The sequence below is a fragment of the Aspergillus steynii genome, assembly GCF_002849105.1.
Source record: "Aspergillus steynii IBT 23096 chromosome Unknown P170scaffold_5, whole genome shotgun sequence".
NCBI classification, from domain to species: domain Eukaryota; kingdom Fungi; phylum Ascomycota; class Eurotiomycetes; order Eurotiales; family Aspergillaceae; genus Aspergillus; species Aspergillus steynii.
In genome coordinates, this window is record NW_020194402.1 from 92132 (window position 1) to 1144406 (window position 1052275).

Consider the following 1052275-nt stretch of genomic DNA (forward strand, 5'->3'; position numbering starts at 1 on the left):
GAAAAGGTTGGTGGCTCCCTGCATTAGGTTCTTGACAAACTAGCATGTCATTTGCTCAACCAGGTATGAGCCGACCCGATGTGCCATGGCTCAATCCGGTTTACTTCATGAGGACACACAGCTATGACACACTGTCAGTTCTGAAACCTTATGGTGGCTTCTCGTAAGGTGGTCTTTTCTATCTAACATCTTTCTACGCTAGAAGCCTTGAAACCTCTTCAAACCATCGCACACACTCAACGACTGAATTCTCCTCCGGTCCTTCAAAGCTCGCTTATATCCATTCCCTCTTTCCGTGCCAAAATGCATTTGCGAAACATCGTGGTCGTGACAGCATTCCTGCTTACGAGTGGTTTGGCAATGCCCACCAGCGCCACTGCAGGGGTGTGCCAAGCGAACACGCCAAACCGTGTCTTCCCTGTGGTGCAGATGGAATGGTAGACTAACGCCGGTTTACACATTTGCTGTGCAGAGCAGCGCAGCCATTGGTAGCACTGTGGCGGAGCCTAAGAAGCAGAACAAGCAGAACAAGCACCCCAAAACCGATCAGGCTTACCGGGGAGGACGTTGAAGCCAACCGCGCTTACCGAGGGAATGTTGGTGCGCTCAAGCACGATGACTAAATGGTCAGTCAAGACTATAGTGTAGGATGGCTGCCATTTCACACAAATAAGACGTGAAGAGAAATTTTGAGGGCAGGTATGGAGGCAAACTATGGTCGTGTGGACGAAGGAAATTATATGTACCTGAACAGAAGTGCGCCGTGGAATGTAGCGGTTTCTCCAGCAAGAAGACACACTCCGTCTCCTTTGATCCAAAACAGGCCTGTGCTGTAGAGTCATCCTAGCCTTTTCTGGCGTTCGTTATCGGTATTCAGCCACTGTATCGTGCGAAGAAGCATCGTAGAAACATCGCATGTGCATAAAGAGTTGGGCTGCATAACCTTACGTAAGCAATGGCATAAATCCGGGTAAGCTGCCGTATTCGGCAATGCGCAAACAATGCAAATCCACTCCGGTCGACCTTCCTTCTCTTCCTTCTTCCTGCTTCCTCATTTTCTCCGTTCGCGACGTTTCTCAGGATCTACAAGCTATGCCAGGGCTACCATACATCTGGTCAGGCTCGGTACATCCCATCGTACACACTGCCTACCTATCGTCCAAGGAAGAAGGAAAACGCGGAAATGACGCGAGGAGCTGATAACAACGCGTCCGATCCATTACTCTGGAAGGCAGAGAATACCCCCATCTCCTTGACATCTTGCACGATTTCAAACTCATCGCAGCAATTCCGACTTTCGTGATTCCGGCTGAGCCGATCGCCGAAGTCTGAGAGTTCTCGGTGGTGTAATCTCGACCATTCCGCATTTCGTGATGAATAAAATAAACCAATGACCAAGCTCGGTGGTGACAGGCCATCCCAGGACTCCTTCGATTCGTTGTCTGTGGTACGGACTATGTGCACCACTCTGGAAGATGCCTCAAGTCGACGCTCAGCTCGATCGCTAGATGAAAGTCGTCTATGTCATACCATGCACTACCCACCATGAACCTCTTGCCAGGGTCCTTTCACCCGACATTTTGCAAGTTGCCCTCATGCCACTGACTACCTTCCTGATTGGGGTCGTGCACGCCGAGATGCTGGTCATATCAACACAAGCACATTTAGGCAGAAGACCAATTGCTTTGCCCAGAGGACTTGCCCTGGGGACTTGTGGAAACACCCGTCCGAAGCCCTCAGACATCACAACGAACAGGTTTACCTGCGGCCCAAGCGCTTGCTTTGCTAGTCTCACGTTGCTCGTCGATCCCTATACTCGGACAGACGGTCCCCAAACGAACCCCTCTTCTGAACTGCCGTGTTTCCTTTCCGTTTACAAGCTGTGTCGTTGAGATTTGTCAATATGTCTAGCCGGAAAGCCCGAGGTGGGTCTGGCGTGGGGAGGCATGACCTGTGTCCCCGGTCAAACTTCCGGATCTTTGACCGACAAGCATTGCTTGTCATATTGATTTCAAATCGTGACTCAGGGAGGCTTTTGGCCAAGCCCATGGCATGTACGCAACTCTCACCTGCTCTACATGAGGAATGCTATTCGATCGGTAATGCGACGACTAGCCCGGCGTGAATTATTCCGCAGATGGGGGCAATCTTCCCAGGGCTAACGCGGCCATGGCGATGCTGATCGGATGATGCTTTGCCGAGTTCTCCTCCTTCCCCAGACTTCAGCGTGTGGGGTTTGGCGGAGAGTCGCCCGTCAAAATGCGGGGAGCAGACCGGAATGTGGAGATTCCTCATGCACCTCTGCTTCTCCATGTTCGACATGCAGTATCCTCCCTCACAACTCCAGATGACAACGTCGTCATCTGAGTTTGCTATGCCGATGTTCTGCCGGTGTGATGCAACCCTGGACTCGTGATGTAGTGGGACAACAGCATCATTCAGCCCGCCAACTACCACCCGCCGGTGAATACATAAATAGCCGGCAAATTCCAGAGACTGAGAGTCCGTGGTGCACAGTCTTTACGAAAAATGCGCGGTATACTTGTCAGTCTTATTGGGGTGGCATCTCTCTCCCAGGCTGCCCCAGCGCAGTCGAATATTACCAGTGACACATATTTCTATGGCCACTCTCCGCCCGTTTACCCCTCCCGTATGTCCCCCTAATGCCATTTTTCTCTTTTCGTGGACTGACATCTCTAGCCGAGGGTACCGGTACTGGCGCGTGGGCTGCGGCCTACGAGAAGGCCAAAAAGCTTGTCGCGCAGCTCACTGCCGAGGAGAAGGTCAACTTGACGGCTGGAGTCAGCCCAACCAGTGGCTGTTCCGGTACCATTGCGCCTATTCCTCGCTTGAACTTTCCCGGTCTTTGCGTCTCCGATGCGGGAAATGGCCTAGTATGTGATGAAACATGCCAATCCCCATGTCTGTCCTCGGATCAACTAACGCCTAGTCCATAGCGAGGCACGGACTATGTAAACGCCTGGTCTAGCGGGATACACGACGGTGCAAGGTTGGCCTCCATCAACTAAGAATCCGCATTTTGCATCAGACACTTATTTCGGCCAGCTGGAACAAAGCCCTGTCTCGTCAGAGAGGCGCTCATATGGGTAGCGAGTTTCACAAAAAGGGGGTCCATCTTCTCCTCGGCCCTGTGGTTGGTCCCATTGGCAGAGTTGTTGAAGGCGGCCGGAATTGGGAAGGATACTCCACAGATCCCTACCTCAGTGGCGCCTTGGTCTACGAGACCGTCCGTGGAATTCAGTCGGCTGGTGTTGCTGCTTCTACAAAGGTAAGCAGGCTCATTGTAATGAGGAGTCTTGAGTCTTGAATGCTAATTCGCATAGCACTATATTCTCAACGAGCAAGAGACGTATCGCAACCCGCAGAAACTCAATGGTCGCAACGTCGCTGCTCTTTCGTCGAACGTTGATGACAAAACGATGCATGAGCTTTACTTATGGCCGTTCGCAGATGCCGTGCGAGCAGGCACAGCCTCGATCATGTGCTCGTACCAACGTATCAACAACTCGTACGGATGCCAGAACAGCAAAGCTCTTAATGGGCTTCTAAAGACAGAGCTTGGATTTCAAGGTCAGCATTCTGCACTCAGGATCGAGCCCTTTGGCTGACAAGTGCCAGGATATGTTATCACCGACTGGGGTGCCCAGCATGCTGGAATTGCTGCCGCCAATGCTGGGTTGGACATGGTCATGCCGACAACGCAGCTCTGGGGATCAAACCTGACCAAAGCAATCGCCAATGGAACCATGGAGGCGGCTCGTCTGGATGATATGGCGACTCGGTGAGCAGGCCATCCTATTTTGTGGATGAAGCTATCTCGCTAACTGAGATAGAATAATTGCGACATGGTACCATCTGAATCAGGATACCAATTTTCCAGGCTCGGGTGTTGGGATGCCCAAGGACCTCAATACGCCTCACCAGGCGGTCATCGGAAAGACAGCAGACTCCAAAGAAACGCTCCTCCAGACTGCAATTGAGGGTCATGTATTGGTCAAGAATACTAACCACGCTCTGCCACTCAAGTCCCCCAAGTTGATCTCAGTATTTGGCTACGATGCTAAAGCACCCCACAAGCTAAGCATGAGCTTTCAGTTCATGAGCGTCAGTCCCGCAATCCAGGAGAACCACACGTTGTACGTTGGTGGCGGGTCAGGGGCCAACGCACCGGCCTACATCAGCGCGCCCCTGGACGCTCTTCAACAGCAGGCGTACCAAGACGGCACATCACTCCTATGGGATGTAACCTCCCAGGATCCCGACGTTAACCCGACTACGGAGGCCTGCCTGGTCTTCATCAACAGCTACGCGACCGAGGGCCAGGACCGCCCCGGCTTAGTCCACGAGGGAAGCGATAAGCTGGTGACAAACGTTGCCAGCAAGTGTAACAACACCGTCGTTATCATCCACAACGCCGGGATCCGCTTAGTGAACGCGTGGGTTGATCATCCGAATGTCACTGCGGTGCTCTTCGCGCATTTGCCCGGCCAGGATTCTGGACGGTCTGTCGTGAGTCTTCTCTACGGCCAAGCCAACCCGTCTGGTAAATTGCCCTATACCGTCGCAAAGAAGGCTGCGGATTACGGCAAGCTGCTCCATCCAGCCCAGGCAAACGAACCGTACGGGCTCTTCCCGCAGGATGATTTCGCGGAAGGAGTATACATCGACTACCGCGCATTCGATCGCCAGGGGATTGATCCGCAGTTTGAGTTTGGGTTTGGGCTGTCGTACACCACCTATGACTACTCGTCATTGAGCATCGACACGATCAGCAGCAATCCAGGCCCCTTTCCCCCGGCAGCCGCCATCCAGGAAGGTGGAAACCCCCATCTCTGGGACGAGCTGGTGAAAATATCTGCGGAAGTGAAGAACACTGGCAAGGTAGACGGTGACGAGGTGGCCCAGCTGTACGTAGGCATCCCAGATGGCCCTGTTCGCCAGTTGCGAGGGTTCGAAAAAGTGCATGTCTCGGCCGGTTCTACAGCAAAAGTCGAGTTCTCGTTGACTCGACGCGATCTCAGCACTTGGGATGTGCAGGCCCAGCAGTGGCGGTTGCAGACCGGCACATACCATGTGTTCGTTGGCCGGTCCAGTCGGGATCTCCCCCTTCAGGGGCAGTTTGCTATTTAGGTCACAACTAGAGGTGGATTTACACGCACTGGATCGGTCTTTTTTGGTCTTAACCTAAATGTCAACTTATTTGTGGTCGTCGTACGCTGGGCGCCCTGTAGCCTATCGCCTCCATCTGCACTTTCTTGTTGCATTTCCAATCAAGCGGGGTATAGCAGGGATCCCTGGTCTCTCTAGCTCCTTGCAGTACTTCTCAGACGTTGTCCACCAATACCGGTGGCAGTTGGTTGAGGGGTTGTTCTTGACCTGCATCTCTAGTGGCGTCACTGCCGAGTCACCGTCGAGAGGGGACGGTCGTCACCACCGCGTACAAGAAGCCAATCTGTTGCCCTCCCTCTCGTCTCCACCACAGCTGCTCATCATGCCACTCTCCGCCATGAAAACCGATCTTCGTGACTTTGCCGATCGACAAGGCTCGAGCGGCCCCAACGCCGACAATCTCGAGCTTGATGCCTTGATCGTCGGGGCTGGGTTCAGTGGCATCTACTTCCTACACGAGCTTCGCAAGCTCGGTCTCAAGGCGGTCATCTTCGAAGCTGGCCATGATATCGGCGGCACGTGGCGCTGGAATTGCTATCCTGGTGCGAGAGTCGACTCCGAAGTCCCTGAATACCAGTTCTCGATCCCCGAAACCTGGGAAAACTGGACTTGGTCCACGAACTATCCGGCGTACGATGAGATCCGCGCGTACTTTGACCATGTCGAGCGTGTCCTGGATATCAAACGGGATTGTTCCTTCGGCACCTTCGTCAATGGTGCTAATTTCGACACGTCCTCAGGGCGATGGCATATCACCACAACCGATGGCCGACAGGCCTCGGCAAAATACTTGATTGTGGGCACTGGCTTCGCGGCCAAGCGGCATATCCCAGACTGGCCGGGAATCGAATCATTCCGAGGCGTGATACATCATTCTGCCTTCTGGCCTGAAGAGGGCGTCGACCTGACGGGCAAGCGCGTTGGCGTGATAGGTACCGGCGCATCCGGTGTCCAGCTAACGCAGGCTCTTGGTCCCGTTGCTGGCTCGCTCAAGGTCTTTCAGCGAACGCCGAACTTGGCTGTTCCCATGCGGCTGCGGGAGTTGACTGTTAAGGAGCAGGAGCAGCTGAAGCCCATCTATCCGGAGTTGTTCTCGCTCCGCGAAAAGGCCTTCGGAGGGTTTTTCTACACATTCAGTGAACGAGGTACTTTTGAAGACAATGAAGAAGAGCGCGAAGCCTTCCTCGAACGGCTCTGGCAACCCGGTGGCTTCCGGCTGTGGGTGGCCAACTACAAGGATAGCCTGCATGATGCAAAGGCCAATCGCGTGGTCTACGATTTCTGGGCTCGTCGAGTACGCCCACGCATTGAAGACCCCATTACTCGAGATCTTCTCGCTCCCCTCGAGCCTCCCCATCCTTGGGGTGTGAAGCGACCAAGCATGGAAGTTGATTACTTTGAGCAGTTCAATCGGCCGACGGTCGAGCTGGTCGACATCCGAAACAATGCCATCGATCGCATCACCGAGACCGGGCTTCAACTGGCCGACGGCACCCACTATGAGCTGGATGCAATTTGCATCGCCACCGGGTTCGACGTATCCACCGGCGCTCTTGTGAACATGGGTCTCCGCAGCATCGAGGGCACAGAACTTAAAGACGAATGGGCCACGTCAGTCCACACATACCTTGGGCTGGCGATCAGTGGGTATCCAAACCTCTTTACGACGTACGGACCCCATGCCCCGACAGCTCTCAGCAACGGACCGACGTGCATCGAGGTGCAGGGTCGGTGGGTCGTCGACGCAATTAAGCAGATGGAGCGTCAGGGCATCAAATCGGTCAACGCAACTAGAGCTGCTGCGCATGCGTGGAAGCATCGCATTGACGAGTTGTCCAATGCGACGCTTTTTCCAACGACAAAGTCAACGTATATGGGTGGAACGCTCCCCGGCAAGCCCTTTGAGCAGCTGAACTGGACCGCTGGGGTTCCAGCTTATCATGCAGAGATCCGTGCTGTTCTACCGTCCTTTAAAGGGTTTAATGTGGAAATGGAGTGAGTGTTTCCCGGCCATATCATGACGGCATCGAACAGCAATTTTGATCGTTCAAATCCCAAATGCAGTTCTCATTCCGATTCATCTCCCGTTCTTGCACGATTTTAGTATATCGGTCGTATTGCATGCAAACAATTAGGAAAATGGCTTGTTTTGAAGTCAGCCTACTTGACAAATCGCTTCATGATAGTTTTCTCGAGCCCCGCAATTCGCATCTGCCTTCACCATCTGCGTAAAAAGCCCATTTCTTGCCATTAACGTCGCTGGAGGTCCGAATTCTACTACTTCTCCATTATCCAACACTAGCACCTTATCGAAATCAGCTATCGTTTGGATGCGATGCGCGATCACCAACAACGTAGTTCCTTGGCAATTTGCACGAATAGATTGCTGGATAAGCTCATCCGTATCTCTGTCCACGGCCGAGGTCGCTTCATCGAGAATCATGACTGCTGGTTTCGCCAGCATAGCTCGAGCTAGACACAATAGCTGGCGTTGACCGTGGGAGCAGTTACTCCCTTCTGTAGATATTGGAGCATCCAGTGCATTCGTAGAGGGCACACCGGCTAGCTTAGTCCAGTGGACCTGCTCTAGAGCATGAGACAATATGCCATCCGCATACTCTCCGAATGGATCAAGATTTGATCGCACAGTGCCAGAAAGCAATACTGGACTTTGGGGAATAATTGCCAGGTGGCGTCGCAAATGCCCCAGGGCAATGGTCGATATATCTATACCGTCTATACATATTGCTCCTCTAGGCACTTCTAGGAAACGGAATAGCGCTAGAGCCAGTGAGGACTTTCCTGCTCCTGTTCGGCCGACGATTCCTATACGCTCACCGGGTAGGGCTTCAAAAGTCACATTGCGAAGCACAGCTGGAGAATCAGCAGCATATGCAACTTTGAGATCGCTGACAGCAAGACGGCCCCCGGCGGGCCACGCCGAACTTGGGATATGACCACTCCCATCTTCTGTGGGGAGGTCTGAATACTCCAATATGCGATCCACGCCGTTCATATCCATCTCAAGGGTAGCATATGCGCGACTGAGTGATACTAGTGCAAAACACAGATGATTGGTAAACACGAGGGCAAACCCAGCCATTGAACCGGTCACGTCCTCTCGCCAGATAACTGCCAATGCGGTCACGAGAGAGAACAAAGCACCCAAGGCATTGATCCGAAAGGTAAACCATTGATTGAATAGAGCCAGGTGCCACACGGCCTGGGCGTGCCTTTCCACCTTTTCCTGCATTTGCGTCACGTAATGTTGAGTACGTTGAAAGGCTCGGATTGTCACGATCCCTTCCATGGAGGAGCTGAAATGTTCGTAAATCGGACTTCTGGCAACACATTCCAGGCGCTTGACTTCCCTGGCTGCCGCAAGGTATCTTCCAGTATACCAAAAAGCCCCATAGAGCAGCAATGCGCCGAAAAGCAACAATATGGGCTGGACTATAACCGCACCCATAATCACACCGATACAGTCCATCCCCGAACTCAGCAGAGTGGTCAGGTCAAGCCCCAATCGAGAATCCAGGATGTAAAAGTCTGCCGTGAATCTGTTCAAAATACGCCCTACGGGGACTGTGTCAAGCCATTGCATTCGAGTCCGGAGGACAACATGTAAGAGTCGGCGGAACAGGTGAGACGATGCCTGGAGCGATATAGTCATGGCAATGTATGACCGAAGTGCTCCGACCAGACAAACAATCACTGCAAGGCCAAGATAGATTCGAAAATAGTACCATGTTTCAACATAACTTGCCGCGGACTCGCTGCCCGCAGTCCAGATATTCATCCACCAATACTAATCCACTGTCAGCTATCCGTCATGCACAAATGAGAAATTCTGACTCGCGTGACATACCTGAGCAAGAATCAATATATTGTACGCCACATAACAACCTGCCAGGATGGACCAGCGGGGCCAATCGCCGCTGTATTCGATGTAGCGACGGAAAAGCAACCACTGAGTCGCGCCCTGTCCCCGATTCTCTTCCTGAACAAATTTCTTCTCAGTCCCCGGCATGATGAGGTTTTCAGCTTCCCCATTAGTAACATTTCCGACAGTTGACGGCTGATGCTTATTCGTTCTCAAAGGTACCAGATCACCGCTTGAGTGCAAGTCCTGAATTTCCCCAGCATACTTCACCTTCCCATGTTCCAGCTGCACCACATAATCCGTCTTTCCAAAAGAAAGATCGACATGATGTGTAACCAGAACCCTGGTTCTACCTTCTGCCAACTCCCCGGTCAGGGCGTGTTCAAATACATGCTTTGCCGTGTGCACATCCACAGCGCTGAAAATGTCATCCAGAATAAGGATTCCAGCTCTGGAATACAACGCCCGTGCCAAACTGACTCGCGCTTTTTGCCCTCCGCTGAGATTAACGCCACTGGGGCCAATATCGGTGAGGTCATGATCTATGAACTCGTTCAGGTCGTGGGTCAATGCGCACGCATTCACTACTTTTTGATACCTTTGGACATCAAGAGGCAAACCAAATAGAATGTTTGCACGTACCGTTCCGGCCTCAATCCAAGGGACTTGAGCAACGTACGCCATCATGCTGTCGACGATCCAACATGGCTCGGAAGGGAAGGCAGTATATATCTTGTTGGACAAGGCCGGCTTCGGTCGTTTGACAGCTCCAGTACCAATCTTGCACTCACCGAGCAGAGCCGCCAGCAACAGGCTTTTCCCAACACCGGTTGGACCACATATCAAGCTCAGCATCTGATGCGGAAACCTCAGATCAACTTGGTTCAATACTCCAACCTGGTTTGAGGAGTCGTCGGAACCATAACTCAGACTTTCGGCACATATTCCAATACAATCATTATGCGACACATGCCGAACTGTCTCAGGGGCCTCCAAGAATCCATCCACTCGTTTCATGCTCACGCACGCAGCTACAATTCCGGAAAGCAGTTCCGGGATAATACCAATAGTGAATTGGAGATATCCAAGTATGGAAAATGCAGGAAATGCCACAGATGGCGTCAGGCGACCATATAATCTGCCATACATCCCCAAAGAAGCCGCCGAGACTAGCACTGGGCCCAGGAGGTGCAGTGTCAAGCTCAAAACCTGCCAATGGAAGACAAACCTCTGCGCTCGCAGCTCATTATCGCGCAGTCTATTGACTTTTTCTTCCCATTTGCTCTCGATGGCAGAAAATTTGATATAACGGATACCATGAAGTGCCTCGGTCACCGTGCTCATCTTGGTGTCCCGACAGCTCATCAAACTGTGCTCCGCCGTCGATATCCTTTTGAGGCATGCCGAGTGAAGTGGTGAAATTAACACTAGGCACATAAGGCCTACCGATAGGCTTTGCCATCCTAACAGTTGGCTCAGTAACATGCAAGCGACGATGACTTTGAGGGGTTGCAGCATGCAGCTGTACAGGAACCCGGCCATTGTTGCTATTCGAGCGGCATCAATAGCCGCTAGATTTATGACATTATGAGCCTTGGTAGAGCCCCTCTTATTCTCATCCCCGTTGGGAGACGTGAGTCTAGTAGCTTTGTCGAAAAGTGCGGTAGATAATTGTTGCCTCATGGGAATAGATATTCGGGATTCAGCAATCCACAACAGCCAGTTTTCGAGCCACGATGACAGTCCAATACCAAGTCCAAGTACCGCCGCCCATTTGACAAGTAGAAAAGCGTTAGTCTGTCTCTCGGTGGGTGATTCAAGCAATAATAACATCTGCCCTAGTGCCACATGCGGTGCGAACGCCAGCGATGCTAGCGGTATTGACAGAGCAACTTGCCAAATGAAGTGCCTTCGGTACAAAAGCGGCAGGATCTGCCACAATGTTAGATTTGATGGCTTCATCTGTCCTTTCGCCAGATCAAAGGCGGCTTGGAGTGTGCTCGCTCTAACTCTATCATTTAGTTCGGGAAGCCGTTCAAGCCCAATGGCTAAATCATTGCCGACTCTTCTTAAAATGGGACTCGCCCAGCTAAACGAAAGATGTTCGAGAATGGACGAGGAACTTTCGCCGTCGACCGTCTTGCCTTCACGGAAGGCTTGATGACGGCGTGGGATAGAAAAGCTAATCAGTATTGCCATGAAACCCAAGGCAACATTAGAATAGAGCAGAATAAATAGTTCATTGGCCGGTGCCCTTGGACCCGGCATTGTACAGAGCTCAACCGTTGTAAGAAGAATTGTGACAGTGCAGCCAATGTCTCCTTTTAAGCTCAGCACGTACCGTGCGGTATCCATCCGCTCCGTGGCTATTGCGATGTATTGAAGCAACATGAACACCTTCATGAAATGGTCAGCCTCTAGCTCCACCAAAACCTTTGGTGCGTACTCACCCATACTAGGCATTGCACCCAGGGTTCGGTTGCGAGCTGCCTACTCTGACGGTTCACGGCACGGACAAAAGCAACGGCACAGCCGCCAGTAACCACAGCTACCAGGATCCATGGTCGCATCTGCCTTCTCGTTGCTCCGCCTGCATGCCAGGACGTCTTTTCGTCTCCCTCGCCATGTCTACCATCGCACCCACGGGCCGAGTATCCGTTGTTGCGAGTGAACAGGCAGAGGACAGTCTGCTTTATGACCGGCAAGCATAGTTGGATCACCAATGCCAGACCGATGAAGTGGAGAATCGCGCAACGCGTTTCAACACTGGGCATTGTGTGTGGTGAGTGACGCATTGCAGACTCAATCAAGGGGGAGGAAAGGTAAACAAGAAGGCTGGGAGGCTGGCATTCCCTGGTCACGAGACAAGGGGTCCTCCCTCCAGTACATCCTCAATTTGCTTGATCGGCTCTGATTTGTCGTTGCAGTTCCGTGCGGCACATCGTCCAAACTGCTTGCTACTATTTGTGTTCGTCATGCCCTCGACAGTGACTTGCGTGCGGTCAGACTGAGTGATATTGGTCTTGGCATTCTCTGCACCGCCTCGTGGACGTTATCCCAGCAAGGCTGCATGCAGGATGACAGACCAGCACCCAAAAACTCGAAGGATGGGTTACGAGCAGCCTTGACGACGACCGTAAGGCCATATCGAATGAATGAAAAATGAATGAAAAGGCACGCATGTTGGGATAGGGGGTATAAAGCTGGACAGGAAACCTGAAAGAGGTGATTGAGTTTGATTGGTTTGATGTCATCTCGGGTCATAAAAGGCTCATTTATAATGAAGCCCGATTCCTAAAAATGGGTGGCCTTCTTGTATATATTCATGGGTGGAAACGAAAACGAGAGACTAGTCTCGGCGTCTCCGCACTTGCGCCCCTTAACTTGGGTGATTGGGGCCCAAGGTTAGCAGAGCTGCAATCTACCTCGTCCATTATCATTCAAGACTAGTATTGGAGAGTGTATAGGCAAGCAACCAGGGCTGATAATCCATCAGAATCCGGTTGAATTTGTCTTCCCTCCGTCCGGCGGTGTGCAGGTCATGTGATTGATTCTGGGCATTCCCGCTCACGTGCTGTTTGTCCTTGCTCTGATGCCTGAGGCGTCTACGGACAGACTGACTCAGCCGCCCCGATGATCAGATTAGATATCACCCGATCTGATAATCGTCGGATGATTCCTCCTCCTTCCGCTCTCCCGCTTTCTCTCATCGCGACAAACCGCGCAGGTAATCCGATCCCGGGGCCAACTTGGATATATGAACCCTACGGACGGATTGTCTCTCTGCAATTTACCTTTTTCTACTTCCCATCCGGCCTACTAGATTGATTTCGAAGTCCTGCTCGACCCTCGCCGGATCCGCCGATTCTCCCGTGATGCCCCGCTGAAGTACTGCCTTCCCTGCGCTCGCTCCCTGACCCATATTCCTGGTGGTCATACATCGCAGCAATGCGTGGACTATGCTGGCTGTTGCTGGTGTCCAATATCTACCTTGGTGCTTCCAGCATCATTCCGTCTGACGAACGCTGTGTCACCGCCATTTATACCGCATATGGATATATCAACTTTGCTGGAAGCCCGTCTGTTGGGTTCTGGGATACACGCTGCCTGAACCCCCTGAAAGTCACGTCAATCTATGCTTCATCACAAGTGCACTGCTCCCCGTCAGAGCAGGCCGCTGGCCTTTCCCAGCTAGCTACGCTATGTCGCGAGGTTGCCGGTTTAGATTTGATTCCTCGCGACCAACTCGCCGCCAACCTGACTGAAACTGCTATCCAACGAATGCAAGTAGTGGGTTATGGGGAAATACCTAGAAACCTACCCCTTGACGCTCCCGTTGTACTCTCTACGTCACATTATGATCGAACTTTTCGAACAATTGTGTGTTTTTACCTCCCCTCGTCTATTTTCGATTGGCTAATCGCCGTAACCGGCAGGATGCTTGGCAATTCGAAATGTGGTCACACTTTGCGTACGGGTAAGTCGGCACTTCACCTCAGCCCTGACGCTCAATGAAGAGAATCTGACAAAAGAAAATAGTTTCGCTGGGTACGGTTTCTGGGCCGCAGTCCTGGCAGTCGGAACTCTACATCGTTTCATCCAGCAATTCCTTCTGTCCCGACGCGCTTCCATGGGTCGTCAACAACATCCCTTGGTCCGTACCTTCGGCAGCCCGTTTCGAAGAATGTACAGTTGGATTCATACCCATCTTGTCGTTGCTAGCCCTCTGCCATCCCATGGTCGACACATTCTTTGGTGGACGTTTCCTACGCGCGTCGAAGCCGTAGTCACCTTTACTTTCTGGGTAATTAGTATTGTTCTATGTATGGTGGGCTACCGGACCTTTTCAGGCAACATCTAGTCAGTACCTCTCGGTTGACTTTCGCTTACCTTTCTAATATCATCCAGTTGGCCAGATATTTCTGCCCAGCTCTTGCGCTATGCGGCGGATCGCACGGGTATTCTCTCGTTTGCAAATCTTCCGTTACTCTGGCTGTTTGCCGGTCGCAACAATATATTTCTCTGGGCCACCGGTTGGAGCTTCGCGACATTCAATATATTTCATCGTCACGTAGCTTGGATAGCCACCATCCAGGCCCTGATTCACACCATATTATATTTGATCCTGTTCATTCAAAGTATGTCTATTTTCCGATTTGGTTTTACTTTCCCTTCTCCTCACACTGATCTTTCTTGTAGATGGAAACGCCTGGAAGAAACTTCAAAAGCCATATTTATTCTGGGGTACCGTGGTGAGTATTTCTTTGAATCCACATTGGCTATTCGTCTCTAAGTAACTCGGAATGTTTGTAGGCAATGGTGGCCATGGCGCTCGTTCTCCCTTCGGCTGTGGATTGGTTTCGGCGTCGAAGTTACGAGACGTTCCTCCTGCTTCATATTGCTTTCTCGGTGGCAACTGTCATCGGTTGTTTTTAGTACGCCACCCCGTTCTATCTTTTTGACGTCTGCTAACTATCTCATCAGCCATACGACTATTTTCGAGGGCCATGAATATTGGCTCTATCTTTGGCCCGTCATTGGGGTCTGGGCCTTTGATCGATTCCTACGATTAGTTCGCCTTATATACTGCAATTTTTATGTTCGAGTCTATGCTGGGAGAGAGCTTCAGTATAGCCGCAGCCTGGCAACCTACGACGAAGCTTCCGACGTGATTCGGTTGGAGGTGATGCCTGGGTCCACGATCCTCCACCCAACCGCTGGGCAGTATTACTATCTATACCAACCTTTTCGGCTAACTGGGTGGGAAAGTCATCCATTTACCCTCGGTACTTGGTCGTTTGAAACGGGTTCTCGCACATCATCCGTTCCATCGGATGCTGCGAAACGCGATCAGACAGTAGACGTCTCTCAGATTCCTCTACTGGCCGATTCTTCTGGCTCTGAATCCCAATCTTTAGATGAATCCTCACAAGAAAGCAATCAGCTAAAACTGATCTTCTGGATTCGGCCTTTTGACGGTTGGACACGTTCTCTTCGCCACCAATGCAAAGCCTGCCCGGATCGAGGCCTAGATACAACTATTCTCTTGGAGGGCCCCTACGGTGAAGAGTTTCCGCTGTGGAATTACGAGTCCATTCTCTTTGTTGCTGGAGGAACGGGAATTGCGGCAATAGTGCCATACATCCAGGACCACCTTGCCCGATGTGCCACCGCAGATGGTAATGCAACGCAAATCCAAGATATGCAGCTCGTTTGGACGACTCGGCAAGCGGCCTTTGTGCGACAACTTGCAACCGGTGAGTTGAATACGGCTCTCACTCGCAGTGGCTTCCATGCTTCTTTCTACGTTACCTCTCCCGGGGAAGGCCATATTGGCGTGAATTCGCACCCTTCTAGCCAAGATGATGGGCTGCTGGATAAAGACCTGGAGATTCATACCGGACGACCTGATCTTCAAAATCACATCTTAGCTCACGCGCACGAAGCGCAACTCCGGGACTGCTCAGCGCTTGTCTTAGTATGCGGGCCGCCCGCCATGGCCGACGAGGCTCGATCTGCGGTGTACAGGGCGATGCGCCAGGGCTACCGAGGTATTCGGTACGTCGAAGAATCTTTCAGTTGGTAAATAGTGGATTACGAATGGGCACGATAAACGCATTCTGGGATAGACTTTCTTTTTCGGAGCTTGGATCTTTTCATCTTTACTTTCGGTTCGCAAGAAATAGTTACTACATAGAGACATCCCAACAAACTCATCATCGCGACGAGAACAGCCGGTAGCAAGTAAGGGATCTTTCAGTAAAGTAAAATTATTTACTGTTACACAGCTTAAGGTCGACCGCACTGTCTCACGTTTATTTTTTCTGTCCTTACAGAAGGCGCTCGGGCCCAGTTCGATCCTGACGCAACGGATGTGATATATCAACCCCTTGCTACAGTAAAAACGCCACTAGTGGCTCTTTGCAGGTAGCCAAGGCGTCCCGGTGGAACTATTGAATCTGGAAATGTTTGTTACATCGCCTAAGCCTTCGTAATCTGTGGGGTAATCAAAAGCTGGAGGTATGTGGCTACCCTTATACACAATAGTAAACGCGTACTCCAGACTTAATTCTGCCAACTGACATCTCCATAACAAATGATCTCAATACACCGTAATATGCTACTAGTATGTATTTGTCCAGGCGATTCAGCTGTGTGCAAACTGGAAAGAGAGAGCAGAGGTCGCCACGGAGCTTTCCGCAGTGCTCAGAGCGCCCCTGATCGGCAACCAAGTTAGGGATAATTGCCAGAGCACTCGGAGAAATAAACCCAGTAGGCTGCAGGCGTGCCCCTGGGATCGAATTCTTGCCAGCCGCAGGCAACCGGTGCTCTTCGACTGTTCAGATCGGTTCATCGATCTCCATCTCTGCGCCACCCTGCAGCCTCCCTCTCGGCCAGTTCCTGGGCCAGCCACTCCGATACGGGGAGTAACTATGCAGGATAGCGATTACTATCAGCCGTTATGACTGCGTCAGAGAACTTTATTTCACCGATCTTGTACTCACCGACAACGATCGGCCATCTCTAGATACTAGCGTTCTTGGGTGAGGACGGTTTGACGACTAGGCAATCACATATCGTGTGTTCAGATGTTTTTACTATCTCGAGAAAAGTCATCCTGTTCGTTCGCAAAACCGGTTCCTGAATTTTATGTAGGTTGGTCCTTACGTAGCGAAAATTGGGAGGCACTGCATATTCTTCTGCAGGGGAGACGTGTATCGCCTCCCCTTCTCCTACTCGCCGCGGCCGAATAGCCTCGGGGATGCATACCACTCGATGCAAATGGTAGGCCGGGGCTGTAAGTTGGAAAACCGGATATTCCAGGCCCCAGGTAGAGCCTCCAGGGCCATTGATCCACCAGGTAAGGGATATCTGCCAGGGTCGAGCTGGAAGCATATGCCGCCTCTCAGTTGGGAAGTCTCTCCTCCAACACGCACTGGGCAGCTTTGAACGACCGGTTCACAAAGATATAAAAGCCATCCAGATTCCCGGCATCATTCTCATTCTCCATCACAACCATTCAAATCATCTTCCTCCACTGTCAATCCACTCTCAACCTTCCCAACTTCTTCAAGTTAGTCCAACCGACTCACCAAACCAACCATCACAATGAAGTTCTTCGCCGTTGCCGCCCTCTTCGCCGCCACCGCGCTGGCCCTCCCCGAGACCGGCCCCAAGGTTGGCAACTCTGCTCAGGAGCTGTACGGAAAGTGCTCCAACGGCAAGCGTTCTTGCTGTAACTCCGACCCTTCCAACGCCGAGCTGAGCTCTGAGGAGCACGAAAGCCTCCTTGGCCTGCTTGACGGCTCCATCATCCCCAACCTGAACACCGGCCACTACAGCGGCTGCAGCGATCGTAAGTCTCTTCCCAGCTAATGGAACCATCTGGATCTCGCTAATGTTGGCCCTTGTAGTTGCCAACCTCATCCCCGGTGAATGCCAGGGCAGCATTGCCTGCTGCGACAACAACAGCGTCAACAATGGTATCAACGTCGTTGTTCCCTGCGTTGGTATTCCCGTCGGCGTTTAAGCGGTAAACATGCGACGAGGGGCCGTCTGTCAATGACGAGTCTTGAATCCTAGTTCGAAGGAGGAATCGTGACGGACATTGTGGCTTGTACAGTCGTACTATCGAGCGGTCGCCGAGATGATAATTTCGGGTCGGATGAGCTTTTTGTATTGAACATGCAGGGGACGCTAGTTGCATTTGTTTTTTGTCTTTCTCTATCGCTGTTGTACTCGCATTGGTTAGCATTGTGAGTACAATCAACATCAAAAGCAATTTAGCAACATGTTATTTGGCTGGAACCTGTTTCTTTCAAACATTGTAGCAAGGGGGTTGCACGGAATCAGCAAGCAAGAGAAGTGAAGTAGAGCGCAAACGAATGCTGCCTCAGGTTCGGAACGACACCCGAGGCAGCCACCGCATGCCAAGCCCGGCCGCCTTCCGTCTTTCTCTTTCTTCCCCTTCGACTTCCTCTTTGACTTCCTCCATTCATTCATCGCTCCTTTTTCATGGACCATCCAGACTCGTCCCCCAATCCTCCCCGGGGGCAACCCCCTAAAAGGCCGACCAAACGCCGAAAAATTGCCGTCGCCTGCGATGAATGCCGGACTCGCAAGGTCCGGTGCGACGGCATCCAGCCGGGTATTCCAAGCCTCCCCGAAATCAAATCCGCTCTACTAATTCGCGCTCCGTGCTAGTCTGTGGGCCGTGCATCAAGAGGTCGGACCACGGCGTGCAATGCGTCTATACCGGAGAGCCGGAGAAGAAACGCGCCGTGCGAAAGTAAGATGTCTAATAAATCTTGTCTTCGGGTGAACCAATTGCTAATGCTATGGCAATCCAGCTATATTGCGACTCTGGAAAATCGCATCAAACATCTGGAAAGCCCGGAATCGATCCCGACGGCTACAGGACATGCTGGTGATCAGGAATCAGGCCACTCCAGGGTCCGTAATATCCTTGCCATCGTACAGTATTATCGCTGTGGCTATAAGATAATCACAGAGGTTATTGGTAGTCTGATTGACTTCACAGGATTTTGCCTCTCTCCAAAGCTCCGTGTCACCTCTATCTGCCGATCAGCAGGAGGCTAGGAGAAATCCTCCAGGCTATACTGCCGGAGAATCGTCTTTTTCTGCGGACAATCTGCCGCAGCATAATTCTGGAAGAACTTTCGCCAGGACGCAAAAGCCGGCTTTCCCTCCATCTCAGAACTCGCCAGCGCGACCACTTCGGTCGGAAGAATGCGTAGACGGCGTGAATGCAATGATGGGGGCAGTGGAAGAAGAGCAACCAACTCAAGGGTTTTTTGGCAGTTCCAGTGCCGCCAGCTTCATGCGCCAGATAAAACAGGCTGTAGACAAACGGGTGTCGTCGCCATGTCGACGAACTTCAAATTCGGTCCTGGGCGTAGCGCCATCCCCAAGTCTTGTTGCCAGAAAGAAAGCAAGACCGTCCATCGTGCCTAATTATGTTCTGCCTCCAAGAAAAACGGCTGATAGTCTGATGGAGGTCTACTGGTGCTATGTCTTCCCGCTATATCCTCTCGTCGATGGTCTTCATTTGCGAGCGGAATATGAAAGGATCTGGACGGGCGAGACGCTCGAGTCGGATGAAAATATGCTGATGTGCACGTTCAATGTTATCTTTGCTCTGGCTTCTCAGTTGGCAGATTTCATTCCCCCCGAAGAACGGGAAGCCTCGGCAGATGCCTTTTTTTCGCGGGCGAAGGACCTGTTTCAATTTAATCTTTGGAATACTGGATCTGCTGGCTTAATCCAATGTCTTCTTCTCATGGCACAATATTTACAAAGCACTGACTCCGCGCATCAATGCTGGATAGTCACTGGTTTGGCTGTTCGAAACGCGCAGAGCCTTGGTTTGCACCTTTCACAGACCGTTTCTCGCCTTCAAAATCCGCAGGAACAGCAGCTGGCGCGCAAGATCTGGCATGGCTGTGTACTTATGGATCGGTATGCCCATAAACCACGTTTCATTCCAGTCTGTCGCTGACAAGTGATAGAGTTATCTCTATGACCTTCGGTCGTCCAGCTATGATATCGAAGGCGTCAAGTACTTCAGTTCCACTACCAGACGCCATTGATGAAGAGTACATCCCAGCGGCCTCAGGTGCCCAAGCCGAACAGCCGACCGATCGTCCGTCCATCATGGCTTTCTACGCCAAATCGCTCGAGTTGTACGAGATCCTCAACGACGTTCTTTTGAGTTTATACAACAAGCCTATCTCCGATGAAAACCCCGAAGACATGTATGACTTCTATTTTGACAAAGAGATAGCCCAAGGAGAGCGGACAATCTTTGAACTAGATCGGGCCTTGACCAAATGGACCCGGACCCTCCCCCTGCATTTGCGCGACCCTTCGTCTCCTCGATCCGGCAATATTATCTTTCAACGGCAGAGTGTAGTTCTACGAGCTCGGTATGTCCTTGCTTCAATGAAGTCCAATGAAATCCCGAGAAGCTTGGTTACTAATATAGTATCAGGTTCCTACACGTCCGCATGCTCCTATTCAGGCCTATCCTTTCGAAGTACTGCACAGCACGCGATATCCCCGAAACTGATCCGCTGATATCCCTGACTGACTCCTTTCCCCATCGCGTTGCGCTTCAATGCTCTGTGATATGTGTCAAAGTAGCTCAAGAAATCATTGATTTGATCCATGATAATATTCCTGCCAATGGCAGCTCAGGTCCACTGCCAGCTTGGTGGTACAAAATTCTCTGTGAGCATTCCAGGCTGTATTCTAGTATTTCATCCAAGGCTAATGTGTTCAAGATGTATATACCGCGGCGACAGTCTTGATTGCAGGTCGTCTTTGCCCGTCTGTTTTGGAGGAGATCACTGACTCGGCTATCTCGCGGTCTTGGAACTGCGCGCTCGAGATTCTGCGGAAATATCAAAGCTACAGTACGTCTGCCAGGCGATGCGTCGCAGCCCTCGAGATTCTATATGAGAGGGTTGCATCTGAAGCACCCCCATCCTATTATCAACCACCCAACTACCAAGTATCCGGTGCGGCGTTAAACGCGACGAATGATATGTCCCTTGGAGAGGGCATGAATGCCATTCTTATTGATAGCTTTGACTTGACCGATCTTCAAGATATGTCCTGGTTGAATAGTGTGCCAAGCAGTCTCTATTGACTAAAATGGGTGCGAGGAGTGTCTTCATCATTTCTTGTTTCCGCCTATCCCCCGACTCCTTATTCATCTCGGCCAACCTCCATCAGCATTCTATCTATTGAATCGATTTATCTCTCCGTGCACTAGTGTCTAAGCTTGGTGGGTTGAACGACTCGCCACCGATTGAACCGCAACGGTTGGAACCAAAGCGCAAACTCCGATGATCGCACACATAACGCCTGCCGCACCGGCGAAATGCAGGGTTTCAAACATAGGAGGGAAATAGAATGGTCCGATCTAGCTTTGTCAGTGAACGTCTCTCGGTGGTGGAAAGGGAAAAGTCTCACAAATCCGTAAATGTGGCGGAAAAGGTTTATGCAGACTCCAACATTGGTTGACTGCTCCTTATAGCTATCGACCGCGAACGAAATGAGTATTGTCGTGATGATTTGGTTGCCAAAGCTCGCGATTGCCGCGCCAATACAGGGCGTAACATTCCAAGACGTGGCCTTGTCCAACTGAAAGCCCCAGGTCAGAAGTCCTGCGACCACGGTGCCGAATCCAATATAGGAGAGCCATAACCGATCTGCTGGACGAGTATAGCCTCGCCTTTTGCTAAGCCCTCTCAAGAACCAGTCCGAGAGGGGCCCACTCAGTTGTTCACCTAGGAGGCATCCAATGATGATGGCAATGAATTGTAGCCCTATCTGCTGAGCATCGAAGGCGAACTTTTCTCCGAATGCAATTGGCATCTCCACGATCAACGCGATGTTACCATAGCAGAATACAATGGAATGGGCAACCGCAGGGATCAGGACCGCATAATATCGGCAAAGGAAGATGGGCTCAATGAACTCGCGCATCCTGAGGGAGCGTGCATCAAGTCGTCGAGGAATGAGCTTGTTGAATACACCTTTTCTAGCCTCGTTTGTCTGCAGGGAAGCATCCTTTTGAGGCAGATACATAGTTTCTGCACCGAGGACTAGGTACGCGATGAATTGGACAAAGTTGATTATGGCGAAAATCCAAAAGATCCATTCGATACCAATGTGCTTGGCAACAAACCCCATGATGAAAGGCCCGCTAGGCGTGCCCAGCGTGATCATCACAGTCCACCATCCTAGCTTTTGTGCTCGCTTTTCTGGTTCACATAGCTCTGTGATCACGCCACTTCCGATGCCTATTGGCGGCGAGATGAGAATCGAGGTGAGAATCCTCGTCCCCATTTGAGCTCCATATGTTGTGCATCTTGCGCCTCCAATGTTGCATACCATGCTCCCCAGCACGGAAAACAGAAAGACGTGATACCGGCCATAGATCGAAGTGATGGGTTTCCAAACAAAAGGGCACAGTCCTAGAAGCAAGATCTACTGACAGTAGGTGTAAGCACAGGTTTACAAAGCGGATCAAACAACATCAGTGTGCCGAGGTCATACCTGAATAGAAGTGAGATAACTGGCTTCCGGCACAGTGACATTATATTCTTCCGCCATGGTATCATATGCCGGAATGATACCAGCAGCCATGAATGTTGCTGCCATTGAGTGGAAAGCCACCACGAGAATCTGCGCGTTCTTCTTCCATTGCGGCCAGTTGCGAGGGTTGTTTGGAGATTCACAATGCCATGACTCCTGCGGAGCAGACGAAGGTACATCCTCCAAATGAATAGACGTCTCTGAATTGGCCCCCTTCAAATTACCAGAGTCCGACGTCTCTGGCGAAATACCTGAATTTTGTTTTCCCATGTTTGAAAATGCTCGGTTGAAGCCAGAGAATTAAATGCGATAAGAAACAACCGGCAGGAGAAACAAGGCAGCGCCGCGTCGACATTTTATCTCTATCTTGCAGATATCTCCTCGGCTGTGATGACATCTCAAGCATTGGCAGTCTCATCTTCCGAAGTCAAACGTCATATCCTAATTCCGTCCTGCGGTGGGACTGGCTCCCCATGGGGGGAACGGGGCCCTGGGCAGCCCCATACCGCAACAATTGCTAGTTGCATCAAATCTTATTGGATTACACTGAAGTGATATGCACTCTTGGCACTCATATTTGAGAGGAATTGTTTCCGAAAACTCCAGATGTGCCTGTGCTGTACCCGAGGTTATATACGACGACGGCGTCTCCGGGTGGTGTTCCGAAGAGCGTCCCGAAATCCGTCGGATGCCAGTCCGGACACAAAGTTGAGCTTGACTTAAAGACGGGCTTTGTCTAGTTGCGGGTCGAACCAGCGAAGCCGATTGATTGCATCTCAATTTAAGTTCGCGTTCGCCACTGCGGTAGATAACCATGGGTCTCGTTCGGATCGGTTTGCTATCGGATGCAGTACTGTGTCGATGGCAATCTTTCGGAATATCTGGTCTATGGTATTATCTGCAGATCTGGGAAGGAACTCATCAGTTATGGGTGATTCTTTAAATCAAGAGTCCTCCACTGACTTTGGGCAACGGATGGCTCATATCATCCTGCAGACCGCAATTCCTATTCCCTTGGTGCGCCTTTGCTTCTGTCTAGTGTCCAATTCCTTTTGGAAAGAAATATGACGGTTAATTGCTCTAGCTGAGACAGTGTATAGTATCTCCGTCACCATCGTGGGCAGTGGTAAATGGTGCCAAACAAAGCCATTCATCAAGAAAGCAACTACCGACAAAGACATAAAGGCATTTAATTTAAAACAACGCCTTCTCCGCACGAACAGGCTGCATTTAATCTCCCCTCGTCGGGCGAATGCTGGCCGAATAATTCTTCCGTCCATAAAAGCCGCGAGACTGCGCTTCCCCCGCGTTTTCTCCCCAAATCCGGGGCTCCACATCCGACAGCTTCTTGGCAGGAGATTCGCGAAGAGTTCGCGGTGACCTCGTCGCTATTCCTGCTTATCTTCGAATTGCATGATCACTAGTCCTTAATGAAAGGCTTGGTCGCAATCTCGGGGTAACACCAGCCGGCACGATGGAGCCTGCGTAGCCAGAGGCCAGGAGTTATAAGGGAATTGGTCCTCCGCAAGTATGCGCCCTTCGCACACGACTGCTCGCCCGTCGCAAGAAAATTGAATTTGCGAAAGAGGCAGGACCCTTTCATTTGCCATCATGCATCTAGGGTTCTCCCTATCCGCCCTGCCCATCTGGGCAACCCTTGCCTCCGCAGCGCTCAATATCTCCGAAACTGACAGCAAAATCACTCTTGCCAACGATCATCTCACGGCGATCTTTACGAAAGCCAAAGGCCGCGTCGAAGACCTCTTCCTTGACGGCCAGGACCTCCTCGGTCCCCAGTCCGGGTCCAGCGGTGTCGGCCCCTATCTCGACTGCTACTGCACGCCGTCGGGCTTCTACACCGCTGGGTCCACCAACCCGGTGCTTGAGCTCGTCAACGGCACCGACTCCACGGGTACCAAGTACGCGGGCGTGATCCTCAACGACACGTACACGCCTACGGGCCAGCAATTCCAACAGTACTGGTTCCTTCGCGATGGCGAGACCGGCCTGCACATGTTCAGTCGACTGGCGTATTACAACGAGACGACGCCATTCCTGCGCAACCTGCAGGAGTTCCGGACGCTGCTAAGGCCGAACACTAATCTCTGGACGCATTTGACCTCGAGTGAGGTGCAGACTGCTCCGTTGCCGAGTAAGGAGGCGATTAGCAAGCAGGTCGTAGTGCAGGATGCAACCTGGAGGTTTAACAACACTCCCGATGATGAGTATTACTCTCAGTTCTCGGAGTATTTCACGAAGTATACGTTTTCAAATAGTAAGGTTTGGCCTTTCTTTCTCTGTGTTGGTACGGGCTAAAGAATTGGCGCAGAGTGGCGAGACAATGATGTCCATGGTTTATACGCTGATGGCTCAACCTCGGACGGAACGACGTATGGGGCGTGGCTTGTGATGAATACGAAGGTTAGTCGCGCCTGTCCCTTTCAGCGGTATCTACTTTACTAATGCGATATCTTAGGACACATACTACGGCGTCAGTAAGACCACTCCTGTCTTGAAACCCAGAAGCTAACTAGCACAGGGTCCGCTACACTCCGACCTTACCGTCGACGGTATCGTCTACAACTACCTCGTCTCGAACCACCACGGTGAGGGAACCCCCAATATCACGAACGGCTTCGATCGTACCTTCGGTCCGCAATACTACCTTTTCAACGGTGGAAAGGGCTCAGCCTCGATCGACGAGCTGCGATCCGAAGCCAGCGCCCTGGTAGACCCCGACTGGAATGTCGAATTCTACAACTCGATCGCCAAACATGTCATCGGCTATGTGCCCTCCAGCCACCGAGGCAGTGTCCAGGGTCGCGTCAAGCTACCTCGCGGAGCGAAGCGACCGATCGCTATCCTTACGGTCGCCGGGCAGTACTTCCAGGATAACTCGGTGGATGCATCGTCGCACCAATACTGGACGGAGATTGACCAGAACGGGCGATTCGAGATTGATCACGTCGTGGAGGGCAAATACCGACTCACCGTCTACGCCGATGGCATCTTTGGCGACTTCGTCAAGGACGGTCTAAATGTGCGGGCCGGGAAAAAGCTGAAGGTCGACGAGACATGGAAGGAAGAGTCGGCGGGCGTGGAAGTCTGGCGTCTGGGCACGCCAGACAAGTCCTCGGGAGAGTTCCTGCATGGCGTCGCGCGCGATCAATCGCGACCACTCCAACCCCCGGAGTACCTCATCTACTGGGGTGCATATGACTGGCAAGGGGACTTCCCCAGCGGAGTTAACTACACGATCGGCAGCAGCGATCCGGCCACGGATTTCAACACGGTGCATTGGTCTGTGTATGGCCCGACTCCGGACAATGCCGACGTCGAATACAACACGACCCATGACTGGACGATCAACTTTTCTTTGACCCAGAAACAGCTTCGACGACGAAAGACGGCCACGCTGACCATTCAGCTGGCCGGGGCCAAGACGGCGTCCGGGAACACCGACGAGTACAAACCGGACGAACCATACAGCAATCTGGCGCTGGAGAGCTACGTCAACCAGCAGGAGGAGCCACTCACGCTGCTGGTGGGATTCAACCAGTCCAGCAGCTGTATTGTGCGGTCGGCCGTCAGTTGCTACCAGGTGGCGTCCCGGATGGAATTCCCCACGGACTGGCTGCAGGTGGGCGACAATTCCTTGCGACTGCATCTGCCGTATAATGCCACCGACGTGGAGACGGCGATCCTGCCTGGCACGGTGTATGTGCAGTATGATGCGTTGCGACTGGAGCTGTCATAGGTGTTGGTGGCTGGACGGTGACGGACTAGAAAGGGCATAGGGCCGGTGTACTTCGTATCACCTAGATGAGATGAATGATTAGTGATCGCTGGATGACCTGATGACGTTGACGAACCGAGGTCGCTACCCCGGCGTAGTTTGAAGGAGGCTGGCTGGAGTGGTCAAGCAAAGTCCAGACAATCCGATAATCGAGAGCGATGAGATAATCTGTGGCCTGACTGCCTGGGAGCCTGCCTGCCTGGGAGCCTGTCGGCCTGGGCGCTTTCCCGAAAAGGCAACAACCTCGGCTGCCGGCAACGTCCGTAATCGCGGCGCCGTGATTGGCGGGCGCGTTCTGCAAACTCCATGGGGGAATCGCGAGGAGACGCCGGACTGCCGGAGCTTCAAAGTTCAGGCTGTGAATGGCGCAGGTATTTCCCTATTTATATCTCCCCCGCAATTCCTCCCGCTGCCGTTCCCCATGCTTTCCCACCTGCATCGCTAACCCTTCTTCATCATGGCCAAAGTGTTCTCCCGCGACGAGGTGGCCAAGCACACCTCCGATGACTCCATCTGGTGCATCATCGACCACCGCGTCTATGACTTGACCGATTTCCTCGATGCCCATCCCGGCGGCAGCGTCGTGCTGGCCCAGGTGGCCGGCCAAGACGCCACCGCTGCATTCTACAACCTCCACCGCCAGGAAGTCCTCGATAAATACCGCGACGAGCTCTGCGTGGGCACCGTCGCCGGCGAAACCCCCGAAATCACCACCCCCGAGCCCGGCAGTCTCAGCGCCGTCCCTTACGCCGAGCCCCTGTGGCTGCGTCCGCAGTTCAAGAGCCCCTACTACAAGGACAGCCATCGTCGGCTACAGCGTGCCGTGCGCGAGTTCACCGATCGCTATGTCACCCCGGAGGCGCAGGAGAAGGAGAAGGACGGCACCTACATCAGCCAGGAGTTGATTGATCGCATGGCCGAGACGAACATCCTGGCGATGCGTCTGGGTCCCGGAAAACATCTGCATGGTCGCAAGTTACTCGGAGGTGTCGTTGACGGCGAGGAGTTCGATTACCTGCATGACATGATTGTGTCGCAGGAGCTTGTACGAGCGAACGCGCGAGGTTCGTCGCCTGGTCCCCCATATCGCCCTTCAAGTCACCGCGTCGGCTAATGATTGTCTCCAGGCTTCCAGGATGGAAATATGGCCGGAATGGCCATCAGTTTGACGGCTGTGCAGCAATGGCTCCCCAATGCCCCTCTTCGCGAGAAGATCACCGCGGAAGTCCTGTCCGGCAAGAAGAAGATGTGTCTGGCTATCACCGAAGCGTTTGCAGGCAGTGACGTGGCTGGCCTTCGCACCACGGCCGAAAAGACTCCGGATGGCAAGCACTACATTGTGAACGGGACCAAGTATGCATCAATTCCTTTCCACTCCTTCGAGTTGGTCTCTGACAAATTGCAACAGGAAATGGATCACCAATGGCATGTTTGCCGACTACTTCGTCACGGGCTGTCGTACGGAGAAGGGATTCTCGGTACTCCTGATCCCGCGCGACGATAACGTGGAGACCAAGCAGATCAAGACCTCATACTCGACCACCGCAGGCACGGCGTTTGTGCAGTTTGAGAATGTCAAGGTCCCCGTGGAGAATCTGCTAGGCGAGGAGCACAAGGGCTTTATTGTCATCATGAGCAACTTTAACCACGAGCGATTCATGATGGCCAGTGGCGTTATTCGCATGTCAATGACCGCGGTTGAGGAGTGCCTGAAGTGGTGCAACCAGCGTCTGGTCTTTAACAAGAAATTGATCGAGCAGCCGGTCATGCGACAGAAGTATGGTTCTCCCCTTTAGTTTTGCAACTTCTTAAGACAAATGTTAACCATGTGGTCTCACAGGCTCGCTCGGATGATCTCTCTCTGCGAATCGAACCAGGCATGGTTGGAATCCATTGCTTTCCAGATGTGCAACATGACGTATGCCCAGCAGGCCTCGAACTTGGGCGGACCGATTGCTCTGCTCAAATCGCATGCCACTCGATCGGCGCAGGAAATCGCCGATATGGCCACCAACATCTTCGGCGGTCGTGGAATCACCCAGACTGGCATGGGTAAGGTCGTCGAGATGTTCCATCGCACTTACAAGTTCGATGCCATTTTGGGAGGAACCGAGGAAATTCTGGCCGACTTGGGCGTGCGCCAGGCAATGAAGAAATTCCCCAAGGCCATGTTGTAAAGTATTTTTGATTGGGTGTCTTTCTTGATTTCCACCCGTACAAATAGGATACCAAAGTTAGAAATCGATTCATGCTTTTTACATTCTCGCATCACACTTCATGCCCCAATCCAGGTATAGGAGCGTTTCGTCTGTGGAGAGAATACTGGCAAGTTCTGCCGAGTGTTGATTATATCTGCATTGAATCATATCAGAGGACATGGTTTAGGCTGAAGTGTCTATGTCTCTCTATTCAAGATCCCCTTCGATTTCAATCCGATTTTCCTTCTCTTGCACCTTGCTCAGGATCCATACTCGTCTCGATGCGCCGAATGACACGGGCGGGATTCCCGGCGGCGAAATGGAACGGAGGGACGCTCTAAAGTCAGAAATTAGCACAACGCCCACGTGCCTCACTTGCAGAAGGACATTTTCAACATACCCTGGTGACAACCGACCCAGCTCCGATCGTACACCCTCGGCCAATCGTCACGCCGGCGAGGATGATCACACTGCCGCCAATCCACACATCATCCCCAATGTGAATCTCCTTGCCTCCTTCCGGGCCCTCGAGGCCTTTCCGCACCGCCGGGTCCATGGGGTGCGTGGCACCGTAAAGGGAAACATTCGGCCCAAACAGCGTCCGTTCACCGATAGTGATCAGGCAAGTATCCAGGACCAGCATGTTGAAATTCAAAAAGGTGCCCTTGCCGACCTTGAAATTCAATCCATGATCTACAGAGATCGGAGGATCGACGACGGGGTCCGTCTCAGTGAAGAGCTTTTCATCTTCTTTGGGGTCGGGGTGAACTGGTGGAAGGGGGCGCGTGTCGCCGACAATGCTATCCGGGCGTCACTCGTCAATACTCAAGGCGCAGATAGCGATGCAATTGAGATACTACCGCACTTACTCTCGCCATAGCTCAGCCCTCCGGCGTCTTGACACCTGTCCTGCTTCGTTGAATTGCTTGCAGGCCTCTCTGCATCGATCGCGATTGGCTTGAAGGTCCTCATCCCAAGCCCAGTAGAGCTCGCCGTTCAGCATCTTCTGCCATTCCTTGGACGACGTCATGGTGCCTGGTCCTCGGGGGGTTGAACGGGGTAAGTTGAAATGAGCGCCATATGCGTTGGTTTTGCTCTTTATATAGGGCGCATGACGAGGCGAAGTGGGGGAGGGGAAAGGGAGGAGGACTCGAGGGCATCGAAGGACGCGATAAGGGTCCCGGCTGGCTGACCTGCCCGATTGGGAAAGCCACGCCGCCGACACTTCGTCGCGCTCCAATTTTCTTCTCTTGTCATAGCTTGAGTTCTACATTTCTACGGAGTATGATGTAGTATGATGGGTCGAGTCGGTCGCACTTTTTCACATGTTCCCATGGATTCATCGGTATACAGTCGTCGTCCTGGCATTCATTGACTAGTACACGCAACCCACATATCCATTCAACACCAGGTCAATTCGATGCTCCTAGATATGTGTCTCCAGCCAATCTCTTCACCTCACCAACCTCGAAGTCTCGATGTACCTGAATGCTACCAACAGGAAATATCAGTCGCTACCTTGAGCGGCTCGCTCGAGCTACTTCCGATCACTCCTCCTAAGAATTTCAGCCGGGTCTTATTTTCTCCTTTCGGTTGGAAATTAAGCAAGATGGAACCAAATGGTTTGTTGAATGGCAGGTTCATCCGGGTCCTAGTAGCCTATCTCGTTATGTCTTGGTTGAATTAGCCTTGACTTCGCCTGGCAGTGGATTTCGGTCGTCGTCCGCTCATAACCCCCTGCATGATCGGATACTTGCCATCTATCAACATATTGGTCTTGTTTTGGTTGCCAACGGATTTCAGTGAGGGTTTGCTTTTGCTTCCTGGGTGCAATCAATCAGGGATCACGGACATGAAGCCGTTGTAGTCGCCAGTCTACTTGCTTTGTTATATCAGATACGGAGCGTGAAACGCATGCAGCCTCAGAAAGTGCAGTCCTTGACTGGTTCAAGAAAGCTCGTCAGAAAAATACTTTCAATGGTCAAAAAGACCGACACAAAATCGGAAGGGTAAAACTGCTAGCTATTTTGTATCTGGTTCTGTCTTGACCCTGTCAGCGGGTCTCATTAGAGTCATCATTGTACATTAAATTCCTGCTTCTTCAGAAGTCATGGTTAGCAAGATTGCAGATAGAAGCTCCGCGAGCAGCGCTAAGTCCGCAGTTGATTTCGTAGCTGATAGATTGGGTATTTTGCATGGTGAGTACGCGTTCTGCTTCGACTGTTCATGACGATTCGATGCAGTACTCCATCGCCGTCGGCTTTAACCCTTGACTAGCAAGTCGACCCTCTAGGTTTTGGTTTCTCATCGTCACTCAACCAAAGCCTGTACACCAAGGGGATTCTTTGCCGGTATGTCTGTTCATTCACGAATGAAAACTTTGAGAAAACAGCGCCTTGGAGGGCATCGGGCACGTGATGTGTTTTTATACAGCCGATGAAGGCAGACAGCCCACTTCACCATGTCGGTGAAACGGCTTGTCTTTGGGCACTTTCGATTAAGGTGTCCAGGGTCTCTGGGTCACAAAAAACGTGTTTCGCATGGCACATATTTGACCATTCAACCAGCAACCTCTTGCTAAGCAGAACTGGTATATATGCTGAATAGACGATAGCTATTGGCCTCTTAGAGGAGCTGTTTTCATATGATGAGATAGTCATGTTGTCGCGCCAATTCAGGCGAATGAGTCTGTATTATATCAGCACGTCCGATCAGGGACCGCAGAACATGGTAAAAGAACTAACGAATTCCATCCAAGATATGTTTCTCTCATCATCAGGAGATTGGATCGCTCGAGCATCCCACACCTTTCTGAGCAGGTCCATTGGGACCGGGTTTCGGAACTCAGATCGCCTTTCAATTTCGTTTAGCCGACTCATCACATAATACTGTGAATGAGGCACGAGAGTATCGGCACCAGCCATGAAAAGAGGCATGATCAAAAGCTCTATGATCGAGCAATCGGCGGGAACTTTGGCTGTAGCATCCAAAATCTTTGTCACGCAATCCTGTATCTCGGGAGCGCTAGCCGGTTGATACGGATCCAGCAGTCGAAGGATCCGCAATATACATGCAAACCGAAATACTTCCGCCACCGTAGGCCAGCGGGGATCAGCAGTGGGGACCGCAAAGCTCTTTTGGTCCCAAGAATATAGTTTATGCTTTGCCAGAAGCAAAGCGATTTGGAACTCATCCCAGGTGAGCCACCCTAGCGTGTACTCCTTGGCTTTCTCAAGAACACCCCCGATAATCAGGAAGATATCCCTGGGGCATCCATTCACCAACTCGAATTTCCGGTCGCTAGCAAATGCCACCATTTCTCGAATGTCTTGAGAAAAGCATAATCGCTCGGCACCGGCAAAGGCCCGTATGATATCAAGCCTGTTAGTCGTCAGCTAATTTAACACATTCAACGGTTTTGCGCAGCAAGTACCAAGCAAGGTTCCCCAAGAAGAAAACCGCCCGTTGGCGATTTCCACTCAGCCCGTCGGCAATCAACAACCTCTTGCAGACGGACATAGCCCCTGTAATATGAATTCCGTGAGTGGACACCCCGGTTTCCGAAATCTATGAGGTGTAAGCCTTGGTGCCAGATGCCGATAGCATGTATTCCTTACATCATGAAGCAGCAGGATCTGGATTATAGCAAGCACGGCATCCTGTTCAACCTCCAACAGGGTTTCGCTTTGACTCCGCCGGATCTCCTTACTTAACGCACGGATGGCTCTTAGGCGATACTCGACGGCGGTAGTGTCATGGAGCGTGGCATTGTCAGTCAACTTCCCGAGATGCGATGCAGACAGGCCTAGCACGGCGTACAACAATCCAATTTGCTGTCGCGCCAGTGGGAGAATGTAAGATCGGTAGGGGTTATCCATGTCATCCCCAATTTCGGAGATCTGATGCGGACAAATAAAGCTGTCATCTGCGCAGCCACGTTATTCTTTCCGTTCAGCGCATTCCAGGGGAAACACGCTTGCCTACAGTGTGAGAGAAGGGTCTCGGTCTCGGCCAGACCCAGGATGCGAACAATTTCATCCGACGGATTCTCCGGACTCTCGATGGGTTTCACTAAGGTCGGACTCGCCTGCGTTAACTCCGCAGACTTGGGGGTGTCCGCCGACAGCAACTCCGTGGTTGGTGAATCCTGAGCCGGCTGGCGAGCCACTCGGCTCGAGCTTGCCCTCGCTGATCGACCTCCTACCGGAAGCTGGGCGCCTTTCCATTTCCCACGGCTGGCGATGCCACAAAATCGGAACTGTTCGGGGTATCCTCCACAGTCTAAGCCTTTAGTAATGCAGCGATTGCACGCCGGACGAGCGCGGTCGCATTTGCGACATTTTTCTCGGCAAGTCAGACATGCGGGACCTACATGGAGGGTCAGAAATTCGGCATCTCAAGCAGAAGTCATTCAAATCCAGACTGATCCATGTTACATACCCAGACGTGGCATGCTGCCGGGTGACAACGCAGGAACAACGTGGCGGAAGGTCTTCCACGAAACGAAGATTCGGCGGGCGTGTTTACCCCAACCGGTAGCCATCAGCACGGGGCAGGCTAGGCTTAATGCGGCAGGTCTGTCACGGGCAGGTCACGGGCAGGGCGACGGAGTATACCATTTTACTACCAATCTTTAGTCCTCATGATCGAATTGGGGTGCATGATTTTATTATTGGAATCAGTTTCCTGCAAAACACATAGTGCTTCCAGGACTTCACGTTCAACCCAGTTCAGCAGCAGTCTCGACTCCGTAGAAAGTGGCGCCCCATGGTGACAGTCCAGTGGAGATTCCCCGGTCACCTGCTGTCGGCGCTTCCTTTTCGGGAATGCCGACACTGACAGGAGTCCATTCATGCTTTCAGTTCTATGGAGTACAGTTACCTCCTCTCCCTTGGTCGATAGAGTTATTGGCTGTTGAATCCCAAAGACCTCGCAATCGAACGAACCACAGTACAACCATACATTTCCGTGATTTCCGGTCAATTACTCTGACCCTATGTCATGTTGACTCATCAGAAGATGCCTTCCCCCGACGAAGGGGATGCCCTCATAACTTCAACGATAACCATCTCAATCTCCCAATTATGCATGCTGTCATGAATCGTGAAACCTCAACTCCTACTTCGATCGAAAATTTATCTGGCACTATCCCAACAACCTCAGTCATTGGGATGGACTCGGAGGTCCAAGACCGCCTTGCTTCACTTGAAGCCCAGGTGATACGACTTAATGCCACCGTTGCCTGTCACGAACAACAGGTTCGAGCCGCGAGACTTGCTACCTTGAACCAATGGTGCTCCATTCTAAACAACAAAACAAGCAATTCGGGTTATACAATGCCACCACAAGACCGCGGCGATATACTCAACGATGTCGCCATTATTCGAGCCATGTCAACCTTCATGCCCGACAAGGCTTCAAGCTGGAAGAAAGTATTCGAGAAAACCTACGGTATCACTTTTGAAACCGCCAGCTCCGATGATCTACTCCTGATGGCAAGTCTTCGGGTAATCACCGTATTCAACATTGCAGCTGAGGTCCAAGTTGGTCAGAAGTGGCGGACGTCGGATAGCAGCATAGCTACGGGACGCGTGAGATCACTTTGCATGACTATCATTGACGAATGGCTGGTACACCCGGAGAGTCTGTTAGAACCTGGATCAAAGAATGAGAAGGCTTACAACGAGCTGCTGGAGCGGTATAATTTTCCTTCTAACCTCTAAACCTCCCTTTTGGATCTTTACAATCTAAGATCTTCGATTTCCTCATTTCATCAGTGGCTTTGTGATTCGATGAAATCGCCTTGCTAGAAACGATCTATCGATCAACGAATCCGTTTAAGGGTTCCATTGATTCCATGTTAGTTACACTACCATTATTGCTTTCCACTCCTTCCAATGTTACCAATTTTCTGTTTCCATTTGATCTTCCCCCACTATATACTAATCGGCAATATCCCACTGCCTGGCATCTAAGACAATGTCGTGCTCCTAATGATCCTTGCTCGACCACGGCTTCACAGCCTCCAGAAGGTCAAGATGCACTTGGGCATTGCCACTTCTCTTAAGCGCCTCGTCGAGAAAGTCTGGACCGATTCTCGCGAGGAACAAGAGGACACTGGCCCACACGAAGTCCGCATAGCCAACAATTTCCCCTTCAAAAAAGGGGCCTTTGTTCTCACTCAGCAGGGCAGTGATCTCCTGAATCACCGAGGTAGTCTCGTTCCATCCCCGTTCTCCCCCAAGCTCCTTCTCAACCCGGTCCAGTGGCATATTGAACATACGTTCACGGGTGGTATACCAGTAGTCGATGCTTGCGTCGTTGAGCAAACGCTTCGGTATTTCAGGAATGAAAACGGGACGGAGCGCGCCCATATATTGACTCCAGAGATCCTCAACCTTGAGAAGATACAGCGAGTCGAGGCGTAGTGTTGGTTGGGGATGGGCTTCTTCAAGGTAGTCCGTGATTTTCCGCGAGTCCATTAGATACTTTCCATCTGGGAGAGCGATTGTGGGGATAGTATAGGTGCCCCCAGCATCCGGGGAGACACTGCACAAGTTAGACCCCAATCCAATAAAACCTAGGATAACCTACTGGCTCTCAAGGGTCGGTTTGATATCGGGATATTCAACCTGTCGGGCCCAATCAGCGGGAGGTCCAGGTCTCATGAGACGGATGCCTTGAAGCTTACCCATTCGGTCCGATAATCAAGACCTTTGAAGTTCAGGACAAGGCGAGCTGTACCCAAGCTGATCAGATTGAAATCAACTAATGTTGCAATCCACATGGATCTGCCAACCTACTCTTCCACGGGTTTGGTGTCCAGGTAACGAGCGGGTCCTTGGATGGCAGATCAAAGAGGACGATCTGTGTGGACGCCATGGTAGAGCCTCTTAGGTATAATAGGGGTGCTTTCAGATGGTACCGAGGATTCTCGCAGGTGTCTAAATCACGGTGGACTGGGTTCTGACAAGACTATAATACCAATACTGGTAAACGAGTCGTAGGCATTTGGAGACGTTCGGAAATATATAACTGGTATAGATGGTCTCCACTGGCCCGGGACGATTAATAATGCATTTGGAGTCGACAAAGTCTCCGAGTGAAGATCTTCGGTGCTTGAAACAGCACTAGAGACGTTGCGGGTGATTTGATTATCAAGACGCTAGAATGCAGACGAGGCCATCCAAGAGCAGGACAAGATTCCTTCCTGGTGGTCCAGTCCATATAGTTACCTGTGTCCCGAACAGGAATAGTTCGAATCCTGGCCAGCGATGACTAAGCCGATAAGCGGGTCGTCGTCGCCGTCGCTGCCTGCGGGACTCCAGAGCCTCCTTCAACCACCTCGACTCCCAGCGTTGACTCTTCAACTTTCACGACTCCAAGTCCATCAAGATGGCTGCAAACGCTGACGTTCTTCGTCCCGACAACGTGCTGGCACTTGCGGGGAGCGCTCTGCGAGGAGACGGCACCACGGAGTCTGGACTGAAATCGCCTGCCGAGGCCGTTGCTCTGATCGGCCATGCCTCTATGGTCGCCGTCGGCTTCAGACTGGTGGGGCTGGGAGAAGAGCACAGAATATGTCGGTGATATCTTTCTCCCGCTCGTCGTTTGGACTTTGGCTAATCTACCTTCGTTTCAACAGCTAGCTCCTCGGACACCCCCTCTTTGCCATCGGAATGGAACGCGAACGATACGTTAGCCTTTCGATACTCTCATCCACAATCCTCGATGCAATACCTACTCAAAGTCAACCGACTTGGAAACAACGCTGTCATCCTAGCGCTGGCCCTCGGGGATGATCGAACCACGTCGTTCGATGTCGCCGCCAAAGATTTCATTTCCCCGTCCTCCCTCCCGCTCACGTCGGGCGCCGATTTCACCCCCGATCGTCTGAGCGACGTGTTCATCTCGCCCTCTCGTCTGACCGATCTGATCTCCTTGTTCAAAATCAACGTAATTCAGAAACTTGCGCCCGGAGTGTACAAGGAAGGGTACGAAGCTTCCAGCCAAGCCGCACAAGAACCGCGCGGAGAACGGCCAGCGCCGCGCAATCCCTTGGCAGATGACCCGCTGCCGCAGCCTGCTCGGCCGTATCCTTTCGATGACCCCTTAGCCGCTGCTCCGCGTCGACCGGTTCCCCCCGGTGACTTCGCTCCGCCCGGCTTCGAGGACGAGTTCGAGATCCAGCGACCTCCGCGAGGCTACCACCCCGGATTCGGCGGCAGGAATCCCTTGAGCATCGGCGATCGGGATCTATACCCTCCTGGACTCGGTCCTCACGATCCTCTGCGGGGTGGCGTTGGTCCAGGATTGGGTGGCGGAGGCGGTGGTGGGATGCATCCTACCTTTGACGATCCCCTGTTTGGCGGGGGTGGTCGAAGCGGAGGATACGATCCGCAAGCACCTCCGGGAGCACGATACGATCCGGTTGGCCCCGGAGGACCACCGTTTGGACAAGGGCGCGGGCCTTTTGGCGGACGCGGCGGCGGAGGATTTGGCGGATTTGGCGGTGACATCATTTAGGCGCGCGGTTAGGGAAATTGCGGATGGAGAAGTGGGAGGGGCAGTCTTTGCACGCCCGGAAATGATGATGTCTGTGTACGACTTATGACCCGTAAACTACGACAATAGTGATGAGAATTTACGCCCAATGAATGTACTGCAAATGAAGATGACCTCGAGTAAAGCTGAATCTGAAGGATGGCGGGGCTGCCAGGTGAAACTTGCGGGCGAATTCCTGGAGAACCGGTGTGGCTGGGCGGTGTGGCGCACGGCAGCCCAAGGCGGCCAAAGCTACTCATCCCCTTCACAACCCAACACTCGCTCTTCCCTCTCGCCTTCCCCATCGCTCTTATCCTTCCCCCCTCCCCCCCCAATCTTCTCCATCGCTTTTCTCCCAACTCCAGTCCTCGGGTTGTCGTCCCTGTGACCCGATTGTCTGGTCCCTTCTTCAATTCTGAATTTTCCACCAACCCCTCCCCCTTTCTGCGCGCGTAGGTGGTGTGTGGATCATTGTTCTCACCCCGAAAAAGATCAAAGCCCTGCCTCACGAGACCATCTCTGTCCAACTTTTACGCCTCTCCTCGGCTGCTATTTCGGCATCTCCTACTGTCCCTTGAATCATTCCCCGTGCTTGCTGCAATGGATAACAACATGGAGATCGATGCGGCGCGGTCGCCCGAACCCCACCATCTGTCGCCCACTACCGACCCGGGCTCGATACCGACACTGGACGGATGGATCGAGAACCTCATGAGCTGCAAGCAACTGGCGGAGGAAGATGTGCGAAGACTGTGTGACCGAGTGCGTGTGAACCTCCACTTATCATAGTAAATTTGAAAATCACGATGGCATATGGTTCTGACGATGGATTTTTTTGTTGGAACTGGACAGGCACGGGAAGTGTTGCAGGAAGAATCGAACGTGCAGCCCGTTGTAAGTTTTTTTTCCCTCGGTCGGGGCGTGTTGTTCCAAACGGACCCCAACCACATCGTCGAGACCGCCGCGACCGATCGAGGTGCTGACCGACCATGGTAGAAATGCCCGGTCACTGTGTGCGGTGATATACACGGTCAATTCCATGACCTGATGGAGCTTTTCCGCATCGGCGGCCCGAATCCTGACACCAACTACCTGTTCATGGGTGAGATCCCCTCGTCTCTTGTTGCTTGCGTCGGCTAGTTGGGAGATCTGCCGCTCACCGCTGCCCGGCTCCTTGTTTCCAGGTGACTACGTCGATCGGGGTTACTACTCCGTCGAGACCGTGACGCTTCTTGTCAGCCTCAAGATCCGGTACCCCCAGCGGATTACGATTCTCCGAGGAAACCACGAGTCCCGCCAGATCACGCAAGTGTACGGCTTCTACGACGAGTGCCTGCGCAAATATGGCAACGCCAACGTGTGGAAATATTTCACCGACCTTTTCGACTACCTCCCCCTCACCGCACTCATTGAGAACCAGATCTTCTGTCTTCACGGCGGTCTGAGTCCGTCGATCGACACGCTCGATAACATCCGGTCGCTGGACCGAATCCAGGAGGTCCCCCACGAGGGACCCATGTGTGACTTGTTGTGGAGTGATCCCGACGACCGATGCGGCTGGGGCATTTCCCCCCGTGGTGCTGGATACACATTCGGGCAGGATATCTCGGAGGCATTTAATCACAACAACGGCTTGACTCTGGTGGCACGAGCGCATCAACTGGTGATGGAGGGATACAATTGGTCGCAGGATCGGAACGTGGTGACTATTTTCTCCGGTATGATTCCTTTGACTGGTCGACTTGGTTTGCCGGTGCTAACCCCCTCGTCCAGCTCCGAACTACTGCTACCGGTGCGGTAACCAGGCCGCCATTATGGAAATTGATGAGCATCTGAAGTATACGTTGTATGTTTGGCCGCGGTCCTGGTGCTGGTCGCGGACGTGCCGATTGCTGACGTGTGATCTCTCTCCAGCTTACAGTTTGATCCCTGCCCGCGCGCAGGAGAACCGATGGTGTCGAGGCGCACGCCCGACTATTTCCTTTGATCCGATCGTGATAGACTATTCATTTTTCCCGCACCAATCTTTCACTCACCTCCGGCAAGATGAGGCTTCGACCCTTCGAAAGGGCACCAGGGATTTGGAACCACCCGCATACAGGCAGGCGAAGTGCCCAAATAATTGTATGTCCGTAATTCTGGCCGTGTTGATACCATCCATGAAAATAAAAAGACGTTCGCAAGATTTTTTTTTCTCCTACTGCATGTCGATCCGATTGTATCATCGGTTGAGTTGTCATGCCATCCCAGTAGTCCGACGTATGACCTCATCGATGCCCATCCCGGGGAGCTGCCCAGCCACATTGGGCCATCATGCCATCTGACTGCCCGAGGGTCTTTCGTCCGGAGATCCTGCCCGGACTGGAGTCGTAGTCTGGGGATCCCGGCTGCTGGACAGGGAGCACGCACCAACTGTTCTGTTCGGCTCTCGTTCTTCTCGGTGCATCCGGCCCCGGTGCACGTGACCTTATGAAGTACAAAGTAAACAAGTTGACATGCACTGCAGGCCATATTCTGACCAGATATTGACAATTCATCACCTACACTTTCCTGCAGATCATGGATACCATGGCAGATATCTGACACAACACAGTCGCCCACAAAGAATCCATTCAACGATACCACAACTAACGAACTAGAGCAGCAACAACAGCACCCCCTGCCAACACACCCCCAAACAAAGCATAACAAGCAAAACAAGCAAAGCAACTCCAACACTATAACACTCTAAACCGGAACCTCCAACACCCCCTCATAGTTGCACCGCTCCGTCACCCCAGGGTTCTCAGTAGGTCCACACTTCCACTTCGACCCCTCGACCTCGTCATTCAGCGCAAATCGGGCCTTGACAGGGATAGGGCCGTCAACACGCTCCAGCTCAATGCTCCACTGACTGATGTCTGCACCTCCGTCGGGAAAGCGGATGTAGTAGTTGCCGCCGATGCAGCGGGCGTTCTCGTCGGGAGATTTGCCGAAGCCCCTGCGTGTCGAAATCTCGTTAGTATCGTTGCTGTACTCGATGCCTCGAGGCTTCGAGGCTAGTATGGAAGGAATACGCACCAGATCACGTTGCAGTCAGTCGGGGTGTCGTCGGGGTAGTTGGGATCCGTCAGGACCATGTGCATGTTCGTGGTGCCGCTGGCGCGGGAGGCGTTGGCCCAGAAGTCGGTGATTTTGAGCGCGCTGGCGCGTTTGGCGGCGGTGGTTGGGGCCGCGATGGCAGAGCCGGCGGCCAGGAGGAGAGCAAGGGCGGAGAATTTCATGGTGATGGTGGTTGATGGACTTGGAGTTTGCAAGAGAAAGAAAGGGTGTGAGAATGAAGTTGGATTGTGCTTTGGGATGGAGTGGATGCGATTGCTAGATTTCTAGATGGAATAGATCAATTGACCGGCACCATCCTCATATTTATACCTTTCGAGACGTCCCTAATCCTCTCTGTGTGTCTCTGCATCTCCCTCCATGATCCATAAATAACCTCATCCCCAAAAGGATGAGACACGTTCCAGCACCAGTCCACGACAACGACAAACAACATGCCACAGCATCATCTCGCCAGCTGAACCCATCCAACGAACCACCAAAACATCCCTCGAAGACCGCTGAGTCAGAAAGGAGAGACTGACAGCTCCAAGACAGTGGAGAAACCGCCGTCGATCATGTTCCTGGAAGGGTAAATAAGCAACAGGCCGGCTCGTATCTCGTCGGCGTGCATTGGGTGGCTGACTTGGGCTATGCGCTTGGCTCAGCCCGGCTGACAGGCATGTTCATTCGGACCTGGGGAGGCCTGATGAGGGTTTGGATGTTGAGGCGGCGTGATATTGGTTGGGTTGCACAGTCTGGCCGCATGAAGCAAGGTTGGTTACACGGCGAAGATCCCCCGGTGCCAGGAGCTAAGAATAGGTAGATTTGGGTTCGCTAAGGCGTCCTGCAACCCGGCATGAGACGGTAGCTGGCCGTGGATCGGATCAAATGGGTTTAATTCAGTGATTGAGAGTCTGATGGTTCGTGAGACATGCTGCATCGTATTCTGACTTGTGGTTTTCATGTTGTGCGAGTCCAATGAGACGATTGGGACACCAATGCAAATACATGCTTAGAACAAGACATCAATTCATAATCTCCACAATCTTATATACAGTATTCTGGCTCACTGGCTTATCCAACCAAGACCTCAAATCCTCAGCCCCTTCGCCTTCCGGGCCAGAAGCTCCTCGACCTCATCCTTGTGCTTGGAGAAATTATCCACCAGGCTATCCCACATCTTCGGCTCGTGCTCATGTCGCTTGTCGCTGGTCCAGGCATAATCGGTTATGGTGAACGGGCGACTCGACTCGAACATGAAGGCGATCGAAGCCTCGGAGATGCGCGCGACCGGCGGCGGGTTCTCCGATGCAGCCTTGAATTCCTCGTAAGCGACGCCGTGGGGGACCACTTTTCTGCGTTAGCTTCTTTTGTCCTTGATTTTATACCTGGGTGGAGAGGAAACTTACTGCCGCATTCGAAGGAGATACTTCCCGGCTTGAAGGCATCCGATCGTCCGCCGTAGTCGCCGTAGATGAGACCCATCAGTTCAGAGGCTACGTTGCGGTGGTAGTAAGGAGGTCGATAGGTGTCTGATAGGATATTAGTGGTGGGACACATAAGAAATTCCTAGAAAGAAGACATACGCGATGCAACATCCCATCTGGGAGAGAAAATGAGCAGGTCCGCCAGGGGCGCCGTCAGATCCCGGGATTTGGCCGTGAGCACGCAGAAAATGGACGGGTCGATGTGGTCGACGGAGATGGAGCCGACGTTGACAAACTTGGTCAAGTCATATTTATAGGGGACCTGATCGGTCAGTTACGTGTGGGTGATGTAGAAAACCAGGACACTTACGTAGTTGCCATGCCAGGCGACGACATCAAAGGGACTGTGGTTCTGCGTGCTCTTGAAGAACTTTCCTCCCAGCTTATATAGGATCTCCCACGGCTCCTGAGCAATCTCGTATTGGGCAACGGGCGACAGGAAGTCTCGAGGATTAGCGAGCCCGTTGGCCCCGAGAGGTCCCAGTTCCGGCAGCTCGTAGTGCGTGCCCCAGACTTCGAGGATATATCCCCGCGAAGGCCCGTCCGGTAGTTCGACGCGGAAACGCAGGCCTCGCTGGATGACGACAAGCTCACCTGGCTGGACAAACAGCGGTCCGAACTCCGTCTGGATGTCTAGCGCACCTTGCTGGGGAACAATCAGGAATTCACCATCCGAATTCACGAAAGCCTTTTTGGTCATGCTGGTATTCGCAGTATACACATGAGTGGCTAAGCCCTCACGGAGAGTCGGGTCTCCGGAGCCTGCGACCGTCTTCAACCCCGAGACAAAATCCACTTCTTCCCCGCGAGGGATGTCAAAGGGATGCCAGGCCAGTTGGGTGGGTGATACATGAACTCGGGGGTTGAGCGGCAAGAAATTCGACTCGGTATCTTTGTTGTCGGGGAGATCCGTCTGAGGTATTGATTAGCTCGGATCTCTAAAATCCACGGGGTTTCTGCGTACAAATCCCTGGTGAGCCACAGCGGGGCGAGCACGATACAACCAAGCCTTTTTGTTGGCATGGCGCGGTGCTACAAAAGCCGTGGCGGTGAGTTGCTCTGCATATAGTCCGAATCGAACGTGGCGAGGGCTATTCTGGCCATGAGGAATGGTTCCCGGCACTGCCTCGGACATAAACCTGTTCAGATGGGGTCAGCTGGTGGGTTCGCTGCATACTCCGCACGGTGTAGAGCGACATACGAGTTTCCGAAGCCCGATTGATACTAGTGATCATTAGCAAGTGACCCGAGCACATCCGATGAGCAAGACCTACCTCATAGGGGTCATTTCGCCGGGTGTTAAAAGAAGGGATGGCACCATCCTTCTGGGTTTCCGCCCAGTGGAAGATTTTCTGATATTCCTGGGGGTCGGACAGGGTACTGGTAGAGGCCGCCATGTTGTATAGATCGCACTAGTCGATAGATCCCCGACAACAACGAACACAAATCAATGATGAACAGTCAGAAGTCGGTCGCACGGTCGGGGGAAAGGGCAGCCTCATATACCCCAATGGTTTGAGCCAATGTGGGGGAGCAATATCCCTTGCGTGCCTTTATAGCCGTGACATATTATTGAGACAGGGATTCGGGAGAGGCCAAGGCAACGGCGCAAACACAGTGTCAGGGCGTTAGGGAGGCTGTCGCAACGGTCTGCCATACAAATCGGCATGTCGCAGCGCCGTCGCGTTGCCGAGTCGCAGCGATCGCAAGTGGAGCCTCATGGGGTCCCCACATGAGTCAGGGCTGATTCACCGTGGGGTGGTCGGGAAGCGATGGAAGAGAATTGCCGACTGTTTGATTCTGGAGGTACCTTTGTAGATTCGAAGGGAGTCAGGAAGTAAGGAAGAAGAGAAGAGAAGTTGGGCGTCTTCGAGAACTGAGCCGAGGGGTTTGTTGTGTTTGTTTGTCCTGCCCGTGACCTCCACTAGTCACTAGCAGTTATTAGTTCCCTACGCAGTAGTTAACTAGTTCCCCATGGTAGTCACTCTAGCTTCAACCATGTCGCCCCGACGCATGGCAGCAGCCAACACCAGACTAGAACAAATCCCCTGCGGCCAGAAAGTGAGGGAGATGCAATCATCACGCGATGGAAGGCGTCCTCCGTGATCCGAGAATGATGATGCCACCCATCCTCTCGTCGGTCCTCATTTCCGTCAAAGTATATACTTCCATCCAGGATGGCTCATGGATCATGGATTATATCAATAAGAAGCTTGTCCGACTTGTCCGTTGGCCATCTCAAACTGCTTCATCGCATTGATCAAGGACAATCTGCCAATCATGGGCAAAACACCGTCCCTCCTCCACAAAATCAAATCCAACATCCCTCTCTTTAATAAATCCGACATCCTCGTCTACGAAGGCATCCCCCCCGACGTCGGCGTGCCTACTGCTGCGACGCTCGCCGAGGATGCAGTCATCAGTGCCCTAGACTGCCGTATCAACTACAACTCCGCATCCAAAGAACTCGCCCTCACAGCCTGCGAGCCAGTCCACAACCTGCACCACACCTGGATCAAGCGCGAAATCGGCCGATGCTTGCTATCTGGCTTCCTCGTCGTCAACGAATGGAACGCCATCGACTCCACAGCCAAGAAAAGTGAGAGCCACGTACCCAATCCGACAGTTACTGATCGTGCTATCTTGCCAGGTTTCAACACCTTCGTGGCCCCGTACCAGTCTTCGTGGAGACAGCCCGAATTCTACCTGAAGCCGCGGCACCGAGTCTTGCCAACTCTTGTCGTGGAGAGCGGCTGGGCGGAGTCCTACGCCAGCCTCGTTCGGGACAAGGACCTCTGGTTGATCGGTGGCTGGCCGCATGTCAACGTCGTGTTCGTCATCCAGTGGTCCAGGTCGCCGCGGAATCGCGTCCGAGGACGATTGGAAGTATACAGGAGGCAGAGCGGATTGGTGCAAGTAGAGGTACTGCCCCAGCTCTTCAACCCTCAGTCCACCAGTCACCATTATCGTAAATGCTATTCATCCAAGTGCAGAATCGTATTAATACCGTGGTAGTCGATCTTTCCCGAGCCTGGCCCGGGAGCTGTCCCGCAGATGGTTCGACTAACGAGGAACGAGCTATTCGACAATGAGCATCTTCCATACCGCGATACGCGGGAGATAGTTTTCTCGGTGGATCGGCTGCGCGAGGCTGCGAGAAACGCTTTCCAGGACTATGGATACATTCCTGCTTAGTTGGACTGCATTCGGGTGTAGAGGGAATCTCTAATTGATGACCTACAAGTAATAGCTTAAGCCTAAAAGTTTAAACCAATATCTGTGTTGGGGACAGCCAGGTCGGATCCTAATTAAGCAAACTGATCTTGCCTGCCGTCAAGGCGAATATGATGGGCATGTATACTCCCATTCCAGCCTCTTTGAGAGCCCGGACATGCTCCAACCGTCTTCGGTTCGCAACTTGCCTCTCGTCAATCTCCTTGCATTCTCCGAACGGTCCGAAAGCGAATCTACGTCCCGGCGACCACGGAGCATCCCCGTTCACGAAGCGTATCCAGCGGTTTCTCATCTCTTGACCAACATGCTCTGCAGCAGGATTAAACGAAAGGTCCACTCCGGCAAACAAGAGAAGAAGGTCGACTGCGTGATGAGAACGGCTAGATGCCTGCCACGGATTCGGCTGATCGATCACGTATTTGTAGACCTGCCTGTTAGCGGCTTGCAGCTTTTCCGACACCGTTTCCACGGGCAGAGCGTATCGGACGTCGTTGACTAGGTCTAACGCCCCTAGCTTACAGGCTGTCGGGCGATCAGCAACAACGTTGTACATTTTGCGCAGCTGCGGGCCCCATTGAGGGTCCTGCTCGAATGCAGTGGCGATGGTTGGTCCGTCGAGAGTTTCGATACCATTTCTCCAGATCACCGACTAGAAGTTATCAAACATTAGTTTGTCTTGCATACTGCTTCAAGACAGGATTCTCACCTCATATTCCGTATCTCCTATCATTATTTCCTCGACCTGCTCCGGTTTGATCTGCCAATTCTGAAGTTCAGGCTCTTCTTGGATCCACATTGTATTGACGTTGCAGTCATTCAAGGCCTGTATGATTGTCGAGACAGAGGCTTCCCTCAGCGACTTTTCGCCCAGTTCTTTTACCTTACCCTCCAAAGTCTTGATGAGCCCATCCCCCCTCTCAACCGGCAAGGGCGAGGAAAGATACAGAGATCCCGAGGCAAGGACCGCTCGTTTCACAGAAACCCCGGTAGTCAAATGCGCATGCACGTAGACAGCTCCGGCACTTTCGCCCGCCAAAGTGATATTGCTCTTGTCTTCTATCAGCATAGTTTGCATGTCTCTAGCCTGTGGTACTCACCGGATCACCTCCAAATGCCATGATATTCTTTCGCACCCAGTCGATTCCTAGTCGCTGGTCTTTGAGCGCGAGATTCTTCTCTTTGCCGTCACCGAAGCTGAAGATGTTGACTCTGTAATTGATAGAGACGAAGACAAGGGGTTTTCCTGCTTTTATGGAGTCTGCGACGATTTTGGTTGGGTCTGGCGGCGGGAACAGTCAGTTATCGTGACAGAATTGCATGAAATCACTAGTATATTATGCACCACAACGCAGTGGAAAAGACCGGATTGACTCACCACAAATTCCAGAAGCAGCAGAGCAAAACGTCACTACTTGCGAGCCACCTAGAAATCCTGTCAGGGATTTGCTATGTACACGAATTCCGGGAAGTGCGTACCGTGAATCCAGATCAAGACAGGAAGAGGGCCACTTCTCGACCCAGCAGGCGGACAAGTGATCTCCAAGTTTAAGCAATCAAACTCATCTTCTGGCTCCTTTGGGATTTCGAAGTCTTCAGGAATGCGCAGTAGATGGCGCACATCCACGTCCACTTGCGGACATCTCGGGCTATCGGGGCTGGGAATCAGCATCCTGGATAATCGAGCCATAGATGAAACAAAACTCTGTACGGAAGATCGATGAAGACTATATAAACTCACCCAAACTTCGTCGCATCGACCACTTCCCCATCAAACCCATCCACGGGAGTTGCACGCTCGAAGCGTCCCGGAATCCTCGCATACTTGATTCCTCGATACTGGTTCACAGAAACACCGTTCGATGGCTTCTCAATCCCTTTCCATGTGACACTGAGGACTGGATGATGCACTTGGGGCAATGAAGTCGTCATGGTTGCTCAAATGTTGATGGCAGGAGAGTGTGGGGGATGAGACGCGCAAGACCGAGACCGAGACCAGGACCAAGAAATACCTCGACCAGACCCATGTCGTGCCATGGCATACCTCGGGTCATTAGTATTATTTGGCGCATCGCTCTCCTCCTGACCGGCTTCTGGGCCATTCGACGATTCCCGAGAAATAAGAAGCGACGGAAGATCGTCTCGAGTGGAGGAGACGAAGAGTGGGGCGTGCGGGGGGCGTTGGTTGTCTTGGGCTTTCCTGTCGGCTGTCGTCGTCGGATGTTTCTCTTTTGCAACTATTTCCATTCGGAATGGGGATTATCTATACGATTCTATATATATTACTTGCAAATAAATACACCTAAGGTGATGGATGTGAGCCACTACCCTTCTTTCTCTTCAATTGAAACCCTCCCAGACACAATAGTGTTGGAACCGACGACACCCCCGTTAAGATGGCCATCGCCCAAGCCATCGTTCCCCAGCCGGCACTCTCACGGATGAATCCGGCAAAGAAAGGTCCAACAATTGTCCCTGCTGCAAAGGCCGAGTTCAACAGCCCGTATGAAAGCGCCATCGCGCCGCCTTTGCCGAAAATCTCCGGGGTTTCTTCCTCCTTGTCGGAAACCACGTAGGACGCCTCGACCATGACCGACGGCAGAAGAACAGCCAGACAGACCCCCGTCAAGACTAGAAGCGCACAGAGAAGCACTTTCTGGCCCATAGAGTTGTAGGTGACGAATCGCAGAAGTACCAGGATCGGAACGCTGGCGATGAGCGCCACGCCTGCCAGGTAGCGCCGGGAATTACCGTACGTGTCGATGACATACCCGACCAGGGGATCGAGGATATGAGGAACCGACAAGGGAATGAAGATCAGTCCCTGGCCGGTCTGTTCCCAGCCGAACGTCTCCTCGACGTAGAGGGGCAGGACGCTATCGAAGCAGGTTAATATGACGGAGGTAATGAAATAGGCCCATAGGGAGGCGAGCATGCGCTCGGATGCCAGTAGATGCTGTAGAGCTCCGAGGGCTCCTTTCCGAGGTCGTGTGGCTGACGACTGATCGGGAGTTGCATCGGGCTTTGGAACGGACTGGGTATTCGACGAGTGTCCAGACGATGAAGGCGGAGGAGGCTGTAACGTGTCAGGCGAATGTTGACCGTCACTCTTAACGGAATCTTGGGTCGTCTCGCTATCCTGGGATTTCTTTTTCTCTTTCTGTTTGGCGCTGTCAGGTGGGAGCCATCGTGCAGCGTGCTTCTTCTCAATCATGATCAGTCGAAACACAATATCCAGCCCGACCAGGCCAAAGGCTAACCCGAACACCGCATAGTATCCCCCGTGCTCGTAGATGACTCCTCCCAGAAGCGGGCCGCCCATGATCCCCAGGGTCATGCCCATCCCGATGTATCCCATGGCCTGACCTAGTTCATCCTTGCTGACCGTGTCAACAAGAAGAGCGCATCCCACCGTCCACACCACGGCCGCAGAGGCTCCCTGGAAAAGACGACCGGCCACCCAAAGGCCCATATGAGTACCAACGCAGAGGAGAGCAGTCGCAGCACCCAGGGCAATCAAACCGACCATAAGAGGCCACCACCGAGATTGAATCTTATCGGCGATATAGCCTGCGATCGCTATGATGGTGGTGAGTCAGGACAAGGCCACCGGGGAAGAGAAACACAACTTACGCGAGAAAGCCAGCAGCGCAGCTCCGTACAAAGCCAGCAAGATAGATGTCCATCGTTGCTCTGTGCGCTGGTTAGTAGTAGCCAAGAAACCCACGCAGTTGAGAGAACTCACCTTCACCCTGGGATAGACCGACTCGCTCGTGCAGAGCAGTCGGGGTCACCGGAACAATCTGCCAGTAATATCAGAAGGGCACTCAACATGGAGTCTGGTGGAAGAAATGAGAGCCTACCAGTCCGTAGAGCAAAATATCCTGTTACGCCGATTGTCAGCATTAAGGCACCAAGGCACTAAAGCATTAAGGCAGCGAGGCCACAAGGCATACCGTGAAAACCGCAAACACCACCACGAAGATAATAAAGGCGCTGGAGGATCTCCACTCCAGAAAGATCGGAGCCTCTGCATCCGCCGCACGACTAGGCCATAGCTTTCCGACGGCCATCGCCTTCTAGGATCGTAATGCGACCGGAGTCTGGCTCGGTGGCGTCGGCATGCGAGAACCTCCTATGGTTGCGATGAAGCCACAGGGAAACGATCTCCGCAGCTTGCAAGACCGGACTCTCTTGGTTCAGGGGTGACTTGAAATCCGAGACGCCAAGACTGAATTGAAAGGAGTTAAGATCACAGAGAAGAGGGTTCGCCAGAAAGAATCCTCGCGTTGATGTTCGGAGTCCGCGGGTCCCGCGACGGTGGAGCTGCCGAGTATTTTAAGCATATCCGGAGAAGTACGCAATATGCTTCTACGGGCTTACTCTCTACGGAAGCTGACAGGCAATATGGAGTATGCGAAAGAGACGAACTATCAGAAATATAAGCATGCATCGGGGTGTGGCGTATTGGGCTGATCAGCTTGCTCCCCCTTGCATCTTGTTCAGCAGGGGGCGAGAATGGCGCTGTCATGACGAGACTGATAGATAAGAATACCAAAGGGTCCTTAATAACAATCCAGACAATAGATTTGACCGTTCCTTGGGAATCGCCATTGGATGGTCTCCTGTGAATAGACTCCGTGAATTGCCATTCGAATGTCATTCTGCCTGCTCAACTCTGTCTTCAATAGACCGGGAATGTCTATTAGGTTTGGGTGCGATGAATGGCGACTATGAATGGTTAATCAAGCAGACAGGCAACTCGCTGGCTTTGCATAATATTAAGTCGACTCTAGATTCATTCACTATTCAAAATGCTCTCAGTATGTATTGTTAATCATGATAATCGATTGGACGTGCTCCGAGCGCCGTGTTTAATGCTGAAATGCCAATGCTGGAAAAGAGATGGGAAAACAAAAGTCTCGACAGATCAGGATTGGAAATTCATGTTGTATCCACCGGTCTTCGGGTCTTGGGTGAATTTGAAGTTATCCGTGGACAATCCAAAGGGCTTTAGAATCCCATTACCCAGCTATAGATTTGGTTAGTAGCCCGTAGCATCGCATCATGGAGAAGACGTACATCTTTCAGTTTACCCATCATATCCGCCATTTCGTTTTCCCGTGCCTTATTGATCTTCTCGGGGAGCTCTCGAAGAGCCCGCTGAGCAACGCGCTTGTCCTCTGGCGGGAGATTATCCAGACTATTGAGCAGCTTGTAGTCCTCTTCGGCCCCTTGCAGATTGCCCCATCCGCCGAGTTGGGACTTTGCCCGGGCGCGTCGCATCAGCGCCTTCGCTCGAATCCGCATGACATCTTGTTTCCTCTTGTCCAGATCTTGCAAGCGCTGCAGTTCCTTCAGCTCTTCCTCCTCGTCATCTCCCGAGATCTCCACCACCTCGTCGGTCGGCTCAGGGTCCTGCTTCTTCTTTTTCGTGTCTTCCGTCTCTTCAGAATTGGATGGCGGAACCACTTTATCCAGACATTCGATACATGCGGTCGCAGCGTCAACCGAAGACTTCCAATCCTCGAGCTTCAGATAGCATGCGGCCATGTTACTTCGGAGAACGGCCACTTCGTAGTCGAGATAGCTGGGGCAGGATGCCAATGCACGGTCGTAGCAGGAGATAGCCTGGTCATAGGACGCAGCCGCAAAGAGTTGATTTGCTTCGGTCTTGATGGAGTGGGATGCCTTCAGGAGTTCCTGTCGCAAATCGGGAGATTAGCATGGACGCAATGCGCAAACATTCCGCAGGGAGAATCTGGACTCACGGCCTCTTCCTCGGCCGGGAAGCGGGCATCATGAAAGACATCCTCCTCGCCCTCACTATCACTGCCCGCACTTCCCAGGCGCTCCTTTCCTTCGGGGGTCTGATTGCCGCTCATTGTCATCGCGATGAAGGGGGAGAGATGGAGCTGCCATGAAATCGGCGGGGAAACTCGACCGACCGCCGACCGACCAAATCAGGTAAAGATCGACTGACGGCCTGAGGACCCCTTCTCCGCCTGAGGCAGCATCCCCGCCATTTCGCATCGCTTGTCTTTTGCTTCATTCCTGCCTTCTAGACTCTAGACAGACTCTTATAGAACAATGGCTACCGCTCCCTCGGAGTAAGCTTTCCTTCCCCATTGAACCCATTCCAATCCGTCCATTGCTAACCACTTCTCACTGCAGTCTGCCCCGCGTGCGGGCCTGTCTGTTTGACATGGACGGGCTCCTGATCGACTCGGAGGACATCTACACGGCGATCACCAACCAGATCCTGCAGGAACACGGCAAGCCTTTGCTTCCCTGGTCTATCAAGGCCCAGCTTCAGGGCCGACCCCAGACCGAGGTACTGTACCACCCACCGGCCGCTCCATCGGCGTGTTTACCGCCCCCTACCGTGACACACGGAAAACCAACCCAATGGCCTAAACTCCATAGCCTTCGCCGTGCTGACTCCAATTCCCACTTCCAAGGCTAGCAAGATCTTCCACCAATGGGCCCAACTCCCTATCACGCCGGAAGAATACGCCTCTCGACAAGCCGCCCTGCAGCTGGAGAAGTTCGGAGAGTCGCAGCCTCTCCCCGGCGTGCGGATCCTGCTGGACAAGCTGCTTTCGACGCAATCGACCGACCAGCCCGTCCACATTGCGCTGGCTACCTCGTCCCACGAGCGGAACTACCGATTGAAGACCGACCACTTGCAGGAGCTGTTCGCGCGGTTCCCCGAGTCGCAGCGCGTGCTGGGTGACGACCCGCGCATTGGCAAGGGGCGGGGCAAGCCTTTACCGGATATCTATCTGCTGGCGCTGGAGACCATCAACACCAATTTGCGGCAGCGCGGGGAGACGGAGATCACGCCGGAGGAGTGTTTGGTCTTTGAGGATGCGGTGCCCGGTGTGGAGGCGGGTCGGAGAGCAGGCATGCGAGTTGTCTGGGCTCCGCACCCAGGGTTGCTGGAGGCGTACAAGGGCCGAGAGGCGGAGGTGCTGGCGGGTTTGACGGGGGAGCACAAGGAGGAGGAGAAGTCGGCGGCCGAGAAGGATGCGGACGATCTCGTTGCCAAAAAGTTGCAGTCGTCCGGCAAGCCCGGAGAACTACATGATGGATGGGGAGATCTGATTCCTACGCTGGAGAACTTCCCATATGAGAGATATGGTATTCGACCTGCCTAAGATGGAGCTACCTCGATGTTGTAAAGAAACATGAACCCGGTACTCCGCGGTATGGTCCGTCCATGTACATGATGAGAGACAAGAGGAAAGAGAAAGAGACATGATACCCATGTAGAACAAGAGACCAAATCCCACGCGAAGTCTAGGGCTTCAGCGTACAACCGTTGAACAACCGTCCGGGTGACATCATTGCAAGTTTGAGGACTATGTCAGATCGGAAGACCTCTTCGACTGTCTTCTGCAACGTTCGTGAAGAACAACATGTAGAAATAAACCCATGTTTATCTCGTAAGGCTGTTGAATCAAGCCACTGGTGTCTTCCGGTGGGGAGACTGAGGTCCTGCCTGCTGACCAGTTCGACGAGAAAGGAGACATGAGATCCCAAGATATGTAAAATCAAAATGGAAATGGAAATGAAACAAATAAAAGCAGACTGAAAGACGAAAAAGTGCAAGCCGATCCAATGACGGTCAAGTAACAAGATCAAAAAACGATATTAAAACCGGGAATAAATAAAACGAAAAAGGGAAAAGAGGAAAAAGAAACCGATAGCCGGGCCATTCCCAAGCACACCACTTAAGAAGCTCGCTGGCGCTTTTTCTTCTCCGCGGACGAAGGCTGTCCCATTTCATCGGTGATTTTGATACTGGGCCTTTTTCGACTAGCTTTTGTCGGAGTTGCCACCTGATTCTGACAAGCTGTGCCTCCAGTGACGGGGCTTGAGTTAACATGCAAATCGGTCATGGAACCAGTGGCATAATATGACGCCGGATGGCTAGACATGAAACCCTGAGCGGGCAGGGAATAGGAGGTCGGGCCGGTCATGCGATGGGAATGCACATTCGACATGTAAGCCTGCGGATAACTCTTATTGTGAGCAGCGTAGGCCACGATGGGGTCGAAGTGGTACGCAGGCTCTCTACTCACCATTTGCTGGGGGTAGTAAGACGTTGCCTGAGGGACGAGCATGGAAGCGCTACAAGGCACCGAAGCAACCAGGCTCTGGGGGCTCGCGTCAGCTTCACTTCCGGTGGGTTCAGGAGTGCTCGAGGGGGTAAAGATTCTGTCATGCTCCGCTGAACTCTTTGAGGTGTCAGAATGAGTAGGACTGACTGCGCATCTCTTGGCCTTGCTGGCGGTTGTGGTTCTGGGCGTCTTGCGGGCAACTGCTTTGCTACCAACCGTTCTGGGAGCCTTCTGAGCGACCGTCCTGCGAGCCGTTTTGGGGGTGGGGGTGGGAGTGGAAGGCTCGTTGCGTTGTCCAATACGCATAGCTTCTTTGCCGGCCGTCATGATTTGACTCTTGCGTCGATTCAGCAGCTTGTTGCTTTCAACGCGTCTCTCAGCCGCCGTGGGGTTGTCGACCAGGTTGTACACATAGAGAGGGTCAAGAATGTGCTTGCAGACGGTCTTGTGTCTATAAAAGCACTCGATAATGCGAGTCATTCGTTGAGCAAAATTGAGCGTCTCGCTCTCGGCCTTGCCTGTGGTATCATAGGCTGCCAGAAGTGGACCTCCCTTCTGACGCATGATAACAGCCTCCTAAATAGCTGTCAGCGAGCCGATCTACCTTTGTTCATCAGGGGTTTCTTACCAAAGTCTGCCAGCAACAAATTTCGATTCTCTCCTTGGAATACTTTTGGTTCCTGAACGGCTTGATCATGCCCTCATTATCGGTCGCATGTTCCAGGCTGGCCATGGCTTTGCACATCTCTTTCACGATGGCCCGTTTCTGGCCCGGAGTCTGGGGAAGAGTAAGGTCTTCGGGAAGCGGCTCAGTGGGCTGGTAAAAGGCACGGGCATGTTCATGAGACTTGAAAAGAGTGGATTTATCGAAAGGGGCGTTCTTTGCAGCCTTCATCAAATCAACCAAGTTCGGAACCAAAGAGTTGGAGTCCTCCGGTTTAATGGCTGATGAGGGTTCGGGCACATGGTTGTCGGCCGGAGTAGTGGGCTCAAGTTCAGTGTCATCGGATTCGTCGCCAACGAGGCTGCTTGGGGATATGGCGTCCATCTCAGAGACATGTTTCTCGTTGGAATGTGCCGACAATGTGGCATGCGATGGTGCAAACGGGCTGTCGTTGCTGGAAGTGTCATATCCGAAATAAGGAGAGCCTGCTCCTATTTCGATACCGGAGGGAGAGACGCTCAAGCTATTTGAATTCGGTCGTCAGCATCCACACTCAGACAAGAATTACGGCCGCCCAGAACAGAACCTACTTGGATGGGTTTGTACTAAAAGGCAAGCCATGGTTCGGGAGAAAATGCACAAAATGGTTTTGATAGTGCAAGCCTTGATCCACCGGGGTTCCATTTTCATGACCTCCATTGGAGGCCCAGTTACTGTGTAACTGATCAGCAATGTCCAAACTTCGCGTTCAACCATAGGGAAGTACTCACAGCTCGCTGTTCAACAGGAATCCGGTCTGACCAGCTTCGGCATCGGGGCTGGGAATGGTCGCTGTTTCCTGTGCAATATGCGGCAGAGTCCATCCATAGGAGTCCCAATCTTCGGATCCAGACATCTTGATCGCTCAAGGGTGAAGGTTTTGGGGAAGAAACAGGACCGAAATCAGCAGATGAAGGGAGTCAGGGAAGGAAGACAGTCCACAGTCAGAAACGAAGCACCGTGAAGCTGCTGGAGAATAAATCGGCTCAGAAACTGGATAAGAGACAAAGAGAAGAGAGGTTTGGAGACGAGCTACGGGGAAAGAAGGGGGGAGAAGGGAATTTGTAGTGCGTTGGGGGCTTGAAGGAGGGAAGGAATCAAGAATCATATTGTCCGAGAGAGCTGAATAGGCAAATTTGTGAATTGTTGGAGTCTCCATTAACAACCCCAGAATCGGGCGGAATAAGTCATTCACACCAGGGAGGGACAGCCACTGTTGAGTGAAAACGGCTGGGAAAACAGAGGGCTGGGTGTGCGCCAGCCAAAGTATACGGTTGCGCCGCAGCGTTGCGGTTTCGATTTCCTATCAAAGGACTCTTCATCAGCTGGTGCCAATAAAATCACTTGCAGCATGACGAGGGCCAGGAGGCTCTTACCTCTGCCTACTGATGCCACCCCCTTCTGCACCAATCAGGGAGCTGGTTTCAGGCTAAGGAGCTGCAAGTCAAGGAACGAACCAAATTTCCGGTAGAGATCAATGGTCCCAAAGAGAAAACAATCATATTGTTCCAATGGCTTCCCAGCCCCCTCTGGGGACAAAGAGTATTTTAGCGATGAAACTCCGAGGGCTGGGGAGGTTGTAGAAACCGTCGCAACCGAGGAAAGACCGAGAGAGCGACGGCCGGGTTGGTCTTGGGCTTGGCGAAATGAAGCCATGGACCACTAGTACGGGATGCCGATTCTTAGTGGTCCTCCTGGACGTGAGGCCAACTTTGGCACGGTGATCACCTCTAGGATCTTCCTCCCCACGCTTTTGCCTGACGCTACCCATCCAGTTCCCCCTCCAGAAATGGCATAGACCAGATCTTCAGCGTGCTATCAGTTGTGAACGGACCCCCTTCCTCTGCCACCGTATCATCGAAATGGTGTCTCTGTCCACCGGCAGTGGCAGCGATGCTACCCAAAGGATGCAGTATGGTGCTGTTGACGGAATCTGTAGACCATAAGTATGGCTCCTATTAGCTTCCAAGAATTCGACATGAGGCTTAGCTTACCATCATGAACCTTCCATTCCCACAGTGGCTTCTGCGGCCCCGCGGTGAGTGCAGAGTCCCTCCAGACTCTCATATAACCGTCTGTTCCTCCAGCCCAGATTTCATGAGATTCGCCCTGACCGGTCGGTACGATGTCGATCTTCATCCGTTGATTGGTGAGAGCCTTTCGGCCTTCAAGCCAGCCAAGGAGTTGGCCGGTGGCTCGAATGTCATATACCAGGACCCCATCGCTGTTTCGTTCTGCGATGTAAAGGTATCGACCGCAAGGACTCCAGAGCAGCTGGGTGACTCCCCGACCGCCGATGTGACGATTGGCTTCCGTTTTTGCAACGCTAAAGGTGCCGAGCGACTGGCCAGACCCATTGGAATCGTAGAGTCCAATCTGCCTTGAAAAGGTGCCAGCAGCGAGAACTCCGTCGCCAGTCGGACTGACGGCCATCGCCGAAATAATCCCTTTCATTCCGACGCCTCCACCCACTGCCTGCTTACGTTTACTGGGTATCGTTGGCATCCATGTCACTGGTCCATCTTTCCCGGGACGAGATACATCAAACAGACAAATGAGACTATCCGAGCCCGTGAGGAAATGGGTTCCACCAAGTGCAGATGGGTAGATCAAGGAATGAGGGGTTATAAAGGCCTCGGTGGTCGGGTTGACCAGAGAGTAGGTCGCCACTGAGGTTGGCACAAGAGCAGACGCCAGCCTGATCGGGTGATCTCGGACTGACGAGAGAAAGAGAGTGGTGGATGGCTCCTGAAGGGAATAGAACGGATAGATAGCAGTAGCATAGGTGGGCTCTGTCGAAGGGAGAACAGAATAAGGAGTGAGATGATGAGGTGATTGTTTCTCCTCCAGGAGATCTGGAGGTCTTGGGAGTTGGGTGTGAGCTGTAAGAAAAGCAATCATGATCCAAGCTACTCACAGTATAAACGTTCTGATGTGATGATCAGCCATGTCGGCCAAGACCGTGGTGCCGTCAGGAGGCCTGGATGGATGTGGTCAATATGTGATCTTGTGAGTGACAGGAGAAGGTATAGAAAAGTTTACACATACCATTCTATACTTTTGACGTGGTTGAAATCCGAGTATCGCTCGTTGGGCTTTCTGGGCATCTTCGACTCATCCTCATCTCGCGTTGAAGCCACGCAGATGGGGGTCAGTTTGGAAGGTTCCTCTTCCATCTTGTCTAATCGGATGACACTTCGTAAAGACCCTCTAGTCAATAAGCAGGTAGTACAGAGTATAGAGCCAAGTAGAAGATCCTTCGACTACAGTCCACCATATCTTGCTGCTTGAAGTCAACCGGATTGAGTCGTGCATACGCCAGGTTTCATCAACGACAGCAATATCCGGAACTTCATTCAATTCATACCAACGTGACTTCTGGACAACAGAGCCCTGCCCTGGATCACAGACGGACGCTGTCGATGAGGTTGACGATGACGGAGTAAATGTCGGAGCGGTCAATCTTTCCCCGACGAACGCTAGTCCGGCGCTAAGCCCGTCCGGTGCAAGTCGGCGATTCTCTTTGTTTTCTCCATCAACTCGACTTGACGGCCTGAAGACAGCTGCGGTCAGCCTTTTGGTTCCTTTACGGTAGCTTCGGCCAGTCGCCTTCGTGTGGACGGTTCATCCAATCCTTGCGACTCTCCCACTCTTCTTTGTTTCCCTCCTCGCCCCTAGATTCGAACGCCGCATTCCACCACTCACAATGTTTTCCGCAAAACCTGCCGGCGGCTTGTCCATCAACACCAATTCCGCCAATTCGCTCTTGTAAGCACATTTCTCCTTGTGTTCGATGTTTGGGAGAAGTCTGTGCATCGTCTTGCTCGACTTCGCAGTGGGTGGCTTTCTGTATGCCTTGTGCTGGTCATGACTTGCGCGAGTGCAATGCCCACAACCCCTTGCCTTTTGTATTGTGGTGTTGCTTTTTTTTAACTCACTTTTTTGGTCCTGCATTCCACATTCTTTGTTTCCGTCTGGTTGTAGTGGCACAAGACTGAGCTGACCCGTTCTTCCCGTTCATCAGTGGTGGTGCCAATAATGCCCAAACTTCCTCGTCCACAACAACGCCCGGGTCGACAACCACCTCCGGTCTCTTTGGGAATCTAGGAGGCTCAACGGCGCAATCGAAACCCGCAGGCGGTCTATTTGGGAACACTCTGGGCGGTGGAAACACGCAGCAAACGCAGTCTGGATCCAGCTTGTTCGGAGGCCTAGGCGGGCAGCAACAGCAGAACCAGCAGAACAACACGACTGGCGGGGGTCTGTTTGGAAATACGACGCCAGCTGCCTCGCAACCACAAACCAACAGTCTTTTCGGAGGCACCGCGGGTGCGAACAATACTATGCAGAACCAGACCAAACCAGCTTTCGGTCTCGGGGGCGCTTCGACCACTGGCGGTGGGCTGCTGTGAGTAACGCTATGGATTCGGAATTCTCTACATCAGCGCTTTTTACTAATATGGCCCTGGATCCAGAGGCGGTTCCACTTTGAATAACACTCAGCAGCAGCAACAGCAGCAGCAGCCCCAGAAGCCCACGCTATCGCTTTTCGGAAACCAAAACCAACCTGCGGCTCAGCAAGTGCCGCCCCCTTCGACGCTGTCAAACACCGTGGTCCCCGGAGTCATAGTGGATATCAGCAACCTTTTACCGACTACGAAATTTGAGAGCTGCACCGGCGACATCAAGGCCGAGCTGGAACGCTTCGACAATGCCGTTCTTGCGCAGATCCAGATGTGCAATGAGATTGCCAATATGATCCCCAGCATTGCGGCACAGGGCGAGACCATCCCCAACGACGTGGAGTTTGTGCAGGGAAAATTGGAGACGATGCAGCACGCTCTCGAGAACGATGCAGGCGACATCGACCAGTTGCGCGGGCTCGTGGCGCGGGATGCGGCGGAGGCCCAGGTTGCTTTCCGTGCGATTGACACGCTGAAATTACCCCTGCAGTTCCAGTCCGCCGGAGGTCCCGGCTGGTGGTCCGTTCAAGACCAGAAGATGTCCGACCGCCAGTCGCTGCGGTCCAGCCGGAAAAACACCTTGGCCCTGCCCGACGATGTCGAAGCCGATCCGTCCACGGCCACCGCTATCAACGGCGTTCCTGTCAACCTGGTGGACTACTTCTCTCAGCGATCCGACGACATGGGCGGCGTTCTTGATCAATACACCCACAACCTGAAAGACATCGAAGACCACCTTCATGGCGTGGAATCGACTCTTGAGCGACAGATCCACGAGTTCTTGACATCGCGAAGCCGGGACGGTTCCTCGGCCGGAGCGCCCAAGACGGTCCTCAGCGACTTGACGGCTGTCCTTGGCGATGTGGAAGCCGGCATTCTGGGAGTGGCCAGTCGTCTTGGCCAAGTGACCGAGCAAGCCCAAGAGGTCGTGCTGGGGCCACCCTCAGTTGATGGGAGACTCGGACTGTGAGATGGACAAAATTGCCGCATGATTTCCTAGATTTTCTGTACATTATGACTATTCTTTTCCCCCGGGTACACATGGCACCGTGGGAATGGACGGTTGATGTGATTAAGCATGATTGAGGTCCGGCGTTCTGCGTGTTTAGATTAGCCAGATTAACTTGCGATTGTCTATTTCTTCCATTTATTTCCGCCTCTGCCTATCACCGTAAGGCATAAGGTATACTTGACTTCACCACCAGTTGGAGGGCCTCTGCAGAGTCTTAGTCAGCGCCCACGCAAGAGGCTCACAATCTTGCGTGATCGCACCCAATTCTGCGGCGATCTTCCCCACAACTCCATCGTCCGTTTTCTTGGGATTCGGTTCTCGGTTTATGCCTGATTGATAATTCAGCCGATCTCTCCACCGCTATCTAGGATCTACTGCAACGCTCGAAGGCGAGGACCGGACGTCGGCATAGTAGCGTGAAACTGTCCCTTGATGACCTTCCAGTTCATACCAAGAATAACATCATGCTGCAGTGATCACAATCTCACTGGATGACATATCAGTCATCCGCGATGTCACCTAGCTTACTAGTTGGAATGAAATAATCCTGCTTGACTGCAACCTCATCCTCACCGTATCTTTCTCCGAGACCGATTGATTAAGAGCTACGCCATACGTCCACAGGAGACCGACGGTCATATCTTGTGGGCCAGGGGATCACTTGCCTGAGAAACACGCTATGATGTTTCATTTTGCTCATCATTATTGACTCATCGTTCCCCATGGGTTCTGCTCTACTCATAGTCTCATGGTGATGGCCGACCCACATCGCATTCCAACATCCAGCGAGAACATGACGTGATCGCATCCACCGCTTCGGGAAGCCCTCCACAGAAGCTTACCAACCATGGATCTCTTCCTTACGGAGTATGAGGATTCCTCATCGCGCCACATGTTCACGGCTTGGGTGATTTTTGTCATCGATGGTGCCATCGCCGTCTGCTCCGTTTCTGGGGGAGATGTGTGATTATGGCCCCGGCCTTCCGGGAACCTACGAGGCATACATATAGGAAAGGGGCTGCCCTCCAGACTTGATTCTTCAAGACCACCAGTCCATCACAAACAAACTTTCGGCAAGGAAATCAGTCGGCCGAGTTCTCAGTTCGTCTACTTGCAATTTTCAGAATGGCTCCCTCGCTGGAAGACCCTGTCTTGCGCCAATCCCTGGGCGAGCTCCCTTTGCCCAAGAAGGCCACCGTCGTTGACGGCAACAACAAATTCAATTACCAACCCGGACGAACCGTCGTTGAAAGCCATGATGACTATCCTTACGAAGACCTCAAACCCTCGTTTCCCGACATCCATTGGGATCCCATCGAAGAGACCTCATATGACGATAGGGGCCTTTATGGTGACACCAAGTTCCGCAACCTGTTGCAAGATGCAACCGATGTCTTCGACTACAATCCCAAAATCGGCACGGAAATCCATGGAGCCAACCTTGCCACTCTCACCGATGCACAAAAGGATGACTTGGCTCGTCTGGTCGCTGTTCGTGGAGTAGTAATCTTCAGGAATCAGGATGACTTTGATATTGAGGCACAAAGAGAGTTCGGCAGGTACTTTGGCAAGCTGCACAAGGTATGATATATCTTTCAAGAATTCCTCGCGGTCATTATTCTGACAACCCATAGCATGCTACAACAGCTGTTCCCAAGAAGGGCGGCCTGGAGGATGTTCATGTCGTCTATACCGGTGACAACGCCGCCGACCAACGAGCCGTGTTTTCGCCCAGCTTCCTTTGGCACTCAGATGTATGTTTCCTGTCTTGACATCCAAGGCACCTCAAACTGACTAGAAATGATAGGTAACCTATGAGGTGCAACCACCATCTTACACTCTCCTGAAACTGTTGACCGGACCCCCTCGTGGAGGTGGTGGTGACACGCTCTGGACTTCTCAGTATGCGGCGTATGACGCTCTTTCGTCGCACATGCAGACATATCTCAAAGGCCTGACGGCCCTTCACTCGGCAGACATGCAAGCATCCGACACGCGAGCTGCTGGCCGAACTGTCCGCCGGGAGCCGGTCACCACCGTACACCCTCTGATTCGAACCAACCCCGTCACCGGATGGAACAGTCTGTTCTTCAATCCCGGGTTCGTGACAAAGATCATTGGCGTTCCTAAGGTCGAGAGTGATGCCATCCTCCGATACCTCACCGAGGTGATTGCCACTACACAGGAGACCCATGCGCGTTTCCAATGGGGCAAGAATGACGTTGCGATCTGGGACAACCGGACAACGGTAAGCAATGAACTTCCAGTCTAGATTAAAGAACATGCTAGTCATACTAACAAAACCTATAGAACCACTCTGCCTCTTACGGATTCGCTCCCCACCGACGCCATGCAGTGCGAGTCGCCTGCCATGCCGAGCGCCCTGTCTTGCTCCCGACAGGAAAGTCACAGGAAGAAGAGCACATTGCTCTGTACAACCTTCCGGCTGTCAACAAAGACGGCTCACGCCAGTCCAACTATAATGACTAATTTGGGACATTCGTGCCTCCATGATATTTACACACAACGCTGGCGTTGGCGCATACCCGGGACATGACAGTCATTGCATTCAAAATTAGCAGAGCACTTTGAGATGATTTACTTAGCTTTTTATTAGCGAAATGAGATGTTTATTCGTCGTTCTTTAAACGATTCTGGAGCCCTCGCGTAGAATGGAGAGAAGCACGTGCAGCAGTTTGGCCGAACAATTCTGGCGTCGATGCACCACTTCCGCTGCCTACTACTTCTCCCCCACCTCTCTTCTTAGGACACAACCCTGTGAGAGACCGCAGAATGGGAAACTCATCCGACCCTTCTATTCTAGAATATGCCCGGTTCTACGGCATCGCAAGCGACTTCACGGCAGTCGATCCTCTCACGTACATCGACGACACTTACCAAATCCCCACGCCGGAGCTACAGCCCAGTCCCGTCACCGAGCAATTACAAAAAGCCCAGCAAACAATCACTCAAGCATTACTCAAGGAGAAGCTGGATATCAAGAAGGAAAGCGCACGCCTGCTGTCGACCGTGATCCGAGATGCAGGTGCTAAACCCGAGGACATCAATTGGGCCGATGTTTTGCCGGCATTCAGTCGAATGGAAAGATTTCAGGTGGAACCTCCCATTTTTCCTGCAGAGCATGATACAGACACTATGCTCGCTCGGAAACGTTTAAGATACGAAGATTGTGAAATCCAATTGCAACCGCTTGAGGAACCTCAGTCAGTTGCAGCACTTCCGAGCTGTTTGCCGGGCGGTATATATGAAGCCATGGACAAGATCAAGTTTGAGAAACTCAGCTGTAGCAAAGATGCCTTCAGGTTGATACAAGATGCCAAAAACTGTGCTGTAACTTCTAAAAAGGACTTGGAGAGTTTACTAATGGAAGAATTAAAGCTATGTCAGGCAAGTTTATTGACAGAGGCCCTGTGAAAAGTAATGCTAACAACTCCAATTGTGTCTACAGGACGAGCTCACCTTTCCAGAGTCACCCGCTCTTGTCCTCTCCAATGCCGACGATATGCATTTCCGAAGTTCTTCGCCGGTTGCGAGTTTACAGATGCCCCCTTATCCCATCTCGCCGCGTGTGTTCGCCGAATATAGCTCACAAACCAGCGACAAGAGCTCAGACAGCTTTGAACCAGAGGGTGAACTAAATAGGTTCTCGGGACATACCAATTCATATGGATCTAGTTCTTCTAGTAGAATCTCGGTGGCTGATAACCAGGATTCAAAGATCAACACGCAGACTACTCCTAGCATCTCTACCAATGCCGAGACTCTTCACCTTGGCATCGATGCACAGTCGTTTGCTTCAGCTAATTGTCTCTCCCGAGCAGATAGTTCTCTTCAGAAGAAGATCAGTGAATCCAGCATAGGTACCATCGTTTCCTCCGCAGATACATCCACACCCTCAGCTACAAAAGACCCATCCACGGCGGACGGAGAGGTTTCAAAAGCCGCTGAGAGTCTGTTTTCTGAACCATCCGGTGATAAAAAGATATCATCGGGGAGCGCCAATCAATTTTCTTGTCACAGAGATGAATCAAGCATCAGCCCGGACACCCTACCAACGATATCACCTCCTCGGCCAATTGGCGAGTTGCAGGGCCCAAGCCGAACCACCGAAGGACCATCTATAAACAATGCGGAACAGAATACGTTGACAGAAATGCGTCTTCAATCGAAGAATAAAAGCCCTTCGACCCTCAGAATTCTTTTTCCACATAAGAGAGAACGAAGCATAAGCCAGGATAACCTCAAGGTGAAGCATAAACAAATCCATCAAAGGAAGAAGACTAAGGGAGAAACAATTTCCGACTTGAAAGCGTCCTTACCACAACAAGTCTCTCTAGGTTCATTGTCATCATTCATGGAAATTAGAGGCCGAAACCAAAGTCGACGGACAGTTGTCGCTACAAGCCAATACTTCAGCTCCCAGCCCAGTCACAGCAAGGTTGAACAGCACGACTCTACTAGAAATGCAGAAGAGATCTCCACAGTTGTACCAGCGACGTTTCTAGAACGAGTCCCGCAATTTGAACGTAAAATCCACCAGCGATCATACCTATTCGTCTCTACTACACTTCTGAAAACACACCTCGATCTTATACAATTGATCGAAAAGATCCAAGATGTACCTACCATTGTATACAGAGACTATGAAAACACGGTCAGACAATTCCATCTCAAACACAACTCGGAAAATATACCCCATCAGCCAGAAGCAAGACACTCCCTTCCAAAAGAAGCAGATATCATAATTTCACCAACAACCGGGGTAATCTTAACAACATCCCAAGCAATCACTCAACTACACCTCCCCGGACATAGGCCCAACAACCCCAGAACAGCTGACCTCAAATGCATAAACTCGCCACTCCGCGAACGTATCTTCGTCCTTGCGCCACGCTACGAGCACCTCTACCTGCTCATCTCACACGGGACCAGCTCTAGAAAAGTGGCCCAGGGCGGCAGTGCCGGTATAACATGGACAGTGGAAAAGCGGACACTGGCCTCTTTCGCTTCGTTACTCGCCTTTTGCAATTCGATGAGTGACTGCACAACCATCGTCCCACTTTGGGTGCCCTCGGCTCCTGAGGCACTAGCAAAGTGGATTCTTTCACTACATGATAAGCATGCAATCGAGTTGCCTCAAGCAGATGTTGCAACCCCTCGACAAACCGGGTTCACGCCGGTGAATCCAAAACCACAACCCCAGCTTACCAGGGCTGAGCATGACGCCATGGAGGAGTCAAATTGGGAGCACTTCCTCAGGCGAGCCGGTTTGAATCCGTATGCTGCCCAAGCTGTGCTTGCTATTCTCAGTCACAAAACTGCGGGAATGGAGATGAACGTTGCAGACGGTGTCTCCGTTCAAGAGTACGTTAAAATCGGAGCTCTGTCCAGCTTCATTGAGATGACTGCTGTGCGTCGACGAGAGCTGTTCGAAAAATTGATGGGAGAGAAGGTGGTCGGTCGAATCAGTCGCGTGCTAGAAAAAGACTGGCAGTGTGACTGGGCGCTAAATTTCAATCATTCTGCGGAACTGTAAAGACTGATCGATAAACACATTCAATTACGTCGCTGCATTACCGATGATAAGAAACCGTCAGAGAGGAGATTATCATATCTGATTACTCATTTCATCGCGCAGCCTGCGTATGAAGACGGCGATTGCTAGGTAGAGACTTAAGATACATAAGAGAATATGCAACAAAGTAAATAGTCATTTCACGCTTTAGACGATAGATGCAAGGGGACACATTATAGCCCAAAAATACCAAGAACGGAAACATAAGTCCGTCCTCATATACCATTGGGGTTTTTATTTTCGATTATTCGGTTTTGTTGGATTTGGTTGGGCGTGGAGTTCAGGGATGACGCGCATGAAAGCTCATTCGCATGGTATAGTACAGGTCTTCGACTAGAATCGAACGATCCTAGGCTCAGAGAGGAAAAGACAAAGGCGTATGCGGCATCTAGTTCTCCTTGATCTTGGCAAGGATCCTATGGCAGATGTTAGAACACAATCACAATGCAGATCGCGAGCGACAAGGGAAAACATACTCAGAGTCACGGAAGAGGGTGTACTCGTCCTCGCCAACCTTGATGGGGCTACCACCGAACTGTTACAGAGCTCTGTTAGTCCTCATTCTTCATCCCAGCTAGGCATATTATAAACCCAGGACACGGGAAACCAGCCGACGTACCTGGGGGATCAAGACACGGTCACCGGCAGTGACACCCATGGGGAGTCTCTGGCCGTTACGGTCAAGGAGACCGGGGCCAACGGCAAGGACCTGAGCCTCGTTCTGCTCCTTGACGCTGCTCTCGGGGAGGAAGATACCCGAGGCGGTCTTGGTCTCGGGCTTGACGCGCTGAACCAGGACGCGGTCCATGAGGGGGGTGAGGTTCTTGATGTTGCGGAGGAAAGACTATGCGACAGGGGTTGGTTAGCGATGGTTATTCAAGCTTGACCCGAGCATTGAACTGAGGCAGTTGCCGAAGTAGCCGACGAGACGTCCGGTCTTTCAAGGAGCAAAAAACGAGAGAAAAATTCAAGGGGGGTGGTATAGCTGCTGGGAAGAGGTTGAAAGGCATGACATACCATTGTGACGGGTGTGTTTGACGTGAGGAACGACACAGAAGATCAAGCGGAGATGACAGAGAGGAAAGTTGGAGGTCTGGAGAGCGAAGGGAAGAAAAGGACGGGGAAGAAGAAGATCTGGACTCGTCGGCCCGCGAGAAATTTCCAGAATGCCAAGACTTGCCGACAGCTTCCACCACTGCCGAGGGTATTCTCTCGACTCTACGGCATCTTCTGCAGCCTGCGGTCGATCCAGTGTTTCTTTACAGGAGACGATTCCTCGTGGATTGTGATAGCTCGTCTCTACGGTCTGATCATGGGCAATCCTGTCTCTGGAAGCGCGGCTCACTCTGTCGCATCACCAACCATACAGCTCCTTTGCCCCGAACAGTCAAACAAAGAACACATTCAAGCCATTTCTCATAGTAAACAACAAACTCCGCAGTACATATCCGTCCTAAAATGCAATTCGGGGCATGGTCAAGATTATAGCCGTGATTGAAGAAAAAAAAAAGCACGCATCCATACTTCCTTTACCACCTCCGCCCTCGCCCTCGTCCAGCGTTGAACCCACCGCCATATCCCATCTGAGATTGTCCTCCTTGACCCCCAAAACCCGCTTGAGCTGGTTGTCCGCCGCCCGCGCCGGAAGGTCCGCTCATGAGTGCTTGGGCATTCTGCATAAAGGTCATAGGATCCATGGTGGCAGGATCCATGCCTCGGGACATCATGGTGGCTAAGACGCCTGACAACATCTCATTCGACATATCAGGCATACCCGGCATACCTGGCATCGGCGGCAGTCCACCAGCTGGACCGGGTGCAGGTCCAGGTTGCGGGCCTCCGGGCATTGGCGGCGGCACTCCACCGTTCAAGAATGCCTGCATCTCGTCCAATTGTTTCTTCTGGTCCCCAACTTCCCTCCGAAGCTCTTGCTGTTTCAAAACGTAGCTGGCCCAGGTGAATTCGTCGAATCCGTAGTTGAAGTAATCGGAGATATCCGATCCCGGACGCCTCCATGGCTTGTCATCCTCCGGGAAATCCATATCCATGTCCGTCGACAAAATAGGCTTTCCAGTAGAAGGGTGCGTCGGGTTTGCATGCACATCAATCGTGGACGCATGGACGGGGGGATATTCGGATCCCGGCTTCTGGGGAACGGCCGGCCTTGCGCTGCCTGAGACTGGGGTGGCTGATTCCACTTTGGGCGTCAGATTAGGCGTGGCAGATTTGGATCCCGGGTAGAGATCTGTGGATGGCGTTCGCTGGGACTCGGTTCGAAGCATCGTATGACGGGGGTGTGGGCTATCCAAGCGCTATGCATTAGAAGACTGTCGGCTTTCATCGTCACCAGTTCAAACTCACACTTCGGGGGCTGGGGCGTCCGGAGGAGCCTCCGTGATGATGTTGAATTCATCCTAGAATTGATCAATCAGTCTCCGCTCCAAAGACACAGGGTCTGCCAGACGTACATCATCGTCCTCCTCTACCTCAATTTCTTCGTCATCATTTGAATTTGAATGCTGGGGGGTGGCATTTGAGGACTGATTGTAGGGCGCATTTTGAGTATTGGTGACCGGGACTGCATCAGCAGGGTCATAGAAATCATCGTCTTCTTCCTCCATGGTATCGGGGTGTGCAGGTGTGCAATTGAAAGAAAGCGACAAAGGAAGGTTGTTTATCGATTCCGGCGGCGAGCGCATTGAGGCTGTTTGGCCTGTTTGCACCGGTTTGGAGCAGAAAGCCGTGACAGCGGCACCTACAAGGGCTGAGCAGCACAAAGAAATGCCTAAACTGTAAAATAAAGATCCTAGTCCCAAATAGGCCACGTTGGGTATTTTAATCCGATTTTTACGTGTTTTTTCCAGCCTTGTAGAGCGGGTGTTTTCTTCATAAGGGCGTTGGTCACGTGCATCGCCCGGACGTCAGTCGCTTTTGCCTCAGGAATGCGCTCGAGCTCCGCGACTCTTCCCTGCACGTGTCGTGGATTTCCATGAAAATGGCACCATCAGAGAACGACAGCCACAGCTCGACGCCGCGGTCCTTTACCGGCCAAACTGCCTCGGCCGAGGAGTTGCTGAAGTCGCAGACAGTTGGTCTGGTTCATCTTTCCGACTTTCGCAAACGTCGCGCAGAAGTGCTAGAGCAGAAAGAACGAGAAGCACATGATAAATCCCTGGGGAGGTTTGCATCCGGTGACTCGAGGGGCGCAACACCTTCGGCAAGCGATGCGACTGATGGGTGAGTCAAGGCGCAGGTTTCCAGTTCTTGTTGCTCGACTAACCGCATATCGCAGAAATTCGACGCCACAGAGCGAAGGCCCTCCCAAGAAGAAGAAAAAGAAGAAGCCGCTAGCGAAGAGCAAACTTTCGTTTGGAGACGACGAAGAGGAGGAGAACACTGGGAACGATTCCGCTGCCACGCCGGGCGAGTCGCGGATCGGCCGATCAGCTTCCAAGACGCCCGTTGACGATGGTTCCCTGCCGTCGTCTCGTCGGATTACGCCGAACCCCAATGCACCACCTCCGCCGAAAGCAATGACCAAGGCGACCATCAAGGCAGAGGCAGAGGCACGAGATGCTCTGCGCAAGGAATTTCTGACGATGCAGGAGGCCGTCAAGAACACCGAGATCCTGATCCCGTTTATCTTCTATGACGGAACAAACATACCAGCGGGCAGCGTCAAGGTCAAGAAGGGGGATCCTGTCTGGTTGTTCCTCGACCGATGTCGTAAGGTCGGAGCAGAGCTAGGAGTAGGAGGGAACAGCGGCGCCACCAAGGGACGCAAAGACAACCGCCGTGAATGGGCGCGAGTCAGTGTCGACGACTTGATACTAGTCAAAGGAGAAATCATTGTCCCTCATGTGAGTGCTGCAGTCTACCGGGTCTTGTAGCTGCCTGAATTCTAACCGATCGTCGTCTAGCATTACGAATTATACTATTTCATCGCCAACCGCGTGTCCAATTTCACCCGTGGCGGCGGGTTGCTATTCGATTACTCCGACAAGCCCCCTCCAGCCAGCTCTAGTGATAATCCTTTGTCGAAACCGAACGGCGAAGAACTTGAAGGGGCCGCCAAAGATCCCGCCTTGACCAAGGTAGTTGATCGGCGGTGGTATGAGCGAAACAAGCACATCTTTCCGGCCAGTCTATGGAGGGAATACGAACCCGGACCGGAATTCGAGGAAAAGATGCGTACGACAAAGCGTGACGCATCTGGGAATACCTTCTTCTTTTGATGATATTAGAATACGAAAATACAGGGCTCATGAGCTCTATGATTTGTGTATATTAATGCAACGATGAATCTGATGGTTCCCGGCAGGCCGTGGGAACCACCCCTTTTAGCTGTTTTTCTCTGTAGGCACCACCACTTCTCTCCTCCATGCGATTCTCAACCCTTCACTCCCATCAAACCCTTCTTCCATTTATCAAGTTTCCAGGCATCATTGACAGCCACCCCCCCCCCTCAGTATGGACTTCCACTTGCGCTGCAATTCCTTGAAGTGTCGTTCTCCATTGAAAGAGAGAGCGGTCGTTACTACTTGCTCGTAAGGCTGTTTCTACATTGACGCAGTCCCCAACCTCGCCGCATCCAAGTAGTACTGACTTCCCAGTCATATATTTTGTCTGAAATGTGCAGACACCCTCGGCCTTTCACATCCCACCACCAATGAACGTCATTGTCCGGCCTGCCACACCCTCCTCGTCAACCCTGACGACGCCGTCGCAACCGTCCTGAACCCCACGGAAGATTACAAAACCAGCGTGCTCAGTGGTCTCGATCCAAATACCATAATGGAATGTGCGGGGCGAGCCTTGCTTTTCTGGACATATCAGACCACGCAGGAGATGTATGTTTGATGATCCCTCACAGGACCGGGACTGGCCAAATGCTGATGGCAAGAAGCGTCTACCAGGAATTTCTCGCCAAAACGTTGACGGATAAATATGCGACGATAAACACTCACATGGACAAAGTGATTCACAATGCCAATACGGAGATCTCAAGCTTACAGACAAGACTGTCTGGTGCGTTGCCGCCTTCTTGATGATGGATCACGGATTGATTAGGAACAGACATGCAGGCCTCTCAAGAGCAACTCCAGAAGAAAAACCAGGAGCTTGTCGATTTATATCGCGATAAGTGCAAGAAGCTCACACAGATCACAAACCTCTACAACTTGTTAAAATCCCGAGCTATGAGATCACAAATGCAGACCGCTGCATCCGACACTGTCTCCTCCGCGCTCAACACCATGGGAAGATCGGGAAATAGACCTCCAGTGTCGGCACCCACTACTCTTCTAGCTGCATCTGTTCCGCTCCAGACACCCGCGTCCTTCCCCCAGAATACCTTTCCAGTCAACCAAGACGGGGTAGAGCAGATACACCGACACCAGCGCAGTGGCACTGGGAGCTCAAAGAAGGCGAGGGCCGCCGTTGCTGCAATGCCACCACCAGGAAGGCCTCTGGGGATTACAAGAAATCGTAGGTTCTTGTCGATCACTTGAGCGAGGTATTACTGATACCCAAAGCAGGGGACATGCCAAATGCCACTCCGCAGCATCGGACTCGCTTAACGGGCCCATCGCGTCCTTCAACGTCCACGTCACATTTGCAGGATAGCGTGCTGTTTGAGCGATTTCGAGCTGATCCCAATGCTAAAAAGTCACCACCAAACCAGCATGTTATACCGGACAGAGGCCGGGCACGGGGGCAATCTTTTGATCAAGCGGGACCCGCGGGGACGAGGACATTTTTTGACAGTTCAATACGGTAGTTTATGGTTGAGAACTCGTTTGAAAGGTTTAAATAACAACTGAAAAAAAAAAAAAAAAAAAAAAAAAACTTATCTGAATGCTTCGGGGTTTCTTTTTTTCTTTTCTTTTTTTTTTTTTTTTTTTTTTTTTTCGTCCTGCTACTTGAAGTGGTTCGTGCAATAGGGTGTAGTAGCATATAATATATAGAACCACCGGATTTATAGTTAATGTAGCGCAGAGTCATAAGCATTTAATTTTCCAAGCTAGAAAAGCAAAACTTTAAAAATTCCCTAGAGCATAAACAATAAAGTAGAATATTTATATGTCCGTCGCATTATTTTCTAGCTTGACAGCTCGAGAGGATGCGGCAGCCCAATGATGTCGGTCCCGTCGCGTGCTGATTATCGCGACTTCCATTCGTCCGGCAGAAATGCCGACAACAGAACTACCTACCAACATAGCATCCAACATGATTTCTTGCTTCTAGGGTGCATTAAGTGATCTACAATGGTAATTGTATTTTCGGAGATTTTATTATCAAGCCTGAGCTACTGATTGATATGAAATCCTCCGAAGATAGCAACTTATCTCGCAGCTAAAGACCTGATTGACATAACCCGACACCTCTAAACCAACTAGATATCAACCATTCAGCATAGAACCAACTTGCGATTCAATTAAGCTCCAATCGACTAAAATCCCCCGCACTCCCCTCTCCGATCGAGACGCCTCAATCTTTTCGATCGACTCTAGACCGACGGAACCCTGCAAGTCTCGACTGCAAAGGGCCGTCCCGTCCACATCCACATCCACACGCCCGAGTCTCCCGCTTCGGACGTGCGGAAGTCCAACCACCACCACCAAGGGACCGGGAAAAAAAAATAAAAAAATCCACAACCCACCTTTATCTTGATCTCGATGCTAATTTAATTTTAGATCTGATGCAGGGGAAGATTAAGAATAAAATTAGACTTAAGCTCGTAGCTCCGGTGGAACCTGGTTTAGTGGTATTTTTTCGCATGCTTATTTGGACGACTGTATTTTTGATGCTCTCCTTCTATCCAGTCACTCTGGGGGTCACCCTCTAGGAACGACCTATGTGCATTCCTTTAGTCTTACTCTTATCATTGCCATTTTTATTTTCATTCCTTGCATTGATCATAATCAATTAAAATTATTTTGACATACTCTATTTTCATATATACTGTGTTAACAACTCGATGCACCTGACTCCTGCCGTGCTCTCGAGGACCGAATGCCGGCTACTATACAGGAGAACATACACAATAACGAGCAACTACAACATACAAATTCTACTGCACTACTCAGTTCCTTCTTGTGGACGTAATCGTGTCTTGTATTAAACGACTAACTTCATAGACTCTGCTGCAACCAAGTCTAGAAACACCAACTCCAGTACAATGGATATTTCCCCTCTCCTCCGACCGGTCGACCGATCAGGGATTGTATCTTCCCAACTTCCATTTGGACTTTACCCACAAGTGAAACAAAAATAAATATATGAAAAAAGAGTAACCATATCATGCCATGCGTTCAGGAATATAACAAAAGGAGACACACGTAAGATTAAATTAGATAAAACCAGGAAAGAAAAGATTTTCTTTTTTTAAGCACCGAACTCCTTGACGTCGGTCTTCTTGCCGAGCAGAGCAAGGGGCACGATACCACTGACGTGCATCTCGGGGCCGTACACGTGCATGTTGAGACCCAGCTCCTCGCCGACGGCCTTGATGTTCTTCAGACCCTCCTGGTAGTTGGGACCGGCACGGCGGACCCAGATCTGGACCTTGTGCTCGTTCAGGACGGGGGCAACCTCACGCAGAGCGCGGATGACACCCTTGAAGGTCGAGGCGACGTTGGTGAAGTTGGCAATACCACCACCGATGAAGAGGACCTTGCCGTCGGGGTGGGTGGGGGCGCGCAGCATCAGGTCAAGGACCGTGCGGGCGTAGTTGAAGGTCTGAGTCTCGGTGGGAGCACCGGAGTACTCACCGTAGTTGGCAAGCTCGCTGACGAAACCAGCGGAGGCAATGGCATCGGCGTACACGACGGAGGCACCACCACCGGCAACCAGGGTCCAGACACGGCCGCTGGCGTTCAGGACGGTCAGCTTGAGGGAAGCACCGGTCTTGGCGTCCATGTCCGAGATGAACTTCTCCTCCTTGCTCAGCTCACGGCCGAAGGGAGCGGGGAACTCCATGGGGGGACCGGCGTCAACGTTGACCTTGTCGTCCCGGGAGGGAGCAGCCAGACCCAGGTTGGCGGGGCTGCGGGCAATAGCCCACTTGGTGCCGCACTCGAACTCAGCGGTCTGGTCCAGCTTGGCAGCCAGATCCAGGAAGTGAACCTCGGCGGAGGTGGCATCCGCGTTGGGGATGACCACCAGAGGGTTGATTTCCAGGTAGGTGAACTGGCAGTCGACGTAGACGGCATACAGGCGGGAGATGAAGTCCACGAGGACGTTGTGGACACCCTGGGGCACCTTGCTCAGCAGAGCAGCGGCGATCTCCTCGTTGGAGGGGTACTTCTTGAGGTCGACGGGGATGAGCAGCTTCTCGGCCTTAGCATCGACATCACCGACGTCGACACCACCCTCGTGGGTGAAGAGGATCCAGTCACCCTAGGGACCGTTAGCTCAGAACGATTCAAAAACTCGCGGGAAATGTAGAGATCGACTTACCTCACGCACGGAGTTGATGTTGATGTAGTACTCAGTCTCCTGAGGGTGGGGGACGAAAGGCTCGACCAGGAACTGACGCAGGACACCGGTAACGGTCTCAACCTGGACGTCCTTGGCGGCACGAGCCTCAATCCATTCTCTGGCCTCCGCCCAGGTCTTGTTCAGGGCGAGCAGACCGCTCTTGCCTCGTCGCTTGATCAATTGGTCGGGCTTAGCGACGAACTTGGAGCCGGCAGCCAGCAACCACGGGTAGGAGACCTCAGCCTGGTCGAGGACGTCCTTGACGGCGGCGTCTTCGGGGAAGTAGATGGAGGCAAGACGAGAGGGAGGGTTGTGGGTGGTCGAAGGAGGGAGGGGAGTCGGCTTGATGACGGGAGCACGAGTGAGGTGGTAGTTCAGGATGGCCTTGCCATCAGCCTCGAGGATCGACTTGGCGGACATGATGAATAGATGGAAAGAAGGATAGGATTCAAAGGAAGGAGAGAAGACGAGGAGAGGGAGGAGAACGAAGTAGGAGTGTCTAGGAGGATGGTTAGGAGAGAGTAGTGAGAAGAAAGAGTAGTATGGGAAGTCAACCCCAGATTAAGAGTATAGGACAAGAGAAATTGGAGGGGGAGGGAAGAGAAGAGGAAAACAAAAATATTTTTGTTTTATTCCCAGGCTTGGCGGTAATAAAGAACAGTCACCGAAACGAACAACTCTCTTAGTTTCAAGGGGGGGCAGAGAAAAGCACAGATAGGGGAAGAATCCGAGGAAAGAAAAAAAAAATACTGACCGAGAATTAACGGGATTGTTGATGGTAAGAATTGGAGAGAGGGGAATGGGGTCTCTTTTTTTCTTTTTCCGCTTCCCAAAATTGCTGGATACGGCAGGATGGGTGGCCAGCCCACGCCGTAAGATACGACACCGCCTGTACGGGCAACCCTTCAGGGCCGAGCTCGGGCAGGCAGCGGAGCCACTAGGCCCAGAAGGGACTGGCGCTGTTGAGATTCGGTGGGGAAAAGCGGGCCGGAGTTAAACCCAGAGTGTCAAGTTGCCTTCGTTGGGGACTGCTGGCCCGGGTATTTAGGCCTCAGTATCTGCCCTACGCTGTAGCCTCAATACTGAACCCCCTTTGATGGCGCTGTTGCGCCCTCACGGCCTGCTCCGGATGGCCCTGCGCCTTTTTGTTGGGTGCGGATTCGGTTCGGTTGACGACCCCGTCGGACGCGATGAGACAATTGTCCAGAGTTCGGCCAAAATGGTCTGATGCAGCGCCCGCCCGTGCCATGCGGTCGCCGTATACTTCCCCCCGGTGATGTCAGTCTTCAGCCTCCAACCGCCGTCAATCCACAGGCCATATGGGCAGTTCTGGGCACCGTCGCGCTTCTAGAAAAATCCCCTCGACTACCGCAACCGTGCTACGGGCTGGCCGGATCAGGCAAGAGGGTGCCTGAGGCGAGCTCGTCAGGGCCGGCGACCGCGTGATCGGGCGGGTCGAGTCGGTGAGCACCGCCTGGGAGCTGCCACCACTAGACCAACTAGCGTATCGGCCCCGTCCCTGCACCTTTGGGAAGGGATCTCCACTGCGCTGGTCCCAACCGGAACGCCTCCCTCGAGCTAGGCTCCTAGGACGAGATATTCGCCGTATTACGGAGTACGGGGTCTCCCGAGCTCATCGTCAGCCACGCCTGCAGCAGTCCAAGCATCCTTGTCCGGAACAGGAAGCAGAGTTTGTTGAGAATGGCCCGTCTGGTCCCTCCGCAGTTTAACGGAGTTATCCTTTGTGCATCCTGGCCTGGAAGGCGTAGTGACGTGACTGAGTACTGTAGGTAGTATTCTATAGACTGCCGTACTAGGAATCCTCTGTACCTATCTGTATACTGCAAACTCCGGACTCCGTTTTTGTCTCTACTTAGTACTTTCGCTGATGAACGGCTGTGAGAGCATCCCATTACCGAATTCTATGACTGTGCCTGACCACCTGCTCCGTACGGCTATTATTATCATCTCGCTAGTTTCAACTGTGTACGTTGACGCTTTGCCCCAACTAGAAGCTGACCCAGCCAACGTGTGGCTCGTTTCCACGGTACGATACCGTACAGGCGATCCCTCCGAGCATACCTGACCCCATCGAAATCCCGATATCGTTGCCCCTCCATTTGGTTCTTTTTTTTTTTTTTTTTTTTTTTTCTTTTTTCCATTTAATTTTAATGTTTTCCAAAATTACATACTCCGTACACTCGGTTTTATTTTATTTGGTTATCCCATTATTATTTTTTTTCCTGCTCTGCTCCCATCGATTCGACTTTCTCCATTTCTTTCCCATCAAATCCACTTCATCCATTATCTTCCCCCCCCTCCAATTCTGTTTTCTCCATCTCTGGGTTTATTGTCGTTTTCCTCCTTTCCTCTCCCACACTTTCCCATACATCCCCTCCCCTTCTCCCTAGGTTGCAGTCATTTGTGACTTACTGCTCAACCTATCCTCCCTCTCTTACTCTCTACCTAATAATACTTTTAATTCTTTCTTTGACGGATTTGTTTAGAAGTGCTCTGTTGACAGGTATGTGAAGCCCTTGCAACCAATTCGTCGCTGTCTGCTTTCCCAAGACTCTGCGGACCTTCCTGGCCATTGTTTGGTAAACGACAAGCTGACCGTCCTGGAATTGACAGAGTAATCAATCATCATGCCTGCTTCTGCTCCTTTGGTCAGCGCCGGCGGCTCCAACGCCAACGACAACATCACCCGCTTCGAACCCCCCAGCCGAGTGCTCTCTCCTCACAGCCACACCCTCTTCCACAACAAGACAAGATGTTTCGTCTAGTAAGTGCCCCGAGAATGCGAGGCCACGGGGACCAGGAACAGGCGTTGACCGTTGTCACAGTGGTATGCAGCCCCGTGCTGTCCAGGGTATGCTTGACTTCGACTTCATCTGCAAGCGTACCACCCCCTCCGTCGCCGGTATCATCTACACCTTCGGTGGTCAATTCGTGAGCAAGATGTATGGCAATCTCCGCATCCTCCCCGGGTGAAAATACTAACCCCGTATCTAGGTACTGGGGCACCAGCGAGACTCTCCTGCCCGTCTACCAGGATGTCTCCAAGGCCATGGCCAAGCACCCCGACGTTGACACCGTTGTCAACTTCGCCTCTTCCCGTTCCGTCTACAGCTCCACCATGGAGCTGATGCAGTGCCCCCAGATCAAGTCCATCGCTATCATTGCGGAGGGTGTCCCCGAGCGTGTATGTGATAACCAAAGCTCTCTTCCCGGGATTCCTAGCTAACAGAATGTCCAGCGTGCTCGTGAGATCTTGGTTGCCGCCAAGGAGAAGGGCATCACCATCATTGGCCCCGCCACTGTCGGTGGTATCAAGCCCGGTGCGTTCAAGATCGGTAACACCGGTGGTATGATGGACAACATTGTTGCCTCCAAGCTCTACCGCAAGGGTTCCGTTGGTTACGTCTCCAAGTCCGGTGGTATGTCCAACGAGTTGAACAACATCGTGTCCCAGAACACCGACGGTGTCTACGAGGGTGTTGCCATCGGTGGTGACCGTTACCCCGGTACCACTTTCATCGACCACCTTCTCCGTTACCAGGCCGAGCCCGAGTGCAAGATCCTGCTCTTGCTCGGTGAAGTCGGTGGTGTTGAGGAGTACCGTGTCATCGAGGCTGTCAAGAACGGCACCATCACCAAGCCCATTGTCGCCTGGGCCATCGGTACTTGCGCCAGCATGTTCAAGACCGAGGTGCAGTTCGGTCACGCCGGTGCCTCTGCCAACTCGCAGCTGGAGACCGCTGTCTACAAGAACAAGGCCATGCGCGAGGCCGGTATCCACGTTCCCGAGACCTTCGAGGACCTTCCCCAGATCCTGAAGGAGGTCTACGACGCCGAGGTCCAGAAGGGTGTCATCAAGCCCCAGCCCGAGCCCGTTGTTCCCAAGATCCCCATTGACTACTCGTGGGCCCAGGAGCTGGGTCTCGTCCGTAAGCCCGCTGCCTTCATCTCCACCATCTCCGACGACCGTGGCCAGGAGCTTCTGTACGCCGGTATGCCCATCTCCGATGTCTTCAAGGAGGACATTGGTGTTGGTGGTGTCATGTCTCTTCTGTGGTTCCGTCGCCGCCTGCCTCGCTTCGCCAGCAAGTTCCTTGAGATGGTTCTCATGCTCACTGCCGACCACGGTCCCGCCGTGTCTGGTGCCATGAACACCATCATCACCACCCGTGCCGGCAAGGACCTGATCAGTGCCCTGGTCTCAGGTCTGCTGACCATCGGTTCTCGCTTCGGTGGTGCTCTTGACGGTGCCGCCGAGGAGTTCACCAAGGCTTTCGACAAGGGTCTCAGCCCCCGTGACTTCGTCGACGGCATGCGTAAGGAGAACAAGCTGAGTACGTTGCCCATTTGAATTTCCGCATGTCTTGAATCGTTTTCTAACCTGCCTTATAGTCCCCGGTATTGGTCACCGTATCAAGTCCCGTAACAACCCCGATCTCCGTGTCGAGCTGGTCAAGGAGTACGCCAAGAAGCACTTCCCCAGCACCAAGCTGCTCGACTACGCCATTGCCGTCGAGACCGTGACCACCTCCAAGAAGGACAACCTGATCCTGAACGTTGACGGTGCCGTCGCTGTCTGCTTCGTCGACCTCATGCGCCACTGCGGTGCTTTCTCCCCCGAGGAGGTCGAGGACTACATGCGCATGGGTGTCCTGAACGGTCTCTTCGTTCTCGGCCGTAGCATGGGTCTGATTGCCCACTACCTCGACCAGAAGCGCCTGCGCACTGGTCTGTACCGCCACCCCTGGGATGACATCACCTACCTGCTCCCCGCCCTCCAGAAGGGTGGCTCGGAGGGCCGTGTCGAGGTCAACCTCTAATTATCTATACCGCATTATTAATTGTCTGATTTTCCTATGTTCCTTTTTTTCATATACGCGGTGGAAGTGGCCAGTGTGGGATGCTGGTAATTTCGTCAAAATCCGTCACGTTATCTGACGTTGGAGTTCTGATGGCTTGTGTTTTGCATTGTTTTCCTTGATCCCCTTTTCCTTTCCCAACTTACAATCTATAGTGCGCACATGTGGCATGACTAGCTGATAAGGTTGATGAATTCTACGCAACTGAGCATGGTGCTATAAGCATCTGGTTTTAGACGAATCACAATACTACGGCCTTGACCGTTCAATCCAATTGTTGAAATTCAGCTATTCTATTCAATTCAAATACACTCGTAGCTGTAGATCCGGAGTGTCCGTGTCTTGTTATTGTAGTTGGTTCTGCCGCCCTTCTGGAAGGCGACGAAGATCTGCCGGCTTCCCCACTTCGGCGAAAAGCCTGACCTTTCCCGACGTAGAAGGACCAGCTATCGATCTTCAACTGAACTGATACAACAAACTCTTTCATCTCATCTAATTTCTCCCTAACACCAACCCCCAATCGACCTACATTCAAGAAAACCAACCCAATGGTCCGCCTCAAACACCGCTACCTCCTCCTCGACATCCTATACCCCGACCCCTCGTCGTGGCCCTCCACCGCCCCTCAGCGCAAACTTGCCTCGGCGCAATCCCAGTCCCAAATCCAGATCCACGCGCCCACATCCGATGCGCTCACGCAGGGCCTCCTCGCCAAGATGGTGCGCGAGGAAGTCGCCGAGATCTTCGGCGACTGGGGGGTCGGTCGCCTGGGGAGTGGTCTGAGCGGTATGTTATGCGACTTCTCTCCTCTGCTTTTCATATCCGCCCAGAGTTAGATGTTTTTTTTCCGGACGCGTCTCACTAATGTCTTTGCTTGGTTCTATCTAGTCAAATACCTTTCTCCCGCAACATCAACAGCTATCATCCGCTGCCCGCGCGCATCCTACCGTCTCGTCTGGACCGCCCTCACGTATATGTCCCGCGTCCCGGAGTACGGGAACCCGAGTCGATCGAAAGGCGCCGGCCCGGCACTGACGAGACCGTGCGTGTTCCGTGTGATCAGAGTCTCTGGGACGATGCGCAAGGCCGAGGAGGAGGCGATTCGGCGCGCGAGAAAGGAGATCGTGCGGTTGAGAGAGGCCGAGGAGGTTGGGGTTTTGGGCGATTTGGTGGGTGGGCTTGCGGAGGGGGGTGCCGGGGTTGTTGAGGATGAAGGGGATAATGGGGAGGAGGTTGTGGATGTGGATATGGATAGTGATGATGATGATTGATTCGGTGAATCAATGGTGGTGGGTGAGGGAGGAATAGCAGTCATAAATTGGGCGAAGTTTTCTTAAGTCATTAGAGATACCCTATGATACACATGTATAGTATAGAAACGAATCGGATTCATGTCATGATTTTCGCACCACCTTCACACCACCGTCGGGGATGGGTCCTCGGGCGAAATCGTCATCATCATCGCCGAAGTCATCGTTCTGACCCGTCGCCTGGGCAGCTTGCGCAGCCTCCTCTTTGGCCTTCGCCTCGGCTTTTAGTTCGTCGAGCTCCATCTGATCATACTCGTCTTTGGCATCGATCCACCGTTCCTGGACATCACGAACATCCATCGTCCCCAGTCCTTCCCGAACCGCGACCTGCCAGACACTATCATTGGCACCCTCCGCAGGGCCAAACACATAGCCGCTGGCTCGATCGATCACATGCAGCAGGCTCATCATGCTCTTTTTATCTTCAACCGCCAGCGTCTCGAACGCAACCAGCCCGAATTCCTCCACGAGCTCAACGATGGCATTGTTAAGCGGTCCGAACTTCTCGTGTGACAGGCGGGAAGACTCGGCTTCTAGATGCGGAAGGAGGTATGAGAGGTCTTGGACTTCGGTGTAGAAATCTAGATTAAACGGGAGGGGCGAGTAGTTTGAGAGGTTGTCGATCTTGGTCAGGACGTTGAGGTGAGGGAGATCCATTTGGAGCATGGCGCGGAGAGAGAGCAGGAGGGCGGATATGAACATCGACGGGAGGGTGAGGTTGTAGGAGTCAATTAGGTGGATGACGACCAACTGGAATCATATCAGCATGGCATTCTCAGATACCAGATGGTGCAGAGTTGCAGAGAGTATACGCACTCGATATCCCAGTTTCTGTAATCTGAAGAAGATATTGCGTAACGACGAATGGTGCGTAAAGATCTCAACCTGACCCGGGCAATCAAAAAGAACATAGTCATCTATAATCGCCAATGCATCCGTCAGTATATGCAGACAGCGGTCGATGTATCGCAAAGAATGCGCCTACCTCCGAGCCCTTTCAACCCCTCCTCCAGCCAGTCGTAGTTTTCCTCCACCTCCTCCATGGCATACAGAATACCTCCGTTCGGACCCAGGTGATCTTCACTCATAACCTCCTCCAGCGTGACGAGGTCGCGGACGTCCAGCGCACACGGATACGACGTCTTATCATTTGCGGGGTCCAGATTCACAATCGAACATTTGCGGCCAATCGCCCCGAGGAACTGATGCATTCCATTGCAGTAGGTAGACTTGCCCGCACCGGGGGGTCCGATGACCAGTTGCGCAAAAGGCATGGCGAGCCACCGAGGAGGGGAGAGGCAAAAAAGATCAGATCTGATCGATGAATCAGCGGAAGTGGAGGAGATGATCTCGAGGTGCCGATAATGGCGGGGGAGAATATACAAAGGCGGCAGCAGCGGGCAGAAAACGGCTGAAAGAACCAAGCTTCGATGACGCCGGCCGATCAACGTCTCCAGACGCAGCGCGCCGTTTTGCTAGTACTTTGTCCCGAATCATGGCTTCAAGTAAGTTCCTGGATGGCCCCGAAATACTGACATACTGCTAATGCTCTCTCAGATCAATTCACTGTGGCTTCACCGCCATCCGACGCCATCTCGGCGCTGAAGTTCTCCCCCGATCCCAATTCCACGCGGTTCGTTGTATCGTCGTGGGACAAGAACGTCTACCTGTACGAGCTGCGCGATGAGAACGGAAATGTAGGAGAGGGAAAATTGCTACAAACATTCGAACACCGCGCCCCAGTGCTGGATGTGTGCTTTGGCGCAAACGAGGATGAGATCTACACGGCCGGGTTGGACTGGGACGTCAAGAAGTGAGTTCCGTTCTCCTGGAAGCCCTCCACGCCTGCGGATGCGATGCTGATGCCGTACAGAATCGACATTGGCTCCTCGACTCAGACCGTGCTGAGCAGCCACGACGCCGGCGTCCGAAGCGTTGTCTACAGCAAGGAACATAGCCTGGTGATCTCGGCGTCCTGGGACTCGACACTACATGTGCACCGCACCGACGGCACCAACACCATCCCTGCGATCATCCCCCTCCCCTCCAAGCCCTTTTCCATGTCCCTCACCGCCACGAAACTGGTCGTCGCCATGGCCTCGCGCGCGCTGAACATATACGATCTGAAAGCCCTGGCGCTGCTCACGGCGCAGGCGGAGGGGACGGTCCCGAACAAGGTCGAGGTGGAGCCGTGGCAACGGCGGGAGAGCAGTCTCAAGTTCATGACGCGCAGCGTGGCCTGCATGCCGGACGACGCGGGGTATGCGTCTTCGAGCATCGAAGGGCGAGTTGCCGTGGAGTGGTTCGATCCGTCGGCCGAGTCGCAGGCGCGGAAGTACGCGTTCAAGTGCCATCGCCAGACGGCGGACGACGTGGACGTGGTGTTCCCGGTGAACTCGCTCTCGTTCCACCCCGTTCACGGCACCTTTGCCTCGGGTGGCGGAGACGGAGTGGTTGCGCTGTGGGATGGCATTGCGAAGAGGCGAATCCGGCAGTACCAGAAGTATCCGTCGAGCGTGGCCGCGGTGGACTTCAGCAGCAACGGCAAGTATCTGGCGGTGGCCATCAGCCCCGGGTTTGAAGATGGGAAGGACGACGTGGCCGAGGGCGCGGTCGCGATCTACGTGCGGGAACTGGGAGAGACGGAGGCGAAGGGCAAGGGCGCTAAATAACTGATTGCAAGTAAGTCGCTTCGATGATGAAATTGGAGACTGCTTATGACTAGTCATGGGGTCTCGACATGAAATGGCCTCCCTGTAATCTTCCCTCTCCATCGTATCGGATCCAACCGACCATGCAAAACGAAATCTCCAAATTTATGCTAATATATCTAAATGGTATCATCTTCATATCTTTCCACCGTATATTCATCTACAGAGTCGGCCACGAAAGCTCTAGGCGGCCCTTCGGACCGACACGGAGCCGTCCGGCATACCAAAGTAGGCGGCGACGGGCTTCTGGCCTCCAATGCCTCCCTGCGCTTGGGCCTGGGGTCCCGTCAGACCGGAGAAGATACCCACGTCCAGGACGCCGGGGATCAGCTTGATGGCTTGGGAGAGGGCCTCGACCTCCCAGACTCCGTCCTTGCCGCTGCCATCCTGACCGGCGGCCACGTCCGCCTTCGTCAGCAGGGTCTTGAAGGGCGCGTCGATGATGTAGAATCCCTGGTCGGTCTTGAGAGGACCCTCAATGGGGACGTTGGGCTGGGGAGCGGAGCTCAGGCGCACGGCCGGATCGATGCTGCCGATTTCCTTGAGCGCGGTGACCACCCGATGGGCCGCATAGGGGGCCACCTCGATGGGGATGTACTTCCAGCCGGACAGGAGACGGGATTGGAGTTTGCGCGAGTCTATCACTGCGTCAGTCTTCACGCTCCCACGGCCCTCCCCACCCATTCCTACTGACCTGCGACACAAATGAACTCCTTCGCCTGGAGAGCCACGATCTTCTCCTGGAACAGACAGGCACCACCGCCCTTGATCAGGTTGAGATCGTCATCCACCTCGTCGGCACCGTCAAAGGCAACGTCGAAGACGGTTCCTTCGGGGATTGAGTCAAAGTCGATGGCCGTCAAGCCATGGGAGAGGATGAGCTGCTTGGACTGGAAGCCCGTCGGGACGTATTTTGTGTTGGAGGTGTCGATGCCGGATTCCTTGATGGCCTTGACGACGTAGACGATTGTCGAACCGCTGCCAATGCCGACGTATTTGGCATCCTTGGGGTAGTGGTTGTCGACGGCGGTCTTACCGGCCGCGCGCTTTGCGTCTTCGATGATGCTGGCCATTGTGGACGAGGACCGAGGACGGACCGTGGCGGAATGAAGCGGGGTAAGAATCGACGAGAAGGAGGGTCGAGGCAGGAGAGGACGCAGACGAGAAGAAACTGGAGCGACGCCGCGCAAGAACCGGATTCTGGGCAAGTATTAAATATCGGACACTTCGAGCGGCTGCAGATACCAGATTGAGGAGGGAACCACTTTCCCGTGTGGGGGGGGACGAAGGTTCCTCAGGCCCCTCAGGCCCCTCCATTCAGACTCACCCAGGAACTGCGCAGCGCGGGGGAACAGACGCCATCGCCGGTCGGGGCTCTCTTCTCCGCGCCGTCAATGCAATTGTTGGCCGGTCAGCGCCGGGCCGTGCCAATGAAATAATTAATTAATCCCGGGGGTTTGGGCGGGGTGACATCGACGCAGTACTTCTACAAACTGCGTAGTAAAAGTGCAGTGAAAGTGTCGTCATAGCGGCTGGGCAGCCTCAGGCCATCGGTCAGGTGACCGGCGGGCGTCTACTGGCCGCCGTCGCTCTGTCAACACTTCTACCTACTAGTTCGAGTTCGACTAGGCAATCGTCATCGGGCTGTTGATTTGTCCCTGTCAATTCCTCTCTTCTTGTGATTCTGTTATTTGTTCCCTTCGTTTCTGTCATCGCTTCCCATCCGTCCCTCACGATTACCCCTCATGACGGAGGACTTCCCCGGCGCCCTGGTCGGGCCCTCTTCGAAAGAGAGAAAATACGACCGTCAGCTGCGGCTGTGGGCGGCCAGTGGCCAGCAAGCTCTCGAGGATTCCCGCGTGCTGTTGATCAACAATGACGGGCCCTGGACCAGCCAGGACTCTGGCGTGGCGGGCGTGGCCGGGGTGGAGACCCTCAAGAACCTCGTCTTGCCGGGCATTGGAGGATTCACCATCGTCGACCCCGCCGTCGTCTCCGAGGCGGATCTGGGCGTGAATTTCTTCCTGGAGGAAGAGAGTCTGGGCAAATCCCGCGCCGAGGAGACCTGTCGCTGGCTGAAGGAGCTGAATCCGGATGTAGATGGGAGCTTCTACTCCAAGGTATCTACCGTAGACCCTTAGATTGTGTGCCACGAGTGATGTTTATTCTAATGTGAATTACTACAGCCGGTTACAGAACTTCTACCAGACCCGGGATTTCTCCCGCTGCACAAGCTGGTAGTGGTGTCGGGGCCGATCAAGGGTTCGTCGCTGGATGCGATCTGCGACGCTGCGAGGGAATACAACATCCCGGTGCTGTATCTGCGCTCCGTTGGCTTCTACTCCAGCTTCTCTGTTCAGCTTCCGGCGTTGTTCCCCATCGTAGAAACCCACCCTGACCCGGAGACGACGCAGGATCTTCGTCTTCTCACTCCCTGGCCCGAGTTGTCCGCCGCTGCTGAGCGGATCGGTAAACTCGATAGCATGGACGACCATCAGCATGGTCATGTGCCGTACTTGCTGTTGCTTCTGCATCACCTGGAGCAATGGAAGCAAACGCACGACGGCAAGGTTCCTTCCAATTATAAGGAAAAGACCGAATTTAGGGAGCTGGTGCGGTCGAGCGCACGAACCAAAAACCCGGAAGGCGGCGAGGAAAACTACGACGAAGCGGTTGCGGCGGTGCTGAAGGCATTGAACCCCTTCAGCCTGCGGAGCTCAATCCGTGAGATCTTCGAGGCGGAGGAGTGCAGGAACCTGAAGCCAGAGTCTACGGATTTCTGGATCATCGCGGCCGCTGTCAGGGAATTCTACGAGAAGCATAAAGTGCTCCCTCTTCCGGGGTCGCTGCCGGATATGAAAGCTCAGTCGGCCGATTACGTCTCCTTGCAGAACATCTACAAGGCCAAAGCGAAGAAGGACGTGGAAGAGGTCACGAACATCGTTCGCAAGCTGGAATCTCAACTGGAGGGATGTCGCTTCCTGGAAGTTCAACCAAAGGAGATTGAGGTGTTCTGCAAGAACGCCGCCCACATCAAAGTCATCAACGGCCGTGCCATCCCGCGCGTGGACGGCGATGCACACACTCTCAAAACCATTCGTAACAACTTGAGCAACGAGGAGTCTCTGATCCCGATCTATATCGCGTTCCAGGCCCTGGATGGAGTCGTGACCGAGGTCCAAGAAAAGAATACCGCAGGGTCCCTGGAGGACGAGACGACGTGGAATGGCCAAATCACCCGCATCGTCAATGCGCTGAACCGCGATGACCCCTCGGCCGTGGATGAGGACGCCTACCAGCGGATCCTGGATGCCGTGCAAGAGCTACGACGCACCGAAGGCGGCGAACTACACAACATTTCCGCCTTGACGGGTGGCCTCGTCGCCCAGGAGGTCTTGAAGGTGCTCACCCGGCAGTATGTACCCTTGGATAATACTAGCATTTTTGACGGGACGCGCAGCCGCAGTGAGATGTATAGGCTGTGATGCATAGTTGGCTGGAGAGGTTGGTGAGAATTGGCTGGCAATATTGGAGCCTTTGCCAGGTCCGTAACGAGAATACCTTCGATGAAATGAATTGACGAATTTGAGCATTCTGGCTGGGTCTCAGGAGTAGAATGCGTAGAACATATTCATCTTCATGAGCAGCGGAGTAGAAGAACCACATGCAATGCTGGCAGCCTGAATGCCTGAAACGGGACCTCGGCTCAGGTTTAGTTCGCGACAACAACAACCGAAGACCTCTCCGCTGCAACCCAGGTGGTACAGAGGCAAACCGAGCAGAAAGGAGAGCGACGGGACCCTGCATCGATAGGGCCAGCAGACGGTGGGGACGCAGCGTGAAATGGAAGCGACGTGGAAGACAAGAAGAAGCCCGAGGCACGTGCGCCGCCAAGGTTTAGTGCGTCCGCCGGCGGATGACAAGTTGGTCCATTGCATTGCTCTCCGTTGCATTCATTCCTTTCTGCTCCACTCCACCTGGGGGTTGTGATGCCCCATCTGTTCATCTGCACTCTCTTGCTATTCCATGTGATAGTGCCCTCCTGAGATCTGCTCCTCGATCCCCCTTTCCCGTCCCTCTGGCCTCCGAAGCGGATGATCCGCTTATCACCGCGAATCCCTCGGAGGGATAGAGATTCGGAAATATCCCACCATGTCGGCCCTGCAAGGCCCTGAAAGCGTCCTTAATACTCCGGCTGCCACCGCATCGGCCGCACAATCACTCACCAACGCAACCGCCATCACCAACGCAACCGCCATCACCACCTCCATCCTCTCCTCTCCGCGCGACCTCCTCGCCCTCCCCTTCCGTGGCCTCTATCAGGCAGAACATTTCGCATTCTCCACATTGCCGAGACGACTTGGGCGGCTGGTAGGATTACAGGAGATGGCTACGCTGTTTGGGGGAGGTAGTGCAGGCGCAGGACCGGCCGGTGATGTGGCAGTTGCGACCACTCAGGCGGCGGCGAACGCTGCTCGAGAAGGAGTGGCGGAGGCGGTTGGCCAGGCTGACACGGGTCACCATCTGACGGACATACTGCAAGCGTTGATCAAATTCAGCGGCTTCTTTTCATACCTCACGAGTCGGTGGTCGTTGGCCTGCTTCACGGTGGTAAGGCTTCCCCACCGGAGAACGTTCATGCCGGGTGAATGATTCTGACCTGTCCAAGGCCCTTATTCTAAACAGGATCACCATATATGCATCCACCAGACGACCTCTCCACCTTGATTGGACCCGACGACTGGCCTTGAGAATTATTCCCATCCTCCTCTTTCTGACGCAGGTTCGTTCCCTACTCCGTGCTATTCGGTGCCAGACATCCCCAGACTACTCGCTCCTTCGCTACGGCTCGCCCGGGAAACGTCTGCTGTTTGACTATGGGGGAGGTGGGGGCCTACTGCATTCCCTGGGTTCTACCCTTCTGCCATGGGAGACGGATGAACAATCATGCAGTGCGGTGCGCATGAGTCGCCCCACGAGCGCGTCGGACTTCTCGCGTGGGTCGTTTGGCCTTCTGTGGCCGGTCTTTTTGCGCCTCTGTGTGAATCATTTCGTGGAGACGCTGTCATGCGCGCTACAAGGAAGGGCTGTCGTGACCGAAGCCGGGATGTCTATCTTTGAACATTCGCTCGCGTTTGCCGAGGCAGAGTCGACAATTACCCAATCCCTCGGCTTGGGACTATTCGGTCTACCCAAAAGTGCAAAGGACGATTCTAGTGACGGGAGCCAGAGTGGCGCTCAGATATTGAGCAGGGCGCAAGTCTTGGAGCGTATGAACATCACGCCAGAATTGCTTCTCATCGCCCTGATCTCGTGCTGCAACAGCCTTACATCGAACCTTTTGGATGTCTTCGGCAAGCAGAGCCGTTATCGTTTCGTGAATACCGCCTTCTGGGGTCTTTGCTTCATGTCCACAATGGCGTGGGGCCTATTCAATAGCTTGACGGTGGGAAGCGACAGCATGGTGCTGAAGTTCCCTACCGTATGTATCGTGGGCTTCATACCGCATTTAGCCATCTTCCTGGGTATCATCGTATGCGGAATCATCTACTCCCTCGCACTCACTATTACTGCGTTCTCGCTTCCTGTTGAGGATCCTTCGCAATCGTCACTTCGACAACGGTTTGCCGTGGCGCATGAGAACATGCAGGGAGCCTCACAAATCCAAAATCTTCGTTTCAATCGACATGAAGACTTTTACACAGCCCTGCTTCGAACCGGATATACTGCTTTGACCGCTGCCAGCGAGGCCGTCTTCCTGAACGAAGGTCAGGGCGTGGTTGCTCGAAACATGACGTGGTTGGAAGAGGACCGCCTAGCCGAGATAGAGTCCTCGCGACAAAGACACCGGTCCCGCCATGGCTGGAATGCTAGTGCTCAAGGTGGGCCATTTGAAGGTGCTGATGCCATGAATTTTGATTTGCCCCAGGCACCGCCCGAGTGGGAGAGTGGTTATGGTCGGGAGAAGAAAATCGAGAAACCAAAGAACGGCTCTCGATCAGTGCGCTCACAAACCGATGCAGGAGGCGTTGGTGCCTTCCGAGGAGCAATCCGATGTTACCATGGATTTTCATTCTTCAGAGGAATCTTTTATCTCCTTTTGCGGTGGCTGGCTCGTGGCCTAGACAAGCTGCTGAGTAAACTCGGCATCACTGCACGCCCACAGTGGCTCGGGAAGATGATCGGGCCTCGCAGAAAGGGGGCGCAAGAGATAAGGAACGGTGATAAAGTTGAATCGTTGGACTTCTGGATCCTAACGGATGAGGGCGAACTGGAGTTACCGGGCAACCACGAATTCGATGTCGAGCGAGAGATGCGCAAGCGCGAACGCTCAAATATGATGGATTGGAGACCGGCAGATGAAGGGCGACTTGATGAGAAACTCTACAGCTGGTGGAAAGCTGGGGGCTCGTGGGGAAACCAGGATCACAGTGCGGACTACATTCCTTCTGTCGAGGACGTAGACGACACGACCAGCGTCGTCTCGATGTCCACAACTACCGATTCCGAATGGGAGGACGAATCCGATGGCCGCCGCACACCTACGCTGGCTGAACCTTTCCCACCCGGATTTTCTCGAGAAAGCACACCGGCTCAAGAATCGCTGATGGATGTCAGCTCTTTTGCGCGCCTTCTCGACCCGCGGGACCAGGAAAGCAGGCAAGAAGCACGCATCCTAGCCGCCCATCTCTCTGCCGGACAAGAAGGTCGGGTTCTGACTCGCCGTCGGTTCCAAGAGCAGGTGGAGCGTGAACGAGCCCAGATCCTCGTGTCCTCCAGGTTGTCTCAATTAGACAGGCCGTCGAGCAACGAGAAGCGACGGCCCTCGCCGGAAGAAGAGAGTGAAATCCTGGAGAAACTCATCCTCTCGCGTCGTTCCCAAGCAGCGCCCGTTGACGGGCAAACCTGGGAATCCGGAGCCTCCGGGCTTGGACCCAGCGGGCCGCCTTGCGTAGTGTGCCGGATGAACTCGCGGTCCATTATAACCTGGCCGTGCCGATGTCTCTGCGTGTGTGAGGACTGTCGAGTGAATCTGGCGATGAACAACTACGGAAGCTGCGTGACTTGCCGGCAGGAAGTCGGAGGATTTGTACGGCTATGGGTGCCATAGACATAAACTTGTGGGCTTTTCTTCTTCATATGTGTTATTTCTTTGTTGATTCCGGATGTCTGCGATTATCACATACTTTTTATTTTTGCTTTGGCGTTGGCATCATGAACATCATGCATCTGGCATTGCCCTGTACTTGGGATAGTCACTCCACTTTCGATAGCGATATTACTCTAGCATAATTCCCATTTATTCTCCCGTGGTTGTATCCAACATTCACCAGTATCCAGTATCATCTTCCTTTCGACGGGGGACCATTCCCAACATTCGTACCCGTAAAAAAGCCTAGGCGACGACCTCTCACACCCTGAAGTCCAGAAACCGTTTCGAGAGCTGAAAGTTGTTTGTTGATCACATATCTGGACCAATCGCAATCTACAAGGTTCTACAAAAGCACCAAGATAGTAAAAGAAACCAAGGGAGAAAACGGCCCATCAACAAGTATTCTGATATAGCAAGCGACCTGGCATCGATTATTGAGAGACGTAGAAAAGAAACAAGAATCAAGACACCCGAAACGCTCAACCAAGCTCACAACAAGCCTATGAGATCGGATGGGCCTGCTCTCCATTCCTTCCATCATGTGGTGCCCGGTCACTCTAGGTAGGGTAGGAGACACCATCTGGGCAAGGGACAGAGGAGACAAGCATGGCGAAGAAGAAGAGGATCATAGATCATAGATGGTGGAGTAGAAATAGGAACAGGTATATGCAACGAGTCTCAGTACAGAAAGACTGCGCATGAGTATTCGGAGGCAAGAAAAGAATAAAGAAAAAAACCAAAAAGGCTGTATATGGCACATACAGCCTGAACGCAATCTGAACAAGGATCGTCCATACATATCATAGCAACATCCGAGTCAATCTGCCCTAAAGTCGCGTAGGGTATGCAGAGGGAAAAATCCCGCTCTAGAACAGACATACGGCGGCGGCAGCGGCGACAGCCACGCCGACCATGTTATCCCTGTTTTGGGACGCCGCACCGGTGGCGAGAAGCGTGGAGGTAGTGGCTGACGGCGCGTGAGAGGTGGGCGAGCCTGCCCCCGACGATGCGCGGCTGGAGGAACCCCAGCCCGGCGAGGAGGAGCCAGGACGAGACGACGAGCCGGCATGGCCTGACGAAGACACAGTAGGAAGGGTCATGACTCCCGAGGTGGTCTGGGCCGAACCGGAGGTCGGAGCAGCAGTGGCTGTAGCAGTAGCAGATCCCGATCCAGCTCCTCCAGCTGGCGGCACGGAGATGGGGTGACCGGCCTTAGCACACTGTTCGACGACAACGCTGGAGACAGCTATTTGGGAGCATGATGGGTCAGCGAAGGAAAGACCGGTGACACGGGAGATGAGAGAAGATGGATCACTCACTCGCCTGCTCGGGCCCGGTGCAAGCCTTCTGCACGCAGGGCGTGACCGTCTGGACAAGACCGGGCTTTTGGCAGTGACAGGCAAAGTCAGTCAACTGACTGCATCCATCCTTGGTGAGGGCGTCGACGAGACATTGCACCTATCGAGCGGTCAGTGTGGGCCGGTCATCGAGAGACTCGTGGGTCAGGGCGAGGGCCAATTCACCGAGCATTGGGGGATGTTGTCGAACTGCGCACTGGCGATGCCAGCAGTCAACAGGGCAAGAAAGACGGCAGAGAACTTCATTTTGGCAGTCCAGAAGCGATGCAGCAACTGTGAGGAATCCTCGAGACTAGAATACACGCTTGGGGATGGTCAGAAACGAATGTCTTGTTTGGAAGGAGGATCGGCCAGTACGTAACGAGTGGAAGTTGGTGGGCGAGAGGACATTCCCCAGCGAGAGGGCGAGGGGAAATAAGAGGGGCTTTTATATCCTCTCCATCTGGGGATCGTGTGGGAGTCGCATTCTGTGGATCTTGCGTCACATGCGCCTGGTTTGGGGGGAAGCTTGACGTCTAACTGACAGCTTTGTGCGCTCATCGCCAGAGCTAGTCGCTGAGCATGGCCCGAACACTGCCAATCAGGCGCCCGCATACGTACCATGTAACCTTGACAGTGAAGCATAACTGACTAGGTTAAAACCATCCCCGCCATTGAGATCGAGGGAGTTCCGTCCTGACGTGGTACACGTGTAGCCACAACGCGTACTCCCCTCTCGCAGACCGTAAACAAAGAACCCTCGCAGAGCCAGTCCGGTGAGGACGGTGACACCACACCGGTGGCAGCAAGAATAGCCACCATACGGATGATATCTGCGTGGAGATGTCGCATCGCCCGGCGGAACATTTGCTGCCGTGTAAGGAGGCAAGCGAGGCGATAGGAGCCCGCCCATGTGATGACGGGAGGCATGGCTAATAGGGGTCCATATCGCTGCTGCCTGCACGTAAGACCCAGACGAGAAGTCAGAACCTTGTCCTCTGACTGGATGCGGTTCTGCTGTGCGGCTGTCGGTCTGTGGATGGGAATGCTCCCTGAGCCCGTTGCCAAGCAGGCCAGACATGGTTGGACAGGCGGTGCGTGTCATCCAAGTGACATTGAGCAATGAAGTTTGCCGGAAATAGCTTCGGTTTCTTAGACCTGGAGCTTTTCCAGGGCTAAATTAGGAAACACTCAACCGGGTTGACCAGCCGTTGTACTCCCTGGGTTAGACAGTTCATCTAAAACGTGCGACCACAGGTAGACAATTGCAACCGTCACATGGCTGGAGCTGACGCATGCATGGACGAAGGAGGGAGAGGGCCATTTTCTTTGTTTCCTTTCAGCCGGGTTTGATCCTTGAGACTATCGCTCAAGAGCACCAAGTGAGACAGCAACGAATCCCCCGTCGTTGATAGAGTAAGCCTGAACAAAATCAAAAATATCACATTCAAAGGGTATGTACAAGTTTCCAACGCCCTGCTGAAGTAAAGATATAAACGCCGTTGCCCTCCGTCGGTGTTCGTATTCGAGGTTAAGTCATGGTATACAATGTAGCCGATGGTCCTCAGGACATGAGTTCATCGACATAGGCTCGTTGCTTTGTCTCGTCCTTTTGCTTCAGCAGCACGGCCAGGACCTCGATGGGCGGGTCCAGGCCCAGCATGTTCGCACGTCTCCAACGCTTTAGTCGAGCAATTCCAATGCAGGGCTAGTTCGATGGTTAGACAAGCACTCGTCAGGAAAACTGAAAGGAGCTGAAACAAGGGCAAAGACTGAACGTACCCCAAACTGACTGGAGAGATCAAAGTGTCGTAGAATCTTCTCGTGCAACGAGAGCTCTCCTTGATGCACTGGGACGAGAGTTAGCCGCGACAGCCCGGATGGCCTCAGGTCACTTGCAACCCACCTCGAGGGGCCTTTCTCTTGGCTTCTTCCTGCTTCCAATACCGTTGTAGTTCCCTTTCGGTGATCTTCAGCGCCTTCTCGTCTTCCTCGGTCAACGGTTGTTGGATTTCCGTTTGCGCCTGGTCCTTCACGGCGATCTCCGCCACATGGGGTTCGGACGGGGTAACGGGGGATTTCTCGGGTTCCGATACCACCTCATCGGAAGGCTTCCCCGGGAGGATCGTGAGAGCATCGAGATCCTTTGATTTCTGCGAGGGGGTGGTGGCCGAGGGTTTTGTGACCCTGGACTGGGAGCCAAAGGATAGCGTGGACTGGCCGGAGCGTTGAGCAGCGGTATTGCCACCGCGACGACGAGCAGGAGGCATCTTTACGAGTGTAGTCAAACTAGCGATCTTTCGAGATCTGAGCGATGGAGTAGAGATCGATTTGCGCACGAATAAAGGGAGGTTGTGCTGGAGAGCCAGAAAGATGGTGCAGGCCAAGCGGTGGTTGTGGGGAATGACGATGTCATCGCTGGTTGCGCCGGCAACGGAAGTCTACTTCTCTCCAACAGATATACTCCGTATACTTACGGAGTAGATGGGCCATTGTTCATAAATCCTAGTAACAGTACGCAAATCCTGGGATTAGATTCATCCCTCAAATCATGATATGGCCCAAGAGCTGCTTGATGACATCGATTCACCCTCCCCGCTCAGGTCAATAAAGCCTTCATACAACTCTTTGATCGTGCCATAGCTGTCCGACCAGCATTTCTTGATGATATCCCCATAGAGTAGGCCGCTTGTTGGAGGGAGATCATCTGGCTGCGGCCAGCGATCATCTTCAAAATAGTCACAGTAGAAGACCTGCTAGGCTGCCACAGAGTAGATGATACATCCAAGGCCGAGTATGTCGACTCGTGACAAAGGATCTTCCCTGCAGACGTCTTCCATATCAGCATCCAACGCCCACATCGCACTATTGGCAAAGTCCACGGCCTTCAGACTGCCATTATCGACCAGGATATTGTTGGGTTTCACATCCTGGTGGAGGACTTTTCGAGAATAGATATACCTGAATGTCTCCAGGAGCGATGGAATCCACATGGCGCGGATTGTTTCCGATGGCTTGTCATGACTTTGAATGTAATGTTCAAGATCGCCTTCCTTTGCATATGCCAGTCTGATCGCACCGATTGCTTCATCATGGACCCCCAAGTATGGAACAACCCCTTGGTGATTTCCCAGTCGCTCGTAGATCAGTGCCTCGTTCATGATCATGTCGCGGAACATCAGGTTGTATGGATCATTGTCAGGAATGACCTGTGGATGTTTGACAACAGTATCTTCATCGACTTTGCAGATGGTTTCGGAGAACCCAAACGCTATACAATTCGGCGGGTATTTCACGTGCACAATCGTCTCATCAGACTGCTCGATGGCATTCTATCCAATCGAATTAGTAGGAGGTAGTTATAGCGTCGCTATTTCACTGACATGCTGGACGTGTGGAGTTGGTGGTCCTGCAGATTCGACGTCCTTGTCGAGGGCTGTCTCGCCGAGCTGGAATTGAAAGAGATGGACTCCCCCCACGAGATTGGCGAAGAACGACCAGAGCGATGGCCAGACCTGCCAGCGAAATGGAATTGTCAAAAGCCGCATAATCATCTCAAGTGGTCACATTCTCCTCAGGAGTAGAGGACATTGACAGAAGTTGGGGGTGGCGGTAATTCAAGATCTTGAACCAGCCTTAGACATCTACTAGTCTGACTTCTTTCATTGATTAGAAGGCATTTTCCAAGCGCCCGCCAACTGTTACCCCGGGAAAAAGAGTACTTGTTTTCATCAAGATGTACTATTCATTCGAGGACACAATCGCTCAATTCTTTGCTAACTGTACCGTGACGAGGGAGCACTGCGACCGAAAAGCAGCGGAGTATACTGGGGAAGCTGTCCAGCCAGTCCGCATCCAAGGGGCATTCAGTTACACCGTCGCAGCGGGCAACATCCTGGTGCAATTCCGTGTCTCTGGATCCCCGTTGGACATCAAGACTCTAGCTCTGGCGAGACAAATCTATGGCAGGATTGTGCCCGCCTGTGTCGAGCGAGGGATTCTTGGGCCTCCCCCTTCTCTCCATGTGTATGTGATGGACCATGTCCCCGGGATCACCTACATCGAAGCGCCTTTGACGACACTCCGTTGCGCTTCATGGCAGGAACAGGCAGTCTCGGATCTGGCAAGGTACTTTCAGTATCGGTATGATGGGGACTGCAACTGATCTTTGTAGGTTTTTTGCCAGCTCGTGGGTGAACCGACTCCGGCAGCCTCGTCGCTCCTCGCACTCCTTGCTTGATCTTCAAGACAGACTCGCCGTCTTGTTACGAGGGCTTCCTTCACGCTTCACCAACGCCATCACCCAGATCCTTGAGGACCTCCCCATGATCTTCCTTCCTACATACCCGCTGGTTCTGAGTCACGCTGACCTATGTGAGATGAACATCATCGTCAACCCCGAAGCTGGTGGGATCAACGGGATTATTGACTGGGCCGATGCAAAAGTGCTACCATTTGGGATGTCCCTGTGGGGGCTTCGCAACATGCTGGGGATTATGGATTCGAAGGGATGGCATTATCATGAAAATGCCCCCAGACTCGAGGGATTGTTCTGGGAAACATTCTACCAGTCCGTGGGAATGGTTTTTGGTGACGGCAAACGGGCTATTCAAGTTGCTGAACGGGCTGGATTGCTTCTGAGGTATGGCTTTACTTGGGAGGATGGTGTGGTCGAGAGGCCAGTGAGTGAACAAGATTCTTCGATGAGATATTTGGACGCATTTCTACCTGGCCTGGAGATTTAAGGATGGGGCGACGATGGTGGCGATGAGGGTTATGTTCAATAGGACTTCTCTTATACCTTCTTTATTCTTTTCTTTTTTCTCTTTTAAATGCAAATCATTACAATCCAGGAATCCTTTACTCTATCCATGATCTGGGGGAATAAACTTTTATCTCAGGAAGATTTGCGACGCTGAACTACGGAGGACGCTGCGTAGAGGTGGAATATTCTCCTACTCCACCCCCAGTTTCTCCCCAGTTTCTCCCTCACTGCAACAGCCCAGGCACAGCTGCAGTCTGCATCGGCCAGTCTGCAGCTCCCGAGGGACTTACATATGTATATGTAGGGGATGGACCGTCAAGGCCTAGACGGTCGTTATCCCGCCCTTCGAACTATCCCCGCGCATCGTTCGTGATTCCCAACGGATGCATTGGCGACAATTCCCGGACCGGTCCATTGGATATGGAGCATACTGCAGTGGATGTCGATCGATCGGAATGGTCCCTCTGGTTCATGGGATCGCAATGTCGAGGGAGATACCGAGCTCCTTCGGTCTCAGTCCTCCATGTGGAGCGGGGAGGAATTGGTTTCAGTGACGGATTGTTCGCGAAGGAGTGTGTCGAATGGAGATGGACGGAGGCAATAGATCGAAAGGACTTGAAGAGAGTCGATGAATGACGGGGAGATGGCGAGGTGATTACCGCAGAGAGTAATGTGTCAATAAAGGACGGACGGGACGGGAATCGCGTGCTTTCCAGGGATCGGGAGAGTCGAGACGAGGCTGGGTCTTCGTACTGGAAACTCCGTCGTAATACTAACCAACTAACCAACTAAACTAGTTAACTAATAAGAATAAGCAGTAGCCGCCCTCACCTTCGACCTCCCCCCACATCGGCGGCAACAAACACCTTCCTCTGCGACTCTCTCGCCCGCCCCCTTGCTCTGCTCTGCTTCTGCTCGCCATCGCCAGCTCCTCCAATTCCCCACTCCCTCTCCTTCACCACTTCCACGACCCTTCTCCTTGTCCGACTCCTAAGGAGTTCGCCGGCCGCTTACCGCACCTGCGCAAGGCTCTCGGCGCAGCGCGATCAAGCGGCAATCGCTCTGCTCTCCATGAACCGTCCAAGACGATCCGGCTCGTCGACTGTGCTTCCTGCCCGGACATCCCCCGGAGTGCCTCGCTGTGAACGACCGCCGGCCCATGGTGGTGCGGGTGCTGCGCTCTCAGCATGGCCGCCTTCGTGCGAGTGTCGGGGCCGCCGAATGGCCATTTTCTGATCGGCTACCCCGGGATATCTGCAACGATGGTGAGTCGAATCGGGTTCTCTTTGCGTTGTTGCATGCGCTCTGCTGGCGCCCCCTACTGACCCGCCCTCCAGCCTCGTATTGAAGGGAAAGTCGAGATTCGCCCCAGCGTAGGCGTCACCGCCCCTGTCCATGTGTCGCTGATCACGGTCTCCCTCCACCGTCGCGAGACGATACACCCTTCGGCGGACTCGATGACGAAGAAGCGTCTGGCACCTCCTCGGAAAGAGATCACGGATACGGTGGGCAAGGAAATGCTGCTGTTTCGCTGCCCCGCAGGTCGAGAATTCGAGGAGGTCATCTCAATGGATCTGCCGTTTGTCCTGTTCATTCCGTTCGGGCGAGGAGGGCCGGACGCTTCGCGGCGAGTCCCTCCGGCGAGCGTGCAATTGCCCAGTCGCACGGCCGAGACCTACTACGAGATCGTGGTGATGGTGCAGCAGGGGCATTCGGAGCAGAGGAAGTACTCGTTCCCCGTGCCCATCACGCGATATGACACGCTGTCCACGTTCGGCATGTACAACCGCCCGGAGTCGTGCGAAAAAGTGAGCGACCACCTGGTGACGCTAGGGATATCGCTGCCGCGATGGTCCTACGGCCCTCTAGACCCGGTGAGCGTCTACGTGAAACTGTCCCCCAACCAGGACTGGATCAGCAAGGCGCGCAGGGTCACCATCAACAAGATCACCATCGCAATCGACGAGGAGATCATCTACAACCACGAAGGCGACGAACCGCAACGGAAAGTCAAAACATTAACCAAAAGAACCGAGGCCATCGGAGTGAAGCTGCCGCCGTCGGGTTTCTTAACAAATCTGGGCCTGGTGTTTCCGGCAAAGGACATGCGAGATGCGGAGGGAATCCTGCCCCGAGGGAAATCAGCCTTTCCCACCTATGCGGTCAGCGGGTTTACGACCACGGCGAGTCTCTACAAAATCGAATACTATCTAATAGTAAAGGTTGGTTCTCCCCTACCCCTCTCAGACGCCGCCAAAGTGTCTGCCTCTGGAATGGCCCCAGGACTGATACGTCTTAGGCCCACCTCGGGTCCGCACGAGACATTATCATTCGCCATCCGATTGTCGTATGCCCCCTGGACCACGCCGGGTGCAAGGAGGAAATGGAGGCCATCGAGCAAGCGGCTCGAGAGGCCGTCCATGTGAACCCCGATAACCCCATGTTGCCTCTGCCCTCGATCGTACGCCCTACCGATCATAACGCCCTGCGGCACCTGGGAGTGGCCATTGTCGGCAAACAAAAGAAGCCACTGATCGACTGAGCAATCTTCCCAGTTCCGCTCGAATGTTCGGACACCCTTATTCTACCCTACAGATTCTGTGCGAGCTTGCCTTGCGACATCTGACATACGCATTCTATATATGGTCCATCTCTGAAGGTGACGGGAGACGACCCAAGCAGCGAGCATCACGTCCCGATTCCACTCTGCTATCAAACATAGCACAATCATGTCTTTACGAATGCATGGGCCCCGGAGTTCCGCTGTTTTCTCTTTGAATTGATGCATGGTGTTCCTGATAGCCACTGTTTTGTATTTCTTGTTTATGTCTATTGAGCTGGTCCGGGAAAATAGGAGGTGTTGGGGTTGGCTTTGCTTAGCGGCAAGGAGTATTTATTTGGCCCCAGGCCACTCGATCCAGTCCTGCGTGCTTCTCCAGCGGCGTATTCTCAGGTTCAACGTGTAAGGTTGGCAGCCCAGATCTTGAAACCAGCCCCCAACACATTCCGCGGCGACTCAGACCCTCGGACCCGGCCAGAAACGAAGGGAAGGTGCCACAGCATACGCAAAGCAGCCGAGTCTTCAATACTCCCCTCGCGAGGGGAAACAGCGGATCGCTCTCCGTTGAGTGGTGGGCGTTGCGTGCGATGTCCGTCTCCCTTGCCCGGGACACACCAGCCAGCATTCAAGTGATTCCCGGCAGTGTGGAGGAAGGTGTCATTGGGGTCCTGATGGGGACCATTCTCCTGCTTTCATGCAGATGCCGTGTTTCCAATTTCCAGGAAGCCCATGGCCAAACTCAGCGTATCGGCATCCAAGGCCTGGGGCTTGTGGTCCTGATCACGGTCGATCCTTCGGAGGCAATCTTTGAGGATCTCAAGGACGGTCTGGTACTGCCGAGAAGAAGCACCGAATGTGTTTAGGGCGTTGTTGAGATTCACCGAGATCTGAAGATGCAGGAATATTGTTTAGTGAGGGGTCGCCGATGGACTGGAGATGAAGCTTTGTGTAACGTACCTGCGAGAGAATCTCGTTGTAGTTGGGCATATTGCCCGTGGAATCAGACATAGCGAAATGAAAATAATTCCAGCTGCCCTGGTCTACCTGTCTGTTAGTGTTGAGCCTGACGAAAGGAGATGAAGAGAAGAAGAGGGAGTGACAGGGAGTGACGTGGGGACCGTCGATCTGATAAGCTCCGACCGCCGAGATTTTTGTCGCGATCCAGAAGTTCCACCTTTTGGTCTCTCCCTCTACCTCTTTCGCTCCCTCCACTCATTCTGCAATTCTTCCAAAATCTCCAAATTTGGGGACCCTTTCACCATGGCCGACATGGACGAGGCTGCCGTTCACCTCCCCTCCAATGACTCCGCGCCACACTTCGAGACCGACCTGTCGGACGAGACGCAGGACTTCCGCATGTTGAACAACATCTCATTGTTAGTCCCCTCTACAATCCTGTGCTCGAGTCCACCACTAGCCGGTTCCACCCGTTGACATCAATGCAGTCTCACAGGCTCGTCCCATGCCACACTGCCCAAGCGCGGTGAGAAGGACTTCGAACCGAATCCCACCCTCCTCCAAGCCGATGTGCTCGCCGCGTCGCGCGAGGCGATGCACAATGCCCTTGCGCATCCCCGGTTCCATAATTCCAAGAACAGAGTCGTGGGATACTATGCGCCCGACGGACCGACGCCACCTCCCTCCGCATCCACTCCCCAATCGGTAGAAACAACATCAGAGAATGCACCCGAGCCCAGTGTGTCGCAGGACGACGCGGAGACCCAAACCCAACTGAAGAACGCCGCAGACACGGGGTTGGGGAATATTTTCGCCGACTCGTGTGTCTGCATCCCGAATCCCAAGGGCAACATGTTCAAAGCAACAGGCCGCGCAGATCGGTGGAACCGCGTGTGGCTGCTGCCGGAGGAGGCACTGTATCTTCTGGAACGAGGCAGCTTGGACATCCGGTGGCCCTCCGCGTCGACCGGATGTGACGAGGGAGGTGATACGGAGGAGACGACGATCCCAATGAGCTTGCAGGCGGCGTATGCATGCTTCGTTGGAAGCGGGGGGCTGACCGTCGAGCGCTTCTCCGTCTACACAGGGCTGAAACGCCTGGGTTATTCCGTCTTTCGCGCGCCCGGATGGTACGATGATGCGGACGAGCCGGCTCCCGCAGAATCGCCCCGGCAGGGTCCTGGACTCGCTGGCATCTATGGGCGGTTCTTGGATTGGTTCCATAAATCCAGCACTACAGCCCTTGGGCCGGTGGCTGGTTTGGGAATCCACCGTAGCTACAGTGAGTTGCCTGTGTCGATGCTCGTGCAGGCCTCAAGGTCGTGGTGCTAACCTCTCACAGATGACATCTATCGCAAGCTCGCCATTGTCCCATGGTATGACCCCACCGCTCCCAAGACCGACCTGCCACGCACAGAGGCGCCATTCCGCGTCGTGTTCCACATCTACAAGCCATCCACGACGTTCCGCAAGACCGCCCCTCCTCCGCCGGACTTCCGCATCGCCGTTGTCGACGCTCGGACGCAGACGACCATGCCCACCATGGCCCAGCTGGGTAGTCTACTCGACAACTCCCCGCTGGACCCGCCCCAAGGCGAGAAGATGAGTCGGGCGCTCTACATGCGTCTACGACAGGGATACCGCAGCGTCATTCTGGCCGTGGTGGACCAGGGCGTGGTCAGCTATCTGCGGATTGCCGACGCGGCCTTTGGAAAGGAGAAGCTGTATGCATTCGAGGCTCCGAAAGGGAACAAAAAGGGCGGCTTTTCACGGCCCAATCCGAAAGGACGATGAACGAGCTCGACACGTTGCAACCGTTTCGACAACACTCCATCAGACTTCTACAGCAGTAGAAGCAAGATGAAGGGACGCTGAAGCATGTCTCTCCTATTTTTGTGAACAGACTGTGAACACTATGAACAGACCCTGCAATCCATGGAACAATGGATGAAGGGGTCTAAAGGGAGATATGTACTGATCTGCCATCATCTTTAGAACGTCCGTCCATGAAGAAAGGTCGGAAGTTAGATGCCAGATGGCTAAGCTTGTGCTTGGTAGTCACGGCTCGAGTGCTCGCTCGCTAGTAGCCAGCACGCAATACACCTGAACTCCGATGTACAGGATAGAGGACTTCGAGAGATGAAACCGAGAAATCAACGCCATCTGTAGTTCTAAGCGCTATACAGATCTAAGACAACCATCCCTTTTCGTAACCCAAACCATAACATATCGTTTTCAGTAAAATCATATCCCGTAAACATCAGGAAATCGAATCGAGTCCTGCAAATCTTCACTCAAAAGCCATCAGCACAACGCACGCCAAGTATCTCCAAGAGAGGGAATGAAAAACTCACATCTACACCCACATCACGTATCCAGATAATCCGCCGCCATCAACAACTCCAGACACAGCTCCGGTGGAATATCCATATCCGGCACATTGCCCTGGTTCTTGTTCTTCTCGTTGTAGCAGAAATACTCGCAGACTTTCTCCAGCACAATACCGCTGATGTTCTCGAGGGTGCAACGACCCGTCAAGGCTTCGGAGAATTTACCTACACGTGGCAAAAACAGTCAGCACCCAGAATCCATCTAGCTCAAAACGTAAAACCAAGCAAGAGGAAAGAAAGAAGCGGAATCCATCGATCACAGAGCGAGAAAGCGTAGACAGAACGGGTGTGGGTGTACTGACTCGACGGCTCTAACATGCGACGTATCGTCCCCGAAATGCAGGCCGTGCTTCTGGGAATCACAAACTCAAAGCCATCGCCTGACACGAGCGTCACGAACTCGAACTGAGGGGAGGAGGAGGAAGCCATTGTGGCGGAGGAGCGTGTTGGAAGACAAAGAGCGGCGGAGGCGTCGAGACTCGTCGAGACTCGCGGGTGGTCCGTGCTCAAGCTGGACGGATTCCGTTCGTTCGTTCTTCAGCCTTCATTGGTTCCAACTTCATATATTTCCTGCAATTGAGATAACATCCCGGAATAATTCATTCAGGTGTTATATTATCTACAGTATCCATTTGGTGATATTTTGCTAGTAATACTCCTACTACTATGGACGCACACCCATCTACACCCCTACCCTGACCTCATCCAAGCACCAACCAAATAGTTCCTACATCCAAACTACATACATCGACGAAATGAATCCCCTGCTCCCTCTCCGAGCGTGTCGCACAAAAGCACCGCTCCTTCTAGCCCCTAAACCACTCCCCCTTTCTATTCGAACCATCTCATCAACCCCCATCAAAGACAACTACCCCATCACCAAAACCCCCGGCACCCAACTCTCCGGCCGAACGTGCCTGATCACCGGCGGGTCCTCAGGAATCGGCTACGCCATCGCCGAGCGGTTCCTGCACGAAGGCGCCGAAAAGGTCATCGTCGTGGGACGGTCATTTGAACGCCTTGCGCATGCCGCGACACGTCTGCAGAGAGCGACGGCGGCGGACGAGAGCGTGACTCTTCCGGACGGGGAGGTCGCTGCTCGCGCTCTAGAGGAGAAGGATGGTCTGCGGAGCCCGGACGATCAAAACCAGGACCAGGCCATCGACCGACCCCCGGGATCGCTGGTCCCGGCGTCCGAGCGCATCAGTCTCCTAGTCGGCGATGTATCGGAGGCGAGCGAGTGGAATCGCGAATTAGAGAAGGCGATGGTATGCCCTCTATCCTACCTTGACGCTACCCTACCCTTCCCTGCCCTGCTGGGTATACCCCTTCGTAGAGAACGGACAACGCTAACCAACGCATAGCAAAACGTAGACATCCTGGTCAACGCAGCGGGGATCTCCCTCTCCAACATCCTCGCGAAGCAGGAACCAGCGGATATCTCACGCACGCTGCGCACGAACCTCGAAGGCGCGATGCTAACGTCGCGAGCGCTACTCCGCGCCTCGATCCGCAGCAGACTCAGGAACCGGGGTCAAGAGCGGGCGGGCGGCCCAGTCTCGAAATGCATTATCAACATCTCGTCGTTGCTGGCGGTTAAGGGCGGGACGGGGGCGGTGCCGTACGCGGCATCCAAGGCGGGATTGCTGGGGTTGACGAGGTCGTTGAGCGTGGAGGCTGCGAGCTCGTTGAGGGATGTGGTAGTGCGGTCGAATGCTATCGTGCCGGGGTATATCGAGACGCCGATGATTGCGGGTATGTTTGTTTCTTTCCCTTTCTCCTTCGTGACCGTGATGTGTAGGATGGATGAGCTGACGTTTTGTAGACTTTAGTGCGGGTGAGACTGGCCGGTTGAAAGAAACTATTCCGTTGCGGAGGTTTGGCAAGCCTGAAGAGATAGCAGATGCAGCGGTGTTTCTGGCGCGCAACGAGTATGCCAACAATTGCGTGCTGAATCTAGATGGAGGGTTGAGCGCTGTGTAATATGATGATGGTGGGTTGCATAATATCAAATCAGATAGCAAATTCTATTCTGAGCAGACTTCGTGTTCATGATGTATGTTACAAGAAAGATAGAACAATAATAATAGAAAAAGAAGAGCGAGAGAATAACCCAACGCGACCGACCGACCAACCCCAGACCTTGCACCGAAGATCCCTTTAAGATTGAGAGAGTTTGTAAGACAACACCTCCCATTTATTCCAAATACTCCTCTAGATCTGTCTCATGTGGCATCATTCAGTCGTCGATTAGAATGGCTCCTCCGTTCTGCGCCTCGTCTAGAACAATTGGATGCGCCCCGTCACCGTTGCTGTCGCCCTCGACGACAGAAACACTGGCAACGCGTTTGACGCGGTCACCCTCGCCGTTACTGAGACCTGCTGTTTCGGCATCACGTTTGCGGCCGGCGGGAGCGTGCCCGTTCATGTATTCATCAGGAGCAGGGGCGGGCTTCTTCGGTTGACGCGGGATCTCCGGGACTTTGTCGAGGGAGACGGCCTTCTGCTCATCTGGTGTTTCGGATCTAAGGGGTGGTTAGCAAGTGTCAATGTGAACCAGAGCGAGAGTTAACTCACTTCTCCGTAGCGGCAATGAGTTCCAGATTCACGCGAGGTTCCGTGTCCTCTTCGTCAACCACCGTGATGAAAGTGTCGTCTTTGATTCCTAGATCGGACAGTTTCTTGGGAAGATTGTCTTCGAGGTCTAGATCGTACAAGATCCCCTGCTCGGTGCTGATCGAAACCTCCTCGCCATAGCCCAGTTGTGATTGGAGAATGTCTTCTACGAGATTGCCAATCGTGGCGCGTTCGGGATCAAATTTTAGTCGGCCATGGGCAACGGAGCACACTGGACAGTTGGGATTCGGCGGTTTCAAGGAGTCAGAGTTGATCGCTCGGGCGCCCGAACGTTCGAGGAAGATCTAGTCGGAGAACCGTTAGAATCGCTTGAATAATTGGAGGGCACAACGTACCATCTTCGCATGTTCGTAGTCATTATTCAAGACCTTCATAGCCTGGAGGACACAAAGACCGGCGGTCATCGCGTTTGTGGTAGCTATCGCTGGGATGATGTTTCCGGCCATTTCTACAAAAGTCAGTACGAGTGAAGGATTAGGTGCATTGGTGAACGTACGCTTCGTATCGAATTTCGATTTCGGGTCAATTCCAAATATCGTGGCGCGCAGGTTGGCACTGGCGGTAACGAAATCGAGGGTGTCGACGTCGTCCTTGTCAAAAACGAGAATGGGCTTGGTGTCGCCCTGCGATGACTCTTGGAGCTCTTTTAGACGTTTACTCAATCGATCCAGACTGTGACAGGGTCAGAAAAAACCCAACCATCAAATCCAAGGGAAGGCATCGCGAACCTGTCTTTGAAAACGACACAATCCTCCGCCAAGGACCATACTTTCTGATCCTCATTGGATACGCTGGGATGAACATCGGCGGACTCGGTCTGCACCTTCTCGAATTCTAGCGGCGTGGGAGGCTCGCGGGATTTCCACATGTCCTCCATCCCACGTAGCCGGTCTATGTCTTCATTGAAGACCTTCCCAAACACCCGCTGGGCAAATTCCGAGGATCCCATGGATTCGCGGATTTCTTTGAGAGCCTGAGCTTCTTTCCGGAGGTTCGCGATTTCTTCCGCTAAATTGGATCTGTTAGCCTCGCTCGAGTGGAATTAGCGAGACCATAGCCTACCATTGTCGCTATCTTCCGTGTTATCGAGCTCCGGTGTTTCGTCTTCACTGATCCCAAAAAGTTCACTGCAGCCGATGCCGGTTAGTTGGATGCGTTGGACATGCATGGATGGTACGGGTAGGCTCACGGAAAGAGGTAACTTTTAGCCCAGACAATACAATGAATGGGTTGGCTCGGGGTGCTGCGGATAGTGCAAACGGGGAACGACTTGGGTACCTCTTTGGAGTTGCAATCGTAGCATTCAGTCACCCCCTGTCAGACCGTCAGCAAATACCACCCCGACCGAAGGAATCCACCGTTCGCGACCAGTCGACCCTACCTTCTTGATCACTTGCACCTGTCCGTTGAATCCCGTCGTCCCACTCTCGACCAACGGCACGTCCGCAGCCAGGCACATTCGGTTGACGTGACGGCGGGCATCGAGGTTGTCCAACGCATTGAATACAATGTTAAACTTGCCAAACCAGTCCACGCCGAATTCGGTGTCCTTGATGTTCGCATGGTAGGCCTCCAGCTTCGCTTTCGGGTTGAACTTGTGTGCCACTTCCTTCGCAACCTATATCGGGACCGGTCTTGTCAGAGAAATCCATCGCAGGGAGAAGCAAATATGCAGGTTCGAGATCGGGGAATCCGGAGTTGATACGAGGTTGTCGTGTCGGGCGAACGGTCGGGAGGCTACGTACCAATGCCTTGGACTTCTTGATGTGCTCGAAGCGAAAGAGAAACTGACGGTTCAGGTTGCTCAGATCTATCGTATCTAGGTCGATAATGTGAATTTCGCCGAAGCCCGAGAGGAGGAGGTTTTTCAGCAGTTCGCATCCGATGCCACCGGCGCCGACCAGAAGCACTCGCGACTAGAGGATTAGCGAGAGATAGTTAGCGAATGCCGCAGATGCAGGAGGGAGGAGCCGGACGGAGTGTGTCTTACCTCTCTGATGCGGCGAGACAAGGTCCCGAGGGAGCGCTGCGAATAAGTGTCCCGCGCCATCGTTGCGCGACAGTCGACAGAGAATGAAAGGAGATATTACGGACGAGCGAGAGGAGTGAAAGGCATCGCCAGGTGAGACCGGCAGCGCGTGGAGCAGGGATTGAGGATGGAGAAAGGAGCGCAGGAGAGTGGGGAGGAGTGAATTGCCGGCAAGGCTTGACTTGCGCTGCTCCAGAAGAAGTGAAGGTCCGCCGGAAGTGAAAGCAATGACGACAGCCACGGGGGCCGCATCCAGACGGCGCTTCCTCCGTCCAAATCGCCCTCTGGGCTCAATTGTGCTCTACGGCGCCTGGCTCCCGCCCCAGACCTTTGTTCCCGCTCGGTTCTTTCTCTGCTCCCGAGCTCCAACGGGAGGCAATCGCATTTCCTTCTTGTTGCCGTTTCCCCGGGGCTTGTTCACAGCCGTCCTACGCAGCTGGTCAACTACGGCCGATCCGTGGAGGATACACCCCCGACCTGCCATCTCCATCCCCTCTCGTTCCTGCGCACGTCTGGACTGGACAGATCAGATCTCCCATTCGGCCTGACCCAACGGGACCAGGAACAGCGCTGCATCTCCCCGACACTCGCTGAAGCCCTGCAGGTCACGGGATCGGGCTGAGGTCAGCCCGTGTTTGCTTGTTTGCCCTGTTTGCTGGTTTGCCCTGTTTGCTGGTTTGCCCTGTTTGCTGCGTTTGCACCAATTGAACGGTGGCCTGTTCTTTCAGGCTGCTAATCCGGATGCCTAGATACCTTGCTGCCTGGGTGCCTGGTGTCCGGCAGTTTCTGCTGACTTTCTCCGAGGAAAGAGACTAACAGCAGGCTAACTACGAAGTAACTTTCCAGCATTTCTTCAAGAAGTGGATTTGCCCATTGCCCACCGTGCGGAACGTTCTAGAAGACTGGGATAGGAAGGTCGGAGTTGTCCGCTCATTCAGTCTCATCCGTGACTCCGAACGGGGCAGAGCGACCCGTAAACGAAGGCGAAACCATTAAAGTAAATATTACTCTACAAACGTCAAGATCATTGGATGATTGTGTCGGACTAGCGGTGCTTATTCTGTGGTTGGACCCTGTCCTGACATAAGCACCGTTTTTTTTTTTTTTTTTTTTTTTTTTAACCAGATGACTAAGGAGATAAAGAAATCCATTATCGATAACATTTTGGTCCCTCAATTGTTGCTCCTCGGCTTCTTCCTCCTTTTTTTTTCTCTTGCTTATACGAGTACAACATTCCCCCGGGGCAGTCTTTCCTTTTGGGCTCCGACAGCAGAGACCCTTTTAGGTCGCGAATTACCCACTGATCCGTCATAATAGGTTGGTGGGTGAAATTGGACGATCGTTTGTTCTTTGGGTCAACGACAAACCGTTCCTCTCTGGTGCCTGACGTGGAGAACTCCATGCGCTAAATCAACCATCCATTTTTCTGCTCGCTCCTTTTTTTAGCCTGGCATTCCTCCACTGGTTTTCAACATTTCTCCAAGCTGAGAGCCCGTCATTCAGCTCGCTCTGCCGTTTATTCGTGCTCGTTCCTGGACTTGCCGATATCAATCCCGCCGTCAGCATGTCCGACGATGAGGCCGACCCCGAGTTGCTCGCTCTCCTTCGGAAATCCCTAGGTTTGGGTGGGGGGCCGGCGAACCCTCAGGCCGCGGAGACTAAGGTTCTAGAGAATGCGCAGTATGTCTTCGACAATGCCATCGACGTTGCCTTGACCCCCGCCAGCGTCAAAGCCGCCGCCGAAACCATCTGGCGCCAGATGCAGAAGAAAGGCTACTCCACGCAAACATGGTCGCAACATGAATTGCACCCAAAGACCAAGGACGAGGCCACCGTCGATTTCGTCTTCACCATGGACCTACTCAATTTCAGTTTCTGGTCCGAGCTGCCGGATGAGAAACGCTTTGCCATCGAGTATCGCGGACGGAAGTGGACTGGCTACTGGAGTTTAGTCGCCGCATTGCAAAGGGCCTTGGATGAAGGTAGGTTGCTCAAACTCTATGCTGTCTTCAATTCGAAACCTCGCAATACTAAGACTCGCAGAGATCCCAATTACCACTCCCGAATTCTGGGCCAACGAGGATGAATGCACCGAGTCGTTGCTGAGGCACGTCTTCCGATCTGCAACTGACGAGGAAATTCCCTTGCTCAAAGAGCGACTTGAATGTCTGCAAGAGGCAGGCCGTGTCCTTTGTAAGGTACGTTTGGACTCCTCATGCCGTCGATTCCCATGGATTGCAACCCTGACCATTTCTAGGACTTTGATGGAAGCTTCTTGAACTGTATCTATAGTTCTAGCCGTTCGGCCGCTGCTCTCGTGAATCTTCTGGCCGAGAACTTCCCCTGCTTCCGTGACGAGACCAGCTTCCAGGGACGACGGGTGCGTCTGTACAAGCGGGCCCAGATTCTCATCGCCGACTTGTGGGCTTGCTTCAATGGCGAGGGCTTCGGTGAATTCCACGACATCGACAAAATCACCATGTTCGCAGGTATGTTACTTCAAGCATCAACAATTTATAACATGCCATTGACGAATCCTAGACTACCGAATCCCTCAAATGCTGCACCAGCTTGGCTGCCTCAGATACTCACCTCCTCTCGAGAGCCATATCCGCAACCAGAAGGTCATCCCCAGCGGCTCGACGTGGGAGGTGGAATTGCGCGCAACGAGTATCTGGTGTGTCGAGCTGATCCGGCGCGAGATTGAACTACGACATCCCGAGGCCAAGACGTTACTGGTCCCAGCCCCGGTTGACGACGCCACGTCAGACGGCCCTTCTCAGCATTTACAGGCCCCTGCCACGCAAGACGAACAAGAGAAATGCAGCACTCAAAAGCGTCGCAACAAGAGCGTGCACGAGACCAAGGGCCCGGGTCTCAACGCAATCCTCATAGACTTCTTCCTTTACGACACGATGAAAGAGCTGGAAAGCGACGGACAGGAGTCGATTCCCCATCATCGAACCCGGAGTATCTGGTACTAGACCTAGACTTTTGTTCATCCCTTTCTCCCTGGTTGCTCTTATACCCTTGCTGCTTCTTATTTATGGATATGTGGATAAATGTTTTGTGTCTTATTGCATTGGGGGTTCTTATAGACAGTGATACCAATTTTTGCTTCTGCGCGCTGGTAGCAGCGACGAACTTCTTGGATATGAAGGTCTCGGTCTAGATCGAGCTGTTTTCGCTTTTGTCTATCTCTGGCAGCTAGACTCTACAACATACTAGAATAACATGATTAGATTTGGAATCTTCAAAATTTTGACATTCTAAGGGTATCACAATTTGCGTCTCAAGAGACATGTTCTCTCAGTCAACCGGTATTCGGCCATGTCTTGAAGTCAGCCTCAGGCAACAGGCGGAGCAGTTCTCTCCATCTGCTCGATCCTCGCCATCAAATCCGCCTTCCACTCCACAAAATCCTCCCTCCGGTCATCACTCAAATAATCCACTCGATCCTGCATCATAGTCCCCAAACCAGGCAGCAACCCACCTCTCTCAGTAGCCTTCGAAAAGATCGACGCCCGACCCTTCCCCATCATCTTGGGCCGTTTCCCATCCCTCAACCCCCCATCGTCCTCATCCGCGCCAACATCCGAAAGATACGCCTCATCCCCATCCAGCTCGCCAGCCTGCGGGATGTTCTCGAACCACTCCTTCCCATTCGCCCAGCTCTGCTCCATGATCAGCGCAATCCACTGATCCACGTCGTCGCGATGCCTCCTCTCCGTCGTGGGAAGCCCAAGACTCGTGAGCGCTGTCTGCCGCATCTCCGAGAACGTCTTCTTGTCCATTTTGCGCGCCTCTTCGCCGGAGGGGACCTCGGTCGACGAAGGGCTGGGTGTTCGTCGTCGCGCAAGGACCAGGAAGTAAACGGCCACGATCAACGCATCGACGAGCTCCTTGAAGTCTTCGTCTTTCTCGCGGTCCTTGGCGAGCATCACGGGCTCCACGAACTCCAGCATGTCTTCGTCTAGCTCGTCGGATTCGCCCTCGTTGGCGGAGACCTTGGACACGAAGTACAGAACGGACGAGACTCCTGCGAACACGTGCGGCGGGAGTGTTCGTGAGATAGGAGGCCGGGACCAGGTGCTTGTTCGCGGCGCAGGCGTGGAAAGAGTCTTGCAGACGGTTCGGATGGAATTCATCACCCAGGCAGGCGCATCGGGGACGATCGAGGCGCCGGAGATGCCATTGGAGCGGAAGTTGGCGAATGAGCGGGGTGTTCGCGAGGCGGATGGGCTCTCGGGGCGAGTCGTTGACTTTTTCAAGGGGGTTGACTTGCTGGGGGTGTTTTGGAGACCGCGCGGCGTGGCGATTGTGGCTTTGGATGGTGTCCGGGTCGGTCTGGATTCTTTTGTCGGCGTCGACGGGGTAGAGCCTGTTCGCGAGGGGGTTCCAGGGGCTGAGTCGCTTGCTGAACGCTTTGTTCCTGCGGTGCTTGAGGTTAAGGAGCGATCGAGGTAGGAGTAGAGCTTTTTATAGGCGCGTGGTGGGCATGGCGGGCGGCCGAGTAAGGGAGGGAGTTTGAGGGCTCTGGTTAGCCTATAAATTGGACAGAAGATGATTAGTATGTCAATTCAATAGAGCAAGCCGAACGATTATCGTTCGGTGGGAACTGTACCGTTTACACGCAATCTCCGCGCAAGCATAGGGTCGTGCGATTTCTTCCTCGGGCTTCAGACTAGCAGACAAGCTTCGCGACTGCGCAACAAGAGACAGAGCCAAGCTGAGCAGCTCTTGGGGAATGTCATTTGCATGGGTGGGCACCAGCGTGCCCAGGGCCTGCTCGACAGGTCTGTTATTCATGCTGGACTGTCGGACGTGGTTTACTGACGAATGGTTGGTGGTGGATGAAGCTGTCCTGCTCGTTGCTATATCGACGCCTGTCATGTGACCGGCGGATTTGCTTCCGCGACGTCAGCGTTGAAGCTTCGTCTTTTCATCCTTCTCCCATTTCACGTCTTGGTCTCGAGTACTGTCATCGCAATCCATCATGTCTGTCACTGTGAGTGTTTTATCTTCCATCTTACTGGTTTCACCCCACGGGTACGAAATCCTTGCTAATCATCCCCGCAACGTCTAGCTTCACACCACGCACGGCGACGTGAAAGTCGAGCTTTTCTGCGAGGCAGTGCCCAAGACGACAGAGGTACGTGACTATATCTATTCGATGCCTGCCCTCGATGGCACCTCATTCGCTTTACGCACACCATTTCAGAACGCGAACGCAACATAACACTAACATCCCACCCCGCAGAACTTCATCGCCCTCTGCGCCTGCGGCGCATACAACGACACACCATTCCACCGCCTCATGCCCGGCTTCATGATCCAAGGTGGCGACATCTCCCTGGGGCCCGCAGGATCCGACACCTCCAGCGCCACCAAATCGATGCTTCCGTTCGACGACATCCCGAAAGGCGGCACCTCAATCAACCACCCCGGCGCACTGAACCAAGAAATCCACCTCCCCGCTCTACGACACAACACGCGCGGGATCCTGTCCATGGCGTCGCGACCCGTCAAGGACCGAACGGCGCCCGGATCGCAGGGCGCAACAGGCGCAACCATCAACGGGAGTCAGTTCTTCATCACGTTTGCGGGCGCGCCGCATCTGGACGGGGCGAGCACGGTGTTTGGGAAGGTGCTGAATCTGACGGCGCAGGATGAGGGTGGGGATGTGCTGTCGAGGCTGGAGAAGGCGAACGTGAAGGTTGATAAGAAGGGGAGGGTGGTGCAGCCGAAGGACGGCGAGACGGAGTACGAGTCGTTGAGGATTAATCGGGTGACGATCCATGCGAACCCTTTCGCGAAGTGAACCCGGGGTTGAGGTTAACGCCGATATGTCCATCGAGGAATGTTGCTATGGGATGATGAGGGTCGCCTTGGGAACGGTCCCTGGTGGAAAAGACTCTTGAGCGGCACGGACAGACGACATCACCGCTACCACGCCCGGTGTTTTGGTTTTGGGTGACGATGCCATTCGCGTGATGCGTACAGACCCTGTGAGTGTCGTCGACAGCCGTGTCTGCCTCACTGAGGTCGCGGCATCCAAGCATCCTTCGGCCGTCACCAAAGGCCACCATCTAAGAATGGCTTCCTGTCATTTCTCCGAGGGTTACTAGGATTTGGAAAGCAACCGTAATTGATTTACGGCTTGCAATCAGACTGATCTTGGTCGAATTGCCTTCCAAACTATCTAATGACATTTCCTTACGAACTATAGAATTTATACTTCCTGGGAATCTCAGTAGAAACGTAAAGTATTTCATAGATCATTTCATGGTATATTAACGATTACTTGGGCTTTTCAGGGCTTGATGGAAAATCTAGACATTATGAAAACGGACCTTCTTAGTTTTGGAAAACAGAGTATCTTGGTGTCGAAACAATGCCATTTATTCTAATATCATGCCACTGCAAGAACATCATAAAAATCAATTCACTTCTCGAACTTTTTCCAACCGTCCCATAGCAAAGAAAACCTGAAATGCAAGACAGTAAAGACAGTCACCCCAGCCACACCATGTAAAACACACCACATCTGCATCGGATATCTATAGGCATAAAACAACTCAAACGCATTTGGCAGATAGATCCACCATGTATGCACAGGACGTTACAGTATGAACAAATAAGAAGAGAGAATAATCATGCACATCATAAAAAGAAAGATAGAACCTCGGGGTATATCTCGATCACGACTTCTGCTCGGCGGCAGGCTCGTCCTTCTTCTCGGCGTCCTCCTCGTAGCCCTCGACCTTCATGTCCTTAAGACCCAGGTCCTCCTCCTCTTCGTCCGTTCGGGTGTATTCCTCGATCGTGATCTTGGGGTCCACGGCGGGGGCGCACAGGTCCTGGACGTAGCTGTTGGCCATGGGGTCCTCCATGGTCATGACGAACTTCAGGTCGCCCTTGATGGCAGCGTCCAGGCGGTTGAAGAAGCGCTCCCACTTCTCCTTGTCGGAAACGGCCATGCTGTCACCGCCGGTGCCGGCAGTGTCGTCGACGTCGAAGATCTGGCCGCGCAGCTGGTCGCGGATCTCGGTAAGCAGACCCTCGACGGTGGTGAAGCGACCACCCAGAGTACCGGGCTGGACGGAAACCTCCAGCTCGTCACTGTGGAGGGCGCAGGTGTCGGACTTGAGGATATCACGCGAAAGATCCACCTCGTCCTCGACCTTGAGAGTGATGCGCTTGCCCTTCTCGGGAACCTCACCACCGGTCTTGACCTCGCTGGTGCGGTATCCGCAGTGGTCGCAGACAGTACCCCAGATGAAGACCTCCTTGAAGTAGGGGATGTTGATCTTCTTCATGTTGACGAAGCAATCCTTGTTGCAGCCGGGACATTCGGCAGGCAGGCTGTACACTTGGCCATCGACGATCTCGGACTCGTCAACGTCGGCGCTCTCCAGGGTCTGACCCTCGCTCTTCACGGCGTTGGGGTCACCCGCGATTCCAAGCTCCTCGTTTTGCTCGTGGGTACGGGGGTAGTTGCGGCGACGGTACCGGTTTCCATCGTTGGTCGAGGGCGCGATCCACGAGTTGCCGGTAGGGTCGTCCAGGGAAACGGTGAAGGGGTATCCCTCTCTGTCGAGGATCTTCTGGAGCTTGTCGATGATGGGCTGCAGAGCGTCGTGGAGTTCGGGGGCCTGCGCCTTTCGCAGGGGCTGCTCGCTGGAGAGAGACTCGTGAATGCGCTGAATGACACCCTCAACCGTCGTCATCTGACTCTCGCCCTTGGGCATTTCGATACCCAACGACTCGACCTTGAAGATGGAGACATCGCTTCGGATAACCTGGCGCTGAAGATCTCCCTCGTTCTCGACGTCCAGAGTGTACTTGGATCCCTGCTCTTGAATCTGACCGGCGGACTTGACCGAGTTGTCCTTGAAGTGACAGTGCTCGCACTCAAAGGACTCGAGGATGATATCGCGGAAGAAGGGCACGCGGAGGAGTAAAAGTCTGGTAATTCCCTGCTCGGCGTGTCAACTTGCTTTTTCCTTTTCCTTTTTCTTGTTTTAAACTGTCCGATCAACAGGTACCAAGTACTTACATTGTCATGACAGTTCATGCACATACTCTCCACCTGCATCACACCGGTGTCATCATTCCTCTCCACCAGATCACCGGGCTTCTGGAACTGCGACTCGACGTTCGCTTCTGTCGACATTGTCAGAGCGTGTGGGGGGAAATGCTCAAATAAAAGGTGTAAAAAGCGTCGCGAATAACGAAAAGGTAGATAGAAAAAATTTCGCGGCTAGAATGAGACTGCGAGTGTTTAAAGAAGGACGCGACAGGTTGACAATAAGAGGGAAAAAAAATTATGGCCAGCGATCGCCGGAACGTTCCTTTCCCTTCCACTATCGCCGCGGCGGGGCAATTTTTTTGGAGGGGCACCGGCCACATTAGTCAGCCCTCCGTGGGATGACGCCAAGGCACAACTATGCAGTATGAAGATGAATTTGAAGAACATGGAATTGCAAGATGAAAATGAAGGATTGGCATTGGTAAAGGTATACCCGGACAGTCTGGTTTCAAATGACTGCTCAGTATGTTTGTGGCTATAAGAATATCAGGAGAACTATCCCGGAAAAAACGAATGCAAATGGAATTTGAATTGAGATATCAGGTATGCCAGAGCAAGGACAAAATAAAAATAAAAAAAATACGATATGCGTCGCCCAATATAACAAACAAGTTGCAAGTATCCGATGAAAGACGCTGCTAAATCGTTGGACTTCTCCTTCAGAGTAGTTAGCTATGTCAATTTATGAACGGAATCGGGAGCACTTATAAGGAAAAAAAAAGAGGCCGTTTCCTCCGAAAAGGAAACGGCAGTTGATGAGTCGGAACCAACTCCAGCAAGCGTCCGGCTTTGATTACTCAGAGCTCACAACGACCACCCCCCTGAAGCCGCCCGTCCCTGGAAACCAAACGCAATCACTTGATGATCGGACTGATGTATACTCTCTTCGTGATCGATTCAACCTGTCCGTGAATGCATGCAAGTATTCAAATCCTGCTCCCAAATGAATAACAACAAGGCAGCAGAAAAGCATTACCGACAATCCTAGGATGTAATCACTCTAATGAGGATCCTGCAAAGCTCACTGCTGCCCATGCTGCCAGACACCGGTTGTATCAGGGGCACGCTTATCACCAAAAGGACAAATATCAAATTTCACACGGAGAGGAGAGCAACTGGTGGCAGTCGAATCGTAACAGCGCTGGGTTCCGAGAGATCCATGGGGGCCAAGGAGAGTAAATCGTCGCAGAGCACGGAGAACCCGAAGTTGAACGACTAGGATGGAGATAACGACCCAACAACACCAGCATCAGCAACCAGTCTCACGTTCTTTTGCACGGGTAAGAACAGAATTTCATCGTCTCAAAGCAGGTTCAGTCGGATGCCTTTGACGAAAAATCTCCATCTCCTAACTCTTTGTCAACACGCCGTCCGATTCGTCAAGACAGCGTTCACAGTCGCAAGGCCCGGGTCCCTTGTGTGTAGTACAGTACCCCTCGGGACAGGATTTTGTTTCCTCTCCGCACCAGGAGGCTTTGGAGGGCATCAACGAAGCGGACAAAAAACATCCATAAAAACCGCTTCCTTCTCCAGAGGAGGGGCGACAATATGCCGCCTTGGTCGGCGCCCATCGATCTATTTGCAATCTACATTGCAAAGAGATGGTTGACACGGTCGATCAGGACCTCCGATTGGAGCGCAAAGCAGTGGCTGGTGCCGCGATTGCGGGATCTCTAGCCTCCGAAAGGAACGAATGAGCTGAAGATCGGAAGTTGGAGAATAGGTACGAGTTGCCCAGGAAACTCGAGGTTGGAAACATGTACGGAATGGTAGACGCCTGGTGGATGGGAAATGGGTGACATCAGTCCCAAGAGGTAACAATTGCGCATTCATTATTGATCGATGCCCGGAAGGTGACAACAAGCCGGAGGATTTTGGCGATATTGCATAGGCAGCAATCATTGGCCAAAGACCATTCCGCACAACAGTTCAATGAATCTCGCTACCACCCTAATTCTCGAGAACGCCTGGACATTGTCAAGAGTTTAGGGTGATACCGGCGAGTGGATCCATTTCGCATGCTGACTTCATGGTCGCGTGTAGGCATACGTCCGAAGACGATATTGTTGTCTTCGGATCGATCAAATTGTAATGCGCAATTTATCGTACCAGAAACCGTGCCCCCGTTGGGATTCCCAGTGTCACCGGCGCAGCAGAGTATCCCAAAGACACCATCGGGTGCCCGACATGTTTCACCTACTGTCGCTTCCAATGCTCCAGGTATTCAGGCATAGAGAATCCATCCGTTGTGATCAAGTGTAGCGTCCAGCATAGGTAACCGACGCGTGTCCCTATTTCAGGAGCTTCAAACGCATGGAAAACCGTCTTTTGGCTTTTCTGGACAACGGAAAACCTTTGATCTCCTCGAGTTGATTCGACCGTCCGGTAGTTCCACCACCTTGAACCGCGAAACTTTTGCCAAAATGGCACTTGACCGACTGGGTTACATTAGGGTTAGACTCCTAGCTTTCACCACACCTTTTAAATGCTGGATTTCTATGATGACATGCGCCATCACAAAAGTCCTAGCCTTATAAAAGGGACATTAAATGCAAATGAAGAAAGTTAGGAAGCTAGATGAGGGTAGCCTGTACAAATGGTGCCTTGGTAGGCAAAGGGGCCAGGCCTAGCGACAATGAAAGCCATGGAGACGACGCGCCGACGGGTTTTCGAAGAGATCGAGGCCAATGAAAACTTTGAGATATCAAGGATCGAGATGACTGAAAGTTCAAAACAAGAAGGAAACTGACAGGCCCCGTAAAAAAGCCGGTTGAGAGCGACTTGGTTTGCTGATGCTGTGGTGAGAAGAGGAAGAAGAAGGGGAGACATTTCGACCGGAGCCGGTGCCCCGACGCGACACGTGAGCACGTGACCGACCCGACATGGCTGGGGCACTAATCCCGATTGGGCGACAGATCTATCGGCATTCTCCATTCCTGAGGCTGCATTTACCACAGACCAAAGAAGAAGAAGAAAAAGTGATTGCTCCCACTACTTGCAAAAGCCGCTCTCGATCGATCTCACAAATTTCAGCTAGTCTAAACTTCAAAGGTCACGCGTGCTACACATCCCCAGCAACATCATTTTGACATGCATACATTTGCCAACTCTTGTCCAACAACCCATCTTGTTCAAATCAGTGCACGAGGTATTTTATACTTTTTAGAAAAAAATGGCATATACAGGCGGGTATCATAATGTAACTCTTTCAACGACAGTAAGATTTCGGTATCTCAGCAAGCCATGGTCAAGATGTCCAGAATGGCGTTGGCCAAGCGTTGAGCCCTGCTGCTCCCTCAATTGTGAGTAAATCTGGATCAACCAAGTCCATTTCATTGTCCGACCTGCCCAGAAACTCTTGCATAGTAGGTTCCAAGAATGCCATCTCCGTGGTAAACCCAGCAAAATTAGCGGCAGCAGGTTCCATAACGTGCGCGCCGTTGGTTGGGATTATGGGGCTATAGAGAGCTTGTCCTGGCATCTGAGTTTGGTTATCGTGATCGACATTAGCACTCTTATCTGTTGGTAGAACTTGTTTGACACGTCTGAGATTCTCATAGAACTCGGCGGCTGCAAGGTTTCCATGATCACTCATTCTGTGGAGGATTTCGATAGCTGTGTCAAGAGACTCGATATCGGCAGGATTTCCGATGGATGGCAGTAGACTCGATATTACCAGCACAATGACAGCAGAGAAAAGATATTGAGCATAGAAATATCCATACATTGGCAGTGATCCATTGACCCATTCGTCGATGACTAGTGCATGCGAATGCCTTGCAGCATGAATACAAGCTTCACTCAGAGTGCCAACCGGCTGTGGAAGGTCTTCTTGGCTTTCGCGCTGGCCGCGTCGTTGGAAGAGAACATGAAGAATGATTGGACGTGTTGCCAAAATCACACACTGGATCCTGATTAATAAACACCAAATCATTTTGGAATGGAGCCATTGACTAACTTGGTTGAACTGAAGATGAAGAGAGGCAATGTGCTTAGGTGGAGATTCTTCCGGCCTCAATCGGATGTGGGCTGGAAGCGATTGCAGCCATTCCTGTAATGCAAGCAAGAGCTGCTGTTCCCTTTGAAGGAACGATTCTTGGTGGTGCTTGCGGCTATATATCTTGTCTATTATTTGCCCGGTTATGCGGGCCAGGCGAATGCTAGAAACTAGATAAGCCGTGTCTGAGAACTGCTCTCCCGCCACAGGAGATTCAACATCTGCAGGCATATCAACGTATATATCCTCGTCCCGGATTTGGAGAGGGAATCCGATTTTAGATGTATACATGCGGTCAAAAATGTAGATACCCCACCAAAGCCGTGCGCGATGCTCACGCTCGACGGGGTCGGTACATTGGCGAGCAGGGATATTGTGGTTCAAGCCCAAGATAAGACCGAGACGCATTGCACTTCCAACGAGCATATATCCTGAATGACGTCTATTCAGAAAGTATGAAAATAATGACTAGTCGATGGTTAGCGCGACAGGACCATCCTGCGGGTCAACATAGAATCATACCAGCAGCAGCAGACTTTCAACATGAATCATTCCCGGCCTTTCCGGCATTATTGGTATGAGGTTCATGGCGCGTACATAGTATCTCGTGCCTGGTACTCGACCTCCAGACGATGAGACAGTACGAGCAGAGTAGACCTCCCCTAGGGCAAAGAGAGCAAAGAATTTGCAGGTCAAGGCCGGGTCATCCCGCAATGACGGAGTGCGATAAATACTTTCTAGCTGCTCCAGGGTAGACTTCCTCAGGAATAAATGGTAGACACGGCTGAGTTGATTGAATACAATGCGAACCAATAGACGGGCCTGGGCGAGTCCCGGCCAATGCGTTTCGGCTTCGACTAGCAACGACTCGGGGGTATACTGGGTCCGAGCAACGTGCGACGTAGTTGGATCATCGGTTATAAATTGCCGCAGCCTTGTTGCAAAGGCCGTGCAGGCAGCCTCTCCCATGTAGATCGGAGGGGCGGATGGATCATACGGATAGAACCATGCGCGCTCGCCTATAAGTGGATTTTGCACTGCAGGATACGGGTCCTGCGGCGCAAGTGTATCTGATAGATGAGCGGGCGATGACTGGGGAGTATGAGAAGAGCGTAGTTGCTCCTTCAATTGATTATTCTCAGAGAGAATCTGGTCCAGATAGCTGGATGGTTGTAAGCACTCCCTACTCATACAGGATGCGTGGCTCAAGACTATTACCTCTCGTTGACTTTCAACTTGCGGTCGCGCAGAGTGTATTGGCACTCGTCATCACAGCCGGCCTGACGACATCTAGCACAAGGCTGTTCTCCAGAGCATTTGACCTTGTGGGTGTGGCAGCGATGGCAGCTTGAAGGAGGTTAGTAGATCATTGAGTGGGGAGGCAATATCATGACGTACGCGACGGGCTTCTTCCTCTGACGCTTGGCCTGGTGCTTGAGGACAGGCATAGATAAGGGATTCAATGCAGATTCTTCTTGGACAGGTCAGGTGCTAGTGCCTAATCAGTGGATTAGACGGAAAGGGGATGTCTGAAGCAGCCGGCGCGACTGCATTTGACCGAGAGGCAGGAGAACCGACGGGTGGCGGATGATTCATCGTTCGGGAAGATGAACTCTTGCCGATTCGTACTTCCGCTTGTAGAAGAGGCCTTCTGAATATGAACGGAAAGGGTGAATATGGAAGAAAACAATAGCAAGTTTTCTAATTTTGAGTAATTAATGAAAAATTACGTATACTACTTTTTGAACAAGAAAAGTACGGGGAGATTGCAGCACCTTAAAGTCCATATACCCGGAGACCGACGCAGCTCGGCAAATGGACCGAATGCCGAAGTAAATCTTCTTTCGTAGAAACCACCGATTGCGCCTTTTTTTTTTTCTTTTTTCTTTTTTTTTCTTTTTTCTTTTTTTTACTTTCAACTTTAAATTCAAAGCAAGGATGTACCTTGAAAGGCTAACAGATATTATAGCTCACCATCCCTTCGAAAGCACTTGTTATGAAAAACCATGGCATTTCAACGACCACCTTCCAGGGTTCAAATCTGCCTAGCATCCAACCAACAACACTATGGCATTGGAGATACGATTCAAGGCGAGGTGCTTCTGACACCCCAAAAGCGGCTCTTACCCGAACAATTAAGTATATCATTTGAAGGTAGTCTAGCTTCCTTTTTGTAGTTCTCCAGACTACTAATACTTTCTTAGGCAAAACAGAGGTAGAAATCGACAGAAATGGAAACAACATTCCACTACCACCATCCATTGCCTCAAGCACATTTCTTCACATGAAACAGCCTACTGGAACTCATTCATCTGGCATATCAAAGGCTTTGGAAGCCGAAACGCAGTACCGAATACCGTTCGAGTTCGTGGTTCCTGCCGAGCTGCCGCATCATATTTGTCACCACCACCGGCACCATGAGCAGGTTTACTGGGAACACACCCAGCTTCCGCCTAGTATTGGTACTGCCGTTGATTTTGGCAGAGGCGAAATCGCAATGCGCGATGACATGGCCCCTGCGATCTTGTTCATCACTTACGGAATACGCGTTAGAATCTATTCCGACAAGACCCAACAAAATGGAGGTCCAGCAGCAATTGGAGAGTGGACGTACCCAGTACATATCAGACCGCAGCGGAAAGAGAATCCACCAGTCTGGGTTCCTGACGGCAGCAAATTCTACTGCATGCGCCAGGACAGACAGATTACCAAGGGTATTCGTCGACGCCCAGTAGGATTGTTGTCTGCATGGGCCGAACAACCATCAGCTATACAAGCTCAAATATCTCCAAACAGCTCAATTAAAATACACTTACAGTATACAGCCACTAGACAAGACCCGTTACCGGAAATATCTGGTCTGGATCTCAGACTTAAGGCTGTCACGACATATGGAGCGGAAATTTGGTCAGACTTTCCCGACTTGACGGATCCATCATTGTGGATCTCAAGCCAGGACTACTATGCAGATACAGTGCCTCTCCATAGCTCTTCTGATCATCAGTTGATATGGCAAAAGTCATCTGTTTGCGAGGATCCTATCTACCCCGCCAATATCAGCGTCGATTTGACACATACAACAGCTCTGGAGTTACCAATAACACTTCCAGGGCATCTGAATCTTCCGCCAAGTTTCCACTCATGTCTTGTCTCTCGGGTGTATTCTTTAAAGCCGTCATTACATGTTCGCATTGCGGGACAGTGGACGAACACGAAGATTTCACTCACCGTTCCAATTCAAATATGTTAACTCAAGGAGTGGAGTCAGTAATTGATTTACTGTTTTGTATAATAGAACGCGAGATCTTTTAAAGGAAATTTCAAAACATTGAAATCAGAACCCTTTTCGGTGACTCTAGAAGTGGTACTGGCATCTAGTATAAGTGGTGCCCGGGAAATATATTTCCATTCGTAAGCTGAGGAGTAGAAGCTCATGAAGCAACTGGAGAGCCAGAACACTAGTTTCGTAGCGTATAATGTTAATGGAATAGTGAATAAGAATCAGTCTTTTACCCCATCAACTAATATCTAGAGGAATGGAATGCATGTCTGGGTGTCCGGGCTATGACGTACTGACTATATAGATGGTGTTAATGCCTGAGGCATAAAACACATACCAAGAAGGGTTAGTGCAATGAAGATGTCACGTGAAGACAGGCCGCATCGCTTTGTAATTCGATTCAATCGCCCTGATCCACTCCATCCAGAGCTGTTCAGGCAAGACCTGCAGGCCCATGATGAAGATTTTCAACCCGAAGTAAACGACCCACCGGAAAGAAGATGGGTGATCTTCAGGCGGCGCGCGATGCGTTCAACACGGCGGATGAGTTTTTGACTCCCGTACTTGACCGAGGTATGCAAATCTCAATTATGACTCGTACAGTTCAGTGCTGACTCGATCCAAGAGGAACTCCAAAAGTCTCAAGGAGGCTCTCTTTTGGACATTCTTGCCCAGAGTATTCCTGACACTCCCTTGGATGATGCCGCCAGGCGATCCGTTGTCATCACTAGGGCGTTGGATATACTTGCCCGCATCCACAGCGCCTTTGTCTCGCCTGTAAATGATGCTGAGGAGCCCCGCCTGAGCGCGGAGGATGCTGCCCTGGAAGACGCAAAGCGGCGCCGGTGGACTCATGCCCTTCTGGACTTGGTTGCGATCGAAGGCGTTAACCCTTCGCTTTCATCCGGGGTGGGCATCCCTTTGCAGCAGCGAATGATCTCTATTCTGCCCGCCGGAGTCATTGCGCAAGATCAAAAACTCGCAAAGAGTCTGCCTGAAAATGAGCAACTTTTAGATCGCATAATGTCGACCGTTTCCGAGATTGTGCTTGATGTACGGCCTAGCATACAACCGTTGATCCGTGGTCGAATCTTAAGCGACATCATCAGCGGAGTCGCAGAATTAGCTTTCAATTCGAAATACCTGCAAAATGATAAGAAAGAATGGTATCGGGAAGCCTTTACGAATATCATTAAAGAGTAGGTTTCAATTAGCCGATTGATGGGATCCTGTACTAAGTAGCCACAGTACCCCGAGCTCTGTCCTGCTACCGACGCTGTCGAATTTTCTGCAAGCCAGCCCAGCCCCATGGTTTAAAGCCACTATATCCACCCAGCTATCCCGAGTGCCTTTGCGTGAAAATGGGCTGGTTCAAACAGTCTTCTTCCTGGCGTCGCAATTCAGTCCCTCTCTAGGGCAGGGTTCCCAGCCCGAGGCCTCTACTGGTCCCCATTTCACCGTACAAGCTATCATGCAGACTTCTCGCCTGTTGTCTTCGGTGCCGCAAGGAATGGACCCAGTCGAGTATTTCTCTACCATTGCTCCACAGCTATTATCTCTGATCGACGGAGATGACCCGGACTTGAGGAAAACTGCCGCCTATACTGTCGGCACCGGAATCCTAGGAAAGCGCGCATTTGGAGCTCCCGGAACGATCGGTCATTCGATATTCTTGGAACCCATATTCAAGACACTCACGGCAAGGCTAGAAAACTCCTCAAAATCTTGGATGAGACAACCGAACGACGGCGATGAAGTACTACCACAACATGTTCTGGTCAACGAATCTTTGTTGCGCCGGGCAGTCGATAGGCTAGGAAGTCTTGTCCTTCAGCCTCCGAACCCAGCGCTTGTCAAGAGAGTTGTGTATCCAATTCTGGTGCCCCTCTGGGGTCTAGCTTGTTTTGCCTTGGAACAACAACATACAATACTTCATGAGAAGATTATGATGGTTCTGCGAACGTATTTTGGCATTTCGGTAGGATTCCAGCCACTTAAGAAGCTGGTAGACTATATGCTATGGGACGGGGACTCCTCATGGACTTACACCATTCAGCCAAAACATGGGTTGTCACTGACGATTCGCAAAAATGAAAACCCAGGCCAATTGAATGTTGTACACCTAATGGATACTCTGCAGTCTCGCACGAAGCTCTTTGTGAGCCTACTAGGAGCGGACCCTAGTAGCGAAGAACGCACTGGCGATGTTTTCCTATACGTGAGCGAAAGGTGGCTTGTGAAGCCTTCTGCTAGAGAATTCCCGGATGAGCTGCAACTTCCCCAAGCTAATGATGGTTCCACCGACACCATGCGGAAGATAGTCAGCGCGAAACTTGCAGAAGCGCTGCTAGAAAACTTCAAAGACGTTCTATCTCGTCGTCCTCTGAGGGTTCTTGAACTCGTCAAGCAGATCATCGACGGGGAACTCAACAGCGATGATATTGCTAAGAAGAAAGCTAAGGCGCAATCTTCCGCCAAAGTGTCTCTTTCTTCATTGGCCAACATTGTTGATACAGATGACACCGGACGAGAAGATGCCGCAACCGAGGCAGACTCAACCGAATCATTACCGGCTGTATTCACTCTGCTATCTACTGTCCTCGCCTCACCTGAATTCTCCGCATCGCAAGAGAATATACCAGTCCTGGAAGCCATCAAAGGAAGCCTCGATGAGCTAATTACCTACCTCCCACAGTCACTCGCAAAACAAGGAACAACCGCCTCTATGCTGTTAGAAATCCAAATCGCATCACCTGCAGAAGGCGGGCGCGAGAAGTCGTCATCCGAGATCTCCGATTTTGATACCCATCGCCGAGCCTTAACGAATCTCAACTCCGATCTTCCCCCAGTCCAGGCTGAAGGGTTCTCCCTTCTGTCTGACCTGATCAAAAAAGCATCGCCCGTTCTTGATATCCAATCCACCCTCACCCTCCTCCTGTCTATCATCACAGACCCATCCGAAACCGCCTCCAAAGACGAATTCATTTACCTCAACGCCATCAAGCTCGTCGGTACTCTCGCATCGCGACACCCCCGAACCGTCGTCAAAACGCTCGTTGAGCGGTACGCCGACAGAAGTGAGGCCGCTACTCTCGACCAAAGATTGAAAATTGGCGAATCCCTCATGCGCACCGTCCAAGACCTCGGCGAAGCCCTAACCGGAGAAACCGCAAAGGCTCTCGGCGACGGCATGATCGCCGTCGCCGGAAGACGAGCCCACAAGCCAGAGGCACAGAAGTCACGCAAACAACAACTCGAGAAAGAAAGACGGGAGAGGGAGCGCGAGGAGCGCAAAAACAGAGACCCACCCATGGCGGAAGGCTGGAAATCCTCCATCTCGTCCCTCACGCCCAAAGAACAAGAGCAAGCCAAGGCCGCACTGGACGACGTCGATTCCGACTCCGAGTCCCCCGAACAAGCCACCCACTCTGCAAACATCATCTCCGCCTGGGCCGCGGGGGCGTCGTCGGACGAAGAGCCAGACGACCTGCGCGTTCGAGCCTCCGCGCTCTCCGTCCTCGCCACAGCGGTGCAAACCAACGTCGTCGGTCTCGGTCCCTCCGTCGTCGCGTCAGCCGTTGACCTCGCCCTCTCGACCATGACCTTAGAACCGGACCCTGAGTCTGCGATTCTCCGACGCGCCAGCGCCATCCTCCTCCTAGATATTCTCAAGGCCATGGAAGCGTCTCGCGAGCGGGGCGGCAAAAACGCCATCGACTTCGGCTTCTCGCTGTCTGACGACGGGGCAGGGAATTCCTGGACCGCCTCTGCGAACACGCGGGGACCGTCGACAGTTGGGAATATCCCGCATATGGTACGCAGTTTGGCGTTTGTCGAAAGCCGCGAGACGGATACGATTGTGCGAGGGCATGTTCGCGTGTTGCTTGAGAGTTTGGAGGCTTGGTTGGAGAAGGCGTTGATGTGGGGGATTGGGGCGCATGAGGGTGATGGTGCAGCTGAGCCGAGACTCGGATTGGGTGATCGTATAGCTGGTCTCCAGGTTGATCCGTTGGCAGGGCGAAGCGGTGGTCGTCCGAAGATCGAAGAGATTGAATAAGAATAGGTGTGTGTTGATGGTCGGCGACATGACTTGTTTATGTCGACGTGACTGCCATCCTCTTCAACCCTAGGCTACTTCGAATGACTGAATCTACAGAAGTTTATGTCAATTACACGAGATAGACATCAATGATGAAATGTATTCCAGCCCCCAGGCACTTGTACTTTTATTAAAACATGATCGGAGATCGAGGCGAGAAATGCGAAAAATGCGAGTCCACGAAACAGATGGGATATCCCGCCGACCGGGTGCTCATAAAGATCAAATCCATCTCAATCGTAAATGCAAGCTGGCAATTCGCTTGTTTCTGTTCGAACGAATGCTTACTTTCATTGCACCCATTCTCCCATCGCGCCCGCAGAACCCGTAGCGTAGAAAAACAAAACAAAAGGAGACAAGGTGGCGTGAATCATTAGGCTTATTCTGATGTCTGGATTGAGACATCGTAAAAGGCATTAGTAGCGACCGCCACGTCCTCCGCGACCTCGTCCACCTCGACCACGTCCATGCCCGAAACCGCCGCCGCGACGAGGAAAACGTCCTCTGGGCTCAGAGGGACGGGGCGCAGCCATACGTGCCTGGCGCTCCTCGTCGCTCATGTGGAATTTGTTCTCAATGCCAATAAGCTCGCAGAATTGAGAAGTTTGCGGATTGGTGTATTCGAGCGGCATCTGCTCGGTGGTGATAGGAATGCTAGGGTCATAGACAGGTGCAGTAGGCTCGAAGTTCTCCGGGATCGTCATCTTGCCTGGCTTCACGACATGCTCCTCAATCCATTTTTCAGCCTCTATGATTTGTGATTTGTAAAAAGCGTCCCCCTTGTCTGATGGGATCTTGACTTGGGGGTCTCCCAGAATAAGATGGTCGTCAAACACACGAGTGATGGCAAGCCACTCCTTGTCATACTGCAGGCGATAAGGACGCTCACACTGGGCCCCCTCAAGATCCGAAATTGTTTGGAATTCCACTAGTTGGAGGAAATCTCGCTGTGGAACACACTTGTCCAGTGCGAGGAAGTGAGTGGTTTTATTGGAGATGGCATCCGGAAGAGGGTCATTGACCTGGGCGGGTTGGGGTTCGGGTTGAGGACGGGCAAAACTGGCGGGCAATTGGCTGCGTAATTCCTGAGAAACGTCGGTATCGTTCGCCTGAGGGGCTTGAGATTGGCTGGAGGAAACCTTCTTATCGAGCTGATCAGCGGCATCCACCTTGGATGGTTTCGGTGCGGCTTCGGTTTCGACCCTGGCACCGGCATTGCTGGGAGTTTCCTTCTCGGAATCACTGTCCAGGTCCAGATCGATCTCATCGGCATTTTTCACTGATTCATGTTCAACCTTCTGCTTCTTACTTCCAGGAATCCTCGTGTTGCCATTTTGTTCAATACTAGCCAGGGTTCTGCCGGTTCCGTTCTCGTCAACATTGATTTTGCGCCAGGTCAAGTTGTGTTCCACGTCGGGCGAAGGAAGTCCTTGACTATGATCTTGCCCCTGTAAGTAACGAACATTTTCAGCGGCTTCGCTTTTAGCAGCAACGGTGTGAAAATCATTCCATGCCGAGATCCGAGTCTGCTCATCCCCAGCGTGGTCTTGAGTGCCGGCCGCTTCCTGTGGCCCTGTAGGCTCTGCAGCTTCTTCAGGCACGACGATAGGCTCTGGCTGTGGCTTGGAGGGAGTCTCTTCCACCGATGCTTCCTGGTTTTGTTCGGTGGATGGTTCGGCAGGAACATTTCCTATGTCCTGCTGTGCTCGGCGCGAGCGAGGATCCACCCCCTCGTCGAACGTCAAAAGGGAGGACATCGAGCCATCCAGTCCAAACGGATACGAAACAGTTGGAGCCTGCAGGCTAGTCTGCAGGGGACTATTTGCCTGCCGTTTGACGGGATTTCCGGGAATCACGTAGTCCCCATGCTGGACGGACGCAACAAACCGCACATGCAGATGGGCAGAAAACCAATACGCCGGACGCAAGCGGTCAAGGACGTATTTGGCCGCCTGGTTTCCTAGTTTTCCTTCCAGAGAGTCTTGACGGAATCCTTTCTTGGTCCTGAACAATGTTTCGTAATCGCCGGAAAGCTCAATTTGCTTCGGCCAGTCGTGCGAGAGACCCAGATCAACCTGAGTACGGATTTGGAGCAGCTTGCGAACGTCAAGTTCCCTGACATGATAAATGCTCTGGATGTCGTCGCGATTGTAGGGAAGTCTCTCAAAATGAGGTTTTCTGTAGTCATATCCCTTCCAAATCCCGGACATACCAGAGATACGAAGAGGGCCACAACGGATGACATTTGCCGCACCCATGTAGTAGATGTTCGGTGCAACCCAGCCGCCATAATGCAGCTCGAACAGATGGTTACCAGCCTCATGGTTGCCACCAATAAAGATAGTTAGGTAGGGCGCAGTGCGTTTCCCGCTGTAGTACTCGTGAAAATCACCCAGTTCTTTGTACTTCTGCGGGACCGACATGCAAGCCATATCATTTGAATTGCGAACTGCCTAGCCGGAGGTTAGAGCACGGACAATGAATGCAGCAGGGTTGCACAACGTACCTGGAAGTCTCCTCCAATGACAAGCAAGTCTACGCCGTCCCAGCCTTTCAGCTCAGCAGACTTTTCAACCGATGCGTAAATGTCATGAAGACAGCCATGGCCCTATCGCGTTTGTTATATTAGCAACACAGCATGACAAGAGAACCAGTCGAGTTATTTCAGAGGCAGAAAAGAGATGGAAGAGTCTTACGCAGCCTTCGAGAGCCACCCGAATGGATGCGGAATTCGAGGTCGGCGCCGCCATTTTGGGGGGTAAGGATGCTCGATGGTGTCTTCGACTGTGGAGAATGCGACCAGTAAACAGCTATTTTAAGCTTGGCCGTTAAGAAACCGGGGTTTTAAGACGTGCTGTGATCAAGTCAAGATCATGAAATAATACAGGGAAGAAAGAAAGCAGCAGAAAGAATGAAGGATTGATGAAAGAAAGAAGAAAAAAGGAAATGAATGAAAATCGAGGGAGATGGGAGGAAGAAAGAGGAAGTTGGTGAATGCAAAGCGGGAAGAGGAAGAAAGGAAGAGGAAGAAGAACGGCGTCGGCGGGCTGTTGGAGCTGCCCCGTCCAATCATCTCCCGCCCGCCGCAAGATCTATAGGAACCATCCCCTTCCACCCCCGTTGCATATTGAAGATTCCACGCCATTGTCCATTCCCCCATTGCCACCATGCCTTTCAGTGACCATAATCCTCGATTGAATTTCCTCAAGGAGTCTGCTAGCACCTTGAGCACGATCAGCCCTTCTACGGCGGCTCATCTGATGATGGTCCATAATCACATTTTTCGGGATGAATGCAAGCCATTGAACCAGCGCCAACAGGAGACTTCTTGTGGTGCCTGTGGGAGCATCAGGACTCCCGAAACCACGAAAACTACTCGTATCCAAAAGAAGAAGAGCCTGAAACGAGCCTCTGCAGCGAAAGGAATTGATGCTCATGGAGCCACGGTCTACAAATGTCTTCGGTGCCATCGACGCACAGTCAAACCCTCTCGAATGGAGGCGACGCGACCTCCTGTCCCCTCTCGGGTGAATGCTGCAACCAAATCTAGCCTAGATTCCCCACAGGCTGCGTCTACAGGGGATTCCTCTTCGAAGCAGGTCACCGAGGCTGCAGAAGTCGCCCAGCCCGGTAAGGCGGCAGACAATGCCAGCAGTAAGAAGAGGGCCAAAGCCCGAAAGCAGGGAGGATTGCAAGCTCTGTTGGCCTCTAAGCAAAAGTCCCAGGCCAGTTCATCGTCATTGGATCTTTTTGATTTCCTGCAGCAGTGAATCGACCGATCTCCTTTCCCTCTCCATTCTCTGGGCCTTCCTTTCACTTTGATTTTTCCGCCAAGACCGATGCCTCGGGGATATTTCGGCCCGAGTCCGATTGGGACTAGCGCGGGGAAGCTCTCCGTCAGTCGAAGCTCCATTGAAGTCACTCTCCTCCGTCCCATCGACTCCGGAACTCTCATACTTCTGCTCCATCTGCTCCACCACCACTCCCTGCGACGCAATGTCGTCTTTCTCTCAAGATGACGAGCACGACCCCCAGGCGGACGAGCTCCGCGAAACCGCCCTCGTCACGCTCGAAGCCTTGATCAGCTCGTGCAGCCAACAAATGCAGCCTTACCTGTCCAACACCGTGAAGTCCGCCCTCAGGTTCCTCAAGTACGACCCCAATGTTGCCGACTTCGAAGAAGACGAGGAGATGGGTGGCACTCAGGATGATGATTCGGAGGGCGATGGCACCGAGGAGCCCGATCTGGATGATGATGAGTTCGAGGACTTTGAGGAGGAGGGAGGATATAGTGATGTGGACGACATGAGCTGGAAGGTCCGACGATGCGCCGCTAAGCTGCTTTACTCCCTCATCTCGACATACGGACGGGGCCGGACCTCCAACAATTCTTCCTTGTACCAGCAGATCGCGCCCGCTCTCATTTCCCGGTTCAGCAAGGAGAGAGAAGAGAGCGTGAAGCTGGAGGTGGTTTCGACAATGACGGCTCTGGTTCGCAAGACTGGCGATGGTGGGATGATCATCACTTCGAGTGGCTTCCTGGAGTCCGTTGGCGGATCGAAAAACTCGAGGAAGAGAAGACGGCAGGACAGTGATGCCAACATGATCGACTTTGAGCCAAGTATCGGCACCTCGTCCGCCGTGGGCACCCCCGTTGCTGCTCCTTCGTCTCCCGAATCCGGTCCCCAGGCCGACTTGGCCCGTTCCGTGCCCATCATCGTACAGAGCATCGTCAAGATGTGGAAGCAGGCGTCTGTTCCTCTGAAGCAAGCTATCATCATCCTTCTGAAGAGCCTGGCTCTCGTTCGGTACGGAGGACTGGCAGACCACCTTCAACAGATTGAAGACCCGATCGCGGATGTTTTGAAATCGGCGTCCCTATCGGGTGGTTCGTCTGCCCCGGCGGGAGCGGCCGTCAGCGCGGGAACCCTCCAGGTCGAGACGCTGAGTCTTATCTCTGCCATTGCCGAAACGCACACCTCGGATGCTCTTCTCCCCTTCCTGATTGCCCTCACTCCAGGCGTCATCGGGTCCGTCAAAGATAGAAACTATAAGGTCAGCAGTGAGGCTCTCGGAGCTGTTGAACAGATTGTGAAGGCTCTTACCCCGCCCCGCGTGTCAACAACTTCCCAGGATCTGCAGTCCCAGCTGGAGAAGCTATATGATGTGGTCCACGATCGCATTGCCGATACGAGCGCCGATCTGGAGGTTCGGCAGCGAGCTATTCACGTCTTTGGTGTGCTTATAGCACGAACCTCTGGCGACAACGGGTCATCTTTCCTTTCTCTGGATCGCCGTTCGAAGGGTCTCCTTGTCCTTGTTGATCGCCTGAGAAATGAAACCACCCGACTGTCTGCGGTTCGTGCCGTGGACGATATCGCTGTCCTGTGCAGTCGGGAGGCAGACGTTCCCTCTTCATGGGTTAGCGAAGTCACTGCGGAACTCGCTGCTCAGCTGCGCAAGTCTGATCGCGTGCTCCGAGGTGCCAGTTTGGAGGCTCTGCGCAGCCTGGCTATGAACCCTATGACTCGGGCCCATTACGATGACAAGACCATGAAGGTCTTGGAAGACTCGCTGCTGCCTCTGATTACTGCCGAGGATTTCCATTTCCTTGCGCCCGCTCTCATCATCCTGGCAAAGCTTGTGCCTGGAAATGCGCAGCTTCTCGTCAACGAGGGGCTGGTTTCTGCTTTGTGCTCGATTGTTGTCTCGTCGTTAGTCGGCACCGTCCTGAAGGCACTGTTGCTGCTCGTTAAAGTTATCGGAGAGGAAGAGGCTGGGGCCGATCTGATGAGAAGATTGTTGCGTGACGTTGGCATCACCGGCGATACTTCCGTCGTCGGCAGGGCAATCGGCACCCTTGTTGTCCATGGCGGACCGAAGTTGGGCGTCAAGATGGAAGATTTCTTGAAGGAGCTTCAGACTGCACAGGACGCGCAACGTAAATGCCTCGCCCTCGCCATTCTAGGAGAGATCGGTCTTCGGATGGGGTCCAAGTGCTCTTTAACTCCCGACCTGTTTATTGACCATTTCAACTCCAAGTCGGACAAGGTCCGGTTGGCCTCGGCCGCGTCTCTTGGAAATGCTGCTGCCGGTAACGTGAAGGCCTACCTGCCTACGATCTTGAACGGCCTGGACAAGTCAAACCCTCAAAGCTACCTGCTCCTTCATTCGGTCAAGGAATTGCTTCAGCACCCCGAAATCGTCCGCCCTGACGTGGCCCCTTCGGCCCTCAAGCTCTGGCAGGCCCTCCTCCTTGTCTCAGAAGAGGAGGACAACCGTGCTGTCGGTGCGGAATGCGTTGGTCGCCTGGCGTTGATCGACCCCGTTGCCTATATTCCTCATTTCCAGGTAAGTTGCATCGCCTCACCCTGGCTGTGTCCACTCGCTAAACTGTCATTTTCCGACGCAGGAATACTTGTCCAGTTCAGATGCCGGGGTTCGCGGTGTCGTCATATCTGCGTTCCGCTATACCCTATCCGACTCGAGAGATCATTACAACGATGTGCTACGACCGCTAATTGTTCCCTTGTTGGTCAACATGCTCAGCGATCGTGACCTCGGAAATCACCGTCTTGCTCTGACAACATTGAACTCGGCTCTTCACAACAAGATGGACATCATCCTCCCTCATCTCAACGAGCTACTCCCGGCAGTCTTTGGCGACACGCAGATCAAACCCGAACTCATCCGTGAAGTCCAGATGGGTCCATTCAAGCACAAGGTCGACGACGGTCTTGAGCTGCGCAAGGTGAGCCTATCCACCTATCCATCCATTCCCCTGCCCCAAACCCCTAAACTAACAACCAACCAGAGCGCCTACGAAACTCTTTACGCCTCCTTAGACACCGCCTTCTCCCTTACGCACGTCTCCGAGTTCTTCGACCGCATCCTCGCCGGAATCGACGACGAGCAAGACATCCGCACCATCAGCAACTTCATGACCTCCAAACTCATCACGCTGGCCCCCGAAGAAACGCAAAGGTATCTCGATGCGCTCTCAGAACGCTACAGCACCGTCCTCTCCTTCAAACCAAAAGACAACGCCGTGAAGCAGGAGCTCGAAAAGGCGCAGGAAGCATCCAACGGCGTTCTCAAGATCACCCGTGAACTGAGCAAGGCCTTCCCGAACGCCGAGGCTTCCGCCGATCATCACAAATGGAAGGCGTACATGGAATGGACCCGGAAGTCGTTTGCTTCTCAGTTGAAGAGCTTGGATACGGACTTTTGAGGAAAAATGGCGAAAGGACCAAATAGATGGAATGGTTGCATGAAGGGGTGGGAATTAACCCGACAATGACTAGTTTACGATAGCGATAGCGAAGACGAATGGAGATGATTTTATGTCTTTTAATCACTGTCACTGCTATGCAGTGGATCTATAATGTTGAAGGGATTTCGTCTTTTCTACGTCCATATGCAGCGTTTCAAAGTAGAACAGAAACAAAACAAAGTCGATTTTTGCAGCAAAAAAGGTATACCGAAAAGAACAGAAAAACAAGTCGCTCATGTGTAATCCAAATGTGGCCTCGCTCAACGTGCCATGAATGCCCAGAAAAGAAAAACGCCCGGGTATGCATCCAATCAATCAATCAATCAAACCATCACAACATGAAATAACCAACGCCTGCATTTTAATCCACACATGTCAGATGAGGACAACATGTACTGCCCCTTAGCAACGCCTGTGCAAACCGCCAAATTTCATCCTTGAATCCATAATAGGTATCGCCACCCAACCATCTGAAATCAACCCACATCTAGAAAGAAAAAACGCACTTCTATGCAGTGATCGCCTTCTTTTTCAACACGCCCAGTTTCTCCAGTTTAGTCCAGGCAACATCCATGTCGGACCCTTCTTCCAGAGCTGGGCGCAGTTCCAAGCCGTCCAGGAGCTTGACAGAGCCTCCTGTTCCCACAAAGAGCATAAGCTCGAAAACCCTTCGGCGAAGTCGAGTCGGTTCATCCAGATGGGCTAGGTATTTCTGATCCGCTTGGAAATCGGCTAGTGGAAGGGTATATGGATCATCTATTTCGATGTCTTTCTCCGGGACATCGTCGTCGTCTTCGCCGATGGCTGAATGAATCATCTCTCCGTGGCGCCCAAAATCGGCCAGCACGGATGGGAGATCTAAGCCGACATTGTCCGACTGGGCGACGTGAGTTTCGGTCGCTCTCAATTTTCTCGGGCTTTCCGGTCTTCCATTTCCTCTGACAGGGTGGGGATAAAAGCGGAGGGTCAAGGGATTTCCTCTGATATCCAACTTCTGAAGAGTTGAAACCTTTCTCTTGTTGGTTCTGCCGACCCGGCTCAGGACCTGGCAGAGTCTTCTCAGCCTCGTCAGGCAATTGCCAGCAAGCGTTAAGCGAGAAAGACAGTTGACACCAACCAACTCATTGATGCTTGACAAGGAGTTGAAGTTGAGGTTTAGGACCTTGACATTGGGGAAGTTCAATGCGAAATCCATGGGAAGACCCTGAATATTACAAGATGCGGCATCGAGCAATTGCAAACTCAGGAGAGGTACCGAAGGCGAAAGAGTTTGGAGAGAGAGCTTGTTTGAGGATAAGAATACTTTGCGAATATCCTTGACCAATCCCAGATCCACGTCAAAGAAGCCGGCATTTTGATCATTCGATATCATTTGCTCCCGTGCAGAGAAGACATCCAAGCTATGGCATTGGCCTAGCTCAGAAACCGTGGTAAGGAAATTTTGATCGACATAGAGAAGAGTCAAAGATGGGAAGAAGCTGGCATCCAGGGTGTGCAGCCTATTGTTCGAGAGCTTTAGTGATCGCAAGGCGAGAAGACTTTCCGATAAGTCGAGCGTGCTTAGTTGATTGCAGCTGAGATCTAGTGACGAAAGGGAGGTAAGCGTATCGATATCTCGAACTGATTCTAGCTGGTTATGAGAGAGATCCAATTCTTGTAGACGGGTTCTATTCGGAAATGGTCAGCTATTATCCGACCCAAGGGCCTTTTTCTCTTTTTTTCTTTTCTCTTTTTTTTTTCAAAAAAAAAAAAAAAAAAAAAAAAAAAAAAAAAAAAAGAGAGAGAGAGGAGACTCACAGTTCTGATCCTTCAAAATCCACCGCCGTCAAACAATTGTTTCTCAGTTTCAAACTCAAAAGTCCATTGAGCTCGAAAACGCCATTGATGTTTCGGATGTTGTTGTCATTCGCATTCAGTTCTCTGAGATGGATCAGGCTGCTAAACCCATCTAGACTCTCCAGGTCATTGCCCGAAACATTTAAATATTGGAGGTTGACCAGATGTCCCCACGCGGTCAAATTGGAGAGACAATTGTGCTGGATGTTCAATGTTCGCAACGTGGGAGGGATTCCGCTGAGTTGCCCAATCTTGTTGCTGGCCACGTCCAGATCCTCTAAACGAGGACAGAAATCAGAGAGCTTGTGAAGTGTGATCAGCCCCTTGTGGCGAAGGACCAAGCGACGAACATGCTCCCAGTAGGGTTCGAAAGGTTGGACTTCCGTGATATGTTTGACCAACTCTTCAGTCGCTAAAGCGAATGTGCCATGAACCTGGCGTAAAGATGTGGGGTTAGTGCGCTGGGCCACGTAGCTCATTTCCAGTTGCAGAGATTGGTCGATTTGATCGATGGTGAAATCGGGAAGAGGACTAAGATGGAAGCTATAGCTTGTGTCATGCTCGTTGTTCCTGAAGCGGACCATCGAGTTTTCAGCCGACTGTTTGGCTGGAGTCGATGCCGGATATCCCAAGTCCCTCCGAACTAAACTCAGGTTGTTGGCTGCTTCTTCACTCTCCTCTATGCGTGAAATGGAACGTTTGGGGAAGAGCTGGCCGGACTGATCGTGCTCTTGGTTATCTCTTGCATTCTCATTCTCGCCTCTGGTAGATTCGTGCGCAGCATCCGCAATCATCTCTCGTCGAATCTTCGTAGGACTCTCATCATCGCTGTAGGCGATCTGCGATACCAGAGGGGATGAAAAGCTAATGGTGACAACCCGTGCTTGATTGTTCCCATTATTTTGGCGCCGGGGAGGTTTGGACAACCGACCCTCATGAAGTTGAATCTCGTGCTCAACCTCGCTAGAGATTTCTCTACTCTTCGGTCGATCCGAAATCCAAGATGTGGCTCGAGTACCGGAATTTGGAACGCTAGATGTGTCCTGGGATAATTTTGACTGAATGGAGCTGACGTTGACGGATGGATCCCCCTCCTTGGACTGCGGCCGTGGCGCTGCCTTGGGGGATGCCGCTTTGGCGCTGAGTGGACTTTGGGCAGTGCTGCCTTCGAAGGCGTTAGGGGTTTTGGTCCGTTCGGGAGACAAGGAGGACTGCATCCTCATCATCTCCTGCAGCTCGTCAACGCTGAGATCAGGGATATCTTGGAATGGGTCGTCCTCGCTTTCCTCCCCCTTCGGCTTCTCGGGTGATGGCGGTGGCTTCTCCTTGACCCACAGATGCTTGTAACGGTCGTAGGTTAACCCGTTCACCTGCTCGGGGATCAAGTGAGACACCAAGTCGGAGGATAAAACCCCCTTCGCGTGAGAGCTTTGTGAGGATCCAGTGGGGACAGAACGCGCGCTGAGACTCTTGGCGGACACTTGCGTGTTGAGGGTCATCAATTCGGGGAGACTGTCGTCCTCTCCAACCGACGTCGGCTCCGAAAGTTTACGTTCGTGTTCGTGTTGGTCGGTTCCCTGGGTCGGCGGATTGCCGAGATTCTCGTCGGTGTGATCGCCGTGCTCGGGAGAGCTTGAATCTTGGCCGTCATCAAGATGCAACGACATGACTGAGGCGTTGACATCAAAGTCCAGATCATCCTTCTCTTGGAACTTTTTCAGATGGCTCAAAATCCGGGGATTCGGTTCCTGGGGTTCCCTCAGTTTTCGGATATCCACGCCTTCCCGGCTCGGAGGACGAGAGAATTCTTCCCGAGTCGATTCATCCTCGTAACTTTCATTTTCATCCTTGTCCTCGTTCTCGGACTCCTCCACACTGGACAGCCCTCCTGGCGCAGTTCTGCCCTTAGACCTGATAATGTCCATTATCTTCGTGGCCTCATTGAGAAAGTCCTGAGTTGTGATCGACCCTTTCCGAGCCTCCTCCTTGACGCCGGTCACCTTGACCACGGGGACGGCCCCATCCGCGGGAGATCCTTCTTGTTCAAAGCCATCGAGTCCACCAGGGGGTAGATCCCTGTTCGGGAAAGATCTCTTTCTTGTGGAAGATCTCTGGCTGGGGGTCGGTGTCCTCGGTCGTTGTGAGGACCGGGGCCGGAGCAAGGAGCCACTGTCCTCGTCCCTCACCCCATGTTGCATCAGGCTCCGCTGCAGGAGCGAAAGGGTATCCGTTTGCTGGTTCTGTCTATCTTCCGCCCCGAGATCGTCCTGAGTCCTCGAACTATGGGATCTCAGAAATGTCCTGCGCCTCTTGGGTGTCGGGTCCTTTGCGGGGGTATTAGGTGCCCATTCGATGCCAGATGCTTCCTCGGTGCCGTTCGAGAAAACCCGTTGCTTTTGCAGATCATCCATATCTGGGGGTGTGGTTGATCCGGTCACTGGTTTCACATTCTCAGCAGCGTTAGACATGTTGGTTCCAGAGTCGTAGCCTTGGGTCTTGCCTGAGTTGCGACGAAGATATCTCCGCCGACGGGAAGAAACGTGGGAATCGGGATCGGGGACGTCATGGTTGAGTAGTTTGGGTTCGTAAGGGCTGGTATCGGAGAAGTCAAAATTATCTAATTCGCCATCTCCAAACCGACTGACGCGAAGATTCGCCGCGTTTCGCGATCTGGGCCGCTCGCTCCTTCGAGCAGAGAGGTCGCCCAATGTGTCCGGTTTCACGTTCAAAAAGCTTCTGTTTTCTCCCTTGCGACGAGCTTCTTCGGACGGCGAAACAGGTTCGTCCTCTTCGGATAGTTCACCAAATGTTTCCTCGAACTGGCTCATGCGCCGCAGAAGCCTGTTGTTCGTAAACGTGTCATGGGTTCCAAACAGCTTCAAGGGACTCCCGGAAGACGGCATGACTTCACTCCTGTCGGTCTCGAATTGATCAAACGTAGAATGTTTCACATGGGCGGACGAGGGTCGCGGAAGAGTGGGAGGATCAGCGACGGGGTGGGTTTTCTGAAAGAAGGGCGGGGAGCTTCGGATCCTAGAATTCGGCGGGATGAATGGCGATAGGCGCTGCGAAGGAAAGGACGGCGGGGAGAATCGACGTTTGTGGAAGGAAGCGTCACTCAGGTACTGATCGCGTCCCAAATTCGCGAAGGCCCCGCGGCCTCGATAGTCTAGAGTGCCCATGGAGAGATCTTGAGGAAGGGAGTTACTGGTCACATCGAGCAGGTCATCGTCTGGGAGCGATTCCATGACATTTATCACCTTCGGGTTGAACAGTACACTATCGCTCGCCCTGGAGTCTGGACGCTCTCCCGGCGCCATCGATAGTCTCTCGAGCTTGTTGGTGACTTGCTTCAATGCGGACTTGATGACCTCCGACGTTCCGTTTCCATCGACCGTGTTGGTGCGCGAAAACGTAATCGGCGTAATTCCCTCGTTGCGAAGATCCTCCAGTCCGCTCGCCGTCCTCATCTGTGTATCATCCTGCGAGGTGTTGTTTTGGTCGACATTGAGCAGGGTCGCGCCCTTTTTAATCTCCAACGTGCCATTGCGCGACGACTGCGGGCTCCCTTGCGAGTTTGCTCTGTCGCGCGATTCCGGTCTCCTTGGTTGTGGGTTCGTTTGTTCGACAAAGGATCCATCATTGTTTGTACCATTCCCATTGTGAACGTCCGACAATGGCTGCCCTCCTTGTCGATCGTAGCTTCTCTCGGGCGGGTCGCTGAAATCCCATAGATTGTCCGGCTGCCTCATGTTCGGGATCGTCTCGTGCTCAGCCTTCTCGGTGCGCGGGGTGGGCGGCTTGAAAACACTCTCCAGTCCAATTGGCGCGAACAAGTCGCGCTGTTCGCCGGCCTGCAGGTCACCCTGGACCAATCTCCGTCGCCATTCCGGGGTGCCCTCTTTTCCTTTTCCTTTGTTTGGCCTTACTTGGACGGTGTCGTGCGGGACCGATTGACTGGACACGTTGGATACGGATCGTAGGGGCGACCTGGTATCCATGGCGGGCGGTTGTTTGGTGGCGGACTGCTGTTTCCGCCCCGAGGGCAGGCTGGGTCGCGGGCTCTTTTTCGTCTTGTCGGGGACGGGGGATCGCAACTTGGAGGGGGTTCTGGGGGTGCGGGGCGTTTTGGGGGTCGGCGGTTCTCGTTTCACGAAATGGCAAGGGCGAGAAACCTTCTTCTTGGGGTCTGTGCCGGGGGAGGGTTCGATGGAGCGACGCGCGGGGACCGGAATGCGACTAGGGGAGCTCTGTAAACTTTGAAGGCTCTGTAAGCTGGAGCGACGAGAGTGGCCGACCGATCGAGCAGCAACCGGGCTGGTGGGAGTCGCAGGCACAGGCACCCAGTCGTCTGAAAGACTGTCGAGCCATGGCGGGTTCCCCATTCTCTAAATGGGCGATGCGACTGCAGGGCTTCAGATGAACTCGGCGCGTGGTCGCGATCACAAAGCCCCCGTGCACACAAACATAGAAGGGACTAATAATAGATGTCTGCGAATCATTGAATGGATGCACCATGCAGCTGCAACGGGATGGGGCCGAAATGAGATGATGCCGAAGAAGATTGGGGGGGAGAGAGGAGGCCGAGCGGAGTATAAACGAGGAGGTTGATATTGTTATTAAAGTGGAGTGGGAAACCTGAGGCCGATCGATCCCAGTCGGGTGGTCGGGGCAACCCCGGCTGGTCTTACCCGTACGGAGTGTACTTACACTACGAGGTACCTGGTAGGTATACACGGTCCTACCCTCGACACGCTGCAGACACCGCACGATCGAAATTTCCCCTCCCTCCATGTGCAGCATGATTCGAATCACTCGCATCCTTCTGTTTCCTGACCCTCATTTCCCGTGCATCCCTGTGGTGCCTTGCAGCTGCTCCATCATCCCTTGCCCGTAATTTTACTTACCTGACCGAACGGCGGCACGTTCGATGCGTTGGCACTTCGCGACCCGACCAAGTAAGTATTGGGTACTTGTGCCGCCGGCCGTGAGTGCCGCCCGTTGCCCGTACCCGGTACTTCTCGTCTCCAACTCTCCTTGGCCCGCTGGTCTCCCTCCCATCGTGAGCTCCGAAGCGAGGGGCAGCGGGAAGCGGAGCCGACTGGTCGAGTCCTGCTGTCTGCAAGGTCGGAGGCAGCATACCTGGGAATTCCGTAGTAGTCAGTGAGACGAAGATCTATCGTCGCAACCATGGATGATCAACGTCTCTGATGGAAGCTTCTGTTCCTCCCGACGACTGATCCATGGATGGTATTTGGGTGTATCGGCATAAGCCACATAAAGCGCGATGAATAATTATGAGCGTAATGAACATAGTTAGTGAACTCAGTCTGACATAAGCCACGGGTTGCCGGGCCATCGCGGGGAGACGCGTTAAGTGGTTTTTCTCTCGTGACTTGGACGCTGGATAGGTCACGATGGATCGCTCCAGCTTCTCGTCTCCGCCATGACTTCCATCCCGATCCTGCGTCCATCCCGAAGGCTATGAAGTCGCCGTTCCCACGTGCTCCCGGTTCTTTAGTGGCTCGAATGCAGCTGCTGTCATCTCGCTGCTGCGCTGCAATCCGTCCTATCCGCTAAATCCAATCCCACCGGTCGTTCCCATTCCAGATGCCACCTCGTCGGTCCGCCTCCCCGCTCTCCTTGGAAACATGCTCCCCCCCGTCCACCGACCTCGACAGTGATGGAATCATCGGTTCCGACGACGAGTTGGACAGCGAGGCCCGTGCGGTCCAACGCCGCAGGATCGAGAAGCTAGCAGGGGCCTATCTTCAGGGCAAGCCTTTATTCATCCTGTCGGCTTCTCTGCGAGGGCCTTTTGATGATCAACAATGGAATAACCCGTGGAGGAAAAATCGGAGGCGAAGCGGGCATGCGGAGACTGAAAACCGGAGAACTCGCAAGGGGGGCGACAGCCCTGTGGTCCAGGAAACAAATCCTCGGAAACGGCGACAACCCACCGAATCTCAGCAAATTCGCCAATCTCAAGCGTCTAACGCACCATCAGAATCTAGTGTCTCCCTCTTCAGAAGCAAGAAGACCGTGCCCGAGGAGCACGGCACTTCGTCACGCCCCAGGCCCGAAAAGCACCAGCGTGATAAACCATCGGCTTCACCGGCCTCTGTCCCGAATGCGAAGCCAAAGACGATCGAATCAAAACTGCCATCCAACCATTCAACTCCAGTCCGAGGAACCGATAAAAGTTGGTTGAAGAAGGACCGGGATCGCCTGATTAAGTTTCATAATTTCGACCCACCTACATCCCCTACATCAAAGATCTCATCTCGTCATCCCGGATCCAAGAGGCGTGCAGTTGAAATCGCCTCCTCTGCAAGCCACCTCAAATCCCCGACACCTAATCAGGACCATGGATCGCCCACGGCGGCGCCTAGTCATGTGCCCCGTTCGGCAGACCATTCCACCTTGACCAACAAATCTGCACCGTCCAACACCAACAAGGATGCTTCTCAACGTGATAGGCCTACTGGTTCTTCTCGGCTTGCAGAGCCAGAAATGTCATTCAGTGTCCTTTCCTCATCATCCCATCTACCACAATTTGAGTATCGTCGAAGGAAACGTCGATCCGCGACTCCTAAGAAGCATGATAACATTAAAATTGCCGCGAGCATTGAGAATCGAGAACATGCAGATACCCCTGCTGTTACTGAAACAGCTGCGGCCTCACACCAGCCCGTTCAGATACCACAAGAGGAATCATTGACACACTCCAGCATGCAGAACCAAACTGAGCAGGAGAGGGTTCTGCAGGAGTCTAACGCGCTGACTATCAGTTCCAACACCTTCGACAACGTGCCTATATCGCGATCAGATAAGGCACCATCGATCAGCAATCCATCCAAAGATATAAGCGCAAAGCTGCCCTCCGCCCAAATTATCCAACAAAACCCAGCCGTATCAGGTTACATGACGTCGTTACATTCCACAGCCATCCCGAAAAGCGGCGCAGAGGATGACGAAGACACTGTTCCTGATCACCAGTTCTCGACACAGGCTGCACTCCTCCATGCACAGCGATCCTTCCAAAATGACCTCGAAAGTCAGCATCACGATGCAGAGACGCCGGGTAAAAAGCGACGAGCTGCGGAACTTTCTGGGTCCGAGTCGCCACATTCGAATAATATCACGCCTTTTTACCGACTCAGCACCCCCGATTACTTTACAGAGGGGTCTCGCCAACCGCGGACAAATGATAGGGCCCGCGCACCCATGATGAGTACACAGGGCATGATCGATGCCGTGACGCCTTTTACCTTCAGCACCGAAAAGAAGGAGAATCATAGGCGAATCTTGACGCCCGCGAGTGCACCAGGGAGCAAGAATCAGAACCCCCGCAGTAGTGTTGGCCATACGTCCCCTGCGTCGCCCCGACACAATGAATTCCTTTTCGACTCACGCATCGAGAAAGTCCCGAACTCCGTCCAAAGTCATCGTGTCGGGACGCAACACAGTGCTTTACCCATGACCTTGACAGGCACGACTCCCCCTACGGCTCAGGAGGATGCGCAAGATTTCAATCTTAGTCAAGCCATCGCCGAAGCAGGGAGTTGGCTGCAGCAAAGCTTTGAGATTAATAAAGAAATCAGTCAGTGTCGTACTGGTAGGCCTGGACCATCGCCATCTAGTGATCGACAGACAACCGGCCTAGATGTTGGTGCGATCAGCTAGCGATTGGTTTATTTATATCTGGTAACCAACATTGGTTGTGCTTGGAGAACCCTGTTTTGGGGAGGAACTATCAGGTCATGGAGAAGCTGGTCTTCCGATCGGACAGTTTTATTTCGGGGTATTCCCTTTCTTATGATTCGTATTATTATTCTCGATTGGTCGTTCTCTTGGGATCTATGGATACTCGGCGATATTTTTTGGCATCACAGCGGGAGAATTGCACTTCTGTTGACTGGAATTGCTGTAATTAGAAGCGATATATTCATTGTGCATATACCCAATATAGACTAGTTTTTGACGACCTTTTACGGGTATTAGCTGGCGTTAAAAACATGGTTTATTGTTCAATAACCACTTTGCAGTAGACAGTGCAAGGCTCTTGGCGAATGACGTTGGCCGCATTGACTGGACTAGCGGCGGAGCTCCGCAATACAGCTGGACCTTTGGAGACCGCAACTACCGTCGGTCTCCATTCCCCCATCTTGCTGTGATCGGTCCATGGCGTGGGCCACGACCAAATGGCTCTGACATCAGTATGGATTGATTGCATCCTCTCTAGCGCACTCCTTGCTGACCTATCTCGTTGCAGTGGAAAGCATTCAACTTCTTCGACGTCTCTCCCGTCAAGCTGTCAGAGGAGAGTTCGTCGGTGTTCAACGTACGCCCACCCCACCTCCATATCATTGATCTGTAATACTGATCTGTGCCATTTTGCTACGATAGTCTGATATCTCATCCATATGTACCGGCTCCGCGAACCTCTTCCTCGGATCCGCTGACGGCCACGTCCACATCGTCTCGTCGGGCTTCAAAGTCATCCGATCGTTCAAGGCATCCGACGCCGGTTCCATCACGCATATCAAGCAGATCGAGGGATCTTCCCTTCTGGTTACTATCTCGGAGGACCTTCTGAATGAGCCGATTCTGAAGGTTTGGGCTCTCGATACATCGGAGAAGAAGACAGGGGCACCCCGATGCTTGTCTACAACCTCCATCCAGAATGCAAGGAGACTTTTCCCCGTATGTTTGACCCTCTGAGAAAACGTGGGAATTTGCTCTAAGATGATGTTCTGAATAGATATCGGCATTCACGGCCCTTAGCGACCTTTCCCAGGTCGCAGTCGGATTCGCCAATGGTTCCGTCGCGATTATTCGCGGCGACCTGATCCACGATCGCGGCGCGCGGCAACGTATCGTTTTCGAGTCGGAAGAGCCGGTGACTGGTCTGGAGGCTCAGAACGGGCAAATAGCAACGCTCTATATCTCTACGACAAGTCGGATATTAGCCTTGATCATCGCTGGCAGAGGACAAGGCCAGCCGGCGCGCGTTCTAGAGGATACGGGTTGTGCTCTTGGATGTGTGTCCTTGGACAAGGAGTCGGGTTACGTGCTTGTTGCGAGAGAAGATGCAATATACAATTATGGGCCGCACGGACGTGGCCCAAGCTATGCATTTGAAAGCTTCAAAAGCTCGATAAATATCTTCAAGGACTACCTTGCCTTGGTTTGCCCTCCCAAAGTTGGCGCTCCAAATTCCGGCTCGCTGCGAAACTTCGGGGTGAATCAATCGGATGATATTTTCTCGACTACCACGTTCACGCTGCTGGATACTGACCTTAAATTCATTGCTCATTCGGAGTCTCTTGTCTCTTCTGTGAAACAGGTTTTCATTGAATGGGGAGATTTATTCCTCCTTACCACGGACGGAAAGGTATGCTGGTCACCTCCGGTGGCCTTATCTGCTACTAACGCTGTTTAGGTCTTTCGTTACAGAGAAAAGAGCCTTCAGCAAAAGCTTGAAATCCTCTACCAGCGCAATCTTTACATTTTGGCGATCAACTTGGCCCAGAAGACAGGTGTCGACACTCTCCAGCAGAACACCATTTACCGCAAATATGGTGACTTTCTCTACCAGAGGGGTGACTACGATACAGCAATGCAGCAATATCTTAGGGCCATTGATAATACAGAGCCATCACAAGTGATCCGAAAGGTACGGAGTAATCACAAAGTAGCTACGGCATTTGCTAACTTTGAGCCAAGTACCTGGACACTCAACGCATCCACAATTTGATTGAATATCTTGAGGAGTTACACGACCATGATCGAGCTACCGTCGACCACACAACCCTGCTCTTGAATTGCTATGCAAAGCTAAAAGATACCAGCAAATTGGACGCCTTTATCAAAGCTCCGGGTGAGCTCAAGTTTGACCTGGAAACCGCCATCGCGATGTGTCGTCAAGGTGGCTATTACGAACAAGCTGCTTACCTGGCCACCAAATATGGCGAAAACGAAATGGTCGTTGATATTCTGGTTGAGGACTCTAAAAAGTACGCGGAGGCAGTGGAGTACATCTGGCGACTTGATCCTGAACTGGTACGTCGGTCGATTAGATGCTTACGAGATCTTATTGCTGACACATTGAAGGCATATCCCTACCTCATGAAGTATGCGCGCGTCTTACTTTCAAACTGTCCGCAGAGAACAACAGACCTTTTTATCGAGTACTATAAGGGGCAGTTCAAACCAAGAACAGAGGTCGAACCTCCAGCCGAGCCGCAGGCACAGTCAGGTAGTACCCTACAGAACCTAGCGGCCTTTCTGCCTCTCTCCCTTATGAGCACCAGTGGCACACGAGCAGACGCGGTCGAAACTGCACTGACAGCCCCAGACGAGACAGCCGAGCATGTTCCTGAGTATCAAGTTCCTAAGCCTCGGACAGCGTTCTCTGCTTTTGTGGGACACCCCCAGGAGTTTATCGCGTTCCTAGAAGCGCTTATCAACCAGGATAATGTGAAGCAGGACGATAAAGTTGATCTATACACGACGCTCTTTGAGATGTATCTGGATACTGCCAATCGGAAGAAGGGTGCCGGGGAGAAAGAAGAGTGGGAAACCAAGGCCAAGCAGTTAATCGAGGGCAAGGATGTAAGCATAGGCAGTCTTCTCCTCTCTTTGCGCTTGCTAACAGCTTTTAGATCCCCATTTCCACCTCCAATGTTCTATTGTTATCAGAGCTCTCCGGCTTCCGAGAAGGGTCAACCTTAGTACGGGAACAAGAAGGTCTTCGCTCAGATATATTTCGGTCATTTACTTCCGCCAAAGACACACGTGGTGCCATTAAGGCTTTGAAGAAGTACGGGCCGGAGGAGCCGCAGCTATATGTGGACGCCCTTACGTACTTCTCGTCGAGCCCCAAAATCCTCGAAGAGGCTGGGGATGAGCTGGATGTTGTGCTCAAGAGAATTGACGATGATGGGCTAATGTCCCCCCTCCAAGTAATCCAAACCCTCAGCAACAATGCAGTTGTGACAATGGGCCGGGTCAAGAAGTACTTGAGTGACAACATCGAGCGCGAACGCAAAGACATATCAAGCGTACGTCCTCGCACCTCTCTTTTCGTACTCACGACTAACATGTGTCCAGAATCGCCGCCTCATCTCCAGTTACAGCACAGAAACCGAGAACAAACGGAATGAACTCGAGCAATTGGGCAGCAAGCCCGTTGTCTTCCAGGCTCGTCGGTGCATGTCCTGTGGCGGATCCCTCGATCTTCCGACGATTCACTTCCTCTGCAAACATTCCTTCCACCAACGCTGTCTGAACAAGGTGGACGATGAGGCGGAGTGTCCAACCTGTGCGCCACAGAACTCGACCATTAAGGCCATTCGAAAACGCCAGGTGGAATCGGCCGACCAGCATGATCTGTTCAAGGGGGAGCTTCAAAGGTCGAAGGACCGATTCGGGGTTGTCAGCGAATTCTTCGGAAGAGGTGTGATGCGACCGCAGAGCACGATGGAATGATTGATGCTATGTATCCACTACCATAATACTTGATTGTCTATAGAATCTTTGAGCAATGCATGCATATTTTATAGTCCCTCGCTCTGCCAAGCCAAGATCGGCATATCTTATCATCACGTGCCCGCGCGTCATGAGGGCCCACGCGTGCCGAAATGGAGATGAGCAAATCTCCAGACTCCTGCGTTCCCCGCGATCAATACTCACAATTGCATCCTCTCAATGTCATTCGACCGTGTAATCCAAGACTCCGATGATGAGGATGACCCTTTGTTGGAGGATCGCCCGCCTCGCGCCCATCCTCCGCCCGTCATCCACGAAAGCGACAACCGCGCCAGCTACAGGGACACATCGAACGACCCGCTGAACGACGACAGCAGTCGCCAGCTCACAGTCAATTTCGATCAGTTCCTAGGCTCTCAAGATGGCGGACAAGCGGGTCCAACGTCTTCGCAACAGCGGCGGGAAGAACGATGGATCCCAGGCAATGCGGGGGGTGGATCAATTGGTGAGATACTCCAACTCCCATATCGATTAACGTTACACATGGGATTCGCAACTGATATTGATTCCATTGAATAGGGACCATGATGAATGAAATCGGACTTGCGCAGCAGCGATTATTCGATGACGAGGATGCTCAGCACGGAGCGGCGCGATTAAGCCTACCAGAGGGATATGGCTCGAACGAATTCGACACTACGAATGAATACGACGATGGATATATTGCGCCTCAGCAACCTGAGATCCACATTCAATCGAACACACCATCAGGCTCATACGTCTCTCTCCCACCCCCATATGGACCGCACCACGACTACACGGACACATATCACCAGCCCGCGCCAGCCCCAATAAACCATAGCATTGGTTTCCCAAGTTACGAGCACACCCAATCCGCAACATCCTACAACCTCTTCGAATCATCCCTCCGACCATCGGAAAGCACATACTCCGAAAACAACACGACTTTGAAATCCCACCAAACCATACCCACAGAGGCCATACAGAGAAGCCCTCGACGGTGGAATTCCACAGAAGGCACAATATCTTCGCCGCACGACACCGAACCAAACTCGTCCATTCTCGCCGCTAAGTCAAGCAGATCTAAAAGTGATATCAATTCTCCCTCAAACAAAGCACCCCAGCCTCCGACAAGTGTAGACGAGCTTTCCCTCCCAGTTGACACCGAGGCTCCTGCGACGGGGAAAAAGCGAGGCCGACCGAAGAAGCAAAGCCTACCGGACGTCGACGGGGATGACGAGCCTGCCCAATTGACTGAACACCAGGCCGTCGAACAACCGCCCGTGCCTGAGAAGCGCAAGCCAGGTCGACCGCCGAAGAGCGCAAAGAACCTCGAAGCAAACGGCAGTACTGCAAACGCTGGGAATCGACCAGACGATATACCCTCTCTAGCAGAAGAGCCAAAGACGAATGAAGCCCCGGACCAAGTAGCCGACACATTCCAGTTCCAAGCCCTTCACCCCAACGACGTCGAACCCAAGCCCGCAGAACCCCCAAAGACCAAGAAAGCCAGCAAAGAACCCCCCAAGAAGAAGCTCAAACGCGGCAAAACTACGTCCGTCACACTCCAGAAAACGTACGAATCTGACGTCGAAGACGATGTGATCTGGGTTGAATCACGGCCGTCGAATACAGACGCCGACGCCAACCCGGCGCCGTTCTCAATCAATATCGAAACACCCGCCGAAAGCAACCAACCCGCCACAAACCCCGACCAAGCCCCAGCCCCAGCTCCAGATACAACTACAACTCCGGCTACGACAGATCCAGCGCCTAAGAAACGAGGCCGCAAGAGAAAGAAGACCTCCGAACAAGCACCGGCCGCAGAACCTACCGAACAATCCCAAACCACCACCTCCATCAACCCAAATACCCTTGATACCCATACCCACGCCCAACCCGAAGACCACCACACATCTGAACCAGCTGAACCTCAACCCAACCCACCTCTCGACCACGAACCTGAAAACCAACAGCCACCCCCAGATCCAAAGCCGCCAATGACACCTCAAAAACCCGACCCCAAAACACCCAACAATGCCTCCACATCCAGCAATACCGACAAAGTCCAATCAAAAGGACCAGACAAGCACAGTCCCATCTCGTCGACCAGCAAGGTGCCGTATCGGGTGGGACTGAGTCGGAGGGCGAGGATCGCGCCGTTGTTGAAGATTGTGAAGCGGTGATATGATGGTAATAAAGATACCCGTGCTGTTTTGTTTTTATTTGCTCTAAGGGAGGGGGATATTCATTCTTTCTATCTGTTTCTATAACTATGGCTACTGACCTGGCATGGATTAGTTTTATTGTTCGTTCTGTGGGTGTGCTCTCCAGCTATTATCGGATTGAATTGATGCCTATTACATCCTGTATATTTATCACAATGTCGTGCAACATAGCGACGAAGGCAATGGAAATGCGAAATGATAATATGATACACTTAACAATCGAAATATCTTTCGTTCTTCTCTTACAGGTCTACCATGGTCGATCAGATACAGCCCCAAACGATGGTATTATCTTTGCGATAGGGAATTGAGCCCCTATCCCAGTCTAAGGGAATAGTTAATAAGTGATAGAATGTGCACCCCCCCAATCAACACCACGAGTATACAAAACAAACACTGAACAAACAAATATACAGCTGATGGCCATTTGGACAATCCCTACCAGCGGTAGAGAATACAGTAAGGGATGATAGTATGGCAAAGGGCATGAAACAAGCATTCATATCAACAACGCAAGTGCTCCTGACAACAGAATCAGCCCTACTCCATAAGGGTCCTTTCGAGGCCATGACGAAGCCTCTGATTTCAAAGCAGATTTTCCCATGTCAGAAAGTACATGATGACCGTGTGTTCGAGAATCGGATCCAGGCACAGACCCAGAAACGCCATTGCACTTGCCAGAATCAGGCTGGCAGCCCTCTCCGCAATGCGAGGTATAATTGCCGCAGCGGTTGGTCTTGCTGCAGCAAGGGCCAAAGGTGGACCCGGTGCAGGTGATGCCGTTGCCACACACGCCGTCCTGCGATACGATCTTTCCCTCTGTGACTTCGGAGGACATTCGCAGGAGCAGATTGTTGTCGAAGTTGTCGTCAGTGCGATACCAAAAATCTGCAGGGTCACCGAGGCACTCGCCAACGGTCACTGGACGATACCCGTTTGACCGAAGCTTCTTGATCATGTGCTCCGTGAGGTTGTGTACGGTCTGTTCATGGACATCATGAGCGATAACGAGCCACGACGTGTCCGATGGTTTTCCTCGGTCGAGGTTCTTGTCGAAGATATCCTTCGACCGCTGAATCATAGCCGGGTTATCGTAGCGATAGTCTTCCGTATCGATATCATACAGGACGACATGATACCCCAACGAGCCCATGTCTTTCAGACAGCCAGACTCGGGGGTACAGCTTGAATATGGAGGACGCATGTAAGTGGGAAAACCACCCAGGATGTTGCGTAGAGCAACTTCATTCCACAGCAACTGAACACGACGTTGATCTTTGGAGATCTTGCTAAGATCCTGATGAGACCAAGTGTGGCTGGCAATCTGGTGTCCCTTCAAACGCATGCGCTGGATCATTTCCACCCATGGCTTTCCTGGCGCATCGATCTCCCCTTTGCCGTTGTTGTTGCCGGTGATAAAGAAAGTTGCCTTCGCGTCGTACTTGTCAAGCAGATCCAGAAGATCGTTGGTGTATGGGCCCGGACCGTCGTCATAGGTCAACGCAACAGTTCCCGGGACAGAGCAAGAACGAACAGCGTGCGGACCATACGCCACATGGCCAAGCTGGTGTCGAGGAACGGCATCTGTTGGGGCTCCCCCGGGGCTCTGATGAGCATCACAATGACCGTAATCGATCTGACAGTCGGGGGAGCGGCAATGGTTCTGCGTGTTACCACAGTAGCCTGCTGATGTTTAGTTCCAAGCAGACAATACTGACGAACAGAAGGGCAATAACATACCGGCGGTTGAGCAGCAGTGGCCAGTAGGGCACTTGCCGAAGTTTGGGCCACATCGACCTTCGGCTGCTCGATTCACCAGTCTCGGAAGAATGCCGCCAACATCATATTCGTGTTGACCGAGTACATAGGAGATAGGGTTATCGGCTGGCGAGGGGAGAATATTACGTGCAGTGGCCAGCGCCGCCAGGATGGGACTGAATACGATCAGAGCGGAACGCATAGACATTGTAAAGACTGCCGCTTTGATAAGAGGAATGATAAGATGCAAGGTAAAACGGGGTTGTATATGAACAGGGGCTCGAGCAAGGGTGGACAGGAGAAGTAAAAGAATGAAGATTGATTTTGCAAGAAAGAGTTAGGCAGGATAGGAGTTGTAATGTTATGGGCATGGGTTATTTAGCTTCTCTAGGGAAGGCGCAATCCCAGCCAGAGGAAGCCAGTGAGCAACTGCTGAGCAACCCGGCGAGGAAAGTGAACAGTATTGGCAGGAGCGTGGAATGATTGCAATTAAGCATGAAATTTGTGAATGAGTTTCGTCTAATTTAGGAAGAAGTCCGTGAGATAGCATATTTAGATTGATCCTGAAACCGTGCTGATGCTGAAGACTTTCTCCTCTCCCATGCGCGAGAGTTTACGAACAAGGCGTCGGTGACCTGAGCAAGCCGTCTTGCCCGAGCATTTATAATAGACAGCTGCAGCAATGATTCCAGACTCAGAGCTTGATTAAGCCCGAACCAACATGCCGAGCAGGCAATAAGTTCGCAATATGAGGTTGGGAACTCTTTGAAATCGGTACGGTTGGGGTATTCGAACGAATCCATTTCATTATTTTCGTAAATCATGCGGTCAACCATAGGGATTTTGAGGGCCATAATCTATTCAAGTCCTTGGATTTATGAGCGTCACGGTGAGGCGTCCCGCGACAATGCTTACCATCTGGACACATCCATGATTTAAGCCACCGAATGCACGGGATGAGCGTTGAGAGAGGGAATCGGCTACTGTTTCAGCCAAACATTAACCACATGAGCATCATTTGGGTCAAATAAACAGCCTTACCTGGTCCAATTCATCCTCTCCAACGGCAGAGAAGACATACGGAGCCAACGTCGGGAGGTGGGGACCGAATTTCACCGGCGCGGTCCTTGCGATGCTTCCAACCGTCGCAATCAAGTGACGACGGTGAACGATGCTCAGTTGCGGGGCATTGAAGCGCGTTACCAACTCGTTCACAAAAGCGCCAACCTGGCTGTCGGAGAAATGCAAGACGAGGGCGGAAATGGCTGCCAGCGCCCTTTTCGTGACCACGGTGCCGGCCGTGTCGTTATCAATAATGGTCATCACTGACTTTTGGAGCGCCGTCAACTCGGCTTCCTTCAGGAGCGGCCCGAAACAGGTGACTACCTGAATGAGCACATCGATCGCATCACTGCTGAATCCCTTGGACGGATCCTTCTCCAGCATGCCCTTGACAACCGATCCTCGGCGGCTTGTGCGAGACTGCGTCGGGCCAACCAAACGAGGAATGAGAACCTTCGAGACAGCGGTGTACGCCATGGAGGCTTCTGCACTGGGCAACTGGTTGGACTGAGGGCGGGGAAGGGCCGTGACGATGGTTCTCAATGCGGTATTAGGGACAGAGGTATCAATGGTTTGGGAGGCAGTCAAGTTGGACAGTTTCTCCAGGATCGAGGAGAGACTCTCGGCAGGTAACCGAACGACGAGCGGACCGAGACTAGAAGAACAAATGTTAGCTTTCAGCTGCATTTCATAGTAACGGGCGCATAACAGACCATTTCAGCGCCTGGTTCTGGACGTCACCGTGTTGGTCATCCAAAGCTTTCAGGAGGCCGTCGGCAAGGCGTGTGGATGAGGACTGGTCGTGCACGAGATATGAGGAGCTGGGGCTATTGAGGACTCCTAGCAGGTCATTCAGGGACATGTATCGCATATCCGGATCGGGATCATCCAGCTTGGAGAGCTGGCTATTGAGCGTCTGCTGGACTGCTTGTCGGTCCGCCATGGCTGTAAAGACCCCGCAGGCAGAGACGGAGGATCTGAGGAGGGGAAAGGACAGGAGTCGGTTGACGTGTTACTGTTAAGCCGTTTTAGAAGATCGGGCGACTGGGTATAAGTTGCTCCAGAAAGGCGGCAGAGATCTGAGTCGAGGATGAGATGAAGATGAGATGGAGATGAAGTCCGTCTTGCTCTTCCGTCAAACGGGACCGGGTGCCTGAGGCCCACGTCACGCGGGGGAGCTCCTTCGGGAAGCAGAGCGACCTCTTGCGCAGATCCAATCAACCATCAATTCGCGATTGGGGAAATCATTTCTCCTCAGCATCATTGGAAATCCTTAATATAGTACAAGTGGGCTGGTACCGCTTCAATGGCATCGTCCGAGGGTCTTGGTGAGTATTAATGATGTAGAATTCTGCTCTCCCGTGTTATTGGTGGTAGTATATATCCGAGGCTGTCTTTCAACTGCGGAATATTGATCGGAAAAATAGTTTCTATAGCGTCTCAATAGCCAGGGTCGGATACAAAACCGACCAAAAAGAATAAACCCCTGCTATGAAGACTGAATTTTGTTTCTAGCTCCTAGATTGTATATGCGCGGACATAGATCACGCCACTTTCCTCCATCCAGTGGGGTCGACTGTGATGGTAGAATAGCTAGAACCCATAGTGTATGGGATCAGCCTCGCATTGAACGTCAAAAATTGAAACACTGGGAGAACTTAGAAGAAGCAGCTGTGTTGTAAAAAGCCCACTGTTGTCATGTCACATGCTCTGGCTGTGGTCAAGTTATGGTTGCCCGAAGGCTTATCCTGCTTCATCATCAATTCAAGCAGTCTACACCTCTGAAGTTCCAACATGACATGCCAAGAATACCAGGTACTATACAAGTCCTACTTCGCTTCAACTTCACGTGCTATATTATCTCTGGGAATTCAACATGATTGTCACCGATAGGGAAATCTTCAACCCTCTGTCCCAGATCTGCCCTCGAAAGACGAAGTCGTCAAACTGTGCCGTCAGAATGGGTTGGAGTATAATCGCCTCACCTACACTACTGCGAATGGAAAGACCTTCTTCATCAAGTATAACAATGCCAAAATGGCCGAAGCCCATGCTCACCTGTTCTTTTACTCTCGCATAAACGAAAATTCCCAGTCGACCATCCGCATCCCGGAACGCTACCATGCCTGGCAGCCAGATGGGAGCTCAAGCGTGTACCATGTGATGGAGTACATCGACATCCATCACTTTGCGTTCGACGAAGAGCGGGCGAAGGCGCTGATCGAGCTAATCGCCGTGAAGCCGCCACCGGGGGTTTTTGGAAGCTTCGGGCCACCGGGCGGATATATCAGACACATGTTTTTTCAAGACCGGCAGGCAGCGAAGATATATTCTTCGGTGCAGGAGCTGCAGGATTCAATTAATCAGGTAGGTTTGCCCCATTCAGCGGTGGAGTGCACATCGCCTATCGAAAGATGGATGCTCATCGCTAACTACAACCCCATAGTTTCTTCAAACCGTCTACTCCGGGACTGGTCAGGATCCTGGTGCGGTTGGTTTCAGCGATGAGCCACTATTATGCTACTACGGCGGTACTTCCAGCGAGCTTTGCTAGCTGGCCTTTGGATACGAAGTATAAGCACCCTCTACCCATTCCCATTCGAGCTTATCGGGTTAACCAGATAACTGCCGGGTAAGCGAGTACATCTGCTTCCTATGGAAGGTATCTACTGACACCGCTTTGTCTACAGTGAGATATAAGTTGGAAGAGTGGCTTAGGATGACATCTAACGACACCTAGGATATTAGTCAGATTTAGCTCTTCCTAAGGATTGGCTTTAGTGTAGCATCATAGCCACATCTACATGTTTCAATGTTATAGACGTGAGCAGTGCCAAGCAAGGAAACGCTAAACCGCAATGCGAACCAGGAAGCACAGGGATTACATCACACTGACCACGCCGGCAACGGCCGCTCCGAGCGACGTGCAGGCCAAGAGATGCGACATCCATGTTCCCCCAGCCTCCCTCCTCCCTCTCCGTCTCCCTTAATTCGACTCATCTTCTGCATTCCCCCTCCCGACAGCTCTGCGTCGCATTTCTGTTTCCCGAGAAAATTGACCTCAATTCCTCCCTAGAACGGTAGACCCTCATCAAGATGCTCTTCGCACGTGCCAATCTCCTGCGCGCCTCCATGCGAGCTGCCAGCTCCACAGCCCGTCGACCGGCGCAGCAGCTCGCTCGCCGAACCTACGCATCGGGCCACTCGCACGAGACGAAGAAGTCGAGCGACCTGCCATGGTATGTTCATCTGTTCAATCCCACACTCATCCATTTCCCAATTCCCACCTAGGGGTGGTTCATCCTGCTCTACTCCCAATGGTCTCGGTCTCAATTGAACCCGTTCCCGCCATGTCCTAGCAACGACCAACTAACCCTTCTCAATTGTCCCTTAGGCTCCTCGGATCCGTAGGCCTCGGCGGTCCCGCAGCCGTCTACTTGTGGCAACAACGACCGCAGAAGAAATCGCACGACCACCATGGCGATGAACATCACAGCGCGTCCGATGCCGAAAAGAAGGAGGCCGAGGCGCCCGCCGAAGAAGCGGAACCTCAACCCGACCGGGACGCCGAACAGAAGACCGAACAGCAGCCTGAGCAGCAGCCCGAGCAGAAGAGCGAGGGGGGATCCGGCGCCGAGGAGCCGAAGGGAGAGCCGCCTTCGAATGTGGACCAGGTAAGACGCCCGAATCGGGTTGCATTGGATGGTAAGGTAGCTGATGTCTTGATAGCCCGATAGCCGAAAGGAGCCTGGGGACTCGGCCAGCACGTCGGCGAAGCAGGAAGGTGTTTCCAACAGCACCACTGACAACCCTTTCGTGAATGAGCCGGGGAAGAGCGTCAAGGGCGAGGGTGAGACGGAGACGGCCAAGGTCAAGGGCACCGTTGCTGCTGAACGGCCTCAGGCTTAGGCTGTAGTCGTGGGAATTTCGCGTGGTCTAGTACAGTGAGCTTTCAAGATCTTGACATGTAATATAAACGTTAATCGGTTGAATTGAGCTTGTCAAGGATGATGTGGTTGGAGTAAACGAGAGACCGTCGGACTGACACTATATCATCATAAGCATCGAGAGATTCCAACCTACTGACCAAGAAGCGAAGTTAAATGTGAAACGCCAACGTCAGTCGGCGCAAATCTATTATTATGATTATAGTTAAGAATGGCGCACATCCCCATGCTCCCTCCGAACTCGGATAACAACAAAGACAAAAAAGCGCTCATTCATGGAATCATCACTATATCCACTCAGCTGCATCATGCAGAACACCAGACGACCGAATATATAAGAGACAAAGATTGTGCAACGAAGTGAAGGTCATACACCATGAGCACTGGGAGCAACTGCTCTGGCGCAGTTGCTTTTCCACAAAAAAGAGAACAAAAAGTCGTTCAAAATTTACCACAATCGGGAACTTTTGATGAACAAGTCTGCTTGGGCCATGAGACATGGAAAAAAAGAAAAGATAGAAGAAGTCAGCCCGAAGACGGCAAATTCTCCTTAGGAGTCCTTCTTGACGGGCTCGCCGTTGACCAGAACTTGCGGGGCCGGAGGGTTGCGGGCAGTGACCTTGGGAACGTCGGCACCGGTGGTGACGGCGGCGGCCTCCTGCTCCTGAGCCTCTTCTTCCTCCTCGTCCTCGTCATCGCTGCGCTCGTCCTTGGTGATGCTGTTGAAGATGTAGTTCTTCAAAATGCGGAGGATCAAGAACAGCCAGAAGAGGTTGACCGCCTGCAGACTGGCGAGCAGGGCAAAGGTGATGTATTGACTGATCCAGCACTTGTACTGCTGCGTTTCCCAGTTCAGCTCGAAAGGTCCCACGGTTCGGAATTCGGTCAAGACGGCCCAGAGAATCTTCAGGTTCAGGTAGTGTCGGAGATAGATCCACATCACCACGAAGAGCCCAAAGTAGGGGACTGTGATGAAGTGATCGAGGTAGTTGAGAGTTTTAGAGGTCTGGAGCGAATTAGTTTGGTGCAGACCCGGTGCCAGAAATTATGCTATTGCTTACCGCGAGGAAGAAGTCAGAGACATCGTGGGTGATGTAAACGGCAATTCCCATGTAGGTGAAGTGGAAACGGTAGCTCAGAGCGATCAGAGCCAAAGTGATGATGTGGTGACCGACAAGCTCCATGTAGTCCTTCCGGGGTTTTTCCAACTGCAGCAGAAGCACAATCGCCTGCTGAGCCCAGTAGCTAGCCTGGAGCAGGTAGTACGACTTGAACAGCGCCGTGTGCTCGCGATGCGGGAACCCTTCGAACATGGCGGTAGTGTTGAAGTACCAGATGTTGGACTTGCTCATCACGTACAGACCGAAGGGACCGAAGATGCTGAAGTACATGGCCGTGTACACTTGTTCCATGAATCGCGCGGTCTTGCCTTTGCTGCGGATGCCGCAGTAAATCGCCATAGGCCGGATCACGCGCTGCATGATGAATTCCCGAGTAAAAGACAAGACAATCATGTAGAAGGAGACGAATGCAATGTCCTTGGGGCCTTTCCCGTACATAACCGGGCCATCGGGGGTCGTCGGAGCTTGGGGATAGGACAGGAAGATCGCGCTATGCATCGGGTTGGACGGGGTCGGGTTGACGGCGTACGCGGCAAGAAGGACAATGAGCATCAGGAGAGGGAGAAGCCATGTGTGTTTCAAGCAGGTATCTTTGAAGCGACGGAGAGAGGATCTCTTGCGCCGTTTCGATTGCGATTTGACGGGCTTTTCGGTACGAGACTGGAGAGCCTGACGGGGTGAGCGGGGGTTGGATCGCATGGAATTATTGCCCTGGAAATCGATGCTCGCGTACCTGATCCCACTTCGGGGCTTCAGTCTCGATCGGACTGACTTCGTTCATGGTAGCAATGGCCGGGGCACTGGTGTCTCCGCGGATGTCCGCACCCAGGTTGCTCGACTTTCTCCGGACTCGAGCCATGACGGACGGAGGAGCGGAGATGGGTGTATTCGGTGATTCTAATTACTTGCGAGAGGCACGTCGCCTTTCCTTCTCTCTGTCCGTCCCAGATCGTGGAGGCCGACCGCTATGACCTGTGCAAATGGAATCGTGGCCGCTAATTCTTCCGAACGGCGGCGCAGCCCAAAAAAGGGGTGACGGGAAATAAATACGAGAAAGGAGGGGACAGGGTCGAAGAATAAAAATAAATACAAGTTAATTACAACAAGAGAAGAAGAAGAGAAGAGCTTCGACCCTAGGGAGTGTGCAGAAGTGTGGCAAAGGCAAGGGGGAAGGAAGAGGAAGAAGAGAAGTGACGGTCGACGGAGGTTGAATCGATGGGATCCATTTGATGTCAGGGGCTTTTTTTTTTTTTTTTTTCCTTTTCTTCTTTTCCCCTTCCCAATAATTTTCTCTGGTCGCGACTCCGCCATCAAACCGCCAACTGCCACTCATCGTCCCTGATCGGCTTCTCCTTGGCCCACTCCTGCTTCCGGCGTGAATGTTCATTATTATTCCTCCATCGCCGCCAAGATGCTCACGAGACACGAGATGAGGCCGTTTCAATCAGCGCCTTTTGATATGCCTTCCATTGGCTGCGCTTACGGCGAATAATCTCCCACGGTCGAACTAATCAACTAGTTACCCTCTAGCTCAACCATAAAAATGCCAATCCTCTTTTAAACTGCTTTGAGGCCCGATTTTGTTGCCATCTGTCTTCACTATCTCGCCCGGAATCGGTAGTTCGTTCGTACTGGGATGCCTGGATTGGTTACGAATACGATCCACATTGAGCTCTACGGATCAATGGGCAATCTCCCTGACTGAACTGGCGAATATACTAAACCCTGACCTAGATTGGGCTCGGATCTCGATATCTGTTGATATCCCTTGCTTCGTGTTTCATGTCACCGACGAGCAATAAGACTCAAAATTGGGCATTGTATCTGAAAGCCGGACTGTCGCATCTGGTTTCAAAATCCCAGTTGTGTTAGAATGGCTGAACAATAATGACATTGTTCAGATACAAAGTCATCGACTTCAAGGTCATTTTTCTCATGTTCAGGGGAACAATGGGACTAATATGGTTCTTTGTAGTCCACTATCCATGTCGATATTTGCCCTATGCGTTAGACACCCTCACTGGTCTTTCATAGAGACTGGTCGATTCCCCAGACTATCTAGGATAGTCGCTTCTGACTTCTCGGGGACAAATACTAGAATAGACAAGTATTGATCTATAAAAAAACATATGCACATTATCTATACATCCAAAACCACGCGACACGGTTTTTAAACAGCGTCTACCCATTCACATATACACATAAACCATTCTAGCCAACCTCTACTCCCCAAACCCCCAAAACCAATCACCCAATTCTCTTCTTCATAAGCGCCATCACCAACAACGCCGTAAATCCATCCTCATTCGTAACCGGATACCTCGGCTCCTCCTTGAACATCTCATACCCTCTCTTCTCATACCAAGTATGAGCACTAAAGTCCGGAGCCGGCAGCCCAAACTTCGCCCACAGCCCCCTCCACTCGGGCCCCTCATCATAAACATACTTCTTCGTCAACGTACTCAGCGCCAGGAACTGACAATTCGGACTCCCATACGGTTCCGTGCGCGCCACGTCCTCCAGCTTCTCCATGACCGCATGCCCAAGCCCCAGCTTGCGGTGCTCCGGGAGGATGAAGAAATTCTGAATCGCGAGGGTCGATTTATCCTCCGCGACGATCTCCGGGCTATGCGGTGGGTCCGTGTAGGAGTCTAGCGAGATGTGGCCTACGCGGAGGGTTGATTCAGCGGGCTCAGACTCTGCGTTTGGCGTTTCGGCACTCGAGGCGCCAGGATTGGTGATGGTGATCCAAAACAGGGACTTCAGTTTCTGCTCTTGCTTCTCGCGGTAGAACGCGAGGGTCTCGTCGGAGAAGGCCCAGCCGCAGATTGTGCGCTGGCGCTGGAACTCGCTGTATTCCTTGGGGTCGGCGAGGTTGACCGGGACGAAGGTGAAAGACGGGGCGGATTTGGAGATCATTGTGAATTAAGGATGGGAGGATTGGAGGAGAGGGTTGAGACGTAGAAAATGAGAAATAAGAAATAGAAAAGTAGAGTTGTAGCATGTGGAAACCTAGCGGTTCATATACTTTTCCAACAATCGATCCATCTGAGCCACTACACCGCAACGGGAGTCCAAATCTAGCGCTTATGTTTAGTGTAGGAACGAGACTTGGAGAGCCTCCAGGCAAAGAAAATGATATGTTCGGTCGGATATGCTAACCCCTTCGGACATGCAAACCTGGGACTCCGCGCTCCGAAATCGAATGTTATCTGAGCTCACATTGAAAATAGCTCGATCCCGCCTAAAGATCTCTAAGCATTAACTCTCAATTAAAAACTTTTATATACTTCATGTCTCATAAGTCCTCCACGTAACCTAATCACGCCACTCTAGATCTAAAATTTCGTCTTTAGCCCCCAACCACCCGCAACACCCCTCGCCACCACGAAGGCAATGAACGACGCCATGTAAAGGGCTCCCGCGAAGATGATCAAGCCCCAATACTCGCCTCCATTGCGTTCTTGAATGGCACCCGCGATCGGAATTCCCGTCAGTGTCGCAAAACTCACCAACGTGAAGGTGGTCCCGTTTCGCTTGCCATAGTCCTCCGTCCGACAGACCTGGGAGATGCACACGGGCGTCAAGCTGATCGCCGCGCCGCTCCAGAAGCCGAACAGGACAGAGTACGCGATGATAGCGGCGTGGTTCTGCCCGGCTTTATACCACAGCACCAACGTCAAGACGCCGCAAATGACCGTGGTCATGGCCATGACGTTGAACCGACCCAATCGGTCGGCGAGAAGGCCTGGGAATGCACGGCCGGGGATAGCGCCGACGTTCAGGAAGATAGATAGCTTGTAGGCTAGGGACTCGCCGAGTCCGGCGTAGAGGCCGTACGACGCGATGTAGGTGTATGGAATGAAGACGGCGAATTCGACCAGCCAGACAGCCACAGTGGTGAGGGCGTAGTTCGGTTCCCGGAGAGCCTTGATGTCGATGGCCATGCCGGCGGCATGGTTAGGTGGGAGGCGCGTTCTCATGAGCAGACAGGCCATGGCGCATAGGAAGAAGCTGATGATGCCGATGATGCGCAGGGCCCAGGGAAAGCCTAGCGTGGGACCGACGTAGAGGATGATGATAGGGAAGATGACGCCGCCGAGACCCCCAGCGGTGCAGGCGATGCCGGTGGCATAGGCACGGCGCACGTTGAACCAGTGACCCACGACAGCGATGGCGGGGGTGAAAAGACAGCACGATGAAAGACCACCGAGGACGCTGAACGAGAGGAAAATTTGGTAATATTCTGCGAAGGTTAGCCGGGGAACCATTGGTTCTCGAATGGGTCTTACCTGTGCTGGCACTGAAGAAGAAAATGGCCAGGACTAAACCAATCGACCCCGGTGCGATCACCGGAAGCAATCCTCGACTGTCAAAAATAGGACCTGCCATGTTGCGATATGAGCCGAGTTCGATTAAACAATGGGAGTTACTACTTACCAACCTGGGCACTTCCAAAATTGAGGAAGAAACTAAAAGCGCCAAAGATCCAACCGATGCTGGAATCCGAGTAGCCGGCCAACTGATGCGTCGAAGTCCAAGCATGCAATGCGCCAATGGTATTCAGCATGCCCATTGCCGGCACCATGGCGCACCAGGAGCCCAGCACGACCAGCCATGCGCGCGTTCCTCCCTCGGGATACTTTCCATGGGGATCTGCCAGCTCGGTTGCTTCCGAGATCGGTCGGTGGAGGGCCGATGGAGTTTTCTCCGTGATGACCTCGCCTGGCATTTCGTGCCGTGCATCCTGTTGCTGGGACACGTTGAGCTCGAGATCCGCCATGGAGGACTGTATCGCTGGGGTGGTCGAAGTCGGAAAACGGAGTAGAAAAGTTGGAGAATGACTCCGACGGGGAAGAAATATTGAGAAGTGGGGACGAGTCACCCGCAAAAAAAAAAAAAAAAAAAAAGAGGACTAACAACTCAACTCCGCATGCCAGCACTACTCTCAATTGGGAGATGGTTTGGACTCGGATTCAGACATCCGAGAGATCGACCGAGGAACTTATCACGATTCGAGATTGTCCTGATAGATTTTGATAGGGCTATCTCTCCCCTTGTCTCGTTATCTCCCCCGCGCTTTTTGATCCACCCGTTTTGCGAATGCCACTGATAACTCTTCTCTCTTCCCCACAGATGCCATTTTATGTGCTGGAAAATTGTGCTAGTTATAATAATTTTAGCGACCAAGGATCTAGCATAAGTGAAGAAAAGAACCCCGGATTTAGCTACTGGTCGTTTCTTGGTTGCTCACAGTGCGGGGCTCATAAAATTCATGACCAAGGACTTTGCATATTTTGACCACCCAGCTACATAAACTGGTTCTGGAGATCCTTCAAATAGTACTCTATCGGTTCATGGTGATAGCGAACTGCATAGCTCAACGCAGTTCGCTTGTAGGGATCCAAACGCCACGGGTCTGCTCCATGCTCGACCAAAAATCTCACGGACGCTAGTGAGCCAGCCCGTGCAGCATACTGAACAGGCGTACAGAGTCCAAACCTAAAATCCATTGTATATTCCAGATAGCCTTCATCAAGAAGTCGATTGACACTATCCATGACCCGCCGACTTTTGCTGAGCAGGTATTTCGGGATCTCGAGCCCGTTTGCATCGAGTCGCATCGAAGCGTAGTGCAGTAACTGGCCATGTTCAGTCGATCCTCCGTACTGGAAAAAAAGCTCAATAATCTCGAATGGGGCCTTGAAGATAGCGTAGGATAAAGGTGTGGCATCCCGTAGCTGGCAACGTTTATTAGGGTCAGCGCCGTGTTTCAAGAACCATGTCGCAAGATCTGGGTCATCGAAGGTATAGCTATTGTTAGAATATGTGAGGTGATAATCATGAAAGGAGATGGATACGAGTTACATAAGCGCCGATGGCACTTTGCTATCAAGAATGGATTCTGCGTTGATATCCCAGCCATGATCAAGGAATACTTGAAGGCCGTCGTACTGTTTCTCTCGGGTTGTTTTGGCAAACAATTCGAAGTTCATGGGCGCTCCCTTGTCCAACAGTTGTGCAACAAAGGCGGCATTGCCCTCCTCTATCGCCGTAAACACTTGGGTTGGGAGGTCTTCCATGGCTGAGGGAGTAGGAGCAGGAAGAGGAAGAAGTGGGCAATTATTTGCGAGTGTTTAATCTCCCCAGGTCACCTGTCATGTGATTCCAGCCTATTGGAAGCTCCAGATTTAGGCACTAAGCACCTAGTTCTCAGCCTTGGACATCAAACTGGCTATCTATGCTTTACCTCTAAAAGAAAGAATTCATGAATAAAAAGATAGGGTATTGGCACCCAGCCTACTTACATCTTGCATGGAATCGAACCATTTAGCTCTCTTATTCCACAGTGTTTCACTGCAACTTCCACTCATTTTGAGCCACTGGGTGCTTGCGAGGCACCCAGGCACCGATGGCAGTTTACCAGGGCCAGTCATGTGGCTTTTCTTCAGTCCCCCCCCCTCCCCCTCTGACTCTTACTTCTCTCTCTCCTCAACTGATTGATCACTCTGCTATCCCTCTTTCATCCACTGATGATCTCTCATCGCGTCTACCTCTCACATTCAGTTCATCGTCCTGAATATTTCCAATTGTCTTTTGAAGCCCGATTACACTATTCATATCTTATCAAGCTCTCTGTTTCTTGATCCCAATACACTCACTCACCTCTCAGTTTCTCACACTGCTTCCTCAACCCTCACTGTTTGTCTTGTTTACTATTTTCTCATTTACAGAACCAGAACTCCCACCCTGCATTCACTCTACTGATATACCCATATTACCTGAGAAATGGCAAAGAAAAAACCTTCATTCTACTGCTGTATCTGTGGCGGCCCTTTCACCCCTTGGGGGCTTCGAAAGATAAGCACCGTTGCACCGAGTGAGAAAGAAAACGATGCTCTCCTCTTTAAAGACTGGTGTGACTGCGGAGCCGACAATTATCATGGCGGTGCTCATAACACGTCGTGTGCTGTCTTCAAAGGTTATGACGGGTCTTTACTTTCCCGGATGAGTGCCGTAGTAAGCTCTCCCAGCCTCAACATGACCTGTAAAGTCTAACCCAGCTTAGTGGCTCGTCAACGCGCGCATGATTTGCGCTAGAGCTGGTTCCGAAGGGCTATGTCTTTGCAATGATGACCCCTCCCTCTGTTTCATCACCGATGTGGTAAGTTCCCATGAATTCCTTTTTCGTTGGAAGGCCATTTAGAGTAAGCATTTACTAAGGAAGCACAGGGTATATTTTCCCCTGAAGGAGGCTTCGACTGCGGTGGGCTCGTTGGCACGCTATGGCCCATGCAAGATGGCTTCATCACGCATGAGTTATGTTGGGATATGCTTGAGCTTGTTCATAGGAGCAAGTTCCCAAGTAGGGGGAATATTAATCTACCAGAACTCTGGATCTCATTGCGCATCCGAATGCCGCCGTCTGGAGGGGTTGCCGTCAACTGGGGTGATCATTGCTCTTACGGTGGCGCGGGTCAATTCCACCAGGCTGACTGGGAACCCCGGCCAGGATATGAAGTATGTGCATATCGTTGATGTTCTAGCGACTTGCTGCTGACATTTTCCAAGTGGCTGGTAGCGTGCCCGGATGAAAGCGTGGATTTTGCGAAAATCATCGATGCCTCTGTTGCAGACCCTTCGGCTCGGATCTCACGCCAGAGTACATTGTCACGAGAATACCGCGACCCATTCTTCCACCTGCCCGCTGAAATAATTCATAAAATTCTTGCTACTATCCCCTACAAGTCCATGGTCAGCCTCATGCTTGTAAGCTACTCAGTTCGAGAGGCGGGCGGCTCCATATGGAGAACTCGATTGGCCACAGACATTCCATGGCATCAAGGAACTCAGCTTTTTCAAAGTCTTGCAGAACGCAAATCATTCATCAAATACGGGACTCTCTTGAAATTACTAGAGAAAGTCTCTTCTGATTCTGGCAATATCGACGGCGTGGAATCAGATCAACAGTGGTTAGGGCTGAGAAATCGTCGGCGGATTTGGGCCTGCTGTGAACGAATTGTGGAAGATATCGAAACACGGTTCGCTGCTGCTCGGAATGCACGTGGCTTTGTGTCTGAAGGAGTGGAAGCACTATCGACCTTTCGAATCGCCACGGTCATTGAACCCAAGGAAAACGAAGAAAGATGTGGCGCTGATGTATACTTCGTTCCAACCCTAACTAACACGCCTAGCCTGCAAGCGATCACAGTCTATTTCCTGCCGGAAGGGTCAGTTGTTGGGATCGAGTTTTCTCTTCAAGGTGAAGAGTTCGGTCGAATTCTCGGGCATCGAAGCACATTCTTCCAGAGCGTTGCGGTTCCTTCAAGCCTTGTGATCAATGGATTCCTTCTGTCACTTGGGCCAGAACTTCCAGTCATCCGAGATCGCCCAATACGAGGGCTTGGGGTTCTGACAGAAGATAGTCTGTTGCAATCTCGGTTAAGATTTGGAAAGTGGACGGGAAGTGATGTAGTCCAAGTTTTTCGTCCCTGGTGTCCACTACTGAATACGGAGTTCATAAATCAACAAGTAGTTGGAATAACGGGCCAATGGAATGTGGGTTTATATTCGACGATGCTGGCATCGGCCCAAGCTAACGAGATACAGGTCGAAAAGATATTCACATTTGGAATTATAGTGGCTGTCCAGAAGTTACGAGAAAAAGACCCTTACAGATTAGATATCTACAGCCGATGGGTGAATGATTGGCCGCCCACACATAGTCTTCCACCAAGGCACGGAACTGATATCCGTTACGAGTCACCTTACATCGAACCCGCGATCCATCAGATTCAGAATATGTATATCGACCTCGTCCATGGCGATTTAGTTTCGGTGAACGGCTATTATCCTCATGGCAACCAAAATCCACTGGGCGGCCTGAAATTCAACTTCTTCGACGGAAGCAGTAAGCTTGTTGGTCGTGCCGAGAATGATCCTAGTATGCAAGCTGAAGTCAAGGTGACTCTGGATCCTGAAAAGGAAGAAAGGATCACTGGGTGGGTAGGATATTACGGACGTGCTGCTGATGGTAGTCCTCGCAATGTGTACGCTTTGAAAGTGAGCTGGCTTGTTTGACTTTACCGTGCCAAATACCAACTGACATTTTTTCACAGCTCACAACCAACCTAGGCAGACATCTTGCTCTGGGAAACGAGGATGCGGTTGACATTTGGTACTCTTATGGGTTGGAGGTAAATGATACTAACCGGTTGTTCGGTTTTCAAATCGGTGATTCGCCTCCCTGGATTGAGAGTTTCAGCGCTGTTTTCGGCCCCAAAGATAAGTCCCCAGAAGAGCTTTAAATAGTTGCCAGGTGCACACATGGTCCTATTTGCACATTGTCAGATGTACGTACATGTTTTCCGGTGTTTAATGTGTTTCGACGGGCTGTTTAGGAGGTATTCCCCTTTCTAATAATTGAATGTCACGGCCTAATGTCTTTTCACTTCCCTTGACTTCCTACATCCTCGTTTGGAAGTAATCCCCCTTGATTCAAAGTTACAGACATTAGCGAGTTAAGATTTCAAGTCATATGGCAATGCATCCATGATGAGAACAAGGATACAGTCTTCAAAACAACATTGTATACTGCAGAAGCCATAATGTAGGAACCAGAGTCGGAACCGGATAGAAAAATGCGTAGATACCCTTTCTCTCCCTAAAGACTTCTGTAGGTCCTCATATTGACCTTGGTCTACCGGACTAATCGTGACTATAATCTTTCCTTTCAACCTTACTGTCGTCATATCTCCCATGCTTTATCACATGCTATATCTATCACGAAGAGAACCCCTCGGGAGGAACCTGCTTTCGTACGTATCTCAGGGTCTACGAAGAGGCGCAGCTGAGGGGGGGGAAAAGACCAGGGGACCGGGAGAAAGATAGAGAGAACTGTGATTTAAAGTATCGAATCAGGGCTACAAGATTGCGTCAGAATGGAGATATTCTCATATTATAGGAGCTTTTTGTTCCAACGCATTATAGTCACTACCTATCACCGAATACCAATATCAATCACCCCGAAGTCGTCATCTCATCCGACATCGTCTCGTAATAAAATTATTTCACACATGTTATCAAGTATATAAATAAGAAGAGTTTCCAACCCACCCAGTATATGTACTGTACTGTATATCCAAAACCAACGCAACGCAACCCACAACCGAACTTCATTCTTCATGTCTTCTCATGAATCAATCATGCCTTCTCAGCAGTCTCGGCATGCACGGCCACACTGCCGACGCGCTTCTCATCATCACCGACCTGCTCGATGACGGCACCACGCGAGAACTCGTTCTTGGTCTTCCAGGCCGGCTTACCGATGAAGGGAATACCGGTGGGGTCGGTGAAGATGGCCTCGACGTCTTCGAGGGTCTTACCGGAGGTTTCGGGGAACATGAAGAAGACGTGCAGGAACATGGCGGTACAGAAGACACCGAAGAGGATGTAGACCTTCCACTGGATGTTGACGAAGGCGGGGGGCACGAAGTAGCTGAGCGCGAAGTTGAAGGCCCAGTTGGAGGAAGTACAGAGCGAGTTGGCCTTGCCACGAACACGCAAGGGGAACAACTCGGGGGGATACGCCCACGAGGCGGGACCCCAGGAGATGGCGTAGCTGGCCACAAACAGGTAGGTGGAGGCGATAACGGCCTTGCTGGGGGCGCCACGGATGATCCACGACTGAGCTTCGATGCCGTCGAGACCGCCTGGGGGAGCGGCGTGACCGTAAGAGGCCATGAGGCCGGCGTTGACGTACATCCAGATCATCATGAAGATAGCGCCGACCATGAAGGTGTTACGGCGACCCCAACGGTCACCCCAGATGAGGGCGGGAACGGTCATCACGACGTTGATGACGTACTGAATGCTGGAGGAAACGAGCAGGTTGTTGCCCTCCAGACCAGCCATAGCGAATACGTAGGTGATATAGTACATCATAACGTTCATGCCGGTCATCTGGGACCAGATTTGAGTGAAGATACCGACGTGCGTGCGGTTGATCATGGAGGGCTTGAGCAGTTCCAGGTAGCTGACGTCAGCGTTATGGCGCTCAAACTCGCACATGCTCTTGATCTCCTCGTATTCAAGCTGCACGAACGAGGCGTTGGGGTCACCGTTGCCGTGGACCAGGGCCAGGACGGCGTGGCACTCCTCCCAGCGGTCCTTACGGGCCAACCAACGAGGCGACTCAGGTAGCACTGTCATGCCCAGAAAGAGAAGCATGGCAGGAATCATTTGAAGGCCCCAGGGGATTCGGAAGGAGGCGGTGCCATTAATAAAGCTGCATCCGTACGAGATACTGCACCCAGATGTTAGAAAAGCTAAAAACATTTCTCTTGATGGGGTTGCTTACTAAAACATAATCATGATACCCCACGTAATCGCCCATCTGGCCGGCAATGGTTAGTAATTGAGGAATTGTGGTGTGGTTTGTTGATCGGTGGAGCTGGACGAGAGGGGTGAAAAGGCGAACTCACTGTTGCATACCAACCAAACGACCACGCTTGGTAGGAGGAGCCTAAAGAGAAAGGAGTTAGTAACCGATTGATTGCAAGTATTGGGTGATAAGTGGGCTGTAAGGTTCAAGAACCCTGATGCTTCATTGGCGGATGCGGAATGCTCGACAAGAACGACATCAGGGCAGAGGAGATCAGGACAAAGCAGTGGATTCTTACCAGTTCAGTAATGTAGACAGGGACCTGAGCCGAGCAGATACCGACGGAGAAACCGTTGATAATACGACCGACAATCAACATGGGGATGTTTTGGGCGGCGCAAACCAGGATAGAACCAATGCACCTATGTGTGGGTTAGATCAGAAAAAGAGAGTGTCAATAGTAAGAAAGCCTACCAAATAACCGCACCGACCATGATAGCTTGCTTTCGACCAAACATATCGGAGACGAAACCCGAGACCAGAGCACCCAACCAGGAACCAGCAGCCATGGAGGCGGTGATACCACCCTGCACGTCTGCACTGGGACCCTTGCATTTCATGTCGCCATTATCATCATATTCAATTGGTCCTTGGTGGAAGTAACAGAGATAGGGTTTGGTGCTGATGATGGCGGACATCGACGAGATATCGAAACCGAACAGGCCACCACCGATGACGGCGATGGCCGCAATAGCGTACAGATTACCAATAATCATGGTGAAAGGGGGATGCCGACTCCACTCTCAGCTGCAAAGTAGAGGAGGCTTTCCTGGGGAGTGGACAACAAACCAGGGGGACGGGGAAGCACGAGGGGAGGAAAGAGATTTTAAAGCATTTGGACAATGCGGCCCGGTGTTAATATACCCGAAAGACGGGGGCAAATTTCTTTTCCTTAGTACGCAGTACGGAGTACGTCGAGACTAGAACGACGGGGTACGGAGTCATAGGTCCTAGGTACATTTTCGCGCGATGACTTGATCCGGAGCATGATGGGGGGAGAAAAAGCCAAACGGACGCTGCTACGGCGTGTACCAAACCGAATCACAACGGAAATTGGGAATGGGGCCCCATGGCAGACGAGATTAGTTTCACCAGGTAGATTTGGCTGGAGCGCATATGGTTAGACGGTCAGGAGTAGGGTCCAATCATTGCATGCTAACACTGCGAGGACGATCCACTCATGCAGACATTGGCAACATGCCATGAGAGATTTTTTTTCTCTTTCTTTACTTTTTTTTTCCGTCCTAGAGTTTTCCCGGCTAACCGAATCAGAATCAGCCCAGGAGTGGGCTATGGGGAAACTCGCGGGGGAGAAACAACACATGGTTTGGAAAGCACAAGACCTTGGAAATTCCGATTGACCGGTGGATCAGACCAGAGGGGTCTGTCGATGCATGAGCAAGCGCACTCGTCCAGAGAGCCAGAAAGAGATTGGAAACGGGACCGGAATGACAGGGTGATACCCCATCCCGGGACGGCCGAATGCGACGCTCGAGCGCCGTGGCCATTTCGAGGAGGATAGCCGGGACAAGAAACAGGCGCGAGTCGGGCTGACGGGTCATTCGCAGAGCCAGAACGGGACCGTGGAGGGATCCGGGGAAACCAGAGCATGCGGGCGAGACTAGTGCCGACTGGACGGAGACTTGTCCAGGAGCGTTCCCAGGCCGAACCAAGACGGATCGGCAGAGCTGGATTCCTTTCGCGGCGGTGGCGTAGGGAGCCGACGATGCGGCAATTCCAGCGATGGCATCACAGGTTGGCTTTCCACCGATGATTCGATCAGGCCGGTCATGCAGTAACTTTGGGAATTGATAGGCTGCTTAGATGGTCGCACTATGGTTCCTGGTCAGCAATCTGTCTGCACCGTGATAGGATTGGAAGGGGAGCAATGTGGGGAGACGAGAAAGTCCTGGAGACCCCGACCAATTCCCCAGAACGAACAGAGTTGCATTCGGGAGCGAAACGGACGACTGGAGAGAGAGAGGGAAATGCCCGGCTTGGGCCCGTGACTTCCCCTTTCGGCGCTGCCCTCGGAAGCGCCAAGAGCGGCCTAGCGCCGGCGCCATCTCGCCGCTCATTGGCCAATCGGCCGACGGGTCCCTCGGTCCAGGTCCCGTGCCCACGGGGATTTCCCGCCAATCAGCGCCGAGATCAACAACCCCAAAGCCTGCGAGGGATCCGTGAGATCCTGCAGACTGGCTTGGAAGCGACCTCCCAAGACGCCTTAATCCGGCACTCGGTGAACCTCCATAGGCGAGAGAATCCTTCGAGACTCAATGAATCGTTTCCCCGGAGTGCTCGCGCATCTTCACCCTCGGATCACTCGAAATTGCTCGATTCATATATTGCGGGGCAAACGCTGCCTAACGACTCCGTTCTCCGCGTGCTAGCAAACACTACGGAGTCATAATAATAAATACATGACCAATGGCCCCGGGTAGCCTGCCTGAACCGTCAGCCCGAGCTAAAAATCCAGCTAAAATCCAGCGCCTCTGTCGGGCTCCAATTAACCGAATAGCCTTCAACGCCTTTGCCAAGCACTCCGAATCTTCCTTCCTGTCCTTCTTGTGGTCAGCCACAAGGCTTAAGACTCCGTGCGACGGCTTCTCATTCCTCATTGCGCTCTGGTCGCCGAGCTTGACTCTGCTGGGCCATCTCGCCTAGGTCTTGTCCTGCGTCATCAACGTTCATCCGTGCAGTCTCGGGACAGGGTTCCCTCACGGCGGTCAAAACTTGCCGCCAATTTGCCGGGGTAAAGGGGGAAATGGCTTGACTCCGGTTTTCGCCCGCATGGCCCCCCGAAGTCCATCCCGGTGGAGTCCCCGAGTGACTCGTGAGATCTTAGGGCCGGAAATATATGCAACAAACTAATGGAAGGACGAAAGAGACTGGTCAAACAAATGAAACACAGACCCCGAAAGAAAACAAGCTGGACTTCGGCACACGTGGACAAGATCCTTTACAGCTCCGGACAAATGGTGCCACTCCGATCACACGCACCGAAGAGTTTTTATGACACCGTTGAACGGTCCAAAAATAGCAGGAAATTATGGGAAATGCCAGTCATCATTATCATTAGTGTATGTTGCCTATGTCAAAATCGTATGCTGATGCGGTGCAACGGGATAAACCCGATCATTATGTGCTGGTATCAAGGATTTCAAGTGGGGATGAAAACGAAGGAACGAAAGAGGGGGAAAAAAAAAAAGGAAAGAGATGGACGCCACCGACAGAGGCCAAGGCCACTGGTGCAGGGTTTTCGCTTTTCACACGAGCTGCCACTCCGCAATGTAAGCCCATGACATGCCTACTCGGCCAACCTGTCGCCGATATTCCTCCGCAGTTACCCCCCGGGCGTCCTTCTGGTCACCGAATGAAGTGAGCACGGCAATTTGCAGCTTTTGTCCCGGCGCTCCCAAGACTCTGGCGTCCGGGACGTCCACAAACCAAAAGTCCCCGCCCCCGTTCGGTCCGGAGCCCCGGGCATGAGTAAAAGGCAGCCTGTCGTCCTTCCGACCGTCCACGCCGTGCACCATCAGTAGGAAAAGCCCAGGCTTGGCCCGGCTGTGGTTTGCCAGTGTCCAGTGCTCACAAATGAGCCCGAACTGGAAGCGCATCGGCCCAGACTGATGAACCGAGATTTCCTTGGCATCCGGTCGGAACGAGCGCTCCCCAATGCTGTGCTTCTTTGCGTCCGTGAATATCGTCGGCTGCTCGGCGCCAAGCGGCGAGTTTGGGTTGCCCACGAGGTACTCTTCCCAGCTGATCTCGGGTCGCCCGTCGTCCCGGTAGAATCGGGCTCGATCCGAAGGGTAATGGCGAAGCCCAAACTCGTCGTTGGAATCGGTGAACATGGCCGCATTGAATTGCTTCTTATACGGCTTCCCGGCGCCTTGCACCACCCCGGCACCCCAGCAGGCGTCGAGAAGTTTCCATTGTCCATTGTCGATTCTCACCGCGTTCCAAGCGTGGCTCGCTTTGAACGGCGGTAAGCTAGAGCCCGGTGCCGGGGCATTGTAGCCGAAACCTTTGCCATGACCGGAAATTTTGACCGCTTCCATCCCAGCATGGGCTGCGAGTGCCGCGAATAAACCGGCATAGCCTTCACACACTGCCAGTCCGGTGGCCAGCGTCGAGCCGGGAGTCGATGGTTTTACGCAATTATTAAAGAAGGAGTGCACATCGTACTCTATATTATGGTGGAACCAGGTGAAAAGTGCTCGGGCTTTGTCGGTATGGGACGGGAAGGGGGCCGTTAGCTCTCTTGCCAGCCAGGCCATATCGTGGGTGGGAAGAGATTGGCGCGGGTATTGAGCCGCGTGCGCGTCCGGGCCCGAGAAATCGCGGCATTTCAGACAGGTCACACTGGGTGTCGCAGCCGGCGAGCCATTGCTTTGCATACGAGGTTTCGTCGCCATGATTTTGGACAGGTCGGGGCGAGACGCCAAGGGGACGGGTGGTGGCACTCCATTCGAGGCAGGTTCTTCGGCCGGCTCACTTGATCGTTCGGGAACCTCTGGAATTCTAGTGATCCCTCCCAGTCCAGAATTCTGAAGCTTGCCCAGAACACCATTTGAACTTGGAGGTCTGGCGACAGGTGGCGGGGCGCTGTCTGATGCTTCCGAGTTTTTGTTTATCCCCCCAAGCCCAGACTGCTGGATCTTCTCGAGCACATTGTTTGAGGGTGGCGGCGGCGGAAGCTTCCTGGGCGGTGGTCTGACGGCGGGTTCTGCATTTACACCAGGCGATTTGTCCCTGGTACCCCGAGAGGGTAATGGTGGCGGCGGCTGGCTCACGAATGAGCCACCATCAGTCGAGGTGCTATTCGTCGATTCCCGGCGACTAGGCAGGGACGGTCGAGATTGCGAGCGACTTCTGCTGGAGTTCGCGGTCGACGGCCGCGATCGTGATGTCTGCTCCTGTCTCTTGGGAGGCAGCGGAGGGAGTTCCGCTTCACCCCACGCGGGCGCTCGTACCCCCCGAACAGAGCTAGAGTCAATGGAGGTCGCCGATGTTCCCGTAGTCCTCCCCGCGCTTGTAGACGTCGAACGAGAGGCATCCGAAGCCACCGATTCTAACGAGACCTTCCGGGAGATCTCTGAGGGTCTGCGCGGCGGTAGTGCCGGAGCCGATTGCGTGGAGCTCTTTCGAGTGGGCAAGGGTGGGGGCACCTTTGGCTTCCGGCCGTTCGGAGGCACTGCAGGCGGGGGTCGTAGAGCCGGTTTCTGTTGAACCTCTTCGTAGGGGGGTGGGGGGACGTTGGACGGAGGATTATTGATCGTTTGATTCCGCGAAGGGGCTGGACGCGATGGCAGGGGAGTTGGTTGCGAACCCAGGAACGGCGGGGCTGCGCTCTCGGAACCGTGTCCAGTCTGGGCCTGTTTCAGGGCGGCGATGCGTTGCTGGATAGACATCACTTGAGGCTCCGGTTCTTCGTTCATTTTCTTCGAGTTGACTCAGGCAATCTATTTAAGATTCGAGAAGTGTCCAATCGGCGGGAAAGGGGACTTTGAGCAGCCAAACGGGGCGTCAAATTGGATGAAGCTGACTTGAGATGGACGGATCGGGGCAGCTTGGCAACGCCGCATTTAGCTGATCTGAAGGGAGAGTTCGACGGAAGATGCCAGGGTAAAGAATGTGAAGGAAAGACCAAGTTGGAGGGAGCGATTTGGGTTAAAAGGGGATGGATGCACGTTGGAGAAGGGAGAAAGAGGGGAGACGCAGGAAAGGCTTTGGAGCCTCGCAGGGCTGACTTCTGCCTCAGGTCCACAATACATGGGGTCTGGAACGTATGTACTGTCAGGGAATGACAGGTTATTCTCGGTATTAGTACGCTTCTTTTGCGGAGATAATCCAGGTATTGGTGGTATCAGTACGTACAGTACAGAGATAGTACATGGTTTCTCCTTTGTTTCAGAATGTTCCACTGAGAACCAAGCCGATCATGTGAGGTCATAGGGGTTTGCATGAGTTTGCAGTTGCATAAATTATTTGACGGGAAGACAATCATCTCCTAGTCTGTCTCTTTCCTACGGTATCTAAGTGACATATCCTTGATATACCCTTGAAGGTCATCCGTTGACATTCCAATGCAGCGTGTCATGAGGGAATAAATATACATCGTCCGGGAAACCTTGTCAGAACTCTATTCTCTACACTCTATTTGTCTTTTTCCATATTAAGACAAACCTGTCCTTCATCTTCGCAAGACTCCCTGCAGATATCAGGAGGTTTCGTTCCCAGCGCCAATTCCCAGCTGGTAACCCAGATGCTGCTGCACTTGCAATATGGCAGCTCTCGCATTGCTTCATCACACAATCCTTGCCAACAATGCTAGAACAGAACCAATTCATCTTCCACCAGAACCTCTAGTTGGCTTATTCGGCTCCATCGTTGTGATTAATTCTAGTTCTTGAGACTTTAATTGCAACATGGCGGACTACCATATGCACCGCATTGCTGACTGCAAAAATGGGGTTAAGGTCGTCGCCGCGGACACAAGCTTGCTAGACGACTAGACTACCAAATTCGTCGGGATAAATAGCTATGATGAAGACAGGTCCACTCAATCCCACCACTCAGACTTGTTTCGAGAAAAGTGGGTCATCATCGCCGTGTGTGAGTGACCTAGCAAGTACAGAGAGCACACCTGGTGAATGGCAGTCAGCGTCTCCGCAACTCACTCTCGCCTGGAAAAACAACTTGAGAAATCACTGCTGGCATATCAGGGTTTAACTCAACGGAAGAATTGACTTGATAGGCTTCTGAGTGCCCGCACTTCTGCAAAGAAAGACTTGAAACCACAGGACACGCCAGGTGGAATAAGACTTCCCGGTCATGTCCGGCGGGCCAGAACGTTGGAAGCATGCAAGCACGCCCGGCAGATATTCGGCTCCTGATAGGCCTCTTAACACCGAGTCCCGCATTATAACGAAGGACTGCAACTGAAGAATTGGAAATGCTCTGATGGTCTTTAGATCCGCGTATCGCCGAGGACGCTAGTCTCATCCGGGCTATTGGCGACGAGGTCCACAACTTTACTCCGAGACCCAGAGCTGCTGCTGATCTTATCTTTTCGGTCTCAGAAAGCATTCGTGTAGACTGATATTCCCTTTAGTGAGCTTCCATATGTGTGCGGCGAGATGGGTGTGAACGAGACAGGCCTCGATCGCCTCAATGGCCTCGCCTCCAAGTATGGTCCACTAGAAATTGGGAATATGCGGAAGTCTTGCCAGGTCGTGTTGAAAAGTCCCAGGGAATCTTGATCATCATTGAGCATAAATCAGACATCGATTTCAATTGAACGCGTGGATAGGGAGGCGTATACTATGGAGTCCCACAGCCTTAGTCCTTTGGCTCGGAGGTAAGATCCAAGGCAACCTTCTAATTCCTCCGATGTATGAAGAAATTGATGCGTCATGCGATGTTGATCAATTATGCTGAGGCCGTGCTAGTTTCGATACTGAGTCCGAAGAAAGTAATTCAGACCGATGTCAGTTCAATTCTCCGGATATTTATACCCCATGGCAATCGTTCATTTAAAGAAAATAAGCCTGCGTGACAATCTTTTCAATTCCCCAACTTAGCCAATATGAAGATACCAGCGTTCTTGAAATTTAGTCTTCTGACTTTAGGAATTCTGACTTCCCAGTCGTCGGCTGTCCTCTACAACACCCCCGTCGACACCGAGTATGGGAAAGTCCAGGGGTGCAAGTATTTCAACAGCTCGACATCCCAGAAATACTTTAATCTCCCGGACAGTCACATCGCTGCCTTCCTCGGAATTCCATATGCTGCAGATACGGCCTACCAGAATCGCTGGAAACCTGCCCAACGCCGTCAGCCTTGGAACAGCACCCTAAAGGCTCATGAATTTGGACCTTCTTGTCCTACATCTCACCAAGCCATCACATACAACATCAGCGAGGACTGTTTGCGCGTGAATGTTTGGACTCCCGCAAATTCCAGCGCAGACGGCCTACCAGTGCTGGTATGGAGCTACGGCAGCGGCGAGACAAGCACAGAGCCTCGTTACGATGGTGGTGGGCTGGCGACAAAGGACGTGGTCGTGGTGACTTACAACTACCGAGATGCCGCGTTTGGCTTCCTGGCCCATCCTTCTCTAAATGAGGAGTCAGGTTACAACTCCTCCGGCAACTATGGTATTATGGACTTCTTCACTGTCCTTCAATGGGTTCAAAACAACATCGTCAACTTTGGCGGTGACCCGGAAAAGGTGACAATAGCGGGTCAATCATTTGGGTCTGCGCAGGTTTATCACGCCGTCAATAGCCCTTTGGCAAAAGGTCTCTTCCGAGGCATGATTGCTGAGAGCGGCATCCGCCACCCATATGACCCTCTTCTGGCCGGATTGGCAGACTCGTATCAAAAAATGGAAAAGGCTGTCGAGAATGGTATCAACTACACGACCTTCCACAACGTAAGCACTATCGCGGAGCTTCGCACCCTGAGCATGGAACAGCTCCTCATCGGCAGCGATGATCGCCAGGCAATCGACAACCTGACAGCTTTGTGGGCGATGAACCCACCACTTTTCAAAACCACAATGGACGGCTACGTTGTGCCGAAGAAATACATCGATTCTCTCCGCGATGGGCCTGCGAACGACGTCCCCATGATCGCCGGCAATAATAAGGATGAGAGTGGTGCATCCACATCAACGAACTACACGGTCAAAGAATATCTGGAGTACAACGGTCAGTGGTATGGAAATCTCACCAGCAGGTTTCTCGAATTGTACCCTGCGCGGAATGACAGCGAGGCCGACCGATCTTGGAACGCCGCTTCACGCGACCTCTCCCTCGTGTCGTCGTACCAATTTGCGAATGGCTGGGTCGAGTCGGCGAAGAGCCCGTTCTATACCTACTACTGGGACCATGCTCCTCCCGGACAGAGCCAGGGAGCATTCCACATGGCCGAGATCACCTACGCCTTGAAGAACCTCTACAAGACTAATCTTCCGTGGACCGACTACGACTTTTACCTCGCGGATGTGATATCTTCATACTGGGCCAACTTCGTCAAAACAGGAGACCCTAACTCCGGAGGGTCGTATGGGAACGGAAGTTTGACCCGGTGGGCGCCTAACAAGTCCGAGAAGCCAACTGTAATGCATCTTGGAGATGGATTTGGTGAGATTCCAATTGCCACTCGGGAGCGAAGAGAGCTGCTTTCTGTCTTTCTGAAGAGACACGAGCCTTACTAGGAGCATTCCGCGCAATCGACGGGCTACCTACAACTTTTCGGATAGTCTGGCGCAGCTTTATAGCCTTCTTTCCCTCCTTTCTGCCTTCAATCGGAACAAGTGCATTCACTCCTTCTGACAGTGTACATCGTCACTCATTAATTCACCTTCCTGTGTTAGCTAGTGGCTATGATAACTGAGTTCACATTCACCCAAAGCTTTTGCTGGGTATATCTTCGTAATGTTTCCCATCTCTCAAGGTTTCATCCATCTGCGTTTCTCTTCTGTCATAGACTCGGAGTTAACAGCCTGGTTACCTATACAAACTGGAAACCTTCCAGCGCCATGTCGCAGGATCCAAGAAAAGCTTTAGTTCGAATGGCATAGCTATGATTCATGCTACTAGCGACAGTATTATACAAGGTCCTAGAAACTCTCCTCCAGGTTAGCTGTCGACAGAATGGGCAGCTTTCTGCCTTACAGCTATACAAAAACCCATTACCGGCATAGCGGCCACCGTATAGGCACGCTGAAAGGTATGAATGTTCCCACTACTACCACTACAACAAAAACACAGAAAAAGCTCGTCTACAATCTCATTTCAGGAGATAGGAACAAGGGTGATTAGGGGTAAGTCATCTTCATTCTTGTCATGTGCTTTTTATAGTACTAATATGTAATGCTTCAGTGTCATGAAAGAGACATTCGGTGCATTCTAACCGAATGAAATAGAGTAGACTGCGAAGTCATCTATATGCTCCTATTCTGTATGAGCAAAGACACTGGCGCGACGACTGCGCTTCTAGTTCTGGGAAATGCTTTTTATCCTCTGGGATATTAGAGTGAAATTATGTGGAAAGCCCAATCCAGATTCAGTCAATAAAAACCCATATTCGGCAAGAACGATATGCCTCGTACGAAGAATTTCCTCATGGAAAAATGATACTCGCCGAACTCGAGGAGAAACTTTACAAACGGCCTTAAGGATCAATGTTCTTTGGGTGACCAAGACTTCGTTTTTCAGATGCTGTGGACCTTTAACCACGCTTTGGCCAAACTATACGTTTCCAACTACCTTCGAGAACTTCAGGTATCTTGAACGACCTTCGGTTGCGCAATCTTTGAGTGTAACAACCCCGAATCAGCACATGAAAAAGGAGTTATGCAAGTGGAAACACAAATTTTCTACGAAATAACTCAGTTTCCTTCCATGATTGACCCTGTAAACCAGGCCCTAGAACACGATTCTCTCGGCATCCCCAAATATCCCACTATCAACCAAGCCGATAAGCCTACTTAATCGCAAATTCATTCGCCCTTCCAGTATCTAGAAATGAGCATATATGATTTCATACCGGTATGAAGCGCTCTTTGGCAGTATTAGAGGCACCGAGAAGCTTAAAGATTTGATATCAAGGATATCAACTGCCCAACGCCTCGATGGACGAGGGAATTGGCTTCAAGGCTATGCTTAAAAAACGTTGTGCTCGTTGTGATGGCAAGACATTCTCGACGATTTAGCAAAGGATATGCAGGCAAGACTCAAAAATGCCCATTCCAACAAGATAGAGCAGCGTCCAACAACCCACAAAGGATCATGGCTATTAGTCCTTCATTCGCATGTCACCTACAAAGGGCACACCTCAAGCATCTGAAAGACTTCTCTAACATCCTGCCTCGAAAGCCTAGAGCAGACATAACCTGCGATCCGAACAGGGACTAATGATAAATCACGTTCTGGTGGCTGAAGCCGAGCCAGTCATACGATGATGCTTATGAGCATTAACATCTCCTCGGACATTTCGAACGACTTCCATCATCATGGACAGCCCATGGGCCTTTTTAACGCTCATAAAGAACAGCAAATCATACCTGGTGCATTAGTCAGTCCGAGAATCAGGCCGAATTTATTTGAGAAGCCTTGAGAACGAAAAACGAGATGACTAGTCGCAGTGCTTTATTGGTGAAAGTCTTCCAGTCTATCGCATCCTACGGATATACCGAATCCTCAACCTTCTTCTCGACATAGCCGGTGCTGTGGAAAATGAATTGAGCACCCGGACAGGGAGAAGCTTTTAGCACACAACAACAGCACTTTCCGGGTTGGCTATAGGAGCAAGATTGTTTTCATTGACAAAGATCCCACATTCGTCCGATAGTACACACCCCATAATCATGACCTAGCAGAGCCACGAAGATACAATCTGCCAGCCTTGAAGGCTTGTTATCACAGTCGACTACTCATAGTCCAGGAGGGGCTTGAGATTTACATTATTATAGCCACATACGACGATACCTACACAGAGTATCTCAAAGGACAGAAAGTCCCATCTTCATATTTTATGACCATGCAAGAATATGGTCCGTTTAATACGATAATTGGCAACAACATGGGATATTCTGCAGAGTTCGCTAAAGGAATCTCCCTTGCAAAAAAAACTGACCCAATCCCATAAGAACCTATTCTGACGTCCGAGTTACCTTCAAAATCTGCTTAATATAGACTCAGTGCGACTAGCAATCACACGAAAGTGATATCCCACATGCAACAAGATCATTGTATCATTAATTTCCATCATTTTCAGACCCGTATCTGACATTGCGATAAGTGCGATGGAACCTGAAAGCTAGGCAGCAACCGATACATACTATCACATAGACCGGAGTCTGAGGCAGGAGATAGCCACTAGATCAATTTATTCACATTCATTAAAGGAGTCTTATTTAAGATCTGACTGATTACGCTTCTGACAACTAACATGGTTTGGAAGATTATCGAAGGCAGTTAGCTCGACTATTAAGTACGCTATCACAAAAGCATCCAATCCGAGCTTAAATCATAACTTCGTTACAAAATAATGTCAGATCACTAAATACAAAGGTATGATAAAAGGGGATTTAGAGTGTAGCAAAACACCCTGCCAAATTTAATCGAGATGACGAGTTGAACACATAAGAACGAACTATATTAAGCTCTGTATGCTCGCATGTGGGCACTTGAAACCGTTCAGCTCGGGCTGCCAACAGACGGTCGAGTACCTCCATAGACACGGCCAAGAGCGATAGGAGGAGGCAGAGAATTGTTGACAGATAGCATCAAATAACATGTTGTTCCAGACAGTCCTTTCTCTGGGATGATGCCATCGAAGCTATTTGCACGACCCCCATAGCTAAAATAACTTTTCGGAGCTTGACCGCGAGAGTCGATATCTCGACGCTGGCACCCCGCTCTCTGCATTATTTATTATCGCTTGATTTCATCGGTCGGTTGTTTCGTTTACTTGAGTGCTCCGTATTTGACCCTCAACGCGAAACCCTCATAGTCTGTCCGTTCACTCTTCCATCCAGAAGCAATATCAAACTGCAATATCAGTATGCCTTCTCATCATCATATGACTCAGTCCGACGCTTCCAGGATCCAGTCCTCCCAGGTACTTAGATCCTCCAACTCCTCAATCCCTGATACTCTCCCGACTGACTGACTGTTATATAGGCCAAAGGCGGCGGAGACATGTCATCTGGGGGCTTCGCTGCTCGAGCGCAGTCAGCTGGCGATCGAGCAGCCACCTCCACCTCTCAGTATTCATCCCAGGGATCTGCGTCCCAAACTTCAAGCTATAATCCTTCCTCGGCCGGTAGATGGACCTCAGGCTCTGGTTCTACCGGCCAGGCCAGCCGATGAGTGTGGATCACATGTCATTTCGTATGAAAAGTTTCAGGATGGATTTGTTTTGTTCTTGATGGTAACTATCTGGTCGTGTATTTCAAATTGGACGTCTGTGTAGTAGTTAGTTAGTGTGTGTGTGTGTGTGTGTGTGTGTGATCAGTGGTGTGATGCCTTGATACTGTACTTTTGCTCTGACTGGCAGCAAGGGTGTTGAAAATTGGATTTCTCATCAGAATAGCATTCAGTGGACATCCTTCCTTCTTCATTTACTAGGCCATTGTGCATAATATCTAAACGTGCAGTAAAAACAGAATTGCTTCACGAATTTCTATCATTATTCTTATCCAATGGTCAATTTGAACGGCCCCTGTTGATCTCAATCCAGCCGATGATCAACACTCCTGCATTCTATATCCACGCACATTAGCCATCTCAAGGCCCAGCCTGAGTAATTACATGCTCTCGCTCCGCCTGTTCCACAATCTTCGCCAGCGCGTCCGCAACGCCATACGAAAACGCGTATCCACCTCCACCAAACCCGTAGGCGGACAAGATAAGGCGATCACCAATCTGTTCCGAGTCCAGTCGGAAGCCCCCCTCCCTGGACGGGCGAATTCCTATGATATAGCTGAGGTCATTCTCGTCGGGGGTCTCGGGGACGATGTCGGGAGCTAGGCGATGGGCGCGGGCGATCTCGTCTCGGGCGATGTCCATGTCTACTTCAGGAGAACTGTAACTGATTAGCGTCGGGATGCGTGTTTTTGTTTGATCATGAACTTACACGGTGCCCCGTTGCTTGCTGCCACCAAGCACAACTCCCTTTGACAAAGGTCGGGGAATGACGTAGGTATACTCTTTGCCGTTTCGGAAGTACATCTTTTGGCAGGTCTCCGTCCGATAGAACACGTTTTGACCACGCTCAGGAAAACACTTATCGTCTTGAACATCGGTGAGAGACTTGCTACCCAGCCCGCTGGCATTGATGAAGATGCTTGATTCGGGAAACATGGTGTACAGCTCCTGCAGCGACTCGACTCTTTTCCGAATAAAGTGACCACCCAGCGACGTGATCTTCTTACCCAGAAAAGGCATATGGCGTGTCGGGTCAGTAACGAGAGAGTCATAGGCCCATCCGCAGCTGAAGTTCGAAGGGTATTCATCGCGTTTCAAGTCACGGAACTAGTGTCAAGATCAGTACTCCACCGTTGCTTATCAGATGGTTAATTTGCCACCCTACCTTGGACACAACGGTTTTTCCCCACAGGGAGGAATTCTCAGAAGGCGGTTGTTCGAGGTACTCGCGAGAGTCAACGATGCAGATACCCGAGTCCGGCTCTTCTTGAGCCATCATGAGCAGGTGGCGATGGGTGACGGCTTGGAAGTACTGATATTCGGGACTGATGCCGCCAGCGGCATGCCATGCTGCTCCGGCCCAAGCCGACGCATAAAAGATGTTCTCATCTCCAGGAAGATACTCGGCCACCAGGATAACACGGAATCCATTGAGAAGTAACTGTCGAGCTGTGGCACATCCGATGATACCGGCACCCAAGATGATGATCGGGCGTTGTGCAAAGGGTAGGAGGTCGCCTCCCATGGTGGCCTCAGGTGTCCGCTTTCCGTATGCGCGAATTCCGGTTGAAGGGAGTGATCCTCACGTTGACAGAAGGTGGGTACCAACGCTCATTTAAAGGGATGGAAAACAAAAAAGTTTGAGCATCGGAGGGGGAAACACAGGGGGGAAATCCGGCAATCCGACGGCAGACTTTGAGGACCGGAAGTCAAGTATAGACGCAAAGGCCATTGCTTCAGCTTTCGGGCGAGTAAGAAACTGCCTAATCGGCACTTATGCATGCCAGACACCGCCGTTCACCAAGCCCACACGGCCGATAATTCGTCGCAATAGTCGAACCAAGGATGGAGATCGCCCGTCGCCCTTCTACGGATGGTTTGTGGGTGCCAATCAATCAATATTGGGAGTCGGGTAGAAGCGCCCAGATCCGACGGTCGGCTCGACCCGCTTTGGTGCAACTTCCACACAACTCGCGCACCGAAAAAATGAAGGGATCCTCCTATGACGAGACGAGGAAGGTGCATCCAGCTGTTGGACAGACCGCCACGAACTGGCTGGCATCATCCCATAGGCTCGGGGAGGAGATGTGATGGCGTGACGGAATTTGGCGGGAGACTCCGACCGCGGGCATGATTCGGAATCGATTCTTTGCCTAGCCTGTCTATCTGCAAGGCGGGGTTCTCAGAGTAGCCGAAAATTGTCGCAAAGATATAGTGGCTGTGGATGATGCTCTCATTGTGATTAGTCCGTGGTGTCATGAGATAATGCGTCCACCTTTTGGACGGTGTCCATGGATGCGATTTCCCGAGAGGGTAGGAAGATAAAAGGGTCGGTGGTGGAGAATAAGTGGAATTCCATGATTTCTATCTCCATAATCCCAACGTGGTAGCAGTCCTTACTTTGCAGTGTCGTGGATAGTTTCCTGCCCTACTGTTATCTATCAACGCTTGATCCTCATGCTAGTTATTTAGTTCGTCCACTAGACAACTAGAAGACAAGAAATATGGAAGAAAAGTAAGAAAATTCCGTACCGCACGCCGATTTCGGAACTGCGTAAACCACAACATCAGTCGCGCTTTTATTAATTTCGATCATGATAAAACTTCACTGGTTTCACTGGAATGGAAATGTAGCGCAAGGGATACCATCGAATGTCTGTGCTTCAGTCGCACAACCCCTTTGCCGAATCGCGCCTGGCGACGTCAGAGGCCGGGGCCATCCGTCGACCAGACATCGCAACCGCGTTCATAGAAAGCCACGGCTTTTCCTCTTTCCCTTTTCATGACTCAGTGCCGATCTGAACGGTCAATTCGGGCGGGGAATCCGAGGAGAAAGACCAAGTCCCGATGGTCACTGGCATTTGAGAGTATTTATACTCGAGGCGAACTGCACATCGAGTAATAGCACTCCGAGACAACCGGAGCTTGCTAATCGGTATTGTCTGTCTCACGCAGTATATTCCGTCCTCCAATCCATCACCGACGTATCCAAGTGGGTCGAATTGAAGCTATCGAAAAGACTGAGCAATATAAACTTGGGTCCTAGGGTCCATGGTCGCTACTAAAATATCACTAAGACTAGAGGATTTTAGTTCGCTACAAGACGCTGACATGGAACACCACACCTTTCCTCCGCTTCGCTTGCAAGTCATGTCCAATCTTGGACCGCACAACGAGAGATTTCGACGGCGATCGACTGCGAGCGTGGGTTCCATCCGCTTGGCATGTCGGCAACAGGACACACCGCATGAAGCCATTGCATACGGATACGAAGTGATTATCCGTCCGGGTCCACGCTGACTTGCTGACCGACATGATGATTATTAGGATTGGTTTCAGCCCGTCGGGCCTAAGAGAGCAAGTGGAGAGGGAATGAGTTCCGTAGGATTCTCGAATTCCAGAAAGCAGCAAGTGGCAGCGGATGCAGCCGACAGATCGCGTGACTCGGCGTCACGGGGCAGCGCGCTAAGCCCATTCGGGCAGCTCCACAGGCAGCCGAAAGACTCCGTCGCCTTCAGAATCCGCCGATTTCTCCCAGATTCAGGTTCATGCTAATCCCGATCCTGAGACCCTGCCCCTGCGTATGCAATGCACCATGGCTGGGAAGGCCCCGGAGGATGAAAAGTCGCTGCGGGACGAATCAATTCAGGTGGGTGTGCCCCATTTTTCTTTGCTTTTCCGGCCTGGCAACTGCAACCTTACCCATCCCATCCCTGGCTCCTTTTCCCATTTGGTGATCATTGGGCTTGGTCCCCTTCATCTGTGCCTTGACCCCTTGGCCGATGGGATCTGCTGGCCCTACTGGCCCTCCACATGTCTTCCACGTGGTGGGTGGCTCGCTCCCACCGGCCATTCCCACTTGGAAGCCTGTGGTCATGGAATCGAATCCAACTGCCATCATGCAAAGATCGTCCGTGGTGCCCAGACATTATTCTAACGTTCGACCGATTTCCATTAGGTCCCGCAGCTAGACCCCCAGAATGAACATGACTTTACTGTCCTGAGTGACCGTGATGCGGCCAAGATCCTGCCCTACGAAGCCGATGATTCTCCGTTCCCGGAAGTGCGGGCTGCTGTGCGGCCCAAGGATGATATAAACCTGCCAGTTAATACCGTTCGCATGTGGGTGATCGGGATATTGTTTACTATAGTATGTTTCCATGGGTAGCACGGGGAAGACCCCTACGTAATACGAAAAGAAGCATGGGTCGGGCTGACTCCGCTCTAGGTTGGGAGTGGCCTGAACCAATTTTTTAGTTTGCGACAGCCCAGTGTCACGATCAGTGCATTGGTGGCACAGCTGGCAGCCTATCCCATCGGGTGTGCCTGGGCGCGATGGATCCCATTGGGCCGGTTCAACCCGGATCGCCATTTCAACATCAAGGAGCATGCGCTGATTACAATCATGGCCAACGTTGCATTTGGGTCGGCTGCAGCCACCCAGGTCATCGAGGCGATGGTCAAGTTCTACGGCATGCCCTCGAAGGGTGGATTCGAGATCCTCTTTACCATCACGACGCAGATGTTCGGGTTTGGCTTGGCCGGCATGGCGTCGCGCTGGCTCGTGGGGCCTGCGACGATGATCTGGCCCCAGGTGCTCTCTAATGCTGCGCTACTGTCGACCTTGCATTCCCGGAGAAATACCTTGGCGGATGGTTGGATCATCACGCGCCTGCGTTTCTTCCTGCTGGTTTTCATTGGTGGAGCGGTCTGGTACTTTCTTCCAGGCTATCTCTTCACCGCACTCAGCACCTTTACCTTCGTTTGCTGGATTGCGCCACACAATGTGGTTCTCAACCAGCTCTTCGGCCAGCGGTCGGGACTGGGCATGTCGGTTTTGACTTTTGACTGGGCGCAGGTCGTCTTTGCCAATCAAAGCCCGCTGCTCGTTCCCTTCTGGGCCGGGTGTAATGTGATGGGGTCCTTTGCCTTGTTTTTCTGGCTTCTCTGCCCTCTCTTGTACTACACTAACACATGGTACTCCGCCTATCTTCCTCTGCTTGGCCCTAATACATTTGACAATCGGGGTCGGCCCTACATGGTTGAGCGGGTGATGAACCCGGACGGTTCGGTGAATCAAGAGGCGTACCACAATTACTCGCCCATGTTTCTTCCGGCGGGTTATGCCGTGACATATGGCGTGGCATTTGCCAACTTGACCGGGATCTTCGTCCACGTTGCACTGTACCACGGGAAGGACCTGTGGGAGCAATGGAAGGGGCGCAACCAAAAAGACGTGCATTCCCGTCTGATGGAATCGTATGCCGATGTGCCATGGTGGTGGTTCGGGGCCGTGACGATCGTGATGTTCGTGCTGAGTATTGTCACGAACGAGGTGTGGCACACAGATCTTCCGGCGTGGGCAGTGCTGCTGGCTTATCTGCTCCCGGCTGTGTACATTATCCCGATTGGGATCATCAAGGCCGTGACCAACATCTCGAGTAACCAGCTCAACTTGATTACTGAGTTTATCGGGGGATATGCATTTCTTGGGCGACCCGTTGCCAACATGGCTTTCAAGTTTTACGGGTATGTGGCAGTGTCACAGGGTCTCGAGTAAGTCTCCAAGGCAAGGAACAAGGGCATTTAGAAGCTGACTGGTCAGGTTTGTGGCCGATATGAAACTGGCACACTACCTTCACATTGCTCCTCGGACGCTCTTCATGGCGCAAGGACTGGCTACGCTGGTCGGAGCCATCGTGCAGTGCGGCGTGACGGTATTTATGATAACGCGCTTTGAAGGGATCTGTAAACCGGATTCCCCGGGAGGGTTTAGCTGCCCACATGGGCATGTGACATATTCGTCTTCCCTGATTTGGGGTGGGTCTTTTTTTTTTTTTTTTTTTTTTTTTTTGAGTCGGGAATAGTTCGGTATTGACTAGTGCAGGTGCTCTCGGCCCCGGACGGAACTTTTCCTCGGGCCAAATCTACGGCAACCTCCTCTGGTTCTTCCTGGTGGGCCCCGTGGTTGTTATCATCACGTACCTTCTCGGCCGACGGTGGAAGCAAGTCAACTACATCTCGTGGCCGGTGGCATTCGGCGCCATGAGCCAGGTCCCACCGGCGACGGGGATCAGCTTCTCGTCGTGGTGGATTGTAAATATCATTTTCAACGGGCTGATCAAGCGGCGCAAGCCGGCTTGGTGGGCGAAATACAGTGAGTCTTCTTCATCCAGTCTAGAATATCCGCTAACTATTATAGACTACGTCCTCTCGGCCGCATTAGACTCGGGTGTCGCCGTGGCCACGGTGATCATCTTCTTCTGCATCATGCTCCCTGCGGGCATTCTGCACTGGTGGGGAAACGACGTGCATCACCGCACAGCCGATGATATGGGAACGCCGTGGAAGAAGCTGCCGGAGTCGGGGTACTTTGGACCGGCGATGGGCACATGGCGATGACAGTAGACGCATGCGTATATACGTCGCATAGACTTTGGCATATATCAGATACTAATATACACGCATTCTATCCATTTTAACCATGAGCTATCCCTTCACTCTCCTCCCCTTAACCCAAACCCCCGTAATATTGCGATCATCCCCCGTCATGACGAACTTCTCAAACACCTCCCGAATCTCATCTCCATCCACATCGGCCATGACCCCTTCGACAGCCCAATCCACCAAACACGCATCCAACTCCTTCCCGACCTCAAAGTTCCCAACCTTCGCTTCCAACCCAGCCACCCTGGCCCCTCCCAACGTCGCCATAAAAAACCCCTCCTCCGTACTCAACGCCCCCTTCACCCCTCCACTCTGACTCTTCGCCGCCACACTCACCAAATACGCCTGCCTCATCACCTCCAACATACTGGATGTAAACCCACCGCCACAATCCGTGCCCAATCCCACCTTAACCCCCCGATCCAAATACTCCCTCACCGGCGCGACCATAAACTCATCCATACACGTATTCGACACGGGACAATGCGCAACCCCACACCCCAACGCCCTCAGCCTCTCCACCTCCCCCTCTTTCAGATAGATCGCATGAGCCAGAATACTCCGCTCCCCGAGCAGCCCAAACCCGTCATACAGCTCCGTCTCGGTCCTCGCGCCGGGGAACAACTCACTCGTGAACTGCACCTCGGCCTTCGACTCGTTGAAATGCGTCTGCACCGGCAAGTCCGGATACTTCGCACTCAATTCCCCAAGTCTTGCCAGAAGCTCATCGGTACATGAGATCGCGAACCGAGGCGTCAGCACCGGCTTGATCAGCTCATACCCCGGATCCAGGGCCTTCAGACCCGCGATAAACTCCTCCGTGGAGCGGATACTCTCCTCCACGGAGTCCTCGACGTACCAGTCCGGCGCGTGACGATCCATGTTACATTTCCCGACGAGGGCGCGCTGACCGAGTTGCTGGCATGTTTGCGCCAGGACCAGAGACGCAGGGGTATGCAGCGAGGCGTAGTAGCATGCTGTTGTGATACCTTGTCTTAACCCGCCTTTCACGCACGAGGTATAGAGTTTGCGAGCGTGAGCTAGGTCCTGGGCTTTCGATTCGTTCGCGAACGTGAGCGTCTCGAGCCAGGTGAGGAGGGGCAGGCCGCGGCCGAGACCGCGCTGGGACCATTGCGGGGCGTGGGTGTGGGTGTCGATGAAGCCGGGGATGAGGAATTGGGAGGGCGAGAGGGTGAGGGTTGGGCAGGTTGACGGGGTGAGGGAGTGCCTGGAGAGGAGGGAGGGGATTTCGGAGGACGAGGTGGAGGGGTGGATGGAGAGGATGGAGCCGGAGGGGGAGATGATGAGGAGGGTGGAGGGGAGGATTTCCAGGGTGGTGGGGGAGAGGGAGTGGATGAGGGTGCCGTGGATGGAGTGGGACATTTTGTTTTGAGGGTGGAAAATGGGTGAGAGAAGAGAGAGAAAGAGAAAGAGAGGGGATGAGGGGAAAGAAAAGATGAGTGGGGAACTGTCAGGCGATAAGATACGGTGGGTTCTCTAGTGCGTAAAGTTACACAGTTGCTCTAGATAGTCTCATGCATATATTTATGTACACAATCAAAGGGTATAGAATGTCGCCATCTCCTCTTGGAACCAGTCGTATGAATACAGCAGTTGTTGCGCCAGGTGAGGATCCATCACCGGGATATTGCCCGGGTCGTTGACCAGCAGCACGTCGTCCAGCACCGGCGCCAGAGGCACGGGCGGTGCCACCAGGACATGAGGTTGCTGCGACACAGGCGGCGGCGGCGGCGGTTGCGGGGGGTTCTGCTGGCCCAGTTGCTCCTGTTGATATGCCAGATGACTGAAGATCATCGTGCTCTGCTGTCGGAACGTCTCTGCCAGCCGCTCCACGCCCGGCCGTCGCTTGCCGAACTCCTCCAACAGCACCACCACCGCCTGGATGGCGCGGCGCATGGTCTGGTCGTCAGGATGCCACGCGGGTGCGCGGCCGTCGCGGACCGCAAGAAAATCATGGTTGAGACACCACAGGATCGTGATCCCCGCGTAGTAGGTCTGACTCAGGGTCAACCAGATCCACTTCAACTTGCCCACCGAGTAGCTGTCCCAGTAGGATCGAATGACCTGGATGCTGGCATTGCCGCAGCTCACGATGCTGGCCGCGTCGGGGGTGGGGTTCCGCGGGCTGGGTCGGTACATGAGTAAGAGGGTGGTGGCATATAGGTAGTCGTAGTAGCTGGTAGAATACAGAAGCGCTGGAGGGTACACCGGCGCATTGCGGCGCCAGTCATCCAGCTCTTGGCGAAAATGGCTAAGCGTCACGATCACTTCGTTCGTCGGTGGAGGCGGTTGATTATTGTATACTGTCCACGTTAGTGCGTTGATCACAGAACACAAGCAGATAGTCTTACGGTAACGGTAGATGCGCGAGAAAATGCGACGCAAGCGGACGACCTGCACCGGGATGGTCATCACGCTCGTCCCCGGCGCTTCCGTCCAGTCGTCGTTGAACTCCCGCGGGAGACTCACGCTGATGTCCTCGTCCACGATGCCCAGTGGCCGGCACAGCGTGCTGGCAATCAACCGATCCAAGTTGTACAGACTCCAGAACGCCCGTTTGGTCATCTCCTCCTCGATCACGCTCGCTGCTGGCCGAGCCTTGTGCAGACCGAGACTGGTGGCCAGACGCAAGGCAGTGCCCAGCACATGCCACACGCTGGGGCCGGTGGTCGCGAAGAGGGTGTACAGCGCCATGCTGAGCAGCGCTTTCACCGCGGCCAGGTCCTCATTCTGCAGAGCCAGCGGCAGTGTCTCCTGACTCACGCGGTAGAACTCCATGGCTTGCGTGCCGTCGGACGACCCGATCAACAGGGCGATGGCGATGGTGATGTGATAGGTGTAGTGGAACTCCGGCGTCGGGGCCTCCCCCGTATAGATGCGACGCAGATGCGGGAAGAAGTCGGAGCGGTGCAGGAACGGATACTGGTATCCCATACTGTCGAAGTAGCGCGAGGCCACCTGTTCGGCTTCTTCCAGCGAGGCGAGTCGGAGGACGCGCGGGGCGGAGGTGGTCGACGACGTGATGGGCGGGCGCGCCACGGACGGTCGGCGATGCTCGAGATGGTCACGAAAGATCTCGCCGACGTTGGGCAGCTCGGTGCCGACCCCCGACGTGCTGGCCGGGCTGTTCGAGGCGGGCGTTCCGGCCAGCGGGCGCATCGAGTTGCTGCGGCTCATCAGCATGCGTGGCATCTGGTACCACCAGTCCGGGTCCCCCTCGCCGTCCAGGGGACTCCCCGTGGGCCGATCGGCCACGGGGATGCCGGTCTTCTTGCGCACGACCTCCTCCAGCCATCGCACGCGGTTTTGTAGGTTCTCGAGTTGATCTCGCGGGACGGAGGCGCTGGCGACCTGGGGCCCCGGGGGCGGGATGGTACATCGGACGCCGGCACGCGTGCAGGCGGAACAATTGGGATAGCGGAAGTCACATTTCTTCTTGCGCTTGCGGCAGAAATCGCATGCGGTGGAGACGCGTTTGCTGCGATGCGACGGGGAGGAGACGTGGGAGGCGAGGTGAGGTGGCGGGGGGAGGGAGTTGAGCAGGGGCGAGGGGGCGGACGAGGTATGTGGCGCAAGGGAGGAGTCGAGACGGAACTTGCCCAGCTGATGGCGAAATTCGGGATCCCTGTTGGTCATGGTGTCCACCCAAGAGCGAGGCAGCAGATGCAGACGAAGTTAACAGGCCAAGGATTCAGGCGGCTCGAACCGCAAGCCATTCCGAGTGGAGTTGGGTCCGGAAGGGATTGATTGATCGATTCGGGGGACCGCTATCAATTGACCGATCGACCGCGCGGTCATCAGATCACGAGTGGAGCGAGACCAGCAAGAGGCCTGAGATAGGAGGCTTGGCTGATGACTCGCGTGGTTCCGACGATGAATTCCGTTTTGCATTTTGGCGATGAGTTTCGGATGTTGGAGTTGGGCACGTGGGATCTTGGCATTTAGCCGATCTCAGTTATACGCCAGAATGTTGAATAAATAGGAAATAATATGAATAGATAATAATTATATACTAATTGAATCTGTAGAATAAAATAATAACGAATTAACAATCCTAGGCGGTATCCATAGATTGTGGGTGGCACACCTGCTTGTCTCACCTGGCAGCCACACATTCTACTGGCGAGAATACTGTATGTCGAAAGGCCATGGAATGGAAATAATTGAAATAATATAAACTCGTATCATAGACTAGGCCAACTTAAAGGGGAAGTTATTCTTAGGGGAGAATTGGTATCGTAGTATTCGTACTTTTTTTTTGCAGTTACTATACTAGTATATGTTGTATCCCTAAGTAGCGGAAGGACATATAAGTCCCCGGTAGTCCAGGTCAATGGAATGAGAAGCTGATAGAAATAGATAAAATCACACTTCAATTGTCATTCAGGAGCACAAAACAAAAAGAAAACAAAAAAATAACAGAGAAGTGTGAAAGCATTGCATTGCGACTTGCTTCTGCTTCACAAAACATGTCTTCCATATTGATGATGGGCAAAAGAAAATACATATAGAACTCTATAGTTTAAAATAGTAGCAATGGATTAAATAAAAATATTATTCCGCTATTCCAACAAGACCCTCCCCAAAAGTAGAGTCAATACACAGCTATATTCATTAATGGTGAATAACCTGCCTGGTGATCCAGGCATCCTCGCAGTAGAAAGTACTCCGTACAATGTGCCCATTCCATGTATAGTTAATGATTAAGAGAAACATTTCCCAGCTACCAATCCTGACCAGCTACCAAGAATATCTGAATTTGAACATGAAGCCACACACGAATCCCCACAAAGGCAAACCCCTTCAGGACTTGCCGTCTCAGTGTCCCACGCATTGGCAACCCACACCAATTGTCATCGTGCCCGTCTGCAATATTTTCTTATCAGATGGAAGCTTCCGCATAATAACAGAGTGCAAGGGGAGGCTCCAGACGTATCCTGGTGCATAAATACAGCCAATCAATTCACCTCATGTCATCTCCCCTCCCCTCCCATCCACTCCACCTTTGTCCAACCACCCCACTGCCATCTCTACATCAGTCTTCATCATGGATAGTCCACTAACCCAGCAGCTTCTTTTGATTCTGCACCATGTGCCTTTCGCTGAAACCTTTGTCGCAATAACCATTGCAGTCCTTTCATCCTGGCTCTTTTCGAAAGTGTCCGACCCTACATCGACTTTGCCTTTCATCAACAACAGGAAATGGTACGAGTTTGGCTACTTCCAGGCAAAGAATCGATTCTTGGCCGATGGAAAAAATCTAATCAAAAGTGGATTCGAGAAGGTATGAGCTTTGCACTTCCATCGCAGCCACACAACACAGATCTAATCATCAACCACAATGCAGGGCGACGTGTTTCGAATGGTGATGGACAATGGAGTCATAATGGTTCTGCACCCGAAATACGCCAATGAGATCCGTAACATCGAGGGATTGAGCTTCAGCGAGTCTTTGGCAGAAGACTTCCATGCGCAAGTCCCGGGCTTCGATCCTTTCACCTCGGAGAAGTTGATCCTCGATGTCATCCGGAACAAACTGACAAAGAAGCTGGGTAAGAAGCCTCGCATCATGAAAGTACCTGCGGGGTTGTAACTAATCCACTTACAGAACATACCGTCAAGCCTCTCTCCAAGGAGACAGAAGTAGCGCTCATGGGCTGGTCGGTTTCTGCCCACGGTGAGCCACCCTCATATCTTCCTGAAGAGCCCAACTAACGAATTCAGAGTGGTACTCAATTCCTCTCAGAACGAACATCCTCAAGCTTGTTGCACGTCTGACGTCCAAGACCCTCCTGGGCAATGAGATCGGTCGCAATCCCGACTGGCAGAATATCATGGTCAACTACACCGTCGATGCCTTCATAGCCGCTTACATCCTACGTCTATTTCCCAAGTTCCTGCGCCCCCTCGCATCGCGGTTCATTCCCCACTGCCGAAAGCTTCGCAAGGAGATTAGTGAGGCGCGCCGGATTATCAATCCCGTTCTGAAAGATCGACAAGCGCTGGAAGAGCGTGCGGGTGCCCAGAACGGTGCTTACGAGGACGGATTTGACTGGTTGAAGCAGTGTGCAGGCGAGCGTAATTATGACCCGGTCATCGCGCAGCTCTCACTCACCGTTGTGGCGATTCATACGACGTCGGACATGTTGACGCAGGTTCTCTTTGATATAGCCCAGAGGCCGGAGCTGATCAAGCACATGCGCAAGGAAATCATCCGCGTTTTCTACGGGGACAAGGCAGGACTGACCCGGGGAAACCTGCAAAGATTGACCCTGATGGACAGCGTGATGAAGGAGAGTCAGCGAATGAAGCCGATAAATATTGGTATGGTTCCACCCCCCGCTATCTTCCATTCCACCCGCAACCATGCACTGACAAACCTAGTCTCCATGCGTCGCCGAGCAAACTACGACATCCGTCTCTCAGACGGCACCCTAATCCCCAAAGGCACCATGCTCTGCGTCTCGGACCACTGGATGTGGGACCGCGCGATCTACCGCAACCCAGAGGAATTCGACCCCTACCGGTTCTGCAAGACAGACAGCTTCGCCTACGACTTCTCGTCGAAGTTCGTCTCGCCGTCTCCCGAGCATCTCGGCTTCGGACTGGGTCGCCACGCCTGTCCGGGCCGGTTCTTCGCTGCCACCGAGGTCAAGATCATACTGTGCCATATCCTCCTGAAGTTTGATATCGAGTTGCCGGCGAGGGTCAAGCCGCAGGTCATGAAGGTTGGTGCGTCGTTGAGTGCGGATTTGGACGCTAAGGTCATGTTGAAGAAGCGGTGGGAGGAGATCGGGTTGTTCTAGGGAGAGGTCTTCTCGTGTCGGCGGTTCTAGTCATGGCTTCATTTATTTGCGTTTTTGTTTTCTTTTACTTTTGTCTTTTCCGATATGAAGACTAAATTGTCCCATAGATCTCATCCGTGTGGAAGGCGATGGGTGTATCTAAATTGTGATTTGTTTGATCTCAACTCAGAAAACTAGTTCAGTCTAGTACTATTCAGTTTATTAAAAATGTAACATGTAGACTAGAAGAAATATTACGGGAAAGTATGAGAAGATAATTGCATTAGAAGTATATAAAACAGCGAAGACCTGAAACTCCGATGAAGGCCAACGCCGGTGTGAATTATTTACAAACAAGACATTCTTGATGGACGCCGTACACCAAAGATTAGGGTGATTGTGAAAAAAAAAAAAAAATGCTCGCTGATGCCGTTGAATGCAGAGAAATGAAGTCATGGATTGACCATCGTGGGTTGATTAGTAGTTAGGGAGACGTACCATATGAAATATGAACTGAGCATCGGCGGAAACCATATGGAGTGACAACATGTTGAGAATGACACCTCTCCCGTGGTGAAGTTCCTGCAGAGTGAATGAGCCATCCAAGACCAAATGTTGAATGTTAGTGTACCTGTTGCTCTGGACCGATGAGGAGATGTTCGGTCGCTCCCGGTGCCGCCGAGAACCCTGATTGAGCCAAGCATGGAGGGCTGATCATTTTTGACCGAGAAACTCCGATATCCAACAGCAGGCCGGGTATGTGATGCTGGATCGCAGAGTTGATCTAGGTTGCACACATCGACAATGGGGTGAGATATCATGGTGCGTTAACTCAGGCCCAGACATCACCCACAGCTCCCACGGATGCGTTGTAAGACGGGAGCACCAACGAGTCACGCTCGGCGACAATATCCACAGGAGCTCTCAAAGAGAAAGTAGCAGTATTGCTAACCGCGAGACGGAAATGGATCGTGTACATCCGAGACATCAAGCACGAGTGAAAAGTGATGATGAAATTCTCCGGGGGCAGCCACAGAGGGACCAGTAGCGTCGCAGTGTAGCAGCCCGTGTTGTCCTGGGACCATTGCGGTGTTGGGATATTGAGTGTGAATGACGGGAAGACTGTGTCTTCGAAGTTCAACGGTCGTCCGAGAAGATCTTTCTTCTTTGTTGGAATATCATCGTGGAAGGTAGTGGTGAACAGGGTTGTGCCTGTCATTTGCCCTCGCAAGGACTTGAGGTTCGGAAGAGTGACATTGCTACTGTCTGTAGGTGTGTACCGCAGGAATAACCGAATAGCCCGACTGACGGTGCCATAGGGGTCTCGCAGCGGGAGCAAAAAAGCCTTAGGCTGCTCGAGTGTCACGGCTAGCATGCCTTGAGGGCTTTTCGAGCGACCCTCATTAACAGGCTTCTCTTGTTGGAGACAGAACTCGTCGCCGAATTTGTCCAGGTTCAGGGGAGGCTGCTCTTCGAGTGCCGGTTTGACTCGCACCTTGAATTTCCGAACGAAGATGGTCTCTTGCTTGTCGCAAACCAAACTCATCCGGTTGATCCTGATCTGGACGGAGTAGATGATTTTGCATGCTATCGGGGCGAAATCGTTCTTCAATTTGCCGCCCAGGCCGGAAACGGTGGCATCACCAAAACTCGGGGGAAGTTGTAGATGGGCTGCTTTGACCAGCTGACTGGTGGCACTGTGTTGACACGAGGACGGCGGAAGATAATCAGAGACGTCGAAGCAAAAGGAAAAGCCGACTTTTTGACCCTTTTTGAGGACCCGTGGGTCTGGAAGGGCAGAATCAAGCACTTTGTGGGTAATATTTTGGAATTGATGACAAGCTTTAGTGGGGTGGGCATAGCGCACGTGTGTGCTTTGGTCCCCTGTGCGATTCTTCAGTTGAAAGCGAGAAATAGCAATACATAAAGATGAGATAAATTGAGAGATGCATGTATTCGAGGGATGTATCTATGAAATTGGATAGACTAACCTATGAAGGAGATTTGAATGTCATCGAAACGAATATCGCTCTGCGGGACGAGAGAGATCACCCCTTCTAGCTTGTCGCCCGTGGTGAATGAGGGCACATAAGATAAATTCAGCCTATTGCGATTCCATAACTGGATGGATGCCGAAATGGCATGGCCGAGATCTATGGTTTTGTCCATTGCTGGATGGATTCGTGGTTGAGGATGGCGGAATCCCCAACTGATAAGCGACGGGAGGATTGGATATAAAAAGAAAGCGAAAAAAAGAATCACGTCAGTCACATGATCGCCCCACTTGGCAGATCGCGTCGAAGGGCGCGTTGTGACTCACAAGACTCTCGATTCTTGGAAAATACGAGATCAACAGGACAAACCAGAGACAATTGCCGCCCGTCCGACGTCTCGACAGGCGCCAAGCAACTGTCAAGGCTGCAGAATGTAGCCAAGACCAGGGCCCACTTTGATGCCTGCACGGATTTATAATACGCCCACTCACGAAGTATACGACGGTGAGTGTCGATTCTTCAGACTCGGAAGGGAGATCGTGATGTTTTAGGTACAGGTTTGGGCCCGTCGAGAAATTTCAACTCCATGTATTGCGTGAATTGCTCAGTGGAGCCAGCTGCCAACATCATGACGATCGGGATATGTCTTATCCCCAAGACATGGTCATCAATGGTCAACCACCAATGACTTAGCAGCCAATGGCTAAGCAAACTACCCATGAGCATGTAGTGTGCTCCGACAAAGAGTTTCGAAGTGTGTTTCACAAAGATCTTCATTCCAGGGATGCCTTGGCATTCCTGAACGCCATACTGGAAAGGCCCTTGGCTGGAAGAAAACAGACATTGCCATCGTGTCCTACGGAAAAGACATTAACAAGACCCAGGAAAACTTCTTTGACGAGATGCTCGTGAATTATATCCCCCCACGACTAGTGCTAAGCCGTTGTTTAAGCCAAACTCAGGGTCTGCCATAACGGAGTTTCGACATTATCTCCGTCTGATGACGGACCCACCGCATAGCGAACTTTTGGCGACAAAGCAGAACAGTGGAGATTGGCCATTGCTATAGGTCAAGATGCAATAAGGTTAAATCCAGTCAGCAGCCGGAGCGTCGTTTCCGGACAACGGTAAATACGGCTTACAGGTGCAATTGTCTGGATAGAGGCCTCAAAGCTCCAACATTCAGTCACCCCCAACACTCTTCAGAATGAAGGTCTTGATATTTGGAGGTAATGGCAGAATTGCCCGTGCAGTGACCCGTTTGATGCTGGCGCGAGGGTGGGATGTAACAAGTGTCATTCGGAATGCCAAACAGAAGCCGGGCATTCTTCAACTCGGAACCGGGCATGCTGGACAGGTGGATGTGGTCCAGTGTGACCTGAGCGATCTCAAATCATCGAAGGATGCAGCGAAGGTCCTCGAGAACGTCAGACCAACCTGTGTTGCTTTTGCCGCTGGTATGGAAATTCAGACCAGGCGAAAGACTTGAACGAGCTAATAGATTTCTGCAGGCTCATTCTCGTTGCCTTACGAGATTGATCGCGACGCTGCCCAAATGATCATCAAGGCATCGACGGACGCTGAATACGTGCGTAAATTCCTGATTATTTCTTTCCCAGCGTCCCGCAGACATCCAGCGCCTTGGTGGGACAGACAAGATGTTCGGCACTATGTCTCCGAGCGGACATCCTATCCTGATATAGGGGATTCGAAATTGCAAGCCGATGAGTATCTTGTTGCTATGGCGAAAGCACGAAATGATCGCAGCGCGTCCACCTTTCAGGCAATCAGTTTACGGCCTAGTTGGTTGCTGACCTCTCCTGCCACTGGGAAGGTTCATCTAGGAAAGACACGATCTCTGGGCCAAGTGACAATTGGCGATGTGGCCGCTGTGGCCGTCAGCCTGCTTGCTCGGGATGATACATCGGGGTGGTTTGATCTTCTGCAGGGAATGGATGAAGTGGATGAAGCTATTGACAGGGTTGTTCGGGAAGGTATTGACTGTATTGAGGGCGAGGACTTGGAAGCCATCTACAAGGTTGCGGGGTAGTTTGATCTATTCATTAGTATGCGTTTGAAATTGTTATATGCATTCTGTATCAAGTCCAAGTATTATGCTCCCAGTAGTAGAGCCACATGTATAACCGAAGCTTTACCAGCCACTCCTGTGACTGACAGGGCCTGAGGAAGATTCCTAATTCCTTCAAGATCATCGTAACTCCGGACAGCAACGGAGATACCGGAGCAGAGGCCGTCAGCGATGCAGCAGAAAGTGTGGGTCTCCGGAAAGATACAGGGAAAAGAGGCATTCGACTGGTTGCTTCGTACTCTCGACCCACATCGCCCTTTGACGTCAACGGCGGGGAGATTTGGCAGGCGGCACTGAGAAAGGGATCGATGCCGATGCGCAGTGCTATAAATATGAGGTCTGCACCTAATTACAGAGAAGCAACAATTGAAGATTTCAACTGTCCTCACCACATCCACAATGGTTAACACGCTTCCCTTCCGCGACATTCAAGTCGCCTCGCCCGGCTTCGGTGCCATGGGCCTGAGCTTCGGTCTTGGCACCAATTTGAGCCTGGAGGAGGCCGAGCCGGTGCTGTTGAAGGCTATTGAGCTGGGATGTACGTTCTGGGATACTGCAGTATGCTTGATTCTTTGCCTCTCTTCTCTTAGCTGTTGGGAAGCTAACAGTTCGAAGGTTGTCTACCAAGCCGGTGTGAACGAGAAGCTCCTCGGAGACTTCATCCGGAAGCATAACGTTCGCGACAAAGTTTTCAGTATGCCCAGAATTACTTCTATCTGAAGGAAGGCTGCTAACTTATGCAGTTGCTTCCAAGTGTGGCTTCGACGTCTTCGGAGAAGGTGGCGTCACCAACTCCGCCTCGCATATCAAGGAGTACATCGAAGGCACAATTGAGCGATTGGGCTTCACTCCGGACTTGTACTACCTACACCGCATTGATCCTAGTATGTGCTTTTCCTACATGATGAAGAAATCATACTAATGATGCAGACACCCCTCTTGAGGAGTCCATCCCAGCCTTAGATGAAATCCGCAAGGCCGGAAAGACCAAATACATCGGACTTTCTGAGTGTTCGGCTGCCACTCTGCGGAAGGCCAATTCTAGTAAGTCACTTGGCTCTATTTCAGAACAATCGTACTGACGATATTAAGTTGCCCCGATCGACGCCGTCCAAGCCGAGTACTCCGCCTTCGAGACACTGCACGAGACAGACGGCCTGATCGATACAGCCAAGGAGCTGGGCATTGCCTATGTTGCCTACAGCCCTCTCGGTCACGGCTGGCTGGTCGATGACTTTCAGTATAAATCCCCCGAGGACTTTGCGCCCGACGATTTCCGACGAAAGAGTGAGTCCTGACGCCCAGCACACAGACAATTGATACTAATGGTATTGAACAGTTCCCAAATTCCAAGGCGAGAACTTCTACAAGAACCGCGCCATTGTGGACGAGATCAAGAAGCTCGCAGTCCGCAAGGGTTGCTCGATCACGCAGATCGCACTGGCCTGGGTGGCCGCGCAAGGCATGATTGCCATCCCGGGAACTACCAAGGCTGCTCGACTAGAGCAGAACTGGGCGTCGAGGAATGTGGAGTTTACTGAGGAAGAGAAGAAGGAAATGCGGAGGATCATCGACGCCGCCAAGCCGCAGGGGAACCGATATGCTCCTGCTCAGCAGGCGATGGTGGGGCATTAAGGCTGCTTTCGTCAGTGCATAGATTAGCGAGGGCTAAAGGATAGCATTATCCAGAATAAGAATGGAAGAATACTCCCTTCGTCCGTTGCTAGTTAGCGAGTTCTTATAGTAGTCTCCGTATCTTGGTTTTCAACCTGTTCAATGGAATAGCGAAACGATATGAAAACCAGGTATTATAAAAAAAACAGACTAATACGGACGACAAAAAGTCATCCTCAGCAGTATGACATCTAGATCACATCAGTCGCCGAGACTATCGCTACGGGTGCAACGGAAGATGTCATGGAGTTAGGGCAACGGCCCGCAGCCGTCCGCATCCGTCGTCCCCAACACCGGCTCATCCTATCACGATCCATGCTCCACCAAGACATTGCGGTTTTAATTTCCATGACATTTCGTTCTTGACAATGTAGTAGCCGCACTCAGCCAGGAAGTGTCGTTGACGTAAACATTGAGTTTCGGTAGACGGGTATAACCATCATCGCATATAGATGTAGAATACTAAAGAGCTGCTTGTCACCCAGGGCGTAGATTCCGAAGTCCACCTGCCAACCCAGTTAGATTTTGTGCTCCTTCCCTGCAGGGAGGAACCGGTCAAAATGATCTTAGGGCGCTATTTCACGGCCGTCATCAACTTCTTTGGCTTCCCGCCGTCCCTCGCACCTCAGCAAGAGGTTTTGAATCATGATGCCCCAATGGTCCACAAGCCGGCTGAGCCACTATCTTTCATTCCGCCTGGTGCTGCTGAGTCTGAGACTGGCATAATTAAATGCGAATATCCTGATATGATGAAAGACTACGACATTGCCGACAAGTCAGGAGAATGGTTGATAAGTAAAAATCCAACCAAGAACCCAGACTTTAACATATATACCAACTACGAAACGATGTGGCCTAAGGGAACCGTGCGGAAGGTGAGACTTTATTTCTTGGAGCCTTGGTATAAGAGTAACACGAAGCAGTACACTGTCACTATTGAGGAGAAAGCGATGACTCTCGATGGCGTGAATTTCCCTCACGCAAAGGTTATCAACGGCAGTTGGCCCGGCCCATGGATTCGTGAGTCCTAGGATATATCAGAGGGAATTAGAAGAGTGAATTGGGCTAACTTAATGAATTTCCAGAGGCATGCTGGGGTGATGAAGTCCGTCAGTATTTACCCCCTTCCCCCTCGACCTTGGCTAACGGAAGAGCATAGACGTCACGGTGAAAAACAAGTTGAAGTACAACGGCACTGCAATTCATATGCATGGAATTCGCATGCTGGACAGTAACCTCAACGATGGCGTTCCTGGCGTGACTCAATGTCCCATTGCTCCAGGCCAAGAATTCACATATAACTTTACCGCGACTCAATATGGAACCACCTGGTACCATAGTCATTATAGCCTGCAGTACACGGATGGCGTGCTCGGACCGCTGACTATTCATGGCCCTACTTCTGCTGATTACGACAGCCCGATTGATCCTATCATACTAGGAGACCACAACCATCGCAGTGCATTCCAGGACTATTATCAGGAGCAGTTTGGAGGTCCTCCCAAGATGACCAGTATCTTGATCAACGGCAAGGGTGCGTGTCCTTACAAGACGCAGCTAGTAGACTACGGACTGACAGGTCGCAGGTAGCTACGCTGGGTCCTACCCGGACAGGCGATATACTAAACATGTAAAGCCAGTAGGTGACAATCCGACCGCGTGTCAGAAGGGAAGAAACGTCTGATCATATATACAGGGGCAACGGAGGCTATTGCGATTAATCAATACGTCAACGGACTCGACCTATATCTTCAGCGTCGATGAGCACGAGCTCGAGGTGATTGGCGTCGATTTAGTGCCGATCAACCCGTACACCACGAAGAACATCACCATCGGCAATGGTAAGCATCCATCACTCAACTGCAATGAACATCTTCAGCTCACCATCCCAGGGCAACGCTACCACGCTATCTTGAAAACGAAAACCGCCACCCAGGTGTCGAAAAGGGACTCTTATTGGATTCGAGTTCAGCCCGCTGTGAATTGCCATAATTTCGAAACCTTTCCGGACACGAGGCAGGGGATTCTGTGGTATGGAGACCAGGAGAAGCCCCCTATCCCCACTACAAAGGCGTTTAAGTACAACGCAACTTGTCGGGACGAAACAGGCTGGTCACCGGTTGTGCCCTGGTTTGTCCCAGAGCTCCCAGAAGAACAAAGGAAACAACTGCGCATTGCCAACGCCTCCGTCCGACTCGACAAATGGAACCTTCCAATGGAGCATGGGAATGAGACCCCGGAGTTGGTAAACAACTGGAACATGATAGAGGACCCTGTTTGGGTGAACTACACACGACCGACAGTCAATTATAGCAATGGGCCTTTTGGTAAAAACGCCGTTGTATATAATGTCAACGCAAGCACCGGATGGCTAGGGTGGAACTACATGGTCATCGTTGGCGGCAACCAGGAGAATCCGGAGCCCTGGAAGGGAGGCAGATTGATTCCTGCAGCGCACCCCGTAAGTCCTCACTCTCTCCATTTTACCGACAGAACACTGACTAGCCCCAGATTCACCTCCATGGCCACGACTTTGCGCTTCTCCAGCAATCCGAACACCCGTTTCGCAAGTCATCTTTAAAACTGAACTATTACAACCCACCTCGCCGAGATGTTGTGCTGCTTCCGAAGAACGGGTTCATTGTGATTGCCTTCAAGACCGATAACCCGGGCCCCTGGGTACTGCACTGCCATATCGCCTGGCACGCATCGGCCGGGTTAGCCTTCCAGGCCTTGGAAGAGGTCGATAAATTCCAGGACCGAATCAAACACGGAACCCCCCAGTGGCAGAAGACTCAGTTGCATAAGACCTGCAAGGACTGGAACACTTGGCACAGTGACAAGAAGAACCACTATTACCCCGATGGACGGTTCCAAGACGATTCTGGAATTTGATCAGAAGTTTATCTGGTGCCATTCCTTCTGTGGACAGTTCAATCGCACATGGACATTCGTCGAACATATAAGGTCTCAACTCGATCCATATCAATTCGGTCTTTAAGATATCGTCAGGATATATCTACGCTCACTAACCATTTCAACCGCCACAGGCTGGCTATCCAGCGTCTAATATCTATAAATTCAAGGAGAAACTGTCATAGGGTCTACCTGTTTCAATCTTTTGAGCCTCGTTATATAATTAATCTATAGCCTCACATTCATTAATATACTCTCGTTTAAACCAAATTACACATCATAACCCTAAGCCTCCACTGGAGGCTGTTTAGCCATGGCCCACTCCCCAGCCTGCTCCTCTTGATCATGCTTCGACGCATTCTGCGTCTTCATTCCGGCAGCGACATACGCAATCGCAGCGATCAGCTCAGGCAAGAATCCCAGCACAACACGAATCGCCAGCGATCCCGTCGTCGGATTCAAATCCGCGCGTTGCGTACACATCGCAACCAGACTGTAAAACACACGCACCCCAATAAAAGTCAAGGAAAAGCACACGGTCGAAAGCAACTACCATATCATATTAGCACCCTCTGACCCACACCATAGAATTAAATAAGAGGAACTCACCACCGTCCCCTCCTTAACAACAGGCGTCGTCCTGCGCGCCCCCATAAACGACATCGCCGTCCACCCGACGAGGAAAACCCACGCGATGGCCAAAATGGCCATTCCCGCCTTGACCTGTCGCTCTGCCTTCTCGACGTTCTCGTGACGCTGGAGCTTTGCTGACGCAATGGCTGTGAGAACCACGCCGGCCGCGACGAGCATGTGGAAGAAGAAATCGAAGACGCCTTCGAGTCGGCGGTTGAGGGATTTGAGGCGGTAGGTTTTACTGTATTATATCGTAGGTTAGCGCTGCCGTCTTTTTCCTCTTTTGTTAGGAGGTTAGAGATAGGCGTGGAACGTACGCCTCTCTAAGAATGCCGCACGAAGCGAACAACAGCGGCGACAGACCAACGCCGGAAATAATGCTCGCTGCGGAAGAGGAACTCCCGACCGCCAGACCGCTGCCGATGATGCGGATGGTGCAGAAGATGGCGAGGAAGAGCCATCCGAGCAGACCTTGACGACCGTGCTTGACGAGGATGTAGACGGTGGGGATGAGGAGGACGATGTAGATTGCCAAAGTGGCAGCGGAGAGACCGTCGGCCATATTAACGGTATGAGATATAGGAGAGGTGTTTAAGAGAGATGAGATGATGGGGAGAGAATGTTTATTCCACTCAAACAGGCGGCATCTATCTCGTTTAAATAACCTTCTTTCAATCCTTCTTTTCACCCTCACATCAAACTCTTCGTGAACGAAACTGCATTGCCCCCAACTCCTCCGTACAGCCCACTCGCCGAATTGCACTCCTGTTCGGGAATAGAGGCAGACGATCGTCGCCGCTAGTGAGCTTCTTTCGCCAAGTCATTCGACAGACGGGCATGCTGGCTCCACTGGCTTAATACTGAACCGGACCCGCAGGGCTGTGGTGTTCCGGGATCAGCATCATGGCTCTGGCATTGTTTTCTAGACTGGAGATTCGACATGCCAAGTCTGCCTGATATGCGAGATTATCGAGGGATTTCGCAGGAGGCTGAATAGCGGCCGGTCCACAGGGCTAACTGCTAAGCCTGCGCCCTCCTGCAGGCGGTGCTTGAACTGCGATCTGCTCCTGATGCATATGGAGAAAGTGACGCGTGGAGAACGCAGAATCGTTTCGGCCCCCAAATCCATGCCAGCCTTCCCTCGGTCTATGTACTCCGTACCTACGAAATCAACAATCAAACAGACCACGGCTTGTTCCGTGGGGTCCAGACACACAATTTCCCTCAATCCACGCTATCCCTCGGCAGCAAAATCACAGGCTTCCCCCCTTTCAAATCAATATGGACATCACACGGCGGACTCTGAATCATAACCTCAAACATCCGATCCTGCGCCTTCATCAACAAACCCAACGTCCTCGGCTCCACACACCCATTCTTCAACCCCCCCAGATTCTGCATCCACTCCATCCACCGGTCCAGCTCGTGCCCTGTCCACTTCTTCTCAGGGTACCTGGACCCGGGCTCGGCGCCGAAATGCTCAGGATATCGGACTTGAATGTCAACCTTCGTCAGGAGCCGGTCCGCCGCGTAGATGAACCACATACAGGCGGCGCGGACGGCGGCGGACTTGACCAGCTCGCGGAGCGGCCGTCTGCTGTTCTCCAGCGCTTCCACCATGACCCAGATCGCGCGCAGGGATCGATCCGTCCGGTGGACTTGTAAAGGGTCATGGAATGGCTCGCGCAGCTCAGACGCTTGGGTGAGTTGCGCGACGAAGGCGTTCAGATTCACCCAGCGGTCTTGCTCCTTGGGGTCCATGTCTGGGTCCGTGACGTCTGGATAGAAATTAGCCACATGTAGACCAGAATAGCCCCACTCATAGCCTCTCAACCTGACCTGCAAGCCGAAACCGAAAGAAAAAGAACATACCATGCCAACTCCCGCCTCTCATATCCCAAGCCTCCAGCTCACTCCACCCGAGGCCAGGTAAATCTGTGAAAAATGCACTGCCCTGGAACTCTAACACCTTTCCCGTATCGGGATGCAAGACAGTTCTTTTCTCCAACTCATGCACGAACTGCACGAGTTTATCATGCTTGGACGGGTCCAGAACTTGGACCAGCTCTGTCAGCGCGAGGAAGAGGTTCGCGTCGACGCAGCCGACGCCGTGCTCGAGGCGCGGCGCGTGGATTGCCATCGCCATGTGGCATTGGTCGATGAGTTGGTTGACGTAGCCGGCGACGCGGGCTTCGGGGTAGTGGACGAGGGTGTGTAGGATTTTGTATTCCTCGGAGGATTCGATGGGGTCCATTTTGTTTGGGTTGGTTTATTTGGTGGGAGGTTGGGGAAGTTGGTTTAAGGATTTGTGGTCTGATTAGATGATGTTGTAGTTAATAGAGCCAGAAACTAAGGCCGCTCGCAGTTATATCTCCGAACGGTGAACGTCAGATGTCGGACGCATTGATGTCTATTCGAAGTCCTGACTCAAAGCTGAGGCGCAGTGGCTCTATGGTCGATAGTGGTTAATGCTATCCGAGACTAGAATCCCAAGCGTGTAGACTGGCGTAGTCAAATCTTCAGTCCGTTCCTGGCGAGGCTGAGTTGAAGTGGTTTGGCGGTGGAAGCCCAATTCGGGCCCGCCCGTAGGGGTTCACTCGAGCCTGATTAGGCATCAATGCAACAAGCATTGAAGGTTATTTTGTCAACCAAGGGAAGCCCTAATGCGTAGAATACTCTACAGCTATGATCCCGCACCGGAGCGATTCTTAAGGCCTGGTTATATATACAATAGGCTGAGAATAGAAGTGGCCAATGGATATCACCCCCAGCCATATTCTAGATCAGCGTCTCAAGCCATCCTAAGGGTGGCCACTACCTGGTGTGAGATTGTGAGTGACCCGCCTCAACTGTCTAGCCGCATACTCCCCGAAAACACTTTTATGCGACAAGGAATCAAACATGTGAATACACGCGGTAACATCTGCCATGTGATCATGTCCCGGTTCACAGTGGCAACGAGCCCCGTGCACGGCCAAAATATTGCCCGCGGAGTATAGCGGTAAGAAGGTCGACCTGGCAGTGGTAAGAGAGGACGCACCGACAGTGATGGACGTGGGAAGTACGTACCATGTAGCAACCAACTGACCTGTGTTGGCCATGGTCATGCACACCTTGGTTATATTATGAGCTGAATTGACGCACCGTCGGAATGACATTTCTTTGGCTCTCGGGGAAGGAGACTGTCGAATGAGTGTGCGGTTGATGAGGACGCGGTAGTAGAGCAGTATCAGCAACAGATTCTGCCGCTGGGTGCAGGCAGAGGATTCTGCTGCGTCGGACGGATCCGTGGCCAGGTACGCATCGTCCAGGCCCACGGTTCCGATCCAGGGACTGAGCTCCTGGATGAGATTGACGAGTTTCTCGTCAGCCATGACCACGGCGTTCTCGACAGTTGCCCAGTCCAGCGAGGCGCAGACGGTTGTTTGAAATTGATACAGCAGCAGAGCTATCTTGCACATCATAGCTTGATAATTGCCTGAATCCCAATCGGACTCTGCGACGGAACGAGAGCCGACTGAAGGCATTTCAACGACAAAATCGCCGTCACTGATGCACGGTTGGCCCAACGGAAGGTTGAGCCAATCCAGGATGACGAGAGACCACCAAAGAGACCGCTGGGATTTGAGATCAGGAAGAACTCCGGTGAAATGCGTGTAGTCGTTATTGATGCCCAGACTCTCGCCGATGCGGACTGCGCATCCCAGGAGGTTGTAGTAAAGATTTAAATCACCAAAATTGGAAAATACGGCCCCAAGAATGGAAATGGTCTGGATGTTCCGAACATCTAACAGACGGAGAAAGTCCGCTCGATGGAGGAAATATAGAGCAGAGTCATACCAGTTTTCGCGGAATAGAGCAGTCCTATCTATCACGAACAGGATCAGAGGTCTGCGTCACAAGCGGCGAAGGCTCACGAACCTTTGGGAATACCGGCTTCGCGGAGGGATATCTCATCTGAATATGTGATCCCGATCTATCAAGAGGTCATCAACACAGGATCTCGCGCAGCACCGGGTCGGGAATCGCGAACAGTCAGATAGCTGAAATAGAGAGCCAACCAAGACGCATCCGAGGCAGGTGGGGATTCTCGGTCTATTTGATTCGGTTTCAAATGAAGTTGCTGGTGCTCGAGTGTGGCCGGAGAGACGGCCGAGTGAAGCCACGCCCACTCTGCTGCGCGCGCAAACAGAACACGACAGCAATCGTCTGATGGGTAGATGGCCTGCAAGGCGCTGGAAATGCCAGCAGGCCGGTAATGGGTCCGGAGACAAAAGTAGAGCTCTTGCTCTTGCTGGTCCATCAACGCCAACGCGGAGATGGGACGGGCAGTCCTTTTTACTGGTCCCTGCAATGCAAGCGATCGGAGACGGCCATTCTCTTCGAGCAATTCCGAGTAGCTGGGCTGCGTGGCTGGTGTCTGGTCGGCACTTGGTTGACCATCAGCGGGCAAACACTGACACAGGCAGTTGCTGCAGTCTATTCGAAGCCAACGTACGTCACTACTTGCCCCTTCACCTCCACGGTTTCAACGAAACACTCATTGGCCTGTCCTCGAGATCGACAGGCCTGGCAAGGGATTAGTTTGTCGCATTTGGTCTTGCGCCGGAAACAGAAGAAACAGCTCTTCGGCGCTCGTTGTGTTTTGCGGATACTCTCGGGATGCGTCGCCATGACCGTGGATATGCAGGTATGATTGGGGATCGACCAAGTGGCTCTCCCAAGACGGATTTCCTCGGATTCATGGTTATCCCGGGGTCGCCCGAGTCTCGGGCGAGATTGCTGGAAGTGGATCTTGGTTCATGTGGGTCATTCGAGCAATTCTGGGATTGTAACTTGTTGATCAGCTCGTCCGAATCTCGACCGACATCGCGCGTAGTCTGCACATGTACTGTACATACATCCAAGCAAGTTTGGTGGCGTCCCATTGGAAAATATGGCAGATCACCACTTACTTAAAGCGCATTTTCGAAGCCTCACTCTGGGATATGTCACGCGCTGGCTGTTCTTCTCATGCCGATGGATCTGCTTCGTGATAGCTCGTTGGGACAACTGGTCCGATTCGTTACCGGTAAGCAATGCCTGTTGTATCCCGAGGAGCGAGCGAGCTTCACGTATCCTGAGGAGATTGCGCTATCCAGAAGGCTGGGACCGGGCTTGGAGGTCAGCCAGGCCCAAAGTACCCTGCAGGCTCGCCAGGGTGATGAAGAAACAGGCCTGGCACATGGAAAGGACATTATGTTGGTGGGATGGTACGACGAGATGGATGCCGAGAATCCTCAGAATTGGAGTACATGGAAAAGGTCCGTCGTCACGGCCGTGCTGTGGCTGTATACATTCACCGTGTACTGCGCATCTGCCATCTACACCCCCAGCGTCGACGGCGTGATGGCGGAGTATGCAGTTGATCACACCCTCTCGACTCTGGGCCTCTCGCTTTACGTGCTTGGCTACGGCATTGGGCCTCTCATCTTCTCGCCGATATCTGAGATTCCTCGCGTCGGCAGAAACGCTCCTTACATGATAACTTTGTTTCTTTACGTGTTGATGGCCGTCCCGACGGTTCTGACGCGCCATTTCGCCGGCTTCCTGGTGCTGCGGTTTCTCACGGGCTTCCTGGGTTCCCCGTGCCTTGCGACGGGTGGTGCGACCCTCCAGGATATGTATTCGCCGTTAAAACTGCCCTACGGCTACACGGCCTGGGTAGGGGCTACTTTCTGCGCACCAGCACTCGGTCCTGTCATTTCCGGGTTCGCGGTGGCTGCCAGCGGGGATTGGCGGTTGTCCTTGTGGGAGATCCTATGGATGGCTGTCTTGACCTTCGTGGTCATGTTTGTCGCCTTCCCCGAGACATCTGCCCCCAGGATTCTGCTCGGTCGAGCCCAGCGCATCCGCAAGCGGCTACACGACCAGCGATATATCGCCCAGTCCGAAATCGACGAGGCCAATCTGGCGCCCCGACATGTTCTCATCAACGCTTTGATACGCCCTCTCCAGATTACCGTCATGGATCCGGCGGTGTTTTTCACCAACCTCTATAGTTCCTACAGCTACGGTGTATACTACAGCTTCTTCGAGGCGTTCCCGCTTGTCTATACGGATATGTATGGATTCAATCTCGGCTTGACGGGCACTGCTTTCTTGTCAATCGTCGTCGCGTGCCTAGTCGGTACGTTGGTTTATTTGACCTACGTTTACTGGTACCTGGTGAGTCCGTATTTCGTGTCATTTCATTCCAGGCTCCATTCCCATTGACCCATACAGCTACTGACGCCGTATCAAGGAGCCTAAAATCATAGAGCACGGACCCGGCGCTCAGGAGCAGCGTCTCGTCCCGGCAATATTCGCTTCATTCCTGCAACCAATCGGGCTATTCTTGTTCGCCTGGTCCAGTCGGCAGAGCATTCACTGGATCGTGTCGATGGTCGGCGTTGCACTGTTCAGCACCGGGGGATTCGTCCTCTTTCAAGGCAAGTGGGATGGGCTGGCGAACTACGTCCTCGGCTTTCTAACACTCGGCAGGAATCTTCATGTATCTTCCGTTGTCGTACCCTCGTTATGCCGCAAGCCTGTTCGCTGCGAATGACTTCTTCCGATCGGCCTGGGCGGCCGGGGCCGTGCTCTATGCGCGTCCACTCTTCGACCGCCTGGGAATTGCTGGAGGCGTATCGCTCTTAGGCGGTCTATCTTGTGGAGGGGTGCTTGGAGTATCGGCCCTGTACATGTATGGAGCCGGGTTGAGGTCGAGGTCTAAGTTTGCCGAGACTTAAGGTTATCTTTCTGCTTAGTGAGAGAGACATGGGAAACATGCGACAGATTATGATCGTCCTGGCGCCCTCGGTGCCCATGTTAGTGTCGATGTATTCAGTAGGTTTCGGGCTTGGGCGGCACGGCATTTTCACAATGAGCTATTGGCTTAGATTCAGTCAATTGCTTCAAAACTCTGGCACGGGCTTTATCAGTAGAAATTCCGTCATTGAAATATTGTTCAGCATTTGACATCGCGACCACTGCGCCATCAATGGAAGAGTAGCAATTAGTACCTTGATACTATACTACTATTGAGGCTTAAAGGTGCAGCGAGTTTCCAACGATGGGAATATTGGAAGGCGAGTATGCCATATGCTAGAAAAGGATATCCTTGTTAGACGAAATCTTCTGGATTCTACTATCACGCAACGTTCCATAAATCCTTGATTCGGACGACAGTCAAGTGATAGCAGAGACGAGAACCACCGAGACAGACCCGCCAGCAGACGTCTAGAAGATCGCCGGAATATCCTCGTTCAGATACCAAGACCCGGTCGAGTCTCGGCCGAGCTCAAGCCAACAATCCACCGTGCTGGAGGTACCTGCTGGTCCATTTGAAAGACGTCATTGGGATGGGAAGTGGATCCTCGTAACCGATTGCGTAGAGATTTGTGGTTTCCACGTGGAGGGAACCAATTCAACGGTCCATGACGCAAGTCGGGACTAAAAAGCAATATTTAGCAGCGATTCTGCCCGTGCTGGAAGAAACAATCAAGCTCCTTGAATCTCTCTTTCTCAAACCCTTCAATCCCATTTCACTCCCCTCTCCCGCCATGTCCGCGCCGGAATCCACCACGACGACGAATCGACGATCGAAGATTAAACTCGCCGCGGCCCAGATCGCGCCGTGCTTTCTCAAAAAGACAGAGTCTACGAAACGTGTCTGCCAATGGATCCGGGAGGCAGGGAAACAGGAAGCCGGCGTGGTGGGCTTTCCCGAGACGATCATCCCCGGCTACCCTGCGTGGCTGGGTCATGTACCGCTGGACGATGCGCGCACGATGCAGAACTACCAGAGGCTCTTCCACAACTCCATTGCCATACCCGGGCCGGAGACCGAGCTGATCGGCGAGGCCTGTCGGGACGCGGCCGTGTACGCCGTTGTTGGGTGCAGCGAAAAGCGGGACAACACGACCGGGACTCTCTGGAACACGCAGATGATATTCGGGCCCAACGGCGACCTCCTCCTCAAGCACCAGAAGTACGTTCCGACCGTCTTCGAGAAGCTGGTCCACGCGCCCGGAACGACGGGGGCGCATGCGTCCGTTCAGACCGACTTCGGCGTCCTATCCACCCTGATATGCGGGGAGAACTCGAACCCGCTTGCCGCGTATAACCTGGCTTGCGAGAGTGCGACGGTCCATGTGGCATCCTGGCCGCCTTACTATCCGGGCCCCTGGTCTCTGGATCACTGCAGCCGCGTCTCAAGTCAGGGTTTGGCTTACACTCTCAAGGCGTTTGTCATCAACGCGTGCGCAGCGATCCAAGATGACTTCGTCGAGGTCTGCGTCTGTAAGCCGGGCGATCAACGACAGCTGGACCGCGAGAGAAGCGTTGGGAAATCTTCCATCGTCAATCCCATGGGGGAAGTGGTAGCGGAGCTCACGGAGGGAGGTAAAGGATTACCTTTCGCCGAGGCGGACCTGGAAGAGACCACTGTCGCCAAATTCACCCACGACTATGGCGGGCATTATAATCGTCCTGAGCTGTTCACTCACTTACTGTCTGCGTAGGGTACTTTCCTGCGGGTACAGGTATGGTGCCGAAACCATCCTTCTAATGGTAGGCGACAGTAACCAGATATTCGTGGTCGGTGGTAGTGTCAGCTGCACGTTCGCATTACCGCTTCACACGACTGATGCTGGAAGTGGGATTTCTCGGCATGACTAGTTGCTGCCTTAAAATCACCGCTGTTCATGCTCCTTGTATGTAGCCTTGTCTCTACAGGATGCTCTTCATTTCTATTCTTGTTGCCCGTGGGCTAGACTGCAAAGCTTTGTCAGAATTGACAAGTGGGCCTTTCCTCCAGCTTCAGGTACAAATTGAACAGAGTCCCCTTCTTGTGATATCTATCTCTACCCATTCAGACTTTATCAACTTATTCAAAAGCGGCATATTTATGAGGGAAGGACCAGGAAAGCAGATAGATATCACCAAAGTATACCAGCTAAGAACGAATGAGCCCCATATTCAGCATAATACGGTCGAAGGATCTGCACAAGGTAGTCAAACCAATCATTTTGCCACTGCCAAATATAGAGCGCTTTTATGAATTCCCAGTATTCCGGATACCAGCCACTAAACTCCCAGTCCACAATCCCGCTGACAACTCCATCCTTGACCATGGTATTGGGGTGGTGGAGATCTCCGTGGGTGAACACGATCTGGTGGGTGTTTTGGGACAGCATCCCAGACAAGAAAGTCTTGACGTGACTTCTCGGTACCTTTGATTGATAGGCCGCGATGAGTGTGTTATTGACGGCTTCTTCGGAGTCAAACGGTCCTGAACAATACATTAGCGTTAGTGTATATATCGGTATAGTACTGCTAACCTTTGTTGTGATAAGCCTCCAAGATCGGATCAGTAACAGGGCCGGAATCAGCCGAGCCTATGTAGTTACCACTGGGGATACTGCGAAGTTCCCGAATATATCCCTTGAGCTGGTTGGTGACGTGAAATTTGGTCTCCTCATCATAGGTCTCCCATGCCTTATCGAGACTCTGACCCTCCACATAGCTCATGAACATGTAAGTATCAAAGAGGCTACCATAGTCTAGAACATCTCGGTCGATCGGGCCGTACGTATAATAAGCAAAGACATTTGGCACCGGGAGGGTTTCTGTGTTTTGCTTCACAAACATCATGTTTTTGGCCTCGGCCAATGTGACGTGGGATCCAAACTTGACCACCATTTCAGGCGATATTCTTGCTATCCTCACGCCGCCCCAGTGAAAGATAGTGTTGTCGTTTGTGACCATTTCATTGACACTGTCTGGGCTGGGAACGGTGAAATCCGGGGCTGAGAACATGATGTTCATTCGTGGTCCGCCATCCAGAATCTGAGCATCATTTTCTTTTGCCGGGTTTGACATGTTTACGAAAAAAGTCACAAAGCAAGAGGACGTGGGGAGGAGGCATCCAGAAAAGGGACAGCCGCGATTTGAGGGGTGGAGGGAGAATCAAAGCGCATACGGCGGCGGAAGAAGAGAGCGCATGTTATTCGGCGGAGAATTGAAATTGAGGGGAGATGAAAAGAACAGCGGGGGACGGCCGACCATGCCCGGTATGGTTTTACTAGTGGCCTCCCTTGTTGCGGTAGCCCATGGGAAGGAGTTTAAAACCCCTGTCTCTAATTCCATAGGTAGTCTAAGACTTTTATACTATGTTTCTGGACCTAGGCCCTTATAGTCTTTGAAGGAATAGTTACAAAATTAGCAGTTAGTAAGTATATAACCCAAAAGACACACCTGAAGACGACTTAGCAAGAAATAGGATGGCTTCTAAGAGAATAGCCATACTACATTTGTATTCTGAATCTATTCATTTGTCCACAGATAATTCAATCGACTTTAAATCTTTTGTCTTGGGTGTAACTCGCTCTATCATAAACCAGCCAACCGATGCGTGCCATAACGGCGAACCACAACATTTATGAGCCCGGTGTCGCGACCGTGTCACAGATTGTGCTTTTGGACGCGCTAACGAGTCGCGGGTCAATCTTTATGTGTCCGAGTCCAGTTTATCTGCTATTCCGGAAAGGGCCATATCCGTCTTGCTTCTTCCGGCGATTCTTTACCCTCCATCCGCGCAATATACATCGATAACAGCTCCTTATTCTGACTTTGCTTTTCAGCAAAATCCAGCTGCGGCGCCACCCACCCTTCTGCATCGGTATCTAGAGATTCCTGAGCGAGCTGCTAAACTTTATTCTATTCTTAATATTTAGCAAATTGCTGTTAATATGCGCCGATTTCCTCCTGGCTAAAGAAATAAGGGCAATGCCCAAAAATGCCCAGACTCGACCAGTTCTGGAAAATTTCAATCAAACACTCTCGCAGTGAAACGACTCCAACATCGGATGTTTCTCCAGTGCGAATGAAGAGTTCTCGAAAGACACACGGCACATTCATGGTGTTGTGGGCTTAAGGGTTCTCTAAAATGGTTGAGACTTCATATGCTTTTGCCATTTTAACTTACGTCCAGTCTTATAGAGCAGCAATCTTATCTTCTTCGTCTAAAGAGTCAAAGTCGTCAGAGAGTACAGGCTAGATAAGGCCTCTAGTATACTCCCGAGGAGATTGCAGAAACACTGGCCACCGGGCTTAAAAGAATAACAGAAGCACAGACAGAGACTGTATGTCAATTAATGCTGTAATCCGGGAGTTGTTATCGGGTGCTACAAAAATGTTTCCCATATAGAGGTCAGTGTGCCAGAGTGTAGGCCGGGCGAGTTAGGTTAGTCCTGGCTGCGAGTCTAACATCCCTATTAGGCTAATTATAATTTCCAGAAGATATGTTTGCTCCTAGGGGCTTCCTTGATAACCATTAACTGGTTATTTGTAGACTACGATGCAATCCGAGAGAGCTCTCGTTTAGCAATTAATATCCCGAGATCTGATAGGCTGTCCCCTGCATAATCGTTAATTTGAACACGAGAAAAACATCAAAAGCTTACAAGGCCTATTTTTAATCGCCTCATTCTTAATAGATAAATAAGCAGCCGCATCAATGTCAAAGGAGCGGTCAGGTAAAGGGCTAATACAGAAGGCGTACTGCTTGTCCAAGTTATCTCCAAGATCGTGGTGTTTAAAACGGTCTGCACCTGCACGTAAATACAGACCACCATACACAGGAAACGAAATAGCTGACAGTTAAGCTTTGATCTGTGTCAAGTCCTTAATAAGCTCCAGTTTCTCGATTTCTGCCATCTTGCCCCATTGTTTAAATAGCGGAACCCCAGTCGCCTTTTCCATAACAATATACTCTGCTCCAACGGTATTTGAATCGTGGGGAGACCAAAAAAAGACATAAGGAATAGAGATTCTCGAGTACTTCCTGACTGATACAGGCCCATGAGCGCTTTGATAATCTATGGACAGGATAGGATATATGTACTGTATTCCAAAGTCCCTACTTCGGAGGCGGTCATGAGGAAGGCCGGGCCAGTAATGCGACAGGGAACTTTCGCGATTAATTCACTCCCGTCCTCCTTTTTTATTAGAAGGGCCTTGCTGAACCCTCCTTCGAGCTTCTTAATGGTTATAATTTGAGATATACTCCTACCAGCTGCAGCGGCTATATCACAGAGGGCGTCCAGGTTAAATTAGCGGTAGCACCGGGCTAACTAACGGTCCTCATCGACGAGAAAGCGGCCATTGGTATATGTAAAAAGCTCATCGCGAGTGATGGATTTGCCTGCTTATTTACCTTAGTGATACCCTCCCTGCGCAGCGTTCGTCACCCCCTGATCTCGGCAAAGGATTGACATCTGCGCGACTTGCTGGCTGCGCCGCAGGTTCCTCAAGTTCCTCATGAAGGGCAACATGGCTCATGTTGGAGGTACGACATCAGAGACGCACCAATGCTTTGAATTCAGCGAGCGGGCCACAAGCCAGTGGGACTAACTGTAACAGGAACAGGTGCAAGTAAACTAAGACCAGGCGGGATTGTCATCGAATCCATGCCACAGACCATGTCTAGTCTGTACAGATGCGCTGACCGCTTGTCGGGGCCCGCGGGCGGTGACGATCGGCGCGGACCGAATTGGCCCCGGCTTGGCATGTGCCGGACTCTACAACCGACTTCTGCCACGACCCTACAGATATGGACACGTCAATTAGCCAGTAATACTGGCTCGTAGCGGAATCTGGAGAGCGGTAGATGCAAATCCATAAATCCATTCCGGCGAAGATACTCTGACATGCACCGTATGGTGCATGTCAGAGTTCTGTCCTCCCGGGCCAGTTGGGTCCCTTCCCGTGTGGTGGAGAGGGATACGTGGCAATACGGCGGTTTACCGGGTCTCAGGATGGACCGCCCGGGCACGTGCCAGCTCCGTCCACAAACATCCGAAGGTCTCTCCTCCCCTTCGCCTGCTTTCTGTCCTTTCCACTCGTCCTGACAACGAAAAGACCCTCGACGACTCGACGAGGATCAATTGACCATGAGTGCGAAGGCTAAAGATGTCGAGCTCTCGGGCGACATCGACTTCATCCAGACCCCTGCTGCGAAACCCTCGGAATTTGCTACCGGCGAGGACTGCGGAATTCCCACGACCAATGTCAGTTTTTCCGTGCCATTGGCCTCTAATTTTCCTAGCGACAGCCTTGCTAAACCTCCCCAAGTCTGCAGCCATTAACAACCCCCCATTGGCCGCCGATGGTCCCGGAAACGAAAGCTTCTCAAACCTTCTGTTAGGTGTTGCGATCACCGGTGTCCCGGCCGTGCTCACCTTCCTGGTGGGTGGCGGTTTCAAAACCTTCATCTTCTTTGCCCTCCTCTCCGTTCTCCCCGTCCTGGTCGTGTTCTGGACCTGGGCTTCCAGCTGCAGCCCCCGTACCAACGAGAAAGTCAAACTGCCGGGCCGCCCCATTGAGCACTATGTGACCTTCAAGCGCGACGAGGACCGTGCCAAGTGGCACGGAAAGAACAAGATCCCCATGCAGACCTTCTCGGAGATGTACCTGGACGGCTTGGTGGACTTCAACGGTGACATCCTCGATGTGCTCGAGTACCGTCACGACTGGGCCAGCTTCGCCTTCACCTGGGACCTGTTCAAGTTCATCGTCGGTACCTTCTTCGTCGACGTGCTCTTCCACACCAAGGCCCAAGACGAGGAGCAGATCCGTCCTAACTACGACAGCGGCAACGACCACTACGCTTGGTTCCTCGGCCCTCGCATGATCTACACCTCGGGCATCATCTCGGACACGGAGCAGGAGGAGACCCTGGAGGAAATGCAGGATAACAAGATGGCTGTCGTCTGCGAGAAGATCGGTCTCAAGGACGGCGAGACGATGCTGGATATCGGCTGTGGCTGGGGCACCCTGGCCAAGTTCGCCAGTCTGAACTATGGCGCCAAGGTGACCGGAGTGACCATCGCGGAGAACCAGACCGCCTGGGGCAACGACGCTCTGAAGCAGGCTGGCATCCCTGAGCAGCAGAGCCGGATCATGTGCATGGACTACCGCGACATTGTCCGCACCAAGTATGACAAGATCACGCAGCTGGAAATGGGTGAGCACGTCGGTATCCGCAAGCTCACCGGGTTCTTCCGCCAGTGCTATGACATGCTCAATGACGACGGTGCCATGTACGTTCAGCTCTCGGGTCTGCGTCAGGCGTGGCAGTACGAGGATTTCATCTGGGGTCTGTACCTGAACAAGTACATCTTCCGTGGTGCGGACGCGTCGACTCCTCTGTGGTATTACATCAAGTGCTTGGAACAGGCCGGTTTTGAGGTCAAGGGGTGAGTCTGACTCCTCAAACGGTTTGAATCAATACTGATTACAATAGAATTGACACCGTTGGTGTTCACTACTCCGGAACCCTCTGGAGATGGTACCGCAACTGGGTTGGAAACGTCGAAGCCATCAAGGCCAAGTATGGACCTAGATGGTACAGAGTAAGTTCATGCCTTCTGTCAAATAAAATACCGAAACTAACCTCCGTAGATCTGGGAACTCTTCCTCGCCTGGTCCGTCATCGCCTCTCGCCAGGGCTCTGCCACCTGCTACCAGATGGTTGTCGTGAAGAACCTCAACTCGACCCACCGTATCAACGGCCTTGCCAGCCAGTTCGGCTTGGCCGGAGCCCTCGAGGCCAGCCGCAAGGCCGGCAAGTCTCGGCTGCCTTAGATGAGAACCCAAGCGATGCGCATGCGTCATTTACTAGGGGACGATTGGAGGTTGTTTGTACTATATAGTACTGTACATCATGTCGTTATGGCTACTTTGATGTTAAGATAGAGTTCGGAATGAATGGCACGAGTGATTACGACATCATGTCATCGCTAGAATATGATTAAGTGACAGATTCATTACCTTTGCCCATACCTGTTCAGACGGAGCCATCCCAACAAGCCCCGAATAGTTTCATTAACCAACATACGCCCATCCCGACCGGCAATCGCGCTATTCGCAGCAGATAAGGATGGTCGGTTCGTTGTGCGGTTGATCGTGTGGTCTGGGCTGGCACGTTGGTGTCGGCGCCGGTCAGATTGGATTCGATACGAACACGCGGGATTTAGGGATCCATGGATTTATACCCTCCCCTGCATACAGCTATGAGGACAGAAGTTCTCCGTGTTATCATTGTAACCATGGAAGCTGAGCTAATTACATTCAGAGTCTATATCTTGAAGGATACCTAAGGTATACACATGGTCATTGAATGAAACATGGGGAATCGAAAAAGGTTACCAGGGAGGGAGAAGGCCCTCTCGCGACCTTTACCGATGCAAAGATGCATCTGTAGGGCTTGCTGATCAGCAGTGGAATTGGTACAAAGCCGCTGTGCCTCCTTATACAAATATCCAAAATAATCCACCTGCGGGATTTGGATTCAAAAAAGTGCGTTAATCCCTTGATCCGGCAAGAGGCTTTTTCAATTTTATGAAGGGTACGCGCTTCAAGATAATTGCTTGTAGGACGTAAAAAGATATCTGTTCTATATGCCACCGCAAGACAGTACTAGATAATGTTGCGGTGCAGTCGCCGCGGTTTCCCAAACAGTCACACAACACCGACACCAATGTCTCACCTCACTTCTCTCTACCAATTCCAACCACAACAGATGAATTAGCCCTCGGCCAGTCCCGAATATGGCTTCCCAATCAGTTCTTTATTTGCTGCTTGCTCTCTTCACCTTGGTCACCACCGACGTTGCACCACTTACCGATTTTGTCGCCTACCAGGGTGGCCAGTACGGACTGAGGCCCAACCAGACCTACCACACGTCCAATGTAACCTCGCCGATCTTTCTGGTCAACACGTGGGAAAGGGATCTGGTGGATAACGCCTCGCACGTTTTCCTAGGCTACGCTCCTGATCCTGAGACCGGTGCTGTGATGATTTTCTCAGCTGACGACCTCAGCCTGGTTTGGTTTGAAGAGTTGAGCCGAGAGAAGGTCAACACCCCGAGGATTGCAAGATTTCGGGAAAATGATTACCTGCTGTATTGGATTGGGGAGCAAGTACGTGGTCACGGAGATGGAAAGTGGCTGATGCTGAACTCTTCCTACGACGTTGTCTACACCATCACAACCGGCGGGCTCGCGGTCGGTGCTGACATTCACGAATGCCGCCTCACGGACGAAGAAACGGCCTTGATAACGGCGTATAATCCCATCCCATTTGACTTGAGTGGTGTGGGTGGAACAAACAACGACACGCTCTTGGATAGTGTCTTCCAGGAAGTGGATGTCGTGACCGGTCGAGTGTTGTTTACGTGGAATGCCATCGACCACTTCAGTATTGAAGATTCATGTGCTCCTTATGAAAAAGAACCTATCGGCTGGGACTGGTGTCATATCAACAGCATCCAGAAGGTATACCCTACAGGTCAATACTCATGATGCCACTAACACAGTCCACCAGACTCACGATAGAAATTACGTGGTGTCATTCAGCGTCTGCAGTTTGATTGTGCACATCAACGGCACCGATGGCAACCCTATATGGGTTATGGGCGGCAAGAAGAACCAATTCACCGACAGTGGCACCGGCAAAGCGCCCGACTTTGCCTTCCAACACCATGCGCTTTTCCACGACATGGAATTGCAACACCTGACTATGTTTGACAACCACGTTCCAACCACATCTTATCCTTGTGTTTTGGACTGCTCTGCCGCTCGCTTCTTTACTGTCGACTACGCGACAATGTCAATATCCAGCGGTCGTCAGCTTCCGCATCCAAAGGGCCTACGGTCCAGGACAATGGGCAGTGCTGAGCTTCTTGATGGAGGAAATATGCTGGTTGGTTGGGGATTCAATGCTGCATTGACAGAACACACCACAGACGGAAGAGTCGCCTGGGACGTCCAGTTTGGTGTGTTAGGAAGCACGCTTGGGTCATACCGTGTCTATAAGATGAATTGGAAAGGATATCCGACCACGGATCCGAGCATCGTGGTGCGACGTCAGAGTGCCTCTTCGTCGGAGATTCTGTACGTGAGTTGGAACGGGGCAACGGAAGTGAGGCGCTGGATATTGGTAAGTTTCCGCACGTTGTTTCTGGAGCTGATACTGACATAGCTGATGAATGCTTTCTAGCTGGCCTGTTCTTCGGTTAATCCCCTCAACCAGGTGGCTATGGTGAACGCGGTTCCAAGAGCAGGGTTTGAAACAGCCATTCTGGTGGACTCTCCAGCGCGGTATGTTCGTGCTGTGGGATTGGATGGGCAGGGCGATGTCCTTGGAATGTCTGCTGTTTGGGATCGGGAGAGCGGAACGGTCGTGAAGATAAAAAGCCATTGGCCATTCAGAAGATTGGTGGTTAGATGAATTGGTGGACGACTGAGTTTATTGTGGAACGACTGATACTTGGTTCCTCTCAGTGGGCAGCAAGAGCAGTCACTCCGCTACCCCACAGGCACTTACGGTGGCGTACTTCAGCACGACATAGGGAAGATCAATAAGGATACGAAACGTACCAGAATCGGCCACTTATCTTAATTATTCGGTCGAGTGGTAGGTCCCAATAGATACACGTAAGAATAACGACCCACAGCTGTATTATAGTATTATTGCGTCGGAAGCATAGTTTTAAAACACGGCGGGACACGGGAGCAGCTTAGGAAACAAACAGGTATCTTATACTTTAAAATAGAAGCTGCAGGTTTAGCACAGGACTTCCCGTATATTGTTATCTAGAGGGTCTGCGACTGGACTGACTCGCATAAAAATAAGCAGTAGTAAAGATATACAGTATTGGCGGCTGCTTCCTACATAAACCGTCAAAGTTGAAATTTAATCGTAGAGTATGCACATTAATAACAAAGACAAACTTTATAATTGCTTCAGATTTACTTCAATGTCTGCACTATGAATCATCGACATGCACTTCACAGGCTCTTTCCGAAAAACTCCACGAGCTTCGGGCCCGATACCGTAAGATTATCGTAGAGCTCGAAGTGGTTCTTTCCGTCAACAATGAAGAGCTCTTTGGGCTCCCGGGCCGCAGCAACCGTGGTTTCACTGTAGTGAAGGGTCTGCGCCTCGGATCCGGCGATCATCAATAACGGGCGTGGGGAGATCAGGTGTTGGAAGTTGAACGAGTCATAGCTGATCATAAGGTCGTAGCTGGAGGGAGGGACTTTCTGGTCCGAACGGGGGTGGTTTCCGCGCTTAGACCCGTAGTATGCCGCAGCATCCTTGAAGAACGAGTCGGCATTATCGGGAATCTCCTTGATATCGGAGCTGAACATGGCAGGGGCCTCTGAATGAGGTCCGCGAGCCTCCTGCGTTCGCCATTGTCCCGCCGCTTGAAGAGCCCCGGCAATGGCCTCGGGAACCTCCTTGTTGTTCTCCTTATGGAGGCCTCCATTGCGGGTCATGCGACCAACACAAGCGGCACTGACAGTGGCCAGAGCCTTGATCCGCGAGTCAGACTGCGCGGCATAGGATGTGTAACCACCCGAGGCGCAAATTCCAAGAACACCAATGCGACTAGGGTCAACCTTGCCCTGGAGAGTGGTCAAGAAGCTGACAGCAGCCTTGTTATCTTCCACTCTCTGGTGGGGATCTTCAAGGCCACGCGGTTGACCGGTGCTTTCCCCCTGATACGCGGCATCAAACGTGAGGGCGTAGAAACCGGCTTTCGAGAGCAAACGGGCGTGGTCCGCAGAGGTCTGCTCTTTGACACCGGTCATGGGGTGACTGACCACAACTGCAGCACCTTTGCGATCGGGGGAGCCGGGCACAGGAGCATAGAGCTCGCCGCAGACCTGCAGCATGAAAGATGGGAAGGTGACTTTCGTTGGTGCAGCCATTGTAGCGGAGGACGATGATCAGCGTGAAGATGGTTGATGGAAGTAGATGGTGGAACAAAGGTGGAAGAGTAGATGATGGTCCTGGTCAAAAAGGTCTGGATGCTTTAAATTGGGTTGCTGTTCGGTGCTGCAGCATATCTCATGACGTAAGTGGGTTCCAAGGCCCGAAAGATGTCGGCCAAAAGAGTGGATTTCGGGCTGACAGTCTTGATTACGCTGCCGGACTTAACTGTGGATTAACATTAACTACGGAGTATATCGAGTATATCATGATGATTGATGACTGGTGACTAAAGTTGCCTCCCCGAAAGGCCCGAAAATCATGGGTCTTTATCGGATGGGGAAACGTATATGAACCCCGGAGCCAATTGTTGGTCAAGCGACAAAAATTAGTTTCTTCTTCAGCACCCACGCTTCTCGTTAAGTTCGCCCCTACAAAAAGAAGCATCTCAGTATGGAGTCAAAGTACGCCAAAGTTCATCAGTCGCCCAAGGGTCCCGGTGATGCCCGTCCCACCGCGCTCCAAATCGTCAAAGATGCCGGCCGGGAAGATAACATGACCGGCAAAGTTATCCTGATCACCGGCTGCTCATCCGGCCTGGGTATCGAGACCGCACGCGCACTCTTCCAGACCGGGGCGACATTATACCTCACTGCTCGCGACTTGGAGAAGGCGAAGTCCGCATTGGGTGACCTAGTGGACAGCCCACGCGTCCACCTTTTGCACCTGGACTTGAAATCCCTTGAATCAGTGCGTGCATGCGCCCAGGAATTTCTGTCCAGATCCAAAACTCTGAACATCCTGATTGCGAACGCTGGCGTGATGGCATGCCCCGAAGGCCGAACAGCGGATGGATTTGAAACCCAGTTCGGGACCAACCATCTCGCGCACTTTCTGCTGTTCTATCGCCTTAAATCCTGCCTCCTTTCTTCATCCACCCCGGCGTTCAACTCGCGCGTCATCATTGTTGCGTCTAGCGCCCACCGTGTCTCCTCCGTTCATCTCGACAACCTCAGTCTGCAAGGTGAATACGAGGCCTGGAAGTCCTACGGTCAGAGCAAAACCGCCAACATCTGGACAGCAAACGAAATTGAGAGACGATACGGTGCTCAGGGACTCCATGCGTTCAGCTTGCATCCGGGTGCCATTGCAACAGAGCTTCTTCGCCATGTATCGGACGAACAGAAAGCCGACTGGGAGAAGAATGATTTCCTGAAGAATTACTGGAAGAGCCCTGAACAAGGCGCCGCAACTAGTGTTTGGGCAGCGGTTGCAAAGGAATTGGAAGGGACGGGGGGCAAATATCTGGATGACTGTCAAATTGCACCTCCGGCCGACCCGTCGCAGCGACATGGACCGGGGTATGCAGAATGGGCATATAGTCCGGAAATGGAGGCGAGACTGTGGGCTAAAACACTTGAGCTGCTTAACGAAGCTTGAATATGCTAGGCGGAGACGATGGAAAGTATAGCAATGGGCTTTTTGTGCGGGCAATAGATGCACCGTGAATTAGACGATTTGGAGATTAGGACCGTGATGTATTCCGATATTGCCTTTATCCCCCTCGGTGTTATTTTGTACCCTCTATTTGTCGCTTATCTATACTTTATCGCATGACCATCTTTGTCGAGGACAGCAAGGAAATTCATGCTCTTGTAAATGTGGTTAGTAGGGATCATACAAGCTTGGAAGTAGCCAGGCTGCTGAAGCTGACTGGCTCAATACCAGGGGGCTACCCGCTACCACTTTGAATCACAAGGAACTCGATATGCCTTTTTTTTTCGATAAATCTACCAAGCTGCAGAGATCCATTGACAGTTGGGCGATTTTTCTAGCACTGAGAGGAAACGCTCAATTGCTGTCAATGAATACGATACCATCTGACGAGACTTGTTGACGAGACATAGGTACATGGGCCAATGAAGTCTGCTTCTACAATAACATGTTATCTACGTGACCAGATGCTCACATGCGCGATGCAAACTGTACGAAGGGGAATCTACAACCCTCGGAGGCCACAGATCCCGCTCGGAAACATATTGCCTGAGCTTCCGGAAGGCTGGTGCCCTCTCCCCATTTTTTATACTTCACTCATAGAAGGTACTTGAACAGCCAAGGACGAATCAGACGAAGATGGCCTGACTAGCGCTGTTTTATGCCTGTAAACTAAGGCTTTTTGTCTAACTTGTTAGGTAAGGCGCGGGTGCCTGTTATGTAGGTGGCCCATTTCGTTCCCCGAAAATCTTCTTCGGGGTGCCTTTATGACAGTATGTGACCAGAACATGCGACCATGCCCGGCGATTAAGTAGACTCCGTTCCGAGAAACGGACATAACAGCTTTATTCTTATAAATCAGAATTGCTGCCTTTCCAATCATGTCGGGTGCCCCACTGTAAAAAACCAGCATTGAAGGTATAAAATCACAGCACGAGATTCCCGGTTTATGCTCTGTTCTCCGATATTCGCATGCTTTTTATAACCCAAACTTGCCCTCCTCTATCCGGAACTGCCTTGCCTTGATACGCCTACCAAAAGCTAGAAGATGAAGAAAACAATTGTCGTCTTTGGAGCTACCGGAAATCAGGGTGGATCGGTAATCGACCACATCCTAAGCGATATTGATCTCTCCAGTCGATATCGTGTTCGTGCGGTGACTCGCAACCCAGATAGCCAGGCTGCCATGAATCTCAAGAACAGAAGCGTTGAAATCGCCATGGGAGACATGGATCGCCCAGACACGGTCGAACGGGTGCTGGTTGACGCCAGCATCGTCTTCATCCTAACGACCTTCCAAACCACCAAAGCCCACGAGATTGCGCAAGGCAAGTCGGTCGCCGACGCAGCTGTCGCCAACAACCTGGAATACATCATCTACAGCACTCTTCCCAGCGTGACCGATATCTCCGGCGGCAAATATCTTGCGGTCGAATACTACGATAGCAAAGCGGAGACGGAGAAATATATCCGCACCCTGCCCGTCAAGGCCGCTTTCTTTGCCCCTGGGTGCTACATGCAGAATTTTCAGAACGAAATGAAACCTCAGGCGCTGGGTGACGGGACCTACGGACTTGTGTATCCTGTCTCTCCTCAAACGCAGCTCCCTCTTATCGATATTGCGGAGTCTGGGAAATTTGTGGGGGCCATACTTGCCGATCCGGACAGGTTTCGGGGTCAGGTATTGTCGGCGTCGACGGAGGTTGTTTCATTTGAAGAGGTTGCGCAGATACTGAGTAAATCCTCGGGGAAAACAATCAGGTTTGAACAGACGACAGAGAAGTCGTTTCGGGACAGCCTACCGGCAGACCTTGCAGACACTCTTTTGGAGACTATGAAGTATTTTGAGGATTATGGGTACTATGGCCCAAACACCGAGGGAAAGGTTAAAGAAACTGCGCAGATTGCCCAAGGGGAATTGACCACATTGCAGAGATATCTAGAGAGAGAGCCCCTAGAGCTGTGAGGCATATTTGTCTAGTCTTCATATAGTCTAGTGCTACTTGATCAACAGCAAGTTATGTTATCTATGTCACTATACGTACCTGTTTTTCTACATTATCGTAAATTTCCTGTTGTAAATATTGCCGCTTTACTAAGGGCGCTCAGGGGCTTGTTTAGTAAATAATTCATATTACAGCTTACCGCTTAGTAAGTACTCAGTCAGTACTTACCCTGTGCTCACTAAGCAGTAAGCAGTAAGTTCTGCTATACTCACCCCCCATTTATTTTGCACGGGTAGTTCGACTACTATGATAGATAAACAGCCCTTAGGATTTTAAAGTTATTAAATTACCATAAATAATAATACAAGTCGAAATATAATGGACAGTATCTGAACATATATACTGACCTAAAAATAAAGTATATACTTAATATAAGTATAATAATAATCATTTTTAAAAAAGCTATAAAGGCAGGTATTCTCTTTCCTCTATAATAATTAATAATATAAAAACAAGATTCCTATATTCCCTAAATACTCTTTCCCTTTTATTATCCCTCTGATTATTTAATTTTTTATTCTCATAAAGTTCTATATTTAATTGTTTTATAACTAGCTAATAAGATAATAGGTAAAAGAACATTTTTCCGGAATAAAAATATAAAAAAAAAGCACTATAAGTAATAAATAATAAATAAATATATTACAAAGGCTCACCAAAACAAAGATTCTGTGAGAAAAAGGCATAAGCGGACAAAAGAAATAAAAAATTTATATAAGAAAAAAGTGGCAGATTATCAGGAGTAAGTTACCTATAAATAAAGTATTTTATTCTTAAGGTCTGCTAATATAATTTTACTAGATTTATAATAAAAGAAGGGTATAAGTTACCAGAATATCAGATTAAGCCTAGTTATCTAGCACTAAGCATTATTATTATCAAAGATTTTATCCGCTTGTATATCTATATTATTAAAGGCACAGGGCGGCTCAGTTAAAAAAAAACAGCTATAGTGAGGACTACCACAGCTTATACTAAGTAATTCTTTGGTGGCTTTAAAGAAGTAACTAGCAGTAAAATTATACTAAATAACTGTTTAAAGATTTATTTAGTATATAAATCCTTACTTCTTAAAGATAGTTAGCTAATCTAGTTAGAGTAGATTAAAAAAACCTTAATAAAAAAAGATAAAGTTAAAAATATTAAAAAGCAGAAGTTTAATTTTGACCAAAATAATTTTACTAATCTTATAGTATTAATATAAACTCGTGATTATTTTATTTTTATGTATAGACTTCTTAAAATATTTATTTTATTTATACTTTAGGTTTTTCTCTTTACAGGAGCAAGAATTAGCGCCTTTATCCTAGAATTAAAATATAAATACTAACAAGGATTTTAACATAAGATAAAATAATCTGACCTAAGTCCATTATTCACAGGCAGGCTCTTATTAACTAGTAATAATATATTTAGCTAATACTCTTCTGCAGTCTAAATTAGGACAAACCTTAGAAGATAGGTTAGTAAATTAATTAGTGTCAGATGGGGTAGGTGGGTCACGTGGGTTGAATAGAAATTTCAAATGGCTTGATAGAATAAAGGAAATCGATCAGTCAGATGAAGTAAACAGTTCACCTGGACCACCTAGATCTGAAATAGATAGACCAGAGGTCCTACCATTCGCTATGCATGTAGATAGGTGAAATTGATTAATGAATGAATGAATCAATAAGTAAATTAAATAGATGAAATCAACTTGTCAAATTGAAACAGTAAAATCAACTTGATAAAAAGAATAAATCAATGCAGGTTATTAACTACATATTTATAGACAATTAAATCAGGGCTAATTCAATCTGGCCCTAAGTAAACATTACAAATATAAAATCATCAGATCCTTCTAGGCCTTCAGCTGTGAGTCTTGTTATTAATCTAGGCCTTCAAGGTCAACCTCATAGATTATTATTAGATCAATATTTAATCATTTAAATGATTAAATAATCAAGATTTCATGATCAGAACAATCGAGATTTAACACATAAATCATAATAAAATCATTTAAATGATATCAGAATAACCAGGGTAGCAATATTCACTTTATGGCTTATAAAATGAATAGGCGAGATATTCTAGACCCTTTATATTAATCATCTGAACAAAGCCATTAACTGCAGTGGTTAAAACAAACTTTTAATTTCCTAAAAAGGAAATTTATCGAATTATGTTTTTTGATTTCTATAGGATTCTAGCGATCAGTAATTTCCTAATTAGGAAGGTAAGCTAGTCCAAAATAGGAAATTCTTCAGAAATTTTTCTTTTTCATTTTCCGCTCACATTAAGCTCAGTTTCACCTCACTTTTCCCATATAATTTGGTGGTAGAAGTAAGAGTTCGATAAAGTGAGAGTAAATTTATAGTGAATTTTGAATAATTTCGGTTGTGGGGCGAAATCAGGTGATTCTGATAAATCAGGTGATGTCAGGTGACCCTAATTAACACACCCCTTCAGTTTTAAATCAATAAAAGTATTAATTAAAACTGTAAATATTAAATAATCAATTATTTAATAAGATATTCAATATTAACCATATTTAGTTATTCAGTAAATTTCGCATATTCCTACTTAGTCAGGTGTTTGGTAAGGCCGTCTGCAATCATTTAATTAATAGGAACCCATTTTAATTCAATGGATTTCTTCTTGATTTCTTGCCTAAGCCAGTGATTACTAATGTCCACATATTTTAATTTAGTTTTATAAATTAAATTGGGCTTAGTAAGCAGGTCAATCGTTTGACGATTATCACAATAAATATATAATTTTTCTTCAGGGTTGAACCCTATAGCAGTAAATAAGCGTTTCCACCATAGAAAATGCTTACTAGCCGTAGTTAGGGCTAATAATTCTGCTTCAGTAGTAGATAGGGTAATTGTTTTTTGCTTTCTGGCTGACCAATTAATAGGTCCGCTAAATAAACAATATATAAAGCCTTCAGATAACTTTTTTTGCAATAAATCTGCATAAGCTACATCACTAGCCATTTTAAAAATTAGTAGTAATTTCAATTAATCTATTAAATTAAGACTATATTAAATTAAATTAAATCAGGTTCCATAAATGAATAAAATCAGGTGATTTGCTGCATTCATATAGTTCGAATAAGATTTGGCCATATGTTCTGCAAGGATTTCGCAACTTTTAGTAATATCTGGCCTAGAAATAACTGCAGGATATAAAACTGAGCCAATTTTCTTTTAATAATCCACGTGATAGGGCTTAGTAAGCGGTTGCCCTATAGATTCGCTTAAATTACCAGATAGTAGAGGCATTTTAGGTAAATTCTGATTAGCTAATTTAAAATAGTGAGTAACTTTTTCAATATAATCCGCTTAATTAAGCCAAATTATTCGATTCTGCCGGTTTTAAATGATCTTTATATTTAGGAATTAGTGAATTTCACCTAAATCCTTTAGATCATATATTGAAAATAATTGATCTTTTAATTCGTTGGTTTTCGATTGATGATTTCGATTATATAATAGAATAATATCATCCACGTAAATCATCAAAATCATATAATCATTCATAAATAGGCAGGGATCTTCAGGCACTAATTTCAGGCCTAATTTTTTCAGAGTATTCCCTATTTTTTATTGCCATAGTAATAGAGATCGGCGTAGTTTATATAAAGCTCGTTTTAGCTTAAAAACCTTATTTTGTTGACCGAATCCAGGAGGCGGTAAAACATGAATTAATTCGTCTAATTCACTGTTTAGAAATATATTTACTGTATCCTATTGAGCTGTTTTAAGGTTAAAAGCAGCAATTAGGGCTATAATAGTCTTAAATGTTCGCGTGGCTAGGGTAATGGCCCTAGAATCGAGATCATTAATTAGTTGAAGGTCTCCGCGAACGCATATTCTTGCTTTAAATTTCGATAATTAACCTTAATCAGTAAATTTGTATTTCCATACCCATTTCAATGGTAGGATCTTTTGAATTAAATTATCTGTTTTAGGAATGGCTTCTTAGGTGTTCATTTTAGTTAATTAATTATATTTAATTTTGCATGCATTTAGCCATTTATCACGAAAGGGCGAATTCATTATTTCATTCTAATTAGTTGGCTCAATAGGCAAATCATTTCAATACAATTTATTATTACTAATTTGAGCTAATGCAAAATTTCGAGGCATTTTTAAAGGTCCTGGGTCAGATGATTCTGATCTATTCCTTTTTAGGGATAGTGGTTCATAGAAATTGTCATAATCATCAAAATTGAATAGTGAATTATCAATAATGACTTCGGGTGATTAAGAATGTGGGGTAGAAGGTTAGTCTCCTAAAATCTCATCATTTTGAGCATTCGATTGAATTAAATCATTTTGATCATTTTGATCATTTAATTTAATAATTCGATTTTCATGTTCAGATTCATAGTGAATAGGATTATATTCACTAGACAGTTCTGATTCACCTTGTTCGGGTTCAGAATAAATATCATCAATAATTTCATCCTCGGTAAACCCTAATTCAGTGGTTTCAGGTAAATCAATCGAAATTAAAGAGATTAAATCATTAATTTCTTCAAGACTAAGCGGTTCGGGGTTTTCTAACCCAATTAGGTCTAGTTCGAATATTTGAACATTTTGTTCATCTTTATAGACCTTTATTTCATCGAAGATGCAATCACGTGCCGAAATAACCTTATTTTAACCAGGTATCCATATTCTCCATATATTTAGGGCAACGTACCCTATCAGGTAGCCAATCAGAGCTCTCGGTTTGAGCTTACTAAGCCTAGGGATATTTAAAATCCTTGTATAGGCTCGGCAACCATACCGTTTTAGGTTAGAGAGGTTTGGCAGTAGTATTATATATAATAAAGGCTGATCAAGATGTTTAAATAAGGTTTCATACGGGGTACTCCACTTTAGTGAATAAGTAGGGGTGCGATTCAATATATATATCGCTGCATTCAATGATTCTGGCCATAAATATAGCGGTAATCCTGAATCAATAAATAAAATTCACATTTTTTACATGATTAGAGCACCTAAACACTCTGCAAATGGGTTCTGCTCAGGTTACCCAATCAGGCTAGTACTGCAGATCACCCCTTCAGATCTCGCGTAATCATAAAAATAAGCTAGATTTCTATCTTGATCTGAATGAAATCGTTTGATAGTCACGTAATATTAATGTTTAATAAATTAAATCATTTCAATGATTAAATTACTCACGTGATCTTTCAATAAAATTGCCTTAGCCATATGGAATTTTGAATAGGGGCAATATATATAACTAATATATCGTTTTTGGTAGATTCCCTGATTCAAATAAATAAGGTCCCAATAAATAGTTTCAAATGGTTTAGTCCCTAATTAAATCAGAATTCGAGAAATTTGACATTTTAAAATTAATAATCAACAAATCGGGCAATGATCTTTAGTTTTAGTCAATTTATCATTAATTTTCACTCCATTAACTACTAAATCAAGATATTTTAGGGCTTCAGAGCTCAGATACCCTAATCTTAAATACCATAGTTCAGCTGTTCCATAGGAGATAACTGGTTCATTCGAATTTCTTGCTGAATAGGCCTCTAATTCATTCACTTCAGTATTTAATAGTGAATTCTGTAATAAATTCGGATAGTGAATATGATCATCTTCAGGAGTTAATTCAGGTAACCATTAGATATAATCATTAGTACTCCATTTGATCAAATGAATGCCTGCAATTTCGAGGACTTCACAAATCGGGCGGTAATTAGGGCTTTCTAGGCACATAGCCCTAGAATTAAGGTAAATACCCGATTACCTTGCCTTAGAGGCAGATAAAACATTAATATGAAATCGTGGAACATAGGCGCAATGACGTAATTCGAATGTTGTTTCATCTTTATAGGGGTTTGAAGGTTTTAAATTAACTGTTCCGAAACCTTCAATTAATGTCCGCGTATTCCCTATAGAGATTGATATAGGTGATTCATAATAATCACTGAATAAGGATTGATTATTACAGATATGGGTATCTGCCGCAGTATCAAATGCCTAATTAGGACTAGGGTATTTTTTAATTAGTTTTATTAAATTTAAAGCCATTGCAATTAAATCAGTTAGAAATTTATTATTTTGATTTATTACTTAATTTATTAATTTCAAGTAATTTTTTATGGCTTTAAGCGCTGTGCGAAATTTAGGGTTCCTAGAGGCTCTATTAAATCATTAAATAGCCTCAGGATCACGTGACCAATTTTCTGGTTTCTTTAATAAATCATTAATATAAAAACATTGGTCAAATTCATAGTAGCCTCCATTAGGGTCTGATTGACAGGGGCAGTTTTGTTCCTTTTTAGGAGTTCTAGGGTTAAACCTAGGGCTTAGGGTATTTTCCAAGGTATCTCCTTTAAAGGTTGCCTGAGCGATTCGGCTCGGTTAATTTAAACATTTGAATATTAGGAATATTTTCACGTGATCTCTGAATCGCTTAATTATATTAAAAAATGACAGTATTTTATTATATAATTTAATTTTATTATTCAATTTTTCGCTCTAATAATTTACAAATATTAAATAAGACCCATAAATGGCTTTAATAAAGTTATATTGAACTTGGTGTGGATCATTCACTTTACTTATTTCAAGCGATTTCGCTTCAGTATAGATGTTTTCCCATAGTGAAATATATAAATTAATTAAATATTTATTCTACAGATTTTTAAGCATATAATATTACTTAATAATATCGCGTTTTCTTGATTCATTAGTGGGAGCTAGTTTCGTTTGAAGGATCCGCAGCACGTGATATGGGGTTTCTTTGTCAGATACTAAAACCCTATTGGCTAATAATATCAAGTTCTTAATTAGAAGTAGAATTAGGGCTAAGCCCTCATCCATGTGGCGGTATTCTCGAAGCGCTAATTCATAATCACATAAAAGGTCTTGATAAAGCGCTCGATTGTTTTGGGTTAGATCAATAATTAATCTAGCATTCCCATTAAGGTCACATAGTTCCGGGTGACTAGGCCGTACAGGTTGATCAGGCATAGTTATATAACTGGGATTAATGAATTCCTAAACATGTTTGCTTTTAGCAATCGTTTTAATCATGTTAAACCAGTATATCTAGTCATGTGACTAGTTTAATTGACAATTAAACTTCATATCTATAATGATAAGCTTAAATAATCAAGATAATTTAAATTAGTATTAACCTGAGTTTTACCTTATTTTCACCTGACTTTCACCTCACTTTCCCCATATAAATTAGTGGTAGAAGTGAGAGTTCAATAAATTGAAGGTAAAGTAAAAATGAACTAGGTGGATAGGAGTCAATTAAATCAGACAGGTAAATAATTTACTGCAATAGTGAATAGACAAGTAATTAATTAATTCGCGTGTGTGTGAATTTAATTAATAAATTAATGAAATAATTCAAATTAATCAAACACTTCAGACAGGTGAAATAAAACACTTGAAGTGAGTACACGGGTTAAATAAATTAAATCAACATAAATAGTAAATAGTTCACTGCAGTAGTGAGTAATCAAATAATCAATTCACGTGTGGGTTAAATTCAATCAAACAAATAAATAATTAATTCAAGTGTAGATATAAATTTGATTAAATGTATATAAATTTAATCAAACAGGTAAATAATTAATTCACGTGTATGCATAAATAGTAGGAACAAAGGGCTAGACCGGGCTCATAACTGTCAGATGGGGTAGGTGGGTCACGTGGGTTGAATAGAAATTTCAAATAGCTTGATAGAATAAAGGAAATTGATTAGTTAGATGAAGTAAACAGTTCACCTGGACCACCTAGATCTGAAATAGATAGACTAGAGGTTCTACTATTCGCTATGCATGTAGATAGGTGAAATTGATTAATGAATGAATGAATCAATAAGTAAATTAAATAAATAAAATCAACTTATCAAATTAAAACGGTAAAATTAACTTGATGAAAAGAATGAATTAATACAGGTCATTAACTGCATATTTATAGACAATTGAATCAGGGCTAATTCAATCTGGCCCTAAGTAAATATTGTAAATATAAAATTATCAGATCCTTCTAGGCCTTCAGCTGTAAGTCTTGTCATTAATCTAGGCCTTTAAGGTCAACCTCATAGATTATTATTAGATCAATATTTAATTATTTAAATGATTAAATGATCAAGATTTCATGATCAGAACAATTGAGATTCAACATATAAATTATAATGAAATCATTTAAATGATATCAGAATGACTAGGGTAGTAATATTCACTTTATGGCTTATAAAATAAATAGGCGAGACATTCTAGACCTTTTGTATTAATTATCTGAACAAAGCCATTAACTGCAGTGGTTAAAATAAACTTTTAATTTCCTAAAAAGGAAATTTATCGAATTATGTTTTCTGACTTCCATAGGATTCTAGCGATCGGTGATTTCCTAATTAGGAAGGTATGCTAGTCCAAAATAGGAAATTCTTCAGAAATTTTTCTTTTTCATTTTCCGCTCATATTGAGCTCAGTTTTACCTCACTTTTCCCATACAATTTGGTGGTGGAAGTGAGAGTTCGATAAAGTGAGAGTAAATTCATAGTGAATTTTGAATAATTTCGGTTGTGGGGCGAAATCAGGTGATTCTGATGAATCAGGTGATGTCAGGTGACCCCAATTGACAATTAGTAATAGCTAAAAAAAAACTAAAATAAAAATTATATAATATAAATGCCTTTAAGATAAAACCATAATTTCTTTTCCTATATTATAGGCGTTATTACTGACCAATTAAGTAATTTTAGTATTAGTATCTATAATAATAGCTAACCGTAATTTATATCCGGCTTACTACTCCTTATTATTACTCTCGCGCATGGGGCTATCTCTGGTATTAATTTATTAGCTGACTTAGCTTACTTTAACCTTTATAATAGGCGCACTACTAAAATTTTGTTTAGTTAAAATCTAGATGCTTTAAATAAGCCAGTATTTTAAAATATTACTGCTAAAGATCCACAGGAGGTGGCCCTTAATAAAGAGAGATTTTATATTTTGCTTTATTTACTTCTTACTGTAGCAGATTACTCAAAGTATATTATTATTTATAATATCTGTTGAGCACTGGGCAAGAAGATTAAAGATATATTATAATTAATCTTTATTTAACTATAAATTAAGAGCTAAATATATCTTATAGCAAGATATAACTCTGTACTTATATCTTAAATATACACTTACTAGTCTAAATCTACTTACTCTAAATATTATCAGGTGTATTATTTATCTATTAACACTATCAGTAATATTTTAAATAAGAAGAAGGAGATATATCACATAAAATACTTTTAAAGTTATTAATAATTTTAGGAAGTAAGACTTCCCTGCGAGCTACTAGCAGAGATAGAAGTAACTATAATAAAAATACCCGAGATTATTAAAGCCAGAGACCGCATCGAGCAACTTCTTGATAATATAAATTATTTTAGTACCGCGGAAAAGAAATAAAAGTATAGGAAATTTTATACTTATATTTAACTCTTTAAACTATATTACTTTTAATAAGAATAAATATAAAAAAAAGACAGCGTCAAGTCCTTAATAAAAGAAAAAATAAACCAGATTAGCCCGAAGACAACACTCGCACGCGTGTATTAGCCTTTATTATACCAGAACTAAACTACTTAAAAGCAACTCTATCTATCCTCAAGTAACTTATCTTTAATGAAAGACTGCTCTTTACAGAACAACTATTAATATAATATTATTATAATTATAATATAATTTATCTCCCCGGTAAGGCGCCAACAGACAATAGAAAATATTTTATATATAATTACTAAAAGAATCTTCAGAGTCCCACACTCACGTGTAGTAATTAAAGTACTTATATTTATAACTATACTTATAAAGATATAGCCTAATATCTGTATATTAGTAAATCAGACTTATAATATTACTATAAATATATAACTTAGTGCCTGCAGGTAAAATAGCGTGATTATTATAATTACTACTTGTAATTCTGGAGTAATCTTTATTATAAAGTTATTATATATTATTATATTATTATTTGCCCTGGCTACTGCCCTTATTATATATAAAATTAAGGCTTTTTAGCTGATAAGAGATTAAAGTATTAGATATTAAACATAAATCTAAGGAAATATCTTAAATATAGGTATATTATTAAGATTAAATGGCCTATAATAGACCCTATATATAACTACTTATAGATATTTGTATTGGAGCAAGAATTCTAGTATTATTTATATAATATATATAGTCTGACTAATAGAATCTAGAAATCTAGAAAACTATTATTAAAAAAGAAAAGAGATATTAAGGCAGGAGTAGATTATATAAAGAAGAAAGCCCATGGGCTAAAACCGAAAAAGATCTAATTCTGATATTATTAACCCTATTAGCTGCCGCAGATAGGGTATTTATATAAACTACCTATACTAATCCTTATATATATTCTAACCTCAAAGCCCTTTTTTTTTATTTCTAGAGAATATACACGCCTTTTTTTTATTTCTAGCAGAAATATGGCAAGCAGCCTTATTAACAAGAATAATAATACTAACTTTTTAACTCTCTCATCTTCCTTAAGTTTACTCTGTATTATACCTAATCTTAAACTTATTAATCCCAGGATCTTAGATCTTATTTAGCCCAAAAATAATTATTTATACTTTATTAATAATATTTGCCCGGCTGTCTATACCGAGAATAAGGTTTCTTATACTAGCTCTAAAGAACTGCGTAATAACCCAGTTATTATTTAGCCTGTTTACTATACAGACTTTTATAAAGCTTTAACTAAAGTATCTTATATTACTATAGAAAATACCTCTGCGAATATTCCTGCTGTTTACCCGAGTACTTATTTAAGTGGCCCCGGCATTAGCTTAGGAGATAAACCACCTGATTACTAGGAAAATAATATTTTAGGCTTTATATTTACTAAAGTCTTTTTTCAGACTTTATTTAGTAAGGGGCCTGTAACTTAATCGAAGGCCAGAGCCATGTTAAGTAAGATTATATATAATAATCTTTATAAAAGGCTATATTAGATAATAAAGGGCTAAAGCTTAAGACAGAATTAAGCTATATTTTATTTTTCTTGTAAACAGTTTTTACAACAGATTAGGGAGGATATAGGCCAGAGCTTGCCTTAATAAATCATATAGTCACAAGCCAAGAGAAAATAATTATTTATAATTTTTTAAGGGCTCTTATCCTAATTTTATATTTATCTTATTAGAGCAAGCTATCAGACTTATATAATATATTATTTTAAGCGTATAATTATACAGTATAGCACCCTTGCGATATAAAATATAGCTTCTGCTATATAAGGTTTCGTCCTGGGTGAATTTAATGTATTTTTCCCCCTTTCTTATATACTGCCTTATATACTTAACTTTAAAATTACACCGCCAATGCTGTTAAAAATCATCCTAATATATGCCTTAAGAAGGTTAATTAATTATATAGTTATAATAACTAATTCTTTAGATAAGGAAAATTTAATTCAGTTATATCTGGGTGATTACTATTATAGTAACTAGTTAATAAATTTTCATAAGTAATCTATAGATCAAGAGAGTAATACTAAAAAAAGTCCTAGCATCATCTTTCGGTCGCTACTTCCTTTATAATATACATTTCTTGTAGTAATTAATATACACAGATATACTATCTATATACTGCCATATCAATTATAAACTATATAAGAATGGCTGAGGCGCGACACGGGGCTTTTGGTTGGGCAACAATTAAGAACCTAGTTCAGCAGGGCGAGCAAATAGACATTAGGAGAAGGTAAAAGACCCCCTCCTAGTAAAGAATTGCGGTTTGCTATTTTGCTGCCTTTTTCGGCGGCACCTGCCGCCGAAAGAGACTGCCTTTTAGTAACATCCCTCCGCCACACTCCCGCCTTCTTTAACCACGCACTAGCTCACTCACCTTTCTGCCTTAGGCTGCCATCGCGTGAGCGCTTATATCTTAGTTCCCTAAGGGCTCACTTATTACTTTACTATTATTTTTTATATTTCTATAAAGGCACTAAAAATAGTCTTCTTTACCCCGCCCGCTATACTCTGGCTAGTAGCCAGCTATTATAATTATAAATATTCTGTCCTTAACTATCTTTTATTTAATATTCTCTTTTTTTCTGATTTAACTATTATTCTAAAATTTTCTCTCTTTTTATACCTCCGTGCTATCTATTTAGTTATATATTAAAATATTCTTAAACCCTTTAATAATTCCTTTCTATAATTAGTATAATCTCCTAATTATATATTATTATCAGTAGTCTAATATTAATAACTACTAAATCACCAGCAAGTCCTCTTATACCTCTTCTATTAATACTAATAATAATAAACTATTCGAGCCTAATTCCTCTAAGACTAATCTTACCGAGCTGGAGTATTTTTTTTTAGCTAGTTAAAATATTGCTAGGAAAAAGTTAAATCTAAATATTAAAATAAAATTATTATAACTAGATATACTAAATATAAAGTGTGCCTACCAGGCCTTATATTAACTCTTAGATAATAACACAGATAAAGACCTGGCCCAGATACCGGAAGATTATAGTTAATCTAATAATATAAAAAAATTAAAACTTTAACTAAAAAAATATTAGGCTTAATAAGTAACTAGAATCTTATTAAAAGATTATAATAAAATATTATTAATTAATTAATATCCTTTATTTTAGGTTCTACTAAATTAAAACAAAAGAGCGGTCCGCTAATCTAAAATAAGAGAATATAAAGGATATACTACGTGAGATATTACTTAATAATATATATTAATTTTTTAATTAGTGTCTGAAACTAGAGTATAGTCCTAATAGTTACTATTAGAAAAGCTATATAAAGGCTAGTGTCCTAAAAGTAGATTAGAAGTACTTTCAAATTTATTATATACAGGTTACTAAATATGAGATGAGTAAAAAGATAGGTGAGGTAGTTTATATAGTTTATATTTTTTTTATCCCTCTAAGGCTTGCTCTAACAAGAATATATAGGATATAAGGCACTTGGTTAATAAGCGTGGCTTTAATAAATAACCGCGGGCAAGTGCCCCAGTGTATATTAAAGATATAGTCTTATTTAATAAGATAATTTTTTAAACCCGGGAAAAATAATTCCACCTAGGATTTTAGCAGATTATTCTGTGTTTATATAATATTATTAGGCTATTTACTGTTAATCAGAAACAGGTAATACTTTATTTTTAGTTTAAATATTTATAATTATTATTTTAGTAAGATTCGCGCGGAAGACCTCTGGTACTAATAATAAAATTTAAGCTTTAGTTTATAAAAAGTATCCTGGGCATGTCGAAGCTATAAGTACTATCCGGTGTTATATACCTATCTATTATATGGCTTGTCTGCTTTAATCAAACTAATAAATTAATTAAAAATATATTCTTATTATCTGAAATTATTTATAGTATATTACTTGTTTTTAATCTGTATGTTCTGCTTTTTAATATATTATTTTATATTTATATGTTTAAAACGCCTCACTTGACCTTAATAAAAGACCTACAGAAACTATTTATTAAGGATAGCTGACAGAAAATACTACTCCCCTTAAAAAAAAAAATAAATAATTATTATATTTTTCTAAAGATTAATATAGTCTGTGGTCAGCCCTATATTTTATAAAAGATACTTATAAATAAAAATATATTTAATATACAGCTCAGGACATCCAGTAAGATATATAACTTTTTTAATTATTTTTTTTTTATTAGTTCTGATATAGAGAAGATAATTTACTTAATAAAAGTAATAAGTAAACTATAAACCCCTAAAGTTTTCTTTTAATAGCAGATAAACTAAGTCTTTTGTTCAGGTTTTATTAGTAAAGCATAATATAATATAATTATGGCCCACGCTACTAGTAAAATATTTATTAAATATTATTATCCCTATTAATATACTAGCTTATAAGAGATTATATACAGCCTTAATCTTAATAAGAAGTTTTTAAAGGCTATAACCTGGATAAACTGTTAGATTAATTAACAGTAACTATAATACCTAAGCAATACTAACCGGGAATTAATAAAAAAAAATTTTAAATTATAATTAGTTATATACTAGCAATTTAAACTAGACTCTTAATATAGTAGCTGCTTTTATAAACCAGTATTATAAAAGATATTAAAAAACCAGAAGTATAAAGTCTATAATTTATATTAGTATTTATAAGAAAAACAGTAAAAGGAAATATAATATAATTTTAGTTAAAAATAGGCGGTAATTAATATCAAATAACAGCTGACTAGTGGAGCTATTAATAACAAGCCCGCGTATAAGGTATTATAGAAAGAGTTTATAATACTACCAGAGCAGATTTTTCTTATAGAAATCTTTTTTATTTAGCCTACTACTAATTTACTAGAGGACGAGTGAATATAATATAATAAAGCTGTTATTACTAGAATATAATATTATGGTTTTCAGAAGGGTGGGCCCCTTTGGGAACGACAGAAATACTCTGTACTGTCTGATAATAATAATATAGTTCTATTTTAAAAAATAAAGACTGATGCGTTGCCAATTATGTTGTCGGAGAAGGAATATATGTCTAGCAGGAAAGATATTTTAAATTTTTTCTAATGTTCTAAAGCATACTCTGACTATAATAGAGTGAAGAGGTATTTCAAATTATTATATTTAATAGACCGGAAATATAATCTTTGTGATCTGTCTGTCCTGCACGAGATATACTTGCAGAGGTATGCTAGGGATATCTATAGCCTTTAAATATAAATATCGGGTTTTATTTGGCTAATGCTGGAGGCCCTTGCCTATTTTATTTATATATTATATCTTTTTAAGCTTAATTAGTAGAGGTATTATTGGATTGGTTACTGTTTTATTAGAGAGTATTTTACTTATCACGATTATTTAAAGCCTTCGCAACAGAATATACTTGTTTTTTAGATATCCAGTTGTGACAATTAAATAACTTTGGCTATATTAAAAATAAATTAAGGGCAGCAGGAATTAAAACTTAATAAGGAAATATTGGATTAATTTGTGTTCTGCCAGGCGATACGTGAAGCTAATAGGATTTAAATCACTGTGGAGGAATAATTAATAGACAGAGCCCTAAGTTATTTTTAATTATTTTCTTAAGCTGTCGGGCTATTTCAGATTCTAAACTAGTGACGGTGTATATATCTGCAAACTTTATAAATTCTATTACAGGTGAAATTTAGTCTTCTGGTACTTCTATATTAAATTTAACCCGGCAAATATATATCTATTAAAAGAGGGCTTTAAGACTCTGTACTAAAATAATATCTTTAATCTCTTCTAAGTTGGCTGTTTGTCCCTGTCCCTTCTTAAATTTATATATAAATATTACTAAGAAATAATCAAAATCTTTGTAGAGAAGATGTTTTAAACTTATATATTTATTATTACTAGGATTAACTCGAATCTTGACGCAGGGACCGTGATACAGTAAAAGTATATTAAAAAATAAAACCTTTAAATATATCATTTTTAAGATTGGGATTTCGCGTATAATTTTGCAAACTCTGTCGCACTTGCTCTAGATATGTCGGTTATTAAGGTTATTATGTTAAACCTCAATAATGTGACGAACGTCAGAAAAGGCAGACTGAAGTTGTTGAGAAATGATATATGCCAAGGTTACAAAGAACACAACTATATTAGGGAATATTAAATTTATTATATGTCTCACGCCCCTTATTCCTAAAGCTAGGCGCACAGTTGTTTGTTTAAAGGAGCCACAAGGCCTCTAATGTGTAACTTGGCTATTGGCCGCGCAAACACATATTATTCAGAAATTAATATTAGTTTGGTCCTCAATATATAGATAATATGTCTTGGCTGTCTTGCAGAATAACTTATACCTATATTATCTTGTATTTTGCTTTTCGCCTATATTAAAGGAGTAGAATTCTCCTATATTCTAGTCTGTTATATTTGCTCTGAAAATCTCCTGGTAATTACTTGATAGCTAGTATAATAAAATAGTAAAAAAAATAGTTAAAAAAATATTTAATAAGAAAATAAAGCAGTGCTAATTAAATAAAGTAACCAGGTATTCCTTATCCTAAGAGGTTTCTTTAAAGATTAACTATCATAGACTATTATCTTTATAAGTTCTTCAAATATTTTGAAAATAGCATGTTCTGATCTACTTGCTAGCCTTATAAATTACTATTTATTATCCTTGTTATAGGGAAAAAGCGATTTAGTCTTCCAGCTTATTTTCTTCAGAAATACCTAAAATTCTAGCTGTTATCTTTTAGATTTTTGATAAATATTATAATATCTGATATCTATAAGGATGCCGGACATAGTATAGTATATTTTTTATATATAGGTGGCTATGAGATGGTTAACTCTTTTTTTGATGAAGGCATATCTGATATTTTTAGGGAATACAAGAAAAGTATTCTTATTTATTATATCTTATAGATATATAGCTTTTCTGGACTTAAGATTTTCGCCAAACAAAAAATGAAGTAATTAGATAAGAAGGTTTCTATCCTTAAAGTATTACAGGTAATAAAGGATATTTTTTTAAGTTTTTCTGCTAGTAAAACCTGGCTTCTAAATTATATTAAAGAGAACTTGCAATGATTACTAGAGCCTGAAGATCTAATACTTTATTTATACAAATTTTATAATATTCTCAGTCGAGACTATTAGTTTAATATTATTATAATAAAAATGATCCTTAAGATACTCTTAATTTATTTACTTTTTATATAAGATTAGAGCGGTAAGTCATCTCATTAATAAAATGATAGTATAGTACTAGAGCTGAATTGGTATTCTAATATATTATTAGATAAAAATCTGAACGGAACTGGCCCAGCTTATTCTCTTTCTGAAGGACCTGAGCTTGTTCCTGAAAAGTCTGAGTCTGTTCCCGCAGAGGCTTTCCCCGAGCCTGAGCCTGAGTTTGAAGAACCTGAGCCTGTTCCCGCAGAAACTTTCCCCGAGCCTGAGCCTGAGCTTGAAGAACCTGAGCCTGTTCCCGCAGAAACTTTCCCCGAGCCTGAGCCTGAGCTTGAAGAACCTGAGCCTATTCCTGCAGAAACTTTCCCCGAGCCTGAGCCTGAGCTTGAAGAACCTGAGCCTGTTCCCGCAGAAACTTTCCCCGAGCCTGAGCCTGAGCTTGAAGAACCTGAGCCTATTCCTGCAGAAACTTTCCCCGAGCCTGAGCCTGAGTTTAAAGAACCTGAGCCTGTTCCTGCAGAAACTTTTCCTGAGCCTGAGCCTAAGCTTAAAGAACCTGAGCCTGTTCCCGCAGAAACTTTCCCCGAGCCTGAGCCTGAGCTTGAAGAACCTGAGCTTGTTTCTGAAGAGTCTCCTGCTGAAAGAGAATTCGAGTAGTAGGTTATTCCCTATGGGCCCCCTAATACTGAAGGTTGTTCTAACGCTTTTTTATCTTCTAGTGATACTCCTAATCACGAGATACTACCTAAGGCTTCTGATTAAACACAAGCCTAGGGTCACATAGTGAGGGTTCCATGCGCAGACTTAATACTATATGAGAATTAGGAATATCTGTCCTCGAAATATAAAAAGAAAAAGGCAAAAAAGCTTGCATTAAGGGGCCTTCCCATTCTAAATGAAGGTAGTTTTATATTAATAGTTATAATTTGAAAATAACTTAGAGCGACATTAATCGAACAACTAAATATCTGACTGCGTATTCCTAGATTTATAAAATATAACCTCTATTTTATTATCAGGAATATCATCAAAAAATCTCAGATCCTTATCTAGAGTCTTATCTGGCTGATACTGCTTTAACTCTGGATAGCAACACAAGGTAAACTAATATTCTATTATAATAGATATTTAAATTCTGCTCCAGCGGTATAATTAATCTATATTAATAGCAAAGCAAGAGTCCTGTCTATATATCAGCACCCTAAAGATATAATATAATAGAGTATCCTAATTATAAGCAAGTCCGTAAATATCTAACTAAATATAGCCAGAAGCTCCACCATTGAAGCGTAGCCTGAAAATACTGTATATAATTAAATATACCCTCTCTAACCCTGCCCTTACTGTTTGAAGGACTCTCTCGAAAAAGAGAACCTTCTATATGTATGTATTTAATCTGGAATAATATAATAAGCCGACTAGGTAAAAATTACAGATATATTTTTTTATATAGTTTATTCAGTAAACTGCTATAGTAAACTAAGACCTGTTTTAAATATATAATTTAGCTTTTAGGGGTATATTCTCTTATAATAACTTAAATTAAGCTTTAGCAGCTAGTTTTTACTGCTCTAAGAACTTATCTGTATTATACAGGAACTAAATTAGTCCGGAGAATATATCTGGATATCTTAAAATCTGGTTGGGAGTTCCGATGAATTAAACCCTATTTTGTGGGAAGGTCCGGGGGGCTCCCAGACCTCTAGAGTTATCGTCTGAGCCCATAATGAAGGAAATAGTGTAAGACAGTGAATCTGGCTTTGTTATTCCATATAATATGTTTTTTTACAGCATAATAAACAATAGGATGGCTTAAGTGTTGCGGATACGGGTTTTCAGATCTAGTCTGACAGCTTGGAATACAGGAGATAGTTTAAGTGAGTTGGAATAATTTCTTGTAAGAGACCTGGGGTCCCCTTAGTCCAAGTTTACCTGCCTCATCTGGTACGGAGCCTATATAATTCCAGGCTGGGCGAATCTGCGGGCTAACATTATCCTGTAGTCGGAAGGATCGCCTTTTTGACGGGTTTCACGTCGCGCGCCCAATTGCGCCAGCGAATGCACTCGCTGTGCTCAATGAACAAACTGAACAAACACCATCCCAGGTTGAAGACACCGGCCATTCTGGAGATCAAGGTTAGAAGAATGCTGTGTATATAAATAAAGATACAAATTTTATATTTTAGTTCTGCTAAATTATAGTATCCAGCAGTATAAAAGCAGGAGGGCACAAGATAACCTAGGCCCACCCCCAAAAGCGATTGCAGCTTGTCGGGTAGCTCTGCATATATCATTTAACCCTGCTCTGGGTGGAGTAGCGTCATTTCAGACACTGGTTTTAAACCCGGTATATTCTCTAATTTAAAATCAATAGTGTTAAATATTGACTCGAGATGGCCAACAATTTTAAATCTTTACGGACCCTTTTATCGGAATAAGCTCAGACGCTCGTCAGTATTTTAAATAATAATTAACTTAATAAAGTATTCAAAAAAATAATACCTATTCAGATCTCACAGTTTTCTGCGAGTCATCCGTCTTTAAAGTACATAACTATATTATCTGTTTATAGTTAAGTTTCTTTAAAAAAGTAATAAGTGGCCAGTTCTAGATACAAAAATATAGCTTATATCAGAGATTTATCTTATAAATTACAGGAAACCAGATTAAGAGAGATTATCCTTAAAGATAACCCCCTTATTATTATAAAGATGTTTGATTACCTTTATTGTGCCACCTATAATAATTCTTATAAATAATAGTTTATTATAGAACCAGCTTAAGACGCCCCTAAGTAAAACAAACCAGCAGAGCAAAGTAAGACACTAACTATAGATTATACGGACGAAAGTAGTACGGCCATAATTACTAGCCTTACCGCCGAAAAAAGTAGGGCATATATAAATACAGTGATATACACCCTCGCTAATAAATATCAGATTAAGAGATTAATACAGTTATCTAAACAAAAATTATAATCCTATTTTAAGTTAAATTAGAGATATCTGGAATTCATTAATATAATTTAGTATATCTACAGACCAGACAGCCCTCCTCACTCGGAGCTACACAGTATTTTATTAAAATCTGCTATTTAATATTTATCCGCTCTTTAACACCAGCAGCTGTTTCATAATATATTAAGAATATTTACCACGTTTTTATACAATTTCTCGGTTTTAATAATAGAAAAAGTGCTTCAGCTAAAACAAAATCAATAATAGGCTTATTTATCCTTGTTTAAAATAATTATAAAACCTGAACAGGCATCTTGTCAGTGATATACAAACCACTTAATTAATTATATAAAAGCCGATAATTAATCTGTAATTAAATTTATATCTAAGAAAAATATAGTAAAATTATAGTTTCTACTGCAGTAACTATAAAAGGCTATTCACAAATACGACAAGCCTTCGGCAATATAACACTAACTATTATTATTAGTATACAGACTGTAAGAAAAACTTCTCATTAATCAGTAAAGCTCGATCACACCGTACAGATTATCACAGAGGCTATTAAATAGATAATTTTATACTAGGTCTCAAGGGACAATCGACAGAGTACAAACTTATCTTTTTGATCTTTAGTACAGCCAGTCTTTATATAGTCACAAATCATCTTCGCGAGCATTTGAAATTTAGCTCTACGCTAAGAGTTCACCAAGCATGTTGTATCACTTTTGGAATCCCGTGGACGCCTTTCTTGATAGTGTTGAAACATGAATATCAACAATGGAAGATAGCATACTGAAATATCAAATAGGGAGAACCTCAATAATCCCATCTCTTGTCCTGTTCGGCACATTTGTCCAGGGCAGAAAGACATATCTCTAATATAAAGTCCGGGATGATTTTAAGAAGTGTTTTATCTAATATAGGATTCTCTTTAGCCCTTAACATTCCCAGGTTATCTTTTATCATCTGGATAATAAGATTCCTAAGGCCATAATCACTATCTATTGTTGAGTTGTATATTTTAATAATAGCAGAAAAAAATAACTCTCAAGTAAGAGATTTTATAAAAGAATTTTAGAAGTATTATTTTACTTTTATCTTTAGATTATAGATTTAGAAATACTCTCCCTGGGTATATATTTGCGTATAAAAATAAGATTAGCTGATTCGTGTATTTACAGAGCTAGATTATGCCTATGATTCTGGGGATTCTTCTGGCTATAATACTAGCTGGAGTTTTACGCTTAAACCTGTTTCAATTTCATAGATATAATCACCTGTATAAAGAAATTCTAGTATTTTTCTAATAAGTATTAAGTCTTGATTATCAAGCCTTATTTCTCTATTATACTCCTATTATCTAATTAATATGTTTTGTGGCTTTGCTGAGCCTAATAACAAAGAAAAATCTTGTATATCTTGAATAGCCTCTCGCAGGCAACCTTAAAGTACTTTAACTAAGCGTAAATAATATTCTGATGAGCTGGAAAGCTTTCATGTCTATAAATAATATATAAATTACTGTACTTCAAGTTAAGATAATAACTGACCAAAGAGTTATTAGTTGGTATAAGAAACTGAAAGGCTTATCTAAGCTTCTTACCTGAAGATAAGCTCTTTTATTTTTAGGGTAACCTCATCATCTACAACTGGTTCTGTAGGCTCATCAGATGGCCAGTCAAATATTTTTGATTTCTTTTTCTTTCCTTTCATTTGGATGCGGACTGTGTTTAGGCAAGTGTGGGAATCCAAGGTCCATATTGGAAATGGACTGGTATCATATGTGCTTGTTATACGCGTTCGCCCGTGGTTGTCAGCCTTCCCCTCTTTGAAATTCATATGTTAATATAATCAACTGTAACGGGTATCTGGTCGTAGTTTTGCTTTTGTTGGAGCGGTCTGACGTGGCGCTGGACACCGCCGTAGTAGCCATTATTTGGAGGCGGTTCCAGATTTCTGCCTAAATATATCATAACTGACAATTACATACGCATTTGTAGACCAGTGAATTAAAGGTAGTTGGGATCATAGCGCTGCATTCGATTTACTATTTTACCATAAATGTGACTTCGGGAATTGGCCCAAAATTTCGTAGCAGTAGCCCGAATTGACAATATGTGGATTCGGGTTTTCCGGTCTAGTCCAATGGCTCAGGATATAGTGGAGAGTTTAGGTGGGTTGGAATATTTTTTGCAAGAGACCTGGGGGGATGCTAAGGTATTAGGAAATGCACGGACCTACGATGGGGGTGGACAATATGTCAGTTAGCCAATCTTTCCAGTCCTGCAATTCCCTCTCGCTTGGCACTACGCAGTAGATACCCCCGTGGGTAAGTATAGCGTAGGCCCTTGGTGTGGGCCCTTAACAGCGTAGGCAATTTGGGGCCCCTTACTAACAGTGAATAGGTCTGTACCACGGCCAGAAAATTTTTGAGGTGTTGTTTCTATGTCGCCTACGGGTTTCCATAACCTCAAAGCTATCAATTTCAACTGTTGGCGTAAACCCGTTTAATTCGCCCATAGAATATAGTCACATCATGTTTTCCGCCGTAACGCCTGGGTGAGGATTCTATCCGACTCGCAAGACTGTGCAACATTTGCATATATTACAATGGATTGTCTCGAAACAGATTACTTCAAGTGCAAAGGAATTCCTGATGCTAGTCATAGTAATATTTGCGTCCTCACAACAGCCGTGACCCGCCCCTTACGAGGGGAGCTGACAGATACTTGGGTACTGAAGCACGAGGAAGTTTGCTTCTTCTCCAAATTGGACAGCATGTTTTGGGTCAAAGTACAGAGGGAGCACACCAATCGACCAGCAAGTCTCGTTGAGTTGATGTCTGTGCATTCAATACCCCACAATCTTCGGCGAAGACTGTATTTGAGCCAGAAGAAAGGGCAACAGGCCCGTCTGCGGGAGCGTCATACCGCTTTGGCGCAAGGTGAACCGGTTTCTGTCCTTTCGATACGTGAGCGTTGATTGTGCATTCCTGCTTGCCTTGTTATTATTCAGTTGTTCTCATTTAACTACTGCTTTGTGGTATTACTTATCCGTTTCGTATCTTGGAGTATTCTGCTACTATTACTCGACGACTTCGCCTTTCTTCATGCACCTGTCCTTCAAATATATACTTTTAGAAGGGAGACTAGTGTTTTCTGTCTGCATGTAAATGAAGATGAAATGACGATACTGAAAAGCGTTGAAGCTTATTGACTTTCAACGTTCTGGGTTTCAAACAATTGGACCAGAGCCTTGCATTTAAAGCTGTTAATTTCGAAGGTAAGATAATCCCCGCTGTACGTTTTTCTGTAGGATAGTAATACGAGGACTGACATTAGACTACTGCTTGTTCCTTGCCATGTCGTTGATAAAACCTAGTAGGTCAAAAAAAAGGTCATGTATACAGAGATTAGAGATGCCTTGAAACGAAGGAACGGAGTGGAAGGGGTTACCAACCCCTCGGCTGCCCAACGCCGACGTTGACCCAGCCAAAAGCACAGCGAGAAATACGACACACACCCTTTGCCTCCCGCCAAGCCTCTCCCTGATTGGTTCTTGGTTGGATTCTAGGTCATGTTCTTTACTTCTCGTGTTCGGTTGTCTATGTTCGTCTCTTTGCCCCCTTGTCCTACTACGTGCTTTGCATGCTCAGCAAGGTTCATCCTCGTATATTTTGCCGTGTACCCTTTCTTGCTGTCTGCCTACTGCACTCTTCTTGTTATTCGCCTGTTATTCCGCCTTGCTTACGCACCCGTCCTTCGCGCCATTCCTCCGCTAGGCAGTAGCTACTACAACTATAAGTAGCTAGATCTCTTTCCATAGGATGATGATAATGTAGCAAGATTGTACTTCAATCCAATGTTCTCACTTATGGCGAGGGGTCAGCGTATGGAGCATTATCACTGTAATCACTATTTCGACATATTAGCGCCTCTCGCTGGTCCAACTTAGTCTTAAAATTGCGCCTCTGATGGTCACGTATAATGGATTGTATCCGTCAAGGGTGATCTCGTCAATATCCTCAATGTCGACAAGGAAACCCACTTCTCTTGTCTTGCTTGTCTCTTCTTCGCCAAGCCATTCAATATGATAAGAAACACTCCTAGAACCTGCGAGTCCCTCAATGATGATCTCCAAAGGGCCGGCAGAATATAGTTTGGACATCTCGCTGGGGCTGATATTCCCGAAGACTCCGGAACCTTGAAGTATGATTGAGTTGCTTTGAAGCCCACAGTTTGCCTGCTGCCTGCAGGGGCCCGGTGTGTCGGAAGAATCCGAGACAATACTTGATTTGTCGACTGATTCCACGACCTGACAGTCATGGTTGCTAACTTTACTCGTTCCCGAGTCAGGGGCCCGGTCCTGTTCTGGACGAAAGGATGTAGTCTCATGCGGTGTCAGTCCGACATCTTTCAAATCACTTCCTCCTAGTGATGTGATGGCTAAGAGAGTTGAATCAGATGCAGGGAGGGTGAAAAGTGTACTTTCAATAGGTTCCGGATGGAGCATTTGCCGTTTTCCAGATAGAACTGAAGTGCAAGTGTCAAGAAAGTTTTTCTGTAACGATTGGCAGAACCTTCGTTCAACTTCTTCAATCTGTGGCAAACAAGGCAACCGCCATCCGGGATAAAGTCTTCCATGAGAACGAGGAGTATTTGTTTTTCCGTACACTTTGATGAACAAGTTGCAGAGAAAGCAAGCGTCTTTGCTGGAGCATATTACTCGTGGAAGAACCAATTGCGAACGGGACTCGCAATAAGCGATAATCTGGACCTCGGCATGAATTTTCGCTTTTGTTAAGGTATTTTTTACCTGCCGGGAGAATTTGTCTTTGGCCTCCTGCTCACTCAAGCCGAGATTGCGACATATCTCTTTTAGAAGCTTTTGTTGTCTTCCTTTTGGGCTGGCCTCGGTGACTTTTTTGACCAGATCTGGGGTGTATGTGTTCGTAGATGGAATTTTAAACGCTTCTTTTGGCAGGTGGACAGGCACTGTCCGCATCTTCCGAGCTAAGGGAACCTTCTTGGCCGTACGGTACAAGAACCGAGCAGCCTCCCAGTATCTCGATGTTTTATTGACGATGTTGAGAAAGCTTTGTCTGGCGGTAGGGCTCATATAGATATTTGGTATCATGCCGATAATGGACTGAAGAAGCTTGATCTGTTTAATCCGATAAATACTCTCCACGAGTTCTAACAGTCGTTCAGTCACTTGATGTCGAAACCATGAGCCAACTTGCTTTCTCGCCTCCTTAACCCTGTCTATTAACAAATTGACGACTTCCGAAAGATTTCTATCAGCCAGTTTGCGCTGGTTGACTTGAGTTAGAGCTATAGTAAGCTCCTGAAGAGTATCCTTGAAAGACCTTTTCATTTTTTGCCGGCCGGAAGGCGCCAACCGTAATCGAGAAAGGATGCGAGGTGAACACATCGAAACTATAACATAGAAAATCCGATTTTTGATGATAATGGCATTATCTGGGCATGTTTCTATTAGTAATTAGAGAAGATAACGGTATTCTACCTACCAGTAGATACTCGTGCAAGGAGCGTGAAGACCTCATCAAAACCCTGTTGAGCACAACGTAACACATCGTCTCCATCAGAAAACTTAGTTTTGTTGATAGCAAGTATCACGTTTAGAGAGCCCTTTGCTGGATCTTCCTCAATACATACGGCGGGGATATAATCGGCATTTCCTCGAATATGAGCAAGGAAAGCGAGGGTACCCGCTACCCTGCGCTCCTGATCGAAAGAAAAGGAATATTGATCTTCTGATAAGCGGTCGAGAAAATTCGAAGACGGTGGAAGGGGAATATTGTGAAATAGCGAAGTGATAGCTATGTTCTCAGCGCATTTAATTGGAAGGCCTGGGACTAGAGACATCGATATAGGTTCTGAGTTGCTACTCTGGAAGTAGAGTTCAGTCGGATCGACTAAGTCCCATTTCCTGATGTGGGGAGAGCGGCTACCTAAAACGCCCCACCTTAGCATGGACGCACCTTGAGATATAGGATTTAGGCAAGGAAAGAAAGAATATTGCAACATTTATTCCGTTCAGGCGTTTTCCTGGCAACTTTATAGGAACGCCTTTTGAAAGACGCCTATTAGACTGCCTTGCTTTTGCAACGGTTTATGTCTAAGGAGTGGAATAGAAATCAATTAGAATGTCTATGAGTTGATTGTTAAGGCAACTTAACAGTGGCGTGGGATCACCTTTATAAAGATGGTGGAAGATCAGGAGAGTTCTTAGCAATGTAATTTAAGGAGGAGTGTCGGAACACCACCTGAATGCTTATTTAGATCCTATTTATATAATCGAGCTTCAATTCAAGTGATGTCATTTCCCGCTCGACCACAAGGGGTCTAGGGAATTCAGCCTTTCACGTGCCGCAGCCTCGTCTGGCTGTTACCGCTTCAACTCTGGGTGGCGACACAAGGCGAACCAACATTTTATTACTATAGATGTTTAAACTTTACTCTGGCGGCGCAACTAATCTGTATTAATAGTAAAGCAAAAGTCTTATCTATATATCGCGTCTTTTAAAGATATAGCATAACAGGGCACCCTAATCATAAGTAAGTCCGTACATACCTAACTGAATATGGCCAGAAACTCTACCATTGAAGCGTAGTCTAAAATGCTGTACCTGATTAAATAAGCCCCTTCTACTCTCTAATCCTACCCTTGTTGCTCGAAGGACTTTCTCAAAAAAGAGAATTTAATCTGGAGTAAATATAATAAGGCAACTGGGCAAAAATCGCGGGTATATTTTTTGATATAGTTTATTTAGTAAACTACTATAGCAAACTAAGATCTGTTTTAAGTGTACAGCTTAGTTTTTAGGGATATTTTTACTTATAATAACTTAAATTAAGCTCCTATAACTAGTCTCTATTATCCTAGAAACTTATTTATATTATATAGGAACTAAATTACTCCGGAGAGCATATCTAGAGATCTTAAAACCCAGTTGGCAGATCTAATAAATTAAACCCTATCCTGCTGAAAGGTCCAAGCCGCTCCCAGAACTATCAGTAACATTCTTGGGAGGCTAAAGGTACCGCGAACAAATATTCAGCTACCTGTGGGAGTTATCGTCTAAGCCCACCATAAAGGAGAGAGTATAAAGCGGTAAAGCTGGCTTTATACCTCTATATAATATATTTATTTACAGTACAATAAACAATAGGACAGTATAAGTGTTGTGGATACGGGTTTTCAGGTCTAGTCCGATATCTCGGGATATAGCAGAGAGTTTAGGTGGATTGGAATAATTTCTTACAGGAGACCTGGGGGATACTAAAGTATTAAAAAATGCACGGACCTACTACTAGAATAGAAAATATATTAGTTAGCTAATCTTTTTAGTCCTATAATTCCCTCCGGCTTGGCACTAGATACCCCTATATATAAGTATAGTATAGGCCTTTGGTATAGGCCCTTAATAGTGTAGGTTAAATTATCTCCAGCATGTTTATATTAGAACGTATCTGATCTGATATATATATAGCCGAGCTCTTTATTTTATTTTTTAAATTTGTAGCGCGTGTACTATTTTATATATAAGTTTAAATATATTTTAAGGATATACTAATAAGTTATGCAGAATAAATTATAAATACCTAACTTTTAAATAATCTAGAAGATAATTACACATAAAAATAATAGATTACTAGTATTAGGAAAATAAACTAATTTATTAAATTATATAATTTTCTTATTAAGAGAGCATTTCTTCTAGAGGAATATATAATCAAGCTATTTTTATAAGATACTAAAATATTTTATTAGTATAATTATTAAAAAAATATAGGCTTAAAATAGAATCCCGGAGTTTTTTAGTAAAAAGCAGACGTAATAGTTCCTACTGGTACTTACTTATAAAGAAATGGATATAAGAATAATTAATAAGATTAGCTAGATCAGAAAGGGGAAGTCTTTTAATTTAATATAAAAAGATTATAATTATAAATAAACTGTTAAATCTAAAATTTTATAGATTAATTAATTGTTTTTGTATTAATCTCTGGCTTAGTGAAAAACTAAATAAGTAGTTTTTTATGTAGGTATATTTATAGTATTAAGTAAAGATATCCGGGTTAATATATTTTAGGAGGAGATACTGTTTATCTTATATATCTAGGGGAGTGTTTAGCTCTAATATTAACAGAGTTAGAAAGCGCTCTAGAATTACTAAATAAACTTATAATTAGATATACTTCTTTCCTACTTTAATTAATAGTAGTTACGATTAGAATATTCTAGAATTAAGAAACTAAGTAAAATTCTGTTAAAGTATTTAGTTGGCTTAGGACTTACTGGAGAGAGAGGGTGTCTGCTATACTATAAGTATTTACTCTTTTTAAGGCTGCTCACACACGACATCCCGATCGCTCAAGAAAACTGGGCTAATGTTACTGTCACGTGATTTCTTGATCATACATCTGTGGCCGCGGGAGGCTAATCCAGTAATTTTATTGCCTTGTTTATTTATCGGATTATCTGACCGGATTTTGAGATACTTATATCTGTTTTCTAAAGTAATCTGGCTCCTGTGTTATCTGGGTGAGTTATTAGGATAATAGAGACTAGTTATAGGAACCTAATTTAAGTTATTATAAGCAAATACACTCCCAAAAGCTAGGTTATAAATCCTAGTTTATTATAATAGTCTACTGTTTAATAAGACTATATAAAAAAGCGTGTCTGCGATAATTGCCCAGTCGAATTATTATAACTATTAATTCTAGGATTAGATAACATTAATAATGATCATTTGAAAATGCTATAATAAACTATCTAGTGTATCTAGTTAATTAACTGATCATATCCACTGTAATTTGTTCCTTATTACTGTATCTAACTTTTGTAGAAAAACAAGATATATTTAGTTTGTAATACTACCTTCAGGGAGAAAAAAAAGGGCGAATATAAAAAGTTATTAATTGTTAAATGCTGTCAAGGATATAAGTAACCGCCTAATATTGGGTATATAATAGGGTATTATTACTTTATTTTATTATTATTATTTTGGTTTTCTCTCTGTGGAGCTAAACCTACTATGGTTAATAAACCTGCGCTCTTAAACATGTTTATAAATAATATTTAGTTTTTTTTTTATACTTTAGAAATATTTTATTATTTTTAATTAGTTCTAAATTATTTTTATTTTTTGCTTTATAGTAATATTAACCTATCTTATATTAATATATTCTGCTACTGTTGCCTGACGATATTTCCTTGGTATTATCTATATATAAATAGTAGGATTAGTTTCTTTTTTTCCTGATAGAAGCAGTAGTTTAGAAAGACCTTTTAATAGATATAATAAGTTTTGGCGGTAAGTTAACTCTATATATAACTTTTAGTAAACTTTAGCAAGGAATTATTTAATACTGGTTAAGTATTTACTTTACTGTGTTTAAGTCTAAGACCTGCGCCAGTGATCTTGGTTATTTAGCGGCTGGAGAAAAGGTAACACGGTTAGTCTGTCTAGTGTTTAATAAGGTCCTAATTTGCACGCTCTGGTTATTTTATCTAGTTTGTGTGTTTAACCTATAACCAGTTCAATAAGCTGAGGTTAGTTTGATATTTGCTGGTTAATAGGTCACCCCAACATCCCCCCCTTTTTATTACTTTGACTGACTATTATCTTAATTTTAGGTCCGATGGCTAAAGCAAGCGGTCATTTGTGCAAACAATGTCGCTCGGAAAGAATTAAATAATTACCTGGTTATAAACTCCCAACTCTTGATGTTAAATACCGATCCTTTCGCCGGAGGTTCCAAGTAGGATAGTTATACGAGATATAAAACGGGGTAGCGTATGTTTGAAGAATATCTTTACCAACCGGTGAAAGCACTAGTTGCCTGTATTTAGTTAAGCAGGAGGGCTATTAAAGGCTCATAGATGTCTAGAAAGCTTATTGCCTATTGCGAACTAACCTCAATCTGAGCGGACAAAATATAGACACTAGAGTCCGCGACAGAAGATTCCTGAAAGACATTAATTAACTGCACGGGAATACTCAGACAGAATCAGAGAGAGCCAGGGAGATTCTACAGGAAGATCTATTGCTAAGTTAGCCGCATGTGAAAAAGATTAGAGGTTTATAGCCTTTCTTAGAATTATGCAGGTAACCTGTGGTTTTCTGACACAGAAGAAACCGCTTTCTAATTAAATAGGATAAAAATATAGACCGGCGGCTGACTAACTTGGGGCTTGCTTTAGCATTTATATAGGAGCGGAAAGAATAAGAAATAAATTAATTTTTATTATTTTTTTATTTAAGGACAAGAACTTTCTTTTAGTTTGTTTTATTATTCTAGTTAAAGACAGGGACTAGCCAGGCACAAATATAGAAATAAATAGGTAATTATAAGACTCGCAATAGGCTATATAAGTAGCCTAAATCTACTTCTTGTTTTATTTAGGAATATCCTTTTTTTAAAAATCAATTACAGGAGTTATCTATAAAATTAATTATATATTAATAGAATACTACAAGATCTGCTAGTGTAAACATATAATAAAATATTAAATTATTAGTCAGAGTAAGTTGCTATCTCTAGAATCTTATACTTTTTTTTTTTTTTAAAAAATTTGCTTCCTTCTATTACTATAAGTGAATATATATCTAACTGTTAGCTTTCGCGTTAATATTTTATCTAGGATTGAAGTTTGTTTAGCAAATACAAATAAGTTAATACTAAGCCGGAAAAAGAATATATAGTTTAATTATTTTTTTAGTTCAGTCACAAAAAAGGGTAAATTAATATATACGGAAAAAAAGTATATTATTCTTCTAAGTATAATATAACATATTTATGCTATTTACTAATTTACTTATAACTAGTATAATTTTACTTAATATAATCTATCTGTGCTTCTGCCCGCAGAATACTCTAGAAGCTGTTATATATTTATATTCTGACTTAGGTCTTTTAAATATTTTATTACTTTACTAGACCTTATACTATAGAAGTAATAATTTAGGATTTGATTATTTAAAAGATTTGAGAGTTATTTACTCTTTATAATATTAGTGATATTAGCAACAAGTGCATAAATTCTGTTATTTTAAATATTTTTAATTATAATAAATATATAGGTATCTGCGTCTGGGCGAATATATTACTAATTTTTATTTTTATTTATAATATTTAACTTATAAATAGGCTCAGCAATACTCCAGTTTTTTTACTACTAATAGATAGTTTATCTCCCCAGATTTTTCCTACTATACCGCACGAAGTATATAGGTCTTATTATCTCTTATTATATACAGATAAACAAGACCCGGCTTATTTTAAGAGTCTGGCAGGCTAAAAATAAAAAAAAAAAAAAATATAAAAAAGGCTCAGGACTTAAGAATAAAAGTAAGAAAATATCCGCCTTTCTAAAGGATAAGATTATTATTATAACAGAAACTAAATTTAATAATTATATTCTTTTAGCTATAGATATTTCGGGCGCTAACTAATAAAATACTAATCTTATTTATTTTTCTATAGCTAATCCGGATAGTCTAGGATTCAAAATCACTTTTTAAATAAAGATCTTATCTTAATCTATACTTAAATAATTATCAGTAATAAATACTCTTTTTTAATAACCGGCTGTTATTTCAGTATTACTGATTATTATATCTAATAATAAATTTATTTAGATATTAGTAAACAGTAAGAGTATAAATAATCTGTTTTTAAGTAAGCCTTTAATTAGCTTTCTCTTATCCTAGCTAGATTCTGGCTATATAATAAAAATAATTATAATAGTATTAATAAACTATGTTAAGCTTAATTTTATAATAAGATTATATAATTATTAAACTATAAAATCTTTAATAATAATAGATCCTTTAAAGATCCAGTAGTACACTAAGACTATATTTAAGCTTAAGTATAATAAAACAGTCCGGATAGTAAAAAGGGATAATACTATTATTATAGGCAGGATAATATAAGCCTGATATAATAAAATAGTATACTGGGATATTATATTAAAAAAAGTAAAATTTATTAACCTATTTATATTATTAATTACTAAAGGGCCCAGTAATAGGTTTACTAGTACTAAAAAAACTGTTATTAAAAGATTTATAAAAGATATTAGATATAGTATAAGTACAGAAAACTAATAATAGTATTATAATTTATAAAAAGGTTTATTCCAGATATAGTAAAAAAATATTAACAAATTTCTTATTTATCACACGCAAAAGTTTAATAACTATTATAAGATATATCTAAAGCGATCTGCGACTTCCCTGATTAATAAAGTTGCGGAATAGGAAAAAATTTACAGATTATATATTAAGTAATTAAAGTATTTAGTTAGTTGATTTGTAAAAGGTAATATTATATATAAATTATACTTAGAATATCCGCCTATAATCAGGAGAATTAATATTCCGGGAATATTATAGAATAATACTAATAATATATAATTTTCTGTTAATAAAAAATATAGCTTTAGGCTAATAACTAAAGCTAGAATAATATTATCTAATAATTTTAAAGTTATATTTAATAGTAGATTACTCCTGGAAGATAAAAAAAATAAGTTTATTTTTATATTTTTTATATTTAGTAATAATAGATTCTTTTTTGTATATCCTCTTATTTTACTATATAAAGGCGATTTTCTAGGAGTATTTTCTAAAAGTATTTATTTTTTATAAGATTTTAAGCTATAGTAGGAGATCTGTAATCTTAATTAAAGACTCTGGCTAGATTACTTGTGGGTTACTAAAATACTAAACCAGATACGAGTTTTATAACCTAATAGCCTTATTAATATATAACTTTACTAGGAGCTGTTTAGTAAGGATATAATTAAGCTATATTAGTTGTAAAGAGTCTTAGTTAGGGCTATAAAATATATTATGTTTTTTAAAGAGATTATTTAAGTAACTTTTTATAAAAAGTAATATTTCTTATATTAGTTAGCAGAATCTATATAAGAAGGTTTTATAAAAAGGAATAAGATACTGTAGATTTATTAGTTAGTAGTATTAGCTATAGTATACTAGCCTTATACTGGTCTAAAAAGCTGGAATATAAAGGAAGATCTATAATTAATCTTAAATAATTATTTTTATTTTTTTTTTTTATATATTATACATCCTATAATAAGATTATTTAAGTCTTAAGTCTGCTTTTTCAGATCTTCCATATTTATATATATTATAATATTATAGCACGGGCTATCATTTTGGCCGACCGCTGCTGTCAGCTGATATATATCCTATTTTAGGCTCCTTGGGTAATTTGGAACTGTATAGCAGGAGAAAGCAGAAGAGGTAGAGTATTAAGGTCCACGGGTATATAGATGTTGAAGAGGATTTGGCAAACCCCTGGGCAAATACCCAAGTAGAGCTGAGCCGAGCCTGGCTAACTTCGGTGCTCAGATAACTGTCCAAGGCCATGCTATGTTCTAATAATAAATAGTTGTGCCTCGCCCGAGCAACTCTGACATTAGTATATTATAAAAACCCCTGATTATTTGAAAGTTGGCCTTTAATCCTCGACTACTTTTATGTTTTTTTTTTCTACTAGTTCTTGACCTTTCCAGACCCTAGGAAAAATATCCCGGGGTATTTAGGCAATGTTTATACTGTATAATAATACTGATCTTAATTTTATCAAGGTTAATTCTGATCTTTAGCTACTCAAAGAGCAAGGCTACAGTTTGTAATAGCTGTTATTAAGTCTATTTTTTTTATAAGCTCTAGAAGATTAAAGAGATAAAAAAAATATTATTATAAATCTATGATTTATGAATTAAGTTAGAAAGCACTCAAAAAGTTGGGCTGAGATGCTAGATACTAAATATAAATATTTTTTTTATTTTTTTATTTATTTAATCTATATATAAATTTCTGCTTCTATGGTTATCTGTGAGTTGGGTAATATTCCAGAAGTTTATTAATTTTAAAGTAGAAAAAAAAAATAATAATAGCTAATAATAGCAGATTTAAGGTCCTACTAAGGGTATTAAGCCAGGTATAGGCAGATACTTCTTACAAAACAGGTTAATACGGATACACGGAAAATTTTCGTCTCTACTATATATTAGAGAGTCTTATATAGCTTCTTATAGGATTTCTCTTACCTGAGTCTTATAAAAGCCAGAGATAACCAGGTTTAACTAAAGGGCCAAAGGAAATCCTATGGTAGAGTCTATTCGCCTATTATATAGAGTGGCGGGCAAAAGTATTAACCCATGATTATCTTAATTATGTCCTGTTAGTACTTAAGAAATACTCGGTTAACTAGGGTATTAGAGGATATATAATATATATAATATATTATTAAATTATCTAAAGAGCTAACAGCGCAAGTATCTAAATATAAATATTTTTTTGTTTATTAAATAGTTTAATATAATTTTATAGCTTATATATCTAAAAATAGTTAAAAACTCTATAAATTATAATTTATTTTATAATACTAGAGGCCTGCCTTTACATGTCCCTTATTAATGCGCCTAATATATATTAACAGGTTTTATAATTAGTAAGGGTTGAGTATCTTAAGCAGTTCTGGGATTTATAGGATTTCTGGTATTAAAACTATTTTTTATTTGTGGGATATAAATATATTTAAATTCCTGATACTATAGTATAGCAGAAGAAAATAGATCTATATTAATAATAAGGAGGTGCTTTTCTTATATCTTTTATATTTACTTTATTAAATATTATATAAATTTTTGTAGTATTAAGCAGTTCTCTGAATTAGTATAGGATAATATTTTTCTTATAGGACTTTAGTATTTGTATTACTATATAAAATTAAGCTTATACTAATAGTGACTTAAAATAAGACTAAAATCTGCTCGGGTCAGCTAATAACATGTATATTTGGCTAGAATTCTTTAGTCGGATACTAAGATAAACGTCTGCCCTATATAGCTTGTTATATTAAAAGGCCTTTTTTATTATATCTTTTATCTGTTAATTTTTTTTTTTACTATATAGACTTTTTTAAAATAAAGGTTTTTTTTCCCTTACTTCTGTTTAGGGAATTTTTTGTTTTTATTTTTTTAAATATTATAAAAAAGAAAAAGAATAAAATAATGTCTAGTTATTATATAATACAAGATAAATCTTATTGCCTTTAAGTAGAGATTAAGTAAAAGATAGATAAATTATATATACTAGAAAGAGAGGGCTTATGATTTTTAAAACCTTTTATAACTATAATACTTAATAATAAATGTCTTGTGAGTATATAATTAATATTAATAATATAAGGATATTATCTTATAAATATTATAGTACTATTAATAAATAATTATATAATAATAATTTGGCCAGATAATTTATAAAAAATTATTATCTGCTTTTATAGATTAACCCGGCTGAATAGTGTTAAAAAGCCTATTATACGCGTAAATATTTATTAACTATTATATTTTTATAAAAGGCAAGCTAACACGGGTTATAATAGAAAAAAAACAGTTAAAAAGTTTTCCTGGGGTAATAAAGTAAAAATAAAATAAAAAAAAAAAGTAAAATAGGTTTAGCCGGGGTTAAAATAATACTTCTAATAAAATTATAGTATAGATAGAAAATTTTTTATATTTAGTATTTAAATAGTTAACTCTAGTATTTAATATTATTTAGATAATATGCTCTTGACCACTGGCCTAATATAAATATTAAATCTTAAAAGAAAGTAAAATAAATATAAGGTTAAATCTCCTGACTCCCGGAGTTAAAAAGAGGCTAGCTAAAACTCCTTTATAAAAAAATAAAAATAAGAAATAAGTAATAAAGGAAATAATTAAATATAAGCTTTTATAATATATTTTTGTAAATTTATATTTATTCTGCTAATTTATAGTAGTTAATTTACTAATAATCTAAGAGAAAAAAAAGAAAATAAAAAAAAATAATAATAAGTATTTTATAATATAGGGTGGGTATTAAAGACTATTAGCCAGATATATCTTTATTCCCTACTGAAAGCCCTTTAATCATATGTATATCTGATACTCTGGCACCCCTAGCTAGCCAGTAAAAAAAATTTTTCTAACTTATTAAAAAAAAACTAGTATTAATTAATATCCGACCAACTAACTCAGGGCTGCTAAATAAGATAAATGACTTTACTTTCTTCTTTCCTGTATCTTCTCTTAAAGGATTAAAGGTACCTATAAATAAATATTATACTCCTTAGAATATGGCATTAGCTCTTATAAAATGGTTTAATATACCCTAAGAACTTGGGTCTTGCTCTAGGAAACCTAACAGGTGATCTAATAAAAATTATTATTTTAAGATTCTGGCTATTCTGGAATTTTTTTTATCCTAGGATTTTCTATCCTGGGATTCTCTCTATCCTAGGTACCTATTTTTTTGTGACTGATTGTCCCAGGGATAGTTTATTCTTAATATATATTTTCTAGGATATAGCTGATTCTAGGATTACTTATTCCTGTGATAGATATTCCTAGGATTATAGAAGAGGTTTATCCAGTTCCTATATTTAGGAGGGATTGTTGTATGGTTAGGTGCCCATAGCCGCACTAACAGGGCAGGTCGGTGTCGATTTCATTGATAAAGTAGAGGGGGAAGGTAACCGTGGCCGTGCCTGCGCATCCGCTCACGCACAACCATAAATGCTCCAAAATCATGGCCCTGCGCGTGCGTTTATATCGCATGCGTGGAATCTTCGCTCACGTATGGCCATGAATGCTCTAGAATCGTGGCCTTGCGTGTGCGAATTGCTTGCCCGGGTGTTAACATTATATGCACGGAAGCTTCGCTCATGAAGAGTCTTGATTGCTCTAAAACTGTGGCCCTGCGTGTGCGAATTGCTTGCCCGGGTGTTAATATCACATGCACGGAAGCTTCACTTATAAAGAGTCTTGATTGCTCTAAAACTGTGGTTTTATATGTGCGAACTATTTATGCGCGCGTTAATATTATATGTGTTAAAACTTCGCTCACGTACAGCTATAAATACTCTAGAATTATGGCCTTGTGTGTATAAACTGCTTGCCCGCGTGTTAATATCATATGTGCCGAAACTCCGCCTATATATGATTATAAATGCTCTAAAATCATGGCCCTGCGCGTGCGTTTATATTATATGTGTGGAAACTCCACTTATATATGGCCATGAATACTCCAGAACCGTGGTCTCGCGTGTGTAAACTGATTGTGTGTGCAAACTAGTCACTGGCGCTTTTCATGCGTGTACATCTACAGTGGTACGCTTGAGGGTACTCGGGCCTCCCTCTGTTTTCTCCCCATCGGGTTTTATTCTTGTTGTTAACCTTGCTTCCTGGCCTGGAGATAGGGTTATTTACCTGGTAAAAATAGGAATATAACTGTAGAGACTCTTTATATTAGTAAAATCTTAGTTTTGCAGATCTATTGTGCTTTTTCTTTTTAAAAAGCCCGAGTTAATTTGAATCTCGGCTGAAAATAACGGGTGATTAATATTTGTTACTAAAATTATGCTATACTGCGCTAATAAATAGCTTAAGTTATATTATAGTATAAGGATAATAAAAAATAAATTAACATATTACTATCAGATATTTGATTATGTTTACTTTATATAAGCCGAGACCCTGACAAGCTCTATTTGTATAAGATAGGAAAAATATAATGTACAGAGATTAGCTGTTAAATATTTTATAATATTTATTATATATTATTCCCCTGGGCTGCTAATAATTTTTGAACTAATAGTATTAATATAGATTAATAAATTAGTATAAAAAAAGGTATAATTAGAATATAAATGCCTAATACTTCTTATAGCTTATAGCAGTCTTATTCTGATATCCTGTATAATATAGTTTTTTAGAAAATATTTTTAGTGTAAAATTAGATATTTAAGGGGAATAAAACAATTATTTAAATACTATAACTTGTTAACTCTAGTATAGCAGCCGGTAAAAATCTTCTGATAAAATAAATAATAAGGTTTAAGTGACTGGGTTACTAGAAGCTCACGGGCAGTTTTTTTATTATAATTAGTATTTTTAAGAGTAACCTTATAGAAAAAGCTGTTAAAACAATTATAGTAATATAGGTAACCACAGTCTAGAATAAGGTTAATTATTTTATAAAAGTAAATTTTATATTTATAGTACTTTTTAAGAGAATGATCTGCATAACTTTAATAATCAGATATTAATAGATATATTTATGCCTTACTATTATTAATAGTATTATTATAGACTAAAGCATCCCCAATATTGCCAGTAGAAGAACTAAAAGATCTTATTAGATTAGATGTATAGAAGTTATCTGCTCCACTATTATTAAGAATAATAAGGTTTTCTGTAGTAGTATAAGGAAGAAGTCTGGGCTAAATATTATGTTATAATATATTAATTATATCGCCTGGGCGAGTATCACTGCTGCTTCCTAAGTTTTTTAATATATTAATGTTAATTAGATTTTCTTAAACAAGATTAATAAGAAAATATAAACTAAGATATCTTAATTTTACTAATTATATTTCTAGTAAGGGTAATACTATCTAGAAATTCTCCTGCTTGCCGCTGTCCGCTTTAGTTACTGCGAAAAGAGAGAACTGGTAAATTTAAAAAAATAGAAATAAGAAAGCCAGGCTGTACGTATAATAGCTGTACTTTAATATATAGGCGGTTATCTATGTGTGGCATGATAATAAGAGGGAAATATATAAAAAGTTATTAGCTTAAATGGTCTTTTAAAACTTAGATATCTTTATAAGTATTATATATTTAATCTTTACTAGAGCCATCCCCCTAAAATTACTTCTAAAGGCCTATTTTTATTCTCTGGCCTAAGTATCCCTATTAGATTAGAATTACTTAATATAAGAAGCTATTTTTGATAGCCACTTAACTGACTGTATATACTAACTAAGGTGTATATTATGAGGTGCTACTAGATATAAGGAGAGGGGATTATATCCTAAAAATTATAATTAGAAGCTGTATAGCAAGCCTTTGGCTGAGGGATTACTGTGTGATATCTAAATTTCTTTTAATTTATTAAGTGTTCTAAAATTATTAGGAAAATTATATTATTAATGTATGTAAGTCTCCTGAAGAGATTAAGTCTTATTTTCTTGCTATTATTATTTATGATTAATATCTAATAAGTATTTCTTGGCGCAGAAACCTGGCTCTTTTAATATTATAGTATTACGGCACGCCTTATTTTAAAAAGTAAAAAAGATATTACTTATAATATCTAAAAGCTGGGGCACATACTCTTCTGCTTACTCTTAATAAAATGATTGTTTAAAAGGATGCTAATTTAATTTAGATAGAACTTTAGGGTGCCATTAATTAAAGGTCACAAATGCCCAGTTACCATAGTAGCCTTCTCACCTAACAGGTAGATTATTATATTTAAAAAACGCGGATGTAAATTAAGTCAAATAAGGTATAGCACTAACAGTGTTATATACGGATAATAGTTGAGCTGGAAAGCAGTTTTTGCCCGGATTTTCCAGCTTTTGTGTTATAACCATATATATTTCCAGATGTTGATTTAAGGGTCTGAGGGTGCTTTAACTATTTTATCTCCTCTAAGTTAATAATAACTAAATAGCCCCCCCAGGTTATCCTACAATATATTGCGCTATTTACTATTGCTATAAATAACTTTATATAATTAGAGTATTACCAGAGCTTTATTATACTCTTTATAAAAAAACTTAGAATTCTTGTTATTAATAACATACTAAAGCCGTATTTTAAACCAGCTCAGGATTATTATCTGGGCTATTAATTTACCATGATACTAATAAATAACACGAGACTTAAAGTCCCTAAAACAGACAAAGATATGCTGTCTTTATAGGCTCTTAAGGTGGTAATAATTATTAATTTCTGCTTAAAGATGATACTTGTCAATTGGGGTCACCTGACATCACCTGATTCATCAGAATCACCTGATTTAGCCCCACAACCGAAATTTACTGCGGCTTTATTCTCACTTTATTGAACTCTCACTTCCACCACCAAATTGTATGGGAAAAGTGAGGTGAAACTGAGCTCAATGTGAGCGGAAAATGAAAAAAAGAAAAATTTCTGAAGAGTTTCCTATTTTGGACTAGCATACCTTCCTAATTAGGAAATCACCGGTTGCTAGAATCCTATGGAAGTCAGAAAACATAATTTGATGAATTTTTTATTTAGGAAATTAAAAGTTTATTTCAACTACTGCAGTCAATGGCTTTGTTCAGATGATTAATACAAAGGGTCCAGAATGTCTCGCCTATTCATTTTATAAGCCATAAAGTGAATATTGCTACCCTGGTTATTCTGATATTATTTAAATGATTTCATTATGATTTATGTGTTGAATCTCGATTGTTCTGATTATTCTGATCATGAAATCTTGATCATTTAATCATTTAAATGATTAAATATTGATCTAATAATGATCTATGAGGTTGATCTTGAAGGCCTAGATTAATAATAAGACTCACAGCTGAAGGCCTAGAAGGATCTGATGATTTCATGTTTACAATGTTTGCTTAAGGCCAGATTAAATTAGCCCTGATTCAATTGTCTATAAATATGCAGTCAATGACCTGCATTGATTCATTCTTTTCATCAAGTTGATTTACCCACTCAATTCATTCAATTGAATTTCATTCATTCATTCAATCAATTTCACCTATCTACATGCATAGCGAATGGTAGGACCTCTGGTCTATCTATTTCAGATCTAGGTGGTCCAGGTGAACTGTTTACTTCATCTGACTGATCGATTTCCCTTATTCTATCTAGCCATTTGAAATTTCTATTCAACCCACGTGACCTACCTACCCCATCTGACAATAACTAAGGGTTCTTTAGTAGTAGGTTCAGGGGTCTAGTCCGGGATACTAATTATAAATATAGTAGCTTAGATTATATAATTTTATTTTTAGATTATTATACTTTTATTAGCTAGGGCCTAAATAAATTTAAAATTTAAATTTTTTTTATAATTTACTTAAAAAATAATAATTTATATAATAATATTTATATTTTATTAAAGACGGGAGATTTCCTGGCAGAAATATTCTTAATTAGTATTAATATTTATTATAAATATATAAATCTAGTTATAATAAGTATATTATTTTTTAATATATTTAATAATATACTAGGCAAATAATTTAGGATTTTTAGAAAGAGACAGAGGCTTTAGAATTTTAAATATATTAAATAAATACTAGCTTTATAAGTAGGAGTTATATAGTATTAAGGTATAAATTAATAGATTAATAAAATTAATATAATAGGGGCAGGCAGGATAGGCAGTCTGGCTAGATTAGGCAGGCTAGATTTATAAGGTCTTTAATTATTACTATAATCAGACTATATACAGGATAATAAATAAAATATAGCTTAAGAAGCTATAATAAGATCTTTAGTATTTAGATTTTTAAGTAATCAGGGGCTTAGGGTCGGGGACAGGTTCTTCCGGCTTAGCAGTTCCATCTGGTTCTGGTGGGTTTGGCGTTGCCTTCAGGTCTGCACCGTGACAGTTAATAAACTTGAGGAGTAAGAGATTAAAGATATTTTTAACTTATTCTGGGACTATCACGGCCGTGGCTGCCCTCGCCTAATATATATTATAAAGTAGGTTAAATATATAGATTTTACTACTGAGCCTGCTAGTTATCTAGAATATATTAAATAAATTATCTAGAATTATTATTACTAGTACTCTAATAAGTCTGGCCTTTTTTAGCCTTAATAGAGCTTAGTTATAAAAAAAGGATATATTATTATAATATAAATCTAAAGATACCACTAAATCTACCAGAACTAAATAAAATTATTAAGCCAGAAAAACTTGTTTTTAATCTTAAGCCCCTAATTATTTAAAAATTTAAATATTAGAGATTTTATTATAGCTCTTTAAACTATATTTTATTTATTATCTTATATATAGTCTAACTATAGTAATAATTAAAGACCTTATGAACCTAGCCCGCCTGATCTAGCCAGACCACCTGCCCTGCCTGCCCCTGCTGTACCAACTCTACCAACCCGCCAGCCCGCGCCTTGACAGATCGCGCGGTTTTATTTTTAGATTATTATATTTTTATCAGCTAGGGCCTGGATAAATTTAAAATTTAAATTTTTTTTATAATCTACTTAAAGAATAATAATTCGTGTAGTAATATTTATATTTTATTAAAGATAGGAGATTTCCTGGCGGAAATATTTTTAGTTAATATTAATATTTATTATAAATATATAAATCTAGTTATAATAAGTATATTATTTCTTAATATATTTAATAATATATTAAATAAATAGTTTAAGATTCTTAAGGAAAAATAAAGGCTTTAAAATTTTAGGTATATTAGATAAGTACTAGCTTTATAAATAAAAGCTATATAATATTAAGGCGCGGGCTAGCAGGTTAATAAAGTTAATATAGTAAAGACAGATAGGGCAAGTAATCTAGCTAGATTAAATAAGCTAAGTTTATAAAATCTTTAATTATTATTATAATTAAATTATATATAGGATAATAAACAAGATATAGCTCAGGGAGCTATAATAAAATCTCTAGTATTCAGGTTTTTAAACAGTCAGGGGCTTAGGGTTGGGGACAGGTTCTTCCGGCTTGGCAGTTCTATCTGGTTCTGGTGGGTTTGGCGGTGCCTTCAGGTCTGCACCGTGACAATAATTATATTTCTCTTTTTTATTAAATTTAAGTATATTTTTTAATTTTATATAGTTTAGGAACTTATCTAGATTTATTTTTTTTTCTGAAATAGATATTTATTATTATAATATTATTAATATTTTTATCTTTATTTTTATAATAATTTATGCGGATAATTAGAGTATTATTATTTTTATAAAGAATTTTAAATTTTATGTTTATTTAAAGTATATTAATATTTAATATTATTTTTTATATGAATAAGTTTAATCCGGTACTATTAAATTTTCTTATATAAAGACTAATTATCAGGCCGCTGATAGCTTTATAAAACTATTATTAAAAATAGTTTTTTATTAATTTAGAGAAATAATTAGCTTTTATCAAATTATTTATTAAATTTTATATTTAAAAGTTGCTTTTTCTGTTTATTTAATTACTTTTTATATATTATTTTTTATAGTAATTATTTTATTAATTTTTATCACAAATTTTGATATTTTATTTCTTATTTTAATAATTACTCGGACTTCATTACTCTGAGTATAAGGGGTGTTAATTATACTTAGCGCTCTTCCCTTGCTTCTATTATCTAATATAGTTTAGTGCCGCCTATAGTGGCTTTTTTATAGCTAGGGATATCTTGTTCTCGCAGATAGGAATACACATACTTCATTGCTAGCACGCTCACAATCCAGAGTCTAGTTCTCGTGAAAGATCGGGTAAACATATTAAAGATTGACACGGCTCTATCAGCGGAGACAAGGCAACACAGGTTTGGATATAGTCATGGTGGTGTTTATTCAGTTGTACAGTCCAGCCTAAAGCGCTTTTCCCAACTTTATATACAAAGTAGCTGAATGCATAATGCTGCTAGATAATCCCCATCATTCACTAAAAGATCGAGTCATGGGACACAACGATGGACTTGGGTGTGCACGCCCATTAGGGGGCGTGTTAAACTATCCTTGAACTGCAGTCCACTGGACGGTTGAGCCTTTCGCAGGTAACAGGCTCAATGTGAGGCCAACTTGCTGCAGATAGCAGAGGGGATCCATCTCCTGTAATTGCATCCCCAGACTTTGTTTAAAGTCCCACGGCCTATTCATGACTCTTCGTTTGGTAATTCAATAAAGAACATAAATCTATGCACGGCCCTAAGCCTCGGGAAGTTGCTGATATGGCGAAGGCCTGTTATATCCGCCTAACTCCGCTGGTGCTATTTCCAACTTTCGGCCGACGACTTCATCGGCCGAACAGCCGGGCCTCACCACCGATACGTGAAACCGAGACTTTGTCGGGTTTCTAACAGATTTTCAAACTGCTTAATCCCTTCTCTTGCGAAAACTGTCAAAGGACTGATATCATCCACCTGATCCGAAATATTAGACTCGGGTATTGCTTGGTTTGGTACGTGCATGCAAAGAAAGAAGGCGATACACATTGAGGCTAATTACATGTAGTTACTGGCTTCTCCTCTGGAGTAGGGAAGTCCCTAGCTAGCACTATCTATGTGGCCGGCTATAGTATTGTGGCCACTACCCGCAATGTTGACACACTCTCCTATCTTCCCAATGATGTAAACGTTCTGAAACTCAGACTTGATGTTATATATAGACAGGCTATTCTGGACGCCCTCTCCGCTACCGTGGCGAAGTTTGGTCTGCTTGACGTGGTGATCAACAACACAGGATACGCCCTTATAAGAGACACCGAAGCTATATCTAAATCGGATGCTCAGGTTTAAATGGAAACTCTCCTAGTCCAAATCACCCAAGAGGCGGTTGTATTTTTAGAGAAGTGTATCGTTCAAGCTTCCTCCATTGGCGGTTACTTGACATTCCCAGGCAGCTCATTCTATCACGCTGGGTACGTCACATCCTGTCGCTTAGGTAGTGATCGCGTACTGATCTGAACATAGCAAGTTTGCGCTCGGTGGATATTTGCCCAAGAGGTGGACCCCAGCTGGGGAATCAAACTTTTGGTGGTTGCCCCGGGTGGCATCAAGACCAATTTCAGCTCAAATGTGCAGCTCAAGAACCGTCATCCTGCTTATGATACCCCAACAAGCCTGTTTAGCCGACTGATTCGGTATATAATAAGCTCGGCTATTCAGGACAGCTTTTCTCGGGCGGTTAAAAAAGGACATAAGATATAGTGACGCGCTTTCTACCCTTAGTTTCGGTAGTAATTTGTGGAGTAGTTACACGAAGTGACTTGACGTGCTGGAAAGGATCCTTATCCTTATCTCATCCCTTGCGAGCGGAATCATCAATGTTGACTATACTAATGGCTGCGAGAACCTTCGATACCAGAAATAGTACTCTGTTGCTGCCTGAGGACACCGCGGGCTGGTCTGACGTCATCCTCAGGCGCCGAGGCCCCAACACAACCCCGGATTCTCGTCAACTCCTCAACTTCCCCTCACATCCCTCCCAGATCTCGTGCAATGGCCTTTGCTCGTAGATTAGCGATCCTCCCTGGAGGTCTAGGTATGTCCCAAACAGATCTAACAGTCCAATCGCTCACAAACCATTAGGCGGCCTCGGCTCCAGCATCGGCAAGCGACTCCGCGAACAAGGAGCCCGCCTGGCCGTTCTGTACGCGCCATTCGAGGCCTCTCGGCGAGACCAGCTCCTCTCAGAAGGCTACGGCGCCACTCACAACCGCGATGAGATCCGCGCCTACGAATGCGACATCACGTCACCAGAGTCCGTGCAATCGGCCTTCACCACGCTCGAGACAGAAATGATATCGCCGTCTTCATCCTCTGTCTCCGATCGCGTCTTCCCCAGCATCCTCGTCAACACCGCTGGCTACGTCTCTCTCAGCGACATGGAACTCACCCCGCCCGACGAAACCACGAAACATCTCACCACGAACGTCCTAGGGCCTATGCTCTGCTCTCAAGCATTTGCGAAACTCTACTTTGCTGCCTCGAAAGCCGCGGAGTCCTCGACCAGCCCGCCTGCTCCTGGACGGATCGTTAACATTGCGTCCCAGGCTGCCCATGTTGCATTACATCGGCATGGCGCGTACTGTGCATCCAAGGCGGCTTTGCTTGGTCTCACGCGCAGCATGGCCTCTGAGTGGGGAGGTCGCGGGATTACGACGAATAGTGTTTCGCCGACGGTGGCGTGGACGGCGCTGGGGAAGAAGGCCTGGGGCGAGGACTCGGTTCGAGAGGCATTCTTGAAGAATATCCCGACGGGGAAGTTTGCGTTGCCGGAGGAGGTGGCGGATGCGGCGGTTTTCTTGTGCCAGGTAAGTTGTGTTTATGGTTTTAGTATGGGATGGTTTTGCTAATGTTGATAGGACTCGAGTGGGATGATTAATGGGGCTGATATTCGTGTTGATGGGGGGTATACTATTCGGTGATAGGTTTGGTTTCTATGGAAATGGATAATGAACTATTTCTTGCCGTCTTGAAAGAGCTGCTATATATGCATTTACCTCTTAGCCCAACTAGAAGACATTGCCATATCCACACATCCAACACGTGCTGTCACTCAATCATTCGGCATAAATCATAACCGTACTAGACAATCTCAGTCGTCAACTTGCCCGTATTCCGGCCGTCGAACAACCGCATCCACACCGCCGGGACGTCTTCGATTTTCGCCTGCACGACCGTCTCCGTAGCATCGTCGACCTCGATCTTCCCGTCTTTCCACGCCTGCACCAGTGCCTCCCTTGCCTCGGTAATTTTGTGGAAGTAGTCGAAGATCAGGAAGCCATGGATGCTGATGCGGTTGGATATCACCTCCTAGTCTTGTTAGCTTTAATTCAAGATCCGGAGACTGGTTATAGAAGGCGGAAGGAATACATACGTAGAAGTTCTTCAATCCCACAGGATCATCGTCTCTGTTGTAGTTCGCAATCGTGCCGCTATAACCGTCAATTTCGGCATTCAGACAGGACCAGGAAGAACATACCAAGCCGCGATGCGTCCATATCGCTTAACCCTCAAGAGCATGAGGTCCAGGATCTTCCCGCCAACATTATCTAGATCACGCATTAGCCCTTTCCACCTATAGTTCATCTGCGGCATGGTATCTAACTCACCGAAGTAAACCTCCACAAACCCGTCTGTCTCGCGGATCAGATCCTCCTCGAACGACTCCTTCCGATAATTGATACACACATCTGCGCCGAGCTTCTCGACCCAACGACATTTCTCATCGGACCCTGCAATTCCAATCACCTACCATCCCAAACCCATTAGCACATCCCATTCTAACTCATCCCACCTCCCGCCATTCACCAAAATAAAATAAGGGAAATAAAAACTCACCCTCTTACACCCAACGACCCTCTTCGCAATCTGCACCACCATACTCCCCACCGCGCCCGCCGCCCCACTAACAACCACACTATCCTCCCCCTTCACCTTCACCACCTCAAACAACCCATAATAAGCCGTAAGGCCAGGCAACCCAAACGCCCCCAGAAAATGACTATCCCTGAGCCCCGGCAGACTCTCGATCACCGCACACTCGGCGATCTCGACAACGGTGTACTCGCTCCAGCCTGTGCGCGCGAAGACCCGTTTCCCGGGGGGTAGGGCCTTTTCGTTGCCTGAGGCAATGACTTCCCCGATGCCGGTGGAGGCCATCACGGCGTTGAGCTCGATGGGGGGGACGTAGAGACGGAGAGGATCAGCGGTGGCGGAGATCCAGCCGCGCTGGGCGGGGTCGTTGGAGATGTAGATTGTTTTGATCAGGGCTTGAGATTTGGTTAGAGTGGGGAGGGGAGTGGTGGTTAGGGTGAAGGTTTGGGGTTCGTTCTTGGTGTTGGTGGTGGAGGTGTTGGGGACAATTGGGGTTGAGAGGGGTTTGTGGGTGAGGAGCCATTGTTTGGTGGACTGGGGAGACATTTTGATAGTTGGTGTTGCTGGAGTGTACAACTGATGGAGGTGTGGAGTGTAGAATCCGGGGTAGATGGCAGGTATCCATTGGGAAGAGGATGCAGCTATATAGGTGACAGATGGATGGGGCGGAACAGGCTTCCGCATCCTGTATTACGAATCGTTATTACAAATCGGAATCCAGCAGGATGCAGAACGCGTCCTATTCCGACTCGTATGATTTTATGATTGTCCCTGGTGGTTCTTGTGGCTTACTCATGTTGCCATTTCGACCTACACCCGGGATATAATGGGGGCACATCTCATCGGAAGCTCTACACACCGAGCTGTCATGTACATACTAGCACATTCAGCTACAACCAATCAAGAACCATGATATTAATCATCTCTCATGTATTTTATCACATCCCGCTATATAGACAAAACAACCATCCCCACTATCATAACACATCCAAGTGACCAGCACTAGACCTAAACCACCACCTTGTGGGTGGCAGGCTTCTCATCGTCCTCGCCGAAGATGTCCACATCCCAGCGAGGCACGTTGGCAACGTACGGGGTGTTGTAGCGACGACGGTCCTTGCCCAGCTCCGACACCTTGGCGACCTCCTCGGCAGTGAGCTCGATCTCCTTGAAGTTGTCGGCGATACGCGACGGCGTGACGGACTTGGGGATGACACTGTGGCCGCCAACCTGGGACCAGGCGAGGATGACGTGCGCGCCGCTGACGGGCTGGCCGAGACGCTTGGCCGCGGACTCGGCGACTTCCTTGATCTCGGGGCGGTTGATGAGGAGGGGGACGCCGAAGCCGTTGTTACCGAAGGCCTGGTTCGTTAGCTTTGTTTTTTGAGGGTTGGGAAGATAGGAGAGGGGATGGGCTTACAGAGTAGGCGGTGATGTGGATGCCCTTCTCCTTGCAGTACTCGATCAGGTCGTTGCTCTGGAGAACGGGGTGACGCTCGATCTGGTTGGCGGCGGGGACGACGCCGGTGGCCTGGATGAGGGCCTCGATCTGGTGGTGGTCAGTATTGGATCCAATGGGAGGGTGGCAGGCGACGTACGTGCTCCTTGCGGTGGTTGGAGACACCGACGGCGCGGGCCTTGGACTTGGGCAGCTTGGTCATGGCCTTCCAGGTGTCGACGATGGAGACGCCATCTTCGATGTCGACGTCCCCGCCCTTGACGGTGCTGTTGGCAATCAGGGGGAAGTAGTTGTCGCCGCGCTTGAAGGTGACGGGCCAGTGGACGAGGTAGAGCTACATAGGTTAGACCGAGTCTGTCAGACAGGATTGGGACGCATACGTCGAGGTAGTCCAGCTCGAGCTCGGCAAGACACTCGTCAAGAGCCTTCTCGACATCGTCGGGGTGGTGCTGGCTGTTCCACAGCTTGGAGGTCTGCAGCTGATTAGAACGAGTATTGGACTGGGCTAACGGTTGCATACGATGAAGATGTCCTCACGCTTGAGGCCGGGAACGTCCTTGTAGGCACGCTTGATACCCTCGGCGACTTCGCGCTGGTTCTGATAGCTTTGGAGGGTCAGTACGGAGTCGGGTGGCAGGCGATGTTGTGACCTACATAGTAGCCAGATCCTAGGTCTGTTAGCGGGTGTTCAAAGTCAAATTGACGTGATCGACTTACCAGATGACGGTAACCAGCCTTCAGGGCGTGGTAGACGGCCTCACCGACCTCACCGGGGGCGGACTGCCAGGTGCCGAATCCCAGGGTGCTATACGACGTTAGTCTGGCTCAATTGAAGTCCCCGGGTTACATACGGGATCTTAGCACCGGTGTTGAGAGTGAAGGTCTTGCCGAGAGACATGTTGATGGAGATGGATGGAGGATGGAAAGGGGACAGATGAAGAGCAGAGGGAGATGAGGAAAAAAGAGAAGAGGAAAAGAACCGAGCAGGAGGAAAAGAGCAGCAATAAAAATAACAGTCTGGAGTCAATTTCTCCGGCGGGGTCTAAAAGACGCAATGCAACGCGTGCCAATAGTTCCCTTCGCTCTCAGGGTGACCCCCATCTCGATGATTCTACCCCGCCAGGTACCCCTCGGTGGGGCAGTGCGTGGGATTGCCCGTTTGGAGAGCGTTCCCCGGGGGTCCAGATTCCCGATTCTCTTGACGCTTCTGTTGGGGGTGGACATTGATCTTGACAGCTGTCCACATTGACGGACCAGTTCTCCGCCATTCGACCACATCTATATTCCTATGTTGCCTTCCCTATGTCTTGCCATACTGCGTACATCTTGCAGCTGCATGCAAGGCCTCCTGTACTCGAATGGCGCACGCTGACTGGTGGAATTAGATGATGTCATGTCGGCCGACATTCCTCCGTTGGCCGTTCTGCCCCACCCCCTCTCTTACGTCAGCCGTCGACCAATCACAGCCGCGGCCCACCCATTTACCCGCACGGGTAATTTCCCAGTCGGTTTTGCTCCGACCGGCTAATTCACAATCTGGGGTTGATTCTTCGGTTCGTTTCCACGGGTGAGCTGGATGGATATCTGGGATTGATTCAGGGGATCGATCGGTTCCATGGTGGAAGGTGCACGACTCCCAGGAACGGATAAATGGCTTCGGTTTTCGAAAGATCGCCTCAAACCAAGCCTGAAACCTTGCAGGCCGACCTTTCGGGGCGCCTGCATACCCTGGCAACCATCCCGGTTCTGGCGGCCCGTGCATACCCGTCGGCGTCCTGTTTGGGAATGATCTATAATTGTCAAGGTCCTCTACATTGTGCGGGTTGACACTCAAGTTGATAGCTCAAGGGTGAATTGGATTAACACTGCCATGTGCTACATTAGAATATAGCCAGAGATTCACATACAAATACCTCACCCACTTACTCGGCCCAAATATATAGTACCACTACCCTACGAATTTTGGCTAAGAAACGACTAGAATCAGTGAATACATATCTACTACACTAGATAGGACGTCAAAAGCATAGTGCAAATAGACAACACCCTAAGGTTCAGATGCCGCGAGCTTAATCTAATTTTATACCGAGCGATGCAGCCGTCAGAAGACAGTCGCCTCATAAGGCCCCGAGCAAGGACGACTGCTGCGGTTAAACTCAGTTGAACCCCCTGCTGTGCACAACTCGGGGTATTGAATCACCGAAGTAGATAGATTTCGAGCTAGTGTTCGCAGTATCTACCCCGAGATTGAAGGATAAAGCTAGATGAACTGCCCGGGTAGTCCCGACTTTGTATGCAACCATCGTTGAGGAACGTGAAAGTTGCTTTATCGTACCCGTACTATCAAGATAAATCTGCGTATCTACAGGTCCTGGGGGTTTCTGTCATATACTATGCCAGACTCAATTAAAGCTTACTTTTGGGGCTGGTATGGTATCCTCTGGATCGACGGGCATTCATGAAGTTAAGAAAGAGCCACTGTATTCTACTGGCAATGGTTTCGCCCTTTGATAGTTAGCGATATTGAGGGACACATGATACATGGTAACTTACCTATGCCTTTAATACATTCAGTGACCTCACTCATCTGGTGAAAGTCCGACGTCCAGCATCTGGTAATGACGGGCCCAAGTGGACCAAGGCCGGCGACACTGGGGAAAATATTACGTCGATACAGGTCCTCAATCTCAAATCGATACCTGTTCCTGAGGTGTTAGGTTCTGGTATCTGCTGGGCGGGTCCTTATATCGTTATGTCATTTCTCGAAGGAATGCCACTATCACAACTCCTTGCAGATCCCTCGACAGAAGGAAGGCCAGTCTTGAACCCGCAAATAAGGGATCGGAGCTTGAAGCAGGCGTATGGCGAAATCGCCGTACTTATTCTCGAATTATCCAAGTGTGAATTTGAGGCTGTTGGTGCTCTCGAAGAAAACGAAGGACGCTTTTCTATTACTAGGCGACCCCTCACCTTCAACATGAACGAGTTGATGGCATCTGCAAATTTACCTGAAGAAGCATTTCCCTCGCACACCTTCAGGTCGGCCGCGGACTATTTTGAAGCGCTTGCTATGCAACATTTCTCTCATCCTCGGTTACAGCAACGAGATGCCGTTAGCAGCGAAGAGGACTGCCGGAAGAAATTCACCGCTCGCTGTTTATTTCTTGATATTACGAAGAGACTTTGCACCGAAAATTCTCAAGGCCCGTTTCGGTTATATTGCGACGACTTTCGTCCTTCAAACATCCTTATACACCTTGATACCGCCTCTCGTGCCTTGCGTGTCTCAGGAGCTATTGACTGGGAGTTCACATATGCTGCGCCTGCTGAGTTTACATATGTGGCTCCTTGGTGGCTCCTGTTGCAAAGCCCAGAGGACTGGGAGGGCGGTCTCAACGAGTTCCTTGCTCGTTATATGCCCAGGCTTCGGGTCTTTTTGGAAGTCTTGAGTGATCGGGAAGATAGATTGATAGAACAAGGCGTCCTCTCTGAAACGCAGCGTCTTTCCCACCGGATGGAACATTCCATGGAATCTGGGCTATTTTGGGTATGCCTAGCGGCGAGATACAGTTCCATGTTCGATGAAATCTATTGGACATTCATCAACAAGCGGTATTCTGGAGCCTTTACTTCACTGGAAGAACACATCCAGCTTTTGGACCAAGAACAGCGGCGCGAAATGGACGATCTCGTAAGGCTCAAGAACGACCATTGCAGCGAGGATAAAGACAGCTTCGACGACAATTATCCAATTGATAAGCTGCTTGAATTATGATTGTGTATTTCTGACATCAACTCATCCAATGGCTCCGCAAATACTTAATGGCATAATTTGAGATTATGAGAAATGATCAATACTTCCTCGAATAAATAGTATCAAAAACTCTGCCAAGGTTGTTGAAGCCAAAAGTCTGAATAAACACGCTAACTTCCCGCAACGCGTCAAAAAACCTCGTTCTTTCAATCACCCACCATGTCTCCAAAGAAGCCCCCAACGAAGCCATCCAGCAATAATACAAGACGCAAGTGTGAACTGAAATCAGAAGAAAGAGCCTACATACAAGAAGCCTTCAACAACGGCGCCAAAGTCGCTCAAATTGCCAAAGAGTTACAGCGACCTCTTCAAACAATCTAGACGACAATTCGAAGAGCTGATGAAAAGCAAAATTTCAAGTCACGCAGGCGATCGGGACGTCCGGAACTTTCAAGCGATCGAGATAAGCGATTGATTATACGCTTGATTAAGAAAGATCCTTCTATTACCTACGACCAGCTACGTCAAACGATTCATACCCCTCTATCCCGTCGGACAATTTCCCGGATTCTTAAAGAGTCAGGATACAGCAGATGCTACGCGCAAAAAAAACCCAAATTAACGCCTGGAGGGGCGAACGTGGAGGGACCAGGTATGTGCTGTAACATTCGTCTCGTTTGGCCAGGTCCTGACAGTGCAATCAGGCGCTAGGCTTTACAGCGGATGTAACAAAGACGATATTGATCAAGATGATAATTAAGTTCTACATCAAGCTCTGCTAAATCAAATCCTGTCTAATCCACGGCCTCTTCGAGACGCGAGATTGCACTTAATAAACTCATGCGTGTCTCGAAATCGCTCATTAAACAGTCCGCAACCTGGCTCAGAGCTTTGGCATATGAGCCATCTCCTGCTTGGGATGCGATCGCAGATAGAAGTTTTCCATAGGCCCAAACATCATTTAGCCAGCGCTGCTCAAATGGAAGATCAAAGGGAGATATCTCATTTCGGATTTCCGGTGCACACCATTCATGGGTGATCCCGCCAATGCCACTGATGTCGATCAGCACTGCATTTCCCTCGGCGTCAAGAACGACATTTTATATCCATATGTGCTTTCTTTGCCTCATGAAGGCTATTTATAGCAGTTCCGATCTGAACGGCCCACTGCTTCCAAGGATACTCAGCAAGACGGTGCTCGTTGAGCACTTGCTGCAACGACCCTCCGGCATAGGCCTCGAGTAGAATCCCAGTTATGAATAGTGGGCCATCGCTCCCCCTTGAAGTCTTGTAGGGGTTTGTAGATACTGCAACCCCCGTTGCCTGCACAATATTTGGCACACCCGTAAATTCCTTGAGGTTCTCCTGCTCCCTTCGAATGACTTCCGTGTCGCGAGGTTGGTAAAAAGGACGGTTTACGATCTTGGGAACATATCGCATCCCGTTGTTGTTTACCCAGAACACTCCATCTTTGATTTCCGTAACTCCTGTTAATTCATCGTTGTTGATTTTCTGAAAAGAGGGGAACTACTTGCACAAATGATAGACAATTCGGAGAGGATCTTCTCGCACCCTGCATCTTAAGGGTGGGCCCGTCTTTTTGGCCGATTTAGTGGTTTCATCTAATATGAACTCGACTTGTAGGTCCGTCGTTTCTGCACATTCTCCCAGTATAATCTCGGTCACGGTGTCGGCGAAGAGAGGCAGTGATTTGTAGTGAATTCGTTTAATGAAGCTTTGGAATACCTCACGTCGCTCCCGCTTTGAAGCAGGTTGCTTTTCGAGATTTCCGAGGCCAGAGATGGTACCCAGCAGAGTCACTTTTACCCACCATATGTTGTCTTCAACGTGGTAGATTAAAGTCTGCGAGCGACTATGGGGCTCCGTCTTCCCTTCTGCCAGATAGTCCTGGTTCTCGGAGTATGATTTGAGCTCGAGACGGCATGTTGGTTTACTGGAAGCAACATCTGGGCCCAACATCTTTTTCAGAATTAGATTATGGTATACAGAACACCGAGAAACTGCTTTAAAACATAAAGACAAGTGAAAGAGGTGGTTGGGGCAGGGGTACGTAGAAGTGGCTGGTCTCGGAATAATAACGACCAATCAACATGCCTAAGCCTTTTCCCTTGACTAAGTGAACGATGAAACCTTGCCTCCCGGGCATTCACGACCTTTTTATAGCGATTACAATTTCCCAATAGGTGCTTTATTGGAGAAAAACAGTGTCATGTAGACAAAAGCTGCCATTGCAAGTTTCCGGGGAACGGTCCCCCAGAGCAGTCGACATCGATCGGTTCATGGACGAGTCGGTTGCTTACGCGGATGAGCGCGTGAAAAGAGCCACGACTACGCCCGCCAGGATCGATCACACCGGTCGGCGTTTGTGGCTTGCGAAACACCTCAGATCTCAATTTCTCGACGCTGTCAGACACGATCCGGGCTCAGGATCAGATGCTCTTTCCCTCGCAAAAGAAGTTGTGGCTCGTCCAATCGGCTCCAGAGAATCCTTTCCGCGTTAAGCTCGTCATCATACCTCTCCATGGCATTTTCTAATCTGTTAAACCACTCTGGCCGATCTATCTGAGCGTAGTGTGCCTTCGTATACTCCCAATATTCTGGGTACCAGCCGCCAAATTGCCAATCAACGATCGCAGAGACCTTACCGTTATCGACCATGATATTTCGGGGGGCTATATCTGCATGGGTGAAACAGCTTTGATAATGACGAGAGTGGCATTTGGTGACTTCTGTACCGATTACTTCGCTGCAGTTCTCAATCGGAACAGCCGCTCGAATGCATGAGTGGAACGCTTCGTGACTGGTAAAAGGCCCGAAAGGATGGGATCCAACTCGGTGATCTAAGACACTGTCAAGTTCTGCCGATGCAAAAATTCCTTCTTGGGGGTGGGGGGTTTAGTTTCCGCAGCTGGCTGATGTAGTCCGAAACCTCAGTAATGATGCTTTTCTTCTGGTCCTCCGACAGGATACCGTAGTACCATGCTTCTTCGAGGTTCATCCCACGGACATATCCCATTTCAATATAGAAAATCCCATCATAGAGGTGAGAATTGAAAATTCTAGGGACAGGGACTGTTGTGTGCTCGGCGACGAATTTCAAGGCTGCTAGCTCTGATCTGGGACAAGGCCCTTTGATGAATCTGCTAGGACTGACTCGGACTCCACGTGGTCCGACAGCCGCAAAGAGCCTTTTGCCGATCCACAGGCGGAGTGGAAGCAGGCAAGATGTGGCGCGGAATTTGTGCTCCTTTGCCATGTATTCCACTGTCCGCAGGATTGAGACGTGTGTAGTTCCAGTGAAGGGGAAATAACGGATCTGTTTCGGGTTAGCGCAGTCTGCAGATCCGCGTCACGGGATTTGGTCTTTTAATTGGCCGATAAATCCCTTTTCTCCTTTCTTCTCGGGGTTCCACTGTGCTAATTGTAAAGAAGAAAAAAAGGTGCAGATGAGAACAAGAAACCATTTCGTGCCTGGTCTTTGAACAGGGCAATTTGCTCCCCTCAATTCGCATCACAGTGATAGCCGCAGCATCCAACATGTTTAGCCCACAGTTGCCCCAGGAAGTTGTCGGCCTTGTCATTGACAATGTTGACAGCGTTCCAGACCTTCTGAACTGCGCCTGTGTCAACAGCATTTGGAATTCTGAGGCCTTAAAGAAGCTGTACGAAGGCTCCATACATGACATGCGGTTCCGCACACCGGACATTGGGTCGCTTAATTGTCTCTTTGTAGCATCAAGAAAGCGCTTCTGGCGCAACATGTCCTTTGTGAAGCATCTTCTGATTTCCCCAGCGTCACACACAGTGTACTATGCTCATCTTCCAAAATCTGGTCATTTTGAAAATTGTCGGGCATTGCGTCATCCCCAAGATACCGAGAACCTCCTACAGCCACCAGGAAAGGGGCTTACCAGTTTTGCAATTCCTTTCGATATTGCACGCCCATATACGTCTGACGTTGAACACCTTTTTCTTCCCCCAACTGTGGAATTCTTGGCCATTGCTGCTGTCTTCTGTGAAGACTTTCTTCGCAATCAACATCGGGTAAGTATTATCCCCGAAGTTACCACTATCTCAAAGAAAGGCCTCTGAATACCGCAGGCGAAGCTCGGAAATCTTAAAGCCCTTACAATTTACGAACAAAATGGGGAAGATGATTCCGTCGATGCCATTTCCGAGTTTCTTGAAGCTTGTGATTTGCAGTTTTTTAATCTTGAAACAACATTCCTTGGCAGGCGTGGATTCGACATCGAGAGAATCCTGCCGTATCTTCAGCAGCAGCGGAACCTCATGGCCTTGGCACTTAACATGCCCTTTTTGGGGGGGTCTTTGATATCGGAATCATCAACTTTAACACAAGAGGGACTTAGAAACCCATGGCCTAAATTGAAGGCACTGTCCCTTGGCCAAGGGGACGAACAATCGCTGGAACTATTACCAACTTTCGAAGACCTTCAAATCCTTAGAATACATCAGCTTTCCGAAATGCTGGATATTGGCCATACTCTAGTCGAAACTATCGGGAGGTGCAAACATCTTAGGGCCCTCAATATCGGTTTCGAGGATATTGAGACACTAGCAGCTATTCCGGATATCGTTCGTGACTGCCCGCTTTTACAAGAGTTTGTCTTAATGGACTGCATCTACTCGGTGGAAGAATATCAAGCGGAAATCCTGTTTTCGCGTCTGATACATGCCCTACCGCGGGTAGAGTTTCTTCGCCTGGGCCTGAAATTCCAAATGAGCAATGAAATGCTTCAAGACTTGGCGCGTCTGTGCCCGCAACTCTCCATTCTTTGTCTGCCCAGTGTTGAGCTATCCATGGCGCTTGCCAAGATGACGGAGGTCAACCCATTTCAACAGCTAGAAAGCATGATATTATTGGGAATATTTTTCCAGAATCCATGCCGCATGATGCACTGTGACAGAATCCAGAGCATTGTAACTGAGTGGCGCAGGATATTCCCAAAGCTGAAACCAGTGATGCCATGCCATGATGATTATGAAGCTGAACCTTGGGAGGAAGTAGCTTTGATGGGAATAGATTTGAGGCGAGATGATCTTGAAGATGAGGTCCTAGTGCGGGCAGAAAAGGAGATGAAGACGTCTATCGACAAGGATTGTGTCGGTACTATCTTACGGACGAAGCTCTGGAAGGCGCTCGGATATCGAAGAGACTGGCTCACTCCCGACAATATCCAATACATATGGCAGACCAACATGGAAATCGAGATGATCGGGTGGCCCGTGGTGCCTCTGAAAGCATTCTCTGATCAAAGTCCGTTCTCTACACGCGCCAATTGATCTTGAAAACACGAGACTCCGCATATATGGTGAATTCTCGATGTATAGGGAAGTTGGAAATGCGTGGAGGCGCAAGTCAGATTTGAGGCTGTACCCTCATATAGCGCCTAACCCGGTGTCAACCGACTCCGGGCACCGTGGCCACACCCAGAAAGAAGTCTTCCAGTGATTTCATGATGCTTCACGCCTCAGCATTCCACCTGTTGTCCATTTGGCATCCCACGGGGTTCTAGGCAGAGCTTCAGACCACATTTGACGTGCTGTGTGCTCGAAAGGGGCGGCTGTAGGGATAGACTGGGCCACGGACAGACAGAGTATGGCAGGCTTAGGGGCTGCTAGCTATGGCCGAACAGCTGGCAGGGAGGGCTGTTTAATCAACAGCAATTCGCCCGTTGAGCTATTTCGACATTTGTCAGTATTTAGAGATCGATTGTATGGAAGTAGCTCTAAATTTTGCTTAATCCATATATCTTCAAAGCATGAGATTTTATTCTGCTTTCAATATTATACGACAATTTTTTCAATCAATCTAAATCGCTCCTACTGCGAGGGGCTGCCGTAGAGAATTACCACTCCCACGGTCGCACATTTTCCGACTGTATGGGATGTCCACCGCCCTCAGAGCTGTGTCTCGGCCTCGAAAAATGGACATCATCGACAAACTTTGCATAATCCCCACGCCTTCAAAATATGTTGTATCACGTAGTGAGTTAGACAGTAGGGTCTTTAGCATGTATAGAGTAGGACATAATTCCTTCAACCAATTCTGTTCGCTTTTGCAGCGCATAGACGTTCCCGACGAATCCTACCACTCTGAGGGTCGCATCTTTTCCGACTGGTCGGCAAGGTCTGGTCACGTGAATTCTATGGTTTTTTTTTCTGCCGCATTTCCACCGGCAAGCCAGGCACCAGGGCCACCACCGCCCGTCTCAGCCCTCCGCGACCAGTCCGTCAAGAGGTCGCCAACATCGCTGCGACTGGCAATCTTTGCATAATTCCTACGCCTTCAAATCATGGGTAAAAAATCTGAAATTTTCATAGTAGGATAGGCCGACTGTATACACTACACTGTAATCTTTACGATCGATTCCGATCGCTTTTACATCGCGCAGCTGCCTCGATAGTTTTTACCACTCTGAGGGTCGCATGTTCTCAGACTGGTCGGTAGGTTTGGGCCGTGGCCTCAGGCCATGGAGTTGGTCTGTGCGCTAGGCTTTGGTGACCTCAGGCAATTCCTGCGATTTACTCTATTGGCAAGCGTCGTAAGGTCTGTGATGTATGTGTTGCTCCTATATAGAGCAAATTGCTTCTATTCATTATTATCTTCACGTTACATACAGACCAGAAGAGACCATCGTGTATACTAGTAGCGCTATCAATTTATGGAAGTATATATCCATCCTCCCTCAGCCTGTGTGCCGGCATCACAAACTTTCCGGTTATATGATTGCATACTACTACTACCAGATGAAGTACCGAGTATCGGGATATTTTCAATACTATTGGAGAATTGTATTTTTTTTTTGTGTGATGGCTGATGTAATGCAACCGCGGAATGATTCCCGGACACTGATGTTCAACAAATGCTCTCAGCTATTTTCGTATCCCGGGAAATGAATCCCGGCAGCCCGAGAACCACTATAACGCTCATTTTCGGATAAAGGATAATACCATCAACACAATATTTGTTCAAAGTCATGAATTGAATGTCATAGAGTAGGTATAATACTCTGCTGCGGATGTATACATTTGAAATAGACATCAATTTTGAATTTAGATGTCTGAAAGTCGGAGATAGAGGGTCAATAACATAATTTCTTCAGGCTAGTAAATGCAAACCCAAAGAAATTCAAAGTCCCAGCCACTTAATCCTATCTTCCAAGACCCTCCTCGCAAACACCCACCCATACCCCTTGCGGGCACTCAACAGTGCCAATCCCGCCAGCAAAACACCCAACCTAACCGACCACCTTACCCTCAACCACCTACGCAGTCGATAGAGCGGCCAAGTCCAAAGCCCTCCAGTCAAGGTGAAAGCGCTCCAATCGGGAAAATAAGTTTCCATCCACAGCGACGCAGCCCTACCGGGCCAGGACGCCGCATTCCTCCCATGCTTCCCGATATACCAATTCGAGCAGTCACCCGCAAAGACTGTATCTTTCAGACGCAGCTGTATGAGATTGGTGTGCTTTTCTTCGGCCGACTGCTTCACTTCGACCATAGAAGCGCAACGGTCTAGGATCGGAGTGAAGAGCGATTTCACGGCGTATGCGACTTGAGTCTCGCACGCGAAGAGGGCGGAGTTGTTTGCTGGGAAGGTGTTGGGTCCGAAGCTATCACCGTCAGCATTTCAGCATATGGAGCTTGCAAAGGCGAAGAAGAAACAAAGAAGTGGACCTACATAATAGCCATATTCGGGAAATTGTGGACGTATGTGCCGAAGTATGCTTGGGCGCCTCGCGACTCCTCCCACTGCCTGTTCAGCGAAGCGCCACGTCGTCCCGTGATTTCCATCGGGGTTAGAAACTGCGAGACTTGGAAGCCCGTTGCAAGAATAATAATATCGGCTTCTGTAAAGATTTATGAGTACTCTTCCCTGGAAAATGCTGGCAGTGAGGAAAAGCGTACCGAATTCATCACCCGACGTCCCGATGATGCCTCGCTCAGTGAACTCCTGGATGCCCTCATTACGGAGCTCCACGTTCTTGCGATGAAGGGAGTCCAAGTAATCTGGATCGAAGATTCTTCTCTTGCAGCCTGCAGATCCAATTAGCTGATATATCATGCGAAGTGCCAAATGAGGGCCATACCGAGAGGGAAGTCCGGTACAATGAACTTCCAATATTTGCCTGGTGTTCGGGAATGGATATATTTCTTTGACTCTTCTTCCGCTTCCAAGCGTGCCTGGATGCCCTCGGGAGAGGGAAAGTATGTATCGGATTCAGCCTCTGCTTGAAGAAATATACGCAGTCGCAGCCATCGTTGCAGGAGAGGAATCCAGCGCAACGACCATTTTTCGAAGGCCGAGAACTGATGATTGGGCTGAGAAATAGTTAGTCAACGGATGTGAATTTTATCGGTACAGAAAGTGTCTATACTCGAGCATGATACCACTATGCGCTTCGTGCGTACTGTTGGACGAATCCGGCTTTCTGGGCCATCGCGGGCACAACTTGAGCGGCACTGCAGCCGTTTCCAATGACAGCCTGTTTGATTTGAATATCAACATTGAGCATAATCGCATTATGGAACTCTACCCACCACTCTCTTTCCAGTGTAATCGATCGAATGATCCCACCGCGCGGTGTGCATCATTGGACCCTGAAACCGGTGCATGCCGGGAAACTGAATATCCCGAGGGAACGAGATTGCTCCGACAGCAGAAACAAGGATCGTTGCCCGTCTAACAAATTCAAGTCCAGTTTTATTGTCCCTCAAGGCGACAGCCCATTCCTGGCATTCTTCGTCCCAGGACGCTCCTGTACATTCGACCGAAGTAATGACGTGTTTGCGGAGATCAAACCTGTCGACCGTATCCTCGATGTCTGGAATTTTGTTTAGAATGGAAAGGCTGGATAGTAGAGGGGATGTAAACGCTTACACTGTAGGATCTCCGGCTGCTCACATAGCTCTTTGGACCAGTTTGGGTTGAGATTGAAGCTAAACGAGTACAGGTGCGATGGAAGGTCACATCCACTATAGAGCTTGTTATTCCTTCGATTGTTGTTACTCCAGCAGTGAAAATAACTTACCATCCTGGATATGTGTTTGTTCTCCAAGTCCCCCCAACACCATCAAGCTTGTCGTATATCTGGCACTTCTATCAGTCTAGTGCATGAGAACAAGTAACCCAGGTAAGACACACAAGGAAGTCTTCAAACCCAAGCTCATACCGCAGCCTGTAAGCAAGAGAGATACCACCAGGGCCTGCACCGATAATGATTGCATTCGGGGAGTAAGAAGCAGCCATGCTGAAGACTGTTGTTTACCGTACTGACGCTTATGAAATGTTTGTACTTTAAGCTCAAAAGAGTAAGTAGTGTCTGAAGCCAGCAACCTGCTTTATTTAAACCGGATCATCTTAGGGGAACTTTACTTCCGCAGCAATTACTGTGGATTGAACTCCTGATTCGTGGCACTCGTATGCGTTGTTACATCATGTACTTGGCCGGGATTAATTTCATCTTTCTGCACAGCATCATCTGCGTATCATCTTCTCATTCGAAAATAAGGGACATGGGTCTTTTGCTCTAGAGAAGAACAACCATGAAAGGGTTGGGTTGTATTGAGAGGCATACTGCGGAAATGGAGTTATTGGAATGGGCTAAGAGACATCAGATGGCGGCCAATTCAAAAAAAGACATATATCTGTATCAGCGAAACATTCATGACGTTGCAGGTGATAGGGTTGACTATACTGCCTGAAAATTAGGGCTCAATACGGTGGAACTCGATTTCGTAATCACCGGGATTCATTTCCCGTCAACCTCCAATTTCTACCGCCAGATTCAAACAAAACCATTTTCCTGCAGTCATCAATTCTGGAATTCAATCTCAAAAATGCCAGCAAAATACAGGCGTCCGTCTATTCGAAAGCACGTCACAACGGCATGCATCCCATGTCGAGATGGGAAGGTCAAGGTAGGCATGGGATTCATCCCCACCCGCCAAGATCCAATAATCTCACCAATTGCAGTGCGACGGCACAACGCCAACGTGTCGAAACTGCTCGAGTAAAGGACGCCTATGTAAATACAGACAGAGCAACGACAAGCGCAAAGTGCAGGTGCGAGTAGCAGTTGGGTTGCTAGCACGGCGGGTCGACACTTTAGCCCGATATATCGAGAATTCGGGACTGCCTGTTCCGAAGATCGAGGAACATGATTACCTGGTCTTGAAGAGCATTTTTGAAGCTTTGGAGCTCACCTGTGATGACTTGGATGCTAACCCGGGGCGCGATGATGAAATCGAGATGTTGGACGATGCAGGAGGGGAGAGGGAAGTTCTTTCACTGGCTGAGAGCGGAACGACAGACGCACAGGGGACGAGTGCGGAAAGTAGTGTGAAGACGAACGCAGAATCTTCGGTCTATAAATCCAAGAGCATGTCATCCGCCATATCAGACGGCATCTTCTCGTCCGAAGATCGTAATGCAGCGTCTGACAAACACCATGCACCACGTGGGGATTTAGGCCAGAGCCCACATCCGCAAGACCAGGACAATGGCACAGATGATGAGAGCGATGATGAAGTGACTGACCAGCTCTCATGCCGTCTGGGGCGATTGCAACTGACCCACGACGGACAACTGCGCTATTTCGGCTCGACTTCGAATCTAACCTTATTAGACGCCTTGGTGGACGTAACGCCCCCAATAAGTGTGACAAAAGACGCCTCGGAGCTACTTGAGAGCGCGAGTCTTGACAGGGAGATCGATGAAATATTCGAAAAACATCTTCTCGAGCTGTTCTTTGCATGGCAAGATCCATGTCTGCATGTTGTTGATGCGGAGACCTTCTGGCGGTCCCGAGCACAGAGCAAGTACGAAGGTATAGCGACGTCATATTACTCTCGGACCTTGGTGGATGCGATGTGTGCTTTAGGTGCTGCATATGAGCCGAGGTACCATCCCGAGATAGTGACGTTTCCGCGGTCGTTGGCCGAGTTCTTCGGCGATCGTGCGAAGATTTTGTTGGAGTTGGAACTTGAGAGTCCTTCTATTGCGACTATTCAAGCACTTGTTATTCTGAGCAATCATGAAGCGCTGTGTACAAGAGACACGAGGGGCTGGCTATATAGTGGTAAGCATCTAGACGCGTCCGTGTCAGGTAGCATCATGGTGACATATGAAGGAATGGCAATGCGCCTGACTCTTGATCTGGGGTTGCACCTGGACATGACAGTTTATGTTCAGAGAGGCATAATTCCTTACTCAGATGCTGAATTGCGTCGAAAGGTCTTTTGGGGAGTTTTCTTAAACGAACAGTAAGCGATCCCAGACGACCCTCTGGTCAATGCTAAACCATTAGGTTTTGGGGGTTCTATTTAGGCCGGTCAGCCCAGGTTCGTATGGATATTGTCACTGTTCAGAGACCTCCGTCTCAAAACACCTTACCAACAATGAAATGGAGACCGTATCCCAGCGCCGCGACAATGAGTCTTTCGCCTGTTCCCGAGAACATGTTGTTCAAGGCATGGGTTTCATTGTATGAAACCATGCTTCATCTGACTGATGTGCTGTGAGTGACATCGCTTTTCCACGCTACCAAGGAGGAGGACTGACTAGTGGTGAAGATACGGCTGCATTGAAATATCCAAACATGCACTGCAGGAGCTCGCAGTTGACACCGTTGAGAAGTTAACATTGTGGAAGGCAACTCTCCCCGCGGAGCTCAGCATCGATGAACACTCTACTCAGGGGTTCAGACAGCCCTTACCACATACATTAACCCTCCAGTAAGGCTACCTTGTCGATTTGAAGTGCCTGCTAAGAAAGTCTCAGTATGCAATACCACCAATTCATGATCCAATGTCATCGCCCATATATCTCGAGACATTACATCCAGCCCCAACCACCACAAGGCCCAGGCCCCAACCATGCCCGAAGGATGTGCATCGAATCTGCCGTTTCCATCGTCAAAGTCCTCAATATTTACGAGCAGGCCTATGGGTTTCACAAGGCAAACGTACAATTTATCTCATTCATCTTCTCGGCCGCACTCATTCTGATCTTCACGACCGTCCCTACGAAATCTCGACCATGCAACCAAGAGCTTCTCGCCCATCTGAGCACATGTTTTCGTGCACTCGACGAAATGGGTAGCTGCTTTGAGAACGCCCGGAGAACGAGCACTTTCCTAGGTACATTGCAGCGACAGTGGCAGACCCGTCGGCAGCATCGGAAAAGTAAAGTCAATGGCTATGGCGCTAGTGAATCCAGGTCCATGGGCTGGCATGCAAACGGTACCCATGGACACTTTGCCTCCGATCAGAACTCTCTTGCCAATCAACATATTACACCTACCTTCGACGCGGGTGTCGATGGCCTTGGCCCCGAGAATGAATATTCCCCCATTGCCGATCCACCGTCGACAGTTGACTTTATGGATCCGGATTTGTGCAATATTCTGTTAAGTGAGGGGATACCGCGTGCTTTTATTTGACCTCCAAGATACAATACACTTAAATACGACCATGGTTGCTTAAATTTGCTTCTTCAGACGCCAACTTTGATACCCGATACTTAGTCATTCCCAAGATACGACACATAATGTCGTCGACACCAATCCACATATTGCAAACCTTGAGAAATGCACCCCATTGGGAAAAGGTCAACATGGCGGCAGAGAGTTCGGAGACCAGTACAGAGTCCTCCCGGATTATTGCTTTGTCCTGCAAACCACCACGGCAGTGATCGTTTGATAAGTTCGAAACTATGGAATCTTTCAGCACTCAGCTTAACAAAGCCTTTCACGGTCCGAGGATAAAGCGGCAATCCCCTTGTTCTTTGTCTACTCGTACCCGAAGTGGGATTCGCCGGTCGTATAGACCGTCGCTCGGCTCCTCGCGGTTGTTTCTTTGTATATTCCAGAAGAGATGGAAGTTGTCTGTATGCCTTTTTAGGATACCCCAGTCTCCAACTATAAATATCCCGAGTTACACCCTTAGAGAAGTGGTTTCCTCATCAACTAGCATTCAAGTGCTAAAGCCTCTACTATACCTCTTACACTTCGAACGCTAATGACATTACAACTCGAGAAGTTTCTCTATCTCAAAATGGAACACCGAAAGATTCCCAAGGATCCCTCAGTTGCTAGGGTTTTTACCATTGGCACGGGGCCCTCTGAGCAGTACAATGCTCTCGTTCCCAGCGATCCACTCAAGGACTGGGAGGATTGGTATCTCTGGTGCCCCCTGCCCATGGGCTCCTACTACGCCGCAGACCTTCTCAAGATGATGCTTGTGGTGATGGATACAGATTTGTGTGTCCTTGTGAACCAAAAGGTCAATAAGATGCCCCAGTACAACAGTGGCATCTATTGGATCATGGATTTGACTAAGAGGGACTGGAGGGATGGTCTCCCTGGGATCATGAACAGGGCTCGATCTGAGATCGAGGAGGTGCTGAAGAAGGAGCGGTTCCCCGCGGACGAGAAAGTTCGGATCCAGGAAGAAGTGGAGGATGGATTTCAAGACTGGATGCGTGAGAGAAGCCAAAAAGGCCTATATACTGGGCCGGGTAATTCATCTGCATCGGATTCGGAATCATCAGCTCCTCCGCTTCCTCGCCGTTCTAGTAATAGGCCTTCCAGGGCTATTCCAATCATTGATCCCCGAACCGTTCAGAAAGACAGTTCTAAGGACGGTGAAAGCAGTGAATCTGCGAAGGACTCTAAACCCGTTGCAGAGAGCAGCAAAGCGGCGTCTTCTAAAGCCGATGGTAGCAGCGCTACCAAGGGACCTGATAAGAAGACTGAAAAAGGTAGCTCTGCGAGCCAGCCGAAGGCTGCTCAGGGCGTCCCTCCACGACGTCCGTCTAAAGCTATCCCCATTGTGAATCCTGCTGATGTCCCTGACAAAGCTCCCCAAGCTTCTGTAAGTCGCACCGCCAATACCATCACTTTGCCTGCTACTGACACTAACACCAAAACTAGCCAGGCTCATACTGCTGTCACTAGCACTCCTCGCCATGCCTTGCCTCCGCGTCCCCCTCCTCCCATCCGGGATGCTTATTCGGGTAACCCTCATGGTGCGGCTCGAGTTGGCGTCGCGCCTGTGCCTCCTAACGCGGTCCATATCCCGCCTGTCACTATTACTCCACCTCCTGGCCCTGGTACTGCCAGGCGCTTTCCAATTGGTCCTCCCGCCGTCAACATGGGTCCTCAACGCGGCCTCCATCCGCCTCCTGCCCCCGGCATTCCCCCCGGTGGCTTTCCATATGGTGCTTCTTCCCCCTTCAACAGGGCTATGCCTCGAACCGCCAATCCGTACCCCAATCCTCCTATCGTTACCCCCGGCGGACCAGTCCCGACTCCTCATGGTAACTCTCACCTTCGCCAGATGAGGCCCCCTGTCCACGGCCCTCCGTACGGCCCTCAGCGCACTCCCTTTCCATGCCTTTCTCCCCGCACGCACTCCATCGCTCCTCGTGTTAATCATATGCCGCTTCGTTCTCGAGGGTACGTTCCATCTCCCCTCGGTCATGGTGCTCATCGGGTAACGACTCCCCAGGGCCGTGGGGTTGATAGGGCGATTCCCGAGGGAACTCCTACCGGTCCTCGGAGCAACATTCCTTCCCGAGCCCCAGGTACGACTGCCTCTCGCACTGAAACTCCGACTCCTCAGACGGAAGAGGGCGACAAGACTGATCCCCAGGAAACTCCAACGGGTTCTCGAGACCAGAGTCACGATAATACTCCTCCTCCTGACGCTCCGACGGGTCCTCGAAACCCTGATGCTCCGATTATTTACCCCGTGGTCCAGAATTGCGGGTGTAATACTGCGAGCTTGGGTGACTATATCGATGCTTCGCAGGCAAAGGCAGATGCTAAAAAAGCTCATAAATGTCAGAAGAAAGCCGAGAAGAAAGACGACAAGAACCCAGGAAGCTCGAAAGAAGATGAGTGATAGTGGGATGTTGAAGATACATGAAGAAATTTCCTACACTCTGTTCTAGCGAGTAGAAAGAGAATGAAAGAGATCTGGTCTATTTGGACCCTCGAAAAAATATCTCCTGTGCCTACCACACTTAGTTGAAACTGTAGAACGTAACAGAAACCGATTTGACATTCCAGATCATCTCACTATATAAGCCGACACCACCTGCACTGACTGGTATGTCAATCATGACAAGCCCAAGTAGATCAGATTATTCGAGCACTCCAACGTGGTCTCGAGCCTCCTTAAATATAAGGGCATCACTGTAATTGTCCTCGGCGTCTTCTTTGAAAAACGCAACGAGGAATTCTTACGAACGAAATTAGCCATCCATGTCCCAGATCGCCCTGGACAAGCCACCAAGGCGAGCCATTTTCAGTCGAAGGTGCTCACCGGCAAGATCGACCTTGTTGTCTCTATTTAGATCAAGGTCTTTGAACTCCTTGTGCAGATCTAAAGCCTTTAATTTCGGGTCGTCGGCCATGTTGCTTTCGACATACTCCTTGACGCTGAGGGTTGCTGTGCGGCGGATCGCTTTAGCAGACCACTAGGTTACGTATCTCGTCGGCAACTTACACTCTTTATCCTTGTTCTGTCGTTTCACCAAGGGTCTGTTCAGCCAAGGGATACGTGGTCATCACCGTAGTGCCTTTCCAGGAATGGGGCCTTACCAGACTGAAGAAATAACCCATGATGGCAATGATTATCCCACGCGAGTAAAAGACTTGCTAGATGAATTGTCAGAAGCCAAATCGCGAGGCATTTGAGGTATAATTACCTCTTGCAGCTTTTTGTCGTCACCCATTGTGGCTAGGTATTGGAGAAGTGTTATTCTTGCGTCGTGAGCTTGCTCGGCCTTGCTGCATGTAAACTTGCCATGTCGGACAGGGAGAAATCATTTATACCTCCATTCTCAGCGGGAGGGATAGCCGGATTCTCGCGTTCTGTCATCATGCATGGACGCAACCAACGAATGCATGAGGTGGCATTGGGCACAGAGTCTTCGTCAATGACACAACGAGTGCAGGAACCTTCGCCTCCCAGGCTGTATGTCACTTCACAGAGTAACCCGGCACTCTGTACCAAACAATTGGTCCCTTTGAGTGCATTCCCTTTGGCTTGGCTGCATGCGTCTAGGCGCCGCAAGCCTGAGGTTACTTCGAAAACGCCACATCAATCATGGGTCCACATACAAAGTCTATTTCCCCTCTGGTATGCTACTTGTGATGTCTGGTCTGGGATGTCCTCGCTATGTGAATAGTGCGCTGACTATTCTCAGAAGCCCCTTTGTTTGCTTCAAGCGTCCCGAAGTCTGCGACCATGTTTATGCCAGTCCCATTCTGGTACACTGACCATAACCGAGAATTTATGGCTAAGGGAATAGCATATGCGGCAACTGCGCTCTTCAATCTGGTTCTGGATGAGCTGGCGGGACATTGTACATCTTTACACTACCTACCATGTCGTTTGACATTAAATGGAGAATAGAACAAGGGCGTCTGTTGCAGTCTGCCAGTAAGCAAGCAACAACTATACTTCCATGCCCAAATAATAAAACTCCTCTTCAACCCAGAGAAACACTACAAGTACCATATCATGTTCCAGATACACCTAACACCCATCCCCAGCTCCAACCCCAGCTCCCTTCTCCTTCTCCCTCTCCTTGGCTCCCCCCTGTCTCTCCTGCATACTCCCCATCTTCTCCATCTCCTCAATATCCTGCCCAGTCAACGGAACCGTGGCAAACCGTCTCAAAGCCTCACAATTCACCTCCCTGGTCAGGACCTCTCCCCCGGCAATCGCCCGCTCCAAGTGCTCAAAGTACCGCACAAAGAACCCCGGCGAGATCGTATTCACAAACACCGCCTCCTCATCAAACGGGTTGCTGAATTTATGCGGCATGCGGATCGGAATCACCACGAAGTCGCCGGCCGAGGCGTCGATGGGTGGTTGGATGGGGGTGTGGAAGCGTAGCTTTCCCTTCTTTACTCACGGAGTCATATGTTATTATTATGTTCCAAGCGGTTAAATGGGATGAACGGAGGAACAGGGAAATACAGTAACGTAAAACCCCTCATCATGCATCTCGTGGAAATGATAGACCGGGCCTTCGGCGTGAGCCGGGATGAGGCTTTCGATTACGGAGAGGCGGTACTGCGTGTGCGTGCCATCTTCGATGATGCGGTAGAAGTCTGTAGATTTAGCTTTCTTTACCGGAATATGGGCATTGGGAGGAGAGGTTGGAGCTTACATTGTCCGAGGGGGCGCCATGGATTCTGCTTGGGTCGGTAGTGGTGGATGGTTAGGGTTCGGGCGTATTCTTGGTGGAGGGGGTCCATGTCTTGGGTAGTGCGTTCGGTGTTGGAGGTTGAGGTGTTTGTTTGGAGATGTTCTTAAGATATGGGAGCTGTAGATTCTGTCATCTGGGGACATGCGGTACTCGGGATCCGGCATGCGAGGATGGAGGACAGTGTGTTCTCTTCCGGGCTGTGCTGCGTTTCGGGAATTATCCCTAATCAATGTAGAACAGACTAATGTCAGACGAACAACCCCTTGTCAAATCCGATAGTACTCTACTGCAGTCTTAAGGGTACAAGGATGCAAAGATTATTGCTACCCTTCTACGACCGTTAGAATAACGAAATATCGCAGTTGACTACAAGTACTTGACCCAAGAGCTATACCCAACCCATATACATCAAAAAAGCCTCATAACCACCTCCTCCACCTCCTTCATTTCCCTCTCATCACCCTCATCCCCAACAACCCTCCTCACAATCCTCTCCACCTCGTCCCTTTCCACCCCATAATCCCCCAACTTCCCCTCGAGCCCCAACTCCCTCGCCAATCCCTGAATCCTCTTCCCAACTTGCACCGCATCCGCATAGTCATCCCCCGTCCTAAGCCTCCCATCCCCATCCCCAGCCTCTATCCCCGGAATCAACCTCACAATCTGCGCCGCAGCATCCCTATCCCTCGCCTTAACACACACCACCCGTCCTAGCGTCATGCACGACGTAATACCATGCGGAATACCATACGCCGAGCCCAGCACATGGCCCAGTCGATGCGAGAGACCGAGTTCTCCCCCGATATTGGAACCCTTGAATCCCGAGCTGGCGTACGCAGCGAGCATTAACCTCACCGTGAGATTGTCATCGGTTGGATGGGCCTTGGATAGGGGTAAGCAAGTGAGGAGCTCGCTGAATGCGAACAAGGCGAGGGCTTTCCAGGGTACTTCGGCTGCGAGAGGATGGTACATGCATTCGGTTGCGTGGTCGAGGGCTCGGATGCCCGTGCTTAGCCAGAGGGTTGGGGGCGTGTGGGCGGCGTAGATGGGGTCGTAGAAGATGGTGGAGATGGCGAGGTCCGGGTGGATGATTGCCTTCTTGGTGGTTACTGGGGTGGTGGGGGATTGTTCGGTGATGGTGTAGCTGCCGCCTGGAGTGCATTCTGCGCCGCTGAGGGTTGTCGGGATGGCGATGTGTGGGAGGAAGGATCTGGTGGCGGAGTGGTACTTGTAAGAGATGATTTTGGTGGCGTCGATGGCGGAGCCTCCGCCTAGAGAGAGGAGAGTGATAGGTGTTGGTGTGTGGGTGGTCGATAGGATGGTTGATAAAGCGTCTTCGATATCTGACAAGGAGACGTGTTGTTTGATGGACGAGATTGTGCCGGCGTGCTGGGCTCCCAGGATGCTTTCTAGCTGTGGGAGGAGGGGTGTTTTGCTTAGGGATGTGTTCGTGATGACGAAGACCCTGCTTGATGGCGCTAGACAAAACAGGAGGTGCCGGGCCACACAGCCACTGCCGTAGTAGATGTCTTTAGGGAGAGGGCCGGGCTGCCAGTGACCCTGGGGAATTTGGGTGTTGGCCATCCGGTTTGTGTTTGTTCGAAATAGCTGTCTTCAGCTTCCTGTCCTGCCCTTCACACTCTCGTAGTATTGTCTCGGACGCAAATATCTTATGGTTGATTTCGGGCTCCGTAGCACCGGTGTATCCCGGGCTCGGCCTCCGAGGACCGAAGTATAGACAAACGATGGATTCCGGCGCCGGCCAAAACAAGATTTCCTGTCTCACGCACTTCCAGATCATGCGTTAGTCGAATATGCCGCTGCCTGGTGCTAGCGCATCGCCGTCTGTCCGCCGGCGTTTACGCCCAGATGTCTCAAGCATGCTCGTCCAATGCAACTCCTCCGATCCGTCTAGCCCCTGTGACACCGCTAGCATTTGCGTCAACAGGTCAGGCGATGCTGCACGTGTCGGGTCCATCGGTGTTGGCGGCCCTAGGGGAGACGGGCCGAGCGGAGATGTTGACGATAACCATGTGTCCCAGGTCAGGGACGTGGAGGACGGTGCTCTTGGGGGCCACGGGGTAGTTAGATCGGTTGTGTCAGCGACTCTGGGCAGCTCGGAGTTATGAGAGGACGGGTGAAGCTCTTCCCCTAAACAATCTAGGGACGGATCCTGCGGATTCCGGATCATGTCAATCACCAGGAGCAGCTGGTCCAGGATCCAGGATACCTTGCGATGGTAATGTGTGGATGGCATCCTTGCGGTCTGTTCAGTGTAGCATGCTGACAATCGATGAAGCAGGTCAAGGTCGGATATCGGAATCGAAGACTGGGCATTGCTTTGTAAAATTCCGTCGACGAGGAGGAATATACCAGGCAGCGAAAAAGCATCAAGTGCGCTGAAAAATGAGCTAGGCGTATCTGACCCAGGGCTCCCCGTTGCACCTGGAAGCAGGGTTTGAAAGGCTTCAGCCACATCTTGTCCTTTATCTCCATGCATTATCAGCACAAGCAGACAGCTTGCTTGGGCATCTAACCGCGCCTGTGCGGTATCATGCTTCGAGGCAAGGATACGAGTGGCCAGGAACTCTAGCACGCGAACAGATTGAGAATTTACAGACGAAATGGGCGCATTAAACAATCCGGATTGACTGGCATACTGGGCCAGCCACTCCAGGGCCTTATGATCGACTGCACTTGTGTGGGCCTGAGTATATACCTCATCCTGAATCATGGCCAGGCGGACATAGTCTGTATGGGGCGAATCATCGGCAATGTTAGCCATCTGCAAGGTCAACTCATGTTCCGTACCAGGAAGCCAGGATGGAGTTCCTCGGGAAATGCACAAGCGTCTGTCTCGGATATACAACGCCTGCAGCACCCTCTTGCGCTCTTGTGTGCTCTCGTCCGTCATGACCGACGGATTATGAAGACCCATTGTCCTAGCGAGCAGACACGCATTTGCAAACATTAACTCCGCCCATCCAGGGGGATCAAACTGTTGTGCGGCCACACTCTAATTTTGTCAGTGCTGTATCCTCAAATGCGGTCAGGGCGCTTACGAGAAGGATTAGAGTCTGCACATTCACAAGCCTCAACGTCGTCAGAAGCCGTGAACTAACCAACGCAGCCCGATTAGGAAGCAGCGAGCGCGCAAAATCGCCAATCAACGCGCCGGCTTGGGTAATCTCTAGACCTAGCACGATAAGCGTGATAGTCTTGAAGCAAATAGCCCAGACGTCATCATGTTCCGCGTAAACGCGGTCCAGCTGCTCGCGAAGATGTTGTGGGTCAAATACATCCGTCTGACAGTCGACATGCTGTAAAAAGTGCTCGATAGCCGTGGCCACGTGGGCCTTTGGAAGCAGCGGGACCGTCACGTCCGCGTACGGGGGAAAGGGCTCCAGTTGGGTGGATCGGTCGCACAGCTGCTGCAGCGGACCTGACGCTACAGTATGACCAGCCCGGAGGACTCGGGTTTGAAAGTCCCGGCACAACGACGCCAGGGATGGGAGACCCCGTCGATGGACTGCGGGTCGCGGGGCGGAACTGTTCTCCGCCGCGGCGGAGCGGAATTCCGACAACTCGGCGGGATCGGCAGAGTCCGCTCGGCGATGGAGGCGGCTGAAATGCGACTCGATCGAGGTCAACCGCTGCTGGAGCAATTCGACGCTGTCACACCTGCGCGGATGAGAATATACTCCACTAGATGTAGGTCGCAGGCTCACAGTAGTTTCAGATGGTTCACTCGTTTCACGGGATTCTGATACACGCAGACGACGCCTTCTTCCCGCTCGCAGCTGCGACAATGCGGACGTTCTCGTCCACAGCGGATTTTGCGCTCACGACAGCGGGTGCACGCGAGGTCAGACATGTCGGAGTTCTACTGAGAGTTAGCAGGTCCGCGAATCCTGGGAGGGTCGCACCTGTTTGTCAGGCCCCATATTCATCGTTTGTCAGAAGGCGAAATCGCCGTGTTGTCTGTCGCAGCTAAATAATGACATTCACAGAGATGGATGAGGCAGAACTCGGGGCGTAGACTGCAAATCATCACCTCGGTAAATTCGGGAATCAGGTCACTTCTCCGCCATATGAATCTGAATGGATGTTCAGCGCAATTATCGTATACCTCATTCTCTGAACTGGCACGCCTGTGCATAGGCTGCAAATAGGCATCCATAATACCGAAGCCTTCCATATGTTGATAGGTTCCCATGGATGTTTCAGATCATACAAGTGAGATTTGTCCCACTGTGCACGGTGCTAGTCTTTCCTTGTAGCACATCAGATTCCGTATATCAAGCATGATGTGACGCTGCCGCATTATCTTCAGAATCATAGCTTGTACGACTTGAACATCATATTATTGACCTAAAGGTCATGGTGGCAAGGGTTCTTCCCAGTCTTTTCTTGTCCAAGCGGCCATACTGTTGGGTTGTAGAGGTTGTGCTTGGTTTCTGGTTCCCCGGTTGACAAGGTCACCGTTGCATCGACCATGATGAAAAACACATGCATCCTGTGTCTTCGTGTGAAGTGATATGATCAGCACATTCCTAGGGGATACAAGATCGTGCACGCCTCACTGCCATCCCCTATCGGCTATTTATGGCCACCGGAACTTTACCGGGGTGGTATGTACAACAACGTTGAGGTTCTATGATGACAGAAGCTGAATAGCCAAAATAAAATCCAATTAGGGTATTTGATTAACAGTATGCAAGTTTTCGAATCTCTGACCAGCTCACTGCATCGGGCATGGATCATCCGGATCCTCAAGTCTCGGCGGATTTACCTCGTCCTCATCCCCGTTCTCCAACGCATCCATTCGCTGCCGTATCCGCTCCATATCGGCATCCTGTCCTGGTCGCGCTCGCATCACCTCTTCGGCCATGATCCCCTCCCGGGTGTGGTTGTTATCTCTTAGCCAATTGACAAAATTTCTCATCAGATGCTGCCGCAGCGGATCATGTTCTCCATTAAGGGGATCCCGAGACCCGTTTTCTGGCTGGGACGGTAGTTCCGGGGCGGTTCCATCCATTTTGGCTTTCACGTAGTCGACGATCTGGCGGAGGAGGAGGTTTCGTATGCCGTTCTGCATTCGCCAATCACTAATTGTCAGTGGAACGGTGGGGCCGACGTAGACCTGGTTGGGATGGTCCAGGGCTAGAGGCCAGAGGTCTTCTGGATATGCAGATTGGGACGAGAGTCCGGAGAAGAGATCGCTCCAGATCAAACTGCCCAGGATTCGCATCTGACCGTGATGCCCTGGAGACTCGTCGGGACGTTCAAGGGGTTCTTTCGGATCGTAGTCGGCGTCGACGGCTAGTACAAAGCCTGTAAAGTCGCCGCGCAAAGGCAGGGCTGTTGCGACGGCGTAGTCGTCTGTTGTGTAAGACCCGAAGCTGATATCGTCCACGGCCAGGAACACGTGTCTGTTCACTTGAACCTTGTCCCCGAATTGAGAGACTGGCTGCTCCTTGAAGTGTCTTATTCGTTAGCCACCTTCCATCACCGGTGATACGGGCACTTACTTTCTCGCCGCCGCCACGTCTCCCTCTGGGATGCCTAGTTCCTTGCCGTCGAACCAATGCAGCTTCAGATATGGCTTGATGAAGCTACTCCCCGTATGGCCCCGTCCCCAATCATCCACATGGGCCTGGAACCTCTGCAGAAACCTGTCCCACTCCTCGTCCGTCTGCCCATACGTGATGCGATAGATCATAAGCCCCTGACTCTCATGCATCGGCTCCGGCTTTTTCTCGAGCTTCTGCAATGCATTTGTGATCCACGGCTCTTTCGGCATTGTGATAGCCTCGCCCCGAATCTCCCGTCTTAGCCTACTCTGACAATCGATCTGATCCAAGGCCAGCTGAACCAACGGCCCAGGCGACGCAACACGACCAGGCGCTCTAGTTCCATTCAATGCTCTCTCGTAAATGCCCTCTCGTGTCAATTGCTTCAACCGTGGCCCATACCTTTTACTGCGCTCCGCCAAGGGCCCCTGTGCCCCTATCGGCACATTCCCACTCCACCCCTTATACCCTTGCATGGGCATGAGAATCGTATAGTCAGCCACCGACGCGATCTCGTTCAACATGTGCAGCTGATCCGTGGTTTTCCACTGTATCCGATCGACGACATCCTCGTTAATCGGGCGATGTAATCGCAACGTCCGAAGCAGGGGCGCTCGCAGCGCCTCCACATGTAGAATGACCCAGCGATGCGCTCGCCCCGTCATAACCTCGTATTTGGCAGCCATGTACTCCGTCCACAGTTTCGTGAGACTGATCTTCTCTTTTCCTATCGCCTCTCGGTTCCTATTCACCAGGACGTCAGCCTCCTCCCACAAATCCCAGATGAGATTGAACGTGTCGCGCAGGTTGGCCACCACGGCCGGCTGGTTCAAGTACTCGAACACCGCCACGACAGCGGAGATATGCTGCGCCGCGACGTCAAAGTTCTCCTCACGATCTAGGCGCTTCTCGCGCCATCGCTGCTCCGACAATGGCACGATACCCTCCCAGAGCCGCGACTTCAGCGAGTTAATATTCTTGCCGACCAGGCAGAGACGGGACGAATCGCTGAAGGAGCCGATTCGCTCTGCGACGCGGCTCATGATGGATTCCGAGTTACCGACATTGTCGCTTGTCGGCGGCGGGCCATCAATGAAGGGGATATCCTCGGGGAGGAGTTTCGGTAGGGAAGTTTGTTTGCCGGTCGGGAGTGTTCCCCAGGAACAGAACTCCAGGAAATGCGCGATGGTCTGCGGTTCGAGGATTCGATCGACTGCATCGCATGAGCTGATTAGCGCTTTTCGCATCATCGGGTTCAGGCATAAGTACCAATTGCCAAATCCTGGTCTTCGATATGCGCCTTGGTCACCACGCTCCCCACCACCTCCGTCGCAGGAACCATATACGAGTACCCGATCATGATTGCGTTGCAGGATGCCAGGTTGAGAAGACCGGACGCGAGTGTGATTTAATTCTCGCGCCCTGGCTGTTTGCCTAAACTAGGCCGACAGGCACCGGATCAGCAGGGTTTGGTTGTGCCATGAACAGTCTAGAGCGAGGACTAGTTTAATGAACATGAGCTTAGGCCGGGGCCGGAATGGATGGGAACTGAGATTCCAATCGGATGAACTGGTTCCTAGCTGGTTGACTGGGCTGGACCATTTTAGCGGCAAGACTAGCGATTTCATCCATTCGCGAACCTGGGTTGAAATGGGGGCTGGATTGAATTTTTCGATAAAGAAAATTGACAGAATTGGAGGCGACATGTAGGATAGGTTCATAGTATTGAGAAAACAATCCAGCGCAGGAACGCTACTGTTGACATTTCGAGCATCTCTCATCCAAAGATAGTGCGTGAACCGGGCAATAAATGTAACTGGATCTCTAGGTCCCATTTGGCCACAATTGGATGGGTGTTGATCCACCGCGGAATGATGCCGGGAGATTGGCCTGTGAGGTTTGGAACCACCGAAAAAATCCAGTGCCCCGGCGATACGGCGATCAGGCGACCGGGTAGGGGCAGGCAACAGGGCATCAAGGCAACAGGGCACTGAGGCACCAAGGCCACAGGGCACTGAGGCACCAAGGCCACAAGGTCACCATCCTTATTCCTGCCTTGTTTTTCTGGTTTACTCCGGAGTATGTATTCCCTCTCACTATGAACCAATTTCCAGATAATTTCTCTTTCTATTCTAGATCCTTTTCTACATACACCTCCACCCCCACTACTCCATACATAACCTCATCCCTTGACATATGTCTCGACCCCACCTAAACCTCCAGTACTACTAATACAAGAAAACATCACCGCAACACCTTCCGCATAAAAACCTCCCACAACCACACCGTCCCCCCATCCTTCAAACTCTCCTCATACCTCTCCTCCTCCTTCCACCCCACATACCCTCTCTTCTCATACCACTCCTGAATACTCCCCCTGGGCATCTCCATCCCAATCCTCTCCCAAAGGCCCCTCCCCTGCAGCCCCTCCTCATACATATACCGCTTACTCAGCGCCGTCAACGCAATCACCCGACACTTCGGCTCACTCGCAGCAATTTCCTCGATCAGGTCCATTGCGCGCGAACCCAGCCTCAGAGACTGGTACTCAGGGAGGACGAAGAAGGTCTGCACGGCGAGGATTGATTTATCCTCTCGCGAGAGTTCGGGGTCTGGCGGGTCGCTGTAGGCGTCGAGGGAGATGTGCCCGGCGCGGATTATTGAGGTGGTAGGGTTTTGGTTGGGGTTGGGGGAGGGGATGGTGATCCAGAAGAAGTTCTTGAGGCCTTCAGATTGCTTGAGGGACCATTGTTCGAGGGTCGAGGGGGAGTGGTCCCAGCCGCAGAGGAGGCGTTGGCGGTGGAGTTCGTGGAATTGATCGGGGTCGGTGAGGTTGATGGGGTCGAGGCGGCATTGAGAAGCGAGAGATGGTGACGGAGAGATCATGTTGGATGGTGGGTGATCAGGCGGGTGTGCTTATGGTGTTCAAGTTTTGTTTTGATTTAATGATTCCTTCTGCTGGTAATCTGGTAATATGATGTTGCCGGTTTATCGACAGCGACGACGTCGGAATCGGGATCTATATATGTCCATTCCTTCGGAATTCTAATATGTCGTATTGCGTATAGGCGTGCGAGCCTTCCCGAAGGAAGCCTAGTGCGACAAATAACAGGGATTGTATGAGTCAACCATAGCATCGTGTCAGCAAGCAAGAATATAGGCAGATTTCAAATGTAGAATGAAAATAAGATGTTAGAGGCTCTGGCGAGTATTCGGAAATGGCAGTGGAAACACCTGCTGCAAAAAAGGCCGCTAAAATTAAAACAATATCAAATCTATCGGTGCTGTGAACAAATCCTCTAAAACAACAAGCCCTGGGCAAAGGAAAGAAATCTATCTGCAATATTATACAACAATCTCAGTTAGTACCCCTCAAAACGAACCGACTTTCGCTTCGACGATTTCAACGTCCTCGGAATCTTCGGGAGACATCCCCACAGAATCATAATCGCACCAGACAGACCCAATATGAATGGCTGAAGGAACTTGATGCCCTCAGTATCCGCAATGGCACCGACCAAGAAGGGCAACAGAGCAGAACCAAGACTGGCAAACCCCGTGGTGATTCCGACAACCGTGACATGCAAGTCTTCGGGCAATAACTTCACGCAAGCATAAACCACGGCGGGAAAGAGAGGGCCGAGGAAGAATCCCTGCATTGCCACGCTGACCGCGGCAACGTAGAAGTTCGGGACCACGTGAACGACGATAGAGAAGACCATTTGTAGGGCGATGTAGATCTTGGGTACCCGGTTAGCATGAAGGCTGTCATGCAATGACGAGGCTGCACAGGAGAAAGCAGAAGACGAAAAATGAACATACGATGATCGCGACCTTCTCGCCGATAAGAGGAGTCACGAATCCAAGCACGAGTCGTCCGACTGATAAACCCAACCAGAACCCAGTCGACGCCATGCTGCTTGCGTAGTCGGCAGCATCTCGGACTTCCTGCATGAAAGTCGTGACCCATCCTCCGAGAGCTAGTTCGATACCGACGTAGGCAAGAAAGAAAAACGAACAGAGCCAAGTAATCCTAGCATATGGGCGCTGAAACATAGCCTTTCTTGTACCACCACTGTTCTGGCTCTTTCCTGTTTGTCCGGGGGCCACATATTGGGACAGCTCGCCTCTCATATCCCAGAAAGCGGCAAGAGAGGTGATCAGCTCGACAGCCGCGAATGCACTCTAACATCACATCTAGTTAGTACCTGGGCCGAGTCCGTGAACTACTTGCAGCATACCATCACATAATAAAAGTAATACCAAGGATATCCCGAGTGTGCAACTAGCGAACCGATGATGAGAGGGCCAAATACGGCCCCTAAGCCGAAGAAGGCATGAAGGATGCCCAACACCTGGCTGGCGTTATCCAGGCTACCAGCCCAAGCATTCCAAGCAGAGTCGGAAAGGCCGTTGGCGATTCCAGCGAAAATGAAAGCCACGACAAGAGCGTGGTATGGCGGATGAAACGAGTTGATGACATAGGCGAGAATGCGACACAACGGGCAGATCAACGCCACTCCCCGGCGGCCCATTACGGTGTATATCTTGCCGTCTATCACACCTGCAATGATATACCCGCCTAGTGGCGAGAGGAAAATAAGCGAGACAACAATGTAGGACAGACCGTAGTAGCTTTGGAGCTGTAGACCGTTAGGATGGCAACTGCAGATGAAACAGCAGACCTACAGAGGGAAGCAATGGCTATGGTTTCACAATTAGCAGACGTGAATACAGATAACAGCAATATGCACTCACACCAGACGAGGAGTCATTAGCTCCCATCACAAAGAAACTCCAGAAGGTTGCGAGAGTTTTCCATATGTTCGACCGTGGCTTGTTCCAATTTTGGTGGCCTCCATTGGGATTGTGCGGCGCGACAGTCCACGTTGGGCGTGCGATAAACAGTCGAGACTGCGAGATTTCCTCGGATTCATCATCTATTGGCGGTTCGGCGACGTCAAATTTGGCTGTCATTCCAGGTTTTCTCTTTCCAACAGGTCGCGCTTCTGGATCCATGTTGTAGAAGTTCGTCAGAAGGTCCGGTATACAATCGCAAGAATAAAACCACAGTTTTCGAGCAAGGACACCAGCCTGTCAGAAGAAATGGTCACGGCATCGCGAAGATTATTTGAAGACCCCTTTGTCTCGCATCACTGGGAGGGATCCTTCCCCTGAAAATAGTGTCCCTACAATTTCGGGGCGAGGTGCTTATAGTCCCACAATGGTGCAGAAGGACAGCTCATGAGTGGACACAGCCGATGATTGTCTGATCACTGATGCCTAGAAACCCATCGGTAGGTTCTCGTCTGTAAATTTCGGCACTTGACATAGCTTAACGATGGCTATAAACATCTTGTTTTCTTTGCCAATGTTGCTTCACCGATTTTCCTGAGATTTTCCATCTTCCGTCTTGTCCTTTGCTATTAAGAGATCAAAGCACAAAAGGGCCTTCGGTTCCAGTCTCAGCCCTAGCTGTCATCTCTCGACTGCCCCGGTAGGAAAGTGGGTTGGATAGCTTGATATAAACAAGCTATTGCCCACGTCCCCAGAACCCGAGATTTTCAATGGCTGGTCATGGCAGCATGTCTCAGTTCCCCTAGTATAGTCAGTTTTAATGTGAGCCGGAGCATCCATTTATCGGTGAGAATCCAGGGAAATTTTCAAGATGTCCAGATGAAGCAGGCGAGTTGTGGATGTCCCGATTAGGAAGGTGAGATCGAATCGAGATTGCTTATGTAACTCTGCTGTCTCATTGGTGGAAATCACGAGGGTGGGTCTGCGGCGACGCTTGCCTATTTGGGCAACTCAGGCAGCACTCCATCATCGCCCATTGTCTGGAGACGAGGTGTTATCATCCTGCCTCTGTCTGAATCTCAATCTACATAACACCAGATCCTAGTACTCAGCGCAAAATGGCCATCATCGCTGTGGCAGGAGGCACAGGAAGTGTCGGCCAAGCCATCGTCGACGCCTTAACTGCAACCAAACACAGTGTGATAGTACTCACACGCACCGTAGGCACTCCACCACTAGGTACACACCAGTCCTATAGCTGTACTGATACTATACGCAGCCTCGCCCAAACACCGCAGACATCACGTACCTCGCCGTAAACTACGACGATGTCCCATCCACCTCCGCCGCGCTGGAATCCGCCAACATCGACACCGTGATCTGCGCCATCAGCATGCTATCCGAAGAATCCAGCGCAGTCCAGCACAAGCTCATCTCCGCATGCGCCAGCTCAACACCCACCCGCCGCTTCGTAGTCTCTTCCTTTGACATCTACTTCAACGAGCAGTACGTCCCCTCCCTCCTCTCCTCTCTCTCCCCAAGAACTCAAGACCCCCAACCTAACAACCAAACAGACACATATCCACCGTCCCCGCCGCAAAATGGCAGTACGACGCCCTGGACGCCCTCGCCAAAACAGACCTCGAATACACCCGGGTCGTCAACGGCTTCTTCCTCGACTACTACGGCATGCCGCACTGGAAGACGCATCTCAAGCCGTGGACGAACTCTGTCTCCGTGGCGGGCAAATGGGCCGTGATTCCGGGCGACGGGACGTCGAAGGGGAATTTCATCACGAGTCAGGATCTGGGCCGATTCGTGGCGCGGATGATGGATCTGCCGAGGTGGAATAAGCTGACGACGATTGTGGGCGAGGAACTTACGTTTTTGCAGATTGTCGAGGCAGCGGAGAGGGTTCGAGGTGAGTGCATTGGATTCTTCTTACATTGGTTGGGTTGTTGGATGTGGAGAGTGTGCTAATGGGGATAGGCGAGAAATTCCGCGTTATCTACGAGAGTATGGAGAATCTGGCGGACGGGAAGATCTCGTTCCCTGAGTTCCCGGAGGCAGACTATGGGCTGTCCACGGAGCAGTGGGAGAAGGCGCTCGCGGGGATCCATCATCTTGCGGGGATGAATGTGGCGTTGGTGCCGACGGACGATCCTTTGAATAAGCACTTTCCGGACCTGAAGTTGACGACTGTGTCGGAGGTTATTGAGTCATGGCGGGGGAAATGATTTATGCTGTCGTTCTGGATTATTGTACAGGTCTGCTTTAGAAGCTCATCTGGGATGTGATATGTCAGTTTAATGTCCTGCACGTACCAGATTCAGGTCTAGGCCCAGGTTCTCCGTAGCCTTCCCCAGCCATAGAGATCTGTACACCCCTTCCTCAACGCCACCAGCCATCTATTCACTCGATCCGATCCAAAAGCACCCCGACGCGTCCCCAGCACATCCTCCCATTGGCCCCTCGAGGGTGGATTTTCGCGATTCTTACGACGCCCAGGTCAGGGAGGGTTCTGACTGGTCCGTGGGAGATCCATTGTGAATAGCCTCCAGTCGAGTTCTAGTAAGACCAGGATCCCTAGGCTTTCTGGAGTTTCTAGAATCTTATAGTGTGTTTCCACACGTCCAGCGACGCGCTGCCATTGGTCTATTGAAAAGTGGATTGTCGCAATTCTTGATATTTTGGGTGCTAGGTATTACCTAGGTAGTCAGAAGCGGATGTAGAGTAAATGAAAAAAGAAAAGGTCTTTTATCTTTGTGTAATGTGACCTCGTACATTGCCTTAGAGGGGTATACATGTCCAATCTAAATCCCAGCAAACTCCTCTCTTCCGTAACCAAGCAAATAAATCTATCAGTTCAGTCTTGATCCAACTCTATTCCGACCCAGCCTCCTTTGCGGCCTCTTTCGCAATATCTCTAAACTCAATCAAGTAGAAGGGAAGCAGCTCCGACGGATTTCTTCCTGGCGCGAGAGCCTCACCGAAAAGCTCGCCCCTCGTCAGGCAAATAACATTATGTCGTTCGTTTGAGAGCGGTGGTGGAAACAGATTCTGGGCAGTTAGCCACCTTCAACTGCTTTCCCTGCTGCAGGGATATAGAACACATACCTCAACTTGCACCAGTGGACTGTCTGCCCTATACACCTCCATTCTGCCATTGACCCCATTGCTCTCAATGGCCCATTTGATCAAAATCACTACTCGCACGTGCCCAGCGCTTCCGTGGAACCATAGATCCACGTCCCGGTTCATCTGTTCGAAGCTCTTTTTCCAGCCTGCTTCGAAGACCACGGTGGGCATTGCTCCCTGGCGCGGGATAATTTGCAAAGCTGGCTCTTTGGCGGATTGGTTGTAAGGCGCTGCGAATCCGTCGGTCCCTGTGAAATTGTCAGTCATTGTCTAGTATCATTTCCAAGCTCTAAACAAACTGAATATGGAAAGTAAGGATGAGAAATGGAAGGAATACTCACACCGCCCAACAGACAAGTCAACATTGTTACGTTCGGCTGTCGTCCACACCCCATTGCAAATAAATCGGTCAAATTGTCGCCTGAACCACGTTTCAGTGGACGCCAGAATTGGCGTCAGCTTTCTGAGTTCGAAGCACTGCGTGTACGAGTTGTAGTGGATATGTATCTGGCTTTTGTCTACGTTTGGGTCTTCCAATAGGTCGAGGGCTAGCTGTCCTGCATATTGGTACCCATGCTCTCTGGGGATGTCTTCTAGGATGGTCGTGTCGTAGTCGATGTGGGAGGCACTCAGGGTCATTTGCTTGAGAAATCGGTAGGTAGCCTGGAAGTGCAGGGCCTGTTGTTCGTCGGAAGTACTGGGATCTGCGATCTCCTGGCTATGGTCTGGCTCGTTGACGAAGCTCTCGTTCTTGACGGACTCGGCGTAGGGGGTCGAGGGGACGGAGATGCATGAGGAGGACCGTGACTCAAGGTCAGGGAGATCGGGGTATAGCGATTGCCGGTATTCCACGGGAATGGGGTCCGCGGTGGACATCGTGCTAGGAGGTCGCGGAATCGTAAGCTCTGGATATACGAACTCGTCGTCAGGGGTGTAGAATCGTCTCTCGTCCATCGTTTCTGTTTGTTATTCAACAATATCGAATATGTTATCGTGCGTTGTGAAATGATAGATGATGGATTCTAGTTCTTCAGGGAGATCTCCAGAGGTCGTAGTCAGGAAGGAGTCATTCTGGGGTTCTCATGACCAGGAACGTGCAATAATGAGATCACAATTTGATGAATTTTCTTCACAATCCGTATGTCTGTCGTCATAGTTTAAGCTTTTTGTCGCTATTCAACCCTGGATATGGAGTTGGCCTGATCCATCAGGGGACACATCTTTGTGCCTGGGTTGAAGTTCAGGTCCTATATCCACCAGCTCATCTACCTCCCTGTGCCGTAATAATACCCTTCGCCATCTCCACCAGCGACTCCCCAACCACATCCATCTCGCCAAACAACTCAGGAATGGGCTCTCCCTCCAACGCCGTACAATACGCCGCCTTGAACCTAGAACACAATTAGCACCATCCTCAATCAGCGAGAACAGGAAAAAGGAAAAACTCACCCAACCCTCCTCGCAGCCGAAACATCCCACGCATGCGCGGCTGCAAACCACACCCCTTCGTCCTCTCCTCGTTCATCCGTCGTCAACCTCTCCCACAACGGCCGATAAGCCCTCAAATCCGGCTTCCCCACACCCCCCTCGTCACAACTCAACAACCTCCCCTCGGGAATGCCCACCTCCCCAGCATCCAAATACCCACTCACCCTAACCTTACTCCCCGCCGTGAGTCCCCAGACCGTAAACCCTGCCTCTGTAAGCAATCTGACACATTCCGCCGCGCCCTCACGCGCCGTCAGACTCTTATACGCCTGCAACACGGCATCGAGATCCTCTCGCGACGCGAACGCCTTCGGATCCCGGATCCCTGCGATGAAGAGGGTGCGGTAGAAGAGGTTCTCGAAGCAGGTGTCGAAGGGGAGGTAGGCGTTGCTGATGCTGAGGTATGCGTATTCGCGCTCGGCGACTTCGAACCATGTTGCGATCAGGTGGCTGGGGGTTATGTTTTGGGCGAGGAGTTGGGGGCCCAGGCGGTTGGTCAGGGTTGAGATGAGGGATGGGTAGGTGATTAGGGTGCCGACGACGTCGAAGACGATGTGCTTGGGCATTTTGTGTTTCCTGGTGGGTAGATCTGGTGAGATTTTGGGATTCGTTTGGATAGGTGCTTGCGATGGGGAGTAGATAGGAGTTGGTGGATGGAAGTGAGGGGGATTTATGGCTTTATCAATACTTTTGATCTACTTTATGTCATCCCTTCCCATCTCGGAATGGGGTCAAGATGCGGGGTATGTATACTCGGACTACAAACTAGTATCTGGATTGATTGATAAGCCAGCAGTAGGCAAATGTGTTTAACACGATATCATTGGAAGCTCAAAGCAGTTAAAAGTGACTCACAGGTCATATTCTAGTATGATATTCCTGCAAGGATGCAATCTAGTGCCTGGTTAGCCTAAACATATGGTATTGATTACCAACAAAGACAGACTCCTATATGATGCTACTGGAGAAACCCGGGAGATAGACAAGAGACCCTATCAACCATCGGGGAGACTATCCAATGACGTAGACCTTGGTTCTGGCAATTTGCCTAAAGCCTTAGCGCGGAGACAAACCGTGGTAGTTTCCAAGGCTTGGAGCATGAAAATGAGTCACGGACAGGAAGGACGGAACAGCGAATTGAACTTGGTTGAGAGGAATGGCTTGGCATTGACATGAGAATGACGGATTCCGGAGGCATTAGATTATCGAATTTCTTGGAAAAGAATAGTTTACCCCAGAAGATAGGACGGAGGCCGATTTATATAAGAACCTACAGATCAATCGTGGTGTAACAGTTCGACCCCATTAACTGAGTCCCAAGGATACACTCCAAAATAACTTGATTCAAGTAAATGAACATATCACATTGCTCATGACAATGTAACCTAATTTTCACAGAGGAAACAGTATTAGACAGACTTCTAGCACGCCATCATTTGAGTCTCCCGTCCACAGTAAGACACAACAGATGGGCGATCGGGCAAAGAGATTAGAAAACAGGTGGGGAATTGAACGGAAAGAATGGTAGGTGAAGATGGAAGGCGAAGGAGAAAGGTAGAAGAGAATAATAACAAGAAAAGAAAGAGGAAAAACCCTGGACGCATCCCAATGCTAAAGAAAGGAAGAAGGAAAGACAAAAAGAGAGAATGCACGGAAGCACCCCATCTGTGACCACTTTCTGCATGATTGATCACCGTCTCCAACTCGGCTCGAGGGAGAGAAGTTCGATCGATCGTCAACATGACTTCGTCCCAATGTACATAATCGTTATCCACTCCTCCGTTGTCATCGTGATTAGACATTCTTGTACAGCAGCAGCGGCTCGCCGACGTTCTCGATCTCGGGGATTGTGCACTTCAGGTCGAAGGCTTTCGCGAGGACGATTTTGAAGATCTACGCCGTCAGTATAGCCCTGTAGGCATCGGGAGGACCACCAACCTTTTGCACGTTGATCGAGTGGCTGGTACTGCTGAAGATCAAGCTAGCTTTCATGGCCCGGGCGAATCGCCTCGCCTACACCGAATTAGCACCGATCGCCACCCGGCTCGATCCACCTACCTGGATAGAGATCTCCTCTTGGTCCTCGCGCGGGAAGTTGACGAAATGATCGTACTTGGTGCCGATTAGGAACGGAATGGCCGTCTTGTTGAACCCCCGGCCCTGACGATACCACTCTTTAATCGAATTCAGCGTGCTCTTGCGGGTGAGATCGAACATGAACAGGATCGCCACGGCGTCGTTGCACACCAGCGGCAGCATGTTGACGAATTCGCGCTGACCACCAAGATCCCAGATCGAAAAGGTGATCTCCGTATTGCGGATGGAAATCGTCTTCTCCATGAAGTTGACGCCTGATCAGTCAGCACCTCTGCACAGGATAAGTCCCACGTCCGTACATACCCAGCGTTTGAATATAGTCCTCATCCCAGCTTCCCTCCACGTATTTCACCATCAAACTCGTCTTTCCGATCTGCGCATCGCCCACCATTCCGACCTTGATCACCACGCTGTTCTTCGACTGCTGCGACTGCTTCCCGCCCACCTCCTGGGTGAGCTGCGAGTTACCCGGTCGGTCATGGTTATGGGACAATCCCGAGCTGGGTCGTGACGACGACGGGGCTAGCGGCTGATGGGTCAACGTGGGCGACAGGGCCGGACGAGGCTGATCACCATCTACTGACTGCACGTCCCGAGTGGGCGAGTTGAATTCGTAGGTATGAGAGGAATAGTTGGCGCGAGAGTCGCTGCTGTAACCGTTGTTGTTATATGCCGCCGGGCTGACCATCTCGTCCGGAGCCACCAGGTCGGTGGCGTGGGTGGGCATTTCGAAGGCAGGCTGATTCTCGTGGGGCAGCTCCGTGCCCTCCGCAGGGCCGACGGGAGGAATATGCGTCGGATCCATCTTGACGGCAGTCGAATTTCGAAGAAACGTCCAAAAGGAGGGAGGGAATGAAGGTTCGATCGGGACCTAATGGAGATTGTAAACATGGTCAGCTCCCGGTGGTACGGTGGAGCGGGGGGGAGGCCGAACCAACCGAAATGCAGGATTTGGAATTCAGCGCGACGGCTCACCAGAGCTCATCAACAATTAAGGAAAGTGAAGAATGACAGGAAACTAGGGTCTTGGGTGTTAGCGTTGTCTGCAGAAAACCCGGAGGGGGGATCAAGCACAGCCGTCTAGCCGCCGAGACGGGGTTGGGGGGCAGCAGGAAGATTGTTTGTATGCACCTCAGGGAAAAAAGGATGTGACATGTGACGACAGGCGCCAAGGGAGACAAAACGGAGGGGCAGGCAAAGCCACTTCAAGGGCAGACGAGTCGAATCGAGTCCACCTCCAGCCGGTACAGACACGCAGCAGAGCGAATAAGAGGAGAATCCGGCGTAAAGATGCGACGGGAGAAGAAGGAGACAAACAGAGCAAAAGAGCCCCTTTGAGGAAGAACAGGAGACTTTCGCAGGTGCCTGAGGTCAACACAGCCACACCCCGTCGTGATTGGTGGCTGCCGATCGCCCCGACCCCCCGATAGGTTTAGCGCCGAAATGCCCCGTTCCTCGGGAAAAAATGGCAGGAAAAAAAAAAGAAAAAAGAAAAAAGGGAAAAAAAAAAAAGCGGCGGAACCCTAATCAGTTCTTTTCTTCTCTCTCGGCCTGTCTTTTCTGCCGCACGACTGGTTCGTCGACAGCCCTGGGAACTTCACTTTCTCTTCGACCACATATCTCCATCATGTCGAAACGATCGGCCGACGTCTCCGACGAGCAATCCGCCGCTCTGAAGGCTGGCGACCGCCCCGTTACTCAGGCCCCTCCCGACGAAGTGGGGGAGTTCGAGGACGAGTTTGAGGATGAATTCGAGAGCGAGGATGAGATTCTGGAGGCCGGTGTTGATGGACGCCCCGATGCTGAGCTGGAGGAGGAACAAAAGGGTAGGTCCGTTACTGGGTTGTCCCGACGGGATGCTGATGCGACCCCGTTTCAGAGGCGATGGAGGTAGACCAACAGACATTTATCCCCGGAAGAACGAAGCTGGCCCCCGGAGAGGTCCTCTCGCCCGATCCCTCGACCTACGATATGCTACACACCCTCAGCACCCCCTGGCCCTGTCTGTCGTTCGATATCGTGCGCGATTCCTTGGGCGATAACCGAAAGACGTACCCGGGTACGGTCTACGCGGTCGCCGGTACCCAGGCCGACGGCGGTCGGGCGAAGGAGAACGAACTGATGGTGCTGAAGATGAGTGGGCTGAGCAAGATGGAGAAGGAGAACGAGACGGATTCCGAGAGTGACGATGACGACGACGACGTGGGCGAGCCCATCCTCGAGTCCAAGAGTATTCCCCTCGGCTCCACGACGAACCGCATCCGGGCGCACCAGACTCCGTCCCAGTCGGGCGACTACAACAAGCCGCCGCAGACCCTCACCGCCACCATGCTGGAGAACTCGCAGGTCGTGATCCACGACGTCACCCAACATCTGGCCAGCTTCGACGTCCCTGGCACCGTGATACCCCCGTCGGCCTCCAAGCCGCTCTCGACCCTTCGCATGCACAAGTCGGAAGGTTACGCCCTGGACTGGTCTCCGCTGCAGCCTCTGGGTAAACTGTTGACGGGTGACAACGATGGATTGATCTACGCGACGACGCGCACCGAAGGAGGCGGCTGGGTGACGGATACCCGGCCATTCACCGGCCACACCTCCTCCATTGAAGAGCTGCAGTGGTCGCCCAACGAGCGGAATGTGTTCGCTTCCGCCAGCAGTGACGGCAGCGTCAAGGTTTGGGACGTGCGATCCAAGTCCCGCAAGCCCGCGGTGGACGTCCAGGTGTCCAACACCGACGTCAACGTGATGACCTGGTCGAACCAGACCTTCCATCTGCTGGCCACCGGTGCCGACGACGGACAATGGGCGGTGTGGGATCTGAGACACTGGAAGCCTTCCGCCCCGTCCACCCAGACCACGGCGTCTCCCGTGGCCGCCTTCGACTTCCACCGCGAGCCCGTCACGAGTATCGAGTGGCACCCGACGGACGACAGTGTCGTTGCCGTGGGATCCGCCGACAACACGGTCACCCTCTGGGATCTGGCTGTCGAGCTGGACGAGGAAGAGAGCCGCGAGGCTGGTATGTCGGAGGTGCCGCCGCAATTGCTGTTCGTGCACTACACCGAGTCGGTCAAGGAGGTGCACTGGCAAGCCCAGATGCCTGGTACAGTCATGGCAACGGGTGGATCTGGATTTGGGTATGTTTTTCCTTTCCCCTTTTCTTTCGAATGCGACATGCTAACGATATCTGCAGTATCTTCAAGACCATTAGCGTTTAGATTAAAAGCAACTTTTTTGAATGAACATAATGATAAGATTAAACGATCTCGATATTAGAACGAATATGCATCTAGAGTCTAAAGTTCGATGTCACTCCCTATCTAGCGAACCCCCATCAGCCGCCTTTCTCATGCAACTTGTATATTTGATTCGGTCAAGAACATCCGAGCCTCGTTCCCGGTAGTCACGTATACCCATCAGCCCCTGCTGGCCCAACAGACAGATACCGAGTGAAAAAGAAACCAAGGAAAGAAGCCAATCACTGAAAATATGTCATATTCCAGTTGATATATCAGGTTAGAAGCTTCGCCATAACACTCGGGACTTGGGTCATCCAATATTCATTACAAAAACACTGGGAAGGTAATTAAATAATTTTTTTCCGGTCTATTATTCTGAGGTCTCTTAGTCTTCTCATGTTTAATAACTAGCGGAAATCGTTGTTTACCTGGTCGTTCATTGTCTTGAACTAGAAACACTTGGGGCATACCCACGACACACTGGAGTATATATTTCGGAAATCCCGGCATAAATGAGGGCGATCTTGAAGACCGCAATTCCGATAAGATCACCCCGCATGACTTCATCGCAGAAACTGGTAACAAGCGTGGCTGAATCCCCCCGCAGCCAATTGGTTAATGAACCAGGATCTAGAGCCCTGGTGACGCCGATCTCGTCGGCAATTGACATTCAATCGCCGCCGAGATAGCCGCGGATATGCTTCCAGTGATGAATTCATGCACCAACACCAATCCAATCGCGACAAAAAAAGTACTTGATTGATCCAAACCTGCAGATCCTCCTCCTACCTGGATACACTTCATCGACATCATCCAGAAGCGTCGGCACGAGATGGCTGTAAGGGCTCAGATGCAGGCGGCCAATCACCGACGGCCAAGCGGCGCTGAGTCAGCCCCATACTGCGGGGAAGGCTCCATCTCCAATTTCCCCATACTTCCAGTCCTCTTTCTCGCGTTCTTTTCCCTTCTTCCCCTCGCCCATCCCTCCCTCCTTCTTGTATCTCATTTTTGGTATCTTTGTCCAAGTTCCTACCAATCGAACCCCTCTATACCCATGCCGTTGCGTGCCATTCATAATTCTCCCGCCGCGCAAAACGCTCTGCGTCATTTGCCTCGCAAACTGCCATGAGAATCGGACGGGGATGTGAGCGTTGTCGCCTTCGTCATATTCGTTGTACTATCCGACCCGGAGCTTCGTCATGCAATGGATGCACACGGCTAGGGAGGATCTGCCGACTTGATCCGCCCTTCCGTTTCAAGACTGTTCGTCATGTCTATCAGAAGAGCCAGGGCACTGCGTCAAGGTTCGAGCTGGACTGGGATTCGGCGCAGACATGGGTGAAGGTTCCCCAATCATGTGAGAATCCTGTCTATTCTGAGCACGACGGGCTCGCTGACGATTGCAGTAACATTCGTTCATGAATCAGCGGAAGAATCAACAGACGGAACGAGCGATGCTCCCGAATCAGTGGATGATGAGCATTCCTCTCGTGAGAATGCTCCGGAGCCTGTCACCGTATTTCCAGTACAGCCTCAGTTTCAGCCTCCACCGATGATGAGCTCACCTGGCGAAAATGGCGTCGCTGATCCTCCAGTTCCCTCCACGGCATCCTTGCCGGATGAGCATCGCGCGACAGCATCTGCCATTTCGCCCAACGGTGTCGCCAGCATGATCTCCCCGTTGCCATCAACAAGTGCATGGACTAGTGCAACATCGCCAATGAGCCCGTCCACGCCGCGGTCAACGAGTTCGGTGTCTATGAACTCCCGCGAAGCTTTTTTGCTTCGACTGTTCATACACAAGATAGCACCATGGGTATGACCCAACACCCGTGTATCGTCGCAGGCTAACCGTTGCAGGCTGATATATGCGACCTCCGATCCCATTTCACTACCGAAGTCCCGCGCCGAGCTCTTCAGTTCCCCATGGTCCTCAAAGCCGTCTTATCTCTCTCGGCGCGTCTCGATGCGATCATGAACGACGCAAGTGACTGGGAAGCATCAGAGTATCATGGTCAATGTCTCGAACTCCTGATCGATGCTCTGGCCCAGCCAGAAGAGACGTACGATGATAACCTGCTCATCACAGTGGTCATTCTCCGTATTTACGAGGAACTCGAACGAGAGAACGACGAGAATTGCCATTTCCTTGGATCCAACCGACTCCTTAACACGATGACAAAGTCCGCCTCATCCGGTGGGCTTGCCGAGGCTGTCAGTTGGCAGTTTCTGCGTCAGGCGATCTACGCGTCTATTGTTCAGTTTCAACCCATTCAACTCGACTTGGGCAATTATGAGCGCTCTGCCGTCTTTCAACGCCGGGATGATGCAGCTTACGCTAACGTGATTATTTTCCTGTGCGCGCGCATTATCCAACTCTATTCCCGCGGACCGGGAAGTCTTGTCGATGAGGGCGAGTGGCATCGCTTGTCTGAGAGCGTCGAACATTGGTACCGCACGAGGCCGATCAGCTGGCAGCCGTTGCAGTACAAGGATGCGAATACAGCAGAGAATCGGCCGTTCCCCGAGCTATGGATGATGTCACCTTCGGCAGGTTGGTAGTACCTGTCACTGGACAATAGATTCAAGCTAATGATACAGTGGTCGGGCTGCAATACTATCACACCTGTTGTATTCTCCTCGCCTCCGCAGATCGTCACTGGGGAACTGTGAGCAATTTTGGCATCGCACGGCAGCGTCGGATTGAAGAGGTTTGTCACTACACCTGTCCCTCTGTATTATTGGCTTTTACGAACTGCCCGTTTGATCTCCCATTAACATGGACCAGAGCACAATCGCATCCCACATCATTCAAGTGATAGGTCTATCCATGTCCAATGAAACAGTTGAGAATGCATACTTCATGGCTTGCCATCTACTAGTTCGATGTACGCCCTTCGTCTCCCCTTTTCTTCATTCACTCACCTGTTTAGATGGATATTGCCTTCGTAATCCTGTCGAGCAGCGGGGTTCTGTGGATTTTCTCACCCGAGCAGAGAAGGTCGTTGGGTGGCGGACGGCATGGGTCGTTCGCGACCTGGAAGAACAATGGGGCGAGCTACGAAATTTGGATACATGGGAGAATAGACGTGATTGAAGGATAGATCTTTTATGGAAGCCAGCATATATAAGATTATTTACTTGAAAACTTTGGGTCTCATATACTGTATATGTCATTAATGCATGGTCGATGAAGTCACTGAAAAATGCTGGCATTGAGCACTAAGGCAAGTTATCCTAACAAAGAGTTCCTAGGGTTGCTGACATGAAGCCAGGCAAACAGCGAATTCAATAGCCGTTTATGCGTCAAACAATGGATTCTTTCATCGGCATCGCTAACTTATTGACTACTAATAGTCCATCACACTCCATCTGCCTCTCTTTCCATTTTTCTTCCCTCCCCAAATCCTACCTCAGCGCTAATCTACCCATCCGTTGCCACCACAATCACCCTTGATATCAGTTACTCAGTGGACCATTCCATCTACAACCTAACTTCTACGCTGAAAACGAACAACATCGAAATGCCAGAGACGATGGACCACTCAAGGCTGCGAGAGTCACTTCTTACCCTTCAAAGATGCATCGAAAGTACCCGGTGGCGGTTCCCCATCCCCTATGCCGAAACCAGAGAACTCGGGCAATTCCAAATCCACATCTCGTATCTATCTCTAGACGGCGGAAATTCCCTCAAGCCCAGGTTCTTCGCACCCTTGCCCTCCGCCTGCCCACTCCTGCAAGCGCTCACCCCGGAGTTTATTGCGTGTGAATACGACACTGATTTCCCCAATCTGCCAGAGCCTATCAGGACAGAGGCTATGTGCGATCATGTCAAGGCCGCTCTGGATGCGATCATCCCGCAAGCCCTCTCACACGGCCAGTACCCATGGACAACGCTTGAGTAACTGCTTTCCTATCCCTCTTTGCCTTCTTCGTGCTAACACTGCCACAGAGCTACAGACGAGCGCTTCAGCCAACTTCCCCATCAACAGGGAAGATTCGGCCCTTACTGGATCACATACCATCAGCACTCCTCCAGACCACACATCAAATGCATCATGTCCAACAACCAACGAGTACAGAACGACCGAGTATCTTCCAACGAGGTCCTCATGGCCATCAACCTCATGCTTATGCAAATGCATGATCCACGGTTCAACAACCACATGATCGTGCCGGTAAGATCCGCCCGTTCCCACCCGCAAAAGCAGGAGCTAATCCACGTCTATCTAGGTTCTGCTCATCGTGATGGAAGACTCGCATGCGCGCGTGATTGAAGCGTACTTTGACGGAAAGACGCTCACTGTGCGCAAAACCATCGAGCAGTTGTATCGTGAAGGGAGCCCTACTTTCATCAGGACGATGGCGCGGGTCTTTCTTGCTGAGCCGCTGGGGAATACTTCTCAGGCTGCATTTGATCGGTTGAGTCCGGCTTGATCTGGGCTGGTATTTCATGCCATCTTGGGTTTATCGTGCTCTGGTTTGGCATGTCTAGATTGTATATTTCTTTTTGGGTGATTTTTCTTTTTTCTTTCTTTTTTTTGGGGGCGTTTTTTGGGCTTGAAGGGAGTATTTCTTTTGGATGTCTTTGTTCTGTTTCTTTGTCAGATCACATAACTATGTACCAATATTCAATTTCTGATCATTTCCACGCCATGAGGCAATAGCCAAACTTCTACATGCATATTACTTACATATGACCCGTAGAAAAAGAAATCAAAACCATCGGTGAGTAGTTCCTGCCTCAGGCACCACACTAAACCCAAAGCCACAGCCTTAAAAACGCCCTCCGATCAAATCGTCAGACCCTGACCTGAACCATGTCTCCGTACGCCATGATCAAACCAAGCCCAGCAAACAAACCAAGCCCAGTCCAGAAAAGTCAGTGGATTTGATTGTACGACTGGACTGCGACATTTTTCGCCCGGCATGATTATAAATAAGAATTCGAGCCCGCTCGCAAGTTGCAACGCGCCGAGGTATCTTCGTCCACTTTGCTCCATTCTAGCTAGTGGGGTCCACTCTTGTTCAGTGTTGTTTCTGCAGAGACCCACAACTAACCAACAAGGACAGAGAGAGAGATTATTATCTCCAGCCTGCGCCGCTGCTGCGATCGTATCATCACCTGTTCTTGCGCTGGTCTTGAGTTCGGTTTTATCTGCTTGACCTTTGTTTGACGGCTTTAGGGAACTTACTACGATTCAAGATGTTCACTGCTACGGGCCCCCAGGCTGTGGAGAAGATTAATATCGTGCAGGATGAGAGGGTGCAGCGTCGTGAGGCCGTTATTAATGGGAAGACTTATGGTATGATTTGATGGGTGTTGGGTTGGGTTGTGTTTGGTGGTGGTGTTAATGTTGGTTTAGGATATCTGCTGGCTGAGCCGGAGGGGGGATTTACTCGGACGGTTTTGCTGGTTTGTTCATTCTATCTCTGACGGACCCTTTGTGTCGCGTGGTCTGATGGTTTGCAGATTCACGGTTTCCCGGATCTCGCTGTTACCTGGAAGAGTGTGATTCCGCTGTTCCTAAAGTTCGGGTTCCGGGTCATTTGTCCTGATTGTGTGGGATATGGAAGGACGGTATGTTTATGCCGCTGCTGGGCATGCCATCCGTTGTCTTCCGAGCTAATTCAAATAGGACGCCCCGACCGACTCGCTTGCGCCGTACACCTACAAGTCGCAGGCGGACGACTTCGTCGAGCTGGCGAAGCAGCTCGGCAGCGAGAGCCTCGTTGTCGGTGGCCACGACTGGTGGGTCCCCTCTCCCGCTCTGCTTTCTCTCGCTGTACATGTGCAATGTTTTCCTAACGAGGTAGCACAGGGGCGCTGTGATCGCTTACCGTGTCGCTCTCTGGCACCCCATTTTCGTCACTCATCTGTTCACCTTTGCGATTCCGTACATCGCGCCGTCTCCGAAATGGATCGAGACCGAGGACATGCTGAAAATGTTCCCGTCGCTCGGCTACCAGATGCAATTTGGTAGCGAGGAGGGCATCATCGAGTCCTTTGCCAAGGATAAGGCGGGCATCCGCGCTTTCTTGAACACGTTGTACGGCGGTAAGACCGCGGACGGGAAATACGGCATCAATGTCAACAGGGGCGTGGATCTGGAGTTGGCGACCCAGTTGGAGCATACACCTTTGCTGGCTCCCGAGGAGCTGGACTATTATGTTGAGGTGTACTCTCGGAATGGGTTGCGGGGACCTTGTAAGTCTCCCTATTCCTTATGACAAGGACGAACTAATTGCAGCGACAGGCAACTACTACCGGACTCGCCGGGCGAACTTCGACGACGAGGAGTGCTTCAGAGATACTCCGGCTGCCGTGGTGCTCAAGTGTCCGACTCTCTTTGTGCGCGCGTCGGCCGATGCCGTCGTCTCCGACCAGATGGTGAGCATGATGGAGAAGACGGTGCCCAACCTGACGATGAAGGAAGTCACGGCGGGACACTGGGTCCCGTGGCAGAAGCCGGCCGAGGTGAACGAGATCTTGACCGAGTGGATGCGCCAGCAGGGATTGGTGGCTGGGGATTCGTAAGACGAGCGTCTTGGCGGCGCTATTAATGCAGGGCGACGCAAGGGTGGTTTAATAGCCCTATGCATAAATTAGCTGGTGACAGCAGATGCCTCACATGTAGACTGCAAGTTAAACTGATATTGATGCAAGACAAAAGCTTTATTGAAGCTTTGGAATTGAGCGATCTTCTGTACCATGTCATGCTACCGACGTTCGTTTGGGCCAAATTCAAATTGATATTAAATTGTTCGATCTGGTCTGAAGATATTCTGTCGAGCAAATGACTTATTGCAGTTTCTCCTTCGGCGGAACGATATTCTCGCTGACAAGATGGTCAAACACGCGGAAATATCCGTGTCCGACCGGGTACTCTTCCGTGAATCCTAAGCTGCGGATCTTATCCAGACTCAATTCGCGATTCCGCTCCAGCATGGTAAATCCAGCTCTCATGAAGATCCAGGTGGCCTCGGGGATCTCTCGTTTCCGCAGGCCATACTCCTTGCACATCTTTTCGTAGTCGTCCTGGTGGTCGTACCACCACTTGTCGGCGTCGTTCCAAGGCTTGTCACCCGGACCACCACCCTGGAGTCCGAAGAATTCACAGATCTTCGGCCACTTGACACTCCACGGGCCCGGGGTCGCCGTATCGGCGGTGTTGAAGCCTTCTCCGTGAGCCTCGTCGGGCTTTTCGATCGAGAGGTAAATTTCCGATCGAGCGATAATATCCTGAGACGAAGCTGTGTAGGTGTGTCGGAAGTTCTTTTCCGTGCCGAAGAAGGTGACGGTGGCGCCCGGGCCGTTGACATATCGGTACAGGGACAGAAAGAGGGCCATGGGTTCCACGTAAGTCATGCTCGTGGGACTAGGAACGTGTCCTAGCACGAGACTCATTAGCCGGAGGCCGACTGGGAAAACACCCGAGTTTTGTTTTCTTACTTACCAACAATCTGGTCCGGGCGGACTTCACACCATTTCCAGGTTTTGCCCTCATTGGCCTCCTTGATCAAGTCCACCTGTGCATAGTAAAAGATCTCATCACCCCACGGCGAAGGGATGCGGGGGTTATCCTCCTTCAAGGGCGGGTTGATTTCGATCTTGTCCTGGAAGCGGAAGACGGCAACGCCATAGTTCTGCAGCAGTTAGATTGGAGCCGTTGTCACCTAAACTAACAGGAAGCGTACATTGGTACCAGTCTGCAAAACGAAAAACTTCATGTTCTTGCAGAGGCGGTCCACGGCGTGAACGGCGTTATAAGTCATGGCAACGTTGATGTTGCGGATATCCATCACGTTTTCGCTGTATGCGGTGGCATTGGAGTAGGCTGAATGGTCAGTATCGCCAAATCATCCGGTTGCTTGTACTCTGTCTGCTCACCCAAATAGTAAACATGTGTGACCTCATCCAAATTCGGGACCTTCTCTTGCAGCTGCGTGAGCACGCTGTCCAGGTCTGCCTGCAGGTTGATTCCAGAGTGCAACTCCAATCGGGGGTCTTGCGGAAGGCCGCTCTCCTCGACGGTCTTTGGGCGATTCGTCAACCCGATCACGCGCGAAAATGTGGTGGGCGTGGGATATGAGAGAACATTCTTGGTTACGGCCCATCCGGAGATACCGCTGGCACCGAAGACGAGCGCGACGTTTTTCGAATCAGACATGGCGAGGGAGTGCTGTGTGGTTGAGATTGTCTGCTAATCATCCAGCAAGGGTTCAGCGAACTGTCACGCACCCTCCACAAAACGGCGGGGCCATATTTATATGCAGAGGCATGACAGATATCCACCCCTCCATGACAGCCCCTCAGTCGTACCATTGGCCAATGTTGCACTGCCGATGGAATGCGAGCGGGCAGTTTCAATTAACGTCTCGCTTGTCTGTCCACGAGCTAGACCAGACTAGCCATCCAACTGAATCATTCAAGGTCGTATCGAGTCTGCAGACAGTAAAGACGAGAGTCAGTTGTCCTGACCAGTCCGAAGCAGGCATGTCGTCCGTTTAATCCCTGTCATGGTGGAGGAATAGGAACTGATCCGACGAGCCGGGCGTCTCAGCGCCGGGGGAGCAGGACGCTAGGCACGATCTATCGGAGCCGTGGGGTCGAGCCCTCCGCTAAGTGGTAGGGATCAATTCGGCCCCCAAGGACTGTTCCACTGTGAAAGTCTAACGAGAATCCCCTCATTGACGGGCCAGGGGCGAGCTGGGTTGGTCTGGATGTGTGCCATGATGCGATTGACCAACCTGGGTTTGATGAGTTGAGGCATATTCCCCAGCAGTCGATGAGATGAAGAAGAGACAAAGAGAAGCGAAGAAGAACAAAAGAGCAAAAGAACGACGGACGAGCCCAATCGGGCTAGCGCACACCTGACTCGCCCAGCTATCCCGATGCGGTCTAGCGGAATCCGTCGCGGCGTCTTCATTTCCATGGATTTCAGGTAGATCAACCCGCCGATCGAGCACAATATCACCACTGCCGACGTTGGTCGCGATGGTTATGGACGGAGCATGCGCTGGTCAGGACTCTGCTGATCCTCGCTATCAAGGGCAAGTCTCGAGCGAGCGGGGTGGCCAAAACTAGACGGAATATGCCTGCATCGTCTCCAGCACGATCTGGCTAATTTGCTGCATCTACGCTCTTAGCCCCCAACGTGCGAGACATCATGCCATTGGCGGTAGTTTAAACCGCTTTTTGCTTCTTCGGTGCGGAGTCCACGGATCTGACTCGGCTAGATACCTTGATGGAATTCAATTCCTGGCGCACCTTGGAATCCTGCGGCTGGGCTCGACAGGGATGAGACGGCGATTCGAGCCTTCTGCAAGGTTATTTCAAATTTATCCAAGTCGTCCACCAAGCGACATAGTGCTTACTTAGGGGGGAGCCTCCCATCTTATCTGTCTTCTACTCCGTATTTTCTCTTTGTCCTCCATCGATTTTCGCCTGCCGCCACGCATGTCATCATGCATCCGCGCCTTTTGCTTTCCCGGGGAGACGACCTTCCTACCCGGAAGGCTGCCGTCTACGGCGTTGGCATTGGCTTCATGGCGTTTATTTCGATTGTGATAGCTCTGCGCTTATGGGTCCGCATCTTCATGTTGCGTGCAATGGGGACAGATGACGGTAAGACCTAGCGTGGCGAACGTGCAGCAAGTGTATCACTGCTAATTAGCCGGCAGTGTTGATGGTAGTGGGAACTGTCAGTTTTGCGTGGTTGATTGATGTATCGCTATGCTCATTCTATCCAGCTCCTCACTTTTGGGTTAACAATTACCACTATGATTGGTATGTCCGGAATTCCGTGTTTTATCCTTTTCTCGTGTTAACAGACCACAGGAACTCAATATGGCATCGGAAAACATCGTACGGTCTCCAAAACCTATATCATTCATAGCTTCTATAGCTGACAACAGATCTAGTTTCTGATATCAACCTGGAGGACTACGAGGCCTTGTTCAAGGCAAGTTGACAGTCCACCGCTGATAAACTCTTCTAACCAACAACTAGTCGGTCTGGGCCACTCGTATTCTTTACACTGTGGGCATGGGATTTGTGAAAATGTCTCTGCTTTGGTTCTTCCTCCGTCTTGACCAGCGTTGGTGGATGAGATGGTCGGTGTTTTTTGTGATGTTCATTGTGGTGGGATTATCCTTCGCAAGCTTTGTGGGGTCCATTGTCTCCTGTACTCCGCCGTCGAAGTTTTGGGATGTGACGGGTGAAAGGCCGGGGCATTGCATGTCACCCGGGCCACAGCAGGACTTTTATGAGGTCAACGGCATCTTGAACATTGTAACGGATATCCTCATCTGGCTCTTGCCCATCCCGATGCTGTGGCAGCTTCACATCACCCTGGTAGGTTCATGACCCTGGATAAGACTGCCTATCTGACACTTGTATAGCGCAAGAAAGCTGCCATTTTTGGTGTGTTTTCAATAGGTATTCTAGCTCTTTCAGGTAATGCCTCTTGTGCTTTCGACTTCCATCAACCGCTAATGATATGCAGCTGCATGTGTTCGCTACAATTTTGTGCTCGACCTGGAAGGCAATAAAGATCAATTCTATCCTCTAGCTGATTCGCTCAATTGGTGCACTATCGAGGTCTACGTCGGTATGTTCCAAGATCCGTTGTCCTGCCACAATTCTAACGAGACAGCAATTTTCTGCGGCTCGGCCCCATCCCTCTCCGTCCTGATCAAAACCTACGCACCGCGCGTCTTCGGTACCTCCAAAGCTCAAAACTACGCCAGCGGCACGCCCACTCCCGGACACAACCTCGCTAATAAACTGCCCAAAACCAGTCGACACCGACGTTTAGAAGAGACGACGGGGCTGGGTAGTCAGGATGCGATCGTGCTGAACGAGCGAGAGCCGGATGGCATCACGCTGAAGACCGATATCCACATGGAAGTTACAGATGGGAATGGCGCTTATGTCAGGGAGACGTACAGTGACTTCACACGAAGGGCGTGAAGGTCCGGGTTTTCAATTTGGACAACCCCTTGGTTTCAGTTCATACACCTTTTCGGAATACTGAAGCCTAGATACAGCGATTCGATTTGACGTCCGAATTTATTGGGGTGTCAGGGTGGACCATTATCCGACCCGTTTCCGCTCTTTATCCGCCGTCATGTTGGAGTCAGTCGACAATGTCTGGTCGCAGGATCGAGTATCAACTGGTCAACGTCACCGTCACGCTTTTCGAGCAGGGTTTGGCATCTTGCCGGCATGGCGACCAAGCTAGACACCCGCCTGATCCACAAGCAATCGATTAACGCTCTTGTCCAATGCGCCGCGACGGATGCACTTCCTTGGCTATCGGTATGGTCTCTTATCAAATGGCTAACTGTTAGCGAATCGCTCAAACAGCTACGCCACCTAAGGAAACGAGCTTGCACGTCTCATTTACTCATCTACCCTTTTAGATGATTCCTTTCAAAGGCCTTTTAGTGCATTATGGCACGATCTACTTATGTGATGACACCATAGGTCTAGACAAATTATTAAACGCATTATATATCATAGATAATCCGATTCATATCCTTATCTTGTTCAAAATATGGATATCCACTTATCCGGCCCAGACTGCAAGAGTGACGTACAGTCTGGTATTGTTTTAAGTCCTCCTTTCCCCGTAGGCGGATAATATATATCGCAATATCCACAGGGGCATCTCAATGAGCCTTACGCGATACCATTCTTACTCCACCCCATAGAGCTCCATGATCCTAGTTGCAATTAGGATTTACAGCAAAGTATTAGCAGAATATCGATGTAGGGAAACTGCACTAAAGCACTCAACATGAGGATGCACCCCGCCGGATCTGACCAACGCGATTATGTCATCAATACACAATTGATTATACCTGCCATAATGCATATAATTCTTAAGGCGAGACATGGCCTGAATAGAAGATTATCTTTCTTCGATGGCATTCACAAGTATGACAGTCAGAACCTTCTCTGAATCTCGCATCGGGTGTGCTATATATAGATAGGGTTGCAAACTTTATTCGGGACGATCTCATATTCTGGCCATCTCCTGCCGAGCCAGCATACGCACGACCTGACAGCAGACATGACCTACGGCGTAGGGCGTAAGCTGTCCAGGATCCCGATCTTAATATTATTCACGGTCATCCCTTACTCCTGCGTGGTGCGTACGAGTACCGCATGCGTCGGCAACCGACCGATGCTTCGCTGGTGACGGCTAGGCTCTTGGCTCAGCAAGTTGTGAGTGATTGCCCCTTTTCCACGACGTCCTCCATTGAATCCTCCCATTCAATAACTCCATCGGGGATGTTACCTGGCGGCGGAGGATTACGTAGTCTCGCGGACGTCGTGCCCAAGAAACGCCGCGCAGGGCAGGTTTTCCCCGTTTTAATCTTACGCATCGAGCACCTCCAGATCTTTCAAGGCCATTTATCTGCCGCTAATCCCCGAGCGGCTTAGCCCGTCGCACTAAGGGCGAGGGGGGCTGGGATTAGCGTGGGATAGCGTCCTCTCCCGGCCAATGAGGTCCTGCCCGCTAAGCCGGATTCGGGCGATCAGTGGGCGGGTGCCGCATCATGGACGAATCCAGACCAACCGCAGGGCAGCAAATCGTGCCGCCATTTGCCCCTTACGCGAGGCCATGGCGTTGTCGTGCTCCACTTTACCTCTTGGCCCGGTTTTTTTTTTTTTTTTTTGCTGTTCCCTTTTTTCCATTTCCTGCCCTCCCATTCCCAATGAGGCTGATGAATATTCCATTCTTATTATTCATTCGTGCTCTCTGGCAAAATGGCCGATAACGCGGGCTGACTTGACCTCGACTTCTCTCTCTTCCTTTCTCCTATGCATCAATTATCGGCCCTATCCTTATCATAACACCTGTCCCCTCCGCCTGTCGTTCGTCTTCTGTCGACCTCCCCCTTTTCTCCATCCCCCCTCTCTTCTCTTTCTTGCAGCTCCCACTCCCTCCACTGAGGGTCGCTTCCTGTCGTTACCATGTCGAAACGGCGGGTATTCCGTTGGCCTGCCCGCCGGACTGCTGGGCTGGGATGTGTCGCCTTGATCTTCACCTCGATTCTGTCGCTGATGATGTACACGAGCCGCTCGTTTGAGCCTTCGCCTGGTACGTCCGACTCCCACGCGATCAGGACCGACTGCTGATAGAGACTGATGAAAATTACAGACGCGGGACCCGTGTATGGCGAGGTCATGCGACAACTTTCCGAAATCACCACCAACTACAGCAATGCCACCGGCGTCGGCCTCGTTCTGGCCGCCACGCAGTCGGAGGATTTGAACTGGCTACTGAACTACTGCAGGGACTAGTATGACGCCCTGACTTCTTGATTTATTTCTTGTGTCGATAATCCTAACGTCGCACTCTAGCGGAACCACCCCCTTCGTCTACACCACCGACGCTACGCCCGAACCGCACCTCCTCGTCCCCCGAACCACGCGCGGTCGCGAAGCCGCCGCCTACCTCTCCTTCGTCGTCGACTATTACGATCATCTACCGGACTACACGATCTTCATCCACTCGAACCGCGATCAGTGGCACAATGACCTGTTCGGGCCGCGCACCAGCTCCGCCCTGCGCCATCTGCGTCTCGAGGCGGTCGACGCGCAAGGCTACGTTAACCTGCGCTGCGAGCACGATCCCGGCTGTCCGACCAACGTGCATCCGTGGAGTCCCACGCAGATCGACATCGATAAGAACGACATCCGCGCCTTCTTCCCGCAGGTCTACCAGACGCTGTTCAACGTCGGCAAGGAGAAGGTGCCCGACCACATTGGGAATGTCTGCTGCGGGCAGTTCGCCGTCAGTCGGGCGCGTATCCTGCAGCGACCGCGACATGATTACGAGCGCATGTTGAAATGGGCTTCGGATACGGAGTTGACGGATAGCTTTGGCGTTGGGTGGGTGTTTGAGAAGGTGTGGCATCTTGTTTTTGGCATGGAGGATATCTAGTACGTTTCCCACCCTTACTCCTACCCACACAATTGGTGGATACTAACTGGTGTAGCTGCCCCCGCTTCGAACAATGCCGGTGCGATACGTACGGATGGTGTGGACCGCTGGCATCGGGCGAGACACTGCAGGCAGTGCGAGTCCAGCCCGGCAAGCACAAGTCGGGACTGACGGTATAGACCATCGTCACGACTTCATAGATGGTTTTTTAATGTTTGTTGATGTATAATATCATATCATGGCAATGGGCATGGGAACGGGATGGGCATATAAAGTGGTTACGAGATAGCAACTGTTTTATCTATCTAATCGACTTGCATACGACTTGATTCATCGGGTATATAAACTGGCATGGTATCACGTCACACATAATCATCTGCAATCCCAGGCACCAAACCAGGCGTGCTTTATTCATGGTTGATCGCCTGCTGATGCGTCCCTCGCACCGGCCCTGCATCCAACTCGAACGGCGGATCCAGCTCCCTGCCCGACTGCACCGGCGCCTCGTGAACGTCGCCGCTATCCAGCATCGGCACGTCCGACTCCGACGGTCTGCGTCTCGGCATCGCCCGCAGAAACAACGACTCCGACTCGCTCGTCCCCAGCGCCGACACCGTCGAGAACCGGTTATCGCCCGCGACCAACGACGACGGCAGCGACGTCGGCCCTGACCCTGACCCTGTCCCGCTTCCTGAATTCGTCCCCGTTATCGACACAATCCCCGTCTCCTGCGGCGCCGGCGACAGCGGTTTGCGCGGTATGGCGAGCGCATTGACGGTGGTTTCGTCCGGCGAAACAGGACTCACAGACGATGATGTCGTCGTTTGTCCTTCGCCTTTTTCCTCATCGCTGATTCTCCCTCCTCCTCCTGGTCCTCCTTCTGGTCCTCCGGGTCCTTTCATCGCTGCAGCGCCTGCAGCACCTCCACCGAGCGCAGCCATGGCCTCTTTCTGCGCGACCCTCTGCCGTCGATGCCGTCGCACACAGAGCCAAATAATCAGCAGGATGATCACCACGCCAGCGATCACGCCTATTGCGATCCCGGCTTTTGCGCCGGCGCTGAGTCCGGAGGACGAGGAGTTGGACTCAGAGGAGTCGGAGTCGGAGTCGGCGTCTTCGGAGCAGTTGAAGTCGCTGTTGAAGGCGCCTTCGGATCTGAGGCTGTCGAGGCTCGAGCAGGAGAAGTTGCGGGCGGAGGAGACGATGGTCGTGGCGCCGGTGACTTCTTCGAGGTTGGAGAGGGAGAGTCTGGTGTTGTTAGTGAGTTGAGTTGACTTGCTCGTGCGATGTTATGGGTGCTGTGAAGGGAGATGGAACAGATGATACATCACATCTCAACCCAGCCTCATAAACCCCAACCCCAACCATCCCAAACCGATCAAAACAAGAGGAGAAGGGAAAAGAACTCACCCCTCAAACCCGCCCTCAATCTCAACCCCACCATTCACACTCTCCAAATCATCCAACCCGACCTCCCTCAGCTGTTTATTCCCCTTAATCTTCAACTCGCCGCCGACGGTCCCCAACTCCCCGAACTCCAAGCTCGTCAACCGCTGATTATTCTCCACCGTCAGCGGGCCCGTCACGGTCTCCAGATCCTCCGCCTTCACGGCACTCAAGTCATCCGCGTCTTTGATCGTCAGCGGGCCTTTGATTTCCTCGACGTTCGGGATCGTGATGGTGCCGCTGGCGGAGGGGGAAATGAGCAGCGTGCCGGAGATGGTGTCGCAGGAGGAGAGGCTGTCCGCGTCGGATTGTGTGGTTATTTTGATTTCACCGGTGCCTTTGAATTTCTTTTAGTTATTGAGGTGGTAGGGGGAGATTGGATGGTTAGGACTGGAGATGAACGCATGGATGGGTAAAATATGAGAGGACATACAGTTCGGACTCGGACTATCGTCTGCTCTGGCTACGCCTGGATTCAGATGCAGGGTAGCCAGAGAGAACCAGAACCAGGAGAGGGGGATCATTCGGGTGGCATTACATTCGAACTGGCAGACAGCCGATGACAGATTTAGAAGATGGACGGTGCACGGAGTACGGAGTATTCAAAGGACTGAGTTCAGCAGGCAGGACAGATTGACAGTCCGAGTTGAAATTGAAATTGAAACCGAGCCTGAAATCGAAACGCAAATCCCAGAAAAACAGCAGAAAAAACAAAACCCAGCTGAAGGGGCCCAAGCAAGCTAGATATGTGATTGCAATTCCGCCCAGCCATCCTGGGTGTCCGCTGTATTAATCCGGGTCGGAATCACCGAATCAGTCAACTCTTCTATCCTGATTAGTGTCTAACCCCGGTCACTAGGTCGGACCCTAAGTCCCTACGTCTGTGGCGGAGCAGGACATATGCATCCAGACTCGATTAGTGAGAGATCGACGGATGCATTACTGCGGTGGGCGGAGATTGGAGTCCTGGCCAAGATGAAGTCAACCAGAATGAGGGATTACATACACTTAGGGACTCAGGAGTGGGTTAGACTAGTTGGACTAAGGCAGTTGATCCACCTGGTCTGGTCATTGAATTCGACTGGATTTCCCAGAGTTATGTCAAACAAAGAAAGTACAGATGAAGTTAGGAAATCCATCTCCTCCCGCCAAGCTCGCCAAGACTCAGGATGCGGTGACATCGGAGGATGTCATCCTGACTACATTGCCTATCAAGGTACTTCTGATAAATCCACCGACTGTATCTGACGATCACCTCAGCACTCAGTCTACCATAACTCAGGCAACATTCTTCATGAATCATAATACTATCACCCAAAACCAGAACCCTTTGGCAAGGGTCTATATATAGGTCAAAGGCAACAACAAAACACCCTCCTACAGACCATCCCATTGGCCCGACAAGACGACCATCCCGTCCGGCAGTTTTAGACTCTTGGTTCGGTCAGACTTGGCCTTTAGTTGCTCTGGCCCAACCATTCCCGTAGTGAGGTGATGGGGAAAATGGGTGCCTGGAGAGCCCTGCAGGAAGGGTCTTTCAATTAACCTGCTAAGCTGTTAAGATGGAGTACTATTTATATCGAGGACCTGATCATCATCGGACCTTGTTGAATGCTGATATTATGGAATGCTATGCTCCAGTAGTGCTGGTGATGGTGACTGAAGACTTGCCGAGACCCACCGCGGGAACCAAAACCCCGCTTTATCAGGCAGAACGATTTGGATTCTCTAGAAATATTTCCGATGCAGAGAAAGACAGGTTTGGATAGGATGAGGATGAGGTCATGGGGATGCAGTCGCTGTCGTTCTGCAGCTTTTTCTTTTGCTTTTTACGCCATTTGACCCCGGCGAGAGATTAGTAATACGATGTTGTGATAGGGTAGTAGATTGGCGGATATGTTAGACAGGTGTAACGCGTGAGATTTTTGTGATTATCAGCAGTTATTGAAGTGATTTAGAGAATTTGATTGATTGTCTGGAATAATAATCATGTATAATTGAGCTGCTATATATTATTGGCTTTCAGTATCGTGGCAGCCGTGAAGCACAAACACGGAACAAAGCCCTTCTGCGTAAAGGCTGAAGAAACACTGGATTGAAAGAACCTAATTCTACATTTCCTTGGTAGTAAACCTCCGAGGAAATCAAGGTGCCTGCCGATCTCGCGAGTGGATCAGAGATATTCTTAGCATGATGGTGGAGATGAAGCTACATTCGATTGATGCCTAGAAGTGCTTGTGTTCTTCGCTGTCGGCTATTGAGGTCCACTATCTCGCTTGCTGAATTACTGTGCATCTCGCAAGAAAATGCCAATAAAGCTAAAGGGCGATTTGTGGCTGAACGTACGTTACTACATGGACATCCACAAGAAATGTAAATGGGAAAGCGATCAGGACGGGTACATTGAATGCTATATCACTCCACACACGAAACCTCCCTCAACTGCACCCACAGCGGCGTCTTCACCCAAAACCCCCAAATCCGCTGCTCATCCCACCTCTCGCATCCAACCAAGGACAGGTCAAACCCCAGCAACAACCTCACAGCCACCATGCGCATCTCCGCCCACGCTAGATTCCTCCCCAGACAGTTCCGTGGCCCGAATGAAAACGGCTGGAACGCGTCCCTGGCATCATTCTCAAACTCAGCAGGCCGATCAACTAACCATCTCTCAGGCACGAAGTCCCCAGGACGATGGAAATTCCGAGAAGCACGGTACGTCGAGAAGTGGTTTACTCCCACGGTAGTTCCGGGCGGAATGAATCGACCATTCAAAAAGACACCTGTGCTAGGCACCACACGCGGAAGGGTAATCGCGACAGGGGGGTGGATGCGAAGAACCTCAGTTAGAACGGCGTTCAAGTACGGGAGTTCATTCACAGTCGCTAAGGTAACTTTTGCATTGTGCGCAAACCTATCTCGAATCTCAGCCACCAGGACGCGATAGACCCGCGGATGAGTGCAGATGTAAAACACCAGCGCGGCCAGCGCAGTGGCAGTCGCCTCGGAACCAGCGATACTGAAAGAGAACGCATTCACGTTGATTTCCTCGCGGCTGATGCTTTTCTCCGTCTCCATGGCTGCGAGGATATAGTGCAGGAAGTCTTTGCGGTCGGTGCGGCGCTCGGTGCGTCGGGTGACGGTGTCGACTACTCGGGCGATGTTTCGGGCGCGAGCGCCGGAGACAGATGTGGGCATGAAGAGACGTCGGAGCCAGGTGAGTCTGTAGTATTTGAGCATTTGGAAAAGAATGAGTTCTTTGGATATGGAGGGGAGGGAGGACACGAATGCGTCTGGGGTCCCGGTTTCGAGGCAGGTGCAGGGCTCGCCGAAGGAGAGGTCCCGGATTACGTCGTAGGCTGGTCTTGTTAGTTTGGGATTGGGATGATGGAGGAGACGTACCGAAGTAAGTGAACCATTGGGAAAGGTTGAGAGGGCCGTCGTTTGCTCGTCTCGAGAGTTGAGTTATTAGTTGTTTGACGTATCCCTCGATGATGCCATTCTGCTCACGGAGAGCCTTCTCTGAGAACGCGTGAGAGAGAAGCCGTCTATGTCTGGTATGTGTCGCTCGATCAGCGGTCAGGATATCTGGATGGGTTAGCTGAGCTGCTATTCTGAACCAGAAGAACTCACTCGGCACACCCGTGGGGGTAAGCAGCGAGAACACCGGGTCTTTAGGCATCTCGTCGGAACGTGGACCGTAGATGGCTTTCCATGCCGTGGCGGTCGTAAAGGAGAGTTCATTCGGGGCTACTCGAACAACCTGTCCGTATTGTTCATGCAACGCAAGAAGTTTCTGGTTGAGGGTGCCGTGGAATTGATACCAGCACCAAGGAAGCCGAGTAGCTGCCCATAACCATGGACCGGGATATCCCCGGAGTGGATGAAGGTATACGTTAAAGAGCACATGGAGAAGTAGGGCACACGGCTGAACAGTTAGCTTTGCTTGATGAGGGGAAGGACACCTACTGTGGCGAGAATGACTAGAATCACTAGACTCGCTAGACCGTCCATCGTGATTTGCATAGTGAGCAAATTCTGATTCCCCTTGCCAAGTGACTGGGATATTCGTCCAGTTCGACGGGGATGTAGCGTCGATTCTCGGATTCCGAGCCCCGAACATAACCAAACACCATGCAACACGGCCAGCTCGCACACCCAGAAAAACCAGATAGTCAACAAACGTTCAAATCCAGTATCAGCATGACAGCCAATCCAGAAATTCACATTCTCATCATTGGAGCCGGAATCACCGGTCTCATCCTGGCGCAGGCACTCAAAAAAGTACGTTCTCTGACGACACGGGCAATACTAACAAGCAACAGGCCGGGATCCATTACTCTATCTTCGAGAAAGAAGTCGCCTTGAACTACCGCAGCAATGAATGGACTATGGCCATCCACTGGGCTCTCGACCGTCTGGAAGCCTTACTCCCCGAGGACCGATATCGCGCCATGACCGACGTCTCCTGCAATCCTGCGATCCCCATCGACGCGGGCGGACACTATCCCATTATTCACGGAGAGACAGGGAACCTTCTAGCCGGAGTTCCATACGAAAGAGGACTACGCGTACCCCGGAGTAGAATGCGCGCCTTATGCGCAGAGGGTATTCCAGTCGAATACGGGAAAAAGCTCGTCGACATTGCATTCGCCGAGCGAGCAGGAGTCGTGGCCCTGTTTGAAGACGGAAGCATGGTGACCGGAACGATTTTGATTGGCGCAGACGGGCCTCGTTCGACGGTAAGGGAGTTTGCAATGAAGAGCATCGAAAAGGCGGCCGTTAGTCGATTTCCGATCTTCCATACAAATATGACCGTGTCCTTTGATGCCGATAAAGCGCGGTACTTGCGGGAGCGGTTCCCTACCAGCTATCTCGCTTTGAGCGATCGATCGTTTCATGCTTTTCAGTCTAGTATGTCTCCATCACTATGCGGTTTGAAATATCTGACATGAGCAGTCTCAAGCATGCCGGACGGGCCGGATAACCCTGAATCATGGATCTTTCACCTCGCAATGGCCTGGTTCGCTGACGCAGATGAACCATCGTCCTACGCCGAAAGACTTACCATGATTCGTGAGAAAGCCGAAACGTTAGCCGAACCCGCTCGCTCCGCGTTCACCTGGATCCCAGATGACACGCGGGTCAATAAAGCGGACATTAGCTTCTGGGTCAGCCAGCCGTGGGATAATCGAGACGGAAGGATAACGCTAGTTGGGGATGCCGCACATCCAATGCCTCCTTGTGAGTTTATTATTTCAGGAACACAATTGCAGAACTGATTGGTTAGACCGCGGCCAGGGCTTGAACCACTGTATTTGTGATGTGTCGCATTTGACGGAAGGCATCAAAAACGTTGTTGATGGTAGGTTATCGCTCAAAGATGTGATCACGGCTTATGAGGCGGAAATGGTCCCTCGTGGTAGAGAGGAGGTTACTTGTTCCGTTGAGAATGGGTACATGCTACATGATTGGGAGAAGGTGCGAGAGAGTCCGGTGTTTAAGAAGGGGTTCAGGCCTATAGATGGACATGATCATGAGAGACATGAGGGGATGCAGCCGAAGGATGCGGTCGATTAGATTTAGGACATTTGGCCTTCTGCTACATATCATGAGTACAATGAAGACCGAGATAAATTATACATTTACTTCATTATTTGTGGAAATTCTTTCAAACTACAAACCTGCCATCAAACAAGCTAACTGTAGCCAAATAATAGACCCTGGAATCCACCTATGTCGACCTAGCAGTTTACGCCTACAAAGGTGGTCTCGGCCTCCGGACTCCGCAAACCCAAAGCCCATAAAGCACCTGTAAGATCATAGCACTCAGACAAACAATCGCTACTCAAACAATCGCTACTCAAACAATCGCCAAAATGTCTCGCCTCTACGCCTGGACAATCCTTGCCTACCGCAAAAAAGGCATGTCCGAAGAGGATTACCACGCGTACCTCAGCACTCACCACTCCAACGTGGTCAAAAACCACCTCATGAAATTCGGGATTGTCAGCTACACAATGGTATGCACCCTTCGCATCTCACATTCCACACTTGAATAGCATAAATATTCTGATGGCGACACGCAAGACCCACAACACATCCGAGACCAAATCGATGGCAGCCAAGCTTCTAGAAACGAGACCCGGGGGCGAGGAATTCATCGCTGATTATGACTGCGTGGTGCAGGTTATGTTTCATGACGTCCAGGATTATCTGAAGGCCAGGGATGATCCGTTCTTTCAGGAGGTGATTGTCCCTGATCATGCGCATTTTGCTGATAGCGAGAGGACGGTGTTTTTGGCTGGTTGGGTCGAGAAATTTATTGTTGATGCGGCTGTTGTGTAGTTGATTGATTAGTGCCTAGTAAAGGGGGGGGGTTTATTGCTGATAATGAATACCGGATTGATTCCTGTCTTTTGTTGTTTTCAAAGTAGAAAGGAAGATTGTCGAATGTAAAACCATTTTCGATAATTTCCCTCGGGACTATTGAAGGAGAATTCTGGATCTCCTAGTTTTTTGGTCTGAAATTTGTAAGAATTACTATGTATTAAAATAAGAATTTTTTGAGTTGAATAATCAATAAGTTGTGCTGTCTGCAAGCTCTAGTCTGTCAAGCTAACTGCTCTCTAGTCTTTCATGACCAGCACTTTGGTTGCTGACAGAGCCCTTATCTTACATGGATCACAGATTATAACAAGAAGGTAACTCCAAATACTATAACTAGGCTATGGTTAACTGCATTCATTGCTTTATAACTTTTCTCAGTGAAATAGCATCCACATAGCATTCCATTCAAAAGGCATAGTCATTGAGAATCTACAGGATCATGATTATGAAAAGGCCATGCATACATTCGGTCATCTGTATACTCACATGTTAAATAAGCCCTGTCCAACATTAAATTCCGACGTCCTAGGCTCACGGGCTCTATGTCCCGAAAGGCGGACATGGCAATATATTGCTTCTGATCGAGAAATCCCCGGACTCCGGAAGATTAGACTGCAAGGGAGAGCAGGAAAGAGCAGACAGAGCAACAGAGCAAGGCAAATCCGCCATCCCCAAACGTATCACTTACAACCCCATCCATCGACAAGGTGTATGCACCATCGAAACCTCAGGCATCAAACAAAACAAACGACGCAAACATGTCCGTCAACGTCTTCGTCTTCGGCGACCAAACGCTTCCTTTCGAGTCTTCTCTCCATGCCCTCCTCCAGGTCAAGGATAATCCCATCTTGCTCGATTTCATCGACAGACTGGGATACCATCTTCGACGCTATGTTGCCAGCCTTTCTGTCTCTCAGCAGAACTGGTTCCCGTGCTTCACCACTCTGGTGGACCTCTTTGCCCAGCATGAGAAGGCTCATGCGTGCCCGGCTTTGAAGTTCGCTTTCGTGGTTGCCACACAGATTGCGTTGTTCATCAAGTAGGCAGTTCCTTCCTCATATAACCACTGATAAATATCTGATATTGTAGGCACTTTGGTGATGGTTCTCGCCCTTATCCGACGGACAACACCTATGTTATTGGTGCTTGCACGGGGTGCTTTGCTGCCGCAGCGATCAGTACTTCGCACACTCTGACCGGGCTAGTTACCCCCGCGGTTGAGGCCGTCTTAGCTGCGCTGCGGACGGCAGTACATGCATTGATCCTGCGAGACGATCTCATCCCCGAAGATGAGCACAAGGCATGGTCAGCTGTGGTTGGAACTGATGAGTCCGTAGCCAAGGATCTGGTTGAGAAGTTCAACGCGGAAAAGGTGAGAACATCCTTTGCTAAAATGCACATACTGACAGGGTAGTCTCTTCCTCGTGTCATGCAACTGTATGTCAGCTCAATCAGCAACTGTGTCACCATAAGCGGCCCGCCCGGATTATTGCCTCAGTTTTTGTTGGCATCAGCGTTAAAGCATTCTGTGCTACAGATAGAAATGCCTTTCCATGCACCGCATTTATTTTGCGGTGATGATGCAGGGGAGCTGCACAGTCCATCCCTACAAGTAGATGCGCAGCTGCTACCAATAGTGTCGGCTGCGTCTGGAGAGGTCTTAGTCTCTCGGACCTTTGAGGAGCTCCTCTGCAGAGCAGTGAGGGAGACTCTCTCATTGCCTATCCAATGGAACCTCCTCATATCAGGTCTTTCCAGGGAGGTATCCAACCGTGGATTTACAAACTGCAACCTCTATCATTTCCAGTACCGAGGTTCCTTTCTGGCTACTGGAATTGCCCAGCAGATTCCCTCCTTGAACATCACTACAATCTCGATCTCCAAAGCTTGCCCGCCATCTCTACCCACAGCTCAACCTACAGGAAAATTTGCCCATGCAAAATTAGCTATCATAGGATATTCCGGCCGCTTCCCCGACGCCGCATCCAATGACGAATTTTGGTCTCTTCTCTTGGCAGGCCGCGATGTGCATCGGACAATTCCCGAAGATAGATTTTCCTGGGAAAAGCACTACGATGCGACAGGAAAAACCAAAAATACGAGCCGAGTCAAATATGGCTGCTTCATCAAGGAGCCTGGCGTGTTTGACGCCCGATTCTTCAACATGTCCGCTCGGGAAGCCGAGAATACAGACCCCTCCCAGCGACTAGCTATCACAACAGCCTACGAAGCGATGGAAATGGCTGGGCTGGTCACAAACACGACACCGAGCACCCAGCAGGATCGGATTGGTGTCTTCTACGGTATGACTAGTGACGACTGGAGGGAAGTAAACAGTGGTCAAAACGTGGATACCTATTTCATTCCGGGAGGGAACAGGGCTTTCGTGCCTGGGAGAATCAGGTCCGACTGTTCTCTTGCCCTTCATTGAATGACCAGTAACGATAGACTTATAGTTACTTCTTCCGATTCTGTGGACCGAGCCTCAGTATTGATACGGCTTGCTCATCCAGCTTCGCTGCCATTCAGACAGCATGTGCATATCTCTGGCGCGGGGAGTGCGATACAGCTCTTGCCGGCGGTGTTAATGTGCTAACGAACCCGGATAACTGGGCGGGTCTAGATCGAGGACATTTTCATACGGCAAAGGGTACATCCTTTCCTAACCCAACGTTGTCGCGTGTTAACGGTTCAAGGAAACTGCAACGCGTTTGACGATGGTGCAGACGGGTATTGCCGATCCGACTCTGTCGGCAGTGTTCTGCTGAAACGGCTCGATGACGCTCTCTCTGACAATGACCCAATTTTCGGGGTGATCCGAGGCACCTACACAAACCATTGCGGCCGCACGGACTCCATAACGAGGCCATTCGAAGGCGACCAAGTCGCTGTGTTCAACCGCATTCTTCGGTATACTGGCGTTAATCCGAGAGAAATTGGATACGTGGAGATGCACGGCACCGGCACCCAGGCGGGCGACGCGACTGAGATGAAGTCCGTCCTGGGTGTGTTTGCGCCGGAGAAGCCGAGAAAGAAGCGTTTGTATTTAGGTACGGCGAAAGCAAACATTGGCCACGCCGAATCTGCAAGCGGCGTGGCATCCCTGATCAAATTGTTGTTGATGTTCAAGTGCAACAAGATTCCACCGCACTGTGGCATTAAGACAAAAATCAATCACACGTACCCAACCGACTGGGATGAGAGAAATGTGCACATTCCCATGAGAGTAACGGAGTGGCAGAGAGAGAACGGGGAGAAGAGGCTCGCCTTTCTGAACAATTTTAGTGCGGCTGGGGGGAATACAGCGGTTCTGGTAGAGGATGCACCGGAAAGAAGGAGATCGGGTGATGATAAAAGGTCTCGACATCTAGTGACTGTCACAGCAAAGACAGTCAAGTCATTACAGTGGAATGTCGAGAACATGGTGCAATATTTGACTGACTATCCAAGTGTGTCACTCTCAAGCCTATCATACACTACCACTGCCAGGCGGATGCATCACAGCTATCGGTTGCTTGTATCAGGCTCTGACGTAGCCTCCGTTCGGAATCAGCTCCAGGAGGTTATTTCCAGTACGCACACAGTTCCTCTGAAGAGGCGTACTGTCATGGTATTCACTGGACAAGGCACATTGTACACCGGCATGGGGCAGCAGCTCTTCGACACAGTCCCTTCGTTCCACGATTGCCTGGTACGGTTTAACTCCATTGCTAAAAGCCAGGGCTTTGGAAGCTTCTTTCCCATAATCCAGGGAGCCTCGGAAGACCCTTCTCCAGCAACAGGTCAATTAGCTCTGGTTTGCCTCCAAATGGCCCTGTACAACTTTTGGACCTCCCTCGGAATCTCACCCATAGCCACGATTGGCCACAGTCTGGGCGAATATCCGGCGTTATACGCTGCAGGTGTACTAACTGCGGCAGATGTGATCTACCTGGTAGGGGCACGGGCAATGCTGCTCGCCGAGAAGACGATTCCAGGGACGCATGGAATGCTAGCCGTAAAGCAATCAGTCGAGGAGATACAGCCGGAACTGGATGATTGCGCAATCGCTTGCTTCAACCAACCCGGGAGCAATGTCGTCAGTGGCTCTCTGGAACAGCTCTCCGCGTTAAAGAGAAGACTGGACAACCGGCGGTTTCCTTGTACCATGGTCGACGTCCCTTTCGCCTTTCACTCTGCCCAAGTGGATCCTATCATGGAGGAGTTTGAGATAGCTGCAAGTCGAATCAAGTATCGCCCGCCACGTGTTGCGTACATTTCGCCACTACTCGCTTCAGTTGTCCCGGCAGGGGATACCAGGACTTTGAATGCCGCATACTTGACCAGGGCCTGTCGACAGCCCGTCAACTTCCAAGGTGCTATCCAAGCTGCGAGGGCAGACCTCGTCAACGAAAATACTATCTGGATAGAAGTGGGCTCGCACTCGGTCTGCTCCGGAATGATCAAGGGGATCCTAGGTCAAGATACGCTAACGGCGCCGTCACTTCGCAAAGACACGGATGCTTGGACTGTCTTGACGGGATCCCTAGAGCTCTTGTATAATAGCGGTATCGAGATCAACTGGAATGAATACCATCGACCATGGGAGCATCAACAGGAAGTCTTGAGTCTGCCGCGGTATGCGTGGGATTTGAAGAATTATTGGATTCAGTACCGCAACAACTTCTGTCTGACTAAGGGCGAGGGCCAGGTTTCTGTGGAGAAGAAAGAGCCGCTTTACTTGAGTCCGTCCGTTCAGCAGATCCTGGATGAATTCCACGGAGAGGATAGGTCTACTCTGCTGGCTGCGTCTGATATCCACGATGCCAGACTAAGGCCTATATTTACCGGCCATGTCGTTCATGGCGCAGTGCTTTGTCCTTCTGTAGGTACCTCGACCCCTGCTTAGGAGTGACTAACGGAATAGTCTCTATATGCCGATATTGCTCTCACCGTGGCGAGGCATATGGCACAGGTTGCCCAAGTAGCCGACACAGCTGGCTTCGACGTAGCAGAAATGAGGGTTCAGAATCCTCTTATTTCTCAGGATAAAGCACCTCAGCTCTACCATGTTTCTGCGAAGGCTGACTGGTCAGCTCAGGCGATATCATTTCGGTTATTCAGCGGCCCCAAAGATAAGGAAACGGAACATGCTACGTTTCGCGTCCGGATCATATATTCCCACACCTGGCTAAACGAGTGGAAGCGCAACACCTATCTAATTCAAAGCCGAATACGCGCCTTGCAAGAAAGTGCACGGTCCGGCAATGCGCACCGCCTGAAACAGAAACTCGCATACCAGGTGTTCGCGCCGACGGTTGAATACGGATCGGATTACCAAGGAATGCAGGATGTTATTTTCGACGCCGAGGATCATGAGGCTACTGTAGCAGTGTGCTTCCAAACAGGCGAGAACGGGTTCACGTTCAACCCCTGCTGGATTGATAGTCTTGGTCACATCGCCGGGTTTGTGATGAACAATGATGTTTCTCCGGGTAAAGCACAGGTGTTTATCAACCAGGGATGGGATAGAATGCGCTGTCCGGTACCACTCTCAAAAGACAAAACCTACCAGGTGTACAATAAAATGCAGGTTGAAAATGGGACAACGTATGTGGGGGATACATATATTCTAGAGGAGGGTGCTATCATTGGCATATACGAGGGTATACGGGTATGTCAGCATACTGGTCCTGGGCCTATATTTGTATTAACGTTTACAGTTCCAAGGGATTCCTCGTCGTGTTCTGGAGAGAGTCCTTTCCGGTGGCGCTGCGGAGCGTCCTTCACAGCCTCGAGCTCCGAAACACTCGCCGGTACGCGCTGCAAAACCGGACACCACAGGCCGTGTCATGAGTATCATCGCAGCAGAGGCAGGAGTCAACCCAGCCGACCTCTCTCCAACCGACGAGTTTGCAAATCACGGTATCGACTCTCTGCTATCACTGACAATATGCGGCCGAATCCTAGAGGAAGTGGGCATTGAGGTGCCATCGTCACTATTTGCAGAGTACCCAACGCCAAAGGACCTAATCGCCTACCTCGCCTTGAGCGGTTCGCCTATTGTCACCCCGTCCTCCAGTGAAAGCATGTCCGGATACTCAACTGGCATTACAGAGCCAAGCGCTGATTCTACCTCCGCCATGGAATTAATACGCTCGACCATCGCATCTGAAACAGGAGCATCAATCAGCGAAATCACTCCTACCACAGAGTTCAGTAGCCTCGGCGTGGACTCACTGCTTGCCCTTACCATCGCAAGCACGCTCGCTGAGACCCTCGAAATCGACATCTCATCCACAGCCCTAATGGACTGTCGCAATCTCTCCGAACTGAACAAACAGCTCGGCCTTAGCAAAACCCCCGACTCATCCCCGCAACCCCCAACCACTCCCTCCGCCAGCTCAGACCCCCAATCCACCTCCATCCTACTCTGGGGCAACCCCAAAACCAGCAAAAAGACCATATTCTTCTTCCCCGACGGCTCCGGCTCTGCAACATCCTACGCCCACATTCCTAAAATCCCAAACACAGCCGCCTACGCCCTCAACTGCCCCTACATGAAAACACCCCACCAAATGACGCCCAGCCTCGAATCCCTAACGGCAAAATACATCCTCGAGATCCGCCGCCGCCAACCAACAGGACCATACAATCTAGCCGGCTGGTCCGCCGGCGGGATCTGCGCCTACGAAGCAGCGCGCCAGCTACACTCCGCGGGCCAAGAAACAAGCCGCATCATTCTAATCGACGCCCCGAATCCAATCGGGCTCCAGAACCCGCCAGCCCGCATGTATGATTTCTTCGAGCAGATCGGGCTCTTTGGACGTGGCACAGCGCCGGATTGGCTGCGGCCGCATTTTGATGCGTTCATTAGGTTGCTGGATGGGTATCGGATTTCGGAACTGGGGTTTAAAGTGCAGACGTATCTTGTCTATGCGACGGACGGGGTGTGTCATGGGGATGCGCCGAAGATGGAGCTCCGAGCGGATGACCCGAGAGAGATGGTTTGGTTGATGACGGATCGGACGGACTTTAGCGGTGATGGGTGGGCGAGTCTAGTGGGACGAGAGAATTTGCATGTCACGGTGCTGGAGGGGGTGAATCATTTCTCGATGGTGGAGAGAGGAGAGCATATGAAGAGATTTGGGATGTTTTTGGAGGAAGCGATGCGTTGAGCTTCATTTGGTGTCATCTTGGATAGTTGGAATTGTTCAATCTTTTGATAAGAATGATAGCCGTACACTTGAGGCAATCTGCATATCTTCTTACTTTTCCATCTCAATCATGAATGCTAATCAGACTATTACCACCATCCCTCCATCTCAATTCACCCCATAGAGCCTAACCCAGAACCAAAGGATACCTCCTCAAAAACCCCTCCAACTCCGTAACCTCCCCCTTCGCCTCGGCCCGTCCCACTCTAACCTTCTCCTCGGTTCTCTCGCCAAAATACCCATAATCCTGAAAACACTGCATCATATCCAGCATGAACTCCCTCCTCTCCTGTGGTAGAAACCCACCCCAAACCTCCTTCCCCAGCTGCTTATACACCACCCTCTTCCCCGACACCTTACTCATAATCTCGACAATCTCGCGCATCGAATACATCCTCGTCGCCGCACAAACGACCCGATCCTCGAAACGCTCAAAATCCGAAAGAATAGCGACCACCCACTTCCCGAAGTCATCCGTCACATCGATGAGAGGGACTTTGGTCTCGGGGGCGATGAAGCACGTGAGTGCATACACCTCATCCCCTTCCGCATTCTTCTCAGCCCCTGACTCAGGAGTAGAGATGGAAGGAGCAGGAGCAGGAGCAGGGACACGTCTCGGCGCCAACGCGGCATGGAAATTCTCCATGAACGAACCCGGGCTCACGAACGCCGCTCTTATCGGCAAGCCACGAATATACATCTCGACCTCCTTCTTCGCGTCGAAGTGTCCTCCCCTCGTTAGCCGTCCGCCGGAAATCTCCCTGATACTTGGCAATGTGCTGTATATGAGGAATGGAACAGCCATGGCGACGGCGGCGTCGGCGATGGCTTTCCCGTGTGTGAGCTCATGCTCGTAGGTATGGCCGTCGTAGAGGGTGAGGATTGTGGCGAAGATGATGTCTGCGTTTTGGAAGGCGAGGCGTAGAGAGGAGGGGTCTTTGGGGGAGGCTTTGAATAGGGTGATGCCGGAGGAGATGAGGGGGGCGCATTTGGGGGCGAGGGGTCGCGTGTGAGGCCGCGGATGGAGTATTGGGTGCGTAAGGCTGGGGAGGATTGGATGGCGGAGATGATGGAGGTGGATTGGTGGGAGGTGGAGTTTGTGAGGACGAGGGTGGGCATTTTGTTCTTGTCTTGGGGGTTTGGTTTCTGTTTTGTGTTTGGGGCTGATGGATGAATGGATGGATAGTGAGATGGGGATTCGTTGGAGGCAGAAGAGAGATGAGGAAAGAGCCTGAGGTATAAAATGGCCGTCGCGGTCTGGACTCCGAATGACCAATGAAGTAAACAAGCAACCCCTGACATCACCTTCCCTTAGGACTCCCTCGGTCTCTTCTTCACCACAATATTTCTAACGAATGTGGAAGTCCATTCTCCTCAGCTTTGTCTACGAAGTCTGCACCAAGGGAAGATGTATTACGACGTACGTTCCTTTTTATTTTCCTATCTAGTAGCTATCCATACAGGCATTCCACCAGAAACAGGGGGAGTCGAACCCTCGCTCGCCGCTGGAAAAAAAAAAGAAAGAAATCGTCAGCGACAGGACTCGAACCTGTGCGGGCGAACCCAATAGATGAGATAGATGAGATCCATTCTAGTCTATCGCCTTAACCACTCGGCCACACTGACTCCAGGAAAGATGTATTCCGAGGACAGGCGTGAATATCCAAGATATTAGGGCTACAAGCATTTCGTCTCATAAATCCGGTAAGTGATATTGATATTTCCATTAGTTCATATTGGTATCATCAAATTATACACGAGATCAACCTCGCTAATATGTCCAGTCGTGTTCAGTAACAGTATCACTCGGTTGTCTCGGTTGTCGTAAGGTGCATTAGGGCAAAATCAATCATCAGAGTTGCTAGGCGAACGTAACAACCCCCTCCCCTCGAAAATCGGCTGTAAGCTCTTTAACCTCACGGGCTTCGTGAGAAAGATATCCATCCCCGATGCAATCGCATCCCGACGGACTTCCGCCTGTGCTAGGCCAGTCAAAGCGGCGATCGTCACTGGCGTCACCCGATTCAGCTGTTTTTCAAACTCCCGGATTTGTCGCGTCGATTCCAGACCGTCCATGACTGGCATCGAAATATCTATCATAATGTGAGTTGTAATTCGATAACAGGGGACAGGTGCTTACCCATCAAGATTATGCTGAACGTCTTCGGCTGCGCCTTGAAAGACTCGACTGCTTCGAGACCGTTCCGTGCGATGGAAGATTCGCAACCTAGCTTCCTCATGAATGCCTCTAAGAGCTTGACGTTGATCTCGTTGTCATCAACAATCAAAACCCTAGGGGGGCTGGTCGGGGAAGGGGTTGTTTCCGGTGATAATGACCCGGGTACTTGGGCGGAAGTGGCAGGCGAGGAATCTTGATCCGGGTCGGTCGTAGAAGCATCAGACTGATTTGACGATTCTAGCGGACTAGCATCTTTTACCCTCACACTCATTCCTTTGAGCGTGAAATCTGAATCGTGGGCTTCCTCCGGTATCGGTGGGATATGATATTTTCCATCTTGCTGGAAAGGGACGAGAAGTCTAGTCTCCGCTGTCGAGAGTCTCTGTCGACCGCGCTGACGCAGACAGCATGTTTTCAGTGTCTTGGCCAGTTTTCTCGGTCCGCAAGGCTGACTGATGAACTCGATAACTTCCAGGTCGCCTCGTGCCCTGGCCGCAGTGAACATGGCCCGTGCAGCTCCCGGCGATGGACAGATTACTACCACCGAAGAGGCAAATTTCCGAGTCGGGCCCGGGGGTATAGACCTGATTCGTTGGTCGTCCAGCTCCATGTATTCCTGCGTTGTGATATAGAAATCGCAGTGTCGAGTATTGTTTTGGAGGACATCCAATTCAACAACATTCATGTCAAACCATCCTTGACACAACTGGATTGTGGACGACCGTAGCCTTATATCCTGTTCGGACTCGCCAAATCCCAAGATCCCGATAGATGTGCCCCGTACAAGCTCTTTTGTCTCAACCACAGGGCACAGCTGATCGATACCATCCGGCTCAATCTCAAGCGACTGTGGAAGAGAAACTCGGGTGATAACCTCGGTGCCCAGTCCGTTCTGGGAATACACTTGTATATCACCACCGAGAGCAGCTACCGTTCGGTAGGTGATATTCAGGCCGAGCCCAGTTCCTGGGGTAAGCGGGTTCTCTTTTGAAAATGCACCGAAGATGTCATCTTGCAAGTATTTCTGACTGATACCAGTCCCCGTGTCTTTGACGGTTAACGTGACCTGTGACATGGCGTCGGCAGAAGAGCTTTCGGCATCAATCGGCGACGCGTCTAGTGTCACATATATCAGTCCCTCCTGGGTGAATTTCAGGGCGTTCCCAAGAATGTTCATCAGGATAAGCCGCCAGGCACCTGCCTGGGTTACGAACTTCCAATTTATGGAATGGTTGATGTCCAAGACCAACTTCACCCGACCCGATGCCTGGTTGGAAAGCGTCGGAATCACGGACAGAACCCCGCCCGGAGTAGATGGTTTACGCAGCGGCGACCGCGATCCATTCAGGAAGGCGTAACCCGCGAAGACACTCTCCACAACCTCCTCCAGCACGGCATCGAGCTGAATGCTGGGGTTCAGATTTGGCGGGCCCTCTTGGCCCTGCAAATACCTAAACTGTCCCTTGTCTGGCGGCAAGTTGAAATAGTCACCATTGGACGATGATCCCCCGAGAGGACGACCCTTGCGCATATTGTTGATGTTTGCATACTCAAGCAGGTGGTTGATGGAGTCGAACAATGTGCTGGCGCAGGACTCAATCGTGTGCACCATTCCCAATTGAAAAGCGTTCATACTTGTCTCCGCCAACAACTCCGCCGTGCCAAAAACCCCATGTAGCGGCGATCGCAGCTCATGACTGATACTCGCGAGCAAATCTGACTTCGCCCGCTCGGCGAGATCGTAGCCAAGTCGATGAACCTCTGCCATGACGCTGTGTCCAAAGGCAAAAAGAAATGTGAGTTCATCGTCACGGGTGAAAACGCGAAGGGGGGTTTTAGTCCAGACCAGACAGCCCGAGTACCATCTTCCCTTGTGCGAATCCCACAACGGGACGAATATGATGCTGCGGGACCCAGGGGCAAATTGGCGCAAAGTGTAGACGTCTTGGCGAACCATTGTCTTCCCGGTCTTTTTATATTTGCGCCCTCGCTTTCGCCGGTTATCCCCCAAGCTAGCACCAAGACTGTCGGCTTTGAAGTTTTGGAACAGTGCATCGCTCGTATCACCGGATGATAGCGTTCCATCTTCCGCGAAGTTGAATATTTTGCCTCGGGGGTATCGATGCAGTAGCCCTTTCATAAATGACTCGGAAACAGTCATTCGCTTATCGCCAACGGGCTGGTAGTTGATACTAGAGGCCGATGTGGTAGAAAATCCAAGGATATTGCAGGGATTAGATTCATCCATCAGATTAGTGGCATGCCCGTCATTTGGAGCCGAGGACCCCCCGCATATCGTCCCATTGTCGTCGCTAGTCATGGCGCTGTCTGTGTCGCTGTAGTCCGTCTCGGACTTTGCATTATTGACCAAGCCACCGTGAGAGGCGAAATTAGCGTCGAAGAAAGCAGCACCCTCCACAGCAAGAGACTCGCGCACAATATTGGCCGCGCGGGAGAAAGTCTGCCTTACTTCAATGTCGTACGTATCATGCCGCCCGGCACCGGTCGTCGCGTTCTGCTCGGGAAGCTCTTTCACCGACGACCATTTCGGCACTGACTGACTCCTCGTGGCATTCTCTGCTGTCGTCACACCGTTCGAGAGGAGCTTTCCGCAGGGCCGAATGTCCTGGTCGTCCGAAGGCCGAGGGTTCCGCGAGCGGAGCGGCAAGCGCCGTGTGAAACCTGCCTCATGCAACGCCCTCTCAGAATCAGCCAATGCTTGCTTTGCTTGCTGCCTTGCGTTGATATGTCCTTCCAAGGGTTCGCCAAGGTCGCCACTGCAGGGATGCTCGCTGCTTTCCAACCACGAACTGCGTAGGCTAGCCTTCCCTTCAAGGAAACTGCCCAGTCCGACCACCATGCGCTCGCTGCGTAGGTGTCGAGTCTTGGACCGATTTGTATCAAGATGGCTCATAACCGTGACTGACATGTCACATAAGAATTTGATCGTCCTTTTGTCCAAAGGCGGACGGGGTTTCGTGTCCATAACGGTATAGGCGCCAATCACTACCCCCTTCGGACTGACGATCGGCACGCAAGCGAGAAATCGGAGATGTGGGAAGTACTTCACATCAACCGCCTCCGAGAATCGATCGTCTTTCTGAAGGTCCGGGACGACAAAGGCCTTTTCTTCCCAGCACCGAGGAGCGCAATAAAGTTCGCACACATTCTTGCAAAAGCTGCGCTCGTAGGCGACGGTACAGCACCCCATCCATAGCTCATCATCCTCGTCAAACTCATTGTCGTCTTGCAGACTCAGTGTCCGCGATGCTTCCGCAAGGATGTGCTGGTTATGCTTTCCGAAAAGGGAAATGAACACTCGTTCGGCGTTCAAGCGCAAGGCGCCCAGCTGGGCAAAAGCCGTGAGGACGGTATCGGGGCAGGGTCGAGTAAGTTGAGGACACGGAGAATCGGCCGAAACATGCTGGCTGAGTGGCAGGCTGAGATGATACGAGGGCAGATACCTATTCCGGGCGCATGGGTTAGTATAGGATGCATGCGATTCGAGTGGCCGAAGCGCGACAGGGAAGAATAGACCCACTTGCAAAACTCCCGCTCGCGCGTGGTGCCAAAGCTAACTTGGCGCTTCGGGGACTGCAATGGCGGCGGACATGACATGGCAGCTGTGGTCGGCGAGCTGGCATGGGCTGCGAGGGATGAGTGCAGCGGTGCTGGGCAGCATCCGCGACATCTGAAGCACTGCACGTGCGTCCCGGTGGCGGCAGCTCGCACGTCCAGTTCATATTTTGATTAGGTCGGGCTTTGGTTTACCCATATCCCAAAGTCTTGACGGCAAGGATTCCGCCAATCGATTGGCTCATATCGTGTGCCGGTGGACTTTATTGGCTCCTCAGGCAATCCTCATCCGAGTCGATTATCTAATAGTCCCCACTGGAGCCAATTTCCCGGCCATCCACGAGTAGATATCGAAGCCAAGGCGTTACCGGCATCTGCTTGGCATTGATAGTCGTTGTTCGGTCCATGATAAGCAGGCATGCGGAGACTAAGCAATGATGGTTCATTGATAATGCATCGCGCGAAGCAGCTCCCATGGCGGGTGGCGAAGAGGGAACAAGAGGAGGCAAATTAATTCTCGGGGAGAAAGAGGGGCGGGCGGTGAGTCGCAGCAGAATGTGGCCCACAATTCCAGGCACCGAAGGCAAGTCTGGGCCGGTCTGGACAAGTCGGTCTTCGGTTGGTAGTGTTCTGGTGCATTTGCCTGCCGACTTGCTCACTTGATGTTTCTGATTGATATCCGATTGACCATCTATCCATGCTGATGCTTGTGTGCCATTCGAAATAACCAGATCAGGTTTCATATATAATATGGGAGTTTCGAATGGTATCCAAAATGGAACTATATATATCAAACCGCGAAAGGCTCAGCAGATGTTTGTCATTTTACACCATATCACAATTAAACCCAACTGTTCTAACTTCAAAAGTCTCCCCACAAATCCAAAACACCGATCCTACCAAGCGCACCTGGCCAAAAAACCCCCAGGCCATCTCCTCACCCCCGCCTTCCTCAGTTCGTCCAGAGACAAAATCCCTAGCCCAAACGCCGCAGGAAGGAAGTAATGCTCCGCCGGTACAGTAGTGGTATTCAGCACATCCTGCAGCGGCGGAATATACAACCACAGAACCGCCATGGCTAGCGCGAAGACAATCGCCGGAAAGAGCAGCAGGTTCTGCGTCTGTTTGTTGAACGCGGGCGGGTGCTCGAAGATGGAGAGACGGCGGGTGCGCACGGCCATGAGGTTGAACCATTGCCTTTATTCACATTAACAATTAGTTCTGGCTAGGGAGCGAAGGAAGGAAGAGGGGAAAGGGGAGGGGCTGGCTTACATCACAACCAGATTGATAAAGTATACCGAGCTGGCCTCGTTCAGATGCGCAGTATACCAATCCGGATCAATATCGACTGGGACCTCGCCGAACTTGAACCACAGCGCGGAGAACGGGATGCCGTTGCGCTGAAGGTACCAGTAGGCCATGGAAAAGGAGGTCAGTGTTTCCAGCAGCCCGAGGACGCAGTATGCGTGCAGGATCAGTTTCCAGTTGACGAGGCGGTCCTTCTTGGGCTTGCGGGGAGGACGCAGCAGGACGTCGGCTTCGGGTTTTTCGTACGCGAGGACGGTGGCGGCTGCGCAGTCGGTGAAGCAGCTATCCGGGTTAATGTTGTTTGTCAATGGGAGAGCCAAGGGGGAAAGCTTACCAGATAATGATCATCAGGAACGAAGACAACACCTGCGGCAATCCGAACACGACGCTAGTCATGACGGGCCAGAACTCCGAGAAAGAGCCAGCAGGGAGCAGGTAGATGATTGTCTTCTTGAGGTTGTCAAAGACCACCCGGCCGTATTGCACGGCCTCCACGATGGCGGAGAACGAGTCCATTAGGACCATATCAGACGCCTCGATCGCAATGTCGGAGCCGCTTCCCAATGCGATACCGATGTCGGCTGCCTTGAGAGATGGAGCATCATTGACACCGTCACCGGTCATACCGACGATTTCGTCTCTGGCGCGGAACTCACGCACGATGCGCAGTTTCTGCTCGGGGGTGGTGCGCGAAAAAACAATCTCCTTGTACTGGCAGAGTTGGTCCCATTGGTGGTCGTTGAGACTCATCAGCTCGGTGCCGGTGAGGACGATGGCTGAGGATGTGGCTAGGCCTTTCTCGGTTACATTGGAACCCGGGAACCGTTGGAGGGCTTTGTCATTGTCGACCTCTGTCGCAGTTACAATTCCGCACTGCCGCGCGATTGACAGAGCCGTCAGGCCAAAGTCGCCAGTGACCTTCACGAGTTAATTCGTATCCTAGTGAATCATCTGAGAGTGACAAACCATAAATATCCGAATACCTGCTCCCCTCAATGTCTTGACGACGTCGGGAATCTCCTCTCTGGGAGGGTCAACAATACCAAGCAGGCCGACTAGGGTCAAATCCGTGCTGGCCTGGCGAAAAGCCTCAGACTCGAAATCTCGTGAGGACGGAGAAATTCCGATCTCTGCTGCAGGGAGAACCTTCCGAGCTAATAGGATGACACGCTTGCCTTCGCTAGACCAGCGGTCTTTGAGATCTTTGACAGCAGCCAAGGTCGATTCGTCCAGGGGTTTCACGCTCCCATCCGCACTGGCAGTTTTGGTACAGCGCTCTATCAGAATATCCGGTGCGCCTTTGATGGTGAGGATCCTGCATGTGTTAGTGGCTGAATGCAAGCGGATGAAGGCCACTTACGAGTCCTCTCTCTGAAACCGCGACGTCTCATCTGGAGACAAAGCCAGCGACACTGCCCCAGGGTCGACGGCAGTGAACGTCCGTATCATGAATTTGTTCTTGCTATTGAAGGGTAACTCAAAGGTCTTTTTCCACTTCTGACGGAGCTCCTCCGTGGGGCCAAGAGTTTCCGAAAACCGCAGGACAGCTTGGTCGGTCGCATCGCCGTATACATGTCTTGCCGAGACGGGCAGATTTGCGGATGAGGCGTCAAACTCGGCCGCATTGCAGAGAGCGGCGATAGATCGGAGGTGTTGCACGCCCAGAACATCCCTGACCGTTCCCGGGTCGAAGCGATTCGTCGAGACCGCGCTGTCCGTCACGAACATTTTGTTCTAACGCGATATTAGTCCCCATCACGCATCTGAATAGAAGGCCAAATACCCTTGTCAGTGTGCCCGTCTTATCCGAACAGATGACAGAGACAGCACCGAGAGTTTCCACCGTTTTGAGCGACTTGCACAGGATCTTGTTCTTGCTCATCAGGGCTGCCGTGATTGTTAAGCTGGCTGTCAGGGCGATCGGAAGACCCTCTGGGATGAAGGCAATAGCGATGCTGACGCAGTCCACAATCAAAGTCGGCACGTTGATCCAATCGGGATGTTTGACTCTTAGCCATGTAGCCCTGCCATTGTCAGTGATAGATCAAAGAAACGGGTGGGGATAAATACCAGACGATGATCACGATAATCACCATGAACAACATAATCAGGACAATGAAGACAACGAAGCGCAGGATTTCCTTTTCCAGCGTGCTGAGACCCTTCTTTGGTTCATTTGTCAGTTTGGCAATTTTGCCGAAGACCGTTGAATCTCCTGTCGAGACGACCAGGCCGAGAATAGTTCCCGAAACGCAGTGAGTGCCTTGGAGGCCAATGCAATGCGTTTCAAGGTAGTTGTTATCCGTCGAATCGACGGTCGCGTTGATCGGAAGTGATTCACCTGACGATGTTAGCTGCCGTAAAAGCCATTGGGGAAATACCATACCAGTCAGGATGGAGCGATCCAAAGAGGCATCATTTGAGACCTCCAGAAAGCGAATATCTGCCGGAAGCTTGTTACCCGCCTTGATGTAGACGACATCACCGGGAACAATCTCCGGAGCCGGGACCATCGTCTGGGACCCATCTCTCAAGACAAGACAACTTTCGGGAAGCATGGCCGTGATCGAAGCCATCACGCGAGAGGACGACCAGTCCTGCCACGCATTGAAGGCCGCCTGGATGAAAAAGACCGCCAAAAGGACGATCGCTAGGGCTAGGTTGGCGATCGCAGGTGGGTGCCCTAACGGCTTCCACGAGACAAAGACCAAGATACATCCCGTCAGCAGGATAGCACCAAAGCCTTTGAAGAAGTACCCGAAGATCTGGGAGAACCAAGGGTGTGGGAGGTGCGACAGCGTATTCTTGCCGTGCTGGCTCAGGCGATGATCGACTTGTTCCGGAGAGAGACCTTGAGAGATGTCGACTTGCCATCGCTTCTGTAGGTCGGTCGAGGAGAGGAGGTGCCAGTCGAGGTTTGACAGGTCTATCGTGATCAGGTCTTGTCATTCAATTTATTGGGTGACGAGCTTACCATCCGCGATGATGTTTTTGGCTTCGACAGCCTCTGCGCGCTGACGTTCCTTTCCTTCATCAATCTCAAACGAGCTGTGTTCATGTCAGAGAAGAATCTAGCGTCTCTCACTATAAGCCACTCACATCGTGCGATAATGGATGGGAAGAGTGATCGACGGATCAACCGTAGCCCTCCGATTCATACTGCGAATCGAGAACTGCGAGCCCATTGAAGCAGCGGAAGACTTCCTCTTGAGATTCGCCGGCCTCGACTGGGCCTGCGCTCTGGCCGCATCAGTGGCATTCTCTTCGTCGACCGCCTGCCAACGAAGACGCGCGCGATCGGCCTTGAGATCTGTCTCCTCTATCGTATCTTCCATTGCGCAAGTGGTTCAACAGGGACAGAGCGTTTGCGCCACAGAGACAAAGAGACTGAAGGTAACAAGGAAAACGACCATCATGCCCGGGTTCGGATTCTTATAGATTTCTGCCAGCTGCGGTGATCGTGCAGCCGGGCGCATGGCGTCGCGTGGATGATAGGTGCGTGAATTATGGCAGCCACAGCTTAGAGCGGCCGTCAGCTCGCTTGCGGCTGCTCCTCGTTCAACCGTGGGTGGCCATTTGCGGCCGTAAATGCCTAACGGGAGCTGTACTCGATGCGGATAGCGGGTGTAGATGTTTTGGCTGATTATTCCCGCAGCAGAAGGAGGGAAATGGTAATTTCCTGGTCGTGGAAATGCCCGATTCAACGATAGCGGGGAAATATCCCTCATACTGGTTTTCGTTATTGCCAGGGACAATCCTGTTCACTGTTCCTTTTGCCCATACCTGACCTCCAGGGCTGCTACCAGGGACATCCAAGTCGAGATGTTTCAAGCTTCTCGGCTTCTCCAGTTGGTGGGTGTCCGTGCGTTGTAAAGTCTCTTATTGGCTGCTCCCGAGTGAAGGGCGGGGCCGAACAGCCACTTGGCCGGACGCGGTCTAGACCGTCCGAACGGGGTAGGATATAAGTTGTGGACGCTGGATATTCGTGCATGGAAGATGCAATGGAGTGATGGCTGCCTGTTCGCTTACCTACTGCAAACCACCTACATAACCTAGTAATGATCAGATTACGAGACATTATACGAACACGAGACCTAACAAGTCCCTCAAGCCTTCCTCTCCATCCCAAACCCACGCTGCGCCAGATACTCCTCCAACGCGCGATCCTCCTCCTCGAGATTCAACTCTCCGCTCTCCGGCAGAAACCAATACACGATCATCCCCAGAATAGCCACCCCGCCCGCTAGATAAAATGTCGCACTCTTGCCCGCCGCCTCCTGCAGCGGCGTGAAGCACTGCGTCCCCACCGCCGCACCTGTCCGACCGAACGCCGTGGCCACGCTGTACCCCATGCCGCGCAACGCGGTGGGGAACGACTCGGTGGAGATTAGCCCGATGGTTGCACCGGGGCCGAGGTGCCCGAAGGCCTGCAGCAGGCCGTACAACACCACGAAGGCGCCCATGTGCTGCGAGAGTTTGGGGAAGGTCCCTCCGATGATGAACCCGAGGACGACGTAGCCGGCGAAACCGACGAGGCCGGTGTTGCGCCGGCCGATGACGTTGGTGAGCCACGCGCCGACGAGGACACCGGGGACGGGCAGCGCGGCCAGAATCACCTGCCAGATGGCGGTGGTTTGGATGTTGTGGTCTTGCACGAGGGAGGAGATGATGGTGCTGGACATGATGCTGTTGGGGAAGTTGATGAAGTCGTAGAGGAAAAAGGCCAGGGAGGTGGTGAAGAGACGCCGCCAGTATCGCTTGGCGAGGAGCCAGTAGAGTCTCGGGGGTTTCTTCTGTCGCTTGAAGTTGGAATAATGGAAGAGGGTGGAGTCGGTCATGAAGAATCGCAGCACCAGGATGATGGCCGGGAGAATGGTGGCGATGGAGTAGATGGCATGGAAGGTGACCGGGAGGTTGTTGTTGCTGGCTTTCAGGCAGACGAGGTACACGATCATCTGGATTGGTGCGGCCGAGGTGGCCATCAACGTAGTGAAGGACACGAATATCGGTCCGCGGTAGCGACGTTTGAACTGGGTTGTCAGTACATGGCCTCCGACAGTCAAGGGGCTCGGCTTACATCGTCGGACTCCTCGATTCCCGCTGCGGCACTGGGAGGATATTCACCACCAACACCGAATCCACAGATTCCGCGAACCACCACGAAGTACCACAGCATGTTATATGTTGGATGCACCTGCAGTGCCAGAGCAGACATTAACGTGGCGATGGTCACTAGTCCGGAGGTGAATAATAGACCCGCACGGCGAGAGGTCATGTCGGAAATGTACCCAAGAGCCACCACACCAAGAATCGCACCGATGAGGAGGGCGTTACTGATTCGCGTCTGCATCTCGGACGGGTAACCAGACGTGCCGAGCAGCTGCTTGAAAATGACATTGGTAGGGTTCGCCAGTGAGTTCTGGAAGCCATCGCTGAAGTTGGCAATGTACTGACTGGGTTAGCGACTGGTAGAAGCAGCGGAAATGTCTTACTCACACAGCTGAGAATCGTCAGATTACTTTGCCATCGGGTCGGGCGGTAGATTCTACGGCCATGTTCGAGCTCATTGTCAACGACCACCGTGTCTTGCCCTTTGGACTCGTGGTTCAGCGGCTGCTGATGCGTGGCAGTATCCACGCCGTGATCCTGTTCCAACATTGTTCCGCTGGGGTCTTCCTGTCAAATCCAGCAGATGGATTGCTTGGCTGCCACAGTATATATACCCCTCGATGGCACCACCAGCGACAATTAGATAAAAACATTGTGCGCTTATCACTCGGATCTTGATAAGAGACCCGCTCGGGACGGGAGGGAGCTCGGGTCAAGCATTTTGCTGGTGGATCCCGGGCGTTTTTCCTCGGAGCTTAACCCGAAGTGTCATTTGCACTTTAGTCGGCATTATTGTCAATGGAAAATGTGTGGTGGGGGGGAATATTATCCGGTGTCCGAGGGGGATCGACTGATAAGAATAATAGGACTTCTCCGCGGTCCGCGGACACTTGCTGGATACAATATAGATGAGGCTTGGACAAAATAATGTGCTGACCTGAGATCGTCGGAGCATGGACCACGAGGAGATATACTTCTGACAGCGAGCACACCAAGCACCGCCAAGGACGAGGTATTCGATCCCAGCCAGCCAATGTGTGGCAGGAGAGGGCACTCCCTATAAACGCAGCGGCTATACGCTGGAAAAGCGACTAGGCCGCATTGGGCAACTTTTGCGGAGGTGCAGCAGGCGGCGTCAGGTGACCCTTAGTCAGCCACGCGTGATTGGCTGCCTGGGGCTGCATTGGCAGGCCACGTCGAATTCCCATCCTTTGGTGGCTGTGAACTCCTTCCCCTGAAAATTCATTCCCATCCTGAATGACCCGCAGCCATCATGGCCCGCTATCCCGGGCTAAGCAAAGGCTGCAAGACCTGTCGCGAGCGGAAAGTCAAGGTCGGTTCCTCCTTTGTCTCTTCCCCGGTTCTCCCCTTCGGCCTACCCACTTAAATCTGGAGATTTGTCCCGCTTATTTCAGCCTAGTGTGACGAGACATGGCCACAATGCTCCCAGTGTATACGTCGCACTCTTAAGTGCCCGGGTCCTACCCAGGGATCCATCTTCCTGGAGGCCACCAGTTCCGATAAATCGAGCAAGTATAAACGCATCGGCGAGAATGTGACCGATCAGTCGAACCCCAACTGTCCTCCCAACTCTGCCATCGTGCCGGCGAAACGTCAGCGCCAGGTGCCGCGGAAGACGCCGCCCTCATGCACGACGCCCGCCGCCCTCCAACCGAACGTCAGCCTGACCCTGCAGCTGCATATGGTCGACCGCTTTCTATCCTTCTTCGAGAAATCCGGCATGTACAAAACGCGGCGTAGCCTGTGGATTTACCTGTGTCGTGGAATGGGCGAACCCGAGGGCCGCTCTGATTGGCAATCCAGCGTCCGTGCGGTGTCCTTGGCGTTCTTTGGCACCTTCAACAAAGACAAGGCTGCCATGGTCGAGGCCCGCAAGTGGTACGGCGTGAGCATCCAGCATCAGCGACAGAAGCTGCTGCGGGCCCCCCGTCTGGCGTCCATCCAGCCCGATCGACCCGAGGAAATCACCAATTTCGTCATCCTCGCCTATGCCGAGATGATGCTGTCGACGAACCCCAATGCCTGTTACCAGCATCTTAGTGCAGCAGCAACGCTGCTGAGTAGTCTACACCCGAGGACGTACCAGAGTGGGCATCTGCGTGAGCTGTTCCAGGTGATCCAACGATTATTGGTAAGCCCGTCGTCATTCTTGGGAGAGTTTCGCCACTAACCGGTGGTGTCCAGATTACCTATAACATTGACCAATTCATGGACGGGTCTCCCGCACGCTACCCCATTCCGTCACTGCAAGTCAGCGACAAGGACACGCATGACGAGTTTGTCGATGTCCTGACCGAAATCCCCGAGCTTCTGTCCTCCCGCGTGAGTCCTTTTGAAACGGAAGATGAGGAAGAGCCCACCGATCACATTAGACGGCAACTGAGCCGACTGGCGGATACCTTGCTCTTGGAATTCCCTTCCGTTCATTTCCATTATCCCCATTACTGCCCGCCAAATGACATCCTATATGCAATTCCGCTCACCGACGATGTCACCTGTTCGGACACTTTCATGATCATGACCCTCTGGAGTCTCGCCTGTATCCTGACACTTGCTCACTCCCAAGACCCCAAGGTCCGCCTCTGTGATGGCATCCAGCACCATTGCCAAGTCATCATCGGTGCCACGACGTCGATCGTCGAGTTCCAGGATGTGTATTGTTTCGGTTCTTCGATTGCGCCGTTGAAGGCCGTGCTTTTGTATAGCTCAAACCCAAAACAGCAGGAGGAGGCGATGGCTCTGATACAGAAACTGGGAGGGGCATTCAGGTTCGATGGATTGTTGGGCGGTTCGGACTGAGGGCGGCTGTTTTGCATGTTGCTTGATGGATCATCGATGCGGGTCATCGGAATGTTCTTGCATATAGTATCGAAAAGTCCTTAGGTAGCTGGCAGTTGCTCGACGACACGTGATGCTTCTGCTAATCGCTGTTTAGAACCAGACTGCAACGCGCTCGTTTCTGTTAATATTCCTACATGCACGACAATTTGTTATTGCCTGTCGCCAAAGTTTGGATAGGCAGACTTCTGTTGACATTTGCTCGCTCCGGTTTCAAGGTCTGTGCCGTTCGAGAATTTGAGTGAGGGGTTCTGCTGCATCTCAGTAACAAGATGGTCGGTGGATATTCTTGAGGTTCGCCAAGAACTGGCACGACGGATTTCTGTGGTTCGTATCGCATACCAAGTCTAACCTCTCACAGGAACCGATAGGGCAAGCGATAGGGCTAACGGATCTCCATGCGATTTTGGCATGGTCAGGGACCAGCTGGAAGCAATCAATCAGAAATTGTTCTCCACTGCCAAATGCCCTTCCTGTTCCTTGTTTGTTGCGCAATTATGACCTCATACTCTACCCGGTGGAGCCAAGTGGGCCCCAGCATCATCGATTCCACCGGTCGATCTCAACGCGCAAAATGTCGAAAGTGAAAGTCGGCTTTATGCCTGCCACACACGCTCGCATGAATCGCTCAATTTCCGGGCCGTGACGTTGGTGCGATTTGCGGCCGAATGCCAAGCCAAATATCCTGCTGGACTGGGGTCTTCAGGGGACTGAATCTCGGCGGATTCCCTTGCTTAAATATTTTATTTCTGTCGACGGGAGCGAAGGAAACGAGCAAACTTTATCGACTTTGAGTATTCGGTCCACATTCTTCCTGCATCCCTTGCTTTTTACCAGCGATATCTTCGTTCCGATACCCATCCCACGCCATAGGATATCCAAGAGGCACCGGGCAGGCGCAATGGACGGCCCTTTGAACGGCGACGAAAAAGATACCCGCACATCCCTGAGGACAGTGACGAATTCGATAACATGGCCTTGTTACACGGTTGCACTCAGCTTCGGGGGGATTGCTGTTCTTCTCAAGCAGACACCTAACCGATTCACCGGTCTGGATGTCATCGGGATCATTGTTTTCATGATCTCGATTGTGATCTTCGTCCTCGTGTCATTAAGCATGGTGTTCGAGTCTCTCATGGCTCTTAAGACGTCGACTAAAGTGACACATCCCGCAATCTCAGCGGAGTTCTTCCGCTACAAAACGCCGCAGGAACTATTTCTCGTTCCGTCATGTCTGCTGGCGTTCGCGACCATCCTCATGAATACCACCAGCTACGCCACACCACATGTCGGTGAATGGCTCCCGATCCTCATGAACATCTTCTTCTGGATCTACACCGGCATCTCGCTGGCCATATCGATCCTGCTGGGCTGGCGTCTGCCCTCGTCCGGCACCAGCACGGACAAACACTTCTGCATCGTTCGCATCATGCCCTTCTTCCCTCCGATGCTCTCTGGCACCATGGCCGGCGTCATGGCCACCAGCCAGCCTCCATCGCGCGCAATCCCCATGCTCATCGGCGGCACCACGATGCAGGGATTCGGCTTCTTAATGTTCCTCATGGTCCTCGCACAATGCTTCCTCGAGCTGAACTCGGAAGGCCTGCCCGAGCCATACTTCCGCCCGGAAATGTTCATCACCGTCGGCCCGCCCAGCTTCACGATCATCGCTTTTATCGGTATGGCCACCGCGGCGGTGGAGAAGTTTCCGGACCATTACATCTCCGAGGCGACGTCCGTGCGCACCGCCGACGTGCTTCTCATCGTGGCTGTCTTCACGGGGATTCTGCTCTGGACGCTGGCGTTCTTCCTTTTCTGCCTGTCGATGATCAGCTTGCTGCATGCGCTGTTCAAACGATCTACTAGTTTCGGATTGTTGTGGTGGTGCATGGTGTTTCCGAATACGGGGTTCGTGTTGGCTACGGCGAAGATCTCGTCTGCGCTGAGCTCCGTGGCGATCGGGTGGGTGGCGACGGCGATGACGCTGTTGCAGGTTGCGTTGTGGTTGACGATGACGAGCCTGCAGCTGAGGGATTTCTTTAGGAAGGGGATGGAGATGCGACGGAAGATTTAGAGTGTTGGATGTGGAGTGAATACGGCGATGTATATATGACGAATCATGTTAGATTATGATCGATTCCGCAGTTAGTCTACTAGTTCTCGAGATCTTTGATGCTTGCATTGTTTATCAACGGGTCTATGTCAAACCCATACCCGACACTGGATCTGAACTTTGGACCCCAAACCCGCCGAGAAATAGGGATGGGTCGGTTAAACCCGTCTCCACGGACATGGGCGAGGCCAAGTCGGCGGCTGAATCACTGTGAGCCAAAGCACATTGCTTTACCAAGGGAAGCCCACTCTGGGCCTGTCAAAGCACCAGCAAGCGTATCCACCATCCTCAAAACCCGCTGTGATATGCCGTTGTCTGACAGTCTTAACGCAGAATGCTAATCGAAGGAGACCCGCATCACTTGCTATACCATCAGGGTTTCCCGGTCTAACGAGGCTGATGCGGGGTCCGCGAGGCTGATGGCCTGCATAAATCAAGGGGGTGGCGCCTCGGGGTAAATAGTCCATTGGTTTCCATTGCATGTTTCTCTATTCAACACCTCATATCATTTCGTTCAAGGCTGGAAGACTTGAAAAATGCGCCGTATAGCTTCAGCTCAAAGCTTACTGCAATTCCTCGCCCTGCAGTCCTCTGTCCTTGCTGTAGTCCAGGCGCGAACGTGCTATTACACCAACGGGGAGAAAACAGACTCGAGCTTTCAACCATGCTTCCCTGATCAGGAGGAAAGTGCCTGTTGCGCCATCGCGAAAAGTAACGAGGTGCCCAACGATATATGTCTCACCGGAGGCGCTTGTTATGTTCAGAGTTCATATTACAGGGGCCTTTTGAGACAGGGCGCCTGTACCGACTCGACGTGGAAAAGTGGCCTGTGTCCTAGTATGAACCGTGCAGGTTAGTATGACCTGAAGATGATGATTCGCAACGGATTTAAGCCACTCTTTACTGATGTTCAACCTCGCAAACCTTGACTTTAACGCACAGCCTCCGATGCCACACCATACATCAAACCCTGTCCGCTCCAGGGCTACGGATTCTGGTGCGCCAGTAACGGGACCGACTGCTGCCGCGATGCTGCGAGGCTAGACATGGGAGAGATGTTAAATGTGACCGTCACGCCGTTATCGGGATCGACGTCCGCCTCCCTCCCATCCGCCACCGTGTCCGATATTCCAGAATCTACAGCATCAGCGACGTGCTCTCCGGAAGCAAACCCTTCCGAGTCCAAGAAGACCACGGCGGTCGCAGCCGGGTTAGGGGCAGGACTGGGCACATGCCTGCTCATTGCATTGGGCACAATCTTCATGCAACGGCGAATTTACACGAAGAACATGCGAAACAAGGACGTGATAATCATGTCGCAGGGCTCGGCAGCTGTACAGCAGTATGAAGCTGGTCCAGTTGGTTCTGAAAGACGTAGAATGGCTTTCCCCGCGGAGTTGGGGCAGGAGCCGAGGGTCTACGAGGTCGCGGGGAATCATTAACACACGCGGAAAATGCACGGTGTGTTTTGATACTGGCGAGTGAGCAGTGACTGCGATGATATGGTGTATACATATTTTGACCACAATTTCCTTACAAGGTTGAGAGAATCCTTGTCACTTGTCACTGACAAGGGAAGCCCCAAGATATTATTACGGTGTGAAAGAAATTCCTGACGTCAAACGATGAGCGGGCCTATGGGTTTATCACGCCTACCAAGATAAATGGGAATAGGAGAATTTGCTTCCCTCAATGGACGAGCCTCTAGAAATGCTATATATGGAGTACTCGGAAAACCGCCGATGCCTTCCCCATCAGGCAATGATCTCAGGCGGAGCAACGCCGACGTCTCGCCTCATAAAAACACCACCGCATCCTCATCTCATCTCTCTCGAAATCATCCCATCCACCACTTAACCATCTCTCCAAAATGCCTTCCAACCTCCCCTTCCCCCCAGGAATCCACGTCCCCAGTCTCACCTTCTTCTCCCCCTCCCCAACTCAAACCCTCAACCTCCCCCTCCAAGAAGCCCACCTCAACTACCTCCTCTCTTCCCCCCTCCACGGCATCGTCCTCGCCGGCACCAACGGCGAAGCCGCAACCCTCACGCCCTCTGAAAAGTCCCACCTCATAAAACTCACCCGATCGATCGCACACCGCCTGAACCGCCCGAAAACCCCAATCACAGTGGGCACATTCGGCGGCAGTACCCACGCTATCATTGACGACGCAAAGAGCGCCGCAGAAGCGGGGGCTGACTATGTGCTTGTCCTCGTGCCGGGGTATTTCGCGTTCGCGATGGATGACGACGCAATCGTGCAGTTCTTCGAGGAAGTAGCGGACAACGTGCCCGTGCCGGTGGTGGTGTATAACTTCCCCGGTGTGGTGGGCGGGTTGAATGTTTCGTCGCAGATGTTGGAGCGGTTGGGTGAGCATCGCAATATCGTGGCGGTCAAGTTGACGTGTGGGAGTATTGCGTCGGTGACGAGGACGGCGGCGAGGTTTGGGTCTGCGAGGAGGTTTATTGCTTCGTCTTCTGGTGGTGGAGATGGGAAGGGGGATGAGGATGTGCCAGGGTTTGTGGCTCTCGCGGGTCAGAGTGATTGGCTTGTTCCGTGTTTGAGTGTTGGTGGAGCTGGGTGTATTACGGGACTGGCGAATTTGTTTCCGAAGGTGAGATTTACCCTTTCATCTGTTGGTTGGACCTGGGAAAGGAAGGCTGATGAAAGCAGACATGTGTCGAGATCTACAACCTGTATACATCCGGCCAGCGCGACGCAGCGGAACAGCTGCAGCAGAAACTGGCCGTCGCGGAATGGGGATTTGCGAAGGGAGGAATCAACGGGACGAAATGGGTGGTTGGGAAGTATCTGGGCTACGACGAGGAGGATTGTTGGTGTCGGAGGCCGTATCCAAAGTTTGTGGACGAGGGGAAGAGAGACTGGATTGTTCGACAGGTGCAGGGGTTGAAGGAGATCGAGGAGGGGTTGTGAGGGTTTGAATTGACGATGGGGCCCTTGGGGCCTTAGCCTTTTTTAGTAATTTTTTCTTAATCTTTCTAGGCGTTATCTTCCTCAGGGGGGTGTACTCCGACTTATGTTTATTGATGCTTTTTCTGGTCTTATAGTTTGCATAGGCTGAATTTTCCCTAAAGATTCGCCTCTCCAGCAACTTAAATTGCTTAATACTTTTACGGACCCTGTAGGTTGTCTCTTTTTCTATTTTTAAGAAGAAATTTCGAGCTTCCTGGACGGGAGCTTTAAAGAGAATGGATAGCTTTTGTTAGATCTCTAGTTTATTTTTGTTTTTAAACCTTAAAAGGGCTTCTCTGATCCTCGAGCAGGGTTGGAATCAGAAATTTCTGGGCTATTTTTGTAATATCTGGTCTTTCTGATATCGCCTAAACAGATCAGTGGTAGGTGAAATAAGACCCTAGTTTTGGGCTCGGATATCAGCGCGAGTTTTTATCTCGGGTATCTCCAGGTGTTCTCTGTTTTTTGCGGCTGCCAGATAGTAAATCAGGATTTTTAAGTGCTGAGATTCTTAGATCAGATTTTTTCTTAGGGTAAGGGAATAGTAGATCCTAAGATCTCCTGTGTTAATTTTCCCGGCTCTAAAATGGCAGGCACTCTATACTTTCTTTTGGTTCGAATCACTGATTTTTGTTACTTCTCCTTTTTCTGAATATTTGAGTTTCTGCAAGTTTTCCCACTATTTATTGGCCAGACGAGAAAGACCAGAACTGTATTGCGAGATTTCCTGGTGTTCTGTTGTGAATGCTAGTTGACTTCTTATTGGATAGAATTCCCCGCCGCGTCATTAGGCTGTCGTGAACGCATGTTGGGAAATACCACCTTGAACCAGGAATGATTGAGTCGGGGAGACAAGTTTCTTTCCTTATCCATCTTGCACGTATAAGTATTCTTTCTTTGGTCTTCATAATGCAATGTATGGTATTGCGTGGTCAACCCCACGGACCGGCTCGAGAGTACCCTCAAGTTCAACTCGAGGAGCACATTTGCAATAAGAGTGAACGCACTAGTATTTTGAAAGTCTACCTTGCAAACACAAGGGGCAGCCGGATTCCTAGATAGACTGTCGCGGAATTCTCAAAGTCAGATATCAATTCAGTACTAGAAGTACACTCTGCCTCGATGGCTTCGCGCAAGACCATATCGACCTCGTTCTTTTGTGGCACACTAACAGCTTCGTCAGCTGTCTTCCGTGTCATGTCCTTCTTTTGTAATTCTGTATCAGCGCTTTTCAGCAGCTGCGGCAAAGATAATAGATAAATTCGTCGTTTGTTGCTTGGTCAAATCGTGATTAACGGACCAGAGCTTAGGGCAGAATCTCCCAGGGAGCTCGGTGTAGAAGTAACAGCAACATTTGACAGCGGTTGCATGAAAGAGTAAAGAGTAAGTCGGTACGAACAGTTGTCTTAGACCCGATCCAGCATATTCTAAACCAATTCATGTATATAACGATGTCGTTGACGAATCCGGCTGTCCATAGGCATCGGGATAGGCAGAATTGCTTTCTCTAGCCCTGTATCTTTCTCTCGGAATTGGTGCCTGGATCCTAAGCCAGAGAGACTTTGCGTGGTAACAGGAAGGGACGCACAGCCGTATTTGACAGAACGCCCAGAAAGTCTCGAGAAACACCACAAATATCAGAGCACAGAGAGGGTCTTGCCACCCAAGGTAATAATGGAATAGTGGATCAAAGCTATCGCCTACCGATGGCTACCAAAGGCTATAGGCTCAAGATGAATATGTTTCGGATCACCGTATTCTCGATGTAGGGCAGGATCGTCTAAGGCAATGGGAACCGGCACTTCGATGGAGTATCGGAATTGAAATAGCAGCCCCAAGGCTCTGATAGATGTATGATGGCCATTTGAAGCGGGATCTGTGTAGATCCGCTGTCAGATGAATGGAAGTGCCAAGGCCTTGTCCTGTTCAGGTTGATCTAGGTTCTTCTTTGCCAGACAAGCAGGTATTGATCGAGGTTTCAGAGAGTTGGCAGTCGGAACGGAGCATATGTTGGTTTCTTGAACTTAAATGGCATTATGTCCATTCCAGCGATGCGGTGACAACGGTATCACTTTGTGGATACTGAAAATGTTTCTGGAGAACATTCGAGCCAGAAAAGCGCTGACAACCCGAGTTCTTCCGTTTAGTCTAGTAGTTTAGACTATCACCGAGAAAAGACAACACGAGAGAAGAGTTCTTCATTTCGTGGCCTATTCTGGCTCGTTAGTTACCAGTCTTATGGTCCTCGGAAAAAATAAATCAAAGAAAGCACTTACATGTTATTCCCAGATATCCTTCCGGACCCGTTGGAAGCAAAATTATCCGGGAAAACGTCTGACTGAAGAAGTACACCAAAGTCCATGTCATTTGGGTAATAGGTCTCTAGGAACTGAAGCAACCACTTTGCTACGGGAGGCTTCTAGCTTGGATATGTCGTGAACCAGGCATTTCGAGTACAAGACTGTAGCATAGTCTATTGCCCAGTTGGTGATAACCAAGCTTCCTAAACCTCTACTCAGCTTTAACGTTGTATTGGTGGTGCTATAGAAGAAAGCACTGTTGGGCTGCACATAAGCGAGAAGCAGTATGCTCAGTGCGGTATGTTGAATATTAGCATTATGAAACCACTAGTAGTCCGGGTTGTTCGCCTCAGATCCCAGCGAACGTTCGGGAGAGTGTGATCGGTTATGTAGCTGTGATGAATCACAATCAGTCGTCAATAAGAGCCGTATGTGGAATGCAACAGTTTCTGTTCGAGAGACTTGCGAGCGACTAGCACATTGTCTATCCCCCTATTCGTGGAACGATCTGTGTGCAGTTATAAGATCGCTCATCATCAAGCCAGATACTGCCTTGGATTACCGCAAGGCCACGACTCGTTTTAAGTCCTTCTTTAAGATTGATAAAATGCAGTGTGCACATGTAATACCAAATGTAACCCAGGTGTGCCGCGTTTCTGGTTGCAGCTCCACCTAGCCACCGAATGTTTCACTGCATTCGAGTGGGAGCAGATAGATATGTATCTTGCTTCGATATGGTAAGACGCTGTACCTTCTTGCAACGGTCAATTCAAAAGGGAAGGACAGGTCGAATTCATGACGTGTTATTGGATAGGATGAAGAGCTGAACATGCGTAGCCGAAGCCAAAATAGCAGACGCAATTCTGTATTGATTGTCGATCTGGGTCCGCGAGAAAAGTCTGGAGGGCTTCTTCAACAATGTCTCATCAGGTGCGTGATTCCTGTTGGCATTTTGCTTTTATGAATCATATGTAATCCTGTCCGGCTCTCATGAAATCATTGGGATGTGCTCGATTGTTTTGGCAGATGTCATGCCATGTTGATAGGGAAGCAATGTTGGAGTATTGTCATCCACATATCCGGGACTTTTCTTGCAGGGCTTAAGTTGCTACCTTTTTGAGCTTTGCAATGAGGTAGGGCCTGCGAGATGTTTGTAAGAGAACAATGCATTGGCCAGAAACTTAGCAATGACGTGCGGTATTCCCGGTCCTGTGCTCATGCTCATGTCAATGACATGGAAGATTAGGACGGGGTAGCGTTGCAAACCAAGGACTTACAGTCTTTACAGCTCTAGCAAATCAATTCATGTTGTATGGTCCTGGCTTTTTCCGGGCTCACTAAGACATATGAACCCAGCTGTGTTGCAATGGCTTTGTCAGATGAGAGCTCCGACCCCGAAGTCCTGGGTCGAAAAAAGATCGAACTGGACTTTGTTGTTGACATAAGCTTTTCAATTGGAGAGATTCTCCGACGCAAGGCCGGAGTCCAAGAGCTAGATAGATCACTTTCGTTTGTTTGTAGACCGATTAACCCGGCGGGTAGTGTGAACGAGGTCAACTGAAGAGACATTTTGTTGGACCTGAAGCCCCATAAGCTTGCTGGGATCAGGATTGGATAGAATGCTGGATGATAACTGTATGAAGGTTTCAATAGAATGAGTCAGGGGCTCTCTCCAGATGAAAGTTTAAGATATGGTCCATCGTAGATGGTAGAGATGGCAGAGGGAGAAGTTCCAGAGAGAGAGAGAGACGAAGAGAGATTGAGAGAGGAATGCCAATTAAAGTATACTGTGAATATTGGTCTACGAAGGTCATTCACTATACATCGAAATGCTGGGAAGAACATATGATAGCAGATTCACAGAATAGCAGTGAGCAGAGCATCCGAGGTGAATGACAATGGAAACACATCCAGCGATGTTATTCAAATGAAATAATGGACTAGAGCGTTAATCAGAGAGAATGAAATAAAGTATAATCCACATTTAGTTTATGTATGAAGCCCCATTTCATCCCAACGCGCAATAACCCTATCTTTAACGTTATCTGGGTATCCATGCTCAAAGTCCCCAGTCTCCCAGTCCGGCCCGTCCATGTACTCACTAGCCAGGAGAGCATTGGAGATGACCTTGCCCCCTTTCAAAGGATTCCAATTACCATGAGCCATATAGGGAATTAGAAGAAATGCCTGACAATCGTCGAAGAGATACTCATCTTTGATAGGGCAGCATCTCGTGCAGAAAGCCCACATGACGTCCTGGAAGTTGTAAACATCTATATCATCGCCCACAAGGACTACTCGATGAATCGTAAGGCCACATTTGTGATGAAATATCAACTCCCCAAAAGATTTGCAGAGCTTTGCAGCCGTCGTCTTCATTTGTCGGAGCCTGACCGTGTCGATTTGGAGAGCAACCCAAGTAACCTGAGACTCGAAGGGGGTCATTGCTTCAACAACAGGATACCCGTGATCCTGACATCGTTGGCGGATCTCAGCTGCTGCCAGTGGACCGACCATAGTTTGCTAAAAGATTGTCGTTAGCTAAAATAATGCCAAATATGGGATTTAACAAACGGTTTCATCTGTAAGTCGACCGGGACATGAAACCGGCAATATTGCATTGTCCCGAAACGTGATAGTATCTATTCTCACGCTGGGACTTTTATGTCTCTCTCCCGGGTACACATATCTGATATCATTAGAGTAGTCCGAGAAGGTTGTGCTAGGTCAGAGCTCACCCATGCATCTCTCCGAATGGCCCTTCTAATACGCAGTCCTCCGCATCAGAAGAGATAGTCCCTTCAAACACTATCTCCGAGTTTGCAGGGACCAACAGCTCATTCGTCTCGCACTTCACGACATCAATAGCATGACCAGTCATAGCTCCCACATATTCGCCCTCGCTACAACCATCTGGAAGAGGCATTCCCGCAGCCATGGTAGCTGCGGGAGGAACACCCATCGCAAGAGCCCACGGCATGTCCTTTCCCTCGGCTTTCCACTGTTGCTGGATCTGCCAGATGTGCTGGGGCTTTGCTATAAGAACACCAAGCTGATCAGGCCCGGTATTCATGCCTCGTGCTATAGACCAATTTGTCCAGGATGCATCTGGGGATCAAAAGATATGCATTCCGTACGTCTGGATGTACTTGCCGCCGTCAGACCTATGTAGCCACGGTGCAGGCAAATCGGTAAGATCAAATTCCCCCTTCCTTAGAATGTTCTCTTTGCATGGGCCCGACGAGACAATGTTAGGCGGAATCGGAGAGGAGAGCTTTGCTGAAAGCATCTTATCGATTATTTCTTTCATACCGCACGTTGGCAGTAGCCCGAGATGGCGTGCGAGACGTCCATATCGCTGAGTCGAATCAGAGCGAAGGGAGTTCGGTGCTCCGAGTATCTGAAACAGATGGCCTCTTTTACCTTTGGGGTTTTTAAAAAGAGGTGCTTTGCCGTCTGTCTCGCAAACTTTGCGGATGATCGCACCGACTTCGAGGTAGGGGTCAACTTCGGTGTCGATTTCGACTAGGTCATTGTCATTTCGCAAAGAGCCAATATAGGAACGAAAATTCATATGAGGAAGGTCGTTAACAGGTGTTTTATTGTCACCCATCGTGCAAAACAAGTAGAGCTCCGCGACAATGGTCGTGATTGGACGTTAGATTTGAAAAAACATAACAAAGTACAAGATGCTTTGGAGGAAGGCGTTACGCGACATCATGGCTTTTCTGACCACAGAAGTCATAATCCCTGACCGTGCAATTGATCTAAATGATGTAACAGGTAATCTGTACATCCACAATGCATGAACTTGAGCATCATTGAGCCAAGTATTTTTCTTGTAAACGGGATTGCAAAAACAAAAGTTCAATACGGACCCATACCTCCTTCGGCAAGGGAGGACCCACTCCGCGTCACTGCCGACAGGGCTCGGCATTTTGTTCCCGAAAAAGGTGGCTGCAGATGGCAACTATCATGAGACCTCATGCCTTACATTACATGGGATTGAATGTCTTGGATTGAAGTTTGTTTAGCGCATGGTCATGCTTCTTTTCAAAACCAGTAAGCGACTTGACCTATGCGCAGGGGATAGAACGATTGGCACCATGCGACAAAAGCCACCCAGTCATCGAGGAACATGTTTGGCATGTGCGGAAAGAGTTTACCTGCACACTACCGAATTCAGTATGCGAAGATATGATTCACAACAGAAGCGCGTTTCTTGATATAGACAACTTTGACTTTATGATGTCAAGACTGTGCCACACCTTATCAGGCAGGAGGACACTGGAGGCCACGTGCGGGGTTTGTCTTTGGAGTAAGTAGAGCGGAGCGGTGAAAAAATTGGAATTTCGGCATGTTATTTCCTCTAAGGAGTCTGCTCTAGACAGATGACATCAGTTCTAGTCGGAGATAGTGGGTATCGGGGTCTTCAGCCCTGGTGGTCTCGATCAATATGTGGCTCTTCAGCGGTAGGTAGACAGCTTTATATTGACTGATCCTCGAAGTTGAATCCGTACACAATATATGTGAGACTAAACCTTTGAATCTGACCAATATATATGATAACCACAATGTCATACGGTTGGTACTCTGTCCTTCGTTATGACAGTCCTCGTGCTAACAACCGAAAACTCAGATTGGATCATCGACGGCGGCTATCTCCCACGACCTATCCTACGAGTAGGAATACGAAAGCAACTAGCTCAACGATCTGCGGAGATAACGGCACCGTCTCGCGGGGGTGCTTATGAAAAGAAGATGAAATTCGTGGCAGATTTGCGCGAGATGCCTATAGCCATTGACACCGATGCTGCGAACTCTCAACACTACGAGGTCAGGCCTGGAGTCCTAGAGCATTATCTTGGTCCAAGGTTAAAATACTCATGCGGCTTGTATCCTGAAGCATCAACTACTTTAGCCGAGGCTGAAGAGGCCATGCTGGAATCCTATGTTGAGAAGGCGGATATTAAGGATGGGATGTCGGTTTTGGACATGGGGTAAGTTCTGATATTTTAATGAGCTCCTCAGCCATAGCATTAACTTTTTAAATTGCAGTTGTGGATGGGGAAGTGTTTCCATTTACCTAGCCCAAAAGTTCCCAACATCTATGATCACGGCTCTTTCAAATTCGAAAACACAAGCAGAGTTTATCAAGCGACAAGCTGAGGGGCTCGGACTTGAAAACATCGCCATTGTCCTTGCAAACGTGATCGATCACGAGTTTATTGCAAGTTCTTTTGATCGTATAGTGGCGATTGAAGTTAGTATACCGAGGGGTTGGATTTTGAATTTGGAAGCGACTCAGAGCTAACGATGTATAGTCCTTTGAGCACATGAAGAACTACCAGGAATTGCTAAAAAAGCTCTCAGGCGCCCTAAAGGTATCAGGGAAACTATTCGTTCAGACCTTCTCGCACAAAGACTCGCCCTATCACTTCGAACTGGACGATGGCTGGATGAGCAAGTACTTTTTTACCGGAGGAACAATGCCATCGGCAGATATGTTTTTATATTTCCAGGATGATTTGCGGGTGAAACAGCAGTGGTGGGTATCTGGCAATAATTATGCCAGGACATGCGAAGTAAGAGGCTCTGCCTGAAACTTATGTTCCCTCGCATTCCGGACCGCTTCTAACTGACTGCGACCTAGGACTGGCTGAAAAACTGGCTATGTGATGTCGACAAGCTATGGCCACATTTAATTGAGACATATGGAAAGGAAGATGCTTCAAAAATGGTATTATCGGTGGCAGGTATTTTTCATGGCCTGCGCGGAGCTTTTTGCATATGAGAACGGTGATACTTGGGGAATCAGCCATTATTTGTTCGAGAAGTAAAGCAGTGGAGGCAATTGAGGGCCATTTTTCATTTTTCAACTTTGTGTCCGAGCTCATATGAAGGAATAAAACATGATATTCATGTATTCTGGGCATAAGAAGTCATTAGTTCATCATAGCCGATTTCCCTCCATTGTTCCGAACCGAAAGAAATGTGGCAAAGGTCCACTCGACCCAGGTCAACACCAAATGCAACCCTTGAAGGCACAACCTGGGTAAAACCACCGGCCAGGTCAAGTCTGGGACCTTCCCTCTGCTGAACTCACTGTCCGCGACTTCAAAAGGGAGATTAGCACCAAGTTGTTCGACAGCAACCTTGAAGCCGCTAGTGAACGCATCTTCATGAAACCCAAACTTCGTCCAAGCCCCTGCATAGCTGATTCCACGGGTCCCTTGAATCTCAGACAGTCGGGATTGAGCTTTCATAGCACCAATAGTAAGAAGGGGATGTAGATAGGAATAAACTCCCTGGATGGTAGCTGAGTCTGGAGGATGGAGCGGATTTAAGGTAACAAGCACATCGCCATATTTGGAGGCTGGAATGCCCTGCAGAATGTTAGAGTTGTACGTAAGAGACACCTGCGTGGCGTGTCTTGTTGTTTGATAGTTCCATGACGACCATGTTTTGCGATTCCGTGGCATTAAAGCGGTGTCTGAGTGCAGGAATGCGGTGTTCCGAGAGGTCTCGAACTGCGACAAAATGTTGTATTCCTTGTCAGTACACGAAGGTGATATAATCGACAGCGCTTGGAGTGCATGGGTCGCTAGGATAACATGATCATATGTTCTTTTAACTCCATGCGCGGTGATGAGCGATACGCGACCGGACAAATCGTTGGTAAGAGATCGAATCGGGGTGCTGAGATGCACCCGGTTGGAGAGAAAATTGGCCATCATAGCTTCAATATAAGACTGTGCTCTGTATTTAAGTGTGCGCCACTCCGGGCGCTGAGAGATCGTGTCGATCAAGTGGTGGTTCCACCTAGTGTTAGCATGAGTGAAACTGGCAAGGGAAATCCATACGAGGTCATACATAAAAAGGACCAATGTGATAATTGGAAACTCCAAGGAGCATTTATGGGGACTCGTACTCCAAATAGCTGCAGTCATTGGAATGAGGTAACTCTCCCTGAAGAATGTCGAGTAGCCTTCTTCGTCTAGATACTCCCCAACACTGACCTCGTCAATGCGAGATGCGTGATCGCTCCGTAAGACGTCAAGTGCAAAAACATTGAATCTGACTATATCAAAGAGCATGCGCCACATTTGCCAGGAGAAGAGGTTGTATCTCTGCGCAAAGACGGTTTGGAGAGAATTACCGGCCCACTCAAAGAGGCCCCAGTTCCGCGACACACTGAAGGTCATTTCTGACTTCTGTGTGGGAATGTTGATCTCGTTCAGAAATGATATGAAATTTGCTATGACCCGCGTCAACAAACCACAAGAACGGATAGACAGGATCAGCAACTTACGGTAGGTAGCTGTGTTTAGCACTATAAACCCAGTATCGACGTACGTATGCTCTTTTCCTTTCTTGAATCTAACAGTGTTGGTATGTCCCCCCAGTCGACTATCGGCCTCATATAGGTCCACCTGGTGCGGTGAATGGCTTTTTAGTGCCCATAGCGCAGCCATGCCAGCCGCACCACTGCCTACAATAGCAACATTTTTGCTGGCACAAGTATTTGTTAACTCATGGTCATGATGTGTTTCACTTGCCAGCAAGTACCTTTTGCGACTTTTCATATTGGAAGTAGTTTGTGTAGCCTGGACTGGTAAACAGACACACTGTGGATATGAGGGGCGGAACTTTTATTAATATTTGCGAAAGTACTATGGCAGCGACCATTGATTCTCAGACCCGTTTGTCTATGGATTAAATATGCCCTGCAGACTGAAGTGTATCTCGACGCATGAGTTACCCCACCATTCGAAAGCGCGATACAAAGCTCTGCCCTTTTCAAAGATGACGACTGCTGGACGCCTTGCATTCATACAAGAGACATCGACAGGTACTTTATCTACTTTCGGAAAGACCTCCTAGCTTCTGAAGTTTATCATTCACCTTTGAAGCTCCAGGTGGCAAAGAATCATGGTAATCTGTAACTTGGAATGAATTTATACTCGAGGAAAGGAGAAAGCGTAATTCCTACAAATTAGACCTCGAGCATATTTAAACTATCCGGAAGGAACTAAAAAAAAAAAAAAAAGAAAAAGAAAAAGAAAAAGAAAAAACTGATTCTTTCCAAACAGGGAAGAAGAAGGTTTATCACATTATGGGGGAATGAGACATAACACGGGGTCTTCGACTGGCTGCGAGTATGACGTCCCCAAGGATACCCTCGTGAAATCCAGCTTGACAATAGCTAAAATAATACTACGGACACGGGGTGTTAGTAACGGGAGACGAAAAATTGCAAGGACAAGACTTACAATCCATATCCGCTTGAAGGCCTCCATTTCAGCGTCTGATCTTTCGCCGTGTTCACGAAGAATTGACGATTTGATTGTCTCCCAGTTGGAAACGAACTTTTCCCGCCACAGCCGAAGAGCTTTCACGTAGTTCTCCCCGATTTCATCCAGACTGTCAAGCTCCATACACTGCTCAGAGCCACGGCTCATCGAGTTGATGAGCTCTGTATTGCAAGGGAGATAACCCCCTGGGAAGATGTATTTGTCAAGGAAATTATCGAGAGACTTTGGTTGGGAATGGAGCTGGAGCTGACTTAGAACGAGTTAACTATTCAGTGTATGAGCAGCATACCTTCTCGATAAAGGTAATGGATTGTATGACAATCCGTCCCTCAATCGGATTCAGTAGGTTGTGCAAAGTGCCGAAAAATTCGTCAATGTACTCCTTCCCGACGGCTTCAATCATTTCAACAGAGATAATTCTATCAAAGCCTCTCTCTGGCTTCCTAATATTTTGGTAGTCACATAAGACATAGTCAATGTTGTCTTCGTAGGACCTTCCTTTAATCAGCTCCTCTCCAAGGATCTTCTACTCAATTGAAAGAGTCACGACTGTCACTCGACAGCCGGTCAAACGGACAGCCTCCATGGCGATGAACGCCCACCCTCCTCCGATATCCAGTACATGGTCCGTCGAACGAATATTCGCTTTGTCGATGATAGTTTGTGCTTTTCGCCTTTGGGCTGCTTCAAGCGGCTCATCCGGAGATTCCCATATGGGGCATGAGTAACACATATCCTCCGAGAGAAAAGCCTTAAATAGCGCTTTTGAGGTATCATAGTGGAAACTGGCATTTTGGAAAGCATTGGCTGTATTGTTGATCTTTCTTGTTACTTGGTTCCACAAGCGGAGTGGCAACTGGACCAAGGAATTCACAGTTGCCATCGATGTCCAATTACGGATATAAATCTAAGTATGCAATGTTAGTAGACATTTGAAACCTCAAGGGCAAGCTTACCCTGAACAGCGACACCAAGTCAGAACATTCAATTTGCTGAAGCATGTATGCTTCAGCGACTCCCTAGGTGAAAGAGCTCATTAGGAAATGTTCGTCAAATGGAATAAAAATGCGCACAATATCGAGGTTTTGACACAGCTTTAGCCAAAGAGTAGGGTCGTCATGCACAACCAACGAGGCCTTGAGCACCCCCGAGTCTGTACACTCTATATTTCCGACCTTGAGTGCTCCCGACCTTTGTTGACTACAAGCGCCTTTCAGATGAATATCAATTGCTCCATTCTGGATGTTACTCTGAAGCATCCGTAGCAAAGTATCTCTGATGTACGGAGCTGCGTAACTCCCAAGAGTATTAAAAGTTGCCTGCATGATGATAACTGTCGAAGACGAGCTGGGAAGATGAAAATAGAGATATCAACTTCTCGAGGGCGGAGATTTGGGTCGATATCTGGCAAATTTCATAAATATTGGCTCCGGCGAAATGGCGAGAGATTACGTCATTCTATGGAAAATGGCAGGTTTGGATACATGTAAATCAGCAACCGGGAAGAAACCTTAGATAGTTTTGGAAAGCCGTACCGCAGGCTTGGTGATCGAGATTTGTAAGTGATTCAATACGTTGTAACTTATGAAGCCCTCGCTGTTGTCAAGATATGGGTGTAGTTTGGTTGTTAAGGGAAAACATGCATATCCTTCTGATAATGGAAGAAGGTTAACCCTGTGTCTCCCTCAATAGGTAAGATAATATTTCTTACAGTTGTCATGCAGGCCTTTGCATTACAAAGGGCGTCGGTTCACTTTCCAAAATGCCCAGAGAAGTAAGGGGTAGCAGATCTGATGACACCGATACATGTGCAAGATGGCTATCAGAACCGAATCGTAAGCGTTTCTCGCCACTGCTACCATGTACCCACACACGTAGAGGCGAGGGATGAATGATTGTCACATTCATGGTGTGATTGGGAAACTCAGTGCTACATGGAATAATGATAAAAGCTGTCTTACGAGAAATATTACTATGGAGGGAATCCCGAATACGGATCTCGAATAACAAACTATCTTAATGCAGGATAATAAGCCTAATCTTTCAAATTATACATCACAGAATACTTGCTCATAAGTCTGTAATGCTGTTTATAGGTTCCTCAGCAGGACCGCAAAGAGTGATCCTAGCAAAAGCATGATTTCCACATCAAGTAACCGCACGCTGCCCCATGCAAAAGTCCGAGCTGCTATGATTCTGAGAATGGCTATTCCATATTTCAGTTGGAGATTCGTAGGCCAATTCAATAAAACACACTGATCAATCACGCAAATGTCGGATATAGACTGCGTTGGGATTGGGTCTGACTTTTGCGTCTTGCGCAACCAGCCCAACAGGTAAAAGAGGAATCTGCCAGAGGAACGAGACTGGAGATCTTCTGCTGATATCTGGTCTTTCATCCGACTGTATTGGATGCTTGTGGCGAGTTCAGCCATGTTTGTCACCTCGACCAAAGGATTCATGGAGAGCGACTCCAGGAATGACACATCCCCACCGGAACTGTTTAAAGCCGATAGCGTATAGAACTTTGGATCAATGACGCGAATACTGACATGCGAACACCTCTCACTGTCAACTGCTGTTGCCGGGGGATTCATCATCAGAATAGAAGGCTCAGTGGTTCCGGCTCCATGATACTGTAGGCTCAGTGGCATTGATACCTCGCTAACAACTGCGTGCAGATATTGTCGAAAGGCGGACTCGAACAGCATCTCGATCACATTGGCTTGGCGACATATTGTACCTGGAAGCGGTTTTGGTAGAGTCCAGACTGTGAGTTTCTTTAGGAAATACAACTTGGCAGCTTCGTAAAGAATGCGAGGGATGGTGAAGAAACCAATCCATCCATGAAAAAGAAGAAAGACAGTCTTTTGGATGCGGCCTCCAAGCAAAGAGACACTGATGCCATTATTTACCGATCGGATACTGGCGGTTAATTTTGCTTGTCCATCGGATGTAGTGAGACTGATCCTAGTGTTTATGCGTTGATCATAGGCGGTATCCAAAGGATCGATTGTTGTTAGCGAATATGTACCAGATCTGTCATTGAAAGGTAAAACAGGGAATTGTTTCTCCAACTTCCCGAATTCAATCGATTCTCCTTTCTTCGATGTGTTAGATGAGCGCTGGCGGCGGCATGGTTCCAAGAAGTACATATGGCGCTCATCGAATGTGTTGTTAACCTCCAAGATAGCAGCAGATAGTGTGAATTGGTCCGAATAAAGATACCAAAACGAGACTGGGTTAAACGAATAACCAAGGACTCTTGGGACTGTCAATAATATAGTATGAGGATAGACATGGGAGCCAAGGCCCTATAATAGGGACTTAGAATGATCTTGCAGGCTTTTTATAAGGAAACGCGCACCTGTTCATTCAAATACGACTCCAGCTTCCGATCCAAGGATAGATCGTGATTACGGTGTAGATAGTCAGCTGCGTTGACTCTTATCCCAGTGAGTCCTAGATTAATGACACGCCCCCGGCATGAAGGCTTGCCATTCCACCTAACTGGAATTGCTACCCAGAGATATGAGTAATCAAAGGAATGGACCGAGGGAAACAGTCTGGTATGTTTTACCCTGCATGGGTAGAATATAGGATCTGGGATAGAGTTGGTGTTCGCGACCGGGCGGCTGTCTGTTGAAGGCATTTCGACACCCATCACAGCAAAGAGAATATATAGCGCTATCCAGAGGTGTGAAATAGATAAGATGTGTCGTTTTGTATAAATTCAAGCCACGCATATAGCTAGGTGTTCTCTATGTAAATTACGCAGTTTTCCCTCGATTCAAAACACCACTACTCACCCGGAAGAAGAATTGGCCGAGGCACATACTGTGATCATAGTCGCAACATAGACTTTAAGCGCGATGCACAACTAAGTTAGAGAAGAACGTCTAAGATTGAAATTTCATGAAGCTGTGTCACTTGCTATTTTTCATGAGGTAATGTCTGAGAAGATTACTTCAGTAGTTACCCAGAAATGGCGCACCTTTCACCCATTCTTCTTCCAAGATTTCTCCCAAAACCCAGCGTGCCAGGCTCTTGCGCGAAAGGTTAAGGCCGCCCTTATGACTCGGCCCTGCATAACCAGCCCAGACGGGAAGCCCAGCCGGTCCATCAGTCAGATGAGGAATGCGAAAGATCGTCCAATCTAGGTGCGAAGCTTCCTGGGCCACCGTCTCGGCTATCCGAACCATTTCTGCGTTTCCCTGTGGAGCAAAGAGTTTAGGCATCATGCCGTAGATTGTCAACTTCCAACTTCCAACATCTTGATCTTCGACCCAGTATGACGGCGTCGACAGAGCAAGGAGTCGTGTAACCTTGTTGTTCTCCATTGCCTGGATGACCGTGGGGAATGAGTCGGCGATAGGCGTATCCATGTTCCGAGTGACAAGGGCTGACGCGGAGACGTATGCGCCAAGGAAGGAGACAACTGTGCTGACACGGTGGGCCTTCATCGCTGAATCCAATGCGGTGTAATCCGAGAGACCTCCTGTAACTACCGTCACATCTTGGTTCGATTTGACGTGCTGTGGAAGTTTGGATGGCGATCGAATGTAGAGAACCAAATGAGGTGGGTTGGGAAGTTCTAGGGCCTCCTCAATGAAGGCAATACCCGATCCACCTGCAGAGCGCCAGACTGAGTTAGTTTTTGCTGAAATACCCACTCAGTGGATCGGCAATTTTCTGGCATTCCAGAACCCCTTACCTGTTGCGCCAAGAACAAGGATACTTTGCGAGTCCATGGCATGCACGGTGGAGTAATGACAGGAGAGTAGGTTAATACTTCAGATAGACCTTCAACTGATCAACGAAACGAGTTATATACATTTATCGACGCCATGGATATATTAATAGCCGCCCTACTCCGCAACTCGCATCTCGGCCCCTCGCAACTCCGACCCGACGGGTTAATAATGGGGCTATGAGTGCTTTACGGGCTTAGTAATTGCCCTTAACCACATTCCATTAGGTTCTCAAGAGAAGCAAAAGCTGAATAATAGTGTTCCGTTGTGTAGAGTAAGCTTAATAATGGCATTGACCTGACAGGGGCCGCGCATATGCACGTTGCCTTACCTGATAAACCATGTTCCATTGAGAGAATACCAAATGGCAAACTAACTAATTAGGTGTGCTTAAGCGTCGCAATAGGAAGGAAACAGCTCCGCAATGCTAAGCAAGGAGATTCAGTGCCAGCCAATTCTCAGACTTCCAAAACCTACCTTTGAGCCTGTAGTTTGAAACTTTCAAACCACACGCCCGAGGGTCATTTTTTGCAGTATCTGGTTGTATGCTCCATGTGGACGTATCCTCATCCTGATATTATTGGCTCACGATTAAGCATCTGTACATGCAGTCATTACATTAACGCAGCATCATGACCAATAGAGGAAGGCGCACAGGATAAGGCAGTTGTTGACGAAGATCAAAATCCAAAACGAGAGTCCGTTTTTCTTTCACCTGACCATGCTATTTCCATTCTATTCTATGGATCTATACTGCGTTTCCTTGCAGCTATATTCTGCGTGGATGAGGAAAAGACTATTCTGTATGACGTAGCTACGGAACAGTGTGATCAACAAACCCATAATCATATACATTGCGTCGTGGGAGCAGCGTAACGGTCGCAAATACTCAAGATCACATCAATATTCCAGACCATCCATATACAACATGACTATGGCAAAGGCGACAGAGGCGTTATTCCCTTCCGATGATGACAGGCCTCGCAAACCAAATAAACGTCAAAATAGAACAGAAACATTGGTCCCTCGATGGCTGAAACGGATTCGATGGTTCAATTTCACTATGCTCGTTACGATCCCTCTCGCAGCATTTCTCCAAGCTCTATGGCTTCCGTTGTACGGGAATACCCTTAGATGGGCAACTTTGTACTACTTTATGACGGCAGGGTCTGTGACTGCTGGATACCATCGGTTATGGACCCATCGATCTTACGCTGCATCGAAACCACTCAAATATTTACTGGCAGCTTTTGGAGCGGGAGCCGTGCAAGGGTCTATCAAGTTCTGGGCGAGAGAGCATCGAGCTCACCATCGCTATACGGATACCGATCGCGACCCTTATAACATCAAAGAAGGCCTTCTCCATGCTCACATCTTATGGGTTCTGACTGAGCAGCCAAAGAAGAACAATAGAGTGGATATTTCGGATCTACACAGTGATGCTAGCGTTATGTACCAACACGAGTACTACTTCCCTATTGCGCTGTTTATGGGGTGGGCATTACCGGCTATAGTGGCTGGTCTTGGATGGGGCGATTGGTACGGAGGATTCATATACGCTGGTGCGACGCGAGCCATTGAAAGGAGATATATACATACTAACATCGCATGTCAGGCATTTTACGCTCGTTCTTGGTCAATCAAGCAACCTTCTGTGTGAACTCTCTGGCCCACTATATTGGCGACCAGCCATTTGATGACCATCGATCCCCTCGAGATCACCTTCTGACTGCGCTCATTACGCTTGGAGAGGGATATCATAACTTTCATCATCAATTTCCGTCGGACTATCGCAATGGGACTGACTGGCACCAAGTAGACATCACGAAGTGGATGATCAGGACATTTGAAATTCTCGGACTAGCGTCCAATCTGAAACGCTTTCGAGAATCCGAGATCGAGAAGGGTCGCATTCAACAGACTTATAAGATACTCGACAAGCGAAGCAGTAGGCTCGACTGGGGCAAGCCGCTCAACCAACTGCCAATCGTTCAGTGGAATGAGTACCAGGAGCGATGAACAACCGGGGTCAACTGTTAACTGTTATCGAGGGGGTTGTTCACGATGTTTCAAGCTTTGTTGATGATCACCCTGGCGGTGCGGTTATGATCCGTTCGGCTATAGGAAAAGACGCCACATCCTTATTCAACGGGGCGATTTATGACCACTCCAATGCCGCCCGAAACGTGCTGCTCACTCTTAGGATTGCAGTCTTACGTGGTGGTTGTGAAACTATAGAGCTGAATTGAAACTCCCATCAGGGCACGTTGGGTCAGCAAAACATAGCAACAGCAAATTATTGCCAAAGAGCCGTTGATGATCTGGAGAGATTCGCCAAACCTCTCAACGGGGAGATACTGAAACCAGAGGATATCAGTATAATTTGCGGGGGTGATGTTTAAAAACCGTAGTAGCACTTACATTGAGACTAACGACAAAGACTCCAAAAACGGCAATCCAAACACCAACATTTATATCCTCTCTCCAGTATCTGAGGACGAGACCGGTAGCTGTGAGGTTATTGGCAAGGAGCACGCAGTACTTAAAGAAGTAGTTCCAGCCAGTTGCGAATCTATAACAGTTATTGCTGTCATGCTTTGAATCCAATATTGGCATATCAAAAGACCAAATACTTACCCTAATGCAGGGTCAACAAATCTGGTAGCATATCCACTGAAGCCTTTGCTCATGGGGGCAAAGATGGCCATCTCAGCGAATGCAGTCATGATGGTATACACACACGTGCCCATGAGAAGGTATGCAATCAATATGCTAGCTGGCCCTCCTGAGGCCAAAGCCTCACCACTTCCGATTATGAGGCCTGTACCAATGGAACCTGCGATCGCGAACATATTAACATGGCGACTCTTGAACCCTCTCTTCAGTTCTTGTTGGGGCTCCTCCTCGACAGTCCCCTCTTCCAGCCCCTCCTCCTTCGTGGGCATTTGATTGTTGCCCAGCCCATTGTTAGGCGCTGTGATTTTGCCTTCTTTTGGTGGCATCGTATATCAAGAGATGTCGTTTGACGAGATGATGAAACTCGGCTTGAGGACGGGTCGTAGATTGAGCCATGAGAAGAGGAAAGCCGGCCTCAGTCTATATAACGCTCTAGAGCCGATTGGGGTTTCTACTTAGTAATGAAAATTCAACTAGATATGGGGTTATCTGGGGCGATCCGGGGTCTCCAGCTTATCTGTCGAGGTCTTAGCGTTTCGCCACGAGGGTGATGTCTGTCGGCAGGGCAATCCGTCGCGGGAAAGCAAGCCGATAAAGCTGGAGACTTGCAACTCCATCCCGGTCCGGTGTTGGTTGGGTTCCTGCTGCCAATAAACCGGAATTTATCGGCCGTATATGCCTAACTAGCCTACTAAAACTTTGTGACATTTGGAGACTAGTATCTAAGCCATCGATTTGACGTGATATTTACTCCGCGAACTTTCCTGAACTGTTTATCAACTTGAGACAAGGTAACCCCTCATGTAACCCATGGTTAGCAAATAATATTACAATATGATTTGTCAGGACTTAGACCATCGAAGAGCTGGGTTATGGTTTTTGACTCCTACCTTTTGCTGCGATGACCATGAAAGCGGTACTCGGTCAGATACAGCGGGCAAATAGTAAGCTCAGAGTAAACCTGGACCATTTCCTAATTATGAGAAATATGTGCCGAGCGAGGGGACTTTCCTGAATTAAATCGTCGACTGAAAGAGTTCTACAGAACTATTTACTGAGTGGCGTATCCTCTTGCTTTGACGGGATGTCAAGGACGAACATGGTGTATCTTGACACCTCGTTGTCATGCAAGGCAAGATTTGCTACACCATTGTCTATTTTTGTACGTATGGCTCCTTTTTAATACAATCTCACGTATGTAGGTAGCAATATGGTCGTGATCTTGAGTCCCTGCTCCCCAGAACGGACGACTGGTCGTGACATGAAGAACCTAAAAATATTGACCACGCTTTCCATGACAAAAAACCGTTATTTGAAAAAGGCTGTATTCCGTCAAATGACTCCGCTTTATTGAAGGCTCCAGTGAGTGGACTAGTATGAAGTCCAGGGCAGGAAACGTCTACGGATTTCGCGACCAAGCCTAATTCTCTCGGCACTTGCACCACCCCTCCCTTCGAGAACTGCCTTGTTTTCAGTAGCTCTTCTGGCCAAGAAGGGCAAACATTCTTTCAAATCACCATAGCTCATTGACTGTCAAGATAGACATGTTAGCTGTGACAGGACAGGATATATTACTCTGGAAAGCATGTAATCTCACCTTGATAACAAGAGGGAATTCATCTTCAGTGACTATAGATCCCGCAATCCAATTCGTGAGGTCGTCTTTCATTCCTGAGATAGTGTTAGCACAAGGTCACGGTTTTGGTCCGATACTCGAGTAGCATAACCTACCATAAAGCTGACCGAAAGCAATGCTTCCGGCAGCCTCGTTCGAAACGACGAGTTTTTCATCGTCCCTTCTACGATTTGCCAACCCGTACGTCTCTAACAGTTTGATCCCGAGATCAATGCTCTGGGAGTTGTGTGTCGCAAAAATAGCACCGATCTTCGAATGCCCGGTCCCTTGAATGTCTTTGTGCACGGTTGCAAGCGTTTTCTCAATGCCGTAGTTAAAACTGGCGTCGGTCTCTGCCTTCGTTCCCCAGACGGGCCCCGGGCCCTGGCGACCTTCTTTGGCCCACCTCTCACCCTCGGTCTTGATATATGCTCCCCTGACCTGCTTGAACAGAAGTTTGTACCCTTTCTCTTGAGCTCGGACAATCTGCTGGTCAAGGAGCTGAGGATAGCGACGAAGGTAGGCTTGAAATGAGGCGACACACGGGGCAGGTCCATCTAGGGCGTTATACTTTTGCATGAGAGCATCCGTTAAGCTGTCGATAATAGGTTGATACCAGGTTTGTTCAGCATCGATAATAACGCGCACATTCTCTTCGCGTCCGAGTTTCATAATCGTGTCGAGTATCCCATACAGATCCTGTAGCTGCTGGCGATCGGAAGACGTGACTTGCTTTCCGTTTAGTGCGGCTTCCCAATCGCCGTCGTGAGGTAGACCAGGGTAGGGCACATCTCTGTCTAGACCCCTTGCCTCCCTTGATTCAAGAATTGCATCCGAACCATGGAGCAAGGCGACAGGATGTGGCAGAAGTCCAGTCACCTTAATTCTTACCCACGAGCGGTTATCACCGCTAGTTGCGCTGGTGTCGGGGTAGAACTTTCTGCCTAGCTGTCCTTGAGCCTTAATTGACTCCAGAACATGCCCCACCTGGACGCGGATCAACTCGGGATCTTTACTTGTCCCATCCAGTTCGGCTTCGATGTTGTAACCAAGGAGAGTCCCAATATGCTCCCTACGAAGAGCTTTGATCTTGGGGATAGCATCCTCTGTGGTCTCTCCGCCAAGAAACTGATTGAAGAAGACATTCATCACGAACAAATGTGTGATGGACGAAACGATGGGGATTCTTGATAGGATGTTGTAGAGATTCTCACTCATATCAACCCATGTTGGCGAAGAGCAGAATGCAAAGGCCCTATGATTGGTTAAGCAAGCAATCTTAATAAGAGGAGTCTATCAACTTACGTCCAGCCTGTGATAAGCTTCCCGAGAGGAATCCTCGAAAGCGTTTGCACATCATGCGCATCGGCAGGCTCCTTGTCACTGCTACCGTTCACCAAGAGCAAACCAATGATGGCAGTACTTGTGCCACCAGCAAGGAATGCGACTTTCCTTTCCGTCTTTGGAAGGCTCTTCCACCTGGAAGCAGCGGTTCTCCACAGGGCTATGGCTTTTGGTGCTGACGTTGATGTTAACCGAATCGACTGCTGTCGGGCTGCCATCAGAGCGAGCCGTGATGGCAGGACGGTTCTATGTCTCATAGCCAGGGGCATTTCCAAGGTATCGGATCCAGTTTAGATGGTGGGCATGGACAACATAGGGTGCGCAGGTTAGTGCGTTCTCCCTTTTTAACTGTACACGAAGACCAGTGTCACAGATATGATTTGATTTCTGGCCAGTAGCACGATATCAGGACATGGTCAGCATTGGTCTCCAACGGCAAGGATATCCGTCGCGATGGCGAATCGTTATCACTACATGGAAATGCAATGCACTTCTTAATCCTTGGCGATGCCACCAGTGCTGTGGAGACGGGTAGCGATTCCGCCTCGGTGGATCAGCGCGGATGGCGGTGCCGTGGACAACGCAAGCAATTGAGATGAGCAACACGCGGGTATTTAACTATCATTCAAAGATGTAGACGTAGACAGAATGCTCCACTCACTTCACTCAACTATCCCAGAAGAATTACTATCCAACACCATGAAAACAGTCTGTCCCGACCGCGCGCCGCGCACCATCGGCCCCTATGTCCACGCTGTGGTCCACGGCAACCTCGTCTTTACCACGGCCTGTATTCCTCTAGACCCTGCCATGATGACGATTGTGGGAGGCGGGCCCGAAAACCAACTTCGCCGCATCTTTGATAACCTCAAAATCATCCTCGAGGAGTCTGGCACGACGCTGGATCGTATCATCAAGCAAAACGTCTATCTGACCGACTTTGAGCAATTCGAGGCTTTTAACAAGGTCTCTGCGGAGTACTTGGGGGATCATAGTCCGGCGCGGGCTACCATGAAGGTTTTGGAGCTTCCGAAGCATGCACCCATGGGGTTGGATGTCGTGGCTGCTTTGCCTGAATAGGAGTGAGGTGGATGGGTTGGTTTCTGTTCTGGCGTGCAAGTCAGGTTTTTCTGAATGACATTATTAATATATGTGTCTGTCGGCTTGATTGGATGGTTGGAAATGGGTGACCTCCTTCAGCTGTGTCCTCCATGTCGAATTCTGTCTCTTGCATGGGCTCTGTATTGAGCTGTACCCCAGGGATGTCAACACTCGATATCGGTAGCTCTCTTAGTTATTTCGAATTTATTCGACATGTTTTGCGATTCATCGGCATAGGTACCAAACCCAGAAAGATCAATGGTAGAAGAGGCGCGGCGACTCTGGACGAGAACTAAGATTTGAACAGTTTGTGTGTTTGAAAGACTGCCACACATAACAAAGTATCAATTTTCCCGTAAATTGTGATGTGTCATTCCATGAGGACAATTTGTCGGCCAATACAAGGCTTCTTAGGGTGTTGGCTCCGTGGCTAGCACAGTCTAGTGTTCCAGCTGTGAATCCGGCCAATCAGATGGAGAATGAAGCCGTCTTAAGCAACATTAATTAGCTGAATCCCAACGCGGCGAGGGTCCATTGGCTCTGTTTCCCAATTCGCTGCCGCCTTGCCCATGCCGGGCGGCCTGAGTGTTAGCGCCAGGGGCCAGAACAACGCGAAGAGAAGGGACCCGTCAAGGGTAAGCTGCACCTAATCCAGCAGATCATGCACACAAGGACAAGTAGGTGAACCGCTAAAATGGATGATGACAGAGATATCATTCTCTACTTAGGCGATCCCATCTGCTATAACACGGAGCTCTATGCCAAGCTCGAGAAAGAATTCATCATCCTCCGACCGTCCAAGAAGGAGCGAGAAAGGGATGAGTTCATAAAAGCCCTGAAGGAGAAGCGATGGTGTGAATTTAGCGCTATCCTTCGTCCTTTCTGCGATAGTGGCTGGGAGATGGGGAAGTGGAATACCGCGCTTATTCATCTGTTACCAGACCGTTGCTCGGCTTTCGCAAGTGCAGGATCAGGAAATGAAGGGATTGACTTGAAAGTCATGAAAATGCAAGGTATTCCTGCCCTCGTTGGATAGTCGGGCTCGAACATCTTACCGTCACACAGGGATTGAGTATTACAATGGAGCTGCTGCTGCAAGCGAAGCAACGGGGGATATGGTATGTCTTTGAGCTAACCCAATCATATCGGTCTAATGCGATCCATTCAGGCGATCTTTCATATCATACCCGTTTTCCGGAATATGCAGTGGTCCATTGAAGGCGCACTGTCTATTGATCCAAATCGCTGGAAGGATGCCCATCGAAACGCAGCTCGCACGGCATATAATCCCTCTGGAAAAGCTCTTGGAATCATTGGACTGGGTCAGGTCGGATCGTAGGTTTTCTTCTCTCATTCCGGTTATTTTCCTTTATAGTGATTGTCATTGCCAGCACTATTGCGCGTAAAGCATTCGGCTGTTTCGGTATGAAGATCTACTATCACGACATCAAACGCAAGCGCAAGAACGAAGAAGAAGCGCTCAAAGTCGAATTCTGTGAGAGGCTGGAGGGCATGCTTGAAATTGTCGACTGTGTCGTGGTCGCCACCCCAGTCCTCCCAACGCCGATAATCACCAAGGCAACATTATGGCGGTTCAAGAAAGGCTCCCGACTTGTGAATATCGCGCATGGATCGTCAGTAGACGAAGAGGCACTCGTGGGTGCACTAGAGACCGGTCATCTGTCAGCTGCTGGATTGGACGTTCAAGAAAAAGAGCCTTATGTTCATCCAAAGCTGGCCGTTATGCGTAATGTTACGTATGTTCCCACCCATAACCTCTCCTCACGGTCAACGGCTGCTATAAATTGTTGATAAACTTATCCAAATGCAACAGGCTGACTTCGCACACGGCGGAGGGGACAATCGATACTGAGATCGCATTTGAGACGTTGGCCATGGAAAATATTCGACAACACTTCCTCGCGCCAAGCGACTTTCAATCTCTTTGTCAAAAGTATCCAATGCGCCATTAATGCAGAATTGGAGCAAATTAGGCGTGCCCGCGGGGCAGGCTAGAAGTTCCAATAAAATTAGATTGCGACAATATATCCGTCATCACACGGCAATGCATCTGATGCAATGTTCCTTCTCCAAGGAACGATGATATCAATATGGCGAACTGTTCTTCGGTATCAACGTGTATCCTGGCAAGGATACCGGACAGGAGAACAAGAGCTTGTTCCCTATCCCCTGGCGGTGCGGCGGTTACAGCGAGACACAAGGCCCACGTCTGAAAGGCCGGGGTTAGATAGCGGCATGTCGCAATATCACTGAGAAGTTCTATCATTCTTCCCACTGTCCCATCAGCGATTGACGCGCCCGGCGGTAACTCATGAAACACCGTAGCTGTGAACAGTAAAATAGCCAAGCGACATGTCTCCTGTGCTCGAATTCTTGCGTTGCTCGAGCTGTCACATGGAAAAGACAAAAGAGTATACTGAGCAGATGTCAAGGAAAATCTGATCTGCGCAGCATGACTGTGATGTTTCTTCACGTGAAGAATTGACAAGCCTTGCAGACTAGCTTGCACATTCAAAATTGTATTCTTTACCAGTGGATCAAGCGACAATATCTCATCCAAATCACTGAATCCTCGCGGGAGACGTAGGTCTTGGAAATTGTTCAATGGTAGCTGGTCGTAGTGGGGGTTGAAATAAGGTTGTCGCGTGATGTCCAGGGAGCCGCATAGATCGGCACTGGCGAAGGTGTATTAGACTTCACGAAATTATTCATTTCGTTGATGGAAGACGCTTACCGATATATCTTACTTTTGATGAGTGGCTTGGCATCTAGACTGCTCATCCCACCGCGAAGATCAACAAGTCTTTGCAGTCCGCCCATATGCATGTTCCATTGACTGCTGGACCCAACCGTTCTCTGCACATTTGTCAGTTTTGAAGTGAGGGCATTTTCTAGTATCCTTTGTGTGCAGACCTGGATTATGGCCAATGTGGCAATGACAGCCAATATCTCGTCTGATACATGCTCGCCCCTGGACATAGACGACAATTTGTTATTCACAATATTCATCGCCTCGTTCAGGTGCCTGACAAAAGTTGGACATCCTGGTTGAAAGATGGATTCGAGTTTGAAAGCAGCAGCACATCCGATGAGGATATTGAGCAGGGCCGTATCATTAAATGCTAGTGGTAGCCAGTATTCTACCATGGGGTTGCAACCTGCTTTCTCTTCAATCGAGTACAGAGTCTTCCAAACGGTAGTGCTGTCTGCAGTCGTGCATTAGCAATATTCAAACTGCAACGTGAAGAACTATATACATACAGAAGACTAGCAGGTCATGCATGTACGGCTCAAACCGTATCGGCATGGTGTTAAACGGGTCCACGCTTCCGAGCAATAACGGTAGACTTTGGGGTGACAAGAGTCCTTCAGCTCGGGTGACGTCTTTTGTGTTCATTTTCGAGGCTTTCTCTACCTTAGTCGATCTCACTTGTATGTGATTGAACATTGCCTTTCGTCTAATCGTTCTCCGCGCCACAGCGTCAATCCGACTTGTTTGCGCACTGAGATTGATGAACTGAAATTGACCAACACCCTGGGAAGTGAGATCTCGATTATACTTTTGCTTCTGCCTGCCATTTGACTGCGTTACCCGTTTGGTTGCTGTCATACTATCAGCGCTGTCCTCGCCACAGCACGAGATACTTACATCCTGCAGGCCTCCCTCGTCTCCTTGGTCCAGGAACTTTCATGAGCCCATTGACGTAGGGGATCACGTAAGCAGCCTCATTGGATGACGATGAGACTGAGAATACTATTTCACTTGAGTGCCCACTCATGATGAAGAAAGTGTAACTTGTTAGGTTGTTGATGGGAAGATCGGGAAAAAGAGCAGAAAGAGTAATCGGTCGACAAATTAAATCAAGCAAATCGGGTTTAGCGTCGGAGGTCCGGAGACCCCCGGTGTTAAATCCGAGTCCCAGTCTAACCCTTTCTGGCTGCCAGTCAACAATTAAATCGTCCGAATCCGGTAATCGACTCTAAATTTGCTATCCACAGCTTCATTAACAAGGAATCACAGGGCAATTTGAAACCAGAAGAACTTGGACCTTTATCTTATTCCCGTGATATTTCCGCCAGTCTACACCGTCAGAGCTTCTCCACTGAACTTACGCCTGGGACCGTGACCTATATATTTTGAAGCATTCCCATTGAAAATGACTGAACAAAGAGAAAACAAGATCGCAATCGCACTACAACTCCTCAAGCCTTATTTAATTTTGATTGAACAATCATTTCCCACACCATGTCGAATTATAACTGGGACACAACGGCCGAACAAGTCGCCTCTGACTGTCGTCCTTCCATTATGAACAAAACCATCCTGATCACCGGTGTTACTCCTGGCGGACTTGGTGCCGGGTTCGCAACCATCATCGCCCCATACAATCCCTCGTTAATCATACTTGCTGCAAGAGATACGTCCAAAGCCAAAATCACAGCGCAAGAAATTGAAAACGTAGCTCGGTCCGTCGCCACTCGCATCCTGGAGCTTGATCTCAATTCGCAAACTCAGATCCGAAAAGCAGCGAAAGAAGTGCTATCGTACGACGAGCACATCGACGTCCTCGTTAACAATGCCGGTGTTATGGCTCCGCCATTCCGGCTAACCGAGGATGGCGTGGAGAGCCAGTTTGGCATTAATCATGTTGGTCATTTTTTGTTCACGAATCTTATTATGAGCAAGTTGATCGCGCCTGGGAAAGTCTCGCGCGTGGTCAATGTTTCAAGTGATGGGCACCGGATGGGACCTGTTCGTTTTGATGATTGGAACTTCGATGTAAGAAGCACTGAAAAGTCACGCGAATACTCGTGAGCTATTAACGTTGAAAACTAGGATGGAAATACATACGACCCATGGCTGGGATACGGACAGGCCAAGACGGCAAATATGCTCTTTTCACTGTCTTTGGCCCAGAAGCTCGGCACAAGGGGCCTCATATCCGTTAGCCTTCATCCTGGGGTTATAAACACGAACCTGCTGAAAGGTGACGTGGACGAATCTGTCGAGTCACTAGGTAAGTTGCTCTCGAGATCAACTTGTGAAGGTAGAGAGTTTTCTAACAGAGGCATAGTGAAATGGGACAAAGCCTTGGGAAACCGGCCGTTTTGGAGGGGCTTCAAATGGAAGACTATGTCACAGGGTGTAGCAACCCATGTCTTTGCCGCATTCCACGATGATATTTTAACTACTGGTGAGTATCTTTATGTGTTTGCTCCATTCCAAAATGCTAACAATTATTGTCCTTCCAGCACGCAATGGCGGATTCCTTTTAGATTCGACTGGCGTACCCCCGGAAGACATCCGTTGCTGGGCCAGAGATAGCATAGAGGCGGAGAGACTATGGAAACTGAGCGAGAGAATCGTGGGAGAAAGGTTTGGCTATTGACTAGGAGGGAGAGAAGCGTAAGACTTTCTCCGCCCGCAGGGAGCGATGTAATATGATCGAAGTAAAGGGGCTAATGATGTTAGTATCCTAGCCTTTGTAAATGCAGAAATTCATTTCAAACACTCTTCTGGGGCATTCGTCAATTCAGCGGCCATGACCCCGAAAGAATGATCTCATCATGGGATTCCTCTAGCATAGGAAGAAAAAAATGAAAAAAAGGGTGATGTTAGCGCTCAAATGTGGCACCTAACTATATTTTAACGGCCCTGTTACAACCTGTAGTTCGGGAATCTATTATGTTTGTTGGCGGTTAGAGATGGCAAACAAATGGAGGCTCTCGACTCCGGCCTGCCACAACCATTTAAACACGGGGCTAAGGGTTCAACCGCCAAGATACCACAGAATAAGCAGGAACATGAGCTCAGGACTGTTTGGGCGTCTGACCTGCAGACACTAAACAAGAGCGAGCATCATTGGTGCCATGTGGGGGCTTTTATGCTGAATACGAACCCCCAAGAAACGCTGGTCCCTGAAGGGCTTAGATGCCACCCGCCCAGGTGTCCAGGAGTCAATCTCATTTCCCATGCTGCTAGGACACCGCCATTCATAGCACCTAAATTTAAATCGTGGCTTTCATCGCGGGCGCCTCGAAAAAGGGGGGGACATATAAATTCCTCCCCACAACCTCCGCAGCTGGAACTCTCCACTTAGTCGTCTGAAGAAATCCCTGGACCCCCTAAAATTAACCGTTCTGATTCCAAACATGCATTTCCTCAAGCTTATTTACGCTTCCCTCTTTGCTACTCTTGCCGCATCGGCGACCATTAAGGTGGACACGCAGCCTCCTTCATTGGACAGGTGCTGGGACGCTGCGAAGAATATCGATGAACTGCTGAACCTGTACGCTCAGCACGGTGACTCCTGGATGGGGTCATCAAGGGTATGGATGTCAACAATATTTTAGCTTTTTTTAGTCTGGCTAAGGATGATACAGGATGCCATCGGTCACATTCTTCAATCTATCGCCGAAGCCGGAACAACCATCAAGCAGGACTGTGACAAGCTGCAGACAATTGGAGAGCAGTCGTCGTAGTACGTGGTCGCTTTGCTAATAATAATCAAGAAATCTCTTTGCTAACGTATTGTATAGCCAGGAGGAGGAGCAGAACGCTGGAAACCTTTTCGGGAAGTTGTAAACTGTCAAGATGGAGCGGTACACCAAGTCCCTTCGTCGGGAGCAAATGTATAAATATAAGTGTCGCTTCTATTGAATTTATTCGTTGGTTATCCTCTTGTAGTGACTGCACAACATCACCGCAACTACAGCATGTACACTTCACTCACTCCCGCGGCAGGATGGCCCACCTTGAGTGGCAGTGCATATACTTGGACAAAATGGAGCACTTGCCGCATCGGATCGCCAAGCCATGTTGGGGCACTAGCCGTTTACGGTCTTCTCCAACTGGTCTGCTTCTTTCGTCGATTCTCCAACTCCTTCTTGTTCTCCATCTTCGGATTAGAAATGCCAAAGACGATTCTGCTTGTTCTGCAATTATGTCACCAGAATTCGGTTTTTCCAGGACCCACTGTCGACAAGCTTCAGTTGTCTCTGAAGAACTTTCCAGATACTCCATCTCAGATGGCGAGATGACTGATACATCGATGATTTGGAGACGAGAGTATATCTGCACGACTTGATTCTCGAACCTGTCACTCTGCAGAATTCTATATCAGCCTTCTGTCTGTCGGAACTTGACATTTCTCATTGAGTGCCTACCGCCGGTATTCACCAGGATGACCACAAATATAATTCATCCGTTTCTTGCTGGACCGAGTATCGAACTTCCGGTCCCTCAGCCCTGTCAGAACCCGGCTAGCTCCGACGGGGAGATCATATCGCTCAATGAATCCCAACTTGCTCTCAAAAGCCACAATGAGGCAAGCCAACCTGCGCAGACTCAGCCTGCACCGGCCGAAGAGCCTCCAACCGCACACAAAAGCCAATCCAAACCACCCGAGCTGCCCACCCTCTTCGCCGAAATCATCTTCATCATCGTCTGCTCCATGGGCCAGCTGCTCTTCGCCATCCTCCTCTCCAACACCCTCGTCAACCAGGTGACTTTGGTCGAAGCACTCGGCATCAGCGGTTCCCTGTCGCCATGGCTCGTCGGCTCCTTCCTCCTCGCCAACGGCATCTCCGTCGTTATCTCAGGGTCCCTAGCTGACCTCACGAACCCTAAATGGCTAACCGTCGGGGCCTTCATCTGGCTCACCATTTGGGACTTGATCGGTGTCTTCTCCATCCAGCCCTCGCGTATGGTATTGTACTTCTTCGCCCGCGCCATGCAGGGCATCGCGGTGGGGGTTCTCGAGTCCACAGCCATGAGCATCCTCGGACGCGTGTACAAGCCGGGACAGCGCAAGAACAAAGTCTTCGCGATGATGTCCGCCATGATCCCCATGGGTTTCGGGATCGGGGCCCTCCAGGGCGGGGCCTTCAGCGCCCATCTGCACTGGGTGTTCGGGTCCACAGCTATCCTGTGCGCTATTTGCGCAGCCGCAGCGTATTGGGTCGTACCGTCCATTCCCCCATCGACTCGCGAACAAGGCAGCGACCAACTCCTCTCGATCAAGGACTTCGATTTCCTCGGCGCAGCCGTCTGCGCGTGTGGCTGCGGACTGCTCATCTTCGGCCTGACGCAAGGCGCCCCTACGAACTGGACGCCATACACCTACGCGCTAGTGATCGTGGGCGCACTCTTCTTCGTGGCATTCTACTTCGTCGAGCAATGGGTCACCCGCCCACTGATCGACAACCGGGTTTGGAGAACCCCCGGCTTCATTGGCCTCATGGTATCTTACTTCCTCGGCTACGGCGCCTTCGTCGGCGCGTGGATGTTCTACGCCGTCCGCTTCTTCCTCACCATCCAAAGCAAACCACCCATCCTGGCGGCGGTCTATCTCCTCCCCATCGCAGTCGCAGGGACTCTCGCTACGTGGGTCGTCGCGAAAACCCTCCATATCCTCCCGGGCCATTATATCCTCATCACCAGCATGATTTCGTTCACCATGGGACCCGTCTTCTTCCTCCCCCAGACGGCGAATACAACGTACTGGGCGCTTTCTTTCCCCGGGATCATTCTAGCGACCTTTGGTCCAGATATGTCGTTCGCGGCGGCATCGATCTTCATTACCTCGAATGTGCCCAGGTCGTTCCAGGGCGCGGCGGGGAGCTTGTTAATTACGATGCAGAATCTGTCGTCGGCGGTGTTCACGGCAGTAGGGGATACCATCGGGGAGAACGTTACGAAGAGTGGAGGGTATGCGTTGGATCTGGAAGCGTTGAGGGCGATCTGGTGGTTTAGTTTGGCAGCGGCGTTGTTGGGCGCGGTTATTTGTGCGGTGTTTGTACGCATTCCGAAGAGTGAGGAGAAGGAGCATGTTCAGTGATGTTGGACCCCTTGTGAGTATAGATTAAGATGGCTTTTATGGGGTAATCAAAAAAGAAATAAAATAAAGGTATGACTCTTCAGTCCAGCCGTACGACTTGCGGCTAGGAGTTGACTAAGACTGCACATGCTGCCCAACCATTATTAGAAGGCAGACATGTCTAACCATCAGCTGTAATATGAATTCCATATCTGCAATCAGAGATACACCTCTCTAGGCCCATAGCCAAAGCGACGCCGAGACTACCGGTCCGGTAAGAACCGAACCGGGATCAAGCTTATGTCCTTGCCCAGCTCTGAAACCGCTCTAGCGTCTCCCATTCCCACGACCCTCCAGCAGATTAAGCTTGAATTTCCGGTAATAGATCAAATTCTGAACAATCAACAAAATCAGTCACGATTCCCACTTAGGCATGAAATAAAACCCAACGACTTACCAGGATCGTCAGCGGCAGAACTAGCACAAGGAAGCGAATCAACCGCGCCATCCCACCCTCCCAGATCTCAGAGCTAATAGTCCCTGGCTTTGTTACCTGCTCGACTACCGCCCTGGCGTACGCAGCTGGCGGCATGCCATCCGCGTTGCCTTGGTACTTGATGTCCTCGATGGTCTTTTTGACGGGAAGATAGAGAGATGTCTCTGGTGCGTAGAATCCGTGGTGAAGAAGATTGCTTCGCACGAAGCCAGTCACGATCTCGACGACCTCGATGCCGAAGGGTCTCAGTTCCTGCATACGGTTAACACCGACCGGATGGACCCTGCGGCAGCAAATAAAGGGTGGAAGATAAACAGTGCAAGACGAGAGGAGACTTACCAACCGAAGCGTCTTAGAGTATTGACTAAGAGCAGCCTTGGAGGCGTTATAAGCCCCTTGCCAAACGACCGGCACGTCCCTTGTGACGCTCCCGATCTGCACGATGCGCCCGCGCGGCGACCGGCGGAGGAGCGGCATGAAGGTCTGACAGAGCTGCATGACAGCAAAAACGTTAACCTGGAAGAGAGTTTCGACCTCCTTGATCTCCACATCCAGCGTCGTCGAAGCATAATGGGTGCCGGCGTTATTGACGAGAAAATCCAGCCTGCCGCCCGTGCGCTTAGACACGGCCTCCTTCAGCTTGGCAATGCTCTCGGCGTCGCCATTGGGATTGCCGAGCTCGAGCGACAGGGCTTCAATGTTGCTGTATTTGCTGGTCAGGTCGTTGAGGGACTCGACGCGTCGAGCTGTGGCGAGGACAGTGATACCACGGGCGGCGAACGCGATGGCGAGCTCCTTTCCGATTCCGCTGCTGCAGCCGGTGATGAGTGCGAAGGGAATTGTTTTCGCCATGGTTTGATAGTAGCGTTTCTTCACTGGCGGGGTTTGCGGGTGGTGAGGTGGACAAGTTAAAGGTTGATAGGATGAAGGAGTCGGGTGGAGAGTTAAAATACCTCGCGCGCGGCAGACGCAGACAAAGACGTCTAGAATGGGTTTAGCTCCACTGGTTTGCGTTTGATAGCGCCTGTCAGCCTTATCACATTCCCTACGAGGGATATGAGGTTCTGAATTATCACGACTGTACTATATTTAGCGCTGCGGATCAAGGACACTGTCGTTACAAATTCTCACCCCCCTTCACTGGAACATTGGCATTTGGCATCCCCCGCATAATGTAAGGAGATCACCATTGGCTGCTGCAGGTTGCACAGAATATCGCGTAAGATTCCGCCTGATTGGTCTTGGATCTGCAGATCAGCAACCCGCTCGTGACTCTCATGAGGCTGAGGACTTGCCTGTAAGTCTGGAATTGGGTCTGGAGTACGAGCATGACAACTCCACCCAAAGCGGATCCTCGAAGCGGATCCTCCCGTCTCTACCGTCACTAGAAGCCTCCTTCATGGTGGCGCCGACATTTAAGAGCCGATAGTGCAACCGCCCGTTAGATTTGCCCCGGAGTGACAACAGATTTGCAGACAAATAAGCAGAAATACTTGTATCCATCCCTGTCCGCTATGCAGCTTCGCCCCAAATGCGGGGCTCTGGCTTTATCTGACAAACACCCATCCTGGCCCCAAATTCCGTACTGGAAACACAATCCAGCCCGAGTTGCCCACCACCTCGCTGCGTGATGCCTATGATGTTCCAAGCAGTCGGCTGTACCCCGTACTTCGCTCAATCTAGCATTCCAAAACGGCCTGGCTGGGCCTCAGCCTTGTCAGCTTTCCGCCATTACCCCTGAGAGAGCCTTGCACATTCTTTCGGTCGCTAGCAATTCTGAACATGACCGGAGCTGGCTTGTTATATATCGCCTTGACGGTCTCTTGGACTCTCTCCGGACACGACCGGCCCTCTTCGTGTCAGCAACGAAATGGCATCACTCTCACCTGAACAGCGCGAAGCCCTTCTTGAAGGGCCAGCGGGTCGTCCTCCTCCGGGCGTGATTCCCAACTTTGTTAATCCTCCCAATCTGCAGGTCGTCGGGCGGTCGATGATCGTGGTCGGCTGGAGTCTGGCGTTCATCTGTTTCGTTATTCGTATCTACACCAAGGCTTTTATTATTCGGCGCTTCAACATATCTGACTGTGAGTCTTCACGTTGACATATATCAACTAGGCCGTTAACATACTGTGCCAGACGCGATGATTCTGGCTTGGGTATATATCGTTCCTTCCTCTGTCCAATCCTATTGTCGAGCTGATACTGCATCTATAGGCCATATCCATCGCCTACTTTCCAGTAGCCTGGAAAGTCGGAGACATCGGCCCAGGTATAGACCAGTGGAACCTACGACTGAAGGACCTTATCTCCATGTTATACGTAAGGACGAAACCCATGCTAGTCTACCTCACCACTAATCCCTGCATCCATAGTGGTTCCACATCGGCCTCATCCTCTACTCCATCTGCATCTTCTTCATCAAACTCTCCATCCTGCGGCAATTCCTGGAAGTCTTCAGCCTAACGCGAGACTACTTCTTCTGGACCTGCCACTGCTTTATTTTGCTGAATTTCATCTACTACACCATCCTCACCTTCACCGTGATCTTCTCCTGTCGCCCGATCGCAAAGGCCTGGGACGTCACGATCACAGACGGCAAATGCCTCAACACGGAGTTACAGTTCGTCGTCGCAGGGATTATCAATACCTTGTCTGATCTGGTCATCCTTGTTCTTCCGCACTTGCGGATCTGGAAACTCCAAATGTCGTCACGACGGAAGAGGGCTCTTTCCATTGTATTCTTGTTTGGTATTATGTATGCCCCTACCTCCCCTCACCTTATCTACCTCCTTACCACTACTAATTCTTTGTCTTGATGCCTCCAGAGCCTGCACCGGCGCCGCCCTCAAAATCCTCTACGGCCTCCGCCTCTACAACACCACCAACAACACCGCCCACCAGCTCTTCCTCCTAGGCCTCTGCACCGTCCCCGAGATTTCAGGCGGCATAATCGCAGGCTGTCTCCCGTCTGTGCCCCGATTCTTCCAGCACATGATGCAAACGCCTCGTGTTTCAAGCTGGAAGGCCTCGTTTAGCAGGCTTACCTCGTGGTCGGCGTCGGCATCGAGGTCTCAAACTTCTTCGTCTCTGAGTCAAGGGGGAATATCGGAGAAGGAGAAGAAGAAACCGAAGCCGAAGACCTTCCTTGGTAGCGCGCATTCGCTCGATGATCAGTACCCACCGCTTATTTCGGTGATCAGTTTGCAAAGTCAAAGTAGGAGTACTGGGGATATTGAGCTAGCTCCACAAGCTAATCCCCGACCATAATCGCAACCTCGCCTTAGTCGGGGGAGCTAGTCAGTTACGATCCCGAACATAATCCACCATAAAGGGAGTGTTCTCCTATGCTTGATGAAATACGGAGCACACTTGATTTCAATGATTCAGATAACGACGATAGCGAAGCGTGAGATCCATGGAGTTTCTTCTTCTTTCCCACGGGCGCGTGGGCTTGTTCAGGCATATTTCTGTATTCTGCAACCCGCTTAATAAAAGAAATATAAATAAATGGAGAAAGGACGAAAGGAAAGAAAAAGAAAAAGGCGAGTTGCTGCCACTGCTGTTTCAAAAGATACGTAGTCTCAATAGACGCACGCACGTAACTTACGCCTACCTAATCAGCTCGCTCCAGTTCGTAATCAACCGGCGGAATGGAGTTCGAATGGGCGGCAGCGAGCACGTAAAGCTTCAAAACTGCTGAATCGGGAAGAAAACGTGATCACGACCGTAGCTTGGCAGACTCTGGACTTAAAGACTATAGATGTCTAGGATGCTAAGGGATAGACTCTAGATTCTACTATCATAGTTCATCAAGACATCGCTGGGAATGAATTTCAATAAAACATCAAAAGATTTGGCACATCGGTAGCCAGGGGTTCAGTCACGAGTTCCGATACTGGTCGATCTACCCGTGATTCAAAGCAAGATTATTTCTATGTCCAGTCACTAATTAGCCATAGTAACCGAATCTCCGGACCCATTAGCAGAAGTCTCGAGGCTTCTGTATCCCTTCAAGAAACCATTCCTTGGAAGCTCAGCAACCGTCAAGTTCACCCCAAAGCTGAGCAGACTGTCGAAGTCCAATGTATTCGACCGCCGTGGAACAAACCCATATCTCAACCCGAGCGTCAGACATCCCATCGCCCATGCTACAAACAATATCGCCGGGCATATGGCAGGCACAATTCCTGGGGTAAGCACCTTGCCGGGGCGGGAGGAAGTCAGGTCTGGATTAAGATTCGAGTACTCGAAACTGGTTACGCCGTCATACATAAACTGAAGAGCATCCATTGCGTGTGCCAACATAACCGACTGCTGTAGCTCCCGCGCCTGAAGGAACCCGCGATACAACACTGAGTTCCAATACGTCGTTCGAGTCGGCAGGCTGATGGAATCGAAGATGTTGGAATATTGCTGCAGGAGGATTTTGTTGGCAACAAACCCAAACCGTTGGACCAGGGCCTCTTGCCTACTATGGTTGAAGGAGGGATAACCAATGGTGAAGTTGTGGAAGGTGCTGGCTTTTGCATCCAAGTCTGCATAACCGAGCGCTGAGAACCGAGTACAACGCACGCCGATCGGGGCTGCGAGGGATACGGCCCTCGGTAGGACATCGGTCACATAGTCTTCGGTTTTTAATTGGCTGAACTTAGGATCGAAAAATGACGAGTTCGGTTGGAAGGTTCCGTTGGAATGACGGATGATAGGTTGGGCTGCACCCACCACTGGCTCGTTGATTGTATCGTTAAAGATAAATTCTGAAGTTTGAGCTTCATAGCCAACTAACCATCTCACTTGCCAAATCATCAATTCGAGAATATCGGTCTTGGAAATATCACGAGGATTGAAGGTGTTTGGCTCTGTCCCATCATATTCTAGCGTGTTAGACGCGTCGCTAATCCCCATCTCAAGGTAAGCAAAGAGATTTGAGCTGAGTTCTGCGTTCGAACTGCTGTTATAGGCGTATATAAGACCCCCAGCCTCGTCATTCTGGTTCGACATCCGCCTCTTATCCGTGACAATAGTAAACTGTGATACGTTATCGACCACGGAGCAGTTATATCCCACACGCAGTCCCCAGACACGACCTGCAATGGGGACCTGAGCCTGCGGTGCGACAAAGAGCTCTGGAACAGATCCATTCGCAGGGAAGCTATTCGGAAGCTCATCAAGACCGTTTACCTGATCACGCGAAAGATAATCAGGCGTGTAGAGGATCCCAATACCAGGCAGTCGATCCGACGATCCTGTTTCCCAACGACTCTTCCCCCGTTTGACAGTCTGAAGGTTCTGTCTACTGCTAAAGGTTGTCGAGTTGTAACCGATTGTCGTGGGGTGAGCAGCCGAGAAGAGGTATCCATCGGACAATTCCATGCAAAGTCCGGAAATTGGAAAAGCGATAAAGGGGAGCAAGCTGATGAGTGACAGCAGATACCACAGGCGATGAGCATGGATTGGGTGACCTCGGACTAGATCACGAAGGGATTTCAGCCAGCCATCTGGTCCACTCCAGCTATAGCCGCTATGTGTTTTGAATGTCGGCTTGTCGGGGGCCATGAAATGACCGCTTTGGATCATCGCCACTTCCACGCCAGCAAGTCCATATTTTGACCATCCAATGCCAAAAACAGATATAATGAACCAGGAGTAAAAGATCCAAAACTCCTTTATTGATCCATATGCCAAGGTCTCGGAGTTCCGGCGCAGGAATACCAGCCAGATGACGAGAAAGTAGGCTGCGACAAACGGCGGAATGAGGCAAAGGCAAAGGCTGCGCCAGTAGAATCGCCTCATTGGATTATTGTCATTGTTTTCTTGTGCCCCAAAAGATGATTCATTGAAGTAATAGGGTGACTCGTCGCGTTCCTCGTGCCCTGTCTGGTATTGCTCTGTGCGCAAGCCCGGAACAATCCCATCCCGCGGAGATGGCATTTCGGCTGTTTTCAAAGCAGGACTGGGAAATAAAGAAGTACCTCAAGCAAGCGGTTAAAGTGGCGTAGTGAATTTATAGTGTAAATCTCTCATGCAAACCAAATAATAAATAGGCATCTCTCGGGGTGAATGGCCAAATCTGCTATTGGCAGCAGACTTCAGCAGATATAAACTAAATTGCGACTCCCTACAAAGACCAAATTGACTCAATGTAACAAAGTGCACTGCCCTCGCACTAAGCTCCTAATGTCGTACTGCATATGCAGGCCATAAAGTTTGTCTTACATGAGAAATTACTTCTAGTAGCTAATATTGATAAACTGAAAAAAGCAAAGGCTTAGTTGGCGTAGCACGCATCCAGAATTTCAGAGTCCCATCCTTGCCAGTGGCTTAGAATGCCGCGCAGACTAGTAAGTGCGATACGAACTTCGGTTACATTGACTGACTGCTGATCTCTCCTTATACGGAAGACAACGTGCTAAATTAGGCTACAGAAGACTACCATTCCAGGATTACCCTTGGAGAAAGAAAGCACTTCCTGTATTCTGACCAGGAGAAGAAATTCCCAATGTAGCAAATACCGGGGATGTTATTCGAAGCTTTCAGGGCTCCCGCGTCTTTGAAATCGATGTCATGCAATTAATATTTATGGCTTGAAGCCTTCAGATAATCAAAGCTAGGTCCAAGACTTGAAAATAATACAGCCCTCCACACAGCTTACTATCGCCATTAGCTAACCTGACACTATCTAATGATACTGATGAATACAAATCACCTAGCCTTCCCGACCAAATTCACACCCGCTACATATGCGTTCGCTTGTCGAAAGCATGCCCCGCCGCCTAAATAGACCTATGGAAACTGTTTCCACTTCAACGAGACTAAAGCTAGATCAAAGCCTTGTCTGTTGGGAGCTATGAGCTATTCTATAGGCCGACAGAGTGGTCTCAGCCACCCTAATGGTTGAATCATTGATTGATATTGATTAGCGTCCGTGCGGTCGGCGATATCCTATCGCCTCACGCGCTAAGCTAAGAAAGTTTCCTATTATACATGAAGACAAGCCATTCATTTAATATCCACGCTTAACGCGTTTCCTCCCCGCACTCCAGGCAGGGTCCTAGAAAGCAATTCCTGCTGGTACTGGTGCCGGTGGGCCCTGTCGTCCGCAAGCCTACGCCCTACTTATGGCCGAGCTGCGATGTCGGTGTCGAGGCAGTAGCTCCTGAGCGGGCTAGGTGCCTGGTTGATGAAGTCCGGGGACCGTCAAAGAGGGGGGTGGTCCAGCCACCAGATCGTCGGGGCATGTGTCGGCGGGTTTTAGTGTTTGCTTTTAGCCACCCTAATGTGACTAACGACAATCACTCAAGATAATTGGTCATGTACAGGGATGTGTGTCAGCTTGTGTCACGAGTCCTTCTCCTATATTTTCTTTTGCAAGACACGTCACATGGTAATCAAATCATGTGAGGCTCTGCTGCACCAGCCTTGCCTTAAGAATAACAAGATATCATCCGCATTATCTTCTCTTCGTCGATCAACCCTATTGACCAACCAGCCATCAACGCTTGTCTATCAACTTACTAAATATGTCAAAATGCCTCTCTCAATCTACCTCCTCAGTGCTGTTAGTGGCAGAGAAGAAGGGGCACGGAAAGGTTGTTGAGAAACTACATCGAGCACAAAATGGTCGTCAAGAAACTACTCAATGAGATAGCCATTACCAGTGCAACAGGTGAATATGAACAGATATCGTGGTGGTGAGCAAATTACACTATGTTGATCCAAGAACGAAAGCCTCCTTGCGTTTTTCTTCTGTCCTGTATATCTATTTGGGGTTTCTTGTCTTTGGAAATACCCAATATACTGTCTTTTCTGCCTCTACGCTTGATCTTTGGTAGACATAATGCATATTAATCTTATATCAATCTAACCCCGCTGTCGGAACATCTGAGGCACCCCGCGACATTACTTGATGGGCTGCACTCGATTCAACGGTGGCAGATTATCCAAGCTGTGTCTGTATGAAGAGGCAAACTACGGCGGGACTGTGCTTTCCACTGTCAATGGAGGCGGTGATACATACCCGAGTGTCGGCAATCCCAGGAGCTAGAATGCTCTCCACTATGCTGCAAGTTCCTCGTTGCACTTTTTCCGTTCTTCTCTGTTCTCGCTATCGCTGGCTGTCCAAGGATGTTACTGTGCCTGGTTGATTACAAAGAGATACTGCGGAAAGTAAAATATTCTAATAAAGCTATTTCTTTATGTAAATAGACCTTTGTGCAATGCCTCTCCTTTCAACTAATTGAATTAAATTAATCCATGCAAAGATTACCGATCATACTGCATAATTCTCACACAAACAGCAAAATACTTGGCAGACTTCATGTATCCAAAGATTTGCTTACTAAGGGCGATATGGTGAATACATTTTTAAACCAAAACAGTTAATGATAAAATGATTCAATTCTCATTCTCTCGTCTCGAGAACAGTAAATAAGACATTATCTTAATACATCATAGGGTATATACAATAATAAAAACAGGTAGCCATCCAAGCACATTAAGAAACCGTTCCGGTCGGATCCGATCAGCCAGACAATTAAGAAAACCTATACATGAAGGAGCGTGTAGACCATCACTGCCAGGGCCGAAGCCCAGCAGTTACAAGCCGGGCGTGTCCCTGCCCGGCCCGGCATCAGCTCTCATCTCGCCCAACTCCACATCCGCATCCCCAGACCTGACTGTCTCGCTCGACGCGCGCCGACTCTTAATGAACTTCGGCCACGTGTTCGTCAGAACCAGATACTTGATGCTCTTCTCCGCGGCGTCAAAGACATTCCCATCGAACTCCTCCGGCACCTCGCCCCAGTACTGGACGCGGTCGCCGATGATGGAGACCGAGCACCGGAAGGCTTTCTGCGAGGACTCGGTGGCCGTCGGGGACGGCGGGGGCTCGAAGGACCCGAAGCCAGGGGGCGGGCCGAACGGCGTGGCAGGGTCGACCTTTGACGGCTCCTCGCCGTACATGATGCCTGCGGGGCGGGCGAAGATGGCGTCGAGCTGGCGCAGGTCCTGCGAGGAGATGTTGACGGGGAACTCGGCGTGGGCGACGCTGATGAATTTCGCATAGATGTGCAGGGCGCGGTTGAATCGTTCGCGGACGAGTTCACGGTCCTTATCGTGGGCCGAGGAGTCGACGGGGGAGAGGAAGTCGATGGTGGCGTTTTTGGTGGAGGCCGGGGGGGAGGGGCGCGGGAGGGAGCCTTTCCATTCGGCGACGCTGGTGAGGAAGGCGATGTTCTCGCCGGAGAAGTCGTGCAGGGCAGAGAATTGTTGCAGCGGGGCGGGGTTGCGCTGGAGGACGTACTCGAGCGCGCCCATGGTTAGGATGCTGTCGCGGTTACTGGTGGTCGTGGAGACGGAGCCGTGGGCGGACTTCCAGCCGGACATCATCGAGTCGACGACGGTGGAGATGGAGCTGATTGATTTGGCCTCGGAGCCGGAGCCTTTGGTTTTGGCTTCCCATTGGGCGATGGCGTCGAGGGTTTCTTTGCGCAGGGATTGGTGGCGCAGGACTTCCCAGCAGGGGAGGAAGACGGTGAATATTTCGATGAAGATGATAGACAGGCAGATCCTGTGGATGTTAGTGGGTTTTGCGTTGATTGCTTGCCATCTTGCTATGCTTACCATTGCGGAGGGATCCAGACCGCGTTGACCGGGGCCATGCCATCGACGTAGAGAGCGATCAGCCACATGGGCGTCGCGTGGAGACTAAACACGTTAGGCAAAATTCGATTATAGTCAGGATCGTGCTCACCTCGCCAAGCAGCATCCGATTGTCTGGACACGCCAGCCCTGAGTGTCGTGGATGTTGCGAGACTTCCACAGAATGTACGGGGCGACAATCCAAGCCCAAATGAACTGCCAAAGCACACTCGGCCACCTAAGTAAATTAGCACAGTCGCCAGATGAAACTGTCATTTCCAGATCTTACCACTCCCAGCCGCGACCCTGCTCCGTTGTCTGCTCCATCGGGGTGCCGGTAACCTCAGTGCCGGGAATGCCCCAAGAGGAATGGAATTTGCGAGAAATGAGCCACATGAGGATGAGAAGGAATATCTAAATGGTGTTAGACCAGCCCAAGAACCACTCAACGAGCCACTAACCTGCGTGAGCATCATGATACCAACAACAATCATAATCCGGATTGTATAGTCCAGACTGAAAAATTTCCCCAACAATCCTTGTTTTCCTTTCCCCTTCTCCAACTGCGGAGGAGAATCAACACTCGCGCGACTATCATGACTGGCATACTTCTTCTGAAGCTTAGCCACATGCAAGAAGCGGGTGTTCGACGCGTGAAAAAGTGCAATCCCGCAAGGAAGGTAAGTGCCCATGATCCAGAACTGGACATCCCCGGGCATCAAAGGCCCGACCATGACGCCAAACTGGACGGACGCAAAATAAAGATGCAGCAAGACGATAGCGGATAATGACAGAGCGATGCCTCGGATTCGGAGGACGGGCGAGTGGCGGTTCACAATGAGATAGGCCATCCCTAACGAGACGGCGATAGTCCAGACGCCAGCCCATACAGCCCACCAGATACTGACGGGGCTGTAAACGGCCTGGGGCTTGGAGTCGGGGGTGATGCCGAGTTCGGACCCCATGATGACCCTGCTTTTTGTGTCACCTAGCAGACAGGCGTGAAGGAAAGTGGTTTAAGTTGGAAAACTACTCAGAAAAAACGTTTCCAGGTTAACGGAGGGAAGGACGACCCCGGGCCATTTAAGAAAAGGAATACCGGCCCAAAAAAAAGGAACGAAAAAATCGAAAGAAAGACAAGTTGACAGCCAGACGGCGGCGGTTTAGGGCGACAAGCCCACTTAATACCAACGAGCGCAAAAATGCCGGGCAGGCACAGGTAGCAATTTCCCATGTAGATCTGGATGAAGGATAAACCCGCATAGTTGGTGTGTAGGCCCGTCTGAGGGTGGGTCGGCCATACCCAAGCGAGTCAAGTGGGCTGGGAATTAGAAATATCTCTCGGCAAGTAATCTCGATCATCTCAAACTATCGATTCATGATCAGGGATCGGCGGCCTGAACGTGGTAAGGTGGACCGTGCTAGCAAACCTTGGTGCTGATGCCACGGGCTGTGATCTTCGGGTCGCAGTAGGAAACATCATGCCAGGATGTGGTCCTTTTTTGGTCGCCCATTGTGAAGACAAAGAACGGATCACCAAGTGGTATGGCGACGACGCTTCCAGGGTATCGGGAACCACGCGAGCCATGGCGGGCTGAATCTTGCGTGTCCGTCTTGCCCCTGATCTGAGCTTTTGTCTTTCATCATTGCCATTTTCAGGGACACATGAGTCGCTCCCTGCTGTGTTAGCGAGGGCCGCATGTGTAATTAGGGCAATTTCCGAGAAATCTCCAGTCGCAAAATTAATCTGAATCGAAATAATCGCTCATCTCGCATGCAGGACCTAGACTCTGCCTCTGACACATGCCATCTGCCAGCTGCCATCGGCAAGACAGCTGCACGAACGATGCGACCGGGCATCGCGAGCAGGCCTAACACGTGAATCCGACCGAGGGAGTCCATCAGCCATCAGCCACCAGCGCAGCACCTGCATCAAATTCTCCGACTCCAACGTCCAAACGGCAGGGAGCGTTTCCAATCTATTTGCACACCAGCCGGGTGGTACGGTACCGGGACAGTTCAATTCTTTGTGGCCCTATGTGGCGCTATGGGTGAGATCAATGCGGATTCAGGTCCCGCCGCAGTAAGAACAATTACAACAAAGAAATGCGATGCAAGCCATGACACCCAAACCGTGCGACCGATAGCCTTGGGACTATTGGCAATGGCGGCGAGGCAGACCCAGGAAATGGGAATGGCTAGCTGGGCTCACTTCCAGCGTGCCCGCAGACGGCTTACCCACCCGGGCGATATTATCGACCCTTCGACGAGATAGGGATCGATCGTCGGATGCTAAGTGAGATGGTGCGACCGGGGTCTGGGCCAGGCCAGGCACGAGAATGGGCGCCGATGGCTTGAGAAGAAAGCCCATTCTTGAATCCCCGCAAAATCAGGGCAATTCATGCTGGAGGGGGTGAAAAACTCAAAAAGCAGTTAAATTGGCTTTGGACGGGCGCCAGAGCAATAAAGTAAAGTTAGTGGAAGACTGAAAGATGGAGCCGGATTAAGTTTATGGATGGGCCGGTGGTAGAGCTGGAGTAACTGGGGCAGGCCGGCTTGATAGAACAGCTGATATAGCGATATCGACACTCTCGCAGCACTCCGTAGACTCTCTGTCAGCCTTACGGATGAAGATGATCAAAGGAATCCAAGAAATCGATGGAATCAATGCGCTCGGTGTAAGTTGTTCGATACGGAAAAGAAGAGGAAGAAATGAACATTCCAAGTCCCCATTCTGCCACGTTCCACCGCCGGTTCTTCCATTCTTCCGTCGGAATAAATAAATCAGGCTTTCTACCAGGTCAACAGTATTTAGCATAAGAAAATATAACACCAGGAAGACTGTGCTCTATTTCTTTGGTGGTTTTTTGAATATTCAGGCTGAATAGTATACGTGGTCTGGTGGATTTAATAGATTCGGTAAATAAAATAAAAAGCTCTCACAGCCTAAAAATCTTCGTCTAATGTCATATATTTTATTTTATCGATATAACACGCTGATTGCCATACACAGTCTTCTCAGGATCCTTCACCATGACTTGTACAAGTCTGCAGACTCATAATATACAGGACATACCACTAGTGCCATTCATCGTTGCAAATAAAATGATAAAAAAACAACCAAAACCCCAAGTATCCAGTATGTGATTTTCCTGTTCGGCATCGACGATCATCCCATGAGCTCACTCACAGCTTTACTAACAGACAAAGAACCTTGAAGCGTCTGTATCATCACACAAAGGCCTTCAATCAATTGGGCAGCGTCAAAAACCAGCTGAGTAGACGGGGACAACCAATCCTCTTGTGATTGCACTTATATATTTGATCTCGGCAAGTAGCAGAACGTATAGAAGGTGACATGTATTCATCTGTTTGTTGACACGAATATCACTGTCTACCCTCCTGACTAATCAACTGCAAGCCGGGCTTCAAAGTAGCAGTTTCTCTTCAATCCTGGATGGTTTCAGCGCTTTCCACACTTAGTGACGCAGGTGTAGAGAGTGTATGCCCGGAATCATCTTTTTCTTCTAGCCAGTCACTGACGAACCAAGTCATGAGGCTATCGCAAGTCAATTCATTATTCCCCTATCGGATCTATTGTTTTAGATTAATCCTTCTTGGTTCCGTGAAATTACTAGAATTCAGTCAACTGCGGTAGTTAAGAAGGAACACAGCTTTTAGTTTAGCATTGCAACTTGAAAACCGGTGAGCTGCTATATATTTAAGGAATGTACTACTACGTCTCCTTAAATAGTCCATCGAAGAACCAGAAATCGAAAACAAAAAACGGAATCACACAAATGGATCTATAGTTCGGTTTTCAAGTACCCCAGCGCCTATATAACCATCCTCGACTTTCCCACGTTAGTTAGCCGGTGCCATTCGACTCCGCTGACGAAGCGTAGGGCCCCAATATAAAAACGCGAAAGGGATTGGCACCAGCAAAGCAGCGATGCAACCAAGTAGAGTGCCCGCCCACTGAACGCCCAAAGAATTGAATAGCTGTGTGGAAAAGAGCGGGAATGCTGCCCCAACTAGCGAGCGCATGATGGTATTGGCCGCAAAAGCGGCTGCGGCACTAAAGAACTAGGTCAGTGGTTCAGAACAAAAGGGCACGAATGCGAATCGGAAAACCAATCATGTGATGGGGTTTGTACAATTGAAGGTAGCAGTCGAGAAGATAGTTGAAGCATTGCATGAAGATCGAGATGATGCCGAAGCCGATGAAGACGCTGGCAGCCGTGGGTGCCATCCAGTGGATGGAGGAAGTATAGCCCGTCCACCCGAACCTGAATATAATTAGTATAGGAGAGAGATGAAGTCTCAAGAGGAAACATACCAAAAAAGGCCCGCGGAGAAGGCAATGCCCCCGGCGATACAGGGGGGAAGGCGCCATTCCGGAACAGGAACATAATTGTTTGCCTTCAGCTTAGCCACATAGGAGCGCTGGAGAAGCATAATGACGCCCGTGGCAATCATTTGGCCGATGATCAACCCGATAAAGGGAAGTCCGCTGTTTCCACCTTGCATTCCATGGATCTGCTGAAAGACAATGGGGTAAGCCTGTAGCAATCCGTATGCCAACCCATAGATGAAGGACATGTAAATAGTCACCAGGAAGGCCAGAGGCTCCGTGAACAGTAGGTGGAAAGGACGTGCGATTGTCTTTGTGATCAAGTCATGGATGGTAATCTCGAGTCTCTCATGAGTGGCATGGATGGCCCAGTTACCCGTCTGCCGACGCAGCAGCCTTGCTTTCTCTACCAGGACCATAGGAGCATAGCTCTCGCGGGCGAAACACACCAGCATGAGGGTATTAAAGAATCCGACGATCGCCGGGGTGTACAAGGCCCAACGCCAACCAAGATAGCTGGTCACAGTGTAGCCTCCAATGAACGGGGCAGTGTAGGGTCCAGTGAACATGGCCAATGTGTACAGAGCAATTGCTGCCCCACGGTGGGTAGCGTTAAACAGATCCGAGAGACAGGCAGGGACCAAGGTAATAGGACTGGCGGCAAATAAGCCAGCGAAGAAGCGCCCAAGCATCAATGTCTGTGTATCTTTACATGTTGCATCGGCGATCGTGAATATGCTGAATCCCAAAGTTCCAATGGTCAACGGCCATCGCCGGCCGGTTAGCTACCATGGAGAGGTGTCAGAGTGCTCAAATGAACGAATGCGCTGGAAATGAGTAATATACCTCAGATGCGGGAGCCCAAATGATAGGGCCAGCCGCGAATCCCAACACAAATAGCGAAGTGCCCAAAGATGCTACTTCATGGCCAAAATCGAACTCCTTCATGACTGACTGGGTAGTTGTCGCGAAAACAGCGCTTGTATACGAAGTTGTGAGGGCGCAGAATGTGAGTAGCGCGGTATATAGCACTCTTGACGAGAACCTTGTCAGCATGCCGAACTCTGTGGACAAAAATGGAAGGGGATCTTCAGGAAGCACCTTGCTCTCATAGCCCAATTGTGGGGGTGCATTGGGTCGTTCGAACCTTCTAACTCGACCACATATGCCACAAGGTCTGGCACGACTGGGGGCATGGGTTTTCCTGCACCCATAGTGAGAGTAAAACTCGGTTGGCCCTTATCACTGGTGTTGCACGTCATGGTAGGTGGCCCATCATTGGTAGTCCTTTCCATGATAAGGTTGACCAAAATTTTTTCAGAATCGCTTGTAACCTTCTCAATTGTTTTCCAACAACCCCAGGAAGTTCCAGAGAAAAGGCGTAAACTTAGAACGAAGCTTTATGGAATGGTGTAATCGGGAAGTCGGCACCGGAAATGAAACCGTGCTCGATTGACGCACCAATATTGAACGCATATATTACCCTTCTGTGCAACTGGTACTCAAATCGGTTGAGACGAAGGGATTCTAGAAACCGACCTACTCCTGCCGGCACTCATGAGTAACCGGGAAAATGTAGTAGACGCGTTGACCTCTTAGGCTCCGATAAACCTCACTTCATACATTGTTGATGTGAGTCGGACTCCGTGGGAAAGCCGGCCCGGCTCCACGATGACCAGGAGGTAGATTAGAAACCACACTTGACGGCACAGTTGCAGATCCCAGGTATCTTTGGCATTCTCCACGGCAGCTGGCCGCTTGATTTCGCCGGTTCGGCTCCACGCCATCGAGCGAGCTTCGGCATTTCTCGGCATGCATGTATTGGGTAGCGAGTTCAGGAGGGGCAGCTGACTACACTAACTGCTAAAAAACTAGTTCTTCTCCTCCGATCAAACATCTCCTTCTAATAATTATGGTTACGTAACTACTATACGTGGAGTGACGTGGCGCTCGATGATCTGATTCTGACGCTTGGCAGTTCGATGTCTACTCTATCGTGCTGGGCAGAAGGTTGATGACAACTACACAGGTGTAAAAAATCTTAATGTTTCCTATTGGCGGTCAAATGTGCACTTTATTCTTCTTGAATGTTATTCAGATAACATAGCAAAGAAAGCCGCCAAAATCCACCCCTATCTACGCTTCTCCAATGCCCTTTATAATCCTAGAGATTCCGGGAAGGAATGACAGGGAGTAGAAGCCAACTCGCCTCTTTTCCGACCTCCACATTGTTGATCCCGTCAAAGATCTGGGACGCGCGATCATCAGGATGCTCGTGCGAGAACCTGCCCACGCCCTGAGTATCATGACCCGCAATCTCGAGAACGAGTGACTCGTTTGGCTCCAGGAATGTGTTCGTAGGCCAGACCTCCACGTCCAGCTCGTACTTCTCGTTCTCAACCACGGGCAGGACATCGGTCAAGAAGTAATCACGATAGGGGAGGTACGGCCAATGGAAGGTGCTCTCGGTGTTGACCTTCCTGAGGGAGGCACGCAGCCATCCCTTAACCACCGGAACGGGATCGCCCATGGTGCCGGTGTAGAAGATCTCGCGGCCATGGGCATCCAGTTTGCGAATGGTGACGAACACGTCGATGTCTGAGGGAGCCGGGGCGTTGGCTTCCTTGCGCGAGGCTGAGACGGTGAGATGGGCAACAATGTGCCCGGTGATCTCCAAGGGGGTTGGGGTTTTGTATTGGAAGGTGATGGGTTCCCCGTTCATGGCATCATAACTCCGAGTCGCGGTGGTAGATGAGGGCACAGGCCACAGCGTGCTTTCCGGAGTGAGATAAAACTTCGTATACTGGGTATCAGGAATAGGCCAGTCGGCTTCAGCTCGCGATGGGAACTTCAGTTCACGCTCTGGATCGTCAACGCCACAGTCGCCCTTGCGTAAGCACAACTCCACTCGAGGTTGTTGGCCGGACTTCCACCCATCATAGTCTTCATTCTTGAGGAATGCGTCGAGGAAGGACTTCTGCAATTTGGCCGAGTGCGGATAGTAGAAGGGAAGGTCATGGCGGCCAACAATGAAACGCAGAAACTTGTAAGAAGAAGAAGCCTGCGTCCAGCCGATGACATTGCCGCGCAAATGCAAGAGGATGCCTCCCCAATTGGCTACACTCAGTAGTGGCACTTCAATGTTGGCGAGGTCAAAGGTGCGACTCTGGTAGTAATCTTCATCCATGAATCGGTGCTCAGCCGTGTCGAGTGTCTGGTTTCGCCGGTTCTTCACCAACTCTTCCTCTGTCAGATCACCCTCCAACGTGTCGTCTCCCCACTTGCGCGCCGCACGACCAGGCATACCGTACTGGTTGGGCTGTACGCCATTGTGCCACCAGAAGTCTGCAAAGTCAGGGATATTGCCTCCTGTATGGCGGGTATAGAATGAAATGGGACTCACCAATGAATCGATCGGATAGAATGCCTCCGTGGCGAACGCGATCCCGGTAATAGTCGCTCATGCCTTCCCAGGGAATGATGGCGGCAAGGCCTTTCGGTTTACGGGCAGCAACCCTCCATTGTGTTCCAGCATAATAGCTAATTCCCAGCAGTCCAACACGGCCAGATGACCATTGCTGCTCCGCACACCATTCCACCACGTCGAAGAATGCCTCGCTGGTTCCCCGAGACATCGTATCAAGCTGGCCCGGGCTCTGACCGGCACCGCGCTCGTCCGTGCGGACCACAATGTAACCTTGACGAGTCCAGAAGCCTGGGTCGGGGGTTTCCCAGGAGGAATGAGCGGACTTCATCTCCGGGTTGACTTGGTCCCAGCTTTTCTTGAAGAAGCTTTCGTAGGGCACATCCTTTCCGTCTGGTTCCGTTAGGACTCGACACAATCGAAGCAATCAGGATCGCGCACTCACAGGGACCATAGGTCACAATGACCGGATATACGTTGGAACCGTAGGGCTTGGCATCTTTAGGGAGATACACGTTGGACCTTAGAAGACCCTTCTCATAGGTCTTGAGAGGGATGTCCACATTCTTCATGAAAATGTAGGGAAACTTTTCCCGTTCCACATCAAGAAACCTATTTTCTGCCATCATGAAGGAACAGAGACGTCGATTGATCAGGTGCAGTAACAAGTACACTCAAGAGAATAGACTAGCGGTGAAAGATCCCAGTCAAACTATTTACATATAGTTGGTGGTAAACCCCTCCTCGGGCTTGGCTTTACCCTCCTTCGGCTCCCTCGGGTCTCCACCACTCACCCGACAACTACTTTTGCGGGGGTGAAACAGAGGACAAGGCTAGGCTATTGCTACATCATATTTCTCCATATCTTCAATAGTACAGAATAACATATCCGTTGAGCCGGTAAACCAAACCGTCCCCAGCAGCAGACATGGCGACATCATTGGCAACATCCACTGCCCAGAAACAAGAGCCAGAACCCAACCAAACGGCCTTCGACTTGATTGCTGATTACGACATCCACCGATCTCCTGAGGCAGACGCCAAAGATTCAGTATCCGAGCCTCGAACGTTGACAGTTGCGGGTGTACGCCGCGAGGCTCAACCGGCTGGATTTGATCCTACGTTAGCACCGCACCCTCTGGTACCGTACCTGGTTTCGAACCCCCTATGGTGGGAAACCCAACATCGTGCAGTCCCGAAATATCGTCCCGTCAATCGCTATCTGGACCGCGAACAGCGTCAACAAGGTCCATTGTTCACGGCTGTAGGGATATTCATGATCGGTGGTTGTTCACTCATCGCAGTAAGAACCATCTCTCTGCTTGTATATCCCTCGGACACTTGAACTAATATAATCCATTTGGGCAGAACTGGTCGTCAATGTGGAGAGTCACGGCAGGGAGAGTCACTGAGTATGGGATTGGGAAAGTGGGCGGTGAATGGTGATCAGGAGAATAATATTCGAACTGGTGTATGGGGGGTGGTTACATTTCTAATGCCTATTGTTTTTTCTCCATTCAACTCGGTGTCTTAAGACGAATTATACTTTGTTTTCTCTTATGGCCGCCCGTATTCCCTGACAAACCTTTTATTATGAACCAAACATTCTACCTCGCCACTGTATCTCCATATTCGCAGTATTTTCACTCTCTTATCGAGACGAGCAAGGGCCATGGACAATGGATTCCTTGTGCTTGGTGTTCTCCAATCAGTAATTTAATGTACGGAGATGATGCTCAAGTACTTGGATGAAATTACAAACGTCTCTCAACCATAAACCTTTCTTTGTGTACAATTCAATGAATACAAATTTCTCATGAGCATCTCTCAAACCCTGGCTCTGTTGCTCGAAAGTAGAGACAAGTTATATTCATACTGTCGCGACAGAAAGGTTGACATAATTCCCAACAGCCCCCTAGTCCCATGATCCCAACTGGTACTGCGTGTTACACATGTTGACCAGTTCCCAGCACTCTCCCATCATGGTATTCGGACCCTTGTCTTCCAATGCTCCCGCCGCCCCAGCCACGAACAAGGATGCCATCCAGTGGTCATCGGTGCCATGAGCTTCGCGGAAGCGCGGATGTTTCATCAATCGAGACAGCGCACGACGGACCTCAGGACCTCGATTCCGCAAGATAGCATCCTCAACCGCCTGGCGGAACTGCAATGCCCATGGCGCGGGAGCGACCGGCTGCGCAAAGTTATCACTAAACCGGAACATATGCTCCCAGTGGTTACGATAAAGATTATGCACCGACCCCCCACTACCGATGATCAACGTATCCTCGTACCGCAGTGGACGGAGGGCAGCACCCATCTTGACGTGGAAGTGTGGATCGTAGCGAGCGTTCATCGACACGAGAGTTGTTGGCAGGGGCACGCAATTGGGGAACATCCGGATGACGATTAGAAATGTATCGTGGATCCAATCGAATCGAGGCGCCGCTCGAGCGTTAAAACCCGCGGCCTGGAGCATATGCAATACGCGTTGCCCTCCATCCAAGTCCGGGGCCAGCTTATACGGTAGGTAGCGTTCATTTCGAACACCACCCATTGGGAGCTTCTTCGGGTCAGGGTTCATGCTGACCTCGACTGCGTCTCCTAGAGTTTCCCAGTGGGCACCCTGGGGAAGTGGACAGGTCAGTAGAAGTCGATAGGAGGTATGTCTGATGCAAAGAAGGGGGGTTATAACCATCATGACGACTCTCTTAATTCCTCGTCGGAGGGCTTCGTTTCCCACCTCCTCCCATATTCTCGCAGGCTCCGATTCCTCGCCCAGCATCATGGTCGAGCCATGTGCAAACAAAAACACCGGAGTTGGTTCTAGGATGCATGAGTTAGGGCTCAAGGTTCAGATAAAGAACATGCAGGCTTTGACTCTCACGGCCATACTTCCTTGGGATTCCATTGTCGTTGGATAGCCAGGGGGGGGGGGGGGGGGGGTTGTTACCGGCACAGGAAAGAAATCTTCCCCGACACAGGGCATATGATATCCAAGGGTTAGTTATCCAACAAGGCAATAGCTATGCCATCAGTTAACTGCTAAATGATCTTCACCGATTATCTGGTGGATGCCTGCGCCAAGGGGGATTGGGGGCTGCTGTGGGGTATACCTTCGTGGAGCCGAACCGATCTGGATCACAAGTCCGGGGCTGAGCAAATGTATGTATTGTACGATATGTTATACTTCCAGTGAGAACTTTCCAGTTTCATTCATCGCTTAGTCAGTTTCACCACTTCGAAAAGACAATATGTCGTTGGCAGCAGTATACGATACGGTGCGCTCCGCCTGGATTGAGGGCCGACTGGAGAACGTTCTTCAGAGGAAAAAAGAGCTCGCTGGCTTACATGCCGCATTGAGAGACCATGAATCGAGGTTAACTGCGGCCTTTGCACAAGGTTTGTATGAGCCTGTATTCGTTGGACCGCAAATTCATTTACTAAAGTTTGTGATTCGGCTGAAAAGATATTGATATTAGCGAAACTGCTGCGTCCCTGGAGATCAATGTGTGTCTGGCTGCGGTGGACAGGCTATACCATGGACTGGACTTTGCTGCTGTCCTCGCGCAGGAGAAGCTGATTCAGGTCGGCCAGCCATCTCCCATAAACCCAGTCGCACTTGGACCTGTCCTAATCCAAGCCGCATTGCCCTGCCCGCTTTCGTCCACGATCCTTCCATTAGCTGCCGCAGTCGCTGCGGGCAGCTGTTGTCTGGTCCAGCTGTGCCATGCATCGCCCACGATAAATGAAGCTCTTTCCGCCATCATTCGAACTAGTCTTGACCAAGAAGCGGTGGCTACAGTCGACGGTCTCATTTCTCCCGCAGCGTTGACCGGGATTCGCTGCGAAGCAGCGGTGCTACAAGACCCGGAAGGCATAGATCATTTTGCCAGCGCTCTGCGACAAAGCAATTCAGCTGTGCGAATCTACACCCCAGTGACTGGGCTCCCTGCGGTGTTTGTGGATCGTAGCGCCCCAGATCTGAACACGGTTGCCATCTGGTTACAACAGTCGATTCTCAAGGACCCGCGCCGGCATGTTGGACGAACACCTCGACTGTGCTTTGTCGACGAGTTCGTTCTGGAGAGACTGGTGTCTCTGTTGCAGCAGCGCTTGGGTCCAGTGGAGAATAATAATCAGCCCGTACCAGAGCCATCCGTCACCAAAGAGCTAGGTGATCTGCTGGCATCCTCTTTTCTCTCGCTGAAACAACAGGATCTATGGGCTACCGCGAATGCTCTATCGCCTCTGATCGCGCTACAACCGACCGAGTAAGCTTGACATAATCTTCTTCACACATCTAATGCCAAAGCATGATATTGACGTTCATCGCTGTTTCGTTTAGTTCAATTACACCAGAGACTATCGGCAAAGTTGCTACCAAGGTCACGAAGTCTTACTCTGGGATCCTCTTTGTTCCCGTCTCCAGCCTTGACCATGCGATCGACCTATGGAACAAAGTGTGAGTTTACCAATCCATGCTGTCTCTCCGGCCCTAGGACGCACTTGAATTAACTTCTTCCCATAGGATCGACGGCAAGTCTGCCTCGGCAACCTATGTCTTTGGCGAAGGGAAAGAGACCGCGTATCTCGCCCAGTTCCTCAATACCGAGAATTGTTTCATCAACCACATTCCACCCGAATCGTTCGGTAAGCAAATGGATAGATTCACTCACTTCCAATGAACTCTCCCAATTGACTCCTTCCCCCCTGCTAGTCATGATGGCACCCAATTCCGGACATGACACCTACGGGCTGCCATTTTCGCCCGCCGATTTCTCGCGCAACAAAGCCATCCACCAATGGTCTAACCGTGTCGGACGCTCCTCTTCCCACCGCGGTCCCGACTTGAGGGCTATTGCACAGCCTATCGGTGGTAGGCTGTCCTACTTCGAGCAGGGTCTTATTGTGGGGTTGGCTGCGACGGCCTTCGCGCTCCTTGGGAGTGGGATTGCTGCTTTCAAGGCTTGGAAATATTGGTTTTGAAGTAGACGAAAGCCTAATCCCAGTTTTTCGGGGGTGGTTTGAGAGTTCTTATACTGCTACTTTACCCCCCCCCCCCCCCCCCTCTCTCTCTCTCTTTATTGCTCGGTTTATAGATCATAGCCTCAGCTCTAGTTCTTTCTCATGGATGCATCCTCTATATTTTCCCGGAGCCCTAGGCACTTGGAGTTGTTTTGCCCAAAGACTCGGACAGCCTTGCTCAGTATACTTCTTTAAGTCCTTTAATAAGAGAAATGTGGTTCAAAAATGCTATTACTCTAGCCATTGATATTGCGGTGTGAGCTTGCTTCGATTGAGAAAGATCGCTGGGTAGTTATTGCCTGTTGGACCCTCACCTTCCGCCGTGGAGTTACCTGCAGCTGAGCCATAGCATTCCAGCAATTCAAGCAATTCATCTCCAAATTCCTGAGTAGCCACATCATTACCTGACCTTTTCAGGAAATATATGTTTTCTTTAACAGTGTCACAGGCACTGCAAACTATTAGCAATCGTCGTAGCATCTAGCTTTGTTCCAATTTGGTGGGAATCGGGAATATATAATAACCGCAGCTTGGACTACATCTTATAAAGCTAAGTAGTCAGATACAAAAAGGTCCTCCCGGTGAGCCCCACTTCATTTGAGAAATCACAGATGGGGAAGACCGAAAACGCAAAGAAACAAACAACTCAAAACGGCTCAACCAGAGGCACAACTAGATGACTGCAGTCATCTTGCCCCAGGTGAAGCGTATGCCGACCCTTATTCGGCAAGCCGAGGTGATCATTCAACAATTCAAACTCCATCATACTCATATAGTGACCGGCTACCTTGAGCACCAAGGACTCCCCCGGCTGAAAGACCATCCCCGCCGGCCAGATAGGCACGTCGAGACGACGAACCTCGTCCGCGGCAAGGACGGCTTCCTTTTTGTCGTGGCGATACTCGGGCCACGCGTTGGGATCTGCGGACGAGATCTTGGTCCCCGCATGAGTGGCTCGAAGCGCGCCTGTGGGTCCGAGATATTTGAGGAAACAACTGTTGCTGACCTCCTCGGGACTAGTCTTTGGCGGCGACAGCTGCTCTACGGAAACGTTCATGTGCTGCAGGATGACCCCCGATCGGTCCATCTTCCTGAGTTGGACGAATACGTCCAGGTCCTGCGGGAGACTGGCGGAGACGTGTAGGACTACCTTACTGTAACCGAGTAGCCAGGTGGGCTTTTGGAATTGGTAGTGGAATTGCAACTCCTCGGGGTTGTGATCGGGTTGCGTGGGGACAAAGTCGGCCGCGTAGGAGAGCGTAGACGCGGAAGACGGTGGCTGGGGAGACAGCTCGCCTCCCTCGGTCAGGTATAGCTTTTGGTATACTGTTTGAGGAACCGGGTATGCTGAAAACGGCTTGTTTTCAATTGGAGGCTGGTTTATACAACGAGACTCGGGATCAGCCGAACATCAATCAAGAATGGACCGGGGAAAAAGGGAAAAGCAATGTACCTCATTATAGGGCAGTAGGGATACCCGGACTCGGGGGGTCTTCTGCCAACCGTTTTGTAAATTCTTGGTGAAGTAGTCAAAGAATCTTCGGAGATCCTGCGTGCTCTCTTCTGAATACAAGTCGGACCACTCCTGCTTCGGATGCACCCGTAACCATTTAGTTTCGCAGCCCAACGCATTGAATCCGCCAATGGACCCACTCGTGTGAAGGGAAGTTGAGTAGCTCGCAAGCACATAGCATGGTGCCTTCACGCGGTGGAGCCGGGCTCGTTTGTCCTCCCAATAATCGTTGTACAGAGGAAACCGGTTCAGCATCTCGGTGATCGCCTCCACCTGTCCTCGACCTACCATAGACGACTCCAGGACTTTCCAGAACCTCTGATACGGGTAGGGCGTACCCCCACGGCACAGGGTATCCCGGTAGAAATCATTTGCTCCTTCCCAGGGAGCAAATGCAGCCAAACTGGGGGGCTGCTCCGCGGCAATAAACCATTGAGACATGGCAAGCCAGCTATTCCCGGCGAGGGCTACCTTTCCACTGCACCATTCCGTTTGAGCCACGTACTCAATTGCATCATAGCCATCGCGGCCATCCTGAGACCCCAGCCAGGGAATAGTGCCTTCCGAGTTCCAGCATCCGCGCAGGTCAACGTTCAGTACGGCATAATCGTGGCCCACCCAGTCGGCAGGGTCGAGTCCTTCGAACTTCTCAAACCCACTTAGCCTCTCCTCGGGTACTCCAAATCGTCCTTCGATCATATGCAATCCGTGAGGTCCTTGGATAGAAACAATATCAGCGCTGGAACCCTCGAGGGTGCAGTCTCGCTCACTCACCATTTCCGCCTTTGCCATAGGGACTCCAAATGAGGATGGCAGGGATGTTGGATTTCCCCTTGGGCCGGAAGATATCGCAATAGAGCTTGACACCATCGCGCATTGGAATGGCTACATCCTGTTCGAAGATCGTGGTGACAGGAAACGAGGCACTTTTAGCAGTCCTCTGGAATCCTTGGGGAAGCTCTGTCTTGGAAGGGCGAAAGGGAGCCGATTGGCTTGCAGCGCTATCCTCCGGCCGCATGGTCGGTGCCAGGGATACTTCAAAACCGGCAATTGAAAGAGTCATGATGGGATTGACGACTTGTAGAAAACAGATGTATAATTATGCGTTGAGTGGTGTAAGTCTTTTCGCCGAGTCCCTAGTCGACTGCCTGCCTGCTGGCCTTTATAGTATGTACTTCGCGAGTCCCCTCCTCCCCCGCTTCATTCCCCTTCCATGCTACATTTCATATGTTGAAACAACCGAGTGGGGAAAGCCAGTCAAAGCCGAACCATTGCCGAAGAGTGCAGGTAGGGAAGGCCAGGTTCACGTCAGTCCAGCATCAAGGATACTCAGACACGGGGTCAAAAGCGGAGGTGGTTTGCCCTCAGGGGGTGGGGCACGGAATTACTTCCGTACAAGACTCAAATCTAGGGTAAACGAACCGGTGGTAGCTGCGGAATGGCCTTCACAAAAATGAGGTTTGTGCAGCCGGTCGAGAGGGAGGATAGGTATATATAAGGTAGCAGTGTTATCGAGGAATCACAAAGAACAGGGGATAGCCAAGTCTAGTCTATCCACACCTTCCCTCTCCGCCTTCTTTGCAAGCTCATCGTTCTCTATTTCGCTCTCTCTCCTTTGCTCATCATGGGACTATCAGGCGATGAACCGCTTCGTCGCATTGTCACCACGCATCAGGACTCCAGATCTGCGATTCTGTTCGATAACCACCTCGAGCCAACCGAGGGCTTTGCTGCAAAGGCTGCTACTATCTGGATGACCAGGCAGTATCCAGCCGAGCTAACGAGCCTCGATGCAAGTACCGATCCCCGCAGTCGGCAGATGTACAGCAGGGGCTCTCTGATCCGCGTAGTGGACTTCCCCCCACACTCAGTCGGTCACAACCACCGCACCCAGTCTCTGGACTATGCCATCATTATGGATGGGGAGATGGAGATGCAGCTGGATGATGGATCTAGGACCAAGGTCCAGGCTGGAGACGTTGTCGTACAGCAGGCGGTCAGTCTTTCCCTTGCTTTCTGTTGAAGGGATGTTTTTAACCGGGAGTTAATAGACTATGCATCAGTGGCACAATGTCACAGATCGAGTCGCTCGTGTGATCTTCGTCCTGCTACCTTCCGAGCCGTTTGTTGTAGGCGAGGCCCTCCGCGACAAAGGCATTCCAGGGGCATTCCAGGTTCTCCACTAGTGTTTTTACGTACGAGTCAGCGATGTGCTCGGGTGAGTAGGAGCGAGGGGTTACTATTTCAAATGAGCTAAATGTGTCTGATATATCCAAATTCTTAAGTATACTATATGCGGTCGTTGTCTATTCTGTTCTTATACTCCCACCGCGGTGATTGAATTATTCATTGTTAAATGGTCAATTCAGTGATATCATATTCCTTGCAATGTCCTACACGGTTTGTGTAAAATAGGTATAAGCTGTACTTAATTACATAGAATATAGACTTCCATGTACGTCTAACTAATCTAACCACGTACTCTCAATTTGTAGTTAGAAGAAAGATCACTCCTGGTTCTCACGGATCGCCCGACACACCAAATCCCTAAACGATACAGGCAATCAATAACGAAACTTGTCAAATCCATTCGCACAAGTCGACCAATACTCACGTGTCCATGTAGGCTCGGATGCGAATAATCTGATTCTGATCATTAAACTCACACACCCAGGCATACTCGTTTGTGAAGGGCAGCCCATTCCAACACTTGGTATCCATGGCGCGCATCTCAACCACGGCCTGGTGGCCATCGCAGATGACGTTGCGGACTTGCAACTTCAACGGACTCGCCCAGGTGGAGCTGAGGCTCTTGGTTCCTTCGTGGAACTCCGCCTTGGACTTGTACCGCCCTGCGATGGGGCAAAACGTCCCTGCAGCAGGATGAGGTGGGCTCCGTGTAAGTGCTATGAAACTTCCATGGGGGTTGTTTGTGGATTATAGATGTCTACCTTTCACTTCCCAATCCACATCATCCACAACATGCTGGAAGAAGGATGGGGCGTTTCCTTCCTCGAACGAGGCGAAAATAGCGCGGACTTGCTCTGTGGTAGGCATCTCGAGTCTTCAAGTTCGGTGATAAGAGTGGATTCTTTCTCGTAATGAACAGTATGGTCAATAGTTGATTCATGAAATGGGGCTACTTTCAAAGGGCAATCATTGACTAAATTCAATATTATCAAGGGGAAGGGGAGGGATACAAAGCAAAGATAACCGGGTGGAACGACCCCGGCTCGGTGGAGACTGAGTGAGAGAGGGAAGTTCCGAGTGGGCAGCCGCCGTCAAGGGGTCTGGTATCCTCCCCTTATTTGTGTGCGGTGCGGCTGGTTCCGTTGCTGATATAATAGTCTGGTATAGACTGAGATCCTTTATTCCCGGTAGTTCGAAAAGCAAGGATTCAGTTTTCTGTCGACATGCCATTGAAAGTCATTGTCGTTGGAGCCGGCTTGGCTGGCCTTGGTGCCGCAATTGCCCTTAACCGTGCTGGTCACAATGTCCAGGTATCTTTCAATCGACCTCCAGTGGGATATAGCTTTTCGAGCAAGGCTGACCCCGTGAATACAGGTCATCGAGCAGTCCAGATTTCTGAACGAAGTGGGTGCGGCTATCCATGTAGCGCCTAACGCCACCCGCATTCTTCGGGCCTGGGGATGTGACATGGGAAGCATGCAGTCGGTTCAATGCAATGGTCTGCAGGTGTGGGACTCCCAAGGCAATCTGCGCTGGACCCCGATTGTGCGTGATAAGTTATACCAAGACTCTCTCAGCCGGTGGTCAAAGCTAATGGAATTGGTTTCTCCCACGCACAGGTGACCAAGGAGTTGCAACAGAAGCTTGATATCACGGACGATTGGGTTCTAACCCACCGTGTGGACCTGCACAATACTTTGCGCACAGCTGCTGCTCAAACTGTTGACGGTCGTGCTGTAGATATCAAGCTGGGCTCTCGTGTAGCGTCTGTGGTGAGTTGGCCTTTGTCCCTTCTTGTGACGGAATGACCCTAAGTGACATTATTAGGATGCTGAAGCCGGCGTGGTGGTTCTCGAGAATGGCACCACACTCACGGGTGATCTCATCATTGGCGCCGATGGTATTCACGTACGTCAATGTCGAAATTCCCTACTCGTGTGTATTCCGTGCTCACCATCTAACGCCTCCCGTGGCAGTCCCGGTCCGTTCGAGAGGTCATCGGCGAAGAATCTAGCAAAGAAAGCACGGGGCAGAATTGCTTCCGCTTCCTCGTTCCCGTGAGCAAGATGCAGAAGGACCCCGAGACTGCCTCCTTGCTGGGAAGGATGGGTTTAGATGGCGTGCACGCCTTTACGGCCGAGGACCGTCGTCTCGTCATCTACCCCTGCCGTCACGGAGACTTACTCAACGTTGTGGCGATTCACCCTTCCGAACCCACCGGCGCCGTCAAGGAATCATCCTGGCTCGACTCTGCAAGCCTTGATCACCTCCTCGAGGTTTACCAGTCCTTCGGGCCCGAGCTGCGTCGAATGTGCTCTATGGCAGAGGATGTTAAACTGTGGAGCCTTGCTTCCCGCAAGCCTGCTAGGACCTTCGTCAAGGGCAAATTGGCCCTCGTTGGAGATGCTGCCCACCCAACACTACCGCGTAAGACGACACTGCTCCTATTACTCTACCTCGATTGGGCTGTGGCTGATACATTCCGGATTAGACCAAGGGCAAGGAGGCGCCCAGGCGTTTGAGGACGGCGCTGCCTTGGGAGCCGTCTTCCCCGGAGAGGTTTCCCCAGAGCAGGTGGCAGACCGGTTGAACGCTTATAATACGGTTCGCTACAAGCGGGCCCTCACCGTGATGTTCATGTCCAAGACTCATGATGAACGCCGCAGCGAGATGTTGGAGGAGCTCCGGGCCTACGTGCCGGATGCAGAACTGCCCGACAGCATGTTTTCCTACACCTGGGCATCTTACCCTGCCCGCGAGGCACTGGTTCTTCTCGGGGCGGAGTGAAATCCTCTATGTATCATCTGGCCCACATGTCCGTGGGAACAAGAAAAAGTTAGCAGGGTGTTGTCCCGTGGTTGTGAGTTGCACTCGGGTGCCACACGGCTCAGTACAGTTGCCGAGTGGTACCCGAGAGACCCAATGATGGTTGGAACCAAACCAACCCACACTACGTAGAGCCAATGAATGTAAATGAAACTAGTCTCTGGAGCAGTTTCTCCGCTGATCGCCACCCCGTCTTCCTCGTTCTCGTCCATCTGTTACGTAATGGGTTCCAAACCAACTGGCCTACTGTCGTGCAGTCCCGATTCACCTCAGATTATTAGCAGCACGGCTTCCCAGACCGACCAAAGGCCGAGACAGCGAGCAACGTGAGCATGCAGGCCACAGAGCTGTATTGTGCCAGTTGCACTGCCTGGTTTCAACGACGAGAGCACTACGAGCGGCATATAAGAATCCACACCAAGGAGAAACCGTTTGTACGGATAAGAAACTCTGTTCAACACCGGCGGAAGGAATGATATGCGATAGCTGATACAGGGTACCATCCAGGCGTGCACCGAATGCGGTTATCCCTTTAGTCGCGTGTAGGCTCCCTCCATCCCTTCCACAGATGTCTCGGACGGCGGATTTGCTGACGTGGCATCTCCGCGGCTTCCCGTCGTGCGCGACTCCATCTGTAGAGATTCCCTATCGCGTCATTATAATACCGTTCATCGTCAAGGCCAAGGTGCGGAGGTCAGAGATCGAGCTGATGGCCGACGTCGAGTCGCGAAGGCCTGCAAGCCATGCAATGCCTCCAAAGTGCGGTGTGATGGGCAACAGCCCTGTCAACGATGTATCAGTCATGACACCGATTGCTACTACGAACAAACTCAGAAGCGCAGAATCGAGCCGCCAACGTCTGCTGGAAGCTCGTCCACTTTCCCGCCTGCTAAGCGTCAGTCTCGCCATACTCCTGAACCTAAGACCAATCCCAGGAGGGAAGTAGGACATCATCATGCGGCGCAAACTCCCTCCACTATTGACCATCGAAGTGTATCTGTCACCACGCCACATCTGGAAACCCCAGACCCTAGTGCAGGTCTACCAGATCTCTTGGATACTACCGCTGAAACTGCCCAGGAGTTATATGGTGAACTGCCACTGCTTTCAGAGCTGGTAGACCTGGAGGGCCTCGTGGAGCCCGACTTGGGGCCTGTCTGGTCGGACATGTTCCAACCATGTCTCCAGGAGGACCTTACGGATATGAGGCTAACGTCCTTGATCGAGACTCCCCCGACCCGGGATATGTCGTTCTCTGGGGACAACATGCGCCGACAGCCGGCGCTGCCACTGACTCCCTCCGCGGTGAGCGAGATATACGACGGTCGATGCTCTCCGAGGCCTGAACAAGAGGCGATGGGACCCCGAGCCTATCATCCAACCGTCATCAGCGTAGACGCCCAACTAAGCTTCCCAGACCTTGGGGGAGTCCGCTTCGACGATATCGACAGCGAAGACCTGGCTCACGTTGCGGAGGTCAGCCAGACTGTCCTGGACGAAGCGACGCGACTCACCCTCACTCTGCAAACCGCCCCCAGCTTTCCCCCGTTTCTAAACTGGCAGCTTCCACCCCGGCCCATACTCAACAGCTGGGTCCAGCTCTACTTCGAACACTTCCATCCCATCTTCCCCTTACTCCACAAACCCTCATTCGGCGGTCCAGCCACGCACTGGCTCCTAACCTTCGCCGTCGCCGCCATCGGCGCGCAATTCTCACGACTCCCCGAGTCGCAGACCTGTGCGCGCGCCATGCAAGAGCTCATCCGCCGATTCACCATCCATCTATGCGAGCACCACAATCGAAACGGCCGCGAGCTGTGGCTAACGCAGGTCGTCCTTCTGAACCAGATCGCCTTTCGATACTCCGGCGAACGCCGCGCCTTGGAGATCGCCGAGATCTACCAGGCTCTTCCCATCACCTTGGCTCGTCGAAAGCAGCTATGTACCACAACTATGTCGCTTCGCAAGATTTCAGAGCTGGAGTTACCACAGAACCAGCGATGGCAGATCTGGATTCTCGACGAGGAGCGCCGGAGGACCGGAATTGCTGTTTGGGTAGGCTGCTCTCCCCCTCGCTGTTTATCTGTATGCCGGTGGCTGACTATTTCTCTTCCCGGGCCCTCCGGGAGCCTTGGAAGCATGAAGCTGCTGGACTCGGCCTTTCGCACTCACTTCGATCTCACGAGACTCATGGGTGATCGCGATATGCAAAACACTCTCCCTCAGCGGGAGGAGCTCTGGGAGGCGTTGACGACCGAGGCCTGGGCGAGCCTTACACAAAATCTAGGTTGGTTTGGCTATTCTCACGAACACATTTCCCATGCATCGCTGCGTGAGCAGAGTGAAGAAAGTGAACACCTGGCTAATACACAACCCCCGGGGGCTTTAGGGACTCACCCCTCTAAAACACTGCATCAACTCGCCCGAGACGGCGACTGGATCGCCGCGTGGAACGCGACAGGGACTCTCGGAAAGCAGGCGATCCTTCAGCTCCTAATCAACAGCATTTACGACCAGGCAGGGCGCAGCCCTGATTCAGCGTCGCGAGGCGGAGCAGGAAGAGGCGAGCCCCTGGACCAAGCAACAGCGGAGCAGGGGTTGCGCACGCTTCTCACCGTCACAGAGCTACCATCGACATCACCGTCGGAGGTGAAAGCCAACACGGCGCACCGGATCGGGATCCTAGGCGGGTTAATGATGTCGCAGGCACCGGGGCGGATGCCGCTGCTGGGCACGGCGTTACGGCTGGCCTATCGGCGGTACGACGAGGCGGGACGACAGGGGCTGGCGAGGGAGTGGAGAGCCGCTCCGCGCGAGGGCCGTATGGCTGTGGTGTATGCGGCGCAGACACACTCGGCGCTGGTCATCGCCGTGGGGTCTGGGGCCGGTGCAGCGCAGCACTTCTCGTTCCCGGTGCTCCTGTTCCGCGCTACCCTGCTGCTCTGGCTGTTCTCCACACTGGCGCCTGTCCCACCACCCGAGACTGAGCCCGATTTCGCGGCCACTCCTTCGGTGGTTCTTGGCTGTGGCGGGGGAAGCGGTGGGATGTTCATGAACCAGGATCCGGCGGCGCAGGCGCGCTGGGTTGAGACGGGGTTTCCGTGTCGTCTTAAACTCGCCGGTATTGGCAACTTCATGTCGTCGACGGGCCGGGCCAGACTGTTGGAAGAGTCCTTGTCGGGGATGAGATCCCTGCGCGGCTGGGGCATTAATGCTATCTACGAACAGCTGCTGGCTGGTCTTCGGTGTCAAGAGAATTGAGGGTTGTTCCTGCAGTACATAATTAGTGTGGATGTGTGTATAATATAGTCCCGGTGGGAATTCGCTATTTCGCCTTCCACTCGTTTCGGCTCCACTTTGATCTTCCATTTTGGTCTTTTTCCCGTTGCATTAGAAAGAAATATGAAAAAAATAAAGAAAAACAAAAGAATATGAGAGAAAAATTGACTGTCTAGACAATCTGATAACGTGCAACGCCCATGTCCCTCCAATTTGCCACTCACCTGAGCGAACTCTTGTCATCCAAGACGCTCGCTCGAGTGACCGTCTTGCCACGATGTCGCATACCGACAAAAAACAGGCCCAAAGCGACGAGCCACTCCGACCAGAGGATCGGCAGCGCTCGGTAGAGATACGGGTTGCATCCGTCTGTCCAGATCTGCAGCAGAACCTCGTACAGCTCGTAGGCGGGGAAGGCGTAGCCGATGCGGTAGAAGCCGGGCGACAGCTCGAAGGGGATGATGCTGCTGGAGACGTTGAGGATGATCCAGGTCAGCACGAAGAAGGGCAGGAAACCGGCAGGGAGGAATGCGGCAACGAAGTCGATGAACAGGAAGTGCAGGTGCATGACGAGCCAGATGGCCATCCAGCTGAGGGCGAACTGTCCGCCGGTCAGGGCCCAGCTCTCGCGGAAGGCCCAGATGTAGCCGGTCATGACGAGGGCGCCGACAAAGCTGTAGACGAGGGAGAGGGCTATGCGCAGCAGGAGGTGCTGGCGGGTCGAGAGCCGGTCTCCCAGGGCGAATTGAGCGGAGAGACTGTTCAGCGCCATGATGAAGAAGAACTGCTGGATGATCGGCATCACCATGGACACGTTGTTGTAGTAGAACCGCACGCCTTGGTCCGTCGGCGCCACGTCCACCGCTGTTCCCCCGACGGGAAGCAGGAGCGTCGCTGCGATGGCTGGGTCGGTGAGGTTACTGCTGCTTGCCGCTGCGAGCAGCCCTGCCCCGTGCGTCTGGGCGTACACGGCTGCGGTAATTTGCACCAGCTCCGTCAACTGCGAGTAGACGCCCGTCGCGTAGGCCGAGTATTTGGTCCCTTTCCAGTAGTACTGCAGCGCCTGCGAGCGATCGTAGGCCTGCGCCGCCTCGGGCGACTGCACTGCCGCCGTCAGCTGCGTCGAGGCGTTGGTGCGAGCGTAGATCGCCCCCCCAGTACTTGCCCTTGCAGACGGCTTGCTCAATCTCCCGCTCCGTCGGGTACTCGCTGACAGGATGTTGCTCGAGAGTGACGACTGCCGGGCTCTGCATGGTGTTGTAGGCGGCGAGCACCGACTGGCCAATTGCCCCCTGGTCGTAGTCCACGTAGAGTACGTGCATAGCGCTGTACCGTTGCGAGTCGTGGAACGCTGTTCCGTAGATATAGCACATGTTGGCCAGGAAGAGAAGCTGCAGGGCGATAAATGCTCCAGCGATGCCGACCCAGAACCGTCCAGGGAGCATCATTTCGTATAATCTTTGGGATAATTTTAAAGGCAGAGACTGAATGTGGAGTAAGGAGTGGCAGTGACGGCAAAATCAAAATATGGCCTTTGTTCCGGAACAAAATGATGTAGAAGAGCAAGAAAAGGTAGCAAAGACTTTGAAAAGGAATGTACGCAGTAAGAACACTTCAGAGTCTCTGGAATGCCACGATATATGAGAGAAGGTATTTAACTCGTCATGATGTAAGCCTTTACCTGCGAATGAACTTTAGGATTGCACTAGTTGCATGTTGAACCATGGCAACGCCGTCCGATCCGTAAATTATCAACTGAATAAGAGCAGAAAAAGATTTACCAAGACCCATATCGGCATGTCCCACTTCGGCCCGTCTTGTTCGATCTCAATATCTGTAGCCTTGCAAAAAGACTTTCCAGAAGCCTGCGGAAAGGTCGGCAGTTGGGTGTGCGTTCCTGCACGTTGTGAAGAACCGAGATAAATCCGATATCAGCAACGCCCCATGACACTGGGGTCAACGGGGGGGTTACTCTTAAAAAACAAACCCGCACCTCAGTTTGGTGCGGTGTGGTTGCGGATTCTGCGGTCCTAAATGGCAACCCTTGTTCTCTGTTCTGCCGATTTTACTACCAGTTGCAGGGGTTGTCCGTTCCCGCGCTACAGGCCGTTAGTGAGGATTAGAGAAGATTAGGATTTGGGGTTGGTTTGATTTTGGGAGGAGATTCGGTGATTGGGAGATTGGGAGATTGGTTCTGGAGGGAGAGTGGAAATGTCTGCCTGAGGAATCGGGCACCATGGACGTCACCGGAGTAACATGTCTCCGGTACATACCTCAGGCATCAGATTTAAATACCTGAGGCAGCTACACGTGCCACGGGACGCCGCATGCGGCCCGACCGAATGACGGCATGACGCCGGTCAGCCGAGGTCCAGCGCTGCGCCATTTTGCGCGCTTCACCCCACTATGGAGGGGATATAAAGACGGGGACTGAGGGGTTGCGCTGGCTGGACTTTGCTCGAGCTGCCAAATCTCAATTCCTGACTCGCATCTTTCTTTCCTCTGCACAAATTGTGACCTCCTATCTCCAACTTTCTCTCCAGAACCATACAATACTAAAACATACTCCAACAACATGCCTCCTATCGCCCTCGAAGACCCTCCCACCACCACAACCACTGTCAACCCCAAAGACTTGCCTCCGCCCACCCACCCCGGCAAACTGCACGTCCACCGCTCCTCCAAACCCTTCGCGTCCGGCGCAACCTCCCAGACCAGCCTCCCCGCCGGGTCCGTCTTCACGCCCATCACCGGCACCACGTCCTCGCACAAGGCCTACACCTCGGTCCAGACCGGCCGCGACAGCCACATCGAGCTGAACTCCGACCTGGTCTACTGCAACCACTCGTGCGCGCCCACGCTGGACTTCGACATGCACGCCATGCAGGTACGCGTCGTGGCCGGGCGGGACCTCAAGGTCGGCGATCCGCTTACGTTCTTCTATCCGAGTAGCGAGTGGGAGATGGACCAGGCGTTTGAATGCATGTGTGGTGCGGAGTCGTGTAAGGGATTTATCAAGGGCGCAAAGGAGATGTCAAGGGACCAGCTGAAGGGGTACTGGTTGAATCCGCATATTACGGAGTTGTTGGATGAGAGAGATGCGAGGGCTGACGCGTCGGGTTCGGCGACGGCTTAGATTCATTTATTATGTTCTATGGTTTAGATGCATAGAGGGTTGCTGTTTGTGTTGGGGTGTTCTGAGCGTTTTTGTTGTTTATGTGCGTCTATGAGGTGCATGGTGTGGTGCATGATGATAGAGATAGACGATCATACAATCCTATGTGTATAGATGACAGTCATACTGTTGTACAAAAAATGTCAATGAATTAAAGAAATAGGTTTAATGGTATATCAATTACGACCAGTCCTTAATGCAAATGCATATCTAAACCCCGTCCCCGACCTTGTCCTCCGCTCGCCCGATAAATCCACCCCCACACCACACCACACCACATCCCGCATCTCCTCAATCCACCACCAACACGTCAGATACCTACACAACGCCATTCACCCAACACTGTCAATGTGACTGCAAACTCCGGCGCAGTGAGGGTTTCGAAATTACATGTCCAGGGAAGAGAGAGCCGAACCAACTCAGAACAGACAATATTAATCTTATCTCAGGTATGATCATCTACGTCTAGATTAGAGTTGAGGCTCGACACGAGGCATTCCGGCTATTTTAAATGGACACGGATAGTCCACGTGCCCACGTGGAATCCCGGACATTCCGCATTCCAGAACCCCTCCTTTATCGCGACGATCCGTGCGCCCGGAAACATGGACATGTTATCATCGGATGTATGGAAGTAGATTATGTAGATGAATGTGGAGGTGGTGGTATGATCGCTGCGACTAGTCTGGTATATATATTTTGGTGGGGATGTTGTGGGGGTAGCGCGTGCTGGACTGCTACGGGGAGGTATATATTTATCCCGATGAGGAAGGTAGATATTTAATAATGTAGTATTGCAGAAAGCTTAGGCGGAATTACGGAGATCAGCGACAACATGTATACATAACTTTTTAAATGGTTGCTGACCATCCAGGGATGATGAACATTAACATGTGTTGTCCATGCTAAATTATGTTCGATCTTGAATCATAACATTTTATCTTATAGGAGTTTATATGGTCTTAGATAGCTGTGCAAAAATATATACAGCTAACTGCTCCTCAATATTCAGATTAATCATAATCGATTTGGTCAGACTACCATTTCTTAACAGAAAAGATACAGTCCAGTTACTTATTCTAGTACGTGCTGAACCACACCAAATGACAAACTCAAGTAGAGTCGATTATCTCTATCTAATTATAACTATTTAGATCATTTAAATCGTTGTATCCTCCACATATCTGTAGCCCCTCTGCACCACCTAATGCATCGTGGCACCACAGAAACTACAATAATTATCAAATTACCATTAGGATCATAACCCTCATAACTCAAAACCGAAAGACGAGCCGCTTAGCAGCTGAACTCAACCCACCAACCCGTCTCCTCATTCTGCTCCAGGAAGACATATTCACCGTTGTAAACCAACTCCAGACGGAACTCAAGGTCCTCCTTGCAGTCGACCCCTCCGACAGGGCTGGACCGAGCACCGGGGGTATCGGGCCAGAAGGCGAAGTCCGCAGAAGTGATCTTCGTGTCGCCGTCGTAGACAGCCACCCGCGAGTTGTTGCCAGACTTGAAGTTGCGCTCCTCAGGGATGTCCCAGCCAAGCTTGCAGTCTTTGGCCGCGGAGGGGAGCTTCCAGGAGATCGTCTGCTGCCATTCGCTGGTGTTCGACTTGCTGATGTTCAGGTTGGGAGTGGAGATGGAGGCGCCGGCGGGCTTGACGAAGAGGGTTTCCATGTGAGGCTGGAAGAGCTTGGTTGTTTTGCCGGAGGAGGGACAGGACGCGGGCTCTTCGGTCTCATCGTCGGAGGAGTCGTCGTCGTTGTCATCGTCGGAGCCGCTCTTGGAGTTGTCGTCATCGGAGCTGTCGTCCTTGTTGTCGGGGCAGCCGTCCTTCAGAGCGCAGGGGTCGACGGAGCAGCAGCCGCGGAAGTTGTTGATGTGGCAGACGTAGAAGTTCGTGTTGACGTCGCACTGAGTGTCATCGCGAGCAGTCAAGGTCGATCGCTCGGTGGTGGGCAGAGCAGCGGCGAGAGGAGCACTGAGCAGGCTAGCAGCCATGCAAAGGACGGGGGCGCGGAACAACATAGTGAAGGCTGTTTGAATGCAGTGGGAAAGAAAGCAGAGTCTATTGAAGTGTATGGAAGATTGTTTGAATGGTTTGGAGTGTGGAAAGATGCTTGGAAAGTGTGCTTGTGATGCTGATGATAAAGTCAATTCTACAGCGAGGACCAGGCCATATTTATATCCATCCCAACGACGCACTCCCATCCATCTCGTCTCCATCCAAGCCATCACCAGAAAGAGGCCTAACCAAGACCCAGAATTAGGCCATGACGGCAGATGAGGCTCTGAATGCCGCGTCCGAACCACAACAAAGATGTTGGGAGCCGCCAAGATCGACTAATGCGAACCCACTTCTTTGTCCTGATCCACGCCCGCTCGCTAGAGTGCGGCTTTTGCTCACAACCGAGCATTCAAGCCAATGGGCATTTTCCAACACTGCGCCTGGATCTCGCTGGCAGCCAAGACCCCGACGGCGGAGTAGGGCTGTGCTGATCCGGTGAGCCGCCTATGGGAAGCCGCGGAGTCAGGCATACCCGGTAGGGCGGCTCCACATGGCTGCGTACGGTTAATCCTGATGCTATTATTATGACCAGCTAGCTAGCTTATCCATGTGTTCATCGCTCGTGGTACATGAGCCTGGCTGTGCTGGCTGGACGAATCGTGGTGTTTGGCTCGGGATATGGTTACATCCGTGGGTGTGCTACACGTGATGTATCTGATTTGGACGCCGTAAAAGTAAGACACGGTCGATATAGCTCACGGCTCAAAGAACGACCCCCTGTCAATAAGAGTATGAATAGCAGTCGGAGGCTATGCTATGCACGATCCCGATCGCAAGCCACGAGCATAGCTGTAGCTGTTTTTAGGCACCTCAACCATCGCGACAGTGCTGCCCTAGCAACACGGTTAGTATGATAACCTGTACGATGATTCGGAAGAGCGGTGTATAATTATGCAGTAAAACAAACAGGATACTGTTTTCGGTGGTAATCTGTTGCAATTAGCGCATCCTGTACGCGGGCTCCAGCCTCATTCTTTGCCCAAAATTAAGCGTTGTGGGTATTGTGGGGTTAGTTGATGTTGGATTTCCCGTTATACTCCGTCTTTTGGACGGACATAGTGGAGGCCACAAGGGAAGAGAACCATCATATCGATTTCCAACTGAAGTCTTTCGTATGATTGGTCACGTCGTATTTCATCCAAGCGGATTTAAGGCAGCGTATGTTCTAGAATGCTTTCCTAAAAAATATGCACCTTCCTAATTGGGTTTCCTATGATAATCCTGAGGCCTGTAGTCTTCCTTAGTACTATTCTTTAGAGTAGATAATACGATTTTAGGTTAGTAACTATGATTTATGCACACCGTTCAGTAGTTCACGCTCGCTATTTTGCTACCCCTAGTCGCTCTCGCATAACAGATTTCAAACCCATGACGTACTTGCTCTGGATGATTTCGGGCATGAATAAAACTTCTAGACGGGCCACTTTGGTGGATTCCATGACAGATGCTACTCCGGACATCCTACTCCGTACAAGCATGGAGAGTTGGGAACTATGGACGGGCTAAATCCTTTTCACAGCCTTGTCACCCTGGAGTAGCGCCAACACAATTTAAGTCTATTTTCAGCCTCCACAAAAGCCGCACTCGTTGTAACGTAGCATATAAGGTCCCGGCCCACAGGCAGTGGAAGCATTGCGCGTAGATTAATCCCTCTTTGAGGCTATTTGTAACCGAGGCCAACCGATGACTGTTTTGTTTTGTTCTAGTGGCTAGTCTTGGGCAAGCAAGTCATTGATCGGCTAAAACTGACGCATGTGAACAGAAACTGTAGGTACTATTTTTATATCGCAATGAGTTCTCCAATATGTAATGGTTCTATTGTTATTGTCTATATGGCTTGTTATTTGGTAAGATCAAAGAGCATCCTATTATTAGAGCACCGAAAAGGATCATAAAGCCAAGGAGGATTGATAGGTAATTGTGGCTTTGTTATATGGTTGGTCATTGTTTGTGTGTGGCTGGAGCTCCACACTTTGCGATGCAACGATTGATGGTGAGTTTCTATGTGTTACTTGACCATGAGCCACCGACTGTTCGCAAAAGAAAGGAAAAGCCCAAAGCCAAAGTCCGCTTGCCTACCTCAACTACAACACATTTCATTCTCACGAGTTCGAATTGTCAGCACACGACCACGCCGACGCTCCCGACGCCGCCTTACTAGACGCGATAATGCTAGTAATGGACCCGTAAGTCCCGGCAACCATTAGAAACGAGCCCAGCGCAACAACCGCAATGCTCCAGGCGGCCAGAAGCATCCATTTAGCCGTGGGCTGCTCTCGGTCCCTTTTCCAATTATCGTAGAGCCACATGCACCCCATTGGTTGAAAGGACATGAACGTTCCGAGAAGAGCACCAATCAAGGAGACAAGGTCGCCAAAAATAGGAATCCCACTGGCGATGAGATACGAGGCTATTGTGATCGCCAAGGTGCAGCTGAGCCAGGTCACCCAGTGTATGACGGAGTTGGAAGTCAGGTGCTTTGAGCCGCGCAGGATGCGGACGAAGATGTATTTGCTTGGGAACTGGGCGGGTTAGAATAGAGCGTGGAGGGGAGGGGGAGGAATTACGTGTAGAACGACAATCGTGCTGACTATCAGGCCAGGGAGGGAGATTCCGTACGAGACTTTCTTGATTAGGGCGCCGGCTGAGCCGAGGGCGGGCGATGAAACGTAGGACCCGCAGTAGTAGTAGATGACAGTCCCGGAGGCATTGTAGATTGCAGTTACGGATCCCTGGCAGATTATGAGGGCTCGTGTGTAGAGCGATGGGTCGCGCATTTCGGCGGCGATGGGAAAGAATCCTGGATCATGCATATCTTAGTATTGGAGCGTACTTGGGGCTGTGGTGGGTTACGAGATGAAGACTAACCAGGCGTGCCAGAGTAGGAATATACGAGAGATGACACGGCGGATATTGCTTGCGTGAACGATGGACTGCCGACAAGTTTATAATCCGAGACCCAGGCGCCGTTCCCCTTGGGTGCCGCTGAAGGCCTATCCTGCAGACCGACCGCGATGGTAACCATAATCACTAACACGAGGTCAGTATTAGGAATTACCCCATCAAAGTGTTACCCACCAGCAGTAAAAATACAACCCAGCCCAACCCAAGCAGTCCACTTGATCTTTCCTAGTGTACGGATGCTAGCGAGACCGAAGGAAACGATCGCAGCGACCGCAACAAAAACAGTGGTGCAGGCCCCATGGCTGGAGACAGCGTTTAGTCCGGTAGACGTGCTTAAGAGACCTGAACCAGCACAGAATATCCAGTCTGGCGTAGTGACTTGTTAGACGAAACTTCCAGAAGCCAGGCCAGGATATGAGACTCACAAATACAGACACTGACACCGAAGACCTCACGGCCTATGCGACCAAACATCAATTCGCCCGCATCATCGATGCCATAGACCTCAGGATGCTGCAGTTTAAATTGTCCAATAATATAAGTAGACCAGGTACACATGGACGCAATGACGCAGAGACACACAATACCCGGGATCAAGCCCAGGGTGTTGAAGACCTGAGGTATAGAAAGAACGCCGAGGCCAAACTGGGTCTTCATCATGAGAGCCACTGTCCCTAGCCATCCGACCTATATATACTTAGCTTGCGGGATAGGGTTAGTTGGAGGATTCTCACGTCTCTGTAGTTCGGCCCTTCCTCTGTGATCTCGCCAAATACGGCATCTTCTGCTATGGGCGGAGGGTCCATGGGTTCGGATTTTTCCGTGCTGTTTCTTACTACTTCCTCGACAATTTCCGACATGATGTGATGTTATCACAGAGAGTATATGGAGTGAAAGATATTGAACTGTTTAGGTGAGTATTGGAAAAGGAATTTGCAGAGACTGGGATTGGGACCAAGGAATTAATGCTGAATGACCTGTGGATACTCTTATAATGCGGGGGTGAGACAAACTAGCACGCTCTGACGTATCCTGGATAACATTGGAGAATTATGTTGACCAAGGGCTATCATCAGCGAGTGGTTATCATTAATGGCCCTCATTTCCATAAACCCATCGTGCCGCAGGTGAATCCCCTCCACGCTCCCGTTCCGTACATTAATTGGACAAAACGTCTGCATTTCTATAGAGCAGGGCGGAAAGTGATATTACTTTCTTCTTGGAAATGAACTTGGCAACTCCTGTTATCTTTCCTATGTCAATAAGTCTTTTCTGAGACGTAGGATACGGTGTCACTATGTTAGCTGTGGGTCGTATAAAGAATTACCCCAGATCCGCAGCCGAAGAACTCCAGATACAGACATATCAGGCAGGAGTCTCCGGTCATAAAACATAATCTTTCTTATTGGCTCGTGTCACTCCGAGGGGGTCCACAGGCCACACTACGGCCACTGCATCCGACATATGCCGGGATCTGGGTGGGATTGCTCTCCTCGAGGCACTCGTCATAGATAGGCCGACAAGGAGATATCGGAGGGCTATCTGTGGGTCTCCAATTGAGCAAATCATTTCTGATAGGCCCAGTGAACATGATAACAGATTCTTGGACGCTGGTCCTTCGACAGCCGCAGTTGAATTCTCGGAGATACCTGCCTTGGAGGTTATCATCTTAGCCTGCTCGTATCTCCCAGAACCGACCAATCAGCATCGCCTGTTGCTTCCCCGCAAACTTCGCGTTTACCCCGCTTAATCAGCCCGTGATAGGAAATCGTGACAACATCCAAAGCCTTTTTTTGCAGCTCGAATTGCCAATTCTGAAGCTCAATATCACAATTTCTTTGCAGCTGAATGTCGCCAAGAAATGCATCGGAAAGACGTTCGCTGAGAGCGAGCAAGCGTGTGACTAAAGCGTGTGTTTTCTCCTTGTACACTAAGAGCTTGGTCATTGACTGTGAATAGATGTAAGAGATGTCGCGATCAAAAGATCAGATGTACCGGTTCGCACCCATGCGACCAATGCAGTAAGCGAAGTTCAACCTGCCATTTTGAAAGCCCATCGCAGAAGGTCCTGATTACTCGACGGTAGGTCAAGTGGTCTGGGATTTTGGGCATGAATCAATAATTCTTTTGGTTCAGATATATCAATGATCTTCATGGGAGACTGGCTACCTTCCAGCATCGAGCAAATCAGGCCACATCGTCAAGGTCTACGCCTGTGTCTCTTAGCAATCAGGCTGGTGAGCGTGATGGCAGTGGGATGAATGCTGATACCAGACAGCTGGAGCCTCCTGAGCGTACGGACAGGTCACTAGCTGTATCAGCATGTGGCCTGGACGATCATGAAGCCGTTGTGAATGGTGCTCCGAACATATCGACTATAGCAGGTGGCGGGGAAACGAAAGCGCCACTCACCAACCCACTAGCTTTTCACATCACGGACTGGGTTCCAGGGCCCCGAGGAAAGCCAAGTGTGTATCTCTGATATCGTAAACTCGAAGGTTGTCTAACATTTTTCAGTCTTTATGGGCGCATCGTCTACTTGGGCCTTCGGTCGGCGAGTACTAGGAATGACGCATGAGAAACTAACAGGCTCCTCGCTGTGTCCAGACCCAACCAGTCTACTATTCGACGACGGTGTCTACGATCTCAAATGGGATGGCAACAAGGCAAACTATTCCCAAGACATATTCGATGTCTCCAAACTCCCCACAGCCGACTTTGCCAGATTCCTAATTAACACGGTCAAGTTTCATTGTGGGCAGCTTTTTTACCTCTTCGAGGAAGATCGATTTATGCAGCAGTTTGAAGCGTTCCACCAGAACCCTTCCCAGCGAGCCCGTTCCTCCCCTTTATGGTTCTGTCATTATCTCCTGATCCTTGCATTTGGGAAAAGCTTCGTCGTCCAATCGACCCGGTCGCATCGTCCGCCCGGCGCAGATCACTTCGTCCAGGCAATGCAATGCATGCCGGATTTTACATGCTTCGACGGTGATCCGATCGAGAAGACGCAAGTACTATGCTGTGCGGCACTCTATTTACAGTGTGTTCACAGTCGTGGGCCAGCCTACCGCATGGTAAATCAACCTCCGTCGACATAGTGGCTGTTACTGATGATTCTAGATCGGCACCGCTCTTCGCCTGGCTCTAGAGCATGGAATGTATACTGAAATGCACGGGATATATCTCGACCAGGTCTATGTGCAGCGATGTAGCCTCGTGTGGTGGACTGTGTACGTGCTTGAACGGCGGATGTCGTCTCTTCTGGGCGTGCCTATGGGGATTTCGGAGGAGAGCATCAGCGCGTCATTTCCTCCGATTTCTCGAAGCATCCACGGTCCGAATGTGTTGGAAATGCATGTGATGCTGTGCCAGATTCTCGCTAAAGTAGATTTAAGTAAGTGGCACCCCTCAAGATCAAACCCGTGTTGCTAATTTTGTCAGCTGTGTATGGCAGCGAAGGAAAGCTTGACAGTCGCTACCTAAGCGCCACGCAGTCTGTTCTTCGGGATATTGCAAAGGTGACGGAGCAGTTGAATGGCTCTTTTGATTTATACGTCAACGGATCCATGAGTGGCATGTCGAGGATATCGGCTCATTTGCATCTGCTTGAGCATCAGGTATAGTCCCATCTACTTATTCATCACGGGGCGCTAATCATCCGATATAGTGTATTATATTAACCACCAGACCCCTGTTATACATCTTTTTACAATCTAAACTCGGCCAATCGGACCCCGCACTAATGGGGTGGCTGCAATCCGGGACCGTGAAAGCTCTGCTTCAGATATGCGTGGAATCCGCACAACAGACTCTGAGAATTCTATCCAATCTACTAGAACAAGGATTGCTAGGTAACACCACCATCTCTGCTCCACAATCCTCAACTCTAGCACTAACCGATCTGTCTAGAAACATTCCTCCCCATCTACATGGACGCCGCTTTCACATCCACCGTCCCCCTCCTCATGGCCGCCGCCATTGACCCATCCATACTACCCGACCACAGCCCCTGGACCCACCGCGCATACGCCATCTTAGAAGACATGAGCAGCCGTGGCAACATTTCTGCTCGCTTAATTCGGTCCGAGCTCAGACAGCTAGAGGGAGAACTTGCGGAGTTATTGAGCGGACAGAACGTTAACCCTGCAACCACCTTACACACTCCCTCTTCGATATGCGGGCTTGCACAGGGAGGCGATCCCGTTGGAATGATGCCTGCGGCTCCAGTAGGTGTAGAGGCCCAGCACACGCTGGAATTAGGGCTGGCTGAGGGCTTTGGACAGCACTATGAGCTTAGTCCAGATCAGTTGATGGAGTTGGCGAATTCGTTGGATGTGGATAGTTTGACTTGGCCACTTCCGGGGATGGATGATTTGGCGGTTTAGATAGTGAATTCCTTTTTTCGAATCACAACGCACTGACAGTAAATTGTGATCATCAGCGTACTACTCCGGTGATTAATCGGCTCAATAATACTCGTCTATATAACTCGCCTAACACGATGACGCGTTTAGAATCGGTGTCCGCATCCGATCCGACCTTTTAGCGAGATAGATACGTACATAGCTGCATCGTTAGTATCCTGATATCAAGTGAAAAGAGGGGAGTCGGAGAAAAGGGCCGTAGTGCGACGATGAACATCGGGGCTTATCGTGGCTCGGCCCGGGGGTGGGGGCCAATAAACCGGTCATGGAGGGTTGCAAGGGCATACGGGAGAACGGGGCAGCAAGGAATGGGGAGTCGAGAGATCGCGGGGTTACGATTCCAGAGGCGTAGAGGACGTCTAATGGCCGAGTCATTACCAAGCGCAAGGGAGGAGGGGAAGCTGGATTTATAAAGCGGATATGGATCACTTCATAGGGACTTTCCCATCTATACCTATTTGATACCTCGCCTCTTTTCCTCCCGTTTGCAACTTTTGAAACTATCTATACTTCCCATTCCTATAACATGGGTTCCTACATAGACGACGGCCTCCTTGACGCCATCATCGTCGGCGCCGGCTTCGGCGGCTGCTACCTCCTGCGCAACCTACGCCAGCTCGGGTTCCGCGTGCAAGCCTTCGAAGAAGGCCACGGGCTCGGCGGCGTCTGGTGGCATAACCGATACCCCGGGGCGCGGGTGGACAACCGCACGCCGTTCTACGAGTTCTCGGACCCCGAGCTCTGGCGGGAGTGGGAGTGGTCTGAGCTGTATCCAGGCCAGCAGGAGATCCTGGAGTATTTCCGGTTCGTGGACCGCAAGTGGGATCTGAGTCGGGATATTGTGTTCGGGGCGAAGGTGACGGATGCGAAATGGGATGATTTGGAAAGAGTCTGAACGGTGCAGACGAATAGGGGACATGTTGTTTCCGCCAGGCATCTGCTTCTCTCGATGGGGTTTGCGGCGAAGACGTACACCCCGAGGCTGGAGGGGTTGGATACCTTCCGGGGCTTTGCGTGCCATACGGCCGAGTGGCCGAAGCAAGCCGTGGATTTGTCGGGGAAGAGGGTCGGTGTGATGGGCACTGGCGCGACAGGCGTGCAGATCATTCAAGAGCTGGGTCCGAAGGTAGACGAGCTGGTGGTGTTTCAGCGATCACCGAACTGTGCGCTGCCAATGCGCCAGAAAGTCAACAAGGTTCCTGTCGACAAGACAGAATACGGGGAGATGTTTCGAAACATGCGACTTTCACAGACGGGCAACAACTATCCACGCATCGACCGGAAGGCGATGGACGATACACACGAGCAGCGAACGGCGCTTTATGAGAAGCTCTGGGAAGAAGGAGGCTTCGCGCCGGCGCAGGGGAACTACTCTGACTTCATGACGAATCTGGACGCGAACCACGCGTTCTACGCATTCTGGCGAGACAAGGTCAGACAACGTCTCACGCAGGATGATCCGGAGTTGATCGAGAATCTGGCGCCTTGGGAGCCGCCGTATCCGTTTGGAACGAAGTGTCCGTCGCTGGAGCAGACGTTCTACGAGGTCTTCAATCAGGAGAATGTGCGTCTTGTTGCGCTGAAGAAAAATCCGATAGCGCAGATATTGCCCGACGGGATTCAGTTCCAGGATGGAAAGACCGTCGAGCTGGATGCGCTTATCCTTGCTACTGGCTTTGACGCTGTGACGGGTAGTTTCTCGCGTGTCAACATCCACGGGGTGGATGATAAGACTCTGAACGACGAATGGGCCATTCAGACACGAACATCCCTTGGAATGGCAACGTCCGGATTCCCAAACCTGTTCTATCTCTACGGTCCGCAAAGTCCGACCGCATTCGCAAACGGCCCCTTGATTTCGGAGATCCAGGCGGAGTGGATTATCACGACGATTTATTATATGCGGCAGCATGCTTATTCGCGGATCGACCCCAGGCCAGAAACGGAGGTGGAGTGGTCTAGACTCACAGATGAGGCTTGCTATCGGACACTGATGTCCCATAACAAGACTTCTTGGTATATGGGTGGAAACATTCCCGGCAAGCGACGGGAAGCCCTGAACTACATCGGAGGATTGCCTCAGTATCAAGAGTTTTTGGGTGAATGTGTGGAGAGCCGATTGTCTGGGTTTGAATTGAAGTAGTCGTTTGCGGTTTATGACTTTGTGAAGCACGAGCGCACGGAATAAATGCCAAATCCTAGAGAATCAATTCCAAATAGCCTTCCATAAGTCACAAACAAAATCCCCACCCTCGACCAGCAGATCTTGCAAATCACCGCACAAGCCTATTTGGCTGGAAACGGAGGCGACATATGCTGCAACCAATATTCTCAGAGGGTCGTTGGGCCGTGTGCGTTGATAGGAAAATCGAACCAGGGCAACTATTTCGCCCATGTTAGATTCAGACGGGGTGAGACTTCCCAGCGCAGCCCCCAGTCTAAACAGAACCAAGTGCGCAAGCGGCAGGATGCCATATGTATCAGCCAAAATGTATAGCTTCACATGGCCGAGGAAATCTGGCTTCAAACCCTGTGGGTGGCAATAGTTTCCTGTGGAAGCGAACTTTGTTGTCTGCTGTGATACGGCGTTTGAATGCAATTTTGCGTGTCGCTCCCGGAGGTCACAAAACTTTTCCTGAAGCTGCCGTGTCGAGATACTTTTTTCGTTGTGCGAGTCGTTAGGCGAGGGGAAGGACTTGTTAAACCTTGACAACATGGATGAGGGGATGGGCGGGACTTTGTGCCTCCTAGGGTAGAAAGACAAAGCAGGTTCCTGCTGCTCATTCTTGGATGCTTCTCTCGATAAGTTTGTAGCCTTGACGGGTGACTCCAGAAATCTTACCTGACACGGAAGCCATCTGACGCGTTTCAGCCTTTTCTTTCACCGAGCGCACAGGTGGCGTGTAATCGCAACTATAGGCATACTGGCACAGGCGAACAAAGGTATCCTCGTCGACCACCTGCGACCAGTCCACTTTCCGAGCTTTTGCCTCCATCATTGGGCCGTTCATGAGCCTGTCTAGCGGCGAGGACAAGCTAGCCAGGGGGCCAGAGTGCACGGTGAATTCCTTCCTCGCTTGGCCAACGACAAAGGTGAAGAGTTCCGATGAGATCGATCTGCTACATTTGGCTCTGGACTAGATTATCAGGCTTTGTTGCGGGTGACTTACTTGGCAAATTGGCTGTCCATCGCTGTATATGCGGCAAGACTAATAGCACTTTCTTAGAACTTATAGTGGAAGGGGTTGGATAGAAACTGGAGGGGATTCGCACAGGAAAAGTTCGGATATAAAATCTCATGGAACCCGTTCCCCTTGTCCATCAGAATGACGACACACTTGGGTTGCGGGGATGTTTCCCTAAGGTTATCGGTACCAATAAAATAACGATGAGCACATTCCGTTGATTTCTCTGTACAATGCATCCTGCTTTCTGAATATTGCTATCTGACAAGCATTAACGAAGGATATGTGACAGTATACTTCAGAAGCCACGGCACACCTTAGTCAAAGACTTCTTCATCTCAATCAATACGCATTCGAAATTCAATCCGCTAATTCTCTGCGACTGAATGTCTCAAATCCCTGCCTCTCAAAGAGATACATTTCTTCGGTTCCAATAATCATTAATCCCACCCTTCTCACCAAGCACCGGATCCAGATCTTCATTTCTCACACTCCAGACAGACTCATATCGCCCGACATGTGCTCCTCCTTCCGCCCATCCCCAGCTCGTCCCTCGCGGATACGCCCCCATCATCGTAAACCCCGAGACCTGCAGCTCTCCAACAAAAGTCCTCGGATCTTCCGCCTCAATCCTATGCGCCCCTCCTCCAGTCAGACACGTCGGATCCGGTATCTTCGCATTCACATCGAACGATTTGTGCGTGACCCCGGCCGGAATGACGAATAGATCGCCCGCGTTGACATCCACGTAAAGGGCGCCATTCTCCGAGCCTTTGCCATAGGTATGATTGTGCGGATTCTCGTCGAGGTCTGCCGTGCCCCAGCGAATTCTTCCCGGGCCGGATAATACCACCATCACCTCGTGGGTGGCGGGGTGGTAGTGGGATCGCTGGTAGTGTCCGTATGTGGTCACCCATTGCGCGTCCCAGCCGTTTTTCTTGAATGTATCGTAGGCGAGGGTCGCGTCTACTGTTCGGTCGTCTCGGAGAAAGCAGTTTTTGTAAAGGAGGAGGGGTTTGGGGGAGTTGGGAATTAATTTTGTTGGTTTGATGTCATACGCGATGATTTGGGAGGTCATTGTGAATTAGGCAGTTCAGTGGTGATTGAACAGGCATGTTCTATGAATTCAATTGAATCGCATTCATATTTATAGCCTGCGGGGTACCCCAGAGCTCCACCAGATAACGTGTCTTGTCATGCTAGGTCCAGCTCTTTGTGTAACTCCGAGGTATGACAATCGGAGTTCGTGGCCGTTGGTGGATCACGCATGCTTGGCTCGAAGATCGTCGGCTCGGTTCTCGCTCCCATGCAATGCAGTCCTTATTGTATTGGTTTTCCCCTAACATTTGATATGTAGACTACCTGACTCATTCGGTCTAATTCAGTCTAACACTCAGCTCCTTCCCGTCTAACCACTTCTCCAGGTTTTCCGCCGCTTCCTTGTACCAGCCATGAATCTGCTCATCCAGATACCCAGTATGCGGTGTCAATAAAACCTGAGATCTACCATCCTCTCCCCATCTTGTAGTCCTCCACGGACTATCCTTCGGCAAGGGCTCCGTCTCAAACACATCCAGCGCCACCCCGCGAATCCCACCACGATTCAGCGTCTCCAACAACGCATCCTGATCCACCAACGGCCCCCTCGACGTATTCACCAACAGCGCAGTCTTCTTCATCGCCTTCAGCTCCTCCGGCCCAACAATCCCGCGACTCCTCTCCGACAAAACACTATGCACACTCACCACATCCGCCGTCTCAAAGAACTCCCTCTTACTCCCCGCCACCTTGATACTTCCCCCCTCCAACCCCTCCTCCCTAGCCACCTCATCCGCCCTCTCCTGCGTCAAATTCGTCGACCAAGCAATAACATCCATCCCAAACGCCAACTTCGCAATCTTCACCACCCCCGTCCCCAACTTCCCCAACCCAAGCACCCCCAGCGTCTTTCCCGCCAGCGAAATCCCCAACTCATTTCCCTGCCACTCCCCGCGCTTCACCGCCGCGTCGTCGCGCGCAACACCCCTCGCCAGCGCCAGGACCAGCGCCCAGGTATGCTGCACGGTAGAGTGCACGCCAATGGGGCGCGCAAGGGTCCCCGCGACCGCGACGCCGCGGGAGGCGGCGAACTCGGCGTCGAGGGCGAGGTTGCGGGCGCCGGTCGTGAGGAGGAGCTTGAGGTTTGGGAGGCGCGAGAGCGTGGATGCTGCGAATGGGGTGCGTTCGCGCATGGTCATGATGATGTCGTAGGGCTCGAGACGTGCGATCAGTTCGTCTTGTTGTGATGGGTCGGCTGGGTTGAGCGTGTCTGGGTAGTAGGATATTGTGGTGAGGCGGGGGCGGAGGGGCTCGAAGGACGCCCGGGAGATGGATTGGTAGTCGTCGAGGATGGCGAGTTTCATTTTGGTGGATTGAGGATGCTTCGGGGTTGTTGGATATGTAATTGGTGGTCGGAATGTGAGAAAGGGGCGAGGATAAATAACGTCTTAAATGGTCGCGGGGTGAGGATATTTCCGGGGCATTATTAATATCCCGGGGATGTCGGATCTGATAAGGCTCGGGTAAATCGGTATGACATCATCAGGAGCCGTGATCTATTTTTCTGGCCATGTTATTATCATTTAGACATACCTTTCTACAGCAGTGATATGCAAAATCCTTGAATGTTATATCGAGAAAATTAAATGAGCGCAAAATCAACTGAATTGTCGCAATGAATGAATTCGTGGATTATATTCTATTTACAGCAAGGCATGACCTAATTTTGATAGCCCTCATAATCAAAATAGTAGCATGCCAGGCATTAACGTAATTCCCGGGCGAGTCGCCCACCCCTACCGAGCCGCCCACCTCTGTATTCCATATTAAGTGCTACTTTTTTATACCAAGATATCTTTACCACAAAAACTTTAAAGCAATTTATATTTAATCATAATAAATAGCTATGTTAACTATATACTGTGTAATAATTTTAAAATCTTAAAACTTTCTTTATCACTTATAATACAAGATTATTTAATCTTACAAATAATACAACTGATACTCAGTGTATTTGAGAAATCTATTTAAGCTATAAAGTTAAAAAGGGAATACAGTATTTATAGAAGCCTCTATTTTTTATATATTAAATTTTAAGTCTAATAGGGCTTTAGTGGTGTAGATATTCTAGTATAAAAAAGTAGCATTTTATATGGAATACACAGGTGGGCGGCTCGGTAGGGGTGGGCGACTCGCCCGGGAATTACGTTATCAGTTAATATTTCTACGACATTTAGGTGGAAAACTCGGATGGATTAGTGCAGGCAAGGCACTCATACAAAATATAGTATTTTTTGAGGTACTATTTTAAATACCAAAGTAGGAATCAAGCTGATCGCGAATTCTGAGTTCGATCTCGCATGTATCACTAAATTCCAGAAACCCACATAATTCTGGCCACGGAGACGGACAATCTGGTTATCTTCGTCCACATTATTACCAAGGAAGTGTAATAAAAGGTCAAGTGCGAGTTTATAGGTGCATGTTTTCGAACCAAATGCCAGGGTCAAACTGCCTAGCCAACACCCTATGTAATATGGGTCGGACACGAGGATATTCTTGACTAACATGTTTCTCATATCTCTGAAGCTTCGAAAGCCTTTGTCATGAGTCCTCGAGTCGTCCAGCAACCGTCCAACTTTCCGGTTTAGTAGTGTTTCGACCGAGACATTATGCTCCACGTAGTCACGGGGGATCTCCCACATAAACAAATGCTCATGCTTGAAGACGTTGGTATTTTCACATTGCATCTGCCGCGCAAGCCTTTGAGAATGTAAGATGCCGCTGTTGTTTCCACCACCAGGCACTCGAATAAGGACAATCCAGATTGTTCCTGGGGCTTCGCTGGAGTGGTAATGTTTTTCTAAAGCACGGCTCACGGCTTCAAGGGGACGATTTGTGACAGACACCAAGGCAGTCGGTTGTCTGTTTCCTCGTAACCGATGGTTATCGAATTCGTGGAGGAGGTCCGCCTCCGAAAGCACCGGATGGCCAACTCAGTACCGACCAGATCTCAGTTGGCCAGCACTTGTATTCGAGTAGCAGCGATAGATAATTGAGACTGCGCGTGGGGCATACCAACTCCAGGGATCAGTCAGTAAAGAATGAATATTCACTTTGTCCTTTCCAACGATTTACCGGTTACAAGGATGAGATTTCCAAACCTCAGTACATTGGCAAGGGAGAGCAGGGCTTTGTTTTTCGGTTCGAACACAAAGGTAGAGATCTTTGCATGAAATTGGTATGTCTGTCGAGCCCTTCGGTGAATTTTAATAATTCGGACGGCAGTTCTTCAAATACGAGCATGTGGAGCGGGTTCACGAGAACACCGCGCATATGCTAAGCCCCTTTGGAAGTGAATGCCGTGCATTTGCCCGTCTATGCGACTTGCATGAGAATGGCAACTGGGCGGTGCAGTACCACGGATGGATGTTTCTAAATGACCGTCAGCTTCACCAGCTTCGCAAAGTAAGCGGACGGCAAAAGAGGAACCCGCATTGGGAGTACATTCGTTGGGCTGTTGTAAAGGACTTCATCACGGAGAAGCCACCAACCAGTATGGATGTTGAAAGGCTACAGGACATTGCGTCAACTTTCAATATTCCAAAACGCGGCAATATCCTACCTCGCGATGTCAAAAGGGAGAACTATGGAGGGCAGCGAATGGTGGATTTGGGATGTACTTTGACCTACCCATTCTTTCGTCGCTATGCAAGTGAATTTGAACGCAATGGATTCTTCCAATGCTTGGAAAATCATGGGTTAACGATGTGGGACTAGGAATTAGTGACTATGTATATCCCTTTATGTGACTTTTCTGCAGCCGTTATAAAACAGCTCTCTTCATTACATTAGATCTTGTATCCATTTATGAAAGCTTTTGTATGTCACTATTTAGTTTCACTTGAAATTTTTTTAAAAAGACTAGTTGGCGCATTTATCACGTCTGGATCTAGATTTTATCTCATACTGAAGCGCTAGGCCTTGTTGCTTGGCTGGAGTTCTCAACTAACAAAATGCTGCACGTACGGTCGGCGAATACAGCCAATCTGCAAAAGAATAGACAACTCTAACGAGTTGACCTCTACCAGCGGAATATCATTCGTGCAGGGACACCGAACTATCGACAGTTAAGCGCTAAGGGTCAATTGTCTGGCTGATCGGGTCACGTTAATCTAGCCCTTCACCCCCGCTTCTCGTACAGTCGCAAGTGGACTAGTTGGTTTGGGGTTGCATATGGTTGCATACAGTTGCACACTGTATTAATAATTAGAATTATAATTATGTTTTCGAGTTGCCCTAATTTTTTCTGGTATTTAAACTGCAATCCACCCCTTACTGAAGGAATATCAGACTTACAGAGCTTACTACATATATCTAACTGTTCTTCTCTCAAATCTTTCCCCCAGGTTCCAGGCATGCCTACTCTACTCAATGTGCTCACCAGGCCTAATCCAGAGATTACAGAAATGTTGCATGACGGTGGCTCACTTACCACCCATAGGAGATATCCTATAGTCTCTGGCTTAGAGGAATGGAGCGACTTCAGCTACAACAATCTAATGACAATGTTCGGACACATATTAAACGCAGAACTTCCCAGGGATATCCCCGAGCCCCCAGAACCTCGAGGCATAAACAAAGAGGATTGGGGAGAGGGATCTGAGAAGTGGTTCTTTACGAACACACTGTTTCCGGTTGTGAATGACCGACGACTCTCGATTTTCTGCGGATATTGCGGTAGTTCGGGCTACAGAGAAACAGTTCCTGTCTCGGAAATACCGTAACCTCTGCCCGGGAGATTTCAAAGTGGCTACAAAGTGGAATCCGGAGGTAGAAGTAACAAACTTCAACCGTTACAAACAGCCTTTTCAACAGATCCAGCATTACGGCGCGCAGACTCAGGCGCGGTATGGCTTTATCATAACACCCCGAGAGGTCGTCATCTGTCACTTTCGCACGGAGAAGATAGAGACTGGCATAGGTGCCCATCGGCCCCGGAGGGAACCAACGACTCCACCCACTCGGGCTCATATGCGGAATTGGTCGGATGTAACTGACCTATCTCCTATCAGCTCGGGAGTCGATCGAATGTCCTTATCTGGTACCAGCTACAACGAGGACATGGCTGATGTCGAATTTGCGCCTCTGAAACGAATGCACATCCCATATTCAGCAAATGGGCCAGATAAACTGACGGTCAGACTCGCCCTATGGGGCATATGTATGCTCGCTGCTGCACTCGGTGTTTGCACGGATTTACAATCGCATTATGACTATGACCTGCACAGCTGCATGAGAACCCAGGGCGGGTTTCTGCACTTGTCAACTGGGGCAGTGACGCCGCAGCCGCCTGAGGGTGCCCAGTTGGTTGAGGGGCCACGACCAACGGTCATCCAGGCTCAGGATCATTCTTTTTTGGCAGACGCTGCCGCGCGAGATCAATCTGGAAGCAACTTGCTGATTACACTCAGAGATTTTACTCGTCCAGATACAAAGTAACTGTCGCGAATCGGGTTTGGAGCCGGACGAAGCAACAGTGGTATCGCCCGACGCTAGAGGCAAATGGAGAACTAACCTGGCAGGAGGTATGAGTGCAGATCATCTGGTGCTTGTTATTTCAATCTTCTCTCTCCACGTTGTTTCAAGCCTCGTTTGGCGCAAGTTGTGTATTTGTTCTTTTTCAGGGTTCACGATAGTCTAGGTGACCATGGAGACAGATATATCGTTGCGATTTTGAATTATACCAGGAAGAGCTTCAATGTTGGAAGTAAAGGATAGGATACATAACAAGGCTATGATCGACGCACTGTTAGTTTTAGTTCCTGTTCTACTGCTATCATTATTCATTCAAGTAGTAAACTAGGAAGAGAAAATTCCCGGGCGGCAAAAAGAAAAAAGAAATCGCGATGCGTCGGCCGGGAGTCGAACCCGGGTCCCTTGCTTGGAAGGCAAGGATGATAACCGTTACACTACCAACGCAGTAGTTATTACTAAGGCCTTATTTATTGGTCCTTGACCCTTCATGACAATCACTCTACAAGGTCAATAATGTGGCTTTTGCCTACAAACATACGCCTTAGGGCTTATTACATTTCAAATTAAGCATCATCACTGCTGTTATGAGCTTCTGACTAGCAAAACATCCTTGGAAATTAACAGACCAAGAAACTATACAATAGGTATATTTGTGTCTTCCGGTCTGCGATCGAAACGGGTATCCGCGGCATATGGTGATATGGCGAGCCGGAAATGACCACTAAAGAATCCAGTACTGAGGCGGCGTGACCTCTATCAAGAAATAATTTAGCTATAGAGCTTTGAGTATTTTTATTTAGAGTAATTATGGCAGCCAACATTGTTCAATATTGTCTGCTGATTGGATGCGAGGGTTGAACATCCGACGACAATATATATATCATCACGGACAAAGTCGGTTGGCTTTCGCAATTGACCTACGTAACCTCTTTCTTTGTAGGAATTCAGCGAAACTCCGGATGCCTATCGGAGCGTTCCGCTGACCTATCCCAAGATGATGTCATTCGATCATGTTTTATGGGAGGTTCCACTAGTTGATCACCGCCTTGATCAGCATAAATAGGGCCTTTCTGCGTGTATTTAGAGCTTCATCACCAACAACCTTTCATCTATCTGTTTTCTAGTCAATTGAATTGTTCTATCGTGGACCACCTCTGCCAATTTCCTACATTCTTAATGAAAGTAGTATTATTTATTATCACTACTTATGACATACCTAGGAAGATATTGAACCCTGGTTTGTTTTTTTTCCCTTTTTTTCTCGATGTTTTTTTTTTTTTTTTTTTTTTTTTGGCTTTGCTTATTTTCTTTTTTTTTTTTCTGTTTTTGTTTTGGCCATTTGGGTTTTCGTTTTTCATCACCCTGCGAAATCTGAGACCATTTCCTGTTATCTTCAAACCTCACTCACCTGTCCCATAAATGAATGCTCAGCGATGTTTCCACGTCTGATTCCTACTAAATAGGAATATACCAACGCCAACAGCTGTATCCTCAAACCCTCTCAAGCCTCAAAGCAACAGCCGCAATAACCACCGGCACAACGCTAACAAGCTCACCCAAACCCGCAAACTCAGGCGGAATTCTGGCATTCACAAACGCGCCCGCACCAAGTAGAATGGCGAAGAGGTTGTACACAAAGCTCCATCCGAAGTTAAACCAGACACGGTGGATGGACTTCCTGCTGACAGCCATGACTGTCAAGATGCCTTCGATGCTAGAACGCATCAGGACAACATCCGCGGCGGACTTGGCGACCTCGGTACCTTCGTTCATGTGGATTCCGATGGTGGCTGCCGAGAGGGCAACGGCGTCGTTGGTTCCATCGCCGCAGAAGATAACGACTGGCCGGGTGGTTTTCTGGTTACGGTTGGTGGGGGCCGAGGAGAGAAGGTCTTCGATGTATGCGCGTTTGTCAGCTGGGGTAGAGCGGGAGCGGACGTTTGTGGACGGGATTTGTAAGGCCTTGGCGATGGAGCGGACGGCACCCTCGTCGTCACCGGAGACGATGTGGACTGATATCCCGCGTTCGAGGAGGGTTGTGACGGTCGAGGTAGATTCAGGCCGGAGGGGGTCTTCGAGAGCAAAGATGGCAGCGAGGGTGTCGTTAATGGTAAAGCAGAAGGCGGTATACCCTTGTGATAGGACTGCTTGGACTCGATGATCGGACGCCAGGTCTAGCCAGTGGGAGTTCCCTGCTCGAAGGATCAGGCCAGATGATGTGCCTTCGACGCCTTTGCCCGTAAGTGCCTTCTGATCTGCTATTACGGATGAAACCACGGCCTGTTCTTTCAGGTGAGTAGCCACAGCCATGGACACGGGATGCTTGATGCCGGTCACGAGTCCGAGAAGTAAGGATCTGGCGGACGACGAATCATTGTCAGTATAGATTTCTTGGTTGATAGATAGCTTTCCCTCGGTCAATGTGCCCGTCTTGTCGAAAACGACATGTGAGGTTTTGTAGGCGACCTCAATACTGTCCGCGGACTTGAATACAACACCTCGCTCGGCAGCAACACCGCTCGCGATGACGATAACCATTGGAACTGCGAGGCCGATAGCACAAGGACAAGAGACAATGAGAACGGTAATAGCGTATGTGATGGCCTGAACCGTTGCTTCAGCGCCGGTTTGATTCCGGACCCCCACGCCAATGGCCACCCAGATGACAAAAGTGATAATTGTTAGAGTGACAACAACTGGAACAAAATAACTGGCAACACGGTCGGCGATATCTTGGATCTTCGGTTTGGAAAGCTTGGCTTCATCAACCATATCAGCGATGGTGCTCACGGTGTTATCCCCAGCAAGACGAGTTAGCCGAACGTGAAGCATCCCGGAACCATTTATAGACCCGGCAATTACCGACGAACGAACGTATTTTGGAACAGGGCTGGACTCGCCAGTGATCATGGACTCGTCAACATCCGAAGACCCAGAAATGACTGTACCGTCTGTCGGTATTCTAGCGTCAGGCGCAGCTTTGAAGATGTCTCCGTACTGTAGGAGTCTGATGTCGATAACATCCTCGGACTCGCCAACTAGTACTGCAGTAGACTCCTGTAAGGAGCGAACTGATATGGATTCAACGGCCTTCTGCCGAGCCAAGGCACCGACATACCGACCAACCATGATCAACGTTACCAGCAACGTGCTTGTTTCGAAGAATTGATCAGTTGAGAGAGGACGACCAGCAACCAAGTAACCAAAAGAGACGACGGAAAATACGTAGGCCGCACTTGTACTCAACACTATCAAGAGGTCCATCTCAACCATTCTAGAGAAGATCAAACTCTTTAAGGCCTTGGGGTAGAACGGCCCAGCGATAGCGAGCTGAACAATCGTGGCTAGACACAAAGATGCTGAGCTATACGCAACCTCCCGCTTGGGGAGCGGAGCCCAAGCCATGACAAGGACTGGAATCGTCAAGATAATAGACAGTAATGTCATCAATCCAACATGTCGGACATGCCTACTGCCGGCTTCGAGAGTTAGATCGCCACGGAGAGGGGCCAGTTCCAGGGGAAGGTCCCAACCCTTCTCGACGAGGTCTCTGGCACCGATAATCTTTGGATCAAAGGCGACACTGACAATACTTTTGTCGACTTGTCGTATTTCAGTGACACCATCGGGCCATGGGCGGTTCATGAACTCATGTGAGCCAAGAGGAGCGACTAGGTCGATGGTAGAACCTTGGGTGCTTAGTTTCTCACACTTGAACTCAGTTGTCTTTTCCAGGTGCTTCATAACCTCCGAAAGAGATCCAAGACGAAGGTCAAGGTCAAATTCAGCGCGAGCCAGGACCAAGCTTGTTTTAAGGTTCTTCACCGAGTGAACCGTACCGAGAGTTCGTTTGAGTTTTGTTTCGCATCCGGTACAGGTCATGCCAGAAATACTGAGAATGACATGTTCCTGACCCGAAAGGCCCTTTTCAGGATCAACAGGGACAGAATTGTTTTCAGTCAAGGTCTCTTTTGGCTTCTGCACTATCTCGTCAACGCAGCATGGATCCGCTGCTTTCAGGCCAGAACTTGTAGCTGTGGCGCAGCAACTGTCAGCGCTGCTACGCCGAGAAAGAATTTTCTTCTAGGAACGCGTTATTCCAATAGACGGTCGTTCTGGACGCAGACAGCAAGACTCTTTTCCAAGGGCTAACAAGGCACGACATATACAACCGAGAGCATCCAAAGTGGTTGCGTACGTTGTTCGGGTTTTGCGGGAATGGTAGCCGCATGCCTTGCCGCTCTTGCTTCCTTCGCAGAAGTCACGAGTGTTGTTGCTACAGGACCCAATGGAGTCTGTGTAGTGATATTAGCTAGTTATATTTATTTTGATTGATGAGTGCGTACCTCTGGAGCCTGGCCTTTTCAATCCAGCGTGCTTCTTTCCACCTTCACATTCACGAAGAGCGAGACGGTCGAGACAGTCGGTATTACAGCAAGGTGAATCTTTCCCTTCACAGCAAACAGGTCTTTGGAAGTCACTAGATCCCCGCGGATACAGCTCTGGAGCAGAACAACAGGCCTTCTTACAGCCAGGCTTGGTCGATTTTGAACCCGAGCAATTGTCCACAGATGATGGATCTTTCGCTGCACAGGGGCCTTCTTGTTGACCTTTGTCGGGCGATCCAGTTGAGCGATCCTTCGGTTTCTCAGCATGACTCGCTTTTGGAGGGCAGCAATCATCACCGACGGCCTTCTCCCCGATCGGGCATGATTTGGGAGTGTCTGACTCTCCGGGTCCGCCACAGCAGCCTTCGTTACAGTCTGCTTTATCTTGCTTCAGAGCACAGTCATCATTAATGATAGGAGCTTCCACTGCCCCACACTTACTGATGCTCTTTCCCCTGTTACTGTTAGGCGGGTTTCCGCAGCACCCATGCGCTGCAGTGTCAGAGGAATCACCCGTAGACGCCTCGGCACCAGAGCAATCATCTATCTTTTCTTTCTCTGAGTTCACAGAGTGATCCATCGACTGTCGAGGGCCATCACAGCAACTGTCTTGCTCCGGGTCAAGCTGGTCATCAGTGCTAGAAGATCCCACCACGACAGTCTCGGACGGAAGGACGACAGACGTGTCGGGCGGAACGGATGGCTTGCAACAGCCGGATCCGCAAGGCATTATTTGAGATTCAGTGTGGTGATAACGACGAGAATCTGTTGGGCGATGCGGTGCTCAGGATGAATACAAGACAGTTGTTTGGAGGAAGGAGAAGTTGTGGGGATGAATCTTGGCGGTCTCCGTTTTGCGGCTTAGCGCCAGAGTCACGCCCCAGATCAGGTGCTTTCCTATTGTGGTTAGGTCTAGTGAGTTGATGCCTTGTAGCCTGATTGAGTCCAGGAAGATATCTCAATACTACCTACTTACAGATAGTGATTCTGGCTCTTTCAAACCATTTGAGTATATCGACAGATATGGCTACTTGACTACACTTTGAAATGCAAATATAATTTCTTTTTCGGCTCGAACGCCTTTTTTTTCCTTTTATTTTTTTTTCCTATTTTGGGAAGCCGGTGACTGTACCTGCTCTCTCTCTTTCCGTCTATTTTTTCTATTTTCTTTCTTCTTTTATTTTCTGTTTTGAATGATTTTCTATTTTCTTATTCTCCATTTTCACAAGCTCCCCGTGGGACCCAGACTGAAGTGTCAACTTATCAAACGACTATGACAGATCTGCCTTGGAGATGAGGCTCAGAAGAAATCATTGCATCAACCACTTGGCAGCTTCAAGCATGAAGATACCAAGGACCTTGCGGCCGCGAAGCCACAACATGCAGCGACGGACGATACTGCGGCATCACCTTCGGGGCGATTGGACGAGGATGCTCACCAGGCTTCAAGGTCCCAGGACCTCTCTCTCGCCGATCAACCTCGTATAGATGCTCCAGATGCGCAATATCGCAATTGGTCTTCCAAGTGTAGTAGTCGCATTGGATCGCATGTTTGGCGCGACGAACTAGCGGAGTGTAACCCTCCTGAATCTCGGCATCAGTGGTCCAGAATCGATAGAACAGGCCCCCTGGAAAACACGAGCCATTGCCTGGCGCCGGCTGAGCCTTTCCCTGCTCTATGACATTCAAGGCCTCGTTGAGCATTTCGTGGTCGGTGGCATACTCGCCCAAGATGGGAATGTAGATGCCCCATTCGTGCCAGTTGGATGTATTGTCGGGCGTCTCGTGCATTGTGGCCGGGTTGTAGCAGATTGCTTGGTCAGGTGGGAAGAACCAGTATCTTGGTGTAAATGTGTAGGGCCCAGGTGTGGTCATTTTGAGAGTGGATTTGGTAGAGTTTGATTCGGGTTTGACGTCCGAGTTGAAGTTGGGCAAAGGGAGAACTTCAATGACATGGGAAGTTGGGAGACCGAATGGAGCTTTTAATGATGGTTAATCTGTATTTATGCTAGCTACTTGGGGAAGGTGTCTCGTTCTAAATCAGGGAAATTCCGTTCAATCGCTAGAAGATATATCATGGACAAAGGCACATACCATTTCGACAGATAGGCTGAATAGGAATATTCCATAATAAATGAGCAAACGAACGAGGTTTTTAGCAAGAGAGAAGAGGGCCTAGCACAAACAATCAGTAATATCAATAGAAAGGAGTATAGAGAAGCACCAGGCAGCATCCTACACGTGACCCATTACTAGCCCTAGATCTGATTGTTCCTAGAACTTGACCATCAAGCGGAAAGTATTTTCATTTGCTTTCACTGGCGTTTGAAGTTGGTGATATGATCTAATTATGTTTTTAGGATCATAAATATTTAGAAGAAGCTAGTATATTCCAGTTTCAGGTTTGCAATTCATAAATAAGATCATATACTCTACAAAGGTGGTATAAGTCCGTTCTCTACTCCTTTCCTATGTAAACACTCTTTTCTTGATCAACCAAGAACTGGGTAAGGTAATTCTGTCATGCAGGATGTACATGTTGCTGATCTGGTCATGGTCGACGCCCAGTCACAACTCGCCTAGAACCAATTAGCTTCTCCCATTTCTGTATGAAAACCAGAAAGAGAAAAAGAGGACTTACACAATATGATACGCATGTATACTCCGGTTCTGGATGTTCTCTCTCACTCCAACCAGAAACAGCTCCGTCTCCTCTCTCGACCACCCGAGAACCCCTACAAGCAATCCAAGGCCATAAGGTGACAATGCCCCCAAGTACTGAGCGCATTGGAATCGGCCGATTTCTTTGAGGTGAGGATCCTTAGGCCATGTGTTCATGGGGAGTTTAAACTGGTGTTCCTGCACGTCCACAAACCCGGCTTCTTCCATCCATCGCTTCAAGTTCTCCGGTGCCGATAGCGTTTGGCCAAGCTGCACACAAGCTCCCATGCATTCTCTCTCTATGACGCGAAGGCTCGAGTCATCTGGGACAGTACCGTCATCACAGGTAGCGTAAACATCAGCCTCTTTGACTTCAAAATATCCTCCTGGTTTGAGGTTACTAGTTGAGGAGGTTAGTTAGCACTTGGCCAATAGGTCAGGTGGTTGTTACTCATATGCCTGGCAGAACAGACGTGGCCAGTCGCGAAAAGCACCGTTCAAGTTCTGCATGTGAACCAGATCGAATAAATGACTGAAATTCCAGTCGAGTTCTGCGTCATCGATCTGGAAAGTGAGGTTTGTCGGAACCCTAGTTTATGTTAGGAAAATTGTCTTCGTCTGTATGAAAAGGTGGGAAATTGCGGAGATGACAGACCATGAGGGCTGATGTGCTGATATATCAGTTGCTATCATGATATCGTTAACTCTCTCCCAATCCGTCGGGTTTCACAGATGTACACATACCGGTAACCCGCGCACCTGGGAACTTCCTGCAAGAGCAATCAGTTAATGGGGACGATACTGAGGAAAGTATATCTTACAAAGCAACATCTATTGCCCAAATGCCAGATCCTGTGCCAATATCCAAGATTCGCTTTGGGTTCTCGATCGGTGAGAAGACTAGTCGCCCGTCAAACAGCAAACCATAGATATGCTGCAACAAATTGGCTCGGTCGCATTCAAGCTGGGATACCAGATTAGGAGTTGAAGATTGAGATTTGGCGAAAGAGATAAAAAGCCCACCTCGTCGTTCGGTAAGAAATATTGGTTGGATCCATATGTGGCATACCGGCGGCCGTTCTTGTACTCATATGCAAGGACCTCGGAGCTCAAAGACGCGAGAGAATCGCTATTGAAAGACTGGATTAGAGACGTCGATTGGAAAGAGGAGCATTCGTGAAAGGGTTTCGAACGTATCAGATTCCAGGCCGTCATCATTTAATGGAATGCCGGTCTCATTGGCCTTTCATAGAAGTCAGCAAACGCAAGAAGTGATCAGAGACGTAGAGGATCGGCAACTGTACATCAGCCTCGATTGCGACTGTCTGTCGATCATCGGTGGACGGCATCTTAATGGCAACGGAGCTTCGGATGTGTCGAAGAAAGAATGATGAGCGAGAGATTTGCGATCGAGCGGGGAAATGGCGGTTGATCATTCCTATCACTGCCATCCACCCCTGTTCGTGACAAGACGCTAACCTCGAACTAGACCCCCCACGGCGCAAGACCGTCGCCTATTAGCTCGCCATGAGTTCCCCTTTGAAGGCATTCATTGGATTATTCCTGGGCAATCTTGGAGTCGATGAAGATGGTGCCACACGGTTAGTTTGCGAATCCCCCGACCCCCGGAGAAACGTGTCCTTTTGCCTGAGTGAAGTGATTCACCGAGGCCGAGGAATCTTTTGCGGGTGGAATTTACACTCGTATTTGTTGCGGGTGTCACTGAACATCTGGCAAGCAAAGTAACAAATAAAGCACCAGCTATACCTACTCAGGTAATGCCAATCAAGCTGTCAATTATAAAATGAAGCTAAGCCCAGGTAGGTTTAGATTTCATATCACCTACGTGATACGAAATCTAAACCTACCTGGGATTAGCTTATTGATCCCAATTCAGATAACAACAAAACAAACTATTTATAGGGTTGTGGTAATCTTCCACAGCCTCTGTATAAGGTGGTCCCCCGATAGAGTCATGTGATGTCTATCTCCTTGGCTTTGTTCCAAGTTTCAAAAAACTGCTCATACATGGCGAGTGAGAGCGGCATGCACCCATTCTCTTAGGTGAAGCTGCTATTCATCCAATTTCGTGAAAAGTCCACCAATTTGTTCTCGCCGAGGCCCTGGTCGACTGTGTTATTTGGAACACAGGCCTATTGGAATTATTGAACCAAATTGCTTCTTGTTCTATACACTGCGAGTTTATCACGGCCCCTGTGGCGCAAGGCTTATAGGGCTCTACGCTGTTGACCGGACCGTTTCTGGATTTCAGTTAGACCTAGAATATAGGGACCTACATTTCTTTCAACCCCACTGGGAACGCAGCCCATCCAACTTTCTTCGTCCCCTATGGACATCCAGCTTCTTCCAGAAGCGGGGCTCGCCAGTCATGGTGGATTCCCAATTCCCTGTGGAACTACAGCACCCACGATTGAAAAGCTGCGCTCTCTCTGTGCCGATGGCAATCTTCAAGATTTCGAGACCGCGATGGACTCTGAAACCTTCGATATAGCGGACCTTCACGATGTGATGATGGAAGCAATTCAATTGGACCGAGTCGAATTTGTTTCCACGCTTATCTTCCATGGCTTCTTAATAAAGCCTTCCTACACTGAAAAGCCATAGTATGCAAGGCGACGGGCGTTCTGGAACGCTTTCTCGAAGCTGGATGGGATATAAACGAGCCGCTTGATGCTTTGAAGCCTCCTGTGCTTTGGTATGTCAGTTCCGTTACCCAAAAAGACATTGCAATGAAAAAAGATCTATTGTCATAGTTACGCAGTAACGGACGCCGACATGACCAGTTGGTTTCTGGAACATGGCGCGAACCCGAATGCGCAATGTGAGGTAGACTGCACCCCGTTATCCTATGCGGTTCGAAATGCACATCCGAGTGTCATCAAACTACTGCTGGATAGTGGAGGGGATGTGCAAAAAGGACAGCTTCTTCAGTATGCTGTTCTTCGCGACGGCGAGCTGGAAGAGGTCATATCGCTGCTCGTCGAACGAGGTGCCCCTTTGAACGCGACAATGTTTCAGGATGGCCCAACCTTGAGGCGATTCTTTCCTATGAGCCTGGGGACGGCGTTGCACGTAGCAACGGAGCAAGGAAAGACAAATGCGATCCGTCTTCTGATCCAACTTGGAATAGACACAGGCGTCAAGGACGCGAATGGCGATACCGCTTTAGAATGGGCGCAAAAATGGAACAAAACCGAAATGGCGCAGCTGTTGACATATTTGCAAGACTGTGCCTATATATACCCTCAAATTGAAGATAGGAATTGATTGAGACCAGTTGCAAGGAATGAAAATGCTCATGGCCTGTCTTGTTCGCTTGTTCCCCTACCGCTTTCTCGAAAACCGAAAAGAAGTGATCGCGGAGAATTTCGAAGCAGAGTATGAATAATACTTTGTTGTCAACTTGCAAGGTTCCATGTTGTTCTTTGGAGAAGGGGTGGTTTATAGTTACCTGTGATAACTGTGAAGTGAGGTAACGCAATCCTGGCCATCGAGTCATTTCTAAGGTCCCTCTAGGTTCGGGAAAGATATGTCATTGTAACTATCTAGTAACCAATTCTGATATTCGGTGACAACAGTAAGGATACAAGACTAGCAACAACGGTGCCACATGGGCCGCGATGCCACACATAAAAATAAAGAATCCAGAAACAAGTCACCATTCGAGGCTGGAATTGGCTTGGGTATTCTCACGAGTCCAATCATACACTCCTCCCCTGGCACCAAAGCTGGCCTCATCCCAAAAGACACTCGCAAGGGCTTCTTTGACTCCAACTTTCAAAATAGACTCCGATGGCTGTTTTCCGGTCCGGTCGAGGAATCGCATATATTCGTCGAGGATTAGATATGATTTCGACATGAGGCTATTCGGCTCGGGAACGAAAGACTTCTGGTGGCGATGCTTGGAGCAGAAAATTTCATATTGTTCGTCGGTAATAGTAAACTTTCGACCATCGCGCAGAGTCTGATCAGAATCATTCTCTCCCTTGACGATCAAAACCTGGAAGCACTTCCAGCGGAAAGGCCGAAGGTCGTCGATGAAATGATTCATGTTCTCTTCGAAGTTGAGCTTGCAGACGACGGTATTCAACTTGAACTTAATCCCATACTTGTTGCAAAGATCGCGGATCCCATAGAGCTTGGTGACCTGATCCCCCATTCCTCTGCCAATCTTGATATTGGTCACTTCTTTAAACGAGTCGCAGGAAACGGCGATGATATCAATATTATTTCCGTGTTTCGAGAGGAACTTTTCAGTGACTAAACTGCCGTTGGTGACGATGGAAACAGACTCAACATGCAGGACCTCTTTGCAATGATCTATCATTTTGCCGAGGAACTTCGGATGTAGAAACGGTTCGCCGCCGGCGAAGTTGATTTTCTTCATCCCGGCTGCTTTCAGCAACGAGAGGCCACGCTTGGCATTCTCCACGGACTCGATGTAAGAAGTTGAAGCAGTATGGAAACAGAAACCGCAACTCTTGTTGCACATCCTGCTGAAGTGATAATTGACAGATAGAGGGACTTTGGCCATGGGACGAAGCAGATAGAGGAGAAACATGGCGGAGCAAAACATGACCCCGAACGAGATCACAAAGACCAGGTTTCCCTCCATTGTGGACAAAGTATTTGCTGTAGACTTGCAGACTTTGTAGGACTTCTCAGAAATAAAATAACAATGAAGGGTGGGAAGATGTAGGCGGCGTGAGAATCTGTGAGTGACTGTGAAAGGGAAGGCCTTAAATATTCATCAACCATCGCAGACGTAGCGTTACGCGGAGAGCCATTGCATCGTTGCCTGGAACAATCGCATCGTTGTAGGCCGCGATGGAATGTCCCATTGTGGAAAGCAGCAACCGCTTAGTCGTTAGCTTAGATACTTCTTTTAGTGAAGCCATTCATCTCCCTGCTCTTCATCTTTCTCCCCATGACAAATCCCCTCTGATCATCTACAAGTCTCTTCACAAGACTCCCCTCAAACCTATTCAAAGTTCTATCTCAAGACCACCACCTCAACATCTGCCAGAAGGCAAACTCCTTGACATCATGGCGTATGAGACCGAAAAGCCCCTGAAGCCCAAGAACGTTTACATTGTTGGCGCCCACTGTACAGGCAAGACCACCCTGATCGATGCCCTGAAGGAGCACTTTACCCCAGCTCTCTGCACCGAGATTTTCGGCACAAAGACAATGCACCCTTACTTCCTCGACGAGGTCGTCCGATTGATCATGGAGCTCGAAAAGCGCACCGCCGACCAGGTCCGCGATCCGATCGAGGGCTTCAAGCTGCAGGCACACACCCTTGGCACCCAGTTCCAGTTCGAGACCGTGTTCAACGAGCTCTGGTTGCTTTCTGACAGATCCGGAATTGACCCTATCGTCTACGCTCACTTTTTCCTGGGAAGCGAGGCATCGGACAGACTCGTTGCTATGGAAGAATGGGACATCCTCCGCACAAAGATGAAAGACGGCCTCGTCATCCTCTGTGAACCTACCAATGCTTGCTGGCTCTCGACTGACCCCGTGAGAGTTGCCCTTCACGATCTTGAGGAATGGAGAGCTCTCGGAAACGCCTTCAAGGACTGGCTCGACGCGCAGGGTATCAGATACGTGCCCATCCCTGCCGACCTGGAGAAACTGGAATGGCGTGTGCAGTTTGTCGAGGGTCTTATCAGGTCTGGAATTTGACGACATCGTGGCAAATCATTTGATGTATTGGGGACGATAAATTGGGATGCTTGGCCAAGGCTAGCTTTTGCTTAATTCACATGGAGTTTGACTAAACAGTTCTGTTGATCGAAAGATCAGAATGGCAGATACATGATAAACCGTTCCATCGTAATCCCTCTAACTTCTACCGAACTTCTCAAAGTAAGCCGTCAGCTTCCCCATCGGCACGCCAGGACAGAAAGCCCACGCGTATCGCTGCATGAAGAAATCGATCTTCGCATCCATCTGTGCCATCCTCATGTCCCTGTAACGTTCAAGATCATGGCCATCGTAATCCACTTTACATTCCAGCTCAACCTCCCCGACGGTATGGCCGAAATCGGTGACATCCTGGACGATGGTGAATTCTTTGTTTGCGAGCCAGCGCTCCCGTAAGGTCGTAAAAGCAGCCATCTGGCTCAAGCCGAAAGTATCTCCATGGATGTTCGTGTTGTACCAAGTGAGCTGGGCCAAATAGCGAGAGATTTCAGCGCGTCCTGAGAGTTCCTCGAACTTGGAGTTGTTGAAGTCGCCACCCCTTCTGATCTTGGCTTGCCAGTGGCCATCGCGTTGCCGTACCCAGACACCTTTGGATGAGAGGAAGCTGGAATCGTCGTAGTAGATGTCATGAAAAGTTTTCTTGCCGCGGTACTCTATGCTCTGGAAGGCTGGGACTCCGTGGTAGTGGAGGAGGTTTTTGACCGCGAGGCAGCGGAACTTGCGTTCGACTTCGAGGAGCAACATCTGGGCGAGCTGGAAAGTAATTTGATATAGAGGCACGTGTGGTTTCCAATGAAATAGTTGGAGAGAGAGAACAAAGTAGAAATGGCTCGTTGATCTCAGTGTATGTTGGCAAGACTTCTGTCAGCCGCACAACATGACAAGGGGAAGGCAACGAGGCATTCACTTCACTTGCAGCTTGCCGACTTCTTCCACGTTTTCCCCAAAACAAACGCTCGTGGGCGTTTCCCTTTGTTTTCTCTTGTCTCTTGTGCATCTATACTCTGGTAAACCTCTACAGCATTCATCTATCCAATGGCTTCTGAAAGTAAGGGGTATTTCCTGCGTTCCTCAAGAAGCACAATGGAGTTCCAACATCTGTCTCGTGTCTACATCATTGGTGAGTCGAACTCCAACTCCCCACCCACCACGATACTCGACTTGCTGAATCAGAATATCTAGGAGCCCCTGGAGCAGGCAAAGGCTCTCTTTGCACCAAGCTCGCAGCCGACTACGGATTCTACCATCTTTCCATCGGCGACCTGCTGAGAAAGCAAGCTGAAGTTGGCGACCTGAGACCAGATATTATCAGAGCCATTCAGCACAGTGCTCTATTGGAGACTGAAGACCTGGTTCCAATTATCGAACATGCTATCGAAGAGCTGTCCAAGGCTGGAAAACAGCGACTGTTGATTGACGGCGTTCCCCGTTCTGTGCAGCAGATAGGGGCTATTGAGGGTGCCGTACGTTAACAGCCGCACTCTTCCTTTCCCCTGTCCTGTTTCTATTCTTTCTTGCTTTCGTCCATTGATAAAAAATTAATTGTTTCTAATCCGAAACTAGGTCGGTTCTCCGGACCTCGTTCTTTTTTTCGATTGCCCCGAAGGACTGGCCAAGCATAGATTCCTCACCAGACACCTCCCTGGCAGATCAGATGATATCGATACCTTTAATGCCAGATACACGCACTATGTGCGTCAGAATGTACAAATAGTCGCACATTACCAGGAGAAGGGTTTGCTGGTTACGGTAAGATATCCCCCGTGGCTGTTTAATGATTCAACGTGCTGACCACCTCTAGGTCGACACAAGCGGCAGTGTTAACTCTTCTTACGCCAAATTGCTGGACGCTCTGCGTTCCACCGAGAATCCAGCTCACAATGAGTTATGAGAGACGTGGCTCTGTTGTACTAGATGAAATGTATTTGTTTTGTACTTTGTCTTCGTCGGGTAACAATGTTCTGCGGATGTGCTTGATAGCCATGAAGATATGGACAAGTCCTTACTTCAAGAAAAATAAGAAAATCGGTAGTATTAAACGTATCTGGATTCATTTGATCTCCAAAATAAGCCCGTTTAATCGGGGTATCGGCCGAAACTCAAACGCGAAAAAGAAAAGAACGAGGACATGGGAAAGAACCAGGACCGCACGCTTTCACTCGAAAATAACCACCGTGGAGATTAACAAACCACATGGCCGTCTCAGTAATTATTTCCCCGGAGCAGTCTAGCTGGGCACATCGTCGCACTCAATGTCCCCAGACCATCCACCAACACACCCAGAGTCAACACCTCCATCTTCAACATCACAGTGAAGATGTCCATTGACGTTACGAATAGCGCCATCTATCCACAATCAGCGACGTTTCTCCACAAGACAATTATAAATACGACAGTCAACTTACTCAGATCAACCGACGTCAAGCTCCAGTCGCCCGAGCTGTCCTGACAGAAACAGCTCAAGGAACCCTTCCAGTCAACGTCGCAAAGTCTGCATCGGCCATAGAAGCCACCACTGTTTCCGACGTAGTTAGAAAATGCCAAGGTTGATAAGCTAGATTGGACATACTTCTTGCGAGGCACAATAGTGCCGTCGTCGATGGTAGCGTAGCAGTCGTTCAAATCGAGTGTGGTTCGTTCGTAGAACTCATCGCCGTCATCGTCCACTCCACGGCATTCAACGTCCAAAATATACTCGTTGTTAGAGAGGGGGTCTTTGCAGCTGCCCGAGTAGCCACCGTCTGCGACGACCATGGAAGACAGAGCAAGGATAGAAAAAGCGGACAAGAAGCGCATCTTGAATAGTGTTCTCAAAGAAAGAATTTAGTTGGGAGAAAGGAGTGAATGAATCTTGCTTCTGCTGGGAGTATTGAGTGGCACAGGACCGTGGGAGAAGCCTCTCTTTATACTTTTCGGCTATGATTGATCTTGGAATGATGGCTATGTCGGCCCTTCCGTGCACTTGGGCCCATTTGGACCCAGTACCCACTTGCCACGATATTTGACGGTCCAACCCGGCGGGCTGACATGGAGTCCGCGATAATTTAGACGGCTCTATCTCCACTGCAGCCCCTGTCAGCTGTGGACGGCGCAGGTAACCCAGCCTTGGAACTAATTTCGTGTTCAAGGTCGGTGGGAATGCTTGTAAATTTCATGCCAAAATTATTATTCTCATTTTTCCATGTTTAATGAATGGGAAATACTCCGACTCCCTTTCCCTCCAATATCATCATGTCAATGCATCAAAACAGGCAGCACATATCATCCGCGGAGTACCGACACATTCATTTGGACCCCAATTAGTGCAGAACCCGCTCATGGACTATTCTCGCTAAGCTCAAATTTAATCCCCATGGGATTGGCTTTCCTGCCGATCCTGCTAATTTAGCCCCCATGCTTAGCCCGCTTAGCATGCGTATCCCCCTGACTCGTTTAAGCCTCTGGCAACCATGGCCAATTACTATGGATGGCAAACTTGCACCGTTCTCGCGAAATTAATTCTAACTACTAAAGGAAAATGCTTCATTTTGCTTTTGTGATTGTGCTCGACTAAACACCTTCTCTGGGGGTCCGAAATCGAAGCTTTTTTCGCTGTCTAAAGGCTCAATAATACCGTCATTACATATTCCTGCTCATCCTGGATGTGGGCAAAGATGTTATAACATCTGAATATATCACAGAGCAATGCAAAGCAACATCATTCCAAGCATAGCGAAGAGAAATCTTGATATCCAGCACGCGTTCCAGAAACTCAAAAACCACTCAAGCCTTGTCACTTTGGGCGGTCTGCGGGTCGCTGGATAAATGTTACAGTGGGGTCCAAGACATCGTCCTGTCATTCGCTATAGTTTTTGATTGTTCCACTTTAAAATGCTTGTTACTTCGAGCCCCAATGGCCATGGCGCCGTGATGGAGTACTCTACCCCTGGTGCGTCCAGTCGGGACGGATATGCCGTGGCCGCGCTGCTCAGCCCCAAGAGTTTGGATCTTGATCATTCGTTTTCAAAAGATGCTGGTTTCATATCCCTGCCTCCGGAAATTTTGACGATGTGACATAATGTTTAATCTACTTATTCGGCGAAATTGTGCGCCATTTCAGATCATCCCGATGCCTTATATGTCATGCGGTGGGAGTGTCTCATCCTCTCGATTATCCCCTGTATTCTGGAATCAAGCCGAAATTTCTTGTGTGCTCAATGGTCATCCTGTATCTCCTCCTGGGTGGCATTCTCTTGGCTATTTCGATTCGCCCTCCTTCGGCGTCTCGAGTCAGGACTGTCATGGTCATGTGCAATCAACATCGGAAACTTTAAAGAGCACAGTATCGTTGAATAGTCGCGGGTGGGTACAAGTGTATTATGAAAGAAAGTCGATAGATTGGAGTAGCATGCCGAAAATAATTGCTTCCATGATCTTGAGTGTTCTGACTTCACCAATGTAACAACGGCTGTAGCACCTAAAACTATTAGAAAACCATCTCCCAATCGATAATCTACGCCATGAGAGGTTGCTAATCTCACAGCATTCATCTAAAAAGACCGAAGGACATTACTCAGCCTTCCAAATCCACGTATTAAACCTGTTCACCCCAGTGATGTCAATCTCAACCTCACACCTTGCTTCAATGCTCCTCCCTCAACGCCTTTTCTGCCCTCCACCTCGGACCAGATCTAACCACCCATACCACAAACGGACTAAAAACAAGCCACGCCCCAGCAATCGTAACACCCATCCACCCGACCCCAGCGACCCGATTCAACGGACCCACAAAAGCCACACCCCCGGCCCCCATCCAGCATCGCGAAAGATTCAGTGCCGCAGACGCAGTCCCCGGCTTCTCTCGATTCAAGTCCATGATCAGATTATTAAAACACGAATACGCACAAGATCCCCCAAAAGACTGAAAGAATAGAAATACCAATGGCACAGCGAGATGTGTTTGCTTCTGCAGTGTCCAAGTGTAGATTATCAATGTGATCCCGGAGAGAAGGAGAGAGGGTAGAGCGAGTTGAAGGCGAGCGAGCTCGACGGGGAAGATGCTTAGGTCTTGTTGTTTATCTTTGGATATGGGTATGCCTGCGAGATGTGCGTGGCGATGGAAGTTCCAGTCTTGGAGACGGCCGATGAGGAGCACCGAGGCCATTGTTCCGAAGCCAGTGGAAAAGTAGCAGAGGCTTGCCTGCAGAGTTGTAAGGTTGTATCTGGATTGGAGTTGGCTGGACATACTGGATAGCACCATGTAGGTGCTTGCGTAGATCGAACCGCTGTACAACAGAAGGATCGAGGTTTCTTTGTCTGTGAAGAAGAGCTTGACAGATCGGAGGGGATTGAGTTCTGATAGGTGGAACTTGCGAGAGTGGGTGTTGGGCTGAGATGGGGGTGTGTTGATATGGTTTTCATGGCGTTTTGGCCTGCTTTGGATGTAGGTGAGGAGCGACATGTTCCATCTCGGGGCGGTGATGGAACCATTTCCGACAATATTGCGACTTGTTTCAGGGAGGAAAATCAGAAGAGTAATAAACACGACTGACGTGAAGATTGTGAGGAACCAGAAAATAGATCTCCATCCGAGATACTGGCTCAAGCTACCACCAATAACCTGGAAGAAAATGTCCCAATGAGCTTTTCTCTACCAGATAACAACTGCCAAAGTCTGCTGACACTCACCGGTGCAAACGTCGGTCCAACCATCCACCCCATCTGCACATATGAGGTGTATTTCCCTCTTTCCGCCGACGTTACAATATCCGAGACCGTTGCTAATGACAGAGACATAGTTCCGCTGATCCCTGCAGCCTGAAGACAACGCATAGCCATTAACACTGCATAGTTCCCTTTGACAGCAGCTCCGATACTTCCAGCAATGTAAAGGACAAAGCATATGATGAGTGCGGGCCTGCGACCAGTTTCATCGGACAGATTCCCTGTCAATGATGGGGCAATACCTTGGACGATCTTTGGAATGAAAGCTTCAGTTTGATTTTGGTCTAACGGATAGGTTTTTGTCTCTTACCAAATACGCTGTAATTGTCAGGTTGATGTCATTTACCGAGACATCCAGGTCCTGCGCTAGCATCGTGATAACAGGGTAGTAGATGCTTGCAGTAAGAGGGGGAAGCACGGTCGTAAAGGCAGTTATAACTACAATAGTGAGCTTCTCTCGCCGTTCAAATATGGAGTATGCATGTTCTGCATTGGATGCAGATTCAATGTCTTGCTCATTCGGGATAATGGGGCCTGCTTTTTCGAGATCGGCCACATCAATTGGGGCATAATCCGAATCATGAGCAAGTTTCTGGCTCATTTTGACAAAAAATGTCCGAATATCTTATCTGTCAATCCCCAAATGCGAGGTCGCCCATATGTCGACAGAAGGCGATGCCGATAGAGCCAAGGACTAACCACCAGGCCTGAAGTAGGTTTGAGTAAGATATTTCGAAAAGCCTGGAAGCTTCGTCGTAGAGACAAATGTCACAACAGGGATAGTCTGATAAAAAGCCGATTGTAACACTATATAAACACGATTTGAATATCGGCGCGGGGACCGAGATGCCGAGATCCACACCGGTCTTCGTCCCGGTGCATGTTCACGGGCGGGTTCGCTTCACAGAAGGCAGTAAAAGGTCAATGGACATAAATCGTTAGCTCGTATGGAATGCTCGCAAGACATTGGATGGTTTTGAGAGATAATAGTCAACTTAGTATTCAGGTGTCTCCTGCAGAGCGATGGATCGTCTAGTCTGGCTGAGGTTGATTCTGATGAATGTCTCCAGTTTTACAGGACATCCCAAGCTGTTTAGTGAAATCAAAGATAGGATTCAATATATAATTCGAGATTGAAATTTATGATTTATATATATTGGACGACTACCGTGAGCTATAGTCGGCGTAACCGCAGCTGTTGGATTTGCTTGCAGTACAGAAAACCTCAGCATGCCAAGATTTGCTAACTGGACCGTCCAAAAAGCCTGCGATGGGCAATTGGTCATTCCTTCCATGGCCAAACAAAATAGTGCCTTGGTATGATTGTTTCAACCTTGCTCTTGTTCTAATAGAAAATCATACTCGTTCAAAAAGTATTGATCAAACATTCCATCGGCAGCTAAATTAAATTCTCCGGGTAGGACATCAATATTGGAAAAAGCGTCACATGGACCTACAGAGCCCGATGCTGTATGGCTTCGGATCTCATCGGAAGAAATTGGATTACGGCTGAGGACCTCTTCGATTCCTTTCGTAATGCTGACAAGCAGGTGTTGTGGATGCATCGTAGCCACCACTTCATTCAAAGTGGTAACTAAAGAGGTCATCAAGCGGCGTATTTCTTGCCTATCAAGCTGAATGGAAGCCGAGAATCGAGTCGAGACTTTCAATAAAAACACCACAGCAAATGCTATCATGATGTGAAAATATGTCGGTAGTCCATTCAGAAAAGACTGTACCTCACCATCCGAAACGACGGCACGTAGTATTGATATCGATGACAGGACGGCGGAATTAGCGATCTCATCAAATTCCAAGGCCACATCCTGGGGACGCAGCTTGTATTCATCTGACCCAGCTCCCCGGAGAGCATGGGAGCCGAGATAAAGCTTGGCAAAGTGATGTTGTATCCCGACGCCTTTACGCGGATAGTTCCCGACGTGGGCATTGGGACTAAACTTATCCATCCACTCTGCGCGCAGAGTGTCTAACGCAATGCCAAAACGACGAATATAGGGAATGTCAGCACCCGTAAGAGGACGGTCGACATCAGCTCCGAATGTGTCGTAGATGTTAGAACAGGCACTACAACGGAGGACCTGGCTGACTAGTCGCGCGTCATCCTCCGTGGCATGTTTGCATTCCAGGAAGTCTCGCGCATTCCGCACCGCTTGGCATTCGCGCGTCATTGGCGGTCTGCCATATGGAATTGAAAAGTGATGGTCACATGCGTAGACCGTATAATAGAGACGAGCCCGGAAATAATGGTCTCGATCACCTTGGATGGCTTTGGGGAAGCTTCTGTGGAGGTGCAATTCAGTGGCGATGCGTACTGCAAGCCCGGCTAGGGACCAGGATAAGTCACTGAGCCAGAGAGCACCGATGCATAGCGCTCGCACGTCATCTATAGTGCTTTTTCTGGAGGAACTCAATCCTGCACTCAGAGCGACGAACGCCTGGTACAGAGGATCGAAGTCCGGGGATGCAAGATGCAGGGCTCCAACTGTACACACGGCGGTCATGAGGAGAGGAGAGACTTTGCGCACGCTTTCCATTGTCGAGGTGCTGTGGCTTCCCAGGATACGATAGACGAAATGGTCGAGACGGCTTTGGTACCCAGTAAAGTATTTCCGGGCATTATCGATATTTATGACACCGCGGGAGATGATGTCCTCAGTGTACCTGCAATTTGTGGCGCCTGTCTGGTGAAGGTACTGCCCAGGAAGAGCACCTGGGTTGGACTCCAAATCAACGATAATTTCCCAGTGATTTTCCTGGCCAGACACGCTTGTCTCGTCGCGTTTACTGGGCTCTGGAAGACCTGTTGTCCTTGTGTCTTGATTAATTGGGTGATCTCCATGTCCCTGAGATCCAGCTTTAGCCATCGTTTCTATTGTCTCTTCCAGTTTCTGCATCTTCCGTTCCATGGTTTCCTTCCACCTAATAGAGAAGTCAATCAAGAGCCTACGCAGTCGAGCCAAAAACACTTACGACGCGTCACTTTCCAACAGCATCTGTAAACTCCGATTTACAGTGCAGGGTAATCCCTTCTTCTTGCACCTTGCACATGGAGGCTCTGAATCGTTCATATGGCATTTGATCTAGTCATGTCAGAACTCCAATCGATGAGACACGGCCCCTTTGAGCTCAACACACCTTCTGCTTCCGACAGGCTACACAGGCCGTTATTTTCCGAGTTATATCGGGCGGCTTGGGGTCACCGAAAGCCTCTCGAAGCTGGCGAATGGGTGAGGTAACCATCTCCGTGACCGGTTGCTGCCTGGGTGCCTGACGCTCGGCGTCTATATTCCTGGTGCGCGGCGCCATAGCAGTTCATCGAGTTTGGCGTTTCATTGCCCCAATCGGCTATACACTGGTTACAGGCAGCTTCTTAACAGAGCCTACAGCCTACCAGAAAGCCTGAATATCAACCTAGCTTTCCAACCAAAGTGATGCATTAGTACAGCCGGCGACTCGGCGGTCGCTCCGAAGGCGTTCTTGGTGGGGCACGTGATAGCATCGGTCGACTTATGATTGGTCAGATATGGAACAGACACACTAGGCCAATAGGGGTTAGTCAGATCCCGATGGTGATATTCCACGTGACCGCCCCAATGCCGCGTCTCCAAAAGGTCAACTCCAACTTCAACATCACTCTACTCGCAGAATGACTTGCCATCCATCTATAGATCGCTTCGTTTCATGTTCAAACCAAACTTCCACTCTCGGAGAAGTGCTTACCCGGTCCATCTACGTCAGCACCGTCATAAAGACCTCAAACAAGTAGCAACATATCTTTGATAGTGACATTTTTAGGATCCGCCCTGTTCTGGTGATAGTATTCGACCACGAGTCCATTTGAACGCGTCAGCAGCTCATCCTCGTGTCGAGTTAAACATCCCAGTCATGACAACACATGACTTCATCGGTTACACTGCATGGTATCCAACATGATTTGAGAGACCAAAATCTAGGTCAACCGATTCTGACCGAGTTCAACCATCCGCTCAAAACTAGGGTATCCTACCTCAGACCCCATGTATGCGCACAACTTACATGCGCCTTGCAATATGAGATTGTACAAGGAAAGAGAGAACCGAGCCCGAGACTGAGCATCGAAGAACGCTCTCGGTCCTGGATGACGGGATCTCATTTTGTCTGTCATGCGTTCCAGGCGTAAGTTCATCCAACAAAGCTGCCGCGTATAGCCTATTGGCTATGCTGTAGATGAAACATGATCTTCTCAACGGTTGGGACATTTTTCGCGCACAAGATGAAGAAAGAAACTGCGCATACCAACAGTTCATCCGATGCACTCGATGATTGGTAACCGAGCTATCGGATCCGTCCTGCATTTGATGACTATAGACCGGATACCGGTTGCCACCACGAGCAAGCGCAGCTCAGTTCCCCTGAATGATGCTGCCGCCCTACCCGAGAGTTCAGAGGAACCTGGCATAACGGGTAGAACGTAAAGGCCCGATGGCTGAAACAGTTCCTGCATATTTGCCACCCAAATGAAGCCCAATCAAGGAGACGACGAAGCCAACATGAGTGATCTAATCAGGAAACCTGTCTGTATAGCTGAGAGACTGCATCCCTGGAATTGCAAGTCAGGTTTCTGAGTGAGACAATATAGGCCGACTTAGTCATATCCGTATTTCAGGTGTTCAGCACACGACATTGATGCGATTCAGCTAAGGTTGAATGATCGCACAGTTCAACCTTGAGTCAGCATCAGAAATAATGAATAATATACGCTTCAATATCAATAAACCCTGCAGCATTAGCGTATCCCGCTGAATATGCAGAACTTCGCCCGCGCCAAGACGCGACTCAATATTTCCTGGCAGCTGACTGGATATCGTCGCTGTAGAGCCATCCCGGATGCCGCTAATGCATGGTGACTACGGCAGCACACGCATAAGCCTTAATCCACCACCTAATAATAATCTGCTGCTGAACCAGCCCACAGACCATCGGTTGATCCCGAGCACTGCCAAGCTAATATGACGTGCATCGTCGCCTATTCTTAGAATCCCATTTCGCTCCCGCACAGCCATGAATGAAGCAGGTTTTCGCTCAGGTCTTACTAAACGCGGGAGCTGATAATTAAAGTGACCATAGTTGGGGCAGTACATTCAGATGCGATCAGCATTTCGTCTGAACCTGCAGGAACCATGCGCCCGCTGTCTCAACATGAAACGGCTCGTTCCTGCTTCTACCACGATCAAATAAGCTGCGGGATAATGCGCCTTGTTTATTTGAATGCAAGACCAATATGTGACTCTATCGAAGATCGGAATGAGGGTTACCCTGGCTGGCGTGTGTTTGAAATTGAGCACTACTCACCATATTTTCCTCAAGCTTGATCTCATTTCGTCTATATTTTTTCGGCGCAGCACGACGCTTGGGGCCTCTCACCTCGCTACCCTGCCAATATATGCTTCTAACCTTTATGAGCCAACATTTGGATATTAATTTGTGGCTGTGAGGCAAATCAGAACTCAGCTTCGGCTGGAAACATGTTGGCAAGATGTCCTCGATATGAATTTGCCTTGCGGTAGGGGTAGCTTGCTGACTCTGATTCTTACCAATCCATTAATGCTGGGGATCTAGGATCGAAGCAAACATCATTCCCTGAACAGTGCTATCAGGAGTAGAATAAAGATAACCCGGTTTTGGTATATATATACTGCACCGACATGCCATGAAAGAATGGAAAACAACACACCCTATCGCTTCCATTGAACCACTCGGCATCAACATGTCACACCCACAATATTCTTCAACCTCCTCTCGAGGTCCTCTATCTCCTTCTCCTCTGTTCATTCCCCGCGAAACAAATGACCAAGGTCAGCGTGTTGCCAAACAACCCGAAGACAACGACCTCAGCGGGAAAACCTTGGTTAACCGAGGGTTCCATAGCAGTGCAAGCTCCGAATTCAGCTTGCACAGTCCAACAGACCCAAGCTCTGATGAACCGAGTCCTATTCTTGCCGGACTCGGAATCTACTGCAACGCTGCAAGCCCTCTCAAGGAGCGGCCGTCTGCAGCCCATCTACCCCGAGAAGTGAAGCAGACATTGGCACAGTCACCTCGCCGAGAGCATGTCTCCAAACCGCTTCATCAGCACAAAATCAAATCCCCGAGCATGGAGGAATTGAAGGATCGACCTTTACCGCCATTGCCTTTGGAAACGGGCCATGGGTACTCTAAGTCATTGGGTAATCGAGCCCTGCCGCCCCGTTCAAAAGAACACGAGTCGCCATATGGGTCTTACCAGCGACGGGCCAAACACTACGCGCTGCCTACAGAACCGCAGCAAAAGCATTTCAATGCCATTGATCGGGCCTTGGAGCGAGCTAAACAGGAGCAGAGGTGGGTCGATTTACGCCCGGTGGGTGGAAGTGAAGGGGCACTGCGGCACGGGCGAGTGAGAAAAGTGAGCCATGCGTCGAGGATACGATCTCAGATTGCCATACCGGAGAGTGTCGACGAGGATGTCGAGCTGCAGCCATTGCTGAAAGAGCAAAGCCCCGTGTTGGAAGACACCAAGGCCGAAGAGAAAAAGGTGCCTGAGACGAAGCGCACGTACGCCCCCCGCAAGCAATCCAATCTCTTGGATCGAGCTGTCCAATGGCTTCGCCCGTCATGGTCACTGGAGAGGCTGCGTTGGCCAGGCCCTCTTCCTGCTCTGAAGAAACAACCGATCTCAACCTCTGAAACCGAGAAACCGACCGTGGCTTCAAACCCAGAAGAGCAGAAATCAATCCCTCCTCCTGAAGCACCACACTCTCTCCCAGCCCAGCCTCAAACAGAGCCCACCGCACGCAAACCCCGTCTCCATCGCGACTCAGTCACCCGCATGAAACGCGTTCTCTCAGCCCTCATGGACGAGCGCATCTCGCTCTGTCTCAGCAACCAGTCAAACGCAGAAGACGAGCGAGCCCTCACCCAGCTCCTCCAACGAACCCAACAGCAACTCCTCGAAGGCCTTCGCGACATGCCCCGATACCACAGCAAAGCACCCGAATCCCCCTTCATCCAATCCACCACCGTCTCCCCCATCGCCTCCGTCCCATGCCTCCCCATCCAACCCCCTCAAAGACGCAGCACGCACGAACTAGACAGCAAGCCCCTTCCGCGCCCTCGCACCGGTGCATCCACACCCACCAACTCATCCACCTCTGCCCACGTGTCCGTCATGCTCCGCATCCTCCAAGAAGTCGACAACCTGGTGGACCTCTTCTCCCTAGCGGTCGTCAACCGCGCAGCCTACAAAGCGCTGAAATCCCACGAACTCCCGCTCATCAAATCCACCCTGTGGAAAATGTCCCCCGCCGCATGGGAACTGCGCGAACTGAGCGAAGTGCGCTGGGACAAGGCACCTTACACCGGGGGCCAATCTCTCGCTGCAACACTCTACATCCGCCACTGCACCATGGACCTGATCAATCACGCGCAGATCAAATTCCTGCTCTACGACCATGCGCGGTTCATTCTGCGGGAGGACACGCTCTCTGCGATGCGCGATGGGCGGTCCGCCCGGGCTGTGGAAATCGACGAGGCGATCTGGCGGGTGTGGACGTTCTGCCATCTTTTCGGGAACCACAAGAATAGGGAGAACGACTACATCGGACAGGTAAGATGGTTGAGAGGGGATTGCTTCGGCGATGGAGACGAGCATCGTGATCTTCCAGTGGTGTGTGCGACGACGCCGGACCCGAAGGATTTCAACACGGTGCTGTTTTCGCCGCCGAGCGGGTTTGCGGCAGGGAATCGGGGTCCGCTCTCGGAGACGCAGTTGCGTGATATGATTGAGATATGGATGGCGATGGCATCGTTATTGGATTTTCTGAGGGATGAGACGGCGCTGGCGAGACGGTTCGGGGTCTTCGAGGGACTTGAGATCCTGGAGGGTGATAGGATGTTGGAACGACGGGCTTTAAGTATGTCCCTTGGACCTTTTGCCTCCCTCGGTATGGGACTATTGAAGAGCATCACTGATTGTCTATAGGAGCATGGCTGGATTATATTCTCACGCTCGGCCCTACCGCTGTTCTCTCACTGGTTCCGTTGGGACCGCGATTGCCAAAGGAGAGCATCTTCTCTCGTGCGAACTCATATGGCTGGACAAAGTGGACGCCGCCTGTGTCGAGGACCGACGAAAATGGATTCTTCGTGGGAGTGGTGAGTGAGTTGTTGGCGGCCATGCAGACTCGGGAGAGGAGGGAGAAAGCACAGCAGTTCCGGATATGAGCTTGTATATGTAAGCTTAAAGACAGGTTGAGAAGAGAGTGGCGGAGTTGGTTCCTTATCTATTGCTATGTGTATATTATATTGTTCTATTCCTTTTCCAACAGACTGACTCTCACATGTCCAATTTGATCCGGTACCCTCCAACAACGATTCCCAATAAATACCCAGTAGGCAACGCAGATATAAACCCGAAAGCTTTATCCTTCCCACTACATCATCAGCCTTCCCTATACCCCAAACTCGAGATCCAACCACCCACCTTTCATTCCTCTAAACCCTCCCAAGAAATCAAACCCACTTCAACGGCCTCCCCAACACACTAACACCGCCCAACAGCGCCGACACACCCGTAAAAACCACCAAACAACCATACGACCCGGCATAAGCCCCTCCAACCCCCCTCCAATCGACCTTCATCAACGCCTCACTCAACGGCCCACTAAGCACATTACCCACGCCCCTCCCAGCACACAAGAACCCAAACACCAGCCCCGCGTCCGCAAACGCATTATGGCGCCTCACCGCCATCCACACAGCCGGCCAGGTAGACGTAAACGACCCGGCGAACAGCCCGTAGGCGATGCAGAACACATAAAGCGGTGGGAGGGTCATCGATACGCCCCAGAGGACGAAGACGGCGAGGGTGCTACCCACCGTTGAGATCAGGATACAGGTAGTCGCGTGATAGCGGTCGACCAGGGAGCCCATGGCCACACACCCAATGACCGTACCCACGTTGAAGAGGATGGCGGTTAGGGAGGCGTAGAGGGACGAGGCACCGAGAGTGCGCGCGTACGAGGGGAGATAGATGGTGGGGAGGAAGTAGCCCAGGGCTTCGAGGGTGTTGCCAAGTTGGTAGATGGCGAAGGAGCGTTCCTTGAGGAAGGACCAGTTTAGGGGACGCGGGCGCAGGCTGGAGGAGATGGGGATTCGGGGCTTGATGAAGTAGAGGAGGGGTGCGCCGAGGATGAAGAGCGTGAGGGCCCAGATGCGGAGGGTCGTTTGGTAGCCGTAGCTGTTGAGGAGCCATTGGAAGACGATGGGGAGGATGACGCCGGAGAGGCCGGTTCCGGCCTGGTTTCTTTTGTTAAAGCAGCATGGAAGGGGGAGGAATTTAGGGGCGTGAAGGATTGGGGCGTTGACGTACCCACATGATACCGAATGCGAGGCCCTTCCTTCGCGCGAACCACTCGTCCATGAAGATGATGGTGGGCGTGTAGGCGATGTTAGCGCCGAGGCCGTAGAAGATGCCCTGCGAGAGGATCAAGTGCGTGGTTGTCGTAGAGAACGAGCTCAATGATAGTGCTAGACACATGATCACGAAGCCGACGGGGCTGGCTAGTCGACGCAGACGGGGGTATGTGAGCAGGATGCCGAAGGTCAGCGGCTCCAGGATATAGGTGACTCCCATGGCGCAGGTGCCGATGACAGCGATATTCCCGGATCCTGCAAAGGGCGGGTGCGTGCTGTAGTAGTCTTGGAAGATACCGAAGGCGAAGCTAAATCCTGGTGCTGTTAGCGATGGCATTTCATGTCTGTTAGAAGGAGACACACCCCAGATCAACGCTTCGATGATAAAACAGGCCGCCAAGAAGAGCCAGGCGTCTTTGCCCCTGTCCATAGGAGGCAGCTGAGTGCCATGGGGGTCGATCATCGAGAGTTCCTCCATTTTGGCGATGTTGGCTATCTGATGGTGAGATAACGAAGATGAAGAAGCTATAGACGACGAGGGGTCCCGTTTTAAGTGGTCAACCCCGCTCGCCATGACTTAGTGGATTGTCTAATCCTCTAGTGCTGTTAGTGCTGTTAGTGCTGTTAGTGCCCGACTGCCCGATAGGGTTCGCGATAGGGTTGGTTTGTGATTCGCGGAGAGAGCGAGCTAATGATGTACAGTGAGGAACTAGGAGTATCGAAAAGTTAGGATATTTGGAAAGGGGTTCCTATAGGTGGACAGATGTTTAAGATTCTTAAGTCAAAATAAGCTCGTTTACTTGAAGATCCTGTCTGAGCTTGACATAATACAACGACTCGAATGGTCAACGTCTGATTCAACTAGCAGATCTTGTACCTGGCATAGCATGACAGACAAAGAGTGGTGTCCATATGACGGCAAACGCAATCTGGCCATCAAATCTCGCCATGTTTTGCGATTACAAAATCCTCCTGTACAACATCTGCAGCTCTCTCCGCAACAGCATACACGAAGAACAGAATATTCCCCTGGCACTGCAACGGAGAAACACTCGCATCCACAACTTGCAGATTCTGCGTGCCATAACCCACCAACCTCTCATTCACCAAACGCCCCTCCCCCTTACGAAGTGGCCTCATAGCGCAATCCCAACAAGATGAAAGTGCGCTCCGACAGACTGTTTCGCCATCTCGACCATCGTCCCGTGAGACGCCTTCTAGACTCGGTTGTCATTCAGATACGCACTGAGAGGCTCAACAGAAGCTACACCGAGCGAGCGAAGCAATGCGCGTGACATAACCTCGATTATACCCTCCTAGATTAAACCCCTCTCGCGGCTCATTCGTTGGAATTCCTTTGTTTACGCCCGTATTGCGACACGTCTCCGGCCACAGCTTGGACACGAAATCGTTCATCTCCAAAAGACCAGTCTGAATGGGCCCTTTGGTTCCTCGTCGAGAAGCATTGAACATATTAGCTTCAACGGGGTAGAAACTCCCCGCAGCTTCACTTGGCGTATGGACGGTTTTTTATAACTGCAGTAGTCACTCTGTACCCAATTTACCTATCCGTTTGGTAGTAAAGAACAGTAATAGGAAATAGATATAACAATACACAAAAATTAGATCAACATCTAAATCAAGCTCAACTTGACAATTATCCTATTCCAACTCCACAAAATTCCTCTCCGCAAACTCCTCAAAACTCGTCAACTTCCCCTGCACCTTCGCACTCGACTCCTCCACCAGCTCCCTCGTCCTCGGCCCAAAATACCCAACCTCCTCAAACCACTTCATCATATTCACGATCCTCCCACCCTGCTCCTCACTCATAAACCCCTTAAACACCTCCTCCGGCACCTGCACATACTTGACCTCCTTCCCGGACACTTTCGAAATAACCCCCACAATCTCCTCAAACGAATACAACCCCCCACTCGCATACATCGTCTCCCCTGCCTCCCCTCTCAACAACAAACTAGCCACAAACGTCCCAGAATCCCCCTCAATATCAATCAACGGGATCTTCGCATCCTTGTCCACGACGTTCACCATAACATAGCTCCCATCGCCCTGTCGTCTGGGCCCGAAGAACGTCGTGAAATTCTGCATGAAGCACCCCGGCGCGAAGTAGGATACCCTGATCGGCAAGGTGCGCAGATAGAGCTCCGCCTCAGCCTTGGACTCGAACGCATGGACAGCTCGGGGGGTTAGGTTCGCGGGCCACAGGGTCTGGCAGTTCACGGCGGTGGAGTAGATGATGTGATGCGCGCCGGCGGCGACGGCAGCGTCGGCGACGTTTCTTGTCTGGGCGTATTCGCGTGTCTTGATCTGGGGGTCGTAGATGGTGAGGGTGATGAGGACGACGGTGTGGGTGTTTGCGAGGGCGGACGGGAGGGTGGAGGGGTCGTCGAGGTCGGCTTCGACGATTTCGATGCCTTGGGAGGCGAGGATGAGGGCGGTTGGGGAGGAGGCGCTGCGGGTTATGGCGCGCAGGGAGAATTGTCTGGATAAGATGGAGTGGGTGTGGAGGGTGTTGACGATGGAGCGGCCTTGTTGGCCGGTGGCGCCGAAGATGGCGATTTTGGGGAGGGACATTTGGTTGGTTGGTTTGGGTTGATTTGTGTTGCAATATGATTGAAGAGAAGTCAAGAGATTGATTTAAGCTGTTTGCTTGACAATGGCACTCTGGTTGCGTTGAGGGTATTTATGTCTTGACAGTTGGGAGTATACATAACTCCGACCGGCATCCGCAGCCGGAGATAGTCCATCGCAGACCGAGTGGAACCAACAATCCTAGTGGCAACACGGAAACAATTGGTTGTACATTCTGATTGAGCTTAAATCTAGAATTCTCGGATACTTGGCGGAGTATTCTGGAGGACTGCACTTTTTGTCTGCTGTATACTGGACTGGAGATGGTCATTGCCTCAGCATGAGGGTTCTCCGAGTCACGCGCCGGGATGTCCGGTTCATCACATGTTGAATCAGGGGGTGTGATAAGATTAGATTGCATGATTCATGCGATCAGCATTGCATGTCATCTTATTTATTTTCTCTTACTTTATTTCTAATGTTATGCTCCTTTGCCAATAGCAAGTTGATCCGAGGCAGTCCAACGTCAGCGAGGTAAGAATTCGGAAACTCAGCAATCAGACCAACCAAGGAATATGCATCCCTGAGCATTCTCTATATTCCCTTGAAATCCCCTCATCAATCCCACAGACAGAACTGACTCCAATAAATCCCGAAGCGGGGTCAGGCCGCCCGCCAAGCAAGCCGGGGCCACCACGCCAATTCCTCACAAAGGGGGATCTGCCATATCGAGCCCCTCGCACAATGACTCAACCGCCACCATGCCCGGCGTCCCGACAAGTCGAGGCTGCGAGGCCTGTCGCAAGCAGAAGAAACGAGTAAGTCAGCCCTTCTTGTGGCAAATCCCGCCATGCTAAACCACCCAGTGCGACCAGGAACAGCCCGCCTGCAGTCGCTGCGCCCGGCTCGGTATCCCCTGCATCGGCGGCGGCGCCCGTCGCTTCAAGTTCACGGAAAACCGCACCCCCGATGCTTCGGCGTCGGCCCTGCAGAAGCAGCAGGGGGGTGGCGCCAGACGCCCACCCTCTGTGGCGTATGTGGCACCCGCGCGCGCCCTCTGCGGCGACGCCGCCCGCCTGCAGGCCTCGCTGATCAATATGCTCGAGGTCAAGGATGCACGGTATAATCTGGGGTATTACGGGGTGTTCTTTGCGCAGTTGCCGTGTCGCGTGGGTGTGCATCCGGCGCTGGACGCGGCCGTCGCGGCGGTCACGCATTCCGCGCCGTGTCTGTTCAAGCAGGAGAGCTCGTCGCTGGCGCTGGAGAAGTACGGGCGGGCGCTGTATATGCTGCGGTTGTCGTTGCAGGATGGGAAGGTGGACTTGGGAGTTGAGACGCTGTGTGCGATTTATCTGTTGTGGATTTCTGAGGTGCGCACCTATACACCAATGTCGACGAGACTATTGCTGATGAGAGTAGGACTGGATCACCGGCAACTCCGAAGGCCATCTCATGCACACGGCCATCATCGCGCTGATCCTCAAGAACCTCGCTCGAAAACCGGACCTCGATGACTTCCAGATCCAGCTTCTTCGCACCCTCTGCATGGCCGTGGTACTTCCCTCCTGTCCCCATCCCTACTACCATTCCCTACAGCCTCCAACTAACTAAATCAAAAACAAAAACCAGCTCGTCCACAGCGTCTTCGACCCCCGCGTCCACCTCGATCCCCACGTAATCCACCGCTTCCTAATAAACGGCCCACGCCTGCCCGCAAACCACCAACTCCTCTCTCCCTTCGAAACCCTCACCGTGCCCAACTTCGCCCGCATCCCGCGCCTCATCCACCACCCAGAATCCCACACCACGCAACTCCTCACCGTCTACTCGCACATGGCGTCCGATTTTCCCAAGTTACGCGCCATAGCCCGCTCCCCGACACTAGTGGCGCGTCCGAATGCGTCGTTAGTGGCGATCCGCGCGCAGATCAACTACCAGACGGCGTATGGGCTGTTTTTGGCGGTGATGACGATGTTGAATCGGTTGTGTTGGGTTTTGGGATCTGAGAGGGGGGTGTTAGATCGGGAGTTGGATGTGCTGGTTGAGGAGATTCAGGGGTTGGGGGAACGGGGGTTGAAGCTGAGACCGCTGGGGTCGCATTATATGCCGATGTCGTTGAGTGCGGCGTGGGCGGCGCTTACGTTTGATGAGGGGGGGAGGGAGAGGGTGGAGGAGATTGAGAGGTTGGCGGGGGAGTATTGTTCGTCGGAGAGCTTGATGGAGGCGTGGAGGGCGAGGGGGGCTCAGACGAGGAGGCAGTTTGAGCGGTTACGAGAGAAGATGGATGAGAGTGGTCAGGTGGGATTGGAGAGAGGGAGGGTTGGGGTGGTGGTGCTGGATTAGTTCTGTTTCTTTTATATACTATACTATATCCGAACATAGTCTTGCTGTTTGTATATGTACCTATTTAGTGGGCTGGTGCTTGTACATCTACAATTCATCATGTTTATACCTGTATATTTTCATTGGGGTTTGGTTCTTGCAAAGGTTTGAAATAACTTGGAAATAGACATGGCATTAAAACAGGACCAAGCTTTATATCAGTAAACTTCACACGGTCAAACCTAGATCGATGCCCTTTTATTTCGAGTATTATTACCTTCTGTTGCTTCTTTCTTCGCTGATATAGCTAGAATATGTCCGTCAAAATAACTCAATACTTATTTATCCAATCCTCCATAACAATGCACTCAGCACGCAGTGCAACAGACACATGTTCTTTTTTTTCTTTTTCTCTTTTTTTTCTTATCAAGAAGCCCTTCCGTTATCCCTTATCGTCACATATTTTCTTTTTCTTTTTATAATCTTGTGGGACTTTGATGATGGACATCATGAAATAGAATCTTATCCTAGCCATGCTTCCGATAGTATATAGCGGTTGACGATGACAACCCTACCGAGCGAAAAACGACAATCATATCACAAATCAATCTAGGATAACAATCAGCGATAAAATTATTCCTATTAAACACTAAAAACACTGCAGTGAAATCCCACAAAGAAACCCGCCCCACAGACAATCCAATTTCCAGACGCAATACCCATTCATCATACCTACAGTAGGTAGCTGCAGGTACAGCTTGACCTAGCCAAAACCATACACAACAAAACAACAAATCGATGACCATCTGTCGCCATTATCCTAGTCTCAAATATGATATCACTATCAGCTCATCTTTATTTACGGGGTACGCGTCCTCCGAATCCTAATCTAGACGAAAACAAACCTCACCCGAAGGAAGAAAAATAGATATAGCCTAGTCCGTGGCATGATCCATCCTATCCTATCCCACCCGAGCAGTTTACATACACTTATTGATAATATCTACCTATGGGGTACCTTAACTAAAGGAAGGTAGTCTAAAGGCTATCGGTAGCTCCCGAGCCATTAATATCATTCCGTGTCTTGGGCTGGGTTGGGTTGGTTATCTTATCAGAACTTAAATAACAACTTAGCAATTAGCAATAACGTCCGCACCGCCCTCTACCTGCGTATCAAGGAGGGTAGTGATCGTCGCTGTCCTGTGCGATGTTTCAGACCACGTATGTACTCCGATGTTCATGTCTGGTCTGGTCTGTGCAGTGGGCAATTCTCGGAGTATTGCGCCTTTCCGGAGATACTCTAGGCTGGCGGGTTAGTTGATTCAAGTGGCTCAAAAATGGTCGTATCTGAATTCGTTAGCTGACACAGTCCCCAACCCAACCGAGTCGGGAAAAAAAGTCAACCCCGAGAGATCGGCGACAGAAGTGAAATGCCGACACGTCCAACCATGGATCGCATCGGGTGGAATTTTCTAGCGCAAACTCACCTGTCTCTTGACACGAGCTTGCCGTTTCAGGTTAAGGTGGCCATACTAACTTGGGAGATTTTGACGATGTGGGTTCTTTCTACCGTATTTCACCCGCTAAGTTCAAGTCTGTCCTATAGACTGTACTCCAGGTCCGATAATAAATAAATGTTCGCATCAATTGATCTATACAATGTCGCTGAATCTGAAAGCTCTATCTACACGCGGAAAATCAAATCATCATGGGACGGGGAAAGTCTCAAACCACACCCGATCCCAACATATCGTAACCATTAAAAGCTCAAACACCGTGAATGCAATGCCATTATGTGGGGTTGGCGCAGGTAAAAACACCGCGGACAGTGCCAGCGTTGTAGTTGTTAATCTGGATTGAATTAGTATATGGATACTGAACGATTGAATGCAGAAAACTTACAATATCGTCAATACTGGCATAGGTACCTCCAACCAGCGTGATGAGGCCAATAGCCAGCGAGAGAAGGTTCATTAGGCCGAGAACGATGTTCTTAGGCGAAGTCCACGAACCCTCGCGGATGAGCTTGAACCACATGATCGCGGGGAAGTAGTAGGTGAAGCCAGAGACGAACAGGGACGAGCAGATGGAGAGCAGGTCGGAGAAGAAGGGGATGACTTCGGCGATGATGAAGGCGATCACGGTGATGATGGTGATGGCAATCAGCCACGTCATCCAGCCCATCTTGGTGTTAATGAATCGGATGGGCGAGTTCTCGTAGATCTTGCCGTGGATCATACGAGCGCAGACCACGGTGTTGATGGATCCGGAAATGAAAATGACGGGGAGAGCGAGGCCGAAAGCGACCTTGCTGAGGGTGTGGCCGGCGGACAGCAGAGCAGGGCTGCCGACGTCCTGGCCGACGAAGGCGTAGATGAGAGATCCGGTCAGAGTGTAGATGACGATTTCGGTGGCACCCAGGGCCCAGATGGACTTGACGTAGTCGGCAGGCGTGTGCATCTCGTCCATGAAGGAGAACTGGCAGAGCGCGAAGCTGTAGGCGAAAATGATGTTGGAGAGAGCGATGAAGGCGTCGGTGAAGGTGATACCTTCCTTGGGCCATGCGGACCAGTTCACGGCCGCCAGACCACCGGGAGCGTTCGTGCTGTCGATACCGGTGCCGATGATGGTGATGCCGATAGCGATGATGATCGAGGCAAAATCGATGTAACCCAGGACGGCCATCTCCGTGAAACTAGGCGGAACGGCAAGGAGCAGGAGAATGATGGCGGAAACGACGGCAAACACGACCGAGCAGACTCCACTCTCGGTGATGGTGGTGAACGCGATCGTACCGGTGAGGGCGTGCGAACCGGTCAGGAAGGTAAGTTCGAGACCCAGCATGATGTACACGAGGATGTAGCCAAATCGACCGAAGAGCAGGCGACCGGCGTCGGGGTAGTGGGCGATGTGAGGGAACTTCAGTTTGACCTGACCAATAACGTGACTGGTGTAGATGGCGACGAGACCGAGACCGATGGTACAGATGATACCGGCGACCATACCGAGGGTGGCGAAGGAGGATGGAATGGACAGACTACCCAGCGCAATGGCCTCCACGATGAGGACAATCGTCAGGCGTTTCCAGCCGAGACGGTTGAACTTCTGCACACCATGCTCGTAGACGTTGCGCTCCTCATCGGTCATCTTCATCTCGCCCTCAGCGACACCCTCATACTGAGGGAGGCCGGCGAACTTCTCACCCTTCTCGCTGTCCATGGGCTTGGAGTTGTAGCCGGGATACTCGGCGATGTCGTTCATTGTGAGGGGGTAGAGAGAAATATTAGGTGGGGTGGGGTTGTAGATGCAAACGGAATAGGAAGGAGGTTGGCTACTCCCGAGTCGAGTCGGTTTCCTGAGAAGGGGAGGTCGAGGAGCGCGACTGTCGACAAGCAGAGCAGTGAAGAAGAAAAGAGAACAGGTACCGGGAGACCAGACGGTTACATATAAAAATGAAAACCGGGCAGCGGAGTGGGCGGTAGAAGGCGAAGAAGGAATAAGAAGGCAGTAGCCCTAGTGTTAGCGTGCAGAGCGACTAGAGGAGTGGGCCGGCTGGGCACAAGGGGACTCGTCTATCGGTGACCGCGCGGGACAAATCAAACGATTTTTTTTGACTAATAAGATTCCGTGGCGTTATCTTGGACGACGAACCACATGGACCACTTGCAGGCCAAGCTCAACCAATTCCAGCCAATTCCAGCCAGGCACTGGTGGGCCGGCCAGATCCGAATCGGGCCTAGGGGAAAGGCTTAAACCTGCTGCACCAATCAGCGGCCGCCCATTGGTGGTACGACATTGCTCGCGCTGCGACGTGGGGCTTCTGTTGGTGTGGCAAGCTCGGATTGTCCCCGTCTTCATCTAAAAAAAAAAAAAAAAAGAAAAAGAAAAAGAGGAAAAAGAAAAAGAGGAAAAAGAAAAAGGGAAAAAAAAGAAAAGAAAGTCCCCGCAAAAATGTTGCGGGGTTAAGCGGACATTCTGAGAATTGCCACCTTTCGAGTCAGTCGGAGCCCGGCACGAGGGCGACAATCTCTGATTTTACTGCCCTTCCTTTACGTTGTGATTTGCCATTCTCAATTGAACTTGATTTAGCAAGAGGTTGTCTACTCCGGAGTACTCCGTGCTGAGTCCTCGCATGATTCAGTACGTGGTGCTGAGATGGCAGTCGATGAACTCTAGCCTGATGCTGCGGAGCGGATACGGCGGAACCAGCAGGACAGGTGAACACAACGTGCCACCTGCGCAGGGTATGGCATCCGTTGCACATGAGGTCACGATCGAACAGCCAGATTACCCTGCTGATAATGATATGCGTCCCCAATGTGTCAACCGAACGGGTAATCCCCGGGGTTATCATCTCGTGAGACTTACCCTGTTGATCGTTGATATCATGCATGGTCCTAGGTGCTCCGAAAGGAGTGCATCCTTCATAAGACGCTGCAAGTATGAAGTGATACCGATGAGGCTAGATTCCTGTGGAGAGTACTCCAACTGCCCTCCGTTCTATTCTCCAAATCGACCTTAAATTGAGTTGTACGCAGTAGCCAAATGCAAATAGAATTTGACTTCCCTTTCCTCGTTTATTTCCCCGGACCCGACCGAGTCGTTTGTGCCATCATAGTCATGTCACGATGGATGCAGCTACTCCGTAGTACTCCGTAGTACTCCGTCCGAATCCATCAGGGCGTTGCCATTACCACATGGATTCACCTTATTTAGCGGGACTCGAGATAAGGACGAAAGATTTACTAATATTGAACACAGCAGGTTGAACGGACTCACCGCTCGCATCCTTCCCTGCAGTGGCGTACCCGCCTGACGATCTTGGCATTACCTAAAAGTAAGTTCCCGCTGCAGTGATTGGTTCAAGAAGATCCACCGTTGCAGGCGGCGCAATCAAGCCCCGAGCCTAAACCGGGATCGTCCTCCGCATAGGTTGCTTGCGGTCGGTCGCCGTCCGTCTGAGACCGGAGCATTGTTCTCCTCGACCGAGCGTTTTCTCCGTGATTCCTCCGCGCATGCCTTTCTCCGGTCGGGAGGCTGCCAATTGAATTCTAGTTAAATGTCCTGGCATTCGTCTTCGGGATTGCAGCTGGGAAGTCCTGTGGCCTTAATACTACCAGTGCTACCAGGACACCAATACTACCTCACCGGTCGTCACGGAGGTCACGGAGTGTCATCGGCGACCATGGCCGACGGTCCGCCAGGAATGCACGCGGACCGTCCAAATCCGGAGAATGCAGCCCGGCAGTCTAGACTAAGTCCGAGTCCAGATCTTGTCTCGCCCAGCCATGCATCACCAACACGCCCAGAGCCAGTTGAGGCGGTTTAATTACCCGTTAGGTAATAGCCTCTCAGCCGTCATCCAGAGCTCATCCAGCACGGAAGACTTGTGAGCACGCTCTCGTCTTCGGGGAGATCCCTGCCGACCGTCCATCACCCGTCGCCCGACAGTGAGGCATTTTCGTCGTCACCGACATGTTGCGATGACTTCAACTGCGTACGAATTGCGTCGCATTTCCCTTTCTAAGCCGATCATCACAACCCTCCGATTCTGTTGGAGCACGAGTACGGGGAATTCTGGGGAAGTCCCATTTTCTCCGGAGTCTGAATGCACGAGTGGGTCTATCGTGGTCTGAGTGTGAGTTTCTATGAATAATAGGCTGCTTTAGGCCCTGGGGGTGTTGGAGATGCGACTCCGTCGTGCCGCTTCTGACGCGCGATTTGTGGAGGGACTCTGGCCTGATTGACCAGTCGTTGTTTCCTGCGAGAATGGCGATGGGTCGGTGATGCACGTTGATGTATTGAATACCCGAAAAGTTCGGTTATGGATGCAGTGATCGTGCGTTGGGTCGGACTGCATTTCAGCCTCTGTTTCATAGGGCAGGGTTCTTGCGCCGTGGTCTTTCCGAGTATAGCCGACTCGTGCCTGATTCTCGTTGTGGATCCCAACGGGCTGTTTGTTGAATCATTCGGAGTTCGTATTTGAGCTTAAACGGGAGATGACTTTCTTGGTCATCGGCTGGTCGATCGGAGTGGAATCCCTGCATTGACCTTAATGTGGTCAGATGTTGGTAAGCCCGGGTATAATTACCCGACGTCACATCCTGATGGTGTGCTCATTGCACCGATTCCTGGTGTGGTCCCTGATAATGCCGGTCACCATGCATGCGACCGAAAAGTCGTGAGGGGATGCGTCATGCCATCCTTATACAGGTTACACCACTGCACTTGTGGTAGTATTGTGCTGATTCCTTTAGTTAGACTGCTGCTATCGATCTAGACCACGCCAGTCTGTCATTCGCGCTGTACCAAGAATGGCCCATAGGTTCCTTGGTTATGGTTCGCTCACTCGAACACATGCGGCTCAATTAACCAGTAAATCACATTTTCCTCGCGTTCGAAGAATTCTTAGATGGACCATTATGTCTACCAATGCTGTAGTTCAATCATTCTATCTAAGGCTGACGTCAAGAACTAATAATTAGAATTTCTACATTTACTGTCTGCGATCGTTGTACCCAGTCATTTCTTGTAAACATCCTTCCGAAAACATGCTTCCTATGTTTGCCTAGAATTTAACTAGTGAATCTCCTACAATATTCCCCAAATACGCTCAGTAGACCGGTCCTTTCTTTCATAGTGATTTTCGGAGTGAATATATCAGTCTGGTACTTCAATTTGAACATTCATTGTCGGACATCCTGAACCGTTGGCCATTCACTATTCTAATATATATACCCGGAGCCTCCCACCACCTGGCCCAAAGCTTTCTTCCTCCTACATCTACCTTTCTTGAAGTCATCGTCATCTTTCTTCTCCTGTTTCAGATGAACCTTCAACATCCCATCGTGCATAAATCGAAGATAATTATGTTACTTCTGCATATGGCCGATACTACAGAGATTCAATCTTCCACCGTTATCCCTGAACCTAGGATTCAAAATGAGTCTCATACTATACCATCCTACCAATCCCACAAGAATCCCCCTCAAGCCTGTACATTTGTCAGACTGGCAGATCATCGCGATTTTGGCGAGGACATAAGGGGGTCAATATGGACCTACGATTTTGACGCCATGTGCCCCCAAAAAAGGAAAAAGCCAAAGCCATAACTTCAACCTTGGTAGATTATGTTCATGCTGAATCTGCTGGAATAAAAATCGAAAGGCTATTACAGTGGTGAAGGAAGAATACGAATCTGCGACTAAACGTTGTAATTGCGGGTCGGAATCAGATTCTCTAGATCTGCTGCCTACAACTACATAGGCCTGGAATTCTACGAGCTGCCGCGATCATCAGACAATCTGTTTCAAACAACAGGGTTTTGGATTCCGCCGAAAGCATTCCTGGCAGCAATTCTAAACATCCTGACACTGTCGTGGTACATAGCATCAGCTGGTGACAGTTAAGTTCTCAAGATATGGACAATCCCACCGACTAAACAACCGACGACACAATCTGCTACCCTAGGTCCTACAGACGAGCTATACCAGGGAATGGGTACTTCTCGGTAGTGTCACTGGAGAAAGTAGGAACAAGAGTGCGAGAAGTGGCAAAAAACCGGAGAATATCAGTAAGTAAAAGATACCTGTTCCACGAGCAAAGAATAATTCTGATCTTTTCTAGTGAAAGAGCCAAAATACCACTGAGCGTGTCACAAGATAAACCCAGACCATTTAACGGTTCAAAGGAGTCATAAAAATCGCAGACGTTGCTGTCGTAACTTAAGAATCATACCTACTGTCCAATGCATTTGGCAGGTCGATTGACAGTTGCGATTCGACAATCCACAAACGCAGCAGAAAGTTCCATCAGCCATTCCTCCAACAAGGAAAGAAAGATCTCGCTTCTTCTCCAAAAACGACTAAGTTACACTTTGGTTGTCAGATTTTCTTTCGGAGATGTAATTGCTCCCGGGAAGATTTCTGCTTGCTGACGGCATAAACAAAAATAAGGCACAGATCTCAGCAAAGCATTAAGAGCTCTGATTCAAACTTCCACATACTGGCGAAAGGCTCGATTGGCAGGCCGCACGTGAGAATACAGAGTGACAACGTTCATAAGCTTGGTACATGATACCTTGGTTATCCCAGTGGACGGGTCAAACTTTCTCTGGTGATATGGTGCCGAGCCTGGATCAAGCGAAGGTATGTGAAAAAAGGTATTGCAGAGATTATGTTGTAGGCATTTAACTAACAATATCTATTATAACCAGCCACAAAAGGAAGCTCGCTATTGAGATACAGCCCTTTGAGACTGACATCATGGAACAACATTTGCATCTTTCACAACGAGCAAGAAACGATCATATTTTAACCAATGGCCATTAACACTCAAAACAAAGTTCATAAAATTATATTGAAATCCATCCGATTAATCGTCAAATTGGCCATTGTATGCTCTCTGCATATTATCGAGAGAGCGGACGTCGACCGCAGCAGCCAGGTGGTTCGGACAGAGCCTTTGACGCAACAACATCGCTTCCATCAAATCATGCCCTAGAAAACAATAAATCCTTCAGTTTCGCATGTATTGTCATGACAGGAAGTTCAGAAAACCCATTACAGCCACTTTGAACGTCTCCTGCCCTCTATGCGACACGACGCGTCGCCCAACCTATCCGCAGCCGTTCGTATACTACAATGACCTGCAAAATGATCTGTGTTTCGCAGACCCCTTGTTCTTCCTAATCCATTTCAGCCCAATTCCTGGATGATAATGAACCCCGGTTGAGAGATCTGCTCTGTGCACAGAACACACACTGGCAGTTATTATCGGCAACGCCACGATCATTGCCGTTGACGACCGGCAACACATCGATCTAGACACTTCAAGGCAAGGTTGTGCTCTGGGCCATCACACATTCAGGCAGCAAGCGCCTAAAGACCGAACAACTGCTGAAAGCAAAAGCCCAGAGCGCAATTGTCCGGGCTGCAGATTGGTCACTGTGATACAGAGTTCAAAAAGACAAAAAGCCCTGTCATAGTTGTCGAGTCACATGGGTCTAGAGGGAGCGAGTGCCACGGCCAGCGACGCGGATGTCACGGATATCGACAACGCGTGGTCAGTGTACATGAGCCGCCTCCGGGAATATGCAGGTTCCACCCAGACTGGACATGAGCCATCCCTGCATACGAGCGAGGTGTCTAAAGTCGGCCTTTCAAACGAAGAGGCAATGGACTAATGGCATTTGTGGGAAGACATAACTTGCACTCGGGTGGGGAAAACAGCCCGGGGCTCTTTCAATCCTGGCCCACTTCTCACATTGAACATACTCAATCGACTGATCTCCATCATGTCCAACTTGAGCAAGTCATTTTGCGTACTGCAGGATTATCCGGATCATCACATTCAACATATCAAGCCATTGGAGTATCAGCTTACAGTTTAGATTTCGTCTTTACCGCAAACGCACCGAGGCGGTCAAAAAGGAGAATTTAAGAGACCCGTCTTACCATATATCTTCAACCTTGCGATAATATACAAGGGCATTTTATCGCATTTGGGTCTTCCATTGGGATGCCGCGAAAGAGATAGCAACGCAAAGAAACCCTACCGCACCCGAGTATATGACAGTTTACAGCGTTTCTTGAAGCATTTTATGGTATACATTGATAGTTACGGTCTGTGGACTTCGGGTCCCATCTTTGGGATGTTCTTCACTTCCGCGTTGAGTCGGGCGAGCGACAAAAGAACCCTGCAAAGTATCATTGCATTGCACCATGCCCCCTAGATGGGAAAGATCAAGCCCTGGGATAAATCGTCGCAATGGGGTTCAATATCCAAGGACAAGCATTTCGCATATTGCACTGAATTACGCCCACAGGGGTGCGCATGGAGCATTTGGCTGGTCGATCTTAAAGAAGTATGAGCGGACATGTCATGCACGAAAGAACCGGGAAGTGGTTGAGGCGCATAACCTGGGAAAGCTGATCCAGGGCGAGGGGGACTGGCGACGCATGATCGGTGAGCAAGTTTCTATAGAAGCGGAACTGAGCAACTGACGTCCTCCTAGGACAAATGGCCACGTACCTCAAGGATTTATCCTTGAGGTACGGTTTTCTCTCAACATATGAGAAAGCCGTGTTCTTTACTGGGGCCCAGGAACGTGACCAGAACATGGATGTCGACAAGTTCATGTCTGCAGGCAACGAGAAACTATGGAACATACACAGCACATTCCTATTGACAGTACCAAACTGGTGGATAGAAGCTGTGTTTCGGTTCGTCCCATAAAGGCCCCATTCACAGTCACGAAAGAAGACGAACGGCAGTGGGGGTTGGAAACAGGTGAGGCAAATCAACCGTCAGGTTAAAAACTGCGAATAAAGAATCAGGAATCAAGACCTAGGGCTCTCAAGGGGCGCCAAATGCGAAGGGTTCCGGTGCGAAGTCGAACAAACGTCGAGACAAATCGATCTTGCTCGCCGTCGCTTTGGGTCGGGCTAGCCAACGCCAATCTTGCGCTGAGTTTATGCTGGAAAGCAAACGGCCAACTCGCGAGATCGACGTTTCTTTCAGCCAAAAACAACACCAAAGATAATTTCATAAAGTCTACCCTTGGTCATGATGCTACGGGAACTATTTTGATTGGCATAAGGACAAGAAGCCCGGAATCGGCGTGAAGTTCGATGCCAGCACCGTTAGCATCGGTAATAAACAGTGGAGCCCCAGGAAACAATCAATCTGAAAGGCTTCAAGATCAAGAACCGAGCAAGCAAGCGGAGAAAAGACAGGGCATTAACTATGGATACTGCTGACGCAGCTGCGGGTCATCTCACGGGAAGGTATATCCTTAACAGTAATTTCTGACACCCTCGGACGGTTAGCTGTAGAAGGATATGTGTGTATGGAATATCAACAGTTTCATGCATTGAGACTTGTGAATCCCACTTGATTGATGTTCTGTTCTTAACTCGACTCAATTGCTGTTTCATATTGAGTTCGTTATAAGCCGGAGAGGCCTGTGGTTCACGATGATGATGGAGAACAGACGAAAGATTGTACTTCAATACTGGCAGAAAGTGAGGAAATTTGGGCCCTGAAAATTTCTGTATTACTTCACAAGCAACGAGGTGGTAGAGACATGCACATGATAGCAGAGAAGACGAACCATTCCGTCGGTTGGGACCTAGCAGATAAGGTTAAATATGTTTTAATGCTGGAGGAAAATGGATCAATTCAGAAGCTTGCCCAGGATGGGATGAATTCTGGGTTCTTTGAAGAACTTCATGAGACGGCAATGAAAATGTCATTTTGTGGACCGCTTTATCCCAGCCGAATGATTGTGTGGCGATGCTCTTAAGAATTACGCGTTCACTGTGCAAAGGAGAACACCCTCCCTAAAATTAAACACTGTATAGCACAGATCGAGATTTTAAGCGAAGAAAATACAACATCCATTGAGTTAGTATCGATTGCTAAAGTCCAAAATAGGAGATGGAGATCAACAACAACTCCGATCCGACGCGCCAAAGCCCGCGATCTCCGACCCGACTTACATAACGACCCTAAGGAAGACCCACAAAGCGACACAGAAAAGAGCAATTGAACTAAACCAAGCCTGATCTGGGGGCGGTCGATCCTTTCAGCGGCCTTCAGCCATTGGAGACAGGCACCATAGGGGCAACCCTTAATCTGTAGCAATACTTTAATCCGGCCTCCGCTGCACTGAGGAGAATCATCGCGCGTCGCAGACAACGGGCCAGACTTTAATGAATACTGTTCCAGGCAACCACGTGTTGAATTTAGAAATATGACGAAGCAGAGTCTGGCGAAATGCTTCTGTCTGCAGCGTCTTCGTCAAGTCACGGCTATGCATGGTCTTGGCGGGATGCCTAGTTTGAGGCTGTGTTGCGTTTTGGGGGAAAATATGATCTGAAACTGATAGGTACTAGGCAAGAAGGATAATTATCACTCTAACCGAATTAGATCTCGTGGACTGCTATTGGTTAGCCTTGTTCCCTCTTAGGTATTGACTAATGTCGAAGGAATGTGAGGCTCTTGGGGGCGGAAATGCCAATCCTGAATACTGCATTTCACCGCTTTTTCTTCCACAACTTGGTGATTCAGGGATAGATGCGAAGTCAACATGCCGGGTAAATGGAAACGCGCGAGTAAGCCAAAGACTAGAACGGGATGTTCTACATGCAAGTATGTTGCGCGCTGTTTGTGATAAGAGTGTCCGCTGACGAGACCAGAATCCGCCATATCAAATGCGACGAGGAGAAGCCGGAATGTGCTCAGTGCAGAAAGACCGGGCGCAAATGCGATGGATACGATAAACCACCCGCGAAGAAATCGCAGAACCAAGTTGTAGCGCGCGCAGCTCCCCAGATCGATCCGTCGGGCCATATTGTCTTGCTCCCCGGGACGCGCGAGGAGCAGAAATATGTGCATTTCTTCTGCACGCAGACCGCGCGCGCCATGTCGGGAGTGTTTCAAAGCGAGCTATGGGACCGATTACTGCCGCAAATCAGTCATTCTGTACCGCTGGTCAGACATGCTGTTGCGGCGGTCAGTGCGGCGCATGAGGAATTCCTGTGTCGCGGGCTGGTGTTGCACAGGGCGAATGAGGAATTTGCGCTGCAGCAGTATAACAAGGCGATCAAGCATCTGATCGAGTATATGTCATCGCCAGACCAGACGATAGATCTGACTCTTATCACGTGTTATTTGTTTATGTGCCTGGAGATGCTGAAAGGGGATAATTCGCAAGCATTGAATCACTTGGAGTCGGGGATGCGGATTTTACATCGTCGCGATGCTACCGGTCAATACTCGGCACTGACGAGGGATATGGACCGGGAACTGTCACATCTCAGCCTGCGACTGAACATCCAACTGTCTTTTCACAAACGATCGATGATGGTGTTCCAGCTGGACGATCCAGTACCAAAACACCACACCACGGGGGAAATTGCCTTCACGCAAATATCTGAGGCCAGACATTCGTTAGATCGCCTGATGAACATAGGATTAGTGTTCGTTCGCGAAGCATCATTCAAGAAAAGTGTGGCCGGGGGTAGAGACGGTTGCCTACCACGCCAACAGGAATTATGTCGAGAATTTGAAGCGTGGAAGAATGCTTTCGAAAGGTTCCTGGCAGCGGACCAGCAAACGATGAAGTCCACTGATTGTCGAGCGTCACTACTTCTGTGGATTCAGTGTCGAGTGTCGCAAATATGGACGGAAACATGCCTAGCAATGGACGAGATGATATACGATGATCAAATCGAAACATTCGAGGCGATTGTAAGAGATGCGGAACACCTCGTTGCAAACAACAACGACAGGGATCCTGAAGCTGGAAACCTGAATAAACGATTCACTCTTGAAGCAGGAGTCATTCCGATGTTGTACTGGAGCGCAATCAAGTGTCGTCAGCCGCTCGTCCGGCGGAGAGCATTGGACGTCATATCTCGGAGTCCGGAGCAAGAAGGCCTCTGGCGACAAAAGCGATTCCTGAAAGTGGCAGAGATGGTAATAGAGCTAGAAGAGCAAGATTTGTTGGCACTGCCGATCGAAAAAAGGGTTCCGACCGACCAGCAACGGGTGTACGAGTCGAAGGGAAAGGATGAGAAGGAGGCAAGTCCGTGTCAGATAACCGTCCTAACCAGGCCGAACGGTCAGGACAAGGAATGGCACTGTCAGACTAAGTGGGTACACTGGGAATGAAATAGAGTAGAACTTAGAGGAATACGAGGTTAATCCTGGGATATTATTGTCCATTAGTGCGGCCGCAAGGTTCACCAGATCTGGAAAACGCATGGAGTCGGAGTAGAAGCCGCCAAGAAAGGATTCGGATTCTCCCCGAAGATTCTGACAGTCAGAGTAGCGGTGGACTCGTCTTTTAGAGGATATGTCCTTCGTGGATTGATAGGGGTAATTCTGGACCGTTCCCTCATCAGTGCCGGGAGCGCAATAGCCAGGCTATGCTGCAGTTTTCGGTGATAACCGAGTCAGGCTCAGCATGTTTCAAGGACCCTTGAATAATGAGGCTTTCTATTTTGGATGGTTGATGCCTGTTCGCTTATGACGCCATCACCAACTGTTTAGGCATCCCAAATTTCCCGGCGACAAGGCTAATCGAAGGACTTGTCTGTATGGAGACAATCCTTACTACTTCAGGAATGCCGTTCGCGACGAGCCGCTCTTATTTACGGCCCGGCCAATCACAGTTCCGCTAATCAGCCCTAATTATAGAGCTTCAACGGAATTTGGGGGCCGTCAGACTTGGTGTATCAGACTTGGGCTAACCGGGCCCGACGGACATAGGACCCCGAGCTCCGTTCTCTCGTGTCTAGTGGAGCTGATCGATCAGTTTGAAAGTAAAAATCTACGAAGATGGCTGTGCGTTTGATCTATGTTCTCTCTGAATGGACCCTTCGTTCAATGGCTTCTCTGGGGTCCGGGCTAAATCCTTGGCTGAACAATCCTATAGTAAGGCAGAACCCAAAGTCGAGGTTGCAGGTCTATAAAGTGGGTGTCAGTTCCCCGGCTTCGATGGTAATCAGCACCAACAATCATCATTTACTCTTGTCCATACCTTGATATCTTAACCGCAAAAATGCCGGGAACTCCTACAACAAACACCACCCTACTCCATAATCCGGAGCTTTGTACTCTGGACACATGTCCCATGGAACTAGCAAACATCGAATATGTCCCTAACCTTGCGGGTAACATCTTCTTCGTTGCAATCTTTGGCCTGGTCCTTGCCTTCCAACTCGGCTTCGGCATCAAATACAAAACGTGGAGCTACATGATCGCCATGATCGGCGGCCTAGCACTAGAAATCATCGGCTACGTTGCTCGCATCCAGATGCATTACAACCCTTTTCCATCGGACCCTTTTCTCATGTATGTACCCTGTTTCTCTCCCCACACATTCTGCATACTAATAAAACCAGGTACCTCGTCTGCCTAACAATCGGACCTGCCTTCCTCTCCGCCGCCATCTATCTCTGTCTCTCCCGGATCGTCATCGCATACGGTGAAAAAATCCCATTCTTCCGCGCCCGCACCTACACCATCCTCTTCATCACGTGCGACATCATTGCCCTAATTCTGCAAGCCGCCGGTGGCGCCATCGCCTCCACCGCCGACGACAAAGACACCTCAGACATCGGCATCAACATCATGGTCGCCGGTGTCTCGTGGCAAGTGTTCAGTCTCTTCCTCTTTGTGGGACTGTGCACGGATTTCGCCCTCCGCACGCGCCGTGCCGCCGCCCACCAATTCAACCCGTTCTTCGAGGGCCTGCGCCAGACGAAGCCCTTCCAAGGTTTCCTGCTGAGTTTGGGAGTTGCGACTCTAACCATTATTACGCGGTCGGTGTTCCGGTGCGCGGAGCTCAGTGAGGGGTTTGATGGCAAGTTGGCCAATGATGAGATCACGTTCATGGTGCTTGAGGGGGCGATGATTGCTGCGGCGGTTATTGCGCTTACGGTCTATCACCCGGGATGGGTGTGGAAGGGACAGTGGAATGATGCGGTCTGGAGTGTGCGATCGGATAAGGGCGATAAGGGTGGGTATAAGGGGGTTGTGCTTGAGGGTAATGACGAGAGTTATCGCATCGGGTCGAATGAGAGGATGGTGAATACGGCGTATGATGGGCCGCACGCTTGATTGGGATTTAATGGGTTATGATTTGTTGAATGGTACTTTTAATTTTGGGATTATTTTTCTGCTGCTTTGGAGATACGATTAGACCACTGATTTTTATGTATTTTGTTTCTTATCCATGCAAACTTTCTTGTGTGCTTGCTTTCTCAAATGCTTTCTGGTTTTTCAATCTTCTCGTAGTCGTGAAACGGGAATTATTCTGTATCAATTTATAGATGTACCGCCCAGTATAACTTTGACGTAAAGATGATTAGTGACTTGGGTTAATTACTCTTAACGAAAACATGATTCCACGACTTCTTACGGCGAGGTTGGAGAAAACTATATTCTCAATTTATCTTTAGACAAGGCGGAAGTAAAAGGCGAATGATAGATGGTACCCTAACCTCTCACAAAGTGGCAAGATTATTATTGCATCGTGACGCTCCGAAAAAGATAAGTGTACACAGGCGGAAAAGGGGAAAAGTACGCGGAGCTTTTTTGAGTTTGGAGAAGTGGATACATGTTTGGAGAAATAGACCCACTTCTACACCTATACAGTACATACTACATGCGATGCCGTATACACGCCGACATCAAACCCGAGCGATTGAGTCAAATAGAGAAACCTTCAGAATAGCTTAACCAGAAATATGGGATTCCTGGTGAAAGCGAGACTAAAAATAAAGTTGCATTAGCGTCTCAAATAAAAGTGAAGGAAAAGTGATGATCTATCAAGCCAAAAAGAGCTCCAGACGGGGAGGGGGGAAAGAGAACGGATTACCTTTCATATGTACTGACAAAAGATTTGCGAAGCAGAATTTGATCACACTCCTCAATTGAGTGATTAACAGAGGAACCGTGTGTCTTGTTGTCTTGTATCAATGAGAAGTCTAGGTAGCGATGGCTATAAATCCCATAACACACCTTCTCTCAAGTGTCCGCAATTGTAACCTGCAGGGTAAAAGGGTCGATGACCTTGTTCAAGTCAGATTCGAACTAACAAAGGGCCGCACACCTTATTTACGTATTTTAGGCTGGACGTTCCTAGAGGGCAAGTTTTCGATCAATTTCCATGCCCGGTTGGCAGAGCTAGGCGGCGTATCTTGGAACTACCCTGCGATGCAAGCAAACATAAAAAATTACGTTGCTTCCGAGGCAATTGATATATAGCTCATGTCGCCAAACAGGGTCGTTCTGCCATAAGCCCCGATACTGGTACATGAAGGAAATTTGATTGATACAAAGATGCACTATGTTGTACAAATTCCAGGGGACTGCTCCACACGAAGATAACCCTTGCCTTCGTCGTTGCCCGTCTCGCTAAATAATAAACTCCGAGTCAAGAACAACCCTCATTCAGAAACCTTGATGCATACCTTGCCAATATGAGAACCCGATAGAACATATTCATAAGCCTTGGACGTCTCCTCAGCAGAGAAACCGAATTCCTTCTCCACCGGGAGGCGGATTCCCTTGCGAGCAACAAACCTCACGACCTCCTGCAAAAGCTGAGTAGAGCCAACAACAACACCACGGACGACGGCACCCTTAGCCAAAGCAAGGGTAGCAACGTCAGGCATCTCATTAGCCTGGGACAGGAAGCCAATAACCGACACATTACCGCCCATCTTCACGGAATTAATGCTCTCGGCGATAGTGCCGGATCCACCGTTCTCAAGAACGTAGTCAACACCCTCGCCGTTAGTCAGGCGCAGGACTTCCTTGGACCACTCGGGATTGGTCTTGTAGTTGACGGTATAATCGAAGCCAAACTTGGACTTCACAGCGTTGAGCTTCTCATCACTGGAAGAGGTGATGATGGTGGTACAGCCTGCCGCTTTGGCAAACAGAAGACCAGTAATAGACACACCACCGGTTCCTAGATCGCAGACATCATTTGTAAGCAGGGGTTTACTACCTCAGTGGAAAAGCAAAGAGGTCCTTACCGAGGGCGAGGACGATCTGGCCCGGCTTCAGGGGAGTAAGAGCATAAAGTGCGTTCCATGCGGTCACTCCAGTGCAGACCAAGGTAGACCATTCGGAAAAGCTCTGGGGAGAGTTCTCGGGCAGCTTCACAGCGGCAGCGGCAGGAATGGTAAAGTATTCACGCAGAACTCCATCCACAGGGCCACCGTGACCATTAAGCCAATCCATCTGCTGGCCGTAGAGATTGGTTGGGTCGAAAGTACTGATAACGCGGTCGCCCTTGGAGTGACTCTTCACACCTTCGCCAACGGCAACAACAACGCCAGCAGCGTCAGAGCAAGGGATAACATTGTCTTTGACAGGGAATGGGTAGGCCGAGTTAGCGACGCCAATGTCGCGATAGTTGATGGATACCGAGTGGACCTTCACCAAGACCTCATGCTTGCTAGGCACAGGAATCTCTTCTTTGAAGTCCTTCAGGTTCCGGACAGAGTTCCGCGGGCCATTGACGCGAATAACAGACTGAGACATGATGAGTTGTTTGAGATCGGAATTGAGAGTGAAGAAACAAGTTGATGAGAATGAAGTACTATCCAGAGTCTCCCTGGGATAATTGAGCCATTAAATACCCAAAGGTGAGCTCTACCAGTACCAATGTTCAGTGAGTGCAAAATCTGTATAGATCTTTCTGGTTCGAGTCATGACGTCAAGGAGGTGTGAATAATTGAGTGCAAGCACAGCGACGACAAGAACTCGGCAGTTAGTAAGAGTAAGGAACACGGTACAGTCCCCACGCCTCCACTTCTCCAAACCCTAATGTATAAACTTGCTTAGAAACCAGTAGCATGGTACTTACTTACATGATCAAGTATCTGATTCCACATTTGTTCTATCTAGGGACCGGACGAACTCGAGTCCAGTCAGCGGAGACTCTCGGAGACTTTTAGTTGGCAAGAGAATGATGTGCTGCGGCTCTCGGTCTGGAGCTGTCCATAAATATGGTCGGTCCACATCAGGATAAACAAAGCCTAGCTCAGAATATATCCACGTCTGCCGTATCAAGCAACTTTCCGACCCTTCTTGCGCAGCTTTTGTCCTTCGTCATGGGTGTATCGCAAAGTCCAATCGTCGTCATCGCTCCTGGCGCTTGGAACCGTGGGAGTGCCTATGACGACTTCGGTGACATATTGAAGAAGCGCGGAATTCGCTCGATGGCTGTGGACCATGTTTCCAACGGCGCAGAGCCCCCAAATAAGGGGTTGACAGAGGATTCGAACCGCTTCCGGGAATTGGTTTGCCACCTGGTGGACCAGGGCGAAAAGCTCGTACTGCTCGGCCATTCATATGGTGGAATGGTCATCTCTGCAGCGGCCACAGGCCTGGGCTTTCAAGAGAGACAGAAGGCCGGTAAGCCTGGAGGTGTGATTTGTCTGGTTTATGTGGCCGCATTCGTCGCCGAGCGAGGAAAGAATCTCAGAGACATGGTTGGTGGTCAATTGTGGCCGTGGATGCTAGTTGACGTATGTCGGTCTTTTACTTACATGGTTTACATATTCGCTGACCGCAAGTCGCAGGGAGACTACGTTCGTCTAGACTCTGATGTGGACCTGGTGCAGGATGTTCCTGCAGAAATCAAAGCTTCGAGAACGAAGCATATGCTTCCACATATTTGTCTCCGTTCGTTCACCGAAAGGGCTACCGAAGAGCCCTGGCATACTATACCTAGTGCCTACATTGTCTGCGACGATGATGTGGCGCTTCCACCGACGATTCAAGACTCCATGATTAAATCACTTAATCATCCGCGCGTTTTCCGCCTGAACAGCGGTCATTCCCCATTCCAAAGCATGCCGACGGAGACAGCCGATATATTGTTGGAGATTTGCAAGTCCTGATTGGAGAAAGAAGTGGAATTATATATACGAGAAATTTCTAAGACATAGAAATATCAATGCTGTCTAGCATGTATTTGTTTCCTTAAGAAGTAGCCTTCAGAAGTAGCCTTCAGAAGTAGCCTTCGGAAGCAACGAAGTCACAATTCAGCTAAACTATAGCTATATATCATTGTGTACTTATCGTAGTAGGCAGTCTGCTGCCTCTGGGATGTAATGGAAATGCGTACCTCATCCTGGCAAATGGCGGCTGCGCTCTCAGAAGACTTCACAAAAACATGTGGACATGTCGGGGAGTGTCATAAAGGGAGAAGATAGTGGGACAATAGAGGCAAGGGGTTCCCAACTGGAGCGACCGAGCAGAAGCAAGTCAACTAATGTTCAGATGTCACAAAAAGATGCAGCTACCATACTCAACTCAATAATCGCCCTTTGATAAGCTCTGCTTCTACGTCCATGACTCGATCCAAGTCGGCCATAAAGTCATCTCTCACCGGATTCCAACCCAAAAGCTTTCTAGCTCGGCGAGCCTCTCCAAGGCTAGTTGAGCTCATATTGACCTGACCACCGCCCCAAAACAGGTGCACAAGATCGTTTTGTAGCTCCACGGGCTCCCCAGAAACAAGTAGACCCTTTTGGTAACCAAGGGTTGCAATCTGTTTAATAACGTCGCCCCAAACGAACTCTCCTTTTTCTGCAAAGTAATAGCCCTCTTCGTTCCATAACCCTTCCCGTCTCTGGTCTACCGCCGCTTCGGCTAGTAGAACATACATCTCAGATATATCCTGAGTGTGGATCATATTCCATCTGTTCTGATTCCCATTTATCGTAAACGCCCGGCGAACCTGAAGCACCACGTTGAGCAGGCGGGGAATTTGGATCGATCTTGTGAATCCCGGAAATCTAGATGGACCGTATACAGTCGGTGGACACACAATAGCCGTTTGGATATTATTGTGTTTGCGAAAGCCATCCATGATTGCAAGATCAACATCTCGATGCGCCGCCCAGTTGGGGAGGACGTGATCGTACCCAGTCGGTTCTGGGTTTGAGTCGGATGGGCCTCGGGTAAGTTCTTCAACGCCTTCCATGTCATTGTAGCGACGAGGCATATATTTGCCCCAGGTGGAAGGCTGGGACTCCATCTCCCATGCGATGATCTTTGCGCCGGACGTGTGTATCACAGTGCCAACATACTCCCGCTGCGACAACCCGCGAATAATTGCTTCGGCTGCGGGAAGGTGGTCGCAATTGGCGAAGTCTACGGACGAGTTAGAACATACTAAGGTCCATTCCTCGGAGAGGTTGAGATAGGGGTTGCGTACTCAGGACCACATCTGCCTCGCGACTTTCTCTTTCCAAAACGCCTAGATCTTCAAGCGATGCATGAACGACTCGAACACCCGGAAAATGCGTGTTAATAATTTTGCATTTCTCGATGTCTCTGACAAGAACCGAAATTTCCCAGTCTGGATGCTTAGTCGTGGCGACGACCAAAAAGTCGCCTCCAATCAGGCCAGTAGCGCCAGTGCTGCGGATCTTTCAGTTGAGCCCCGTTGTGGCGGGTGGATAGACTTACACAAATATTTTAGGAGCCATGAGTAAGAGTCATAAACTCTTCGAAGGGTTGACGACCATGTCGAGTAATTCGATCTCTTTTTATTGCGGAAACGGGAATCCCCAAAATTTGGGGAAGTGGAGAGGAGAGTCCTTGTTTGGAGAAGAACTTTTGGATCCGACCATGCCGCGTGAACCAGGATCGGTTGAATCTTCACCGAAATTGTAAGAAGCGATTTCAAATCAACGTCATTCTGCAATTCCCACGTACTAGAAGGGGCTTCTTCAACCATTCAATCTAGAACATGTCTATATGCTTGTGCTGAAAGGTTGGATAACATTATATTAAACCCTGAGATTGTCCGCCATATGCTAGGTGGACGTCTAGAAAAGTACCATATTATTCGATAAGAGGCCTAAATCTTTCGATTGGTAACCAAAACTTTGGTAATTGCTCTGGCAGAATGTCCTCATCCGAATGTCACCGAAGTGGATTGCGAGAAGAACGCCACATAATGACTATAACCAGCAATTCGTCAGTGGAGATGGAGATAGCGCGTCTACTAAGACATATTGCAATACCTGTGTCACCGGACATAAATTGCCATCTCCAAAAGTTAATCTAATCTGCTGACACTTCTCCAAAATTCATTCAGGAAAGGTGCTTACGAGACTACCAGCTGCGACCAATACCCACAGAATGTCTCAAAGTCAAATGAATATTTAAGCTTTGAATTTCTCCTGAAAACATCTGGATACAACGCCAATCGTTACCTCTTGAAAATGGTGCTATCCAAGATCTTTGCTTTGGCGCTCGCCTTCGCACCCGCGCTCGCCGTGCCATCCGTACCCTCCGCAGCCGTCAACAAAACCCACACCGTGTTCCAATATCGCAATAATGGAACCTGGCTAGAGAACATCTTGGTTCGGAATAACGGAGATATTCTCACCACGCGCCTGGACGTTCCCGAACTCTGGGCTGTGGACCCTACCGGAACTCGCAATGCCTCGTTGCTCCAAACCTTCCCCAATGTTCGCAGCCTGCTAGGCATCACCGAGATCGACAGGGACATATACGCCCTTGTGGCAGGAAACTTCTCTATCCAAACACTGTCCACCCCAGGCACTTATTCCATCTGGAAGGTCGATCTCTCCACCTCAGCAAAGCCGCACACGTCCATCATCGCGCACATTCCCGAGGCCGATTTTCTCAATGGCTTGGCCAAGTTCGATAAGGACACCCTTCTCACCACCGACTCGGCCAAAGGCGTCATCTGGCGCGTGGACATCCCCAGCGGCAACTACTCCATTGCCATGTCTGACCCTGCGACCATGAAGTCTCCCCGGAACAGCCCCAAGCCGGTAGGCGTCAACGGCATCAAAGTCTTGGGAACCCACGTCTATTATTCGAGCAGCACCGGTATGCATCTTGCCCGCGTGCCCTTCACCCGACATGCCGCACCTGCCGGCCCCGTGGAGATCGTGGCAGGCGGCTTCACTCCGGATGATTTTGTTTTGGCCAGCAACGGCACGGCATACGTGACGACAAATGCAGAGAATGGGTTGCTGAAGGTAGAGCCATCCGGCAGAGTTACGCTTGTCGCGGGTAACTTGTTCACCACCGAACTGGCAGGTGCTACCTCTGTGGCGTTCAGTCGGGACCAAAAGACTCTGTATGTGGCTACTGCGGGTGGTCAGTTCCAGCCTGTCCTGGGCGATATCATTGAGCCTGCGAAGATTGTGGCAGTGTCAATTTGAGGGAATGTTTCTAGCTGGTAGAGGGGGGATTGGCCGTACAAAAATTGACAGTTTTGGAAACAGTTTGTATAGAGGGATAGTTTTGTTGAAAATAGAATTATCGATCGGTCGCAGATACAAATGCTTGCTATTGAGACTCCTTCCAACAGTATAATCAAAGAGCTCTTGATTCCTAAACTTGAGAAAAGGCCAAACCATCCTGCTCAATATCACGTGCTAAACGATGCCCTACCTAGTAGTACGACGCTTGGTGCGCAAACTGACTGGATAGAAATTAAAATAAAAATCCATTTTGAGCCCCGGAAAGGCACATAGCTAATCTATGCTACAATGAGTCACTTGATCATTGTGTTCTAGATGCATTGGCAGCTCATGAACGGCTCTCGAAATTCCCCATTCATTCAAGGGGTCAATTTTACCAAATATCATTTTTCCTGACCTCTGAAAACCCCCTTATCTCATACATGATAGACAGTAAGCAAGACGTTATATATGAAGACAAAAGAGCCCTCAACATCGATTGTGTACACATCGCCCAATCCTCAGCGAGAACGTGGTTGGTACCGGCAGTCCGATCGTCTAAATTGAAGTCGTTGCTCTCCTTGATACGCCAGGCATTTGGTCTCGGTCTATTAAAAACAGTAGTCATTATTATCTGATTCATCTTCAACGCCGGATGGGTAACGGTATCTTCAACTCACCTTGAAACTGGCGCCTCTGACCTCCACGGTTGCGAAAAACGTAGACATCCGTCAAAAAGCCGGGGACCTGCATCAGCAAATGGATGATCTCAAAGACAAGTCTTATGATAATCGCTGGGTCCCATTGTGGCGATTCGGTGGTGAATGAGGGTGAAGGACAAGCCTCGTTAAATGTGTCGGAGGAGGTAGGTGGCATGGCAATTGGACTGTTAGAAATCTTGGGGAAGAACTTCTCAGAATCTGGTCAATGAAGTAGAGAAGAAAGTTACTTCAGCTCTTGAAAGGCTTTTTCGCAAAGGCTGGAAAGGTGTGTTTTATATCTTCAAGTCACAGCTCACGCCTAGCCTATTCTGGTGCCCATGAGACTTGGGCGATCACTCGAAGAGAGAAAGAGCAAAATAAATCCGGAGAAAAAAAATCAAACAAAACAAAAAAGGGAGAAGCCATGGACGTAGAGACAGGGGAGAAGACAGAGGGAAAGAAAAAAGAAAAGAAAAAACAGAAAAACAGGAACACTCACCATGGATACATCAGAGAGAGATTCGAGGAGATTGAGGGAATCGAGGGAATCGGGGAATCGAGGAAAACACAAATGAAATTAAAATTACGAAGATGAAGAGTCAGAGGCAAGCGCAAGGCTCCAGCACCTATTCCGAACAGGTCATGAATATCATACAAATAATGTACATATGCTCATTGAGTTCCGGTATATTCTCTTTTCTTTCGTGATTTAGTGGTATCTAATTAGTATATTTCCATTTAGGACGATTGTTATTTATTGATCAAGGTACACTAGGGTCGCTCACCGTCTATCCCACCTATTTCCCTGGCCGAATGTTGTAAAAAGTAAAAAAAAGAATGTAACCGGCCGGATGATTTGCAGGACGTCTCTAGCACAGTGGATCACAAACCTTCAAGATATGTCTCCTCTGTTCATCATGATAAGGGACCAGAATCCTGTAATAATCCATAGTGGCATCTATCCTCTTAGGACGAAGGTAAAAGTCAAAAAACAGTCCTAGGCCACCACCGGCCGTTCCATACCTGTAAGTCTATAATCCTTAGTTTTCTATTTTCCCCTGTTAATGGATTTCCCCGAAGAAATGGTCTGTGTATTTTTGATTAGTCCAGGCTCTTACGCAAAATGGCTTCAGATGGAGAATATACCGGTTTCATCGCCTTGAAGGTACTTGGGGGTCAGCTAGGGTCGTAGTCAATGTAGTGCTGAAAAATAGATTTCTTCATTACGCCGGAGATTTGGATCAGCCACTTCCCTACACCGCAAATCCCACAAGGCTACGGCTGCCAGCCTATGCCTCGAGGTCAATGCCAACACGAGTCCCCGACAATCACAATTTTGCCATCCGGATGAGGGACAGTCTGGTGATAGATTGATCGAGTCATGACCTAAATCTACTATCATATCGGATTTTAGATGTTTGCCATCAAAGCGGGGAATGGGGTCCGGAACCGCAGAATCAGTGGCTTGGGGAACTACTGGCACGAAGGTATTATTGGCCATGAACGAATGTACGGAATGCGCAGGTACCTTTCGTATCGTACTTTTGGATTATACTTTTGCCGAAAGCCTTCCGAGCTATCTCGATCTTGCATGTTCGCTTTTGGGGTCTAGAATGTGTTATCGTGGTCCATTTCCTTATATTGTAGTCAAAGCACATCTAGCAGATAGTATTGAATTTGTTGACACGTACATATCGTAAATTCCTCGATGCTGGAGTAGCTGTAGTTTTGATCACGGCCAATGGATTGGTCGTCTGGTCTGTATATAAGCCATAATTACCATAATATTAGCTGAAAAGATCTTCACGGCATAACGGGCTTTGAAGGAGAACGTGGACTGAAAACTACGGGGGACTTGGCGGGATATTGGCAGGAACATGAAGGATGGAGGGAAGATGGAGGGAAGATGGAGGGAATAAGAAATTAAGCGTCACGGAACGCGTCGATCCTAAGAAAGTAATAAAAACAAGACATCAAAATGATATTCTGAATGGTAGTAATTATACCTCTCCTACTACTCTTCTTTCTATTTCTCCCTTGTCTCTCTCTTTCGCTCTTCTTGTCCTTCCAGTTTATTCACACAATAGTATTTTTGCCCCATTTATTTTACTTTCCAACATTTTGTTCGAGAAAAAAAAGCTAGTAAAATGAAAGATAGCTGGACGCCTAAATTCGACGACACGTCGCCGGGGGCGATAACTGTGTGGCTGGGCGGCATCCCTGTCAAAACAATAGGGTAGTCTATCGTATCCGGGCACGTTGCATATCAACAGACTTTTTTCCGGTGTTTTACCCCGTACTGGTCGGAGTCTTATTGCCTTCGAGTTTAATTAAGATTTCCAAATTCAGCGATGTGCTTACGATAATCCGATCCTCCTTCTAGCCAGGTACATTTACGCATGAGCCTCTCGGCCACCCATCAAGAATAAATTTACAAATGTCGCTGAGTATCCTTGATCCCTGTTTCAGGGACTGCAGAGAAGTTTCTGCGCCTACACTTTGGCTAGCATGGCTGCCTAGTTCATTGCAATTTCATTTGTTTGACTGACATGGAAGTCCGTTAATTCCAACAAATCCGAGTCTAGAACACTTTAGCGAGAAATTAAAGCCAAGAACAAAAGGAGAAAAAAAGCAAATGCTAAATAATAGGCTAGAAAGAGAGAACGGCATTGATGAGAGAAATGAAAGCAGAGAAACATAAATCAACATCAAAGAGAATGACAAACCTATCGAGAAATGCCCATTCTGAATGAATAGACCCGACTAAAGCTTTCGTGATTAGACTATTCAAGGCTGGTATATATCATCTCAACATCAACCTAGTGGGCCATTAATCTTGCAATCCATAATACGAGGTATATATTGGAGCCAAGCACATTTTTGAGTATCAATCAAAACTCTTATAAAGCCGTTTTCATTCCTCTCCCTCCCCTTTCTTTTTCCGTCTCCATCCTCTCTCTGCATCCTCTTGAATAGCCCTCGAACACACACCAACATGGGCCCTACACGTCCGGGGCGAGATGGTGGTCGGTTGGCTTGGCAAGGACGCCTACAGGCAGGAGTTGTCTTCTACGGTGTTGCTTCTGTAAACAAAGCTTCCATAGCTATGCACATCCCTATACCCCTCGGAAGGTCACTAGAGGCTGATCAAGCAGCCTTCAACTGGACGTTAATCAATACTACTACCCCTACTACTACTACTCTCGGTATCCTCTCGATGCTTGAGTCGTTTAGATAACCATCGCCCCTCTCCACCGTGCGCATCCCGAAGCGAAATGCTAAATTGAGAAGCTACACGATTATTCTTATCTACTGACCCCCTTTTGACTCTGCTTAGCATCAAGCCTTATCACTGACGACTAGTAGTCATGACCTACGCGTGAGAGCCTCGTGTGAGGAATAACAGAGAGACGATACATCGCTGTGCTAGTTAAATATGGATAAATGTTGTTGCAAAATCACAGTGTTGGTCTGACTAGAACCCTAGCTCAGAAATATGTATTCCCAACCTCCCGAACGTTTCATTACCACAGCAATGCTTGAAGAATGATGCAAAAGTCGAAGAACTAGTCCTTAGTGCTACTCACTGATTGATTAACATAGAATTCGTAAGAATAACGAAAATCTGTAAATGCTGGGGATAGGATGGGACACGTATACTTGTGAGTTGTGACCAACCCATATGGAGCATGGTATTGCTCGAGTCGGGTTTAATATCTATGTCGGTCTTTACACCGGCCACAATGTTGCTGGCGATATGATGGGCGCTCATATAGTCTTATCATCTGTCCAGTGCCGGTCGTCAAAAAACTACCCTTCACGTAGATGACGAAATTTAAGGAATAGTTGTCAGGCTTTTTCGTTTTGATAGTCTGCCACACGATAGAATTACTGGAATGTCGAGATTCCCATTTCGATGTCGCGGGTCTACTTCGCATTAATAGAAGCCTGGACACCATTCATAGTCTCCGGTTTACAAGCCAAGTGCTCAAGAGGGTGCGACAGGGTAATCTCTACTTGGAGTTTGAACAGATAAATAACCATGAAGACGGGAAGTACACAGAAAAAGTGGTACCAACACACAAATGAGTTGACGGTCATATAAAGATCTTTCAACGATGTATATAACGGGTTCCGGTCCGATCGAAAGGAGCCTCTAGAATCTTCCAGGAATTCCTATGCAAGACAATATCAGTAGCCAGTCGTTTACGGACAGAAAGGCTTGCTTTGAACGCTTCTCTCAAGATTCTCTCGGTCACGACTCGGCTGGAGCGACGAGGGCTTGGTGGAAAAGTGCTTCTAGGCGTCCTTAATAGTCACATGGTGAAATATGCAAGTTTAGCGCTCAACAATGATCGTTCCAAAGCATACGAAACCTTTGATATTCCGCATGACCTGATTTGTCTGGTTTTTGCGATCTTATGAGATTGGTATCTAATTCTGGCCAGAACAAAACGTGCCTAAGATGGCAGTAAATCATAGGGATCACGCACCGTGACTCGCAAGTAGCAGACCTGGAGAGCTGGTTTGGTTACCTTTGGCGTATTCCGTTTAATGGGAAGATCAGGATTATCCGCCCGATATCTCAGGCCGAAGCTCGCAGTAATAGAGCAGGTGACTACTCCTAGACGCCGACGATCAAAGTCTACCCACAATCCAGTCTCAACGGCGAGCACGGAGAGAGATCATGAGCGATATCTTTGATTACGATACTGAAGACCAAAACTCCGCGATCTCCAGATCCTTGGCCCGTCTTGGTCAGACCTTGCTGGATGCTCAAAATCCCACGCAGGTACACAGTTCTAATTATAAAAACCCCTCAACCACGGCGCGTAACACTCTGCACAGTTCCTTGAAGCCTGCTATTTTTATCTTGATCCCCAACGCCCTGCGAGGCTCATTCCGACCATGGCAGCCAGGTACCTTTAACAGAGCAATTAAAGTCAAGGCTCGCCCCGCCACAGTCCGACCATTGGTTCGGCGGCACGTTCCGCGGGTCCTCGGCCGTAAGACCAAGCGAGAAGGCCAGACGCCAGAGTTCACGCTAAATATGCATGTTGACTGCGGCATCGGGTCGAAGGATCCCGGCCCCGGCGCTCGCCAAGACGCTTGGGTATTTTAATTTCTGTGGCAATTAGACGGCGGTTAGTCGGCGCGGTCGATTCGTGCCGATCATTACCCGGCCTTTTCGGGCGGATTTGGTTGGTGGGAGATATATTTGAGTGACATGGGGTAGGGCTGTGGGATGGGATGCTATTTCGGTTTTATCGCAAGTTTTTGTCAAGATCTGCGAATGGAAGGTCCCACAGACTGGGCGTCAACGAAATTTGGCCGTGGAAAGAGGGAGACTGGATTTCGGAGCGGCTGCTCCTTGCATACGCGAACTAACGCTGTAGCCAAGGCCAGTCCCTGCACGTTGTAACGCCACTAGGAACGAAAGCGCCAGTCTGGTATTGCACCTGCATGGATGGCACCAAACGATATCGGCTGCGCCCGGGAAGCTGAGCGGACATAGCCTGGAGCAATGCCCCTTAAACGCCTGGCCGGATAGATATTGCACGGTTGATGTTGCACGCATGACGGGGGGGCTAGAGAGCCAATTGCGTGCCAGCCCAAAGGAATAAATAGACAAACAAGAAGTATTAAAAGATCCAAGTTGCAATCAAGTGCTAGGGCCAGTAAGCAAACCCCGCGGCCTCCAAATTACGGCGGTTCCAGGCTCTCTCCCCGCCAATGGCAACCAGGCTAGATGTCGATCCTTGTATGCTCTGTGTAGCTCTAAATGATCTGTGATTGGGGAGGGGGTGCCCTCTTTGACCCCATCAGGAGCAACATGCTCATTTGAAGCTGACGTCTTTCCACTTTTCTGCTTTGGTTTCCCCAACTTTTGTGCTCAGACATGTCACACTCCATCATGTGGAAACAACCAAAATATCGCTCTCGCAAGAGATTCCTACCCCTCGTTCTAGTCGTCATTCTTCTCTTGAACATCTATTTCCTATGGTTCAGCCCCATCGCCCACACGCCACTTCCCATCCGCCAGGGCAAACTCTGGCGAAACCTGCACGCCTTACTCGAGAAACATGCACCGCAGTGCTCGTCTCCCGACCTGCGCGGCGCCAGCGCAGGAACCCCCAGATTCGACGCAAACGACGAGTCCTCTCGACGAAACTACATTGTCAACTCCGATGACATTCAACAGCCGTTGCAGATCGCACACGACGGGTTCGTGCACGACATGCAGGAGCTAAAGTCCGACCGCGCATACAACCCGCGCACCAAAGGGATCGTCTCGGCAGCGGGAGGAACATACTTGCCCACGTTCCTGGTGACACTGCGCGTGCTGCGGCGGACAGAATCGAAATTACCCGTCGAGCTGTTCGTCAAGGATTACGCCGAGTACGAGCCGTATATCTGCGAGATCGTGCTCCCGCAACTGAACGCCAAATGCATCGTGCTGTCCGACGTCCTGTCGACTCTGGACGGGTCTCGATCCGAGTATCCGATCGAGCATTTCCAAATCAAGTCCTTCGCTATCTTGTTCTCCTCGTTTGAGAAGCTCATCTGGATGGACGCCGATATCCTCCCTCTTCACGACCCGGCCAAGCTGCTTAACTCCGAGCCCTTCTCCTCCGCCGGCCTCGTCACTTGGCCCGATTTCTGGTCCAACACCGCCTCGCCACTCTACTTCAATGTGTCTCGTCAGCCAGACCTTCCTCTTAACGCACGCCAAGCGACAGAGGCAGGAGTGTTTCTCGTTTCGAAAAAGACCCACTACATGACTCTCCTACTATCAGCTTACTACAACTACCACGGCCCTTCATACTACTACCCTCTCCTCGATCAAGGCGCCCCCGGCGAAGGCGACAAAGACACATTCATCCAAGCAGCGACCGCTCTGGGTGAGAAGTTCTACACCGTCAGCGAGCCAGTCGTGGACCTAGGGCACCCCGACCGCTGGAACCAGGGGATAATCGGCGCCGCGATGCTGCAGGCTGATCCGATGGAGGACTACGCGCTGACGCGGCGCGGGAAGTGGCGAGTCAAAGACCCAGAGGTCGCTAAAGCCGCTCGCGGCTTTTTTATCCATTCTTATAGCCCGGAGTTTAATGCTGGAGGGGACTTACTGGGAGAGAAGTCACGGAGTAAGGACGGGAATCCGACTCGGTTATGGACGGATTCTAAAGAGGCGCTGGAACGCTTCGGGTATGACGCTGAGAAGGTGGTTTGGGAGGAGGCGAAGACTGTGAGCTGTACGTTGGAACATGCGTTTGATGCGTGGAAGTCGAAGTCGGGACTTTGTGAAGGCGTTCAGAAGCACTGGGATGCCGTGTTTGAGGATGCGTCGGCAGAGCTTCCGAAGTTTACGACGGCCTGAGATATGAAATACTCGCAATTATGTTTTGTAAATAGTTGAGACAAGGCTGGTTCCTGTTTCTTTGCAAAGACGATTTATTTATGTCGGTATTTATTTTGTTCATATTTTTGTGATGCAGTATTTAAGCGCCCGCACCCATCAAACACAACTGACCTACTTTTTGAATGATGACATACTGAGGGGCATTTCTGAAATCAAACGAATGACTCTAGGTCTCTGTCAATGTCAATAGTCTTCAGATATTAGAAATACATAATTAAAACGCCAATAAATAAAAATGCCGCCAAAGATATCTAAGACATGACACATCAAACTCAAACTGCCAACAAACAAATCACCCCTGAAGCTCAGGCATATACTTCCTAGCCCCATACTCCGAGTTATCCAACTCTACCGGTGGTCCCCGAGCATTACGTGGAACAACGTAGGTCGGCGGCCCGGCCTTATTAGGATCATAATAAGGAGTCTCCATCGAAGTCAAATTAGCATCCTTTTTCGGACTCCGTCGACGGAATAGCCAGAACGCAAGAACACCAAGGATAGCAACACCGCCGACCGCAGCCCCAATACCGATACCCGCTTTCGCTCCCGTTGACAGGCCGCTTGACCCGGAGTCTCCTGTTGAAGTGACGTCTTGAGAGGGTTGAGCAGCACTGGAAGCGGAGCCCGTTGAACGCGTGGTATCGGATGAAGTCTGCTTTGGGGTGGGGGTAGGTTCGGACGAGGATTCGGTTGTGCTCGTAACGGGGACAAAGAGACTCAGGTCTGAGGCCTCGAGTTGGATAGTGATAGGCTGCGCCCACATGACGATCGGGCCTTGGACTTGCGTGCCTCTGTTGTTTTCTTTCGCTCGGGCTGAGACGATGGTCGAGCTGGATTCGTGAAGCTCGCTGGTGCAGCCGGCGTATGTGGCTGAGGGCAGGTTGCTGTAGTGCATGACGGAGGCAGTGTACGAGTAATCGCTTCGGGGATATCAGCGCCTGGCTAGACATGGGAAAGTATGGGCAGACTTACGATAAACAGCAAATAGCACTGGTAACGGGACCTTTGATTGCCACGTCTGCGGACGTGTATCCCATGGGACAATACCCAGGGCTGTATATTTGGCCAGGCGCCTTTCTGCCCTCCCCGGCGAAGCCGGACGGGAAGCACGAGCGCACGATGCTGTTGCAGTTTTGCATTATTAGTCCGCTAGGGGCGACGCTGTTGTATGAATACGGCTCGTATGTCCATGATGTAGCACAGTCTGTAGGGGGCGTGAATCGTGTTGTCATTGCCAGTGTTGAGATGGTCTGGGTGGGCGATGATTCTGTCATGGTCGCTGTTTCTGTCGAAAAAAGGGACACCGCCATCTTGAAAGACTAAGGATCTTCGCGGATCCAGGGCTCAGATGCAATGCAAAGGACGCAAGCATGAATAGGTTAGACAAGAATGCAGTCGAGATTGCAATCACAAAGAGCTTGTTTAGTGTTTATAGACGAAAGGGTGATCACATAGCGAGCGACACCGCTGTAAAGGGTGGCGGTTAATATGTATAGAGGCAGAGTTAGCCGCCAGAGGGTAGCAACAACGAGAACTCGGCTGCTCAGTCACGGTGGACTGAAAGGTCCGAGCCTTCTTTCTTGCTTATTATTAGAGGAGAAAGCCCTCGCCCCGGTTGAGTCCTCTTCCCATTGATCAGGGGTGACTTACCCGAAAGTAGCTTCTCATAGTCCGGCGCGTATCGACCAGGTACTGAGGGTTCGTCGTTTTGCCATTGGCCTGGACGAGGGAACCCGGTAGATTGGGACCAATTGCACTCGGAGGTTAATCGGGTCTGTCCTAGTATACCTGGTTAGGGGCCAGGTTTCGCCGACTGCATGTGCGAGGCTGGGCTGGACATATGAGGGGTGGCCATGGCCGCACTTCCCTTTGTCAAATTCTTTCGCCCCGACCTGCTCGCAACCAGCTCTGCAGTGACCCTTCCCAACGGTAAGACACAGCGCTTTCAATTATGCTATCAGTCATCCGGTAATCTTCAGAACCTTCCAACTGTTGGAATCTAACCAACGCCTCGGTAGTGCTTTTCTTCCTCGCGTCAGGCCGGGAATCCTGGCGTGACGCTTCACAATTAGGGCTTTCAAGTCATGCCCCAAGCATCATGTGATGGAACATAAGCATACGCAACGGCTAATGCACCGCAAGTAAATTATATCGGAAATGAGGCACAGACAGCCAAGAAATGAATTCAAATCAGTGGTTTCGGCGGATTACCTGCCATTTGGTGCTTAGTGGCGAATATCCCTGATGGCCTCCGACACTGAGCGATTTTCGGGTGAACCCCGGTACCCACTCGCAATAGCAAATTGGCCTAAGCCGGATGTTCCTGCTCCTGACTGGGTGCAGCCCGGTAGACTGTAATACTGTGGCGCCGGGGGACTCCTTTGATGTGCGTGGATTGTGCGACATTTGGAATGCGGTGTTCCCATCATTTTCATTATACATTAGGGTAGGCATGACTATGAACTGGCGAGTCAACGTGAAACCGGGAGTGCTCCTGAGGCGGAGCCTTATTTCCGGGATATTTCCCTACTTGTATTCTATTGGGCCTATTGGTATAGAATCGGCATGACCCCGGTGTTCAAATCCTGACAGGTCGAAAGCTGTGGACCAAATTCGGAGACAAACATACCATATCTGTAGTAAACGAGCCATCGGGGCCATCAGGTGCAGCTGCCGATCAATCCTCACGGCCCCCACAACTGGTGATCGTCGACGGAAATGATCCTTCTCAAACTGGGCTCATCAGTGGAGATTGATTCTGACGCTTGAACCTTGCTTTTCTCAACGAACGCCGTGCTCTATGAATGCATAAGTTCGTTTATTCCGAATACGCCCGAATCATAATCATCACTTGACTCCATATATACGCTATAAAATAATATACTATACAGAAACCCAAAAATAGAAATCTATGCCCCCAGCGGTGACGGTCGGAAATCTTCCCAGAACCTCCGTGTCTCCTCTACATAGCCTGTACTTTCTAGGGGTAACTCCCAATGCGCGCGATGCGACTCCGCGATATCCAAATACGGCCCGATCGTCGTATTCAGGTGATCGGGCGGCGTCCCTGGGAAATGCACCAGCAGATCTCCCGGGTGAATCTGGAGGTATTTCGGAGAATCCGGGTTCAGGCCCGATCCGTCCGGTTTGCCCATGTAGGCGTTGAACCACCGGAGGGGACAATACACCACAGAGCTGGAGAAGTAAGGGCTGCCATCCAACACGTTCTGCAATGCCGACTGGTCCGGCCAGTACAGGTCGACTTCGGGATGGAGTCGTGGGTAGGCGATCGCTGATGAGAGCAGCTCGACGGACCACGGATGCACCCGGATCGGAAAGACGCCGTTGTTCATTCCATTCCAGTCTTTGGTGAGGAGCATGTGGACGTCCTTGATGTGTGGTGGTGGGAGGAATATCTCTAGGGGGATGTTCGGGTTCATGAGAACTGTGTCGCCGTCCGCCCAGCTGGTTGATCTTTCGTTAATACTATGAAGGGAAGGGTAGCTGGGTACTTACAATAGCCACTGGAGACGCTTGTGCGGTGGCTTTTGGAGTTCCTCCAAAAGAGCTGACAAGAGGATGGCGTATTTATTCCACACACCATCGAGAATGGGCCTTCGCAGCACGATAAGAGGATATCCATGCCGCCGGCTGTGTTCACGATGCGTTTCAAGGCCTCGCTCATAAATTGAGTGGTTGCCGTATATCATTGAAACTTTCCCCACGACCGGCTGAGGTGGTTCAATCTCTTGTGCATGGTGGTTTGCTGTGCGGCGTTAGTCGTCACCAAGTTGAACCAACGACCGGGGTAGGTGTAGAGAAAATGACATACGGTATATAGAGAAGAGTCTAAGGAGCGAGAAAATGCCCAACAGGGCCAGAATTAGCGGCGCGGCCGCCTTTAGCCTCCTGCGGCGGTTGCGGACAGGATAACGAGCTTGCTTCATGGCGGGGGATGAACACTCGCCATCACTGGACCCAGATGGGAGCAGCTTTCCGAACGACGTAGCATCGATTTTCATACAGGGCAGATTTAAACAGAAGATAACAAGATTATGGGGAGAGCACCCTCGCTAGTTTTAAAAAATCGGGTGGTCCCTGGCCGGCCATAGCTGACATATTAGAGCCCGCGCCGATTCATACAAAGGCCTAATTGCGCCGTGGCCCAGTTTGGTCTCATCTTGGCGCATCATAGCTGATAGTCGCTAGCGTTGGGCTTGGAGGCAATAGACCATTAGCATCACCAGCCCTAGCAGGGGTCCCAGTGTCGCCCCACCGCTAGTGTATGGTAGATGTAATATTACCTGGCGACTCGATCCGAAGACTGGAGGTTTAGCCCCGTTTTTCTTTCTTTGATCAGGTCCGCAGCATGGCAAATCATAGAAACACACATGTTCCGGGGGTTGCCTGGGGTTGCTGTGTTGGGAGATTCGTTCGATTTGATGGCTGAAACGAGCGTCGATATCCCGCAGGATGCTCTATGCTGTGCTTATGAGAAATAGAAATGCGAGGTCACCGTGCCTTATCGCGCGGAGGGGCAGGGAATGCCCTCCTTCTGCCTCCTAGTCTTGGCCGGCGGCACCCCGAGGCCTCTCCGTCAAGATTCATTAACAAGAAAAGGTCCTGGGGGTTGTTGGAACCCTGTCGCTTCACGTGCCTGTATCCAGCCACTCCCAGGCCTCGATTATATTAAACTGCAGCAATTGTGCCTCCCACCCCCCTGAGTGATCAGTTGTCGGCGCTTGTTTGAGTGCAGATACACTCCCAAGGCTGCAGGTCTGCATCGCAGCGAGGCAGACAGGCATTCCCTACCCCCGACATCGTGATAAAAATAACAACCTTTTCTCCTGTTGAGGTCCCTGCACAGGGTCGCAAAATATGGCGCTTAAACACCCAACCAGCAAAATGCACGATGGTTCAGTCTCAGAAACACGCACTTAAGCCACCAATAAGCGTGGCGTGCTCAGTGGATCGAAGATAGACCCACAGTTGGGTGCAAATCCAGCATGTGGATTGGTTCGGTGAGAAATGAGAGGAGAAAAGACGACCAACCCTAGAGGCCGAATTAACACCATCCTACGCCGTCCATGTTCACGCCGACTCCACGCCCGGCGACCATCCGATCATTCCGAGAGTTCGTAGATTCAGATTTCCCCGTTAACAGAGCCGAGGGAATAACAAGACGAACACTAAGGCTGCAACGTTGAATTTCCCCTCTTCGGTTATTAATGATGACAATTAATCCGGACCCGCTGGATTTGTGGGCTGGCCCTGATGTAACAAAGACCAAAGTACCGGTAAGCTGAGACGGTGGAAATGGGTGTGATATTTGTACGGCGTCTTCGTTGACTTGTCTCTCCCTCGAGACACACGCCATCGAAATGATACTGGTGCCTGAATTGTGGGGCATCCACTTTCCTGACTGATGCCTGAGGCAGAAAGCGTCTGCGGACTCTGCGCTCCGCCGTAGACCATGTGACCCATCAAACACCATCACGTGGCTCAGGAGGTTCTTTCATCGGGATCGACAGTCTCAAAGAACGGCTGCAAACGACATGAAAGAATGATAGTGATATCACAAAGGGTACTACAAATATTCCCTCACTTTATTTGCATCTGCACTCCATGCTGATTGCTCTCTAGATGCAGCCAGCATGAAGCGCAAAGCAGAGGATGAACCGCTAGGATCGGAGACGCATCCTGCAAAACAACCTTTCCCAGAGCGGGATACCGTTCCACTTCCGCTGATTCAGGAAAACCTGTCCCTGCTAGAGCTCGAGACAAGGGGTCCGAAGATCAATCTCTTCTCGGGGCCCGAGGCAAGGTACCGCGGACAGGGGGGCCCGTGGAGCCCGACGGCAGCTAGGAATGCGACAAGGCTGGACGGGCATGTCCCCAACATTCCGATATCGATATCATCACTGTCGAGCACAAGGTCGTCTTCGCCGTCTCCGCAGAAGCAAAGAGGCTTCTTGAAACAAAATGACTCGACATATCGCACCAATACGCTGTTTCGCGCCAGCATCTTCATCGATGCGGAGATGCCGAGGCCAGTCCGAGAGCTGGTCAGTAGTGTGCTAGATGTTTCGAACTCTTCACCCATGGAGACCACGGATCTAGCATCGAAGCTTCAGCGCGAATCGATCGAGTTGGCGGCGTTGCAAGCTGGGAAAGCTGAATGGACGGAGATCTTCCATGATGTGATCAAGGACCTCAAGTCCCCGGACCTCCTGTCCGTCCGAAATAGAGGTGAACATCTCGTATGATACGCTATGCTGGCATGAGCTAATGATTTATTCTTAGATTGGCGTGGTGATGTCAAACCTGAAGTCCACCAGCCGGCCGACACAGTTCTCCCCGTGTGGGGAGAATCCGCGCCGGCTTCATCTTCGGGACAGCATTTAGGCGCGACATTCTCCTTAAGAAACTCTCGACCAGATGTTTCCGTAGGAATCGCCGATGCAGCGCTCGCATCCGTATTGCGGCCCGCCCGAGGCGACAATGCGCGATTCTTCCTAAATGACCTCCAAGACACCGAGGCCCTCATCAGCGACCCCGGTCTGGCCCGGTTGCATCTACGCTTCCCATTCTTTGTCATCGAAGCCAAATCAGGTGCCGCCGGCGGCAATCTGTACCAAGCACAGAACCAGTCGGCTGTCAGCGGAGCATCCGCGATAAACATCCTAAAAGGTGTAACCGAGCTTTACGAATTGGAGTACCCCAAGCGCCACGGTGGGAAGGAGGCGCATTCGACTGTTGACCTTCCCCTACTAGCCTTTTCCATGACTACTGAGGGCCCTGTTTGTGAGATCTGGGCCCATTTCTGGGACCCAACGAGGAAGGGATACTGCATGACTAATATGGGCATTTGGCGAACAACCAGTGAGGCTGGTGCTCGCGAGGTGGTTTCAAGAATTGCTCGTATCTTGAGATGGGGCTCTGGTGGCCTTAAACATGCCATCACCGAACGACTCGCCAATTTATACAAGATTTGGTCTTAAACACTGAGAGTTGTTATGACCGTTGAACCCATTCTTGTGGTCTAGAACAAGGGGACTTTCGATTGGCGGCATTGACACCGACCGTCCGAGGTGAAGGATGCCTCAGTCACGGATGCGAAGTTGACGCAGTCGCATCGCTTCCTTGGCTCCTAGAGGGGCCATTTGCATATCCAGTTTCTTGCGTCTCTCGGGCTGCTAGACGCGGATTTAGTCGCCCAGTCATAATGTCAACTTCGACATGCGACATGCAATAAACGGTCGTGGAATCATTATCTTCTTTCGGTTTTATATTTTTCGGCCATGGTTAGGCTCGGCTTTCTTTCTTTCTTTCTTTCTTCCTTTTTTTTGTCTCCTTGATACCCCTGTACCTTTGGGTGTGGTTTGTTTGGATTTTGCTTAAGCACTGCTATCTAGAACATTTATACCTTTGGTTATTAAGTTTATGACGATATATCTTCTTTCACATCATTCAAGGCCGGAATGGTCAACTTACCGAGCGCATTCCCATGCCTGGCAGAATATATCCAACATGATATGGAGTTGATTGAAGACGGAGGGACAGCATCATCATGGTATTTTGTCCCCCATGGTTTACTAAATACGGCAGAGAAACAAGAGATGATAGGAAGAACAGTAATCTGCTATTACCACGCAAGGGGCTTCCAACGTCGAATGATAATTTGCACCTATCGGCCGCTAGCCCGAACGCGACCTGAAAATGCTCTATCGGACGTCCTGACAAACTATATCACGTTTTCACGTTTCACTGCATGTGCTCAGCTCCATTCCTGATGAGAAACGTTTCCTACCCCCCAATCGCATGGGAGAATGCCCGACAGGTTTGATTTTGAGCCAGTCACTTTAAAATACCTGAAAGTCGACACCCCTTTCTCGACTACCCGCGCCGAGTGCCGTTCTTTCACCAGGAATAAAGCGAAGATAAGCGTTCGTTCGCCTTCCAGAAAGCGTCGCGGATTGATTTGGACCTCATGCAGGGGTGGTCGCGACTAGCTCTTTTATCGACATAAGTGGGTCGGCGATATCAGATTGTTTACTCTTATGTTGTCCCGCTATCGTCAGGGAAACTCGGCATCCCTTGCTAAGACCAGACTTGGGAGAGCAAGGCAAGCCGCTGGGCTCTAGGTCTAACGGCTTTACAACACAACTTCACCCACACATTGACAGAAACAGCTCTTTAACTTCCCCTCTCATGGGGATAGCCGAGGACTGCCTATAAAGTGGATTGGGATGCAGGAAGGGGTTCTTGCGAAAATGGAGAAAACCATACCAAGTGAGAAAGAGCAGTCTCCGGCATCAAAGACAGAATCGGAGCCGCATACCAGCTTCACCAAGTATCAGATTTATTACATCGCGTTCACGGCAGCATGGGCCGGTCTCTGTTCGCCGATCTCGAACAACATCTACTTGCCGGCTCTGAACAGTCTGGCTGAGGATCTGAACGTGTCAAGCTCGCTGATAAATCTGACCATCATGTCGTATATGGTATGCTACGTACTGCAATAGCCAGATCTACTACTGATATGATTAGATCTTCCAAGGCGTCGCGCCAATGTTCGTGGGCGACTTTGCGGATGTAGTCGGTCGTCGACCAGCCTATATATTCTGTTTCGTCCTCTACACCGCAGCCAACATCGGGCTGGCGTTGCAAAACAACTACGCAGCCCTGTTCATTCTTCGGTGCATGCAGAGCTCCGGCAGTAGCGCCACAGTCGCCCTCTCATCCGGCGTGGTCTCCGACATCGCGACGGCCGACAAGCGCGGCTCATACATCGGGTTCGTCACAGCCGGCACCGTCCTCGGACCCAGCATCGGCCCTGTCGTCGGCGGCCTCCTTTCCCAATACCTAGGCTGGCGCGCTATATTCTGGTTCCTAACCATCATGGGCGGTGTCTTCCTCGTGCAATTCCTCCTCTTCTTCCCAGAAACAAGCCGCCGCATCGTCGGGAACGGATCCCTCCCTCCCCAGAAATGGAACCTCTCAGCCATCGATTCCTTGAAAGCCCACAATTCCAAAGACCCATCACCCACCCCAGAACCGAACACAAACGCATCCTCCCGCCCGAAATTCCACAGCCCAAACCCCCTCCCCGCCCTACGCATCCTCTTCGAAAAAGACACCTCCCTGCTCCTCTTCATCAACGCGATCCTCTTTGCCGGATACTACGATCTCACCGCATCGATGCCGTACCTGCTCGCCCAAATCTACAACTACAACGACATGCAGGTCGGCCTGTGCTACATCCCCATCGGCGCGGGCTGCTTCATCGCCGCCTACCTAACAGGCTACCTCCAGGACTGGAATTTCCGACGCACCGCACACGCCCTGAACATCGAGCTCGTCGCCAACCGGCAGACCGATCTCACGACCTTCCCGATCGAACAGGCCCGCGTGCAGGTCATGGTCCCGCCGCTCGTGCTGGGCTGTCTAGCGGTGATCGGGTACGGCTGGGCCATGCACTATGAAATGCACGTGGCGGTACCACTCGTGATTCTGTTCTTCTGCGGCTTGCTGCTCAGCATCGCGTTTGATACTATTAAAACGTTGCTGGTGGATTATTATCCGGAGAAGGCGACGACGGCCACCGCGGCAAATAATCTCTGTCGGTGCTGGTTGGGGGCGGGTGCGACGGCGCTGATTGTGCCGATGATTGATGGCATGGGGAGGCAGTGGTGCTTTACATTTTTGGGGCTGGTTATGTTACTGGCGTCGGCGCCGGTGGTGGTTGTTTTGAAGTTTGGGCCGCGGTGGAGGGAGGAGAGGAGGTTGAGGGCTTTGGGTGCTGGATCTTGAGTTTGGTGTCGATGGACAGGATACTTATTATCGAGGGTGTATAAATCAGGCTGAGTAATACCGACCAATAAAGCATCCCCCGGATATCTCGTCCATCCCCTTCCCAAACCAGAAACTATCCAGAATCCCCATCGAAGCCGATGAGGTCACTCGTTTGTCCCTTGCATACGCAGATCCCATGACGTCATACATCGACTACACCTCGACAAAACCACACAACCCTGCACCACATCTACCTTCCCTCCAACCTCAATTCCCACATCCCCACCATGAAAACCAAGCCCTCAACCCCCGTAGTCCTCTACTGGCACCGCACCGACCTACGCCTGCACGACTCCCCAGCCCTCCACTCCGCCCTTCGCCTAAACCCCTCGATCTTCATCCCCATCTGGACCTGGGATCCGCACTACGTGTATCGCGCGCGCGTCGGCCCAAACCGATGGAACTTCCTCCTCCAATGCCAGAATGACCTCTCAGCATCATATACAAAGCTGAACCCGAAACAAAAGCTATGGGTTGTGCGAGAAGCGCCACACACGGTGCTCCCGAAGTTATGGAAAAGATGGGCGGTGACGCACTTGGTGTTTGAGAAGGACACGGATGCGTATGCGCGCGAACGAGACGAGACGGTTATGGAGTTGGCGAAGGAGGCAGGGGTGCAGGTTATTGTGGAGATGGGGAGGAATCTGTTCGATCCGGATGAGGTGGTGAAGAGGAATGGAGGGAAGCCGACGATGAGTATGAGTCAGATTGAGAAGGCGGTTGGGGGGATTAACTCTGGGAGACCTGGGGGTGTGGTTGAGACGCCGGAGAGGGTTCCGGATCCGTGGGATCAGGAGAGGATGGATTTGAGTGCGGTGGAGCAGGAGGGTGTTGACTCGACGGGGGATGTGAATCGGGAGTATCGGATGAAAGAGGACGCGCAGTATGTGAAGATCATGGGGCCCGGGGAGGACTTTGGCGTGCCGACGCTGGATGAGATTGGGATTGGTTCAGCGCAGGTGAGCACGCCGCATAAGGGGGGCGAGACGGAGGCGTTGAGGATCCTGGAGGGCTGTATACAGGACGAGGAGTATGTTGGGAGGTTCGAGAAGCCGAAGACATCGCCTGCGGCGTTCCAGCCGCAATCGACGACGCTGCTTTCTCCGCATCTACATTTCGGGAGTTTGTCGGTTCGCAAGTTCTGGTGGGATGTGCAGGGAGTTCTGGAGGATCGAGCCAAGCGGAAGAAGCCCAATGCGTCGATTCCCACGAATCTGCCAGGCCAGCTTCTCTTCCGGGATATGTACTTCGCTGCACAGGCTGCCATCGGGCACGCTTTCTCCAGAACGTACGGGAACAAGATCGTCAGGTTCATCGACTGGCACTTGCAATCGACAGACATCGCAACGTCGGGAAAGAAACAGCCAGGGGAGAAGACCTACACGGTGGACTCCGAGGAAGCAGAGATCTGGTTCCACCGATGGAAGGAGGGACGTACAGGCTTCCCATGGATCGACGCCTTAATGCGACAACTAAAGCAGGAGGGCTGGATCCATCATCTGGGCCGACACAGCGTTGCCTGTTTTCTCACCCGCGGAGGATGCTACGTGAGCTGGGAACGAGGAGCCGAAGTGTTCCAGGAATGGTTGATTGACCGTAAGTACCAGATGTGGTCTATGGAACGACCTATCTAATGATTCTAGACGAGGAGGCTTGCAACATCGGCAACTGGATGTGGCTTTCGTGCACAGCATTCTTCGCGCAGTTCTATCGATGTTATTCGCCCGTTGCATTCGGCAAGAAATGGGATCCGGAGGGTGAGCTGGTCCGGCATTACGTTCCTGAACTCGCCAAGTTTGACAAGAAGTATATTTATGAGCCTTGGAAGGCTCCAATCGCTGACCAGAAGAAATGGGGATGTCGGGTGACGGGCGACGGAAGTCAGTCCGAGAGTGATGGAATGAAAGCATATCCGAAGCCTATGTTCGATTTTGATGAACGAAGGCAGACTTGTCTGGATAGCATGAAGCATGCTTACGATGTGGGACTGCACGGAGATGATGCTCGTGTGAAGGATGGTTCATGGAGGGAGGACTTTGAGGGAGACGAGAATGAGCTAGGGAATGATGGTGAGGATGGCATGCAACAGGGAAGAAAAAAGAGACAGAAAAGATGAGCTACTCTCTGATAATAAGATCGAGGAAACGAGATGCTTTCCTGGATGTCTTCAAGACCAGCATGACAGATATACTTAGTAAACATTAATACATATACGATTTTACAGTAGAATACATCTCGTGATACCAAAGTTAGTAATAAAAGTAAATTGAGACAGTCATCAATCAAGTAACATAAAATTGAAATCAAGGCAACAGATCAGCGAGACTCGGAGTTGTGACCAAATCAAGACCCTGGGCCAACTCTTCTTCGTTGAACGTTCGCCCGTAAGAGGGAGAACGAACATTTTGAATTTCCGGAAAATCCTTAAGATCTTCCCAGCTACGCACCAGGGCAATGATGTTACGGTCACTATCCTCAAGGTGACCCAGCGTTAGGAATTTCAAATGCGGCATTTCCGTAGCGAGGAGATCCAATACAGGTTCCCATGATCCCCATGATGTTCCTAATGCCCATCGCCATGTTCCCACGTTGAAGAAAATACGAGAGAGCTCAAGGTGCTTTACACTCGGAATCTTCCTCAAAAGCTTCAAGAGCTCTGGTAGTTCGATTTCTTGATCGGATATTTTGAGATGTTCAAGGTCTGTGATGTTCTCCAGGCATTGCATCAGTTTGCTCAAGGTTGCGTTCGTTTGGTCAGGGTGCCATCCATAGTACAAGTTGAGCCTCAGTGTTCGGATATGTGATAGATCCTGTCGCGGTCTTAGGGCAAGCGGAATGATATATGCATCCGCCCCAGTGGTTAGACTTTTCAGGAAGTTGGTCCATCTGTATTCCAGCCGATGCGGTTCTGAATAGCTGATATGCCCCAAAAGCTTCTCCAAAGCCGTCATTGAAGCCGGGGAGCCGAAGTCCATAAACGGGGCAGACACGAGCGCCGGTAGAAGAGAGGTAGGATATGGTGAATCGATGTAGAGCTCGAAGTGATCCACAACGAGCCTCGCTTCTACCAATGCCGCCATGACAAGGTAGTAAGCACGAGCTACCTCTTCCCAGCGTCGAATAATGCCATCCTTGTAATCCCACTGGTTGCCTTTCATGACGATACCTAGGGTGCTCATCCCTCCCCAGAACGTTATCGTCCGGAGTGGCTTCAGAGCGCAGAATGCCTCGAGTACGTTGATAAAGAACTGCTTGTTAGCAGCGCGATCTTTCCCGTCATCCTGTATCAAGACCGGTTCATCAGTTGCCGACCACTCCATTGAACTCGCATCACAATCCGAGCTCTCAGTTTCGGAACCTTCCTGTAGACTAGCGGTGTCCTCCGGAACGGCGTCTTGGTCTGGCCTCGCAAGCACCCACGTTATGCTCTTCGAACTCCACCTCTTAATGGTATCCGACCGTTCTCTTGTGCTTCGCAAGTCCGGGCCCACCACGAACGTCAAGTTCTCGACCAGCTTTCCAAATTGTGAGTGAGTGGCCAACGCTTGAAACTCTTGTACGCCATGGCTTGTCAGCATTACTTTGTGATCGCGAAAGTGTCGCTCGAAATGGCGGCCGGAACATAAGTGGCTCACGGTTTTGCTAGTCAGTCTCAGTGCCTTGGTTGACTCCAAGTCCAGATGATCGAGAATCATCTCCCAAAGCTCGAGAGGAACTGATTCGCAGGACATTGTGTGTGTTTTGCAGTGTGTGGAAAACAAAGGTAATGGTGCAAGAAGACCTAGAATTGAATCTTAGGGTCCAAACAGGAGGCTAGGCGCTATTATATAGACTGAAATGCGTAGCTGGGCAGGAACAAGCCGAAAAGAGGACAGTGGAAAGGTGAAAATAAGGGTATGTGGTGGTGTTATAAAGGGAGTCTCCGGTCGACATGGCGGGTTGAATTTTCTCATTATTCATTGTGCTTTCAAGATATATCAAGCCAATGGAATTCATGGAAGGACAAATAAGGGAATATTCCAGATAAATAAGAAATGCCATACTTAGACTGATCGTATCTTGCCAGAAGAGGCCACGATCATCATCAGTCAATGACATTATTAACCCGTCTTTATCAAACTCAATCAAGACAAATGCTCATTCAAAACTCGATCCCGTACTTCTGCCAGTACCCTGAGGCCAGACAAATTGATGGGTCTGTAAAACCAGAAGATAATCTTCTTAAATCCTCCGGAAGAAATATATCTATAACAACTTTTAAACTAATCATGTCCAATTTACGCTCACAACATATAAATAGACTCCAACTGAACCAGTCAAGGCTACAAATATATCGACAAACCATCATTCTATGTACAAGCAAACCCCTAGAACTCACCCATCACCGCCATCAGCCAACCCCAACCCCAATTTAATCCCGTTCGACAACCCCAGCCGTCTCAGGGTATGCCTCGCCAGCTCTTTCTGCTCCCCACTCGCCTGCTCACACTGTGTAATACTCCAGATCGGCCACAGCAGCGCGAACTCCTGGATCGCCTTAAGACCTGTCCCCTCTTTACGCCTGCTCTGAAGACCAATATCATCTACGTCGCCTATGGCGAAGGGAATAGTATCGCAGATATCAGAGACCATGGTTGTTATAATATCGTTGGGGGATTCCAAGTTCATAGAATCTCGATCTTGGTCAAGATCAGGATAGGGGGGTGGTGGGGAGGACGAGGTATAAAACGGATCCAGCCGTTTATGAACCTCCACCAGACACCGCTGGAGGACGATTCGTGCGCCGCGATAGTAATTCCAGACCCCTGCGGCTGTTTGGTCTGGGTACATGAGCAGTGTTTTTCCACCGCCAGATTGCGATGCAATGCGTCGTGGCAGCCACTCATCCGGCATCCCCCTGTACCACTGGTTGAATTCAAGATCTAGTCGCTCGCCGGTCTCCAGTAACGAAGTCAGCGGCTCGCGAGGCAGGGAGGAGAACAGCTTCTGTGTCGCTGTGGCGCAGAATTTCCCAATCCGCGACACCCCGGCCATCATGGTATAGATTGGGTGGGGGATGGTCAAGAGGGCTAGAAGCCAGTCGAGGTCGATTTTAAGCGGATCGTTAAAGCCAAGGAATTGAATTGTCTGGTCATTAGCCCAATCTACTTATTAGACAGATACACGAGAGAGAGAGCATACCATCTGCGTAAACGCAAAATGAAACAACGACCTCGTGGCCGGGTCCTGCAATTGCTTTAATCCGCGCAGCTTCAACAAATACTGAATCCCCGTGATATGCGTACTGAGCAACCTATCCCGCTCGTTATTGATATCCTCGAAGATAATCAACATGACGATCGCGCCTAGGGTCTCGGTCTTCACAGCGTCGTCCACGCTGCCAAGCACACGATTCAGCTCCCGCAGCGCCAGGCCGTATTTCCGCCTCGCTTGGATGCCCAACGATGGCAGACGGGCTTTGTTCGCGAGAGCCGCAAACGCAGCGGCGTCCAGGGCTGCGCGGAGACACGATACGGGGGCATTTTCTCCTTCATCCTTCATGGTCTTGTTCGAGGTCAGATCCTGCTCCTGACACAGCAGATACAGCAACGGCACTGAGTCCAACGGCCCCGGACTCCCGTCCACCTCGGGTGGCATCGTATACTGCTCTCGGAAGAAACAATGGCTCTGCACCTCCCACGGCGTGTCCAGGTACCTCGGCACGGGCTTCTGCATGTCCTTCTGCATGCATCTATCCTGGACCCGGTCTAGGGGACTGCGCGGGGTCGGAGCTGCATGCGCGTCTGCGTCTGCGTCTGCGTCTGCAGGGGTCTCTGCCCCTTTCCCTGTCCCAGGTTCACTCGCCACTGCCAGACCCAAGGACTCCTTCGAACCTTTCTTCCGCCTACGCACCAAAGCCTCGACGCGGCGATTCTCGCTCCGGAAGATGATCGGGAACGAGAACCGCGTGTAGCCGGGACAGGGCTGGCCGTAGGATTGGCAGTTCAGGCAGGTGGGTTTGCGCTCGTCGCACTGGATTTGATTAGTGGATGTTGATTACTGGGGATTAGGATGGAGAGAGGTGTACTTTGATTTTGCGGCGTCGGCAGAGAGAGCAGCCGGTGCTGCGTTGGCGGCCGGAGATCATTGGGTTGATTGTTGGAGAGGAGGGTCAGTTAAGGGGCATTGTACATTGAATGGATCTTAAGACGAGGTTGCATTGATTGATGTTGTTTAGTTGTTGATTCGGCGAGACTCCGACCGGTGATGTCACAGGGGCAGCCATCTTTATTTACTTTATTTGATCCTATCCTACTTCTATTTCTATTTCTATATCTCCAATCCAAATACACATCTCCACCCTCTCCCTCTACCCAACCCCCAATAATATAATTCTATATCAAGAATTGACCCTCCCCCAAACATCCCTCCCCGCAAGCAACGTACTGACCACCATCGCCGCCCCCACCACCGCATCCCCAACCACCAGCCACCCCAGAAACACCCCGGGAATCAGCAGATCGCAGCCATCCACCACAATCCGCTTGAGCAGAGTCCTGCGCAGAGCCTGATTACTCGTCCCTGCTACCTTCCCATTCTTCTTTCCGCCTTTCTTCCCTCCTTTCCCAGGACCAGTGCTAGGCCCAGACACCGTAAACAGTAAACTCCACACCGCACCGACCAGCGACAGCGACAGCGCGTAAAACCACAGCTTGTATGCTTCTTCGAGGACAGTGACGTTCCAGGTCCATTTGGGGGGGTGGATTTTCATGGCGTGGAGCTGCGGTTATTAGCATTTCTTTGCCTTTCTTTTCTCCCTCCCCTTCCTCTCAACCGTAAAAAGAAAAAGAAAATAGAAAGCAGGGGAAAAGACATACGATAGTCAAATCCTCCAACAAAAAATACCCGCCGAGACAAGACCACCTGGCCAGTTCGATCAGCAGCGTCAAGGCGCCTTCATTCCCCCCAACTCGCCCTCCTAACAGCCCCGCCACGCGATCAAAGCAGTCGATGAAGTTGAAGAAGCGGAAGAAGCGACGGGCTAACGATCAATCAGTATAACATCCAGTCCAATCCAACACATTGGAAAAGACAAGGTAAGTAAAGAGGAGGGCATACAAAGCGCCAACTGCCCCTTCGCAAGACCCCATTGCGACGCGACGGTGCGGTCCGCCGCGACGTCGGCGACGATCTGCGCGACGGCTTGGATGAGACGGAGGGTTTTTTCGAGTCCGGCGGAGGAGCGCGTGAAATTGGCGAATTGGGTGATTTTTGAGGGGGGTTGTATTAGCGACATATTTTTTTTTTCTCTTTCTCTCTTTTCGTTTGGATATGGGTAGGGAGGTTTATTGTTGGGCTGGGAGAGCAGGAGGTGGAGGTGGAGAGAAGAGGAGAAATGGAGATCGAGATAATCTGGGGCGGTGGATGGTAATTCCTACGGTAGTTCATTAGTTCGTTAGTTCATGTCGGGGGAAGTCCGGTTATTGGTTTCCTCCGATGTCATTTTAATTTTAATTTAATTGAACTAGTGCGCTTGAGCCTCTCGCACGCAATCGCATTTAGGCATCTCGAACTACTATGTACGCATACGCATAATCCATGGATGATTACCGCCCCTTCCCCCCCGAAATATCCTGTCCCAACCGATATCCTCCCACCTTCTCCCACTCCACCTTCTGCCTCGTGATCGGCAGCTGTCGTCGCAGCCCCTTGAACGCCCCCTCCGCCATCTGCACGAACGCCCGGTTCAGCTCCTCCTGGTAGTCGCGCTCGGCGGCCGCGATGCGCGAGACGACGCTCTCGGCCGACAGCGCCGACACCGACACGTTGATCGGCTTGGTGGTGTCCAGCGCGACGTTGCCGTCCTCGTAGTAGTGCACGTCGACGTGGATGGTGCCGCTGACGGTGGTCGATTTGGCGACGGGGAGGGTGTAGATGGCGCGGAAGCGGCCGTTCCTGCGGTTGTCAGTATGTTGTTGTCATTGTAACCTTGGAGAGGGACTGGGCCGCACCAGAAGTTGTTCGGCGAGTAGCGATTCGCAACCAGCACGATCGCCACCGCGGTGTCGTTCTCGATCGGATACACGCCGTACGAGCTGCGCGGGTAGTGCTCGACAGCGTGGGCGGCCAGCGACTTGAGGAGGGATTTACTGTAGTCTGTCAGCTCTGTTCATACCTGGGGATGGGAGGTAGAAACGTACATCAGATCGGCATTCTGCGATTCCAGGACGTACGATTGCGCCGCGGACGCTTCCTGTCGTTCCTGTCAGCCTGCCCACTCCACTGCCATCCCAGCCAGCCAGCCAAGCTCAAACCCACCTGTGTAACGTGATCCACCTCAAACGACGTCGAGCTCTCGACGTCAAAGTACCGGTTTCCGTCTAGTTTATTGAACTCGCTGACAAGGACCTATGTCGGTCAGCACCCTCCACATTCATGTATTTCCAGCCAGACATAGCCCAGCGAGAGAAAACACACCTCCTGACTCGCCCCGGGCAACTTGACCGTCGCCAGCTGCTTCTCATTATATCGTTCGAAGGCGGGCGCAAGGGAGGAAATAAGCTCGTCGCCGTCGGCGGTGAGAGTCTTGACATCTATCCAGGGTCCGCGTCAGCATTAGCGTCAGCCATCAGGTCTTGTGGTGATAATAAGGGAATCGGAGGTCGATAGGGGGTGCGGGCGGGCGGGCGGCATCGGAGTGCGAACACAGCGGGGCAGACGAGGATAGGAACGGAACAGAAACAGGACAGGTGGAATCGTACCGGCAACGACGTCGGCGAGCTAGATCGCATAATCAGCAAGTCAGTGGTTTGAATCAGGTCGGGGAGATGCAGCGTACCTCGCCGGGCGGGGCACCCTCGATGAACGAGGATGCGATGTCAGCGGTGGATGCCATGGGGAATTCAGCGATGCAAGGGATGAATGTTATGGCAGAAAATGAAATAACAGAAGGGAGAACGGGCAAGAGCAAGTAGGCGAGAGGATTGGCAAGTTACAAGTTGGAGCTGTCGAGTCCCCGTCAACATCGACAGTCGGAGCTTTAGCGCCGTAAGCGCGGCACGTGCATCTGGACTAATGTAGTATTTATTACAGGCATTTAGGGGCATTACACGACCTTGATAACAATTTACCAAATAATGTTATAGAGGAAAATTATCCATTCTAGGTATTTGTTTTCAAGTAAAAAATGAGTATAGTATGGTTGCGGTTTTTGTGGTCTTAATAATGTCCTCTCTACCATTCATTTATTTATCATTTTCTAGTTTCCACTCTTACCGATAACGACCAGATCATCTTGACCATGTAGTATTCATGCCACTAAATGCTAGTATCCTACCCCATACACATCCTCCAAATAGCTCAGATGCCCCAAAACATACAACCCCCTTCTACTTCCAAATCCCGCGGCCAATCCCAGTTAACCCGTCGTCCAGCATACCATCATCCTAATCGTGTACACCCACCTACATATCCCACCGCCTTATCCGTCAAATGGCTCCAGTGACATGGATTTGGATTCGTATTGCCATTATGGCGGAGGGTTTGTCTGTAAAGCGTCTATGTAATGGCTCCAGTGTGCGAAGTAGTTATGTTATGCCTGAGAGATGTAATTGTATTTATTATATTAAGTACGGTAGTTCACTATAAATAAACAGTCCAATCAACAACGCCTGCAACCAGCCCACCCACGCTAAATATGTATTAACAATCTACCAGCACGGCGAGTCCGGCTCGCATGGCCTACTCGATACTCATGTTCATGAGTCCGTCGTTGGTCTCTGTCATCCCCTGCAATCCGACCCGCTTCAGCGTCCCCGTATGCCCCGCATGGCCCGCATGGCTGGAATTTCCGCGACTAGGAGTCTCCGGGGGACGGTCTGGGAAGAGCGCGCCGAGATTCGACTTCGGCGGCGGCCCCCAGATATTCGGTCCGGTCTCCTTCACGACCGGGGAATTGGGCATGACCGGGCTACTTTGGACGCTCATGCTGGGAGACACGGCCCGTCGTTTGAACAGATTGGCTTCAAAGTCATCCTCACGCTGCCGTTTTCGCTTGAACTCGGTGATGGTGCCGGAGTGGCCCACAAAAGGTGTCGAGGACCGTGAGCTGGGCCGCTCGCCGGGCTTCGCAAACTCGGCACCGGAGGACCGCACGGCGGTCGAGGGCGTGATGTCCATGGCCTGATCGTCTTCCGAGATGGACGTGCCCGGCCGGCGTAGCGGCGGTGGGGGTGTCCGGTATCGTTCATCGAAGGATTCCCAAAACTCTTGACCGGCCGAGTTTCGATGAGCCTCCTCACTAAAGCTGGGTTCATCCGGAGCAGAGGTCCCCAACCTGACAGTGTCTCCGCCGTGTTTGAATGGTTCGGCCGGCTGGAAAGGATTACCGGACGCAAAAGCATCCAGACCGGGCGATTTCTGGGGAATTTCGGGCTCGCTCTCGCGAACTTGTCGGATCACCTCTGACTCGCGCTTCGCCTCGCTATCGATAGGGGCGGTTTCTTCCATCAGAGCAGCTCGGATGCGAGCAAACGTCTTGGTTTTAGGCTATACAGCGTTAGTCAAGTCAATCACAATACCAACCGTAAACATACCAGTAAACTACCCCGGCGCGTCACGGCTCGTCGGATCACGCCCAGAGGCCCACCCTCCGAGCTCGGCGTACTCGGACTATGTCCCCGGGTGCGACTTTCGTCATCGCTGAGATCGGACAACCGCAGGTCACGGGTTCCCAGACTCAAACTCTCGCGGCGTGGGCCGATCCCAGCCTTCGATGCAAAGTACCCTCCGGTGTTCTGATTCTCGATGCTTTTCATGACAGGCGGCGAGTGCGGGCTAGGACTCGGCTTGGAGCTGTTCCCACTAGCACTGCTCGAACTATGTCGGCTGCGACCTTTCCTGAATCGAGCCCTCTGGAAACTCATCAAACTAGCAGCCGCCTGCGAATATCCGCCCATCCAGTCATTCCCAGGACTGGGAACGTTGCCACCCGCAAAAGGACTCGGACCTCCGGCGAACTTGTTGGCCTGCGGGGTACTGGTGATCATGAGATCATCCTTTTCCATCGACTCGTCGTCCTCCTCGCTGCTGCTGGTATCCGATTCCATCATATTCACACTCGACACCGAGCTCGAAATGGTCGTCTTATCCGCTGGTCCGGACGTCGAGAACGGCGCAGACGTCGATCCGATCGAGCCGCGGCGGGGTGGAATGTTCATCCCCCGACCGCCTATCGTTGGGGACGAGTCGGGCGAGGACTCAGCAAGCGTCGAATGGTGAAGGTTGGTGCAGGCCCTGGAGAAATCCAGACCCCTCGACCGCCGAGGGAGTACCGATCCGGGCGATCCGTAGATCTGAGACGAGTCGAGCTTCGGCGAGAGCGGCGTTCGATTCGACGACAGAGGAGAAGGAGCGGAGGGTTTCGTGTGGCTCGTCGTCGGATTCAAGGGAAGCCCCGGATACATGGATAAGCGCTGGGGCGTTTCCGGAGTCGAGGAGAGGGAGGTATCATCTTTGCTGGAGGGGCGGTTATCGTCCGAGGCGTTGGACCGCGGCGAGGAAACGGGTTTGGCGGCGTCGGACAGAGAGCGTGACTTCGGCGACGGCCGCAATGGAGGCCCGAGTGAATTGTTCTTGTCACCTGCAGTCTCTGTCTCGGCGCCAGAGTCAGTCTGCTCCTGCCGCTGCGAGAGCTGCTCACTCAGCTTGCTAGCAAAGGGCAGGGCGGGCAGGCTGTGCGACAGGGTCGAGGAGGTGGTTGAGGAGGTCATATTGATGCTAATCAGACGAGTGTTTCCTCTACACGTGTCAATCTAGACAGTCGGGCCAAATTAGAGCATAATGAAGCCTTATGCCAACGCAACGGTGGAGGCGTTATGCTGGAGGGACGCGAATGGAAGGTTATCGATGACGAGATTCAATCAACCGGTGAGATCCGGATACAAATGTATCAAAGAAGAGATGCGATGTCAAAGTGACCCAATCGTATGGACAATATAGTAAAACCGTGTCGTGTTGAACGAGCTCAGGAGGAGTACAGGCGAATAACATCGAGACGGTCGATCGGCACTGACGTCTCGCTGCTCTCGGCGAATCACGCGTTTGCCCCGCCTGTCGGGAGGACGGATCTGATTGGCTGGTCCAATCCCTCTGCTTATGTCAGGTGTTTCTGCCTCAGGCCTTTGACAAAGCACTCTAGACGTCTCTATACCTAGAATTCATGTCAATAACCATTGTGGTCGAAGCTATGATTGAATAGATTCATAGAACAAAACGCACGTATGGGGACCGATCTCGGCTACAGGCTTCCTGCCCGCGCGGAGAATGCGATTGACTGCAGCGCCCCATGCGCATACAGTCCAAGGTCACATCATGTCCAAGATCCGACGTCGAGTTCCCGTCAAAATCATGTTCCACCCTGGATTTGGGGATGAGAGCTCTATCTTAGAGCTGGGGCATGGATAGCGGAGACATCGATTCTATGGCGCGCATGACTAGTAAGGCCTGAAGCCTACCGAAACCTGCCTGGCCTTCTATCCATGACCATAGGCTCGATTGTGGGCATTCGTACTTGATTAAGCCTCGGTCTCGAGCTGGCTAGGCTAAAGCAATCCTCGTCTAAAATACGATGGAATGTTTGGAGCATGCGTACCTAAGTAGGTTATCGGTTTTTTTTGGGGGGGGATGCAGTGCTTTCCTGTCTTCACGCATGACTGGTCTAATCACAGCAGCACATCGCGATGAATGAATCGCTGCGCCTGCACAAAGCTTGAAGGCGCTATTCTTAACACATGGATCTCAATCTGCACCTTCAAGACCATCAATCAAAAGGAATACCCGTCCTTCTTGCTCCTCATTGTTATTCAGAACCCTTCCCCACAGGCCTGAATCTTCGCGATGTTCCAAGGAACTTCACGTCGTCTTTATCAGGTAATTGGAAATACCAAATTGAGTGATCTCCCTCCAGAGTGGCGAGCCCCTGTGAGTGATGTTCTTGAGAACGAGGAGAAGGCTGTGAGTGATTCATTTATGACGCTGACCTTATTCATTACTTATGATTCTGCAACAGGATCCGAGCTTCAAGAACGTCGAGATCCGGTACCGTTAGACCTTGGGTCCTATTGAATGATGCGATGTTCGACTAACTACGGATTACAGAGGATCCAAACCGCATCCCTTTCGCGATGACCCGGATGACAAGCAGGACGTGATATCTGTTCGTATCAAGGATGGCGAACTGAAAACCTTCCGGAGGCTACACATACACCAGGATGGCTCAGTCAACAGGGTTGAAGTTTAGAGGTTGCTTGGTGGAAACTAGACTTCCCAGTTCAGATCACACTGGTACATCAACAGCCGGTGTGGTCATCTTGGTTACAATGGATATTTCGGTTGATCTATTTTTGCGCTTCTAGAGTGGAAACTACTTTTCAATTTACAGCCTGAGCTATTGTTCCCAGTGTTGTTTGGCCGCCTGGCAATCAGAGTCGTTATTGTGACCATAGCCAAGGATCTTCCAATAGCTCTCTTGCTGACAGTCTTTCCTCGGGCTTCCATTCGAGCATCTTGCGCAGGAATTGGAGGAAAAATAGCCGCGATTCACGCTCCAAATTTCCTTCAAGAGTCTCCAACGACACAGGAGGGATTTCAACGGCTCCTTTCCAGTTCCCTACTTCAGTATCAGCCAAAGGCTCCTGGAAGATCATAATTCATGTATACCTTCATCATCGAAGAACTCGTTCGCATAGACACTGTCCTGCACCATATCTTTCGGGGGTGGTCCCATAATAGCAATCATTTCAGCGATATGGTGGGCATCAGAAATCCCCCTGTCCGAATCCCGCCCGTAGAACAGATGTCCTTGTTCAAAGAGATCCCATGTCTATACCAGTTGTTAGCAGAAGGAAAGATCCACTACTCATTCCAAGAGCGCATTGGCGAGGCGTAGTTGAACACATACCAGTAATCCCACATTCCAGATATCAACCTTTTCATTCCAAGCCATGCGCAATACCACCTCGGGAGCTCGGTAAATATATGGTTGGATATCCCCATAGTAAGTATTTGATCCACGGCGTGCCTGGCCAAAATCACACAGTGTAGGACGGCCATGTTGTTTAGTCTTCTTAAGGTTTCGAGAAGCGTAGATGATTCGATCATCGATTATTTTCCGCGGGCTAGGGCTAGACTTCTCCTCGTCTTCAAAATCGGCTAGGATCGAAGTGTCTTCAATCGCCATCATGATGTTTTTTTCTTGGATATCTGGGACCACTAGGTTAGAAAACTTTTCAGGAGACCGATAGTGAGAGAGCATACCCGTATGGATGATTCCAGCTTCTGTGTGCAGGTAATCAAGAGCAAGAAGGAGATGTATCAGGGTCAACTTGACTATTCTTTCGGGAAGGACTTTGGCTCTGAGCTGCGTGCGGAAGTCATAAAGACTCATACCTAAGGTGGGATGGACAAGAAATCCAAAACTACCCCCTTCAGAGGTAATCTGGAAGCTATCCAACGCTTGGCGGATAAGCTTCGCACCGGCATGATCTACCATTCCGATGGAGTTCAAGTGGTGATAGGTCTCTATCTCTCTTCGGCCCTCCGCTGAATTACGTTCAAAGACCTTGAGTGTGACGTAATCATGCTGCCTGCTAGATAGTGAGTCTTTTGGCATCACTGGCTGATTGGGAGGTAAGCTGACTGGAGGTCCCGGCCCAGCCAAACAGTTGAATATCCGCCGTAGCCCAATTTACCAATCACCTGATACCTCGATTGAAATACCTCGCCGATTGTCACGGAATAGAAGTCACTTGGGGAATACCATGACAGCGTCTCCTCCTCGAGCTTCTCGGTTGAATCGATGAGAGGATAGTTTAGGGAGAAATCGCGTACTGGTGATGCAGGGCGTTGAAACAAGGGACGCCAAGGGAGGAATCTCCTGGACAGTCGGGATGGCAGGCTGAATATTGAGGCCATGACGCGAAGCGTGGTGAGGAAGGTTGCTAAGCGACCAAGACGGGACGCCTCTTTTGCTGAGAGGTGAATGTGGATGTTGGAGCGAAGTGATGGGATCTGCTGTAGGTACCGTCACATGATCTGCCCCAAAGCCAGGGCCTGATTCTCAGCACCTTGTATTCTATTCAGAGGTAGTAAGTACTCTTAAAGTAGTATCTATGGGGAAACTGAAATGTGATACAAAGCTTTTGTTATGCGGGCCTGAGTAAAAACCAGGTTAATACTGTTTAGAAATAATGATATTTAGTTATTTTTTTGGTTTTTATCTAAAGACTAGTGAAATATAGCAAGCGCTCCTATTATATTATCTACTATTATTTTAACCACTAGTATTTTAACCAGCACCTACTTCTTTGGCTTGCATGTAAGTGAGCACAATCTGGCAATTTGCTGTGTTATTTACTAGCCCCGGGCCTATAGTTCTCCTCAGATCTAGGTAGACCTTGTAGTATTTAGCGTAGACTACACCTCATCTATGAATTCATTATTGTTCGTGAGCATGTACCCTAATACCGCCTATTCTTTATTCTAGTTTATTCGAGTGGGTTTCAGCTACCCTCTCATTAAAAGCCATTAAAACAGTTATAATCCCGGCGCGGGCTCCCGGCAGTTTAGCCTTTACTGATGTCAAAGAACAGGTGGCAAGCTGCCCAGGTATACTCAACTTTATCTGCTGTCGCAAGTCTGTCTTATACTTGTAATACCATACAATCACCTCTATCAATCTGAGTAGTGAAGTAGAATTTAGTGCCCTGTTCGAAGGCAGGCTGCATCTGGAGATTCTTGGTGCTAATTGGCGTCCGCGTTTCTGCGGAGGAAGCCTGGCAGTCAGCAAGCGAAATCACCTGCTTGGGGCATTTGAGATGATTTTGTTGGGCGAGTGGATGAGAAGCCGGTATGAGCATCTGCTCACGCGCGACTGGATTATGAAAATAATCAGCCAAAACGTCGCTCATCCTTCGAACCACAAAACACAGAAACAAGGTCTTTGTCCAGGGCAAATTGTCATTCCACGAAAAAGTCGAATGCAAGAAAAACAAATCAAGCTAATTCATATCGTCCAAATTAAGGCTTGAAGTTCAGCCAGGGGTCATTGTACAGCTCTTTAGCCGTTGCCCGATCTTTCGGCTCCCAGCGCAGCATTTTGGCCACAAATTCAAGAAAAAGTCTTTTATCAATCAATCAATCAATCAATCAATCAAAATTCTATTAACCCGATAGAGCCTATCTATTGAAGCAACAGGCTATGCGGGCGCTTCTCCGGTGAAGCAGAATTCCGCGAACCGTACGCCTTTTATATATAAATCCCTCAAGCGCAGTAGACAATTAAAAAGTAAAACAAAACACAACTAAAAAGCAGCTGCCACACGCCCGCTGCGGGCCTACCGCGCCTCCATGGCGCCTCTCGCTCCCTCTGCTTTCCCCTATCTACTTATTCCATCTCTAGGTGCGTCCCCGGGGGTGGTGCGAGACCTCCGCGCCCCCCCCCCCCTAAAGTTCCATGTAACTATTATCTTCGTCATCTAGTTCGAGACCTTTCAAAAGACTGCTGGGTTCCGGGGCCTCCTCTTCTTTCTTATCCCCGAGCTGGGCGAATCGGAATTACTGGAGGAGGCCAGTTTATTATATATATTTAGTGACGTAGCGGGTCGCCTGCGGGTGGTTTATAACTGCGTTATAGTCTTGCGTACGCCCACGCAGTCTTTTAATCGAGTTGAGGCTTCCTATAAGCTTCCTATGGTAGGTGGTGTGCAGCGGGCACTCCAGAAGGACGTGTTCAGGGGTCTGGGACCCTAGATCACACTGGCACCTATCCGAGTTAACCTGCTTGATTTTATAGAGGAAGTGCCTTAATCCGATCCTCATAATACGCATTTGCATAATAATTGACATGTGCGGCTTACTAAAGTACTCATATTATCTTAGACTCTTTTTATCAGGGGCTGGCAGTAGCCGTCTCGTGGGTTTGCCCACTTTCTGCCTCCCCCACTACTTCGCCCACTGCTCGCGGAGGCTCTACCTAACGCCCCGCTTTGCCGCAGCCACGAGATATATAATTAGTCCACGCGCTAGTACCCCCGCGGGACCCACAGAGCTTAATTTAACTGCCGTATCCTTGGCAGCGACGTCTGCCCTCTCATTCCCCTCAACCCTAATATGCGCGGGAATCCATCTTAGCTCCAAATCTGCCTCCGGGAGACCCTGGCGTAGAGCTCAAACCCTCTCATAGATAGCCCGCAGGGCGTACTACCCCGAGGGGCGGCCAGGGTTCCTCACAGCCAAGATCGCTGCCTGGCTGTCCGCGAAGATCATAATTAGAGCAGCCGTAGTGCATTTTTCTAGGGCCATCCGGGCCCCCTCTAGCTCGCCCACATACATTATAGAGTCCTGCTCGGTCCCTAGGTGCTTCTTAACAGTTCTGCCGGCCCGGATTGAGACTGCTACAGCCCCAATTTGCCCGCAGTAGCCGCTCCCGTCTGAGTATTATACCTGCCTTGCATGATTCCGGCAGACCTCCTTATGGGCCTCAATTGCCTCCTTAGCGCCCCCAATAGTATACCGGAGGGGCGCCTCCCACGGGGTAAGTACATGGGCCACTCTGTTTTCCCACTGTTGCCCCGGGTCCTTCGAGTAAAGGGGACCAGTTGTCTTCCACTTGAGCGCCTCTAAAGGGGTGTAGCCAGACAACTTAACTGCCGCCTTATCCCTCTGGTAGAGGAGTCCCTTAGGGAGGGTCCCTCTCAGCCTAATCTAAATCCTTATAGCTGTTTCTTAGATAATTTACTACATCTGGATATGCACTGGGGGGAGATAGAGCTCTACCCCCAGAGCTGTACCTGCGGTGTTTCAGAAGGCACTACTAATAAGTACTGCGGCGCGTGTCTAGATTTACTTAAATTTATTAACCAGGCGGCTTAATTCTTTTATTTTAGTCCTTCTGCTATAAGGGCTATACCACACAGTCACCCTGTAGAGCATCTGGGGGACTACTACTACTAGATATATCTGTTTTATTACTAGTAGGGAAGTCCCCCAAGTAGAGCTAGAGATGCTCCGGAGGGCAGCCAGACTCCCATTTACCTTGGCCACTGCCTTAAAGCGGTAGGTGCTAAAAAAGAAAGTCCTGTCCAGCCAGATTCCTAAATATTTTACTTGTTTGACTAGCCGGATAATATAGCTGGTTATATAATCTTTTATAGGTAACTAGTTATGGCCCAGGGGCTCTGCTTAGATCTTCTAGCTTTTTAAGTCTTTCTTTCCTATAAGGGCCATATACTCTATCAGTTCATTACACTCAGTCCCGGGGTTAGGGTTTAGGGGGTTCTGAAAATAAATAAGTTTAAATTTATCAGAGGTGAACTTCAATGAGTGGCGTCTAGACCAGACTACTACTTTATTTAAGGCCCTCTCTAGCAGGCGCTAGTTAACTGTGTAACTATATAAGATAGCCAGGGTGCACGCATTATCAATCCACCCGAACGGGACTGTTCTACTGCTGCCCCCCACGGGGGACCGTATTCTTATTACCTCGATCCCCGCCACCCGGAGTGCGTTAATTAGGGAGATATTAAAGATCAGAAAAAGAATAGGGAAGATTAGAGACCCCTGTGGGATCCTAGTTGATATAGGTAAGGGATTACTAAAATACCTGGGGAGCTAAATCCGGGTCTATTAGTTTAAAAGAAATGACTCGAGCCAGCCGGTGAAGTGACTGAGCTATATTATACACAGATTATAAAGCAGGTGAGCGTGGGAGATATTATTAAAGGCGCCTACTATATTTAAAAGTAATATACTCACCTTTAGGCGGCTCTTTTATATATTAAATATATTATCAAGTAGTAGCTGAATAAGGTGGTTAACTAAGATATCTTTTTAGCCCCCCAGATAGCCCTTCGGGAGCAGATTATATTTCTTTAAAGCATAAATAATCTATACTGTTATTACCGCCTCTAGGATCTTATCTAGGGTATTTAGGAGGGCGATAGGGCGGTATAATTTAGAGACTCGGTAGTCCCTCGGGCCCACTTTACAGAGGACGACCGTAGTTAATTGCTGAAAATACTAGAGATTATAGCCTATTTTTAGACAAGTATCAAAGATGGCTGTGAGCACCCTTAGGAAGGCAGATATCTCCGTGAGCTAGTGCCACATCTTATTAGGGATACTATCGGGCCCGGGGGCCTTATCCGGGGATATCCGGTAGATATACTTGCGGATCTTATATTACTAAAGATTAGGAAAGTCAAGCTGGGGGGGTAAAAGGATCGAATTAATATTAAAGAGATCTGCTAAAGGCGGCTGGGGGAAGAAGATCTCCTGAAAGACCTTTATTTTTTGCTTTGTAGTTTTTATAGGGCCATTTAGGGTATTTAAGATTAGTATAAGGCCTCCTTAGGCCTCCCGGTCTCTTGCCCACTTGGCCACCTACTATATATTTTAGGGGTCTGAGCTGGTGGCCTTACAGATCTAGGAGTAGTGGCCCTGTCAGAAGACCTATATTAATATTTTTTTTTTACGGTTCCTGACTTTAGTATAGTTAAACCAGGCGGTCTTTACTACGGGAGTGGTAGAGCCTTATCAGGCGAGTTTAGAGTATTCACGGCAAAATTTCCGGGTTAGTTTAACTATTTCCCGGCATTAGAAGGTGAAAAAGAGGTTTGCCTACTGGCTAGGCTTAGCCTATAAGATAGATACTGTAATTCCTTAGTAGACTATTTTAATAAAGAAGTCTGTAACGAGTTTAATCTATTACTTTATCTCTAGAATAAAATCTTTAGAGCACAGATTTAAGTCTATAAAGGCCTGTAACTTCTTAATATTATATTTTTTTTAATTACGGTATCTTTGGGCCTTGGGGGTGGCCGTGGAGATGTTAAGAAGGGTGCGTATAGGGAGGTGGTCGGAATTAGCGTGTATAGAGTTATTGACTAGGCAGGTTATTAGGCAAGTGGAAAGGCCCTGCGTGCTAAAAATAAGATTAATAGTGGTGTAACTGTTGTCCCGCTGCTATATAGTGGTCCCTGGCTTAAGCCAGGGGTCTAGGTAGCGGGCGTCAGTGAGCTAGAGAAGATAGTTTGCCCCAGGGTCCCGGGAGGCCTTCTCGCCACCCTAGGCCAGGTGGTGAAGGTTGAAGTCCCTGAGGAGGAGGAGATGGGGGTTAGTATCGGTGCCGGGGTTGGTAAGAGTGTCGGGGTTAGTAATAGTATTGAGAAGATCAAGCGTAGCGGTTCCGACCTTAGTAGGGCGATTATATATATTAAAAATACGGACTAGCCGGCCATCCGCGTTAGTAAGGGTGAGTTCTTAAATATCTTGGGAGTAGATAGTGTGTTTTCAGGTATTCGGGTTAATTTTCCGGGATATAAATATATAAACGCGGGCTTTCTGGCCCCCGAGTTCAGCTAAATTAGGGTAGAGAAGCTGGTATGTCTGCTTAACAGGATAATATATGATATTTTAATAGGAGTTCTCCCAGGGTTCTTGCACGCAGATTAGGTCAGCCTTTAGAACCTCGGGATCCCGCAGGAATTAGGCCATAACTATATTCTTTAATTAATTTATATTATATTAGAGGATCTGTAAGGATTCTATTATTTCGATAGTTAGTCCCTAGTGTGTTTCTGGGATTATAAGCGGGAGCAAGTCCTTAACAGTACTGTTTACCAGTTATCTTCCGCCGGTGCAGGGGTTATTGCCAGGGGGATCGGTTTAGGGGTCTCGGGTATAGCTATATTGCTGGTGGCCTCGGAGGTCGAACATTTGTGGTATATAAGGGATTAGCTCTGGTTGTATTTCGCAGGGGGGGTATCTCCTGTAGTAAATATTATAGACACCTATTTAGCTAATAATAGCTGCTGTCAGGCACTCTTGCGAGTTATTTTAGATAAGATAGCTAATTAAGACTGCCGCGGCTCTGTCGACCGGCCTCTCGGGGCAGGGGTCTCGGGGGCAGGGGTCTTAGGCTTCTCTAGCTCCTGTTCGGGGTTAAGAGTGCCTTGTTCGGGGTCAGGAACATCCGCGCTAGTATCTATATTACTATCCACAAGGCTGCTGATAGGCACTAGGGCCTGGGTACTCTGGCGAGGCGGTGTAGAGCCCTTTTGGAACCTCACTATAAAGTAGTCACGTGCGGCAGGTCTACTGGTAGACTGATCCCTCTGATTGCTAGATAGGGCCCTAGAGGCCCCTGTAGATTAAGAAGATACAGTACTTGATCTCCTGCTATTAGATAAGCTAGAGGTCACTATATTACTACTTGTGGTGGACTTGAAGTCCTGCAGATAGGGGGGGATTTAGTAAAAAAACTATTAATAAATTATTGTAGCCTGTACTCGCTCCGCCTCTGCTATATACCTTGGATATCTCTAGTGTTAAATAGTATGTGTGTCTCTGCAGCCCGCGTATCTGTGCCCCTGGCTATAGTTAGCCTACTCTGGGTAGCCATGGGTTTTATAATCCCCAGAGCAGAGGCTGTATGTAAGTTTATTTAAACAGATAATTCTTATATGGCTGTATTATTAGCAGTTAAAACAGCGGCAGATACGCGCAGATTAATTATATAGCACAATAGTCTAAATATTACTATCTTAAATAGTCCTCTTTTTAATTGTCTTATTAGCGTGCCGGGAGTCTGTAAATTTAATAATTAAAGCTGAATATTTCTGGTTTTTATAGCTGGAGGGATAGATAAGCCATGTAATATAGCTAATCTTCGGGCTAGGTAGCCTCTATACCTCGGTATTCTCATTAAGTAATATTATTACCACTTATTCTCTCTCCTGGGGGTCAGTAAGGTCCCCGAACGACTTAACGGGGATCTTATAGACCACGACACCCCATATAAGATGCTGCAGGGTGGCCCCCGTGGCTATAGTAGGCACCCACTGGTCATAGGTGCGAGTGATTTCGGCCTCCGCGGCAGTCCGGAGAATAAGGCTCAAGTCACCTGACCGGAGCTACCGCGCGGCTATAAACCGCGCAGACGCCAGAGTTAGGGCAAGAGCGGCCTATGTAGCTTAAATCCTTACTTTTTTAGTCTTTTTTTTGATCTCAGAGAAGTCCTAATATCTAAAAGTCTTTATTACCCCTGTGTCCCGTAGTTTAATAATTACCTCGCGGTCCCTACTGAGCTCGGACGGGATCACAGGCGCAGTGCTAGAAAAGCCGTGGGAGGAGACCGTATAAACTAGAAGAAATACTTTACAAATAATAAAGGCCCAGGTCTGGTGCTTCTGGGTCCTTATTATTAATTTAGTAATATAAGTATTCTTATAGATATTATTAAGGATCTGTTTAATCGCAGAGAGTTCCTGGTTAACCTAGCAGGCCCTTTAAATAATATCACGGGTCTGGTCAACCCAGAGATTACATGTGAGAAGTACCTGCTGTATAAACTTGACAACAGGCTTAAGAAGCGGTTTTCTGACTATTCTGTGGTGCTCTAGATAGGCGATCGCGTTGATTCTGAGGTTCAAGATGCTGTTGAAAAAATTTTCATTATATAAGTTTGCCGTGTCGGAAGACCCCAAAAGGGCCAGCCATAATACTTTTGCTCTAGCTATCTCGAAAAACCCCTCAAAAGTAGGATTAATCAATAGCGGCTGGAGTTAATAGCAAACTGGCAGATTCTGAAGCCTTTCGGCATGGTAGTGGTTGAGAAATTTCAAAAATTCGATTGGCGTTGAGATTGTTATTTTTTAAAAAAGTCTTTTATCTTCCCCATGGACAAATGGTGTAAGGTTTAAAAGATTGAATTCCTCAGACGGGATCAAACCCGGCAATTTAAACTCTCCTAAAGAAAGGCTCAGCTATCACCTAATATATAGAAGAGGCAGACATACCATGGCTGGAAAAGAGTTCGGAGCAAATGCCTTGATCCGCTCTTTCCAGTAACTGCAGTGGAGGTGGACCAAGCAGCCGTATCATTTGGGCTAGGTGTTTCCCTCGCGAATACGTGCTGCTGCCGGGGTCCAGCCCATCAAAAAGAACATGGTCTGCAAGAAGCTCCCATAACTATACCGGGGCGAGATGTCAGTGATCTGTACAAGCATCTTCCTCAGGGCCATACCATGGTGCCCAAGTTCCATATATCTGCACTATATGTCCATGTCGCCTTTAATAGGGCCTCTGGCGCGCAAAAGGGCTGAGGTTGAATATCATGGTTATGAGGCTCAGGAACGTTGCCAAAAACAGCAGCACTGAAGTCGCTGATCTGAACCAGTCCCACTCCTTTCCTCAGATGCCCGAAATCTGGACAAGACTGAAATACTGGATGGCCATCACCGTCCCAAAACGGAGCAGGATTGCTTTCTTGTTGGCGAGCATAGCTCTCAAGAACACTAGAGTCTTCGAATCCCAAGAGAAAGTTATCTGCCTTGAGATCTTCGCTATGATCAGAGAGGACGATTGAGTAGGGAATCATTGAGCAGCCTACCTGTATGTATAATCTGGCACTCAGAATGGAGAAAATCAAGACCCTGGAGCAATAGTCTCAAAAATGGCTTCAGGACGGCGGGAGGCACACCGTTGCTTCCAAGGTGTTTCCCCAGAAGCCAGAGCGGTTCCCGTAACGGTTCAAATACCAAGCATAAGTGCTCTCCCTGCGCGCCTTGGTTGCAAAAAGACTCACGCACAAGCCGAACATATGCCCGACCTTCATGATTCGACTGCAGCTGAGACATATATCGCGACATTTCTACTTCTTCACTCGCAGACCTTTGTTCTTCTTTGCCACAGTTCGTGATTTTTAAAGTCACATATCGGTTTGACTGCCACGCCCAACTTTACGGTGTTATTCAGGCAAGCATAAAGGGATGGGGGAACTGACCGACCGATGTCTTTTGCTAGCCAAACAGTAGAATTTGCTCCCCAGCCGAGCTTTGAGAGGATACGGTATCGCCTGGATATGGTCTCTCCGATATAAGCAGGATAATATTTCCTAGGATCATAATTCGGGTTTTGATTCTCTTCTCGAATGATGGATGATGACGTGGCTCGAGAAACCAACCGGCAACAAGGACTTGATAGAATAGTCCGCGCTATATTTGCAGCAGGGCGATGGTAAGCAGACATTTAGAAATTTCAATGAGAGATGCTTGTGTCTACTTAAGTTTATGTTTGACAGACCTTCCGTTTTAAAGCCGGAAGAGGTAGTCAGGTGACCGTTACTTCACCTCCTCCTTGATCATCAATTTATCACGGCTCCGGCAAGTTAAGAATGCGGCCCCCAGTCCACGGCGATTATGTCGGACCATGCTGATATTTCTCGGCACCTTGTGCGACCAATGTGAAATCGTTTCTTATCTACAAGAAGAAGCCAAAACAGCTGAACAAAGACAACAATGCTGTTAAATAACAAATATCAAAATGAACAGACACCAAGGCATCATCCCATCAAGCCAGGCTCATCGCACTACTAACCGGCGCAACATACCACTCCCAATCATTCCAATCTGACGCATCCACAGGCGACCCCTTCAGCATATCGCCATCGCGGGCCTGCCACACCTTGACAATGACGGCTCGGGTGCGGGCAATATTCGAAACGCTCGATTCTGCCATCGTCGCCAACGCACGCAGCACTAGTGGACGTCCATAGACTGCCGTATCGGTCGAACCGGACCACACCTCGTCGTGGAGCGGGTTCAGTTCCACAGCTGCCACGAAGACAGGCCAGGTCATGCTCACGAGGGATCCGGCGTCCAGGAGGTCTGAAACCAGACGCAGGATGCGGCGAACATAGCTGGCGACGAAAGGTGTGGTAGGCGACGTGCCGTACAGGGCACAGTGGAGATAGAGCACGGCAGCTAGGCGTTTGAGTTCGGCCGCAGAGCGGAGGATGGTGTCCTCCTCGTCGTCGATCTCTTGGACGAGATTCTCGAGCTTTTTGCCGAGGGAGGCTGCGCGGGATGAGAACGCCGAGCGTGCGGATTCTGAGGTAAGTTGTCGTCTGGTGCGACTAAGTTCGGTGATGGAGGATATGATAGAGACGAGCTCCGGGCTGCAGCCCATCCAGAGATCGATGGTGCGGTCGTCCTCGTGCCAGTAGTCGCTGCCGAATAGGACCTCCTCGCCGCAAGCGGTGCGCCCCATCACATCTTGGAAAGCGAAAAAGAGCTCGGCAAACCCAGACACCGGGTCTCTGGTGCTGCTGGCTGTGGAAACGGTCGTCTGCTGCTGTCTTCGCAGGCGGATCAAGTCCTTTGCACCCTTGAGGTGGATGGTCCAGCGTTGGTCGCAGTTGTCCACGATCTCGTAGAGACATAGCATCATCATGATCGCTAGGACCTCGGGATCTGCGGAGCAACTCAGTGACCCTTCAGTGGCGAGGCGATTGCTGAGACCTCTTAAAGCCTCGGATTTCATCCGGAGCCCGATGACGCTGTAGGTCGAGTCGAACCGAGACCAGTGGCATGCGCCTAAAGCCTGGATGGCTTTGAATAAGATAGGGGAGGCAGAGAGACAGAAAGGAAGGATTATGGATGCGAACGGCGACGAGAGTCTCGAGCTAGCTGTTGTTCGAGGACAAACCTGCTGGAGGTAATAGTCGAACAGATGTCCTTGACTCTGCGATAGATGAGGGAACATCGACAGTGATGCCATGGGGTCTGATAGTCCTCGCATTGCAGATGCAGAGCCCGGTAAATTGATCTCAACCGGCCAAACAGGATTTTCTCCCATTACCCCATGAGCGAAATCATACCTCTCACCCCCAAGCACAACAGCATTCAGTTCGTCACACGCCACATTGACCTGGTCAGGCTGCTCAAAAGTCGAAACCCCACTATTAACAAACCCCCACGGCTCAACCATCGGAAAAGGACACCATTCCCGATCATCATCAAACAGAGAACTGGCCTCCGACTTAGACCGCGTACCCGCGGGCTTCGATTTACTCCAAACGCCAGCCCTACCGAAGGCCAGACCACGGCTCACAAATTCCGACTCCCACTTCAACACCAACTGCGTCGAGCACGCCAGTCCCTTTTCGCGACACCGGGAACATTTCGGTTTCTGCGTATCGCAGCGGACTCGGCTCGTGCGGCATTCTTTACAACCGCTACGGCTTCGGGTCTTGACCGGACCCACGCGGTCTGCAGCCTTTTTACGCGGCATCCCATAGGTGATCTTTACATTGCAGTGGAAGAGGTAGAATTATGGTGCTAGCATCGTTGAGATGTGTAGCACTGCACTTTGAGGCCTGCCAGAAGGCGGCGCGTTGAGTGGCAAATGTGGCCAGATGATTCTTGAGGCAATGAGTTTGAGGCGCTGATCGACGAAGACCACCCGATAAGAAAGTTGATGAGGGGATATGATGAGATGAGATAAGAAATCGACTAATTTTAGCAGACACGAAAGAGATGCTTATCGACATCAAGACGAGTCAAAAACGTTGGAGTTGATAAGCCGCAAAGGCGGAGGCGGACACTCGCGTCTCCGCCAATCGGAGCCCGTCCGGCACCCCGCGGGGAAGCGGCCGCTGATTGGACAGCGTCTTGTGGCCTGAGGTATACAATCTGGCCTCAGGCCCATGTTTTCTCGCCGAAGGTCTGATTCTTTCCCAATGTCAACCAGGGCGTTCCCTTGCTGTCGACAGTCCCGCTGTTGACATTGTTCCCCCACCAGCTCAGTGACACCTGGGGGAATACTAGGGCGAAGAAGATGACAATTGCAGACACCGCCACGCCAGAGTCCAGGGCTGCCGAAAGGACATAGTTGTATTTGGCCCACCAGTTGGGTTTGCGGCCTTTGATGAGCTGCAATCATTAGCACTTCTCTGCAACTTACTCTTATCGACTTACCTTATTGAAGATGAAGCTGACCACGAAGGCAGTTGTATAGTTGATTCCAGTCTGGATGCGTCAGTCACAACACGGATGCTGCATGTGGCACTACTTACTGCCGGTGGTAGATTTCCCGTCCCAGCAAAGAAAATCGGCCAGTGGACCGCATCAAGGAAGCGATTCTTGGGAAATTTCTTTCGCAGGAAAAACGTGATGATTGGAAGCGATGCTCCGATCCAGAACATGTGCAGGAGACCGGAATATCTTTTTCCAATATTATACAGACGAGCAGGGCCAATGGCTAGACATCATCAGCCATAAGCTGTATAGATTCTTGTAAGGTCCAACTTACCTCCCCAGAAAACGGCGCTGTTGTAGTTCACTCGACCTTGAGGGCAAGTAAAGTTGTTCGATTGGTCGCTAGCGCATACGTCTTCGACGTTTCCGAGCATCCAAAGGAGAACACCATCTAGAGGTTCAATATAAACTCTCATCAAGGGACAGAGTGCAAGCATACTTTGCGTCAAGGTTCCAAGTATACAGGCAACTATTTGGGCGACAAACAATGTGCGGCGCGGGATCTTCATGTACAGTCCGAGCTAATGCACGAACAGATATCAGCAGTGAGCGTGGAAAAGGATTCGCGATTTCTTACCTTCATGTCGGCACCATAAAACATGGCTTGACTCAGCCCAGTATAGGCGTAGAACTGGCACAGTCAGCAATGGTCACTCGAGTACTGGTTTAAACATACTTTGAAAATCAAAAGCACAAGCGGTCGCCCTTTAATTAGGTATCCCGACACAATCTCTCCAAGCACGGTCAAAACATTACTGTTCAAGTTCGCAACAGCATACACAGTGCCAACAGGAATGACATAAAGAGCAGCCAACGCTAGGGTGATGAAAACGCCCCAGAAAGGGAGCTCCGTATGCCAGACATACTGCGTCAAGATCGACACAGCAACGATGATAATCTGCACAGAAGATCAGCAGAGTGTCTCGTTGTCCAGAATCCACCCATACCGTCAAAATACCATACCACCACCAAGGCACGTCGGGGTAAAGAGAAATCAACCGAGCATGAATATCCTTCTTATTCTGGCCCCTGAACGTGTTATAAATATCCTTGCTGTGATTCAAAACAACATGGGTCAACAAGCAGCTCAGCACCGCAAATCCCAAGCCATAGCTAAGCGCAAAGGTGATGGGCAGAAATATCGGGCTGTATTCACGATACTTCGCCTCGTGAATTGCACCGGTATCGTCTAAGATACGACTCGAGTCATAAATACCGCCTGTGTTGTCATAAGCGTCTGACCCCGTCAGTGGGAGATACGCTGTGAACCAGGTGTTGGTGTAGTACAGTATAGGGGCCACCACGGCATACACGCAGAACCAACCGGCAAAGACATTGGCCTGTGCCCAGAAGGGGATGACGAGGGGCGATGTGTTATATGCTATTTGGCTCCAGTCGAACGTGGTGGGAAGGTATCCGAGGCCAGTGGTCATTCCAAACAGGTTATTCAGAACTTTGTTGTCTATGGCTTGTTAGAACTGGTGCGTTGATGAAGTGGGCTCTCATACCTGGCGCTGCCCAGCAAATGAACGCAAATGTACTCAGACCAGTGAAAATATAACCTGGAAGCCAGTACCAGCAGAAGCTTCCAATGAAAATATACAAGAAGAATCGATATCGAGATACTCTCCAGCCGTCTGCAATAGGGTTCGCGCCACTATGCAGTGTTTGAAACAAGGCAGCGTTGGCCAGGGTGGACGGCCAGATCTAACAGGTGTTAGGTGACTGGCGTGCTAGAAGTATGCGTGCAACCTTACCATTTGCGGTGGCTCGATGATGTATCGATATGCCAGACCAGCAAGACCCAGACCAAACATCTGCATAGATAATGACAGAAGAATCTGATAGCCTACTGGTGTTTCCATCTTCAGATAAACCTTTTGCGCTTGGATGATGGCACTAGCCTTCGAATTGTTAGCAATACTGATTGTTAGATCAATCGTTTCAGCTGACCTACCCAAGATTGATTAAAGCTCAGGTTAGACATGATTGTAATCACAGCATGCTCCTTGACATTAAAGTGATGGTCTGGGTTGATGGAGATATTGTATCCAAAGACCCGAATCGACATGATAGGCAGTGCTTTGGCGAAGAAGCAGCCAACAGGATAACTGATAAGCTGCGCTACCAACGACGTGATAGTCACACTGGGGTACCGCATGGAAAAGAATTGGTTCACACCAGTGCCAACCTAGCTGCGTTAATCGCTAAATCAATTAATATGATTCATCTTGAAACATACCAATGTAAACACCACTCCCAAAAACCACATTCGAATGGTGTTAATGGGGAGTGTCGGATCGTCCGTATTGGGCACATTGGCACGGACTTCCAGATAAGGCGAGTTGTCTGATTCAATCGTGTATTCGACATTCTGGCTTTCTCCGATGGCTATTTCCAAGGCATCTTCCGCACTCATGGGTTTCTTGGAAGCATCATCATGTTGGAGGGAAGGGTCGCCAGGACACTCCTCCACGTCTGCATTTTGCAGCCCCTGGGAATGAAGTCGACTCATAAGTGCACTTACACAATCACCGGTTGCAATATGTAGTTGAGTGGATGATGAAAAGAACGAGAGACTGTAAAATTCAAACCACCCACGGTTACGAAGGCCCTCTGTCCGTTTTATAAAACGTACCACCGGCCATTATTACCCGAGCGGCATACCAATCCCATCTAACTGAAGAGGGGAAGATAGAGAACTTGCCTCTGACATCTCGCCTCCCCAGATAAGTGATAAACGATCAGGACAGCATGTCGATCACGGCCGATAAGACCGAGTGTGGAGAAATCCCCAGACCAGGGGAGTTGGGTAAGGTCCAAGCGACGGCTGCGGTCCGTCGCATGCACCGGTGAAATCTTGTCCGAACAAGCACGCTAGCCTCGGTTCATGAGGAGAGGCGCAGGTCTAGTACTTCTCTCACTAGACAGAGAAAGGTGAGTCACTACACTCAATCAAGAATGGCTCTTACTGGTATTAGATAGCAGGGTTAGTAGTTGAATCCAAGGTAATGCGCACCAAGATATGTTGATTTTATCACTTCGTATACTCTTGTTTTGTGAGGGCCATTGTATATTTTGTATCCTTTCGCGTCAAGACGGAGAGAGAAAGGGGTCCTAGCTGGTTAATGTCAATGAAAATAGCAAAGATTGACCGGGATCAGCTTTAAAAGTTACCCAGTTTACCGTATAAAATCAAATCAAGCAAAGCTCTGGTTAAATCAAGAAACAGAGTAAGGTCCAAGCGGCAAGCCATTGCCTTGGCATGCTAGCGAGATCTGCCCAACACAAGAAGGCTAGGCTAGGATTATCTTGTCATTTGAGTAGATGCGATTGGGGGAACAACTGATTTATCGGGCATAGTCGATATGGTAGATAGCACTAGTGCCGTGCTAAATTCGCGGGGTGTATCTCGGGTCGAGTCCGACGTCGGCGAACCATGTTGAGTAGAAACTAGAAAGCAGCACGCGACGAGGACGATAGATAGAAAACACGGGAAGGCCCAGAGCAGATGACCACGGTGGCTTGAACGATAAAGGTAGACAAGCCAGTCGGAACTGAGCAGGCTAATGACATGACAGTAGCTCAGTAGCACCTCATTCGGCCCATCGCGTGGACCTTCCCTGCTCTCCGACTGCCGATTCTTCGGTGTCATATAAGAATGTGAACCAACTGTCTCGACACGCTTTTTGCAACGATCGGGAGCATTCATCGCCACTAAATTATTGATTGTTCTTTGCGAAATTATCTCCGCGTCATTGTTCTCACTATAAGTCCATCGTCGCCACCATGGCAGTCACCAAATCATCATCGATCTTGGTCATCGGCGCAGGGACATGGGGCGCCTCGACGGCCCTCCATTTGGCTCGCAGAGGATACACCAATGTCACCGTACTTGATCCCTATCCCGTTCCATCTGCTATATCGGCCGGAAACGATGTCAACAAAATCATTTCGTCCGGACAGTACAGCAACCGGAAAGATGAGATTGAGATCAACGAGATTCTGGCCGAAAAGGCGTTTCACGGCTGGAAGAACGACCCGATCTTCAAACCTTACTATCATGACACCGGACTCTTGATGTCCGCCAGTACCCCGGCAGGATTAGACCGTCTAGGCGTACGTGTCCGGCCGGATGAAGAGCCGGACGTAGTCGAGATCTCTGAACCAGAGCAATTCCGGCAATTAGCGCCGCAAGTCCTGAAAGGCGACTTTCCGGGCTGGAAAGGGTATCATATTCGCTCTGGCGCGGGCTGGGCCCATGCACGAAACGCTCTTGTCGCAGCTGTTCGCGAGGCGCAGCGACTGGGCGTGAAGTTCGTGACCGGGTCCCCAGAGGGAAAGGTCATCACGTTGATTTTCGAGAACAACGATGTCAAGGGAGCTGTAACCGCTGATGGCAAGATCTGGCGAGCAGAGCAGACTATCCTCTGTGCGGGCGCCACCTCTGGACAGTTCTTAGACTTCAAGAAACAGCTGCGACCGACGGCGTGGACGCTTGTTCATATCCAACTGGAGCCCGAAGAACGGGCTCTCTACAAGAATATTCCGGTCATTTTCAACATTGAGAAAGGGTTTTTCTTCGAGCCCGACGAGGAGCGTGGAGAGATCAAAATATGCGATGAGCATCCCGGATACACCAATATAACTGAATTATCCGATGGTGATGTGAGGAATATTCCCTTTGAGAAAACCCAGGTACCTCTGGAATCTGAGGCACGAGTCAGAGCTCTTCTTTCAGAAACACTTCCCCAACTGGCCGACCGTCCGTTCAGTTTTGCGAGAATTTGCTGGTGTGCAGACACAGCCAACCGCGAGTTTTTAATCGACCGTCACCCTGAGCACCCATCTTTGATTCTTGGCTGTGGAGCTTCTGGACGAGGTATGCAAATCCAGACCTATTGGTTGCACATACTGACTCGACTTGTAGGTTTCAAATACCTTCCTTCTATTGGAGATATTATTGTCGACGCCTTGGAAGACAAGATCCCTGAAAAGATTCATGGTTTGATTAGGTGGAATCCTGAGCTCGCGTCAAAGCGAAACTGGAGGGACACCTTAGGGAGGTTCGGAGGACCTAACAAAGTCATGGATTTCCACGATGTCAAGGAATGGACCAATGTAAAACAAAGAGATATTTCCAAGTTGTAAATATGACAGTATATAGACACGAATAACGGGATTCAATGCGCGCAAAGCATAATGTGTCAACAGCACGAAAGACAAAGTCAAAATATATGATCGGGTATCAAAGGATGAGAAAGCAAAATAAACCAATGTATCTACCTATCTATCGCTCCCAAGGGACGCAGACTCGCCAAGTTGGTAGGTCTCCTCCGACTCCCAACGGCGTGCAAGTCCAGATCCCTGCAGCTGTTGTTCCTCATCACCTGGAAGCTTGGCAAAGCCATCTGCGAGGACAAGATCTTCTTTATCGTGAGGAATATCGCAAATCGGGGATTGCAGCTCGGGGTAATAATGACGGTATGAAAAGTAGGCAACAGAAATGCCTAGGATTGTTCCGGCAGTAACGTCGTAAACATCATGTCTGTAATCATCAAGTCGGGAAATGGCAACCATGAGTGCGCAGAGGAGAGGAGTTAGGGCTATCAGACAACGGCAAAGGTCGGTTCGTGGTCTGAAGACGTGCATCTGACCGGAGATGAAACTGCGCAACCGGTTAGAAGTAGGCAGCACTCAGATAAAAAGGCATCTTACAAGGAAAGATACCCCAGCCCAGCAAACGAAAAGCTACTGTGTCCACTTGGGAAACTCCGCCATCCCTCCTGGAGAATATGTTGATTCGGTTGTGTGCATGCTGTCCAATTGATCAGCTCGTCCGCGGGGGTCCCCTTTCTAGGGATGCAGCGCGAGATCAAGTCGGGACGAGGTCTTCCAGCGGCGTTCTTGACGATATCGGTGAGAAGCGAAGTGAGCATCACGGCGACAAAAAAGCCAAGCATGGTCACCTGGACCTTATGGCGATTCGGGCGGAACATGGAAGCCCAAAGCATGAGAATTAGGAACGGAATAAGGCCAGCATACACAATTGACCAGACTGCAGTCGTCAGTATAGACCTCCTATCACCCGGCAACAACTACTCACCCACAGAGACTCGTTCCACCACAGCAAAGGGATATTGAATGGATTTATTATCGAGCGAAAACAGCCGGTGAAATGGGGTCACAAAAAGCTGGATCTGTACATCATATGTTAGCGGCGCTACAATCTAACGGAGAAGAGAAAGACCAACAAGAACCCAACATAAGATAATGAAGGTCAGGGCAAAGTAGTCAATTGCTGGGAAATACCGCTGGTAGAAACGCGAAAAAGCGCCGGGGGCTCCGGGCTGACTGGGGCGAGGAACGGCCGACCCAGCAGCCAATCCATTGCGCGACATTTCCACTGTATGTTCAGACAGTAATAATCAAAGGAGAGATCAACTCTCCATAGGGGTGCGATGCAGGAAGAAGCGAGAGTGAGAAGGGTTGGGGCTGAGCGGAGGAGAGGATCAGCATTGAACAGTCGGCGAGAAGGGAAGAGCCGCACGAGCCACCCGCCCGAAGCTCCGCATGACGCGGACCGGCGCTTCTTTCACTTCGTTCACCTCACACCAGCCTTCCTTCGGGCCTTTCTCTTTCTCCAACACATCCCGGTCTGTTGGTCATCTGCATCCAACTCATCACGCGAACATGGCTGAGGCTGGGCAACAACGCGCTCTCACCACGGCTTTTGCCCCGCCGCCTCCTTTGTGGAAACATTTCACGCCTGACAACGTCAAGAAATTCGAGGAGATCAAGAAGGAAGCCTCGAAAGACGTTGATGGAAAGCCGAAAAAGAAGAAATGGTCGCCTACCGAATTGCGATCTCTCGATCTACCGGGAGAGCTCCATTTCCTCGCACCCCCGGAGATACCCACCACCGGTCAATACAGTGTTTTTGGAGAACTACAGAACGTGAGTGAGTCCATGGACTGTCGAGGATAGAACGGCTGCTTACAGATGGATTACAGCTCTCTACAACGCTCCCTCCTCTGAAAGACCAAGGCATTGAGCAACTCTACCCCGAACCCTCATCCGCCGACGATCGCCAGGGATCACAGCCTCGGCCGTTGAATCACGCCCACTACCTCCTCAGAATCAGCAAGTCTCTCCTCTTGAACTTCCTCGAATTTGTCGGTATCCTGTCGGTCGACCCGGAACAATTCCAGCCCAAGGTGGAAGATTTGCGCAACCTGTTCATCAATGCGCATCATCTTCTGAACTTATACCGCCCACATCAAGCCCGGGAGTCTCTGATTCTGATGATGGAGGAACAACTGAGTCGCTCAAGAGAGGAGATCCAGCAAATGGACAAGCTGAAGGCTGAGATTACGGATGCCTTGGACCAGCTGGAGAAAGAGGGTGCCAATGTTGGCGCGACCGAGGCCGCCAAGAATGATGAGAAACCCGAGCCAACCAAACAAAGCCCGGACGATTCAGCCTTGGTTTGGAAGCTTCTGGACGAACAAAATTGAGCTCAATTGAACATCACCGACCTTCTCAGCCTTCTAGCAGGCTGTTGCTTCTACACTTAGTCGAGGCTCCCTTGCACTCGATCTCCAGAAACCGACACATCGAGTCGGTATGGTCGCAGCTCGCTCACAGAGAATTCGAGCAACAAATGTCTTCGAGCTCGGTGGCCCGTTCACAACAGCTGAATGCTCGTGAGATTAAATTTACTCCGAACATTTGAGATTGCTGCGATCCGTTGCGGCAGTCCGAGCTCTCCAGCGCCCGGAACATCCTGCCTCCGCGTCACGTGCCGCACTAACGCCGGGCGCTTTAAATTCCTCCCAAATTTCTGCCGCGGAAAATTTCCTTGTTGACATCCCTTCACCTCAACGATCTCGTTGGTCTTGCAGGACTTAATGCTGTCCCAAGGTCTACATTGGTCGCTCAGGTGATTTGCCTTTCGCCATTGAATTTCATCTCACATAGACTTGGTAAGTCCGACTTTGTCGCTTTCCCATCTCTCAAATGATGATTTGCGTTTTATTCTTTGTTTCAACCCCATCTGAGAGCACACAAAAGTGCCTTTGATTAGAAATGCGCATGTTTATAGGTTCTATCTGAAATGAGAGCTTCTATGCATTTGATTTTCTGCCGTGACGATTTGTGGATTGTTGCTAACCACCTGCTGGTTTAGGTCTCAACTTTTATGCTAGCTATAATGGAAATATCAAATTTTGTCGAGCCTTTCAAATCACTCTTCTATCCCGTAATCGTAAACAGAATGAAACTCGAAGTCTAGCGTTTCAAGAAGCCAGTTCTTCACCTTGGAGACAATTCGCAAAATTCCTCGGCCTCCAATTGCACTTGCGATGTTGTCTGCTTGTGTATTCTCTTTGAAGAACTCGCATGCTCTGTTTTGCATGGATGAATGTGATCGACTTTTTTAATTAGTTCTCAAGAATGAGTATCTGCCAGGCCAGTTCGAAATCCACTTTCCAAGTGCTCCTGAGTCTTAACCACCGCTTCTCAGGCACTTGCTATAACTGTGCACATGCTTTGTTCATTTCATCTTCCCAATGATGATGATACACACTGGCCTATACTTGCATCACCTTAGCTTAAAGGCTCTCGATGTATCTCGAACACCCGCCTATCAAGAACCAGCGGACTCCTCAACACCTTATGACTTGTGGTCAGCATAATAAGGCCGCAACAGCTCGACAATATCATCGTGGCCCCAATTTCTAGCAAACCACAGAGGCGCATCATCCACATCATGTCTTTCCATGCCCTCGAAAGGATGCTGGTCGAGTAACAACTTCACCACACCAGTCTTTCCCTCCTCTGAAGCCGCAACCAACGCCCTCCAGACATGATCTTTCTTGACTTCCTCCGACTCGGCATCCCTTTCCAGGAATTGCTTCACCATCGCCTCCTTCCCATGTGATGCTGCGAGGACTAAAGGTGGCCGCTCCACGATTCCATATGAATCAGAGTACGGGTCCGCGCCTTTCTCAAGCAGCATCTCAACCAGAGCTCTGTTATCCTCACCCACAGCATACATCAATGGTGATTCCTCCTCGCCTTCGTCCGGCAAGGCGCCCTTTTCCAGGAGAAGAGAAATTAATGATTCCTGGTTGTTTTCAGCAGCATATGAGAGTGGTGTGCGTGAGTTCTCGTCCTGACAATTAGGATCTGCCCCCGCGTCTAAGAACAGAGACACCATCGGTTCGTGTCCCAGCGCAGACGCCCATAATAGAGGCGTCATCTGCTCTTCGTCTTCGAGTACTAAGTCCACCTTTTTGTCAATAAGAAGTCTGGCCACTTCGACATGTCCTCCCTCCGCAGCCCACGAGAGAGAATTTCGACCGGACTTATCCACATGGTCCAGATCAACCTCTCTCTCCAGCAGCATCTTCACGACATCCACCATCCCCCTATACGCTGCATTAGAAAGCACCGTCATCTCTTCGTTCTGCGCATTCACATCCGCGCCCTGCTCAATCAAGAACCTGGCATCATCTTCTCTGTCACTCTCAACAGCCCACGACAAGATCTCCCCACCCTGATCCCTCCTCCAATCGAAATCCGGCTTCACCGTCCTAAACACCCCCTGCAACTCCTCCATCCTCGCAGACGGCACTGGCTCCGGCTTCAAAACCAACCCATATCCAATCTCAGGCGGCGAAACCTCTTCCAACACCTCGATAACAGCCTCATGACCATTCTTAATCGCCCACAGAAACGGCGTCCGATCATACTCACAATCCTTGATCTCCGTGCTCGCCTCCCAGCTTAAACAAAGCCTCACCACACCGACATGACCATTCATCGCCGCCCACATCATCGGCGTCCGTCGACACTTATCCTCCAAATCCACCGCCGCTCCACCTTTCAATAAAACCTCAACGCTCCTTTCGTCCCCCTCCCCAGCAGCCCAAGACATCGCCGTCCTCCCGTCCGTCCAATCCTGAACGTCCAGATCAGCCCCTGCCGAGCATAACAACCCAACCGCTGCCTCTGCCCCTGACTCATCCCCTAGCCCCTCCTCCTTCACCTTTGCCTTGACAGCAAATATCAAAGCCGTCTGCCCCGCACAATCCCTCTTCTCAACACCTGCCCCAGCCTCAAGCAACAATCCACACACAGAATCATACCCCCCGCTCGCAGCCTGCATTAACGCCGTCCTCCCCGCCAAATCAACAGCATTCACGCTCGCGCCTCGATCCAGGAGAAGCTTCGCGGCGTCCTAGTGGCCGTGCCCAGCGGCCCAGGAGAGTAGAGTTCTTCCGTGTTGTAGATCGCGGGCGTCGGCGCTTTTGCCTGCGCTGAGTTCGGATTTTATGTTTGCGACGTTGCCGCTTGTTGTGGCGGTTAGGAGGGGTGAAGTGAGGGGGTAGAGGTTAACTTGGGGCATTTGGTGTTCGAGGGGGGTGTTGGAATTAGATTGGTGTTTTCTGGCTACGTGAGATTGAGAGAGAGAAAGGGTGGGTTTTTCTAGTTGAATATCTGGAATAGGGTTCCGGTGTCTGCATGCGCTATGGAAGTTTATTTGGTGCCAAGGCTTGGCTGGGGTTTATATTTGGTAATTTTGGATTGACCGAGCTTTCCTCGGGGGAAGAATTTATGGATGTGTTGGCTCCTTGCTGTAGTTACTAGTAGAACTATGTCATATAAAGGATATATACCGATCCACCCAGCTCGAGTAAATACAAAAAGCCATAAACATAGAACCCGAGACCCTTCCATAACACCCTTTATACACCGAACCCGAAGTATCTAGCCAGTAGCCAGTAACAGCACATGCCATACCACACCATATACACGGCCTGATCTAATCTATCAATCCATCTAGTATATACCGAAGTCAAATAAACAACCCAAGTCAAGAAAAGGAAAAAAGCCTAAGCAGACCGCTCATTCCACGCCTTCTCAATCGCACAATTCGCAAGTCGATAAAGCTCGATCACGAAATCAGCCACCAGCTTGACATGCACGATCTCAGTGATCGAATACGGCTGTTTCAGAATCATGCGCTCCATCATGCTCGTTGTGGTTTTGAGCAGGCCTAGATCTTTGGTTGCCTGGGGATCGGACGGGTTTTGTAGGATGTTGCAGAAGATAGCAAGCACGGCAGACATAGGGTAGAAGATTAGAGTCCTAGATAGTCAGAGTCAATTGCCTGTTCTGGGTAGTTGGAAGGAAGTGTTGGGAAGGGGATGGGAATGGGATGGGAGTTACCAGAAGATTCCGTCCACGAGGACATGCTCCGCTGCCTCGAGATATAGCAGCGTCGACCGACTCGCTTCGACGGACAATGCCAGACTAGAACTAACGCCGTCCATCATGCCGCTTTGTCGATTGCCCCAGGCTTTGCAGCGGCTGCTGGCCTGGTGGATGATGGTCATGCAGAGGTGGTAGTTGAGACGGAGCATGACGGAGTGCATGCTGACGTTTGGGTCGGGGGTCTCGTGTGAGAAAGACAGCGTGGGTCGCCACTCTTGCGGGACGGACATGCGCCAGCGTTCGAGCTCGTCGTCCAGCTCGCGGATTTCCTTGAGGAGCTCGGCGTCGGTCTTTTTGAGGGAACGGAACGAGTAGAGGGCGCTGTGGGCGCGGGATTTGATGATGCTGAGGCGGAGGTCGACGGGGAAGACTGGACTGTCGGGTATTTTCATGGAGCGATGATGGTATTCCATGCTGCTGTAGAGCCTTTCAACGTAGCCGTATGGTAGTGTGAGGTCGCAGCTCTCCTCGGTGAATATTTGCGGTTGGCCGGTCCTGAGGCAGACGTCTTTTTCGATCGTGTAGCACACCCAGAATAGATTTCGCAGTTGGTATTGTACGCGAGCTTGGTAGTCGGTCAGTTGCTCGAGGCCGGTTTGCGGGCACGGAATGGCATGAGAGCCGAGTGTGAAGATCATCCGAGCTGCCACGGCGCCGTAATAGTTAGCCGATTGCAGATTTCCGGCTACTAGCTCACAGAGTGCCTAGAATAGGTTGTTAGTTAGCATCACGTATGGATACGTAGAATATTTCAAGTCCCTCCACAAAGGACATGACGAAATATCAACTGCATGACACGGGAGCTTACAATCATAGTCATCGCCTCCAATCCCTCTCTGGAGGTCGTTTCCTGCAAGATCTGCGGTAACAGATGCTGCACCTTCATAATGTTCTCCTCTCCATCAACAGATGGTAAATCCTTGCCCGACGGATTGAAACAAGGATTCTGTATGTGGGCCGAGAAAGCAAGAAAAGCGAACACACAGGCCCGTACGCTTGCCGGTGCAAAGTGACCACTCGAGTAAGCACTCTGATACGCAGCATTAATAGTGTCGATGAACAATGTGCAGTGCAGCACCGGGAATACCCGCTGCATTAGAGACGATCGGTATGCGTCGAAACGTTCTTCGACTGTCTGGCGATCCGGCAGCTCGAAGACATTGCGGGATTGGGGGTTCGTCAGCAGCGCATTGGAGCTCAGGGCTCGCTGCTTTTCCCAGGGTGGCTTGGTGGGACTGAGCTTATCAAAGGAGATCTTTTGCCCAGTCCGCGATTCAACCCACTGTCGTCCTTCTGGAAGCAAGAACGGAATACCAGTGATAAGACTGACAACACCGAACTCTCGTCCAGCGAAATGAAGAGGTACAGAGGAGGAGACTGAGGGGTTGCCGGGGGAGGGTGTACTAGTAGACAAAGATAATGGGGAAGCGCTAGGACCAGAGCTGACTGGCGGCTCACGAGGGCCTGTTTCACGAGGGCCTATGCAAGGTTAGTTGCCTTGCATCATAGGTGATGCATTTGCCACGTACTATTTTCTCGCAAGAAGCTGTCTGTTAATAGCTTCTCTATCCTCTCGATGCGCTCCGCCAAGAGGTCCGACTTTTGCGGACTGAAAATGACAGATCAGTTTTGATAATCGGTTTGATGCGGAATCTCTCATACTTGATTGCATTACTCCTATCTTTTCGTTTTCTCCGGATGACCCGATCAAAAGTACATGGGATACTATGGTGGCTGCACCAGTTACATTGCGGGACCGCAGCATCACATTTGATCTAGTTGAGAATTAGCTGCACCGGTCGGGACCCTTTGAAGGGGCGACGATACCTTTCGCTTGTAGCATGAGTCGCAAGCTCTCGCGGTGCGCTTCTTGAACGGCGTTGCGTCATCCTCCGACCGATCGGCCGAGGTTGGAGACGGATACATGAGGAAGCTCTCTCCACTGTAGCTCAGGTAATCATGGGGTGCAAACAAGCTATAGTTAAGAGATCAAAACGTCTCGGTCGATGACAGACAGCAACTTGGGGATGATGAAGAATCGGAGGATGAATCCCGAGAGCCGAAAATGAAGGCGATCGTGGCGGTGACTAAGCGGAGATTAACGATGGGCCGCCGAAGGTTAATTTGATGACTAATTATTCACCTTTCTTTCCATAGTACGGAAAACAAGCTAAAATCGATGCCCAATTGATCCGTTTACAGGGGATGGAAAGTCCCTATGTTCATATCAAATGTCTACATAGCTAATTTACGAAATGTTTGGAAGTATACATTCCACGGGGATCCTACAACAATACACGGCACGAGGTCCAAGGTTTATAGAAGAGAGTGAAGACTTGAAGAGGAAAGAAAGGCATTCTCCTGAAATTAGAGACACGTCAAACAATATTGACCCTGTTGACCCATCTGGTAAGATTCCACAGAACGACTTGGGTGGTTGAACAAAGATTGGTAAGGATGGGCATCCTGATGCTTGGCACTGGCGGAGTTCCGCCCGGCGGAGTCAACATCGCCAACTATCTATCTAGAATACGTGGGCAGCGGTCAGCAAAATTGTTGCCTTGAAAAGCATCCTGCGGAATATAAATCTAGTCAATTCCGGACGGCGACTGTATCTCATCCTCAGCACTACCCATTCAACCTCGAACTCCTCGTACATATTCATAATGGCCATCATAACCATCGATATCATCTCCGACATTGTGTGCATGGTCTGTCTCCTACCCCTTACGCTCTCCACAGACAAGCTGACCAAATAGTGGTGCTTCATCGGCAAACGCCGCCTTGACAAAGCCATCCATCTCCACAAAAAGACCTACCCCGGCGGTAGTGCCGATAAAGTCGTGATTACCTGGCACCCATACTACCTACAACACAACCCATCGCCACACAGCGTGGAGAAGAGAGTCCTCGCGGATAAAAATCTCGCGCACATGACGCCCGAGGAGCGAACAGGGCTCATGAATCGAATGGACCAGATCGGACGCGCGGTTGGAATTCGACTCAACCATCACGGCAAGATTGGGAGCACCAGGGATGCGCATCGCTTAATTCTACTCAGTCAGATTGAGGACAAGAAGAGGGACCAGAGTCATAGTGGTGAGCTGCAAGATGCCATGGCAGAGAAGCTCTTCCAGGCGTATCATGAGCAGGCGAAGGATATCTCAGATCGGGAGGTGTTGAGAGAGATTGGTCGGGATGTGCTAGGGTTGCAGGCAGCGGAGGTGGATGCGTGGTTGAATGATGAGGATAATGGCAGGAGGGTGGACTATGAGGCACAGCGGAATCGCGAGCAGGTGAGCTCAGGAGTGCCAGTTTTTTTGATCCAGGGGAAGGAGCACCGTGTGGATGGGGCGCAGGATATCGAGGATTTCATGGAGCTCTTTGTGAAGATTAGAGAGTCGACTTAGTCCCAGTATAGATATAAGGATACCCAATTTCATCCTCCGAAAGAAAGGCCAGCGGACCAAAGTGAAATTACGCACGCGAGTAGTTCCCAGAGGCGTTCCTTACAGAAGGAAGGGCAAAGGTTAAATCCGGAAATTGCAAGTCGAGGAACATCTGTGGACAGACTTGAGGCACTAGAGGCGCGAAATAGAAATCTAGAGAGGGAGATGGAGCATTCGCGTAACGATATGGCCAAAGGCTAGATATCAAGGTCTGATCAAACTTCCTGCTGCGGATGTAAATAAGAAAAAGCCCTCCGAAGAACACCCAGCAGACTCAGGTCATCCTTGGTGGACCGTAAAGCCGTTCCATTGACGTCACTGCTATCCTTAATGTAAGAAAGCAGCAGCTTCGCATACGAGGCAGCTGTTGCTGCCGCATATTTCTGAAACCGCTTGTTCTTGTGGCTGTCCGCGTAATCGCATATGCCTCTGATGACCAGACAAGGTAGAGTGTTCACGACACCGGCGGCTTCCATCTCGAAGCAAAGAACGTCCTTCTCTGAGCTCCATTTATCACGCAATTTTGCGTCTTTCATGACGCTGTTCCCCGATGCAATGAGTCCGTAGTGTATTCGCGGGTGGTGATCTGACCGGCTTGTTCGCGAAATAACATAGGCAGCGCTGCAAGAATCACATGTGGTGTGTTCAGAATTGTGTACGTACAGGCTAAAAAATAAACGATCATTTTCTGGCCCCGGGTGTTGATACTCCTTTCGGAGTGCCGCAATATCTTCGATGTATTCCTGTAGCGGAGCCTTGGGGAGATGGGGATCGGACTTCAAATTGCTGAGTGCAGTCCTGACTAGTCGCGGAGGAGGCTGGAGAAACCCATTCTGTTCGAAGACGCCACTTTCAAGCGCCTTGCCCATGTCGTATTGGATAACACCGGGACTTATACCAATGGGCCTGCTCACCACGACGTCACCGAGACGAATATCGTTTCTGGATGACGGCACACCACCACCAATACCCACCAGCAGACAGAACTTCACCAACGGAAAGCTTCTCTTCAAATTTGATGCAACATCCGCTGCAGAGTTAGTGCCGTATTCACCATCTGGTAGACACGCAGCAACGACGTTGTGGCGTCCTATACTTCCGAGCGCGTAGTGGTTCGAATCGGCAGCAGACAGAGGAAGGTCAGGATGGGTTTGATCGAATAAAGCGCGAACAGCGAAGAGCTCCAAGGGCAGTGCGCAGACAATGCCGACAGCGTAATGTTCACTCCTGAGAGATTCCAACTTCCACTTGGTGTACGATCTGACAAGGGGTTTTGGTCGTGCAGACTCGGTTTGGACAGATGAGGTGGCAGTGGTGCCTATCGAAGAGGCCGGTGTGCTTGACAGTTTGGTGTAATCACTCTCAGACGTAACATACAGCGTGTTTCTCGTTTCAGGTCGACCGTCATAACTCGAGGAAAGGTAGTCTTCCTCATTGACCTCGATATCGTCTCTCTCGGGGTCTCCTGTATCCCTCCATCGCCACCGGAAATTTCGATTATATCCGAAGACAACCGCTCCGTTCTGAGCCAAGTCAATGGGGTCATTACCTTTCTCCTGGGTACCTGACAGTGTGACAGGCAGGATCACTTGTACCATGTCGGTATGCTCTGGGTTTGCCCCTGTGCATCCGCAGGACTCAAAAGCCATTTCCGGTTTGTGCCACACTAGGTTTTCGCTGAGCCGAATCGGATTCGTTCCCAAATCACCAGTATATTCTAGAGCCATCTGCAAATCTGGTATCCCGGTAGCCAGATAGTATTGATCCCTAGGAAGCGAGGCCCAGTAAGGACAGGAAACATTTGATGGTTCCAGCATCTCACCAAACCCACGGCCTAGAAGATTAATTGCATGTATTGACCGCGTAAAGTCAACCCATGCCTTTCCTTTTGGGGCAATGCTCGCTAGTCGGGGGCGTAGTGGATCTGATTCAGTGGCAAGGTCATGGAAATCCCAGCCTTCAAGATGCGCTCGAGGAATGGACTTGGAGATATATCCACTGCAATCTGGCCCGATAGCATGTATCTGATGATCAAAGATCTGCTCAAGAATGTTCGAAAAATGCTTGACTCGGTCTTCAAACGTAACGTGCTCATCTTCATCCTCATATATTGTCAGGGCCCGGTTAGTGCGGTCCAAAAGCACTGCAATGGCGGATTCAGGACTGCGCGTGGAATGCGCTGGCCCCTCTTTCAGGCTCTCCCATCGGAAAAGGCACTCTGAGCTAAATGGACCTGTACTATCATGCACTATGGAGGCACGCACAAGATGCAGAAGGGCGCTTCCTCCATTTATCAGCCATCCTCGTTTTGCCTCTTCGTCCCAGAGAACCACGGACTTCTGGATGATCCATTTGAGTTTCTTCACGTATCCAGCTCGAGAAACATGAAAAGGGGTGTCCTTGTACCCGACCAAGAAGGGCTCGCCGCCTGTAATCATCTGCCCGCTGGAGATAGATGCCCGGTTAAGAATACCATTTTCGCGTGGCCTGGGGAGCCGAGAGCTTGATACTTTATACTCTGCATCTCGTGTTCCTGGGAGAAAGGGTCAGTTGACGAAAGTTCTTAGTGCATAAAACATACCAGCAAGATACTTTGCATCTGAGCACCATCCAAGAATGTGACGTTCCTGTGATAACCGTCCCGCTATCAGGCCTTCCACAGGGGTGACAGTGCTATCGAGGTATGATATTCGATCACCATTTTTGTTGTGCACCAAATGCCACACAATGACCCCATTGTGTTTCTCAGTGGGAACAAGCATGGCAGAGAAGCCTTTGATGAATAGGCCTCCCAGAAATGTGTTGACGTAATTCGCTTGCACCAGACTAGCCATCATTGGAAGGGGGATCTCAAGGCCATTTGCAGCGCCGACTTCAGGTCGCCGGGGTATTGGGTAACCTTCAACCACAACGCAGTTCCGGAAGAGATCGTGCCAACAATCCCCATTGGCTTTCGGAGAAACTGCTTGTTCTTTCATTGCGAATGAAATCTCTGCACTGGCCTCTGCGGCGTATTTTCGCTTTTTGTTCTGGGATTTATCATGGATCAACTGGAAGTTTCCTACCCGAGGCTGACAGTATACAAGCTGATCGGGATTCGGCGAGGAGCGAAGAGCAGAACCAAGCCAGGAGAGCTGCTCTCCGATCTCGGCAACTGAGCAAACAGGACCCTTGACTTTGACTATAATTTTGCTCGTCATAGACGACTGAAACCAGGCAACAAGTCTTGTGCCATCTGGTAGAGTACCTGGAGTCCCAAGTAGCGGTCAGCACAATGGAATATAATCTTCAAAATTGGCCTGAGATAGCGTACATGTTTCTCTGTTCTTTGCTTCAAACTTGAGCAGGGCTTGGAGGAGTTTTAGAACCTCTCCAGCCGACGATGGCCATGTCTGATGCAGATATTGTGAGCAAGTCAATGCCTGAGCTGCTTCGCGGGAGCCTGTGAGTGTGATGGCCAATGGGAGTGCTTTGAAATGCTCTTCATTGTATTCCTGATCTTCAAGGAATGTCTTCAAGTCCCAGTTCATAGTGTATGTCATCTTATAGGGTAGAGCCGACTCTCGTCTGCTGAAGTGAGGCCGCGAAAGTAGGCTTTGCGTAATCGCGCTACCAATTTCTGTCATGACATCTGGGCTGGATGGTGCGAGAAGAGAGTGCCTTTGAAGATCACTCAGAAGCCACTCGTAAGCGGGATTTCCGATAATGCACTCGCGGTATTTTTGCAATCCGGGCATCGCAGCATTGAGAGTCTCATCGGTCTCTATCTCTGGATGCTTCGGGGATTCATCTCCACTATCGGGAAATATATTGGACTCTTCAATTGGCTCACTCCATGCTTCGTCATCATCATGCTTATTCCAGAGTTCCATTTTATCTTCTAAAGCCATATTGTCCCCCGCCCTAGACTCTGGGGCTGTGGATGAATCATCCAGTGACTCGGTCATGAACGCATCGGCAATGTCTCTTTTTTTATCTATTGTCAGCAACACCGCACAGTTGTGTTTCAAAAGGGCTAAGCCATTTACTCACTGTCTATACTTCCTAATAAACGCAGTCACGTTTCGATGGACCTGTTGGGACGACTCCGCCGACGAAAGCCTCAATGAAAATGTTTTCAGGCAATCAGGCATGGCCACTGCAACACGTCTCATACATGACGAGTCAATTCGAAAGGATGAAGTTTTTTCGAGGATCTCACGAACGAGCTCATCGATATAAACGTTTTTGCTTAAGCCCTTCACGGTGAAATTATCAGAATAAACGGTATTTAGATCCTCTATATCCGAGAATGGAGATGTTTGAGTGTTCAAAATCGAGTCTTGCTGCGTAGAAAAAACTCGATCGGACACATATCGTGACTCGGTTGTTATTGTTGCTTCAAGTTGGTGTTCTTTAGAAGATCTTTCCGTGGGCATGAATTGCTTTTGAGCTTGTGAAATGGCCGAGCTATGGTCACTTGCATCCGCAGTGATCTGATGCCGAGAATCTTCTATTTGCGGTTGATCGCCAATTCCTAGTAGGGCTTCCTTTTCGCTGCGATTGCCTGAGTTCTCATTCTGCACCAAACCAGTAACTGCGTCTAAAGCCTGTATCGTAGCTGTCTGGGAAGCGACCTGGGAATTAAAATCAGACAAGCTGTTCCAATTTTTGAGTAGATGGAAAACTGTACCTTTTCTACTCCATCAGGACAGATCATATGATATGCTTCATCGAGAAAGTCCTTGGCCGACAGGTGGCCAAAATTTATGGTGCGGCCTTGGAGCGTCACAAAAGGGTCACAACGCCCCAAAGCCTCTGTCAAAGCCTTCTCATCGACTACGACGTCTTCAGATAAGTTGATACAAGACGCTAACTCCTCCAGTGTGATATGATGGGAAGCGATGGTTGTGATTCTTAGGATAGACTTGCAGAGCTCGGAATCGTCGGATTCAATGATTTGTTCCAATATCTGCGCATAAATCGCTTCAAGGCTTTGCGCAAACCCGTCCAAAGTCTTCTCAACAAGCGGTTCTGGGACACTAGTGAGCATTTTACAAGTCATAGCTACCCAAAGGAAGGTTTTATTTGCATTTGACATCAAGTAATCCTGGACAGTATCCTTTAGTTGGGGGCTGTAGTTATTCTTTTTTGCCAAAACGTCTGTTTTCTGTTCAATGTACGAGGAGATATCAGCTGATGGAGTGTCGCTTTTCAATTCAATGGAAATTATCTTTGTCGTGTCATCGAGGTCATCCATAATGCTGAGATGGTTGCGGCTAGAGACAATCCATTTAACGTGCGGATAAGCTGATGACTTTTGGATGAGGTGAAGCAGTCGGGGCAGGTCTTTGGTGCATTCGTCAAGTGCATCAATGATCAAATAAGTGCTTCGCAGGTCCTTGAGTATATCGGTGAAAGCTCTGAGTAATGCGAACCACGCATTCTCCCTCTCAAAGGAACTGTTGCCGATATGGGTGATGAGGGAAGGATGCTTTTGAACCAGCATATATGTAAGCCCTCGCAGAACTGCCGTCGCATTATTAGCGCGAGTTTCCAACGCTTGACAGAAAAAGAACGAAATGTTGGTGTTATTCATGGTCGCCTTTAGTTCATCGATAATTCCACAGACCAGCGGTGTCTTGCCCATGCCGGGGTCTCCTCGAATCCAAAGAATATGGGCTTTTTGGCTATCTTTCCATTGCCTAACGGCCGGATCTTCAAGGAAACGGCGAGGTGAATGTTTCAAGAGATCCCCTTGAGCAGCCTGGATGTCATGTTTCTGCAATTCGGGATCGATTGCACGTAGGCTCTCCAGACACTGGCGGTCATGATCGCTCATAACATACGAAGCTCTTCGAAGATTAGTCGTGGTCAATAAATGACATGATAATTGGACCGACACACGTTGGATCTGACTCCTGCTCATTTCCCTCCCCAGAAGGGATTTGACGCTGTTTTGCTCGTCCTGCCAGTATCAGGGCTCTAACTCTTCTTCTCAAGGATTCTCTTCTCCAGAATTCGCTTTCCATGGTGTAGTCCTTTGCACAGTAGTAAATGTCGCAACTGTTTTCGTTCACAAGCGCATGTACGGAATGTGAAGGGGAGGAAACCGAACCGAAATAAATGCACCGCCCCTGGGCGGGGTGCGGCTGAACTGGGCGCTTGGAGTGCATAATCCAATCACATACAACATGCATCCTGGCGAGTCGCGGTCAGTCACTGATGCATATTCAAGTTCTGACACGCTCATCTGGTAGGAGCTCGTCGAATGTCAGAAAGCCTCGGCCGGTGTCAGACTTTGATGGGTGGATCTCTTAGTAACGACTGCTTAATTCAATAGATACCAGACCAGGTATTGTGAACTTCCCATTATGCCAAAAGGATTCGGCCCTTGTTTGTAGGAGAAATTTGTAGTTCGTATACTAGTGATCTAACTGGATCAAATGATGGGGGTATGAAAGGCGTGAATAGTATGCTTTATATTTATACTATAGCGACTATCTTCAAGAGTTGAAAGTTATAATACTGATCAAAATGCATTACCGACTCCAAACTACTTGAGCAAATCACTTCAGTTGACTATATCACAGTATAATAATCCAAGCTAGGAAGTAACAAATCCTCACTCCGGCATCAACGGCGACTTGAACGTCCTCCCGAGCGCCTCATTCAGATCCCTTGTACCCAGCGGCTTCGATGAATTCTTGGCCCTCCTACGTTTCTGCACCCCTTTCGACGGTGACTCATCCAGCACAGAATATCTCTCCATTTCACGCCTTGTGCGCAGAAGGGGCTCAGTGCCTGGAATTTGCCCCGGTGGTAAGTTTCCCGTTGGTGTGGTAACTGACTCCTCAACAATCAAGAAATCATTCTCCAGGATTGGCGGCGCACTCTTGGGGGTTTGTGCTGCTGGAAGTCTCTTCTTCGGCGTCTTGACTATTTCATCTTGGGAGGCCTGGCTCGGTTCGGTGAGAAGATCATCGACAATCATAGATATGGGCTTGCTGTAGGTCCAGAAATAAGTGGAACCAACTGTTATCAGCTCCAAGATTCTGAGGATGCTCGCCAAGAAGATTATTCGAGGTACCGGAATGAATGACGTTAGGAAAGATGTGACAGTCAGGAAAAAGATCAGATGAAAATAAATACTCGGAAAATCGGGAGGAGTCAGCATGTTGTACCGAAAATGGTCCCATGAGGTCGGTTCCGTCCAGGTTTTCCACCCCACTTGAAGGCACTTCTGACAGGTGATGGGTTCATTGTTATCTCTCGTACAGTGAATATCGAGACACTTGAAGTAATGGTCCATCCTCTGCTCGAAAGTGGCGAGTCTGGCGGTCCAAAACGGCAGAAGCTTGCCATCGCTATCATATGGCTCGCAACTCCTAAGCCACTTGGCCCAGAATTCAAGAATCTCACGGGCCTTGTTCTTGTCACCGCGGAACCATTCCCGGTGGTCCGTCTTGCATTGACACTCATGTTGGTGTCTCATGTAGTATAACTGCTCATGGGTGATCAGCTCGAGGCGTATATAACCACGGAGTGGACGTTGTGGGAACGGTTTGCTGTGCCATTCCCCTTGAAGACCGCACTTTTTGATCTGCTGCTTCTCACGTTGCTTCACCCCGCCTTTTTGTGCACTCCCGATTTTGAATGGGGAGATTGTACCACTGCTGGTGTCTTCAAGCAAGTATGCATGTCCGATATTGTGTTTTTCGGTTTTATCGAACCCTTGCTTGAGGACACTACTCATCCTCTCGATCGCGTCGTAGGTATTTTTCGGGGGCAATGGCGACTTTTTGTTTTTCTTGACCCTGGGAGTTTGGTGCGGTGTTTCTGGGTCGGCCAAAGATTGTTGAATGAAAGCCAGTTCATCGGGTTCGGCTTGAGTTGGAGTTCCGGTGAACTGTTCGGTATGGGTCTGCTGGAAATGGTCTCGTAATGGTGAATAGTGCTCATCTTGCGAGTCTTCGTCCACCGGGGTCAATTCTTGTTCTATCACGCGGCTTAATTGGCGTGCCATGTCCGACCTGGTTTCTGTTTCCTGGAAGGCAGTTCGCCTTTTTGCTTTCCTCCCCGACGGAGAAGGGCTGGTCTCGACCGTTCCAACGGTCTCAGCCCTTCTGAGGTCGATCTCTATGGGGAGAGAATGTTCGCTGGACCCATGGTCGCCGAGTTCATCATCCACAGAATCGTCATACACCGGCTCACCATGTGTCGGATCATGGGAGACTTTGTTCTGAGCCTCCGTCATCGAAGATGGGGTCTGGTGAGACTTTGGGACATCCTTTCCGAAATGTCGTTTTGGGGTGTGCTTCGCGGACCGAACTCTCCCCATCTTAGTAGTCGAACAACAAATTGCAGTAGGAAATGCAGGACAAAAAGAGACAATACAAAAAACAAAGGGAAGAAAAGAAAAATAAGAAAAGAAAAGGTATATAAACAGTTGACACACACGAAAAGAACTACTCAAATGAGAAAAAAGCCCGTTCAAACCAACAGGCCAGTCGATAGGCGAAAAACTTACTGAACGAAGAATCAACCCCCAAGAACGCCAGTCCCGACCACATATATATACCAGGTCCACCGTCTAGTACGACCCATGTCCTCCAGACTACCACCCACCTAGACCAGGGTATTATGTAGCAGCCTTCCTCGAGGCCTGTAATCTTTGCAGACCCCTGCAAAAGCGCCTGCCAGTTCAGCCGCTGCACAGCCTCGCGAAACAGACGCTGTAGAACCACGGGATAAGGAGGAATTCGTAGCGAATGATTATCCCGACCGTTAATCTGCTGAACTCGGGGCTGTATCTTTCATAGGTCGAGCTGGACTGCCCTGCGTCGAAGCCTGCAGTGGTTCCAGGAACGTTGCATCGGTCGTGGTCATAGGAGACAAGGGCGTTGTTGTGTTCAGCACACCTATCTGCATGGTGGGCGTTTATAATTGTGCAGATGTCTTCTGTTCCTCCTGCCAAGAGGAAAGGGAAGGTTCGCTAGTAAGAGGGGAAATGGGTGGCTGGCTCGGTGTAAAGTACGATGAATTGGAGAAGGGGGAGTTCTGAATTGCACCTGACACACAGTTTGTTGGATGGACATGGTTTGCAGCGCTAGTGCGGCGCGGACAATTATCTGTCACAGGCTGTGCAGTGCGAGAGGCGTTGGCGCAATAGCTGCAGTGATCAGCATATTGATGGTCAGTATCATAAGAATGATTTGTCCCTTTGAGTGGATGGTTAGAGGAGATTGCCAGGTAGTATGCAGGGAGGACAAGACCCCATGTATTGCACAGAGAAATGAGCAAATGCAAGCTGCTCACTGGGTTGCACCTCAGGCACCAGGTGTTTTGCTGCCTATCTGCGAGGCAGTATAGTGGTGAGTTAGGAGGGGAAAGTAAGCGCTATGCATGCGAGATGACTGCGGCAATCTGATTAGGGTCGGATGATTGACTGATTATATATCTTGGACAGGGGTATGTGTGCCAGTAATAATTGCTGGTATTGTAGAAGCACCGATTGCATTGAATGTTTGTAGATACGTATACATCAATATATAGAGCTAAATATTGATGGAATTTCCAGGTTAAAGCAGGGTCGAGGATGCAGAAGATAGAAGAGAAATAGAGAGGGGAGAACGGAGAGAAGAGACAAGAAATCAAAACTACTTTACTATGGACAAGGATTATAAATTAAAAGCCGGACCCTGTTTTCATACAAGAAGGTCCTATAGCTCAGTCGGTTAGAGCGTGGTGCTAATAACGCCAAGGTCGCGAGTTCGACCCTCGTTGGGACCATTTCTTTTTGTTTTTGTCCGTCACTCTAAGTCTGTCTGGACTTGTTCTTTTGTTTATTCCGCCCGTCGCATTCCACGGCTGAGCTATCCATCCCTGAAACATATTTACGGAGGTACAATACCCGCCCGACACTCTACTCCCAATACGAAGTTCAACAAAAGCATCACGAAAAGGAAGGCCTGGAAGAATGGACTCCAAACCGCAAATGGATATCAATAACGCAGCACACCCATTACACATAACCAACCTCGTCCCCATCTCCCTCCACTTCCAACTCCAACACACCCAAAGACACGACGCTATGCCATGCACGCCCGCATCACATGTATTGCCGCTCGCTAGTATACCCAGCCCAAACAAATCCCAACCAGCCGCGACGCATCCAGATCGTAACTGTGCCCATCAATCAAGGACAGGTATACCCGCCTGCTACCATCGAAACCTCATTAGCATATGTTTCACACATCCTATTACTTATCACAACCAACGAATACGAATAGGAGTAGGAATAGGAATCTCACCCTCAGCATCCCATCCCATCCCATCTACCCCAACCCATCTATCCCTCACATCACCGTACAAATACAACAATCGCACTCCTCATCACCGCAATCGCACCCGAAGCACGGCTTCTGAACGCTCTTGATCGGCTTCTTGATGGACGAGCCGGAGGCGGACGACGGGAGGGTGAAGTTGACGGGGGAGGAGAACGAGGAGGAGCCCATTTTGGATTTTAATGAATGCTTCTTTCGATGGGGATCTCGCTGGGGGATTTGGTTGGATGGTTGAGTCTTCTTCGCGGGAAAGAAAATAGATAGGTTGCTAGCGTTGCGGATGGAAAAGTAGGTAGGAGGCAGAGGTAGCCGGTCGGAAAAGGATGAGGTCACGGTTGAGTATGTATGACAGATCCAGGCGCAGGAAGAAGGAAGAGGGCGGACACGAGGGAGGAATGAATAAATACAGGAACCGTTAGGCTGATGGAAAGTGAGGCAGAAAGGTTCCGAAGAAGTCGGTCTGGGGAAGAGAAAGCGGAAAGCCAGACGACGTCAGAGGCCGCGGGTCAAGGCACTCAGGCACTAAAAATAACGGCAGGTGGAGATCTCAGCCACGGCGGTGTCGTGGCTCAACCTGCAGCGTCGGGTCCGATTTAAGGCCGTCTTGAATGATTTACAACATACGCATATCATGGATCAAATAACTGAAATCATAAATCAAATGTGCACAGTAGAAACTATGTACAACTTTTGTTCTGTTCATAAATCATCCCATACATCCCTTTTCTATCATATCGCGCACTTCGCAAGGGAGCTGGACCTTCCATGCGCGCCGGGGTATCGTCTAAGAGTTATCCGTAATTCCTTCCTGTTTTTGAAAACAATCCAATCTATCCGTGCATTATCATTTTACTTTTGTGTCGTCAAGCCATTATTTACCCGCGGGTAAGCTGCAATTTACAGCTGCTCAGCCCAGGGAGCAGCGCCGGGCTGCATCTGGTTCAGCCACTTGACGAGCTCGGTGAGCTCAGCACGGCGCTCGTCCTCAAGCTGGTCCTGATCGCCGCAGAGCACGGACTGGAAGATGGGCAGGAACTGGGGAGTAAGCTCCCGGACGGTGGGGTCCTCGGCCTTGTACAGCTGGCAGATCATGTGGTACAAGGGGTCGTTCTCCTCGTAGTCGTTCTTGAGGGGCAGGAGAGCCAGAAGAGCGGGGAGGACCTCCTTGAGAGGGATGCTCTCACGGTGACGCAAGATCATGCGGCTGATACAGCCAGTGGCATTGTCCTGGAGACGGGAGACGTTCTGGTTGAGACACGACTCAAGGCGGCTGAGGATGGTGGGGTACTCCCGCACAATCTCGGCGTCAGCGTTGGAGTGCTCGACGAGACGACCAACGGCGTAGGCAGCGTTGGACTTGGTCTGGGGATCCTCATCACCCAGGCGGTGGACCAGAAGCTTGAGGAAGCCAGGGGTGAACTGAGTCGAAGCAGCACCCATACCGTTGATGCACTCGGCGAGAACACCGACGGCGGTGGCACGCTCAAGGGACTCGGAGCTGCCAGCGTAGCGGAGGATGGTCTTCTCGAAGACCTTCCACAGCTCGGCGAAGCTCTGGCCGAGGGCGGCAGCCATGCCGGAGACAACATCGAGACCGGTGTCGACGACAACCCAGTCGAACTCGGAAGTCTCCTCACCGGCCTCGAGGGTCTCCTCCTCGGGAGCGAACTCAACCTGGCAAGGGTGCTGCTTGGTGATGATATCGGTGATCATCTGGATGACGTTGTGCAGAGTGGTCTCGTTGGCGATGAGAGAGGGGCCGCAGTAGCGGAGGTTCTCAGCCATGTTGCGGTTGATGTCGGCCACAGTAGCCCTAGGTGTTCATCTGGTTAGTAATCCGGAGGATCAAAACAATCAAAAACACGAAGGCATGAAGAATTTTCTCAGGTATAGATAGATCGTCGTTCGCATCAACCACGTTTTTTACGTGTCTGAGTGAGCTGGGTAAAACGAGTGTGTTCATCATTGGAAATGGACCCGCATTGAGGAATTTTGAGTTCTCCAAGGCTTGTCTAGCAAAATCAAACAGAAAAATATCAAATACGTACCGATCATCTTCCTCGGTCCACATCTTGACGGTGGCAGTCATGAGGATTTCACCAAACTTCTTGACCTCCTTAGCAGGCTCGACCTGGAGAGGCAGACCGGGCTGCCACTTGCCCATCTGGCCGTTCTCCTCAGCGTAGGCGTACAGCATGGCGTAGGAGCGGTGCAGAGTGCTGATGGTGCTCTTGCGCACACCCTCGTAAGGGTGCTCGGCGAGGGGCAGAACCGCCTCGACGGTCTTCTCGAAGTAGGGCAGGTAGACAGACTTGGTGTGGGTGACCAAGTCACCAATGACCTCCACGGCAATCTCCTTCTCGAGGGACAAGGGGGTCGTGGCGGTGATGTCATCCCAGGCGTCCTCATCCTCCTCGTCGACATCGACGTCCTCGATGCCGCCGTCCTCGCCGACGGGCTCGTCGTCGTCAGCACTTGCGACCTTAACCTTGCGGCCGGCGATGGTCACCTCCTGACCGACAAGGTCCTTAGCAGCCTCACCCAGGGAGACGTCAAGGTCGTCCTCATCCTGCTCAAGGCAGTCGAAGAGACCCTTGACAACACCGCTGAGGAAGGGGCCGAAGTGCTCGGCATACACCTTGGCCATAGCACCCCAGAAGATGTAGGTGCTCTCCTTCAGACGGGAGTGACCAAGGTGCAGAGCCTCTTCGGTAGCACGCATGAGAGGCTCAACGTAGGGCTGGTAGCGCTCAGGTCCAGCAGCACTGGCCATCTCGCCCATAGCGTCGGTGACGCTGGCGCGCAGGTCCAGCTCCTCCTCGCTGTCCTTAACAGTGGCGAACTCCTGCAGCAGGTGCATTGAGTCGTCAAAGAAGGGCAGGAAAGAGTCACCGGCGGAGGCGGCAACGGAGCCGAGAGCACCGGCAGCCAGACCCTTGATTCTGAAGTCGGGGTGCTGGAAGAGCTTGTGCAGGATAGGAACCAATTCACCTTGGTAGGGAGCGACATCCTTCTCATCGAGACCGTCAACGACGGAATCAATGGCGCTGATGCCGGCCTTCATGATGTCGACGGTCGGACCGTCCTCCTCACCCTTGTACTCCTGCATGGCGCTGGCCAAGTTCTTGAAGAGCAAAGGCATGAGCTTTTCGTGCTCCTGGCTCAGGTCCTCAGCGAGATCCTCGGCCAAGCGAGCCACGGCATGCAGAGATGCCTGGCGGACCTTGGGCTCGGGATCAGCGAGCAGCTGCAGAACCATGGGGAAGATCTCCCGCATCTGGGTGCTGATGAAGTCGGGAGCGCCCTCGACACACATTCCAAGGGCCATGATACCGGCCCGACGGTAGTCGGGGTCGTTGTTGTTGAAGTACTGGCCCAAGGAGTGGAGAAGGGGGACGACAACCTGGCTGGGAGGCAGACTCTGGGCGAGCATATCGAGCAGACCCAGAGCGGACCGGGCAGGGGTGATGTCATCATCACTGGCGGAAACGTCGCCCAGCTCGGTGACGATGTGCAGAGCAGTACGGGTGAGCTGCTCACCGATACGCATGCCCTGAACCTTGAGCTTGCGGTACTGCACACACTGCATCAGGAAGCTGATGGCCTGGGTACGGGTGTCCTCATCGGCCTGGGTGTTGGCAGCGATTTCGTTCATGAAGACGACCAGGTCCTTGAGGTGGACGGTCATGAGGGCGGGGTCACATCCCAGAAGGGTCTGGAAGACCTCGAAACCCTGCATGACACGGTCCTCCTGGCTCTGGTCGATAGCCTCCTTGAGCACGGCAACCATAGAAGGCAGGATCTCCTGGAAAGCCCGCACGGGGCCCATGTCCTCCTCGGAGTCAAGGTGCATGGCAAGCTTGCTCAGGGCAAGCAGGGTGTTGGTGCGGACTTCCTCGCTCTCAGCGTCGCGAATGGTCTTGCTGAACAGGTTGAACAGATCCTGGAACTTCTCCTCGAAGCCCTCTCCGAGCGTCTCGAGAATAGTGAACAGAATGTAGATGGCGACGGCACGCTCGTCCTTGTTACCGCTGTTGCCAGCCTGCACCAGGAAGTTGGGCAGGTCAGCCCACTCGCCGTCGTTCAGGTCAACGCGGGCGACGGCCGAGATGACGCGAGCGATCGAGTGGCGGACAAGGGAAGAACCCTCGCCCATGGTGGAACGAAGCAGCTGCTCACGGATCTGAGGCTTCTGGGCGGCGGGGATCGACACCCAGTGCTTGTTCACCAACGAACGACCCTCGACAGCGGCGAGCTGTCGCAGGTTGGGGTCCTCATGGCTGGTCGCGATCTGGATCAAGAAAACGAGGGATTCAGCCTTGTTGTAAAACTCGCGCTGAAGGACACCGGTGGCTTCCTTAACGTTTCCCTGGGCGGCTGAGACATTCGACGTTAGCACAAGACCCCAGCCATCATTGATAGGCAAGTGTATTCCTCACCCAGGAAACTCAGGAAACTCACGATTCAGGACGATCTGAAGCTGCGTCAAAAACTTCTGCTGATCCATGATTGCAAGAATTCTATGAATCCAATCCCCAAATGATTAAAAAGGCAGAAAGAAAATTCTGCAACGTGGGGTTGTTCCCAGGCCCTCACTGAATAAACAGAGGCTCCTGTACTCGATTGAATGAGCTGTCTGCACCAAGACAGGCAGCCCAAGGGTATCAAAAAACAAAAGAAAGAGATAAAACAGGAAAGAAAAAAGGAAGGAAGGATGAGAAGGAGAGGAAGAGGAGGAGGGGGGAGGGAGGAAGAAAAGGAAGAAGAAGTGGAGGGGGAGAGAAAAAAAAAATTTAGGGGTTTTTTTTGTCTTCGAGAATCCGCTTTTTTTTTTTTTTTTTTTTCTTCTGGAGTTAGCGCGGCAGACCATCACGTGCGGTCGCTGCCCAACCGCGACTCCGCGATTCTCTCCCTTGTATCCACAGTCAACAGTCGCGCACACTGAATAATGCACGGCGTAACGTTGCAGGTGGCATGTTAGGGCTGCTCTATGCCCTTCTGGGTACAGTATTCAATTGATCTCTCTCAATATCTTTCATCCATTCATATGATCTCGGTAAACGGTGAGATCCGAGTTGGCAGAGCTAAAGTGACTTGTACGCTGTAGTACTCCTGTATCTCGTCTAGTGGGTTTAATTGGAACTATTAATTTGACCCAAGCCCGAGAAAATCCCTCATGCCGATATAGAATTTACCGGATCTGAGGGTTTCCCTGGGAAAGAATATGATGATTTACCCGTAGAGACTAGAAGACGACGCTACTTGTCTACAAACAGAAAAGTCTGCAAAACCCAAAAGTCTACTATTGCCTGCCGTCCCTGCCGACCGTTTGACTAGTGAAGAGGTATACAAAGCAGGAGGGGCGGTAAGAAAATTCAATTTCATATTGGAAACAAATGGAAGCAACCCGCTAGATGGTTGCCATGATTACCAAACGCCGTTTCAATCCATAAACTCCGGCTCTGATTCGTGAGTCCCAAACATACTCCGTCCTGCTAGCCAAGAGGTGGGTCTGTTGGACTCTTCCGAGGATGAACGCGCAGAATAGTGTCGTTACTAGTTGATTTATCCATGAAGCGTGAAAATGACCAGAACATGTCTAGATGTAAACAAGATGGTCTCTAGTGAAGGTCCATGTCTAGTATTCCTCGGAATCATAACCGTCGTCAACCAGCAGGGAACGATAGCCCCGGGACGCAAGGTTCTCTTCCAGACCGCCATCGGATCCAGGGTCAGAATATCCTAGAGTAATCAGTATGATGCGTTATATTGTCGACAGATTGTATAAGACAAAGACTTACCCTCTCCGCCAAAGTAGCTGAGCGCTACAGGTAAAAAGATGAGCGCATGAGTCGCCGCAAACACGATGAGCGCTAGCCAGACACGGAAGTAATAGATCTCGAAGATTTTACTTCGCGTAAAAGCCAGAACGCACACACCCAAGAGCTTGGTGACGGTGATACCACTGAAGACGCTGCCACCGACATTGACCAGAGCGGTCCATGCTCGCGCATCTTTGCCCCGGAACTTGGTGGGTGCCTTCTCCAGAATGGCTTTGGAAGGGAACATGAAGGCGCGAGCAATATGTGCGCAAAATTCCACGCCGATGCCGACGCAGATGATCAAATTCACCAGGGACACGGCGTTCAACGATACGCCAGAGATAGCCATGGAACCGATGACATCCACCACTATCATCACAACAGTGGTCGTGACTACCGCTCCCGTGGCCACGGATCCCAGAACGGCAGAAGTGATGGCGAAGATAATAGCAACCGCGAACCCAAGTAGCGTTCCGGTTAGTTGCACAATAGAGACATACTGGTCGAAGAAAATGTAGGCCTTCGAATAAGGGAACACGTCGATGCCATGCTCCTTGGAAATGCCGTCTGCAATGCGACGAGCAGCTTTGTAGGAATTGATGAAATCTTCTTGGCTTCTTAGAGGGGTGTGAGAAGTTCTAAAGTGGCTCGCATTGGTCATCAACCGCTTGGAATCGACGACAAGGGCATCGCTGTAGGGCGCTTTTCCTCCCAAGGGACACGAGGCATCTGTGGGGGAGTCAAGCCATTTCTCCACATAATAGACAAACTCGGCTCCCTCAGGCATTCCGTAAAGAGAGATATTCCATGGTTGAGTTCTGTCTTCGAAACAAAGCTTGTCGCCCTCCTTGCAACAGTCCTGCTGGGGGTTGAGCCAGTAGAAAAAGTCATCAATCCAGCTGGCAGTGGACCCAGAGATATAAGAAACTTCGGGCCGCTTGGATTCTTGCTCCAAGACGAAGGGGAGGGAAAACTCCTCACAAGTGGTGAACCGCCCGCAGAGCTGTTGCTGATGGCTTCGTTCGGTCACATTCACATCGCGCGTCACAAAGTAAACTGGCGGACCGCTTCCGAAGTAGACATCAAGATCATTGAAGTATTGGATCAAATAGGAGTCGCTTGGAAGAGCGATGCGTTGATCCAACCCGAGGGCAACTTCGGGAATCAGCGCCAAGCCAGCTGTCAGGAGGCCCAAGAATACAATCACGATCAACACCTTGATCCTGCGACCGAGAATGCGCGGGGCGTAGGCTTTCCGGATAAACCTCTGCAGCATGCTCTCCCCATCTTGATCGTCGAAGAGTTGATCGTCGGCTAATCCAGAGTGGGCTTTGCGCACGGTCAGGCACGGAATACAATCTGCGCGAAGACTCTCAACCCGTCTCTGGTTCAAGGCAAGTACAGATATAAACATGGTGATTTGGAGAAGGGCATTGATGAAGACGGCCCCCGCAGCATAAACGGCGAAGTTCTTCACAGCAGGCATTCCGACGAAGGCGCCCAGCGCGAAGGCAAAGGTTTCCGTAATGGCCGAGAGGAAAATGCTAGGGCCAATCCGGCCCGCCGCTCGAGCAATTCGCTCATCGATCTCCTCGTCGGGATGGCTGATGTTGATCCGTTCAAATTCATGAACAATCAAGAAAATGTTGTCCACTCCCACAGCCAGAACAAGGAAGGGGATGACCTCCGCGATGATTAAGGTCACTTTAACCCCTGCGGCAGAGAATAGGCCGACCGAAGCAGACACGGACATCAAGACGATGAGAATCCCGACGATGCCCAAGGTGAACTTCGACTGGACCAGAGCATTGGCAGGGTGCATGAGCAGTGACTTCAAGCTCACAGTAACCGAGCCCAAGGCCAACGAGGCATATATAAACATAATGATGTAGCTGATGACGATAATCTTCGCATCGGTATTGGTCGACTTGTTGAGTTCCTGCTCAACGCTAATTTCGGTGTTGAAGGAGACGCGAAGACCACGTTCTTTGGCTTCTTCTTGCACCACATCAAAGATACGCTTGAAGCTGTCCTCCCAATCGATGGCATTAGCTTCCCCTTCGGTTCCTTGGGCATGGTTGTTAACAACCCAGGTGGTAACAATGGCCTGTGCGTCGAGCACATTTCCCGACTCTTCATAGCCACCCAGAAGCATCTCAGGCCTGAGGGGTTGGCTAAAATCCGGAAGGCAGCTCACGTCGCCCGGAGACTCCGCGCAATGTTTGAGCCGATCCTCCCAAGTGTCAGGGTCCAGATTCGATACCGATCCGCCAAAGTAGCCTGTCAAACTCTGGATCACACAGGCGTCGCCCGTCGGCTTAAAACATACATCATCTAGGATAAGCTCGCGTTCTAGCGAAATCATCCGACGAACGCGAGATTCGACATCAAACCACCAACTTAAGGTGTCATAGTTGAGAACGCGGCCATCTCCGTCCGCAGTGCTGTTCACCACGAAAGCCTGTTCGGCCCGGTAAAACGGACCGAAATTGGTATCGAAGTACTCCTTTTCCTGGTAAGCAGCTGAGCTGGGGCTGACCCAGAGTCGTACGGGGTCGGTTTCGACGGAAAATCTCAGCCAACCGACGCTCAGCAAAACAACTACCACAATGGTGGAAATAATGGTGATTGCAGGAAACCGAGCGCACGCGCCACCAATGCGATTGAACAAGATGTCCAAAGCGGTATTTACTTTGTATTCACCGTGGGGTTGTTCGAGGTAGCCTCCGGCGTGGACGATATCAGCTTCGTCTTCATCGTCGCTTGGAGTCGGATCTTGGAGGAGTCGAACCCGTTCGGGCTTGCGGTAGCGTCGCTCTCTGTACGTGAAATAGCCGGAGAGGGCGACAACAAACAACAAAAACACCGAGTAAATAAGGATGACGGAAAACGATAGACAAGGCAGAAGTCCCACATAGCAATGATCGTCGGTTTCCACCGCCGGTAATTCGGGGCAAACGGCCGGACAGTCCACGCAAGAGCAGCGGAACGCCTCATCTGCGTCATTGCACGCTTTCGGCGTGATGGGCAAGGCCTTCATACCCTGGGGATCCGAACCTGGCTCTGTCTTATAGTTTATCTGGAATGGGCTGCCCAGCAGCTTCTTGTCTCCCAGAAACTTCACAAATTGACTGTAGTTCTTCGCCCCGCCACCGATGAAATCGATCGCTTTTCCACCCGACGCGCCGTTTTTCACATTTTTGCAGCTGTCGTAGAATCCGCTTTGGTACTCTTCCGACCAGATGTTGTCCAACTCGGTCACCAGAAATTTCCCGTTTTTCTCCTCGGTCTTTGTGACGTTGACGAACAGAGACTGGTCCGGAGAGCAGGTGAATGTGCAAAAGGTGTTGAAGAAGTTCTCCTTGCATGCCGGACAGGATGCGATGATACCCTCGGCGAGTTTCAGGTTCTTAGCCAGCGCGTCGACCTAGGATTGCGATCTCGTTAGCGCATGAGCACAGCACAGGCCGGCGGGTTGATCAGGATTTTTCGCGAGCCCTCGCTGTCTGGAATACTCACTTGTTCATCTTTACAGCACACCGGCCCTTCCTCCCACTTGCTCCCGCACAAGTCTACCAGCTTCTTCCTCACCGCCGCTTCCGGCTCCTCCGCAAGTCCATTGTCGGGGCAAGGCAGCTCTCCTCCAAAGAATGACTGCTTTCCGCAATGTCCTCGAATAGCACAGCGACCCGTCTCGTGAATCTTCGTCTCGCCCTGAGCGAAGACCTGGGGGAGGAGCGAGCCGAGGCAAGCAACGACGGGGATTGAGCGGAGTCCCCGCATCGTCAAATGGGGGGTCTATAATGATGGAACCAGCAAGATGCAGCGATATCGAAGACAATCAAGATCATCCGAAGTTGAAAACCGAGTCAAGGAGGCAAAGCTGACGTCGCGAAGGCGAGAATGGGATGACGGTGGCGTCACGCAACAATGCTAGGAGCTCTCAGATAGCAGCCGAGCTTGGCAGAAGCGCGTGATATCGGAGCCGACGCCGCTCACTCGAGAAATGGAGTCAGTAAAACAAAAGATTAGGCTAAAATCAAGAAATCATGGATGGCTGAAACATCGACCCAATGTCTCGGACCATGCTCAGGAAGAAATCGATAAGGTGCTGGGAGGAGAATCAAGGAGAGAAAGGCGGAGGCGGGCAAGCAGTCATACGTAAGGAAGCGGAGAAAGCCGATCATGTTTAACTTGTTTGTTCCGCTGTGGGCGGCCTCAGGATGATCCGTCGGGCGCTAACGTCAGGCACTTGCTTGATCCCGGCTGGACGGTGGCCAACTCTGACGAACTGCGGTTGTTGATGACGCCTGGATGGGCTGGACTGCCCATGCTATTGGCTGCCCTGAAGGTGATCTGTTACAATTCCTGTGAAACCGCCGGGTTGGAGGTCTAGGTCTGGTTGGCGAAGATATATACTTCCTAGGCCGAGGCCGTATGGTCGGGACAACAAATGCTGACACGTAGAGACCCTGCGTAGGGATTCCTGGCACGGTACTCAATTTTAATAGGGAGAGATTGTCAAAGACTTTTTATTTATCACGAGGTAGCACTTTGTGCGACTATTTTTTGTTCTACATAGCTATGGGACACTGCCTAGATCCCGAACCGAGGGCCTTGGATTTATGTTGCCATCCCAGGTTGGGAAAGTGATTCATTTGATCCCTTACTGCTTCACCCTCCGATTATCATTCAATCATTTTCTTCCTAGTTGGGAGCAGTGTGTGTATCGCAAACACGCGTTGGAGCCTCAGGCTTCCAATAACAACTACTTTCCTAATATGGAAATGGGCTAACCTTATTGGGATAGGTTCTGCCATGTTGCCTTGTTGATTTCACACTTCCCGTGTCTATCCCACCACTTGACTCACCAGATAAGCAGAAAAAAACCAGGAACGTTTAACTAGTGTAAAAGTGAAAAATTCTTCAGTCAATCCATACATCCAGCGACGCAGTGGGTACGAAAAGTGCCCATCAGATTTTGGCATCGCAAATGTTCACCCGAAAGGGAATAGCGGCATCCCGAGCATCGCCAGGCTCTTCGGGCATGCCAGTCTCAGGAGGTATAAGATGTGGAAAAATCTGTCGTTGGACTTTGACGAGATGATAAATAGTCTCACTTCCTACTCAACTGCAAGCATTCAAGCTCCCAAACCTTTCAATTGAAAGCTGCACCATTGTCCACCCCAATCTCCATCATCCCGAGATCCTCTATACAGTACAATTAGGGCTATCCGAAGGATGCAACTTCCAACCAAAATGCAAGAACCCACAGACCACGTCGTCACATACCGCGGAGAAGTCGTCGAAAACAGACACCAAGTCCACGCCGCAATTACAGACGCCACCGGCAGGCTCCTCTACGCCGTCGGTGATCCCACACGCCTAACGCTGGCGCGATCAGCCGCAAAACCCGCCCAAGCGCTCGCGGTGCTCGAGACCGGCGGACTCGAGCAATGCGGCTTTAACGACGCCGATCTAGCATTGGTGTGTGCGTCACACAGCAGCGAGGACAAACACATCTCCCGGGCCCTGGCCATGCTAGCCAAGATCCCCGCTGCCGAGACGGACCTGCGATGTGGCGGCCACCCTGCGGTGTCGGAGGCGGTGAATAGGGAATGGATTAAGCGGGATTATACACCGACAGGCGTGTGTAATAACTGCTCGGGGAAGCATGCTGGGATGCTGGCTGGTGCCAAGGCCATCGGTGCTGGCTTCGAGGGGTATCATCTGCCGACTCATCCGATGCAGGTGCGGGTTAAGCGTGTGGTTCAGGAGCTGAGTGGGCTGGACGAAAACGAAGTGAAATGGAGTATTGATGGATGTAACCTCCCTGCGCCAGCGCTTCCTCTGCATAACCTGGCCAGGATCTATGCTACGATTGCGGCAGCGACGGACGCGACGTCTGTGAGAACGAAGGCTCTAGCGCAGATATTCCGGGCGATGGCGGGTCATCCAGACCTGGTCGGTGGCGAGGGGCGATTCTGCACCAAGCTCATGGAAGCATTCCAAGGTGGTCTTATTGGCAAGCTCGGTGCAGATGGTTGCTATGGAATAGGTATACAGGCTTCAGAATCAACTAGACGGCTGGGCGTGGAGGGTGCCATTGGAATCGCCGTCAAAATTGAAGACGGCAACATTGGAATCCTCTACTCAGCTGTGGTGGAAATACTTGAGCAGCTTCAAATCGGAACGGCAGACATGCGTCATGGGCTTGCATGCTTCTACAGACCCCGAGTATTGAATACTGCCGGTGTTGTTACGGGCCAGACATCGAATTTGTTCAGAATTCGCGCTGTGCGATGAAGAGGATAAGATAATCTTTCCCATTTCAGGTAATAAGGTATTGAGGAATGTGAACCCGCAAGTGATGAGGGTAGACCCAATGCTTTCGAAGATGAATCTATGGAGCTCAATATGTTGTAGTAGCAGCAGCAGCAGCAGTAGTAGATTGATTAACGTCCATCAAGAATGGGCGGAGCCAAACGACCCTTGGCCCAAGCCCTCAAGCCCTAAACCTCTTGCTCCCCCTCGAGGTATTTTGGGACTGCATGATTGTTTGGAATCTCGTCATCACTTCCAGTTGGTCGATTCTTCCGTTGTCTCTCATTTGCCCGCGATATGAAATCGTCCCGTTGTTCCTGCGCCCAATCCCGAGCGTTTCGGTAGGCTGTAGCTCCTTGTCTAAAACCATCTGCACAATCCGTCATCAAGAAACTTCTCAGGGGGGTCATGACATATTCAGGTCGACCGCCGGGAGTTTGAGGCTCGGCAATATGGTGAGCGTACAGCTTAAGGGCCCCATCCACGTAAGTAGCGGTGATGGTGGAGGCGTTGTGGTCATACACCGCTATCTGCTCCTCCTCATCTTTTCTATCCGGCTGGTAGACACGAAGGGCATTCATGGCCCTGGCTCCTAGAGCACCGTCGTAACAAGCTTGTCGACGTGCGACCAAAGCATCTCCTCCGGGACGTTTGACTTCCAGGAAAAAGTTGGCAAGAATGGGCAGATCACTTTCCTTCGACATAATGATCTGTTTGTTGAGGTCAATGCGGACCTGCTGATCGAGTTTATCAGGACGTGTGCCGGACAGGTAATCCGGGTTGGCATAGACGAGGCTGCTGTCGGTCAGCGGATCCAGGTTTGTAAACATGTATCCTGCAACGCATCTTGAATCACCCTCTATAGTGGGGATGACGGCATTTTTGACCTGGTTTTCTTTCCTTGTGCCCATGTCTGCAATCTGGAACTTGTCGAAGGCCTCGTCGGTGAAAGTATCCGCTGTAAGAGACGGTCGACGTTGAGCTAATCGGTCGGTTATAACATCTAGATTCCGTGGCGCTGCCGGCCAAGAGCCGTCCGGGCGTTGAAACTTGGGAGGGTAAACGTAATAATCAATAAGATGCTGCTCGAAATTCGCGCAGTAGGCCGTAGTGAGTCTTTTCTTTTTGGTCGGCGGAGACTTTTCCGTGCCCCTTGAGTTGGTCGACTGCATTGTTGTTGTTGGGTCCACTGAGTATACGTCGACTATGTCCGGAAAGGGATACTAGGGACCAAACTCGATTAGAGAATTCGGAAGCACTTTTCTTTTCTGGAATCAACTTACATCGCGCAGGTCAGAGTTGTCCGGACCGCCGTGTCGAGATGAGCGTTTGAGTTCTTTCAGCTGAGTTGGTGTACAGGTGTTGATAACGTCCGCTACCAGAACACAGGGTCTATGATATCCATTAGCCTATCTCGTGGAATCACTGAGTAGCGTAGAACATATCGTACCTCGGGGTCAGTTTTGGGCGAACGTTTCTGTGGTCGAATTCTTTCAACGCTCCTTTGGTCAAGAAGATCTCGGAGAGGTTGTCCCAGAAAGCTGGCCCTTGGTAGAGAAGACGTTCTCCATCGCGCTTTTTGGACGCCATATAGAGTGGCCTTTGGGTTGAAGTAGATTTTAGCAGAGCCTCCAAAGTCTAAGAAGAATGTTGTCTAGAGGCAAGCTGCAGGAGGTAGACCCTCAGCCTTTGTATCCTAGGCTGGGAATGGCCAAACAAAGCAGTCGGGAACAACGTCCGGGATAAAGAGACCCAGAAACCAATCCACAAATAACAGGATCAGGCTATACTGGAAATATGTTTGTCAAAACAGATAAAGCAGTCTTTGTAAGCCAATTCTAGAAATACGATATGTTCTGGATGATGCGGGAAGGGCAAACAGATTGGTGACTGAAGTATAATTGACCTGATGCTTTTTCTTTGTTTCTTCATTCACTCTGTTTATTTTCATTCTATCTACTTTTTACCTAAGAGCTCTCTTTTTTCCATCTAGAATAGTCCATGACGGTTCTTACTATGCCAAATAACCATTTCCATCGCTGTGGCCCAAATAAGACGCCAAAGACGCAATTCATGCACCAAATTACCCAAAGCAAACTAAATCCCAAACAACCCAGGAAGCGCTTTCATCTCTCGGGCTACTGGTGCCAAAAATACCGAACGCTTTGCACAGTTTCTTTGTTAAATGTTGCAGGAACTTTCAGAAATGCGAAAGTCGATCGTTGACCTTCTCAACCACTCACTCATTTTTGGCTAGATGAATGATTCTCATGAGAACAGAGATTGACCATAGATAGATGTTGAGCCATACCAACGTTGATTGTGTCGACTATCTGAACTAAAACCAGAAAAATATAGATCCCAGGAGAAATCTAGACCATCGATCTTTTTAATCGATGAATCGTTGAATCCCGAGCGTTGTAGGTGGCAGAGCCGGGAGTCGGGCATACCAGCAGCCGAGCCTTATGACCTTGTCAGAACGCCATCGCAGAAGATTAGACATTGTTTAACATGGCTCAGCTGGCCCTACAGGGTAGTTGCTTAGTTTATCTATCCGTCAGCCAATAGCAGCCACTGGTAATGATGTTATTCTTATTTTTAATGAACTTAAGCGCTTACTAAGCGGCTGTCAGCGCTTATTTTCCACCGGTGCCCTAACTAGCGGACACACCTTGCTTCTGATAACCAGTCAGACGAATGAGAGCCCTTTTGAAAGGCTACAAAACACAGTAAGCGGGGCAATACACCTCCAACTTCAACCAGGGAGGCTCTATTCGCGGGCGAAGTGCAAACTGGCCCCGGAGATATCGAGATCTGACCGCTAGTCTGGCACTATATAAACCCCGGCTCAATCCCCTGCATGATTCTTACTTGGACTACCCCAATACTGGAGTGCAGCTCAGCTCACCATACCCTTTCGCATTATGACTGCCTTCCGGGTCATTATCGTCGGTGGCAGCGTCGCGGGACTAACGCTGGCCAATATCCTACAGCGCTATGGCATCGATTACATCGTTCTTGAAAAATATCCCACCATTGCTCCGCAGCTAGGGGCGAGTATCGGCATCCTACCGTATGGCTGCCAAGTTCTTGATCAAATCGGTGTCCTCGACCGGGTCAGGGAGATGAGTATGTCGGTGGATAGACTACAATCGTTTGGGCCTGATGGTGAAAAAGTGGGCGGTCAGGATACATTTGGGGTGGTATTGGAGGAATTGTGAGTATCTTTGCACCTTGTGGTTCTCACTGCTTCCTGTATGATGCTAATGTGTGTCTGCTGTAGAACAGGCTATCAGTTCGAGTTTCTGGATCGGCAACAAATCATCCAGGCACTCTATGACAACCTGGAGGATAAATCCAAGGTTGTCGCGTCCCAGGAACTTTTGAAGATCGAGCACTTGCAAGATTCAGTGACGGTCACTACAAAAAACGGCCATGAATATACCGGCTCCATCTTAGTAGGAGCAGATGGCGTCCACAGTCGCACCAGAGATGAAATCTGGCGAATCGCCGAATCCGAAAACCCTACGTACGGCGCCCAATCCATGGCCAATAGTACGTATTAACCGCCCATTCTGGCGTTTCAACAACTCATACTCGTACAGAAATGACCTGCACATACCGGTGCTTGTTCGGCATTGCAGACCAACCTGAGGGCACGACCGAACACGTCGGGTACAAGAAATACGTGAGGAATCGCTCCTACATCTACCAGTCTGGACGCGGAGGAAAGTTGTACTTTTTCGCATTTTTCAAGAACCCCCAGGTCACCAAACATCAATCGATTCCGAAATATACGGCTCAGGACGAGAAAGATGCGGTTACTGAGGCCGCCAACGATGTCCTCCTGCCGGGGGTTACTTTTGCCGATGTCTATGAAAAGCGCCGCATCGCCGTCTTGACACCCTTGCAGGAATATGTGCTACAGAGGTGCTTTCACAAACGAGCGATCTTGATCGGCGATGCTTTTCACAAGGTGGGATATCTTTCGCAAAGTACCGGAAGATGCCCGAGCTCATCAGATATAGTTCAACCCTCTGACCGGCCAGGGCGGAAACTCCGCCATCGAAGACGCAGCATTACTCGCGGATCTAGTAAAGAAAATGCTAATGAAAGGCTCCAAACCGACGAATGACCAGCTTAATTCTGCATTCTCGCATTTCGAGCGAGAGCGACGGCCCAGGGCTGAGAAGCTGATGGATGGGGCTCGTTTTCTTCAGAAATTTGATGCCCTTGAGAACCCGTTCCTCGAGTTCCTGAACCTCCATGTCATGAGCAAACTTGGGGTTGATAAATTCATTACCAATTTTGTGGAAATATGCTCTCCTAGTCACGCCTTACGATATCTACCTCCGCCATCACGACGCGGTGTCGTTGCGCTGGACCAGGATGTAATCGCACGACCGAAGGATCGATCACCAACTGCAACTAAACTCTGGAGTGGATTTATGATCGCCATGGCTGCTTTGTTTGTTATTGGATATCGATGCTTCCAGCCTCTAACCACCGGGCTGGAGGTTACATCGAACCTTTCCACCCTCTCCATAACCATCACCATCAACACAATGTGGACCATAGAATCCTACCGCTCCGTAATGCTCGGAGGACCACTCTTCAGGTAAGCACTTTTCCCCCTTCCTATTCAACCCAGCCCACACTAACCCACCCAGCGCCTTGCTCTACTCCTGTATCGCCACATTCCTGGGCTGGGAACTCACCTTCCCCATCTACGCCTCTATCTTCATCTACGCCAGCCGCAACAGCTCCTTCTACTACCCCAGCCCGCGCGCAATCGACCTCCGAGTTGCAGAATACCTCCCGACAGCGCTAGCTGTGACATACTTTGCGCCAGTTATGCTTGCACTCACATCTACAGAGTCTTCGCTAGCCAGTCAACTACTTAGCGCTGCGCACATCGCTTTCCCAATGATCGTGTTCCTGGGCCAGAACGTCTCCAAGAAACCCCATCCAAGCTCGAACGTCGCGTTGTATCTTTACGGGACGCGGGATATGCCGTACTTATATTGGTGCTACGTCATGCTCACCGTACTCGCTAGTGTCGTGCGTATGGTGCTATGTCAGGGGGCGTTCCAGCAGGTTATGCAGCATGGGTTCGGCGAAGTAGTGACTTCGTTGCAGCAAGACGTGTTGGGCAGTATTTTCCTCAGTATTGGGATTGTGTTCTGGTGTATTTTCACGGTCTGGGACTTGCATAGGACGAATGTCATTAGGACGCGTCTTTCTATAGGTATCTTTGGGGTTGTGACTGGGATGGTGCTGGTTGGACCGGCTGGTGCTTTGATGGGTGTTTGGGCAAAGCGTGAATGGGCACTGCAGGATGCGCGAAGGAGAAAGTGATTTGGACGTTGAGTGGACGGTTGTAGGGGTAGTTGAGGGCGGGATCTTTGTTCCTCGGGTGGGATTTTGAGAGTAGCAAATTGTAGATAAAGTGTATATACTAGCGATAAGTTATTTCTTTCTAATTTATAGACGTCAATTAATAAGATTGTCGGTACATCTGAGCTTTGCGAACAGCACATCTCGCCAGCTTCCCAAGCTCTGCTGCAAATTGTCCCGCATTGTCTATCTTGGGCTGAGCCTGCGGGGACGCGCGTCGTCCTGAGCCCTCTTGAATGTGCGCGGCAAGTGCATCGAGAATCAAAATATCACCTTGTGTATTCGGAGAATCTGGGCTGTTTAGTATGTTGCAGAAAAGCACCACCCCTGCGGAGAGAAAGAAAAACAGAGAGAACCTATCAGAATGTGAGCACGTGGATAAGCGCCTAAGTTCGAGATAAAGTATGCAGTCCTACCAGAATCCACCCTCCAGTGAGGAAGCAGGTAATGTGTTTATCAGGCGCAGTAACTGGCGACTTGCTTCGACGGATATCAGAAGACTGGAATTCACGCCTTCCATAGTGCATCCTTGATCCTCTATCCAAGCGCGACATCCAGTGGTAGCCTGGTGGATAGTTGCAACGGAGTACAGATATTGCATGTTCAGGACTGCTGTTTGCAAGTCGGGCGAATCATGAGCTTGCTTTTGCTCAAAAGGTAAGGTTTCCCGATCGTCCTTCAGAGCTAGCACTTTCCATTCTTCAACCATAGTGTCGAGATTGCGAATAGTTCTTAACAGCTCTGCGTCCGACTTGCCACGGGCAGGGGGAGCATAGAGCTCCACGAAGATATGCGACTCGATCAAACTTAAACGAATGTCAATCAGAAATATAGGCTCACTATAGCCTGGCGAAGGGGGCAATTCTCTCTTTATCGAATCGATGTAATGTTCTGGCAGGCTAAGGTCGCAGCAGCTGTCGTTGATACATGGTGGTCGACCAGTTCGCAAACACAATTTTCTGTCAATATTATGGCAAATCCAGAAAAGGTTCCGACAGTGCCATTCATGTCTAGAAGGGGGATTATGCAGTGATCCAGGCGATATATGACCCCCTAAGCTATACACAAATCGAGACGCAGTGGATATTAGTGCGTCGACGGAGGGAAGATCACCGAACGTGGATTGTCTGTACAATATCTAGTTTCACAATGTTAGCTGATGAATATCCAATCCATGGTTGAAAGTGACTAATGTGAGATGGCTGGATAAGTAGCAAGCCAATATCGTTTGCCACTTGCGCGAAACTCGGGACGACGATCGAGGCATCAGACGATATTGGCTAAGTATCAAGCATCATCGGCCAGATACCTACACCCTGTATATGGATCGCCATGATTCTGAATAGTAAGTGTTATCACCTACCAGAAGCAACGCAGTCTGCAATCCATCTATGGTTGCCGGATGATGCACAAGGTCTGAAAGAAGCCTCTGTGCTTCAAGGGCATAGAAGTCACCGTTTTCAGCTTCCTTTGCCCCCGGAAACAAAGACGATGTATAAGCCATAAAAGCAAAAACAGACATCTTGGCACTCATAATATTCAATGGCATTGGTGAATGTGATTGGCTGTATGCCATGTATATCGTCGTCCGAAATATTTCTGCCTCTAATAACGGAAATAATTGCCTGAACATGGACGACTTGAACATTGTCAAACGATTGTCTAGCACGGCACGATCTGGCATGGTGATGGGGCTTTTGTCAACGAGGTAGTTCAAGCGAGGCATCTTGGACAGACTGCCAGGGAAGACGATATCCGTCCCTGTGCGTGCCTGCACCCACTCTCGACCACCAGGGGAGAAAAAGGGCATGCCGTTGAAGGCCCGAAGATTGCCCAGATTGAAGCCCACCAGTTGCAATGGCTCAGTTTCTAATATGATGTCAGACTGGAAGATGGGACGAAAGGTTGAAACGCTTACGTGGGATCTCATAGGATATCCCCGGGAGATGATATCCTAAATTTGCGTTTGCGATAGAACTAGTCTGCAGTCCATCTGAGTCGCTGGGATTCCAACGTCAGTGCAAGAGGTGAATAGAACGGTTCGATTCCTCTTACCGCTGCGGATCTATCTTGCTCTTCTTGCGGGATCGGTGTCTGCGATTGACCGTGCATTCCAGACCCTGGTTTCTGCACCAATCGCATTGGGGAACTGCTCTGTCACACTTGATCTACCGAGGTTCAGTGGCTCAACGAGGGATGTCTAGACCGAGATATCCGACCTACCTTTCGCTTTGCGCATCCATCGCAGGCGACTCTTGTTCGCTTCACCCCTAGTTCACTAGAGTCCTGAAGAGATATCGAAGTATTTGGTGGCATAGATAAATAATCCCCTGGGTTGCTGTTGATGCTGATGTACCTGATGATGGCAGAGTGTTTGTTGAAGTTGAGTAGCAGATCGCGGTGGAAAGGAGTCCTTGTGGTCTTGATTACATAAGCCCTGAAATGAAGATATTTTGGAAGTGCTTGAGAAGAAATTAGAAAAGTCCGATCGTATGCACGCAAATAAACAGATACTCCGTTGTACTAGTAAAGTAAACTGCGCCGTCAATACATTCCATATAAAAGCACTATCTTATAAAGTATACTTGAAAAGTGGGCTCTTCTCGCCCATATCACGAAGCTGATCCTCCGTATACTTCTCTTCGATCTCAGATTCTGTCATCTTAGCATTCGTCTGGTTCGCGTTCCAGAGACAGAACTCCAAGGTCAACGCAGCTGCAATCCCAGCAGCCGTGAACGCCAGCGAAGTACCATAGCCAGTAGGATATCGCGGTTTCTCATCAGCTTTGTAGATGTAACTCCCAATAATTCCACCAGCATTACCAACACAAATAAGATAACCAATAGCCACAGCGCGCTTGTGAGGGTTCGGAATGTTGCAAACATTCCAAGCGTTGACGCCGGGAAGGATGGGATACATTCCAAAGCAGGCGAGACAGATTCCGAAATAGCAGAGTGCAATGTTATTGTCGATGTCGGTCGCTTTGGAGAATAGTATTCCGAAGGCAACAACAAGTGCGCACTGAGGGATCAGGATAAAAGGCATTCTCCAGGAATAACGATCGGCAAATACGGAGAAGCTAAAAGCTGAGGCAGCGCCGACGGCATACGGGGGAATGGTCAGCAGCTGGGCGTTGGCTGATTCGTAGCCCATGGATTTGATGATCTCGGGCATGCTGAATTTAAGAGCGTAGTTGGGGACGGCATTAGACCAGTTGGCAAGAATGAGAAGATAGATCTTCCAGTCGGTCAGGACACTTAATAATATCCGCTTGTCGAAGCTTTCGTGATGGCCACTGTGAGTGTTGGAGGCTAGTTGGCGTACCTCAAGGTATCGGATTTCGTCGGGAGTGAGCCAGCCCGGAGAAAGGGATGGGGAGTCTAAGAGAAGTAAATAGCAGGCGACGGCCATGGAAATTGTTGCAAGACCCTCTATAATGAAAATCTAACTCGGATGTAAGTTTTTGGATCCCAAGGAAATATAGAAGCAAGACGAACCCAGCGCCAGCCCTCGTAACCTGCTGTACCATCCATCTTCGCGATGGCGAATGCCAATAGACCGGAGAAAGCACCACCAGAAGCTGCAGAGGTATAGAGAATGGCAATTCGAGTTTGTGTCTCATTTGGCAGATACCACTTCGAAATCACGAGCACGGCACCTGGTAGAAAACCAGCCCTAGGCACTGTTAGCTTGGAATATCGTGCGACCTGATGGGCTGATTACTCAAAAAGACCCAATAAAAAGCGAATAACGACTAGGCTAGCAAAGCTTTGAACGAAGCCGGTACATAGCATAATGACACCCCAACAGAAGATAAGGAACCCCAGGTATTGCGACGGTCTCTTGAGACGATTCAACAATATATTGCTCGGCACCTCTGCTCCTGTCAGCTTGTTCATAGGTTTTATACATGCCCGACTGACCAGCAAGAACATAGGGTATGAAAAATATAGACAAAGCGATATTATACTGTATATCGCTCATATTTAGACTGGGAAGAAGGCCCTCAATCTTCGCGTTGCCTGTGGAAAGTGAGAAGATGCAATGTATGACACTTGCGAGTTGGTATACCGATATTTGTCTTATCAATGTATGCCACCAAATACAAGAGAACAAACATGGGAACAAGTCTCATCTAGATACCACTCAGTGGGCCTGTTGGTAGTCAATGGAGCGAGTTCGGGATGGATACGTACGTCGACCTATACACATTCTGTTAGCAAATTCCAGACCGAACAGAATGTAGGATCATAATAACCTTCTTAATGACTTTCTTCTTCGCTTCATCCGGGAAGTTCGCTAGGAATTCGGCATCATCGGCAGAGATTCCATAGCCTGGTTGGTTCTCCAGATGCATCACCGCAGCGTCTTTGTCAGACATATTGACAGCTGTGTGAACTTGAAGATGAGAAGAAACTTCAAAGACGAGGTCATAGATAGTCTTGTAGATTCCCAGGCTCTTTGGAATTCCTTGGCAACCCCATGGGGTAGATATAGGAATTGGAAAGACGAGTGCACTAGCGATCTCTGGGGAACCCGGGACCATCCCGGACTCTTGTTGTCCGGGAATGAAAGCTGTAAACATAGACCACAACAGAATTTCACCTGGGATTATCCTTCTTTTCCGTGAAATCCGATTCCGGAATTAGTAGCTTTCGAAAAAGTGGAACACTACTTCGTAGTGCCCTATCAACTACCGAATAAGAACCGGCTTATGGAATTGTGGGGTAACATGTTGGAGAGACGGAGTTAGGATCGGGCAATGGAAAGAAAGCCTGTGCAAATGGTCAGTCTCAATCGCGGAGACGCGGCCCAGAGCTACAGTACGTACCGACGAGTCAAGAGTTTGCCAGTCGCTGAACAGAAAACTATCCAATACATTCGGCATAACCCCTTCTTGGGGCAAAGGTTCGAGGCCAGACCCGAAGATATCCGCACCATGCATAAATGGAAAGCCAAAATCCGTGTTGGTGCTGGCTTCACCACCCTGGAGGCTGCCCTGGTGTAGACTTTGCGGATTTGCCCGCGAAATCCGACACTTCTGGGCTTCAGATCTCAGCTCGTCGAGAATTACGCTGTAGCGTTGATTTTGAGATAGGCCAGTGGATGCTCGCCTGAGATGACCACGACATTTCTCTGCAAGGTCAAACATCTGATCATCAATTTCGTAGGACGACCGCGTAGTCCGTTGAATCTCCCAAACATAGACAACTGCTAGCGCACAGAAAATCACATAATGTGTCCACCAAAATGAATGAAACAGCGTAGTATCGCCCGCCATTCTGTTGACGAGTTCTAGACTAGTCTTGGTGGCAGATATGCATTGGGTAATACTTTCAGATGTTACTTCATTCATAATGAAGGGTCGATTGGCATGTATAAGGGCATGGGCATACGCAAGTTGTAGAGCAAGAGCCTGGCGCCTAAAACTGGGTATCAGTGTGGATGGTTTCACGGTACCCAGATGTGGTGGCAGACTGCCACGCCATTCATGTAATTCGTGGACCAAACGATGGGCAGCATTCAAGCGGTCTTGGTTAGACAGCTGGTTGACCGAGTATACTTCTCGTGATATCTTCCCGATTATACGTGCAATTCTACCGCTGAATTAGCAGATTGAGTCTTGGTTTCCAACGGGATATGTACTTTGCATGGAATATGAGAGCATCGATATGACAATCTGCAGGGTCGTCTGAGGCTGTAGATCCTTGCGGTGTCATATCTTCATCATTCACACTATCTGGAAAGGTCTGGTCAATGTCTTCATCCTGGTAAAGTCGAGGCCGTCCAAATACAACACTGAGATATTTGTCGATAATGTATGCAGCCCAGAATGTGCGCTTATAGCATTCTGAGTTGATATAGTTTTGCCTCCTGCTAGTGAAAGGGAAATCCCGCTTTAGATCCCGCCTTCTGTGCATACCCAAGGAGAGAGTGATATGAAATGCATTTCCGAATGTATACCAGCCCTTGTTCATGCGGCCTGTCTGAAGAAGATAAAGAACTTGGATAAGACGTGCCTGTGCCGACTCGAGACGCGGGAATCCCATTTCTCTATCAACCAACGTCATACCGGCACAGAACAGCCGATCGCTACGTTGCAAGACCAGTGACTCATCTTCCGTGGAAACTGCTTTGTTCACTTTTTCAAGGCGCAGGGTTGCAATTGCCATGATGGTAAGAAGGATAGCAGTCCTGGAATTGCCTAGCGACCGACCAAACGGCATTTTATCTCGTTGATCCTTCAGAAATATCTCCATCCATCCTTCAACCGTCTGTCGATGAAACATGCGGTAGGTTACAACACAAGTTTCGAAATAGAATTCCTGCAGCTTTCTCGCCGTCAGAGCATCTGGCATGAAATTCTCTGGCGCGTCATCATCGATGTGAAGTGGCCTATCTCCGGCCGATGTGAGGAGCTGATTTCGCTCTGCATCATTCGAGTCATGAGATGAAGAGCCATCTTTCTGCATTAACAATTTTTTCCACGCGCGGTGCAAAAAGTTCAAGCCTGAGGTAGGATCAAAATATTGACCTTCGGCCTCTTGTTCAGGCGAGGCACAAGAGTGAATATGCGACCCTGAGGCTTCACGAACGATAGGTGGTGGTGGTTGCCAGACACAAAGGGTGTTCGAATGATCCCTGTTCAAGGATTCTTCATGGCGTTGATCGGTCGTGGCTGAATAATGTCGCTGTTGCGAGACACCGAGGTCATTCGAATGATCTCTTCTCAATCCTTCCTGCCATTGCTCGGCTGTCGCTGAAGGTGGAGTCGGCGGTCGCCCTCGGCCATATTTGGCGTCATATGCGCAATTGGTCTTTCTCCTAGTGCAATTGCTGCATGGCAGCGTGCCGTCACATCGGACTTTCTTTCTCTTGCAGGTGTCGCAAGCCCGACTGATCTTCGGATCTTTCCGTCGATTCTCATCGTCCGCATCCTTGTTTGTGGCTCGAGGACGCTTTCCCGGTGCTCTAGCTGGTCTAGACGCCGGAGAAGACTCCTGTGAGATGGATTCGGAGGCCATTATTCTTTGTGCGCATTACATGCAAAGCTGGAAAGGAAGAAAGGGTCGGAGGATGGACGGAAACATCGGACTAAGGTGGATCAATCAATCGGTTTGTTTGGTGGAGAAGGAGGATTACGGGGGATGCGGAGATTACTAGAGTATCCTGACTAGTCCGCTATAGGAACGATAAGCGACCCCCTGACGGCTCCTGTCGTCCATCGATTTATTTCCCCCGAGAAATCCGGCTGCGCCGTCGGAGGATCGGCGGATCAAGCATCAGCAATGCGTTCATGTCCCGAGGAATCCGAAAGTCCGTCCTACCCTCGCCTAACCTCTATACAGGACAAGACAACTCTGTTTCTCTGATAGAGACAGATAAAAGAGACCAAATCGCGAAGATGAAAGTCCACATCACAAAAGAGCATTCTCAACAACCACTCCATCTTCACTTCAATCAAAATGGTCGGCTTTGATATGCGCGGTTTGACCCCGGCTCCGGTCACCCCCTTCACCGAGGACGGCGCGGTGGACTATGAGGCCATCCAGCGTCTTGGATCCTGGCTCGGCAGTATCGATGGCGTCAAAGGTCTCGTAGTTCTCGGTCACGCCGGCGAGGGTACCTTCCTCACTATCGATGAGCAATTGTCTGTCATCAAGGCTTTTGTCAAGTCAGTCGACAACAAGGTGCCTATTATCGCCGGCATTACCGGCGAGGGCACGGAAGTTGCAGCGCTTGAGGCCAAGCGTGCGAAAGAAGCTGGTGCATCTGCTGGCCTTCTCTATCCTTCCCACGGCTGGCTGCGGTTTGGATATCAACCCGGTGCTCCTCAAGATCGATACCGCCGTGTTTACGAAGTTTCCGGTCTGCCATTGATTCTCTTCCAATATCCCGACAACACGAAAGCCAACTACAACCTTCAGACGATGCTTGATATCGCTGCCCAGCCTGGCTGTTTCGCTATGAAGAACGGCGTGCGCAACATGCGTCGATGGGACACCGAGATCCCCGTTATTCGGGCTCAACGCCCTGATCTCCAGATCCTCAGCTGCCACGACGAATACCTCCTGCACACCGCATTCGACATCGATGGCTTCCTCGTCGGCTACGGCAACATTGCGCCCGAGCCCTTGATCGAGCTGATCAAGGCTGGCAAGGCCAAGGACTACAAAAAGGCGCGAGCTATCCACGATCAGCTCTTGCCCGTTACCAAGAGCGTTTATCATCGTGGGTCTCATATGGAAGGCACTGTGGCGCTCAAGCATGCCCTTGTTGCTCGGGGAATTCTAAACCACGCCACTGTTCGTCCGCCTCTTTTGCCCCTCGAGTCTGGAGCGGAGGAGGAAATCCATGCCGCAATCAATGCTGCATCACTCAGCAAGGTGGCTCTGTGATAAGTTCATCAGGTTCATGAATCATTTCAATTGACTGTACATAGACAAGAAATTTTTCCTTTTCATCCCAGCTGGGTGCCCGTTCAAATCTGATAGTTTCATACATCCCTATTCACGTAGATGTATGACAGTAGGCAGTGTCAGAAGTAGGCTTATTATAATTATGCTCTTCCCAGTAATCTCTCTATCACCTCAACATTTGACTTCAGATCGAAAAGATCAGGACATACTAGATAGTAAATTACGTAGCCGTACCGCTGGGGAGAAACACTGGAGGGTATTCATTATCTTCTCCCTTTTCTTCCCCTTCCTCTTCTTCTTCTCTTTCGCCTTCGTTCATTCGCTTCGTCTTCACTTTTCTTGCCCGTAGCTTCCTGATCGGACTGCTCCTCGCTATCTCTTTTGCGATTCGAAGTGCTCCTATAGACCTCCTCAATAACCCACACCTCTCCACTGCCTCCTGCTCTTTCATCCTCTGTAGACCTTACGTTAGTCCCAGAAGATCCGGCGCGTTTTCTCGGTAAGTCGGCGAACTCTTCGCGAACAGGTGGCTGACCGCGTCGTGTCACTCTACCCGGACTTTCGCTGCGGTTTTTTCTATCACCATTAACGTCTTTGGCATGGAATATAGATGCCAGAACTTTCTGCGCTGTGCCTGGTCTCTGTGGTCTCGGGGGACTTGGCCGAGAAAAGCGTTCCGGTCGGGACGCATGCTGTAGATTTTCAGGAGCGACATGGCCGATCTCAACAATTCGATCACCCAACTTTGAAAGTCTCCCGTCGTCTTCAAACTGTGGAAGGCTGGGCTCCAGGTCTCGTGGATCAGATGTCGACAGAAAAGTGACCATACGTTCGCGGGCTCGTTTCAACGCCCTGTGAACTCGAGGTGTGAACGACAACAAGATCAGAATGGAAAGAATTAGGATGGACATCGCGGTGACAATGAATAACCAGAGAGGAGCATGGCCTCCCAGAGGCCGAATATTAATGGAGAAGAAAGAACTAGCCAGGCTCAAGGGTGCGAAGACGAAGCCGAGATACGACAAACGTTGGAGATCGCGAGCCTCGGTCATGGATTTCCGTGCTTCCGACAGGGATATTTTACTGACCTGTTGCTCAATGAACGTGTCATATGCTAGTTTTAAAGACTCGAGTTGAGTGAGCATCTGCTCAAAGTCTTGGATCAATTCATCCAGACCGGACTCGTTAGCTGTGGGGTTTCTGGTTTGTTGTCTGGAGACAGCCTGATTGAGAGTCTGCAGACACCGCTGAATGTACTGAAGATGAATCGACAGTTGCCTTGCTTCTTCTCGGACGTGGTCTCGGTCCCCTGCGTCTCCGTACACAACTGAGGTGTTTGCGTACGGCTCATACAGGATATTCCATCTGCGGCGATAGAGCTCTAGTTGACAAGAAAACGAACTAGACAGGGCAGCAATGTAGTCCCAAATCAAGATGATAGGATCCTTGAGGACATCTCTTCGCTCCTCTTCGTTTTTTGACCGGAGTCTTGCCTCGAATGACTCATGAGGCGTGCCTTCATAAGCATGAACGAGCTGGTCAAGTGTTGTTGAGTAGGTATTGAAGTCAATACCAAGACAATTATCCTCGTTGACCAGCAAAAAGACTACCTCGATAGTCAGAACCTCGGTTTATTTCTTTGATGTGCCTCTGTGTGTACTCACTAGTATATTGAGGTTGCTCGTTTTTCGTCGGATTATTTTCGGCTGGTTCTGGTACATATTCGGTGAGGACTGTTGCCGTGATATAGTTTTCCTGATTCACACCGAGACTAATAGGATCAAGCCAGGCTACCTGGCTTCCAGTGGGACTTGCGTGTTGCTTTTTGCGCGAAATCATTTGATAGACCAAGTGCTCCTGCTGATCCAAGTGCTGGAGCAATATTCCTGCGTCGAGACGAATCGCTGCTGCCACACAGCCTACGACCGCAGGGTCTGGTAGGCAAGAAGTATGTCCCCATATTGGGTGACTGCCGAACACGCCCGCGGTGCGTGCCCTCGTCACAACAGGTGCACGAAGGTCAGGTTTGATTTTTCGACGCGAGATGCGAGTCTGGAACCTCCTCGAGATTTGCTTCAACCGTTTTTGTCAGTGCTGAATTTGGATATAGATATATCATAACCAACTGACACAGTATTGACCCGTAACTGCAGTTACCTACCTGCTTTCGAATTCGTTCACCAACTCCGCTAGTGCTGACCACACAAACCAATCGCACCACAGCTGAAGCTGGCCGATTCGCGAGGGCTTTCTCGATATCTTTGGTGTTACTGGCATATTCTATCACCGGTGATGTAGTTGAGTCTGAGAGAAAGTCTGCCACCATGGTACGGGTCTTTCCGGGCACAATGGGATGTATCCTTTCGGCCAGGAAATTGGGGTCTCGCCGTAGGTAATCTAGTAGCCATTGATAGCGAGGGCATTTCTGGGAACGTGACTCGATGCTGTCGAGATAGCTGCGAACGTCAACAGCATCTGACATGCTGTGTTCGTGATACGCAGTCATCTGTTCTACAGTCAATGAATGAGTCAACAAAAAAGAAAAAGTCAAAGGGTCGATAACTCTCAAAGACCAAATGGACTTTTAGGTTGCTATATAATGAGCGACACGTCGCATTATGCGAGTAAGAATGGTGGGGAGCTGGGCCAGCTAAAAAGTGGTACTAATATCTGACGCGCTTTACAACATGGTTTGCTCGCTTATAGTATACGAATTTCAAATAGCGCCATGCATTCACTCTCCACCATTGGCAGGTACTCTGTCTATTTCATAGCACTCCCACGCTGAGGCGCAGCGCTACTGCTGCATGGAACCGATCCGAACTAAATGGTAACAAGCACTACGTCTCGGTAAGTCAAAAACCGTGCTTCATCTGATAACAGAGAAATTCATTTCCCTTTCTCAATTTATAGCTCTCGAGTTTCAAAGGCAAGACCACAGAAGAGCTCTAGAATCTTATTCACACAGGCATATCCATGTCCATGTTCATTCCACCAGTCATGCTTTCATCCATGGTTTTATCCATGGCTCCAGCCTCTTGGTTATCGCGCTTCATGTTCATCGTCTCGTTCATGTTGTCCATGTGCTCCATGTTATGCATGTCGTTCATGCCATTCATATTCTTCATGTTCATGTTGTCCATTTTGTCCATGGAAGGCGCCATGTTCTCGTTCTCCATGTTAGACATAGCCATGTCCTTGTTCATCGTGGCATCGTGGCCGCGGGCCTGGAAGCATTGGTGTTGGTTAGCTCTAGGAAAACGGGTACATATTTCAGAATATGAGAAGATTCTTATTTGGTTCATAGGTGCACTTGCAGCAATGGCCACGAAAAGCGCAGAGCAAAAGGCAGAGGTCTTCATATCGAAGGGCTTTTTCGACGAAAGGAAAGCGGAAGACCGAAATTGTGCTTCTGAAGCACAGCGATGAGGCAGATCCAAAGAGATTAACCGAGTTAAGCTCGAATGTGTGAACAGAACCTGTACCCCGAGACATGGAGGTATTTATACTCACGAAATCAACAGAGATCAAGAAGGCTGGAAGGTCGATCGAGTCTACGTAACGAATACCTCATGGTGAGTGTAAGATCCCTTGATGCAAAGGTATCTGTCACCATCATGGAGGGATATCACCAATCGTGCTTGGAATGTGGACCGATGATCAGGATGATTTGTTCGACGCTGGCGGTAAAGAGACCTTTCTGTCATCTCGTTTCCGTATAAAGATCCATTAAGAAGGCTCTGATTCAAGTAAAACGTAATTTATGAGCGAGCATCTCCAGAAGGTAGCAAATTTCAAGAATCCCGGTTGGGGAAAGTAGAGGGAACGATATTGTATCTCCCAAACCCAAGCACACGGCAGATAAAGGGGGTCTCGAAGAAGCGGAATGTAATAGGATCTCTCTTTCTCTCTGCTGAGAATGGAATGTTTTGGATCTTCGTGACATTTTCGGAGTTGCTCTCATAATCCACCGATAATCTCCGAATCTCAATTAGTTCCGTAACCAATGCGACTGGTCGTACATGACGCATTTCAGATACATACCAAGCAATAGTATCTAGACAAATAGTTGCATTCCAGCTGCATCGTAGTAAGACATGGTCCGTGTTCAAATCACTAATAACAGCGTAGAGAATTGCAAAGCTAATTAAATTTGGGATGGTATGCTTGCTCACTTGCTAAAGACCCATACTGACGTATAGTACAACTTATTAGAGCAGTAAACGGCAGTTCGGTTCAATGTAGAGATACTAGAAATGCAGCCACGAATATAGACCGTGTTCGATGAAGTCATTGGTTAGGATAAAAAGATAAAGTACTATGACCAGAACACGAACTGGCTTCTCGTATAGATCAGGTCAATGCGAAGCCACGAGATGCCGGTGACTTTGCGCAAGGCTGGAGCCGTACAGCAACCCTCGTCTTCCATGGGAAATTGTACTTATGACTCTAAGAAATCAGTTTCTATGTTCCCGATTGGCATCCATCTGGTTCAAAGTAGCTGCTCATCGAGACACTATTCGAAGCTTACCTTGTTTAGGGTAAATCAAAGCCACCATTCACTACACCATTGGGTCAGGCAGCAATTTAGAAATCCCCGAGGTGATTCACTTGGATTTCAACAAAGACCGGATGATTTCCAGGGAATTTGACCTCGGAGTCGACGTGATTGGAGAGCGGACGGTGCTTTGACAGCATTAAATCCGACGCCCGCCCAAACTCCGCAATCTCACTTCCCTTTACTTTCCTACTTAACCATCTCAAGTCTCTCTCAAACCATCTCTCAAATTGATTACCATCATCTTATCCTCCTTGCCAATCTCCAGAATCCCCCACCCAAACCATTCATCATGGCGCAGCAGAAAATCTTCATCACTGGCGCCACAGGCTTCATCGGCCGCGTTGTCACCGAGTTCGCCATCCGCGATGGCTACAACGTTCGAGGTCTCTCTCGCAACGAAAAAGGCGACGCTCTGCTGACCTCTCTCGGCGCGACGCCCGTCCGCGGCGACCTGACTAGCCTGGACATGCTCTCGCAGGAAAGCGCCGCCGCCGACATCATCTTCCACCTGGCCTTCGACCACGACTTCAGCAAGCCCTACGAGCAGATCCTGGCCCTCGACACCGCAGCCGTGAACGCCCTCGCCCTGCCGCTCGCCGGCACCGACAAACCGCTCATCACGACCGGCGGCACCGCCATGGTCGCACCCGACCCCAGCGGCGGCGAAACCGACGAATCGAGCCCCCTGCCCGAGAACCCGATGATCCCGCGCCATCTGGCGGAGGCGAACGCGCTGTCCTGGGCGCAGAAGGGCGTGCGGTCCATCGCGCTCCGTCTCCCGCAGTACGTGTATGGGCGCGGCACCACGACCGGGTTCACGGCGCTGCTGATCAAATTGGCCGTGCAGTCGGGCGAGTCGGTCTATCTGGGTGATGGCGAATATTGTGCCTCGAATGTGTATGTGGACGATGCGGCACGGCTCTACTTTGCGGCGGCGGCGAAGGCAAAGGCCGGGGAGATCTTCAATGGCACGGCCAATACCGATACCACGTACAAGGCGATGGCGACTGCCATTGGCGAGGCGGCGCAGGTGCCGGTGAAGTCGATGACCGCGGAGGAGGCGGCGGGTCGTTGGGGACCGTTCTTGGCTGCGTTCTATGGGCTTGTGAATCGCGCGTCGAACAAGAAGGCGGTTGAGCAGTTGGGTTGGGAGCCGGTCGGACCGAGCCTGTTGTCGGAGATTCAATCAGGAAGTTATCTGGCTGTGGTGGAGGAGTTTAAGAAGGCTCAGGCGGCGGGAAAGCTGTGAATAAGCTGTGAATAATCCTGGGATTGTTTGTTTGGTGCTTTGGATTACTAGTCAAAGCGATTTCGATGCCTAGCAAGTTCTATTGGATGATGGAATTGTCTTAATGCATGACGTCTTCTGGTGGTGGAATAGCTTACATCCGAGAGACTTTCAATGACTACTGGCACATATCACAGGGCAGTGTAATTGGCCTATACCTCTGGACTCATCCACCCACCACCAAAGTAACCACAAAGTATACAACAGCCACCTCACCATCTACACCCAGAGCATCCTCTTGACTCTAAATAACCAATCCTTCCAACACTTCACATTATATTATAAACACAACTCGCCAAGTCCAACCCACGCCAAGCGCAAATCCTCCAGCAGAATGAGGGGAGGATTGTGGAGAACTGGAGATCGATGTGGGTCCTCTCCATATCGGAAGACGAAGTGTCGTCATCGGAAGCGACTCCTGGACCTTGTTCCGATACGCCGCAGTGCGTTTCCGGACTTGAGTGCCGTGGCCAAATAAGCTAAACGGGTGGACGGCTGGTTGCGTGGCTTATGGATTATGGCTTGGTTCGGTTTGCTGTTGGTCTTGTTTACGGTGTAGAAGTGAAGATACGAAGGAAGGGAGAGGGGTCAGGAGGATCATGGAAGGCTTGGGTAAAGTTAAACTTGCATATATAGGACTTGGTGTTTAGGTGTTGTTGGTTGTTCATGTTTCTTGTGGCTTTTGTGGAAGAGTTTATTGGGAAGATCAGCATACGTGTTGTTGGCAGGTGAGGATTTGCCTAAAATATAGATTGGCTATTTCATGCGCTCGATTCGATGCATTTAACTTGCGAGAATGGCTATTACAAAACTAGGGAGACTCTGAAATATGAACATGATATATACAGTTCTATGCTGCATTCAAATCATACCCCCTATATACAGATAATCTAAATAATCTAAATCTCAGTCTATAGAGACCCCTTGACCGGTCTATCCAACCTGTCCCTTAGATCCTTCACAGCCTCAGCGCACAGCTGATTAACATCCACATTTGCAATAATGCCGTTGCGATAATTGATAGCTTCCTCGATCTTCTTGAAATCACTTCCCACCCCCTCGGCCCGCCATTCATAGCAGTCGCCGATAAACCGGCTACTCTGGACCAGCCATTGCGTGCGTTCTCGTCGGCTGCTATCAAACGTGGCCAGCACCGCCTCGAGATCCTGCACCGAGCTCACCCGATCGTCTTCCAGCATAGCCGCCAGAACAGCCGTGTCTTCGATGCAGAAACCCGCTCCAGCACCATGGTGCGGTGACGTGGCATGCGCAGCGTCGCCGGAAATACACACCCGGCCTTTGTAGAAGGTGGAAACAGGGTTCTCGCCGAGGTCGAAGATCGCCCACTAGAACCGAATTAGATCTCCTTCCTCGCAAACAGGGTGCTTAAAACATACCACGCTGAGCTTGGGATCTGTCAACTTCAACAGATTAATCACGTTGGGCCCGTAGCCCGCGAAATCCCGCAGCACTTCTTCCCGGCTGCCGTCGCGCGTCAACCGGGGGTACTCGGCCCAGGGCTCGGGACTCGTGTGGAAGGCCACGATGTTCAGCGTCTTGCCTTGGTTGACGGGGAACGTCAACATGTGGCCGCCAGGACCCATCTGCGATATCGTTCAGCATTAACCCACACCCAGCTCGAAACCCCAGAATCACTCACATGCATGCACGCATTCGAAGCCAACTCCTCCCCAATCGCCTCGATCGCCTTATCCATCGGGACCAGCCCGCGGTAGGCATACTTATGCGTATACGACGGATTCGCCGACGGATGATCCTCACCGACGAGGATCTGCCTTACGCGCGACTTAATCCCATCACACCCAATAACCAAATCCGTCTCATCCTCAGACCCATCCGCGAACTTCATCACCAGCTTCCCATCACCCCGCTCCCCAATCTGCTCCAGCCGCTTATTAAACCGCGCAATATCCCCAGGGATCAACTTGATCAGCTCGTCGAGGAAATGCGCTCTATGGACGCCCGTCTGGCCGATGCAGTTGGAGATGGTGAACGCGATGTCCTGGCGACTGGCGTTGTGGGCGCGCAATGACTCCCCCTTGCTGTGTCCGTCGAGGTAGTCGAACCAGACCTTCTGCTTGGAGGGCCACAGATTGCGCGTGCACACTTTCTCGAACGCCGCGTGGATGCCGCCGTGGCAGACTTTCATGGCTTCGACGGCATTGGGTCCGAAGGAGACGCCGGCGCCGACTTCCCCGAACGCAGAGGCCTGCTCGTAGATCGTCACGGGAATGCCGCGATGATGTAATGTGATGGCCAGCGTGAGGCCGGCAATGCCGCCGCCGACGACGGCGACTTGGAAGGGTTTCTTGGGCGGAGACATTGATTATAACGAACGTTGTGGGTGTGGGTGAATCAAGAACAATAAGAGAAGGGAAATGTAGACATCAGTCTTGGAAATGAGCATCCTCTGATAGGGGCACCGCGGCCTTTTGAATCTCACACGGCTCGCGGCCTCTCGCTCTTCCAATCACCACCCCGAATGGGTGGCGTATACCTTCGGATCCAGGTTGGGGAGGACGGTTCCGGGGTAGAGGTCCATCGGAAGGCAAGCAGCCCCGTCTCCCCGTGGGGCATCGGGACCTGGGAGAGCGGTTTTCTTGGCCGGTCGACAAGCGAACCGATATTTTGTACGGCGAAGCGCGGATCTCTGGTGAGTAGTAGCCGTATCAAGCTTTGGGGTGTCCCGCTTCTCTCATCATCGGGTTCCGATGTTGCTTACGGAGCTGTGGTCCACGGGTGGTGTAGCTAGTTTCCGTTTTGGGGGGTTCCAGATCCGATGGAGCTATGGGGTACATACACTGGGGTTGGTTAGGGGTTAGAGCAAGCGAGTCCGAGGCAGAGAGTTGGAAGCTGTAGGCTCTAAGAACATTGACACGAGGCCCGGCTAACAGGCAGTTTCTAGCTCACAACATGCTTTCTTGCAGGTCTCTGGGATTCTCTGCTGTGCCTACACTGTGTTCTGCGGATATGCGGATCCTCGGCATCGGCAAGCTTACCCGTAAATCCATTAGACCTACGGAGTAGGTAGATAACATACCAAAATGCTATAATCTGCCACATACACACAATAAATACCTCGCTACCCCAACGCCATTCCTCAGTAAGGGCTACATACTCCCTACGCCGTACGACCTCCCTCAGCAGGCAGTTAAAAAGACTGCTGAACTGCAACTGCCGAGCAAAAAAACGTCCCGCAACGCGAGTGGGGGGAAATTCTTGCCAAAGCGGCTGATCCCATTGGGTACCGTGCGTGACCGAAAGACCCTCAGTCCACCAATCACGATGCTTTGATTCATGCAATGCGCCCGAATCGGCAAGCAACTGTGGCCGTTCCATCCGCTCGAAAGGCAGAGCAGGGCAGGGGGGAAAAAAGACGCAGATGGACGTGCATACATGCTCCTCCTCCGTAGTCCGTAAGTATCTCGACGGAGCAAGGTGGAGAGGTTCTCGACCCGCGTATTTATGCAGCTTATGACCCTGGGAATGTTGGATGCTAGTATGCGATGAATCCTTGGAGTATGCCGTAGGTACATGTCCATACGTCCCGGCTGTAAGGAGGACTAGCTGGATGTCCAGTAAACCGGATGAGGACTTCAAGTGATTCTGCGCTGATCTGGGTACTTTCTAGGCTTCAGCGTATTTCTACGAGACAGTGTGCTCTTTCTGCCAGTCTACAATCTACCTACTACGTACACGAAGGCAAACGTCCGTCTCTAATAATAACACCAAAACCTCCCATTCCCCACATGGAAGGCTGGGATGAAAAATTCAAAACCTCGAACGGCTGACTCGACACCGGAGGCGGTGGATGGCAGGCATTATTGTTCTTGCATTTTTTCTAGAACAAGCCCGTCAAAGCATTTGCATCGACTAGGGCGTATGGCCCGTTTGCGCCGCGTAACGGGCTCGTTTACAATACACACAAACAACATTGTGGCACGCCGGGCTGAGTTATATCTTTCCTAGGATTTATTTGCAACCACGCCATATCGATAGTAAGCTGACTGTTCTGTCTGTCTACACCGTCCTGGAATGGAATACGGAGGTAGCTAGCTCTAGGAGTAGGAGTGAATACGCAGTAAACTCAAGGACTAAAAGGTGAACCCCTAGGATGGAGCAGGATTCGACCGTCAAAGCGCAGTCCCCATCCCCAGCCTCTCAGGTACCGTTCGACCAACTGACTCCAAAAGACGGGAATAAACGGCAACTATCCTCGCCTGTAGACAAATTGGGCATCGACCCCTCCACTCCGTGCACTGAGGGTGTGATTCCAGCACCGCCAGGGTTGTACGTTCTTCCTGAATCCTACTACACTTCCAGGTCCAACATCCGCCGTAGGTATTGTGAAATCATTACCCCCCGAATACTCCGTTACCAGCTTCCCCTCCTTTGCAAGCAAGTTACCTACTGCGTACGGAGTAGATTTCTGATTTCCCCTCTCCCCGCTCTTCTCCTCGGCTCTTCTCCTTTTTCTCACCCTCATCCATGGACACAGCTCCCCCTTTTTTGCAGTTCTAGCCCGGCACATCGCCGTTGCCACCGTTCTAGAAACCCCCGTAAAAAAACTCTGCTCAATCTTATGCCGAGTCTCTGTCGCTTCTGGCTGGAAAAAAAATAGGCACATACATACATACAAGGGCCTTACGGGACTCCTTGTTTCGGGGGGCCCCACTCAGACGGGAATAAGGAACTGGAGTGGCGTCGAGCTAAGCGGGTTTTTTCGCCACTAACCTTAGCCTAATCGGTTCTAGGCAGGGAGTGAAAAGTCAGAAAGCAGGAGAAAAATGAAAAACGAGAGTGAAAAGAAAAAAAAAGAAAAAGAAAAAAAAAAAAGCTCGAGCTGGAGCTCAAATCCTGTTGCAGGAGCTCTCGACTTCGGAGCTGGGGAGAGCTGGTGTGGGAGGGGCCGGGCAAAAAGTGCACATGGTCAGGTGGTGGTCATGGTCTGTGTTTGTGGTGGGTAAGGTTTCACAACCAAGATTTCCTTTCCATCGAAGAAATAGAAATATCATCGATTATATCAACTTCCAGCAGTTCCGTTGTTGCTTGAGGACGGAGCTCGTTTATCGCGTGCTGTGAGGTAACCTACCGAGTAGTAAAGAGAAAAAGAAAAAGAAAAAAAAAAAAAAAAAAGGCAAAACCCTCCCCTCGAGTCCTTCCCGTCCTCGGAGTACCTGAGCTGGTTAAGAAGTTCAGTGAGGATTATTATTTGCTGCGTGCTGCAAGCTGTCGCAGACTCGCAAACCTCCCAAAGAGGGGAAGCAGTTCCACCGAGATTCCCGAAGTGCTGGTCGCCGTTACCGTCTCGTATCGTCCCGTATTTCCAGATAAGATGATTTTCTCGGTTCGTGGAATCGTGGAAATTTGCTCGTGAGCACCAGCACATGGTCATCGGGTTATTATCACCGCTAGATATCAATTAGGAAACCTTAACACTCTGCTATACCCTCCTTTTCGCGTCGAGTGCGGCCGATCGAAAGACACCAGGTGAGCAAGGGTTTATTCAAATCTGAGCCTTTTTTTTTCTTGGTTTATTACGCCGGTGAGTTGCGTACACCCCTCATTTCTTTACGGTACGGGCCTGTCCCCCCCACTCGAGAAGTGTCAGAAACCGGTACGACTCAATACCCAGTCATGCTTACTGTGTGCGGCATTCCGTGAAGACTAGAATAGTAATGCATATCAATGGACAGGTCGAGTCTTAAACTGGTCTCGAATCTTTGAATCTGAAGATTTCGGGTCGTTAATATGAATAGGACATAGGTACTGGTGAATGGAAATAGAAGTAAAACAAAAAAAATCTACTCCGTACGGGCACGCACTGTCCCACGTTTTGGGTTATCGATAGGCGCCTTTATCGGCAGAAGCGAAGGTCGCATGCTGTGCCACTAGCATCAGGAGGCATACCTTGTAGGGAGAATTCGGGCGATAACTTCAAGGGATATGCTTATTCTTACTCACAGCTGCTACGGTAGCTCTTAGGTACCATGCAGCCTGCACAGCTCCGTGAATCTGGTGGCAGAAAAAGAAACGAAAAGGAAAAGAAAAGAAAAAAAAGAAAGAAAATCGTAAGAATAAATTACCTTACCGCACATCCTTCCAGCGTCCTGCCACATTACTGGACTTGAATAGCTGCAGCTGCTTAGTTCTCTACTAGTCAGTAACCTATCTGGTAGGTTATCGGGGATTCCTTGGTTCTACCTGCGTACGGAGGTGGTATCCTTACCAGTGACACCGGTGCTATTGAGCCGACCCTCAATAATACAGCAGCTGTGCCGAGGAGCTGCCTTCTTTCAGGCCGAACAAAGACTCGATTTATCAACTGACCGGGGAGAGCTTTCTGGCTCATGAAGATCGCGGATTGTGACCTGCCGGCCTGCATGCCTCGGACCAGAAAAAAAGAACAAAAAAAGAAAAAAGGAAGGAAAGGAAAAGACAGAGAAAAAGAACAGCAAGGCCACGCGGTCGGGGTTCTCCGGAGCTGAACAGAGGCGCAGAGTGGTTTTAAGTTGTCCGAATCTCTGACTGCGTTCCATACAACTGCAGTACGACTCCATTCCCCGTGGATTTCCACCCTCCATTTCGCCCTCCACCTTTTTTCCCGCCGCTCGCCTTCCATTTTCTCCCCCTTAGTCTCCTCTTTTTTTAATTTTTTTTTCTTCTTTTCTTTTCATGTAAATCCAGAGCTCCAATCCGCGGCCTGTCATTTTCGTTTCCCACTGCACCCTAAACCCGGCTGCGTTAGCTTGGCTCACCCACCAGTACATTCAATCGCAGAGCTCCCGACCCTTTTCTCCTCCCCCTACCTCTTCTGCCCTCTGATGGACTCCGAGCTAGTTCCTCTGACTTTCTAGGTGGTTGCAGTAGTGGCAGCATTTTTTTTCTTTCTCTCTATTACTCATTCTTAAATACTATCACGGGCCTATCTACCTATCTGGACTTTTTTTTTTTTCTTTTTTGCTTTTTTTTTTTCTTACTACTCAACCTACTTCCATACCTGCTATTAACTCAATCTGATCCTCTTTCTCCTTTCTCACCCCTCTCTCCCTCTTTATCGGTGCCCCTCCATTGATTTGCTTACTATTGTGCCTTCCATTCAATCTTCTGTTGATTCCGTCCTCGGAGCATGAATCGCGAGCTCGGCCTTGGATTGTTGAATTGATCTCCGCTTCGAAGGCTGTCGTTTCGCTCCTCACGCACCGTGTCTGTGTGCTTGCTGGCTGACTTGGCCCCTCCGGATCAACCCCGCCGCCAGAACGGATTCATGCAGACCATGCCGCCCCGGGCATCTCTGACCAGCTCTTTCTCTGTCACCGACGCCAACAATGAAGTCGTCTGTCCCCTGAAGAATAACGACGGTTCCAATTGTCGGAAAAGATGTCTGGGTGTGAGTGTCATGACTCTCTTTCTCTCCTGCCTTGCCGTGGCCTCGACCACTAGGTCTCCTTCGGGCGCCCCACTTCATGCAAGGTTGGCCTCTCGTTGCAGCAGTCGGCGAAAGACCAGCAATTGCTCGAACACGAGGGGGACACCGGACCAGGAGGCCTCTTTTCTTTGCCAGTTCCATTGTTTCGATGTTCGCATCTAACAACCATGCTGCCATTCAGGAGAAGCGCTACCGCTCCATGCAGGAGCACATCCGTCGGGCCCATCCGAACCACTATATTCCGAAGCTCCCGGCTACGGAGGAGAGCTTTATCTTGATGGTCACTACCCCGCCGGACCAACGAGCTCACCTATCGCCTCCCAATTCCACGCCCTCGCGACGACGCAATGGTCTGTATTCTGATCTCCTAGTTGACTTTTTTGTTTTATTTTTTTGACCACGACTGACGGTTCACAGACGTGGCAGACAGAGACATCTATGTGGCGGACGCCAGCTGCTCCCCCGCCACCCCGCGCGGTATTGATGAAACCCACCCCGCGGCTGCTACGGCGGCCGTCGCCCTCGCCCAGCTGCACCATAACCGTTTAGCATCTGACTGGGATACAGATATGGTATGTTTGGCTACGTCGGGTACATCCAGGGTTTTACGCCTCGTTCAAAAAATATCACCAACAGAGAGGCCCGAAGGGGGAATGGGTATGGGAGCAGATAGACTAACCAGTCGCTTCAGGAGACCCATTCCGACAATGATATTGGTCGAGACCGCATGAGAACTTCAATCGAACTCCCGTCGCTCAGGGATCACCTCAAACAGGAATCCCTGCCTCCGTTCGCGTCCCCCCGCCCGAGAGAACTCCTTCCGTCGATCCTGAACCATTCCCCGCCTGGTCGCTCCTCGACACTGCCTCCTATCCAGAGAAGGGACAAATTGCCGCGTCCTCGCAAGTCGTCAATCACCGGAGCCAGGAAGCCCAAACACGAACGGAACAAGTCGAAGGAATACCCACGGCGCCCCAGCCTGGGAGATCGGAAGGCGTTATCGGCCGAGCCGCAGACCGCAGCGTGGGCTCAGGGCAAACGCTGGGAGGACCTGATCGAAGCGGCCACCTCCGCTACCGAGGCAGATGATGAACGGACTTCCGAGGTATGTCTCAAAATTTTGCAATCCATCGGGAGGATTTTGTTTCACTAACTTATGGGTTTTCAGGTTGGCCGTTCTCCTACCATTCCGCCGTTGATATCTCACATCACATCCGGTCATCTAAACTCCAAGCATCGCTCATCGTTGCCGCCGGCATTCCAAGGACTTCCACCCCCAACATCGCATCGGCCTTTCCCACCACACTCCTACGCGGCCTCTCCGTTGCACAAGTCCCTGACGCCACCGCCCTACGACACCTCGCGCAACCGCGACAGTGATCTCGAGCCCTTCCCATCCATTGAGTCATCCTTGGATTCGGCGTCAACCACGTCCGGCAGAAACTTTGGGTTTTCGGCTCATATGCCCCCCTCGGTGAATTCGGATTCCAGCCCGGTGTTGAACATGTTCCCAGCCTCGGCATCGCAACGCCAGCATCATCGCTTTTCAAACCCGACGCCGGCATCCTTCCGGAGCAAAGAAATACAGATCTACTGTGCCAGCTGCAAGCGGTCCTGGCCGCTGAACGAGTGCTTCGCTTGCACCGAGTGCATCTGCGGAGTCTGCCGCGAATGTGTGGTGACCTTCATCGGCAGCCCTCCAACGTCATTCCGAAATGTGACGTCGAGCCCGGGCAGCGCCATGTCTCACGGTCCCACGAGCTACCCCGGCCCTCGAGGATGCCCGCGATGCCGAACGGTGGGCGGCAAATGGAAATCATTCCAGCTTGATTTCAGGTGAAGTGCATCGACCCGACGAATTTCGCCCAACGAATACGGCCAATGCACCCACCAGTAGGAGCTATGACATGCGCCCTTCTGTTTTTTGTTTGGTTTTTCAGGATTTTATGTTTTTTACGGAAGTTACGATTAATGGCTTGAGGGACCACGGTTACTCAAATTATGTTTCAAATGACACGAACATCAAGGCATACGGATCTCATCAACATAGCCAATCGTGCGTGGTACACTCGCTTTGTTCACATCTTGTCCTTCAGTCTAAGCCTCGCCATGCCTGTCCATGTCAAGGGGGAGACCTAGGTACAAATATCTCTACCCAGACCACCACAACGAAATGGTTGAAAAAGCTGGACTTTTCTTGGTTGTTATTTTTGGTTGTTTTTCTTGGTCTTTCTGTGCGCATGCTGCGGTTGGTGTAATATCGCTGGGCGGTTTATATACACTGTATGGTGTGGCATCTTGGTTTTTGTCTTTATGTTTATGATTTTGATGATTGGTAGAGTTGGATCATTCTTTGTGGGTAAGCTCAATACCATTTTTAGAATATATTCTCTTTATCTGACGTTTATAATTGCGAGTGTTTGTGTTGGTTGAATGCAGCCATTGGTCTTGGGGTTGAGCATTGTGTCTGAATTGAGATATATATTTGGCTGTTATGGCTTACGGCACAACACACTCTCGCAAGAAGTTGGAACTTTCGAGTGCTTTCGACCCTAAACAACTCGAAGTGCTCAGGTTTATGTCTTCGATGAAGATTTTACAACCAAGGAATGAATATATATAGTACTGTGCTCAGCGACCTCGAAACAGTGCAACTCACTGAGACACGCAACGCTTATGTTTGAGGGATCCACACACACAGGCAAGCTTTACTGCATAAGCTCTTGAAAAAGTTTCTCCCTTGAGATTAAAGTCTGACCCTTTTTAAATCTTTACAAGACTGGGTCTCGCCCATGAAGGAGCCTCCGAGCCGTATGAAGCTACAACTACATTACAAGCACAGTACAAGCGCAGGGCAGACACACCACACCACCGTGCAAGCTGAACCCGCCCATCAACACACAAGTAGAAAAGATAATAACTCGATAATTATAGCTAATGCTGATCCTCCGCGCAGTCCCGTATGGTCCGACACTCGGTGGCACGAAACCGTGATTGACCTATTTGACACAGAGTTAGCCCATGGTCCATGTGCATGGTGGAGTAAAACTTGTCAAGATTCAAGGCATGTTCTCAGACACAATATACTGGCAAGTAGCAGACCGACCGGGAATGGAAGGTCCGAAATACCTCGTCAGGGTCGATTCAGAGGTGATGAAGAAGTAAGAAGGGTTTATCATCTTCGAACATGAAGGGGGAATGGGAGGCAAAAAGGCAAAAAAGGGAGAAAAGTCAGAACGAACCTTGTCATGGAGCTCTGCAGGTGAGCTGATCGGTTAGTTGGCGTGGTCTGATCATCATTTTGATCTGTGGCCAGGTTCTACTGGACTGGTGTCATGGCATTGCGAGTTCTTCTGCAGCATTCAAACGGTTGAACGCTGTCTGCCACTTCCAAAAGAAACCGGAAGAGTCTGGTGAGAAGCAAGATGCAAGATGGGAAGAAAAAAGAAAAACGCGAGGCGGGCACCGAAAAAAATAGCCGCCGGCCACGGGGCGACGTTCCTCCGGGGCCGAGGCAGACTCACGTGAGGATTACCGAACGCGGACTAGCGGCTCGCATGATTCGCGCAGGCCCGGCTGCAAAGCGAAGAAAAGCCTCAGGACCGGCTGATCTCTTGCCATGATCTTCTTCTGACTCCGATCGTCTTCGGTTCTCTTGTAATCTCTAATCTTGTGCCCTTTTCCCGCCCATTCTTCCCTCTCTCTTTCTCCCTCCCCCCTGGTCCCCTCCGACTCCTCCCCCCCTCCCTCTCCATTTCCCTTTCCCCACGGCCTCTGCCCTAAGTGCTAAGTCGCTTCACATCGTTGGGCGGTGTGCTTGTACTCCCATCGGGACTGCCAGCTTTCTTCGCTCTTCGACCGAGCGATTGAACTGGCGATCGCAAGAGGTGCGCCGTCTCTTTTTTCGTTGGCCCCTAAGCCCCTCCACACCTCCGTCCTCCCCTAAACCCGTTCTCAATTCCCACTATCTGCCCGGCCTCCGTGTCTTCCCTACTCCCACCCAATCTTACTCAATCAACCTCATCCTTTTTTTTCTGTTTTTTCTTTTTCTTTTCTTTTTTTCCTCCCCTCCGGCCAGCCTCCCCGACCGTCAACTTACCCTCATTGAGTCTCTAGGGCAGCCCGCGATTCAGCCCGATTCGATCCATGCTCCTGCGCCCGTGTGGTTCTGGACGATACCGACGCAGGCTCAGTCGCCCGTCCACCACGTCTTGGCCTCCGCTCCGACACTAAAAGCGGCCCTGTTGTGCCTCCACGTCAAGCGCGCTTTTCGAGTCCCGACGTTCGCCCTCATCCTGTGCTGTCGACGGTCGACAATCTTTAAATACCCTCTGTCATCGCCGTCCATCCGTTTTTATTTCGTATTATATTAATTTCCGATCTCTTTTATATACCTTTGATCTCTATCCTGTCTTCGCGTGCATTTTTTTCACCTCGTCCCGGTCGCGCCTCCTCTCCAGCCCCCCTGATCCCGACCGTTAGGAGTCCCGTCATCGGCGACTTCGTTGTACAGCGATGATGATGGCGCAGCCGTTTCCTGCCCATCAAGGCATTCCTCAGCACCATGGTCTTCCTCCGGGTCACCCGCTGGCCGCCGGTCAACACCCGAATGCCCATCCCGGGGCGGGAATGGTTCAACAAGTCCACCCTGGGGTGTCGGCGTCGGGCGGACCTCAAGTCACTCAGGGTGGACCGATGATGGGCGGAATGCCTCCTGGCGCAGGAACAACTGCCCCTGGAGGTCCCGTACAGGCCCATGCTCTTTCTCATCTGGGACCGGCTCAGGCCCATCTGTTCCAACAACCGCATTTTGCTCAGAATTGTGAGTTTCCCGATGCCGGGTCGTCTCTCCCCGCCATCCCAAAACAGCGGTCACCGTCCGCCCGTCACACCAATTAACTAACGCCTTGTGTCTGTAGTTGCGAACAACCCTCAACTTTTGCAGCAGCATCAGCATCAGCAACAACTCATTAGACAGCGAATGATGTATCAACAGCAACACCAGCAACAACAACAACAGCAGCAACAGCAACAGCAGCAGCAGCATGGCGGACTTCCGGTAACGTTACCAAATGGCACTCAGAGCATCAATCCCGCCCAACTCGCTGCCATGCAGGCCCCGGGGATGCGACCGGTGAATTTGCAGATGCAGCTGCAGCAGATGCCTCATGGGCAACCCCAGAACATTCCTCAGCAACACATATTCGCGATGCAGCAGGCGCAACAGGCCCAGCAGGCCCAGCAGCAAGCGCATCAAGCGCAGCAGGTTCAGCAGCCCAATCCAGCGGGACAGCCGGGACAGCAGACACCTCAGCAGCGGGCGTCGGCTCAACCCCAACCCGTGCACGATGCGCAAAGCGTCACCCCCCAGCCCCAACCCGGACCGCCACCTCACCAGGGCAGTAGCACACCGCAGTCCAATCCGCCACAGCCGCCGGCCTCCCAGCCGCCCCCTCAACAACCTGTCGCTCCTCAGCCTCAGCCCACCCCGAATCCGCCACCTCAGCAATTGCCGCAGGCCCAGCAACCCGGCCCACAGCCGCAGCAGCCGCAGCCCCCCCAATTGCAGCCGCAGCCGCAGCCAGGTCAACCGGGTCAGCAGGGCCAGCAGCCGGGTCAACAGCCGCAGCAGCCAATGACGGCCCAGGAGGCCCAACTCAAGGCTCAGCAGCAACAACAGCAGAACAATGCCGCCATGATGATGCAGCAGCGCATGGGAATGAAGGGCGCCACTATCTTATGTCTCAGTAACTTCGCCGAACACTTGAGTAATTTCACCGTATGTCACCGCGATAATTGGGGAGGGATGGACAGTTGGAAAGGTTGCATGCTAACTGATCGCAGAGCCGTGGCGAGGCCCTTGATTTGCCGTATTGGAATTCTTTCGTGGAACGATTTTATTCGCCCAACGGTGTCCTGCGACAAGGCGTGTACAACCCGCAGTCCGGTTCGAAGCAGTTCGAGATCGCGACGCCAGCTCTCGCGCGCTACTATTTGACGCAATTTACCAGCGGCATTCGTCATATTCAAATGGTTGTCGAAGCCGCGCGGGAGAGGGATTCGCCTAACGGTGGCCACATCGTTGAGAGCACCAAAACGTCGTTCATCTATTGGTTCGCAAATGACACTCAGGTTTGTCCACAGTTTTCCTGCAAATTGCTGCGTAGTCGATTAACCCGTTATAGCTCTTCACCAACGGGACACTAAGGGCCCACTTCGATATGAGCAACAAGATCGAAATGCTTGACATTGTGGTCATGAATCACACCGAGTATCTTCCGCGAAGTCAATTGCAGGCGTTGGGATCGCCCGACCTCAAGCAGAGCCCCAAGGTTTCCAAGAACATGGGCAAGCGTGGTCAGGCAAAGCAGCCCCCGCAACCTCAAATCCAGTTGCCCGAGTCGATGGTAACGCCGAATGGCGTTCCCACCGCTGTGATGAGCTTCCTCGAGGTACGTCTTTATCTGTCGCATGATTATTTTGTAATATGTTCTCACAATCCCAGGTGGCCGAGACGATTTCGCAAATGCAAATGCTTTTCCAGTTCTCGCAGCAAAACCCGCAACTATCTCCGCCCGATGCGCTGCGCAATCTGGTCAACACGCTGCAGATGCAGAATCCGAACCCCGGCTTCATGCCCAGCCCCATGAACCCCGCCATGCAGCAGGTGCAAAACCCGCGGGCTCCTAGCATCGGCGGGCCCAATCAGTTCGCATCGCCGGCCATGGCTCACCTGGGTCTGCCGGGCAATCAGGGATCCCCGCACCTGAGTGGCTCGGCTCAGCCCAGCCCGGCCCAAAGCCATCTGGCTGGCCCTCCCGGGATGGTGCCTCCCGGCCAGGTGCAGCCCAACGTTGCTCAGGGGAACAGCGCTAGCGCCAGCCCCAACGTCAGCAACAAACGGCGACGTGCCAGCACCGTGAAGATGGAGGACGACGGCGGAGCGGGCGATGTCAACGGAGCCCCCGGTCCCGGCCCCAAAACGGTCAAGGCCAGTCCTCGAGTTGGGGGGAAGAGACAAAAGGGGTCCAGCTAATTTGCGCACCCGTTTTTATTCTTTAATTTCTTTACCACGATGCATTGTTCTCGATTTATTTTTCAGTCTTAAGAGGCGGGGAACTGGCGTATCTTTGGAAGATCGTGCGAGGGTTTTCTTTATTCGCTTTTGATCGCTTCTCTTTCCAATTGGATCTCGTGTTCTCGATTTCACTGCGGGATTGCTGGGATTTTTCTTTCTTTTCCTTTCTTTGTTTTTGCTCGTTGCCCTAGCATTTTGTGTCCCTTTTCTTGCTGGTTCATGGTGTCCGTTGCGTTGGTTGGGTGGTACCGGCCGGATTCGACCACATGAAGCTTGAGGCCCTGTTGAACGTGGAAAAGCAAGGCTCCCGGGTGTCCTCAGGCATGGTCGATCACAGTCACACCGTCATTGTCGCGTTGCAATTGGCTTTCTTCGGAGTCCTGATCGTACGGTTTTCCCTTTACGCCCGTCGGGGGCTGATGTCTTGTTGAGTCGTTGAGCTCGATTCCCAATAGCGATACCGGTTTTTCTTTGCCGACTCTGGTGCGCTGTTTATTTTATTGATATCCATGTTCTACCATTGGCGACTGCTACGTTTTTGGCGTTGGGTTTTGTTTCTGTGGAAATATATTATTATGTTGTATGTCATGCCGAATGGGAAGATTGATAATTGAGTGGTACTATAGTAGAGTATATACTGTATAGTAGATGCCAGATAGTCTACTGGGTATGCTCTGTAGATCGTCTTATCGTGACATATCGGATCATGTCAACGTGGATCTGCCCCACGCCAATCAGAGGCCCCCGTCGGCAGTCTCCGTGGGCTCGGCGGAGAGTTTGCCGGTGCGTAGTTCCTTAGCCTTTCGGTATAAGTGTAACTGGCCCCTCATTCCCCTCCATCTTCTTCCTTCATCTACATGCACCGCACACCACATCGCGAGAAAATGGCCCACTCGCACTCCCACGACGACGGCATCAGCCACTCGCACGATGACTTCGGCGGCCACGGCCACTCGCACGAGATCCTCGACGGGCCCGGCTCGTATCTGAACCGCGAGATGCCCCTCATCGAGGGCCGCGACTGGAAGGACCGTGCCTTCACCATCGGCATTGGCGGGTGGGCATCCACCTTCCGAGCGTATGAATCGTTTACATATACTAATCAACGGCACTATATATAGTCCCGTCGGATCCGGCAAGACCGCCCTCATGCTGGCGCTGTGCCACGCCCTGCGCGAAGAGTATAACATTGCGGCCGTGACGAACGACATTTTCACCCGGTACGTCTCCCCCCCATTCTCCTTCCCTAGTACCACAACCAATGCACTAACACGAATCCCTTTCACAGCGAAGACGCCGAATTCCTGACCCGCCATAAAGCCCTCTCTCCGTCTCGGATCCGCGCCATCGAAACCGGCGGCTGCCCGCACGCCGCCGTCCGCGAAGACATCAGCGCCAACCTGCTGGCCCTGCAAACCCTGCAGAAGCAATTCTCCACGGACCTCCTCCTCATCGAGAGCGGCGGCGATAACCTCGCAGCGAACTACTCGCGCGAACTCGCCGACTTCATCATCTACGTGATCGACGTGGCGGGCGGGGACAAGGTCCCGCGCAAGGGCGGGCCCGGCATCACGGGCTCGGACCTGCTGGTCGTGAATAAGTGTGATCTGGCTCAGCTGATCGGGGCGGATTTGTCGGTGATGGAGCGCGATGCGGCGAAGATGAGGGAGGGCGGGCCGACGGTGTTCGCGGAGGTCAAGAATGGGAAGGGTATGAGGAGTATTGTGGATTTGATTATTAGTGCGTGGAAGGGGAGTGGGGCGTATGAGGAGAGTCTGGTGAGGTGGAAGAATGGGGCGGTTAGGGGGTCGGGGAGTGTTGAGGAGTAGATTTATTTTGATTTTGGGTATTGGGTAGGGGTTGGAGATGGGGATGGTTTGGTAGGGAAGGGGGTGTGAAATTGTATATACGAATATTGGAGGATTTTTTTTGAATGAATTGGTTTGCGGTCTTTACTTAAAACTGTTTGATATTAGATGCTATCGACACTACACTCTAGTAGTTGCCCACTAGGGTAACAGTTGGAAGCGATATCTAGATAGCTGAGAAGTCTACTTTATATTCATGGGACGATATCCAACAGAACCATAGATGCCGTAGCCATATATGCTTAGTTTATAGATAGCGCGGACTATAGGTTACATAGCAAAGGAAGTTAGTGCACGGCCTGTGTATGGGTTTCTAGCAACAATAGACCTGACTGCTCAGATGGCTGTGAGTAGCTGAATCTATGCTGGGAGCTTTCCTTTGATTCCTGGGGCTAGTTTAGCGTCTTTCCCAGGTCAGTCCACTCCAGACAGCCTTAGACAGGGGTCTAAGGGGGACACACCACCAGAGACGCCTTAGAATGTAACGAGCGAGGGTGTTAGGGCATTGTTTCTTCCTCATAATGCATCTCCTTCCGTAGATCTTCCACAATCCTTTGCTCCTCTTTCCCTCCCCAGGCGTACGAAAGAGCCCGTTCCTTTGCCTTGTCAGCCCACCGACTGCGGGGGATAAAGGATCTGTGTAGTCAGAAAGGGTGGTCGAGTCGATATCCAAAACCTTCTCTGGACATCTCACAATGTGCCACCCTGACCCTGCTGACTGGCAAGGTATACGTGATGGGGAAGCTGCAAAAGATCTTCCTGGCTGAGCGGTTGAGTGACATCTAAATCCAGAATGAACCATCGCTTCAGAGGCTTCAGCGAGTCGAAATCCGCCGGAATATGGATGTGGTCGTACCCCGCCGGATGAAGTGTAGGGTTGAATGCACGACTTAAGACGGTTTCGCAGAAATCCTCCCCAATTTGGACATGACGCCTCTGGGGGCAGCCGGTGATATCGGTTTCGCACGCATAGATGATTACTCTGGTGGGAGGAAGGTTCATCTTGTCTGAATGATGAGAAGGCAAGTAAGTTGCGCCCCCCTGAAACCGAGGAGATCGAGCGGTGAAGGGTCTCGGTCACGGATTAATAAGAAGGCCGATCCTGCGTCCGGAGAACCTGAGGAGATGGAATGCTGTTTGTCGGGGAACCGTGGCCCTTTGTTTCTGGGAATACTGAGTCGAATGACAAGGATCGCCATAGCGGCATCGGCCAGCGTGGACGTGGGTCCTTCCATTCTAACCGAGTGATTGACTGGGGACATTTCGAAACCACCTATTAAATGTCGCTTTAGGTACTCCTTGCGATAGTTTGCGAATTGATTTTATATCTATACAAAATCCTCAAAGACCGAATCCCGCAGCCTGAATAAAAAGCAGCACCACGATAATTACACAGCTATAGATATTCCTAGTTTAAAGAGAAGCTATAGATAAAGCGTAGTATACATACTAATGTTGCTTTCTAAAATAGCTCAAGGGCTGTAGTTGATACGTCTTCCTGATTGAAGTAAAACAAGGTCATGTTGCTAATATCAAGGGTTCTCATCCTACAAGTGTTTATTACCGAGAGAAATATTTTATTGACATGGAGTAGCTTACAGGGTGTATAAAAGAAGGTAAGGTCAATATAGGGGAGCCGGGTAATGAATTGCCTCAGTATTTAAAGGACCAGGAACTCTATAATAAGAAATAGTGCACATATGTAACACAGACTCAATCCAACCCCAAGTCTGCAGAGCTCGTCCTGTCTATAGCGATGTGATACTGTGAGGAGAGCTTGTGCCAATTGATCTATAGTAGTAATACTGAACTTCACGGGAATCTTCCCTCCGTCTCGCCAAACTTATCTCCAAAATATCTATTGGAGCGCGTTCAACCAAGGATGACGCAAGAGATCTTCCGCCGAAACCCTCTCCTCAGGATCAATCATCATCGCCGTGCGCAGGAACGATGCAAACTCCTCCCTCACCTCCGGATGGAGATTCGGCATGAACGCATTCGACGCCAGCGCCGGGCGAACCATCGGCGGCGCATCCTTGATCGTGCCATCATCATCGAACAACTCCCGCACCAGGTCCTGATTCCCTCTCTCCAGAAGTGCCCTCGGGAACGGCCCAAACAAATCCACAATCTCCCTCAGATGCTCCTTCAGCTCGTAGGGGCCGCCCCGCCCCGCCGATCCGCTGAACATGCGAACCGCGCGAAACAACTCGAGCACGACGGCGCCTAGGTTCCAGAAGTCGGTGCGTGTGTCCCACGGCGCTTCGATTAGGACTTCGGGGGATCGGAGAACAACGGGTTGGATGAGGCTGGAGAGGTGTCGGTCTGTCCAGCTGGCGACGCCCCAGTCTCCGAGCGCGATGTCGAATTCGGAGGCTTCGGTGAAGTAGTAATAGCGGAGGGGTGTGGAGGGCACGACGGTGTACTGGGTTTCTGATCGGTCTTGCTGGGGAATTGGGACTTCCTTCAGGTAGGATTCGATCCGGGAGTGGTCTTTGAATTTGACGAAGATGTTGTCGGGTTTGATATCTGGCAAGGCAGCGCTGTTAGTAGGATGTACGTGGCGGGGGCAGAAAGGGATAGGATAGGCAGGGGTTGCTTACCGGTATGGACGATATTGAGAGTGTGAGAACAGTCAAGAGCCAGCAGGAGCTGGATGGTGAAGCGGCGCATCAAGTAGTTCGGAATCTCGCATTCCGGGAACCACGCGCCGAAAGTGCGCAGCGTCTCACCCATCAGCTCGAAAACCAGGCAGACGTGCATTCCATTTGGTCCGTGGTGCTCGAAGTCATCCAGCAGCTGACAGACGTGCCTGGACCCGAGCAGAGCGCCGCCTGCGGTTCGGAAATGCGTCAAGATCTCTCGCTCAAAGAAGCGACGTTCGCTGTCGTAGCATTCGGCGCTGAGCACTTTGAGGGCTCGGAATTCATGCTCAGGGCCTGGTCTGTGGATGTGTGTTAGCTTTGGTTTGGGGGCTGGGGTTCTGGAGTATCGACTTACTGCTCGGGTTTAAGGTCTCGCACCAGCCAGACGGTCGAATAGACGCCGTATCCGATCTTGTTGAGGACTTGGTAGCGGTCGTTGAACACATCGCCGATGTACACTGGATGGAAGCCTCTTGGGGCGTACACCTGCGTGCCTTCTTCAATGTCTCTCTTCGTGTCGCTGGACATTTTGTGGGACGATTCGTGTTTTGCAAGGTATGTGGTGAAAGCGTGTGTTGAGAGTGTAGGATTTGCCTCAGCGGATATGCCATCGACCACAGCGACATGGAGGGCCTAAATACCCCATCACAGTCTTAGATCCAGGGACTGGAAGGCCCCTGATGAAGCGGGAGATTCCTCACGGCCAAAGACTCTGCCAGATGGTTTGTCTCAACCAATAGCCAATGAGATGGGAGTGAGCCCTTTGTAGTTCCCATGAAGAACGCCCACCGAACAATAAACCCGACAGACTTACGGATCTAATGTTTCTAGACAAGGAAAGCTCTTTCTATTTCCACGCTCTTTATAGCTCAGTCCTCATTTTCTCCTCTTTTTGCCTTACCGGAGATATCTGGGTACTTTGTCCACCGCAAAGATCCTCATGCCACGATGTCCAGCTTAATCCACTCGAGATGCAAATAGTCTTTTATGAGGCCAGAAAAATGACGGAGAGATCAGAACACTCATGTACAAAGTCATAAGATAAAAAATGTATATAAACCAACTCTATATACCCCATCCCTGCAGGAAGTTACGTACACCGATTCGACAAGACACCCTATCTCCCCCATTAACATTTAGCTGTACATACATGCAGACATTCGTCTCCATCATGCCTCTCACAGAACCCAAGGATATTGGCTACACGAATCCACAGAGACGAAGCCCCTCTGTGGACCGTGCAGTGACAGTATACAGTGAGAAAGACACGAGGGAAATTAACGGGGCGACGGTGAAGTGTACACCGGAACATGAGTTTGTACTCCCTTTTTCTACCCTTCTCCCCTCTAGTTAAGATATTCCTTTTTGCTAAAATTTGAACAGTGGACAGAAGACCTGGCATACCGGTGGTACCAACCCTGACTCTCCGCTGCATGTCACAGTCGTATACTTGTATAACGGATATGTTGTGACTACGAAGCATATCGATCGAGAGGGAAAGGCTGTCTAATAGCACCATTCCTTGATTGAAGACCTGAGATCTGCGACAAAGGGCAAAGCCGAGTATTTCAATGGGTACTTGGGTATACTTCGTAGCATATATACTACTGGTTGTTAGAGTTATTGGTTTGGCGTTTGTGCGGTAGACGTGTGGAAGCTGCTGATTTGGTGGTGTTGCTTTTAGATTGTCACTGCATTTGGAGTTCTGGCGTACAGGAGCAAAGTTCTGCTTCAATAAGCCAAGCGCCTGCATAGAATGCTTTTTCAATAGATATGCTTTTCGCGAATTAGAATCTTGAGTGATTATTGACTAACTCATTGAGATAGTGGTTGAACGAGAACGACAAGGCAAGCGTAAAAGTTGACAGGACTGGTAAGCCATGAAAAAGTCTGAGCGATACCCAGAAGACGTACTATGACGTTTATATGTAGCTTTGCAACGAATTGACCTTGGTGGCATAGTTGCGTAGATCTGCCTTGGCATTCCGAGTAGAATTATGTTGATCATAAGTGGATGTCTAGCTGCTTTTATATGCCTGGTTCGAAATGGACTGCTCTCCCGTCTTAGTATTAGGAGAAAAAGTATTCAAAACCTCTCTCATAACATGTGTCATGTCCACGTGTCATTTGTCACGGGGTAAGAGCTCCTCAGCTCAGAAGGGTTCGAAAAACGACAGAGGGGTTTCCACCCATCCTGGGGATGTAACTCCAGCAACCTCTCTGGCGGCACCACTTTGCGGACGTAACTGTGATGATCAAGAAAGGCTTTCCTGGCCTTTTGGCTCTTCTCCCCGTTGCAAATGCAGTCCCAAGAGGTTATTCCGAATCGCCAGACCTCCGCTGCCTGCGCGTCTGTATACTAGAGAATCCTCCACGAGGGCCTTTCGAAAACGCTGCAGATCGTGACCATCCTAGACTGATGTGATTCTTTCACATCGCGATTATAGCCTTGCTTCTGGATAAGCAGCCACCAATCCGTTGACGAAGAGATAATGTCCAAGACAGCATGAAAGGGCGGGCCAGCTTATTGATAATTTGAGCTATCACAGCAACTTGCATCAAAACTATACATAAGCTGGCCCTATTGCTCACAGAACAGGCCGGGCCCTTTCACAAGAGCTTTCAGCGCAGAGTCTTTATTCAACGCGGCAGATGTCCGAACTTCATGCGGTCAACAAAATCATAAACCTTGAATCCGAGCTGGCCCGACGCGTTCAATGCTTTTTATCAGAAAACTCCACTTTCAGCGGTGTATGCGATGTCAGCCTCTATTTTGTCGGTCTGCCCTAGTGTGGGAGGCCACTTCATCGTGCATGATTAATTGACCTGCGTTTCCAGACAGAATATTGCATACATCAGAACAGTAGCAGCAGGGACTCCCTAGTCATTCTTCCGATTTCCACTTCTCTACTGGCGGGTTCCTGTTGTGAGAGATCATCCTGTATGATTTTGAAATCAATCTTTCCTGCCAGATATGCAAGGGGCTACTCCTGCCGCCGGGAATGTGACGCCTCCAATGGAACTTGCAGATATTGAGATGGAAAGCGTAAATCTCCCCCACGCCCCCAGATGAAGATTTCCAGAGAAGTAAGTGATCACGCCGAACATAAATATGGCGTATCTTTTCTACTAGTCCGAATGCCACTTCCAATTTTCTTTTTCTCTTTTCTTTTCTTTTCTTTTTTCTTCCTCTTCCTTACGTTCTCCCCGGACGTGCTGTGGTTTATTCTGGGGCTGTTCCTCCGAACCCTAGAAAAAGTCACTACATCGTCTCCCTTCTTCAGTCTGGTTTACGGCATAGTATTCATGAGGGATTCACAATGAAGACAGATATTGCGCAGCTCGCCCAGTCGATTGCAGGCCGAATTCGGCTCGCAGGATTGCTCTTTCTCGCTATCTCTCTGGTAACTCGCCTATCATGTCTGGTATCCGCAGCGGAGACCAATTGTTGGATGTGGATGATATTCATATTTGAAGGTCTTTGGTCATGTAGGTTCTAGTCCCATTAGAGTACCCAACATCAGTGCGTTGGTCATCTAACCGATATAGACCAATCTTTCTCCATGCAGCTCCCTCGAAACCCCGGGAACACAACAAAACGACTTCATTTAACCGCGGATAGCGGGCTGCCCTCAGTGGACGTCATTCTACCGTGTTGCGGAGAGCCCCTGGATATCATTCTCGACACCATCCGCGCTGCTTGCGTCCTTGACTACCCTCAATCCGCATTTCGAGTGCTGGTCCTCGACGATGGAAATTCCACCGAGCTACAGCACGCAGTCGAGGAACTCCGCCAGACCTGGCCCAACCTGCGCTACTACAGCAGAGGAATCAAGCCCAGCCGAAAAGTCTTCGCCAAAGCTGGGAACCTGAACCACGCTATATTTAACATTCAGGGCAAGATGAAGCAGCCACCCGACTTCATTGCTGGCTTCGATGCCGATTTTCTGCCCGCGCCTAACTTCCTGCGAGCCACGCTTCCCCATATCCTGGAAGACCCAAGTGTCGGTCTAGTGGGCCCAATGCAGGACTATTACAATTTACCACGGGGTGATCCGCTCAGCCAAAGCATGGGCGTATTCAGGGAGACCATCCTCCCCGAGCTGAACGAGCAGGGTTCGAGCATCGCTTCGGGGTCGGGGTTTCTGATGCGCCGCCAGCTGGCGCTCGACGTGGGAGGGTTCCCGACGCTCAACGAAGCCGAAGATATTACGCTCTCGCTGATCCTGCCCTCCATCGGGAAGCGCGTGCTGGCCCTCGAAGAAACCCTGCAGCTCGGACAAGTGCCACCCTCGCTGGAAGGCCACATCAGACAGAGGCGACGATGGATCACCAGCATGACCCATATGATTGCCACCCCCTGGGCAGCGCACAGGGAGTCCGCTCCGTATGCCTCGAGGTCTAGTATGGTAGCGCTGGGCCTCACATATCTCCTGTCACCTGTGAACCACGTTGTGGGATGTGTTACAATCTCTCTGGCGTTGATATCGCAGCGACCGCTGGTACCGAGCGGGATGCTGAGGCTCCAACTTGCCTTGTCTTTGGCCAACTTTGCGCTCGTTTGGCTGTACGAATGGATTAAGGCGGCGGCAGTGGGGTTTCGACAGTCTGTGTTTGCTCTTCAAGCAACTGGTCTCTGGATGTGTGCTGGTACGTTTGGGCTCTGAAATGAACATTTTCCCATTTACTAACCAAGCCCTCAACAGACCGACTATACACCCTCGTTCGATTCCACTTTTTCGGATCCCAAGCCGGCAGAGCCCTAGTGACTGGCAGCGCCCAGAACAGCTGGAACGATCCCAATAAGGTCTCCACTCGAGTTGTGCAGCTGAAACGCGATCTCTGGGACGCTGGAGTTTTCTACAATGTGCTTTTCGTACTCGGAACTCTGGCCGGATTGATATACTCCATCATGGGCTCTATCGAGAGCACCTCCGGCTGGCACATCCACGCAATGACCACCTTGCTGTGTCCCCCTGTTATCCTGATGTGCTATATTTCGCTTTCCTGCCATATCATCCCGGTTCTATGCGTGATATGGCGGCCTCATTATCCTTCTCGCGAGGAGGTCATGGACACTCATCCGAGTGATGCTCGTGCTGTGTTTCCGTCCAAGAGCGTGCGAAAGTACAACGTGCGTCAAAGGATGCCACCCCTTGGATATTGTGGTCATTTGTTGCTGATTCCGGTTTATGTGACGCTCATGGCTATGTTTTGTCTTCTGTATCTTTGAGCTCTAGAAGGTTGCTTCTATGACAGGCTGAGGTCGAGAACCAAGCGCGTTGGTTGTTGGAGGGGCTAATGTACTGTTCTACTTGGTGATATGAAGAGTGAAAAGAAAAGTATGGCCTGATTCCCTGGAACAGGGGGGGTCTTGATGCTCAATGTATCATTACTATTAAAAGCATTCACCGTAATAGGTAATAGGTAAACAAGCTACTAAGCCCACATGGTCATGACAGCTTCGCAGAATAAGGAGAACCCGTAGTCCTGTGACATGATGCTCAAGAAGCTAGCTAGTTCTATATGGCATGTCTTGTCAATGTATGAGAGGTCTGGCTGCCGGTTCGTTTTCTTTGCTAATTCTATAACCAACGAAGTATAAGAAACTTCGGAAGATGGTTTAAAGGCTACGCAAGAAGCTAACTGTATAAGTATCTTAAACTGGATACATTAATTATTATGCAGATATAAAATATGAGGATAGGATTAAGGCACTTCCTCTATGCGGACCCTCTGTGTTGCTCATTCCTCCTTCTTCCATCAACAACTGCATCATCCCCATCTTCTTGATTGGCGTCTTGCCATGAGATCTGTCTGATGAGAATTCAAGAGTTGCTCTGGAAGATCCCTGGGTAAGCATGATGATACTCATCGTAAAGTGAATGACGACAGCCTCACGGCCTAAACTTCACTGCAAATTCTTTAAATTCGTGACCTTGCCTTGCCTCCAATCCGCTACCTTCTCTTCATCTCCACCATCCCATCAAAATGTCGACTCCCCCACCAGACTCACGCCTCCTCTGCCTCCCCTGAGAGCTCCGCAACATGATCTGGAAAGCCATGTTCGAGGAGCCCTTCTTCCTGCACATCGTCCCTTACGACTGGGAAAAAGCAGACCGTCTCATCACCACGCGAGCCACCGCCGGGCCACGGAGCTATCTCGAGACCACCTGCTACAGCTTTCACCAGGCGCCCGCCCACAGTGACGATCCCAGCCTCGACGCCATTGAGTCCGCACATCCCTCGCCCCATGGCGCACTGAGCTGGCTGCGTACCTGCCGACTCATCTACACCGAAGCCAAGCCGCTCCCAAAAGACAAAGACATATCCCTGCACGTGTGCGACATATTCACCTTCGTGGCCGCGGTGGACGGTCGGACGCCCTCGCTACCTCTCTCGCAGGTCCGGTCCATGAGCTTCTGCATGAAGATGGATGTGGAGTCGGATTTAAAAGACGGCTTCCTCAATGCACTCTATTCGAATCACACCGAGCGAGCGGAAAAGGATAATGAATACAACCAGCACATGGCACAATTCCACCATTGATCTAGAGACATCAGGGATGTGTTCTACGCCCAGAATCTGCCGGCCCTGCAAGCTCTCACGATCTTCGCCCACTTCGAATGTCTCCCGTTCCAAGGGAATGACCGGCTCGGAGACGGCCCCGAAGACCCAGCGCCGAGACTACGACGGGTGGACTGTCCCTGGATCATTTCCTATGTGCGTCCTTATTCGCTGTTGCAGGCGCTTACTCGTACAGTGTCGATGGGGGACGTCAAGTTGGATCTGGCTGGTGTCAGACATAATCCGTGGAATCGGTGTCCGAATGTGGGCGATCGGTGCTGGTGTCGGGGGAGGAGCATCGACGAGAGCAGTGTACCAGTGGAACAGATCAAGCTGCATCTCATGGCGGGGATATGGAAAGTGTCGATAAAGAGAGACTAAGAGTAAGCGCACACAGGGCCCTACCTCGTGACGTTCTACCATTACACCGCGGCAGGCTGAGATTACGTTGGAAGGGGATAGGAAGCCGAGGGCCATCGCGGTGATGTAAAAAATATTAAAAGCAGGATCGAAAGACTTAATGGACTGCATTCGGTTTGAAAGAAATCCCATCCCGACTACAGCGTAGGAACAAAAGAAGAACCGAAATAAGATCGTAACTCATTAAATAACTTGATCTACTCATTGATGTCTATATAACCAATCAAATGCTTTTGGGGATATCGTCCGAAAGCCATGCACTCACTAGTCACGCATGCTTCCAAGACAGTGAGAGCTCATCAAGTCATGCAGAAGATATTTTTGGTGGTATCATATCATCTCATCCCTCCTCTTTCTCCTATCATCTCCTCTTTCTATCCCTCCGCGAAACGAACCCCATCACAATGTCCCATTTTGTCCAGTCCAGATAGAATCGCCAGAAAAACAGAAAAGCAACAAACAAAGAAGGATTGACTAGTTGATGACGTCCTCCAACGCACGAGCCTTGCGAGGGAACACCCGCTTGTAGAGACTGATACCGATGGTATCCTGGGGGTTGATCTTGGCGTCGAAGGTCGCCTTGAAGTAGCCGTGGGTACCGAGACTTTCCTTGACGAAACCGCTGCGGCCGCGCTTGGTCCAGAGCTGGAGGGCCTTGAACCAGGCGATGTCCTCCGAGTTGAAGAACATGTAGCGGACAGTGACGACCTTCTTGTGGATCTTGAAGGGGTGGCCGGTGAGGATGGCGCGCTTGGCGACGACGCGGGATTGATCGGGGGCGACGACGGTGCCGGAGCCGATGAGCTCCAGACGGGTGACGTCGGGCTGGGAGTCGGAGGCGTCGAGGACCTCGGGGTCTTGCACGGTCTTGTTCTTGAAGACGAGCACCGGCACGGCACCCCAGGTGAGAGGGCCGATCCAGCTGGCGATGGCGCTGCGGCCTGGGTGCAGGTAGCGGTCGAACTTGTGCACGTTGTTCGGGGTGTTGTCGTTGGAGGAGAAGATGGGGTTCACGACCATCCGACGCGGGCCGCACTGGACGATCAGCTCTTCCTTGGCCTTCAAGGGCTCCTCGACGCTGGTGTTCAGGTTCATGTTGACGTTGACAACGGTGTGCTTGTGCTCGTGACGCAGCAGCGAGAACAGGGACAGGGGCTGGGCCTTGGAGCGGAGCGCAGCGGGGACAGCGCGCAGGTGGACATCCACGCGGGTGCCGGGGTTGACGCCGCCGACAAGGGCCTCGGCGATGGTGCGGTTCTTGGAGCCCTTGTAGTCCTGGATCTGGAGGAGACGGCGCCAGTCTTCGGGCTCGTGGGGGCGGTCTTCGGACGTCTCCCAGAGACTCGTCTTGAAGTTCTTCAATCCTCGGAAACGGGCCATTCGCTCTCTGGCCAGCACGTTGGGGTGCAGTTCGATTTCGTCGGGGAATTCGAGATCGTCGCTGGCCTCCTTCCGGCGGCTCTGTCGGTATTCTTCCAGCTGCTGTTCTTCGTCCTCCAATGGCCGGTCAACGAACATCTCGGATTGGGGATACTCGGTAGCTCCGGCTTCGGTCATGGCATCCTCCTTGTCGGGAAAAACGCCATCCTCGGGGGCACCGGCGGTGTCCATTTCCATGTTCTCATCCTCTTCGTCGTCCTCAATGTCGGATCCGGAGTAGTCGACGTCGTCCAGGTACCAGGCGGACTGGTACTCGGACGTTCCCTTCGGTAGCTTCTTCGGCTTCGCGGGGATGTGCGACTCGTCGTCCGAGAAGTAGTGGTGATCATCGAGCAGAACACCCTTGCGCTCCGTCTCGGCCATGGACATATCATCATCCTCCATTTCGATCTCCTCCGGCGCCACGACGTTCAAATCGTCCTGCTCACCCGTAGGAGTCTCCAGGACCTGTGTGGAATCGTTCTCGTCGACATTCATGGCATCGTCGCGCTTTCCGCGGCCGGTAGCCAGCGGCGCCGCGGTGATGGAGTCGATCTGGAAATCACCCCAGCCGGGCAGATGGACCAGTCGGTCCGCCTTGAGGCCCTTGCCTCGCACAACACCCGTCACCACCACATCGTCCACCGTCTCGGAGGTGGCCTCGGGCCAGGCGACATTCTCAACCAGCATCCAGCTGCGCTCGTCACGCCAGCGGATACCCTTCGGCGTCGCAGTGCACAGCGATCGGATGGCGTTGGAGCATTCCTGTCTAGAATCGACGGAGAGGACCTTATCGACGGAGGGGAAGAAGTGGTTCATGAAGGACTTCAGCGACGCGGCAACCTGGGGACGTTTCTTGGGCGGGTTGATTTGATCGAGGCCCTACAGATCAATTAGCGATAGCCCATGAGAGGGTCCCACCCAATGGCAAACCTACCTGAACCATGGAGATAACATTCGAAATACCCTGGCCTTCAATGGACCGGAGCAGCAACTCGCCCTCCTCCTCGACCTCTCTGTGCGCCGAGACCGCCAAGACCACGAAATCCGCCATGCGACACACATCCAGCGCATTCATGAGATCGTACTTCGCCGGAACATACTGCAGCGTCTGCTTGAAGCGATCAACACGGACTCGAGATGGCGCATCGGCAGAGAACTCGCTCTCGACATCCACACTCTCATTCAAAGACCGGATGATCGCCGCGACATCAATATCGACGGTGAGCGGAACGACGGCGACATGACGGGGGGCACCGTGCTGACCGGAGAAGATGCTCGTCGCCTGGGCCTTCTCCTGGTGCTTCATCTGCTGCTTCTGACGGGCCTGGTTTCTGCGATCGAGTTTCGACATGAGTTGTTGGTGAGGGGTCTTTCGCGTGCCCCGCTCGACTTTGCCTGGGGAGGTTTAGCAATGATTCGGGACGCTGAGCGCGAGAATTTAGGCGCGGGGGTATTCATCGGGCACGCACCCTTGTCCTGCTCCTTCAGGGAACTTTTGGAGGCATGGCGAGTCTTGTAGGATTTGTTGGCTTTTTTGGTGGTGGAGCGGTGGTGGTGCATTGTCTGGGTGGGCGCCATATTGGCACCGTCGGACCCTTTAAAGCGAAAGGGAAGAGAGGCCAGGGTGATTTATCTGGGATTAGAAGTGAGAATAAAATTGAGCCCAAAGGAAAATAAAATCAAAGGCCAACGTCGAGATCGTGGACAGCAACCTTGGAGGCGGAGGAAGAAAAAAAGCGCTGTGTCTTTGATTGTCCAAGCGAAAATCCATGGAAAAAGCGGCAGAAAAAAAAAAAAAAAAGGTCTTGGCACGAATTTTCTGGAGCCGAAAAACATCTCCGGATCGACTTCCTTCTGTGCCGTCGGTCAAGCTACACGGTTTTTTCTTTTCTTGTTTCTGTGTCTTGCGCATACTTTCCATTTCCTTCGATTGAATCTCTACGACCTACCTAAACCTACTCGCTCATGGCCGACAATCCCTCCAAGGCCGTCGCGCCGACCGCCCAGCGCAAAGAGAGCAAGCGACTGGCCGAAGCACGAAAGACCTACGGACGAGGCAAAGCTATCCAAACGCACAATATCAGGGACAAGAAGCTGCGCGACAAGCTTAAATCCGTCGAGGCCAAGTACAAAGCCGCCGCGCTGCGATCGAAAGATGCCGAGATCCTGCTGGAGCACGAAGCCGGGTTCCTCGAGCCCGAGGGCGAGCTGGAGCGGACGTACAAGGTGCGTCAGGACGATATCCGCGAGAGTGTGGGCATCGAGACGGCCAAGAAGGGATTCGAGTTGAAGCTGGAGGATCTGGGCCCGTACCGCGCGGATTACACGAGGAACGGTCGAGAGTTGCTGCTGGCGGGTCGCAAGGGCCATGTTGCGACGATGGACTGGCGGACCGGGAGACTGGGGTGTGAGCTGCAGCTGAACGAGACCGTTCGTGATGCTCGCTGGTTGCATAACAATCAGTATTTTGCGGTGGCGCAGAAGAAGTACCTCTACATCTATGACCACACCGGAGCGGAACTGCACTGTCTGAGCAGGCACCTGGAGCCGATTAACCTGGAATTCCTGCCGTATCACTTTCTGCTGGCGAGCACGGTAAGAAGTCCCCTCTGGGCGATGAAGTTACAACGACGGTCTAACTGATTTTGATGCAGCAAATGAGTGGTCACCTCAAGTACACCGATACCTCGACTGGCCAGATGGTCGCCGAATTGCCCACCCGCATGGGGGCTCCCACCTCTCTCGCCCAGAACCCCTGGAACGCCATCTTGCACGTCGGCCACCAGAACGGCAGCGTGACACTATGGTCTCCGAACTCGCAGACAGCACTGGTGAAGGCGCTGGTCCACCGCGGGCCGGTGCGCTCGATGGCCATCGACCGACAAGGCCGATACATGGTGTCGACGGGTCAGGATCTCAAGATGAACGTGTGGGATATTCGGATGTTCCGCGAAGTGCACTCCTACTCGTGCTACCAGCCCGGTGCATCGGTCGCCATCAGTGACCGCAACCTGACGGCTGTCGGCTGGGGCACGCAGGTCAGCGTGTGGCGCGGACTCTTCGACGCCGCGATGGCCGACCAAGGCAAGGTGCAGAGCCCGTACATGGCATGGGGTGGGGACGGCCAACGCATCGAGAACATGCGCTGGTGCCCCTACGAGGATGTGCTCGGCGTGACGCACGACAAGGGATTCGCCAGCATCCTGGTCCCCGGCGCCGGAGAACCCAACTTCGACGCGCTCGAGGCCAACCCGTACGAGAACACGCGCCAGCGCCAGGAGGCCGAAGTGCAGGGTCTGCTGCACAAGCTGCAGCCCGACATGATCTCTCTGGACCCGAACTTCGTCGGAAAACTGGACACCATCAGCGACCAGAAGAACCGCGAGGAGCGCGACCTCGACCGCCGGCCCGAGGACCCCATCGAGAAGCTCAAGAACCGCGGCCGCGGCCGCAACAGCGCCCTGCGCCGGTACCTCCGCAAGAAGGGCAAGGGCAAGGGCAACGTTATCGACGAGAAGCGCCTCAAGGCCGAGACGCTGCGCAAGGAGCATGCGGCGCGCGCGAAGAACCGGCTGCAGAACGAGCGAGAGGAGTTGGGGCCTGCGTTGGGACGGTTCGCCAAGAAGGAGATGTAGATTATCTCCTCTTGGTGTGCTGCTTTCCTTTGCTATTCGCTTTTTCGTGCGCTTCTTCGGTCTAGAAGACGATCGGAGGAGCCTTTCGATACCCGATCCTCATCATCACTCCTTTTTATGACTCAAAACACCTGCATTTACGGCGTTCGTCGGGATTTCGGACTGGGATACAGCTAAAAGTTAGATCTGAGTCAATATCATCAATTTGTACATTACTCTCTACCTGTCCTGACGTATGTAGAACATGGGGTGAAGCTGTTTGCTCACTCTCCCTGGCGCTCTTGCATGCAACATCGTAGAATATTCCTTCCTTGCCTCCTACTTACGAAGTCCACTTCATTCTCCAATATCCGCAGTGTCCCAGGCTCTTAGGAGCAGATCCTACTATTTGAGAGCTAATTTCCTACCTTTCAATGGCTACAAATAGCACAAACCTTCACCCACATTCCAAAATTCTATTAAAAAAACCACGCACAACAGAATCCAACACCATCTAACAGCTGTCCGTATGCTGCGCCCAATATGCCGCAAACACTTCCTCCAATCACCCCGGGTCAGAAATATATCTCGCACGGATTCGCAATAAAAACCAGGGAAAACGTCTGAATATTCCCCAGTGAAAACCAGTACATATGGACTAGAGGTCGAATGAACAAGGAATACAGGAGACTGGGCAAATGGGCAACCAATCTGACACTACCTAGCAGATGGCTATATAGACACAGCTCGGCGCATCTAAGACTGATGATTATGACGGCATCCAATATCATGCGCGAGCAAAAAGGCTAGATTATAGATGCTCTAGTAGCGAGATGACCCTATAGTAAGACTGCTCCATGGCTTTTGAGTTTGATCTGGCTTTAAGGAACTACGACAGACGGTGTGATTGCTTGGACGCTCTGGGGGTACTCCGATATAGAGAGTTCAAGGTTTTCTTCGCACATCACCCGGAAATATCACTCGGCGTGATCGATCGACACAAGAAGCCAATGTCTGATAGTTTGGCAAGAATGAATCCCTGCAATTTGGAAAGTCCGCCAGGCGATGACGTCACGTGACAGGGGTATTCAGCGCCTCTGAACTACACGCCTTGTGCATGACCTCGTAGTTAATTACGCTTTCGTTGAATAGACGTTGAAAGACAAGTTTATGTCGGTTGTGACTTCGTGGCTGGAAAATAGACGCGCATTCAGAATAAGCAGAGGCATTTCGAGTTCATCAATGGACACAAACGACACCAAGACACGAAAAGCGAATACCATGCAAAAAGAGAGAAACGGGAACAACGTCAATCAACAAATCTAAGAGAAATCCTCGCCTGCTTCCTCGATGCTGTTCTTGATTCGCAACAGAAGCGTAGTCTTCCACTTGTCCAGCTTGCTGAGCTGGTCGAATTGGAATAGCTTGTCGGCGAATCCTTCTTGGTCGCCGGCTTCGACGGCCTGCGCCAGGTCCAGCAGTAGCTGGTGCTCTCTCGTCGAGGCGAATGTGTTGTCGATGTCGCGGTAGTTTTCGAGGGCACGGTTCGTGGCGACAAGGTCCTGGATTTGATGGTTAGTTTGGTGCTTGATTGGAAGACATACGGGGGAGCATACATTCGAGGCCAGGTGGCAGATACCCGCCTTGAGGAAGTAGTCCTTAACGGACCATTTCATCAGGTTGTTGCTGATGGATGAGCGGCCGATGCGCTCGTAGTGCTCGATGGCCTTGTAGTAGTCGCCCTCGAGGGCGGCCAGATCAGCTGCCTTGAGGAAATGCTTGTTCGCCAGACTATGACGAGAACTATCAGCATGCGACACCGCGCTGGAGATGCCGGGTAACATACGCCTCGGCATTATCACTCTCAAACCACTCCGCCGTCTTCTCGTAGGCTTCCTGAGCCTTCTTGGTATCTCCGAGTTCCACTTCATACACCTCCGCCAGGTACTGCTGCTGTGTGGCCGCGCGCCGCAGGTTGCCCTTTAATACGTAGTGCTGGATCGCGGATGACAGCACCCGCGTGGCATCTTCGGGGTCGGACTTCCGGTATACCTTGAAGGCTTCGGTCAGCGAGTTGGCGGCGTCGTCAGGTTCGTTCAGGTTCTGGCTTTGGATGGAGGCGGCCTTTTCGAAGGCAAGGCCGGCTTCCTTGTCTAACACATAACAACAAAGGCACGAGAGAGTTAGCGACCAAGATTTCCCTCAACGAAGAGCGGAGAACAGAATGAGGGGGGCTTACTCTGCTTTTGCACCCGAAAGGCATTCGCAGCCTGGGTGTAGAGATCTGCTGCATTTTCGTACTTCTCCGCGCGGCCACCGAAAAAGCTGAATCCGCCAGATGCGCCGGCCAATGCTTTATCGGCCTAGAGAGTGTGTGATGCTCCGTTAGCGATCGTCGCTGCTTTTTATAGCGGGGCGGGGAGAATAGCATCATATCCGATTACTCACGCGCTGCAGGAGAACTCGAGGGTCTTGAGCCATGGTGGATAGACGGTGTCGACCACAGCAGGCTAGTAAGATAACGGCACTAGATGTCAACTTGGGACAAAAGGAGGACGAATGTAGACTGAAGGCGAGGAAGGAGGGATGAACAGAGAGCTGTGGAGAGAGTAGATGTCGGAGGATGGCCGCCTGTTGTCGAAGGCGGTGGGCGCCATTTTTCCATCATCGTCTTCCGCCGCGGCTTCTTGACAGCTTCTCCGGATTTGCTGTCGCTCGCTCTCGCTTTGTTGCAGCTTTCAGGTTATCTTTAACTTCAATAATTTTTGTTTCTGCTCTAATTATCTCTCCGTGCCATCCTCCGAGCCATTCGCCTGTCTACTGCCAGAATGTCATTTCTACGCACCACGCCGTCACGCCTTTCAAGACCCTTCCAGCCGCGAGTTTTGCGACACTTGAATTACGCTGGTCGATTCTACTCCTCTAAACCTGAAGAGACCGACATCAACTCGATCCTCGCGAAACCGTCCTGGTCGGTCCGCTCGCTACTCCCCGACGAAACCGCTAAACCGTCCTCCCCATCCGTCACCCCAGCGCAGCTGCGACATCTGTTGCGGCTCTCGGCCCTCCCTCAGCCAGCCAGCAAGGAAGAGGAGACCAAGATGCTGGAGACTCTCGAATCTCAAATCCACTTCGTCAAGGAGATCCAGAGCGTGGACGCGTCGGGCGTTGAACCTCTCCAGAGCATCCGAGACGAGAGCCCCGAGGCAGTCCAAGAGAACACCATTGGACTGGATCAGCTCCGAGAAGCCTTTTCCGAAGAACGAGTCGTCGGTAGAAACAAGAGAATCCAACGGATTGAGGGAGAGAGGAATGAGCGCCCGGACGGGGATGCGTGGGATGGAGATGCTCTGCGCTATGCGTCGAAAACCAAGGGCAAATTCTTCGTGGTTGAGACCGGCAATAGCAACTGAGCAATGAGTGATTGCTCTGGGGCCAGTAACACAGGAAGAGCCCCCAATTGTGATACGCAATACGAAATCAGCCTTGTGATAAAAGCACTTCCAAGACCAAAACACTTGGCAGAACCTCCTGGCTGAGTCATCGGATGATCTCATCGCCTTAAGAAGGCGACAACGTTGGTTCTTCTCCGCAAACATTCCGCAAACCCCCATTCGACTGCAACAGGCTCGAGTCGCTTTACCCCTTGACCTGCTATTGCAATTGCAATCGCTCCTTTCCTCGCCCTCATGTGGAAAAACATTAAGGATTTTAAAGATAAACATGTCAGCAAATTTGGGGGCGACTCGTCTTCGGCGTCACAAAAAAGTGACCAGGACCTGACCACGATTTTGGATCGCTCGCAACGCGCCGACCTAACCGTGCTGGTCGCTGAGATCACAGAGTCCATGCGCCAGGTCATTGAACAGAATTATCATAACCACACATCCGAGCCCGATCGGTTCCCTCCGGAGAAAGAAACGGAAGATAAGCTGCGTTCCTCGATCGATAGTCAGGAAGAAGACTCAGCTAGCGAAAACAAACCCACATTCGTGAAACTCTCCGCCAATGACCTGAGGGACGAGGCCAGTACATTGAGCAATTTCGATGATTGGAGAGAGACGGTGCTTCTCCGTATCGGTGAAGTGGTCAATCGGGAGGAGGAAGATCACGAGGGAGAAGAAAGCCCTGAACGCTCGGAAGTGCCGCCAGAATCCCAGCCGCAGCTTGACCAGGACGAGAGATCCATCCAGAAGTTACATGAGGTCTATCCTCCGGTGCAGACGCCTCTTGCACGGCTTGATAAAGCGAAGAAGCTGCTGATTCTCCATTCACTACTGCTCTTACTGCTCAGCTTAGAGCATTACAATGCTCGGTCGCGTGTCTTGATGCTATACGTCTCATCAAGCTTGAACTTGGATGTCAAGGTTCTGAACGGCGACGAGGTAACAGTCGCGCGGGGCTTGCTTGACACGGCTCTTCAACTCTCCGGCAGCGGTGATGGACAAGGTCAAAGGGAGAAGAGCGATTCCTCAAGAAAGTGGAAGGTTGGCATCGCATCCGTCACCGGGGCTGTGTTGATTGGAGTCACCGGTGGACTTGCTGCGCCTTTGGTTGCCGCAGGTCTCGGTACTGTTCTCGGAGGGCTCGGACTCGGGGCTACAGCAGCCGCGGGATACCTTGGAGCTCTTGCTGGTAGCGGTGTCATTGTCGGTGGTCTCTTCGGTGCCTATGGCGGTCGGATGACTGGACGCATGGTGGACAAGTATGCACGTGAGGTGGACGACTTTGCATTTTTACCGATTCGAGGATCGCGACACCGATCGGAAGATGAGAAAGAGGCTGCTCAAGAGGACCACCGGCTCAGAGTCACTATTGGCGTTACGGGATGGGTCACTGAAGAAGACAATTTCGTGGTTCCGTGGCGTGTCATTGGTGCCGACTCCGAAGTATTCGGCCTACGATGGGAGATGGAACCTTTGATGAACCTCGGAAATGCCATGGATCTCTTAGTCACCAGTGCTGCATATGCTGCTGGCGAACAGGTCTTGAAGAAGACCGTTTTCGCCTCCCTTCTTAGTGCTGTGGTGTTACCTCTTGGTCTGCTGAAAGTCACCAGAGTGGCCGACAACCCTTTCAGCGTTGCCAAGGCACGTTCTGACAAGGCTGGTGAAGTTCTTGCGGATGCATTGATCAGCAAAGTGCAAGGCGAACGCTCAGTCACTCTCATTGGATATTCTCTGGGCTCTCGGGTAATTTTTTCCTGCCTTCAGAGTCTAGCCAAAAGACGCGCATATGGCTTGGTGGAATCCGTCGTCCTCATGGGATCCGCCACTCCATCTGACACCGAGTATTGGCGTCGCATGCGCAGCGTTGTGAGCGGCCGCATCGTGAACGTCTACTCTGACAACGACACCGTCCTCGCGCTCCTCTACCGAACCAGCAGCTTCCAAATGGGCGTCGCAGGTCTGCAGCCTGTCCAAGGTGTCCCCGGCGTCGAAAATCTCGACGTCAGCGACATCATCAGCGGTCATCTTCGCTACCAGTTCCTGGTCGGACACATCCTGACCCGCGTCGGACTAGAGAGCATCGACAGACGCGAGGTCATACGCGAGGAAGTCGCACTGGAAGCCAAAGACCGGAAACAGGAGCAAGAGCGCATCCGGAACAAGCGTCGCGCGGGCATTGACGAAAACCCAGACGAGGACTCGGCTCGCCGGGTGTTGGAAACCGACCAAGGTGCAGAAGAGGACGCACGGCTTCAGAGACAGATCCAAGCCAGGACTAATGATCAATTGCCTCCTCGGTTGCCGCGTCGTCCTACCAACCTGGAGGAGGAGGAGCGGCCTAAGCTCCCCCTGCGTCCTAATATTCCGCGACGCCCTGTCCCGGACAGCGCGCAGGGAGGGCTCTAGATTTGTTTGTCCTGCCACGAGTGTTTCAACGTGCAACACGATTCAGGGGATGTCTGGAATGGATGGTTGTGGGATGGATAATGCATTTAGATCAATTAAACTGATTTACCCCTTTCATAATGTTCTTGTAAGTCAGCGCCTCCGTGCTAGCTATGATCATAGACAGACAGTACGGAGTACGGAGCTCCACTGTGACACTACAGCCCCTTTTCGGAAAATAAAATAGTACCAGACCCACCGAAGTAGCACAGACATCGCACAGCTAGGATATTCCCGAGGTTTAAGCGTTACTTGGCTTGCTGTTTTATCCCTTGATCCTAGCTGTCACCGTCAGGAGCTGTCAACAATGGGTTCTGCTCGAGTGTTCCATCCTTCGTTTTCACAAAAACTGTTCTTTTTATTTTTTTCTTTGTGTCCCTTCTTGTTCATATAGTGTTCTTCTGTTACCAAAGGCTTTGTGTACAGTACTCTGTTCACAGTACTAGACTCGATATATATCTTATCCACCCGTCCATACACACAGAATATATTTGAGTACAACACCTACAAAGCCATTCCCAACTCTCCAATACGAATCAAACTTTCTCCTCGCCCTCGGAACACAGTCAAACGAACTATAAAAGGGACAACGTCCACTAGCTAACTAAGTCCTGCGCGGAGAAAAACTAATATACACTATCTCGACCCGGTGGCAGCTAGTTTCCGGGCCGGGATTCCGACCCTTATGAGTGAGACAAGATCGCATTGACCACTTGAAGACACCGAATTACCAAGTACTGCGTGCGAAGTGGATAGAAAACTATCTGGTGGCTTTATAGTTAGCTCGTGTCGGAGATTTCGCAGAGCATACCGATATCTGGCGTCCGTTGGGCAGATGGGATGGAAAGCTTGACTGATGAATTTAAAAATTGATCAATTAATTAACCTAGTATACGAGTATGTGTAATTGCTAAAGTACGTTTCATCCTCTCTTTAGAAAGGAAATTCTGAAAGAAACCCTTCTGCGCAAAGGGTCAATGAGTTACGAGGGAAGTACAGATATCCTCGACCCTACAAGTATACATGCTAAGGGCGATTACTCCTATGGTCATCGTTCAAGAGCTTCGTAGAACCTTCAATATTATGGCAAGTTAAACCTCGTAAGGAGTACGTACTTCTGTAAAAAAAAGGTCCATAATCTGCACGCCAGATCATCATTATCATCGTCATGCGTTAACGCACGAGCGATCAGCGAATGAATATCACTGTCCCTATTCGTACGGGATAGTGTTAGTATTCAGTCTCCGCTCCAGCATAGATGCGATCTTCTCTATATAGTTTACACACTATACAGTCAAACCTTGATCCCATAGAATCTAGATAGTGTAAACCGCAAGCATAGATAGTAATGCCCCTCCCAACGCGGCAACCAAAGGAATAAAAACCTACAAATCCTGAAACACTCCCGTCCATGGCACCGGGACCTCACGGAATGGGTCCGGCACTGGGATAAGCAGTATTCCAACCCGCGGACTGGTTGAGTTCGGGCCGACACCAACGACACGGACATCGAGACGAGGAGATTGCAACCATTGGGTCGGAAAGTCTGGATCAAGTGCGAATGTAAGAAAGAGTTACGGCGTGGTAGGCAGGTCCTGTGGAAGAGATACTTTGGTTCCGAGGACGGACACGGGACGAAGGATAAAAGTATGCTCCGGAGTGGAAACTGGAAAGTGCTGAAGGGGTGAATTTGAAACCTGACATCGTCCATGTCCATGACGAGTTAATATCAACCCAGATTAAATTAAACGCCGGGCGATTGACGTGCAGAAAACCCGAGCCCCTTACTTCGACGTACTACTCCGTATGTAGAAGTAAAGCAACTCGAATAGGAAAAGTCCAAGGGGGCCAAATCTATATTTGACCGTCCCTCGTATAAAGTGGACGGACGGGGTTAAGTAAGTTTCACTGAACCAATGGAAAGGCGAATGCTCGACGCGAGGACTGGAGAGCGGAATTACCCCTTGAGGAAGGTCAATAGTCGCGGGCACGGGCAGGCCCAGTCCTCCCCGACGATTGGAATTGGACACGCCTTGACCCGATGCGATGGGTCTCGCCAGCAAAGGCGATTTCGGGCTCCAGTGATGCGCGCATGATTGGATGTGATTTCCTGGTGTGTCTGGACAAGCTTTGGTGGAGTGGAGCCAATGCAGATCGTTATGCCGGAACGACAATCGGATTGCGTCCGTGTGGAACTGGCTTGGTGGCCGACGGAGGGGCATTTCATTTTGTCATGTTGATTGAGTGCGATTGTACGTACTGCGTAGTGCTCCTATTTTAATTCAAGGGAAGAAAAGGGGAGAAGTCTGGTCAGTTGTATCGTATCATATTATGTGTATTAGACTAGTGTAGGTATCAGGTATCATCAGGAAGGATTTCTCATAAGGAAAAATTAAAGAGGGAAAAAGAAGGAAATGAAAAGAGTGTAGAAAGGTATAACAGAGGCAGAAGAGAAAGTAAAAAGATTGTATCGGTACCATGTCGTCCCACGTCACTCACTCACTCGTCCGCTCTCTCTCTGGTATTCCTCGGGATCCGCTGGCTCGTGCGAAATCTCAATCGTCGTCTCCTGGTACACACCTTGACCCATGTCAACTAGCTCCATGTCGCCCTTGCGGACAATGTCTTCGGTAGAATCGCCCCGGTCGTCATTTACCGTATCGTTGACGCTCTGCAGCCCACGACGCAGGCGAGACCCGACACGGAACTTTTTGTTGTCCCTTGTAGTAGTAATATGCGTTTGGTACGCGTTCGAGTTCGAGTAGGCATACATCTTGTCCGAAGTGCTGAGTTCGGTCTCGAGCAGGAGGTGACGACGGGTCAGGGTATAGACTAGTACATCGACCAAACCAGAAATAGCCATCAGAGACCCAGCAACAGCGAAGTATGCTCGGCTCTGGATGATATGCCGGGCAGTGGACATCCGACCGGCCGCCAATGGAAGCGACAGAACAAGGTACACCAAGGGATAGATAACCATGTAAATGACCACTCGATTGAGACGTTTCAGGTTTTCCTGGTGGTTTTGTCTAAGCATCGCAGCCTGTCTCATACGGCGCTGGAGGTAGAAGAATAGGATCCCGTATAGAACGATAGTTCCGAATTCGGCGAGGAAAATCCAAAGATAATGGACCCAAAGTCGCGCCGTCTCATGATCGCGACTAATCCAGCACTAGAAATCAACGCAGTTAGGATGGAGCTTTTGACAAGTTGGTTCGCATGTTTGCACTTACCCATCCAGCTTCGGAGATGACAAATGTATTGGAAGTGAACTTTCCAACAGGAATCAATCCCAGTAAGATGATGAAGGCCCAGAGTCCGACAACACAGGCCACAAAGATCCCATATGGTAGTTGGCGACCTCGCCAGACGACCGCACCAGTATGCATTGCAATTGCCATGACGAACAACCCACTCCCAGGGTCACCGACCTGAATCCACCACCCTTGAAGGACACAGGCAGCGCTTGGATAATAAACAGCCCCCTTCGAAACCCAATGAAGACATATCAAGAATGCCGTGGCTTGTTGGATATCGACCAGAAGCAGGTTGTAAATAAGCACGACGTACTGGTTCTCCGAAAGGGGTCGCTTGTAGTATTTCCGCCAGAATATGAAGCGGTAGGAAAGGAAACATAAAAGAACGAAAGTTGAAACAAAGGAGAGAGAGGCAATAACTCCCATCGAAATGAAGCCTGCCCTATCACTGCTACTCAGCGGTTCATGGGCGGAACTAGGGTCCCGAGACACCAGATGTGAAGCACGAGCATCCTCGCTGGAGAGCATGTGTAAAATTCGCGTCAGGCCGACCATTGCTCATTTCTTAATGAGTGTGAGTATATGGGAGTTTGCCGAGACTAGGGGCCAGCACTGAACAGAGAGTAACGAGGGAACACTGGAATAGTTAAAAGGTAAAGAGTCCATCGCCAAGGGTGTCAACCATAATTAAAATCTGTGTCGTCCCTGCCAAGAGCCTTGCCAGAAAGCTTTTTTTTTCATACACCCACCAGGAAAGGGAGCACATGCTGGTTGATGTATGGGGCTTTCCAAAGTTTATAGAGCGACGATCCATTTTGTGGTGGGATGCGAAGGCGACGGACTCGCACTCCGTACATAGTGCGTGGCTTGGTACGACATTCCACACGAGATCCTCGATCATTCTCCACACCAGGCCCAGGCAGGATTCGTTCCGACGCCGTGCGCCAACTAAAATGCCCACACCTCTGGTCAAGGTTCCAGCTTCGGTATACAAATGCCGATCTTCCAATGGTTTGGATCCTGGGGAGAACTCGTGCGTCACTGAATCATGAGTCCGCCACGGGCTGATTTTTCTTCCATGTACAACCAACGGCGATCTGAGAGTGGTGTTTTCTGCGCTATGATCGGACATTTTGGACATCATCGTAATCCACATATGTGGATAGTTTATAAGTGTGGGTGGGGACTTAATTGCTTTTGCAAGTCTAGGGCGTCAGAACGTAAATACTGCGGCTAGACAGTTTCGCCACTCTAATTTGGATTTCATATTAGCACACCTTAGCGCCAACAGGCGAGACTTGGTTTACCCCTAAGCCCCTGGACGAGGTGTACGTTATTCAGGCCTGGATCGACCCCCAAACACCGTTTGTTGGTCCTTCGACGATCTTACAAACCGTGATCGTTCAGTGGCCGGAGACACGGCGCGGAAATGCAGGGTGGTTGTTAAGTTGAGCTAATGGTTAGTGTCAATTAGCGCCATCGTAATGCGAGTCGAGCCCCAAGAACACCTGCAGTAGGCAGTTGTTACGTACCTGCGCCATCCATGGTACAGTCCGCCCAATGGCGAGCTCAAGCGGAGGATGGAGAAGCGGAAGGAAGAAGCAGCCGCAACACGAGGAAGAATCCATGGAATGCCGATGACTAACAGGGTTGGTCTGAGCCTCAGGCCACTGCCTCCGACGTTTGTTTACCTTTTCTGGCAACTCTCCTTTCGTAGGTGCCATCTTCTGTCTGCCATCGCCGATTTCTCGTTCTTGGCCATGACACCTAATCGCCTTTATACTTCCATCAGCCCGTACTGACAGTTTGACACTCTACGCCATCCCCTTGGCTCTGGGGCTACGGCGCAAAGCACGGGGATCATCAGGGGCACTGACCTTTGGGGAAAACTAGTTCGCTATGGGTTTAAACGAGTAATCTCAACCGTCCTATGGCGAGATACCTGTCGATGATTCATGAATATTAAGGTTGAAGCTGGTCAATAGTGCATGTACAAGCGTTCTCTAACTCCTTTCCCAATCAGGCAATCTGGATAGGCCCGACTCGCTAGTTCCACGGATCACGATGATCCCCATCTGGGCAAACCTTGATGCTCGCCAGTCGCCACTAAGGTCAAGTGCATGCCAATCAGTCGTTTGATCGGGAGCACCGACACGTCGGGTCGAATTCTCAAATTCAAGGATATCCACCAGGATCCACGGCCCCAACCCCGTCATGTCTTCCTGCTACGTACTTGACAAAAGATTGAAGCGTCTCATTGATAGAGATCTGGTCTCGATGATATGAAGAATCAGGTGTATAAGCAGCGGAACTATGATCTGCACTACATTCTCGAGTGTCTTAGACCATCGAGGTTCATCATTTGCGCAACGCCACTGCAGAAATCCCGCCAACCGTCACATGTGATCGTCCTCTCCGTCATGCATTACTACCCTGGGCCTGATCAACAACTAGATTCGGAGAATATTACAGTCACCTTTGAGAGAGTGACAAGGAGTCCTTGGTCTCCGTGCCAGATGATGTGATATGAGTCGGCTATTCACAAGGCTCGAAGACGGCTAGAAACGAGTGATAAACCGTAACCCCAAGTCTTGCACCAGGGAAGTCTACATCCCGTCGGATGTTTCGGTTAATATCGATGATGAAAGAAAGGGAGGTTACCTCAAAGGCGTGAAGGGAAAAACGCATGGCAGGCTTGAATCACTTGGAATGACAACTACAAGCCTGTTTCTCAGTCAGTCGCCACAAGTGACCAACCTCATCTCATTGATGATCCGGTTATGCTTAAATCAATCTGATGTGAATGTGTATTTCCCCGTAAGATATAGACCGCTCACTACACATGATACATTCTAGGTTTATGCCAAAATAATGAGGTTTGGGGATACGTAGTGTCTGATGGATCTATGAAAATATCTCAAGATTCAGAGCAATATCTTCTTATGGCACATATTCATTCTGTCCACTAGCAAGGACATGGAAACTCAGTATCTGTTCCATGTTTATAGAAAATAGGGTGAAGGTTTTGAAGTGTACATAGAAAGGGGGCATTGGAATTGTGAACTAAATGCTCATAACTAGTCGAGGAATTGTGTCGGGGGAAAAGAAACAACTTGCCCATGTGATTTATCCCGTTTGAACCCAATCATTATACTGTGCCCGAATGTCTTAGGTTTCATGGGCATAGATTTATCCTTGACTTATTTGGTAAGTGACTTGTTCATTCGCACAGACAAATTGTATCCTACCCCGCGCCTGACTAAAGAAAAGCCCCATTCCAAAGTCTTTGTCCCGAGATCTGAATGTGAGAAGGAATACACGGGAACATAGATACGTGGTCAACCCGGAAAACGGCCGTCGATCAGCGGATTTTGGATGAATTTCAATATGGTCCCCCACGAAGCCCAAATCACTCCCCCCATGACCCTCCTTCAACCTTTCTCGATAGATATGTGAACATCATCGAACAAGAGAAGAACTGATATGCCAATGACCGATCAATGGACTTAGTTATGACTGCGTGCAATGGCAACTATTGGAGTCGAATGAAGGCGTAGGTTGCATTGACAGTGGCTGAGGAGGCTCGAATACCGAGACATCGGGATACGCATATGGTCGGGGGGATGAAAATGGCCTCTACGAGAGAGGAAAGCTGATGAAAAAAGGCTTTTGCTGAAGAGCATCACCTACTGCTCAAGTTGAATCACTTCAATCGGCCATCTCATGGTTGGTATACCCAACTCGAATAAATAGGATCACGTTACCTGATCGTCACCTTTAGTAGGGAGAAAGGGTCTGTGAGAAATATTGTACAGTGAGCATGGCAGTCATCAAGGTATTACCCTATCCTTCTGGGATCTCTCATGTCCAGACCCCGCAGGCACAACTTAACATTGACCATGCAAAAAACCGCGGTGATAGTGGCTCAGCCAGAACTGTGTCGACCGACTCTGGGACTAGCAAAGCAGGTAGGACAAATAAAAGACGCACCAGTGTTCTAAAAGTTAGAGCTGGTAGAGAAAGATAAAACGAAATCACGAACTTGCCCTGACCACGGTTACCAGGTAAAGTGGGACTCGAAAGGCTATATGGATTGCCTTACATTTTCTCAACCCCTTGCGACAACGGCGTGGTCTCGTGATCCTATATTGTCGAGGAAGACAATGCGATCGTGAACTTACATCATGCCATAGTGCATTGGAACCAAGAATAGGATAGCGCCCAAGGATTGGCAAAGCTGCAAAGGAATTTCATGTCTCATGGATGGTAAGAAGCACCGCCCGACAGACCAGACCAAGCTGATGATATTCTAGTACCAGCGGTGAATCCCCATACTGTATAACCAAAACATAAAACCACAACCCACTGGGGTGATGCTTCCACGGTGTGCAAACATCGAGTACCAACCCTCAACCTTAGTGTATTCCTTAGAGGAAGTGCCCCAAGGTCTTAAGGTGTCAACCAGAAACCGCCGACCATTAAGCAATATAGGAAAAAAAGGCTTCCTGCCCCCCCGAAGCAATTGGCTGTTCAAACCCCTTGTCTGCAACAGTAGCCCCATGGAAGCTGATAATAACGGCATTACCGTGGATACATAGCGACTGCAATGTTGTGGTCGCTTGTGCGCCCGACGACCGCGCACTCTGCTGCCAATGCTGCCTCAGCTGTGCCCCAAAGCTTTTTCAAACGTCGTGAATTCGATGGCTGCTAGGTTCTATATCTAAATCCGCATGTTCAAGGAGATACTCGCTCAGCAGACTTTGTCGTTAAGAGGTATTTATTCGGTGCGATATCGGGAAGGACATTTATTGAGGCTCCGGATCTGAGGTGACAGGCAAAAGTTGCGGTATGGCCCTATTATTCTAAGGAGCCATAGGCGCGATTGATTCTGATGATAAATGTCTGTGATGTGCCGGCAGAATGTATTAGCAATATGATTCGACTAATGCTGGATCATGAAGAGCATAGAGATTGGGATGGAGTGAATGACAGACTGTGCAACACCAATCTCCCGACTCATAACCTCTACAGCCCCTGAAATAAGCCCCAGGAGCCGAGAAAGACCAGTTCTTCTAGACCACCGAGCCTTGACGGCATGGTCGCCTTGGGGGTGATCATGAAGGAAGCAGGAGTCAGAAATCGAATCGACCCCTCAATCGACGCTTCGTTTTAGATACTTGCTCTTGTATGCCATCTGGGTACAACTTCCAAAGAGAGATCCATTCAATACCTCAGGGAAAGTGGTTCTCATAGGCCAAAGCTATATTATGTGGGTGAGGATTTCCCAGAAAGGATTTTGGCACGGGTGAGCTACGTCGATTGAATTTGTGCGCTGTCGGATTACAATATCCAACACCGCCTTGGTTTTCCAACCTCGAATGGCACAAAGGAATGGTCTCCTTGAACTTGCTTTGGAGCTAGAAAGAACTTTTTGTCCTCGTGTGAGGTGCTTCTACAGTATCGCTACTAGATGCTAGCATGATTCAGGTACTACCACCCTAAGCCTAGCTTGTAACAGCCTTGAAATCAACAAAACAAAATCCCCAACAAAGACAAAGGTATCGATAGAAAGGGGCAAAAGGGGCATCGCTTTTCGGTAGACGGGGAATCAGGAGGACGGCAGAGAAATGCCCAGATATTGTTGACTCCTTCGGCGTCGACGTACGTTTGGCCGAATTTGAACAAATTAATATCTTGCAACGGCCAACCGGACTAGCGCACACGGTAACTTGCGGTCCCGATGCCACACGGAGTGACAGAATAGTTCCTAATGGGAATGAGAGGCTAGCGGCCACTAAGCATCCCTGGTTGAGGGACTGGTGCCATCTCTCAACCATCGGATTCGAAAATGAACCCTGAGTCAGGCAAGACAGCTTGTTCGATGGTACGCGCAGGTGAAACGCTAAACCCGGCGGCATAGCTCCATCCTGACAGCCGTCACCGTGACTATCAATCTCGATACCCAGAACGCGTCACTGCGAGACGGAGATCCCTTCCAGATGGGGCCACAGTGCAGGGACTTCATGCCTCGTGGCATTGTTTGGCTTCACTTTAGATCCGGCGGAAAATGCCCGGCCCCCGCGCTACGCCGTCCCCACCAATCACCCCATAACCCTACCCGCCAACAGCTTCAAACGGGTTATTGATAGGGCGATCAACGGGCGGGCTGGATCGCTTATAAGATGGATATCTCGTCTGTTGGTAGAGACTGTGTGCAATCAGTCTTTTATTCCTCTCTTTCGTTCTCTTCCATACATTCCTTCTGCTAATTGTCTGTTTTCTTCCACACTCTTTTTTTTTTCTCGTTTCCGTTCGCTATGCGTTCTTTCTTCTTGTCCTCTGCTCTGGCAGCTGGCCTCGCGCAGGCCTACACCGTGACAAATGTCGACATGTTCATGCTCAAGAACATTGACCCGCTGGTGGTTCCTGGCGAATACACCAGCCATATGCACAGCTTCTTCGGCTCTGATGCGATTACTGCGCATACCAACACCTCCGCCGAGCTACAGAAGGGCTGCTCTACTGCCCGGAACCCCAATGACTTCTCTGCCTACTGTAAGTTCTCTCGCTGGTCGTTCATTCCCGCCGTTACTAACCAAATGGCAACCAAAGGGGTCCCTACTCTCTACCACGTCGACGGATCGAACTACACCGCGATAAAACCGTTCCGATTCAGTGCCTACTACCAGGAGCTCGACAGCGCCGAGATCCCTATACCTCAGGACATAAAGCTCCTTGCTGGCAATGCCACCGCTACATCCCTGGAGGGTGTGCCTAGCGACGCGGGAGTCCAAGTGTTCTGCGACGGCGAGCCCTTGGAGAAGGACAAGGATGCCGTGGCTTTCCCGAGCAAGACCTGCAAGAACCACCTTCAAGTCTTATTGCTTTTCCCCGACTGCTCTTCCAACACCACGCTCGAGTACGCCTACTCGTTCAACCCAGCTTACAGGGAGAACTACGGGGACAACCGCTGCCCGATCGGGATGTATCGTATGCCCCGTCTCCGCTACTCCATCCGGTATGACCTGCGCCAGATCCTCCCTGACGGCTGGTCCGGCACTCCTCCGCTTGAATTTGCCTGCGGTTCTTCCTACTGCTTCCACGGCGACTTCATCAACGGATGGCTCCCCGAGGCGGCCGAGTACATGGCCAAGGACGCGTCCTCTAACGACCGCGACTACTTTCCCGTCTCTGGCCCCAACGGAAAGGGCGACGAGGGCTCTCTCTGCGGCGCCGGGAACGCCACGGACAGTGACCCGACCCACGGGACCAGCGATTACTGGGAGAGTGTCAAGTTGATGGGTATGAGCAAGAGATCGTCCGTTTCGACCTCCTCGATGAGAAAGCACTTGGCTCGTCGCCGCGCGCACGGTTTCTAAATCCGGTTCCTCGGCCGGTTTCCTGGATAGCTCACCGACACGGCTCTAATCCTCAGGGATGATCCGGCTACGCGGCATTCGGGTAGCCTTCTATATATGTTTCCTTTCCCTGTTGCACACAACTCCAGCTCTAGTCACTCGTTAGATCAAAACCGAACCAAAACCGCTCATTATATGTAGTCACTTCACAATAATCTTAATCATAATACAAATTAACGCCCAACACAAAACAAAACCACTGCCTTATCCAGCAAGGTCAAGCACGAAATAAAAAACAACAAAACAAAAAACCACAATCACCGTAGAACCACGCTGACGTCTCAACCGACAAACCATCCAGCCCTGAAACAAGGGGGCCAGCGGAAAGAACCCACCGTTCCCCGTCCTCAACCCTAAGCGAAGACACTAAATCCAGAAGCGGTTAAGCCCAACCCGCCAACAGGAGGGCTCTCCGAGCACTGGACAAATCGGGACACCTCACTGCCGGAACAGGCCTAGCGTTAATATAATTTAGATTAAACTATTACTTTGTAGAATCGCTGATGGTCCGGAACGGCCAACTACTCCAACGATCATCATGCGTCTGACGACGCCCGGAGCGCTCCGTTTTTGTAATGGCGTGTACCGTTGGGCTCCGGTATTGAATTGGGAGAGTTTGGACGGGTTTGTTTGGGGACTCGCGATGGAGTTACTAGGCTGAGTATTCGACAATCAACAGCCCTGACAGCTTGAGAAGGAGCAGCACCAGCATAGCGAGAGTTCCTGTATACCTGCAATTGAAGCAAACGGCAAAGATCGAATTTCATGGTCAACTACGCCTAAAGAACTGAATGGTTGAGAGCATACCAACAACACCAACAACATAGCCAAGGAATCTGCCACGAGCAACTACCTCATCATATTCCACATCCTCGTCCTCACGCTTTTTTCGCCAACGCCAACCCTCTCGAATCCCGAAATAGACACAAACCATATGAGATTTCACGAACGAGCAGGCACCAAAGTGTCGGCCACTGAAACGCTCGCCCAAAGGTTTAATGGGAAATCGACGGAACCGAGGAATTAGTGCGAAGGAAAGGAAAGGTCGAATCGGCGAAAGTCAAGCGCATGAACGGATATCCTCCCAAGGAACCCAGAGTCCTTCTTGATTGGATCGCAGAGGTAAGTTCGTATAGAAGAGCTGGGATTCTGGTTTTCGTGCCATGAATGGGTTTATTGAGCTCGAGGAGCTTGAAGAGATTGCAGGAGCTTCTCGAACTCCTGAATAGTCTCCTTCTGATCCTTAATCCCAGCGAGACTGTCGTCGAAAAGCTCATTGATTCGAGCAATATTAGCGATAGACATGGAGTCACAAAGGTGGGTGGACCGTTGCGATCGCTCAAGAAGAAGGGTGTAACGAGTCAGGAGATCGCCGAGAAAACCGGCTGAAACACTGATGATTGCAGGAACCATGAGAGGGTTGTTGATGTCGACTATTATGAATTTTCTCAGCTTCAATAATTCCACAAACGTAACGATCAATATGGCCGAGGGGTAAAGAGAAATGGCGTAAAGGGCAAAATAAAGGAGGTGGTATGTGGCCCAGGACATTGGGCGCTTTCTTGCCGAGGAGCCGCAGTATCTAGGCTTTGGTCTCTTGGGGGGATTCATCGTGAAGGACGGATAAGCAAAGTCGGCTTCGAGCTGGTAACTGACTTGATGAGAGCAGAAAGATGTCGAAGGATTAACTGGGGAAGAGAATTCCACAAGGGCCAGGACCCTGGAACCTTTTATCCTAGACCGATCAGTGGAATCATACGTCAACACTACGAGATGGGGATGTCATTCCGGAGTCCCAAGGCGCTTGTTGCTGATTGATACACGCCAGGCGGCTGATGTATTAAAAACAGGGGAAATAAAAGCTGATAAGGTTTATGAACAGTATAAAGTTATTAACTGCTGAGAAACCGCTAATTACCAGATGGATTGAAATGCCAGCTGAAGTGGGCTTGGTGGGTTTACAACACTTACATTCTCTCATATCACTATTCGCACTGTTGTTGATTGTGGATGTTCGTTTGGGGTATTTTAACTCTGCGTGACTGGGTTGACGGGTCAGGGCAAGAGGACCGGCTAACCCCAAAGCGGCTAGTTAGCCCAATCTTGGAGTATAGAAACGCCATCAACACTGCCTACACCGTCATTCGGAAAGACAAACATCCCCGTAAGAGTGGAAAGCGTCGACCCGGGATCTCTAGAGAATTGTGTCGTTCAAGCCAGCCATAAAATGAATGACTTTGATCGATGTCATTCGGACAAATCCGCGTGTAGAGGACCATCAACTTCAAAGCCTGACGAGGAGGCACAATTCGCACCTCCCACAGGACCGACGTAGCTTCCAACGGCAGCAATTAGCGAGATAATCAATTCCGCAGTGGAGTGACCAATGCCTGTCATTGTAAGCCTTCTTTGCACGGATGAGCTCAAAAAGGATGGGTAACAATAGGGGCGAGGAGAGAAAAAGAAAGAGGAAGCAGAGGGAGCGGGAAAGTGAATTAAAGGAGGGGAGGGGAGTTCATACATGGACGTTTAGGGAAGGCACGAGGCACAATGGAAAGAACGGAAAGTCATTGAACTGCTTTGGTTTCAAATATTGAATGCGAAGAAATCTCGTTCGTGTTTAAAAAAAAAGATACCCTGTGTTTGATCGGAATATCAATAGATTATCCTAGATAATAACACAGCGAGAAATGCCACGGTTCTTAGTTTGGTGCGATGTCTGGACTTCGCCATTCAAAAACCATCTCGAGAAGCCTACTCGAGTCATGGTAGTCCGGAATTTGTTTTGGTGGAAGATTGAGATATTCCGATGGAACAGTTCCTCATCTGACATTGCATTTGAGTAGTTGGCCTGAATAGAATCCTTTTCGAACCGCGCTTGGGGATCAGAAACCAATTCATCACCGGCCAACACCATGCCAGGTACATAATTAAGGTCAACACTGGGGAGATAATCAACATGACACTTCCACTGAGCGTCCTCTGGGCTCAGCCCAGGTCCTAAATCAAACCACCGAGTGAAGACAAGACAAACATCCCTCTGTCCTATGTCTCGCATCTCCAACTTCCATGAGGTGTTACATTTTTCACAGCGCCCTTGACCCCGCGATTGCCCCAAGGTCGCCGAATTGGAGCAGGACTCAATAAGAGGATTGATGATATCCCAAAAGTTCGATTTATAAGTGTCGATGTGATGGCAGACCCTCATATAATCGCCATCAGGCTTCGGGAATGCTTGTCGTACATTCTGACGTGTTACCACTGCCAATTCCTGAGTTCGTAAGCAGATGCTCGGTGGGCTGGGACATATGCGAGCGTCAACGGATGTGAGTGTTTTGAGAACGTTGTTGTCTAACTCTTCGTCGGACATTGTGCTAGAAGAGACTAGTCCCGAGTACAAGGGCGAATTTTCAAGCGCATAGACTGCGACTTCTGTGGTGAAGAGAGACTCGACTGGGATCCCAAACTGAGGCCCCGAGTAGAATCTTCGCATCGCAAGCTGAAGGTGAACGAAATACGGCTTAGACACGACATAGGAGGGATGTTGATTCAGATCCATCGGCCGTGATCGATACGCGTATCTTTTGTTCACGGATTTGAAGCACTCGGGAAGGCGGAACAAGGGATGTGGTGGCGCAATATTCCGCCAGGGATGAAGCCGCAGACAAGCAAAGCAGGGATAATATGGTGGTAGGTCGCGGGCAAGCCGAGTCAGAAAGTCGATTCGAAAATGATCATTCGGTTGAGGGGTGTGCGATGATTCGAGAATGCGTGGAATCCACGGTTCATGTTCTGGAAGGATTGCATGAAGTGGCGGTTGCATAAAGCGAGACAAGTAATATCGGCAATTGATAAATGATCTGATATCGTGAGTAATAATTCCAGCGGAAGCTCGGTCAAAGCCGTGAGTTCGCGATCGTTGGTCATTATCGCGGTGGGTGCGAAGAGATGTCAAGGGTTGAGTCAGGCCTGAGTCTTGATCTCGGTTTGTTCCTGCAGACTACGTCAATCCTACGGAATGCGACGGTCACGGGGCGGGGCGGTCCTTAGGTATGAATGGATGCCTCAGGGGTTAGTGGCCAACCTTATTGCTACCCGCCTGCCTGTCTTTTCTGCAAAACATTGTCTTGTTTCCTTTCCCACGGCAAAAATAGTGGATGGTGAATTCAAATCAACAAAAGCAAAGAACACGGAAGGAAAAAACAGATAGAGACGTTCTGTGAGAAGCTTTGACCATGGTGATATTGAATCGCTTTTGTTGTTTTAGCTGATGTGTTTGCCGCAGCCTTCGTCTGCTCGTTGGCTCTCTTAGGATCATGATAAATGCCTCTTAGATAGTGAAACCCTAACACGTGCCGTAAAATAAGGAAGTAGGCGCGCTGTTGTTGTTCTCATCAGTTTCGCCGAGCCGAGGCATGTACAACTTTGACTAAGCCAGAACAGCTAACTATTCCTTTGCCGATAAAGAAAGATATCCCATGTCATTGGGCGGAAACAAAGCTTGCGATATCCTGTTCTGGTCCCATCCTGGTTGCAAAGCATATGCGAGTGTGATTCGATATTCGCTGGTTGTGCAGAGCTAAATTCGAGCGCGCAATTAAGTCCTTTCTTTTGTCTGCGACAGTCTTGGGAGATATAGGCCCACACTCTTGGGCTATTGCAAAAATCTGCATGTTTTCATAAGGGGACAAGATCTGTTTCTCAGTTCTTGCTTCTCGCTTGATTGCCACGCTATCATCGTGGAGGCGACAGCAGCCTTCTGTCTTTCGGCAAGTATCTGCGATCTTTTTGATATCTCTGGATAAGAACGATGGATGTGGAAGAGATGCGGAGAGGATGGAGGGAAATGAAGATAGTTGGATAAGAGGCCATAAGTGAGCTTCCCTGGAATTACTGGTGTCCATGGGTATCCATTAAACCAGTGCATTGATGATGGAGTCTACTTAGGAGAACATTCTGGACAGTGATGTATTTCCTCCCAGGCAAGATCTAAGGAAGGACAAGAAGGTTCCAGATTATTAGGAGGTCAATGGCCTGGAGTTCCTCCTGCGGGGTCTGACAACTGTTCGTTTGAGTGTTCTCTTGCTAGTTATTACAAACTGGGCAGAAACCTTTCGAGTTTCAACAATAAAGTAAACCTATGTCGTAAGATTTCATGAGCTATATGGATAATCTCCTCAAGGGTTGTTTTGTAACCGACGTAGGCTTTACTCGACTATACGCAGTCTAGAGATTGTATAAAAATTAGTGTTCAGTAAGCATGAGCCAAAAAAAAAAGAACAAAAAGGCAAAGTGGAATTCATACGGAATTCGAAGATATTTTAAGCATGTTCCTGATATTACCACTAGACCAAAAACCCCAGCTGGGCAATGGGTAGTCCTTGCAATATCTTAAATGTCAACAAATATATTCGAAGATATATAGTTGAACACATAATTGGCTTGTACTAGCCTACCAGGGCGCTTCCAGATTCAACTGCAGCGGTGACACTTATTGATGAAGGTAGGAGTCTACCTTCTAGGGAAGAGAGTCTCTGACTTATTCTGGTGAGTGTGACGAATACTAAGAATATATTCTAGGAACATCTTTGTTTATATTTATTATTTGCTGACCGATTAAACCCACTGTGGGTCAGATAAGCACTAAGCTACATTGGACACGCAGACACCTGAGGCCATCACATTCCATTTCCAGGCTCCACAATGTGGGGAAAGCCGCCTTTTTGCGTTCTGGATAATGTTTTCAGCCTTCTCCAGTATAATATCCTGCCACGGACGCTCAGTGAGCAAAATGTGCACTTTGATCATGCTTGTTTCAGTGCTGCGAGACCCCCGCCATCGTGTCATCGAGGTGTTTTGAAGTCCTGGAAATCAGGCAAATGCTGGCCAGGCTGACAGAAAAAATGGAGACTAGCCGATGTACATGTCCGCGAATTGTATCTAATTTAGGAAGGATTCCTCACCAGAAATGATTGTTTTGATTGAACGAACGTGCATAAAGGATTTCATCAGACTCACCATGTTCGTTGTGCACAAGGACCAGTGAGGTGAGTGAAGTGAGTAAACAAGTGAATGGCCTTGTCTAGCGCGGCAGCCTACCTGTTCCCCCCTCGTCCCACCTGTCTTTCTCTTTTCTCCCTCCATCTCTCACTTCTCCCACTTCTCTTCTTCTACACCCTCTCACTTTCTTTCTCACCCCTTCCTCCTTACAACCCACCTCCTTCCTCCACTCTCTTTTTGTTTATCTCTGACTTTGCCATTTGCTCTCGAACTCCCCTCTCACCTCTTCTAGTCATTCGTTTATTATCCCTCACCCTGATATATCACATATCAAAATGCCCCCCCAGCACTCCCTCTTGAATCTCACCTTCAACCACGTTGCTTTTCCTCCTCAGCTTCCTGGAAAGCAGGACCCTCGTGATGAAGACGTGAATGGGGATCTGACGCGTCGCTTGCTTGATGCCGTCAAGGCTCTTAGAGAACATGGCCAGAGTGAAGCCTCGCCAACCTGGAATACCATTGAGAAGTCATTAGCTCTTTGCACTCTGGTGAACGAGAATGGTCATATCAACAAGGCGCGCCTGCTCAAAGCCTTCAAGAACATTCAACCTGATCACGCCGTCATCTTGCACATCGTCGAGCAGAATGCTGGCGTCATGATTCGGCAGTCAGAGTGAGCTTTGTACTTGCCATCTCCAACCATACAAGGCTAACATAGGAACCTTAGAAGTGACGATAAAACTGTGATTTTTGAAGCCTTCGAGACGTCCGCTATGGCCGAGCAGACCCTAGCAGCTCGCGGCGCCCTGCAGTGGGATTTCCCGGGAGTAGCAGCCTCTTTGCCTCTGGATGAGTTTCAAAACCCCAGTTTCCAGGAGAACATGGCTTCGTTCTTTGAGAAAGCAAGCCTTGAGCTGCTCGAAGAGTTTGCACCCAAGTCAAGAAAGGCTGGGGTAGATGTCACCGAGACACGAGATACCGTGGACCCTGCAATCATTACCCAGTTCTTCATGACACTCGTTGAAACGAAGGGAAGCCGTGTACAACCCAAGCTCCTTCGGAAGCGCGTCAAGGACGACGTGATCTGGGATGATTCTGAGATGCCGTGGCGCAGAAGCCCATTCTGGCTTCTCCTTCGAGTCTGCACCCAACGTCTCCTTTACCTTCGTCATGGCGCCAGCATGGGGCGTATGATGTACAAGTTTTTGATGTGCTCGGTTCTTTCAAATCTGCTGGAAGATGTGTCAGATGTACTACTTCCTGAACAGGGCAGCTTTCTCCAAGCCAAACTCTGTCGCCGTCTAGCGAAACTGGACACGGTAAAAGAGAGATCTGACCCATTACTGAAGACTCATTATGCTCAGATGTTCAAAGCACTGGGTCCCATATACCAAAGGTCCATCGATAACATGACCCAAGTGACTAAATCAAGTTGGAACGCCTTCAAGAACTCAGTTTCCCGCAAGATACCACGGCTGCCAAAACGAGCCGGCAGCGAAGACCTTCGGCTGTCGCTACCAAACAGCGGAGTTTACCTTCAGGAAATCATCAACGAGACCCAGTCCCGGAGGTCAGGACACCGTACCACTGACAGGAAAGCGCTCGATCAAACAAAAGGCACACAACAGTTCCGCGACTTAACCGCTCGTTATTCCTTGCTCGCCCAGACGGAGCTTGCGATCGAAGCAAAGAGTCGTACTACCCCGGCTTCTAAGGGCGACGCTGTGAAGCTTTGCTTGGAATACGCTAGTCAAATCGATGAGTACATGGAGATGGTCGGAGATGCATATGGATCCAACCCGGAACAGATGAGCGTATTCACTCTTACGTTGTTCGAGCTATGGGTCCACATGGACAAATGTGCGACAGTTGCCTATCCGGTTTTCAGAGAATTCCACCCAGCCTTTAACCCATGTCTGCTCGATATCCTTCTTCTTTCAAGATTCATAGACCTGGAAAGGCTTCGAAGAATCCAATCTTATCTTCACGATCGTTGTACCCATGCAACAACTGATATGACGATCTTCTCAGACCCAGCGCCGGGTTGCTTTGCGGATAGATTCTTTGAGGAAGAAAGGGGTCCTTTTCTGAAGTTGCTCGAGACGCAGATAGAAGCCGCCTCTCTAGCTTCTAGAAAGGACAAGGAGGATGAATTAGAGAAGATTAATTCTGAATTTCACGATCTGACCGAGAGAAGAGCAACAAGCATCTGCACAGAACGGCAAAATGAGGATGGGACTCACGACATCAGAGGCTGCACCTACTGCTACTATTTGCGGAGACGGAAGCGATTGAGGATCAGCATCCACGAAGATTTTCTTCCATCTGAAAGTAAGGTGGCTGAACGTAGAGCCGTTGTGTTGGAACTGGGAATGCCCAAGATCGTCGCTGCATACCGTCGCACAACGTGGGAGATTTTGAACACGCTCTGTCCTCACGGAGAACAAGCACTCAAAGAAAGTCCAGAATGCCTACTCGGGGACTATGCACAGCTCATCCCCTACAACAAGTACAATAGTGTGAAGGGACCCTCCCTCGCTTCTCATACAAAGTCTTATTTGGGGACACACTATAGCTGGAAGAGGCTGCCAGCGAGTGCCAAAATGGTACTGATGCCCATGGGACTGCAATTCTCCTACTTCGACACAAAGCGGAATATTTGGATGAGGGACCTCCCTGCCCCATTGACATTCGCCCATCACTTTTCGATTGCGTTGCCTGCCAATTTTCCTCTCACGAACCTCTTCGAATCTGGCGGATTTGCAGCAGATGGACCAGGTCCTTCTTCTTACGAGGCCATTGCAAGTATCAGCGAGTGTCCGCCTGAGCTGACGACCCATGAGTTTATTGCACACCAGAGTCTCGTGGCAGGCAGGTCTAGGCGCTGGCTAGATATCCTGGGTGAGCTGGGCTCTTCAAATGTGAACTTCAGTGTACAGACTACATGTGATCTCATGCACCGCCTCGTACTCCAGGCCGGCCCTATTTCCACAGACTACGAGGGAGTTCTGCGAGTCGTTCATGTTGTTTTTAAAGACTTGGCCTTTTGTCGGAAACTCATCGAAAAGGTTCACCAGCACATTGAAGCTATTTCAGCAAATTGGCGGGAAACAATCTACATGGAGACTATGTTGACAATTGCAATCCAACTCCATGCTCTCGGTCATCGGGAGTTGTTTCCAGATATACAGGCGCTTTTGTTACGGATCCGTCGTGTCACGCTTTCCTGGGTCTGTGTATTACGCAAGGAAACCCGAAATGCATGGCAGATAGACACCGCGGAAAGACTGGCCCGCTATTGCTTTCTGTCTGCACTTCTGTGCCGGAGGACATTCTATCCCCACGCTTACAACGGTATTCCGATGAGCGGGGAAGACTTTCGGTGTTTCGTTGAGGCTACACTTGCGATGCAAGAAAGCCTGGTAGTCGACCTCAAAAGGTTTTCAACAACCACAAAAAATCTCTTAATCCGTGACATCAAAATGGTCGCCAGGATGAAGGCCGTTCTTTTATCATCAGCCAGAATCAACCCCACAAGCCTAGGAGCTGCAATTGATGCTGCATGGCCCGAGGCAAGCAGCATTCCGCGCAATTATACGGATTGGCAAATACTCCCCGAACCTTACGAAGGCTGGGTCATGTCAACGGTGCAAGCCACCGAGAGCGTCGAGTTGCAAGAATTTCACCATCATCTTCTTGAGGGCCATTTCCTCATCAATGGACGGGCCCTTGGAAAGTTGCCACCTGACATCAGTGACTCCCAAGTTCTCAGAGACCTTTTCGGCAACCAAAGACTCTTTGCTCTTCCATCCAACATGCCTGGAATGGACTTCACGCTCGGCATAATTATCAAGAACCACCAGATCCACATTGGATATCGAAAGAATACTTTGATAGTGAGGGCGGTCTACCAGGGAGATATTCTAGAACTGGTTCCTAGGTCCGTCTTTGGCACCACTCTGACCCCAGACCTGCCAGTATCAATGACTTTAGATTGTGTCCACTGGCTCAACTTGAGACTGGGAACAATCGAGGTCAGGAGAAAACCGGCAATATGGTACCACCGGCCCGGGAATTGGAATATCGATCTCAGAACAAGGACAGCATCTCGCAGGTCCGTTTCTCTTGTTGATCCACACAGCGATATCTTTCGCCAGGTCGCTAGAGTGTTCAGCAACTTCGAGTGCCCTCCCTACCTGACAGTGTTTCAGCCGAGAAAGCAATCGCTCTCAATTGAGATAAAGCGAATGGATCTGAGTTTTCACGTCAATAACAGACAGCTTTTGCATTGCAAACAGCTACATGCTGAAATGGATCTCAACCAGGACGCTGGGACTTTGTTTGGATTGCAAAGCATGCTTGTTCTTCGAAATCCATCGCAGCGATTCATCATTACCACCATGGGTAGGATTCACTATGAGCGGCAGGGCATGCATACTCTTGTTCGCATGGAGAATGATGGAAGATATGCACGATACATAATTGAGAAAGAACTCGGACGGTTGCATTGTCCCCCAGTGCCACAGCTTCTGTGCATAAAAGCAACGCTACACGCCTTTACCTCGTGCATGGTGCCGGACCCCCTTACTAAGCGAACAGGAACCGAAGAAGCATTGCTCTGTCTTCAATCAGGATGTTTTCAACCTTGGACACCCAAGGCTGCGTCACGTGAAGTATTGGAAGATCTGTCGAATCTCACGCCACGACGGGAATTCTATCCGAAGGATAAGAGGGCGCAGCAGAAGGTTGAGTGGAATCCTCATTTGACAACGACAATTCAACACGATGCTTATGGGCCTTTGGTTGCTTCAATTCTGGGAAAGTCCGAACGGTTGTCTTTATTCGACAAACAAAACTCGACTCCACGTACGGATGAGCCATGGACATCAATCGAATTGCGTAAGCGGGCCCAGTGGCGACGCTCCATATATGAACGTCCGGATACCATATTCACACAGTCGGTCACAGCACTTGACCTTTCCTACAATTCTCGCGACGGTTGGTCGAATTCCTAGCGAAACCAGAATGTTCGCGAAATTGTGGATTTATTACTGCACCGCCCGGTGTCAATTCATACCACCCCCGATATAACAGCTGTCTTTCGGGGCCAGTTGATGATTGGCGGTTATGCAAATAGCTTCACACCGCATGTCTTACAGGAGACCCTGAACACCAATCTTGCTGTGGAATGGGGCGGCCTGGTCAACAAGTGCAAAGACTGCCATCCAGAGGATGTCTGTGATCTCATCTTTCATATAGGGGCCATAGCCTTCAGAAATAACGTCGACATGGCGATCATCCGTGTCCTTCTTGCGTTTTTCTTTGTTCAGGGTCTGAAAGAACTCCAATACCCTCAGTGCACATCCTTTGAGAAATTCGAGTTAAATGCACAGCCCACATCCCGCGTCTTACTAAGTCTCACAAGGCCATTTTGGACTCGATTCGAAGATGTATGGGAGGCAAAGAAGAATGGGAAGCATGTGGGTCGTGACAAGCGTCGCCGCGAAGCTGCCAAAGAGGATCATGAGATGAAATGTGAGATGGACCACGAAAAGCTTATTGCTTTCCTCATCCGTCAGTGGCCTTGTGATCGACCAACTTCTGCTGGATTCCAGACAGTTTACCTTGACATTGAGAAATCGATCGACGCCATTGCTCCTGAGTGGCTGCGTTTATACAACAACAGTCTGTTTGCGAAACATTTGGAAGATGTTCAAAAGGTTCTGGATCGGCATTCTGATTATCAAATGGACTTTGAGATCATCCATGACTCGCACCGCAGTGAAGTATTTGGCCCGAATTGGTATCCGTTTACCATTCCGTCTCTCGGCAAAGAGCTTCTCCAAAGACCTGGGCCCAAATCAAAATCACTGGAAGCATCAGTTGGCCGCGTCAAGGGTCTTGCTCAGGATTGGTGGGTCGCGTTTTGCAATGCAGCTGGTGTTGAAGTCGAACAGCAGGATATACCAGATACCACGGAACTCGAGAACATTGTACAAAATCTGATGCGATCCGACTGCTCCGTGAGATGCAACTACGCCCAAGATCTGCAAAAAAGCATTGCGACTCTTAAATCACCCGACCGGGCTCGAGAACAGCGAATGAGAGTGAAAAGCGATTTCAAAACAAGGATTCTCGGCCTCAAAAATGAAATCTTGTCAGCTCGCCGGATCGTCAGTCAAATACATACACGAATATCCGTTGCTCTCTCATGTGACTATCCGGGAGCTTTCTGGTTACAGAAAGCCAATCTTTGGCCTTGTCTGTCGCCGACAGCCATCCTTGAACATCTTCGGTCAACGTCTTCCTGTGAATTTGGGTCCAATATGAGACCAGTGCTGATATCGTACGGTATGGCAATCGCAAAATTACAACAGCTGCTTCGTATGCAAGAAGCATTGCAGAAGAGGGATGAAGCAAAGCTTTGGCAAGAGTATCGCAACCCCGGTCATACTAATTGGCATCCCGCTCAATACCCGGATTGGCTGTTGCTAGAGCTAGATGCAAACATTCAAATCCGTGAGGATCAGGTCACCGTGGCGCGTGAAATTGTGGCTCCAACCTCGGGTTCGAATTCTGTCTTGCAAATGAATATGGGGCAGGGCAAAACATCTGTCATCATGCCAATGGTCGCATGTCTACTTGCTGATGGTAAAAGGCTCACGAGACTAATTGTTCCGAAGTCGCTCCTGTCGCAAACTGCACAGACCCTTCAGTCTCGCCTTGGGGGGCTTGTAGGCCGAGAAGTTACCCATGTCCCCTTCTCCAGACAGACACCGACAACACCTAGTCATACACGGGAATATAGGGAGCTCCACTATCAGATGTTGCGCAAATGCGGAATCATTTTAGCTGTGCCCGAGCATATCCTATCTTTTAAGCTGAGTGGACTACAACGAGTGTCTGACATGAAGATCGACGAAGCTGCCGAGATGGTTGCGATCCAAAATTGGATGGGCAAAGCCTGCCGTGACATTTTGGATGAGTGTGATTTCACTCTGGCGGTAAAGACACAATTGATCTATCCTAGTGGCTCCCAGCTCACGGTTGATGGCCATCCAAATAGGTGGGAAGTTATTATCACGGTGCTAAGTCTCGTTTCGCAGCATCTGCCCGACCTGGCGCATGAATATCCTGACAGCATTGACATTCTGGAAAGAACAGCCACGGAGTTTCCCGTCGCCTATTTCCTGAGGAGGGATGTGGAGGACGCCCTGATGCGAAGGATAGTATATGACGTCTGTTGTTCTCGCACGTGGATACTGCCGCTGAGGAATTGCACGCTGGAAGAGCAGAACGCGATCCGAACTTTCATTTCTGAAGAAACAGTTGCCTCTGAGATTCTGGAATGCATTTCGGCGCTCTTTCCCGACTCACCTGGCGCTCGGAAGAGCCTTTACTTGCTTCGTGGGCTACTCGTGCATGGGATTCTGCTCTTGTGCTTGAAGAAAAGGTGGAATGTTCAGTATGGCCTCCATCCACGGCGTGATCCAATGGCTGTACCATTCCATGCGAAGGGAGTTCCTTCTGATCAGGCAGAATGGGGACATCCAGACGTCGCCATAATTTTCACATGTCTCTCATTCTATCATCAAGGCCTTGATGAGAAGCAGTTTCAGCAAAGTTTGCGGGCGGTTCTACGATCCGACGATCCATCTTTGGAGTATGACAGATGGACGCACGCGTCGGTCACTTTACCCGAGCAACTGAAGCACTGGAACATCATCAATCTCGATGACAGTTCCCAGCTTATGGAGATCTGGCGACATTTACGCTTCACCGTGGTTGCCATCAACCATTTTCTCAACAACTTCGTCTTTCCGATTCATGCCAAGCAATTTGCGATCAAGCTGCAGGCGTCAGGCTGGGATGTCCCATTATTTAGTAACACCAATGTCGCGTCAAAGGATAAGTGTGGCAATCGTCCAGGAATCACGACTGGTTTCAGTGGTACCAACGACAACCGCAGGCTTCTTCCACTTACTATCCAGCAGCACGATCTGCCTGGTCTTTCGCACACAAATGCCGAGGTTTTGACCTACCTTCTCCAGCCGCGCAACAGATTTTACGAAGTTGCCATCGCTCCAGATGGGAAACGACTGTCCGAGGTCGGTCTTTTGGGATATCTCAAGGGAAGAGAAATCCGGGTTCTCATCGATGCGGGTGCATACATTCTGGAGATGGGGAATCGGGCCCTAGCAAAGGCATGGCTACAGGCGGACATACAAGCGCAGGCAGCTGTTTACTTCGGTCCAGATAACAAAGCTTGGGTTGAGTTTCGCGAAGGGAATACCATTCCACTGCTCGCAACCCCTTTCGCAGACAACCTGAATGACTGTCTTGTTTACCTGGACGAGGCCCACACAAGAGGAACTGATTTAAAGCTGCCACCTTTCGCCAGAGGGGCTTTGACGCTGGGCTTGAAGCAGACAAAGGATCAAACGGTACAAGGTAGGCTTTCCGACCCAGTATATTTCCTTGAGTATTTCTGACGGACCTCTTCCAGCTGCGATGAGACTACGCCAACTTGGTACGACACAATCGATCACGTTTTTCGCTCCTCCTGAAGTGCACCGGAGTATTCTTGATGTTTGCAATAAAAGTCCGAATGACCTCATTGACTCCGCCGACGTGGTAACTTGGCTTCTGGATCAGACATGCACCACGAATGCCGAACTGCAATACCTTTACCTTGCCCAGGGCGTCGACTTCTGTCGGCGCACCGATGCCGCCGCGAACAACCCAAGCTTCCTCACATATTTCGCGGCACGACAGGAGTACTTGAAGGTGCTACGCCAACCTGAACAACAGACCCTAGAACAGCTGTACAAGCCAAGGACCAAGAAGCAGGCGGGTGACCAGGTCGGATCTGAGAAGAGAGGTCTTATACTCAGTGGCAAGGTGGCCAACTTCATCCAGGAGCTGCGAGCCAGAAAAGGCGAGTTAAAGGACATTTCGGGGCAGCTAACGAGCTCGGCGTTGGAAGAAGTCGAACAGGAGCGCGAAGTCGCCTTCGAAATCGAAGAGGAACGAGAAATCCAACGACCTCCCCGGATGACGGCACTCGAGTTCCCCGGGCTTAGCGAGTCGCTCAAGCGGTTTATTTCGACGGGGTTGATTGACGATGAAGGGTTTGCGAAGGCGTCTCGGATCTTACAGCATACGGAGTTGGGAGAAAAATATTCGATCGAAGCCTTTTCCCTTCTGCCCCGGCTGTATGTGTCTGTTGAATTCACCAGGACCATCAAGTTGAAGATGGGGAAGAGAAATGACAATTTTACGGTAGCTTCTCCTGGAATGCTCGATTATGTTATGGGAGAATTTGGGCTAACGTTTTGAAATAGCGGTCGGTGAACTGGGTTCTCTTTCACACTAAGACGCAAACGGCTGTTGTTATCATCCCAGAAGAGTCCGAAGCGCTCATCCCTATCCTACGAAGCATGGAAGCCCCTTCCGTGCACCTAATTCTGTACGCGCCGCCATACACAAAGCGCATGTTGGAATTCGATCGGCTAGATTACTACGCGATTCCAAGTCTCCCTCCCGACTGGACACCTCCCGATTGGCTTCCGCTTGAACTGGGAATCCTTGCGGGACGGCTATATTTCGATTATGCTGGTTACCAGACCCTGCTACATGCACTCTATCTGACGCCAGAAAGCCTGTCGCCCTATGACGAGTCTACATCGCAGTCGATTCAGGCGCGCACCAAACGGCATCTAAGCTTTCTGCAGGAGTGGCTGGCGCTTCGACGCCAAGGTCAAGACGTGTCGCATACTCCGATGGGGTACGTGTGTCAGGAATGGCCTCTTCGCAGCGATCATCCGTTCTTTGAGGCTAGAAGAGCGACGCAGGTCATGGCCGACGCAGGAAATCGACCACATAGTCCCACTGCCGACAGCGTGGATACCCAAGGAGACGAGTTTTATGACAGTGGTGAGGATGAACAGATTGACATGTTTGACGATGCGTATGAAGAAACGGAGGGGAGTGATACGGTTTATGAATAGGATTGTATGTAAAGTAGTTTCATATCTGTTGGCTTGCCGTTAGTTTGAAATCGATATATTTTCGATTCTACCGATTGTTTTTCCCCCTTTCCGACCGCGAACATCCCGAGTAGACATTTCTGCAGAAGATCGTCCCGTCTACCAGAGCCCATCTCGGGACTATTGACAGATAGTGGACTGACATTGAGTTCATTTGGCTCCCGTCAAGTGACAATCCCGACGAACTCCATCTGGTTAACGCTCGGTCCAGACTGCTGGATGTGGTAAAGCGGGACGAAACCAAGTGGACAAGCTCAAGTTATGGAGCCTTTTCTTAGACTAAGATTCATGCCTCGGGTTAGCCAGCGTAGGGCAGCGAACCGATCATCGGCCAAATCCCGACGTCGGTTTGTGATGTTCGTTGGGTGGGGGTCCATTTGGTGCTTTTGGTGTTGGTGCGGGACTGACGGGAGACATTAGAGGGGCCACACAACCATGAACTTTTAGTGGGAAATAGAAAGTCTATACCTACTAACTACCTAGTCGATGTCTAACGTCAACATACAAAGGGTAGAAAGGCCACTTCCATCTTATCAGATCCGAGCCGACCCAAATAAGCTTCGGGTCGGGGCCCGCGCACGGGTTTCATGGGCGCTGCAGCGTGTGTCACACAGATGAGATCGGCACGAGCGCCGGAGATGAGACGCTTTTTCACTGGCCATGACGGACCACGGCGACTGGGATGTTCGTGCTGACTGCTGCCCACTTAATTTCCCATCCTGGTCCATGGGCGGGTGGCGTGCATTCACTGCCTGTGTGTGCCGTGTCCCCCTCCTTTGATTTTTCTCTCGCTGTTGTCTTTCTTTTCTTTCTTTGTTTTATTTTCCGGTCGAGGTTGTGGCTTTATTCTTACTCACAGGACATCTATTGTTTGATTGTTTGGATTCCGAGGGTATTGTTATTGTTTTGATTTCCACAGTGTCTTCGCCCTCATGGGTGTCTCCGATTTGATCCGCGGCCGCAACAATACGCAGTTGGCCCAGAGCGTCGCCGGCTCCAAGTTCCACGGTCTCAACTACGAGGTTCGAGTCTCGTCGCCCAACAATGCCGGCAGCCAGAATAGCATGGTCACTCTGAACAGTCGCAAGGACCCGCAGACCCAGAGCCACAAAGAAGTGACCCAGGGCGCTCGTTTGGGCATACAGAAGGCCGAGGCTGCAGCGCTGGCCTGGAGCAAGAAGACGGCCTACGGGACTTATGCATTGTGAGTATGATCAATTGAATGCACTTCGCTGGGTACTGATGTGCTATTTTCATTTCTCAGGATCTGGCTCAGTTTCTTCCTCCTCGCCCTGCAATCCTCCATCAGCACCAATGTCATCCACAACGCTTACGCATCCTTCGAAGCCGCCCCCGACATCAGCACGGCCAACATCCTGGCCAGCGTGATCAGCGGCGTCATCAAACTCCCGGTGGCGCGTCTCTTGAACATCTGGGGTCGCAGCGAAGGCTTCCTCGTTTTCATCGGCGTCTACCTCCTCGGTCTGATTATTTTGGCCTCGTGCAACAACCCCAGTGCCTACGCAGCGGGCTACGTGATCTACTGGGTCGGATACGATGCGATCTTCTTGATCCTGGATGTCTTCATGGCGGATACGTCGGGTCTTCGCAACCGAGCCTTTGCATTTGGGTTCGCCAGTACCCCGTTTATTTGCACCGCCTTTACCGGCCCCATTGCGGCGCAATCGTTCATCCAAACGGCCTCTTGGCGTTGGGCGTATGGCACTTTTGCCATCGTTGCCCCGTTCGTCTTTCTTCCGTTGGCCGGGACGTTCAAGTTCTACCAGCGCAAGGCGCAGAGGATGCATATTTACAGACGGCAGCCCAGCGGTCGCACGACAATGCAGTCGATTGTTCATTACATCAAGGAATTCGACGGTACGTTTGCCCTCGCCTCCTAAAGCCACATACTAACTCAAGCCCAGTAATCGGGGCATTGCTTCTGATGGCCGCCTTCATCCTCCTCCTCCTCCCCTTCAGCCTCACCACCAACGGCAAAACCGAATACAAAAGCGCCACCTTCATCACCATGATCATCCTCGGAGTGTGTCTCTTCTTCGTCTTCGCCGCGTGGGAACGATTCTTCGCCCCCTACCACTTCATCTACTACCCGCTGCTCAAGGACCGCACCATCCTCGGCGCGTGCGCCCTCGCCGCCGTTCTCTTCTTCAGCTACTACGCCTGGGAACTCTACTTCTACAACTTCTGCATGGTCGTCTTCGACCTCAGCATCAGCATGGCCGGGTATATCGGGCAGATCTACAACGTAGGGTCGTGCTTCTGGTCTGCGGTGTTCGGCATCGTCGTCTACGTTACCAAGCAGTTTAAGTACTCGTGTTTGGGCTTCGGATTGCCGCTTATCCTGCTCGGGGCAGGACTTATGATTCATTTCCGCACGCCGGAAAGTAACGTCGGATACCTTGTCATGTGTCAGATTTTCATCGCCTTCGGGGGCGGCACGCTCGTCATCGGCCAGGACATGGCTGTCATGGCGGCTTCGGATCGCGAAGGTGTCCCCATGATGTTATCGCTGATCGGGCTGTCTTCGAGTCTGGGTGGTGCCGTTGGGTCAGCGGTCTCAGCGGCGATTTACACGAATACGTTTCCTCAGGTCTTGCACCGGGCTCTTCCGGACAGCCATAAGAAGGAGTATCTGAGTATCTACCAGGGCGGATACGTCAAGCAGTTGCAGTATCCTGTTGGCTCGGATGTACGGGATGCTATTATCACGGCGTACGCGTCCTACATGAAGTACGGATGCATTGCGGCGGTCGCGATCATGGCGCTGGGGTTCCCTGCGATTGCGGTTTGGAGGAATTATCGCGTCGATAAGGAGCAGAATAAAGGGGAGATGATGTGACGATGCAGGAATAAAAACGAGTGATACCCAACTCCGGCGTCTTGTTTGGTTATGGTATGATATGATTTACTAGAGGATGCTGGGAACATCCAGTGGCCTGGTCAGGGACTAGTTACAGATAGATAATTAATTGTCTTGCCTTCATTTCCCCTGCATGAGATTACCTGCTGGTCTAGACCGAAGAAAGTCCAGGGTCGCATTGGGAAAAGGCTCGTGCGACAGCGTCGTCTACGCTCGTGGGCCCACCATCCACCATCCACCATCCAACTCCTCCTCCCACGAACAACCACCTCTTCCGATGACGGCCTGCAAAGAACAGGCTTGAGGCTTGACTGTCCCACCAAGCTCCACCCGACCCAATCGTCAACTAATATTCACTCGTGAAAGAAATAGTCAACCTCGTGGCAGCCACGCCCGAGCCGGTTTTTGACGCGTCATAAACCAAATCTCCACCGCGGACAAGCGAGGGCGCGCTATCCAGCACTAGCGCCACAAAATGGCCTCGTAGTGCGGTGGATGCCCGATTCTCTCGGTAGGAATCGGCCGTGTGATAAGATTGATAAAACACCCGAAAAAGGTGGGGAGCGACGCCAGTCCAGTCCGAACTTGTTGATCCTATCCCCGTTGCAGGAAGCACTCAGCCTTGTGTCTTGTCCTGCACTGCTGTGTCGAGTCAGGTCGAGCCATTGATCGCGCCATCGAGAATGAGACTGTCGCATGAGCTGTGACAAACAGTTCCTTCCTCCGACCGCGATGGAGGATTCATCGCGTCCCGCGTCCGACCCGCGACATCATTTCCGGTACTCGTCCAGCTCCGGGTCGATTGATTTACCGTGGTTTCTGCACCTCGATCATGAAGATGAGGTCGTGTGTGATGTGGTCGATGGGCAGGTGGTCGTCAAATCGGGGACGTTGGCTGGGTTGGTCGAGCAATTGACGCGTCATGATCGGTTGGATGCCGCGTTCAACGAGACGTTTCTGATGACGTTTAATACGTTCACGAGTGCATCGGTGCTGTTTGAGATGCTGGTGGAGAGGTTTTTTATCAAGCCGCCGGATGAGTTGGATGAGGTGGAATTGCAGCAGTGGGTGGAGCATAAACAGCATGCTATTCGATTGAGGGTTGTTAATGTCTTGAGGAATTGGTTGGAGCGGTTTTGGATAGAGCCGGATAATGAAGATACGAGGGGTTTCCTGCGACATGCTCAGACGATCGTTAAGGACTCGCCGGAGATGATGGCCACGCCGACATCGTCTCATCTTCTCACTATCATCGACCAGCGCTTGCAAGGTCATCAAACTATGCGACGACTCATCCGTACGCCTACATCATCTGCGCCAGCTCCTGTCGTCCCTAAAAACATGAAGAAGATGAAGCTCCTCGACGTCGACCCAGTGGAGTGTGCGCGCCAACTCACAATCATCGAATCCGGCTTCCACGGCCGAATAAAGCTCTCCGAGTGTCTGAACAAGGGATGGCAGAAGCGAGGCCCCGATGACTCCGATCCCTCGACGGCCGTGAACGCCATGATTCTTCATTCTAACAAACTGGCTAACTGGGTCGCCGAAACGATCCTCAATCAAAGCAATATGAAGAAACGCGTGGCGGTGATGAAATACTTCGTGAGCGTGGCTGATGTACGGATCCCCCTTTATCCTCTCCCATCGCGACTCTATCGGTTCGTTGGCCGTGCCGGGTTATGCTAGGTCTTCATCTGACGTTATTCCAGCAATGCCGTGCCTTCAACAACTTCGCTACCTTAATGTCTATAATCTCCGGGCTGGGCTTGACCCCCGTCTACCGACTCCGCTTCACCTGGAGCCAAGTCAGCCGCCGCACACTAGCGAATCTAGACGAGCTGCGCCATCTAATGGGAAGCACACGAAACTTCGTCCAATATCGCGAGACCCTACGAAGCAGTGCCCCTCCCTGCGTTCCTTTCCTCGGTACTCCCCTCTTCTCCAACCCTATAAGCCCAATCCCTAACTAAACCCACCACAGGAATCTACCTAACAGACCTAACCTTCCTCGACGACGGCATACCCAACCACACCTCCACCGGCCAGATAAACTTCACGAAGCGCCAGAAAACAGCCGAAGTGCTTCACGACCTCCAGCAGCACCAGACCACGCCGTACCCGTTCCAGCCCGTCCCGGAGCTCCAGGACTACCTAGTCCAGGGCATCCAGGCCGCAGGCGACGTACACGACATGTACGAGCGGAGTCTGGATCTGGAGCCCAGGCAGCATGGGGAGGAGGACTTGCCTGGTGGTCAGGGAGCTGGGTATGTTGCTACCGGGAGTCATATGAGTTCGGTGGTTATTGCTAGTATGGTTTTGAAGTCGTGATGGCTTTTTCTTTGAGTGGGTTGGTTGCTTTTTGGGGGTTTATGTTGAAGGCTTTCTTTTGGGGGCTTTCTTTATGGGCACGTGTTATGCGTTATGATTGGGAGGGTGATTATTTTTACGACTGGTTTATTTCTAGCTTATTCTTACGACCAAAAGTCTTGTTCACTGTATTATATGCAGATGATACACCAATTGTTCAAGGGCTACCAGAAGGGCCCTGAACTACAAAAGCATTGAAATGAAGAAGTCACGATCGTCATTGACTGCATTGCTACTAGTCTGTGTGAGCTATTGCTCATTCTCAACAGTTCGTGACTTATACTCAACCGTCCTTTACTCCCGGACCCCGATAAGAATGGATTCAGGCATTCTACCTCTTCTCCTTCTTTACCTCCCGTGATATCTTCTGGGTTTCTAGTATACATAGTTTCTCTATCCAAGATGTAATATTTACATATGACTATGGATCCATTCATCGTCCGCCAGCTCCTTAGCCGAGCTCCGGTTCCCAGGATCCCATTGTAGCATTTTACGCATAAAGCGTAGAAAGGCGTCTCGCTCCGCTTTTCCCTCGAGAGTCGTCTCCCTTTGTTCAAGCGGGACTAAGTCCGTCAGGAAATCGGGGTTCAAGAACTGGCCATCACTCGAAAAGAACTTCCCGCTCAGCTCCCCTTGACTGGCTCGGGTAAGGAGACTAGAAGGCGGCGGTCCAAGAAGATTGATCATCTCAGCGATATGCGCTCGGCTGCGGTATCGTTGAAATTCAGGGTCGTAGCCTGTAAATAGGGACCCGCCTTCGTAGATATCCCAGATCTAGAATCCGAGGATATTAGCCATTCTCAGATCGTGACTTAGCGGTTAGGGTTAGTCTTACCATGCATCCTACATTCCATATATCAGCGCTAAACGTCCATGGAATACCCAAGATCACCTCCGGTGCTCGGTAGATCTGAGGTTGAATGAACACCGAGTGGTGCTGGGCACCGTGAACGGCGGAACCGAAATCGCACAGGATCGGGGAGCTTATTCTTTTAGGGATCTTGAGCTCTTGGGACATGTAGATTGTTCTTCCGTCCAAGTCAACCTCTTTCCTGGGAACGGGCCTTTGGAGTTCGTAGGCTTCAAAGTCAGTGAAGACGGAGTTATCGTTGATTCCGAACATGATGTTATCGGCTTTGATATCTAGGAGAATAAGCGGGAGGTTATACAGGGTGGAGGAGGTAGGATCCACAAACCAGTATGCGCAATCTGGCACTCCGTATGAAGAAAATCTAATGCTAGAAACAGGCGATGAAGAACGACTGCAATGACAGGTGAGGGGAGTCTTTCTACTGGGTTCCGGCGTAAGAAGGCTAGAACACTCTCCCATAATGGGGGATGAACAAGACACCGATGCTTGTCCTGGGGACCGTTGATGTAAAATGTATCTAATAGGGTTCTTATCACGTCGCGACCTGGATGGGCGGTTTTGGATTGCTTTATATGTTCGTATATATTAAGCTCGTTGTCCACTTGTTGGCCCATGGACGAGGTCTGGATGAAGATTTTGAGCATGACATGGTGCCGGTTACTATGGGATTATTAGATAAGTATCTCTTAGAAGCGGAGTTGTGATATTGTAAAGAAGCGTACTCTAGATCCCGTGCCAGCCATACCGTTGAGGTGAACCCAAATCCTAGCTTACCGATGACTTGATACCGCTCCTTAATGACCTCCCCAATCCGAGTTGGATAGTACTGCGAAGCGACATAATCCGGACGAAGTTCGGGTTAGCGAAAGTGAGAGGTTTCCATCTCCGCCAAAGGGGGAGAGATCGCAGAAGCGACGAGAGCATGGGCGGGAAGAAGAGGAGTGTTTATTCTATTGTAGTTGGAACATAGAGGGGAACTTGGATGTCTTCTGGGGTATCTGGAGTATAGTTGAGGGTTCTAAAGTTGTTTTGGTCGCCAAAAGGGCGCCAAGGGCGAAAGATGTGCGCAGTCAGGTGATCCCGCGGTCACGACGTATACGAACATGCTTGGCAGGACATTGTCTCTCAATCAACAGGTTCATCTAGACTTACAGATACGTCTACGGCAAAAGGTTTAACGGATAATGCTATATAGCATGCCCCCTTTCGATAGCTATGAGACAGTCATGTACAACTTGAGCCGAATCTACTTGTCGACGCCAACATTGCATAACGATACTTCCACAAACGACGAAGGACACATCAGGAAATCGTTGAGCATCATAGAGCTTCTCAACCTCGTCACTAGAGATTTCTTCATATGGGTAGGAGCCGGTCATTATAAAATAAATTAGTGACCCCAGACTGAATATATCATCACCGAATACCGGGAAAACATTCCAATCGTAATCAGGGTGTCGAAACCGTGTTGCCGGAGTAGCTGATGGATCTGAACCGCACAGGGACGCGCCGCCGATATCAGCAATCTTCACATTGAGCTGTGAGTCGAGAAGGAAATTCCTTGGTGACAGATCGCAGTGTATAACTTCAAACCTGTGAAGAACAGTTAACGCTTCAGCAGCCTGTTTACTCCATTGGAGTCGATGTTGAGGAGTTATATTCTGGTGGTTTTGTAGAATAAGCTCTTTGAGGTTCCCATTCTCTAAATGTTCGATCTCCAGACAGCATGTTTTTGGGTCCCAGTGGATTAACTTGGGTACACGTGGATGTTCCCCAATCATTGAGTAAATTTGGGCCTCGAGGCGCATGTTTCGCCGGTGATCCTCCTCTTCCACTCGACAATAGGGATTTGGAATTGGAGTCTTCATAACAGCACCAGATGGTAACTGTTCGAGGATAGCAGTTCCTCCCCAGGCCAACATTTTGGGCGTATACGGCATTTTTGCTATTAGCCCGTACAACCGAGCTGCACTGTCAGATATTTCATCGACTAGATGGAGAAAAACCGAGGAGACCGATAATAACAAGAGCTACACACCACGGTATTCGTGACTAGGGGACCGGGAGCCAGTCCATATCAACAGGACTGTATAACATACCCCTGCATGGGGGGGAGGGTTTAGGAGGACATAATGCCGAGGGTATACTGGTACTTTAAATATATAAAGAATCCATCGGAATCTACTAATCTAAAGGCTAATATGTAGTGGTCGGTGGTGGCAGGGAAGACAAAAAGAGGCAGTAAGAAGTATAGGATAGAGGAGTTAGAAAAGGGGGAGAATAAAAAAGGTTGAAAGATATTTAGGCAATGGAGGAGAGGTTACGTGATGGTATATTAGGGTACGAATCCCCCAAAGGCAAAAATAGCCGGATACAGGAACTCACAGGTCCGCTGTTTACAGAATGAATCAATATAATGCTGTATTTATCATCATCTCTAAAAATATACCTACTGTACATAAGACCGATCTAATCCTATTCAGGAAATAAGCACACAACGCAGGTCAGACTGCAAGCTTCCGCTGCGGTGAACCTCTGGGCCGAGAAGTTCCGGACAGCTACGACGCTGTCTGTGTCACATTCGGGTCGCTTCAGGAACCTCTGCTTTTGACGAGGAATTAGAGAGGCACGAAATGTGATGTCAGACGTGGAGGTGGCGAAAGTACGGACGAAGTACGGCTGGTGGACTTGTATATGCATGTCTTATGCAGGTTCTGGATTATTGATTCTAGGCTTGGCTTGGAGGTATTGTCCCCACGTCCGATGGCCAATGTACAGTACCACGTAGGATGAGGGGAAAGACAATGGGTCTGGCAGGATGGAAATGAGACACTCGGAACAGAGGGAAGGAAGCGATAAAAATAGAAGGTCTCATCCGATTGTACAGCTGTAAGCGGAGCCCAAAGTGTCTCTGATGTCGGTGTATGCAGCTATCCATACAATACTGGCCGAAATGTCCGATTGGAAAACAAGTCAAGTCGGACAGGCTAAACGGAAGAACTTGTCCCGTGGGCTCCAGTCTGGTTGACAGCTAGTCAACAGGGTTTCGTAAAGTACTATGATGTTGTTGTATTGTCTGTGATGAAAGTCTGACTTCATGATCATGCCCTAGCAATAGTTCCGAATCCTAGAGGCTTGGATGTCGATCATTACTAGGATGATCATCCTCTATCAACATCACGGTCGGTCTGAACCGGTAGGGCCATTCTCGAGTTGCCACAAGTGCTGGACAAGAGGCTGGAGGTTACACCGCCCGACGGACGACAGGTTCGATCGAAATTGACCAATATCATGATGTCCGGGCGACGGGTGGATCGGGGAACTTGGCGCATGGCTTGACCAACATGTGGTGGGCTATGAATAGACCAGGGAAGTTCGGAAGGACGCAGTAACGACGGGGGATGGAATACGAAGGAATGTCTCTCCAGGCCAGCCGCCTCAGGCCGAATGGGCAGGCCTAAGGCTGCGTGTCTCAAAGAGGACACCCCGTGACTGGCCCGGAGGCTCCCCGCAAAGGCATCTCCGCCCCGCAGCGCATCACCCGATGAGCGACCTCACGCTTGTCTCACCTCCCGTCCGACTTGCCGTGCCTGTCTGCGCTGCCATTGCCCGGGTTTCATCCTCGTGGGGTAGCCGCTGCCGATCCCGTTGCTATTCCAAGAATCTTCTGTATAGTCCTCCGCCTCTATACCGGACTATCCCGATCTGTCCCTCCTGTACCGCTCTATCTGTGGTTACAATGTGGCATGCGATTCATTACGATGAGGCTTTTTTTCCTGGCCAGCCTTTCTCCTCATCGTCACCGCTTGACTTGACTCGTGGACAATGGCTATATAAACCTCCTTGACCTCCGCCAGAATCTCTCTCATCATCCAGCTCAATCGAACAATCCATTACAAGTTTACAACATCCTCTCAGTTCCCAACCATCCAAACAAACAATCCTCCATCTCAACCTCAATCTCCATCCATCCAAACCAACCCTCCCAACCAACCTCAAAATGAAGTTCCTCACCTCCACCGTCGCCCTCATCTCCCTCTGCCTCACCCCGGCCCTGGCCGCTCCTGCTGCTGCTCCCGAGCCCGCCACTGATGCCAGCACCGCCGCTGTCTCCGTCTCTGTGTCCTACGACACCAGCTACGACAACGCCGGCGCCTCGCTGACCACCGTGTCGTGCTCCGACGGCGCCAACGGCCTCATCACCCAGGGCTACTCGACCTTCGGCTCTTTGCCCAAGTTCCCGCTCATCGGCGGCGCCCCGACCATCCCCGGCTGGAACTCGCCCAACTGCGGAAACTGCTACAGCATCCACTACAAGGCCGGCAAGGTCGACAAGACCATCTACGTCACCGCCATCGACGCCGCCCCCGGTGGCTTCAACCTCGGTCTGCGCGCCATGAACCAGTTGACCAACAACCAGGCCCAGCAGCTGGGTCGCGTCACGGCTACTTATGCCCTGGCGGATCCGTCGAAGTGTGGATTCTAAGTTAGAATCTAACTTGTCGCATTGTGATCAGTGGGGGGGATGTTTGAGATGATTGCATCTGAGACGGTGGATGTGGATGATGGTTCACGAGATATGGCTCGTTTTTGTTTCGGTTTCGCTTCATGTCTATTTTCAGCGCCATTCCTTAGATTTAATCTTTCATGAGAATAGTAATTGAGTATCATAATTACATAACAAACTCTACTTGCAAGCGGAGATGGTATCTAGTCTTTATTATACAGTCTATTTGATGCTAATGCATTCATGTAAAGGGTCCAATCAACCCACCACATCCAACATCTCAGCCACCCGACCGAACTTCGACCGGGTCTTCCCCTGGGCCTTTCCGCGATCGCGCTCCGCCGCGTCGATGCGCTGCCAGTCCTGCCACGACGTAGCCTGCAGCCCGCGCTTCTGGACCTCGGGGCGGACGCCTTCCCAGCCAAGACCGGTGCTCTGGCCCGGAGCATTCAGCAGGGACGCTTGGCTCTGGCTCGTCAGATCCGCCGCGATGGCGTCAGCGGTGCTAAACGCGTCCGTCATCGTCGTGGCAATGACCCCTGTCGGGCCGCGCTTCACCCACCCGGCGCAGTACAGGCCCGGGAGATGCGAGATGAGCGATCCGTCGGGGAGTTCTTCGTTGGTGCCGGTGTTCTTCGGGCTGGTGACTCGTCCGAATCCGTCGTTCGGAATCACGCCCCGGTTTGTGTCGAATTGGATCCCGAGATCGTCGAGCCCGGTCAACGGCAGCGATTTGTAGCCGACGCTGCGGAAAAAGGTACTCGCGAGGATGTTCACCTGCGCGCGGTTGCCGCTGGACAGGTATTTGGGGGTTACTTTCGCGCTGGGTGAGTGGGGGTCTGACGGGTCGAGTTCGTTGCGAGAGAATTTGACGTGGGACATGCGGTAGGGATAGACTGGGGACCAGTTGAGACATTCCGGGGAGAGTAGGAAGTCCAAAGACCACGACTTGCTGCTACTAGCGGGGTCATTGGCCGATCCCTTCGCAAGAAGCTGGACGAGCCGTTTCTGGGCTCGTGGGAGAGCCGCCATAACATCTTCCGGCGGGAACAGGTCCCGTGGGATCTGGTCAAAGGCGACCCCAGGGAGCTGCAGTAGTTCCCGCAGCTCTTTAATGGTGAAGGCGGCCTAGTCAATGTCAGTTGGCTATGTCTCAATGGGAAAGAATTAAGTCCGACATACCTGCAAGGGCCCTCGCCGACCGACCACTCGCACCCGGTTAATCTTGCTCTTAGAGAGCGCATCCAGCGCATAGTCCGCGATATCAGTCTTGCGTAGAGCGTCGACGTCCGAGAGCAGGATTCTCGCGACATCCAGCGCCACGTTACCCTGTCCCACAATCACGGCGTTTTCTCCGGCGGTGAGATCGGGCGCAAGGTCTCGATGCTCCGGCAGTCCGTTGTACCATCCGACAAACTCTCGAGCCGAGTAAACGTTCTTGATCGCTTTCTCTCCCGGGATCCCGAGGTCCTTGTCCTTGGGAGCTCCGTACGAGAACAGGATGGCGTCGTAGTGCGGTTTGAGGGTCTGGAGAGGAAGGTTATCGCCCAGTTCGATGTTTCCGACGAAATTGAATCGTGGCGACTCTGCGACTTCGGTGAACTTTTCTTCGCAGTTCTATAAACCAGAGAGTGTGAGTCAAAGCAGCGCAAAATGGCCAGTGAACGTCGCATACCTTGACCTCCGGATGATCCGGTGCAACTCCGTATCTCACCAGACCAAAGGGGACCGGTAGTTTCTCGTACATATCGACTACCGCATTGTCCACCTTGCCCAGGAGCCTGTATGCAGCGTAGAATCCAGCCGGCCCAGACCCCACAATGGCAACGCGAAATGGCCGATCGGTCTGCACGGCATGGCTGTTATGACGTCGCTGCCAGTTCAGCGGGAGGGTTCGACGGAACGGGCGACGGAGAGGAGCACGCAACGCCTGCACTGAGCATTTAGCACAGACATACGGCGCACGCTGGACATTCATCGTGTACACAAGAGCAATTCCGAGGATAATACGTCGGGGAAGGAATCGGAGACGGCGGGATGACGATGGCGGGTGGGCACGTGACCTTATCGGATCCGTTGCCGCGCCGACAATCGGACTGTTGACGCATGTATGGAGCCTCGTTTCTCCTCCTGCATGATTCCTCTGACATTCCCTCGTTCCATGGTTCGTGCTTCATCCACATTTTTGCCCTCCTCCCCCAGCATTCCTTTCTTAATATCGAGATTTGATCTCCCCGCTTCTGGCGTGGGGTGGATGCTTCTGCTTCGATAAGCTCAAGCTCAATTGAAGCTCATTCACCACCATCATGGGGGGATCTTCGCCTCCATTCCTTTACGGCGCGCCCTCCGCCTACAGCTTCCATGGCGCGACAGACAATCCTTTCAATCCGAAAGCTGTGACCCAGGCGAGCTGGACTCGTCCAAAGCCAAAGCCGCAGCCTACGGGGCCGTTGGTCAATTTCAACAGACATCCTGATTCGGTGCGTATGTCGGCTGCGTCGGAAATAATCTATGCTAACATTTTTTCCTCCGAAAGTATAACAATATCCCCGATGGAAAGTCTAGATGGACTCCTATGAGTCGCAAGACAAAGCCGAGAGTGATCGTTACACGGAAGGTACAACTTGGACTGCGCGTGTTGACGTTGCTTGGAGCGCTCGGGTCTCTGTTCTGCGCGATTGTCATCAAGAATGCAGCTGTCAGCGTCATATGGATCGTCCGGGTCGGGGTAAGTTTGGAAATTCTTGTGCATAAGCAATCGCTAACTCCATGAAGCCTGCCGTCGCAATCCTGCACACCCTCTACGCCATCTACCATCTATGTCACTCCGCTGTCTCCAGACCCCCCGGCTCCCAGGCGAGCTACATGGTGTTCGCCTCGACTTTGGATCTCGGACTTGTCCCGTTCTACGTTTTCACCGCATTCCTGGCGTACAAGCAATACACCGAGAATGAATACCACTGGACCACCATGCTTAGCTCGGATTTCGATGTCACGACGACAATCTCCCAAGTCACATTCATTCTCAGCGTTGTCAACGGTGGCTTCCATCTTATCTCCTTAGGTATCTCGATTTACCTAGGTGTAATCTTCCGAAAAATCACCAAGCTACCTCCGGACATGAATCCCATGGAAGACAATCTGACGGCCCGTCCGCATAAGCGCACCAAGTCCGAACTTGCTGAAAAGCATGCTAGCCAGTCTACCTTGGATTCTGCGATGTCCGAAGACCCTCTGATGGGTCCTCCCCGGAAGATGGCGTTCATGCACACGAGAGGTCAGTCGTCTGAAGGCGGTTCCAGTCGGTTCTCGGATGTCGCGGAGAAAAGGCACTCCCAGGTGTCCCAGCATTCGAATCGATTGTCGCGTATGGAATCGCCTCTCCCACCGATGCCTTTCGAACACCACGCAGATACCACGGACTATATGGCGGACCGGGGCCCGGAGCATAATCTCGAGGAATACGCACGGCCCACGTCCACGGTGCGGCATGGCACTCCGGTGCGCGAGCCCTCGCCCGCCTTTCCTAACAGATCTCAATGTGTGAGCCCTGCTTCAGACAACTGGGTCGCCTATTCGGACCGGTCTCCCTCGCCAGTCGACGTCGCTGAGAACGAGCCTCATGCCCACGCCCCTCGAGACCCATCTTCCGTTTATAGCAGAGGAACTGCCTCCGGTGGATCGAACGGCGGAGCCACGGGCTGGATAAACCCCGGCCAGCAGCATGGATGGAACGTTGGTGAGACAATCCAGGAAGACGCTCATGGCGAATACGAGTCCCTCCCTGTCCACGAATATTACGGTACCGACGACTACAACGATGACATGCGACAGCCAACCCGATTCTACGACAACGCCGAACAAGACATCGGCGACCACAACATCCAAATCTTCCAAGACCACGCCGACCACGACGACCTCTACGATGACGACCATCAAAACTCTGACCTGCGAGTCAACCCGCTCGCCCTCAATCCACCCACCCCACAGCCCATCCTCGATGAAACACCCGACCACCCGCACAATGTCTCAGCTCGCATGGCTCTCGCCGACATCCCCAATCTATCTCCTACACCCCCCGTCTCCGCTCCGGCCACCGACACCGTGAGCCCAGAGAAGAACAGCCGATTCTACGGCGAGCTCGGCGAGGACAACACCTTCGGGCTGAATATCCCCCGCAACATCAGCGGCCACAAGGAACCCCCCTCCTCCGGGGCTGGTATATGGGGCAAGAAAGCAAAGACCCCGAAGAGCACGCCTAAATCCCCAAAGGCCAACGCGTACGGCGCTCTCAAGCAGCACGACGACGAAACCGACCCTGTCACCGGTGAACCCCTTGCCGTTCCTCCTGCCACCACCGACGGCGACCGCAAAGGCCGAGTCGTCAGCAACTCGGGAGCCGATTTCGGTCGTCGCGTCGGCCAGGGTGCCTCGTTGTCCTATGGCAACTACATCGCGGGTCTAGGCGTCGGTCGAAGACGCGATGTCAGCGGAAAAGTTGCCGAGGAAGGCCGAGGCGGTGTTGCCCAGCCTACCAACAGCAACAATGAGGCTTCGCCTCGAGCTGCCGGATGGGCTCGGTTTGCAGGTCTTTGATTGACATTGGTTTTTCTTTTTTCTTGAAATGATGGAAAACTTTACGGGCCAGTTTTGAAGATTTACGATTTGATTTGATGTAATGCTCGATTGACGGATTGATTGATTGATTGGCTATGCTGGATTCATGTTACGATTGTTCTGTGGATTTATCTTTTTGCATTTTTGATTTCCTGTGATACTCCTACCCCTTTGTTGTCTATTTTCATGTTCTCTGGCATCTCATGTATGTATGTAGCTCAATGTCAACACCTCACTTCATGTAGATGGTGTCTGTATCTACTCAGGAGATTTAGCACCAATGAAGCAGCCCTTAATCCTTATGTTAGCTTCAATGACTCAGCTCGGACTTTTCTGTGAATATTGACCTTAGAAAAGCTTTAATTAAAAACTGCGGTCTCGCCAGCTAGAAAGATGTCCAATATTCATTTTACAACAGTAGACTGCTTCAATCCAAATTAGATGATTCGGTGAATTCCAAGCCTTTTGAATGACGACATTTGATTGACATCCAGAGCAAGCGGAGGTGTAGCGTAATGTACCGCCCTAATCTACCTCTACTTACTAGGAGGTTCCGAGGGGTATAGGGACGTGCAAGCTTTATAAATATAGAAGTAACTCCAGTCCTAAGACGTACGAAAATTAGCTCTCAAAGATGATAGATCCCGATATGTAGGCTATTCGTATAAACAACGTAATGTCTTTTTTCAAGGCCGGAATTAAGGTAAGGGCACTATGAAAATAATGATCCTGAAGCGCAAAACGATCAAATCCCGCGGTCAGGAATATAGTTCCATAAGAGGTCTATGTTGTTTTCGTCCGACCACACTAACTGTGGGAACTCCCGGTATCCTAGGTAGGCATACCGGAACGTTCCCGCCAAGATAAGGTTATCCGCAGTGATTTACCAGAGACCTCCTAAATTAAATAAGAACCCCTAGTAAGATTATAAAATATAAAATAAGGTTCTTTTGTGTATTTAGACCTTCCCTTTATTATTATCTTGATTATCAGAAATTAAATATTTTATTTAAAATAAATATAGTATTTTACCTTGTAATTCCTACAAGTTATAAGCCCGGAAACTTAATTAACTAAGTCTTTTACCCAGATCCCCAGAATCCTTGTTTAAGGCCCTTAGAACAAATCTTAAAGTAATTAATTATTTTTAAAATAAATAAAATACTTTAATAAAGCAGTTATAATATCTAGAAAGTATATTATACTTTAACTTATATTAGTAGAAAACTACTAAGATTAGATTAAAGGTCTTAATATAAAACTATAAATTAAAAATATATTTCGCGTGGTTAGTAATAAGTTTCCTCGCCCTAAGGCCCTAATATCAACCCTAAAAAAACTAGTATTATTTAATATAGCCCAGAAAACTTAGAATAAGCTTCTTAAATAAAAGAATAATAATATTAAAGTAATAAATATTATTTTTATCTTATTATCTAAAGCTATCTACCATAAGTTTATTTATTTTTATACTGCTATAGATCTCGTGAAGGCCCTATCCAGAAAGTATAAAGTTATATATAATATTTAATCCTTTAAAGTACTTTAATTAGCAATAATAATAACTTATCTGTAATACAAAAATATAAATAAATATATTAAGAAGTGTCAAATGGGGTCACCTGACATCATCTGATTCATCAGAATCACCTGATTTAGCCCCACAACCAAAATTATTCAAAATTCACTACAACTTTACTTTCACTTTATTGAACTCTCACTTCCACCACCAAATTGTATGGGAAAATTGAGGTGAAACTGAGCTCAATGTGAGCGGAAAATGAAAAAAAAAATTTCTGAAGAATTTCCTATTTTGGACTAGCTTACCTTCCTAATTAGGAAATCACTAGTTGCTAGAATCCTATAGAAGTCAGAAAACATAATTCAATAAATTTCCTATTTAGAAAATTAAAAGTTTATTTCAACCACTGCAGTCAGTGGCTTTGTTATAAGGTTGAATACCTTGGTGCCTTAAGGGTAAGGCAGCGTGAAAGCAATTAGCTAGGGATATCAAACATATGGTATATCTTGCTTAAGGTGTTGTCACTGGGATTCAGGGGAACCCCCACGAGAACATGGTTTCATCATGTATTTACTAGGCTATAACTAAGCACCTGTTCTGACTAAGCATCCTTAAAAAGATCTTATATAAATCTTTATAATTATCCCCCCCTCTTTAAAGGCCTTGGTCCCTAAAATACCTTATAAAATTAACTAGTTAATACTATTAAGCTTCACAAGATTACTTTTCTCGCGAAAGCTGCTATTTTATAAGATTATTATGTCGTGTGGACTCCCTTCGCAAATATAACTATTAACTAATCCTCTTTATCCCGTTAGGACCCTCTGCCTGATAATCCTTAAATATTAATACTTAGTTTACTTTTTCTTATAATCTTGTGAAAAACACTGTCTCACAAGTTATTTTTTCCTAGGTTCGCGAGTATTAACTGCCTCGCGAATCCCTAGTGCGGTATAATATAAATAATTCTCATGAAGGTATATTTTACTTAAAATACTCTATTTACAAAATCTATTACAGTCAGTTTTATAGTTCTTCGCGAATATATCTTATATATATTATAGACCTGTCTCGTGAGATTACTCCTCTGCCTAAGATACTCTATTTATAAAATCTATTATAATCAGCTTCCTAGCCTTCTCGCGAAGCTGGCCCCTTTACCACAGAGATTTAACTAGTATAATTATCCTAATTTATTCGCGAGCTCGGTATCTACCTGGGATGCCCTATTTGCGAAATCTATTATAATTAGTTTAATCTGCCCCTAGTAAATCTTGCGAAGTACTTCCGCGAAATATTTATAAAAACTTTTTACTATTAAAAAAACTCCCTTTAAAAAAAAATAGTTATAAAAAAAAAAGATTATTTTAATTTTTTTTTATAGTCTATATAGTATCAGCAGCTCGCGAACCCATTAGATCTAAGTCTATTATTATAAAATCTATCATACTTTACTATAGCTGCCTTTACTATCTAGTCTCGCGAGGCCTTTTCTAAATTAAATATTATTATATTATACCTTCCACATTTACTGCTGAACCCTTAATTCTATATTATAAAAAAATCTTTTTTATAGTTTCTCTTTTTTTTTTCTTTCTCTTTTTTAATAACCACTATTCTCAGTAAGTTAACCCTTAGGAGTTAAGTATATTTTATAAGATATAATATATAAGATTTATTTTATTTTAATTTTATCTTACTTTTTATACTACAGGAATTTATTTTCTATTTTATTTCTTATATTATAAGACTTTACTCTTATTTTACTTTTTATATTACGAGATTTTTTATTTTAGGTCAGATTACTAATTTTTAGACTTATTTATAGGCTTCCCGCGTGTAATAAATTATAATACTGTACTTGCTATTAAGGTTCCTTAAAAATATTAATATTATTATTATATTTTTTTCCCTATTTTTTAAAAAAATATTTTTCTTCTAAAAAACTCTTTTCTTACAGGTTACTACTCTCCCCCCTCTGCCTTAAAAGTAAGTCCGGGAAACCCTAATTTCCGCACTAGTATTTATAATCTTTTATAAATAGTGTATATTAGCTAGGTCAGTTTTTAGTTTAACTATATAAGTAATTTATAAGGCCCTTTTAACTATATTTCCTATATTAACTAGTCCCTCCGGCATAATAGTTTTTATCTTGTGTATATTATACTGGCTGTAAATAAATATATCTTTTATTATAATCCTCTAATAGCTATCTATTACCTGCTGTCCTGCTAGATTATTTCTAATCTAAATTAGCTAGTCTAGCTAATTAATCTAATCAGACTACCTATAATCTAATTTTCTTACTAACTTTACATAACTAGACCCGCGCCTTTTTAAGGTCTAGTTAGCAGAGAGGCTTAAGATAAAGCTCTAGTGCTATTAATAGATTATACTATATAAAATACAGCCTGTATAATTAAATTATCTATACAGGGATTATATCCCCTGTAGGTACTTATTTCTATTCTTAGTTTTTCTTCCTAATTAGGCCCGGAGAACCTAACTATCTATAAATAATAATAAATTTAGCAGCTAATACAAAAACTCCCCTTATACTAGAAAGAAGCTCTATTTACCTAGCTTATCTTATATACTTAATACCGCGAGAGCTATTTTATAACTTATACTAGGGTGTAACCCCCTATTAGATATAACTACAGATAATATACTCTCTCCTAGGATATTATATTTTAAGATCTTTATATTTCCGGCGGGATTAGGCAAAAATATAATAACTATTTATACTATAATATCACCTGCTTATTTATAAGTAGATAGATATTACTAGACAGTAGTTATTCTGCTATAATATATTATTATATTTTTAGTAGTATTCTGCTCCTTAGACACGCGAGACAGTTAAAGCCTTAATATTAATAAAATAAATCTATATTACTAAGATTTTTGCTATTTTATTTTTAGAAAAAAGTTTTTTTTATTTTTTAATATAAAAGTAGTTTTTCTCTATTTATAAACTGTTTATACAGGTCTAAATAATATAAGTTTATAATAAGTTCTTAGATTATATCCTTCTCGCGAGAATATTTCTTTTATTAAATTAAAAATTTCTTTATTTTATTCCGGGTCTTTTCTGTTTAAAGCCTTTTTATATAATACTCCTAGGGTTTTTTATCCTAGTAAACTATAAAAAATTATTTTATAGATTTTACTCTTAATATCTCCTAATACTCACATAATAAGAATATATAAAATATATTATATACTTTGACCCCTGCGGGGAGTTTTAATTAATAAACTTATTTTTTAATTTTTTTTATTATATATAGTAGTTTTATACTTAGTTAATTAAACTTTTTATTTAGCCGCAGGCTCTACTAATTTTTTAAAAATAATTAAACTAATTAATTTTTAGTAAATATCTTTGCTTGTTTCTTCCGGTTATAGTATTAGATCTGGTACTCGCGAGTATATTTTAATAATTTTTTAATTATTTTACAAATTTTCTTAATTCATAAAACTTATTTTTATACTAATTTTTTATCTCTGGACTTTCTCGCGAGTCTAGGATAATTATCCTAAGATATTCTCTAATTAATATATAAAAGGGTGATACCTGGGTCAAGCTTTATTAAATATTATTATACACGAACTCTGCGAGGGGAAGATAATTAATTTAATTATTTTAATTAAAATTAATATACGCCCGCAAGTATTACTTTAATATACTATTTAATTATTCTGTCTAGTTATTTATTTAAGGGTGATACGCGGTACTTAACTCCTGCTTAATTTACAGATAATATATAAATTTAGATTAGAAGCCTTTCGCGAATATTAACCTATAATTAGTGATTATTTTCACGGGCATACTATAAAATCTAAAAATCTCGCGAGTTAGTACTTGTGCTAATTCTTCCCTGTGAATTATCTTTTTTGCGGGAATAAAGTATGCTATTTTAATAAATTAGTCTATAATTATTAATATATAATTAAAAAAGACTTATAAACTACCTATTATAAGCAAGCTCGCGGAAAGGTCTATAATAAAATCTATTATTATTTATTTTTAGATTTTCCCGGGAACTAATAATAATTTTAATAATTTATATTATTTTTTATAAACCTTCCGGCCTCTCTAATACTTTCTATAAGTTATATAGTATTTTTTAATAAATATTATTATTTATAGCTAATAAAATCTTTATAAGACTAATTTATTAGTTTTTTGCGAGGTAAAATACCTAATAAATAAGTTATTATAAAGTTTTATTAGAATAGCTAGCTTTAACTTTAAACTATCTAAAATATAAAACTTATTTTTCTAGTATAACCAGTCTCCGCGAGACTTTTATTTTACTAGTTTACCTTTTTTTTTATCTTTATAATAAATAAACTCTTCGGGCTTTACAAGCCCTTGGTAGATCTTTTATATAAAAGTATTTACTTAAAGTAACTAGGAAATCTTTTTTAATAGTTTTTTTAAAGAATTTTTTTAATAAGATTTTTTCTTGCGAGTAACTTTTATAATTTATATTTATATTTTAGCCTGGTCAGCTATAATAATTTTTTTTATAAAAATTTTTCTTATAATTATTTATTTTATCCTTAGGCCTAAAAGATTTATAAGCTACTAGGGAGCTTCAGTATTAAGTTTTTATATATTTTTTTAATAAGCAGATTTTTTATAATCAGATTTTTATAAGAATATATTTACTGGGTTCTTTTTTTCCAGATAATATTTTAAAATAAAAAAAAAAACTTATAAGTTTTTACGCCTACTATACCTGCCTTTATAATAATTCTTTTATAGTAAAATAATATAGTATATTATAGTTTATAAAGATCTTAATAAGGTACTTTACTTTCTTCAGGTAGTATCTTTATTCCTTAAAGTTTTTTATTATCGCGAGTAATTCCTGATTATAAATCCTATAATTCTGTTTTACGGGAATTATTTTGCAAAAAAAAAAAATAATTAGTTTTTATTAACTGTTCTTACTTAACTATGAGAGGATTATATTAATTATATAAATAAATATGTTTATTTTTATTCGTGAGGGTAAATCCTTATAAAAGTAATATATATTTATTATATTTATAAAAGCTTTCTTTAGATTTCTGAAGCTTTCTCTTATATTTATAATTAAAAAATCTAGGCTAGACTTCCTTTTTTCTCTTTTTAAAAGTTTTTTAGTTATTTTAGTTAGAGCTATAACTAAACCTAAGAATTACCAGATAAACCTTTAATATTAGTTCATGAATCTAATAAACCTCTAGATATTATAAATATTTTTTAATATTAGCTAATCTATAATTATCTAGACTTGCGAAGTTTCTATTTAGATCTTATTCTAGTTAATAATAAATCCTAAAAAGTTTATTTTTATTACCGCGAACTTATATTTACTAAATTTTATATATAAGCCTGTTTTTTATAAAGTTTAGAAAACTTCATAGATCTGCTTTTTATAATCCTCTAAATCTTATAAGTAGATTATAATATTATCTAAATAAACTATTATAAAATTATTAAAATAATTTTAAAATAAATTATTAATAAACCTCTGAAATATTATAAGTATATTTATTAAATTAAATAATATTATTAAATACTTAAATAGTCTGAATTTTATTCAGAAAGCTGTTTTTTACTTATAGCCCGCAGCCATATAAATCTTATAATAAGTATTATAAAAATCAAGTTATATAAACTATAATACTCCGGCCAGTATATTAATATATTTATTAATTTTTAATAGTAGGTAAGTATTCTTCACAGATACCTTATTTATATCCTAAAAGTTTATATATACCTGTAAATCTCTATCCTTTTTTATTATAAATAACACTAGCGCCTTAATAGATAATTTTAAAGTCTGAATCTATCCCTGTTTTAAGTTTTTTTAAAAATATTTTTATAATATTTTGCTTTCCGCAAGAGATATTTTATAAATTAAACTAGTTTATAATTTAAAATCTTTTATAAAATAAATTTCTAAGTTAATATTTTTATAATACAGAGATAGGCCCTCTATAAGATCTTCTAAGAAGACTTCCGCGAAGTCCTTTAATTATTTTAAGATATTTTATCTCTCTGGTTCTGCTATATTAACCTGCTAGATATAGATTATAATTAGTTAATTAGATTTATTTTTTTTAAATTTTTTTATTTATTCTTCCGCGGATACTAAAGTAATATAAACCTAATTTTTACAGGGAAGCTCTAGATAATATTTATAAAAATAAGTAATAAGTTTTTTTTAAGCTATTTATAATATTCCTAAAATTATTTCTAATATATTAAAAAATATTATTACAAGTCCTATTTAAATCTTATAATAACTTTACGAGTCTTCTAGCTTTAAATAAAACTATATAACCCTCTATAAAAAAATTTTATAACTATCTACTCTAGCTGTCTTAAGCTAGATAAATAATTTTTCCTATTTTATCTCTTTTATAAAATTAAGAGGTACTAGATTTGCCTCTGCTCTAGTATTAATTAATATTTTTAATAAGTCCCCTTTTTCCTGCTTAAATACTATCTTACTTTATTTTATAAAACCCTAGGGTACCGGCCACCCCCACAGCTTTATTAATAGAAACTTCGCGAGAAATAATTTCTCCAGTCTTCCTCTTTTATTTATTTATAATAAGCTAATACCTCCCACTAGGAGGCTTCAGAGTTATATTAATTTTTTTAACTAATAATTAAATATCTTATAGCCCAGTTTGCTATAGTTAAAATACTTAATTTATAATAGATTATCTTATTTTTTCGCGAGATCTATCTTTTTATTAGATAATTTCCCCTGTAAGGCTTTAAACAAGTCTTTTTATATTTTATTATTCTTTATAAATCTTAAAGACCCTTATCTTAAATAATTTTAGCCTAGATTTAGGTTTTATAAGCTTAATTACTAGTTTTTCCTAGATCCCGGTTAGTGGCCTTTTATAAAGAGATATAGGTATAAGATTAGTAAGATTAACTTTTACTCTAATTTTAGGAATTTAGATTACTTATGAATTTTTTACTTAAATTTCTGGCTAAATATTTTATAAAATAAATAAAACTATAAATAATCTATTTTTTTTATTTTATCTTTAAGCTTAGATCTAGCCTTTTTTTATTTTTAAAAATAAGTATAATCACTTTTATTCTTACAGGATTTAAAATATAATATTTTAGACTAAATATCTTATCTATAATTTCCTAGATTATCTAGTTAGTTTTTTAAGAATTTATAAAAGCTTTTTTATTCTTATAAATAGTAATTATCTAAAGAATTATTTCTCTAAAGATCACTTAGTATATAATCTAAGTATATAACTGCTATCTTTATTTTATCCTTATTATTCTAATTATTTATTTCCGCGGTTGATTTTTATCTAGTAATAAATACTTAGTAGATAATATAATTACGTATTAAGTATTACTCCTTTTTACTAGAGGGCTTAATTTTTGGGCCAGAACCTTTTTTTATAATAAAAATAGCTTTTTTTAAACTTTTTATCTGAGTATATTTTTTAAAAAATAATATTAAAGCTTATTAAAGTTCCTAAAATTTCTTTAATAATATAATTTATTTACAGATAGTCTTTATATCTAGAATTAATAGTTTTTTTATTTATAAGAATTCTAGTTTATTATTAAGTAATTCTTCTTTAGTAGTCTTATAAGATTCTGCTAGTTTTAGGGTTTTCTGAGTCTGCGAAAACTTTTTTTTATGAGTTAGTTTAATAGATGATTAAATATCCTGTCCGCGAGTTCCTTTTTTTTTACTAGTTATTTTACTAACGGGCCGCCTTAATTAGGTATAAGTAATAAAGTTATAAGATTAAATACTTTAGTGCCTTAAGGATAAGGCAGCGTGAAAGTAATTAGCTAGGGATAGACTGCGGCATGGTCTTGGTCTTGGTTAGCATTTTGATAACCACCACCACAAAATTGTGGTCTTGGTTAGTGTTTTACTAACCACCACCTAACCACAAATTTTGTGGTTAACCAAAACCACTGTGTGGTTAACCAATGGTTAACCACACTAGCATAAAACATGCAGATCTTTCCTAATATAGTCTCTCTATCTCCTTTATACGTTTGATAACTAAGCCAGCATAATATATCTTTATATATTATTTTATTATTACAGTAACAATCTCTTCATTTTATCCTATTATGTTGGAAATTATTTGAAATCAGTTAGTATTAAGATATTTCGATATATTATTATCTTATAGATCTAATTAAAAACTACTTTTAGATTATGGTTATTACTGCCGGCTGGATTTAAGGATTTAGTGGTAGAAATTTTGAATATAAGAAGTGGAAATATATATTTAACTTGGATAGAAGATGATGTATCTTTTAGGTATAGAAAAAATAGATTATCTAAATCTACTAAAATCCTGATTTACTACTTTTTAGTTTTCTAGGGTTATAGAGCTTAAATTTTTATATTTTTAAAATATTTTTAATAAAAGATTACTATATAAAATATTAAAGAACTTCCTATTTTTAAAATATAGATTAGTGGTTATTCAATAGTTATTCAGAAATATCTATAGTTATCTGTGGTTACCTGTGGTTACTTGTGGTTTTCAGCGGTTATCCTATGGTTATCTGTGGTTACCCGTGGTTACCCGTGGTTATCTGTGGTTAGTTCGTGGTTAACCATGAACTAACCATAGATAACCACACCAGTAGATATTAATAGCCAATTAGAGTAGATATTTAACTCTACTGTATACTTGCTTTTGCTATATATCAAGCCCATAGTCGCGTTTATATTTATAATCTTCCTACGGAATTCTATAAATCAAGTTTTTTTCTCTGTCCTTTACAGACTATTAGTAAAGATAGTATACACTTTCTTCTTTACAGACCAACTCTCTAACACAGGGTTTTATTAATCAGATGATCTTCTCTTCTTAACATCTTATCAAACTGTAACCTCTATCTCTTTATCTGACACTTCATAACACCTATAAGTTATATTATCTTTTTCACTTCAGCATATTGGACCTTATCTTCAAAAATTCTAGATACTTTTTAATATAGACCCAGAGATCCAACAATCTCATCTTAATTTTACCAAATAGTGGCTTCAAACGGAGTTTAATGCAAAAAAGGAAATAAATACATATATACATTAGGAGAGCAAAAAGAAATCTTCTGTTTAAGATCAGTTTGAGCAGGTAGCTCATAAGTAAACAGGAGAGCCAAAGATTATATGTAAACACTGCTTTATAGTACTTACTCATCCTTATATACGAAAAAGAGGAACATCACCTATGAAGACCTATCTTAAAGGTGGCACCTGCCACACAATACTTAAACAAGGTATTAATAAACTGATAATACAATAAGTAAGTATTAATCTCTAGTTAGACCCTCTATAACTAATAAATTTCAAATTATCTAGTCATAAAGATCCCTAAGCACCTTATTCTCAGATAAAACACTTGCCTAAAATATCCTGTTTTTTATCTTTGTTGCGCGCCTTTTATTCCATATTCTTAACCGTCCTGAGTTCTAATATCTTGCAGATATCTTAGCTCTTACTTTATTAAAAATTAAATTATTATTAGTATATACTATTAGTTGACAGTTATACTCCAAGATTCGGGAAAAACAACAAAATATACTTAATAAACTACCAGAGGATGGTAAACTATCTTTATCACTTAACTATTAGACATCACCTTTTAAACAAGGATTTATAGCTATTACTGGCTACTTCCTAGACAAGGATTAAGAGTATCGCGAGGCTCTTCTAGATTTTGAGCCCCTTAAAGGCTCATATACTAGACAGAATCTAAGCTCTGTGATAATCAGGATGCTTAAGCAACATAAGATTGCTAATCAAGTTTTATTAATCACAACTGATAATACTATAAATAATAATACCATGATGGTAGGTATCCAGGATAAGCTTAGAAATCATAGGATTAATAGCGATAGGCTTAGTAGCGGTATATTCTGTATTCCTTGTCTCGCCTATATGATCTAATTAAGTCTGAATCAGCTTCTCGGAAAGATGAAGGCGGCACCATCTAATAATAAGGTAGAAGATAAGTGGGATAATAATTGTAAGCGCTTAATACAGAATCAACAGCCTAAAAAAGAGATTATCCATACTCTAAATAAGGTGAGTTCTTCTGAGCTTTACTTGACATCTAGCTAATAATCATTGATTTCTTCTCTAGATCCGCAATCTTACTGTCTTTATTAACACAAGCCTTTAGTATTATAATACATTTTTAATAACTCAGGCCCAAGAGCCTCGCCTTCTTCCTCTCTAAAATATCCGAACTTAATGGAATTCAACCTTTCTAATACTTAGGCGTGTAAAGAGACTACAGGAGAGCTTTCAGTGATACTATATAACTTATAGCTATCTCTATTTCCAGCTGGACAAGGAAAAATAGTATCAGATTAAGTATCTGCTCTATATTACTAAACTATTTTTCAGATTCACCACTACCCTCTTAAAAACCAAAGAACCTATTATTTATCTTATCTTTAGTATCTATAACAAGCTTTTTAACCATCTGGAGGACGCTGAGACATAGCTATGCCGGAAGCAGCTCTTTTAGAAGAAATTAATACTAAAAGCACTATATGCTGCAAGAGAGAAGCTAGTGGAGTACTATCAGGTAACTAATACTAAATTCTATAGAGATGTCTATGGTATTACTACTATCCTTGTATTATTAAAAAAGCTCCAATTCTTTACCTCAAAGGACTGGCAAGATAATGGCGTTAACTGGGGTGCAAGATATTGTAAATGCCTTAAGAAGGAATTTCTGCGATATAAGTAATAATATAGAGCTAAATTATCTAATACTGGCTCTGAGCAGAATTCATATAAAATAGACTATAAGCTTAAGATGATAATTAACTCACAGATCTTTCTCCAACAGCTAGGTTCTTTTAAGAAAAAGAATGATAAGTTTGCTCACTACTTAGCAAAAAATAAGATCAAGTATATTTTATATTATTATTTATTTATTAAGACTAATAAGGTTTTATAGGGCTTATATCTTAGTACCCTCGGCTATTTTGGAAAGAGCATTAACAAGAGTTCCCTATTCTAGCCCTTCTTGCCCGCGATATCCTTTTTATTCCAGCAAGTAGCGCAGGTGTTAAACATTTTTTTAACTGTGCGCGAGATATCTGTTATTATAAACAAGGCCGACTCAATATAATAATAATTAAAAAGCTGATACTTTAAATATGTACTGCGAAGTTTGAAGTTGAGCAGAAAGAGATTAATTTTACAAAGGAGCTTATACTTACAGGAGAGGCAGCTATGATTGAGCAAGAGCGGGGCTTAATAGCTCCTCTTCCAGCTTTGGATCCTATCAGTGATAATAAAAAGGAAAAGAGTAATAGTAATATTAAGAAGACAGCAAACGCAGTAGGCACTCAGAAACAACCGCGAGGAGGAAGTTCCTGCTCACAAGATTTAAAATAGACAGGACACGAGTCCCTAGAAAGCGAAGATATATAATAAGCATCTCAAATTCACAAGAAGCCTAAGATGCCAGAAGGGTTCCAGATAGGACCTTTATAGCTGTAATAGTCTTAAATTATATTTCTTGGTTAGATTTCCTCCCTTAAACACCTAGGTAGTTTCTTTATTCTATAGTTTCCGCGTTCTATGGATCCTAAAGATAATTTTGTATATAAAAATGGTCGGAACTCTCATACATAACTAAAACAACAAAATTACTAAAAAAACAGCATAAAAATCTATCTATCTAGCAAGTCACGAGGCTTGGTATGTTTATATTGTTTGCATAACCATGGTTAACCAACTAACCACAGTGGTTAGTAGATTGCTAACCAAGACCTAACCACATGGTTAGGTAGTTAGCAAAATGCCAACCAAAACCACGAATTTTGGTCTTGGTTAGTGGTTAACCATGGTCTTGGTGGTTAGTGCCGCAGTCTAGCTAGGGATATTAAATATATAGTGTATCTTGCTTAAGATATTATCGCTGGGATTTAAGAGAACCCCCGCGAGAATATAATTTCATCATATGTTCACTAGGCTATGACTAAGCACCCGTTCTGACTAAGCATCCTTGGGAGGATCCCATATGGATCCTTACATTTGTTCAGATAATTAATACAAAGGGTCCAGAATGTCTCACCTATTCATTTTATAAGCCATAAAGTAAATATTGCTACCCTGGTCATTCTGATATCATTTAAATAATTTTATTATGACTTATGTGTTGAATCTCAATTGTTCTAATTATTCTAATCATAAAATCTTGATTATTTAATCATCTAAATTAATCTAATAATAATCTATGAGGTTAATCTTGAAGGCCTAGATTAATAATATAACTCACAGGTGAAGACCTAGAAGGATCTAATAATTTCATGTTTGCAATATCTGCTTAGGGCCAGATTAAATTAACCCTGATTTAATTATCTATAAATATGTAGTCAATAACCTGTATTGATTCATTCTTTTCAATAAGTTGATTTTACCATTTCAATTTGACAAGTTGATTTTATTTATTCAATTTACTTATTGATTTATTCATTTATTAATCAATTTCACCTATCTACATGCATAGCGAATGGTAGGACCTCTGGTCTATTTATTTAAGATCTAGGTGGTCTAGGTGAACTGTTTACTTCATATAACTGATCAATTTCCTTTATTCTATCTAGCCATTTGAAATTTTTATTCAACCCACGTGATCTACCTATCCTATCTGAAAGTTATAAGCCCGCGTTAGCATTTCATCTGACAGTTATGAGCCCGGTCTAGCCCTTTGTTCCTACTATTTATATATACACGTGAATTAATCATTTACCTGTTTGATTGAATTTACATACGTTTGATCGAATTCACACCTATACCTGAATTAATCATTTGTTTGTTTGATTAAATTCAACCCACATATGAATTGATCATTTGATTACTCACTATTGCAGTGAACTATTTACTATATGTTTGATTAAATTCACACCTACACCTGAATTAATCATTTACTTGTTTGATTGAATTCAACCCACACGTGAATTAATTATTTGATTACTTACTACTGCAGTGAACTATTTACTATCTACATTAATTTAATTCATTCAACCCGTGTACTTACTTCAAGTGTTTTATTTCACCTGTCTGAAGTATTTAATTAATTTAAATTATTTTATTGATTTATTGATTGAATTCACATACACGCAAATTAATCAATTACTTGTCTATTCACTATTACAGTAAATTATTTACTTGTCTGATTTAATTGACCCTTACTTACCTAGTTTACTTTCACTTTATTGAACTTTCACTTTTACTATTGATTTATATAGTGAAAGTGAGATAAAAGTAAGGTAAAATAAAGGTCAAACAATTTGAATTATTTTATTAATTATTTAAGCTTATCATTATAGATACAAAGCTTAATTTTCAATTAAACCAGTTATATGATTAGATACACTGGTTCAACACAATCAAAACAATTACTAAAAGCAAATATGTTTAGGAATTTATTAATCCTAGTCACATGACTATGCCTGATTAACCTGTACGGCCTAGTCACCCGGAACTATGTGACCTTAATGGGAATGCTAGATTAATTATTGATCTAACCTAAAACAATCAAGCACTTTATCGAGACCTTTTACGCGATTATGAATTAGCATTTTAAGAATATCACCACATGGATGAGGGTTTAGCCCTAATTCTACTCCTGATTAAGAACTTGATATTATTAGCCAATAGGGTTTTAGTATCTGATAAAGAAACCCTATATCACATGCTGCAGATCCTTTAAACAAAACTAGCTCCCACTAATAAATCAAGAAAACACAATATTATTAAGTAATATCATATGCTTAAAAATCTGCAGAATAAATATTCAATTAATTTATATATTTTATTATGGGAAAACATCTATACCGAAGTAAAATCGCTTAAAATAAGCAAAGTGAATAATCTATACCAAGTTTAATATGACTTTATTAAAGCCATTTATGGGTCTTATTTAATATTTGCAAATTATTGGAGTAAAAAATTAAATAATAAAATTAAATCATGTGATGAAATACTATTATTTTTTGATATAACTAAGTAATTCAGAGATTATGTGAAGATGTTCCTAATATTTAAATATTTAAATTAACTGAGCTGAATCGCTCAGGCAACCTTTAAAGGAGATACCTTGGAAAATACCCCAAGCCCTAGGTTTAATCCTAGAACTCCTAAAAGGGAAAAAAACTGCCCCTGTTAATCAGACTCTAATAAAGGCCACCATGAATTTGACCAATGTTTTTATATTAATGATTTATTAAAGAAACCAGAAAATTAGTTATGTGATCCTAAGGCTATTTAATGATTTAATAGAGCCTCTAGAAACCCCAAATTTCGCGCAGCGCTTGAAGCCATAAAAAATTGATTAAAATTAATAAATTAAGCAATAAATTAAAATAATAAATTTCTAACTGATTTAATTATAATAGCTTCAAATTTAATAAGACTAATTGAAAAACACGCTAGTCCTAATTAGGCGTTTAATACTACAGCAGATACCCATATCTGTAATAATCGATTATTATTCAGTGATTATTATGAATCACCTACATCAATCTCTATAGGGAATACACAGATATTAATTAAAGGTTTTAGAACAGTTAATTTAAAACCTTCAAATCCTTATAAAGATGAAACAATATTCAAATTATATTATTATACCTATATTCCACAATTTCATATCAATATTTTATCTGCCTCTAAGGCAAGGCAATCGGGTATTTATCTTAATTCTAGGGCTATGTGCCTAAAAAGCCCTAATCACCGCCCGATTTGTGAAGTCCTCGAGATTACAGGCATTTATTTGATTAAATGGAATACTACTGATCAAATTTAATGGTCACCTAAATTAACTTCTAAAGATAATTATATTCACTGTCTGAATTCACTACTGAATATTAAAGTGAATGAATTAAAGGCCTACTCAGCAAAAAATTCGAATAAACCAGTTATCTCCCATGGAACAGCTGAACTATGGCATTCAAGATTAGAGCACCCGAGCTCTAAAGCCCTAAAACACCTTGATTTAGCAGTAAACAGAGTAAAAATTAATAATAAATTAACTAAAACTAAAGATTATTACCTGATTTATTAATTATTAATTTTAAAACATTAAATTTCTCAAATTCCGATTTAATTAGGGACTAAACTATTTAAAACCATTCATTAGAACCTTATTTATTTAAATCAGGGAATCTACCAAAAATAATATATTAGCTATATATATTGCCCCTATTCAAAATTTCATATAGCTAAGGTAATTTTATTGAAAGATTATGTGAGCAATTTAATCATTAAAATAATTTAATTTATTAAATATTAATATCACGTGACTATCAAACAATTTTATTCAGATTAAAATAAAAATCTAGCTTATTCCTATAATTACACAAGATCTGAAAGAGTAATCTGTAGTACTAGCCTGATTAAGCAACCCGAGCAGAACCCATTTGCAGAGCATTCAGGTGCTCTAATCATACAAAAAATACAAATTTTATTTATTAATTCAGGATTACCGCCATATTTATGGCCAGAATTATTAAATGCAGCAATATATATATTAAATCGCACCCCCACTTATTTACTAAAGTAGAGTACCCTGTATAAAACCTTATTTAAACATCTTGACCAGCCTCTATTATATATAATACTACTGCTAAACCTCTCTAATCTAAAACAGTATGGTTGCTGAGCCTATATAAGGATTTTAAATATCCTTAGGCTTAGTAAGCTTAAACCGAGAGCTCTGATTGGCTATCTGATAGGGTACATTGCCCTAAATATATAGAGAATATGGATACCTGATTAAAATAAGGTTATTTTAGCACATGATTGCATCTTTGATAAAACTAAGGTCTATAAAGATGAACAGAATGTTCAAACATTTGAACTAGACCTAATTGGGTTAGAAAATCCCGAACTACTCAGTCTTAAAGAAATTAATGATTTAATCTCTTTAATTTTAATTGATTTACCTGAAACCACTGAATTAGGGTTTACCGAGGATAAAATTATTGATGATATTTATTCTGAACCTGACTAAGATGAATCAGAATTGTCTAGTGAACCTATTTACTATGGATCCGAACATAAAAATCAAATTATTAAATTAAATGATCAAAATGATCTAATTCAATCAAACACTCAAAGTGATGAGATTTTAGGAGACTAACCTTCTACCCCACATTCTCAATCACCCGAAGTTATTATTAATAATTCACTATTTAATTTTAATGATTATAATGATTTTCATAAATTACTATCCCTAAAAAAGAATAGGTTAGAATCACCTGACCCAGGACCTTCAAAGATGCCTTAAAATTTTATATTAAATCATGTATTCTCTATAGCTCAAATCAGTAATAATAAATTGCATCAAAATAATTTACCTATTAAGCCAACTAATTAGAACAAAATGATAAATTCACTCTTTCGAGATAAATGGCTAAATGTATGCAAAATTAAATATAATTAATTAACAAAAATAAATACCTGGGAAGCTATTCTTAAAACGGATAACTCGATTCAAAAGATCCTACCATTGAAATAGGTATAGAAATATAAATTTACTGATTAAGGTTAATTATCAAAATTTAAAATAAGAATATATGTTTATAAAGACCTTTAACCAATCAATAATCTCGATTCTAGGGCAATTACCCTAGCCACGCAAATATTTAGGACTATAATAGCCCTAATTACTGCTTTTAACCTTGAAACAGCCTAATAGAATACAGTGAATGCATTTTTAAACAGTAAATTAGACAAATTAATTTATGTTTTACCGCCTCCCGGATTCAGTCAATAAAATAAGATTTTTAAGCTAAAATAAGCTTTATATGAACTACACTAATCTCTATTACTATAGTAACAAGAAATAGAGAATACTCTAAAAAAATTAGGCCTAAAATCAGTGCCTGAAGATCCCTGCCTATTTACAAATAATTATATAATTTTGATGATTTATGTGGACGATATTATCTTATTATATAATCAAAATCATTAATCGAAAATCAACGAATTGAAAAATTAATTATTTTCGATATATAATTTAAAGGATTTAGGTGAAATTCACTAATTCCTAAATATAAAGATTATTTGAAACCGGCAGAATTGAATAATTTGGCTTAATCAAGCGGATTATATTGAAAAAGTTGCTTACTGTTTTAAATTAGCTAATCAGAATTCACCTAAAATACCCCTACCATCTGGGAATTTAAGCAAATCTATAGGACAGCCGCTTACTAAGCCCTATCACGTGGATTATTAAAAGAAAATTGGCTTAGTTCTATACCCTGCAGTTATTTTTAGGCCAGATATTACAAAAAGTTGCGAAATCCTTGCAGAATATATGGCCAAACCTTATTCAAACTATATAAATATAGTGAATCACCTAATTTTATTTATTTATGGAACCTGATTCAATTCAATTTAATATAGTCTTAATTCAATAGATTAATTAAAATTACTACCAATTTTCAAAATGGCCAGTAATACAGCTTATACAGATTTATTACAAAAAAAGTCATCTGAAGGCTTTATATATTATTTATTTAGCAGATCTATTGATTGGTCAGCTAGAAAGCAAAAAATAATTACCCTATCTACTACCAAAGCAGAATTATTAGCCCTAACTACAGCTAGTAAGCATTTTCTATGGTGGAAACGCTTATTTACTGCTATAGGGTTTAACCCTGAAGAAAAACTATATATTTATTATAATAATCATTAAATAATTAACCTGCTTACTAAGCCCAATTCAATTTATAAAACTAAATTAAAATATGTAAACATTAGTAATCACTGGCTCAGGCAAGAAATCAAAAAGAAATCCATTAAATTAAAATGGGTCCCTACTAATCAAATAATTACAGACGGCCTTACTAAACGCCTGACTAAGCAGGAACATGCGAAATTTACTGAACAACTAAATATGGTTAATATTAAACATCTTATTAAATAATTAATTATTTAACATTTGCAGTTTTAATTAATACTTTTATTAATTTAAAACTAAAGGGGTGTGTCAAATAGGGTCACCTGACATCATCTGATTCATCAGAATCACCTGATTTAGCCCCACAACCAAAATTATTCAAAATTCACTACAACTTTACTTTCACTTTATTGAACTCTCACTTCCACCACCAAATTATATAGGAAAAGTGAGGTAAAACTGAGCTTAATGTGAGCGAAAAATGAAAAAGAAAAATTTCTGAAGAATTTCCTATTTTGGACTAGCTTACCTTCCTAATTAGAAAATCACCGGTTGCTAGAATCCTATGGAAGTCAGAAAACATAATTCGATGAATTTCCTATTTAGGAAATTAAAAGTTTATTTCAACCACTGCAGTCAGTGGCTTTGTTCAGATGATCAATACAAAGGGTCCAGAATATCTCACCTATTTATTTTATAAGCCATAAAGTAAATATTGCTACCCTGGTCATTCTGATATTATTTAAATAATTTTATTATGACTTATGTGTTGAATCTTGATTGTTCTAATTATTCTGATTATAAAATCTTGATTATTTGATTATCTAAATTAATCTAATAATAATCTATGAGATTAATCTTGAAGGCCTAGATTAATAATATAACTCACAGGTGAAGGCCTAGAAGGATCTGATAATTTCATGTTTGTAATATCTGCTTAGGGCCAGATTAAATTAACCCTGATTTAATTATCTATAAATATGTAGTCAATAACCTGTATTGATTCATTCTTTTCAATAAGTTGATTTTACCATTTCAATTTGACAAGTTGATTTTATTTATTCAATTTACTTATTGATTTATTCATTTATTAATCAATTTCACCTATCTACATGCATAGCGAATGGTAGGACCTCTGGTCTATTTATTTCAGATCTAGGTAGTCTAGGTGAACTGTTTACTTCATATGACTGATCAATTTCCTTTATTCTATCTAGCCATTTGAAATTTTTATTCAACCCACGTGATCTACCTATCCTATCTGAAAGTTATAAGCCCGCGTTAGCATTTCATCTGACAAGAAGATATCCTCAGCGCTAGATTATTTTAATAAAAGTCTAAAAAAAAAAGTTACCTTTAATAAGTTAGTTTATATTTAGTTTCTTCTCTGTAATTTAGGAGAAATATAGCAGATTTTTTTAATTTTTTATTTTAACTCGCGTTTTAATAAAAATATTATAACCTATATAAAAATGTCTTAGGTCCTAATTCAGGAAAAAATATATATAAAATTTAATTAAGAATTAGTAAATTTTATTAAGACTAAAACTAATAAAGAGCTTAGTAAAAATAAAGATAAGAACCAGAAAAATAAAAAAAGAAAGAAAAAGAATTTTAAAGATTAAAAAAATAATAATAATCCGAAATTATCCCTGGAGTATTCTTATTATAAAAAATTAGACTATAAAAAAAAGAATTATTAAAAGAAATATCCGGAGAAAGTCCTTTAATAAATAAAAGATTAATTAAAAGAGTAGAAATAGTAAAGAAAAAAAATAAAGTCTTTTAATACTTTATTTAATAATAATATTATTTATATAATCTTTAAGAAAAGTAGCCCTGGTAATTCAGAAAAGAGATAATTAAAATTAATATTAAAAAGGTCTATTATATAAGCTAAAATAACTAAATTATTAATTTAGGATTAACCTACTATTTTATTAATAATCCCAGCAACTTTATTACAGAGACCACACAGCTATTCTGCTGTAGGATTTATATAGTAATAGATTATTTAACTTATTTAATACTTACTAGAAATATTAAATTACTTCTTTAATATCTTATAAAAATCCAGAAAATAATTTTTATTAATATTCTTTATCTCCCAGAGATAAGAGTTAACCTAGTAGAAATTATTAAAATAAACTAGAAAAGTTTTAGTATTAATTTTCTCCTAAATAAAGTTATTTTTATAAAAATATTAAATAAATTAGTTATTAAATACAGAGATATTTAAAAAGATATTTATATTATAAAATTAGCTAAAAATTATAATTCAAATCAGATTTTATTTTAGCAAAACAAGATCCCTCTTATAAAAGAAATAGTTAAAATTTAGCACGCGAATTATTAATTAAAACCTTACTATATTTAAATAATAAAAAAAATATATATTAACTTCAGAACATAATACTATTAACTTACTTATTTTTTAATCAGAAATATAAAATATTTAAATAAAATAATTAACAGATTAGATATTAAAAGCCTTATTATACTAAAACATGCCTGTAAGCTCTACCAGAAGGCTTTAATAATAATAAAAAATAAATAAGAAGTAATAACCCCTGCAAAAAAGTATAGAGATTATGTCTTTATAGATTTAAGAGATAGTTATTTTAATATACTACCTGCTTATAAAAATAAAATAAAGTATTAGATCTTATTCTATAATTAGTATAGTAGATTTACTTCAGTTAGATTCTTAAAGATAAAGGATTAAGTATGTTTAGTAATTCAGGCATATACTAATTCTGAAAAAACCACAGAATACCTAATTTAACACTTTTATTCTAATAATAGCAAGGAATTTGCTAATTACAAAATATTAAAGTAAATAAAAAAATAAAAGATTAAGTAAGAATTCATCTCTGTGTATATTTATAGCCAGAATTCACCTATTAAGTATCTTTTAAAGACTATTCTTATAAAGGTCCGCGCTATTTTAATTAATAATAATTTATCCTGTTATTTATAGGCTGAAATAATAAAAATAGTTACTTTTATTTATAATATCTCGCCTGTTCATAATAAAAAATTAATTTTATATAAAATCAGAAATAATTAGAGGCCTAATATTAAAAAATTAAGAATTATTAATTATAAAATTATAATTATTATTCCCCCTAAGATCTAGTCTTATAAAAAAATAACAAAAATAAACTTTAGAATATTTAATATAAAACTTATTAGATATATATCTTTAGACAAGTAATATATTATTTAGATCCCTTTAACAAAGGAGTTAAAGCAAGTTTATAATATATAATTTAATAAAAGATCAGACCTAGACTTATACAAAATACTTAATAATAATTATAAGAATTAAAAAGTGCCTTTACTAATTAATTTATTATCTTAAAACCCCTATAAAATTAAATTAAATAATAATTTTAAAAATAAGTTTATTTAACATCTCTTTCTTAAGCTAATACTTACAGACTATATCTTTTTTTTTATCTTTAAGTTACTAGTGGTAGACTAGCTGCTAACTACCCACCTTTTTTATAATAGTATTCTCTTAACTAGTAATTATCACAGAAATTATAATAAAATAATTAAACCTTCTTTATTTAATAAAGCTGTTGCCTCTCTATATAAAAATAAATAATAAAAAACTATAAAATCAGAATTTAATAGCCTAATTAAATAAGAATTATAGAAACTTATAGATTTACCCTCTGGCTGTAAAATATTTCGCGGTTATTAGATTTATAAACTAAAATTAAATATTAATAATTAAATTTTATATTTTAAAGCTAAATAGGTTACCTAAGATTTTATATAATAATATAAAGTTAATTTTTAGGATATTTTTTTGCCTATAGCGCGCCTAGTAACTATTTAATTATTTTTTATTTTAATAATAGCTATAAACCTTAAATGCTTTTAAGGAGATATTTTACTTATATTTTTATAAAACAATTTCTTTAATAATAAGACTATTTATATAAAATAGCTAAAAGGATTTAAAAATAATTTTAGATATATTTATTAATTACTTTAACTATTCTATAGTTTAAAACAAGCCGCGCGGGTGTGGTATCTCACTTTATAATATAATTTAGCTAAAATAGGCTTTTTCCCAATCTTTATAAATAAATATCTCTTTACTAATATAAATAGGACCTTTTTAATTATTTATATTAATAATATTTTAATAGCTGGTAACTATAAAACTGTCAAAGAAATAATAGTAACTATTTAAGATATTTTTAACAGTACTTATTTTTAGGAAGCTGCCTATTATCTAAAAATAAAAATAAAAAAAATAAAAAAAATACTTAAATTAATTTAATCTATATATATATAGCGCGTTTTTGACAACTTCGACCGCGATTTAAATAAAACCTTATTTATTCTAGCCTGCAAAAATATTAAATTAATTAAATTAACTATAAAAAAACCAAATTTCAACCTTCTAAAGTAATATCAGAAGTTATTTAATTTAATTATATATATTATTTTATAGACTCACCCTAATACCTTATTTAAAACCAGATAACTTATATAATTCGCTTTAAATCCTAATAACTTATATATAAAAGATTTAATTTACCTCCTCTAATTCTTTTAATTAATAATTAATTATAGTATTGTTTTCCGCTTATAAATTAAAGATAAAGAAGCAGAAATAATAGAATAATTAAAAATAATAAAAAAATATATAAATATAGATTTCGCTAGTAATCTTAATATACAGAAATCTATTACTAGTTTTATTTTTATATTAGCTAGTAGATTTATTTCCTGGACCTTAAAGCTGCAGATTATAATAAGTTTATTTATTTATAAAACTAAATATATTATAATTAATATAGCAGACAGAGAAGTAATTTAGATTATTTAAATATTTAAATTAATTAGTTTTAATAATATAAGGCTAATAATTATTTATACTAATTTAGAACCCGCTTTAAAACTTATAAAAAATACCTAGATATATACCTAAAATAAATATATTAATATTTAAACCTACTGGATTCGCGAGATGATTTAGTATAGTAATATTAAACTTTAATACTTAATTACAGATAGAATAATCATAGATATATTAATAAAAATACTTTTATATATTAAATTTAAATAGCACGCCAAATTAATAGATATTAAATAATTATAGCTAAATAAAAATATCTAGATAAAATACTTTAGCTTTAAGATAACCGTCATTTTAAGGGGGTGTGTGGGAATTCCTGGTATTCTAAATAAATATACCGGAATATTCCCGCTAAAATAAGATTATCCGCAGTAATTTACCAGAGACCTCCTGAATTAAATAGGCCCCCTAGCAAGATCATAAGATATAAAATAGGGTTTTCTTGTATATCTAGATCTTCCCTTTATCATTATCTTAATCATCAGAAATTGAACATTTTATTCAAGACAAATACAGCGTCTTACCTCGTAATTCCTACACTAACCCTGTCGAGCATTACTTACTCGGATATTCGACTCGTCGTAATCCCTTCAGCCTACGTTCCTGCTTCTCTGTAACAATGGCAATGAACGACTGGCCCACGTGGGTGTGACAAGGCCGTATCCAAATGGAATAAGGCCTCCAACTACCGATTATCCCATCTTCGTATCTTGGTCTTGATCTGAGACATTCTTGGCTTTGAGTCGTGATCGGAGAGACATAGCGAGATAGAGCCATTAAAACAATCCGGCTTGGCTGCTCTTATTCTTTTCATTGGATGTCCGAATTCCCGCGAGAGGAATTGTTGCCTGGTCATAGGCTACGGGGAAATATATGCCTAACCTATCGTATGTAAGCATATACGAGGAAGTTTACTTTATTCCATCTGCCATGTGATTTATTGGTCTGGGTTACTGTCCGCAAGCGGTAAGTGGTGTATATGCATTGATCTAGCTCGATTTAAGCCCTTCCTCAGTCCGATCTATGCTGTTCAGTGTGCTTTGAATAAAATGGCTCTGCGTTAAATCGAGCCTTGCGCAAGAAATTAGGTATCCAGTTGAATGTATTCTCAGTCTCCATGTACTAACATATATTTATTTATTGAAACAGCTTGACATGCTGGAGTGAACCAATTACTTGGGGGCTTTTAACGGTATAGAAGGATATTGAGCCACATGCAGTATAGGTAATAGGGCAGAAAGTGTTTGGTGATATACATATGTTTTAGGAAGGTACTCAAGGCAAATGCTATAACATATGAGGGCATGAATTTTTTCTTCTCTTTCTCTTCTCGTCCAATTCCTGCGCAAAGTCGCCTAACATGCCCAAGCCAGGCAGTCATCATGACGACCCTTAGTCTGTAGCGTGTTAATTGGTAAGAGAGACTGATCTAGAAGGCAGCAAGCGTATGTGATTCTTGCCATCTATCCTCGTGTTGGAACGCCACCTGACATTAAGGACAGGATATAATTTCACCAATTAGGGCCCCAGCCGCCAACTATTATGGTTGAATCTAAGATGCCTTTCTTCGTACGCAACCTTCAGTCTGGGTCAGCTTTCGTGTCATATCGTATCCCGTATCTGAGCTTCGGTTCTCTTCGATTCTCGTGCGTCGATGATATTATAAACCCTGGCCATGTGCTCGATCCAGTTCTTGTTGCCCTGGTGACATGGGTTAACCTGGCATGGAAGTGAGCATTTTTCGTATAGCGAGAAGGAATCCCTGATGGAATCCCTTGCTTCCTTGTTCCGTGCACGATATATAGTATATAAGAACGATCGTATTCTCTCCAAGCCCTTCATCCTTTGACTGCACATCTCCCGCTTTATCTAGATTAGTAGCATTGACGTTCTTCTCTTTTCTCTTTCACACTTCTAATCCAACACCTCTTAAACTATGAAGTTCACAATCTCCCTCCTCCCCGCCCTCATCGCAACTACCAGGGCCATTTACATCACGTCACCCCCACCCCCCGATCCTGTGGATGTGTCCAAAAACTGGACTGTAACCTGGACTCATGTCGAGTATGCCGAATCAACCTTTGAACTATGAATTCAATCGAATTCCCACTAATACTCGCCATCCAGCACCGACCCTATTTCTTTCTGCCTCTACCTCACCAACTACAAAGAATACCCGCCACAGGAGTTCTTCCTCAGCTCCGCCTCCAGGGATCCGGATACCGTTGTGATCCAAGGGAGATGTTATCCGGGATTACGCGAAAGAAGGTATGCGTCGTGCAGTCTTTTTTCTCCCTTCTTGTGGCTTTTTCCTTTTTTCATTTTTCTTTCTCCCGCTTCTTACGCTAACCACTGATTTGTCTTCTTATAGTACTTATCGTGTTTGGGCCTCGAAGTGTGGCGATCCGCTTACTATCTATGCTGAGTCGAGAGATTTCCACGTGATCCAACCGGGCTGTCCGGCTTAGTACTTGGGAGGATTGCTGTGGAAAATGGGTCATTGTTCTGGAGCTCCAGGCCTTGATATTCAACTATTAAGGCCGGTTTCATATGATGTGGCTCTGTAGACCTGTGTAGGATTGGAGATGTGTGGTTTGTTAGTTTTTTGGTGCTTCAACAGCCACCTGCCTAGACTTTGTGTCATACGATATAGCTGCTTTAAGCTCGCTCGCCTCTTGGGGTATTTCGAACTACCATATATTGAGGGTTCGTAAGTGTAGACGTTGTGTCGTCGCCAGAATTGATTGAAATACTTCATGTTGGATGGTTACCATCAGCGATGCTGTCCGTTAACATGACCAATTAGAATAGCACTTTCGAATTCCGTCCGGGACGAGCCAGCCCTTCTATGCCGAGGAATCGAAATCAATGGCCACCCATCCTTCTCACCCATATCAGAGGTGGTGTGAAGGCCGTGAGTTGGCATTCGGACCGCAAATGCAGACTCAATCTCTACGGGGCAGGTTTAGGGCTGACTTTCCAAATCTGGATATGCTTACGGGGTAAGAATCTCTACCAGGTTGATAAATGAATCGATGAATCAATTTTAATAAATGTAACGTTCGAGTTGTATTATAGAGATCGTAGTATCTGCCCTGGATCTAGTCAGGTCGACAGTTTTCCCTTTCCGTTTTAGTGCTCACCCCTTGCCGCTTTTTGCTCACTGAGTAGATCGAAGAGGCGGGGCACAGCGACTTGAGTCACCTCCCACTGCTGTCCTTTGGCCATGTTCAAACGCCTTTGGCCATCGTCCTCAAAGTTCCCCCGGAGTCTCTACAGAATTTCCAGCCACCCCTGTCACGGTTTGAAATATGACGACCGAGACGAAAACCCTTGCAGGACATCCCTTCGATCGTGGACTGTTCGAGTCACTGGTCAAACGTCGCTTGTTCTTCACGGAGGCTTTTGAAATCTATCGCACGTCCGGCGCTCTTGGTGGTGATGGCAGAGGCCTATTTGACTATGGCCCTCCCGGATGTGCATTGCAGTCCAACATCGTTGATGCGTGGCGACGACACTTTGTGCTCGAGGAAAATATGCTGGAGCTTGATTGCACTATCATGACTCCGGAGGCAGTGTTCAAGACCAGTGGGCATGTGGATAAGTTTGAGGATTGGATGTGCAAGGACTCCAAGTCTGGCGACTTCCTGCGTGCTGATCATTTGATTGAGAATGTTTTGGAAGCTAGACTCAAGGGAGACAGGATTGCCAGAGGCCTAGGCATTAGCTCGGATGACAGCAGCAAACCAGTGGATGCGAAGAAACAAAAACGAAAAGTGAAAGACATCCAAGCGGTCAAACTGCCCGACCAAGAAGTCGCGGAGTACGAAGAAATACTTGCAAAGGCATGATATCTCCAACTCTTGGACCTTATGTGAACGGAGGACTAACCTGGGTTCTCTTCTGGGGTTGCAGATTGACAATTACAATGGCACAGAACTCGGTGAATTGATCTCCAGACTCGATATCCGTAACCCAGACGGCAATAACCCGGTTTCTCCACCGACCCCATTCAACCTGATGTTCAAGACCACACTGGGTCCTAGCAGCGCATCCCCGGCCTACTTGCGGCCGGAAACTGCGCAAGGACAATTCCTGAACTTCAAAAAGCTTTCGGATTACAACCAAAACTTGATGCCGTTTGCTTCCGCATCAATCGGTAAATCTTTTCGCAACGAGATCTCTCCTCGCTCCGGTCTTCTGCGCGTTAGAGAGTTTTTGATGGCGGAAATCGAACATTTCGTGGACCCCGAGGGCGGCAAAAAACACCCCAGATTTCACGAGGTTCAACATATTTCACTTTCCCTTTTGAACCGTTCCGTGCAGCTTTCTGGCAGTTCCGACCTTCAAGCTATGACAATCGGGGATGCCGTTGCCGAAGGAATCATTGACAATGAGACCCTGGGCTATTTTCTTGCCAGAATCTATCTCTTTTTACTTCGCATCGGTGTTGACAAAACGAAGCTACGATTTCGCCAGCATATGGCCAATGAGATGGCTCATTATGCCGCCGACTGTTGGGATGCCGAATTACTGACCTCTTACGGGTGGATTGAATGTGTTGGCTGCGCCGATCGCAGTGCATATGACTTGACCGTTCATTCACGAAGGACGGGCGAGCCGCTGGTTGTCAGAGAGCCACGAGCAGAGCCGCTGAGGGTAGAGGAGTGGCAGATGGATATCAACAGGGCAAAATTTGGTCCAACATTCCGCAAGGATGCGAAAGCTGTCGAAGCTGCCCTCAACTCTCTTAGTCAATCCGAACGCGAGAACCTCTCTGGCAGCTTGGATCAGCAAGGTTTCATTACACTTCAAGTTCCTGGCATGGTCGACGGCTCGGTCAAAGTGCCCCGGGACCTTATAACCCTTGAAAAGCGAACCAGGGTAGAGAATACCCGCGAATATACGCCTAATGTCATTGAACCTTCCTTTGGTATTGGGCGGATTCTCTACAGCCTGTTGGAGCATGTGTATTGGCATCGACCAGATGATGTTGCCCGGGGGGTAGGCAAATTCTCCAAGTCCCACCCCAGTACAGATCGCTATGCTAATGTACTGGTCTAGGTCTTGTCGCTGCCCCTTTCCGTCGCAGCGACCAAGCTGTTAATTGTACCTTTGTCAAACCAGCCACGTTTCATTCCAGTGATACAAACGGTTTCGCAGCGTCTTCGAGAACTCGGAATTTCTTGCCGTGTCGATAACAGCAGCGCAAGCATTGGAAAGCGATACTCTCGTAATGATGAGCTGGGTATTCCACTTGGCATTACCATCGATTTCGATACTCTGAAAGACGATACAATCACATTGCGAGAGAGAGACAGCACTAAGCAAGTCCGAGCGTCACAGTCAGATATAGTGGATGCCATTAAGAGCCTTGTGGATGGTAAGGAAAGTTGGGGCAATGTGTTCAACAGACTCCCGGAGTTTGTTGGCCAAAGTGGTGATCTGTGATATGAAATACTTACTGAGCAAGGCCCTGAGTACCCTTACTAAAGCGGCGGCACCCAGAAGAGGAAATCCTGATTTGTGCTAGATGTTCTGATACGTATAGGTACGGACATATCGGAATTTCTAGCCATAGCCACAGCTGTCTCTTTCTGTTTTAGTGCTCACCACTCACTGCTTTTTATCTAGTAAGTAGACCTGAGGATGACCTGAGCAGCCTAAAGTAATTACCAAGTATAGGATAGGCGGAAGAAAACTATATCTTGTCTCTCTCTTGCCTGTCTCTTTATTTTTAGTTTATTTTTATTTATTTGTAAGGAGCAGCCACAAAGGCTCTGTTTCGGGCACTTAATTCCCTTAGATCAAGCTACTAAGGAGCTCCATAGAAGACAGAATAAATAATAACTATCCGGCTAATCCATGAATGCATCCATGCTAGCACTAACTCATCAGATCTTAGAAAATAGGCAGGGAGCCCGAGGATGAAACCTGTCCATAACAGAATAAGATTAATAACCGCGAGTCTGACAGCACGGTAGTACACAGTAATCTAGGCTCGAGCTTGCAAGACCAGTGGCATGATATTTACTAAGCAGAAGTGCGGCCGTGGAACCCTGTTGGAAAGGGAGCATATCGAGGTAGCAGAATGGTCTCAGGGGTGAGTAGCCAAGAAGTCGCTGTTGATTAGACCTCGCCATGTTGCTATCTGGGCTACTACTACTACTACTACTATTACTACGAAATGAATCAGAACGTGTACATAAGGTGATACACGATTATGGCTAACTCTGGGTCAACAAGCAGGTACTCTCGAACAATACAAACGAGGTGATCCCTCAACGCTCACCTGCGCCAATCAATAGAGGAATGCCTAGCCCGGGTTCGCATTCAAAGATGCCACGATCATACCTTAATGAGGAAGAAATTGATAAAATAACCCGCGAATGTTATTGAAGTAGGAAGTATGTACATCAATGAAGAGCTCGAAGATGTCTCGAGTTCTGCGCGTCATCGAAAAGAGGTGTACTGACTGGACCTTTCAGTACACTGGGATACGAATTTGATCATCTTTGGGCGTTTATGAAGTTGTTTGTTAGATAGGGGTCTGATTCCTAGGGTCGAGTCTTTGAAATAAGTTGCAATCAACATTCTCTGTACGAAAACATTATATGTAAAATAAGGCCATGGTATAGGGCCGGGAATGAATGAGAGAGATAACTTCAAATATTGTATTGCACGCAACAAGAATAAAAGAACGCAAAAAGGAAAAAGACGAGAATCATCAGTCACTGACCAATCCACCGTAGTATATCTGGAGAATATGCCTTCAATCTACCCCGGTCTCTTCACCTGCAACTTCAGGAGGCGGCCAAACTTCGTCGGGCGCGTCCTTCAACGCTTCCCAATAGTTTTCGAGAACTGCATTGCACTGTTAGTCGCAGCGAGTAGAAAGAATTGAAATACCCACAATGATCCAAAAACATAGCATGAGGCGTGAAAATAAGGCGAGTCTTCCGTGCTATATAACCAACCACAGAGTTCCATATTTTGGTAGAAAATCCCGCGGCTTCCTCTGCGTTAGGTATAGGGTATTCCTCATTAGAATCCGTTTCCCATTTCTGTAAACGCCATCTTTCCTTTGCCGCAATTGCGACGCGGGAACCGACGTGGTAGTAGTCCCCTAACAGGCGGCCTCGCCAAGGAACTTTAGGAACGATGTCCCTCCCATTGACGAATCGCCATATATTCCTTCTCTCCTTGATACCCTTGACCCATTTAGCATATTCTAGACTTCCAACCCGAGGCGCTCCGAAAGTTATGAGGTCGCGAAGCGTCGAGTTTCGAATCTTCGGGATCTCTAGTAAGGATGACCACAGAACGGTTGCATACGCGCCTCCTAGAGAATGGCCCTTAAAGAAAATACATTAGCAGTCGATTCGGCATGTTGACGTAGTTTATAATGAATATTCACGTACAGTTACCCAGATCTGAACTTTCTTGCCAGGGTACTTCTTGTTCAGGCTTTGCACCAGCCTATTGAGTTGAATTGTGATCATATCTAGATCAGGTCAACACCTTATGTTTCTCAGCGGGAATGCACTTCACCATACTGAATGGAAAGCTGTGCCGTATGGCTAGCTTCTCCGTCGACAGACCAATTGGCATTGGTTTGAACAATCCATTAAGAAAGCCTGAATGCAAAGAACCTTGCAACGAAGTTTCGTTTTTCCCGGGTGTTAGAGCATACTTGAGGTTAGCTGCCCAGTCAGATTTACTACTCGTACCCTGAAAGAATAGTAAGCTCTCAGCTAAACAGGACATTATCACAAGAGAAATACCTTGAAGACGACAACAATAAAAGGATTGTCGCTGTCATTATAGAATGTACCACAGATTGGTCCGTCTGTTTCTAGTCTTTCTCCTCCAGCAATATCTGGAACCTCAATTAATATATGAGAGACTTCTCGATCTGGTGCGTACGTACTGGAAAGGAACAAATACTTGAGTCCCATCTTGTCTGCCTGTGATAGAATCAGCGATATTGTCACCACGGAATCCCGGTGTGGTGAAACTTGCCGCATGTCGTATTTTTACCAGGCCTTCATCCACGCATTCGTTTTGAATATTATTAATAGTCGACACCAGGTCCTTCGAGGCGTTTAGGGTTCCCATATTCTCGTACTCATCCACGTTATGTTTTGCCTCTTGTGACGCATTCATTTTTTCTCGTATGTCATCAATATACTCTTGGTCTCTAGAACAACACATTATCAGCATGTCTCCTGCATGTTCTAGATTTCAAGGATGATGCTAACCGCAAGTAGACACAGTCAGACATTATTGATAAGAGCTTCGAGATACACATCAAACTTTGGGCGTTAATCTGTCTTGGTGTATTGCCTAACAGAATTAGTACAAGCGCCTCATTGAGAATCTATGATTATTGACGATTTACCTTCACTAAACTGCTCACCAAGGAATTGTAGGGCGGTCTCAATAGTGCGATCATCCACCATTGCCTGAATTCGCTCCTTGATTTTTGTATCATCCAGGTTGGAACGTTTCCCAGCAATATCAACCAGGTCGGACAACATATCGTTTTCCTCCATACCGGTGATGATCGCGAGCTGCTGGACCCATGCTGCTTCAATTTTTTTCAATTCCTGGCACTGATCGGGGCTTGAGGAGGCGCAGGCACAACGATATTTCTCTAGCAGGATCGCTATCATCGCAAATTTTGCCTCCATCAGCCGGAACTATACTGATGAGAAGATCACTCTCATCAATCGGCAGAGCTTCCGGTCTCAGTGTGAAATGATAGTCCTGGGAGAGACCTTCCGGGCCGCGCGCATGTTTTAACACAAGACGCCTGGTGTTGCGGTCAAGGCCTAAGAAAGATTGATGGACGACAGACTCCAGCGCAACAACCGTGTCACCTTGGCTGTCAAGTTTATGCGCAATGAATGCAAACCGGACGTTAGTAGCACTGTCCGGACATTCCTGGATGTCCTCGTTCACGAGAGCGAATAACACATCAGGTGCGAATGTTTCCTTAGGCACTTGGACACACTTATGTGGAAGGCTGGAGACCTCAACAGAGACTTTCCGATTGTTTATATTCATCGTGTGGCTGCTGGTTAAGTTGATTGAGTCGGATAAGCTTAGCGTCACCAAGTGGCCTTCGTCTTTTTCGAACCATTGTTCCTGGAGACACACACAATTTATAGTTAGAACCGGTGGTTATCCTCATATTGGAGGGAATCATGTGTGCTGGGTCACCGTTGCAATGCATGATGCTGACATTTCCGCGCCCGAGATATGGATTGCGATTAGACACATCGGCTCCGCATGCAGTGTATTGTTCTGGATCATAGTAGTACGCTGTCTGTGACGACATGTATGAGTAGAATAGCAGTCACATTAAATCATGGACTCCGGTCGAGGCGTGTCTATATGGTTTTATTGTGTAGCAAATGATAAAGCCGATGATTCAACTATACTCCGGAGTATGCACCTCCCCACTGTGACACGTAGTTTAATGTGAAAAGCGTTACGGTTTATACGTCATCCCTATGTGTCATTGCTGGTTCCAGGGTGTCTAGCGACATGTGTTGCGAGTGGTTTAGCTGCCTCAGTGGAATGTCCCAGCATGGAAACGATGTCTGTTGATATGGTTAGACGGGATGGGTCTGGCCACCCTTCAAAATCCGGAAGACAGCTGGCAGCTATTAGTCGAAGGAGCTCACAGTGCTCGGATCCGGTGATAGTCTGGTACTAACTAGTAGGTGTTATTGCTCGATCGTTGTAGCTTCCATGATGATTCATTATCAGCGTGTTTTTGATATACTACCGGATCTACCACGGGTGACGTGCGATTCTTGGGCTGGCATTTACGTCTATCGAAGCATCTATTGTGAAAGAAGCCGATGTAGATCCTCGGTTTGACTCGCCGTGGTAACGCTTACCGTCTATGATGTCTAGCCCCATAAGCTTACCCTACTGCAACCTTTCAATCATACCTAGAAAGGGTAGATAGCCTTCCCCACTATACATGGGTAACGGTCCCTACATTCATAGAAGGAATAATTTAGTTGTGACATTAAGACTGGAAGCCGGGCGAGTCCGGATGTAACGGCTGTTCAAAACACGCGCGATCTTGCCACCGTGGATGATGTATATGTAGCCTCACAGGATGAGTTGGAATACATATAAGATAGCACGTTTCTATCCTTGCGCTGGAGAGATCACCGATATTATTACACTGAGCCTTCACTTCATTTGTGGCTGTTCAATCATATCTCATTCTCCACTCTATCACAGCTATAGTTGCCGTCTACCACAGATTGTCATTTTCTTCGTGCAGCAGGCACCGTCACAAGCCAAGGCATAAAAGCTCTCATCAAAATGGGCTTCTGGGACAGCCTCTGGGAAGGCATCAAAGACGGTGCCAAGTTCGTCTTGGATACGACGGGCGACATCGCGGAAGCCGCAGGGACCATTGCAAAGGTCGCAGGCGTTTTCTTCGTCAACGAAGACGAAATCAACGTTATTGCCCAGTCTGATCCCGTTCTTAAAGTATTTGACGACTATGAGAAAGCCACGACCGTGTTAGAGAAAAGGGCGCATTCACTTTGCATGCAGCAGCCCGACCCTCCCGGCATGGTGGCGATGCAGAACCCCGTTAGCACCGAGGGAAAGCTATCGGGGATCTGGACCAACCCGGTTGCCGTTACGGAAGCAGGCCTGAACGGGGCAAAGAATATCGATACCTACCAGGACCTTTCGAAGTTCCTCACCGTGCTTGGAGCACCTTCTGCCATCGTCACGCCTGATCTGCAGATCTGTGACACGGCGGAACTGGTTGCACAATCTCTATTTGCGAATGCACCTAACGGGGCAAACTCCGAGAAGCAAGGCAATGATGCTGATCCTGTGGAGGCAGTATCCACAGCAATCCAAGACCGCGGGGGGGACAATCTTATCAAAGCTTCTCACGTGTATTACGAAGTGCCTATGGGTGTCAGTGCACCAGAGACTGTCTGGCACGGAGGACTTCATGTCAATGTGCAACGGAGCAGATCGGACTGCGAGGCATACATTGCTAGGCGAGGGGAACCAACCTACCTGTCTGAACAGCATCGAACACCGGCCACGACCGGCGTTGTTTGGCAGGTCACCCTCAACATTGAATGGGCCGACCGAGTGGCCGCCGAAGATGGAGCTAAGAAGACCAGGGACCTTATCATAAATAGCGGGAGCGGCTACTCTATCATTGCAAATACTCCGACAGGAAAGACCCAGATCATTATACTCAAAGCCCCGGCCGGCAAAACTCCCGCTGATGCGAGAGTCTTCATGACAGACATCGTTCGAAAAGCCCTTGCTGCCGAAAAGAAAACATCTGCAGCGGCCGGACGGGAAACTGCAATGCCGCAGATTTTGGTCAAGTCAACAGTTCTTGCCTAAATGCATTATTCGAGCTACCAGGATGAGGTGGAATAATGGAAGAAATGTGGTTGTCTTGGTTGGTTGGACACCTGACATTTGTCTCTTAGTCCTATACATCAGAATCCATGATTCTATTCAAAGGAGATGCTGTGGTATCAAATAACGGTTCAGCCGAGTCTTGAGTAGAGCATATGGATAACACTGGATAGTATATTCTGACACTCATATCAAGGCAGATAACATATTTCTAGGTTAGATTGAGTAATTAACCTGCAAAGCGCTTCTAACAGGTAGACTCAATCAATCAGTACCCGCAGTTCTGTGGACTTAATAAAGGCATCGGCCTCTCTAATCTAACAAATCCCCACAGCTGGCCGTCGCTCCTCATCCAACTTTGCTATACTTTACAAACACGTCACGGCAACTCGGCACGGTATCCGCCTCTACCTGGCTACCTCTCCACCATAAGCTCAATGACGATTAGAGGTGTGAATAGGTAAAACTTCTCACCGGTCTAGGTCATGTTGGGAAATTTTGACCGGCTACTGCTTACCGGGCCTCTTGCACTTGGACTCGAAAGGAATATCGCCGGTGTACTGGCAGTAGAGCAGATGGTCGGCCGTGCATTTGCAAAGTTTAGCACCTTTGGACTCAAAATCTTTACAAACTGTTTTCGTCAAACTGTCATTTATGGGCTGCTCGTGGTTGACATCCTCGCAACGGTAGGCGTCGTCGCTACAGTTAGTGCAGACGGAGAGCGCCCCCGAGAGAAGGAATGGTAAAATCGCCAGAGCTCGCATCGTGGATATACTCAAGAGCCACGGGGGGAAGTAAGACAGAGTATTTGAGGAGTGGGGTCAAGGTGGACAGATGATCTGGACATCGATTGCGTGTCCGAGAAGCCGTGACGATATATAAGTGTGAGCGGGAGAAGCCCTTCCTCTCTCGCGAGTGGCAACACCCTCGCTCCAGGGCCATGACTTTGCAGAGGGGGCTTCTGAAGGTGACGCATGGCAATGGGCCCCAGCTCACTGGTGACGTGGACGTGTAGAAGCCAGGCTTACATAGTATATCTCTGTCCTACTCAACGTCATGTTGCCAGCCAGGCCATTAGATCCTATGGTTCTAGGGCCCAGATGTCTCCCAATTCAGAGCCTGCAGGGCTCTCTATGTTACACTGGGTACTGGGGTTCTCGGCAATAGAACAGGACAAATTCACTATGACATACTTTCTACGACTCATACACGATCTTGCTCAAATGAACTTGACCCTTACGAAGGACTCATGGGACACAACACAGGTTGATTGACGACATTGATAAAGCGGCCGGTAGAAGAAGCCATGGGCGCAGTGGCTAATCAATGAGTCTGTGCGAGACAGCAACGGGGGAGGGAAACCTGTCTGCCTCACTGGGTCTAATGGCCTCAATGTTTATACTGCTTCGATGGATATGGGTATCCGGCAGCAAGCGGTTCGGCGGCATTCACGCAGGATTTGATTCCCGCTGCATCGAAACCTTCCCACTCTTCATCCCGCGTTCTGATCCTCCTATTGACGTCGTCGTTTGTGGGACGGGTTGCCGTCATGTCGTGATGCCATGTTGCACTGTACATGGGGAGGAGGAGCCCATGTGGCATCTAAGCTCCTATGACTCTACGACTGCTGGTAACGGGCGTACGTTTTCGGCTATGGCTCAACTCGAATGAGCTGGGATGGCAGCCCTTACGCCATAGGCATGTACTTTTCTACTTAACCGCTGAGACTGACCAAGAATCATAGTCCCCGGAGTGGGTGTGGTTCATGGTTCTAACCCCGGGTCCTTCACACCTGGGTTTCCGGTCAATGATCATACCGCAACCGTTCGACTTAACCGGATTGCTAAACACCTTCAGCGTAAATATGCATCGCTGTCTCGGACCGGTGACTTCACCGGTTAATTGGCTTTCTTTCCCTGTACGGTGGAAAGGGCCTCGTGTGGGTTAAGACCCCATTAGCGGTTGCCTCGTCCAAGTCCATTCAGAGTGTTATGTTTCTGTTCTAATTGAACCCAAACGCAGCACTAGGGACTACAAGCACATGCGGTATCTCAATTCCACAAGCCTAGGCAAATGACTACGTCGAGTATAGTGAGCCATCCAACGATAAACCCAGGTACAGTTTAACTACTGTTATCTCGATCTTCTGCACACAGGTGTCCCCCTTATCGTACGTCAGTCCAGGCTCATTCGCTATCACCGAGTCTATTGTAGATCTCCTGTGGACCTGTTAACAGGCCCAGAACTGTCAGGGGGGATGTAGATGGGAGCAGACGCCTCTCGTCCCGCGACAACGCCGAGATTATTTTGAAGTTTCTGGTTACTGTTTGTCTCTTGTTGAAGTAACTGCTGGAGGACGTCGAACCACATTTTCGCATCCTTGGTCTGGAGAATTTCTGTCCTCCGAACGTGTTTGTTAGGTAGAGAAACGCTACTAGTCCATCACGGAAAAAATCACTCCTCCGTAGTTGTCGATGTTGTGAGCTCCATCGCGCCTGGTCGGCGTCCAGACGTAAGAGACCGGTTTGTTGATGGGGAGCTGGTTGTTGTTGACCCCTAGATGGTATTGTTGCGTGTCCTTCGGTGTGGTGGTGGTTAAGAAGTTTCAAAAATTCGATTCGCGTTGAGATTGTTGTTCCTGAGAAACTTTGCGTCTATGAGCTCTGCAATGTACGACGCAGTGAACGGGTTGGTTTCGAATACGCCAAATGCTCCGGCGCCTTTGGCATGAACGGATCTTGAGAGGACCAATTGCACAGTCGGTTATCTGCTTCATATAGGGCATAATCAATGATGCGTGATGGCCTTAACATACCTTTTTGGTATACGTTCGCGAGTGACATGGGAGAGAGTCGAACTTTCCTGCATCGGCACTCCCCAGGGAAGGGTCACCTGCATTCTTGGATATTAGGACCTAGGTCTCTCCTGGAAAGGATCTGCTGTGATTGTCCAACCTTCATGCCGAACATGATCGGGCCTCGCTGTAGTGTTCTGGGTTACTGTGAATTAACTAACCATTGATTTCTCAGCACGGGGAAGAGCGGATCAGGACTACCTTCGACGCGCGCATTGTTGCGGTGGGTTTGCGAAGCGTGCTCTGCTGGCATAATCAGGCAGTACAACGCGTGGCTCGTGCAATATTGGTAGCTTTGCCGAGAGAGTGCTTTTCAAGCATACCTGCTGCCAGCAATACCCTGCTTGTATAGACATGTAAGAACATTCAATGACGTGGATGAGTCCAGCACAACCAGTCAATCGTAGAAGAGTCATTCCGCAAACATGAACGACCAGGAATACAACCTTGACTCTAGGCTCGATGAAGCCCTAGCCATGTAACGCTAGGCACTCATACAGCCTGCAGCCTACACCGAACTCAGAACGCCCGTACTGTCTAAGTATAGCTGGTCCTTTTGACCACGCGGAAACATTGTTTGGCTCCGGATGGCATGCTCAAGTTTGGCCAGGCTCCATCTGTGGACGAAGTATGTTCGCATCTTGTGGTGCTCCGAGAACGTCGTCTACTAACAGATAAGTACTTCGGCTTCACCGAGATGGCACAAAAAATCTTCTAATCGATCCAAGGGCTCATATCTACCGTTGCGCACTGAACACCAACTGCAGAGACCTATCGCGTTGACGGATTACGAAGTCTTTGGCCCACCGTATGCCTCGTAGAGAGAGAGAGAGGCCTTGCAGCGGTTCTGAGACATTGCATACGGAGACAGCCTGCGGTGTGGTATTGTATGAGATAATTTCCGGCCAGTCATGGAACAACCAACGCCCGGCCACAGCATGTCAGAGCTGGTCAAGGAGAGTATCTACTGGCCCTGGTGGATCTTTCTTCCGACAGACACCAGCCACGCCTTGTCCTGGTTGACGCAAACCACGGAGGCACACCGCGATACCCTGCTAGCACACCGCCAGCCATCGGAAGTGATCTGACCTTCTTCTTGACCTGCAACTAGTGGGTTTGTAACCGTCATCGGGTGTGCAAGCGACCATTCCAGTGGGCTTGCCGGCGCAGCTGAAAACATTGCACATTCCTTTTGTGTCACATACCAGTAGAGTGGGTGGTGGACCCATTGTATTCGGCTTGTGGGTCTGGACAGTCATTGCATAGCTACCCTCGGGTTCATGATGCAGTGGCACTTGCCTGGAGGACTACGCGATCCGTGGGTTTGCATGCGTGATGCTGTTTCTGATTGAGAGTGACAGCGGTGCTCAAAGTATATGCCCCATTGCCCCAGTATATACATCTATATCCGGTCTTTGCAGGTCATGGCCTAATGGTCAGCTATGCCAACGTGATGAGTGTACTCCACAAGAACCGCCAGGCTTCCTGATGTTATTCTTCCAATGGCCAGACATACTCGTCAATCATTGACAGCATAGAGGATGTCATGGCTATGTCGAGCTACATTGGCACTACAAACCTTTCTCTGCTGCATTCGGGCATATCGCGAGCTCCGTGGAGAATGCAAAGCGTGAGGTCATCGCTTCTGCGCAGATCTGGCCAGTTCTTTGACACCTGACACGTAGAGAAAGCGTATATAAAAATGCACACTTAGTATCGCATGCAGCAGGATAGACGACACAGAAATTTCACGTGTCGAGGTGTGGGACCATCATTTCCAAGTCCTTGCAGCCGATATGAAAGTCTCTTTGCTAGGCCTAGCCTTGATTGCCTCCGAGGCTCTTGCGGAGTTTCAGATACCCCTGGAGAAGGAGATCCTTCCTGATTACCAGACCAAGAAATGCAGCTCGAGAACGCCCAAAATCATCCCTGGTGTGACCGCTGACCCAGCTAAAGTGGCCAACCGCACCTATGACTATATCATCGCAGGTGGCGGTTTGACCGGTCTCACAATCGCCAACAAGATTCTGACGAACACCAAGGCAACGGTTTTAGTCATTGAAAGTGGCTTTTACGGCTCCGAGTATGGGCCCAAGATCGACGATTTGAACACCTACGGACAGATCTTTGGCAGCAGCGTCGACCATGCGTATGAAACCAGCCCACAACATGAAGGCCGCGGCAATATCATTGGTCTGGACAAAGACGTAAAGATCGTCCGCGCAGGCAATGGGCTTGGTGGCTCCACGCTTATCAACGGCGGAACATGGACGCGCCCACAGCGGGAACAATTGGACTCCTGGAGTCAGGTATTTGGAAACCGCGACTGGACGTGGGATAGCCTGAAACCATACATGGACGGCATCGAGAAACCACGCAATCCCGCCGGGATTTGGCCTAAGGAACTATATTCCTATGATCCGAAGTGCCACAACAGCGGCACGACGGGCAATGTGGAGGTTGGCCCTCGCTATGGGGGGGAAGAGAAGCCCTGGTCCAAGCTGATCGGGGCTCTCATGAATACCGTCAGCGCGACCTATCCATGGGTGAAGAACCGAAAGGACCTCTGCTGTGGTGATCCTAGAGGCGTCTCCATGTTCCTGAATACCTTGGATGCTGGCCAGAATCGCATGGACGCTGCGAGGTCCTGGCTGGATCCAGTCCTTGCAGACCCCAACTACAGCAAACGTATTACGGTTCTGACTGGCCAACTAGTGGGTAAAGTCCACCTCAACGAAAGCGACCCGAATAACCCCTCGGAGACGCATCATGCCACGGGCGTGGAGTTCGGTGTACACCAGAAGGAGCTATGGAAGTGGGATGTCAATGCCAACAAAGAGGTCATTCTTGCGGCAGGCTCGGCCATCTCGCCCCTTATCTTGCAATGGTCTGGGATCGGCCCCGAGGAATGGTTGGCCGATGCGAATATCACGCAGAAGGTCGATCTCCCGGTGGGATATAATCTTCAGGACCAAACAACCACAACCGTGATTCACAACACGATCGAAGAAGGCAAGGGCCAAGGACAAGCGGCTTACTTTGCCACGTTCGACGAGGTGTTTGGAGCCGAAGCGCCGTTATACAAGGGACTGCTAGATGAGAGCGGTAAGCTAGAAGAGTGGGCAATGAAAACTATTGAAGGAGGAGGTTTCTTCAAAAATCAGACCGTGCTATTAAAGCAGTATGAAAACTACAGGGATTGGCTACGACACAAAAATACGTCGTATGCGGAGCTCTTCTTCGACACCGGGGAATTAATGCACTTTGACCTCTGGAATTTGATACCGTTTACCCGAGGATATGTAAAGGCCCTGGACAGAGATCCCTACCTCCGCAGCTTCGAGTACAACCCGAGGTTTTTCGAAAATGAACTGGATCTCGCCGGCCAGGCTGCCGCGACCAGGCTTGCACGACAGTTATCACAGACCCACGCCATGAAGCCTTATGCGGGCATTGAGAAAGTTCCTGGGAAACGCCTAGTGCCTGAAGGGGCCGATTTGAAGGCATGGGAAACGTACGTGATGCAAAGCTACCGTGCCAACTACCATGGCGTGGGCACCTGCTCGATGATGAGTCGGGAGCTCGGTGGTGTGGTCAATCAGCAAGCCAAGGTGTATGATGTCGGAGGCCTTCGCGTAGTTGACGGCTCGATTCCACCAACCCAGGTCTCTTCGCACGTCATGACCGTGTTCTACGCCATGGCCGCAAAGATCGCCGATGATATTACCGGAATCAACAGTAACATGCACTGACTATGGAGTCTTTTGAGACTGCTTTGAGAGAGTGGAGCCTTTGCAGTTCAGTTCGTTTGCTCTCAGTTGCTGGAGGGACCTGTGCGTTGTAGTAAAAATTGTTATTTTATCGATGATACCAGTGGGAGAGACACAGAAGAATGGAAAAGACGATGCAAATGCAGGTAGGGTGACTTTGCTATGAGACAACAACATGGAGTGCCCAACCTCCGCTATTAGGAATGTTTAGTGATAATCACATTCTAGCGTACTAACAGTTTAATAAATACTTAATAAATATTAGATAAGTCCTTGATAAGTGGTAATCTGTGATATGAATTACTTACTAAATAAGGTCCTAAGTGCCCTTACTAAAGCGGCGGCATCCAGAAGAGGAAACCCTCAGTTATGTTAGATTCCGATACATATAGGTACATATATACAAACCACAAGGCAGGAGCTAAGAAGGAACACCTTCATATTCCCACCCCTGAATAACCCTCTTACTCCGTCGTGAGTTTCGTCGATTGGTATTACATTTCACGAACAAGGTCAAGGCTGTGATGATGCAGATCACGATTCCCGCGATGGCAGCAACCAGGACGGCGCGTTTCTGCAACTGATGCGGATCCGAAGCGTACGGGCATTGGGCGTCTGGGCCGCCAGAAACCCAGCAGGATGCGATATGCCGGGAGTTAAAGTCCAGCCAGATTTCGCGCATCTGTGGATCCGCGGACGCCGGGTCCATCCCGCCTCCGGCGCTGGACCTGTCAGATGCGAAGCGGTACAGATAGGTGTTTTCGAGGGCGGTGCGCGGGACGCCCAGGGATGTGTTTTCGGGGCAGCCGTGGTCGTAGGCGTCGGGATAGCTGCTTTCAGCATCGGAAATGGTCCAGGTAAAGGGGTCGTTGTCGACTCGGCAGGCGCCGCGGCGTAGCGGCTGGTCGCAGTCGACGACACGCCAGTGCCCATTCAGCGACAGGTCCATGACGGCGCAGCGATCGCCGGACGGCTCGTTGATGTTATCGGTGACTTCAGAATCGCGTGGTTCGCCAATGGCCCAGGCCCATGCCGCAGAAAGGGTGGCATTTCGGTAGGGGTCGTAGTCGTTGTCGGCCGTCGAGTTGAGTATCGTGCTGTTTATTAACGGGGTAAGGCCGCAGGCGGTCACGTTGGTGACCATGCCGGCCAGTTCGCCCAGGAATTGGGTCCTGTTGGACCCCACGGGCATAGGAAGACTGTTGGACACGGCCCACGATGAATTCACCTCGGAGACCTTAAAGGCTTCAGTATTGTAGAAGCAGCCGGTTTCGATTTCGTCGTCCCTGATGGATAGGGGGGTCGTAGCGGTGAGGTACTCGGGAGGGAATATGATGTCATTATCGTTGGCCAAGGTATAATCTTCCATTTGGGGGTCGATTGAGCCATATTCCAGCAGAAGCCGTTCCTCCTCGGCTAGCTGGATATATTTCGTACACGGCCACCCGTCGGGGGTGCTCTGTATGCCGTCCTCATCTTCGTGTATGGTGAAGTACTCCGTGATGGGCTTATATCCGTCGTCGACCTTGTACCACGACTCATTGAGATTGCTGCGCTCATCCGCCAGCTGCGAAGGGGTGTATATATAATGATACAGGCGATCATCTATTATGTTGTCAATTCGCTCTGATATAGTCGGCAGGTCGGTTCCAGACACCTTTGCCGCGGGTCGGCTAGGAGCTTCGGCACTGGAGGCGGCATGAAGGTTGAACGAGATGAATCTGGTATACACGTTCAGTTGCGACGTCGTGGCTTTGAAGAAATCCAGGAACACATCGATCATATCCGACAGGTAGAGGTTGTCCGAGCATTGGTACGGCCCGAGCTCGTATATTCGTGAACCGGAGGAGTCAGAAATGACTGTCGCGGTCCCTTGCGCCGCGTCCACCGTGGTTGTCGATGAAGAGGTAGGAGTCGCCGTTGCGCTCGACGTCGTGGTCGATGAAAGAGTCACGACCGGCGCTTCATTCGGGATTGTGACTGGGCAGAAATTCCAGCTGCGCCCTTCGACAGACCAGTATAGATCGACAACAAACCGGCGGTACCCTAGTTCGAGCAGATTCGAGATGCATTTTCCTGCGGAATTCCGGTCGTAAACATTTTTGCCGAAGCATGCTGCGCGCAGGGACACGGCCGAGGTGGTGATGAAATTGAGGGGAATTTGACCGGCCACATCTCTCTCGCTCTGGATTTAGACCGCAGATGTCAGCGAAGGATGCATTAGGGAGGATCGACATGAATGTGACGCATCAACTCACCAGAAAGACCGCTATCCAAGTAGCGTCGACCAGAGAGGCGTCGGGGTCGTATTTCAACGACATGACGCAGCGAGCGACCAGCAACGCGAGGGCATTCCTAGGGGAAGCACAGCCCGCGACATTGACATGATCGATAGGGATGGTTGATCTGGCGCAGGTGGTGGTGGTGGAGGAGCAGAGGAAGACGAAGTGCGGAGAAGAAGGCGGTGCGACCGAGACAAACAGGATGCAAACACCATCTGGCCACTTCTTCGCTCCGCCGATCCCTTCACTTTCCACTCGCCCACTCTGTCTTTCTCCTTCTGTTCAGAATCCCACTTCCATCCTTACTGGTCACATCCCCTCGAGTCGACTCTTCTCGTTGTGGTTCTCGTCTTTCTTTGTTAAACTCTATCCATCCCAAGTCCACCGTTCCATCCCTGTTCACCATGGCGGCACCCGGCCAGCCATCTCCCCAGCAAATCGCGGCCATGCAGCAGCAGTTCGCTGCTGAGGCGGCCAAGCGAGGAATGACCCCCGAGGAATTCGCCAAACAGCAGCGCGAACAACTGAACGCCGAAGCCGCAAAGCACGGAATGACCACCGAGCAATACGTTACGCAGCTGAGAATGCGAGCTATGGCAGCACACCAGAAACAGATGGAGGCCCAACGACAAGCTCAAACTGGTTCGCCGCAGCCAGGACAGCCAGGACCGCCGGCGCAAGGCCAACCGCAACCCCAGCAGCAGCAGACCACACATCAGGTTCCCGTGAACCCGTCGAATCCCCCCGATCCCAAGGCGATTGCCGTCGCTCAGTTCCTGCGCTCCCAGAACCTGAAGACGCGGACATGCATCATGGACGGACAGAGAAAGGACATGTTCAAAGGTTTGACCCTGTTGATTCCCCCTTTATTTTCTGCCTTGTTGCTCATTCACTCCGTCTACAGTGAAACGTGCTATCCGCGCTCTCGAGTCTCCCGCCTATGCCAAAGCAGCCGCCAAAAAGAACTCCATCCTTCCCCCTGTCACGGACCGCGCTTCCGCAGAAAACGTCTTCAAGCTCCTCCCGCTATCGCTTCTCGCCCTACGCGTTACGAAAGTTGACCCCCACGCCGGTCACAACCACGGCAAGCCCAAGAACCGCGTCAAGGGACTGTGGACCGTGAAGATCGAGCAGCACCAGGAAACTGGCGACATGATGCACTACGTCTTCCTCTACGAAGGACCCCAGTGGAAGCAGAAGGCCATGGCCGCTGCCGTGGTGGCGGGAATTTTCGCCGTCGTCTTGTTCCCCCTGTGGCCGATGATGCTGAGACAGGGCGTCTGGTACCTCAGTGTCGGCATGATGGGTCTGCTGGGTCTCTTCTTCGCCATGGCTATCTTCCGTCTGATTCTGTTCTGCATCACCGTGTTTGCCGTTCCTCCCGGTCTCTGGCTGTTCCCCAACCTGTTCGAAGATGTCGGTTTCTTCGACAGTTTCAAGCCGTTGTGGGGCTGGCAAGAAGTAAGTCATCTCCAGCTCATCTGAAGTTAAGTACTAACAAATCACCAGAACAAGAAGAAGAAGTCCAAGAAATCATCCGTCAGCGCACCTCCCGCAGCTCAAGCACAGGACTCTACGGCGACTACAACCGCCACGCCTGCACCCCAAACGTCAGGGGCCGTCAAGCGCGATCTTGCACCCCGAGTCGAAGAGGCTGCTGACGAGTAATGCTGCAAAGTACGATGCAACCATATACAGAGAATTGGGACTTTGGCTGAGACCATTCTGATGGAACCATACACTGGGTGATATTCTATTTATCTTCATCATCCACGTGCGCTCTTTTCCTTTCTTCTTATTGTCTTATTCCCTTTATGTTGTCGATTCTGTTTTTCTGCGTTTCAGGGCATGTTTATTCGGGTATCATGGGTTCAAAATTCCTTGCAGTAGTATCATGAGCTCTTTGTCGCAATGAAGATTCTTTACCGGGTTAATAATTTTGAATTGGTGGTCGAGACCGTCGGATATATATTCCACTTGCCACATTCTTCAGGTGATATAAACATTACCAGACACCATCATCATGCACAGCAACCCTAAAGCAAATGCATATATGATGTCGGCCTAAATGGTAAGCCTCGGACATACTAACTGTGTGACTGGTCCATGTTGTAGAACCTAACCAGTGCACTATTCAAACATCGTCAGCCAATACTGCGCATCGTCATACCCCAACAGCCGGTTCAGAACCGCTCTTTTCTCCTCGCCATTCTCCATCTTGGCGATCTCAATCAACTCCCATTTCAACACGTTCTTGCGGTCTTCCTGCTGCTTTGCATACGCCTTCTCCGCTGCAATCTGATCCTCGCTCAGCCCAGCCATGTCACACTCGCATTCGAACTCACTTTCTTCGCTCGGGATGTCCTGCGCATCCACGAGCTGAACATCCGTGACATTTCCATTCTCGTCCCGAATGACGCGTGGCTCCGGGAACGCAATGGTCTGCGTGATGTCTGTTTCTTTGAGGGGCTACATTTTATGTGTTAGAACCCAGAGGAATCAGCAAGGGAGATGTTGATATAGAGACATACCGTGCTCTTCAACCCCGAGAACATGCGAACCTCATACTTCGCTCCGGCGAACGCAACAACCAACCCTTGATCTTCCTGCGTGATGTTAGCACAAGCCCCATCTGCAATTGTATAGTTATACAAACCTCGGTCGCCCGATGAACCTCCCAATTCTCACTATCCAATTTCTCAGACCACCCCGTCCCAAACCCTGCCTTCCCGATCCCGGTGACCGCAAGATCCAGACCAACATCAATCTCGCGACTCGACCCAGCAGTCAACTTCATCGCACACTCCGCCGTCACATACGTGACCCCCACAATCCACAGTCCCTGCGTCTTGATCTTCTCGCGATGCACAGACCCCATCAGCGTCTTCCCATTCCCCAACACCCACTCCTTCACCACCGTCGTGAACGGCCCATCAATCCTTTCCTCCACCAGCTCGCACGGCGTAATCAGCGCCGCCTGCCCGCTCGCCTCCCGCTTGTTCTTCACCTCCGCAGACGCATCGATCGGCGCCCCTGCTCCTGCCGCAGACAGGCCCCCCGTGACTCGCGCATGCTGGCTCTGCACGCTAGCCGAGTGCTTGGCTTTCCAGTCCCGGGCGCGGGGCGGCTCCGTGGCGAGGGGCGAGCGGAAGGCGCTGAAGCCGTCGCGCTGCGGACGGCCTGGTTCGAGGATGTTGGTGATTTCGATGAAGGTGCCGGTGTGGTCGAAGTAGCCGAGGGAGCCGGGACGGAGCTTTCGGAAGGGCGCTGGGTTGAAGAGGAAGCGGCCTTCGCTGTTGTTGCGCATTAGGTCTTGGTAGATTTGGTTGTTTTGGGCCATGGTGGGTGGGTTGGATGTAGGGTGGAAGCATGGGGATGTAGGTGTTGCGTTAGAAAGGCAATAGAACGAGTGAAAGGGAAAAGAAAAAGGAGGCAGGAATGAAATAAGAACTCATTTCTCCCCATATAAATCATCCTACTGCGTGCCGACTCAGTGGAGATGTTCACCACACCTGCGCCGATCGACCCGCTCTCATCTCATCTCACCTGTCTTCATCTCCATCTCATCTTCAGCTCGAAGTCAAACCCACCCCCTCCTGTTAGTGTTTCCTCATTCCGGACTCCAATGCGCAGATCAAGTATCAACCCTCAGCTTCACACCCAGTCCTGCCCTCCTGCTGCTGTTCAAGCTGCGCCATTCCCAACAGATCCACTCGATCTATCCGATGCGATGCATCTCTGCAGTCGGCACGAGGACTAGCGCGATCTGCTGCTGCCCTGTGATTAGCCACCGGCCCGATTATCAGTGGTGAACGGGGGGAGGGGTTCTTTCAGCTCGTCGGGTCTGCAGCCACTACGGTGCTGTTCTCTGGTAGCCTTCTGCGTAGGACTGGGTCGGTTCGGGTCGTGCATCACTCTGTGCGGAAGTTGGACCCAGTCTGGGTGTTAGTCTGGAAGAAAGACGAAGAGGGGAGGAGGGAAGAGACGGGGGCTCTGCCTGGTATATTTTGATTTTTGTGATGGGTGACGGGGATGGATGATTTTGATTGGAAAGTTGCGTTGGGAGTAATCCGTACGGCAGATCAGATGTGGACCTAGGATATATATCCTAAGGCACCTAAGTACCTATTCTAGTAAACATAGATGATGTAGGAAATTGGCAGAGGGGGGTGGTCCACGATAGAATAATTCAATTGACTAGAAAACAGATAGATGAAAGGTTGTTGGTGATGAAGCTCTAAATACACGCAGAAAGGCCCTATTTATGCTGATCAAGGCGGTGATCAACTCAACTAATGGAACCTCCCATAAAACATGATCGAATGACATCATCTTGGGATAGGTCAGCGGAACGCTCCGGTAGGCATCCGGAATCTCGCTGAATTCCTACAGATGAATGGAGTCAGTACTCCCAGAGATAAGTAACATAGAAGGAAGGTTTGCTTATGATTGACAGGAAGAGTGTGTATTTCCGCCTCATTCCCTATACATCTAAGAATTACCGATAATCTACCAACCTAATCACCTCAAAGACCAAAACTGAAGCTGAACGAGCAGAGGATCTATGCAATAATCTATATGCTAACCCACCAATCGCCATCCTCAGACAAGGAAACCAAAAAGCTCTTTATATATGTATGTACAAAGGTAACAGTGATCAACTATAAGACAAACAAGAACTGTATACGAGCAAGAAGTAAAGTAAAAATGGAGTCAATCGTATGAAGAAACGTGTTGACAGCGTCGAATATCCTGAATCATGCATCGCTGTAAAAGAAAAGAAACGGAAGGAAATTTTGTAGCAAAGAACAACGGTAAGTATGTGTAGTTAGGGTGCCAAATGCAAAGAAAAAAAAAACAATGAATGGTGGTATGTGAGGAAAGGAAATCGAATCTGGCATCGTAGATACGTGGTATCACGGGAGGTAGTTAAATTATTGTTCAGACAGGCGTCGACTGTCAAAGTCGACGAGAAAGAAAATTCGGCAGGCGTGGCGACGTATGAATAGTAAGTTGTCAATGCTGAAGATATACCAAAAGACAAGTATCGAAGACAACGTATGTATAGGTGAGATGTGGTACTCTATACGGTTTTATAGCCTTTTAAGCAGATTCACCAGTGAATTGAACACTTCGGCATGCAGTGCTCAGTTGACCGGCAGTCTTGATTGTCGAGATGCAGAACGTTGGCCACTCGGGGTAGTACGGCCATTGGCAGGAGGATGAGGCATCGAGCTGAGTCGGAACTTGCGGCTCGCTCGGCCGGCGGTGGCAGCACGTTGATCTGAAGTCGGCGGTTCCGGCCAGTCATGCGCAGCAGGGTCAACCGGGGATGGAATCTTTGGCAGCGGGCAGTTGGGAGGAGGCACGGAAGGTGGCCCAACGACGGTAAGCCCGGGCATACTTTTCCGTCGCGGCATCGGAGGACCGGTGGGACGGCCACCAGAGTCGGCACGGTGGAGGACAGAAGTCCGGTTGCGTTTCTGATCGCGAAGGGAAGCTGGATCAACTGCGCCTGGAGGCAAAGGCGGGAGAGGGGCGTTCATGCGCGGCTCGGCCGCTTCGTTCTTGATCGCGCTGAGAGGCCGAGAGGAGTGCGATGTCGCCGGCGGGACAGCCATATTGTTCATTGGGACCCGCGAATAGCGATGTGGCTTAGGTTCCTGGCCTCGCTGAGGATCGGCGAGAGAGTCCTCCGAGTTAGAAACGCGCAATGGCTTTCTTGGTGTAGAATGGTTGGGCGGTTGTTCATGCCCGAAATTACTCGGAGGTTTCCCTGGGGACTGAGGCGGAGAAGAAAATGTAGACATGATTTCGGCCGGGTCAACAGGCATTTCACCTCCGCGAATAGACGATGGTCCAGGCATATGACTCAGTCGGTTTGGGCCATTTTTCGCCGCGAACCGCTGGCTGAAGGATGGAACACTGAAGTTGGGAGCAGGCGGCGAGGCACTTCGCAGTAGAGGGTCCGGAGCGACAGACTGTGACCGGGGGATTTCGGGGGTCTCTGTAGCCGTCGAAGCTTGTTGGAGGTTCAGCGACTGTCTCTTCCGGGGCGTAGACATCGTCGGACTCGCAGAATTATCCAGCGCAGACAAGACAGTGGAAATGGCACTTTTCTCGTTCTTGGGAGGAGACATAGGAACACCTCCCGGAGAAACCGAGGAGTAAAAACGACCTTGCCCATTGCCACTGACACTGACGGGCGAGACCACGTCTGTGTGAGTCGTAGAAATGGACTCGGAGCGAGATTCCGGAGCAGATGGCATGACCAACGACCGGCGATTGAGCGAAACATGTGAACTCCGACGAGACTGATCAGTAACGGTTGACTCCTGTTCATCGGAAGTCGCCGACTGCTGAGGCTGCAGAAAGGTTTGCGAAAACCGGTTCGGATCCTTCCTAACTAATTGTCGGGCACTGGTTTGGGAATGGAGCTGATGCTCCATGTCATCGTCGAAGACTCGTTCGGTCACATATTTCTTACCACCGCGTGCCTCGATCTGGGCTCGAACGGCCAAAAGCCACGAGCTCAGGTCTTCGGGGGTGTGGAAGACAAGCAGAAAGCTGCGTGCTAGTCGCTTGGCGTGTGACCTATGGAATCCTAGTCGCGATAGCAAGGGTCGGTGCGTCTCTGTGTTTGTAGAAGGCTGATCCTCCGAAGACTGGGACACCTGCAAAACCCAGTGTTTCCCCGGAATGGCATCACTGGCGAAAGCCACAGATTTCGGTCCTAGTTGCAACATCTTTTCCGGTAAACGATCGTGCTTTCCGCCGTTAGGGTACTGCAGGATGTAGCCACTAGTGGTCAACACGTAAATCTTCTGCGACCACTCGGTCTTCCCAATTGTCTCCGAAAGAGAGCGTAGGTGCTTTCTCTTCTCCTTGTCTTCCTTCTTCTTGCGAACCGCAGGGTCATCCGCGCCGGCTCCCTTGTTCGTGTGCTGAGCCGCATGATCCTCGTCACGCACATTGCCAGACTTTGCGGCCGAGGTGGCATGGAAGCGAAGGATCGAGTCTATTGATAGTCCGGGGCACGGCAAAGTATCATGTTTGATGGATTGAGGGAAGGCCTGGAACAGGGGCGGCGGTTTCCATGCGCTGTCTTCCGACGGCTTTTCCTCACTCTGTCTCCCACGAGACTTGGAAGGTGTCTTGGCGCGATAAGGCTCTGTCGCCGACGAAGGCACTGCAACCGGGGTTGAGGCAGACGTCGGCGACAAGGGCGCTGCAGGCCCCGGCTCCCCTTTAGGCGCAGAGAACTGTACTTCGTCAATGCCAGACAGCTTGGCGTCGCTGGGCGCCTTGCGCGCGGTCTTGTCACGTCCGAACAGCCCGCGGAGCCCCGATTTGGACGTCTGGCGCTTCACCGGGGTCGCATGCAATGGGACCCGCTCATTATGCTCTTCATCATTCTGGTATTCCTCCGGTCGTGGCCGTTGCGTGCGAGGTGAAGTAACAAGGAGTGGTCGAGAGGTTGGGCGGCTGAAATTGGTTTGTAACGGTGCGAGCGGTTGACCCCTTCGTTCGCCGACCGATGATTGCGAGTGTTCATGATCCAATGCCATTCTCCTCACACTATTTCCAGGGCCCTTCCCTTCCGTCCTAGAGGCCACGAGACCGGGATTTTCAATAGGCTGTAAATTATAATATAAAGTCGCAGATGTTCCGGGCGAGCAACGTCACTCGTGAATGCTAATCTCGATATAGGACAACTGGGGAGCGGCCGAAACAAGAGGTGACGCGAGGTTGATGCAACCAGTGTATCATTGATTCGAGCATAGAATGGCCAGGATGTGCGATTGTCGGTGTCGGTTTTCTTGGTCCACGCAAGCGTCGAAGGGAAATCGCATGGCACTTGCAAGGTGGGCAAACAAATGCGGCGGGACCGTCGCGCATTGATTTTGAGGCGGGAGAGGCAGCAACTAATTGGTTGCGTGGTGAGAGAGGGCGAAGTCTGCAGGCGCAGCCCCAATGGAAGGGATAGGGCTGGTTCGAAGTGGAATGGTCCCGCGTGGACTGCAGCACACGGCTGAACCGACTTTTGAGGCTGAAATAAAACGGTAGGAAGGGGGGGATGAAACTTATTCAGCCCGTTGCGGTCGATCAGTTGGGGCGGCCCGGCTATTGCAGCGGAACCATCGTCATCGTCTGTAAGGAATTGAGCGTGGCAATGGGTTAGTTTGGAAAATAAAATAAAATAAAAGTACGGAGTAAGGAAGAGCGAGAGAAGTTATGGACACGAGAAGTCCAGACTCATCCCCCCTCCCATTCGAGTCACTAACCCGGCGCAATGATTTTTTCGTTTTTCCTTTGTGCTTAAATTAAAAGTGAAATTGCCCATGCACTAGTCCGTGACTAAGAAAAGCTCAATGTTAGTTAGTCGTGGTGCAATGGTGAGCAGATCTGAAACGGTTGGTCAGAAGCGAACCCCTGAGTGGAGAGAGGATAGATGAAGCAACAGGCAACGAGGAAGTTGGAAGGATGGTGTCCAGACCCGAGATCCAGACCGGCCAATTACTCGGTATGCGACGGATCTCTCCATCGGCAAGAGCATGGCAAGGCCATCGTCCACGAGAACTCGATCGTCCTCACGAGAGTCGCAGGCTGAGGGCCCCCTGAATCAGCCCCTCGAGGGGATCCACACCGGATAACGGTTTTCCGCTAAGGGGATTAGTGTGACTGTGATCAGCCAGGCGAGTCCTCCCTAGGCGGGCATAAAAATGGAGTTCTCGCAAATAGTCGGCGAACGGCGGTACACTTCTGGAGGCTGGACCGAGGGAGGTCCATCAATTGAGATCGGGAAAGGAGATCCTCCAGAACCTCGGAGGATCCAAGGATCTTATCAAAACAGACAAACACAATCACGAGGCTTTATGCACGCTTATGCACCGCTGAGCTTATGTGGTGACTAACCACCCTGCCGACACACCAGCAATGCAATTCCCAAATAGAAAACAAAATATATACATAACAACGTCCTGCATCACGAAATACTAATCCACTATATAGCGAACCTTCGAGGACTGCGCTTCCTCCGGCGTAAGATTTGCTGTTGCTGGTCCACATTTCTGGGGTTTTCCTTTCTCCACTGCGCCCATCAACTCCGCCGCCTCGTCGCAGAGTTCTGCCATGTCCACGTCCTTTCCGGTGAGACCGGGAGGATGGTGAGAAGTCCAGTGGATTTCGACGGAGCCAAGTCTCTATTTGGGGTCCATGAACATCAGCATCTTCTCTGTCGACCTGTGTGTATTGCGATACTGATTTGTATTCTACTCACCAACTTGATAGTAGGATGATGCGATTTAGACGCACTCTGCGCCGCGACTACATTGACAAAGCTCTGCTCTGGTCAGCGTCCGTCCGAGACCAGCGCATCGGAATGTAAACCCACCACGGCGCTGAAATACTTCCGGAAAAAGTACGTCTTCAGGATGCTTGCCCCGCTGTCAACCAATATCCAGTCGTTCTTGATCAGTGTTTCCAGCTTGGGGAGCAACGGCGCAGTATCGATACCGTTCGCGAACCGGGGCGCAGGAAGCTCGGGCTCGGGCTCAGAAGTCATTATCGATCTGCTTCGGGCAGCGATTCCGAAAGGCGGGGAGTTCTTGCGATGAGGGATGGGGGTGGTAGCGGCGCGAACAGCGGACGATGGGCGGAGGACTCGAGTGGAAATCGACGGCAATGGAGGGGCGATTTGGGAGTAACCGCGATTCAGCTGGTATAAATGTGAGAGCAGCGCTCGACTGGGGCGTCGGGCAGAAGCCATGATGGGTTCCATGCTGTGGGAATTGCCAGGCTGGTTGCCAGTACAGAGTGTGAACTGGCCGAAGCTCCAGTTGCTCCACAGTTGCGCGCGACAGCTCGAGGGCACGTGACTTTGCGGTGTTTAGCGGTCACGGGCATCCAATTCCAGGAGGGCTCATCTTTATCAGCTCATTCTATTTGTCGCGTCTGGTTACTACCTGTCTAGTGTATTTACTTGTCTCCGACTTATTGAATGATGGATGGTGTTTGCTACTGCACACATCACACATCACGCGCTTCGAGAATTCTTCCATGTCACGTGCATCGCGGACTTACTTTCTCGGACCATTTCAGAAGGCCGGTGATGTCGGATGGGTAAATCAAGCCAGAAATCAAAAGTTTGAAAGTATGTTTGGTTAACCTCGAATGAACACCCACGAGCTAAGCCGATGACGTTGGAGGAGTCGCCTCGGGATTGTGACGTCGTTCTCCAACGCGGTTCCCCACCGAGACCGATCCATGTTCCCCGGATTGCTTCGGACAAACACATGGAGTGATTACTTCCCCAGAGCGGTGGTCTTATACAATAAACCTGATTTAATGCATACACATGAGAAGAAAAGTACAAGTTTGACGGAACAAACCCAAAACCTAGTATACAAAGACCAAGAACAAGGGAATCTCAACCATCATGTTCCAACTGAACAACTTATACAAAATAAAGGCTCGCCTCCGTAGTCGAAAGACAGTGCTACCATTCACCCAACAGAGAGAACCTGGCCCTTCGGTAGCATCTTTCTCACCTAGGATGGCGCCTCAGGCTCAACGGGCATATCAAGGTCTTCAGGTTTACCAATTCAACAACCCTTACAGGCCTCCATAGGACAAACTATTGTTGCGCGAATTTCCCCGGGATGCGGGCCGGGATGCCGCATAGCTACCCTGACGGCTTCCGAAATTCCTGATACGCAGGTTCTGTTGCGACCTTGCGAAAGAGTTGGCTCTCGAGCCAGAGGGGATTTTCGATAGTCGGCGACCATGAGACTGGATCTCGACCCGTGCATCTGACAGCTGCTGCGCAAATGGCGATCTTTTCCGAAGGGTTGGGCCATACCAGTAGATCACGTATACGGCAATCACGAGAATGAACGATATGCAAACTAGTTATCGGATTAGTTTCATAACTCAAGGGGCACCTGGAATTAAAGCTTACAGAGAATGGTAGACGCGTATTCCAAATGACGCTCACCACCGATATCTAATGAAAGTTTAATTAGCAATCAAAGCAAACACGTCCGAAAAAAAATTCTTACTTTCGTAGAAAGGTGTGGCAGGGATCGTGAGGACACCGGCCAAGAAGTCTCGGGACCATCCGTTTCCGCCGGTGGCAGAAGCAGAATAAGGTCCGTAAGCACAGATCATGTAGTCGATGGTAGCCATGTAGATGCTATAGTTGGCAATACCGACAATCGCAGAAAATACCATGGTACCTATCCAGTGTACATGGGGCAAGCTAGTCCACGCAAAACCAATTAAGCCAATTGGCAAGCAAGGGGCTGTGTAAAGCAACCACCACAATCGAGATTCATACTGCGTATGTTCGTCGTCTGGCTTCATTCGCCGTTCCCCAATGTTCCTTCGAATGACAGGAATGAACGAAAGCCATGCGATGAAATATCCAATGAGAATTGGAATGAAGGCCAAGCCTTTGGTGACAGTGGTGAAGTTCCACTGATCATAAACTAGGCCGAACGACTGGATGAAAATGAATATCAATGCGTCACTGAATCCGCTCAGTAGGGATAGACACAGCACAATAGGTTCTGTGAGGAACATTTTGAATGGCCGAACCCAAGTGACGAGAATTTCTCTCGCCGAGAAGCGCTCACGGAAGGGAACGAGCTCGTTGGGACCGTAGACATTCGGGTCCTGTCCCGTTTCTCTCTTGCTTTTGGCGATCCGATCCATCATGATCGTCGTTCGAGTCTCGGGGACTAGAAGAAAATGGGCGACTTGTACAAACCCTCCAAAGATAAGTTGAATCCAGATGTTCCAACGCCAATTGAGGTTCGCTTCCACGAACCCACCGACGACAGGGCCTAGCGCAGAACCGCCGACGGAGGAAAAGACAACGCAAGCCACAGCATACTGCTGATCATCAGCCTCCCAAAGATCGGCAATCATACCCAAAGTGACAGAACCACCAGCCGAACTGAGACCACCAAGCGCGCGACCAACCATGATCGAAGCAAAGTTTGGCGCAAGGGCAACGGGCAGCTGGAAAACGTTGACGAGAAACAGACTGAGTTGTAGGATCGGTTTTCGGCCGAGCTCTTCACTCCAGGGCGCCCAGAGCTCGCAACCAAAGGCGTACAAGACAAGGAAGATCATAGCACCACATCGAGCCGCCTGCATGCTCACCCCAAACTCTTCAGAGATTCCAGTCGCGGCATTTGAGTACAGGCTGGTGTTGAAGTTCATCGATGTCTGGACAAGGAAGATGACGATGATAATCATCCACTTTCGCCACTCCGGGAATGCGTAGCCGAGTTGATCGTAACAATCCTCTTCTGTCAATTCGACCTTTTCCGAGACGGTATGCTCAAGCTGGTGAAGCGTGGTACCAGCTGCCGGATCATTAGCCAAGCCCAGTCGGGACTTGGGGAGCTGTGGAATGTCATTCTTTTCATGGCCGGGGGGAGCCTTCGCATCCGTATGAGTTGAAGAGGATGCTTCCGAGTCGTCTGATCTGTCCCTGTCCATGATTCTACCGGAGGAACTGGACGTTACTGACTATGGGGGTTTGTCAGTATGGACCAAGCTTTCTTGTCATTTGGGAGTTGAAGAGGAAGATAAGAAAGCAACAGCACGACCGGAGGAGAGCAGAGTCGAATGGTGAAGTCGTATCGCTGCCTGGTTTAGAAACGAGAGCACTTACCCAGGTTAGTCAACTTCCTGCACAGACAGGATGATTCTAGATCGGTATATAGAGTAGGCAGGACAGAAGGTAGAATAGAGTGGTTGACGATAGAGGCGGGAAGGGTAGGATGGGATGCGCAGAGAAACAGTTACTCAGGAAGGATAGCACGAAGAAAAGGAAAATCGGAGAATAAAGTCTGGGGAGAGTCCCAGGATTATAACCGGGAGAAAAAAGACGGGCAAAGCCATGACTGGACCGGTCCAGGCAGGCAGGAACCCCCGCCAGGGAAAGAGGATGGGCTCACGGACTGTTCGGCGATTCCGTCGCCTCCGCCGGTCACCTTCGATATGCCTGCACCTGATCGCACCAATCAGACCTTGGGTGGGGTTTAGCGTTGCATACAGCGTAATGATTCAAGAGGCTCCATTCTTGAATCAGGTTCCAAGATCAGGTCGCCTTTCCCCTCTCTCTGCCGGTGGCGCAACCCCTCTGGGAAATCTAGAGAAATCTATGTGCAGCTAATGTAGTATGGCCGAAGGGATGCAGTCGGATGGCGAATCACACCAACGACATTTAGGGGAAGGACAATTCCACTTGCCACGCCGTCAAAGTATCTTTGGGTGCAGGGTTTCATTCCCCTACATCTATCTAGCATCTAGAGCCGGTACCGTGGGATGGTTGATCTCCCGGCATCATCGCCCGGCCATCTGAGTGGCGGGAAGTGGGAAAAGTCTCCACCGTACCCCAAAGTCGATCATCTGCAAACTGCGACAGGAAGAGCTTCCATAAGATTTCGGCATCTCCACTCTGGGATGTTGGGAATCAGCCGTTCTGGGCCGAGAGCCTCGATGGAATGCCCGCTTCGGGGAGCGTGGTATGGGACGCCATCGAGGCCAGGCCCACAATTGCAGCGGGAATTGAGTTGCAGGGTAGGATTGGCCAGATTCTCGGGGAAGTAAATAAACAAGCAATAAATAATTTTAAATGTCTGGGGAAATGAAATGTGATCAAATGAGCCGATCCCGTGCGGACTGTCAATGATGTTAGGGCTAGGCAGGCTGCTGGGTTGCACGCCATGACGCAAGGGGTTGACGCGGTGGCCATGAGTTTGCCCCAGGCCATGGGAAGAGCCTAAAAGGCCGGAGGGAGGGTAAAACAAAGATGGTTTAGGTGACCATGACTACATAGTGACCGGGGTGTGGTCAGACAAAGAAGTTGAGATGTGCTTAACTTGATTCCGTGTTTTATGCTCGATTTAACACGGAGTGACGTCAAATCCTCGACCCGATCCGTTGGCAACAAAATGATCGTGGCCAGGGGGAATGTAAGATTTATTGGGGGGGAAACTCGCAACCCCGGTAATTGGATGTTTTCTAGAATCAAAGTCGACGCTTATCAAAGTTCAATTTTTGGCCTACTGCCAGTCAGAGTCAGACATGAATTCGGCGTGAATTTTGGATTTAGTTGTGCGCAAATTTAAGACAAGACATTGACCACTAACGGTGCCAAGTAGGTCTATCCCTTTTCTGTTTTTCTCTTATTTTTAGTTTGATTCTCAATGTTAGTATTCCGTGTCTCTACTGTCATTAGACCAGAAAGACAAAGAGGCCCTTCCCACAGGTCAGACTCACCTTGAAGTGGCGATCATCATGACAAGATGTTATTCAACAACAAGCCAAAAAGTGCCACTCACATCATAATGAGCCACAAATTGAACTCGCATCAATGTTGCCTCAGGAAGACCATGGGGAAAAGAAAAACTGACATTACCGGTTCCAAGTGGTCATCCAAGAATAGCCAGCACAATGAGCTAGAGCGACAAGCACCCTAAGGCGTCCCTAGACTGGTGGATTTGCGATCCATCCCAGGCTAGGCCTAGTGGTTCGTGTAGTTCGCTGAGCCTCGAGAGATCTTTGACCCCACTGGTGTCACAAGATTGAATGTATTGGAAGGTGGGATGGGTAGACCAGGATCTATTATTGCATTGACACCAGGATGGTTCAAGAATGCATCGCTTTTCTCCTCGAGAGGAAATCCCGCGGAACAGTGGACAGTCGTTGATCACGTGAGCCTTGACGTCCTCAGGCTGCAAGCAGCAACAACGCTAGCCGTTTGAGGCAACCCGACCTTAACCGCCCGCCGTCTCCAGAGTAGGGCGGGCAGAATATCTGACCGCCTGCCCAGCGGAGGGGTTCTCGTCCCAGTCAGGACTGTTTGTCTTACTTCGAGTATTCAACTCTCTCATCTCGACATTTCTCCGTTCGCAGCGGGAATTCTTAAATTAGAATCAGCATCAGCGTCCAGCCTGGTGGCCATAGCAGAGTTCATCCAATCTCACCTTTATCTAGGGATGTGTCCTGACATTAACTCACTTCCTCCCTCCCTCTCGACCTCCCCGCGTCAACCACGGAACATCCCCACTTCGTCTGACTCCCTACCTTCGCAACATTCCTGGTCGGGCATCTCCCCTGCATCAACCGCCACCATGAGCACCTCCAGCAACCACAATCATGGCAATCATCCCATCGACATCCCTCGTCGGCCATCCCGGTCGGGAATGTCGGGACCGGAACGTCGCCGATCTACCAATCTAAACCCGAACAATGGCAATGACCCGGCGGGTGATTCCATTGCTTCCTCCCTCAGCCACCATGCGCTCCGGACTTCCAGTCCCTCGAGTCTGGGCGGCAGCCCGATCATTGCCACCGGGGACCCGCATCACCAACGTGCCCCTTCGTTGGGGGAGCTGCATCAGGAACTCGAACAGGAACAAGAGGCGCAAGTGGTATGATCTCTTGAGTGCCACCGTGCCATTGCACGAGAGTCTAGATTGTTGCAGAATTGCTAATTATTTTTGTCGTTTCTTGCGCATCCTACAGAACCGACTTTTGCATATGATTCGCAGCCAGCAAACTCAGTTGCAACAACTACAGCAGCAGCAGTCGTCGCACAGCACGGCTATTGATGATTCAGCCCCTGCGCTTTCGCAACTCCCCTCTGTTCCACCGCTGCTGCCAGCCGGCGGCAGTCGACCGTCCGCGCAGATTACTTCGTCCTTGTCCAGCCGCCGACCGTCGCGACCGTCCAGCCAGGCCGCTTCGCCCAGTCTCCGCCCATTGGTCGATTCTCCCCGCGGCACGGATGGCTTCGAAGGGATCACAGGCCTAGGCGAAAGTCCGCGACGCGGAAGTAGGGATGAGGGCGCTTTCTATCATGCCGAGGCAATTATGCTCAGCAGAGAAAACCAAATTCTTCGACAGCGAATTCGCGACTTGGGTAAGTCTACACTTTCTTTTTTCTCTCTGTATCCGGACACTTGTGCTAATAAAATGATAGAACGTCAGGTTAGCGAAATGAGTTCCACCGCTGGCGGTACTCAGTCGAGCGCAGCCCCGGTCAATCAAGGGGTCGTCGATCCTCATTCTGCCGCCGACCCAGAATCTGCCGAGGATTCCACGGACAAGACTTGAGCAAATAAACACGGATGATTGGCCATGCGCGTCGTTTTCGCCAATCAACATCCTTTCCCAGCCACCGTGAACAGAACGCATTCTTAACCCAGAAACAAGCTTTTGGGCCAGTGATCTGCTGTCTCTGCCGTCCCGTTGTTGACACACAATGTGAGGGATAAGTGCATGATTATGCAGCCAGCCCGCCGCGGCCCATTTGTGGCTGCATTGTACGAGTACATGGGCCTCACATGGCGTCGATCTGGACTCGTCGACTCCTTTCATTTCCCAGCGCCGCGCATGTGATATTTGTGATTTCAATGTGGAAGGTGTTTGATTAATCCATGAATGATCATGTAGTTACTCAACATGAAATCAACCAATCAATTTATTCGAATTTACTCCTTTATTTACTAGCAGTATTGATTTATAAATGTAATCAATAGTTAGCTTTCCCTTTTTATATACACCAGCTAGGTTAATAATGGATTCTGTCAACCAGGAGATATACTAAGCATTTTGTCCTACTTCAATACAATTGTGCTTATAATTTATTAAAGCAATAATGACTCGAGACAATGCCAACAGCCATCGTCACCGGCGCCACCGGCACCCAATCACTCCCTAGCCCTAACTACCTGTACACATCTCTCCCCATCAACACAATCCCACCCAGAAGAAGACCAGGTAACCCCGCTAATCGAGAGCCTGCTGGTAGTGGGCCGCGCCGAGAGCATGCGAATTGTGGACCGATTGAAGCGCAGAGAGGTGCAGGTATCTGTGTACTTGGAGAAGTGGGTGTCCAGAGAGGATGTGAAGGAGTCATGGGAGCGCGTGGCGAAGACAGAGGGACTGCAGCAGGATGCGCTGTAGAAGGCGACGCGGTTCCTTTTTATCTTTGTCCTGGGGAGGATCTATGATATAGTGATTAGTATGAATAAGGCGAGGAGGCTTGTGTTTACTGGATCGGTGGATTTGTGGGAGCCGTTGGGGGAGAGTCTGGATGGGTTGGTGGAGGCGAGGAATTTGCCGGGGTTGAGGGCTTGACTTGGGAGTTGAATACTGATAAATCTGCTTAGTAGATGATCTTAAATGAAAGCACTATAGGTTTTAATTTCTTGTGGTCTCTTAGTTATGGACTGTATGACGATGTGTAGATCTACATATTGAACTCTTCTGGACACCCTAGCAGCCACCAAGCCCTAAGAACAGGTTAGTGATCAAAGAGATTGTATTTGACTACAAGCCACTTGGAAGTCCAGCAATAGATTCATAAGATCAGAAACCAACAGGCTGATTCTTTACCTTGTGCTCAGCTTTCCCTATCTTGTAACCGACAAAGATAGTATCGTAATTGTCCATCTCATCATCATCATCATAATCAGCATGGTCCACATCATCGTTATAACCACCACCGTTACCACCAGTAGGGCAAGTACCACAACTATCAAAAGTGTCAATGTTGTGATCAAGATCTTGTGTAACTCCTTAGACATCTTCATCATATCTTCAGACTGCTGCTCATCAACCACATCTTCATTTTTGTTTTCTTGTTCTCATCAACCGCATCTTCGCCCTTTTTGTCGTTCTCTTTGTTCTCATCAATAACTTCTTCGTCCTCTCGGTCATTCTCCTCGTTCTCATCAACAATACCTCCGTCCTTTTTGTCGCTTTCCTTCTTCTCATCAACAATGCTGTCATCATCTGCTCCCGCGCAATTCTCATGGCGTGGAGAGGAGCTCCCTGATGAAGAGCTACTATGCGTACAAACACGAATTTCACTCTCCGATTTTTGGTCAGAGCCACCTTCTCTCCTAGTCATGTGTCTGGTGAGCAAGTCCCTCAGGGAATAGTTGCGTGACCAGGGTGGGAGGAAATCAAGGGGTGTCTGCCCATCGTTAGTCTTAGCGTCGAAATTAGCCCTGTTGCGGAACAAGATGGCGACCGTTTCATTGCTTCCTGAACAGACCGCGAGGTGCAGTGCTGTCGTGCCCGAGTAATCCTGTAAATTTGGTGGTGTACCTTTCTCCAAGAGGAGATACGCCGCTTTGCTGTGGCCCTTTGAGGCCGCATAGTGCAGCGCTAGCCGACCGCTGTCGTCAACTGCAAGCATGTTGGCCCCATGTTTTAAAAGAAGGTGAACTACATGGTCATGGCCCGACTCTGCGGCTCGGTGGAGGGCTGTTCCCAGATATTGGTCGTGATGATGAATATCACTCCCATTGTCGATGAGAAATCGAACTGTGGAACTTTGCCCATTAGCAGCAGCAAAGAACAAAGCGGTTTGACCATCATCATCTGGCTGGTCTAAACTGTATCCCTCAGCTGCCAGGTGTTCAAGAATATCTATATGCCCATTTCGTGACGCCGATAGGATGAGTTGCTGCCCCTGGACCGTATAGCTGGTACTCGATTCGGTTGCCAAGGCGAAAAGGCACACGAAAATCGCTCGATGTCCCATTGATGCTGCGAGATGTACGGAACTGCGGCCTTTACGATCGAGGGTCTCAGTAATGGCTCCTTTGGATAGCAAAAGATTCACTACCGCGCTGTGCCCGTAGTATGCGGCCCGGTGCAAGGGCGTTTGTCCGAACCAGTCGACATCGTTCACGTCGGCACCAGCCTCTATTAACATCGCAACTTTTTTCACATTGCCAGTTCCTGCAGCTGCTTGAAGTGCAGTGCCATGGAAGCCACTTTGCCTTCGTACCGGCTGTTTTTCGGCTACCTGGTTGAACCTTTTCGTGAGTGTCTCCCACCATTGCAGATCCTCCGGTGAGCATTCTTTCTGCCATTTCATTTGTTCCTCTCGAGACTCCCATATGTTTGGTTGGCCACCTTGGCAGTGTATGTTAGCTCCAGCACCGATAAGCTGTTGTACGATGGTTCGCGGCCCATTGCTGCTGCTGCCTGTACTGCTGTGCCGTAATAGCCACCCACCCCGTTTACATCGGTATTATACCTGACTAGGATCTAATTTATAATAGCGCTCAAATCCATTTTCCACGGCAGTATAAAGGCCCCAGAGGTATAGCAAATAGAAGCATTTTGTGCATGTCATGATTGAGAAATGTATGTACTAGGTTGAATACAGGTTGGGGTTATTAATTAATTTGAAAACCCATACCGATGCCAGCCCGTCGGTGAACGCCACAACAGTACTTATCGAATTCATCTACACATCTCAGTCAGTGTGCAACGACGTCGTACTGTCAACCATATGTCCTGGGAACGAAGTTGCCGAATCGGCTCGAGATGAAGTAGCCGTCGCCTCCTTTCTGCACCCAGCAGTGGTATCGTGTTGCGCTAGTTCCAAGAAACCCCATGGCAATGTGCGGTTTGATGACGCAGTTCCTATACGATCGATTTATGGATTGAAAGAAATGAGTGGCTGTCCAAGCGGCTCTTGCGGACAGAGATTCCGGTTGCGATGCAATTATGAGATCACCCTCCTCGACCATCACCGTCTTTCTTTTCTTTTGTCCCCAGCCCCAAACTCCTTGTCAGATTTTAGATCTCTCCCTCGCTATCTCTTCCATTTTCGCATGGTTTTCAGCTCAACGGGGCCTTCTACCCCCGTCGCTTATCGATGGTCATAAATACCGACTGGTAAGTAGAACCGTCGTATCATTCCCTAAGACTAACAGGTACTAATATCAGAAAATCTTTGAAAGCCATGAGGCAACCGATTCTGCCTCTCGACTCCCGACAATAGAATATGAATCCATACACGGTCTTCGAACGTTCGCCGAGCAACATCAACAAAGCCTTGAGCTCGGGTACAGTAGAGCCCAATTCATCAAAGTCACACGCGTGCCTGGAGCCGTCTTCACAAGGCTTGATAAACTAAGGCTTGGGGGGCGACTGAGTTATGACTCCGCGACTCAAGAGCTCGTCATTCGCCTCATACCATCAACCGGGCACGAAAGGAGTCATGGCTTACTCATGAGACATATCGAGCGCAAGCTATCTGCACTTGGAGTTTCCGAGTACGAAATGGACCCGCTAGGAGCCAGCACAATCTGGGGCGACTTTACATGCAAACAGGCCAACTCAAGTTTACGCCCCCTACCCCAGAGATCTGACGAATCCGACGCCCCGACCCTTGTGATAGAATGTGGGACGAGTAAAAATAAGAGTGAGCTCCAAGAAGATGCTATATGGTGGCTTACAGGCATTCATCCCCCCGTAAACATCGTTATCCTCATCTTCATGGACCTGCGACCCCGGACGATCAAAATCGAGGTTTGGAAAATGCAACCGAGACCAGCCGACGAACGCAGTCCTCGCTGTCGAATTGCCCATCCTACCCACCCCGCAGCAGTATCAAAGGTGAAGCTGAGACCCCTCGACAACGAAAACACTTATCATGCTTCCCGAGACCTTCGCCTTTCTTTCAGGGATATTATGCTTCGCGACCCCCCTGTCGGGGGAAACGAGATTGTGTTTTCAACGGAGGAGCTGGAAAGATGGGCAAAGCGTATTTATGATCAGATACATCCTCGGTGGATGCCATATGGCTAGTGTAAGTGACACAACTAGTATTGGAGCTTATTGTTCAGGGCAGAGGTTGGAATTGTGCAGTCAGGGCCTGTAGGGTCGTTTTGGGAGTTGGTTAAAGATAGCCATTAGTCAACGGGGCCGACAATCGGTATATTCTGTCCCAAGCATGATGCATTGAACTACGTCTCTATTACAAGCAGAATCTTTTATGATTAGGTGTTAAATCAAATGGATAACACAAGACCACGAGAACAACCATAAAACTAGACAGTACTCCTTCCGAGATATATAATCGAGATATATATTGCACAATGGCCCCTCGATGGCACGCTAGTTCTCTAAAAGAAAGGTTATCAAAGGGAGCATATTTAACTGTACCACAGTGTCCAAAAAGGACCGTCCATTTTCGATAACTCCTATGATTACTTTCAGTGACAGGATGTTTCTCTACTCTATACCCTACATTCTATACTAGAGCACGTACGTAAGTGGGTGGGGCCAGCCGGACTAGCAGGTCTTGGCGCCGCCGCCCGCCGCTCCACCGCGAGGCCAATCCACGGCACCGAATGGATAGCTTCCTTCTACTTGACCTCCGTACAAAATCCATTCCATCCGCTCCAATCGTGGCGATATGCTAGGAGCAGGAATTGGAGATGATGATATTCTCTGATGTTTGGATTAGACGAAAAATAAAAAGATCAGAGGATAGCCACCCCTCCTACTGTGACAGCTTGATGAGCTCTGCAAGCGTTAGCCTGTGAACCATCACAACCCAGAATTGCGTGCTCCGGAGCCATCATCCCGCAAAGCTTGCTTCCTCCAGCTCTCCTATTTATTTCATCGCCATGTTGCACACCCCGGGCCAAGCTCTCCCTCCAATATTCTGTATTACCTTCCACAGGCACCGTCTGAGCTGAGCTCGTGACTTTCCACCAGCTTCACCGCTTCCAACACGCCTCCCTCACGGCTCTGTCGATCACCGCGGAAGCCCGCCCTAGATGCGTCCAAGCTCGCGACGGAGCTCCTTTCCTACGCAAATGGCCGCTTCCGCGAAATTGACCCCCGTTGGTGACACCCACCGCGTCGATGTCAAAGATTATGATTCGTATGCGTGGGTGCTGCTGGAGGATCACCCGCTTCGGTCCTACCCTACGAAGTACCCGCCGGGACTGTTTAATTTCCTCCGGAGGTGGTACGCCACGGTGAGAGGATGGTGGTCCGAGCGTGGCTTGTCGTTGGTGTGTCTATTCGTGATGTTTCTGTAAGTCCATCCTATTCTTCATGCGGTGGAATATGTCTTGTCAATGTGTCAATGAATACACCATGAAAACCTACTGACTCGGATGGATAGGATGGTCATTCAGTTTCTTGCACATCTACCATATGGAGTATCCTATCTGCTCGCAACAGACTTGAGCGACCAAGTGGGCCTCGCCCAATGGCCTGCAGAGTTCGGCGGTCGTCCGAGTGCCTGCATTTCCTATGAACCACGAGTGCACTGGGATGCCGTTGACCGCGCACTCAATGCGGGTTGCGCTGGAATCAAAGCCGATGTCTGGGTACAGGGCGATGAAGTCTTTGTGGGAGACTCTTCCTCAGTTCCCGGTCCAAACGATACGCTCGACCATGTTTATCTCGAGCCCTTGATGGCTAAGCTGGATGCTAGGAACCCTGCAGTGGTGTCCTCAGTTTCGGATAACAGCCCTAAACCCGTGGGACTGTTTGATCATGACTCAACACAGCCTTTCATGCTATTCCTGCGGCTTCAATCCCAGATGTCGACTGTATGGCCGCATCTTGTCCTGCGAATGGCCTCACTAAGCCAGAAGGGCTATCTTTCGTATACCGATGGGGTCCAGGTGATTCCCAGGCCTGTCACGATCGTGGTCACGGGATTGACCTCGTCGGAGGTCGATTTTGTGAAGGACATTGGTCATGATGGTATCAATGGAAGCATTCTCTTTGAGAAGTCACCTGATTTAGATGCGACTGGCAACAATCCCGAGAATGACAACTCCCGGGAGTCCGAGAACCCGTCAGGCAGTTTGCAGGAACCATCCTCCGGACTTCCATTCCAAATGTTCAGCGTCACGATCAATTTCCGCGACTCAATTGGTTCTCCCCGTGGAGGTCGCTTTTCAATCCAGCAGATCGAGCGGATCAAGACTCAAGTCCATAACGCACATCAGCGAGGGCTTCGCATCCGATACGAGGCGATTCCCTGCCTCCCCAGGATGCTACGTCGAATCGTCTGGCGCATTTTGGTTCACGAGGGAGCCGATTGTATCGAGGTGGATTGGACGCAATGCGAAGGGGGATGGTGGCGGTCGCTATTTACGATCGGACGCAGGGACGGGAGGAGCCATGGAAATAAATAAACCCAACCGAGCAAGCATCTATAAGAAATCATATTATTCACCCGCATTAAGGACGATAACCCGGCCATAAGTATGGACAAATGTCCGGTGTGTTTCATCGCGAGGCCTGGAACCCGCCGCCGGGCACTGATGGTTACACGCCGCCGGAAGAGGTGACACGGAATCCCAGAGAGTCGATGGAGCTCCAGAATCGGGAGGACGAAGTCAAGCATGTACGCGGCGCGCCACCTTCGCCACGACGTAAGGGTGATTCGATCGGAATGGACGAATGCGCCATGGTTGCATTGCACATAAAGCATGTTTGGCAGTAGAATTCGCAGCTTTATTGATTATTTTATTTTATTTCTTATTTTTATTTTTATTTTTTTTTTTTTTTGAATTACCTCTTGAAGTTGTTTTATTTTTTTCTTTTTTCCTTCGTTCTTTTGGAGTCTATCTCTCCTTCTTTTCTTCAAGTTGTTAATCTACTCTGTATTACTATGGGATATTCGACCAACAGGAAATAACGATCCTGCCCGAGCGGTGCGACGGTGGTACAGACGGCGGTGCCTGGCACGATCGGCAATCTGCGCTGGAAGGTGGGGATTCCGTCGGGTCGAGATCTTCATTCCAGGTTTGTTCGTGAAAGGGAAAGAAATCATGGGTCTGGATGACCACTGGCACGGGAGATTGTGTAGACTCTAAACTGTAACAAGGCCAACCGGCCGTGTACCTTAATTCAGAGGGTCAGCGGTAGTGAGGAAGGGCCAGGAAGTTAAAGAAGTTAAAGAAAGCCTGGTGCAGGACGAGTGATGACCGCATGACACGTCGCCGATGCATGCCAGCCGGGCGGCATGTCGATGGTTCTGCGCCCAACGCCAAAGGTGATATCAGGTCGAGACATGCCAATTGGTGTTCCATTGGGCATCGGCAGTCGACGGGGGCCGGTTTTCAGGGTTTCTACCGACTAGGACTTTTTCTTTGAGGCCGCAGACAAGGGGAGTGGCCCGGATCCAGGCCATCTTGCCGTGGTGGTAACCAGAGCGAACCAGGATGCATGATGAATGAATGAATGAATCCATCAAATGCCAGGGATCCACCACTTTCCCCGCTGCCCCGGCGGCCCCGTCGTCGCGAATCCAGCGAACTAGCAGCGCTGCAGTCCCCTGATTGGCCCGTCTGCTTCCGACAGACTGTCGCATGTCCCTCTCGTTTTCTCCATCGCTCACCGTTCCTCTGGCGCTTGTTTTTCTGGATTTTGCTTTTTTCTTTTCCGTTCTTTTCCCTCTGCCTTCTCTTCCTCTTTCTCTCCACATCTCTCCTCCCTGCTCTCTTGGGGATTGTCGCATCTTCATCTTCTCCAATCTCGCCCTCTTCCGCCAAAATCCGTCTCCCACTCCACATCCTGGACCGTCGCCTGGGATTCCCGTCAGTCGGAGTCGTGTTTGTCGCCGGGTGATTGTTGTCAAAACTAGCTGCTGCTGCCGCCCACTTGCGACCTGAACTTCCACCGCCATTTCGTGATATTTTTTTTTTCTCCCCCCCTCTGACGCCCGAACGAAATCGCCAGATTTTTTTATGCTCGATCCAATATTCAGCAACCGAAATCCGCCCACCCAAGATGATGATGAATTACCACAAATACCCACCTCATCCTGTGTATCATCCTCATCCCTCTCTGCTGGGCACATCGCACGACCCTCGTATTGCTCCGCCGCCGCCGCGTCCGTACGGGGCTGCTCCTCCCCCTCCGGCTCGAAGCTACCTGGATCCATACAGTCGCGGTGAAATTAAGATGCCGCGACCGTCGGCCGCTTACCACTACCCCCAGCCCTCGTCGATGCCCGCCACTTCGATGTCCTACGCCCCCCAGACCGTGTATGCGCCATTTCGACCGGAGAGCAGCGGGTATCACGTATCACAGACCGGTCGTGGTACGGCGAAGCGGCCCAGTATGGAGGCGGAAATAAAGCAGCCTAATAATCGTCAGAGCTATAACCATAGTCATAATTTTAATCCGCACAATGGCCAGGAGCGTCGTATGGTGTACCGCGAAGGTAGGACTGACTGGATTTTCTTTTCCCTGGCATCCCTGCTTTCTGTTCTCGCGCCTGTTGTCGTTTCGTCTGGACTGTCATATCCCTGCATCCGTGTGATTTACTGCCTGTTTTCTTTCCCTTGTCCTATATCCCCATCATCTTGGAGATCCTGCGGTCGATCATCGTTGTCGCGCATCGACGATAGATGAAATGAGACCCTGCGAAGGCCGGTCTCTCGGGCATTGTCTGAGCTGCCTCCATTACATCAAGGTACCCGAACTTTGTTGCCCAGGGATCGCCGGCCAATCACGGGTCTTCCGCCGGCCGCGTTTGTGGCGCCTGATCGACTTCCAGCCCAGGCGACCTCGGGAGCGCTAGGCCTGTCCTGGCCTAGCGCGCTGTCTCAGGGCGTCTTTGCCTAGACGGGCCTAGCGCCGGCCGAGCTCTTCCAGGCCCAGAGTCACGGGTTCTGCCCCGGTCAGGCGCGGACTTCTTCGCATCAGCAGTAGCATCATATCACCTTCTCCCCTTTCCTGCTTTCCTCCTCTCCCCATCCCCCTTCTGGCCCCGCCGTGGTCATTTCTGTGGTCGCCGTCTTGTCTTTTCGTCCTCTTATACATGCGACATGAACCCTCCCCAGTCGCATGACCAGGGTCGTCGGAGATCCTTGGGCAGCAGCGGCAGTCCCGTGTTTCCTGGTGAGTTGCCAGGCGTTCGTCGTCGGCTCCTGGCGCGCTTCCCAGCGTGATCCGGATGGATGGCCCACATCAACACAGCAGTCTGCCTTTTGTGCCCTACGCTGATTTCTTTTCCCCGCTACCTGGCTTTCTTTGTTCGCTGGCCGTTGAATTTTTCCGTTTTGTTTTGGTCTTCCGTCGCAATTATTTTTTCTGTTTTTCTGCCTCGCCTTCAAGAAATCCCGCTAACCTCAACGAAAATCTCTCGTGAACAGGTCCTCAAGATCAATCCTCCACACAGTCTATGGGCAATCGTCGAATGCCGCCGCCGTCGCCGCCACAACATTACCCGTCACGAGGTCAATCGGGATCTACCTCATCCCTTTCCAACCCCTTCATGTCGCGTGAGCCTCCCAGCAACCCGGGTCATCATCGTCCTGGGAGCAGCATGTCGATATCCTCCATGCTAGGCTCGGACGCTGACCGACCTGCTCGGGATGTAGGCTCATCATCGTCCATATTTTCCCGGCTTCCAGTGTCCTCCGCTCCCTTCGGAAGCGCGCCTCCGCCGTCGGCCCCCAGCGCCATGTCGCCTCCCTCTGCCCCCGCTAGACCCTCCCCATTTGAATACGCACCCTTCCGGCGGTCCCAGACTCCGGAGAAGCCTTTTTCGAAAACGCAGTCGGGGCGACCGTATCGCTCCAGCTCCGGTGGGCTGTCTCAATCCTCCGCTCCTGAACAGTCCAAGTTTGGAGGACTGTCGCGCGTACCGCCGCCCGCATCCCAATTCCCGGACAAGCCGCATTCTACGCATCCGTCCCCCCAGATATCCTCCGCCGACCCTGCCTACGGAGAGACGCGTCGGTTGAGTTTCAGCGCGCCCGCCCCTCGCCCAAATAGCCAGCCCCAGCACCTCGACCCTCCCGCTCGCCCTGCCGGCTATAGTCCCCTGGCGCGATCCAGCGCAGCGCCCGGAGAAAGCTCGTTCACCACGGCACACCAGCGGTCAAGCTCGTATGTGGGCCATGAACAACCACACGGCCGTTATGGCGGCCTGTACGGGGATCGTCATTTGGAGGAACAAGCCCATCGGGATCGCGAACGAGCCATGGCACACGAAGCCGACTCCAAAGGAGGTCCTCCTCCACCGTCGGCACGATACAACGCGCATTACGGAGAGCGGGATCCTGCAGCCACCCGTCAGCAAGGTCTGTCCGCGTGGGATCTCGGTCGGTCTCAACCCCCGTCGCCGGAAAGCAAGCGGTTTTCGGCTGCCGAAACCGGGTCTGGGTTTGGGTTTGGCGCCATCCAGAATTACACCAAGTCCTTGGGCTCTCAGATGGGAGGCCCGCGACCTCCTTTGTCGATGCAGTCTCGCCAGAGCCAGCCCACGCCGCCCCCTCATGAGCAACACCAACATCAGCAACAGCACCAGTCTCAGCAGCAGCAACAGCCATACTTGAGTAAACTTCAAACCGAACATCGCGTCTTCACGTCCGCGCCTTCGGCAGGACCGTCGTCACTGATCCACTCAGCCTCATCCGATGAGCAGCGGCGGAAAGGAAGTGACGAGTTGCTCCAGCACCGATCTCTGCTTGGAGTCGGTCTAGATGCCAAACGCGGCGGCCGCGCCTCACCCTTGCCGCAAGCTGTGCAGGGTGCTCAGGCGCAGATCCTTGGACCTGCAGGGGAGGCAGGCATCAAGAGCGAGCTCGGTCGTGTTTTCTCCGGTATTGGAAGTGGTGTTGGCGGTGTCACTGCCACTACTAGCGGCAGTGGGCCATCCATCCCGATGGCTGCCAGTCCTTTCAAGCGTGACAGTCTTACTGGGCGATCGGTCAATAGCGAGGCTCCTACGGTGGATCCTAAACTTGCTCGTCCCCCATCTGCGAACGGAAAACGGTCCAGACGGTCCAGAGATGAAGAAGGCAGGGTGGACAGCGAAGCCGGCTCGGATCTGCGAGCAGGTCCTGGACGCGGTCGACGGAGTCGCCATCTCCACCATCATCACCATCAGTATGTTTTCCTCATTTTCCTTGGTTTTCATTTAGTTCCACAGAGCTAATTACTTATCATCTAGCCACCACCACCACCGCCATAAACCCGAAGAGGAGGCTGCTGCCGCCGCTCTTGGTGGCGCACACCGTCCCTTGTCGATGAACTTCCTTCATCGCACCTCGACCCCAGGCGAGAGCATTCCTACTGCTGGTGCACCTTTGGGACACCACCACCACCATCACCATCACCACCATCATCATGCTCCCCGCCCGTCGGCTTCCGCAGCTACGGCCGCCATCACTCCGATGCGCGAACCGCGCACCACGGTCAACATCGAGCCCGTGCTGGCAAGCGTTGCACATCTCCCGCGGCATCACCTCGGGTCGACCCTGTATGCCACCCGAATCGGCACCCCTACCGACAAGGCTACTCTCGAGAGCGCCAAATTCGGATATACCACCACGCCTCTTCCCCTTCCACGCTTCGATGGCAAGGAGAACTGTACATTTACCGTGCGAGTCCCGCGCTATCGCATCGACGCCAGCCACCGCGAAGAAATCTGCGCACGTCGTGCTCTCTGGGGCACCGGCGTGTACACGGATGACTCGGACCCGGTTGCGGCTGCGATTCACTCGGGATTTTTCCGTGGCGCCTGGGGCGACGACGTGGACGAGGACATGCTCGATCTCGAAATTCGCGAAGGCTACCAGCACACGCCGAAGACGGCGCAAGATGTCGGCCTTCCGGAGGGGGATCGACCTCGCATCCCCCCTCTGCCTCCGCCCGAGAAGGACCTGCACATCACCCTGCTAGTGCTACCGCGACTGGAGCGCTACGACAGCAGCGTGCTGTTTGGCATCCGGTCTCGCACGTGGGAAGGGTCGCACGACGGCATGAGCTTCAAAGTGCTGCGGGTGGAATGGGTGGACGAAGGCGTGGGTCGCGGCGAAGAGCGGGGCGGAGCGGCTCGGCGCAAGCGACTGCGTGGTCTGATGCAGAGCGGACGCATCTGCACCGGTCCGGGGTCCATCAAGATCGAGCAACTGCGCAATGGCGAGATTCCGCGGCGCAAGTCGAAGGCCATGGAGAGTACGGAGCAGCAGCCGTCCCCGGTGCAGCCCGTGTCTTGACCATGATCTATCTGAACAGTGTATGAGGGGGTGAACGCGCGAGGACATTTGCATTGGAAGGTTTAATCTCTTTACTATTTTTTTTCTATTTCTCTAATTTCTTTTGTCGTCTTCCCTATGTCTGTCTTAATTCCTACTCTGGCATGTTTCCAGTCGAGTCTGTGTCTCGATGGATTTTTGATTTCTTACGAGCGAGGCGTGGAGCTATTCTTATGTCTATTAATTTTGCCTGCAATACCATTCCTCCAATGAATGATTAATGGTGGATTTAAGCTTCAGATGACCATGACACGACGGCAGATGACATGGACGTCCGGATCAGCGGGACGGGTGAATGGAACCATGTCATCCGTTGGGTCGGATTTAGTCCAGAACCAATAGAATATGCAGGTCAGTTCGGGGGAGCGTGAAGGATGAGCGAGAACGGCGAAAGACAAGGACAACGGTTTCGACGTAGGACGGACTGCAGGCCATCCTGGGTTGTGGTCTGTGGATGCTGTGGATGCCGCGGATGCCTGAGGTGTGGGTGCCTCATGGCTCAGGTATCCGCAGCAGCTCCCCGCATTGGGGCAAGTCAGTCGGCCGGTCCAACTTCCAGGAAATGAGAGTCTGGCACGATGGCAGTACTAGTGCTGGATTCATATTTCATGGTCTCATAAAACCACCCATAGTCCGTCTCCTTTTGATCGTCCGAGCGTAGTGGATCGAGTCGAGTGACCGCAGTGAACCGAGGCCCAAACCTGGAGAGTGCAAGAGTGTGCGGGCGTATCGGTATTACCGCCTCCGCCATGCGGGGAACCCCCCAAAATGCCGCCAACCCACGGGACGCGTGACGATACCGAACCGGCGATCGGCTGCGACGGTCGGTTTCCCTCCAGCCGAGGTTCCTCTGCTTCTCCTGCTTCTTCTTCTTTCTCCCGTCCTTCATCTGCTCGCTCCTCGCCGGCTTTTCTTCTCTCCCATTCTTAACTTTTTAACCTCAAACTCTCCTCTTCTCCTATCCATCCTCTATCCCTCCTCCTTCTTTCTTTCCCATCGTTTCCGTTATACTCGAGAGGGATGTTCACAGCTTCTGCCCGAAGCCGTCTCTCCACTCTCTCGCGGCCTCGTCTCTCCCCGACTAACTCTCTTCTCGCTAGATCTGCTGCGGTACGTTCGGAATTGAGGATCTGGATAAGTCGGGTGTCAATGCTGATGATTATTAGGCTCCAATTATGGCCCCTAGTCGCAAGGCCTCGTCGGTCCCAGAGGGTGAGTTTCACATGTCACCGCCCGCATGTACTGGCTCTAACGCCGCTTTCTGTCAGGCTACAAGGAAGACCTCTCCAAGGGCAACCTGCTTCGTTTCGAAGACTCTCTCCCCCGTCTACCAGTCCCCAGCTTGGAAGAAACCGCTCGTCGCTACTTGAAGTCCGTTCACGCCCTGGTTTCGGACGCCGAGTATGAGCGCACCAAGAAGGCCGTGGAGGCTTTCGTGAAGCCCGGTGGTGAAGGCCAGTCGCTGCAGGAACGGCTGCTGGCCCGCGCCGCCGACCCCAAGACCAAGAACTGGCTCACCGAGTGGTGGAACCACGCCGCCTACCTGGGCTACCGCGACCCCGTCATTCCTTATGTCTCCTACTTCTACTCCTACCGGGATGACCGCGCCCGGCGCAACCCGGCCAAGCGCGCCGCATCTGTCGCGACCGCCGCCCTGGAGTTCAAGCGCCAGGTGGACGACGGCTCGCTGGAGCCGGAATACATGCGCAGCCAGCCCATGGCCATGAGCTCGTACGAGTACATGTTCAACTGCTGCCGTATCCCCGCCGACGGCGCGGATTACCCTCAGAAGTACGCCGCCAAGGACAACGAGCACATCGTGGTGGTGCGCAAGAACCAGTTCTTCAAGGTGCCTCTGGTGGTGAACGGCCAGAAGCTGAACGTGTCGGAGCTGGAGAAGCAGTTCGAGCGCATCTACCAGGTCGCGCAGCCGGCTCCGGCGGTCGGCACGCTGACCGTGGCGAACCGGGACCTCTGGACCGATGCTCGGAAGAAGCTGCTGGCGGCGCACCCGGCCAACGAGCAGGCCTTGCGCGACATCGAGTCCAGCGGGTTCGTCATCTGCCTCGACGATGCCAACCCCGTCACCCTGGAGGAGCGGGCGCATCAGTACTGGCACGGCGACGGCGCCAACCGCTGGTTCGACAAGCCCCTGCAGTTCATCATCAACGACAACGGCACCGCCGGCTTCATGGGCGAGCACAGCATGATGGACGGCAGCCCCACCCACCGTCTGAACGACCACCTCAACAACCTCATTTTCAACAACCGCATCGACCTGTCCGAGCAGTCGGTTCGCTCTGACCTGCCCGACCCCCGCCCCGTCAACTTCCACCTGAACAACGAAGTGCTGGACTCCATCGACGCCGCTACCAAGGAGCACCGCCAGCAGATCTCCTCGCACGAGCTGCGCGTGCAGGCCTACCAGGGCTACGGCAAGGGTCTCATCAAGAAGTTCAAGTGCAGCCCGGACGCCTACGTGCAGATGGTCATCCAGCTGGCCTACTTCAAGATGTACGGCAAGAACCGACCCACCTACGAGTCGGCCTCGACGCGTAAGTTCCAGGAGGGCCGCACCGAGACGATCCGCACCGTGTCGGACGACAGCGTGGCCTTCTGCAAGGCCATCTCCGACCCGGCGGTGTCGCGCGAGGAAACCGTGCGTCTCTTCCGATCGGCGCTGGCCGCCCACAGCAAGTACACCGCCGAGGCCAGCGACGGCCGCGGCGTCGACCGCCACCTCTTCGGTCTGAAGAAGCTGCTTCGCGAGGGCGAGAAGCTGCCCGCCATCTACGAGGACCCGGCCTTCGCCTACAGCGCCTCCTGGTACCTGTCGACCAGCCAGCTGAGCTCGGAGTTCTTCAACGGCTACGGATGGAGCCAGGTCATTGACGACGGATTCGGAATTGCCTACATGATCAACGAGAACAGGTACTTCCCCTCTCTCCATCCCTCTGCTTCCTAGGATAATTGCTAATCAGTTATAGCCTCAACTTCAACATCGTCTGCAAGCGCATCGGCGCCGAGCGCATGAGCTACTACTTGAACGAGGCCGCCTCGGACTTGCGGGACCTGCTCATGCCCGATCTGGCTGCCCAGTCCGAGAAGGCGAAGATGTAAGAATAAGATATGTAATAGAGCAGATAATTTACTTGATAGATTGAATTTACATTTTTGGCACTTTCTTCGTTTCTGTATTTTCTTTTCTTTTCTTTTCTTTTTTTTTTTTTTTTTTTTCCCTTGCCCCCTTTTCTCCCTTTTTCTTTTTCCGGCGTGGCCATGTCTCTCTCCCATTATGAAGCTGGGACAGTGCTGTTCTGAACTAAGCAACACTGTTACTATTTTGCATCTCTCTTGGAACCACGAACACGCCAACCTGGATGCTCTCCGTGAGTTCCACTGCGAACAGCCGTTCTGAACCACTGGTCGAAGATTCTGGTACAAGGTCGCACTGAGAAAACGAGAGACATGGTCCATCTGCGGACGTACGATCACACTCTCCAGTATACGGTATCATCGGCTCACCAGGCTCGACGTTCTGGAGAGCCACATATCCGCTGACACCCGGTAGGTACTACTTGCCTGGGTATTAAGAGAGCACGATCACATCGGTAAACATTGTACATACCAGCGTGGATCCCGTGTTCGGCTGAGACCTGGCTAGTAGATGATAATAGCGATGCGATGCGAATGGTGCCGTCTGTCGACTTTTCCCATAATCATCATCATCATCATCATGCTGTCCACGGCGATCATGATGGCGCAGGGGAGGAATTGGGCCGACTCAGCGCCGCTCTGCTCATCGCCACCGACAGGCAATCTTCTACGATCGAGTCAATCAAGGCCCGACACAGGGCGAATCACAGTCAATTTAGTCCACTCTCGCGAACTACTACAGACACCCCGAAGCTGGTACGAAGAAACCAGAGCAGGAAACACAGAGAATCGAGCGTCAGCAACCGCCCGTCTCGACCCAGCACCAGCGCAGCTCGGTCAAGCTCAAGCTGACCCTCTCTCGCTTATGCCCTACGCAGCAAGCATCCCAGGCAGCGTGCCGTTATTGTTCGCAAGACTCGCGTCATTGGCCGAAATAGCATCGCCAGGAGGACAAACCCCCTCGCCAGCGTCAGTGGCACAAACATTCAGCAGGCAGCAGCCCTGCGCCAGACACTTCTGCCCGGCCGGACAGTCCGCGTTGGTCGTGCAAACAGTCGCCCCGAAACAGTCTCCGCCGACGAAGCAGAACGAGTTGCCGTCCGGGTCGAGCCCGCAGGCGCAAGTCTGCTCCTCGAAGCAGGGGACGGGGTTGTAGTTTCCGCAGCTGCCGCCAACGCAGGGCCCAGGCGTCACGGTGACGGTGGTGGTGGTCGTCGCGGTGACGGGCACCGTCGAGATCGGGCTGGGCGCGGTGGTGGTGGTGGGTGGGATGCCGAGACAGGAGCAGGCGGCGCCGTAGACGCCGGGTTGCGTGCATTGCTGGGACAGGTAGGTTGGCACGGCGCTGGGGACGACGGTCACCTGGCGGGGGGTGATTTGGGCGGCGAGCGGTTGGCCTTCGGTGGTGGTGATGGTTACGGTGACGGTTTCGACGGTGGTGGTTACGGTGCTATGGGAAGGGTTGGGGTTAGAATGTCTGTCTGGGGAGTGGAAGAGGTCTTACGTGGTGGCAGGGGTCACGGTGGCGAGCTGGAAGCTCGAACAGTCGGACAGGCGACTGCTGAGCGGAGGATCATTCCCGTTGGTGATGTGGTTCATGCATGCCCTGGTCTGGCCGACGCAGTCGGGCTGCGCACCAGTGACCAGGATGAAGAAGGCAAAACACAGCAGAATGAGAATTCGGTGCATTGTGACAAGTCAATCAGTCAGATGGAGTGTGGTTCCTCACCTGTGAAGACCGACCTGGTTCGGGCTTTTTATATCTGGATCTGCATCTCCATCCGAACGCTCTTCATGCACCTGCGAAAAGGTCTGCTCGAGCCAGATCCCAGCTGGTCCGCGGAAAAACGAGCAGGTGATGCCCGCAAAGACGAACGCTGACTCCACTCGTTTCGCTAATCCGGCTTGCCGCGTGGTTTCGAACACTGGAGCTCGGACACGAGCTGGGATATCCCAGCCATCGAGGCTTTCTTTCTGCGATAGTTTCAACTTCGGATAGCAGCTGGCCTGTCAAAAGAACGAGCAGAACGAACTCTGCTTCAGCTGCCGCACTTTTCGTGTCAAGTGCAGGAACTGAACGACTGTGTGCTGGGTCTGGAGCGACCGAATAACACGATTGATGCTATACAAATGCATTTGCTTCTCATCCTAGGCTTCCCATACATCGACCAGGCATCGACATCTGTTGATCACCAGACGTCAGCCATATCGGTCGTGCTGACTGTAGTACAAGCTGGGGAAGTGGCTGGGCAGGTATTAGATTTGTCGGGGCGCATGGCCGACGACTGGGCGGGTGTTCGTGTAGTTCATGTTTGTATAGCGCCGAGAACACAGTTCCTTGGACATAGGACCGTCGTAAACCAGTCGACCAGGATGCACTCTGCTGAAGATATCAACGCCAGGCATCACCAACCTGGACTCAATAGTTGGCAAACGCAGTTCGCAAGCGCGTGGCCACCTGACGCATCCTGGTTGCAATTGAAATGTCAACTATGCTCCCAACCCGTATCAACCATCAAGGGATTGGTTTTCTTGAACTTCTCTATCCTTGTTGCTGCCGACTATCTGTTAACGCGTTACACTGCGAACCCTTCGAGGGCGATTTCGATCCAGACGGGCGCTGCTGGATGCTGTTCATCTGCTATCCGCGGCAGAACGCCGTCATTGAACTGTTGTGTAAAGCAACCAGTAAATCCATGCTGCGTCACCATGATTGCTTTTTCCTTTTCTCATATTAAGGGGTAGAAAATGAACGAGGGAGAAAGGTGTTGCCCTGGCATGTAGAATCCTTAACACGATGCCTTGCTAGCTCTATCTCGGCAGACCTGTGCGCGGAGTACTTCACGATATCTTCACCAGCAGGGGTCAATAGAAATGAACAGGAGATAACTCGTATCCAGACTGAAAATCATGGTTCACGTTGCACGCGCGGAGAAGATCGAGCTCAAGTATGAGTTTCCACAGTTAATGTACCGAGTTCAGGCACTTTTTGGAGGAAAGGGCCACCGCCTTGAGGCTGCTTCTGGTAACAGTTCTTCGCTCAGAGTCTCCATATATATACCATACAGATGCTCGTTCATCTCTCTCGCGGATTCCCATTGCGCATTTGGAATCCAACCACTGTCATCCGTACAAAGCTGGGCCTTGACAATATCCCGCAGATACACGCTGTCCTGGTAATATTGAACCTGTTCATCGTGCCTTTTAAGATCCTCTTCTGTGAATTCGAACGGACAGCTGCCTGGAAGCCCCAGGAGCTCCCAGTCTTGGAAGATTCGCACCAGAGAGCTTCTTAGCGGAACCAGGGAACCGTTTGAGAAAAGCTGACAACAGGTAAAGGGCTCCCACAGTCGTCGATCCAGCTTCATCGCGTCGTAGACAGGCTTGTTGTATGCAAGACAGGACATCTCATAGTACTTGGATTGTGTTGCTGATGTGTGCTCCTTGTTAGCCTTTTCCTTTTGGTCGGGATCTAGCTTGTCGTAATTGTCTGGTAAAGCGGGGAGCTCGGTTCCTGGGCTGTAGCCTTTCGGTGGCCGAATGAATTCAGGAAACTGTGCGTGTATAAATAATGGAGCGGCTTGGACTGACTGCCAATCAATCACGCCTTCAATTATGGTTGGATCGTCTGAGGACACGTAAATATTCCCCAGGTGCAAGTCAGTATGCCATATGCTTGAAGCCGCCCCATCTAGAATGCGTGGATCATGCGAAAGAACAGGTAGAATTAATAGCACTTTCTGTAGAAGACCATAGTACTCATTGACAGGCTGAATCTCGCTAAAATGATTGAGATGGCTCTGCACTCCATCCCTATTATCAGCGATCAGGGCTAATTCTCGGTTTGATTTAGAGAGCGCAAAGTCCAAGATTGAAGACCCTGAGCATTGTCAGAAATCAGAAAATTAAGTGAAGCGAGCCCATGAGACTCACACGGTCCAGCATTTGATTTAGATGAAGAAGTCTTCTGCGGCACAGCTCGACTGCACGAGGGTCCGATGCAAAATAAGCCAGTAGGGTCCAAGTCTGACGGAAGAGGATAATGATTGTATTCAGATGGCAGAAAATCCCGCAGAAAAAGGCTTCCGTATGCTGGTAATTTCATCCCCTCGAGCTCCTTCTCCATCTCCACAATTCCGTCGATTACTTTATAGCGCTGCAGGGTGTTCATCGTCTCCCATCTTTCAGCAAGTGCGACTCCGCGGACTTTTTCCATGATTATATACTCCGCGCCCACTAGGTTTTCCGGATCTGAGCTCCAAACATATACTTCTGGGACCGGAATCGATATATGAGATCGCACTACAAACAATGCCATAAGTATTTTGGTAAGGCAAAGCTGGTAGAGAGCATACAGAATTTTAAAGTCGCGACTTCAGACGCCGTGGTCAGAAACAGCATTCCGGCATTGGGACAGGGGATTTTCGCGACCACTTTATTGCCATCATTCATTGTGAGGAGGAAAGCCTTGTTGAAATTTCCTTCGAACTTGGCAATGTGCACACATTTTGTTTCGGGACTAAAGAGAGAGGCTGCTTGAGAACAAAGATTGTCAATGTTAAAATTCATAAAACGCTGCTGCTGTTCATGTTTGTCGTTTATCAGCCATCGGCCAGAGGTGTATCTAAACAGGTCGTTCTAATTGAGTGTGACAAGCTCTGTAATTTATCAATTATGAAACAGGTAGAACTAAAGCCAATCCTGAGAATGGATAGACAGACCGTGATTCTTCATTATCGGCTCATTGCTATGTACTGTCGTTCGGAGGGTACGCGTTAAATTCACGAAGGAACACCGCCCACCAGTCGACCCTGCGCGGGTAGGGCGATGGAACAAACGAAAGAGCGGCGACTTCAGCATTATCTATCGAACTGGACGGTTCTCCACACACCGTTCTGCTTGTTCTGATACCACCGATGGTGGACTCACTTTGTATGGGAAGTGGAGAAAGGGAGAGAGTCGGGAACGCCCAATTATGCCGGAAGGGTCACGCTGGAGCTAACCGCATATGGAAGTCTAACTATGAGAGCCCTATAAGTCGGTAATGGCCTCGTCAATTTATTCATATTGTTGAGGGGAAATAGATGGTCAGAGTAAGATTTGATAGTTGATTTACTACTCCATTACTCTCAATGGGCATTTGTAAATCCTCCTCAGCACGTATGGAAATGTCTTATTGAAGCAAGTAAACCCTTGACCGCTCCCCATCAAACGCCCTCAAACCACTTATGTTCCAACGCCTGACGCGCCGTAATCCGTTTCCCCGGCTCAAAACGTGTCATGGCACATACAAGGTCTTTAAAATCATCATCAACACCATTCCAGAACGCGAACGGTTCCCGGGGATTCTCCTGGTTGAATCCGTCCCGAGTCACTTCAAACACGCGGACCCACGGATTATCACCAAGATGCTTCAAGAGCCCATTGAGGTCATCTTCATCTGCAAAGTATGACATCTGGCGCTCGATGACGACGGCGAGGGGATCGACACTCTCCTCCAGCTCGTCTTCTCGGACTGCGAAAAGGATGCGCTTGTCGACGGCGCAGATGCACTAGGCAGCCAGTTACTAGCTGCGTTTGAGAATTATGGGAAGTGGAACCTACAACAAGAGCAAATGAGAAAATATCGGATGGTTTGTTGACAGGCCCTCGTGCGTGGGCTTCGGGGCTCCTCCACATCCAGTTGCCGGCCTGTTTCCCGACCATGTCGCACCCTGGGGGGATGTGAGCTGCGTCTTCTAGATCTCCGAGCTGTACTTGGTCAACAGTAATCTCATAGTTGCAGGTCTGCCAGTTAACCAAAATGTTGTCGGCTTTAATATCTACGAAGAGTCAGTTATTGTCTAGTATTCCAGGAAAGGAGCAGGAAAATACCGGTGTGAACGATATCCCGAGCATGGAGCTCAGCAAGCCCAGTAAGCGCCTTCTTGAGGATTCTCTTGGTTACCGCAAGGGGCAAGTCCTTCTGGGCAAGGGTCGAGAGATGGTCGGTGAAATGTTCGAAAACAAACATCGACTTGTGAGGAATAGTGTCCACAGAAAGGCGGACGTGGTTTGCATTGCCACGTAGGCGATTATTCACTTCTTGGAGGTCTTCAAAGTTGATGGGGTGTATGTACTTTAATATGAAGCTTTGGCCGTTCGCCCTGAAAAAGAGATGAGCATGTAAACATAGGGATCATTCGGTGTCCACTCACGAGGCACGATAGACTTGACGCAGGGGAGAAGGTTCCTCCTGTAAAACCTGGTCAATGGTGTAAGTGCGACCAGAGAGACCCGTATGCTGTGAAGACAGCATAGAGCTCCTTGACACCGTGCTGGTTTTGCGATGAAGCAGAAGTTTTGCCCCTGAGATTGATGTGCGCTGAAGAGGGCTTGAATATAGTGAGCCTTTGCAAAAGTGGCCCGATAGAAGAGCCTGAGACCGCAGTGCCGACATTGAAGGCAGAATCTGTGAGGATTGCAGGAAGTTCTCCGAGCTCACTTGAATCTTTGTCAACCTTGCATTAGTCAATCTTGGCGCTTAACGACTGGGGAGCTACCAAGGGGCTCTTTGCGCAACGGCGCCATGTCATCATGCGTATCTGCCAGTCATATGGAGTGATCAAATTACACTATGTGTAAAAAGGAAAAATGGGTAGTGGACACATTAAAGTGATTCGAAATCAATCACCAGGCGCCACGGTCGCCGCCAACAGCTTCGTAGCCATACTCTCCCCAAGGGCGTAAATGGAACTGGCATTTGTGATTTCCAGCGTACTGAAATCGACTCCAATCTTCATGCGCGCCCACGCCTTAATCTCCACGGCTGACAGGGAATCCAGTCCATACGCAACCAACGCTTTGCCGGGTTCAACCTCAATCTCCAGCCGCAAGACCTTCGTGACTTGGCTCGACAGCAATTCCACCACAGGCTTGATTACGGGTGTCGGATCTGCCCCGGGCTGGGAATGCTGGATTGACATTTTCAAAGCCCGGATCGCTTGATCATCTTCGCTGGCTGCGCTTCTTCCTTCACCCTCCAGGCCTTCTCCCGCGTCTCCGCCGCCGAATAGGTACCCAAACCTCGGGTCTCCGGCGAGATCTGACGACCCTACAGTCAAGGGATAGTTAATGCCCGTAACCAGTTGCGCCACACTCCCTGCATTGATTGGATCTCCACGTTTCTGTTGCAAGATGGAGTAAGTCAGTATCTCTCGCAATGCCCGCTCGTTGATGGGCGTCCATTGCCGAGTGTCGAAGCGGGATTCTAATTCGGTCCCAACCTCGGCCATGTAGCCTACGTCTTTAATAGCGCCGAGGTCCACGGTGTTGGCGGCGAGACCTAAGCCCTGGCGATAGCTGGCGAAGGAGTCGAGGAAGGTGTTGCCGGCCGCGTAGTTGGCCTGTCCTTTGTTGCCGATTACTCCGGATACACTGGAGAGCATGGTAAAGAAATCGAGCGGCCGGGAATGGGGTGGCTGTACTTCTTGCGAGGCGCAGTGAAGGTTCCAGGTTCCGTGGAACTTGGCCGCAATCGCGTCGTGGTATTCCTTGACAGTCATGGATTCGTAGGGTTTATCCTGGTCGTGGAAGATAGAACGGGATTCTTTGTCAGTCTATTGTGCTCAATGTGAATCGGGAAAGATAAAAGCGTGATGGGACATACACGCAAAACCATGGCCCCTTGGATCAGCCCGGCAATTGGGGGTGCAGCCGACTTGAATAGCTGCCGCACAAAGTCATAATCCACCACGTCGCCTCGCGCATCCACGACCGTAGCGCCCCAGGCGGCGCAGTTGTGTACAATGCGGGCCGACGCCTCGTCGGCGAGGCCACTGCGGCTGCATACAATCATGTGCCGGGCTCCATGCCGCGCGAGATAGATGGCCAGGCTGCCACAAAGGCCTTTGAGCCCCCCGACGATGAGGTAGGACAGGTCAGGGTGTAGTTGCAGCTTCCGTAAAGCTGGTCGGATGGGCAGATGCACATCTGGTGCGTCTCCGTTGGTAATGACGACCTTGCCGATGTGCTGGCCGCGACGGATGTAAGCCAGGGCGGCAGGGACGGCGTCGAAGCCGAAGGTGGTGATGGGATGAATGGGACCAATATGGCCGTTCTCAACCAGTGTGAAGATCTCACGTAGCACTCGTGCGGACTCTTCGCTTGTTGAATGGTTCGTGTAGGACAAGTCAATGGCCCGGAAAGAGCAGTTCCGATCGAACGGCTCCATCGCCAGGGAGCTGCCCCCCACAATATCGCGCTTGCCGATCTCTACCATCGTTCCCCCGTCGGCGCAAAGTCTCCAGGATGCGTCGAGAAGCTCGCCGGTGAGAGAATTGAGGATAACATCGACGCCCCGGCTGTTGGTAGCGAGGCGAATATCTTCGGCGAAGCGGCTGTCATGCGATGAGAAAATGTGACCGTGAGGGATGTCGAATGTAGTGGACAAGAATTCGCGCTTCTCGTCTGTACCAACCGTGGCGAATATCTAGATCATTGACGGCGTCAGCCTGTAGATCGACCAGGGGGGTTGGGTTAACTGACCTCGGCCTGTCGAAACCGGGCCAGCTGAATAGCGGCGAGACCAACGCCACCGGTAGCGGAGTGAATCAGGACAGACTAGTTGGAATGGATTGTCAATGATGTTCTGTTTCGATAGGGGGAGAAAAACATACCTGGCCCTTTCGCAAGTTGGCCAGATCAACCAACCCGACGTATGCGGTCATACAGACCAGCGGGATGGTGGCGGCATCTTCAAAGCTCAACCAGTCTGGGATGCGATGCACAAGACCAACAGCTACACGCACGCGATTGGCATATGTACCTTTGGTCACGACTGCCACACGATCTCCAGCCTGGATGGGGCTCGACGAAGGGCCAACTCGACGAACCACGCCGGCACATTCGCAACCAATGGTGAATTCGTTTTCGGGCACGATGCCCATGATGGTGGCCACATCCTAACCAACGTCAGCACTGGCCGACTATTCATTGTAATGAGATCTGAAACAGGGAGACGCACCTTGAAGTTCACTCCCACAGTCTTCACCTCCACCTCAACAAGGCCGGCGTCTAGCTCGGGCTCCACCAGCTCCTCCTCGCACCAAGACAGATCAAGCGTACCGACCCGATCCCCGTGAATACGCACCTGCACGTCCGTTTCATGCAGGCCACGAATGACGGGGTCAGTCCCCTCGGTCTCGGCCCGGCGGAAGGCATTGATCTGTGCATCCGGCATTAGTCGCTGGGTGTAAAGAATGCCATCTCGCTCGGCATATTCGGTCTCGACGACCGCCTCGCCACCGTGCGTCGTCTCACGCTGCACCTGCCGCAAGACCTGCTCGATTGCCCAATCAGTCGCAGGAGACATGGAGGACTCGACATCCAACACCGTGAGCTTGGCAGTTGGGTCCTCACGCCGAGCAACTCGGAATAACCCGACGGCAAAGGCGCGATCCGGGTCAGTGACGCGGTCATGCTGCGCGCCCTTGGTTACCCAAACAAGGGGCAAACCGAAGCTCACGAGAGACTTCAATATGGTCCACTGTTCTTCGTTGAGGTAGGGGAGGAGTGGCATGGACAGTTCGTCCAGAACCATCACCACAGTCCGGGACGTCGATAGTTCGACGGGCCATAGAGCCTTGTAGCGCGAAGTGATCTTCCAGCCGGTCGCCTCCAGCGCAGCCTGACACGAAGGTGCTAGGCGAGGCGTGGTCTCGTTGAAGCTATAAAGAACCAGATGCCAGCCACGGGGACTCTGTGCCCCCGCTGTCAACCCCCGGCCCAAAAATGACAAAACGTCGCCGTCGACCGCCCAATCCACCTCGATGAGGGACTGGAAGAGTCCAGCTCCCGCCGGGCCGAGTCTACGAAGGGTCTGGTCGTTCGAGAATGGGCGCAGCTTGATCCTGGGGTCTAGAGAGATCACGGAGCTAGCTGGGGTCACCCCCGATGCTGAGCCGGCCGCCTCCGAGCTGGAGCTGCTTGAGAGAGTCGGTTTCTCAGAGGGGGAGCCATCGATACGCGGCTGCTCGGGGATGGTTGTAAAGGGGCTCCCTGTCATAGGTGGACTGCCTGCCATCAGCAGTGTGCACGCATCCTCGACCAGCAGCGGCATTAGGCTCTTCACAACCTGTTCTACCGTCTCCGTGGTGCGCGCCCCCTTTATAATAGCGAGGCCATATAGGGCATCCGTGTCCAATCCCAGACCCTCGCGGTCTAGCATGACCAAGTGAAACGAGGTCTGCCGTCGATTCTCATACTGGGTCTGCGCGGTAACCAGCGTCTTGGTATCCACGAATAGGAGATCATACCCCGTATACGCGGCGTGGGTGGCCGCGAGATCTCCGCCGGACTCGAACCAGACACTCGAAGTATCCTCTACCTCCAAATTCACCTCCAGCACTCGAAGTGTCGGGCTGCGGTGAGAGGCCAGGTTCAGGATAGTGGCAATCCTGTGTCCTGAGTGACTGAGACACCTCAACTGCTCTTGCGTCAGCAAAGAGATGTCCGGCTGCCAAACAACCTGGTGCAGGGTATGGGGACCGGGTTGTGGGCCTGCATCCAGCTTTGCGATGTGAAGGCCATGGGTGCGCATAAACAGGGCTCCGGTTTGCGGGTCATGCAGTCGAACATTCGCAAAGTAGCTTTGTAGTTGATCCCTACGGCCGCGCTCGTTGAAGACAGCTTCAGCTACGACCAATCCCTCATTCAGGGTCGCAGATATCGGGTTGATTACGACCTCGTCCAGCAGAGAGGGAACCACCATGTTACGGATCTTGCTGCGCTCGCCAGCAACCAGAGCAGGGGTAGCGCTCTGGAAGCATGCATCTAGCACCGCCGGATGAAGAGGATAATAGGACTGAGGATCCCATCGAGACGGAGGGGGGGCCAGAGACAGCCGCGCACGACTGACCCGCTGTCCACTGGTCGCCTCGACAGACTGAATGTTCTGGAATGCCGGGCCAAAGGTCATGCCGATTTCCCGCTGTGCCTTGTACCACAGTTGCGCGGAGGAGGGATGTTGCAATGGGCCAAGCTCAGCCGCATTGGCCATCTCGACCACGGGATCTTGGACGCGCACACGGCCGACGCAATGCTGCATTTGCGTACCGTCAACTTCGCTAGCAACGCAGAACTCGTGCCAGACATGGCTCCCTGGCACAGGGATCAGCGACAGGAGCACTGAAGATGGCCGGTCGGGCCGGAGGATCAGGGCGCGCTGGAATCGCACACTGCGGAACTGAAAGCCCAGCTGGCTCGGAGAGGTCACAGCCGGCTGCTGATCGGAGGCGTGCTTCTGGTACATCGCCTCGAGACCCATGGCAATGAAGCCCGCCGCTGGCATCAGAATGTCGGCTCCCATGGCGTGATCGCGCAGCCATGGCACGTCCGCCAAATCCAGACGCTTGCGCCACGAAGGAGCCTGCCAGGGGCTTCCGAGGACTTTGCTACCGATCAGGTCGTGCGTCTTGTAGGACTTGAAGCGCCAGTCGAGGCTGGAGGCGTTCTCATACCAGTATTTGATTGAGTGGTTCCAACGGTAATTGGGCAGGTCGATGACGGTACGCACCGGACTGTCCGTGTAGGCATTCACTGTGGTGAAATCAATGGGCACGCCGAAATTGAACAAGCGGCCGGCGACGTCGAAGATAGCGATTATAGGATCAGCTCCACGAGCCCACGCAGACGTGTACGTGATATCCGTAGCGCCGGGAAGTGTCTTGAGCACCTGGGAGACGGGACCCGCAAGGGCACCCGCTGGCCCAATCTCAATCAAAATGTCTGGTTTGCGGGTGTCTGATACTAGCGCTGTGAGGGCCTCGCTGAAGCGCACCGGGGAGGTCATATTTGTTTTCCAGTATAAACCATCCGCGGCGGTGGTCATCGCAGCGCCAGTGACTGAGGAGAACATGGGCACGGCTGGAGAGGCAGCTGGAGTTGCAGCAGGGTGGAACGACGGCTCTTCATCCAGCAGCTCATTGTATTTTGCTGCTATGTCTGACATCAGACCAGAATGATAGGCCAGATCAACCTGCAGAAGACGAGCGAAGTGACCGACCACTCTAATCTCGTCGGCCAAGGGTTCTAGGGCTTTCCGATGCCCAGAGATGGTGACACTCGTCGGGCTGTTAAAACAGGCAATCCATACTTCGCCGGAGTATTTGTCCAGGAAGGCCTGCACCGTGTCAGGGCCTAGCCCGACGGCCAACATTTCCGCCTCTTCCTGAGTCTCTCGATTTACAGCCGCCTTGCCTCGGTAGAAGGCGGCCTTGATGGCATCCGCACGCGACATGAGCCCGGCGACGTATGCGGCAGCGATTTCACCGGAGGAGTGACCGACGACACTAGTCGGGACAATTCCCCAGGAATCGAAGACCTCCAGCAAGGCCAGTTGCAGGGCCGTCACGATTGGCTGAGAGAAGGCCGGCTGGCGAAGGTGCTCTGCGTTGCGTGACTCTGTAAGCTCCGCCCGCAAGGACCAAGCTGGCGGATGCGATAGACTCTGCAAAACCTGGTCCAGCTCCTCCACAATAGCCAGTGCGCACGGGAAATGCTGGAGAAGAGCCGCACCCATCTCGGGCCACTGCGCCCCCTGGCCGGTGAAGACAAATGCCAATCGTGGCGCCTTGGGGGCGCGTTTGCCAATGACAAAATCAGTCGCCCGAAGCCCCGTCGTCGAGTGGGCCGTTATGTAGGCGCGGTGCCAAAAGCGCGAGCGGCGCTCCGACAGGGTATACGCGAGGTCTGGTAAGCTCACTTGAGTCCGAGGGTCCAGCAGATGGGTGCAAAGGGCATCAATACTGGCCTGTAGCGATACGGTGTCGTTGGCAGACAATACTAGGGTATACGGGCGGGCAGTGACCGAATCTTCAGCATTGATGAGATCAGCATCGAAGTCATAATCATCATTCGCGAGCCTTGAGGAGACGTGGGCAGTTGGTCCATCGTGCTTTGGGGCTTGCTCGATCACTGCATTGGAGCCACCGTACCCGAAGGAGTTGACACTGGCCCGCCGCAGGACGCCTGGCTGATCGGGCCAGGGAATAGCGGTTCGCGAGGCGCGGACTCTGTTGCGCATAAAATCGACTAATGACCGGTCAGTGACCCAGTAACAGGGTGGAGGTATTCAAGTCCTAGATGGGACCGATAGACTGACTTTTAGGGTTGGGGCTCATCAAACTCGGAGTGCCGGGAAGGAAGCCGCGTTCAATCGACAGGACAGCTTTGAGGACGCCAGAGCTGCCAGCCGCCGGCTCTGAGTGGCCCAGGTTGGCCTTGATGGATCCAAGAATGAGCGGCGTCTCGGGATCGCGAGTGGCTGCAAAGACCGAACCCACTCCGTTCACCTCTGTAGGGTCTCCCGCAGGAGTCCCGGTGCCGTGGCACTCGAGATAGGCCGTGTCGTTGAAGTTGGCGATACCCGCGCTGTCGTAGGCTTTTCGGATAGCACTTGCTTGTGCTTCGGAACTGGGACTAGCCAACCCGTTGGTTCGTCCATTACTAGGTACCAGGCAATGTGTCAGAGAATTTCAGAAGAGTTACAGACGACTATCCTAGAGAACATACCTGGTCGACGCCGTGCCCCGAACCACGGCCCGTATAGGGTCTCCATCGCGCATTGCATCCGTAAGTCGCTTGATAATGATAGCGCTAACCGCCTCCGACTTGATGTAGCCGTCGGCAGTAGCATCAAATGTGTGGCAGAGGCCGGTCGGTGAATGGGCTTGGCCCAAACTTCCCATGTCCTGGACATGCTCCGGGTTGAGATACAGATTGCTGGTGGCCACGACCGCCGTTTCGGCCTCGCCGTTGTGTAAGGCTCGCACTGCCAGGTGGAGGCCAACCATGCTGCTGGAGCAGGCAGTGTCTATTGTCACACTCGGCCCTTTTACGTTTAGGAAATAACTGAGACGATTGGCCATACTGGCCCTACCAATGCCGAGGATATGGTTGCTAGCGCGATCAAGGGGGTCTCGGTTCTGGATTTCCGCATAGTCTGCGGGGCCATGGCTCAGTGGCAGTTAATGGTAGGACTGGACCAGGAGTAGTAGTAAACAGAAGCATATAGCCAACTTACCAGTCGCGAACGAGGCCACAAAGCAAGCCACCGATGCTCCGTCGAGCCTTTCCAGCGTAAGGCCCGAATTCTCCAGCCCTTCATAAACAACCTCCATCATCTGTCTCTGATTCGGGTCCATGGACACCGCGTCTGCCCCGGAAATTTCAAAGAACGAAGCATCAAAGTCGGCCGGGTCGACGTCGCGCAGGAACATGCCCCCCGGAGGCCGCATCGTGCCTGGCTTGAGAGACCCGTCATAGTGTGTCTCGCACGTAAAGCGCGAATCCGGCACTTCTCGCGAGGCAATGTCACCTTTCTCTAGGAACTCCCAGAGCTGGTTAGTGTTGTTGATCCCGCCGGGCAATCGGCAGGCAAGACCAACAATCGCAATCGGTTCTTGAGCTTGGCGAGGTGCCATTCTCATAGCAATACCAACGGTAGTAGGTACTTCACATAGATCATTTGAGGCAACAGTCCAGAGGTTTGACCCTTTATGGCAGATGAGCTTCTTTCCATCATCTCATGCCTCGCCTCGCCTCGCCAAGGATGTCATGGATCTGCGTCTGCTACCGGCTTCGGCAGGTATGAACTATTGAAATCACTCCATACAAACCTAATTCAGTGGATTCCGCGTCATTGATTAAGAATGGTGGGTTTGAACCAAACATTTGCGCAACGTTAATCTTTGACAACGTTTCTAATCGTCAGCATCATGGTTTGGAATAGGCCTTGGTGGCGGAAAGGCGCAATCACCTGGGATGCCCTTGCCCTCTATATTCTCGAATCTTGATTCGATCTTTCTCCACGCTCACCACCTCTCTATCACCCTTAATGTCCTCAGAGAGATACCAGTCGGTCGAGTTCAAGACCATCGACGGCATCACCCTTCGAGGGTGGTGGTATACCGTACCCGGTCCGTCCCCAGCCATTGTGATGACACATGGAGTATGTCTGTATCACATATCTCTGCCATGAAGACCGAGATGATTAAGGCACAATTTCTAGTGGAATTGCGTAAAGAACATGCTCTTACCGGATGTCGCCGAGAGGTTCCAATATCTAGGATACAACGTTCTCCTCTACGATGCACGAACCGTCGGAGCCAGCGATGGTGAGCCCCGAAATCAACCCAGTCCATACCAGATGGCCGAAGATATCTCCGGTGCGTTTGCTCCCGTTATTGCTCCCTCGTCCCCGTCATCCATCTGATATTTGAGTATACAAAACCGGCTCTAGACGCTGTCAGCTATGTCTCCTCTCTGCCCTCCGTGTCCACCGACCAAATCATTCTCTGGGGCATGTCCTACGGTGCGTCCGTCAGCGCCTGCGCTGCAGCCGTAGACCGCCGCCCCAAAGCCCTCGTCATGATATGCCCGGTGTTCAGCTACGTCCGAGGCGACCGGCGCGAGCGCGCCTTTGCCCAGCTCATGCGTGACCGCAGTTCCCAGCTTCAGGGCAATCCGCCAATGTCACTGCAGCCGTTCAACGCCCGAGGCGACAATCTCATCGGAATGGCCGGCGCTGGGGGTCCGGGGGGGTTGGAGGCCGCGCAGCTCATGCAGACGGCCGAGGAGCGCGGCTATCCGGCGTTTCGAAGCCGCATCACCCTGCAGGCCTACCACAAACTAGCCTTGTTTCGGCCCAAGGAGATCATGGCTGGTATTGAGGGTGTGCCCGTGTTAATGGTGATTCCCGAATGTGATGATATTTCCAGCCCCGACGAGCAGCAGGCTGCGTTCGACCTCATAAAAGGCACGCCAAAACGGGTGTATGTGGCCGGAGGTATGGGTCATTTGTCCATTCTGACGGCCAAAGGATCAGAAGTCGTGATGCAGGTCACGCTAGACTTTGTAAAGGCAGCTCTGGAGGGGAAGATCACATAATGCTGCATTTCCGGAACCCGGATGGATCGAGTTGATAGAATACTTGAATTCACATGGTCCGTTTGTTCCCACAAAGACCAGATAACGCCTGTGGATGAATTATGCAGAAATATGATGGAGTCGATGGACTCCCTCGAGCTGTTAGATAGTTGCAAATGGCCAAGCCCTGACGAGAACTCAGCCCTTTCGGCGCATGTGGGTCACAGGATAGGCTAACCCAGATCCGGCCGACCTCATAGTATATAATCATTCTTATCTCAAAAGTCATGGTTGCTTTGAAGTGTGAGCTTTTCTATTCACCACCAGCAAATTCCATTCCATCTCCACAGCGAACAACTAACTTCTCTATTCGTTCTATCACTATTAATCAGGTATCAGCGAAGACCCCTTGCTCTACCACCAAAGCTCCTCTAACCCACCACCGCCACCCACCCCCGATCCTGGGTCCAAACATAAGAAGTTTTCTCATTTATATGTGTCCATACCACCAGCCCAACAATGAGCCCGCACACAAGAAGAAGTCCTATAATAATAGGCAATATTATCATGGTGCCCGTACCGCAGCATCTTCGTCTTGGAGTAGTCGAGGTCACTGAAGTCCCGGAGGTTACTGATGAAACAGCATTATTTTTCGGAGCTTGTCCGGCTTCAAGCTCTGCCAGGGTTATATCCATCTCCTATAGATAGCACGCTAGTGTTAGCAAGAATGCAAACTTGTCGGTTCACTTGGGGTTCTCGCGGCAGGTAGGCCGTGACGGGTTTGTCGCGCATAGTGTGAAACAACATACTGGTTCGTATGGAGGTGGAGGTGTCGAGTTCTCTGAGACAGTCATCTCGACGGCTGGCTGGGTTCAAAGCCCTGAGCGTAGATATAGCTTGGTGGTTTTGGTTTGTTTTGAAGAGCAGAGATAAAAAAGACACGATCGATAGTGCTTGCTTGAGATGGAAGGTGAAGGTTTCTTTCGAACAGGAATTTAAAAAAAAGAAAGAGAAAGTAAAATCAAAGAAAGAAAAGAAGAAAGCAAATTCTAATACTCTTACATCACAAATACATAACAATTACCTACTCAGTGAAAAGCCCTCAAATCCTCATAATGACGCTCTTCAAGAGTAGATCCAACCATCGTATAGATTAAAGGTTTCAACCAGCCATTCAACCCAGGCAACCCCGGCAACACAACTCTCCCCGCTCTTTCACTCACTGATCCCCAACATGCGCGATCAGTTGAAACACCGCGAGTATCGCCCAAATAAGCGTCCCTCCGATTAAAACAAAACCTCCGAGAAGAAGCACCAGCCCGCATGTTCCCATGACACAACCGAATACACCCAACTCCTCGTGCGCGGAAGAGCTCTGGTTGCTCTGCTGGACTGCTCCTGGAGTTGGTTCTGTTGCTTGAGGCGCAGGAGAATTGGCATTGGTTGTGCTTGTGGAATGCTGCGTTGTGGGAGCCTGGCCTGCCTCGAGGTCTGATAGGGATATGTCCCTTTCCTGTAACTATGATGGAGGCTAGGATTAGCGGGGAACCAAGCAACGGTGTATGTGTACTAGATGGCCTGTCTCTCAACATGGTGGATTCTTTTAGGTGAAAGTGAAAATAACATACGGGCTCATATAGCGGTGGACGATCTTGGCTCTTCATTTTGATGGTTGCTGATTATTTAAATCTCTTCGGGATGTAGATATGTGTTGTCCTGTTTTGAAGCGAAGAGAGAAGGAGATATGGTAGGTGAGGTTTGCTGGGGATAAGAGGTGAAGGTTACTTTCAAAGAAATAAGAAGAAGCTTTTTTTCTGGTGTTGCATCAAACGTCGTAATGCTTGTTTGTTCCGTAGAAGTCCTCATGATGATGCTATTCAAGGATTCAAGTCTCATGTGGATTATTGGTACGGGTCGACCGCCGACCCATGGCACCAGACTATAGCTTGTTTTTCAGATAAAGAGTTTTCATTTGCATCGTATCAGTATTAAATCCCTCTATATTTAAAAATGCACACAGTATGTCCAGAGACATGAAGAATGGGTAACAGACCCAATCTAGTCCCCTATCAACCAATTAACATCAAAACAGGACCATCTCTGTAAGTGAACTACCCATCTATACCAAATCTCATCAAAGCAGAAGAAAATTAAACCGACATCCGACTTTTACTCCGAATTCGAGCCCCGTAGATGTACAGCAGCACTGGAATGGGGATGAACAGGGCCGCGACGCAGCCTAGTAACGTGCAAGCCCATTCGACACCTAGGCCATCGAACTGTAGTCGCATTGTTAGTTTAAAGGGCACAGGAATGGTAATTGTACAATGGGGAATATGAGAGTACGAACCATCTGCTTCGCGAAAAGAGGAAATGCACCGCCAGCGGCTGATCGGAGGAACGTGTGCGCAGCAACGGCAGACGCGGCGCTATTTATCCATTAGATTAATCCTTAACATGGTCAAGTGAGGGAAATAAAGATGGGGGGATTTACTTGTCCTCACTGGCCTCCACCAAATAAGCCAACGAAGGAAGGAACATAGTCAACAGTCCAAACCCAGTCAATAGACCCGACAAGGTCGGAACAATCCAGTGGAAACTGGACTTATACCCCGTCCAGCCCAGCCAGAACAAACCAGCAGAAAAGGCAACTGCTCCAGGAATAGCAACAGGAAGACGCCACTCAGGCATCATGACGCCCTCGTTGCGTTCCATCTTACGCAGCACCCACGGCTGGGTAGCAGCGATAGCGACGGCCCCGAACAGCTGTCCGACAATCACTCCAATATAAGGCAGACTGCCGACGCCGAGGTTCATGCCGTGCACACCCTGGAACACCAACGGGTATGCCGTGAGGAAGAGGTAGAGCAGGCCGTAAACAAAGGCACCGAAGCCACACATGCAGAGGGTAATGGGGTCGCGGACGAGCATCTTCAGTGGTAGACTGAGGTTCTCGGTAAGGATGGTGTGGAAGTCGATGCGTCGTTCTTCCTGTTTCGAATGCAGCGACCAGTCACCTGTTTCATGGCGGAGGCGGTTAGCCTTCTGGGTGAGGATGGCGGGCTGGAAGGTCTCCTCGAGGAAGAGCAGGAGCAGAACGAGAACGAAGCCGCCCAGGATTCCGGGAATATAGGCCGTCCAACGCCAACCCATTGAGTCGTTCATGACGATGAAACCGCCAATGAACGGGGCTGCGAGGGGGCCGATGAAGACCATCAGGCAGAACATGACGATAGGAATGCCTCGCTGCTGCGGAGAGAACATGTCTGCGAATGCTGGGCCGGCGAGGGTGAGAGGTCCGGAACCGAAGAAGCCGGTGAAGAAGCGGAGAATGAAAAGGGACTGAACATCTTTCGAGACGGCAGTTGCGAACGAGAAGACCGTGAAGCCGAATATCGAGATCAATAGAGGGTAGTATCGGCCCTTGAGCTCGGAGAAAGGGCCGAAGACCAGGGGACCAAAGGCGAATCCGAACACGTAGAGAGAAATGCCCAGGGTGCAGACTTCTCTGCTAATGCCGTACACAACCATCAAAGCAGGTATAGCCGGGGAGAAGATACTACTGGCGAAAGCGACAACCATGGTACTGAGGCCCAAGATGGCGCATATGTATGCCCTAAAGTGACAGACCGTCAGCATTCCATCAACCTTCTAGCAAATGCACAAACCTTTTTTTCATGGGCCAGTTAAGAGGGTTCAATGGATCCTCAGGGCCGTCAAAGTCGACATGTGGCCTGGTCTTCATTGTCACCGCGGAGTCGGGGACGCTTGGTGCTCTTGACATGATCGATTGACTGTGAATGACGAATGAATTTGGGGTATGTCTTGTATTGGGACATGAGAATAATTTCCGAAAGTAGAAAATAAATTCCAAAAGGCAAGAGAACAAAATATAAAGAGAGCGAACACAAGTGAGACCAACACATTATCATATACCAGGAGGGAAAAGAAAATAAAAAATAAAAAAAAACAGGCCATCATATCCATTATTCACACCATCGCCCATATCCTACCCATCCCTATCCACCTGACTGCTTCCTTACCGACATCTCCACCCAATAACAAATCAACCAGATGAAACGAGGCCGAGAAAAGACCCAGCCTCGCAAACTCCTCGCCCGCCAAGAGTTGCAGGGCAGAAAACCGGACCATTATCTGTTAGCATTGGTCGAGCGGAGAGATGATTCCGCAAGAAAGGACCGCCAGAACCAAAATGTCCAGAAGAACTGGGTGGACCCCATCCATGTCGGTTTTCTCCGAAGGGTATGATATCCGCATGGCGGATGGATACATCTAGCGTCACTGCGTCAGGCTACCCAAACTAGGTGGCACAGCCTATCGGGGAGTCGGGATGCCGAGGCTCTAGCACGCTAGCGGGCTGGATGCGAACAGCAGAGCACGGCATAACGAAAAGCTGGGCTGACAGCGGATAAGAATAGTAGTTGCTGACAGCATCGGGAGCGTAATCCCAATGCAGAAAAAATCCAGCAGTGTCAAACCTTCGACACGGGGGACAACTCAGCATGTTTGGTCAGCGGCGTTCATCGTGCATTGGGGCAAAAGGAACCACATGGACTGATTTTTGATGATTTCATCGTTTCTGACGGATGACTGATATCCTGATCTGTCGGGCTTTCGGTCGAGGACGGGGCGATAGGGCTGCAGTCACGGGGCTGGCCTTACCGCATTGGGACTAGGGCTGGCCGCGAGGGCTCTGGGCGCATGTGACTGTCACATGTCAATGCCTTCACTCTTCGGGTTTTCTGCTTGGATCTTCACGCTGTAATCTTTAAATGTGGTTCAATAATCAATAATTCGATCGGAGATTTTCTTGCGACCCGTCCGACCTTGAGTCATCGGGCCGACGACGGCAACCCGATGAGCGATGCTGCACAGGGATCAAGGCATTGCATAAATCTATGCACTATAGCTACCGTCTTGCTAATGTTTAAGGAACACAGCTCCTACAGAATAAGCAGGCATCAAAGTCAATCGGTCAAATTCCATGTACTCAGTCACATGCAGTATATTTCTCTACATCTCGTGAGGGCTCATATCTACTCTGTCCACCAGGAGTATATATGCACGCAGTCATGCATAAATACCACTTTATTCAGGCGCCCGGAACCTGACCGGGCCATGGCATGCCAATGCGGGTGGTGTTATCGGGTGGCGCATCTTTAGATCCTCCTCGGATGACATATTCTAGAACTGTTTACTTGTGCAGGGACAGGGGCCGGGATGATCACGTCATCATATAAACAGTGATAACTAATCTGTAAAATGTCAAGACGGACACGGAGTGCACATCCACCGCCATCGTCTGTCCAAGACTCCAAGTTATGTAAAAATAAAAAAGAACGGTCGCCTAGAAGTCTTGATCTGGAAGAAAAGAGGCAGTGGGGCAGACAGTCCCAGGCATCAAGGCGGTCCACAATCACATGTTCAATCACATGTCGACCCGGGCAGATGCGATGCGATGGAGATGAGGAAATGAAAACAATCTATTCTTATCAGAGTGCTGGTGTTCGTACTGTGCATAAAGAGAGAGATACATTCTCGCTGTCCAATACCATATCCATAACCCGGTCATAACTTGCATCTCGCCTCAGTACTACGGGGTTTGTGCCCTCTCTCCAATACCCATCAATCCTCCCGCGATGCCTGTCATGCGGCGGTGAAGCAGATCTTCCTCGCTGGAGAGACTATCCAAACTGCCCTCTCTGCGACGAAAGTACGCCGGGCTTTCCGGGCCGTCGGACGAGTATCCGTTCACGCTGGGCATCTTCAGGGATGTCGGTGCAAATCGCCGTTTTCTGGCGAGCCCGCTGGCTCGAGGTGTGCGCCCCCTTGACACGCTTCTGGACCGGGGAACCTCGTTGTCGGAGTGGATTTCTTGGCTGACCAGCTGGACGCCACTGCTAAAGGACCGATGGATTCGTGCGTGGCCAACATGGCCGTCATCCGTATTCAGAGGCGTCATCTTGCCGATGCCCATCTCCAACGGTTTATCCTCGTCGGCCGAGGACTCGCCAGTTAGGCTTCGCTTGTGATTGCGGGTACGCTCTTTGTTGGTCGTTTCTTTTTTGGGCGTCTTATGAAGACTGGCGGTGTCGACTAAGGACTGCGGGAAGCTGGGAGATGCCTTCTTCCTCTCGGCCATCTCGAACAGATCCTGAATCCACGAAGCGCATCGATTGATGTGCTTCCAGCTCTCGGGGAAGAATCCTGCCATCTGGAGAAAGCCATGAGACACCCCTGGTAGTAAGGACACTTCAACATGGTCCTTTTCCTTGAAGCTGCGCCATGACTTCTCTAGGCCTAACTCCTGGCGCTCTCTGAATTGGTGCAACTTCGCCTGTCGTAGCCTGCCGGCAAAGATCACAGTATCGTCAACTAGGGGGTCGCGTTCCCCCGTGATGATGTATGTCTTTGGGAAGCGTGAGAGTAGTGCGTCCGGCGCAAGAACAGGCGACAGGAGAAAGTCTGTACTGAAATCAGGGCGATTGTGAGGACCGATATATAAGATAATCAAAGCTCTCATAATCTCGGGGGTCAACATGCGATCGTGGACGTATGAAATCATCGAGGAAACGGCCAACCGAGTTCGGATTTGCTTTGGCTGGTGCTCAGTCATCTCAACAGCTTGGGCTGCTATGCTATCTTGTGCAAGCTCCTCCTCGATGATCTTTGAAGCTTCTTTCACTATCCCATCCGGTTCGGCGTCAGGATCAGGTGAAGGTGTAGCTTGCAAGTCGCTGACAGAGGGACCTGGTGATGTGAACGGCGTTAATCGCTGATAGTCCATGTTCTTCCGCTGCAAGACACTCTGATTTGTCCGACGCGTGCTTTTCTCTTGGATCAAGGCCATCTGCTCTTCCGTCATCCAGCTTTCCACTTTCATGCTTAGCGTCGGATACGCCAAAACCAGCCCATCTGGGCGCGGCAGGATGTTCTCGCCCTGCCATCGTGGCGCGTTTGCACCACCAGACTGGAGAGTCACCAATGCCGTTCCTACGGCGAGGTTCGCGCCCGCACTGTCTCCGGTAAGAACAATTCGAGGTCGTGTTTGTCCGCTAAGCCCCACGCAGCGGCCGCGAGTAGAGACAATCATGTGGTAGACATCGTAACATTCGTTCAGAGCGTAAGGGTAGGGATACTCTGGCGCTTTCTTGTAGTCAAGACTGAGAATCGGCACCTTGGTCTTTCCTGCCCATGCAAGCAACCGATCCTCCGAAGACCGAGGACTCATAGCAACATACCCACCCCCGGGGATATCCAGAATAATGCACGTCTGGTCCCGGAGCGTACTCAAAGGCCCATCAAAGTAGAGCCATGCATTGGTCGGCTCTGTGTATGAAGACTGTCCCGGACGAGGGATTCGAATTGCACGGGGAGGATATCTGGTAAGTCGGGGCCGGACTATACTCGCCAGTGTCCACAGGTACGGCGTTGTGGCCTTGTTCCACGAGACTCGCAGGTGTTCTACCGTGAGGGTAGCCCGAACCCGACGGACCTTCTCATCGGCCTGTTCTGCCGCAAATAGATAATATCCCGTGAAGACTAAGGACGAGATATCACGTAGCCATTTTGGCTTAACATTCATCGCCGTCCAGAAGCCTGCATCCAGAGCCGTGGTGATCCATGTTGCCCGGAAGAAGGAACGCGAATACAGATTCGACAAAGGCTCCGGGCACTCCAAGCCAACGATCTTCGCGAAATTTCGACAAATGTAAAGCCATAGGAAAACGAAGACCGTAGTTTGCCAGACACTCAGTTTCTGGGAGAGACGAGACGAAAGCTTTCGGATAATCGGAGGACCATGCTTGTTTCCTCTATTGAATGATTTGTCAGTTACCTCGTGGAGAGCGTGGGTGGCAGGGATCATGTCGTACCGAAGGAGATAAGAAGACCAGAACAGGAAAACGGCGAAGACCTGGATCTTACGAAACTTGGTGGACGGCCGTCCCAGAACGTGGTCTACACCTTTGTCAACGTTGAATTCCGCGTTTGAGTCGTGAAACTAACCTATCATCCCGGCTAAATTATAGCTGGAGTTGTCTCGAGTGCAGGAATGAGCCCCTCAAATAACACAAAGAATGTCGCAGTTAAAAATGAGGCCCTGGAGGCGGAACCAGGTAAAAATGCACACCGGACCAGTAAGCAAAAGTCAGACCAAGCCAATTATGAAATGTCCGCCATTTGTACGAAGCCTAGACAATGCGAAGTAGGTAAGCAAGACTTTCTGGTTGCTGAAGAACGGACAACCCGGCAAGTGGTCGTCAGTCAATCAAGGAGATGGCGGATGGGTTCCAAAGAACAAAGGACAATGAATCCAGGAGAATCCCTCCAAAGCGCCATGAGGGCATCCATGGATAAGCTGGCGGACGGGAATTGCATGTGAAAGTCCCCACTGTCGGGCTGACTGGAGATATGTGGGGAAGTGGACGGGGTAAGCCAGTCATCGTGGGATCCGGGGCATCTTTGGGTTGCAAGAAGGGTAATGGACGATCGCTCGGCGGCGATGAATGCGAATGCTTAATGGTGAATGATTCATCTCGAGTCGCTCGAGTCCCTGTCACATGCTGTCCGCCCGCATCCCGTGACTGGCGTCATCTGACGTCGCAGTTCGAATTCTGCGCTTGTCGAGACCCTCTTATCTCTGTACTACAGTCCGAAAAATACAAGGAAACAATTATAATATGATTCTTTGATTCACTCCAAAAAAGGAGTCTATAATCGGCGACAATAATCCCGCCCTCGTGCCACTTGCCAGTCACAAAGCCACACTTCAAACACCATGCTCACAAAGCCGGCAATGCATATGCCACCAGAGTCACTAACCGTGGTTGCTCCCAGCGAGAACTCGCGATCCTCCTTGGGTACACGGTCGCCGATCTCGGCAAATGTGTTGACGTATACCAGTCCGCCCAAGAGTCCTTCCCAGAAGATGATTGCGAAGACAAGGTACACGCTGGGAATGATGTTGAACAAGGCGTGGAGAGACAAGATGGCCAGGTTGATGACCTGCAAGAATGAAGGGAAATACAGGTTATGGATGCGAAAGAACGGGGTAGATGACCGAGAGATAAATACTCCAACTTGATAAATCGCATTATATGCTGGGTAGAAAGCACGGAAATGGGCGAACGGAGATTCCTGGAGAGGGAACAAGAGGGTTGGAGCCACGCCTTGGTTGATCGTATACTCCGCAACGTAGACCAGCAGTAGGGGGAGCATGCTGAGTGCAACTGTCAGCTGGGATCCGGCTAAATTGGTCTCATACCACACTTACAATGGGAAAAACAGCCCCTTGGCACGCTGTAGATTCGCCTTGACACTATGCCACCCGATGCTACCACGGCCCGATGGTTTCGCTTTTTGACTGTCGTCACCGTGGAAAGACGAACTGAGTAGCGTCTCCCTTTCGTCGGAAGCAACCTCATGGTCGTCGCCCAATCCACTTCCATTTTCTACCACATCCGGGTCCTCAACTGCACGATATCCTGCCGACGTGCGCGACATGTGCATATGAGACCGTGGTAGGATAGTGAAAAAGCTCACGAGCATCACCGCCGGCAAGCACGCGGATGTCAACAGGGTAGCTTTGACACCGAGGCCGAGCGAAGTAGTTGCCAGCGCGTACGCACCAGCTCCGACCAGTCCGGCCGCCCCAGTGCCACTTCCCCAGGCGGCCAGACTGAAAGGGCCGTAGAAATGGGTGAGACCCAGGAAGCTCAGCTCTCCAGCTCCACTGGACAAGCTTGCCAGCACGATCCCCGCCAATTTGGTTCCGACTGAGCCACCGTCTGTATATTCCGGACTCAGTGCGACCAAGAGCATGCCAATCGCGGAGATGGCAACAAAGATTACGACTCGTACGGAATATGGAACGACATGGATGAAGTACGGGGCGACGAGCTTGGTTCCGAACGAGGGAATGACATCTGCGAGGAGGACGACGCCTTTGGGCACATTGGGACCGACAAGATCTAGGGCCGCCGAAAGGATGATGACGTAGAGAACATTGTTGATCAACCCTGTGTCGGAATACGTTAGTGGCCGTTCTGGGCTGTATTCTGGGCAGGCAGCTTACCGAACAGCCAGAACGCGACGCAGACTCTGGGGTCAGCGCCGCTAAATAGGGCTCCAAGTCGCTCTCGGAATCGAGCCCACGAGGAAGATGGGGATCCAGGAAGAGGTAACATAGGTGTCTCGTCTGGGTCGGGTGTTCTAGGCATCAGGACAGGTAAAGGAGAATTCTTTGGTTAGTACGCTACAAATTCAAAGAGCAAGCACCGGTGTTCATGTTATTTGTCTTAAGATAAGAATGTAAAGGTCATTGCTGCTAATGGGCCACTGTCGCTGGGGTGTTGTCGTAGTTGTCGAGGGTGCAAAGGACAGGAAAAGGGAGTTGGGGAGACTGTCGGTCTGCGCGTGACCAGCTGCCGTCAGCGGTGCCTTCATGCCTGAATTTGTTGCCTGACACTGCCGATCATTGCCTATCTTATCAATCTTTTAAGATACTCCGTCACACGATGCTATACAGGGATTGGATAACTATAAGCAATTGGCAGTTGTCATCTATCGGAACTAGATAGCAAAATAAAGCAAATGTCTTTTTATCTATCCAGGATATTTTATCTATATATCGCCTAAGCCTTGGTGACAACATCGAAGGCCTGTTCCAAGATCTTCAAGGACGTCTTAATCTGGTCCTCGGTGATGGTCAAGGGAGGGACGAATCGAAGGCAGCCATCGCCAGCGGTGATGATCAACATGCTCCGTTCCCGCGCGGCAGTGATCAGTTCGGACGCCTTGGCTGTGTAATCCGAGGAAAGTTGAACGCCGAGAATCAGACCGCGGCCGCGGATCTGAGAGATGACGCCGGGGAATTTCTTCTGGAGGGCTTCCAGACCGGACACAAGCTGGGCCGACTTCACTTCAACGGAGTTCTGCAGCTCCGACGAGCCCAGACGCTCAACGATGTGATGTGCGACACGGCACACCAGAGGGTTACCGCCGAAGGTGGTTCCGTGGTCACCGGCCTTGATATGCTCTGCCACCGTCTTTCCTGAGACGATCGTGGCGCCGATAGGAATACCGTTGCCGAGGGCCTTGGCGGAAGTCAAGATATCAGGGTGCGCAGCTTCGCCTGAGGCAGGAGCCAGAGAGGGGTGAGCATGGGCCCAGAAGGTGCCGGTACGGGACAGACCGCACTGGATCTCGTCGAAGACCAGAACTGCTCCGACCTCGTCGCAGCGCTTGCGCAGAGCCACGAGGAACTCCGGGGTGGCAACATTCACACCACCCTCACCCTGGATGGGCTCCACAATCACACCGCACGTCTTGTCGGTGATGAGGCTCTGCAGCTGTTCGACATCGTTGTAGTTTCCGTACTTGAATCCCGGCAGCATGGGGGAGAAGGGAGTCTGGTACTTGGGGTTGGGCGTGGCGGACAGAGCACCCATCGTGCGGCCGTGGAAGGAGTTGTGGAAGGAAACGACTTCGTGCTTTGCGCCCGAAGGGTCAAGGGAGCGGCCGACTTTGCGGGCGAATTTAATGGCGGCCTCGTTGGCCTCCGTGCCGGAGTTGGAGATGAACACTTGGGAGGCATCGCGCATGGCACCCGACTCGCGGGTGGTGTTGATCAGCAGTTTGCTGAGGGCGCCAGTCCAGGCGTTGTGGTACAGGTTGGAGGCATGGACGAGAGTCTCGGCCTGTCGATTGGCGTTCCATTAGCCACCAAACAATCCCTTGCATAGTTGACTTGAAGAATACACACCTGCTCGGCAATGATCTTAGAAATCTCAGGGTCACAATGACCAAGAGAGTTAACAGCAATACCTGCCGTAAGATCCAGGTATCGCCGATTCTCCATATCCCACAGATAACATCCCTGTCCCTTCACCATCATCGGGGCCGGTCGAACATAGGTCGGAACCATATACGGAGCACGGTCTTGGATGAAAGCCATCGTCGCCGAATCGGCAGCGGGGTCGGGATTGGGCAGCGACGCCTCCTTCTGTCATAAGCGTTATTATTTTAGCATACCAAAGCAGATCCGATGATAATACCTTCGCCTGGGCCTTCACATCCTGAGAAACGTTCGACGTCTGCGTGGCCGAGGCCGACGCAAATCGGCGCTGCAGCGGTGACTCAATTGAAGGAACGAGCTTCCTGGCGAGCGGCAATCGCCGCGAAGCTATGCGAACAAACGACATTCGGAGAGATTAAGATTCACTGGGTATAAATAAAACAAGTAGAAGAAAAGAGAAGGAGGAATTAACCAAATTCCAAGGGAGAAGGGGATCTAAATAAAAAGACGCGCAAGTGGAGTGACAAGGGAAAGGAAAGCCATCGGTCAAGAAAAATGCCGCGATATCGGGGACGATCGCTTATCGGAACTTTTGCCTGCAGTCATTGGATTCCGTCTCCGCCACTCCGCAATTCTCCTCTTCTCTCCCAAGAACCGTCAAACACAACCCAACTATTTCAATCAACAATCCATAATGCCATTCTCTGTCGCTTCTCGTCGGGCTCTCGCCTCCGCAAACAAAACCCTTCGCCTCTCCACGCGGACCTTCTCCAGCCAGCCCGCTCTCCGCAATTCCTCCGACGGCAAACCTCCCTTCGCATTCTCGCGCGGCCCAGCTCCCCCACGTCTTCCCAAAGAAGAGCAAGAAATCTTCGAGGAACTACAGAGAAAGTCCACCGGAGCGTTTAGCACCCCACGATCGACGCCCAAGATCAACCAATCTCCCGATTCCGAACCCGCCGCGAACGAGTCGGCCGAGATCAAGGCCACGGGCAAGGGAGAAGAGCTCCATCCCGATGTGCGATACGGCGTTCAACCTGAGTTCGAGGGCGAGAAGAATCCTCAGACGGGGGAGGTCGGTGGACCGAAGAATGAGCCCCTGCGATGGGGTGCCGAGGGAGATTGGAGCTATGGGGGACGGGTCACTGATTTCTAAATTATCGTGATCTTGACCTTGAATTCGAGTGTACCGCTATGAGTTGATGGGGTTTGCGTGAGACGACTGGGCTTGCGCCCTTGGTGTATAATCCTTGCATTGGTTGGCGTTTGTTGCTCTGCTGCGTGCTGCGGCTAGACTTGTTGCGCTGGAGGAATTCAGTCGCGCCTGCTAGGCCCTTTGGCTCTTCCCTCCGAGTCCTAACGTGTATATATGTGCCCATACATGCTATTTTCTTAATCTCTCCCCTTCTCAACCACCGCATCACACTGTCTTGGGGCAATCTATACACAGACAGTCGACATCCGATCCGATACTGGCCGAAACTCTGACTGAGGCGATTTCCTTGACGCCCAGGTCACTAGACATGATCAAAGAAGGAACAATGACATAGTCTCTTCAACTCGAACCACTCGCTGTCGATTGTCGACGCGTGGCGATCCATAGTCCTTGGTATCCACGTGGGGCGAAGGTCTTTGGTCATCAACTCTATCAGTCAGGATTGCATCAGTCATTGCTTTATATAGTGAAACATTACGCTATATACCAATGCATACCCTACTAACCATCACACCTACCTATACCCCAACTTCGCCCCTGAATAATACCACAAACCCCTACAAGAACAAAAATCAACCCAAATGTGCGCACCCCTATACATCGACCCCTCCATCCAAGTGACTCGCTCCACCGGGTCCATCCTCCCAGGCGAGACGCCCATCGAGGCAGCTGTGCGTCGCCACCGCGAGTCAAAGAGTCTCGAGGAGACCGAGTGGAAGAATTCATCCCCAAGTGACAAGCTTTTAGAGGGGTATGATTCTACTAAAGAGAATACGGTGGAAGAGGTACAGGAGAAGACACCCATGATATCCGAGTTCGAAGCTCCGACTGCGGAGACCAAGAGGCGGTTGTCGTGGGGTGATCGGTGGAGGAGTTTTAAACGTCATTATTTGCCGTGATGGTGCGGGAGGGTTTATTTGTTGTGTTTTTATGTTCATGTGTGATGGTTTTGATGAACCTACGATGGTGTGTATGGCTTCTGTTAGTTGAAGAGAGAGTTTTTGGTTGCCTACGGTAGTATATGATTTACGACTGGCATGATCTTCGGTTTTGGTGGAAATAGCAGTGTATACTTCAGAAAGCATGTTCAGTAGAATTTGTGACTGTGTTCAGATTTAAATTACCTGCAAAGACCGAAATGCCTATTTAAACACTCACTCCTGGATTCTTGCAAGAATAGCTTTCCCAGCCCGACTTTCATTGAACCGTCCCAATTCCCCACTGACCCAGGATCCGATCTTCGCCATCTCCTCCAGGTTGATGCCCGTGTGCATTCCAAGTCCATGAATCGTATGAATGAGGTCCTCTGTCGGGACATTACCCGTGGCACCCTTGGAGTACGGGCAACCGCCGAGGCCACCAACACTGCTGTCGAATATCCGGATACCGTGCTCCAAGCCCACGATGGTATTCACCAGGGCCTGCCCGTACGTATCATGAAAGTGGAGAGCCAGGTCACTGTTGGCAATGCCAGCTGCTCGGAGGGCCTGCAGGAGCCGCATTGTTCGCGGGGCCGTTCCCATGCCGGTAGTGTCAGCGACCGAGACCTCGTCCGCTCCCATTTCAAGCAGGCTCCTCGTGATTTCTGCCACCTTTATGGGGTCCACGTCGGGTCCTTCATATGGACAGCCCAGTGCTACGGAGACGTAGCCTCGAACCCGAATGTTCTTGGTTTTGGCGAGCGACACGATGGGACGAACCCGCTCCAGGGATTCCTCGATGGTGCAATTCGTATTGGCCTTGGAGAACGCTTCGGTTGCGGCCGCGAAGAGAGAGATCTCGGTGGAGGTTGTGGGTTTCCCGGACGATTCGGTAGCCTCTTCAGAAACTCCCGTAGCATCCAACACCTTGATTAGTCCCTCAAGTCCTTTGACATTCGGGACTAGATAGTTGTAGGCGATGGCATTTTGCGATTGCGGCGGCGACCGAAGAAGACGTTCACAGATCTCCGCAGTACTTGCCATCTAACAGAAGTACAGTCAATCAGAAAGATGAACACCCAACTAATGACTCAGGCAATCTGCAAAGATGCCATAACACACAAGCTAGCTCCCTTTCAAGGGGCGACGTGCTCATACCTGGGGTACCCATTTCGCAGGGACAAAAGAACCCGCCTCAATCGTTGTCACTCCCGTTTTTGCCAATTTCTCGATGAGCTTGAGCTTTGTCTCCAGCGATATGGACTTCTTCTCGTTCTGGAGACCATCTCGGGGTCCAACTTCGACAATGCGAACATGGTCCGAGGTTAACCGCGCCTCAGTCGCAAACCGCCGAGTCGCTGGAGCAGCTCGGAAGGCAGAGAATAAACCCAATCGAGGACGAAGATTCATCATTTTGAAATGAGGGAGGGATCAGACATCCACGGAAAGAAGACAAGTCAGCCCAAACACCTGCGGGGAGTTACATAACAAGGATGCAGGCCAGCGACCAGCTGGAGGATGAGGGAACATGCGATGCGGAGAAGACACCGCCCGGACTCGCCTCGGCGCCTCCCCACCTGACCCGGCTGAGTCAGCCGAACATTTTCATGAATTTCCGCGATAACGGATTGTTGCGGCATCATCCCACTTTGCGCTGACCCCACGTCAAAATGGAGGACCAGACTGCCAACAATGCGCCCAATGGCCAACTGCGCCAGCCCAAGAAGAGATTCGTTGGCAGACGAACGGCAGATGCTCAAGCCCAGAAAGACACTTCGAGTCAAAAAGATGTCGAGTCCACTAGTGTTCAAAAAGGTTGATTAACGCCGCTCAATATATCTACATTGTCCAACAGCCAATACTGATCAAAACCCAATAGCTGCACCGCGACGAACGCCCAGAACCTTGAACCAAGTCCCGCCTGAAATCCTCGAAGACCCCGAAATCCAAGCCGCCATCGAACTTCTCCCCAAGAACTACTCCTTCGAAATCCCTAAGACCATCCACCGCATCCGCTCATCAGGCGCCACGCGAGTCGCCCTCCAGTTCCCCGAAGGCCTCCTCATCTTCGCGACCACCATCTCCGACATTCTCACGCAATTCTGCCCAGGCATCGAGACCCTCATCATGGGCGACGTCACCTACGGCGCCTGCTGCATTGACGACTACACGGCGCGCGCCCTCGGCTGCGACCTCCTCGTCCACTACGCCCACAGCTGCCTGATCCCCGTCGACGTGACGAAGATCAAGACGCTGTACATCTTCGTCGACATCAGCATCGACACGGGGCACCTGATCGCGACGCTCGAGCGCAACTTCCCCCGCGGCAAGACGATCGCCACGGTCGGCACGATCCAGTTCAACGCCACGCTGCACGGCCTCAAGCCCGTCCTCGAGCGTGCCGACTTCAAAGTCGTCATCCCGCAGATCACCCCGCTCTCCAAAGGCGAAATCCTCGGCTGCACCTCCCCCCAGCTTGACGCCGCCATCGACATCCTCCTCTACCTCGGCGACGGCCGCTTCCACCTCGAATCCGCCATGATCCACAACCCCACTATCCCTGCGTACCGCTACGACCCGTACTCGCGCACCCTGTCGCGCGAAACCTACTACCACGACGAAATGCACACCCTCCGCCGCGACGCCATCGGCACCGCCAAGTCCGCGAAGAAATGGGGCCTCATCCTCGGCTCGCTCGGCCGACAGGGGAACCCGAATACCATGGCCATGATTGAGAACGAGCTGAACGCGCGGGGCATCCCCTTCGTCAACTTGCTGCTGAGCGAGATTTTCCCCGGCAAGTTGGCCTCCATGGCGGACGTCGAATGCTGGGTGCAGATCGCCTGTCCGCGACTGAGTATCGATTGGGGGTATGCGTTCCCGCGACCATTGCTGACGCCGTACGAGGCGCTGATTGCGCTGGGCGTGAAGGAGAGCTGGGAGACTTCCAATAAGGGCATCTACCCGATGGACTTCTATGCGAAGGAGGGGCTGGGGAGGACGAAACCCAGCCAGGCGATCCCGGGAACTGCATAGGCGTTTCGAGAGTCTCGGATTGGACGTGGGGAATAAAAGTTTTATGAATCAATTAGACGTATATATTTGGTTTTCTAGCGAGGGCGGCAGCTTTCCCTTTCTGTTTTTGTTCTCACCCCTTGCTGCTTTTTGCTCACTGGGTAGATGTAAATGATAACCCAGATGGTAAAAGCCCAGCAGAGTACAAATATTATTATTTTTATACTGATTAAATATTTATTAATATATATACTCATTTAAATATTGTATTTATTCTATTCTTTCCATACTTACCTTCTTAACAAGAACACTGTCACAGAACATGGTTACTAGGCACATTCAGTGTTTATCCCCTGCACTATTGGCAAAAGACTAGTATGCAAAGCTGAAGGCTTCGCACTGCGTTCGCATATATAAACCTCAGGAAGAACAGGTGTGGCAAGAAATTGGTAGAGCCAAAGCTCCATGGTACCACGGCTGGCACCGTGCCCTACCCCTTACACTATAAGCCCGTACATTTACACATACACATGATGTTAGCTTGTACCCCAGCATATCTGGAATTTGCCCAGCCCCCCTTGACTTTCTATCTTTTACCCATGTATCCCGTTCTCTGCCTTGCACCACCAGACTTCCTAGGTTGTAACTAGAGCGGCCGGCACGGTGCGTGGGTTGGGGACGCGCGGTGCTGAGGCTGCATTTGTTATGGAGTAGATAGAAAGACTTACTGGGTGCTGTTCCAAGGGTGTTAATATAGATAGAGTGTTACTTCATAACTTATAACTTGAGTGAAGAAATAAAAGATGCAGTAGTATGCTGCCAAAAATGGCGATTTAAAAAGCCCTCACCCCCTTATTCATTGCCAATCAGCTAGCTTATCTTCCTCATGATTCAACATCGCCGCCGTTCCTGGTTTGAAACGGTTCCATGGTCCTAGGGCCTCGGGTACGGGAAGATCATCATCACCCAAGCAGCCCTGTTTTTGAGAACAACAGGGGCAGAGCAGAGCAGAGCGGGACCACACGCCACGAAATGAACAAATTCCCGACTGAGTTCACATCCTCGAGGTTTTGGACGTCGCAAATTTTCCGCCAGTAGGGTATTGATCGTCGCCTCGCTCTCCGTTTAGAGTAAATCACCCCGGATTAACTACGGAGTAGGTCAGTCAGGAACGCTGTCCGGTTTTGAATTCTACTGCGCTAACACCTGCTTAGGGTAATGATTGGGTGCGTTGTGTGCTGAACTTTGGTCTTTGCGGTCATCCGAGGATGATCTGCAGTGACGGTGTTTCTCATGTGAAGTTAATTGAGTCGATGGGAAAGACATGTAACTCACGGTTCTGCTGCCGCTGTATATATACCCTGGGGTGGGCTTTTTCTTTTGTGCTTTGTGTCTATAATATAGTACCGTGCTCTTGAGCTTCGTCGTAATTTTTAATCCACGAGTTCTTTCCCGTGCACTCGAATATGTGGCGTGATTACTTGGTATTCGCACTGGCTGCGCTGCCAACAACCCTGGGCGCAAAGGAAGGACAAAGCGCCAAAGAAGCCTGCAGTCAACTGAACGACAAGCACTCTGACATCACGTACGGCAGTCTGCATCAGAAATACATCAATGCGAATACCGGTACGAGCTCCCTTCAACACTAGAGATCAGATCTCGAAGTGCCTGACTGACTGACATCCTTCGTCTTGCAGAATACTACACGTCCAGCGCATGGCTCGGACCCGCATGCGTCTTCGAACCAACGACCACCGCCCAGCTGAGCGACGCGGTGCAGATCCTGAAGAATCTCAGCACGCCGTTCGCGATTCGAGGCGGCGGACACATGCCGATTGCGGATGCCGCGAATGTCAACTCGTCTGGAGTCCTGATCTCCAGCTTCGGGTTGAATCAGCTCAAGCTGTCCGAGGACCAGTCCACGGTCAATGTGGGACCGGGTAATCGGTGGACCAACATCTATGACTATCTCGAGCCGTACGGCCTAACGGTCGTTGGGGGTCGACTGGGCCATGTCGGTGTCCCGGGGTATATTCTGGGCGGCGGAGTGTCGTTCTTCAGTAATGAGTATGGATGGGCGTCGGCGAACGTGGCTAGTTTCACGGTACGTGCAGTCCCCAACCTGTAACTGAAGCCACAGACTAATAGGAGCAGTGCGTCCTTGCCAACGGCAAAATCATCAAAGCAACCCCCGACAACGAATACTCGGACCTATTCTGGGCGCTGCGAGGCGGCTCCAGCTCATTCGCACTGGTCACCAACTTCGAGCTGAAGACGATCAAAGCCCCCGGCGTGATGATCGGACAAGCCTCCTACGGCTCCGACTCCGACGTGGCCACAAAGTTCATCGACGCGGTGCACTCGTTCACCATGTCCGCGCACAAAGACCCCAAGGCGGCCGCGATCCCCCTGGCCGAGTACATCCCGCTACTGGGCAAGCCGAGCTACAACGCGATGCTGTTCTACAACGGGAAGAACGAGACGCCTGCGGCGCTGAGCAGCTTCCTGGAGCCGAACATGAAGCCGTCGTCGAACAGCTTCAAGTACCGGTCGATGAGCAAGTGGTCGGAGGAGCTGGATCCGGCGATGGGGTTGCTGAAGGGCAATAAGCAGCGCTTCTACGTGCTGAACATCCACGCGGCGAACAAGAAGGCCATTTCCATCGTGCATGATACGTTCATGGCCGTCGCGAAGAAGAGTCTGCCCAATGGAGTGCTCGTCGCGGCGCTGGCCTTCCCCGCCGTCACGGAGAAGTATATCACCGCGTCGCGGGTGAATGGGGGCGATCCGCAAAGTCTGGATCTCGACGGGGCGCCGTATATCTGGGTCGAGGAGAGTATTACGTCGTTGGCGACGGTGAAGGATGAGGATGTGGACGCGTTCTATGGGAAGGTAAATGGGGAGATCAAGAAGAATCTGGACGCCGAGGGCATCGAGATGGCGAAGTTCATTTACTTGAATGATGCCAATCCGTCGCAGAGTATCTTCGACACGTTCCACCCGGATAATGTCCAGCGGTTGAAGAAGATTCGGGCCAAGTACGATCCTAGCAGAGTGTTCACGGATCTGATGCCGGGTGGATTCAAGGTCGAGCGGGATTAATGTGACATGTCAGACCAGGGGCTGGCTGGATTGTTACTAAATAATAGCCGTGCAGTGTTGACAAAGGTAGTGTAGATATGTACAGAGATGGTAAAGATATCAGATCAAATCTGCCAATTTATTTCTAGCCCCAATGCAAAGAATTGCGACCGAGTGGCGGACTAAAAATAGAGGCAATGCGGGACATCCACTGGCGCCCTACGAAGTGCCGACAATAGACACTCTAATCTGACGCCTCCGTTAAAACCAAAAATTAACAGAGCCAAAGAACCGATCCAATGTCCGTCTCGTGAAAATAGCCAGAATATATTATGCTAGAATACGGCAAAATATCTCTGGGCCCGTGGAATCGTTGCATGGCACATAGATAGATAGATTCGGCCAGGTGCACTAACCAATGCGACGGGCGCCAGGAATGCAAGACAGCGAGTCTCATTCTGAAGAGAAACCCAGCATTGCCCGACTTGTGATCGACGCGGCGCTGAGGAACGATGAGAAAGGAACAGAAAAACACGACCAAATGCTCCAGACGTCCCCGCCTTATAAGAAGAGAGAAGTCAAACCCACCCAAACCCCGGTCTTGACCCAAATGTACTGATTTCCGTGATAGTTGCTGCCAGCCCCGGCCGGTGCCACCAAGTCACGAATTGCCTCGGTAGCCTCGTAGCCGTTCATCGCCGCTGGAATACTGGCCTGCCGTATCCGTCGGGGATGTCGCTGCCGACGTGGATCCTGAAGCGAAAGAGACGTCAGAGAGGGGTTCCTGCATCCCATATCGAGGGGTCTTACCTGAATGGTATCCTTGGTTCTTGTGGGTCGCGTTGTTGCCAGAGCCGCTTCCATCGTAGGTAGTGGTCTCTCGCGCTTTCAGGCGCTCTTCAGCGGCCCGGATTTTGGCCTGAAGTTCTTCCAACTCCCGGTTCTGGACCAACATTTGCTGTCTCCTGGGGAGTGAATCGCGTTAGCGATCATGTCGGGGTGGTATGCGTGGATGAAGCCCGGTCGGGGGATAAAACGCGGGGAAGCCGGAGCGAGAATTACTCACTTGTGATCGAGACTTGATGAAAGGTTATCGACATCCGAATCGAGAGAAAAGGCACTGTCTAGTACCGAGGAGAAAGCCTGCGCCATGGTCCTGCCATGTCTTGGTCAACAACATCCGACGGGTTGGGGGGACGCATCACGGGAGTACGAACGACTGAGGCCGACCACTGGGTTTCCAACCTTGCTCCGCATCCGACATCTTGACGATTTCAACGCTAGTGGGAATGGATAATGCGATAAGGCTGGTAAGGGGTGACAGGGCAGAAGGGCAGAAGGATATGGAACGGGAAAAGAAGAACGGGAGAAGACGCTCTGGGGATGGAAGATAGGAGAGAAGCGCGCGCGTCAGGGACACAACGGGTGGGTATAGATAGATTTGACGAGGTGGAGCTGACGGATTGGAATGTATTCCGTGAGAGGTGCGATCAGAGGGACAAAGTGCCGACGATGAAGAGATTAGAGTATATTGATGAGGGGAAGACCAGGACCAGCTGAGAAGAGATGACGATGTATAAAGGGAAAGGCAAAGAAGAAGAAGGGGGTTTTGGGATGGATGGGAGCGATCGCAGGACTGGGAGTCGGAATGATCGAAACGCTTGTCGCACTAGTGACTTGGGTATGGGCCGCGAGGAGAGGGACCACTTTTTTAGTGGCAGCAGCGCTGGAGCTGGTCCTTTTAAGAATTACGGAGGAGGGATTCAAGCCCAGACGGGGATGACAGGGGCACGGCCGGAGGGGGCTCAGGAGGTGATGGTTGGGAATGATGCGCTGGACTAAAGATAGATGATAATAATAAGTGTAGACAAATACTGCGTAGAAGAAGATGTGAAATGTGAAGTGAGTGTAGCTCCTAAACTTCCGTGGGCGATTCAATAGTCACGCTTTTCTCCCCACCCAGTCGGCGACTCCATAACCAGTAGGAAAATCCAAATCAATCAGAAGGATCATAAACAATGTCCACCTCAGGAGTCGGATTAAATAGGATGACTAGGCGAGGATGCCAAATAGAATACTCCTAATGCAAAAACAAACAAAAAAAGAAAGGAAAAAGTCGATGACGTGCATTGCCATCGGAGTGGTCATACATTCCAGGCTAAAAGCATATTAAATGAGGGGGGCAAGACCGATGACGATGATGTTTCTGAATCGACCCTCCTATAACCTACTGCGTACGGAGGCTGAAGAAAGCCCGACCACGGAATTGGCGGGAGCGCGAGAAAAAGCGCGAGCTTGGAGCAAAGAAAGGGGCTGCCCCTGACGCTGTGGAGAAGGAGGAACCCCAGCGGTAATCTATTAATATTAATATTAATTCCATTAAAATCCCGGCCTTCATTTTACCTCGCCACTAGTTTGCCGCCGTGGAAAGGAGTTCATGCTTTGGGATAGGGATTGCCGCCAATCACAGTCGCAACAAAGCCCTCGTCCATTCGGCCAGGTACATATGCAAATGCTCTCGTGCCTTGGAATGCAAATACTTGCCTTGACACCGACCGGTGCGCATTCCTACGTTGTCGAGAAGTATGGTCATCGGTGCCTGTCTGCATTCTGACAGCAGCCTTGCCTCCCAGGCTACCACGGAGTATACCAAGTCTCCCGGGCTAATTGCCGGTAAACTGTCGCAAAATTAGGATTGGAATAATTCTAATATGCTTATTCTATGATAGGCAGTGGGCAAAAGGGGTCGCGGTGCCATCTGGCGCATTTTGTTTAATTTAATCTCCGCACACGCTACTAATATGAGCCATCATTTCAGACAGATCGACAACGTTGAAATGATGGCTGGTGGTAGCTATTTGAGGCAAAAAAAAAAAAAAAAAAAAAAAAAAAAAAAAAAAGGCAGAGAGAGGTGGGCTACGAAGGAAGAAGCTTCTTACAGGAGGTTGAATCGGAAACCGTCATCGCGCAGTGACTACTGCAAGAAGATGGTAGTTCAGATGACACCCCAACTACAAACTCATGGAGGTTTGTACGCAGCAGGGGCTTGAGGGACAACAAGCTAACGATACTTTACCCCGTAACCAGCTCGTAAGGCAATTAAATGAATGCAGTTGATTCATCGCATGGGCAATCATCATTTCATTAAATTGTAAGCGGTAGGCCATTGGACGGCCGCATAGGGCCTAGGGCCTGCAGTCAGTTTTTTAGCTCCTGAAAAATGAAACCGAGGGCTACTACGAATAGCTGTCCCATTTCCCTTCTGCTGCCGGTGCATATCATGGACAGGCGGAAATGATCCGGTCTGATCATGCACTAGAAGAAGAACTCCAATCCCAGATGTTACCAGCCCCCACTTTCTTAGATATTCTATTAAGGCATTTTTTCGTGGCTAGCATGACACCTATCACCAACACCTACGTAATGGATAACCAGGTTGAATATGTTAGCCATTCCTCGGAATTCTAACCAAGAAGATTATCCGCAAAAAAAGACCTAACTACTCTGTAAGACCATCACTCAGGTCCTCAACAGTGGCCAGAGGAGCGGTATAACATATAGAGTCAAAATGATATAGGTTGTGATCCTAGTAGACCGAGACAATATCATCTTTTGATTCCGGGGATAGACACGAATAAAGGGACATTATTGTTCCAAACTGTTGTGACCGACCGGGCTTACGCATCGCACCCTGGGTTGCCTGGGTTGAATTGAACACGGACAATTATTAATCCTTCTGCCGAAGCATCCCTTAAATGCCTCCCTTCATCAGCAATGTCTACACATACACTTTTTCTCTTATCACATCTCACCTCCACCATGACCGGCTCAACCCAAGAGATTCGCGAGCATATTATTCGCCAAATCTGAGTGATCTTTTCTAAATTTTCGCAAGATATCGGTTCAGGCACAATACGAATACTTGGTGATACTCTAAATAGTATCCTTGACCCTGAAGATTATTTAGAATTTATACGTCCATTTATTTTAGAGACTGAGAAATGCCTCCAGAATTATCACCCAGATAATAAAACTTGTTTTATTGCTGCCATAATCTACCGTGGGAACCACTCCTACTTTATAATCGACCTTAATACTGATTATAACTATGAAACTGCTCATAAATGCAACACATTAATTCCTGTTTATGTTCTTCGCCTATCAAAACGACAACCCACAATTTTCAGAAAGCGAGAACTGGATGAAACAATTGCAAAGGCTCTTCGGGACCTGCATAATTGTCATGGCCAGGACCCTCTACCTCTGTTTGACAATCATTACGAAGAGAATCGCTATTACCGCCACCCACGCAGCGTCAAACATTGAAATTGGGAGTTTTTGGTTTCGCAACTGTCAATGCAATGATATTGTATCCTTTTATTACCTGTATAGTCGGTTAACCCACTTTGTATTAAGGGAAGCTGGACCAGTTATGAGGGTTAAAGACCATGTCTTGACATGAGCATGACCCTGTTATGATGGGATATAGTGTAGCCTATGCCAACCCCTCATCAAAGCCTAGAAGCTAAATTAGGATGGGTGCTATTAACACATAGAAGGGTGCAACCATGGTCATGATCAGCGTTCTTGGTATATGGGATACGCAGACACCAACACTTCCAGCGACTCAGGGTGGTCTACAGGAAGGTTGCCCGGCAACGCCCTGTCGTCATTGTGCATGAAAGGGCGGGGCGACGAGGTACCGGTGGGACAATACGCCGTATGGTACGGTCACCCGCGCCGCCCGCCGCTGGCTCACGTGACCGGGGCTGGGCCAGTTAGAGGCACGCGGCGGCCTTAGTCAGCCGCAATTTTGCATGCCTTGGGCAGCGCAAAAGGACAGACTGTGAATATTGCCAGGTCGCGCTCATCCATCCATCCATCCACCCATCCCAGTTGCTGCTGCCTCACCATCGGCCTGCCCTCTTTCCATCCCTCCTTTTATCGGTTTCATCCGTTCCTCGGTCGCTGCCCTCTCCTAGCGTTTCCCTCGGATTTTTCTCGAATTTTTCGCTCGCCTTCCCCAGTCTTCCTCTCCAATTTTTTTTCCCTGTCGCTCTCGTGACACGGTCGCGTTCCTACTCCTGACTTTTTTTCCCTGCCTTTTTTTCCTGCGCTTATGGTCTAAGTGGTGCCACGTACTCCCCGGGACTGGCCACCGCTCGCGATCGCCCCGGTTCATCGATTGACCGACCTTGGCGGGCCGACCACTGTACCACCTATCACCGTGGCCCCCATCCCCAGACCTTCCCCCCCCAGTGGCCGAGTAACCGGGCAATGGGGGATGCCTCCTCTGTCGGCTTACACTCCTTTTGAATCCCTCCTCTTTTTCCAGTCGCTTGCCGCCCTAGACGCCCGGCCGGCCAATTTCGCTTCGATCTCCGACGGCCTCCGCAACAACCGATTCGTGCGCGAAAATGTCGCCTTCGATGCGGGCCGACTCGCCCCCGAAGCTTTGGAGGATCTGTACACGACCTTGACCCGAGATGGCATCGATGGCGTGGCGAACGTCTCGTCCAATCAGCCGAACGGACGCCATGAAGAAAGCCCGAGCGCTCACAATGCGAAGAAGCGCAAGATCTCCAGTCCCAAACCGGACGGGTTGGTGGATAAGGGAGTGATAGGCCATGCCGGTATCCTTCCCGAAATCGTCTCTCATTTATACGCGCGATATCGGGAGCTTGTCACGAAAGAGATTAAAAACGAGGAGAAGAAATACAATGAAATTCGAGATGAACTGGAGCGTCTCAAGCAAGAGCGCGAAACGGTCCCGGAGCCGATGCCGACGCCTGTCGCCGTTCCGAAACCCACGCCCGAGATTCCCGCGGCGAAGCACCATCCTGCTCCCGATCCGATGGATGTAGATACCCAGGACGAGAAATCCACTCACCAACCGCGTCCGGACGTCGCCCAGAACTCTAGTGCACCGAAGCCGAGTCCAGAGCTTAAGCAACCAACACAGGAACCCCATCGCAAGGAGGTAGAGACTCCCAAGCAGCCGACACCGATCACTCCGCGACCAGCGGCACAGCAAAAGCCGCAGAAGCAATTGCAGCCAATAATCCCGCCGCCGTCACCAGCGCCGCCAGTCAAACAGTCCCCGACGGAGCAACCTAAAAAGACACCCACGCAGCCGTCACCCTTGAAACCACATCAGCAACAACCGCCTCTTTTCCCTCAGCCTACTCCACCAAACCATTCAGCGCAAACATTCCAGGTGCAGCCACCCAATGGGCAACCCTCTCCAGCATCTCAACCGCCTATTCTGGCCCCTCGCGATATACCTACGCCCCAGGCACCGACGACCAAACCACCCCTTCCACCACAAGTTCCGTCACATTCTCCACCGGGGCCTCCTGCTGGTGCTGTGCCCACCCCTGCATCGACAGCCGTGCAGCCGCCACCTATTGCGAAGCCCCCGCTTCCGTCACCGACTCCGAAAAAGACACCACAGCCGGCCAAGGCTGCTGGAAAGGAAACCTCTTCGACTCCGGCGCCCAAGACGACCCAGCCTCCTACTTTGCAACCAACCATCCAACAATGGTCATTGAATCAACCTCCTCAAACCCCGCATCCTCCTTCGCACCAGAAAGCCGAGCTTTTGGGTCAGGCTCCTGCTGGAAAGCCCCTCCCACCCCCTTCATCGCAGCAAACGCCGAAACCTCAGCCTAAAAAGCTTTCTAACGCTACGCCATCCGCCAGCGTTCCATCGACTCCCTTGCCTGTATCTGCAGCCGTCAAACCGCCAGCACCCGGTGGTTACGGGGGCTATGAAACCCCGGTCGCAGCAGCTCATGCTCTATTGCAGTCACAGCCACGGTCATCGCTTCCTCGACTATCCATCGACACTTCAGGGTCTGTTACACCGTGGAAGAAAGCTCCTCGTCTAACCCTTCCACATTCTCCTCGATCACCGGATCGACCACGACCGGAAGATGTGAGTCCTATCAGTGAGAAAGCTCCATCTTTGATGGGCTCCCGGGAGGCCACGCCAGAAGAACCTGAGCCCCCACGGCGTAAGCGTCGTTATGAAGCAAAGGGGTCCTCTCGCGGCCGAGAACCTAGCCCACCCGCCAGTGATGCCGATAGCAAAAGCGGACCGAGAAGCAAATCCGAAAAATCATCGTTCTCCGTGAACAAGAGACGCGATCAGAGTACGGCTTCCTCAAGGAGTCGCGGACGGTCTGTGTTGTCGCGCGAGGACGAAGCGGCGGCCGATCCCCCGGGAAGAATCAAGCGCGAAATGCCCAGTACTCCGTCGGGCGTGCCGGATGTGGCTGAAGCCGAACACCGTACCTCGGGAATTCGTAAAAGCGTTGCTGCTGCTCCAGAAGAACAACGTCCGGGCAGGGGCAGACCGAAGCGGAAACGCGCCCCGAGCGAGGCGTTTGAGAGCGAGCCCCCGCAGCCGGAAATCAGCCAACTCAGTCGCATTGATCCTAATCAGTCGACGTCTTATGTTCTTTGCGCCCGCAGTTTCCCAAAGACCGGCCAAGCCATCATGAACAACGTGACGACCCACAAGCATGCGTCAGTCTTCAGCAAACCGTTGACAGAACGCGATGCCCCCGGATACCGAGATCTCATCTATCGGCCCCAAGATTTGAAAAGCATCAAGTCTTCCATCACGCAGGGTAGCAAAGCTCTGGCTGCCGCGACCGAAGCCGTCAGCACGCCCGTGGCCGATGGCGAATCCCCGATCCCCACGTCCGGCACCCCGTCGAAGAACTCCGTGCTCATGCTGCAGAAAAGCGAGGACGTCATCCCGCCCAAGGGCATCGTCAACTCCGCCCAGCTCGAGAAAGAGCTCATCCGCATGTTCTCCAACGCGACGATGTTCAACCCCATCCCGCAGCGTGGATTCGGCCCCGCGTTCCCCATGATCCCCGACGGCGAATCTCGCGAAAGCACGATCGTACCCGAACCCGACGAGGGTGGCATCATCAAAGCGACCCACGAGATGTTCGAGGATGTCGAGAAAGCTGTCACGGGTTGGCGTCAGGCTGAGCGCACTTCGGATGAGATGGCGAGTAAGAGCATCCTGTCGCTTCGACGAGGGAGCGCTAGTGATTTCAACACAGACAGTGCCGATGAAGTTAAGGGGTCGTGAGAGTTCTTTTGCAGGACAGGACTCATTTTTGACGAATCAGGATCATTGCATGTATTAATAGTATTACTTCCATGTTCCGGGAATGAATCCCTCTGGATTTTCCTGGTATGAGATATTTAATTTTCTGGGATCAAGACGCAGTCGCCAGTTAACGAGAGCAAGTAGATGTACGGTGTAGAGTTGTGAATCTTAGTGGATATTTCACGATTTCAATGGATGATGTCCCATTTTATTCCATAATGCAGTTCCATAATGCAATGCCTATATGTCACTGTCAGACTAAGAAGCCAATTCAATAGTCAAGAATCTCTTAATCTCTGCAATCGTCAGCTTCTGGTTATATATTTAGGGATTAATTATGCATTAATCTTATCTTCTCGTTCTGCTATTTTTCTATTTATTACTAAACTTTCATCATGAGTTTATTAAATCTCTCTATCAGTTGATGTTCTATTGACCTGCAAGAGCAAAGCTGTGACCCCAGTGCTTGAATGGCAGTACATATGACGATAGAATGCACATGAAGAAAAATCAAATCCAGCAGCCAAACCCCAACCTCGAACTCAATATCTACATCCGCATAAGGTAAAAGTAATACGTCCCATCATTCGGAACCATTTTGTTATCCATAGCCCCCAACACGATATCCGGCGTCACTGCTCGAAAGTAATCAATGATCGGAAACTTGTCGTAGATCATCGCCGCAGTCACGGTTCCTCTGAATTTAACCTCCCTGAGCTGCGAGAACCATCAACGTTAGTCAACTTGGCCCCAAGAAGCAGTCGCAGACGCAAACTAGAGAGCGCAAACAAAGAAACAGGAGGGAGGGTATGACAAACCCTCGCATGACCATACTCCTCCAGCCAAGTACGGTTTCCATCCTTATCATAAACCATGATGGGGTTCACGTCGTCGAGCGACTTAAAATCCTTGCCTGCCCACTTGAAATCGGCGAGCGTTTGGTGCGATGGGTGGCCGGTGTCGAAGCTGCCGCCTTTCCATTGTCCGAGCAGTGACTCGCTCGCCACAGGGCTGAGGCTGTTGTAGACAGACTCTAGAGTTGCTTCCTCGATGTGGCCCGGGATTTTCATCAGCTGCTGGGCTTGTTCCTCTGGGCTGTTTGGGGGTGGGATTTCGTGTCAGTATTGTGGATTTGCGACTGCGTGACAACCTAGTGAAACTCGTACCTGCTCATGGTGTCGGTGGAGTGCTCGGAGCGGCTTAATTCCAATCAAAAGGGGTCGTTGAAAGACAGGTTTGGCAGTGGCAGATGATCCGATGGGAATGTGAAGTAGAAAAGAAACACTCCCATATACCAGGGTCCTAACTCGCAGGCATGAAAATGTTAGTCGCCCCGCATTATACAGCCGAAGGTGGCCGAGGATACGGTAGAGTTGGAGAATGTTCCTATCAGGCTTCGGCACCCCCACATCTTGAGTCGTGATAAGGAGAACAGCCATGGCACTTGGTCTGGAGGCCCTGGTGATGGGCAATGGCTTTGAGACATTGATTGGCCGAGATTTCCAGACAATCAGGGAGATGTCTTTTTAAGTTGGCGTCTATGCTCGTGTTTCATAATTTCGGTCCATTTATGATCAGCCAAGATACTTTGTTTAATTACAACCGACTCCACGTCCAAGGCAGCTTTCCACTAGCAGGTGCATTTCTCCCTTTCCATCCTGTCAGGACCCCCAGATCTCGACTCGGATACGGATGTGCCTTGGGCCTCGCAGATTCGCCATACTTCCATGCCCACAGCCTTTCTAATTCGGGGTCAAGATTTCCCTCCACCATATCAACCACATTCTTTCGGATAGTAGGTAGAAACTTGAATGCATGACCCGAGCCAACTGTTGCAACGAACAGGTTCTTCGCCTGAGGGTAGGGGCAAATCCGGAAACTCGAATCTGGGGCAAATGCATCCCTGATTGAGAGTGTTAGTCGTGGGGATTTGAATTGAACCGGACATCTAGCACTGACCAGCAAAGTTCTGTTGATACGAAGGGTCGATGTGCTAGTTCCGGCATCATCTCACGAACAAAGGTCCTTAGCTCGCTCTCAATCTCCTTAGGACACCCATCTTCAGGGTAATTCCCCACTGAATGAAGAATGGACTGCCTTGGAAGAATACTATTCTGGTAGTTTGTAATTCCTCGGCAACTGCAGATTTCGACGAAACCATCCTCGTCTGGAGGGAAAATAATTCCTTGACAACATGGTTAGCATCAAACATTGTCACAGAAGCAGTTAACCTACCTTGCTCCATGTTATCGATTATCGGGATTCTGTATTTCTCAATCTCGTGCGGCTCAAGCTTAATCACCACAACCGCAGAGCATGCTGCTGTTACCTCCTCGCCGACGTCGACTAATGTCGCTGTGTTTGCACCGCTCGCGAGAATCACAATATTGGCTTGGTGGAACGTGCCATCCGCCGCAATAGCATCTCGACACACGCCATTCTCGCCGTAAACAAGCTTTACAATATGGCCAGCAGGTCCAGAAACAGATATTACGCCATTGGCTGTTGCTTCTTCGTTCATGCGCATTAAAGCTTTTCCAGAGGGTACCTATAACCACAAATGTAAGCTTGATATTCCAGGTATAAATCCCTCGTGACAAGTGCTAGCTCGTCAAGAAGTTACTCACCCATCCAGAAAACGGGTTATACAGATTCTTCCAGCCGGGAAAAGCCCCAGTGAGCGCCCGCCGGCCATCTCTTTCGCATTGTCTGAGGCGTCACGTAGTCCACTGCTCCTGCCAGTCCTGCTTTCTCTGCGCGTTGATAAGCGTCAGAGATAGCCTCTGTTGACATGGTATTTGCCGCCATAATCCACCCGCTCTCGTGATACATGCCGGCGAAAATAGAATTCGGGTCTTTCCATGCGGCCATCGCTTCCACGGCCAGCTTAGTGAATGCCGGATCCGCATAGTCTGTTCTCAGGACTTTGTTTAGATCTGTCGCCGCCGAGTCCTTTGATGGTGTTTCAAAGCGATTCACAACAGTCACGGATTTGTAGCCTCGCAGGGAAAGGTGATAAGCGGTGGAGAGGCCGAAGGCGCCAGCGCCAACAATGAGAATCTTTGGTTGTTGCATTGCGGAGTCTGCGTGGGATAACTTTCAAAAGATGAATCACACACTGATTGAGACCTTTAAAGGACTTGCAGTTTTCCACCGCCTGCTTCTTGTACGCTGCCAGGAATGACTGTCCACATCATATCATCGAGTGGATCGCAAAGACCCAATTTCGGGCCCATCCCGGCTGGCGGTGGTCACACTTGATGTCTTCGGTTCATAAACGCTAGCGGCCGAGGGAGTGGATGTATAAATCTCGCCACTGGGACGAGTAACATTTGCAACGAAGATTCAGGCTACGTTCGGGCCTGAGATGACTAAATCGACAGGTATGGGGCTCTCGCCTAGGTTTTGATGGTCGTGATGACTGTGATATAATCCCACCTGGACGCAGCCAGCAGGAGTCGAGTTCACGAGCATCCATGGTCTGGTCCGTCCATTATGACTGTTGGAGTCGCCACTGAGCGACGAGCAATGATTGTGTTCGGTTCCGTCAAACTGAAACAGCCGACCAGGGTGGAAATATGTCGGCTGGATAACCTCGCCGACAAAGTGGGCTTTTCCGATCCAGGACCGTTGCTGGTTGGGGAGGACGACCGTTACGAGGTGTCCCTGGACCTCGAGTTCGTGAACGAGGGAATGAACGAAGGGCGATGTGTCCGGCGACGGGGGTCCGTCGTCGTTAACAACCTATTCCCTAGTCAGACCTTGATATTCTGTGAAATGTCCAGTTGAGCATGCGATTGCGGCTTACTAGAATATGCATCTGGTGTATTGCCGAGATAGTAACATGCAAGGACCCCGTAGAGTGTTAGATCTGCTCCGCGAGGGCCTAAGAGATGTTGACAGAAAGAACAAAAAAGGAACACCAGAGAAATGAAGAGCACCTGTTGACGTAACATGCGCATTGCTTTTGACTCCCCAGTGAGGCTACTTGACTTGGTTATTTGGCCGCCAGGCGCAGGGGAGTGAAAGAGGAAGTCTTGCCGAGCGAGCACTGTGACAGCGGAATGGCTCCGAGACTCGGCTAACACTGAACAACAACCTTTCAGGGCAAGAAAGGCCAACTGGGGCCGGCCTTTATGATGAATCTCTGCCGTATCCACTTATACGCACTTAGATAACACCAGCCACATTGACGCCTGTTGTCTGTTGTCTTCCCCGCACGCAAGATAAGCCAGCGCATGCACCCAGGATTGGGGAATTCCGATCTTCCAGTGACACGACACTTACGGAACGTAGGAGTCAAACCCATCAGCACGACATGGAAGCATCCGCACAGGCTATGGAGAAAGGTCCCTTGCCGCCGAAAAGGCGGTCCAAGTCGCGGTGTAAGTTGTTCCCCTGAGGAATCTCGGTTCAAAGCTAACCGGCTAAAGCGGGTTGTCAGCGTTGCAAGCAGCGAGTATGGTCCTGCTCTCATGAGAAGCCCACCAATTGTCCCTTCTAACGAACCATAGCACATCAAATGCGATGAGCGCGTACCCTTCTGTGGTCCGTGTTTGAAAAGGGGGTTCAGCTGCCCGGGATACCGACAGCCGATGAAATGGCGTTACTTGGATGCATCTGGGCAATCCCTGCGCCGGCCTGAGGTCGAGGCAGACCGCAATCTTCTTTCAGAGGGCGATGCTGATACATTCACCCAACCTGCTACCTCGGTGGGTATTCGAAATCCGCGCGAATCAGCAGTAAATGACAACCTCACCACCTTTGGGGCCTCTGCAAATACCAGTGAACAACAAAGACACAACCGGCAGGATATCACTACGGAGTCATGGGATCGTGATCGCATGATCGGCGATGGTTGCGGCAGCTCCAGCGACCTTTTCCCCCTCAGCTTCTCCAATGATCTGGCAACAGAAAACATCTGGAACATGGGCAACGACGTCATGGATTCATTGCTAGACAACAATGAACTGAATACGGAGTTTCTGTATCCTCTGTTCAAGCCAATTAGTGACAACGATGTGGTTCTATCAACCCATTACTTTTCCAACGTTTGTCCAATCAATTCCTGCTTCGATTCACAGCTGAACCCCCTTCGCTCTGTCATGGCAGACTTGAAATCCTCCCAGCTGGTCTTCCATCTTGTCATGATGACCTCGGCCTCTCACCTCTGTCACCAGAATAACGAGATGTCTTCGGTGGCACAGCAGCACCGACGATATGCGATCTCAGTTCTGAAAGAGGAGAGAAATGTAACCGGAAAAAAGAGATTCGAAGCTGTGCTGGGCAGTGCTCTATTGGGCATGACATCTGCTTGGCAGGATTCAAGGACACTAGGGATATCACATATTCACACTGCTCGTGCGCTTCTTCAAGCGTCCATAACCGGGCCCGAGAAGTCGAGCGATTCTCTGTCCACCTCTTTCTTGGTTGGGATCATGGCTTATTGGGAAGCTATGGTGTCAATTATCATCATCCAGAGCCCGAGTTCTCTTGACTACCTGACTCCATTCTGCGAGCAAGAAAGTCATGATGTGCTCGTTTACCCGAATCCATGGACCGGGGCCTCGACTACCTTGTTCATTTATGCTGCCCAAGCTAGCACTCTTTGTCGCCAAAATCGTGTTACAAAGGTGCTGAATACCTCGATGCCCTCTGCCGAGATCTGTGAAGGTATCTTCAGTGAGCAGTTCAAGAAGGCCGCCGAGCTGGAGGCAAAGGTCTTACAATATTCTCCTCCCATGCTTGATCGCATCAGAGACCCAGACGATCGATTTACACCCGTGTCGCACTTTCAACACCTGGCACAAATATACCGATTCTCTATTCTGCTCCAATTGTATCTCACGTTTCCGGATCTTTTACGAATGTCAAGTGCAACAGTGTCAGCCTTCGATACCATCACTTCGAGTGCAAGTGGCGCGATCCAACGATCCCCTAAAGAGACTATGTTATGGCTGGCTGTCAACATCCTGAGTCTCATATCATCAGTTCCTGAATCATCTGGTATCAAATATCTCTTAACAGTGCCACTTATAATTTCGGGGAGTGCACTACAGAAGATCGAAAGCCATGAACAAGGCATTGGTATTCCCCTTGAAACAAGCACTTCCAGAATCGAGAAAGAAATTCATTCTTTGCACTGCTCGGATTTCATGATTCTTCACTGGCGGTCTGTTGTGCGTCACAAATTGAAAGTCCTACACGATTCTGTTGGCCTTGATCCAGTACGCCGAGCTTTGCAGCTCCTCGAAGCAGTTTGGCTCCGATCGGACTTATCCTTTTCAAACAGAGCGAATGATTCTGCCCTGGTATTTGTCCATTGGTTGGATGTCATGGTTGAAGAGCGACTAGAATCAATCTTTGGTTAGTCTATGAACTTAGCTGTGTATTTCTATGTTAGACATAAGATGTTTCACCTCAGTTACATTTCGAACATGGCAGAGAGCTCTTAATGGCTCTCTTTAAGCTTTCATTTATCTACCAACCTATTCCAAGCTATCGAGCCGCCACCTCCACCCGATTTCCACCTACAGGTGAGATTCTTGTGCCTTTAGCAACATAATAACTGGATTTCTGTAGAAGAACTGATTACGATGGATGAGGATATCTGACCCCAGTGTGCCCCTGAACATGGCAGTTAGAAGACTGCAGTGAGAATCTCTGTGTGTAGGTGGTGAAGCTGATTTCGATTCCAACTCTATGACGCTCCAAATTAATACAGAGTACATGATTGAGTTGTTGAGCTTGTTTTAGAGTCACATTCCCCGATAGGGCTAGTTTAGGGGGGGTTGAATGCAACTAGATGTACATGCTTAACCTAACTGGGAGAAAAAGCACGCGGAAACGCGATTGGCATCCGAGTTATTGTGGGGTCTGTGGAGCACTCACCTACCGAGGAATTTTCAGCCTGTGAGGGATTCATCCTCAGCCACCTTCAAGTGGCCTTTTCATATCCAATCGGGGTTGTTGTAGACGCTGAAGCTCCTGGGTGATTGAACTTGCACAAGTTTTCCGCCATCGGAAGCTGGCCCCGACGCCACAGGTGGAGCTGATTCCAGGCTTGATAATGATTGAGTCAAGACCTTTTTTTCAACATGGATACATGGAGATTAACAGAGCACAAATGAATATGGATACTACTGTGCGCTTTGATTTCAAAGCAGGTTTCAAATCTTCAAGTCGACCGACCAAAACATTCAAGAAGTAGAGAGGCACCAGATCTTGATCTAACTAAGCTGTGCAGTCCAGTGGAAAGTTCCCGGAAAGTCACTAAATTTAGGAGCTCTTTCTGTACCAATGACGACATGACTGGCTTGAATTCGGCAAGATGTGATTCAATATTCGCAAAAGGGGAAAAATAAAATAAAATAAAATAGGTTGCATCTGAGCCTACGCCTGTCAGGAGAATCCTGTGGGCTTGAGTTCAGCGATAACAAGTTACGATTTGGCCTAATCGTATAGTAATCATATCAATAATAATTCTTATCTATACATCCATGATAAACGGTGGATTGATTGAAAATCAATCTGATATTGTGCGGAATAAATTCCGCAAAGAACCCATTATCTGCTCCAGGTGCTTATCCTTCTCTAAGCTCTAACTCTTTTCATTCGTGGCCATTGAGCTCTGTTGACTAATACGTGATCCTTCAATGTTGGTATTATTTATAAGAGTTATTATACATGCTAGTGACTAGGTAGAGATATGTATGTACATGCACGTGCTCCTAGTCCATTCACCCCACTCAGTCGCAAAACCTTTGGCGTGGCGGCTGCAATCCAGATTTCCCTTATCCTTTTCGCATCCATGAGGGTTGAAGAGCCCCTAAAACCCGGCATATAACCGTTTTAACCCATTTTTAAAGACTCGCGTTGAGGGCACATGCACTAAGCCTGTTACAGGCATAAAGTACGAATCGCATGGAACCACAGACTGTCGCTGAGAATCACATCACGAAGGCGGAACAGAAGTTTTGTCTGAGGACCTCGGAAAGACCCAGGGTATAAAGAGTGGCGTGACACCCAGGGAGATCTTTTTCTACGGCTTTCGAGTTAAGCAAAACCCCTGCAAGTCACTCTTTGCTCTCTCACCTTTGAGTTCATCCTGAACGTACAGTTTATGAGTAATTGGTCCTCAAAATGACTACACCAAGCGCAACTCCAGGCTACATCCCAGTCTCCGAGTGGCCAAACCTTGAAGCCCTCGCAGTCGGCTACAGCGAGCACCTGATGGCCGAGTCACACAAGCTCACCGGAAAGCGCTTAGCCCTGCTCTTCACCGACGCCGATTCCGCATGCATCGTGCATCACTTCGTCGACGACAGCACTTTGGACTGGGAGGTCCAGGGGACCAACCAGACAGGCACTGCGCAGTACAAGGCATTCGAAGTGCGCCCGAACATCTTTTTCGTCGATTTTTATAAGCCAGATTATGAAGAGCAAGTCAGTCTAGTCATGAACATGCGCACCGGCCAGGCAATCGTGGCACTATCAGGCTTTCACATCAAAGAAGGACAGAAGAGAACCTGGACGCGATTCTCCAACACCTCCATTGCCGGTTTCAGCAACGTCGCACCCTTTGCACCATCGGCGGATCTCATCGGAAAACACATTCTCTACCAATACACACCCCGAGATTCCTATGAGCACATATATCTGAACCAAGGCACATTTACCTGGCATTGTCTAAGCGGGACGGAAAAGGGACTCGCAGACACTGAGCCATGCAAGATGCTGAAACTGGACGAGGAACTGTATCTTCTGTACTGGAGCGAGAAGATCATGCCGGTGGAATCGGTTGTGGTGGTGGATCTCCAGCAGATGCGCTCGACAGGTCGATTCTTCTGCTGGGACCCGAAGCCGGCAAAGTTGGTTCAGATGTCGTTTGGTTCGTACGCTACTGTTTTGGCAGAAACAAATGCTGCTGAGGCGGTTACTAGAGGGTCTCGCATTTGATGGTGCCGGATAGCATAGATGACCTTTAGTTTACTTAGAGAGCGTGTTGCACGGCTGACCGAATTGCACGGCCAGGTGGACCACTTTATACGTTGCTAAATTTTCAAAACCAGATTTCGAATCCAAGTGTACTAGCTTTGTCTTAGGCCAATGATGCGGCTTAGTGCATTGAAAGATAGCGACCCTTCATCATCTGATCAAGTCTGAATTTCGAGGGAATGGTAGAGCTCTTTAAATGATGTTCAAGCGAGTAGAGAAAGTTTCCTTCTTCAACTGATGTGTGTTTTCTGGGCGTCTGGGCGATAGATGGCTTTTTGACAGTAGGTGGTGATCTTGACGTAAGTAAGCATATGTCTAATCTTTTTAGTTTACTGTGGGCATTGAAAAGCTGCCATGGTCATCAAGACTCAAGACCTGGCATAGGCTAAACATACCTGACTTTGTCGCTGATAGAAATGTTCTGTCTAGTCAGTAGAGACCATTGGCATCAGTGATCTGACTAAAGCTGCTCATCTGAGTGTGCCAGTCATTCAACATTTCGTCCTGCCCAGCAGCAATAAAGAGCTTTCTGTTGAAGGCAATGCAGGGCGCTTGCACCCAATCAAACCGAGAGATATCTTGAAAGCATTAATTACAGCGGTTCCCAGGTTGCAAAACATGATTTTTATCTCATCTGCCTTGGACATCCAATAGAGTCACAATCTTATCAGTCAGTGTAAGTCTAATTATAAATCCTGTCTCAACAAATTTGTGACCATGTTCTCTCACAATGCCACATCCCTCCGCGCCATTTTGAATAAGCTCAAAGCACTCTATACCTAGCTTTGGATCTTCTTTTGCTACAAGCTCAGCCCTTCGATTTATTTTCAAGATCCGAGTCAAGTCATGTCACCATCTGGCAACAACACAATCACCATTTGCTAGAGACGGCTTGTCATGAGAGTGATTACTTGCCGGTATGGCTGCGTCGGTCTTGGATTAGTGGACCACGCAAATCAATCGTAGGAGTAGCCTAGATGCACGCGGATATTGCTTTGGACGCCACAATGTATAGGCGCTAGCAGAATGAACGGTAGATAAGACTTGAGTTCGTGCTTAATGCTCGAAAAAGGCTAGTGACTGCTTCCTTATCTCACTGAAGGTCGCACCGTTTATCTAAATCGCGTTAGCTACCCTATGCCGGCAAATGACCCCCGCGAGGTGGAGGTGATAAGCCGGAATATGCGGGGATAGCATGCTTTATTTGACCAAAGCAGCACTGGTCCTCAAATACGGCTCAGGTTTCGCCCAAATGTGACAAAGATGGCGCGCCATCAATCTTCACTTTTTCCAACGCTCTTTAACTCGCCGTGCTGGACTCTCTGAGGGCGAAACATCACCTTAAGCCACAATGACAGATCAGAAGAAGAATGACTTGGACAATCTGGAACGGAATAGTTCCGTCTCCGTTGGAACAGCAGCTGAGCTTCAGGTAAGTGAGTCCGCCAAGCCATGACCCAGTGAATCGGGCTGAAAATCTGACTCTTGACTACCACAATCAGAAACGGTTCTCCTCTGCCAGCATATTTGCTGTGTGCGTGACACTCATGGCGACATGGGAAGCCATGGGAGGGTCTTTTTCTGGAGGATTGGTTGCTGGCGGACTAGTGGCTCTGCTGTATGGTTATGTTCTCGCTCTGGTGGGAACAGTGGCAATGTGCCTATCTCTTGCTGAGCTTGCCTCTCTGTGAGTAACCTGGCCAAATTCTCGCCCGCAAGTATCCCAAACTCAACCTTGCAGCTGCCCGACAAGCGCTGGACAGATCCACTGGGCTGCTATACTGGCTCCTCCGCGGTACGCCGGCCTTTGCAGCTGGCTGACGGGTTGGATCACGATGCTCGGGTGGCAGGCATTTACAGCCAGCGCGGCCTTCCTCGGGGCTACAATGGTACAAGGGTGTGTAACCCTCCGATACGAGAGCTATCGCCCTGAAAGGTGGCATGGGACAATGATCTACTGGGCGATTCTGCTGCTTGCTTTCATGGTCAACACAGTTGGTATCAGATTTCTGCCGCTGATTGAGGGTGTAATCTTGATAATCCACGTCATAAGTTTCTTAGCCGTCCTTGTTGCACTGGTCATTCTTGCTCCGCACAAAAATGCCGAGTATGTTTTCACCACATTCGAGAACAATTCAGGATGGCAGAACGATGGTGTAGCGTGGCTTATCGGCCTGCTAAGTGCCGCCTACGTGCTTGTTGGATATGATGGGGCTTGTCACCTAAGTATGAATTCCGTGCTCAGTTGCCATGACCTAGAACTAACATAATTATCTGAGAAGGCGAAGAAATCCACAATGCATCCGTTACTCTCCCGCGCGTCATGATTGGAACGATCGCCCTGAACAGCATGTTAGGCCTCGGCTTTTTGTTTGCTCTCCTGTTCTGCCTCGGGGATACACAAAGTGTCCTCCACTCCACGACCGGATTTCCAATCATCCAGATCTTCTACAACACGACGGGCTCGCACGGAGCCACCGCGGCTCTTATGTCCCCCTTCATCTGTGTGGCTATTGCCTCGACATTCGGCCTGCTCGCATCTACATCAAGGACCACGTGGGCCTTTGCCAGAGACAAGGGTCTGCCATTCTCGAATTACCTTGCTTGCGTAAGTCTTTCGTTTCGTAATCGACCATGCACGGGCACAGAACTGATATTAAAACCCAGGTAAACGAGTCAACGGTTCTGCCCCTCCGCGCGATAACATCTAGCACCGCATTCATGGCGCTCCTTGGATTCATTAACATCGGCAGCACGACCGCATTCAACGCCATTGTCTCCCTCTCCGTCGTCAGCCTGTACATCTCCTATCTAACGCCCATTTTCCTACACATATTGCGCCGGATTACGGGTCCGCCCCTGCAGTATGGTCCGTTTGTGCTGGAAAAGGTTGGAGCTCTTCTGAACATACTAAGTGTGGTGTATAGCACGGTTGTTGTTATTTTCTTGTTTTTTCCTCCGTATCAACCGGTGACGGTCGAAAACATGAACTATGCTTGCGTGGTCTTTGGAGCTGTGCTTGTGTTCAGTGGAGGGCTCTGGGTCTTCAAAGGGAGAAAGGTTTATGCGAGGGGTGAGGGGACAGGGGCGTAGGATGCGCTCTCTGACATAGTTCGGCTTCCCTGGTGCTGTTGATGGGGTATGTTCACCGTCACAGCGATTTCGAGGAAATTAGCAGCAGATTCATACAGCATATATTATGGCTACCTGTCTTGGTAAACTGCGCACATCTTTCCGGGAAGACTATTTCTCTCTTGCAGGAGACGGTGAAGAAAGTTCGCTGAGCCCACCTGCTAGTAAAGGTTTCAAATTCTTTCATCAGAATTCTGCCAGTGTCCTAGACATCCACTTCTAGATCCTTGCGGCTTCATGCATGCGTCTTATCTATCGAGACACACTACCTCATATGTACACAAAAGGTTATTTACGCGTTGTCTGAACCAAGCTTTCTCTGGTGGTTAGGATTTGCAAAAGCAACATTGTATTTCGAACATAGAAGGCGAATAAGTACACATCGGCCAAAAGTAGATGGAATTGCCCGTCAAACCTGAGGTGGAAAACCATCACATCTTTTGCAGGACAGATGTTATTGATGGACTGCCAGTTCTACAATGGGACAAACTGATGAAACTTTCGGAGGCATGCAGGAGAGGCCTCACTTCTGACATGACTGAGATACCTCAAGATTTTGGTCAGGTTGCGTTTATACGCATGCATAGTAGAATGCATTCCAAGAGCTAGAATAAACCTCTTTTCTTGACATTCCAAATTCCCTGCTAGAAACAGCGACGAAATCACTGCTTTCTCCTGCAAGCCCCTGGAAACATGCCATATGCAGGAACGGATCTAACAATCGATCGTCAATGTTGGCAGCAGTCTCATCTTATCCAATAAAGTGGAAGCTCGCCACTGATATCAGATTAGTTATTTCGTCCTCATTGTCCCCGCGAGTGCGTGGCATACATCGTTAGTCGTCAGCGCATAACCAAGACCTGACAGTCTGGGAAAGAATTGTGTTCGATTTATTTCCGATGAAGATTATTTTCTCAAGACATCAGAGGAATACTTCACGCCATACTTTCAACCATTGATCCCCTGGGTCAATCGACTACGAAGGGAGGTGTTTCCGAATGGCGAGAGGTGGAAAAGGCCTAAGCCGGAGTTGTATCACTCGATAAAGAACGTTCTTCGGGGAGCCCGGAAAGACCCGAAGGTAGCGAGCGAATAGCATTTTGGCTTTTGCTTATTGATTGGAATGAAGAAAACCTGCTGGGTGGCAGGCTTCCTTAGACCTTGACCAAAGTGCCGAGTGCTAGACAACATCACCCACGACGACAGCCATTTGATTATTCAGTGCCAATCCTACTGGTCCGAACACTCCGCTGCAGAACAGTCGATCGTCCCCACGCTCGGTCAAAGCGGCGCTTGCTCGCTCCGCTCGGAGTCTCCAAAACCCGCAAAACCCGCAAAGTCCGGGGTTTTTGTATAGCTCAGACTCGGTATCGGGGCTTCAGGATACCGGGCGGCCGGGCAATACCCTGTATTGAGGCATCTTCTTAAGTCCAGGCGGTGTATGTGAAAAGTGACATCACTCGAGGTGGGTAAGTCAACCCTACCCAGCTCGACTCCCTGCAGGTTGCATGCATCCTTAGTGGGACGCGACTTTCCATTATAAAACCCCCTCTTTCTTTCGATGTCTGATGGTGAGGGGGAAAGTGAATGAATATTACATGATTGTTGTCGCTCGCTCCGTTTATTGTCTTCGAAATATTCGCAATCATGGCATTGGTTCTGGTCGGAGTCGTCGTTCTTACTATACTGCTTGTGCGTTGGCTACGGCTTTTTCAGTACCGTGGTTAATGCTAATACATCATAGAGATTCCTCTATAATGGGCTCGTAAATCCCCTGTCGCATATCCCTGGCCCACTTTTATCGCGATGGACCGCCTTGGTTATGAACTACTACTGGTTGAAGGGCAAAAAGGTGATTTACGTCGATGAACTACACAAGCAATATGGTGCGTGCTCTTAGATTATGGATGCTGTCGATGCGTCTAACGCATTTCTAGGTCCCGTGGTTCGCATTGCCCCCAACGAAGTCGATATCTGTGATATCAGCGCAGCAAGAGAAATCCACAAGACAGGCGGTCGCTTTTTGAAATCCGAATGGTACAGACTCCTCATCCCACGCGCCTTCGAGTCGGTTTTCTCAACGCCTGACCCTCACCTTCATTCCTTTCGTCGACGTCTGCTCGCCTCGCCCCTTTCGGATTCATCTTTAGCCAAATTCGAGGCTCAAGTCCGGGCATTGATCGATCTCACGATTCGGCAAATGTCTCGCGAGTTAAAAACGAAAAGCTCGGCGGATGTGTTCAAATGGTGGTTATTCATGACCACAGACATCATTGGCGAGTTGAGCTTCGGTGAATCTTTTCGCATGTTGGAGAAAGGAGAGGTGAGACCCAAGCTCCAAAGCTAGGAGTACTGCATGCCTGACGTCATTGTCTAGAAAAACCAGTATAGCCATGATCTAGAGCATCTCGGCTCATTGGCGCCTATACGGACAACCTTTCCCTTCCTCATGAAGATCGGCGCCGTTCTCCCCCTACCTATATTTCGTCAAACGGTGGAAGCAGGAAATAGACTCCAGGAGTATGCACGACAGTCCATTGAACGCCACAACTCATACCTTGCCAAGGATCCATCGACCGCCAAAACCACGCTCTTCACAAGATTGACCAAAGCAGGCGAAAAGGGCCTCTCAGAACAGGAGACCTGCAGCGAGGCGCGGGCGTATATCGTCGCCGGCAGCGATACGACCGCCGTAACACTCACCTACCTCGTTTACGCAGTGTGCAGCGACAGTCGCGTCCGAGATAAGCTCGTTTCCGAGCTAAGCAGCCTCCCGGAACCCTTCACGGACCGAGATACCCGTAACCTACCGTATCTGGACCAAGTTATCAAGGAGACACTGAGACTGTACACGGCGGTTCCGGGCGCATTACTGAGAACCGTCCCCGGGGAGGGAGCTCACCTGGCCGGATTCAGCTTCCCTGGAGGGACAACCGTGTCCACGCAAGCATACAGCATGCATCGAGACGGGAACATCTTTCCTGATCCGCTCATTTTCAAGCCGGAACGGTGGAACTCGCCTACCAAGGAGATGAACGACGCGTCGTTGCCCTTTGGGGGTGGATCTCGCAGTGAGTATCCCATCCCATCCCCCTTCCTAGTCTTGACACGAATGAAACTGAAACTGGCGATGCAGTTTGCCTTGGGATTCATCTGGCTCGGATGGAACTACGGCTTGCTACGGCTTTGTTTTTCCGTGCTTTCCCTTCGGTGAGGATGTCGCGGGGTGAAGGAATGTCTGACGATGATATGAAGATGGTGAGCTTTTTTTTGCTCTCGCCGAAGGGACATAGGTGTCTTGTCGAGGCGTGATAGGCTTTCATTTGTTGGCTTTTCTGCTCAATCGTGGTTCCAGAAGAAATAAGAAATCAATCCACATAAATTCGATAATGTATACAATTAATTACTGTTTGGGTTTGCGGTAACTAAAGGAGAGGGGAGCAAGCTTAGTGGCTGGACCCGGTGTAAATATGACATACGGTTCCAGTGAAAGATCCGAAGATTCACTCGGATTTCCTTTTCCCCACCCCTCCTCCCCAACTCCCCTCCCCATGTTCCTTCGAGACCTTAGTTAGTTCTTGCTTCCTCTCTCTCTTTCATACACCTCTCTTCCCTCCTCTCTCGCGCGCTCTGTTACTCATCCAGTATGGCGGAGAGAGATTTCTTCCCACCCAGCTTTATTGGCAGGGTCATCACTTTCACTCAACCTGACTCTCAGTGGAAGCTCACCCAGAAACTGCGCGAAAAAAATTGCCAGCTCACTCATGACGACACACTCACATGGCCAGACGCAACTGGTGAAGTATACGGAACCTTCCTCTGCACCAACTGCGAAGATGAGAGCCAGAAGGCTGTAATGCGTGTTATTATGCAGTAATTTCACATTTGAGCTTTGCTCTCTCATATGAAGCTAACTAGTGTCTGTCTAGGCTTCCATTTGCAGGCTCTGAGTTTGCAGGACCACAGGACAGAGCCCGCCAGGCCGTTTCAACTCCTCCCGAAGATGTCAAGGATATGCTCGATGCCCATATCTTACTCAACAGAAGGAACTCAAAAACTGGCCCGCGGCTCTTGAGCTTTACATATCCGACTCAACTTGATACGGACTTTGTGCCTGGGGGGTTCTTTCTTTGCCTGCTTCTTGAAAAGCTGCCGGGTCGACAATTGGGCCCATGGTTTTGGGACCTGGATCGTCCGAAGCGTGATGAAATCAGAGAATGCTTGAAACGGTCCTGGATGTTAGTACCCTACCTCTCTCGCCGTGTGGATACTTGACACCCCTGTGTTGAGAATGATACTGACTCGCTTTCAGTGAGTGTCTTAGTATCACCAGATATAACCCCACTGCAGCATTGACAAAGATGTTCTGGGACGACAGTACACATAGGCTGTATGTCTCTTTTTCAATACTCCAGTTACCCTCACCTCCCTCTTTTCGAGCTAACCGCAATAGCTCCTTTTATGACTTCTGGACTGGCGGTAAACTTAATCCTGATGAAGAAATGCCCTGGAGTGAGTACGTTTGGTTTTGTTGGGAGCTAGTGAAGAAGCCCCGTGGAAGCAGGCTCCCAAGAGACGATACTGAAGGCCATACGATTATGAAAAGCTGGGAATGGTGAGCGTGGGTGTAATTTGGGGGTCTACATTGTCAGATTGCGTGGAGCGTCCGGAATACCTGCTCATGCGCTTAGGAAATTGATGATAATCTAGATCCTTGGGTGATCTTGGTCTTTTTATTGCAAATTTACCGTGTCTTCTCCAAATACTTCAACGTAACCTATCTACTTGGTCCAGTTTCCGACGGGGGTATTGTTATTGGCCATGTAATTGGCCCCCGACGCTTCTCCGAGCAAGAACCAAAAGCCCTCTCGAAGGGTTATCTCCCCGGCATTCCCCCCAGCGGCCTGATCATTCGAGACAGGCTCGCTGTACTCCAACCCCCACTGCCCCCCGGCCTTTTCCACCTGGCGCAAAAAGACCGTGCTATCATAAGTCGATAAAAAGCCATACCGGATATGCGCGGAGCGCATATAGAGGGAAATCTGGCCTAAATCGAGGTCTGTTTAGCGTCCTAACTTCATGCGAAGCGCAGCTTTGGTTTTCCAGAACTCACCCAAGGCTCGACGCCGCTGCTTGTCTGAGTATCCAATATCCATGTTTTGGATGTGATGCGCAGCTACCCACGGCGTCTTGATTTCTCCGACGGCGCGCAGGGCCCCCTGGCTGGTCATGCAGATGGAATCAGGCACGCGCCCCAGAAGAGATCCATCTGCGCAGGCCTTATAGTCGGCGAAAGATAGATCCAGTCCGAAGGCCCCGCACGCCGCCGTGAGAGTTTGTCCAACATTCTGATTGAATCGGCCTTGAACTCCCGTCTCGTCCCCAACTGCCACGTGCTCGTGCGCGGTGTAAAACTTCATCGTCCCTTTGGGCTCGAAGCCCAGGACCGACTTGTGGCCCGCCCAGTTCGTTGCGTTGCTATACTGCCATGCATCTTCGTTGAAGTTTGCCCATGGGGCAAGATCCCCAACGAAATCGACACGATGGAAAGCGTTTGAGGTGGTATGATAAGGCCCGACTTTAAGGTCCGGGACCGCAGATTTGATGGCCTCTTTGGCAGTGATTGGCTTGGGAGGTGCCATTGTTGGAGTCGCTTTTAGACCAGCTTGATAGGTGAGTTTCGACGAGCGAGATGATGTTTGAGAAGCTTACAACTACTTTCTATCTTGATTTCTACTGCTTTGGGGGGGGGGGGGGGGGGGGGGGCTGGGGTTGGAATCACCATTGAGCTGGGCTATACCTTCTTGGGAAACCTACAACACAAACACAAGTTGTACCTAGTACCTAACCTAACACAGAACAGCAGCACAATTCGACCCCCAATTCACATCCGGCCAGCTCAGCGAACGCGAAATGTGGAATCAAACATGGAACGTCAACGTCTCCGGCACGCAAGTCCTAACCTCAAGCCTCGTCCCTCTCCTCCTGCAGAGCAGCGACCCGCGCATCCTCTTTCTGACCTCCGGCCTCTCTAGCTTAACGCGGACCAGCAACCTCGACGTCCCAGCGAACCGCAGCCCCGCGAAAGGCTGGCCCAAGACGGGGTTCAGCGCGACGGCGTACCGGAGCTCCAAGACGGGGCTGAACATGCTGGTGCGGGAGTGGCATCGCGTGCTCAAGGAGGACGGCGTGAAGGTTTGGGCGATTGCGCCGGGGTTTCTGGCCACGGGGTTGGGGGTGGGGGATCCCGAGGTGTTGAAGACGATGGGCGCGGGCGATACGCAGGTTGCGGGGCCTTTTGTGAGGAGTGTGGTGGAGGGGGAGTGGGATGGGGAGGTTGGGAGGGTTGTTTCGAGGGATGGGGTGCAGGAGTGGTGAGTGGATTGGGCTTTTTGCTTAGGGCACGGAAGGGGTTGTGTAGGGTAAGGGAGGGTACTATACAGATCAAACCATTAAGTCTATTTGAAATCTACAAACAATATAGATACGATACTCTATAATCTCCCCCTCTCCTCCACCTCCTCCACCAACCGATCATTCACCGGCGTAGGCACCCCAACCCTCCTCCCCATCCTCGACCACGACCCATTAATAAACCTCACCTCCGTCTCTCTCCCTGTCCTTAGATCCCACACCATCGAGCACGTCGTATTATACGTCTTCTGCAGAATGCCATTCACCGTGTTCTCCAACCTCTCGACGGAGAACCGGTCCTCGACGCCCGGAACACCGCGCAGTTCAGGCAGCGCAAGCACGACGCTCGAGATCTCGGTTAAGATGGCACGGCGGGTATCGGGGAGCGTGAAGAGGAAGCCGTTGGGCGCGTCGTTCAGGGCGCAGAGGGGGTTGCAGAAGGCGTTGACGGCCAGCTTTTCGAGCTGGAATTGCAGGACGGAGGTGTAGGTGTAGGAGGTAAGGTTGAGGCGGGGGGAGTGGGGGAGGGTAGTGAGGAGGAAGTTGTCTGATGTTGGCTCTGGATCTGAATCTGAGGGGGATTTCTCGTGCTCGTGCTCGCGCGGCATCTGGCCTATCGATGTCGCCGAGAACCCGGTGTGCGTGATATCGAAGGACGCATTGAGTGTGACGCCGTGGGAAATGACCCCGATGAGGTAGCGGGGACGAGTGTCTGGGTTCGTGAAGAGATGGGCATTTACTTCGTCGATCATGCCCGAGCCATTCTGAAGAAAAAGAACCGTCGAGCTGGGAGTCAGTCTGCTGGATAGAGGGCGCAGAGCCTCCACCGTCTGGGTGGCTTTGACGCAGACGATCAGGTTCTCGATGGGCTCGGTGGCGGGCTCTCTGGGGGAATCTGGCTCATCGTCCGGTGCAGTATGATACCATTGGCCGTTGTCGAGGGCCTCGAACTGATATCCTTCGGAGCTGATATGCTCGCCTTCTGAGGTCTGGACTCGCATGCGATTGCCATTGCGACGGTAGGCGTCGAGAAGGGACTTGCGATGGAGGAGGAGGGTGACGGAGGGTCCGTTGACGATCTCGGTGATGCAATGCGCAGCAAAGCAGCCGATGCTGCCGAGTCCGAGAACATGGATTCGGGGTGAAGGTTTGGGAGTCATTTTGGGGCGGACGCGAAGTACAGAGGAAAGACGGTCTAGGAGGTTTCGATAGGCGCGGAAGGATCTCATCTTGTGGATTTGATACGCCCATTTATAGTGTGTAGACTATTTATTAGTCTATATAATTTTGTTAGCATTTCTTTTCTTTTCTTCGTTATTTTTTGCTTGCCACATTCTGAGATTTCACGCCCATCGTGAGAATAGGGCGTGCATCTCCACCTCCACAAGGCGTGGGAACACGCCCTGTGGGGCGAGTGGCAGTTTTTGGTTCAGATGGAGGTTGCCGACCCGATAGACCGCAGGAAATGTAAGTTGACCCTGAGGCTCTCATTATACTGAGAATCATTGACGTACTATTTGTAATTAATGTTGATTAGAATCGCTAATGTTGTTCTCACGAACTTTCTGACCTACTATACCTGTCCCTGTGCGCCAAGTGAAACAAAACATAGCGTCCTCATGATACATTTAAACAATCAAATTATGATGGTGACGGACTGATTCCGTATATTCTATTTGTAATCACGCCCTACGCCCTGTTCAATGGAGCAGCTATCTCAAGAGATCAGTATGTATAAAAGGCCTGACGAATCCCAGAAGGAGAAACAAACCACTGACCGGGCAACTTCGTTTCTAACCTCCTCAAACTTATCATCGAGAATAAAATGTCTTCATCCACATCATCAAGCCAAGATTTCCTCCCTTCGTCAGTCACAGAGCTGCTGGCCTCCCAATCAAGATGGACCGGCCCAAGTTTCGATACCTCTCGGCTAAAAACAGAACTGACCTCGAACCCGGCACAGGTCCCAGAGCCAGATTCGCCTGAAGTGCTCGCAAGGTCCGTATGTACAGACCATATGGCAGTCGTGCGCTGGAACCAGACAGATGGCTGGGCGGACCCGGAGCTCATCCCCTACGGCGCCATCTCCATGATGCCAACCGCTAGTGTCTTTCATTACTCGACCGCTTGTTTCGAGGGCATGAAGGTTTATCGCGGACACGACGGGAACTTGCGCCTTTTCCGACCTCAGTATAACTGCGCTCGCATGCTAGCTTCGGCCCTTCGGATTGGATTGCCCGAGTTCGATCCTGCCCAGTTGCTCGATTTAATCCGGGAGCTGTGCGCAGTTGAGTGTCCGAAATGGCTGCCCAAAGATCGCGCCGGAGAGTGTCTTTACCTTCGGCCCACGCTTGTTGGGACCGACGCCAATCTTGGTTTTCAGGTGCCGCGAGAGGCAATGCTGTTTATAGTTGTTTCGTTCTGGCCGAACCCCAAACCTGCCCCCTCTCTCGGAGAGACGGGATCCGCTCCTCAAACCAAGTCCCTACGTCTGTTGTCCAGCAGGGAGGGGATGGTTCGCGCTTGGCCGGGTGGTACTGGGTCAGCGAAGATCAGCGCGAACTATGGTCCTTCTCTTCTGGCCCACGGGGAAGCCAAGAGCAAAGGCTTTGACCAGGTGCTGTGGCTGTTTGGTCCCGAGGGATACGTGACCGAAGCTGGATCTTCGAATTTATTTGTGATCTGGAGGAACTCCGAGGGAAAACTGGAGCTAGTCACCGCACCATTGACCGAGCATACGATTCTCGCTGGGGTGACAAGACAAAGCATTCTGGACCTCGCACGAGAAAGGCTGACTGGTGGTTGGTCGTATCGATGGGATGGAGAGCCACTGGATGTTGTGGAGACCAAATTCACGGTTTTTGACATTATCAAAGCTTCTGAGCAAGGACGATTGATTTCATCTTTTGTTGTTGGCACTGCATGCTTTCTTGTTCCTGTGTCTCACATCGAATTTTCAGGACGGGGTATTGATATTCCTCAGGATGCAACTGCTCATGTGTCTGCTCTGAGAAAGTGGATGACTGATATTACGACCGGTGTCGAAAACAGTAACTGGGGAGATGTTGTTCGGGAGAAGGTTGTCACTTTGTAGTGTCGATATTGCTCATGTCCACATGGGTATTTGGGTATATTATATGTATAAATAGGAGAAAGCAATTGCAGGAGAATGACAGAGGAAGTAGAGACAATTCAATTATCCTCGATACCTGGTTGCGTATCTTGTGGCTTGTTCAAATGTTGACGCCGAAAATCAGACAGCCACTCTGGATTATCAGCAACGGTTTGATTCCACGAGTCTTCCGAGTCATAAAGTACTCGCCGAGATTCTTGCTGAAACATTTCGTCGGTAGGCAATACGCCCTGTTCCATTTGATTCCGAGCAAAGCGGCTTAGATGTGACGTGAGGATCTGGGCGAAAGTACTCAGGGGCACGTCGTTTGTTTGAAGTTGCTGGAATGAGGATACTAGGGGTGTCTCATGAGCACGAGTCTCTTCTGGACGAACCTGGTCGGCGCGCGAGGAGATCTGGGCAAAATGATCCTTGACAGTTGAATTCGTCGCCGAAAACGGGACCATGGTGCGCGATTCTGCCCCAATAAGATAGGGCGGCAAATTGTTGGTAACTTTAGCAGCAACTGAGCTTGGAAAATCATGTTCACCACGCCAATCGTCCATGGTAGTTCCTTGACGGAAGTGGTTTGCCAAATGCTCAGTGCGCTCGTCCCAGCTTTCCAGTCGATGGTCACAGAAGCCGCAACGAGATGTAACCGCCGTGCTATCTATCTTCCAATCATCTATGAGTGGGATGGTGTCCAAATGATGCGTAAGCCGCAGGTGCTGGACGAGATGATCCTTTCGCCTGAAAGTCCGGGTTTTATCCAAACAAGCACGATTATTGTGTTGTTCAAGGTGAGCCTCTGCTGGGTCTAATGCATTGCAATAGGCACAATGCTGTCTTCCCGTGAGGGAAGAGACGACGCTGCCTCCGTGGGGTGTACAGACCCATGATCGGAGATTCAAGTGCAGAGACCCCTCATGTCTAACCCAGTCGTATTTAGTTTTGAACCGATCGCAGCAAAACGTACAGCAGAATAAACGATGCGTCTCACCCGTCGGTCCCTTGGTCTGATCCCGACGAGTTTTCCGAACGCGACCATGCGATTTTGAAGGACCGAGTCCATTTCGAGCACCTGCTGATGTTGCGGATCTACTCGAGGAAGCAGATTGGTTGGATGAAGCGCTGGTACCACTTATGGAACTGGCCGTAGATTTTGGCCGGCGATAATCGCGAAAGGCATCATGCTTCGGAGAATTAGCCCCACTACCAGATCTCGATCTCCCTCTACGGGAATCTTGGGTTTGCTGGCGTTTCAAGGCATTTGCTATAGCTGACATTGATGCCGGCTCATCTTCAGGCGGTGAATCCTGCCACCGTTGCATGGGATCGGGTGCGTTCATCGAGTTTGGGATGAATACGGGTGCTGCCCCAGAGCGGCAAAGCTGGTATCGACTTCTGCGCCTTGGGAGGCCTTGGTTGGCGTTGACTTGACCTCGCACATGAGAACCGTAACCTGGTACAGGGCTTCTGGCTGTAGACAACTGAGGAGATTCAGGTGTCCTTGTATCCGGCGCCAGGATATTTGAATGGGGCAGGTGACTCAACCCATGGCTAGCACCAGATCCTTGGGAAAAGTCACTAAGGTAAGACGTAGTCGGGTCTTCCAGCGATTGGTCGCCGTGTAAGTTTGTGAGGGGCAAGAATGAACTGTCAGTGACTAGGGGAGAATCATGATAGAGACTGTGAGCGTCAAATGGGACACCGGCAGAATGTGCGCCTATGTGCTCCCGAGCCATAGTCGGCTGGTCTCCAGCTGGAATTTCGCCGGCAGCCTGAGGGCCGAGCCCAGAAAGGCCTGACTGACTTTCTACTACGGAGTGTCATTCACTGTTTCATATACGCGAATCAAAAAAACCACTCACCATGAGGTAACTCATCGATAATGAATTCGTCAAAGTCGTTCCAGTGGGCATTTGACAGTGGCGGAGCATCAGTGGACCCCACACCCTGATGCTCGCCGGAGTTTTGGTCCTGGAGATCGAGTAGCCGCGGATCCATGGGGAGACAGCCGGGAACTTCGCTCGTGAGCGATGAACAGGAAGGATCTAGACTGCGGCGTGATGGATGAGGGACGCTCGATGCCTGAGGGTGCCGTGGAGGCGGTATCCGGATTTGGCTCGGCAGTATCGAAGATTATATAATAGATTCCATGGTTACTGTTGCTGATCTAGTATTGAAATAATGAGTGCCATTACTATGTAAATATTCATTCTAGATGCGAATGTAGAATCTGTCGAGATTCGCTCTCTGCTAATCATTAAGATGAGTTTGCTTTCTCGAAGGCATGGTGAATTAGGAACATTTTACATCCAAGTGTACTGCAGTACTTTTTGGACTCTCGAGCCCTAGCTATAGGATCCGTTGATACATAATTCGTATATAAAATATCTAAATTAACTAGTGCAAATTATCGCTATCACAGCTCTGGTCTCCTAACTGTAGTGAATTACAGAAAAGTCTACTGTACAAAGATCACCAGACATATAATGAAAATAACAAGAGTCTTAACTTTAGTTTCTAAACTAACAATTAGAAACGGAAATCATATACGTAAGTAGTAATCTCACGTGCAACTGTAAGCGAGATTAGAATTATTCCACATGGTCTTCCTCCTGAACCCACATACACGTTCCGCAACAAGGACATAAAGGGCCATTTGGTAGAGAGGGAGGTACCACCTGGCAATGCCGATGGTCACGTGATAATTGCACAGAAAGCCCCTGGAGGGCCAATATATTAGTCACAGTGATTAGTATGACTGCTCTTGGTGCCTGTATACTATTATTAGTGCCCTATTACTGGTGTATCGAAGACAGTAACTTCAGTGCCATTACCGACGATGTGCCCACCTCCCAGCCAACCAGGGTGTAATGATTGCCGCAAGGATGATGGCAAAGGGTGTCAAAATGTTCGCAATAGCAGACAAAACAGCAGGTTCAAGATGAGCCATAGTTGCACATAGGATCACTTCAAGTTCGAACAATGTCAGTAAATACTGATGTCGAGGACACGGACATACTTGTGCCTGATTATGTTTGAATGATCTTACAGGGTACCAGAGGTATGCTTATAGGTTGTGTGGTCAATCAAAGAGTCAGGCTTGTGAGATGGAGAAACTTGAAGACAGCCCTGCAGAAGGTGGAATTTTGAGCATATAACGTTCGTTGTGGTCAATACTACTCGACCGGGAGGGAAAAAATCCTGTATTTATATTTTCATGCTTAAGCCGCGGCAAGTCCTTGGGATTCATCCTCGTCGCAGTATCCGTTAGGGGCCTACTGCTCTGTACACCTTTGCAATCGTACACTTTTGTGTTGTGTTGCTACGGTATTAACGTATTTCTGTGCCACTGACAGCCAGTCTCATGAGGTAGGATTTTCCGCGCTAATAAGCTGCAGGGGATGAAGGAAAGCCACCGCTGGTCACGCCACTCTGTAAGGTTAGGGGCGATCGAGATCGTCTCATACTGAAATCAGGTCTGGCGGCGGCGGCCTGATCCCCGCACGGTCGATCAACGGTCAGAAGTGTAAGCTCAGAAAGGGGGGAATTGGGTACTGAGTATCTTCCGGGTCCGCCTCCAGGTAAAAGTGGCGCGCCAGCAATCAACCATACATGTATGTATGTACTTTACACTTTTGGTCGGAGGCCAAGCATCGACCTTACCCTTTTGCTTCCTTTGGCAAGAGACTTGAGTTCGCCAGTCCGGTGCTGCGCAGCCGCCCGTGACCAAAAGGTGTGCCTTACACTTTTGCTCGTTCAGTGCCATATCATGGGTCCCCGGCTGCACACCTGTTTTTCCCCCATTGGCTCTTTCCATCGACGCTGCATCGTACACTTTTGTTTGAGGCTGTACGCAGTACGTGAGAAATCCCTCCATAGACCGCACGGCCCAGTTCTTGCCCAAAATGCCCACCATATATATTCTGGCCGTTTCCTTCTAGATAGGTTGAAGCTCGTCCATGGTTCTGTCGTTGACCTGAACAATTCCAATGAGTCGGCTTACGCTGTGGGGTTCCGGTCCACTGCCCCCATTAGCTGAGCGATGGGAGACACTCAAACCTATTATCACGGACTTGTACTTGAACAAGCACCGCAAGCTCTCTGAAATAGCTACTGAGTTGAAGGAAAGATATGGATTCAACGCCAGGTATTCTCTTTCCCCCGTTCCTCGACTCTTTGATGTTCCGGTTATCTTGCGGGGGTTCTCCGCGATGGAAGATTAAAGCTAACCAATGAGTTCCTCCCGTCAGTCACGATCAATACAAACACCGAGTACATAGGTTATGGAGACTGAAGAAATCGCTTCGAAGTTCCGAGAAAGATGCAATATGCAACACGCTTCGCCGAACCGGGGGCAAAGTGACAACCGTTAAATACCAAGGGAAGAACGTGAATAAGAAGCTGCAGCGGTATGCGAAGGATTGCCTGCGTAAAAGGCTTATCCGCGCCTTGGACGGGAGCAGAGACTCCACCCTTCCGTGTGTTCGAAGGTAGCTAATGCCCCTATGCTTTTCGAAGCCTGCCTGGTAACATGAGAATGTCGAAGAGATGTATTTCGATTTTCCTGCAACACGCCTTTTATGATGATGCGAATGGCAACGCTTGAAATGGAGCTTTCGTCCACGTCCACGATGCCGTCGGTGATATCTATTCAAGGAAATGTGAAAAAGGGCTCCGCGCCGCTTACGATCACTTTGGACTCAGACCCGTCGTCCTCATTGCTCTGGAAAGATCTCAGGACCGAAAGCTCTATCGATAGATCTCGCATGCTGCTTCGTGGGAAATTTGAGGAACTAAAAAAGTCGCTTAATACCGATGAATTAAGGTCTGTTTAGACCAAATGTGAAGTGTGGCCTACTGGCTAAACTTGTGACAGGGCAATTACCACCTGGTTTCATCAATTCTGGCTCTTTTCATACAAAACAGCAAAGTATTGGGGACGTGGTCCACGGCTATGGACACCAGATCTTTTGTTGTTTGAACCTGTTCAACAACCAGAGCTCGAACTTTCACCAAAATCACTGCACACAAACATCAACGCCATGCTACCATGCGCCAATAATGTCAAAAGCACACTTGCATACGATACCACTCGAACCTTAAACAAAGGCTGCAGTTTGATAATGCACCTGGACCCGGAGAGCTTCGGGAAAATAGCTCTGGGATCATCTTCCCCAAGTCGACAAGAATCTTCAATAAAAGAACCTGTGAAAGAAGACGCAGATATTTTTCAAGAGGAGACATTGTTGCTAGACTCTATGCCTGTTTCTCAGGGACTTGATGATCTTGTGATCCAGCAAAAGGAATTTCATTCCAACTCAGACCCTCAAATTCATGCAAATCCATTGGCGGAAAGCTGGACGCCCTGGCCTGAATCATGGATAGAAGCCTCATTCAAGGATACCCTGCAGACCGCACTTGAAACCAACGGATTCAGCACAGTACCACTGCAAGAACTGCCGTTTTCTGTTCCAGAGGTCCTTGGCAGTACCGATCACTCCCTATTCGCAGACTCCTTGAGTTTTGCCATTATGGCTGGCAATGACAGACTGGTATACAATCTACTGGAATCCAGCGAAATGCAGCAAGCAGATATTTTGGGTCTCTTCCCCTTCCATCTTGCAGCGACCTACCTGGATGGCACAAAGGTGTGCTGCCAAATATTTCACACGCTCGTTTGTGTTATGGGCCCGCAGTACCTGAATCAGTTGTACGTGAACAACCTGGGCCATACAGTCCTTGATTGCCTCATGATTTCAGTACTGAAGTCCCATACGATGTCTTATCCCAGGGATGTCGACACCACGTGGGCCCAGGAAGAGTTTTTCCCCGGGGCGGAGGTGGATCTTTGTGGTCGATGGGATGCTGATAGCGAGATTGTACGAGAGCTGCTCAAGGATAAACAAGGAGGTGTGCCTTACCATTTGAAACATCACTTTTGCCATACATCAGTTCAGACGATCTGCCACTGCATTAGGGGACTGTTTGCGTTAAAATGGTCTCCTGATATCAACCACTCCAGTGGATTGTTTCTCAGACGATGTGCTGCTTGTGGGCTCAGCATGCGCATGCGGCCCTTACACACGTTGGTCCTGACGGCGGCTCTTCTTATTTTCCATGGCTGTCAAGGAGAAGACTTGTTTGGAATTGTTGCTTGCGCTCTCTGCCTGCTTTCACATGGAGCAGACCCTTGTCTGAAGTCTGCTATCTCAATTGCTGCCCTGCTTGGCCAAAGCCCGCCCACAGTTTGTAGCCATGAAGATCTTACTCCAGCTACACTGGCGCATCGACTCACGCCGGAACTTGAACGAAAATGGACCAAAGCATCAAAGGTCGGTTGGGAGATACTCTGCCTGATTCTCGAGAACAACCTGAGTGGGACTGAAGACGGCTTAAGTCAGTTGGGCCCCATGAGTCATGGATTGGGAATAGATTGTGCTACTGATGGCAGACATAAGCACCCTTTTGATATGAATCAAAATATCGCCACGCTCTGGGCAATTATTCAAGTTGAATTTCTTACCTACCGCTGTCGCCACGAGGGTGATGCTTGCCACTCAGAAGACTTTGATATGCACGCTCTTTTGAAGTCCTTAAAGGTCGGAGGAACGATTTCAAGTGGACACCTGAAGAAAAGACTACTGAAGCCTTTCTGCTGGTGTGGAAGATTCAGTCAGGATTCATGGCGAAATGAAAAAGTTGAAGATGCTCTGGCCGGCTCCGCAGGAGGGAACAAAGATGATCTGAAAGAGGTATATTACATTAGTGACGAGCTCGACTTCTACTTTGTTTAATTTTTAATACCAAACAGCGTCGCTGTATCATATGGCTCGATAAATATCAATACATATAATAGCATAGAGAACGGTAATTTTGCTCCGAGGGTCGTGTAGGTAGAAGAGTTTAATGTCGCGATAGTAGACTGAGTCCGCAAGGTCTACCACGGGAAATTGTTTCGAATAATACTTTGAGAAGTGGGATTTCTTTTGCGCCTGCTCATAGAGTCGCCAGGTAGAGAGGTGTTCTGTGAAAGCAGGACGCCGGGTCGGGTCCCGGTAATAGCGGATCAGGGCTGGATGGGTAGTAAAATAGAGGATCATGCTTCCGTGACAAAAAAGCCGCGAATAGACCAGTGATGCCGATAGATCACACAAACGACATCCACATCTAGAGTATTCTTGTCCTTCGTTCGTCTGGACATTTTGCGTTCAGCCGGAAATACGCCATGAAGAAACTATGCTCCGGTTAGCCTAATCCCCTTTAGAACAGAAGAAGCAACTGTACGCGTCGAATTTGCTTATGATTATCGCCACTAATACTGCGAGCGGTCGTCAACAAAAACTTGTAGAAAGCGTTGAGGATAAGTGGACACTTACACCTTTTGTGCAACCTTCACAGGCAAAATGCGGTATGCTGCAGCCATGTGCAAACCATATCCTGTTGAATATGGGTATAATAGCGATCGAGTCCCGTGAGATATCCAACACAGTGACAAACTTTGTATGATAGCCGGAAAACCTAGATAGGAGAAATATTCCACTATCTCGACTAAAGTTTCCCAAGAAGGGAATGAAAAGCGATCAATCGAGCACATGAAGACTGTCACCTGCGCGACTCTGTTCTAGGTAATCACTGCAGTCAGAATGTCCTACTCTGACAACGAATAATTTCATTCCGATAGCGTAATGACCAAAGGAAATTATTCTTCAATTCAAAGGTCCGTCTCTTGTGTCAGTCCGAACTATATACTAAATGTCATTTCTGTTTGGAAGTTATTCAAAACCAGCCCTGATAGCAAGAAAGAGTATTGAAGAATGGCCCACAGGTCACTAAAAATAAGTTTAAAGATAGGTTGAAGACAGTCAAGGAGCCATCCATCAATTAAGGGGGAAAATCATATAGCTTTGCAATAAATGTCCCACAGGCCTGAACTATCCAACCAGTCCAGAAACACTTCATTCAATCCCTGCCGCAGCAGTTCGTCTCCCATGAAATACCTTCGCTTTTTGTCCCAAACGAAGTTCCCCAGTGCACTCTCAAGGCTTTCCCCCAATCGGATACCCTCGGCTGAGCTCTGCATATCACTCCAGTAGACACTCCTCGGCATCCAGCATCGATCATCGTCGGCACATGACGCAAAGTGTTCAAATTCCGGCAGCGATTGGACAATCTCCCATATCCTCGGAGCGTTGTAGTACGTCGCCTTGCCGTACTTGCTCAGCAATTGTCTTTGGTATTCAACAGGAACCATCTGTCTTGAGGTCCGCTGGATATATCGGATCTGCGCCGTTATGAGCTCATCAATTCCCGCCTGGTTTAGAGACAATGTCGGGTCTGTTTCTATCTTGTTGAGAAACTGGGTAATTTCATCTCTCAACTTTCTCAAACGGTACTGGGTCCATTCTGAGTAGATACAATCCAGATCTGCATATGGCCGGATGTTGGTCATGTAGCTGGAGTCATAGCAGGCTGGCATGCTGGATCGGTACGAGGTGATGGTGGTAATGCGTTCCTTGACTCCTCGGGCTCGAGCCGCTAGGTGCTGCACCTCGCCACCTTGGAGCATCACTGCGTGGCCAATCTGCGGCCCTTCTACCTAAAGGCCTGTTAGTTTGAATATGACATCCAATAGTACTGGCCTCACTGACCTTTTGAGCCGTCCTGTCGCCTCTCTTGATATACGTTTCTCCTCCAATCATCCCTTCGGTCTCACTCAGCATCAACACACAAACATACGGATAAGAATCATAGCTTCAAGATTAGACAGGCAGAGTCAAAACAGGAGTTCGAAGACTTACTGCCATGGGATGACGGCGGCATCATCGCTCAGTGGATCATATTCTCGTTCTTCCGGACTCACGTCCACCTTCTCCACAGCTGGCTCAACCTGGAGTTTACTCGCCATTTCCGCAACGGTGTCTCCCTCGACTTGGATATTCGTATGCCCTATCTCCGCCGGCATGACCACTTCCAAAGGAACACCCGCTACTTCGGAGACGATCCTCATAGTCTCAGGATGTTCCCAAAAATCTCGAATGAATCTGGAGTGTTTCCCAGCATCGCGCAGGACTAACGTGGCTGGAAACGGGGAACTAGCACATTGATCGAGAACATCCGACCGGAACAGAGCCCTTCTGTAGGCCCTCACGCCCTCGTGTGACAGCAGCGGGAACGGTGTTGAGCCTGCAATGGAAGAGGTAGTGGGAGCTTGTTTCAAAGACAGCTCTTGCATGGTGTACTTCTTCCGTGGGGCCGAGTAATTCAGATGGACCTTCGACAAGGCTTTCAGTAGGAATCTCTATATTCTACCTCTATACACATACCGTAGGGTCAAATGCTTCATCTCCGTGAGAAAAACCGATAGAGCTCGAGATCCATTTCCTGAACAGCCGTAGGGGATTGATCCCAGTCATAACGATGGACTTCTAAAGTATTTTTATGGGTAGTTGTTTATGTTCTTCTAGACATATAAAGCACAGTCCATGCACTGTCTCAACAGTCGGGTGAACCGATTGAATAAATACCTTTATCTGGTTTGCTGCCTTTATTCCTCGGAGGATTTCTATGCCTATTTAGGTCCGTAGATACGGAGAATAGATAGAGGTGATATCCCCTTTCAGTAACCTTGTACGAGAGCTGGCATGCTTATCAAAAGCATTGCACTCGGGGCTGATTTAACTCCACAATCCCTACTGCCAACGATCTGGTTTTCAATCGCAGTGTCCCTAGGCTTCGGATGGGCCGATGCTATCGGTTCTTATCTTGGGGATTTCTTCGTTCCCCGAGAAATGGCCGCAAGCCAAGTTCTCTAAGTTAATTGAATTCCTGCAGTCACTTAAAAATCTGGCCGCAAAAAACCGCGATTTATAGGGCGCTAAATCTCCCGAAAAGTGCTTGTAACAGGTACTATAGTCTTCTGGTTAGGGCATTAGATTTTTATATAGAAATGTCTTCCAAGCTCCAAGCGCCTCACCGGGGCAACTTCGACCCGCTCTGTCTCTCTCTCTCCCTCCCTCTTTTTTTTTTTTTTTTTTTTTTTTTTTTTTTTTTTTTTTTTTTTTTTTTCTTTTTCTTTTTCTTTTTTCTTTTTTTGGTTGTTGTTGCATTGCTGAGCACCCCGAGCGGGCTGAGGGTAGGTACTCTATGTTCATATAGCTACCATTTTTGCTAATATTGTGCAGTGGGTAGTAGCTAAATTTTGCTATAAATAAACGTGCTCTACTTCCCAGTAAATAACTTGCCGAAACGAGTAAATTGTGTTATGGATTAGGCCTACCGGGGTGGAGATTGGGCTGTATTAGTGTATTGATGGGACTCCAGATAAGGAGTTTGGGAGGGAGATGGGTAATATATGAAAGGTGAGTTGGTGTGTTCTCAATGTTTGAGTGGTAGAGTTGCGCTTTTTTCTCTAGGCGAGCATTGATTTTCCATGGCTGCTCTTGAAGAATTTGTGGGAAGAGAGGATTGGCCGTGTCTTGCAAAAGTTGGGACGGGAGGATGCGCGGAGAGCGAGTGTATACCTACGCTCAGTTTGAATCATAGCTATCTCTATCAACTTCTATATCCATGAGAGGCAGTTGGCTTGACTGAATGGCGAAGGACAAACTTGGCCTAAGATACTACCGGCGTGTCTAGTTTCGATGCGGTTCATGCTGCTCAAAATCAATCTTTACCTTGAGGGTTCCCAACTCAGCTGCATTCTGAAAGCTTGCGTAAGCCCCAGTAATGTCCGAGAATGGAAAGGCTGTATTTCCAAGTTAGCGTTTCTTGGTTCCCTCATGGTAGGGTCCTCGAGCATTTCCCCCTAAGGTGAAAAACTTACAATGAGTCACTATACTATCCGGGTTTAGAAGCCCAGCTCGCGAAAGCTTCAAAAGAGTTGGGATAGAATGAGAATTGACCAGCTGGGTCTTGATGCCTAGGCTTTGTTAGTTCATACCAGTGAGATCATCTCATGCACTTACTGATATTACGATCCCACAGTTGATCCAATTGCAGATCAACTTTTCGCCCATGAACACCAACGTTGGCTATCGTGCCACCAGGGGCAACCAATTGCTGACAGAGCTCGAAGGTGCTCGGTATGCCCACAGCCTCAATCACCGAGTCGAAGCCTGAGCCTTCGGTGATCTCATTCAGTATTTTCATCAGACCAGGAGTGTCTGGATTAATGGCATGATCCACCCCGATTCTCCGGGCGTGGTCAAGCCTGGTCTCATCTTTATCGATCACCACCACCTTGGCGGGTGTATAGAGTTTAGCAGAAAGGAGCGCCGCCAGACCAACCGGCCCAGCACCCACGATCGCAACGAGATGTCCAGGCTGCACGGAGGCACTCATCGCGCCGCACTCCATCCCAGTCGGCAACGCATCCGATAGAGCAACAGCCGCAGCCGGGTTAATGTTCGCGGGAAGCTTGTACAGAGACGTTGTGGCATGCGGAACCCGCACATACTCGGCATGTGTTCCGTCTATCTTGTTTCCCAGCATCCAACCTCCGTCCATACAATGGGCGCTAAGGCCTTTGCGGCAGGACTTGCAGACCCCGCAGGCGCTGATACTTGATATCAGCACTGTATCGCCGATATGGAGCCCTGTGACTGCGGATCCTTTTCCAATGAGTGTTCCGACCCCTTCGTGGCCGATGACTCGGTTCGGCTTGACGGCGGGAACATCGCCTTTGAGGATGTGGAGGTCTGTTCCGCAGATAGTCGTGTGGCGCATCCTGACGATCGCATCGGATGCCGAGTGAAGGAGGGGAATTGGACGATCTTCGACACCGAATTTGTCCTTGCCTTTGTAGACTAGGGCTTTCATTTGGAGGGTCTAGGGATGGTCAGTGAGATAAGTGCCTTGGTACCGATCGGGCAACTTGCATCCATCTTTCGATTAATTGTTTGAACTCCCAACGCTGTTCAAATGTCTGCAAAGACAGATCCCTATGCCCAGAGAGGGGTCGCCTATTTATAGCCCGTCAGGCCATGCAGAAAGTCACATGGGTTCATCCATCCCAGCACTGCGGGGATGGCATGGCCCTTTTTTTGCGATGACATGGTATGCTACACAGAACATGTTGAGATCAAGTATGGGCTGCAGTAGCTCGGGCCAGGGTGGGTAAGAAGTGGATTAGTCTCCTTCGTGAAAATGTTGATCACTGTCTATTCCACGTCATCTCTCGCTCTTGCAACATACCCGATGCCCGAGCTCTCTGAGCTACGGAGGTCGGGCCGCTATATTTGACGGAAATCTATCTCCGTTTGGGTAGGTTGGATGTTTTCTAGAAATGGCGTCAGATTCTCGGGTGCACTTATTGTTTTTCAGCTACGAGTAGAAGGTGCGGGTACCTCTATCTTATAGGATGCGTTGTATCTCCATCCACCATCTCCAGCCTCCCCACCCCCGGATCCACTATCGTTTTTAACCGACCGTACGGAATCAATCGTTCATATCGTGGCCATTGACATCGTTTGGTTGGATTGTTTGCACGCAGGATGCCTGATAGGGAACCCATATCGGAGCGGTTCACGAGTTTCATAGCAACGCGCGGTAGACGAGTCAAGCGCGATGGGATCGGCTGATAAGGACCACCCATTGAAGAAGAGGGAGGAGCAGAGAATAGGAACTGGGAATAGGGACGGAGAACAGGGACGGCGAGCAGAGGGGAAAGAGGGGAAGCACATGATGTCAGGCGGACGGGGTCTAGACCAGCATTTCCGGTTCTCATCCCCGCCCCGATCTCTGACTTGTCCAAAGCTATAACATACTTCTCTATTCTCTTTTCTAATCTCTTCTCTCTCCTGCTCTCCCTCTTCTTCCCTCCCTCTTCCTCTTTCTCCTCATTCTCCATCGCATCCTCCCCCGATCCACCTCCCCGACGGACCTTGTCCCCGCTTCTCCACCATGGTGTTGATCGATAAACACAGTTACCTGTCCCAGGAGGAGCGTCGCTTGAAGGAAGACAAGGAACGCCATCGCTATTGGAAAAAATGGGGGCCTTACGTTGCCGAGCGACAATGGGCAACGGGTGAGTCTTCAATGCTGAGCTTCTTCCGCGCTCCGATCGACTGATGACCTCATTTCTCGTCTCCCCGCAGTCCGTGAGGATTATTCGTTAGTATTTTCTGTCCCCTCTTTTTCCCTGGCCAACTCGAGCTAATTTGACGCCTTTGCAGCGAGAATGGAGACGCTTGGAGCTGTAAGTGTGATCGTTCTCCACCATTCCAATCTAGTGCTATCTTATCTATGGCCAATTCATTCTCATATGCAATTTCTCTGATAGATTTCTCGCACGACCACGCTCGTTCACGGGCCTATCGCTGGGGCGAAGATGGCATTGCCGGCGTTTCCGATACCCATAATCTGCAGAATATAGCATTTTCGTTTTGGAACGGGAAGGAGTATGTTTTTTGAAGTCGTCATCCCGCACATCTCCCTCGACACTAGCTTATCATCCCGCCGACAGTGACTTTTTGAAGGAACGCCTGTTCGGCTTGTCGAACCCTCAAGGCAACCATGGCGAGAGTGTCAAGGAAGCACATTTCCATCTTGACAACACTCCGACGGTATATCCCTTTTCATTATCGGGATTGGCCTTTTCTGACCACTTCTCCGCCCTAGCATTCCTACATGAAATTCCTCTACAAATACCCCCAGAACAAGTTCCCTTACCAGGATCTTGTGGATGAGAATGCTCGTCGCGGAAGATTAGAGCGTGAGTATCAGATTCTCGACACCGGCGCGTTCGCCGAAGACCGCTACTGGGATATATTTATTGAAACCGCTAAGGAGGAGGATAACGAGGAGGAACTCCTGTTTCGCATCATTGCCTACAATCGAGGTCCAGACCCGGCCCATCTGCACATCATTCCGCAAGTGTGGTTCCGGAACACCTGGGCTTGGGGCTACGAGGATCAATCCCTCAAGCCGTCCATCGAGAAGGTGTCTCCACTCACGGCGAAATCAACCCATTACAAGCTAGGAGAGAGATACACGCGCTTCTCTCCTTCGCCGTCGCCTGATCCTACTCAGGATGATATCCTGCCTCGTATGCTGTTCACGGAAAATGAGACAAACAACGAGCTGCTTTGGGACACCAAGAATGATCAGCCGTACGTGAAGGATGCCTTCCATCGTCATATCGTCAACGGGGAGGATGGTGCGGTGAATCCGGCGCAGAAGGGCTCGAAGCTCGCAGCTTGGTATGCTTTTGATGAAGGCGAGGGCATCCCTCCGGGTGAATGCGCTGTTGTTCGTTTTAGATTCTCCAAAACAACTGCACCTTTCATCGATGAAGCCGTGCTGGATGATGTGATTGATCAACGCAAATCAGAGGCCGACGATTTCTACTATCATATTAGCCCCTTGCCCATGAGTGACGACCTACGGAACATTCAAAGACAGGCATTTTCGGGAATGATGTGGACGAAGCAGTTCTATCATTTCGTTTGGGACCAGTGGGCAAATGGTGATCCGGCCATGGTGCCGCCGCCGCCGGGTCGAAAGCATGTTCGCAACCAGCAGTGGAAACACTTGTATATGGATGATATCCTCTCTATGCCGGATTCATGGGAGTATCCCTTTTTCGCTGCCTGGGACACAGCGTTCCATTGCATTCCGCTGGCGATGATCGACCCGGAGTTCGCGAAGAAGCAGCTGGATCTCCTGACTCGCGAATGGTACATGCATCCTAATGGGCAGCTTGCAGCGTATGAGTGGAACTTTGGCGACGTAAATCCTCCGGTCCATGCCTGGGCCACGTTCCGAGTGTTTAAGATCGAGCGGAAAATGTACGGACGTCAGGACCTTGACTTCCTGGAGCGAGTTTTCCAAAAGCTCCTCCTGAATTTCACCTGGTGGGTCAATCGCAAGGACGGCGATGGCAAGAATGTGTTCGAGGGAGGCTTTCTTGGGCTAGATAACATCGGTCTCTTCAATCGATCCGAACCGCTGCCAACGGGTGGTGTCTTGGAACAGGCAGACAGTACTGGTTGGATGGCCTTCTACAGTCTAACCATGCTCAACATTGCCCTGGAACTTGCTAAGCATCGGAGGATTTACGAAGACAGTGAGTATCATCTACCACGGAGCTAGATTTCCAAACCTATGCTAACAGTCGAAGTCGCTTCCAAATTCTTTGAACACTTCATCCTGATCAGCGACGCTATGACGTTCAGGTCGGGAGGACAAGAGACCTCTCTATGGAACGAGGAGGACGGGTACAAAATCCCTTTATTCCAACTTATCTTCCAGTATCTAACCTTATCAGCTTCTACTACGACGCCATTTCGTACGGCGAGCCATGGACCCAGCAGCTCCCTGTGCGGTCCCTCGTCGGCCTGATCCCTTTGTATGCGGTTCTCACACTTGAACCGGAACTAATCAAGAAGTTTCCCTCGTTTAAGAGACGGTTGGATTGGTTTGTTGAGAATAGACAAGATGTGGCAGAGCGAAACATCGCCAGTATGAAGCGTCGTGGCAAGGACGAGCGACTACTGTTATCTCTGGTAAGCAGAGATCGTCTAGAGAAAATCCTCAAGAGGATGCTCGATGAGACTGAGTTCCTCTCAAAGCATGGCATTCGATCCATGTCCAAACACCATGAGAAGAACCCATACTCTATGGCTGTCAATGGCCAGGAGTTCCGTGTCAACTATGTCCCTGGCGACTCAGACAGTGCTCTCTTTGGCGGCAACAGTAACTGGCGCGGCCCCGTCTGGCTGTGCGTGAATTTCCTGCTGGTTGAGTCGCTGCTACGCTTTTACATGTTCTACGGCGACTCCTTCCAGATAGAATGTCCCACTGGTTCTGGAGATTACATGCATCTAGGGCAGGTAGCAGAGGAAATCCAGCACCGAATGCAACATCTGTTTGCTCGGAACGACGAAGGACGCCGTGCAGTCCACAACAATTCTGACCTGCTCGATTTCGACGAGAACTGGAAAGACTACATGTGGTTCCATGAGTTCTTCGACGGAGATACCGGTCGAGGTCTCGGATCCTCTCACCAATGCGGGTGGACAGGTCTCATCGCCAAAGTCATCCATGACACCGGGTAAGCTATTCCCTAGCTCCCTTGCCACCCTTGTGTCCAAGTCTAACAAGTACAGAATCAACTGCCGTCTCCCACAAACCCCTCGCTCCCCCTTTGCCGCCGCAACCCATTATTTTGACGATATCTTCACCCGGTCCGCTCGCCCCCGCGGCAGCCGACGACCCAGCGTCCGCCGCTCTTCTACCAGCCGCTCCATCGGCAACAGAAGCGACTTCGAGTCGACCTTCACGGGTGGTGAAACGCCCGCTCCCGAGAGCGCCGTCGACGAAGATGACCACGAGCACAGGGACCGCGACTTGGACCCCCATGTCTCCAGCTACGTCGAGAGCCAGTTGCAACGGATCCGTAGTCAAACGTCTATTGCCAGCTACGAGGATGAGCTTGAGACGCAGGCGGATCGCACGCCGAATGGGCACTAAGATAACATCAGTACTTGTGATGGGGACTTGGTAATTTCAGTCTATCTTCTTTTACCTTTTTTTGTATCTCCTTGTTTAGAGTTGCTCTTTTGGTACAGTCTGATTGGATGTCATGTTCTATTTTGCGTTCGAATATAGCCATGGATTGAGTTATTTGGCTTGGATTTAGCTTGTCTATACTCCTACCATACAACACATATCAGCCTTCTATCTGCACTCAAGTCGTGAAATTCAAGCATCCAAACCCGGTTGACACGAGTTAATCCTTCTCACCCGTACGAATATATGTCTATCGAATCTTCATTCCACCTCTTTAACTCCGACGAAGCATATCAACCCATCATAAAAGCTCCCTCTATGTTTAATCACTACCGTGTATGTGCCTTTTAGAAGAAGGAAAAGACGATGATTAGTATTTCCGAGCCAGAAAGGCGAATAGACCCTGTATTTACGCTGTAGATACGCAAGACAAGTTCGTGGAAATCCGAGGTCCAAGCTGCCAAGTATTTCGGCGCTTGCTACCCCTCTCGATAGCCATTCCATAATCCATGCACTAGGTACTCAAGACAATGAAAGACGTCATTCTACCCAACACAACCAGTCTGAATCAACTAAAAAGAAGAAATATGTATAAAGATATCAACTCAATTCTGTCTATTCATATCTCCAGAACACGAGTTCATGCTAAGTCAGGTACTTTCAAAGAAAAGTGTGCGGGACTGGGTAGAAGGTACGGGTTACAAGGGGGGGGTTGATGGGCGTATAAAAGGGGATCGGAAGATATTTCTAATTTACAAAGCATCGGTGAGGGCCTTGTTCAGCTTAGCGATCTTGGACGAAACGCTAAGGTCGATGGTGCGGTCACCGATCTCGACGACGAGGCCACCGACGAGGTCGGGGTTGACCTGTTGGGGTTCATGTTAGCAGGGTGGATGAGGTTATGTAGGGGGAGGGAAGGATGGGTACGCACCTTGGAGACGACCTTGAGCTTCTTGCCCTGGCTGAACTCGGACTTGGCGACGGCCTTCTCGAGACGGTTGATGGTCTTGTTGTCGAGTTCCTGGATGGATACCACGTTAGCATAATTATTCCATTCCGAAGTAATTCCAATCCGGCGGTCCCGAGTGCCACGACGCAACGTGACAACTTCTAACCCAACGGATCTCCACCACGGTAAAGAAGGCATACCTGAGCACTGGTGATGTTCAGCTCGATCTCACCACGGTGAGCACCCATCAGAGTCGCGAACTTCTCGGTGATGCCCTCCAGCAGGCCGAGACGGTTGTTCTCGGCGAGAGCCTCGAGGAAGTTCTTGACGACGTCGCCCTTGTCGCCGGAGAGCTTCTGCAGCTCCTGGACGATCTGCTGCTTGTCGCCGACGGTGAGGGTGGGCGCGGAGATGATGCCGGTCAACTTGCGGTCGGCCTTGAGGGTCTCACCGAGGGTGGTGAGGGCCTTGGCGGTCTGGTCGAGAGCGGCAGCCTTGCTCGAGGCAGTGTACTAGATTGACAGAGAAGGATATTAGCAGGAGTGGAATTGGGCATTGTGGTTTGAGGATCTGGAGTAGCTGGTATGGTGAGGCTCTGGGAAGCTGGATCCAGTTTTTTTAAGGCTTCTCGCTCCGACCCCGGGGCAACGGAGAGGGTGAAAAACACGTCCAGCTGGATCGAGGAACGACGCTTCCAGGGTGCAGGAGGAAGGAAGGCATTGAGCATACCAGAGCAGTAGCGTAGGTACCGTCGACACCGAACAGGGACACAGGAGGCTTGACCTCCTGGGCCGGGGTGGCATAGGTCCTGAGGCCGTTCAGGGCGGCAGTGCGAGGGACGGAGAACTGCTGGGTGGCACGCAGGCCGGCGCGGGCGACACGAGCGGACATCATTGTGACGAGTGAGTGGTAGGGCGAGAAGCCTCGGACGAGAAAGGAGGAGAGGAGTGGATGGATGCGAGACGGGCGAGCGTCGAGATCGGAGGGGTGCGAATGGCCGGTGGTCGAGCTGGGATGGAGTTGAGGTCGAACGTCCAACTTCTCCCGGCGCCCGGTCACGTGAGATCCCGCACACGCCGAGTTTTCGGTTATAACCGTGACCATAAGAGGACGAAGAATGTTATTATCTGGGTGTCATTTTCTTTTATTTATTAAATAGTCTACAGGTATCCTCGCGGCCTTCTCTCATCGCATGTCGCAACGCCCGCCCGCTTCCAGGCAAATCAATCTCAGTAACACGAATAACTAATGCCAACACCGCAACGCCTGCAGTTCGAATGCTTCCCGTCCGCCTTTCCCTGGCGGTGCGACCTTTAATCGCTGCGCAACATGCTCTCCACCAGATCCCCCAACGGTCCCCAGAAATCCTTTCCGCTGGCCAGCCGGTGCTCGTCGATGAATAACACGTAGTGTTTGAAACTCGTATTGAGATGGGGCTCCAGTCCCAGATGTACCACGACCGGGTAATGGTGACAGTAGATGTGTGCGTACACTCGATACAACCGCTTGAAGATCTGTCGCACGAGGCTAGTGAACGCCTTGGGAAACGGGACACCTGCATATTCGGATCAGTCGATTCGTTCCCATCGTCGGGGTCCGAGGGGGATACATACCCAGCCGGCTGGGGAACATCTGCTCGTTGTCAATATTGCCCTGGACCCAACTCATCAGGTGCTCGATGTATTCTGGAGCGGACATCTTCGTGGGCCGCTTGAAGTGCTCCGAATCCTGCCAGAGGTATTCAAATCTGAGAAACCTCGGTGTCAGTCGCCGTCTTCTGGGTTCCTCGGACAAGACACCTACTCATCGGTCGCTTTCATCTCCGGACATGACTGCGGCGAGCAGAACTCTGTAATTGACCCGTAAAGAAGGTTGATCTGGTTGTAGAAATCGACGACTATCGCATGCGAAGGTTAGCCTGGATGTACGAGGCATCAAACGGGGAAGGGCAGCCTACCATTAACCGCAAGCCACTCATTCAGATCTTCGCCTTCAGGAAGGATCACGGCCTTCCGAAGACTACCACTACCAAGCGTTGCCTCTGCAAATTGTCTCAACTGATAACTGCTGGTGCCTTTGGCCGCCGATCGCGGTTTGAAGGGGGCTCGCGTGCGCGCATTGCTGGGAGGGGTCAGTCCAAAGCTGCCTTGCTTCAGAGCGCGAACGGCCGGCGACAGATAAGAGGGGGGTTCAGAAAGAGGGACACGAGAGGTATGGATGGTATCGTAGGCAGTATCAGGGGTAAGTAACAGGGGAATTTGTGTGGACGATGGTGGGTGCGATGGCGGGGTAGATGAAGCAGAAGTGGGCACCGACATGGTAGTGATGAATGAAGCCATTCTCAACTTCTCTTTTCCTTCTCCGAGTTCCTCAACGATAAAAGACCCTGGCAAACAGCACTCAAGGGAGTCCGGCTTCCCCCTTCAATCCGTCGAATTCTCCGACTTGCCCGATTCAAAGCTTGTCGTGGGTGAATGGAAACCGTTGATAGGCGGGAGGTGGTGATAGAGAATGCGCCTACATTCCAGAGAGAACAATAGGAGGGATGAGGTCAGTTCAGGCAATTCATATCCGGGGATGGTCACGACGTGGAGGACTCACCGCAGGGATATCGCGGTCGGCTGAGAATAAGCCACTCTGACGAGGGGAGAGAAAGGTGGCGGTGGAAAACAAATCCGAGGGATCTCAGCGAGTGCACGGGCGATCTTGTGATGGGAATATTTATTTATTAATTAAACCAGAAATCGAATTAGCTCAATGGGAATAACATGGCAGGAAGAGGGATTCCGTCATCGACGGCAGGTCCCCACGATCCCACAAGCGGAACCTCCTTGACTTGTCCGGATCCATGGATGCTGCCAGCCCGTCGTCCGTTTCCACGGCGACGCATCCCCACTCGGCCTCTGCCTGCCTGCTTTTTCTCTCGATTCAAGTTGTTCACAGTCCAAAGTATACTAGAGATCCAGTAGTGTGGTGGAGAACGTCCTGTCGTCACTCTAAACCACCCAGAAGTCTACACCAATCCATCAACCAGGGCCCTCATATATCCAAACATCCAAGAGTAATAATATTGAGACATAAGAAAAAGACATGGACAACAAATCATACACATACAGCATAAAACAGCCAGTCACGCCGCTGATGCAAATCCAAAAGATTCATCTCGAGATTATATAGAGTATCCTTCGTTCTCTTCGGGCACCCTCTCGCGCACCGTCTCGCCATAGATGGTGATGGGAATCGAGATCTCAAAAGACTCGCATCCTAAGCTCTCCAACGCCGTCATGATTCGTCCGCGATCATCCTCGTGCACGGCTTCGAGGAGTCTCTCGCCTGAGGGACCCGATTCCCCGTCATTATGTACACTGGTCGTCACGAATTCAAACCGTAACTCCCAATCATAGTTGACTCCGCTGGTAAGGATCGTGGGCGTGGCAGTGATTGGGACGGCAGGACTGAAGACCACACGCGTCGAGTACAAAGTATTTTCGAAGAAAGAGGCGTGCACGCGTCGAGTAGCCCGCCGAATGCTGGCCCCCGACCGTACGGCCAACGGAGCCGCTACCCTCTCGGAAGACTCCAAAGTCGCCCGGATGGCATAGCATGGAAGTGAAGCATCCGCCAGATTCACGGTGGCCATGATGGTTTCGCCCAGTCGGTGGGCGGGACGGTTGAGGACCACGACGGCAATTCGGCGTCCATTGCGCGCAATCTCGAATCTATTCGGGCTGCGCGAGGAGCTGAATGCCTGGTTACTCCGCAAAATAGCCAAGTCGATAGCATCCTTACAAGAAATTGGCCCGGTCGATACCTCATGAATCGAACGCTTATCCGATGAATTATCAGGGGGTTGCAAGAGATTACTGCGAGCGCTTTGCTCCAGGATTTCGTCGACGTAGTTCAAAAAGTCAGGGGCTGACTTCCAAGTTGCGCCACTAATACTTTTCGGCTTTGCAACCGGCGGTGGACTATTCCCGACTTTCTGCACCCTGGCTTCGTCTCGCAGAAGCACATAAGGGCTCATTAGGTCATGGCCGAGAATTTCTCCTTGGGCTAATATACCATCACTCGGTTAGTCATGTTCGAACGGGAAAGAAGCTGAACCAAAGAGGTCTCGAATGAAGAAGCAAAGGCTTACCATTGACACCGTTGAACACTCGGAATGGAATAGTAATCCGATTGACTCGCTGAGGTTCGTTCGGCCTGCTCGGGCGCTGAGTGCCGATGACCAGGTTATATGAGATTTTGATGGCTTTGCCCTTATGGCTCGCCGGGAGACCAGGGGGCAAGGTAAAAGCGAAGGAGTAAGATTGCTCTTCCCCGGGTGCCAATCGGAGATCCACAAAAAGAAGCGATTGGGATGTTGACAATAACGGGATCGACTTCGACGAGGTAACTCCCCGCATGTCCCTGAGGCCATCAAGTTCATTGTTGGAGAGCAGTCCACTTATGGATTCTTCAATCGCGTTCCATTTGAAGGCGCCCCAAAAGCCTCCGGTCTTTCGGCCTTTGTCGCCGCTCGAACCGGGCCTGGACCTGGGAGTCCCAGTGCCTCCCTGTCCTCCAACCACACCTTTCCGCTTCACATCATCGAAGGCGGATTGCTGTACCAACGAGCCATCCACGGTGAATGACGCACTGATCTGCGCGTACCCCATAAGCAGCGTCTGGCTATTCGGCGAAAGGCCTACGGGTTCGAAGCTGGACATATGTCGCGAGTGACGAGGACCGCCCGGTCCAGGGGCAGGAAGGGAGTAATTGGTGTATTCAGACTGAAGAGTCTCCGACGAGTTATTCCCAGCAGAGTAAAACTCGCCGCTGCTCTTGTGGCTTCCGCTCAAGCTCGACGTCGACATGATCTTAGTCAATTGAGGTAACTGTCCTGGTGCGGCCAGGCTCGATGCATCCTTTCCGTTTGTTCTTGCCGTCACCGCCAGATTGGGGTTCTCATCGTTTGGAGTCACTGCGGGTGATGCGTCAGGTCGCAAGTGGTTCGCGTCAGAAGGTGGAGGGAACTTGAAGTCCATCGGCGGCAACTGAGGTCTTCGGACTGGGGTGCGCGGCGATTCGATGGGTCTTGTAGGGCTAGCCACTTCGGAGCCAGAACGACTGGTCCGGTTCAGCCGGTCAATGTCGACTCTCGGGCCATGGGAGGACGGGGTGACAGGAGACGGAAAACCACGGGAGGGAATGCGCGCGGCTAGATGATCAAAATTGTCAGACTATCATGGGTTGATCAGCCGTGAGGGCGAGTCAGGTACCTTTCTGGGGAGAATCCTCGTAGCCTTCATAGCGCCTCGGTACAACTTGTAAGCTTGCAGAGCGTCCATGGCCGCGTGTCGGCCGGGGGCGGTTGAATTGGGAGGAGGTCCTTGGGGTTTTTTCACCGCCACCTTCGCTGTCTATCGAAAGAATCGAAACGGAGCGTTTGTGTTTATGGCCGTAAGACGAGGTACTTCGGGGGGTGGAGGGGGGCGGGAAGCTGTGGGAGCCGATTAATGGGGAACTCAGCGAAGAAATGCTGCGATGATGCGGGTTTCTCGTCGGAAACGAGCGGCGGTTATTATTGAAAAAGAGGCTATGGGGAGATTTCAGCGAAAAGAAGGAATCCGAATGAGGAGTGACATTGGCAGCTCGGGACTGTTTCCTCTGGTGGGAGTGTTGCCCGCCATTCTTCGATTCGCCGGTACCATCTGCGACGTTCTTGAAGGTGATTGTACATTCCACGTCCTCTCCCGCGAATATGGTCTGGTCTTTCCATTTCACGAAGACCTGGATGTCCGATGACATGGCGATCGTCGAGCAATCACCATATGGGCGGAGAAGGGCAAGCAGGAGTCAACGACAACTTGAGGAAGAGAGGTGGGAACCAGCCGCCACCGGGGTCTGCGATCAAGCGCAGAAGGGCAAGATACAATGCGGACAAAGATACATAAGATGGAAGGCCGTCTAGGGCATTCCGTCAAACCAGGCGATCCATGGTCACGATCAGGTTGGGCAGAGTGGGCGAGGAAGGGAAGAAGGCAGAGCGGAAGAAGGAAGTCAGACGCGGCCAGTCGAGTCCCATGCGGTGATGCGCGCTTCGGCTGTGCATGACGGCCGAACTACTTACTAGTGGTGGACCTCCGACCGAACGACAGATGTATGATGTATGATGTATAGAAACAATGGACCCCAACTGAACTCAACGGCTGTCGAGATTCAATTGCTGACTCTATGGAGTATTTGTTGAGTCGGTTCCAAACTACCTGGAAATTCGGTTGAAGGCACCTCACAGGTGGCCAACCAACCAACCGAGAACCGGCAACCACACCAAGAACAACTCCAATTCTTCTGTCTGATATTATACAGGGGTAGTAATGAGAACTTATACTTATATACATGGTGACTATAAATACAATGCGACGACCTCGACTCCTTCCCTGTAGTGCATCCACTACAGGTCTGTCCTCCACGGCAGACCCTCGTCACCGGTCACCGCTGCCACTCTTATCGTACAGTATACCGACGTCGTCGTAGGGGGCGGTGCGTTTCGTTTTCGGTCGTAGTCCCAGCTGGGTCAGATGACTCCAGATCCGATCGTGTCGTTTTTCCCATCGTTGACGTCGACTCTCCAGCTCAGCCTCAGTAGCTCGCCATTTGCTCTTCAGAATCCGTCGAATGGCTTCCGGCGACACCTCGAACTGCTCTGCGAGAACGGGGGTGGTGAATTTTTCTGGGGCAATAGAATGTAGATGCCGAATCCCGTCAAGAGCATCCGGCGATAGTTTCTTGACTGGGTTCCATCCATCCTTGAATTTATCTTGCAAAGCGGATTTTTGAATTTGCCAGTGCTCCCGCTTCTTCTTCGGTTTCGGCTGTGAGTGTGTCTGGCCCACATCTGAGCGTTTCTTCGTACGAGAGGACTTTGAGGTCTTGGGGTCCACGCTGTTCGAGGACTCTGCTGTGTTGGTTTTGGGTTTCGGCTTCCGCGCCCGGTCTTGCGCTTTCTTGTTCGAATGCGATGGACGATGTTTCTCCGTAGTTGAGTTCACAATATGCTGTGAAGAGAGATCTGCTTCGACGTCGGGCGTGCGATGCCCGGAGAGCGTACTGAATTGCGTCGCATTCTGGTATCTGTGGTTGGGAAAGGCTCTGTACCGAGTCAGATAATTTCGACAGTCGCAGAGGGCATAGCGCTCGCCAGCGAGCTCGGACCGAGTAACGTTGCGAAGGATAGTTGATAGAAACATGATTCCGGCAGTCATTCAAGAAAGCAGATTTATGCTCTATGATGGGAGAATCATGATACTGGAAAGTGATGGCGCCGGAAAATCTCGACGCGGTCGCAGGCATCGCCCGATAAGGATGTATCATGTGATCTTATCGCGATATAGACCGCCTTCCTTTTTGGGTGGTCGACCATGTCAACTGTACCTGTTCGATTCGATAGTCTGTCCTTCGTATATATCGATAAACTACAGTGGTTTACCTCGGCGATGCTTGTCATTCAAGAGGCGCTAAGGCGAGCTCTGGCCTTCCGGCGGTGTCACACTGCTCGTCCTCTTTGGACCCAATCGGGTGATATATCTGAGCCCCCATCGGCGGGAAATATATCTGGCAGCTTCAATAGTCGATAGATCGGAACGTCAAGGTCTGCGATCCATCCTGCATGTCTTAGCTTCCCCTGCCCTCCGTGATCCTCCAGGGCCAGCTCCGTTGCGCACTGAATATTGAGTCGTTTGGAGAATATACTCTTCTAGAGGACTTTCGTAAGGTCAGATCCCTAAATCCTGACTCCCTCGCGCTTCCCATTCGGGCAAGATTGACGCCCCACATGACGCGGGACCACTTGGCGGCCTCAGGCGATCCACCGCCTCAACCCTTCGGCGAGTCTTCCTTCCTGCGGTCCCTGGCATGATCATCATCCTGGGATGCTGGCCAGGTATGGGATGAACTGTTCTTTTCGTGTGTCTGCCGGCTGGTCACTCCTTGCATCCTCCTATCTCTGTCTCCCTTTCTCCCGAGGTTGGATTCATTAACTCGGAACTCTGGATCAGCCAAATGATCTATCCGGCGCGGATCTACTGAGCTACTCCCTACTAAAGTAGCCTCGAGCTAAGGGGACCTAAATAGACTATTTTCTGCCCAATGTCAGATCCTTCCATCCCAGCGCCAAGGGACAAAAGATAGGTTCGTCAATCATTTTTGGGCTCTCCGCCTTCTGGAATGCCGGAGCTCATGTTGATGCCACCAGAATAGATAGACAGCTCCTAGCCCACTCGCTGCTTCATTCCCGGCTCCAACCCTCCCCCTACATTCATTCTCTCGTTTGTTTCAACCGTCGCTCCTTTATGGTTATTTTGGGCTTCCATTTTCTCTCGCTTCAGCTCCTTTCTTTGTCTGTTCATCTGCAATCTCCGACATTCTTCCCCTCCAATATCTGCCCGGCCGACCGCAAAACGCCTCTTCCGTCGAACTCGATCGATGACCTGACGTACTCCAAACCTTCTTCGCCTGCATAAAGATACGAGTCAGAAAACTTTTCGCTCCTTCGACTTCCTCGTCCGTTGGCTTTTCTTGCTGGCCGTTTGTGGGCAATGAAGTAGCTTGCTGGATTTTTGGCCAGACACGACTCCCGTTCAAACCCACCCCAACAAATGCGAATGAAGACGTTGCTTGCTATTCCAAAAGACAGTGGATGATCAAACACAGCCATTGCTAACGATGGCATACAACGCGCTGAACGTGAAGAACAAATCTGCCGGCCCCGGATCGTCCCTCCGAGTTACTCCTTCCAACTCGCCCAATCTACGCCCGCCGCCGCGCACCCCCAACAAATCTCCCTTGCACCAGGGTACTTTATCTCTCCAGACTGTAATCGGTACCACCACAACTACCCCTAATGGGTTCTCGAGCCACGATCAAAGCAGGTCATTTGCCTTCTGCGCCGGCTCCGCGGCTGTCTTGGCAGAGGTGGACGAGGAGGGAGAAGTGAATCAACGCTTTTTTAGAGCTCGACCCTCCGTACCCAGCATCAACCCGGCTACTTCATTCTACAATCAGTCAACCCCTCCCACCACTCCAGACACGCGTGCGAAGCCTCTTTCAAGCCTGAAATCTGCACCCAACGCCAATGTTCACAATGGATCTCCTTCGAGCGAATTGGCAGAAAGTACCGCTCCTCGGCCCTGGTCGTCGAGAGAAAGAGTGAAAGCGGTAACTGGTGTTTCTATAAGTCCAAATGGGAGGTTGCTTGCGGTAGGGGAAGTAAGTAGTGGTGAATCGTCCAAGATAAGACGCAATTGCTAACGTGTCTCAGACTGGATATAGCCCGAGGGTCTTGATATTCTCGACAGCAAACGATGCCCCCTCCGACGTCCCTCTCTCAATTATGAACGACCATACATTTGGGGTCCGCAGTCTTGCTTTCAGCTCCAACTCTTTGCACTTGGCGACGCTCGGGGATGCAAATGACGGTTTCCTGTTTGTATGGTCGATCAATCCGAAAAATGGCGCTGCCCAGCTTCATTCAACCAATAAATGCACCGCACATATCCGGGACATGTGTTGGATGGGCCAAACTTTGATCACGTATGTCTTGCTTCGATATTTCCATGGTGGTATTATTTGGTACTGACTCCAATTCCAGTGCCGGAGTTCGACATGTGAAAATCTGGAGACTTGCAGACGCAAGGCCCGGATCACCTTCCCCGAATGTTACTCCAAAGGCACTCGCGGGGAGAAATTGCTTACTTGGTGCTCTGGCAGAGAGCACGTTTACTAGTGTGGCAAGCGTCTCTGATACTGGTGCCGTTGTAGGCACAGACAAGGGGTCTCTGTGTTTTATAGATGACCATGCGGGCGCCCAAAAATTAACTCTTGTTCAGCATATGGGCTTCGGGATCACTTCCCTGGCAGTCGATTCGGATCGATCCTGCATCTGGATCGGTGGTCGTGATGGGCAGATACAAAGCGTTCCATTGAGCATGGTAGAGAATTCGCTTCCACCTCCATCCCCAACGCATTCAGAGTCATCTTTCCTGACAGAATGCCACCACAAGAAGCCAGCCATAAGCTGTATGGGATATCTCACGTCGCATCTGGTGACACTTGATGTTACAAGGGCAATCCATGTGTACCCTGTTGACGCGTTGAGTGATAATGATGACCTGGACCACATGGCAAACTCAATTCCCGGCTACAGGGACGCTGTAATGGGTGTCCGTTCTTTACAGTCGCCAAATCATCCGGACGTCGACTTTTTCACGTGGTCGTCCAGAGGTACTGTAGACTTTTGGGACACCCGAGGAAGGAACCAAATGACCCAAACAGTTCCATTAGAGGCTTCTGGAATTGGCGAAGAATCTTCAAATGAACTAAAAGTACTTCGCACTACAGAAAATACAGACCTCTTTGTCGCAGGGGATAAGTTTGGTGTCCTTAGGTATAAATCCGATTCCCTTACTGACATAGAATTTTGCTAATCTATGACGCTAGGACAATGGACGGAAAAACATGGAGATGCACAAACGAAGCTCGAGCGCACGGAGGAGAAATAACAGATATTGCTTTGCACCCAGCGTTTGGCTCCTGCTTAGTTGCCAGTTGCGGGCGTGATCGTATGGTTCAGCTCTTCCAAAAATCCGACGAAGACTTTCAATTGATACAAACTATGGATGACCACGTCGGGGCTGTCAACCAGCTGCTTTTCATCAATGATGGCGAACTACTCCTCTCTGGCTCTGCTGACCGCACCATCCGTGTTCGGAATCGAGTGACTCGAGAGGACAATGGTGCGACGGCTATTGCGTATCTGGTATCAAAAGTGATCACGTTGAAAGCGTCGCCGGTTTCCATGGCCTTGTCTCCTGAAGACGCGAACATTCTCGTCGTATCAACAATAGACCGCTGCGTCCAGCAGTACGACATTAGCACTGGCCGCCTCTTACACTCGTTTCGCTCTGCTGATTCCGACTCAAGTGATACAGTCATTATGGGTGCCCTAACAGTTACTGAAGAAGTTCCAGGACAAAGTCCCAAGCTCCTTGTTGGGATGTCGGGAACAGACAAATCGATCCGCCTTTATGATATAGAGCGGGGGGCACTTCTTACCGGTGAATTCGGCCATACAGAAGGTGTCAGTGACATTTGCGTGCTCGAACGGGAGTCATGTTCTCCCGACCAACCCGCCATTCGGACTATAATTAGCTCCGGCATCGATGGTATTGTTATGATATGGGACGTATCAGTGCAACCGCTTCAGAGCCAAGACCGAACTGACGAGGACGTTCCTTCAAAGGAACCATCCGTCTCCAACCCTCCTCTGCGCAAGTTATTGTCTCGGTCCGAACTTGCGGGGTTTAATCGTCCGGAAAATCTACCGGGTACTCCGACTCCAGTGCGCGAACACTCTCCGCCACTAGCTCGGAAACCGTCAAAGCTTTCGCTCGCCCCTCCATCTGGGAAACACTATCACTCATTGCCAACGACTCCGCCTTACACGTCTTCGAATCGATCTTCTACTTCGAGCCATCGGTTTGAGAAGCAACACAGATCACCTTCGCCTTCAAGTCCTAGGTCCGCGTTGGGCAGGAAGAGCAAGCATACAAATATCGCTGCTCGCCACTCTCCTCGCGAATTGCGTGCGCGTCCTAGAAGCTCCAATAGAAGCGATTTCGGAAACTTGGACACGTCCACCGATCAAGTTTGCCGTACATTGAGAGCTTATAGAAAGAAACTCAATGGATCCACTGATAGTCTTTACTCTCAAAAGGAACTGGAGCGGGAATTGAATCTCACTCTGCGAATCTTAGCCTCTCGAACGAAAGCTTGCGATAGTGCAGATGCAGAGACCGACAGCAGCGGAAAAGAAAATGAAAAGCTAGCAGTTCCGACACCCAATAGGCCAGCACGCCGCATGCCTTCAACTCCGAATTTGGGCCAACGTGAATCACAGAAGGTCCTGAGAAGTCACTCTTTTGATTCGAAAGCAGTATAATTGCCTCGTTTTCATCACACTCTACTTTTTTTTTTATTCCAATTTCGTTTGATATTATGTCATCCTGTTTTTGCAGTATACTGTCTGCCATTCTATACAGGGGAACTTCAAAGTGTCGCTTTTCCTATATGCCAGACTGGAGCCAGCGGAGATTATCTTGGTTAACTTTTAGGAGCCTATTTTTTGCATTTCCGGTGTTTGAAATCGTCTTTACATGGGCACAAAAGCGATTCTAGGAGTCTGGAGTACAACACTCGCATACGTTTTTCCTGCTCTGCATTTCTTGTACAAAAACGTCTGTGGCCGTGTTTTACCCACTTCGCCCACATCTGTTCATTATAACTTTTTAGTCTCTCTTTCTTTTGCTTTTGAATCCTGTTTCTAGAAGTTTGGTCCTTGTGGACCTCTTCACCCATATCTTCTGATTTTCGTCCAATTTTCAAATGATACCCCATTTTCTAACGGACGTCTGGAAAGATCCGTTTTGTTACAGCATGGTTCAATGCTCAGATATATTGGTTTCGTTATTTTTTCAAGTCAACCCCAACACCTGACCCATGGGACAAATTGTGAGATAAATTGATTCTTTTAAAACTGCACAGAGGTTTATCACTGGCATTCTCGAGTATAAACTCCCCTGATCAAACAACAGTACCTATCCTTCAAATCAATTTCGCAAAGTTCCGCCGTAGCAATCCCCCCAACTCACCCGCACCACCCCCATGTATCAAATCCGCCAACGCAATCGCCTTCCCAGCCCACCGCCGACACTCCTCATCTCTCGACGCGCGGTAAAACTCCACGGCCCGATTAAACGCCACAGTTGAGAGCCACTGGATCTCGTCGTTGGGATACAGACCTGCGGACGCATCAGACTCAGACTGGTGTGCTTCCTGCGCTAGGATCAAGGCCTGGTCGAGGACTGATTCGGCCAGAGGTGTGTCTTTTGCGGAGAGGGAAAGGCGGAATAGGATTCGGAGGTAGCGCGGGAGTGTGGACCGGAAGGTCTGGTTGTTTTCGGATGCGGAGGGGGAGGTGTGGAGGGTGCGGATCATTAGCTGGTGAGGTTTGTGTTAGTTTGGTGGTTTTCTGGGTCTGGGTCTTTGTCTGCGTTGATTGATTTATATATCATGTTGGATGGTATGGGATAAAAGAGCGGAGCGAAGACTGGGTATCATTGAAGCAGAAGGGGCAGACAAGTATATTCTTACCTTAACCATCCTCGCCATCTCCTTCACCGGGGCTTCGGAGCGGAGTAAGCAATCTAAGAAGATGGATGCAAGTTTACCATCTGTCACGGTGCCTGCTTTCTCGATCACACTGGCAGCGTCGTCCCATTTGTGGAGGGAGACGACGGCTTCGAAGCCCCAGGAGAGAATGGTGCGATACTTGGGGGTCCATTCCTGAATTTTTGGGCTGTGGGTATTGAGTAGGGGGTGGATATGAGTGTGGAAGTGGTTTGTTAGGTGGGTGAGTTTTTGGTGGTTTTTTTTCTGCGTTGGTTAGCTTGATTTGGCTCTCATTGGGTGTTTTGGGTAGAGTAGGTAGGAGGATGGTAATAGTTTGGAGCTGACTTTTTGAGGAGTAGTCTTTGCTTTGCGGGCCTGTGATACCGTTATGAGGGCGAGGAGGAAGTCGCAGTGGAGTATGTGTTGGTTTATACTGGGTTGAGTTTCTGGGGGTAGGGTTTGCTGATGCAGTTCGGCGAACTGGCTGAATTAGAGCTTCAAATTAACATAGAAGAGGGTGGTAAGGATTCTGGTTACCTTCACAGATATATCTAATAGCTGCAGTGCTAGCTTGGGCTGAGAGTGTTTGTGGGTTCGTAAAGCGACGTTATAACTCTTGTGAGAAAGCCATTCGAGCTGAATAGGTGAGAATTGGGCTTCGTTTTGTTTGCCTGCTTGGTTGATGGCTGGATTTGTCACTTGACGACGGTCTGTATTTGAAATTGCATGAGACACACCGGCTTCAAATATAAATGTGATCTGGAGGATCAGCTCTTCCTCATTGTTGTCACATGTCTCGATATCGATTAAGAGATGATGAAGTACGGGTATAAAGCATTTTTAGCAAGTATTCTGCCGGGGAACAGATGTACCATACTGGAAAAGATCCTTGACGTTCATTGCCTCGAAGCAAGCACCATCTGAGCTTGCGAGTATTCGCTCCAATATCTTGGCTGCTTGCAGGGCTTGTCCCATTTGCATCGCCTCGCCCATACAAGGCAAAAGATAGGCATTTGCTTGATCTGCCTGTTCACAGAGATTTTGAAGATATGCAGATGCTTTAACCAGTCAGATATGGCACATACAAGGGACAAAACACACCTTCAGAAAAATCCTTTCGTGCAAGAGCATATTTGTGCATGAGAAATAAGGCGGAGGGAGACTGCTGGCACTGTATCGGCATTTTGTGGAATAAGTCATGCCATGTGGACGAGCCCGGGTTTTCCATAGCATAGATTATCAATTTTCTATCTTATATTAGACTAGCGATTTGAATAAAAATCACGAGAACTAACCTAAGAAATTTCCCACGCGTGTCTGGAGATATTTGAAAAACCGGATGGTCAAGAACGAAGAAGCACCATTTCTGTGCAGTCGGGGCATCATCCATAGACAATTTACGATCGATATATTTCCACATAAGCTGTATCTGCCATTAATATAGAGCATACCAGGCAGGGTTAACATACAATCAGAGAAGCATGAGTCGCATTCTCACTCAAAGGCCCTTGTAGGGTTTCTATGAGCGCTGTCGATGTATCTTGGCAAATATCAAGGGCATGCTGGGCCTCGATACTCGCATCTGTCAATGTCCAAACCAGCCGAATGAAAGTGGATTCAATCAGACTTCTTTCAGCCGGAGAAACAAGTATCTCGGTAAGGAGTTGTTTCAACGCCTGCACATAACATTTCACACTGCCATGCGTCAGATTAGTGGTGAACAATGGGTATAATACTGCTTACTCCAATTCCCTCAGTTTCTGGATATAACATAGGAGGCTGTTTGCTTGATTAGAACCACTCTGTAACATAGGTTGCAGTTCAATACATGTTCAAATGCCCGTGTTTATGCTCCACTGTCTTAATGGCATATTGAACAACTAAAGTCTTCATTAATATGCTGTTGGCTCATTTTCTAGACTGTTACACTCACTCTGCAGGTATTCTTGGCCAGTCAAGGTTTCTTCAATGCCAAGAGCTTCTAATTGTAGCATTTGAACAGCAAAGGTATCGCCATATTTCTATTCAATTGAATTAGAATAGGTCGTTTAGTGACTTTTCAGATCTCACGGTTTTCAGTGATTCGAGTGCTCTATTCAAAGGCTTTTTGGATTCCATTTTGTCCAGACGAAGGCATGCACGTACTGTTCGCGTGAGCATTGTTGTTATAAGCAAACAAGTCTCTCGTAGAAACCTACCAAACGTGTGCATGACAACCAGTTTCTTTTCCTCCAAAGTTATGTCAGACTCTTGTGAGTCGTCACTCAACTGCTCATAAGCTTTCACTGCCCTTCCTAGCCATTTTACTGCTGTATGATGTCCATGGGATAAAAGTGCCAGATTGCCAACCTTGTAGCATATGTCTAGAACACATCTTTGGTTCTTGTCAATATGTGTCGCCGGTATTTTTGAGAACAAATGATCTGCAATGTCAGGTCTCCCTCGAAACCATGACTACGATTTGTTAGTCAAGCTATGGGTCCTCTGGACAGGGCTCATTGGTTTGCTAACCAGGTATACACGAAGCATGTAGTATTCCACGGTGGCGGATCGTAGCCGAGTATGCTCATGTTGGGAATTTGATTTCTCGATATCATCCAGCCTCACAGCTATGGTCTCGATTATTCTCTGGCTCAGGTCAAATTGCCTTGTTTCTAAAATGGAATTTTAGCTTAGGCAATGAGGAGGGAGGATAGAAAATACCCGCGCACGCCTTGGCCGTGTTCAAGGCTACCTCCAGGACGCGAAAGCTCCCTACTGACAGTAAGCTCTTCATAATACTCTCTTTCTAAAAGCTCAACTAACCTTGACCCTGCTTTGAAGCGACACTTCCAATCATCAAGTAGGCCAATACTTTCACTGCGCTGATTCAGCAAAGCCCACAGAGGAAAAGTCTCATTTTCCATGACTGAATACATTTGCAGACCAGTATCATGTCCCTGCTACCTTCCACATGTAGCATCTGCTGCGCACACAGGTTCCAGAGTTTGACACCTTCGTGGTCCATTTGATGACGAATTGTATGCGGGACCGCCGTCGCAGGTAAAGGTATATGGTCGATGCACTTGTCTAAAGTGCGGAGTGCATCGTCGTGGAGGGCCTCATTGAAGCCGTCACTCTCAGAAAGCCGGGTCTGTATTTCTTTTGCAAACTCTTATGATAATGCATAATGTTAGGATAAATTGGTTTGATAAACCTGGAGCTGTGAGGAACATGTGCTTTACCTATAATGGTCTCCGCACGCAAGCTGTCTGGATGTGTCATCTCCATGATGAAAAGACTGGTTTTTTGATGGCTTTTGCGTGGCTTTGGTCAATTGACATTCTCGGTGGTCTCGTTAGGGTTGACAGGAGGTCATTGGGAACGAAAGTGGGTTGGAGAACCGTCCACCTGACCAGGCTAGCCTCATCCATCCAACATCAGGTATAACCAAGTGGGAAAAAAGATTGGTGGATCAAGGGCATTGAAAAAGCGAATATTACGGTAGACATGCTCCAAAAGGTCGCGGTGATATATCAGTATACATCATTCGTCCAATAGTGTAAGTTATTTGAGAAATTTATATCCACAATTTTCAACGACAACAGTCGAGACATATGCAAGAAGCTCACGAAAACTATCTTCTAAACTCCATTTTAGAGAGATATAAGCAGTGTCCAGCAGCCTGGTGGCGCCGACAGAGCAAATTAGAAGTCCATAAGATCATTTACTCTTTCGTCGAGATGGCAAGAAGTTTCCGATAATGAGTGACGGGCTAAATTTCAATCAGCATGGCTCATTTGAGAATCACCCAATGGCTAGCAGCTTACATGTTGTGATTATCTCTTCGTATTGTGAATGAGAAGCAACAGGGAATCCCATCACCAGGAGAGTTAGAGTCGGGGTTTTTCAAAGTGCAGCTAGTGAGCATAGCTTTCTGAGTATTGTCGAACGCAATCGCTCCGAACTTTTCCCAGTAGCTGACAAGCTGATCCTCCACGATGATTTCGTGAATAGCCAGCTTGCCCTGCAGCACAAGAGCAAGTTAGTCCACCGCACTAGGAAGCAGGTTTAGAACAGGCAACTCACGTCTCTCAGGTTCTCAATTGGAACGCCGATTAATTCTGCCATTTCCTTGTTTCCTCGGAAGATTTCGCCCGTTCGTCTCCAACAGCAGGCGGGGATAGCCATACTGGCAAAGACACGATCGTATTCCATCAAACTTCGTTCAAACCACATCTCCACCAGGATCAGTTCGATATCAGTGAGACTCTGCATCCTCTCTCGAAACTTGGGCCGGAATTTGTCTAGCTGCCGGAGGATCTTCTGGCGCGAGGATTGTTGTAAGTGCTTCTCCATATACTGATTCAGCCTCGCATAGCCCTTCACGTAGTTGAATGGTCTCAGAAGACCTGCGTCGTACTTGGCTTTGAGAAGTTTGTTCATTCGCTCCTCGGGAGGGTCAGATCCGGACGGATCGGCTGCAGTCATGTAATACGTCTCCCTCGCTTTGTCGTTTCCCACCGCCGAGCTCTGACCCTGGTGGATGGGTTCTCCCTGATTTTGCTGGCTTGGAGCAATCTGGGAAGGCTGGGTCTGTTGAAGTAGTGTTGCGCTAGGGCCACCACCGAGTGTAGCCATGGAATTGATCAAAGTTGGATCCGAATAGATTCCATGTAGATCGTCGTTCTGGAACATGGCCCCATCATCCAACAGACTGTTGCTCAGGAAATCCCCAAGTAGATTGTATTCGTTTGTAACTTCGTGTGCGTTGAACATGTACGAAGGATGGAACGTGTGCATGTCTTGAAATTGGCTCTGCCCTGGAACCCAGTCATTGTACCCTAGAACTACCTCCCTATGTCAGCAAAATTGTTAGAAATCAAGTGATCACTGCGAGCTTACGCTGCTGGGAGTTTGCAAGCCCTTGTCCTGAAGAATCAGGAATGTTGCCATGCTGCACTGGGTTCACAGCCGACGAAGGTGGAATCCCGTGACTAATCTGCTGACCAGCAGCATCCTGAATATCGACGCTTCGGGGCATTGGTTGCATAACGGTCGAGAATTCATTGTTCGAAGAGCCGTCGTCGTCCGCTATCGAAGGTTCCTGGTCACTCCGGGTCCGCTTCGACTGTTCCCTCGGTTCATCATGACACAGGTGGCCGATATTGCGTTTTATACATCGGGTGCAAGGCCGCTCCTTTAATTTCCCACAGCACAACAAGTCAGCAGCTAGTCTTCTAAAAGTCGGTTTGCGATACGTTTCACACGCAAGAGCTGTAGGGGCAGGGTTTAGGAAGGTCGTACCGAGTCGCAAGTCATATGCTGTGCCACGTGAACAAGTACCATCCCGTCAGCAAATCGGTCTCCAGGAAAATTCTTCTCGCGCAAATCGATCAAGATCCAAACGGACGAGACCGCGAGAAAACGATGCGAGGAGAGGAGAGAAACAACAAAGAGGGGATCAGCTATGACGACTTACCGATCGCCGACAGTAGACGCAGGCTGCAGGCGTGGCCATTTGGTTAGCAACGTGGTCCTGACGGCTGTAATGGAGCAGATGCGAGGAGCCACTGCCATTATCCTTGTAGAAATGCATGGGCACAGCGGTTTGCTTACCGTGATTGACTTTGCGACGCTTCTTGGGACTGGAGGACGCCCCGTTCTCAGGCTTGGACGCTGGGGAGGTTTGGGAGCTCTCTCTTGCGCTGGAATCCCGCCTCATTCTTTCGCCTTCCGACATATTGAGTTTCAATTTCTCTGTCGGTTCATGGCTCGATGGTTGGTCGGGGGCCGTGGCCGTATGCGCGCTTTTCTCGGTCATCGATCGCTAAGCGCAAAGTGGTTGCGCAGAGTCCGGCTCGCTGCTGGGGCGGTAATGGACGATTGGAACACGAAAAGAACTGATCGGGTGGTCACCGGCAGACATCGACTAAGACTCAGCGAGGAATAGGAATCGGGATCATTTGTAGCAGGCATGCGCCGTTGAAGGAGCCGCGGGAAATTGAGGACAGGCGCGAATGCGATCGACTCGTCCAGGGTTCCCCGCCGAGAGCGGGACTTGAAGCCGGGCGCCATCTTTTCCCGAGCTCCTCCGCATTGGGGAAATGGCCAGCCATGTGCCACTACTTGACCTCGGGCATTTGCTCCGGTCTTTACTACAGCAGGTTCTACGATGGTTTCTAAGCCAGTCGGCGTGCATATTACACTGGTGACTATTTTTATTCCGTGATTCCACGTATTGGTCTTGCATTGTTGTACTTGTGGTGAACCTAGCACGCCATGGCCTTTCCATACACAGCCACGTTCCATTCCTTCACGCGCATGACGAACGCCTGGCCCTTGGCCTGATTCCCAAGCTGGGTTCCTGGCTCTTACTGGTCCTTCTCGAACCTAGTGACCAGCGAAAGCGTGGACTCCCGGTCTCCTGAACGCTGAACCATCGGGGTTTCTGTCTCCTACCACTCATCGCATCGATATAGAGTATGCTAGTGGTTTGCGGTCGCTTTGCAACAAGTAGTCTTCTTTACTCGTAACAGCATATCCCGTCGTATGAAGCTTGCATTCCGGGAATGCAGATATGTCCGGGCCGGATTTATTTGTTGCCTAAGGCCCAACCAGGCTCGAGTCATCTAGGATATCGGCAATGTCGGCAATGTCGTCGATTCGTCAGTGTCCTGTTGTCGTTTCCTCTCTGATTTTGATCACTCAGCCTTCTGACATAGAGGCCAAGCTCAAGGCGATTTGTGATCGTGTGATTGCATCCGCAAGGCCGTCAAGCGGAGCGATGTTATTTTGGATCGAGTTCAGGTGGCCACTCAGTTGTTTCAACAGGTCGAATGTATCAGGGTCATCCTCGAGCTGGCAAATTTATGTCAGTACCACGGAGCGCAAAGGAGAAAATCAAGCCATACCCCATCAAATGTAAGCTGAGGGTTCTTGTCGGCAGCGATTTTGAGATCGGCCTGTATCCGGTGCTCGGTACTAGGGGCCTCATTAAGTTTTCGTAGCACGGGATGCTCCTTCAGACGAGATCAGTTGCCACTCCATATCACAACAATAGAAGATCCTCACGTTTTTCAACTGTCGCTTCCTCTCCATTTCCGCTCGCTTGGCATTCTTTTCCATCTCTTGGAGCTGTTTTTTCTCCTTCGCAAGTAAAGCGTCTTCTCGGTCGGCCTCGGTTTTCAGAAGATCCGTGCTATCCTTCACCGTGGCCAGATTGGCCTCTAGGGAGGACTAGGCCAGTCAGTACAATGTCGCATAAATTCTATAAGGATATCGCACATGTTCTTTCAGGGCCGCTTCATACTCGAAAACCGAGTCCTTGGTAATTGGCGGGAATGGCATTCTAGGTAATCGCTTCGCTAGACTTCATAACAAAACTGTCAGCGGGATTCAACTATCGCAATCAATTGGCTCCAAGCAAAACTATAGGCGCCCTCAACTGGGGCGACTCACTTTTTAACCACAACATGTACGGCTGCTTGCGCTTCAATGCGCTTGCGCTCATTTTGGTGTCGCACTATGACCGGGCGCTCAAGGGCCCGGAACATATCCCTAACCTTGTCTTGAGCGGGTTCGGGAAGGGTAGACCATTTGGATTTGATGGTTTTCTCCGAGACCTGGCGAACTTGGGGCTTCAGATACGCAAATCGCTTGTTGCGCGCGCCGTCGTCGGCGCTTTGCCCATCGTTGGCACGCTTTCTTTTAGGGGGCATTGCGGATTTATCCAACACTTGCCAATGCGGGTAAGAGGGGATGTGGAATCAGAGAAAAAGGTCAAGGCAGTCGGGTTGGTGGACAGGTTCAACGAGATGGGCAGGTGTTGTACGGAGCAACAGTAGAGGCGGTCGGAATAAACAAATCAAAACGCGATGGTTGAGCTCGCAGGCCCGTCACATGCCAGCCAACCATAACGGCGCTTAACCACTTTGGGAATATGCGGGGTGTCCATCAGCAACTCGACTTGTCGGGTTCTTCTCATACTTCACAGCATCCTCGATGGCTGGCATACTACTTCCCAGGACCAGGAGTTCTACACACACAAATAGATAATATAATTCATTCAAACATAAACACATGGGACCAAACTTCATATAGGTCACTTTTATCGGAATATATTCCACGATAGGTACTTTCTATCCCGCTCATTATTTTGATTAAAGATTCCTGTTCATCAAAGTCTGAACCGGAAAGGGTATTGTGGTGCTAAAAACATATGCGAAGTAAAAATGAATGAATGGCGGAGATGGAGATGATCAGGATTCCAATCCATGTTCACCAATAGAAACGCCTGCATTCCCAAATAGGGGAATTGCATCCTGCCGAATCGCTTAATCGCTTGGACTGAAACCGACCGCGAATGAACGCAGGCCGGGCATCGTGGGAAACAGAAATATCACATCGTGGTCGCGTTAGAATACCAAGATCACCTCGGCATGACCAAGCCATTCATGGTATTCAACTCGGATAGCTGCGCCTTGAGGATTTCATTTCCCTGCAAGACCTCCTCTAACCAGTCTGCTGCCTGCGTAAGCATTGCACTTTTGCTGAACCCGCCGCCTTTCAAGCCGGGTACAAGCGAGCATAGATCGTCAAATCCTTGTCTGATGAGATTTCTGCGTTTCTGCTCCGAGAGGATATGGTTGCTCCTTTTCTGCTCTTCCGTTAGATTTTCCCGTGCAGCCTTTGCGCTTTGCGAGAGCCTTGATTTGCGAATGGTATCACTAGACATCCTCCTGGATCGGTTGTAGCTCGAGGCCCTGGATCTCCTTGACTTCGGGTTTGAACTATCGATATCAGAGTTCTCGTCGTCTTCCTCTTCCTTGACTAGTGTCCTCTGTTTCTTTTTCGGTTGCGAGGAATTGTCATCCCTGTATTCCCTTCGTAGATCGCTGGGCTGCCCAACGGCATTGGATCCCGTCCAGGAAGCCCCGTGACCACCCAACGTCCGCTCCGGGCTAGGTGCCCTGGTGTTGGCAGCACTACTCTGTCGCTCAAAGCAGTCCAGATGATCAAGAAGCTCCTTCGTTTGCTCCTCTTCATTTGGTTGATCAGGTGGTGCCACATAGCCTTGATCCATAAAGCTGATATCAGAGCCCCAATGTAGAGGCCGTACCTTCGCAATGGCCTGCTGCTCAACAGATATCGGCTCCCGCACATCAAAGAGCATCTCGGACGTGTGGAAGCCACTCGGTACGCGCGGACGCGATGGGACCGGCTTAGCGGGCATGTGGTCAGTGTGCTGTTCGGCTTTCCCGCTACTATGTGACCTGACATTACTCAAGTCCACGTCCGGGAAAGTGGGAAATGGATGGTGTCCGACTCCAGTGTTAAACTCGGTCCCATTCATGCCGTTGTGATAGAGCATGGAAGCGGCGGCAAAGATATCAGAGCTCGTCCCCATATTGTTGGGCATCACACCGAAACCTGGTTTCTCTAGACCATGTTGAGGGACCGAAGGTTGCGAGAGTGAGGTTGTGGAGCCCTCAAAGGTTGGGGGCATTTCAGTCGACCATTCGAAATTTGTCGGGCCAAAGGATTTGTTTTGATTGCCTTGGAGCCAAAATTCATTGGTGAACTGGTTGGAATTCATCGTCGTGAAAAAGCTATCTAGCATATTTGATTCCTGATCGTCCAGTAGAGCCGGTCCCGGTGGCGGCGCAGGCGCGGGTTCATAAGGAGTGTCCATGGGCGAAAGGAAAGAATCTGGGGAGAAGGGAAGACTGATTAGAGAATGGCCAAACTCTGCGTTGGAACTAGAGGCACATACAGCCGAATGGGCCCGGTTGGGGACTATTGCGCCCATTTTGGGGCTCGGATCCATTCATGTTCATGATCGCAGCAAGATAGCAAAAGAAGCGACGACGGTTTAGGATAGGCGAAAGCTTCACGAAAGTTTTGCTACTCGATCGTCGAGAGCAACACGGAGTAGGTCGACGAGGACATGCCTTTTGTTCCGGCGGAAAGGCAGGATATTTGATCCCCTGGAAAGCGGGATGCTGACAAGAGTACAACTCGAAATCGCGAAAAGCTAAACCGGGGTTGACGGCTAGGTCGTGCGTGGGGAATTAACGGTCTCTTTTTCTCTCGATATGGATTGGTTCCGGCGGAGCTGAAGGGTACAAGTGGATGCGATTTAGAAGTCAGCCAGACGTCTAGACCACAGGGTGCTGATAAACCCAGACAAAGTTCGTGCAGACGAGAGCGGAACTCCACCTCAGACTCAGAAGTAAGAAGAGAGGAAAGGTGACCGGGGGCAGGACGTCGATAGATGGAGGAGAGAGCATGGAATCCGTCGGTCCTTTCGAGTCGATCACATGCTGAAAACCTGGCGCTCAGCGGAGGTCGCGTGACGGTCACGGCAATACGAAAATTACCTCCCCACCGCCGGCGCCGCCGCTCCCTGTCTGGTAAGATCGCGTTAGGAAGGGATCGGAGGCTCTCGGCCCAATTTCCCAGTCCGATCGATGGAGGAGGACTGGATAGGGTCATGCATGACGAAATTCCTTTGGCTCGCTCCGGTCAACAACGTGTTGGACAGCCCAGAAAAGAGGGAAACTCTCTTCTTCTTCTGCGCTTGATTTCCTCTTTTTTTTCGCTGCCCCTCCTGCTCGCTCTTCAGCGTAAATTTTGAGCCCCCTTGTCTACCACCGCAATCCTGAGGTTGGTCAAGGTGGATGACCGCGAACAGTACGTCCAATTATTGCTCGAATTTCCTGGTTAATTAATTTGCCTTTTTGATGCCCCACAAGAAGGTACCTGACTGGAAGTCGCAGGGCCATTTCCACGGGCGTCATCGACAAAACCCCGAGTTTGAGACTTTGACATACGGAGGATCGTCAGCCAACTGTTTAGTTCCTACCCCTGAGCCGGGCTTCGCAAACCGCTTTCTTCGCGTCCTCTAGGGCCGAGGTCGAATTTTAGGTCGCACGGTTGTACCGGCTCCACGGCAGATCGCACGAAAGACTCCTGCTCACTCCCTTGCTGCGGTCTGCCTGGTCACTGCGCTTGGTTGCAGAGCACTTGGTTCTTGTGTGTATTGGTCTCCTGGTTCTGTAATGCAGCTGGAATTGTACGATATCGTCATATCACTGCAGCTGGGGATTTCCTAATACCTGCTCATTCATGCTGGCCATCCAGAACCTCAAACGTATGATTAAGGGCCTTACTATGGGTGGCCGTCTGTTAACCTGCGGCAATGGCTGACATTACCCTATAGGGTGTTTGTTTTTCTCTCTTGAAAATGCTTATCTAAAAGCGTGGTCATGAAGTAGGTCAGTTCAAAACAATGGACTCTGCAGGACATCCTCGCAGGCGTCAAATCGCCATCCATGCCCTAAAACCGTGAGTATCCGCCGTTCTATCTATCTTTCATTCGATCTAGAACGTCTTGCCATGTTACACTGCCAAGGCCATAATTGAAGGGAATTGGCATATCTGATTCGATGTTGTCGCAGAATTCTTCGCGCTTATGTATTGGGCCATTTATCCTCCACTGCACCCAGGATAGTTTCATGCTTACAGCGCATCTGGAAAAACGACCTGGATCATAAACAGAAATTCAAAGAGGTAGGCTTTCTCGTTGGAAACTCAATCCATCAGCTCCGTCGTCAAGACAACCCCTGTCGCAATCACCTATCAGTATTGATTAATTTGTACTGGAATGGCGCAAGAAGTGGGTATAGTCGGCTAACATACAGGTGCAGCTGTCTTCGGTATTTGGAAGCTCACTAAGGCTAGAGAGCTTCCCAACGTTCTGTGGGCTTCTTATCGGGGGCTCCACGATTTTGCCGCTGTTATGTTTTCGGATTTTGCGGCGTGTGAGCCGTAGTCTTGGCTCGCGAGCTGACATTCTCGCTTCGGCGAAATCTTTGCGGTTGGTGAGGTTCATTGCTACCCTGGTTTCTGCGTGGTTCACGTTTGGACTCCTCAACCAAAAGCCTATTAAATTACAAGGAAATCTGGAAGAGCGCCAGAACGGTGCAAGCCAGAGGAATGTTACCGGGAAAAATGACGGTAACGCCGCAGCTCTCGGTCGTCCTCAGCTTGCCGGTAGGACAATGGATCTTACTCTCTTCAGTCTTACTAGAGCGGTAGATTCCATGGCCTGTATGGCGTGGGCGCGGTGGCGTTTACGACGGAAATCCCAGGGTCACCGGACTCTTGTGGAGGTTTATGCGCCTCAATTGGCAGATGCAGGGTTGTTTGCAGCCAGCGCTGCAATCGTGATGTGGGCATGGTTTTATATGCCCGAAAGGCTACCTAGGTCTTACGGGAAATGGATTGGAGAGGCTGCAAAGGTAGATAACCGCCTAATCGAGGCCCTTCGCCGAGCCAGAAGAGGAGTCTTTGTCTATGGAAAAGACACGGGCCAAGCTCCTCTTCTCGAATCTATGTGCAAGGATTATTCCTGGCCCGTGGAATGGGGGGACCCAATGAAAACAGTTCCTATACCGTGTGAAATGGTTCATATGGGCTGTGGTCCTAGCTGTGAGAAACATGCCGCATATCGATTCGCTCGAACCTTCAAGTTTGCTTGTGCAACTTACATACCGCTCCAAATTGCTTTCCGCCTTCGGAATATTAAATCAAGGTCATCCATTTATCGAGCGATTTCCGATGCCTTGCGATCATCATCTTTTCTTGCTTCCTTTGTGAGCATCTTCTATTACTCTGTCTGCCTGGCTCGAACGCGCATTGGACCCAAAATCTTCGACAAAGAAACGGTGACGCCCTTAATGTGGGACTCTGGACTGTGTGTCGGTGCCGGATGTCTTATGTGCGGCTGGAGTATACTCGTGGAGAACGCCCGAAGACGCCAGGAAATTGCCTTGTTTGTGGCACCCAGGGCTGCAGCCACCGTGCTGCCAAGATATTACGATAAAAAGGTGAGATTGGATTCCCTCAGCACTTCATTCGCATGCAGTAATGCGCCTCCTGTCCTCTTATCCAAGTTTTCCCATTTTTGTACAACTTCTCAAATCACTCTTGGGGCTTTGATCTTTTCTAACTTTTTTCGAAATTCATTCAGTATCAATACCGAGAGCGCGCCACATTTGCTATTAGTGCCGCCATCCTTCTAACTTGCCTTCAAGAGCGACCCAGCTTGGTTCGAGGTGTCTTTGGGAAGATTGCAACAAGCGTTTTGAAATAGCGTTCTCACCAGAGTGATAAATTCATTTGTTCACTTCATTCGTGCTTATCAGCTTAAAGTCATAGAGTGTCTAATGTTGCATCTGACGAATTCTGTATTACCACATGCTTTATACTACACTTTACACTAATTATATACTTGCGCTTTGATCCAAACTCATTCCCCCTCTTATGTAACTCAGTTTTCGAAAATCTTACATTGTCAAAAGATCAAGTAGCATTCGGTTTTACTTAATTTTACCAAGTCATTTATCTCAATACCTTCAAGTTATGACTTTCTTCGTCCCTCAATCGCTACATAGTATTGCGCCAAGACCCGATCACGTGCTTGCTATGTCTTGCGCGGAACGAAGCTGGTGATCAGCCGAGTGCTCCGACTTGCGTCCGCATTCACATTAATCTATAGCCATGTTCGCCCGCCCAATTTCCTCATGGGGCCGGATTCTGTCACCGGCAACGGGCTTCAAACCGTCCGGATGTAATGCATCAAAGGGTTTGGACCTCGGAAAGAGGTACTTCAGTCGCAACCCACTCATGAGAGAAAATGCCGCCTCCACGCCCTTTAATACCCCCCAGTCACAGAAGCGAAATGCCTCTACAATGTATTATACTGCGAGTCTTATTCTGGGGACGGTTGCTCTTGCTTATGGCTCTGTCCCTCTGTACAAGATGGTGAGTGCCAATCCCCATACCATGGTCTTGTCCTTATAGCTACGAGAGCTGACAGTTGCTTCAAAGATCTGCCAACAGACTGGCTGGAACGGTCAGCCCGTCCTTACCCACCGCGGAGGAGACAACGATACCTCATCTCGTGTAAAACCCGTAACGGATTCTCGCCGTCTTCGAATCACGTTCAATGGCTCGGTTTCAGACGTTCTGCCATGGAAATTTACGCCACAGCAACGAGAAGTTCGAGTTCTCCCTGGTGAAACCGCATTGGCTTTCTATACCGCCACGAACAAGGGTCCTACGGATATCATCGGGGTTGCGACATACAGTGTCACGCCCGGACAGGTCGCTCCTTATTTCAGCAAGATCCAATGCTTCTGTTTCGAAGAGCAGAAGTTGAATGCTGGAGAATCTGTGGACATGCCGGTTTTCTTCTTCATTGATCCTGACTTCGCCAAAGATCCGGCAATGAAGGGCATCGATACCATTACGCTCTCGTATACATTCTTCAGTAAGCTGCCCAGCCAAGAGAGCGCACAGTTGGAAAAATACGCTAACAGCAAAACAGAAGCACGATACGATGATAATGGTGTCCTCAAGCCTATGCCGTCGGGCTAATCGTATAAATTTCTGGATGCACTGCATCGACCCATGTCCCAAGTACCGTACTCGGTCATTGGACATCACAACGCTCTGAAGAGTACTCGTACAAGTGATGCACCGCATGCACAATCACTTTGAGGGGAAGATCTGGCAGTTTGGAAATCATCCAGAACCAAGTCCCATTTCGCAGGGACAGTTCGACCCTAGCGAGGAAGCTTCAATCTCCTCTCCAAAAGCATAACAAAATGTACTGTACTATCTCCTATGGGGTTTAATCCTTCGAGAGATACTTGTATCATATCAATTCATAGATGTACATATTACAAAAATGGGCTAGGAATATCTTTTTCTTTACCTTTGTTCGTTTTAGCAATTTATCTTTTAACCAAAGTTGGGTGCATTGGGCGACGGTCTTTTGACAGCGCAACAGTTCTTTATCCCTTGTTTGAATAAATTGATAAAATGGCGTGTTTAGCATAGGGAATTCTCAATAATCCTCCTGTAGCAGTGTGCCCTCAATAATGGGCCGAAAACGCTTGCATTCCATCCATTTGTATGCATCAAAATGGGTTATTGTCATTGGCTCCTGCTGGTGCTTAGTCAGTATATACCGTGCACGGATCATCAATTAAGCTCGCGCGTCACGAGCCGACGCGTCTGCATTCAATCGAAGCTATCCCGAACCTCGAGGACTTTTCCAGTGGCCAGCCGAAGTGAAGCTGTTAATTAACCCACGGCAGGATTCCAAGCTACAAAAATGGCTCTTCTCGTTGACAAGTTGCGCCCGCGCTCTTTAGACGCTCTTTCATACCATCACGATCTGTCGGCACGCCTAAAGTCGCTGGTAGGTTCTACCTAATCATTCCCCGATGCGAAGCAAGATGACCGTTTCTGACAATAGCATTGGCATTAGGCTCAAAGCGGAGATTTCCCTCACCTTCTCGTTTACGGACCGTCCGGTGCGGGCAAGAAAACCCGTGTGATCGCAACGTTGAAGGAATTGTACGGCCCCGGAGTCGAAAAGATCAAGATCGACGCTCGAGTCTTCCAGACGACGAGTAACCGGAAACTGGAATTCAACATCGTCTCCTCCATCTACCACCTTGAGATCACACCGTCCGACGTTGGCAATTATGACCGCGTCGTTGTCCAAGAACTTCTGAAAGAGATCGCGCAGACCCAGCAGGTCGATCTCTCGGCGAAGCAGCGGTTCAAGGTCGTCGTGATCAACGAAGCAGATCATCTTACTCGCGATGCCCAAGCTGCGCTGAGGCGGACCATGGAGAAGTACAGTCCCAATCTGCGGTTGATTCTGCTGGCAAACAGCACCTCCAACATCATTGCTCCCATTCGCTCGCGAACCCTGCTGGTTAGGGTTGCCGCGCCAACAGAAGAGCAAATATGTTCCGTCTTGAGCAATGCCGGCAAGAAGGAAGGCTGGCCTGAGGCGACCGGGTTGAACAAGAGGATAGCGAAGGACAGCCAACGGAATCTTCGTCGGGCATTACTCATGTTCGAGGCCGTTTACGCTCAAAGGTGAGCCTGATATTGCTCCCAGAAGCGCGGAAAAGGCGCATCACTGACGTCTTCTCAAAATATAGCGAGAAAGTGACGGATAATACCCCCGTTCCCCCGCCCGACTGGGAGGCTCTTATCGCCTTGACTGCAGACGAAATTCTGGCCGAGCGGTCACCTGCTAGATTGCTGCAGGTTCGCGCGCGGTTGTATGATCTTTTGACACATTGCATACCGCCTACTACCATTATCAAGGTCTGTCCGCCTCTGACAGTCTATGGCATTGACATGTACTAATAACCTTGCAGACACTCACGTTCAACCTTATCGTGAAGGTTGACGACGCGCTGAAGCCTGACGTGATCAAGTGGTCGGCGTTTTATGAGCACAGAATCAAGCAAGGCAGCGTAAGACGATCCCCGCCATCCTGAGTGCCAGAGCTAACTCTTCCTACAGAAAGTTATCTTTCACCTTGAAGCGTTTGTTGCCAAATTTATGCGTATTTATGAAAGGTTTGTCGTCTTCTCTAGTATAGCAAAGATAGACATCTAACATCAAGATACAGTTATTTGATGGGCATGGACTTCTAATCATGGATAGATAATCGACGATTGATGAGAATTGTACAATACGAATAGTATTCTTTATCTTAAATTTTAGTTGTAGTTGTCTCACGGGCATAATGTATTTGTAGAAGACAATGCTGGCGTTATTTAAGTTCTACGGAGTTAAAGGACAAGGTCTGATTCTAAATGCATTATTTCAGATCAAGAGCAGCACTCTGATAAATTCTTAATCTGAAGAATTAACACATGGCCATCGTTTCCATTTATAGTATTGCAAGACAATGGAAGCCGGGGTCCCACCATAACTTGCTTGAGGATGAGGCAAAGATACGTCATTAGCTGTCTCCTCCGTGGAAGACTCGGTCCCCCTCCAACACAAGTTGACTACATCATTACCATCCAATATTTTCCTCGAAAAATATTTTGTTTCAGTTGCATTTCCGACGGTTTTGATCTTTTGATTCAGTCTATATTTTAAAAGAACCACACTGCCTATAATGTCCGATTCCAAGCTTGTAGATATCCAGCCTGGTGGTGAAAGCACCCAGTACGTTCTCCTTCTGTCCTCTCTAACAATGCGTATTCAAATTAACGGGTTTCCGAATGAAATAGATACGAATCTATTCGGGAGTTTACAATTCCCGCAGCGAAGCAGACCGGGCAATTGGGTGGTATGTGCTGTCGAACTCTAGGCGCAAATAGGCTTTGGGAGCTGATAGTCATAGGCAACTCTGCGCATACGAAGAGCGAAAAGCCAGGCATTCCGTACAGCCCCGATGATGCCGAGAGTATTGAAAAGAGAGCGCGGGAAGAAGATGCCGAGCAGGCAAGGAAGTTGGCACTGGGAGAAGCCACTGCTAGTTCTTCGGGATATACAGACAAAGGTACAGTCGATCATACTTTCTTTCTATTGAACTCCGTGTATGAAAACAATCGACATCTGCGAGTAAAGATACGCAAAGAGAATCCAAAGCTGAAAATATTATACACAAGACCTGAAGCCCGAGACCCGAGGTGATACCGAGGCAGCGAAGAGTAGGAGGGAGCAAGGATATGGCCCTGGTTCTGGCGTGGGGGCATAAAAGGTATATAAATGACATGATGAGAAGGAAGGGCTGCGCCCGCACTTATTGGGAGGCGGATGGGCTAGAGGAGGTCGATTTGGGGGGCGCTTCCAGGTTATCCGAACCCAAGGCTGGGCTTCTGCGTGGCCGCTTGAGACTTTCCAGAGTCACTCCGTTGCCAAGTTTCGTCACTCCAACGACAGGGGGATCTCCCTTGTGCACAAACTCCCAGAGTCCTGTAGGTAGATTGTCTAGTTAGCGCTGGCCCTTGAGGTCATTCTGTAATGGAGGTATAATGTCCTACCGGGCAACTTGTGGCCAGCCAATCGGAACGCTTCTCTCGCAATCTTCTCGTGCAGTTTACCCTTGAGCTCGAACACAATCCTGCTCACTGGAACCTTCGCCGTCCAGTAGTCGAATTTTCCCTTACCCTTACCCATACGCTGTTCATTGCCCTTGGTGTAGACACCCAGGTTGGCACTCACACGCTTGTAGAGCGTGTAGTCCATACCTCTCAAACGCCGCTTGATCGTTTCCTCTGCGATTTTGAGCGATTTGGCGGGCAATCGACGATCATGGTCCTTCATCCGCAGGCCGTAGTCGCCCCAGACGACAGTTGTACCCCGATACGATCCACCGGTTGCGACATGCGGACGACCCTTGGGCGATTTCGACTTCTCCATAAACTTCGGAGTCAGCCAGTCAAGGGCAGGCGAGGTCGTAGAGAAGCATCGTGATAGCGACTGGGCCGGAGAGGGCGTCGTTAAACCTGCAATAAATATCAGTCAGTTTCACGCCGCGGAGGACGAAAAAATCTTTTAGTTTTGTCGTGAGAGGAGACGCACACGTAGGCCGGAAGAAGGCCATCTGAGGCCCCGAGAAGAGCTTGGTCTGTGGTCTCATCGCCATGTTGGATGCTCACGGCCTTCTCGTACCGACTGAACAATGTTGGATGAAGCGGAGCGTCTCTGAGCATCGGCGTATCTGCAAGTCCGATTCCCATCCCAACACGGAAACAAGCGCTGCGCACGTGCCACCTGCTGCCTTGCTTACGTAAGCTAATTAGGTCACGTCTCCCCGTGTAGCCTGCGGGCAGGCGCGTCGTGTTTCCGGAGCTGGAGAATTATCGCGCTCGACAATTGGAGATTGCAACTGCGCATAGCTGGCGTGGAAGCTTCTACGGGCTCGCTTCAACTTGTCTTGCTGGTATTGGCATTTCGAGTCATGGTTATATCGATATAATCATCATGCCTGATATTAGGAACTTCTTTGGTGGGAAGTCCAGCCAAGGCTCCAACAGCTCTCCTGCGAAGCCTGCGAAACCGCCTGCGAAGAAAGAGGTGTGTTACTGCCCATTTCCCACCTACCTTGATGATTCCGTCATGAGCAATCAGCTTTTGTGAGCTTCTAAGCTAACATATTTCCATTAGGAACCCGCTCCGAGGAAAAGACGTAAGGCCCAATACTATACACACTTTGGATTGTCTCATTGACATCAATTTAGGCGGAAGGAAGGTTGTCGATGATAGTGAGGATGAAGACGAAGTTGTATCGAAAGCTCCAAGTCCCAAGCCCAAAACACCTAGCAAACCGTTGGTCCTCCAATCCCTTAATTACAACCGTCAATCGCGTCTAATTTCTCTCTCGACAATAGGAAACCGGAAGTCTCCCAGGGCAAACCAACGACCTCATCGGACTACTTCGCCTCAAGCAAGAAAAGAGGACGGCCCTCTAAGAATAGCTCTGCCGCACCGGCCAAAGAACCTCAACCATCCCACGATGACGGCGGCAATGACAAAGCTGAGAAGTCCCCGGTGAAGAAACAAGTGGTGGTTGAAGAGTCTCCGAAGCGAAAGCCCCGTCAATCCACAAGGAAGTCTGCGCCAATACTAGATGACGATGAGCTCGGTGGGGACGATATTCACGCAGAGGAATTCCGAAAGCCAGGGAAGGGCGATGACGACTACGTGGAGGCCGAGAACGACGACAACGACAGCGACTTTGAAGAGCTTGCTGTAAGACCAGCTCAAGCGTCTTCGAACAAGCCAGCACGTAAGAAGCGAGCCACCGTTGAGGAATCTGATGACGACGTGGTTATGGAAGACATCGCGCCGTCTACCAAAGCATCTAAATCGGCAGCTTCACGGCCTGGACGGAAACGAAAATCCGAAGTTCTGAACAAGGATGAGGACAAAGAAACACCCAGTCCTAAGAAAAAGGCAGCTGCTCCTTCCAAAACAGCATCGTCGACCCCCGCGGCCAAGAGAAAGAAGGCCTCACCCCCGAGCGACCGACCTGAGAGCAAGGAGATCCAAGATATCTTCGATAGCATCCCCCAAGTCAAGCCCCCCTCGCCTCCGCCCCAATCCGGGGAAAAGGCCAAATTCAATTTTGCCGCTCAAGCTCAACGACGGGATCCGGTGGGATCTGGGAATACAGAGATGCCCGTTGGTGCAGAAAATTGTCTTGCAGGTCTTGCTTTCGTCTTCACCGGTGTCCTCGGCAACCTTGGCCGTGATGAAGGGCAGGCACTGGTGAAAAAGTATGGTGGCAAAGTCACTGGAGCTCCTAGTTCTAAAACAAGCTATGTTGTCCTAGGAGACGACGCGGGGCCTAAGAAACTAAGCACGATCAAGCAACATAATCTAAAGACAATCAACGAAGAGGGACTATTCGAGCTCATCCGGCGGCTGCCAGCCAATGGTGGAGATGGCAAGGCAGCCGAGAAGTACGAGGCGAAGAAAAAGGTGGAGGACGAAAAAATCCGTGCCTTGGCAGCTGAGATGGAACAAGAAGAGAAGCGCAAGGCGAAGGCTGCTGCTGCTAAATCCGACACCAAGGCTGATGCTAAAGTTGACGATTTGCTGTGGACTACCAAATATGCGCCAACGTCGATGAACATGATTTGCGGCAACAAGGGCGTTGTAGAAAAACTGCAAGCCTGGCTACGGAATTGGCGAAAAAACGCCAAATCAAATTTCGCGAAACCCGGAAAGGATGGATCCGGAACTTATCGCTCTGTCATGATTCATGGACCTCCTGGAATTGGAAAGACCACTGCAGCTCATTTGGTGGCGAAGATTGAGGGTTTTGATATCGTCGAGACCAACGCCAGTGATACGAGAAGTAAGAAGCTTGTTGAGTCTGGTCTTCACGGTGTTTTGGACACAACTTCTCTGCAGGGCTATTTTTCAGGTGCTGGTCATAAAGTAGAGAGCACCAAGAAGAACATGGTGCTAATCATGGACGAGGTTGATGGAATGTCCGCTGGAGATCGTGGTGGTGTGGGAGCACTGGCCTCCATCGCTAAGAAAACCCAGATCCCCCTTATTCTCATCTGTAACGAGCGAAGACTTCCGAAAATGAAGCCCTTCGATCATGTCACGTTTGAGCTCCCTTTCCGACGCCCAACGGCCGAACAAATCAGGGCCAGACTTTCGACCATATGTTTCAGAGAGGGCCTCAGAATTCCTCCGCCTGTGCTTGACAGCCTGATTGAGGGAACGAACGCCGATATTCGGCAGGTCATCAACATGCTTTCGACCGTGAAGCTAGATCAAAAGAATCTCGACTATGAAAAGGGCCGTGAAATGTCCAAGGCTTGGGAGAAACACGTTATTCTGAAGCCCTGGGACATTGTTTCAAAGATTCTGAACGCGCAGATGTTCTCGCCCAGTTCAAAGGCTACGTTGAATGACAAGATCGAACTTTATTTCAACGACCACGAGTTTAGCTATCTCATGCTCCAAGAAAACTATCTCAGAACTAGACCTACCTTGGGTGGCGGATATCAAGGCAAAGAGCAGAAGCTGAAGATGCTCGAACTGGCAGACAATGCAGCATCAAGCATCAGTGACGGCGACCTTGTTGACAAAATGATTCATGGCTCACAACAACAATGGAGCCTGATGCCAACCCATGCCGTCTTTAGCTTTGTCCGGCCTGCAAGCTTCAGCTATGGTAACATGATGGAACGTCCTGGCTTTACTAGCTGGCTTGGTCAGAACAGCAAACAAGGTATGCTACTTATCGGGACTATTTATAACATTGATTCCCTCCGACTAATATGAATTTCTCAGGGAAACTTTCGCGATATATCAAAGAAATCCAGGGACATATGCGTCTTCGTTCGTCTGCAGACCGTGACGAAATTAGACAGCAATACCTACCTCTCATCTGGGATAAATTGGTTCGCCGTCTAATGGTTGAGGGCAAGGAGAGTGTGGACGATGTCATCGATTTTATGGACGAGTACTTCCTTACCCGCGAGGATTGGGATGCCCTTGTCGAGCTTGGGCTTGGTCCCATGGATGAGTCAAACGTCAAGTTGGAAACACAAACCAAGGCTACATTCACACGACTCTACAACCAGCGTTCGCACCCGCTTCCTTTCATCAAGGCCAGCAATGTTGTTGCTCCGAAGAAGCAGCCGAAGGAGAAGCCCGACATCGAAGATGCCATCGAAGAGTCCGATGAAGAAGAGGTGTTGGAGGATGAGACTAAAGACGATGACGAAAGCGAGGAACTCGACTTGAAAAAAGACAAGTATGTCCGGGTGCCCAAGAAAACAGCCAGCAAGGGCAAGGGGAAGAAGGCCAAGAAGGCCACCGATGACTCTATCGACGATGATGAAAAACCGAAGAAGGGCAAAGGCCGAAAACCCAAGGCCAAGGCCACCTGAAGTTGTCTTCGGGTAACCTCCGACTCATCCCGGTTGTTGGCGTTGCATTGTAATTTTCATTCATGTACTCTTAATGGCAGCGCACGATGTGATCAGAAATGATTGGTTCAAATAGGCTTTATACACTTTTTGTACTTCAATGCCCACTGAAAAATAACGTGTTCATAATCGCTGTAAATGGCTCACCACGAAGATCGAATGCTTAGCGTTGCAGTCTGGCTGAGGCTCGTGGGATTAGATTGACTTAGTCTGGAGACGATCAAGATTGTCTTGGCTGATCTGCGGAGAAATTGCAGATTGCTTTTGCTGTGGGAGCCCCAGGCCGCCACGCCTCACTACCTCCTCCCGCTTTTACGAACAAACCCCTCAGTCCGGCACCTTCTGGCACCTGGCTGCTTTCGCCCTTCTGTTCAAGTCCCCTTTCATTCTTGCTATTATCCCTTCTTCGTCAGGCTGGCCCTGTAAGGGGGATCTCGCACCTTCATTCGCCCTTGCGACTTGCCTATTGGCCCATTTACGCCGCCCCGGAGGCCATGCTCATTCGAGCGCGGACGAGACTATCTTTGCCCTCTCAGCCATAAATCGCGCGACTATCTCCCTTGACTTCTTTTCTCCGAGTCTGTGCGATACTGCGCGAGTCGCTTACAAAATGTCTTTGCTTCACAATGAAGAGTATGTTCCAAGATGCGCGCTCCGCATCACTAGCCGTCTGACTTCCCTGGGGTCTTCACATAATCGTCGGGGGCTAAATGCGTTTCAGTTTCACCATATGGCAGCTTCGCACGTCCTACCTCTCCACAATCAAAGACGGCATAGGCGATCGACTTATCAATGTGAATAACTCCGTCCTTAACACTCCCGGATTCCGCGCGGCGGGCTGGTCTTCAGCCTCTACAAACCCCAATGCTCAAAGCGCAGCCTCCCACATCAAACGAACTTACTCCCCTCCCATCCCTACTACGGCCGCGGTATCGTCGGAGTATTACAATATCGGCGCCCGACACGAGAATGATTCGCAAAGATTTGGGCTCGGCGACGGCGACGATGAGGAAGGAGGGATGGTCACGGGCAAAAGCAACGCAGGTATAACAGGGCGTCGGCATCAGGGGCGCACCGGGAAAAGGGTGCATCGAAGGGACCGTCAGCAGCAAGAGCAGCAGAAGCAGGATGTCGACGATGAGGATAGCAGCGATCTCAGTGACGAAAGTGACGACGACGGGGAGAGTGCTCAAAGGTCGGTAATTACACCACGGCTGGTTATGTGCCTTCTCTGACATCCCGCAGAGCTTCTCGTCAAATCCAGTTTCCCAAGATGCCGATCCGAACACGGGCGGGATCATCGCCAATACGTACAACCGATCGTCAAGAGGGTCCGCAAGTCATGGTTACTTCTCCATCACATCCAACGATGGGTACTCATTACCGCACCGGGTCACTAGGTACTGCGGTTTCGGTGAATGAACGGCCGCGACGAGATACGACGACAACGACCAGCAGTGATTTGTCTTCCGAGAACGAAATGGACCCGTCGTTCAAGAGACGCCAAATTCAATTTTCTGGTCAGGATCAAGTGATAGAGCCTTTGGGTAAAGGGCGAAGGCTCGCTGGCAATAGGGCCATCGAGGATCTACATGAGCAAGCGGAGGATTCAGGAGCCGAATCCGTGGGTTCTGCGTTATCTTCCGAATTCGATGCCACAGCTGGCTCCGCGTCTCTATTAGGTGGTGTTGGTATAACAGGCAGCTTGGACTCGTCATCGCCGGTTGCGTTAATGCACCGTCTACAAAATGGTGTGGGGTCACAATCAGTATCCCCTAGGAAGCCCAAGACCCCTGCGCCCGAATTGCAAGATCTGCCGCCGCCACGCCCCATCAGCACGGTACAGCCAGTGAGTTTGCTTTCTAAGGCTCTCAACGCGCGCAAACGAGCGCCAACCAACCCCGTCGAAAAGTTCGCCGTCCTGTCAGGCAAAGGTCTGACCGACGTGCTAAATATCAAGCTATATGTGCCATTTTCGGCCGAACCTGAAGATCCACTGGATCTACCGATTGCGCGGGAATCTAAACTGGCAGAGCAGCCAGCACCGGTTATAGTGGCCGAGGCTATCGGTCTTGCTCTTTGGAGATATTCGGAGGAAGGGTGCAGCCCGTCCATTGAGCGCAGCAAATTAACCGTCAATCGATGGACTCTGCGAATGGTAGAAGATGGCGAGGTGGAATACGATTTCCCCGCGCTTGGACGAATGTCTCCCATTGCCGATTTCACATCCAACAACAACCGGGCGGCGGGTGCCCGAGGTCGGTCTCGGGGGAAGCAATATGACGAGTTTGCTCTCGTGGAGGCATCTCAGGCGGAATTCGAAGAGAATGAACGCGTTTTCCCGGCCTTCAGTCAGTCCGTGCCCTCAGAAGACAATGCCGATACTATGGCTCCTGCGCCGGCTCCCGCCAGCCAGCCAATTGCTCAGAACAAAATGCCTCGTCAGAACCCGATCTTGGGGCAGCCGTTCTCCTCGGCCCTGAATGATAACACTCTTACCCCGGCTGACCGGCCCGCCGTCCCTATATCTCACGCTAGCCCTCGCATGGGGATCACCAAGAACCTGAAGATCCGCTTCATCAACCTGGAAGGCTCCGCCCAATCGACAACGATGAACATGTCTGCCGACAGTTACATTGCCGAGATCCTCGACTCCGTCTGCAAACGATGGGGGTTGGACAAGGGCAATTACCTGCTCAAAGTGATGGGCTCGAATACGATCGCGCCTTTGGACCGGACCGTGGAGGCATTGGGCAACATCACCGACCTGGACCTCGTGCGCCGACGATTCGGGCCGCAGTCTCTCACCGGATCACCGGGCAGCTCATCCCCCAACGCTCCTCTCCTGGTCGACAGCAACAATCCCGCCAGCAGTAAAGAGAGCAAGAAGAGTAAGAAGAGCGGGCAGCGCATGCTTCACCCTCTCACGCAGCAGCAGGATCTCATCGGAGGGTACTACCGGCGGTATCTGGTGTATCGCAAACAGTCCATGTCGTTTACCGCGTCGAACCAACGGATCCTGACCTTCGACAACGACTACTTGCATATCATGCCGGGGGATACGGGCAAGACGGCGTCCGACACCAAGACGCGATCGATCAGCTTCAACGACGTGGTCGGGTGCAAGGTCAGTCGACGGCATCCGAAGAATTTCCGGGTCGTCGTTCTCCGGGGCAACGATGCGAACGAGCAAAAGCGATATGATTTCGAGGCGCGCAATGCGCTCGAGGCGGTGGAGATTGTGGACGAGATTAAGAAGAACATGGCTCATTATCGCATCTGAGACATTCGCTACGGTTTGCACTATTTGCACTACGGAGTACATCGGAGTATAGCCCATGGTTTCTTGTCATTTCTTTATCTGTTGGGTGGACGTTGGTGGCAGCCGATTACAGCGGAATGGACTTCGGCTCGACGGAATTAGGTTAGAGTGTAGCCATGGCCGGAGATGGTTCCAAAGCCATGCAATGCAGGCCAGACGAGAAGCTTTTGCAGCGGAAGGAAGGCAGCAGGAGGCCCAAACTCCGAGGCGGGGACGTTCCAGCGATCCACCAGTGAGAAAGTGAGAAAGTGGCCGACCGCCGGTGATGAGGTCACCGCACATTTCCTGCTGGCGTCCTTTACGACCCATCCTGATGGCGTTGGGCCGTGGGAGTGGATGACCTCATCAGTGCCGGGGTGTCATCAGCGCGTCTCGGACAACGGCACGCATCTCATGAAGCCAAATTCAATTCCGGGATTTCCAGAGTTCGCGATAAAGCATGTCGTACATCCATCGTAGCAGAGGGTGCAGGTCGTGCATCCTCGTGCGTAGTGGCCGGAAAGTGCAGGCAAAACCCCGCTCGTCTTGGCCGGTCGACTGACCTTCATTATTATTCTGATTCTCGCTTTCTCTCGCTCTCGTCCGTCTTGGCTGCCATCTCCCCAAGTTCAAGACAGTCAATTCCTGCCGTTGGGGTGTCCTTTTTGCCCCCAGATCTCGAGTCCTGGTCGCGCGGGAGACTCGTGCCCAATTGAGCACCGACCTTTAGATTGACTTGAGTCTTGACTATTTGACCGCCCTTTAAACTCTCGTCTCCCTCGTTTCCTCCGTCTTTCGCCCTCTCACACCCACGGAGTCTCCCTTGTATCCACCCCGGAACCATTCGAGACAAGACACTCCCAAGCTTATTCCTAACCAAAAACAGAAAAAAAGAAAAAAATTAGGGGCGCTCATCCTGGTCACGGCAGCTTTCCCCTCCTTCCTTTCTGATTCTGATAGTCGAACGAGGGGGTTTGCACGCTGGAATTATTCCACGATTTTATTTTTTTTTCTTCAGTCCGGGGTTGAATTGCTTATGGTTTGCGTGTCAAATTTAAATCCGTGAACTTCTTTCAGTCTCGATGCCTAGCCTCGGAGGTCTCTTGAAAAAGAGGCGGACAAAGGATTCGCAGACCCTCAGCAAGGAGCTTGAAGCCGGTTCGTCACCCACCGCGGCCCAGACGCAGACGTCACCAATCGCTGCCGACCATCATCACCACCACCAGCCCGCCGCCACCAACAACGCCGCGGCCTCGACGACCGTCAGCTCTTCGCATTCCCATCCCTCGGCCTCGGATCACCACCATCACTCTTCAGGGTCAAATAAAGCCGCCGACGGTCATCCAGTCTCCATGCAATCCGCCGCCTCGCACGCCTCGCCCTCCACCAACCCCGCTTCCGGCCACCACCAGCCGTCGCACCAGTCCAATGCCGCGAGTATCCAGAACATAATCCATTCCTCCCAGCAAGATGCCTCGCACGCCGGCTCGGGGAGCAATGCTCACGCCCAGCAGACCGCCCGCTCGGACGCTCGCACCACCAAGGGCAAGTATTCCCTCGAGGACTTCGCCCTGCAGCGCACCCTGGGCACCGGGAGCTTCGGCCGCGTCCACCTGGTGCAATCCAAGCACAACCATCGATTCTATGCGATCAAGGTCCTGAAGAAGGCCCAGGTGGTCAAGATGAAGCAGATCGAGCACACCAATGATGAACGACGCATGCTCAACCGAGTCCGACACCCGTTCCTGGTCACGCTGTGGGGTACATGGCAGGATTCGCGGAACCTGTACATGGTGATGGATTTCGTCGAGGGAGGAGAGCTCTTCAGTCTACTCCGCAAGTCTCAGGTGAGCGGCCCTTGAGATGGCACGCGGGGAGAGAAATAGCTGACCGTCGATCGTTCTCTTGTTCTAGCGATTCCCCAACCCGGTAGCCAAGTTTTATGCGGCTGAGGTTACACTCGCCCTGGAATATTTGCACTCCCAGCAAATTATCTATCGGGATCTGAAGCCAGAAAACTTGCTGTTGGACCGGCACGGCCATTTGAAAATCACTGACTTCGGTTTCGCAAAGGAGGTTCCGGATATCACATGGACGCTCTGCGGAACGCCCGACTATCTGGCCCCAGAGGTCGTGTCCTCCAAGGGCTACAACAAATCTGTGGATTGGTGGGTTCTGCTACCGTGTCGCGAAGTCAAGACCAACTACTAACCGGGTCAAAAGGTGGTCACTCGGAATTCTGATCTTTGAGATGTTGTGTGGATTTACACCGTTCTGGGACAGCGGCTCGCCAGTCAAGATATACGAAAACATTCTCCGCGGCAGAGTAAAATATCCGCCTTATCTCCACCCGGATGCCGTCGATCTTCTTTCGCAACTTATCACGGCGGATCTCACCAAGCGTCTCGGCAACTTGCACGGTGGCTCGGAGGATGTCAAGAACCACCCGTGGTTCGCCGAAGTCACCTGGGATCGCCTTGCGAGGAAAGACATCGATGCCCCCTACGTACCTCCCATCCGGGGTGGACAGGGCGATGCTAGTCAGTACGACCGTTATCCGGAAGAGACGGAGTCGTATGGACAGGAGGGTGAAGACCTGTAAGTTTCTTTCTCTCCGACACCCCGATGGCTCTAGTAACTAACTTGGTTTCCCAGTCATGGTCATCTGTTCCCCGACTTCTAGTTGCTTATTAAATGAGTAATGATGCAATGACTATTTCGCCATAGAAATGGGCCTGCTCAGGTTGGGTGCGAAACCATCTCTCCAAAAGGTTTGCACCCATGAAATATATTACTCCGCAGCTTCTGCTGGTGGTATGAGATAGCAGCTGTGGGGTTCATCTATATTTTGTTCGTCTCTATACTTGTTTTCTTGTGATGTCGGGTTGTTTTTTCTTTCCACTGATCGCTGGCCGACTTGATTCTTTTCTATCTATGCTGGGAGAGGTCATCGGAATACTGTTTATATATGTGGCATGGTTTCTCTGCGTTTCCTCTCGCCCTGTTTTCCCTCCTTCACCCCGGGGCTCCGGTGTTTCATAAATTTCTCTGGTCATTTTTGGACATGATCGATGAAGATAGACCGCCTATCCCGTTGTCTTGCTTCCAAGTTGGTTTAGAGAGAGGGTTGAAAGCCTGTCGGTCCGGCTGTTGAGAGGCCGGCGGGCCGCATCGACGTAAATCACTTTCATTCCTCGATCCTGTGCTGTCTTTTCTAGTGATTGCAAATACTGGGGCTATGTTGGTTTTGATCTTCCTGGTTTTCTTACTCTGTTTGGACCTGTATAATGTACATATATATCTTTTTTCAGTCTGTTGCAATAAAAGTAGGCCTTGAATATACGGACGAGCTTTTGGCAGGTCATTGGCGGCGAACATAACGTCATGACAATGGATGTCTAGGCTACAAGGACCGAACACCTATTATGCTCCTCTAGTTCCTCTATGATCGAACCAATGATATACAACCAAAAAATAGTACCTGCCTGTATCATACACATGTCATCACAATGGACAACGACAACGCCGGATGAGTCGTTCGAAGGGAGGCGCGGAGGATTAAAAAAAACAGACGTCGACGAGCATTCTGCATTTTCCACACGAGGTCGCAAAGACAAGGAAAAAAGGAACCGTAATATTAGACCGGCAAATCAATCTGCATTATGACCGCAAATCTATATCATAGCATCCGCCGGAGTATGTATTCATCTTCCGCCGCCGGGGTTTACAGACTGTCGTTCGACGAGGAAGCCAGGGCGTTCATGTTGAGGACTTCTTGAGCGCCACCGGCCTTCTTGCTCTCGACGGCGATGCGGGAGACGTAGGAGCGGCTGGCGACGTTCCACATGGAGATGTACTTCTCCATGCAGTTGGAGAGGCAGGTGCCCTCGGAGGAGGACAGGGAGGAGCCGGGCCGGGGAATGCAGCTTTCGAAGCAGTGTTCGTTGACTTTCTGCGGGGGTTGTTAGCGAGGTGGGATGTGGGTGTCTGGTCAGGAGACGGATGTCGAGCATACAGCGATCAGGGTCCGGGCGTTGTTCATGGCGGCCTCCTGCTGCAGCTGCTTCATGATGAGGGTCTTGGTTTCCTGGGGGTTGGGCGACGCATTGCCGGAGCCGGAGCCGAAGAAAGACATTTTCGCGGGGGATGAGAATGGACGGGAATCGTGTCTGGACGGGTGAAACGAGGGTAATGGCGAGGAATGGGCGTGGATTCGGTCGTGGGAGTTCGTGAGCGCAGCGGCGTGAGTTCCGACAGGATCTTCGAGAAGTGTGGCTGGAGCTTGAGGCTGCGCCACGGGCGAAGTGGACACTTTGGAGTTCGGCAGTGTTTACTTTGGCACTTGGGAATAGTTCGATCTGTCCACTACCTCCTCTTCTTCCGGTAGGCTGTCCCGCCACAATCCTCCTCTTCTTTTTTTCTTCGTTCTCCGGGATCCTTCACTCCTTCATTCTTTCCGTCCTATTTCTCTTTCTTACGACCCTTTTTCTTTTTACCTTTCAATTTCCGCACAACCTTAGTGTCTATCTGAACTAGTTGATGTCCTGGTGACATTACGGTAACCGCGAGAATCCTCAACTTTTATTGCTAGCTGCAGTCGGTCTTTCAACTACCTCAGCCCTACCGAGTTCCACGATCGTTCTACCTCCCCAATTTACTCCAATCGATATCGAATCACCGGATACTTTTTCGCAATGCTTCTCCCGCGGCTTTCGACGCTGCTAGGCCTGGTCGGTCTGGCGGCTGTGCCAGCTGCCAACGCCTACGATGGCGATGACAACATCAAGAGCATTCCAGTATGTCCAGCCCGCCAGTCTCGACGGGACTTCTCGTGCTAACCGTTCGATCTCTCCAGCTCCGAACTCACAGTCTCGCTCCAGTGGGTCCCACCCCCTCCATCTGTCATGCTTGGCCCTCGGCGGCTCGACCGGGCCGACTCCCCCGTTTTGCGCAGCTCCATTGACACTGTCACAGCCATATCTGGATTCGGACTTCCAAAGCCGCTGGTTCGATTTTGGTGGTGATACTATCATCCGCGCCGACAAGTACTTGCCCCTCGTTATATCGTGGTTCAGGTGGAGCGGTGTTGGGCTAACAAACCGCTAGATATGTTCGTCTTACCGCGGACCGACCGTCGCAGCAGGGGTGGATCTTCTCGCGTGTCCCCCTCACCGCTACCAACTGGGAGGTCAGTCTACAATCAAGTCGAGACCCGTGGTTATCGGCTACGAGCATCGGTTCTAACTCGCCTGTATAGATCGAGGTCGAATTCAAGATCCACGGAAATGGCAATCTGCACGGTGATGGGTTCGCCATGTGGTTGACCAAGCAGCGCGCGACGCAGGGCCCCGTCTTCGGATCGACCGACAACTTCGAGGGTCTGGGTATCTTCTTCGACACATACAAGAACAACCGCCCCGGTACCTCGTTCCCCTACGTCATGGCCATGATGGGCGACGGCCAGACCACCTACGACCAGGCGCATGACGGCAAGGCCAACGAACTTGCCGGTTGCTCTGTAAGGACTTGGCCATTGATTACATAGGACGGCAGACACTAATGAAAATCACAGGCTCGTGGCCTCCGAGGCGCCTCCATCCCGACCAAGGCCCGTCTGACCTACTTCCAAGACAAGACGTTGACCCTGGACCTGCAGTACAAGTCGGAGGACACCTGGAACAACTGCTTCACGCTGGACGCCTCGGAATCCAACATCGCCATCCCCTCCGTCGCCTACCTCGGCTTCTCCGCCGAGACCGGCGAGCTGAGCGACAACCACGACATCGTCTCCGTCAAGTCGAACAACCTGTACGGCGTCGGCGGCGGCCGCAGCAGCTCCACCGACAGCAAGCGCGCCAGCAGCGCCAAGAACGACAGCGGTCGCGTGAAGACGCGCGCCCAGAAGAAGAAGGGCAGCTGGGGTTGGTTCCTGTTCAAGACTCTTCTCTTCTTCGCCGCCATCGGAGGTGCCTATGTCGGATATACCATCTACCGCACCAAGCAGAGATACTCGAGGTTTTAAAGGAGATGTATGTGGAGGCTCTATACAAATTGAATGAAAACGAACCAAAAACCAAAAAAAAGCGACGAGATCAACCAGCTTCGTCTATATTTGCGCTCTTTGCATAGCCATGTCATGTTTGTATCTTCGGTTTTTCTTTATTGTTGAGACGAAATAAAAGTTTCACGTGCATCGTCCTGGTTTGCTGGTAGAGTGGATTTGTAGTTGTATGGATATTTCTTTGAGCTGGCACAATCTAGAAATATATTCAAACAGATGCCCATCAGTAGGGTGACTCGAATGCACAAACAATACACGGAAAGAAGATCTGATTTAACCAATACATGGATTAATTTCCACTACAAATTGATATCTTCGAAATAAGAATTGGGACCTAATCGAGTAGCTGACTCACGACCTATAAGGAAGTGTAAAAAGGAATGAAGTCCTTGTAGTTAATTGCATAGAATTAGAAAGTGCTTTATGTAGCCAAGAGAACGTCAGTCTTACATCGAACAGGGGATGTGGTTTAGTGGTATAACGTTCGCTTAGCATGCGAAAGGTCCGGGGTTCGATTCCCCGCCTCTCCATCTACTGTTCCTTTCTTTTTGTTTTATTTGTTGCACTGCCTAATTGTTTTTTTGGTTGTCTTTCCTTTTTTACTTCTGGGAATGGTGCTTTTCCTGTAGGGTGGTTGCGTTGAGGTTATAGCAGTGGGTTAGTAACCTGGCTTCAAGATGAGATATCTATATCCTCCATACCGCACATACATAAGGCGAAAGAAACAACAGGGGTATCAATTGCTATAAAGAGAACGCTGCCAAATATAGTCCACCCACTCTCCACTATACATATATCAACTGCCATGCCAACCCAGCGGTCTATTGCTTCCCTTTCAGCTCATTCCACATCGTATCAACGATCTGGAAAACCTCCGTCACACTGCGCATCACGACCTCGTCGACGCCCAACGACCCATACCGATGCTGGATCTTATCCGGATGCCACCGAACTCGCTCCGACTTCAACGTCGCCAGTAGCTCCGACCCTGCCCCCTTCGCATCCGACGACCCCAGCGATGGCGCATGGCGCATGAACTCCTCAACCGCCTCCCGAGAGACATCCCTCCTCTTCCCCGTCTCCACCGGCCAGAAGAGAAGATTCCGCAACCGATTGCCCTCCTCCCCCCTGCCTTCCTCCCCAGCACCAGAAACAGCCTGATCAACAACCTCCCACGACCGCATATACTCCTCCCAAACCGCCTTCCAAGCCTTCACGCGCCTCCTCGCCTGCCCACGCCTCAAACTCTCCTCCACCTCCCTCTCAAACCTATCCCTCTCCCTCTCTGCCCTGGCTCCTTTCTCCTCCCTCCTCCTCTGCCTCGCCCGCTCCGCCCTCACCCGTTCCTGCTCCTCAATCATCCCCTCCCTCGTCCGCTCCCACATGCGCGTCCGCACATACGCAGCGTACTCTTCCTCATCCATCTGCTCGAGTTCACCATCGGGCCCCTTGGGGATCGACGGCACCGCGAAGTTGTGGATCGGTTGCCCGTACACTGACTCCCAGTACGCGGCGCCTTCGTCGTCGCCGAGCGCGTCGAAGAGGGATTCGCGGAAGGCGGTGTCTGCGGAGAGGCCTGGGTGGGGGGTCGTTGTTGGGTTTGAGGGGGAGGGGGGTCGGTGTTTGTGTTTGTGGCGTTTGGAGGAGCGGGAGTGTGAGTGCGAGTGTTTGTGGTCATGGGCATGGTCGCGGTGGGTTTGGGAGTGTCTATGTTTGCGATCGTGGTCGGGTCGTTCTCGGTCTCGGTCTCGGTCTCGAGGTCGGTGTCGGTGTCTGTGCTCGCGATCGCGACTGGACTTGAATCGGAACTTGCCGCTTTTTGCGGACCGGGTGTATTCGTCTGCTCGGGGCTGGGGATTGGGGGCTTCGTTCGTAGATGTAGTAATAGGTGGCGCTGGGGCCTCTGCGGGTTGAGGTTCGGTTGTGGACATGTTTGTTGGTTGGGTTGTGTGGTGCCTTGGTTTAATTTCACGGTTAAAGGCACATGATGAGGTAGAGTTGTTGAGAGTCTAGGCGATTGCGCCTAGGGAATGGGAGGGTTAGAGGGTGGAGGATGGATTGAAATTGAAATCGAGTTGAGAGAAACGCGATCATCGCTGCACTTAGTAATCAAGAATTTGTTATCTTATCTGATCTGATCGATTGATCGCTGGCTTTGGTTGTTTTGGGATGATGTCATTTTTCGTGCTTTCTCTGCGGCTTGTTTTGCTTACCCTTTATCTGGATTTTAAACGCATTGTTGATTGGCTGGAATTAAGGTGGTGGATAATTGCTGGGCTTTGATTGGACTTGGTAGTCTACTGTGGTCTATGCTTTTCGTATAGTTTCTGAATGACGGGAGGTTCTTGTTAGTCTATGATTATGCGAGGTATAGGAGCAGCATCGCTCCAGTGTCAGATTAACTCTGATTCCAAGGGGTTTATTTGCAGAGACAGAACCGGCATATACGTGACAAAAGAATTTGTTAAATCACCCATCAATTGGGAGAGCATGAACAACATAGCCTAGACGCAATGCCAGAGGGCCGAAGTTCACCCAGTGGAGTAGTGTCCAAGCCATGCCTTGGGTCATAAAACCAACAAGTCTGGAAACCCGCGCCTGACAGCGCGGGCGAGTGCTTATATAAAAACAATACATTGGCTATCCTGAGACCCCTATTAGAAGGTTATTAAAATATAAATAAAAAAAATAATAGTTATACTTTCTCTTATATCCTCAGCGTTTTCTACTTTTCTACTTACTAGTTAGCAGCATTAAGTGTCAAGGTGCAGGCTGGCGGGTTGGTAGAGTTGGTGCAGCAGGGGTGTCATGGTGTTGCCTTTGGGCGCATTCAAAAGCTAAACCACTGCACTAAACAAAAGACTAGTATATAAAGCCGAAGGCTTTACACTGCGCTTGCATATATAAACCCCAGGCAGGAAGAATAGGTACGGGAGAAACTAGTAAAAACTGGTAGAAACAAAATAAAACAGAGCTACACCACGGTACTAGGTTGTACTGTAATAGTACACCCCCCCTTTATTATATTAGTCCCTTAATATAGTAGGCGGTAAGCCAGGCAGGCGGGTAGGTATATATATTAGCCTTTATATATAGATATATATTAATTATTATAAATAAAATCCTAACTTAACCCGGGACAGATTTAAACACGTGATTATATAAATAAGTTTTATATAATATTATAATATTGCCTTTAGGCGTATTTAAAAACTAAATTATTATATTAAATAAAAGATTAGTATATAAAACTAAAGGCTTTATATTACACTCGTATATATAAACCCCAGGCAGGAAGAACAGGTACAGGAGAAACTGGTAAAAACTAGTAGAAACAGAACAGAACAGAGCTGCACCACGGTGCCAGGTTGCACCGTGACAAGGGGCAGGCAGGGCAGGCGGTCTGGCTGGATTAGGCGGGCTAGGTTCACAAGGTCTTTAATTATTACTATAGTCAGGCTATATATAAAATAATAAATAAGATATAGCTTAAAAAGTTATAATAAAATTTTTAATATTTAGACTTTTAAGTAGTTAAGGGATTAAAATTAGAAATAGGTTTTTTTAGCTTAATAGTTTTTTTTTTAATTCTAGCGGGCTTAATAATATTTTTAGATTTATATTATAATAATATATTCCCTTTTTATAACTAAATTTTATTAAAATTAAAAAGGGCTAGATTTATTAAAGTATTAGTAATAATAATTTTAAATAATTTATTTAATATGTTTTAGGTAATTAGTAAATTTAATAATAGGGTTTATATATTTAACTTATTTTATAATATATATTAAATAAGAGTAATTACAGCTATAATAATTTTGAAATAAATTAAGAATATTTTTAATCTCTTGTTCTTTAAATTTATTAATTTTAATATAAGATAAAAAAAAATTTTATTAATTAAGTAAAATATCTGAGCTAGCAGGAATAAATAAGTTTATATTAAATATAAAATAAATTTTTATATTAAATAAAAATTTTAAATAATAAATATATAAGTTAATGTCAGATGGGGTAGGTAGGTCACGTGGGTTGAATAGAAATTTCAAATGGCTAGATAGAATAAGGAAATCAATCAGTCAGATGAAGTAAACAGTTCACCTGGACCACCTAGATCTGAAATAGATAGACCAGAGGTCTTACCATTCGCTATACATGTAGATAGGTAAAATTAATTGAATGAATAAATAAAATCCAATTAAATAAATTAAATGGGTAAATTAACTTAATAAAAAGAATAAATTAATACAGGTCATTAACTGCATATTTATAAATAATTAAATTAGGGCTAATTTAATTTGGCCCTAAACAAATATTACAAATATAGAATCATCAGATCTTTTTAGGCCTTTATCTATAAATTATATTATTAACCTAGGCCTTCAAGATCAACCTCATAGATTATTATTAGATTAATATTTAATTATTAAAATAATCAAATAATCAAGATTTCATAATTAGAATAATTAAAATAATTAAAATTTAATATATAAATTATAATAAAATTATTTAAATAATATTAGAATAATTAGAGTAGCAATATTCACTTTATAGCTTATAAAATAAATAGACAAGATATTCTAGACCTTTTGTATTAATCATCTGAACAAAGCCATTAATTACAGTAGTTAAAATAAACTTTTAATTTCCTAAATAAGAAATTTATTAAATTATATTTTCTAATTTTTATAGGGTTCTAGCAACTAGTGATTTCCTAATTAGAAAAATAAACTAGTCTAAAATAAAAAATTCTTCAGAAATTTTTCTTTTTTATTTTCTGCTTATAATAAGCTCAGTTTTATCTCACTTTTCTTATATAATTTAGTGGTAGAAGTAAGAGTTCAATAAAGTGAGAGTAAAGTTATAGTAAATTTTGAATAATTTTGGTTATAGAACAAGATTAGATAATTCTAATAAATTAGATAATATTAGATAACCCTAATTAATACACCCCTTCAGTTTAAATCAATAAAGTATTAATTAAAACTATAAATATTAAATAATTAATTATTATTTAATAAAATATTAAATATTAACTATATTCAGTTATTTAATAAATTTTATATATTCCTGCTTAGTCAGGTGTTTAATAAGGCTATCTGTAATTATTTAATTAGTAGAGACCCATTTTAATTTAATAGATTTCTTCTTGATTTTTTGCCTAAGCCAGTAATTACTAATATTTATATATTTTAATTTAATTTTATAAATTAAATTAGGCTTAGTAAGCAGGTCAATTGTTTAATAATTATTATAATAAATATATAGTTTTTCTTCAGGATTAAACCCTATAGCAGTAAATAAGCATTTCTACCATAGAAAATGCTTACTAGCTGTAATTAGAACTAATAATTCTGCTTTAGTAATAGATAAAATAATTATTTTTTGCTTTCTAGCTAACCAATTAATAGATCTGCTAAATAAGTAACATATAAAACCTTTAGATGACTTTCTTTGTAATAAATCTGTATAGTATCACGGTATAACCTAGTACCGTGCAGCTGTGTTCTGTTCTATTCCTGTTTCTGTTCCTGTTCCTGTTCCTATTCCTGTCTGGGGTTTATATATGTAAGCGCAGTGTAAAGCCTTCGGCTTTACATACTAGTCTTTTGCTAGTAGTATAACAGAATAACTACTAAATATGCCCAGTGATCCTGTTCCGTGATATATAGGTTATATTACTAATTATTTTGAAAATTGGTAGTGATTTTAATTAATCTATTAAATTAAGACTATATTAAATTAAATTAAATCAGGTTTTATAAATAAATAAAATTAGGTGATTTACTATATTTATATAGTTTAAATAAGGTTTAGCTATATATTCTGTAAGGATTTCGCAACTTTTTACAATATCTGGCCTAGAAATAACTGCGGGATATAAGACTGAGCTAATTTTTTTTAATAATCTATATAATAAGGCTTAGTAAGCGGTTATCCTATAAATTCACTTAAATTACCAGATAATAAGAGTATTTTAAGTAAATTTTAATTAGCTAATTCAAAGTAGTAAGCAACTTTTTTAATATAATCCGCTTAATTAAGCTAAATTATTTAATTTTACCGGTTTTAAATAACCTTTATATTTAGGAATTAGTGAATTTTATCTAAATCCTTTAGATCATATATTAAAAATAATTGATTTTTCAATTCGTTGATTTTCGATTAATGATTTTAATTATATAATAAAATAATATTATCCACATAAATCATTAAAATTATATAATTATTTATAAATAGGCAGAGATCTTCAGGCACTAATTTTAGGCCTAATTTTTATAAAGTATTCCTTATTTTATATTATTATAATAATAGGGATCAGCATAATCTATATAAAGCTTCTTTTAGCTTAAAAACCTTATTTTGTTAAATAAATCCGGGAGGCGGTAAAACATAAATTAATTTATTTAATTTATTATTTAGAAATACATTTACTATATCCCATTAAGCTATTTTAAAGTTAAAAGTAATAATTAGGGCTATAATAGTCCTAAATATTTATATAGCTAGAGTAATGGCCCTAGAATCAAGATTATTAATTAGTTAAAGGTCTCCGCGAACATATATTCTTGCTTTAAATTTTAATAATTAATCTTAATTAATAAATTTATATTTCTATATCTATTTTAATAATAAAATCTTTTAAATTAAATTATCCATTTTAGGAATAACTTCCCAGATATTTATTTTAGTTAATTAATTATATTCAATTTTACATATATTTAGCTAATTATTATAAAAGGGCGAATTCATTATTTTATTCTAATTAATTAGCTTAATAGGCAAATCATTTTAATACAATTTATTATTACTAATTTAAGCTAATACAAAATTTTAAGATATTTTTAAAGATCCTGGGTCAGGTGATTCTAACCTATTTTTTTTTAAGGATAGTAATTTATAAAAATCATTATAATTATTAAAATTAAATAATAAATTATTAATAATAACTTCAGGTAATTAAGAATATAGAATAAGAAATTAATCTCCTAAAATCTTATTACTTTAAGTATTTAATTAAATTAAATTATTTTAATTATTTAATTTAATAATTCGATTTTTATGTTCAGATTTATAATAAATAAGATTATATTTACTAAACAGTTCTGATTTATCTTATTCAGGTTCAGAATAAATATTATTAATAATTTTATTCTTAGTAAACCCTAATTCAGTGGTTTCAGGTAAATTAATTAAAATTAAAAAAATTAAATTATTAATTTCTTCAAGACTGAGCAGTTTAGGATTTTCTAATCTAATTAGGTCTAGTTCAAATATTTAAATATTTTATTTATCTTTATAGACTTTTATTTTATTAAAAATATAATCACATACTAAAATAACCTTATTTTAACCAGATATCCATATTTTCTATATATTTAAGGTAATATATCCTATTAGGTAGCTAATCAGAGCTCTCAGTTTAAGCTTACTAAGCCTAAGGATATTCAAAATCCTTGTATAGGCTCGGCAACTATACTGTTTTAGGTTAGAGAGATTTAGTAGTAGTATTATATATAATAAAGGTTAATTAAAATGTTTGAATAAGGTTTCATGCGGGGTACTCCACTTTAGTAAATAAGTAGAGATATAATTTAATATATATATTATTATATTTAATAATTCTAGCCATAAATATGGCAATAATCCTAAATTAATAAATAAAATTTATATTTTTTATATAATTAAAGCACCTGAATATTCTGTAAATAGGTTCTGCTTAGATTATCTAATCAGGCTAGTACTGTAGATCATCCCTTCAGATCTCGCGTAATTATAAAAATAAGCTAGATTTTTATCTTAATTTAAATAAAATCATTTAATAATCACATGATATTAACATTTAATAAATTAAATTATTTTACTAATTAAATTACTCATATAATCTTTTAATAAAATTACCTTAGTCATATAGAATCTTAAATAAGAGCAATATATATAGCTAATATATTATTTTTAGTAAATTCCCTAATTCAAATAAATAAAGTCCTAATAAATAGTTTTAAATAGTTTAGTCCCTAATTAAATCAGAATTCAAGAAATTTAATATTTTAATATTAATAATCAATAAATCGGGCAATAATCTTCAGTTTTAGTTAATTTATCATTAATTTTTACTCTGTTAACTATTAAATCAAAATATTTTAGGGCTTCAGAGCTCAGATGCCCTAATCTTAAATACCATAATTCAGCTATTCTATAGAAAATAACTGGTTCATTCAAATTTCTTACTAAATAGGCCTCTAATTCATTTACTTTATGTCAGATGGGGTAGGTAGGTCATGTGGGTTAAATAGAAATTTCAAATGGCTAGATAGAATAAGGAAATCAATCAGTCAGATGAAGTAAACAGTTCACCTGGACCACCTAGATCTGAAATAAATAGACCAGAGGTCTTACCATTCGCTATACATGTAGATAGATGAAATTAATTAAATAAATAAATAAAATTTAATTAAATAAATTAAGTGGGTAAATTAACTTAATAAAAAGAATAAATTAATACAGGTTATTAACTGCATATTTATAAATAATTAAATTAGGGCTAATTTAATCTGGTTTTAAGCAAACATTGTAAATATAAAATTATCAGATCTTTTTAAGCCTTTACTTATGAGTTATATTATTAATCTAGGCCTTTAAGATTAATCTCATAGATTATTATTAGATTAATATTTAATTATTTAAATAATTAAATAATCAAGATTTTATAATTAGAATAATTAGAATAATTAAGATTCAACATATAAATCATAATAAATTTATTTAAATAATATCAGAATAATTAAGGTAGCAATATTTACTTTATAGCTTATAAAATAAATAGATAAGATATTCTGGACCCTTTATATTAATTATTTAAATAAAGCTATTAATTATAGTGGTTAAAATAAACTTTTAATTTCTTAAATAGGAAATTCATTAAATTATATTTTCTGACTTCCATAGAATTTTAGTAACCGGTGATTTTCTAATTAAGAAAGTAAGCTAGTCTAAAATAAAAAATTCTTCAAAAATTTTTCTTTTTCATTTTCCGCTTATATTAAGCTTAGTTTTACCTTACTTTTCCCATATAATTTAATAGTGGAAGTAAGAGTTTAATAAAGTAAGAGTAAAGTTATAATAAATTTTAAATAATTTCAGTTATAGGGCGAGATCAGATGATTCTGATAAATTAGGTAATATTAGATAACCCTAATTAATACACCCTTTTAGTTTAAATCAATAAAGTATTAATTAAAACTATAAATATTAAATAATCAATTATTATTTAATAAAATATTAAATATTAACTATATTTAATTATTTAGTAAATTTTGTATATTCCTGTTTAGTCAGGTATTTAGTAAGGCTGTTTATAATTATTTAATTTATAGAGATCTATTTTAATTTAATAGATTTCTTCTTAATTTCTTGCCTGAGCCAGTAATTACTAATATCTATATATTTTAATTTAATTTTATAAATTAAATTAGGCTTAGTAAGCAGGTCAATTATTTAACAATTATTATAATAAATATATAGTTTTTTTTAGGGTTGAACCCTATAGCAGTAAATAAGTGTTTTTATTATAAAAAATACTTACTAGCTGTAGTTAGGGCTAATAATTCTGCTTTAGTAATAAATAGGATAATTATTTTTTGCTTTCTAGCTAACTAATTAATAAGTCTGTTAAATAAGTAATATATAAAGTTTTTAGATAACTTTCTTTACAATAAATTTGTATAAGCTATATCGCTAGCTATTTTGAAAATTAGTAGTGATTTTAATTAATCTATTAAATTAAGACTATATTAAATTAAATTAAATCAGGTTTTATAAATAAATAAAATCAGATAATTTACTATATTTATATAGTTTAAATAATGTTTAGCCATATATTCTGCAAGGATTTCGCAACTTTTTATAATATCTGGCCTAGAAATAACTACAGGGTATAAAATTAAGCTAATTTTCTTTTAATAATCCAGGTAATAGGGCTTAGTAAGCAGTTACCCTATAAATTCGCTTAAATTACCAGATGGTAAAAGCGTTTTAAATAAATTCTGATTAGTTAATTCAAAGTAGTAAGCAACTTTTTCAATATAATCTGCTTGATTAAGCTAAATTATTCGATTTTATTAGTTTTAAATAACCTTTATATTTAGGAATTAATAGATTTCACTTAAATCCTTTAGATTATATATCAAAAATATTTAATTTTTTAATTCGTTAATTTTTAATTAATAATTTCGATTATATAGTAAAATAATATCATCCATATAAATTATTAAAATTATATAATCATTTATAAATAGGCAGGGATCTTCAGGCACTGATTTTAGGCTTAACTTTTATAGAGTATTCCCTATTTCGTGTTATTATAATAATAAGGATCAACATAGTCCATATAAAGCTTGTTTTAGCTTAAAAACCTTATTTTGTTGACCAAATCCAGGAGGTGGTAAAACATAAATTAATTTATCTAATTTACTGTTTAGAAATATATTTACTATATCTTATTAAGCTGTTTCAAGATTAAAAACAGTAATTAGGGCTATAATAGTCCTAAATATTTATATAGCTAGAGTAATGGTCCTAAAATTAAGATTATTAATTAGTTAAAGGTCTCTGTGAATATATATTCTTACTTTAAATTTTAATAATTAACCTTAATCAGTAAATTTGTATTTCTATACCCATTTTAATAGTAGGATCTTTTAAATTAAATTATCTATTTTAGGAATGGCTTCCCAGGTGTTTATTTTAGTTAATTAATTATATTCAATTTTGTATATATTTAGCTAATTATTATAAAAGGGCGAATTCATTATTTTATTCTAATTAGTTAGCTTAATAGGCAAATTATTTTAATATAATTTATTATTACTAATTTAAGCCAATATAAAATTTTAAGGTATTTTTAAAGATCTTAGGTTAGATGATTCTAACTTATTCTTTTTTAAGGATAATAGTTTATAAAAATCATTATAATTATTAAAATTAAATAATAAATTATTAATAATGACTTCAGGTAATTAAAAATATAAAATAAGAGGTTAGACTCCTAAAATCTTATTACTTTAAATATTTAATTAAATTAAATTATTTTAATTATTTAATTTAATAATTCAATTTTTATATTCAGATTCATAGTAAATAGGATTATATTCACTAAACAGTTCTAATTCACCTTATTCAGATTCAGAATAAATATTATCAATAATTTTATCCTTGGTAAACCCTAATTCAGTGGTTTCAAATAAATTAATTAAAATTAAAAAGATTAAATTATTAATTTTTTTAAGACTAAGTAGTTTAGGATTTTCTAACCTAATTAGGTCTAGTTCAAATATTTAAATATTTTATTTATCTTTATAGAACTTTATTTCATTAAAGATGTAATTATATACTAAAATAACCTTATTTTAATTAGATATCTATATTCTCTATATATTTAGAGCAACGTACCCTATCAGGTAGCCAATCAGAGCTCTTAGTTTAAGCTTATTAAGCCTAGGGATATTCAAAATCCTTATATAGGCTCAGTAATCATACTATTTTAGATTAGAGAGATTTAGCAGTAATATTATATATAATAAAGATTAATTAAGATATTTAAATAAGGTTTCATGCGGGGTACTCCACTTTAGTAAATAAGTGGGGGTACGATTTAATATATATATCACTGTATTTAATAATTCTGGCCATAAATATAGCGGTAATCCTAAATTAATAAATAAAATTCATATTTTTTACGTGATTAAAGTGTCAAGGTGCGGGCTGGCAGGTTGGTAGAGTTGGCGCAGCAGGGGCAGGTAGGGCAGGTGGTCTGGCTAGATCAGGCGGGCTAGGTTTACAAGATCTTCGATAGCTACTACAGTTAGACTATATACAGAATAATAAACAAGACATAGCTCAGGAAACTATAATAAGATCTTTAGTATTTAGGCTTTTAAGTAGTTAAAGGATCAGGATCAGAGATAGGTTCTTCCGGTTTAGCAGTTCTATCTAGTTCTAGCAGGCTTGGCGGCGCCCTCAGGTCTATACTATAATAATATACCCTTTTTTTATAACTAAGCTCTATTAAGGCTAAAAAAAGCTAAATTTATTAAAATACTAGTAATAGTAGTTCTGGATAATTTATTTAATATACTCCAGGTAACTGGCAGGCTTAATAATAAAGTCTATATATTTAATCTATTTTATAATATATATTAAATAAGGGCGGTTACAGCCGCGGCGGTCCTAAAATAAGTTAAAAATATTTTTAATCTTTTATTTCTTAAATCTATTAACCTTAATATAAAATAAAAAAGGGTTTTACTAGCCGGGTAAGGTGTTTAAGCTAGTAGGAATAAATAGGCTTATATTAAATATAAAATAAATTTTTATACTAGACAGGAGTTCCAGGCAGTAAATATATAGATTAATAATTTTTTTAATATAATATAAATCTAAAATATTTTAGTCTAGTTTTTTACTAGATTATAGGATCTTAATATATCAGATATTTAACTAAACCAGTTAGTCTTTTTTAAATAAACAGGTAGAATAGCGCCAGCGGTCTATCTATTTAGCGTAACAGGCTTAGGTAGATAATATTTTAGCTCGGATAAACTTAGTAATTACTTATATTTTTATAATAAACTATTCTGCGTCTTGTATAGCAGAGTAGTTATAAATATAATAATCTTTTATTAGGACAGGTTTAAACCTTATATATAAGTAAAAGCTATAGTTAGCGAAAAACAGGCTAGTCTTAATTAAATCAGAATATATAGTATTCAGAAAAAACTTAGCTAAAAAAAATTAGATATTTTAATTATCTTATAAATAGCTTATATAAACTTAAAAATATTACTTTAGTATAATATTTATATACTTAATCTGGCTGTCAGTCTCAGGATAATATATAATTAATAATTTACTAATAATATCTAGGTATTAAATTAGGTATTTCTAGAATTCAGTAATAAACTAGGATTTTTAGTCTAATATAATAATTTAAGGCAGGCCATACAGCTTTTACATATATTATATATATATTATGGCCATAGCGGGCGTATTCGCGGTCAAGTTATAGAAAATTAAGTATTTTATTTTAATTAAATAGTCTATAATAACTAAAATAGTATTATAACTCTGGCTCTCTAGCAGATATATAATAAAATTTATAAAGATATCTTGCCAGGCATATTTAGGTATAAATAAGGATTTTAAAATGCTTTATTTAGCCTCTCAGAATAAAATAATTTAATAATAAATATAATAGTTCTGGATTTATTAAATTATATAATAATATATATTAGACTAAAAATATTCACAGGTAAAAAATTTATATATATAATTTCTCTTAGGATATCCAGACGCGGGTTTATTATATACTAGATAAATTAGTTTAGCTCGGAACTTATTATTTTTAGAGATCTATAAGCAGTTTTTATAAAACAAAAAACTATCTTATCTTTTATAAGCAGCTAGAATAATCTTTAAATAATAGTTTTTTTTTTATAATAAGGACTTTCTAGATTTCGTGGATTAGATTATTTTTTTTATATACTTCTTATAAGTTTGTCTGGGCTTCAGGCGGTAGTTATAAATTTTATTTATTTTTAAAAATAATATTTTAATAGATTCGGGTTACAGGGGCAAATAAGGTTAAAAGTTCAGGGATTTTAGCTTAGTTAAATTTACTAATATTAAAGTTCTTATACTTTAGTACTATTTAACTTTAATATTATAAGTACTTATTTCTCTTTTTAGGAAGATCCTCTAACCTCTTAATTAAACTATCCAGCTTAGTTCTATATTTCTCAGGGCAGTAAATAATCTTAAATTTAAATTAAAATAAAAATTTAAACTAGCAGGCTTATTATTAGTTTAGGAGCTTAGTTAATATAAAATACTCTAGATTATAGTAATTAAAAATAATTTAAATCAAAAATAGGGCTCCTTTAAGCTTAGGGCGCTATTCCTTAAAATAGTAAATAATAATAAGTAATTTTTTATTATAAATCTTATAATTATACTTTATAAGTAAGTATTTCTTTAAGAAAAAAATAACAGGGCGCAAGATTTTATTATTATTATACTAAAATAAAATTTTAGTAAAAATATAATTAAAAGTATTAGTTTCCAGGATTATAGTATATATCTAGTTAAAAAACTACAGAACCGGAACATCTATAAAAACTTATTTAAAATATTTAAAGATCTTCTGACGGAATAGGATCTATTTCTAAGATATTTTTTTATAGCTTAGGTTAACAAGTAAAGCAATTAATTCTAAAAAATCTCTAATAAAATAATAGTAAAAATTACTAAATCCTAGGAAAACCTAAATATTAGTAATATAGGTTAAGATAGACTAGTTAATAACTATCTTAATTTTAAAAAAATCTATCTAGATTCCTTTATAGCTAATAATTAGGCCTAGAAACTTAGTTTTAGAAATAATAAACTTATATTTTAAAAGTTTTATAAATAGGCAGGCTCTTCGTAACTTTTACAGAATCTAGCAGATATAATAGATATACTTAGAACAGATTCAGTTATAAATTAGGATATTATCCAGATAAATAATATAAAAGATATTTAAATAATTATATAATATATTATTAATATAACACTAGAAAGTCCCAGGAGCTCTAGTTAGGCTAAATAATATTATTAGGGATTTAAACAGGCCTAGGCGGGTGTAGAATATAATTATTTATTCTTGATTTTTCTAGATATACAGGTTATTAAAAGTATTTATAATATTAATCTTTATAAAATAATATATTTTTTTTAGGTTATTCAGAGTTTTTTTTACTAGAGATAATAAATAATAATCTTTAACAGTAATCATGTTCAGGGCTTAATAATTAATATAAAAATATAAGCCTTTATTAGACTTATTAATAAACAGGACAAAGAATACTACAGAAAATAAATTTAGACAGATAAAGCCTTTTTATAGATTTTTAAAAAATTATTCTTAGAGGGCTTTCAGCTCTTCCTAAAATATATTATATAAGAGATTAAATAATAGTCTTTTACTAAGTTCTAGTATAATTATATAGTTATAATCCCTGTATAAGGGCAGCTTATCTATCTTTTTTAATAAAAATATATTTTTAAAGTCTTAGAATTTTATAAGAATATTAGGGCTCTAGTCAGGCGCCTCTTGCACCAGGGGCTTCTTAGAAGATTTTTTATAGATTATTTAATTAATTTATTCTATAATAATAATAAAGATTTTTTTTCTTTATTTTATATATACAGTACAAGCTCTTATAAATATTATACAAATATTATAGGTCTAGAAGGCCTTTAAGGCCTTTAAGTTAATTAGACAGGCTTAAGTAAAGATATTATATAAAACCCGGATTTTTTAAAGACAGAATGGGATATTATAGTACTTTTAGTAATACTAATTATTAAACTAGAGGGTATGCTTGGTAAAGTTTATTTTAGGATTATAGGTTTTAAGCTAGAAGAGTTTGATTATAATAGAGAAATATATAAGCTAAATAATTAAAAATAAAATATTTTTTTTAATATAATTATAGGTCTTTAGGGTTATACGGGCGTAGTAAGTAATAATACTAGTCTTATTTTCGCGGTTATTAAATCTTATAATTAACTTAGGCTTTTTTAGGGAGTATAGGATTAGATTTTAAGTTTTAGCCTAACTTTTGTTTATAACACGGGATATAGAACAGCCGGTATTAAATATAATATAAGTAGTAATCTTACTCTTACCAGGGTTTAGTATAATAAAAGTAATTAATAAATTAGTTTTTTAAAGTTTTTTTTTAATAAAAAGTCCCTTAGTAGCAGCTTCAGAGATTTAGTAAATATATATAAAAGGGTCTGTCTAATCATAATTTAGGCCAGGCTAACTTTTTTTAATTATTTACTTAGATCTAGGGAGTACAGGCATTCTATCTAAAAAATTATTTAAAACTAAAGAGCCTAGAACAGTAGTAATATAGATAGGTTTTATGGGATAAAACAAGACTAGAATATAAAAAGGGACTATTTTCAAAAGGGCGAACAGGACTTTAAGAGAGAAATAAGATATATAATATAATTAATTTAGTATAGGTAATTATCTAGTTCAAGATAATCTCTAATTATATATTAACTTAATCTATAACAGAAATATTTACTATAATCTTTATAAGTGTTATTCTTAGGATAGGGGGACGGGTGGTAAGTTAAGAAAAAATCTATAATATTAAAATTTAGGATAATAATAGCAGGCTAGGAGAGTTTATTAATTAGATTCTAGGGATAATAGTTTTAGGTATTTTTAATTATAATCTATAGGCAAGTACTAATTCCGGTTAAAATTAGAGCGGGCTTCCAGGGTTAGCCGCGAGAGTATTAAGTATAATAATTTTTTAATTTTTGTAAGAAAATAATAAAATTAATATAATTCTTAGCAGGCAGGTTCTAATATATTAATATAATTTTTATTTTTTGGTTAACAGCTTTTTTAAGAAGGGTAAAAAAATTATTTTTAGTTATTTCTTCCTCTATAACTAGTTATTAGAATTTAGTAAAAAAAATAAAAAACTTTTAATTCTTTTATTTTAGATTATATAGGGTATTCCGGGTATTACAGACACGGTTTAAGTTTTTATAAATATAATTAAATATTTTTAGGATTTTAGTATAGTTTTTTAGCTGATAAACTCTGTCTCTAATATACAGGAGGACTTAAATATAAAAAAGTTTTTTTAAGTAGTTAAAAATATAGGCTATACGGGCCTGAGAAATTAGGAAACAGTTATAATTTATAATTATTTTTTTCTTAATCTAGGAGGTAAAGTAGTAAAAATCTAATTTAGCATCTTTAAATTTATTAGGATCGGGTAGTTATTCAGAAAGGCAGGCGGAGGCAGAAGATCTAGGATTAATTAATATAAGTATTTTTATTAAAATAGCTAGGGGTTTTTTAGTAGCAGATTCAGGGGTCTAGTCTAGGATACTAACCACAGGCGTAATAGCCTGGATCACGTGATTTTATTTTTAAATTACTATGCTTTTGTCGGCTAGGGCTTAAATAAATTTAAAATTTAAACTTTTTTTATAATCTATTTAGAGGATAATAATTTATATAATAGTATTTATATTCTACTGGAGGCGGGAGACTTCTTAACAGAAATATTTTTAATTAGTATTAATATTTATTATAAATATATAAATCTGGTTATAATAAATATATTATTTCTTAGTATATTCAGTAATATATTAAGTAAATAATTCAGGGTTCTTAGGAAAAGATAGAGGCTTTAAAATTTCAGATATATCAGGCAAGTACCAGCTTTATAAATAGGAGCTATATAATATTAAAATATGGGCTAGCAGATTAGTAAAATTAATACAGCAGGGGCAGATAGGGCAGGCAGTCTAGCTAGATTAGGCAGGCTAGGTTTATAAGATCTTTAATAGCTACTATAGTCAAGCTATATATAAGATAATAGACAAAATATAGCTCAGAAAGCTATAATAGGATCTCTGGTGTTTAAGCTTTTAAGCAGTCAGGGGATCAGGATCGGAGACAGGTTCTTCCGGTTTGGCGGTTCTGTCTGGTTCTGGCGGGCTTGGCGGCGCCCTCAGGTCTGCACTGTGACATAAAGCACCTAAACATTTTATAAATAGATTCTACTCAGGTTACCTAATTAGGCTAGTACTGCAGATTACCTCTTCAGATCTTATATAATTATAAAAATAAGCTAAATTTCTATCTTAATCTGAATAAAATTGTTTAATAATCACATAATATTAATGTTTAATAAATTAAATTATTTCAATAATTAAATTACTTACATAATCTTTTAATAAAATTACCTTAGCTATATAAAATTTTAAATAAGGGCAGTATATATAGTTAATATATTGTTTTTGGTAAATTCCCTAATTTAAATAAATAAGGTCCTAATAAATGGTTTTAAATAGTTTAGTCCCTAATTAAATCGGAATTTAAGAAATTTAATATTTTAAAATTAATAATTAACAAATCGGGCAATAATCTTTAGTTTTAGTTAATTTATTATTAATTTTTACTCTGTTAATTACTAAATCAAGGTATTTTAAAACTTCAGAGCTCGGGTGCCCTAATCTTAAATACCATAGTTTAGCTGTTTTATATAAAATAACTAGTTTATTTGAATTTTTTATTGAATAGGCCTCTAATTTATTTATTTTAATATTTGGTAATAAATTTAAATAGTGAATATGATTATCTTCAGGAGCTAATTCAGGTGATTATTAGATATAATTATTAGTATTTTATTTAATTAAATAAATATCTGTAATTTTAAGGACTTCATAAATCAGGCAGTAATTAGGGCTTTTTAGGTATATAGCCCTAGAATTAAGGTAAATACCTGATTACCTTGCTTTTGAGGCAGATAAAACATTAATATAAAATTATAGAATATAGGTGTAATAACATAATTTGAATGTTATTTTATCTTTATAGGGGTTTAAAGGTTTTAAATTAATTATTCTGAAATCTTTAATTAATGTCTGCGTGTTCTCTATAAAGATTAATATAAATAATTTATAATAATCACTAAATAATAATTAATTATTACAGATATAGGTATCTGTAGCAGTATTAAACACTTAATTAGGACTAGTATATTTTTTAATTAGTCCTATTAAATTTGAAACTATTACAATTAAATTAATTAAAAATTTATTATTTTAATTTATTACTTAATTTATTAATTTTAAACAATTTTTTATAGCTTCAAGTGCTATGCGAAATTTAGGATTCCTAAAGACTTTATTAAATTATTAAATAGTCTTAAAATCACATAACTAATTTTTTAGTTTCTTTAATAAATCATTAATATAAAAACATTGGTCAAATTCATAATAGCCTCTATTAAGGTCTGATTAACAGGGGCAGTTTCATTCCTTTTTAGAAGTTCTAGGATTAAACCTAGGGCTTAGAGTATTTTCCAAGGTATCTCCTTTAAAGATTACCTAACTGATTCAGCTCGGTTAATTTAAATATTTAAATATTAGGAATATCTTCACATAATCTCTGAATCGCTTAATCATATCAAAAAATAACAGTATTTCATCACATAATTTAATTTTATTATTTAATTTTTTACTCTAATAATTTACAAATATTAAATAAGACCTATAAATAACTTTAATAAAGTTATATTAAACTCGGTGTAGATTATTCACTTCGCTTATTTCAAGCAATTTCGCTTCAGTATAGATGTTTTTCTATAGTAAAATATATAAATTAATTAAATATTTATTCTGCAGATTTTTAAGTATATAATATTATTTAATAATATCGCGTTTTCTTGATTCATTAGTGGGAGCTAGTTTTGTTTGAAGGATCCGCAGCACGTAATATAGGGTTTCTTTATCAGATACTAAAACCCTATTAGCTGATAATATCAAGTTCTTAATTAGAAATAAAATTAGGGCTAAGCCCTCATCTACATAATAATATTCTCGAAGTGCTAATTTATAATCATGTAAAAAGTCTTAATAAAGCGCTCGATTGTTTTAAATTAAATTAATAATTAATCTAGTATTCCCATTAAGGTCACATAGTTCCAGGTGAGTAGGCTGTACAGATTAATTAGGTATAATTATATAACTGGGATTAATAAATTCCTAAATATATTTGCTTTTAGTAATTATTTTAATTATGTTAAACTAATATATCCAGTCATGTGACTGGTTCAATTAAAAGTTAAGCTTTATATCTATATTAATAAACTTAAATAATTAATAAAGTGATTTAAATTGTTTGACCTTTGTTTTGTCTTACTTTCACCTTACTTTTACTATATAAATTAATAATAAAAGTAAAAGTTCAATAAAATAAAAATAAATTAGGTAAGTAGGAGTCAATTAAATCAGACAGGTAAGTAATTCACTATAATGGTGAATAGACAAGTAATTAATTAATTCGCGTGTGTGTAAATTTAATCAATAAATCAATAAAATAATTCAAATCAATCAAACACTTCAGACAGGTGAAATAAAACACTTAAAGTAAGTACACAGATTAAATAAATTAAATTAACATAAATAGTAAATAGTTCACTACAGTAATGAGTAATCAAATAATTAATTTATATATAAGTTAAATTTAATTAAACAAATAAATAATTAATTCAGGTGTAAGTATAAATTTAATTAAATATATAGTAAATAGTTCACTGCAATAGTGAGTAATCAAATAATTAATTCACGTGTGGGTTGAATTCAATTAAACAAATAAATAATTAATTCAGATATAGATATAAATTTAATTAAACATATATAAATTCAATCAAACAGGTAAATGATTAATTCACGTGTATGCATAAATAGTAGAAACAAAGGGCTAGACCGGGCTCATAACTGTCAGATAGGGTAGGTAGATCATATAAGTTAAATAGAAATTTCAAATAACTAGATAGAATAAGGAAATTAATCAGTCAGATAAAGTAAACAGTTTACCTAGACCACCTAGATCTGAAATAGATAGACTAGAGGTCCTACCATTCGCTATGTATATAAATAGATGAAATTAATTAAATAAATAAATGAAATTCAATTAAATAAATTAAGTAGGTAAATTAACTTAATAAAAAGAATAAATTAATACAGGTTATTAACTACATATTTATAGACAATTAAATCAGGGCTAATTTAATTTAGCCCTAAGCAAATATTATAAACATAGAATTATCAGATCCTTCTAAATCTTTATTTATAAGTTATATTATTAACCTAGGCCTTCAAGATCAATCTCATAGATTATTATTAGATTAATATTTAATCATTAAAATAATCAAATAATCGAGATTTTATAATTAGAATAATTAAAACAATTAAGATTCAACACATAAATCATAATAAAATCATTTAAATAATATCAGAATAATCAGGGTAGCAATATTTATTTTATGGTTTATAAAATAAATAGGCGAGATATTCTGGACTTTTTATATTAATCATCTGAACAAAGCCATTAATTACAGTGATTAAAATAAACTTTTAATTTCCTAAATAGGAAATTTATTAAATTATGTTTTCTAACTTCTATAGGGTTCTAGCAACCGGTGATTTCCTAATCAGGAAGGTAAGCTAGTCTAAAATAAGAAATTCTTCAGAAATTTTTCTTTTTTATTTTCCGCTTATATTAAGCTTAGTTTCACCTCACTTTTCCCATATAATTTGGTGGTGGAAGTGAGAGTTCAATAAAGTGAGAGTAAAGTCGTAGTGAATTTTGAATAATTTCGGTTGTGGGGCGAGATCAGGTGATTCTGATGAATCAGGTGATGTCAGGTGACCCCAATTGACATATAATAATAGCAAAGATTCTTCTTCCTTATCTCATGTATACAGTGTAAACTTTTATAAATATTATATAAATATCACGGGTCTGGAGGGCCTTCAGGGCCTTTAAATTAATTAAACAGGCTTAAATAGAGATATTATATAAGACCCGGATCTTTTAAAAATAAAACAGAATATTATAGTGTTTTTAGTAATACTAATTATTAAACTAGAGAGTATACTTAGTAAAATTTATTTTAGAATTATAGGTTTTAAGCTAGAAAAATCTGATTATAATAAGAAAATATATAAGCTAGGTAATCAGGAATAAGGTGTTTCTCTTAATATAATTATAGATTTTTAAGATTATACAGGTATAATAAATAATAATACTAGTTTTATTTTTATAATTATTAAATCTTATAATTAACTTAGGCTTCTTTAGGGGATATAAGATTAGATTTTAGATTTTAGCCTAACTTTTATTTATAACACAGGACATAGAGCAGCCGGTATTAAATATAATATAAATAATAATCTTATTTTTACCGGGGTTCAGTATAATAAAAATAATTAATAAATTAGTTTTTTAAAGTTTTTTTTTAATAAAAAATCCTTTAGTAATAACTTCAGAAATTTAGTAAACACGCGCAGGGGAATCTATCTGGTTATAACTTAAATTAAATTAATTTTTTTTAATTACTTACTTAGGTCTGAGGAGTACAGGTGTTCTATCTAGAAAATTATTTAAGATTAAAAAGCCTAAAGCAGCAGTAATACAGGTAGGTCTTATAAGATAAAATAAAGCTAGAATATAAAAGAAAATTATTTTTAGGAGAGTGAATAAGACTTTAAAAAAAAATAAAATATATAATATAACTAGTCTAGTATAGGCGGTTATCTGGTTCAGAGTAATCCCTAATTATATATTAATTTAATTTATAACAGAAGTATTTATTATAATCTTTATAAATATTATTTTTAAAATAGGGGAACAGGCAGTAAGTTAAAAAAAGATTTATAATATTAGGATTTAAAATAACAGTAGCGGGTTAGGAGGGTTTATTAACCGGACTTTAGAGATAATAACTTTAAATATTTTTAATTAAAATCTATAGGTAAGTACTGGTTCTAGTTGTGAGATGGGGTAGGTAGGTCACGTGGGTTGAATAGAAATTTCAAATGGCTAGATAGAATAAGGAAATCGATCAGTCAGATGAAGTAAACAGTTCACCTGGACCACCTAGATCTGAAATAGATAGACCAGAGGTCCTACTATTCGCTATGCATGTAGATAGGTGAAATTGAATGAATGAATGAATGAAATTTAATTAAATGAATTAAGTGGGTAAATCAACTTGATGAAAAGAATGAATTAATACAGGTTGTTAACTGTATATTTATAAACAATTAAATCAGGGCTAATTCAATCTGGCCCTAAGCAAATATTGCAAACATAGAATTATCAGATCCTTCTAAGCCTTTACCTGTAAGTTATATTATTAACTTAGGCCTTCAAGATCAACCTCATAGATTATTATTAGATCAATATTTAATTATTTAAATAATTAAATGATCGAGATTTTATAATTAGAATAATCAGAACAATCAAGATTTAACATATAAATTATAATAAAATCACTTAAATAATATCAGAATAATCAGGGTAGTAATATTTACTTTATAGCTTATAAAATAAATAGGCGAGATATTCTGGACCTTTTGTATTAATTATCTGAACAAAGCTATTAATTATAGTGGTTAAAATAAACTTTTAATTTCCTAAATAGGAAATTTATTAAATTATGTTTTCTAACTTCTATAGGATTCTAGTGACCGGTAATTTCCTAATTAGAAAGGTAAGCTAGTCTAAAATAGGAAATTTTTCAGAAATTTTTCTTTTTTATTTTCCGCTTATATTAAGCTTAGTTTTACCTTATTTTTCTTATATAATTTAGTGGTAGAAGTGAGAGTTTAATAAAGTAAGAGTAAAATCATAGTAAATTTTAAATAATTTCGGTTATAGGGCGAGATCAGGTGATTCTGATAAATCAGGTAATATTAGGTGACCCTAATTGACACACCCCTTTAGTTTAAATTAATAAAGTATTAATTAAAACTGCAAATGTTAAATGATTAATTATTATTTAATAAGATGTTGAATATTAACTATATTCAGTTATTCGGTAAATTTCGCATGTTCCTGCTTAATCAGGCGTTTGATAAAGCTGTCTGTAATTATTTAATTAATAAAGACCCATTTTAATTTAATAGATTTCTTCTTGATTTCTTGCCTAAGCCAGTGATTATTAATGTTTATATATTTTAATTTAATTTTATAAATTAAATTAGGCTTAGTAAGCAGGTCAATTATTTAATAATTATTATAATAAATATATAGTTTTTTTTCAGGGTTGAACCCTATAGCAGTAAATAAGTATTTCTACTATAAAAAATACTTACTAACTGTAGTTAGGGCTAATAATTCTGCTTCAGTAGTAGATAGGATAATCATTTTTTACTTTCTAGCTGACTAATCAATAGGTCCGCTAAATAAATAATATATAAAGCCTTCAGATAACTTTCTTTATAATAAATCTGTATAAGCTATATTACTAGCTATTTTAAAAATTAGTAGTGATTTTAATTAATTTATTAAATTAAGACTATATTAAATTAAATTAAATCAGGTTCTATAAATAAATAAAATTAGGTGATTTATTATATTTATATAGTTTAAATAAGGTTTAGCTATATGTTCTGCAAGGATTTTATAACTTTTTGCAATATCTAGCCTAGAAATAACTACGGGATATAGAACTGAGCTAATTTTCTTTTAATAATCTAGGTAATAGAGCTTAGTAAGCGGTTACCCTATAGATTTGCTTAAATTACTAGATAGTAGAGGTATTTTAAATAAATTCTGATTAGCTAATTTAAAGCGGTAAGCAACTTTTTTAATATAATCTGCTTGATTAAGCCAAATTATTTGATTTTGCTAGTTTTGAATAACCTTTATATTTAGGAATTAGTAAATTTCACCTAAATCCTTTAGATCATATATTAAAAATAATTGATTTTTTAATTTATTAATTTTTGATTAATAATTTTAATTATATAATAAAATAATATCATCCATATAAATCATTAAAATCATATAATTATTTATAAATAGGCAGGGATCTTTAGGCACTAATTTTAGGCCTAATTTTTATAAAATATTCTTTATTTTGTGTTACCATAGCAATAGGGATCAGTATAATCCATATAAAGCTCGTTTTAGCTTAAAAACCTTATTTCGTTAACTGAATCCAGGAGGTAGTAAAACATGAATTAATTTATCTAATTCACTGTTTAGAAATATATTTACTATATTCTATTAAGCTGTTTTAAAGTTAAAAGCAGTAATTAAGGCTATAATAGTCTTAAATGTTCGTGTGGCTAGGGTAATAGCCCTAGAATTAAGATTATTGATTAGTTGAAGGTCTCTGTGAATGTATATTTTTGTTTTAAATTTTAATAATTAACCTTAATTAGTAAATTTATATTTTTATACCTATTGTAATAATAGAATCTTTTAAATTAAATTATCTGTTTTAAGAATGGCTTCCCAGGTGTTTATTCTAGTTAATTGATCATATTTAATTTTATATATATTTAGCCAATTATTACAAAAAGGCGAATTTATTATTTTATTCTAATTAGTTAGCTTAATAGGCAAATCATTTTAATACAATTTATTATTATTAATTTAAGCTAATGCGAAATTTTAAAGCATTTTTAAAAATCCTGGGTCAGGTAATTCTGACCTATTTCTTTTTAAGGATAATAATTTATAAAAATTATTATAATTATTAAAATTAAATAATGAATTATTAATAATAACTTCAGGTGATTAAAAATATAAGATAGAAGATTAGTTTCCTAAAATCTTATCACTTTAAGTATTTAATTAAATTAAATTATTTTAATCATTTAATTCAATAATTCGATTTTCATGTTCAGATTAATAATAAATAAGATTATATTTACTAGATAGTTCTGATTCACCTTATTCAGGTTTAAAATAAATATTATTAATAATTTTATCCTCAGTAAACCCTAATTCAGTGGTTTCAGGTAAATCAATTAAAATTAAAAAGATTAAATCATTAATTTCTTCAAGACTAAGTAGTTCGGGGTTTTCTAACCTAATTAGGTCTAGTTTAAATATTTAAATATTTTATTTAGTTTTATAGTGTCAAATAGGGTCACCTGATATCATATGATTTACCAGAATCATCTGATTTACCCCTATAATCGAAATTCACTACGACTTTACTTTCACTTTATTGAACTCTCACTTTCACCACCAAATTGTATGGGAAAAGTGAGGTCAAACTGAGCTCAAAATGAGCGAAAATTAAAAAGATCAGATTTCTAAAGAATTTCTTATTTAGGAAACACCTGACTACTTCCTAATTAGGAAATACCTAAATTAGGAAACATCTAACTACTTCCTAATTAGGGAATATCTAACTATTTCCTATTTAGGAAATATCTGATCGCAAGAATCATATGATAATTAGAAAACCAGCTATTATCTATTTCCTAATTTGGAAATTAAAAGTTTATTCTTTTATGTTTGCAATGTTTGATTTATTTTAAATGTCTATAAATATGCAGTTGATCTCCTGCATATTTTCATTCTTTTTGATAAGTTGATTTTACTGTTTCAATTTCACAAGTTGATTTCATCTATTCAATTTACTTATTGATTCATTCATTCATTAATCAATTTCACCCTTTCTTATCAATTCAATTAAAGTCGAATAATCGAAACCTTTGAACTATCATTTTATAAGGTACTGCTCTAGGATCAGGTGACTACCACCTTCCTATTCGATCCTAGCCTACCTTCGACGTCTGACATATAGACCTTTATTTTATTGAAGATATAATTATATACCAAAATAATCTTATTTTAATCAGGTATCCATATTCTCCATATGTTTAGGGCAACGTATCTTATCAGGTAGCTAATCAGAGCTCTCGGTTTAAGCTTACTAACCCTAGGCATATTTAAAATCTTTGTATAAGCTTGGTAATTATACTGTTTTAGGTTAGAAAGATTTGGTAATAGTATTATATATAATAAAGGTTAATTAAGATGTTTAAATAAGGTTTCATGCGGGGTACTCCACTTTAGTAAATAAGTGGGGGTACGATTTAATATATATATTACTGTATTTAATGATTCTGGCCATAAATATAATAGTAATCCTGAATTAATAAATAAAATTTATATTTTTTATATGATTAAAGCACCTGAATATTCTGTAAATAGGTTCTGCTCGGGTTGCCTAATCAGGCTAATACTGTAGATTATTTTTTTAGATCTCGCGTAATTATAGAAATAAGCTAGATTTCTATTTTAATTTGAATGAAATTGTTTAATAATTATATAATATTAATATTTAATAAATTAAATTATTTTAATAATTAAATTGCTTATATGATCTTTTAATAAAATTACCTTAGCTATATGGAATTTTGAATAGGGGTAATATATATAGCTAATATATTGTTTTTAGTAGATTCCCTGATTTAAATAAATAAGATCCTAATAAATAGTTTCAAATACTTTGGTCCCTAATTAAATCGGAATTTGAGAAATTTAATATTTTAATATTAATAATTAATAAATTGTAAGGATCCATACGGGATCCTCCCAAGGATGCTTAGTCAGAACAGGTGCTTAGTCATAGCCTAATGAACATATAATAAAAACATGTTCTCACGGGGGTTCTCCTGAATCCCAGCAACAACATCTTAAGCAGAATATACTATATATTTAATATTTTTAGCTAATTACTTTTACGCTGCCTTATCCTTAAGGTACTAAAGTATTTAATCTTATAACTTTATTACTTATATCTAATTAAGGCAGCCCGTTAGCAAAATAACTAGTAAAAAAGAAGAAACTCACGGACAAAGTATTTAATTATTTATTAAACTAACTCGCGAAAAAAAGTTTTTATAAACTTAGGAAACTCTAAAGCTAGTAAAACCCTATAAAACTACTAAAAAAAAACTACTTAGTAGTAAACTAGAAATCTCGCGGGTAAGAGAACTGCTAACTCTAGATATAAAGGCTATTTATGAATAAATTATATTATTAAAAAAACTTTAGGAACTTTAATAAGCCTTAATATTATTTTTTAAAAAATATATTTAAGGAGAATTGCGATTTGCTGGCTCGCCGCCCGATTCGGCCGCCCCCTCCTTCGGGTCTAGCGTCCGTGCCGCCCGCGCCCGATCCGGCATCGCGCCCATCTGTATACAGTTTAGCCCGTCCGTACCGGGTTTGGCGCCCCCCGCTAGCCCCGATCAGGATCTACCATCACCCACCGCCCGTCGCGCGACGTCCGCCATCTATATAAAGCCGCGGTGCGTCGCTGCACAATCACTCTCTTCTTTCCCACGCTCTCCCCCCCTCCCCATTTCTTTGCTTCGCCAGCTCCATTCCCCGGTCGGCTGACGCGGCCCCCTGCCAGCTGAAAATTCTGCGCCCTGGGGCACAGCCTGCTTCCCCACTCGCGGAAATTAGAAGGGGACAGTCTGGTCATTCGAGTCACCTGGATCGTCCTTCGCTTCCTAGTCCTGTATGGCTGGATGCATTCTTCACACTGTACGCTGTGGACGGCCGCTGTTTCAACCGGTGTACACGTCACCTTTGGGCTGCTTGATAATTAGGCATCTGATTAGCAACCTTGGGCCATTGGCCACTCTTTGTCCGTCCCTGACTTCGGTTCGCGAATGCCACGCAGCACCCCAACACGGTCACTTTGCCAGTTCAGCCAACCCCCGATTGAGAGCCACAAGCGAATCACTCACCCGACCCGCTTTAGCTTACTAGCCAACCGCAAAAATGCCTCAAGCAGCTCTGGCCGCTGAGCTAAGGCATCTTAACCATCCACGAAATTGTTGGCTTACCTGATCAGTTTACGTGACCGGTGGACTGTAGACTACTGCCCGTATTAAGAGATTTTTCTTACCAATTTTTTTCCCGATCCTTTAATTGTCAGGTAAGGGGTTTGGAAGGCTGCAATGTTACAAAATGAAGAAAGAGGCACCACAGCCTTGTATAGTGGGTATTACGAACCCAAGGCGCCCTTCGACGAGGCGGTTCGGCTAAATTAGCCCGGAACATCCCCAAGCGATCATCTAATGCAAGCAGGGAATAGGATTAACTAGGCAGTGGTATCACAGTTCTCGGTTATACAGGGTCCGCAAGCCAATATACTATATAATTCCCAGCCAGTAATGCTCTGGCGGTGCCTAAGTATTATAAAAGCTGGCTAATCTTTTTTTAAAGTTACTTTCTGTTATAATTTACTTCTGCTCTGTCTAACTACTTTTCTGGGAAATAAAGGTGGATCTTGATTAAATTAAATTCTATTATAGCCTAAGTCGCCAGCTGCTATTATCTACCAGTACAAAAAAAATAAACCCTAGTTATGCTTTATTTTAAGCTCCCTGAAACTTCTAGGATTCTTTTCCTGCTAGATTCGGCTTTTGTCTAAAACTGTTTAAGATATCTTTAGGACAAGCACTGCCGCTGACCGGTATAACTTATAAGTAGAATATATTTGATATTGAGATTGATAATATATATAGTGCTACTTAGCCTCTAATAACGGAAGATGTCGAACCCGTAGTAACAATAATTATGCTAACTGCCCGTGATATTCTGGTAGATAGTAAAAGATCCATGTTAGCTTTCTCAGAGCCAGTGCTATTAAAAGTCTCTGCGATACTAGATTTATATCCTATAGAGGCAAACCATCTTGACTGTATTTATTCTGGTATGTGAGAAAATGGCTTACCTGGTAAGTTGGCATAATATTTGATGGAAGCTGGCTATTAATATTTTACTGTCTGACTTTACCTTTGCAGACGCGGTTCCTGATATAAAGGAAATAGAGACTTTCTGACTTTCCTGTGTGTCTTGTATGATTGTGCTAACACCTGTACCTGAATAAGCGAATAATGCTGTTAATAACTAATCTGCAGTGGGCAATTCCGAATAAGAATCAGCTAAGCGGAAATTACTTATTATAGGCCCCTGCTCCTCTGGCAGTATGTATTTTAGTAACTATAAAAAGGTTATAGAGCTTAGTCAGATATCTAATTTAGGTAAGGATCTATACCCCCGGGTAAATAATACTCCGGAGCCAGCTAGAGTTGCTGGTATTATTAAAGATAAATTAGGCCTATTTAGTTTGTCCCCTCCGCTGACCGTATATTTTATTTCTGAATGTTTTAGTGCTTGAATAATACTAAGTTCTGATAGCCTGGCGTGTTATCCATTAATAGCTGTAGTTATATTATTATTATTATAGAAGTGAGGAGCCTTCCAGATAAGTATAAGGGCTGCTGCGGTGGTGTGTAAAAAGTGATTTTGCTTAGCCCAAGATACCGACAGCTACTAAGATCGGAATATAATCTTTTATGACACAGAATAATTAGGTCAGAAAAAAAAAAAAATAAAGAATTTTAACCAGGCCTTATTCTGATCCTCTAGAATTTTTTATTTCTGTTTTATATTATTATTCCGGTGCTATCTAGGGTATCCGCGGGAGTGTTTTTCTTATGGTTGAATCTAATTTAGGTCTGAAACTAGTATATTACTTTACTTTCATACTGGACCCTAGACTGATGTTATCTTGGCCTTATACGGCGGATATTTTAGGGAAATAAAAACTATATATATTAGATAAGAATGCGCTGCTAGTGCGGCTGAAGGAAAGGGAGGTAATATTATAGTCTGAGATTATTACTTATTTCTTAGGCTGAAATATGTTATCCCTTTAAGTCTATTATTTTATTTAATTATGTTATAAGGCTAGCTCCCGGTCTGGAAAACCGAGGAGACGTGAATAAGAGAGGCTATACTGTCAGGATATTCTTGGTTCGCGCCTGTGTTAATCTTTTGCTGTATATAATATCTTCTGTAGCCATCTATTTTAATACAAGTATTAAGGGCAGCTTTGTGTACTCTGTAAACAGTAGACCTGTGAATTACTGTATGCGGCTAGTTTTACCTCTTTTAGGATAACCGCCTGATATATTATATTATTATTACCGCCCGTCTGCTCCTTTAAGTATATTAGAACTGTTTTTGCTATTTCTGGTCTTTTTTCCTCATAGTTCCTTCTTTTCTCCTATTCTGTCTTTTATATATTACACCCACGTGATCGCGACCCCTGGTCCTGTCTATATTAAAGATGCTTATGTTTTTTACTTTTATCTTTTTTTTTTTTTATCAGAAATAATGGCTGCGCCTGTTTCTTATTACTTTTATTTTTAAATTCTCCTGCCCTATTATTTTAGACTGGATCTTTAGCTAAATATTCTGCTTTTTTTCCCTCTCCTCTTTTTTTTTTGGTAAAATTAGTTATATTTTATTTATTTTATTTTACCGGTTATTACTATCAGGGCATCTGTTTATTTAAGATATTATATTATCTAACAGCCTTTCTGGTATCTATACTTTTGATTATTTATATTTAAAAGGCTGATTATTTAAACCCCCAGCAGGCCCTAATAAAGTCTGATTATATATTATATATAATACTTATCTTATCTCTCTCCCCTTTTCTGTTGGTCGCCGGCCTTATATTTTTGTTTTCGCCCCTGTTTTTCTCCTGACCACGCTGATCTCGCGGGTTATAGGCTATAATTAGACTACTTGGATCTTGGAGTGTTGCGCCGCTATTATGTTAATATATCTTTAGTTATAGGTTCTATTGCCTTTTGCTAATGTGACCCTATAATACTAAGATACTACCTTAGGGCAGCTGGCATAGGCGACTAATAGCGAAAATAATGTATTATTTTACCTGCCTCGTCTCGGGATATGAGGTACAGCCCGGCTAGATTAGTATGCTCGAATAAATTAGTCTGGACTGGAAACAGATAGTCATGAAGCTCAGGCTATTAAATATTAGTAGATTATTATTAGCCTTTATACTCTGAATGAGAGCTGAATTTAGACAAAAAAGTAAATATAATAGAGGACAGCAGATATAGTGCATGTTTTGCTTGGTAAAATTAGTCTAACTAGGAAAATAGTAAGTTCCTCTTAGACTAATTCCAAGACTATGTTAATCAGCTAGCTACAGTAGAAAATTCTTTATTACACTGATTATTCTTGCTGATAAGATAGATAATAATTATAATTATACTGTATGGTTTATGTTTACCTTCTAGCGCAATAGTTATTATAACTAAAAAAATACCTGCCTCCTCTTTCCCCCGATTTATATAAAGTCAGTATTATTTATATACTAGTATATTATGTACTAGTCTTTTAGAAGGAGTGTGTATAGTGATTTTATATATTATTTATTGTTAAAAGACATAATAATATCCCTTTTTTTTGAACTAACTTCCACGCCTGACGAATGCTGAGAAGTTAGCAATATTAATCCCTTGTTACTTAATATCTATAGGCTTTGGGCCTCTTAATATTCTCAGAAGTATTCTATGAATCCCTTATAGTATCTTAATATGTTAGGGGTAATTAGTAAAGGGAAAAAAGATCAGTCTAGATAAGGCTGGACCACATATAGACTAACTAATTACTGTAGTAAATATTATATTAGTAATAGATTTTAATCTAGTTAACTACAGTTCAAAAAGTCGGGGGACTTTATTAAATTTATACTATTATTTATGCTTATTATCAGTCAAAGGTATAATATATTAAAGCTATATCGTGTATTATCTAACAAATTTTCTGGGTTAGGGTATTATAGTCCCACAGCCCTTTCGCCGACTGCTACTTAATCTAACTAATAAAGTCCTAATATTTAGCTATATTATATCGTGTCTTGTGCCTCTTTTTATTAATTTAGTCTTTTATTTTGTTTCTGCCGGATTTTCTTGTGCTTCTGCCTTTTTTATTCTTTGTTTTAGTTATTATTAATTCCCACTTAAGAAGCTGACAGCTACCACTGGCCAAGGTTAATTAAGTGAGTTTATTAAGTAAAGATGCAGCTCGTAGATACTGGCAGTTGATAGAGATATTACGCGGTTGGTTATATATAACAGGCTAGTTAAAATTCGCAAGAAAAGGTGTTATGGTATTAAAATTATTAAGGTTATAGAGCTTAGTTATTTTAGTAGTAAGAGGCTTATTTTTCTGAGGCTATTTTATATTAAACTACCCCCTTTACTTATACTAAATAATATAGACTAAGAGAATAATTTTTATTTCGTGTGCTATATTAAAGTTGTACTTAAAGTTGTTAATATTAACTATTATAAAGGTGTGATCTCCCCTGATTTTAATAGTAAGGAAATAAATTTAATTATTTTCTTTTTAGTTTGGAAAGATTTTGTTAACAAATTTTTCTGCTAAAATATAATAATTATAAGGGTCTAGTTAATCTGTATATATTTTGATCATGAGTTGCTATGCTTTAGGCTTTTTGAATATTTTCTCGCGAATTTGGGTAATATTAGATATGGTGGCTGATTTAATAATATAGGGTAGCGGTTGACTCTAATGCAATAGATTATAAGGGATAAATACAGGATAGGTGGCAGGTTATCCTTCTTATATTTAACAAAGCAGCTGTCTAAAGGTTTGCTTAGTTTATATTCTATATTTATTTGTCCCGGATCATGTATATTATTATATAAGATTTACTTATTAGGCTCTAAAACAGCTTTATATCCCTTATTACCCCTCTGAAAGGACGACATGAAAACTTATTATAAATATTTCTTGATATAATTAAATATTATAAGCCCTATCTATTTTTTTCTTTTAATTTTAAGGTATAATAAAACTAAAACTATTGTTTTTCTAGCCACTGGTCTGCTGCCTTCGGATTAAGATGTTTATTTAACAAAATATGGGTGACTAACTTAGAGATTTAGCGAAGAGTATTCTTAGAGAGATATCTGCTATAATAGCGGATATAGATAATAATCCGGAAAGCAAAGAGAACAGGATAATATTTTCTAAAATAGATAGTGAGGTGGTATATAAAATAAGATTACTTATATATAAGGTTTCAGACTTAAGGCATAAGATAAACTTCCTGAAGGTATGTAATCTTATATAATATTAAAGGACTATATTTTACTTTGGAATTAAAATAATAGGATTATGGTGACAAAATTCCTGAAGCTAATAGTTATTTTAAAAAAAATAATTTAATATTTTATTATTCTGTCGGATAAAGTGTTCCTAAATCCTGGAGGGGAGATATATTATAGTAATTATATTATTACTAATAATGAGATTAAGGTTGACCTGGGTGTAGTTATTATATTTATTACGCTTATATAAGGGTGACTATTATATACTTAATTTTATGGTGCTATATATATGGCCAATCTTCTACATAGATAGGTTAATCACTATTGTGTACCATATCTAGATACTATGGGATTAAATTAAATAATTAACAGTTAAAGCATTAAGCCTTAGTTAAGCCTCTGGTAAAGTAAATATCTTTTAGTAGACTGGTCCTGTTAAAGAGATAATATATTCTGTATTTTTATAGGAAAAGGATATTACAGAAAAGGACCATCGTGTGTATAATTATATGGGAGATGGGATATAATATTTAAAGTCTGAGCGGATTTATTAACCTAAGAAGCAGAGAGAATAGGCCTTATTAAACTAGATATTATATTATGCTGACTAGTCGGAATTAAATTATTACTTTAGTATATGCTTACGGGAGTAATAGGCTGCTTGTCTGGTATAATATTTAGCCTGAATAATATTAGATTAAAATAGTAATACCCGGGTTGCCTGTGCTTATTAATGTTAAAGTGATGGAAGCTGTTAAAACTATATTAGTCTGGATAAGTAATACCGTATCCTGTGTTGTCTAGAGGCATTGTTTCTATCCCGAATAATATTGGATTAAAATGGTAATACCTGGGTTGCCCGTGCTTATTAATATTAAAGTAATGAAAGCTGTCAAAGCCATATTGTTCCAGATTAAACATACCCTAGGCTATGCTAGAGTCTGGGTTATGCGGGGAATATCCCCTGGAGTAAGTTGCTGCTGATAAGTTATTTTAAGGATAGGCAGTTTTTAGTAACATATTAATACCCCAGGTAATAAGTTATAGAATATCTCCTTAATAAACAGAGTCTAGAGATTAAGGCTGTTAAAACTACTCTGTTATTAGAGATAAACTATGATTCTGGGTAGTAAGCAAGATATCAGAAAGGGTATATTGGCTGGATTCGGATATAATTAATTTTTTATTATTAGATATAATACTAGCACTCAATAACAAAATAATATTTTTATATGAGCTTGCTTGTCCGTCAGGAAGTTCCTCTACTGCTAATAAGGGATTATGATTTTAGATAGCAAGTAAGGTATTAGAAAGGGTATGTTAGCTGGATTCGGATATAATTAACTTTTTATTATTAGATATAGCACTAGCACTTGATGGCGAGATAATATCTTTGTACAAGTTTGCTGTTATTGTAGATAGTTCTCGCGTAATTACCCTTTATACTTAAAATACTGGTATTAGCTTTTGCTGGCGCTATTTTAGCAGAAAGTATAATTAGTAATAGGCTTATTTAGGCAGGAAGATATACCTATTATTAAACATGTGTAAAGAGTACCGGTGCTATTTTTAGGATAGCATAATCAGTAATAGTTCCCTCTGGCAGGAAGATATATGTACCGTTAATTATATAAAGAGAGTAATTTTTTATAATAGCTTTTATTTTTATCTATATATTACTGAATAAATGGCCTACTAATATATTTATAATAATTTTATTATTAACTTCCAAAATCCCCCGGCTAATAAATATTTTAATCTTCTGGTCTTTATATTTTCTGTTATATAGTATATCCTTCAAGCTAGTGGGTATTAATCCATCGCAAAATATATAGAGGAAGGTTGGTAAGTCTTATAATTTCTCTGTAATATTAGAAAGCAAATAGAATAAAGGTCTAAAATATATATAACTCTTATAGTTGTCTTTATTTAAGTTATTAATATTAACTATATTTAAGTCCTCGATAGTAAATTAATTCTTGCTCCCAGGATACTGGCTATCCGGTTATTTTATTAGATCCTGATAAAGTCTGTTATATTTCTTACTAATATTTGCCTATAATATAATGTTTTGTGTAATTTAATCACTGCTAATATTAATAGTTAAATATATAAGCTTTAAAATTATGTTAATAATATTATCCCGGAAGTTCCTAATATTAAACCTGTCTTTTAGGTAAAAGAATAGGACTTTAAAGAATTTTAGGCATAAGTTATCCTTAGAAAGGCATAATTCAGCCTGAATAACTGTTTTATAAAGTCTGGAGATCAAGCAGTATCTGTTAAGTATAATATTTTTATTATTATTATTATTTTTATTAAAAAAGCAGTTATAGTTTTTTATTTATTAGATAATATTAGTCTGATCCTCTGCTGGAATAACAATTTTTTATAGGGAGTTTATTTAACAAAATTAGTATCTTTTATTAATTTTGTCTTTCGTATTTTTTAGTAATTTCTTCCAGAGTTTTCGGAGGTATTTTATAAATTATTTTATTTAGTAGTTATATAGTTAAGGGTATATCAATAAACCTCTTGCTGACTAACAAGTTATAAAAGGTTTTTAGCTTTAATAATAGTATTATATACCTTAGAAAATATCTCTAGTGCTATTTTAGAGTTAATAAGTCTTATTATAAAGCTCCAAGCGCAGTAAAATCTTGAAGGTATAATATATCAGTTAATATAAAATCAATATTAAAGATTAAAAGTACGAATCTTATTATACTAAGAGCGTGTATTAGTATTAAATATACGGGGTCACCTGGCGGCGCGAATTAAATTGTTTTTAAAAGATTTTGGTTATAGAACTATTAGCAGGCTATAATCCTTGTGAATTAACAGCCAGTTATTAGTCCAGACCTCAGTAATATACGAGATAATAAAAATACCACGAAGGATATGTCAGTAGCGGAATGACACTGTAGTAAGGATTAATTAAACCTAATAATATCAGAGTATAATATTAGCTTCTATACTCTCACCCGTGTCTTTAAAAAAAGGCTCTCTATCACTGAGACTTGGAACTAACCTCCTGATTAATAAATTGACCGGTGTATATTAAGTTTTTAGATATTAGAAGTATTATTATTTTGTTTTTTACTCTTATATATAATAAACTGGGTCTGATTATTTTTAAAGATAACTTTTTATATCGTATTTCGCGTTCTTAAATATAGGGAAGTAATTTTATACAAGTCTTAATTAGCAGCGAAAGTGCTAAAAAATAATTAATAGAAAAAGCCCCTATATCTCCGAAGTAATGGATCTCAGACTACTCCGAGATAAAATATAAAAATATAATACTCTATCTTGTTTCCCCCTGACAATTTTAACATAAATATATTATTAAACATATTTTACTTAACAGAGAGATTGACTAGGGATAGTTCTCTTATAAATTTAAAGGACTTGGGTATTTATAGCAGGTATACTTTCTAGATATCTAAATAATAATAGTGTTCTGTTATAGGTTAGTTATATTAACAATATAATTATTTTAAAAGTATAATCCAGGCCTAAGTCTTCTGTGGCCAGCAGGGTAGTTATAGTCTTAATAAAAACTGTTCTCCTAGTTATATATTTAAACACTGTTAAAGCCTAATATATGAAAGTCTGTATTATAACTAATTTTTGGTTGTAATAATTATCTATGTGTGTGATATTACAAGTAATAGGAGTTGATATAAATATAAAGTAACAGATGACAAACAAGAGATAAAAAGCTGGCTTTTATCTTATGTTTTAATTTTTAAAGTAAAAGACTTAATAAGACTAACTATAGCTTTCAGAGAAATATTTATATTTATTAATAATAGATTTACACTCCGGGCTATTAGCTGCTGTTTTGGTACCCTAAAATATTATATTAAATATTTAAGGGTATACTTATTTTATTGGCTAGAAATAAGTATTAGGGCCACTAGACTGAATGTGGATGATTTAGTTCGCGTGGAATAAGTCTTCTAGATTTGGATAAATATAAATACTGTCTATTAAGTATATACTAGGCTGAATATAGACAACTTGTTCCGCGTGGAATAAGTCGTCCAGATTTAAATAAATATAATTAGTCTATAATAATATATGTCGGCACTAAACTAGCTTAATAATTTATTAAAAGAAGTGATATTTTTTTTTGATTTTATCAGGTATAATTATCCCTGTCCCTATAATTATTTTTATGCTTTAATATTACAGTTAAGCCAACAAAAAAGAGCTGGTAAATATATAGTCTATCTTACAAAGTATAAAGGTTAAGTAACGTAAGTTATATTATTTTATTAATTCTTGACAGATCTAATGTTCTGCAGTATTTTATTATGCTAAAACTGATGATAAGTATCAGCTTTATGTTCTTATAACACGCCCATTTATCAGAATTGCGTGGGACCTCTATAAGAGATGGCTGTTTACTAGTGGGGAGATATACTACTCTATGATGGTGTTTAATAAATCTATGACCTGCTAAAATAATTATATAAAGAAGTTTTATAAAGATGCTTGAGTTAATTTATATAATAATGCTTATGCCAGAAGCGAGGAAGGGTAATAGGAATAAGCTGCTTTATATATGGGAAAGACTGGAAGAGTCTTATGGGAAGATGATCTAGTCCTGGTCTAACTAAAAAGGCTGAAACTAGAAAAACTGTATATTAAAGTCTGTGCCAACTATTATAACTATAGCTATAGTTTGAACATATATATAACTGTAGAGATAATTATTAATATATTTAAGTATTCAGAAAATTAAGTTAGCTTTAATTATTTATCTTGTGATTTAGCTTTTCTCTTATTAAGGGCCTTAATCTATAAAATTAATATATTCTTATGGTTCCAAGGAACTAGTGACACGGTATTATTATAGTCTTATATAGTAGAAATACAAATAGCACTAATATACCGGGCCGGCAGGTGTATATGTATAAACCTCTTTTAAAGCATATAAAACTGTTTAGAGGTAGTATAGTTCATAATCCTGTTTTAAGATAAGTCAAGTATGGTCTTTTCAAATTTCCGACCCTGATATACTAATTACTGGCTTTAAACTCCTGCTACTTAAGAGCTCTGTCTATCTGTCTAGAAACTATAAAGTGGAATTGAGATGCCTAGAAGCTAGATGAAGGCCCATACCAGCCATTTTCTGTATAAACAAACAAGCCCTTATAGATCTCCTTCCCTGTTGGATGAGACAGTCTGTTGCTACGAGAGATAGCGCAAACAGCAACCAGGACGCTTATTTATCTTCAAAAACTGCTGCCACACGGGATACTGACATTGCTTCGCCTCAAATCCACATCGAGGACGACAAATGGAGTACTATAACCCTTCCAAATCCTACATATTATCCAGTTCAACCTCCGAGAGCCAAGATACAGCACTCATCGACCTCACTACGGGAAGAGGTGTCCGCCGAACAAGAGCAGCCCTTCCGATGGTCTGATTGGTTCCTTACCCGGTAAGATTTCCATGCCACACTTCTTCCACTCCTAACATCAATCTAGAGAATGAACAACGTTCTGAACATCAAGAGGATCATATGCTTTCGAGTATTTGTGTATACACTACATGCTCTGCCTCAGTTTCAACTGTCCATATTTCCAGGAAGCTACCGTCATTAGAGTAAATAGGGTAAAAAGCGCTCCAATGTAGCATTAACTGTGCCATCGTCACGACCAGGCAATTTTTTCTGTACTGCAATCCACCCTCCTCTGTCTTTTTCGAACCATGGAGATACCCCATCCGATTGTGCACCTATAGAGAGTGAATCAGAATATGTGTCTCGGGCTAGCTTGGTAGTGGGTAAACTCTTGCCACTGGCTTTTCTTTCTCCTGGCTTCAATAGTTACGAAGTGACCAACAATAGTTACAAAGTGACCGCTAACAGTTACAAGATAATAATAATATGACAACCAATGCTTATTACAAATCGGTGTAAATTAAATCCCTGTCGGTGACCCACTTAACAAGCGCCTGCTGGTGGGCTTTGACCTGCATGGAAAGGATGCCGGTGCATTATGGAGCATGGTAACTCTTTACAAGAACATTAGTTTAGACTGTAATGAGATAATCGGTACGAAATCTGTATGATAGATAGTTAGTGTACAATAATTAAAAATGGAGACTAAGGACCACATAAAGATTTCCACGGTATGAAATCCTAGGGTTTAGGTATTAAAAGGATCTCTTCCCTGTTATATAATTAACTTCATTTGTTAATCTTGATAATTAGAAGTCTATAACTAGAATATAGAAGAGATATTAGTTATAAAAATATTAGCCTTATTTTATACTCTTACCGTAACTTGGCTCTGGCTAATCTATCTTTTTACTGTTTTTATCTAAAGTAATTCTCTCTCTTATTAATATGTTCTGTATTATAAGCCTTGTTGAATCTTGGAAAACCCTTATTTTTATTTTAGATAATATAAGACTAACAGCCCTTGAGGCGACCAAAGAAATTATTATAAAGTATAAGAATATTCTACTAATATCCTAATCAGGCCAGCTAATATAATAGTTAATAGATATTATTAAAATCGAGTAATTTATCCTATTAATATTAGCGAGTAATATTACCCGGCAGATACCACGCCCCTTTAATATAAAATAACTAGCACTAGATATTATCGAAGCTGAGAAGACTGGAATATCTATTCTTAGGGATTATAGAGGATAAAAAATAAAAAGAGGCTAGTTTTATATTTTATTTTTAGTTTAGTTCTAAAGATATCCTGAGAATATATATTTAGTGTTATATCCGGAAAAGATTAATGCCTATTATTTACTTTCAGAATACCAGAAGCTTCTTAAAATCTAGCTGGAATCTGTAAAGATAAAAATACTATAAACAAAACTTAAGCATGATTTTGATTTAAGGTAAGATGATTGGTTTAAAGTTTCTGTATAAGGATTTTGATTTTACTGCGTATGCAAGAGCGCGACTGGCATTGTTCTTGATGTAGTACATGGGAAATGATATTCTCAGAGGAAATCCAATAATTGTGGATGAGCCATCTGTACACCAAACAACAAAGAATGATTCAGGAACTGGTGCCAATTTGATTCTGCGGTATGATTCAAATCGAGTAATATCACCGAGCTTATTGAGTCCCATACCTAAAGCTTGTATTGAGAAATAGAGACAAGGCGAGGAATAGTTATAAAATCACAAGTTGGGCCTTAGGCTCTCATTCTATACTTGAAGAACCTCAGAAGGCCTAAAATCCGCACGAGCCTTCATACAGGACAGAGGAGCAACCAATTCAAAGACCCAACCGTAAAATTCAAGTTCGACACTTACTACTGACCCTCCCCCTTCGGCTGTGTATCCCAATCCTGTCCTTACTATTCGAATATCTTTATCCGTGAACCTGCGAGTTATCGTAGCCATTTTATTACCCTTACAGAGAATAAACTCTGTATGGGGAATAGAGTCTGCATAATGCACTCGGGCCTCGTAGGGGTGATAGTCATGATAAACCCTGGCGAACTACCTGCAGTTAGGATATTTGGTATTATGAAGAAAGAAGAGTGGTAAATGGGTGAATGGCACCTCGATAGGACGATGCTCGCCTGGATCTTGCTTACCCTCCAATTCAGAGAGGGACATTAAATCAGCGAATTCTGTTGAGGTGCAACGGAAAAGCTTTCCGCAGCCGTGCATTATACCAAGAGTGAACTTCCAGTACTGCTCCAGACATTGCTGTAGAACACCAGGCATGATCAAACGAAGCGTGCAGGAGACGGTTTAAATGAACGATTAATGACAGCCAAGTTTCGTCTATACTTGCTGTAATTGACAAGGCTGGTGTCTATGTAAAATGCTTCGCTTCATTTTTCTCGGTAACACTTCAAGGGCAGCTGCTGAGATGATTTATGCCGACCAGTCTTCTCTATTCTTAAGAACTAAACTTGGCCAGCACCTGAACGTAGCTATCTAGCAGCTGTACGCTAACCAGTGCTGATGATCTAAAGGAATTTGCAAAGTACCTAAGTTGAGGATAGCCAGTGACAGTGGCTGCCATCGCGCACAGATGATCAGCACTACTTGGTAATCAGGACTTCAAGCCCAAGTTAGTTCTTTCCGTAAAGGTTTCGTGTCACGTACGTGACACGAAACCTTTACGGAAAGAACTGCACTAAATGAGAGTTTATAAATGCGGGGTAGCACCCGCCAGGACATTTAAGGCCAGACATCTTTTCTTCCGAGCAGGTTATTAAATATTAACATAAAATGTCCTTGTTTCAGGAGACTTTACAAAAGATATTAAATAATCTTTTACCGTCTTTAATTATTAATAAAGTATGACTGCCCTTTCTCTATAACTTATTAACAGACATTAATTTATAAAGTTATATCCTAATTTTCCACGCCTTCTTCGCTAAAGGCATATATAATAAATTTATATAATTTAAACCTCTTATCTTCAAGTCTAAACATCCTTAACTTTCTTAATAACTAGTTATACCCTCAACCCCCAATATAGCACAGAATATTATTGAATTTACCCTTATAATTATTAGCAGCAGTCTAAATCCTTCTAGGGAGCCTTTTAAGCCTACTGCTGGTATTTAAAACTAACTGAGGTAGAAGAAATAATTAAATAATTTTTATTTATTAATACTAGAATTATTTAAAAAGCAGAAATTATAGTATATATAGTCCGGTATAAATGTTTCCAACCTGATTTAAGATATTAGGGAATTTTTAACTCAGGAACCTCGAGATATGATATTTTATAGTACTTTATAGGATAATACACACTCCTTTTAACCGCAGAATCTGATCACAGATCTAATTTATTATTTCAAAGTCTTACAGAAGTTGATTAGTAATAGTATTGTAAATAAGATTAAATATATCTACTGATAATAAATAGTATATATCTTTGGAAACCATAAACTAGAAATAATTAATAGCCTTATCCTAGTCAGTGAGCTTTCCTAAAGAGTTAGATGAAGAATAATAACTATTAATAAACTGGCAGATTTCTTGAAAGGTAGGGATAAGGTTTTAAAAGCTAATAGAAAATACCGCTATTATCTTTTATTCTTTTATAAATTCGGACCTGGTGCTGTTGTGTTACTCGGGGATACTGTAAAAGATATATAAGATATTACAGAATTCGCAGTGTGAGTAATTAACTAAGCTCTAGACTTGAAAATAGATTGTTAGATAATAATATTATTAATAATATAAATTTTATTCGGAATAATCTCCCTGACTTTATTTTATAGTATAAAAGGATAAATTTCGCAGTGGCTATCTTGATTCTCAAGGATTTATTACTATCGGGCTGGGATAGAAGATTCTATTACGAGACTAGGTTTATAAATTATTTAAAAAACTTTATTAATCTTAAAATATTTCAGGAGTCTGGTAAATTTTGGTCTGTTTTATTAGAAGAATCTAGTAGTACCTGATTTAAAAGCTTCTTTTTAGAGGCGCCTGTGAATCAAAATAATAATAATACTGATTTTAGTATTTTAGCTTCAGATATACCTGTTGCTAGAACTAAAGATATTTTATCTGCTGGTAAGGCCGGTCCCTGAGGTATTTAGTATTAAAGTATTTAATTTTTATTAATTTGCTTAGATACTCGGAACCCCTCCTGTATAGATGTGATATTAATAGATTTTTAATAATATCAGTTTTCTAACACAGATATCTGGGCTATTATTTATAATAGGCCAGTTAATGGAGCAGGTCGGTATAAAAGAAGATACTAGCCTGAAAATCTTAATATTAACATAAATACCTCCCTTGGCTTAGAAGATATACCTACTTTAATTAATCCCTGGCTGTACCCCTCCGCGGATCCAGGATTTATATAGCAGACGTCAGTATCTGCGGATGACTCTATAAATACCCCTTTTAGCTTAGGTCTCTCTTTTTTTAAGGATATATCTGCTTTAGCTAATCCCTGGCTGTACCCCTCCGCGGGTCCAGGATTAATATAACAGATATTAATATTATTAGAAAAGTCTATAAATGCCTCCCTCGGCTTAAATATCTCCTTTTTAGATAATATATTTGCTTCAGCTAATCACTGGCTTTTCTTTTATAGTGTTAATAAGAATATAACTAGCCGTATACCTGCTTTAGTTTTAAGTAGGTCCCAAAATATTAGATTAATATATATAAATACTTAAATTAGATATCCTTCAGCTATATTTGGATTAAGTATATTAAATAATCTTATATCTATAATATTTATACAATCAGCAGTAGCGCTAGAGGTTTAAGATATTCCGAACTTCATATTATATAGCAGTTTAATATTAGTTATATTAACAAAATTTATCCCTTTGTTTATTCTTGTATAACACTGATACTACTATATTCTATTAAATCTTTATATTATTTTTTGGGGGCTTTCGTACTGGAAGGCTTTGTGAGAATATAATAAAAAAAGCTAGATATAATAACCTAGTTTTTAAAGTGGAAGGGTTCTAATCCTAGAATAAGTAAAAGACTATTAAAGATTCGAGGTATGCCTTTAATTATTAACACTAGTATAATATAGGCCTCTTTTTCTAAAATCCTTGTATTTTTTATTATTTTCTAAACCTGCAGACCGAAGCCTTCTAATAAAAGAGGTATTTCTAAGATATATTTGATTAATATAGGTTTGAGGTTTTTGTTATTATTATAAATTAAAATATATTAGCCTTTTTTTTACTATTATACCCTCAGAAGAAACTTCACAAGCTTATCTATAGTAGAATTCTATATTATATATAATATAAAATAATTTTGAGGGCCGGAATAGTAAAGTAAAGCAAGATAAGATAAGGTACTAATAATATCTATAAGGAAAAAATTTAATAGTATAATTATATAGGGAGCCTGTTGCCTATGTTTACTCTCAGAAGATTAATGGGTATCTTATAGTCTAATTTAATATATTTTCTTATCTAAAGATAAAATCTGAGCTGATATTTTTAGATATAAGAAACTGTAGTATATTTGCTGTGTATGATTTATAATAAAATATTATTAGTAGGGTAAAAAGGCTTTCCGTGATGCCTAATAATTATATAATATTTCTAACAGACTATTAACGCACTTTTAAGCCTAAGGTATTATAAACTGCTAGACTATTATTTTATTGATAGTTATTTAATACAAGTCTTAGCATCTGGCAAAAGCCTAAATTTTGGTCGATATCTACCCGGGTAGCTATTAACTAAATATTTGATCCCTGGTGCTAATGTCTTTGAGATAAATACTATGTTGGAGGCCACTATATAAGCTATATAAAGTTAATTTTTACAGCCCTGCTTTGCTAAGTATGTACTTCGGTCTATATTATTTATCTTATGGTTGAGGTGTAGTTATTTGATTTTATTCCAGATTTATTCACCATGTGCTTTAAATATATTATATTGGTTTATTTACTGGTAGAGAATGAATAATGATATATGCTAGAGTTTTTCCAGTTCATAAAGTGCTTTTATCCTACGCTGTTAACGCCCTTCACCCAAAGTGAGAGCAGCCAGCAGCTAACTGAGCCTGGCGAGGCTACAGCAAATATTTATGAGCACCTGTTATTAATAATGCCACATCTTAATATTTATACGCGCGGTCTAGTCTTATATTAGCAGGTTAGGAAATTAGCTGAATTAGATAAAGCATACTTATACTTTTTATTTTTTACTGAGCTAGTTACTCACTACTTTATATAATCTAATAAAATAATCCCGGATTTACTCTTTATAAGTATAAATTTAAACAGAGATTATAATACCCTATATTAACTAGAAAAAAAAAAAAAAAAAAAAAAAAACTGCTAGTGAGTTTTCTCCTACTATTATAATAATAGCGCACATTTCTTATCAGGGGCCATATAATATAATTCCTGATTTATTATCTATAGGTATGTAATTGGATAAAGCAGGTCAGATTCTACTTTTTGTTAAACCTCTTTAACTAAAGAAAGAAACTGAAACTATTAGTAAGTGTTTTTAGTTTTCTTAAGTGCTTACTAGCATTAGAGGTATTTACTAGGGATAGAAACTAGTTGATTAAAGTTCACTATAATATTATGTGTAAATATAACTTTTACTCCTGTTTTTTTATGCTGAACTTTAAGGCAGATATATACTGTTTATTTTCTTTAATAAGAAATAGCATAATATTTGTGTTTAAGTAAAACCTTTCCTAGCTGGCAAATATAATTTGATTTATTACTATAAATAATATAACTCAGTTTATAATAACTAGTTTTTCAAATTCACATATTTAATTAAAAGAACATATTTTGTTATTAATTAATATTCTGAAACCTAATGCTGCCTAATTAAATATTTTAATAGAAGAAGGGCTTAAGTTTAGTATTAAAGAAATAACTAGGTTTTCCTTAGTTTTATCCCCAGGCTCTATATTAATGTCCCGTGAAAGAAACTTATTTTGATTTTAATTGATACTAAGCACGCGTTTAATATTAAAGTTAATAATTCTAGATAAAGGACCCCTCCAGCTTGCTTATAACTTAAGAGTTTATTACTATTTTTAATCCGCATTGGCTTTATTGAAAAGCTGTTCCCAGGAAAACTATATTATATAATCTAACCACTGCTAGAACTGTCATACAATGCCAGGTCAGATAAAATGTGGAATTTTTTTCTTTTGGCTTTTTGCTGTTTTGACATTTTTCTTTTACCTTAAGAGTATACCCTATACAAGTCAGCATCTCAGATTAGATGCACAATAATAACGCTGTACACCTAAAATCATGTCTAATATATATTCTCTATGATATTTTTTTGTTAAAACTTAACTTATTATAACCGAAAACTACAATAAATATTAGATAATCACTCTTGGCGAACCTGGAAGTTATATTTATATAAGTTTTGAGCTAAATATACTGCGCTGGTGTTAAGATATATAGTTTATAAAAATTATTTAATTTAAAGTCACTGATCGCTACCCAGGATTTAAAGAGATAAAATATTATTTTTTGCTTCTAGAGTATCTTATGAGGTAATATAGGTTATATTTTTATGTAAACTGGGCGTAAGTATATGATCTCTAAATAGTTTTCACGGCTTAACAGTATTTAGGTGGACTATGATTTAGTATTATTGGAAGATTGGCTATATTAAGGAATTGTCTACATCTAATATATCCCTTTTAGACTTGTTAGACAGACTGGTTAAGATTTAATCAGGGGTCCGTGTACTTTATTTACTGATGGGTACTCGAGGGATATATAACTAAAAAATATGGATAAGCTTTGCGAGGTAGTAGCTGGGAGAAGTTAAACTAATTAAAGTAGAACTTAACGGATAGAATAAAGCAGAATAAGTAGACTAAGATTAAAATATAAATTTTACTGCTATAAGGAATAATGTGAAAAAGAAACAAGTTCTTATTATAATAAAAGTTAAAAGTCCTAGCTCTCCTCTTCTGGGCTATTTTCTAAAGAGATAATAAAGAAAAGTCTTAGAGCTGATTAATTTCTATTATATAATAGGAACTTTATTTTGATCTTAAGTAGGCTATTTTGTATATAATTAATTATTTTTTATTTTATCCTTTTCTTTTAGGACTGGATGTAAGAGTCCTATGGAATATATAAGTTAGGGGCGGCCACCGTTACCAGGAAACCAAGCAGATTTTTTATACTTATTTATAATTGCCCTTATTTTAGACTACTTTATTATTTTATTTATTGTTTTTATGGGAGCCGTCCCGAAAAGAGTACTCTTGTATACGAGGACTATTTTAATAATATAGATGCTGATTTCTCTAGTAGAATAAACTGGCCTGTGATAATTGCTGTAATATTAAAGTGAAGTTATATTATTTTAAGTCTCTGGATTTTATCCTAGCTAATTTTTGTAGTGTTTTGGAGGTAATCCCTGTCTAAAATATATATTAAACAGAAATATATACTCGCGGAATAAAATTATTAAAGTTAGCTTTTATATTAGCTAGTATGTTTTTTACCTGAAATATCAAGCGTCGAGTCTTATAGTATATTATTTATAATAAAAATAGTATGTATACTTTCCTTATCTTTTGTAAGTTAAGTGTTGATTCTAGTCAAAATGAACAACCTAATTAATTAAATATAAGTATAACTAAAAATGCTATATGCTAGTTTATTTAGAGTCTTTTTTTTATAAACCTTAATAAACTGTAAAGTTCTGATGCTTTAGAGCTACAAAATATGATTACTAATTTATTATTTAATAAATCTTTGGGTATAACAAGTGCTGTGATTTGTATTGAAGTATATCTAACGCCTATTAATATATAATCTTTTAGATAATTTGCTCTTAAGCTAACTGAAGAGACTATCAACAAGCTTGTTGAAGTATATAACACTTATTTCAAAAGCGAGTCTGTGGTGTTGAACAGTGAATATACTGCGGCATTAATAAACCTTGTCCATCTGACCGATTATTATGCACTTGAAACTCCAGAGGAGACGTATATTCGGGAGATATCCCCCAGTGTCGAATCTGCAATGTATGAGTTGTTTTATTCATCATCGCCTTTACAGGTTGGTTGCTGTGCCTCTTTTCCCTCAGATTGTCTCTAGCAGCTCCCTGGCTGTTTAAGTTATACACATCAGTACCAGTCATGTCTTCTGGCTTTATTAGTTTGTGTTATGCTGAATTAAAAAATCACTGTATCAGGAATGACAGGTGTATGCAGTCTTGTTATGTAGAAATGTTTTCCTTTCACATTCTAAGGGATTTTATAGGCCATCAGATCATGAGTAGCACCTTCTACCTTAAAGGAACGTATTCAGCAGCTCAGAAACGGTAAATTCAGTTGGAAGTGTGTAAAGTCCAGCGAGTCCTTACACAGCGACAGCAAAGTTCACACCTAGTTTCCGACTACTAGTATGTTCCTATTGACTACCTTTTACACCGGTTACAAAATAACATTACGCGAAAGATAATATTAAATCCTAGATCTTTATTAATATAATCGTTGTAATAGGGTGATTTAGTAATGATTTTAACTGTTATTATATAAACAAACTAAAATTCCCTCTCTTAGAGTAAGAATAGTATATATATGCGGAGACAGGCCTTCCTACATATTTATATATAACTGAGATAATGTTAGAATCTGTGGTTTATTTTAAATAATGATAAGTCTAGTTATGATCTATGTTCTGTACTTTAGGTCCTTGGCAGGCTGTAGAGCCTTGGTTTTATTTTAGTTCCTATTAGGGTCAAGTATATTTAATCCTATAATAAGTTATTAAGGAAAAAAAATCTTATGTAAAAATACTCTGTTCTAACTCTTATAAAGTCCAGCAGTTTCTTGTTATTCTTAGGGATATATAACTTTTACTTAATTAGTTTATTTCTAGAATATCAGCTTTTTAGCGGGCATCCTTTTTTTTAGAAGAGGCTTTTTCCTTTATTACTATATAAAATATATTAGTTAATACAATTAAAAAATATTAGTTTATTCTTGATCTTTTAGGGTCAGCCCTGGTAGTAATTGTAAACAATGATCTAGCTAGCTCGGCTGGCGCACTATGTTGTATAAACAGTATATTACTTTAGACTATTTAAATAAACATTTTCCTGAGTCCGGACATATATGTTAATTTAGAATATTAGAAGTTTTATAACACCAAGGCAATCTAATTTTGGAATAGTTTCAACTACTACTGGCTAGTATTTAGAAAGTTTGTTCTGGATAAAATTAAAAGTATCGAATTTTTCCAGATTTTACTATAGTATTTAGAAAAATTAATAAAACATATTATATTAATATGTGACTATTTAGAGCCAGAGGGGCTAGTTGACTATAAAATAGGAGTTTTAGAGGAGATAATCATAGATGATATGTAAAAAAAGTGTGGGATTTAAGTTATTTTCCTGACTGGATATTTAGTGCTTTTTTGCTGCTTGGATGGTTTAGAATACAAGCAGGCCTTATATAATAATTTTAATATGCGGATTTCTGTATATATCCAGTAGCAGCTGTCTAATAAACAGATATAACAGGCAGTAGTGATTATAAATATTTAAATAAATAATTAGCCTAAAGTCCGATTTTATTTATAGTTTCCTAAGAATATTTTATTATAATTAGTTATTTATACATAAAAGTCCTTACTAACTAATAATTAATATAAGAATTAGAGTGTACCTAAAGTGCCTTTTCTACTTTTATTATACTAATAAATAAAGGATATTCTTCTTTTTACATTTGACATTATATTAGTTGTTAGATAATTGGGTTAACCTATTATCTCTTAAATTATATAATTACCTCGGAGTACTGTTTCTCCCCCCAGACTATTACAGAAAGTAATTAAAATAAATCTATAACTATAAGACCGGACTATTTATTCTTCCGAGTTAAATAAGCTGTGCCCCCCGGATTTTATCTAGGAAATCCTAGAGACAGGTGGGACCTTTTCTTAAATTTATTCTAATTTTTATTACTGTTTATTAAATCCTGTTTTAAATTATTTATATAGCCTGACTAGTATCTGATTATTAATTTTTAAGAGCTATAATATTATTTATTGTTTTATTAACTTACTTAATTAATCTGTAGCCAAGGTGGTCTTCTGGGCCTAGATTGCGGGACAGCGGGCTACTTATGGACTAACAGAGATAAAAAACTAAAAGAACTAAAAACTTTTGGGATTATAGGCCTCAGCCACTGCCTTATTACCTAATTAGGATCTAAATCTATGGAAATGATATGTGGCCTTTGTGTATGGAGATAACTAAAGATAATATAATTTTAAAAAAATAAGAAAAAAAAAGAGAAATAATTTTAGAAACTATTACTGTAGTAATATTATTAGTTTTACTGTTTTTACTTAGATTGTGAGTATTACTTTAGCTTTATATAAAGAAATATTATATTATTATTAGAAAGTTGCTTTTAAGCCACATAACCTACTAAAGGGTCTATAAGGACCTTAGCCCTAACTAATAATAGAAATATTAAATTTTAAGAACCCTGGGTGTTTATAAAATCCCTTAGCTTTATCTCTAGTATAGATTAGAAGACTCTAACTTACTATTTATTAATGGTATTTTTAGTATCTGCGGGCTTCTACTGGTATAGTCTTGTTCCTATAATAATCTTAAATTAGTAGTTTATTAAAAGGTTAATAAATAAGTAATAACATAAAAATAGAATATAAGCTTACTAATATAATTATATCTGTTATTTTTAGGTGTCTGAGAGTAATTAGACTCCCAAGAATAAACTTACGGGCTGCTATATTAACTGCCAGTATCCTGACTAATAGTCTAAGAGAAATCACATAATATATTAGGAATTATATTATCTACCGGGGATTTATTCTCTTCTTACATATTAATTAGAGTATGGGATAATAGAGGCTGGGTTTTTTTTTATTAGGTGGTACTTTTATTATTAATAATAATAGGGTTGAGGAAGTTTCCAGGTGCAGTATTACTTATTAATAACTTTAAGAAATATGACTTGTAATTTAGAAGATAGAATATGTTAAAAAAAAGATATAATAAGATATTATTTATAATATAACCTTACTTTTTATTATCAGGTAAAGCTTAGACTCCGAAATTGTCTAGATATAAAAAAAGAAACAGCTTAAAAGGGGAGTTGCAGTGCTATAGGCTTAGAATTATTATTATTAAAAAGAGGATAGCTGAATAGATTAGACCCCTGTAGGAGAACAGTATTAATTTAGAGTTTTATGGTTTAGACCTGTAATTTTGTCTAGTGTTACTGTTTATATACTTAATAGAGGCTGTCTGGCTGTATATATTCCTTAGCAGATCTAACTTGTTTAAATTAGGTAATATTATAGGAAAGTTGTTACTGGAGTCTACGTCAATTTAATATTACTATAATATTTAATTAAGGCCTAACCTCTCCTCTGTTTTTTATTTTTTCTAACTATTTCTTCTTTATTCTCCCCTTCTAATGTTATCCTGTTATAAATAAATTATTTACTTTTTACTGTTCTTGCCGCCAGTCCTGCTATTTTTATATTTTTATAAGACTCTCTGATCTTACTTATTAACTTCGGATTAGATATGTATTTATGACCAGGCTGTAAGGGCTCTTAATATTTACTCTTATCTTAAAAAAATTAATTATCCGTAATTTACGCGAGTTAGGGCTACTTAGTGCTATTTTAAAGCCCGGGTAGGAGGGCTACTTGATTTATTAAAGGTTTTTTTTTAATCTAGCGAATCTTGTAACACAATAACTATTATATTATAAAATCTACTCTGGGTCTTGAAGAAGGCAGTTCTTATTTATATATTTAATTTTAATATTTTTTATTTTACTTGTCTTCGTATTGCCCACGATGAAACTATTAATTAAGAATCTATTTTTTTTCGGATTATGATAGACCTCGCTAACCTGAGCGGTAGATCACAGGTGCTGATGTTGAATCTCTCTCTAGAAAGAGTTAAAGAAAGTGTATTAACCCGGACAAGCAATGACAGCCTCTGTTCATCTAGTTTAGTCTCCATGCTTCAAGCGCCTGTTACCGATGTTTCGGCAGTCTCAACGCTGAGTCTGAGACTCAACACGACCGGCATTGTTCTGTGTCCATCTAAGATGAAGTCTCTATGTCCCGCCAATCAAGAAGACTTGAATTTCCACGCTTTTGCAAAGATTTGTTAATCCAGACACCTACGTCTATACTTTTCCAGACGACAATTTGTGAATTCAGAACTCGATCGGCTGGGAAGCTTTTCTTGTTCCCTGGGAGAAGAAAGTCTTCAGACCGAGCCTTTTGACCACGCTCGCCATGGCGTAGTCCAGAGAGATTGGCGTGCCTTCAATTTGTCTCCCGACCTGTGCTTTGTCATTCAATGGCTCATTGATAGTATATAGATCAATGGTCAATGCCCCCTGACATTGAAAGACGGAAAAGACTGCTTCTTCCATCCCCTCAACCGATGGATTCTCCCACCGAAGTTAATACGCCGAGTACTCTCTCCCCGTCACTGTCCTCAATCCGCCTAACTTGCTTTACGCATACTTCCTCTCCTAGCTGTACAGAGCGTAATATACTTATGTGTCTTGAGCATGATCTCTGTGGTATTTTTAATAATCTTATTTACTAACTATTAATTTAATCAGGACACTAAAATCTGCTGGCTAAACCAAAAGATGTAGATAATAATCTGTTAGCTGAGTTTAAGAAAGTCAGGTTTGCCAAGGTTAAGATAAGTTATCTTAAATAATATGTTAATAAGATGATTGAGCGCCGCCTTAAATCATATATTACTGATGATATTGTTGATAATACTGTAAGTAAGTGTTGTGATTAGATTTTTGATGAATGTAAAATGAACAAAGCTGAATTTTGAGAATAGGTTAATAATAGTAACTCTGAGGTATGTATTACGGCTAATAAATATATAAATGAGATAAAAGAATAAGCGCAAAAGTATATATATGAAATAGAAGAACAAGTAGAACAGTATATGATTAATATCAAAGATTAAGGAATTAAGGTTGAAATGTCTGTGAAGGAAAAAGTTATAATACTTAAGTGTTAATTTAATGCTTCTGTTTAGTGCTTACTAAGCTCTAGCCATGAGCTGGGTACTAACGGCAGACATAATTTTATTTAACTACAGTAGTAGGCCTATATCTCTTAGGATTTTTGTTTTGTTGTTATGCTTTTTAATTAGTCTATTAAAAAATTCTCTGGTGTTTTTATTTTTTTTCTTTTTTTTTACCTGTCAGCAGGTTCCCTAACATAAGTTAATACTCGGTTGTTAGTTGTGGTTTCCTGATTTAGCTGCTACCGCGGGTCGCGTTAACCAGATACTAAGGAGAAGCGCATGATTTCCGGGTGAAGCCTTGTTTTCCCGCTTTAGACAGTAATTTCCTATTTAGTAATAGAAATATACTTTTTCTTTTTTAATTAATATTTTTATCTAATATTAGTTTAGTAAATTTATTTTATTTAAGCCCTCTTCTGGCTGCTTGACACTGAGGGTTAACTTAAGGAGTAAAGAGAGGATAAAGGAGTATTACTGTGTATTATTTAATAGATTAATCTGTAGTAATTTTATAATAACTTATGCTCAGCTGTCTAGTGACAGCTGAATTCTTTATATAATATATAGATTGTGTAGTAGTCTCCCGCCTACCTGTATATGGGCTGAAACAACTGTTAGAAGAAGAAACTTTGTAATTAGTTATTTATTAGTTTTAATCTATAAAATCTGACAGACCCTAGTTACTAATTTTTAATTATTAACTTTTACTCAGTGGTACTTTGTAATTTATTCGAGTAATAGTGCTAACAGGCTAGGTTATCTCTAATAATCTACGCAGTATTTGATCTTTTATTGATTAACCTCGTTAATTAGCTATGCCTTGGTTCTTTTTATACCTTATAAAATTAAAACATACGCATTAATTTTTGCCTGGAACTGTAGTTATTAAAACTATATATCAAAGAGATTTGAGCCGAATTAGAATGCTAGTTAGTAATATTTAAGTTAGTTTAATATTCCCCAGATTCTTACTGCCGATCGCGATATCTTCTAATATTAATATTAGGTTGGATAAAGATTCTACACATATTAGTATCTATATTGCTCTGTATATCGTATCTTTTTTAGTTGTTTTTTTAGCCGTGATTATATGTTTCTATACCTATTATTTTATCAGTCGAGATATTAGTATAAATGATTATAAGTTAACTTGTTTTTATTATCTGTGTTGCTTTAACCACTCGATAGACCTTTGTATCTGCTTATATGTAGGTATTAGTTTTTATATTATTTTTTTAATTATTTTCTTTTGTGCTGAGAAAATATACTAGATCTTGACTATTGTTTATTTAGTTTTGATATTTTATTGTATATTTTATCTATTATTGTTTTTATATAAAGTGCTAACTTGCCTAGCGTACTCTATAGGAATAAAATATTATATTTAGAATATGTCGGAGGTTACACTCCTAAAATCCCTACAGGTAAGTTATTTTAAAAGTGTTTAAACCTTGTACTTAGACTTCCGCACAACCCAACATAACCCGGACCCAACCCGGACCCAACCCGGGCTGGGTTGGGTTTTGGGTCGAAAACTCCGACCCAGCGTTGGGTCCGGGTTAAAGTTGGATAACCCAGCCTGGGTCCGGGGCCCCAACTTGGGTTACAAACATAACATATATACCAAGGCCCGTGACTACATAAATTATGCATTTTTCACCTGTAATATTAAGTATTTCCTTTACAACTAAATCGGGAGAAAGCAAGAACGAGAAAGACTGAAAAACTAAGATATATTAAAGAATTAAAAAGCAAAATATAATATACTTCTATCTGCGGCTGATATCTAACTAATAATACTCAAAGATATTATCATCACAGCTCTTACGCTTCCGTCCTGACACCTGTACCTAGGTATTGTTCCTAGGCAGTGGTATTTAGGCTTCACCCATCTCATATACCTCGTCTACCTTATCTAGCCCTATCTTATTATTAATTATAGTATCCTGCTCCTCAGTATTACTAATTAGATCTATTTTAATTTTATTAGAATATTTATCCTTCTCCTCCTTTACAGATTCTATTTTCTTATAAAAAAAGAACTTCTCAAAAAGCTTCGCCTCCTGCTCTTCCATATTAAATCTTGATATACAAAAAAATAATATTAACTTTTTAATCATCTGTAATTTTATTCTCCCTTAATAATAATAACAGATATCCCGAGCAGTATTAAAGAGCCGTTCAACTCCTGCGCTAGTTACAGAGAAGGAGAGTATATCCCGCGCAAGGGCAGCAATTACTAGAAAGCAAGTTTGGTACTCTCTTTAGAACGCAAGAGGCGCAATAGGAATAGTATTTATTAACTAGTTAGCATATTTTAGCAAAGACTTAGTTTAAACACACTACTATTAAGATATTGGGTCATTTCGTCAGTTGCTACATTTAACTATATCTTACTTTTATTTAGCATCTTATTAAGCTTTAAGCTTAGCCAGGCTGTTAAGTGAGACCCGTCTAAAAACTGGTTATAAGTTAAAAGCTGCTCTTAATATAAAATAAAAGCCCGTTAGAAAGACTTATAATAGGTATCACGCCATTTCTAATCCCAATCCTTTGTAAGAAAGAATTTGAACTTATTTACTAGTGCCAACATCATACTAACTGTGTAAATATACCCTTGGATATAATTAGTTTAAGAGTAATACTTATTAAGCTTTGTCCGACCAGCCTCTAGTGCATAAAGTATTTATTATTTCCACGGAGCATATTTTCGTCATAGCTGCTTTATTAACTGCTTAAAATGCTTGAAGAGTTTGTTGTAAATCTTAAACACATAATGTACTATAACATCTCGAGTCTTTAATAACTAAGTTATATAGTTAAAGAATAGCTTAGTAATACAAAAAAAATAATTAATCTGGCGCCACTCCTTTTCCTGAAGTAATATCTCTTCGCAGTCATACTCCGCACAAAACAGTATAAAGATACTGTATAGACATTTTGCCTGACAAAGTATTAGAAATATTAAATTTTATTAAGTTCTTACATCTTAGATAGGCACTAGTTTCACGCTTGATATTTAAAGATTATAAAATATCTCCCGGCGCTGAGGACTTGTATTCACATAGATTACAAGATAGCAGACCTTATTTAAGATATAAGATATCTCTTACCCTTAGTACTGCGTGTTTGCTTAAACTAGTTTTAATTATTTCTCTGTTTATTTTATTACAGCAGAATTATTTAGTAGGACTGCCTTAATACGATCAAGAAGCTGGTTAAGGCTAAGCTAAATAATATAAATAAGATATAGAATCCAGGTAATAATAATACTGTCTAATAGAGTTTATTAAAAAGAATCTACCAAGATCTTATTATTAGATATATTATCTGTTATTAATCCAAACACTCGCGATTCAAGGTTATGCTCTATAAGAGTTTGAAGAACGACGCTACTTAGGTTTATACCAGTATATATCCTGTACAGAGGCTTAAACCCAAATAATACCTCGCGGTAGACCCAATCAGCATCAATAAAATAGCCTGTGATTGCTATAAACACCTGCGAGAATAGAGACATCCAGCAATCCAGTACAATTAATATCTTTGCGCTAGCAGGTAGTGTTTAAAAGATACACTCTTGCCAGTCTTGAACAAGGCTCCTTAATTAATAATAGATTATATTAACAGAGGGGGTTATTGGCAGTAATAGGGCGCAGTAAGCCTGAGAAATAAGCCGCTAAAATATTAGATACTTAATAAAATAAAATAAAAGCTAATTAAGCGTAAGGAACTATAAAATATCTTTTTTTTAAGCTTTTTACGAGAAAGATATATTAGCAGATGATTTTCTCTAATATTAGTATATAAAATAAATTAGCAAAGTAAACATAGCTAAAAATAGGTTTTTATAAAAACACCTGCGGAAGTAAAAAAATATATACTACTCTTTAGAAATCCAGTTATCTCTATTTTCTTCCCTTACTCACTCTTCAAACACCCAGCTGTTTTAAAGTGCTTCTGCATTATTAATATACTATAATATTATATCTTACCTTTTACCTTTGGATTAACAGTATAGGGATGCTCAAGAATAGCTCCACAACATTAATATATGACCTTTGGCACACTATCTATACTATGAGCAATTTGGTAATAGTAACTCCAAATCTCTGTATATCACATTAACTCCCAGTTAATTTTACTCTTTCTCTCAAAATTAGTCTGGAGCCACCAGTCCACCCAGTTATTATACACTATTTTATTATAGAGAAGAAAGGCCTTCTTTCAGTCAGGTCCAACGCGTGTAAAGAAAGAGGGGACTGCTAGAGGAATATTCGGTCGGAGAAAGTCTTGGTCAGAGATATCGAGTATATATTAATTAATAGATAGAGTAGCTAGATAGTTTAATAATATTAGATAGCTAAGATTATCTATCTTACTATCATAAAAGGAGGATACGAAGTCAGAGTACTGATTTTGTAACATGATTAATTAGCCTGGTAGACAACTAAGAAGGTAAGAGAGAAAATAGATACCTACTAAGTAATAATTTCTAGGGATAAATCAACCTTAGAAGTAGAGAGTGAATTAAAATAAAAACAATATATCAATTTTAGAAAGGCAGTGTATAAACATAATAGGGTGTGATTAGTTTATAAGATCCACCTTTGTATAGGTCGAACCCAAAAAACCCAATAAACCCAATAATAACCCAAAAAACCCAGTAATAACCCAGTAATAACCTAAAGAACCCAAAAAAAACCTAATTCCTATCTTAACTTCCCTTTCAGGTCCCCAAAAAATTTTAACCTACCTTACTATAAGAACCTCGCAGGGGTAACTAGTTATTTTTATCTTAACTTTTATCCGGGAGGCGGCCCCCTGATAAGAATACTAAACAAAAATATATTATTTTTCTTATATCTTTATCTTTTCCCTAGCCTAGATTTCTATGATTAAATAGACTCTCTTCCTTTAAATTAAATTACCTTATAATGCTTTTCGCAAAAAATAATAAGCTTTTAAAACAATATCCTTTAGCCCAGAAGGATCTACTGAGTATTATATATAAACTTGTAGTAAATATATATTTCTATAACCACTAGCTAAAATATAGAGTTTCTATATTAAGCTCCCCTAACCTACTTAATCTTAACATTTGAATAAGTAATTAACTATAAACTTGGTCTAGCCTAAAAAGATATAAAGTTATTTTATAAATTTTCAAAAGATTCATATTACAAATATATGGTGATAGTTGGTATAACCTAGAACAGATATAAAAAACAGTATAATATTTTGATAACTAAGCAGCTTTATAACCAAAATTATATAAAGATTGGGTTAAATTAGGTCAAATTGGGTTTTATTGGGGCCCTAGTATTAGGTCCGGGTTGGGTCTGGGTTAGAGAAGTTCAACCCGGACCCAGGCTGGGTTGGGTTTTGGGTCGAGATCTTCGACCCAAGTTGGGTTATGCGGAAGTCTACTTGTACTAATTATTTTTTAAAGTTTATTACTATCTCTTAGCTTGTCTATATCCTGTTGCTAGCTATTATTAAGCTATTATTCCTCTTTTTTTATTATTATTTATTCTAGATGTATATGCCCTTAAGATGGATGATAATCTTCGGCGTCACCTTTATTTACGGGATTATAGGGATATTCTTTGCGACGATTTTTGCTTGTATGCCGAGGGCTTATCTACTGGGCTTGGACTCCAGATATTATGTGTACTTATTTGTTTTTTTATAGTCTAGCAGTGCCCTGAGCTCGGTTGCAGATATATATATTTTTATTCTTTTAATATTATGTCTCTGTTGCCTGGACTATATCTTTGTTTGACAGAAACTTAAAGCTATGGCTATATTTAGTATTAGTATATTGTAAGTATAGCCCTGCACATATTAAGTTTACTCTTATATAAGATAGTGCCTGTATTTCAGGATTTATTCGGCTTGCTAAAACTTCTATATTCTATATAGGTTATAATGTAATATGGGACCTGTCTAAAATCTTAATTTTTGTGTATATCTCTTTTTATTTAATACTGGCCGCTCTGAAACTTACATGCTTATAGTATAATTAAAGTAAATATTAGTATATTCTGCATGTGTTTATTACTAGTTCCTGCTTAGATTAAAGATAATAGTCTAAAGAAAATTATATTATTTATTAACTGCTGTTGCGGTCGGCAAAGCTATTAGAAATAAAAGATAATAGATAACAGAGTAAATATTGATTACGAATAATATTAGCGCTTGTTTTTCTTTGCTTATAAATGTTAATTAGTAAAAGCTGTCTTAATAGTTTATATATTTAATCTTTAATAATATATTAATATCTATACTCTTGTAGAATGTGAAATATTTATATTAATACTTAGTAGTAAGCTTTTGGTACTCCTCCATACTATATATAATTAGTAGTGATAGGTGAAATAGTGGACTATTCTTAAAATCCTCTGTTATAAATATAATAGTTTAGAGGGCAGGCAATATTAATAGAACTGGTGAAAAAGATTAATTTTGATCTTAATCTTCTTTTTCTATATTTTTGATAAGGAGAGCCTTGATATGATTAAGTAAAGTCCTGTATAATATACCTGATTCCTCTAGGTGCCTGTAATCGCTTGTTATATCGTTATTGAGCTATAAAAGTAGAAAAAGGTCTCGGGAATTCTTGGTTGTTAAATAGATATATAGTATTTGAGTGTATGCGCTCGTGACATATCCACAGGGCGATAGGAGGAGGATAATATTTAATAGGAGAACTATATTCTATAATTCTTGAGGTAAAGATTATCTCTAAAGCTATATTAAATGAACCAAGCGGACGCAATTGTTAGTTTATTATATTTATTGTTGCTTAACTCTTTAAAAAAAGATGCTACTTTAATGGCTCGGGTTTCGGGCTATATATATTTCTAGATTATTAAGTATATTTCTATTAGAAGGGTGATAAGTAAAGGACTCTAACTTATTAAAGATATTTTAATAGCATGTTTCTATATTTATATGGTCTCTACCTTATTCTCTCGCCCTAACAGGTTGCTATTTTTCCTTGGGTGCTTCTATAGTACGATGCCGTGGTTAACTATGATATATTTAGTTAATTATAGATGGTTCAATGGTCTTAAGAGGATTAAATTATTAAATAGTGTTATTCTGACTGCGGAGATAAAAGTCTTATTAGATTATATTAGGGAGATCTCCTAGATTTTAATATTTACAGAACATGGCTTAGCTTGCCCTGTTAAGCCTTAAGTTATATAAGTAGAATAAATGTTTTATCCACGCATGCTTGAGTATTTGCATTATAACCCTGTTGCCTAAATTACCAAGAGATAGACTAGTTATATTTTTTTTTTATAAGAGTTAAGGAGGCCAGGTACTACAGCTTAGACCTTGGTATAAAACTGCTAAAAACTGTTTTAGTAGTTCTAAACCTTGAGCCCTGAGAACTGCCAAGAGATTTTCCAGGTATAAACAATTATAAATAATTTTAATAAGAAAAGTATTTGCTTATAAATCCTTAATTATATAGATTATACCTCTTGGCAGGTCTTTTAACAGTTCTCTTAGCAGTTCGCGGTTCTAGACCTAGGAACCGGAATCGGACCATGCCGAGGTCTACTACAGCTAGTATATCTAGGAGTGGTCTTTGTCCGAACAGTCTAGAATTTGTACTGTTTTGATAAAATAAAAAAACTATTATTTAAATATACCTAAATTAGTTTTAAATGTGTGTACAAGACTAAAGTATGGCAGTTTAGAGGGCTTGGCAGGGATAACTAAGTTCTGAATTTATGTGATCTTTACGGATTTGATTAAAGGTCTTGATTTTTTTCTAGCTATATAATATAGCTTATATTTATATAATCCCTAGAGCTTTAAAATGATAATCAATCAGCTTAACAGGAAGAAGTAATTAATTATGTTATATTAACTAAAATAACCACTAATTCAGAGCTTTAGATATTCTGGATTATTCAGCCATCGCCTCTGAAGATCATATTTCAACTAAAATAGTGGGAGGTAATAAAATATTAATGTGCGAAGGCTTGGCAAGTAGAATAACTAAAGATCCGGATAGGATTGGATTACTAAAATAATTAAATAAAGTAATTATTTTAGTTATATTAAACAAATAAATTGAAGGCTTGTCCTTTTTTAACTATATAATAAAGAAACCAATATTTATGTAATCTCAGGGGCTTCAGGATTGCCATAAAACGAGCTGAATTACATGATTTTATATTATACAATTTATATTAATCAGTTATATGATCAGTCTGGTCAAGTAAGGTGATGATCTTTTGCTTAGTTAACTCTGTATTTTAATATAAAATTGTAGTCTATTAGTAACTAAAAAGAACCAGGAAAGCAAAACCTAATAATAAGAATTCTCTTTATATAATCAGAGAAAAGAATTTTAGGTTAAGCTAAAGCTATAAAAATATTTCGGAGGGTCCTGGATGCTAAAAACTGTGTTATTAGTTAAGAGTTTTATAGGCGAGTATCTTTCTGGTGTTATTAAGGGGGTTAATAGATAAATATTCTACTAGAACTGAATTCTAATATGTGCGATAACAGGCACAAAGGATCAGATAATATTGTAATATAGTTTTTTTATTTTTCTCGCAGGAGAAAAAAAAAATGAGTAAAAATAGCTTCTTAGATTATAAAGCGCTTTTCCTGAAGGCAGCAGAGGAAAAAAAACAGGTAAATATAGAAAAAAAACAAGCAGAAAAAAAAAAAGACAGGTAGAGAAAAAAAAAAAAAAAATAAAAAAAAAAAAGAGGCAAGAGAGGGAGTATAACTAACTAACTACTTTTGAAGAGTTTATTTAATATTATTATAATCTTCTTTGGCGGCTGCTACAAGTTAAAGCTCCTTCTTGTTTAATAATAGGTAAGATCCCTCCTCTTACCGGAAAATACTATCTTATATAGTTTTGTCTATGGATAGATTGTGCTGCTATACAGCGAGAAATTTACACGTCAGTTTACTATTACCTACAGCCTACTGAAGATGCCCCATAGCTATTTATACTTTTAGTTAAACTAGAGAGCCTTAGTTAATATTTTATACTTTGTCTGATTAGTAATAAACAAAATCTCAAAAGTTATGAGCAATTTACTGTTAAAGATCATGTGTGTGATATAATTTTGGTATTATATAAGATACCTGCTGCTCGTGAAGAATTTGGGCTTGGTGATAGTATATAGTTTAATAATCATACTAATTTGCTAGAGGTTGAATAATCTGGATCGGACACCCTACTATCTAGGTCTAATTAATTCTGTATCTACTGAGTTGACAGTCAATCAAAAGTCTTACTAATTATTATTAAATATAAACCCCCTTATAAACTATTAGTGCAGACTATACAGGAAGGATTCTGACTGATAGAATTTTGGCAGGAAATTATTAAACCAGATATTATACTAAAAGATAGGCCTGAAAAACAAAAATATAATACTATATGTCTAGCTAGGTCCGTGGCTGTTTAATAATTCTATAGGATAATATAATATAGAGTCGGGTGCTCTTTTATCACGAACAGCCTTCTAGATGTGTAATTATAGGTGCCTTTTGACGATCTAACTACTTTATATTATGATATAGATAGGCCTGATATTGATGTTCGGGGGCCGCGGACTAGAGTTAAGAGGGCTTTATATTCTTATTTAATAAGCTTTTGTATCCCTTTTTGTGATCAGGCCTGGCAGAATACCGCCGAAAAGAAACTACCGAAATAATATATAAGTTTTAATAGCGAGCGTTCTTAGATCCTAGCGGCTAAATTATTACTGATTATAAATATGGATTATACTAGCTTAGAATATATTAGTCCTAAGTAATCTATCTCTAAATATATATTTTTATTATTTTTTGCGGGGTCTCCTGCCACTAAAGATTGTTAAGTATTTACACAGGCGGCCTTTAGTTATGTGTTTTTATCTAACTAGTATCTCTAAAAGGATTTATCAGATTCTGAGGTAGATCCTGCTGTATCTGCTGGACAGAAGTATAGGTTTAGCTAAATTATATTATTCTCTTTAATTTAACAGTTTGTAACTCAAATAGATTCTTGAGGGAATTAGAGTAGATAATCTTGTCTATATTTTATTTAATATTATATATAAAAATACTTTCTAGGGCTATAGTAGGGCGGCCTGCTTGATCCTGACTGTTTAAACATAGAGCTGTATATATTTGGCAGAAGAAATAATAACTACCACCTAATTAACGCAGAAGTCTTAGCGGAAAAGCTTAAGGTGTAGTTTAATTGGGATCTAGATTATAATTGTACTCTAATAGGGCCTTATAGGTCTTATAATATACTATATAAGATTATATGTGCCACATATAGGTATACTATTGTTAGTAAAGGGACGATGTTATAACTTTAGAATAAGATATTATATAAAGCGGATATTTATTATATCCTTTAGCGAGTCTAAAGATTGGCTGTTCTGGTCTTTCTTGGAGCTATTAATCTGGTCCAGATCTACTTTCTTCACAGTGTGGGAGAAATCTGTTATATACTTCTTATGGGCTGGGGGGGTGAGGGCGTGGGCCATATAAATCTTGATAAGACTATTTAGTATGTGATTTTTTGGTTAATTAAAGAGATTTGCTTTTTAGGTATCCTTTACTAGGATCTCTGACCGGAAAATCTCTTATGGAATGCTGAACTCAAACGGGTCTTAATTATTAATTTTTATTAATATATATTAGATTATCAGCCAAAGTATAAGCGGCCAGACTCTCTTAAATGACACTATGGACTTAAAAAATGTAAATCTAAAAGATTATATATGGTTTAAGTAAAAGCCACTGGAGATCGGGCTATAGCTATTTTATTTGTTGCTACTAATTATGTATAGTGCTAAGAAGTACTAGAAGCTTCCTGCTGAGTATTAATAAATATTTTATATTCTGTAAGAGTATAGATATTAATACAGGGTGTATGTGTGTGTATTTATACGCTGACCTCTCGCCATAGGCGATATGCAGGATATTACTATTTAGTTATCTCTCTAAATACATCTGTTTATTGTAAATTATTTCTTTCCTAATAAACTTGGATTATCCAGAACCAAAAAAAAATCTATAGAGTAAGTATAAGCTCTTAATAATACTGGTATTGGTCTAAACGGAACTATATCTGATATAGTTATTTAATTTATAATAAGCACTTAATTTCCTATTAAGTAAAAACTGAGTAAATATATTGGATTGTGGCTAAAGTTTTATTTTTATAGAGATCTTAGTTTCCTGGTCCTTAATATTCTTTATGCACTGTTGTACTTGTTCTTGTATTTGGTCTTTATACCCTTGCAAGTGTTATTTTATTTCTTTAATATATTTATTAGCTGTGATACGTACCTTAATATTACTATTGTTGACTTGTTTCTGAAATTCAGCTTTTTTCTGAGTATATATGTTGTAAATCTTATCGCGATATTCTGTTATAACATAGTTAATATACTGTGCGAGCCGGCGCTTAATTATTTTATTAATATATTATTCGAGCTAATACTTAATTATTATGTTAGTCTTAGGAGAGCTAGTTATAGGCTTGAGTTTATAGGCTAGATAGTGGTTTATGTTTTTTGGTATAGTAAGTAGATATTTGCGGCCGGATTAAATTAATAGTCTGCGGATTAAGTTATCAGAAATACTACAGAATTTATGTTTAAGGTGCGCGAGTTTCTAATACTCTGTTTGGCTGGGGAAGGAAGTATGCTAAAAGTGAGTCGGGCGGATTAAGGACGGTGATTAGGAAAGGGCGCGAGTGCTTGGTGTGTTAACTTTAATTAAAGAGCCTATTAGTTAAGGGAATAAAAAATATAGTATTTTTTGTTTTTCACAGTTGGGTGATATTAACTGTGGGTCTAAATATTATTATTAAACTATTATATAATATATTATAAAAAAATAAGAAGATACTTCTGCGGTATTTTCCTATTACTTGTTTATAATATATAAGAGTATCCATTTGCTCGGACGCGGACTCAGGGTAATATAGGGATGGATCAGGTGACATAGTAAAGATATGCTAATCTGTCTCCTATATATTATAGCGAGCAGTATTAAAAAGTACTACTTGAAGACTTTCTTTCTGTAGGGCATAGGAAAGATTTTTTAGCTTATTAAGTTAGTTATTCTTAAATTATCATTTAGAGAAGTGTAGACGGAGAAATTTAGATTAACAGATTTTAATAAATAAATAAAACTTTAAATCTCCTAATATGGCGGGTATTAGAGAGTCTATCCCAGATAGACTTAAAATAATACTAACCATAGCAAGTGTAAGACTTAGTGTTAACACAGCCGAAACATTTATAACAGGCGCTAGGTGTGAGGAAAGTAGACAAGATAAACAAAGGGAGTTATTACTTTTCTAAGCTAAAACATATTTTTCAATTTATTCTAGAGGGATTATTAAACTCACCTGAAATCTGCTGCTCGAGTTAGTAAGATTTATTATAATTAATAGTAAAATAGATACTTGGTTAGTAGTTTAACTATGCATGCTAATTTAGTTATGTAAAATATAAAGGCAAATAACACAGAAAACATTGTGGTGGGGTGTATAAGCAAGGACCTTTAAAACCTATAATTAGTTTTGCGAAGTAGTGCTTATTCTGTTATTACAGGATTTACTGTATTAAAATAAAAACCCTTGAAGAATCACATAGCCCTCCCACCCGGGCTTTAAGTAATATTAAACAGCCCTAACTCCTATATAATATAAATAAATAAGAAAAATAGAAGAATAAGGTATAAACTCCTGAGCCTGGTTATAAATACATATTTAATCTGAGCTCTATAAGAGAAAGCAGAGAGTCCTATATAAACACAGGAATAGCAGGACTGGTTTCAAGGGCGATAAAGAGTAAATACAGAGATGCGGTCTAGTTATAAGTATATGCCTAATCTAAGCTCCATAAGAGAGCAGAGAGTCTTATATAAATATAAGAATAGCAGGACTGGCTTCGAGAGCAGCAAGAAGATAATATATGGGATAGAGATAATAGACAGAGAAAAGAAAGAAGAGGATAAGGACAAGACAGAAAAAAACAGAAAGACGCGGGCGGAAAGACGCGTCCCGTGACTATAGCCTTGGGCGTATTACTTACTATATCCATAATACAATTATACAAGTAAACAAGTCTTTTAGAATACCTATACTAATTACCCTGTTTTCAGCTAGACTGGCTAATACTTGAGTGGTTACTAGTTAATAAAACTCCTTACTAATCATCAATATTCAGAGAAGGTAATTGGTAGATAGGACCAAATCTCTGTTAGGGGGTTGATACCCATTTGCGGATCTGACTAAACTCTAGTATAAGAGATTTGGCAGTGCTAGAATTCGAGCTTTCCTTCTAAACTCTAAAATTGACTTGTTCAAAATTAATGATTATTACTTACTGTTTGCTCCTGCCAGGCTAGTCTACTAATATAAATTTGGCTAAATTCTGATCATCATATTTAATGCTATAAAGTATTAAGGTTTCCATAGCATCCAGAAGGCTATTATATAGCTCGTTCTCGTTTATATGAGATTTGCTGTGTGCGATGTCCTACAGATCTTGTCCAGTAACGGCTGAAAGGACAAGTGCTGGGGATCCATCATATACCGCCTCACCATAGAAATAAGGGGTAATAACACCCTGAATTGGCCTTAGAAGCTCGTAGGCTTTCTTTTCTGTGGCGTATTCTGATTCCCAATCCGGTTTCGGTCTTTTGAGAATAACAGCTTCGGGTAGAAACCATTCTGGCCAGCGTGCTTTGATCCAGGGGCAAAGAAAGCCGATAGTATATTGCATAAGAGTCAAGAAGAAGGGCTGGATAAGCTCCAAGTGACACACATTCGGCTTCCGTGCATCTATCCATGTGGCACTTTTCGCAAAAACGAGGCGACTTCCTAGACGGAAGCTCTGCGCAAGTCAGTAACAATCTTACTAACCGTCGCTTAACTATTAGCGAACTTACTAAAGGCAGCTGGCTATTGGTTTTGAAGCCCATGGTTTGAGCAGGAAGTTTTCAAGGGTTAAAGCAGAGCGGGTAAGAAGACGGATAATGGAAATACCGAAGAGGAGATAGTAGGAAAGAAGATAGATGGTCACAAGGAATGTAACAGAAAAAATAAGATGGTGTCATGTGATATACCAAAAAGATGTACAATTTAGAAATATAACCGAAATTTGTCTACCCGCTATGCAGCCAAGACAGAACTCTTAGTTACATCGGCCAGCCTGCTGTAAGCCACTGATCAGGATTAGCAAAGACAGAATCCTGTGTCACTTCCTGCGACTGTTCTGTCTCTAGACGCCCATACCCAGCGACCGTGTCTCCTATTTCGCTGATCCATAACAAATTCCCGTTCCCAACCATGTGGATTTCTCAGGCTATAATTACCAGGTGCGTACTCCTATATAGGCCTTCCTGACCAGCCCTCGTACTCTCGGAGTACATTGTTAATCTTAAAATATTTAGCTGTCCTTTCTCCTTGATTCCCCGGGAAGACAGTTGCTGATAATCGTATCCAGCCTCTCCAAGCCAGTCGATATAACGCGTATTGGACCGTAGATTAACCAGGTACTGCTGTTTGTAACAAAGGTATAATACAATAATCAATGGCACATTCAAAGCTCAGAATCTCATTCTTGTCTTGAGCTTTGAAATGCACGATAAGAAGATTAACCCCATCAAAAACAAACACTTGTGGGCAGTTGTAGTGATAAGCATACCTCAGTTCAGAGTTAGTAGGCTTCTGAATTTGTGAGAAAGGGCTAAATATAATTTTTTTTACATATCCTCTCATCTCCCGATGGAGATGTTTTGTTCCAGAGTCTAAACGTTGGTGCTTGTCCTATTGAAGTCGATCGATTACACCAGGTTTTTTGAACTCTCCTACCATAGTAGCCCTTTCGTATAATGGGTTCTCTCCTGGCCATGTTAATTGGTAGTCGACAGTCACAGTTAAGTCGGTTACTCCTGTCGGGCCTGTTTTCGATCTCGGCAACAGGAAAGGCTGTTCAGAAAATGCCAGGCGGAATGGAAGCTCGATCTGTTGGTAGAAAATTCTTTCTACGTCACCCTCACTAGTGATTACCTCTGAACGAGGGATGTTAAGGGGATGTACCAAGATCTGACTGCCAATATCATTAACAGACGAGTGGTGTCGCTGAACAAGGTCAAAACGGGGTCCGAGGAAATTGTCTATAGATTCAATAGTCGGCGGGCAGTGGTTCACTCTTTCCAGATCGAAAACGGCTAGAGCGTCAGCCTATACTTTGCGTGATGTCTGCTGCCTCTCATTGTTTTCTGATCGGAAGAAATAAGCGGTGGAGAAAGAATGAAGAAGATTCCAAACAGTAGAAGTCATTTTGTAGAAGTAAGATAAAATAGATAGAAGTCTGACAAAGCCAGCGTATGATATGAGATCAAGTATAAAATTGTATTTAAATAAGAATCTATAAATTATAAGCTCTTTATATATATACTCTATCCCTTTCGATGTTTAAGAGTAGTATCTCGGTTAGTATTATCCTGCTATATACTACATAAGCAATACTACTCACTGTGCTACTGTATACCAATCGACTTCTCTTGTATCTTATAATACTGTATACCTCTCTTTAAGTATATTGATAGTATTTGTCATTAATTCTCATATATATTACACAAGTATTAACATGATATAATCTTCTAATTTATCTTATTTTCTCTTTATGATAATCTTGAAGCTATGAGTTTACTATATTCACATGATAATATCAGAATATCAAGGCGGTGCTTTAATCTATTTACAGACGACCCTGTATGTATGCAGTAGGATAATGTGCAGACGGATAAAGTATATACATAGTCAAAGTCTAGACTAAACCTTTGTTTCCTGTACCCTGCTGTGGGCCACAGGTCCGACTAATGGCTGACTCGCTGCCTGTAAGCATTCATGGTCAGGCTGTAATCATTGCTGGTCGTCTCTGTGAGACCATGAGGACTCGCTGCCTATAAGCATGAACAGTCAGTAATGACTTTACAATTCTTAACGGATCTTTCTATAAAATAAATTTCTTTAATTGTAGTTTAAGGGCAGAGAAAACAGGGAAAATATAAGACTGATACAAATCTAGTAAAAGGCTTAAGTATTAAACCGCGGATACATCAAGTAGTCCTTGCCGGATGGAGTTACCTAATGTAATTCCGGAGTAGGTATCCGTACCTATCCTTCCTATCACAAGTACCTAGAAGTTAACTACTGGTTGTTAGCCTTTGTAAGCAGCAGAGCGGAAGAATAAAGATCGGGTAACGGAAGAGGACAACGGCTGCTTCTAATATTTCTGATTACTCAATGTCGTGATCTCTGGCCATTATACAGTACAGCTTGACGGACATCGCAATACTTTATATCTGCTCTTATATCGCTTGAGGGCCAAAGTCCTAAAACGAATTCTACACTTATCCCCAGTGGAGGATTAATTTGCTTTATTATATTTTACCTCGATTACTAGAGGACCTCGTACATTGGAATTTGTAAGATGTTCACACTTTTATTCAGAAGTTAAAGCAGACATATTTACCTTTATCAGAAGACTCTAGTAATACACGTTGCTGTTCGGCCTTTCTTCCAGACATGAGCGCAGACATTTGGTTCAGAGGCTGGAAGTCGAAAGATGGCCAGAAGCTAGCTGATATACAAATTATGCGGCTTATTACTCTCACGAATCAATGGCAACACAATGAAACAACTGATATGTTGAGCGTTTGGGCCTCAGACCCTTCTACTGAGTTCTGGGGGTTTCAACCTTCCCACTCTGAGAGCGCCTGGGTACGAGAATGTTTACAGGTCAAATTACCAGCGTTGGGATACTATAAGATGACTGAGGACTATAAGAGGATTTCTGCACGCCGTCGAGTCCTCCTGATCATTCTCTATGATATCATCGAAAGAGAAATATTGCGACTGCAAGCATGTTTCTCTGCCCAGCCTAACAAGTTTCTTACTACAGCGATCAGAAATATTTTGGAACAGGCCTATCCCGGATATAACAACAAGCTGTTATATGATCAATGCATCAGATGTCATCGCTATGGACAGAAGTATTCACTACTGGCCAGGAAGGAATTAGTATTAGTACCTCTTCAAGGTGCTACGTCTTAGTCAGTCTTCATTCTTACAAGTTGTATTATGAGCTAACTTCTTCAAGTTTTGAGAGACCCATGATAGGGAATATTGAGATGGAGGCTCTTGTTGCATTTTCTAAAGCAACTTACGACAAAAGCTATCAAGAGCAACTGCAGAAGACATTTGAATGTATCCTGAATACATGTCCTTTGGAACAAAAGAGCACATATGATATCTGGCTTCCTTCGATTTCGACGCGAAAACGTTATCGGAACAAGGCCAAAAGAATCCAGGATACACTGAATCCTGCATCGACCCAAACAACCCGTGTTCAAAACAAGGTTCTGGGGATTGATTTCGAGTCCCGACCTAGCTCTATACCGCCGCGAACAATTTCTAAACCCCAGATCGCTGATAAAATACGGACACAAAAGGGCTCTGAAAAGATGCTTGGTTCGCCATTCAATGCGCGAGATACGGCCGATGTACAGTCAAGAGAGATCCGACATCTCGTTGGTTATTTTGAACCTTGCTTTAACCCGTCTCTCTCCTTGGAAAATCTTCCTGATATGCCCCAGACTGTTGACCAACTTTGCTGGTCAAACACGGATTCGTGTTTCAACCCCTCAGCCTCCATTGAGAGCCTGCCAGTGACTCTTGAGCAGTGTGGTATGCGTGATGTGCAACTGGAGGAACGTCAATGCTTCAATAGCTTTAATCCGTCAGGCTATTTGGAGAAATTACCTCAGATACCTCATGACTCCAATACTTTCAAGAACACGGAACCAGCAGTTAATTATCCTTGTTCAGGCTTGCCTGTCTCTGTGGAAAACCCGCCAGGAATTTTTCAGCAGAATATGCGACCGGATGACCCCTCAGTCAATTACTTCAATCCGTCTAGCTATTTAGAAATCCTGCCTCAGATACCTGAAAACCCCAATGTTGTTGACAGCACTATGAACCCTTGTGCCTTCTCAGAAAGCCTTCCGGTGATATCTCAGAAGTCTATTCCAAGACTGTTAAGCATGGATCCTTCCAAACCTCACCATGATGCAGCCTATCAACAACCTAACACTGTCTTTGACTGCGCGATGACCGGCATAAACTTTTTCCCGCTTCATCAATACTCTGCGCCCGAAAATTGACTACAGATTTAAGAAATACACTGGCGTAAAGGTGGTATCTTCAATCATGCAGTCAATTTATTTTAGTGGTTTTCCCACAAAAAGGCAGATCAGGCCCGCTGATAGATGCACAGTCCCTTCATGGTATAAATAGGAACCAGGGCGTAGGTTCTTGTATGGCGTAAATATCGTGTTACAGCTGTCTTCGTTTTTGGTAGGGATGGAAATTATTGGGTCCCCCTGAAAAGTTTCAAGGGGTATAATACACTAAAGTTCGAAAACGGCGCCCAGGTGTTTTCCTCTTTTCCCCTTTCTTTGCCGTGTGCCAAGGATGCACTAGTCCTGGTAAGGAAAGGCGCATAATAAAAGTCATTACCCGTTGAATGATGCATACGGTACCAGACCGTATGAAAACGATCCAGTGTATCATTTTATTACGTCATCCCCAGTGGCTGTGGCGTTCTGGTGGATGACTATCCGCCACCGATTGAAGTGGCTAGAAACTTCTAGACCATGGAAATCAATATAAGGCTCATCTATCCCAGGCTTTCGTTCTAAGTAGAGAATTGAAAATATGAGAAGACAAGATTGTGTAATTAAAGACAAACTCAACCGGAAGATACACGAAATCCAATAATCAGAACGCGACTGTTCCCATACCCAAGAACCAGTGTATCATGTTTAATATTATGACAACTAGGTCCACGAAAATCAGGAGGCAGCCATAGTACCTTTTTATTTCCTAAATACACCCAGGAACTCTCAACCGATATCTGAGAGCCTTGTTTGTGCTCTATATGGGTATTACCTGACCGCACGGACTGAACCGAGATAGAATAGCCCTCGAGGCTTCGCAGCTCTACACCGGTCTGGGCATCCTAGAGCTTGATAGTGCTATTATAGGACCCGGATATAATTTTCTGGCTGTCCGGTGAGAAGGCCACTGAGTTAACTGCATCAGAATGGCCCTCAAGATTTCGCAGCTCTATACCGGTCTGGGCATCCCAGAGCTTGATAGTGCTATTATTAGACCTGGACACGATTCTCTGGCCGTCTGGTGAGAAGGGCCGGAAGAAGAACTCCAACCAACGTGTTAGACTAGATGATACCACGATCGTGGTTTCTGTGAATGATCGTAAACATCGCGACCTCACTAAATAATTTGAATATACTGATGTCGATTGGACCGCTATAGAGAAGCAACTTCTGTTGTGAAGGACGCTTTTCCATGCGGGGAAGGAGTTAAGACTTTCTATAACTATTAACTACTTAGAAAACAGCAACCCATCTCCTTCTTGAACAGATAAAAGAGGGCCAACATTGATAACGGCAAGAATACTAGAGGAACAGGAAGCCTAAATAAAAGCGGAACACTCTTTTGGGTAACCTGCTGCCTGGCGGGACGTATATAAAGTAATACGTTGCCCTGGTCGACCGTGCCACTATAATAGCCAGTTCTGCTGGTTAGATCTGGTATGGAAAAAGCATTATAAACTCTTGTTATATTATCTGAGAAGTCTTGTTCAGCACATGGAGGACGGAAATGTCCTAGAAACCCATGATGATATTCTATATGAGGTTCGGGAAAGGTTGTATGCAGAGGACGAAAAGTAGTGTGAAAAGGGGCAGAAATCAATTAACCCAGCGAATGGATTAATCCCTCCTATTAACATTTATCTCCTGCCGGCATAATCATCTTAGGTATTAATAATTCTAACAGGTAATATTGATGGTCATATGTTGAGGTCCAATCAGGCTGAGAAAATCAACATCCCCGGACTTTTTAAAGTAGTAGTGGACAACTACACTGACTAGCAGCTAACCCGAGTGGACACTGAACTTTTTAAAGATAATATTAAAAAGGCGCGTGATATTATATTGGAAAATTGCCTCGACCTTTTACAGGTTTATTACGAGGTTAAGCCCGAGTTTTATGTTGAACGGGGTGTGAAGATAGGAGTTGCCCGCAGGTTTGTGCATGATATCAGTCTGTGGGTGAAGACTTATACACATAAGGATAGCAACAACAGCGTTAATTAATCTATAGCGGGAGAGATATATATATATAATGTTATTGGTTCTGTGATACACCTTCTGTTGAAACCTTTTTCCCCCTCGTAGTAACAAGCTTATTTCTAGACCCTGGCGCCAAGGCGCTAATAAGCAACAGGTTTATATTTTTAGATCCTTATGATGTCACGAAAGGCACGCCCTTATTTTTGTTCTGGTATTATTTTATACTGTATCTGAGACACTGTAATCGACATATAATGGCAGACAGAACTTAATAGAAGGTTCTTACTGCCAGGCGGTAAAAGTTCTAGCCAGGCAAGCTAGTAAGAGTAGAAGCTTGCTTAGTCTCCTGTATTCCTCTCCTGTATCTTGTAGTTAGGGCTGCAGGAGGAATAGAGATTGCTAGTCAAGGTTTAACAGCTTAGGCTTATTAATATTATATTATTACTTATTCCTTAAACCCCGCTCTGCTTATCATTATACACAACCTCGTGTTATTAACCTATCCTGGGCATCAGGCGGGTGTGGGCTAACACCTTGCGGCATTATAGGTCTATTAGATCTATTCCTTCTCTAAAGTATAACAGATGGCCTCTTTAACTTTAATAATAGAAACTGTTAATCCTATGTAATTGAGCCACGGGACAAAGACTCGTAGAATACTCTACCAACACCGGGAAACTTCGGTCGGACCCCTGGTACAGTGTGTTTGATAAGCCCTACTCTTACTCCAGACCTTACTTCCTGCCAAATATAATCTGATAACCTTAGGTTTCTTCCGTTTGATAAGTAGAAGAGAAAGAGGGATAATAACTATAATAAGCCAGGAGAGCAAGACCTGCTTCACTATATAATTGGCTGGAAATTAAAGATCAACCGGACAACCGAAGCCAAGGAGACTAAACAGGACTTGGTTGTAGCTCTGAGTGAATATTAAGAGAAGTACCTGAAATAAAAGATTAACAGGTTGATACACACTAAGAAATATAACCGGCGAGTCCGGTTCGAAGACTCGGAGATTATAGTATTAATAAACCACTATAATAAGGGCCCCCTTAAAAAGCACTCTGATGACACTAACTTGAATATTAATTAGAGACTAGTAAAGATAAAGCTTTGTAAGTAAAGTAATCTGGTCTGCCAGGGCAGGACACCTCAGATTACCATTACTGTTAAATATATAAAAGACAATGACGCGGCTAAAACATACAATAAATAAGGCTCTTCAACTACCAAAAGGATGCTTACTAAACAAGATACAGTTATTAGTGCTGAAGAAGAGTTAAATCAGCCCTTATCCTAAAAATATATGTATAAACTTATGTGATGTTCTGTAACTTCATATAATAACTTTAATAAATAATACTAGCAGGACCCGAAGGGTCGAAAACATTACAGACTACGAAAACCCCACCTTATAAAACTTATCTCTTATACAGATATAAGGGGGACACTCGTCAGTTATAACGATGTCCCAGAAAGTATTCGATAAGCTCTTTATATGGCGGCTTAGTAGAAACTTGAGCGAAGCTTGAATAAAATAAATAATCAGCTTGCTTTAGAGACTCCATATCTAATTAATATTAATCTCTTGGCTCCCTCCGGTATGTGTAAGCCTGCTATGCCTCTGTCACCCCCGAAACCTGCAACCTTAAATAAGAGAGTCAAGATTTCTGGGCCTCGAGATAATACTGTCAGGGCATACTGTGGATGGCACGAACTGTAAGTAACTAATGAGAAGCGGAAGGCCGACTGGTGTAAGGTATGTGAGATAACTCTATCTAATAGCCTTGACCTCAACTTAATAGAAGAAGATTAAGAGCATGCGTAGTTCCTGATTAAACAGGATATAACAAAAGGGACTGCCCGGCAATTTATCCGCGACATTCATGAATAGCTTAAATATATAAAAAAGCTCTTACTAGAGCAATATAGTCAAGATCCCTCTAATTCGGATAACTGAATATTCTTTTATTACTAAGCAGGATTATTTCTGTCTTACCTAATGAATAATAAGTATTTAGGGCTGCATTATTACTATGCTGGCCGTACAACATAATCTAATTTTTATTTGGCTTATTACATTATTTTTGTTTAATACTCACATTTTACAAAGTTATCTCCACGTTTATAATTTGGCCCGTCAGCGATATACTTTAAATAAAAATCTACTTTTATTTAACCATGAACCTCCTTATATTAGAATATTGTTAATCTGACACACTGTTGACTAGCCTAATAATAAGTCTTGTGGTTTTATATTATCAGCCAATAGATTTTATGCAAGTCAGGCATAAAGTACTAAGAGTAAATAATGCAATGTACTAGTCCGACCTGTAAGTTTATCATGCGGATAGAAAGTGCAGCTATGGACAGGATACAGTAAGTATAGAAATTAGTCCGGTAGGTCCTCTAAAAATCCTCTCTATACTATGATGCTGGCTCCATCAAAGCGGTATCACGTAATACTACCGGCTGTGCTTTAAAAAAGATACAAGATAAATAGTAGTCTGCAGAGTTAGCCATTTATGATGTTTGAGCGCTCGAACCTATTAAGATAAAACAGGGTCATGTAAAGTATCTCTAGCGAGCAACAGTATTATAAGCTTACTTAACTTTTTATTCTTAAAAGCTAGATTGCCAAATCAGCCCTTTTATTTAAGTCAAAAAGAACCACCTCCAAGATATTATAATACCCTAGTTCTTCTGAAAGCAGTGGCTAAAAATATACGACAGATATGCCAATACATACAGAGAGCCCTTGCAGGTTAGGTTTACATGATTATTATTCTTTGACTCTTTCCCAGCGCCACTCCCACAGACTAATCCCTATTAGGGTTGGTCTGGTATTGCAAGTAATTTACAGACAGTATGTGGCCGCCTCCTGTATCGTAAGTACACCAACCACTTGTCAGTATTCGCTGCGATTATGGACTGCCGTCAGATAATAAAAGCTCCGGCCCATATATCAAGCTAGATTTATTCTCTATGGATCTAGGAACAGGGCAAGCCGTAGAAATTCCATAAAAGACGTGCATAAACTATAAAAAGGATGTATATTATAATTCTCTGATATGGCTTCAGTATGGACTACCTTTGGCACACTGTAACATTGCCCATGGCTAGGCGACTGATAGTTAGAGTGCTCAGCCTTACTTACATATATCACTGTAATCCCTCCTTTTAGGCTCATGAACATCACTTTGCATCTTTCTCCTATAATCACCACTCTTCTATATTTTAATTTGCTAATCCCAGCATATCTAGAGCTGGAAGGCGTGATATAGCTTTTTGCTCCCTGTTTCTTTTTAGTTAACAATATCTTCCTTGACGCAAAATGACTACATAATCGCGTGGATATACGCCTTGCTGCTGGAGCTTGCGGCCGCTTGTGTTATACTGAATAAAACCTATAATTCACTGCCTAAAACCTCCTCTGATCCGAATGTCTACGAGCTTGGTAAACTGAACGGCCATTATATTGTTATTGCCTGCCTACCGGCTGGTGTTTATAGAATAGTCTCTGCTGTATCTGTGGTATCTTATATATATATCACCTTTCCTCGGCTTCAATATGCGCTAATAGTGGGAATTGGAGGCGGAGTTCTAAATACAGATAATAATATTTAACTAGGCGATATAGTAATTAGCAAACTAATTAGAATATATAGTGGGGTGGTCTAATATGATTATGGCAAGGCAGTCCAGGGCGGGATATTTAAGCCAACTGGGACCTTGAATAAACCCCTACCGATGCTCCTAATACACATAAGTCAACTAGAAGCAAAAGAAATAACTGATGGCAGAGATACAGTATCGAAAATCATGTAGGATATTCTAGAATAAAATCCCTATATAAGTAACAGGTTTTGGCCTCCAGAGCAGCAAATAGATCTTCTTTTTTACTCTGATTATTACTATGCCAATAAGAAAGAGAACTGCGAAAAGTATAATAAAAAAAAATTAGTTCAGCGCTAATTCTGTGGTGTTAGGGCACTATATATTTATTATAGATTGATTATATCCGGAGATCAGGTAATAAAGGACTCAGAAACACGAGACTGTCTCACCTAATAGTATAGGATACTTTATTTTAAGATAGAGGCTACAGGCCTTATAGACAAGCTTCTAACCCTGGTAATCTAAAAGATATACAACTACTGCAACTCTTATAAGCAGAAAGAGTAGCAGGGGTATGCAGCATTAACAGCCGCTGCCTTTGCTAAATCATTAATATTAATTATACCTATGTATTATACAGAGGCCGGCTTGCCAAACCAGAAAATATGGCACTGGATGGTTCTATTCGCAAGAAATTCAAAATTTATTAGCCGCCAGCATGAAGTCTCAGAGCTAAAAAAGATGATAATAACACAAGATATATATTTACAGATTATAATCACTGGATTAGAAAGAGTTGGGAAGATATAAGTCGCTCTAAAGATAGTATACTATATATAATATCATAATAAGGAGTACTCTATTTTCTGGGTCCTATATACCAGTCATACGATAATTAAGCAGGCATTTCTTAATATTATACAGACCCTCGGGATTCCAGATATAAAACTTAGTAAGGCTAAAAAACACATTAAAACATATCTCAGCTCCGAGTGTGCAGGCAGATAGCTTCTGATTTTTGATAATATAGATAATACAGAGATATAATTAATAGGTGATAAAGCAGGTCTAGCCCTTGAGGAGTTTCTCCCTAGAAATATATAAGGCCGTATTTTATTCACTTTATGTAATCTAGAACTTGCAGTAGATCTGACTTTCTTAACTATTATTACTATTCCTGATATTAATAAAAAAACTGCGCTAGGAATCTTACAGATATTATTAGTACAGAAGAAACTATTTAATAATTATTTAAAAATAATTAGTCTACTTAAACAACTGGCATATCTTCTTTTAGCAATTATGCAGGCATCAGTATATATTAATAAAAAGTAGCTTAGTCTGTTTATATACTCAAAACTATTAAAGGAGACAGAACAAGATGTAATTGAGCTCTTTAATAAAGACTTTTGGGATCTAAGGTGTTATAAAGAAATTTAGAATCCGGTTATAACCACTTAGTTAATATTATTTAATTAAATTCAGTAACAAAATGAATTGGCAGCAAATTATCTATCTTTTATGGCCTGTATTAATCTACAGAAGATTCCCCAGTCTTTCTTATTATAAGCTGCCAAAAAGTCAATACTAGATGCTCTAGGACTGTTAAATGTATATTTATTTATCAGCATTTATAATATGGACATAAGCATACACAGACTCGTGCATATTATAATGCGAAATTAGCTGAGAAAAAATGGGCTGCTTAGTTATTGGGTTCACAGGGTGGCGGATTGAATGGAAATAGTTTTTCCTGATAATAACTATACTAATCAAGTATTATGGCGAGACTATCTTCCTTATGCCCTGACTGTTGTTCATAAGAATAAGTTTAAAGTGTTTTAAATAAATTATACTAGTTTGACTGGCAGGATTGCAAATTATCTTACTAGTGATGGATAATTTAAAGAGGCGGAGGTACTCTACGCTTAGCTAATATAGATAAAACAGAAGAAAAATGGCGCCAGGCATCCTTTTACCCTGACCAGCATGGCAAACCTAGCTTTAACCTACCAGAATCAAGGACAATGGAATAAAGCAGAGCAGCTGGAGGTGCAGGTTATAAAGATATCTAAGACAGTGCTGGGTGCTAAACATCCCTCCACCCTGACTAGTATGGCGAACCTATCTTTAATCTTTTAGAATCAGGGATAATGAAATAAAACAGAGCAGCTGTTTATGCAGGTTATAAAAATAAGGAAAACAGTATTAGATACTGAGCATCCTGACACCCTGACTAGCATGGCAAACCTAGCTTTAACCTATTAGAATCAGGAACAATGGAATAAAGCAGAGCAGCTAGAGGTACAGGTTATAAAGACATCTAAGACAGTGTTAGATACTGAACATCCTGATACCCTGACTAGTATGGCGAATCTAGCTTTAACTTACCAGAATCAGAGATGATGGAATAAAGCAGAGCAGCTAGAGGTGCAGGTTATAGAGATATCCAAGACAGTGCTAGGTGCTGAACATCCCTCTACCCTAATTAGTATGGCGAACCTAGTTTTAACCTACCGGAATCAAGGACGATGGAATGAAGTAGAGCAGCTGGAGATACAGGTTATGGAGATATCTAAGATAGTGCTAGGTGCTGAATATCCCTCTACCCTGACCAGCATAACGAATCTATCTTTAATCTTTTGGAATCAGGGATAATGGAATAAAGCAGAGCAGCTGTTTATGTAGATTATAGAAACAAGGAAGACAGTGCTGGGTGCTGAGCATCCTAATATCTTGACTAGCATGGTGAACCTAGCTTTAACCTACCGGAATCAGGGATGATGGAATAAAGCAGAGCAGCTAAAGATACAGGTTATAGAAATATCTAAGCTAGTGCTAGATGCTGAATATCCCTTTACCCTAATCAGCATGGCGAACCTAGCTTTAATCTTTTGGAATCAGGGATGATGGAATAAAGCAGAGCAGCTGTTTATACAGGTTATAGAGATATCTAAGATAGTGCTAGGTGCTGAACATTCTGATACCCTGACCAGCATGGCGAACCTAGCTTTAATCTACCGGAATTAGGGACGATGGAATAAAGTAGAGCAGCTAGAGGTGCAGGTTATGGAGATATCCAAGACAGTGCTAGGTGCTGAATATTCTGACACCCTGACTAGCATGGCGAACCTAGCTTTAACCTACCGGAATTAGGGATGATGGAATAAAGCAGAGCAGCTAGAGGTATAGGTTATGGAGACATCCAAGACAGTGCTGGGTGCTGAATATCCTTTTATTCTGACTAGTATGGCGAACCTAGCTTTAACCTTTTAGAATCAGGGATGATAGAATAAAGCAGAGCAGCTGTTTATACAGGTTATAGAGATAAGGAAGACAGTGCTGGGTGCTGAGTATCCTGATACCCTGGCCAGTATAGTGAACCTAGCTTTAACCTACCAGAATCAGGAACAATGGAATAAAGTAGAGCAGCTGTTTATGCAGGTTATAAAAACATCTAAAATAGTACTAGGTGCTGAATATCCTGATACCCTAACTAGTATAGCAAACCTAGCTTTAACCTTTTAGAATCAGGGATGATAGAATAAAACAGAGCAGCTGTTTATACAGGTCATGGAGACATCCAAAACAGTGCTAGGTGCTAAGCATCCTGACACCCTGACTAGTATAGCAAACCTGGCCTGTATTTAGAAATATCAGGGCAAGTACCAGGCTTTATTAATACTAATAGAGAAATATTTTAAATTATATACCAAAATATTAGGGCCTGATTATCTAAAGACCAAATCCTGCTCTGACACTCTCTTAAATTAAAAAGATGAGCATAATTTATCCCAAAGCCAACAGCTACATTCAGAAACTACTTAAATTAGATACTTGCTATATTCACAGAGAGTATTACTGGGCCTTTATACTTCAGTTATAATAGCCTAGTAATACTCGCTTAGGGGTTTACCTATTAGAAACTACCTTCTTATTATGGCTCCCAGAACACCCTCACCCTCTATAGACAGCCAGGACTTGCACACAGTGGATTAAAGAGGATATATTGCTGGTCGGACTATTATTCCGGGCCGCCCAGTGTATGATCATGGGCTAGATTCACATACATTATCCGTATCTATTCTAACTGATCCTCAACTGATAAAATCAGCTATAATACTGAGATTGGTTCTGTGGCCGCGGAACTGACTAAGCAATTACTTCACCATCTTGCTCAACCAATTGATCAATCGATCAATATTGATCGTACGATTATAGAGCTTGAATCGTATGATCAAGCCCCTAGAATTGCATCTTTGAAGCCCCTGAAATTGCATAAATATGGCTTCTTTTTGCAGTAGATTAGAATGAATCAAGACCTTCAATCATTTCATATGATCATATAAGCTCGGCGTATTAATCAGCTCTTTGCCAAGACTATTTCTGCCACAGGTTTGTGGTAAATATGCACGTGACAACATGTTACTAGATTTACATATTTACCATACCATACATGCCTTACAGAGTCTTCGGTATTCTTATGTTCTATACAGCACTTGTGATTACCACAGATACGGACTAACACTAATATGTATTAGGTTACGGGAGTGGCGCTGAGAAAGAGTTAAAGAGTTGTAACTTTTTAAAACTTAACCAACAAGGCGCTGTAATGATTACTTATATTAGATGTAATAATATTATCAGCAGTAAGCGAGTTGATATCTGCCGCAATAAAATTTATAATCCTGGTGACAGAGTAAACTCTAATATTATATAGTGATATAATATTTGCGCTCCTTGCAATCTACTTATTCCAGAGTCTTAATAAGGCGCCGGTTCATAACTCCTAGCTAAGAGCTGATAATGATATAGATTAAAATAATATTACAGAAGTAACGACGGCTCTCAAGGATTGCTATACAGTAGTAACCCGGAGGTATAATCTGTAATAAAAGATGGCACGCTGTTTATTCTGTTGTTATTGTGAATACAGGCGATATTATTGTTTACTTTGTTCTGTGTAGGAGGATTTGCCGGATAAGCCTGCACTTTTTAGCTCAGCCGCACGATAATAACAGATAGATTGTTTTACTCTGGTAATAGGCTATCTCTGGATTATATAAGGTATTTATAATATTAAAGATAAGGAATACGCGCGTCTGCCATCTCTGCTTTGCTAGTAATTGTATTCTAGGCTCACGGCTATACAGGCACTATATTAAATTACTATTTTTTAGAACCTTATAGGCTGCTGGTAATATCTCCTCTAAAGCTAACCATAACCTGCCCTAACATTAGTTCTTGTTTAAGATAATAACAAGGACTTATAAAGGTTTATCTTCCACTGTTTAGGCGTCTGCATTTATTAGGTCAGCTTTATAAAATAATACACTTAGAAACTCACTTCTCTCTCACAGTATAAAGCTGTCTAGTATCACTTATATATTACTTTAAACCTATAAAAGTTTGCGCCAGCAGGTGCCTGTTTTATGACTGGTAAATAAATGCCCCTTGGACGGTAAGGGAGGTCCGGAATAGAGTTACTTATATTCCGATCCCTTGGATAACATATTGATGAAATAACTAATAATCATATAATAAAACATATTAGGATAAATATAAATCCGCCCCAAAGAAAAACTTATACTAGCTAGAAACTAAATAACTCTAGTTATATAATAAGGCCTTCCTTCTATTTATTCCTTGAACTCTTCAATCATTACACCGGAGTGTTGGAAGTGGGCTTCGGCGCTGGCTTTCTTTGCGCTAACAGCATCCACGCATGCCTGCAAGAAATTATTAAAGCCCTAGTCAGGCTCGGCTTCGTACCATTTCCAGTTGCGCTTGATGTAGCCCTTTAGTTCCGAGAAGAATTCTTTAATAGGGTTCAGGTCAGATGAATATAGTGGCAGGTATAATAATTTTACTCCAGCTTTAGAACACATTTCCTTCATCCTATCGGAATAGTAGAAAGATATATTATCTATAACCAGGACTGACTTTGGTTCGGGCTATCTCCCACAGTGTTATAGAAGCTGCTTGATAAAATCCTTAAAAACAACAGTATCTGTCAAGCCTGCAAAAACACGAGAGAGGATTATGCCGTCTTGGGCATAGACGGGTAATATTTAGTAGTGTTAGCCTTGATGAAACTTTGCTACTTAAATAGGTCTCACTCCTAGAGGAGACCAACCAGTCCTCCTAAACCCTATCCGTTTATCACATCCAGACTCATCAACAAAGACTAGTTAATATGATTGGTATTCAGATATACTCAAGTTCAAAACCGGCGCCCTGGTCGTTTATTCTTTTTCCTTTCTTTGCTATGTGCCAAGGGCGCGCTAGTCCTGGTAAGGAAAGGCTCATATTAACAGTCACTACTTGTTGAATGGTACATACGGTACCGCACCGTATAGAAACGATCGAGTGTGTTAACTAAGTTAGTTATTAACTAACTAACTAACTAGTTAACGTATTTCCCGGGCAAGCAGCGCACCCGACCGAGCGACGCAGCTGGTATTCCATATAAAATGGCACTTTTTGACCCTTGAAGATCTTCACACATAAAGCTCTAAATAAGCTGATATCTTATATATAGATTCTTATTCTATATATAAGTATCACGTAGGATTTTTAAAAAGATTTATTTAGCCAATCGCTCAAATACATAAAATACTGTCGTAATTCTGGTGTTTTTTGAAAGATTGATATTGTAGATTAAATAGTTGAAGACACATTTTGAAAGTTTATATATATATAATAGAAATTATAACTATTCTTTTACTCTGCATAGTATATTGCTATCATGCTCTATTGTGGAGATCTCTAGGGGTCAAACAGTGCCATTTAATATGGGATACAGAGGTGCGTCGCTCGGTCGGGTGCGCCGCTCGCCCGGGAAATACGTTAATCCTTGCACAGTGCATTACGTCATCTCCAGTGGTTGTGGCGTTCTAGTGGATGGTTATCCGCCACCAATTGAAGTGGCTAGAATCTTCTAGACTTGTGTAAATCAAAATATAAGGCTTAGCGATTCCAGGCCCTCTTTTTACATAGAGATTAGAAATATAAGGAGATTGGATTGTGTTATTAAAAACAGATTCAATCGGAAGGTGCACGAAATCTAATAATAAGAATATGACCGGTCGGATACCCAAGGGCAAGTATATTATGTTTGGTAGTATGATATCTATGTCCACGAAATTCAGGAGGAAGCTATATTATGTTTTTACCTCTCTAATAGACCCAGGAGTTCTCAACTGATATCTGGGAGCCTTGGTTGTGCTCTATATGGGTATCACCTGAGGCCACTGAATCAACCCAATGAGAATGGCCCTCGAGGGTTCGCAGCTCCGCCCCGGTCTGGGCATCCCAGAGCTTGATGGTGTTATCGACCGATCCGGACATGATCCTCCGGCCGTCCGGTGAGAAGGCCACGGCCGGAGGAAAGGGCACTGACCAAACTGAGCCAGAATGGCCCTCGAGGGTTCGCAGCTCCGCACCGGTCTGGGCATCCCAGAGCTTAATGGTGTTATTGCCTGATCCGGACATGATCCTCTAGCTGTCTGGTGAGAAGGCCACTGACTAAACCAAGCCAGAATGGCCCTTAAGGATTCGCAGCTTTGTACTGGTCTGGGCATCCTAGAGTTTGATAGTATAATTACCAGATTCTGATATAATCCTCTGGCCGTCCGGTGAGAAGGCCACTAAGTTAACCTAATTAGAATGGCCCTCTAGGGTTTGCAGCTCCGCGCCGGTCTGGGCATCCCAGAGTTTGATAGTTTTATTATCAGATCCTGATATAATCCTCTGGCTGTCTGGTGAGAAGGCCACTGAGTTAACCTAATTAGAATGGCCCTTGAGAGTTTATAGCTCCGCACTCTATGATTTTTATACTTGCGGTAGGGCAGGAATCTAATTAGATTGTTGGTTGTTAAAAATCCTTTTAATAATATTGTTTGTAGGAGAGAACGCGAGTCCAGAGTAATATACTTGAAGTGGGGTATTATTAATTATTTGGATGTGTTTTAGGATAAATCGGTTGGTGTCTTGTAGGAAGCCTGCTAGTTCTGTACTTATAGTGTCCTGAAAGGACATTAGAAGATACTGGGTGATTGTTTAGATAGCAACTTACTTTTAACTCTTGTAGTCCATTTATTATGCTAATAATCTCAGAGGCAAGTCCCATTAAGCTAATTGCTTCTAGCCAATGGAGGAAATGCACCTTTAGGAAAGAGAATATGTCATTTTCCTATTCCTGTATCCTGATGTACTTCTAGTGATACATCCAGTAGCGGCAGGAATATTGTAGAGCTTGCGGAATATGCTGATTAATGACTTGACTCGCAATGTCTTCCCGCCGGATCCCATAGCTGGATAGAGCGCACATGTTATGTTTAAGTCCATACCTCATGACCCTTAGGCAATGTGAGAGTGTTTTCCCGTGGGTCACTTTCTTATTCACTTGGAAGCCTTCTGCGGTGTTAATAAGAAATTCTCGGAATAATAAATGCAAAATGCGGACCGGTTCACCAGGATTAGTCAGGATACTAAGAACTAAGTAAAACGCGCCTAGATAGGCTATAATTGTTCTTTCCTGTATACTAATAAGCCTAAAAAGGCCAGTCACTGATAGTAGATTAGCAAGAAGAATAAGAATGCTAATTATAGCATGGAATTCTTTCTGAGACACTGATGAGTTTTTGAGGCAGTACTTAAGAATTAGACAATATATTCCCTCTATCTGGGATGAGGATGTTAAGTGAGGGTTTTGAAGAATTATGTTAAGCTGGTCTTCCGGGATTTAATAATCTTCCTTAATGAATCAGCAAACTGTGGCTGTGAAAATAAACAGAGGGATAGCTATTTTAACTAATATCTCTGTTCTTTTATAGCCAGGCTAATTTTCAGAGACTTTCCCCTTTTTCTTTATTTGAGTAAATTGATGCTGTAAAAAAACACAGATATTATATTTAATATTAGGTATGTTTTACAGAACAATATTCTGATGATCCCGGCTTTATTTGAAACTATCGCGGATTACAAGTTTAGGCCGGCTTGTTAGAAATATCTAAAAATAAAAGGTTTTGAATTTCTGCAGCTACGGCAAGAGTTTAAATAAAATTTTAATATTATTATTTTTATATTTGTCTAATGCGTCTATTATAACCACGGAAGTAGTCTTATACTGCTCTCTCTTGCTGAGTGGTTAAAGAAGGAGCTTATTAAATTACTAATTAAGAACTTTTGTTAATAAATCTGTATTATTCTGAATTATCCCTAATATACCAGAGGCCAAATACAGGTGACTAGCTATTAATTGCCTGGTTATTATCAAGATAAACCTTCTTATGTTACCACGGTCTGTTTTGCTTTTCTTGAAGAAAAAACTGGCTTTTAGTAATCTTTTATTTTAAAGTAACTCTGCGACTGTCTAGGAGATGGTAGACTTGCTAGTACCTGTTATATTATTTAATTAAAATATGTATTTGTCGGAGGTTTCGGCCCAGCCTATAATCTGGTAAAGAAGATTATATCTGGTGCCTGGTAGGTATTTCTCTTTATGTTAATTTTTATATAAATTATATAGTGCTCCTTCTACGATAGATAGACTAAACCTCTTGATAAGAGTTTATAGATATTCTGATATTTTTTTATTAATACTAGCTAGCCGAGACTCTGCCTTTTCCCTATTTTATATAATAGTATTTAAAGAGTTAAAACAGATCCACTGGCATAGCTTCTGCTATTCTTCCTTAATAAATAATTAAAGTTCGGAAAGGCGTTAATCAGTTATTAGTATAATACTAATTAATACTTTTTTTCTGATGCTAGCTTATTAGATAGCTAAAATCTCTGTAGTATATCAAAGAATGGCCATATAAACCTTAATTATTACACGGCCTATCTTAATCTTTTTCCTGGAGCTATTGCGGTAAAACCTCTGCTTAATATAGGTGTATTAAGTAATAATATTTATAAGGTATTCTAATAAATTAAATAAGGTATCTTGTAAGTTAACTCGATTTCGCGCCATTTATAATTAAGAATGTTAGTCTCCTCCTGCTCTGGATTGATAGTAATATGGCTTATTATTAATCTAAGGGAAACGACTGCCCACGCACTTGCTGTATAATAGATGGGATTAAAGGCTACCACGGTAGTAATAATATTTTTAAATAATAATATAGTATTAAGTATTTTCTGTGATACTTTTTAAATATTTATAATTTCTCCTGTTGACTAATAGATTTTGATACCTTCTTACTGGTATTCCTTATACTATTTTTTAATTATTTAAATAATTTTATTAATGATATATCCGGCCTAGGAGAAACTTTTTTCTTTTTCTGATTTAATACTGGCTTGTACTGTAGACAGAATAACTTGCTTCTTAGGATTTAGTTTATTATAGGCAGATTTCTATAGATCTTCGGGCAGGGAAGTGTCCCGAGTGTTAACTGTATTAGGCGGTGTGATTATAGTGACTGGGACTAATACGGGGACTATAGACTGGTTAGGTTAACTTTTAACATAATATAGCTTAGACTTGTTGTGGTGGGAAATACTGAGATTTTTTAACTACTGTTTTATTATAAGTAAATCTAAATAATTATAATATTCGCTAAAACTTTTATAGAGAATAATCTGGGAAGAATAAATAAGGCGAGGTAGACTTTTTACAAGAATACCTTGCTCTGATATGTTGGCGCGGCTAAAAGGGTAGTATCTTATTATTAACTAATAATAAGTTGTTATATTATTATGATTAGTTTCCTTCCTCCTATTAAACTTATGTTTTATTTGAGCTATAGAAAATCTGGGTTAGTTAGCGCCAGCGAAATATTAATTAGTTAACTTCCTTTATGCTCAGATTGAACCTTGGGATTAATATAGGACGGGCTGGGAGATCTATATAGTTTTTACTTCCGGGCACGTTTGTTATATAAAGTTTCTATTTGTAACTATGCTTCTTAGCCTGTTTATCCCGGTTAGATCTGGCTGTAATTATTAGCAGATATTATATACCGGCCAGAGGTTGTAAGTTGTACTGGACTTGATATGGAAAAATAATAGTCTGTTGTGCAGGTTATGTTATAAAGGCAGGGTATTTTATATTAGACCTGGTTAATAACTCTTAGCTACTGTATTACCTCCTTTGTGAGAAAGCTAGCAGCTTATTTGCGGTAAGGGCTAGATCAAAATAATGCTTGTGGCTCTATTGATTTTTTTTATTGGTTTATTAGGGATCTTCCCTGTGCTGTATAATTCACTTATTGAAGTTAATGTTATATAATGTTTTCTAGGCTCCTCGGCGGTGTCTACTGTATTAAAGAGATGCTATATAGTCTTTTTAATAATGACTATACTATGTAGCTTAAATCGTGGCAACAAACTCCGTTATATGCCCCTACCCCTGGGAACTTCGGCTTTAATACGCTATCCTTTTGTAACCCCTCCCTTGGGCGTATATTATAGGACCCTTCTACTTTATTATCTGAATTTTTATATAGGCAAGTCAGCCTCTCTTATAATGCTAACTGGGATGATAAGAGTATATTATATATTATTAAATAGAAAGTAACCATAAATAACCGGGTTGTGTTAAAAGATATTAAACAAGATCTGGAACTAAAGCCATATTTTTATTAGTAAGTAATTACTGAAAAGGCTAAGAAGATTATAGGCCGGAAGAAGAACTTTAACTAATATATTAGACTAGATAATACTATGATTATGGTTTCTATGAATGATTGTAAATATTATGACCTTACTAAATAATTTGAATATACTGATATTAATTGGACTGTTATAGAGAAGTAACTTCTATTATAGAGGATGTTTTTTTATGCGGGGAAGGAGTTAAGATTTTCTATAATTATTAATTATTTAGAGGACAGTAATCTATCTTCTTCTTAAACAGATAAAAGAGGGCTAATATTAATAATAGTGAGAATACTAAGAGAATAGGAAGTCTAAATAAAAATAGAACATTCTTCTGGGCAACCTGCTGCTTGGCAGAACATATATAAAGTGATGTGTTGCCCTGGTTAACCGTGCTACTATAATGGCTAGTTCTGCTGGTTAGATCTGGCAGGGAAAAAGCATTATAAACTCCTGTTATACTATCTAAGAAGTCTTGTTCAGCATATGGAGGATAGAAATGTCCTAGAGACCTATAATGATGTTTTATATGAGGTTTGGGAAAGGTTATATGTAAAGGATAAAAAATAGTATGAAAAGGGGTAGAAATTAATTAATCTAGTAAATAGATTAATTTCTTCTATTAATATTTATTTCCTGCTAGCACAGTCACCTTAGTTATTAATAATTCTAACAGGCGATATTAATACTTATATATTAAGGTCTGATTAGGTTAAGAAGATTGACATCCTTAGACTTTTTAAAGTAGCACTGGATAACTATACTAACTAGCAGCTAACCCGGGTGGATATTAAATTTTTTAAAGATAATATTAAAAAGGCCTATAATATTATATTAGAAAATTGCCTTAACCTTTCACAAGTTTATTATAAGATTAAGCCTGAGTTTTATATTAAACAGGATATGAAAATAGGAGTTGCCCGTAGGTTTGTGTGTAATATTAGTTTATAGGTAAAGGCTTGTATATATAAAGATAATGATGATAGTGTTTATTAATATAGAACAGGAGAGATATATAATTAACTCTATTGGTTCTGTGATATCTTATATATCCCTAATGGGTCTTAAACTTAAATAAGACTTAAAGGAAGCAAGCAAGTTTGATTATTGTCTAGTTGACCGCTTTAATCTAAGGGAAGGATAGGCCTGTAATTATTATTTAGATTATATGTAAAGATCTTTTTCAAGCTGTAAATAGATAATATATTGACTAAAATATACACAAAATGTGCAATAGCCTACAATATAATGTTGCTATTAATTAATCTTTAATTGCTAGGCCTGTATTACGGAAATATTTTTTAGCACTCTTCTTCTTTGTGCCTATAATATCTATATACTACTCAAGAAAAAATTAAACCCCTGATTGGGACTGTCTTTATAGGTTTGCTAATTCTATTAAATAAACAACTTGAGCTCTGTAAAGAATTTTTTAATTAGATTTAAATCAGGCAAGTATAGTAGCAGATATATAAGAAGAACCCCTTTCTATGAGTATATTTGTTTAATCCTCTCCGAATAATAAAATAAGATGTTATCTATTACTAGAATAGATTTAGGCTTAGGATATCTTTTATAATAATGGAGGAGCTTTTTAATAAAGTCCTTGAAGCAAGATGCGTCAGTTAAACCTTAAAATATATAAGAAAAAATGATACTATTATAAGTATAGGCTGGAAGGATATAATATCGTTGGCCTTAATAGAACTTTGTAATATATATAAATATAATACCTAGCAGAGACTAACCGGTCCTTTTAGTTCTTATTTATTTATTATATCTTGATTTATTAATAAAAACAAATTATCTAGACTAGAAATCTAAGATAAAGTTAGTATATTTATCTCGCAAGTTAGTATTTTACTTAATAGCCTTTTACTTGGCTTTCTTTTTTAACCAGCCCTTATCTAAGAGCGCACGTCTAATACTGGATTTTAATACTTTTTTTTAAAATATATTATATACAAAAATTATTATCTCATCTAAGTATAAATAAGGCTTTTTAAGTAAATAATCACAAAGACTTTTAATTATGACCAGGGTAAGGCTCTGTGGCTGTCTACCTTAATTTAAGGGGGCTTTTATCGTACTAAACATGTGTTTATTAGAATATAGTTTTCTAATAATATATTTATAGCAGTCAGCTGCTTTAGCTATTTAGACAGCTGTAAGTTCTTTGCTTGTTATTATATTATTAATAAGCTGCAGAGTGGGCGCGGCTTAATTAGGTGCTATCTTATTGTTCGCGATATAAGATGTATGATCGATGGTTGAAGTGGGAAGGAATGTTAAGGTGGGGGCTACCGTAGTACCGATGTGGCTGATGATATAATCACGTGGAGTTCTGTGACAGTATGCATTGATACAATACATGGCCTGTGTTCTGATACTGGCCAAATAAGGACTAGCGCCATCTTGGCAAAGGATTTGGAAAACAATTAATGAATACAAAACCCGGGCGCCGGTAGTGAACTCCAGTGTATACTCTGGGCCGGTCTCGTTCTCTATAGTAATGGCTTTGACGATCTTCCATGCGGCATACCCTAGGTGCTGCGAGAGCTGTTAGCTAGCCCTTTTCTTAAGCGATTCCTACTTACATCCAACTTCAGAGATTTTAGAAGTGGCGCAACAGCTGTGTCAAGGATTTGGTTTAAATACTGCACATTATCGTTCTCTATTTTCTTTACAACCGCTTGCTTTATTGCCTCTTGGAGCGACTCGAGTGATTTCTGGCTTTCGGGGTCAATATCCATCATTTGTACTATTGACAGAGCCATCTGTTATAAGAAATAAGACGGTCTATTAGACCATTAGATATTATCTGTTTGTTCTAACACCGGACAAGTCAGACATACTATTTGCACACTTCGAGCAATAAAGAGGGGTAATCGACTGACCTACTCCAAGCGTGCCACGTGTTCATCCGTGTCAGCAGGGCGATTAGTCATCTGCCGTGCCACCAGCTCCCTACCCCCCCCACACACACACACACACACCAACTTCTTGCATTGCGGGCATTTCATGTTTCTACCTCCGTGATAGCCATCATACCCTTTTTAGGCTAATCGATCGTCTCTTTTTTGTCTTAATTATTATGAAGACCATACGTTTTGTCCTAGGTCCCTTTAAGGAGATATCCAATGAAATAAAAAAAAGCTTTTTCGATCCTCCCCCTGTGATAAGAATTCTACTGTAGTGGGATCGCATCCCGGACGATGGCGTGCGACGATTAGAGATCCTAGGACGAATGGTCTACGCGAGTAGAGCCTACGAATGTAAGTCATCAAATGAAACACTAAAACTCGTACAGTATTGGAAAGTAGAACAGAGGGTAAAAATACATGCAGCCATACTTTTTTGTCCGTCCACGTCCGCACATCCTTTTCATCCTTGAATTCCTCGTCCGTAAAGTTTCGATCCTTCTCTTTTGCGTTTCACAATACCAGTGATTCTCAAAACCGAAGATGCAACCGATTCAAGGTGTAAGTATTGGATGAATCACCCCCAAAAGCGCAAGACCCGTTCTCTATCAGCGGCGAATTGGTCGTAGGGGTTCTGCTGTGGTTTGGATGCCATTGAAGGCCACGCTGGGCCTAGGAAAATCTTCCAGGTCGATCAAAGGGGCGATGAGCTGAAAACAGACGACTCGTTTTTGATGCGCGAGGGTTGAGAGCTAAACTTCATCACCATCGATACTGATTGCTGTCTCGGCAGATGAACCTGTTTGTTCGGAAAGTTCGGAGGGGAAACGATCTTTGATATTTCCTTTTCCTTGTTGAGCTCTCCATTGCTTGGTGGCTCCGTCGAATAGTTTGATGACTGCTGGGCCGGGGTTAGGTGATGGGGAATCAGCGGCTGAGAAAAGGTCGATTGGTGTTCAAGGGTTATTATTTATAATAGTTTCTTCGTCTAATTAATAGATGCTTTCAGGGAACCCAGGACCTTTAGGGTTATTAAAAAGCTCGGGGAAATTAGAGATGTTAGATATACCGGACTGGTCAGGGAGTTCAAAGTCTTTAATATCTTTAATATCTTGAGAAAAATCAAGTATCTTAGATATATTAAGTATTACTTCATCTTTAATATTTTTAGGGAAATCAGGTAACTTAGGGGCTTGAGAGATTTCTGAGTAACTAGCAAGTTCAGGCACATCAGGCATATTAGGCGTGTTGAGTATTTTTTTATCTGCAGTGTTGGTCGCTGTAAGCAGGGGTTAGTTTATTAAGTAATATCTATCTTCTATGTCTCTGTAGAATTCTTCCTAAGTTCCTTTTCTCTTTATCTACCACGACTAAAACATGCCCTGACTAATGTTTTTATAATGTTTATAGGGGACCTTAATTTTTAAAAGAAACCTTTTTATTATTAAGCCTGTTTTATGGTCTAAACATCCCGGTCTGTTTTTTAAAATTTGATGTAGGGCCGGGCTAGTTCTCTGGAAAGATAACATATTCTTAAACTGTAATAACTCCTTAATTTCAGGGCTTTCGCGGGTAAGCTTCAATAAAGTACTTGCTTTAAACGAGCAAACGATTGCTGACTTGGGGATACTACCCTATATAAGATATTCCGCGGCCCTGTTATAGAATTTGAACTTGAGTTTCAATGTCTTTACCAAAGTATAAGCAGAGTATATCGGTGTATTCAGCTTCTTTTGGTTAATAATTGAGACGATAGCGTCTTCTTTATTTTGTAAGGCCTGATGTATTGGCGCTAATATTATTCTAGATGTTAAGATGAACAGGGAAAGGTTCTTTGAGATTCTGATATGGTTTTCCATAAATCTATAAAATTCCCCTTGTGGGAGTTTATAAGGATAAAGATACTTAGTGCCTTCGGCAAAGAGTCTAGCCTGATAAAACTTTCTTGAATTAATCCCTTAGAAGTCAATATTTAACCACTAATATAATAGAGATAGTAGTTTATCTAAGATTTATTAATCTAGATGCATATTCCTTTTTTAGAAGTAGAATAAATATATTTTTTCGCCTGCTGTAATAAGTACAGAAGCTTAGGTTTTGTGGTTTTTATTAGTTTTATTAGTTTTGTCTGTTAGATAGATCTCAGGGGTATGTGCTGGCTGCTGGTCAGGTTAAACTTGAGGTTCTCTTGCAGCTTTAGCTTTAGCTTCAGGCTAAATTGTGTGCTATTTCCGTGTTATTATTTGTCTTAAATAGGTTATTTTAATTGACTTACTACAGTATACTTAAGTCTCTGTTTGGGTAGTTAAGTTTAGTAATTTATGGTATTAATGTTATCCTTATCTTTCTTAATAAGGTGGATGTTTAAACGCTAAGCAATCTATTTGATTTTTTTAATAATAGGATACCAAGGCTTATTACTATCTTTTATAAAAGGTGATAAGTAAACAGTTTTTTACAGATAGTCTCTAAAGTGTTTTATAGTAACTTACTGGGTGTGAAATATTTCCCACGGAATATTAGTTTTATAGCTACTCTGTCTTATTTTGGCTTCAAAGAAAATATTAAATATTTTTGTGAAGGTATAGTTATTTTTCTGGAAAAGTTTAACCATGCAGTAAAGGAACAGATACTGCTAGCTAGTCTAGTAATTTTATGGTCTGACGAGGTCTATAGTTAAAATAAGATTAAAAATCAATATAAAGGGATTATGATTTGTAAATAAAGGAAATAAGGATTTTGATAAAGATTTTTAAACAAGGTTAAAAAGAATGAGCAGTGTAAGGTAAGGTGAGAAGCTGAGATTGACCGGGATGAAGAGAAAGGATTCAAGTCTACTTACATCATGCGAGGTATTGATTGAGCGACAGCAAATCTAGTCGAGGTCAGAGGTCAAGAGTGAAATAACTCGGAGAAGTGGGATTGTAGTTGTGTCTGGTGAAGTAAAAATATAGAATTAAAACCCTCGGGATTATCAGGTGTTACAACAACCATCAGCTGATATATGTAAGAGCCTTAGCGGTTAATCTCCGCCGTTATTATAAGAAGAGGTCGAACTCGAGATCTAAGTCAGTGAAATAAATAAATCCCTCCATATTTTTAATCTTGAAGCTGCTACTCTGTCTAAAGCCCAGGGGTAACTTGTGTATATTAGGCTGATAGTTACTTTAACAGATGACAGAGAGAAGCTCTAGTAAACCTTTATTTTTTAGGTTAAGAGAACTAAACTTCCTCTGATGGCCTAAGGCTTCCTTAAGCTTCTCTAATAAGTGGAAAAGCAAGATTAAAAAAGAAAATAAAATTTCTTGGTTTATTAAAGATGTAAATATGTTTTCGATTAAGGTAAGACTAAATTAAGTGGGCGTTTAACAGGGATATTATAAAATTGTAACCTGCAAAAATAAAAAAAAAAAAGAAATAAGAAGATAATAATAAAAAAAGATGAACTTATTAAGATGTGAGTGGTCAGAAAGGTTAGCGACTAGTTCTGCGTTCAAGCAAATAATAACTGGATGCCCGCATGATGCGCTCGCTCGGAAGTGACAGTGAGAGATAAGAGGGGAGGGGTGAGAGGTAAAAGGTGAGGTGAAAGGTGAGATGAGAGGTGAGAGGTGAGAGGTAAAAGGTGAGAGGAGAGGTGAGATGAGAGGTGAGGTGAGAGGTGAGGTGAGATGAAAGGTGAGGTGAGAGGTGAGAGGTAAGATGAGACTGAGGAGTCCACATCTCCGAAATCAATGGTATCACTGTGATCATCTCTGACTAATGAAGAGAAAAATGGCTGAATACTGGGTAGCCGGTAGAGGCAGTCACCGGGAAGTGGGTCTGCCGAGTCTCCTGAATGCGTATGTCTTCCAACCTGCTATTGGGTAAGATGTAGGACAGTAAGAAGCTGATGAGATTAAAGTGGATAATTAAGATATTGCAGAAGGAGTTAATAAAAAAGAAAGAAAGAATAATAGAGGAGAAGATTATAGGGGTAATCCTGGCCCTGCAAAGGCTTTATTACCACTGCTTGGGAGACAAGCAGTGTCTTTAAGCACCCGGGTCTCTAAATTAGTAGTAATAAATTTACTATCTTTGTCCCTGTCTGTTTCCAAGACTTTTTACGCTTGCTTGTAGATATTATAATTAATTTTCCAGCTTCTGCTCGGATGGTTAGTGTAAGGCTATATAAAATCTTATCTCTAGTTTTTACCGTTTTCAAAATATTTTTGTGGGTTATTTTCTCTAGACCTGCTACTTTGACTATTTTAATTATTAAGTCTAAAGTCGGTTGGGTCAGTTAAATTTCAGGGAATAATAGTAGGGGTAATATTAGGGCTCCTTTTTATGCGGGCCTTAACTGTTCTTTTATGATGTCGTGTAAGGCCTATATTAAGGTTATGCTAGCGGCCCTCTGGGATTCCATCTGAGCTAGTAAGGTTATTTTTAATGTGAGGTTAGATAATCCTTGAATAAAGGTGTTCACTAATAAGATAGTCTAAATTATATTGACAGGCAGAGTGTGCTACACATCTAAGGCTTAATCTATATATTCTTAAATGGTTTTATTGTCCTGATGCAGGGTTGTAAGGCGCTAAACTATGCTTTTTATTAAGTCCTCTGGCAGGAGAGGGGTATCAAGCCTGTAGGTGTTCTACTAGGGTCGTGGTATAAATCGGAGTGCTCTATCTTTAAGGCCTATAAGTATAGCTGTTTACTTTATTTTATTGTGTTGTGCATCTGTTAAGTCAGTTTTGAAATCTCAAGGCAGGATATACTATTTAAGGTATAAGTTAAGATTCTCGCCCTGGGACCCAGAAAAGATTAAATTATAGTTAAAAAATATTTTTCTGATTGTCTAGGAGGAAAAAAATTAGTTGATAATAAAGGTTATAAGAGTATAGATATAAGGATGATGATAATAAGGTAGTTAAAAAGAATAATGTTAAGGGAATGATCACACTGTCGAGTATGCGTGAAGTTGTTTGGATATTAATCTAACAGAGATTCAGGCCCCAAAATGCAAGCTATTAAGCTGAGTCAGATGAATAAGTAGAATTATTAAAGCTATTAATAATGATAAAAAAAATATAAAGAGATAGCCTGAAGGTAATAATAGAACTTCTTATTAATTAGTATCTTCTATCTTATCATCTGAATGTTGATACTGATTACTGTCTCGGCATATGAGCCTCTTGGTTCAGAAAGTTCAGAGGGGAAACGATCACCTGGGTAACGGAGAATCAGCCGCTGAAAAAAGATTTGTCACTGTTTCTTCGTCCTATTGATGGAAGCTTTCAGGGCTTAGAGAAATTAGAGATGTCAGATCAAGGAGTTTAGGGTCTTTAATATATTTAGAAAATCTAATCTTCATAACTAGAAGAATCAGGCAACTCGGGGGCTCGGGAGATTTATGAGCGACTAGCAAGCTCAGATATCAGTATTAAGTATTTCTTTATCTGCAGTATTGATCGTTGAGTAATATTTATCTTTTATACCCATGTGGAAGTCTTCCTAAGCTCCTCTTCTCTTCACACCACGAATAAAACATGCCCTGGCTAATATTCTTGCCATATTTATAGGAGATCTTAATTTTCAAAAGAATTAAACCTGTCTTATGGTCTAAACCTCCCGGTCCGTTTCCTAAAATTTAATGCAGGGCCAGGCCAGTCTTTTAAAAGATTAATATAGGAGTTCTTTTAGCAAAAAGCCCAGTTTCTTAAATTAACCCCTTGTGAGTTAATATTATGGCAGTTTATCTATAAAGATTTATAGGTTTAAGTGTATATTCTCCTTTTAAAAATAAAAGATAAAAAGTTTTGCACCTGCTATAATAAGTATAGGGGTTTAGGCTTCGTAGGTTTCGTAGATTTTGTTTATCTGGTAAATCTCAGGGGTAGATGCTGGTTGCTGTCAGGTCTCGCTGTGTGCTGTTTCCGGGTTAAAGTCCAAATAATAGGCTATTTTAAATTGATGTACTGCTGCAGCAATATCTCTATTAATTCCCGAATGTTTGGGTGGAAATTTAGGTGTTGAGCAATCTGTTTAATTCTCCTGATAACAGGATATTAAGGCCCTCTATCTTTTACCCCACAGGTAGTCTTTAAAGTGTTTTATGGTAATCCACTGGGTGTAAAGTGTTTCTCACGGAATATTAGTTGTATAGCCGCTCTCTCTTATTTCAGTGTTAAAGGAGTTATTAAATATCTTTATAAATATATGGTTATCTTTCTGGAAGAATTTAACCATACAGCAAAGGAATAGGTGCTACTAGGTAGTCTAGTAGTTTTATGGTCTGTTCCAGGTAACATCCGGGATAAGGTCTATGGTTAAAGAATCTTATCATGCTGTATGTTTTCGCACCTGTTATATAAAGAATAAATAATTATCTCTGTTTTAGTTAGGATATTTAGATTAATTCCAGGTAAATCTTTATCTCTGTAAAAACATATGTTTTCACACCTGCTATAAGATATCTAAAGTTAATTTATTATTGATTAGGTTTCTTATAGTTATATAATAATACTCGAAGGCTGCTTAAGAGCGTTAGTTGGGTATAATAGCAGATATGCTGCCTAAAGAAAAGTATAAAGATATATGCCTTTGTACCTGCTTCATGGTATTTAAGACTATTCTGCAAGGTATATTAGCAGATGCTTTTATTTAACTGGAATTAAGTTACTGGCTTATAGAGTTTGAATTTGTAAGATATGGAGATTTTAGAAAAATATTTTAATATATAATTAAGACCGGATATATATTTTTGTATCTACTATATAGAGTTTAAGAGTGTCTGTAAGGGTATAGTTGAATTCTCCCACATGGGGGCTTCCTTTTGTTCCGGTCGATAAGGAAATAAAGTATTGAAACGCCTGTTTTTCAGCCGGGAGTAACACACCCCCTCAGGGGGCAGACGACTAGAAACCCCGGGATACGGCGATCGAGTAACAGAACGATCGAACAGACGATCGAGTAACACAATGATCGAACCGTCGATCAACCAACGGGGAATATCGAACAAACGATCGTGTAACTGAATGATTGAACCCCGAATGATGTATTAAACACTTTCCACAGCTTCATCTGGGCCATATAAATAAATGGTAAAGGATGCTTTACGGGCAATGGGACCACAAATTGAGTAACAGAACGAACAAACCACTAATGGTGGATTAAGCACTTTTGCTCCTGTGTTATTAATATAATAATATGTTAAAATACTCGAAGTTACTGTCTTCGAGTAGTGGAAGCAGGAATCGAGTAATAAAATGATTGAAACAGGTTGTTTAGTGAAAATACCTTGTTAAAAAGGGGAATCCCGGGTTTTATGTTAATAATCAAACAGGTAATCGAATAATAAAGTGATTTCCAAATAAAAGCTTGTTGGAACGAGCCACAGCGCACCTGGGGCTATCAAGGAACGGACAATCGAATTAAGACGCTGAGAAAAGGCCTCATCAAAAGGCCATAATCGAACAGGCAATCGAGTAACTGAACGAATGAACGAGACACTGAGAAAATGCCTCGTCAAAAGGCAAATCGAACAGGCAATCAAGTAACTGAACGATCAAGCCAAAGGTAAAGAAACGGGGCAACATGCCAAAGGCAGGACAGAATAATCCAGGTCGATTTGATCCCGGGACCATGGAGTGTCCATTCTTTATTGAACCAGTCCTCGTCTAGGACCACCACAGGCGTCAAAACGACTAAAGAAGGCAACGTAAAGAAGACGTCCACGTAAAGGAAACCACAGCGTCAAAAAACGGAGTAAAAACGCCGGGAAAAGCGGAAAACAATCACCAAAAGACGCAAAATAAGATAATGTCTTTATACAGGGGGAGAGCCACATATAATATATATAGCCAAATAGGCCCACGCCCCTAGAGGGGTTTTGGTCAGGTTATATATAATTAAATAGGCTAATAAGGTAGTAGTTAAGGTAATATAGGAGAAAGAAATAAAGCGAAATAATAAAAATAATAAAGGAGGGGTTGAATTTAAGCAATTTTAAACATTTTTCGCAGTAAATAGAATAATACAAAGATAGGAGAAGAATAATATAGTTATTTATTATTTTTGCCATAAAGATTAGAAGATTTTGATGAAAATTTATTAATTTTATTAATAATATAGCATTTATAGCAAAAAATGCTATACTTGGTATTATAGGCGAAGAAGAGATTAAAATATCTTAAATTTTATAGGATCAAAAGGTTTAGTAAGGCCATCTGCAGGATTCTTAGTTATATTGACCCTGGAGAATATTATAGCCTTCTTATTATAAAGATCTTTTATAAAAAAGTATTAATTATTAAGTTATTTTATAATAATAATATAACCGGACTTTTAGATAATTATTATAGTATTATCAGAATCTATTAAAATAAAAATTAGTACCAAAATATTATCTGAACCCTCTGAATCTTTCTATATTAATAAAGTAATAGCTAATTTCTTAATCTATAAAGCCTCCTTTACTATACAGTCAAAAGTAATTAATTTGGCGATTATAGAAGACGGAGCTATAATAGTCTGTTTTTTCGTAGCCTATAAAACCGGGGATCCTATATAAAAAATAACATATCCCTCAGAGGATTTGCTATTATTATAATCCTAATATACTACATCCATATAGATTTTTAGACTAACAGTGTGGTCAAGGCCCAAGGCAAGATTGTAGCAATTCCTGTTGATGTATCTATATATAGATTTATATGCCTTATAGTCAATCGTGGATGGCTTTGCTGCCTTCTGTTAAAAACATATCAAGTAATAGGTGATATTAGGCCGTGCTCTTGTTAACAGCCAGTTTAATGACCCTGTTTTCGAGAGATAGTTGTTGCCAGAGAGACATCGGGATAGGATTCCCACTGCATGCAGTCATATTTGCTTGATTAAGAATTGTGTTAACGAATGAGTTCTGTGAGATAGTAATAGTGCCTTTCTTTTTATCACGATTGATAGAGCTTCCGAGAAACCTAATAGGTTTATCTATATGCTTATATTTAAAGGAGATAGGAAAATTGTTATAAAATATATTAATTCCAGAAGTTTTCTTTATAGTAATAATAAAATCATTAATATAAGAGATAATAATCTCAATGTTACTATCTCTGACCTGTATATAGAGACAGGGGTCCTTAGTTAGGGAGACAAAGCCCATGGACTTTAACTTCTGATCAATTATTTTGTTCCACAGATGGCCCGCTTGATGTAGGCTATATATTGTTTTATATAAATAACAGAACTTCTTGCCTTTAAGCTTAAATTTTACTAGTTAAATTATATAAATATTCTCCCGGTCCATTTCAGAATAGAGAAATATAGTGATAATATTAAATTACTCTTATTTAAGATTATAAATTAGAATAGCTGTTAGAGTTATTTTCACAGCTACATTAAAGACCACTAGTGTATATGTAGAGTTAAAGTTAACACCGGAGTGTTATGTATTCTTATAAGTAATCTATTGGGCCTTGAAGCGGAGAATTATGCTATTCTTATCCTTTTTGATATTAAAAACCTATTTTCTAAAGAGGATCTTAGAGCCCTTTGTGTCTGCTTTGGCAACAAATTCAAATGTGCCATTATTACACAACTCGTCATACTCAGCCCAAATTGTCGATAGCGTGGCTTGACACGTGGAGGAGTATCTGCGTCGTAGAGGTTCTAGGATGACGTAGAGGCAATCGATAAGGTAGAGGCGATTGGCAAAGATCGTGTCGAGCGAGGCCGAGGTGAATCAATATCGTCAACAGAGGGTTCGGCCGGAGAAACGCCAAGCTCCAGGGGTGCTGAAAGCTTCGATGTGTCCTTCAAATGACTTGATTGTACGACAGTAGGTGGACCATCAGGAGCCTCGACGAACGATCCAATTGGACGAGGTGTAGTAGGATCGACAGGCTCCGGACGTTCAACCGGTTCGGCAGGTAGCTCAATCGGTTCGTCTTGGCGAGGTTGTTCAAAGTAGGAGTTGTTGACTTCTTCAAACGGTCTATCGAGGTCGACCGATTGCCCTGACGATCGACTGCTGGCAAGCGAAGATGATCGGGATCGAATGAGGTCGAGCGGGATCTCTGGCTCAGGACGCGTCAACGGGTTTAGATTGCGCCAATTTATGAAATTGCCGTCGTCATTCAAATAGACTGATGCTTTGATAAAGTCTTTAACAGCTCGGCGAACGCTTGGCTTGTAGATGAGCCAGTCAGGCGGAAATGGCTCTCGTCTCGCTGAAGGTGGCCGAGGGAGCGTCGATGAGATGAATAACGTCAAGGCAGGAACGAGGTGTCAAGGCAGCGAGGCGTTGAGTTGGTAAGCGATCGGGATGAGAAACCCACAATGTCCGACGAATATAGGCGTCAAGATGAAGATATAAGGTCGTCTACTAGTCAAAGAGACGATCCTGGCGATCTTGACGACGATAGGAGACGTCGGTTGGTGGAGTTGTCGATGGAAGTGGGACAGCGATACGGACAAGGACCCGGAATCGGTATGCCACGGAGGATTGGATAGCCCAAATCGCTCAAAACAACGCTTGAAAATGATGAAAAAGAAATGACAAACACCTCAAGCGGTGTATAGACGACTAGGTTTCCCTAGAATCGAAGGACATGCCACTAAAATGGTGCACTCGTCAAGATGAATGATGATCAATATGATGTAGTTGAATTGGTTGACCGTCGATAGGGCTAACATGAAGACCAACTGGTGCAATCGTCATGAAGATCATTGATTCGTTATGGAGATGGTAAGATTGTTGAAGAGGAAGGAAATCGCTAAGTCCCACCGCTGGTAAAGCGGGAGACTAGGGGCTACCATACATGCCATGACCGTCGATACGGCTACCATAGAGACCAACTCCGCAGAACACCATGGCGCCGGAGCGCTGCAACACAAAATTTGCATCTAAGATATTAGATTAGTATCATCTGTGTCTTTCTTTCTCAATAAGCTGGATAGTAATGTCAGATTCTCCTGATATAGTAATGCAGCTCTAAATTTAGAGAAAAAAAAGGATTGCAGTCGCGAGATCCTCCATAGGAGCAGGCACGGGGTATGATTTCCCACCTACCTTACAGCAGGTGGGAAAACATGCGATGCACCTACTGGGAATCGAACCCAATTACCCGCGAATGATAACCGAATGTATTACCACCCGACCATCGCTACATTCTTACGAGCCAAGACATAAAAGTTGGCTTGAATACTTAGTAATTAGGTCAGAATAAAAAATGTCTGAGAGGCGAACGTGCTGCAAAATGTGAGTACCTGACTCGTCTATATCATGTATCTATACACATGCATCTATAATTTACTCTAACACCAAACTTCTGATTTATTGACAGCTGAGACTGCTCGGAATGTGACGACCAAATCTAATCTCCTGCTCATGATTGGTCATTATCTCTGTGAGCAATGATAGCTTATGAAGTGTGTGTAATTACTAATTCCTATCTACCAGGATGAGATCTCTGGCTATGTAGAGACCACTGTGGGTGGCGCTAGGCTACATGTGGCAGTATAAGCGAGGGAGAGCGCTGAGTACGATCAACAATCTCAAGAATCTGCCGCTCCTTATGAACCAGTGGAACTCCTACAATTACAAGGAGCCAAATCGACAACAGATTTATTATAAGCTCATTAAATTCTTAGCGTGCATACTCAGCAGAAGATAACTCATCAAATCCCTGACTCTGGAGTTTGATTATGTCTCAGGTACATCCGGTTTGTTCAAGTAAAACAGAAATGGTGGTATAATGGGTTTTAAGCGGTTATGCCATTGCTCTGAATAACGCATGTCTTCGCACCTGCTGCTGTATAGGAAGGTTGATTAGTTAGTGTGATTGTTGAACTGGGTTTGAGTAATTAGCTTACTGAGATATTGGAAGACTGCTCGAGGTCGTTGGTTCGGCATGATGGGGTGCCTGGGAAAAGGCTTATTGCCGCATGTCTTCGCACCTGCTGTCGGGGGTCGTTGGTGGGCCACAAATCCTCAACTCAAGAGTTTGAACATGTCTCAGGTACATCCGGTTTGTTCAGGTAAAACAGAAATAGGCCATAACGGCCTACTCGGAGATAATGCGCATGTCTCCCCACCTGCTGCTTGAGGGCATTGGTTTGCCAGGTGGGCTGCTGACGCATGTTTTCGTACCTGCTGCCCGAGGTCGTTGTTGGGCCATAACGGGCTGCTCGGAGATATTGCGCATGTTTTCCTACTTGCTGCTTGAGGGCGTTGGTTTGGTAGGTAGGCTGCTTGACGAAAGAAGTTAGCAGATAGTCTTATTTAATTGGAATTTGAACTTACTGATTTTGAATCTTTAAAAGCTGCAACTGCCTCTGCAAGTGGTGGGGTTTCTAAAAGAAGGCTTTGATGTGCGGTTAAGACCGTTAGGTCTTCTTGATTGACGCATGTCTTCGTCCCTGATGTATGGTGTGAATAATTTCGTTTCTTCTATTTCTGTACAGGGTGTGTGTGTGTGTGTGTGTGTGTATTCATACTCTGACCCCTCGCCTTCGGCGATATGCAGGGTACCACTATCTCTATTCTCTATATATATCTATTTACCGTGGGCTATTACTTTCCTGACGAACTTAGTGTCTTGTCAAAGCCTGTGTTAGCCAGTGCCTGGGGTTCTGTTCTGCCGCCCTCGTGGCGCGCAACTTTAAAATCTCTGCGACACCTCTGCAAAGTCTAGTACCGCCCCTAGGATACTAGTATTCTGCGCGGCATCTTCTAACTTACCTTCCTTACCTTGGCCTGTTCCTCCCAACATTAGTAATATATTGCTAAAAGCCGCCCTAATCTTCCTCCGCATTTCCTGGCGGGGTTGTCATAGGTTTGGGCAGTTAATTAATATATGGGTTATAGTTTTCTTGGCACCACATTCGCATTTATTTTCTTTATAGTGACCCCGTAATTTGCGGTATAATACAAGCCATAAGTGGCCTATTCAGAGTTATATTAAAAGATAGGCACAGTTCCTTAGCAGTGAGCCGTATAGTCTTCAAGCATAGATCAAAGATAATACCTGGTCAATCTGGCAAAAATATCTGCCTTTCTTTAAGGTCGCCCATTCTTGTTCCCATTACTTTTTAATCTTCTGTCAAATGAAGCTTCTCTCTCAGGAAAGGAAATATTAAAAGAGATACTTTTTTTTATCACTAATTATTCCTTTCGCCAGATAATCTGCCGTATTATTTTCTGGTTTATTATAATATCCCAGAACCCACTGGAGGCGGATAAGGATGCCGCGTGCCTAAATCTCACTTACCGCTTGGAGAATAGCCTAAATTATTTGCTGTCCTAATTAATTTCGCGTGTTTAAAATTACCTGGAGTACTGACATACTATTACTTAAGATTATTACTAGTTTCCCGGGACCCGCGGTTGCTAGGCTTTGCTGAGCTATCTGATAGACCAAGCTAATAGTATAATATATTACTATGAGCTCTGCGGCATATACTGACCAGTATTCTATCAAGCCGATGCTCACTTGTCATGGTACTATAATAATCTGGTTTTGTTCTAGGGTAACCGCTGCTGCTCCTAGATGGTTGCCTTGTCCCGATACATCTGAGAAAATAAAGATATTATTTAACATTCGTTGAGTTATAATATTATCTTTGGTCTTTTCCCGGTCAGGTTCAATCATGATTTTAGTAAATGGTTCCTTCTGCTACGGTAATAGCAGTTTTAGATTAATTATTTCCAGTGTCTATAGCTGACTAAGATCTATTGTCCGTATTATTTCTGCTAGGGGGAACTATTAGCCAGATCTAATATATGTGCTCTGTTCCCTCGCTCGTCTTATTATATCATGGACAGGGTGGTCTTCCGGGAGAGTGCTAAGGCAGGCCGCTGTTATTTGTGCTTATTACTTAAGTCGCAGGTAGGTTAGTAATGTGTGGGATTTAACTTCAAGGGCTACTGTGGATACTATTCTAAAGGCTAAGAGGATCTAAACAAAAGCTATTCTTTGCATGGTCTTTAATAATTTTAAGTAAGTTTTATTGCGCAGAGGATCGTGCCAGACCGTTAATGCATAGTCCATAGTTGGCATCACATATATTTAGTAGAGTTGGCACATCTGCTCCGGCCGAAGCTGCCTGAGCCTGCTTAGAGCTATATTTAATTTAATTGCTTGTTTAACTGCTTTTTGCACATGTTTTTTCTATTATATCTCTTTATTAAAGATCACCCCAAGAAGCTTAATAATATCAGCTGGTTTGATAGTCTGGCTATTTATAATAATCTGCCCCTTTCTGTGGGCCGTTTTCCGCCAGGTAAGATATATTAACTTAGTCTTTTTAGCGGCAAAAGATATACCCGTTTACCATGCCCAAATTTTAATTCAGGGAATATCTTCTTCCTAGATCTTCTTAATATTCTTCTCTGCTGTTCAGCTGGTTCGCCAGCAGAAATAATTGTTAATAAAGGCTGATGCGCCGCTGTTACTATTAACCGGTTAATCTACCAGGTCAGAGTTATAGAAACCAAACAGAATTAGTAAGAGTAATAATCCTTATGCTAGGCCAGTATACTCCAGAGGTAAGTTTTCTGTTTTAAAGTTATTAAATATGATATTAGCTTATTAGTCTTACATAAAGCTGCGGATTTACTGCCGGGCCTTTAATAGAATACCTTTGGCTCGCAGTCGGGCGTTAAGGCTGATTTAGTGGACCCCGTTAAATACACCTTTTAAATCAAACATGATTAGTGTTACTACCCTAGATCATACCCAGGCTCGGTCTATTGCGTTAGCAAGTACCAGCAGGGCTTGCTCAGTATTTTACCCCGGTCTGCCTCTAAATTATATGTCCGGAAGCAGCTTGAATTTCTCCGCCTAGTAGGATAGTCTTCGGGCTATAACAGCCTCTAGTAACTTCCCCAGCGTGTTTAATAAAAATATCGGTTGATATGCTCCTAGTATTAAATAGTCTGGTTTTCCCGGCTTCTGTAATACTATAATCCGCGCCTACTTCTATTGTCCGGGGTAGTAATCTAGGTCCACTGACTTAGTAAAAATAGTAATAATTATTTCTTTCAGGAATATCTACAGGTATTTCTATACGAGCGTGGGGATTCCATCTCTGCCGGGGGCCGTAATTCCCTTAGTAACTCAGAAAAATTGGTAAATCTCTTATTTAGTAATTGGCTCCTATAATAGTTCTTCTGTAGGATTAATCTCTGCTTCTACTTCGGATTCTGCTATCTTCAGAAAAAAAGTATTAAAGAATACCTCTACCTTTCTTTAGTTGTCGGCTACCTCCTCCGTGCCTACTTTAATTACTAGTATGCTTGTATAAGTGTCTCGGGGCTATATATAGATGACTGTTTTCTATAAATGGCCTTCTCCTACTTTGTCGAGAAACTCTCTCTAGTAACTTATTTTTGCTTTTTTAATTACCCTTATCTATTCTCGCCTTTTCTCGCATATTTCTACAAATATTATCTTGGTGGTCGGGTGGTTGGGCCCTAGGGTAATATAACCATCTTGCTACCTCCGGCAAGCTTAATTAACTTCTACCTGTTAAGTCTTGAGATTAGCGGTAAACCAGCACTTTAAATACGGGCACGGGGCCTGTACCGGCATATATTAGTTTAATACAGTTATTATGGTTTAGATCAGGTGCTTGACTGTTTAGTCTAGGTTTTGCTTGGTTTAAATCCTTAGATATAGATTAATTAATTTTCTTATTATTTGGCCAACTCGGGCCTAGTCTGCTTATTTATAAGCCCTTCTCAGTTTAGGTTTCCTAGCCTGCTCCGGTTAGAGACTCTATTCTAAGTACATGCCCCGGTGATCTGACCTATAGTAGTTATAATAAAGTTAGCATTTAATCAGCTATATCATATTATTAGTAAGTGTGAGGTCAAGTACTGATATCATCCCAGGCTTGTTCAGAGACCAAAATATCATCTCACCTAAAGCCAGGCACTATTGTAGCTCATGATTTTAAAAGAAATTAATTAGTTTATCTGCATATTTTATAAAGCAGTGGTACACCACGCGGTGGCTCCATGCCGGGTGGTGGTAGTTAAAATCCCCTGCTAAAACAAATTTTATCATACAACTGCCTAGTTCTTGTTCCTGGATAATTTACTAAATTTCTTCTAGGATTTCGTGGGCACTGCTTGCTTTAAACACCTCATGCAACATGATTAGCTGGATATATATTAAGAATACTAGGTATTAGATTTCTGGAGTCCAGATCTTGATAGCTACCATATCTGGGTGGCTATACTGGATTTAGCAGTGTAATACTGTAGAGATTCTTCAGTTAATATAGAGGAGGCTGCGAAATTAAGATGTTTCAGGGTATATAGGTCGGTAGAGTCGCCATACACTATAGTTCATATGGGTATGGTATACTATCTTTAGTGGCTCCTGAATCAGAAGCAGGTCTAGGTTCTGGCTTTAGTAATTATTAATAAGGGCTTCTATCCCTGCCCTGGATTTCATGATGTTTAACTGTAAGATACAAAGGTTTGCTATTATTAGGATAGACTAGGGTTAGAAAGTCCCTGGCATGCCCAGTTGCCTGTCAGGTGTTTTTTATTGCAGTCTAAGCATCTCAGCCTTATTCCTGGAAAGTAGTAATACTGGTCATATTAACCTGCGCAGAATCTGTATTTCACCTGTTCTTTACACAACCAGGTTAGGTAGCCAAATTGCTGGCAGCGGCGGCACCTCTTCTTTTCTACCCGGTAAGATTCTATACTCCTAATGAACCTCGGTCCTATTAATAATCTGTTATTAATAATCCATTCCGCTGCCTCTGGTAAGTCTAGCCAGAGTCCTATTAAGGCAGATTTACCCAGAGGCATATCTCTCTTCTTTAACCATGCGATATCCTCAACCTGATATTTCTTGTTATAAAGATTATTCTCGGCCATAATCTTTTTTATCCCTTATTTTTTGTTTTCTTCTAGTTCAAAGTCCTCCGTCGGGACTCGGTAGACCACAATCCTAAACCGGGGTTTTACTACTTTAGTATTATTTCCCAGTTCCTCCAGCTACTCGGTGCTGTTCCGGGCTGTTTCTGCAGACTGGGTGTCCCGGAATCAGATAATATAGCCTGTTTTAGTGGTACTAATACCTGCTACCTACATTTTTTTAGTGATCTCTGTATTCAGAAAGGCAGTTCTAATATAGGTATTTACTACTTTAGTGGGCAGGGCTCTCAAGAATTGATTATTATCTACATCTTGGTCTAGGGTTGGTGCAATGCTAATTCAGACATAGTTGGGCTTCTTTCTGGCACGTGGAACAGTCTTCGCAGGGTCTGGCAAAGGATTGCCAGCGGCCACATCCGCCCAGGATCTGTTCCCGGGGGTGTTTAGCAGTTGTGTCTCTAGTTTGGCCCGTAGGGCTTGAATCTTTTCACGCAGTTTTTTATTATGAGTTCGCAGGAGCTGCTGCTCGGCTTTTAGCTCTCAGACCTCTGCCCTCACTGTCTTAATTATTTCAGTCTGGTGCTTGAGCGCCTCACTGAAGCTGTTAAAATACTGTTGGATATCTTAGTTTATCACCCGCCTGTGATTTTCTCCGCCGGTCACAAATTCAAGGTTCACAATCGGCTCATTTTTATCTGCGTCGAGGCCTCGCCTGCGGCGTTTTCTTGTTGTTGGGATCCTTAGGCGAAAGTCATAGTCACTGAAAATTGTTGATGTTTCTTGTGTGTTTGTGGGAAGGGGTTCGGTAACCCCTTCGGGCGGGATCGCTATCGGGCCGAGATTAGTTCCCGCTCGGCACACAATGGACAGCCACAACGCCTCAATTACTCGCGATGGTTTGATATCAACTTTCCAGGTCCTTTTCGTCTTGTTCCGCCGCCGACTATCGCCTCCTTACTGTTACAGGGTTTCCGGAAACTGGTGTCCATTAGGTACAGGGTTTCCCTTTCTGTACAGGGTTTCCGGAAACTGGTGTCACCACCTACACTCTTCCATTGTCTCAGCAACCCTGCCATGAAACTGTACTAAACTACTTTTGGTTTTCGGATAGGAACATCTTTACTCCGTGCGTGTATGATAAATTACCTTACCATGTGACAACAAGATCCTTGTCCTTTAGCCGCGCCAGCTTATTATAGGGCAGGGTTACTTTTTTCCATCCAAAGGAGATTAGTTAGTAGCTGGCAATTACTAACAGTTAATGATAACCCTGTATTATCAATCTTACCCTGTTCCTCTTAAGATTCCTCTGAAATCTAACACCTTTCTTAGTCTATCTGCTTAAAGACTGTCATAAATCAGAATTCTTATATTATTATAAGCCAATAATAAGATATATTATCTCCTTAGTATAAGCATGACCGAATCCCCATGAACTTTAACTCATGGCGACTATATTATCGGCTAGATATATGTTTTACTAGACACTGAGCTAGCAGCTACTATATCTATATTAGATAAAAAATATCCTATTCTCCCAGCAGTTAATCTATAATATGATTTTAATATATATGCTCTTAGTCGAATTAGTAATTATAATATAGTACTTGCTTGTTTACTAGCGGAAATAACAGGCAGTGTTTCTGCTGCTATTATTATTAAAGATATGATCTGTAGCTTCCCTGCTGTTAGATTTGGGCTGATAGTGGGCATTGGTAGTGGGGTATTATATTATAGTGCACGGGAAAATAATAACTCTGCGAGAATCGAAGATAAGAGTTATAAAGATAATAAAGATTCCGAGGAATCTGAAGATAACTCAGAAGATATATAAGATATATGACTTAGTAATATAGTAATAAGCATTTACTTAAAGTCTTCTGATACTGTTATATAATATAATTTTAGGAAGTTATTACAGGAAAAAAAATTCATCTATACTAGTGGTAGACTAAACAAACTATTAAATATTATTTTAGATGCTATTGCTTATCTTAAAACACAATATTAGCTAAAAAGATATAAAATCTCTGAGATATTCTCAGAAATAATTTTAAGATATCTAGCACTAGCAACAAAGTTCTAATATCCAGGATCTAAGAAAGATTATCTTTTTAAGTCTACTATTATTTATAAAGAGGGGAAGAAATTATGTCAAGCTTATCGTGGACTCTTAGACTAGAATCTTATAAAAAAGAAAGACTGTCCTAACAGCTTACCTTAGTTATATTATAGGATTATTAGCTTAGCAGATCAAGTAATAAAAGATATTATCTTAAGAGATAAGTAGGCACAGGAGGAAAAAATCATCTATTTTAAAATAGAAGCTGCTGGTCAGTAATATACTCTGCCTGTATATAAGAAAACTCGATATTTTACTTTTTATCAGAACTTATAGACTTATTTCCCTGCCTTGTTATTTGAGGTATCTGTGATTATACTAATTTATACAAGAACAAGGTCTGGCAACTGTATGCTGTAGTGGTGGTAGTAGTATATATAAAAGAACTTCTTCAGCTTATTTTAGGACAGGAAGTTATGAATATAGATCTAATTAAAAAGAGTATATAATCTTTAGCTGTGTAATATATTTTATTTTCATATTTTTAATAGCATGTTTGTTAACCACTTTTTAAGTTAAGAAATCTATAAGAGAAATACATAATATTATTAAAGATATAAGTACTGTAGTCAAGATTTTTAGTATTAATAGTAAGCACAAACAAGTCTTTAATAAACTGCTATATATAAAAGGATCAAATTTTAATGTATTTAAGAATGAGCATGATTTAATATGCTATCTAAAAACAAGGATTAGCCTGCTTTATCAGATCCTGGAGTGGGTAAATAGTCCAGGCCAAGATTATATATTTTAGTTAAATAGGATGGCAGGTACTGGAAAGTTAATAATTTCCTGAACATTAGCTTACTGCTTTAAGAAGAAGAATAAACTAGGTGCCAGCTTCTTTTTTAAACATAGAGAGGGTAAATGTGGTACTACTAAAAGATTTTTTATTATAATCTGTGTATAGCTTCTGCTTTAAGTTCCTGTATTGATTCACGATGTAGAAAGGGTAATTAAGGAAGACCCATATATATCAGGGAAATTAATAAAAGATTAATTTACTAAATTACTCCTTGGGCTACTTTTTAATCTAAATAAGAATAACCTTATAGTTATCGTGATTGTTATTAACATATTAGATAAATATAACGATAAAGATAATATATAAATTCTATTCCAGCTTTTACCGCAGGTGCAGAAATACAAATCTAGATATATCTAAATATTTCTGATAAGCCGGCCTGAACTGTTAATTTGTCCTATCTTTAAAAAAAGTTATAATTATTAATATTTAATTCTCCACGAGCTTTCTAATATAGTAATTGAGAAGGATATATAATTTTTCCTTAAAAACAAGCTTTTAATAATTAAAAAAAGCCGAAAGATTTCAGGTAAATAACTAGGAGATAATATTCTTAATACTTTAGTGAGAAGGGCGGTTCTGTTATTCATTTCCGCAGCCACTGTTTGCTGTTTTATTGGTAATCTAAGATAGCTTTTTAAAAAATATTTTCTAATTATTCTTAAAGACCTAGCAGCATCTTTAGGCTTTTAATTAGATAGAATATATTTACCTGTTTTAAATCAACTTCTTGTAGGTGTAAATCACACAGAGATTAAGCAGCTAAAACAAGAATTCCAGGATATAATTAGAATTATTATCCTTCTTACTACTCCACTTTCTGGTTAAAGTCTTATAAAACTAATTAACTTACTAGTAGATAATATTTATAATTACCTAGATAGATTTCACTCAGTTCTTAATATATCAGAAGATATTAATTTGTTAATCTGTATTTTTTATTTATTATTCCGAGACTATCTCTTGACCACAGAGAGCCCCTTTTATATAAATAAGTCAGGAATATATCACAAGATTATTCTTTGTTGTTTTTATATCATGAAAAAAGGCCTTAAACAGAATACATATGCTTTACCAAGTTACGGGACACAAAGAGATAATATAAATAAGTATATTTTTAGCTAGCATCTCTTGGTAGATCTGTAATACTCTTGTTAATATTAGGTATATTATTTTTAGTAAACCAGATGTTATATCTCTGAGTTTCTAATTCTTCTCTTTTTAAAAATCTATTTTCTCTATTGGTTAGAGGTACTGGCTTTAATTAGAAGTATATTAGAGGTAGTAGGAATAATAGATATGCTAAAAATAAGTTTATAAGTAAGTCTATGATTCTATAGTTAAGCAGTGGCTGATATATATTATAGAAGAGTATAAATACTAAACTTTTAGATTTTCTGTATAATATATAAAGGTTTACTCTTTAATATACTTATATAGCTGGTATTACTCCACTCTAACTCTATAATTCCGGGCTCGTGTTTACACTTGTATAAAGTATTATTAAAAAGACTTTTCTTAGTAAAATATTAAAATAGATATAAATACTCTTAGTAATCAAAGATTTATGGAGCCTAAGCCTACAGATGCTCGAGGGCTATTCAGATTATAATAATTTAGTGGCTTTCTCTCTTAATAGGCTTACCCTAGTGTTGGGCTCAAGAAATAAAACTATCAAGCTTTAGGATATAGTCACCGGTATATAGCGGCAGACGCTCGAGAGTTATTTAGATTTAGTCAGATTAGTGGCCTTCTCTCCTGATAGGCTTACCCTGGCATCAGGCTTGAATAATAAGATTATTAAGCTTTAGGATACAGCTACTGGTATATAGTGGCAGATGCTTGAGAGTTATTCAGATTATGTTAATTTAGTAGCCTTCTTTCCTGATAGGCTTACTCTAGTATCAGACTTAAGAGATAAGACTATTAAGCTCTGGGATACAGCCACTAGTATATAGTAACAGACGCTTAAGGGCTATTCAGATTATATTAAATCAGTAGTATTTTCTCCTAATAGGCTTACTCTAGTATCAAGCTCGTGCAGTATCAAGCTCTGGGATACAGCCACCGGCATGCAGCGGCAGACACTTGAGGGCTATTCAGGTTATATTAATTCAGTGGCGTTCTCTCTTAATGGGCTCACCCTGGCGTCGAGCTTGTGCAGTATCAAGCTCTGGGATACAGCCACCGGCATGCAGCGGCAGACACTCAAGGGTTATTTAGGTTATATTAATTCAGTAGCCTTCTCTCCTAATAGGCTTATCCTGGCGTCAGGCTCAAGAGATAAGATTATTAAACTCTGGGATACAGTTACCGGCATATAGCAGCAGACGCTTGAGGGTTATTCAGATTATATTAATTGAATAGTCTTCTCTTCTAATAGGCTCAGCCTGGTATCAGGCTCGGATGATAAGACTATCAAACTCTGGGATATAGCCACTAGCATGCAGCGGCAGATATTTAAGGGTTATTTAGATTTATTTTCTTTAATTCTGAATAACTCTGATCCTAATTTCCAAATATCTTTACTAGATACCTAGATTATATTAGCAGATCAAAATATACTCTGGCTGCCTGCTGATTATCACTTATTTTTATGTTATACTGTTAAAGACACCATACTTGCCCTGGGGTATCCTAGTGGTCGAGTTTCTATTATAGGATTCTATATATATTAGATTAATATTCTTTGTATTCCACTCAAGTCTCTTACTTTCTAATCTCTTTGTAAATAGAGGACCTAGGATAACTGAGGCTTATAAATCATTTTTTAAAATAAATAAGAAACTCTGCAGTAGTCTCTAGATAGTTCTGTAAATATAGCCAGTGTGATATTCTAACAGAAATAATGTTCTAACAGAGACCCTGATAGAGATCTAACAGGGGTATTTACTTTATTTATAGTGTTTAGTTTGTTTGTCCCACACAGTGGATTTGTTTATTATTTTATATAGAGGGTTATTATTTCTCTTCCTTTTTTAACCTAGTGTTTTATAACTAGCCTATAATAAAGATTAATTTCTTTATTTCTGAGATTGTCACAGCCAGCTTGCTACTTATTTTAAATCCAGAAATTTCCATGCCAAGGGATAAGCGCGTGGATTACCTGGTATGTTATTATAGTAATATAACTAGTATTTACAATACATTGTCTGGCACAGGAAAATAATTATTCCCTTCTAGTCCGAAATTAGTGTAGCTTATTTTCACTCCAGGGTTACTAAAACAATCAAAGAGTATAAGTAGTGACACCAGTATCCGGAATCACTGTATCTCTATGTAGAGCCTCGATTCAAAGTAGGGAGACGCAGGGTAGCTGGGTCGCAGTAATATCCGTCTCTTACTCAGCGGACTCACACCTGGAGTAATAGACGGACATTACCCCGCAATCATCAAATGTCAGTACTGACAACCTCGAACTCCCCTCCTGGCAACCTATCTAGAAAGATGAAGCTCTGGATATGTCGAATAGGATGCAGGGTCTTTCTAGTAGATGAACGAGACGTATGCCGATGACCTTAGTGGTATTCAACTAGGTGGTGTCTATATCTAGGCCCCTAACCCCCCGGAAGTTATTCCAGGTAGGGACGGTCACCTGACCGGATCAACTATTTCTCCGGCCAGGCAGCCACCCCCCCTTCAGTACCCAACGGGGCAAGGCGTTAGTAGGGATGCCTAACGTGGTGGCCCGCAGGAAGTTACCCCGCAATGAGACATAAAAGGGGACCGAAACCTGATGACCTTAGATTTCTTTAATTCTAGAATTGTGGTGTGAATCCTAGTTGGGGCGGATTCAAGTTGAAACTGAAAGGTGGGAGCTGCAGGTGACTGGGAGATGTTGCACGTGGTTAAGCTACGTGCAACAAAGAAGAGGGTAAGCAAGGCTAATATGTAATTCAAGCAAGTATGTCTGTCCCCTTTAGTTGACAATATCAGGTGAACAAGGAGAGTCAGGTGAAGCTCGATATGGAGGATCAGGATAAGGCGCAGAACGGCAAGGGGATTGTTCCGGCGAAGCCTGATGGGGAGGGTCAGGATAGGGTGCAGAACGATGAGGAGCCAGTTCTAATGGAGATTGATGAGGGTCAGGATGGGGCGCAGAACGGTGAGGGGACTGTTCCGACGCCTGGTGGGGAGGGTCAGGATAGGGTGCAGAACGATGAGGAGCCAGTTCCAATGGAAATTGATGAGGTTCAGGATGGGGCGCAGAATGGCGGGGGGACTGTTCTGATGCCTGGTGGGGAGGGTCAGGATAGGGTGCAGAACGGCGAGGAGCCAGTTCCAATAGAGATTGATGAGGGTCAGGATGGGGCGCAGAACGGCGAGGGGACCGTTCCGACGCCTGGTGGGGAGGGTCAGGATAGGGTGCAGAACGGCGAGGAGCCAGTTCCAATGGAAATTGATGAGGGTCAGGATGGGGCGCAGAACGGCGAGGGGACCGTTCCGACGCCTGGTGGGGAGGGTCAGGATAGGGTGCAGAACGGCGAGGAGCCAGTTCCAATGGAAATTGATGAGGGTCAGGATGGGGCGCAGAACGGCGAGGGGACCGTTCCGACGCCTGGTGGGGAGGGTCAGGATAGGGTGCAGAACGGCGACGGACAGGAGAATATCGATAATAGCCCTCGAGACTTGCTAATTAATAATAGAGTTCCAACTTCTATTCAGATCAACATTGTCTACCATGGTGGCCAGGAAAGGGTTTTCGGTTTTGGCGGCTGAGATCGAGATGGGAGAAAGTATGGCGTGGTTTGGGGACAATAGGTTGAATCGAAGAGAAATTACCGCGAACTCCCAGTTTTCAAATGGTTTTATCTATTTAGGGTTATATCATACCAGATGATCACTCACAAAAATGGGATTATTGTGAGTCTGCGTTATCAGACAGCAGGAATCGTATATATCATAACTTGTCAAGATATCGTAGTCCGCTATAGGGATGCCATGATGAGCGTTTAACTTATACGTCGTTAGTCTATGCCCATTTTTGAAGACAAATGTGAGTACTGACTGACTACCAGAAGATGGTCACTGGGTGGTGTAAAGCCAACTCTACTAATTACTACTCTTTCCTTAGATCTGGGTGGAGTGCTAAGAAAGGAAGATATACTCTATTAATTTTCGCTTCTTGACGCCCAAACAAGGAGACCAGCAATACAAAACATGGAAGGAACGACGGAGTACAGGTGCATTTAAGATCCAATTACATTTTGTATCTGGTATCTTTCAATAGCCCTAGATATGCTGTGGCTCTCTGTAGGACGTAGCTCTGTAGGACGTAGCTGCGTGATGCAAGTTGTTGACAGGTTGTCAGTCTGGGACTCCTTGTGCGTGCATTGGAATTCCAGTCTAGAAGATTCTATTTCCCTAGAATCAAGTGACATCATGTTTCATTGAATGAGTCATTATTGTAATTCATGTCTCATACATACGATAATTTTCAATGAAACTTGACTAGCCCCTTACGGGATAATTAGGGCTCGGGGCTAGGGTTTGAAAATAGTCCAGCCAAGTGCAAAAAACTGAAGGACAATTCGAACTCTACTGTAACCATGCATCCGCAAAGATATTCAATATTTCTTTTTTTATACAGCAGGTCGAAGGCATGCGGCATAATCTATAACTTCCAAGTCGATTTACTTTTTTGCGCTGTACACTGTATTAATTTCTGCCTTCTTTTACCGCTGGTGGTCTACATAGCATAGTTACTCTGTGTCATAATGTAATTGACAGAAAAATAACAGAAAAATAAAGGACACGACTCTTTTAGGACCTTTACCTTTAATCCATGCTGGGAATAATAATAGACAGATATTTAATATACCACTAGTTGCCTCAAGCATACTTTATATATGTTAATATTATATATATAGTATGAAAAGCGGGGACATATGTAAGCATAATTATTTGAGACAGATTCTATATAATATTAGTATCTGTGAAAAGTATTATAGTCTTCCCTAGTTATACAAACCCTAAGATACATGCACTGTTTAATATTAGTTATATCCCTAGTCTCATGGGGGGGGGGGGGGGGGGAGCTTACAAAATTCCAAGACTAAATATTACTATAGCTTTAAGTCTCTGATATAGCAGGACATTTAAGTACCAAAGACAGGGTAAAGGCAGGACTAGAGTATAGATATCTGCGGCCGAGCTTATAGCTGTAATAGCCTATAGAAGAATAGTTGTATTTATATAATGACTGGAAGCATGTGTTAAAAGAATTCTAAATATACATAATAGAATAGTAGTGATAAGCAGTCCTATAGCTATATAACCTGTGAAAATAATACTAAAGATAATTATAAATCTTGATGGAATATAAAGCAAGAAGTAATTATAGTAAAAAAACAGAACAGAAAGCTTGACCATAATTATAAGTATAATATAAAAAAGTTAGAAAATATTTATTAGCTATAGAAGATTGTAATTTAGTATTGCCGAGCTATATTATCTATATAAATCTTATTTTTAAAAAGAATTATATTTCTGCTTCTGCTAGTTTCTGAATATAATATTTTATTCCTAAAATATATGCTAGATAAATCAGCAAGTTATATTATTATTAAAGTATCCAATTGTATGTATCTCTAATTACTAATACTAAATATATAATTATCAAAGCCTGCCGGAGGTTTGTCAGCCTTATAAACATTATTAAGGGTCTAATATAATACATATATATAAATACAGAAGTCTGGTCAAGGAGTTAGATTATTATATAAGTTAAGGAGAGAGGCTATATAATTATCTATGCTAAAAAGAGCTCAAGTAATAATACAGCATGTATATAAACGGATAATCAAGCAAAGAAAAACGAAAACAAGGCATATAATATAGATCAAAATTGTCTTGTCAGTATAAGGGATCATTTTCAGGAATCAATAGAGATTCCTAACATTAGGAGAGCTCATGATAATAGATATAATATTCTTATCGATCTTACTAGAGATACTATATCAAGCCCATCCTATAACTAATATCAGACCTATTTAAAGACCTTATTACCAACTATATAAGCCTCTTGAACAGGCTCTTATTAGCTAAGTAGAGATGGATATCTACTTTTATAGAGTGAGGAGTTATGTCTTTCCTGACTGCTACATCTAAATAAAGAACTTGAAAGGGGGAAGCAGCTATAGATACTTAAATCTGAGAAATAATACCCTGAGTAAATATTTATCAGATTTTATTAATTTTAAATATTTTTATAACTAGAATCTGGGTATTTAATATGGTTCTGGGACTTTTATAAAGCGCATGGACTACCAAAAGAAGCCATAAGCTGTATTAAAAATAATTAGCTTTTATAGACAGGTATTATAGTAGGAGAACCCATAGTTGAAATTAAACTTTCTATTCTAGATTAGTCACCGCTAGTCTCCCAAAAGACCCCACTGCCCAGCCCTTTGGAGTAAATATAGTCTGCTTTTAATTTAATGATGTTTGGGGTATTATAACTTATTATTATATACTGAGAAGGATTATAGCTCTAGCTTACTCCTAATTTTAGATCTTCTTTAATCTTAGCCCCATCCAAAGATAGATCCTTATAATTATAGATATTATATTTATAATGACCGGCAGGAATAAAAGAAAAGCAAGTATCTGGCCTGTTAGTCCCAGTAAACGCGCGTCCGTAAAGTAGTATTCCTAAAATAATCTTATAAGCTGGAATTCCAGCCTCCAGATAGGCAGACACTGCTTTATTTATATTAAAAAAAGTGCTATAGGGCTGATCAGATAACAGATACAGGCTTATAGTATAGCCAGAGAATTAATCCTATAATCTAGTATAATTATAACCCATCAAGTTCTAATAATTAATATATTGATCTATTGCAGTCAGATAAAAGATAAAGTACTTAAATAATCCAGCTAGAGAGATAACTATCAAAAAATAAAGACTATTATTGTTATTCTGGCTTTTAATCTCCTAGATTTAATATTAAGTTTTATTTATATATCACACAGGTTCAGATACTTACAGATCGGACCTTATAAAGAAGAGATATCATATTCCGCGCTTAAATATTATTAGTGGGATACTGTATGCTGTCAGCTAGGAACAGCTAAAAAAAAAAGAAAAATAAAATATTTATCTTCTAGTTAATATTAAGACTATCAAAACCAAGATTTTATATTAACCCTACAACAGACTTTATAAATCTTTTCTGTCCAGCAGGAAAACTAACAAGGCCTTTAAAGTTACTAGAGTATATTTATCTACTAATTAATAAAAGAACTTTTAAGTTCTGATTGCTTTTCTTAAACTTATAAATTTAGTTGATACATCTGTATGCTCTTATAGTAGAATTCAGTTTATTCTAAGAGTCTTCCCTAAAATGCTTTTAAAGATCGGACTATTTATTTATAAAGAAGATCTTTTTATTAGGGCGTATATTAGCAAAAGCATAGAAAATATGCGTCAGATTATTAATAGAGATATCCTGGGATATATAATAATAGTTATAAATCGCCTGTTCTTGTTAATTACTACTAGTTTATATAAATAGGGAAAGAAGACATATACCTAGTTAGTAAAGTAGGCAGCAGAGATAAACCTGATATTTTTATTAAATAATAAAAAACTAGTAGTAGCGTGGGTTAAGCTGAGTATACTAAATAATAATAGTATCTGTATTATAGATCATAAATATTAGGAGATAGACTGAAAACAAGATATAGATATATAAAGCTATGTATAAAAAGTTATGTATATATATATATAAATATAAGAGCTCAGATCTATAAGACACTTTACTTCTATTTAATGTGAGCACCTTGACCACTTATTTTAGAGCTTTTTAATCTTATGCTAGGTATAAGTATTTAAGAATAGATTCTTTTATATCTGATACTGCCCTAAGAAACCTCATCAAAATAGCTACTAAGAAATAAAGTATCTGCTACCAATAATTAAATACTACTAAATCTAAATACCAGCAGCGCAGTTAACAGAAAAATCACTTATTCCGAAGGACTTTTAAGTACTCTATAGAATATAATGCAGATATATCTTTAGTTATTACCCTCAGGCATAATAGACAGATATTCTTTTTTAACTTGAATAGCTTATGGTCTCCTTTATATAAGCAGCTGGTATGTTATTTTGCGGGAGTTAAAAAATAATATACTAATAAAGTTACAGGCTTAATACTTTCTTAAGCCAAAGGAGATTATTTTTAATAAAATAACTAAATAATATGCATGATAAGGCTCCTATATATAAGGAACCTTTATTACTATTATAGCCAAAAGTTATATAACTAGATAGCATTACCTCAGATATATCTAAGTCTATTAACAGAAAAGTGCATATATTTATTCTTTCTTAATATCTCTGTTAAAGGCCTTTTCAAGCCTAAAAAATAGTTAGTTATTATAAATTAGAAACAGTATACTAGCTATCAGCATAAAGAAACCGGTTACAGAAGTAGTTACTATTGTAGTTATAAACCACAGCCCAGCTTATACTATATATATATTAATAAATATATTAAGAAATCCCATAACTAAATTAATCAGTACCGGTCTAGTAATATTAGTATGCCTCTTATAAAATAAATAAGTTATTTATAAAAAGAGTTTCCGAGCGAGCCATATGTAGTTTTCCCTTCTTTTATAATATAGCCAGCTTATATTATAAAGGCCTATAGCATAATATACAGCCGCAACTACTAAAAACAAGATATTCTATATAATATAAAATATTGACTTTTTAATATTACTTTTGGCTGCACTAGACTTGAACAATTCAGATACTCAGAGAGAGGCGAATATACCAGAAAATACAAGATATCCTGCTAAAAAAATCCAAATAAATAAAGTAGCTAGAATATTATCTAATAGTAGAATCTTTTCTATATTAAGAAACATTTTAACATAAAGATTAGGTGTAATAGATTAGGATTTATTATAGACGGACCTCTTCCAGCTTGTAAGAACAGCTAAAAAAAGCATCTTTATTATTTTATACTTTTCCGGTCGCCACATCTTATCGGATTAATAGATAATATAGATTCTAATAAGAACTAATCTTAGGGTCTATTATAATATATACCTTTTATGCTCAGAGCTAAAATTAATAATAAAAATAGTTTAATTATAGGTTAAGCTCTACTTAGTTTATCTAATAATTACTTATAAGATTTAAGATCTTATTAAAAAGAAAGCAGCAGGCGCCTCTGCTCTCTTTTATATAATCAAATATTAAACTTATATTTTATATTAAGCTTAGCATCACAGTAGTGGTTTTTACTGAATTAAGTTAGTTTAGTATATATAAAAAAGATAGAAGTTAACTTACTTCTAGTCCTAAGAAAAATATATATTTATAAAAAGATTCTTAGTATCGGATAATAATACTGTAAGTAAGAAATAACTGCAGCCACTGACTCCCATCCCGCCTATAATCTAATTATAATCTTTAGGACACGCAGGCTGTCCTTCTAGTATTGATTTAAAAATATAGCAGTATAATATAAGAGTAAACATAACATTACAGTTATTTTAAGTAGCTACTATAAATATTAATTTAATATCTTTTCCCTCCTTTGACTGGCTTGACTCCTCATAATAAAAATTAAAATATATATTAGAGTTTTCTTTTATTAACCAGCTTATAGTAATAGCCTCGGCAAAATTATAAGCCTTATCTACCGCAGAGCCAGTATCTTTAACCTTAAATATTAAGCTCCATAGTTTAGTATTTGGTGAAGAAAGCACTTTTATAGCACAGAAAATACTTGTAAGAGATATTATTTCCGGAACTAGTTTATTAGAAACTTTAGTTAAGCATGTTAGCTCTGATACTATAGAGACAGCTGAGGTTTTTAAGAAAATTAAGGGATTTAAAGACTTAATAGCAGAAGGAATAAATAAATAAATATTAGATATAATTAGCGGTATTACTGTAGAAATAGCGCTTATTTATTATCTGCCTAAAGAGTATGCCAGATATATAAATTAATTTTAAGTGAATATCTTAATATCATATTAGCTTTTTCCACAGCTACAGAAAGAATATACTCTAGTTAGGAGGATACCAGGGCCGGTAGTAGTAATTCTACCAGGTATAAAAAATTAACAGTATACCGCATATATAGAGATCTGAACTTATAACATGATATAACAGCCTTAGGTCTTGGAGATACTAGGCGGTAAAACTGTATTTAGAATATTATATCCTATTTTAGTGTCCGCAGCCTAAGCAGTTAGTACCGCTGCTAGGATAATATAAAAGAAATGGCAAATCATAAAGTTTATAGTTATTTAAATATTAGAATAAAAATAGTAATCCATCTAGCTAAAATATAAGAATTTATATTTATATTACTTTAAATATTAGCAGGAGAAAGCTTTCTATTCTAAAATTTATTTTTTATACTTAATATTTAAGCCGATTTCCTAAAGTTCTAATCTTTACTTATCTATAACATAGCAGTCTTTATATATATCCTAATATCTATTCTTGTAATAATAATCTCGGCCTCTAATATACTAGGTAGTATTTCTATAATTAATAATTTAAAAAATAACCTGTATATCTAGTCTATTTAAAAAAGTAATAGACTACTCCATATTATCAGCCCAAAATCAGTGTATTGCCAAACTTTATAGTTACTAATTATTAATAACACTAGTATCTCTATCAAGATTACTACTAAGAATAATAAATAGAATATCTTTTAGTTTAAATATAGTGTCTTCAAGTCTATACTTTACTAGGACTTATCATATATTAATATCAGAAATAACTTTAAAATTATTTGTCGTGGCTTTTCTGCTATACCAGATAATAAGAATTATATAACTGTTATATACAAGCCTGGAGATAAAAGCTGTCCTAATATCTATCTAAAGCCTAATAACAACTATATAATCTGCGGCTGTCCTGTGAAAACTAGTATACTGTTAAAGATTAGTTTATAAAAGATCTGCTATTAATATACAGGGAAAGGGCGGAATATATATATTATTAAAACAAAAAGGATTTAAGATCAGATTATTATATAATAGGTTGACAGGGCTCCTTGAGCAGATTTATATTAAAGGATAATAATAAATTATTTTATATAATAGATTTATTACTTACCTCCTCTAAAGGATAATAATCTACAGGGGCTCTTATATAAAATAAAATACTTAATAGATTTCTATTAACATCCATTAGAATATTAGGCCTTAATTCCCTCTAAATTCATCTAAGAATTATCTTCTTAGGGATTGACATGTCTCTGTATACTGTTAGGTTAAATCAATAACACCAAAGAGGAGGGCCGGTAACAGAGCGAGGAATAAGGCAAAAAATATTAGAATTTTTATTACTAATAATATTTATAAAGGTGTCCCAGTAAACACCTTTATTATATATATCCAGATAATATTAAATCTCTGCCCAGCTGGGGGCCGGCTTCCCAGCAGGGGTTAAACTGATAATCTTTTTTTTTAAGTTACTTAAGTTCTTTTTAAGCTAGTATAACTTCCACTAGGCCAGTTTTAATCTAATTATAAAGATATTATCTTTTTTAGAAAAGGCCTGTAGTGCTCAAAAAGTACTATATCTGGTCTTTTTATAAGTATTAGGATACTGGGATTATAATTATAATTTACAGAGAGCAGCCTTAACTATTATAAAAATATCTACTAAACTGATACTAATTACCAGATGGAATAATTTAGTAGCTCACTAAAGTCTAATATTTTTATATTTGTATTTATAGGACTGGGACTAGGCCAGCTTAAAAACAAACTTCTAGAGCTTATTACCACACTTATTTTTTATATTTATTTTTAAGTAATACTTAACAAGTATCTACTGCTTATTACCTAGTAGCTAAGGCTGCCAGGTTAAATTAAAGATTTACTCGGTGGTTTAAACAGCTTTATAATCTGAGAGCATTTCTTAGGCAAGATTTAACTAATACTATGGTAGTACCAGGCGGGATAAGTTTTTTTACTTAGCTCGGAGGCAGATAATCCAGATAAGCTAATTTAAATCCGGGGCTAATATAATAATATATTTTTTATTATATTACTAGGATAAAACCAGATTCTGTTACTGCCGGAGTATTTTAATAATAAAGTTATTAATTATATAGTAAGTACTATACTAGTTACAGTCCTAAATCAGGTTCACCAATCTATCACTTATATAGCATCTGTAGTAGATAATCTTACCAGTCGAGAGTTAAATTTTAACTAGTAACCAGTATTTAGCTTCTCTAATCAAAATCAGGGGTCAGCAGCGGTAGATATGAGTTAAAGTATCTAGCTTATATACTTTGCCTACCCACACTCCAAGTATCTCACGTGAATAAACAAGCTTTTGTGAGAAATAATTAATTATCTACTCACTTATAACTCTACCGGGGTATATAAGATCCTCTAGTATTACTCGGAGATACTGGCCGCTAAAGATCCCCTATGTATATTAAAAATGATCTGTGGGCGGAATCTAATCCAACAAAATATTATCGCCACGTATAAGGGCTAATCCAGTGTTCTGCACTGCCTGGGTGAATAAACACAGATCCACTTGGCTGGTGATATATAAATTCCCGTCTGAGAGTTCCGAAGTAAGGTCTAACTGTTGACTATGTGTTTCTGGTATTACTTGTGCCGCTAGCAACCTGGCTGATAAAACAGCTAGGGAAGGGACCGGAGAGAGAGCTAGTAAATACAAAGCTTTAGCTATTAATTATTAAAAATCAAGATCTATACTATTAGCTGGATTAGTACTAAATTATATATAATTATCTAGAGGACTAGTATCCAGCAGTTCTAATTTTATATCCCAGAGTGTATTCTGGTCAGTGAACCAGTTATTACTAGAGCTAATTTAAAGAAAGACCGGGATATTAAGGCTTGCTGCTGTAGATAACTAGATAATAAAAAGTAAGTTTTTAACTAGCTAGGTTAGGCCAAGTACGCTTCTAATATCTACTAGACTAAAGATATAGTCCATATCCACTATAGAAATATCAGGATAAGAAGGAGTATACAGGATTAAAAATATATAATTACTTAAGTTAGGTGTGTTAGCTTTTAAAGTATTAAAGTCTATTTCCGATATAAAAAAATTAACCCCCCTAGTATATTCAGTGTTAAAGGCCTGTCTATTATTATAATTACTACTAGTCTGACTAGTAGTATCTAACATACTTGATCCTTCGCTATTATTAGAAGACGCTGCTGGGGGGCTTTCCTTAATTATCCGAGTTATATTAACCAGAGAAAGTGGCTATTTACTTGTGTAATTAGGCTATAGCCTTCTTAAAATATTATAGAAAAATTTGGATGTGATAGTAGACTGTGTGTGTTCCGTATTAGATGTCCCTATTGCTGACTATATCACCTGAATAAGCTTGACCTAAATAAATTATTAGCACAGGAGCGGCCGGCCGCAGATATATATATATTAGAATAATAAATACTTGAGCCCTGCTCTTATTATTCATTAATGGCTGAGCTTCTTCTACTGCATGGTATAATACTATCTATTGTGATAGTTAATAATGGTTAGCAGTATATTATAAAGGTTTTAATAAACAAACCATCTTTTTATTTATTCTCTGTTAGACTTCAGAATTATCTATATTATCGGATTTAGTGCCAGAGAGGAGAGCAAAAGATTAAAGAAATTCTTTATTATAATTATAATCTCTGTAAGTAATATAAAATTACTATATAGATTAGGTGAATAAAGAAGCTTTATTTTTTAGTTTTTAAAACTTCTGAGCCTGGTCCTCTATTATATCTTGTTTTACTGGCGCAGAAAAGATAGGTTAAAACAGCTATTTTTAAGCCTTAAATAGTAGTTTAACCCTGGGCGAGATTAAAATCCTGTAAAGTAAAAATTATATATATTATCCTGTTGGGTCGGCAATTTCCACCTAATAATATTAAGAAAACAACTAACCCGATGGACAGAATCTTGTATTATAAGATAATACAGCCCTTCCCGGACCCGCTTGATTATAGCTCTTACTAATAAATATGCAGATTACTAAGTTATTAGTCTATAGGCTGATAGCAGACCCCTGTTTACAAATCATATGCCTTACTGAGTAACTCAGCTTATACCGCGCAAAGTCTTAGAGCCTTTAATACCATATTAAGATATTTTAAAACTAGCTTGTAAATATATAAAAAGAAAATGCTAAACTTTACCAAAAGTTTACTTTAGAATATTATTAGTATACTGCGGCTATTAGGGAGTTTTTATAGCTCCGGGAGCAGTTCTAGTGACTCTATATAATATTATTAGCTAATAGGGGGGAATCAGAAAATATTATTCCTTTTTTTCTTTATTTAGAGGCTAGGAAAATGGCTCTCTAGTAAGAGAAGCTCGAACTAAGCTAAAAAATATCTACTTTAAGATTAACCTGTCAGAAGATTAAGGAAAAGCACCTGCGCAAATAACAAACCTTTAAATCTGGCTATTACAGTCAGTAACAAGGATACTATATACTAATTAGCTTCCGCCCGGATATAAACAAAGGTTAACAGTAACTTATTCCGTGCTATAGTAGAGGATCTATATTATATATTTTCTTTTTTATTTCTTTTTTTCTACTCTTATAAAAAGAAAAAAAAAAGAAAAACAGGTTTACGTGCTTAAATACTACCTGTCTTACTGCTAATCTGCTGCCATTCTACTACTGTTAAGCCATTTATTAAGTAATTAACAGCAGGAGCAGTAAGATAAATATATATTTTTTAGCTACTTAGTCTAATATAGACTAGCCTTGTATATAATCTATAATAGATATATACTATATCTAAATTTTTATTCTGATTAACTAATATTAAATAAACTAAACCCTCTTCTTATAGCGGCGGTGTGGCCGTATCACTGCTACACTTTTATATTTAACATATAAATTATATAACTTATACTCTGACTGTGGTAGTAAATTTTACAGGCTAATAGTAGTGTGGCCAACCGCGTCTAGCCCCTACTGATCCAGAAACTAATATAAGATAAATAAAAAGCCGCCTAGTCTTTGTATATAAATGCAGGTAAGCTATAAAGATAGTATAATTAGGCTGTTTAACTCCCTAATAATAAATCAAATAGGTATGCAGTATCTTATATAATGTTGGTATATAGCTTCCTTATAGGGTGATATACTTAGGTGATCCCTATCTAATATATATATTAAGGCCTCTGGATGAAGTCCTTAGAGAGCTTAAACTATTATCTTCCCAGGGATACAATATTATATAATACTATTATAGTAGTAATACCTGTCTTCCCAGCTAGATCCTATAGATAATTTTAAGAACAAGCTAGCAAGCAAAAGTAATATTAAGACTGGTAATATCTTTACTCTAGCTATTTTATTAACAAGCATAATTATTTATTATATCTTCTCTATTATATTTAATAAGGGTTTTTTATCAGGAAACTCCATATTTAACTGATAGTAGTTCTGTTTTAATCTTTTATTAATTTATCTGATTAGTTCCTGCCAGGCTTGCTTGAAATCTATGGATATTATAAATAAATTATATAGGCGAAAAATAAACCTACTCGTCCGGTATTAGCGGCGATCACGACGGTATAAGATAATAGGGGTATGACTAAGAGCAGCTGATCCTGTTCTAAGGGATATTAGCGCCCCAGGCTCGGACCTGGAGGGCCATATAAACTAGATCTTAGATTAATAAATTAGTGCTAGATTGTTATATTTAAGACTATTATTTTTGTAATTACTAACGCCCGTGATCTTAACTAATAGGAAGAAACTATTATCTATTAGCTGGCCCCTATAGTAAGACAGGATTCTTAAAACTAATATTAGGGCTGCTATAGTTGCACGGGCATTATAATTAAATTAAAGATATATAGTTTATAGTTAACAGTCTTAAAGTATACTATTACCATACTTTAGGCTTCTTACCCTTATTAACAGCCTTATAAATATAATAATACATTTTTTCTATTAAACTAGTAATCTAAGATATATAATATTTTAATAGCATATCTTTATTATTAGTAGCGCCTGTAGCCTGTTGGTAATTTATTAATAGTACTAAATACTCAGTTATTACAGTAACAGTGACCTTTTTTCCTGAAATAGACTAGATACTAAATATATCCTAACTAGGATTAAATTATTGCTGGAGCAGCTTATCCCATATATTTATACTATATTAGCTGTTAGTCTACTAACAGTGTACAGCCCGAACAGTCTTTACTTAAATAGACTGTGGAGCCGGATTCTGGCAAAGGAACTATTTTATTAAGTTATACAGTGTGTGAATATACTCTCGGATAATCTATTATTAATAAAAGAGCTTTAATACAGTAAAGCCTCCTGTAAATAGTTAGTTATATTAACCAGAAATATAATATAAAAAAGTATATACCGGAGCTAGTACTAAAAGTAATATTAAATAGGTCTTGTACTGGGTACTCCTTTCTAAGTTGATATTATATATAGTTAAAAAATTAGAGTAGGATAAATCCCCGAACACCCCTATTATCTACTATAATAGCGCGCATATATGTAGTTAGAGGCAGGACCTGGATTAGGTTATTACAGTGACTTTTACAAAGTATATACTGTCTAACCAGGTACTTGTATTCTGTATTTTTAAGTAACTGGCTATAGGCAGTAGCGTATAAATTATAATATGTATGGCCGTAGACAAGAGTATACTACAGCGGTATTATTAGATACACAAGGCATGTGTGATTAATATATATATTCCTAAGGAGGTCTCTCTATTAAACAAGTATTAATATATAAACACGGTATAATAGCCCTTGCCTAAATATAATTCGGCTATATAGTTTCGCAAGATAATATTTAATTAATTAATAGTCTATTAATAGCTTGCCTAATATAACCAGTGAGTCCTGATATAAAGTATAATATAATGAGTTAAATACTGTAACAGGGCTAAAACCTAGAGTTTAGTTAATCAGTGTTACTAGGTTATTATAAAGTTACCCACTATACTCCCCTGATGCATATATATTGACTAAAAGTATAGATATAATAAATTCCGCGCGAGTATCTTATAAATATGATTTTATTAGCTTTAGAAAGTTCTTTATATGGGCAGCATAGATATATCCCGGGTAAGTACCACAGGCGCTTCGGATAAATTTAAACGGCTTTATTATTATCTGACAGATATAAAGAAGGGCTCAGTAAAAATAATATTTAAGATAATATGTTAAGAAGAGATACCTGTCTTTTTTATAGTGCTGACGGCTTAGATCAAGGGTTATTAATATCTTATTTTTAAAAAAATAATACTAGGTTATACCGGATAGTTCGCCCTAGGATAAGAAAAGTAAACTAGGCGCCCTAAAAATATTTAATATCTTAGTATTTTGCTTGAGAAAAGAGTAAAAATTATGTTTATCTAAAAGGTCCTGTGTAGTACTTATACTACTTTCTGAAATAATAATTAATTATGGACGGTAGTCTAAATTAGATACTTCACGGCCTAGTATTACCTATATTATAAGCACCGTGCGGATAACATCTAGGCCGCTAAAATTATCTATAAAGATATATATAATATTAATAAACAAAAATAGGAGACAAGCAAGTATAATATCTAAAAGATGATGGTTATTATATACTATATAGTGAATAAGTATTTCCTCTTAGCTATTAATACCTGACTTTGTGTCTAGATAAGTGAAATGTAGGTTACAGCTGGTAAAAAGGATTAAATACTTCTTGTATAATGTCTGGTTGTTTATCTGTAAATATAAATAAGGAGTTCCATAGGGAATCGGGTTTGCTAGGAAAATATAATATATAATAATATTCTTGCGCTGTTGGCCCAGAAAGAGAGTAAGCCTAGGAAGCTATATCTTAGGTAAAATTAGTTGTTCTCTAAAATAGCTCAGACATCTTCTATAATAAATAAAAGTATCTACTGAGTTACTGACTGGCCTCAGCTAATTAATCTCCTATATAATAGTCTCTTCAATTAATATTAAAAATAGGTTAGTATCTGGGAGGATGATTTACTTTTATAATATAATATAAACAGTGGTATGATACTATTCCGGTTCTTTTGTAGGTTTTTAGCACCTGGTCTCTTATATTAGGCTATATAGTAGCAAAATTATATTTTATGTATATATAGTCAAAGGTAATAAAATTTTAGCAGCTAGATATATATTACTAGTCCTGTCTAAACTAAACACTGTTGTGTATCTAGAGCCTCCACGGCCTGATTAAGGAGCAGTTTCATCTTATTATACAGTATACTTTTTATCTCGTAGGTTCTCTCTGTATAGTTCAGGCGTTTTTTAATCATATTATAGTCCCTTTTTATTTCAGACAACTTCCTCTTAAGTAAGTTTAGAACTGTAGTAATCTATTTAATCTTATGGCTAATAGCGATAGTTAGTTATTTAATAAAGGCGGAAATCTGATTAATGGCCTGTATTATCTAATAAGATTTATTCTTGTATACTGTGTTGTTGAGTAGTTTGTGTATATAATTATAGAGATCGCAAATATATTGCTGTCTGGCTTCAGTATAACCTATATACTATTAATAAAGTAGCGACTTATGCCAGAGGAGTCATATAATATATCTGTGTAATTATTAGTATCTATAATAATTAGTTATATTATATAATTATATTTTTTTGAAAGCAGACTGATAAATTTATGTGTAGTGGTTTACAGCCTAAAAATATACAGCTAGAGTGGCTCTAATTTATACCTGTATGTTACTTTTAAAGTCGCTAATTATATAAAGGTAGTATATATCTTATTATGCCTTATATAAAGGCTTATACTTCCCCAGAAATTCAAAAATTATTCCTGTATATTTTTTAATTTATATCTTTATCCTAACTGTAATATAAGAAGATATATATAGTCTGACAGAGTCTACGGAATACAGTGCCTCTATATATAATAAGGTTAATAATAAAGCCTCGCCTGATCACCCTAGCACGCCTAGTTTATTTAAATACTATCTAATACTAAAAGGCGGACGCAGCTCAGCTGTTAAGGTGTTACCTTTAAATATCTGGCACCTAAAAAAGAAGTATCTTACTAAAGCTAAAAAATATAAGAAGATAGTATCTAAGGCTTTATTCCTCCGGGCTAAAAATCTGTAGCTCTGTTAAATTTAAAAATCTGCTATTAACTTTTATAAAGGGACTGTTGATCTGATAGCAGAAGATCTCGCCTAAGGTATAAAATAAATTTATATTACCCTAACTCAGTTTTATATTATCTTTAAGATTATTAAACAAGCTTTTTGCCTTCTTAAGAAATATAAGATAGCTAATATTAAAGCTATTTTGCAAGAACTTACAATTATATTTGAGATATACTATAAAGGTCTAGATAAGATTTACCAGGGGGCACTTAATCTAGAAAATGGTTAAATATTATTTTTTAACCGGGTATTCTACTTGAACTAGAGCTACAAGAAGTTCTTTAGGATCAGCTATAACAAGGATCTATTTTATGATTGTTAGCTCATAGATTATCTAGTATATATCTATATTTCATATAAACAGTCTTATTATAAGCCAGCCCTAAATACAGTACTATACCTGCTCAGGGCCATAACAGTTTTATAAAAATTCATACTAGTATCTATTAGTCAGTCAATTAGGGATTAGCTGATAACAACTCTATATCTATAGTAGTGTTAAGGCCGATTGTTCTCCCTTTAGACCTTATAAAAACTTAACCAGGGCAGGTGTGTGGGATATATCTAACTTAAAAAATTACCTTATAATCAGGGCTAAGGAGTAAAGGTTATTGTAGTATTCTTACTGGCCACAGAGAAGACTATTTCCTATATTTACTATAATATATGTAAGAATTATTATAAATAAATATATTTCTTTTATTTACTAAGCTTTACTGTTCCGTGTAAATTGAAGCAAATATTTTTAACTTGAATCTCTCTATAAGAGATCCCTAGTATGTTATAAATATACTTTAGGGCTGATAGAATACTATAGTATACCGCAGCTGTTTCAGCCATATCCCAGTATAGATAAAAACTTAGAATATCTTTCAGTGATACCACAGTGGTTTCGTATATAATTATAATATATACATCCTTAATGTAGAGGCGATATAAGTTCACCATATTTCAGTAAATAACTGGCCTAAAATTAATATACATATAATCTTATAGTTTAATCTAACAAATAAATACTATAGTATAGGGGTAGACCTTCAGAAACATTAAATAATAACCTAGACCTAAAATCACTTTATACTAGTAGTACTTCCAGGGATCAACCCCGGCCTACTTAAAGATGATATCCTCTAACTTAGTAGTACTTGAAGGGTTAATCGGTGCTAGCTTTATAATTTTATTTGAAAAACTTCAGATATCTCGAATTCTGCCTTTATTTATTACTGCTATTATGAGCTAGATCCCGGATAATAGACTAATATGAGATTGTCTACTCTCTGGGATATATATACATATAATATAAATAAGTTTATACAGATGATTTTCTGGCAGACAGCTTTAGATTAGAGCTAAAAAATACACATAGGGTATACCCTATAAGTATGCCCCGTGGGTATACCCCGTGGATATACCCACGGGTACGTAAGTAGGCAGCAAGGAGTTCCGTTATATAATATTACAGAGGAGCTAGTATTACTCTAGATTAAGGAGTTAATAGTAAGGCGGATATTATAACCTGTCCGGGTCAGAAAAAGGATATCCTGATCTGCCTAACTAGGTTTCGGGAAAGTACTCTATAAGGGATACAGCTTATTATAAGTAAAAAAAAAAGTTGGTGTAAGTAAAAAATCTCTTTTTTTAAAACTCCTCCTAAGTTAACAGACAAGCCCGTGACTATCACAGAACGGTATTTATATAATATTATAGTTACTTAAAAGTATTACTGAATCTTAGCACTCAACTATGCTATTTACTAAATTTTTATTATTATACTAGAAATAAATATATCTGATTTTTCAGACTAGGATGTCCTGCATATTAAGGGTAATATATTTATAAGTTATACATGTGTTTTTTTTGATCACCTAGATTTTTCTACTTTAAGTAGTCGCATCTTTGATAAAAGAAATATAACATGTCTTATTAATATCTATAACAATGCCGGTTATAAATAATTAGAGCTTATACACTGGATACCTACTTTAATTTCTATTAGCGAATTAGAACAGATTCTCTAAAATAATAACTTTTTTTATTTATCTCTAACTCTGAATAATCTTCTGCTTATCTAACTACTAAATAATACATTTCTACACGCCCTGTCCGGAAGACATCACTATAAGACTGCTAAGAAGTTTTTTACTAGCCTACAAGACTGCTGGTGGATAGTCACACTTTTAAATAAAGATAATAATAGGGCCTTTATTTAAATAATTAATAATACTTACTTATATAAATAATAGTCCCGCCGGCTTTCCTTACCGTGTTAGCCGAAAAGTTTAATAATACAATGCTATACCTGGATAATAAATTATATAGTAAAATTCGGATATATTATCTTATATATTAATAGGCATAATCTGCTAAATAAAAGAGTTAAATTATTTTTAGCTCTAAAAGGCGGGACTATAATTACCTGCACGAAAACTAAGTATATAAGCCTTTTTATAATATTCTAAATATACTACTTTAGTTTCCGGCTATTATTATTTTATTTTATCTCGGAAATATTTAATGATTTTTCAGAATAAAGTATGGCGAGGAACTAGCTACATATATAAAGTATATTTTTAGCGCGTGGACTAGAATCATATGCGGAATACCAGGATATCTGCTAGATATTATCTTAATAACTTATCTTCAAGATCGCTGTCTAAGATAGTCTTTTACTAATAAAAGCTATATTAATACCCTCTTTGCGAGCAGAAGACTATTTGCTGATGTGTAAGATCCTATATATTATGCTTTACTAAAAGAACAGTTATTCATATTTAATAGTATTATTCTATCTATTACCACATTCTTAAAGAATACTAAGTACTTAGAGCCGGCAGCTATATTACTTAGAGCTTTTCTTTCCCACAAGTTCACAGGAATATTATGCTAGCAGATAATATATTATTTTAGCCTTAATATAATATCAGGTGAAGGATTCTGGCTAGAATACCAGCAAATTTAGCTTATAGCCCTCCATATATTCCCTTTTATAACAATATTTAAACCCCTACAGAACAAAAGAAGTTATAAAGCACACTTTAATAATAATTATTAGGGCCTTTTAGCACATTCTATACTAAACTATAACTTTGATTCTCCTAAAATTTAGTAGATTATCAGCTATTATCCTACTTTAGATATGCTACCTGAACTTCTTATGGACCCGAAACTATCTATTAATATAAGTCAGAGATAGAAATTAAGGCAATAATATAGCATATTAATAAAAAGTATGTTTAATAGTATCAGCCTTTATCTATGCTTGGAAAACATACAGCATACTTTATTACCGGAGCCAGGAGCAGTAGCTATTAGTATATTTACTATTATATATAAAATATTTATGTCTTTCTTTAATAAAAATAGGGAGATTTTTACTAGTACTTACAATAAAGTATCCCTGACAGAGTAAAATTACGAGCCTGAACTAACAGAGTTCTCTGCTATAAATATAATAATAAATAAGCCAGAAAACTAAGAAGGTATATTATTATAAGATAATTAACAGCCAGAGCAGTATCCTGTAGCATAAAATAAGTATATAAATTTATTATAAAGGGTCTTAGTTAACGAAAATACAGAACCCCGAATAAGTAAGTGAAATAGACTGCCTGCTTTATTTTTACTATTACTTAATCCATCTGACGGCCAACCACAACCCTCAGGAGAAATAATACTATTTTTAGTTCTAGATATAGAAAATATATTTAATATATAATTAATATGGGTTGTACCTGAGTATAATATAGCGAATGTCTAGATTTTATAAATAGTAATATTATTTCCTGTTATAGCTAATTCTGAAGCTGTAATTCCAGATTTAAATACTTTTAATATTTATATTTAGGAGAATGCAGTAACCAGAGAAAAGGTAGAAATATATCCTAGTAAAATAGAAGATTATTTTAAAATCTTAGGCGCTAAGTACGGCATTTATATTTATAATAAGGCAGTCCTATATTATTTTAATAAAGCGTCACTTTCTCTATTAGAAAATTTTATTTTTAGAAAGGAAAGATAGTGGTTTGTATGTTATGATAACCAGAGGCTTGTTATAATAAATTAGGAAAAAGTATAATCCTTTATATAAATAATAACCTTTATATTATGTGGCAATAAGCCAAGTAGTTTCTATAATACGGGAAAAAACATACAAGGACTGGGTAAGCTATAATTATGTTCTGGCCTATAATATAGTCTATGATATGTCTTATGCACTGGCTTACGCTTAGGTGGCCTATGCTGTAATTTATAATGATAAGCCTGAGCCATAGCCTAGTTCTTGTTGGCCTACGCCCATGGGGCCTGGGCCATAGTCCACTTCTTGGGCCTACGCCCATGGGGCCTGGGCCATAGTCCAGTTCTCGTTGGCCTACGCCCATGGGGCCTGGGCCATAGTCCTGTTCTCGCCGGCCTACGCCTATGGGGCCTGGGCCATAGTCCAGTTCTTGTTGGCCTACACCCATAGGGCCTGGGCTATAGTCTACTTCTTGGGCCTATGCCCATGGGGCCTGAGCTATAGTCCAGTTCTTGTTAGCCTACGCCTATGGGACCTGGGCCATAGTCCTGTTCTTGTTGGCCTACGCCCATAGGGCCTGGGCCATAGTCCTGTTCTCGCCGGCCTACGCCCATGGGGCCTGGGCCATGGCCCTGTTCTCGTTGGTCTATGTCTATGGGGCCTGAGCCATAGTCCAGTTCTTGGGCCTACGCCCATAGGGCTTATGCTATAATTGATTATTATAAACCTATGTCTATGAATAGCGCATGTTTAAAATATGCTATTTTAAAATATATCTAGTATATTATATACAGGAACTCCAGGACTATTAATAAAATTATATAGGCTTTTCCTGATCATATAGGGGAAAAGTGTTCTCTGCGTAAAGTTAGTTTTTAGTATATTGCTATATGGATGTGACTGATTATTTGCCTTGGCGAAGGCAGCTAGCTTTTTAAGGAACTGCTATTATAGGTAATAATATATTTATTCTTGTATTAGATTATCAGATATATCTTATACTATTTGGCTAAAGATTATATAATAAACTTGTTGGCGGCCTTTAACAGGCGTACTTTCCTTTCTTTAAACAAGGTCTTAGGTTTATGAGGTATACACTATGACAGAGTATAAACCTTATATAATTATAATTTAGAATATTGAGAAGGCAGCTATTTAGTTTTATAATTCTTATATATTAGTATTTCTCCCTCTGGGCCTTGAATAACCAAGTAGACCTTGTAGTAAAAGAGTTTGCTAATCTTATTGCTTTACCTAATAAGCTAAGCAGATGCTTTTTTAAACTATGATTTTTTGTTCTTTTGGTACTGTTTTTCCTGTAAAATATTATTTATTTTTATTTAGTCAGAAAATGGGAGAAAAGATCTGATTAATAGTATCCTATCTATCTTATATATATCTCTCTTTTAAGCGCCTGTGTATATTAAGCAAAAATGGATCTTCTTATTATTTATTTAATCTGCCTAAGTGGTTTAATAGGCCTGTTTTTCCTCCAGGCATGCCTGGGTTTTATCTGTCTATAGTTCCCTCCTTGGTTCTTGGCTGTAGTCCTATATTAATAGTCTTTATTATCGCTCTCTTAGGGGCTTTTACAGTGTTAAAGCTATAATAAGTTAATATTACAGCTAATATATTGGCCAGGCACTATATTATATAATATAATTAGTGTAAAAAGGTTAGTTAAGGCTAGTACACGGGCAGTATCTCTGGCTGTATTTAACTTTATTATCCTTCTTACGGGCTTAAGGCTGTACCTGGTCGCTGATATTTTAGGGCTTAATTTAAATATATTTATTTTTATATATTGCACGGCTGGCTGGATGGCTATATTACAGATATTAGTTTATATAATAATAGCTAATTAAACTATTGATATACATTAATTGATTTTAGGACATCGCGAAGGGATTATGGCAAGACAGCCTTTATTTAATATATATAGTATATTAATTATTACAGGGTGCTTTATTTATTACTATTTTTATTTTAGCCTCTGTGAAGCCTGTTCAGCGATATATATATAAAATATTTGCTATATTATATTATAATCTTAGTATCTGCTATCTTGTATTTTCCTGGATTTATATCCTTTATATAAAAGCTGATTTATCGCCTTGGCCGCCTAACTTTAGTATTAGCTATTTAGAAGCTGTTAGTCTATTATTTCTTTTTATTACTCTTATCCAGTTCGGAAGAGTAGTATATTATAACTTTTGATTTAGTGAGCTCTTATTAATTACTAGGGTATATTAATATTACTAGAGTAATGATAGCAGCAGAGAAGTACCACACTTATTTAAGCTATATATATAGTTACTATATAGATAGGATATTCATGCTGGTCAGATAATATATATATATTTATAAACTATAAAGCTTGGGTTTTTTATACAAGCCCACCTATTCTCTATTACCTGGTGGGATAGTCCAGGGCTCGCATGCCGTGCTTATAAACCCCTAGATGACAAAATATTAAAGGACCTGGGGAGTCTAAGGTAGAATATAAAGCTTAAATCTACTAAAAAAGATCAGAATAGGTCTTCTATTATCTAGTTAATTATATAGCCGCAATAGGGACTTATGAGAGACCTCGCTGCCTATGCTTCTTATACTAACTTAAGAGTGATTATTAATAGGCCTTATAGTGTTAATTTAAGTTTAGAATGCTTCGGCTATATTATAATATTTATATAAGGAATTGGTATTGCTGCATAAATACTGTATATTAAGAAGGCTTTTTATGGCTCTCTTGCAGGGAGACTTCCTATATATTAGATTTTACTAATCTGGGAGGCGTAAAAAGATATATTTCACTAGATATTGTAGAGCATAACATACTGACTTCTTCCTAGAAGATCTTCTTATTATATAAGAATGGATGACCTACCTCTTAAAGAAGGACCATGATAATTATAATAGAATATTAGTAAGAAATTATATATTACTATATATAACTGTTTCTGATATATGCTTAGATGCTAGATATTCAATTATATATTATTAATTAAGTCAGAAGCCTATATTATAGCTGACAAGTAAGAAGGTTTTCTAGCATTATTAATATAATATCTGTGCTCAGAGAAGAATTTAAATCACGCTATAGTAAAATATTAATAATAGGTAAGTATTTATCCTAATTAAACTCTTCTTATTAATATTTTTAGTTTCTGCTGGTTATTAATTTATTCTTTTTTTAAAAAAATATTTATTAGAGCAGACCAAGCAGAGTGACTTGGAGAAGGAAGTTAAATTATTATATCTGGACTTTTAGCTATATAAAATGCTAAGCTGGACCCAGCAGATAATAATAGGAGTATAAAAGAATAGTTAAAGCGGATTGTGCGCAGTTATTTCCGGGTGTAGTATATAAATATATTATTTTCCTAAATTTTAGTAAGCCAAAAGAGATTGAAGTTAAATATTATTTCTTATTTAATACCTGTTATATTACTATAAGATTACCATAATTTATATGGCTGGACTTGTTAATGTCTGATTTTGAGAGTAAAGGTTTAACCTGGTTTTTTATAATAATAGCAAAACTACTATTCTATCTATATTATATAGAGTAGTATTAACAAGCCGGTAGCCTTATAGTTAAGCTTTTTAAAGCATAACACGAGCCTACAGATATAGAGGAGGCAGATATAATTTATTATAAATTCTTTGTAATTAATGAAGAAATATATTAGTATAATACTAAGTACAGCGTGAATACTAAGATAGGAATTATTGATCTTGATATATTCCTATATATATAGAAGATAGGGGCCTCAGAGGCCCATTTAGAGTATTTCTGCTGATTTTATTATTATCCTGTGGACTGGGCCTACCTACTACCTAGGTCTGGTGCCAAGTATTATCTATACAGGCCCGGTTACTGGACAAACTATGACTGGGAAATACTAGAGCTGCTTTTATAATGTGTGTGGAAGCTGTGGATAGCAAAGTTATCAGATAGTATTATTAAGGAAGTCAAATTTGTCTTAGTGAAGTTTAAATTAGATTTTAACTGATATGTAAATTAACTATATAAAATATATGAGTACTCTTCCCCTTAGATGAATATTGGATTTCTTGAGGCAGATTATTTATTTAGTATGTACTAGGAGCTAGCAATATATCTGCATGATAAAAATATTGGGGTTTATGTAGAATACCGTGAAAAGCTTTAGATAGAGTATGTGTTGAATGGGTACCCTGGGAGCTAGGTACCTGGTTAGTTTGAGAAGGAGAAGAAATAGACAGACTATATGTTTTATCTGGTTTCTATTGAAAATAGCAATAAGCAGATTAGTTATTACTTGAAACATAGTATTCTACTTAACTGATTAAACTAACAGAGTTCACAGGGATAGTCCATCAGTTAGTTACCTTAATTTGATTATGGAAAATAATATTCAAACAAGTTAAGCTAGCAATTAAATTGACTAAATAATATTAAATTATAAAGCCCTCTGCCTTGGTCGATTCTTATAATATATGAAATCTTAAGATTATATTTTTGGTATGTATTTACTCTAAAAAAAGTAGTATGTATTATATAAATACAGACACTGCCATTAATAAAAATCACATTACTTAGACTATAATCTAAAGTCATACTGTGAAGAACATATATATATAATATTATTTTTTAATCATGGATAATAGTAATCAGTATAAAATACAGTATCCCGCCCTTCTAATCCTTTATGAAAAGGAAGGAAGTTCTAAGGCTGGGAAGGCCCGCAGTACTCCAGTTTATAATACCAGTTAAGCCTTAAATATCTGGAATCCTTTTGTGGATCAGTACTTGCATATCTCTCTTACGAGAACAGACCAGGACTCGGATACTGTTATAGGTTCTAGAATAGGGGGAAACCCCCCTTTTATTCCGGAAATAATATATTTATTAGATCTATTGAGCGCTGGGCCTGGATAAGGCTTAAATAATATTTATATATTAGATAAAGAAAGCGGAAACTCAGATTCAGCTACTACCGAAAAGCCCGTGAAGTTGATTACTCTAGAAATACAGAAGCAAGTAGTTAATGAAATATTTGGGGGGGAGTAAACTAATTATAAGTGTATTTTAGATGTTTGTAAAACAGCTAGTAAAAAAGAAATAAAATATGCCTTTTTTAAGAAAATCATGCTAGTCCATCCTAACCACTATCAGGAAAATAAAGAGTCTAAGAATAAGGCTAAAATAGTATTTGAGTATAAAGAGCAAATCTCTTAACTATAAGCTAATAGTATTACTAATAGAGCTTTTAGGGGTATAAATAGTATATTATTAGCTTGTTAAAAATCTATTAGTATTTGATAATCTGCAAGCTGGTATAAGCTTTAATATGGAAGCATTTGATTTGTCGGATGATGAGGACGACCAGACTAAAAATAATAAACATGAAGGAGGGTTTAATAATCTGCTAATTAGCTTGAATAAAGAGTTAAAAAGAGAATTAATTCTTAAGCTTATATTGCGCCAAATTAACCAGTTAGAGAAAAAGAAAGTGCCATAGACCGCGCCAGCTAAGGTTTTATAAGTTTATGAGAAAGTAGCTTCTGATATCTAATAAATTCTGTTAGATCCTAATCACAAAGGAGCTTTTGATAAGGTAAATATTATATGCGGAATAGTTAAACAAGGATTAACACAGGAAGTCTTCGATCTTAATGTTAGGCTAATTAGCGTGCTAGCTAAGAAGAGAACTTAATTATATAAATTATTATATTAAGATCCAGAAGACATGTTATAGATAACCTTTTACATATTTGTATTTCTAATATTTGAATATAAAAAATTATATAATAACTGGCCCCAGAGCTAGTATCTGGATAAACCCTCTAAAACAGTCTTTATAATCTTTAATATATTAGCTAATCCTTATATAAAGATCCTGAAAAAAGATCCTGAAAACATAGATATAGTAATAAAAATTAATTACCTGAATTCTCAGGCTAGTGTGTATTATACTAATAATAGTATAATAGATCTATAGAGCCTAGACAGTCTTATTCTATATTATTATGAATTAGTTGCTGCCCGGCCTAGTAATATAAGCTTTGACTAGTGCTATAGATTGCTAGAAAAATATATTATGGAAAAGAATTACCCGCGCTCCTGGGCAATAAGGCATCTGGAATTAGGAGAAGGTATTAGCTTAATAAAGCCAGATAATAATTATAGGGCTATAAGATTAAGTGATAGTGTAAAATAGCTAGACTGAAGCGGTTAAGCCTTAAGGTTAAATAAAAATATAAGGTTAGTATATAATAACTAAACTTTGAAATCTAGTGGAAGTTTAAGTAGCCCAGCTCTTCTAAATATCTCTAGCTCTGTCTTAACTATAAGGGATGGGGAGATTATATATAGCTATAGAATATAGGTGATAAGTGTAAAGCACGGTTAACTAGTATATCTTTTTATAGTTCTGCCGGATAAAGGGGTTCTTATTAGTAAACTATGATCCAGTAGTATAATAAGTAAAAATTTAAGGGAGAGATACTTGGCCTCTAATATAATTAATAAGGTTAGAAAGATTACTAAGGAAGATAAAAGATACTAGCAGAAATTAGAAACTATTTTTATTTATATCTCGGAAAACTAAAAATAAAGGGCCCCTGAGATCTGGATTATGCTATTAATAGTAGACTGCTCAGAAACAGGAGAATTATAGAATATTAAGAGGCCCCTAATTACATAATCTAAATATTAGAAGTTCCGAAGCCGTACTGATATAGATTATAATATTATTTAGTTTTTTAAATAGAATAGAAGAATCTTGCCTAAAAAACTAGTAGTCTGGTTATTTCTAAGATATAAAAGTAAAGTAAATAGGCCTAATCTCATGGTGTCTGTATTAAATAATAGTAAGGGAAAGGGTCCTGAAGAAAAAGCTGTCTAATATAATATTTTAGCTGCTATTAAGAGAGCCAATCAGAACACCTTTATAAGTGATATAATAAGAATATTAAAGGCACAACAACAGTAAATAAATAATTTAATTATTTTGATACAGACAAAGCTTAATATAAGTAACTGATTAATTTAGTTATCTAAATAGTTAAGGGTGGCTAGTCTAGAGAATACACTCTGGTTTTCTCTAATTATAAATAATAATTCTTGTATACAGTAAATTTAGTATTATAGTATAATATATATTGTAAAGCCTGCGCTTAATATAAGGGCTAATTCGGATAATAAAGATAATTTTATATGGATTATCTAACTATTCAGCCGGGTTACAGTGACATAGCTACTTGGAGAGATAAGAAGAATAGCTTTATACAGCTAAATACCTTTTAGTAATAATATATTTATCCGAATCATGTAATACTGCGTGTAGAGACTAGTAAATAATAGCTTTAGTGCCTGGTATTTAGATGTATCTCTAATATATAAAGGTACGTTAATCACCTACTAGAAGTTCCTAAACAAGATACCACAGATAATCTTTTTAAAATAGCAGATACTTCTAGCGTCAGCTACAGCCCTAACTAACTTTAAATATATCACAGATATAAACATTAAAGGGCTATATATTATATGATCCAGCTATATAAAGCCTATATAGCAGAACCTGTAAAAATTAATAAAGCAGAGGAAGCAGTGGCTTAGTTATAATATATTAACACTTAGATTCAAGAAATGAATTATAAGCTTGAGCTGCCAAATATTCTAGGGACTGTTGATTATAAAATATTCCTATATAACTGGGATATGAAGCAAGACCAAGCTTTATTAAAAGGCGGATTTAAAGATTTCTGCACTAGAAAATAATATATAAAAAGGTAGAGTAATACCCCCCTAACATATGACTATAGATACTTTTCAGAGCCAGAGGAGTCTAATAATAATAGTTAGGAGATTCTGGTCCCTTAGCTTTGTTTTATCTGGGTGATATAAAAGAGACAGGACAGACTAGGTGCTTAGAAAGAATTTCTTGATAATCTTAAAAATATATTTTTTAGATATTTAGGAGGCCCTGGCAAAGACCTGTCTGTTAGTTAAAATAACATATTAACTATTCTGATCTTTTTATATGAGATAAGCAGATTGTTTAATTTATTATATAATAATAAAGATGTTTTGTAAACTACGGAATATGATTATAAGAAAGAAAGAGAAATACTTTGGCGCATATACGAATTATAAGGATTTTTATATAATTAGATCCCTGAATGTGCTATAATTAAAAAAGACTTATATAAAGATATTAATTAATAGATCCCAAAAAATGGCTTCTCTATATTTTATTAATATTATGTCTATATATTCTGATAAAGATTTGCTTGCATAAAATATTAGACTACCTGCTTAATATAAACAGGCGATCTGCCGGTAATTCAGATCTTCTTCAGAGATAGATGAATTTAAGGCTATTAAGTAACCTGAGGGGGTGAGAGGCGATTTAAATGATATAAGAAATAATGAAATAGCGGTCAGGCAGCAGACTACTATATATACAAATACTCCTTAAAAATCAGATTAGCATAGTTCCCTGCTATATTTACCCGTGCTGCCTATCTAAAACCTTAAAGAATCTATCACCCGATTATTTAGCTGCCACAGATTAAGTTATTACCTATCTTTATGCAAATTGATCGCCCTAATAGAAAGAGTTCTTTATAAGCTATATAATAGTCTAATTAAATAGAAACTAGGAAAGTAATATACAGTGATTATTTTTATTACTAAGGCTGAATTCCTTGCTCTCTCTGAGGTAGCTAAGGCTATATATTAATAAAGGAGCCATGGGATTTAATCCCGGACACGAAGTCAATATCTATTATAATAATTAATAGACTGTTTAATTAGTCAATGCTGAGGATGTTGAGCAGAGATCTAAGCTATATTATATTAATATATACTAATTATAGATCTGTCAGGAAATACAGAGAGAAGATCTCCGCGTAAAATAGATCCCTACTAACCGGATAATCACTAATAGTTTTATTAAGGCTCTCCTTAGTTAGAAATACTACAAGTTTCTCAGGATGTTGAATCTTATTAATATTAAACATCTCATCCTTGCTTAAGAAGGCAATTAGACCTCACTTGTTGATAAAGGGGTGTATTACAGTTCAGGTGGTGGAGCGATTAACTAATTAATTATTACCTTACTTATTTAAATATCCGAAATCACGTAATTCACCATATTATAAAATAAAGTCATAAATTAACGATCTTTTTATTAATTTAACCCCTGAGAAAGCGTTATAAATAGCTGGGAAATACTATAATTAAAATATAGATTAAGTAATATTATCATCTAGATAGTACTTAAAATTATTAAAGGCCTTAGTGGCTTAATTTTTGATAGGCCTCAGTAGCCAGTTTTAATGGCTCTATGCCTTGCAACCTGATAAATAGCCGCAGTTATCTTGATTAAACAGCCCCGGTGCTCCTAAAGGCCTTACTCGCTTAATTTAGTTAAAATTAATTAATCTTTCTTATAAGTTTTATCTTAGAATACCTAATATTTCTATAATTCTTGCTTATATTATCTAATTTAGGCTAGCTCTGTATACAGCCTGAACTATATATATGCAGTTACCTATCAAAAGAAGTTATATACTTTAAGCTGATCCTGATTACCTTTATTGATTTTATTTAGCCTCAGAGCACTACTTGATCTGAAGACCTAGGTATTATTTACTGTCATCCATGTTTAATTACTATACTAAATAGAGCACCGTAGACCCTGCAATATCACTGTTTATATATATTAGAAAGAAATTTAAAGTAACTATAAGATTAGTTAATTATCTATTAGCAGTTTAATCAGACTTGACTTACTATCTCCGAATAGTAGCTTTAATCCTGAGGTTTCGTGGTATACACTTCCTAGTTAGAGTTTATAGCTTTATATCTGAGCTAGGCTGGGTTCCTGATTAAACGTCTTGCTCTCTGGAGGGCTATAAGGGATATCTAGTATAGTATCACCAGAAATAATACTTGGCTCTCGGATAAAAAAGGAAAATTAAAATCTAAGTTTATTTTCTTAATAGTTATTAACAGGAATCTGGTTCTAAATATTTTTAAAATTATAATCTAAGGTCTGGCTCTCTGGAGGGTTGTAAAGAGTATTATTAGAGATAATATTTTATTCTCGGAGTAAAGGCAAATAAAACTTGAGTTTATTATTATAATTAAAGGTCTGGCTCTCTGGGGGGCTGTAAGAAATATCCCGGATAAAAGATAATAATTAAAGTTTAAGTTCTTTATTTTCATTAAGGGTCTGGCTCTCTGGAGGGCTGTAGGGAGTATCTCGGATTAAAAGAAGAAACTAAAATTTAAATCTATTTCCTTAATAATTAACAGAAATAAGGTCCTGGATGCTTCCCGTAGGGAGATAAGCTATTTTTGATTAATTAATAAACTGTGGAATCGGCTATAATAAACAAAATAAAAGTAATTATTTAAAAGCTGCCAGAATAGCAGTATTTATTACCTTACTTCTCAGTTTTCTGGATATTTGATAGAGTAACTATAACTATTAGAAAAAGTATTTATAGACTATATCTTCGTAAATCATGATGCCTAGTTTTTGTTATACTGTACCAAGTATGTGGAACATAAAACCAAGATTACCACTTATCTACGGCTTACTGTAATAATTTCTTAGCTATAATGTTAAGTTAGCCCTTAATTTTGAACTTCAAGGTTATGGTTATTAACCGAAAAGTTGGTAGTCATGGTAAGATTGACAATGGCAGGGGATGGAAGTAGTATCATGATACTAACTGGTATAGCAGATGACCCGGCCGACACTAGATATAATAAGCCTAACAAAATAACTAATGAAACAGACTTTATGTGTAAAATATGTTATAACAAAAGTGTTGAGCTAGTCCTGAGATACAGCTATATCTTCTGTTATTCTTGTATTAACAAATTTTATTATAATTCTATCTTTGATCGCGCAAACAAGATTGCTATAGTTGCCTGAGAGCGGCTGGTAAGTTAGTACTGGGCCTTATGCTGTCTAGGTTGTAGAATAGATATAATAGGGGTTTATACTGAAATCTCGGATTTCTACTTTCCCTTTTATTATCCAGATGGTATATATAAGCAATGTTTTATTAAAGGTTTTTATATATAAGGGATTTAATTAAAGCTCCTATAGTTTATTAACCATGGCTTTAAATATCAGCCCTAAAAGCTTGTATGTTACTTAAGTTTATTATTCTGATGTCTCTTATATTGCGACTTTATTCTTTGTGACTGGCGTAAGGTTATTATAGATCCCTGGTTTATATTTAACTTCACAGTTAATCGGCAGGATAGTAAGTTGTATTAATAATAAAGACGCAAAAACTTTGTAAAGAGATAATATACTTGGCTTTCTAAGAGCCAAGCCCGCGCATAGATATTTAAAAGCTCGCTACTAGGCCCGGTGGGAGTGAATCCGTAAAGCTCGACCACGGGAATATTAAGCGGATGATCTTTGGCTTGGATAAAAAGACCTGATATAGTATCTTTGGTTATCTTTAACTTAGATATTTGGCACTGGTGAATTATAGTATTAGATATGCTCTCTAATATAGGTGCTAGAGCTGGATAACTTTTTATAATGCCTGGTATAAGTTTAAAAAGCTTTTTTAATAGTATCTTTATTCTGAATTTTGTGAAGTAGTATTGCTGGCCTTTCTTGAATTAATTACTCAAGATTGTGAAGGCCTAGGAAATAGGAAAGGTAGCCTATAAGGTACTTAGTAATTATCTTATATATGAGTGATATTCAGGATTCACCATTTTTCTCCACTATGTTTAGAGATTTGCTTTAATATTTTGATATACTTATATTGGATTTCAGGCTTTTATATTGTGGCCGCAAGATATAACAGCTTCCATAATCAGTTCTAAATGGACTATAATAATGCAAGCCTCTAGACCTGAAGCAACAGAGCATGTGTAAAACATAATAGTGGATCTATTAGCCCCCCGCCCTGTGCTACTTTTTATCTTTCTGATCCGCTCAGTCACAGGCAATAGTCAACTTTTAGACAAGCTGCCTGCTTGAAGATACTCCCATATTTAAAAATAGATATGACTGATACCAAGTATGGTTACTTACTATCTTTTAGTAGTCTCTTTATAGGCCGCGTGGCTACTTACTATCTGTTTTAAACTTATTTTATAACTAAATCCATATTATTATAAACGCAGTACAAGTTTAGACCCTACTCTTATAATATAAATTATAATCTAGCTTTCCAGCTGTCCTTTATTATTAGGTATGAGACAAGTGGATTTTAATTTATACAGAATTAAAACTATGAAAACTAGAAAGACCAAACTAACAAGTATATAAAGGAGAATCAGAATAAAATATCTCTGAAATATCAGATATAATTTTAGGGAAAGCCTCCGCAGAAACCTTACTTTCAGGAGTTTTAAATAAATAATACTTTATTAAAAAAATATATCTTTCTAATGTGGCAGCCAATTCCCTATATAAGGCTTTTTGTTTACTTTTGTAATAAATAGTTCTATGTGATATTTCTAGCTTTTGAATTGTGACCTTAGAAAGCTTAATATTATATTGCTTAAAATATTATATAAAACTTGGTTCTATAGTTATTATAATCAGGATCGGTCTGGATGGATTTATGCTTGTAATCCTACCGGACCGCATCTGTAAACAATATTTATCTAATCTTACATATATATAGCAAGGCTTTATATCCGAGCACTATAAAATATAAGGAATAATATTATTTAGGAGCATAAATAATCTTACTTTTATATGGTTTTTGTGGCAATAATCACAGGCCCTAGAGACTCGAGCTATTGTCTGATATACTGAAAAATATTTTAAGATACAGAAATCTAAGGATATCCTACCTTTTAAATAGATGATATACTCAGTAGAGTAGTCTATTATGAGCTGAAATACCTGATACAGACTTCTCTTTATATCATTTCAGTGTACAATAAGATTATTAGTCCTCGTATTTACACAGATCGGAGTCGTATATACCACTGGATACATAGATATTATTGACATATAAGATGCTGCAAGGGCTACCCAGTACCCAGCTAGGCTTTTTAGTCTAGTTAGTAGTATCTGATATCCTCACATATATTTCTATCAAGATATTTATCTTACTATCTACTTTAATAAGTAAGAGCTGTTAGATATTCTTAGTTACCTTATAAACTTATAGAGATAAAAAGCAAGAAGCTAGCAAAATCGGCTTATATTTCCTGCTGTTTATTCCAATATTCTAACAGTCATTCTCCATTATCCGACCTCCTAACTATATCTTGCAAGACTATATATTTCTGAAAGCTGACATGTTTCCAGCAGTCCACAGTCTCCTCGATAGTAATAGTCAGAATGAATTGGTCTTCGATCTCCTTTGAGATACATGCATGAGGCTATATTATTATTAACATATATGATGATAATAAGGAAGAGACCTGACCGCAATTTTATCTAATTCATTAACTGTTGTTATTCTCGGATAGGCCAAGTATGAGTCTGACCTAATATTTGACTCTCGGGGTTTTGTGTACTTAGTCAAATATAAAATCAAGGCTTTGAAACGTTTCATAATAAGAGATAAAGACTGTTCATAAGATAGAACTTTACCGCATACTTATAAAGATGTAATCCTAAACACTTAGGAGTCGTATATAGAAGATTAATGCCAAAATAATAAAAGGATCTTATGTATAAAAGATTATTATCCTATTTAGGTAAGGCGTTACTGAGCCCAATAATCTCGGGGTGTATTCGTCACTGGCTTAAACTGTCACACTCATGTCCTACCAGCACCTAAAACAAGGTGTAACCAGGATGTGGCCCGTATATCCCCGCAGTTTGTCCAGAACCAATACCAGCGTTTTACAATATGGATGACCGGATCCCCGCATTATAGACTATTATCCTGTATAAGCGATAAGGGATGCCTAGGTAACATTACTTAGGATCTGGATTTTCCATGTTTAAGTCCTGTTTAGGTAAAGTGTTGACATGTGAGATGCAGCTTAGGGGATAAATCTTATAGCTGAAAATTTCCCAAAGCTCAGAAGCCTTATGAGATGTATTCCACCGATCGTACTTTTATCAAGGAGGACACAAGGAAGGCCTGAGTTTTTCGATGAGGCGTATCGGCATAGCGCGTCCCAATTTACTCTATTGATACAGGCGTCTCTTTGCTGTTTGTAGGAAGGATGGTGGTGATAGAAATCCTCGTCTTTCCAGTGAAGAGTAGACATGGCTTCTGTACTTGATAAACAATGTTAGACTGGTAGACCAAAAATGTCATATACAGGTAGAAAAAAGGCTTGTTACTAAAGGTTCTAGTAAGCGGTAGAATCAGTGACTGTGGACTTGTATCGGAGCTAGAACACTAAATAAATGATAAAAACAGTTTATTGAAGGCGAACTTCGGTTGCTTATAGGGCAATAACAATAATAATCCGCACTTCGTATAAGGGGAGTCGTCACCTTCGTACGGAGTAGGAAAAACTAATTTTCCGCCTCAGACTCCTAGGGAGACACCCTATCATAGGGTTGGCTGCAGTTACCAAATATGCAGTTCGTACCCGCGCCATCTATGTCCTGTTTCCTGCAAACCCCTCGGAAATCCCGTCTCAGTCGATGACAAGGTGGTCAACTCGAACACAATAGGTGTGGTTCGGGACTAAGCAGCCTCCCCCAGTACCATACTACCTTAGAGGTAGGGGAAAAAAGGTTGTATCCTAAGGACGTCCATAGGATCAGGCGGGACAAATGGAAGCATACCCATGTCATAAATGGATGCGCCCCAAGTGCGAACCTGCCGGGAATCAAAACCGGGTGAATACGGTGATTTGGGAACATATTACGGTAGATGCGATCGGTTAATCGACCGGGTCCGCTAGATAATTTAATATAGGATTTTCAGTTACACTCGGATTCGAAACTTCATTCACCCCCACGAAAACGAAGCTTCTTCCCAAACCCTAATGCCAAGGGGCTAAAATAAATTATGACATCATGGGGTGTAATTTATACAGTATCTGTCTTGTAACATAATATTACATTATGTGAAAATTGGTACAACTAATACACATGGTGGAATCTGATGGAAGGTTCTATCTCTCAGTCGGTGCATAAGCTAGAAACCAGTGGAAATATCTCAGGCGTTCTAAATAGTAAAGAGAAGGGTATGAATTCTTCTAATTTCCCAGGCCCTCTTTTTGAAAAGAGATTTGAATATATAGGAGAATTTGAAAGTATATCTTTATTATGCAGCAGTTAACGAGACTCTGAGATAAAAGAGATTCTACCAGAGGGATGGACAAGGGCAATAATGCCTGCTTTGAACGCCAGGCCGCTTGGACGATAGTTAGGGGGAAGCCATAATCTGCTTTTTCCTTTACAAAAGATCCACTGCTTTTCGAGTAAAGACAATGCATCAATATTAGTCCCGATCCAAACCCAATCAGAATGACCCTCGAGGGTCTGGCGCAGCTCGCCTGTACGGGGATCCCAGAGCTTGACGGTGTTATCACCAAAGCCAGATGCTAGCAGTTGACTGTCCGGTGAGAAGGCTACTGACAGAACCGGACTGGAATGACCCTCGAGGGTCTGTAAATTCGCAGTCCACATTTCCTCAACTCTGGGCAGTTGACACCATCTTGATAATTCACTTTTAAATATGCTCCTAATGACTGATTTCTCCGGAGTAAATATTAATCCTGCTGAGTAAAGCTGAAGGGGTGCAATATCAGCAATATGCCGATTTTAAAGAATAAACCGCCAAGCATCATATAGAAAACCCGATATTATAGGAGTTTCATCAGCCTATATTTATTAGTATTCAATAGTGCACTAAAATTGCCCCTATGTACCTGTATAGATGACCGCAGTCTCTGGATCATCTCAACAAGTTCAGATATGATGCCCAAAAGGCTTATCACTTCAACCCAATAAAGAAAGTGTGACTGGAGGAATAAAAGAGCTTGAACTAGCTTATTAGCTGGACTATGACTCTGTAGCAGGTGATACATCCAATACTAACACGCATAACGTAATTCTGGCGGCAGGGAATATCTCAGAGTCTGTTTATCTATATCATTCCGCTGTACTGTATCATGTTTTAGATTGCAGATATTCCTCCGTAGTCCATAGAGATTATCCTGCATGAGCTTAAGGTATTGTACAGTCAGTTTAGCATGCACCGCTCTCTTGTTAACCTAGAATAGCTTTCCTTCCTGTTTTTTATCAAGAAGAAAATCCCGAAATGAAAGATGTAAGATTCGGACTAGATACTCTGCCCTGGCAGGAACATCAAGGACAGAGTAGAACAGTTTGAATTGTATCTGGATCTGATCTGTGTCCAGCTGTAACAGCTTAGCAAGAGAATATACCGATAAAGGAGTAGCAAGGAGAATAAGGATGCCAATTGTATTCTTAAATCCCTGTACTAACTGTTAAGATTCCTTTTTATCCTTATTTGTAAGAAGTCGATCTAATATAGGCATATAGGTATCCTCCATTTTTGTCACATATCTGGTTTTGTCACTCATAATAACTCTGAGGCGCTCGGTAGCACTCCAGCAGTCATCACTAATAAATCGAAAAAGCGTAGTGGCGGAAATAAATAATAGGATAGCTCTCTTGACAAGTGTATTTATTGTTTTGTCCCCTGGCCAGTCTTCCGGAAGGTCGCGCTCTTACTATAACTGTCGGAATTTCTCCTTAAAGTATAATCTGATATCGCGTTTTATCACAGGATTCGGAATCTTATGAAGTATCAGATATTGATAATCACCTTTGATACCTTGGAACCCTAGCCTGATGGGTAGATCGGGCCTGCTTGTGAGCAGGAATCGGAGATGTACTGAGCGGGACTCCTGGACACGTGGTAGAAGTCAAATAATCTCTCAGATATCACCATCTTGGTTGTATTCATCCAGTGTATCAATCACAACTAGTATAATTGAATTTGCGTCTGGGTTAACAGCAATAAGTGGCTGCAGTATGAGCTTCTCAAATTATTCTCTAAGCACTCTTCCCGAAATATAGGGATCATCCTTAATTGACTTTTGGATGCCGGGCACAAGTTAAGGTACAGTGCCTCCTAATTGTCTTGTAAGTGTTGAAAAAAGTAATTTAGCATTTCCTCGGTCCTGTTTGCCCCTTTTAAAAAAAAAGCTAGCCCTGAGGAGACTCTGCCCCTTCAGGCGGCTTACAACAGTACGGGTAATAGTTGACTTTCCTGTTCCGGCCATGCCATTTAACCAGAATATACATTTTCCATCAGGAGCCTCGATCCAGCGGTAAATCTCGCGAAGTAGCTTTACTCGAGTTCCTGGGAGGCATTCGGTATGTTGATTTTCATAGTCATTAAACACTGCGCCTTTTGCGATGTGTAACCGGCCGAGGTCTATCTTTTGATCAAGACAATTGGTAGATTGCCTTGATTTTAAGTCAGTTCCTTCATATTTTGAAGCATCAATTATATACTTACTGTAGGTCCACGGCCAACGACAACGCGAATAAGGTCTTATATCTCTTGATTTCAGAAATAACCTTGACCACCTCCTCATTTTTTATTGGCCATTTTAATACTCGAAGTCCCCACTTCCTTATTGGGGTCTGTGTTGCTTCTGGGTCGATTTTATCCCTTAATCTCGTGAGGGTTGAAGAGCATTTAGTGACATTATTGATTAAATTTTGGGAAGCACCGGGCTTCCTAGGGTTTTGGTTATGAAGAAGCTTCTCAAGGGGTTTAAGTATCTGGGAGAGGGCATCGATCTCCTCTTGTAGATAGAGAATATCTTGCCTTGCCTCTTTAACTTTGCTAATATAACTTCCGCATATCTTAGTAATAGCCCTAGTGATTTGGATGATTGCAATGATACTTGCTGCACTAGAGAGCGGTTCTATATTAAACTGCTTGGGGCAGCTTTTCTCATCAATAGTAAGGCCTGCTATCCTGTAATGTTCTCGGGAAGTTGCTGAAGAGAAGGTTGGTCACAGGTAAGATAACAGAGGTAAGGGGTAGGCGCTAAGAGCGAGGCTGAAGACAAGATAAGCTTCTTTGTTATTGGTGCACAGAACGTAGGCCACGCGTGTGCGAGATTAACCCATTCATTATTGTGCAGTAAGTAACAGCACAGCAGTCGCAGTGGCTTGTCTATCACACATGTCCCGAGACATTTACTCTTGATAGTCAGCATTATAGTTCCAAGTGGATTGATTATACACAAGCCCACGCTGTCAGGCTAACGATATGCCATGATGTGGAGCGAGGTTCTTGACTGATGACCGACAGCGGCAACAAGGAGTGGGGGAATCAAGGAGAGAGTGTAATTATGGTACAATACAGAACAGTAAAATTGTGAGCAGTTTTGGTTTGGGTCCGTTCCGCATCAGTTTCTAAAAATATCTAGATTACAGTCTGTCCCAATATGGTCTAGCTAGGTGGATTCCCCTCTTAGCGTTAGGGGTTGGGAATGAACTTCGTTTTCGCAGGGGTGAATGAGGTTTCGAATCTCAGTGTAACCAATATTAATATGTACAGTACCTAACCTAGAGTCAAGATTATAGGGCGACTGGGCAATTGTCGCAGACACGCTTTTCTATAGTCTTATTGAACAGTAGACCATCCTGGCAAACTAGGATTTGCTTTGAACATGCAACTTAGCTTTTGGGAGTGCGTTTTTCCTCTCAAATTGAGTTCCTGCGGCTAGCCTCCACCACCCTAAGAACTCAAACGGCTTCTGCGCCAGAGACTATTAGTTAGTTAGCCTTCGCTATTAAGGGCTTACCTAACTTACCCCCGTGGGTATAGTTACCCAGTGGGTATACCCACGGGGGTAAGTGCCAAGCCGGAGGGAATTGCCCCCATCGTAGGTCCGTGCATTTCCTAATACCTTAGCATCCCCCAGGTCTCTTGCAAGAAATTATTCCAACTCACCTTAACTCTCCACTATATCCGTCATCGGACTAGACCAGAAAGCCCGAATCCACAACACTTATGCCGTCCTATCGTTCATTGTACTGTACTGTAAATGAATACTTCACCGCCTTATACTCTCTCCTTTATTATGGGTTTAGACGATAACTCCCACAGATAGCAGAATGTTTGTTCGCTGTACATATATCTCCCAAGAATGTTACAGTACTGATGGTTCTGGGAGCGGGTCAGACCTTCCAGCAGGATAGGGTTCAATTTATTGGATCCCCCGACCGGATTTTGAGATCTCTAGATATGTTCTTCAGAGTAATTTGGTTCTTGCGTAATACGGCTAAGTTATCAGGAGGATAGAGACTAGCCGTGGGAGCGAAAACACCCCCAAGAGCTGAGCTGTACACTGGAGTTCACTACCGGCGCCCGGGTCTTATATTCATTAATTGTTTTCCAATTCCTTCGCCATGATGGCACTAGTCCTTATTTGGCTAGTCTCAAAACATAGGCCATGTATTATATCAATGTATACCGTTATATAACTCCATGTGATTATATCATCAGCCACATTGGTACTGCGGTATCTTATAGCCCCTACCTTAACATTCCTTCCTACTTCAACCGTCGATCATATGTTTTATATTGTGTATAATAGGATAGCATCTAATTTAGCCGCGCCTACTCTGCAGCTTATTGATGATATAATAATAAGTAAAGAATTTATAGCTGTCTAAATAGCTGAAGCGGCTGACTACTATAAATATATATTATTAGAAGACTATGTTCTAATAAACGCATGTTTGGTATGATAAAAGCCCCCTTAAATTAAGATAGACGGCCGCGGAGTCTCATCCCGGTTATAATTAAAAGTTTTTATGATTATTTACTTGAAAAGCCTTATTTATACTTGGATAAAATAGTGGTTTTTGTATATAATATATTTTAAAAAGAAGTATCAAAATCCAGCATTAGACATGCGCTCTTAGATAAAGGCTGGTCAAAGAAGAAAGCCAAGTAAAAGGCTATTAAGTAAAATACTAACTTATAAGACAAGTATACTAATTTTATCTTAGATTTCTAGTCTAGCTAATTTGTTTTTGTTAATAAATCAGGATATAATAGGTAAATAAGAACTAGAAGGACTGGTTAGTTTCTGTTAGGTATTGTGCTTATATATATTACAAAGTTTTATTAAGGCCAGCGCTATTATATTTTTCTAGCCTATACTTATAATAATATTGTTTTTTTTGTATATTTTAAGGTTCAACTGACGCATCTTGCTTTGAGGACTTTATTAAGGAACTCCTTTATTATTATGGAAGATATTCTAAGCCTAAATCTGTTCTGGTAATAGATAATATTTTATTTTATTATTCAGAGAGGATTAAAGAAATATGTTTTTAAAGAGGGGTTATATTAGTATATTTACTATCCTACTTGCCTGATTTGAATCTTATTAAAGAATTCTTTGCGGAATTAAAGTCGTTTATTTAATAGAATTAGTAATCTTATAAAAACAACCCTAATTAAGGGTTTGGTTTTTTTCTTAAGTGGTGTGTAGATGTTGTAGGCGCAAGGAAGGAGAGTACTAAAGGATATTTCCGTAATATAGGCTTAGTGATTAAAGGATAGTTGATAGTAATATTATGTTGTGGGCTGTTGCACATTTTGGCATGTTTTAGTTAATATATTATCTGTTTAGAGCTTGAAGAGGATCTTTGAATATAGTTAAAATAATAATTATATATTTATTATTTCCTTGGATTAAAGTAGTTAAGTAGATAATAATCAAATATGCTTGCTTTTTTTAAAGAATTTTTATGTCTTGTTTAAGTTTAAGACCTATCAGGGATATATAAGATAACACAGAACTATTAAAGCTAAATATATATCTCTCCTGTTCTATATTAATAAATATTATCGTCACTATCTTTATGTGTACAAGTCTTTACCTATAGACTAATATCACGCACAAACCTGCGGGCAACTCTTATCTTCACACCCTGTTCAACATAAAACTCGGGCTTAACCTCGCAATAAACCTATGAAAGGTCGAGATAATTTTCTAATATAATATCTCGGGCCTTTTTAATATTATTTTTAAAAAGTTTAGTATTTACCCGGGTTAGCTGCTAGTTAGTGTAGTTATCTACTGCTATTTTAAAAAGTCCGGAGATATTAATTTTTTCAGCCTAATCAGACCCTGACATATGACTATCAATATTGCCTGTTAGAATTATTAATACTTGGGGTAACTATACCGGAAGGAAATAAATATTAATAGAAGGGACTAATCTATTTACTAGGCTAATTAGTTTCTGTCTTTTTTTACACTGTTTTTTATCCTTTATATATAATCTTTCCCGAACCTTATATAGAATATTATTATAGGTCTCTAGAATATTTCTGTCCTTCACATGCTAAACAAGACTTCTCAGGTGGTATAATAAGAGTTTATAATGCTTTTTCCCTGCCGGATCTAACTAGTAGAACTAGTTATTATAGTAGTACGGTCAACCAGAGTAATATATTATCTTATATATATCCTCCTAGGCAGCAGGTTGCCCAGAAGAGTATTCTGTTTTTATTTAAGTTTTTTATTTTTTTAGTATTCTTGCTATTATTAATATTAGCCCTCTTTTATTTATTTAAGAAGGAGATGGGTTGCTGTCCTCTAAGTAGTTAATAATTATAGAAAGCCTTAACTTTTTCCCTGCATAGAAAAATGGCCTTTATAACAGAAATTATTTCTTTATAGTGGTCTAATTAACATCAATATATTTAAATTGTTTAGTGAGATCGTGATATTTACAATCATTCACAGAAACCATAATTATAGTATTATTTAATCTCACACATTAGTTGGAGTTCTTCTTCCGGCCTATAATTTTTTTGGCCTTTTTGGTAATTGCTTGCCAGTAAAACCGTGGTTTTAGCTTTAAATCTTGTTTAATGTCTTTTAACACAACCTGATTATTTATAGTTATTTTTTATTTAATAATATATAATATACTCTTATTATCCCAGTCAGCATTATAAAAAAGGCTGACTTGCTTACGTAGAAGTTTAAGTAATAAAATAAAAGATTCCTGAGATATACACGCAGGGGAGGGATTACAAAAGGCTGGCATTTCAAAGCCGAAGTTCCCAGGGGTAGGGGCATATAACAGAATTTGTTGCCATAATTCGAGCTGCGTAGTGTAGTTATTAAGAGGGCTGCATGCCCTCTCTTCGATACAGTAGATGCCGCCGAGGAGCCTAGAAAATATTATATGGTATTAGCTTCAATAAGTAAATTATGTAGCACGGGGAAGATCCTTAATAAGCTAATAAGAATAATCAGTAGAGCTATAGGTATTGTTTTAATCTAGCCCTTGCTGTAAATAAGTTGCTAGTTTTCTCGCGAAGGAGATAATATAATAGCTTAGAGTTACTGACTAGATCTGATATAAGGTATCCTGCTTTGTAACGTGACCTATATAACGGGCTGTTATTTTTCTATATTAAGTCTAGTATAACTGGTAACCTCTGGCCAGTATGTAATGTCCGCTGGTAATTATAGTTAGATTTAACCGGGATAAAGAGGCTAAGGGGTATAGTTGTAATACAAACTCTACATAAAAAATGTGCCCCTGGCAGTAAAGACTATGTGGATCTCTGGCCTGTCCTATATTCATCCCACGGTTCAATCTGCGCGTGAAGGAAGTTAGTAAGTTAGTGTCTGGTTAGCACTGACTAACCAAGATTTTCTATAGCTCGAACAGAACGTAAGCTTGATAGGAGGGGGAAGCTGATTATGATAATATAGTAGCTTATTATTAGTTAATAATAAGACTCTACCCTTTTAGCCGCACTAATACATCAAGATAAGATACTCTTATAAAAAATCTACTTTACCTTATTTATTCTCCCCAGGTCATTCTCTATAAAGTTTTAGCATATATTATAATTATTTAGATTTGCTTATAATAAAACAGTGGTTAAAAAATCTTAGTATTTCCTACTATAATAAGTCCGAGCTATATTATATTAGGAGTTAACCCAACCAGTCTGTGGTTCCCGTATTAGTCCTAATCACCGCAGCCATACCGCCTGATACAGTTAACACTCGGGATACTTCCCTGCCCGAAGACCTATAAAAATCTGCCTATAATAAGCTAAATCCCGAGAAGTAAGTTATTCTATCTATAGTATAAGCTAATACTAATTCAGAAAAGAAGGAAAGTTTCTTTTAGACTAGGTATATTATTAATAAGATTATCTAAATAACTAAGAAGTAATATAAGGAATACTAGAAAAAAAATATTAAAATCTGTTAGTTAACAGGAGAAAACATAGATCTTTGAAGGCTGTCACAGAAAATACTTAATACTATATTATTATTCAAAGATATTATTACTGCCGTGGTAGCCTTTAATCCTATCTATTATATAGCAAGTACATGGGCAGTTGTTTCCCTTGGATTGACAGTGAGCCATGTTACTATTATTCTATAGCGGGAGACTGATATTCTTAATTATAGATGGCGCAAAATCGACTTGACTTACGGGATGCCTTATTTAAATTGTCAGAATACCTTGCAGACATTATTACTTAATATACTTATATTAAATAAAAGTTTTACTGTAATAGCTCCAAGAAAAATATTAAGATAGACCGTGCGATAATCAGGATTTATATTACTATTCTTTGATATATAGCAGAGCTATTAGCTACCCAGTAACCCAGTATCAGAAAAAGAATATTAATTTATGTCACACTGATAACCGATTAACAGCTTACTAAACTTCAGTTATTTATTAAGGAAGAATAGCAGAAACTATATTAGTGTATTTATTTTAATACCTTAGATACCTTTTTACAAAATAAGAAAGAAGCAGAGTCCCGGCTAGCTAGAATTAATAAGGAGATATTAGAGCATCTGCAAGCTCTTATTAAAAGATTTAGTTTATCTATCGCGCAAGGGGCATTATACGACTCATATGAGAATCAGTATAGAGAGAAGTACCTACCAGGAACCAGACGTGATCTCCTTTGCCAGATTATAGACTAGGCCAAAACATCCGATAAACCTATATTTTAGTTAAATAGTATAGCAGGAACTGGCAAGTCTACTATCTCCCGGATAATCACAGAGTTACTTAGAGAAAAGGGACTACTAGGAGGTAGTTTCTTTTTTAAAAGAGGCGAGGCGGACCGTGGTAATGCGAGAAGATTTATTTTGATAATTATAAAGTAACTAATAGTTAGTTACCCGTATTTGACTCCTGGCGTGTTAGGAGTAATTCGGAAGGATATAGATTTATCTACTAGAGCTCTCGACCAGTAATTTGAGAAGCTTCTTATTTAATTATTAAGTAAGAGAGAGCAGTATAAAACTACTTCTGTGATTATAATAGATGTATTAGATGAGTGCGATAATAATGATATTAAAGTCTTACTTAGACTTTTACCACGGCTACAGGGATCTAAGTCTATTTGCCTGCGGATATTCCTGATAAGCCGGCCTAAGCTTTTAATACATGATAGCTTTAAATAAAATCGCGATCATTAAGGTATTGTTTTGCAAGAAGTACCTAGTATTAAAGATAATATCCGTGTTTTTTTATAGTATTGATTTTCTCTCTTAAAGGAAAAGGGGAAAGTCCCTGAGAATTGGCCTGGATATGAGAGGACAGAGAAATTAGTTAAAATAGCTGTTCCTCTGTTTATTTTTATAGCTACAATTTACTGTTTTGTCGAAGAGAAGTATAAAATGCCAGAAGAACAGTTTGTGATTATCCTTAAAAACCAGGATACGACGGCATCGTCCGGAATGGGAAGGATATACCGGCTAATATTAAAAGACTTTGTTGAGAGCTGTTCAGACCTCAAGAAAGACTTTTATAAGATAATAAGTGTTATTATTTTTTTTGCTGACTTATTGTCTGTAAAAGATCTTCCAGAGTTTATTAGTATAGAAAAAAAAATGATTATGGTTTAACTGGATATGTTTTACTTAGTCCTTAGTATTCCCATAGATTCTGCTAAACTAGTCCGTATCTTGCATCTATTGTTCCGAGAATTCCTTATTTATACAGAAGATGAAGACTTGCGTGTTAATGAGAAAAACACTCACGGAAACCTTCTGGGACAATATCTGCGCGTCATAAAAGATTCCTCATCGGGGCTAACATACAATATCTGTCAATTATCAAGTTATGGGATACAGCGGGAAGAAATTAACAGTCATACGATGTCTCAGCACATTTCCCAAAGCCTGCGCTACTCCTGCTGCTATTGGGTGTATTATTTCAGAAATAGCAAATCCGATATGTCTGAAATAAAGGTATTCTTGTTTCTGAAAGAGCATTTCCTCCATTGGTTAGAGGCAATAAGCTTAATGGGACTCGCCACTAAGACTGTTAGTACAATAAATACACTACAGTCAGAGTTAAGAGTAAGTCAATATTTAAACTATTACTAAATAGCCACTAATATTCTTCCAGGAGAATAGAAGAACAGAATTAAGAGGCTTCCTATGGGATGCTAACTAATTTCTTTTAAAATATATTTAAATGATGAATAATACCCTATTCCAAATCTATTATACTGGACTCGCGTTTTCTTTTACAGATAGTATTATTAGAAAGGTCTTCAATAACAAACAACCTAATTAGATACCTGTTTTGCTGAAAGTTCAGAAGTTATAGAGCGCAGAGCTGTAGACCTTTGAGGGCTATTTTAATTGGGTTTTATTTATAGCCTTTTTATTAGATGGCCAGAGGATCGTGTCAGGGTCTGATGATAAGATTATTAAGGTCTGGGATGCCCAGAGCGGCGCGGAGCTGCGCATCCTTAAGGGCTATTCTGATTCAGTTAGGTCCGTGGCTTTCTTATCAGACGGCTAGAGGATTATGTCAGGGTCTGATAATAAAACTATTAAGATCTGGGATGCCTAGAGCGGCGCGGAGCTGCACACCCTTGAGGGCCATTCCCATTGGGTTAGTTCCGTGGCCTTCTTATTAGACAGCCAGAAGATCATGTCAGGGTCTCGTGATAAGACTATCAAGGTCTGGGATGCCCAGAGCGGCGCGGAGCTGCGCATCCTTGAGGGCCATTCCTATTAGGTTTTATCCGTGGCCTTCTCATCGGACGGCCAGAGGATTGTGTCAGGGTCTGATGATAAGACCATCAAGGTCTGGGATACCCAGAGCGGCGCGGAGCTGCGCACCTTTGAGGGCCATTCTGATTCGGTTAGGTCCGTGGCGTCAGGTAATGCCCATGTAGAGCACGAACAACGCTCTCAGATATCGGTTCAGAACTATTGGGTGTATTTTAGCGGTGAAAGAGTAATATGGCTTCCTTTTGAACTTCGTGGACCTTATTGCTATGATATTAAACATAATATATTAGCCCTTGGGTATAGGTCCGGTCTTGTTCTTATTATTAGATTTTGTCCATCTTCCGATTGAATCTGTTTACAATCTGTCAAATAATCTTTCTTTTATATTTCTAATCTCTATTCAAAGGAGGGACTGGGATAACTGAGCCTTTTATATTGATTTTCATATTTCTTGAAGTTTCGCCCCCTTCGATTTGATGGCGGATAGCCGATCACAGCCACTGTTATAACATAATACG

At 47.1% G+C, this 1052275-nt stretch overlaps 363 protein-coding genes and 4 non-coding genes across 367 annotated transcripts; 174 read left to right on the top strand and 193 right to left on the bottom strand.

Moving 5' to 3' along the window:
* Positions 1-2529: 2529 nt before the first annotated feature.
* P170DRAFT_510317 (beta-glucosidase) lies at positions 2530-5162 on the top strand (the record flags this gene model as incomplete). Its single annotated transcript, XM_024854769.1, has 7 exons — positions 2530-2650; positions 2701-2894; positions 2958-3010; positions 3067-3289; positions 3345-3591; positions 3640-3802; positions 3855-5162. 7 exons carry the CDS (start codon positions 2530-2532, stop codon positions 5149-5151), a joined length of 2298 nt encoding a protein of 765 aa, XP_024702788.1. The 3' UTR covers positions 5152-5162.
* Positions 5163-5512: 350 nt separating this feature from the next.
* P170DRAFT_385179 (flavin-containing monooxygenase) lies at positions 5513-7623 on the top strand (the record flags this gene model as incomplete). The annotated part of the gene is made up of 2 exons (XM_024845711.1): positions 5513-7185; positions 7255-7623. The coding sequence occupies 2 exons, from the start codon at positions 5513-5515 to the stop codon at positions 7292-7294; spliced, it is 1713 nt and encodes a 570-aa protein (XP_024702789.1). The 3' UTR covers positions 7295-7623.
* Positions 7346-11983, bottom strand: P170DRAFT_510319 (P-loop containing nucleoside triphosphate hydrolase protein; the record flags this gene model as incomplete). The annotated part of the gene is made up of 4 exons (XM_024854770.1): positions 11524-11983; positions 11415-11470; positions 9059-11078; positions 7346-8998 (listed from the first exon to the last, which is right to left on the bottom strand). The coding sequence occupies exons 1-4, from the start codon at positions 11866-11868 to the stop codon at positions 7346-7348; spliced, it is 4074 nt and encodes a 1357-aa protein (XP_024702790.1). The 5' UTR covers positions 11869-11983.
* An 802-nt stretch (positions 11984-12785) lies between these two features.
* On the top strand, positions 12786-15796 carry P170DRAFT_409563 (ferric reductase family protein). The gene is made up of 7 exons (XM_024846790.1): positions 12786-13453; positions 13510-13550; positions 13613-13933; positions 13982-14211; positions 14273-14325; positions 14387-14508; positions 14558-15796. The coding sequence occupies exons 1-7, from the start codon at positions 13022-13024 to the stop codon at positions 15657-15659; spliced, it is 2301 nt and encodes a 766-aa protein (XP_024702791.1). The 5' UTR covers positions 12786-13021; the 3' UTR covers positions 15660-15796.
* A 904-nt stretch (positions 15797-16700) lies between these two features.
* P170DRAFT_437332 (uncharacterized protein) lies at positions 16701-17909 on the top strand. The gene has a single exon (XM_024849344.1). The coding sequence runs from the start codon at positions 17183-17185 to the stop codon at positions 17447-17449; it is 267 nt and encodes an 88-aa protein (XP_024702792.1). The 5' UTR covers positions 16701-17182; the 3' UTR covers positions 17450-17909.
* A 164-nt stretch (positions 17910-18073) lies between these two features.
* On the top strand, positions 18074-21112 carry P170DRAFT_409564 (transcription factor domain-containing protein). The gene is made up of 7 exons (XM_024846791.1): positions 18074-18221; positions 18278-18362; positions 18424-18526; positions 18615-19552; positions 19603-20019; positions 20085-20323; positions 20377-21112. The coding sequence occupies exons 1-7, from the start codon at positions 18089-18091 to the stop codon at positions 20742-20744; spliced, it is 2283 nt and encodes a 760-aa protein (XP_024702793.1). The 5' UTR covers positions 18074-18088; the 3' UTR covers positions 20745-21112.
* Positions 20683-22468, bottom strand: P170DRAFT_456363 (MFS general substrate transporter; the record flags this gene model as incomplete). The annotated part of the gene is made up of 3 exons (XM_024851613.1): positions 20683-21020; positions 21071-22090; positions 22160-22468. 3 exons carry the CDS (start codon positions 22466-22468, stop codon positions 20874-20876), a joined length of 1476 nt encoding a protein of 491 aa, XP_024702794.1. The 3' UTR covers positions 20683-20873.
* A 1341-nt stretch (positions 22469-23809) lies between these two features.
* On the top strand, positions 23810-26079 carry rglB (polysaccharide lyase family 4 protein; the record flags this gene model as incomplete). The annotated part of the gene is made up of 4 exons (XM_024846792.1): positions 23810-24473; positions 24528-24619; positions 24675-24689; positions 24738-26079. The coding sequence occupies 4 exons, from the start codon at positions 23810-23812 to the stop codon at positions 25953-25955; spliced, it is 1989 nt and encodes a 662-aa protein (XP_024702795.1). The 3' UTR covers positions 25956-26079.
* A 297-nt stretch (positions 26080-26376) lies between these two features.
* On the top strand, positions 26377-28245 carry P170DRAFT_409574 (acyl-CoA dehydrogenase family protein). Its single transcript, XM_024846793.1, has 4 exons — positions 26377-27058; positions 27122-27347; positions 27403-27771; positions 27835-28245. The coding sequence occupies exons 1-4, from the start codon at positions 26452-26454 to the stop codon at positions 28169-28171; spliced, it is 1539 nt and encodes a 512-aa protein (XP_024702796.1). The 5' UTR covers positions 26377-26451; the 3' UTR covers positions 28172-28245.
* Positions 28246-30421: 2176 nt separating this feature from the next.
* P170DRAFT_193531 (uncharacterized protein) lies at positions 30422-32676 on the bottom strand. The gene is made up of 5 exons (XM_024842717.1): positions 32633-32676; positions 32177-32560; positions 31810-32117; positions 31626-31759; positions 30422-31573 (listed from the first exon to the last, which is right to left on the bottom strand). Exons 1-5 carry the CDS (start codon positions 32643-32645, stop codon positions 30904-30906), a joined length of 1509 nt encoding a protein of 502 aa, XP_024702797.1. The 5' UTR covers positions 32646-32676; the 3' UTR covers positions 30422-30903.
* A 399-nt stretch (positions 32677-33075) lies between these two features.
* Positions 33076-34096, top strand: P170DRAFT_437334 (uncharacterized protein). Its single transcript, XM_024849345.1, has one exon. The coding sequence runs from the start codon at positions 33277-33279 to the stop codon at positions 33913-33915; it is 639 nt and encodes a 212-aa protein (XP_024702798.1). The 5' UTR covers positions 33076-33276; the 3' UTR covers positions 33916-34096.
* A 22-nt stretch (positions 34097-34118) lies between these two features.
* On the bottom strand, positions 34119-35074 carry P170DRAFT_409582 (glutathione S-transferase family protein; the record flags this gene model as incomplete). Its single annotated transcript, XM_024846794.1, has 4 exons — positions 34119-34741; positions 34787-34824; positions 34884-34930; positions 34996-35074. 4 exons carry the CDS (start codon positions 35072-35074, stop codon positions 34183-34185), a joined length of 723 nt encoding a protein of 240 aa, XP_024702799.1. The 3' UTR covers positions 34119-34182.
* Positions 35075-35536: 462 nt separating this feature from the next.
* Positions 35537-36863, top strand: P170DRAFT_437335 (proteasome inhibitor PI31 family protein). Its single transcript, XM_024849346.1, has 2 exons — positions 35537-35774; positions 35838-36863. The coding sequence occupies exons 1-2, from the start codon at positions 35588-35590 to the stop codon at positions 36716-36718; spliced, it is 1068 nt and encodes a 355-aa protein (XP_024702800.1). The 5' UTR covers positions 35537-35587; the 3' UTR covers positions 36719-36863.
* Positions 36864-37024: 161 nt separating this feature from the next.
* P170DRAFT_437337 (serine/threonine-protein phosphatase) lies at positions 37025-38919 on the top strand. Its single transcript, XM_024849347.1, has 6 exons — positions 37025-37498; positions 37589-37630; positions 37733-37838; positions 37921-38454; positions 38510-38582; positions 38651-38919. Exons 1-6 carry the CDS (start codon positions 37337-37339, stop codon positions 38721-38723), a joined length of 990 nt encoding a protein of 329 aa, XP_024702801.1. The 5' UTR covers positions 37025-37336; the 3' UTR covers positions 38724-38919.
* A 436-nt stretch (positions 38920-39355) lies between these two features.
* P170DRAFT_193637 (uncharacterized protein) lies at positions 39356-40453 on the bottom strand. Its single transcript, XM_024842718.1, has 2 exons — positions 39797-40453; positions 39356-39716 (listed from the first exon to the last, which is right to left on the bottom strand). The coding sequence occupies exons 1-2, from the start codon at positions 39997-39999 to the stop codon at positions 39464-39466; spliced, it is 456 nt and encodes a 151-aa protein (XP_024702802.1). The 5' UTR covers positions 40000-40453; the 3' UTR covers positions 39356-39463.
* A 454-nt stretch (positions 40454-40907) lies between these two features.
* P170DRAFT_360752 (putative homogentisate 1,2-dioxygenase) lies at positions 40908-42701 on the bottom strand (the record flags this gene model as incomplete). The annotated part of the gene is made up of 7 exons (XM_024844433.1): positions 40908-41167; positions 41227-41349; positions 41404-41566; positions 41615-42217; positions 42269-42443; positions 42506-42528; positions 42579-42701. The coding sequence occupies 7 exons, from the start codon at positions 42699-42701 to the stop codon at positions 40908-40910; spliced, it is 1470 nt and encodes a 489-aa protein (XP_024702803.1).
* A 603-nt stretch (positions 42702-43304) lies between these two features.
* P170DRAFT_465170 (uncharacterized protein) lies at positions 43305-44561 on the top strand. Its single transcript, XM_024852302.1, has 2 exons — positions 43305-44226; positions 44320-44561. The coding sequence occupies exons 1-2, from the start codon at positions 43585-43587 to the stop codon at positions 44497-44499; spliced, it is 822 nt and encodes a 273-aa protein (XP_024702804.1). The 5' UTR covers positions 43305-43584; the 3' UTR covers positions 44500-44561.
* A 44-nt stretch (positions 44562-44605) lies between these two features.
* P170DRAFT_385219 (carboxylesterase) lies at positions 44606-46626 on the bottom strand (the record flags this gene model as incomplete). The annotated part of the gene is made up of 6 exons (XM_024845712.1): positions 46277-46626; positions 46015-46184; positions 45914-45961; positions 45636-45817; positions 45245-45586; positions 44606-45187 (listed from the first exon to the last, which is right to left on the bottom strand). Exons 1-6 carry the CDS (start codon positions 46465-46467, stop codon positions 44609-44611), a joined length of 1512 nt encoding a protein of 503 aa, XP_024702805.1. The 5' UTR covers positions 46468-46626.
* A 149-nt stretch (positions 46627-46775) lies between these two features.
* On the bottom strand, positions 46776-48777 carry P170DRAFT_437341 (MFS transporter). The gene is made up of 5 exons (XM_024849348.1): positions 48492-48777; positions 48399-48419; positions 48281-48338; positions 48169-48228; positions 46776-48114 (listed from the first exon to the last, which is right to left on the bottom strand). Exons 1-5 carry the CDS (start codon positions 48606-48608, stop codon positions 46838-46840), a joined length of 1533 nt encoding a protein of 510 aa, XP_024702806.1. The 5' UTR covers positions 48609-48777; the 3' UTR covers positions 46776-46837.
* Positions 48778-49035: 258 nt separating this feature from the next.
* On the bottom strand, positions 49036-50430 carry P170DRAFT_409602 (uncharacterized protein). Its single transcript, XM_024846795.1, has 3 exons — positions 50307-50430; positions 49618-50238; positions 49036-49567 (listed from the first exon to the last, which is right to left on the bottom strand). The coding sequence occupies exons 1-3, from the start codon at positions 50424-50426 to the stop codon at positions 49466-49468; spliced, it is 843 nt and encodes a 280-aa protein (XP_024702807.1). The 5' UTR covers positions 50427-50430; the 3' UTR covers positions 49036-49465.
* Positions 50431-50576: 146 nt separating this feature from the next.
* On the top strand, positions 50577-51897 carry P170DRAFT_456375 (haloacid dehalogenase superfamily protein). Its single transcript, XM_024851614.1, has 3 exons — positions 50577-50645; positions 50710-50869; positions 50997-51897. The coding sequence occupies exons 1-3, from the start codon at positions 50626-50628 to the stop codon at positions 51693-51695; spliced, it is 879 nt and encodes a 292-aa protein (XP_024702808.1). The 5' UTR covers positions 50577-50625; the 3' UTR covers positions 51696-51897.
* A 275-nt stretch (positions 51898-52172) lies between these two features.
* Positions 52173-53390, bottom strand: P170DRAFT_193730 (uncharacterized protein). The gene has a single exon (XM_024842719.1). The coding sequence runs from the start codon at positions 53223-53225 to the stop codon at positions 52272-52274; it is 954 nt and encodes a 317-aa protein (XP_024702809.1). The 5' UTR covers positions 53226-53390; the 3' UTR covers positions 52173-52271.
* Positions 53391-55127: 1737 nt separating this feature from the next.
* Positions 55128-56540, bottom strand: P170DRAFT_476195 (uncharacterized protein; the record flags this gene model as incomplete). The annotated part of the gene is made up of 4 exons (XM_024853326.1): positions 55128-55297; positions 55359-56227; positions 56282-56344; positions 56413-56540. 4 exons carry the CDS (start codon positions 56538-56540, stop codon positions 55128-55130), a joined length of 1230 nt encoding a protein of 409 aa, XP_024702810.1.
* Positions 56541-56914: 374 nt separating this feature from the next.
* Positions 56915-58972, top strand: P170DRAFT_385235 (nucleoporin FG repeat-containing protein). The gene is made up of 3 exons (XM_024845713.1): positions 56915-57132; positions 57389-57772; positions 57840-58972. Exons 1-3 carry the CDS (start codon positions 57071-57073, stop codon positions 58795-58797), a joined length of 1404 nt encoding a protein of 467 aa, XP_024702811.1. The 5' UTR covers positions 56915-57070; the 3' UTR covers positions 58798-58972.
* Positions 58973-59964: 992 nt separating this feature from the next.
* On the top strand, positions 59965-61329 carry P170DRAFT_426761 (TauD/TfdA dioxygenase family protein; the record flags this gene model as incomplete). Its single annotated transcript, XM_024847733.1, has 4 exons — positions 59965-60420; positions 60474-60593; positions 60647-61087; positions 61150-61329. 4 exons carry the CDS (start codon positions 59965-59967, stop codon positions 61327-61329), a joined length of 1197 nt encoding a protein of 398 aa, XP_024702812.1.
* Positions 61330-61632: 303 nt separating this feature from the next.
* P170DRAFT_510344 (uncharacterized protein) lies at positions 61633-64396 on the top strand (the record flags this gene model as incomplete). The annotated part of the gene is made up of 3 exons (XM_024854771.1): positions 61633-62190; positions 62309-62810; positions 63645-64396. 3 exons carry the CDS (start codon positions 61633-61635, stop codon positions 64394-64396), a joined length of 1812 nt encoding a protein of 603 aa, XP_024702813.1.
* A 114-nt stretch (positions 64397-64510) lies between these two features.
* On the bottom strand, positions 64511-65520 carry P170DRAFT_437347 (GroES family chaperonin). The gene is made up of 4 exons (XM_024849349.1): positions 65453-65520; positions 65055-65279; positions 64912-64970; positions 64511-64851 (listed from the first exon to the last, which is right to left on the bottom strand). The coding sequence occupies exons 1-4, from the start codon at positions 65453-65455 to the stop codon at positions 64824-64826; spliced, it is 315 nt and encodes a 104-aa protein (XP_024702814.1). The 5' UTR covers positions 65456-65520; the 3' UTR covers positions 64511-64823.
* A 145-nt stretch (positions 65521-65665) lies between these two features.
* Positions 65666-67101, bottom strand: fip1 (cleavage polyadenylation factor subunit FIP1). The gene is made up of 3 exons (XM_024846796.1): positions 66904-67101; positions 66797-66849; positions 65666-66736 (listed from the first exon to the last, which is right to left on the bottom strand). Exons 1-3 carry the CDS (start codon positions 67054-67056, stop codon positions 65965-65967), a joined length of 978 nt encoding a protein of 325 aa, XP_024702815.1. The 5' UTR covers positions 67057-67101; the 3' UTR covers positions 65666-65964.
* Positions 67102-67404: 303 nt separating this feature from the next.
* On the top strand, positions 67405-68768 carry P170DRAFT_465178 (FAM50/XAP5 family protein). The gene is made up of 3 exons (XM_024852303.1): positions 67405-67672; positions 67728-68295; positions 68356-68768. Exons 1-3 carry the CDS (start codon positions 67425-67427, stop codon positions 68668-68670), a joined length of 1131 nt encoding a protein of 376 aa, XP_024702816.1. The 5' UTR covers positions 67405-67424; the 3' UTR covers positions 68671-68768.
* A 137-nt stretch (positions 68769-68905) lies between these two features.
* P170DRAFT_447473 (uncharacterized protein) lies at positions 68906-70214 on the top strand (the record flags this gene model as incomplete). Its single annotated transcript, XM_024850878.1, has 5 exons — positions 68906-68982; positions 69049-69285; positions 69342-69463; positions 69512-69922; positions 69973-70214. 5 exons carry the CDS (start codon positions 68906-68908, stop codon positions 70212-70214), a joined length of 1089 nt encoding a protein of 362 aa, XP_024702817.1.
* Positions 70215-71821: 1607 nt separating this feature from the next.
* Positions 71822-73336, bottom strand: aclA (putative ATP citrate lyase subunit (Acl); the record flags this gene model as incomplete). The annotated part of the gene is made up of 2 exons (XM_024847734.1): positions 71822-72835; positions 72896-73336. The coding sequence occupies 2 exons, from the start codon at positions 73334-73336 to the stop codon at positions 71822-71824; spliced, it is 1455 nt and encodes a 484-aa protein (XP_024702818.1).
* A 1772-nt stretch (positions 73337-75108) lies between these two features.
* P170DRAFT_437353 (putative ATP citrate lyase, subunit 1) lies at positions 75109-78070 on the top strand. The gene is made up of 6 exons (XM_024849350.1): positions 75109-75440; positions 75551-75701; positions 75763-75879; positions 75932-76121; positions 76176-77271; positions 77330-78070. Exons 2-6 carry the CDS (start codon positions 75565-75567, stop codon positions 77755-77757), a joined length of 1968 nt encoding a protein of 655 aa, XP_024702819.1. The 5' UTR covers positions 75109-75440; positions 75551-75564; the 3' UTR covers positions 77758-78070.
* Positions 78071-78344: 274 nt separating this feature from the next.
* P170DRAFT_385256 (Rpp14/Pop5 family protein) lies at positions 78345-79076 on the top strand (the record flags this gene model as incomplete). Its single annotated transcript, XM_024845714.1, has 2 exons — positions 78345-78582; positions 78685-79076. The coding sequence occupies 2 exons, from the start codon at positions 78345-78347 to the stop codon at positions 79065-79067; spliced, it is 621 nt and encodes a 206-aa protein (XP_024702820.1). The 3' UTR covers positions 79068-79076.
* A 40-nt stretch (positions 79077-79116) lies between these two features.
* P170DRAFT_409636 (GTPase GPN2) lies at positions 79117-80430 on the bottom strand. Its single transcript, XM_024846797.1, has 3 exons — positions 80092-80430; positions 79923-80023; positions 79117-79856 (listed from the first exon to the last, which is right to left on the bottom strand). The coding sequence occupies exons 1-3, from the start codon at positions 80378-80380 to the stop codon at positions 79191-79193; spliced, it is 1056 nt and encodes a 351-aa protein (XP_024702821.1). The 5' UTR covers positions 80381-80430; the 3' UTR covers positions 79117-79190.
* Positions 80431-80565: 135 nt separating this feature from the next.
* Positions 80566-81936, top strand: P170DRAFT_385264 (WD40 repeat domain-containing protein). The gene is made up of 3 exons (XM_024845715.1): positions 80566-80611; positions 80664-80919; positions 80980-81936. The coding sequence occupies exons 1-3, from the start codon at positions 80602-80604 to the stop codon at positions 81776-81778; spliced, it is 1065 nt and encodes a 354-aa protein (XP_024702822.1). The 5' UTR covers positions 80566-80601; the 3' UTR covers positions 81779-81936.
* Positions 81777-83276, bottom strand: P170DRAFT_510353 (ribose-5-phosphate isomerase RKI1). The gene is made up of 3 exons (XM_024854772.1): positions 83141-83276; positions 82512-83016; positions 81777-82455 (listed from the first exon to the last, which is right to left on the bottom strand). Exons 2-3 carry the CDS (start codon positions 82888-82890, stop codon positions 82001-82003), a joined length of 834 nt encoding a protein of 277 aa, XP_024702823.1. The 5' UTR covers positions 82891-83016; positions 83141-83276; the 3' UTR covers positions 81777-82000.
* A 143-nt stretch (positions 83277-83419) lies between these two features.
* On the top strand, positions 83420-85415 carry P170DRAFT_510354 (NEDD8-activating enzyme E1 regulatory subunit). Its single transcript, XM_024854773.1, has 2 exons — positions 83420-83937; positions 84004-85415. Exons 1-2 carry the CDS (start codon positions 83563-83565, stop codon positions 85300-85302), a joined length of 1674 nt encoding a protein of 557 aa, XP_024702824.1. The 5' UTR covers positions 83420-83562; the 3' UTR covers positions 85303-85415.
* A 346-nt stretch (positions 85416-85761) lies between these two features.
* P170DRAFT_385271 (putative ubiquitin-protein ligase (Asi3)) lies at positions 85762-89128 on the top strand. Its single transcript, XM_024845716.1, has 2 exons — positions 85762-86428; positions 86487-89128. The coding sequence occupies exons 1-2, from the start codon at positions 85970-85972 to the stop codon at positions 88926-88928; spliced, it is 2901 nt and encodes a 966-aa protein (XP_024702825.1). The 5' UTR covers positions 85762-85969; the 3' UTR covers positions 88929-89128.
* Positions 89129-89836: 708 nt separating this feature from the next.
* Positions 89837-90574, bottom strand: P170DRAFT_360908 (CFEM domain-containing protein; the record flags this gene model as incomplete). The annotated part of the gene is made up of 3 exons (XM_024844441.1): positions 89837-90216; positions 90290-90428; positions 90494-90574. The coding sequence occupies 3 exons, from the start codon at positions 90572-90574 to the stop codon at positions 89837-89839; spliced, it is 600 nt and encodes a 199-aa protein (XP_024702826.1).
* A 196-nt stretch (positions 90575-90770) lies between these two features.
* On the bottom strand, positions 90771-91641 carry P170DRAFT_193966 (uncharacterized protein). Its single transcript, XM_024842720.1, has one exon. The coding sequence runs from the start codon at positions 91410-91412 to the stop codon at positions 90909-90911; it is 504 nt and encodes a 167-aa protein (XP_024702827.1). The 5' UTR covers positions 91413-91641; the 3' UTR covers positions 90771-90908.
* P170DRAFT_456387 (putative DNA polymerase delta subunit 4) lies at positions 91575-92671 on the bottom strand. The gene is made up of 3 exons (XM_024851615.1): positions 92214-92671; positions 92090-92157; positions 91575-92015 (listed from the first exon to the last, which is right to left on the bottom strand). The coding sequence occupies exons 1-3, from the start codon at positions 92575-92577 to the stop codon at positions 91872-91874; spliced, it is 576 nt and encodes a 191-aa protein (XP_024702828.1). The 5' UTR covers positions 92578-92671; the 3' UTR covers positions 91575-91871.
* Positions 92672-92832: 161 nt separating this feature from the next.
* P170DRAFT_496245 (uncharacterized protein) lies at positions 92833-93866 on the bottom strand. Its single transcript, XM_024854095.1, has 3 exons — positions 93691-93866; positions 93090-93639; positions 92833-93035 (listed from the first exon to the last, which is right to left on the bottom strand). Exons 1-3 carry the CDS (start codon positions 93859-93861, stop codon positions 92857-92859), a joined length of 900 nt encoding a protein of 299 aa, XP_024702829.1. The 5' UTR covers positions 93862-93866; the 3' UTR covers positions 92833-92856.
* Positions 93867-94340: 474 nt separating this feature from the next.
* P170DRAFT_447484 (uncharacterized protein) lies at positions 94341-95052 on the top strand (the record flags this gene model as incomplete). Its single annotated transcript, XM_024850879.1, has 2 exons — positions 94341-94435; positions 94560-95052. 2 exons carry the CDS (start codon positions 94341-94343, stop codon positions 95050-95052), a joined length of 588 nt encoding a protein of 195 aa, XP_024702830.1.
* A 1207-nt stretch (positions 95053-96259) lies between these two features.
* On the top strand, positions 96260-97614 carry P170DRAFT_447485 (arrestin C-terminal domain-containing protein; the record flags this gene model as incomplete). Its single annotated transcript, XM_024850880.1, has 3 exons — positions 96260-96337; positions 96410-97294; positions 97372-97614. The coding sequence occupies 3 exons, from the start codon at positions 96260-96262 to the stop codon at positions 97612-97614; spliced, it is 1206 nt and encodes a 401-aa protein (XP_024702831.1).
* Positions 97615-98324: 710 nt separating this feature from the next.
* P170DRAFT_476215 (uncharacterized protein) lies at positions 98325-98640 on the bottom strand (the record flags this gene model as incomplete). The annotated part of the gene is made up of 2 exons (XM_024853327.1): positions 98325-98519; positions 98590-98640. The coding sequence occupies 2 exons, from the start codon at positions 98638-98640 to the stop codon at positions 98325-98327; spliced, it is 246 nt and encodes an 81-aa protein (XP_024702832.1).
* A 171-nt stretch (positions 98641-98811) lies between these two features.
* P170DRAFT_437366 (tRNA-splicing endonuclease subunit SEN54 family protein) lies at positions 98812-100796 on the top strand. The gene is made up of 3 exons (XM_024849351.1): positions 98812-99008; positions 99078-99871; positions 99932-100796. Exons 1-3 carry the CDS (start codon positions 98893-98895, stop codon positions 100381-100383), a joined length of 1362 nt encoding a protein of 453 aa, XP_024702833.1. The 5' UTR covers positions 98812-98892; the 3' UTR covers positions 100384-100796.
* P170DRAFT_193990 (elongin C) lies at positions 100637-101418 on the bottom strand. Its single transcript, XM_024842721.1, has 3 exons — positions 101282-101418; positions 100944-101144; positions 100637-100877 (listed from the first exon to the last, which is right to left on the bottom strand). Exons 1-2 carry the CDS (start codon positions 101406-101408, stop codon positions 100957-100959), a joined length of 315 nt encoding a protein of 104 aa, XP_024702834.1. The 5' UTR covers positions 101409-101418; the 3' UTR covers positions 100637-100877; positions 100944-100956.
* Positions 101419-101549: 131 nt separating this feature from the next.
* P170DRAFT_194111 (SDR family NAD(P)-dependent oxidoreductase) lies at positions 101550-103098 on the top strand. Its single transcript, XM_024842722.1, has 3 exons — positions 101550-102247; positions 102344-102734; positions 102805-103098. Exons 1-3 carry the CDS (start codon positions 101735-101737, stop codon positions 102960-102962), a joined length of 1062 nt encoding a protein of 353 aa, XP_024702835.1. The 5' UTR covers positions 101550-101734; the 3' UTR covers positions 102963-103098.
* On the bottom strand, positions 103004-105880 carry P170DRAFT_437369 (E1 ubiquitin-activating protein ubaB). Its single transcript, XM_024849352.1, has 10 exons — positions 105607-105880; positions 105362-105532; positions 104998-105234; positions 104806-104930; positions 104679-104743; positions 104345-104624; positions 104113-104288; positions 103952-104064; positions 103557-103900; positions 103004-103504 (listed from the first exon to the last, which is right to left on the bottom strand). Exons 1-10 carry the CDS (start codon positions 105664-105666, stop codon positions 103219-103221), a joined length of 1857 nt encoding a protein of 618 aa, XP_024702836.1. The 5' UTR covers positions 105667-105880; the 3' UTR covers positions 103004-103218.
* A 971-nt stretch (positions 105881-106851) lies between these two features.
* On the top strand, positions 106852-108859 carry P170DRAFT_385290 (queuosine 5'-phosphate N-glycosylase/hydrolase). Its single transcript, XM_024845717.1, has 4 exons — positions 106852-107627; positions 107689-107843; positions 107903-108134; positions 108187-108859. Exons 1-4 carry the CDS (start codon positions 107210-107212, stop codon positions 108627-108629), a joined length of 1248 nt encoding a protein of 415 aa, XP_024702837.1. The 5' UTR covers positions 106852-107209; the 3' UTR covers positions 108630-108859.
* Positions 108860-108924: 65 nt separating this feature from the next.
* P170DRAFT_510365 (uncharacterized protein) lies at positions 108925-110473 on the bottom strand. The gene is made up of 2 exons (XM_024854774.1): positions 110270-110473; positions 108925-110190 (listed from the first exon to the last, which is right to left on the bottom strand). Exons 1-2 carry the CDS (start codon positions 110452-110454, stop codon positions 108993-108995), a joined length of 1383 nt encoding a protein of 460 aa, XP_024702838.1. The 5' UTR covers positions 110455-110473; the 3' UTR covers positions 108925-108992.
* A 127-nt stretch (positions 110474-110600) lies between these two features.
* Positions 110601-111869, top strand: cyp5 (putative peptidyl-prolyl cis-trans isomerase). Its single transcript, XM_024851616.1, has 3 exons — positions 110601-110653; positions 110732-110797; positions 110906-111869. Exons 1-3 carry the CDS (start codon positions 110642-110644, stop codon positions 111464-111466), a joined length of 639 nt encoding a protein of 212 aa, XP_024702839.1. The 5' UTR covers positions 110601-110641; the 3' UTR covers positions 111467-111869.
* Positions 111870-112161: 292 nt separating this feature from the next.
* On the bottom strand, positions 112162-113843 carry zpr1 (zinc finger-containing protein ZPR1). The gene is made up of 2 exons (XM_024845718.1): positions 113705-113843; positions 112162-113624 (listed from the first exon to the last, which is right to left on the bottom strand). The coding sequence occupies exons 1-2, from the start codon at positions 113819-113821 to the stop codon at positions 112347-112349; spliced, it is 1395 nt and encodes a 464-aa protein (XP_024702840.1). The 5' UTR covers positions 113822-113843; the 3' UTR covers positions 112162-112346.
* A 3032-nt stretch (positions 113844-116875) lies between these two features.
* Positions 116876-119249, bottom strand: P170DRAFT_409678 (Zn(II)2Cys6 transcription factor). Its single transcript, XM_024846798.1, has 5 exons — positions 119133-119249; positions 118953-119081; positions 118257-118896; positions 117696-118202; positions 116876-117641 (listed from the first exon to the last, which is right to left on the bottom strand). Exons 1-5 carry the CDS (start codon positions 119180-119182, stop codon positions 116985-116987), a joined length of 1983 nt encoding a protein of 660 aa, XP_024702841.1. The 5' UTR covers positions 119183-119249; the 3' UTR covers positions 116876-116984.
* A 491-nt stretch (positions 119250-119740) lies between these two features.
* On the top strand, positions 119741-120984 carry P170DRAFT_426785 (uncharacterized protein; the record flags this gene model as incomplete). Its single annotated transcript, XM_024847735.1, has 3 exons — positions 119741-119873; positions 119939-120465; positions 120553-120984. The coding sequence occupies 3 exons, from the start codon at positions 119741-119743 to the stop codon at positions 120982-120984; spliced, it is 1092 nt and encodes a 363-aa protein (XP_024702842.1).
* A 465-nt stretch (positions 120985-121449) lies between these two features.
* P170DRAFT_385305 (RTP1/Tango6 family protein) lies at positions 121450-125156 on the top strand. Its single transcript, XM_024845719.1, has 3 exons — positions 121450-121587; positions 121640-122213; positions 122263-125156. Exons 1-3 carry the CDS (start codon positions 121515-121517, stop codon positions 125069-125071), a joined length of 3456 nt encoding a protein of 1151 aa, XP_024702843.1. The 5' UTR covers positions 121450-121514; the 3' UTR covers positions 125072-125156.
* Positions 125157-125222: 66 nt separating this feature from the next.
* On the bottom strand, positions 125223-128076 carry P170DRAFT_409685 (RNA lariat debranching enzyme). Its single transcript, XM_024846799.1, has 3 exons — positions 127810-128076; positions 127620-127721; positions 125223-127566 (listed from the first exon to the last, which is right to left on the bottom strand). The coding sequence occupies exons 1-3, from the start codon at positions 127861-127863 to the stop codon at positions 125530-125532; spliced, it is 2193 nt and encodes a 730-aa protein (XP_024702844.1). The 5' UTR covers positions 127864-128076; the 3' UTR covers positions 125223-125529.
* A 204-nt stretch (positions 128077-128280) lies between these two features.
* On the top strand, positions 128281-128883 carry P170DRAFT_359399 (ribonuclease P Rpr2/Rpp21/SNM1 subunit; the record flags this gene model as incomplete). The annotated part of the gene is made up of 1 exon (XM_024844353.1): positions 128281-128883. One exon carries the CDS (start codon positions 128281-128283, stop codon positions 128881-128883), a length of 603 nt encoding a protein of 200 aa, XP_024702845.1.
* Positions 128731-132503, top strand: P170DRAFT_409690 (TIP120 domain-containing protein). Its single transcript, XM_024846800.1, has 3 exons — positions 128731-131464; positions 131526-131864; positions 131928-132503. Exons 1-3 carry the CDS (start codon positions 129110-129112, stop codon positions 132342-132344), a joined length of 3111 nt encoding a protein of 1036 aa, XP_024702846.1. The 5' UTR covers positions 128731-129109; the 3' UTR covers positions 132345-132503.
* Positions 132504-132581: 78 nt separating this feature from the next.
* Positions 132582-138449, bottom strand: P170DRAFT_385316 (uncharacterized protein). The gene is made up of 2 exons (XM_024845720.1): positions 134184-138449; positions 132582-134053 (listed from the first exon to the last, which is right to left on the bottom strand). Exons 1-2 carry the CDS (start codon positions 138221-138223, stop codon positions 132895-132897), a joined length of 5199 nt encoding a protein of 1732 aa, XP_024702847.1. The 5' UTR covers positions 138224-138449; the 3' UTR covers positions 132582-132894.
* A 1177-nt stretch (positions 138450-139626) lies between these two features.
* On the top strand, positions 139627-142199 carry P170DRAFT_409696 (uncharacterized protein). Its single transcript, XM_024846801.1, has one exon. The coding sequence runs from the start codon at positions 139833-139835 to the stop codon at positions 141906-141908; it is 2076 nt and encodes a 691-aa protein (XP_024702848.1). The 5' UTR covers positions 139627-139832; the 3' UTR covers positions 141909-142199.
* Positions 142200-142354: 155 nt separating this feature from the next.
* P170DRAFT_385321 (tethering complex subunit PEP5) lies at positions 142355-145778 on the top strand. The gene is made up of 9 exons (XM_024845721.1): positions 142355-142441; positions 142498-142566; positions 142632-142928; positions 142987-143619; positions 143668-143901; positions 143952-144287; positions 144339-144839; positions 144890-145288; positions 145338-145778. The coding sequence occupies exons 1-9, from the start codon at positions 142427-142429 to the stop codon at positions 145713-145715; spliced, it is 2862 nt and encodes a 953-aa protein (XP_024702849.1). The 5' UTR covers positions 142355-142426; the 3' UTR covers positions 145716-145778.
* Positions 145779-145903: 125 nt separating this feature from the next.
* Positions 145904-148157, top strand: P170DRAFT_510376 (uncharacterized protein). Its single transcript, XM_024854775.1, has 2 exons — positions 145904-146220; positions 146295-148157. Exons 1-2 carry the CDS (start codon positions 145935-145937, stop codon positions 147920-147922), a joined length of 1914 nt encoding a protein of 637 aa, XP_024702850.1. The 5' UTR covers positions 145904-145934; the 3' UTR covers positions 147923-148157.
* Positions 148158-148330: 173 nt separating this feature from the next.
* P170DRAFT_385326 (chitin deacetylase CDA6) lies at positions 148331-150241 on the bottom strand. The gene is made up of 3 exons (XM_024845722.1): positions 150153-150241; positions 149705-150001; positions 148331-149647 (listed from the first exon to the last, which is right to left on the bottom strand). Exons 1-3 carry the CDS (start codon positions 150217-150219, stop codon positions 148464-148466), a joined length of 1548 nt encoding a protein of 515 aa, XP_024702851.1. The 5' UTR covers positions 150220-150241; the 3' UTR covers positions 148331-148463.
* Positions 150235-151885, bottom strand: P170DRAFT_409705 (uncharacterized protein). The gene is made up of 3 exons (XM_024846802.1): positions 151498-151885; positions 150764-151439; positions 150235-150705 (listed from the first exon to the last, which is right to left on the bottom strand). The coding sequence occupies exons 1-3, from the start codon at positions 151725-151727 to the stop codon at positions 150703-150705; spliced, it is 909 nt and encodes a 302-aa protein (XP_024702852.1). The 5' UTR covers positions 151728-151885; the 3' UTR covers positions 150235-150702.
* Positions 151886-152520: 635 nt separating this feature from the next.
* P170DRAFT_409706 (uncharacterized protein) lies at positions 152521-153338 on the top strand (the record flags this gene model as incomplete). Its single annotated transcript, XM_024846803.1, has 2 exons — positions 152521-153151; positions 153231-153338. Exons 1-2 carry the CDS (start codon positions 152822-152824, stop codon positions 153336-153338), a joined length of 438 nt encoding a protein of 145 aa, XP_024702853.1. The 5' UTR covers positions 152521-152821.
* A 506-nt stretch (positions 153339-153844) lies between these two features.
* P170DRAFT_510380 (uncharacterized protein) lies at positions 153845-154761 on the top strand. Its single transcript, XM_024854776.1, has 3 exons — positions 153845-154023; positions 154179-154458; positions 154514-154761. Exons 1-3 carry the CDS (start codon positions 153881-153883, stop codon positions 154691-154693), a joined length of 603 nt encoding a protein of 200 aa, XP_024702854.1. The 5' UTR covers positions 153845-153880; the 3' UTR covers positions 154694-154761.
* Positions 154762-154811: 50 nt separating this feature from the next.
* Positions 154812-157048, bottom strand: P170DRAFT_437385 (TLC domain-containing protein). The gene is made up of 3 exons (XM_024849353.1): positions 156586-157048; positions 155793-156521; positions 154812-155737 (listed from the first exon to the last, which is right to left on the bottom strand). The coding sequence occupies exons 1-3, from the start codon at positions 156709-156711 to the stop codon at positions 155282-155284; spliced, it is 1311 nt and encodes a 436-aa protein (XP_024702855.1). The 5' UTR covers positions 156712-157048; the 3' UTR covers positions 154812-155281.
* Positions 157049-157972: 924 nt separating this feature from the next.
* On the bottom strand, positions 157973-159062 carry P170DRAFT_437386 (uncharacterized protein). Its single transcript, XM_024849354.1, has one exon. The coding sequence runs from the start codon at positions 158769-158771 to the stop codon at positions 158100-158102; it is 672 nt and encodes a 223-aa protein (XP_024702856.1). The 5' UTR covers positions 158772-159062; the 3' UTR covers positions 157973-158099.
* Positions 159063-159190: 128 nt separating this feature from the next.
* On the bottom strand, positions 159191-160584 carry P170DRAFT_359779 (putative oxalate/formate antiporter; the record flags this gene model as incomplete). Its single annotated transcript, XM_024844377.1, has 3 exons — positions 159191-160098; positions 160145-160237; positions 160293-160584. 3 exons carry the CDS (start codon positions 160582-160584, stop codon positions 159191-159193), a joined length of 1293 nt encoding a protein of 430 aa, XP_024702857.1.
* Positions 160585-161151: 567 nt separating this feature from the next.
* Positions 161152-161917, bottom strand: P170DRAFT_385341 (ankyrin repeat domain-containing protein). Its single transcript, XM_024845723.1, has 2 exons — positions 161721-161917; positions 161152-161666 (listed from the first exon to the last, which is right to left on the bottom strand). The coding sequence occupies exons 1-2, from the start codon at positions 161846-161848 to the stop codon at positions 161162-161164; spliced, it is 633 nt and encodes a 210-aa protein (XP_024702858.1). The 5' UTR covers positions 161849-161917; the 3' UTR covers positions 161152-161161.
* Positions 161918-162370: 453 nt separating this feature from the next.
* P170DRAFT_510385 (uncharacterized protein) lies at positions 162371-165242 on the top strand. The gene is made up of 6 exons (XM_024854777.1): positions 162371-162872; positions 162922-163017; positions 163086-163373; positions 163425-164411; positions 164463-164915; positions 164972-165242. The coding sequence occupies exons 1-6, from the start codon at positions 162642-162644 to the stop codon at positions 165158-165160; spliced, it is 2244 nt and encodes a 747-aa protein (XP_024702859.1). The 5' UTR covers positions 162371-162641; the 3' UTR covers positions 165161-165242.
* An 813-nt stretch (positions 165243-166055) lies between these two features.
* On the bottom strand, positions 166056-168011 carry P170DRAFT_476243 (sugar porter family MFS transporter; the record flags this gene model as incomplete). The annotated part of the gene is made up of 5 exons (XM_024853328.1): positions 166056-167157; positions 167212-167247; positions 167336-167376; positions 167534-167657; positions 167710-168011. 5 exons carry the CDS (start codon positions 168009-168011, stop codon positions 166056-166058), a joined length of 1605 nt encoding a protein of 534 aa, XP_024702860.1.
* Positions 168012-170133: 2122 nt separating this feature from the next.
* Positions 170134-173213, bottom strand: P170DRAFT_194326 (uncharacterized protein). The gene is made up of 2 exons (XM_024842723.1): positions 173176-173213; positions 170134-173077 (listed from the first exon to the last, which is right to left on the bottom strand). Exon 2 carries the CDS (start codon positions 172734-172736, stop codon positions 170562-170564), a length of 2175 nt encoding a protein of 724 aa, XP_024702861.1. The 5' UTR covers positions 172737-173077; positions 173176-173213; the 3' UTR covers positions 170134-170561.
* Positions 173214-174886: 1673 nt separating this feature from the next.
* On the top strand, positions 174887-176687 carry P170DRAFT_409725 (carboxylesterase/lipase family protein; the record flags this gene model as incomplete). Its single annotated transcript, XM_024846804.1, has 1 exon — positions 174887-176687. One exon carries the CDS (start codon positions 174887-174889, stop codon positions 176519-176521), a length of 1635 nt encoding a protein of 544 aa, XP_024702862.1. The 3' UTR covers positions 176522-176687.
* A 3128-nt stretch (positions 176688-179815) lies between these two features.
* Positions 179816-180306, top strand: P170DRAFT_437393 (uncharacterized protein). The gene is made up of 2 exons (XM_024849355.1): positions 179816-179931; positions 179994-180306. The coding sequence occupies exons 1-2, from the start codon at positions 179875-179877 to the stop codon at positions 180180-180182; spliced, it is 246 nt and encodes an 81-aa protein (XP_024702863.1). The 5' UTR covers positions 179816-179874; the 3' UTR covers positions 180183-180306.
* A 293-nt stretch (positions 180307-180599) lies between these two features.
* Positions 180600-181764, bottom strand: P170DRAFT_359985 (FAD-dependent oxidoreductase; the record flags this gene model as incomplete). The annotated part of the gene is made up of 3 exons (XM_024844389.1): positions 180600-180897; positions 180949-181346; positions 181405-181764. The coding sequence occupies 3 exons, from the start codon at positions 181762-181764 to the stop codon at positions 180600-180602; spliced, it is 1056 nt and encodes a 351-aa protein (XP_024702864.1).
* A 1917-nt stretch (positions 181765-183681) lies between these two features.
* Positions 183682-186685, top strand: optF (small oligopeptide transporter, OPT family). Its single transcript, XM_024842724.1, has 6 exons — positions 183682-183888; positions 184198-184389; positions 184468-185795; positions 185845-186059; positions 186127-186396; positions 186442-186685. Exons 1-6 carry the CDS (start codon positions 183823-183825, stop codon positions 186639-186641), a joined length of 2271 nt encoding a protein of 756 aa, XP_024702865.1. The 5' UTR covers positions 183682-183822; the 3' UTR covers positions 186642-186685.
* P170DRAFT_456412 (guanine deaminase) lies at positions 186656-190556 on the bottom strand. The gene is made up of 3 exons (XM_024851617.1): positions 189059-190556; positions 188296-189010; positions 186656-188154 (listed from the first exon to the last, which is right to left on the bottom strand). The coding sequence occupies exons 1-3, from the start codon at positions 190341-190343 to the stop codon at positions 186729-186731; spliced, it is 3426 nt and encodes a 1141-aa protein (XP_024702866.1). The 5' UTR covers positions 190344-190556; the 3' UTR covers positions 186656-186728.
* A 1198-nt stretch (positions 190557-191754) lies between these two features.
* Positions 191755-193513, top strand: P170DRAFT_447510 (cytochrome P450; the record flags this gene model as incomplete). Its single annotated transcript, XM_024850881.1, has 4 exons — positions 191755-191991; positions 192055-192259; positions 192432-193031; positions 193092-193513. The coding sequence occupies 4 exons, from the start codon at positions 191755-191757 to the stop codon at positions 193511-193513; spliced, it is 1464 nt and encodes a 487-aa protein (XP_024702867.1).
* A 382-nt stretch (positions 193514-193895) lies between these two features.
* Positions 193896-195661, bottom strand: P170DRAFT_465218 (uncharacterized protein; the record flags this gene model as incomplete). Its single annotated transcript, XM_024852304.1, has 2 exons — positions 193896-195376; positions 195484-195661. The coding sequence occupies 2 exons, from the start codon at positions 195659-195661 to the stop codon at positions 194325-194327; spliced, it is 1230 nt and encodes a 409-aa protein (XP_024702868.1). The 3' UTR covers positions 193896-194324.
* A 1032-nt stretch (positions 195662-196693) lies between these two features.
* Positions 196694-197536, top strand: P170DRAFT_476253 (NAD(P)-binding protein; the record flags this gene model as incomplete). The annotated part of the gene is made up of 2 exons (XM_024853329.1): positions 196694-196943; positions 196998-197536. 2 exons carry the CDS (start codon positions 196694-196696, stop codon positions 197534-197536), a joined length of 789 nt encoding a protein of 262 aa, XP_024702869.1.
* A 438-nt stretch (positions 197537-197974) lies between these two features.
* On the top strand, positions 197975-199239 carry P170DRAFT_409748 (Aldo/keto reductase; the record flags this gene model as incomplete). Its single annotated transcript, XM_024846805.1, has 6 exons — positions 197975-198133; positions 198191-198269; positions 198319-198459; positions 198506-198619; positions 198668-198862; positions 198915-199239. The coding sequence occupies 6 exons, from the start codon at positions 197975-197977 to the stop codon at positions 199208-199210; spliced, it is 984 nt and encodes a 327-aa protein (XP_024702870.1). The 3' UTR covers positions 199211-199239.
* Positions 199240-199809: 570 nt separating this feature from the next.
* Positions 199810-202144, top strand: P170DRAFT_476255 (uncharacterized protein; the record flags this gene model as incomplete). Its single annotated transcript, XM_024853330.1, has 8 exons — positions 199810-200124; positions 200173-200269; positions 200335-200358; positions 200409-200783; positions 200836-200888; positions 200946-201090; positions 201142-201710; positions 201761-202144. 8 exons carry the CDS (start codon positions 199810-199812, stop codon positions 202142-202144), a joined length of 1962 nt encoding a protein of 653 aa, XP_024702871.1.
* Positions 202145-202450: 306 nt separating this feature from the next.
* P170DRAFT_426812 (uncharacterized protein) lies at positions 202451-203360 on the bottom strand (the record flags this gene model as incomplete). The annotated part of the gene is made up of 3 exons (XM_024847736.1): positions 202451-202714; positions 202775-203039; positions 203116-203360. 3 exons carry the CDS (start codon positions 203358-203360, stop codon positions 202451-202453), a joined length of 774 nt encoding a protein of 257 aa, XP_024702872.1.
* Positions 203361-203918: 558 nt separating this feature from the next.
* Positions 203919-205052, bottom strand: P170DRAFT_409749 (DUF3632 domain-containing protein; the record flags this gene model as incomplete). Its single annotated transcript, XM_024846806.1, has 2 exons — positions 203919-204576; positions 204671-205052. 2 exons carry the CDS (start codon positions 205050-205052, stop codon positions 204023-204025), a joined length of 936 nt encoding a protein of 311 aa, XP_024702873.1. The 3' UTR covers positions 203919-204022.
* A 547-nt stretch (positions 205053-205599) lies between these two features.
* P170DRAFT_476258 (Zn(II)2Cys6 transcription factor) lies at positions 205600-207472 on the bottom strand (the record flags this gene model as incomplete). Its single annotated transcript, XM_024853331.1, has 5 exons — positions 205600-205813; positions 205868-206666; positions 206720-206774; positions 206832-207228; positions 207297-207472. 5 exons carry the CDS (start codon positions 207470-207472, stop codon positions 205600-205602), a joined length of 1641 nt encoding a protein of 546 aa, XP_024702874.1.
* A 263-nt stretch (positions 207473-207735) lies between these two features.
* Positions 207736-209664, top strand: P170DRAFT_465222 (MFS transporter). Its single transcript, XM_024852305.1, has 3 exons — positions 207736-209005; positions 209082-209268; positions 209321-209664. The coding sequence occupies exons 1-3, from the start codon at positions 207812-207814 to the stop codon at positions 209566-209568; spliced, it is 1629 nt and encodes a 542-aa protein (XP_024702875.1). The 5' UTR covers positions 207736-207811; the 3' UTR covers positions 209569-209664.
* A 674-nt stretch (positions 209665-210338) lies between these two features.
* P170DRAFT_437403 (nitrilase/cyanide hydratase and apolipo protein N-acyltransferase) lies at positions 210339-211665 on the top strand. The gene has a single exon (XM_024849356.1). It carries the CDS (start codon positions 210382-210384, stop codon positions 211339-211341), a length of 960 nt encoding a protein of 319 aa, XP_024702876.1. The 5' UTR covers positions 210339-210381; the 3' UTR covers positions 211342-211665.
* Positions 211666-211758: 93 nt separating this feature from the next.
* On the bottom strand, positions 211759-212701 carry P170DRAFT_409757 (kinase-like protein; the record flags this gene model as incomplete). The annotated part of the gene is made up of 2 exons (XM_024846807.1): positions 211759-212111; positions 212161-212701. The coding sequence occupies 2 exons, from the start codon at positions 212699-212701 to the stop codon at positions 211759-211761; spliced, it is 894 nt and encodes a 297-aa protein (XP_024702877.1).
* Positions 212702-213355: 654 nt separating this feature from the next.
* On the bottom strand, positions 213356-213739 carry P170DRAFT_447520 (uncharacterized protein; the record flags this gene model as incomplete). The annotated part of the gene is made up of 2 exons (XM_024850882.1): positions 213356-213504; positions 213628-213739. 2 exons carry the CDS (start codon positions 213737-213739, stop codon positions 213356-213358), a joined length of 261 nt encoding a protein of 86 aa, XP_024702878.1.
* A 1971-nt stretch (positions 213740-215710) lies between these two features.
* Positions 215711-217646, top strand: P170DRAFT_385383 (S-adenosyl-L-methionine-dependent methyltransferase). The gene is made up of 4 exons (XM_024845725.1): positions 215711-215889; positions 215954-217077; positions 217125-217233; positions 217283-217646. Exons 1-4 carry the CDS (start codon positions 215773-215775, stop codon positions 217463-217465), a joined length of 1533 nt encoding a protein of 510 aa, XP_024702879.1. The 5' UTR covers positions 215711-215772; the 3' UTR covers positions 217466-217646.
* Positions 217647-218430: 784 nt separating this feature from the next.
* P170DRAFT_409761 (uncharacterized protein) lies at positions 218431-220179 on the top strand (the record flags this gene model as incomplete). The annotated part of the gene is made up of 3 exons (XM_024846808.1): positions 218431-219156; positions 219206-219820; positions 219881-220179. The coding sequence occupies 3 exons, from the start codon at positions 218431-218433 to the stop codon at positions 220109-220111; spliced, it is 1572 nt and encodes a 523-aa protein (XP_024702880.1). The 3' UTR covers positions 220112-220179.
* Positions 220180-220614: 435 nt separating this feature from the next.
* On the bottom strand, positions 220615-221722 carry P170DRAFT_437405 (alpha/beta hydrolase). The gene has a single exon (XM_024849357.1). It carries the CDS (start codon positions 221596-221598, stop codon positions 220672-220674), a length of 927 nt encoding a protein of 308 aa, XP_024702881.1. The 5' UTR covers positions 221599-221722; the 3' UTR covers positions 220615-220671.
* A 284-nt stretch (positions 221723-222006) lies between these two features.
* Positions 222007-223246, top strand: P170DRAFT_437406 (dehydrogenase with different specificitie). The gene has a single exon (XM_024849358.1). The coding sequence runs from the start codon at positions 222053-222055 to the stop codon at positions 223037-223039; it is 987 nt and encodes a 328-aa protein (XP_024702882.1). The 5' UTR covers positions 222007-222052; the 3' UTR covers positions 223040-223246.
* Positions 223247-224141: 895 nt separating this feature from the next.
* On the top strand, positions 224142-225908 carry P170DRAFT_465228 (NmrA/HSCARG family protein; the record flags this gene model as incomplete). The annotated part of the gene is made up of 8 exons (XM_024852306.1): positions 224142-225055; positions 225108-225156; positions 225234-225244; positions 225286-225291; positions 225510-225513; positions 225750-225770; positions 225832-225841; positions 225901-225908. 8 exons carry the CDS (start codon positions 224142-224144, stop codon positions 225906-225908), a joined length of 1023 nt encoding a protein of 340 aa, XP_024702883.1.
* A 15666-nt stretch (positions 225909-241574) lies between these two features.
* On the top strand, positions 241575-242561 carry P170DRAFT_426823 (uncharacterized protein; the record flags this gene model as incomplete). Its single annotated transcript, XM_024847737.1, has 4 exons — positions 241575-241579; positions 241838-241839; positions 241909-242455; positions 242519-242561. The coding sequence occupies 4 exons, from the start codon at positions 241575-241577 to the stop codon at positions 242559-242561; spliced, it is 597 nt and encodes a 198-aa protein (XP_024702884.1).
* Positions 242562-245575: 3014 nt separating this feature from the next.
* Positions 245576-245806, bottom strand: P170DRAFT_360772 (uncharacterized protein; the record flags this gene model as incomplete). The annotated part of the gene is made up of 1 exon (XM_024844434.1): positions 245576-245806. A coding segment is annotated over one exon (231 nt), but the record flags the coding sequence as incomplete, so codon positions are not given.
* Positions 245807-248468: 2662 nt separating this feature from the next.
* P170DRAFT_409773 (nucleic acid/nucleotide deaminase domain-containing protein) lies at positions 248469-250647 on the bottom strand (the record flags this gene model as incomplete). The annotated part of the gene is made up of 3 exons (XM_024846809.1): positions 248469-248961; positions 249049-250239; positions 250290-250647. 3 exons carry the CDS (start codon positions 250645-250647, stop codon positions 248687-248689), a joined length of 1824 nt encoding a protein of 607 aa, XP_024702886.1. The 3' UTR covers positions 248469-248686.
* Positions 250648-269029: 18382 nt separating this feature from the next.
* On the top strand, positions 269030-269704 carry P170DRAFT_194898 (uncharacterized protein). Its single transcript, XM_024842728.1, has 3 exons — positions 269030-269276; positions 269329-269559; positions 269617-269704. Exons 1-2 carry the CDS (start codon positions 269155-269157, stop codon positions 269492-269494), a joined length of 288 nt encoding a protein of 95 aa, XP_024702887.1. The 5' UTR covers positions 269030-269154; the 3' UTR covers positions 269495-269559; positions 269617-269704.
* P170DRAFT_194832 (putative short-chain dehydrogenase/reductase) lies at positions 269590-270964 on the top strand. Its single transcript, XM_024842727.1, has 3 exons — positions 269590-269899; positions 269947-270671; positions 270723-270964. Exons 1-3 carry the CDS (start codon positions 269857-269859, stop codon positions 270783-270785), a joined length of 831 nt encoding a protein of 276 aa, XP_024702888.1. The 5' UTR covers positions 269590-269856; the 3' UTR covers positions 270786-270964.
* Positions 270808-272337, bottom strand: P170DRAFT_409780 (MDR family NADP-dependent oxidoreductase). Its single transcript, XM_024846810.1, has 5 exons — positions 271702-272337; positions 271473-271611; positions 271343-271412; positions 271238-271295; positions 270808-271173 (listed from the first exon to the last, which is right to left on the bottom strand). The coding sequence occupies exons 1-5, from the start codon at positions 272281-272283 to the stop codon at positions 270946-270948; spliced, it is 1077 nt and encodes a 358-aa protein (XP_024702889.1). The 5' UTR covers positions 272284-272337; the 3' UTR covers positions 270808-270945.
* A 296-nt stretch (positions 272338-272633) lies between these two features.
* Positions 272634-274206, bottom strand: akr1 (putative aldehyde reductase (AKR1)). Its single transcript, XM_024849359.1, has 8 exons — positions 274048-274206; positions 273914-274001; positions 273851-273864; positions 273717-273801; positions 273577-273669; positions 273336-273530; positions 273158-273286; positions 272634-273099 (listed from the first exon to the last, which is right to left on the bottom strand). Exons 1-8 carry the CDS (start codon positions 274092-274094, stop codon positions 272746-272748), a joined length of 1005 nt encoding a protein of 334 aa, XP_024702890.1. The 5' UTR covers positions 274095-274206; the 3' UTR covers positions 272634-272745.
* P170DRAFT_194920 (uncharacterized protein) lies at positions 274045-274500 on the top strand. Its single transcript, XM_024842729.1, has one exon. It carries the CDS (start codon positions 274109-274111, stop codon positions 274421-274423), a length of 315 nt encoding a protein of 104 aa, XP_024702891.1. The 5' UTR covers positions 274045-274108; the 3' UTR covers positions 274424-274500.
* A 960-nt stretch (positions 274501-275460) lies between these two features.
* Positions 275461-277097, top strand: P170DRAFT_496393 (uncharacterized protein; the record flags this gene model as incomplete). The annotated part of the gene is made up of 3 exons (XM_024854096.1): positions 275461-275487; positions 275874-276887; positions 277071-277097. The coding sequence occupies 3 exons, from the start codon at positions 275461-275463 to the stop codon at positions 277095-277097; spliced, it is 1068 nt and encodes a 355-aa protein (XP_024702892.1).
* A 647-nt stretch (positions 277098-277744) lies between these two features.
* Positions 277745-278930, bottom strand: P170DRAFT_447531 (uncharacterized protein; the record flags this gene model as incomplete). Its single annotated transcript, XM_024850883.1, has 3 exons — positions 277745-278029; positions 278112-278477; positions 278523-278930. The coding sequence occupies 3 exons, from the start codon at positions 278928-278930 to the stop codon at positions 277745-277747; spliced, it is 1059 nt and encodes a 352-aa protein (XP_024702893.1).
* A 447-nt stretch (positions 278931-279377) lies between these two features.
* P170DRAFT_456429 (aminoglycoside phosphotransferase family protein) lies at positions 279378-280227 on the bottom strand (the record flags this gene model as incomplete). The annotated part of the gene is made up of 2 exons (XM_024851618.1): positions 279378-279850; positions 279942-280227. The coding sequence occupies 2 exons, from the start codon at positions 280225-280227 to the stop codon at positions 279378-279380; spliced, it is 759 nt and encodes a 252-aa protein (XP_024702894.1).
* A 179-nt stretch (positions 280228-280406) lies between these two features.
* Positions 280407-282698, top strand: P170DRAFT_510410 (uncharacterized protein). Its single transcript, XM_024854778.1, has 2 exons — positions 280407-281015; positions 281073-282698. Exons 1-2 carry the CDS (start codon positions 280509-280511, stop codon positions 282273-282275), a joined length of 1710 nt encoding a protein of 569 aa, XP_024702895.1. The 5' UTR covers positions 280407-280508; the 3' UTR covers positions 282276-282698.
* Positions 282699-284124: 1426 nt separating this feature from the next.
* On the bottom strand, positions 284125-286245 carry P170DRAFT_476276 (flavin-containing monooxygenase; the record flags this gene model as incomplete). The annotated part of the gene is made up of 9 exons (XM_024853332.1): positions 284125-284608; positions 284677-284845; positions 284904-285032; positions 285086-285317; positions 285416-285481; positions 285537-285820; positions 285877-285971; positions 286028-286086; positions 286141-286245. The coding sequence occupies 9 exons, from the start codon at positions 286243-286245 to the stop codon at positions 284125-284127; spliced, it is 1623 nt and encodes a 540-aa protein (XP_024702896.1).
* A 590-nt stretch (positions 286246-286835) lies between these two features.
* P170DRAFT_447535 (Zn(II)2Cys6 transcription factor) lies at positions 286836-289438 on the top strand (the record flags this gene model as incomplete). The annotated part of the gene is made up of 6 exons (XM_024850884.1): positions 286836-286916; positions 286972-288076; positions 288128-288260; positions 288305-288514; positions 288570-288731; positions 288778-289438. The coding sequence occupies 6 exons, from the start codon at positions 286836-286838 to the stop codon at positions 289436-289438; spliced, it is 2352 nt and encodes a 783-aa protein (XP_024702897.1).
* A 613-nt stretch (positions 289439-290051) lies between these two features.
* On the top strand, positions 290052-291902 carry P170DRAFT_510411 (uncharacterized protein; the record flags this gene model as incomplete). Its single annotated transcript, XM_024854779.1, has 2 exons — positions 290052-290870; positions 290934-291902. The coding sequence occupies 2 exons, from the start codon at positions 290052-290054 to the stop codon at positions 291900-291902; spliced, it is 1788 nt and encodes a 595-aa protein (XP_024702898.1).
* A 241-nt stretch (positions 291903-292143) lies between these two features.
* Positions 292144-292737, bottom strand: P170DRAFT_476279 (uncharacterized protein; the record flags this gene model as incomplete). Its single annotated transcript, XM_024853333.1, has 5 exons — positions 292144-292241; positions 292293-292451; positions 292509-292524; positions 292604-292660; positions 292711-292737. 5 exons carry the CDS (start codon positions 292735-292737, stop codon positions 292144-292146), a joined length of 357 nt encoding a protein of 118 aa, XP_024702899.1.
* A 725-nt stretch (positions 292738-293462) lies between these two features.
* On the bottom strand, positions 293463-294271 carry P170DRAFT_447536 (cupin domain-containing protein; the record flags this gene model as incomplete). Its single annotated transcript, XM_024850885.1, has 4 exons — positions 293463-293512; positions 293624-293915; positions 293991-294124; positions 294184-294271. The coding sequence occupies 4 exons, from the start codon at positions 294269-294271 to the stop codon at positions 293463-293465; spliced, it is 564 nt and encodes a 187-aa protein (XP_024702900.1).
* A 359-nt stretch (positions 294272-294630) lies between these two features.
* P170DRAFT_409788 (iron-containing alcohol dehydrogenase) lies at positions 294631-295806 on the bottom strand (the record flags this gene model as incomplete). The annotated part of the gene is made up of 1 exon (XM_024846811.1): positions 294631-295806. The coding sequence occupies one exon, from the start codon at positions 295804-295806 to the stop codon at positions 294631-294633; it is 1176 nt and encodes a 391-aa protein (XP_024702901.1).
* A 220-nt stretch (positions 295807-296026) lies between these two features.
* Positions 296027-298096, bottom strand: P170DRAFT_361597 (uncharacterized protein; the record flags this gene model as incomplete). The annotated part of the gene is made up of 3 exons (XM_024844477.1): positions 296027-297238; positions 297285-297903; positions 297951-298096. The coding sequence occupies 3 exons, from the start codon at positions 298094-298096 to the stop codon at positions 296027-296029; spliced, it is 1977 nt and encodes a 658-aa protein (XP_024702902.1).
* Positions 298097-298963: 867 nt separating this feature from the next.
* Positions 298964-301042, bottom strand: P170DRAFT_359206 (uncharacterized protein; the record flags this gene model as incomplete). The annotated part of the gene is made up of 2 exons (XM_024844341.1): positions 298964-299708; positions 299754-301042. The coding sequence occupies 2 exons, from the start codon at positions 301040-301042 to the stop codon at positions 298964-298966; spliced, it is 2034 nt and encodes a 677-aa protein (XP_024702903.1).
* Positions 301043-301862: 820 nt separating this feature from the next.
* P170DRAFT_437414 (uncharacterized protein) lies at positions 301863-302805 on the bottom strand. Its single transcript, XM_024849360.1, has one exon. It carries the CDS (start codon positions 302679-302681, stop codon positions 302040-302042), a length of 642 nt encoding a protein of 213 aa, XP_024702904.1. The 5' UTR covers positions 302682-302805; the 3' UTR covers positions 301863-302039.
* Positions 302806-303019: 214 nt separating this feature from the next.
* P170DRAFT_456436 (MFS transporter) lies at positions 303020-305619 on the bottom strand (the record flags this gene model as incomplete). Its single annotated transcript, XM_024851619.1, has 5 exons — positions 303020-303535; positions 303618-303980; positions 304037-304438; positions 304554-304651; positions 305565-305619. 5 exons carry the CDS (start codon positions 305617-305619, stop codon positions 303158-303160), a joined length of 1296 nt encoding a protein of 431 aa, XP_024702905.1. The 3' UTR covers positions 303020-303157.
* A 43-nt stretch (positions 305620-305662) lies between these two features.
* On the top strand, positions 305663-306910 carry P170DRAFT_385422 (NAD(P)-binding protein). The gene is made up of 4 exons (XM_024845726.1): positions 305663-305812; positions 305872-306098; positions 306167-306513; positions 306582-306910. The coding sequence occupies exons 1-4, from the start codon at positions 305711-305713 to the stop codon at positions 306827-306829; spliced, it is 924 nt and encodes a 307-aa protein (XP_024702906.1). The 5' UTR covers positions 305663-305710; the 3' UTR covers positions 306830-306910.
* An 814-nt stretch (positions 306911-307724) lies between these two features.
* P170DRAFT_323011 (uncharacterized protein) lies at positions 307725-308285 on the bottom strand (the record flags this gene model as incomplete). Its single annotated transcript, XM_024843327.1, has 2 exons — positions 307725-307978; positions 308072-308285. Coding segments are annotated over 2 exons (468 nt in total), but the record flags the coding sequence as incomplete, so codon positions are not given.
* A 577-nt stretch (positions 308286-308862) lies between these two features.
* P170DRAFT_385426 (HAD-like protein) lies at positions 308863-309883 on the bottom strand. Its single transcript, XM_024845727.1, has 2 exons — positions 309180-309883; positions 308863-309121 (listed from the first exon to the last, which is right to left on the bottom strand). Exons 1-2 carry the CDS (start codon positions 309782-309784, stop codon positions 308992-308994), a joined length of 735 nt encoding a protein of 244 aa, XP_024702908.1. The 5' UTR covers positions 309785-309883; the 3' UTR covers positions 308863-308991.
* A 662-nt stretch (positions 309884-310545) lies between these two features.
* P170DRAFT_437417 (Spg1/Tem1 GTP-binding protein) lies at positions 310546-312337 on the bottom strand. Its single transcript, XM_024849361.1, has 5 exons — positions 312250-312337; positions 311619-312186; positions 311277-311569; positions 311157-311231; positions 310546-311111 (listed from the first exon to the last, which is right to left on the bottom strand). Exons 2-5 carry the CDS (start codon positions 312118-312120, stop codon positions 311013-311015), a joined length of 969 nt encoding a protein of 322 aa, XP_024702909.1. The 5' UTR covers positions 312121-312186; positions 312250-312337; the 3' UTR covers positions 310546-311012.
* A 500-nt stretch (positions 312338-312837) lies between these two features.
* P170DRAFT_465243 (ribosome biosynthesis protein RRB1) lies at positions 312838-314591 on the top strand. The gene is made up of 3 exons (XM_024852307.1): positions 312838-313141; positions 313195-314452; positions 314509-314591. The coding sequence occupies exons 1-3, from the start codon at positions 312943-312945 to the stop codon at positions 314531-314533; spliced, it is 1482 nt and encodes a 493-aa protein (XP_024702910.1). The 5' UTR covers positions 312838-312942; the 3' UTR covers positions 314534-314591.
* A 953-nt stretch (positions 314592-315544) lies between these two features.
* Positions 315545-317651, top strand: P170DRAFT_456441 (uncharacterized protein; the record flags this gene model as incomplete). Its single annotated transcript, XM_024851620.1, has 6 exons — positions 315545-315911; positions 315961-316370; positions 316415-317108; positions 317156-317265; positions 317343-317442; positions 317488-317651. Exons 1-6 carry the CDS (start codon positions 315680-315682, stop codon positions 317649-317651), a joined length of 1710 nt encoding a protein of 569 aa, XP_024702911.1. The 5' UTR covers positions 315545-315679.
* A 427-nt stretch (positions 317652-318078) lies between these two features.
* Positions 318079-318991, top strand: P170DRAFT_476292 (uncharacterized protein; the record flags this gene model as incomplete). The annotated part of the gene is made up of 3 exons (XM_024853334.1): positions 318079-318455; positions 318507-318732; positions 318788-318991. 3 exons carry the CDS (start codon positions 318079-318081, stop codon positions 318989-318991), a joined length of 807 nt encoding a protein of 268 aa, XP_024702912.1.
* A 386-nt stretch (positions 318992-319377) lies between these two features.
* On the top strand, positions 319378-321252 carry P170DRAFT_409814 (alpha/beta fold hydrolase). The gene is made up of 7 exons (XM_024846812.1): positions 319378-319533; positions 319628-319860; positions 319921-319970; positions 320028-320135; positions 320194-320306; positions 320377-320762; positions 320812-321252. The coding sequence occupies exons 2-7, from the start codon at positions 319761-319763 to the stop codon at positions 321090-321092; spliced, it is 1038 nt and encodes a 345-aa protein (XP_024702913.1). The 5' UTR covers positions 319378-319533; positions 319628-319760; the 3' UTR covers positions 321093-321252.
* A 65-nt stretch (positions 321253-321317) lies between these two features.
* Positions 321318-322989, bottom strand: P170DRAFT_385441 (SDR family oxidoreductase). The gene is made up of 4 exons (XM_024845728.1): positions 322446-322989; positions 322253-322392; positions 322012-322201; positions 321318-321946 (listed from the first exon to the last, which is right to left on the bottom strand). Exons 1-4 carry the CDS (start codon positions 322723-322725, stop codon positions 321357-321359), a joined length of 1200 nt encoding a protein of 399 aa, XP_024702914.1. The 5' UTR covers positions 322726-322989; the 3' UTR covers positions 321318-321356.
* An 872-nt stretch (positions 322990-323861) lies between these two features.
* On the top strand, positions 323862-325983 carry P170DRAFT_409820 (uncharacterized protein). Its single transcript, XM_024846813.1, has 9 exons — positions 323862-324182; positions 324239-324258; positions 324308-324344; positions 324396-324422; positions 324479-324519; positions 324567-324915; positions 324969-325013; positions 325063-325167; positions 325213-325983. The coding sequence occupies exons 1-9, from the start codon at positions 324023-324025 to the stop codon at positions 325527-325529; spliced, it is 1101 nt and encodes a 366-aa protein (XP_024702915.1). The 5' UTR covers positions 323862-324022; the 3' UTR covers positions 325530-325983.
* Positions 325984-327508: 1525 nt separating this feature from the next.
* P170DRAFT_437421 (DUF3431 domain-containing protein) lies at positions 327509-328840 on the top strand. Its single transcript, XM_024849362.1, has 4 exons — positions 327509-327669; positions 327730-327871; positions 327933-328514; positions 328571-328840. Exons 1-4 carry the CDS (start codon positions 327543-327545, stop codon positions 328692-328694), a joined length of 975 nt encoding a protein of 324 aa, XP_024702916.1. The 5' UTR covers positions 327509-327542; the 3' UTR covers positions 328695-328840.
* Positions 328841-328922: 82 nt separating this feature from the next.
* Positions 328923-330485, bottom strand: P170DRAFT_447551 (putative GPI-anchored cell wall protein Pst1; the record flags this gene model as incomplete). The annotated part of the gene is made up of 3 exons (XM_024850886.1): positions 328923-329763; positions 329926-330298; positions 330395-330485. 3 exons carry the CDS (start codon positions 330483-330485, stop codon positions 328923-328925), a joined length of 1305 nt encoding a protein of 434 aa, XP_024702917.1.
* Positions 330486-332376: 1891 nt separating this feature from the next.
* Positions 332377-334611, bottom strand: P170DRAFT_456446 (cytochrome P450; the record flags this gene model as incomplete). The annotated part of the gene is made up of 4 exons (XM_024851621.1): positions 332377-333320; positions 333364-333549; positions 333595-333901; positions 334537-334611. 4 exons carry the CDS (start codon positions 334609-334611, stop codon positions 332377-332379), a joined length of 1512 nt encoding a protein of 503 aa, XP_024702918.1.
* A 1229-nt stretch (positions 334612-335840) lies between these two features.
* tpcK (decarboxylase tpcK) lies at positions 335841-336309 on the top strand (the record flags this gene model as incomplete). Its single annotated transcript, XM_024844380.1, has 2 exons — positions 335841-335984; positions 336052-336309. 2 exons carry the CDS (start codon positions 335841-335843, stop codon positions 336307-336309), a joined length of 402 nt encoding a protein of 133 aa, XP_024702919.1.
* Positions 336310-337109: 800 nt separating this feature from the next.
* Positions 337110-343591, top strand: P170DRAFT_496458 (type I polyketide synthase; the record flags this gene model as incomplete). Its single annotated transcript, XM_024854097.1, has 7 exons — positions 337110-337390; positions 337441-337761; positions 337807-338754; positions 338808-339001; positions 339048-341215; positions 341258-342004; positions 342054-343591. 7 exons carry the CDS (start codon positions 337110-337112, stop codon positions 343506-343508), a joined length of 6114 nt encoding a protein of 2037 aa, XP_024702920.1. The 3' UTR covers positions 343509-343591.
* Positions 343592-343674: 83 nt separating this feature from the next.
* P170DRAFT_456447 (hscarg dehydrogenase) lies at positions 343675-345137 on the bottom strand (the record flags this gene model as incomplete). The annotated part of the gene is made up of 2 exons (XM_024851622.1): positions 343675-344590; positions 345097-345137. 2 exons carry the CDS (start codon positions 345135-345137, stop codon positions 343675-343677), a joined length of 957 nt encoding a protein of 318 aa, XP_024702921.1.
* On the bottom strand, positions 345076-345173 carry P170DRAFT_t136. Its single transcript has one exon. It is a non-coding gene; the product is annotated as a tRNA-Ser (tRNA).
* A 76-nt stretch (positions 345174-345249) lies between these two features.
* On the bottom strand, positions 345250-349429 carry P170DRAFT_385449 (uncharacterized protein). The gene is made up of 3 exons (XM_024845729.1): positions 349268-349429; positions 345688-349190; positions 345250-345640 (listed from the first exon to the last, which is right to left on the bottom strand). The coding sequence occupies exons 1-3, from the start codon at positions 349342-349344 to the stop codon at positions 345393-345395; spliced, it is 3828 nt and encodes a 1275-aa protein (XP_024702922.1). The 5' UTR covers positions 349345-349429; the 3' UTR covers positions 345250-345392.
* A 745-nt stretch (positions 349430-350174) lies between these two features.
* P170DRAFT_409830 (cation-translocating P-type ATPase) lies at positions 350175-353945 on the bottom strand (the record flags this gene model as incomplete). The annotated part of the gene is made up of 10 exons (XM_024846814.1): positions 350175-350499; positions 350575-350892; positions 350945-351528; positions 351577-351925; positions 351971-352344; positions 352394-352634; positions 352681-352951; positions 352997-353536; positions 353585-353658; positions 353710-353945. 10 exons carry the CDS (start codon positions 353943-353945, stop codon positions 350199-350201), a joined length of 3288 nt encoding a protein of 1095 aa, XP_024702923.1. The 3' UTR covers positions 350175-350198.
* A 671-nt stretch (positions 353946-354616) lies between these two features.
* P170DRAFT_385457 (MFS general substrate transporter) lies at positions 354617-356662 on the bottom strand. Its single transcript, XM_024845730.1, has 3 exons — positions 356107-356662; positions 355688-356059; positions 354617-355640 (listed from the first exon to the last, which is right to left on the bottom strand). The coding sequence occupies exons 1-3, from the start codon at positions 356266-356268 to the stop codon at positions 354717-354719; spliced, it is 1458 nt and encodes a 485-aa protein (XP_024702924.1). The 5' UTR covers positions 356269-356662; the 3' UTR covers positions 354617-354716.
* A 171-nt stretch (positions 356663-356833) lies between these two features.
* On the top strand, positions 356834-358625 carry P170DRAFT_195237 (Zn(II)2Cys6 transcription factor domain-containing protein). The gene is made up of 3 exons (XM_024842730.1): positions 356834-357052; positions 357140-357871; positions 357925-358625. Exons 1-3 carry the CDS (start codon positions 356993-356995, stop codon positions 358537-358539), a joined length of 1407 nt encoding a protein of 468 aa, XP_024702925.1. The 5' UTR covers positions 356834-356992; the 3' UTR covers positions 358540-358625.
* Positions 358626-359479: 854 nt separating this feature from the next.
* Positions 359480-360652, top strand: P170DRAFT_426859 (tellurite-resistance/dicarboxylate transporter family protein; the record flags this gene model as incomplete). Its single annotated transcript, XM_024847738.1, has 1 exon — positions 359480-360652. One exon carries the CDS (start codon positions 359480-359482, stop codon positions 360650-360652), a length of 1173 nt encoding a protein of 390 aa, XP_024702926.1.
* Positions 360653-361227: 575 nt separating this feature from the next.
* On the top strand, positions 361228-362133 carry P170DRAFT_496483 (uncharacterized protein; the record flags this gene model as incomplete). The annotated part of the gene is made up of 2 exons (XM_024854098.1): positions 361228-361543; positions 361634-362133. The coding sequence occupies 2 exons, from the start codon at positions 361228-361230 to the stop codon at positions 362131-362133; spliced, it is 816 nt and encodes a 271-aa protein (XP_024702927.1).
* Positions 362134-362538: 405 nt separating this feature from the next.
* Positions 362539-363726, top strand: P170DRAFT_409841 (dihydrodipicolinate synthase family protein). The gene is made up of 2 exons (XM_024846815.1): positions 362539-363305; positions 363365-363726. Exons 1-2 carry the CDS (start codon positions 362562-362564, stop codon positions 363623-363625), a joined length of 1005 nt encoding a protein of 334 aa, XP_024702928.1. The 5' UTR covers positions 362539-362561; the 3' UTR covers positions 363626-363726.
* Positions 363727-367953: 4227 nt separating this feature from the next.
* On the bottom strand, positions 367954-369577 carry P170DRAFT_447560 (UbiD family decarboxylase; the record flags this gene model as incomplete). The annotated part of the gene is made up of 4 exons (XM_024850887.1): positions 367954-368487; positions 368539-368653; positions 368703-369072; positions 369277-369577. The coding sequence occupies 4 exons, from the start codon at positions 369575-369577 to the stop codon at positions 367954-367956; spliced, it is 1320 nt and encodes a 439-aa protein (XP_024702929.1).
* A 961-nt stretch (positions 369578-370538) lies between these two features.
* On the top strand, positions 370539-371804 carry P170DRAFT_496485 (SAM-dependent methyltransferase; the record flags this gene model as incomplete). Its single annotated transcript, XM_024854099.1, has 6 exons — positions 370539-370548; positions 370604-370964; positions 371023-371227; positions 371289-371549; positions 371618-371644; positions 371691-371804. 6 exons carry the CDS (start codon positions 370539-370541, stop codon positions 371802-371804), a joined length of 978 nt encoding a protein of 325 aa, XP_024702930.1.
* A 105-nt stretch (positions 371805-371909) lies between these two features.
* On the bottom strand, positions 371910-373550 carry P170DRAFT_476312 (NAD(P)/FAD-dependent oxidoreductase; the record flags this gene model as incomplete). The annotated part of the gene is made up of 4 exons (XM_024853335.1): positions 371910-372786; positions 372838-373222; positions 373277-373476; positions 373534-373550. 4 exons carry the CDS (start codon positions 373548-373550, stop codon positions 371910-371912), a joined length of 1479 nt encoding a protein of 492 aa, XP_024702931.1.
* Positions 373551-374073: 523 nt separating this feature from the next.
* P170DRAFT_476313 (S-adenosyl-L-methionine-dependent methyltransferase) lies at positions 374074-375604 on the bottom strand (the record flags this gene model as incomplete). Its single annotated transcript, XM_024853336.1, has 6 exons — positions 374074-374181; positions 374238-374519; positions 374569-374805; positions 374857-375186; positions 375236-375298; positions 375353-375604. 6 exons carry the CDS (start codon positions 375602-375604, stop codon positions 374074-374076), a joined length of 1272 nt encoding a protein of 423 aa, XP_024702932.1.
* A 2574-nt stretch (positions 375605-378178) lies between these two features.
* P170DRAFT_437429 (NAD(P)-dependent oxidoreductase) lies at positions 378179-379087 on the bottom strand. The gene is made up of 2 exons (XM_024849363.1): positions 378994-379087; positions 378179-378909 (listed from the first exon to the last, which is right to left on the bottom strand). Exons 1-2 carry the CDS (start codon positions 379028-379030, stop codon positions 378248-378250), a joined length of 699 nt encoding a protein of 232 aa, XP_024702933.1. The 5' UTR covers positions 379031-379087; the 3' UTR covers positions 378179-378247.
* Positions 379088-379958: 871 nt separating this feature from the next.
* P170DRAFT_447564 (acyl-CoA desaturase) lies at positions 379959-381279 on the top strand (the record flags this gene model as incomplete). The annotated part of the gene is made up of 3 exons (XM_024850888.1): positions 379959-380592; positions 380646-381019; positions 381082-381279. 3 exons carry the CDS (start codon positions 379959-379961, stop codon positions 381277-381279), a joined length of 1206 nt encoding a protein of 401 aa, XP_024702934.1.
* A 169-nt stretch (positions 381280-381448) lies between these two features.
* On the bottom strand, positions 381449-381936 carry P170DRAFT_313421 (uncharacterized protein; the record flags this gene model as incomplete). The annotated part of the gene is made up of 2 exons (XM_024843264.1): positions 381449-381602; positions 381668-381936. Coding segments are annotated over 2 exons (423 nt in total), but the record flags the coding sequence as incomplete, so codon positions are not given.
* A 1141-nt stretch (positions 381937-383077) lies between these two features.
* Positions 383078-384883, bottom strand: P170DRAFT_360625 (FAD-linked oxidoreductase; the record flags this gene model as incomplete). Its single annotated transcript, XM_024844424.1, has 4 exons — positions 383078-383236; positions 383304-383377; positions 383420-384576; positions 384627-384883. The coding sequence occupies 4 exons, from the start codon at positions 384881-384883 to the stop codon at positions 383078-383080; spliced, it is 1647 nt and encodes a 548-aa protein (XP_024702936.1).
* A 235-nt stretch (positions 384884-385118) lies between these two features.
* P170DRAFT_456452 (Endoribonuclease L-PSP) lies at positions 385119-386041 on the top strand (the record flags this gene model as incomplete). Its single annotated transcript, XM_024851623.1, has 2 exons — positions 385119-385128; positions 385375-386041. 2 exons carry the CDS (start codon positions 385119-385121, stop codon positions 385743-385745), a joined length of 381 nt encoding a protein of 126 aa, XP_024702937.1. The 3' UTR covers positions 385746-386041.
* A 419-nt stretch (positions 386042-386460) lies between these two features.
* Positions 386461-387739, top strand: P170DRAFT_476318 (D-mandelate dehydrogenase-like dehydrogenase; the record flags this gene model as incomplete). Its single annotated transcript, XM_024853337.1, has 5 exons — positions 386461-386779; positions 386832-386884; positions 386935-387101; positions 387158-387523; positions 387601-387739. The coding sequence occupies 5 exons, from the start codon at positions 386461-386463 to the stop codon at positions 387737-387739; spliced, it is 1044 nt and encodes a 347-aa protein (XP_024702938.1).
* P170DRAFT_496504 (uncharacterized protein) lies at positions 387668-389581 on the bottom strand. Its single transcript, XM_024854100.1, has 5 exons — positions 389437-389581; positions 389049-389390; positions 388701-388993; positions 388522-388643; positions 387668-388462 (listed from the first exon to the last, which is right to left on the bottom strand). The coding sequence occupies exons 1-5, from the start codon at positions 389564-389566 to the stop codon at positions 387757-387759; spliced, it is 1593 nt and encodes a 530-aa protein (XP_024702939.1). The 5' UTR covers positions 389567-389581; the 3' UTR covers positions 387668-387756.
* A 452-nt stretch (positions 389582-390033) lies between these two features.
* Positions 390034-391177, top strand: P170DRAFT_426873 (short-chain dehydrogenase; the record flags this gene model as incomplete). The annotated part of the gene is made up of 4 exons (XM_024847739.1): positions 390034-390567; positions 390625-390805; positions 390863-390982; positions 391041-391177. The coding sequence occupies 4 exons, from the start codon at positions 390034-390036 to the stop codon at positions 391175-391177; spliced, it is 972 nt and encodes a 323-aa protein (XP_024702940.1).
* A 651-nt stretch (positions 391178-391828) lies between these two features.
* P170DRAFT_437431 (uncharacterized protein) lies at positions 391829-392623 on the top strand. Its single transcript, XM_024849364.1, has 3 exons — positions 391829-392117; positions 392172-392269; positions 392328-392623. Exons 1-3 carry the CDS (start codon positions 391941-391943, stop codon positions 392371-392373), a joined length of 321 nt encoding a protein of 106 aa, XP_024702941.1. The 5' UTR covers positions 391829-391940; the 3' UTR covers positions 392374-392623.
* A 332-nt stretch (positions 392624-392955) lies between these two features.
* Positions 392956-394627, top strand: P170DRAFT_510439 (MFS general substrate transporter; the record flags this gene model as incomplete). The annotated part of the gene is made up of 1 exon (XM_024854780.1): positions 392956-394627. The coding sequence occupies exon 1, from the start codon at positions 392972-392974 to the stop codon at positions 394625-394627; it is 1656 nt and encodes a 551-aa protein (XP_024702942.1). The 5' UTR covers positions 392956-392971.
* Positions 394628-394642: 15 nt separating this feature from the next.
* Positions 394643-396021, bottom strand: P170DRAFT_409859 (SDR family oxidoreductase). Its single transcript, XM_024846816.1, has 3 exons — positions 395442-396021; positions 395064-395354; positions 394643-394999 (listed from the first exon to the last, which is right to left on the bottom strand). Exons 1-3 carry the CDS (start codon positions 395952-395954, stop codon positions 394934-394936), a joined length of 870 nt encoding a protein of 289 aa, XP_024702943.1. The 5' UTR covers positions 395955-396021; the 3' UTR covers positions 394643-394933.
* A 1789-nt stretch (positions 396022-397810) lies between these two features.
* P170DRAFT_447573 (uncharacterized protein) lies at positions 397811-400895 on the bottom strand (the record flags this gene model as incomplete). Its single annotated transcript, XM_024850889.1, has 2 exons — positions 397811-397957; positions 399156-400895. The coding sequence occupies 2 exons, from the start codon at positions 400893-400895 to the stop codon at positions 397811-397813; spliced, it is 1887 nt and encodes a 628-aa protein (XP_024702944.1).
* A 2620-nt stretch (positions 400896-403515) lies between these two features.
* P170DRAFT_409866 (uncharacterized protein) lies at positions 403516-406122 on the bottom strand. The gene is made up of 5 exons (XM_024846817.1): positions 405203-406122; positions 405031-405155; positions 404854-404979; positions 404724-404807; positions 403516-404670 (listed from the first exon to the last, which is right to left on the bottom strand). Exons 1-5 carry the CDS (start codon positions 405704-405706, stop codon positions 403698-403700), a joined length of 1812 nt encoding a protein of 603 aa, XP_024702945.1. The 5' UTR covers positions 405707-406122; the 3' UTR covers positions 403516-403697.
* Positions 406123-408605: 2483 nt separating this feature from the next.
* Positions 408606-410309, bottom strand: P170DRAFT_447575 (MFS transporter; the record flags this gene model as incomplete). The annotated part of the gene is made up of 5 exons (XM_024850890.1): positions 408606-408819; positions 408899-409030; positions 409081-409880; positions 409942-410128; positions 410197-410309. The coding sequence occupies 5 exons, from the start codon at positions 410307-410309 to the stop codon at positions 408606-408608; spliced, it is 1446 nt and encodes a 481-aa protein (XP_024702946.1).
* Positions 410310-411259: 950 nt separating this feature from the next.
* Positions 411260-413145, bottom strand: P170DRAFT_447576 (alpha/beta-hydrolase; the record flags this gene model as incomplete). The annotated part of the gene is made up of 3 exons (XM_024850891.1): positions 411260-412440; positions 412499-412912; positions 412965-413145. The coding sequence occupies 3 exons, from the start codon at positions 413143-413145 to the stop codon at positions 411260-411262; spliced, it is 1776 nt and encodes a 591-aa protein (XP_024702947.1).
* A 302-nt stretch (positions 413146-413447) lies between these two features.
* Positions 413448-413965, top strand: P170DRAFT_447577 (uncharacterized protein; the record flags this gene model as incomplete). The annotated part of the gene is made up of 2 exons (XM_024850892.1): positions 413448-413822; positions 413888-413965. 2 exons carry the CDS (start codon positions 413448-413450, stop codon positions 413963-413965), a joined length of 453 nt encoding a protein of 150 aa, XP_024702948.1.
* A 469-nt stretch (positions 413966-414434) lies between these two features.
* P170DRAFT_447578 (DODA-type extradiol aromatic ring-opening family dioxygenase) lies at positions 414435-415430 on the bottom strand (the record flags this gene model as incomplete). Its single annotated transcript, XM_024850893.1, has 3 exons — positions 414435-415145; positions 415215-415345; positions 415415-415430. The coding sequence occupies 3 exons, from the start codon at positions 415428-415430 to the stop codon at positions 414435-414437; spliced, it is 858 nt and encodes a 285-aa protein (XP_024702949.1).
* A 343-nt stretch (positions 415431-415773) lies between these two features.
* P170DRAFT_426884 (uncharacterized protein) lies at positions 415774-417508 on the top strand (the record flags this gene model as incomplete). The annotated part of the gene is made up of 5 exons (XM_024847740.1): positions 415774-415921; positions 415989-416793; positions 416868-416984; positions 417051-417172; positions 417240-417508. The coding sequence occupies 5 exons, from the start codon at positions 415774-415776 to the stop codon at positions 417506-417508; spliced, it is 1461 nt and encodes a 486-aa protein (XP_024702950.1).
* A 685-nt stretch (positions 417509-418193) lies between these two features.
* On the bottom strand, positions 418194-420123 carry P170DRAFT_359752 (CocE/NonD family hydrolase; the record flags this gene model as incomplete). Its single annotated transcript, XM_024844374.1, has 3 exons — positions 418194-418922; positions 419001-419776; positions 419835-420123. The coding sequence occupies 3 exons, from the start codon at positions 420121-420123 to the stop codon at positions 418194-418196; spliced, it is 1794 nt and encodes a 597-aa protein (XP_024702951.1).
* A 561-nt stretch (positions 420124-420684) lies between these two features.
* On the top strand, positions 420685-421246 carry P170DRAFT_360870 (cupin domain-containing protein; the record flags this gene model as incomplete). Its single annotated transcript, XM_024844440.1, has 2 exons — positions 420685-421056; positions 421112-421246. 2 exons carry the CDS (start codon positions 420685-420687, stop codon positions 421244-421246), a joined length of 507 nt encoding a protein of 168 aa, XP_024702952.1.
* A 321-nt stretch (positions 421247-421567) lies between these two features.
* P170DRAFT_476334 (nuclear transport factor 2 family protein) lies at positions 421568-422117 on the bottom strand (the record flags this gene model as incomplete). The annotated part of the gene is made up of 3 exons (XM_024853338.1): positions 421568-421607; positions 421675-421933; positions 422012-422117. The coding sequence occupies 3 exons, from the start codon at positions 422115-422117 to the stop codon at positions 421568-421570; spliced, it is 405 nt and encodes a 134-aa protein (XP_024702953.1).
* Positions 422118-422473: 356 nt separating this feature from the next.
* P170DRAFT_360530 (putative salicylate hydroxylase) lies at positions 422474-424037 on the top strand (the record flags this gene model as incomplete). The annotated part of the gene is made up of 6 exons (XM_024844418.1): positions 422474-422560; positions 422625-422795; positions 422870-423022; positions 423078-423158; positions 423227-423677; positions 423742-424037. 6 exons carry the CDS (start codon positions 422474-422476, stop codon positions 424035-424037), a joined length of 1239 nt encoding a protein of 412 aa, XP_024702954.1.
* Positions 424038-424408: 371 nt separating this feature from the next.
* On the top strand, positions 424409-427337 carry P170DRAFT_361458 (uncharacterized protein; the record flags this gene model as incomplete). The annotated part of the gene is made up of 5 exons (XM_024844468.1): positions 424409-424510; positions 424584-424618; positions 424715-426131; positions 426222-426363; positions 426466-427337. The coding sequence occupies 5 exons, from the start codon at positions 424409-424411 to the stop codon at positions 427335-427337; spliced, it is 2568 nt and encodes an 855-aa protein (XP_024702955.1).
* Positions 427338-427575: 238 nt separating this feature from the next.
* Positions 427576-428803, bottom strand: P170DRAFT_465267 (SNG1 family protein; the record flags this gene model as incomplete). Its single annotated transcript, XM_024852308.1, has 2 exons — positions 427576-428472; positions 428531-428803. The coding sequence occupies 2 exons, from the start codon at positions 428801-428803 to the stop codon at positions 427576-427578; spliced, it is 1170 nt and encodes a 389-aa protein (XP_024702956.1).
* Positions 428804-429749: 946 nt separating this feature from the next.
* P170DRAFT_437437 (uncharacterized protein) lies at positions 429750-430687 on the top strand. The gene has a single exon (XM_024849365.1). It carries the CDS (start codon positions 429931-429933, stop codon positions 430489-430491), a length of 561 nt encoding a protein of 186 aa, XP_024702957.1. The 5' UTR covers positions 429750-429930; the 3' UTR covers positions 430492-430687.
* A 972-nt stretch (positions 430688-431659) lies between these two features.
* On the bottom strand, positions 431660-432810 carry P170DRAFT_437438 (uncharacterized protein). Its single transcript, XM_024849366.1, has one exon. It carries the CDS (start codon positions 432565-432567, stop codon positions 431827-431829), a length of 741 nt encoding a protein of 246 aa, XP_024702958.1. The 5' UTR covers positions 432568-432810; the 3' UTR covers positions 431660-431826.
* Positions 432811-434709: 1899 nt separating this feature from the next.
* On the bottom strand, positions 434710-436371 carry P170DRAFT_476340 (uncharacterized protein; the record flags this gene model as incomplete). The annotated part of the gene is made up of 6 exons (XM_024853339.1): positions 434710-435129; positions 435175-435407; positions 435476-435637; positions 435686-435877; positions 435937-436198; positions 436246-436371. The coding sequence occupies 6 exons, from the start codon at positions 436369-436371 to the stop codon at positions 434710-434712; spliced, it is 1395 nt and encodes a 464-aa protein (XP_024702959.1).
* A 988-nt stretch (positions 436372-437359) lies between these two features.
* On the top strand, positions 437360-439896 carry P170DRAFT_409875 (fungal specific transcription factor domain-containing protein; the record flags this gene model as incomplete). Its single annotated transcript, XM_024846818.1, has 8 exons — positions 437360-437421; positions 437648-437835; positions 437893-437979; positions 438029-438585; positions 438632-438905; positions 438953-439128; positions 439179-439362; positions 439421-439896. The coding sequence occupies 8 exons, from the start codon at positions 437360-437362 to the stop codon at positions 439894-439896; spliced, it is 2004 nt and encodes a 667-aa protein (XP_024702960.1).
* A 565-nt stretch (positions 439897-440461) lies between these two features.
* Positions 440462-442078, top strand: P170DRAFT_476342 (flavin-containing monooxygenase; the record flags this gene model as incomplete). Its single annotated transcript, XM_024853340.1, has 2 exons — positions 440462-440791; positions 440840-442078. 2 exons carry the CDS (start codon positions 440462-440464, stop codon positions 442076-442078), a joined length of 1569 nt encoding a protein of 522 aa, XP_024702961.1.
* A 63-nt stretch (positions 442079-442141) lies between these two features.
* P170DRAFT_476343 (uncharacterized protein) lies at positions 442142-443125 on the bottom strand (the record flags this gene model as incomplete). Its single annotated transcript, XM_024853341.1, has 3 exons — positions 442142-442728; positions 442778-443052; positions 443106-443125. 3 exons carry the CDS (start codon positions 443123-443125, stop codon positions 442142-442144), a joined length of 882 nt encoding a protein of 293 aa, XP_024702962.1.
* A 401-nt stretch (positions 443126-443526) lies between these two features.
* On the bottom strand, positions 443527-444198 carry P170DRAFT_409879 (cupin domain-containing protein; the record flags this gene model as incomplete). The annotated part of the gene is made up of 1 exon (XM_024846819.1): positions 443527-444198. The coding sequence occupies one exon, from the start codon at positions 444196-444198 to the stop codon at positions 443527-443529; it is 672 nt and encodes a 223-aa protein (XP_024702963.1).
* Positions 444199-444295: 97 nt separating this feature from the next.
* Positions 444296-445572, bottom strand: P170DRAFT_437439 (D-2-hydroxyacid dehydrogenase family protein; the record flags this gene model as incomplete). The annotated part of the gene is made up of 1 exon (XM_024849367.1): positions 444296-445572. A coding segment is annotated over exon 1 (1021 nt), but the record flags the coding sequence as incomplete, so codon positions are not given.
* Positions 445573-446830: 1258 nt separating this feature from the next.
* Positions 446831-447938, top strand: P170DRAFT_447593 (uncharacterized protein; the record flags this gene model as incomplete). Its single annotated transcript, XM_024850894.1, has 3 exons — positions 446831-446931; positions 447246-447399; positions 447447-447938. The coding sequence occupies 3 exons, from the start codon at positions 446831-446833 to the stop codon at positions 447936-447938; spliced, it is 747 nt and encodes a 248-aa protein (XP_024702965.1).
* A 638-nt stretch (positions 447939-448576) lies between these two features.
* Positions 448577-449660, top strand: P170DRAFT_447594 (uncharacterized protein; the record flags this gene model as incomplete). Its single annotated transcript, XM_024850895.1, has 2 exons — positions 448577-448858; positions 448923-449660. The coding sequence occupies 2 exons, from the start codon at positions 448577-448579 to the stop codon at positions 449658-449660; spliced, it is 1020 nt and encodes a 339-aa protein (XP_024702966.1).
* Positions 449661-450068: 408 nt separating this feature from the next.
* Positions 450069-450140, bottom strand: P170DRAFT_t135. The gene has a single exon. It is a non-coding gene; the product is annotated as a tRNA-Gly (tRNA).
* A 1047-nt stretch (positions 450141-451187) lies between these two features.
* Positions 451188-454814, bottom strand: P170DRAFT_456466 (cation-transporting P-type ATPase PCA1; the record flags this gene model as incomplete). The annotated part of the gene is made up of 5 exons (XM_024851624.1): positions 451188-453756; positions 453805-453991; positions 454043-454282; positions 454382-454576; positions 454691-454814. 5 exons carry the CDS (start codon positions 454812-454814, stop codon positions 451188-451190), a joined length of 3315 nt encoding a protein of 1104 aa, XP_024702967.1.
* A 605-nt stretch (positions 454815-455419) lies between these two features.
* P170DRAFT_426901 (uncharacterized protein) lies at positions 455420-455959 on the bottom strand (the record flags this gene model as incomplete). The annotated part of the gene is made up of 1 exon (XM_024847741.1): positions 455420-455959. The coding sequence occupies one exon, from the start codon at positions 455957-455959 to the stop codon at positions 455420-455422; it is 540 nt and encodes a 179-aa protein (XP_024702968.1).
* A 514-nt stretch (positions 455960-456473) lies between these two features.
* On the bottom strand, positions 456474-458142 carry P170DRAFT_385507 (class I SAM-dependent methyltransferase). The gene is made up of 9 exons (XM_024845731.1): positions 458050-458142; positions 457939-457988; positions 457769-457874; positions 457567-457709; positions 457490-457515; positions 457401-457431; positions 457197-457334; positions 456726-457145; positions 456474-456663 (listed from the first exon to the last, which is right to left on the bottom strand). The coding sequence occupies exons 1-9, from the start codon at positions 458092-458094 to the stop codon at positions 456636-456638; spliced, it is 987 nt and encodes a 328-aa protein (XP_024702969.1). The 5' UTR covers positions 458095-458142; the 3' UTR covers positions 456474-456635.
* A 582-nt stretch (positions 458143-458724) lies between these two features.
* On the top strand, positions 458725-460231 carry P170DRAFT_456468 (ankyrin repeat domain-containing protein). The gene is made up of 3 exons (XM_024851625.1): positions 458725-459369; positions 459520-459995; positions 460039-460231. The coding sequence occupies exons 1-3, from the start codon at positions 459095-459097 to the stop codon at positions 460152-460154; spliced, it is 867 nt and encodes a 288-aa protein (XP_024702970.1). The 5' UTR covers positions 458725-459094; the 3' UTR covers positions 460155-460231.
* Positions 460232-460421: 190 nt separating this feature from the next.
* On the bottom strand, positions 460422-461300 carry P170DRAFT_447598 (radical SAM enzyme; the record flags this gene model as incomplete). The annotated part of the gene is made up of 1 exon (XM_024850896.1): positions 460422-461300. One exon carries the CDS (start codon positions 461298-461300, stop codon positions 460422-460424), a length of 879 nt encoding a protein of 292 aa, XP_024702971.1.
* A 512-nt stretch (positions 461301-461812) lies between these two features.
* On the top strand, positions 461813-462454 carry P170DRAFT_476353 (ATP/GTP-binding protein; the record flags this gene model as incomplete). Its single annotated transcript, XM_024853342.1, has 1 exon — positions 461813-462454. One exon carries the CDS (start codon positions 461813-461815, stop codon positions 462452-462454), a length of 642 nt encoding a protein of 213 aa, XP_024702972.1.
* A 159-nt stretch (positions 462455-462613) lies between these two features.
* P170DRAFT_447599 (thiamine-triphosphatase) lies at positions 462614-463219 on the bottom strand (the record flags this gene model as incomplete). Its single annotated transcript, XM_024850897.1, has 1 exon — positions 462614-463219. The coding sequence occupies one exon, from the start codon at positions 463217-463219 to the stop codon at positions 462614-462616; it is 606 nt and encodes a 201-aa protein (XP_024702973.1).
* Positions 463220-463558: 339 nt separating this feature from the next.
* Positions 463559-464366, top strand: P170DRAFT_476355 (P-loop containing nucleoside triphosphate hydrolase protein; the record flags this gene model as incomplete). The annotated part of the gene is made up of 4 exons (XM_024853343.1): positions 463559-463595; positions 463658-463938; positions 464039-464224; positions 464277-464366. The coding sequence occupies 4 exons, from the start codon at positions 463559-463561 to the stop codon at positions 464364-464366; spliced, it is 594 nt and encodes a 197-aa protein (XP_024702974.1).
* A 326-nt stretch (positions 464367-464692) lies between these two features.
* Positions 464693-465326, bottom strand: P170DRAFT_510453 (Cyanovirin-N). Its single transcript, XM_024854781.1, has 3 exons — positions 465045-465326; positions 464881-464990; positions 464693-464821 (listed from the first exon to the last, which is right to left on the bottom strand). Exons 1-3 carry the CDS (start codon positions 465269-465271, stop codon positions 464703-464705), a joined length of 456 nt encoding a protein of 151 aa, XP_024702975.1. The 5' UTR covers positions 465272-465326; the 3' UTR covers positions 464693-464702.
* A 1770-nt stretch (positions 465327-467096) lies between these two features.
* Positions 467097-468779, bottom strand: P170DRAFT_426907 (MFS general substrate transporter; the record flags this gene model as incomplete). Its single annotated transcript, XM_024847742.1, has 3 exons — positions 467097-468074; positions 468143-468430; positions 468489-468779. The coding sequence occupies 3 exons, from the start codon at positions 468777-468779 to the stop codon at positions 467097-467099; spliced, it is 1557 nt and encodes a 518-aa protein (XP_024702976.1).
* Positions 468780-469506: 727 nt separating this feature from the next.
* P170DRAFT_409889 (uncharacterized protein) lies at positions 469507-471610 on the bottom strand (the record flags this gene model as incomplete). The annotated part of the gene is made up of 3 exons (XM_024846820.1): positions 471335-471610; positions 471170-471279; positions 469507-471118 (listed from the first exon to the last, which is right to left on the bottom strand). Exons 1-3 carry the CDS (start codon positions 471503-471505, stop codon positions 469507-469509), a joined length of 1893 nt encoding a protein of 630 aa, XP_024702977.1. The 5' UTR covers positions 471506-471610.
* A 3617-nt stretch (positions 471611-475227) lies between these two features.
* P170DRAFT_456471 (uncharacterized protein) lies at positions 475228-476497 on the top strand. The gene is made up of 2 exons (XM_024851626.1): positions 475228-476130; positions 476199-476497. Exons 1-2 carry the CDS (start codon positions 475386-475388, stop codon positions 476438-476440), a joined length of 987 nt encoding a protein of 328 aa, XP_024702978.1. The 5' UTR covers positions 475228-475385; the 3' UTR covers positions 476441-476497.
* A 231-nt stretch (positions 476498-476728) lies between these two features.
* On the bottom strand, positions 476729-478061 carry P170DRAFT_360744 (putative MFS monocarboxylate transporter; the record flags this gene model as incomplete). Its single annotated transcript, XM_024844432.1, has 3 exons — positions 476729-477514; positions 477588-477946; positions 477995-478061. 3 exons carry the CDS (start codon positions 478059-478061, stop codon positions 476729-476731), a joined length of 1212 nt encoding a protein of 403 aa, XP_024702979.1.
* Positions 478062-479293: 1232 nt separating this feature from the next.
* Positions 479294-480489, bottom strand: P170DRAFT_465281 (HSCARG dehydrogenase; the record flags this gene model as incomplete). Its single annotated transcript, XM_024852309.1, has 1 exon — positions 479294-480489. The coding sequence occupies exon 1, from the start codon at positions 480227-480229 to the stop codon at positions 479294-479296; it is 936 nt and encodes a 311-aa protein (XP_024702980.1). The 5' UTR covers positions 480230-480489.
* A 271-nt stretch (positions 480490-480760) lies between these two features.
* P170DRAFT_465282 (Zn(II)2Cys6 transcription factor domain-containing protein) lies at positions 480761-482569 on the top strand (the record flags this gene model as incomplete). The annotated part of the gene is made up of 4 exons (XM_024852310.1): positions 480761-481044; positions 481093-481596; positions 481646-481780; positions 481856-482569. The coding sequence occupies exons 1-4, from the start codon at positions 480988-480990 to the stop codon at positions 482567-482569; spliced, it is 1410 nt and encodes a 469-aa protein (XP_024702981.1). The 5' UTR covers positions 480761-480987.
* Positions 482570-484169: 1600 nt separating this feature from the next.
* P170DRAFT_409903 (putative amino acid transporter) lies at positions 484170-486018 on the bottom strand. The gene is made up of 2 exons (XM_024846821.1): positions 484451-486018; positions 484170-484399 (listed from the first exon to the last, which is right to left on the bottom strand). The coding sequence occupies exons 1-2, from the start codon at positions 485807-485809 to the stop codon at positions 484340-484342; spliced, it is 1419 nt and encodes a 472-aa protein (XP_024702982.1). The 5' UTR covers positions 485810-486018; the 3' UTR covers positions 484170-484339.
* Positions 486019-487550: 1532 nt separating this feature from the next.
* Positions 487551-488036, top strand: P170DRAFT_195628 (uncharacterized protein). Its single transcript, XM_024842731.1, has one exon. It carries the CDS (start codon positions 487608-487610, stop codon positions 487875-487877), a length of 270 nt encoding a protein of 89 aa, XP_024702983.1. The 5' UTR covers positions 487551-487607; the 3' UTR covers positions 487878-488036.
* A 1314-nt stretch (positions 488037-489350) lies between these two features.
* On the top strand, positions 489351-490787 carry P170DRAFT_465284 (uncharacterized protein; the record flags this gene model as incomplete). Its single annotated transcript, XM_024852311.1, has 6 exons — positions 489351-489552; positions 489815-489929; positions 490028-490121; positions 490309-490451; positions 490642-490695; positions 490764-490787. The coding sequence occupies exons 1-6, from the start codon at positions 489491-489493 to the stop codon at positions 490785-490787; spliced, it is 492 nt and encodes a 163-aa protein (XP_024702984.1). The 5' UTR covers positions 489351-489490.
* Positions 490788-492270: 1483 nt separating this feature from the next.
* On the top strand, positions 492271-492784 carry P170DRAFT_426915 (uncharacterized protein; the record flags this gene model as incomplete). Its single annotated transcript, XM_024847743.1, has 2 exons — positions 492271-492514; positions 492564-492784. 2 exons carry the CDS (start codon positions 492271-492273, stop codon positions 492782-492784), a joined length of 465 nt encoding a protein of 154 aa, XP_024702985.1.
* Positions 492785-492833: 49 nt separating this feature from the next.
* Positions 492834-493193, bottom strand: P170DRAFT_195644 (uncharacterized protein). The gene has a single exon (XM_024842732.1). It carries the CDS (start codon positions 493095-493097, stop codon positions 492882-492884), a length of 216 nt encoding a protein of 71 aa, XP_024702986.1. The 5' UTR covers positions 493098-493193; the 3' UTR covers positions 492834-492881.
* Positions 493194-494639: 1446 nt separating this feature from the next.
* Positions 494640-496225, top strand: P170DRAFT_456475 (Zn(II)2Cys6 transcription factor domain-containing protein; the record flags this gene model as incomplete). The annotated part of the gene is made up of 2 exons (XM_024851627.1): positions 494640-494701; positions 494749-496225. The coding sequence occupies 2 exons, from the start codon at positions 494640-494642 to the stop codon at positions 496223-496225; spliced, it is 1539 nt and encodes a 512-aa protein (XP_024702987.1).
* Positions 496226-497074: 849 nt separating this feature from the next.
* Positions 497075-498266, top strand: P170DRAFT_409908 (RTA1 domain-containing protein). Its single transcript, XM_024846822.1, has 2 exons — positions 497075-497410; positions 497461-498266. Exons 1-2 carry the CDS (start codon positions 497118-497120, stop codon positions 498176-498178), a joined length of 1011 nt encoding a protein of 336 aa, XP_024702988.1. The 5' UTR covers positions 497075-497117; the 3' UTR covers positions 498179-498266.
* Positions 498267-499509: 1243 nt separating this feature from the next.
* Positions 499510-500614, bottom strand: P170DRAFT_476367 (zinc-dependent alcohol dehydrogenase family protein; the record flags this gene model as incomplete). Its single annotated transcript, XM_024853344.1, has 2 exons — positions 499510-500036; positions 500104-500614. 2 exons carry the CDS (start codon positions 500612-500614, stop codon positions 499510-499512), a joined length of 1038 nt encoding a protein of 345 aa, XP_024702989.1.
* Positions 500615-501186: 572 nt separating this feature from the next.
* P170DRAFT_360161 (alpha/beta hydrolase) lies at positions 501187-501978 on the top strand (the record flags this gene model as incomplete). Its single annotated transcript, XM_024844401.1, has 2 exons — positions 501187-501597; positions 501652-501978. 2 exons carry the CDS (start codon positions 501187-501189, stop codon positions 501976-501978), a joined length of 738 nt encoding a protein of 245 aa, XP_024702990.1.
* A 410-nt stretch (positions 501979-502388) lies between these two features.
* On the bottom strand, positions 502389-503574 carry P170DRAFT_510464 (putative nucleoside-diphosphate-sugar epimerase; the record flags this gene model as incomplete). The annotated part of the gene is made up of 3 exons (XM_024854782.1): positions 502389-503236; positions 503301-503506; positions 503555-503574. 3 exons carry the CDS (start codon positions 503572-503574, stop codon positions 502389-502391), a joined length of 1074 nt encoding a protein of 357 aa, XP_024702991.1.
* A 741-nt stretch (positions 503575-504315) lies between these two features.
* Positions 504316-505320, top strand: P170DRAFT_510465 (uncharacterized protein; the record flags this gene model as incomplete). The annotated part of the gene is made up of 1 exon (XM_024854783.1): positions 504316-505320. The coding sequence occupies one exon, from the start codon at positions 504316-504318 to the stop codon at positions 505288-505290; it is 975 nt and encodes a 324-aa protein (XP_024702992.1). The 3' UTR covers positions 505291-505320.
* Positions 505321-511694: 6374 nt separating this feature from the next.
* Positions 511695-513521, top strand: P170DRAFT_437450 (alpha-mannosyltransferase). The gene has a single exon (XM_024849368.1). It carries the CDS (start codon positions 511912-511914, stop codon positions 513388-513390), a length of 1479 nt encoding a protein of 492 aa, XP_024702993.1. The 5' UTR covers positions 511695-511911; the 3' UTR covers positions 513391-513521.
* A 203-nt stretch (positions 513522-513724) lies between these two features.
* P170DRAFT_426923 (uncharacterized protein) lies at positions 513725-514742 on the bottom strand (the record flags this gene model as incomplete). The annotated part of the gene is made up of 2 exons (XM_024847744.1): positions 513725-514352; positions 514405-514742. 2 exons carry the CDS (start codon positions 514740-514742, stop codon positions 513725-513727), a joined length of 966 nt encoding a protein of 321 aa, XP_024702994.1.
* Positions 514743-516206: 1464 nt separating this feature from the next.
* On the bottom strand, positions 516207-517421 carry P170DRAFT_437452 (uncharacterized protein). The gene is made up of 3 exons (XM_024849369.1): positions 517265-517421; positions 516949-517198; positions 516207-516897 (listed from the first exon to the last, which is right to left on the bottom strand). The coding sequence occupies exons 1-3, from the start codon at positions 517377-517379 to the stop codon at positions 516342-516344; spliced, it is 921 nt and encodes a 306-aa protein (XP_024702995.1). The 5' UTR covers positions 517380-517421; the 3' UTR covers positions 516207-516341.
* A 1665-nt stretch (positions 517422-519086) lies between these two features.
* P170DRAFT_360518 (uncharacterized protein) lies at positions 519087-520433 on the top strand (the record flags this gene model as incomplete). Its single annotated transcript, XM_024844416.1, has 2 exons — positions 519087-519681; positions 519736-520433. 2 exons carry the CDS (start codon positions 519087-519089, stop codon positions 520431-520433), a joined length of 1293 nt encoding a protein of 430 aa, XP_024702996.1.
* A 1248-nt stretch (positions 520434-521681) lies between these two features.
* On the top strand, positions 521682-523260 carry P170DRAFT_456483 (MFS transporter; the record flags this gene model as incomplete). Its single annotated transcript, XM_024851628.1, has 3 exons — positions 521682-521724; positions 521758-521936; positions 521983-523260. The coding sequence occupies 3 exons, from the start codon at positions 521682-521684 to the stop codon at positions 523243-523245; spliced, it is 1485 nt and encodes a 494-aa protein (XP_024702997.1). The 3' UTR covers positions 523246-523260.
* A 254-nt stretch (positions 523261-523514) lies between these two features.
* On the top strand, positions 523515-525528 carry P170DRAFT_456485 (deoxyribodipyrimidine photo-lyase; the record flags this gene model as incomplete). Its single annotated transcript, XM_024851629.1, has 3 exons — positions 523515-524883; positions 524931-525356; positions 525512-525528. The coding sequence occupies 3 exons, from the start codon at positions 523515-523517 to the stop codon at positions 525526-525528; spliced, it is 1812 nt and encodes a 603-aa protein (XP_024702998.1).
* A 62-nt stretch (positions 525529-525590) lies between these two features.
* P170DRAFT_426928 (uncharacterized protein) lies at positions 525591-527018 on the bottom strand (the record flags this gene model as incomplete). The annotated part of the gene is made up of 1 exon (XM_024847745.1): positions 525591-527018. The coding sequence occupies one exon, from the start codon at positions 527016-527018 to the stop codon at positions 525591-525593; it is 1428 nt and encodes a 475-aa protein (XP_024702999.1).
* Positions 527019-527661: 643 nt separating this feature from the next.
* Positions 527662-529414, bottom strand: P170DRAFT_456487 (Zn(II)2Cys6 transcription factor domain-containing protein; the record flags this gene model as incomplete). The annotated part of the gene is made up of 3 exons (XM_024851630.1): positions 527662-528414; positions 528469-529299; positions 529355-529414. 3 exons carry the CDS (start codon positions 529412-529414, stop codon positions 527662-527664), a joined length of 1644 nt encoding a protein of 547 aa, XP_024703000.1.
* Positions 529415-529658: 244 nt separating this feature from the next.
* Positions 529659-530729, bottom strand: P170DRAFT_409935 (PEX11 domain protein). Its single transcript, XM_024846823.1, has 3 exons — positions 530386-530729; positions 530145-530308; positions 529659-530047 (listed from the first exon to the last, which is right to left on the bottom strand). Exons 1-3 carry the CDS (start codon positions 530561-530563, stop codon positions 529667-529669), a joined length of 723 nt encoding a protein of 240 aa, XP_024703001.1. The 5' UTR covers positions 530564-530729; the 3' UTR covers positions 529659-529666.
* A 75-nt stretch (positions 530730-530804) lies between these two features.
* On the bottom strand, positions 530805-532229 carry P170DRAFT_437456 (F-actin-capping protein subunit alpha). Its single transcript, XM_024849370.1, has 7 exons — positions 532106-532229; positions 532029-532047; positions 531745-531860; positions 531586-531675; positions 531468-531520; positions 531279-531416; positions 530805-531222 (listed from the first exon to the last, which is right to left on the bottom strand). Exons 1-7 carry the CDS (start codon positions 532160-532162, stop codon positions 530874-530876), a joined length of 822 nt encoding a protein of 273 aa, XP_024703002.1. The 5' UTR covers positions 532163-532229; the 3' UTR covers positions 530805-530873.
* A 634-nt stretch (positions 532230-532863) lies between these two features.
* Positions 532864-535315, bottom strand: P170DRAFT_456490 (uncharacterized protein). The gene is made up of 2 exons (XM_024851631.1): positions 533862-535315; positions 532864-533814 (listed from the first exon to the last, which is right to left on the bottom strand). Exons 1-2 carry the CDS (start codon positions 535035-535037, stop codon positions 533008-533010), a joined length of 1983 nt encoding a protein of 660 aa, XP_024703003.1. The 5' UTR covers positions 535038-535315; the 3' UTR covers positions 532864-533007.
* An 848-nt stretch (positions 535316-536163) lies between these two features.
* On the top strand, positions 536164-536566 carry P170DRAFT_476382 (uncharacterized protein; the record flags this gene model as incomplete). Its single annotated transcript, XM_024853345.1, has 3 exons — positions 536164-536280; positions 536336-536364; positions 536425-536566. The coding sequence occupies 3 exons, from the start codon at positions 536164-536166 to the stop codon at positions 536564-536566; spliced, it is 288 nt and encodes a 95-aa protein (XP_024703004.1).
* A 190-nt stretch (positions 536567-536756) lies between these two features.
* On the bottom strand, positions 536757-538239 carry P170DRAFT_359974 (kinase-like protein; the record flags this gene model as incomplete). The annotated part of the gene is made up of 5 exons (XM_024844387.1): positions 536757-536938; positions 536986-537148; positions 537227-537528; positions 537583-537911; positions 537965-538239. 5 exons carry the CDS (start codon positions 538237-538239, stop codon positions 536757-536759), a joined length of 1251 nt encoding a protein of 416 aa, XP_024703005.1.
* Positions 538240-545048: 6809 nt separating this feature from the next.
* On the bottom strand, positions 545049-545237 carry P170DRAFT_360829 (uncharacterized protein; the record flags this gene model as incomplete). Its single annotated transcript, XM_024844437.1, has 1 exon — positions 545049-545237. A coding segment is annotated over one exon (189 nt), but the record flags the coding sequence as incomplete, so codon positions are not given.
* Positions 545238-546096: 859 nt separating this feature from the next.
* P170DRAFT_360525 (kinase domain protein) lies at positions 546097-547353 on the bottom strand (the record flags this gene model as incomplete). The annotated part of the gene is made up of 4 exons (XM_024844417.1): positions 546097-546294; positions 546350-546663; positions 546716-547049; positions 547105-547353. The coding sequence occupies 4 exons, from the start codon at positions 547351-547353 to the stop codon at positions 546097-546099; spliced, it is 1095 nt and encodes a 364-aa protein (XP_024703007.1).
* A 150-nt stretch (positions 547354-547503) lies between these two features.
* P170DRAFT_437460 (Zn(II)2Cys6 transcription factor) lies at positions 547504-549776 on the bottom strand. Its single transcript, XM_024849371.1, has one exon. It carries the CDS (start codon positions 549394-549396, stop codon positions 547675-547677), a length of 1722 nt encoding a protein of 573 aa, XP_024703008.1. The 5' UTR covers positions 549397-549776; the 3' UTR covers positions 547504-547674.
* On the bottom strand, positions 549600-552657 carry optE (small oligopeptide transporter, OPT family; the record flags this gene model as incomplete). The annotated part of the gene is made up of 12 exons (XM_024854101.1): positions 549600-550037; positions 550083-550133; positions 550181-550365; positions 550417-550533; positions 550582-550663; positions 550720-550773; positions 550819-551040; positions 551090-551604; positions 551651-551849; positions 551900-552046; positions 552100-552333; positions 552385-552657. The coding sequence occupies 12 exons, from the start codon at positions 552655-552657 to the stop codon at positions 549804-549806; spliced, it is 2313 nt and encodes a 770-aa protein (XP_024703009.1). The 3' UTR covers positions 549600-549803.
* A 1015-nt stretch (positions 552658-553672) lies between these two features.
* Positions 553673-555360, top strand: P170DRAFT_195890 (NAD(P)/FAD-dependent oxidoreductase). The gene has a single exon (XM_024842733.1). It carries the CDS (start codon positions 553932-553934, stop codon positions 555291-555293), a length of 1362 nt encoding a protein of 453 aa, XP_024703010.1. The 5' UTR covers positions 553673-553931; the 3' UTR covers positions 555294-555360.
* P170DRAFT_510478 (phosphatase PAP2 family protein) lies at positions 555230-556629 on the bottom strand. Its single transcript, XM_024854784.1, has 4 exons — positions 556397-556629; positions 556249-556342; positions 555861-556200; positions 555230-555810 (listed from the first exon to the last, which is right to left on the bottom strand). The coding sequence occupies exons 1-4, from the start codon at positions 556541-556543 to the stop codon at positions 555429-555431; spliced, it is 963 nt and encodes a 320-aa protein (XP_024703011.1). The 5' UTR covers positions 556544-556629; the 3' UTR covers positions 555230-555428.
* A 206-nt stretch (positions 556630-556835) lies between these two features.
* med7 (mediator complex subunit MED7) lies at positions 556836-557659 on the top strand (the record flags this gene model as incomplete). Its single annotated transcript, XM_024844447.1, has 2 exons — positions 556836-557099; positions 557156-557659. 2 exons carry the CDS (start codon positions 556836-556838, stop codon positions 557657-557659), a joined length of 768 nt encoding a protein of 255 aa, XP_024703012.1.
* Positions 557660-559383: 1724 nt separating this feature from the next.
* Positions 559384-559602, bottom strand: P170DRAFT_359719 (ankyrin repeat domain-containing protein; the record flags this gene model as incomplete). Its single annotated transcript, XM_024844371.1, has 1 exon — positions 559384-559602. A coding segment is annotated over one exon (219 nt), but the record flags the coding sequence as incomplete, so codon positions are not given.
* A 1212-nt stretch (positions 559603-560814) lies between these two features.
* P170DRAFT_465302 (putative C6 transcription factor) lies at positions 560815-563443 on the bottom strand. The gene is made up of 6 exons (XM_024852312.1): positions 563250-563443; positions 563085-563197; positions 562952-563031; positions 562231-562901; positions 561378-562126; positions 560815-561296 (listed from the first exon to the last, which is right to left on the bottom strand). The coding sequence occupies exons 1-6, from the start codon at positions 563346-563348 to the stop codon at positions 561041-561043; spliced, it is 1968 nt and encodes a 655-aa protein (XP_024703014.1). The 5' UTR covers positions 563349-563443; the 3' UTR covers positions 560815-561040.
* A 645-nt stretch (positions 563444-564088) lies between these two features.
* Positions 564089-564832, top strand: P170DRAFT_409963 (DsbA family oxidoreductase; the record flags this gene model as incomplete). Its single annotated transcript, XM_024846824.1, has 2 exons — positions 564089-564133; positions 564182-564832. The coding sequence occupies 2 exons, from the start codon at positions 564089-564091 to the stop codon at positions 564830-564832; spliced, it is 696 nt and encodes a 231-aa protein (XP_024703015.1).
* Positions 564833-564945: 113 nt separating this feature from the next.
* P170DRAFT_385589 (Pfs domain protein) lies at positions 564946-569151 on the bottom strand. The gene is made up of 4 exons (XM_024845732.1): positions 568904-569151; positions 568185-568837; positions 567453-568118; positions 564946-567404 (listed from the first exon to the last, which is right to left on the bottom strand). The coding sequence occupies exons 1-4, from the start codon at positions 569023-569025 to the stop codon at positions 565087-565089; spliced, it is 3759 nt and encodes a 1252-aa protein (XP_024703016.1). The 5' UTR covers positions 569026-569151; the 3' UTR covers positions 564946-565086.
* Positions 569152-569760: 609 nt separating this feature from the next.
* On the bottom strand, positions 569761-570925 carry P170DRAFT_385593 (uncharacterized protein; the record flags this gene model as incomplete). The annotated part of the gene is made up of 2 exons (XM_024845733.1): positions 570758-570925; positions 569761-570705 (listed from the first exon to the last, which is right to left on the bottom strand). Coding segments are annotated over exons 1-2 (1068 nt in total), but the record flags the coding sequence as incomplete, so codon positions are not given.
* Positions 570926-571475: 550 nt separating this feature from the next.
* P170DRAFT_426941 (uncharacterized protein) lies at positions 571476-573191 on the bottom strand (the record flags this gene model as incomplete). The annotated part of the gene is made up of 1 exon (XM_024847746.1): positions 571476-573191. The coding sequence occupies one exon, from the start codon at positions 573189-573191 to the stop codon at positions 571476-571478; it is 1716 nt and encodes a 571-aa protein (XP_024703018.1).
* Positions 573192-574568: 1377 nt separating this feature from the next.
* Positions 574569-574642, top strand: P170DRAFT_t120. The gene has a single exon. It is a non-coding gene; the product is annotated as a tRNA-Ile (tRNA).
* Positions 574643-575025: 383 nt separating this feature from the next.
* On the bottom strand, positions 575026-575493 carry P170DRAFT_196040 (uncharacterized protein). Its single transcript, XM_024842735.1, has 2 exons — positions 575127-575493; positions 575026-575068 (listed from the first exon to the last, which is right to left on the bottom strand). Exon 1 carries the CDS (start codon positions 575365-575367, stop codon positions 575209-575211), a length of 159 nt encoding a protein of 52 aa, XP_024703019.1. The 5' UTR covers positions 575368-575493; the 3' UTR covers positions 575026-575068; positions 575127-575208.
* Positions 575494-575840: 347 nt separating this feature from the next.
* On the bottom strand, positions 575841-579703 carry P170DRAFT_385594 (putative importin beta-4 subunit; the record flags this gene model as incomplete). Its single annotated transcript, XM_024845734.1, has 3 exons — positions 575841-577009; positions 577245-579573; positions 579658-579703. 3 exons carry the CDS (start codon positions 579701-579703, stop codon positions 576094-576096), a joined length of 3291 nt encoding a protein of 1096 aa, XP_024703020.1. The 3' UTR covers positions 575841-576093.
* Positions 579704-580488: 785 nt separating this feature from the next.
* Positions 580489-585159, bottom strand: ncr1 (sphingolipid transporter NCR1). The gene is made up of 3 exons (XM_024845735.1): positions 584538-585159; positions 580998-584445; positions 580489-580938 (listed from the first exon to the last, which is right to left on the bottom strand). The coding sequence occupies exons 1-3, from the start codon at positions 584799-584801 to the stop codon at positions 580835-580837; spliced, it is 3816 nt and encodes a 1271-aa protein (XP_024703021.1). The 5' UTR covers positions 584802-585159; the 3' UTR covers positions 580489-580834.
* Positions 585160-586277: 1118 nt separating this feature from the next.
* Positions 586278-587324, top strand: P170DRAFT_447634 (asparaginase; the record flags this gene model as incomplete). Its single annotated transcript, XM_024850898.1, has 1 exon — positions 586278-587324. One exon carries the CDS (start codon positions 586278-586280, stop codon positions 587322-587324), a length of 1047 nt encoding a protein of 348 aa, XP_024703022.1.
* A 287-nt stretch (positions 587325-587611) lies between these two features.
* P170DRAFT_317102 (uncharacterized protein) lies at positions 587612-588899 on the bottom strand (the record flags this gene model as incomplete). The annotated part of the gene is made up of 3 exons (XM_024843290.1): positions 587612-588565; positions 588626-588734; positions 588769-588899. Coding segments are annotated over 3 exons (1194 nt in total), but the record flags the coding sequence as incomplete, so codon positions are not given.
* A 1367-nt stretch (positions 588900-590266) lies between these two features.
* Positions 590267-591964, top strand: P170DRAFT_359473 (FAD-dependent oxidoreductase; the record flags this gene model as incomplete). The annotated part of the gene is made up of 4 exons (XM_024844358.1): positions 590267-590559; positions 590626-590897; positions 590948-591318; positions 591371-591964. The coding sequence occupies 4 exons, from the start codon at positions 590267-590269 to the stop codon at positions 591962-591964; spliced, it is 1530 nt and encodes a 509-aa protein (XP_024703024.1).
* An 875-nt stretch (positions 591965-592839) lies between these two features.
* On the bottom strand, positions 592840-594849 carry P170DRAFT_409980 (fungal specific transcription factor domain-containing protein; the record flags this gene model as incomplete). The annotated part of the gene is made up of 5 exons (XM_024846825.1): positions 594795-594849; positions 594658-594740; positions 594103-594608; positions 593156-593877; positions 592840-593095 (listed from the first exon to the last, which is right to left on the bottom strand). The coding sequence occupies exons 3-5, from the start codon at positions 594547-594549 to the stop codon at positions 592840-592842; spliced, it is 1425 nt and encodes a 474-aa protein (XP_024703025.1). The 5' UTR covers positions 594550-594608; positions 594658-594740; positions 594795-594849.
* Positions 594850-595311: 462 nt separating this feature from the next.
* Positions 595312-597121, bottom strand: P170DRAFT_359818 (putative MFS transporter; the record flags this gene model as incomplete). The annotated part of the gene is made up of 6 exons (XM_024844381.1): positions 595312-596184; positions 596238-596415; positions 596464-596623; positions 596664-596762; positions 596812-596875; positions 596999-597121. 6 exons carry the CDS (start codon positions 597119-597121, stop codon positions 595312-595314), a joined length of 1497 nt encoding a protein of 498 aa, XP_024703026.1.
* Positions 597122-597411: 290 nt separating this feature from the next.
* On the bottom strand, positions 597412-599985 carry P170DRAFT_196095 (Zn(II)2Cys6 transcription factor). Its single transcript, XM_024842737.1, has 3 exons — positions 598387-599985; positions 597572-598337; positions 597412-597515 (listed from the first exon to the last, which is right to left on the bottom strand). Exons 1-3 carry the CDS (start codon positions 599763-599765, stop codon positions 597453-597455), a joined length of 2208 nt encoding a protein of 735 aa, XP_024703027.1. The 5' UTR covers positions 599766-599985; the 3' UTR covers positions 597412-597452.
* P170DRAFT_196094 (dihydrodipicolinate synthase family protein) lies at positions 599986-601217 on the top strand. Its single transcript, XM_024842736.1, has one exon. It carries the CDS (start codon positions 600207-600209, stop codon positions 601137-601139), a length of 933 nt encoding a protein of 310 aa, XP_024703028.1. The 5' UTR covers positions 599986-600206; the 3' UTR covers positions 601140-601217.
* Positions 601218-601423: 206 nt separating this feature from the next.
* On the bottom strand, positions 601424-604366 carry P170DRAFT_465311 (uncharacterized protein; the record flags this gene model as incomplete). Its single annotated transcript, XM_024852313.1, has 4 exons — positions 601424-602766; positions 602825-603233; positions 603322-603666; positions 604127-604366. The coding sequence occupies 4 exons, from the start codon at positions 604364-604366 to the stop codon at positions 601424-601426; spliced, it is 2337 nt and encodes a 778-aa protein (XP_024703029.1).
* A 1544-nt stretch (positions 604367-605910) lies between these two features.
* nscE (NAD-dependent epimerase nscE) lies at positions 605911-607144 on the top strand. The gene has a single exon (XM_024849372.1). The coding sequence runs from the start codon at positions 606011-606013 to the stop codon at positions 606968-606970; it is 960 nt and encodes a 319-aa protein (XP_024703030.1). The 5' UTR covers positions 605911-606010; the 3' UTR covers positions 606971-607144.
* Positions 607145-607920: 776 nt separating this feature from the next.
* On the bottom strand, positions 607921-609353 carry P170DRAFT_447645 (FAD/NAD(P)-binding domain-containing protein; the record flags this gene model as incomplete). Its single annotated transcript, XM_024850899.1, has 3 exons — positions 607921-608355; positions 608407-608613; positions 608670-609353. The coding sequence occupies 3 exons, from the start codon at positions 609351-609353 to the stop codon at positions 607921-607923; spliced, it is 1326 nt and encodes a 441-aa protein (XP_024703031.1).
* A 4622-nt stretch (positions 609354-613975) lies between these two features.
* Positions 613976-616439, top strand: rfeD (putative transcription factor RfeD). Its single transcript, XM_024842738.1, has 5 exons — positions 613976-614420; positions 614641-614809; positions 614877-615031; positions 615151-615564; positions 615628-616439. Exons 1-5 carry the CDS (start codon positions 614298-614300, stop codon positions 616297-616299), a joined length of 1533 nt encoding a protein of 510 aa, XP_024703032.1. The 5' UTR covers positions 613976-614297; the 3' UTR covers positions 616300-616439.
* P170DRAFT_196350 (uncharacterized protein) lies at positions 616196-616966 on the top strand. The gene is made up of 2 exons (XM_024842739.1): positions 616196-616818; positions 616899-616966. The coding sequence occupies exon 1, from the start codon at positions 616367-616369 to the stop codon at positions 616715-616717; it is 351 nt and encodes a 116-aa protein (XP_024703033.1). The 5' UTR covers positions 616196-616366; the 3' UTR covers positions 616718-616818; positions 616899-616966.
* Positions 616967-618974: 2008 nt separating this feature from the next.
* On the top strand, positions 618975-621495 carry P170DRAFT_359224 (LIM domain-binding protein; the record flags this gene model as incomplete). Its single annotated transcript, XM_024844342.1, has 5 exons — positions 618975-619281; positions 619379-620238; positions 620304-620591; positions 620645-620911; positions 620965-621495. 5 exons carry the CDS (start codon positions 618975-618977, stop codon positions 621493-621495), a joined length of 2253 nt encoding a protein of 750 aa, XP_024703034.1.
* An 865-nt stretch (positions 621496-622360) lies between these two features.
* P170DRAFT_437477 (urease accessory protein UreG) lies at positions 622361-623455 on the top strand. The gene is made up of 3 exons (XM_024849373.1): positions 622361-622594; positions 622659-622757; positions 622826-623455. Exons 1-3 carry the CDS (start codon positions 622422-622424, stop codon positions 623364-623366), a joined length of 813 nt encoding a protein of 270 aa, XP_024703035.1. The 5' UTR covers positions 622361-622421; the 3' UTR covers positions 623367-623455.
* Positions 623456-623688: 233 nt separating this feature from the next.
* On the bottom strand, positions 623689-624418 carry P170DRAFT_437478 (uncharacterized protein). Its single transcript, XM_024849374.1, has one exon. It carries the CDS (start codon positions 624405-624407, stop codon positions 624096-624098), a length of 312 nt encoding a protein of 103 aa, XP_024703036.1. The 5' UTR covers positions 624408-624418; the 3' UTR covers positions 623689-624095.
* An 845-nt stretch (positions 624419-625263) lies between these two features.
* On the bottom strand, positions 625264-626578 carry P170DRAFT_359489 (serine/threonine protein kinase; the record flags this gene model as incomplete). The annotated part of the gene is made up of 3 exons (XM_024844360.1): positions 625264-625934; positions 626009-626349; positions 626406-626578. 3 exons carry the CDS (start codon positions 626576-626578, stop codon positions 625264-625266), a joined length of 1185 nt encoding a protein of 394 aa, XP_024703037.1.
* A 643-nt stretch (positions 626579-627221) lies between these two features.
* P170DRAFT_476413 (uncharacterized protein) lies at positions 627222-627560 on the top strand (the record flags this gene model as incomplete). Its single annotated transcript, XM_024853346.1, has 2 exons — positions 627222-627364; positions 627434-627560. 2 exons carry the CDS (start codon positions 627222-627224, stop codon positions 627558-627560), a joined length of 270 nt encoding a protein of 89 aa, XP_024703038.1.
* A 600-nt stretch (positions 627561-628160) lies between these two features.
* P170DRAFT_359994 (uncharacterized protein) lies at positions 628161-628409 on the bottom strand (the record flags this gene model as incomplete). Its single annotated transcript, XM_024844391.1, has 1 exon — positions 628161-628409. A coding segment is annotated over one exon (249 nt), but the record flags the coding sequence as incomplete, so codon positions are not given.
* A 1204-nt stretch (positions 628410-629613) lies between these two features.
* On the top strand, positions 629614-631283 carry P170DRAFT_447651 (glycosyltransferase family 2 protein; the record flags this gene model as incomplete). The annotated part of the gene is made up of 2 exons (XM_024850900.1): positions 629614-630700; positions 630757-631283. 2 exons carry the CDS (start codon positions 629614-629616, stop codon positions 631281-631283), a joined length of 1614 nt encoding a protein of 537 aa, XP_024703040.1.
* An 815-nt stretch (positions 631284-632098) lies between these two features.
* Positions 632099-632998, top strand: P170DRAFT_476415 (uncharacterized protein; the record flags this gene model as incomplete). The annotated part of the gene is made up of 2 exons (XM_024853347.1): positions 632099-632493; positions 632614-632998. 2 exons carry the CDS (start codon positions 632099-632101, stop codon positions 632996-632998), a joined length of 780 nt encoding a protein of 259 aa, XP_024703041.1.
* A 222-nt stretch (positions 632999-633220) lies between these two features.
* Positions 633221-636175, bottom strand: P170DRAFT_385631 (small subunit rRNA maturation protein TSR1). The gene is made up of 3 exons (XM_024845736.1): positions 635929-636175; positions 635394-635854; positions 633221-635338 (listed from the first exon to the last, which is right to left on the bottom strand). The coding sequence occupies exons 1-3, from the start codon at positions 636035-636037 to the stop codon at positions 633512-633514; spliced, it is 2397 nt and encodes a 798-aa protein (XP_024703042.1). The 5' UTR covers positions 636038-636175; the 3' UTR covers positions 633221-633511.
* A 135-nt stretch (positions 636176-636310) lies between these two features.
* On the top strand, positions 636311-638341 carry P170DRAFT_456514 (BING4CT-domain-containing protein). The gene is made up of 2 exons (XM_024851632.1): positions 636311-637054; positions 637114-638341. Exons 1-2 carry the CDS (start codon positions 636425-636427, stop codon positions 638092-638094), a joined length of 1611 nt encoding a protein of 536 aa, XP_024703043.1. The 5' UTR covers positions 636311-636424; the 3' UTR covers positions 638095-638341.
* Positions 638342-638925: 584 nt separating this feature from the next.
* Positions 638926-640695, bottom strand: sec17 (alpha-soluble NSF attachment protein SEC17). Its single transcript, XM_024849375.1, has 5 exons — positions 640522-640695; positions 640313-640436; positions 639920-640226; positions 639690-639864; positions 638926-639635 (listed from the first exon to the last, which is right to left on the bottom strand). The coding sequence occupies exons 1-5, from the start codon at positions 640552-640554 to the stop codon at positions 639396-639398; spliced, it is 879 nt and encodes a 292-aa protein (XP_024703044.1). The 5' UTR covers positions 640555-640695; the 3' UTR covers positions 638926-639395.
* A 94-nt stretch (positions 640696-640789) lies between these two features.
* On the top strand, positions 640790-644039 carry P170DRAFT_437482 (DUF726 domain protein). Its single transcript, XM_024849376.1, has 2 exons — positions 640790-641407; positions 641843-644039. The coding sequence occupies exons 1-2, from the start codon at positions 640902-640904 to the stop codon at positions 643926-643928; spliced, it is 2592 nt and encodes an 863-aa protein (XP_024703045.1). The 5' UTR covers positions 640790-640901; the 3' UTR covers positions 643929-644039.
* A 2419-nt stretch (positions 644040-646458) lies between these two features.
* On the bottom strand, positions 646459-647779 carry gprD (the record flags this gene model as incomplete). Its single annotated transcript, XM_024844454.1, has 2 exons — positions 646459-647139; positions 647201-647779. 2 exons carry the CDS (start codon positions 647777-647779, stop codon positions 646459-646461), a joined length of 1260 nt encoding a protein of 419 aa, XP_024703046.1.
* A 5664-nt stretch (positions 647780-653443) lies between these two features.
* On the top strand, positions 653444-654812 carry P170DRAFT_456518 (DUF1996 domain-containing protein). The gene is made up of 2 exons (XM_024851633.1): positions 653444-653779; positions 653837-654812. The coding sequence occupies exons 1-2, from the start codon at positions 653542-653544 to the stop codon at positions 654601-654603; spliced, it is 1005 nt and encodes a 334-aa protein (XP_024703047.1). The 5' UTR covers positions 653444-653541; the 3' UTR covers positions 654604-654812.
* A 557-nt stretch (positions 654813-655369) lies between these two features.
* P170DRAFT_197101 (uncharacterized protein) lies at positions 655370-655695 on the bottom strand. The gene has a single exon (XM_024842741.1). It carries the CDS (start codon positions 655574-655576, stop codon positions 655412-655414), a length of 165 nt encoding a protein of 54 aa, XP_024703048.1. The 5' UTR covers positions 655577-655695; the 3' UTR covers positions 655370-655411.
* P170DRAFT_437486 (uncharacterized protein) lies at positions 655474-656271 on the top strand. The gene has a single exon (XM_024849377.1). The coding sequence runs from the start codon at positions 655810-655812 to the stop codon at positions 656029-656031; it is 222 nt and encodes a 73-aa protein (XP_024703049.1). The 5' UTR covers positions 655474-655809; the 3' UTR covers positions 656032-656271.
* Positions 656272-660858: 4587 nt separating this feature from the next.
* P170DRAFT_510506 (uncharacterized protein) lies at positions 660859-670672 on the top strand. Its single transcript, XM_024854785.1, has 5 exons — positions 660859-661315; positions 661370-665640; positions 665737-669093; positions 669149-669924; positions 669987-670672. Exons 1-5 carry the CDS (start codon positions 660978-660980, stop codon positions 670650-670652), a joined length of 9408 nt encoding a protein of 3135 aa, XP_024703050.1. The 5' UTR covers positions 660859-660977; the 3' UTR covers positions 670653-670672.
* Positions 670673-671480: 808 nt separating this feature from the next.
* P170DRAFT_437488 (MFS general substrate transporter) lies at positions 671481-673698 on the top strand. Its single transcript, XM_024849378.1, has 3 exons — positions 671481-671895; positions 671956-672569; positions 672617-673698. The coding sequence occupies exons 1-3, from the start codon at positions 671624-671626 to the stop codon at positions 673549-673551; spliced, it is 1821 nt and encodes a 606-aa protein (XP_024703051.1). The 5' UTR covers positions 671481-671623; the 3' UTR covers positions 673552-673698.
* A 109-nt stretch (positions 673699-673807) lies between these two features.
* On the top strand, positions 673808-676159 carry P170DRAFT_437489 (Ras-GEF domain-containing protein). The gene is made up of 3 exons (XM_024849379.1): positions 673808-675189; positions 675282-675498; positions 675554-676159. Exons 1-3 carry the CDS (start codon positions 674305-674307, stop codon positions 675898-675900), a joined length of 1449 nt encoding a protein of 482 aa, XP_024703052.1. The 5' UTR covers positions 673808-674304; the 3' UTR covers positions 675901-676159.
* Positions 676160-676314: 155 nt separating this feature from the next.
* On the bottom strand, positions 676315-679180 carry P170DRAFT_465328 (kinase-like protein). Its single transcript, XM_024852314.1, has 7 exons — positions 678849-679180; positions 678090-678755; positions 677963-677970; positions 677533-677636; positions 677136-677470; positions 676775-677082; positions 676315-676713 (listed from the first exon to the last, which is right to left on the bottom strand). The coding sequence occupies exons 2-7, from the start codon at positions 678748-678750 to the stop codon at positions 676351-676353; spliced, it is 1779 nt and encodes a 592-aa protein (XP_024703053.1). The 5' UTR covers positions 678751-678755; positions 678849-679180; the 3' UTR covers positions 676315-676350.
* Positions 679181-680810: 1630 nt separating this feature from the next.
* aspf13 (allergenic cerato-platanin Asp F13) lies at positions 680811-681296 on the top strand (the record flags this gene model as incomplete). The annotated part of the gene is made up of 1 exon (XM_024847747.1): positions 680811-681296. One exon carries the CDS (start codon positions 680811-680813, stop codon positions 681294-681296), a length of 486 nt encoding a protein of 161 aa, XP_024703054.1.
* A 213-nt stretch (positions 681297-681509) lies between these two features.
* P170DRAFT_410041 (NADPH-adrenodoxin reductase) lies at positions 681510-683311 on the bottom strand. The gene is made up of 3 exons (XM_024846826.1): positions 682993-683311; positions 682500-682934; positions 681510-682445 (listed from the first exon to the last, which is right to left on the bottom strand). Exons 1-3 carry the CDS (start codon positions 683293-683295, stop codon positions 681576-681578), a joined length of 1608 nt encoding a protein of 535 aa, XP_024703055.1. The 5' UTR covers positions 683296-683311; the 3' UTR covers positions 681510-681575.
* A 169-nt stretch (positions 683312-683480) lies between these two features.
* Positions 683481-686261, top strand: P170DRAFT_410044 (uncharacterized protein). Its single transcript, XM_024846827.1, has 3 exons — positions 683481-683797; positions 683854-684045; positions 684093-686261. Exons 1-3 carry the CDS (start codon positions 683624-683626, stop codon positions 685911-685913), a joined length of 2187 nt encoding a protein of 728 aa, XP_024703056.1. The 5' UTR covers positions 683481-683623; the 3' UTR covers positions 685914-686261.
* A 25667-nt stretch (positions 686262-711928) lies between these two features.
* On the top strand, positions 711929-712921 carry P170DRAFT_510513 (uncharacterized protein). Its single transcript, XM_024854786.1, has 3 exons — positions 711929-712138; positions 712202-712342; positions 712446-712921. Exons 1-3 carry the CDS (start codon positions 712011-712013, stop codon positions 712540-712542), a joined length of 366 nt encoding a protein of 121 aa, XP_024703057.1. The 5' UTR covers positions 711929-712010; the 3' UTR covers positions 712543-712921.
* A 305-nt stretch (positions 712922-713226) lies between these two features.
* P170DRAFT_437496 (glycyl-tRNA synthetase) lies at positions 713227-715795 on the top strand. Its single transcript, XM_024849380.1, has 3 exons — positions 713227-713919; positions 713990-715078; positions 715139-715795. The coding sequence occupies exons 1-3, from the start codon at positions 713386-713388 to the stop codon at positions 715523-715525; spliced, it is 2010 nt and encodes a 669-aa protein (XP_024703058.1). The 5' UTR covers positions 713227-713385; the 3' UTR covers positions 715526-715795.
* Positions 715796-716846: 1051 nt separating this feature from the next.
* On the bottom strand, positions 716847-719143 carry P170DRAFT_426974 (lipase family protein; the record flags this gene model as incomplete). Its single annotated transcript, XM_024847748.1, has 10 exons — positions 716847-716938; positions 716988-717429; positions 717496-717578; positions 717676-717805; positions 717859-717953; positions 718005-718041; positions 718115-718274; positions 718336-718420; positions 718476-718661; positions 718783-719143. 10 exons carry the CDS (start codon positions 719141-719143, stop codon positions 716847-716849), a joined length of 1671 nt encoding a protein of 556 aa, XP_024703059.1.
* Positions 719144-720424: 1281 nt separating this feature from the next.
* Positions 720425-721486, top strand: P170DRAFT_465333 (uncharacterized protein; the record flags this gene model as incomplete). Its single annotated transcript, XM_024852315.1, has 1 exon — positions 720425-721486. One exon carries the CDS (start codon positions 720425-720427, stop codon positions 721484-721486), a length of 1062 nt encoding a protein of 353 aa, XP_024703060.1.
* A 397-nt stretch (positions 721487-721883) lies between these two features.
* P170DRAFT_476436 (uncharacterized protein) lies at positions 721884-722268 on the bottom strand (the record flags this gene model as incomplete). The annotated part of the gene is made up of 2 exons (XM_024853348.1): positions 721884-721915; positions 722022-722268. 2 exons carry the CDS (start codon positions 722266-722268, stop codon positions 721884-721886), a joined length of 279 nt encoding a protein of 92 aa, XP_024703061.1.
* A 3886-nt stretch (positions 722269-726154) lies between these two features.
* P170DRAFT_447667 (GMC family oxidoreductase) lies at positions 726155-728110 on the top strand (the record flags this gene model as incomplete). Its single annotated transcript, XM_024850901.1, has 2 exons — positions 726155-726207; positions 726265-728110. The coding sequence occupies 2 exons, from the start codon at positions 726155-726157 to the stop codon at positions 728108-728110; spliced, it is 1899 nt and encodes a 632-aa protein (XP_024703062.1).
* Positions 728111-728549: 439 nt separating this feature from the next.
* On the bottom strand, positions 728550-730449 carry P170DRAFT_359996 (Lectin C-type domain protein; the record flags this gene model as incomplete). Its single annotated transcript, XM_024844392.1, has 2 exons — positions 728550-730313; positions 730387-730449. The coding sequence occupies 2 exons, from the start codon at positions 730447-730449 to the stop codon at positions 728550-728552; spliced, it is 1827 nt and encodes a 608-aa protein (XP_024703063.1).
* A 203-nt stretch (positions 730450-730652) lies between these two features.
* On the top strand, positions 730653-732339 carry P170DRAFT_510517 (Sec62 family protein translocation protein). The gene is made up of 3 exons (XM_024854787.1): positions 730653-731253; positions 731315-731871; positions 731920-732339. Exons 1-3 carry the CDS (start codon positions 730815-730817, stop codon positions 732076-732078), a joined length of 1155 nt encoding a protein of 384 aa, XP_024703064.1. The 5' UTR covers positions 730653-730814; the 3' UTR covers positions 732079-732339.
* Positions 732340-732540: 201 nt separating this feature from the next.
* P170DRAFT_426979 (uncharacterized protein) lies at positions 732541-733750 on the bottom strand (the record flags this gene model as incomplete). Its single annotated transcript, XM_024847749.1, has 3 exons — positions 732541-732879; positions 732942-733016; positions 733067-733750. The coding sequence occupies 3 exons, from the start codon at positions 733748-733750 to the stop codon at positions 732541-732543; spliced, it is 1098 nt and encodes a 365-aa protein (XP_024703065.1).
* Positions 733751-736181: 2431 nt separating this feature from the next.
* P170DRAFT_328815 (peptidase family M20/M25/M40 protein) lies at positions 736182-737978 on the bottom strand (the record flags this gene model as incomplete). The annotated part of the gene is made up of 1 exon (XM_024843356.1): positions 736182-737978. A coding segment is annotated over one exon (1797 nt), but the record flags the coding sequence as incomplete, so codon positions are not given.
* A 1428-nt stretch (positions 737979-739406) lies between these two features.
* P170DRAFT_360339 (4a-hydroxytetrahydrobiopterin dehydratase) lies at positions 739407-739975 on the bottom strand (the record flags this gene model as incomplete). The annotated part of the gene is made up of 3 exons (XM_024844408.1): positions 739407-739613; positions 739691-739753; positions 739805-739975. 3 exons carry the CDS (start codon positions 739973-739975, stop codon positions 739407-739409), a joined length of 441 nt encoding a protein of 146 aa, XP_024703067.1.
* Positions 739976-740807: 832 nt separating this feature from the next.
* P170DRAFT_410062 (putative MFS multidrug transporter) lies at positions 740808-743225 on the bottom strand. Its single transcript, XM_024846828.1, has 4 exons — positions 743096-743225; positions 741471-742950; positions 741371-741415; positions 740808-741317 (listed from the first exon to the last, which is right to left on the bottom strand). Exons 2-4 carry the CDS (start codon positions 742918-742920, stop codon positions 741025-741027), a joined length of 1788 nt encoding a protein of 595 aa, XP_024703068.1. The 5' UTR covers positions 742921-742950; positions 743096-743225; the 3' UTR covers positions 740808-741024.
* Positions 743226-745316: 2091 nt separating this feature from the next.
* Positions 745317-746919, top strand: P170DRAFT_510522 (uncharacterized protein). The gene is made up of 3 exons (XM_024854788.1): positions 745317-745862; positions 745957-746353; positions 746414-746919. Exons 1-3 carry the CDS (start codon positions 745428-745430, stop codon positions 746545-746547), a joined length of 966 nt encoding a protein of 321 aa, XP_024703069.1. The 5' UTR covers positions 745317-745427; the 3' UTR covers positions 746548-746919.
* A 2666-nt stretch (positions 746920-749585) lies between these two features.
* P170DRAFT_426985 (uncharacterized protein) lies at positions 749586-751050 on the top strand (the record flags this gene model as incomplete). The annotated part of the gene is made up of 3 exons (XM_024847750.1): positions 749586-749598; positions 750041-750135; positions 750187-751050. The coding sequence occupies 3 exons, from the start codon at positions 749586-749588 to the stop codon at positions 751048-751050; spliced, it is 972 nt and encodes a 323-aa protein (XP_024703070.1).
* A 704-nt stretch (positions 751051-751754) lies between these two features.
* Positions 751755-753415, top strand: P170DRAFT_437506 (uncharacterized protein). The gene is made up of 2 exons (XM_024849381.1): positions 751755-752290; positions 752381-753415. The coding sequence occupies exons 1-2, from the start codon at positions 752067-752069 to the stop codon at positions 753405-753407; spliced, it is 1251 nt and encodes a 416-aa protein (XP_024703071.1). The 5' UTR covers positions 751755-752066; the 3' UTR covers positions 753408-753415.
* A 377-nt stretch (positions 753416-753792) lies between these two features.
* On the bottom strand, positions 753793-755610 carry P170DRAFT_465341 (uncharacterized protein). Its single transcript, XM_024852316.1, has one exon. The coding sequence runs from the start codon at positions 755159-755161 to the stop codon at positions 754277-754279; it is 885 nt and encodes a 294-aa protein (XP_024703072.1). The 5' UTR covers positions 755162-755610; the 3' UTR covers positions 753793-754276.
* P170DRAFT_437509 (uncharacterized protein) lies at positions 755199-755890 on the top strand. The gene is made up of 2 exons (XM_024849382.1): positions 755199-755362; positions 755455-755890. The coding sequence occupies exons 1-2, from the start codon at positions 755227-755229 to the stop codon at positions 755628-755630; spliced, it is 312 nt and encodes a 103-aa protein (XP_024703073.1). The 5' UTR covers positions 755199-755226; the 3' UTR covers positions 755631-755890.
* Positions 755891-756642: 752 nt separating this feature from the next.
* On the top strand, positions 756643-759485 carry P170DRAFT_437511 (uncharacterized protein). The gene is made up of 2 exons (XM_024849383.1): positions 756643-758118; positions 758183-759485. The coding sequence occupies exons 1-2, from the start codon at positions 756689-756691 to the stop codon at positions 759228-759230; spliced, it is 2478 nt and encodes an 825-aa protein (XP_024703074.1). The 5' UTR covers positions 756643-756688; the 3' UTR covers positions 759231-759485.
* A 342-nt stretch (positions 759486-759827) lies between these two features.
* Positions 759828-762454, top strand: P170DRAFT_410072 (carnitine O-acetyltransferase CAT2). Its single transcript, XM_024846829.1, has 4 exons — positions 759828-760379; positions 760436-760481; positions 760538-762200; positions 762257-762454. The coding sequence occupies exons 1-4, from the start codon at positions 760290-760292 to the stop codon at positions 762387-762389; spliced, it is 1932 nt and encodes a 643-aa protein (XP_024703075.1). The 5' UTR covers positions 759828-760289; the 3' UTR covers positions 762390-762454.
* A 527-nt stretch (positions 762455-762981) lies between these two features.
* Positions 762982-763691, top strand: P170DRAFT_437513 (uncharacterized protein). The gene has a single exon (XM_024849384.1). The coding sequence runs from the start codon at positions 763027-763029 to the stop codon at positions 763579-763581; it is 555 nt and encodes a 184-aa protein (XP_024703076.1). The 5' UTR covers positions 762982-763026; the 3' UTR covers positions 763582-763691.
* Positions 763692-765403: 1712 nt separating this feature from the next.
* On the bottom strand, positions 765404-767285 carry P170DRAFT_447674 (uncharacterized protein; the record flags this gene model as incomplete). The annotated part of the gene is made up of 4 exons (XM_024850902.1): positions 765404-766305; positions 766359-766681; positions 766807-767063; positions 767181-767285. The coding sequence occupies 4 exons, from the start codon at positions 767283-767285 to the stop codon at positions 765404-765406; spliced, it is 1587 nt and encodes a 528-aa protein (XP_024703077.1).
* Positions 767286-767563: 278 nt separating this feature from the next.
* P170DRAFT_410076 (kinase-like protein) lies at positions 767564-768855 on the bottom strand. The gene is made up of 4 exons (XM_024846830.1): positions 768623-768855; positions 768300-768571; positions 768030-768247; positions 767564-767977 (listed from the first exon to the last, which is right to left on the bottom strand). Exons 1-4 carry the CDS (start codon positions 768721-768723, stop codon positions 767633-767635), a joined length of 936 nt encoding a protein of 311 aa, XP_024703078.1. The 5' UTR covers positions 768724-768855; the 3' UTR covers positions 767564-767632.
* Positions 768856-769090: 235 nt separating this feature from the next.
* P170DRAFT_410081 (polyketide synthase 2) lies at positions 769091-776887 on the bottom strand (the record flags this gene model as incomplete). The annotated part of the gene is made up of 8 exons (XM_024846831.1): positions 769091-769987; positions 770074-770895; positions 770952-771026; positions 771083-771367; positions 771430-775496; positions 775567-775910; positions 775977-776406; positions 776488-776887. The coding sequence occupies 8 exons, from the start codon at positions 776885-776887 to the stop codon at positions 769091-769093; spliced, it is 7320 nt and encodes a 2439-aa protein (XP_024703079.1).
* Positions 776888-777297: 410 nt separating this feature from the next.
* Positions 777298-778365, top strand: fma-AT (acetyltransferase fmaC; the record flags this gene model as incomplete). Its single annotated transcript, XM_024846832.1, has 3 exons — positions 777298-777414; positions 777475-777631; positions 777706-778365. 3 exons carry the CDS (start codon positions 777301-777303, stop codon positions 778350-778352), a joined length of 918 nt encoding a protein of 305 aa, XP_024703080.1. The 3' UTR covers positions 778353-778365.
* A 1023-nt stretch (positions 778366-779388) lies between these two features.
* On the bottom strand, positions 779389-780252 carry P170DRAFT_437516 (uncharacterized protein). Its single transcript, XM_024849385.1, has 2 exons — positions 779960-780252; positions 779389-779850 (listed from the first exon to the last, which is right to left on the bottom strand). The coding sequence occupies exons 1-2, from the start codon at positions 779993-779995 to the stop codon at positions 779551-779553; spliced, it is 336 nt and encodes a 111-aa protein (XP_024703081.1). The 5' UTR covers positions 779996-780252; the 3' UTR covers positions 779389-779550.
* A 229-nt stretch (positions 780253-780481) lies between these two features.
* On the bottom strand, positions 780482-782115 carry P170DRAFT_426992 (MFS transporter; the record flags this gene model as incomplete). Its single annotated transcript, XM_024847751.1, has 4 exons — positions 780482-780610; positions 780682-780760; positions 780826-781947; positions 782000-782115. 4 exons carry the CDS (start codon positions 782113-782115, stop codon positions 780482-780484), a joined length of 1446 nt encoding a protein of 481 aa, XP_024703082.1.
* A 1820-nt stretch (positions 782116-783935) lies between these two features.
* On the bottom strand, positions 783936-786491 carry P170DRAFT_197654 (putative lipase). The gene is made up of 3 exons (XM_024842742.1): positions 786360-786491; positions 786227-786317; positions 783936-786166 (listed from the first exon to the last, which is right to left on the bottom strand). Exons 1-3 carry the CDS (start codon positions 786364-786366, stop codon positions 783946-783948), a joined length of 2319 nt encoding a protein of 772 aa, XP_024703083.1. The 5' UTR covers positions 786367-786491; the 3' UTR covers positions 783936-783945.
* Positions 786492-787033: 542 nt separating this feature from the next.
* Positions 787034-788748, bottom strand: P170DRAFT_385716 (battenin family protein). The gene is made up of 3 exons (XM_024845737.1): positions 788428-788748; positions 787627-788371; positions 787034-787572 (listed from the first exon to the last, which is right to left on the bottom strand). Exons 1-3 carry the CDS (start codon positions 788570-788572, stop codon positions 787065-787067), a joined length of 1398 nt encoding a protein of 465 aa, XP_024703084.1. The 5' UTR covers positions 788573-788748; the 3' UTR covers positions 787034-787064.
* Positions 788749-788907: 159 nt separating this feature from the next.
* Positions 788908-790491, bottom strand: P170DRAFT_437523 (acetylornithine transaminase). Its single transcript, XM_024849386.1, has 2 exons — positions 790117-790491; positions 788908-790051 (listed from the first exon to the last, which is right to left on the bottom strand). Exons 1-2 carry the CDS (start codon positions 790306-790308, stop codon positions 788987-788989), a joined length of 1257 nt encoding a protein of 418 aa, XP_024703085.1. The 5' UTR covers positions 790309-790491; the 3' UTR covers positions 788908-788986.
* Positions 790492-790843: 352 nt separating this feature from the next.
* Positions 790844-791305, top strand: P170DRAFT_476458 (succinate dehydrogenase assembly factor 4; the record flags this gene model as incomplete). The annotated part of the gene is made up of 1 exon (XM_024853349.1): positions 790844-791305. The coding sequence occupies one exon, from the start codon at positions 790844-790846 to the stop codon at positions 791303-791305; it is 462 nt and encodes a 153-aa protein (XP_024703086.1).
* A 1145-nt stretch (positions 791306-792450) lies between these two features.
* P170DRAFT_437526 (hydroxymethylglutaryl-CoA lyase) lies at positions 792451-793536 on the bottom strand. The gene has a single exon (XM_024849387.1). The coding sequence runs from the start codon at positions 793327-793329 to the stop codon at positions 792520-792522; it is 810 nt and encodes a 269-aa protein (XP_024703087.1). The 5' UTR covers positions 793330-793536; the 3' UTR covers positions 792451-792519.
* Positions 793537-793928: 392 nt separating this feature from the next.
* dph1 (2-(3-amino-3-carboxypropyl)histidine synthase) lies at positions 793929-795530 on the top strand. The gene is made up of 2 exons (XM_024845738.1): positions 793929-794100; positions 794165-795530. The coding sequence occupies exons 1-2, from the start codon at positions 793956-793958 to the stop codon at positions 795319-795321; spliced, it is 1302 nt and encodes a 433-aa protein (XP_024703088.1). The 5' UTR covers positions 793929-793955; the 3' UTR covers positions 795322-795530.
* Positions 795531-796735: 1205 nt separating this feature from the next.
* Positions 796736-798390, top strand: P170DRAFT_385731 (putative FAD dependent oxidoreductase; the record flags this gene model as incomplete). The annotated part of the gene is made up of 3 exons (XM_024845739.1): positions 796736-796926; positions 796998-797404; positions 797455-798390. Coding segments are annotated over exons 1-3 (1503 nt in total), but the record flags the coding sequence as incomplete, so codon positions are not given.
* A 652-nt stretch (positions 798391-799042) lies between these two features.
* On the bottom strand, positions 799043-799645 carry P170DRAFT_476463 (uncharacterized protein; the record flags this gene model as incomplete). The annotated part of the gene is made up of 4 exons (XM_024853350.1): positions 799043-799134; positions 799192-799346; positions 799448-799537; positions 799599-799645. 4 exons carry the CDS (start codon positions 799643-799645, stop codon positions 799043-799045), a joined length of 384 nt encoding a protein of 127 aa, XP_024703090.1.
* A 3621-nt stretch (positions 799646-803266) lies between these two features.
* Positions 803267-806663, top strand: P170DRAFT_437533 (uncharacterized protein). Its single transcript, XM_024849388.1, has one exon. The coding sequence runs from the start codon at positions 803666-803668 to the stop codon at positions 806489-806491; it is 2826 nt and encodes a 941-aa protein (XP_024703091.1). The 5' UTR covers positions 803267-803665; the 3' UTR covers positions 806492-806663.
* Positions 806664-806968: 305 nt separating this feature from the next.
* On the bottom strand, positions 806969-807947 carry P170DRAFT_410112 (DUF4334 domain-containing protein). The gene is made up of 3 exons (XM_024846833.1): positions 807679-807947; positions 807331-807607; positions 806969-807229 (listed from the first exon to the last, which is right to left on the bottom strand). The coding sequence occupies exons 1-3, from the start codon at positions 807684-807686 to the stop codon at positions 807062-807064; spliced, it is 453 nt and encodes a 150-aa protein (XP_024703092.1). The 5' UTR covers positions 807687-807947; the 3' UTR covers positions 806969-807061.
* Positions 807948-808108: 161 nt separating this feature from the next.
* P170DRAFT_427003 (FAD-dependent oxidoreductase) lies at positions 808109-809587 on the bottom strand (the record flags this gene model as incomplete). The annotated part of the gene is made up of 4 exons (XM_024847752.1): positions 808109-808415; positions 808472-808697; positions 808748-809060; positions 809162-809587. 4 exons carry the CDS (start codon positions 809585-809587, stop codon positions 808109-808111), a joined length of 1272 nt encoding a protein of 423 aa, XP_024703093.1.
* Positions 809588-810661: 1074 nt separating this feature from the next.
* On the top strand, positions 810662-812899 carry P170DRAFT_385739 (Zn(II)2Cys6 transcription factor). Its single transcript, XM_024845740.1, has 4 exons — positions 810662-810738; positions 810809-810897; positions 810946-810971; positions 811027-812899. Exons 2-4 carry the CDS (start codon positions 810831-810833, stop codon positions 812881-812883), a joined length of 1950 nt encoding a protein of 649 aa, XP_024703094.1. The 5' UTR covers positions 810662-810738; positions 810809-810830; the 3' UTR covers positions 812884-812899.
* A 1367-nt stretch (positions 812900-814266) lies between these two features.
* Positions 814267-815583, top strand: P170DRAFT_437536 (molybdenum cofactor biosynthesis F family protein). Its single transcript, XM_024849389.1, has one exon. The coding sequence runs from the start codon at positions 814655-814657 to the stop codon at positions 815468-815470; it is 816 nt and encodes a 271-aa protein (XP_024703095.1). The 5' UTR covers positions 814267-814654; the 3' UTR covers positions 815471-815583.
* Positions 815584-816860: 1277 nt separating this feature from the next.
* P170DRAFT_447688 (amino acid transporter) lies at positions 816861-818602 on the top strand (the record flags this gene model as incomplete). The annotated part of the gene is made up of 5 exons (XM_024850903.1): positions 816861-816941; positions 817012-817196; positions 817251-817735; positions 817792-818117; positions 818177-818602. The coding sequence occupies 5 exons, from the start codon at positions 816861-816863 to the stop codon at positions 818600-818602; spliced, it is 1503 nt and encodes a 500-aa protein (XP_024703096.1).
* A 1376-nt stretch (positions 818603-819978) lies between these two features.
* P170DRAFT_410119 (cytochrome P450) lies at positions 819979-821953 on the top strand (the record flags this gene model as incomplete). The annotated part of the gene is made up of 5 exons (XM_024846834.1): positions 819979-820333; positions 820386-820527; positions 820579-820964; positions 821019-821712; positions 821778-821953. The coding sequence occupies exons 1-5, from the start codon at positions 820289-820291 to the stop codon at positions 821951-821953; spliced, it is 1443 nt and encodes a 480-aa protein (XP_024703097.1). The 5' UTR covers positions 819979-820288.
* Positions 821954-822178: 225 nt separating this feature from the next.
* On the top strand, positions 822179-823283 carry P170DRAFT_510545 (uncharacterized protein). Its single transcript, XM_024854789.1, has 4 exons — positions 822179-822514; positions 822571-822879; positions 822954-823031; positions 823095-823283. Exons 1-4 carry the CDS (start codon positions 822288-822290, stop codon positions 823258-823260), a joined length of 780 nt encoding a protein of 259 aa, XP_024703098.1. The 5' UTR covers positions 822179-822287; the 3' UTR covers positions 823261-823283.
* A 116-nt stretch (positions 823284-823399) lies between these two features.
* Positions 823400-824370, bottom strand: P170DRAFT_510546 (uncharacterized protein). Its single transcript, XM_024854790.1, has 2 exons — positions 823755-824370; positions 823400-823688 (listed from the first exon to the last, which is right to left on the bottom strand). Exons 1-2 carry the CDS (start codon positions 824281-824283, stop codon positions 823423-823425), a joined length of 795 nt encoding a protein of 264 aa, XP_024703099.1. The 5' UTR covers positions 824284-824370; the 3' UTR covers positions 823400-823422.
* A 136-nt stretch (positions 824371-824506) lies between these two features.
* Positions 824507-825019, top strand: P170DRAFT_361519 (putative short chain dehydrogenase; the record flags this gene model as incomplete). The annotated part of the gene is made up of 1 exon (XM_024844470.1): positions 824507-825019. A coding segment is annotated over one exon (513 nt), but the record flags the coding sequence as incomplete, so codon positions are not given.
* A 116-nt stretch (positions 825020-825135) lies between these two features.
* Positions 825136-826215, bottom strand: P170DRAFT_456548 (ketopantoate reductase family protein; the record flags this gene model as incomplete). The annotated part of the gene is made up of 1 exon (XM_024851634.1): positions 825136-826215. The coding sequence occupies one exon, from the start codon at positions 826213-826215 to the stop codon at positions 825136-825138; it is 1080 nt and encodes a 359-aa protein (XP_024703101.1).
* Positions 826216-826880: 665 nt separating this feature from the next.
* On the top strand, positions 826881-828149 carry P170DRAFT_447691 (branched-chain amino acid aminotransferase; the record flags this gene model as incomplete). Its single annotated transcript, XM_024850904.1, has 2 exons — positions 826881-826921; positions 826955-828149. The coding sequence occupies 2 exons, from the start codon at positions 826881-826883 to the stop codon at positions 828147-828149; spliced, it is 1236 nt and encodes a 411-aa protein (XP_024703102.1).
* Positions 828150-828247: 98 nt separating this feature from the next.
* On the bottom strand, positions 828248-830174 carry P170DRAFT_476475 (uncharacterized protein; the record flags this gene model as incomplete). Its single annotated transcript, XM_024853351.1, has 2 exons — positions 828248-829986; positions 830039-830174. The coding sequence occupies 2 exons, from the start codon at positions 830172-830174 to the stop codon at positions 828248-828250; spliced, it is 1875 nt and encodes a 624-aa protein (XP_024703103.1).
* A 1109-nt stretch (positions 830175-831283) lies between these two features.
* P170DRAFT_447693 (uncharacterized protein) lies at positions 831284-832021 on the top strand (the record flags this gene model as incomplete). Its single annotated transcript, XM_024850905.1, has 5 exons — positions 831284-831314; positions 831403-831545; positions 831575-831634; positions 831822-831898; positions 831937-832021. The coding sequence occupies 5 exons, from the start codon at positions 831284-831286 to the stop codon at positions 832019-832021; spliced, it is 396 nt and encodes a 131-aa protein (XP_024703104.1).
* On the top strand, positions 831773-834970 carry P170DRAFT_510550 (Clr5 domain-containing protein; the record flags this gene model as incomplete). The annotated part of the gene is made up of 4 exons (XM_024854791.1): positions 831773-832323; positions 832427-832666; positions 832723-833001; positions 833053-834970. The coding sequence occupies exons 1-4, from the start codon at positions 832166-832168 to the stop codon at positions 834968-834970; spliced, it is 2595 nt and encodes an 864-aa protein (XP_024703105.1). The 5' UTR covers positions 831773-832165.
* A 1100-nt stretch (positions 834971-836070) lies between these two features.
* On the bottom strand, positions 836071-837589 carry P170DRAFT_456552 (uncharacterized protein; the record flags this gene model as incomplete). The annotated part of the gene is made up of 4 exons (XM_024851635.1): positions 836071-836772; positions 836825-836927; positions 836975-837447; positions 837500-837589. The coding sequence occupies 4 exons, from the start codon at positions 837587-837589 to the stop codon at positions 836071-836073; spliced, it is 1368 nt and encodes a 455-aa protein (XP_024703106.1).
* Positions 837590-838587: 998 nt separating this feature from the next.
* P170DRAFT_410134 (zinc-dependent alcohol dehydrogenase family protein) lies at positions 838588-840510 on the bottom strand. Its single transcript, XM_024846835.1, has 4 exons — positions 840053-840510; positions 839141-840002; positions 838999-839094; positions 838588-838920 (listed from the first exon to the last, which is right to left on the bottom strand). The coding sequence occupies exons 1-4, from the start codon at positions 840056-840058 to the stop codon at positions 838808-838810; spliced, it is 1077 nt and encodes a 358-aa protein (XP_024703107.1). The 5' UTR covers positions 840059-840510; the 3' UTR covers positions 838588-838807.
* On the bottom strand, positions 840252-841286 carry P170DRAFT_198151 (uncharacterized protein). Its single transcript, XM_024842743.1, has 2 exons — positions 840521-841286; positions 840252-840453 (listed from the first exon to the last, which is right to left on the bottom strand). Exon 1 carries the CDS (start codon positions 841021-841023, stop codon positions 840523-840525), a length of 501 nt encoding a protein of 166 aa, XP_024703108.1. The 5' UTR covers positions 841024-841286; the 3' UTR covers positions 840252-840453; positions 840521-840522.
* On the top strand, positions 840974-844893 carry P170DRAFT_437543 (uncharacterized protein). The gene is made up of 9 exons (XM_024849390.1): positions 840974-841200; positions 841271-841286; positions 841349-841371; positions 841456-841573; positions 841639-841738; positions 841794-843240; positions 843295-843391; positions 843442-844227; positions 844283-844893. The coding sequence occupies exons 1-9, from the start codon at positions 841077-841079 to the stop codon at positions 844644-844646; spliced, it is 3075 nt and encodes a 1024-aa protein (XP_024703109.1). The 5' UTR covers positions 840974-841076; the 3' UTR covers positions 844647-844893.
* A 380-nt stretch (positions 844894-845273) lies between these two features.
* Positions 845274-846619, bottom strand: P170DRAFT_437546 (F1F0 ATP synthase subunit 5). Its single transcript, XM_024849391.1, has 4 exons — positions 846364-846619; positions 845835-846146; positions 845617-845706; positions 845274-845551 (listed from the first exon to the last, which is right to left on the bottom strand). The coding sequence occupies exons 1-4, from the start codon at positions 846526-846528 to the stop codon at positions 845438-845440; spliced, it is 681 nt and encodes a 226-aa protein (XP_024703110.1). The 5' UTR covers positions 846529-846619; the 3' UTR covers positions 845274-845437.
* Positions 846620-846794: 175 nt separating this feature from the next.
* P170DRAFT_437548 (Mob1/phocein family protein) lies at positions 846795-848402 on the bottom strand. The gene is made up of 6 exons (XM_024849392.1): positions 848236-848402; positions 847951-848151; positions 847592-847755; positions 847438-847531; positions 847248-847381; positions 846795-847189 (listed from the first exon to the last, which is right to left on the bottom strand). The coding sequence occupies exons 2-6, from the start codon at positions 847971-847973 to the stop codon at positions 846948-846950; spliced, it is 657 nt and encodes a 218-aa protein (XP_024703111.1). The 5' UTR covers positions 847974-848151; positions 848236-848402; the 3' UTR covers positions 846795-846947.
* Positions 848403-848688: 286 nt separating this feature from the next.
* Positions 848689-851657, bottom strand: P170DRAFT_385770 (putative intracellular protein transport protein (Sat1)). The gene is made up of 3 exons (XM_024845742.1): positions 850896-851657; positions 849773-850834; positions 848689-849687 (listed from the first exon to the last, which is right to left on the bottom strand). The coding sequence occupies exons 1-3, from the start codon at positions 851422-851424 to the stop codon at positions 848804-848806; spliced, it is 2475 nt and encodes an 824-aa protein (XP_024703112.1). The 5' UTR covers positions 851425-851657; the 3' UTR covers positions 848689-848803.
* A 289-nt stretch (positions 851658-851946) lies between these two features.
* On the bottom strand, positions 851947-852975 carry rrg9 (mitochondrial ribosome assembly protein RRG9). The gene has a single exon (XM_024849393.1). The coding sequence runs from the start codon at positions 852879-852881 to the stop codon at positions 852102-852104; it is 780 nt and encodes a 259-aa protein (XP_024703113.1). The 5' UTR covers positions 852882-852975; the 3' UTR covers positions 851947-852101.
* Positions 852976-854340: 1365 nt separating this feature from the next.
* On the top strand, positions 854341-857614 carry P170DRAFT_447702 (WD40 repeat domain-containing protein; the record flags this gene model as incomplete). Its single annotated transcript, XM_024850906.1, has 4 exons — positions 854341-854883; positions 854936-855207; positions 855266-856060; positions 856114-857614. 4 exons carry the CDS (start codon positions 854341-854343, stop codon positions 857612-857614), a joined length of 3111 nt encoding a protein of 1036 aa, XP_024703114.1.
* An 88-nt stretch (positions 857615-857702) lies between these two features.
* P170DRAFT_198249 (uncharacterized protein) lies at positions 857703-858173 on the bottom strand. Its single transcript, XM_024842744.1, has one exon. The coding sequence runs from the start codon at positions 858067-858069 to the stop codon at positions 857791-857793; it is 279 nt and encodes a 92-aa protein (XP_024703115.1). The 5' UTR covers positions 858070-858173; the 3' UTR covers positions 857703-857790.
* A 58-nt stretch (positions 858174-858231) lies between these two features.
* Positions 858232-862170, bottom strand: P170DRAFT_510559 (SPO22/ZIP4 family meiosis protein). The gene is made up of 18 exons (XM_024854792.1): positions 862068-862170; positions 861760-861996; positions 861649-861702; positions 861547-861597; positions 861355-861497; positions 861042-861297; positions 860914-860987; positions 860777-860864; positions 860672-860723; positions 860587-860622; positions 860313-860538; positions 860139-860266; positions 859945-860090; positions 859721-859901; positions 859381-859672; positions 859189-859323; positions 858826-859107; positions 858232-858672 (listed from the first exon to the last, which is right to left on the bottom strand). Exons 1-18 carry the CDS (start codon positions 862111-862113, stop codon positions 858277-858279), a joined length of 2823 nt encoding a protein of 940 aa, XP_024703116.1. The 5' UTR covers positions 862114-862170; the 3' UTR covers positions 858232-858276.
* Positions 862171-862336: 166 nt separating this feature from the next.
* acuM (gluconeogenesis transcription factor RDS2) lies at positions 862337-864406 on the bottom strand. The gene is made up of 5 exons (XM_024842745.1): positions 864130-864406; positions 863728-864022; positions 862912-863672; positions 862653-862849; positions 862337-862597 (listed from the first exon to the last, which is right to left on the bottom strand). Exons 1-5 carry the CDS (start codon positions 864169-864171, stop codon positions 862546-862548), a joined length of 1347 nt encoding a protein of 448 aa, XP_024703117.1. The 5' UTR covers positions 864172-864406; the 3' UTR covers positions 862337-862545.
* Positions 864407-865530: 1124 nt separating this feature from the next.
* Positions 865531-866543, bottom strand: P170DRAFT_361212 (uncharacterized protein; the record flags this gene model as incomplete). The annotated part of the gene is made up of 5 exons (XM_024844457.1): positions 865531-865683; positions 865737-865844; positions 865897-866061; positions 866110-866194; positions 866284-866543. 5 exons carry the CDS (start codon positions 866541-866543, stop codon positions 865531-865533), a joined length of 771 nt encoding a protein of 256 aa, XP_024703118.1.
* A 380-nt stretch (positions 866544-866923) lies between these two features.
* Positions 866924-869088, bottom strand: P170DRAFT_385783 (basic helix-loop-helix domain-containing protein). Its single transcript, XM_024845743.1, has 2 exons — positions 868598-869088; positions 866924-868533 (listed from the first exon to the last, which is right to left on the bottom strand). Exons 1-2 carry the CDS (start codon positions 868659-868661, stop codon positions 867254-867256), a joined length of 1344 nt encoding a protein of 447 aa, XP_024703119.1. The 5' UTR covers positions 868662-869088; the 3' UTR covers positions 866924-867253.
* A 709-nt stretch (positions 869089-869797) lies between these two features.
* P170DRAFT_198381 (uncharacterized protein) lies at positions 869798-872011 on the top strand. The gene is made up of 5 exons (XM_024842746.1): positions 869798-869977; positions 870047-870171; positions 870285-870396; positions 870534-871715; positions 871859-872011. Exons 2-5 carry the CDS (start codon positions 870116-870118, stop codon positions 871979-871981), a joined length of 1473 nt encoding a protein of 490 aa, XP_024703120.1. The 5' UTR covers positions 869798-869977; positions 870047-870115; the 3' UTR covers positions 871982-872011.
* Positions 872012-872388: 377 nt separating this feature from the next.
* On the top strand, positions 872389-875357 carry P170DRAFT_447707 (uncharacterized protein; the record flags this gene model as incomplete). The annotated part of the gene is made up of 8 exons (XM_024850907.1): positions 872389-872652; positions 872719-873238; positions 873993-874096; positions 874166-874788; positions 874854-875022; positions 875076-875174; positions 875224-875279; positions 875333-875357. 8 exons carry the CDS (start codon positions 872389-872391, stop codon positions 875355-875357), a joined length of 1860 nt encoding a protein of 619 aa, XP_024703121.1.
* Positions 875358-875830: 473 nt separating this feature from the next.
* On the top strand, positions 875831-876415 carry P170DRAFT_476492 (uncharacterized protein; the record flags this gene model as incomplete). The annotated part of the gene is made up of 4 exons (XM_024853352.1): positions 875831-875880; positions 875946-876004; positions 876059-876217; positions 876327-876415. 4 exons carry the CDS (start codon positions 875831-875833, stop codon positions 876413-876415), a joined length of 357 nt encoding a protein of 118 aa, XP_024703122.1.
* On the bottom strand, positions 876178-877370 carry P170DRAFT_385795 (mitochondrial 54S ribosomal protein uL16m). Its single transcript, XM_024845744.1, has 3 exons — positions 877243-877370; positions 876702-877166; positions 876178-876633 (listed from the first exon to the last, which is right to left on the bottom strand). The coding sequence occupies exons 1-3, from the start codon at positions 877304-877306 to the stop codon at positions 876461-876463; spliced, it is 702 nt and encodes a 233-aa protein (XP_024703123.1). The 5' UTR covers positions 877307-877370; the 3' UTR covers positions 876178-876460.
* Positions 877371-877538: 168 nt separating this feature from the next.
* P170DRAFT_385797 (replication factor C subunit 1) lies at positions 877539-881191 on the top strand. The gene is made up of 5 exons (XM_024845745.1): positions 877539-877737; positions 877828-877849; positions 877902-877989; positions 878052-880414; positions 880477-881191. Exons 1-5 carry the CDS (start codon positions 877645-877647, stop codon positions 881076-881078), a joined length of 3168 nt encoding a protein of 1055 aa, XP_024703124.1. The 5' UTR covers positions 877539-877644; the 3' UTR covers positions 881079-881191.
* A 251-nt stretch (positions 881192-881442) lies between these two features.
* Positions 881443-884870, top strand: P170DRAFT_410176 (Sin1 family protein). The gene is made up of 3 exons (XM_024846836.1): positions 881443-881750; positions 881839-882312; positions 882363-884870. The coding sequence occupies exons 1-3, from the start codon at positions 881728-881730 to the stop codon at positions 884398-884400; spliced, it is 2535 nt and encodes an 844-aa protein (XP_024703125.1). The 5' UTR covers positions 881443-881727; the 3' UTR covers positions 884401-884870.
* A 511-nt stretch (positions 884871-885381) lies between these two features.
* On the top strand, positions 885382-887278 carry pkaC (cAMP-dependent protein kinase catalytic subunit pkaC). The gene is made up of 4 exons (XM_024842747.1): positions 885382-886265; positions 886333-886586; positions 886642-887016; positions 887074-887278. Exons 1-4 carry the CDS (start codon positions 885501-885503, stop codon positions 887099-887101), a joined length of 1422 nt encoding a protein of 473 aa, XP_024703126.1. The 5' UTR covers positions 885382-885500; the 3' UTR covers positions 887102-887278.
* Positions 887279-887780: 502 nt separating this feature from the next.
* On the bottom strand, positions 887781-888667 carry tim13 (protein translocase subunit TIM13). Its single transcript, XM_024852317.1, has 2 exons — positions 888434-888667; positions 887781-888370 (listed from the first exon to the last, which is right to left on the bottom strand). The coding sequence occupies exons 1-2, from the start codon at positions 888551-888553 to the stop codon at positions 888143-888145; spliced, it is 348 nt and encodes a 115-aa protein (XP_024703127.1). The 5' UTR covers positions 888554-888667; the 3' UTR covers positions 887781-888142.
* A 120-nt stretch (positions 888668-888787) lies between these two features.
* P170DRAFT_437567 (legume-like lectin family protein) lies at positions 888788-890617 on the top strand. The gene is made up of 6 exons (XM_024849394.1): positions 888788-889214; positions 889274-889297; positions 889393-889463; positions 889525-889606; positions 889676-889936; positions 889991-890617. The coding sequence occupies exons 1-6, from the start codon at positions 889113-889115 to the stop codon at positions 890438-890440; spliced, it is 990 nt and encodes a 329-aa protein (XP_024703128.1). The 5' UTR covers positions 888788-889112; the 3' UTR covers positions 890441-890617.
* A 320-nt stretch (positions 890618-890937) lies between these two features.
* P170DRAFT_t121 lies at positions 890938-891009 on the top strand. Its single transcript has one exon. It is a non-coding gene; the product is annotated as a tRNA-Ala (tRNA).
* A 200-nt stretch (positions 891010-891209) lies between these two features.
* Positions 891210-892523, bottom strand: P170DRAFT_437569 (uncharacterized protein). The gene has a single exon (XM_024849395.1). The coding sequence runs from the start codon at positions 892408-892410 to the stop codon at positions 891301-891303; it is 1110 nt and encodes a 369-aa protein (XP_024703129.1). The 5' UTR covers positions 892411-892523; the 3' UTR covers positions 891210-891300.
* Positions 892524-909769: 17246 nt separating this feature from the next.
* On the bottom strand, positions 909770-909979 carry P170DRAFT_361058 (uncharacterized protein; the record flags this gene model as incomplete). Its single annotated transcript, XM_024844451.1, has 1 exon — positions 909770-909979. A coding segment is annotated over one exon (210 nt), but the record flags the coding sequence as incomplete, so codon positions are not given.
* A 19195-nt stretch (positions 909980-929174) lies between these two features.
* P170DRAFT_476502 (uncharacterized protein) lies at positions 929175-929484 on the top strand (the record flags this gene model as incomplete). Its single annotated transcript, XM_024853353.1, has 2 exons — positions 929175-929300; positions 929368-929484. 2 exons carry the CDS (start codon positions 929175-929177, stop codon positions 929482-929484), a joined length of 243 nt encoding a protein of 80 aa, XP_024703131.1.
* A 12942-nt stretch (positions 929485-942426) lies between these two features.
* Positions 942427-942654, bottom strand: P170DRAFT_361414 (uncharacterized protein; the record flags this gene model as incomplete). Its single annotated transcript, XM_024844467.1, has 1 exon — positions 942427-942654. A coding segment is annotated over one exon (228 nt), but the record flags the coding sequence as incomplete, so codon positions are not given.
* A 12031-nt stretch (positions 942655-954685) lies between these two features.
* On the bottom strand, positions 954686-954865 carry P170DRAFT_361053 (uncharacterized protein; the record flags this gene model as incomplete). The annotated part of the gene is made up of 1 exon (XM_024844449.1): positions 954686-954865. A coding segment is annotated over one exon (180 nt), but the record flags the coding sequence as incomplete, so codon positions are not given.
* A 685-nt stretch (positions 954866-955550) lies between these two features.
* Positions 955551-955745, bottom strand: P170DRAFT_361569 (uncharacterized protein; the record flags this gene model as incomplete). The annotated part of the gene is made up of 1 exon (XM_024844475.1): positions 955551-955745. A coding segment is annotated over one exon (195 nt), but the record flags the coding sequence as incomplete, so codon positions are not given.
* Positions 955746-956860: 1115 nt separating this feature from the next.
* P170DRAFT_465384 (uncharacterized protein) lies at positions 956861-957437 on the bottom strand. The gene is made up of 2 exons (XM_024852318.1): positions 957344-957437; positions 956861-957288 (listed from the first exon to the last, which is right to left on the bottom strand). The coding sequence occupies exons 1-2, from the start codon at positions 957374-957376 to the stop codon at positions 956932-956934; spliced, it is 390 nt and encodes a 129-aa protein (XP_024703135.1). The 5' UTR covers positions 957377-957437; the 3' UTR covers positions 956861-956931.
* Positions 957438-959990: 2553 nt separating this feature from the next.
* On the top strand, positions 959991-960805 carry P170DRAFT_324840 (uncharacterized protein; the record flags this gene model as incomplete). The annotated part of the gene is made up of 2 exons (XM_024843337.1): positions 959991-960457; positions 960565-960805. Coding segments are annotated over 2 exons (708 nt in total), but the record flags the coding sequence as incomplete, so codon positions are not given.
* Positions 960806-962484: 1679 nt separating this feature from the next.
* Positions 962485-962670, bottom strand: P170DRAFT_361098 (WD40 repeat domain-containing protein; the record flags this gene model as incomplete). Its single annotated transcript, XM_024844452.1, has 1 exon — positions 962485-962670. A coding segment is annotated over one exon (186 nt), but the record flags the coding sequence as incomplete, so codon positions are not given.
* A 6559-nt stretch (positions 962671-969229) lies between these two features.
* P170DRAFT_359171 (tetratricopeptide repeat protein) lies at positions 969230-969898 on the top strand (the record flags this gene model as incomplete). Its single annotated transcript, XM_024844338.1, has 2 exons — positions 969230-969292; positions 969671-969898. The coding sequence occupies 2 exons, from the start codon at positions 969230-969232 to the stop codon at positions 969896-969898; spliced, it is 291 nt and encodes a 96-aa protein (XP_024703138.1).
* Positions 969899-974245: 4347 nt separating this feature from the next.
* Positions 974246-974990, bottom strand: P170DRAFT_437572 (WD40 repeat domain-containing protein). The gene has a single exon (XM_024849396.1). The coding sequence runs from the start codon at positions 974732-974734 to the stop codon at positions 974420-974422; it is 315 nt and encodes a 104-aa protein (XP_024703139.1). The 5' UTR covers positions 974735-974990; the 3' UTR covers positions 974246-974419.
* Positions 974991-977170: 2180 nt separating this feature from the next.
* On the bottom strand, positions 977171-977398 carry P170DRAFT_359607 (uncharacterized protein; the record flags this gene model as incomplete). Its single annotated transcript, XM_024844366.1, has 1 exon — positions 977171-977398. A coding segment is annotated over one exon (228 nt), but the record flags the coding sequence as incomplete, so codon positions are not given.
* A 3943-nt stretch (positions 977399-981341) lies between these two features.
* Positions 981342-981709, bottom strand: P170DRAFT_437573 (uncharacterized protein). Its single transcript, XM_024849397.1, has one exon. It carries the CDS (start codon positions 981622-981624, stop codon positions 981391-981393), a length of 234 nt encoding a protein of 77 aa, XP_024703141.1. The 5' UTR covers positions 981625-981709; the 3' UTR covers positions 981342-981390.
* Positions 981710-993478: 11769 nt separating this feature from the next.
* On the bottom strand, positions 993479-994523 carry P170DRAFT_465387 (uncharacterized protein; the record flags this gene model as incomplete). Its single annotated transcript, XM_024852319.1, has 3 exons — positions 993479-994002; positions 994055-994170; positions 994493-994523. The coding sequence occupies 3 exons, from the start codon at positions 994521-994523 to the stop codon at positions 993748-993750; spliced, it is 402 nt and encodes a 133-aa protein (XP_024703142.1). The 3' UTR covers positions 993479-993747.
* A 5682-nt stretch (positions 994524-1000205) lies between these two features.
* P170DRAFT_312363 (uncharacterized protein) lies at positions 1000206-1000388 on the top strand (the record flags this gene model as incomplete). Its single annotated transcript, XM_024843259.1, has 1 exon — positions 1000206-1000388. A coding segment is annotated over one exon (183 nt), but the record flags the coding sequence as incomplete, so codon positions are not given.
* Positions 1000389-1005402: 5014 nt separating this feature from the next.
* On the top strand, positions 1005403-1006293 carry P170DRAFT_510577 (uncharacterized protein; the record flags this gene model as incomplete). Its single annotated transcript, XM_024854793.1, has 2 exons — positions 1005403-1005448; positions 1005511-1006293. The coding sequence occupies exons 1-2, from the start codon at positions 1005410-1005412 to the stop codon at positions 1006291-1006293; spliced, it is 822 nt and encodes a 273-aa protein (XP_024703144.1). The 5' UTR covers positions 1005403-1005409.
* Positions 1006294-1010532: 4239 nt separating this feature from the next.
* P170DRAFT_360084 (uncharacterized protein) lies at positions 1010533-1010706 on the top strand (the record flags this gene model as incomplete). The annotated part of the gene is made up of 1 exon (XM_024844399.1): positions 1010533-1010706. A coding segment is annotated over one exon (174 nt), but the record flags the coding sequence as incomplete, so codon positions are not given.
* Positions 1010707-1010968: 262 nt separating this feature from the next.
* On the top strand, positions 1010969-1011136 carry P170DRAFT_359174 (uncharacterized protein; the record flags this gene model as incomplete). Its single annotated transcript, XM_024844339.1, has 1 exon — positions 1010969-1011136. A coding segment is annotated over one exon (168 nt), but the record flags the coding sequence as incomplete, so codon positions are not given.
* A 10332-nt stretch (positions 1011137-1021468) lies between these two features.
* On the top strand, positions 1021469-1021690 carry P170DRAFT_359716 (uncharacterized protein; the record flags this gene model as incomplete). Its single annotated transcript, XM_024844370.1, has 1 exon — positions 1021469-1021690. A coding segment is annotated over one exon (222 nt), but the record flags the coding sequence as incomplete, so codon positions are not given.
* Positions 1021691-1025363: 3673 nt separating this feature from the next.
* P170DRAFT_427038 (uncharacterized protein) lies at positions 1025364-1026363 on the bottom strand (the record flags this gene model as incomplete). The annotated part of the gene is made up of 6 exons (XM_024847753.1): positions 1025364-1025407; positions 1025466-1025487; positions 1025886-1025899; positions 1025958-1025973; positions 1026066-1026227; positions 1026274-1026363. 6 exons carry the CDS (start codon positions 1026361-1026363, stop codon positions 1025364-1025366), a joined length of 348 nt encoding a protein of 115 aa, XP_024703148.1.
* Positions 1026364-1039660: 13297 nt separating this feature from the next.
* On the bottom strand, positions 1039661-1040141 carry P170DRAFT_437575 (uncharacterized protein). Its single transcript, XM_024849398.1, has 2 exons — positions 1040044-1040141; positions 1039661-1039977 (listed from the first exon to the last, which is right to left on the bottom strand). Exon 2 carries the CDS (start codon positions 1039965-1039967, stop codon positions 1039737-1039739), a length of 231 nt encoding a protein of 76 aa, XP_024703149.1. The 5' UTR covers positions 1039968-1039977; positions 1040044-1040141; the 3' UTR covers positions 1039661-1039736.
* A 1380-nt stretch (positions 1040142-1041521) lies between these two features.
* On the bottom strand, positions 1041522-1043288 carry P170DRAFT_447716 (uncharacterized protein; the record flags this gene model as incomplete). The annotated part of the gene is made up of 8 exons (XM_024850908.1): positions 1041522-1041720; positions 1041754-1041932; positions 1042002-1042166; positions 1042245-1042353; positions 1042423-1042579; positions 1042634-1042724; positions 1042812-1043125; positions 1043210-1043288. 8 exons carry the CDS (start codon positions 1043286-1043288, stop codon positions 1041522-1041524), a joined length of 1293 nt encoding a protein of 430 aa, XP_024703150.1.
* Positions 1043289-1052275: the final 8987 nt, after the last annotated feature.

Bases quoted from the DNA above. Each gene is read 5' to 3' on its own strand.
- P170DRAFT_409563 (XM_024846790.1), top strand. From the start codon at position 13,022: ATGCGTGGACTATGCTGGCTGTTGCTGGTGTCCAATATCTACCTTGGT. The intron at 13,454-13,509 runs GTGTGTTTTTAC...CGTAACCGGCAG, and splicing joins ATCGAACTTTTCGAACAATT to GATGCTTGGCAATTCGAAAT. The intron at 14,326-14,386 runs GTGAGTATTTCT...GAATGTTTGTAG, and splicing joins ATTTATTCTGGGGTACCGTG to GCAATGGTGGCCATGGCGCT.
- P170DRAFT_437332 (XM_024849344.1), top strand. From the start codon at position 17,183: ATGAAGTTCTTCGCCGTTGCCGCCCTCTTCGCCGCCACCGCGCTGGCC.
- P170DRAFT_409564 (XM_024846791.1), top strand. From the start codon at position 18,089: ATGGACCATCCAGACTCGTCCCCCAATCCTCCCCGGGGGCAACCCCCT. The intron at 18,222-18,277 runs GTATTCCAAGCC...GCTCCGTGCTAG, and splicing joins GTGCGACGGCATCCAGCCGG to TCTGTGGGCCGTGCATCAAG. The intron at 19,553-19,602 runs GTATGCCCATAA...GACAAGTGATAG, and splicing joins GGCTGTGTACTTATGGATCG to AGTTATCTCTATGACCTTCG.
- P170DRAFT_409574 (XM_024846793.1), top strand. From the start codon at position 26,452: ATGGCCAAAGTGTTCTCCCGCGACGAGGTGGCCAAGCACACCTCCGAT. The intron at 27,059-27,121 runs GTTCGTCGCCTG...GATTGTCTCCAG, and splicing joins TGTACGAGCGAACGCGCGAG to GCTTCCAGGATGGAAATATG. The intron at 27,348-27,402 runs GTATGCATCAAT...AAATTGCAACAG, and splicing joins TACATTGTGAACGGGACCAA to GAAATGGATCACCAATGGCA.
- P170DRAFT_193531 (XM_024842717.1), bottom strand. The intron at 31,760-31,809 runs GTAAGGAATACA...TACACCTCATAG, and splicing joins AGATCCTGCTGCTTCATGAT to ATTTCGGAAACCGGGGTGTC. The intron at 31,574-31,625 runs GTACTTGCTGCG...GACGACTAACAG, and splicing joins TTCTTGGGGAACCTTGCTTG to GCTTGATATCATACGGGCCT.
- P170DRAFT_437334 (XM_024849345.1), top strand. From the start codon at position 33,277: ATGCATGCTGTCATGAATCGTGAAACCTCAACTCCTACTTCGATCGAA.
- P170DRAFT_437335 (XM_024849346.1), top strand. From the start codon at position 35,588: ATGGCTGCAAACGCTGACGTTCTTCGTCCCGACAACGTGCTGGCACTT. The intron at 35,775-35,837 runs GTCGGTGATATC...TCGTTTCAACAG, and splicing joins GGGAGAAGAGCACAGAATAT to CTAGCTCCTCGGACACCCCC.
- P170DRAFT_437337 (XM_024849347.1), top strand. From the start codon at position 37,337: ATGGATAACAACATGGAGATCGATGCGGCGCGGTCGCCCGAACCCCAC. The intron at 37,499-37,588 runs GTGCGTGTGAAC...GGAACTGGACAG, and splicing joins TGCGAAGACTGTGTGACCGA to GCACGGGAAGTGTTGCAGGA. The intron at 37,839-37,920 runs GTGAGATCCCCT...CCTTGTTTCCAG, and splicing joins CACCAACTACCTGTTCATGG to GTGACTACGTCGATCGGGGT.
- P170DRAFT_193637 (XM_024842718.1), bottom strand. From the start codon at position 39,999: ATGAAATTCTCCGCCCTTGCTCTCCTCCTGGCCGCCGGCTCTGCCATC. The intron at 39,717-39,796 runs GTGCGTATTCCT...TTCGACACGCAG, and splicing joins ACTGACTGCAACGTGATCTG to GGGCTTCGGCAAATCTCCCG.
- P170DRAFT_465170 (XM_024852302.1), top strand. From the start codon at position 43,585: ATGGGCAAAACACCGTCCCTCCTCCACAAAATCAAATCCAACATCCCT. The intron at 44,227-44,319 runs GTACTGCCCCAG...ATACCGTGGTAG, and splicing joins GCGGATTGGTGCAAGTAGAG to TCGATCTTTCCCGAGCCTGG.
- P170DRAFT_437341 (XM_024849348.1), bottom strand. From the start codon at position 48,608: ATGGCCGTCGGAAAGCTATGGCCTAGTCGTGCGGCGGATGCAGAGGCT. The intron at 48,339-48,398 runs GTAGGCTCTCAT...TATTACTGGCAG, and splicing joins ATATTTTGCTCTACGGACTG to ATTGTTCCGGTGACCCCGAC. The intron at 48,115-48,168 runs GTAAGTTGTGTT...CCACCATCATAG, and splicing joins TGCGCTGCTGGCTTTCTCGC to CGATCGCAGGCTATATCGCC.
- P170DRAFT_409602 (XM_024846795.1), bottom strand. From the start codon at position 50,426: ATGACAATGAGCGGCAATCAGACCCCCGAAGGAAAGGAGCGCCTGGGA. The intron at 50,239-50,306 runs GTGAGTCCAGAT...GATTTGCGACAG, and splicing joins TCCCGGCCGAGGAAGAGGCC to GAACTCCTGAAGGCATCCCA. The intron at 49,568-49,617 runs GTACGTCTTCTC...CCAAATCTATAG, and splicing joins TGATGGGTAAACTGAAAGAT to CTGGGTAATGGGATTCTAAA.
- P170DRAFT_456375 (XM_024851614.1), top strand. From the start codon at position 50,626: ATGGCTACCGCTCCCTCGGA. The intron at 50,646-50,709 runs GTAAGCTTTCCT...TTCTCACTGCAG, and splicing joins ATGGCTACCGCTCCCTCGGA to TCTGCCCCGCGTGCGGGCCT. The intron at 50,870-50,996 runs GTACTGTACCAC...CCCACTTCCAAG, and splicing joins AGGGCCGACCCCAGACCGAG to GCTAGCAAGATCTTCCACCA.
- P170DRAFT_193730 (XM_024842719.1), bottom strand. From the start codon at position 53,225: ATGCGTCAGAAGGGAGGTCCACTTCTGGCAGCCTATGATACCACAGGC.
- P170DRAFT_385235 (XM_024845713.1), top strand. From the start codon at position 57,071: ATGTTTTCCGCAAAACCTGCCGGCGGCTTGTCCATCAACACCAATTCC. The intron at 57,133-57,388 runs GTAAGCACATTT...CCCGTTCATCAG, and splicing joins AATTCCGCCAATTCGCTCTT to TGGTGGTGCCAATAATGCCC. The intron at 57,773-57,839 runs GTGAGTAACGCT...CCCTGGATCCAG, and splicing joins ACCACTGGCGGTGGGCTGCT to AGGCGGTTCCACTTTGAATA.
- P170DRAFT_437347 (XM_024849349.1), bottom strand. The intron at 64,971-65,054 runs GTACGTCGGCTG...GCTCTGTAACAG, and splicing joins ACCGTGTCTTGATCCCCCAG to TTCGGTGGTAGCCCCATCAA. The intron at 64,852-64,911 runs GTATGTTTTCCC...CATCTGCCATAG, and splicing joins ACCCTCTTCCGTGACTCTGA to GATCCTTGCCAAGATCAAGG.
- fip1 (XM_024846796.1), bottom strand. From the start codon at position 67,056: ATGGAGGAAGAAGACGATGATTTCTATGACCCTGCTGATGCAGTCCCG. The intron at 66,850-66,903 runs GTACGTCTGGCA...GATCAATTCTAG, and splicing joins AGGTAGAGGAGGACGATGAT to GATGAATTCAACATCATCAC. The intron at 66,737-66,796 runs GTGAGTTTGAAC...GCGCTTGGATAG, and splicing joins GACGCCCCAGCCCCCGAAGT to CCCACACCCCCGTCATACGA.
- P170DRAFT_465178 (XM_024852303.1), top strand. From the start codon at position 67,425: ATGAAAATGGCACCATCAGAGAACGACAGCCACAGCTCGACGCCGCGG. The intron at 67,673-67,727 runs GTGAGTCAAGGC...CGCATATCGCAG, and splicing joins GCAAGCGATGCGACTGATGG to AAATTCGACGCCACAGAGCG. The intron at 68,296-68,355 runs GTGAGTGCTGCA...ATCGTCGTCTAG, and splicing joins GAGAAATCATTGTCCCTCAT to CATTACGAATTATACTATTT.
- P170DRAFT_437353 (XM_024849350.1), top strand. From the start codon at position 75,565: ATGCCTGCTTCTGCTCCTTTGGTCAGCGCCGGCGGCTCCAACGCCAAC. The intron at 75,702-75,762 runs GTAAGTGCCCCG...CCGTTGTCACAG, and splicing joins AAGACAAGATGTTTCGTCTA to TGGTATGCAGCCCCGTGCTG. The intron at 75,880-75,931 runs GTATGGCAATCT...CCCCGTATCTAG, and splicing joins GGTCAATTCGTGAGCAAGAT to GTACTGGGGCACCAGCGAGA.
- P170DRAFT_409636 (XM_024846797.1), bottom strand. From the start codon at position 80,380: ATGCCTTTTGCGCAACTGGTCATCGGACCCCCCGGTGCGGGCAAGTCT. The intron at 80,024-80,091 runs GTAGGCGCATTC...TGGCGATTATAG, and splicing joins GGGGTTGAAAGGGCTCGGAG to ATGACTATGTTCTTTTTGAT. The intron at 79,857-79,922 runs GTGCGTATACTC...ATATGATTCCAG, and splicing joins TACAGAAACTGGGATATCGA to TTGGTCGTCATCCACCTAAT.
- P170DRAFT_385264 (XM_024845715.1), top strand. The intron at 80,920-80,979 runs GTGAGTTCCGTT...GATGCCGTACAG, and splicing joins TTGGACTGGGACGTCAAGAA to AATCGACATTGGCTCCTCGA.
- P170DRAFT_510353 (XM_024854772.1), bottom strand. From the start codon at position 82,890: ATGGCCAGCATCATCGAAGACGCAAAGCGCGCGGCCGGTAAGACCGCC. The intron at 82,456-82,511 runs GTCAGTAGGAAT...ACGCAGTGATAG, and splicing joins GGAGTTCATTTGTGTCGCAG to ACTCGCGCAAACTCCAATCC.
- P170DRAFT_510354 (XM_024854773.1), top strand. From the start codon at position 83,563: ATGACGGAGGACTTCCCCGGCGCCCTGGTCGGGCCCTCTTCGAAAGAG. The intron at 83,938-84,003 runs GTATCTACCGTA...GAATTACTACAG, and splicing joins ATGGGAGCTTCTACTCCAAG to CCGGTTACAGAACTTCTACC.
- P170DRAFT_385271 (XM_024845716.1), top strand. From the start codon at position 85,970: ATGTCGGCCCTGCAAGGCCCTGAAAGCGTCCTTAATACTCCGGCTGCC. The intron at 86,429-86,486 runs GTAAGGCTTCCC...GACCTGTCCAAG, and splicing joins CGTTGGCCTGCTTCACGGTG to GCCCTTATTCTAAACAGGAT.
- P170DRAFT_193966 (XM_024842720.1), bottom strand. From the start codon at position 91,412: ATGACACGCACCGCCTGTCCAACCATGTCTGGCCTGCTTGGCAACGGG.
- P170DRAFT_456387 (XM_024851615.1), bottom strand. From the start codon at position 92,577: ATGCCTCCTGCTCGTCGTCGCGGTGGCAATACCGCTGCTCAACGCTCC. The intron at 92,158-92,213 runs GTGGGTTGCAAG...CTCTCGTCCCAG, and splicing joins CAAGAGAAAGGCCCCTCGAG to TGCATCAAGGAGAGCTCTCG. The intron at 92,016-92,089 runs GTACGTTCAGTC...CCATCGAACTAG, and splicing joins ATCTCTCCAGTCAGTTTGGG to CCCTGCATTGGAATTGCTCG.
- P170DRAFT_496245 (XM_024854095.1), bottom strand. From the start codon at position 93,861: ATGATTATGCGGCTTTTGACAATTCCATTTCGCTGGCAGGTCTGGCCA. The intron at 93,640-93,690 runs GTCAGTGAAATA...TCGATTGGATAG, and splicing joins CAACTCCACACGTCCAGCAT to AATGCCATCGAGCAGTCTGA. The intron at 93,036-93,089 runs GTATCATCTACT...ACTATTTTGAAG, and splicing joins CGACATACTCGGCCTTGGAT to ATGATCGCTGGCCGCAGCCA.
- P170DRAFT_437366 (XM_024849351.1), top strand. From the start codon at position 98,893: ATGGCCGACATGGACGAGGCTGCCGTTCACCTCCCCTCCAATGACTCC. The intron at 99,009-99,077 runs GTTAGTCCCCTC...ACATCAATGCAG, and splicing joins ATGTTGAACAACATCTCATT to TCTCACAGGCTCGTCCCATG. The intron at 99,872-99,931 runs GTGAGTTGCCTG...AACCTCTCACAG, and splicing joins GGGAATCCACCGTAGCTACA to ATGACATCTATCGCAAGCTC.
- P170DRAFT_193990 (XM_024842721.1), bottom strand. From the start codon at position 101,408: ATGGCTTCCTCCTCCTCCCCTCAGTTCGAGTTCGTGACGCTCGTGTCA. The intron at 101,145-101,281 runs GTCAGTACACCC...TGCCACGTGTAG, and splicing joins TCGCATGTTAGAGCCGTCGA to GTAAATTCTCCGAAGCCTTG.
- P170DRAFT_194111 (XM_024842722.1), top strand. From the start codon at position 101,735: ATGAATCCCCTGCTCCCTCTCCGAGCGTGTCGCACAAAAGCACCGCTC. The intron at 102,248-102,343 runs GTATGCCCTCTA...ACCAACGCATAG, and splicing joins GCGAATTAGAGAAGGCGATG to CAAAACGTAGACATCCTGGT. The intron at 102,735-102,804 runs GTATGTTTGTTT...GACGTTTTGTAG, and splicing joins CGAGACGCCGATGATTGCGG to ACTTTAGTGCGGGTGAGACT.
- P170DRAFT_437369 (XM_024849352.1), bottom strand. From the start codon at position 105,666: ATGGCGCGGGACACTTATTCGCAGCGCTCCCTCGGGACCTTGTCTCGC. The intron at 104,931-104,997 runs GTAGGGTCGACT...ACGGTCTGACAG, and splicing joins AGGTGCAAGTGATCAAGAAG to GGGGTGACTGAATGCTACGA. The intron at 103,505-103,556 runs GTGAGTTAACTC...ACCACCCCTTAG, and splicing joins CTCATTGCCGCTACGGAGAA to ATCCGAAACACCAGATGAGC.
- P170DRAFT_385290 (XM_024845717.1), top strand. From the start codon at position 107,210: ATGTCCGACGATGAGGCCGACCCCGAGTTGCTCGCTCTCCTTCGGAAA. The intron at 107,844-107,902 runs GTACGTTTGGAC...GACCATTTCTAG, and splicing joins CAGGCCGTGTCCTTTGTAAG to GACTTTGATGGAAGCTTCTT. The intron at 108,135-108,186 runs GTATGTTACTTC...GACGAATCCTAG, and splicing joins CAAAATCACCATGTTCGCAG to ACTACCGAATCCCTCAAATG.
- P170DRAFT_510365 (XM_024854774.1), bottom strand. From the start codon at position 110,454: ATGAATAACAGACCTGTCGAGCAGGCCCTGGGCACGCTGGTGCCCACC. The intron at 110,191-110,269 runs GTACAGTTCCCA...TCCAATTTATAG, and splicing joins GCGGAGATTGCGTGTAAACG to GCTAACCAGAGCCCTCAAAC.
- cyp5 (XM_024851616.1), top strand. The intron at 110,798-110,905 runs GTACGTGACTAT...CCCACCCCGCAG, and splicing joins CAGTGCCCAAGACGACAGAG to AACTTCATCGCCCTCTGCGC.
- zpr1 (XM_024845718.1), bottom strand. From the start codon at position 113,821: ATGTCGACAGAAGCGAACGTCGAGTCGCAGTTCCAGAAGCCCGGTGAT. The intron at 113,625-113,704 runs GTAAGTACTTGG...CACGCCGAGCAG, and splicing joins GCATGAACTGTCATGACAAT to GGAATTACCAGACTTTTACT.
- P170DRAFT_409678 (XM_024846798.1), bottom strand. From the start codon at position 119,182: ATGCCTGTCCTCAAGCACCAGGCCAAGCGTCAGAGGAAGAAGCCCGTC. The intron at 118,897-118,952 runs GTAATAGTCTTG...ACAACCATCCAG, and splicing joins AAGTTGAAAGTCAACGAGAG to CTATCTGGACCAGATTCTCT. The intron at 117,642-117,695 runs GTTAGTCAATGG...ATCAGGATCCAG, and splicing joins TTCATCTTCAGTTCAACCAA to TGTGTGATTTTGGCAACACG.
- P170DRAFT_385305 (XM_024845719.1), top strand. From the start codon at position 121,515: ATGGGTGATCTTCAGGCGGCGCGCGATGCGTTCAACACGGCGGATGAG. The intron at 121,588-121,639 runs GTATGCAAATCT...ACTCGATCCAAG, and splicing joins GACTCCCGTACTTGACCGAG to AGGAACTCCAAAAGTCTCAA. The intron at 122,214-122,262 runs GTAGGTTTCAAT...AAGTAGCCACAG, and splicing joins TTTACGAATATCATTAAAGA to TACCCCGAGCTCTGTCCTGC.
- P170DRAFT_409685 (XM_024846799.1), bottom strand. From the start codon at position 127,863: ATGGCGGCGCCGACCTCGAATTCCGCATCCATTCGGGTGGCTCTCGAA. The intron at 127,722-127,809 runs GTAAGACTCTTC...CAAACGCGATAG, and splicing joins GGGTGGCTCTCGAAGGCTGC to GGCCATGGCTGTCTTCATGA. The intron at 127,567-127,619 runs GTACGTTGTGCA...ACCTCCGGCTAG, and splicing joins TCATTGGAGGAGACTTCCAG to GCAGTTCGCAATTCAAATGA.
- P170DRAFT_409690 (XM_024846800.1), top strand. From the start codon at position 129,110: ATGTCGTCTTTCTCTCAAGATGACGAGCACGACCCCCAGGCGGACGAG. The intron at 131,465-131,525 runs GTAAGTTGCATC...TTTCCGACGCAG, and splicing joins CCTATATTCCTCATTTCCAG to GAATACTTGTCCAGTTCAGA. The intron at 131,865-131,927 runs GTGAGCCTATCC...ACAACCAACCAG, and splicing joins ACGGTCTTGAGCTGCGCAAG to AGCGCCTACGAAACTCTTTA.
- P170DRAFT_385316 (XM_024845720.1), bottom strand. From the start codon at position 138,223: ATGGATACCAGGTCGCCCCTACGATCCGTATCCAACGTGTCCAGTCAA. The intron at 134,054-134,183 runs GTGAGTCTCCTC...ATTTCCGAATAG, and splicing joins GATTTTGAAGGATCAGAACT to AACCCGTCTACAAGAATTGG.
- P170DRAFT_409696 (XM_024846801.1), top strand. From the start codon at position 139,833: ATGCCACCTCGTCGGTCCGCCTCCCCGCTCTCCTTGGAAACATGCTCC.
- P170DRAFT_385321 (XM_024845721.1), top strand. The intron at 142,929-142,986 runs GTATGTTTGACC...TGTTCTGAATAG, and splicing joins ATGCAAGGAGACTTTTCCCC to ATATCGGCATTCACGGCCCT. The intron at 144,288-144,338 runs GTACGTCGGTCG...GACACATTGAAG, and splicing joins GGCGACTTGATCCTGAACTG to GCATATCCCTACCTCATGAA.
- P170DRAFT_510376 (XM_024854775.1), top strand. From the start codon at position 145,935: ATGTCATTCGACCGTGTAATCCAAGACTCCGATGATGAGGATGACCCT. The intron at 146,221-146,294 runs GTGAGATACTCC...TCCATTGAATAG, and splicing joins TGCGGGGGGTGGATCAATTG to GGACCATGATGAATGAAATC.
- P170DRAFT_385326 (XM_024845722.1), bottom strand. From the start codon at position 150,219: ATGCTTAATTGCAATCATTCCACGCTCCTGCCAATACTGTTCACTTTC. The intron at 150,002-150,152 runs GTTGCTCACTGG...CCCTTGCTCGAG, and splicing joins CCTCGCCGGGTTGCTCAGCA to CCCCTGTTCATATACAACCC. The intron at 149,648-149,704 runs GTATGTTATTGC...AAACATCAGCAG, and splicing joins CCACTGCTGCTCAACCGCCG to GCTACTGTGGTAACACGCAG.
- P170DRAFT_409705 (XM_024846802.1), bottom strand. From the start codon at position 151,727: ATGGCGGACCGACAAGCAGTCCAGCAGACGCTCAATAGCCAGCTCTCC. The intron at 151,440-151,497 runs GTCTGTTATGCG...TTGTTCTTCTAG, and splicing joins CAGAACCAGGCGCTGAAATG to TCTCGGTCCGCTCGTCGTTC.
- P170DRAFT_510380 (XM_024854776.1), top strand. From the start codon at position 153,881: ATGCTCTTCGCACGTGCCAATCTCCTGCGCGCCTCCATGCGAGCTGCC. The intron at 154,024-154,178 runs GTATGTTCATCT...ATTGTCCCTTAG, and splicing joins AAGTCGAGCGACCTGCCATG to GCTCCTCGGATCCGTAGGCC. The intron at 154,459-154,513 runs GTAAGACGCCCG...ATGTCTTGATAG, and splicing joins CGCCTTCGAATGTGGACCAG to CCCGATAGCCGAAAGGAGCC.
- P170DRAFT_437385 (XM_024849353.1), bottom strand. From the start codon at position 156,711: ATGGCTCGAGTCCGGAGAAAGTCGAGCAACCTGGGTGCGGACATCCGC. The intron at 156,522-156,585 runs GTACGCGAGCAT...TCACCCCGTCAG, and splicing joins AAGCCCCGAAGTGGGATCAG to GCTCTCCAGTCTCGTACCGA. The intron at 155,738-155,792 runs GTAAGCAATAGC...AATTCGCTCCAG, and splicing joins TCTCTGACTTCTTCCTCGCG to ACCTCTAAAACTCTCAACTA.
- P170DRAFT_437386 (XM_024849354.1), bottom strand. From the start codon at position 158,771: ATGATCTCCAAATCCGCCCCGTCTTTCACCTTCGTCCCGGTCAACCTC.
- P170DRAFT_385341 (XM_024845723.1), bottom strand. From the start codon at position 161,848: ATGAACTTCGAATTGTTTGCCAAAACAACCCGAGAGAAACAGTACGAC. The intron at 161,667-161,720 runs GTAACTCGTATC...TTCTAACAATAG, and splicing joins AAAGTGCCATCGGCGCTTAT to CTATACCTTCGATGACCCAG.
- P170DRAFT_510385 (XM_024854777.1), top strand. From the start codon at position 162,642: ATGGCAAAGAAAAAACCTTCATTCTACTGCTGTATCTGTGGCGGCCCT. The intron at 162,873-162,921 runs GTAAGCTCTCCC...AACCCAGCTTAG, and splicing joins TTTCCCGGATGAGTGCCGTA to TGGCTCGTCAACGCGCGCAT. The intron at 163,018-163,085 runs GTAAGTTCCCAT...AAGGAAGCACAG, and splicing joins TCTGTTTCATCACCGATGTG to GGTATATTTTCCCCTGAAGG.
- P170DRAFT_194326 (XM_024842723.1), bottom strand. From the start codon at position 172,736: ATGAACGAAGAACCGGAGCCTCAAGTGATGTCTATCCAGCAACGCATC.
- P170DRAFT_437393 (XM_024849355.1), top strand. From the start codon at position 179,875: ATGCCTTCTCATCATCATATGACTCAGTCCGACGCTTCCAGGATCCAG. The intron at 179,932-179,993 runs GTACTTAGATCC...ACTGTTATATAG, and splicing joins CCAGGATCCAGTCCTCCCAG to GCCAAAGGCGGCGGAGACAT.
- optF (XM_024842724.1), top strand. From the start codon at position 183,823: ATGCAATGCACCATGGCTGGGAAGGCCCCGGAGGATGAAAAGTCGCTG. The intron at 184,390-184,467 runs GTATGTTTCCAT...ACTCCGCTCTAG, and splicing joins TCGGGATATTGTTTACTATA to GTTGGGAGTGGCCTGAACCA. The intron at 185,796-185,844 runs GTAAGTCTCCAA...CTGACTGGTCAG, and splicing joins GCAGTGTCACAGGGTCTCGA to GTTTGTGGCCGATATGAAAC.
- P170DRAFT_456412 (XM_024851617.1), bottom strand. From the start codon at position 190,343: ATGACCAACAGGGATCCCGAATTTCGCCATCAGCTGGGCAAGTTCCGT. The intron at 189,011-189,058 runs GTAAGACTATCT...TAACGTGGACAG, and splicing joins CTCGCGCATCTACCGTTACC to TATACAATAATCAACCGCCT. The intron at 188,155-188,295 runs GTATTCATACGA...ATCGCCTGACAG, and splicing joins CACCTGGCGCAACAACTGCT to TTCCCCACTCATCTTTTCTT.
- P170DRAFT_465222 (XM_024852305.1), top strand. From the start codon at position 207,812: ATGCCGATGGATCTGCTTCGTGATAGCTCGTTGGGACAACTGGTCCGA. The intron at 209,006-209,081 runs GTGAGTCCGTAT...CGCCGTATCAAG, and splicing joins CCTACGTTTACTGGTACCTG to GAGCCTAAAATCATAGAGCA. The intron at 209,269-209,320 runs GCAAGTGGGATG...AACACTCGGCAG, and splicing joins GGGATTCGTCCTCTTTCAAG to GAATCTTCATGTATCTTCCG.
- P170DRAFT_437403 (XM_024849356.1), top strand. From the start codon at position 210,382: ATGTCCGCGCCGGAATCCACCACGACGACGAATCGACGATCGAAGATT.
- P170DRAFT_385383 (XM_024845725.1), top strand. From the start codon at position 215,773: ATGAGTGCGAAGGCTAAAGATGTCGAGCTCTCGGGCGACATCGACTTC. The intron at 217,078-217,124 runs GTGAGTCTGACT...TGATTACAATAG, and splicing joins GCCGGTTTTGAGGTCAAGGG to AATTGACACCGTTGGTGTTC. The intron at 217,234-217,282 runs GTAAGTTCATGC...TAACCTCCGTAG, and splicing joins ATGGACCTAGATGGTACAGA to ATCTGGGAACTCTTCCTCGC.
- P170DRAFT_437405 (XM_024849357.1), bottom strand. From the start codon at position 221,598: ATGGCTGCACCAACGAAAGTCACCTTCCCATCTTTCATGCTGCAGGTC.
- P170DRAFT_437406 (XM_024849358.1), top strand. From the start codon at position 222,053: ATGGAGTCAAAGTACGCCAAAGTTCATCAGTCGCCCAAGGGTCCCGGT.
- P170DRAFT_194898 (XM_024842728.1), top strand. From the start codon at position 269,155: ATGGAAACTCTCCTAGTCCAAATCACCCAAGAGGCGGTTGTATTTTTA. The intron at 269,277-269,328 runs GTACGTCACATC...ATCTGAACATAG, and splicing joins AGCTCATTCTATCACGCTGG to CAAGTTTGCGCTCGGTGGAT.
- P170DRAFT_194832 (XM_024842727.1), top strand. From the start codon at position 269,857: ATGGCCTTTGCTCGTAGATTAGCGATCCTCCCTGGAGGTCTAG. The intron at 269,900-269,946 runs GTATGTCCCAAA...ACAAACCATTAG, and splicing joins GATCCTCCCTGGAGGTCTAG to GCGGCCTCGGCTCCAGCATC. The intron at 270,672-270,722 runs GTAAGTTGTGTT...TAATGTTGATAG, and splicing joins CGGCGGTTTTCTTGTGCCAG to GACTCGAGTGGGATGATTAA.
- P170DRAFT_409780 (XM_024846810.1), bottom strand. From the start codon at position 272,283: ATGTCTCCCCAGTCCACCAAACAATGGCTCCTCACCCACAAACCCCTC. The intron at 271,612-271,701 runs GTGAGTTTTTAT...TTGGGATGGTAG, and splicing joins GGGTCGTTGGGTGTAAGAGG to GTGATTGGAATTGCAGGGTC. The intron at 271,174-271,237 runs GTATGTATTCCT...TAACAAGACTAG, and splicing joins TGGGATTGAAGAACTTCTAC to GAGGTGATATCCAACCGCAT.
- akr1 (XM_024849359.1), bottom strand. From the start codon at position 274,094: ATGTCTCTCGGCAAGACCTTCACTCTCAACACCGGTGCTAAGATCCC. The intron at 273,670-273,716 runs GTATGCAACCGT...AATCAGCTGCAG, and splicing joins AGCGTGAGGACATCTTCATC to ACCTCCAAGCTGTGGAACAG. The intron at 273,531-273,576 runs GTATGCGTCCCA...TAACCTATGTAG, and splicing joins TCGAGCTGGACTACCTCGAC to CTCTACCTCGTCCACTGGCC.
- P170DRAFT_194920 (XM_024842729.1), top strand. From the start codon at position 274,109: ATGGAGGATGGAAAGGGGACAGATGAAGAGCAGAGGGAGATGAGGAAA.
- P170DRAFT_510410 (XM_024854778.1), top strand. From the start codon at position 280,509: ATGTTTAGCCCACAGTTGCCCCAGGAAGTTGTCGGCCTTGTCATTGAC. The intron at 281,016-281,072 runs GTAAGTATTATC...TGAATACCGCAG, and splicing joins TTCTTCGCAATCAACATCGG to GCGAAGCTCGGAAATCTTAA.
- P170DRAFT_437414 (XM_024849360.1), bottom strand. From the start codon at position 302,681: ATGATCTCTCCGTCACCATCTCTCGCTTCTCAATGCCGCCTCGACCCC.
- P170DRAFT_385422 (XM_024845726.1), top strand. From the start codon at position 305,711: ATGGCCATCATCGCTGTGGCAGGAGGCACAGGAAGTGTCGGCCAAGCC. The intron at 306,099-306,166 runs GTACGTCCCCTC...ACAACCAAACAG, and splicing joins GACATCTACTTCAACGAGCA to ACACATATCCACCGTCCCCG. The intron at 306,514-306,581 runs GTGAGTGCATTG...TAATGGGGATAG, and splicing joins GGCAGCGGAGAGGGTTCGAG to GCGAGAAATTCCGCGTTATC.
- P170DRAFT_385426 (XM_024845727.1), bottom strand. From the start codon at position 309,784: ATGCCCAAGCACATCGTCTTCGACGTCGTCGGCACCCTAATCACCTAC. The intron at 309,122-309,179 runs GTGAGTTTTTCC...ATTGTGTTCTAG, and splicing joins TCGGCTGCGAGGAGGGTTGG to GTTCAAGGCGGCGTATTGTA.
- P170DRAFT_437417 (XM_024849361.1), bottom strand. From the start codon at position 312,120: ATGGATCCGACGCATATTCCTCCCGTCGGCCCTGCGGAGGGCACGGAG. The intron at 311,232-311,276 runs GTAGGTGGATCG...AATTCGGTGTAG, and splicing joins AAGAGGAGATCTCTATCCAG to GCGAGGCGATTCGCCCGGGC. The intron at 311,112-311,156 runs GTTGGTGGTCCT...CTGACGGCGTAG, and splicing joins ACTCGATCAACGTGCAAAAG to ATCTTCAAAATCGTCCTCGC.
- P170DRAFT_465243 (XM_024852307.1), top strand. From the start codon at position 312,943: ATGTCGAAACGATCGGCCGACGTCTCCGACGAGCAATCCGCCGCTCTG. The intron at 313,142-313,194 runs GTAGGTCCGTTA...ACCCCGTTTCAG, and splicing joins GCTGGAGGAGGAACAAAAGG to AGGCGATGGAGGTAGACCAA. The intron at 314,453-314,508 runs GTATGTTTTTCC...CGATATCTGCAG, and splicing joins ACGGGTGGATCTGGATTTGG to TATCTTCAAGACCATTAGCG.
- P170DRAFT_409814 (XM_024846812.1), top strand. From the start codon at position 319,761: ATGTTCACTGCTACGGGCCCCCAGGCTGTGGAGAAGATTAATATCGTG. The intron at 320,136-320,193 runs GTATGTTTATGC...TAATTCAAATAG, and splicing joins GTGTGGGATATGGAAGGACG to GACGCCCCGACCGACTCGCT. The intron at 320,763-320,811 runs GTAAGTCTCCCT...TTGCAGCGACAG, and splicing joins GAATGGGTTGCGGGGACCTT to GCAACTACTACCGGACTCGC.
- P170DRAFT_385441 (XM_024845728.1), bottom strand. From the start codon at position 322,725: ATGTCTGATTCGAAAAACGTCGCGCTCGTCTTCGGTGCCAGCGGTATC. The intron at 322,202-322,252 runs GTACGCTTCCTG...TAACTGCTGCAG, and splicing joins TTTTGCAGACTGGTACCAAT to AACTATGGCGTTGCCGTCTT. The intron at 321,947-322,011 runs GTAAGTAAGAAA...GTCTCGTGCTAG, and splicing joins CCGCCCGGACCAGATTGTTG to GACACGTTCCTAGTCCCACG.
- P170DRAFT_409820 (XM_024846813.1), top strand. From the start codon at position 324,023: ATGCATCCGCGCCTTTTGCTTTCCCGGGGAGACGACCTTCCTACCCGG. The intron at 324,345-324,395 runs GTATGTCCGGAA...AACAGACCACAG, and splicing joins AACAATTACCACTATGATTG to GAACTCAATATGGCATCGGA. The intron at 325,014-325,062 runs GTAATGCCTCTT...AATGATATGCAG, and splicing joins AGGTATTCTAGCTCTTTCAG to CTGCATGTGTTCGCTACAAT.
- P170DRAFT_437421 (XM_024849362.1), top strand. From the start codon at position 327,543: ATGTCGAAACGGCGGGTATTCCGTTGGCCTGCCCGCCGGACTGCTGGG. The intron at 327,872-327,932 runs GTATGACGCCCT...GTCGCACTCTAG, and splicing joins CTGAACTACTGCAGGGACTA to CGGAACCACCCCCTTCGTCT. The intron at 328,515-328,570 runs GTACGTTTCCCA...TAACTGGTGTAG, and splicing joins TTTGGCATGGAGGATATCTA to CTGCCCCCGCTTCGAACAAT.
- P170DRAFT_385449 (XM_024845729.1), bottom strand. From the start codon at position 349,344: ATGTCATGTCCGCCGCCATTGCAGTCCCCGAAGCGCCAAGTTAGCTTT. The intron at 349,191-349,267 runs GTGGGTCTATTC...CGCCCGGAATAG, and splicing joins CGCGAGCGGGAGTTTTGCAA to GTATCTGCCCTCGTATCATC. The intron at 345,641-345,687 runs GTAAGCACCTGT...ACATTATGATAG, and splicing joins GTTCAGCATAATCTTGATGG to ATATTTCGATGCCAGTCATG.
- P170DRAFT_385457 (XM_024845730.1), bottom strand. From the start codon at position 356,268: ATGTTGGAACAGGATCACGGCGTGGATACTGCCACGCATCAGCAGCCG. The intron at 356,060-356,106 runs GTGAGTAAGACA...TAACCCAGTCAG, and splicing joins ATCTGACGATTCTCAGCTGT to TACATTGCCAACTTCAGCGA. The intron at 355,641-355,687 runs GTAAGCCGAGCC...CTGACAACCCAG, and splicing joins GAATCGAGGAGTCCGACGAT to TTCAAACGTCGCTACCGCGG.
- P170DRAFT_195237 (XM_024842730.1), top strand. From the start codon at position 356,993: ATGGCCCGCTATCCCGGGCTAAGCAAAGGCTGCAAGACCTGTCGCGAG. The intron at 357,053-357,139 runs GTCGGTTCCTCC...ATTTCAGCCTAG, and splicing joins GTCGCGAGCGGAAAGTCAAG to TGTGACGAGACATGGCCACA. The intron at 357,872-357,924 runs GTAAGCCCGTCG...GGTGGTGTCCAG, and splicing joins AGGTGATCCAACGATTATTG to ATTACCTATAACATTGACCA.
- P170DRAFT_409841 (XM_024846815.1), top strand. From the start codon at position 362,562: ATGCCTTCCAACCTCCCCTTCCCCCCAGGAATCCACGTCCCCAGTCTC. The intron at 363,306-363,364 runs GTGAGATTTACC...TGATGAAAGCAG, and splicing joins TGGCGAATTTGTTTCCGAAG to ACATGTGTCGAGATCTACAA.
- P170DRAFT_437429 (XM_024849363.1), bottom strand. From the start codon at position 379,030: ATGGACTCGCAAAGTATCCTTGTTCTTGGCGCAACAG. The intron at 378,910-378,993 runs GTAAGGGGTTCT...GGCGCTCTGCAG, and splicing joins CCTTGTTCTTGGCGCAACAG to GTGGATCGGGTATTGCCTTC.
- P170DRAFT_496504 (XM_024854100.1), bottom strand. From the start codon at position 389,566: ATGAGTGGGCACTCAAGTGAAATAGTATTCTCAGTCTCATCGTCATCC. The intron at 389,391-389,436 runs GTAAGTATCTCG...ATAGTATGACAG, and splicing joins ACGAGGGAGGCCTGCAGGAT to CAACCAAACGGGTAACGCAG. The intron at 388,463-388,521 runs GTAAGCGTCTTC...CACCTTCGCCAG, and splicing joins ATCAAAAGTAAGATATATCG to TGCCGATCTATGCGGCTCCC.
- P170DRAFT_437431 (XM_024849364.1), top strand. From the start codon at position 391,941: ATGCATTTCCTCAAGCTTATTTACGCTTCCCTCTTTGCTACTCTTGCC. The intron at 392,118-392,171 runs GTATGGATGTCA...AGGATGATACAG, and splicing joins CCTGGATGGGGTCATCAAGG to GATGCCATCGGTCACATTCT. The intron at 392,270-392,327 runs GTACGTGGTCGC...CGTATTGTATAG, and splicing joins ATTGGAGAGCAGTCGTCGTA to CCAGGAGGAGGAGCAGAACG.
- P170DRAFT_409859 (XM_024846816.1), bottom strand. From the start codon at position 395,954: ATGGCGAAAACAATTCCCTTCGCACTCATCACCGGCTGCAGCAGCGGA. The intron at 395,355-395,441 runs GTAAGTCTCCTC...AACCGTATGCAG, and splicing joins ACTCTAAGACGCTTCGGTTG to GAACTGAGACCCTTCGGCAT. The intron at 395,000-395,063 runs GTAAGTCGTTGG...TTGATTGTTCAG, and splicing joins TTCTGCCGCTGACGATCCTG to AATTTGATCTATTACCGGAA.
- P170DRAFT_409866 (XM_024846817.1), bottom strand. From the start codon at position 405,706: ATGGGGTCCGAACTCGGCATCACCCCCGACTCCAAGCCCCAGGCCGTT. The intron at 405,156-405,202 runs GTTAGTGGCTCG...AACACCATTTAG, and splicing joins GTATCATGATGCTCACGCAG to ATATTCCTTCTCATCCTCAT. The intron at 404,980-405,030 runs GTAAGATCTGGA...TAATTTACTTAG, and splicing joins CAGGGTCGCGGCTGGGAGTG to GTGGCCGAGTGTGCTTTGGC.
- P170DRAFT_437437 (XM_024849365.1), top strand. From the start codon at position 429,931: ATGCCTCCTATCGCCCTCGAAGACCCTCCCACCACCACAACCACTGTC.
- P170DRAFT_437438 (XM_024849366.1), bottom strand. From the start codon at position 432,567: ATGTTGTTCCGCGCCCCCGTCCTTTGCATGGCTGCTAGCCTGCTCAGT.
- P170DRAFT_385507 (XM_024845731.1), bottom strand. From the start codon at position 458,094: ATGCCGTCCACCGATGATCGACAGACAGTCGCAATCGAGGCTGAT. The intron at 457,710-457,768 runs GTGGGCTTTTTA...CTGGTATCCCAG, and splicing joins ATTTCTTACCGAACGACGAG to CTTGAATGCGACCGAGCCAA. The intron at 456,664-456,725 runs GTAAGTCCTCTT...AATTGGTTCTAG, and splicing joins ATACATGCGTATCATATTGT to GCGAGTTGTGACTGGGCGTC.
- P170DRAFT_456468 (XM_024851625.1), top strand. From the start codon at position 459,095: ATGGACATCCAGCTTCTTCCAGAAGCGGGGCTCGCCAGTCATGGTGGA. The intron at 459,370-459,519 runs GTATGCAAGGCG...CTATTGTCATAG, and splicing joins TCCTACACTGAAAAGCCATA to TTACGCAGTAACGGACGCCG. The intron at 459,996-460,038 runs GTGCCTATATAT...GAATTGATTGAG, and splicing joins GTTGACATATTTGCAAGACT to ACCAGTTGCAAGGAATGAAA.
- P170DRAFT_510453 (XM_024854781.1), bottom strand. From the start codon at position 465,271: ATGCGCTTCTTGTCCGCTTTTTCTATCCTTGCTCTGTCTTCCATGGTC. The intron at 464,991-465,044 runs GTATGTCCAATC...CGTCGGAAACAG, and splicing joins ACTATTGTGCCTCGCAAGAA to TGGTGGCTTCTATGGCCGAT. The intron at 464,822-464,880 runs GTAAGTTGACTG...GATTGTGGATAG, and splicing joins CTTGACGTCGGTTGATCTGA to ATGGCGCTATTCGTAACGTC.
- P170DRAFT_456471 (XM_024851626.1), top strand. From the start codon at position 475,386: ATGCTCCGCATCCTCCAAGAAGTCGACAACCTGGTGGACCTCTTCTCC. The intron at 476,131-476,198 runs GTATGTCCCTTG...GATTGTCTATAG, and splicing joins GTTGGAACGACGGGCTTTAA to GAGCATGGCTGGATTATATT.
- P170DRAFT_409903 (XM_024846821.1), bottom strand. From the start codon at position 485,809: ATGAACGACATCGCCGAGTATCCCGGCTACAACTCCAAGCCCATGGAC. The intron at 484,400-484,450 runs GTAAGTTTTCTG...AATTCAATCCAG, and splicing joins ATGCCAGTATTGACGATATT to ATTAACAACTACAACGCTGG.
- P170DRAFT_195628 (XM_024842731.1), top strand. From the start codon at position 487,608: ATGTCCTGGCATTCGTCTTCGGGATTGCAGCTGGGAAGTCCTGTGGCC.
- P170DRAFT_195644 (XM_024842732.1), bottom strand. From the start codon at position 493,097: ATGAAATTATCTTTGGTGTTGTTTTTGGCTGAAAGAAACGTCGATCTC.
- P170DRAFT_409908 (XM_024846822.1), top strand. From the start codon at position 497,118: ATGCCGGGAACTCCTACAACAAACACCACCCTACTCCATAATCCGGAG. The intron at 497,411-497,460 runs GTATGTACCCTG...TAATAAAACCAG, and splicing joins CCATCGGACCCTTTTCTCAT to GTACCTCGTCTGCCTAACAA.
- P170DRAFT_437450 (XM_024849368.1), top strand. From the start codon at position 511,912: ATGTCACACTCCATCATGTGGAAACAACCAAAATATCGCTCTCGCAAG.
- P170DRAFT_437452 (XM_024849369.1), bottom strand. From the start codon at position 517,379: ATGAAGCAAGCTCGTTATCCTGTCCGCAACCGCCGCAGGAGGCTAAAG. The intron at 517,199-517,264 runs GTATGTCATTTT...AACGCCGCACAG, and splicing joins TAGACTCTTCTCTATATACC to CAAACCACCATGCACAAGAG. The intron at 516,898-516,948 runs GTAAGTACCCAG...AAGATCAACCAG, and splicing joins AAGCGTCTCCAGTGGCTATT to CTGGGCGGACGGCGACACAG.
- P170DRAFT_409935 (XM_024846823.1), bottom strand. From the start codon at position 530,563: ATGTCGCTAATACAACCCCCCTCAAAAATCACCCAATTCGCCAATTTC. The intron at 530,309-530,385 runs GTATGCCCTCCT...ATTGATCGTTAG, and splicing joins GAAGGGGCAGTTGGCGCTTT to CCCGTCGCTTCTTCCGCTTC. The intron at 530,048-530,144 runs GTATGTCTTTTC...TAATAACCGCAG, and splicing joins TGTTGGAGGATTTGACTATC to CTCCACGCCATGAAAATCCA.
- P170DRAFT_437456 (XM_024849370.1), bottom strand. From the start codon at position 532,162: ATGGCATCCACCGCTGACATCGCATCCTCGTTCATCGAGGGTGCCCCG. The intron at 531,676-531,744 runs GTGTGTTTTCTC...TGACCGACATAG, and splicing joins TGCCCGGGGCGAGTCAGGAG to GTCCTTGTCAGCGAGTTCAA. The intron at 531,521-531,585 runs GTGGGTTTGAGC...CAGGAACGACAG, and splicing joins AGGTGGATCACGTTACACAG to GAAGCGTCCGCGGCGCAATC.
- P170DRAFT_456490 (XM_024851631.1), bottom strand. From the start codon at position 535,037: ATGACCTCCTCAACCACCTCCTCGACCCTGTCGCACAGCCTGCCCGCC. The intron at 533,815-533,861 runs GTATGTTTACGG...AACGCTGTATAG, and splicing joins CGCGCCGGGGTAGTTTACTG to CCTAAAACCAAGACGTTTGC.
- P170DRAFT_437460 (XM_024849371.1), bottom strand. From the start codon at position 549,396: ATGCCGCGTAAAAAGGCTGCAGACCGCGTGGGTCCGGTCAAGACCCGA.
- P170DRAFT_195890 (XM_024842733.1), top strand. From the start codon at position 553,932: ATGGCAGTCACCAAATCATCATCGATCTTGGTCATCGGCGCAGGGACA.
- P170DRAFT_510478 (XM_024854784.1), bottom strand. From the start codon at position 556,543: ATGTCGCGCAATGGATTGGCTGCTGGGTCGGCCGTTCCTCGCCCCAGT. The intron at 556,201-556,248 runs GTGAGTAGTTGT...TGACGACTGCAG, and splicing joins GGTGGAACGAGTCTCTGTGG to TCTGGTCAATTGTGTATGCT. The intron at 555,811-555,860 runs GTAAGATGCCTT...CCGGTTGCGCAG, and splicing joins GGGCTGGGGTATCTTTCCTT to TTTCATCTCCGGTCAGATGC.
- P170DRAFT_465302 (XM_024852312.1), bottom strand. From the start codon at position 563,348: ATGTATCCGTCTCCAACCTCGGCCGATCGGTCGGAGGATGACGCAACG. The intron at 563,032-563,084 runs GTATGAGAGATT...TGTCATTTTCAG, and splicing joins GATAGGAGTAATGCAATCAA to TCCGCAAAAGTCGGACCTCT. The intron at 561,297-561,377 runs GTAACTCCCATC...CTGACTATCTAG, and splicing joins CTCGTGGACGGAATCTTCTG to GACTCTAATCTTCTACCCTA.
- P170DRAFT_385589 (XM_024845732.1), bottom strand. From the start codon at position 569,025: ATGAGACGTGTTGCAGTGGCCATGCCTGATTGCCTGAAAACATTTTCA. The intron at 568,838-568,903 runs GTGAGTAAATGG...AGATAAAAAAAG, and splicing joins TTTATTAGGAAGTATAGACA to AGACATTGCCGATGCGTTCA. The intron at 568,119-568,184 runs GTACGCTATCTC...TTGGGACTCCAG, and splicing joins AGCAAAGAACAGAGAAACAT to GTACTCTACCAGATGGCACA.
- P170DRAFT_196040 (XM_024842735.1), bottom strand. From the start codon at position 575,367: ATGGGCTCCTCCTCGTTCTCCTCCCCCGTCAACTTCACCCTCCCGTCG.
- ncr1 (XM_024845735.1), bottom strand. From the start codon at position 584,801: ATGCGGGGACTCCGCTCAATCCCCGTCGTTGCTTGCCTCGGCTCGCTC. The intron at 584,446-584,537 runs GTGAGTATTCCA...TCGCAATCCTAG, and splicing joins TGTGCTGTAAAGATGAACAA to GTCGACGCGCTGGCTAAGAA. The intron at 580,939-580,997 runs GTAAGTCTTTGT...TGATTACTCTAG, and splicing joins CAGCTACTTTGGCGGAGAGG to GATATTCTGACCCTGGATCC.
- P170DRAFT_196095 (XM_024842737.1), bottom strand. From the start codon at position 599,765: ATGGCCTCCGAATCCATCTCACAGGAGTCTTCTCCGGCGTCTAGACCA. The intron at 598,338-598,386 runs GTACATATCCCG...ATTCAGCGGTAG, and splicing joins GCTCTCATATTCCATGCAAA to AATTGCACGTATAATCGGGA. The intron at 597,516-597,571 runs GTACGTACTGTA...CCATTTGCACAG, and splicing joins GGCAAACTCTTGACTCGTCG to GCTTTCTTTCCATTGCCCGA.
- P170DRAFT_196094 (XM_024842736.1), top strand. From the start codon at position 600,207: ATGGTCGGCTTTGATATGCGCGGTTTGACCCCGGCTCCGGTCACCCCC.
- nscE (XM_024849372.1), top strand. From the start codon at position 606,011: ATGGCGCAGCAGAAAATCTTCATCACTGGCGCCACAGGCTTCATCGGC.
- rfeD (XM_024842738.1), top strand. From the start codon at position 614,298: ATGCAGACCATGCCGCCCCGGGCATCTCTGACCAGCTCTTTCTCTGTC. The intron at 614,421-614,640 runs GTGAGTGTCATG...GCTGCCATTCAG, and splicing joins GTCGGAAAAGATGTCTGGGT to GAGAAGCGCTACCGCTCCAT. The intron at 614,810-614,876 runs GTCTGTATTCTG...GACGGTTCACAG, and splicing joins GCCCTCGCGACGACGCAATG to ACGTGGCAGACAGAGACATC.
- P170DRAFT_196350 (XM_024842739.1), top strand. From the start codon at position 616,367: ATGCGCCCTTCTGTTTTTTGTTTGGTTTTTCAGGATTTTATGTTTTTT.
- P170DRAFT_437477 (XM_024849373.1), top strand. From the start codon at position 622,422: ATGGCCCACTCGCACTCCCACGACGACGGCATCAGCCACTCGCACGAT. The intron at 622,595-622,658 runs GTGGGCATCCAC...CACTATATATAG, and splicing joins TTCACCATCGGCATTGGCGG to TCCCGTCGGATCCGGCAAGA. The intron at 622,758-622,825 runs GTACGTCTCCCC...TCCCTTTCACAG, and splicing joins ACGAACGACATTTTCACCCG to CGAAGACGCCGAATTCCTGA.
- P170DRAFT_437478 (XM_024849374.1), bottom strand. From the start codon at position 624,407: ATGAACCTTCCTCCCACCAGAGTAATCATCTATGCGTGCGAAACCGAT.
- P170DRAFT_385631 (XM_024845736.1), bottom strand. From the start codon at position 636,037: ATGGCGCCCACCCAGACAATGCACCACCACCGCTCCACCACCAAAAAA. The intron at 635,855-635,928 runs GTGCGTGCCCGA...AAACCTCCCCAG, and splicing joins CCTGAAGGAGCAGGACAAGG to GCAAAGTCGAGCGGGGCACG. The intron at 635,339-635,393 runs GTAGGTTTGCCA...ATTGATCTGTAG, and splicing joins ATGTTATCTCCATGGTTCAG to GGCCTCGATCAAATCAACCC.
- P170DRAFT_456514 (XM_024851632.1), top strand. From the start codon at position 636,425: ATGGCCGACAATCCCTCCAAGGCCGTCGCGCCGACCGCCCAGCGCAAA. The intron at 637,055-637,113 runs GTAAGAAGTCCC...ATTTTGATGCAG, and splicing joins ACTTTCTGCTGGCGAGCACG to CAAATGAGTGGTCACCTCAA.
- sec17 (XM_024849375.1), bottom strand. From the start codon at position 640,554: ATGGCTCAAGACCCTCGAGTTCTCCTGCAGCGC. The intron at 640,227-640,312 runs GTAAGCCCCCCT...GTTATGTGTTAG, and splicing joins CTTTCGGGTGCAAAAGCAGA to ACAAGGAAGCCGGCCTTGCC. The intron at 639,636-639,689 runs GTATGCTCCCCC...CATCAAATCCAG, and splicing joins TCTGCCACCTGGCCTCGAAT to GACCTTGTCGCCACGAACCG.
- P170DRAFT_437482 (XM_024849376.1), top strand. From the start codon at position 640,902: ATGTCATTTCTACGCACCACGCCGTCACGCCTTTCAAGACCCTTCCAG. The intron at 641,408-641,842 runs GTGGGATGGAGA...GTCACAAAAAAG, and splicing joins GAGCGCCCGGACGGGGATGC to TGACCAGGACCTGACCACGA.
- P170DRAFT_456518 (XM_024851633.1), top strand. From the start codon at position 653,542: ATGCGTTCTTTCTTCTTGTCCTCTGCTCTGGCAGCTGGCCTCGCGCAG. The intron at 653,780-653,836 runs GTAAGTTCTCTC...TGGCAACCAAAG, and splicing joins CAATGACTTCTCTGCCTACT to GGGTCCCTACTCTCTACCAC.
- P170DRAFT_197101 (XM_024842741.1), bottom strand. From the start codon at position 655,576: ATGGTTTGTGTCTATTTCGGGATTCGAGAGGGTTGGCGTTGGCGAAAA.
- P170DRAFT_437486 (XM_024849377.1), top strand. From the start codon at position 655,810: ATGGGTTTATTGAGCTCGAGGAGCTTGAAGAGATTGCAGGAGCTTCTC.
- P170DRAFT_510506 (XM_024854785.1), top strand. From the start codon at position 660,978: ATGCCCCCCCAGCACTCCCTCTTGAATCTCACCTTCAACCACGTTGCT. The intron at 661,316-661,369 runs GTGAGCTTTGTA...TAGGAACCTTAG, and splicing joins GTCATGATTCGGCAGTCAGA to AAGTGACGATAAAACTGTGA. The intron at 669,925-669,986 runs GTAGCTTCTCCT...GTTTTGAAATAG, and splicing joins AGAGAAATGACAATTTTACG to CGGTCGGTGAACTGGGTTCT.
- P170DRAFT_437488 (XM_024849378.1), top strand. From the start codon at position 671,624: ATGGGTGTCTCCGATTTGATCCGCGGCCGCAACAATACGCAGTTGGCC. The intron at 671,896-671,955 runs GTGAGTATGATC...TTCATTTCTCAG, and splicing joins GCCTACGGGACTTATGCATT to GATCTGGCTCAGTTTCTTCC. The intron at 672,570-672,616 runs GTACGTTTGCCC...ACTCAAGCCCAG, and splicing joins TTACATCAAGGAATTCGACG to TAATCGGGGCATTGCTTCTG.
- P170DRAFT_437489 (XM_024849379.1), top strand. From the start codon at position 674,305: ATGGAGGATTCATCGCGTCCCGCGTCCGACCCGCGACATCATTTCCGG. The intron at 675,190-675,281 runs GTACGGATCCCC...ACGTTATTCCAG, and splicing joins ACTTCGTGAGCGTGGCTGAT to CAATGCCGTGCCTTCAACAA. The intron at 675,499-675,553 runs GTACTCCCCTCT...AACCCACCACAG, and splicing joins TCCCTGCGTTCCTTTCCTCG to GAATCTACCTAACAGACCTA.
- P170DRAFT_465328 (XM_024852314.1), bottom strand. From the start codon at position 678,750: ATGCCGTATACGCCCAAAATGTTGGCCTGGGGAGGAACTGCTATCCTC. The intron at 677,083-677,135 runs GTTTGTGGATCC...TTATTCTCCTAG, and splicing joins GTGCCAGATTGCGCATACTG to ATATCAAAGCCGATAACATC. The intron at 676,714-676,774 runs GTAAGACTAACC...CTCGGATTCTAG, and splicing joins TATGGAATGTAGGATGCATG to ATCTGGGATATCTACGAAGG.
- P170DRAFT_410041 (XM_024846826.1), bottom strand. From the start codon at position 683,295: ATGAATGTCCAGCGTGCGCCGTATGTCTGTGCTAAATGCTCAGTGCAG. The intron at 682,935-682,992 runs GTATGCGACGTT...TCTGGTTTATAG, and splicing joins CGGATCATCCGGAGGTCAAG to AACTGCGAAGAAAAGTTCAC. The intron at 682,446-682,499 runs GTATGTCGGACT...GACATTGACTAG, and splicing joins GTCGGCGAGGGCCCTTGCAG to GCCGCCTTCACCATTAAAGA.
- P170DRAFT_410044 (XM_024846827.1), top strand. From the start codon at position 683,624: ATGGGGGGATCTTCGCCTCCATTCCTTTACGGCGCGCCCTCCGCCTAC. The intron at 683,798-683,853 runs GTGCGTATGTCG...TTCCTCCGAAAG, and splicing joins TCAACAGACATCCTGATTCG to TATAACAATATCCCCGATGG. The intron at 684,046-684,092 runs GTAAGTTTGGAA...AACTCCATGAAG, and splicing joins TATGGATCGTCCGGGTCGGG to CCTGCCGTCGCAATCCTGCA.
- P170DRAFT_510513 (XM_024854786.1), top strand. From the start codon at position 712,011: ATGAAGTTCACAATCTCCCTCCTCCCCGCCCTCATCGCAACTACCAGG. The intron at 712,139-712,201 runs GTATGCCGAATC...CTCGCCATCCAG, and splicing joins GTAACCTGGACTCATGTCGA to CACCGACCCTATTTCTTTCT. The intron at 712,343-712,445 runs GTATGCGTCGTG...GTCTTCTTATAG, and splicing joins CCGGGATTACGCGAAAGAAG to TACTTATCGTGTTTGGGCCT.
- P170DRAFT_437496 (XM_024849380.1), top strand. From the start codon at position 713,386: ATGACGACCGAGACGAAAACCCTTGCAGGACATCCCTTCGATCGTGGA. The intron at 713,920-713,989 runs GCATGATATCTC...CTGGGGTTGCAG, and splicing joins ACGAAGAAATACTTGCAAAG to ATTGACAATTACAATGGCAC. The intron at 715,079-715,138 runs GTAGGCAAATTC...GTACTGGTCTAG, and splicing joins CAGATGATGTTGCCCGGGGG to GTCTTGTCGCTGCCCCTTTC.
- P170DRAFT_510517 (XM_024854787.1), top strand. From the start codon at position 730,815: ATGGCGGCACCCGGCCAGCCATCTCCCCAGCAAATCGCGGCCATGCAG. The intron at 731,254-731,314 runs GTTTGACCCTGT...CTCCGTCTACAG, and splicing joins GAGAAAGGACATGTTCAAAG to TGAAACGTGCTATCCGCGCT. The intron at 731,872-731,919 runs GTAAGTCATCTC...ACAAATCACCAG, and splicing joins CGTTGTGGGGCTGGCAAGAA to AACAAGAAGAAGAAGTCCAA.
- P170DRAFT_410062 (XM_024846828.1), bottom strand. From the start codon at position 742,920: ATGGACAGGGACAGATCAGACGACTCGGAAGCATCCTCTTCAACTCAT. The intron at 741,416-741,470 runs GTAAGAATTTTT...AACTTTCATTAG, and splicing joins TGCCACACCTTTCTACGAAA to ATATCGGTGGTGAGCGTCAT. The intron at 741,318-741,370 runs GTAAGCTTTAAT...TCCGATAACTAG, and splicing joins ATACGCGTCTACCATTCTCT to TTTGCATATCGTTCATTCTC.
- P170DRAFT_510522 (XM_024854788.1), top strand. From the start codon at position 745,428: ATGTGTCCTGACATTAACTCACTTCCTCCCTCCCTCTCGACCTCCCCG. The intron at 745,863-745,956 runs GTATGATCTCTT...CGCATCCTACAG, and splicing joins AGGAACAAGAGGCGCAAGTG to AACCGACTTTTGCATATGAT. The intron at 746,354-746,413 runs GTAAGTCTACAC...ATAAAATGATAG, and splicing joins ACAGCGAATTCGCGACTTGG to AACGTCAGGTTAGCGAAATG.
- P170DRAFT_437506 (XM_024849381.1), top strand. From the start codon at position 752,067: ATGGCCGCTTCCGCGAAATTGACCCCCGTTGGTGACACCCACCGCGTC. The intron at 752,291-752,380 runs GTAAGTCCATCC...TCGGATGGATAG, and splicing joins TGTCTATTCGTGATGTTTCT to GATGGTCATTCAGTTTCTTG.
- P170DRAFT_465341 (XM_024852316.1), bottom strand. From the start codon at position 755,161: ATGGATCCAGGTAGCTTCGAGCCGGAGGGGGAGGAGCAGCCCCGTACG.
- P170DRAFT_437509 (XM_024849382.1), top strand. From the start codon at position 755,227: ATGCCCGCCACTTCGATGTCCTACGCCCCCCAGACCGTGTATGCGCCA. The intron at 755,363-755,454 runs CTAATAATCGTC...GGTAGGACTGAC, and splicing joins GGAGGCGGAAATAAAGCAGC to TGGATTTTCTTTTCCCTGGC.
- P170DRAFT_437511 (XM_024849383.1), top strand. From the start codon at position 756,689: ATGTCGCCTCCCTCTGCCCCCGCTAGACCCTCCCCATTTGAATACGCA. The intron at 758,119-758,182 runs GTATGTTTTCCT...CTTATCATCTAG, and splicing joins CTCCACCATCATCACCATCA to CCACCACCACCACCGCCATA.
- P170DRAFT_410072 (XM_024846829.1), top strand. From the start codon at position 760,290: ATGTTCACAGCTTCTGCCCGAAGCCGTCTCTCCACTCTCTCGCGGCCT. The intron at 760,380-760,435 runs GTACGTTCGGAA...GATGATTATTAG, and splicing joins TTCTCGCTAGATCTGCTGCG to GCTCCAATTATGGCCCCTAG. The intron at 762,201-762,256 runs GTACTTCCCCTC...AATCAGTTATAG, and splicing joins TACATGATCAACGAGAACAG to CCTCAACTTCAACATCGTCT.
- P170DRAFT_437513 (XM_024849384.1), top strand. From the start codon at position 763,027: ATGGCGCAGGGGAGGAATTGGGCCGACTCAGCGCCGCTCTGCTCATCG.
- P170DRAFT_410076 (XM_024846830.1), bottom strand. From the start codon at position 768,723: ATGCTGTCTTCACAGCATACGGGTCTCTCTGGTCGCACTTACACCATT. The intron at 768,572-768,622 runs GTGAGTGGACAC...TCTCTTTTTCAG, and splicing joins CGTCAAGTCTATCGTGCCTC to GGCGAACGGCCAAAGCTTCA. The intron at 768,248-768,299 runs GTATTTTCCTGC...GACTCTTCGTAG, and splicing joins TCGGGATATCGTTCACACCG to ATATTAAAGCCGACAACATT.
- P170DRAFT_437516 (XM_024849385.1), bottom strand. From the start codon at position 779,995: ATGAAGAGCCAAGATCGTCCACCGCTATATGAGCCC. The intron at 779,851-779,959 runs GTATGTTATTTT...CCTCCATCATAG, and splicing joins GTCCACCGCTATATGAGCCC to TTACAGGAAAGGGACATATC.
- P170DRAFT_197654 (XM_024842742.1), bottom strand. The intron at 786,167-786,226 runs GTACGACATGAT...ATCATTCAATAG, and splicing joins TGGTCTTCTTATCTCCTTCG to AGGAAACAAGCATGGTCCTC.
- P170DRAFT_385716 (XM_024845737.1), bottom strand. From the start codon at position 788,572: ATGCCTAGAACACCCGACCCAGACGAGACACCTATGTTACCTCTTCCT. The intron at 788,372-788,427 runs GTAAGCTGCCTG...ATTCCGACACAG, and splicing joins CGTCGCGTTCTGGCTGTTCG to GGTTGATCAACAATGTTCTC. The intron at 787,573-787,626 runs GTAAGTGTGGTA...AGTTGCACTCAG, and splicing joins AAGGGGCTGTTTTTCCCATT to CATGCTCCCCCTACTGCTGG.
- P170DRAFT_437523 (XM_024849386.1), bottom strand. From the start codon at position 790,308: ATGGCTTTCATCCAAGACCGTGCTCCGTATATGGTTCCGACCTATGTT. The intron at 790,052-790,116 runs GTGTGTATTCTT...GCCAATCGACAG, and splicing joins CTAAGATCATTGCCGAGCAG to GCCGAGACTCTCGTCCATGC.
- P170DRAFT_437526 (XM_024849387.1), bottom strand. From the start codon at position 793,329: ATGGCAAGTACTGCGGAGATCTGTGAACGTCTTCTTCGGTCGCCGCCG.
- dph1 (XM_024845738.1), top strand. From the start codon at position 793,956: ATGGAGGACCAGACTGCCAACAATGCGCCCAATGGCCAACTGCGCCAG. The intron at 794,101-794,164 runs GTTGATTAACGC...AAAACCCAATAG, and splicing joins GTCCACTAGTGTTCAAAAAG to CTGCACCGCGACGAACGCCC.
- P170DRAFT_437533 (XM_024849388.1), top strand. From the start codon at position 803,666: ATGCCTCCTCTGTCGGCTTACACTCCTTTTGAATCCCTCCTCTTTTTC.
- P170DRAFT_410112 (XM_024846833.1), bottom strand. The intron at 807,230-807,330 runs GTTTGTCATACC...TGGTTCTCGCAG, and splicing joins AGGAGTATGGTCATGCGAGG to CTCAGGGAGGTTAAATTCAG.
- P170DRAFT_385739 (XM_024845740.1), top strand. From the start codon at position 810,831: ATGGAAGCATCCGCACAGGCTATGGAGAAAGGTCCCTTGCCGCCGAAA. The intron at 810,898-810,945 runs GTAAGTTGTTCC...AACCGGCTAAAG, and splicing joins AAGGCGGTCCAAGTCGCGGT to CGGGTTGTCAGCGTTGCAAG. The intron at 810,972-811,026 runs GTATGGTCCTGC...AACGAACCATAG, and splicing joins GTCAGCGTTGCAAGCAGCGA to CACATCAAATGCGATGAGCG.
- P170DRAFT_437536 (XM_024849389.1), top strand. From the start codon at position 814,655: ATGACTACACCAAGCGCAACTCCAGGCTACATCCCAGTCTCCGAGTGG.
- P170DRAFT_510545 (XM_024854789.1), top strand. From the start codon at position 822,288: ATGGCGGAGAGAGATTTCTTCCCACCCAGCTTTATTGGCAGGGTCATC. The intron at 822,880-822,953 runs GTTAGTACCCTA...ACTCGCTTTCAG, and splicing joins TGCTTGAAACGGTCCTGGAT to TGAGTGTCTTAGTATCACCA. The intron at 823,032-823,094 runs GTATGTCTCTTT...TAACCGCAATAG, and splicing joins GACGACAGTACACATAGGCT to CTCCTTTTATGACTTCTGGA.
- P170DRAFT_510546 (XM_024854790.1), bottom strand. From the start codon at position 824,283: ATGGCACCTCCCAAGCCAATCACTGCCAAAGAGGCCATCAAATCTGCG. The intron at 823,689-823,754 runs GTGAGTTCTGGA...ACCTCGATTTAG, and splicing joins GCAGCGGCGTCGAGCCTTGG to GCCAGATTTCCCTCTATATG.
- P170DRAFT_410134 (XM_024846835.1), bottom strand. The intron at 839,095-839,140 runs GTAAGTGCATGA...AACAAAGCCTAG, and splicing joins ACTGTGGGATCGTAATATCA to GCATCAAGACCCAGCTGGTC. The intron at 838,921-838,998 runs GTAAGTTTTTCA...TTGGAAATACAG, and splicing joins GGATAGTATAGTGACTCATT to CCTTTCCATTCTCGGACATT.
- P170DRAFT_198151 (XM_024842743.1), bottom strand. From the start codon at position 841,023: ATGGAGAATGAGGAGAAAGAGGAAGAGGGAGGGAAGAAGAGGGAGAGC.
- P170DRAFT_437543 (XM_024849390.1), top strand. From the start codon at position 841,077: ATGGTGTTGATCGATAAACACAGTTACCTGTCCCAGGAGGAGCGTCGC. The intron at 841,372-841,455 runs GTAAGTGTGATC...TTTCTCTGATAG, and splicing joins GAATGGAGACGCTTGGAGCT to ATTTCTCGCACGACCACGCT. The intron at 843,392-843,441 runs GTACAAAATCCC...TAACCTTATCAG, and splicing joins CTATGGAACGAGGAGGACGG to CTTCTACTACGACGCCATTT.
- P170DRAFT_437546 (XM_024849391.1), bottom strand. From the start codon at position 846,528: ATGATGTCCGCTCGTGTCGCCCGCGCCGGCCTGCGTGCCACCCAGCAG. The intron at 846,147-846,363 runs GTATGCTCAATG...CTGTCAATCTAG, and splicing joins GTACCTACGCTACTGCTCTG to TACACTGCCTCGAGCAAGGC. The intron at 845,552-845,616 runs GTGCGTACCCAT...GAACCCCAACAG, and splicing joins AGCTCAAGGTCGTCTCCAAG to GTCAACCCCGACCTCGTCGG.
- P170DRAFT_437548 (XM_024849392.1), bottom strand. From the start codon at position 847,973: ATGGCTTCATTCATCACTACCAT. The intron at 847,532-847,591 runs GTAGGCTGCCCT...CGCATGCGATAG, and splicing joins TGAGTGGCTTGCGGTTAATG to TCGTCGATTTCTACAACCAG. The intron at 847,190-847,247 runs GTATGTATCCCC...CCGAATATGCAG, and splicing joins GATGTTCCCCAGCCGGCTGG to GTGTCCCGTTTCCCAAGGCG.
- P170DRAFT_385770 (XM_024845742.1), bottom strand. From the start codon at position 851,424: ATGTCATCGGACATCCAGGTCTTCGTGAAATGGAAAGACCAGACCATA. The intron at 850,835-850,895 runs GTACCTGACTCG...TTGATCATCTAG, and splicing joins CGAGGATTCTCCCCAGAAAG to CCGCGCGCATTCCCTCCCGT. The intron at 849,688-849,772 runs GTAAGCCTTTGC...ATGGTATATTAG, and splicing joins AGTGTTCAACGGTGTCAATG to CCCAAGGAGAAATTCTCGGC.
- rrg9 (XM_024849393.1), bottom strand. From the start codon at position 852,881: ATGACTGCCGGAATCATGTTTCTATCAACTATCCTTCGCAACGTTACT.
- P170DRAFT_198249 (XM_024842744.1), bottom strand. From the start codon at position 858,069: ATGGGGTATCATTTGAAAATTGGACGAAAATCAGAAGATATGGGTGAA.
- P170DRAFT_510559 (XM_024854792.1), bottom strand. From the start codon at position 862,113: ATGGAGATGACACATCCAGACAGCTTGCGTGCGGAGACCATTATAG. The intron at 861,997-862,067 runs GTAAAGCACATG...CATTATCATAAG, and splicing joins GCGTGCGGAGACCATTATAG to AGTTTGCAAAAGAAATACAG. The intron at 860,865-860,913 runs GTGAGATCTGAA...TCAATTGAATAG, and splicing joins CACTCGAATCACTGAAAACC to AAATATGGCGATACCTTTGC.
- acuM (XM_024842745.1), bottom strand. From the start codon at position 864,171: ATGGTACTTGTTCACGTGGCACAGCATATGACTTGCGACTCG. The intron at 864,023-864,129 runs GTACGACCTTCC...GGGAAATTAAAG, and splicing joins AGCATATGACTTGCGACTCG to GAGCGGCCTTGCACCCGATG. The intron at 863,673-863,727 runs GTAAGCTCGCAG...ATAGGGAGGTAG, and splicing joins GCTTGCAAACTCCCAGCAGC to TTCTAGGGTACAATGACTGG.
- P170DRAFT_385783 (XM_024845743.1), bottom strand. From the start codon at position 868,661: ATGAACATGAATGGATCCGAGCCCCAAAATGGGCGCAATAGTCCCCAA. The intron at 868,534-868,597 runs GTATGTGCCTCT...CCTTCTCCCCAG, and splicing joins CCAACCGGGCCCATTCGGCT to ATTCTTTCCTTTCGCCCATG.
- P170DRAFT_198381 (XM_024842746.1), top strand. From the start codon at position 870,116: ATGGACTCTGCAGGACATCCTCGCAGGCGTCAAATCGCCATCCATGCC. The intron at 870,172-870,284 runs GTGAGTATCCGC...ATGTTGTCGCAG, and splicing joins GCCATCCATGCCCTAAAACC to AATTCTTCGCGCTTATGTAT. The intron at 870,397-870,533 runs GTAGGCTTTCTC...ATACAGGTGCAG, and splicing joins ATAAACAGAAATTCAAAGAG to CTGTCTTCGGTATTTGGAAG.
- P170DRAFT_385795 (XM_024845744.1), bottom strand. From the start codon at position 877,306: ATGGCGATGAGACCACAGACCAAGCTCTTCTCGGGGCCTCAGATGGCC. The intron at 877,167-877,242 runs GTGCGTCTCCTC...TATTTATTGCAG, and splicing joins GGCCTTCTTCCGGCCTACGT to GTTTAACGACGCCCTCTCCG. The intron at 876,634-876,701 runs GTAGGACATTAT...ATCTACCTACAG, and splicing joins GGCTGGCCACAAGTTGCCCG to GACTCTGGGAGTTTGTGCAC.
- P170DRAFT_385797 (XM_024845745.1), top strand. From the start codon at position 877,645: ATGCCTGATATTAGGAACTTCTTTGGTGGGAAGTCCAGCCAAGGCTCC. The intron at 877,738-877,827 runs GTGTGTTACTGC...TATTTCCATTAG, and splicing joins AACCGCCTGCGAAGAAAGAG to GAACCCGCTCCGAGGAAAAG. The intron at 877,850-877,901 runs GTAAGGCCCAAT...ACATCAATTTAG, and splicing joins ACCCGCTCCGAGGAAAAGAC to GCGGAAGGAAGGTTGTCGAT.
- P170DRAFT_410176 (XM_024846836.1), top strand. From the start codon at position 881,728: ATGTCTTTGCTTCACAATGAAGA. The intron at 881,751-881,838 runs GTATGTTCCAAG...AATGCGTTTCAG, and splicing joins TCTTTGCTTCACAATGAAGA to TTTCACCATATGGCAGCTTC. The intron at 882,313-882,362 runs GTCGGTAATTAC...GACATCCCGCAG, and splicing joins GACGGGGAGAGTGCTCAAAG to AGCTTCTCGTCAAATCCAGT.
- pkaC (XM_024842747.1), top strand. From the start codon at position 885,501: ATGCCTAGCCTCGGAGGTCTCTTGAAAAAGAGGCGGACAAAGGATTCG. The intron at 886,266-886,332 runs GTGAGCGGCCCT...CTCTTGTTCTAG, and splicing joins GTCTACTCCGCAAGTCTCAG to CGATTCCCCAACCCGGTAGC. The intron at 886,587-886,641 runs GTGGGTTCTGCT...CCGGGTCAAAAG, and splicing joins TACAACAAATCTGTGGATTG to GTGGTCACTCGGAATTCTGA.
- tim13 (XM_024852317.1), bottom strand. From the start codon at position 888,553: ATGTCTTTCTTCGGCTCCGGCTCCGGCAATGCGTCGCCCAACCCCCAG. The intron at 888,371-888,433 runs GTATGCTCGACA...CAACCCCCGCAG, and splicing joins ACGCCCGGACCCTGATCGCT to AAAGTCAACGAACACTGCTT.
- P170DRAFT_437567 (XM_024849394.1), top strand. From the start codon at position 889,113: ATGCTTCTCCCGCGGCTTTCGACGCTGCTAGGCCTGGTCGGTCTGGCG. The intron at 889,215-889,273 runs GTATGTCCAGCC...CGATCTCTCCAG, and splicing joins ACAACATCAAGAGCATTCCA to CTCCGAACTCACAGTCTCGC. The intron at 889,298-889,392 runs GTGGGTCCCACC...ACACTGTCACAG, and splicing joins GAACTCACAGTCTCGCTCCA to CCATATCTGGATTCGGACTT.
- P170DRAFT_437569 (XM_024849395.1), bottom strand. From the start codon at position 892,410: ATGTCCACAACCGAACCTCAACCCGCAGAGGCCCCAGCGCCACCTATT.
- P170DRAFT_465384 (XM_024852318.1), bottom strand. From the start codon at position 957,376: ATGGGCTTCAAAACCAATAGCCAGCTGCCTTTA. The intron at 957,289-957,343 runs GTAAGTTCGCTA...TGACTTGCGCAG, and splicing joins CCAATAGCCAGCTGCCTTTA to AGCTTCCGTCTAGGAAGTCG.
- P170DRAFT_437572 (XM_024849396.1), bottom strand. From the start codon at position 974,734: ATGTCCGGATCAGGCAATAACACCATTAAGCTCTGGGATGCCCAGACC.
- P170DRAFT_437573 (XM_024849397.1), bottom strand. From the start codon at position 981,624: ATGGCTCTGTCAATAGTACAAATGATGGATATTGACCCCGAAAGCCAG.
- P170DRAFT_437575 (XM_024849398.1), bottom strand. From the start codon at position 1,039,967: ATGTCTACTCTTCACTGGAAAGACGAGGATTTCTATCACCACCATCCT.